The sequence below is a fragment of the Lepus europaeus genome, chromosome 6 (genome assembly GCF_033115175.1).
Source record: "Lepus europaeus isolate LE1 chromosome 6, mLepTim1.pri, whole genome shotgun sequence".
In the NCBI taxonomy this organism is placed as follows: domain Eukaryota; kingdom Metazoa; phylum Chordata; class Mammalia; order Lagomorpha; family Leporidae; genus Lepus; species Lepus europaeus.
This window is the reverse complement of record NC_084832.1, coordinates 106,016,943-107,107,867: the sequence shown is the minus strand read 5'-3', so window position 1 is coordinate 107,107,867 and position 1,090,925 is coordinate 106,016,943. Positions and strand designations below refer to the sequence as shown.

At 42.2% G+C, this 1,090,925-nt stretch overlaps 2 protein-coding genes, 1 non-coding gene and 5 pseudogenes across 3 annotated transcripts; 3 read left to right on the top strand and 5 right to left on the bottom strand.

Moving 5' to 3' along the window:
• Positions 1 to 18,083: 18,083 nt before the first annotated feature.
• LOC133762197 (SNRPN upstream reading frame protein-like) lies at positions 18,084 to 22,085 on the top strand (annotated as a pseudogene).
• A 112,431-nt stretch (positions 22,086 to 134,516) lies between these two features.
• LOC133762196 (peptidyl-prolyl cis-trans isomerase A-like) lies at positions 134,517 to 136,937 on the top strand. The gene is made up of 2 exons (XM_062195225.1): positions 134,517 to 134,574; positions 136,225 to 136,937. The coding sequence occupies exons 1-2, from the start codon at positions 134,517 to 134,519 to the stop codon at positions 136,734 to 136,736; spliced, it is 570 nt and encodes a 189-aa protein (XP_062051209.1). The 3' UTR covers positions 136,737 to 136,937.
• A 33,651-nt stretch (positions 136,938 to 170,588) lies between these two features.
• On the bottom strand, positions 170,589 to 170,658 carry LOC133762610 (U4 spliceosomal RNA; annotated as a pseudogene).
• A 31,260-nt stretch (positions 170,659 to 201,918) lies between these two features.
• LOC133762194 (large ribosomal subunit protein uL14-like) lies at positions 201,919 to 202,313 on the bottom strand (annotated as a pseudogene).
• Positions 202,314 to 250,410: 48,097 nt separating this feature from the next.
• On the bottom strand, positions 250,411 to 250,750 carry LOC133762193 (large ribosomal subunit protein eL42-like; annotated as a pseudogene).
• A 274-nt stretch (positions 250,751 to 251,024) lies between these two features.
• Positions 251,025 to 253,803, bottom strand: LOC133762192 (tubulin alpha-1C chain-like; annotated as a pseudogene).
• Positions 253,804 to 262,439: 8,636 nt separating this feature from the next.
• On the top strand, positions 262,440 to 925,652 carry GRIN2B (glutamate ionotropic receptor NMDA type subunit 2B). The gene is made up of 13 exons (XM_062195504.1): positions 262,440 to 262,453; positions 566,289 to 566,717; positions 704,402 to 705,000; positions 793,846 to 793,960; positions 863,379 to 863,581; positions 864,364 to 864,535; positions 864,729 to 864,882; positions 868,181 to 868,306; positions 871,445 to 871,674; positions 916,200 to 916,360; positions 918,063 to 918,250; positions 921,192 to 921,430; positions 923,796 to 925,652. Exons 2-13 carry the CDS (start codon positions 566,307 to 566,309, stop codon positions 925,650 to 925,652), a joined length of 4,455 nt encoding a protein of 1,484 aa, XP_062051488.1. The 5' UTR covers positions 262,440 to 262,453; positions 566,289 to 566,306.
• LOC133762661 (small nucleolar RNA SNORA9) lies at positions 827,106 to 827,238 on the bottom strand. The gene has a single exon (XR_009866329.1). It is a non-coding gene; the product is annotated as a small nucleolar RNA SNORA9 (small nucleolar RNA).
• Positions 925,653 to 1,090,925: the final 165,273 nt, after the last annotated feature.

Here is a 1,090,925-nt window from a genome sequence, read left to right as displayed (position 1 = left end):
TTCAAGTAATTTCTTTTTTTAAATGTCTCTTCTGTGTCACTCTTCTTTTCAAATAAATAAATGAATCTTAGGAAAGGGCAGGAAGGAAGAGAGGGAGAGATGGAGGGTCCTCTCTGAGGAGACAGTTTCCTTGCATAACTTGATGAAGACAGCAGCCACCTTGAAAGACGCCCACATGGAAAGCTGGGACTAGGGCTCTCACTCATATAGTCACAAGGAAATAAATTCTGCCAACCAATTAAATGAGCTTGGGAGCAGATTCTTCACCAAAGCAGCCCTCAGATGAAAATTCACTGAGATGCTACGGTTTGAACGTATTCCCCAAAGGTCATGCACTGGAAACCCAATCCGCAATGCCAAGGTGGGACCTTTAAGGTGTGATTAGGTTACTGCCCTGCCAGTCTCAAATGATCTGCTGTGAGAAAGCCACCAGCGAGTCCCATACTGGGAGCTGCGGTCCTGGTTGCCCTCAGTGAATGAACGAATGCCACCCTTGTTGTGTGCTTTTAGGCCTCTGTTCCCACCCCAACCCCCTTCAGCTTTACTGGGCGAGCTCCACCCAGAGGAGGCCACTGGGGTTTAGCGAAGCAGTTGGCCTGCTGGGTTGGCTCCGCCAAGAGGGAGCTAACAGGAACGCCAGTTTGGGGCCTGCCCCTTCCGGAAGGCCGGGAGCCACACATGGTCTTGGTCCCCTTATGTCCTCCTTGGGATTTCTACCTGGCAACCCTCGTGGAAGTGGAGCTCTGTACGGTGTAGTTTGGTGAAAGAAAACCCTGCGCCAGCCTTCTTAAGCTGAGTGTAGATCTTAACGTGTAGCGCGCAGTACTTAATGAAGACGGATCTCAGCAAGCCGCCTGTGGACATTCCAGAAAATGTCGACATCAGTCTATAGGGATGCACGGTGCCCCAGAGAAGACCTGCGCATGGACTTTGGTCACATCAAGGCAGAATCAGTCTCCCTGGAGGGAGAAAGAGGCTCTGGGAAACAGAAGGGAGGTGGCGAGCATTTGCGGTATTCGTTGTCATGGAAAGCACAGGTGGAGCCCTGAGCTTCGGTTAGAAGGTAAGGTCCGGGTGTGCTCTCTGCGTCGTGGATGTCATCATTCAGGTAAGCTGGACTCGTTTTGGAATCAAAGTTTTTGGGTGAAAAATACATCCGGAGGGTTCCGGGTAGGACGGGGGTTGCTTGTTCAGTGTCAAGTCCACGAAGATGAGTTAGGGGCCGTTGTTGTGGTGAGTTCAGCTGCCAGGTCAGCCTCACATATCTGAGTTGGGGTTCACGTCCCCCAGGTGCTCAACTTCTGATCCAGCTCCCTGCTGATACTCCTGGGAAAGCGGCAGGTGATGGTCCAAAGCTTGAGCACCTGCCATCCACGTGGGAGACCCGGATGCAGTTCCAGGTTTCTAAAGCTTCAATCTGGCCCAGCCTGAGCCAGTGGCGCCATTTGGGAAGTGAACCAGCAATGAAATCTCTCTCAGTGTCTTGCCGTCTCTCTGTCCTCTACCTTTAACATAAAGTAAATCTTTTTTTTTTTTTTTTTTTTTTGACAGGCAGAATGGACAGTGAGAGAGAGAGAGAGAAAGGTCTTCCTTTTTGCCGCTGGTTCACCCTCCAATGGCCGCCGCGGTAGGCGTGCTGTGGCCGGCGCACCGCGCTGATCCGAAGCCAGAAGCCAGGTGCTTCTCCTGGTCTCCCATGGGGTGCAGGGCCCAAGCACTTGGGCCATCCTCCACTGCACTCCCGGGCCACAGCAGAGAGCTGGCCTGGAAGAGGGGCAACCGGGACAGGATCGGTGCCCGGACCGGGACTAGAACCCAGTGTGCCGGCACTGCAAGGCGGAGGATTAGCCTAGTGAGCCGCGGCGCCGGCCATAAAGTAAATCTTAAAAAAAAAAATAAAGTGCTTGAAGGAAATGACATTGGACTTGTTTCAAATTCTTTTATTTGACAGAGCACATTGCTGTGACAAGGTGGGGTGTTCTAAAAATTTAGAACTTCAAGACAGTAAAAAAGTAAAGGTGTGTGGGTTGTGTTGACTGAACAATAAGGAAACATTTGGTAACTAGGACATCAGATGCTGGACACCTGGCGCCAGCCACTGAAGTCAGGCAGGAATAGGTGTTGATTGCTGATTGGCTAACTGCTTCCCGCTTGCTCACCATGCCGGCTCGATTAACTGCTGATTTCAGAATGTGGTTTTGCCTTTAAACCACCCCCTCCACCCCCCACCACTCCAGACTTGTTCTGTGAGAAAGGCAGTCGCCAGCTGGCTAATAAAGATTCCCAATTTGATCTCAAAGTCTGTTTTGTTTGTTTGTTTGTTTGTTTTGTTTTTGACAGGCAGAGTGGACGGTGAGAGAGAGAGAGAGGGAAAGATTTTCCTTTTCCGTTGGTTCACCCCTAAATGGCCGCTGCGGCCAGTGCACTGGACTGGAAGAGGAGCAACCAGTACAGAATCTGGCGCCCTGACTGGGACTAGAATCCAGGGTGCCGGCGCCATAGGCGGAGGATTAGCCTATTGAGCCATGGTGCCAGCCCTGCCTAAATCTTTACGTAATTTGAGACTCGTGTATGTCTCAAACCACTGATCTTCACAGCATTCTGCCTGCCTTTTGTTGTTAGGACATGAAACAAGGAATAGGAAGCAATCCCCTACGGAATGTTATAGGATGATTATATTAAGAGAGCAGGTGTTTAAGGTTACAGTTCCCATTACAATAAGGCTGACTCAGATTCTGGTAGAACTAAGGCATCCCTGTGTTCTTTTAAATGTATGTACGCGATTATTATATGTAGGAACCTCTAACGTGGAAAGCAGATCAGAGGCCCCTCACCCAAGTATAACTGCAATACAGTATCTATCTTTTTCAGTGAGTATTAAATACCTCTCTTTCCCCTATCATTGTCTTTCATTGAACAAATTAGAGGTATAATGGACTAAGCTGAGGCCTGCAGCACTGGTATCCCATATGGGCATCAGTTCGAGTCCCAGCTGTTCCACTTCAGATCCAGCTCCCTGATAATACACCTGAGAGAGAGTGGAAGATGGCCCAAGTGCTGGGGCCCCTGCTCCCACATGGGAGACCCAGATGAAGCTCCTTGCTCCAGTCTGGACCTGGCCATTGTGGCCATTTGGGGAGTGAACCAGCAGATGGAAGAGCTCTCTGGAACTCTTTCAAATAAAATAAATAAATTTTAAAAATAAAATATCACAGATCAGTTTTATGTTCCAGGGTCTTGTTTGTATAGTCAGACAACCCCAAGATGTTATTCATCAGCCTGCTGGATTGTTCTCTTCACAGAGAGGTAGATACCAACCCCAAATCTTCTGATATCCTTGTTAAGTTATGTTGTGGGGTGCACCGATTAAAACACAGCGAGACTGGCCGGTGCTGAGGCTCAATAGGCTAATCCTCCGCCTGTGGCACCAGCACCCCGGATACTAGTCCTGGTCGGGGCGCCGGATTCTATCCCGGTTGCCCCTCTTCCAGACCAGCTCTCTGCTGCGGCCCAAGAAGGCAGTGGAGGATGACCCAAGTGCTTAGGCCCTGCACCCACATGGGAGACCAGGAGGAAGCACCTAGCTCCTGGCTTCAGATCGATGCAGCACGCTGGCTGTAGTGGCCATTTGGGGGGTGAACCAACGGAAGGAAGACCTTTCTCTCTGTCTCTCTCTCTCTCACTATCTAACTCTGCCCGTCAAAAAAAAAAAAAAAAAAAAAACTAAAAAAAGATTTAGGTGGTAAAAAATTAAGTTTTCAGATCCTTTTTATTAGTACAGATTCAATAGATTTTTGCATAACAAAGACATGCTGGTAATGCTAAGGATATGTTTTCTTGCCTTTACATGATCTAGTTTGTGATTCTGTAGATACTCAGAAAAGTTACCACAGTATTATCAACATGTGTGCATGGCTGCTGGAAAAATTTTGAAATATTAAATAATTTATACTCCTCATATTTGTATACTCTACATGTAAATGTTGGTGTCACATATATGAAATATGAAATTCAGTGTTTGAATTGGCAGCTAATGAGTAGGTGTTGTGGCTCAGCATGTTAAGCTGCCACTTGAAACAGAGCTGTGACTACTCCACACTTCGACCCAGTTTCCTGCTATTGCACCTGGGAGGTAGCAGATAATGGCCTAAGAACTTGTGTTCCTGCCACCCATTTGGTAGACCTGGATGGAGTTCCTTGGCTCAGCCTAACCCTGACTGTTAGCAAAAGGAATATCTCTCTCTGCCTCTTCCTTTGTCTGTCACTCCACCTTTCAAATAAATAAATATTAAAAAAATTGACAACTAAATTATACTGGGATTCAGCATTGTCAATAATTTTATTTTAATGAAAATATTTCATAAAATTGTATTAAATTTTAAAAACATTATTTGGTTATATTTAAATAATTCTATAGAAAAGTTTAATATTTTTTTCCTGCTGACTTAGAGTATTTTGAATAACTTAGAATATAAACAAGTTTTAAAAGACATATGTGTCAGGTAATTAAAATTGTGATATTTTATGTTTAATTTATTGTCCCGATAAAGAGATATTTGGGATCAGTGTTGTGGCATAGTGAGTTAAGCTACTGCTTGCAATGCCAACATCACAGAATACTAGTTCAAGTCAAGTCTGTTCCACTTGCAGTTCCCTGCTAATGCACCTGGGAAGGCAATGAAAGATGGCCCAGTACTTGGGCACCTGTGACCCATATGGGAGACCTGGATGGAGTTCCAGGCTCCTGGTTTCATCCAGACCAGCCCTGATTATTGCAGCCATTTGAGGAGTCAACCAGGTCATGGAAGATCAATTTCTCTCTCTCTCTCTGCCTTTCAAGTAAATGAAATAAATCTTTTTTTAAGTATTGATGATGTTGATTTTATTTTTTTTAAAGATTTATTTATTTATTTGAAAGGCAGAGGGCACAGTTACAGAGAGGCAGAGGCAGAGAGAGAGACAGAGAGAACAAGCTCTTCCATCTACTAGTTCACTCTCCAGATGGCCAAAATGGCCAGAGCTGCGCCGATCCAAAGCCAGGAGGTAGGAGCTTATTCCAGGCCTCCCATGGGAGTCCAGGGGCTCAAGGACTTGGGCCATCTTCTACTGCTTTCCCAGGCCATAGCAGAGAGCTGGATCAGAAATAGAGCAGCTGGGTCTTGAACTGGCCCCATATGGGATGCTGGCACTGCAGATAGCAGCTTTACCTGCTATGCCACAGTGGTGGCCCCATAAAATCTTTCAAAAAAATTTTTTAAAGATATGTCCAAGTTTTCTACTTTCTGAAAACAATTACATTTTCTCCTAATCCTTTAGAACATTAATAATAGATACAAGTTGAATTCGAGAAAGAAAAATAAATTACATGAATGTGGACCTCAAAAGAAAAGTACTGATAAGAAAAAAGAAAATCTTCACAGAAATCCTTCTTAAATTTTTTTAAAAACTGGAAAAAAATAAAAATGACTAGATATCTGTCAAGCACGAACTACATATAAGAAGGATATTCTATAGTTTTTATTTACAGGAAATAAATCATTAATCAAAATGGGGAAATGAGAATTGGTAATCCCATCAAAACCGCAATAGAACAAGCAAGCTGAAATCCTGGAAACCTCATGTTCGTGTACACAGAGGGGATAAAACCATCTCTTGAGATGTCTGAATTGGAGTGCCTTGGATGGAGTTCCACGTCTACTTCTGATGCAGCTTCCTGGTCCAAATACTTGGATTCCTGCCACCTACATGGTAGACCCTGATGGAATTTCTGGCTCTTGCCTTTGGCCTGCTCCAGCCCTAGCTGTTGCATGCTTTTGGGATATAGACCAGCAGATAGAAGTTTCTCTCTCTTTCTGCCATTCTGTCATTCAAGTAAATAAATAAATCTTAGAATTATCATATGGTCCAGTAATTCCATTTCTAGCTGTAAACACAAAAGAACTGAAAGCAGAAACTCAAAGAGTAACTTGTACATCAGTGTTATTTATACTCCAGTACAGTGTTATTCACAATAGCCAAGAAGTGGAAACTAGTTGTCTTAGTCTGTTTTATGTTGCTATTGGTAAATACCACACAGCAGGTAATATATAAAGGAAACAATTCTCATAGTTCTGGAGTCAGGGAAGTCCAATATCAAGATGCAAACATCTGCCAGGGGCCTTCTTGCTACATCATCTCATGACTGAAAACAAGAGAATGAAAGCAAGAGCTTGAACTTGAAGCCTAAAGCTTTCATTATTAGCATTAATCTGTCCTTGAGGGTGGAGCCCTCATGATTTAAACATCTCTGTCCATGTTGTTGCGTTGAGGATTGTTTATGGCACTTGTGTTCTGTGGAGTACAAACAGTAGAACAACCCAAGTGTCCATCAGTATATGAGCAAGTAAATATAAAGTGGCTTATAAAAACAATGGAATATTATCCACCCATAAAAAAGACTAAATGCTGGGGCCGGCTCTGTGGCAGGTTAAGCCACTGCCTGCAGCGCCAGCATCCCATACGGGCACTGGCTCAAGTCCCTGCTGCTCCACTTCCAATCTAGTTCCATGCTAATGCCTGGAAAAGCAGTGGGAGATGAACCAAGTACTAGGGCCCATGTCACCCATGTGGGAGACCCAAAGGGAGCTCTTGGTTCCTGGCTTGGGCCTGGCCCAGCCCCAGCCATTGCAGCCATTTGGGGAGTGAACCAGCAGATAGAAGAACTCTCCATCTCTCCTCTCTATATATAACTGTGCCTTTCAAATAAATAATTTTTTTTAAAAAAAGAATATTCATTCATGCTACAACAGATGATTCTTTGAAAACATTATGCTACATGAAATAACCCAGACAAAAAAGGACAAATACTGTATGATTCCACTTACATACAGATGAGGCAAAGTCATGGAGGCAGAAAGTAGAAAAGAGTTTATCAGGAGCAAGAGGATGCAGGGAATGGAGAGTATTGTTTAATGAGTACAGAGTTTCTGTTTGAGAAGATGAAAATGTTCTAGAAATGGGTGGTGTACATGATGCACAGACTTTTTTTTAAGGTTTATTTATTTATTTGAAAGTCAGAGGTACACAGAGAGACAAAGAGAGGCAGAGAGAGAGAGAGAGAGAGAGATCTTCCATTCCACTGGTTCACTCTCCAAATGGCTGCAATGGCTAGAGCTGGCCAATATGAAGCAAGAATCCAGGAGCTTCTTCCAGGTCTCCCACATGGGTGCAGGAGCCCAAGGACTTGGCCACTTGGCCATCTTCTACTGCTTTCCCAGGCCATGGCAGAGAGCTGGATCGGAAGAGGAGCAGGTAGGACTTGAACTGGTGCCCATGTGGGATGCCAGCACTGCAGGCCAGGGCTTTAACCTGCTGTGCCACAGTGCTGGCCCTGCACAGACATTTTTTTAAATAATTTTATTTTTTCAGATTGATTTATTTATTTGAAAGTCTGAGTTACAGAAAGAAAGAGTTCTTCCATCATCTGGTTCCCTCCTCCAAAAGGTCACAATGGCCAGAGCTGGGCCAAGCTAAATCCAGGAGCCTGTAACTCCATTCAGGTCTCCCACATGTGTGGCAGGGGTCCAAGCACTTGGGTCATTTCCCACTGCTCTCCTAGGCATATTAGCATGGAGCTGGATCAGAAGTGGAGCAGCAGGTGTGGCCAGGGAGTGCAGTGGAGGATGGCCCAAGTGCTTGGGCCCTGCACCCCATGGGAGACCAGGAAAAGCACCTGGCTCCTGCCATCGGAACAGCGCGGTGCGCTGGCTGCAGCGTGCTACCGCGGCGGCCATTGGAGGGTGAACCAACGGCAAAAGGAAGACCTTTCTCTCTGTCTCTCTCTCACTGTCCACTCTGCCTGTCAAAAAAAAAAAAAAAAAAAAAGTATAAAAGAAGTGGAGCAGCAGGGACTCAAACCAGCACCCACATGGGACGCCGGCATCACAGGCAGTGGCTTAACCCACTTGCCCAATGACTTTGTGGATATACTTAATGTCATTGAGATTGTATACTTAAAAATACCTAAAATAGTAAATATATTATTATTATCCATTGGCCACAATAAAAAAAAAATGAACAAGAGCAAGAACTTATAAATGTTGTCACTAGAATAAAATGTATTTGGAATGTAAAGTTAACAAATTCAAGAAAGAAAAAGAGTAGAGCCAGTAGAGGGTAAAGCTGCTGCCACTTGCAATTCTGGCATCCCATACAGCGCCAGTTCATATCCCATGTGCTCTACTTCCAATCCAGCTCCCTGCTAATGGCCTGGGAAAAGCAGCAGAAGATCGACCAAGACAGGACCAAGCTCCTGGCTCCTTCATCCTGTCTCAGCCCTAGCCATTGTGGCCATCTGGGAAGTGAACCAGCAGATAAAAGATTCTCTCCATCTCTCTCTCCTCTCTCTGTAAGTTTGACCAAATATCCACAGCACTGAATAACTTCAGCAAAAGAACTATATCAAAATGGCATCAAAGCATCTGATATAATTTGCACATCACAGCTGTTATCCAAAGTGTTTTGCTAAAATCACTTTGGGAAAATAAAATTAATTTCAAAAATCAATCTCTTTAATTCCCCTCTGTAGTATTACAGTGTTTTCAGTCATATAAATATGAAGTTGACAATACTGCTTTGGTGTCCAATACCATAGTACATGAAAAAGGTTGTTGATGGCTTTGGAAAATCTGACATCAGTGAATCTTAGCATGTCATTGTACCTTTTTACTTCCGTTAGGAAGCTCTAGTCTATAAGACTCAAATTAATTTTTTTTTCCTAAGAAAAGGACTTGTATTTATTTGTGGGGAAAGAAAGGAACAAGCCAGAGAAAAACAACAAAAGTTTAAAGGTTTTCAGGATGCTAAACGTTATTATTAATCATTATATAGAACATACATGTGAGTTGTATATATGAAATATGTGCTCTCCAAATATATATATTATAGTATATAGTTTATCCTATGAGCTACTGAAATATATATTCAATAGTTTAGAATGGGAAAGGAACAAGAAAGTTAATACATATTAGGCCCATATTAGGAGCTTTTAAAAATTATAATAATACATGGTGAATATTATTGTCCTTAATTTAAAATAAGGAACAATGAGTTTCCAAAGTAAAGTAAGCATCTAGGCATGAGAATGGCAGTTTGAGTCTGCAAGGTTGAATTACAGATGCTATGCACAGAGCCAGCCATTCTATAATCCCTTCTATTGAAAGTTCGTATAGTTCACAATAATTATTCTTGTCTGTCCATGATCTTGTCTTTTCCTTCTGGCAAGAAAATCATGTCACTTGGGGTTCAGTCATGGGAGAAAAATCTCTAGTAAATGTTCCAGAATAAGGGACTTGTTATAGGAATTAGGTCTGATAAAACTGTGGGAGGAATTTGTGAAGTAGAAGTCCATGAGGACTCCAGTGGAGAATGAGTGCAGGGGCCTCCCATCTGTCAATACAGAAAGTAAATGCATTGGTCCAGACACTGCCTAGAGACTGCGAAGTGAAGCTTATGCCTCTCGTGCAGCTACCACCTCTGTTTTGGGGTGTGGATCCACAAGCAAAAGCTTTAGCAATGAACTTCACACTGGTGTTGGTCATCAGCGTAAACAGTCATGAAGAAGAACCGGTAGAGGGAGAACAAGTTGGGACCTGCTAGCCCCCTCTGCATCTGTGTCACTGTGTCTGACTACGAGATCTTCACAAGGGAATGCCCTGCTTCACTCCCCTTTCTCAGCAAGTGTACACCCAAACACGCCTCTCAGAGCTCTGCCATTGGCAGGATTTTCCCATCACTGTCCATAAAGGAAGGTCTAATTCCACGTTAACCATGATGTCACAGTACACTCCCCAGAAGTCCATCCCACATCAACACGGCACTCACACATACCATTTTAAAGCATATTTCACTTTGGAATACAATAGCAAAGTAGTGCTTCCACTTTGCATGATGCAACATTCCCTCCTACACCCAAAAGTGTCCTAACCCTTCCCAAAGAGAACCCAAAGTCACCATATCCACCTTTTTAAGATGTTTGCCTTCCAGCCAACTCACACTCCCTGTTTATTAGCATGTTGAAAACTAGTTAGTAGTTCATGTGAGACAGGGATAAAGAAAAGCAGTGTATATCAAACTGCAGCAGAAACACTCCTTACTGTGGTTCCTGTTTCTGTAATTGTTTTTAAGATGCTTTTATTTGAAAGAGAGAGAGAGAGAGAGAGAGAGAGAGAGAGAGAGAGAGGTCTTCCGTTTGCTGGTTCACTCCCCAAATGGCTGTAACAGCCAGGGCCAGGCCAGGTCAAAGCCAAGAGCCTGGAACTCCAGTGGGAGGCAAGGGCCCAAGAACCTCAGTCATCTTCCACTGTATCATATGATGCTGGTCTTGCAGTCAGCAGCAAATCCCACTGCACCACAATGCCGATCCCACTAAAATGGTCTACATGGTTGTAAATAGTATTTATGACTCCTTTCTTCTGCCCATTACACATTGCTATTATCTTCAACTGGTTGTGTTTACTTACATGATGGAATGGTCCAAACCCTTATTTCTAAAGGGTCTATGCCGTTAACAGTCCTGACTTTATTGGTTTTAGAATCCTCTTAATTTTTAATCACAGAATGAGGGAATACTACAGGGTGCCCGCAGAGCATCTCTTGTATTCCACAAATAATTGTCTTTGTCCTTTATGCAGCAACAACATAATTTTGCTTTAAGAGTATATTAAGGGCTGGCACTGTGGCATAGTGGGCAAAACTACCACCTGCAGTGCCAGCATCCCATATGGGCGCCAGTTTGAGACCCAGCTGCTTCATTTCTGATCCAGCTCTCTTCCATGGCCTGGGAGATCAGTAGAATATGGCCCAGGTGCTTGGACTCCTCTACCCCATTGGGAAACCCAGAAAAAGCCCCTGGCTCCTGGCCATTTGTGGCCATTTGGAGAGTGAAACAGCAGGTGGAAAATATCTCTCTCTCTCTCTCTGCCTCTGCCTCTCAAATAAATAGATAAATATTTTTAAAAAGAGTATATTAAAAGTATCATTTCTTCCATCTAGTAATTTGCTTTTCCTTTATGGTTCACAAAGCATGCAAAACCCAAAAACCAGGTTGACTTTCCAGCTAAACAGAATCTGTGCCTACCCTAGTTGGGGCATTCTTCCTTGGAGAATCACACTGGCAGAGCCCAAAGTTGTGGGATACAAAGGGAAAAAAATCAAGTGTAATTGAAAATAGGAGGCACTCCCATTTCCAGCTCTTGATCTTAGGACTCGTGACTCTCAGTATTTCCACTGAGTCAGATCATATTCTGCAGGCTACAGGATATTATCTGAGTCCCACAGTGTTGCTATCATCTGGCATATAACTGCATCTGCAAAAGACCATTCTTACCTTCGAGTTTTATCTGTGAGATACAGAAAGATGAAAAGTGTGTCACTCCTACCTCCACAAGAAGATAAGCTGAGGCTGCCACTGTGGCGCCGTGGGTTAAAGCCTCAGCCTGCAGCACCGGCATCCCATATGGGTGTTGGTTCGAGTCCCGGTTGCTTCACTTTGAATCCATCTCTCTGCTATGGCTTGAGAAAGCAGTAGAAGATGGCCCAAGTCCTTGGGCCCTGCACCTTTGTGGGAGACCCAGAAGCTCCTGGCTCCTGGCTTCAGATCAACCCAGCTATGGCCATTGCAGTTATTTGGGGAGAGAACCAGCGGAATGGAAGACCTCTCTCTCTCTCTCTGGCTCTACCTCTCTCTGTAACTCTGTCTTTCAAATAAATAAAATAAATCTTTAAAAAAAAATAAGCTAAAAACATTGATGAATTTTCTTGAACTTATCAGAGAACTAAGGTTACAGACAGATAAGTGATCTGAAAACTGGAGAGAAACAGAAGAATCAGATCGAAGAGTTTCTTTACCTTGGGCAGATACTTCTAGATAACCATATGAACTCTAAGAAGATTCAGTTAGAAATGTTTTACCAAATTGCTAAAGACCAGACATGGGCTAAAGAGAGGATGTGACATGCCTGAGGGACACGACCTGTAGGGGAATGCACACTCTTACAGGCTTTTCTGTTGGGAATACAACTAGGCCCTGACAAAGAAAACTGGAGAAAATCCCGTAAAATATTTTCTCGCAGTGCTGGTGAGGAAAAGGGAGCAGCAGGCACTGCTAACACCCATCTCTCTGGCCTGGTGTTGTGGCGTGGCAGTTAAGCCACTGCCTGCACTGCCAGCATCTCATGACGGTGACGGTTTGTCTCCCTGCTGCTTCACTTCTGATCCAGCTCCCCTGCTAATGCACCTGGGAAAGCAGCAGAAGATGGCCCAAGAGCTTGGGCCCCTGCACGGACGTGGGAGACCTGGAGGAAACTCTTGATCCTGGCTTTGGTCGCACCCATCTGCAGACCTTGAGGCCATTTGGGGAGTGAATCAGCAGATGAAAGATCTCTCTATATATCCTTGTTTACTCTGCTTTCAAATAAATAAGCAAAATTCTTTTAAAAAAAATAATCACTGTTATCTCCCCTGTGGATCAAAAGCCTTAATTTGCAGTGGAAAAAGCAGCAAAAACTTTAGGGAAAAAAAAATCTCTATCCCTGGAGGAGGAGCAGGAAGCATGCCAGGCCTAGTATTCTGCCTGCAGGAGATAAAGGAACTCAAGCACTTAAGCTCTCAATAACTCAAGACCCAAGTTCATAGTGCCTGGTTTAAAGCTATGACTTAATCTTGGCCGGCGCCGTGGCTTAACAGGCTAATCCTCTGCCTTGTGGTGCCGGCACACCGGGTTCTAGTCCCAGTTGGGGCGCTGGATTCTATCCCGGTTGCCCCTCTTCCAGGCCAGCTCTCTGCTATGGCCCAGGAAGGCAGTGGAGGATGGCCCAAGTGCTTGGGCCCTGCACCCGCATGGGAGACCAGGAGAAGCACCTGGTTCCTGGCTTCGGATCAGCGCGATGCAAATTGGAGGGTGAACCAACGGCAAAAAGGAAGACCTTTCTCTCTCTCTCACTATCCACTCTGCCTGTCCAAAAAAAAAAAAAAAAAAAAAAGCTATGACTTAATCTAAACTTACCATCTTCATGTTAAAAGGACTTGATTTTACATATAACAATGGAATATGGTTGAAAGAGTTATGACGCAGACTATTACACAGAGCAGTACAAAGGAAAATGCTCTATGATCTAAATTAAAACCAAAATAATGGAGGTGGGCGTGTGGTCCATCTGGTAAGCAGCCACTTGGAACACTCACAACCACAAAAGAGTGCCTGGTTCAAGCCCCATCTCCTCTGCTTCTGATCTAGCTTCCTACTAACACACACCTTGGAGAAAGTACATGATGATTCTAGTATATGGGAGACCTGAGTTGAGTTTCAGGCTACTGGCTTCAGCCTGGCCCAGCCTTGGCTGTTGTAGACATTTGGAGAGTGAACTAGTAGATGGGAGATACATCCTCTCTCTCTCCCCCAACGCTTTCAAATAAAGTGAAAACAAATACTTTTAAAAATACAATATGTGGCTGCTGCTGTGGTATAGTGGGCTAAGCTTTTGCCTGCAGTGCCGGCATCCCATATGGGCACCAGTTCAAGTCCCAGCAGGTCCACTTCTGATCCAGCTCTCTGCTATGGCCTGGGAAAGCAGTAGAAGATGACCCAAGTCCTTGGGCCTCTGCACCCATGAGGGAGACCAGGAAGAAGCTCCTGGCTCCGGATTGGCCCAGCTCCAGATGTTGCGGCCATGGGGAGTGAATTAGCAGATGGAAGACCTTTATCTCTGTCCCTCCCTCTCTCTGTAACTCTACCTCTCAAGTAAATAAATAAAATCTAAAAAAAAAAAAAAATATATATATATATATAGTAATGGAGATTTAAAAATGACTTCAATGAGCTCATCAGTAGACTCAACACAAGTAAAGAAAGAACCAATAAACTTGAAAATAGGCCAATAGAAATCACCCAAACTAAGATGCAAAGAGGGAAAAGAAAGGGAATTACAATCCAAGAAAGTGAATTGGAGGAACAAAAGAGTCACTAAGTAATGTGAAGAGTGATGCACATACAACTGCATAAGTGGGGTTGCCAAGGAATATTATCATCTCTTAGAGTATACAACCAAGTGTCTGTTGGGAGGCCTGGAGTCATTGTTGATGAAAAGATCTGACAATACGAAGACGAGCTGCAAGAGAAGAAAAGGAGAGCAAGAACAATCTAGAACTTGCCCACCACTTCTTTCTCTGTTACCACTTCTGATAGGATGATCTTCAGAGAGAAATGGCCAGTACTCTACTTCTGTCTTCCAGGGATGTCATAGAATCCTCTTTGGCTGACACTAGCATGGAACACTTTAGGAAAAGAAATTATGAAAAAATAATTCCAGATTAAACAAGGTTTAACCACAATCTAACCACAAGAACTTCAATATTCTTTTTGAGCACTATTCTTCCTCATTCTTAGCCTGAGTGATTCATATTCAACTGATATTGCTACCTTGATTTTAGGCCTTAACACGTGAACCATGTCTACCTAACTCTAGCCTGATTGCTTGGTTCCAGAATAGACATAGTATCTATCTCAGCTCTGAACCTTTGCCTGAATCTACTGGGAGCACAATTTTTTCTCCATTGGAATTAATAAATGGATAGAACATATGATTAATGTTGCTCTTGGCCATCTTTGGGAATATGACATCAAGAAAAGCAGAAAAATTAAAAATGTAGACACCTACTGTCAGTACTGGAGCAACTGGATTCAAGTTGGATTTTTCAGTCTGTGAGAAGAGTGCCTAAACTATAGATCATCAGCAAATGGTGAATGCTTAAATGAGTGAGACAATAAATTCCCTGTGTGTGTGTGTGTGTGTGTGAAGGTTTGAATTACATGCCTGATAGTTATTCAAAAAATGATTGATTTTCTCGTCCATTCATATTCCTGCTGAAAAGACTGCTCCACTGGGGTATGTGCTGTGGCACAGTGCATTAAGCTGCCTCTTGGGACACCTACATTCCATATGAAGTACCTGGTTTGAGTCCCAGCTACTCTGCACTTCTGATCCAGTTTCCTGACAGTGTACCTGGGAGGCAGCAAATCATGGTCCACATACTTTGGTACATCTCATCCATGTGGGAGACATAGATGTAGTTCCTGGCTCCTGGCTTCCACCTGGCCCAACCCTGGCTGTTGTGAGCTTTGAGGAGTTGTCTTTCAAATAGATACATTAGCATGAAGATGGATTGCAAACTGAACAGTCAGGACTCAATCCCAGGCACACTGAAATGGCATGCAAGTATCCCAAGAGGTGGCTTAACCTATTGCTTCACAACCCCCACTCCTGTTCTGGTTTCAAATCAAGAAATACCTAAGAAGTGAAATTATTCAATAGTGGATAATAAAGTCAGAAGGATGCCATAAAGTTACTAGGTATATGTTATGAAAGAGCAAGGTGAAATAGGTAAAAGATGTTTAGAATATGAAGGAAAAGATGTACAGGTTAGAATTAAAGAGTACACCAAGTAAAATTTGAAACAAGAAAAGAGTGAATGTTTGTAGATAAACAAAGACACAATGGAAGAGATCATGTGGCCCAGGCACAAGCACAAGAAAAACTTTAGAATAATACCAGTTCTGTAAGATATCCATCTGTTTCCAACTATTGATATCCTCAAACAAAATCACCCCCTATTTTTTTAAGAAATTAGGATACCTCTCTGTTCTTTGCAATCAAAGAGACTGTCATTTTGGGGATCAGCATTGTGGTATACTGGGTTAAGCTGCCGCCTGCAATGCCAGCATCCCATATGGGCACTGGTTCAAGTCCCAGTTTCTCCATGTTGGATCCAGCTCCCTGTTAATGCATCTGGGTAAGCAACAGAGGATGGCCCAAATTGAGCCTCTGTACCCACATGGGAGACATGGAAAAAGCTCCTGGCTTCTGGCTTGTGGCTGTCTCAGCCCCAGATATTGTGGCCATCTGGGGAGTGAAAAAACAGATGGAAGATCTCTCTGTCTCTCATTCCCTCTGTCTCTCTAACTCTGCTTTTCCAGTAATTTTTTAAAATGTTGTACAGGCTAAGGTTTATTAACAATCTATTGATTTAATTTTAGGAGAGATTATATGCCTAAAAGCAAAGTAGACATGGTTAATAGTTTTAAATAGTATCTAAAGTGGTATTTATTAGTTGAAATTCTTTTTTTTTTTTTTCTTTTGACAGGTAGAGTGGATAGTGACAGAGAGAGAGAGAGAGAGAGAAAGGTCTTCCTTTTTGCCGTTGGTTCACTCTCCAATGGCCACTGCAGCCAGCGCATCGCGCTGATCCGAAGCCAGGAACCAGGTGCTTCTCCTGGTCTCCCATGCGGGTGCAGGGCCCAAGGACTTGGGCCGTCCTCCACTGCCTTCCCAGGCCATAGCAGAGAGCTGGCCTGGAAGAGGGGCAACTGGGATAGAATCCGGTGCCCCAACCGGGACTAGAACCTGGTGTGCCAGCACCGCAAGGCGGAGGATTAGCCTGTTGAGCCATGGCGCTGGCCTGAAATTCATTTTTTTAAAAATGATTTATTTCTTTGAAAGTCAGAGTTACACAGAGAGAGAATGAGAGAGAGCAATAGAGAGTGAGAGAGAGCTCCTCCATCTGCTAGTTCACTCCCCAATTGGCCGCAGTGGCCAGAACTGAGCCAATCTGAAGCTAGGAGCCAAGAGTGTCCTAGGGTCTCCCCCGTGGGTGCAGGGGCCCAAGGACTTGGGCCATCTTCCACTGCTCTCCCAGGCCACAGCAGAGAGCTGGATCAGATGTAGAGCAGCCAGGACTCAAACCAGTGCCCATATGGGATGCCGGCACCACAGGTGGTGGCTTTACCCACTATGTTACAACACCGGCTCCTGAAATTCACTTAAAATATATGTATAGAATTAGTAAGAACAATGTGATTCCATGTATCTGGGTCTACACATTGTGATAGCGCAATGATGTTCAGATGATTTGGTTTGTGGTTTTAAAAGCTGTCATAGCTGACAAGGACACTTTACAAAGATGTGCTGATCCAGAGAAGCGCATATCATTGGCTCTATTTAGTAAGTCATAATACTTATTTTCGGTACCATCTGTCAAATTTGGCTAACATATTTCTGCCTCTTCCAGATATCAATCAGATGCTAATGCAAACTAATTAGAAATTATTACATTTTATGTTTCTAACAAATGTATTTAAGATGCATTGAAATACTTTCTTTAAAAGATTGTTAAAAAGGCTGAATAATTATATTTGTAAGTATTTTTAATGTACAGATTTACAAATCACATCCATTATTTTTAGCAACAAAATCATCCAAAACAGGAATAATAGCCATACTCTTTATTTTCAACATGTTCTCTCCATAGCACATTTCTTTCAAAACACTGCTACATTCTCATATATTTGGAAAACCTCACTTTCCTCTAAAGGACAGATTAAACATGTTTCTTTTACAAAAAGAACCAAGATCCTTCTGCCAACAGCCTTATATTATGGAAAAGGTCAACAAATTTATAACTCTTGTCTTTTTGTAAAAAAAAAAAAATGTGTAATTTATCTTAAAGGTAAATAGTCCTTTAAATATTTGTTCCAAATAATGGATATTACAAAAGACCTTCACTGTCACTCCCCACCTAATTTCCATGTTTTGAAAAAAATACAGACTGTATAAAATTAACTGCAATCAGAACATCCTGTAACATTCAATTCATTTCTGGCTTCAATTTCCTTTCTTCATGGAAGACATAATAAATGAAAAAGACTTCAGTTGGAGATACAAACTTGGTACTTTGTAGCATAGATAGTTTTGAACCGAAGATTACCCCTTGAGGATATAGGGCACAATAGAAGAAGTTTTAGGGTAGTTCTTGGGAAATAAAGCAATGTTTATGAGATGGTAGAGGAAGAAAGAGAGTAGTTAATTTTACCTTTTGTTAAACGTTTTAAGATAATTAATTTTCTCAACCACCCACTACTATCCACATTTTACATGTTGCCCAAGGCCATACAGCTATTTAATGGTAGAGCTAAAGTAAGAAAAACAGGCAATCTGGCTCCAGATTATTGTATTATTAAAATGAAACAAGTCCGTTAGAAAGTTGGTCGCACAATGAAATGGAGGACAGACTTGAGAAGACATCCAAGAATACACAGAGGAAAAGAGAAATGTGATGAAAATGGTGAGAGAGAAAATGACACAGAGAGTACAAAATAGAGTTCTGATCTTTGAATAATAGATGTTTCTGTTGAAAAAAAAATCAGGGCACAATTTTAAAAAGCAATAGACTGCTCTCTAGACTGCAAGTTTAAAAGTCTCACTGAATTTCAAATGGTAGTAATAAAAGAAAGAGGCCGATGTTTGAAAACATTTTGGCAGCATGTTTGAATTAAATAGGCAAGATAAAAAAAATACTAGTTTTAGCTGGGGAAGAGGTTAAGAGAGTGCATATGTGAAGTATGGGTATATATTGGGATGGGTGAGGAGTGGAGATACAACAAGCTATATTTGAAGAAACAAAAAACACACTAATACTGGCTTATCCTCTGGTTTATTAAATACCAAATACCTAATGGGAGTAATATTGGAAGGGTTTTGAAGGGAAAGAATGGGACATCAGACTTTTTGTTTTAATTGTCTTTTCACATAGAAAAAGAAGTAACAGAAATACATTTTTAGATACTCAAAGGCTCAGAAAATACGCAACCTATCTACCCTTTCCTGGAAACTATTATCCACTACTGATAGATCAACTAAGAGTCATCAAATTTAATACCTCAAAAATAAGAAAGTTTGCTTATTAGAGAAAAAAGAATCTTGTATAAAGGAACTCTTGGCAGGCACAACACACAAATCTCAATAAGAATTCTGAGGATAAAAAATTCAAGGGGCCAGAGCTGTGGGTAAAGCTGCCTCCTGCAGTGCTGACATCCTATTTGGGAGCCAGTGAGTCCTGGTTGCTCCATTACTAGTCCACCTCCCTGCTAATGTGCCTGGGAAAGCAGCAGAAGATGGCCCAGGTCCTTGGGCCCCTGCACTCACGTGGGAGACCCGGAAGAGGCTCCTGGCTCCTGGCTTCAGACTGGGGAGTGAACTAGCAGATGGGAGGTTCTCTCTCTCTCTCTCTCTCTCTCTCTCTCTTTGCTTCTCTGTAGCTCTACCTTTTGAATAAAAATAACAAAATTTAAAAAACTAAAAAAACCTCAAGAACCACAGCAAATTGTATCACACAAATTATCTCACAAGAATGCAGATGGAATTTGGACAAAATTCCAAATATGAATATAAGAATCCTTTATTATCTGGCAAAAAACATGCTTGTTAGGTAGCCTCATCATCAAATTACAGTCATATATCACTTAACTAGGATAGTTCCAAGAAATCCATTGTTAGATGACTTCATTGTTTTGCAAATTTCATAGAATACTTAACACAAACCAAGATAGCAGGTTACTGCACACCTAGGCACTATTATATATATATATATATATATATATATATATATATATAAAATGTATGTATATACATTTTATACCTATATAAGAACATATACATATTATATGTGTATATATGTTTAAATAAATACATTTACTTTACATTTTATAACTATTTTAGAGTGTGCCCTTTCTACTTAAAGGTTACAGTAGGAGTCATATATATATGTATATGTACTTCAAAAGTTCATGGAAAATATAATCAAAAGATAATTTGGTGCAAAAAAGCTTAAAATCTGTGTACATAAGAGGTCTGCAAAAAGTTCATGAAAATGCATATTATGAAAAACTAGAGGCTGGCACTGTGGCCTAGGTTAAGCTGCCACTTGCAGCCCTGGTATCCCTTACGAGTGCCAGTTAGAGTCTTAGCTGTTCTGCTTCCAATCCAGCTCCCTGCTAATGAGCCTGGGAATGTAGCAGGGGATGGCCCGGAGCCAGCGCTGTGGCATAATAATAAGTTAAGCCTCTGCCTGCAGTGCTGACATCCCATATGAGCACTGGTTCATGTCCTGGCTGCTCCTCTTTAAACCAGCTCTCTGCTATGGCCTGTGAAAGCAATGGAATATGGCCCAAATGCTTGGGCCCCTGCACCCATGTGGGAGACCTGGAAGAAGCTCCTGGCTCCTGGCTTTGGATAAGCTCAGTTCCAGCCATTGTGGCCATCTGGGAAGTAAACCAGCATATGGAAGACCTTTCTCTCTGTCTCTTCCTCCCCGTAACTCTACCTCTCAAATAAGTAAAATCTTTAAAAAAAAAAAAAAAATAGCCCAAGTGTTTCGGCCCCTGCCACCCACGTGGAAGACCTGGAAGAAGCTCCTGGCTCCTGGATTTGGCTTGGTCCAGCACCAGCTGCTGTGTCCATTTGGGGATTGAACCAGCAAGTGGAAGATTGTTTTTCTTTCTCTCCTTCTCTTGCTCTATATCTCTGCCTTTCAAATTAATTAATTAATTAATTAAAAAATATGTCTGGATTTCAAATTTGGGGGCAGTAAATACACTTATCTTCTTTAAAATAAAAATATTTTATTTTATTTATTTGAAAGGCAAACTGAAAGAAACATATCTTACATCCACTGGTTTACTTCCCAAATGGCCACAATGGCTAGAACTGGCTCAAGCCAAAGCCAGAAGCCAAGAGTTTCTTCTAGGTCTTCCACATGGGTGGCAGGGGCCCAAGTATTTGGGCCGTCTTCCACTGCTTCCCCAGAAGCAGTAGCAGGGAACTGGATCAGAAGTGGAACAGCTGGAATTCAAACCAGTGCTCAGATGGGATGCTGATATTGCAGGCAGTGGCTTATTCTGCTGTACTGCAATGCCAGCTCCTAAACTTATCTTTAAGTGGTTTTCCCACAAACCTTTTGAGGCACCCTTATACATAAAATAGTAGCTTCAGTAACATAGTTGTTTTATTACCTTTATCTAGTATTATGTATTTTATATATTGTATGTGCTATACTTTTATACTGGCCAGCTCCATGGACTTGTTTATAACAGGATCACAAACACATAATAAATAAATAAATAATGATGTTATGACAACTACTGTGTCACAAGTGATAGCAATTTATCAACTCTATTGTAGTCTTAGGGGACTACTCTAGTATATGCTGCCTATAATGGACAAAAACACTGTTAGTAGTATTTGACTGTATAAACTCAATTTCAGAATCTCAACTAAATATTGGAGCATTTGTAATCCTGGGAAAACTTCTGTAAGAAAATACAAAAATAAAGTTGTAGCTTTATTGAAGTGATGGCATTTTGATTGATTTTTGTCTTTTTAAATTTGTGATTATTTTCCAAATTATCTTCCATGAACAGGTTACTAATTTATTGCAAGAGTTATGCTTCCATGTAAGATGAAGTTAGTCTCATAGTGCCTCATTGCAAAGTCCTGTTGGAGAAATGTGTTACACACACCAGAAAACTTCAACTCTCATACTCAAGACAGCTGAAACCTGAGGAGAATTCAAGGTAAACCATGGACAAATCCATAACAACACAACAACCGATTGGATCACAACACATGATTGGATCAAAGCAATGTCTCTTATTCTAGCTGACTGACAGTGGGAAAGATATGTGCTCTCTGAGACAAAATAATATCTACTTCAGTTCTCACTTTCTTGGGTACAATGTTCAACAAACAATTAAAAAAAAAAAAAAAAAAAACCTTACAAGGCAGGAAAGTGACTTATAGTCAATAGAAAACATAGTCATTAGAAGCAGACCCACAGAGTGACCACATGTTCAAATGAGCAGATAAGAATGCTACAGTTACTATAGTAAATATGTTAAAGAAAAGAGTAGACTAGAACTGAAAAATTCGATGATTAAAGTTAAGAACTTGTGGCACAGTTCATGGGCTGCTGGAGACTCTTGATGCCTTGGCCAAGGAGTGGTCATTGACACGACGGAGTGAGCAAGGGATCACTTACACCTGAACAGACCACAGAACAGCACATGCCGGAAGTGGAAGTCCAAGTCAAAACTGGGAGGACGGCTTCATTGAGCAATCAAAAGTGTTAGTTGTATCTCAGCAGCAGCGGGTACCTGTGGTGGATTTCTAGAGGCAGAACTGAGACAGGCATTCTTAGCTGAGACACCAACAGGTGGTTAAAGCAGTATTGGACTATCAAGCAGACAATACAATAAAAACTATCCATAGATTTTCAAAAAAAAAAAAAAGAAATTAAGAACTTGTTATATAGGTTTAACAGCAGCACTGTGTAGGGGGAGGATCCGTGAACTTAAAGTAGAGTTCATCTAGAGTATCTACACTGAAGCACAGAGAAAAAGAAAGAGACAGAAGTATGCATATTAAGGGAAGCAGAGGGCAATTGAGAAAATTTTGGAAAATTTTTTGACATTTTCTTTTCAAATCTTTCTTTGACATTTTTTCTCATCTCCTGCTGAGTCACTATTTAGATGGATGTTGCACTCTTTCATTGTCCTCACATTATTTTCATGCTCTTCTTTTATATTTCCCCCTTCATTTTTCGTTTTGTGTTTCAGAAGGAATTTTCTATTTCCTGTTTGCCAATGATTTCCTCCATTTGTAATAGTTGTTAGAAACTTCCATTGAGTTGTTGAGGTCAGTTATTGTTTTCTAGACTTTAGAATCAGAATTTTTATTTGATCCCTTTATATAGATTGCAGTTTTCTGACAAAATTCTCTGTTCTTTCAACTATTTTGTCTATCTTTACCTTGATTTTCATCACTTGTTATTTTAAAGTCCTTGTGTGTATTTTCGATGTCTGGATCAGCTATGGACATTTTCTGTGCTCTAATTTGTCTTATTGATCTTATAGTCTAATCTCTCTGTACACCGGTGTGGTTTTTGAATAGCTGTCAAGTATCATATATAAAAGTTCTAAAACCTTTAGATGGTATCATTTCCTCCAGAGCCAATTTGCCCTTCCTTTTTCTTTGAAGACATATAGTTGCTTTTTAAATGGATGGGACGTCATTTTGGTAAGCTTCTCTGTCTACCTTTGGTTTTTCCCTTGCACCTAGGGTATATTTCTCCAGGGTTTCCAAATCAATGCCTTGTGTATTTACTTGGGCCCCTTCCTGGAGAGTCCTACATTCTGATCTTTATCACTTGGCATGTGACTGAACACTCTACCCTGAGTTTTGGAAGTCTTTGTTTGCTTCTTACCCCTGCGTAGCTTAAGAATGCTGTACTTTAAGAATTTGGCAAGTTCTTCCATTCTTCCGCAATGTAAGGACACAGTCTTTGTTCCCTCTTGCCTGCCACCCCATCTGCTTTGGGAAGACAAGGGATACAAGGTGCCCTCTTGAAGCAGAAAGCAGGCTTTTCAGAAGGAAGCTGTGTCAACCCCTTGGTCTCGGGCTTTAAACCTCTAGAACTATGAGGGAAAAAAGAACTTAGTGCATGCATTTAAGTGAAAATTATTTTCACGTCAAACCTCAGTTCTCCATTTTTTCCTCTTTTTTCTAGCATCTTAGCTCCTCAGTCTTCAGTTGTATTTCTGCCACAGAAAGCTTCCACAAAACTGTTAGTTTCTCTGTTCTTCAGCAGTTCTCTGGGCAAATCCTGGAGTATCAATCTCTTTCTCTATTTCCAGAAATAGAAAATTCCTCCAGAGAAAAAGTGTCATAAAGGATCATTGGTAAATTGATACTCTATTGAAAGTCCCTAGGATGTCAGACTTTAGCCTAAGAACAACAGAAAACTATTTAAGTGGGTGAATAGCATCAGAATTATACATTAATATTTTTTATTTTAAAACCCCTAAAGAAGTGATCAATTCAGATACTAATCATCAATGGCTGCTAAATCAATTTGCTCAGCAGTTCTCCAATTTTTTGTTCTCAGGAATACTTTAAACTTTCAAATATTATTGGGAAACAGGGTAGGCACTTGATGCAGTCATGAAGTTGCCACTCGGGACACCTATATCCCATATTGGAGCACCTGGGTTTGAGTCTTGGCTCTGCTTCCAATTCCAGCTTCTTGCTAATGTGCACCCTGGGAGACGGCAGGTGATGGCTCAAGTACTTGGGTACCTGCAACACACGTGGAGACCTGGCATTTGTGGAGTGAATCAGCAGATGGAAGATTCTCTCTCTCTCTCCCTCTCCCTCTCCCTCTCCCTCTCCCTCTCCCTCTCCCTCCCTCTCTCCCCCTCTCTCCCCCTCTCTCCCTCCTTCCCCACCCCTTCTCTTCTCTCTTCCTTTCAGATAACAGTGAATATAAATAAATAAAAGTTTAAAACATGGAGTGATTAACAAAGAAAAGGAGAAGGGAAAACAGGTGAACATAGTTAGATTTAGATATAAGTGGAGTAGAAAGACTGTATCACCAGAATCTTGGGTTTGCAGTGTTGTTATGTCCTAAATTTCTTTCTGCCACATCATTCCTCCCCTTTGATGGTGTGATTCTGAGTAACAGAATTGGAATTTGGGCAAGGGAGCTTACCCAAAATAGAAACTGTCTGGAACCAACACACTAATGTACTGTATCTGTAAGAGGCAAGAGCAAGCATGCCTGGCTCCAACTGTAGCTCCCTAGTTAGCCTGCTGAATGCTAGGGGTGTTACCTACATTGCTAGGGCAGAGCGCATGGGAGGTCAGAATGGGGCCCTGAGGAGTAACCCTAGTGAGTCACCGCATTGGTTTCCTGTTGCTGTATCAGGAATTAGCACAATCTTAGCAGCTTAACATGACTCCCATTTACAAGCTCATAGTTTTTTAATATTAGAAATCAGGCAGTGCATGGATAGGTTCTCTGCTGCTGGTACCGCAGGGTTGAAATCAAAGTTCTTGTCAGGCTCCGTGGAAAAATCCACTTCCAGGTTTGTTTTTCCTCTTGGCATAATTTGCTCCCCAGAAAGCTGCAGAACTCAGGTCCCATTTGCTTGCTGGCTGTCAGCCAGTGGCTGCCGTTGGCTTCTAGAGGCTGCTAACAATCCTTGCCATGTGGTCTCCTCCTGAGACAGCAATGTTACATCAGCTCTGTTTCATGCACTGGATCTCTCATTTTCTGTCTGATCTCTAGACTCAGACTTAAAAGTCCTTGTAGTTAGGTCAGGCTCACCTGGGTAATATCCTTCTCTTAAAGTCAGCTGATTTGGAACCTCAGATACACCTGCATTGGGGCCGGCAGTGTGGCATAGCAGGCCATCATTCCATATGAGCACAGGTTCGAGTCTCAGATGCTCTGCTTCTGATCCAGCTCCCTGCTGATGTGCCTGAGAAAGCAGCCCAAGTACTTGGGCCCCTGCATCAATATGGGAGACCCCAATGAAGCTCCTGGCTCCTGGTTTCAACCTGGCCTAACCCTGGCCATTGCAGGCATTTGGGAAGTGAACCAGCAGATGGAAGATTTCTCTCTCTCCCTCTCTCTGTCTCTCTGCCTTTCAAATAAATAAATACATATTAAAAAAAATGCATCTGCAAAATCCTTTCACAACAACCTAAATTAGGGCTGGCTTGCATAACTGGGTGGAGATGTCTGTAAACCAGGGGCTAGAAATTGGCAGGTTGGTTTTATAATTGTGCCTTTCTACTACAGCAGCAAATTAGATGGCTTAGCTGTCAGCCTCACAAATTGATCTTTCTGGTACTTTGTACAAATGATTATAATTCCTGTTGGTCCTTTCAGATGCTCCTTTTATCACATCTATATTCAATGTATCTCACAAGTTACTAGCTTGCAACCTATATTTAGCACATTTTATGAATTATTCCATTTTTTCACAAGCTACTTGCTGATGTATCATATACATTTAACACAGTCTATGAGTTTTACTTATATCTTATAAACTACTAGCTTATCTGGTACCTAAGCTTAAATTTCTTTTGAGTTTCAAATGCCTCATTTGTCTGTCTTACCCTCTAGGAAGAATTGAGTATCCTCAGGTAATAACAGCAAACACACAGTTTGCATTAGCAAGGAAAGGGAGACAGTAAAGATGGTTTAAACTGCTGCCTGTGATCCTGGCACCCTGTATGAGTGCCACTTCCAACCCAGCATTCTTGGAAATGTGCCTGGGAAAGCAGTAGAAGATGGCCCAAGTACTTGAGATTCTGCCACCCAAGTGGGAAACACTGATGGGGTCTGGTCTCCTGGCCTTCGCTTGGCTCAAGCCTGGCTGCTGGGCGAGAACCAACACATGGAAGATTCTCTTTCTTTCTATCTCTCTGTAACTCTCATCCCTATCTCTTTTTAATCCAAGCATGGTGTATGACTAAGTTCTCATCAGTAGAATGTAAATAGAAATGTTTTTTGTGAAAGTCCTTACCACTATTTTTTTTTTTTAAATTTTTGACAGGCAGAGTGGACAGTTACCACTATTTTTTTAAGAAGCTAGAATTGGAAGCAGAGCTGGGACCTGAACCCAGACACTTCAATAATGGGGTGAGGGTGTCCTGAGTGATATCTTAACTACTGCACCAAATGCCTGCTTCTCTGCTATGAACTGCTTGAATTTCCTTTTGAAAATATATGCTTATACATGCCAGGTGTAACTGCATAGTTTTGTAAATGTAAATTTTTATAGTTTAGAAATAGAAGATATACTTTTAGTTAAGATTTATTTTATTTATTGGAAAGGTGGAGTTACAGAGGCAGAGAAAGAGAGAGAGAGAGAGAGAGAGAGAGAGAGAGAGAGGTCTTCCATCTACTGGTTCATCCCCAAATGGCTGCAGTGGCTAGAGCTGGGCCAATCTGAAGCCAGGAATCTAAAGCTTCTTCCAGGTCTCCTTTCAAATAAATAAAATAAATCTTTAAAAATATTAGGGCTGGCGCCACGGCTCAATAGGCTAATCCTCTGCCTTGCGGCGCTGGCACACCGAGTTCTAGTCCTGGATTCTGTCCTGGTTGTCCCTCTTCCAGGCCAGTTCTCTGCTGTGGCCCGGGAGTGCAGTGGAGGATGGCCCAAGTGCTTGGGCCCTGCACCCCATGGGAGACCAGGATAAGCACCTGGCTCCTGCCTCCAGATTAGCGCAGTGCGCCGGCCGCAGCGCACGGGCCGCGGCGGCCATTGGAGGGTGAACCAAAGGTAAAGGAAGACCTTTCTCTCTGTCTCTCTCTCACTGTCCACTCTGCCTGTCAAAAAAAAAAAAAAAAGTTAGGTGTTCTGTTACAAAGGAATAAGGGGAAGAAAGGCATGGTGGAGGACAATTAGTGATTTCTATTATAACATAAAAATCAAATTAACAATGTTTGTAATTTTGAAGTGAAGACAGTGGCTAAAGCCTTCATGTCTAACTGGCCATGGGGAGCAGCTAGGGCTTAGGATTTAGCAGTTCCCTTTTTCTTCCCCTAAACCACGCCCCTTGCCCTGAGGCCTTTGTGATTCTACTTTTCCTTCCCCTCCCCTCCCTAACCTACCTACTCCACCGGTGGAGTGACTTAAACCTACAGTCCTGAGAGTGAGCAATCATTTGTGAGACTTCCTATACAGGAGTCTGGTTCTGCAGCACCACTAGATAACAGTGCAGAAGATGAGCCCAGGAGTTCTCTAGTATTCTTGTTATATTCTTCATTTCTCCTATATATTTCAGATCCATAACCCAGATAGTCATACCAACTTCTTGCCACTTGCTTTGATAGCATAAGGAGCCTAAAATAGAAAGGTGGCAGTTTCTACTTCAAGTTTATTTCCTCCATTACCGCATTCTGTCTTTCCTGTGGGGACTAAGACTTGAGATTTTAAAAGCCCACGGTTACAAGTTCAGAAGACAGAAATTCTGAAAGCTGTTGTTGGGTGTGATCGTGATCAGTGCCACTCACATGTACACCACTGGTTTTCTAGAAGCTTACTCCTTCCTATGGGACAGAAAATATCATTGCTGGGCAGCAGTATAGAACATGTCACATTCTGTAGGACAGACATTTGCAAAATGAGCCTCCCAGTTTGATACCTTGCTTGATTTTTCAGTGAAATTTTTCACAATGAGAGTGATTCTATCATTTGGGTTTAAAAACACTATGTATCTTCTCTTTGATTTGACCAGTGGAAACGATAATGCAAGCACTTAAGATTATGAATTACAGAAAAAGTATGTATTCAGCCAAGTTGGATTAAAATTCTGACCTATTCTTATCAACTGTAATTATGTTCCATAGTTAACTTTAAGACACTGATCTATTAGTTAATTAGTGATTCATTTTTGATTACCTGGATAGTTTCCAAATAATGGAACATTGATCATCAAATACAGGTTTTATCTACACTTTGGCTTCTTTTTTATTTTATTTTTTTATCTCTTATTTTTATGCTCTGAAGCAGCCACTCTAAGAAAATATGAAGATGATGTGTGTGTGGACATGAGGATCATCTTAGACATGTCCCACTGATCTCCTAAATACTTACATGGAGACAGGTATCAATATGCTACTTCCTGCTTCTCTCTGTGAAATTTCAGTTAATTTGATTAAAATTTATATGTAATATTTCAATAATAACAACAATGGGTAATTGAGTCTACTGCTTTTGGCAGTTTTTTTAAGATGTTTTTGCACTTTTTTTTTTTTTTGACAGGCAGAGTTAGACAGTGAGAGAGAGAGACAGAGAGAAAGGTCTTCCTTCCGTTGGTTCACCCCCCAAATGGCCGCTACGGCCGGCAGACTGCGCCAATCCGAAGCTGGGAGCCAGGTGCTTCCTGCTGGTCTCCCATGCGGGTGCAGGGCCTAAGCACTTGGGCCATCCTCCACTGCCCTCTCGGGCCACAGCAGAGAGCTGGACTGGAAGAGGAGCAACCGGGACAGAACCGGCACCCCAACTGGGACTAGAACCCTAGTGCCGGCGCCACAGGCAGAGGATTAGCCAAGTGAGCCATGGCACCAGTTCAAAGATTTATTTATTTATTTATTTTGAAAGACAGTTACAGAGAGAGAGAGGTCTTCCATCCACTGGTTCTCTCCCCAAAATGGCTGCAACCACTGAAACTGAGCCAATTCGAAACCAAGAGCCAGGAGCTTCTTCCGGGTCTCCCATGTGGGTGCAGGGGCCTTAGGACCTGGGCCATTTTCTGCTGCTTTCCCAGGGCACAGCAGAGAGCTGGATTGGAAGTGGAGCAGCTAGGACTTGAACCGGCGCACATATGGGATGCTGGTCCTGCAGGCCAGGGCTTTAACCCACTGTGCCACAGCGCTGGCCCCTTAAGATGTTTTAAAAAATTTATTTGAAAGGCAGAGTGACAGAAAGAGGGAGAGACAGAGAAAGAGATCTTCCCTCTGCTTGTTCACTCCCCAAATGGCCACAATGGTCAGGGCTGGGCCAGGCTAAAACCAGCATCCTGGAAGTTCATCCTGGTCTCCAACATGGGTAGCCGGGGCCCAAGTACTTGGTCCAACCTCCATTGCTTTCCCAGGCATATCAGTAGGCAGCTGGGTTGGAAGCAGAGCTGCCAGGACTTGAACCTGCACTCTGTTATGGGATGCTGGCCACCAAGGTAGTAACTTAACCCACTGTGCCACAGTGCTGGCCCTATCACAATTCTGATTTGATTGAATTTTAATTACGATGTGTATTGGTGTCTAGGGCTGCTATAACAAAGAGCTGTAAACTGGGGGTATTAAACACTAAGAATGTATTCTCTCATAGAGACTAGAATTCTGAAATAAAATCAGGTATAGGTCAGACCCTCCCTCCTTGCTTCTTCCAGTATCGGGTAAACCCAAGGGCCCCGGGGCTCAAATCTGCATAAGTGCAATTTCTGCCTCCATCTTCATGTGATGCTCTTCCCTTTTATCTTCACATTGTCTTCTTATAAAGACAGTATTCATACTGGATTAAGGGCCTACCCTACTCCAGTATGATCTCATCTTAGCTAATTACACCTTCAACTACTTTATTTTCTTTTTTAATTTTTTTTTTTTTTTTGACAGGCAGAGTGGACAGTGAGAGAGAGAGACAGAGAGAAAGGTCTTCCTTTGCCGTTGGTTCACCCTTTAATGGCCGTCCCGGCCCGCACGCTACTGCCGGTGCACTGCGCTGATCCGAAGGCAGGAGCCAGGTGCTTCTCCTGGTCTCCCATGGGGTGCAGGGCCCAAGCACTTGGGCCATCCTCCACTGCACTCCCGGGCCATAGCAGAGAGCTGGCCTGGAAGAGGGGCAACCGGGACAGAATCTGGCACCCCGACCGGGACTAGAACCCCGTGTGCCGGCGCCACTAGGCGGAGGATTAACCTGTTGAGCCACGGTGCAAGCCAATTACCTTATTTTCAAATAAGGTCACAATATGAGGTGTTGGAGTTAGGATTCAATTTGGTTTTCAGGGTCATAATCCAGCTTATAATACCAAGATTTAGTTAAATAACACCAATCTTCCAAAAATATTGATCAAGATTCAGTTATTATGTATTGACTGTGAATAATTGTATAAGGTAAATATTTTATTGACAGCTCTTTAATCCATAAATCACTATGTAAATAATACATGCATATCATGATCCATTATCAATTGTGTCATTTCTTTCAAATATTTCAGTGATTGGTCATTGTGCATCTATTTAGTTCATTCGCAGACAGCAAAGCACATAGCTTTGTTGCCTTCTTTGTCTCCCAGTGATGAATTTACATAACATTTTACAAAAATAGGTAATTGAGAGGCTGGCATTGTGACATAGCAGGTAATGCCACTGCCTGTGCAATGCCAGCATCCCACATGGTTCATGTCGGTTCATGTCCTGGCTGCTCTACTTCTGATCCAGCTCCCTGCTAATAGCCTGCGAAAAGCAAATAAAAGTGATCCTAGTGCTTGACCCCTGCTACCCATCAGGGAGACCCTGATGAAGCTCCTGGCTCCTGCCTATGGCCTGGCCCATCCTCAGCTGTTATGGCCTTTTGGAGAATGAATCAGCAGTTACAATATCTCTCTCTTCCCTCCCTCTGAATGGAATAAATAAGTAAATCTGTCGCATTGGGAGAGTGTTCTTGGTTCTTGACTTCTGTCAGTATAGAAATAAGGAAAGAACCGAGATGCAAAGCAAGAGTAAGTTTATGGAGTGAGCCAGGAGGAAAAACAAAAGGCTGTCTGACTCATTGGAGACCAGTAGTTCAGAGAGGGGCCCCAGAGCCTGGTGTCTATCTGGGAGAGTGAGGCATGAAGTCTGTTATAGATAGTTTAACTTCCTGTTTTATCTACATCACTAGGGTGTTACACAGTAGATGGCATGTGGGGTGATTTTTAATTGGGTCTAGGCTGTGAGCACAAGCACAGAAGGGATCTTGGGTTGGGCTTTTTGCAGTGTCTATGAGTACTGCAAGAGTATAGAAAGGGATTGGATTGGTTGTGCCATGGCGCGCGCATGAATGGGCTTGCCACATGAACTGAGGAAGAAGAAGGGGGAGGGGAAGTTGGAAGCTATTTTAGGCTATTATTTATTTATTTATTTTGGAAACCTCTACTGGAGGCTTTCTGTCCCTACCTATGGGTCCCCTAGCCCTACAAATCTTAAAAAAATAAAATAATCGACTGCAGGAATACTGACATTGCCACCATCCAAGAGTTTATAAATATGCAGCCAAAGGAACTTAGTAGATGAGAATTTATTAATGTAAATGGATAAAATTTTGATAAAAAGATGCCTCAGAGGAAGTGATATCATTAAAATCTTTCATATTATAATGAAGTCTCAGAGACACATCATAACATTGAAAGCAAAAGGGATAAAATGTTTGAAGCTTACCAAACTTTGAAAGCTGCATGGTAATTCACAAAGGCACAGCAAATATACTCCTCCATATTGTAAGTTATACAAGAAAAGATAGGTTCTATTCTAACTTCTCTTGATAATTTTTTAAAAATAAAGAAAAACACTAAAAACTCTCAATTTTTAAAAAAGATTTATTTATTTTAAAATTCAGAGTTACAGAGAGAGGGAGACACAGAGAGAGAGAGAGAGAGAGAGAGAGAGAGCGTTACCATCTGCTGATTCACTTCCAACATGGGCTGGTCAGGCCAAAGCCAGGGGCAAGGAGCTTCTCTCATGTGTCCCAGGTAGGTGGCAGAGGCCCAAACAGTTGGGCACATCTTCTGATGCTTTCCCCAGGCCATTAGCAGGGAGCTGGATTGGAAGTGGGGCACTCGGGACATGAACCAGTGCCCATTTGGAATACCGGCGTCCCAGGCGGTGGCTTTACCTGGCATGCCATAATGACAGCCCCTAATTCTCAATTTTTATAATGTTCTAAAATAAATTGGGCAGCTGTGAAGTGTGGTGGTTAAGACACTACTTGAGACACCTGTGTCCCATACTTGAGTGCCCTAGTTCAAGTCCTAGCTCCGCTTTTGATACCAGCTTCTTGCTAATGTGCATCCTGGCAACAGCTTGCCTCGAGAAGTTGGGTTCCTAAAATCCAAGTTGAAGGCTTAGATTGAGTACTGGATTCCTGGTTTCAGGTTGGCCCAGCCTCAGTTGTTGTGGAATTTGGGAAGTAAAGTAGCAGATGGGTGATCTCTCCCCTGCCCTTCTCTCTGCCTTTCAAACAAAATGAAAATCAATAGAAATATTAAGTATCCTATACTAAAAATACATCAGTTTTATCTTTTATTTCCCTATATACATATATTACTGATAGAAAATTTTTAACAACCTGAGAAAATTTTTGAAGGTCAAAAATTATAATTTTTCCCATTTTTTTTGAAGATTTATTTATGGGGCTGGCATTGTGGCATAGCAGGTTAAGCCATTGCCTGCAATGTCAACTTCCCATATGGGTGTCACTTCAAGTCCTGCCTGCTCCACATCTGATCAAGCTCCCAAGAACTTGACTATCTTAGCAGGGAGCTGGATCAAAAGTGGAGCAGCCAGTACTCAAATCGGCACCCATATGGGATGCCAGCACTGTAGGTGGAAGCTTACCCTCTATACCACAGCGCTGGCCCCATTGCACCATCATTTTCATGAGCTGAAACAAATTAAAAGATACTTTTATATGTATCATCCAGAGTCCATTCGGAGACAGAAAACTATTAGTTACTTGAATGAGTGGACTTAATATGAAAGGATATTGACTGGGTTTAAATTTCATAACTAGCCACGGAAAAGGTAATAAGAAAACTGAAATATCATGGAAGGAGCAACCGCAATAAGCAGTTAACACTCCTGGTTCTAAAGTAACAAAGGGAAGAGCTGGAATTATTGGAAATTGGTTAGAAATGTAAAAGAGAGGCTCTGAAGAGTTAAAATCCAGACTTCAGAAAAGGAAGCGCTGAGTGGGAACAGGGCAGTTGGTATGGGTCTCTGAGGTGCTGCAGACACATTGAGACTCACGATTAGAAACAATGCAAACGAGGCCGGCGCTGCGGCTCACTAGGCTAATCCTCCGCCTTGCAGCGCAGGCACACTGGGTTCTAGTCCCAGTCGGGGCACCGATTCTGTCCTGGTTGCCCCTCTTCCAGGCCAGCTCTCTGCTGTGGCCAGGGAGTGCAGTGGAGGATGGCCCAAGTCCTTGGGCCCTGCACCCCATGGGAGACCAGGATAAGTACCTGGCTCCTGCCATCGGATCAGCGCGGTGCGCTGGCCGCAGTGCGCCTACCGCGGCGGCCATTGGAGGGTGAACCAACGGCAAAAGAAAGACTTTTCTCTCTGTCTCTCTCTCTCCTGTCCACTCTGCCTGAAGAAAAAAGAAACACTGCAAACGAGATCGAGCTGCTGCTGCAAGAAGGAACTGCCTTGAGGCTCAAGAAGCATTGCTGGGGTGAGGCTCACAGGAACCTCATGCAGACAGGAAGCAGGCAGAAAAGGGATCCCTTCTTCCAGTCTCCTGACAAAGCAGAAATGTTACATCACAAAGCACAATGGAGCAAGAGGGTCTGGAGCTGAGAGATAATGACTTAGTAACTGGCACACTGTTCTGGGAGCAACAGTGGCAGAGAAGTATAAACTGGGTATGCAAGGGTGCATCTTTGATTCTCAAGAGAAAATGAGAATAGTTTTGTTCTAAGGTAATATCCCTGCTTAATCCAGAATGTAAGGATGAAGACTTAAGTGGTTACAGAAGATTGCAAGTGGTATGCAGAATAGGAACTTTCTATGCTCTGGGTATTTGTTTATTTAAGGGTAGAGAGAGGCTGATGTAGTGGTACAGTGTGTTAAGCTGCTGCCCATATCTGAGTCCCTGTTGCTCTGCTTCCAATCCTTACTAATGTGCCTGGGAAGGCAGTGAAAGATGGTTCAAGTGCTTGAGCCCCTGTTACCCATGAGGGAAAAGTTTTAAATACAGCCCATTTTTTTTCTGCATGGTTTTCCATTGCTTTCTGTGCTTTTGTTATTTATACAAAAAAAAATTGCCAAATCCAACATCTTGAAGCTTTCCTTTCATGTTTTCCTTTAACAGGTTTTTATAATTGGGGTCCTAAGATCTTTCTACATTTTGAGATGAATTTTATATATGATATAAACAAAAGGTCCAACTTCTTTCTTGTGGTTGAGAACAGCCAGTCTCCCCAACAACACTGGTTGAAAAGATTGTCTTTACCCCACTGAATGGTCTTGATATCCTGGTTGAAAATAATTTGATTATTTATTTAAGGGTTTTATTTCTGAGATTTCTACTTTATTCTACTTGTGTGTGTGTGTGTGTATATACATATACATATATATATTTGTTTTTTAAAATGCCAATAACACATTGTTTTGTTTATTGTAGCTTTGCAATAAAGTTTGATAGTATGAAAACTTCATTTTTTTTCTTCTTTTCCAAGATTATTTTGTCTATTCAGAGTCCACTGAGATTCCATGTGAATTTTAGATTGGATTGTTCTATCTTAACCAAAGAAATTTTAATTTAAAATTACTTTACTTGAAAGACAGAAAGAAAGAACTCCTATCTCTGGCTCATTCCAAAAAGCCTACAAATGGCCAGAACTAGGCTGAAGCAGAGTTGGAAGCTGGAAACTAAATCCAGGCATCCCATGTGGGTCCCAGGAACTCATTGACTTGAGCCATCACCACTACTTTCCAGGGTCCCAAGTAGCAGGCAGCTGGAATAAGGAGCCAGGGTCAAGCATTGAACCAAGACACTTTGGTATGGGCCATTGGCATGCAGACCAATAACAGCTCAACTGCTAGGCCAAATACCCACTCCTTTCCAAAATGTAATTTTCTAAACCTTCTTTATAAGCTATTCAGAAGAGACTTGGGTTCTCACCAAAAGCATGTTCTATGCTTTGTTTTTTATTTTTTTATTTTTTAGCTTCTCCCTGTGGAAGAGTTAATGTTTTTTTGTTTTGTTTTTTTGAAAGGCAGAGTTACAGAGAGGCAGAGAGAGATAGAGAGGTCTTCCATCCACTGGTTCACTCCCCAATTGGCCGCAACAGCCAGAGCTGTGCCTGTCTGAAGCCAGGAGCCAGGAGCTTTTTCCAGATCTCCCATGTGGGTGCAGGGGCCCAAGGACTTGGGCCATCTTTTATTGCTTTCCCAGGCCATAGCAGATAGCTGGATTGGAAGTAGAGCAGCCGGGACTTGAACCGGCACCCATATAGGATGCTGGCACTGCAGGCAGTAGCTTACCTGCTATGCCACAGTGCCAGCCCTAATGTTCTTTTCGATCATGTTATCTTCTGCTATATTTATTTTTAATTATTTTGTTATTGCAATTAATAACCAGTCAGGCTACAAACCATTTATATTCTGGGGCACATATGATCCTGTCCTGATCAAGTGGCCAGATATCCTCTAGTAGTTTTCAATTTTTTCCCCCAGGTCAGAGCCTAAATTCAAAAGAAAAAAATAATTCAAGATGTTTCCACTGTCTTAGGGGCAGAGAGTCCCCAGGCAATCATAAAAATTTTTACCTTTACCTTATTAAAAACAAAACTAAAGTTGAAGTTTGGTATGCTCTATATTTTGTAATTATTTCCACACTGTTTTAAGAGACAGTGTTGAGCTTAAGATAGAAAGAACTGTTAAATCAAAAAGAAGTGTAGGGGGCAGTGGTGTGGCACAACCAGGTAAGCCACCGCCTGTGACGCTGGTCACTTTCTTATCCAGCTCCCTGTTCATGCCCCTGGGAAAGCAGCAGAAGATGGCCGAAGTCCTTGGGTCCCTGCCACTCACCTGGGGATCTGGATGGACTTCTGGGCTCCTAGCTTTGGTCTGGTCCAGCCCTGGCCATTGCGGCCATTTGGGGCATGAACCAATCACTCTCTCCCTCTCTCTCTGTAACTCTGGCTTTCAAATAAATAAATAAATATTAAAAGACTCCAAAACATCCTTTATTCTTCACTCTAATATATTTGTTGATTCTAGTTACTAATTAACCAGAGACATTCAGTCTCAGCAACAACATGTTGTTTCATGCTCTCCTCTTGTGCTTCCCTAAGGGCTATGTCATAAGCTACAAGAAAAAATTAGGTCTTTAGGGGCTGGCATTGTGGCGTAGGGGGTAAAGAGGCCACCTGCAAGGCCAGCATTCCATATGGGCACCCGTTAGAGTCCTGGCTGCTCCACTTCCAATCCAGCTCTCTGCTAATGTGCAAGGGAAAGCAGTGGAAGATGGCCCAAGCATTTGGGCCCCTGCACTCACTTAGAAAACCCCGTAGAAACTCCTGGCTCCTGGCTTCAGTTTGGCCCACCCATGGCCATTGTGGCCACTTGGGGAGTGAACCAGCAGATGGAAGATCTCTCTCTTTCTCTCTCTCTCTGTTCACTCTGACTTTCAAATAAATAAAATAAAATCTAAAAAATTAAATAAATTAGTTCTTCAGGGTGGACATTTTGGGCAGTGGTTAAGGTGCCAATTAGGATAGCCACATCACATATCGGAGTGTTTGGGTTCAAGTCTTGACTCTGCTCCTCATTCCAGCTTCCTGCTAATGCAGACCCTGGGAGGCAACAGATGATGACTTGATACTTAGGTCCCACCAGACAAGTAGGGGACCCGGATGAAGTTCCAGACTCCTGATTTTTGGCCTGGCCCAGCCCTGGGTATTGAGGAGTGGGGATAGTGAACAAGCCAATGGGAGATTGATCTGTGTTTGTCTGTCTCTCACTGCTTTTCTGTCCCTCTGCCTCTCAAGTAAAATGAAAATACACTAATTAATTTAAAGCTTGGATCCTGAACAAGCCAATGAAGGAAGAAAGATGATGTCAGACTTTATGAACAGGACTGTTTCAGGTTCTCTACTGATGCAGCAATAAACGGGCTCAGTGGTATGGGCTTCTGAGCGACTGCTTACACCCTGCCTCCTGTACCAGGGGACTGAACTGTGGTTTCCAGATCATTTTTAGATCAGAAGCATCTGACTTCATGGAAATCTACCAACCCACGATCCTGTGGAATTGAATGAACTGATAAGGAAAATCTAGTACAGCCAATTTATCTGCTGAGGAGAACTGTGTTATCCTTGGTGTTCCACTTACTCATGGGTCTGTAAGGAAGTCCTCTGTTTTCCTTCAAGTTCTGTCTCTAACCCTGAATGTACAGGCTATGCTTTTGCAAACTGAAATGAAACACTCTGTAGACGATATCTTGTGCTCCCCAGCCCCTTGTCATTTCAAAAACAAATACTTCTGCCAAGTTTATTTTTCATGCCAATATAGTAATTTCTCTGTATTCAATAAGAATCTCTGCTACTTTTTATGAAGGTACAACTAAACAAATCAACTGTTTGATCAACAGCTATACTGGACTATCACAGAATGGATTACATTTTGTCTGGCACAACAAGCCTACAATGAGGGAACACTATGGTTTTTAATCTGTGGTGCCAACATACCTAATTGAATCCAATCAAAATATCTTGAGTTAGGGTTTTTGTTTTTGTTTTTTAAGATTTGTTTATTTATTTGAAAGGCAGAGTTACAGAGAGGCAGAGGCAAAGAGAGAGATAGAAGTCTTCCATCCACTGGTTCACTCCCCAGATGGCCAGAGCTGTGCCATTCCCAAGCCAGGTGCTTCTTCTGGGTCTCCCACATGGGTGCAGGGGCCCAAGGACTGGGGCCATCTTCCACTGCTTTCCCAGGCCATAGCAGAGAGCTGGATCAGAAGAGGAGCAGCTGGGACTCGAACTGGTGCTCATATGAGATGCTAGCACCACAGGCAGTGGCTTTACCCACTATGCCACAGTGCTGGCCCCATGAGTTCAGGTTTTAGAAATATGTGTAGCCAAGACTAATCTCTAGAAATTTTTTATATGATTATAAGAAGGATTGTTAAGAAAAATTATTCAAACTCAGGAATAAGACCAAAAAATACATGAATTTTTAATGTCTAACAAGACTCTTTAAGGATTATTTCATTTTCTAAGGAATGTTCTTTTCATGACTTAATATTTACTATTGATTAAGGTTTATATGTTGTAAAGTTTCATATTAAGTTGTAATTTTTTTCAGGGACAGATGTAAATAATTTTCCCCCATAGTAAAATAAACAAACAAAAAAAACCTCCAAAGTTTTAAATCAGACCTACAAAGTATTTCTTTGTGCCTTTCCAAATGGACTATATATACTTCCTATTCATATAATTATTTTAAAAATTATTTATTTATTTGAAACTCAGAGGCAGAGAGAGAGAAAGAGAGAGAAGTCTTCTATCTGCTCCCACATGGGTGCAGGGGTTCAGGCACTTGGGACATTCTTTGCTGCCCTTCCAGGCACATTAGCAGGAAGCTGGATGGGAAATGGAGCAGTCTGAACTTGAACTCATTCCCATATGGGATGCCTGCATTGTAAACTTACCCCTCTGTGCCACTGTGCTGCCCCCCCCTTTTTTATTTATTTATTTATTTGAAAGGCAGAGTTACAGAGAGAAACAGGGAGGGAGAGACACAGAGAGAGGGATCCTTCATCCACTGGTTCACTTCCCAAATGGTCACAACGGCTGCGGCTGGGCCAGGCTGAAGCCGGGAGCTTCATCCAAGTATCCCATGCGGGTGGCAGGGACCCAAGCACTTGGGGCAACCTCTGCTGCTTTCCCAGGCATGTTATCAGGAGGCTGGATGAACAGTGGTGCAGCCAGGACTTGAGCCAGCCCCCATTTGGAACGAACATCTCCATTCTTAAGGAAGCAAGTTACTCTGCGGTTTTCTAGTAACCTCAATCCAGCAGGTTGCAAAGCAATTTCCCTTCTCAGATTGCAGCCCCTGATTCTTATCCCAGAAACTCCTTTCTTTCATCTTCCCTGGCCTATGAATTCCCTCCATCATCTTCTGCCTCAGGGAAGCCAAACTCCTGTCTCCAGGTTCCTATTTGGAAACCAGTGTGGCTGAGATGTTCCTCCTCATTCCTGAGCCTTGCATCCACACTGCATTTCCTGGCTGCACAGCACTCTGCTGTCCCCAGCGCCTGGCTCCGTGGTGCCCAGGAGAACTCCTGGGCCTGATCGTGGACCTTTCTTTACCCAGTTACTGATAGAACTCCCCAGCTTAGCCTGAGAGGAGAAAGGAAGGAAGTCCTAAAGCTGGAGACAATGTTTAAAGTGAGTTCACATCGTCATTAATCATAAAATAGAGCAATAAAATAATTTATTAAAGATTTATTTATTTATTTGAAAGCCAGAGTTACAGAGAGCGAGGGAGTAGCAGAAAGAAAGAGATCTTCTGGTTCATTCCGCAAATGGCCATAACAGACAGGGCTAGGCCAGACTAAAGCCAGGAGCCAGGAGCTCTATCCAAGGCTCCCACACACGTTCAGGGGCCCGAGCAGTTGGGCCATCTTCTGCCACTTTCCCAGGTGCATTAGCTTGGAGCTGGATCAGAAGTGGAGCAACCAAGACTCAAACTGGTGTCCAAATGGGATGCCGGTGCTGCAGGCCATGGCTTAACCTGCTGAGCCACAGAACCAGCCCTTGTAATTCTTCTTGAAACTAACTCACCATGTAACTCATTACAGAGTTGAAAAATTAGTCATTGACTTGTGTTCATTCTATATTTGTATGAAAGCATGCGTTTAAAAATTCTAATCTTTTAAAAGTATATTTTGTCACTCTTTAATAGCTCCTCTGATTTCCCTATTCTAATTCAACCTACATGCTGCTGTCAGTCTAGTCTTCCTGAAATATCACTTATTTTCCTTACTCCCTTCCTTGCTGAAACTATCAACAAGATAAATTTCTAAACGACAGTATTCATAGTTCTTTGCTTTTGAGCTCCAAATGTCTTTAGCACTTTATACAAAAGCTCGTTTCAGCCTAACAAAAATATTATACTTATTTTATCTTTTTAACCAACGTATCATGTTACAACAGCTGCAACAACAATAAAAATAATCTAATTATGTTCCCCATCCATTTATCTTCTTGGAATTTCTATTCCCTCAAGCCATCTTGTTTTATCTCAGCTAGTAACACCCCCTCACCAAGGGAATTGGGTGCCTGAACTCTTCGAGCAATTAGCACTAAAAAAAGGCACATTATGACATAGTAAAGAATATATCTGGATTTTGTCCCTGGTTCCCCACATAGAGCTTCAAAACCCTTGGAACGTCCTGAGTAACAGTCGTATCTGGTATGCTATTGGGATAATTCATTGTAGGCCTCTAGACAGATGCGGGGGTTGAACTAATCATCAGAAAGACCAATCATGTGAGTTCAGACGTAGATGTTTAGGATTTGGAGCCAGGCCTTGACCTCCAAGGGGGTGAGAATGCCTAGAGATTGAGCCCAATCAAGTGGCCAGTGCTTTACTCAGTCATGCTTTGTAATGAACCTCCAGTAAATCTTCTGGACATCAAAGCTCAGTGGAGCTTCCTTGTTGGTGAACACATTCATGTGATAGGAAGCCGACTCCTCTGGATTCCCTGACAGGAGGGAACAACATGACTGATTAGATTAGATCCCTGGCCTAGCTGGGCTGATTAGATTTTTTCTTCTAGGAGTGTATATAGAAACATTGGAATGTTCATTTATTGGCTAGTGGTGCTAGAGCAAGCTATACCTGAAGTAGTAAGTATTACAACACAGTTTTATTGAATGACTCAATAAAATTATTGTAATTTTAGGCCAGTGATGACCATTCTCCCGTGTTCCTGGAAAAACAGAGAGAATCAATTTGCTGAAAAGGAGGAGAATGAAGCATGCTATAATCTTAATGTTTGTTTTCCCTCCCCCAAATGCATATATGGAAATTAATAGTCAATGCAATAATATTAAGAGGTGGGCATTTAGGGATGATGAGGTTGTGAGGGTAGAGTCTTCATGCTTGGAGTATTCATAAAAAAAGGATCAAGGGAGCTTGTTCACCCCTTCTACCATATAAAGACACAAATAGGGAACTTCAAAAAGTTAGTGGGAAAATGGGATTAAAATTATGAGTTTGGGGGCTGGCACTGTGGTACAATAGGTTAATCCTTTGCCTATGGTGCCAGCATCCCATATGGGCACTGATTCTAGTCCTGGCTGCTTCTGCTCCATTTCCGATCCAGCTCCCTGCTATTGCCTGGGAAAGTAGTAGAAGATGGCCCAAGCATTTGGGCCCCTGCACTCATGTGGGAGACCCAGGAAAAGCTCCTGGCTTTGGATTGGCCCAGCTCCAGCTGTTACGGCCATTTGGGGAGTGAACCAGTGGACGAAAGACCTTTCTCTCTGTCTCTCCCTCTCATTTTCTGTAACTCTACCTCTCAAATAAATAAATAAAACATCTTTAAAAATAATTATGAGTTTGGGGCCGGCTTTGTGGCACTGTGGATTAAGCTGCCAGTTGCAATGCTGGCATCCCATATAGGAACATCAATTCATGTCCCAGTTGCTCCTCTCTTGATCTAGCTCCTTGCTAATGTGCCTAGAAAAGCAGTGGAAGATGACCCAAGTGCTTGGTACCCTGCCATCCACATGGGAGACCCAAATGGAGTTCTAGGATTCTAGCGCCAGCCTGGCCCAGCCCTGGACATTGCAACTATTTTTGGGAATGAATCAGCAGTTGGAAGATATTTCCCTGTCTCTCTTCTTTCTGTCACTCATATAAATAAAACTTTAAAAAAAAGTATGAATTTATTTTAGCAAAAAAATTTTACCAATTTTTTTGCAATATGTGGAATGCATATTATGAAAAAACTATATACAACAGGGCTGGTGCTGTGGCACAGTAGGTTAATGCCCTGGCCTGAAGTGCCAGCATCCCATATGGGTGCCGGTTCAAGACCTGGATGCTCCATTTCCTGTCCAGCTCTCTGCTATGGCCAGGGAAAGCAGTAGAAGATGGCCCAAGTTTTTGGGCCCCTGCACCCACGTGGGAGACCCAGAAGAAACTCCTGGCTCCTGGCTTCAGATCGGCACAGCTCCGGCCGTTGTGGTCATCTGGGGTGAACCAGTGGATGGAAAACCTCTCTCTCTCTCTCTCTCTCTCTGCCTCTCTCTGTGTAACTCTGACTTTCAAATAAATAAATAAATCTTTAAAAAAAAACTATATACATGTATTTCAAAATTTGTTTTGCAACCAAATAAACTCATACTTTAAAAAAATTAAAATTGTTTCATTTGAGAGACTGATAGAGAAAGGGCTCCCATCCTCTGGTTGGTTCCCCAAATATTAGCAATGAAGAAGAGGGAGGTGGTGCTAAGCCATGAAGTGGAAACTCATTCCAAGGTCCCACATGGATGCATGGTGTCAGGGACCCAACTACTAGAGCCATCACCTGCTACTACCCAGGGTATGCATTAGCAGGAGACTGGAGTCAGAAGCTAGATCCAGGTATCAAACCCAGGCACTCGGATGTGGGATGTGAGCATCTGTGGAACAGAGAGCCCTCGTTAGTCACAGGACTTGCTGTCTCCTTGATCTGGGACTTCCCAGCCTCCAGGACTCTCAGCAGTAAATTTCTGTTGCTTATGAATGATCCAGTCTAAGATATTTTGTTGTAGTAGTTCCCAGAAAACTAAGACAAAGCAGCTGCAAAATTAGAAGCAGAGACAAAAGATCACAACATTTTAAAAAGATAATGAAATAACCATTTTGGGCTCTGAAACGTTTTCCTGTTCCAGGCCCTGTGAGGCCCTGGTGCACCCTTCTCTGGTTTGCCTTGAAATGGGTCTGTGTCTTCCTGTTAACATTTTCCCATTTGCTCCTTAGTTGAAGTCATCTTCTGTTGCTAGTGTTAAAGGATATTTTTTAGGGACAAAATCATGATTCTCATACAAGTAAAAAAAGAGCATGATTTTACTTGCTCTTTAGTTAAATGAGGAAATTGGTAAGATGTTACAACAGAGTCCAAAGAGAATCCAAGCAGCAGTAATATTTATTGACCAGAAATATTGAAGTGAATTTCCAAACATATGCAAAGCTGTCATTTGGAAGAGAGGGGGTGTTATCCACTCACTGGACAGTATTCATCTGTGTGGCTGTGGACAAGAACTATTTGCATGGTTCCATATTTTAGTCATTTTGAGTCACTGAAGTGTTTGAGAGTCAGAGAGGAAAGTGAATCTCCCCGGATGATCAGATAATCTCTTTTATTTTTTTTCTTTCTTTCTTTCTTTCTTTCTTTCTTTTTTTTTTTTTTTTTTTTTTTTTTTTTTTGACAGGCAGAGTGGATAGTGAGAGAGAGAGAGACAAAGGTCTTCCTTTTTGCCATTGGTTCACCCTCCAATGGCCGCTGCGGCTGGCGCATCTCACTGATCCGAAGCCAGGAGCCAGGTGCTTCTCCTGGTCTCCCATGCGGGTGCAGAGAGCTGGCCTGGAAGAGGGGCAACCGGGATAAAAATCCGGCACCCCAACCGGGACTAGAACCCGATGTGCCGGCGACGCAAGGCGGAGGATTAGCCTGTTAAGCCACGGCACCGGCCCAGATAATCTCAACATTAGAGCATTCCATTGAAGTATACCCAGTGAGTTCTTTGTTTCTTACAGTGTCTTAAATATAATGTCTTCATACTAGTAAGCAAATGATCCTTGTCTAAAACAGTGTTTCTCCTATAGGTCTGTGAGAGAAAATGGTCCTCTCCGTGAAAGATCTGCCTGCGTGCAGAGAGAAAAGAAGTCAATCCCTGCTTCTGGGGAAGATGAGTCGCCCCAGCAACTCACGGGCTGTAGATCCCTTGAATCCAGTCTCCCTAACCAGGTTTTAAGCCACTTGAGTACAGGAAACTTGCTGAATGCCTAGTGTACCTTCAGAAACGGTGTTGTCAGAAACGGGTCTTCCAGAAATACTTGCTAATCCACTGCTTGACTTTTGTAAATGGAAACAAGAAACGTGCCACTGTATTGGAAGATACAAGACAACCGTGTCAAAGCAACAGTCTGTAGCTGAAAATTAGTCAGAAATCAAAGATTCATGTGACCTGATAAATGAGTGCAGTAACATTATTAAACCTCATATTTCAGAAACAGTTAAAAGTTGCTATAAATTATATGACCGGTATAGTATGTGGAGAAAAGGGGGAAAAATGCTTTAAACAGGGGGAATTTGCATATAAAAAAACGCCAGTTAAAAATGGACTGATTTTACCCCCCCACCCCGGTTTGTTTTTTTGGTTTGTTTGTTTTTTTACTTTCAGTCCTCAGATCTCCAATCTCCAGGAAGCTACGCTAATATTAGAGGATAAAAGAGACCTTAGTGGAGGCTGCCAGGCACCCCCTAAACAGAGCTAATAATGAGTCCTTTCAGAGTTTCATAATGCCACACCTGGCCCAGGCGCTTGTCTGGGGCGGCCTGCATTCTTCCTGTCTTGCTGTGTTGCCTGTAGACTTCCCTCTCACCTCAGGAACTGCCCCTGTGCACACAACTCAGTACACACAACTCCGGTTTGAAAACACCATCTCTCCGAAGGAACCCAGAACATGTTACTCCAAAATATGTTCTTTGACAAAAAAAACACAATTGTTTTTGAGCTAGTGTTTATCCTAGCACTTAGAACCTGGAAAAAGACAGCTGGATCTCACATCTGAGTACTTGAATTTGATGCCTGGCTCTACCTCCTGTTTCCAGCTTCCTGTTAACTCAGACCCTGGGAGGCAGTGAGTGATGGCTCAGGTGGTTGGGTTCCTACCACCCACATGGAGACTTGTACTGAGTTCCTAGCTCCCAGCATTGGCCAAGCCAAAGCCCTGACTGTGGGTGCCATCTCCAAGGCACCCTGTCCATTTCTACAAACTTCTCTGTGTATTTCCCTTCTCACAGTTCCCCACCTTGTGAGGTAGGCAGGTAGACAACAAGAGGAGCTGAGAATTGCCAGCACCCAAGCCAAAGCTGGCAGCACACTCCCCCAATCCCACCTTCTCCCATTCAAGCTGCAGCTGCCCTGCTTTACTGGTTAAGAGTTGGTGCTGGCTTGAAATATCCCAGGGACTGCGGGCTCGGCACACTCGCTCCCCATCACACAGCTGAGCTTCCCTCCCCAGTGCTCCAGCAGCCGTCACACTTCTGAGATTTCCATGGGACTGGGAGGTGCTCAAGCCCCACCCCACCCCAAACTCCACCTGTCTGAAAACTCAGTTAAGTGACTCCCCAGACATCACCCCCATTCCAAAAGGAGGACCCTAAACTTTGTTCATTGCTGCTCTCCCTCATGCGATTGCCCACACTCCCATCTGAGTGCTTTCTTTTTGCCTTTAAATGAGCATTGCTGTCCTGCTGGCCCTCATCTGGGTCTCCTGTTTGAATGCTTTCACCTGTGGAGACAAGAACTTGGACCAAATCTAGCTGGGGCGCTCCCCCAGAACACTTGGAAGCCTAAAGCTGAGTTCCTGTATCTTGTCATTCCTCCCCACATTTACTGTTCTTTCTTGAAGATTCTATGTGAGTGGAGTTCTGAGCTACCACATGGAGTTACTTTTTCGTTGAAGTTTTTCCTAATGATGTGTATTGCATGAATTAATAAGCTGTTTGTTTTTCTCATATTAATCTGTCTTTCATTACAAGGGCCTATTCCAACTAAGAATCTACAAGGGTTGAGGAAAAACTTATCTCCCCTCCCCCCAACACCCACCACCACCATCCTTCATTTTCTTTCAGGCTCTAAAGAGTTTTGTTGTTAATCACCTCCAGGAACTAAATCAGCATGAAAACCCATGGCAGAAAAAAAAAAAAAAAAAAAAAAAAAAGGAAGCTGCCCTGTCTTCCAGTAGTTTCTGAGTTAGTACATGACGAGTGGAAAGTGATGTTATAGTCTTTCCCTCTGCTTTTGTTTATGCATGGTGGGGAAATGCACTTTTCCTCCTGTCCCTTGTCCCATCCTCTTACTCCAGATCTAGATGTAAATTAGTCCTGAAGACACAATGCTGGTAAAACGGTAACTATCCCTCTAGTACAAGTGGGAATTTGCAGTTTTTGGAACCTTTCCTTGCCCAGGTGGAAACTTTTGTGCATAATGGAGACCAATATAATCTCACTGAGGAGGTTCCCCGCTTACTCAATTGCAGCTGAAACTTGGAATTGCAAATTTCACTTTTTTTTTTTTTTTTTTTAAGTGAGCTGAGTTAGATTAATTGAACAGACTGCAAGGAAGCAGCAGGCGAGGAGGACAGGTAAGGGCTGACTATTGTTGCCAAATTTCACTTTTTAAAGATTTTTTTTAAAAAGATTTATTTGAAAAGCAGAGTGAGAGAGCAAGAGCAAGAGGAGAGAGATCTTCCATCCATGGTTAACTCCCCAAATGTCTGCAATAGGAAGACCCGGAACAGGCTGAAGCCCAGAGCGCTGAATTCCATTCTGGTCTCCCACAGGGATGGCAGGGCCCAAGCAGTTGAGAGATTTTCTGATGCCTTCCCAGACACATTAGCAGGAAACCGGATAGGTAGCAGCATAGCCAAGACTCAAACCCACACTCACATATGGAATGTTGGCATCTTGAGTGGTGGTTTAACCTGCTATGCCACAACACCAGCCCCACAAATTTCATTTTCAGAAGTCTGTAGATAAAGGCATGGCTCCCTGAAAGAAGCAGGATTTTAAGAAAATTTTTACTTTTTAAGAATTTGAGTTTCAGAAGGAATTTTTTTAATCTTTGAAATTAAAAGACGGAGCAGGCCTTTCGTCTAGCAATTAAGATACCAATGAGGGTACCCATGTCCTACTTGAATACCTGGGTTTGATACCTGGTTCCAGTTCCAACTTAGACCCAGGAGGCAGTACAATGGCTCTAGTAATTTGGTTCCTGCCACCCACATGGTACATCTGGACTGTGTTCTCAGCTCACAATTAAAACCCTGACTCCCATCATTGCAGTCTTTTGGGGAGTGAACCAGATGATGAGAGCTCTGTCTGTCCATGTATTTGGCTTTGTCTCTTTGCCTCTCAGATACATTATTTTAAAGTAAGAGAAGCTACAGAGTGCTGCTTGATTTTGGAACGCTGCCAAGTAATACAAGAATTTAGTTTAATGAACTTTTGTATAAGTTGAAACAAGGTTGGGTTCCAAGTACCTAATCAGAAAGAGTGGTTTCCTTTGGCGCAAAAGGGTCTCTTTGTGTTGGAGTCAGAAAGGGCCTTGCTCTTCTGTGACTATAGACGTTTTTCTGCTATTAAGCTAGAGACACTGCTTGATGCGCAAGCAATGTATAAGTACTGTTGTGTGTGATTCTATAGCAAAGCAATTTGGAAATTGAAGACTCGACTCAACCCGCAGGGGACTGTGGACCCGATCACGAAGTGAGTGAAGCTTGCATTCTTCCCTTCCAGTGCTTTAATCCCTTTCAGGGTCCCCTGCTCTCCAACCTCTTTTATGCTCCAAGTCCTCAGCTAACATCCAGGAGTGTTATTGCTTTCTAAATTATAATTTAAAAGTGCATTCTTAAGCACCAAAGACAAGAGAGTCGAGAAAGAACTGGTGTTGGAGTTCAGGCAACACAGCCACCTGTAGAAGAGCTACTTCTATCCGAATGCCTCTTATATTCTTATATGCTCTGGTTTCTACTTAGGAATGCTTAATTATTGCCACATGTCTTCTACAATTGCTACTAGCTCACTTACAGTACAGAAATATTGGTCATTTCTTTTTTTCCTGCCTTCTAAGCAAAAAATAAAAATGACAGGATCCATGATCAGTTATTTATACATTGACTGAAATTCATATTATTTTGCCACATCCAGACCCCACTGCGTTTATCTTTTTTTTTTTTTTGACAGGCAGAGTTAGACAGTGAGAGAGAGAGACAGAGAAAGGTCTTCCTTCCATTGGTTCACACCCCAAATGGCCACTATGGCTGGTGTGCTGCGCCAATCCGAAGCCAGGAGCCAGGTGCTTCCTCCTGGTCTCCCATGAGGGTGCAGGGCCCAAGCGCTTGGGCCATCCTCCACTGCCTTCCTGGGCCACAGCAGAGAGCTGGACTGGAAGAGGAGCAACCAGTACTGCATTTTTCTTGACTTTTTTTTTTTTTTTTTAAGATTTATTTATTTATTTGAAAGATAGAGACAGAGGTAGGGAGAGTGGGAGGGGGAAGGAGAGTTTGTGTTCCTTCTGCTGGGACACAAACTGCACCCATGTGGGATGCTAGCATTGCAGGCCACGGCCTAACCATTGTGCCACAGTGCCAGCCCCTATGTTGACCTTCTGATACACCTTCATCTACAGAGCTGGATATCTGCCTTGCTGACCTTGATTCAGAACTGATTACATAGAAGAATCCTACTACTCATTTGATTCATGTCAGATGAAAGCTAGACACACTAAACCCCCGGGGGGCCTCACAGTTGGATGCCATGGTCCTGAGATGGGCATTAGAGTACACACAGTAGGCTACTTCCAACCAGATTAGTGCTCACACAGCCGATAAACATAGGGATTGACTGCCAATGACATCATCTAGAGACTTTACTTTCCTAACGGAAGACAGATACAGTTTTCCATATTTTGACTTCAAAGAATATTCCCTTTCTTCTTCCCTGAACCCCATTCCTAAGAGCCTGCTCAGAATGCACAAATGAACCCCTGCAGGACAAGAACAGTTTTCCATTAAGCTTTCAATCTTGGTTTCTATTACTCTTTATGTTGTTACTTTATGAAACAAAAGGCTTTATCTCTTTTTCCAAGGAATTTTAGGGGTCAAGGAATACAACAATATGTGAAGAGTGCAGTAATGAACAGAATAACCTACCCATGCTGAAATATTACTTGTCTGAGCCCTGGGATTACACCACATAGAGAATCACTAAACCTTCCATTTTACTATTAGCAAAGAATTGGTCAAGTTTAGCATGCTGGACTTTGTATTATTAAAGCAACATCAATTTTTATTTTCTCCCCAAGTAGAACAATTGGAATATAAAATATGCTTCCACCATTGTTCCTTGGGGATGGATTGTTGAACCACAAGCAGATACCAAAAACAGGGATGTTCCATTCCGTATGTTAAATGACAAAGAATATTTACATATAACTTGCACATATTCTTCTGTATCCATTAAGCCATCACTAGATGGCTTATAATATATACTACAATGTAAATGCTATCTAAATAGTTGTTATATTACATTGTTGTAGGGAAAATAACAAGAAAAATGAGTACATGTGCAGAAATTTATTTAGAATAATTTTGATCTATGTTTGGTTGACTCTGGTGATGTAGAAACTGCAGATACGGAGACCCAACTGTGTATACAACACAGTGTTACAACAAATATACTAGTGATCTCTGCTTGGCTTTCACTGTCTAACATTCATGAGATATGCTAATGATATAAACTTAAGAATGTATATATAACATTAACTTCACTCATTAGAAGTTTACTCCAGTTTTCTGTATGTACAAGGGTACTTCAAAATGTTCATGGAAAAACAATGGAATTAAAAGATTATTTTAAAATCCATGCATAGCTTTTTTTATAATGTGCATTTTTCATTAACTTTTTTGAAGATGCTAGGGAAGGACTATTGAAAAGTTAGAAGGTGAAGTTTCATACTATCAGTTGAAAACAAAAAGGTATCCACTGGAGGTAGGAAAGGCTGCATGTAAGTGAAGGTAGGAGGTTTGTGGTATCTCTCTGTACTGTCCACTCAATCTTGCTGTGACCCTAAAACTATTCTGGAAAAAAACAAAACACCAAGGGACTGGCATTGTGATGCAGCGGGTTAACCTACCACTTAACAAGCTGGCATCCCATATTTGAGTGCTGATTCAAGTCCTGGTTACTCTGTTTCTGATTCAGCTTCTTGCTAATATGCCTAGGAAGGCAATGGAAGATGGCCCACATGCTTGGGCCACTGCTACTCATGTAGGGAACCTGGATGGAATTCTAGGCTCCTGTCTTTGGTCTGGCCCAGTCCCAGCTGTTGCAGCCATCTGGGGGAGTGAACCAGCAGAGAGAGAGAGAGAGAGAGAGAGAGAGAGAAAGAAAGAGGTCTTTTGCTCTCACTGTTGGCTATCAATCTTGTTCTGTCTCTGTCATTTTGCCTTTCACATGAATAGATAAATTTTTTAATTAAAAGATTAAGCAAGAATCAGCCTCCATCTGACCTGCAGTATGTTCGATAAATCTAGTTCTCTGCCCACTCAAAATTTTTAAATTTAAATTTTAAAAATTTTAAAGTCTTTTTTTTTTTTTTTTTTTTTTGACAGGCAGAATTAGAGAGAGAGAGACAGAGAGGAAGATCTTCCTTTTCCGTTGGTTCACCCCCTAAATGGCCGCTATGGCCGGTGTATTGCGGCCGGCACGCTGCGCCAATCCAAAGCCAGGAGCCAGGTGCTTCTCCTGGTCTCCCATGTGGGTGCAGGGCCCAAGCACTTGGGCCATCCTCCACTGCACTCCCTGGCCACAGCAGAGAGCTGGACTGGAAGAGGAGCAACCGGGACTAGAACCCAGGGTGTCAGCGCCGCAGGCAGAGGATTAGCTAAGTGAGCCCTGGCGCTAGCCTTAAAGTCTTTTTAAAAATTGGAGTGAAACAACAAGGAAATGAGTCATTTTGGTACAATTAATTAATGTTTATTGAGTTGCTACCGATACAGTAGATACTGTGCTATGAGCTTCACCTGCTAGAGCCAAGACTGCTATTTTCCATCAAATAACTGCTCTAGCCTTCACCTTAATGACACATGCTCATTAAAACCCTCAATTTTCTGTTGGGCATTTGGCTTTCTAATATAAAGAGCCTATTTTCTAGTTGCTTTTTCAGGTATGTGTGGTAAGTGACTAAATTTCTGGCATAGAAATAAGACAATACTAGAACCAGTGAATACTTTTTCTCAGCAATGTGCTTAAACAGAGCAAATCTTTTATTTGCTTATTCTTCCCAATAGCTTAGCAGTTGTTATGGTTTGTATTATAATCTGGGTATCTCTGAAAGGTCTATTTACTGGGGACTTGGTCCCCCAAAGTCCTATATTCATGGTTAGTGGATTAATATTAACGGTTAATGGATTAAGGTAGGGGTGTGATCTAATTATGGCATCTAGGAGAGCTGGGTTGAGTGGAGAGTCTTTTGGACATTGGGGCTTACTGTCAGAAGGTGGTTCTCCCAGGACAGTTGGTTCTATAAGAGTTCAGCTAAGCTAAGCTATTCTCTCTGCTCACCTCTTCCTCTCTCCCCCTTCCTCCTTCCCCCCTCCCCTCTCTCCCTCCTCTTTTCCCTCTCCCCCCTTCCCCTCTTCCCCCCTTTCTTTCTCCTGTCTCCCCCTCCACTCCCCTCTCCCTCCTCTTTGTCTCTCCCTCCCTTCTTTCCCCTCCCCCTCCCCTCTCACTTCCCCTCCCCCTTTCTCTTTCTCCCCATCTCTCCCTCTCCCTGCTTCCCCCTCTGCCCCCTCCCCCTCTCTCCTTATCTTTCTCCCCCCCTTTTTCCCCCCTCTGCCCCCTCCCCCCATCTTTCTCCCCACTCCTCCTTACTCCCCCCTCTTTCTCCTGTCTTCCCCCCTCCCCTCTCCCTCCTCTCCTCTGTATCTCCCTCCCTCCTTCCCCTCCCCCTCCCTCTCCCCTCTCACTTCCTCTCCCCCTTTTCCCCCTCCTTCTCCGCTCTCACTTCCTCTCCCCCTTCTCCCTCTTCCTCTCCCCCTCCCCCTCTGCCTTTCTCCTCCTCCCTCTCCCCTCCTTCCTCCTCCCCTCCCCCTTTCCTGCTCTCTCCTTCTCTCTGCATCTCTGCTTCCTAGCTTTCCATGCGATTCTCCTCTGTACATGTTCCACTGTCGATTGTCTTCATCAAGCACCAAACCACTGGGGCCATCTGACCTGGGACTGTGAACCTCCAAATTTGTAAGCCAAAATAAACATTCCCCCCCACAACCTCCTCTCAGGGATTTGTTGTAGCAACCAAAAGCTGAATTCACACAACTGGCTGAAAACAAATCTCTCTAGACAAGATCTTTGGATGTGAGCACAAAGACAGGGAATTGACTGAAATGAAAAATTCTGAATTATATTTCCTGAAAATATATGTATTATTTAACCACCAAAGCAAGTCCCAAGCCTGCACAAAACAGAAAAGGGGCTGGATAAACAGTGCCTCTCCCAAAAAATGCTTAACTTTTAGAAGCCAATGTCAGATATGGTCATAGAGGATGTTGCTCAAGGAGGATGTGAAATTGCAAAGGCAGAGGCCATGAGGAACTGTGTTTGTCTTCCATCATTGTCATAACACAATGCTACAGACTGAATAGTTTAAACAACAGAAATTAATTTTCTCATTGTTCTGGAGGCTGGAAGGCCAAGATGAAGGTGGCAGCAGACTTGCTGTCTCCTCGGCTTGTAGATGGCCACCTTCCTGCCCTGCCTTTACAAGGCCTTTCCTCTGTGTATGTCCTGGTATCACTTCCTCTTAGTATAAGGGCACCAGCCATATTGGTTTAAGGATCTACCCTTATGACCTCATTTAACCCTAGTCAGCTCTTTAAAGGCCCTGTCTCCAAAAATTGCCATATGCAGATTTAGGGCTTCAACACATGAATTTTGAGTGAGACACAATTCAGTCTATGACAAGGAAAAGGAAAGGGCCCATCACAGAAAGCAGAAATCGAGAGCTGCCTGGTGTGTTAACCAAGGAATCCTGTTCCCTAATGGGAAGTCTGTGCAACCACTGCCCAGGAGAGCTGGACAACTTCTATGGGCAGTGCTAATGAGGGCTGCATGCTTTTCTATTTTCTCCTTATCCAATTAAAGTGGTCTTTTCATCAAAAAATTTTAAATTTACTTATTTTTATTCAATTTGAAAGGTGGGAGAGGCAAGAGGGAGGAAGGGAGAGAGAGTGCTCCTCTATTCACTGGCTTACTCTCCAGATGCCTGCAATACCCAGAACTGGGCCAGGTTAAAGCCATGAGCCAAGAACTCAATTCAGGTCTCCCATATGAGTGGCAGGGACCCAAGTTTTTGAGTCATCACCTGTTGCCTCCCAAGGTCTGCGGTAACAGGAAGCTGGAATCAGAAGTGGGGCTGGCACTAGACCAGGCACTCTGATACGGGAAGTGAGCATCCCAAGCTGAATCGTAAGCACTGTGCCAAATGCCTGCCCCTGAAGTTTAAATAAGATTAGCCTGTTTCATTATTATATATTAGTGTGAATAATGGCTGTTAATTTAACTTATGAATTTCTCGATCATGAGCCACTACTTTCAGACAAGGTGGAGATGACTAAATATAACCCAGTATTTCTGGACTTTGAGCTTAAGCCAGTAACGGTAGGACATCTGGGAATTATCTCTCCTGGAGAGAGACGGTCTCTGTGTGACAAGAAGGGTCATGTGGATGAGGACTATGGCAGGGTCTGCTTCTTGTCCTCTAAAGTGTTCTTCTCCCTTTGTCAAGTTTTAGCTGGATACAAGACCATTTGAAATAAAGACCACATTTCCCAGAATCCTTTGTAGGAAACACTCTTAAAAAGTTTGCTGGCTTCTTGCCAGAAAGAAGCTGACTGGAAAGAGGATACAATTTTTGGAGCTTCATTTTCCCTCTTAGACTATAGAGTAAAACTGCCTGCTGTGAACGGTACAGCAGAAAGACCTAAAGAGCTAGGCCCCTGTTACTATGAAATGACTACCTCTAGGCTTCTATTATGAGAGACAGGAAGAAATAAATGATGCTTCTCAAGCCAGTATGATTTGGGCTTTTCTGGTTTGTTCTGTTGTCAGTGTGACTAATGGAGGTAGTATGTTTCCCAGAATCCTTCTTGTATGGCTCCAGGTTAGAGTTGACCAAAAAGAAGAGCTTCCTCATGGTTTGCAAGGCAGAAATGAAACTGTAGTCAGGTCTCTCTGAAAGTCTTCATCATGCCACAGGTGACAGGCAGAGGTCAAAGTGCCTAGTGGATCCAGCTTGTCCTCTCTCCTCTATTCTGTGCCAGGCTCTTCTTCCCAACTCCCAGCCCTGCTGATCAACGGTAGCTGCTGGCACACCACCAGAAACTTAGCAATAGGTAGGCAGAGGCCGGCGCCGCGGCTCACTTGGCTAATCCTCTGCCTGTGGCACTGGCACCCCAGGTTCTAGTCCCATTTGGGGCCCCAGATTCTGTCCCGGTTGCTCCTCTTCCAGTCCAGCTCTCTGTTGTGGCCTGAGAGTGCAGTGGAGGATGGCCCAAGTGCTTGGGCCCTGCACTCGCATGGGAGACCAGGAGGAAGCACCTGGCTCCTGATTTCAGATTGGTGGCTTCGGATTGGTGCAGTGTGCCGGCCGTAGCAGCCATTTGGGGGGTGAACCAATGGAAAACGAAGACCTTTCTCTTTCTCTCTGCCTGTCCAAAAAAAAAAAAAAAAAAAAGAGTAATAGGTAGGCAGAGCTGTCCTAATAGAGGCATAGCTTCCATAAAGTGCTGGCTGAGCACCTCATTGGCAGTCACCTTGGCTGATGGATGTGCTTGGCTGCTTAGATTGTCTTGCAAGCTTTAACTCGTTCACCCACGCCAAGTGAACAACTTCAGAAGAACTGCTTAGGGACTTCCAGATCTGAATTTCCTTAACTCCGCCCACAGCTGTGGAAGCTCTAATCTCTATTTTTGGAGCTCAGAAAATGATATGCCAAAGTATGGCATTTGCTATGCTGAGTACTTTAACTTACCAAAAGCAGGGGTGGGTGTTTGGCACTGTGCTTAGGATGCCTGCATCCTATATCAGAGTGCCTGGGTTTGAGCTCCAGCTCTGCTTCCAATTCCACCTTCCTGTTACTACACATCCTGAGAGTCAGCAGGAGAATGACTCAAGCCCTTGGGTCCTTGCCACCCATGTGGAAGACCCTGTTGAGTTCTGGGCTTTCAACTTCAGCCTGGCCCTGTCTTGGCTGTTGTAAGCATATGGGAAGTGAACCAGAGGATAGAAGATTTTTTTCCCTCTCCCCTCTCCCCTCTCCGTCCCTCCCTTTCTCCCTCGTTCCATCCCTCCCTCTGATTTCCAAATAAAATAAACAGAAAATTTGACCAAAGGAATCTCTTATCTTAAGTGTCTAAAAGGTTGGTGCTGTGGCATAGCAGGTAAAGCCACGGCTTGCAGTACTGGCATCCCATATGGGTGCTGGTTTGAGTCCCAGCTGCTCTACTTCAGATCCAGCTCTCTGCTATGGCCTAGGAAAGCAGTAGAAGATGGCCCAAGTTCTTGGACCCCTGCATTGGGTCTAAGATAGTCCAAGTTCTTGGACCTCTGCACTGATGTGAAAGACCTGGAGGAATATCTTAGCACCTGGCTTCAGATTAGCCCAGCTCTGCTGTTTGTGGCCATTTGGGGAGTGAACCAATGGATGGAAGACCTCTCTTTCTCTTTGCCTCTGCCTCTCTGTGACGATCCCTTTCAAATAAATAAATAAATCCTTAAAATAAAACTTATTTGAGAAGCAGAGTGACAGAGAGGGAGAGACAGAGAAGGGAGAAATCTTCCACCCTGGTTTACTTCCCAAATTCCTTCAACAACCAGGGCTGGGCCAGACCAAAGCCAGGAGCCAGGAACTCCATCTGAGTCTCCCATGTGGGTGGCAGGTACCTAAATTCTTGAGACACCATTTGCTGCCTCCCAAACACATTAGCAAGAAGCTGAAATTGGAAGTGGAATACCCAGGACTTGAACCAGCACTCCAGTATGGAATGCAAATGTCAACTTACCATGCCACAATGCCTGCCCCCAATACATTAGATTTTATGACATATGTAGGTCACTTTATTTTAAGAGTTAACATGCATTAGCCAAGTAAATCTAAGAACTTTGGGAAAGTGGTGCATTATTATTTCCATTTTAAAGATGTGGAAACTTTTCCTTAGGAAAGTAAGTAATGGCTTCTTGGCCTCTTGGCTAAGATCAAGTGAAAGTAAGTAACATTCCCAGTCATGCAGCAAGTAGGGAAGCCAGGATTGTAATTCAATCTGCAAGAGCCCCACATGTTGCCCTCTACAGCTGAATGCATACGCAGCTGTGGTTCAGGAATTCTACTCTGCTTTATGTTTTTCTTATGTTAGTGTTTCATGTTTAAAGTCAGTTGTGCTCCCTGAGCATACAACTGTAACATAAGAGCACCAAACAATAAAGGTTATTGTTGTGCCACCAGGGATTATAATAACCATGGAAAGCATCAAGCTGACAGTCCATTCATGCATTTCCATCCAGAACCCTAAAAACTGCAGGCAAGGACTAGGGTCTATTTTTTGGTTTTATATAATATTTAAGAGCTGAGAAAAGATTAATGCCACACCCTTGGCATATTGCCTACTGAAGACTAGACTTCAGGCTAAGTTGCCAACAATCAATTCAGAAGAACAAGAGAACAGGTCAGAGCCTGATATTGGGGTGTAAATGAAAATCAAGTCAGAACTTGAAACATTTTTGGAATTTACTAAACATACATCCATGGGGAAAGGAGAAGAAAGATGGGCAATATCTTGTTGTACGGTATTTTTGGATTCTCTTAGATCTCAATACTTTATAGGGAGCCAGAATCCACATTTCTTTCGCCGATGTGGAAGATACTCTCAGCCACACACTCATATCCTCAGGATACCGACACACTCGTATCCTCAGGTGTTAAGACATGCAGACAATGTCCTAGGTCTACCACATGGCTCTGCCTGAGGACTTTCTCTCAGCCAGATGCAGAGCAAAACCGAAGTACCACCTTTGCAGCGACAGTAAACTGATGTCTGTTAGAAATGAGAGGGCGAATATCCTACCTCCCTCTCCCCCTCAGACAGGACAGTGCCCCAGGATTCCCAGCATGATGGAGCCTCAGTTGTACTCCATGGGAACGTTGTAACTAATCACCCTTCTAATTGACGTTGTAATTGCTCTAGGCTGCCTTCATCTCCCTGTCTTACTGCCCCTATCAATGCTTCCTGGGGTCACCTCCCAAACTACTTTTTATTTAAAACTTTTGTTTAAAGTCTGCTTCTGAAAGAATCTAGCCTAAGATGGCTCAATTATGGGGAAAGCACTCCTGTCCCAAAACAATTGGCTGCAATTATCCATTTCATCAAGCTTGAAATTCTACCCATCGTGATGCCTTTGGGGGAGGGGAGCATTTGGAACATTGTTTGACACTTGGGAGACTCCCATCCCATAGTAGGGTGCCCAGTTCAAGTCCCAGTTCCACTCCTGAATCCAGCTTCCTGCTAATGTGCCATGACACTTCCCAGATTCAAAAAAAAAAAAAAAAAGACACAGACAAGAGCAGTACTAAAGCCCCACCCAAACCCCATGCCTCTGAATATTCAATTAGGCCCCGCCCTGGGACAACCCCAACTTTGGTGGGGTGGCACATCTTTCCTTGTGAGAAGAGATTGCCCACACTCAGGTCTGAGTGTGAACTTTTCCTCTCAGTAAATCACGTTTTCCTGTATGCCTTCACATCTCCTCTGTGAATTCTTTTCTCACATAGTGACCAGAACTTGGAACAGGCTCAGGCTGTTTAAAACTTTTGTTTAGAGTCTGCTTCTAGATTCTAAGAACAGGCTCAGTTCCCCAGAGTAGTATCAGGTATTAATGTGGGAAATTCAAATACCCTTTGCAGGATAATAAAGCAGTTTTCTTTCTTGGCATTTTTTTGTTCTTTCATTCGTTTGTTCTTTTTCATATCTTGGGAAAATTGATTGGTTACATTGCTTTACTCTCACTGGCATTTAACTTGGCCTCAGAATTGTTCAAAAGAATCATTAACCATCATAAAGCAAAATTTTACAACCTCGTTCTGGGCGGCCTTAATAGAATTGTCTATGTGAGAAGAGATGAGATCTCAAGTCCTCTTCTGCAATTTGGAGCCGAGAGATTGAGTATACAGACAATGGCCAGATAATATATAAAAATATAACTCTGAGCAGGAAGAGGATTAGAACAGGCTACCCCCAAAATATCCTATTTTAACAAATTGATTATTTTGAACCTAAGAGAGCTGAGAAACAGCAAATGCTCCTGTTCCTCCCCCCTTCTCCCTCAAAGCAGGGTATAATTTTTCATGAGAAAGATGTCCTCCCAATACTGGAGAGACAACATTCTTATCACTGGAAATACAGAACTGGTGCTGAAATGAGTCTGCACAAAGCTTACTGATATAACCTTTATCTTCCATTTGTTTCCCCCATATATTTCCTCAACACTTTCCCACAGTTTTCCACTCCTAGAAGTTCAAACCCCTTTCTTTTGTGTAGTCATTGGCCCACAATTTATTATCCTTGGTTAAAATGACATCTAAGTCCATGACTCTAACCACAAATTTGAGGTTTTCATTTCCTTTGAAGTCCTCCAGGCTGTGAAAAAAATATAAATATGAAATAAAATTATGTTCTTTTCTTGTGCTAATCATTTCAGATTAATTTATAGACTCCATGTCCATAATGTAAGAGGGTAGAGAATATTTCTTTTTATTTTTGTTTGACAGAGTTAGAGGAAGACAGAGAGAAAGGTCTTCCTTCTGTTGGTTCACCCCCAAATGGCCACTACGGCCGGCGAGCTACGCCGATCCGAAGTCAGGAGCCAGGTGCTTCTCCTGGTCTCCCATGCGGGTGCAGGGCCAAAGCACATGGGCCATCCTCCACTGCCTTCCCGGGCCACAGCAGAGAGCTGGACTGGAAGAGGAGCAACCGGGACTAGAACCCAGCACCCATATGGGATGCCGGTGCTGCAGGCGGAGAATTAACCAAGTGAGCCACGGTGTCGACCCCGAGAATATTTTTTTAAAAAATATTTATTTGAAAGGCAGAGTTACACAGAAGCAGAGACAGAGACAGAGAGAGAGAGATCATCCATCCGCTGGTTCACTCCCCAATTGGCTGCAACTGCCGGAGCTGCGCTGATCTGAAGCCAGGAGCCAGGAGCTTCTTCTGGGTCTCCCATGTGGGTACAGGGGCCCAAGGACTTGGGCCATCTTCTACTGCTTTCCCAGGGCATAGCAGAGAGCTGGATCAGAAGTGGAGAAGCCAGGACTTGAACTGGTGCCCATATGGGATGCCTGCACTGCAAGCTGCGGCTTTAACTGCTATGCCACAGCCCTGGCCCTGAGAACACTTATTTCCTCTCTTACATGCAGCAGCCTACCCAGGAAGCCAACCGCTTGTATACAATGCCAGTCCAGGGAGGCTGTTCAGCTGTGAGTCAGACTATGTAGAAGTCAGACTGTCCTCTCTAGTGGTAGTCCAGGAAGTCAAACAGTAACAGTTATTCCTGAGACAAAGCCCCCAAATGGCCAGGACTCAATTAGTAACTGATGCTTTTCTCAATTTTTGTCCCTGCTTCCAACTTAGAACCAAGCAAATACAGCCAAGTTTATAGCTCTAATCAATCACATAAGAGGCTTTGCTTCTAGTTTGTCTGCCTATGTATTCCCTATGCCAGTAATCTCTTACTGGGGCCATACTTGAAACCTTCCTTTTTTGTCTACTGTAAAATTTTCTGGCTTCTTTATCTGCCTTTGGATCTCTGCCAAAGACAAGTCTCACTGGCTGGCTTCCTCGCTGTAGCAAGTTCTGAGCGAATAACCTTTGCTTCTTCTCTTTTGGTTGATCTTAGTTTATTTCCACAGCTGTCCACACTCCTTAGCTTTCTCTTTGGGGCTAGCGTTTGGGATCACCCCTTACTCTCTCCATCCACATTGTCCTTACAAAGATGAAATACTATTTTAGAGTCAGAAACGTAAGGATCCTTTCATCCCTGACATACGATTGCACTTTCTTTTAATGAGACAGAAATGTTAGAGTGCCGAGAGAACTAGGCCAGAGGCTTCCATGTGTCCTTTCCCCATGATCGAATGCAATCACACAAACAACGTTTAGATTTCACCAGTACTGCTCCCGTCCCTTGTGCTTTGCCTGAAGTGGGAATTGTTGACTGTCTAAAGTTTCTCTTTCTTCATTTTAAAATTTTTCTTTATTTTCATTTTATCTGAAAGGCAGAGAGACAGAGAAACAGATCTTGCAGTCGCTGGTTCACTCCCCCAAATACTCAAAATAGCCAGAGTTGTACAGGTGAGATTAGGTAGGGGCAGGAGGAGGAGTGTGATCTCCAGCTCAGGAGCCTAATTCCATCTCCTTGATTAATAGCGTATCAGTTCACTCCCCTTACATAGTCGCAACAGCCAAAGCTGAGCCAGGCCAAAGTCAGGAGCCTAGAACTTAACCCAGCTCTCCCATGTGGATGGCAGGGGCCCAAGTACTTGAGCAATCATCTACTGCCTCCCAGAGTGTGCATTAGCAGGATGTAGAATCAGAAGCAGAGGAGTCAGGGCACTCTGGTATGGATGTGGATGTTCCAAGGGGTGATGTGATCACTGGACCACACACCTGCCGCTTCTACTCCTCTAACATAGGACTGCTACCTCGGTGAGTGGCTCCCTGCAGGTTGCCACAGAGTCTTTACAGGAAACTTTCTTAGGGAAAGTGAGGGCTAAGTGCCTTTTTGGGGTCTGTGTGCCCTAACTTCTTATACACTCTCAGTCTAGTTATTTGCTCTTCACCCTCATTTTGACTGTTCTGTGTGTTTTAGGGTGCTTAGAATCTGTAATCTAAATTGTTTTGGTCAGATTCAATCAATGGAGGGAAATAAAAAGGCGAGAAGGGAAACGTCATTCTCTTTTCCAGTTTTGAGCAGGTGAAACGGTCGCGGTTTCTGGTAGTTGAAACAAAGACTGAGCAGTGATGCACGTGACAGTAGGACAGGTGGCAGAGGAAACGGTGGTGGTGGTGGTGAGTCTGGAGCAGAGAAACTATAGTGATGCCAACAGCGCTCTGCACGTGGGCTCCTGGCACCCTGCTCAGGCAGCTGGGCTCCAGGAACAAAGCCTTGGCTGTACACATCCTTGGTCTCTGCTTAACGATTTTGCTTCTCCAACCTAGGAATAGTGGAAGTTGTCCTTCATTTAGTAACCTTTCCCCTTTCTCTCTAGACTTTCCACCAACCTTAAATAATTCCTTTATTTAAATCTCTTCTGACTGAAATACCTAGAGCAGTTTTTGTTTTCTTAATTACCTACTCTCATGGTGAAATCCAATTAAAGTTTTATCTATAGTGAAATCTCAAGACATCTTTATTTTGTTCTATTTGGGATAATAAAGGGACAAAATTCTGCTTCACTCTTTAGGAAGATATCTGCTTTAGAGAAAGTACCTCTGGCATGGATTTACATAGATTATCCATTCTCCCTTGGAGCAAGGCATGCAAATGTATTCCAAGGACAGGTTCTGTGATCCTGAGCTACTTACGAATAACAGGCCTGAAACCAACAGTGAGGCACAGCAGGTTAAGCCACTGGCTGCAAAGCCAACATCTCATCTGAGTACTGTTTGGAGTCTGGGCTGCTCCACTTCTGATCTAGTTCCCTGTTAGTGTACCTGGGAAAGCAGTAGAAGATGGCCCAAGTGCTTGGGCTCCTGCCACCCACATGGGAGACCCAGATGGAGTTGCAGGCTTCTGGCTTTATTGCATACATTTGGGGCATGAACCAGTAGATGGAAGATCTCTCTTTCCTTCTCTGTCTGTAACTCTGCCTTTCAAATAAATAAATAAGTAAATCTTTTAAAATAATAATAATAAAAAGAATAACAGTCCTGATATGCTAGCACTCTGCTTGGGATGCATATTCGATGGCCTGGAGTCAAATCCCACCTCCACTTTCCCATCCAACTTCCTGTCCCAGCACTGGTTGTTGCAAACATTTGGGAGTGACCCGGTGGGTGGAAGATCTGTTTCTTTGTTTCTCTCTCTCTCTCTTTTGCTCTGATTTTCAGATAAATTAATTTTTGAAATGAGAAATATTTTTTAAAATCATGACATGGTCAAAACCAAGCTCCTTGTGGAAATCTCTAACATCTCACATGATATAGGTTTTTCCCAATCAGCTGTCTGCACTGTGGTAAAAGGTTTGTGGAAATAAATTGGCAGCTCTCATCTTCAAGCACAAGTTTCCTTCTGTACCCAGCACGGCAATGCACTGGCAGGCAAGCACTGATTGTTTTTAAAACAAACACTTTTCCTTGGGAAAGAATGACTACCTCAAACCCATGAATCACTTTCCCATCTGTGCTTGCAGCCCTGACCATCCTGGTCTCTTCCCCAATACTTCCCAGACCTTCTTAAACATCAAGCAACTAAAAGGTTAATGACAGCACTCCAGTTGTGCAGCTAGTGTCCTTTCAGATTGGTTGGTGTCCTGCCAGTCACTAGTGGGGCGGTACTCTGGCACCTATTAGTTACTCCACATCCCTCTGCTGCACATCATGCCATCATCTGCCATACTGAAGAGCAGTGGAATAGTCGGTGATGCTGTGCTGGCCCTCCAGCATCAAAGCCCTGCGGTCTGCCTGGTCTTTTGGGCCCAGAGGCACCATCCCCTGTCTTTGATCCCACTGAGTGACTCTCACAGGACTGCTTGTGGGAACTACAGAGTCTGCAGAACACCAGCTCAGAGCAAAATGGGGAGAGAACTGTGCTTGGGCAGACACTCCCAAAACAGGAGTGAGGATGCAGGCAGACGTGGTTCTTGGGGACAGTTTGGAGCTGAATCTCACCTCCATTTAGTGTGATGAGCTCATTAAAATTCACGGGATGCTCATTGATCAAAGACATTAACATTGATTTTATTAGTAAAAATGAGAATTCATATCTACACAGCATTTTTCTCTGTTAGGTTCTGTTCCCGCTCTCTCTTTTTTAAAGATATATTTATTTTATTATTTGAAAGGCAGAGTTACAGAGACAGAGAGAGGTCTTCCATCTGCTGGTTCACTCCCCAAATGGCTGTAATGGCCACAACTGGGCCAATCTGAAGCCAGGAGCCAGGAGCTTTTTCTGGGTCTCCTACGTGGGTACAGGGGCCCAAGCACTTGGGCCATCTCTTCTGCTGCCTTTCTAGGTGCATTGGCAGGGAGCTAGATCAGAAGTAGAGCAGCTGGGACCCGAAATGGCATTCATATGGGATGCCGAGGTTTCAGCGGTGGCTTAACCCACTGCCACGATGCCTACCCATACAAAATATATTGATCATTACAAGTGTTGACTATCAGTCACAGCTGCAAATATCAACAAACCCCATCTCAAACAGGTTGAAATAGAAAAAAAATTCCTTTTTCTTGTGTAACTACTCTTCCAGGGTAGGTACTAGATACTGCAAGATCAGTGGCTCAGAAATGTCGCAATGTCATTTCCATATCTGTTTTACTCTCTCAGTGTGAGGGTTTACCCTTAGCTCTGATCCTCTCATTATTTCAATATGGCCACAGCACTGTGTGCTGTCATGTCTGTAGTGGTTTAAAATGTGTCCATAGTTCTTTAGTACTAGTCCTCTTTGCAAAAGTGTAGCCTAACCCCCCGCCTCTTAAATAAGGCTTAGACTCAGTAACTCACTTCCAATGAATAGAATGGATGGAAATGATAGTGCCTTGCTCCTGAAATTAGGACACACACACACACACAGGTATGTGGTTTCCTCCTCGTTCTTTGTCTTGTTCAGTCACTTTGGGGAGATTCAGCTACCATGTTATAAGGACACACAAGTACTTTATGGAATGGAAAATGTGATAAGCCACTGAGATCTCCAGCCAAGAGCCAGCTTCTGCCCACAGCCACGGGAGTAAGCTGTCCTGTGAGTAGCTCCTTCAGCTCCAGCCAAGCCTTCCTTCAGATGGCTGTATCCCTAGCAAGTGTACTGACTGGGACCCACAGGAAATCCTGAGCCAGAACTGAACTAAGCTGCTTCTGGACATTAGCTGGAGCTGGAGTCGGTGTCTTTGGAAGCAGAAGGCTGTGGAGAGGACAGTGGCTTCTGTTAGGAAGGAGTTTAGGTAGATGAATGGATATTGAAATATCCTATTAAAATAGCCTAGGTCGTGGTGTGTAACAAATATCCAACAACTCTCAATGGCTTAACACATCAAAGTTGTACTTTGGTTAGGAGATTCCAGCTGAAGGAAGTTTCAACTCAACACCTGCTCCTTTGATCTCTTGGGTGGGATAGCAAAGCGACAGATTGTTTACCGGGTGCTACAGCTTTTTCCTGGAAGTGATCCATACCATCTTCTCTCCAACCTTATTGGCCAAAGTGAATACCTCACTTCAGAGAGGTCAGGTAACACAGTATTCCATTGTGACCAGAGACTGGAGACAGAGAGATATTTGATGAGCATCAGCAGGAGTGTTATGGTTTGTCCTTCAAAGGTTTGTGTGCTGGAAGTTTGGTCCCCAGGGTGGTGGAGTTGAGGTGGTGGAACTGTAAAGAGGTGAGGCCCAGTGGAAGGTGATGAGATCATGGCAGCTTCATCCGCATGAATGGATTAATGCTGGTCTTGCTGAGTAGGTTGGGTCTCACAGATATGAGTTCATTGCCATGAGAATAGGTTATTATAGAGCGAGGTCATCCCACATGCAGCCAGTTCCCTTCTGTATCCAGCTGGTTTTGCTTATGGCCAGTTTCCTTTCCAATTTTCCTCCGTATTGTGACACAGCCAGAGGACTCTTGCTAGGATGTCAGTGTCGGGCTGTTTGGACTTTCTGCCCATCAGAATCGTGACCCAAGTAAGCTCCGTTAACAATTACCCAATGTGGTAGTCTATTTTTTTAAAAAAGATTTTATTTATTTATTTGAAAGGCAGAATTACAGAGAAACAGATAGAGAGAGAGAGAGAGAGAGAGAGAGAGGTCTTCCAACCACTGGTTCACTCCCCAGATGGCTGCAACAGCCGGAGCTGTGCCGATCCAAAGCCAGGAGCCAGGAACTTTCTTCTGGATCTCCCATACCAGTGCAGGGGCCCAAGGACTTGGGCTATCTTCTACTGCTTTCCCAGGCCATAGCAGAGAGCCGGATTGGAAGTGGAGCAGCCAGGACTTGAACTGGTGCCCATATGGGATGCTGGCACTGCAGGTGGTGGCTTCACCCACTATGCCACAATGCTGACCCTAGTTTATTATTATTTTTTTTTTGTTACTATAACAAATACCTGAGGTGGGCTACTTATTATTAGGAAAAGAGTCGCAGATTGGTGCCTCCTCACATGAGGCACCAAAATGTTGGGAAAAGAGTCGCAGAATAGAGAGGAGGAAGTGCACGCATTTACAGCCAGACCGAATTTATTCAGAGAAAATAAATCCGCAGAGGTGGATGACCAACTGCCTGCCTGTACAAGATGGAGCATGTGGCAGAAGGCCCTGACCCCCAGGGGGTGGGCCTTTTTAAGGAGGGCTAGGGCTGGGGGTGGGGGTTGGGAGCAGCGGGGAAGGGAATTCCAGGAACTGGGTGGGGGAAGCTTTGGAAACCTGGAAAAGAATGCAGGGTGGGGTATGAAGGAATTAGGGTATGAGACCCAATTGAGTTTCAAGGGCAAGGAATACATTTCAAAGTTTATCTCTTTTGGGCAATGAGGGAGAATGGCTGAGGCTTATGTCCTTGTTCCATCACTTATGAAGAGGTTAATTTTAGCTCATGATTTCAGCTCCAGGTCAAGTGCTGCATCTGATGACGGTCATCTTGCTGACAGAGTCCCAAGACGGCACACCCACCACATGTCAAGAGATAGGGACTGCTCTCTAGTCTCTCTTCTCATCTCCCCCTCTCTCTGCAGCCACCGGTATTTAACGACCCTCCACCCTGAACCCTAACACCATGGTTTAAGTTTCTGCCCGCTAAATACCTCACAATGACCATTAAATTTCTACACATGAAGCCCTGGGAAATAGTCGAATCATACCCAAAATCATGGCAGCCAGGCTCGGGTATTTTGTTATAGCACCACAAAATGGATTAGGACAAAGAGAAACACAGGGTTTACCAAAAATGTGCTTGCTAAGGGAACTGAAATTGGAGTGTAGAATGACAACAGACTATCCACATTCCACTGGCTAAAATTTCCCACACTTGTGAAAATCTCTCTCTTCCTGTCTATTCTTTTAAGAGTTGAAGTGGTGAAACAGATTGGCTGTTACAGTACGTGGCCCAGGAACAGCTCCTAGCTTGATTGCTGGTGCTAGATTTTAGCCTAGTATGTGTGAACAGACCTCAGCCGACTACTCCAAAACTTCATGGAAAACATTAGTATTGGTGCGGCATCAGGGATCTAATTGCAGCTATGACATTAGGTCCAATAATGTGCACTTTTGCTAATACTGCTACATTTATAAATATCACAGTGAAGGTTTAAAGCGTTTCAGATGTTAAACTCCTCTTGGCAACAGCTCACTGTTTCTCGGGATTCTTCATGCTTGTAGGCTGGTTATTATCTTAATACCATGCTTGGAAGCCTCCTGCGCAAGGAAACAGATCAGTTCTACCACTGGAGTAGTCCTTTCCTTCCAAGTCTGAAAAGCTCCTGATCCACTGGATTTCAGGCTCCTTGCTTTCCCTTACTGTCTGAGTTCTTTCATTTCTGCCTGACAGCTGGCCTGTTAATAAATCTGGAATGAAAAGTCAGGTTTTTTTGGCTCTGGTATTACTCTAGCTAACTCCATCTTATTTTTCAGCTCTTCTAAGCTCTTGGGCTGTATCACCCCACCCAACCTCACTGCTTTTCACATCCCTCCTCTCTCCTCTGCTAGCTCATTCTCCCGTTCCTATTTCTACCAAGCAGGTGCCAGGACTCTGCAATGGCTGGTTTCATGTATGTCTTCCTTCCGATTCTGTAAGCTCTCTGAAAGCATGTTTTATGCTCTATGTGATTTTTAAACTTCATAAGCCCGACTGTTGGAAATGTTCACTGAATGTGGAGTGAATATTGCATATTACAAGGATCGAACGTTAAGGAAGGGGATTATATGTCATTGTATTCTAGGAATTCCCAGCAGTCTAAGAGCCTTTAAAAATCGCTGTACAGATCCATTGCTTTGACTTTGTAAAGCAGAGTAAGGGAACAGGGACTAAATATAAATAATTGTGGGAAGAACAACATCTGTAGGTCTCAACTGAAAGCCAACCACGTGTCCAATGAATTCCTTACAAAGATTCTCAACTCTGTGCCCTGGGGGGAGGGGAAATGACATTTCCTGTCACCAGATGATCTTAGGAATGTGGTGAAAGTACTTGGAAGGCGCCTAGTCCTACATACTCGCCTCCATTTTCCTCCCTACTTCATCACTGCACAAAGGGACTCATGTCCAGGTGTAGAGCAGTTCATTGACTTATTTATTTGAAAGGCAGCAAGCTCCCATCTGCTGATTCATGCGGGGGGAGCTGGTCACAACGCAATCCGGGTCCTTGAGCCATCACCTGCTGCTTCCCAGGGTGCAGTAGCAGGAAGCTGGATATAGGCTGAGGGACCCAAGGAGCGGCTTAAGCACCGCACCAAATACCCACTCCCAATTCTATTTTGATCTTGCTGATTTTACAATTGGGCTCCACGGAGGCACCCAGAAGCGGAGAGCAAGGGCTTTTATTACCACGAGGTAGCTGAGCACCCACTCTTTCTGGTTCAACATGGCATAATTTCTAAGCGTGGGCATTTGTTGGAGGTCGTCTGTTGCTACGCAGGGTGCCTCTGCAGCAGCTCTGGGCCTTGCGAATGGAGGCCAACCACCCTGCCCCGCTTTTCATCTTGACAGCGACCCTGGCTCCACTCAGCCGGGGGCCAGCCTTCTAGGCAGAGGCTGCAGGACAGCTGGGGATCCTTTGCAAGCCTGGAGGCCTGCAGTGTCCGGAGGGGGAGGGGACTCACCGTCTTCCCTCGACCCACTTTGCTAGAGCTCAGACCGGGCAGGGGTGGAGGCCGGCAGGGGTGGGGCGGGCATGTCTTCCGCATTCCTCCTCCTCCTCCTCCTCCAGCCTGCGGCTGCGGCTGCGGCAGAGGGGGAGGGGCGAGGCCCGGGCGGACCAAGTCCTGCCTACACTGGCGGCTCCCCAGCCCGCAGCACGTGGACACGACCCCGCTTCCTGTGGTCTACATGGATTATCACAGGACGAGCAAAGGCAGGGCCGCCTTCACAAAGCGTCCCGTAAGGACGCCCTGGGTTTCAGATACAAGCGTCGTTTTACAGAGATCAAGTCCATTCATGCTCACTACTCTCTCATCTGTAAAATGGGGACAAAAGAAATAACAAATGCACTTGAAAACGGTATAAACATTTTTTAGAAAAGGGAAGCTTGCATGGTTTATCTCCTATGAACAGTGGAGAGGAACTAAGAAACCATGCTTTGCCGACTTGATTCCGAACACGCAGCAGACCCTCTACAACAAATGTCTCCCTTGGTCCCGGGCCTTCTCCACCGAAAAAGGATCCCCTTTGCGCTCTTCTCAGGCCGCGGGGAGCAGAGACAGCTCTCGAGTTCTCGCCGTGAGACACGGCTCTGCGAGGCAGGCGCGGTTGCCATGGCGACGGCTCCGCCCTGCCCCTACCGCCCTGCCAGCCTGGCCGCGGCCATGTCCCGCCCCCCCCCCCCCCGGCAGAGGCTCCGCCCCGCGCCGCGCGGAAACGGCCGGGAAACGCCCATGTCAAGTACCCGGATGGCCTCTGAGGCCCGGAGGCAGGAAAGAAAAAAAAAAAAAACCCTCGTCGGACAGACTCGGATGGACCCTGGGAAAACAACCGTTAGACTGCAAGCCTGTTGAAGGCAGGGCCCGCGTTCCCTTCACGGAACCGATTCCTCTGCTCTCGCTGTGGGCGACGGTTGGCAGGGTCCAGAAGACGGGGGTCTAACGTGGCGGCTCCGCGCCCGAACCCTTGTCTGTCCTGGCTCGGTACGGAGGCGTACCTCTGCCTTCCTCCTCTCTAGAATGGGGACAGCAGTGCCTCGGCGACTCCGAGAGCGAACCCTCGGTGCGGCGGCGGGCGGGGGGGAGCCCCGAGTCCTCGTGTGCCCCGACTACACACACACACACACACACCCCGGTAGCGGCCGGGTCCGATCCACAGGGAACAAGTGGGAAAACCACAGCGGTGCTCCCTACGTTGTGTGTGTGATAAAGCACCCAGCAAAACTCGCCAACCACGAGTCTCCCTAGACGATCGCACGTAAACAATGCACAGTAGAACGTGTCCCAGGTCTCCCTGGGCGAACCTGATGAAAAGAACAGGCCCACATAGCGGCCTTCGGAGGCCCTTCCCCCTCCCCGTTCCCGGGGGTGTTTCCCGCAGCTACAGACCCGCGGGTTAGGGCACACGGAGCCCCAGGGCTGTATGCCTGCTCGTCCACGCCCTACTGAGGCCCCCACCTCCTGCGGCGCCCCTGCAGGCTCCGGGAGGGGGAAGGCCCAGCGCACCCCTAGGCGGACCTGTCTGGACGCCCCCGGGAGTGCGTCTGGTGGGGGCAGAGAGGGAGGGACGGAGCTGGTCCGGGGAGGCCCTGAGCCACACGTGGCCGCAGGATGTGCGCAGCCTGGACGGCTGCAGACCGCCGGCTGCCAGGCCGTCCCTGGAGAAGCCGCCTCAGGGCGGGACTGGCCGGACGTACCGGGGGCGAGGGGGCAGCAGGACCGTCCCTTCCGCGTCCCCCAGCCCTGTGCGGATCTCGGTGGGAAGGCGTGCGCGGCCTGGCCTGGGTTTCTGGCCACACACACACACACACACACTGGAAAGGGGCCTGTGGACAGCAGGGAGGCCACGTCGTGTCGGCAAGGCCGGGGGCGGCTGAGGAGACACCGGCGTGCGGGCCGCGGGGAGGGCACTCCCACCACACCCAGGTGACGTGCGAGGCGGTGTGAACTGCAGGGTGTGAAGCGCCGGCCGCTCGCGCACGGCCGCTCCCCCACGCACGCCCGCGGCAGCCGCCCGGGACACACGGCCCTCCCCTCCCCCACCGCCACAGCCGCCGCACGGAAAGCTGACACCCCGAGGCCCCGTATCCCTCAGCCGCCGCGGAGAGGAGCGGCGCGACGGAAGACGCGGGCTGGATGCCGCCCGGGCGCCGCGCGCTGCGACCGCTGCTGCCGTCGCCGGCCGCGGGCCCGGCTCCAGGCCTGATATTCCATCCGACTTCGCTCCGGCAGGAGACAGCTTTAGGCTCCAGCGAGCGCAGGCCAGATCCAGGTCTCTCCATGAAGTCCATGTTGGGTTTTCTGTGTCACCCCGGTGAAGTCTCCGCCGAGGCTGTTGTTCTCAATCCAGCTCAGAAACTGGCTCAAACCGCCCTGAACTGGATTGGAAGGCTGTTGAGACAGCTTCTGCCTCTTTGTTAGGGCGGATCCGGCCTCCTGCCTTCCCTCCCGCCTGTTTTCCCAGAGTCACCACCAGCAGTTCCCCTCCCCCGACCTCTCCAGTTTGGCATTTTTTTTTTTTTTACCCTTTCCTGGGCCAAGACCCCATGAAATAGATTAAATTAAAGTGGGTTTAGATTGTAAACCTTCTGCTTTTTTTCCATGAGCTGTTTTGTTTTTCCTCAAAAGTCGTTGTCTAACCAATTGATGTGGTGCCCTTAAAATCTTGGCTGCCCTTCCAACCCAGAAGCAACGTTGATTTTCACTCTGGATGGACACAACTCTGAAATTTCCCTTCGAAGGCTGGGAGGTTGTGGTGCCGTTCGTTCGTAGTTCACTGCCGTTTTGTCAGTCTATTTGAGCTTACTAATGAATTTCTTTGTTGAAAATTGACAGACATGCTAGGTATAGAATCTTTAAACAGTCGCCCATAGTGACTTTGTGTGTTGCGACTGTGTAAATCCTACAGGAGGAACCAAAGACTTGAGATGTTTTTGGTTTTGGAACATGTCATTTTAACCCTGGTTCAGGCGCTGTGAGTTGTGTCGTGACGGAGGCTGGTCGGGGCAGGCCTGGGAGACAGAACTGGGAATGTGACCGATTCAGGAGAGTAGCAGAGGGCTGTGAGCGTGCAAGTCCTCCAGACAGAAAATTTAAACATTTCTGAGGTTTCGGCTCTTGCTAGAGGGGACAGTTGCTTCACTGTGACTGTACTACATGCTATTACATTGCACACTGGAAAGTAGTTAATTTTGTTCCGTGACTTTTACCTCCAAAAGAAAATGTAAGCATTTTCGACAAGAATTTCTCATTTTCTTTTGTGTGTTTTTGAATATTCAGAGAGCAGATAAGCAGCCATCATCTGGGTGTGGCTCCACGAGTGTGTGTGCGTGTGCTTGCCGACTCCCCGGTCTCCCCCTGCTGGCAGCAGGCGGCAAGGTGACAGGAAGTGGAGGGCCTCTGTGCCCTGAACTGGCTGCGCAGGTACTTGGACCATGCTGTTTTGTTAAGAATCGATCTCCATGCCTTGGTTCGTGTGCGTTTGTTTGTCTTACTCATATGCCTAGGACTGAAAAGAAATCACAGGTGTTTCACATCTGTGGTGCTACATGGGATTAATTGTAAATTAATGATTTAAAATGCATCCTTAAATCTCAACACATAAACAAAAACGTCATTTTTCCTAGGTTAAAAGCTAGAGTTAAATTGCTCATTTAAGTGTTTAGCTTCAGTAAAGCATAAAGCCCTGGAAAGAAGCCAATTACAACAGTAGATCTGGAAAAGCTATTTTTGTATGCAAGAGGGGAGGGGTTGGCTTTATCTAGTGAGTCAGGACTCTAAGATGGGAGTATAGGGTTGGGCCAAGGTAAACTTCAAAATGTATGTGAGAAAGAAGTGATTCCATCAATTGAGTTTGTTTTTATGAGATATAAGAATCAAAGTAAATATTGTGGGATGGCACATAGTATATGCGGTGCTCGAATAGGGACTTGCAAAATGTTGAATGTCAAAGGGAATTCAGGAAGGGTAGAGGTCAGTTAACTGAGATTGGCCTGCTGATTGTTTGATCAGCTCTTGCTTTAGGGTTTTCACCACTTCTGTTTCAAGTGTTGGGGGGGAGCTCCCCTCGTTTCACCCTCTGGCAGGTCAGGCTTCGTCCACCAAGCCCTGCCTTATGCCACCTCCTCAAAAAACCTTCCTGAATGCTGGTGTAAAGCAGATTCCTGCTACCGTGCTGTCTTACATGCCCCCCCCCCCCAATTACAGAACTACCATAATTTAAAGTTATATATATTTGTTTTCTTGTATATTCTGCCTCCTCCCACAAGCTTTCTAACCCTCCCACCCCCCAAGGCCATGTCTGTCTGATTAAAACTGTATAACCAGCTCTTGGCATAGTACCTGGCAAACGTTAGCGAGGAATAAATATTTGTTGAGCAGATGAGTTAAATTCAAATACCATTTCTCTGGCCGCAGTCCACTACCTTCTGGATTCTCCTTTTAAACCAGGGAGCTTTTTGAAGACTCAGCCTGTTTTGGTTTTTTTTTTTTTTTTTTTTTTTTTTTTGCTTGTGAACTTTTAGTGACTACTGATTTATTTCAGGGTTCCTTTTCCATCAAGTGAGGTACTGAGCGGAATGGAATCTTCACATTTCTTGAATTTTACCCTCTTAAAAAAATGATACACCAGTTCTGGAATTCTTGTAGTCAGTTTTTTCTCATCTTCAGTACTTGAGTGTGCCCTGAGATTCCCAGCCCTCTGGTTTTGATTTCTGAATAGAGATGTCCAAGTTGGGGTCTCCCTCCCACCCTTTATCCAAACTTCCGCTATCACAGGGAGCAAGAGCCTTACCAATTAATTCCTCCTTCCAAAATGTCCCTGCTTCCTGACCAGAGACAGACTCATCCCTGTAGAGATTTAAATGCCCCAGAATTTCACATAGGCAGTTTGCATCTTTGAGAATCTTCAGAGGAGATGTCAGTCAATCACCGGACTTCAGCCCAAAACAAGAGTAATCCCTTTTGGCGGGGAGAGAAGAGTAATCCCTTTGGGGCACTTCTTTACCTTGGCAAATGAGCTGCTCTTCCACTGCTCCAACTTCCGAGTTGTGGTTTATTCTGAATTCATGGCATGGTTTTGATTGACTGATGGCTGTATAGCTGGCAGAATTCCTTTGACTGCCTACAAAAATGCTGTAATTCTCACTTTTAAGTAGCAGAAGGTGATAGTTAAGAGACTGAATTTGGAGGTCGAGAAAGTTAGAAGATCTGAAACCTTATTTTTCTCATCTATTTTATTTTTCCATCTGTAAAAAGGGCATGGCTGCTATACAAAGTTGTAATATTCATTGTACTAGCTTAGAGTAATTACTTTGTGCCAGTTACTGATCTTTCTCTCTCTGTGTATTTGTGTATAAATGTGTATATCGTAGATGTAAACTCATTAAGTCCTCAAAGCCATGTTAGGGAAGTACCATTTTTCTCATTTTACTGCTGGAGACAGGAAGACAGAGAGGTTAGGTAACTTGCCCAAGGTCACACAGCTTGTAAATAGCAGCCAGGGGCCAGGAACTCCACCTGTGTCTTCCCCATGGCTGGCAGGGATCCAAATACTTGAGCCATCATCACTGCTTCCCAGGGTGCACATAAGCAGGAAGCTGGATCAGAAGTGAAGGCTGGACTGCATCTCAGGTACTCCCAGATGGGATGCAGGTTTCCCGTTAACCTGTGCACCCACCCCACTTTAAGTCATCTTAATACAAAACGACGTAAATTTACAACCAACCTGACCACCTGCCTTTTCAGGTGAGGAAATGGAAGTTCAAAGATCTCAACCATGGGTGCCACGTGGCTCCACCGGACTTTGTGCTGCTGACAAATCTTTGCGGGAGTAATGGTTCCCTGCATTAATGTGTTTCATCTATTTCCTTCCTCGAATATCTTAGCATTTTTGAAAAGAAGAGGAAAAGCTCCTTTTATGAATCTCATGTCTCTCCCCATCTGCTTTCTGCAATCAATAACACATTCTGCACTGGCAGAGACTTCCCTGAACGGAATGGGCGGCTTCACACCACAGTGCTCACAGGGAGTGCGGAAGAATTTGCCAAAGGAAAGAGATGGCAAGATTAGTCAGAACTCATTTTCTCTCTTTCTCTTCATCCCTTTCCTACTTGTTTCTGAGTTTAGCTCCTCTCTTCGTTTACCTGGATTAGGAACCAGGGGCTGCTGCTGAGGCCACCCTAATAAGAACTCAAGTCTGTACTAAGCTAGGTTGCTTAGAGCCACCTCTTTTTTCTCCCCTGCGATGAAAACAAAGAAAGCTTGGAATTCCTGTCTCCCCCATGAAATCATCACTGTACGTGCCTTTGTGTCATTTGATTAACCTGTGCTAGCCACGATTTTCTCACCTTCCTATGAAATATTATTTTACCAGTTGTCTTGAAGAATTTTAGCTTGGCCATGAAAAAGTTTTCTGGCAAAGCTCAAGAGATCATGTGTCTGGTTTTGCTCGGCTTGAAATTAAAACTCTGGGAAGTACCAATTTATGTCTATAGTTGCAAAAGTGCAACATGCCTTCAACAGACTTTGAACAGCTCTCCTCTAAAAGGCTTTGATATATAGTGTTGTAAACACAGAGAATATCAACTTCAAAGGAAACTTATGCTTTTATTACTGCAGAACAGGAAGCTGGGTTCTTTTCTTCTTTTTCTTCTTCTTCCCTTTAGCAGTTGTATTTGAATTGGACCTTGAAGAAGTGATTGTAGCAGTAAGGGAGCTTTCTGGCTGCATTGTTTGCTACATGATGAACAATAGTGAGAAGGAAATTTTGAAGATAAAGATAGGTCCAGATAGTGGAAGTGTCTGATTTTAGCAGTACTTTAAAAAACATTGTTGAGTTTCTGCCTTGTGAAATGTAACAGGTTTTTGTGTTTTTTTTTTTCTCCACACGTAACATAACAGTATCATCACATATAACCTGACAAATGGGGAAACTGAGGCATCAACAATTTGTGTGAGCCATCACACAGAAGGTACAGTTCCCACCTAGAAATTTGTAATCTACAAAGAAAAAGACCAAAAGTTGTGACTCAATATTCTAAGGCCTATAATAGTGCAAACTGTCTAAATAATAAGTATATGTCCAAATTTTAGTGTGTCACAATGAAAGGAATAATTAGCTCAGGGGACAGAATGGCAAAGGCAGTTGGAGAAGACATAACAGAAGTGTTGCTTGAGCTGGGCATAGGAGGAGAAATAGTTTATGCCAATGACAGGATGGAGAAGCACGTGGCAGCTTAAGAGAATGGAATAGGAGAGGCACAGGGAACTAAACAGAACAGAGCTGGGGAGCATAAGGTATGTTTGGAGTACGGAATAGAAAGGGGCGAGTCAGGGAAAGAGGCAGGAAGGGCCTTGGGAGCCATGCAGTAGCATTTGAACTCACCCCTCTATGTCTGGGATTTTAAACAGTGGACATTTTGTGGAATTCCAATGTGTTTATGTACGGAAGACACTGAAGCATCTTCGCAGTGTCCTAGGGGTTTAGTTAATATAGTATAAAACTTATGATAGGCAAAGTGGAGCCGTTGAAGGGCCTTAGGGGGAGTCCCTAGATGAGGAAATTTCAGTGTTAAAAACTTGGATGATGGGGATGGTGTTGTAGTGTTAGTTGATAAAGCCGCTTCCCATATGGGCACTGATTTGAGTCCCAGCTGCTCCACTTCCAGTGCAGCTGCCTGCTAATGACCTGGGAAAACAGCAGAAGATGACCAAGCTATTTGGGCCCCTGCACCCACATGGGAGACCCAGATGGAGCTCCTGGCTCTTGGCTTTGGTCTGGCCCAGCTCAGCCATTGTGACCATTTGGGGAGTGAACCAATGGATGGAAGATCAATCTCTCTCTCCTCCCCGCCCCCCCTTCTTCTCTCCCTCTCTCTTTCCCTCTCTTGTAACTCTGCATTTCAAATAAATAAATCTAAAAAAAAATTGGATGGGAAAGCTTTAGCCTGGTGATTCAGACTCCAGGTAAGATATTTACATCCCATGGCAGGGTAACTGGATTTGAGTTCTGCCTTCATCTCCCAATTCCAACTCTGCCAGTGCAGACCCTGGGAAGCAGTGGTGATGGGTCATATTATTGAGCTCCTGCCACCCATGTGGGAGACCTAGATTGAATTTCTGGTTCCTGGCTTCAACCTGACCTAGTGTGGGAAATGAACCAGAAGATGGAACATCTCCATTGATCTCTCTGCCTCTTAATCATGTAAGAACTTGGATGAGTTGGTCATCCAGCTTTAGGCAAGAATGTGAAATCTTGATTGAAAATGAGTCTAGTAGAAGTTTTGGAGATGGAGTCGGGAAGCAAAGGGAGGAAACACAAGGGACCTAATAGTTACTGGATGGTGCTGTACTGCAGAGGAGTGCTCCAGCCGGGCAGTGCTTATTTTACTCAAAGAGAAACTGGAACTTGGAGGGTTTAAATAATTTATCCAAGGTCATGAAGCAGTAAGTGGCAACACTGGGATTTGGATCCAGGGGTGTTTAATTCCAGTGCCACAAGCCCTATTCATCATATCCAGGGGGGAAGTCCCTGGAGTCAGGGAGTACCAGTGCTTAGACCTATGTAAAAATGATAGAGGAATGGCAATGTATAGGAAGAAGGGGGAAAAACCCCAGAATTTATTTGAATATCTATATTTGGGAAGGGGCAGAAGAAAAGGAGCCATATCCCATATGATGCAAGGAGAAAGAGATGGGGACAGGGAGAGAAGGGGAGGCATGGAGTAAGGGAGAGAGAAATCAGGAGAAGATAGTTTGACAAAAGAAAATGGGAAAGGTGATTCCAGGAAGGAGAAGATGGCCCTGAGTGTGAAATATAGTGAAAGCTGAGGATACTGAGGCTTGGCCAGACTGAACTCTCTTTCCCAGAGTTTCCTCCCCATTGTGTTCCATGTAAGGATGGGCCATGAGAGATTAACATGAAAAATGTTCAGGGCCAACATGAAACAGCAACTCCCCCTCCCCATTTCTTTTTAATACTCAGATGGGAGCAGGTGCTGTAGCAGCTGACACAGGTTGTTTCTGATTTGTAGGCTCATCTCATTGGTGTGGGGCAGCAGCCAGGCTTGCAACTGGGCCAGGTGTGTGTTTAGCATCTCCTGCAGGACACCCACATCACCCAGGCTGGTGGAAGTGGGAACTGACAAGGGTGCCAGTTTATGTTTGTTCTCCCTTGTTGTATATTCATCTACCCTTTCCACATGCTGGACCAGCAAGTGTCCAACACCAGCATCCAACGAAGACAATAGCCTTACAGGGACAGTTGACCTATATCTCAGACTGACATGAGACTATATTCCTGTAACAAATCCCATGTTGTCTGTGTACACATGTGTATGTAGATCTTTCTATATCACAGTGGTTCTACTTTGTTTGAACTCTGATACAATGAGAGAGATGAAAGAGGAAGTAGCGATGATAATACTCAGGGAAAGTCTGGTGGTCATACAGTAAATATGTATTGAGTCCCTGTTATGTGCCTGTGCTTGATTCAGAGAATACAATGAGAAATAAAACTGATATAGATATAGAAAGAGAGGTAATTTAAAAATAAACAACCAAATAGGTTGTATTGCTTAGCTTTTTGTTGTTATAGTGAAATACTTGAGAAAAATAGCTTAATAAAGAGCAAAGGTTTATTGAGCTCATAGTTTTGGAGGTTCAAGTCCAAGCTCAGGCAACTCCAGTGGTTTGGCCGCTGATGAGAGTGTCAAAGGTGGTGTGTGGGGTGCGGGCTGAGGAAAGATCACATGGCAAGCCAGGAAGTATAGAGAACAGCTAGGTCTCAGCTTTTGTAACCAACCAATTGCCTCCTGAAAGTGTGCCCCCAGTAACAAGGACCTCCCACTAGACCTATCACCTATACACCATAGTTAGAAAAAATTCCTATGCTCTTAGTAACATTAAACTTAAAACTTTGGGCTGTAAATGTCTGCATGAGTTGGAAGTCAAATCTTGTTCAAACCATATATTACAAGTAGTATGAATGCTCTGAAAACAGAATGGCAACAAACTAAGCCAACATAGAAGAGATGCATTGGTTAGGGAGATCAGGGAAGCCTTTCTTTCTCCCTTCCTTCTCTTTTCTCTCTCCTCTCCTCTCCTCTCCTCTCCCTTCCCCTCCCCTCCCCTCCCCTCCTCTGCCCTCCCCTCCCCTTCCTTCCTTCCTTCCTTCCTTCCTTCCTTCCTTCCTTCCTTCCTTTCTTTCAAATATTTAATTTATTTATTTGAAACTATTATTGAGCTACAGAGAGGCAGAGGCAAAGAGAGAGAAAGAGGTCTTCTGTCCACTGCTTCACTCCCCAGATGGCCTCAACAGCCGGAGCTGAACTGTTTGGAAACCAGGAGCCAGGAGTTTCTTCCAGGTCTCCCATGCAGTTGCAGAGGCTCAAGGACTTGGACCATCTTCTACTGCTTTCCCAGACTATAGCAGAGAGCTGGATCGGAAGTGGAGCAGCTGGGACTCAAAACCGCACCCATATGGGATGCCGTTATGCCACAGTGTCAGCCCCAAAGCCTTTTCTATAATGTGATGTTTAAACAGAAATCTGAATGGTGAGTAGGACTTAGGGAGATTGTTTTTGGAAAAGGAAGAGCATGTGCAGGCCTTAGGGTAGAAAAGAGCCCTGGTGTTCCAGGAACCGCAAGAAGCTTGTGTGGCTGCAGTCAGGTTAGAAAGGCAGAGTGATCCAAAACAAATATGTAGAAAAAAGCTTTGGGGTTAGTTAAGGGCCCTGGAACTTACCCCAGGAGTAATGGACAGCTATTTTTCATCATTATGATTCTCTGGTTGCAAGGAACAGAAATACCAATCATAGCAGCTTGAGAGAAATGGGTTTTTGTTAGTTCAGATAACCAAAAGTCAGTAAGTATGGAGATGGAGGTGGGCTAAAAGTACAGTCAAATGAAGGATCTTGTTTATATTTACTGCTCCACTTTTTTTTAATATATATATTTATTTATTTGAGTCAGAGTTACATAGAGAAGGAGAGGCAGAGAGAAAGAGAGAGAGGTCTTCTGTCCACTGGTTCACTCTCCAAATGACTGCAATGAACAGAACTAGACTGATCTGAAGCCAGGAGTCAGGAGCTTCTTCTGGGTCTCCCACACGGGTGCAGGGCCCAAGCACTTGGGCCATCTTCTACTGCTTTCCCAGGCCATAGCAGAGAGCTGGATTGGAAGAGGAGCAGCCGCGACATGAACCAGTGTCCATATGGGATGCCAGCACTGCAGACAGTGGCTTTGCCCGCTAGCCACAGTGCTGCCCCCCTTTTTAATAAAATACTTATTTATTTATTTGAAAGGCAGAGTTACAGAGAGAGAGAAAGAGGGACAGGGAGAGTGATCTTCTATCTGCTGGTTCACTCTCCAAATGACTACAATGGCCGGGGCTGGGCAAAACTGAAGCCAGGAACCAGTTCATTTGGGGCTCCCATTTGGGTGCAGGGGCCCAAGTACTTGAATCATCTTCTGCTGCTTTCCCAGGCTTATTAGCAGGGAACTGGATCGGAAGTGGAGCAGCTGGGACAAGAGCTGGTGTCCATATGGGATGCTGGTGTCACAGACAGGGGCTTAAATGAAGGATCTTAAAGTCAATAAAACTTTTTTAAAAACATTTTTATTTACTTATTTTTATTTGAAAGGTAGAGATGGAGAGAGATATCTTCCATCCAGTGGTTTACTCCCCAAATGGTCGCAACAGACAGGGCTAGGCCAGGCCCAAACCAAGAGCCAGAAACTACATCCAGGTCTTCCACATGAATGTCAGGGACCCAAGTATTTCCTGCTGCCTCCCAGGGTATACATTAACAGGAAGTTGGATAGGAAGTAGAGCCAGGACTTGAACCAGGCATTCTAATAAGCGATGCAGGTGTCCTGGGTGGTGTTTTAACGGCATATCCATCATCCCTCTCCCAAAAACTGTTTTGTTTTTTTATCTCCATTTTTCTCCACATGTCTACTTCGATTTCTTCTACTTTTTTTTTTTTTTACTTCAGTTTCTATAATTGGATGCTTAATGAGACTGGATCCATAAATCACATTTCATGGCTTCATGACCTAAAAGATAGGGCTTTTTCCCTCTTGCTCCATTTTGTAAATATTTAAAGAGAGTTTTATTGACTATTTTCATTTTTTTACTATTGGCTTGATCAATCACTGTGGCCATGGGGGTGGGGCTGGGTTGTACTTGTAGGCTAGAGACTGAATTCAGATTGCTTAAGCAAAAAAGAAAATGATTGAGTTTTGTTACTGAACAGTTATGGTAGTAGCCTTTGCCATGAGAATGGCTTGTCTCAGATCCATGGCTCCCTAGCACAGGTCCTAAGGGGAAATACAAGGAGCAGACTGATTATGACCTAAAGCTTAGAATAAAGTCTAGGCCAACCCAGCAGTGTCCTGGAGACCAGCAGCTGACCAGCAAACCTGCATAGGAGAGATAAATGTTTATTTTTGTGAGGTGCTGAGTTTTAGGGTTGTTTGTTGCACAGGATTTTTGCAACAAAAATATGAGTAATGTAGAAGTGGGTCTGTAGGTTTGAATAATTATGTAAGCTTCTCTTTCTTTCTGTCTCTGTCTCTATCTTCCTCTCTCTCATCTCTTGAAGCAATGTTGTCCCTTGGTTTGCTGGCCTATCTTTAACTGAATTTGAGCTTCCTCTATGTTACACATGGCCTAAAGTTCACATTATTTTGGTTTAAAAAGTAGAAAAGAAAGCTTCTCTCTTACAACATCTGTTTGTCAACCTGAGATGACTCTGATTAGTTCTGTTGAATCCACCCACTGACTAATCACTGTGACAGGAAAAAGAATACCGTTTCTTCTCCTCCTCCTCCTCCCCTCCCCCTCCTCCTCCTCCTCCTCCCCCTCCTCCTCCTCCCCCTCCCCTCCCCTCCCCCTCCTCCTCCTCCTCCTCCTCCTTCTTCTTCTTCTTTTAAAGATTTATTTATTTATTTATTTATTTATTTATTTGAAAGGACTCGAAACGGTGCCCATATGAAATGCCGGTAATGCAGGTGGCAGCTTTAACCGCCCTACCATTCAGTCTTTTTTTTTTTTTTTAAGATTTATTTATTTATTTGAAAGTCAGAGTTACATGGAGAGAGGAGATGCAAGAGAGAGAGAGAGGTCTTCCATCTGCTGGTTCATTCCTCAATTGGCCACAATGGCTGGAGCTGAGCCAATCCAAAGCCAGGAGCCAGGAGGTTTTTCCAGGTCTCTCACACAGGTGTAGGGGCCTAAGGACTTGGGCCATCTTCCACTGCTTTCCTAGACCATAGCAGAGAGCTCCCACCATTCATTCTTGTTGCATTCTGAGTCTAGTATTATTCTGTACCTGGGCCACTGTGATTCACAGTCTCTTAAGGAACTCATAGAATGAGAGCGTCTCCCAAAGAGAGGGCTATTACCGGAAGAAATAATATAGAAAAAGAGGCTGGATAGAAGTAATAGTATAAGAACTTTCTACATATTACATTTGGGTGCTCCGTATGAGCATGTATGTATACATGCACACACACACATAGACACCCTCCTCCTCATTTGTAAATTCAAAAATGTCCATACCTATCATAATATATCACAATTCAGCCTAAGCAGATATTATCTCTCTCCATATCCAGTTACTCCAAGACAGGATTTCTGGGTGATATGCATTCCTTTAGGCCAGTTCATCTGGTCTGACAACCTGTAGCTAAATGTAAATTGAATTCTCCACAAGATACCAAATATACAGCAAAGAAGGGAAAATAGAATACCAACAACGAAAGCTCCTTATTAGAAATAAGGAAACAAAGGGGCTGGCCGCCGGCGCCGTGGCTTAACAGGCTAATCCTCCGCCTTGTTGTGCCGGCACACCGGGTTCTAGTCCCGGTTAGGGCGCCGGATTCTATCCCAGTTGCCCCTCTTCCAGGCCAGCTCTCTGCTATGGCCCGGGAAGGCAGTGGAGGATGGCCCAAGTGCTTGGGCCCTTCACCCGCATGGGAGACCTGGAGAAGCACCTGGCTCCTGGCTTCGGATCAGCATGATGCGCCGGCCGCAGCGGCCATTGGAGGGTGAACCAACGGCAAAAAGGAAGACCTTTCTCTCTGTCTCTCTCTCTCTCACTATCCACTTTGCCTGTCAAAAAAAAAAGGGGGGGGGGGCTGGCCTTGTGGCATAGCAGGTAATACCTCTGCCTGTGATGCTGTTATCCCATATGGGCAATGGTTCATGTCCTGGCTGTTCCACTTCCAATCCAGCTCCCTGCTAATGGCTTGGGAAAAGCAATGAAGATGCCCCAAGTGCTTGGGCCCCTGCCAGCCACATGGGAGACCCAGATAAGCTCCTGACTTCTGGTTTTACCTTGGCCTGGCATGGAAGATCTCTCTCTTTGCGTCACTCCCTCTCTCTCTGTAACTCTTTCAAAATAAACAAATCTTGAGGAAAAAAATATGAAAACAGAAAAAAAAATCCAATATAATTGTTATACATTTATAGCAGATAGCATAAGCTGCTTGACAGTAGTAGTAATAACTTTATTCCCTGTTATTCTTGGTCTTCAGATCAGGTATAAAGGAGGAGTCCTCCTTAAGGATTGCACTATTCTGAAGCCAGCTCTGTTAGCACCATTGTAGGGATTTGAGAATCATTCATCTCAGGTGTTGAACAGTCATTACCTTTATTTACCAGATGTGAAACATACATGACTTTATAATTTCATTCTCTCTCTTTTTTTAAAGATTTATTTTATTTATTTGAAAGACAGAGTTACAGAGAGAGGTCGAACAGAGAGAGAGGTCTTCCATCTGCTGGTTCACTCCCCAGATGGCTGCAATGGCCGGAGCTGCACCCATCCAAAGCCAGGAGCCAGGAGCTTCTTCTGGGTCTCCCATGCAGGTGTAGGGGCCCAAGCACTTGGGCCATCTTCTGCTTTCCCAGGCCATAGCAGAGAGCTGGATCGGAAGAGGAGCAGCCAGGACTAGAACTGGTGCCCATATGGGATTGCTGGCGCTTCAGGCCAGGGCTTTAACCCGCTGCACCACAGTGCTGGCCCCTTTTATAATTTCCATTTATGTTCAGTATGCTGTTGATGTACTTGATTCATGTGAAATTCAGGGGCTAACTGCCAATACCAGAAATAATGATGAACTATAATATTGGAATCTAGATCTTTCTCTTACAATTTTCTTCACAGTGTTTTGCTGGCTGTCAGCTTAAACTGCTGCATCTTGACTTTGGGCATGGAGACCTTGAGTCTGAATGCTCATGTTTCCAGGCAGCCTTGGGTGACCACATGCTGCTAATGTTTGCAAAGTGTTCTCCTTTCTTGGGTTGGAGCTTTGCCTAAAGTACTGTATTTATCAGAAGTCCTTTAGTTGCGAGTATCAGAAATTGCTCTAACTGACTTAAAGAAAAAGAGAATATGCTGATTAATGTAACCAAAAAGTTTAGAAGCAGATGGGGTGGAGGTTGTGTAGCAGCAGATTAAGCCACAGCTTAGGATGCCTATATCCCCCATGAAATTGCCAGTTCAGGACAGTGTTGCAGCACAGTGTGTTGAGTCACTATCTGTGATGCTAGCATTCCATAAGATTGCTGGTTCAACTCCCAACTGCTCTACTTCCCATACAGCTTCCCGATAATGAACCTGGGAAAGCAACAGAAGATAGCCCAAGTGTTTGGGCCCTTGTCACCCATGTGGGTGGGAGGGAGACCAGGATGGAGTACCAGGCTCCTGGTTTTGGCCTGGTCCAGCCGCAGCTGATATGGCCATTTGGGGAGTGAACCAGCAGATGGAAGATCTCTGTCTATCCTTCTGTTATATAACTCTGCCTTTCAAATAAGTAAATAAATAAGTAAATCTTTGAAAAAAGAGTGCTGGTTCAAGGTCTTTCTCCTCTGCTTCTGATTCAACTTCCTGTTTATTCCTGTTTACTTCCTGTGAGGCAGTAGACAATGGCTCAAGTGATTGGACCCCTGCCACCCATGTGGAAGACTTAGATGGAATCCTGCATCCTGGCTTTGGCCTGGCCCAGCTGTGGCTGTTACCAGTATTTGGGGGAATGAATCAGTGGATGAGAGAGCTCTCTCTCTCTCTCTTTGCCTCTGACTTTCAAGTAGTTGAAAATTAGCAAAGACATGTTTTTTTTAAAAAAATTTAGGCACAGAATTTCCTCAAGCACAGCTAGATTTTTTTTTAGCTGAAATGATTTTTTTTTTTTTTTTAGGACTTAAATTCTCCTTCTGTTGACTTTATTCTAAAACTGGTGATTTCTAAGTACTGGCCCCTTGCAACTCTAGACTTCAATTCTAACAGCTAAGCACCATAGCAGAGGAGAATTTTACTCTCCAAACTATGGCAGCAAGATTCCAGCCCAAACACATGTTAAACTTGAACTAATGCATGGAGTATATGTTCACACAGGTCAAGTACATGCTGTAGAGCTGGGACTCAACATTGAGGCAGCCTCACTTGAAGTCTATGTACTAAGAGTACAGACAATGTGGCTTGGACAAGCAAAACAGCAAAAGTGAATCAGATTCTCACAACAGTCAACTCCTTGGGTACCTAACAACATTATTCATATCTGGGTTCCCCCATTTAACATAATGCAAGCAGTCACATAAATAAAAAAGCAAACCATCATCCTCAAGCAACAACAGTTCCCATTGCCATCTGGCATTTTTTTCTCAGCTCAAAGTTCATGATATCTGGTCCTCTTGTTTGGGCTTTTGGAACCTATAGCTAAAAGCATATTTATCTATTTTAAAATATTTATTTATTGGGGCGGCACCATGGCTCACTTGGTTAATCCTCTGCCTGCGGCACCGGCATCCCATATGGGTGCCGGGTTCTAGTCCCGGTTGTTCCTCTTCCAGTCCAGCTCGCTGCTGTGGCCCGGGAGGGCAGTGGAGGATGGCCCAGGTGTTTGGACCCCTGCACCCACATGGGAGACCAGGAGGAAGCACCTGGCTCCTGGCTTTGGATCGCTGCAGCGCCGGCTATAGCGGCCATTTGGGGGTGAACCAATGGAAGGAAGACCTTTCTCTTTGTCTCTCACTGTCTAACTCTGCCTGTCAAAAAAATATTTTAAAATATTTATTTATTTGAAAGGTAGAGTTACAGAGAGAGAGAGAGAGAAAGAGAGAGAGAGAGAGAGAGAGAGAGAGAGAGATCGACCTTCCATCAGCTGATTCACTCCCCAAATGGCTGCAGCAGCTAGGACTGGGCCAGGCTGAAGCCAGGAGCCAAGAGCTTCATACAGGTACAGGGATCCTAGGACTTGAGCCATCTTCCACTGCTTTCCTAGGTGCATTAGCAGGGAGATGAATCAGAAGTCAAGCAACCAGGACCTGAACCAGAGCCCATGTGAGTTGCTGGCACTGCAGGCTGTGGATTAACCTGCTGTGCCACAGCACTAGTTTCCAAAATGTATGTTTAACCATCCTGACACATCAATTGCATAATTATGAAAGGCAAAGACATTTACCACAATAAAAGCTACCACTTTGAAAAGAAAGGGAGACAGGTGGTATATAATGATGACTGGCTTGTGGCACACCCTATGTAGTGAAGAACAGGAACAGTAGAAGTCTTTGCCCTGTCATGGCTCCTTGGTCAATGGGTCTGTTTGTCAGAGACTCTACTATCTTCCCTTTGCCATTGTCATTGTTGTATTTGGCCATGTCTGAAGTTGTCGTTAGGGAGGAGTCTTAATTTTTTGGCATCAGCAGTCAGATAACTATTGGCAAGGTTTGGAAGACCTGAGTATTGATCGCCTTAGATGGTGAATAATCCTAGTCTTTGTGTGCTAGGACTCGGGTGCCTAAGGCAAAATAACTAAATTATAATGTAATACATTTTCTTACTCACATTCCCTGAGGTTGTGACCAAAACCAGAATAACTTTTTCTTCTCCCTCAGAAATAAACCTTTGCTACTTGGTTCACCCATAATCTTTTGGCTTATTGACCTCTACTGTCCCTATCTGAGGTGGAGAGACTGAGTGAATCAATCCCTTCTTTTATGGCAGCACGTCAGTGACTGGCTCTTTGTCATGAGAATAATTGTCTCCTTTGTCAGCCAGGGAGTGAATAACAGGAAGTGACTGGGAGTGATCTGTGGCTATCTGATTCCTGGCTTTCTTAGCTTTCCTGTTAACATGGGGTATAGAATTTGGACATTCTAATCCTGGATAGTCAAGACTATTTAAGCCATTTTGGGTTACTAACCATAGGCAAAACTATATTTTTTCTATTGTTTATGTTTTTAGATATGCTAGCTTCAAAATTTTCCTCTTATTGAATCTCATCAAAAAGTAAACATTCCATCATAAAATTAATTTTTCTGTCAAGTCTCTAAACACCCAGTGTTGCTTGTTGGATATATGGGGAATCCTGAGATAAAAAAAAAAGGCCTTAATTTAGCCAGGTACTGTTCTACTGCAAAATAAGAATTAATAACAGGAAGTAGGGAGAACTCTTCTTTTTTTTTTAGAAGATTTTTATTTAATGAATACAAATTTCATATGTACAGCTTTTAGGAATATAGTGGTTCTTGCCTCCCATTCCCAACCTCCCACCCCCACTCCCATCCCACCTCCTAATCCTCTCTCCCATTCTATTCTATTCTATTTTTTTTTTTAAGATTTATTTATTTGAAAGTCAGAAAAAGAAGAGGCAGAGAGAGAGAGAGAGAGAGGGAGACTGAGAGGTCTTCCATCCAATGGTTCACTCCCCAGTTGGCCACAATGACCAGAGCTGCGCCGATCCGAAGCCAGAAGCCAGGAGCTTCTTCCGGGTCTCCCACATGGGTGCAGGGGCCCAAGGACTTGGGCCATCTTATACTGTTTTCCCGGGCCATATCAGAGAGCTGGATGGGAAGTGGAGAAGCTGGGTCTTGAACTGGCGCCCATATGGGGTGCTGGCACTTCAGACCAGGGCGTTAACCCACTGTGCCACAGAGCCAGCCCCCCCATTCTATTCTTCATTAAGATTCATTTTAATTGATTTTGTATACAGAAGACCAACTCTATACTAATTAGAGATTTCAACTGTTTGCACCCACACAGACACACAAAATATAAAGTACAATTTGAAGACAAGTTTTACCATTAATTCTCATAGTACACCTCATTAAAGACAGAGGTCCAACATGGGGAGTAAGTGCACAGTGACTCCTGTTGTTGATTTAACAATTAACACTCTTATTTTTGATGTCAGTGAACACCTGAGGCTCTTGTCATGAGTTGCCAAGGCTATGAAAGCCTTTTGAGTACACAAACTCCATCAGTATTTAGACAAGGCCATATGCAAAGTAGAAGTTCTCTCCTCCCTTCAGAGAAAAGTATATCCTTCTTTGATGGCCCCCTCTTTCCACTGGGGTCTCACTCATAGAGATCCTTCATGCAGAACCATTTTTGCCACTATGTCTTGGCTTTCCATGCCTGAAATGCTTTCATGGGATTTTCAGCCAGATCTGAATGCCTTAGGGACTGATTCTGAGGTCAGAGTGCTATTTAGGGCTTTTGTCATTCTATGTGAACTGCTTCTTATGTTGGAACTTTCTCTTCCTTTTAATTGTATCTCTTATTATTACCAGACATTTGGTCTTATTTATGTGATTCCTTTGACATTTAATCCTATCTAAATGATCAATTCCACACTTAATATGATCACTTTATCATGTAATATAGGATTAGTACCATCCATCTTAATGGGATTTGGAGTCCCATGGCAAGTTTTTAGCTTCACCCTTAGGGCTAAGTCCGTGGGAATGTGTGCCAAAGTGTACAATTCCTCCCTCTCATTTCCACTCTTATTTTTAACTGGGATCTATTTTAAATTCATTTAATACACCTGTGATTAATTCTGTGTTAAGAGTTCAACCAGTATTTTCTACTATTTTTCTACTATTAAGTAGACAAAAAGAATAAATAAATAAAATGAAAAAATAAAGTGTTCCTCAACAGTAAAGACAAGGGCTGTTCAAATAATTGCTTCTCATAGTGTCAGTCACTTCTACAGGTTACTTTTTAGGTGCTCTGTTAGTTATCACAGATCAGGGAGAACATATGGTATTTGTCCCTTTGGGACTGGCTAATTTCACTAAGTATTATGTTTTCCAGATTCATCCATTTAACTTCAAATGACCAGATTTCATTTTTTTAACCACTGTGTAGTATTCCATAGAGTACATATCCCATAGTTTCTTTTTCCAGTCTTCAGTTGATGGGCATTTAGGTTGATTCCATGCAGAGCCGCTTTAACTCCAAATGGTGCTGTTATGGGTAAAATGGTGGCAGAGAAAATATTACTCCATTTCTTTGTCTCACATGGGAAAAATTTCCCAGTGGACAAGCAGAAAGGTTTAAAAGCAAGATTTATTAGAGTCAAAAAATTCCATCCAGAGTGGCATGGAGGAGGGATTCCAAGAGAGGAAAAAACTCAAAGGGCCCCCGTGGTAGCTTTGGGATCCTCAAGGACAGAAGTCCCACAATTCCGGGAATGGAAAGTCCCTACCTGCACTTGTGGGAATGAAAAGTCCTTGTCAAGGTACCCACAGGTGCCTAAAGATCAACCAATGAGGATCAGACCTGCCTCAACCTTTAACCCCCACACACTGTATCTATAAAAGGAGCCCTCCCAACCTCTGATGTGGGACTTACCCAGCCCCTGCTCTATTGGGACCGGTGAACCTTGCCTGGGAGTGGAATTCCAATAAAAGCTTGTAAATTAATTGATTTATCTGGCTGGGAAGATTTGTTGTGCCGGACACCTTGCACCTCGTGGTACTGGGGTTTTTAAGCACAATTTTGAAAAACAAAAAACAAAAAAAGCAAAAAACTTGATAAATTGGCATTCAGTTACAAGGTGGGGACAAAACCCATCGAAAGACCTGATTTGCAATCTTTTATCCTATCTGGCTTGCTTCTGATAAAACAAAAGAGCTATCACAAAGGAGGGATACCTAATTTGTTTTACAATAAACTGGGAGCTCAGAAGGGTGTAGTCACCACTCCCTTGCTATTCGCATAAGATTGGAAGCTCCCAAGGAGCAGAAAGGCAGGCACTTCTGACCTTGCTAAGGATAACTTTTGGGGGGAACATTTTCTACCCTCTATTACCAGACAGCTTAATAACTCATTTGATTTCTCAGTGTCCATATGGGATGCCAGCACCACAGACAGTAATTTTACCCATTATGCCACAGTGCTGGCTCCCAGTATGTTAGTTCTTACAACTGAGAATGGAGGGCATAGTGAAGTAGGCAGGCATACAGGTTAAAATCGATTAGGTTTGTGAGCTGGGAGACCACGCCTTTGCCATGCCCCTGTGTGACCTCACACCTTATCTGATACCTTCGCTATGCCCCCAGGTGACCTCATGCCCTACCTGGCCACACCTGAGTGCCCACTGGCCAATCAGGTTAATTAACCACTTCCCTTTGGAAGTGGGTTAAAAGCCTTGGACACAGTGTGTCCTGCCCTTCTCTATTCTTCCCTGGCTTCTTGCAAGGAGGGGGCTTGCTGTAGCCCTGCGCCTCCAGGGCACGTGGCATTCAGGCCACCTGCCCTAGGCTTCCTGGCCTAGATGCTCCTCACATGGCTGGTTCCTGGTGCTCGGTATGAACCCAGATTAACCTCTCTTTATAAAGCTCTCACTCTCCTATGATTTCTCTCACTGAATAAAAGCTTAAAATGTGCCATGCTGCCTTATTTATTTATGCTGGTATTTAGAATTCTCTATTAGGCAAGAACCCTCTCAGGCTTATTAATACTGGGGATTTATTAATAAGCATATGGTGATATCGTCTGGCACCCCAAATCCAGTAACATGTGGCAGCCCATATGGCACTTCTGGGAAACTTTAAGGGGCCACGTTTTCATATAGATTTTAGGGGGTCATTTCCAATATCTGTCTTAATCTGCTAGGGCTGCTTAATAAAAAAACACAGACAGGATGGTTAAACTATAGAAATTTGGGGGCCAACATTGTATTGTTACAGGTGAAATGGTGGCAGAGAAAATATTGTGAGTCAGATGGGTTAATAGGCAGTCAGGTTGGTCCCAGTGGAATTTGGGGTGTAGAGTGCTTGCTTCCCCCAAAAAAGGTTATCTTTAGCAAGAACAAAATGTCCACTCTCCTTCCTTAGGACTCTCCAGATTTACAGTAAGATTGCAAGGGAGTGGTGATTTCATCCTCCTGAGCTCACAGTTTATTGTGAAAACAAGTTACCTATCACATCCTATTGGAAGGTCTTTGGTTTCATCATGAGCAACCCAGATAGGATAAAGGACTGTAAACCATATCTTTTGTTGGGTTTGTCCCCAGCTTATTGGTTGACAGCTTCTTCCCCAAAATTGTACTTAAAAACCCCATTACTGCTTGTCTGCTTAGAAAGTCTTCTATGTGAGACAAAGAACCACGGTAATAATAATTTCTCTGCTGTTATTTTCCTGTAACAATATTACCTTAGTTCTTTGTCTTACATGGAAAAAAATTTCCATTGTGGAAAAGCAAGATTTATTTAACAGAGACCTCCTGCCAAAGTGGCCAGGAGGGGGCGCCAAGAGAGGCAAAACCTTTAGGGGTTGGTGATAGTGGGTGTTAGTAAAAATGGTTCTGTCTTATCTGTGGCGCCATTTATACCCTGGATGCCATCTTGGGCTCTGGCCCTGTTGCACAGTAGGCTTCAGACCTGAGCCCCATTGCCCAACCACAGTGTTAGCTCCACCCCCACCCTAATGGGATTCGATGCTCTTACTTCCCTGCCTGCCCCTTCACAAAGGTTTAACAGGATCTGTGCCCAAACATGTGATCTCTCTCTCTTATGCTCTCTTACTCTCTTATTCTCTTGCTCTCTCCTGCCGGCCCATAGGGCTTCTCCCACCTGACAATAAACCTTTCCTCTAGCTCTAGTGTTTGGTGTGTTTTGTGGCAGTTTTTTAAGCACAATTTTTTTGTGGGGAAACTGTCAATCCATTAAAAATCAAGGCAAGGGCAAAATCCATCAAAAGGGGCCAATGGGTAAAGCTGCTGCCTGCAGTGCTGGCATCCCATATGGGTGCAGGTTCGAGTCCCGGCTGCTCCATTTATGATCCAGCTCTCTGCTATGGCCTGGGAAAGCAATGGAAGATGGCCCGAGTCCTTGGGCCCTTGCACTTGCTTGCATGGGAAGACCTGGAGGAAGCTCCTGGTTCCTGGCTTCTGATTGGCGTAGCTCTGGCTGTTGCAGCCCATTGGGGAGTGAACCAGCAGATGGAAGAACTAACTCTCTCTCTCTCTCTCCCTCTCCCTCTCCCTCTCTCTGCCTCTCCTTCTCTCTGTGTGTAACTCTTTCAAATAAATAAATAAATCTTTAAAATAAAGACAAAGAAAACCCATTAAAAGACCTAATTTGTAATTTTATTTGCTCTGTCTGGCTTGTTTATGATAAAACAAAAGAGCCATGGGGAAGGGTGGTGGGATACATAGCTTTTTTCTATTCTCATGATAAAACTAGAAACTCAGAAGGGTGGGATGGGTACTTTTGTCTTGCTGAAGGCAACTTTTGGGGGAGAAAATGCAGTGGGATTCGGCACATTGATCTTGCTAAAGATAACTTTTTGGGGAAGTAAGCATTTTGTATCCTCTTAGAGAGACGCCTCTTTTCCTCATTTTCCACAGTGACCAACCTAACTGCCTATTGACATGTCATCTTCCTCTTTCTTCCCAGCTTCGTCAGTAGGAAGCTGGATTGAAAATGGAGCACACAGCCATGTCCACCCCTAGTATCCTGTGATGATCCCCTCCGTGTCCATCCCCACAATGCTGTCTTGGGTTAAGGAAGCCTAAAGACAGACTCTTGGGAAAAATGACTTTGTTCCTCCCTCTTTTGGCCAGAGATATTGGGACAGTGTGATTTCTCAGTGATTTCCTACAGTGGTGTTCTCTCCCTCAAGACTAGGAGGAAATAACCACCATCCCAGGAATTCTCAGTAAGTTTTTATTACTTAAGCTTAAAAAAAAAGAAAAAAAAGAAAAGAAAAGAAAATGGAGCAGCCAGGACTCAATATGGCATCCCTGAATCACAAGTAGTAGCTTAACTTGCTATGCCACAGTGGTGGGCCCAACACCATGGCCTTATAACCAGCTATATTGCAAAGGCAAATTTTTTTTAAAAGATTTATTTATTTATTTGAAAGTTAGAGTTACACAGAGCGAAGAGAGAGAGAGGGGTCTTCTATCTGCTGGTTCACTCCCCAGTTGGCCGCAATGGCTGGAGCTGTGCTGATCTGAAAGCAGGAGCCAGGAGCTTCTTCCAGGTCTCCCATGTGGGTGCAGGGGCCCAAGGACATGGGCTATCTTATACTGCTTTCCCAGGCCATAGCAGAGAGCTGGATTGGAAGTGGAGCAACTGGGACTAGAACTGGTGCCCATATGGGATGCTGGTGTTTCAGGCCAAAGCTTTAACCTGCTGTACCTCTTCTTCTTTTTAAAAACATGTTTATTTTATTTATTTGAAATCCAGAGTTACAGAGAGGGAAAGAAAAGGAGGGAGGGAGAGAGAGAGAGAGATAGCGAGAGAGCGCTTCCATCTGCTGGCTCACTCCTCAAATGGCTGCAACTGCCAGGACTGGACAAGGCTGGAGCCAGGAGCTTCATCCAGGTCTCCCATGTGGGTACAGGGGCCCAAGCACCTGAAGCATCTTCCAGTGCTTTCCCAAGCACATTAATAAGGAACTGAATTGAAAGTGGAGTAGTTGGGGCGTGAACTGATGCCCACATAGAATGCCAGCATTGCAGGTGGTAGATTAGCCCATTATGCCACAATGCCAGCCCCTTGTTTTTTTGCTTTTAAGAGCCAGTTATGGCCGGCGCTGTGGCTTAACAGGCTAATCCTCCGCCTTGCGGCGCCGGCACACCAGGTTCTAGTCCCGGTTAGGGTGCCAGACTCTATCCTGGTTGCCCCTCTTCCAGGCCAGCTCTCTTCTATGGCCTGGGAAGGCAGTGGAGGATGGCCCAAGTCCTTGGGCCCTGCACCCACACAGGAGACCAGGAGAAGCACCTGGCTCCTGGCTTCAGATCAGCGAGATGCGCTGGCCGCAGTGGCCATTGGAGGGTGAACCAATGGCAAAAAGGAAGACCTTTCTCTCTGTCTCTCTCTCTCACTATCCACTCTGCCTGTCAAAAAAAAAAAAAATTAAAAAAAAAAAAGAGCCAGTTATGCATACAGTTGTGCACGGATTACTGGTAAAGTGGCATCTTCTTACTAGAATATGTTTTACTAACACTCTCAAAAAGAAGAGTTTTCAAAGTATGCCCTAGACAATACATGCACAAACACACACACAGGCACACAAATATTTAAGATTTATTTATTTATTTGAAAGGCAAATTTACAGAGGAAGAGACAGAGAGAAAGAGATCTTCCATTCACTGGTTCACCCTCCAATAACGGGGGCTGAGCCAGGCTGAAGCCAGGAGCCAGGAACTCCATCTAGGTCTCCCACGTGGGTGGCAGATACTTAAGCACTTGCACTATCTTCCACATGCCTTCCCAGGTGCATTAGCAGGGATCTGGATTGGAAGCAGAACAGCTGGAACTTGAACCAGTGCTCTGATATGGGATTCCCGAATCACAAGCAGCAACAACCTGCTGGTCTCTTAGACAATGTTTTTTGGAACTGAGGAACTTAAAGAGAGAAGAAGGAAATGTATAGCAAATGGGCAGAATTCTAAGAAGATACTTTAATATAGTTAAACTTAATTTAAAAAAGTAAAGTCATTGTCAAAAGGCAATCTGGGTCTCTCATGTGGGTGACAGAGACCCCAATGTTTGAGCCATCACCTGCTGCCTCTTGGGATGCACATTAGCTGGAATTGGAAGCAGCGCTGACACTTGACCTCAGGCTCTCTGATATGGGATATGGGCTCTCAAATGGTGTCCTAGCTACTGTGCGCCCCTATTATCACTTACTAATACAGATGCAAAAATTATGCAAAATATTAATAAATAAAATCCAGTAGTTAGTAATTATTAACAATAAATAATACCCAAGTAGGATTTACTGTAGGAATTCAAGGATAGTTCAATATCAGGAAAGGTATCAATATAATTAATGACATTAAGAGGTTTTTAAAATCTTACCAATGGATTTTAAAGAAATAATTGATAAATTTCAGTGGCCATTCCTAATAAAACCCTGCAGGAAAGGCAAGAATTGATATATTTCACTCTATTAAAATAAAAAAATTCTCTTCATCAAAACTTAATATATACAAAAGTGAAAGTGTAATCTTCAATAGAAAAAAGCTCATAATATGAAAAATATTCATATTTTCATGTTCAGAAGATGTAAAGAATTGCCAATCACTATATAAAATACAACAAATATTAAAAATTGAATGTAAAGGTATATGGTCTCACTATTAATAAATTAAATGCAAATTGAGATAGTATCAGATATTGTTACACATTCATGAGATGAGTTACATATCTAAGGCATGATAATACCAAGTGTTGGCAAGGATGTAGTACTGGAATTCTTCTAGACTGCTGGTGGAAGTATAAATTGGTACAGTTACTTTGGAGAGTGATTTTGCTCCAACAGGTAATGCTAAAAATACTGTATGTGTCTGTGTAATTTCTCAGTTTCTTGGGACCAACTCCTTTCTAAAGGAAATAGTCACCTCCTCATTGGCATGGACATTGCTGCTCTTGCTTGTGACTTTGTCAAACTTCTTGAGCTACCTGGAGTCTGAGTCAAAAGCCTAGACTTCCACAGCCCTCAATTTGCTATATCAAATCCTGCTCACAATGCATGGTCTCTTCATGTCTAGGCTTGGATATAAACACCACACATGGAATATGGTATTTGATTTCCTAAGTTATCACCAAGAAGCCAGATGGTGCAACTCTGAAATGCAGGAGTAGGAAAGGTGGTCAGCTCCTTATGAGGTTAACCTTGACCTATGTACTGGGTGGGAGAGGAGAGACAGAGAGAGGGAGAGAGATGGGCAAATAAATATTCTCTTCCTTTTTTCTTCCGTAGAGGATGTTGTGGTGTACTTGGCTTTTCAGACATTCTGGTAAAAGGCTCTTGTGCTGTGTGAATATAGCTGCCAAGGGACCCACCATCTTTTTGTGGCTTGTTGTGATTCAAGGTGGTAATGGCTAGTATGTTATTGCTTTGTATCTTTTCATACCTTAGTTCCCCTTTTCCCTGATGTTTGCACCTTGGACTTGTACCTTTTAAATAAAATATCATCAATCTTCTAGAAGAATCAGGCTCCCATATCTACAATGTGGTACAACAGGTTAAGCTGCCCCTGTGACACTGGCATCCCAAATGAGAACTGCTTCGAGTCCCGACTGCTTCACTTCCAATCTAGCTCCATGCAAATGTACATGGGAGAGCAGTGGGAGATGACTCAAGTGCTTGGGACCCTGCCACCCATGTAGGAGACCCTGATGGAGCTCCTGGCTTCAGTCTGGGCCAGTCCTGGCCTTTGTGGCTATTTGGGCAGTAAACCAGTGGATGGAAGATCTCTCTCTGTAACTATGCCTTTCAAATAAATAAATACATCTTTTTAAAAAGGAAAACATTGCCCTTGAAAAAGAAAGTAATTTGTAAACAACTAGATATTATATGGTTATTTATAGAGAATGATAACACCCTGATGAAATTAAGAAACTGGCTTTGATATCGGAGATGACCCCCTAAAATTTATACAAAAATGTGGCCCCTTAATGTTCCCCAAAAGTGCCATCTGGGATGCCACATATGCTACTGCAATTTGGGGTGCCATATGATATCACCATATGCTTATTAATAAATCCCCAATATTAATAAGCCCAAGAGGGTTCTTGCCTAATATTTAGAGAAGAATTCTAAATACCGGTATAAATAAATGAGGCAGCATGGTACATTTTAGGCTTTTATTTAGTGAGCAAGATCTGTATGAGAGTGAGAACTTTATCTAAGAGAGAGAGGTAAATCTGGGTTCATACCGAGCACCAGGAACCAGCCACGTGGAGGAGCATCTAGGCCAGGAAGCCTAGGGTGGGTGGCCCAAAGGCCACGTGCCCTGGAAGCGCAGGGCTATAGCCAGCCCCCTCCTGGCAAGAGGCCAGGAAACAGAAGAGAAGGGTGGGACACACTGTGTCCCAGGTTTTAACCCACTTCCAAAGGGGAGTGGTTAATTAATCTGATTAGCCGTTGGGCACTCTGGTGTAGGTAGGGCGTGAGGTCACACAGGGGCGTGGTGAAGGCGTGGTCTTCCAACTCATAAACCTAATCAATTTTAGCCTGTATGCCTGCCTACTTCAGCTTCAGCCTGGCCTAGCACTGGCTGTTGCAGGCATTTGGGGAGTGAACCAGGAAATCAAAGAGTGCTCTCTCTTTCTTTTCCTTTCAAAAAAAGAAATAAAAATATTTTGAAAGTTTATGGAAATTGCATTATCGTTTAATTCCATTTTTCATGGTCTTTTGAAAGTACTCCTTTTTTTTTGTTTTTTTTTTTTTTTTTTAAGTTGTGTGGTAGAACACGGTACAGCAGTGGAGAAAAAGGTTGCACTGAAAGTCTTTATTTTCCTTTTTGGGATTCAAGGTCCTCTTCTCTTTCCTGCTTTGTGCCCCAGGAGGCAGAGGCTGACCTCAATGAACTGGGTCAGTGAGCTTCCTTGAGCTGTGGCTTCCAACTGTGTCCAGCTAGCAGGGAGCATTGGCTGAGCCGAGGGAGCGGGAGCACGCTGGGGTATCAACCTCATGTTTCTGTTTTGCTTAATATCTTCTTATTTACTTAGTTAATGTAAGAATGGAGAAAATTAGACAGATACCTATCAGGATGTTGACATGTGTTGTGGTGGGGGTGGATGTCAGGTAGGGGTGATATGGGTGAAAGGGAAGAAGAAAGAGGAGCCAAACCCGGAAGAAAACACTTAACTTCCCTTTATAAAAAAATCTAGGAAGGAAGCTGTGATGCCCACCCCTCTCCTCTTTGCCACCCAGGGGTTTGGTCTCCCTGTGCTTGAGGCTAAGGGGTAGGGCATTTTAACACTCATCTGTGGACAAAGGGCTAGTGGGTGGTTTCCAATTCAGAACTACAAGCACAGGTCAAACCTGGGCTGCCAGTCTAGCAGGGTAAGAGTGGGAGCCAAGGTATGGAGGCCGCTGAAGGGCTTGAGGTACCACAGGCACCACTGCAGCGCTGGGGCGAGGGGGAGGAGCACAGTGCTGCTGCGGAGGGAGGGAGGGAGGGAGGGATCCAGGAAATGAGGTGCAGATGCGCAGATAGATTTATCTTTGTCAGAGATCTTGAAATCATGAGAGCAGCTGTTTGCTTTCTCACAAGCTCTCATCAATCCTGGAGTTCAGTGTCCTCTTAACCAGCCTTACTTTTATTTTTATTTTTTTTTTTTCATTCTGAAGATATTTCCCTTGATAAAGAAAACAAGAAAAATGGTTAAAGCCCCATCTTCTTTGTTCTTTCTTAGCCCAGCCATTTTCAATTCATTCTCTTCCTGCAGCCATAGTGGTTTTGCTGCTATTCAAATTTGATCGTGCTCGGCTTTCTCGGATATTTAGGATAAAGTCTATTTTTTTAATCAATGAAGCTTTCCCAGTTCTGTCCCCTCTTTGTCTTTCTGACTTCCATCTTTTGCCTTTTTCCTCTCTCTCTAACCTTGCCATTCCAAGAGTTGTAATTTGCGGTAAGAACATTTTTTTCGCACTGGCACTATTTTGGGTCAGATCATTTATTTTGTTGTGGGAAGCTGTTTGTGCATTTTAAGATGTTTAGCTACATCCTTGACCTCTGCCCTCCAGCTGCCATCATCTTTCCTCCAGTTGTGACAACCAAAAATGTTTCCAGACATTGCAAAATCTCTCCTGGGGGCAAAATTTCCTCTGGGCTAACCACTGGGGTAGAGTTTGCTGTTTGATGTCTGTCTTCTCTTGCTACCTGCTCTTCTTTTTGTACAGCATGATCTTCCCTGTGGGGGTGTCCCAGAAATACCTACTGATCTCTCAGAGACTCAGGGACAGACATTTGGCACAGCAGTTAAGCTGCTGTGTGGGACATCTGTATCCCATATGAAAGTGTCTGGGTTCAAGTCCCAGCTCTGCTCTCAATTCCAGCTTCCTGCTAATGTGCACCCTGGGAGGCAGCAGGTGATGGCTCAAGTGCTTGGGTTTCTGATATCCACATGGGAAACCCAGATGCAGTTCCTTTCTGGTTTCAGCCTGGCCCAACTCTGGCTGCTGTGGATGTTTGGAGAGTGAAGTAGCAGATGAAAGACCTCTTTCTTTTGGTCTGTCTCTTTCTTTCTCTTTCAAATAAAATAATAATTAAAGTCTCCCTGGAGCTGGTGCCATGGCATAGGTGATTAACCTTCTGCCTACAGTGCCGGCATCCCATATGGGTGCTGGTTTGAGTCCCAGCTGATCCATTTCTGATCCAGCTCCCTGCTGATGGCCTGGAAAAACAGTGGAGGATGGCCCAAGTGCTTGGGCCGCTGTACCTATGCTCTTGGCTCCTGGTTTCAGATCAGCCTAGCTCCAGCTGTTGTGGCTATTTAGGGAGTGAACCAGTGGATGGAAGACCTCTTTCTTTTTCTCTCTCTCCCCCTCCTCTGTTTGTAATTTGGCTCTCAATTAAATGAATAGATCTTTAAAAGAATTCTCCCTTCCATCCTCTTTCCTTGGTGAAGCAGGGTTCTTGTCTTGCACAGAGATAAGAAATCCAAGTGGAGACATAGTAGGGTGTACAGTTAGGAACAGACATTATTTAACAGTGAAAGAGAAAGCATGCATTTATATATATGTGCGCCAGAGATTTTGCAAATGGAGATGGAGGAGAGAGAGAGACAGAAACCTAGGTAGCACCCTCAATTGTGGTATGCAGCCAGAGAGGGCTCTCCCTCTTTCTCAGCCTCTTTTATGAGCGTGCGAATGTTATGGGGGGTGACTTTGCATTCATGAAGCCTCCTGGGCATTTTATGATACCTTTATAAATCACATGAGAAGCTTCATTTTTATGTTTTCCTGGCATCTCTCTCTTCTAGGTCCCAGATGAAACAGGTGCATCTTGGGAAAGGGGACAGTTTGATTGACAAATAAAGGGATAATATTATATTATGGGGCTTGCATGGGGCTTCCAGCTCACTCAGAAATAAACTACTTGCTTAGTAACACCACGTCACTTGTGACTCTCAAAGTGGAGTTAGGCAAGCTGAGTGTCCTGCTTATAGAGCAACTTGCCTAATTAGAACAAACTCCAGAAGAGTTCTCATTCATTGGTTTGTCAGTCTCCACATCTAAAGACTGAGCTTTAGAGTTAGATTCTGCCTTTTTTTTTTTTTAAGATTTATTTATTTATTTGAAAGTAAGAGTTACAAAGAGAGAGAGAGTGAGGCAAGGAGAGAGAGAGAGGACTTCCATCTGCTGGTTCACTCCCCAGTTGGCTGCAACAGCCGGAACTGTGCTAATCAGAAGACAGGAGCTTTTTCCAGGTCTCCCACACAGGTGCAGAGGTCCAAGGAGTTGGGCCCTCTTCAGTTTTTTTCCCAGGCCGTAGCAGGAAGCTGGATCAGAAGTGGAGCAGCTGGGACTTGAACCAGCACCCATATGGGATGCTGGCACTGCAGGCAGCGGCTTTACCCACTACACCACAGCGCTAGCCCCCTGCCTTTTTTAAAGAAGATATTTTGTTCTCTGTGCTTAGCTAAGTACCTGGCCCAGAATATTGACAATATTTATGTGCATTTTTAAAACTTTCCAAATTTGAATGCTAGATATGATTTAAAGCAGTTTAGAAATGACATTAAAGGCAGATTAATCTTTTTCTCATACTGATATGCTTGTGATATCCAGGTTAATTAATCACCTCTGAAGCATGATTAATATGATTTGTGACTAGATACCTTTAGTTATTAAGCTTGCTTTTGATGACAGTTTCAGATTATGCCTTGCATATCTACAGCAGAACCTTTAAAAACTTTATCATCTGTGAGATTTTATAAAGACACTGTATACTACTATGTGTATTCATAGACACTTGTCTCTTGATTTCAGATTTTTTTTTTAATTGAAAAGTACCAGGATATACGGATACTTGAACAACCACCTTCATAGAGCCATATTATTATTATTTGATGATAATTTAATTATTTCTGCAATATATTTTGTTATTTAGGACCAATTATGCTTTAGAGTTATTTCATTTTCGGTTAGGAAATGTATTATCTATCCGTGATAATTGTGAAGGATATTTTGAACATTTAGCTTTTCCATGGTGCGATATCTTAGCAATGCTGCCATCTCCTGGATGCTATTAAGCACCGTGGCAATCGACAAAACTTACAGTTACTTCATAGTAGTTTCCAAAAATATGATACATAGCTATGGAAGAAAGCTCTCATTTTTTCCTTGTTTCTTTATTTTTTTTAAAAAGAAAGATTTATTTATTTATTTATTTGAAAAGCAGAGTGACAGAGAAGGAGAGTAAGAGATCTTCCATTTGATGGTTCATTCCCCAAAGTGTCCTGGGGCTAGACCTGGCTGAAGCTATGAACTAGGAACTCCATACATATCTCCCACATGGGTGGCAGAGGCCCAAGTACTAGGGCCATCATCCTTTGTCTTCCTAGGTGCATTGATTGGAAGCTGGATCAGAAGCAGAACAGCTGGGACTTGAATTGGTGCTATCGTGTGGGATGCTGGCCTGGCAAACAACCATTTAACCTGCTGTGCCACAGTTCTGGCCCCTTTTCTTTCAAGTTTTCTTTTTCTTTTTTTTTTGGTTACCTTGAAAAGGGCCTGGATTCATTTTTTTCCATTTCTTCCATGAAATATTGACTATCTATTATTGTAATCACCTGCTGCTGGAGACGGAATGGTATTGTAGTACCAAGAATGTGAAATGAGTATACTGGGGTTGGAGGTTTCGGGTTAAGTCACTACTTGGGATGCCCACATGCCATACTGGAGTGCCAAGGGATTGAGTCCTGCCTTCACTTTCAATTCAGCTTCTTGCTAATGTGTTTGGGAAGTAGTGGGTAATGGCTCAAGTACTTGGGTCTTTGCCCCCAGTTGGGAGACACAGATTGAATTCAAGTGTCCTGACTTTGGTCTGGTCCAGCCTAGGCTATTGTGAGTGTTTGGGGAGTGAACCAGCAGGTGGAAGTGCTCTCTTTCTCTCCCTCTCTGCCTTATAAATAAATAAAAGGAATAAAGAGTTAAAAAAAGAATATGCTATATATATTTTTTTTAAAAAAAGATTTATTTTATTTATTTGAAAGGCAGAATTACAGAGAGGCAGAGGCAGAGAGAGAGAGAGAGAAAGAGGTCTTCCATCCGCTGGTTCACTCCCCAATTGGGTGCAATGGCTGGAGCTGTTCTCATCTGGAGCCGGGAGCCAGGAGCTTCTCCTGGGTCTCTCATGTGAGTGCAGGGGCCCAAGGACCTGGATCATCTTCTACTGCTTTCCCAGGCCATAGCAGAGAGCTTGATCGGAAGTGGAGCAGCCGGGACTTGAACTGGTGCTCATATGGGATGCCAGCACTGCAGGCGGAGGCCTTACCTGCTACGCCACAGCACCGGCCCCAATGCTATGTATCTTAATTTTGTGCCTCTATACTTGTATTCACTCTTCTCTACTGTTTTGAGCCCTAGGAAGACAAGGCTAGCCTAGACAGAATGCATCAGTGAACTTCCCTGACTTTTATATTTAAGTTGTATCTGGGCAATGGGAATATTTACAGGAAGTCAAAGGAGAAAAGAATGTAGAGTATTTATTCCTGAGCTTCCTTCCTGTGAGGTCACAGTCTCTGTCCCTCAAATGAGGGTCATCTTTTCCAGGAAGGACACTTACTCCAACAGCTCGTTCTGTCTCAGGGTAATGGTGATCACTTTCTATGTCTTTCAGGGCCATGGATGGTAACGTGAAGTACCTGTCATGAAACCCTCAGCGCTTCACTGTCCGCTGGGGTTATCCTACAGTCTGACCATACCTTTGTAAATGGTCCCTTTATGTATTAAACACTCCTTAAAACATCTAGCTTGAGCATATTTCATGTTGGTTTTCTGACCAAAACAATAGGAATAATGATAGCAGCTAGCTCATAAGCTTGTTATAATGGTTGAGTAAGTTAAAACTTGACTGATGCTTAACTAATGGCTAAGAAAAGAGAAAAATAGAAGCAATTGGAAAGATTGTGAGAGTGATGGAGGACAACGATGATCCAAATAGAGGATAACTGTTACTGCTTTTGTGATTAGAAGTCTTCCCAAATGCAATACATATATTGAAATATATTGAAATATCTTTGTAAAAGGGGTTTGTTGATATAAAAGGGGGAAACTTTCCTGAGAAAGAGGAATCCATGAATCAGCACACTGAATACTTATACTACATAGGATAAATTGATACAAAATGGATCAATGATGAAACATGAGATAGAGAAATGATTCTTTAAATGAACAACTCTCCTCCAAAGTACCCAAAAGACAATAAAAGATGGACTTTATATTAATTTATAATTAATATTTAATTTATAGAAGACATCAAGGTCTATCTACAAGTTTCTTTTTTTAAAAAAGATTTATTTATGGCCAGCGCCGCGCATCAATAGGCTAATCCTCCACCTGTGGTGCTGGCACACCGGGTTCTAGTCCCGGTTGGGGCGCCGGATTCTGTTCCGGTTGCCCCTCTTCTAGGCCAGCTCTCTGCTGTGTCCTGGGAGTGCAGCAGAAGATGGCCCAAGTCCTTGGGCCCTGCACCCGCATGAGAGACCAGGAGGAAGCACCTGGCTCCTGGCTTCGGATCAGCGCTATGTGCCGGCCGCAGCATGCCGGCCACAGCATGCCAGCTGCGGCGGCCATTGGAGGGTGAACCAACGGCAAAAGGAAGACCATTCTCTTTGTCTCTCTCTCTCTCACTGTCCACTCTGCCTGTCAAAAAAAAAAAAAAAGATTTATTTATTTATTTGAAAGTCAGAATTACAAAAAGAGAGAAGGAGAGAGACAGAGAGACAGAGAGACAGAGAAGAGAGGTCTTCCATCTGCTGATTCATTCCCCAGATGGCTGCAATGGCCAGAGTTGCGCTGAGCTGAAACCAGGAGGCAGAAGCTTCTTTTAGGCCTCCCACACAGGTACAGGGGCCCAAGGACTTGGGCCATCTTCTACTGCTTTCCCAGGCCACAGCAGAGAGCAGATCAGAAGTGGAGCAGCCGGGACTTGAACCGGCACCCATATGAGATGCTGGCACTGCAGGCGGTGGCTTTACCCACTACGCCACAGTGCTGGCCCTAAACTACAAGTTTCTAAGGAGAACATTGGGATGCAATAATACAGTCAAATATTTCTTGATTTAAAATTCTTTGATTGTGGTTGGCATTGCGGCTCAGCCTGCAATGCTGGTATCCCATAGGGGCACCAGGTCGAGTCCTAGCTGCTCCACTTCTGATCCAGTTCACTACCAATGCTTTTGGGAAAGAAGTGGAAGATGGCTCAAGTGCTTGGGCCTCTGCCACCCACATGGGAAGCCTACATAGAGTTCCTAGCTCCTGCTTCCTGGCTTTAGCCTGGCCAAGCCCCAGGAATTGTCCATTTGGAGAGTATACCAGGGGATGGAAATCAATATCCCTTTTCTCTCTCTCTTTGTTTCTCCCTCTCTCTCTGTAATGCTGCCTTTCAAATAAATAAATCTTTAAAAAGGATAAAATTTATTGATTAAGATATGTCTAATTATTATATTACACAATAGTTGTTTCCAAGGAAGTCTTACCAATCTGGGACCAATCTATGGTCATCAGTGAATAGTTTATCTAAAGCTTACTTATTGAATGAATCATACATGTTTTAGAAAATCCTGGATGAAATGGAAAATGGTTGTAATTTATATACTGAACCATGTGTTTGAAGGCATGCAATGCCTTTTGTTAACCACTGGGCTTGTACCATTTCTCAGGGATAGCGCCCTTGGTTATGATAAAAAGACTCCAAAGACTTCATGATGTATTCCTCCCCCCTTGTTTCTTTCTGTTTCTCTCCACTATAAAATGTGTTAATATTGACACAAAAAATAGGAATGCACACGAAATTGTAAAAAGCTTGTGTTGGTTGATGCTGTGTTATAACAGGATATGTAAGACTAGGTAATTTATAGAGAACAGAAAGAAGTTTATTCTCTAATTGTTCTGGAGGTTGAGAAGTCTGAGACCAAGGCACCAGCATCTGGTGTGGGCATTATTACTGCATCTTCACAGGGCGGAAGCTACCCAAATGGCCACAATAGCTGGGCTGGGCCAGGCTGAAGCCAAGAGTTGGGAACTCCATCCAGGTCTCCCATGTGGGCAGTAGGGGCCCACATACTTGGGGTGTTTACTGCTGCTTTTCCAGTTACATTAGGAGGGGCTATATTGGAAGCAGAGCAGCCAGGACACTATCTGGCACTCATATGAGGTGCTAGCGTTTCAGGCAGTGGCTTAACCTGCTATGCCACAACACTGCTCCCTAATCAGTGTCTTGGTGTTTGGTCTTGGGCCAAACACCAGCTCCAAGAAGCCATTTTAGAAACTGCCTACCACAATAGACCTGATTCAATATTTCTGTCTTGGTATTTTAAGCTAAGAGTTTTTTAGTATCTTGATTTCCCTTAGCATGGTAAGCTCTATATTCAGATTTGTGCAAAGCTATCTGACAGGCTGGCATAATGTGACCCAGATGGTGCTCATATGGGATGCTGGCATCACAGGCAGCAGCTTAACCTGTTGTGCCACAATGTTGGCCCCTCAACATTCTTTATATAATATAATATGTAAAGAGAGAGGGAAGAAAAATTAATTAGCATTTAAGTAAATTATAAATATGTATGTGTTTATACATATATGTGCATATAGTTTGTATGTGTGTATATACACCTATACATTAAAGCAAGGAAGAAAACATGCTAGTCACTCTGTAATTCTCAATTTTATAGCTAGTCAGGAAGCCATAGTTAATACTTACATCTTCCTTTTTTTTTTTACTATTTATTACATGATTGCATGTTCCACTTATCCTAAGCAGCTGTCCATTGATTAGAATTCTTTTTTCTTTAATTTTTTAAAGATTTATTTATTTATTTGAAAGCCAGAGTTACACAGAGAGAGGAGAGGCAGAGAGAGAGAGAAAGAGAGAGAGAGAGAGGGGTCTTTCATCCAATGGTTCACTCACCAGGTAGCTGCAATGGCTGGATCTGGACTGATCTGAAGCCAGGAGCCTGGAGCTTCTTCCGGGTCTCCCACACGGGTGCAGGGGCCCAAGGGCTTGGGCCATCTTCTACTGCTTTCCCAGGCCATAGCAGAGAGCTGGATCGGAAGTCCAGCAGCCAGGTCTCAAACCAGCGCCCATATGGGATGCTGGCGCTTTAGGCACCGCACCGGCCCCAATTAGAATTCTTTACATGGTAAAACATTTTCATGCTTTAATGTCCTAAATCCTCAGTGGTCCTATTTTAGTTGCTAGAGTTTTCCATTCTTTTCTTTTTTTTTTTTTTTTATATTGAACATGGAAACACTAAAAGGTTTCCCAGTAAACCAAAAAGGAATGCTTTGAGTTAAAGACATAGTTCTCCCTGCCACTGCTGTGTAGCAGCCACCAACATTGATCAGGAACAACTCCCAGATAGTCCAGCAATTTCTTTGTATGTCTGTTAGTTAAGTGACATGAGGATTCCAGAGTGGTCAAGTGACAGTTGCAACTTCCAATTTAATGAAATTATTACTGTGATTCTTGGAAGCATCTGTGGAATCTAATTTCTTTCAATTATCAGAGAGCATATTTCCTTGGAAGGGGAAGCAAACATGTGTGAGTGTCTATTAAGTACAATGGAGAGAAAGCATTCTAACTTTATTATGTATTTGAAAGGCAGACAGGGGAAAAACAGAGAGAGAGAGAGAATCTTTCATTCAGTGATTCACTCCCTAAGTGGCCCTAATGGCCTGGTTGGGCCAAGTCAAAGCCAGGAGCCAAGAACTCCATTTGAGTTTCCCACATGGGTGGCAGGGGCCCAAACATTCAGGCCGTCTTCTGCTGCTCTCCTAGGCACATTCGCAGAGAGCTGGATCAGAAGCAGGGCAGCCGGGACTTGAACCAGTACTCATCTGGGATACTGGTGTTGCAGGTGGTGGCTTAACTGGCTGCACCACCTTGCCAATCCCACAATTCCTACTGTTGTTCCTTGATTTCTGGATCTATGTGTTCTGGATAGAAGCGGAACAACATTATTCAGTGCATGCACCACATCCTAAAGCACTGTGCTCCAGCTTCGCGGGATGGTCTGTCATTTGGCATCATAAATAAGTCTTTATTAAGTGACATCATCAGCTTAGATATTTCTGTGAGTTGTAGCATGTGGTAAGACAATTCCATGGACATGAGTGTATAGCTGCATTGTTTTCTCCACTGTGAAAAGGGTCTCTGAGAAATGCATAGGATGGTTTTATCTTGGTGAGTAAGGGACATTATAAGCCCATGATGGCTTATACTGGAAAGAAAGTACGACAGGCAAAGAGGGAAAATCTTTATCCAGAATAATAGTTTATTTCAGTGAAGACTATTTTCTTCTCCATCATAGACATAGTCTGTTGGGGCTGGCTCTGTGGCGTAGTGGGTTAAGCTGCTGTCTGCAGTGCCGGCATCCCATATGGGTGCTGGTTTGAGTCCTGGCTGCTCCACTTCTGATCCAACTCTCTGCTAATGACCCTTGGAAAGCAGCAGAAGATGGGTCAAGTGCTTGGGCCCCTTAATTCACGTAGGAGACCTGGATGAAGCTCCTGGCCCCAATGTTGGGGCTATTTGGGGAGAGAAACCAGCAGATGGAGGATCTCTGTCTCTGTCTCTGTCTCTGTCTCTCTCTCTGTGTAGCTCTGCCTTTCAAATAAATAAACCTTTAACAATAAAGTAGTCTATTGTTACTAATTAGTTAACTCATGTCTCTGGGGAATGAACCCACATGTCACATTGTATGGGTAAAATTAGTCTCTGCTTATTCACAAGTTGAGTACTTAGAAGTACTTAGAAGATAGCAGAGCAGTCTTTTTGGAAGGTGTATCCACATTGTTAGCTGGTAAATGAGCTCCACACTTGCCACAGCAGATGAGAGCTCAGAGAGCCAGCAACAGGGATCCTGGGAGAAGAGGCAGACAGAAATCCACGCATCACATCACCTTGTCCCCCTAGTCTCTGAGAGCCTTTCCTGATGTGTTGCCCTGTGGTGAAGAATTGCAGAGGACCCCCAAAATCTCACACTTTGGGTTCTTCCTGAAAGGTTCCTCTATGTACCTCTTTTTTTCTGTAGCTTCCTGTGAATAGTTTTAATCCATTTCCCTCCACTGATCATTGCCCTTGAGTTAATGTAGCCATCTTTCTGTCAAGCCAAGGTACATGACCAGATGTACAGCTTGAAGTTGGGCCCCCAGCAGTCCCAGTCTTTAGTGCAGCCAGGAGTTTCCAGTTTATGCCACCATTTAGTGTTAAACCGTCTATAAACGGAATCTCAGTTAAGTGGTCATAAATTTTCCATGAAGACATCTGTGTGTACTGAGAAGCATTGAAGCAGGAACAGGTGTCTTGGAAATCCACATCACCTCTTCAAGCAGCTTATACCCTCAGTACCTCCTTGTTTTAAAATACATTTTTAATTTTGAATTGATACATAATAATTATACATATTTATGAGGTACATTGTGATATCTCAATACATATTTACAATGTATAATAGATCAGAATAATCATTATATACATTGCCTCATTTATCATTTCTTTATGTTTGGAACATTGAAAATCACCTATACTAGCTATTTTGAGATTTACAATTGTTTTCAGTATCTTGTTGAGATGGATATGTGCCACTTCCACTTGATGATGAATTGGCTGCTCTGTCTGCTCAACACACAGTTTGTGATGGGCGTCCAGTTCTCATGGCTATCTGAGGACTGATGACAGACATGTCATCTTTGGAAAGACACAGTAGAGCTCCAGGGTATGCTTTTGTAAAGAAGCAATGTTGTGATGGGCATTTGGTGTGGCAGTTAAGATGCTCCAAATTGGAGGCCTGAGTTCAAGATCTGTCTCTGCTCCTGATTCCAACTTCCCGCTAATGTGCACCCTGGGAGGCAGCAGGAGGTGCTCAAGCAATTAGGTCCCTGTCACCCACGTGGGAGACCTGGACTGAATCACAGGTTCCTGGTCATCTGAGGCGTTAACTAGGAGATTGAGGGCCCTGTCTGTCCGTCAAATAAAACTTAAAAGAAAAATAATTCCTTTTTAAAAAATATTTGTTTAAAAGGTATATTATATATACACACACACACACACATATATATATATATATATACATATATACATATATACATATATACATATATATACATATACATTAGAGAGAAAGAGAGAGGGAGAGAGGGAGAGAGAAACTTCTGTCTGTTGGCTCACTCTTCAAATGGCTGTGACAGCCTGGGGCTGGGCCAGGCCAAAGCCAGGAATCAGGAACTCCATCCAGGTCTCCCATGTAGGTGGCAGGGACTCAAATACTTGGGCTGCCTTCCACTGCTTTCCCAGGTGCATTAGCAGGGAACTGGATGGGAACTGGCACTCTGATACGGGCTGCCAGCATTGTAGGCCATGGTTTAACCTGCTGTGTTACATGCCATCCCCTATAATTTCCTCTTTTTAAAAAAGGTTATTTGAGAGAGAGTGAGACAGCAACCTACCATCCACTGTTCACTCCCCAAATGCTTGCAAGAGCCGGGGCTAAGCTGGGTCCAAAGCCCAGAGCCAGAAACTTGGTCCAGGCTTCCCATGTGGGTGGCAAGGAACCAACTACTGGAGCCATCACCTGATGCCTCCCAGGATCTGCATTAGCAAAAGCTAGAACTGGGAACCAGAGCTGGGGATCAAACCCAGGGTCTCTGATATGGGACACCAACATCTTAACTAATGTGTTAACTGCTACGCCAAACACCTGCCCCCATATTTTCTATTCGTTACAATGAAAGCACATTCCTTTGTAGTCATACAAAAATCTCATTTGTTTTTGTGTGGATCACTGTTAAAGTTAGATTACTGAATTTACCTAGATGAGGTCTACAAACCTAATCCTGAGAATAGTTGGTACCAAAACAAACTTCAGCTGATCTAAACATTTGAATCAAAAGTCACTGTATTGATTTCACAATTTCAATTAGCTAATGGTTCTTATTTTATTCTTTAATTAAAAATGTATATTGCACACATCAGTTTTTTTTTAAGATTTATTTTATTTATTTGAAAGTGAGTTACACAGAGAGAGAAGGAGAGGCAGAGAGAGACACAGAGGTCTTCCATCTGCTGGTTCACTCCCCAGATGGCCGCAATGGCTGGAGCTGTGCTGATTCGAAGCCAGGAGCCAGGAGCTTCCTCTGGGTCTCCCACATGGGTTCAGGGGCCCAAGTACTTGGGCCATTTTCCACTGCTTTTCCTAGCTATAACAGAGAGCTGGATTGGAAGTGGAACAGCCGGGACTCAAACTGGCGCCCAAATGGAATGCCTTTACCCACTATGCTACAGTGCTGGCCCCAATAAATAAGTCTTTAAAATTTTTTAATTTCTGAGCTTGGATATCATAGTTGCTTCCAGGAGACCTGGTGATTTTATTGCTGGTCAGTACAGAGAACACACAGTCAAAGGCACTTAGACGGCCAATGTGTGCTTTCTTCAAGACTGCATGTGTTGGAATGTCTTACTAGGACGTTTTGCCTGGCATGCATGTTGGTAATGATAGCAATATGTCATTGGGAAGGCTAAGTTCAGGGCAAGACTTTGAACCTTCACAGGTGACAGGGCCTCAGACACAACTGATCTGACTTAGGAAAACCCTTCCACAACCCTCGATGTTTGAGGAAGTGTGTTGAAACAGGAAGGGAGCACCCGGCCAGGCGTAGGGGTCCTTCCTTTCAGTTAGACTCTACCAAGTAGCATGTGACTTTGAGTATTAGCCTTTTTATGTTCAATAAATCAGTTGAATTAAGCAGTCCCTAGAGGGGCTGTTGTTGTGGTGTAGTAGGTTAAGCCTCTTCATGTGATGTCAGCATCCCATTTGGTTGCTGGTTCAAGACCTGGCTATTCCACTTCCCATCCAGCTCCTTGCTAATGGCCCAAGTGGTTGGGTTCCTGCAATCACCTGAGAGTCTTGGCTTCAGCCTGGCCTAACATCAGCTGTTGCAGCCATTTGGGGAGTGAACCAGCAGATGGAAGATTTCTCCCTCTGTTTCTCTCTGTAATGCTGTAATTTATCTAAGACACACACACACACAGACACACAGACACACACCACTCTCTAGGGCCTTTGAGAATCTCTTTTCTCTACCTCCTCTTTTCTGAACTCCTACCAGGCTTAGCTCTCTCTAACATCAACCGCAGTGTGTTCTGGTTACTATTACACTGGTTGGCATCTGGCATGCCATCTCCCACGGCCCCTGCTGCATGGAATCATGTACTGTTTGAGGTCAGAACCATGTCTTATGTAACTTAGTGTCTCCAGTTTTCAAAGCCTGGCATGTGAAAATATAATCTATATAAATGATCAACTTGTGCTAACCACAGTATGTGGGGACTGGAGTCAGAGGCTTGATCTTCCTGAGTAGCAGGTACAGTTGGTGAAAGAGGAAGAAAGGGAACACTTTTCTATCGAATGCCTATGTTTAGCTATTCAGATTTTATTTGATGTGTGTAAGATAGGAGATAGGTATAATTACTGCAATTTCACAGCACAGAGAGTATGTAATTTGCCTCAGCAAGTGGCCAACTCTGCATATTAAAACCAGATTTCTCTTAACTTCACAACCCAGATTCCTTTCACTGTATTATGTCTGTAGTGGCAATTACTGGTGGCAAGCAGGCCATTATAGAGTAAGAGGACTGCTTAGATTTAGGAAAAGAGAACCCCGAAGTGTTTGAACTGAAAAGCCTTTTCTTTTTCTTTTTTGAGATCCTGTCTGTGAAAAGCTAACTTCAGCAGAGTCCCCATTTCTGATATTTATTCATACAGCTTCAGAACAGGCGGATGCAGAGGACAGAGGGCTGGTAGAATATATCTGGCATCGCTTACCATCGAGACTTTTCCCTCCATTTCCTATTGCTTTAGCAAAACTGTATTCTTTGTTGGCTTCACTGTCTTCTTTGTGATTTCCTCCCCGATTGCTACCTTTGTTCTTTCTGGTAGAATTTTGTACCATGCACCTGGCATTCTTGTAATTGCACTGTATCTTTCACATGTTTGTATCTTGTTCTGGTACCCTGTACCAAGTAGGTCTTCAATAAATGCTTGTTGAGTAAGTCTATCATCTTTCTCTTTGAAGTTTACCCTGTAATCTCCTTTGAAGTCCTTAGCCTAGCAGTGAAGATGCCCGTTATGATGCCTGTGTTCCATGTTGGAGTGCCAGGGTTTGATTCCTGGCTCCAGCTCCTGTGTCTAGCTTCCTGCTAATGCACATCCTAGGAGATGGTGATGATAGCTCAAGTAATTGGGTCCCTGCCTTCTACATGGGAGACTTGGATTGAGTTCCCAGTCCCGCTCCCAGCTGTTGCAAGCATCTGGAGAGTGAACCAGTGGATGGGAGTGCTCTCTCTTTCTGTCTCTTGAACAAATACATAAACAAATCATTAAAACAAACTGCTGTTTTGTTTATTTATTTATTTTTTTAAACTTTTATTTAATGAATATAAATTTCCAGTGTACAGCTTACGGATTACAATGGTTTTCCCCTCCCACCCGCAACCCTCCCCTCTCCTACTCCCTCTCCCCTTCCATTCACATCAAGATTTGTTTTCAATTCTCTTTATATACAGAAGATCAATTTAGTATATATTAAGTAAAGATTTCAACAGTTTGCACCCACATAGAAACACAAAGTGAAACATACTGTTTGAGTACTAGTTATAGCATTAAATCAAAATGTACAGCACATTAAGGACAGAGATCCCACATGAGGAGCAAGTGCACAGTGACTCCTGTTGTTGATCCAACAAATTGACACTCTAGTTTATGGCGCCAATAACCACCCTAGGCTCTTGGCGTGAGTTGCCAAAGCTATGGAAGCCTTCCAAGTTCGCCGACTCTGATCATATTTAGACAAGGTCATAAAAGACAGGGTGAGGATAGTAACCAATGATCCTAAGAGTGGCATTAACCAGGTCTGAACAATTATACAGCATTAAGTGGGGAAGAGGACCATCAGTACACACAGGTTGGGAGTAGAGCCATTGGTGGTAGAGTAGAGGTTATGATTACAAAGGAATGAGGCCCAAGTGCGCTAGACAGGGTCTAGAACAAAGGACAGAGTCATTATTAGAGGAGCTAAGAAAGGTGCTAAGCTACAATTAAGTTTTCTGATTTAGAGGCAAATAGAACCTGACAGAAGGGGCTTAATAATAATCTGTTGGGCTTTAGGCCTTGTAAGTTAAGAGGCCCAGACCTATCTATCTCTTCACATGGGGTACATCCTAAAGGAGGTGTGAACCTCCTAGGGGAAGGCACTCTGTTGACTTTCATTACTTGGCTGGCCTGGGAGGAGAGCTGGCCAGGTAAAGGCAGGTGGCATCTCTAACAAGAAATTTACAGTTCTGCCTGTAATGTCGCTGACCCTACTTGGCCGTCCCCTCAGCTGTGGTGGTCACTTTGGAAGTTGGGCTGAGTGAAGGGCTTTTCAGCTTAGAGCCAATAAGATCTGTGGCTCTGACCTGGGCATCCTTTGACTCCAGGGCAGGTCCATTTCCAGTGATCCAACTCTTGGCAGAGCTGCCAGGGCTCTTCACAAGCTGACTTCTGCTGAAGCCCAGGCTTACCACATTGAAAGCCACTGCAGTAGACTGGCCTATTGGGTCTCCTTGAGGGCAGATCACCGTACAGATCAGCCATTAATAGGCCTGCCACCCATTGCTTCTGATGCCTAGCTTTCTTTTCCTCCTGGTTTGTGTTAAAGCAGACCAGAGGATGCAAGTCAAGGGAGTGCCCAAGTCCCATCTCTAATCTTCGGTGGCCTGAACTACAAGTCTATAATCACAGGCATGTTCTGTAGTAGTTTTTCTAAGGTAGACAATGCCCATGAGGAAAATTATATTCTCACTTAAAAACTTTCTTTCCCTTTGGTCTGAAAGGGAGGTTTTTTCTACTTACTGTATACTTCGCTGATGGCGAAGTGAATCTAGCTATGAGATTATAATTTAAGCTCTTATTTTGGCTATGCTATTGCAGAAAAATGTTAGCCATCTCTTTTATAAGGTCTAAAGATTAAATTGTACATCCTACAGATTCCTTCATAACAGAATTAGTTTCCTACCTTGAAGAGAATAGAGAAATGAAAGAACAAGTTGGGCTTAGAATAGAGAAATGAGGGAGCAAGTCCTAGATCGCTTGCTGACAATAGCAATATTACATGAATACTTAGCAAACAGTTTCAACAATTAGATAACAACTTAAGAAAACATTTACCAGAAGGTCCAATGCCTTCTATAAATTTTAAGAATCATGTATTTGGAAACACCTCTTAAATATCTAACATGGTGTGGTTTGTTTAACCAGTAACCTTAAGCACACCATATAGAATGTTTTTAGTTTCTTTCTACCAACAAGTATAAAACATATGATACAGAGATTCAGGTCACACAAATTAAAATGTATCTTTGATTAATTTTAGCAGCTTAAATTTATGGACAATCTTATCTATAAGCCAATTAAAATAAAATTCTTAATAAAATTTTCCCATGTGGACATACAATATGTACACACATATAACATAACATAATAGCCCAATATAGCAATTTTAATAATAGCTTTTAAAATCTTTAACTCTTTGTAAATTGCCAATTGCTTTTCATTTTAGTAACCTCAGTTAACCCTACTTTCTCTCAGTTGGTACTGTTAATACATTATTGGCTTCATCTGTTTACAGAGCCATCCCAAAGTACTGAATACAATAGAAGTGGCTGGAAAAAGTCCATAGGAACCTATAGGAGGACAGCTAAACACAGAACCAACAACGCTTTAGTTTTATGAGCAGCAAATCATATATAACTGTGGATGACAAAAGACTTTAAGTTGCCATGTTTAAAATTATAAACTCATCAACCAACAAGAGGCACTTGCTTACTTAACAGTATTTTTGAAAGCACCTGTAGGATTTTACAAGTATTTAACCCTTTAGGCCTCTGGGGCTTTCTCATTAAGATAACTATCATGTCTAGTAACACAAGATCATTAGACTTTTTAATTCTCAAACATTTGTATTAATAGCATTTTCCAATATAGAAACTTAAAATTTAGTACCACGTCACTTCTTGACAGTACTTCTAATATAATCCAAATAGCCTGATTAGTTGGTGTCTCTATAAGATGAGAGACATAGGTCCTTCAATTTTTTCAGTTGGGCCCAAACTGGAAAAACCAAAGTCCAAGATTTACTGGAAATTTTAGAGTCCAGATTGTTTGAAACTTTGATTTTTTGAATGCCTGTCAAGAATGCCAAGAAGGCTCAAAATCCAAACTATCTGGTTGAAATAAGATTCCTTAAAATCATGACATAATATAGACCAAATTTGATCATTGTTACAAGGTGATTATTCAAATCTTTGAAAATAAGCACATATTTAAATAACTCATAGCTCTTAATAAAAATTCAGCTGTTTTTGAACAATTAGAATTTAACAGACATCAAGAGAACATAATAGATTACTCTAACACATTGCTTTAACAGAGAATCAGATTTTAATTCTATGTCAAAGAGAAATTGAGCTTCCTGTGATCTTTTGCTGTGAGGTTTCCTTCCTTTACCTTCTTTCATATTGATGACCATGTTTCTGTGTGTAACACATCTTTAAGCATCTTTTGCAAGGCAGGACGAGTGACAACAAATTCTTTCAATTTCTGTTTGCTATGAAAAGTCTTTATTTCACCTTCATTCACAAATGAGAGCTTTGCAGGATATAATATTCTGGGCTGGCAGTTTTTCTCTCTTAGTACCTGGGTTATGTCTCGCCATTCCCTTCTAGCTTGTAGGGTTTCTGATGAGAGGTCTGCTGTGAGTATAATTGGAGATCCTCTGAGAGTAATCTGATGTTTCTGTCTTGCACATTTTAGAATCTTTTCTTTATGTTTCACTGTGGTGAGTTTGATTATGACGTGTCATGGTGAGGATCTCTTTTGGTCATGTTTATTAGGGGTTCTATGAGTTTCCTGTACTAGGATGTCTCTGTCCTTCTCCAGACCCGGGAAGTTCTCTGCAAGCATCTCTCTAAAAAGGCCTTCTAATCCTTTCTCCCTCTCCATGCCTTCAGGAACTCCTAGAACCCGAATGTTGGGTTTTTTAATAGTATCCTGTAGATTCCCAAAAATTTTTTTTTAGATTTCTAATTTCCTCTTCTTTTCTTTGGTTTGATTCTATACTTTCCTGTTCTCTGTCTTCTACTTCCGATATTCTCTCTTCTGCTTCACCCATTCTGTTTTTAAGGCTCTCTAATGTGTTTGTCATTTGATCTATTGAATTCTTCATTTCATTATGATTTCTCGTCACTATCACAGTTTCTTGTTCCACTAGTTGTTTCATGTCATTTTGATTCCTCCTTAATATTTCATTTTCACAAGAGAGATTTTCTATCTTGTCCATTAAGGATTTCTGTATTCAAGAATCTGTTTTTGAGAACTTCTTAATGTTCTTATCAATTTTTTGAGATCCGCTTCTTGCATTTCTTCTATCTCATCATCTTCATAATCTTGAATTGGGGTGTCTTTTTCATTTGGGGGCGTCATAGTGTCTTCCTTGTTCTTGCTACCTCGGTTTTTGCGTTTGTTGTTTGGTATATTGGAGATATTCTTTGGTTTCTTCACTGTGGTGTTTTTTCTTGTTATACTATGACTGTAGATTAAGTGGACTTTCTGCTTTCGGTGGAGCCTTAGAGGCTTGAGATGAGTGTGGCCTGAGAGCTCTATTTGGTTCCTCAGGGTTGAGGGTGTGTCAAAGGTGACACTCCCAGGTTAGGCGTGGTAAAGCTCGCTCTCTCTCTCTCTCTCTCTTTCTTTCTTTCTTTCTTTCTTTTTTTTTGATTCTAAAGGGAATTAATTCCACACAGCTGAATGGAATTGGAGGTAGTTAGCAGGTGAATGATATACCCACAGGAGCCAGAGATTGGAAGCTCTTTCCCAAGAACCACACAGGGAATCTGTGCTGCCCTCAGTGTGGGCTCCAGTTCTCCTGCAGGCTCCCACTGGGTTGCCAAATTAGATCCTAATCTCCTGTTATTTCACGCCCCCAGAGTCAGGTTTTTCTGCTAGGCTCAGGGCCAGTGCAGACCTGAGGTCGCCCTGCTTATGACGTATGTCCAAAATGGCGCCTGCTCTTTGTCTTGCTCGCCTTTGAGAGGTGAGCGGAGAGAGAGAAACTCGTGTCCACATCAGTCACTTTTTTTTTTCTCTCTCTCTCTCTCTTCTAGTTAGCCTGGTGAACTTTTCCTCACGGATTTCCAAGCCTCATTCCCTCTAGTCTCCTCTTTCCGCTTTCCTGCTGGTGTCTCTGGCTATTGCGGTTCGCCTACCTCACGTTCCAGCACTGGTGTGTTGAGTCTGCCACTGGTGTCCCGAACTTGGGCTGCCATGCTCTCCACGCAGGTCCACTGTGAATCACTAGTTCCGGAAGAGTTTCCTCTGCTGTTTTTTCCCCTACTCTTCCTTGAACCTGCAGTTATCTCCACTTTTATTAAACTGTCTCTCCCCGGACTATCAGTGTGCTCCCTTCCTATTCTGCCATCTTGCCGCAGTCTTATGGATATTTTACTGTTTTGTTTATTTTAAAAAAAACTCCTTCACCTCCAAATAGGGATAGCATCAAGGAGATCTAAAATGATGTAGCATGATTTTGTGGGAACACAGGGAGAATGGTGATGTGCTGCCCAGGCCTATCCTTTGGTCAGTTGCTGTCCCAACTCCTGGGAGTGCTGCCAGTGGACAGCCTTCAGCTGGCAGAGCCTGCAGGGACCACCTCAGCTGTTTGTGTCCCCAAGGTCATACCCTTTCCAGGACAGTTCACATCCAGTGATCACAGTGCGATATAAAGGTCCAGCTTTTTTAGCCTGATGCAGGACAATTCTGGCCATTTTAGCTCCCATTTAAGAAATAGAGCTACGATTTTGTATTTCATTATTCTGTATTTGTATTTGCTTAATTTATTTTTGAAAGGATTTATTTATTGGAAAGGCAGTGTGACAGAGAGAAAGGGAGAGACAGAGAGGTCTTCCATCTTCTGATTCACTCCCCAAATGGCTATGACAGCTGGGGATGGGCCAGGCTGAAGCCAGGAGCCTGGAACTCCATCTGGATCTCCTGTGTGGTTGGCAGGGACCTAAGTATTTGGGCCATCTTCTACTTTTCCAGGTGCATTAGCAGGGAGCTGGATTAGAAGTGTAGCAGCTGGAACTTGAACCTGCCCTCTGACTTGGGATGCCAGCACTGCAGGTGGCAGCTCAACCTGCTGCGCCACAACACTGGCCCCATTGTGCATCCATTCTTGCATGCAACCGACATTTCTCTCCTTCCCCAACCAATAATTTCAAACTATTGCCCAAGTGATCTTTTAAAAATGGAACCCTGGTTAGTCACTTCTGTGCTTAACGTCCTAAGGCTGTCCATTGCTCTTAAGACCCAAACTCTTAACCCTGATCTCTAAGCACTTGAATGACCCGCCCATGCCACCTCTCATCTCCCCAAAGGCTGCTTCCTTCCATTCTCTCTAGTGCAGCCTCATTCATTTTCTTCTTCCAGCCCCAGCCTCTTTGTTCCTGCTGCCTAGGATGCTCTCCTTCTCCCTCTCCCCTTTCCTCTCACCCGTTAGCTTTCAGCCCAGGAAAGCCTTCCCTGAGCTGATATCCTCCCCTATCCATGACTATGTAAGGTTACTTTTCTTGGGGATGCTTATTGAAATTTATCACTAACCATCACTATGTTAATCATTTTCAGTCCTTCCCGCAAGATTAAGTTTGGACAGCAGAAACTTGTTTACTAAAGTTGTCATAGCTCAGCTCAGAGAGTGAACCAAAGAAGGCAGTCAGAAAATAGTGCATGATTTAATCTTCAAAAACCCAGCAGAGTGTGTGAATAATTTCATTATTATTATTATTATTTTTTGTAAATGAGGAAACAGAAACTCATTTAAGGCCAAAATCATGCAGCTAATAGGCCCTCACACTTTTAAAAAGGCATGCTTGTTTTCACGTATTTCAAAGACAACTTTCTTTTCTCTTTTGTATCAATTGTGCATTAAAATAATATTATTTGGGCTGGTGTTGTGGCACCACTTGTGACACCAGTATCCTATACTGCAGTGCCAGGTTGAGTCTCAGCTGCTCCACTGCTGATCCAACTCCCTGCTGTGCCTGGGAAAGCAGCAGGTGATGGCCCAAATACCTGGGCCCCTGTCACCTATGTGGGACACCAGGATAGAGTTCCAGGCTTCTGGCTTCAGGCTGTCTCATCTGTGGACATTACAGCCATTTGGGGTGTGAACCAGTTGATCTTTTTCTGTATACATCACTTTGTAATGTTCAAATAACTATAATAAATCTTTAAAAATTAATACTGTTCTTTATATAATGCTTCCTTTCTTCTCAATTGTTTGGAACTCAGAAGACTCTAATATGTTTTTTAAAACTCACTGTTTTCTGATTTATAAATGACAAACAATTGCCAATGGCCTGAAGTATAATTGACTGCATCCCTGGAAAGTAAACTGATTTTTTTTTTCTTTAAAAGTTTTGTTTATTTATGTGAAAGGCACAGTTACAGAGAGAGGGAAGCCTTCTATTTCACTGGTTCACCTCCCAAATGACCGCAATGTCCAGGGCTGTGCTAGGTTCAAGCCAGGAGCTCCATCCGGGACTTCCATGTGGGTGGCAGGGCCCAAACGCTTGGGCCATCTTCCGCTGCTTTCCCAGGCACACCAGCAGGGAGCTGGATAGGAAAAGGAGCAGCCAAGATTTGAACCAGCACACACCGGATGCGAGCATTGAAGGTAGGTGCTTAACTCACTGTGCCACAACACCAGCCCCTAACCTGACATTCAAATCAATTCTTCAAACATATGAACCACACCAAATGGGTTACATTAATGTTGTGATCTGTGGTGAAGGCTTTGGGCCATGTGACATAGTTTGTGCTCACAACATGTTTTATTATGCGAACTTTGGGCCAAGCTGAATCAGTTTGATCTGTGGAAGGACTGGTGTCTGAGTAAAATCAGTTATGTGAGCGGTCTATACCTATGTGGCCAATCCCTAACAGAAACACTGGACATCAAGGTTCAGGTGAACATCTCCAGTTGCAGGAAGTCACTCGTGTTGCAGAGGTTGTGGGGAGAATTCAGTTCTGTTGCAAGACTTCGCTGGGGGAGGGAGATCAGAAGCTTGTTCTGGTTCTCTCATGGACTCCACCATTGTGAGTTTTAGTTTTGCAAGTTTAATACATAATTTCTTTTATTAAACTAAATTTTATTTATTTGTGGAGAGAGAGAGAGCGAGCGAGCTTTCCTACCCAATAGTTTACCCCCAAATATTCACCAACAGGACAAATCCAGAAAGTGGGAACTCAATTTCGGTCTCCCCAGTGTGTAGCAAGGCTTGAACCCTCAGCTGCTACTTTCCAGGGTACACACCAGCAGGATGCTGGGATCGGGAGCAGAGGCAGGTCTTGTACCCAGGCACTCTGCTGTGGAATGTGGATACAAGTGGCATCTTAACTGCTAACCCAAACGCCTGCTCTTTCTTTAACCTCATTTTACTTGATCACTATGATAGAGTGAAAGGATCAGAAGCCGTAACAGAGCAAGAGGTGAGTGTGGATAGTGCCAGGAGATTATGAGAAGGGAGCATGCATCTGGCAGGATGCTTTCGGAAGTCTTGACTAATGAGATAATTATCTCACACAACAGTAATCCCAGGTGAGGGTTATCCTAGTGGTTTAATTAGCAAGGAGTCAGACTCTCCAATTTTTGTGCTCTGCTTTTCTAGGTATTATCTCTAAGCTGGTAGTAAGACAAAGAAAAAAATTTCCCAAGAATTCCCATAGCAGACTGCTCCCTATATCTAATTGGTCAGAATTTAGTCATTTGTTCATTTCCTAACTGATCAGTAGCTCAGGCTATGAATAGTCATGACTGCTAACATCATAATCTGCTGTGTAATGAATGCAGCAGTCAATCCCAATGCCTGTTTCAGGCTTTCAACTGGTAATTTTCCTTGGAGCCCCCAGGACCAGGCCACTTACATTCCTCTTCCTCTTGCTCACTGCTGCATAGAAACAAACCAAAGGAACATATCAGAAACTGATTATCTGAGGCTGAAGCACTTTTGAGATTTTTTTTTAAATTTTCATTTTAAAATTATTTTATTTGGGAGCTGGCTTTGTGGTGTAGCAAATAAAGCCACTGCCTGTGACACCAGCATCCCACAGGGCACCAGTTTGAGTCCTGGCTGCTCCGCTTTGGCTGGGAAAGCAGCAGTAGTTGGCCCAAGTGCTTGGGCCTGTACACCCACGTCGGAGACCCAGATGAAGCTCCTGGCTCCTGGCTCCTGGTTTCAGTCTGGCCCAGCCCTGGCTGCTGTGGCCATCTGGGGAGTGAGCCAGCAGATGGAAGACCTCTTTCTCTCTCTCTCTGTCTCTCTCTGTAACTCTTTCAAATAAATAAATAAAACTTTTAACAAATTATTTTATTGCTGTACTTTATGGTTAATGATGATGTAAACTCACTTTAAACATTGTCTCCAGCTTTAGGACTTCCTTTCTTTCTCCTCTCAGGCTAAGCAGGGGAGTTCTACGAATAACTGGGTGAAGAAAGTGTGGGGAGTCAGATGGATTAGTGGACAGTCAGGTGGTCCTGGTGGAGGTTTAGGGTGCAAAATGCTTGTTTTCCCTGGAGGTTGTCTTTAGCAGGGTCAAAATTGCCTGTCTATCCACTCCTTGGAAGCTTCCAGTCTTATCATGAGAGCAACAAGGGAGTGGTGATTCTTTTTGAGCTCCCAGTTTACTGTAGAGCAAATTAGATATCCCACCCTTCTGAAGGCTCTTTTTGTTTTATCATGAGCAAGCCAGACAGGATAGAAAAGTGCAGATCAGGTCCTTTGATGGGCTTTGTCCCTGCCTTGTAACTGAATATCAAGTTTTCTTACCCAAAATTGTGCTTAAAAACCCTAGTACCCTCAGCCCCTTCGGGTTTTGCCACTCTTCAAGCCCTCCTCCATGGAACTCTGGCTAGGGGTCTCTGACTCTAATAAATCTTGCTTTTAAATCTCTCTGCTTGTCTGCTTGGAAATTCTCCTTCTATGTGAGACAAAGAACCAAGGTAACATTTTCTCCACTGCCATTTAACCTGTAACAAAAGGTCCATGATAACATTTACTGAGCATTTAGAAGAGTGTCAGACCCAGGGGTTCTCCTGGGAACTGTGGAGCCAGGCACTGGGGACAACGGAGTGATATGCAGCTAGGAAATGCAGTGTGGATGCAAGGTTCAGGAAGGAACATCTGTCCAGGGCACTCCTGTCCCATTGCTCCCACTGGTTTCCAAATGGGAACCTGCTCTGGAGCCACAAAAGAAGCAGGCAGGGGTTTGGCTTCCCTGAGGCAGAAGATGATGGAGGGAATTCATAGGCCAGGGAAGATGAAAGAAAGGAGTTTCTGGGATAAGAATCAGGGGCTGCAGCCTGAGAAGGGAAATAGCTTTGCAACCTGCTGGATTGAGGTTACTGGGAAACCGCAAAGCAACTTGCCTCCTTAAGAATGGAGGCCATCGCCACGGCTCGCTGGGCTAGTCCTCTGCCTGCGGCGCCAGCACCCCGGGTTCTAGTCCCAGTTGTGCGCTGGATTCTGTCCCTGTTGCTCCTCTTCCAGTCCAGCTCTCTGCTGTGGCCTGGGGGGGCAGTGGAGGATGGCCCAAGTGCTTGGGCCCTACACCTGCAGACCTGGCTCCTGGCTTCAGATCAGTGCAGCGTGCTGGCCGTGGTGGCCATCTTGGGGGTGGACCAATGGAGGGAGGACCTTTTTCTCTGTCTAACTCTGCCTGTCAAAAAAAAAAAAAAAAAAAAAAAAAAAGAATGGAGATATGCATCCCAAATGGGGGCCAGCTTGAGTCCCGGCTGCTCCACTGTTCATCCAGCCTCCTGGTAATGGGAAAGCAGCAGAGGTTGCCCCAAGTGCTTGGGTCCCTGCCACCCACATAGGATACTTGGATGAAGCTCCTGGCTTCAGCCCAGCCTAGCCCCAGCCATTGTGACCATTTGGGGAGTGAACCAGTGGATGAAAGATTCACTCTCTATGTGTTTCTCCCTATCTCTCTGTAACTCTAACTTTCAAATAAATAAATAAATCTTAAAAAAAAAAAGATGGGGTGGGGGGGCAACACAATGGTGAAGTGGGTTAAGCAGCCCTCTGCAGTGCCTGCATTCCATATGGGCATGGGTTTGAATTCAGGCTGTTCTACTTCCCATCCAGCTCCCCGGGAATGTGACTGCGAGGGCATCAGAGGATGTCCCGAGTGCCTGGGCCCCTGGACCCATATGGGAAAGGCAAATGAAGCTCCTGGCTTCTGCCTGACCCAGCCCTGGTGGTTGCAGCCATTTGGGGAGTAAACTAACAGATGGAAGATATCTTTTTCTCTCTGTGTTTTTCCCTTTTTCTCTGTAATTCTAACTTTCAAATTATATATATATATATATAAACAAAAATTGAAGATGTGAGTCCTGATCCAGTTTAAAGCCGCTTACTCTGCCTGTTCTATTCATATCCTGACTCAGAGCCTTGATGTTTCCTCAAATCCACACCCATGCTCCCAGCACAGGGCAAGACCATCTCAGGTATTTGCAAATTCACACTTGCAATGCAGCTCCCCTTCCATTCACACACTGATAAATACATAGTTCACATTTTATTGCCACAATTGCTCAGAAAAGAGCAAAGCTCTTTAGTCTGCGTTGATTCAACAGTAGTCACAAAGATTAATCTTTAGCCAGTATTTAGAAAAATTGTAGGACTATCCGTGTGTGTGTGTGTGTGTATGTGTGTAAATTCAAGGATTAAGAGTTTTATCTAGGAAGGAAAAGACAATTTTTCTAAACCTAATAATATATGATCTCAGATGAGTAATTTTATTTCATTTTATTTATTTTTGGGAGAACTACTTCTTTTAAGAAAACTTTATTTCTATTTATTTGAAAGGCATAGAGGTAGACAGAGAGCAAGAGCAAGAGGGAGAGAGAGAGAAAGCTCTTCCATCCCCAAAATGTCTGCAACAGGGGCCGATATTATGGCACAGCAGGTAAAGCCGCCACCTATGACAACAGCATTCCAAATGGGTGCTGGTCCATCTGGGGAATGAGCCAATGGAAGATCTCTCTCTCTGTCTCTCCCTCTCTCTCTGTAACTCTGACTTTCAAATAAATAAATAAATCTTTTTAAAAAGTCTGCAATAGCCATAGCTGGGCCAGACTAAAGCCAGGAGTCTGAAACTCAGTCTGGTCTCTGGTACGGCTGGCAGGGACCCAACTACTGGAGCTGCTGCTTCCCAGGGTACACGTCAGCAGGAAGCATAAAGCAGAAACAGAGTTGGAACTTGAGTGCAGGGACTCTGATATGGGTTGTGGGTGTCCCAAAGGGCATCACTTTTTTTTTTTTTAAAGATTTATTTATTTATTTGAAAGGCAGAGTGACAGAGAGAGAGAAAGATCTTTCATGTAGTGGTTCACTACCCAAGTAGCCACAATGGCTGGGTCTGGGAGCCTGGAACTCCCGTCAGGGTTTCCCACCTGGGTAGCAGTCAGACAGGTTGGAGTCAGACAGGTTGTGGAAAATGAGGAAAGAGTCCCTTTAAGAGGGTGCCAATGCTTGCTTCCCCCAAAGGTAATCCTTAGCAAGATCAAAGTGCTGAATCCCACTGCATATTTCTCTCCAAAAGCTGCCTTTAGTAAGACAAAAGTGACTATCGAACTCCTTGGGAGCTTTCAATTTTATCATGAGAATAGTAAGGGAGCAGTGACTCCACTCTTCTGAGCTCCCAGTTTATTGTGAAAACAAGTGACCTATCCCACCCTTCTTTTGTTTTATCCTGAGCAAGCAAGACAGGGCAAATAAAGGTTATAAATCAGGTCTTTTGATGGGTTTTGTTCCCTCCTTGTAACTGATTGTCAGTTTTTTTTCCCCAAAAAAATTGTGCTTAAAAAACCCACTACCACCAGCCCCTTCAGGTTTTGCCTTTCTTGGAGTCCCCCTCAGGCTGCTTTGGCAGGAGATCTCTGACTTAAATCTTGCTTTTTCTCTCTGCCTTATCTGCAAATTCTTCTTCCACGTGGGACAAAGAACCAAGGTATTTTTCTCCACCACCAGTTCAGCAGGGGCCCAAGTGTGGGGTTATTTTTTTTGCTGCTTCCCCAGGTGCATTATCAGGGAACTGAGTCAGAAGTAGAGCAGCTGGGACTTGAACCAGCACTCATATAGGATGATGGCTTTGCAGGTGATGGTTCAATCTACTACACTATAGTGCTGGCCTCCCAAGCTGCATCTTTTGTATTTTTTTTTTAATTTTTAAAGATTTATTGATAAGTAATAATCACACAGAGAGGAAGAGACTGTGTTGGGGAGACACAGAGATCTTCCATCCACTGGTTCACTACCCAAATGACCACAATGGCCAGAGCTGGGCCGGCTGAAGCCAGGAATCAGGAACTTTATACAGGTCTCCCATGTGGGTGCGGGGCCCAAGTACTTGGGTCATCTTCTGTTGCTTTCCTAGGTGCATTAGCTCCCATGGAAATGGAGCAGCCAGGACTCGAACTGGCACCCATATGGATGCCAGTACCACAGAAGGTGGCTTTAACTGCTGCACCACAGTATCGGCCCCATGGCTACATCTTTGATAGCAGAGCTACCCAGTATTTGTTTTCCCCTCTTCCTAACAGATTCTTGATTCTTTTCCAATTCCAAGAGTGAGTACCCATGTGACTGTTAACTTCTTTAGTTTAAGTCAATCAATCTCTGACAATCCTCTGGCTACCACTGGTCCAGCAGTAAGCATGGACTTACCCAATCAGATTGGAGAGAGGGGCTTATATTTCATCTTGGAGAAGTTGTCTTTCTCTACTGCTAGACTTAAAAAGAAAGCTTATAATTCCAACTGCCATTGATAGTCATCTTTCAACTACAAGGGGACCAGTCTTAGGATGAACCTGGTGCTAAGAGTTCAGGGGAGAGACAGCACCTAAGACCTCTATCACATCATTGAGTGGTACCTGGAGCTTACAGGAAGAGGACCTTGTTGAATAAGGCAACATATTCTTGCAATGTGAAAAAGGCTGAATTGAGGTTTTCTGTGACTTGCCACCAGAATCATCTTTTAAAAAGATTTTAATGTATTTGAGAGGCAGAGTTACAGAGAGGCAGAGGCAGAGGCAGAGGCAGAGGCAGAGATAGAGATAGAGAGAGAGAGAGAGAGAGAGAGAGAGAACAAGAGCGAGAGAGATCTTCCATCCACTGGTTCACTCCCCAGATGGCCCCAACGACCAGAGCTGGGTTGATCCAAAGCCAGGAACCAGGAGCTTCTTCTGGGTCTGCATGTGGGTTCAGGGGCCCAAGCACTTGGGCCATCTTCTACTAGTGCTTTTCCAGGCCATAGCAGAGAGCTTGATCAGAAGTGGAGCAGCCGAATCTTGAATTGGCACTCATATGGGATGCTGACACAGCAGGTGGTAGCTTTACCCATTATGCCACAGTGCCGGTCCCCAGAATCATCCTGATGTGGGATATTCATGGTATTCTTTCCTTGCTCCTTTCTGCAAATCTACTTTGTGCTTTTTTTTTTTTCACTTGTTTTCTGTTTTTCAGGGAACAGAAGCCCATTTATGTCTGCTGCAGGGTTGATTTTACATAGGGTTTCTAGTAAACTCAAAACAAAAGACTGATTTGGGACCATATACACCACTTCCAAAATCCCAAAGGGAGAATATCAGACCAGTACAGTTGAGGGATGGATGGGAGATGTTCTGCAGCTGAACACCTATAAAAGATTATGGGAGCAGATTCTTAGGGAATGAAGAATAGGCATATTCTCTCATGGGACACATGGAGATGGACAGGAAGTAACTGGCATTTTGAATACAGACATTTTATTCATCATTATGCTCCTGGTTCCCAATATGTGTAAGGATGCTGGAGTAAAACTAAAACAGGACTAGAAGATGAGCAGTTGCAAATTGTAGAATAGACACTGACTCTGATTTTGTTTAAGAGGTACTGATTTTCCTTATTCTATGTGGTGGATACTGTAGTGTGAGGCCCACATGCCACTTCCCCTCCAAGGCTTGAAGAATTCCTCTAGCTGCTGGGAGTACTGGCAGATACAGCTCTCAGTTGGGTCTGTCTTCTAGAATTGTTCTTGGCCAAAGAAAGCTGCCTGGCCCAAGGTGGCGCCTCCTTCCATGATGCAGTTCACATCCAAAGATTGGTCAATGCAGGGCCATAAGAACCTCATCAGAGGATTTGGGGCAACTCTGGAAGATCATCCTAAGTCCAAAGCCCTCAATAGGATGGCCTGAAACCTTTGTTTTGGCCAAATCATAGTTAAACTTCTGTCTCTGAACAATCTTTTTTCTTTTTGTTTCCCATAGGAGTTGATACTAAGATCACTCCTCATTAAAGCTCCTACAAATTTCTCTGCCTCAGAAGATGGTTTGTAGGGAAACTAACCTGCAGCAGCTGGTATGAGGAACATCTGGGAATTCAGACTCTAAGACAGGATATTGGAAAAGGAACATTCAAGGGCCAGATACCAGTAGGAGTGCCATCAGTGATGACAGGCAGAACCTACACAGCACGTAGTCCATGCCATGCAGCAGTGATGTAATATTCAAAATTGTCACTAGTGGTGAGAATTTCTTTTTATTTTATTTTATTTATTTTTTATTTTTAATTTTTTTGACAGGCAGAGTGGATAGTGAGAGAGACAGAAAGGTCTTCGTTTTGCCGTTGGTTCACCCTCTGATGGCCGCTGCAGCCGGCGCACCACGCTGATCCGAAGCCAGGAGCCAGGTGCTTCTCCTGGTCTCCCATGGGGTGCAGGGCCCAAGCACTTGGGCCATCCTCCACTGTACTCCTGGGACACAGCAGAGAGCTGGCCTGGAAGAGGGGCAACTGGGACAGAATCCGGCGCCCTGACCAGGACTAGAACCCGGTGTGCCGGCGCCGCAAGGCGGAGGATTAGCCTGTTGAGCCACGGTGCCGGCTACTAGTGGTGAGAATTTCATCACTAGTGGTGACAGTTGGGTAGTACACCAATCAAAGGAAAGTACTTACAGTATGAATGTCTGAATACCAGTTTCAGTCGTTTGAGAATGAAAGAGGAAACAGTAAATGGAAGGACCATGGGAGCATGCATTTTACTAAGACATTACCCACATTACATATCAGGGTACCTTGGGTTGAGTCCCCCCTTTGCCTCTGATCCAGCTTCCTGCTTCTGGGTACCCTGGGAGGCAGCAAGTGAGGCTTAGTTAGTTGGATCCCTGCCACCCATGTGGAAGACCAGATTGAGTTGCCAGCTGCTGGTATCTGCTGGGAGTTGTAGGCATTTGGGGAGCATTTGTTGAGCAAACCAGTGGATGTAAGCTCTCTGTCAGTCTCTGTCTTTGTCATTACTTTTCAAATAAAAATATTTATAAGGACTATTAAATTGGGTGGCTATCACTAATGGGCATTGGTATTCTGTAGAAAGAAGACAAAAGGGTCAATACTTACCAGTTAATTAAAAGCCAAATGTGAAATTCAGAGTGCCTCCTTGGCAGTGTAAAAGATACTTTTATTTCCTGCAGGGTGATGAGGGTGAATCAGATGCGGAGATGTTAACTATGGCAAATTTTTTCTGCTCTGATTGATAGCCTTGATTGGTAACGCTGATTGAGATCCCCGACTGAAGTTTCAGGGAAGAGTTAGGGAGTAGATGGCAGAGGAAACTGCGCAAATTAGAGGGACCTAAGTGGAGGGACCCCAGCAGCTGAGAGCCTAGAGAGAATCCAGCTTGGAGCCCCATGGAGAATAGTGTACCTGCCAAACTAGAGAAAGAAAAAGGAGGGGCACATTTCTCTCTCCCTGATCACCCTGCAACAATGTCCTATAACAAGCCGATAGAGAGCAGGTGCCATTTTGGGCATGCATAACAGCTGTGCCAGCTTGTGTTGGCACAAAGCAAACAGCAGAGTGGAGAATCCTGAGTCTGGTGGGGAGAACTGACAGGGGACTGGGATCTTGTGACTGTGGGAGGCTTGTGTGCCAGGACTGTGAAAAAAGTGAGGCTGTGTGGGAGGGCTCACGGTGTGGCTGGGACTCTGGGCAGTCAATGTGGGAGACTCCACACACTCAGGGCTCCCTGGATACCTGGTGAGGGACATTGCTGGGGAATCTGAGCTTACACTGAGGATTGCACAGGTCCTTGGTGTGGTCCTTGGGGCAGAGCAGATGAATATTATACCCAATGGAGCTAGCACTTAGGCATTGATCTCCTTTGTGGAAAGGAGCTCAGCTGAGCAGAATAAACCTCCCTTCTGATAAAAAAGGAGATTTACTGTTGTGGGGTGCACAGTTTATAAACACAGCAAGACTTTTCAGGTCAAATTAGGAGTCTTTATTAGCCAGCTGGCAGAGCAAGTCTGAAGAAGACAGCCCCAAGTTGCAGTTATGGGTCATTTCTAAAGGCAGAAAGTACATTTTGGTGGCCTTGGCCATTATCAAGCAAGCAAGCAGGCAGAAGTACAGAAGCCAGAAATATGCCAGTTATAGCTGGATGAGTAGATTGGTATCTATAACTTGTTTCTTTCAAAGGAACAGTCCCTGCTCTGAAGCAACCAAGCAAGATAGCTTATAACCATCTGGGGAAGGCTATGTCCTGTGGAAAAATTTTAAACTTCAAGCCACCCTGTCACATTTACAACATCAAACCTGTGAGCGTGTCACCTTAGACATGCCCTTTACTCTGGAGAACTGAAAAAAGTTCCCTGGTCATAACTACCACATGCCTCTAGGAATTCATTGAAAGTAGACACTTCACTCATCTACAGAAGAAGAATACAAAGATGAAAGCTGCCAGTGAAAAAGAAGAAACCAAGGAGTATCTCCACAAATGCTGAATAACAAACACACCAATTCAAGAAACAAGAATAAGAAGACAACATTATGCCCTCAAAAGAACACAATGCTTCAACACTAGATTGTGAAGATGATGAAATTGAAGAAATGCCAGAAATGGAATTAAAAAAGTTGATCATTAGATTACATAGGAGCAATCAGAAGCAAATGCATGAAATAATGAAATTCATACATGACATGAAAGAAAATTTTGCCTGCAAAATTGAGATCTTAAAGAGAAAGAAAAATAAATTCTTGGAAATGAAGAATTCAATAGAACAAATAATCAGTGAAAAGCCTTAACAACAGAATCAGTGAAGCAGAAGAAAGAATATCTGACTTGGAAGACAAAGCAAAGGAAACTATACAGTCAGACAAAAAACAAGAAGAGGAAATTAGAAAACTAAAAAAACACTGTTAGGAATTTACAGGATACTATCAAATGACCCAATATGGGTTCTAGGAGTTCCTGAAGGCATGGAGAGAGAGAAAGGATTAGAAGGCCTTTTTAGTGAAATAATAACAGAAAACTTTCCCAATTTGGAAGAAGAAAAGGACATCCAAGTACAGGAAGCACATAGAAATCTTAATAGACATGACCAGAAAAGATCTTCACATGACACATTGCAATCAAACTCACCACAGTAAAAACATAAAGAAAAGATTCTAAAATGTGCATGAAGGAAATGCCAGGTTATTTTCAGAGGATCTCCAATTAGACTCACATTGGACTTCTCATCAGAAACCTTAAAGGCTAGGGGAGAATGGCAAGATTCATTCCAAGTCTTAAGAGAAAAAACTATCAACCCAGAATACCATAGTCTGCAAAACTCTAATTTGTGAATGAAAGTGAAATAAAGACCTTCCATAGCAAACAGAAATTGAAGGAATTTGTCACCATCCAGCCAGTCATGCAAAAGATGCTTAAGGGCCGGCGTCGTGGCTTAACAGGCTAATCCTCTGCCTTGCGGTGCCGGCACACAGGGTTCTAGTCCCGGTTGGGGCACCGGATTCTATCCCGGTTGCCCGTCTTCCAGGCCAGCTCTCTGCTATGGCCCGGGAAGGCAGTGGAGGATGGCCCAAGTGCTTGGGCCCTGCACCCCATGGGAGACCAGGAAAAGCACCTGGCTCCTGGCTTCGGATCAGCGAGATGCACTGGCTGTAGCAGCCATTGGAGGGTGAACCAACGGCAAAAAGGAAGACCTTTCTCTCTGTCTCTCTCTCTCACTATCCACTCTGCCTGTCAAAAAAAAAAAAAAAAGATGCTTAAGGATGTGCTGCACACAGAAACAAAGAAACATGGTCATCACAATGAAAGAAAGTGAAGGCAGAAAATCTCCCAGTAAAAGTACAAAAGAAATCCAAAGTAAAAAATAGGAATATTTTTGGAAAAATAGCAGGGCAAATTCATTACTTTTCAATAGTGACCTTCAATGTAAATGTCCTCAACTCTCCAGTTAAAAGACACAGACTGGCTAAATGGATTAACAAACAAAAACCCATCTATTTGCTGCCTATAAGAAACACATCTCACCAACAAAGATGCATGCAGACTGAAAGTGATGAATGGAAAAAGATATTCCAAACTAACAGAAACCATAAAAGAACTAGTGTAGCCATCCTAATATCAGGCAAAATAGACTTTAACACAAAAACTGTTAAAAGAGACAAAGAATGGCACTATGTAATGATTAAGGGATTAATTCAACAGGAAGATGTGACTATTATAAATTTATATGCACCTAATTACAGGGCACCTGGCTATTTAAAAGAAATGTTAATGGATCTAAAGGGAGACATAGTCTCCAATACAATAGTAATGGGAGACTTCAATACTCCACTTTCAGCAATGGACAGATCAGCCAGACAGAAAATCAGCAAGGAAACAATAGAGTTAATCGACACTATAGACCAAATGGACCTAACAGATATCTACAGAACTTTTCATCCTAAAGTTGCAGAATACACATTCTTCTCCCAGTGAATGGAACCTTCTCTAGGATAGACCACATGCTAGACCATAAAGCAAGTATCAGCAAATTCAAAAAAATTAAAATCATTCCATGTATCTTCTCTTACCTCCCATGGAATGAAGCTATAAATCAGCAACTGAGGAATCTCTAGAACATATGCAAGCATATGGAAATGTAACAACATTCTCCTGAATGAACAGTGGGTCATAAAAGAAATCAGAGAGAAATAAAAATTTTTTTCTCTGGAAATAAATGAAGGCAAAGTACAACATATCAAAACCTTTGGGATACAGTAAAAGCAGTGTTAAGAGGAAAGTTTATAGAAGTTGGTCCTACATCAAGAAATTGGAAAAGCACCAAATAAATGAGCATCTCAAGGATCTAAAAAAAAATCAGCAAACCAAACCTAAATCTTGCAGCAGAAAAGAAATAATTAAAATTAGAGAAGAAATCAATAAAATTGAATCAGAAATTACAAAAGGTCAGGAAAACAAAGACCTGTTTTTTTGAAAAAACAACAAAATTGACACACCATTGGCCCAACTAACCAAAAAAGCAGAGAAAAGACCCAAATCAATAAAATTAGAGATGAAAAAGGAAATGCAACAAAAGGCATCGCAGAAATAAAGTGAATCATCAGAAATTACTACAAAGAGCAGTATACCAATAAACTGGGAAACCTAGAAGAAATGGATAGATTCCTGGACACATACAACCTACCAAAATTGAGTCATGAAGACATAGAAAACCTAAACAGTCCCATAATCAAGACAGAAATTTAATCAGTAATAAAGACCATCCCAACAAAGAAAAGCACAGGACTGAATGGCTTCACTGCTGAATTCTACCAGACATTTAAAGACGAACTAACACCAATACTTCTCAAATTATTCAAAACAATTGAAAGGGAGGGAATAATCTTAAATTCTTACTATGAAGCCAGCATCACCTTAATTCCTAAGCCTGAGAAAGATACAGTAGAGAAAGAGAACTACAGACCAGTTTCCCTGATGAACACAGACACAAAAATCCTCAACAAAATTGTAGCCAATTGAATCCAAACAACACTTCAGAAAGATCACCCACCCAGACTAAGTTGGATAAATCCCTGTTATGCACGGATGGTTCAACATTTTCAAATCAATCAATGTGATACATCACATTAACAAACTGAAGAACAAAAACCATATGATTATCTCAATAGATGCAGAGAAAGCATTTGATAAAATACAGCACCCTTTGTACTATGCGAACTAATGGTAAAACTACTACTCAAACAGTACTTTATACTTTGTGTATCTGTGTGGGAGCAAACTGTTGAAATCTTTACTTATTATATACCAAGTTGGTCATCTGTATATAAAGATAATTGAGAAGGAATCTTGATGAAGAATGGGATGGGAGAGGGAGTGGGAGATGGGATGGTTGCAGGTGGGAGGGATGTTATGGGGGTAAAAGCCACTATAATCCAAAAGTTGTACTTTCAAAATTTATATTTATTAAATAAAAGTTTAAATAAAATAAAATACAACACCCTTTCATGATGAAAACTCTAAGTAATTTGAGACTAGAAGGGACATTCCTCAACACAATCAATGCAATTTATGACAAACCCACAGCCAGCATCATATTGAATGGAGAAAAATTGATAGCATTCCCACTGAGATCTGATTCCCACAGAGAATGATGCCCTGTGTCATTGTCTTGACTGTTGAAGAACAGTTTTTTCTTCATACTATTTATTGAACTCTTATCAGAGAGCTAACATGTGTATATAATGTTAATCCTATGTGTTATATGTGTATGTAATGTATATACATTTGTATATATGTGTACATGTTAATCATATGTGTATAAAGTCAATTGAAAATAGATCTCAATAAAAATAAGTGTAGGAATAAGAGAGGGAGGAGGAAGAGGGGTGGGAATATGGGCATAGCAGGAAGAATCACCATGTTCCTAAAATTATAATTATGAAGTATATGAAGTTTGCAACTATAAAGTTGTATAGTTCTACATATATTCCTATGGACTTACTTCTAAGGGTACAGCTTAAAATCTTGCCATGGGACCCCAGATTCCATTAAGCTGGGTGGTAAAAATGCCATCTTAAGGGTTAAAGGGATTATATTAAGTGTTAAAGTGAACATATGAATAGGATTAAGTGTTAAAGTGATCATATAAATAGGATCAAGTGTATGGTAATAAATGGATTTAAAAAGGAGAGAATGTGTCAACATGGGAAGAAGTCCATACAGCAGACTCATAGAATGATAATTGCTTTAAGTAGCACTCTGACCTCAGAATCATCCCTTAAGACATTCTGGTCTGGCTGAAAAGCCCATGAGAGAATTTCAGGCATGAAAAGCCAAAACACTATGGCAAAAAATGTTCTACATAAAGGATCTCTGTGAGTGAGACCCCAGTGGAAAGAAATGGCCATCAAAGAAGGATGTACTTTTCTTTGAAGGGAGGAAAGAACTTCCACTTTGCTTATGACCTTGTCTAATACTGATGGAGTTTGTGGATTCAGAAGGCTTCTATAGCCTAGGCAGCTCATGTCAAGAGTCTTGGGTGGTCACTGACATCATGCATGAGAGTGTTAATTGTTAAATTAACAGCAGGAGTCACTGTGTACTAGCCCCATGTAGGACCTCTGTCCTCAATGAGTTGTATTATGAGAGTTAACTGTAAAACTTGTTCTCAAACAGTTCTTTGTGTGTGTGTGCATGTAAATTGTTGAAATCTTTCCTTAGTCTTCTTGGTCTTCTGTGTATAAAGTTAATTGAAAATGAATCTTAATGGAGATTGGGGCTGGGAATGGAAGAGAGAGGAGGAGGATGGGTGGGAGTGTAGGTATGGTGGGAAAAATCACTATGTTCCTATAGTTGTCCTTACAAAATTTGTATTCCTAAATAAAAGGTTTATTTGGGGAAAGAAAACAGATTTCCATCTGGGAAGGCATGAAATCCTGACATAGGAGATGGAGAACTCTAGGTCAATGCACTTGAAAATCCTGAATCCCCAGATTCTTCTACAGAAGTAGTCCACTCCTTTCTGATAAAGACTAGTTCTTTCTTTTCAGGTAAGCAGACAATGCTCCCCCTAAATAAGAAATGACTGAGCCAGTTGTTGTCAGGTAGTCTCTGTCATTAGCCAGTGCTGATTGAATGGGTCCATGAACAGGGTAGTCATGGTGGCAAGGATAGAGCTAATGCCCATATGTGATGCCAGTATGGCAGTCAGCTGCTTAACCCCCTGTGCTATAGTGCCTTCCCCAGAGCCAATTCTGCACTGATCTTCAACCAGCACACATGGTTTGGCAAGCCTGGCCTAGGTGCCTAAAAACTCCCCTGGAGATTTCCTCACTGAGCTCATCCAAAGCTAAAGCTCCTTACACAGATCTTGGTGGTGACCTCGAGTCAGTCTGCAGTTGTGTATAAATAAGGATGCCAAAGAGTTATGTTGAGATTTTTCTTAGGTCTCCTATGCTTATCCATGCTCTCCATCTCTTACCACAACACATCATTTGCCCTTAAAGGCTTTAGTGAGTCTGGTAAGTACTTTCCAATATCTGAATTTGAGAAATTTTCACAGTAGAATGGGTCAGAGAACCAATGCAAAAAGGCAGTAGTGGCTCTATGAGTCTTTACTGCCCAGTAACTCAGTAAGGAAGTTGTGTTTACTAACTTGGCAGGTCTGCAGTTCTGCAGATCTTGGTCTCAAAGATAGAACACTTCATCAGAGGCTACTCTAATCTGCCTTAACCCTCTGGTTATGACTGCCACCAGTTACTTAAAATTTTTTATTAATATAAAGAGAACAGATTTCATGTATTTCATAGGTATTGTTCTAATATGATAATCATATCTCCCTCCCTCTCTTTCTCCTATCCTCTTTGCCCTTCTTTCTTTCCTTACTTTTTCCTTTAATTTTTTACTTTCAGTCTACTCTATAATCACAGGCTTAATTCACCACTAACCATAATATTCAACCAGTAAAAAGTAGGAAGACTACAGTTTCTCAGGAGTATAAACAAGGGCTAAAACAATCATATCACAAAATGTCTGCTTTATACCTATGCATCTTTTTGTATTCTATATTAAGTGCCACTTATCAGAGAAAACATGATATTTATCTTTCTGGGACTGGATTATTTCACTAAGCATACTGGTTTCCAATTTGCATCCATTTTTGTTGCAAGGTACAGGATTTCATTTTTTTTTAATGGTTGATCAGTATTTCATAGTTTTCATGTCTGAGTAGTATTCCATAGTGTATATATGCCACATTTTCTTTATCCAGTCATCAGTTGATAAACAGCTGGGTTGATTCCATATCTTAGCTATTGTAGGTTAAGCTGTAATGAACATGGAAATATAGATAACTCTTTCATTTTCTGATTTTATTTTATTTGGGTAAATTCCCAGGAGTGGGATGGCTGGATCATAAGGTAGATCTATTATCAGATTTCTGAGGAGTCCCCATACTGTCTTCCATAATGGTTGTACTAGTTTACGTTCCCACCAACAGTGTATTAGGGTACCTTATCCCCATATTCTCACCTGTATTTACAGTTTTTTAATTTTTGGATGATAGTCATTCTAATGGGTGAAATGAAACCTCACTGTGGTTTTATTCATATTTCCCTGATGGGTAGTGAGCCTGAGCATTAGTACATGTATCTGTTGGCCATTTCTACTTCATCCTTTAAAAAATGCCTTTTTGTCCCTTGCCCATTTCCTAATTGGATTGTTTGTTTTGTTGTTGTTGGGTTTCTTTATAGATCCTGGATACTAATCCTTTATAAGTTGCATAGTTTTCAAATGTTTTCCCCCTTCTGTCAGTTGCCTCTTTACTTGTTGAATGTTTCCTTTGCAATACAGAAGCTTCCCATCTTGATGAAATCCCATTTGACTATTTTTGCTTTCATTGACTGTGTTTTTGAAGTCTTTTCCAAGAAGTCTTTGCATATGTCAGTGTCTTTCAGATTTTCCCTAATATTTTCCTCTAGTAATTTGGCAGTATCTGGTCATAGATTTAGACTCTTGATCCATTCTGAATTAATTTTTGTACAAGGTGTAAAGTAGGGTCTTGTTTCATACTTCTGCATGCATATAAACAATTTTCCCAGAACCATTTGTTGAAGAGACTGTTCTTTCTCAAAGATTGATTTTAGCTTATTTGTCAAATTAGTTGGTTGTAGATGTGTGGATTAATTTTGGGGGTTTCCCCACCGTGTTCTTCGACATCGCCGTCTACGGCGAGCCTTTGGGCCACGTCTCCTTTGAGCTATTTGCAGACAAAGTTCCAAAGACAGCAGAAAACTTCCATGCTCTGAGCACTGGAGAGAAAGGATTCGGTTATAAGGGTTCCTGCTTTCACAGGATTATTCCAGGGTTTATGTGCCAGGGTGGCGACTTCACACGCCACAATGGCACCGGCGGCAAGTCCATCTATGGAGAGAAGTTCGAGGATGAAAACTTCCTGCTGAAGCACACAGGTCCTGGCATCTTGTCCATGGCAAACGCTGGGCCCAACACAAACGGCTCCCAGTTCTTCATCTGCACTGCCAAGACTGAATGGTTGGATGGCAAGCATGTGGTCTTTGGCAGAGTGAAAGAGGGCATGAGCATTGTGGAAGCCATGGAGCACTTTGGGTCTGAGAATGGCAAGACCAGCAAGAAGATCACCATTGTCAACTGTGGACAACTCTAATGCATCTGATGAGTTTTATCTCACCCACCTGACCATTCCTCTAGCTCAGGAGAGCGCCCTCCGCCCCATCTGCTCGTGACACCCTGAATTGTGCTCTCCCTGCAGGTCTTTGGTTCCGTGTTTTCCTTACTTCCCCTCCAAGTCTAGCGGAATTGCAGAGTTAAAAGTTATGATTATGAAATAAAAACATAAACAACGAAAAAAAAATTTGGGGGGTTTCTATTATGTTCCATTGGCCTAAATGTGTATTTTTTTTCCAGTACCAGGCTGTTTAGATTACAACTGCTCTGTAGTATGTCTTGAAATCTGGTATTGTAATGCCTCCAACTTTGTTTTCATTGTTTAAGATTGCTTTAGCTATGTTAAACATATGGTCTCTTATGTTTCCACAGAATTTTAGCATTGTTTTTTCTTTCTTTTTTTTTTAAAGGTTTATTTATTTATTTGAAAAGCAGAGTTACAGAGAGGGCTTCTATCCACTGATTCACTCCTCAAGTGGTGCTATGGATGGAGCTGGGCCTATCTTAAGCCAGGAACCTGGATCTTCTTCCAGGTCTCCCATATGAGTACAGGGGCCCAAGGATAAGGGCCATTTTCTGTTGCTTTCCCAGACACATTAGCAGGGAGCTGGATTGGAAGTGGAGCAGCTGGAACTTGAACTGGCTCCCATATGAGATGCTGGCACTATAAGCTGTGGCTTTATCTGCTACACCACAGTGCCAGCCCCAGCATTGTTTTTTTCTAGATCTGAGAAGAATGTCCTTGGTATTTCAATTGGGATCACATTGAATCTCTAAATTGCTTTGGGTAGTATTGGCATTTGGTGGTATTTATTCTTCTAATCCATGAAGATGGGAGATTCTTCCATTTTTTTTGGTGTGTCTTTTTCTATTTTTTTCTTTAATGTTTTGAAATTTTCATTGTAGAGATATCTGACATTCTTGGTTAAATTTATTTTAAGGTACTTAACTTTTTTCCATAGCTATTGTGATTGAAATTGATCTTAGAAGTTCGTTCTCAGCCAGGGCATTTTCTGTATATACAAAGGCTATAGATTATTTTATTTCATTTTATTTTATTTTATTTATTGACAGGCAGAGTTAGTGAGAGAGAGAGAAACAGAGAGAAAGGTCTTCCTTCTGTTGGTTCACCCCCCAAATGGCCGCCACGGCTGGTGCGCTGCGCCAGTCTGAAGCCAGGAGCCAGGTGCTTCCTCCTGGTCTCCCATGTGGGTACAGGGCCCAAGTACTTGGGCCATCCTCCACTGTATTCCTGGGCCACAGCAGAGAGCTGGACTGGAAGAGGAGCAACCGGGACAGAATCCGGCACCCCAACTGGGACTAGAACCCGGGGTGCTGGTGTCACAGGCAGAGGATTAGCCTAGTGAGCCACGGTGCTGGCCCTAGATTATTTTATTTTTCCTTCAAAGAAACCTTTAATTTAAATAATACAAACTTCATGTATTTCATAAGTACAACTTTAGGAATATAGTGATTCTTCCTATGATACCCATCCTCCCACCTACATTCCCACCCGTCCTCCTCCTCCCTCTCCCATTCCCAGTCTCATTCTGCATTAAGATCCATTTTCAACAAACTTTATACACAGAAGACCAACTCTATACTAAATGAAGAGTTCAACGATTTCCACGAAAAAAAAAAAAAAACTGTTTCTCAACAGTTGCGAAAAGGGTTGTTCAAAGTCATTATATCATGAAGTTAATTTCACTTTTTTTAAAAGAAACTTAATTAACTTTAAAGAAGCACCCAAGAATAATATATCTTTCACAAGCACTTAGCCGTAATTATAATATAACTCTTTGAGAACAGAGGTCCTACATGGGAAGTTAGTGCACAGTGAATCCTGTTGTTAATTTAACAATTAACACTCTTATGCATGATGTCAGTGACCACTCGAAATTCTTGACATGAGCTGCCTAGGCTATGGAAGCCTTCTGAATCCACAAACTCCATCAATATTTAGACAAGGCCATAAACAAAGTGGAAGTTCTCTCCTCCCTTCAGAGAAAAGTAGATCCTTTTTAGATGACCACTTCTTTCCAATGGGGTCTCACCCACCAAGGTCCTTCATGTAAGACATTTTTTGCCATAGTGTCTTGGCTTTCCATGCCTGAAATTCTCTCATGGACTTTTCAGGCAGATAAGAAAGGGCTGATTCTGAGTTTGGAGTGTTACTTAAAGCAATTGTCATTCTATGAGTCTACTGTGTGAACTGCTTTTCATGTTGGAGCTTTCACTCCTTTTAAATTCTGTCTATTATTATTATTGAACACTTAATCCTATTTATATGTTCACTTTAACACTTAAGATGGTATTTTTACCACCCAGCTTAATGGGATTTGGGGTTCCATGGCCAGTTTTTAAACTGTACCCTTAGAAGTACCCATAGGAATGTATGTAGAAGTATACAGCTTTACAGTTACAAGCTTCATATATTTCATAATTATGACTTTAGGAACATGGTTATTCTTCCCACTGTGTCCACACTCTCACTCATATTCCCTCCCTCTCTTATTCCCACTCTTATTTTTTACTGAGATCCATTTTCAATTGATTTCATGCACATATGTTTAACTTCAACTTGTTTATTTTTTCTATAATTTTAATTATTTCTTTTCTCCTGCTAATTTTGGGTTTGGTTTGCTTTGCTTTTGTTTTTCTAGGTTCTTGCGATTCATTGATAGCTCATTTATTTGATGCCTTTCTAATTTCTTGATGTTGGCACCAACTGCTATAAACTTTCTTCTAAACATTGCTTTTGCTGTATCCCATAAGTTTTGATATGTTGTACTGTTGCCTTCATTTGTTTCCAGAAATTTTTTTATTTCTCTGTTGATTTCTTCAGTGACCTACATTTCAATCAGGAGCATGTTGTTCAGTCTCCATGTGTTTGCATATGTTCTAGGGATTCCTGAGTTGTTGATTTACAGTTTCATTTCATTGTGGTCAGTGAAGATTTTTTTGAATTTGCTGATACTTGCTTTATGGTCTAGCATGTGGTCTATCCTAGAGAAGGTTCCATTCACTGGGAGAAGAGTGTGTATTCTGCAAGTGTTGGATGAAAAGTTCTGTAGATATCTGTTAGGTCCATTTGGTCTATAGTGTCGATTAACTCTGTTGTTTCCTTGCTGATGTTCTGTCTGGTTGATTTGTCCATTGCCGAAAGTGAGGTATTGAAGTCTCCCATTACTATTGTATTGGAGTCTATGTCTCCCTTTAGATCCATTAACATTTCTTTTAAATAGCCAGGTGCCCTGTAATTAGGTGCATATAAATTTATAATAGTCACATCTTCCTGTTGATTTGATTCACATAGTGCCATTCTTTGTCTCTTTTAACAGTTTTTGTGTTAAAGTCTATTTTGCCTGATATTAGGATGGCTACACCAGCTCTTCTTAGTTTCTGTTGGCATGTAATAACTTTTCCCATCCTTTCACTTTCAGTCTGCATGTATCTTTGTTGGTTAGATGTATTTCTTGTAGGCAGCAAATAGTTGGGTTTTGTTTGTTAATCCATTCTGCCTATCTATATCTTTTAACTTGAGAGTTGAGGCCATTTACATTCAAGGTGATTATTGATAAGTAACTATTTGACCCTGCTGTTTTCCCATAAATTTTCCTATTTTTTACTTTGTATTTCCTTTGTACTTTTACTTGGAGATTTTCTGCCTTCACCTTCTTTCATAGTGATGGCCATGTTTCTGTGTTTCTGTGTTTACCACATCTTTAAGCATCTTTTGTAAGGCAGGAAAACTGGTGACAAATTCTTTTAATTTCTGTTTGTTATGGAAGGTCTTTATTTCATATTCATTCATAAATGAGAACTTTTCAGGGTACAGTATTCTGGGTTGACAGTTTTTTTTAAGACTTTGAATATATCTTGCCATTCTCTTTTAGCTTATAGGGTTTCTGATAAGTCTGCTGTGACTCTAATTAGAGATCCTCTGAAAGTAATCTGGCATTTCTCTCATGAACATTTTAGAATCTTTTCTTTATGTTTTACTATGGAGAGTTTGACAATAATATGCCGTGGTGAAGATCTTTTCTGGGCATGTCTATTAGGAGTTTTATGTGCTTCCTTTTCTTTTTTTCTTTTTTCTTTCTTTCTTTCTTTTTTTTTTTTTTTGACAGGCAGAGTGGACAGTGAGAGAGACAGAGAGAAAGGTCTTCCTTTGCCGTTGGTTCACCCTCCAATGGCCACCACGGCTGGCACGCTGTGGCCAGTGCACCGTGCTGATCCAAAGGCAGGAGCCAGGTGCTTATTCTGGTCTCCCATGGGGTGCAGGGCCCAAGCACTTGGGCCATCCTCCACTGCACTCCCGGGACACAGCAGGGAGCTGGCCTGGAAGAGGGGCAACTGGGACGGAATCTGGTGCCCCGACCGGGACTAGAACCCAGTGTGCCGGCACCGCAGGCGGAGGATTAGCCTAATGAGCCGTGGTACCGGCCCTATGTGCTTCCTATCTTTGGAATGTTCTTTTCTTTCTCCAAATCAGGGAATTTTTCTGTAACTATTTCAATAAAAAGGTCTTCTTATCCATTCTCTCTTTCCATGACTTCAGGAAATCCTAAGACCTGTATGTTGGGTCATTTGATAGTACCCCATAGGTCTCCAACAGTGTTTGTTTTATTTATTTATTTATTTATTTATTTATTTATTTATTTGAGAGGCAGAATTACAGACAGTAAGAGGGAGGGACAGAGCAAAAGGTCTTCTGTCTGCTGGTTCACTCTTCAAATGGCCATAATGGCCGGAGCTGTGCTGATCTGAAGGCAGGAGCCTCTTCCAGGTCTCCCACGTGGGTGCAGGGGCCCAAGGATTTAGACCATCCTCCACTGCTTTTCCAGGCCATAGCAGAGAGCTGGATGGGAAGAGGAGCAGCCACGACTGGAACTGGCTCACATATGGGATACCAGCACTGCAGGCAGAGGCTTTACCTGCTATGCCACAGCACCTGTCTCGACAGTGTTTTTTAGTTTTGTAATTCTTCTTCTTTTGCTTGACTGTAAATTTTCCAGATATTTGTCTTCTACCTCAGATATTCTTTCTTCTGCTTCACTTAGTGTTTTGTTAAGGCTTTCTACCACAATTTTTATATGTTCTATTGAATTCTTCATTTCTAATATTTCAATTTGATTTCTCTTTAAGATTTCAATTTCATGGAAGAAATTTTCTTTCATGTCATTTATGGATTTTATTAGCTTGTGGATTTGCTTCTGATTACTTCTAAGTAATCCAAAGATCTTTTTGAATTCCATTTCTGGCATTTCTTCAATCTCTTCATCTTCACATTCTAGGTTTGAAGTGTTATATTCTTTTGGGGTGTCATGTTGTCTTCCTTTTTCTTGTTTCTTGAATTGCTGTGTTTATTATTAGGCATTTGTGGAGATATTTGTTGGTTTCTTTTTTGTTTTGTTTTTTTCCCTGATGGCTTTTATTTTTATACTGATCCTCTGCAGCTTAGTGAAGTGTCTGCTCTTTCAGTGAATACCCAGAGCCATGTGGTGGCTGTGGCCAGGGAGCTCTGTTCAGTGCTCCAGGGTAAAGGGAGTATCCAAGGTGACATCCACCATTGGGCATTGTAAATATCCTCTTTATTTATTTTTTTAATCAGAGGGGAGGTTTGCTCTGTTGGTGTATTCTCACGTTCACCTCCTCTCCTTGAAGGAGCCCAGTGTCTGGGTGCTATCCTCAGTGGGTACAATATTCATCTATGCTGCCATAAGAACCACACAAAGGATTGTTCATTCCTCTGTGTAAACATGGATCCTGCAGTAATGACTCTTATGAGGGAATCAGGGAGACTTGAGGTTGTGGAGCCACCTGTGGTGACTGCCCAAGGTCCCAGCCACACCCTGCACCCTACCGTGCAGCCACAGGGTTTTCACAGTCTCAACACACAAGCCTCCCACAGTCATGAGCACCCAGCCCCTGTCAGTTCTGCCAGCCAGACTCAAGCATCTCCATTTGGCTGGTTGTTTGGCACACAGACATGAGCTGGTGCAGCTGTTATGTATTTCCAAAATGGCATGTGCCCTCTTTCAGCTTGTTACTGGATGCTGGTGCAGGGTGGTCAAGGAGAGAGAAATGCGCCTCCTTTTTTTCTCCTCTAGGTTGTCAGGTACACTGTCCCCCACAGGGCTCTAAGCCAAGCCATGCCAGGCTCTTCCCAAAGTTTTATTGCCAGTGGCTTGGGCTGTTGTGGTGTAGTCTCACCTTACTCTCCAAAGCTGGTACTGAGGCTCTTGGCTGCTGAGGTCCTGACTTGTGCATCTTCATACCCTCCACGTAAGTCCACAGTGTCCCTTTAATTCGTATGGAGTTTCCTCTACCATTTTCTCCCGAACTCTTCCCTGAGACTTCCCTATTTCCCCTTTTTTCAAACTGTCTTCCCCTAGACTAAAGCAGTAAGCTGTGTCCCTATTCTACCATCTTGGATCTCTCTCCACTCCCTTGATTTTGTAATGTTATTGCTGCCAAGGGATCAACTTGGTCTTTTTTTTAAATTAATTAATTAATTTGAAAGAGTTACACACAGAGAGAAGGAGAAGCAGAGAGAGAAAGAGAGAGAGAGAGAGAGAGGTCTTCCATCTGCTGGTTCACTCCCTAGTTGTCTGCAACTGCTGGAGCTGTGCCCATCTGAGGTCAGGAGCCCAGAGCTGCTTCTAGGTCTCCCTCATGGGTTCAGGGGCCCAAGGACTTGGGCCATCTTCCACTGCTTTCCAAGGCCACAGCAGAAAGGTGGATTGGAAGTGGAGCAGCTGACACCCACGTGGGATGCCAGCACTGAAGGCAGTGGCTTTACCCGCTAGGCCATAGCACTGGCCCCTCAACTTGGTCTTGAACCTTCAAAAGACCTTGAGAGATTTCATCTAGGCAGTCTTGCATATCTTTAGAATGGGCCTAGGTGTAGGAGAGGGATGTAACAAGTTCTTCTACCCCTGTGCTCATCCCAGTTGCAGGTTTTTTTTTTTTTTAAAGATTTATTTATTTGTTTGAAAATCTGAGTTACACAGAGAGAGAAGGAGAGGCAGAGAGAGAGAGAGAGAGAGAGAGAGGTCTTCCATCCACTGGTTCACTCCCCAATTGGCTGCAATGGCCATAGCTGTGCTGGTCCGAAGCCAGGAGCCAAGAGCTTCTTCCAGGTCTCCCACATAGCTGCTGGGGCCCAAGGCCTTGGACCATCTTCTACTGATTTCTCAGACCATAGCAGATCGCTGGATCCGAAGCGGAGCAGCTGGGACTCGAACTGGCACCCATATGGGATGCTGGCACTGCAGGCAGCGGCTTTACCCATTGTGCTCAGTGCTGGCATACCCAGTTGCAGTTTTTAAGCTGTCTATGGGGGGTATTAGGATGCAGCTCAATTGTGAATATTTGTGGTTAGAAAAATCGGTAGAAATTTGTTATTGGGAACTAACTATGTTAACAGTGGGAAACAGAAAGATAAGTGTACAGGTTCAGGTTCAGTTAGTGGGAAGGCAGAAAAAAGAATTGGTCCCACAAAGGAAAAAGAGCCCCTATTTATGTATGCCTATTTATGTATGTTAGATGGATGGAAAACCAGTGTTGAAATATGTAAATACCTGGCTGGCGCCGCAGCTCACTAGGCTAATCCTCTGCCTGCGGCACCAGTACTTTGGGTTCTAGTCCCAGTTGGGGTGCCGGTTCTGTCTGGGTTGCTCCTCTTCCAGTCCAGCTCTCTGCTGTGGCCTGGGAAGACAATGGAGGATGGCCCAAGTGCTTGGGCCCTGCACCCACATGGGAGACGAGGAGGAAGCACCTGGCACAGCGCGCCAGCCATAGCGGCCATTTGGGGGGGTGAACCAACGAAAGGAAGAACCTTCTCTCTGTCTCTCTCTCACTGTCTAACTCTGCCTGTCAAAAAAAAAAAAAAAAAAAAAAAAAAAAAGAAATATGTAACTTCCTTGTGTTGCTCCTGAGTCATTCTAATCTTGAGGACAGAGTGTGGCACCTGAGAGAGGGTGCAGGGGGTTCTGAGAGTTAACTTAGATACCCCCTAGAGTAATGTTGCTCTAGGCTCCTTGTGATGAAAAAAGGGGCCCTGGCTAGGTGTGGTGTATTGATGGCAACTGGACCAGGAAATGGAATTTTTAGTTAAGGAGATTTGTGGTATTCAACATACAGTCCTTGAAAAGCCCAATGGCCTTGTCTGCTTCTTCTGTAGATTACTTTAAAAAAATTTTTTTTGCTACCTCTGAAAATGCTGCCCCTTTCCCATCTTAGTAGAGAGATACGATGTGGTGTTTACCCGGCAGGCTGTAGGGCAGGGCCTGTAGCGTGAGCAGAGGAGGACAGAGAGACATAGCTAGCAATCCTGTGTGAGATTTGCTTGTGTTATTTAAACTTGAAAAGCTGAGATTGAGCGTACGTTCTAAGAGATGTGCAGCAAGAAATCCTGCATGGGGACCGGACAGGAGGGAGGCAGGGCAGTGGTCAGAAGCAGCATGAAAATCATCTTTCAGTGTTAGGGCTCTGAGTTGCAGGAAAGCTGGTGGGGTGAGTCCAGGTTTGTGTCCTGGTCTCAGTCACAATTTACGAGAATGGACACAATGGTGAGAGTGGAAGGAAAGTTTGATTTAAGAAAAAGAGACTTGGAACAAACGAAGGGACTGGTAGAAAAAGAGACCAAGCCATAGGGCTCATAATTTCAGGGTATTTGTATGTCTTTACTGTGTGATCTCCAAGGTAGTGGTTATATGTTAGTTACTATGGAGGTTGGTGTCTTCACAGAGCCCTTTCTAACTTGTTTTTGTCATTATCTATAAGCATTTGTTCCAAGGGGCTTCTATCCTGTTCTATTTAGTGCGGACGTGCTGGGGAGGCACTGCAGTGTGTAGGTGCCAGCAAGGAGTTGTGGGGTGGCGTTAGTTGGGACTGCTTTTAGCCCCAGGCTCCCTCCTGAGTAGGCAGAACAACCTAAGCAAGGATACAGACACTCAGGAATCCATTTGGTAAAGTCGCCCTGGAGGAGAGAGTCCCACAGGAAAGTGGGAAGTTCTTGCTTTGCTTGGATGCGGGGGTGGCTGTTTTGAGAGTGGTCAGGACAAGATCATGGGGCTGCCCAGGGTCAGACGCAGGGGAGTCTCCCAGTTTTGTGAGCAGTCATCTCTTCTGGAACAGCGGACAGCAGTGAAGCAAAGAGTGGGTCTCAGGGCTTGTGATCTCCTCAGGGTCTGTTCCAGTTGTTAACTTCCCGGGTTGGGGTGAGTTTTAATCTGGAGAAATGAATCCTGGAGGGAAATCCTGACAGTTTAGCAGCGATGGTGTTAGAGTGATCCAACAAGGTCAACTCCAGCTGGATTAGAGTGGTTTTGGATGAGGGTTTAATGAAGAGAGGCCCTTTAGAGATATTTTATGGGGGTGTGGTTTCCCTCCCTCTGGGTGGGGACTTCCTGGGCGTGGAATTCCTGAAATTCCTCTAAGAACTTTACAATGGACTTAATAGCCCCCTGGTTGTAGGGCAGGGAAAGTCCCCCTAATTGCTGGTCCTAATTGTGGCCTGGGTGTAGGACAAGGGGATTCTCTTAGGCTGCCCCCAGGGAGAGGGCTGGGACCTGCCTAACAAGTAAGGACAAGACTTTTGATCATCTAACCACACAAATTCCCATTCTTCAGCCACTTGACACACATAGGCGAATATCTACCTAGCTAGTAATAGGAAGGTACAGAAATTTAAGGTCCTACCTGTAATGCCAGCAAGGACCCTGCTGTCTCCTCGATAGTGATGTCGGCTAAATGACGCCTTCTTCAGCTTGGGGCCGATAGGCTCCATGATTCGGGTCCAGGGGTCCCTTGACTCTCAGGGCAGACTCTGTAAGGAAAAAGGGGTGCAGATCAGAGAGGAGACAGGATACAAACTCACAGCCAAACCAAATTTATTCTAAGAAAGTAAATAAATTTGCAGAGGTGGGTGACCCACTGCCAGCGTGCAGACTGAACACATGGTAGAATAGACCCTGGCAGACTGGGCCTCCTTACATTTCAGGTGGGCTAGGGGTCCGCAGAGGGTCAGTAGGCAGAAATGAACTTCTCCATATGGGTTTTTCAAGTTTTTCATGGGCTTTCAAACCTGGAGAAGAATGTAGGGGGTGGGATGGGGGAACAATGTGGGGTGTGAGACAGAACTGGTATCTTGAAAGAAGGCAGGGGAACAAGAACCTAAAATGGCTTGAGGCTCATGTCCTTGTTCCATCAGTCTCAGTTCCCACAGCCGGGTTTTTGGCAGAGTGGGCGGAGCTTCCTTGAAAGCCAGCCTCTGTCATGGCAGGTGTTTTGTCAATGCCCTGGCGTTTCCCATCAAAAACAGAGGCTATTTTGGGAGAGGGGGAGAGAGACTATGGAGAAGAAGGAGACTGAGAAGTAGGTTTTGGAACATGAGGAAGATTTTCAGTTGGGTTTCAAGGTGGCACACAGAGGAGGAGAAGGTGGAGGAGCAGGATCAAAGTCAGGTTCAGACTTCAGGAGTTAGACATCTGCCTTTTCCCCTAAGGACTAGAATTGGAGAGGTAACAGAGTGAAGGGCAATTATGGAGAAAGAGCAGTATCTGGACCTAGGGAACCTCAGATCATTTTCCACCGTGACTGTTGAAATTGTCTAAGTCTCAGAAAGTTTGGGGGTCAAGGTCATGTGGAAGGGAGCCTGGATGAATTCTGGAGAGTCACAAATGAAAAGAGGAGGAAGAGAGATGAGCGGCCTTGAAATCTTTCTCCAGCTTAAAGTGGTGAGACAATCTCTCAACCCCAGGTGTCCCAGGGGTTAGAAAAGCTCAGGCCACAAGGGCTGGAGAGGGACCCTGACCTCCTGCCATTAGGTAGAAGTTAGAACTTAGCTTATGTGCATGAGAGGGGCCTAAGGAAAACAAAGCATCTGCAGAAGCTCATCCTGGGAGCAGCCCAGTGTTTTAAACTTCGGAGTCCTGCCCACACCCAGATAACTTTACAGGTGGTCTCAGACTTCCCCCAGGGAAAGTTCCCCAGGAGAATCCTCTCACCTCAGCACCAAAAGGGTTACCTGTCCTGGTAACATTGAGTGATAAAACCTGTACACCCTTCTTCCAAGGAAGGCACCCTAGGGGAAGCTTGGTGCCAGGTGGGCTCCCCAGTCTGATGGTGATGGAACAAAGACATAAGCCTCATTGCCCAAAAGAGATAAACTTTGGAATGTATTCCTTGCCCTTGAAACTCAATTGGGTCTCATACCCTATTGCCTTCATACCCCACCCTGCATTCTTTTCCAGGTTCCCAAGCCCCCCCCCCCCCCCCCCAGTTCCTGGAATTCCTCTCCCTGCTGCCCCCTACCGCCACCCCCAGCCCTAGCCCTCCTTAAAAAGGCCCGGCCCCTGGGGGTCGGGGCCTTCTGCCACATGCTCCATCTTGTACATGCAGGCACCCACCTCTGTGGATTTATTTTCTATGAATAAATTTGGTCTGGCTTTAAATTCGTGCACTGCCTCCTCTCTATTCTGCGCCTCTTTTCCTAACATTTTGGTGCCCTGTGTGAGGAGGCACCCATTTGCAACTCTTTTCCTAACAGATGGCACTGGGTAGTGAAATCTTGGGAGGAATTTCACCTAATGCACACTCAGCAAACCCTATGTCCTGGGGAAGGAGGAGGAAAGAAACGAGAAACAGCAGAAGAACTGGGCCCCTTTCCCTTATGAGCCCCAATCTGAATACAGACTGCACACTCAACTTTCTCCTGAGCTGCCCTTCTGGCCTGTCTGGTGTATTCTTTCCACTAAACCATGTAACCTGGCTTTCCCCAGTCTGAGTGACTGGGCGCTCTCTCTCAGATTCTGTCTAGTGAGGTGTCCATCCGTTCTGACAGATGCCTCATCCCATTAAACCTTGCTGCCTTGTTTACCACTGTTCTCTGTCTCACAGCTGAATTTCTTTTTTCTTTGTTTTTTTTTTTTAAAGATTTATTTATTTATTTGAAAGTCAGAGTTACACAGAGAGAGGAGAGACAGAGAGAGAGAGAGAGAGAGAGAACCATCTGATGGTTCACTCCGCAATTGGTTGCAATGGCCGAAGCTGCGCCGATCTGAAGCCAGGAGCCAGGAGCTTCTTCCTTCTTCCAGGTCTCCCACACGGGTGTAGGGGCCCAAGGGCTTGGGCCATCTTGTACTGCTTTCCCAGGCCATAGCAGAGAGCTGGATTGGAAATGGAGCAGCCAGGACTAGAACCGGTGCCCATATGGGATGCGGCGCTTCAGGCCAGGGCATTAACCTGCTGCACCACAGTGCCAGCCCTTTAAAGATTTATTTATTTGAAAGGCAGACTTACACAGAGAGAGAAGGAGGGAGGGAGAGAGAGAGAGAGAGAGGTCTTCTATCCATTGATTCAGTCCCCAAATGGCCATGACAGCCGGGGCTGGGTCAGACCAAAGCCAGGAGCTTCTTCAGGTCTCCCATACATGTAGCAAGGACCCAATCGTTTGGCCGTCTTCTGTTGCTTTCCCAGGCTCATTAGCAGGGAGCTGGATTGGAAGTCGTGCAGCTGGGACTTGAACCGGCACCCATATGGGATGCCAGTGCTATAGGCACAGCTTTACCTGCTACGCTACAACACTGGCTCCTGAATTCTTTCTTTTGCGAAGGATCTATCCCACCCATCTCCACTAACAATGCTAGGATTTTTGGACACAAGACAGAACATTAAATGTGCCAAGGCCCTCTGGATGAGACTCAAAGAACTCACCTGGCTTTCCAGGCTTGTGACTGGTGTGGTGTGTCAGAGGAGCAATGGACAGGTGGAGGGTCCCCATGGACTAGTCCCCTTGAATTTGCCTTCTTTTGGGTTTTGGCACCAAAATGTTAGGTTTTAGGATTTTGGGGTTTCAAGGAGGTAAGGAGACAGCCAGGTAAAGTAGAGAGGATTGTCTTAGGAGGGGACAGAATGGGAGATAAAGAGTGGTGGGTTCGGCCTGCCTAGACGGGGGCAGGGAGTTTGAAACCAGGCTTCATTCTGTTGGAACAGCAGGCAGCATCTCTTCTTAAGCTGTTTGTCAGGGGAGGTGCAGCCATGGACCCTGATAAGGTAGGAAGGGGACATGCAAAAAGGCTCCTTGGTGAAGTTGGCATTGCATTGTCTCAACAGTTTGGAATGTCCAAGGTGTGGGCCTTTCCCAAGCAAAAAAAAAAAAAAAAAAAAAAAAAAAAAAATTCCACTAACCCACTAACCGTTAGATGATTTGTGCCCAAGTTTGGGAGTTTAGGTCTCAGTGGCTCAGCAGGTTCCATCGGTTGTCATTTCATCCTGACAGAGGATGCAGGGTTGCAGAACTCTGGATGGGGCTGACTTTTCAGTCCATCAGGGTTGAGGTTGAGTTATAATTAAAATGGCAAACAGAGTGTAAAGTGGGATACTTTCTTGTGCACTGGAGTTTGCATGTACTCATTTGTTCATCAAAAAATTCCCGAGTACTTTGTGTCAGGCACTGAACTAGGACATGGAAATATAGTAAATGAACAGAATCTCTGTCCTGGTGCCTTCAGTCCCACACGTAAGATCTGTGACATTTGGGTGGAAATTTTGAAATGTCTGTGTGTATGTTAGCACAACATTCTGTTACCACATCTAAGGGGAATGGGTTGGGCTAGCGAATAAGACACTGACTGGGATGCCTGCATCCCCTATTAGAGTGTTAAGAGAGAAAGGAAATAAGAGTATGATAGAGGCAAGACAAGAGACAAATTCACACTCAGAGCAGGTTTGTTAAAAAAAGGAAAAAGTCAACCTAAAAGAGGCTAACTGCTGGCATGTACGTAAGCCCAGCCTTCCTGCAGGCTGAGACTTACAGAGCTTGGGGGCAGCTAAGGCCATGGGGGGAGAGGCGGACAGGGTGGAGCTGAGCCCCTTGCGTGGTTTTTCAAACTGTGCTTCCGCTCTCAGCTCTCAGCCAGATAGGCAGGGTGTGTGGTAGCTGAGCTGCGTAACAAGGGGAGGGTCTCAGTTCTTGTTTCCATCCCCATCTCTTGTGGGCATTTGAGGAGTGAACCAGAGGATGGGGACTTTGTCTATCTGCCCCGTCTCTCTGTCTCTCAAATAAAATAACTAACAACAATAACGAAATTTTAAAAGACATCCTGTTTATAAATCCCACATCTGTACTCAAATAATTTACTACTAACAAAGAGATGCGTGTTGTGTAATCAGATTGATTCTAGAACCAGGTACAAGGTATGGTGGAAGAGTATTTTCTCTAAGGCAGGCAGGCTAAACAGCTATCTATACAAGCCATCTTCAGCTAATCAGGACTTCAAAGAAAAAAAAGTAAGCATTTAAATGTAATAGAATTATACCTGGGTATATGCAAATAAGTATTTAAATGTAATAGAATTATACCTGGCATTAAGAATATTTAGCTCTTCCAGTAACTCTTATAGTTAGTTAGGGAGGGAGGGTAGTTAAGATTCAATTTCCATTTCTTGGAAAAGAGATCCAATAGAATTCTTCCAAATAAGAGCAAAAGTATTCTTTGTGACTCTGGCCTTCCCACTTTCCCCATCCAACCAGTTAAGCATGCACTGCACAGAAGATATCCCTCTAATTTGTATTTAAATTGTGCCAGAAATGCTAACAGAATTTTTGTTACATGTTTTCTCTTTAAAAAAATGGATAGACATTAATGTGAATTCCTGCCTGATTTTTTTCCATCTGAACAAAAATAGTAGCAATGTGAAAAAAGAAATAACAATTAATTATGTTATTAATGTGATAACAATCTCACATTTAGGAAGTAACTCTCATTCCTTTTTTAATAAATTTATTATTTATTTGAAAGGCAGAGAGACACAAAGAGATCTTCCACCCACTGGATCACTCCCCAAATGCCTGCAACAGCTTTGGTTGTCAATCCAAAGCCAGAAGCCTGAAAGTCCACCTGGGTCTCCCATGTGAGTGGCAGCAACCCCAGTACTTGAACCATCACCTGCTGCCTCCTAGGATGCACAACTGCAGGCAGAGGGAATCAGAAGCAGAGTGGGGACTTGAACCCAGGCACTCCACGATAGCATGTGGGTACCCCAAGTCTTGTCTTAGCTATTGTCCCAGAAACCAGCTCCTCATCCTCCCTTTTCCCAAGGTTCAGTGCCACTATAGACCATCAGAGAAAAATTAGGCAGCAAGCAAACAAAAAGTCACCAAAAATCTTTCCTTTTTCTCAGAGGATTTAGGGAAAGGACGCAGAGAGGGGGAAATATGTGACTAAATATGGTCAGCCTAAAATAGAGTTAACAAAGCTTACATCTGAAATTTCCTCCTCCGTCTGCTTCTTGATGAAGAATTCCAATAATCATCAGTATTTGGCAACAAGGATTGCAGATTACTTTATGTGAGGTTAATATTTAATTTTAATTTTCTTTAGGAATGACTTTGAAACAGAGTGTCTTTTATTTGTGTGTTCTTGAGGATGTTATACTGACTTGTCTTTATTGTAAACCATTTGGGTAGCGGAGAGCCATAATTTTTCTTATTTATTTTTGGTTCTTTGCTTGGTGAATTTGATTGTGTTGGATTTTGTATTTCCTTTGTTTGGTTAAAATAACAATGTTAATGAGCAGATTTTTCATTATGGGAACCCCTCTGAATTCAGTGGGAGGCATTCTTTGGGCTACTTCTCTTTATTGGAATATTCTAGAAGCCAGCTATGGTGAATATAAAATAAAGGGACTATGGGTCATGGAAATGTATCAAACTCCAGTGGCTTGAGGATAATAAAATTTAATTGATTTAATAATAAACTTCATAATCTAGTCACAGTGGTTGATTTCAGTCTCTTGTCAATATGGATTGGTCAATTAAATAATTCCAGGTTTTTCATCGTGAGATTTATTTGCATTTTTAAAGAGAGTCAAGTAAGCCTGGCTGCTGGGGTTAATAAAAATGTTTTCTTGCCCACTACTTTATTAGCTGAGTCTTACAGTGTTTTAGATAACTTTTGTCTTTCATTCTGTCTGCCCAGCTCGTGGGGCTCCAGCAGTTGTAATAATTCCTTCTGTCATTTTTTTCTTTTTTAATAAGAACTTTGACATTTATGAGGCCAGCATCATCAGCCATTTGGAATTTCCGAGTCATAAGCTCAGATCCTACAAGGCTCACTCTCTCTTGCTTTCTCTCTCTCATTTTCCCTTTAAAAAAGAATTATTGGCCGGCGCCGTGGCTTAACAGGCTAATCCTCCGCCTTGCAGTGCCAGCACACCGGGGTCTAGTCCCGGTTGGGGCGCTGGATTCTATCCTGGTTGTCCCTCTTCCAGGCCAGCTCTCTGCTATGGCCCAGGAAGGCAGTGGAGGATGACCCAAGTCCTTGGGCCCTGCACCCGCATGGGAGACCAGGAGAAGCACCTGGCTCCTGGCTTCGGATCAGCGAGATGCGCCGGCCGCAGCGGCCATTAGAGGGTGAACCAACTGCAAAAAGGAAGACCTTTCTCTCTGTCTCTCTCTCTCTCACTATCCACTCTGACTGTCAAAATAAATAAATAAATAAATAAAAATAAAAAATAAAAAAGAATTATTTTATTTATTTGAAAGGAGTGAGGGAGAGACAGAGAGATCTTTCATCCACTGGCTTATTCCCCAAATGGCCATAAGCAGCAGAAGATGGCCCAAGTGCTTGGGCCCCTGTGACCCATTGTGGGAGACCCAGATAAAGGTCCTGGCTCCCATCGTTGGCCTGCCCCACCGTGGCCATTGGGGCCATTTGGGGAGTGAACCAGTGGTTGGAAGATCTCCTTCTATCTAAGGCTTATTTATTTGAAAGGCAGAGTTACAGAGAGAGCTAGAGAGAAAGAGGCAAAAGAGAGATCTTCCATCCACTGGTTCACTCCTCAAATAGCCACAATGCCTGGGGCTAGACCAGTTGAAGCTAGAAGCCAGGAGTTCCATCCAGGTCTCCCATAGGGGTGGCAGGGAGCCATAGAGCTTTGGCTGTTTTCCACTGCTTTCCCGAGCACACTGGCTGGGAGCTGGATATGGAAGCTGAGTAGCTGAGATTCAAATCTGCGCCATGATAAAAGCAGCCAATGTTGCAGGCAGCAGCTTAGTTCATTGACCACAATGCCAGCCCCTAGGACATTTTCAATTTACAGGGAATTTGAGCAAAGGACACAGTTTCCATACATTTCCTGCCTTTACGTAGGTACAGCCTCCTCTACCACCAAATCCTGCCCCAGAGTGGTATGTTTGTGGATGTGTCTCCATTACCCCAAATCTGTAGTTTACAGAAGGGTTCAACCTTGGTGTTGTACATTCAGTAGGTTTTGACAGATACATAATGACAGGCACTCATGACTACAGTGCCACACTGAGTAGTGTCACTGCCCTAAACATCCTCTGTGCCCTGTCCATTTCTCCTTCTCTGCCCTCTAATCCTTAGCAATCACTGGTTCCATTTCTGTCTCTAGTTTTTCCATTTCCGGATGTCAATAATTGGATTATACAGTATGTAGTCTTTTCAGATCACTTTCTTTTGCTTGGCAATATGTATTTAAGGCTTTTTCCTGGCTTTTCCTGGCTTGATAGCTCGTTTCCTTTAGCACTGAATAATATTCCATTGTTGGGTGTACCACAGGCTACTGAAGGACATCTTGGTTGCTTCCAGGTTTTGGAAACTATGATTAAAGCTGATATACAGAGTTGTACTCCAGTGTTTGTGTGGATGTAAGTTTAAAACTCACTTGGGTAAATATCAAGGGGCACAATTGCTTGGTCATTTGCTGAGTGAAAGCTTAGTGTCTTAAGAATCAGGCAAATGGTCGTCCAAGGTGACTTTATCATTTTGCGGTTCTACCAGCAATGAATGAGTGTTTCCCATTTCTTTTGCAGCAAACTGTGGTACTTTTGCTTTTACCACCTCAGTAAAACTCCTTTTGCTAAGATCGTCAGTGGCTTCCTAGTTGCTCGCAATGTGTAAATCTTATGTTACTCGACCTGTGGCCTCATCACATCCACTGAACACCCCTTGACCTCCAGTGCTGGTCTTTCTTGGTTTCCCTCCTACTGTTTAAATGTCTCCTTCTTTTTCATCTCTGTTGTGGATTTCCTTTGTCTCAGTTTATTCCTTAATTATTTATATTTTATTTTTCATTTTGTTTAAAAGGCAGAGAAAGAGAGAGGGAGAGAGAGAAAGAGAGAGAGAAAGAAAGAGAGAGAGAGATCTTCTGATCTTCTATCCTCTGGTTCAGTCCTCAAATGCCTGCAACGTCCAGGGCTGGGCCAGCCTCAAGCCAGGAGTTTGGAACTCAATCTAGGTCTCCACATGAGTGGCATTGGCCCAAGTACATCCTCTGTTGCTTTCCCTGGCATTTTAACAGGGAGCTGGATAGGAAGTGGAGCAACTGGAACCTGACCTGGTACTCCTACGGGATGCTGGTGTTGCAGATGGTGGATTAACTCACTCTACCACAATGCTGGCCCCTCAACTGCATTTCTGATATACATTTCTGACTGCATATTGGTAATGTCCTGGGTGTCTCTTAGACTGCTGAAATTCTGTGTTTGAGTCTATTTCTGGGCACCAAAAGAAAGCAAATCTCAATTCTTCTTTCTTCAGTTCCAGTCCTGGCCGACGGCATGGCTGTCTGTCCTACTGCTTGCATTTGCAATCTGAAACCTTCTTAGGTGCCTCCTTGCTTGGTTTGACTTCCCAGACATGATTCCAATCATTTATATCATCCCAGCCACTGCCTCCAACCCACTCCACTTCCTGTGCTGCTTCTTTCCCTCGCTCCACGCCAGTGTTTGGGTGATCTTTGGTGAAGGACCCCTGCTCTAGCTTTCCTCTGCCATTCTCACAGCCTTGCGGAAAACACCTGCACCCTTGAGTGGGGTCTGCCAGCTCTGTCTCCACCTGACCCTGCTGATTCTTTTGATCTCCTTCAAGTTCTGGAGACTGCAGATGCTTTCTCAGCCTCCATGGAAGTGTTAGGTAGGAAGTCAGATATGAGCTTATGTGTGTGACAAAAGCCTAAAGAGAAGACGTCTATGTCCAGCATATGCATCTGCATCTCAAAGTCATCCCAATAACGTTTCAGGGGCAGCCCAGTGTTTGCATCCTGCCCTGCCCCCTTCTACCCGATAACCTGCCAGGTGGGGGTCCCTGCCCCTTCTGCCTGATAATCTTCCAGATGCAGCCCAGTATCTGCATTTCAAATACCCTGCTCTGGATCCTGATTCTCCAGGGGAGTCTTGCTCACCTTTCCTCTAACTCAGGGTGGCGCCAACCAGGCTTCCCCCTGTCTGATACCTTCAGGGGGAAAACTCAGATAGGAGTTTTTAGTATTTACATCCATAAAGTCTTTTGTTTGAGAAGGAGATGTGTGAAGACAAAGACCTATCTCCTTCAAAACCCCCAGCCTCAACCAGACAGTGTGCTCAGCCCTCTGCCTCTCTGCTGAGCTGCCTGCCTGGCCTGCCCAGGTGTAATCTCTCCACTCAACCATGTAACCTCGCTCTTCCCCCAGTCCGAGTGACTGGGCACTCTCTCTCAGGTTCTGTCTGGAGAGGTGCCCATCTGTTCTTATAGATGTCCTTTCCCTAATAAACCTTGCTATTTTACTTTCCACTACTCTCTGTCTCATGCCTGAATTCTTTCTTGCACGAAGACAAGAACCCTGCCATTCACCGGTAACAGAATGTCACGTCACTGCCTTGGCCTGAAATACCCTTCTCTTTGAACCATCTACTCTCACTCCCGCTGTAGCTGAGTTAAGTGCTCCCTTTCTCCCCCACTGTGACCCCCACCCACCCTCAGTATCTCAGCCACCACAGCTCGTCACAGCACTTCATGCTCAGCATCAGTGGACCTGTTATGAGCGTGATGTTTCCTCTCACACCAGCAGTGCTTTCTCTCACTCTCTCACATGATCCTCATGCCACCCCTTTTGTCTTTGAATTGGGTCAAAAAAAAAAAAAAAAAAAAACAGAGCTCAGATGTTAATGGTTTACTTGAGTGGCATTCCAGGGTAGCAAGAGAGGGGGAAGAGGGGAGGCAAAGCAGGGAGGCAAGGGGGCAAATGTGAGGTGGTGAATCAGCTAGCTGGTGACAGCTTCACAGACACTGCCAGTCCCGATGCATATGGGCCCTAATGGCTTCCATAGAGGCTCTCAGACTCAGAACAGGTGGAATGTTCGGGAAGGAATGAGAGGAAGCAGTTTGTCAGTGGCTGCTACTTTATTTTTTTTATTTGTATATTTTAGAGATACACACACACACAGAGGCAGAGAGAGAGAGAGAAAGAGAGAGAGTCTCCAAACAATGGTTCACTCCTCAAATGCCCACAACAGCTAGGGTTGAACCAGGCCAGGACAAAACCAGAAACCAGGAACTCAATTTGAATTTCCCATATAGGTGACAGGAACCCAATCATTTGAGCCATCACTGCTGCCTCCCAGGGAACACATTAATTAGGAAGTTGCAGTTGGGAGCAGAACCCAAGCATTCCTTATGGGGTGTGAGTGTTTTAACCCCGTGGCCAAATGCGGGCCCCAGTCAGTGGCCTATTTCCTGCTTCTCACTGGCCAACATGGATCCCATTATTTTTAAGTTTTCCTGACTTGCAGGGTGTAACCTGGCCCCACGGGCAGCTGTTGGGGCAACTCCCAACTGGGTGTGGTGAGGTGGAGTTTGGTGCTGGAGCTGCAGTGGCCCTCTCTGGTTCATACATGATGGGAGGTGTGTGGGAGCCTCGCCCGCAGCCCTGGTATGTGGGAGCCTCGCCCGCAGCCCCTGAGGGAGGTGGAAGAGAGAAAACACCACCAGGGAACAGTGTGTGGAGGGCACATCAAGTAAACTTGTTAGAGTGCAGAAACTGGGTCAAATTCATCGGTGGTGTTAGAAAAACCCTCTTTTCCCTCACCTGAGCTTGCTGGTGATGAAACTGAGATTAGAGGAGTTGTTCCAGGTCATGCAGCTGTTACGGCAGAGCTAGAAGGTATTCCAAGGCCTTCTCCCCTGTACATGTTCTGGTATTTTGCACTGAACAAAAGTATCAATTATTTTTCTTTTCTTTTTTTTTTTTTTTTTTTGACAGGCAGAGTGGACAGTGAGAGAGAGAGACAGAGAAAGGTCCTCCTTTTTTCCATTGGTTCACCCCCCAATGGCCACTGCGGCTGGCACCGTGCTGATCCAAAGCCAGGAGCCAGGTGCTTCTCCTGGTCTCCCATGCGGGTGCAGGGCCCAAGCACTTGGGCCATCCTCCACTGTACTCCCGGGCCACAGCAGAGAGCTGGACTGGAAGAGGAGCGACCAGGACAGAATCTGGCGCCCTGACTGTGACAAGAACGCAGGGTGCTGGTGCCGCAGGTGGAGGATTAGCCTACTGAGCCGCGGCGCTGGCCCAAAAGTATCATTTCTACCCTGTCTTTTGTCATTCTGCCTTTTAAATAAATAAGAAAGATCTTTCATCCACTGGTTCACCCCCCCGCCCCCCAAATGCCCACAACAACTAGGGCTGGGCCAGGAGCTAGAAACTTTATCCAGGTTTCCTTTCCTAAGGGGTGGCAGGGGCCCAAGCACTTGGGCCATCCTCCGCTGCTTTTCTAGGAGCATTAGCAGGAGCTGGATTGGAAGTGGAGCAGCCAGGACTCCAGCCAGTGGGCAGCAGCTTAACCTGTAGTGCCACAGTGTGAGTTCTCTACCCTTTGTCTTTTCTTCCTCAAACACTGGTGGTTTGATTTAGCCGTTCCAGCCAGTGTGTCTGAATGAACACGCGGAAGAATGCAGCAGCAGATCATTGTAAAAGGCAGACTTTCGAAGGTGAACAGCTTGCTTTATGCAGTATCCCTTTCCAATTTGTGCAAAGGCCTCTGGGGGACAGTTGGAAGTGGGAGTGTTTTCTCTAGATTAGGTTCTCCCTCCCCAGTACACCTGGGAGGCAACTATGGGTTCAGAAGTGATGATAAGCCCAGAGACACTAACTTCTGCTCTTGCTCGTGGCCTATTTGATTGGTAATTACCTAGCCTACAAGTTTGCAGACACACAAAAAAAGTCCTTTTAGTACAAAAAGGACTCTACTGCTTTATCTGGATTCACTCTTTGGACATGATTATCTTTTACAGGGAGAGGGGAGACACAGAGCGAAATTGGATTGGGACACGTCTCAGGTGAACCCTGTTCTAACTGAGGGCGAGAGCCTGCTAATCAGCAACAGCTGAACATGACCAAGGTCCACAGAGCCTGTTATCTCTGTGACTGCCTTATTTGGTTTTCCTCCATTCAGAAAGGATCTGCTGCTAGTGTTTCTGGGTAGATGGGAAGCAGACAACTGGGATGGCTGTGTCCTCTATAAAAAATTCCAAGTGGTAGGGCTGGTGTTGTGGTGTGGCCTGTGGTGCCGTCATCCCATATATCAGCGTTGGTTTGAGCCTTGGCTGCTCCACTTCCATCCGGCTTCATGCTAATACACCCACCTGGGAAGGCAGCAGATGATGGCTCAAGTGCTTCTGCCCCATCCATGTGGAGACCCAGGTGGAGTTCCTCATTCCTGGCTTCAACCTGGCTTAGCCCCAGCTGTTACAGCCACTTGGGGAATGAACCAGTGGATGAAGATCTCTGTCTCTCTCCCTCTCCTTCTCTGCTCTCTGCCTTTCAAATAAATAAATAAATCTTAAAAAAAAAAAATCCAAGGGGCAGCAGCTGTGAAGTGTGACAAGATCCTGAACCCTGGCATCTGTGGCAGACAGAGGTAAGTGAAAGCCTGATGCAGGATATCCTAAACCCTCTTCATTTCCCCCCATTGCTGCTTTCCCTGAAAGGAATGTTGCTAGGGGCTGATGTTGTGGCATCGTGGGTTAGGCAGCTGCTTGCAACACTGGCATCTCATGTTGGAGTACCAGTTTGTGTCCTGGCTGCTCTACTTCTGATCCAGCTCCCTGCTAATGTCCCTGGGAAGGCAGCAGAAAAAGGCCCAAGTATCTGTCACTTGTGTGAGAGACTAGGATGGAGTTCCTGGCCCCTGGTTTGGGCCTGGCCCAGATTTGACTGTTGTGGTCATTTGGGAGGTGAACCAGTGATAGCCTCTCTCTCTCTCTCTCTCTCTCTCTCTCTCTCTCTCTCTCTGTCACTCTGCCTTTCAACTAAATAGTTACATTTCTAAAAAGTGGCATGCTAAATATACAATACTATCATTTTGAAGCAGGTCTATTATAAGCTCAGGAGCATTGGCCCCTCACGGCATTCTGTGACAGAGTTTTCTCACTCACTCCCTCTTCCTTCAGGCCAGAAAGCCTATACGTTGCCAGGGAGAAAATAACAAAAGCCGTTCTTGGCTGCTGGCTCTGTTCATGTGGCCAAGACCGCTGTCAGGACTGAGTGTCTGCTGATAACATTAGTTCACCAGGAGGGCAGGGCTCCTCCTGCATGAAAACAATTCCACCGTCCCTGGGGGTTGTGGCTGCCCTCCTTGTCCCTTCCTCCTCTCACTTGAGTCTGTCCTGAGGTCCCCCCAGCATTTCATGAAGAAGCACTTTTGGATGATGTCACACAGAGATGAGCTTCCTTGCCCAAGTGTTGGCACCAGAAAGCTACCATCGAGGGGGCAGTGTTCTGTGGGATTCCCACGCATTTTAAAAACTGAGCCCAAAGCTCTGTTCATCTTTCAAAAACGTCTGGTTGATGTGTGTAGAAACTTCAAAAATAATTTGTCAGAAAATTTGTGTCTGGGCTGGCGCCGTGGCTCAATAGGCTAATCCTCTGCTTGTAGCACCGGCACACCAGGTTCTAGTCCTGGTAGGGGTGCCAGATTCTGTCCCGGTCGCTCCTCTTCCAGTCCAGCTCTCTGCTGTGGCCTGGGAGTGCAGTGGAGGATGGCCCAAGCTCTTGGCCCTGCACCCACATGGGAGACCAGGAAAAGCACCTGGCTCCTGGCTTCGGATCAGCGCGGTGCATCAGCCGCAGCATGCTGGCCGCAGTGGCCATTGGGGGGTGAACCAATGGAAAAGGAAGACCTTTCTCTCTGTCTCTCTTTCTATCTCTCACTGTCCACTCTGCCTGTCAAAAAAAAAAAAATTGTGTCTGTTGAATCCATAAAGATTCAACAGGGCTTTAGTTCCTTATCCTTATTATTTTTTTTAAGGTAATTTTTTATTTATTTGAAAGGCGGAGTTACACAGAGGAAGAGACCTTCCATCCGCTGGTCCACCCCCAAAATGGCAAAATGGCAGCAATGGCCTGGGCTATGCCAGGCTGAAGTCAGGAGCCAGGAGCATCTTCTGTGTCTCCCATGTGGGTGCAGGGGCCCTAGCACTTGGACCTTTGTTAAGAGCTCTGTAAGAAGAAGAATAAGAGGAAGAGGAAGAAAGTTTCCATTCACTGGTTTATTCCCCAAATGGCCACAACCCTAGCAGGGGCTGGGCCAGGCTGAAGCCAGGAGCCAGGAGCTTCTCCCACGTGGGTGCAGAGGCCCAAGTACTTGGGCCATCTTCTGCTGCTTTCCCAGGTGCATTAGCAGAGAGCTGGATTGGAAGTGGAGCAGCCAGGATTTGAACCGGTGCTCTTATGGGATGCTGGCACCACAGGCAGAGGCTTAACCTTCTATGCCACAAAGCAACTTCTTAACAGCTTTGCCAATGCCCACTCCAGAGCTGTCTTTATTGATGAGTGTCCTTCCCTAAGTAATTTCTGCCTCATATTTCTGTTTATTTTATTCATAATTTTATCATAGTCTCATGTTATTTATTGACTGTCCTACCCTTAGAAGTATAAGATCCGTGAGACCAGGAACTTTTCTTTTCATTCATCATTGTATCCCCCGCACCAAACACAGAGATGTTTCTCAGTGATTGCTGAGTGAGTGAAAAGGCACAAGAGTGCTCCTTGCGGGTACCCCATGGTGGATCGCTGTGGAGACATGTGTACAACTACAGCACTGCTGCTCCTGGCTGTTTGTATTTGCAAGACCCAGAGTCCTAAAGAGGTGATGATATTTTCCTGGTCAGGAACGGGGCAAGTTTCATGCAAGGGGGTGGCAGATGGTGGGTGATTCCCCAGGAGAATTAGGCAGCTAAGAGGCAAGGGGCAGAGTTGTTAAAGCAGAGAATTGCTTTCCTGATGAAGGGGGTGAGCCACTGAGTCACTCTTATGTGCTTGAAACACATAGAGACAGCTAAGAGGACCGACCGAATTTAAGGAGGGAAAGTGGGCGTGACTCAGAGGTCCTCCCTTGTTTGTGTCAGTTGCCTAATTTTAGGGTTATTTTTATGGGCCAGGAGATGTTTGGGCAAGTAATCAAGGGAAATGAATATTGCCCACGAGTGTGGTGCTGATGCCCAGGACAGTGGCTGGAGAGGATGACCCAGGAACTGGAATATTCCAGGGAACACTGACCCAGCCAGCTGCCACCCTCAGGGTGGTATGCCACTTTACAGTCATGGTTAGGATGCCACCTGATCCCTCCCTGGCATATTTTTTGAGGCAGAGTCCCAAACCAGGAAAGCAGCCACTCTGTAGGGCATACCCATTCCTTGCTGCAGCCAGAAATCTGGGAGCAGCCCTGGGCTCCCCGTCATCTTCCCTTCCACATTTGCCAATAGCCAATCACATTAATCCCATCTCCCAGCCAGGTCTTGGCTTGGTTTGATTTTTGCCTTCTCCTTTGTCTCAGGTCAAGTTTGTATCTTTTTTGCCTAAGTGATTGCAAAAGAATCCCGAGAGTTTATTCTAAATCAAATCTGATTGCCTCTATTGTACATGTCACATTTCAGCCAGCATGATCTCAATCAAGTCCCTCTCCAGATTAAATTCTACAGTGGATCCTCCATTGTTCCACTGTCCAAAAATTCCTGCCCTTCTCCTTAAGTCTCCTCTGATTTATTGTACTTTCTCCCCTCCTCTCAATACTTAGCTTTTTTCTGTTTCTAGAACATATAGTGCTATTTTTTTTTACATCAGTGCTTTTGCTTGGCAGTTTCATTTTGTCTGGAAGAGAAATAATTTATGCATTTGCACATTGGACATCTATTCAAGACCTTGCTAAGATCATTTTATTTCTATAAGCTTTATTTATAGTATTTCATATTATTTTCATATAAATGTTGTCTGCAAATCAGGAGGATTTTATGGGCTATAGGTGTTTTTTTTTTTTTTTTTTTGACAGGCAGAGTTGACAGAGACAGAGAGAAAGGTCTTCCTTTACCATTGGTTCACCCTCCAATGGCTGCTGCTGCTGGCACGCTGCAGCCTGCGCACCGCGCTGGTCTGAAGCCAAAAGCCAGGTGCTTCTCCTGGTCTCCCATGCGGGTGAAGGGCCCAAGCACTTGGGCCATCCTCCACTGCACTCCCAGGCCATAGCAGAGAGCTGGACTGGAAGAGGGGCAACTGAGACAGAATCCGGTGCCCTGACTGGGACTAGAACCCGGTGTGCCGGCGCCACAGGCAGAGGATTAGCCTATTGGGCTACGACGCCGGCCTGCGCTATAGGTGTTTGGCACAATGATTGCATCTCATAGATGACTGCATCCTATGTTGGAATACCTGGGTTCAAGTTCTGGCTCCATTTCCAATTCCAGCTTCCTGCTGCCACAAAACACCAAACACAAGAGTAAGGGAAAGGGTTTATTGGTGGAGAAACCCGACAGACTGGAGGGAAGGGGTGAAGAAGGTAAAGAGGGAGAAGGAGAGCATGAGAGAGAGATCAAGAGTCAGAGAGAGCGCCACGTGTTCAGGAATAGGTCCTCTTAAAACTTTGCCAGTGGGTGGGCAGGGAAGTAGGAGCAGTGATTCTCATTAGGATGGGGGTAGAGCTGACACTGGTGGTTGGGCCGTGGGGGTCACCTGGCTTCCAGCCATGGTGGTGGGGACTAGAGCCTAGGATGGTGTCTGGGGTGTAGATGGTACCATAGATAAGCCTGTACCATTTTACTAACACTGCTAATGTGTATTCTGAAGGCAGCAAGTTGAGGTCCCTGCCACCCATATAGGACATGCTGAGTTCCAGGCTTTTCCTTGCCCAGCCTTGGCTGTTGCAGACATTGAAAAGTAGATGGGAAATCTGTCTCTGTCTTGTTGCTTTCCAAATGAATAAAAATTAAAAGAGTAGAGACTTTTTTTTAAAAGGGTTTATTTATTTCAAAGGCAGAGTTAGAGAGAGGCAGAGAAAGAGAGGTCTTTTATCTGCTGGTCCACTCCCCAAATGGCCACAATGGCCACAGCTGGGCTGATCTGATGCCAGTTGCTTCTCCCAGGTTCCCCACATGGGTGCAGGGGTCCAAGGACTTGGGCCACCTTCCACTGCCTTCCCAAGCCATAGCAGAGAACTTGATAGGAAGTGGAGGAGCTAGGACTCGGACTGGCGCCCATATGGGATGCCAGCATTGCAGGCGGTGGCTTTACCCACCATTCTACAGTGCCAGCCCCAAGAGTAGAGATTCTTTTTTTTAAGATTTATTTATCCATTTTAAAATCAGAGTTACACAGAGGCAGAGAGGCAGAGAGAGAGAGAGAGATCCTCCATCCGGTGTTTCATTCCCCAGATGGCTGCAACAGCTGAAGCTGCGCCAATCCAAAGCCAAGAGCCAGGAGCCTCTCTGTTGAGACCTCAGCTGATGCCATCTCAAGTAGTACCATAACAAGCATGGTACTACAGAACAAACTGGCCTTAACAGTGTTGTTATTATGTTTATCAGTTGGGGCAGGTAAAGCAAAATGTTAACAAGCTCCAACAAATTGCCACCTGTATTAAACAGTCTGCCCTAGGGTCCAGAAAGTCTCTCCTCTCTTTCTCCTTATTGAGTTCCCCACCACTTGGTTAATGCCACTCTTAGGACCATTGGATGCTATTCTCACCCTGGCTTTTATACTACTGTGTCTGTTTACGTGTTTACAGGGGGTGATAATGGGAGGAACCAAAGCCTTCACCAACCAGTCAATCAAATGCTGCTACAGGGATATACTTGCCTCCCCACCCAGGAGATCACAGCTTGAGACTCTAGTAACCTCAGGTCAGCAGGAAGCAGCTATAGAAGATAGGCCATCTATGAGCTGTCTAGGCTATGGAAGCCCCTTGAGTTCACTGACTCTGAACTTGTTCAATCAAGGCCGTATAACAGTGGAGGTTCCTTCCTCCCTTCAGAGAAAGGCGCCTCTCTCCTTGATGGCCTGTTCCTTCTGCTGGGGTCTTGTTCACCAGGATCTTTCATTTAGATTGTTTTTTGCCACCGTGTCATGGCTTTCCATACCTGTGAGACTCTCATGGACCTTTTAGCCAGATCCGAATGTCCCAAGGGTTGATTCTGAGGCAGGAGTGCTGTTTTGGGCGTTTGCCATTCTATGAGTCTGCTGGGTGTCCTGCTTCCCCCACAGGATCATTCTCTCCCTTTTAATTCTATCCTTCATTATTTGCTTACACTGGTCTTATTTCTTCCATAGCCTAGACAGCTCATAGCAAGAGTCTCGGGTGATTGCTGATGTCACAAATAAGAGTGCCAATTGTTAAATCAACAACGGGAGTCAATGAGTACATGCTCCCCACGTAGGATCTCTGTCCTTAATGTGTTTTACTATGAAACTTAAAAACACTACTAGTCGAACAATACCCTATACCTTGTGTGGTTGTGTGAGTACAGCCTGTTGAAATCCTTGCTTAGTATATACTAAGTTGATCTTCAGTATATGAAGGTAATTGAAAATGAAACTCGATGAAGGGCGGGATGGGAGAGGGAGTGGGAGAGGGGAGGGCCATGGAGGGAGGGAGGTTGGGGGGGGAAGCCACAACAATACAAAAGTTGCACTTTGTAAATTCACATTTATTAAATAAAAAAATAATAACTATATAACAAACAAAAAAAAAAAAAGAAAAAAAAGAACTTAATACTTTACCCTTTTAGTATTTTTAATGTTCTACTTAAAACTATTGGTTGAACTCTGTAATTAATACACAATTATTCTTAGGTGTTTAATTAATGCTATAACTAGTACTCAAATAGTATTTTACACTTTGTGTTTCTGTGTGGGTGCAAACTGCTGAAATCTTTACTTAAAATATGCTAAATTGATCTTCTGTATATAAAGATGATTGAAAATTAAAAAAAAAAAAAAAAAAGAAGATAGGCCATCACCCTTCTACCCCTCCTGGTCTTTTGGAGTAGATGTAATCCTATACAGCACTTGCTTTATAAAAAGCAAAAGGGGGGAATGTTAATAAAATGGTGCCATCTTATCTGTGGCGAGATCTATGTCTCGGCTCTAGCTCCCAACACCATTGCTAGAAGCCAGGTGATCAAATGGCCCAATCACAGGCATCAGCTCCACGCCCTCCCCAATGGGATTTGTTGCTCCCTCTTCTGTACCCCTACAAAGGTATAACAGGACCTGCTTCCCACTCACATGCTCTCGATCTCTTTTCATCCCACCCCTTCTTTGCCCCTCCTCTCTGGCCTGTTGGATTTCCCCCATCAATAAGCCCTTTCACTTAAAAAAAAGTTTGACTTCTTCCTTTCCAAAGTTTTTGTGCTTTACTTCTTTTTCTTGCTTTACTCTAGTTAGAGTCTGAAGTACAGAATTAAATAAAAGTGGGGGGGAGTGGACATCTTTCCTGATGTCAAGGAAAGGACTCATCATTCACCTTTTAAGAAATATTTATTTTTGGCTGGCGCCGTGGCTTAACAGGCTAATCCTCCGCCTTGTGGCGCCGGCACACCGGGTTCTAGTCCTGGTTGGGACGCCGGATTCTATCCCAGTTGCCCCTCTTCCAGGCCAGCTCTCTGCTATGGCCCGGGAAGGCAGTGGAGGATGGCCCAAGTGCTTGGGCCCTGCACCCCATGGGAGACCAGGAGAAGCACCTGGCTCCTGGCTTCGGATCAGCGAGATGCGCCGGCCGCAGCGGCCATTGGAGGGTGAACCAACGGCAAAAAGGAAGACCTTTCTCTCTCTCTCTCTCTCTCTCTCTCTCTCTCTCACTATCCACTCTGCAAAAAAAAAAAAAAAATATATATATATATATATATTTATTTATTTGAAGATCAGAGTTACACAGAGAGAGGAGAGTCAGAGAGAGGTCATCCATCCACTGGTTCACTCCCCAGTTGGCTGCAACAGTTGGAGCTGAGCGGATCCAAAGCCAGGAGCCAGGAGCTTCTGATGGGTCTCCCATGTGGTGCAGGGGCCCAACGACTTGGGCCATCCTCCACCATTTTCCCAGGCCATAGCAGAGAGCTGGATCAGTAGTGGAGCAGCCGGGACTCCAACTGGTGACCATATGGGATGCTGCCACTACAGGTGGCAGCTTTATTCGCTACGCCACAGTACCGGCCCCTCATCATTCACTTTTATGCAGTATTAGCTATGTGCTTTTCAAAGATGCTCTTTATCAGGTTGAGAAAATTCTGTTTTGTTCAAAGTTGTTTTTTTTTTTTTTTTTTTTTTTTAAAATCATGAATGGGTCAAAAGCTTTTTGTGGGGAAGGCATTTGATGCAGCCATTCAGTTATTACTTGGGATACTTGCATCTCATATCAGAGTGCGTGGGTTCGAGTCCCAGCTCTGCTTCTGATTACAGCTTTCTGCTAATGCAGACCCTGGGAAGTAGCAGGTAATGGATCAAGTAGTTGGATCCCTGCTACCCACATGGGGGACCCAGGTTGAATTCCCAGATCTTGGCTTTGATCTGGCTCAGCTTTGGCTATTGCAGGCATTTGGAGAGTGAACCAGTGGATAAGATCGATCTCTCTCTCTCTCTCTGCCTTTTAAATAAAATAAGTACATTTTAAAAAGAAAGCTTTTTCTGCATCTAAAGTTAGTAATATGGTTTTGCTTTTTACATGGGTTGAACTTGAGTTGGATAACCTTGGAGGGGCCCAAGTTGTGGTGCAGTAGGGTAAGACACAGCTTGCAATGCCGGCCTCCTACATTGGTGTGCTGGTTCCAGTCCCATTGCTCTGCTTCTGATCCAGCTAACGTGCCTGGGAAAGTACTGAAGAATGCGCCACGTACGTGGGCCCCTGCTACCCACTAGAGAAGCATTTGGGGAATAAGCCAGTAAATGGAAGATTTTTCTTTCTCTCTGTCTCTCTGTAGCTCTGCTTGACAAATAAATAAACTTTTGGGAAAAAAAAGTAACCTTGGTTTCTTGGATGAACTGTGGTTTGTGATTCTTTTTATATATTGCCTTATTTGTTAATATATGATTAGTGATTTTTGCTTCTATGTTTATAAGGGATAGTAGCCTGTACTTTTCTTGTAATATTTGTCTTATTTTTCTATTTGGTTAATGATTGCCTGATAAAATCAGTAAGTAATTTTTCATCTTCTACTTTCTGTTTGAATTTATGTGGAATTGGTATTATTTCTTTTTTAAATGTTTCATAGCCTTCATCAGTGAAGCCATCTAGGCTCATACATTTTTCTGTTGGAAGGTTTCAGCTACAAACTTAATATCTTTTAATGGATATAAGAATACTTGGGTTGTGCACTTCCTGGATGAGCTTTGGCAGTTTTAGTTATTAAAGGCATTTGTCCATTTTATGTAAGTAATGAAGCTTATTGGCATAGAGTTATTCATGATGTTTCCTCATAATGTCTCTAGACTCTCTAGTGATGCCCCCCTTTCATTCCTGATATCTCTAAGTTGTGTCATTTATTTCCTCTCTTATGTCTGGCTAGAGGCCTATCAGTTTTATTAAACGTGAAAGAAACAGCTTTTGGTTTTATTGGTTTCTGTATTGTTTTCCTGCTTCTATTTCATTGATTTCTATACTTTTATTTATTATTTTTTTACTTCAGTTTGCTTTGGGTTTAATTTCCTTTTTTCTTAGTATCTTAGAGTAGACTTTCAGATCTATTTTTTTGAATATTATGTTTAATATTGTATGTCTTGCTTCCTAAGAACTGTTTTAACTGCATTCCACAATTTTGAAATGTTGTGTTTTCATTTTTATATACTTTAAAATATTTCTAATTTCTTTTGTGATTTATTTTTTGATTCTCAGATTGTTTAGAATTATGTTGCTTAATTTGCAAACATTGGAGATTTTCCAGATATCATTATTATTGAATTAATTTTGTTCAGCTGTGGTCAGAGAACACACTGTATGTGACTGAAATTCTGCTAAGTTGCCTGAAATTTGCTTTATTGACAAGTATATCATCCATTCTGGAGAACATGCTATGTGTGCTTGAAAGGAGTGAGTTTTCTGCTGTTGTTGGGTGTCATGTTCTACAGAGTTCAGTTGGGTCAAATTGGTGGATAATATTGTCTGGATCTTCAATATCTCTGTTTACCTGTGTGACCACTTAATAGAAGAGGAATGTTTAAATCTGGAATAGTTTTATAAGCTTTCCTGTTTCTCTTATAAATTATATTACTTTTTGCTTTATGTATCTTCAGGCTCTGTAATTAGGGTTATATACATTCAGAATTGTTCTGTTTTCTTAATGAATTGGCCTTGACATGTTCCTTTATTGCTGGTAATTCTTTTTGTTCTAAAATTTACTTAATCTTAATTCTTTTGGTTTGTGTTTGTATATTTTTTCTTTTCATTTTAATTCTCTGTAGTTTTAAAATATTATTTATTTGAAAGAGAGCGAGAGGCAGAGAGAGAGAGAGAGAAAGAGAAACATTTCTGTTTGATCGTTCTCTCCCCAAATAGCCACAACCCAAGCATCTACCATGGTTGGGCTGGCCCAGGCTGAGTCAGCAGGGTCTACCATGCAGGTCTCCCAGTCGTGTGGAGGGATCCAGTGACTTGAGTCACCACTGCTGCTTCCCACGGTCTGCACTAATAGGAAGCTGGGGAGGGAGGGGCGGTGTTGTGGCACAGTGAGTTAAGGTGCTGCTTAGGACAACTGCATTCCATACTAGAGCACCACTTTCATTACTGGCTACTCTGTGCTTCCAGTCCAACTTCCTGCAGTGTGCCTGGGAGACAGCAGGTGATGGCCCAAGTGCTTGCATTCCTACTACTCTTGTGGGAAACCCAGATGCAATTCTTGTGTCCCACCTTTGACCTGGTCCAGCCCTGGCTGCTGTGGGCATTTGGGAAGTGAACCAGTGGATGGGAGATCTTTCTGTCCCTCTCTCTGTGTCATTCTGCCTTTAAAATAAAGGCAGAGTAGACAGAGGGAGAGACAGAGAGAGTTGTCCATTTACTGGTTCACTCCCCAGATGGCCGCAATGGCAAGAGCTGGGCTGATCCAAAGCTAGGAGCCTGGAGCTTCTTCTGCGTCTCCCATGTGGTGTAGGGGCCCAAGCATGTGGGCCATCTTCTGCTTTCCCAGGCCAAAGCAGAGAGCCGGATCAGAAGAGGAGCAGCCAGGATATGAACCGGTGCCCACATGGGTTGCCAGCGCAACAGACAGAAGCTTAGCACACTACACCATAGCACCAGCCCCATAAATCTTAAAAAATTCAGTCTGAAGCTTTCTACTTTTTACTTGTTTAAATCATTTACATTTAATGTAATTATATGGTTAGGTTTATTTTATTTTATTTTTTTCACAGCCAAAGTGAATTTATTCAAGGGAATAAGTTCGCAGAAATGGCTAACTGCCAGCAAGCACGCAGAGTGAGCATGTGGCAGAGAGCAGGAATTTAGTTATGAGTTAGGTTTATGGAACACAAGCCAGCTAAGGGCCATTGGGGGGGTGGGGTGGGGAGCTGAGCTAGCTTCTCCTGGGCTTTTCAAACTCGATGGGCCTTCGTCTCTATCGGCTGGTTAGTTGGAAAAGAACACAGAGAGAACACAGGGTGTGAGATTCAGCTGGTTTGACAAAGACTGCAGAGGCTAGGGAGTCCCCTGGGGGACTGGATCTGCTTTCAGGCAAGCAGCTAACGTGGCTCTGAGGCTCCCTCAACCTTGATAGGATTGGAACATGGGGCACCGGTTTCAATTAGCAATAATCACGCCTTAGAAAAACCTCATTGACTACAATACTGCCACTGTGCAAAGCTGCACCAGTTTCTGGCTACTTCCTGCTGATGCGGGGTATGGATGTTGGGAGAGGAATCTATACTCTGGATTGGATTGATTGACAAAGAGTAGTCTTGTGATGTTCCTATGTGATGGATCAGGATATAGCAGTCACTCACTCCTGTAAGAACTTTTGAAATACATTAATTATACATGATAGGAATAGAAGTGCTATGATTATTGGGATAAAAGGAGATAATAGAGACATTGCCCTTGGCAGAAATGATGGCCAAAATGAGGCAGGGCTATTTTGGGAATAGATTTTGTTAGTGTATGTGGGTTTTTTTTAAGTTTCTTTCTTTCTTTCCTTTTTTTTTTTTTTTTTTTTTGTTTTAACAACTAATTTATTTGAGAGGCAGAGTTACAGATAGAGAGTGGGAGAGACAGAGATCTTCCATCCACTGATTTACTTCCCAAATGGCTGCAACGGCCGGAGCTGGGCCAATCCAAAGCCAGGAGCTGGGAGCTTCTTCTAGGTTGCCCACCTGGGTGCAGGGGCCGAAACACTTTGGCCATTCACCACTGCTTTCCCAGGCCATCAGCAGGGAGCTGCATTGGAAGTAGAGCAACTGCTGGGACTCTAACTGGCACCCATATGGGATACCGCACCGTAGGTGGAGGCTTAACCAACTACGACACAGTGCTGACCCTGTAAGTGCTTGTTTTTTATTTATTTATTTATTTTTTATGAGTGTGATTCCTTTCTTTACCCAACTGACTTATTGGTGTAAAAGCAGCACTCTTCACCCAAAAACTGGCAAAGTCCTCCTTTTTTGGCAATGAGGAGGTCTAGTCTCCAGTGGTTTTGAGGGCCCACTGCTGCCAAAGAATCCGATAGGATTAGGTTTAAATGCGTGATTTTGCTATTGTCTATTTGGCTTGACTATTCGTTTTCCCTTTTTTTCTTCTTTTCCTTTTTGTGGGTTGAGATTCTTTTTTCTAATGTTGTTTTATCTCCATTTGGTTTACAGTGTTTAATATTCTGTATTTCAGTGATTACTTTAGGATGTGCAATTTAAGAGAAAAAAATTACTTTTCACACTCTATTTTCAAATACTATTCCATTTCACATAGAGTATGCCTCTCACTCTGTTTTGTGTTCCTGTAACAGAATGCAAGCAGCTGGGTAATTTTATAACGAAAATAAATGTATTCCTCACATTTCTGTAAGCCAACATTTGGCAACGGCCTTTGTGTTGTCTCATCCCATGGCAGAAGATGAGAGGGTGAGAGGGCAAGAAAGAGCAAGAGGTGGAACTGGTAGCTGTAAGCCCTCTTAGAGTGGCATCAATCCATTCTTGAGGGTTGAGCCCTCATGACTTAAATACCTCTGCTATATCCCAGCCACTGTTATACTGGGGATTCGATTTTCAGCACATGCTTTTGGGGGACACATTCCAATCCTAGCGGTATGAAAATGTGACAGTGTTATATTTACTCCTTTCCTTTCCTTTGTGATTTTGCTAATGTATGTTTGAGAGTTACTCCTCTATATGCTCTCAATCTTACAATAATTATTATTACTATAGACAATTATCCTTTTTGAAACAACTTTGTTGAAATACTATCAACATCAAGCACAATACTCACATTTAAAGCATGTAATTTGCTAAATTTTGACATAAGTGTACACCTGTGAAAACATCACAGTCCAGATAATGAACATATCATCACCCCTAAAAGTTTTCTTATGCCCCTTTGTAATCCCGCCTTCCTTGGAGGTCTGCTCCTATTGAGAGAATCATGTGATTTTTCTTTTACAGCCTGCTAGTCTGGTGAATTATACCTCTAATCCTGTAGTCTTTTCTTTTGGGCAGTTTTCTCATGTGCATGTGCCTATCAGTTGTCAGCTGAATACGTGGGGGATCTTCTACACATCTCTGAAGCTCTTCTTTGCTTTTATTCTTTTCCCCAGGACTCTGCCCTGTGAGCTGTAGTCACCTTTGCATTCTTGGCCACCCAGTAACATTCCACCAGTTCAGGGACGTTACCAGTGTCTTAGCTTTTTGTTAGTTTAACCAAAAATACTTGTGAGGAGCTTCTTGGGAACAAAAAGTATATCTTAGCTTAGTTTGGGGAGTTACTGTCCAAATCAGGTGGCCCCATTAATCCGGCATCCAGTGGATGCTGGCAATGGCAGACTGGGTGTGGAGGCAGGATCACAAGGTGAGCCAGGAGGCAAAGAGATGGCTGGCACACTTGGCTTGTGGTTTTTGCAGAAAATGAAGGAGGGGGAAGCATTTTCCAGTTTACTTTGTGAGAGCACAGCAATTCTGCTACCAAAATTGGATATGACATTATAGGAGAGGAAAATAATAACGATGATAATAATACTAAATAATATAATTAATAATAGTAATAATAATTATTATTTTGAGAATAATCACACTTTCTTGAGGAGCTATCTTCTGACCTAAAGACCTCTCACTGGCCCCATTTCCTAGCTACCATACTGAGACCAAATCTCTATTCTAATCCATCAAACATTATCATTAATCCAAGCACTGTTAACATAAGACTTTGGTGTTTAAGTGTCCATAGGAGTTTGGGGAGCTAAGTCATGCTCAACCCATAACAACCAAGCTCTGTTTGGGTTTCCTCTCCTTATGCTGTTCCTGGGAAACTGAAGGCTCTTACTGTACAGATAGCAACATCCACACTAAGAGTTGGCAGAGTCTGGCAGAGCCTATGCAAGCATCAAAGAAAGGAAGGACAGCTGGCGCCGTGGCTCACTAGGCTAATCCTCTGCCTGTGGCACCTGCACCCCGGGTTCTAGTCCCGGTCGGGGTGCTTGATTCTGTCTCGGTTGCTGTTCTTCCAGTCCAGCTCTCTGCTGTGGCCCGGGAAGGCAGTGGAGGATGGCCCAAGTGCTTGGGCTCTGCACCCGCATTTGTAGACCAGGAGGAAGTGCCTGGCTCCTGGCTTCAGATTGGCGCAGCGCGCTGGCCATGGCGGCCATTTGGGGGGTGAACCAATGGAAGGAAGACCTTTCTGTCTGTCTGTCTCTCTCTCACTGTCTAACTCTGCCTGTTTAAAAAAAAAGAGAGAGAGAGAGGAAGGACAGTGGGTTATTTTATTTGTTTTTTGGATGGGGGAAGTTTCAAAGTCAGATGATAGGTATTTGGGAAAGGAAGGTGGAATCGTGTACAGACTTAAAGGGAGACAAATAATGAGAAGCTGGATTAAAGAGAGGAAGTGGGTATTTATTGAGCATAATAATGGCTGTACAGCAGTCCTTGAGCCAGCCCAGTAATGGGCCTGGTCCCTAAACTCACTCTAGGCAGTTGGTGAATTAGATGTGTCTCTCCAGTTGTGTTTTCTCTTTATGAAAGTGGCAGTGATAATAGAGGCCCCTCAAACACCACTATGCTATTTTGCCTGGGAGGGATTCAAGTGTTAAGGCTCCAGAGGGTCTGTTCACTTAGGACTGAAGCCCTTGGAGAGGACTCTAGGACTCTTTGAAATTGATTAGGATTCCGTAAGGCAAATCCTGGGCTGCTGTGCATGACTAACGTGACTCCTTTTTGCTACTGACTTCTTTAAAGAATCCTGCTTTTATACTAGAGTATTAGTAGTCTAATTTTCTCCTAGGAGGCAAGCACTTGAGACCAGATTGTATGGCAAGAGAAAAGAAGGCTAATCTGACAGGCAAAGCATGGTCTTTGGTAGTGGTGCAGATGGAATGTAGGCGGTGAGGCAGTTGGTCATGCCACGAAGGTCAGAGCAGTAACAAGTGGAGTGCTGGCAACAAGTGGGGCCCCAGAGAGCAATCTGAGAGGATTGCAGATCTAGATAGGCGGTCAGCAGCCTGCATCAAGGATTGCTGAGAACACAGAGGAAGTAAAGATGGATCACTCTCCTGGGCACCCTGTTATCTATCCCAGGTGCCCTGTCTATCATTGGCTCCTTACATTCAGAGTTTTGGAACACAGAATTATTGGCAGTTGGTGGACTCTAAATTATTCATGCATCCTTTGACTTAACAGCTTGTAGAATTCTATTCTTTATACGTTTCTTTTCTGCTTGCATTTGAACTAGGGTTCCCACTGATTAAGGTATAAACTAGGGAGAGTGAAGGGAATTTAGAGAGAGGACATAGAGAGTCCTTTCCCCTAGACATTAAAAAACTTAAATCATTATGTTCAGGAATAAATAATGAGACAAGGAATGGATCAGTCAACAGATGGATTTTTCTTGAGTCAGCATGTGTTTCTCGTGTCAGTGTCTGGTTGGGGTTGGGCATAATGCTCTATGTACTCACCATCCACACTAGTTACTAATCATCTTTCCACATTATTAATGTGCCCTTCCACATTAGTTACTAATCATCTCTTCCACATTAATTACTAATGCACTCATGCATCTGTCATCCACACTAAACCAAACTCTGTGGACTGCATAGAGTCTTGTTAATTCCTGTGTCCCTAACACCTCGCAGTGATCAATGATAAAAGTTTCTCCTTTCTTTACTAAAACATGTGCTATTCCAAAAGTCCTTTGATTTAGAAATTCCTTCATAACATACATCCTGTCTTTCCCAATATAAGTAGGAAGCAACTCAGAACAGCCCTAACAGGCATTTAGTAACTGTTGATGATGCTAATGATGACATCTAGTTTCCATGGCAACATGCACTTATCCTTACAGTGTGTCTTGGGCTTTGTGAAATCTGGAAAAAATATACACTTCTTCCTACATTGTGAAAAAATATATTCTTACATTGTGGAAAAATCTTTTGTATTCTAGTATTTCTATCCATCTTATCTTTCTAAATATGTTTATTCTAAGTAGTTGAATCAGTTATCTATAGACTGGATTATAGTGATGTCATGTTTGGGAATGGCATTGAGGGGGGAGGAAGGAGAGAATAAAGGAGGTGCATTGTTAAAAATATATGGATGGCAGACTCACATTTAGTACATTTTCTTTTCCCTAGTCTGTTCCTCATCAACTTAACTAAATCCAGTTTCATTTAGACCTTGAAGTCACTCCCACATCTGTATAGATCATACTGAAAACTGTGAAATGGGCATCCAAACTATTTATGTGTCCATCCAAGATAGGAATGCAGCTGGCGTGCACTGATGCAGCTGCACTGGTTGTTAAAATACTGAAATATGTGCCTACTGGTTGTTCACTTTCACTTCTGTCCCTCAGCCAAGCCAGTGTTTTCCTCTGGGACATTCTCAGTTAACAGCTTTTTATGTATCCTCCTAAAGACAGTCAAGAATTGTTAAAGCAAATCTAGAAATGTGTTTTTTTTCTTTCTCACAAACATATTATCTGTAGTTGGCTATTTCTACAGAACAGTGCACCTAGGAATCCTGATAGATCAAATCATCAAGATGTGCCTCATTTAATACTTAGAAGTTATTCCATTATAGGGGCGATCATGATTCGTTAGCTTTTTCTGGGCAGCCAACAAGAATGAAATATTAGCATATAGAATAAGCATATAGGATGTTTAGCCTAGTGGTTAGGAAACTGCTGCATCCCACACTGGGGAACCTGGGTTCCATTCCCAGCTCCTGACTCCAGCTACCTGCTAATGCAGATCCAGAGGGGCAATGGTGACAGCTCAAGTAACTGGGTCATTGCTGCTTCCATGAGAGACCAGGATTGTGTGCTGAGGTTCTGGCTTTGGCCTGGCCAAGCTGCTGTTGCAGGCATTTAGGGAGTGAAGCAGCATATGGAAGCTGTCTCTCTGCCTCTCAAAAAATTATTTTTTTTTTTAGAAATAAGCATTCGTTTCTCTCTCAAGCACATACAGGTGGACTGGGCTGGCTCTGCTTCAGAGTGCAGGCCTGTAGATCCCCTGAGGCAGTGTTGCTCCATACGGAGGCACAGTGGCTGCCAGGCTGTGTTATTCTCATGCTGACGGCAGGTGCATGGGTAAATGAGGTTAATCATTTAACTCACTTCAATCTTCTGCTTGATCACATTTACCCAGATCTCATTGGCCGAAGCAGTTTACATGGCCACACCTATCATCATCGAGAAATGAGGACGTCGTTTCAATCACCTTGAGGTCATGGCAAGGTCATGAGTGCATAATATTACAACAGGTCCTAAGACTGAGACCAATAGTTCAAGCTACCATAAATCCTCTTCTTTCCTTCCTTCCTTCCTTCCTTCTTTCCTTCTTTCCTTTTTTTTTTTTTTTTTTGACAGGCAGAGTGGACAGTGAGAGAGAGACAGAGAGAAAGGTCTTCCTTTTGCCATTGGTTCACCCTCCAATGGCCGCCGCGGCTGGTGCGCTGTGGCCGGCGCACCGCGCTGATCCGATGGCAGGAGCCAGGTGCTTATCCTGGTCTCCCATGGGGTGCAGGGCCCAAGGATTTGGGCCATCCTCCATCTGCACTCCCTGGCCACAGCAGAGAGCTGGCCTGGAAGAGGGGCAAACGGGACAGAATCCGGTGCCCCGACCGGGACTAGAACCCGGTGTGCCGGCGCTGCAAGGCGGAGGATTAGCCTGTTGAGCCACGGTGCCGGCCTCCTTTTTGTTTTTAAAGATTTGTTTATTCACTTGAAAGAGTTACACACACACACAAAGAGAGAGAGAGAGAGAGAGAGAGAGAGAGAGAGAGAGGTCTTCATCTGCTGGTTCACTCCCCAGTTGGCTGTAATGGCCAGAACTGTGCTGATCCAAAGCCAGGAGCCAGAAGCTTCTTCTAGGTCTCCCACATGGGTGCAGGGACCCAAGAACTTGGGCCATTTTCTACTGCTTTCTCAAGCCATAGCAGAGAGCTTGATCGGAAGTGGAGCAGCTGAGACTCAAACCGGCACCCATATGGGATGCTGGCACTGCAGGTGGCGCCTTTACCCACTACGTCACAGCACCAGCCCCAATCCTATTTATTTCACCAGCTCTGTTTTTCTTAAAAGATTTATTTTATTGGGGCCGGTGCTGTGCAGTAGCAGGTAAAGCCTCTGGCCTGCAGTGCTGGCATCCCATATGGATGCCGGCTGCTCCTCTTCCAATCCAGCTTTCTGCTATGGCCTGGGAAATCAGTAGAAGATGGCCCAACTCCTTGGGCCCCTAAACCAATGTGAGACACCTGGAAGAAGCTCCTGGCTCCTGGCTTCAGATTGGCACAGTTCTAGCTGTTATGGTCATCTGGGGAGTGAACGATCGGATGGAAGACCTCTCTCTTTCTCTCTCTCTACCTCTCCTCTCTCTGTGTAACTCTGCCTTTCAAATAAATAATAAATCTTAAAAATTTTTTATTTATTTGAAAGGCAGAGTAACAGGGAGAGAGAAAGAGAGGGAAAAGGGAAAAAGAGATCTTCCATCCGGTGGTTCATTCCCAAAATGGCTGTGATCACTGGGGCTGTGCCAGGCTGAAACCAGGAGCCAGGAATTCCATCAGGATCTCCCACAAGGGTGGGTTCTGCTGCCTTCCATGCACATTAGCAGGGAGCTTTTTTTTTTTTTTTTTGGTTTATTAAACTTTTATTTAATGAATATAAATTTCCAAAGTACAGCTTATGGGTTACAATGGCTTCCCCCTCCCAAAACTTCCCTCCCACCCACAACCCTCCCCTTTCCCGCTCCCTCTCCCCTTCCAATCACGTCATGATTCATTTTCAATTCTCTTTATATACAGAAGATCAGTTTAGTATATATTAAGTAACGATTTCAACAGTTTGCCCCCATATAGCAACACATAGTGAAAAAAAATACTGGTGGAGTACTAGTTATAGCATTAAATAAGAGTGTACAGTACATTAAAGACAGAGATCCTACATAATATTTTTTTAAAAAAATTAATTAATTTTCTATGCCATTTCCAATTTAACACCAGGTTTTTTTTTTCATTTCCAATTATCTTTATATACAGAAGATTGATTCAGTATATAATTAGTAAGATCACATCAGTTTGTACCCACGCAGAAACACAAAGTGTAAATATACTGTTTCAGTACTAGTTATAGCATCACTGCACATTAGACAACACATTAAGGACAGATCCCACATGGGATGTAAGCACACAGTGACTCCTGTTGCTGACTTAACAATTTGACACTCCTGTTCATGGCGTCAGTAATCTCCCTAGGCTCTAGTCATGAGTTGCCAGGGCTATGGAAGCCTTTAGAGTTCGCTGACTTTGATCTTATTCCGATAGGGTCATAGTCAAAGTGGAAGTTCTCTCCTCCCTTCAGAGAAAGGTACCTCCTTCTTTGATGGCCCCGTTCTTTCCACTGGGATCTCACTCACAGAGATCTTTCATTTAGGTCTTCTTCTTCTTCTTTTTTTTTTTTTTCTTTTCCATGGTATCTTGGCTTTCCATGCCTACAATACTCTCATGGGCTCTTCAGCCAGATCCGAATGCCTTAAGGGCTGATTCTGAGGCCAGAGTGTTTAGGACGTCTGCCATTCTATGAGTCTGCTGTGTATCCCACTTCCCATGTTGGATCTTTCTCTCCCTTTTTGATTCTATCAGTTAGTATTAGCAGACACTTGTCTTGTTTGTGTGATCCCTTTGATTCTTAGACCTATCAGAGCCATCGGTTGTGAACTGAAATTGATCACTTGGACTAGTGAGATGGCATTGGTACATGCCACCTTGATGGGATTGTATTGGAATCCCCTGGCACATTTCTAACTCCATCATTTGGGGCAAGACTGATTGTGCATGTCCCAAATTGTACATCTCCTCCCTCTCTTTTTCCACTCTTAAATTTAACAGGGATCACTTTTCAGTTAAAATTTTAACACCTAAGAATAATTGTATGTTAATTACAGAGTTCAACCACTAGTACTAGAACAACAATAGCAACAACAACAACAAATACTAACAAGGATAAAGTATTACATTGTACATCTAGAGTCAGGACAAGAGCTGATCAGGTCATTGTTTCTTATAGTGTCCATTTCACTTCAACAGGTTTCCCCTTTGGTTCTCAGTTGTCACCGATCAGGGAAAACAAATGAAATTTGTCTCTTTGGGACTGGCTTAATTCACTCAGCATGATGTTTTCCAGATTCCTCCATCTTGTTGCAAATGACTGGGTTTCATTGTTTCTTACTGCTGTATAGTATTCTATGGAGTACATGTCCCATAATTTCTTTATCCAGTCTACTGTTGATGGGCATTTGGGTTGGTTCCAGGTCTTAGCTACTGTGAACTGAGCTGCAATAAACATTAATGTGCAGATGGCTTTTTTATTAGCCAAATTAATTTCCTTTGGGTAAATTCCAAGGAGTGGGATGGCTGGGTTGTATGGTAGGGTTATGTTCAGGTTTCTGAGGAATCTCCAGACTGACTTCCATAGTGGCTTAACCAGTTTGCATTCCCACCAACAGTGGGTTAGTGGGGTTAGTGTCCCTTTTTCCCCACATCCTCTCCAGCATCTATTGTTGGTAGATTTCTGAATGTGAGCCATTCTCACCGGGGTGAGGTGAAACCTCATTGTGGTTTTGATTTGCATTTCTCTGATTGTTAGTGATCTTGAACATTTTTTCATGTTCCTGTTGGCCATTTGGATTTCCTCTTTCGAAAAATGTCTATTGAGGTCCTTGGCCCATCTCTTCAGTGGGTTGTTTGTTCTGTTGTTGTGGATTTTCTTGATTTCTTTGTAGATTCTGGTTATCAACCCTTTATCTGTAGTATAGTTTGCAAATATTTTTTCCCATTCTGTCGGTTGCCTCTTCACTTTCCTGACTGTTTCTTTTGAAGTACAGAAACTTCTCAATTTGATGCAATCCCAAATGTTAATTTTGGTTTTGACTGCCTGTGCTCCTGGGTTCTTTTCCAAGAAGTCTTTGCCTGTACCTATATCTTGCAGGGTTTCTCCAATGCTCTCTAATAATTTGATGGTTTCGGGTCGTAGATTTAAGTCTTTAATCCATGTTGAGTGAATTTTTGTGTATGGTGAAAGGTATGGGTCTTGCTTCAAGCTTCTGCACATGGAAATCCAATTTACCCAGCACCATTTATTGAATAGGCTGTCCTTATTCCAGGGATTAGTTTTGGATCTTTGATCAAATATAAGTTGGCTGTAGATGTTTGGATTGATTTCTGGTGTTTCCATTCTGTTCCATTGGTCTATCCTTCTGTTTCTGTACCATTACCATGCTGTTTTGATAACAACTGCCCTGTAGTATGTCCTGAAATCTGGTATTGTGATGCCTCCGGCTTTGTTTTTGTTGTACAAGATTGCTTTGGCTATTTGAGGTCTTCTGAATCTCCATATGAATTTCAGCATCATTTTTTCCAGATCTGAGAAGAAGGTCTTTGGTATCTTGATTGGTATTGCATTGAATGTATAAATTGCTTTTGGGAGAATAGACATTTTGATGATATTGATTCTTCCAATCCATGAGCATGGAAGATTTCTCCATTTTTTGGTATCCTCTTCTATTTCTTTCTTTAAGGTTTTGTAGTTTTCATCGTAGAGATCTTTAACGTCCTTGGTTAAGTTTATTCCAAGGTATTTGATTGTTTTTGTAGCTATTGTGAATGGGATTGATCTTAGAATTTCTTCCTCAGCCGTGGCATTGCCTGTGTATACAAAGGCTGTTGATTTTTGTGCATTGATTTTATATCCTGCTACTTTGCCAAACTCTTCAATGAGTTCCAGTAGTCTCTTAGTAGAGTTCTTTGGGTTCCCTAAATAAAGAATCATATCATCTGCAAAGAGGGATAGTTTGAGTTCTTCCTTCCCAATTTGTATCCCTTTAATTTCTTTTTCTTGCCTAATAGCTCTGGCTAAAACTTCCAGAACCATATTGAATAGCAGTGGTGAGAGTGGGCATCCCTGTCTGGTACCAGATCTCAGCGGAAATGCTTCTAACTTTTCCCCATTTAATAGGATGTTGGCCGTGGGTTTTTCATATATTGCTTTGATTGTATTGAGGAATGTTCCTTCCATACCCAGTTTGCTTAGAGTTTTCATCATGAAAGGGTGTTGTATTTTATCAAATGCTTTCTCTGCGTCTATTGAGAGAATCATATGGTTTTTCTTCTTCAGTCTGTTAATGTAGTGTATTACGTTGATTGTTTTGCGAACGTTCAACCATCCTTGCATACCAGGGATAAATCCCACTTGGTCTGGGTGGATGATCTTTCTGATGTGTTGTTGCATTCTATTGGCCAGAATTTAATTGAGTATTTTTGCATCTATGTTCATCAGGGATATTAGTCTGTAATTCTCTTTCAATGCTGCATCTTTTTCCGGCTTAGGAATTAAGGTGATGCTGGCTTCATAGAAAGAATTTGGAAGGATTCCCTCTTTTTCGATTGTTTTGAATAGTTTGAGAAGAATTGGAGTTAGTTCTTCTCTAAATGTCTGGTAGAACTCAGCAGTGAATCCATGTGGTCCTGGGCTTTTCTTTGTTGGGAGGGCCTTTATTACTGTTTCAATTTCTGTGTCAGTTATGGGTCTGTTTAGGTTTTCTATGTCTTCCTGGCTCAATTTAGGTAGGTTGTATGTGTCCAAGAATCTGTCCATTTCTGATAGATTTCCCTGTTTGCTGGCATACAAGTCCTTGTAGTAATTTCTGATGATTCTTTTTATTTCTGTGGTGTCTGTTGTTATGTTTCCATTTTCTTCTCTGATCCTAATGATTTGGGTCTTTTCTCTTCTTTTTTTAGTTAGTTGGGCCAATGGGGTGTCAATTTTGTTTATTTTTTCAAAAAAACAGCTCCTCGTTTGGCTGATTTTTTGTAATGTTTTTTTGGATTCAATCCTGTTGATTTCTTCTTTGATTTTAATTATTTCTCTTCTCCTACTGGGTTTGGGTTTGGTTTGCTGCAGATTTTCTAGATCCTTGAGATGACTTGAAAGCTCGTCTATTTGGTGCCTTTCCAATTTCTTGATGTAGGCACCTATTGATATAAACTTTCCTCTTAACACTGCTTTTGTTGTATCCCATAGGTTTTGGTATGATGTGCTGTTATCCTCATTTACTTCCAGAAAATTTTTGATTTCTCTTTTAATTTCTTCTATGACCCATTGTTCATTCAGGAGCATGTTGTTCAGTCTCCATGTGTTTGCACGTGTTCTAGGGATTCCCGAGTTGCTAATTTCCAATTTCCTTCCTTTGTGGTCTGAGAAGCTGCATGGTATGATTCTAATTCTTTTGAATTTGCTGAGACTTGCTTTATGGCCTAGTATGTGGTCAATCCTAGAGAAGGTTCCATGTACTGCTGAGAAGAATGTAAAGTCCTTAGATGTAGGATGAAATGTTCTGTAGATATCTGTTAGATCCATTTGGGCTATAGTGTCATTTAAATCTGCTGTGTCCTTGTTGATCTTCTGTCCTGATGATCTGTCTATCTCTGAGAGTGGAGTATGGAAGTCCCCCAGTACTATTGTATTGGGGTCTAAGTCTCCCTTTAAGTCCCTTAACAAGTCTTTTAAATAAGCTGGTGCCCTGTAATTAGGTGCATATACATTGATAATCGTTATATCTTCCTGTTGAATGGATCCCTTAATCATTAAATAGTGCCCCTCTTTGTTTCTCCTAACAGTTTTTGTGGTAAATTTTATGTTGTCCGATATTAAGATGGCTACGCCCGCTCTTTTTTCATTTCTGTTGGCATGGTATATCTTTTTCCAGCCTTTCACTTTCAGTCTGTATGCATCATTGTTGGAAAGATGAGTTTCTTGTAAGCAGCAAAAAGATGGGTTTTGTTCCTTAACCCAATCAGCCAATCGGTGTCTTTTAACTGGACAGTTCAAGCCATTAACATTCAATGTGACTATTGAGAAGGAGTAACTTTGCCCTGTCATTTGCCAAAGATTTTTTCTAATATATGGTTTGAGACTCCTGTGATCTTTTGCTGTGAGGTTTCCTTCCTTTATCTTCTTTCATATTGGTGACCATGTTTCTGTGTTTCTGTATGTAACACATCTTTAAGCATCTTTTGCAGGGCTAGACGAGTGGTGACAAATTCTTTCAATTTCTGTTTGCTGTGAAAGGTCTTTATTTCACCTTCATTCACAAATGAGAGCTTTGCCGGATATAATATTCTGGGCTGGCAGTTTTTCTCTCTTAGTACCTGGGCTATATCTCGCCATTCTCTCCTAGCTTGTAAGGTTTCTGATGAGAAGTCAGCTGTGAGTCTAATTGGAGATCCTCTGAGAGTAATCTGGCGTTTCTCTCTTGCACATTTTAGGATCTTTTCTTTATGTTTCACTGTGGTGAGTTTGATTATGACGTGTCATGGTGAGGATCTCTTTTGGTCATGTTTATTAGGGGTTCTATGAGCTTCCTGTACTAGGATGTCTCTGTCCTTCTCCAAACCTGGGAAATTTTCTGCTAGTATCTCACTAAAAAGGCCTTCTAATCCTTTCTCCCTTTCCATGCCTTCAGGAACTCCTAGAACCCGAATGTTGGGTTTTTTAATAGTATCCTGTAGATTCCTGACAGTATTTTTTAGATTTCTGATTTCTTCTTCTTTTCTTTGATTTGACTGTTTCCTTTCCTGTTCTCTGTCTTCTAATTCCAATATTCTCTCTTCTGCTTCACCCATTCTGTTTTTAAGTCTCTCTAATGTGTTTGTCATTTGATCTATTGAATTCTTCATTTCATTGTGGTTTTTTGTCGCTATCACAGTTTCATGTTCTACTAGTTGTTTCATTTCATTTTGATTCCTCCTTAATATTTCATTTTCACGAGAGAGATTTTCTATCTTGTCCATTAAGGATTTCTGTAGTTCAAGAATTTGTTTTTGAGAACTTCTTAATGTTCTTATCAATTTTTTGAGATCTGCTTCTTGCATTTCCTCTATCTCTTCATTTTCATAATCTTGCATTGGGGTGTCTTGTTCATTTGGAGGCATCATAGTGTCTTCCTTGCTCTTGTTACCTCGGCTTCTATGTTTGTTGTTTGGCATGTTGGAGATAATTTATTTTTTTATTTTTTTTTTTTTTGCTGTGGTGTTTTTTTCTCATTATACTATGCCTCTAAGTGGGCTGTCTGCTTTGATGGATCCTTAGGGGCTGTGATGGGTGTGGCCAGAGAGCTCTGCTTGATTCTTCAGGTTTAAGGCTGTGCAAAAAGCGACTCACCCAGATTGTTCATTCCCTTGCTCCTTGCTGGATCGCGCACTCTCTCTCTCTCTCTCTCTTTTTTTTTTTTTTTGACTCAGTTGGGAAGTAATTCGGCACAGCTGAGTGGAATTGAGGGCAGCTGAAATCTGGCCTCTGTGAGTATTCATTTGATCTACCCCTGGGACCACACAAAGAGTTTATGCAGCCCTCAATGTGTTCTCAAGTTTCACCAAAGTTCCAAAGTTACTGAGTTTGTGGTGGCTCTTTAGATATGTAAAATGGCGCCTGCTCTTTGTTTTGCTCAGTGAGTGAATAGAGAGGCCTCTGCTTTTCCCCCCAATGTCTCGGGTTTCTGATGCCTTTGTCTTACCTCCCATTCATTCCCGCGCTGGCGAGATTCTGTGGCTCGTCTCCTGCAGTTGGGTTTCCACGCGGTGGGCTCCCTGTAGGTCCTCTGTGTCACATCCACTAGATCCGGAAGCGTTTCCTCTGCAGTTTTTTTCTTGAGTCTTTTCCTGAGGCTACAGTAATTCCATTTTTATGAAACGTTATTTTCCCAAACTACGGCACACGTCCTCACTATCTGCCATCTTGGCTCCGCCAGGGAGCTGGTTTAGAAGCAGAGTAGCCTGAACTCAAATAGGCACTCTTGGGATATTGGTATCACAGTATCACAGGTATCACTGGTATCACAGGATACTGGTATCACAGATGTTACTCTCTGCAGCACAATCCTGGCCCCTCCAGCTCTCTTTTCATGGCCAATTAATTTGATTTTCCCTTTCTTTTTTATATGTACTTTAAATTAATTCCAGTTTTGAACACTTTTCTACCATGATAATGTGAACTTTATCTACCTGGTCCCAGGATTACGTGCAGATCAAATATCGAAGAAGTCCCTCTGAGTCTCACATATTGGTCCCTACTGGTTAGCATGGAGGCAGGACTCAGGGCACATGATTGTTTTAGGACCTGTGACACTACTGTTTGCACATCACAGGACTCTTTAGCAAGGCCTTGGCCCTGTGCTTCAAGTTCAATTTGCAGTGACTGCCACTGTTTTCACAAACACTTCGATATTATTTAGATTGGGTTAGCAGAATTGGAATATTTAGAGATATGTTATTTTTTCAGGAAAGTTATCATAATAGTATACTTGGGTTCCCTTTTTCATTTCTGCAACAGGGCATATTAGGTAATTTTACTGCCATAAAAACTATTCATTTTAGGATAAAAGGAAAAGGAGGCCAGGTTTTATAAGTGAGCTGAGTATACCCATAGCTCTGTGCTGGGTGAATCTCACTGTAAGAAGAATATTGCCATATAGCATATTCCACCAGTGTGTTTCCAAGACTGCATAGAAGAGAAATTGGGATGCAGAATACACGGAAATTAACAGCAGTGTTCGGCTATCCTGACAACCATGACTTCAATCTTTTTCAAGTCTATGGCTACCTGCTTAGAATTCAAGAAATTATTCTACTGTAACAGGCTAGGGTCATCTTTCATTTATTCATTCACTGATTCACTTCTTTACCAATACTGTACTGAGCATTTAAGCCCCAGCAATGGATAAAAAAAACCAACAGTAACAGGGTAGTATTTCTCTCTCAAGGTGCTCAGGGCAAAGTGAGTAAGGGAACAGACTAGTTCCATAGAGTATAAATGCAGGAAGTAGGAGCTTGTGTGGCATGTGTAGCTGGCACAAAGGGGAGGGATGCCCAGGCAGAGGGGCAGATTTTGCCAAGGAGAAACATTAGAAGGGATTTTGAGAATTAAGCAAGAACTCATTTGCAAGACAGTGGCAGAAGCTTGACCCAGGCTTGGAGATAGAATCATGACAACAGAGGCATGCAAGAGCATGACGCTTGGGAGGTGGTCGTGAGATTTGCCTGAGATACAAGGAGGAAGATGGGTGTGCAGTCAGTGTGGAAAGTTAGGCAAGGGTTCCATCACAGGATTTAGAGTGAGGGAATAACATGAATGATCCTTTTGGAAAGATCAGTGTAGAGGATAGATTGGATGAGCAGGAGCCAGGATAGGAAGAAAGAGGCTATGTCAATGTCCTTGTGGGAGTTAAGAGGTTCAAGGGGGCTATGGATGCTGGAGTAATGAAGCTAATGTATTTTGGAAAATTTCATCATGCTGCTCTCCACTAGTAGCTTCCATTATTCTCAGGGCACAGTATAATGCCATCAGCTGGGCAGAACAAGTCTTCCCTCTAAGGACCTACAGCCGCTCTTTTGTCTAGCTCCCACCTTCCCCATTTTGTATCTCATGCTCAAGTTCTCTTCAAGCCTTTAAACTCTGCTGGTTAACCTGGAGTAAATTATCCCTTCTACTTCTTCATACCTCTGATTCAGGTGCTGACCCATGTGCTCCTGGACTCCTTGAGTTTCTTTTTGTTTTTTAAAGATTGTAACTCTGCCTTTCAAATAAATAAATCAGACAGAGAGGGAAAGACAAAGAGAGACAGAGATGGTCCTTCTGCTGGTTCACTCTCCAAATGGCTGCAAGAGCCAAGTATAGGCCAGGCTGAGTCCAGGAGCCAGGAGCTTTATCCAGGTCTCCCATGTGTGTGGCAGGGGCCCATGTACTTGGACCATCTTATGCTGCTTTCCCAGGTGCATTGCCAGAGAGCTGGATTGGAAGTGAAGTGGCTGGACCTGAACCAGTGGTGTTACAGGTGGCTGCCATTGCTGGGCCACATGCTGGCCCTGCCTTGATTTTCTTTTACTCTTGAATTTAGGTTGCCATGCTGTAAAATGAATTCCTGAGCAGACAGTGGACACTTTGAGGGCAGGAGTCATGTCTTTTTTTTTCTTCAAGATTTATTTATTTATTTGAAAGGAAAAGGGAGGGAGGGAGGGAGGGAAGGAAGGAGGGAGGGAGAGAGAGAGAGAGAGAGAGAGAGAGAGAGAGAGAGAGAGATTATCCATGCATTGATTCACTATCCAGATGGCTGCAAAGGCCAGGACTAGGCCAAGCTGAAGCCAGGACCCAGGAGCTTCTTTCAAATCTCCCATGTGGGTCCAGAGGCCCAAGCACTTGGGCTGTCCTCTGCTGCTTTCCCAGGCCACTAGCAGGGAGCTGGTTGGGAAGTGGAGTGGCTGAGGCTTGAACCAGTACCTATACGGGATGCCAGCATCACAGGCAGTGGCTTAACCCACTGTGCCACAGTGCCGGCCTCAGGAGCTGTCATTTTTTAAATCTCTAAATCTATAGCCCCAGAATAACTTAGGGATAACCGAATCATCTCTTAATTAATGCTTCTGAGTGAATGAGTGAAGTAACCCAATAATGTCTGGGACTCAATAATGTCTTTATGCTCAAGTTCTACTTCTCCTGGAGTTGCTTTAGTATATTAGAGAAATGTGATCTTAAAACTTAGATCTGAAGACATGTAGCATTGCTAATAGGTCCAAATCTAAGAGGAAGCATCTGCCTCGGGTCTTGGCAGATTTCCTTGCCTCTCTCTAATCTGTTCTTTTATCCAACAGATGTCTGCACACTCCGACCACAAGATGATTAATAACCAGGGACGGGGCGGGGGGAGTATCTGTGTACTTTTAGCCAGTGTTTGAGATTTAAATCTTTCCATCGGCATGTGTGACAGCAACTGTTTCCTTCTCTTGAAGCCCGTACAGGTCTAACTATGAATAGAGGCTAGAATTTATGAAGGCTAGCTACAGGAGAAATGACAGGTGGGCTAGGATCCCGACACCAGCTGAGAAAGTGGGGAATCAGGAGTCGGATCAAGTGATAGAGCACATTGAGGAAGGGAAGTAGTTGGATTGGAGGAATCTGGAGACCATAAGACAGCTGCTCAAGATGCTGAGGTTGTCTACGCTTTATTGATTTCGGCAGCGGTTCTTGATGTCTGACCATGATCCTCTGGGAAACCAGAGTTACTGGAAAGCATTTTAAATCCCAATGAAAATTTGTATATTCTCTATCAACAGATAGTAAAAATATAATTACTGGCATATGAGGGTTTCTGCATTTAAAAATTGGGGCTGGATCTTGAACTGGTAATGCTTGTTCTGGGCTCACAGCTCTGATTTTGCATTTATGTCATACCTTATAATGCACAAAGATATTTTCATTCATTAATTTATTAAGTTAGCCGTAATTTTGTAGGGTAGGTCAGTAGGTATCCCCATTTTCCAGTTGGAGAAACTGAGACTTTGGCTGTGGTTTGCATATGGTCTTGTGAGTTGAATTGATTCGGCTGGAATGAGCTTGCAAAGAACTCCATGGGCTCTTAGTTTAGTTCTTTTTTCTCTATGCCACAGAGGTCACTGTGGAAAGAAAACATATCCAGAGCAAAAGATGGAGAAAGATGGCACCAGGTGTTAAATACACACTCTTGGAAACCAGAGAAAAGGAAGAATAAGGCTGAAAGCAAGGCTGGTTCTTCTGCTTAACTTGCAGGAATTTTAAAAGTCAGACCTGGTTATGAAACTGGAAGAAGATACATTACAGCCAACCATCAATAGTTGTGCTCTAACAAGTCATCATTAAAGATTTTTTAAAATTCAAGACAAACTCAAATTATGTTATTGAAGATATATTTTGAAGATGGGTACAGGAGATAATTGAAAAGGCTACATTTCTAAGGTCCTAGATCTAAGAATGTTCATCTGACAAGGGATTCATATCCAAAATATATAAGCAACTCAACTCTACAGTGAAAAAAAATCCAAATAATCCAATTAAAAAGATAATGAACCAATCTAAATGGACATTTCTCAAAAGAAGATATACAAATGGCCCAGAAATACATGAAGAATAAAAAGCTCAATGTCACTAATCATCAGGGAAATGTAAATCAAAACCACAGAAAGATACCATCCTATCTTCATCAGAACACCTACCACTTAAACAGACAAAACATAAATGCTGATAAGAGTACAAGGAAAAGGGAACCTCACATACTGTTGATGGGAATGTAAATTAGTACAGCCATTATGGAAAACAGTATGGCGATTCCTCAAACAGCTAGAAAATAGAACTAACATATGATCCAGCAATTCTACTACTAGGTATATATCTAAAGGAAAGAAAATCAATATGTCAAAGAGATATCTATATTTCCATGTTCATTGAAGCAATAATCACGATGTCAAGATAATGAATAAACCTAGGTATCTATCAATGTGTGAATGGTCAGAGAATATACAGTACATATATAAAGTGAAATATTATTTAGCCCTAAAAAGAATGGAATTCTGTCATTGATGGGAGTATGAAGGACATGTTAAGTAAAATAAGAACAGAAAGACAAAAACTGAATGTTCTCACATATATATATAGAAGCTAAAAAAGTTCATCGCACAATTGAGTTGACTAGAGGTCACCAGATTGTGAGAAGGCTTGGAGGGCACAGAGGGAGCAGTGGAGAGAGATGGTTCATGGGTAGAAGGGTGCAGCTGGAGAGGAGGGAATAGCTTCTTCTGACACTCTATGGTGCATTAGGGTTGCTGTGGTTGATATCAATCATTATATATTTCACAATAGATAGTAGAGAGGATTTGGAATGGCCCAAGGCAAAGAAAGGATAAATGTTTGAGGGGATGGACATGCCAGTTACTCTGATCTGATCCTTTCATGTTAGATACGTACCATGAAATATCACACTGCCACCCAAATCTGTGCAATTATTACATGTCAAATAAAAATAAAAATTATTTTAAAACATGAACTTTTCCAAGTTCCAAAGAAGAAAGCAGATGTGACATCTGTAATAAAAATTTTTTAATGCCTTTCTTAAGTCATTGGAATATTTATTCTGGATAGTAGCATTGTAAACAGTGCATAACTCCTTCAGAGAAATCTGGATCCACCAGACCCAAATTGTGTTAATGTAAGTTTTTAATAATTGTTTAGCATCTCATGTTTAGTTCAATCAGAAGAGCAGAGAATATCAACCCAGGGAAATGGATTTCTATGGGAGTCCTCCACATGGTTAATGGAGGCATTTATGCTTATTGATTATTTATTATGGACTAAATAGTCTGTTAAGCACTTTATTTTCAGAAAATGTCTGCCTTCACAATTAACCCAATTGTTACAAATAAGTGTTTTAAAGCATAAAACACTTGTCCAAATTCCCATGGGCACATCATGGTGGGAGTTAGAATGGGCCTATGTGGGGTGGTAGTTTGGGGCAGTGGTTAAAATCCCTCTTGAGGCTCCTACATCCCATATCAGAGTGTCTGGGTTTGAGTTCCTGCCCCAATTCTGATTTCAGCTTCCTGCTAATGCAGACTCTGAGAAGCAGTGGTGATGGTTCAAGTAGGTGAGACCCTAATACCCATATGGGAGATCTGTATTGAATTCTAGATCCCTGGTTTTGGCCTGTCCCAGCCACAGCTGTTGTGAGCATACAAACAGTGAACCAGCAGATCTCCCTCTGTCTCTTACTTTCAAACAAAGAACAAACAAAAGAATAGGGACTGGAACTCAAAGATGTCTAAATTTGAAGTCTATACTCTTTTTAAAAATCCACACTCTTGGGGCTGGCACTGTGGCACATCGGGTTAATGTCCTGGCCTGAAGTGCTGGCATCTCATATGGGCCCTGGTTCTAGTCCTGGCTGCTCCTCTTCCAATCCAGCTCTCTGCTATGGCCTGGGAAAGCAGTAGAAGATGGCCCAGGCTCTTGGGCCCCTGCACCCTTATGAAAGACCCAGAAGAAGCTCCTGGCTCCTGGCTTCAGATCGGCACAGCTCCGGCCATTGTAGCTAATTGGGGAGTGAACCAGTGTGTATGGAAGAACTTTCTGTCTCTGCCTCTCTCTGAACTCTACCTCTCAAATAAATAAATAAATCTTAATAAAAAGTCCATACTCTTAACATTAAGCTGGATAATCTCAAACTGGGCAGTATACTTTTTTCTCTGGAAGTCTCTTGAATTTGTATCTAGGTTTGGCTATGCACTGTACATAAATTATGTGATTTTTAGCTGTCCTTTAAATTCTAAATCACAGTTTGGGTGCATTCTCTCCATGCGTCACTAGGTGGAGCGAGTGTACTGAAAAGCCACCCAGCTCTCTGGATTTATTCTAGGAAGCCAGAGGAAGTCAGTAAAGGCTGGTTTTGATTGGAAAAGTGCTAAAAAGATCACTCCCTCTGACAGCTGGCTTCTTTTCTGGATAATATAGATGAAGAGGAAGATGAGAGGTCTCTGGAGGTGTAGAGAATTGCTGGAGCCAAGAGCTATGTGGGATGAATGCATAATCAACGAACTCTGTTCTTTCCCAGGGTGGTTTTAATGATCTCATGTGTGACTGGGCTGTGGGTTGCGGAAGCAGAGCACAGTATCCCCTGCTCTGTGTGGTCTGCTTTTTCTTGGAGACTCCAGCCTTTCCTGTTATATAATAAAGAGCATACCTAGCTGGTCCCATATCTAGCTTGGCAGATGGCTGGAATGCCGACAATGATGCTAAAGGTAATAATACTGTTATTATGTTAGCACACATGGGCTTGGCACTTCACAGATTCCCCAGAACAGGACAGGGTAAGGTGGGGTGAGGCTTTTCCTCTTGTCCAGGAAGGTATTGTACAAGGCAGGGTTTCCAGAGAAAGCACCAAAAGGATCCCTCTGATGCTAGATCTGTGTCTCTCTGCCTCTCTCCATCCCTACCCATCTCTACCTGTCGATACTTGGTTGGCTCATCTTTCTGTGGAGACTGGCAGAATTCCCTCTTCCTTGGGAGATCTCATCTTTTTTCTTCAGGCCATCAACTGATTAGACAAGGCCCACCAAGAGTATAGAGGGGAATTTGCTCTACTCAGAGTCTACTGATTTAAGTGTTCACCTCATTTAAAAATACTTTCATAGAAATATAGATGTGGTTGACAAAATATCTGGGTACTATGGTCTTGCTAAATTGACACGTAAAGTTAGTATTCACAGGTGTGCAACAAGTTCCCTGCTGGGCATGGGGGGTGGGCACAGAAGTGATGTTCTCCTTCCTGTCTTTGCTAGGATTCAGAGCTGTTCATCTCAGTGTTAGCAGAAGCAGTTGACTCACTGTCTCCCCTAAAGTCTTGATAATTAGGTAGTGCTATTTTGGATAATTATCAAAATGTTTTTTGTACAAGTATGTAATAATTGAGAATTTCATAAAATCTAGCATGTAACCATATAGTTCATGATTTGAATGTAAGAGGGTTTTGAGATTTTTTTTTCTGCAGAAGTATCTAGAAAAGTCTTGTAATAAATAAAGTGCCTTTTCAAGTAAAGTGTAGAAGCATCAAATGCTTTTTATTTTTTTAAAGATTTATTTATTTATTTGAAAGGAAGAGTTACAGAGAAGCAGAGAGAGAGAGAGAGAGAGAGACTGACTGACTTCCATTCACTGTCCACTCCCCAGATGGCTGCAATGGCCAGAGCTGAGCCAATCTGAAACCAGGAGCCAGGAACCTCTTCCAGGTCTCCCACGCAGGTGCAGGGGCCCAAGCAGTTGGGCCATCTTCTACTGCTTTCCTGGACCATAGTAGAGAGCTGGATCAGAAGTGGAGCAACTGGGTGTCGAACCCGCGCCCATTTGGGATGCTGGCACTGCAGGCAGCAGCTTTACCAGTTGCACCACAGCGTCGGGAAAACAAATGCTTATTATTTTTTTTTTGAAAGAGTCCCCAGAGATGATGTATTTGAGTTTCCCCATTTTATAGATAAATGAAGACCTAGGAGAATGAGTGCATGTTCAAGGTTAACAGATAGTAAACGAGAGAACCAGGGTCGAAACCACAGTCTCTTGTGTGCTGTCTCGTTGCTGTTCTCGTATTGCACTATGTCACCACTGTGGGAACTTGCAGTGATATCACACGGGCTGCGGGTGCCCAGGCAGATGTGCTGTGCAGCAGGCATCCAAGTGCTCCTAACAAATAGGAAGATCGGTCTCAAGTGGGGAAATAGTTAATAAAAAAAAAAAAAAACAAAAAAAACGAAAAGGTTGAAACCCAACCATTCCCTTAAAAATAGAGATGTAACTTGAAGAAATCTCTGATAGAGTGGCAAAGGTGGGAGGAAAGTCATCCAGGCCTAAGCTCCTGTGAGCCCTAGGCTGAGCTGTGTTGTACTGAGTGCAGTCTGATGGAGTTCCAGCTGGTGGCTTTGTGCCCTCTGCAATTTCAGATTGCTTAGGTCTATGCCACTACCCAGACTGTCTATATAAAATAATAAAGCAATTGCTGTCGTTAACTGTACACATACACCTGTGTGATGGGAACCTATCTAGTTTGTTCAGCCAGGGAATTTGGCACTCCATGCTGGCCACCAGAAACCCTATTTAGCTTGTCATATCCACTGGGATGGGGGTAATAAAGATGACTTTGGAACTAATATTTGGGCCTTTGGAGAAAATATGATGCCATTCAAATATCCTAAATTTTTAAAAAAATATTTGTATATTTATTTGAAAGAATGACAGAGATCTTCAGCTAGTTCGAGAGGGAGAGAGGGAGAGAGAGAGAGAGATCTTTCTTCAGCTGATTCACTCCCCAAATGGCCACAACTCCATCTGGGTGTCCCATGTGGGTGGCAGGGGCCCAAGTACTTGAGCCATCCTGTTCTTTCCCAGGTGCATTAGCAGGGCACTGATTTGAGGCCGAGTAGCTGGGATTCGAACCAGCACTCAAATGTGGGATGTGAGCAGTCCAAGCAGCAGCGTGAGTCCTTGCACAGTGCCCACCCCTCACATATCCTGCAGAAGAACTCCAAGGGAGCTTTCTCACTAATACATGTCACAAGTGAGAAACCTGAAGGAGACAGAGAAAAAGGGCACCCCTGAGAGATTTGCAATGGGAGTGGGAAAAGAGTCCACATTAAATCGAGCATCTTTGGTTGGAGGGAAGGGAAGGCAGCGTCAGGCTAATGAGGAGAACTGTGAGGTCAGTGTCAGAGTTGTGGGCTGGAGCAATAGAATCAATGGCCATAGTAATGGTGGGGCCATCCTACATCAGCAGGGCTGTTAAGTACAGCTGTGGATTAAATAAAAAATATAATTTATTTGAATGGCAGAGTTAGAGACAGAGACAGAGAGAGACCTTCCCCAAGTGGCCATGACAGACAAGTTGTACCAGGCTGAAGCCAGGATCCTGGAACCCCATCCAGGCTTCCCACACAGGTCCAGGGGCCCAAGCACTAGGGTCATCTTCCATTGCTTTTCCCAAGTACATTATCAGGGAGTAGGATCAGAAGTGGAGGAGCTGAAACTTGAACCAGTTCTCATATGGGATGCTAGCATTGCAGGTGGTGGCTTAACCTGTTGTGCTGCAATACCAGCGCCCAGTTGCAGATTTCTAAAAACTTATTTTCATCTACTTGAGAGAGAGAGAGAGAGAGAGAGAGAGAGAGAGAGAGATTGAGCTTGAGTGCTTCTATTTGTTCACTCCCCAAATGCCTGCAATAGCTGGTGCTAGGCTAGCTCGAAGACAGGAGTCTGGAACTCCACATGGATCTCCCACAAGGTTGGCACAAACATTTGAGCCATCATCTGCCTTCCAGGACACATGAACAGGAAGACAGATCAGAAGCAGAGTAGCCAGGACTCGAACCTGCTCTCTGATATTGGACCCACTACGCCACAGATCCTGCCCCAGTAGCGGATTTTTGTTCTTCAGTGAGATTCAATTCCATTCTGTTGGAAACATTTCTGAGTTCCTGGTATATGTCAAATGTAGAATGGAGTAGTTTCAATGCAATGCTGGGTACTGGAGGGATATTTAAGATATACATAATCAATTCAGAGAAATATTACATTTAGTGCATTGAGAGGAAGCATAAGAGACAATCCAGAAGTGGTGTTACTGATCTGTGTTTTGAAGAATGGATAGGAGTTTTCCAGGTGGACAATGAAAAAAGAACATTTGAAACAATAAGGGCATTTTTATAGATATTGTTAAATAACAAATCACCCAAAATGTTATGGCTTAAGACAATGGCAATAATTTCTTTGCTTATGAATGTGTTATTTGAGCAGAGCTAATCATAGATGGCTTACTTAAGCTGATGCAGCGCACTCAGGGCAGGGGAATCCACTTTGCTAATGACTTACAAGTTGGTCCTGGCTGTAGGCCGGGAGCTCAGCCAAGCTGGGGACTATGAGCATCTATGTGGGCTTCTTGGAGTTCTTCACAGTATGACAGCCTGGAAGCAGGTTCCAAGAGTGAGTGTTCTGAGCACTTTGAGGAGTCGCTATGTCACCTTTGATAATCCAGACCAAGGGATCACAGTGCTCACATCCACCATAGTTTTCAAGATAACCTAGATTAGATGTGGAGAACAGAGACTCCACATCCCAATGGGAAGACTGTAAAATCACAGTGTAGGCACACATTACTGCCATCACCTTTGGAACATGTGACCTACTATGGGCATGGAGGAGTGAAATATCCTTGTTCAACAGATTTTTAATAACACAGGTATTTTTTCTTCTTCCCCCAATCAGCAAGCAGTAAAGATTTTCTTATGTTTGCAGGGAATAAAGCCTCTCATAGTATGTCTGTTTAGAAAAATTTCTCAAAATCTTTGAATCTCAATGCTTTACTTCTAAACAAGTGTCATCATATTTCCTTTACATATTTCAGGATACTTTAGAGGGTCAAGTGAGACAATATCTATAAAAGTTATTTGAAATTTGTAAAGCATTGTTCATGTTCATTTATTCATCCATCCACCATTCATCTCCCTAACCACCATCAGTCTACTTCCATCCATCCGTTATTTCACGTATCAAACATTCATTAAACACACACAATATGTTCAGCCCCATACAGTGGGATGGCCCAATGTCAATAATTACTGGTTCTCTCATGAGTAGTTCTCAATAGATTCTGTAGTGAATAGGATTTCTACGCTCTCTGGAATTTTTAATTGCTATCTAAAACAATTGGTCACCAAAGTTAACTATCATATTTTAATGTTCAATTTTATGTTTGTTTAAGCTTCCTTATGAAATTTAAGATCTCTTTCTTGGATACATTCTAAGAGCAATTTTTCTTTCTACTATAGTGATACAAATAAGCTTAAGTAACCTGGTTTATTAAATGTATTAGGAATAAAAGCCTATCTATTCTCTTTGGCCAGAATTGTAGATTTGTATCCCAGCATTTTTCTCACTGTGTTAAATCTTGCAGTGGCTGTCTTCCAGCATATTCTTGGGTTCATATTATAGAACAGCATTACTCAATTTATAAGCAAATTGAAAATTAATTATTTACATTTTATTTAAACAACAGTGTTGCAGACCTGGAGTGTGAGGTATGGTGGCCAAGAGAGGAGATCCCAAGCATTCTGTTGTCATATTCATCAGCTATCATCTATGCCAAGACCAAACAAATCCCTCCATTGTACATGATAAAAATCCTAAGAAATTTTTAATCACAGTTCAATCTGTCTCAGATCTCCATGCAGATGGATCTGGTCTGGAGGGACTGCTAGGCACTTGTGGGCTGTAGTGGTTAAGAGCAGGACTTTGATCTAAGGTAGGCCAGCTCAGTGTCCCGCTCTACAAATACTGGCTGTGTGACTTTGGAACGAGGTACTTAACTTCCTTAAGTCCCAACTTCTCCATCTCTAAGCTGTATACAGTGATACCTACTTATAGGGCTGGCACTGAGAAAAATGAAATAAATAGTGCATGCCCTTGATTCAGTTTCTTGCGCCACATCCCCCTGAATATTGGTGTTTAGTGTCAGTGTTATTTTGACTTAATTGAGGTGAAGAGGAATTATGTAGGGTGACTGTTTTGGCCTAGTGATTAAGATGCCATTTGGGTCTCCTCCTTCCCATATTAGACTGCCCGGGTTTGAGTCCCTGCTCTTCTCCCAATCCTATTCTCCTGCTAACATGTACCCCAGGAGGCAGCAGGTGATGGCTCAGAGTTTAGATCTCTGCCATCCATGTGAGAGACCTGGATTGGGTTCCTGGCTTTCAGCTTCAGCCTGGTTCAGCCCCAGTCATTTCAGGCATTTGAGGAGTAAACCAACAGAGGGGAGCTCCCTGTCCACCTCTCATATACAATAACTAAAAAATTTTAAAAATGGATACTACATAGTTCTTTTTCCTATGCTTGAATTTACAGATTATTTGTATGTGCTTCATTTAAAATTAAGTTCATCTCTGTGTTATAGAGGCCAAAAACAACATTGACTTTAAAAATTAAAAAAAAAAATTTTTTCCTTTTCCATATGTAAATAATGGGGGTTGGCTCTCCAGGGCTGCTGTGACTCTTTTTTGTTTGTTTTTAAAAGTTTGTTCTTTTTTCCCCCCAAAGATTTATTAATTTATTTGAAAGGCAGAATTACAGAGAGACAGAGGCAGAGAGACTGAGAGACTTCTTCCATTGCTGAGTCACTCCCTAAATGGCTGCAAAGTCCAGAGCTGGGCCGATTTGAAGCAAGGAGCATGGAGCTCCTTCCAGGTCTTCAACATGGATGCAGGGGCCCAAGAACTTGGGTCATCTACTGCTTCCCCAGGCCATAGCAGAGAGCTGGATTGGAAGAGGAGCAGCTGGGATTTGAACTGGCACCCATACAGGATGCCAGTGCTGCAGGCAGAAACTTAACCTACTATACTACAGTGCCAGCCCTACCGAATCCTTATAGTTTACCCCTCTGTCATCTTGAGGCTCTGACCATTGTTCTCATGATCATAGCATAAGCTATAGTCCCAATCACTGTTTCCATCTGAAGAAGTAGAATGGATAAATGCTTGAAGAAAAAAGCAATGGGGGTGGGGGCAAGGATATCATTGTCTATGAAGGGAGGTCTCCAAAAGCTGACATGTGATATTTCCAGTATTCCTGTCTAGAATTTGCTCATGGGTTTGAATGTGTCCACAATGGAGAACAGGCAACGTGTTCTTCATTTTGAGCAGACATTAGCTCAGCTTAGGATTGCAGGTCTTGTTACTAAGAGAGAATTTGGAGCATAGGCACTGACACACCTCTCCTACAACATGCAATGTGTTTATTAAGCTGACTCAATTCACTGTGGTGTAGTGTGAATGAATTATTTGTCCAGTAACTTCCACCAACCTGTCTCTGCCATACCATCATTTCTTCTTGGAAACAACTTCCCTCTGCAGGCTTCAGTCTGGTGTCTTATATTTGGTCACTTTTGCTATTTAGATGAAAGTGGACCAACCTGTGAGCCCTGGCCCTCTTCATTTTAAAACATCATCTCAGTCTGTTCTTGAAGCTATAACAAATACCAAAGACTGGGTAATTTACAAAGAACACAAATTTGTTTTTCACAGCTCTGGGTCCGGCAGATTTGGTGTCTGATGAGGCTCTGTCTCTGCTTCCACCATGGTGCCTTGTCACTGTGACCTCTCGAGGGGATGAACTCTGTGTCCTTATGTGGCAGGAGTGGCATAAGGAGTGAACTTATTGCTTCGAGGCCCTAAAAAAATTCTTGTTATCTATCTGATTGAACTTCCTATGTTGTTACAAATATTTATTTGAAAAGCAGAAAGAGAGAGAGGTCTTCTATCTGGTGGTTCACTCCCCACTTTCCCACAACTATCTTGGTTGGGCCAGGCTGAGACCAGGAGCCCAGAACTCCATCCTGGCCTCTTATGTGGATGTCAAGGACTTAAGTACATGATCCATCATCTGTTGCCTCCCTAGGTGCACATTATTAGCTAAGATTGGAAGTGGAGCCAGGACTTGAACCCAGGCACTTTGAAAGGAATGTGGTTGTCCCAAGTGGAGTCTTAACTGCTGAGCCAAACACTAGCACCTTATTGTGTGCTTTTTTTTTTTTTTAGGATTTATTTATTTATTTGAAAGTCAGAGTTACACAGAGAGAGGACAGGCAGAGAGAGAGAGAGAGAGAGAGAGAGAGAGAGAGAGAGAGAGGTCTTCCATCTGTTGGTTCACTCCCCAGTTGGCCTCAATGGCTGGAACTGTGCTGATCAGAAGCCAGGAGCCAGGAGCTTCTTCTGGGTCTCTTGTGCAGGTGCAGGGGCTCAAGGACTTGGGCCATTTTCCATTGCTTTCCCAGGCCACAGCAGAGAGCTGGATTGGAAGTGGAGCAGCCAGGACTAGAACCGGTGCCCATATAGGATGCTGGCACTGCAGGCGGTGGCTTTACCTGCTACGCCACAGAGCTGGCCCCTATAATTGGTCTATATGGGATGCTGGCACTGGAGGTGGCAGCTTTACCCACTATGGCACAGTGCTGGCCCCTATTGTGGTTTTGATTTGCATTTCCCCAGTGACTGACAGAGTTGGGCACCTTTTCATGTGCATATTAGCCAAGAGAGAAATCTTCTTAAGGAAATGTCTATTCAAGTCTTTTACCCATTTTAATTGTTGCTTAGCTCCCTACCCTTTCCCTTTTTTGCAGCTCCCACAGAGAGAGGAGGGGGCTTCCCTTCAGCTTCTTGTGCCTCTGCTCCTTCTCCTGTGGCTGTCCGTTGGTGAATCAGTTCCGGCTCTCTTGCCCTGGGTGAGGGAGGTAGTGATATGAAGCTCACAGCAAGAAATAGACATTAAAAACTGTGTTCCCAGTAACCCCTGGAGGCTCAAAAAGATCTTGATCAGATCCTACACAAACCTGTTTCATTTGTGCATGGAATAATTTGGTGTACTAACAGAAAGGGACCTTGGCATTCACTGGGTCCCAAGCCATTGTTTCACAGGGAAGGCCTCTCAGGTCCCATGAGGTTAAGTAAACTTGCCCATTAATTTGCCAGCTGAAAACAGATTTCCTGACAATGCCTCATTTACATGCCTTCATTTTTTGTCATGTGGAAGAGGAAGAGTTTAGATACAGCCTGTTTCTGTTTCCCCTTCTCTATGGGAAAGTGGCAGATTCCAGGTAGGATATTTGTCTTCAGCTCTACCCTATGGACAGTCTCCTGGCTATTTTGTGAAGTGAATAAAGATGAGCATGACTCTTGTCTAGTGCTTCCCTTTGCAAAGCACTGTCATGTTCTTGCAACACCCTGACCAGCAGCAAGCAGGCGTCACTATTCCAAGATCATGGGTAAACTGATAGCAACTTCAGGCACCTGTCCCCCTGCTGATTACCATCAAAAAGCATTGGAAAAGACGTCAGAACATGGAGTCAGAGTGCCCAGGTCCAATCCGTGACTGTCCCTGAGTGGTTGTCACACAAAGCACTTAACTTTTCTGATTCTCAATTTTCTCATCTGTAAAATGGAGACAACGAGTATTATCAAGGTTTTATGGGAATGAAGAGAGAAAATGACAAAAAAACCCTTCGTGAATATAGAGAGTTAGACGAATGTTAGTGATTACCATCATCCAGCTGTCTTGGTAGGGGCCATTCTGTGTATTATACATAAGCCTTTGTTAGTCCTAGTGGCATTAGAAGCTTAGGCAGAGCATCACAGGGCTCCTGCCGGGTAAAAGAGAATGTGTGCTTTATCTGAGGTCTTACCTAACCCATGACCATTGATATTTAGAATTCAGCAGACACAACAAGCTAAGTCTGCTTGAAATAGCTGCCCCTCCCCCCCCCAAAGGCACAGCTGTACAGTGCCTTCACCTGCAGAAGAATGCAACATTGGCTCACTTCACCTGGCAGTTGAAGGGTCAGTCAGGAAAACTGGGGGGTTTTCCAGCACACCAATCCAGTCAGGATGCTATTATTAAGACCTTTTTACTCCCTGTGGCTCACAGGATGAAGTCCAAATGCCAGGGTTGCAAATCTTTCTCTAGCCAAGTGGACCATTAACATGTAAATGAATTTATTAATCAAACCCCTATCAAGTCCTGGACTGTCTCGCACACTGTGTCCAGCCAGCCCAGTCTGTGCTTTCATCTGAATCTCCCACCTTGCTTTCTAACACACCCTGGGTAACCCAGCGTTCTCACCCGGAGGGCCCCTGTGGCTCCTGGCTGCTTCTATCCACTTGCCTGTGTCTGCCTGCACTGCCTGCGGGGTGCGCCTTCCCCTCCTCTCTGCTTCACACTTCCACTTTTATTCTTTAAGACTCTGCTTAAAATCTGCTGTTTCTGGAAGCCCATCTCTGGCCTCTTCTTCCTCACAGTGGGGGCTGGAGTAGGGGATAAGGGTGGGGTGGGGATTAATCATACATTTTCTGTATTTAGGGGAGGGGTATTTTTTCTTGCCACTCTTTTGTTCCTTTTCATTTCTTTAGCTATTGGTCCACAGTGGTTTTTGTTTGTTTGGTATTTTTTTTTTTTTTTGTAGCAAATACTTCTTGATGGTTATTTATTTTCATTCATTCATTTATTTACTTTACAAATACACTGGAGAGGCAGGCAATGCTGCCTGCATTGGATGCATCCTGGGCCATAAGTCTGCACGCTCCTTTGCAACTGGTCCAGCGAGGGCAGAGTGCTTCATCTCACCTTTGTTATTTACTATGATCCCCGCATTATCTTCAAAATAGAGAAACGTACCATCTTCTCTCCAGTGTGACCGCTGCTGGATGTACCTTCTTTCTGAGCTCTGGCTTGCCTTTCTTGACTGGGCAGCACCCACACCAGCAGTGGGAAGTCTGTTTGGCCGTGTGCTGATCCCCTTCACAGAGATGATACAGATTTTTGTTGTCACCGTATCTACCAGAAGACCCAGGGAAATTCAGAATTCCACATCAGAGGACCCACCATGTCCTCGCTTCGACATCTTGAATGGTGGAAAGGGACAGAAAGAGTACACAGTGTTTTGAGGGATGGAGCAGAATTGTGTACTTCTCTGTATCCCTGCACCCCAGTGTCATGTGTGGAAACAGCAGGTGCTCAATATGTATTTGCTATGTTTCTTGAAGACTGTAAGGGCAAGATATGCTGATAAGGGAAAAAGGAATCCATACTGTCTGGTTTAAAACTCACCAGGTGTGAGGCGCAGCAGGTTAAGCTGCTGCCTGGGACACCTGCACCCATATAGGATTGAGTCCTGCTGCTGCTTCTGACCCAGCTTCCTGCTAATGCAATTGGGAGGCAGCAGATGATGATTCAAATACCTGGGTTCCTGCAACCCACGTGGGAGACCTAGATGGAGTTCTGGCTTCTGGCTTTGGCCTGGCTCAGCCCTGGCTGTTGTGGGCATTTAGGGGTGTGAATCACTGGATAGAAGACCTCTCTCCTTTTCTCTTTCAAGTAAAATGAAAATAAATAAAAATTTAAAAGGTGTGTGTGGGGGGGGCTTGCCAATACTCCCTACAGCCTGAAACTATGCCCTTCATTGTGTTGGATTTCTATCCTTTTCCCTTTGATTAAAAATATTTTAGCATCTGCCAGTTAGACAATAAAGCAAGGTCTTGCTTTAAAGTCTCACCCTTTGGGCCTGTATGTTGGCCACTCAGTGAAAAGCCAGAGGCAGAGTGGGCCGTGTGGATCCCACTGTGCTTACAATCCTAACAAGCCTCACGACTTCAGCCACTCTCTCCTTTCAGGTGCTGGGATGTCTGGAAGTCAGGGCAGATATTCTCAGGGATCCTTCTCAGTTTGGATGATTTCTCTTCGACATAGCTGATCCCAGGAAAGCTGAGTGCTGCAAACATGAGGCAAATCCATTCAGCTGGGGAGAAACGGGCAGGCGACAGCATGGAGAGTGGGTGCATGGAAGCCCTGGCACTCACTGCATTTAGGAATGAGGATGTCTGTTGCAGTTGACTCATTTCTCTGCATAACGAGTCAGTCCTCCTGGGTGGAAACCCAGCATCTTCTCAATGTTTCCCCTCCCCAGCGCTGCTCCCTGACCCTGCAGCTTTCTGAGTTCTTGCACACTGCTTCTCTGCACCTGCCCAGAATATCAACAAATTCCTGCCAGTGAGGTCTGAATGGGCAATTGCTGGTGAATTAGTCATGTGCCTGGGAGCAGAAGAGCCTATGAGAGCCAGGAGGATCCAAGGGCTCAGGATTGAAAAGGGGACCTGGACGGAAGGGAGAGGTGGGTGGCAGTGGGGAGGCTTGGTGACAAGACACGTTTAGGAGTTGTGCTATCTTTTTTTTTTTTTTCCTTTAGGAAGGAGTATGGTTCCTTTAGGAAGGAAAGTATGAAGTATGAGTGCACAGCAGCACATTGGTGAGGATGGTAGCGAAATGGCACATAGTTCAATATTTTAGAAAAGGTCTTGTGCTGACTTTTTATTTTCATTTTATTGGAAAGGCAGAGAGAGAGAGAGAGAGAACCCATCCATTGTTCTAATCACCAAACACCTGTAGCAGAGCTGAGCCCGGTTGAAGCTGAAGCCAGGAAGTCCGTTTAGGTCTCCCAAGTGGGTGGCAGGGACCCACGTACTTGAGCCATTACCTGCTGCCTCCCAGGGTGTGGGTTAGTCAGAAGCAGGAACTGGGAGCAGAGGAGCTGGGACTTGAACCAAGCACTCTGATATGAGATGTGGTGACTTAACTGCTGTGCCAAATGGCCACCCCCACACATCTTATGTTAAGTGATAACTAGAGACATTATTGGATGGACTAATATGAATATAGTTTTCCAGAAAATCATAAGGGGCCATGTCCAATGTCCAATCCAAACCAAGAAAGACATTGTAAGGAAAAGGGCTCAAAGAAACAAAACTGATTAAGAGAAAAGAACAAAAAATGAAAAAAAGATACAAAAATCCAGTACCAAGATGGCCATGGACCAACTGTTATCCAGGGAGCCCCAGTGCAGGACTCCCTCTGTGACCTCCCATCTCAGCTGTGTCTTTACATAATGAGCACAGGATAATGCTGGGTAGTCAGAAAAATATTGCTCAAAATTCAGCTAAAGATAAGTAACAGCAAAGATATATCCAGTCCCTCGGCAAACTACTGATGTTGCATAGCAACAACTGCCTGGTTTTATTTCTGTCACAGGATTGCCATAAGGAAGCTTTGAAATTAAGTTTTTTTTTATTTAAACAAACAAAATAACATACCTCACTGCACCCATTCGAGTCACCTGCCTCCTAAAATTAGAAGGGTAGCCTCCCAGAGGAAGAGCTAATTAAGGTAGTAGAAAGGTAGGCAAAATTTTATTGGGTCCCTGCTAAATCTGTTTCCTATGTTATCTCATTGAATCCTAAATAACTGTGGGAGACAGGTTTTATACCCATTTTGCAGATGGGGGAAAAATGGAGGCATTGGGTAATTTGACCCACAAGGGGTAGAGTTAGGATTTGAAATGTTCCTCTCATCTTTTTACTGGTCTTATCTGTAATCCAGTGCTTTTCCCATCGCTTTGCACTGTAGCGAAGCCTGTGGAGTTACAGCTGCCTGGGCTAATACCTCCAGCTCCCATGGAATGATCTGGGATTGTGTCTGTAACAAAATCGCTACACTTCCAGAAGAATGACTAGAGTGGCACGGAGCTGTATCTGACGCTATGGTTGGGTTGTTTCATGGCACACATCTACTTTGGAAAATCTGTTAATCCAGTTCAAGTAACTCAGAGAAAGACAAGGCCAAAACCTTTGAAAACTTAGTAGATCTTCAGGGCCTTTGGGCTTTTTTTTTAAAAAAAAAATCATTTGAAAGGCAGAGAGAGAGAGAGTGAGCTCTTCTACCTACTGGTTCACTGCATAAATGCTTGCAAAGTAGGGGTCGGGAATTGGGAACTCAATCCAGATCTCCCACATGGGTGTCAGGGACTCAGCTACTTGAGCCATCATCTGCCTCCCAGGGTGCACGGTAGCAGGGAGCTGGAATTGGGAGCACAACCCGGACTCAAACCCAGGCACTCTGAAGTGCGATGTGGATGTACTGATGACATCCACACTGCTGCACCAAACACTGCCCTGTTGTGACCTTTCTGAGGAGTGTCCCTACCATAATCTCTGGTATTGATATTTGCAGACAGGTCTTGGACTTATTCAAGAAATAAGTTTCCTAGGAATTGGGATATTTACTTGAATCCTTATTACTTTTTCTTAGCTATTGCTTCAGTGGCTGTGAGTAGAACCAAACACAAGTGGGCAAGGTTGCAGACATTTTTGGTGTCTCACTTGCTCATGATGTAGGGGGTGTGTCACAGGAAAGTCTCGCTTCCAATTGCTCCCCGCCATGTGGCTCTTACATAGAGGGAGAGTTCAAGAATATGAATATTCTTTGGGCATCTTTTTTTTTTTTTGACAGGCAGAGTTAGACAGTGAGAGAGAGAGACAAAGAGAAAGGTCTTCCTTCCGTTGGTTCACCCTCCAAATGGCCGCTATGGCCGGCGCACTGTGCCGATCTGAAGCCAGGAGCCAGGTGCTTCCTCCTGGTCTCCCATGCAGGTGCAGGGCCCAGGCACTTGGGCCATTCTCCACTGCCCTCTCGGGCCACAGCAGAGAGCTGGACTGGAAGAGGAGCAACCGGGACAGAATCTGGCACCCCAACTGGGACTAGAACCCAGGGTGCAGGTGCCACAGGCAGAGGATTAGCCTAGTGAGCCACGGTGCCGGCTGGGCATCTTTTATGTGCTGGACATTGAGCTGAGAACCAGGGATATAGAACTGTATTACTTTTGACCCCTAACCTCAAGAAATGCTTCAGTCTCATGGAGGTGATAAATATTATACAAAGAGTTAATATTGCCTGATAGACGAGTATAGGCTTAAAGTACAGCAGGGCACAATGAGAGGGGTCAATCTGTGCAGCTCACCTGAGGAAGGATTTTCACGGTGAGGATTCACTTGATCATGTTTAGTGCAGGCCTTGGGATCATTGGAGCATTCCAGGCAGGACAGCCTGGGATCTTGAAACAGAACAAGAAGTTCAGTAAACCCTAAATGTAGCTTGTTGAGAGGAAAGGGAGTAGATGAAGTTGGCAAGACACACAGGAGCCTGAGGGCAAGGGACAGGCGTTTATTCTATGGGCTGTGGAACCATGGGCACATTTATAAGCAGGGGAATGACTGGCTAAGATTTGCACTTTAAGGAGACATATCTCATGGAAATGAGGAAGGAGATACAGCTGGGCAAGATTAAATGCAGAAAAATCAGAATATCACTGAGGAAGACACATCTGAAGAGACTGCGTTGCCAGAGGTCTCTTAAAAATATTTTCATGAGTCTGGGGAAATGCTTTTGTTCTAAGCATGCTTCCTTTGCCCCTCCAGGTCAGTGGGCCCCACGGGGCTGACCTTCTGGAACTGTCCCAACCTGCCTCCCTCTCCCTGTTTCTCCTTGGCTTCAGCTAATTTGGGGAGGGAGTATCAGCAGGAGGCCAGAGGGTAGGGGCAGAGCGAGGACAGGAAATTTACAGTCCTGCCGGTTGGGCTGCAGACTGCCAGGGGTTCTACTTCAGGTCACAGTTCTCATTGAGAGGTCTTTTTCCTTTCTTTTTTTTTTTTATTAGTTAACTAGTTAATTCATTAAATTTTAATTTTTAAATTGACAATCAGAAGTTGTGTATATTTATCCTGTATAACATGTTATTTTGAACTCTTCGTACATTGCAGATGGTTAAATTGAGCTAATTAACATATGCTTTACCTCCCATACTTGCCTTTCTTGTGGAGAGAACAGGAGGTCCCTTTTCTAGAGCTACAGCTCTCCCCTTCCTTCCTCTGTCCTTTCATTCCTAGTGGTGGCAATGATTTCCTGCTGTTGCTGGAAGAGGTTGATTTTCTTACCTGCCCACACCTTTGTAAATAGTCCCTTCATTCAAAGGTCTTCAGGGACCACCTTGGCATGTACCTCCAGCCTACTCTGGGGACCCTGATGGACACCGTCTTGGAACACTGTCCTGAAATACACCTGCCAGTTCCAAGGAACATGCTCCACGTGGGGCACAGATAACAAGAGTTTGAGTCAAGACTGGCATGACAAATAGGAAGGGAATAGTTCAGATTGGAGAGATTCAGGCAGTAGAACTGACAGTGCAGTGGTGAATTGCTGTGTGGGGAGAAGGAGACCATGAGGAGGGGGTCTAGGAAGGCCCTTTGGCTTTGGGCATGGGTGGGTAGGTGCTGATGTCATCCACTCCATCACAGACTACAGAGGGAAGGATGAGCACTCTGGAGAGAGCAGACTTGAAGGCATAGAAAATCCCAGGTGCCTGGGGGCCCTAGGGGTGGAGAGGGTTCTTTCTCACCTGTTCCCTTGAAGAACATGCAAAGCTCAAAGAAATATCTCCATTACTGCTCAGAATTTGCCCTATTTACTTCTGGCAGCCCTTCTCTTACAGTCCTCTTTGGAAATAAACATATGTGTGAGTGGAGACATCTACGGTGCCTGCTGTCTTACTGTGACTTCATGAAAAGAGCCAGGGAGCTAAAAATCTTGATAACAAAAGACCCTATTGATCTTAAACTGCCTATGTTTGTCTGTACCTTGCCTTCTCCAGGCTTAAACAGGGTCCCTTTAAATCAGGCAAGAAAACACCATTGGCTGCCAGCAGGTCGGGCCCTTACAGCCCCTGCTAGTCTCTGGCCTCCAACTCTAGAGGGCACGCTGCCCATGCCTGTCACAAGGTGGCAGTCCTGCCCAACTGACCTGGCGTGAACCGATGGGTGTTGACATTAATCCTTGGGCCTCTGATACCTCAGCTCTCATCTCTGATGTAAGCTGAGTTCACAAACCACTACAGAGTTCAAATGCCTTAGCCTGAAGACTATGTCATACCCCAAATGAAACGGGAGGCAGCAGGGCTCCCGGGGCCTGTGGTATTTGGTATTTGGTATTCACAGGGTGTCCCCTGAAAAGAAAGCAACTTTTAGGGTACAAGAGGTGGGTTTCTAAGTCTAGATTCCATGCCTGAATGTAGAGCATGGTTTGCCCAGGAAAACAGTGGATTTCCTTTATTCCTTCATATTTTTTAGTGTCTATGGTTCTTTTAAAAATGTTTCTTTTTTTTAAAAAAATTTATTTATTTATTATTTGAACGACAGAGTTACAGAAAAGCAGAGAGCAATATATATAGACAGACAGACAGACAGACACAGGTGTTTTCTATCTGCTGGTTCACTCCCCAAATGGCTGCAATGGCCAGGGCTGGGTCTATCTGAAACCAGGAGCCAGGAGCTTCTTCTGAGTCTCCCATGCGAGTTCAGGGGCCCAAGGACTTGGGCCATCTTCTGCTTTCCCAGGCTACAGCAGAGAGCTGGATTGGAAGTAGAGTAGCCAGGACTTGAACTGGCTCCCATATGGAATGCCAGCACTACAGGCGGCGGCTTTACCCGCTACGCCACTGAGCCGGCCCCTTAAAAATGTTTCTTACATGAATTTTTCCTACTGTTCATTCAACAGGCAGATGTGTACTACTTTTATTGTATGTTTTCATTATAATTGTCTTTTATCCTAATTAGACTTCTAAATCCTGGCATTTTTGTGTTTTCTACAACCCGCAGATTATTCTATGCCTAAGTAGTTGTCAAAAAGGAAAGTCCTATTGAGTAAATGGATGAATGCATTGCTAAGTACAAATCACAGAGGTGCAGCTCACCTTGAATTGGAAGGCCTGGGGCAGGCACTCCAGTTTACCCTTTAAGGACAGCTGTGGTTTCTTTTAATCTTCGCTCAGCTAATTATCTCAAGGTCAGTGAAGCCTGAGAATAGGAAAGGGATTATTATAAAGAGTAGAACCATGCTCGATAGGTTAGCACAAAGGCTCAGCTACTTGCTTGTTGTAGAATCTTGAGCAAATTACTTAATCCATTTGGACTGTATTTCTTTATCTGTGGAATGAATCTATTCTGGGGAGTCAGCATGGTCCAGCGAAAAGAACATCAAACGTAAATCAAAACATGTTGGTTCTGGTCTTTGCTCTATTGTGGCATCATCCTAAACTCCTTGTGCCTCATTTCTAAAACTCTGCATGTATTAACTCTTAAGTAAGTCAGATAAAAGCCATGTATGTGGACTCTTACATGTGTGAGTGTGTATGTATCTGGGTATTTTGATTGGTTGGTTGTTGTTGTATTAGGTCCAAAATTCAGCAACTTCAAAGAACAAGTGTTTAAAATCTCCCAGAGTTTCTGAGAGTCAGAAGTCAGAATGCCCTAGCTGGGAGGTTTTGCCTGGGTCTCTCTCAAGGATGCAGTCATCTCAAGGTTCCGGTGGGGCTGGACCATTTCACCAATCGCTCCTGTGATTGTTGGTAGGCCTCCATTCCCCAGAGGCTGCAGGTTGAAGGCTTTTTTTTACCACAATGGTGCTCACAACATGGCAGCTCCCAGATGGGTTCTCCCAGAGCAAGAGAGTGAAGAGAGACAGGGCTAGCGATAATGGAGACATAGACACATGTGGGAGGGAAGGTACATAAGACTGGGGTAGCAGGCTTTTATAACCTAACAACCTTGTGAATGACCCGGCATGGTTTCCGCTGAGCACTGTTGATCACAGAGACCATCACTGGCATAGGATGGGAGCAAAGTACACTAGGATATGAACACCCGAAGCAGAAACCCTGGGGGCTCCAATAGCTGGATTCACAGTGTTCTCATGCGCTGTTCCTGCCCTCACTCCTTTGTCCATCTTCCCCACCAGTGCCAAGCATGTGCTCAATATTTGTTGAAGAGAAAGGAATAAGTTCCATATCCATGTTGTAGCCCTACCAGTTTTAAAAAAGATTTGTTTATTCAAAAGGCAGAGTTACAGAAGGGGAGAACGAGAGGAGAGAGAGAGAGAACAAGAATCTTCCAGCCCCTGGTTCACTCTCCAAATGGTCACACTGGCTGGGGCTGGGCAAGGCTGAAGCCAGGAACTTCACCTGGTTCTCCCACGTGGGTAGCAGGGGCTGAGCACTTGGGACATCTTCTGCTGGTTTCCCAGGCACACAAGTAGGGAGTTGGATAGGAAGTGGAGCAGCCAAGACTTGAGCCAGCACTCACATGGGATGCTGGCACTGCAGGCTTTGGCCTAACCTGCTGTGCCATAGCTCTACCATTTTTTAAATGAGATAGCAGGAAATTTTAAAAATCCTCTACTGTGCCTCATCTCTCTGTCTCTCTTAAAAATATATTTATTTGAAAGGTAGAATGTGAGAGAGATGAAGAGAAAGAGGGAGAGACAGAGATCTTCCATCTGCTGGATTACTTCCCAAATGGCCTCAATGGCCAGGGCTGGTACAGGCCAAAGCCAGGAGCTTCTTCTAGGTCTCCCATGTGGGTGCAGGGGCCCAAGGGCTTGGGCTGTCTTCCACTGCTTTCCCAAGTGCATTAGCAGGGAGCTGGCCTGGAAGTGGAGCAGCTGGGACACGAACTGGTGCCCATATGGGCTGCTGGATTACCTGCTACACCACTGCGCCAACCTCAGTGCCTTGTCTCTTTACAGGTGGGCAAACCGAAGTCCAGTGAGGTCTCCCAGTTTGTTAGCAGAGCAGCTCTGGCTTGAAGCTGGTCTCTTAACTCCCCAGTTTTTGTTGTTTTCTACTTCTCTCTGTCTTAACGTCAGTCTTTGTAACTTCAAATTATCCTTGACACAGAATGTAGTAGCTCTGTTAATAAAGCTCTGTTAATAAAAAAGATGACTGTTAATAAGTCATCTACCTCTGCAGTCTGCCTTCTGTGCCATTGCCTCAGTGCCACTGCTACTGAAATACTCAGCAGTGCTTCCATCTGATTTCCTTTACATGTTGTCATCTTCTCTTTCTGTTCACCTTCCGGTTCCCTGCCTCTAACCCTAACTGTAGTGAATGGCCAAGGTTTCATGGATATTGAGTTCCAACATTAACATGCATATCATCTTCCATGCTCTGTTTACTTTTTATTCCTGTGATACAGTAATAATTATGTGACTGAAATGGTTTCTAGTTTAAAAGGCAAAAGCAAAAAATCCTTTTGCAATAGGTCCTACTTAAATTTCAGACCTCATTTTGCTTTCCTTCTCCTTTTCTTCCCCTTATCTAGTGCTAGGCTCATTAAAAAGATTTGTATGAGATCTCGGCATTTCTGGAGTGAAGATGTCTCTTCCAGACTAACTGATATTTGAAGTGGTCTCCATTCCTTCCTCTCTGATGATGGCACTTTGCTCAGGATGCACTGAATTACTCTTCACACATCTGTTTCTCCTATTAGACTGGGCACCTTGAGGGTAGGCATTGTGTCTTACTCATTTTTGTACAACCTAGTATCTCATGGTATAGCTCCTGCAAGGATCTTCATACATATTTGTCAGATTGAATCAACCAATTTTTCATGTCATTTCAAATATTAGTTGAAAGCATCCTCTTCCCAATAGCAATAGTTCTTACATAACATCTTTGTGCATTTCTCACAGAGTTAGGGATTGTTATTATTTTTTCTCAGGCTATCCTATGCTATTTCTTGGCTATTCTGTAGCCCTCACATCTGATCTGAGTAGAGACGTTTGAGGTGGGCCTTGGAAACTCCGTCCTACAGATGTAGTCCCTTTCTCTGGGTAAGTCCAAATCCTTTCTCATGAAAACATCCTTGCTTACAAAAGACTTCTTTTGAAATCCAAATGTCTCAAGGAAAGGCTGAACTGTCTCTCACCTTAGTAGGTTCAGTAGAAAGAGCTGCAGGAAACTGCCAGTGCCTGTTAGGAAGAAGCCCTTGTCTGGAGTAGAGGTGGGTTGGGTGGGTGGAGGTGACAGAAGAGGCGGGGAGAAGAGCAAACACAACCTGCTCCTCACTAATCCTGTGCAGCGGCTGGTGCAAAGTGGAAAGCAAAGTCTTGCGTGACTTTCTAGCCTTCTTATACATTTCTTGAGCTCACACCCGAAGTTGGAATATTGTCACGAGGCTGCCTCTGGCTACCCAGCTTTGGTGACCAAAGCAACCTCAGGAGTTTGTTCTACTGCCTGCAGCTGTAGCCATACTAGAAAGGCTTGGAGTGACCCCTGTGCATAGAGAGGGTGCTGAGTCAGCAGTTCTTCACTGCAGAAATGGTCATTTCCCAACCATTCTAAAGTCAGCTGCTGGTTTTAAAATTTTGTTCATTTTCTTATTGGCCCCACAACACTACTCATATACTAGATTACAGATATTTACTTTCTTTAAAAATATATATTTGTTTTAATTTATTTAAAAGGCGGAAACATATATACACACAGAAAGAGAGAGAGAGGGAGAGAGAGAATGAATGAATATCTCTTTCATCTACTAGTTCATTCCCCAAATGCCTGCAACAGCTAGGGTTGACCAGGCTGAAGCCAGGAGCCCAGGACTCCATCTGGGTCTCCCACATGGTGGCAGGCATGCAAGTATTTGAATCATTACCTGCTGCCTTCCAGTGTGCGTGTTGGTGGGAAGCTGGGTAGGAAGCAGGACTTGAACCAGGCACTCCAAAATGGAATGTAGGTGTCTCTTAGCTGCTGTGCCAAACACCTACCCCTGATGTTTACTTTTTAAATTAAAGGTTAAAGTTGTTAAAATTATTTCTCAGAATTTCATTTTGCTGCACCTGCCTCCCCCTGTCCTCAGATGGAGTTAATGACTCAAGCGACTTCAGGAAACAGGGTTGGGTGTTGACTGCTCTCCTGTACCCAGATGGTGTGTTTGCTGCCTCTTACTCTGATGGCAGAGACTTCTCCCTCATGTAGGCCTCCCACAGAGCATGGGTGGATATGGGGTCCCAGGGAGAGGCTGCGTATCTTTGAAAATTGGGGTGTCTGGGACTTGGCCTTCATGATAGCTCATCTTGCTGGTCTTCAGGATGAGTCTTGCTCAAGGCGGAGTCCAGGCGAGAAGCACTGGGCAGGATGTGGTCCTCGAGGGGACCTTCCTGACCCATGTCAGTCGATCTGGACAGACCCGAAGCCTTCCCAAGATGACAAGTATGGCAATGCAAGGACAGGCCCAGGATTAACCTGTTATCCCTGATGTCCCTCCAGCAAACCCAGCAGCCAGCAGCACAACCCTTAGACACGCTGTCCCTTGTAACTTGCAACTTCTGTTCTTCCTGGGAGTTGCCGTGGGGTGGGCCCCAGATCCTTATCCGTGTGGCTTCTCAGACGTGGCTTTCCAGTTTCATTTAGATTTTTTGGAGCTGGTGCTGGCAGAGCTGCCTAATGCTTCTTAGCATTCAGTGTTATTACATTTATAATGTTATTCAATTTAAAAATAAATGTATTTTCTACTTTGCAACCCTTCTGTTCACTTTCATTCAGCTGTTTAATAATGTCAAATGCTTAGAACCCAGATTAGAAATTCTTACAATGGTCTCTGATTAAACCCCAATAAAAGCACAGTCAGGAAAATTTGTAATATAAGGCATGCTAACAAACTCTTGGAAGCTCAATTTATACTTTGTAAGTTTCAAACTAATTTGAGGATTATGCCTTAACCAGAAAGCTTTATGGGTACTTTGGCAAAAAAATTAATAATCATAAATGAAATAAGAAAAGAAACTTAGGTAATTTTTGTTCGTTCATTTATTACTTGGGTTTTGTCTACTTTCAAAACATGATTTGAGACTATGTTCTATAATTCTTGAAAACCACTGAAATAAAAACATAAGGCTGTGGACTAAGCCATGCAGGGCAATGAAAGACACTGGAAGGGCATTGGAGAAAGCTTGGGTTGGAGGAAATGTCTGTTGCTAATTCCGACTTAGCTCTAGGTTTGTCCGTAGCTGGGCTCAAAAGGGACATGCATTGGGGTCGGCAGATTTCATACCTAATGTGAGGGAGTGTACTGGATAAATGTCTCCCACGGGGATAAACTCCAAGAAACTTCATGTTGTGACTCTTTGGTGATGTTAGTGAAGATAGTAGATATATCTTCAACAAAATAACATATTATTTAAGAAATTTATTTGTTTTCATTTTTTATTTGGATGTCAGAGAGACAGAGAAAGAGATCTTCCCTTTGCTAGTTCACTCCCCAAAATGTCCACAATAACCAGGGCTGGGCCAGACTAAAGCCAGGAGCCTGGAACTCCATCTGAGTCTCCCATGTGAGTGGCTGGGACCCAGGTGCTTGGGCCATCCTCTGCTGCCTCCCAGGTGCACATTAACAGAAGGCTGCATTGGAAGCAGAATAAGTAGGACTCGAACCAGGCACTAATATGGGATGTAGGTGTCCCAGGGCTTAACCACTGATCTAAATGCTTGCCCCAAGGTATTCTTTATTTGGTATAATCTGCAAATTTTTTATATAAAATGAAGGCGTTGGGGCCGGCACTGTGGGATAGTGAGTAAAGCTACCACCTGCAGTGCCAACATCCCATATGGGTGCCAGTTCGAGTCCTGGCTGCTCCACTTCTGATCCAGCTTTCTCTTATGGCCTGGGAAAGCAGTGGAAGATGGTCCTTGGGTTCCTGAACCTGCATGGGAGACCAGGAAGAAGCACCTAGTTCCTGGCTTCGGATCGGTGCAGCTCCAGCCGTTCGGCCGTTTGGGGAGTGAACCAGCAGATGGAAGAGCTCTCTCGCTCTCACTCTCACTCTCACTCTTGCTCTGCCTCTTCTTTTCTCTGTGTAACTGTGACTTTCAAGTAAAATAAATAAGTCTTTAAAAAAATAAAATGAAGACATTTTATTAAGTCATAGTTTGTGAGGCAATTTCTGTAAGGAACTATATAATTTTCTAGGGTGATGACATGACATAACTTTGAAATTCTAAAAGAATTACAGCAGAGTAAAAAGTTAAAATTTCTAGCCTTTATTATTATTATTTTTAAAGATTTATTTTATTTATTTGAAAGGCAGAGTTAGAGAGGCAGAGACAGAGAGAGGGGTCTTCCATCTGCTGGCTTATTCCCCAGATGACCGCAATGGCCAGAGCTGTGCTGATCCGAAGCCAGGATCCAGGAGCTTCTTCTGGGTCTCCCATGTGGGTGCAAGGGTCCAGGGACTTGGGCCATCTTCCTCTGCTTTCCCAGGCCGTAGCAGAGAGCTGGATTGGAAGAGGAGCAGCCAGGTCTCGAACCAGCACCCATATGGAATGCCGGCGCTTCAGGCCAGGACTTTAACCCACTGTGCCACAGTGCTGGCCCTGTATAGTCTTTATTATTACAATGGCCAGACTTGGATTTTTGTTAGAGGCTTTTAAAAGATGATTCAGAATTGAGCATATTAGTGGGAATCTGAATCTTGTGTTGTTGGAAATAATATACACTTAAGCGATGTGGTGAGTTGATCTTTTACATTCTGTTTTAAAGATCTTGACTTACTATTCTAATGATGGGCCTTTCCAACTCTGAATAAATGAAAAAAAAATGCCTGCCAAAAGTTTTAATAAAGCTCCTTGCAGGCTGCACTCAGTAAGCATGGGGGCCCTTATGGCAGGCAGTTTTATGGGGCCCTGAACATTGCCTGAGTGTGCCAACAAGGATTGCAAGACTTATCCATTGCCTGGTGCAGTTTCCATAGAGGGTCACAGGAAACTGAGCAGGCTCAAAGGATCACAGTGTGACCATCCTGCAGCTGGTTGCTCCACAGGGGAAAGGGAACTAGCTTCTAATGTTCTTGCTACAATGTTTGCTGCTTGACAAAACAGTTCTAGACTTTAGGACGTCTGTACAGGTATTATCTGGTCCCATCATGTCACCCCAGTTGGACTTGCAGGTAGGAGTCACTGATGTACGTGTGCTGATGCGTTGAGTAATGAAGTCCTTTGTCTCTGACCCATATATGTTTTTTAAAGGTTTAATTTATTTATTTGAGAGACAGAGTTGCAGAGAGAGAGGGAGAGGGAGAAGAAGAGTGAGAGGGAGAGGGAGAAGAAGAGGGAGAGGGAGGGAGGAAGGGAGGGAGGGAGGGAGGGAGATAGAGGTCTTCCATCCTCTTTGGTTCACTCACCAAATGGCCACAATGGCTGGAGCTGAGCTGATCAAGAGCCAGGAGCCAGGAGCTTCTTCTGGGTCTCCCATATGGGTGCAGGGGCCCAAGGACTTGGGACATTTTCCTCTGCTTTCCCAGGCCATAGCAGAGAGCTGGATCGGAAATGGAGCAACCAGGACTCGAACTGGTGCCCATATGGGATGCCGGCACAGCAGATGTTGGCTTTACCCACTATGCCCCAGTGCCGGCCCTTCTGACCCATATATTATTTTTACTTCTGTGCTTAAAACTGTGGTAGGCTACTTTGTTAGGTCTCAAGTGGGATAAGATCTGTGATTCTTTCCAGTGTTTGACAGCCTTCCCCTGAGTTACCACATTCCAGCTTCCTGCTGCTTGGACTGGCCATTGGAGGTGATTCATCACCAGCACCAGCTCCCCAGCGCTCTGCTTCCAACTGGGAGGCATAGTCTCCCCTTCTTTTCTTTGGCTGAGACCTACAGCAGTCTATAATGCTCCTGTCAAAGGAATAATGGCAACAATAATTGCAACAATTAAATTATTCTCATCAGGAAGAAATTGAAGCTCAGAAAGTTGCAAAGCTTCTTAAAAGGTCACACAGCCTGTGAGAGTCAGAAACGTAATGAACACCTAGGCCTACTGACTCTTAGTCATTATTCTCTTTATCTTCACCAATGATGATTTTAGTAGTTTCCACTTCAACTTCTCATTTATGCATCTGTAATTATATACATACACTCATACATGTATGCATGTATATGCTTGTGTGTGTGTGTGTGTGTATGTACACATGGTTCACCTCCATTTGTTGGAGATTAGCAATCTCTGTGCTAGGAACAGTTACTGTTCCTCTGTCATTGTTCTTCCTCACCATTATCCTCACCCCAGGTGAACTGAGGCCCCTCCAGTTTGCTGTGGGTTGGTGGTACAATCAGTCAGTGGTGGAACGAAGGGAATTACAGAGGTGCTGGGGCCCACGGAGTCCTAGTGTTTACTCATGATGGCCAGTACAGTGTAAGACAGTCTTCACCCTAACTTTGACATATGCAAGACCGGTCCTCCTACTCTCAGTTTCTGTTACTTACCTTTGCCTGTTTTCTTTGGTCTGCTTGTCTTCACATCTGCACGCCTGCACTATGTTTAACCTGTTCTGTGGATGGCTGGGAGATGAGTCACTTTCTCTGTGCTACAGAAAGAAGTTACTGAGCTGTCCACATGGTGGATCTGGTGTTTGTGGTGGGAAGACCTGGTGTCTTGCTGCTCCACTTGACACTGTAGAGAAACACAACTCACTCTTACTGCCCTTCTGATTTTCCATGTTGAAATATTTCATAACCACAGCTCAATTAAGACTTCTGTCTCTAGGCCTGCAGGTGTCATAAGCAGATTCCTCAGACCCAGTTCTTTAAATTTTTTAGCATTAAAAATTATTTATTTTTATTTTATTTGGAAGGCATACACACATATATACACACAGAGAGAATGAGAGAAACAGAAAGATTTTCCATCTGCTCACTTACTTTTTTTTAATTTCAAAATTATTTATTTGAAAAGCAGAGTTACAGATAGAGAGACAGAGAGACAGAGAGAGAGAGAGAGATATCCTCCACCCACTGTTCACTCCCCAAATGGCCACAATGTCTAGGGCTGGGCCACGCCAAAGCCAGGAGCCAGGAGCTTCTTCCAGGTCTCCTACATGGTTGCATGGGCACAAGGAATTGGGCCATCTTATACTGCTTTCCCAAGCACATTAGCAGAGAACTGGATCAGAACTGGAACAACTGGGACTCGAACTGGTGCCTATATGGGATGCTGAAGCTGCAAATAGCGGCTTAACCTGCTGCACCACAGCACCGACCCCCCTGGTTCACTTCTAAAGTGCCTGTAACAGCTGGGTGTGACTGGGTCAGGCCAAAGCCAGAAGCCAGAAACTGATTCTGGGTCTCTCATGTGGGTGGCAGGGATCACCTGGTTCCTCCCAGAATACATCTTGGCAGGAAGTTAGATTGAAGTGGAGCCAAGACTTGAACAAAGTAGTCTGAAATGGGATGTGGGCATCCCGGCATTCCTTAACCACAGTGACACATGTCAATCCTCTCAACCTGTTTCAGTGCACTAATTTCTTATGCCTTCATTGAGGCTTATAAGACTAGCATTAATAATATTGATGATCATAATTAAAATCACTACCACATCTACTACCAGAACCTTGTAATGAGTACTGATTCTTTACCAGGCTCAGTATTAATGTATCATCTCACTTAATCCTCTCACCACTAAGATGGGTAGCTTTATTATTGACCCCTTTTACAGATGAGAAAATTAAGGCTTCGAGAGGTTCCATAGTTTCCCAAGACTGTTCAGCTGGCAGGTGACACAACCAGAATGCTATTTTAGATTCTCAGATGTCAAAGCCCTCTCTTTGTCCCCCAGTGTTCTAAAGTGGAGCTTCACAAAGTGTGATTCCAAGAACTGCAGCAACAGCATCACCTGAGAACTTATTGTTAATGTAGACTCTTGGGCCTTACCTCATATCTACTGAGTCAATCTGTTTAACTACATCTTCCCAATTGATTATAGTGTATGGTAGGATTTTAACCATCATAGTTCCAAAGCTTTCTCCTCTCCATAAGAATATCTAATGTCAACTCCATGAATATTGATAATAAAAAGTAATTCATTATATACTATTCAATTATAACTTGCATTGTTAAATATGCATTTGTTCAAGTGCAGATTGTGATGCATAGCACCATCTGTGAAATGTCCTTGGCAAAGAAAATCAAAAAAGCAAAGTCTGATTTGCATGAAACCTCTGCCTCCATTGCCAGTTTACAGGAAGTACAGGGGACAGAGGAGCAGGTTAAATGGCTCTAGAAGAATGCAATCAGAAAAACCCAAATGCAAAGAATTCTATGATATTGCAATGAAAAATGATATGGAGGAGAACCATTTTGGTTAAAGGAGACATCAACCTGAGATGGGCATTTGGCACTGTAGTTTATGTCACTCGTGATGTCTGCATCCCCAGTCAGAATGCTTGGGTTCCAGGGCTGGCTTTGCTGCTGATTCCAGCTCCCTGCCTAGCTGGGAGGTGGCAGGTGATGGATCAAGAATTAGGATCCCAGCTGACTAGGTGGGAGGCCCAGATTGAATTCCAGGCTCCTGGCTTCTGCCTGGCCCAGCCCTGGCTGTTGAGGGCATTTGGGGAATAAACCGGTGGATAGATCTCCCTCTGTCTATCTCTGTTTCTCTGCCTTTTAAATAAATTAAATAAATAAATAGAGACACCAAACAGATGCAGCGTTTGAACTTTGTTTGGATCCTGATTAAAATAAAATAAAATAAAAACATTGCAGGACAATACAATATTTAGGGGAATTTAAATGATCATTGGACATAATGTTAAATTTTGAAGCTATAATAATGGCATTGTGGTTTTATATATATATATATATATATATATATATTTTAAAGATTTGTTTATTTGAGAGACGGAGCTATAGAACAAGAAAGAGAAATAGAGACTGAGAGTCAATCTATCACCTCCTCATTATTCCCAACAGCCAGGGCTGGACCAGGCCAAAGCCAGGAGGCAGAAACTCCAAGTTTCCCACATGTGTGGTAGGGGCCTAAGCACTTGGGCCACCTTCCACTGCCTTCCCAGGCACATTAGCAGGGGAGCTGGATTGGAAGAGTAGGAGTCAAGACTTGAACCAGTGCTCAGACGTGAGATGCCAGCATCACAGGCAGCATCTTAACCCCGTGCCACAATGCCAGCCCCTGTGATTATGCCTTTGGAAAGTCTGATTTCTTTAGATAACCATACAGGAGTATTTACTGAAATAGAGTTCCTGGGATCCAGTTACTGGAAATAATGAACCTGTTGTTACGGTTGCCTCACCAACATGTTCTCCTTTCTCCTGGTATCTGCCCAGGTTTTCTTCTCAGTGTTTCTTCTGGTACACAGCCAGTGATGGGCTGTGTAGTTCATACTTGATTTATTGAAATCCTAAGCTCTGGCTACAATTTTTAGTTTGAGGTTGATCAATTAGCCAGGAAGGAAAGTTTTCTGGAGACTTCTGGGCAAGAGGTTTCCTTGTTCTTGTGAGAAAGCTCTAGGCAGCTATCCAAACTCACTTCTCTAGTTTGATGGGGTAGCCAGTCTCTAAGATGGTTTCTTGTATCCAGCACCTTGAGCAGTCTCTTCCTACCTGAATCAGGGCTGTACTTTGTGAAAAATAGAACACTGTGGCAGTAGTGGTGTGTGGTTTGAGGCTAAAAGGTGTCATGGGTTCTTTTCTGTTCTCTTGTATTTTTTTCTTGGGGAAAGCCATCCATCACATCCTGAAGACCCTTGAGGCCCTGGACAGAAGCCCAGGTGGACAGGAAGCATCAGCCTATGGGCTACATGAGTGAATCAGCTTGAAAGTTCTTCCAGCTCTAGAAAGGTCTTCAGTGTCTGCACCCTCAATTCACATCTGGTTGCAACCTCATGGGAGATGCACCTAACCAGAATCCCACAACCAAACCAGTCGAGTCCCACACCCATAAGAACTGCCAGAGGCAATGGTGATTATTGTTCTAGGATACTAGGTTTGGCATAATTTTTTGCACGGAAATAAATGATGACTAACATAGGTGAAACAATTGTTACCCAGAGAGATATGAATAGGCATCTTGCGGCCATGGGAGGGAGCCAATTTGGAAGGAAGCTGACATTTTGGAAGGCAAAGAGAAATGAGAGAAATCGATTTCTCATTGTCGTCAGTGAAATCCATGCCACTTCTGTACTTTCCAGTCACAAGCAATAAATCTCTTTAAGTGTTAAAGCCAGTTTAGTTTTCTGTTATTTTTGCTTGATTGGGGTAGGAAGCATGAGAGTGTGAGATAAACAAAATGGATAGTAAGTGAGGGGGAAGGTGGTCTTGGTTAGGTAGGCTGTTGTGTTAGTTTCCTAGAGCTGCTGTGACAAATAACCACAAACTGGGGGGCTTAATGTAGCAGAAGTTTGTACTCTCATAGTTCTGGAATCCAGAAGTCCGAAATCAAGATGTCACCAGGGTCCGTTCCTTGTGGGTACTCAGAGAGAGATTCGTTCCTACCCTCTTTCCTAGCGTCCCATGGTTACCAAAAATCCCTCAAGTTCCTTAGCTTAAACTTACATCACTTTGTCCTTTTCATGGCCTTAGGTGCCGTGTGTCTTCACATGGCTTTCTTATTAAGAACACCAGTCATTGGATGTAGGACTTGCCCTAATCCAGCATGACTTCATCTTAATTAATGACCCTTGCAAAGACTGTATTTAAAAATAAAGTCACATTCTGATGTTTTAGGTGGACATGAATTTTGGGAGGACACTATCCAACCCAGCACAGACGTGTGTTATAGGGTTCTTTCACTCCACAGATATGTAACGAGTGCCTACTGTGTGCCAGGTCTTGTGTTAGTAATTAAGGATGGCAGGTTGACTAGGACAGCAATGATTTCAGGTCTGAGACAAAGCTGACAGTCTTTATAGTCCAATATAGCAGACAGACATTAAACCAACTGTGGCAAATGTAATACAAATTATGAAGGAGGAAACACAGGAAGTGATGGTCACAGGAGAAGAGACCTAGGCCATCTGAGCTGGTCAAAAGTTCTTCCTAACAAAGGGACATCTATGTTAAAGCCAAGCAATGACTAGGTATTAAGATGATTACCAACCTGTGCTGTGCATGATCATTTGCATTTTTAGCAAGCACTTCAGTAATGCTTCTATATTCTGGGCTTTGCGGTCCCTGCTCTGGGACCTCAGCTAATGAAAAGTGTACCCCAAACTCCCCATCAACCACGCATGGGGAAGACTGCTCCCCTCTGCAGTCTCACTCAGCCCTGTGATCTGGGCCAGGGTAGGGAGGCCTCATGGGCCTGAGCCTCCTTACCCATGTGGTCACGTGGGCCCCCTTGCCACTGCTGTGCTCAATCAACTAAATACAACACATGGCTTCTATCTGCTTGAGCTTTTTCTCCTCCTACAGTGAGTGCTCTCCAACTTTTCCCTGCCTCCAACTCTGTTCTATTTTCTGCCACTTACCAAGCCTGTGGCTTTGCGTTTCAGCTGATAATTTATTTGCCATTGAATTGCAGAAGGCCACCTTCCTCTGGAAAACATCTAAAGTGCATGTTGCATTCATTCAATGTTTCATACTAGGAAAAGATGTTGAGATTTTAAACATTTCTCATCTTCCTAAACAGAGAAAGTATCTTTAAAAAAAAAAAAGTATGTTTCCTTTAGAATAAAAGATTAAGACTGTCCACAACAGTATTTCCCAAATATCACAGCTGAAAAAATATTGTAAAAAGTTCAGGGCTATTTCTCAGGAAAACTCTAGTAGATTCTTAACCATTTGGCTGCTTTGCAAGGTTGGTGAGACCAATATTTAAGTCATATGATCAGAGATTTTTAAAGTTTTAAACAGAGTTGGAGACGATCAAGATCCTGAAAGACCATCCTCCCCATTGTTTCACAGATGAGGAGAGTTCACAGCTGAAGGAGTTAAGCTAAGCCACTTAGTCACTTACCAGATAATGCAAACCTGTCATTGCTCAAAATTCTGTCTGTCTCTGATGCCTTGGATTCTCTCCCTTACTGTGCACGTGTGGCTACCCTGCTTATGCCTGCTCTGATCTCTCCAGGTCTCTCTTATTTGTTACCACTGAACCCACAAGAAACTCAGCCCTCACTCTGGAGTTAAGGTATCTGAGAAAACGATGGTCTCCTCCTATCAGGGCTAGGGAACCGGTCCCTATACCACAGCTCTGGCTTATGAGCCTTTTTCAAAAGGTTATGCATGTCTTAAACACACAGAAAAGAAAAAAAAATATTTTAAAGCCGTTTTCATTCGTTGTCTCCAGTCTAAAAATAGGGTGACAGAGGGATCGTGGGATAAGCAGCCGGAGCAGGGAAGAGTCGGTTGCCACAGTAACCAATGAGCCATTTCGCTGCATTTGCCTTGACTGTGATTTCTGGGAGGTTTTTTTTTCCCCTTTCCTTCTCTTGTGCATGGGGGTGGGGGTAGGTGGTGGGGGCATTTTTAGATTATGTAATGTGGAATCAGATTCTTTACTTCCGGAGCCAACCAGTCTTCATGAAATTACTATTCCCCTTTGCTTTCTCCTACCATCAATAGCCTGGTGGCCAAGAAAAAGATTATGGTCACACCCGTCTCTACCTACAGTGGTACTTTTCTTGAACGGTTCTTCAGTATTTAAAAAAAAAATTTGCTGAGACACACACACACACACACACAGGCAGGGGGTGGGGATCAGATTGCTTGAGTGCACTCTCATTCACTAGTTCACTCCCAAAATGCCCACAATGGTCCCAGCAGGGCCAGGCTGAAGTTGGGAGCCAAGAGCTCGATCTGGGTCTCCTACATGGGTGGCAGGGACCTACTCAAACTATCGCCTGCTGCCTCTTAGGGTGTGCATTAGTAGGAAGCTGAAGTTGGGAGTGGAGCTGAGACTTGAACTCTTATATTATGTATTCTGATAGGGCATGCGGGTGTCCCAAGTGACAGTTGCTACACCAAGCACTTGACTTAATGACTGGGCCAAATGCCTGCCCCTGGTGTCCCAGTTTTGATGATCTAGCTCTGTAGGACCATATCCTCCCTCTCTGATCAGTTTCCCAATGTCCCTGGCTCCAGTAACCCATCAAGAGACTACTGAGACTGTCTATATTCCAGAGAAGGTATAGGTTGAGTCAGAAAAGTCTCTTTGATGTGGGGCTACTCCTGCTGCCCTCACTTGAAGTTCCATTGTCTTCCAACCTGAGCCCTGAAACCTGCATGCAGACTCATATCCTAGGGTCAGGAGCTCTGGCTCTGGAGGCAAATGCACTTGTGTTTGAATTTGGAACCCACGGCCACGTTGGGCTAATAATTATTTAGTACTTCAGAGCCTGCAGTATGGTTATGGAAGAGAACACACACGAAGCTGCCAGGACAGTGTCTGGCACATATTAGGCCCTGAATAAATGTTAATCTCACCCAGTTCTCCAGATTTCCCTGTCTGTCACCTCCCTGCTGTTACAGGCCTTGGGTTGACCATGGCAGAATTCCTCCTTAGATAGTGTGGAAGGAGTTAACATATATTTTAGTGATCACCATTTCCTCTCTCTTTTGATCTCTTTATCTCTCCACGGTCTTCATTTTCCTCACTGGTTGCCTCCTGTCCTCACATGACATCTCTTTAGACTTTTCCAGACTGCTTTTTATCAAGGCACATCTCTTCTCTACCCCATTCATGAAGAGTCCAGAAGGTGCCTGGAGAGCTAATCAGGTTTAAATCAAAATGTGAAAATGTGTTCAATGGATCCAAATGGATCCAAATGATACATGCAGGCTCCAATCTTTTCTGCTTATTAGGGCGATGATGGATGAATGAGAAGCTGCATGGGAATATGTGAGCTAGACATCATTTTTCAGTGGCAGTGATGGAAATCCCACTTGAATTCAAGCAAAAAAGTTGGGAAGTAGCAGAGCTACCCAGAGGGATATCACAGATCCAGCAGTTAGCACCAGAAGTTTCTATTCCTGAACTCCGGTGGTCATCCTGCGGCTTTGCTATTACTTCAGACAGGTTTTCTTAAAATTGGTCACATGGCCTCAGATGTGCGTCTGTCCTGCTCCTGTGGTCTAAGAAGCAAAGCTCCCTCTTTTCCAACTCCAAAGTGGAAAAATCTGGTAGAAGGCATTGACTGACCCGGTTTGGGTCTTATGTTGACCTTGGGTCAATTTAGCTGGGAGAATGGGACCCTATCTTTGACCTCACTGGGCCTCCTTTCAGGGACGTGAGAGCCACCAGAATGACATGATTCAAAAGCTCCTCCAGAAGACGGAACGATAGTGGGAGGGAGAATAAATAGAGGTTCACCACAGAAGAGCACTTGCCCAGACATTCAGAAGAATGCTCAGGGAGACCAGAGGAGAGTACAAATTTGGCTGACTCAGGGAGGAGCCAGGCCACTTGCCCTCAGGGAACTCTGAATTTAGTGCAGGAGAAAGCACTATGAATATACAGTGAAGGCCAGTGTTGTGGCATAGCAGGTAAAGCTGCTGCCTGCAATACCAGCATTCAATAGGGGTGCTGGTTCGTATCACAGCTGCTCCACTTCTGATCTAGCTCTTTGCTAATTTCCTGGAAAAACAGTGGAAGATGGGCCAAGTGCTTAGACTCCTGTCACCCACCATGGCAGGCCCAAATGAAGCTCCTGGCTTTGCCCTGGCCCAGCCTTGGCCATTGCAACCACCTGGGGAGTGAACCAGCAGGTGGAAGATCTCTCTCTCTAACTCTGACTTTCAAATAAATAAAAAAAATCTTTAGAAAAATAATAATACACAAGGAAAGATGGACAGAATTACAGAGAACCAGGGTACAACCACAGAAGAACTGAGAGAGGACTAGAAATGAAAGCCTGCAGTTGTGTCCTGTACCTAAGGAGCTCACTGTTGATCATAGCCTCCTGTCTCAGGTTGGAAGCTGTGAAGCACAGTGCTCCATTCGCTGCCACTTGTGCGCTGAAAACTTGTGTTACCCCAGATTACTGGGGTAAATCATAATCCCCGAGGTGAACATAGTAGGAGGTGGGGCCTGTAAGGAATGATTAGGTCATGAGGGAGGAGCCCTCAGAAATGAGATTAGTGCTTATTATTTGAAAAGGGGGCCCCAGAGAGAACCCTCACTCCTCTGACATGTGGGGACACAATAAGAAGGTACCATCTTTGGGGCAGTAAATGGACCCTTAGTAGACACTGAATTTGCTGGTGCTTTGATCTTGAGCTTCTCAGAACTGTAAGAAATAAATTCCTGCTGTTTATATGCATCTGGTTTATAGAATTCAGTATAGCAGCCTGAATGGTCTAGGAACACCTAATACTACTAGGTGTTCTTAAGAAGAAAAGAAAAAGGAAAGAGGACAGGAAAAGAAAAAGGAAGAAGACTCTGGTGTGTTTTAGAAATGATGGGTTCAAGTTCATGAGGCTTAAAACTTTATTGTTTTCTTATTATGTTAATGCTTACTCCACAATTATTTGACCATTGGACAATTCTCTCACTTTTTTAAATAAGAAAACTTTTTAAAAAAGAAAGAGTTATATAGTGAGGGAAAGGGACACACACACACACACACACAGAGGGAGAGAGAGAAAGATCTTCATCTACTGGCTCACTCCCCAGATGGCTGCAATGGCCAGGGCTGAACTAGGCCAAAACCAGAAGCCAGGAGTTTCATCCAGGTATCCCATGTGGGTGGCAGAGGCCCACATACTTGGGCCATCTTCTTTCCTAGGCACATTAGTAGGGAGCTGGATCAGAAGCAGAGCAGCCAGGACATGAACTGGTGTCCATATGGGACGCTGATGTTGCCTGCTATGCCACAATGCTGGCCCCTGAACAAACTCTCTTAATCATAGATCACTTCCTAGTATCTTGACTTGGACCCATGTTCTGTAGATCATATTCTGGAAAGTACTAATAGGGCATACACATGAATCATGGTGACAATTGGGATGTTAGATTCAGAAGAATATTTAGAGATCAAATGTCTGGATGCCATGAGAGGAAGTGTCCTAAACACATGCCAGTTGGAGAGAGTGCCTCTCCACTCCTCCCACTCACAGTAGTGCCGATCAACTCAGATCCTTCCTGCCAATGGTGCAACAAGAGATGCTTGCTGACCCTACAGCTCAGTGGCTTGACACTGTGATGGTTTTATTGTGTTCACACAAATAAGCTGGTGAGCTTGCCGTCCTCCATCCCATGGAAGTGGGGTATAGGGATGGAAGAGGTACACAGTTTCTTAGCTGCCTTGACTGAGAAGTGACATGGCACTCCACTGAGCTCATTGGCCAGCACGAGTCATATGGGTCAAACTAACTGCCAGGAATACTGGAAATGAAGGGGAAGGAATGTGAGGAATGTTGGATGAACACAACTTTGGCCCCTACTTTTAGCTTCAGGCCCAGCTCTTTGCTAGGTCTCCTTTATATCTGTTACCGCAAGTTGGAATTTTTACTTTTTTAAAAACAAAAACAAAAAAGATTTTAAAAAATCAACCCAACCACTTCCTCCTAACTGTAAGGTGGGCTCCACAAGGCAGGAACCATGTCTGCTTCATTTACTGTTCCGTCCCCAGTGAGTGGGGGAAGGGACATATATTACATGTTCAGGAATATTTGTTTGACAGGGAGTGGGTGTTTGGTCTTGTGAGTAAGATGTCCGAATCCCATCCCAGAATGCCTGGATTCAGTTCTGGGCTCTGACTCCTGATTCCAGCTTCCTGCTAATGCAGACCCTGGGAGGAAGTCATGATGGCTCAAGTAATTGGGTTTCTGCTGCCTGCAAGGGAGACCTGGATTAAGTTCTAGCCTTGGGCCTCTTGTTGTAGGCATTTGGGTAGTGAAATAATGGATGGAAATTCTCTCTCTCTCTCCTTCTCAAATAAATAAATTAAACTAAAGCTAAAATTATATTTGTTTGCTGGGTGAATGAACAAATGAATAAGGCTCATCCCTTGCACCTATACTCTGGGGCTGATTAAGAGTGGCTTGCAGTTAGTAACATCCTGCATTTACACTGCACAGTGGTGGAACTAGGGAAGGGCAAGAGGAAGGAAGGCATCTCACCCAAATGCCAGCAAAGAGATGTTAATACTCAGGTGGCTATATCTCACTGTGCTGTTCGTCCAGTGCAACCTTACGCTCCCTCTACATGAACAGTTCTCTTTTGGGGGTGGGGTAGGGAGTCTAACCTAACAATAAGTCTAACCTATTATCAGTTATAGTAATGACCCTGTGGGAAAATGGATTGTGAGTTTTAAACCACAGACTTTAGCAGGATCTTTTTTTTTTTTTAAATTTTTGAGATACTTTTAATTTACTTTATAGTTGAAGGCTTAGTGCTCCTCTAAATCAAGATTTCAACAAATAAAAAGACCATAGTCCAGCAGGAATATAGGCAAGGGCTATAAGCAGTAATAAATGAAAAGATGTTCATTTCACTCGCATACAGTAAATTAGTCACAGATCATTAAAGCTATAGTAGTATATCATTCTTAACAATTTGTTGGACAAAGATTTAAAACAATGTTTGACAAAACACTACAAACTAGTTAATTTATAAGCAAGGACCTGTTACTATATAATATTATTCATTCATTAAGAACTCAAATATTTTCACCTATTAGGCATTGTTGAAGATTAGAAATACAGACATGCATAATTTAGGGGAGGGGAGAAGAGATGGCCCACCCCTCTTCTTGAAGGCTTAAAAATACGGAGCGCCGGATTCTGTCCCGGTTGCTCCTCTTCCAGGCCAGCTCTCTGCTGTGGCCCAGGAGTGCAGTAGAAGATGGCCCATGTCCCTGGGCCCTGCACCCGCATGGGAGACCAGGAGAAGCACCTGGCTCCTGGCTTTGGATTGGCGCAGCTCGCCGGCCGCAACGTGCCAGCTGTAGCTGCCACTTGGGGGGTGAACCAACGGAAAAAGGAAGACCTTTTTCTCTGTCTTTCTCTCTCTCACTATCTAACTCTGCCTGTCAAAAAAAATTACTTCTCACCCACAACTTTATGTAATTCAATGGTGGGAAGACCTATACATGAAGATAATGATACTTTACTGTTATTTTTTTAGAAAAGTTTTAAATTTATATTTTTATTTACTTGAATAGCAGAGAGAGGGATGGAGGTAAGGAAGGAGGGAAAAAGGTAGAGAGAGGAAGACAGAAGAGATCTCCAACCCTCTGGTTTATTCCCTAAATGTCCACAACAGTCAGAGCTGCACCAGGCTGAAGCTAGGAACGGGGCACTCAATCCAGGTCTCTCATGTGTTTGGCAGGATCCAACCACTTGGGCCATCACATGCTACTTCCCTGGGAAGACATTAGCAGGAAGGTGAAATAGAGAGCAGACCTGGGACTTGAACACAAGCACTTTGATGTGGGATATGAACATTTCAAGTGACATCTTAACATTAACCAACTTTCTGCCCCTGAAATTATTCTTAATGCTTTATGTCTTACTTTTATTCAGAACAAGATATACACAATGCAATGAAGAACCAGGTTGTTGTTGAAATAAAATTTGACTTTTTATTTAAAAATTTAAAAATAATTTCCCTCCTCTCCCTCTGCCTTCTGATATCTGTGTAATTTGGCTAGGTGTTCTGTATACTCCACAGCATGTAACTTGATGGCATATTTGCTGTCTTTGACCTTGTACTGCAGTTGACAGTTTACATGTCTGACTTCCCCCCACAGACTCTATATTCTTGTGCTCTAAGATAATAGCTCTCTGATCTTCATACACCTCCATCCCACACACTGTCTGCTTCGGGACTAAGCCATGGCAGGCTTTCGATCACCATTAACTAAAACATGAACACTATGGTTTCTTTTCCCAAGATACCTTTCCACACTCTGTGATTTCTGTTAATATTATTGTGAAGGAAGAAAAGTATGTCCTGTGTACACTCCGGCTGTCATCAAAGGAAGCAATTGTCACCAAAACAGAGGGTGTTCCTGCCTCTTTTCTTTGAGAATTTACTGATAATTCCACCTGTAATTAAGGTAAAAAGGGAATTACATAACATTTTAGGCAATAAAGAATTCCTTTTCAGTTTTGTAGGATAGAGTAAGAATCAAGGTGATAATTTTTAGTGAAAAGAGTAGATACTAGGCCTTATACCACTTTTGTTACTCAAGGAAGTATTAGGGAGTGGGAAAGTAGCGTGATTTTGTACACATTTTCATGGCATGTTTGTCATGCTGATATAATTTGACTAGGGGTGGACATTTTCTGATTGTTTCCACATTTGGTTGGGGACCTACTTTTTGTTCTTAAGGCCTCTGCGATAGGCTGAATGTTTGTGACTATTTCCTCCAAAACTCATATTATGAAGCCCTAACCGCCAATGCTACGACATCTGGAGGGGGAGCCTTGGGGAGGTAATTAGGTTTAGAGCAAACTGTGAGTGGAATCCTTGTGATGGGATTAGTGCCCCTAAGAACAGATACCAGAGAGCTGACCTCTCTCTGCCATGTGAAGCTATCACAAGATGGCAGCTGTCTGCAAACCAGGGGGGTCTCACCAGAACCTGACCATGTTTCCTCTTTGATCTTACTGCAGATAAGAGAAGAAACAAAGTCTGTTGTTTACCCAATCTATGGTATTTTTTATTTATAAATATTTAAATTAATTCATTTATTTCCTAAATTTACTTGGACATTTTTATGGGCTACAGGGTGATAATTTGTCGCAGACTGAGCTGGGTATTGTCTAACTGGTCACCAACTCAGAGTTTGTGTTTGTTACTCCCTTTCATTGTGAGAATCTATATTAATTGTGTACTGCCACAATGAAAAACTACCACAAAATTCAGTGCTTTGAAACAGCATCCATTCATTTAACCCATGAGTCTGCAGGTCAGAGACTGCTGGTCTGGGCAGTTCTGCTGATCCCGGGTGCTTTGATTCCCATGCTAGGTGGTCAGCTGGCTGTTGACTGAGCTAACAGGCGCACCAGACTCTCGTGCTCCTACAGGCCGGCTTGGTCATGTTATTGTGGCAGAGGCTCTTTTTCAAGTTTCTGCACACATCACCTCTGCTAACATCCCATTAGCTAATGTAAGTCACATAACTAAACCTTAACATATGCAAAGTCACCTGGCAGTGTGGCATCAACACAGTGGAGGGAAAGACCTGGGACCATCATGCAATGATTCTACTGAACTCCTCTCACTGTCATATCCTCATATTGAAGAAAGAAACAAGATGGTCAGGGTCTTGTGTGGATTGTATTGTGGAAGAATGGGGATCCTTCTCTGATCCTCTCAGTTCTGTGTGATGTGCTAGGAAGAACAGGGAGTTGAAACTGGAAAGTATGGGTTAAAATCCAGATTTCCCTATGTATTTGTGACTGGTCAACTCACTTTACCTCTGTAAATCCCTCTGTAAAGTGGGCTTAATAAAACTTATGGTGGTTGATATTATCTGTTGGCTTGACAGTACTTGAAGGTATCCATATTTTTTAAAGATTTATTTTATTTATTTAAAAGACACAGTTACAGAGAGAGGAGAGCCAGAGAGAGACAAAGGTCTTCCATCTGCTGGTTCACTCCTCAGATGACCACAATGGCTGGAACTGTGCTGATTCGAGGCCAGGAGCTAGGAGCTTCTTTCACGTTTTCCATGTGGGTACAGGAGCCCCAGGACTTGGGCCATCACGTGCCGAGGCCATAACAGAAAGCTAGATCAGAAGTGGGGCAGCTAGGACTTGAACAGATACCCAAATGGGATACCAATGCTGCAGGCCGGGGCTTTAACCTGCTGTGCCACAGAGCCAGTCCCAGGTATCCATATTTTTTTTTATTAATTTTTTTTGACAGGCAGAGTGGACAGTGAGAGAGAGAGACAGAGAGAAAGGTCTTCCTTTGCCGTTGGTTCACCCCCCAATGGCCGCTGCGGCCGGTGCGCTGTGGCCGGCGCACCGCGCTGATCTGAAGCCAAGAGCCAGGTGCTTCTCCTGGTCTCCCATGGGGTGCAGGGCCCAAGCACTTGGGCCATCTTCCACTGCACTCCCGGGCCACAGCAGAGAGCTGGCCTGGAAGAGGGGCAACCGGGACAGAATCCGGCGCCCCAACCGGGACTAGAACCCGGTGTGCCGGCGCCTCAGGCGGAGGATTAGCCTATTGAGCCGCGGTGCCGGCCCCAGGTATCCATATTAAACATTATTTGTGGTGTGCCTATGAGGATGATTCCAGATGAGATTAGAATTTGAATCAGAAGACTAAGTAAAGTAGATTTGCATCTCTAACATGGGGAAACACTGGCATCTTCCATTCTGTTCAGGGTCTGAATAGGAATAACAACAACAAAAAAAAAAGTGGAGGAAGGAGTAATTCATCCCTTTTGCTCTCCACTTACCTGATTGAGCTGGGACATTGATCTTCTGTCATTAGTCTGGAATGTGTACTATCAGCTTCCCTGGTTCTCAGGCCTTTAGACCCAGACTAGAATGACAGCTTCTCTGGGTTTCCAGCTTGCAGACAGAAAACGGAACTTCTCAGTCTTCATAATCATGTACACCAATTCCTCAGAGTAAACGTGTTCATGTACATCTCTCTGAATACACATGCACATATGTGCTTACATATGTGATATGTGTGTGTGTGTGCTCTCTTCTCTGGAGAATTCAATTGCAGATTCTAGAGGAGCTCCAAGGATGTGTTGGCTGAATTGGTTTTGGGGTTTCTGGAATTGGTCCTCTAGTCTGATCTGATTTAGAAATGCTAAACATTTTATCTCCAATATAAAGAGAGCACTGATATTCCTTGATGTGTGCTGTTCATAGAGATATACAGAGTATCTGCACTGGATACTCCTAATAAGCCACTTGCAAGGAGCTGGGTGACTCTGTGTATGCTACTTTCAAACACTTTTGGAAATCCAAGGAATATAATGATGTTGATGGGTTGCACCTAATGTTCATGGACAAAGTAGTGAAAGAAAAGGATGAACTCGGGGATTTGAATTCCCTCACTAATACATTACCTGTCCCATAGCATTTTGAGCATCCAATTTGATGACTCGAATATGAAGCATACATAGTATTGGAGATTGGAGCAGTATCAGCTCAAAAATTGTTTTCCTTGTGCCAAAAGTTGGCTGCTGTTTTATGTAAATAGTTTGTAGACCTTCTCTTTTGCTTTTTACTGATAAAAGGAAAATATTCCTCGTTTTGGTAAAACAAATGGCACGGCCATGTGTACCATGGAAGCATTTACTGTATTCCTGTCATGTGTAAGGGGTGGCTTGATGACAGAAAATAAATTCATAACATAGAACATTCAAAGTTATTATAACTATCCCAACCCCCAGCGAAACAAAATCTTTATGAATGAAATTGTTTCCAACTTAATAGAATTAAAATTATTTTCCTTATTTATATACTATCTCAACTGCTCCAGCTAAGTTGAAATGTGTTCATTATTATTTGTATTTTAAGGTCCCTATTAAGGGCATGGATATCAAAGTCTTTTCACTTCATAAACATGGCCTGACTACTCATTAGACAAATTTAAACTTCATTAATTGCCAAAATACATAAGAGACTGCATTAAGAACAAATGTGTTGCGTAATAAGTAAATACATTCGTCCCAATACTTTGCTTCCAGTCCGTTTAGGGAAACATAATCAGGGATAGCTTTTTGAAGATTTTATTTTTACATTAGTGCAAGTGTGGTAGGACCATTAAAAACATTAGTTACAGAGCCTAGAGATGAACATATTTTATCAGCCTCTTGTAGCAGGTTCTTTAATGTAGTCCTGTCTGTGTAATTTTGAAGCTAAAAGCAATGTCTAAATTTAAATTGGTACTTACTAGCATTGCAAACCCCTCTGTGAGTAGTCTCCACAGCTGCCATTCCTGTTCTGTCACTGATGTACCCATGGGGTCTATTAATTGTGTGTGTGTGGGTGTGTGTGTGTTTGTGTTAGGAGGGACTTGGGGAGGGTTGTATATTACTATTGTCCATTGTATTTATTTTGCGATGAAGTAGGAATTTAATGTCATAGAGAAAGCATTTTTTAAATCAAATGTTTCATGTTAAAAAAAACTTGAGAAATAAGAAAAGAGTTCCTTCCGATTTCTTAATCTCGTTCAAAGATTTTTTTTTGCCTCCTAATCCCCTTCAATTTCTTAGAGATGTTCAACTGAAATTTTGGTTGCATTGTTGTCTGATTTCATATTTATTTAAAATGAAAAATTTTTTCATTATGAGTTTTTTCATACTAATTTTGATTGAAAAAATGTCTCATTAAAATATTGCTTATCTTGATTATGAAGTTTTCAGGTATTTCTTTAAATTTTGTACCTGATGCAGATGTTTTACTTACTAATACTAGTTTTCATCTTTGACAGTTTTACAAATTAGAACAATACGTGTTGAATTCTGTACTCACTGTCGTTAGAGGTTTTCAGAAAGACTTGGGATTCAGAAAATTGTATTGAGAAAGGCAATTGTAATAGCTAGCTATTGTTCCATTAAAAAATACTCTAAAACTGATTAGCTTGTAAATTTTTTACTTTGGTGCAGGCATTTTGTCTAGCAGTTAAGATGCCAGTTAGATGCTCATGTCCCACATCAGAGTACCTGGGTTCTATACCCAGCTCAAGCACCTGGCTCCAGCTCCCTGATGATGTATATCCTTGGTGGCAGTAGTGATGACTCAAGTTACTGGGCTACTATCACCCATATGGGAGATCTGGTTTGAGTTCTAGCTCCTGACTTTAGCCCTCTGATCATTTTGGGTATTTAGGGAATGAACATGTAGATGCTAGCTCTTTTTGTGTGTTTCTCTGTCTTTCAAATAAATAAATAAATAAATAAATAAATAAAATAACAAAACAGTTTTATTTAGCTTGTTATTATTTAGTTGGCAGATTAGGCTATGTTCAGCTGGGTGGTTATCCTATTCTTGGTAGGGCTCCTGTATTTGTGGTTAACTGTGTGTCAGGTAGGCAGGTCTGTTGACCTTGGCTAGCAGGGTTGGGACTAGGGTGAATAAAGTCAGTAATTAGATTTTATCTTACAGGAGGTAGAACTCAGAAATACTTTGTATGGGCAATAAAAACAGTGTTATGACTAGATCTACACTAATAAATCAGCTCACTCTGAGTGTAAGGATGACATGAGGTGGTGGGAAGAGCTAAACAGCTACTCTGCTAGTCCATGTTCACATCTTGACATCTTGACAGTTTGAACTGAGCCAGTGGAAGCTGAAAAGCGAAGGAAGGGAACAAGACTCTATTATGTGCAAGTCTGTTTGTAGAGTGTCTATGAGTTTATAACATGTGGCCATTATGCATAATGCTTCTAATTAACCTTTAAGTTCATGGATTTTGGTGCATATATGCATTCCTTTTGTCTGTACAGCTGAGAATGGAGCTGCTAGGTCAAAGCACATACTATGCTGAATTTCATAGGTAATGCCAAACTTTTCTATAGCAGCTGTACCCATTCACAGTGACCTTTGCAGCATGTGAGCTCTGGTTGCTCCATATCCATGCTAACATTTTGGAATTAATAGACTTTTAAATTTTTGCCATTCTGGTGTAGGAGTAGAAGTACCTTGTGGATTCTGTTTACATTTTCCTGATGACTAAAGGTTTGAACATATTTTAAATAATTATTGACTGTTTATATATCTATTTCTATGAAGCACATCTCCAAGTCTCCTCAAATGGCAGTCTTTTTCTTCTTAAATCTGTGGGAATTTCTTATAAGATCTTTGACACTTATATATGAAGTACTTTTTTCCACACTGTGGCTCTGTTTTTCACCCTTAGTGGTTCATTTGATAAAACGAAATCCTTAATTTTTATGTCACACAACATAATAAATATCTTCTCTTTTAACATGATTTTTATTTATAAGGGCATTTGAGATTTGCCCTATTAACAGACTTTAAATATATAATACAGTGTTGTTATCTATAGACACAATGTTGTATATCAATCTCAAGAATTTATTCATGTTGTTGAAAATTTTATCCATATTGAACAATCACTCCCTACTTTTTATTCTCCCTCCCCAGCCCCAAGTGGCCATCATTCTTTTCTTTGCTTCTTTGAGTTTGAATATTTTACATATTTCATTTAAGTGGAATCATGCAATATTTGACTTTCTGTGATTGGCTTATTTTACTCAACATGATATCATCATGGCTCATTCATGTTACATGTAATCAGGCTTTGCATATTTTTAAAGGCTGAATACTGTTCCTTTGTACATGTGTACACACACATACATACATATATCTCATATTTTCTTTATCCATTGATCTGCTGATAGATGTCTGGGTGGTCACTACATCTTGGTTATTATGAATAGCACCACAATGAACATGGGAGTGGCAATATCTCTTCAAGATCCTGATTTCAATTCTTTTAGATAAATGTGCAGAAGTGGGATTGCTGAACCATATGGTGATTTTATTTTTACTGTTTTTGAGGAGCGTCCTTTACATTTTCCATGGTGTCTGCATGGTTTTTCATCCCCACCAACAGTGTGCAAAGTTCCAATTTTTCTGTATCCTCACCAATACTTTGTTGTATTTTATGGATTTTTTTTTGACAGGCAGAGTTAGACAGTGAGAGAGAGAGAGAGACAGAGAGAAAGGTTTTCCTTTGCGGTTGGTTCACCCCCCAAAGTGGCCGTTACGGATGTCACGTTGCGGCTGGTGCGGCGTGCTGATCCAAAGCCAGGAGCCAGGTGCTTCCTCCTGGTCTCCCATGTGGTGCAGGGCCCAAGCACTTGGGCCATCCTCCACTGCCTTCCTGGGTCACAGCAGAGAGCTGGACTGGAATAGGAGCAACTGGGACAGAATCCGGCGCCCCAACCAGGACTAGAACCCAGGGTGCTGGCGCCACAGGCGGAGGATTAGCCTAGTGAGCTGCGGCGCCGGCCTGTATTTTGTGGATTTTTAAAAATACTAGCTATCCTACAGTTTGAAATGATATCTTATTGCGGTTTTGATTTGTCTTTTCCTGATAATTAGTGATGTTGAGCATCCTTTCCTATCCCTACCTGTTGTTTATTTATAGGTATTCTTTGGAGAAATGTCTGTTCAAGTCTTTAGCCCATTTTTAAATTGAATTACAGGTAGAGCATCCCTAATCTGAAAATTTGAAATCCAAAATGCTTAGAAATTCCAAAGTTTCTTTTTTAAAAAATTAATTTATTTATTTGAAAGTCTGAGTAACAGAAATAGAGGAATAGACACACAGAGAGAGAGAGAATCTTCCAACCATTGGTTCACTCCTCAGATGACTGTAACTGCCTGGGCTGGACCAAATTGAAGCCAGGAGCCAGGAACTTCATTCAGGTCTCCCACATGGGTGGCAGGGACCCAAGTATTTGGATAATCTTCCACTGCTTTTCCCAGGCCACGAGCAGGGAGCTGGATTGCTAGTGGAGGAGCTGGGAGACGAACTGGAGAGTACATGGAATGCTGGCATTTCAGACAGTGACTTTACCCGTTACACACAATGCTGGTCCCAGAAACTCAAAACTTTCTGATTACTGATGTGACACTAAAAAATTTTGATTGCAGAGCATTTCAAATTTCAGATTTTTGGATTAAGGATGCTTAACTGGTAAAATCCATACAAATATTCCAAACCTTGAAAAAACTGAAGTTTTTTTTTAAGGATTTTATTTATTTATTTGTGAGGTAGAGTTACAGACAGAAAGGTCTTTCATCAGTTGGTTCACTCTCCAAATGCCTGCAACGTTGGGAGCTGGGCTAATTTGAAGCCAGGAGCAAGGAGCTTCTTTCAGGTCTCCCATGTGGGTGCAGGGGTCCAAGGACTTGGGCCATCCTCCACTGCTTTCCCATGCTGTAGCAGAGAGCTGGATTGACATGGAGCAGCCAGGACTCAAACGGGTGCCCATATGGATATGAGCACTGCAGGTTGCAACTTTACCTGCTATGCCACAGTGTCATCCTTTCATTTGTCTTAAGATGTTTCCTAACTTTTCTTTTTATTCTTTCTTCAATCTATTTGTTTTTCCAAATTTTCAAGTTTCCTTTTGTTTTCAATTTCTAGTGTCATCCCATTGTGGTAAAAAAAAGGATATTCAGTGTGATTGCAATCTTCTTAAATGTGTTGGCTTATTTGGTGACCTAATATACATGTACTTTGGAGAATCTTCCATGTGCACTTGGGAAGAATATATACTCTGATGTTGTTGGTTTATAGAATACATCTGTTAGATCCATCAGGTTGATTAAATTACTGATTTCACTCTGTTGATTTCCAACGTGGTTGACTTATCCATTACTGAATGCCCGTGAGCTTTTAGACATATCCTTGTAATTATTTAACCTTCTTTGTTGATTGACACTTTTATCATTATGTAATATCTTTAGATGTCTCTTATGATAGTTTTTGACCTATAAAGCCTTTTTTTGTGCAAGTAACAAAGGTTGTCTTTTTTACATCCTTTTATTTTCAGCAGATATGTATCTTTAGAGTGAGTTTTCTTTAGACAGTATATAATTGGATGCTAAAAAATCCATTGAACTACTCTGTCTTTTGATTGGGGAGTTTAATTCAGTTACACTTAATTATTGATAGGGAAGGACTTACTCTTACCATTTTATTAACTGTTTTCTGTTTGTCTTTTAGTCCTTTGGTCCTTCCTTATCCCCCTTATGGTCTCCGTTTGTGTTTAATTGGTTTCCTTTATTTCCTCTCTCTCTCTTTCCCTCTCTCTCTCTCTCTCTCCCTCTCACCTTCCCTCCATCCCTCCCTCTTTTCCTCCTTCTCTCTTTTCTTTCTGATATTGATATGTGTTCATTCCTTTCTTTTGTATACATTCTATAGTGATTTTCTTTGTGGTTATTATGGGGTTTTCATTAAATCCCATTTAGTTATAATGGTCTGTTTTAAGCTGATAATGACTTAACTTCATTTTCATACAAAATCCTACACTTTTGCCACTTCCCATGACATTTACATTATTTATGTCACGATTTAAATAATTTATTTTGTAATCCATTAATGTATTTTCAGTAACAGTTATTTTTGGTGCTTTTGCTGTTTAACTTTTACACCAGGATTAAAAATGATTTACTCACCAGCATGACAGTAATATTCTATTTGTTTTTATGTTTACTTCTACCAGTGAGTTTCACATTGTGTTGCTGTTTAACATCCTTTTATTTCAACTTGAAGAAATCCCTAACATTTCTTTTAAGATGAGTTCAGTGGTGATGAAGTCTGTCAGGTTTTTGTGTTTTGAATCCAAGTCTGAAGGCAGGAGAAGACCAATGTCCCAAGTCAATGACAATAAATCAGAGAGAGAAATTATTTCTCAAGATAATTTTTTGCTTTGAAATTTAGAAACAGATTTTATTTGAGATCTAAAATAAAATCCCTAAAAATATGAACTTCTCCAGAAAACTGTGGCTATGCAAGAATGCATATCGTATTAGAACATGCTTTAGACTCAAATACAAAACCATGAAACAAATCACTATCCTTCAACAATTTGTTTTAAAGGTTTTTTTTTTTTTTTTAATTTTAAAGAGCTACCAAGAGAGGTAGAGACAGGGAAAGAGAAGTCTTTCATCTACTGGTTCACTCCCCAAATGGCCACAACAGCCAGAGCTGAGCTGATCTGAAGCCAGGAGCCAGGAGGTTCTTCCAGGTCTCCCATGCGTATGCAGGGGCCCAAGGACTTGGGGGTCATCTACTGATGCTTTTCAGGCACATTAGCAGGGAGCTGGATTGGAAGTAGAGCAGCTGGGACTTGAACTGGCACCCATATGGGATGCTGACACTGCAGGCCAGGACTTTAACCTATCCTTCAACAATTTGAGTAAAGATTGAATGTCTAAGGAACAACACAGATGGACGTGTAGAGGATGGGTGGTTTTTACTTCAAGCACCATAAAGTAAAAAAAAAAAAAAAAAATCACAGATGTCTGGATTTTTGGGCATATATATTGAGATGAACTTTTGGCATAGGAATCAGATGATTTTTTTTGATCATTATGCATTACCACATATTGAAAAATTGTGTAGTGTCAAAGGGATAGAACAACCTGTATTCAAGCAATGTTGTTAACCTAGGCAATAAAATGTTCTACTGATTTTTTTCTTCTTCATCTAATCACTGTATACAATGGTAGCAACTTTGAAATGACAGATCTTGCACTCCTTTTATTTTCTGTTTAATACAGAACAGAAAACAAATGGAAGCATAAGTCCTATTATACATGAACAATTTAAAATTGTTAAACATCAATTATATAAGAAAAAGACTGACAAGAAGTGTTCTGCAGATACCAGACTTTAGCAGTGAGTGGTCAGTAGACTTCTTGGGTTTTGCAATGATATTTCGCAGCAGCCACTTTGTAATAACTGGAAGTAAATAGAGATGCAGAATTCTTCACTGGAACATGGTATGATTCAGTGAAGCACTATTTATAACTATATACCAAATGATATGATGCCCACACCATTTTTATACTCTTTCTGTGTTAATTACCACAAATGAAGAGAAAACTTAATATTTGTCTTTTTGAGTCTGACTTGTTTGACTTGGCATAATAATCTCCGGTTACATCCATTATGTTGCAAATATCAGGATTTCATTCTTTTTATGGGTGAATACTATCCCATCGTGTGTGTGTGTGTGTGTGTGTGTATACTACAATTCTTTAGGGTTCGGTTTATTCTTGTTTTTCTAGGTCCTTTATTTGCATTGCTAGAACATTTATTTAATACCTTTCAAATTTTTGAGGTAGGTGCTTACTGCTATAAACTTTCCTTTTTTTTCTCCCTAAGGATTTATTTATTTATTTGAAAGGCAATTAGAGAGAGAGAAAGAGAGATTCGCCAACTGCTGTTTCACTCCCTCCATCCCCCAACCCTCAACTGACTGCAGCAGCTAGGGCTTGGCCAGGCTGAAGCCAAGAGCCAGGAGCTTCATCCAGGTCCGGCAGAGAGCTGGATTGGAAGTGGAATAGCCAGGACTTGAACTGGTGCCCATATATGAAGGCGGCAGTGCAGGCAGTGACCCTACCCACCATACCACAGCACTGGCTCCACTTGTAGGATTTTTTAAAACATCCTTTTAGGCCTCTGGGCCTTTTTCATTAAGATAATTATCACGTCTGATAACAACACAACAAGATCATTTGACTTTTGTAACTTTTGGACATTGGTATCAGTAGCATTTTACATTATCACAACTTAAAATTTAGCACCACTTCACACCTTGACAGCACCCTTAATATAATCCAAATATAATCCAAATAGCCTTATTATTTGGTGTGTCTACAAGGTGAGAGACATATATCCTTTGATATTTCCACAGGCTCAACTGGAAATATCAAAATCCAAAGAATTGGGAACTTTGATTTTTTGAATGCCTGTCAAGGATACCAAGAAGGCTTAAAATACCTGGGTTGAAATAGGATCCTTTAACATCAGTGCCTAGTATAGAACATATTTGATCATTTTTACAAACTGATTACTCAAATGCTTTAGGATGAGTAAGTATTTAAACAAACCATGATTCTTAATGAAAAAAAAAAACTCAACTGTTTTTAAAAATTGGAACTTAACAGAGACATTAAGAGAACACAATAGATCATTTCAAGAGAACAAAATCTGTCTCTTTGGTAATCCCAAGAATTGCAAATAAAAATATAATTAGTTAGCACATGGAATCATCCCATAAACTTGGCAACAATTTACACAAAGTCAGAACTAGGGAAGAGAAAATATCTTACTGGAGCTGGCTAGAAAACTGACAACGTCACAGTTAAACAAAAACTATTAAACAGAGATGCTGCAGTTTTTAAATTTTTAAGACAATTTCAAAATATCTACCAACATATATGCATTGCAAAAGCCTCATTGCTTTAACAGATGATCAAATTCTAGTTCTATGTCAAAGAAAAATGGACTAATAGAAGACAACATTTTCTAAATAAGATAACACATCAAACTTCAACCTTAGTTACTTTCAAGCAGTGTTGAATTATTTTCATATAGACAATTTATGAAAACATGTTAACAAACCCAAATAGTTTTTTCACAGAATATAAGGTGCTAAGAGTCCCAAAGTTTACATTTAGGCACTTTATCTCATTTGCTTTACCCAATTTACATTTAGCAATTACAGCTAAATGACTGATGATACTGATATTAAATCATACCTCTATCTGAGTTAGGGTCAAAATTGCATTTATATGGATTTTTCCTCCTTTTTACAAAATTCTAGCTATAAATCAGTGACATTAAGCCAGAGATTGCAAAATCCACCTTACGGGGGCCATAACAAGCACTGATTACCCATTTCTATCAGGAACCTGTTAAACCAAGTTACAAAACAAGTTTGGCAAGTTACTAAACAATATTTTTAAAGGTAGTAACCTTCCTAGATTCAAAAGAGAGAAGTTCCTTTAAAGTCAATGTCGTTACAGCTGAACCAAATTCTCAAGCATGAGATTGTTATTTACCAAAGACATCTTTTTAGATTTCAAGTGAATTTGAGTCTAGTTTACCCCATAAAATCTTAGGCCAGTGATGCCTAGTCAACAGTCAGCCTCTGAAAAGGGTCAGCAGTGGTGACGTGGGTCTCATGGGTGACTGAGCTGCGGCTGATGTTCCAGGGACAAGAAGTCCACTGGAGATTGTTCACCATTATGTTAGGTTTAATGGAAAAGGGCATCCATCGGAGTGATGGGCACCCCTCTCGATCTTCTTAAGGAGAATCTGATAGGAGGCAGCTGTAGGAGCCCACAAAGAGGCAGGGTAGAGAGGAAAACTGGAGGCCCTGCAAAGAGACAATACCTTATGCCCTGAAACCAACACCCATTACTGCAAGTGTCTAATCAAGGGGCTGTCAGTCAAAGCAGCCTCAGAGATGAAGGGTAAGGTCGGGAGGTATCGCAAATTTCAATAGCATCTGAGATTATTTGGCCTAGATTCTTCCCTAGAAAACTCCAGGCAAAATTACAACAATGGGGGCAATGGTCACCTGATAAAAACTTATTCAACGGCATTAAAAGCCCAGCAATAGTCAAACACGATAACAGAGGAAACCTGGTGGCCCACTAAATAGGCTGAAGGACACTATGACACTCTGGAAAAGAATTTTAATGCATATTGGAGCACATGCAGGCAAATGGAGGCAAGAAACCAGTTAGGAGAGTTCTGAGATGGGGAGTCAGGGTAGAGGAGCTGGCACTTTTTACAACTCACTTAGACTAACTTCTCCATCCTCCAGCTTGTAACCAGGCCAGATGGTGGTGCAGAAGATGAGGCATTTTTCTTTAAGCTCAGGAGTCACAGAAATAAGGTAGATGGTTTGCCTCCTGGCTGGAATGAGAGCATAAAAATGGAAGCATACTTCAGGTCTTATCTCTCTTGCTACCTGTGGTGCCCAGATGTTCCACAGGGAAGGCAGGAAGGTGAGGGCGGGATTAGCATGTATCACTCACTCTTGCTAAGCCTTCCATGCCTGTAGCCTAGGGTATATATTTGTCAGAATAGCACATTCAGGAGTTATCAGTTCCCTTGCTGGTGGTGTGCTGGACTGGGCCTCTGCCTGGTCAAATACATACTGCCACTTTGTTCTCCTACATGAAGAAAAATAGCTGTTGTATGCCTCTTAACCTTGAGTCTTGTCTAATAGGCCTGATTTTGACAATGAGACTGCAAGGCAAGAGCCTTAGCAGAGATGTTTTTCAGCTAGAGTTTGGTGAAACAGTGCCAGTCCTGGTTACTACTTAGGTTGGTGACCAGGCAGGTGAAGTCAAAAAGAAGCAGAGTGGGGGAATAAAATTCTCCCCAGTAAGACTCCTCTGAGGTAGGTACACATAGGAAAGATCTGACAGTGAGGACCCAAAAGAGCAGACTTGAGAAAGAAGGTGGGGGATACCACAGACGTGCTAAGGCTTGTCTACCTGGGGACTGCATCTAATGGGAGTCTAGATCACATGCTACCTGTCTGCAAATGGGATACTTAAACTTTAACCCAGAGCTAACAAACGAAATATCTAGGAAATACCCACTAATGGGACCAGGAAATCGAGCTTATAGGAATTGAGACCTGGCAATGTATGGAGAGCATTTAGAGGGGCAGAAACAGAAATTGGGAAAACTCATTGAGGCATGAAGCCCAGGGCCCAGTGCCTTGCTCCAGGCTGCTTACTGATATATAAATCTCAGAGGAAGGAAGCACAGAATGAAGTTTTTGGCTGACACCCTACTGGGCTGAAAACCCAGTTCTGCATGTCAGGCCGATCCCTGCAAAAGGAAGCTGAGTTGGACCAGGCACCATTCCCAGAGCTGAGACGAGAAGCATGAAGACTGGAGCCTCTGGCTTTACAGCTTGTGAGGGCTCCAAAAGGGCAGGAGACTTGCTCCCTGCAGGAAAGTGCATTTCTAGCCCAACACCATTCTGGCAGTTGGGGTCTGGTGCCTGGGCAAGAGACCTTCCAGAGCACTGGAGTGTAGCCCCAGTTCAGAATCCATCAGTTGTCTCAAGCCTTCTTCCGGCCCCACATGAAGGGCTGATCCACACTGGAGAAAAAAGGCATTAGGACAGAGTCTCAGCTCTATGGGTTTGCTCTGTTCTTAATCATCAAGCCTTACCCCCGAGTCTTAAGACCAGCAGCTGCACTAATCACTTTTAACTGGCTGACAGGGACCCCAGTATTTTAAAAAAAGAGCATTGCTATGGATGAGAGTAAGACTCTCCAGAAAAAAAGTGAAAGTGGTCCACATGCTCACAAGTCTGGTGGGATGATACGACGCTGACTGGAGTCGAACTCTAGAGCAATCCATGTCACGTTGGAGTTGCTAGCCAAGTCATGGCACCTAAATATTATGGGGAAACAGAGGCAGAGAACATATTACTATCTCAGTTCTTTGTCTCACAGGCAAGAATTTCTAAGCAGACAAGCATAGAGATTCAAAAGCAAGATTTTTTAGAGTCAAAGACCTCCAGTCAGAGTGGCGTGGAAGGGGGCTTCCAAGGGAGGAAAAAAAACACAGGTGCATATACATCTTATATAGTCACATTTTCTTGTTGAATTGATCCCTCAATCACTACATGATGACCTTCTTTGTCTATTTTAACAGTTTTTGTCTGATATAAGTATAGCTACTCCTACTTATTTTTGATTTGCATTTTATGAAATATCTTTTTCCATTTCTTTATCTTTATTCTTTGTGTATCTTTATTGATGAATTATGCTTCTTGTAGGCAGCATGTAGATGGTTTTTTTTTTTTCCCATTCAGCCAGTCTGTATTTTTATTTGGGGAATTTAGTTCATTTACTTTCAAAGTTATTAATGATAAGCAATGGTTTGGTCCTGTCATTTTCCCATAAATATTCCTATTGTTTGCTTTGAATTTACTTTGTCCTTTTACTGGAGGTTTTTTTGCCTTCATATTCTTTTATGATGCTGATTATCTTTCTTTGTTTCTGTGTGTACATCCCTAGGTACATCATTCATAAGGCTGGCCTGTTGGTCACAGATTCCTTTAATATTTACTTGTCTTGGAAGGAATATCTTTATTTCACCTTCATTTATGAATGAGAGTTTTTCTGGGTGAAGTATTCTGGGATGACAGTTGTTTTCTTTTAGGATTTGAACTATTTCTCTCCCGGCCTGTAGAGTTTCAGTTGAGAATTCTGCTGTCAATCTGAAGAGGGTTCCTTTAAGGTCATGTGGCATGTATCTCTTGCAAATTTTAGGATATTTTCTCTTTATGTTTTTTTAAAGATTTATTTATTTGAAAGGCAGAGTTGCAGAGTTGCAGAGAGGCAGAGGCAGAGAGAGAGAGAGAGAGAGAGAGAGAGAGAGAGAGAAAGAGAGGTCTTCCATCTGTTGGTTCACTGTCCCAATTGGCCACGACAGCTGGAGCTGGGTCAATCTGAAGCCAGGAGCCAGGAGCTTTTTCCAGGCCTCCCATGTGGATGCAGGGGCCCAAGGACTTGGGTTAACTTCCACTGCTTTCCCAGGCCATAGCAGAGAGCTGGATTGATGATAGTGTGTCATGGTGTGGGTCTTTTCTGATCATGTCTATTAGGAGTTCTGTTTTTCCTGTGTTTGGAGATCCATATCTTTCTCTAAATTGGAGAAATTTTCTACTGTTATTTCTTTGAATAGGTTTTCTAAGTCATTCTTTCTTCTCTTATACCTGCAGGAACTCCTAAGGCTCAGATACTTGGTTGTTTGATGGTATCCCATAGATCCTGAATACTTTTTTCAATGTTTCTAAATTTTTATTCATTTTTCTCTGTCTGAGATGCTTCAGAAGACCTCTCTTCTAGATCAGATATTCTATCTTCTGCCTCACTAAGTCTATTGTTAAAGCTTTCCACTCTATTTTTTGACTTACTGAATGCTTCATTGCTAATGTTTCTTTTAAATATCTGTTTGCAGAATTTCTCATCAATGTCATGTACTGACTTCCTTTTTCCATTTAACTGTGTTTTTGAGTAACCTTATAATCATTCTTTTGAATTTGTTTTCAGGCATCCCATCAATCTCTCCTTCATGGCCCAATCTTAATATATTTTTGTGTTCTTTTGGAGGAGACATACTGCCTTCCTTGTTCCTTTTTTTTTTTTTTTTTTTTTGGTATCTTCTACATTGATTTTTGCACATCTGGGGGGATATCTTGTTAGTTTCTTGTCTGGAGGATTCTTTTTTTAAGGGAAAAAGTTTATTGTCAGGTGAGGCAAACCCAACAGGAGGATTTTTTTTTTTTTTTACTAAAGGATTTATTCTTGGAAATGTGCCTCTGGCTTATACTTGCATTTCAGGGGTGTGTGCTGGGAGGTGCTAGGGAGCTCTGGCCACTGTGGGTGGGGCAAGAGTCCAGAGTTTGGTGTGGTAGAGTGCCTCTGGCTACAGTCAGTGGGGGAGAGGATGTTGGAACTGCCTCCTGTGTTCATGGTCCCAGCACATCTCTGTGCCAGGATGAACCAGCTGATTCACAGACTATAGTGAACTCATGGTGCCAGCACATCCCCCGTCCAGGCACTCACCCCATACAGAGCACTGACCCACTCTGCAGTGTGTTCCTGGACTCCTGCATGAGATCCTTTCCCAGGATGCAGGGAGCTCTGAGTCTCTGCAGGAACTCAGCCCCAATCCCCAACCCTCTCAGCTCCTTGTCTTATGCCGAGAACTTCCACAGTTGCAGGATGCAAGAGTCTGCTGTCCACCCTGCAAGCTGCCCTGTCCCTAGGGGCTGCTAGTAGTGGCAGAACTTCCCAGAAACCTTTTATTTAAGACATACAAACTTCATGCTTTTCTAAATACAACGTTAGGAACATAGCAATTCTTCCCACCCTACCCATGTTCCCACCTGCGCTCGCACACTTCTTAGTCCCTTCTCCTATTCCCATTTTTTTTTTACTAAGATCTATTTTCAATTAACTTTATGCACATAAGTTTAACTCCATACTAAGTAAAGAGTTCAACAAATAGTATGGAAAAAAAAAACTGTTCCTCAACAGTTGAGACAAGGACCGTTCAAAGTCATTGCATCTGTGCGTTGTCTGAATACAAAAGCTGTTGATTTTTGTGTGTTTTGATTTTATCCTGCCACTTCACCAAACTCTTTTATGAGTTGCAATAGTCTCTTAGTGGAGTCTTTTGGAACCCCTATATATAGAGTTATGTCATGTAAAAAGAGATAGTTTGACTTCCTCCACAGAGACCAGTGCCCATGTGCTAGCCCCAGTGAGTGGAATATTCATCCGTGTTGCCATAAGAGCCATGCAGAGGAATCCTGCAGTCCTCAGTGTGAACAGGGCTCCCACAGTAATGACTCTCACCAGGGAATCAGGGAGCCTGGAGCCTGTGGAGCTGCTCACCATGACTGCTCAGAGACCCAGCCACACCCTGTGCTCTCCCACACAGCCACAGTGTTTTTACTCTGTCCCAGCACACAAATCTCCCACAGTCATGAGTGCCTAGCCCCTTGTCAATTTTCCCAGCCAGACTCAGGAGTCTCCTCTTAGCTGGGACACAATCTGGTGCAGCTGTTACACATGTCCAAAATGGTGCCCATGTTCTGTCAGCTACTTACAGGGTACAGAGGCCAGGTGGTCGTGCAGAGAGAAATGTGCCCCCCTTTTTGTTTCCTTCTAGGTTGTCAAGCACACTGTCTGCCACAGAGCTCCAAGCAGACTGACACCAGGCTCTTCCCACAGCTTTATCATCAGTGGCTTCGATTGCTGCAGTCTAGTCTCACCTCAGTCTCCAAAGCTGATGCTGAGGTTCTCGGCTGCTGGGGTCCTGAGTTGTGCATGTTCACACCTTCCATATAGTTCCACAGTATCCCTCTGTTTGGCATGGAGTTTCTTTCACCATTTTCTTCCTAACTCTTCCCTGAGGTTGCAGTTTCGCCACTTTTTTTTTTTTTTAAACCATCTTCCCCTAGACTAGAGCAGTAAGCTCCCTCCCTGTTCCAGCATCTTCAAATCTGATCTCTTTTTCTTCTAACTCTGCCTCAGGGGCTCTTTTTCCCCCATATTTCCCCCTCTGAGAGGATCATCCAACTGCTATTGGGTATAGGGTCAATGCCCACTCTCACTGCTTCCTGCTGGAGAAGGATGAAGTAGGGAAATTGGCTGGTCCCCTTGGGGAGGTCAGTCAAATGGACCTTGGTAGAGTTACTGGGAAGGGAATCTGAAGTTCTATCTGAAGGACCATCTGAAGTTCTATCTGAAGGACCATCTGTATCTTAAGTGCACCTATCCTATCAGAGATACATTATACCACAAATGAAGGGAGCAAGAATAGTCCAGGCAGAACTCTTTACAGTGTTGATTAAGCAGCCCAACCATGTTTTTTTCAAGTCTTGCTAAGCATGGCACAGGTTCCACCCACCTCAAGGAATGTAGGGTGAGCACTAGTCAGGTGAGGACTAAGAAAGAGTTGTGAGCCTCAGAAGAAAGAGGAGTCTGAGTATTTCAGCTATATGAGCCTGACTGGGGCGAGGGTGGTGGGCTAGGTGTCAGGGAAACAGGGTTACTTATCTTGAGTTGAGGTCTGTTTGAAGAAGTATTTGAGGCCCCTCTACTGGTTCATATGTGTAGTGAGATTGTATGATTGAGGACTTGAAGATATCCTCAGGGTCTGGGGTCACAATCCAGGATTTTATTCTTGAGAGATGGATCCACACATCTAAGACTGCAGCCTTAACATGGCAATGAAAGTAGAAATACAGAGAATCTGGTTCCTGGGTTTTGGCACCAATATGTTGCATCCTGGGGAGCTGCTTCCCACCGTCCCTGCTTCAGATCTTATTTTCATCCAGCAACATTCTCACAGAAGCATCCAGAATAATGTTTAACCAATTATCAAGAAATTCTGTAGTCAACATGAAACCAACCATCACATGTAATATATGTATCTAAATATATATATATTCTTATTGATCCTCTGTTTAGTAACTTTGCTATACTCAATAATTTAGTAGTTTATAAGTTATTTGAGCTTATTTTATATATAATCGGAAAATATTAATTTTAATTTTCTTTTCCTATTTTATTTGCTTATTTTGCCTCATTACATTTTCTAAGATCCAAGTACAATGTTTATTAGACATGATGAGAGAAGGCATAATTTTCTTGTTTCTAATCTCAGTGGGAAACATTTGGCATTTCACCATTAAGTAAGATGTTTGCTATAACTTTTCTTGATACACTTTATCACAAGGAAATTCCCTATTCCCAGGAGCTAAGAGTATGTTTGTTATTAATGTTGCTATGTTAGATACATTGCTTTGTTTGCTCTATTGATTATGTAACTTTCCTTTCCTTATTTTATTGCTTTTTTTCTTAAACTCTTTACTTTTAGATATGATAGAAGAATCTTACAGGTGCACATGAGAAAGACAGACATAATCACAGCTTAGTGAAGACAATCTAATCTTGGGGTAGGCATTTTGGCATAGCTAGTAAAGCTACCACCTGTGACATGCATCCCATATGGGCAAATGGTTTGAGTCCTGACCGCTCCACTTTTTTTTTTTTTTAAGATTTTATTTATTTTATTTGAGAGTTAGAATTACAGACAGTGAGAGGGAGAGACAGAAAGGTCTTCCTTCCATTGGTTCACTTCCCAAATGGCTGCAACGGTCAGAGCTGCGCGGATCCGGAGCCAGGAGTCAGGAGCTTCTTCCTGGTCTCCCACGTGGGTGCAAGGGCCCAAGCACTTGGGCCATCCTCCACTGCCTTCCTGGGCCACAGCAGAGAGCTGGACTGGAAGTGGAGCAGCTCTGACTAGAACCAGCGCCCATATGGGATGCCGGCGCCACAGGCAGAGGATTAGCCTACTGCACCACAGCGCCAGCCCCTCCACTTCCTTTTTAAATTTTTATTTGAGCTTAAAAATTTCCCCACAAGAGGAATTTTATTGATGGCTCTAGTTTATCCCCTCCCTGAAGACCAAATGAGGTGAACAGTAACCTTTAGATTTTATTGTCTTTATAACAAAACAGAAGATGAAGATTAGAAGTGGATCACTTGCCCCTTTCTCTTCTTATCTCCTCCCAGTTAGAATCTTTTACATCTCTTAGTAGCCAACATTCTCTTGGATCTTCAGTTTGGCTCCACACACTCAAGCCTCAGCACAATCTTTGTAGTTTTAGCCTTTTTCCAGAAAAACCGGCTTAGTCTGTCCGCCTTAGCCACGCTGCTTCCTAACATAACACCACTTTCTCTGGGCCTAGAGAGAATCTTTGCCTTTCTTGTACTGTGTCACTTTATGGGGCTGGCGCTTGCCACACCTCTTACAGAAGGTCTTGCAGGCTTTAGGAACATTCACAAGTTTGCAGAGCACTATTGGCATGGAAAGTGGCTATTTCACTTCTGATCAAGTTCCTTGCTAATGGCTTGGGAGGAGCAGCAGAAGATGGCCGGAGTGTTTGGGCCCTTGCCACCCACGTGGGTGACCTGGAAGAAGCTCCTGGCCTTGGTCTGTCCTAGGCCTGGTTGTTGTAGTCATCTGGGTTGTTAACTAGCAGATGGAAGAACCTATCTCTCTCTCTCTCTGTAATTCTGACTTTCAAAAAATAAATAAATCTTTAAAAAAAACAAACAATCTAACCAGAAAATTCTCACGCCTAATGCCTATCTGCTGATGTTGGAGCTGTGGTTCTGCAATTATGACATTCTGCAAGGCTGAGAGGAATGACTAATAACTATTTCCTTTTTCACCTTCTCTTTCCTCTTCATAATCCTTCTCTAGGATAACCATGTCCTCATGGGCTTTGTTTTTTTTCTGTTTGTGAATTTTATTATGGAGGAGGAAAAATGTTATCACGTAAATCACAGTAGAAAGCCCATACAAATTATGCAATACTTTTTAATTGCCATCAATCAATTAATATTCTATTCTTTTCCCAGTGTTTTACTCAGCCCTAATTACTTAGAAATTTATATAATTTTTATTCTCCTTCCCTGGAGTTCTTTTATTTACTTATTTTAAAGGGAGAGGAAGAGGGAGAGGGAGTGAGTTAAAGAACCCAAATGCTGATTCACCTCCTAAATACCCAAAACTGGAAACTTAATCCAATCAAAGTCTCCTACGTAGGAGCCAAAGACCCAACCACTTAAGTCATTGTCTGTTGCCTTCCAGGATATGTGCATTAACAATGAATTAGAATTGAAAGTATAGCAAGGACTTGAACCCAGACATTTCAATATGGGATGAGGATGTTACAACCCATATTCTAATCACTTGGTTAAATGCCTCATGGGCTTTAGAAAACTTTCCCTCCTCCATCCCCTTGTCCATTCACATACCAATGAGCAAAGGCATGGTTGGTAACATCATATCAAACCTATGGTCCAATGATCCCAGGCTTCAGCAATGGCTGTGGTGTTGCTCAACACATATTTCTCTCACTTAGTACCACAGTGGGAAACTGGTAATTAATGCCATCCTTGAAGCCAGTGGAGGCACCACTCCACAATCTGGATGCTGTGCTTGGACTTGATTATGGCATTGGCATCATTAACATCTTTGGGAACCACATCACCATGGTACAACTGTGAGAAAGCCATGTATTTACCATGGCAAAGGTTGTATTTCATCATCTAGTTGGCTGGCTCAAAGCAAGCCTTGGTCTCCTCTGCTATAGAAAGCTGTTCATGATAGACTGTCTCAACCGAGATGATGGAGGCTTACATTGCCAGAATGTAAGGGAAGTAGATGCAAGGATAGGTAGGGCACAAAGTTCGTATGGACTTGTATCCAACATTCAGGGTTCCATAAGATTGGAGAAAAGCAGTGTTGGAGGACATGACATGGTTAATAAGGTGATTCAGGTTATTGTACCTTATTACTAGTTATCAAGATTACTATGACAGATGTCATAGATGGCCCCATTGCCTGCTGGGAAGGCATAAGAAGAGTGCTCCAATTTTAGGCATGGAAAGCCAAGACAGTGGCAAGAATGGTTCTGCATGAAGGATCTCTGTGAGTGAGACCCCAATGGAAAGAAGAGGCCATCAAAGAAGGATGTGCTTTTCTCTAAAGGGAGGAGAGAACTTCCACTTTGCCCATGGCCCTGTCTAAAAACTGATGGAGTTTGTGAACTCAAAAGGCTTCCATAATCTTGGCAGCTCATGTCAAGAGCCTTGTGTGATCACTGATGTTATAAATAAGAGTGTCATTTGTTAAATCAACAACAGGAATCACTGTGCACTTGATCCCCATGCTGGACCTCTGTCCTTAATGAATTGTACTATGAGAACTAATGGTAAAACTTGTCTTCAAACAGTATTTTTACACTTTGTGTATCTGTGTGGGTGCAAACAATTGAAATCTCTCCTTAGTGAAGAGTTGGTCTTCTGTACATAAAGTCAATTAAAAACAGATCTTAATGGATAATGAAATGGGAGAAGGAGTGGGAGGTGGGATGGCAGTGTGGGTGGGAGTGCGGGAATAGGGGGAAGAAACACTATATCTCTAAACGCTATACATATGAAAATTTGTACTCATTAAATAAAAACCTTAAAAAAAGAGTGCTCCGGGGAATGTGGATGGTGAGGATGCAGTTGTAGGATTCAACCACAGCTGTGGAAACCTAGAGGGCTGGATAAATGGAGAGCTCCAGCTTAGACTTCTTGCCATAAACAATACAAAGATGGTTTTTTTTATTTTTTTTATTTTTATTTATTTTTTATTTTTTTGACAGGCAGAGTGGACAGTGAGAGAGAGACAGAGAGAAAGGTCTTCCTTTTTGCCGTTGGTTCACCCTCCAATGGCCGCCGCGGTAGCGCGGCTGCGGCCGGCGCACCGCGCTGTTCCGATGGCAGGAGCCAGGTGCTTCTCCTGGTCTCCCATGGGGTGCAGAGCCCAAACACTTGGGCCATCCTCCACTGCACTCCCTGGCCACAGCAGAGAGCTGGCCTGGAAGAGGGGCAACCGGGACAGGATCGGTGCCCCGACCGGGACTAGAACCTGGTGTGCCGGCGCCGCAAGGCGGAGGATTAGCCTAGTGAGCCGTTTATCTTCAGGGAGCTGAACCCAGAGCCAGTCCCCCTACCAAAGCGGTGGAAAACCAAGAAGCCCTGAAGGTCTTTGCAATGGTCAGCCAGTTTATGAATTCAGTCCAAGATGAGGTCAATAACTTTTTTGCCAAAATGGTGTAGTGCTGACAGACATAGTTACTGGTAGCATCTTCCAGAGCTTCTCAGAGTGGAAGAGCTGATGGTAGCTGCTAGTGCTAACTTATTCATTCAATGATTGTGAGTTCCAAGTCTACAAACAACAGTCTCACTGAAGATGGTATTGAAGGAGTCATCTCCTCCCCTAATGTTCTTGTCACTTGGCATCTGGCCACTGGACTGGATGCTATGTTTCAAGCAGTAGAGCTCCCAGCAGACATTGCCCATCTGGACACCAGCCTGACATAGATGGAGTTGTACTCACACGAGGTGACGGCAGGCTAGGAGTCAGAGGTGATAGGAGCGGACAATGTGCCCTCTCTGTTAATCAGTTTTAAAATATTGCTTTAGCAATATTAAACATTGTTTTGCTTTCCTGGAAAAATCCTGCTTGATAATATGTTTTGTGTATTGCTTGATTTGTTATTTTCTGACTTGTGCATTTATGTTTATGAATAATATTGACATAATTTTTCTTTCCTACAATGTCTTTATTAAATTTTGGTATCAAAGCTATGTGAGCCTAAAATAAATCAAGATGTATTTCTTTCTTTATTTTCTGGAAAAAAAAGAGTGCAAATTTGAAGCACTTTTCCTTTATATTTTAATTTAAATTCATCTGCAAAAGTATCTTCTCTGTATAATGGTTTTAAGTTATAGAAATACAATATTTAGAGTAGTATATAACTATTCAATTTTTCCCATGTATAACTTTGGGTAAGATCTTTTTCTTTTAGGTGTTGGCTAATTTCATCAAATATTCAACTTTATTAAACTAATTTTTTGGGCAACATCTTATGGTATTATATTTTTAATATTTATAATCTATCTTATAGTGTTCCTAATTTGATTATTAGTATTATTTATATGTCACTTCTATTTTCTATTAATCAAGCTTTTATTTTTAATAACAGCTTCATTGAGATAAGATTAACATAGCATAAAATACACATACTATACAGTTGTAAAATGTATAATTTGGTTGGTATTTTTTGTATACTCTGAGTTGTGAAACCATTACCATTTTCTAATTTCAGAACATTTTTATAAACCTAAAGAAACTCTGTGCACATTAGGAATGAGGGACACTCCATTTCCCTTGACCCCCAGCCCTAAGCAACCGCTAATCTACTACTTTTGTCCCTGTGGATTTGCTTATTTGGACATTCCACATCGATGGAAGTATGCAATGTGTGGCCTCTTATGACTAGATTATTTCAGTTTACATGTTTTTAAGGTATCAGTATCGCATGTATCAATAATTCATTACTTTTTATTACCAAACAATACTCCATTGTATGAATGTTATACATTTTGCTTTTTCATTCATCTGTTGGTTTGTATTTTTTTTTTGACTGTTATACTGCTTTGAACGTTCATACACATGTATCTGTATTTATATTTGATTTCAGTTTACTTGTGTATATGGCTAGGGATGGAATTTCTGGGTATAACACTAGGTTTAACTTTGTGAAGAATTGTCATTCCATTCTCCAAAGAGGAAGGCTCATTATTTGAGGGTCCTAGCTTCTTCATAAACTTACTTACTTTTTAGGCTCCTTAATACATGCCAAGTGGTGTCCCATTATGTTTTTCATTTGACCATACTAATACTTAGTGATGATAGGCATATTTTCTTTTGCTTATTGGTCATTTTACTATCTGAAAAATATTCTGTTACTATTTTTAACTGGATGATTTTTTATATTTGAGTTACAGTTTTCCTTACATATTATGAATACAAGTCCCTTATCAGATGTATAATTGGAAAATATTCTCTCCCATTCTATTTGTTTTTTAATTTTTTGATGGTGGCCTTTGAAACACAAACATTTTAAATTGTGATTGAAATCTCATCTGTGTCTATTTTCTTTTGTCACTTGTGATTTTAGGATTATATCTGAGAAACTATTGCCTAGTTCAAAGTCATGAAGATTTATTCTTAAGCTTGTTCTGCAGTTTTAATGGTTAATGTTTAGGTCTATGATTGATTTTATGTTCTTTGTGTATGATGTGAGGGAGGGGTTCATTCAACTTCATTCTTCTGCATGTGGATATAATTTGTCCTGATAGCATTGGTTGAAAATAACATTCATTCTTTATTGAGTTTTCCTGGCATCCTTGTATATCAACCCATCACAAATATAAGGGTTTACTTTTGGACTCTCAATACTATTCCACTGATCTATATGTCTCTCTTTGTGCTGTTACCATACCAACCTAGTTACACTTGCTTTGTAGTAAGTTTGAAATTGAGAAAGTTTGAAATTGAGAAGTATGTGTTCTGTACTATATCCTTGTTTTTAAAGATTTTTTTTGTTTATTCTGGGTAATTTCATTTGAAGATGAGTTTTAGGATCAATATATTAATTTGTACAAAAGAAGGCATCTGATTTTGATTTAGGGATTGCACTGAAACTATGAACCACTTTATATAATACTGCCATCTTATTAATACTGTCTCCCCACAGCAGACTCATAGAATGGCAGATGTCCTAAATAGCACTCTGGCCTCAGAATCAGCCCTTAAGGCATTTGGATCTGGCTGAAGAGCCTATGAGAGTATTTTAGGCATGGAAAGCCAAGACACTCTGGGAAAAAAAAAAAAAAGAAGACGACCTAAATGAAAGATCTCAGTGAGTGTGATCCCAGTGGAAAGAACGGGGCCATCAAAGAAGGAGGTACCTTTCTCTGAAGGGAGGAGAGAACTTCCACTTTGACTATGACCCTGTTGGAATAAGATCGAAGTTGGCAAACCCTAAAGGCTTCCATAGCCTTGGCAACTCATGACTAGAGCCTAGGGAGATTACTGATGCCATAAACAAGAGTGTTAAATTGTTAAATCAACATCAAGAGTCACTGTGTACTTACATCCCATGTGGGATCTGTCCTTAATGGGTTGTCCAATGTGAAGTAATGCTATAACTAGTACTGAAACAGTATTTTTACACTTTGTGTGTCTGTGTGGGTGCAAACTGATGAAATCTTTACTTAGTATATACTGAATTGATCTTCTGTATATAAAGATAATTGGAAATGAAAAAAAAAACTTGGTGTTAAATTGGAAATTACATAGAAAATTAATCAATTTAAAAAAAATCATGTAGGATCTCTGTCATTAATGTGCTGTACACTGTTATTTAATTCTATAACTAGTACTCCAACAGTATTTTTTTCACTTTGTGTTGCTATGTGAGGGCAAACTGTTGAAATATTTATGTATACTAAACTGATTTTCTGTATATAAAGAGAATTGAAAATGAATCTTGATGTGAATGGAAGGGGAGAGCGAGTGGGAAAGGGGAGGGTTGCGGGTGGGAGGGAAGTTATGGGGGGGAAGCCATTGTAACTCATAAGCTGTACTTTGGAAATTTATATTCATTAAATAAAAGATTAAAAAAAAATAATACTGTCTCCCAACCCATGGTCATGGGGTATCTTTCCATTTTTTTGGTCTTTAATTTTTTTTCAATATTTCAAAGTTTTAATGTACAAATTTTATATTTTTTGTTCAGTTTATTTATAAGTACTTAATTCTTTTTGGTATTACTATAAATTTATTTTTCCTTAATTTAATTTACAGAAAGTTTATAGCTATTTACAGAAGTACAATTGATTGTCATATATTGATCTGGTACCCTGCAACCTTTCTGATCTTGCAAAACTTTTAACCAAATTTATTAGCCATTTCTAAAAAAGTATTCTAGCCTTGTTGATTCATTATTGTGCATTTTAAATTTATTTCATTAATTTCTTTTATGGTGTTAACTATTTCTTTCCTTCTAGTTTTATTCATGTTTAAATTTCAGTTGTTTTTCTATTTCTTGAAATAAATTCTTGATTTTCAGCATTTTTTCTTTCTTATATACATTTAAGGCCCAGAATAAACCTTAAAGCGTGATTTTGACTGAATCTTGAAAGTTTCAATTTGTAATATTTTCATCGCTTTTTATTTCAAATATTGCTATTATGAGCTTTTAAACTGATGGTTTATTTATAATGTATGTCTTAATTTCCAAAATATGTTAATTTTCAGTTATCTTTCTTTTATTAATTTGTAGCTTCTATATACCATGATCTTAGACATATTTTACATGATCTCAATCTTTTGAAATTTGTTGGGATTTCTTTTGTGACCCAGATTCCATTCATTTTTTTTGCAAATGTATTACTAACAGTTGAAAGGAATGTGTTTCCTGTAGGTGCTGCATGTAGTGTTCTGTTTATGTCCAGTAAGTCAAACTTGTTAGTCTTATTGTTCAGATCTTACACTGTTATGATTTCTCTCCCTCTCTGCTCAATCTATCAGTTAATGAGAGAGACTGTTGTCTCTCACTGTTGTTGTGCATGTGTTTGTTGCTCCTTAAAATTCGATTACTGTTAATTTTATATGGATTTTATCAGATATATACACCCTTAACATTTTTACCTCCCTTGGGAATTAGATCTTTTGTCACTGTGAAAGTTTTTTCGGTACCTTTTAGAATGTTGTCTACTTTGCCTGATACTATATAGTTGTACCAGTTTTCTTTTGGCTTCAATGTGTGTGGTTTATTTATTTTGCAACCCTTTATTTTAAAACTTTTAATCTTGGCTCAGTTATTTGTTAATACATGATAAACAATTCCAAAACTCAGCAACTTCAAACAACTATGTATTATTAACTCTCATTGTTCTGTGGGTTGATTTGATTTAGCAGGTGCATATGGTGATTGATGCTGGATTCATTTGAAGGCTTGACTTGACTGGATGCCCAAATATCTTTTCTTTTCACTTGTTTGGCCCCTCAGCCAGAATGGCTGACATGGCAGAGGGATGCTAACTTGTGCTTTTTGCTCTACAGGGCCATTCCATACAGGTAGTTCGGGCTTGCTCACAGTATGGCAGGCTCAGAAAAGTTAATTTGCATTATGGCTGTTTCCTCTCAGAATGCATGTTCTAGGAGACTAAGGAAGAAGCTATAGGCATCTTAGGATTTAACTATGAAAGTCACACTGTGGGGCCAGTGTTGTTATGCAGTGTTAAGTTGCAGTATCCGAGTGCTTGTTTAAGTTTTGGCTGCTCTACTTCTGATCCAGCTCCCTGCTAATGTGCCTGGGAAAACAGCAATATATGGCCCAAGTACTTGGGCCCCTGCCATCCCTGTGGGAGATCTAGATGGAGTTCCCGGCTACTGACTTTGGCCTGGCCCAGCCCCATTCATTGCAGCCATCTGGGGAGTGAACCAGCAGATGGAAGATCTTTTTCTTTCTCCCTATCACTCTGTCACTCAAAGACATAAAATACATAAGTAAATATTAAAAACAGAAAGTCTTATTGTGTCACTCTGCTATATTCTAGTTGTCCAAAGTGAGCTAGAGGATGGCTCATATTCAAGCGAAAAGGGGCTATACAGAAGTTCCTGAGTCATGATTCATCAGAGGGATATTTTTGAAAATGGGTCATTGCTAGTTGCTTTCTGGCCTGCAATGGTTCCAGTCCCTCCTGCATGTAAAACTCCCCAAATACCATTCCATTGAGACATCAGACTCAGGCTGAAAGCCCTGAGGAATCTAAATTATAATTCAGGTACAGATAAAGTTCCTTGGGTATATTTCCACCTATATTTCTGAAAGCACGGTAGTTTTATAGTATTTGGATTTATTGGATACTGACTCTCTTTTTTGAATGCTCATTTTCTCAGAAATTAAGATGGTTGATACAGAGTTTCCTTTTACCTACCCTGAGAGTCACACTTCTATTTTATTTGTTCCATGCAAATCTCAAATCCAACCCATATTTAAAAGGGAGAAGGGACTACAAAAGGGCATGGATACTGGGAAGTGGAGTCATTGGGGGATATTTTTGGTTACCACTTATCACGTTGGTGTAAGTACTATACAGTTTTAAGTACAGCCTGAAAATTTATTTTTGAAAAAATTGAAGCATTGTGATCATTTGTACTTTAGACAATTATGAACATATACTGGGTTTTATTACTGCAGATTTCTAATTTTTTTTCTGTTTAAACTTTCTTGTTTCCTTTTACTTTCTACCATATTTTGTATTGAATAGTCTTTATTATTCTGCTTCTTTTCCTCTATTACTTTGGTTGAATTTTAGTATTTCTAAGGGGTTATTAGTGACTCCATTGCATTTGAGTTCTTAATGGATAATTTTTCTGGCTATAGAAATCTTGGTTGCTGTTTACTTCTTACAACACTTTGGAGATTTAAGTCCATTGCCTTTTGGTATGTATGATCTCTGTTGGGACGTTAGATGTCAGTCAAGTTGTTGCTCCTTTCATTGTAGTCCTACTTGTTTCTTCAAAGATTTTTCTTTGTGGGGCTTGCATTGTGATGCCTGTTTTAAGCCATATCTTGCAATATTGGCAACCCACATTGGAGCACTTGTTTGAGTCTTAGCAATTCCACATCCAATTCAGCTTCCTTCCAGTGTTTCTGGGAAGGCAGCAGGATATAGTCCTATTACTTGGGCCTCTGTCACATATGTAGGAGTCCCAGTTGGAGTTCCTGGCTCCTGGCTTTGGCCTGGTCCAGACCTGGCTATTATGTGCATTTGGGGAGTGAACCAACAGACTGAAGATCTCTGTCTCTCTCTTTCTTCCTCCCTTGGTGTCAGAGTTACACAGAGAGAAGAGAGGCAGAGAGAGGCCTTCCATCTGATGGTTCACTCCCCAACTGGCCACAATGGCCGGAGCTGCGCCGATCCAAAGCCAGGAGCCAGGACCTCTTCTGTGACTCTCACGTGGGTGCAGGGGCCCAAGGACTTGGGCCATCCTCTACTGCTTTCCCAGGCCATAGCAGAGAGCTGGATTGGAAGTGGTCTCAAACCGGTGCCCATAAGGGATGCTGGTGCTTCAGGCCAGGGTATTAACCCGCTGTGCCACAGCGCTGGCCCCAAATAAATCTTTTTTTAAGAAAACTTTTATTTAATAAATACAAATTTCATGGGGACAGCTTTAGGAATATAGCAATTCTTCCCTTCATACCCTTTCTCCCAGCCCCACTTCTGTCCTACCTCGTACTCCCCCTCCCATCCCATTCTTCATTAAGATTCATTTTTAATTATCTTTATATAAAGAAGACCAACTTTATAGAAAGTAAGATTTCAACAGTTGGCACCCACAAAGACACACAAAGTATAAAGTACTGTTTGAAGACAAGTCTTACCATTAATTCTCAAAGTACAACTCATTAAGGACAGAGGTCCTACATGAGGAGCAAGTGCACAGTGACTCCTGTTGTTGATTTAACAATTGACACTCTTATTTATGATGTCAGTGATCAGGCTCTTGACATGAGCTGCCAAGGCTATGGAAGCCTTTTGAGTCCACAAACTCCATCAGTATTTAGATAGGGCCATAAGCAAAGTGGAAGTTCTCTCCTTCCTTCAGAGAAAAATACCTCCTTCTTTGATGGCCCCTTCTTTCCAACTGGATATCACACACAAATCCTTCATGTAGGTCATTTTTTTCCAAAGTGTCTTGGCTCTCCATGCCTGAAATGCTCTCATGGGCTTTTCAGCCAGATCTGAATGTGTTAAGGGCTGATTCTGAGGTCAGAGTGCTGTTTAGGGCGTTTGTCATTCTATGAGTCTGTTGTGTGGCCTGCTTCCCATGTTGGATCATTCTCCCCTTTTTATTTCTATCTAGTTATTACCAGGGAATTGGTCTTATATATGTGAACTTTTTGATACATATTCCTATCTACATGATCAGTTACACACTTAAAATGATCACTTTAACATGGAAGATGGCATTAGTAGCACCCACTTAATGGGATTTGGAGTCCCATGACAAGCTTTTAGCTTTACCCTAAGGGAAAAGTCCAGAGGAATGTGTGTCGAACTGTACATCTCCTCTATCTCTTATTCCCACTCTTATTTTTTACTTGGATATATTTTCAATCAGATTTAAACACCTATGAATGATTATACGTTAAGTAAAGTGTTCAACCAATGGTATTAAGTAGAAAAAGAAAATAGTAAAACAAAGTAATAAACCGTTTTTTGATAGTCAAGATAAGGGTTTATCAAGTCATTACTTCTCATAGTGTCAGTTTCACTTCTACAGGTTTTCTTTTAGGTGCTCTGTTAGTTGTCATATAACATATGATATTTGTCCCTTTGGGACTGGCTTATTTCACTAAGTATGATGTTTTCCAGATTCTTCTATTTTGTTGCAAATGACCAGATTTCTTTGTGTTTTTTTAACCACTGTATAGTATTCCATAGAGTACGTATCCCATAATTTCTTTATCCAGTCTTCCATTGAAGGGAATTTAGGTTGATTCGATGTCTTAGCTATTGTAAATTGAGCTGCAATAAACATGGAGGTGCAGATAGCTGTTTTATTTGCTGATTTCATTTCCCTTGGGTAAATTCCGAGGAGTGGGATGGCTGGGTCATATGGTAGGACTGTATTCAGATTTGTGAGTTATCTCCAAACTGTCTTCCATGGTGACTGTAACAGTTTGTGTTCCCACCAACAGTGGATTAGGGTACCTTTTCCCCCATTTTCTCTAGCACTTATTGTTTGTTGAGTTCTGTATGAAAGTCATTCTTTTTTTTTTTTTTTGACAGGCAGAGTGGACAGAGAGAGACAGAGAGAAAGGTCTTCCTTTTTCCCATTGGTTCACCCTCCAATGGCCTCTGTGGCTGGGACGCCGAGGCCGGTGCACTGCACTGATCTGAAGCCAGGAGCCAGGTGCTTCTCCTGGTCTCCCATGCGGGTGCAGGGCTCAAGTCCTTGGGCCATCCTCCACTGCACTGCCGGGCCACAGCAGAGAGCTGGACTGGAAGAGGAGCAACCGGGACAGAATCCGGCGCCCCAACTGGGACTAGAACCCGGTGTGAAAGTCATTCTAAATGGGATGAGGTAAAAACTCATTGTGGTTTTGGTTTGCATTTCCCTGATGGCTAGATATCCTAGACATTTTTTCTTGTGTCTGTTGGCCATTTGGATTTCCTCTTTTGGAAAATGTCTGTTTAAGTCCTTGGCCTGTCTCTTAACTGGGTTGTTTGGTTTGTTGTCATGGAGTTTCTTGATCTCTTTGTAGATTCTGGTTATTAATCCTTTACCAGTTGTATAGTTTGGAAATAATTTCTCCCATTCTGTAGGTTGCCTCTTACTTTTCTGACCATTTCTTTTGCAGTATAGAAACTTCTCAATTTGATGTAATCCCAGTTGTTAATTTTGGCTCTGGCTGCCTGGAGTCCTTTCCAAGAAGTCTGTGCTTGTGCCAATATCTTGCAGGGTTTCTCCAATGTTCTCCTTAATTTGATGCTGTTGGGTCATAGATTTAGATCTTTAATCCATGTTAAGTGGACTTTTGAGTAAGGTGTAAGGTAGGGGTCTTGCTTCATACTTCTGCATGTGGAAATCCAGTTTTCCCAGCACCATTTGTTGAATAGACTGTCCTTGCTCCAGAGATTGGTTTTAGCTCCTTGATTGAATGTAAGTTAGTTGTAGATATTTGGATTCATTTCTGGAGTTTCTATTCTGTTCCATTTGTCTATCCATCTGTTTTTGTACAAGTTCCAAGCTGTTTTGTTTATAACTGCGCTGTAGTGTGTCTTGGAATCTGGTATTGTGATTCCTCTGGCTTTGTTTTTGTTGTATAAGATAGCTTTAGATATTACTTGAGGTCTCTTGTGCCTCCATATGAATTTCAGCATCATTTTTTCTAGATCTTATAAGAAAGTCTTTGGTAATTTGATTGGTATTGCGTTGAATCTGTAAATTGCTTTTGGAAGAATGCACATTTTGATGATATTGATTCTTCCAATACATGAACATGGAAGATTTTTCCATTTTTTGTATCTTCTTCTATTATATTTCTTTCTTTAATGTTTTGTAATTTTCATCATAGAGATCTTTGACAACCTTGGTTAAATTTATTCCAAAGTATTTTATTTTTTTGTAGCTATTGTGAATGTGATTGATCTTAGAGTTCTTTCTCAGCCATGGCGTTGTCTGTGTATAAAAGGCTGTTGATTTTTGTGTATTGATTTTATATCCTGATGCTTTACCAAACTCTTCTATGAATTCCAATAGTCTTTTAGTGGAATTCTTTGGATCCCCTATGTATAGAATTATGTCATCTGCAAAGAGGGATAGTTTGACCTCATCCTTCCCAACTTGTATCCCTTTGATTTCTTTTTCTTGCCTAATGGCTCTGGGTAAAACTTCCAGGACCTTTTTTAATAGCAATGGTGAGAGTGGGCATCCCTGTCTGGTATAGGATCAATGGGAATGCTTCCATCTTTTCCCCATTCAGTATGATGCTGGCCATGGGTTTGTCATAAATTGCCTTGATTGTGTTGAGGGATATTCCTTCTTTACCCAATTTGCTTAGAGTTTTCTTCATGAAAGGGTGGTATATTTTATCAAGTGCTTTCTCTGCATCTATTGAGATAATCATATGGTTTTTGTTCAGCAGTTTGTTAATGTGATGTATCACATTGATTGATTTGTGAATGTTGAACCATCCCTGCATACCAGGGATCAATCCCATTTAGTCTGGGGGGATGATCTTTCTGATGTGTTGTTGGATTTAATTAGCTAGAATTTTGTTGAGGATTTTTGCATTTATGATCAGCAGGGAAATTGGTCTGTAATTTTCTTTCTCTGTTGCATCTTTTTCAGGTTTAGGAATTAAGGTGATGCTGGCTTCTTAGAATTTAGGAGGATTCTCTCTCTTTCAGTTATTTTGAATAACTTGAGAAGAATTGTAGTTTGTTCTTTAATCATTTTGTATAATTCAGCAGTGAATCCATCCAGTCCTGGGCTTTTCTTTGTTGGGAGGGCCTTTATTGAATTTCTATCTTGGTTATGGGTTTGCTTAGGTTTTCCATGTCCTCATGGCTCAATTTAGGTAGGTTGTATGTGTCCATGAATCTATCCATTCTTCTAGGTTTCCCAGCTTGTTGGCATACAGTTCTTTTGTAGTAATTTCTCCTGATTCATTTTAATTCTTGGTATCTGTTGTTATACTTCCTTTTTCATCTCTAATTTTATTGATTTGGGTCTTCTCTCTTCCTTTTTTGGCTAGTTGGGTCAATGGTGTGTCAATTTTGTTTATTTTTTCAAAAAACCAGCTCTTCATTTTGCTGATTTATAAATAAATCTTTAAAACTTCTCTAGAAAAAATTTTTTTTGGTTTTTGTTTTCATCTATTTTATTGTTCTGTGGAGTGAGTTTCTTTATACTTATTCTGCTTGATATTCATAAGCCTTCTAATTTGTGGTTCATGTTTTTATCTGTTTTAGAAAATTGTCACTGATGTTTCTTCATAAATAGCTTTTGCCTCATTGAATATGTAAAAGAAATATGTCTTTATGACCAACTTATATTTCTTGGACACAATCTTCCTCTAGGACCACAAGTAGAGAGATGTATTAGTATACATCTCTATTTTGTTATTATGAAGACTTTTCCTTATTAGCATTTAGACAATGTTGTTATTTTTTTAGTGATTATATAGTATTCAGTTGCACAAGTGTTACTATAATTTTCTTTAGCATATCTTTGTTGATGAAAGTTTATAAACAGTATTATACCTCTATTTCTTTGAATATATTTGAATATATTTCTTCAACTTTCCTTTTTTATTTCTTGGTAAGACATGTCCACCATTATTTTTTACAGATTTATTTATTTGAAGGGCAGAGTTACAGATTGAGAGAGAGAGATCTTCAATCTATTGGTTCACTTTCCAAATGGTTGTAATGGCTGGGGCTGGGCCGTGCCAAAACCAGGAGCCAAGAGGCCCTCTTCTGCTACCTTCCCAGGCACATTAACATGATGTTTGATTGAGAATGTTACAGCCAGGACTCAAACAGGAGCTCCTATGAGATGACAGTGTTGCAGGTAGCAGCTTAACCCACTATGCCACAGCACTAGCCCCACACATCCACCTTTTATGACCAAGCTTAAATACAAAGCCCAGGAAACTTCCTTCAGAAAGATTTACTCTCTCCATGTTGCTTTTGCATGCTCTTCATTCACTAGTTATTACAACTGATTGTGGTATTTTATTTGCATGTCTATCTTTTTCTTCACAGTTTGGACATCTTATGATCAAGGGTCACACCTGAGTTATTTTTGTCTGCCAATTGCCTAGTGGGGTTTTTGGAACCAGTAAACACTCAATAAAGGCTGAATAAATAAAGAAGCTCTCCCTTAGAGATCTTCTCTGTGCTTTTCCAGCCTTCATAATCTATGAATCAATTATATCAATTACTTTAAGTGTTCCATTACTGATTGCTGAAACAGCTCACAGGACTCAAATCATTTATACTTATGGAATAGTTTTATTACAAGTGAAAGATGGAGGACTGAAGTATCAAGAAAGGGATGTATATTAAAAGTGAAGATTTCAAATCTGGCTTTCTTTGACTTTTCATTGCTGGGTTGAACAGGACACACTTTTTCTCAGGGTCTGAAACCACCACCACTGTGTTTGGAAAGCAACTCATTGCCAAGAAGCTCAGAGTCTGCTCTTGTAGAGATCTTACAATGAGCCGGTCATGTAGGCACATGACAGTTACATGATCAGACTTACCTGTCTAATCTATCTGGCTTCACCAAAATTTAGTACAGTTGGCTTGTATATCCACAGATAACCACAGATTGAAAATTTAAAAAAAAATTGTGTCTATGCTGGCTACATTCAGACCTTTTTACTTCAGTGGCCTTATTCCCTAAAAGATACTGTTCAAGGATTATTTATATATCCATTTACATTGGATTAGGCAATATTTGTATTCTATAGGTGACTAATATGTATAGGAGGATATATATAGGTTGTATGCAAATACTACATCATTTTATATAAGGGACTTGAGCACTCTTAGATTTTGGTATTGATGGAAGGTCTTGCAACCAATCCCCTATGGATACCAAGAGATGACAGTACAAATTATAAATCCAGTTATTCTTACTATAAGCCACTGTCAGGCTGGTACATCCTGCTCCCAAACAACTCATAGACCCATGTTAGAGCATCATTTGTGTTTAGTCAAATGACACAGTCAGAACAAAGTTCAGCACTACGTACTAAGAAGATTTGGAGATAAACATCCCGGGGCAGCCAAGATTATTAAAAAACAAAACAATGAGAAGAATATGACAGGACAGTTTCTCCAGTTTTCAAGCACCTAAGACTGTTTTCAGAACTCAACATGTGAAATATCAGTCTTTGCCTGGGCTAAACATAAGTTTCCTTGCAAGGGGATTAGCCAAACTTGGAAATACATTTTTGGGAAATAGCTACTTACTCTTGAAGTGACAGCTAGCCACAGACCATCCTCAAACTAAGTGGTTGTTAAGTGGCTCAGAAGACATAAAGTCAGAACTAAGAGGAGGCTAACACTTAATTTGACCAAACTTCAGTTTTTATTTAGCTATGAGCTCTTTGTAAGCATTACCCTCCATAATACCGTATTTCAGGCCTCATCTAATTGTAGAATCTCAGGAGTGCAGGGAATCTTAATTTATCTCAGGCTTAGCTTCCTTTTAATTGTGATATTGGTATTCATTTTAATACAAGTGCTAAAAGGTAATCATATCTCTTTCCACTGAAAAAAGTCCTGAAAATTTCCTCAAAGAACTCTTATTTCAGTATGCTTTTATACTCAGTTATATGCCAAAAAGCTCCTCCCTCTGCCCCATTTCATTGTACATGGTGCCTGGCATAAAGTGGTGGTTACATAAATGTTTGCTAAATGAATTAAGGAATATGCAAGTAATTGTCATGCCAGATAAAACTCAGATGTTTCCCACTGCTGAATTTCCACCTTTTCCCTCCAAACTGTTAAATATTGCTGGAGGATGACATCCAGCTGAGCTGAGATGGCCCTTTCCAAATTCATGCTATTAAATCCAGCTGAGTCCTCATTGCTGTTGAATGGTCTTTTTAGTCATGTCTTGTTGCCTTCTAGAACATTCACTGTAATAGTTTATTTCAAGCACTGTAACTCATCAAACCCTCTTTTCATTTTGACCTTCCTTCCTCTCAGCAGCAAGCCCTTTGAGAAAATTGTCCCCAGCAACATCACCAACTTTTACCTTGTTGGGTGGTTGTATATGGTTACATGGTTATATATGTGTCTTATCTTGACATCTGATTGTGAATTTCTTAAAGCTAGAATTTATCTTTTACTTGCCTCTTCCTCAATGTGCATCCTAAGCCATTAAATACAGGACAGTGATTTCCAATAATTTGAGATAATTGATTCTGGTTATCACTAAATAACAAAGCACTCCAAAGTTAGTAGTGTAAAACCCCAGCTATTGAGCCGGCGCCGCGGCTCACTAGGCTAATCCTCCGCCTTGCGGCGCCGGCACCCTGGGTTCTAGTCTCGGTTGGGGCACTGGATTCTGTCCCGGTTGCCCTTCTTCCAGGCCAGCTCTCTGCTGTGGCCAGGGAGTGCAGTGGAGGATGGCCCAAGTGCTTGGGCCCTGCACCCCATGGGAGACCAGGAGAAGCACTTGGCTCCTGCCATCGGATCAGTGCGGTGCGCCGGCCGCAGCGCGCCAGCTGCGGCGGCCATTGGAGAGTGAACCAATGGCAAAGGAAGACTTTTCTCTCTCTCTCTCTCTCTCTCTCTCTCTCACTATCCACGCTGCCTGTTTAAAAAAAAAAAAACCCAGCTATTGTGCTGTCTCTGAGTCAGGAATTCAGGAAAGACACAGTAGGTACAATTTACCTGTGCTCCATGACATTTGGAGACCTTAGCTGGGAAGACTGGGAGGCTGGAATCACTTGAAGACTTCTAATAGCAATATATATTGAGAGACTAACATGGCTGACATATGGAACAGGAAGAACCAAGATAAGTATTGCTGACTGGATCACCTCTGTGGGGCTCCTCTTTGTCATAGCCTGATAGATTTAATCTTTAGACATCTTGGATAATGGTGCAAGGTTTTGAGTGTGAGCATTCCTGGGAGCAAGGTAGAAGCTGCATTTCCTTTTTTGTGGTAGCTTTTTTTCCCCCCAGAAACCTTTTATTTAAAGAATACAAACTTCATGCTATTCAACATAGGAATATAATGATTCTTCCTACTGTACCCACCCTCTCGCCCACACTCCTACCCCTCTTCTTCCTCCCTCTCCTATTTCCATTCTTATTTTTTACAAAGATGTTTTCAATGAACTTTATACACATATGATTAACTCTATACTTAGTAAAGAGTTAAATTGTATGGAAAAAAAAACAACTATTTCTCAGCAGTCAAGATGAGGGCTGTTCAAAGTCATTGTGTCTTGAAGTGTTTTTCACTTCTATAGATAACTAATAGAGCACTTAAAATGTTATCACAAATCAGGGAGAACATAGGGTATTTGTCCTTTTGGGACTGGCTTATTACACCAAGTATGATGTTTTGCAGTCTCATCCACTTTGTTGCAAACAATGGGATTTCATTTTTTATTGCTGTGTAGTATTCCATGGTATACACATCTCATAATTCTTTATTCAGTCTTTATTTGATGGACATTTAGGTTCCATGTCTTAGGTATTGTGAATTGAGCTGCAATAAACTTAGGCGTACAGATGAATATTTTTTAAAGAAAACTTTTATTTGATAAATATAAATTTCGAAAGTACAACTTTTGGACTATACTTCTTCCCGCCCGTAACCACCCTCCTTCCCGCAAACAATCCATCTTCTACTCCCTCTCCCATCCCATTCTTCATTAAGATTGATTTTTAATTAGTTTATATCAGAAGATCAACTCTATACTGAATAAAGATTTCAACAGTTTGCACCCACGTGGACATACAAAGTATAAAGTACTGTTTGAAGATTGGTTTTACCATTAATTCTCATACTACAACACATTAAGGACAGAGGTCCTACATGGGGAGTAAGTGCACAGTGACTCCTATTGTTGATTTAACAAGTGACACTCTTATTTATGAAGTCAGTGATCACCCGAGGCTCTTGTCATGAGCTGCCAAGGCTATGGAAGCCTCTTTTTTTTCCTTCTTTTTCTTTTTGACAGGCAGAGTGGATAGTGAGAGAGAGAGAGAGAGAGAGAGAGAGAGAGAGAAAGGTCTTCCTTTTTGCCGTTGGTTCACCCTCTAATGGCCGCTGCAGCCGGCGCATCTCGCTGATCTGAAGCCAGGAGCCAGGTGCTTCCTCCAGGTCTCCCATGCGGGTGCAGGGCCCAAGCACTTGGGCCATCCTCCACTGCCTTCCTGGGCCAGAGCAGAGAGCTGGCCTGGAAGAGGGGCAACCGGGATAGAGTCCGGCACCCCAACTGGGACTAGAACCCGGTGTGTCGGCACCGCAAGGCGGAGGGTTAGCCTGTTAAGCCACGGCGCCGGCCGGAAGCCTCTTGAATTCACAAACTCTGACCTTATTTAGACAAGGCCATAATCAAAGTGGAAGTTCTCTCCTCCCTTCCGAGAAAGGTACCTCCTTCTTTGATGGCCCCTTCTTTCCACTGGGGTCTCACTCACAGAGATCTTTCATCTAGGTCATTTTTTGCTACAGTGTCTTTGCTTTCCATGCCTGAGATACTCTCATGGGCTTTTTAGCAAGATCCGAATGCCTTAAGGGCTGATTCTGAGGCCAGAGTCCTGTTTAAATCCTTTGCCCATTTCTTAACTGGGTGGTTGTTGTTGTTGATTTTCCTAATCTCTTTATACATTCTGGTTATTAATCCTTTATCAGTTGCATAGTTTGCAAATAATTTCTCCCATTTTGTTGGTTGTCTTTACACTTTGCTGAGTGTTTCTTTTACAGTACAGAAGCTTCTCAATTTGATGTAATCCAATTTGTCAATCTTAACTTTGATTACCTGTGCCTCTGGGAGCTTTTCCAAGAACTCTTTGCCTATGCCAATGTCTTGCAAGGTTTCCCAAAGTTGTCTAATAATTTGATGGTTTTGGGTCATAAATTTAGGTCTTTAATCCATCTTGAGTGGATTTTTGTGTAAGGTGTAAGGTAAGCTCTTGCTTCATACTTCTACATGTGGAGATCCAATTTTCTCAGCACCATTTGTTGAAGAGACTGGATTGATTTTAGCTCTGTTGACAAAGATACATTGGTTTTAGATGTGTGGATTGATTTCTTGCATTTCTATTCTGTTCCATTTTTCTGTTTGTTTTTGTGCCAGTACCAGGTTGTTTTGATTATAACTGCCCTGTAGTATGCCTTGAAATCTGGTATTGTGATACCTCCAGGTTTGTTTTTATTGTATAAGATTGCTTTTGCTATTTGGTATTTCCTGTGTTTTCATATGAATTTCAGCATCATTTTTTCTATATCTGAGAAGAATGTCCTTGGTATAGATTGGTATTGCATTAAATTTGTAAATTTCTTTTGGTAGTATGGATATTTTAATGATATTGATTCTTTCAATCCATGAACATGGAAGAATTTTCCATTTTTTTGTGTCTTCCTTTATTTATTTCCTCAGTGTTTTGTAATTCTCATCGTAGAGATCTTTGATATCCTGTTTTAATTTATTCCAAGTTTTTTGATTTCTCTTGTAGATATTGTGAATCTTAGAAGTTCTTTCTCCATCATGACATTTCTGTATACACAAAGGCTATTGATTTTTGTGTGTTGATTTCACCAATTGCTATAAACTTTCCTGTTAACACTGCTTTTGCTGCATCCCATAAGTTTCAATATGTTGTATTGTCAGTTTCATTTGTTTCCAGAAATTTTTTGATTTCTCTTTTGATTTCTTCAGTGACTCACTATTCATTCAGGAGCATGTTGTTCAGTCTGCATGTGTTCACATATGTTTTAGAGATTCTTAAGTTGTTGATTTCCAGGTTAATTCCATTGTGGTCAGAGAAGATGCATGGTATGATTTCGATTTTTTGGAATTTGCTGAGACTTGCTTTATGGCCTAGTATGTGGTCAATCCTAGAGAAAGTTCCATGCACTGCTGAGAAGAATGTGTATTCTGCAACTGTAGGATGAAAAGTTCTGTAGATATCTGTTAGGTCCATTTGGGCTATAGTATTAATTACCTCTGTTGTTTCTTTGCTGATTATCTGTCTCATTGATCTATCCATTGCTGAAAGTGGAGAACTGAAGTTCCTAATTACTGTTACATTGGAGTCTATGTCTTCCTATAGATCTATTAATATCTGTTTTAAATAGTCAGGTGACCTGTAATTAGGTATATATACATTTATAATAGTCACATCTTCCTGTTAAATTGATCCCTTAGTGATAACAGTGCCCTTCTTTGTCTCTTTTCATAGTTTTTGTGTTAAAGTCTATTTTGTCTGATATTAGCATGGCCATACCAGCTCTTTTTTGTTTTCTGTTAACATTGAATGTATTTTTGCATCCTTTCACTTTCAGTCATGTGTGTCTTTTTTGGTGAGATGTGTTTCTTGTAGGCCGTAAATAAATGGGTTTTATTTTTCAATCTATTTAGCCAATTTGTATCTTTTAATAGGAAAGTTGAGGCCATTTACATTCAAGGTGACTGTTGATAAGTAAGTTCTTGGGCCTGCCATTTTTCTATGAATATCCCTACTGTTTATTTTGGATCCTTTGTATTTTTACTGGGAGATTTTCTGCCTTCACTTTCTTTCATAGTGATGACCCTGTTTCTGTGTTTCTGTGTGTAGCATCCTAAGCATCTTTTGGAAGGCTGGACAAGTGGTGACAAATTCTTTCAATTTCTGTTTCTTATGGAAGGTGTTTATTTCACTTTCATTCATAAATGAGAGCATTGCAGGGTACAGTATTCTGGATGGAGTTTCTTTCTCTTAAGATTTGGACTATGTCTCACCATTCTCTCCTAGCCTGTAGGGTTTCTGATGAGAAGTCATCTGTGAGTCTAACTGGAGATCCTCTGAAAGTAATCTGACATTTCTCTTGTGCACATTTTAGAATCTTCTCTTTATGTTTTACTATGGAGAGTTTGACTACAATGGTGATTGTGAAGATTTTTCTGGTCAGGTTTATTAGGAGTTTTATGTGCTTCCTATACTTGGGATGTCCCTTTCTTTCTTCAAATTAGGTAAGTTTTCTGTAATTATTTCATTGAAAAGGCCTTCTAATTCATTCTCTTTTTCCACACCCTCAGGAATTTCTAAGACCTGTGTGTGGGGTCATTTCATAGTTCATAGTATCCCATAAATTTCCAACACTGTTTTTTAGTTTCCAGTTTCTTTTTTTCTTTCTTTTTTTTTTTTGTGGAATAACTGTAAAATTTTGAGGTTTCCAGAGATTTATCTTATATCTCAGATATTCTTTTTCTGCCTCACTGATTCTGTTCTTAAGGCTTTCCACCTTATTTTTTATTTGATCTATTGTATTCTTCAATTCCAATATTGCATTTTGATTTCTCTTTAGAGTCTCAATTTCATGGGAAAAAATTTTCATTCATGTCATGTATGAATTTCTTTAGTTCATGAATTTGCTTCTGATTACATCTATGTAATTCTACAATCAATTTTTTGTATTCTGTTTCTGGCATTTCTTCAATCTTTTCATGTTCACATTCTAGTTTTGATGTGTTGTGTTCTTTTGGGGGCATCATGTTGTCTTCCTTATTCTTGTTTCTTGATTTGCTGCGTTTATTATTAGGCTTTTGTGGTACTACTTGTTGGCTTTTTACCCCCCCACCCCCGTGATGATTTTATCTTTGAACTATACCTCTGTAGCTTAGTGGAGTGTCTGCTCTTTCGTGAATATCCAGAGAAATGTGCTCGACTGTGGTCCGGGAGCTTTGTTTAATGCTTCATGGTGAGGGGAGTGTCTAATGTGACACCCAAGTTAGACGTAGTAAATCTCTCCTTTTTTTTTTTTTTAATAGAGGGAAGGTTTTTTCAGTTCCATTGACAGTCTCATGCTTACCTCCTCTCCTCAAAGGAGACCCCTGCCTGGATTCTAGCATCAGTGGGTACAATTTCATCAGTGATGCCACAAGAACCACACAGAGCATCTGTATGAACATAGATCATACAGCAATGAACCTCACCATGAATCAGGGAGCCCTGAGCACGTGGAGCTGCCTACAATGACTGCACAAAGTCCCAACCACATTGCACACTCCCATGCTGCTACAGTGTCTTCATAGTCCAAGCACACAAAGCCTTCCATAGTCACTAGCTCCCAGCCCCCTGTCGATTCTCCCAGTCAGACTCAGGTGTCTCCTCTCTGCTGGTTGCTGGGCATGTGGACATGATCTGGCACTGCTGTTACATATGTCCAAAATGATGCTCACCCTCTCTCAGCTAGTTATAGGATGCCAGTGCTGGAGGTTAGGGAGATAGAATTATGCCCCCCTTTCCCTCTGTGTTGGTGGGTACACTGTCCCCCACAGGGCTCCACTCTGGATACCCACCAAGCTCTTGCCACAGGTTTATGACTAGTGGCGTGGGCTGCTGCATTCTGGTCTTGCCTCACTCCAAAGCTGACACTAAGGCTCTTGGCTGCTGGGGTCCTGAGTTTTGGGCATCCACACCCTCCATATAGGTCCACAGTGTCCCTCTAATTTGTGTGGAGTTTCCTCTGCCATTTTCTCCCTCTTTCCTGAGACTGTGCTCTCTCCACTTTTTAAAACTACTTTCCTCTAGACTAGAGCAGTAAGCTCCCTCCCTATTCCACCATCTTGACTTTCTCATGCGGTAGCTTCTAGCTTTCATAGCTGCTACACTGTGTTGGTTGAAATTGTCACAGATCTCGCCTGAATAAACCATAGATCCTGCCATTCAAGGAGAAGAGTCAAAAGTCAGATTGCAGAAGATATGGGGTGACCGATATTTTTCTGGCCACCTGAGGAAACTACCATCTACTTTATCATCCTCTCCTATTTCTCTTTGTTACTTCTAAAATCTTTTAGTCCATGAGGACAGTCTCAAAAGCAGAGATAATGCTTCTGTCTCTACCCTCACCCTCTTATTTGCCCTTCTTTCATTCACACTCCTCTTTGGCATTTTTCTTCTCTCCTTTCCATGTGCCTATATTTCCTTAAGTCTGAAATATGCTCATATTCCATTATTACAAACAGTACTCTTAAATTCTTTCATTAGGACTATGTTCCCTTTGAACTAATCTCTCGGAGGAAGGCATTTGACATAGTGTGTTTAGGACACTGCTTGACTTACCTGCACCTCATATCAGTGTGCCTGGGTTTGAATCTCAGCTCTGCTCTCAATTTCAGCTCTGTGCCGATGCCCACCTTGGGAGGCTCAAGTAGTTGCATCCCTGCCACCTAAGTGGGAGACACTGGTTGAGTTTCTAGCTCCCAGATCTACCTATCTTCAGCCCTTGCCAGTTCATTTTGGGTATTTAGGGATTAAACCAGTACACAAGAAATCTGTTTCTCTGCCCTTCCAATAAAAAAAAATTACAAGATTACTTACTTGTATTTTTTTTCTTGTTCTAAACACATCTCTGGGTCTTATTTACACATCAATCACTTGTTCTTTAACCTCCTGCATTCCAGCCTCTTTCCCTTCTACTTCCCCTGAAATACTTATGAAGCCCCTTAACATCCATAATTGTCAAACTCCATAGAGTCTTCTCAAAGTCCTCATGCCCTGCAACATCTCCGCATCATTTTGTATACAAATGCCATAGAACTAATTGATCTACTATAATTGATTTTATTAATGTATAATTCATCTTTTTAATATATAATTGATCTTATATATATCGCAAAATTTATCTTACAAATTTGGGCTTTTCTGAACAGGTTTTACTTTTTTCCTGCCACTGCTCTTGCACCCAAGATTTCCTCTTCACCAAAAATTAAGTTCTATCACCTCCACCTTTGAAATCTTCCCCATCCTTTAGGGCATGACTTAAAATGCCTTTCTCTACAAAGCCTTTGCCAGCAGCCCAGTCTCCCATTCCTGACTTTTGTTTAGAATCCATTGCCTGTGGTTTACTGAAAACAACATTGGGCGTATATTGGAATCCTCTTGATTCTGTGTCATTATTAATGTATGATCTTGGATAGGACCTTGTATCTAGGCCTGTTTCTCTCATCATACAAATTTTAAATTATGTCACAAATTTTTTTACAAGTGTGTAGTTACAAATAAAGCTTAAAAGTTTACAAGTAAAATTTTTCACTCCTTTCCACGTCCACTTCTGTTAAGAGGTTTTTTTTTTTTTTTTTGATACTTCAGAAAGCTACACTCAAATAAAACATATGTATGAACACATAGGCATTCATATATGTACATTGTACTTATTTATACAAACATTTCCCTGTAATAAAAAATTTATTCTGGGGCCGGCGCCATGGCGCACTAGGTTAATCCTCGCCTTTGGTACCAGCATCCCATGTGGGTGCCGGTTCTAGTCCCGGCTGTTCCTCTTTCAGTCCAGCTCTCAGCTATGGCCTGAGAAAGCAGTAGAGGATGGCCCAGGTGCTTGGGCCCCTGCACCAATGTGGGAGACCATGAAGAAGCTCCCAGCTCCTAGCTTTGGATCAGTGCAGCTCCATCTGTCATGGCCATTTGGGGAGTGAACCAACGGAAAGAAGACCTTTCTCTCTGTCTCTCTCTCTCTCACACTGTCTGTAATTCTACCTGTCAAATAAATAAAAAAATTATTCTATATAACTTGTCTTTTTGAGAGGAAGGGAGATGGAGAGAGAGACACAGAGAGATGGAGGAACTCCCATCTATTGGTTCACTCCTCAAATGCCTGTACTAGCCAGGGCTGGGACCAAAGTCATGAAATGGAAACTCAATCCAAGATGGACTCCTATGTAGGTGGCAGGAATCTAATTACTTCCTTCTGGGAGCTGAATTAAAGAAGCTGGAATCAGAAGCAGAGCCCAGCAATCCAATGTGAGGTGCTGGTGTCTTAAGAGGTAGGCCTGGGGCCAGCACTATGGCATAGCAGATTAAGCCTCTGCCTGTGGCACCGATATCCCATATACGTGGCTGGTTTGAGTCCTGGCTGCTCCACTTCTGATTGAGATTCCTGCTAATGGCCTGGGAAAGCAGTGGAAGATGGCTCAAGTGCTTGGGCCCTTATACCTACAAGGGAGACAGGAAGAAACTCCTGATTTCTGGCTTTGGAATGGCCTAGCTCTGGCCGTTGCTACCATTTAGGGAGTGAACCAGTGGATGGAAGACCTCTATCCCTATCTCTCCTGCTCTCTCTCTGTAACTCTGCCTCTTAAATAAATAAATAAAGAGCTAGACCTAATGTCCATCCCCACTTTTATAACTTTTCATTATAAACAATATGTATTAGAAACATTTTTTCTCAATTATTTTAAAAATTCAAAACAATACACTTTTTTGGCATACAGTACTGTTTAAGTACATATATAGATTGGTGTATATATGCAAATATATACATAAATATTTTATATGTGTTCACGACTCCAAAAATTCTCTCGTGTTACCCCTTTTACTTCTAACATCTGGATCTTTTTAGAATGTCAAATAAATGGAATTACACAATAAAACAGAGATTGGATTCTTTTACTCCTCATAAGTCTATGTCTACATAGAAAATTGTAAGGAGTCTACTAGAAGCTTCTTAGAATTAATTCATGAATTTAGCAGAGCAACAGGATACAACGTCAACATAGCAGAATCAATCATGTTTTTATACACTATCAATAGTTACATACCAAATTGAATACTTGGGTATAAACTCCCCCATCCTTGCCAGCTCCTTCATATTTGGGTTGTTTGTTTCTTATTAATGTCTTTTCCCTTGCAAATGGATGAGATTTTTTTTTCTCCACTCTTCTTTTGTTAAGTAATTTGCTTTGCAGCATTGATGTTTTGTTTGTGATAAGACTCTGTATCTCATTGGGATCCTGTGGAGAATGTTGTTTTGTGCTTGCATGTTTGGTAGGCATGTTAATTATCTGCTACGGCATAACAAATTAAGCCAGACCCAGCGACTTATCCCAGCAAGTATTATCTCACCCTTTCTGAGGGTCAGGAATTGAAGGGTAACGCCTTACCTGTATGGTTCTGGCTGGGATTCTTTCTTGATGCTGTCGTCAAAGTGCTAGCATGGGCTGCAGTCATCTGAGGCTTGCCTGGATCTTGAGGATTCACTCCTTAGCTTGCTTACATGGATGTGGGCAGGAAACTTCAGTTCCTTGCCATGTGGACCTTTCTGTAACATTGCTCCTGACGTGAATCCAGTGAGTAGGGATGAGGAGCAGTTGAACTCAAGACTGGAGCCACCATCTTCATAATCTCAAAAAGAGACAAGTGGTCAGCTCTGCCATATTATAATGGTAATGCAAACCAACTTTGGTACAGCATGGGAGGAAAGGATGTACACATTGGAACACTGGTCTTTGGCCATTGTCTTACCTAGTTATGTATAGGCGGAAAGGTCCTACTCATTTTCTGTGGACTTTGTCTCCGATTCAGCTCCATTTTCTTTTTAAATTTTTATTAATATAAAAGAACAGATTTCATATATTTCATAGGTACAGTTCTAAGAAGATAATTATATTTCCCTCCCTCCCCTGTCTCCTTCCCTCAGTCTCCTTCCTTCCTTTCTTTCTTTTCTTTAATTTTTGCAAATAATCACAGGCTTAATTCAGCACTAACAGTAATATGCAACAAATAAAAAGTATGAAGACCACAGCTGCACAGGTGTAGAAACAAGGGCTAAAAACAACAATCATATCACAAGTTGTCTGTTAATATAGGCTATGAAATACTACTCAGCTACGAAAAAGAATGAAATCCTGTCTTTTGCAACAAAATGGTTACAACTGGAAACCATTATTTTTAGTGAAATACACCAGTCCCAAAAAGCAAATATCATATTTTCTCTGAAATATGACAGTTAATATAGAACACAGAGTTGGGCTCATTTGCAGCAAGAGCACAACCTGACACGCGGGCTGATTAGGGGATGCCTTTGTTAGCGCCCATGTGCCATGGGCAGCTCCTGGCTGAGGGTCTATGGCTTGCTTGGTGTTTTAAGAAATAGAAAAAGAGAAAGGAAAAGCAAGAAAGAAGGAATGAAGGAAAGAAAGGAAGGAGGAAACAAGAAGGAAGAAGAAAGGAAGCAAAGAAGGAAAAAGAAGGGAGCAAGAAAGCACAACAGCCTCCTGGCCCTACCCATTCTCTCCCGAGCAGAGTCCCCCACCCATTCTCTCTCCTGTGCTGAGTCGCATTTCTCCCACCTCAGACGGGATACAGAAGGTGTGGCTTGGAGCTCTTGCTCTCTCTTGCTCTCTGTGCTGTATGCTAGTTCTAGAGTTTGTGTTGCTTTTCGGTTCAGGATTAGAGGAATGAAAAAAACAAAACAAAACAACAAAGAAACACAACTAAGGAGATTCACCACTACATTGTTCACAATTCGAGTTCTCCTTCCTCCATCTTTCTGCTACCATTTACTTCTCAATCTGAAGATAAGTTCTTGCATTTTATCAATGTTTGTATTGCATTCAGTATAGAATTGCCAGATAAAACACAAACACCTTGTATAACTTTTAGCATAAGTTTATCATAGATATTATATGGGACATAATACACTGAAACATTATTCATTGCTTGAAACTCACATTGGATTGGGCATTCTGTACTTGCATTTGATAAAACTTGTAATCCTAATCCAGGGTGAGACAGGGTGGACGGAGCTTACTTTGCCTTCCCCAGAACAGGAACCTCACCCCATTATTTGCATGGCTGCCTACCATTCCCTTTCACAGAGGAACAAAACAGATTTAGCCTCTTCACTATTGATGGATATAAGCACTTTCCAATTTTCTCTTTTAAGTAATGCTACAGCGACTCTCATTTATATTTATCTCTGCATACTTTTAGCCTCGGTTTCTTTATCTCCACCATATAGGGAAACACAACTCCCTAACTCAAAGGATTGTTGTGAGAATCATGCGATAGGATGCATGTGGCCATGCATGGTAAGCTGTTAAAGCTGTGGAAAGGATTTCTCAGCACTGGCCATAGGTTGCAACAGAGTTGCAAGCACACATCTTTAACTTTCTTAACAGAAGAAAAAGTATTCCATGAGTGGAGAGATTTCATTTTATTGTTTTGTGCTTAATTTTATCAAGGTCTATCACAGTGCTTTAAGATGACTTCAAATAAATGGTAGCAAAATAAGAGAATTAAATTTGTTCTCTTTATTTGCCCTCTTCTTCTAACACTTTCCTCTGATACAGCTCATTAATTTATCTTTTTTTTTAATTTATTTGACAGATAGAGTTAGTGCGGGAGAGAGACAGAGAGAAAGGTCTTCCTTCCGTTGGTTCACCCCCCAAATGGCCGCTACGGCCAATGCGCTGCACCGATCTGAAGCCCAGAGCCAGGGGCTTCCTCCTGGTCTCCCAAGCAGGTACAGGGGCCCAAGCACTTGGGTCGTCCTCCACTGCCTTCCCAGGCCACAACAGAGAGCTGGACTGGAAGAGGAGCAACTGGGACTAGAACCCGGCGCCCATATACGATGCAGGTGGAGGATTAACCAAGTGAGCCATGGCACTGGCCCTGTTAATTTATCTTGATTCCTTATCTCAAATCACTGATTTTTTTTAAAAGACTCATTTCCTTAAGTCATCGATTTTCAAGTTTTTACATGTATTTTTACCAAGTTTCCATGTGATTTAATCAGGCCCAGGAATCTCTGATCAAATACACTATCCTAGGCCTTGGCCATCCTTCTACTGAATCAGACAGGGGGTCATCTGATTTTGCCTCAGTCTAGGCAGGATGCATATGGTTGCAAATCATAGAAAAATCCTTAAATTAGCTATAAATGCAAGTGCAAATTGGTTATAAAAGTGGGTTAACATGGCTGAAAAAGCCAACTTGGTTTAGTGGCTCAAATGATGTCACCGAAGCGGCCATGGTCACCTAGATCTCATTTCTAGATTGTAGAATGGCTGCAGCATTCTAGGTTTTACATCTTCAAGGCACCTATTTTAGGGAAGGGAAGTCTCACTATGTAGTTCCTAAAGAAGAGAGAAGAATTTCTCCTTCCAGAGTTCCAGCAAATCTCTCTTTGCCTCAGCCCTTAATCGTCATCGCCATTGAAATGGAGTGTTTTTATTGACTTTGTTTTATTAATTTATTAATTGTTTTATTAAGTCCATGAAGCCACTCATTCGTGTGGATAAAGGAAGCAGAAGGGGTGTTGAAGAGTCAAGTAACGCCAAACCTGCTCTACAAAAACCTTGTGTGATTCAGTCTCGTTTCAAATATCCACTGAAACACCTACATTTTTCCTTCTTCTCTACTACTGTATTTCTCTATGTCAATACCGAATCCATTGAAGCAGGCCTATTTAATGGTAGATTCTGCTTAATGAAAATGTTTTTCTTAGGTTAACTAATTTCCTTTCAGATACATGTGAAATGTAATTAGTCATTTTTTAAAAGAGGCGAATCTCTTTCACTATCTCCTTTGAAAATCTCTTATCTTTATACACATTGTAATGAATACAAAGTAAAAATACCAACTTCCTCATCCAAAGGCAGTTTTAACATATGGTTGCAGATAGGTTCTCACTTTTAAATTGAATTCAATTATAATGACTTGCCTGGGCAATCAGTATCCTACCCGAATGGGAAGAGAATAACACTTCTCATTGAAACACATAATCCGTTGGGCATCTGAAAGCAGCCACCTTGAGTGGGGACAAACAAAAAGTCACAAGCAAAAGAGACATCAACTTTGGAGAAAATGAAGCAAATGTGTTTTCTGACTCCTTGGATCTCTTGCCAATATCTTTGAAAATAATTAGAAATAAACAAACAGGCAAACAAGCAGACCATGATTTGCATACCAGAGATAGGGTAGCCTATTGCACCATCCAAGTCCCTGGCTCTGTCAAAGGCAGAGGGAGCCACTGATGGGACACTTGATGCAAACTAAAGCATTGGAGTTTTAAGGCTAACTTCTGACTTTCCCATTCGTCCAACTTTTGTTGTTCCTTAGCTCCATTGCATCACCCAAGATGACAGTGCATCTCCCTCTGTTTATAAATAGAAAACATCATTTTATCTGACAAAGAGCAGGCCAGTATGGGTGAGTCTTCTTAGAGTGTGTTCACAGAACCACGCTGGACAGTAGCCCTTGTTTCCAATGGAATGCAGGCTAAATGGCTTCCAGGTTATTGTTCTTTGGTTACTGAGCAACCATGAAGTCTTTGCCAGTCCCCTCCTCCCAAATTAATTTCCTTGCATAATATCAAGTGATTCAACCATCTGGTCCTTCTGCTCCTCTCTGTAGTCCATTTACTTACCTCTCATCTGCTGTCAGGTATACCCTATGCCCGCCTCCCAGGTTTGGTCTCATTCCCCAACCTCTCATTCATGCCTCTTTATCTCATTGCCTCTATACTGCTACAGCTTTCTCCTCTTATTTCTTTAATTCTGATGTTTGCAGTCATATATGAACATTGGGAAGAGGAACAAATGCTCTGATAAAAATCAATAATTCCACTGAAAACAGCTAGTTCCTCTGAGTTAGGATTGGAATGGGGTGTTGAGAGTGGTACTTGTTGTGAAAGAAGCCAGTGGAAGGGAAGAGTTCAATTAGAAAAATCTTCCATCTTCCCTGACACTCTCCTGAATTACTCTCTCATTTCTTTTTCTCTCTTGTTTACCAAAAACGTAGCTAAGAGATTTATGATGAAGCATGTGGTAAAGCTCCCTCTCAAGTGGGATATTTTCAATGATATTTGTCTTTTGGTTTCTACTTCTAATGTGAGGGTTTTGAGGAGAATATTAAAATGAAAATGTAAATTAATTCAAACATCTACTTTGTTTGAGTTATTTATAGCATTTTGTTGTTTACCAGATAATTAATTAGGTCTACTTCTTAATCTGTAGTCCCTGGTCACCCCTTCTGTTACGGTCTGTTCCCTGTATCTGTCAAAATTATACAGATTAAATTAATCAGGGTCCCGGTAGAAAATATATGACACCCTCAAGTTTGGAAAGCTGGACAGGAGTTTGATAGACAGACTATTTAGCAAGGTATAGGAAGGTAAAGGGGAGGTACAATGGATAGGATAGCCAGGGCTACCTCCTCACTCATCAGTCCCAGGGCTGAAGAGGCAGGAGGAAGGAGCAGTTATGAGAACTTTCAGGGAAAAAGTCATGTGGAAAGGACATCCTTTATACACATTGTGACCTTCAGTTGAGAAATACAGCTTGCTCCTTACTCTTCTTTTCTCTCTGATTTCTCACTGGCTCTCCCCAATGGCCAAAGCCAAAGAGAAGCAGGAGGAAAAGGAAACCAACTGGAGTAACCCATGCAAGCCAGCCTTTCCAGGACAGAGGCTAGGTTGGAGAAGGGGAAAGAGTGTGTTGAAGGGATTGACAGAAAAGAAATTATTCAGGTACACCCTGTGAGAGGAAGGTGAACTGGAAATATAGAGAAATGGTACAGAAAGCTCACATGAATTTATCAAGATAACACTTCATGAGTTAAAAGATGACAGGAGTGACCATTTGACACAAGTGGTTGACATTGTGTTTGGGATATCCATGACCCGTATTAGAGTGCTTGGGTTAGAGTCTCAGCTCCACTTCCAATTCTAGCTTTCTGCAAATGTGCACCCTGGGAAGCAGCTGGTGCTCAAGTGCTTGGGTTCCTGATACTTACATGGGAGACTTTAATTGAGTTCCTGACTCCTGGCATTAGCCTGGTCTAGCCTTGGTTGTTGTATGCATTTGGGGAGTGAACCAGAGGTTAGGTCTGTCTGTGTCTATCTCTCTACCTTTCGAATAAATAAATAAGCAAATAAGCAAATAAATAACTTTTTTGAAAATATAATCTGAGATAACAATGAAAAGTTTCTTGGTTGTGGTCTTTGATTGTAATTCTATACCTGTGAAATTTTTGGAAGTATTTCTATACCAGTGGATGCCAAAATTTTTTTTATTTTTTATTTTTTATTTTTTTTGACAGGCAGAGTGGACAGTGAGAGAGAGAGACAGAGAGAAAGGTCTTCCTTTTGCCATTGGTTCACCCTCCAATGGCCGCCGTGGTAGCGCGCTGCGGCCGGCGCACCGCGCTGTTCTGATGGCAGGAGCCAGGTGCTTATCCTGGTCTCCCATGGGGTGCAGAGCCCAAGCACTTGGGCTATCCTCCATTGCACTCCCTGGCCACAGCAGAGAGCTGGCCTGGAAGAGGGGCAACCGGGACAGGATCAGTGCCCCGGATGCGAAAATTTTTAAAACATGTTCTAATATTTGGGTCCATCTAGTAATACCACATTATGGGGGCAGGGAGAAACTTAAAGCATACACATAGTTACATGTTTTATGTATCAGCACTGAATAATTTCAATAAGTGAATGTAAGTACTTTAATTTTATAGAGAGATGCTGCAGAAAACATGTCATTTTTAGGCCTTCTATCCTCCTTCTTTGGGAAATAGTCCCTTGGGTATTCACTGGGGGTACTTCCTTTCTCAACTTTTGTGGCTTTATGGGTGGTGTGGGTATGTGTTTAACTTGGCTGAAACATGTACTCAGTCACTTTTGTCCGGAGGTATGATTGAAGATGAGCACTTGAAACAAGTTAGGCCAATCAGTGTGGAGCCTGATGGAACAAGGACATAAGGCTCAGCCATTCTCCCTCATTGCCCAAAAGAGATAAACTCTGGAATGTATTCCTTGCCCTTGAAACTCAATTGGGTCTCACACCCTATTGCCTTCATATCCCACCCTGCATTCTTTTCCAGGTAGCCAAGGCCTCGCCCAGTTCCTGGAATTCCCCTCTGCCTGCTGTCCCCTACCCCCACCCCCAGTCCTAGCCCTGGGGGTCGGAGCCTTCTGCCACATGCTCCATCATGTACATGCAGGCAGTTGGTCACCCACCTCTATGGATTTATTTTCTCTGAATAAATTCGGTCTAGCTGTAAATACGTACACTGCCTCCTCTCTATTCTGCGACTCTTCCTAACATTTTGGTGCCCCGTGTGAGGAGGCACCAATCTGCAACTCTTTTCCTAACAGAGCCCAGCACATTCATCCTTTAAACTCACCCAGAATTCCAGAAACTGTTGGTGGACCTGTCCTGTGAGGCCCATGTACTGCCAGGATGGTGGGGAGACGGTGTTCTTCCACAAGAAATACTGGAGACAAATTTTGGTGAATATGTCCATTTACTAACAATCAAGCACACCTTTTAAAGGGCAGAGAGGGGGGTGTAGCTAATTCAGGGTAACACTGATTCTATGGGATAAAGCTGATATTGGTGCCGCTATGTTCTCCAATCAGCTTGAAGGTCACGTAGCCTAAGAGGTCCTAAGGGGCCTGGGCCACACCCAAGAGCTGTTCACCTGATTGGTAAGACTCTTGGGTGGGGGAGGTGTGCCTGGGGCTTCTGCTGCCTGCCAGCAGTCAGGCCATCCCAAGAGGCATGGTGTGCCACCCCCTCCTAACCTCCTGCATGGGCTGGGCAGGCAATCCCCCAGCCAGGCACAGGATCACCCACAAGTGTTAGGGGTTTTGGGCAGCCCTTCCTGCTACCATGTGGACACTGGCAATGAAAACACCAGGAAGGAGGTGGAGCCCAAGTGCAGTGATCTGGATGTGCTTTGTCCCCCAGAGGTCCACATGTCGGAGGCTTGGTCCTCAGCGTGAAGGTATTAGAATCTTTAAGAGGTGGGGCACAGTGAAAGGTCATGAGGTCATTGGGAGCATTGCCCTGGGAAAGGACTGGTGCTGGTCTTGTGGAGTCATGCTCTTGAACCTCCAGAACTGTGAGCTATATAAACTTCTTTTCTGTGTACCCTCCCCAGCCTCAGGTGTTTTGTTGTATCAATGGAAGGCAGACCAAAGCACCAGGTATGCAAAATGGGCAGGCTCTGGTGATGGAGTTTGAGTCCTTGAATAAGTCTGTGGGAGGAGCTAGCACTAGGCCTCATGGACAAACTAACATGTTTCTTTTTCACTCAAACTAGTTTGGGTTGGGTTTTCTGATACTTGGAACTGAAAATTTCTTCAATGGATACAAGTCAAATTTTCTTGGCTTGACTATAAACCATTGTCCCATTAATTTACATTATGAAGTTATGATTTTTTTCCTCTTCAAAAAAAGTATGTCCACAGACTGTTGGAAATGAGATGAATAACCACACATCACAGCACTCTGTAGTCAGTCTGCAAGCACAGTGTTTTGCAAAACCTCTTAGACATTCCTTCCTTTCCCCGGGGCAATTCCTGTTCTTAGTCCTGTTCTTAGAGTTGGATTGGGCTGTTGACTTTCTTTAGTCTGGGTATTTATGATGATTAACAATGAGGCTCTGTCCATTGTCACGTACAGGTGTACCTGGAGCATTAATACTCATCCTGTAATGTAGAGTGCATTTGTTTTTCATTTCGTTGACTATGTAAGCTCATATAAACTTTGGTAGAGTTTATATGAACGAAGGTTGTTGGTGTTCATATACGGACTTAGTGAACCTGAGTCTGGCTTTGTTGTAACTTAAAGGCAGGGGAAGGAAGGAGTGATGGTGTTTTGCAGAGCCAGGAAATGAGGCTCAGAGCTCTTCTGCCTCCTTGGATGATGGTTGGAGCACTCACTTCAGAGTTCCATGGGGGATAGGGATGAGTATAGGTGCTATGAGCCTCTGGTCTGGACTCAGCATGGGAGAGGAAGCCCACACTGGGGAGCATGCTCCAGGTGGGTTGGGAAGGCTGAACCTACCTTTCTTTCTGGCTCACTGGGACTTCTGTGCTCCCCTCAGCCATCCTGGGCCCTGCTCCCAATGATAGATGTGTAGGTCACTGCAGGAAGTAGGATATGATTACTTTTTCTTTCATGGAGAATAATGTACAGATTTAGCTGTAGATTCAGAGACTAAGTTCCAGCTCTGTCTTTGCAAGTTGCATGGCTTCTGTAAGATGGAAATGGTAGTGTCTACCTCTCAAGGGTTTGATAATTAAATGAGACAGTTCTCACTAGAGCAGTTAACACATTACCCAGAACATTATAAGTCTTCAGTAAATGTTAACTTGAAAGGGAGGCTAGGGCACACCATAGATTTTTTTTTTTTTAAATCTATGAGCCTCGCAGCAGCCACTCAGATGCCTCCAGGTTTGCTTGTCATGCAGTTGAAAAATGACTGTAGATCACATTGCATTTCAAATAATCCAAGAACTGTGTAGCAAGCTCCGGATCTGAAATTAACTTTGCTTTTATATTGTTCATGCTAGTTGCTCTTCAAGTACAATTATAATCAGAAAACTAGCACTAAAAATAGTACCAATTCTCATTTTTCTCTTGGTGTTATCTGCTGCCACAGTGTTTCCCAGGCATGTTTATTTACTCGATTCACAACAGCAAATCTTTTCTCTTATTAGCTTGACAGCAATAAGTTGGATTTCACAAAAACACTCAGTTTAGGTAAAATCTTTATTAGTGAAGCACAGAAGGCTGTCTCTGTTTGCCTGCAGAGGCTAAGAGAGTGGAGGTCCTGGCAAGAGTTGTGTGCACAATTTGTAAATTTTCCTTTGAGAAGAAGAGAGAGAGAGTGTGCGCTTCCATCCACTGCTTCACTCTTCCAAAGCCCACAACAGCTGGAGCCAAATCAAGAGCCAGGAACTCAATCCAAGTCTCCCATGTGAGTGACAGGGATACTGCCAGAGGCTGCAATATCAAGGCTGGAATTGGGAGTAGAGTGGGACTTGAATCTAGGCACCTCAATGTGGGACATAGGAATTAACCACTAGGTCATACACCGGCTCCATTTTGTGGAAAAAATGGAGGAGGCCCAAAGTAGAATCTTCACTTTGAGAATTTCTCAACTTTTCTTCCTCTGTGGAGAGTGCCAGTTTAGTTTTCAGATTTTCCCTGTTCAGTCTTCACTGCTCATATGTGCTTTGTGTGTGAGTGTGAATTTAGTGCTAGGTGGGGAGGCCGGACTGACAGCTCCCTGCATGGTTCACCCCCATGCCAATGTCTCCCCCTCACACTTCAGCAGTGAGCTGTGGGAGTAACTTAAGAGCTCAGTTTATAATTTTTGTGCTGATTATATGCCAAGAAGTTGACCAGTCCGGTAGAACAGAACATTGTAACACTGGAAGCATTTTACCCTGGGGTATTTACCCCCGAAAGGTCTCAATTTGTCCATCACAAACCTAAAGGGTTAGCACAGGTAATTTGGGGTCTTAACAGGGTGATTAGATGAGAACCCATTGCTAATAGTTCTGGAATGGTTTAATTCTTTCCCTCTCTGTTTCTAGAACCACCTTCTGTCCATCAAAAAGTAGAGAAGGTAGTTCATCTAGTCAGCAGGAAAAGCAGCAGGCAGTGTGGGGACACAGTTCTGTGATCTGTGAGCTCCCAGCGTTGGCTGTATAGCTGGGGGATTCGCAGCCCAAGCCACCAGGGAAGGAGCAGCTGACAGCTCCAGGACAGGGAGTGTGTGGGCACAGAGTGGGAGGCAGAAGAAGGTAGGAAGGAAGGGAAGTGAACTAGTTGCAACAGGAATGGAGGCAAAGCAGAAAAGCTGACCAAGCAGCGATGTTAGATGTCAGTTCCTTCCATCTGGGGAGAGAGCCGTGGACTGTGACTGGAGAGGAAACACGAGGGACTGTGAGCTTCTGGCCCTGGTCTGATCAACACTCGCTTTGAGATCTCCAGCAGGGCTTGGGGCTGCCTCGACTGCGTATGGAAAGAGGAGGATGTGTATCGCTGCCTGAGGCATCTCTTGGGTCTATGGGGGCTGAAGTAATGTGAGAATTTATGGAAGCACTTTGGAAACTTGAATGACTAGTACCTTGTGTACCATATTATCAGTGCTTTCCCAGTGATGGTGTATCCAGCATGCTTCAAGCGCTTCTGCTTGTTTCCTTCCTCAGAAAATAAATGGAGGCCAGTGCCGTGGCTTAACAGGCTAATCCTCCACCTTGTGGCGCTGGCACACCAGGTTCTAGTCTTGGTCGGGGCGCCGGATTCTATCCTGGTTGCCCCCTCTTCCAGGCCAGCTCTTTGCTATGGCCCGGGAAGGCAGTGGAGGATGGCCCAAGTGCTTGGGCCCTGCACCCGCATGGGAGACCAGGAGAAGCACCTGGCTCCTGGCTTCGGATCAGCACGATGCGCCAGCCGCAGTGGCCATTGGAGGGTGAACCAACAGCAAAAAGGAAGACCTTTCTCTCTGCCTCTCTCTCACTATCCACTCTGCCTGTCAAAATAAATAAATAAATAAATAAATAAATAAATAAATAAATAAATAAATGGAGTGCTTACCCTAAACCATTTTGGCTTCTGTCCAGGATCTTTCATTGTCAAACCATTGGTACTTCATTCTTAGAGAAGAAGCAAAGGCTTGGACCCTGCTGACCACCAATTTCCAAAGCTAAGGATGGTGTTACGGTTTGTATATGGTTTGAGTGTGTTCCCCACACCTTCATGTGCTAGAAGCCTGGTAATGATATTCCAAGATGGAGGAGCCATAAGAGGTGAGGCCAAGTGGAGGACGGTTAGGTCCCAGGAGCGTTGCACTTGGAAGGGATTGATGCTAGTCTCTTGGACTGGATGAGGACTCACAATAATGAGTTATTCAAATAAATTTCTGCAGTCTCATTCTCTCTTGCTTTTTGTCTCTCCATGTGATATCTTGTGCATGTGCTTCCCCCACTGAGATATCATCTGCTAGGAGGCCCTCAACAGAGCCATATGGATTTCAGTGTCATGCTCTTGAACCTCCAGCCAGGACTGTCAGCCAAATACACCTCTTTTCTTTGTAGAGAACCCATCCTCAGGTGTTTTGCTATAGCAATGCAAAACAGCAAAAAATAGCAATGAAATTTCATGTCATCTTGCCTCAGGCCAGACTTTTACACTAACAGATGAGCAATTGGAGATTCCTGTCCAGTTGGCAAGCACTGTCTGGCCAGTCTCCACATGTGATGTGTAGAGTGGCTGTCCTTTGCCAAGTGTGTGGCAGGGTATCATGTAAGGCCAGCTCCCAATGCTGTGGAACTCTGTGGTCTCTTGAGAACTCCAGGTGGTTCAGATTGGAGCATTACTTAAAACCATCTCTTGCAGTTAGAGGCAAGAGTAGAAGTCTTCAGCATCTATAAACACCCTGTCCTGACCACACTGTTGCTGCAAAATGTTTGGGATACCGACTATTGTTTTATATCTTGGAATATGCTAGGACTCTGGGGGTGAAATTTCACATAATCTTATTCAGATTGGTGACCAGAACAGATTTTCACAACCTTTATTGGTCTGATTACTTGAGCAAGATTTGAAGAACGCCTGTAACTTCTTGGGAGTTTCTGCCCTCTGTGGCCTGCTAGTTGTCAACTTTTTCCCCCAGTCATGACAAAGAAGGTTATGGACATAATAATCACCACGATAGTTAGTGATAGAGTTTGTACATTGTGTTAAACTCTCCACTTACATAAATTGGTTTATTGACTGCCTATTATGTGAGTAGTACCAAAAAATCAGTCAATATTTTTAAAATATCTATAAAGACTCCTGAAGAGACGCTCTTAAGAGATGTTCATTGTTGTGTCTAAGACATAGATATTCCTATAAAAAATATGGTACAGCTTACCTCAGAGGAGGTTTACTGGGGAGAATTTTATTCCTCCACTCTGCTTCTTTGTGATTTCACCTGCCTGGTTACCAACCTAGGTAGTAACCAGAACTAGCACTGTTTCACCAAACTCCAGCTCGAATCACCTTTATTTGCTAAGACTCTTGCCATGAGGTCTCATTGTCAAATCAGGCCTGTTAGACAAGACTCAAGGTTAAGAGGCATAGAACAGCTATTTTTCTTCATGTAGGAGAACAAAGTGGCAGTATGTATTTGACCAGGCAGAGGCCCAGTCTAGCACACCAACAGTAAGGGAATTGATCACTCCTGCATGTGCTATTCTGATAAATGTACATGCTAGCCTACAGGCATTGAAGGCTGAGTGAGAGTGATATATTCTAATCCTACCCTCACTTACCTTCCTCCTTTCCCTATGGGCTTCAGTGCAGGTCTGGACACTACAGGCAGTGAGAGAGTTTTGAGAGTTGACTCAAACTCAGGAGAGATAAGACCTGAAATACACTTCTGTTTTTATCCTCTCATTCCAGCAAGGAGGTGAACCATCTACTTTGAGACTTCTTTGACTCCTGAGCTTAAAGAAAAATGCCTCATCATTTTTCTGCACCACCATCTGGCCTGGTTACAAATTAGAGGATGGAGAAGTTAGCCTAAGTGAGTTGTGAAAAGTGCCAGCCCCTGTACTCTGACTCCTCGTCCCAGAACTCTGCCTCCTAACTGGTTTCTTGCCTCTTTTTCTTTGCATGTGCTCCAACATGCATTAAATTCTTTTCCAGAGTGTCATAGGGTCCTTGGGTCTACTTAGTGAACTGCCAAGATTCCTTTGCTACCGTGTTTGACTATTGTTGAGCCTTTTAATCCTAGTGGAGGAGGATTTTTATCAGGTGACCATTGCTCCACTGCTGTAATTTTGCCCAGGGAGTTTCTAGGCAAGAATCTAGGCCCAATAACCTCAGCTTTGCAGAGCCCCCAGTTTTTTCCCTTCTACCCTGCCTCTTCATGAGCTCTTACAGGAGCCTCCTTGTAGGTCATGGCCCTTTTTCTGCTTCCTATCAGATTCTCCTTGGGAATCTCTGGAGGGGAGCCCATCTGCTCTGATGGATGTCCTCTCCCATTAAACCTAACATAATGGTGAACAATCTCCAGTGCACTGCCTGTCCCTAGCATATCAGCCCCTAGCCCACAGTCACCCTTGGGACCTGTCTGGCAGCTGCCTGAACCTTTTGTTTCAGAGGCTGTCCCAAGTAGCTGACTGTTGACTAGGTATCCCTGGCCTAGACTCAAATTCAGTTAGCATCTAAAAAGATGTCTTTGGTAAATAACAATCTCATGCATGAGAATTTGGCTCAACTGTAACTGGACATTAGGTTTATAGACATTTCTCTCTTTTGAATCTAAGAACATCACTACCTTTATAAAACACTGCTTTGTAACTTGCCAAGCTTGTTTTGCAACTTCATTTATCAGGTTTCTGATGAAATAGCCATGGCTAATCAGTGCTTGTTATGCCCCCCTAAGGTGGATTTTGTAATCTCTGGTTTAATGTCACTGAATTATAGCTAGAGATTTATAAAAAGGAGTAGAATTCCATATAAATGTAATTTTGACCTTAATTTAGATAGAGGTATGGTAAAATATCAGTATCTTCAGTCATCTATGTGTAATTGCTAAATGTAAATTGGGTAAAGGCAAATGAGATAAATGTGTCTACATGTAAACTTTGGTACTCTCAGCACTTTATTTTATATGGAAAAACTATTTGGATTTACTAATATGTTTTCATAAGTTGCCATATGAAAATAGTTTAACGTTGCTTGAAAGAAGCTAAGGTTGAAAATTTAGAAAATGTTGTCTTCATGCTCACCCAGACTTACTCCTGATGGTAGAGTTAGAAACGTGCCAGGGGATTCTAATTCAATCCTATCAAGGTGGCATGTACCAATGCAATCTCACTAGTCAAAGTGATCAGTTTCAGTTCATAATTGATCATAATGATAGGATTAAGAGTCAAAGGGATCACATAAACAAGACTAGTGTCTGCTAATACTAACTGATAGAATTAAAAAGGAGAGACCAATCCAACATGGGAAGCGAGATACACAGCAGACTCATAGAATGGCAGATGACAGCACTCTGGCCTCCGAATCAGCCCTTAAGGCATTTGGATCTGGCTAAAAAGCCCTTGAGAGTAATTCAGGCATGGAAAGCCAAGACAGTGTGGCAAAAAAAAACAAAAAACAAACAAACAAACAAACAAAAAACCACCTAAATGATAGATCTCTGTGCATGAGATCCCAGCGGAAAGAATAGGCCATCAAAGAAGGAGGTACCTTTCTCTTAAGGGAGGAGAGAACTTCCACTTTGACTATGGCCTTGTCTAAATAAGATCAGAGTTGGTGAATTCAAGAGGCTTCCATGGCCTTGGCAGCTCATGACAAGAGCCTCGGGTAATTACTGACATCATAAATAAGAGTGTCAATTGTTAAATCAACAACAGGAGTCACTGTACACCTACTCCCCATGTAGGATGCCTGTCCTTAATGTGTTGTATTATGTGAATTAACAGTATAATCAGTACTCAAACAGTACTTTATACTTTGTGTTTCTGCGTGAGTGCAAACTGTTGAAATCTTTACTTAGTATATACTAAGTTGATCTTCTGTATATAAAGATAATTGAAAATGAATCTTGATGAAAAATGGGATGGGAGAGAGACTGGGGATGGGATGGTTGTGGGTGGGAGGGAGGTTATGGGGAGAAAAAGCCACTGTAATCCAAAGGTTGTACTTTGGAAATTTATATTTATTAAATAAAAGTTAAAAAAATTTAAAAAAGGAATTGTCTTCATTTGGAGATATTTTACATAGAATTAGAATCTAATATTCAGTTAAAGCAATGAGGTTTTTTTTTGCAATACATATGTTAATATTTTGAAATAGTCTTAAAAATTTGTTTAAAAGCTGCAGCATCTCCTTTTAATAGTTTTTGTTTAATTGATGATGTTGTCAGTTTTCTAGTCAGCTCCAGTAAGCTGTTTTCTCTTCTGTAGTTCTGACTCTGTTGAAATTGTTCCAAGTTATGGATGATTCCATGTGCTAACTCTTATATTTAAGTATTTATTTGTGATTCTTGAGATGATCAAAGAGACAGAGATTTTGTGTTCTGTTGAAGCAATCTATTGTGTTATCTTAATGTCTCTGTTAAGTTCTGATTGTTTAAAAACAGCTGAGTTTTAAAAGAGTTCTGGTTTTTAAAAAAATACATACTCATTCTTTTTTTTAAATTAAACTTTTATTTAATGAATATAAATTTCCAAAGTACAGCTTATGGGTTACAATGGATTCCCCCTCCCACCTGCAACCCTCCCCTTTCCTGCTCCCTCTCCCCTTCCAATCACATCATGATTCATTTTCAATTCTCTTTATATACAGATCAGTTCAGTATATATTAGGTAACGATTTCAACAGATTGCCGCCATATAGCAACACATAGTGAAAAAAAAAATACTGTTGGAGTACTAGTTATAGCATTAAATAAGAGTGTACAGCACATTAAAGACAGAGATACTACATAACATTTTTTTTAAAAAAATTAATTAATTTTCTATGCCATTTCCAATTTAACACCAGGTTTTCTTTTTTTTTTCATTTCCAATTATCTTTATATACAGAAGATCGATTCAGTGTATAATTAGTAAAGATCACATCAGTTTGTACCCACGCAGAAACACAAAGTGTAAATATACTGTTTCAGTACTAGTTACAGCATCACTGCACATTAGACAACACATTAAGGACAGATCCCACATGGGATGTAAGTACACAGTGACTCCTGTTGCTGACTTAACAATTTGACACTCCTGTTCATGGCGTCAGTAATCTCCCTAGGCTCTAGTCATGAGTTGCCAGGGCTATGGAAGCCTTTAGAGTTCGCTGACTTTGATCTTATTCCAATAGGGTCATAGTCAAAGTGGAAGTTCTCTCCTCCCTTCAGAGAAAGGTACTTCCTTCTTTGATGGCCCCGTTCTTTCCACTGGGATCTCACTCACAGAGATCTTTCATTTAGGTCTTCTTCTTTTTTTCTTTTCCATGGTGTCTTGGCTTTCCATGCCTACAATACTCTCATGGGCTCTTCAGCCAGATCCAAATGCCTTAAGGGCTGATTCGGAGGCCAGAGTGCTATTTAGGATGTCTGCCATTCTATGAGTCTGCTGTGTATCCCATTTCCCATGTTGGATCTTTCTCTCCCTTTTTAATTCTATCAGTTAGTATTAGCAGACACTTGTCTTGTTTGTGTGATCCCTTTGATTCTTAGACCTATCAGAGCCATCAAATGTGAACTGAAATTAATCACTTGGACTAGTGAGATGGCATTGGTACATGCCACCTTGATGGGATTGTATTGGAATCCCCTGGTACATTTCTAACTCCATCATTTGGGGCAAGTCAGATTGTGCATGTCCCAAATTGTACATCTCCTCCCTCTCTTATTCCCACTCTTAAATTTAACAGGGATCACTTTTCAGTTAAAATTTAAATACCTAAGAATAATTGTGTGTTAATTACAGAGTTCAACCACTAGTACTAGAACAACAACAACAACAACAAATACTAAAAAGGATAAAGTATTACATTGTACATCTAGAGCCAGGACAAGAGCTGATCAGGTCATTGTTTCTTATAGTGTCCATTTCACTTCCACAGGTTTCCCCTTTGGTGCTCAGTTGTCACCGATCAGGGAAAACAAATGATATTTGTCTCTTTGGGACTGGCTTAATTCACTCAGAATGATGTTTTCCAGATTCCTCCATCTTGTTGCAAATGACTGGGTTTCATTGTTTCTTACTGCTGTATAGTATTCTATGGAGTACATGTCCCATAATTTCTTTATCCAGTCTACTGTTGATGGGCATTTGGGTTGGTTCCAGGTCTTAGCTATTGTGAATTGAGCTGCAATAAACATTAATGTGCAGATGGCTTTTTTATTAGCCAAATTAATTTCCTTTGGGTAAATTCCAAGGAGTGGGATGGCTGGGTTGTATGGTAGGGTTATGTTCAGGTTTCTGAGGAATCTCCAGACAGACTTCCAAAGTGGCTTAACCAGTTTGCATTCCCACCAACAGTGGGTTAGTGTCCCTTTTTCCCCACATCCTCTCCAGCATCTGTTGTTGGTAGATTTCTGAATGTGAGCCATTCTCACTGGGGTGAGGTGAAACCTCATTGTGGTTTTGATTTGCATTTCTCTGATGGCTAGTGATCTTGAACATTTTTTCATGTTCCTGTTGGCCATTTGGATTTCCTCTTTCGAAAAATGTCTATTGAGGTCCTTGGCCCATCTCTTAAGTGGGTTGTTTGTTCTGTTGTTGTGGATTTTCTTGATTTCTTTGTAGATTCTGGTTATCAACCCTTTATCTGTAGTATAGTTTGCAAATATTTTTTCCCATTCTGTCGGTTGCCTCTTCACTTTCCTGACTGTTTTTTTTGAAGTACAGAAACTTCTCAATTTGATGCAATCCCAAATGTTAATTTTGGTTTTGACTGCCTGTGCTCCTGGGGTCTTTTCCAAGAAATCTTTGCCTGTACCTATATCTTGCAGGGTTTCTCCAATGCTCTCTAATAATTTGATGGTTTTGGTTCATAGATTTAAGTCTTTAATCCATGTTGAGTGAATTTTTGTGTAAGGTGAAAGGTAGGGGTCTTGCTTCAGGCTTCTGCACGTGGAAATCCAATTTTCCCAGCACCATTTATTGAATAGGCTGTCCTTATTCCAGGGATTAGTTTTGAATCTTTGATCAAATATAAGTTGGCTGTAGATGTTTGGATTGATTTCTGGTGTTTCTATTCTGTTCCATTGGTCTATCCTTCTGTTTCTGTACCAGTACCATGCTGTTTTGATAACAACTGCCCTGTAGTATGTCCTGAAATCTGGTATTGTGATGCCTCCGGCTTTGTTTTTGTTGTACAAGATTGCTTTGGCTATTTGAGGTCTTCTGTGTCTCTATATGAATTTCAGCATCATTTTTTCCAGATCTGAGAAGAAGGTCTTTGGTATCTTGATTGGTATTGCATTGAATGTATAAATTGCTTTTGGGAGAATAGACATTTTGATGATATTGATTCTTCCAATCCATGAGCATGGAAGATTTCTCCATTTTTTGGTATCCTCTTCTATTTCTTTCTTTAAGGTTTTGTAGTTTTCATCGTAGAGTTCTTTAACATCTTTGGTTAAGTTTATTCCAAGGAAAAATACATACTCATTCTAAAGCTTATGGGTGTGATTGCTTTGTAACAATATTCAAATCTGGTCTATATTATGTCATGATGTTAAGGGTCCTATTTCAACCAGATATTTTAAGCATTCTTGGCATCTTTGGCAGACATTCAAAAAATCAGTTCCAAAGTCTTTGGACTTTCATATTTCCAGTTAGGCCCCCTGAAATATTGAAGGATATATTGCTCATCTTGTAGAGATACCAACTAATAAAGGTATTTGGAATATATTAAAGGTATTATTAAGATGTGAAATGGTGCAAAATTTTAAATTATGATAATGTCAAATGCTTCTGATATAAATGTCCAAAAATTACAAAAAGTCCAGTGATCTTGTTGTGTTGTTATCGAGCATGGTGGTTATCTTAATTATAAGAAAGGCCAGAGGCCTAAAAGGGATAAATGTTTTTATAAAATCTTACAGGTGCTTTCAAAATGTTATGGGGATTAAGTAAGTGCCTCTTCTTGTTGGTTAATGAGTTTATAATTTTAAACTTGGCTATTTAAAGTCTTTTGTTATCCACAGTTTAGAATTAAAGAATACTTGCTAAGTTTTAATTTGATATTAAGTTATTGATAATAAACAATCAGGGAAGGCTGACTTATTCCCTCATTTCTCTATTCTCTTCAAGATGGGAAAAGGCATTGGACCTTTTGGTAAACTGAAGGACTCTCCAGGATGTACAGCAGTTTGATCTTTAGAACTCATAAAAGGAATGGCTAATGTTTTTCTGTAATAATAGCATAGCCAAAATGAGAGCTTAAATTATGACTTCACAGCTGGATTTACCTTGCCATGGGCACAGTAAATAGCCAAAACCTATCTTTACAAACCAAATGAGGGGAGAGAAAGTTTTATTAATAACTTCAAAACTTATAGACAGGTTGCATAATGTGGTCTGCATGTTTCATGTTAAAGTGAGGACATAGCTTTCTTCATGGGCACTGTCTACCTCACAGAACAAGCACTATCAGAACACTCCTGTGACTGTAGATTCCTAGATCAGGTAACCAAAGATTAGGAATGGGATTGAGCACCCCCTTGACTTGCATCCTCTTAAAGGCTGCCTCTACTTTACCAGAGGCTGTGGTCCACTTTACCAGAAACCAGGAGGAGAGAGGAGCAAGCTAGGCAGTGGTAGCAATGTAAGATAGGTGGCAGGCCAATTGGCTGCTTTACACAGCAATCTTCCATTAAGGAGACCCAACAGGAAAGTCTACCACAAAGAGTTGGGTCACTGGAAATAGAATTGCTCTGGAGTGGAAGGACTTCCAGGTCAGAGCCGCAAACCTTGTTGGCTCTAAGCTGAAAAGTCCCTTCACTCAGCCCAGCTTCCAAAGTAACCACTACTGTTGAGGGGACAGCCAAGTAGGGTCAGTAGCCTTGCAGGAAGAACTGTGAGTTTCCTTTTAGAGCTGCCACTTACCTTCTATTCAGGCCAGCTCTCATCCCAGGCCAGCTAGGTAATGGAAGTCAACAGGATGCCCTCCCTAAGGAGGTTCACACCTCCCTTAAGATGTCTCTTCCAGTACCCCATGTGAAGAGAAGTCTGGCCCTCATATATACTCTGGCCAGGGCTTAGCCCACCTGATTGTTATCAGGTCTCTCCTGTCAGCTTCTATTTGCCTCTCATTGGGAAAACTTGCGCATGGTTTAGATGACCCCTTTCTTAGGTCCTCTAATAATGACTCTGTCCTTTGTTTTAGAATAGGAGAGTTTAAACTGCTTGTTAGATTCATTTTCTCCAGACTTGAAACAGTGAAATTCTAGATGGCCATGCACATGGAACTTTGGATGGAAGCAGTTTCTGCAACCTGGCACTGCTGTTCTCCTTGAGAAGCCACCTCCTGCTGGAACCCTGTCTTGACTCCGGTTCCCCTTTTCAGCATGAAGCAGCCAGAGTGGTGATTGCCCAGTTCCCCTAACAGAAGTTAGGGTCTATTCTTCTGGGAGGTGGAAATGTGAGGAGATGGACAGGTTAGTGGACAGTCAGAGTGGTCCTGGTCAAGGTTTAGTGTGCAAAATACTTGCTTTCCCCAGAGGTTGTCTTTAGCAAGATCAAAAGTGCCTGCCAGCCCATGGCTTGGAAGCTTCCAATCTTATCATGAGAATAGCAAGGGTGTGGCGATTCCTTCTGATAGCTCTTTCTGTTTTATCATGAGCAAGCCAGACAGGATAAAAGATTGCAAATCATGTCTTTGATGAGTTTTGTCTCCATCTTGCAACTGAATGTCATTTTTTTCTCTTTTCCCCTTCCTCAAAATTTTGTTTAAAAATCCTAGTACCATCAGTCCCTTCAGGTTTATTTTTTCCTCTCTTGGAAGCCCCCCTCCATGCCACTCTGCCTGGATGTCTCTGACTCTAGTAAATCTTGCTTTTAAATATAAAAAATTATGGTGGAAGATATCTCTCAGGACCAAATGTATGGAAGAGAAAATAAACACTACAGGAGCCCAGAAGAGGAGGAAGCTCATCTACCCAGTAGTGATCTTTGAAGAGTTCACAGAAGAGAAGGGACTTTAGTTGGGCTTTGAATGAGTATGAGTAGGATTTGGAAGGCATGGAGAGAGTGAAGGATATATGCTTGGGGTACCCACAGGAGCAAAGATTGTACACAGTCTTAACCCTTGCACAGAGTTAAGGCTGATTTGAATACAGTGCCAGTTCAGAGCAATGGTTCAGATCATGGCCTTTGATGTCAGCCTGCTACCTACTATCTGTGTGACTTTGGAAAAATTATTGATTGTCTATTAACTAGATTTTCCCACTTATAAAAATGAAGATTATAGTTCTTGTTTTGAAGAGTTATCATGAGAGTAAATGAGATAGTGAATAGAAAAGGCTCAGCACTGTGCCTGGCACAAAATAATCCCTCAACAAATGATAGCAATTATAAGTAATCTTGAAAATATTAGTTAAATTGTAGAATTTGTCTTTTTTGTCTTGGGAAAATGGGGAGCTATTGAAGTTTTTGAGGTGATGGAGTGATAAGACCAAAGCAGTGTTTTTGGAAAAATTCTTTTGGTGTAAAAATTTATGGAAAAATAAAAGGCTAGATGTAGGAACTCCTATTAGAAAACAGCTCTGATCATTTCACTGTGAAGTAATGAGCTTGACCATAGTGGAGGCAAAGAAGAGATGGAAAGAAAAGACATTTCTATCAATTTTCACAATTGAACATAGAAATAAAAGTACAAAAGTTTCCAAGCTTGTGGTTCAGGCTTCTTGAAGACAGAAACTATATTTTATTTCTCTTTCTTTCCATTGCTTAGCACATTGCTTGGTATATTGCAGCCACCAGGAAATATTTTCAAATGAATGAGTGGGTAAGGAGTGAGTGAGTGAGTGAATGAATGAATGAAAGAAAAATGACCCATAAGTTATGAGCATAGGGTGTAGGAAGCAAGGCAAATTCAATCCTTTCTTAGAATATTTTTGGTATATCTGTACTCTTTAGCCAACACCTTTAAGCATGGAAATGTACATACTATATGCATAGATTTCTAATACCATAATTACTCCTTTTAAAAGAAATGGTTCTAACTTTAATAAGTGTGACTAAAGGGATAGCTTTAGACTAGGGATTTTTGTTTGTATTTAAAAATATTTATTTACTTGAGAGGGACAGGTAGAAGGAGAGGGAAGGGAGAGAGGGAAGGATAAGGAAGCAGAGAAGGCGAGAGAGGGAGGGGGAGGGAGTAAGCGCCAATCTGCTGCTTCATGCCAAAATGCCTGCAATCGCCAGGGCTGGGCCAGGGCCAACATTGGGAGTTGGGAATTCAATCCAGGTCTCCTTGGTGGGTGTAGGAGTCCAATTATTTTAGCCAACTCTGCTACCTCTGAGCAGGAAGCTGGGGTCAGGAACTGGAGCTGCGAATTGAGCCCAGGTACTCCAATAGGAGACACAGGTGTCTTAACTGCTTGGTTGAGCACCTACTCCGATTGTGTGTGTGTGCGAGTGTGTGTGTGTATGTGTATTTTTCAAAGACTTTGTTTATTTTAAATGAAGAGTGATTGAGAGAAGGAGCAGTGGAGGGAAATCCACTGGTTCATACCCCAAAATGACTGCAATGGCACAGGCTGCATTAGGTCAAAGCCGGAAGCATGGAACTTTATCCATGACAGGGGCCCGAACACTTGTGCTATCTTCTATTACCTTCCCAGGTGCATTGGCAGGGACATGGACTTTGTTGTTCCAGTATGAGATTCTTGACCTGCAGAGCCACAGTGTCAACTTTTGTGTGTGTGTGTGTGTGTTTAACTTGAAAAGGGATGTTACATTTGGAATGTGTTCTACTTAGAATTACTCAACTGAAAAACTTTGTTTTTATTCAACTTTAAGAAATTGCTTTTAAAGTTTGAGATTTATAGCATGAGATTAAGAGATTTTCCCCCACTTTTACATTTTTGCAATTTCTCTCATTTCCTTGTTTTTTACATTTTACAGGAAATTAGAGTAAATCAATTGTTTCCTTAGACCAATGACTTTTGTGGAAAACTCAATGTTTTGATTTCTGAAAATGGAGGAAACAGTTCAAATATGATCTGAATCAGGGATGTTGCTCTTATCCAAAGGTGAGTATTTGCTATCAATCTGAGTTCACAGCTTGAAATTGTTTACTTAAAAGCACCAAATCCCTTCAGATTTAAATTTGCTCAAAGGCCTTGTTGATATTTTTTAATGACCCAATAAGAAGCCCAGGCACATCAACATCTGGTAATAAGATACTTAATTTTATCCTTGATTCATCCTTCACAGAAATTACCATGGCCCTGTAAAGTTTAGAAGCTCTCACTTGCAGGCCTTTTACCAAGATCATTTTATCTTTTAGTAACAAAAGCAATCTAGACTTGTCCGAAATGAAATAGGTGGAGTTGAGCCATGTGACCGTGTGAACTCTTGCTGAAAACAAGGTGCCCTCAGGAGCTCTTCTGCAGAATGCACCTTCCTATGTGCAAATAAAACAGAAAATGACTGGAACCCTCAGTCTTTTTTCTGAGTCCTGAATTGTGGCAATTATGTAAGATTTCAGCTCTTTATGTCAAGTTAGGATGTTATCATTATTTGTAGAGGAATATAGATTTAAAGTTATTTAAGGGCGAGGGCATGAGAGGTTAATGCAGAAAGGGAAGAAAAGAGGTGACAGGGTGCTGGAGGGAGGAGGGACACTCCCATGTCCTGCTGATTTACTCCTCAAATGCCTGAGCTAAAGCCATCAGGAATGGAATCCAGGTCTCCCACATGGGTGGCAGGAATCCAGTTACTTGAGCCATTGCTGCTGCCTCCCATGTTCCACATTAGCAGGAGGCTGCTATCAGAACCTGGACCTGAGTATTATATCCAGGTACCATGATGTGGGACATGGGTATTTTAACCAGCATTCTACATGCTAGGCTAAATGGTTGCCTCTAGGAGTAAAGATTTTTGATGTCACAGGAAACAAGATTACCCATGGCCACTCCTGCCTGATAGGCAGTAGGGTTGAAAAATCTAGTACATGGTGCTACAGACCACTAAGTACCCAATCTTCTGAGAAATACACTACAGGTATCTCATCTATGCTTCCTGTTCTTCCTACTGCCCTAACTAGAGTAGTCCTGAAAGCACAATATTGATATCCATGTTATGAGAGTGTGGAGTCGTAGGACCAGGAGGAGACTTCATCAGTTAAATCATCATGAATGGAAACTTACATTTGATCTGGACAGTCATTAAAACTGATACAGAAGCAAAGTTGAGAAATTATAAAATGAGGCTATCTTTCTGGACAGTTGCTTCCTTCTGGCCTTTGCACCGCAGAAGGGCACACTGTCTCCTTAAGGATCTTTCTGGGTCACCTTTGGGCTTCTTTCAAGCCACAGGTATGGCTGGGATTTGCCTGAATTTAGTTTTTTTTTTTTTTTTTTAAAGCATCCAGTAACAGCAAACAGCTCAAGGTAACTTAAATGGGAAAGGAAATCTATTGGAAGAATATTAGAATATTTCACAGAGTCTAAGGAAGAGCCAAACACCCACTGTTCAGGAAGGGTAGGAAGCAGTGCACCTCCCAGTAGGGCTGGCTCTCCCTCCAGAGCACTGCCTTAAACAGACTCAGTTCTTGAGCATTTCAATCTCTGGGTCTCCCTTCAATATTTCACATTCACCACAGAAATGCTCTAACTGCCTGACTGGTACAAGATGTTGAGCAAGTCTGTGAGAAGTTAAAAGGTAAGTTTATGCTCCTGTATTCCTATTGTTCTGCAATAAGCCTGGGGAACTGAGATAGCATTCCTCAAAGGTGGATGATGACTCATCATTCTCTGAGACATGAAATATGGCTTCAGATCTTTTGGGAACCTCCACTACTTCCACAGAGTGTTGGGCCACGAACTCCCTCACACATTAGTGTATTAATTAAGGAGTGTTGCAAAACAACCAACCCTACAACTTAGTGGCTTGAAGAAACTCTGGTTATTTCAATCTGTGGATCAGCAATTTGGAATGACTTTAGTCAGGTAGTCCTGCTGGTGTCATCAGGAGTCAGTGAATGCTCCAACATGGGAAGCAGTCCATACAACAGACCCCTAGAATGACAGTTACCTTAAGTAGCACTCTGACCTCAGAATCAACACTTAATGCATTCTGATTTGGCTGAAAAGCCTAGGGGAGCATCTCAGGCATGAAAAGCCAAGACACTGTGGCAAAAAATGTTCTACATGAAGGATCTCTGTGGGCAAGTCCCCAGTGGAAAGAAGCAGCCACTAAAACCACTAAAGAAGGATGTACTTTCCTCTGAAGGGAGGAGAGAGCTTCCACTTTGCCTATGGCCTTGTCAAAATACTGAAGTAATTTGTGGATCCAAGACTTCCATAGCCTAGGCAGCTCTTGTTAAGAGCCTCGGGTGATCACTGACATCATACATAAGAATGTTAATTGTTAAATTAACAACAGGAGTCACTGTGTACTAACTTCCCATGCAGGATCTCTGTCCTCAAAAAATTGTATTATGAGAGTTAATAGTAAAACTTGTTCTCAAAGAATTACTTTATTTTAGTGTATTAAGTGGAAGATATTCTTATTTCACACAAATTATGTCTAAGTGCTCACAAAAGATGTATCATTCTTGGGTTCCTCTTTAAAGATAACTAAGTTTCCAGAAAAAAAAAAAATGAGAATTGAGATACAATGACTTTGAATAGCTTTTGTCTGGACTGTTGAGGAACAGCTTTTGTTCTCGTTTTTTTTTTTTTTTTTTAATTTTTTTGTTGTTTTTAGGTTTTAGGTTTTTTCTTTTGTTTGATTTTTGTTTTGTCAGTTGTTTTTTTTTTTCTTCCCTTTATCTCTTTCTCTTTCTTTTTCCCCCTCGTATGAAGTGCTGAACTCTTTACCTATAATAGAGTTAATTTTCTATGTATAAAAAATGAAAATAGATCTTGGTAAAAAACAAGGCTGGGAACAGGAGAGGGAAGAGGAAGTGGTATAGGAATGTGGGTGGGAGAGTGGGTATGGTGGGAAGAATTATTATGTTCCTAAAGTTGTTTTATGAAATTCATGTAAATAAATCAATTTTAAAAATAAAAATAAAAAAGTCATTCTGGTGACTCACTCACATATCCCATGGACTGAGTGGGGCTGCATAGTCCAAGGTGGCTGCACTTTTTGTTTTCCTGGCACTTCATGTTGGCTACTGGCTGGATCCCTTTCCAAAGGCATGCCTCTCTCACCAGGAGAGCCCAAGCTTCCTTATAAGGCATCAGTGTGTTCCAAGATGCGTCTCCAGTCCCAGACTTGCAAGTTCCACCAAGTTCCATCTGTTGCTTTCCACTGTTCAAAGCAAGTCACAGAGGCAGCCCAGGCTCAAGGGTGGGCAAAGTAGACTACATCTCCCTATAGGGTGTATTGGCAAAGTCTGAAGCGTATGGGGATATGAGGGATTATTGCAGCCATCTTTGCAAACAATCCTCTACCATGCTTGAGACATCCCTGTATTAAAAAGCAATGGTTAGGCTGCAGTGGCCATTGGAAGGTGAACCAACGGTAAAAGGAAAATCTTTCTCTCCGTCTCTCTCTCACTGTCCACTCTGCCTGTCCAAAAAAAAAAAAAAAAAAAAAATCAATGGTTAAAAAAATGTAAGCATTTATATCAAATATCCAGTCATGGTTAAAGTCAAATGGCATGGCATTATAAAGTCCTTGTGAGAAGTTAGTAGCCAAAAAATGGCCTTTAAAATGTCTATAATTCCCAGGATAATTGTGAATGAGGCAGCTCAGAAAGCACACTGAGTTGAGATACAGGGGAATGGATTAGACATACAGCCTTGTTTCCAACTTTCCCTGTAAATTTTACAAAGCACTTAACCTCCCAGTGTTAGATTCCCTGTGGATCAAATAAGGAAATGCCTGAGTCATGTGACTTTCATGAGATGGAGTTGTACAAACTGTAAAAATGCCCTACAAAAGAATTCAGATCATGAAACCTTGTTTTCCCCTGTCCTCTAGTTACATGGTTTAAAACAAGGACTCATCTCAGTTTTATGTAGCAACAAAAGATATCTTTTTATACAAAATTTTCTTTTATCTAAAAGCTGTTTGATGATATGCCTGCAAATGTGGCCCAATCTATGGTTTTTCTAAGCATACAAAAATGTGTGAAATTAAAATACCCAGGAGGAGAGTAATTGCATGTATGCTTTTGGAGAAAAAGGGAAAGCATGTGGAAAAGAAAATTAGCTTAAAAGCAGAAGAGATTGTGTCTTTTAGACTGTGTCAGAATAATTAGGTGAGAGTCCTCTGTGTGGACAGATTTGGGAGAAAATGACTTGAAATGGTAGAGCATGCACCAAGCTACGGATGCAAGTTGAACACTTTGAGAAAATAAAACTTCTTTAACATGCAACAGTTAACTTCATTAGGGAATGGGTGGTGGCAAATGTAAAGCCTGTAGATTTTAGTGTTTCCAGAGAAAAAGTTGAATGGGCAGAATGTGTGAGGGTTTATGACTGCCTCGTGAGCTCATCTCAGTAAATGAATGACAGTGTGAACGTCTTCTCCAGAATCTCATATCCTCTGCTGGTTCCTGGGAGCAGACATCTGTGACACACTTTGCACCTCTCCTGGGCCACCTGGGTCCTTGCCTGCCAGTGTCCTGCATCAAGCACATATTAGACATTCATTTTTTCTTTCTTTTTTAAAGAAAGAATTATTTATATACTTATTTCCTAAATTCCCATGTCTGAGAATGGGCCAGGCAAAGGCAGGAGCTTGGAACTCAGTCTAGCTCTCTCACATGTGTGGGACCCAACTACTTGAGCACCCACCACTGCCTCCCAGGGTGTGCATTACCTGGAAGCTGGAGTCAGGAGCCAGAGCCAGGAGCTGAACCCAGGCGCTCCAATATAGGAAGCACGAATCTTAACTGCTAGACCAGGTGCTTGCCCCGTGTATTGCTTTCCCAGTGTCTATAAATATCCAGAAGTAGGAGTAGAGTCTCAACCCCTCAGGACTATCCTAACAAGTGGGCACAGGAATTGGTGGAAACAGAAATGCCTCAGCCTCTCTGTGCTGTAATGCAGAAGGCTGCAGACTGTGGCCTTAACAGGCAAATGCGGCCCACTTGTTTTTGTCAATAAAGGGCTTGGGCCATCTTCCGTTGCTTTTCCAGGCACTTTTGTAGAGAGCTGGATCAGAAACAGAACAGCTGGGATACAGACCAGCGCCAACATGGGATTTGGGGGTCTCAGGTGGCGGCTGAACCAGCTGTGCCACAACACCGGCCCCAACATCTGCTCTTTATAGACAATGTTTGCCAACTTCTGTTCTCATGGGACAATCTGAGGCATGTCTGCATGGATCCTCAGAAAGAATCCTCAACAACACTGACACCCAGCTGTCCACAACAGTAAGCGGCACTTCTGTGCCCACTTTGTTGCTCCCATGCCTCCCCCTCACCAACTCTTCACTTCTGTTTCCTAGGACTACTTTCCAAACAAACCTCCTGCACCTGAGACCTTTTCTGCTTTGCAGGAGATAAAACCAAGACGGAGCTCAATCCCCTTGGTAGTTCCTTTCCACATTACACTTATGAGATCCGGCTCCATGATTTACTTTGTGACTCAGCTCACACACCACGTGTAAAACGGAAACAAATACATATGACCTCTTGTGGAAACAAATGTTTTATGAAATAATATTTGCCTTTGCTTGTATTCTCCATTCCTTTTTACCCTCTTGTAAGAGGGTTCTTCAAAAAGATTCATGAAAAGGTGGTGTTAGAAACAGGTTATTTTGATGCAAAATAATTTTATTTCATAATACGTGGAAGATGTGTGTTATGAAAAAATGACACGTGAATTTCAAAATTTCTTTGCATCAAAGTAAATTCATACTTGTAATTCCATTTTTATACAGAATTTTGAAATAGCTTTATATTTAAGAGGATAGTCTGATTATGACCCAGGAAACTGATTTCAAAACAACCCCAGAGGACTGTTTCCTAGTTTTTGAATGCACAGGCCTATGAGGTAAAGGTTTGGACTCCACTCCATAATACCTTGATCAGATTTCCTGGCTAAAAAAATGCAGATTACATCTCTGAAAGATGTGAGCAGACACTTTTTTTTAAATAAAAATTTTATATTATTTGAAAGGCAGAATGGCAGAGGGAGAAGGAGAGACATTTGTTAGTTTACTCCACAAAATGCTTGAAAGGCCAGGGCTGGGCCAAGCCAGAGCCGGGAGCCTGGAACTCCATCTGGGGCTCCCACATGGATCTACAGACCCAAGTACCTGGACCATCTTCTGCTGATTTCCCAGGAGCATTAACTAGAAGCTAGATTGGAAGCAGAACAACTTGGCTTGAACAGTGCTCCTATGGGATGCTGGTGTGGCAGGTGGCAGCTTAACCCACTGCACCACAATACTGGCCCCATAAACTTTTATTTGTAAACACAGAAATTCATGGACTCCACCCTGAGAAGAACACAGTGTGTGAAAGGAGGGATAAAGCAGTGAAGAAATGGAAAACTGCTTTTAGGACGAAGGAGGGAGACAGGAAGAGAGAGAAATCCAGCGAGAAGGTGGAATTGCAGAGGATTCCAGAGCGTCTTAACGTCCAGGCCACACATCCATTCGTACTTCTTCCCTCTTATTTTGGTTCTATTTATTTGCTTCATTGAGAGACCGTGAGAAATTCCACTCTGATGGTTTACCTGTGTGTGAAAGCAAGAGACAGAACAGTCTGAATGAGCATGGGTATGCAGTCGGAGTCCTTCATGTACAGGTATACAGTCGGAGTCCTTCATGTGCTTTATGATTGATAGACCCCAGCAGTTCTCATTTCTGCTGCCTCAGGTGCTCAGGTGCTCTCCTCCTGCCTCACCGTGTACCTTCTTCCTCCCTCTACCTCTCTGCTCACTCCTTCCTCGTCTCTTTGGCTGGATCCCTTGTGGTGTTTGATCTGCATCGTTGATGTTCTCCAGGGCTCACTTCTTAACTTTGGTTTTTAAATTTTTTTCAGGCTACATACCTTCCTGAATCCGTTTTGCCTGCTTTCATGATTTAAGAATCATTTGCATGTTCCCATTCTTCAAAATAGATACCTTCGGCCTCAATCTCCCATCTTCAGATTTATGTAGCCAGCTGCCTGCTTAATATCTAGGCCAGAGAGTTAGCACACTCTGCACTGAAATCTTCTGTGTCACCTGCCAGTTCTTCACCCTCTCTCTGTTCTGGACTCTTCTTTCTACCATTAGTGCACTCACCTTCACAGGAGCCTGAGAGCCTCCTACACTCCTTGTACGTTACCCTCCTTCCAGATGGTTGTGTATCCTAACTTTATTTTTTATCATTCCTCTCTATTTTCAATACCAATGTGCTGATTCTGAGCTCTATTATCTCTCCTTTGTATTACTGAAATGGTCCATTGACCTCTGTGTCCTCTCTGTATTCAATTTTTTTCTTCACAAAGCTACCCAGGGTCAGCTGCTAAAATTCCCCAGTCAGGGTCTGGATCAAGGAAACAGAAACCATGTGAAGTATTGTAAGCTGTCATGAGTTTAATGCGATAACCTGTGCTTACACAACTTTGGAAAGGCTGTAGGAATGTAGGTCAGAAAAGGCTGCTAGTGGTTCTGAAGTTTGCCATTAGCTCCACAATATGATAGTAGCTTTCTGGGGACAAGGGAGTGGCTATTGTTGCCCATTGCACCAACTGAGTGTGTCACACACAGCAGAATGAGAAAACCTAGTGTCAGTTGACACACATCCGCCTGCAACTGTTGGAGGGATGACGGTGGCTTTTGATTTCCTTCACCTTGTGAAACTGGCAGGAGTCCAGGCTGATGCACTTGACAGGATCCATGAGCTATTATGTCCCCATAACTTACATGTGCTGTTTCCTGGGTTTGGAAGTCCTCTTACTCCCTACCCATGGCCTTCTTGACAAACTTCTGTTGATTTTTAAGACCTCAATGAAAGACTCCCTCTTCTGTGAAGTTTCCTTGATTAACCCCAGTAGACCTGATCTGGCACTAACCACTTTATTTAGTAGGTCTATAATTTATTTATTGGGTCAGTGCTGCACATAGTGGGTGAAACTACTGCCTCCAGAACTGGCATCCTGTATGGGCACTGGTTCGAGTCCTGGCTGCTCCTCTTCCAGTCCAGCACCCTGCTAATGGCCTGGGAAAACAGTGGAAGATGGCCTAAGTGCTTGGTGATCCAGATGAGGCTCTTGGCTCCTACCTTTGGCTTGGCCCAGCCCTGGCCATTGTGGCCATTTTGGGAGTGAGCCAGTGGATGGAAGATCTCTCTCTTTCTGCCTCTCACTTTCCCTCTCCTTCTCCCTCTCTGTAACTCTGTCTTTGAAATAAATCTTTTTTAAAGATTTATTTATGTGCCTGCCTCCTCTGCTATGCTGTGAGGACTTGACTTTACCTCGATCTCCCTAATGCCCTGCCTAGTGTTTGACATATAACAGGTGCCCAATTCATATGGATTGAGCAGGAGAGACACAAGCTTCCATAAGGCACTGTACTGTGAGGTCATGGCATTGGTGACATTGCTTATAAGAGATGTGAGGAATCAGACCCTTTGTGCTTGCGATACATTTGCTAAATTCTACCTTATGAAAATCAGTGTTCTGTAGGTAGATTCCAGATGTCTTCCTATCCACAGTCTGTGTTCCTTGTCATATATAAAGATTATTCAGCAGCTGCCTGTTTTTTCTATATCCCAAGTGACATGAATTTGGAAGTTGTATTGGACCCTGGCTGGACACTATTCAGCTTAAGAAAATACTCACCTGGAATGCTTGCTTGCTTTTTAGATTGAGATTTTTGAAGAAGGCAATGGTAATGGAGTTGGGGATGGGCAAAGGGAAAGCTGGCCATCTTTTTGAGCAGAGAATGAGGAGGAGTGAATCGGTTTCCTAGGAGATAAGGCTCTTCTTTATTTAAAGTTTCCCCACAGAAAGGTTTCGGCACTGGCGTTTTCGTCTTAGTCATAGGGAGTGCACCATCAAAGATGCAGCTCCAAGTTGTCTTCTATCAGCAGTGAGCCTAACGGTCTCATCTTCGGTCCTGACTTTCTCTGCTAGAGTCTAGCACAGGTAAATAACAATGCTAGTTGGAATAGACACTGCATTATTTAATCACCTGGGCACTAGCACAGGAGCCTTTAAGCCTGTATTCGCTGATTGAACATAAGCTCATCTCCCTGTGCTGCCATCCCCAGAACGTTTGCCCTGACACTGCCCCTGGGGGCACTTCCTCATCCCGGCTTTCTTAGATTCCTTGAAAGGAGGGACACACACATTCATCTCCCAGTTCAAGGATTTTAGCATCAGTAGCATCTCCCTTCCAGCGATGTCTTGGCTACAGGAGAGTAAGTAGCCTCTTGTTAGAAACAGATTGTGGGGGCTGGCGCTGTGGCATAGAGGGTTAAATCACTGTCTACAACATGCTGGTTCGAGTCTCAGCTGCTCAATTTCTGATCCAACTCCTTCCTAATGGCCTGGGAAGGCAGCAGAAGTGGCCCCTGCACCCACATGCAGACCCAGATGAAGCTCCTGGCTCATGGCTTCAACCTGGCCCAGGCTCAGCCATTGTGGCCATTTGGGGAGTGAAACAGCAGATGGAGGATCTCTCTGTTTCTCTCTCTTCCTCTCTCTCAGTAACTCTGCCTTTCGAATAAAATAAGTAACTCTTTAAAAAGGGAGAGATGAATTGTGACTGCATCTCCCTGTGTGCATGTGAGGTCAGGTGAAGCCGAATCTCTCTGTACACAGATTTTAGATGTATTGGTCACTTGGCAGTGATTGAAACAGTCAAAGGTGAACCCATGAAGCTAGAGGTTACCTCAGCCCCTTTGTCAGCATTTTCCTCACTTGAGTGATGTCATGCTTCCTCAAGGTCAAAGAAAGTCTGTTGCACCAGCACTAAAGTATTACACCACGGGAAACAGACTTCTGAGTGTCCAGCTGCAATCTCTGTTCTGTGAAGACTGGTACCCTCCTTGCCCTGCCAGATGCCACTGCCACCCCCATCACTCACATTCGTTCTATGAGTACCTGAACTGATAGCCACTGATTCAAGGAAGGATGATTCTAACTCAAGCTGGGCCTGGTAATCGTTCCCTCCCTGAAAGTTTAAGTTGTGACTAAGAAATTCTACTTTATGTCTATACTTACTTCGTGAATGGAGAGGATTTCAAATGAAGAACTGTGCAGGGGCAGGTGTTCGGTGTAGTAGTTAAGCCACTACTTTGGATGCCCTTATTCCATAAAGGAATGGTTGGTTTTGAGTCTCAGCTTTGCTTCCAATTCCTGCTTCCTGATAATGGGCACCCTGGGAGGAAACCCAGTTCAAGATATTGGGTCCCTGCCACTCATACAGGAGATCTGGATTGAATCCCAGGCTCCTGGCTTCAGCCTGGTGTAGCCATGGCTGTTGTAGGCATTTGAGGGTTGAATCAATGGATGGGAGATCTCAGGCTGTTTGTCTCTCTGGCTTTCAAATAATGAGAAGACAAACAAACTTGTTCAGTAGCCACTCAGTGGGATAAGCAAAAGGGAGAGAGAGAGAGAGAGAGAGAGAGAGAGAGAGAATTTGCAGACAGCTGAAGAAGCATACTATGTCCCTGCTTCTCATGGTTCTTTTTTATCTGAAGCCAGGTTAAGTTCATTTTGTCATTTAACACCAAAGGAAGTTTGAGGAAGCCGTGAACAAAGGAAAGGTGGTGATTAAGTATTTTGTAACTTCTGTGTCAAGGCATTGAGGTAGAAAGGCAACTGAGGAGAATTCCACTAAAGGATGATCTGACTCTCAGGTTGGGGATTCAAAGCAGCAGCAGGAACTGTGATGGTGCGACACACACACACACACACACATTCATGTAATCACACAGAGACAAGCACACACACATACCCATATTTAGATACATACAGGGTCACAGATACACATATAGACACAGACACACAAATACATAGACATACAGAGAGACATACATGAAGACACATATATACACACAAACACAATCACAGACACACATGTAGACATACGGAAACACACAGACACACACAGTAGAGGAAGCACTTCATGCAGCTTATACACATCCCTTGGAGAGTGAGGTTTGTGTGTTACTGGTGTTTCATTTCAGAGCCATGCTGAAAACCATGAAGACAGAGAGCTCTTGCATGGAACAGGATCGTGGTTAGCATAAGCTCTGCCAAATTCTCTGCAGCTCCCCTTATTCGGGGTGGGGTGGGGGCTTGGAATAATAAATCAGAACTTAACAGTGTCTACCTTAGAGAAAACAAAACTTGAGCCAGATAATTTCTGATAACTCCTCTTGTATGGGGCATTTGGTAAGAGACTGCATCATTTAGTTATCTTCCAAGTCCTGACCTCCTTGCCCGGAAACACATGAGTCTGTGTGCAGGGCCTGCCCAGGGTAGACCTGAGGTACGTACAGCACAGCACTTGCCATGGCAAGTCTCCTGCAAGTAGGGCAGGAGTTCTACCACTTTCCCAGGCAAGGGGGAACCATGGGCTCTGTCTTCCCAGGATTTCCAGCCTCTCTGCTGCTTCCTATCCTCAGTGTTTAACTTCAGGCACTCATTGCCTCTGCTCTCCTTCTAGTCTCCCGATAGATCAAAGACTGCAGTGAGGTTATTTTTGTTCTTCAGCGTGAGTGCTGTCTCAGAGCTGGAGCCACCAGAAACACACAAGCAAGAACTGTTCAGCACAGTCCATGTGCAGAGGCTGTTGCTTCTGTCAGGTGTGGTCGCAGGACCTGGAGCCCATTCAGCAAGACTGTGCCTCCTCCCATGCCCCAGCTACACCTCTTCTGTTGCTTTGTTCTGTCTCCCCTGTCCCAAGCTGACCTCTGTCCATAGCCCACAGTCCGTCTTCAATGCATCCTCCGACTACTCCAAATGGCTGCCCTTGCCTGGCCACTGACTTCTTCCCTGCCTTCCTGCTTTCTCCCTTCCCTTCCTCTGGCTTGGAGATGTGACGATCAGGTAGGGCTGTGCACCCAGGGTTAGCCATGGAGTCTCTGCCTCTGGCTCCTCCTGGGAAAAGCCTTCCAAAGGGGAGCAGTGACAGTTGCTCTGCTCAGCGACGATCTGCAGGATGGGACAGAGTGTGGCAGAGCTCAGCACTATGGCCAGGGGCTCCAAACACTCAGCCTGGGTTGTGTTGGGTGGGGTAAGAATGCTCAGCTAGAACAGCACGAAGCAATGGATTTGCAGCCAGGATTCAATCCTTCAGTGCTGCTGGGGCTGGGCAGTGCCTGAACATTTACGAAGAATCCAGGCAAGCTGGGAATATTAGTATAATTTGTTAATACCAGAGAACAAACAGTATAAAAGTTATGCTAATTTTAGTGATTTATGAGAGTGACTTACCCTTTATAACTAATTACTGCGTGCACCATAGCTATTATACACATCATTAATAGGTGTCAGATTAGTTTCATCCTAAGTCTTATTTGATCACAATGCTACATGCCAGAGCTGCCTGATTGGTCTTCCTGTCTGGCAGTTTTGCTCACAACTTTCCATAATGAGGAGAAGGACTACAGGAGACTCAATGAGGACAGGGAACTCAATCTGCTCTTAATAGGATCATGTGCACACTAAAGCACTGCTGTTTGTTTAACACTGATTTTGTATTTGAAAAGGATGTGGAGACAATTCCTCTACGTTTTCCTGATTTCATCGACAGGCTCAGGCTTGACCTCTGTTCCATTCCTATGGAGCTGCTCTGTCCGTTATCCACCTATGGCTGTTTAAATTTCATTGATTTCACTAAATAAATGCATTCTTCACATCTCAAGGGCTCAATAGCTACATGGGCTAGAGGTTACCTACTAAATAGTGTGCGTATAGAACCTTTACAGCATTGCAGAAAGTTACATGGGGCAGTGCTGCCAGATTCTAGCTAACAGAAAGTTGGCCTAATGTGGTCTAGATCAGCTGGCTCTGTACAGGACCAGAGACCAGGGATCTTCAGGGTCCAGCTGTACTGGCAGTGACAAGAGGAGTAGAGACACTGCATAGCATGTCAGGGAGATGAGGCGGGAGGAGCCAACACAGGCAACATGGGTCTCATCGTTGCTCATGGAGTGGGTTGCTGCTCTTCCCTACTGCCTTGTTCAGTGGGGTACAGAGCGGTCATGTCCACGTCAGCTCACATGATCAGTCTTATAAGGTAGCACAGGTCTTGTTCAAAAACAATTTGCAGAGAGTGAATGAATGAGATGGACAGCTACACAGCAGAGCTTTGCAACGTTGATAGCGTTCTAACAAAGAGCTTTAGAGTTTACATCCTACCTTAACAGATTCTCTCAGCTGATCCTCTTGGCTATGCAAAGTGGGTAAGAAACCCATTACCCTTCTCTTGCTATGAGAAAGTCAAAGCTCAGTGTTTCAGATGCTTTCTTGGAGTCACTGAGCTGGCAAGTTGCACTGTTGTGACTCAAATTCAGGGCTTGGGACTCCAAATGTCATGTTCCACAGCATGGCTCGGCCTCTTAGGTGCCTTTCCAATGGGAGGATTTCCAGCATAGACTGCTGATGTGCGAAGACTCCAGGGTGCCTTTGGCACTGAAGGCTTCCCAGGGACCAGGCGATTCAGTTGTGACACGTGTTTCCAGTTGTCGGCATGATGCATGGTTTGTATTCTTCACATTTGCCGGAGCTTATGCTTTCAGGCTTTCACCAGTAGGCTGCCTGCTGCTCTGAGGCAGTGGCTTTCCCACTGTGTCCCACCAATCCCAGAGGCACCACGGAGGAGTGGCAGAAGCGGCCATGGGGGTGGGGCACAGTGGGGAAGCCACGCATTTGAGCTCTGGGCTGCTCCGGGCTGATAGCCTTTCAACTATTTTTATATATTGATATTCCTCAAAAAGTTTCCCTTGAAAAAGGGTTCTTTCGCTATTACAAAAAGAAGCACTGTTCTAAAGGATTTTGTAGCAGCTTGCTTTTGCTGACAAGAAAGTGGGCCAGGCTGAACTCTGCCCAGGCGCTTTAGAGGGGCAGCATTCGTCTGCAGGCCAACTCCTTTTTTCCGCAGTCAGAAACAAGCCCTGCAAGCTCGGGGTATCCTAAAGCTTCTGCAGGCAGCCCTCAGCCGGAACAGAAGGCCCCTGTGTGGGCTTGGGAGGGCCCGCGGTTGTGCGGCCATGCTGCCCGATTGTCTCACTCTGCCACACTGCTATCGCGTTCCCTTCATTCTGGCTCTGTTTTCACTCCCTGAGTCCCCAGCATCTGCCACTTCTACCTCTCCGATTGCACACCTGTTCCTAGGTGTTGTTGGCTTTCGCCAGAAGGAGCTGCCAGGTTGCTTCAACACAGCGCCCGTGGCTTCTGGCTTCGTTTGGCCTGCAGGGTTCTGCTGTGGCTCACCTACTGGCAAGGCGAGGGATTTGTGAGAAGGTCAGAGAATTCCTTGAGATCGGCTTTGGCGTTCTTGCTCTGTCTTTTGAATGTCAGCACTCTCAATTTGGTTGAATAAAGCCTTTAGTTTTATATTCTAGTTCTGCCTCGGCCTAAAGTTTATGGTGTAATTAATCTTGAAGCTCTTAATTTTTCATTGATAGGTTTGAATAAGCGTGACGCTGTTGTCAGCACAAAGAGGAGGGAAGGAAGTGTGTCATGTGGGAACTGGAAAATAAGGTTAACTTGTGACAGCAGGACCCAAAAATCCTCCCACCTAATGGGTGAGATCAACCAGCCTGAGATTTTTTTAAGATTTGTTTTTTTATTTGAAAGTGAAACTTACAGAGAGAAGAGGGAGAGACACAGAGAGATCTTCCATTTGCTGGTGCTCTCCCCAGATGGCTGCCACAGCCATGGGTGGGTCAGGCTAAAGCCAGGAGGCAGGAGCTTCTTCCATGGGTGACAGGGGCCAAAACACAGGGGCCATGCTCCGCTGCTTTTCCCAGGCCATTAGCAGAGAGCTGGATCAGAAGTGAGCACATGGGACCTGAACTGGCGCCCATTTGGGATGCTGGTGTTGCAGGTGGAAGCTTTACCCACTGTACCACAATAGCAGCCCCAATCATCCTTAAAATTTACACACTTTAAGAAATAATGGGGAAAACCCAGTACCCATAGTATATTCAAATGGCCAACATTCACCCACTCTTGATGGACATTTGCCTTGCTTCTATCTTTTGGCCACTGTGGATAATATTGTGAACATGGGTATATAAAAACCTCTTCGAGAGAGATCCTGCTTTCCATTATTTTGGATATGTCTCAAAATTGCAGGATCATATAATAATTATGTTTAATTTTTTGAGGAAACACCATATTGTTTTCCATAACAGCTGTACTAGTTTTTATTCCCACCAACAGTGCACAAGGATTTGGATTTTCCATACTTATTATCTTCTTCTTTTTTAGATAAAAATTAGTTGTCATCCTAATGGATGTGACATAACATTTCATTGTGGCTTTGATTTTTATTCCCCTAATGTGATTTAGTGATGCCAGTCATCTTTCAGATGCTTGTTAGCCATTTGTATATTTCCTTCAGAGAAATGTCCATTCAAGTCCTTTATCAATTTTTTAAATCAGGTTTTTGTTGTTGCTTAGTTGTAGGATTTCTTTCTGTATTGTAGACTTTAATCCTTTATCAATATGATTTGCAAATATTTTCTCCCATTCTGTATGTTGCCTTTTTGACTGTATTGATTATGTCCCTTGATGCATAGACGCTTTAAATTTTGATCTAGCCCATTTTGTCCATTTATACTTTTGTTGTTGTAGCATGATGTTTGAAGGTATAACCCTAACCATTCCAGGAAACAAACGAACAAGCTGAATTATATTCTGTGGTAATAACAAGATTTGAACATTGACTTGGCTGGTGGGCTGCTGCCTTGTTTGAGTGTATCTGGTTTCTTAGAATTATTATAGGAGGGGAAACAGAAAACAGAGAAGATCCTTATGTTCCTAGCATTGAGAGATTAGGATATAGACAGTGACTGTAGGGAAAGGGCCATGTTGATCACAGGGAAAATGCATTGTCATGTGGGATAGTATCTTTTTGTTGTTGTTCATAATTGAGATGCTATTTCTGTTGAGGATCAATAAACAGATATTTAAATTCATCCACAATTCTTAACTTACATCCCAAAAATATAAAAAGCCATGAATTGTTAGTATTTTTAAAAGTTATTCCAGTGACTTTCCAGCTTCAAATTTGGAAGCAACTCTTCCTTAAGACAGTATCAAGTACACGTATCTTCGAAGGTTGCTGCTACGTAAATCCCACCCATTCACAATTTAGTATCATATATGTGACATACTCAACTTCTCAATCTTTCATAGCACATTAACAAAATTATTAGGAGAATTGGAAGACCACAACCAAAGTTTTTACAGAGGGCATATGGTTCTGGCAGAACAACAGGGAGTGGTTTTCTGTAGGAAGCAATTCTACTAAACAACTTGGGAGAAGTCATTGAAAATATTCAAGACAGGGGGCCGGTGCCGTGGCTCACTTGGTTAATCCTCCGCCTGTGGTGCCGGCATCCCATATGGACACTGCGTTCTAGTCCTGGTTGCTCCTCTTCCAGTCCAGCTCTCTGCTGTGGCCCAGGAAGGCAGTGGAGGATGGCCCAAGTACTTGGGCCCCTGCACCCACATGGGAGACCAGGAGGAAGCACCTGGCTCCCGGCTTTGGATTGGCACAGCTCCGGCCGGAACGGCCACTTGGGGGGTGAACCAATGGAAGGAAGACCTTTCTCTCTGTCTCTCTCACTGTCTAATTCTGTCAAATAAATTTAAAAAAAATTCATATTCAAGACAGATTACATGCAGATTTGTGACTCCAAATTGTCATTTAGTATGTGTTGTATTGTAGGATATAAAAACCACCCTCACCTATGGAATGTTAAGTTAACACCCAAGATAGTCAAAGCCTCCATAGTTCAATGTCCTACTATTTTCTGGTTGTATGAAAAGATAAATAACCAGCAAAAGGTTTAACCTCTTAAAAAACAATCATTTACACTTAAAAAAAATTGGATGAGGTGGGCTTAGCTCCTTCTTAAAATGTTTTTAGAGCTAGTAAAAAAACTTGCATTTACAAAATAGTTGATAAAAATATTCCTCTGGAATTGTACAAGAAGGGACATGGTATATGATATTAATCAGATTTGGCTTTTTTCTCTACTGCTTCATCAGAGGCTGGACTTTCCTCATTTTAAGTTTCTCTGTTTTCCTGCTTCCCTGCCTGCCCTCAGGCAAAGTTTTAAAAGGGCCTGTTCCTGAACATGTGCTCTCTTGGCTCTGCTCCCTGCTCTCTTGGCCTCTCTTGGCTTCTCTCCTCCTCTCGTCTCTCTTCTCCCTCCTCTCTGTCTCTCTCTCTCTTACAGCCTCCTTCTCTTTTTCCTTCGCCGCCCCTTCACTCCGGTCTGTTGGGTGTTCCCCAATAAACCCTTTCCCTTAAAAAAAAAAAGTTTCTCTGTTTTCTACAGGCAATATTTTTTTAAAGATGTATTTATTTATTAGAAAGTCAGAGTTACACACAGAGAGAAGGAGAGGCAGAGAGAGAAAGAGAAGTCTTCCATCCACTGGTTCTCTCCTCGGTTGACCTCAATGGCCTGAGCTGCGCTGATCCAAAGTCAGGAGTCAGGAGCTTCTTCTGGTTCTCCCATGTGGGTGCAGGGGCCCAAGGACTTGGGCCATCTTCTACTGCTTTCCTAGGGCACAGCAGAGAGCTGGACCAGAAGTGGAACAGCTGGGTCTTTTTTTTTTTTTTTTTTTTTTTGACAGGCAGAGTGGATAGTGACAGAGAGAGAGACAGAGAGAAAGGTCTTCCTTTTTGCCGTTGGTTCACCCTCCAATGGCCTCTGTGGCCGGCGCATCTCGCTGATCCAAAGCCAGGAGCCAGGTGCTTCTCCTGGTCTCCCAAGCGGGTGCAGGGCCCAAGGACCTGGGCCATCCCGGGCCATAGCAGAGTGCTGGCCTGGAAGAGGGGCAACCGGGATAGAATCCGGTGCCCCAGCCGGGACTAGAACCCAGTGTGTTGGCGCTGCAAGGTGGAGGATTAGCCTGTTAAGCCACGGCGCCGGCCAACAGCTGGGTTTTAAACTGGTGCCTAGATGGGATGCTGGTGTTGCAGGCAGTGGCTTTACCCGCTGCGCCACAGTGCCAGCCCCTCTGCAGGCAGTCTAGTTTCTTGGTTAGCCACTTTCATTGGTCTGTTTTCCCTTTGCTCCTCTCTGCTTTGTTTGCATTTTTTTTTGTCTGATTACTTATCTTTCCTGCCTACCTTCTTGGGCATCCTTTCCCCTTTTGTAGGAGCAGGTTTAGCCAACAACCTTGCCTAACCTCTACTTGGGCTGTTCTTTCTTCTTTCTCCTTCTTTTTGGGCAGCTTGGGAATGGCACGTGTGGGTGATGCCAAGAGCCTTCATGAAGCTGGCCTACTGGCTGCTGCTTCTTCTGCCACCATTGCTGGGACCCTCAGGATGATATCTTAAGATTCTCTAGAGAAACTGAACCAAAAGACTATAAATAGATGCAGATGAGGAAATTAATCATAAGAGCTGGCTTACATGATAATGGAAGCAGAGAATCTCCATGATCTGCCAGATATGCTGTCTGCAAGCTGAACAGCCAAAGGTTGGTGGTATAATTCAGTCCAAGTCTAAGGCCTGAGAACCAGGGAGTCAGTGGGTAACTCCCAGTTTGAACAGAAGGCCCGAGAACTGGCAAGATTATAGATAGAAGTCATAGAGTCCAGTGGCCCAAGAACCAGGAGCTCCAATATCTGAGGCCTGGAGAAGACAGATGTCCTAGCTCCAGAAGGAAGAAAGAGGATCTGACCCTTTCCCACTTTGCTGTTGTGTTCAGCCTTTAATGATTGGGTGCATGCCCACCCACCTTGGGGAGGGGGTTCTTTTTGTTCAGATGATGAATTCAAATGCTAATGTCCTTCAGAAAAGCCCTGACAAACACACTCAGAAATACAGGTATCCCAAAGTGTGCTCAAGAGGATGCGCAGAATTAACCATTACAACTTTATTTAGCTCTCCTAGAACCTAGGTGAATGGACTTGTATTTGAGTTTTGACTATAACAATAGAGGAAACTTCACAATTTACCTTGAACAGAGGGAACTGTTGTGATAAAATATGGAGAACTAAGGAAGGCAGGAAAACAAAAATGTATAGCTATTCCAGGAGTGGGTCTAGTGGAGAACTGGTTGGTGGTTTAACTCAGGACACCAGAATGGCTCTCACTGGATGCGCCTCTTGCTCTGGTCCCCTACCAGGCTCATGACTCAGCACTTTTGCCTTCGCTTCTCTCTCTCTACCTGCACTTACTCTACATTGCATAACTAATCTCTAATTTTTTTTCCTGGATCATTGCTGCTTCTAAAAGATCACTTCTAATGTCTTAAGGCTTTCTCTCTCTTTCTTCCTCTCCCTCCCTCCCTCTGTTTCATATCCAAAATCTCAAAGGGAAACACTCTTGCTGAACTTTAATTTGCTATCCAGTATAGGAACACTTGCTAGATTCCTGTAGGGTGGCTAGGTTTATGGGACCACACAGAATAAAGGATGAAAATATATTGATGGGGAGCATTTCTTAAGGCAAGAACTGGAAAATTTCTCTGCAGGGTGGTTTCTTAGTCTGTTTTCCATTGCTATAACAAAATGCCTGAGGCTAGGTAATGTACAAAGAAAAGAGGTTTATCTTGCTTACAGTTTGGCAGACTGAAAGTCCAAGATCACATAGCCTTATCAGTTTGAGCCCAGTAAGAGCCTCATGGTGGATGTTATCACAGTGGAAGTACATATGAGGGGGATTGCATGGTGAGGCAGGGAGCCAGAGAGAGATCCAGGGTTAGGCTTGCTTTTGTGTAACAACTCAGTGTCTTGAGAACTAACCAAGGTCCCATGAGAACCATCTTCATCCTAAAGAGAGCAGCACCCCCAATGTCCTAATCACCTCCTGTGAGGCCACACTCCTTACAGGTTCAAGCATCTCCACACTGTCACACTCAGGTGAACACATGAACCCTTGGGGGGGCAAGCCACAGCCCAACCTTGTAGTAAAATTGACAGGCACCTAATAGAATCTGACCAGTATAATGGAGGATTCTCCACAAGTATCCTGCTGCCCTTGTTCTGATTTACACTGACCAAGTATCTATAAGCTTATTATTTCAATATATTGTGTGATGTGATACTAAGAAGATTTCTTAGCTTGTACACATAGATACTTTAATCACTGGAAAGAAATCTTTCCAATTTAAACTAATACTTTGGCATTTTGTTTATATCAAGTCTGCTATGAATTTGTTTAGTACAGGTCAATTCTCCTGAGTTCATTCTACTTCACAGCTCCCAAAGCACAGACTTCTTAATTAGTTGTCATCTTCAGTTCTTATCTTTCCACTTTTTACTGATGACATTGATCTCTTTCTGAGACCATGATTTATTTAATGTTTATTGGCAGTTCTAAGATTGTTTTAGAGAGTTATCTGTTTATTTGAAAGTCAGAGTTACACAGAGGAAGACACACACACACACACACACAAGTCTTCCATGCACTGGTGTACTCCCCAAATGGTTGCAATGGCCAGGGCTGGGCCAGGCCAAAGCCAGGAGTCAGGAGCCTCCTCTTGGTCTCCCATGTACAGGTGCAGGGGCCCAAGCACCACATCATCCTCAGCTGCCCTCCCAGGCACACCAGCAGGGAGCTGGGTTGGAAGTGGAGCCTGCAGGATACAAGCTGATGTCCATATGGGATGCTGGCATGGCAGGCAGCGGCCTTACCAGCTATACCACAATGCTGGCCCCTAACATTTTTAGATTAAAATTTCTATAGCCCTGAAAAAAGTGAGACTCATATGAATCATCAAACAGATTTTGAAGGATGGAGAGAGACTGTGTCTCAGAATATGTTAGGGTTGTTCCTAGAAGATCATATGTTGGACATGGGTGGCAAAAGAGCAAGAGGATAGTGGTCAGATATCTCTGAATTCTGAAGATTACATTCATCTCCTGTTGTTGCTGTAACAAATTACTACAGAGTTGGTGGCTTAAGACAAAGCAGCTTTATTGCATTGTGGTTCTGAAGATTGGAGGTCTGTAATAGGTGTCCTGGGTCTAAATTCAAAGTATCAGCAGAGCAGGATTCCTTCCAGAGGTGCTAGGGGAGAATCTCCTCTGTTGACTTTGGTAGCTTGCTGGTGGCCACTCAGTTTCTCAGGATCATGGTTCCCTTGCAGCCAGCACTTGGACCCTTCTGACTTCTGTTCACATTGGCATGTCCCTTTGACTCTTCTGCCTTACCCTTTCACTTCCCAGATGCTGGTGATTCCTTTAACCAGATACGGCAGGAGAATCTTTCCATCTCAAGATCTGTAACTTAATTATATCTGCCAGATCCTGTCCCCTTTGCGACATAAGGTAACAGATCCACAGACTCTAGGGATTGGGAGGTGGACACTATAGTAGGGACACTATTTACATTATTTTCCAGTTATATACCTTTAATACTCATTTAGGTGTTAGACTATGGAAGGATTCTAAACTTTGGAAGTAATGAGAGTAAAATACTCCAGAGTTACATTTTAAAATCAACACATAACTTATAACAAAATTAGACAAAATCATCTACAGGGGATAAAATTCTCATGGGTAAGAAAGCCTATGCTGTGCTCTTTTTAATAACTTAATCACTCATAAAATTAAGTGAAATGAAAGAAAAAGGAGAATGACTTTTATTATTATTATCTTACTGGTAGTGTTCACCCAATCACCAGAAGGGAACAGGAGACTCAGGTGCTTGACTTTGATGATTCCCGTTTTCGTGGTAAGTATGTCTCTGAAGTGAATGATGCAGGACTTAATCCTTGCATTTCACGTATGATTGGTCCACTTAGAAGTCCATTCTTATGGTAAGATTATGTCTCAGGCTAAAGGGCTTGGTCAGTGTATCTGAAAATATGCATTATAGTTTTTATATTTATATATATCTATAATATTTTTATTATATATAGGTCTACATTATGGAATAATATTGTTTTATGAGATATTTGTTATTTTGTAAAGATAGGATTAAATATATTCTGGAAAAGTTGCCCATCTGAGCCCTTGGAAGTTCATAATTCACATCTGCAGGTCAAAGAAAAATATCTTTGGTAAGCCGTTTAACTCAATTCAAGCTAGTGTTCCTCAAATTCATTTGATTAGTGAATCTGTTGTTGCAGAAAGATGTATTAAAACATCTCACAGAGCATAAACTATCTTGAGAAACAATGCATTAAAAGTTGATTTATCTACATCCTGTTGTTTTGAGTCTGTGCTCACAAAGCCACCTTTTGATTTCCATGTGGTTGGACCACAAGTAAAAGGAATGCTTTGATCAAACCAGTGTGATATTTCTTGTACATATGGTATTATATTTCTCACCATAAATCAGTACAGCAATCTTTTGATCTTTCCTTTTGTCTTAGGTTCCTCTTAGTGTGAGTCAATCTCTTTGTCACCTACCTTCCATTTACTTTCAAATGCCTGTCTACTCACCACTATCTACAAAAGGAAATGTGTCATTCAGTTTTTTTAAAGATTTTATTTATTTATTTGAGTGGTAGAGTTACAGACAGAAGGAGAGACAGAGAGAAAGGTCTTCCGTCTGCTGGTTCACTCCCCAGATATCCGCAATGGTAGGAGCTGTGCTGATCTGAAGCCAGGAGCCAGGAGCTTCTTCCTGGTCTCCCATGCAGGTGCAGGGGCCCAAGCACCTAGGCCATCCTCCACTGCTTTCCCAGGCCACAGCAGAGAGCTGGATTGGAAGAGGAATAGTCGGGACTAGAACCAGTGCCCATATGGGATGCTGGTGCCACAGGCAGAGGATTAACCTACTATGCCATGGTGCCGGCCCCTCAGTTTTTCATTACTCCAGTGACATACCTGAGAGAAGCTAACTTTACAAAAACAAAAGGTTTATTTAACGCAATTTTGGAGGTTCGAGTCCAGGAATGGGTGACCACATCAGTTGGATGTTTGGTAAGGAAGTGGAGCACTTGTGGAAGAAGTATCATGTTGTGAGCCAGGAAGAACGAGTGGCTAGGATGTGACTCCAGTGACTTAAGGACCTCTGCATTGTCCTCACCTCTATTCACTATATTTGGATTACATTTCTACATTCTTTTTTTTTTTTTTTTTTTTTTGACAGGCAGAGTTAGACAGTGAGAGAGAGAGAGAGAAAGGTCTTCCTTCCGTTGGTTCACTCCCCTAATGGCTGCTATGGCCGGCACACTACATCAATCCGAAGCCAGGAGCCAGGTGCTTCTCCTGGTCTCCCATGTGGGTGCAGGGCCCAAGCACTTGGGCCATCCTCCACTGCCCTCCTAGGCCACAGCAGAGAGCTGGACTGGAAGAGGAGCAACCGGGACAGAATCTGGTGCCTCAACTGGGACTAGAACCCGGGGGGCTGGTGCCACAGGCAGAGGATTAGCCAAGTGAGCCACGGTGCCGGCCCCCATTTCTACATTCTTTTAAAAATTATTTATTTAGAAGGGAGGGAAGGAGGGAGGGAGGGAGAAAGAAAGAAAGAAAGAGAGAGAGACAGGGAGAACTCTTTCATCTGCTGACACCCCCCCCCCCCCCCCCCCGCCAATTACTGCAACAGCTGGGACTAGACCAGGCCCAGGGCTAGGAGCTGGGAATGCAATACTGGTCTTCCATATGGGTAGTAAGGACCTGATTAATTGAACCATAATTGCTGCTTCCAAGAGTCTGCAATGGCAGGAAGCTAGAGTGAGGAGCTGGAGCTGAGAATGAAACCAGTTACTCCAAAGTGGGTATGAGCGTTTCAATTGTTAGGCTAAATGCCCTCATAATACCATTAACTTGTGACTTTCTGGTTTAAAGTTTTACATAAATTTGGCAGTTATATCCTTTTCAAAGCACACTGGAAGGATGATCAGAACTTTGTGTACTATCAAGTGATGGGTAGAAAATGATGAGTTCTGGATGCTGAAAACTAATTTTAGTAATATGACATCATGGGACTTGGAAGATGGCTAAATCTGGAATTTAGACATCAAAACCAATGCTTAAAATTTCTTTTCCCCAAGGAATCATGTCAACATTTTTTTCTATCAACTAACTGATAGAAAATAGCATCAGTCTATGTGCCATACATTCGTACCTCATAAAACTGATCACAAAACAGTCCTGCAAAGTCCCGGGAGAGGACAGAGTTGAGGAGAGGCACACACAGATCAGGATCAGCATGCAGGTTTTTTTCTTTTAAGTCAACCTGTTTTTGTGAGGCCATTGTGGCCCACCAGGTTAAGCCACTGCTTGGGACACCTGAATTTCCTATCTGAGTGCCTGGGACTGAGTCCTGCCTCACTGAGTCCTGATCCAGCTTCCTGCTAATGTGCACCCTGGGAGGCAGCAGGTTATGGTGCTTGAGGGCCTGACACCCATGTGGGAGGCCCAGATGGAATCTTGGTTCCTGGCTTCAGCCTGGATGTTGGGAGCATTTGGGGTGTAGACCAGCAGATGGAAGGATCCCTGTCTCTCTCTGCCTTTCAAGTAAAACAAAATTAATCTGTTAAGAGCACATTAAAGTTTGAGTAGTTTGGTTTTCCTTTTACTGTACTCAGTTGAAGCTAGACTCTAACATATACTATGCTTTGTACTAAACTCTTCAACATTTCAGAAGAAAAAGAAACCTTAGATGAGAATAATCAAGTGTGAACTATGGGAAACATGGAGAAAGATAAAAAGATATTTAAATTTTACGAAAGAATAAAATTGTTATAGAAATATATATGAAATCTCCAAAACTCATTAAGATTTTGGACTGTACATTTAAACAGCTAATTGATGAGAAAGCTTTGTAATAGCCTTGTAGGTCTCATCCTTGCCCTTCTTCACCTTTGTCTTTTGTTATTCAAGCAGCCTCCCTCTCCAAAATGCTGCCCCTCCAGATTCTACCTTCACCTGCCTTGTCTTCCAGTGCCTCTTAATTGCTGATGCTTGGGTTGCAACTCCAATTTGTTCTCCTCTTGCTTCTTAGGATGTGACATTTAAGAATTTTTCTTCCCACCAGTCCACACTGGCCTAAACCTATACTTCCTTTTCATTTAATGCTTTGCTAAACTTTGTCCTAGCTCTTATCCAATGAGTAAAAAATGAGATTCCCTCCTCTGGAAGATGGGAAGACTGAGCAGGAAATCATATAGGGCACACCTCTCAACAAGACCAGGACTTGAAAAGAAAATTGTAATGACACAAGATCTGGATTAGATCTAAGAGGAAGCCAACTTCTCTAATAAATTTTTTCTTGACACACTGTGTTTTTCGTTTCTAAAAATTTTAATGTTCCTTTAAATTTTTGCATTTATTTCTATTTGAGAAAGGATGAAATAAAATAAGAAAGTATATTGTGACTTTAATCTCTTGGTCCCAAATTATAACATAATTATTTAATATGAAGATCAGGTTTTGGGCACAGGTATGCAGTCAAGTAGTTTCGTGCTGCTTCAGACACCAACATCCCACATCAGTGCCTGGTTTGAAGTCCTAGTTCCATGTCTGACTTCGCTTCCTGCTGGTGTGTACCCTGGAAGGTGGCGCATGATGGCTTCAAGTACTTGGGTCCCTGCCACACATGTAGGAGACCCAGATTGAATTTCAAGCTCCTGGCTTTGGCCTGGCCCAGCCCTGGCTGTTGAGGGCATTTGAATCAGCAGATGGAAGATGTCTGTCTTACAAATACAATGAAAATAATTTTCTTTTGAAAATCAAAATTTTTTACAAAATCATAGAATTGGGCTGACGCCATGGCGCAGTAGGTTAATCCTTTGCCTGCAGTGCCAGCATCCCATATGGGGACCAGTTCTAGTCCTGGCAGCTCCTCTTCTAATCCAGCTTTCTGCTAGGGCCTGGGAAAGCAGTAGAGGATGGCCCAGGTGCTTGGACCCCTGCACCCGTGAGGGAGACTGGGAGGAAGCTCCTGGATCCTGGCTTTGGCTTGGTGCAGCTCTATGTTCACTCCTCCATTGCGGCCATTTGGGGAGTGAACCAATGGAAGGAAGACCTTTCTCTCTGTCTCTTCCTCTCACTGTCTGTAACTCTACCACTTGAATAAATAAATAAATAAATAAAATCTTTACAAAATCATAGAATCAAATGATCCTGAATCAATAGTCATTTGGTGTGAAAAAAAAAAAAAGCTGTACTTTAAACTTTTGGTAGATTTATTTAGTAAGGTTTTTCTGTGATATGGATATAGATTGAAAGTTACATTTTTTCTCAATTCAGTTATTTTAGAGTTACAGCTTTAAAGATTGAACTTCTCTTATAAATCTCAAAAGCGACTTTATAAATGTTATTAAGTGCCAATTCACCTTTCTCCTCTCCAATTATGAGAGAACCACAGTATCAAAGGCTACATTTAATTTCTGAGTGCTCAAGAACTTTTTACAGAGAAAATTTATTTGTAAACCTAAAATTCTAAGAATTATAAGTCTTTCTTTCCCCTCACCAGAAATTAGTACTAACCATTTTTTGCCTTGGTTTTCAGAAGTATATATTAAATTCTTTCATCCTTGCCTATAGAGCTTTTGAGGAAATTCAGGGAACATTTGTGGCTTGATATTTAATGGTTCTGAATATTGGATTGGAGTATTGTGGTTGAATAGTCCATTAATCTCAGTTCTTCAGTAAAACTTCATTTATTGACAGCTATGCTATCCAATATGGTAGTCATTAGCCAAATGTGCCTACTGAGCACTTGCAATGTGTCCAGTATAAATTGAGATATGCTGAACTATAAGCCACGTACCAGATTTTATAGACTTATTATAAGTAAAATAATTTAGGAAAATCTTTCAAAATTTTTAGGTTGGTCACAAGTCAAAATAATAATATTTTAGACTACCTAGGGTTAATATTTATTATTATAACTAATTTATCTCAAAAACACTTTAAAATCAAAAAGAAAACCTCTGAATTTAGCTATTATAAAATTTAAGATTACATATGCCATTTCCACTTGCAGCTTGTATGTATATTTTTACTGGACAGTGGTGATTTGGACACGTTATGTTCTGAAGTATTTCATATGTATATATTTTACAGACTGACTGAAACATTAAAATGTTCACTATGCAAATTGGTGTTGGGAAATTCTCCTTTAATGTACTACCTCTATATATTCTTAAGTAAAGAATGAAACTCAGTATAGTGTTTTCTTAATAAGGCAGTGTCATTATTATGCGATATTTACATATTGTGTTTGTTTTAATCTATGAGTTACTGAGTCTGTCTTTTTAAGATTTATTTATTTATTTATTTGAAAGACACAGAGAGACACATGGAGAGAGAGAGAGAGACAGAGACAGAGAGAGACAGAGAGAGATATTTTCCATTCACTGGTACACTCCCCAGTGGTTGTAACAGCCGTGGCTGGGTCAGGCTGAAGTTGGGAGCCTAAAATTCCATCTGGGTCTCTAACATGGATAGCAGGGGACTGAGCACTTGGACTATCTGCTGCTGCTCTCCCAGGCACATTAACAGGGAGCTGGACTGGAAGTGGAACAGCCAAGACTTGAACAAGTGCTCACAGAGGATGCTGGTGTCACAGGCAGTGGCTTAACTTACTGTGCCATGATGCCATCCCTTGTTAGTGAGTCTTATAGGACTGTTGCTCTCACATAAAATGTCCCCGGTTTGATGTATGAGCATAGTTACCAGTTTGACTGTGTTTCCCCCAATGTTTGTAATTGTTTCTTGGGCATATTTCTGTCCTTTCCAATTCAACTTGGATGTCCCTTATAAATTATGAAAACCTGATTATTGTCTAGAGAACACAAACAAGTAGCTTATAAAGTCTGTAAGCTTTTACAAAATTATAGATCTTAGGGTCTATAGCAGGCTCTACTTTCCGTGTAGATAAGGCCCATGGGCTTTATTCTAGCTGGTTTTCTTGTAGGGCAGGGATCTATTTGGGTTCTGGATTAGTAGTTAAGACTGAGATATCTGGCTACCAAAAATCAGTTGCCTGCAGTGTGTGGCATATTGAAATGACATTAGAATGTATGTATATAGCTGTTGAGCAAATCATGTAAAAATATCAAGGACTGATAGGCTATGGCTAGAATTATTCTTTTGGCTACTGCTTTTGGAGATGATACTGTGGGTCCAAACCACAATTGCTATGTTCACTCTGGCTAAGTAGGCAAATGTCTAATGAACTATGCAATATGAAATCTAATGTTGGGTTAGCTGGTATAGCATAATGTTGTTTAGCTATTCTCCTGAAGGCTTTCTTCACATCCCTCATATGTGTAGCTAGTGTTGTCTTGTACACTGCTGCTTTTTCTCAGCAGTACAAAGCTCTGTTGCATCACTGGATGCTGTGCATCGATATGTTCTTACAGTATTTATCTCGCTCTCCTTGCTTGTGGTTTTTCTAACATCAGCTTTTTTATACAATAGGTCCTTGAGTGCCCTGCTGTTTTCCATTCTCTGTGGACACACATTCCAGCGGTGCATCGATATGAGGACAGTCTCAGTGCCAACACTGACAATTATTCCTTATGATGCTGGTGGCAGACCCAATTTTTAAGTTAACATGCCTAGGTTTGTGAGGTAATGTTGCTTTCTGATACCCATGCATCTAATTGAACTCATATAACATTAGATTCAAATGGCTATTTATTGGTATGTTCTGTCATTTGGTGGAAAAATTCTAGAATGCCTGTGCTTTCCTGTAATTTTGTAAGTATTCAGTTTTAGAATTGAACTGATGGAAGTACTCAAGAAGCTCAGTATATATAAAAGATATAGGGCTTGCAACAAAACATTTAGAGTGTATTCATGCCTATGGACTTTTAGTTTGAAATTCTAGAGTAACAGAATAATGCTGAGTTAGATCTAAACTTGGTCTATTCACTTCACAAAGATACAATTGAGATTTTTTTATGTACTGCTCTACTTCTTTTCAATAGCTCTCAGAAGCAAATGATTCTTTTAGGTATATACAATCCATTGCTCTTTCTTGACAAAGAATTTATGATAAGTCCATATGAATTGTTTGGTTGTCTCTCAATGGCATTTGAAAGTATTTGTAACCTATATGTTACCCTTCACCCTGGTTCTACTTGAAAGACTGCTGATGTGGAACAATTTTGATAGGACATTATCTATTATTTTATATGACTTAATAAGTCAACAATGATGCATTAAATAATGCAAACAGTCTCAGTTGCTTATATATATATGTGTGTGTGTGTATATGTATATATATGTATATGTATGTATATATATATATATATATATATATGTAATGCCTAGAGGGTTTTCCTTGGGGGTTAGCTGAATCTGCCTTAAGTAACCCAAGTTTGGCTCTGGGCTGAATATTGGGTATAGATCTGTTTCATGCTTCTTTATTTTAGTATCAGTGACTAATCTAAGGTATGTTCTTCTGATTATGGATCACAGGATTGCAAGAGCCAAGGCAAGTAATGAGGTTACACTTAAAGCCTATGCTAAATTTACATCTTCTGTTAGATCATTGGATAAAATAAGTCACATGGCCATGAACAGTATCAATGGCAAAAAGAATTATACACACTCTAGAAAGAGGTATCCTAAAGCAATATAACAAAAGCATTTGTAGTTATAATTTGAAGAAGTCTGTGAATATATATATAGACAAAATATATTTAAATATAAAAATAAATACATATATATTTACAGGAATGATATATATCTTGCTAAAGGACATATATTCTTTTTTCCCCCAGAAACTTTTTATTTAAAGGATATAAGCTTCATACATTTCATAATTACAATTTTAGGAACATGATGATTCTTCCCATCCTCCCACACACTCTCCCATACCCCTCTACTTCCTCCCTCTCCTATTACCACTGTTATTTTTTTTTTTACTAAGAACTATTTTCAATTAACTTTCTACACATGTGATTAACTCCATGGTAGGTAAAGAGTTCAACAAATAGTATTAAAAAAAAAACAAAACCCTGTTCCTCAAGTGGAGACAAGGGCTGTTCAAAGTCATTGATTCTCAAAGTATCAATTTCACTTCTACAGATTGCCTTTTAGGTGCTCTATTAGTTATCACAAGCCAGGGAGAACATATAATATTTGTCCCTTTGGGACTGACTTATTTCATTAAGTATAATGTTTGCTAGTTTCATCCATTTGGTTGCAAATGACCAGATTTTTCTTTGAAAGATTTATTTTATTTATTTGGAAGAGTTACAGAGAGAGGTAGAGACAGAGAGAGAGAGGTCTTCTATCCGCTGGTTCTTTCCCCAGATGGTCACAATGGCCAGAGCTATGCCAATCCAAAGCCAGGAGCCAGGAGCTTCTTCTGGGTCTCCCACGTGGGTTCAAGGACCCAAGCACTTGGGCCATCCTCTACTGCTTTCCCAGGCCATAGCAGAAAGCTGGATTGGAAGTGGAGCAGCTGGGACTAGAACTGGAGCCCATATGGGATGCCAGCGCTTCAGGCCAGGGCTTTAACCCACTGTGCCACAGCACCAGCCTCTTTTATTTGTTTTTTTTTTCCCACTACTGTGTAATATTCCAAGATGTACATATCCCATAATTACTTTATCCAGTCTCGAGTTGACAGGCATTCAGGTTGACTCCATATCTTAGTTATTGTGAATTGAGCTGCAATGTATATGGGGGTACAGATAACTCTTTCATATCCTAATTTCATTTCCCTTGGGTAAATTCCCAGGAATGAGATGGCTGGGTCATATGGTAGGTTCATTTTTAGATTTCTGAGTTATCTCCATATTGTCTGTTATAGGGGCTGTTAAATTTATATTCCCACCAAGTGGATTAGAGTACCTTTTTTCCCACATCCCCCCCAACATTTGTTGATTGTTGATTTCTGTATCAGCCATTCTAACAGGGGTGAGGTGAAACCTCATTGTGGTTTTGATTTGCATTTCTCTGACAGCTAGTGATCCTGAACATTTTTTCATGTGTCTGTTGGCCATTGATTTCTTCTTTTGAAAAAATGCCTGCTTAAGTCCTTCACCCATTTAAAAAATTATTTATTTATTTTCATGACTTTCATAAATACAACTTTTGGAACATAGTAATTCTTCCCACTGTACCTGCCCTCCAACCCATACTCCTACCCCTATTCCTCTTTCCTCTCCTGTTCCCAGTCTGGTTTTTACTAAGATCTATTTTCATTTAATTTTATACAAAGATTAACTATATTCTAGGTAAAGAGTTCAACACTTTGTATGAGGAAGAAAAAAGAAAGAAAGAAAAAATAAAAAACATAAAAAAAACTGTTCCTCAACAGTCCAGACCAGGGCAGTTCATAGTCATTGCATCTTTAAGGTACCTTCATATATTTTTTAGAAACCTAATTATCTTTAAAGAAGTTCCCAAGAATGATACATCTTTTGGCCAGTGCCACAGCTCACTTGGCTAATCCCCCACCTGCGGCGCTGGTACCCCAGGTTCTAGTACCAGTTGGGGTGCCGGATTCTGTCCCAGTTGCTCCTCTTCCAGTCCAGCTCTCTGCTGTGGCCCAGGAAGGCAGTGGAGGATGGCCCAAGTGCTTAGGCCCTGCACCCACATGGGAGACCAGGAGGAAGTACCTGGCTCCTGGCTTCGGATTGATGCAGCGCACCGGCCGTAGCGGCCATTTGGGGGGGTGAACCAATGGAAGGAAGACCTTTCTCTCTCTCTCTCTCTAATTCTGCCTGTCCAAAAAAAAAAAATAAGAGAATGATACATCTTTTGTGAGCACTTAGACATAACTACAACTTATGAGATATAAGAATATCTTCTACTTAATACTCTAAAATGAAGTTTATCTTTGAGAACACATTTTACTATCTATTCTCATAATACAACTCTTTGAAGACAGAGGTCCTGCATGGGATGTTAGCACACCAACTCCTGTTGTTAATTTAACAATTAACACTTATGTATGATGTCAGTGATTACCTGAGACTTTTGATAAGAGCTGTCTAGGCTATGGAAACCTTTTGGATACACAATCTCCCTCATATTTCAACAAGGCAATAGGCAAAGTGGAAACTCTCTCCTCCCTTCAGAGAATAGTACATCCTTCTTTGATGATCACTTCTTTCCAGTGTGGTCTCACCCACAGAGATCCTTCATGTAGGACATTTTTTTTGCCACAGTGTCTTGGCTTTCCATGCCTGAAATGCTCTCAGGGGCTTTTCAGCCTGACCAGAGTGCTTTAAGGGCTGATTCTGAGGTCAGAATGCAACTTAATGTGATTGTCATTCTATGAGTCTGGTGTATAGTTTGCAAATATTTTCTCCCATTCAGTCAGTTGCTTCTTCATTTTGCAGATTATTTCTTTTTCAGTGTAGAAGCTTTTGAATTTGATGTAATACCATTTGTTGAGCATTCACTCCTTTTTAATTCTATCTATTATTATTACCAAATGCTTAGTCCTATTTATATGATCACTATAACACTTGATCTTATCTATATGATCACTTTATCACTTAATCCTATCCATGTGATCTCTAAAACACTTAAAACGCTACTTTTACCACCCAGCTTAAGGAGATTTGGGGTCCCATGGCAACTTTTTAAGCTGTACTCTTAGAAATAATTCCATAGGAATATATGCAGAGCTATACTGCTTTATATTTACAAACTTCATACATTTCACAATTATAAATTTAGGAGCATGGTGATTCTTCCCTGCATGCATGCTTTCTCACCCCACTCACACCCTCCTCCTCCCTCTCCCCTCTCTTATTCTCACTCTTATTTTTAACTAAGATCTATTTTCAATTAATTTTATACACATGATTAACTTTATGTTAAGTAAAGAGTTTAATGTTTAGTATGAAAGAAAAAAGATGACTAAATTAGATAAAATCAAAGAAAGGAAAAGAATAAAAAAAAAACAAAGCTGTTCCTCAACAGCCAAGGCAATAGCTGTTCAAAATCATCGCCTTGCAAAGTACCAATTTCACTTCTACAGGTTGCCTTTTAGATGCTCTATTGGTTATCAAAGGTCAGGGAAAATATTTTGTCTTTTTGGTAATGGCTTATTTCATTATGTATGATGTTTTCCAGATTCATCCATTTTGTTGCAAATGACCGGATTTCTTTTTTCTTTTTTCTTTTACTGCTGTGTAGTATTCCATGGTGTACATATCCCATAGTTTCTTTATCCAGTCTTCAATTGATGGACATTTTGTTGATTCCATGTCTTTGCTATTGTGAATTGAGCCGTGATAAACATGGAAGTACAGATAACTCTTTCATATGCTTATTTCATTTCCCTTGGGAAAATTCCCAGGAGTAGAATGGCTGCTTATTATGGTAACTCTATATTCAGCTTTCTGAGGTATCTCTATACAGTCTTCCATAGTGACTGTACCAGTTTATATTCCCTCCATCAACAGTGGATTAGGGTACCTTTTCCTCCATATCCTTGCCAGCATTTGTTTGTTGATTTCTGTATGTAACCATTCTAATGCGAGTGAGGTGAAACCTCATTGTGGTTTTGATTTGCATTTCCCTGATGTATAGTGATCCTTAGCATTTTTTCTTGTGTCTGTTGTTCGATTGGCTAGTATTTTGTTGAGAATTTTTGTGTCTATGTTCATCAGGGAAATTTGTCTGTAGTTCTCTTTCTCTGTTGTGTCTTTTTCAAGTTTAAGAATTAAAATGATGCTGGCTTCATAGAAAGAATTTTGATGGATTCTCTTGTTTTTAATTATTTTAATAGCTTAAGAAGTATTGAAGTTATTTCTTCCTTGAATGTCAGGTAGAATTCAGCAATGAAGCCATCCAGTCAAGGGCTTTTCTTTGTTGGGAGAGTCTTTATTACTGATTTAATTTCCATTTTGGTTATGGGTCAGTTTAGGTTTTCTGTGTCTTCATGGTTCAATTTAGGTAGGTTGTATCTATCCATTTCTTCTAGGTTCCCTGATTCATTGGCATACAGCTCTTTGTAATAATTTCTGATGATCCTTTTTATTTCCATGGTGTATGTTGTTACATTGCCTTTTACATCTCTAATTTTATTAATTTGGGTCTTCTCTTTTTGGTTAGATGGGTCAAAGATATCAGTTGTGTTTATTTATTTTTTAAACAGCTCTTGATATTGCTGATCATTTTTTTTGTTTCAATTTTGTTCATTTCTTCTCTAATTTTAATTTTTCTTTCTCCTACTGGTTTTAGGTTTGGTTTGCTGTTGTTTTTCTAGGTCCTTGAGATACACTAATAGCTCATTTATTTGGTGACTTTCTAATTTCTTGATATAAGAACCAATTGCTATAAACTTTGTTCTTAACACTGCTTTGCTGTATCCCATAAATTTTGATATATTGTATTGTTATCTTCAATTGTTTCTAGAAAATTTTTATTTCTCTTCTGATTTCTTCTATGACTCACTGATAATTCAGGAGCATGTTGTTCTATCTCCATGTGTTTGCACATATTCTAGAGATTCCTGAGTTGTTGTTTTCCAGGTCCATTCCATTGTGGTCAGAAAAGATTCATGGTATGATTTTGATTTTTTTTTTTTAATTTGCTGAGACTTGCTTTTTGGCCTAGCATGTGGTCTATCCTAGAGAAAGTTTCAGGTACTGCTGAGAAGAATGTGTATTCCGCAACTGTAGGATGGAAAGTTTTGTAGTTATCTGTTAGGTCCATTTGGTCTATAGTGTCAATTAACTCTGTTGTTTCCTTGCTGATTTTCTGTCAGCTTGATTTTTCTTTGCTGCAAGTGGGGTATTGAAGTGACCCATTACTACTGTATTGGAGTCTATATCTCCCTTAAGATCCATTAACATTTTTTAAAATAGCCTGGTGCCATATAATAAGGTGCATATATGTTTATAATAATCACATCTTCCTGCTGAATTGATCCCTTAATCATTAGATAGTGCCCTTCTTTGTTTCTTTTAACAGTTTTAGTGTAAAATTCTATTTTACCTGATATTAGGATGGCTACACTAGCTATTTTTTTTTTTGTTTATGTTAGCATGGAATGACTTTTTTATGCTTTCACTTTCAGTCTGCATGCATCTTTGTTGGTGAGATGTGTTTTTTTGCTGGCAGCAAATAGATGGGTTTTATTTTTTAATCCATTCAACCAGTATGTATCTTTTAACTGGAGAGTTGAGGGCATTTACATTCAAGGTGACTATTGATAAGTAACGACTTTACCCTGCCATTTTTCCAAAAATATTCCTATTGTTTACTTTGGATTTCCTTTGTACTTTTACTGGGAGACTTTCTGCCTTCACCTTCTTTTATATTGATGATCCTGTTTCTCTGTTTCTGTATGTAGCACATCTCTAAGTATCTTTTGTAAGGCTGGATGAGTGGTGGCAAATTCTTTCAATATATGTTTGTTTTGAAAGGTCTGTAAGCTTTGCAGGGTATAGTATTCTGAGTTGACAGTTTTTTTCTCTTAAGACTTGGAATATATCTCAGCATTCTCTCCCAGCCTGTAGAGTTTCTGATGAGAAGTTTTCTGTTAGTCTAATTGGAGATCCTGTAAAAGTAATCTGGTGTTTCCCTCATGCACATTTCAAATCTTTTCTTTATATTTTACTGTTGAGAGTTTGACTACAATGTATTGTGGTGAAGATCTTTTCTGGTCATGTCTGGTAGGAATTCTATGTGCTTCCTATACTTGGAAGTCCCTTTCTTTCTGCAAATTAAGGAAGTTTTCTGTTATTATTTCAGTAAAATGGCCTTCTAATTCATTCTCTGTTTCCACACCTTCAGTAACTCTGAAGATCTATATGTTGGGTTGTTTGAGACTATGTCATAGATCGCCTACAGTGTTTTTAGTTTTCTCTGTTTTTTTTTTTAAAGATTTATTTATTTTTTTGAAAGTCAGAGTTACACAGAGAAGGAAAGGCTGAGAGAGAGGGGGGGGGGTCTTTCATTCACTGGTTCAATTCCCAATTGGCTGCAGTGGCTGGAGCTGCATCAATCTGAAGCCAGGAGCCAGGAATGTTTTTCAGGTCTTTCATGTGGGTGCAGGGGCCCAAGGACTTGGTCCATCTTCCACTGCTTTCCCAGGCCACAGTAGAGAGCTGGATCAGAAGTGGAGCAGCCAGGTTTCAAACCTGCACCCATATGGAATGACAGCACTGCAGGTGTCTGCTTTACCTGCTACTCCACAGCACCAGCTCCAGTGTTTTTAGTCTTCTTCTTCTTCTTCTTCTTCTTCTTCTTCTTCTTCTTCTTCTTCTTCTTCTTCTTCTTCTTCTTCTTCTTCTTCTTCTTCTTCTTCTCCTCCTCCTCCTCCTCCTCCTCCTCCTCCTCCTCCTCCTCCTCCTCCTCCTCCTCCTCCTCCTCCTCCTCCTCCTTCTCCTCCTTCTCCTCCTCCTCCTCCTCCTTCTCCTCCTCCTCCTCCTCCTTCTCCTCCTTCTCCTCCTCCTCCTCCTCCTTCTCCTCCTCCTCCTCCTCCTTCTCCTCCTCCTTCTCCTCCTCCTTCTCCTCCTTCTCCTCCTCCTTCTCCTCCTTCTCCTCCTCCTTCTCCTCCTTCTCCTCCTCCTTCTCCTCCTTCTCCTCCTCCTTCTCCTCCTTCTCCTCCTCCTTCTCCTCCTTCTCCTCCTCCTTCTCCTCCTTCTCCTCCTCCTTCTCCTCCTTCTCCTCCTTCTCCTCCTCCTTCTCCTCCTTCTCCTCCTCCTTCTCCTCCTTCTCCTCCTCCTTCTCCTCCTTCTCCTCCTCCTTCTCCTCCTTCTCCTCCTCCTTCTCCTCCTTCTCCTCCTTCTCCTCCTTCTCCTCCTTCTCCTCCTTCTCCTCCTCCTCCTTCTCCTTCTCCTTCTCCTTCTCCTTCTCCTTCTCCTTCTCCTCCTTCTCCTCCTTCTCCTTCTCCTTCTCCTTCTCCTCCTTCTCCTCCTTCTCCTTCTCCTTCTCCTCCTCCTCCTCCTCCTCCTCCTCCTCCTCCTTCCTCTTCCTCTTCCTCTTCCTCTTCCTCCTCCTCCTCCTCTTCCTTCTTCTTCACTGTAAAAATTTCAGTTTTTTGTCTTCTAACTTGGAATTCTTTCTTCTGCTTCAAGGAGTCTGTTGTTAAGGCTTTCCACTGCATTTTTAATTTGTTCTATTGAATTCTTCATTTCCAAGATTTCATTTTGATTTCTCTTTAAGATCTCAATTGCAAGGGAGAAATTTTCTTTCATGTCATATACAAATTTCGTTAGTTCATGGATTTCCTTCTGTTTACTTCTAATTTATCCTACAATCAATTTTTTAAAATTCCATTTGTGTCATTTCTTCAATCTCTTAACTTCACATTCTAGTATTGAAGTGTTCTGTTCTTTTGTGGGCATCATTTTGTCTTCCTTATTCTTGTTTTTTGAATTATGGTGTTTATTACCCATCATTTGTAGAGATATTTGTTGATTTCTTTCTTGTTTTGCTTTTTTCCCTCCTGTTTTGGCTTTTATCTTTGGACTGTACCTCTGTGGCTTAGTGGAGTTTCCACTTCTTCAGTGAATATCTAGAGGCATGTGGTGGGTGTGGCCAGGGAGCTCTGTTCAGTGCTCCAGCTTGAAGGGAGTTTACAAAGTGACACCCATGTTGGAGTGGTAAATTTCCCATTTATTTTTTTGTCAGGGTGTAGTTTTGTTCTGCTCTGTTGGCCTTGCTTCGCATTCACCTCCTCTCCTCAAAGGAGACCAATGCCAGGGTGCAAGCCTCAGTGGGTACAATATTCATTTGTGCTGCCATAAGAACTACACAAAGGATCTGTACAGCCATCAGTGTAAGCACAGATACTGTAGCAGTGACCATCACCAGGGAATGAGGGAGCTTTGAGCATGTAGAGCCTCCAACAGTGACTGCCCAAAGTCCCATCCACACCCTGAGCTTTGCCACATAGTTTCAGTGTTTTCATAGTTTCAGTACACAAGCCTCCCACAATCATGGGCACCAAGCCCCCTGTCAGTTCTCCCAGCCAGACTCAGGCATCTGTGCTTGGCTCATTGCTGGGCATGCAGACACGAGCTGCTGCAGCTGTTATTTATGTCCAAAATGGTGCCCACCTTCTCTAGGCTTGTTACAGGATGCTAGTGCAGGATGACGGGGGAAGAGAAATGTGTCCCCTTTTTTTCTTCTCTAGTTTGGCAGGTACACTCTTCCCCACAGGTCTCTAAGCTGGATTCCCACCAAGATCTTCCTGCAGCTTTATTGCCAGTGGCTTGGGTTGCTTCAGTCTCATCTCACTCTCCAGAGCTGATGATGAATTTCTTGGCTACTGGGGTCCTGGGTTGTGTACTTCAACACTCTCCAGATAGGTCCACATTGTCCCTCTAATTTGTGTGAAATTTCTTCCACATTTTCTCCCTAAATCTTCCCTGAGATTGCGTTCTCTTTACTTTTTTGAACTATTTTCTCCTAGACTAGAGTAGTAAGCTCCCTCCCTATTCTGACATCTTCCCAACAGTCTCTCAATGGAGTCTTTTGGATCCTCATTTATACAGAATCATGTCATCTACAAATAGGAATAGTTTGACTTCCTCCTTCCAAATTTGTATCCCTTTAATTTCTTTTTCTAAACTGATGGCTCTGGCTAAAACATCCACGACTATATTGAATAGCAATGGTGAGAATGGACATCCTTATATAATTGTGAATCTCAGTGGTAATTCTTCCAAATTTTCCCTAATGAATAGGACACTAACAATGGATTTGTCACAAATTGCCTTGATTGTGTTGAGGATAATCCTTCTATACACAATTTGCTTTGAGTGTTCATCAAGAAAGTGTGTTATATTTTATCAAATGCTTTCTCTGTATTTATTGAGATAATCATATGGTTTTTTATGTTATAGCATAGATGTAGTTATGTACTTTTTCTTTTTTAAAGAAAGCTTTTATTTAATAAATACAAATTTCATATGTGCAGTTTTATGAATATAGCAGTTCTTCCCCCCATACCCACCCTCCCACCATCACTCCCTACCCACCTCCTACTCCCTCTCCCATCCCACTCTTCATTAAGATTCATTTTTAATTCTCTTTATATACAGAAGACCAACTGTGTGCTAAGCAAAAATTTCAACAGTTTGCACCCACACAGACACACAAAGTATAAGGTACTGTTTGAAGACAAGTTTTACCATTAATTCTCATAGTACAGCACATTAAGGACAGAGGTCCTACATGGGTAATAAGTGCATAGTGACTCCTGTTGTTGATTTAACAATTGACACTCTTATTTTTGATGTCAGTGATCACCTGAGGATCTTGTCATTAGCTGCCATGCAAGCCTTTTGAATCCACAAACTCTGCTTGTATTTAGAAAGGGCCATAAGCAAAGTAGAAGCTCTCTCCTCCCTTCAGAGAAAAGTACCACCTTCTTTGATTGCCCCTTCTTTCCACTGAAATCTCACTCACAGAAATCCTTCATGCAGATAATCTTTTGCCACAGTGCTTGGCATTCTATGCCTGAAATTCTCTCATGGACTTTTTAGCCAGATCCAAATGCTTAAGGGCTGATTCTGAGGCCAGAGTGTTGCTTAGGGCATTTGTCATTCTATGAGTCTGCTGTGTGGCCTGCTTTCCATGTTAGATCATTCTCTTTTTTTTATTTCTATCTAGTTATTACCAGAGAATTGGTCTTATTTATGTGATCCCTTTGACACTTATTCCTATCTACATGATCAGTTACACACTTAAAATTATCACTTTAACTAGTAAGATGGCATTAGTACCACCCAGCCTAATGGGATTTGGAGTCCTGTGGCAAACTTGTAGCTTTACCCTTAGGGGTAAGTTCGTGGAAACATGTGCCGAACTGAAAAAGCTCCTCCCTCTCTTTTCCCACTATTATTTTTTACTGGGATCTGTTTTCAATTGGATTTAAACACCTATGAATAATTCCATGTTATGAAAAGAGTTCAGCCAATAGTATTAAGTAGAAAAAGAAAATAGTAAAAAAATTAAATAATAAACTCTTCCTCAAAAGTCAAGACAAGGGCTGATGAAGTCATTGCTTCTCATAGTGTCAATTTCACTTCTATAGGTTTCTTTTTACGTGCTCTGTTAGTTGTCACAAATCAGGAAGAACATATGATATTTGTCCATTTGGAACTGGCTTATTTCACTCAGTAGGATGTTTTCCAGATTTAGCCATTTTGTTGCAAGTGACCAGATTTCATTTTTTAAAACACTGTGTAGTATTCCATAGAGTACATATCCCATAATTTCTTTAACCAGTCTTCTGTTGGCATGCATTTAGGTTGATTCCATGTATTATCAATTGTGAATTGAGCTGCAATAAACATGGAGGTGCAGATAGCTCTTTTATTTGACGGTTTCATTTCCCTTGGGTATATTCCAAAAAATGGTTGTATGGTAGGACTATATTCAGATTTGAGTTATCTCCAAACTGTCTTCCATGGTTGCTTTCCCAGTTTGCATTCCCACCATCAGTAAATTAGGGTAACTTTTTCCTCACATCCTCACTAGCATTTGTTGTTTGCTGATTTCCATATGAAAGTCATTCTAACTGAGGTGAGGTGAAACTTCATTGTGGTTTTGATTTGCATTTCCCTGATGGTTAGTGATCCTGAACATTTTTTCATGTGTCTGTTGGCCATTTGGATTTCCTCTTTTGGAAAATATCTGTTTAAGTCCCTGGCCTATCTCTTAACTGGGTTGTTTGTTTTGTTGTTGTGGAGTTACTTGATCTTTTTGTAGATTCTGGTTATTAATCCTTTATCATTTATATAGTTCGCAAATAATTTCTCCCATTCTGTCAGTTGCCTCTTCACTTTCTTGAATGTTTCTTTTGCAGAACAGAAACTTCTCAATTTGATGTAATCCCAGTTAATTTTGGCTTTGGCTGCCTGTGCCTCTGGGGTCCTTTCTAAGAAGTCTTTGCCTGTGCTAAATCTTGAAAGATTTCTCCAATATTCTCTAATAATTTTATGGTGTCAGGTCATAGATTTAGATCTTTAATCCATGTTGAATGGATTTTTGTGTAAGGTGTAAGATAGGGGTCTTGCTTCATACTTCTGCATGTGGAAATCCAGTTTTCCTAACATCAGGTTTTGAATAAACTATCCTTGCTCCAGGGATTGGATTTAACTCCTTGATCAAATATAAGTTGGTTGTAAATGTTTGGATTGATTTCTGGTGTTTCTATTCTGTTACATTTGTCTATCCATCTGCTTTTGTACCAATTCCAGGCTGTTTTTATTATAACTGCCCTGTAGTAGGTCTTGAAATATGGTATTATGATGCCTCCAGGTTTTTTTTTGTTGTTGTTGTTGTTGTTGTATGATTGCTTTATAACTTTTTCTAGATCTGAGAAGAATGTCTTTGGTATTTTGAGTGAAATCGCATTGAATCTGTAAATTGCTTTGGAAGAATGAGTATTTTGATGATATTGATTCTTCCAATCCATGAACATGGAACATTTTTCCATTTTTTCTGTCTTTTTCTATTTCTTTTTTTAAAAAATTTATTTGACAGGTAGAGTTATAGACAGTGAGAGAGAGAGAGACAGGGAGAAAGGTCTTCCTTCCATTGGTTCACTCCCCAAATGGCCACTATGGCCAGTACTGCACCAATCTGAAGCCAGGACCCAGGTGCTTCTTCCTGGTCTTCCATGCAGGTGAAGGGGCCCAAGCACCTGGGTCATCCTCCACTGCCCTCCCAGGCCACAGTAGAGAGCTGGACTGGAAGAGGAGCAACCAGGACTAGAACCCAGTGCCCATATGGGATGCTGGCACTGCAGGAGGAGGATTAAACAAGTGAACCACGGCACTGGCCCCTCTTCTTCTGTTTCTTTCTTAATGTTTTGTAATTCTCATCATAGAGATCTTTGACAACCTTGGTTAAATTTATTCCAAGGTATTTGATTTTTTTGGTAGCTATTGTGAATGGGATTGATTATAGAAATTCTTTCTCAGCCATGGCATTTTCTGTCTGTACAAAGGCTGTTGATTTTTGGGTATTCATTTTTATATCCTGATGCTTTACCATACTCTTCTGTGAGTTCCAATAGTCTCTTAGTGGAATTTTTGGATCTCTCTATATAGAATCATGTCATCTGCAAATTGGGATAATTTGATTTCATCCTTTCCAATTTGTATCACTTTAGTTTCTTTTTCTTGCCTAATGGCTCTGGGTAAAACTTCCATTTTTTATATTGAATAACAATGGTGAAAGAGAGCATCCATGTCTGGTACTGGATCTCAGTGGGAATGCTTCCAAATTTGCCCCATTCAATATGATGCTGGCCATGTGTTTGTTATAAATTGCCTTGATTTTGTTGAGGAATTTTCCTTTTATATCCAATTTTCTTAGAGTTTTCATCATGAAAAGGTGTTGTATTTTGACAAAGTCTTTCTCAGCATCTATTGAAATAATCATATGGTTTTTGTTCAGCAGTTTGTTAATGTGATGTATCACATTGATTGATTTGTGCATGTTGAACCATCCCTGCATACCAGGGATAAATCCCACTTGGTCTGGGTAGATGATCTTTCTGATGTGTTGTTGGATTTGACGGGCTAGAATTTTGTTAAGAATTTTTGTGTCTATGTTCATCAAGGAGATCGGTCTGTAATCCTCTTTTTCTATTGTATTTTTTTAAGGTTTAGGAATTAAGGTGATTCTGGCTTCATAGAAAATATTTGTGAGGATTCCCTCTTTTGATTTTTCTGAATAGTTTGAGAAGAATTGGAGTTAGTTCTTCTTTAAACATCTGGTCAAATGCAGCAGTGAATCCATCCAGTCCTTGGCTTTTCTTTGTGGGAGGGTCTTTATTACTGACTCATTTTCCATCTTGGATATGGGTCTATTTAGGTTGTCCATGTCTTCAAGTCTCAGTAGGTAGGTTGTATGTTTCCAGGAATTTATCCATTGCTTCTAGGTTTCTGAGTTGGCACACACTCTTTGTAGTAATTTCTTATGATTCTTTTTATTTCTGTGGTGTCTGCTGTTACATTCCCCTTTTCATCTCTAATTTTATTGATTTGGGTCTTCTCGCTCCCTTTTTTGGTCAGTTGGGCTGATGGTGTGTCAGTTTTGTTTATTTTTTTCAAAAAACCAGCTCTTCGTTTTGCTGATGCTTGGTATATTTTTTGGATTCAATTTTGTTGATTTTTTTCTCTAATTTTAATTATTTCTTTTCTGCCACTAGTTTTGGGCTTGGATTGCTGTTATTTTTCTAGATCCTTAAGATACATTGATGGCTCATTTATTTGCTGCTTTTCTAATTTGTTGATGTAGGCACCTTGCTATAATGTTTCCTCTGAATACTGCTTTTGCTGTATCCCATAAGTTTTGACATGTTGTGTTGTCATCTTTATTTGTTTCCAGAAATTTTTTTATTTCTATTTTGATTTCTTCTATGACCTAGTGTTCATTCAGGAGCATGTTGTTCAGTCTCCATGTGTTTGCATATGCTCTAGAGATTCCTGAGTTGCTGATTTCTGGCTACTTTCCATTTGGTTTGAGAAGATGAATGGTATGATTTTGATTTTTTTTTAATTTGCTGAGACTTGCTTTATGGCTTAGTATGTGGTCAATCCTAGAGAAAGTTTCTTGCACTGGTGAGAAGAATGTGTATTCTGCAACTATAGAATGAAACATTCTGTAGATATCTGTTAAGGCCCATTTGGTCTATAGTGTCGATTAAATCTGGTGTTTCCCTTTTGATTTTCTCTCTGGTTTATCTGTCCATTGCTGAAAGTAGTGTTGAAGTCTGCCAATACTGTTGTATTAGAGTCTAAGTCTCCCTTTAAATCACTTAACATTTCTTTAAATAGCCAGGCGCCCTGTAATTAGGTGCCTATACATTTATATTAGTTAGATCTTCCTATTGAAATGATCCCTTAATCATTATATAGTGCCCTTCTTTGTCTCTTTTAACAGTTTTTGTGTTAAAGTCTATTTTGTCTGATAGTAAGACCGCTGTAACAGTTCTTTCTTTTGATTTCTGTTGGCATGGAATATCTCTTTCTACCTTTTCATTTTCAGTCTGTGTGTGTCTTTGTTGATGAGATATATTTCTTGCTGGCAGCAAATACATGGGTTTTATTTTTTAATATGTTTGGACATTCCAAGTCTTTTAGCTGGGGAGTTGAGACTATTTACATTCAAGGTGACTTGATAGGTAACAACTTGACCCAGACATTTTTCCATAAATATTCCTATTTTTACTTTGAATGTCCTTTGATCTTTTACTGAGAGATTTTCTTCCTTTACTTTCTTTCATATTGATGACCATGTTTCTGTGTTTCTGTGTGCAACACATCCTTAAGCATCTTTTGTAGGGCTGTACTGAGTTTGATTACAATGTGTCATGGTGAGGATCTTTTCTGGTCATGTCTACTAGGAGTTCTGTGTGCTTCCTGCATTTGATGTGCCTTTCTTTCTCCAAACTAGGGAAATTTTCTTTTATTATTTCACTAAAAAGGTCTTCTAATCCTTTCTCACTCTCCATGCCTTCAGAAACTCCCAGAACCTGTAAATATTTTTTAATGTATCCTATAGATTCCCAACAGTGCTTTTTAGTTTTTTAATTTCCTCTTCTTGTCTTTAGTTTGACTATATACTTTCTTGTGCTTTGTCTTCTAAGTCAAATATTCTTTCTTCTACTTCACTGATTCTGTTGTTATGGCTCTCCACTGCATTTTTTTATTTGTTCTATTGAATTCTTCATTTAATTTTGGTTTCTATTTAAGATCACAATTTCATGGGAGACATTTTCTTTCATGTCCTGTACAGATTTCAGTAGTTCATGCATTTGTTTTTGATTACACCTATGTAATCTTATGATCAATTTATTGAATTCCATTTATCACATTTCTTACATCTCATCATCTTCAAAATCTAGCATTGAAGTGTCATGTTCTTTTGCAGTCATATCATGTTGTCTTCCTTTTTCTTGTGTCTTTGATTTGTGCATTTGTTGTTTGGCATTTGTGGAGATACTCATTGGTTTCTTCTTCTTCTTCTTCTTCTTCTTCTTCTTCTTCTTCTTCTTCTTCTTCTTCCTCCTCCTCCTCCTCCTCCTCCTCCTCCTCCTCCTCCTCCTTCTCCTTCTCCTTCTCCTTCTCCCCACTCTATTGACTTGTTACAGGATGCTATTGTAAAGTGATGCGGGAGAGAGAAAAGTGTCCATCTCATCCTTTTTTTCTCTCCTCTAGTTTTGCTGGTACTCTTTCCCTCATGGGGCTCCAAGCCAGGTTCTCCCTAGGCTCTTCCTACAGCTTTTTCACCAGTGGCTTGGGCTGTTGCAGTCTGGTCTAGCTTCACTTTCCAGCACTGGTCCGTAGGCACTAAGCTGCTGGAGTTCTGAGCCACGGGCACCCACAACCTCTACATAAGTCCAGTCAGTCCCTCTAATTTTGGTAGTTTCCTCTGCCGTTTCCTCCCTAACTTTTCCTGGAGACTACACTCTCTCCACTTTTTAAAAACTATGTTCTCTTGGGCTAGAGCAGTAAACTCCCTCCCTACTCTGCCATCTTCGAACCTGTGACTTAGATGTCATCATATAATTTTTGTTCTTTGGTTTTTTTAAAGTCATGTGTCACACTGATTGATTTGTGAATGTTGAACCATTCCTGCATACCAGGGATAAATCCCACTTGGTGTGATTGAAGCATCTTTCTGGTGTGTTATTTGATTTTTTTGGCTAGTTTTGTTGAGAATTTTTGCATCTATGTTCATCATAGAAATTGGTCTGTAGTTCTTTTTCTCTGTTTTATCTTTTTCAGGTTTACAAGTTAATGTGATACTAGCTTCATAGAAAGAATTTTGGAGGATTTTCTCCCTTTCAATTGTTTTGAATAGCTTGAGAAGACTTGACATTAGTTCTTTAAATGTCTGGTAGAATTTAGCAGAGAAGCCATCCAGAAGGACATATATTCAATAAAAGTGTCATAACCAAACATTTTAGGCACATGGAAGTTGACTAAATATAATTAATTAAGAAGTGCTTTTTTTTTTCAAGAAAAGAGTTTTTGGTAGAATTAGAGGAATATAACTTTTTTTAAAAAAAAAAGATTTGTTTATTTGAAAGTCAGAGTAACACAGAGAGAGAAGGAGAGGCAGAGAGAGAGAGAGAGAGAGAGAGAGAGAGAGAGAGAGAGGGAGGGAGAGAGAGGTCTTCCATCTGCTGATTCACTCCCCAGTTGGCTGCAATGGCTGGAGCTGCACCAATCTGAAACAAGGAGCCAGGAGCTTCATCTGGGTCTTCCCATGAGGTTTCAGGGTCCCAAGGACCTGGGCCATCTTCAACTGCAGGTCCCAGGCCATAGCAGAGAGCTGAATTGGAACTGGCACCCATATGGGATGCTGGCACTGCAGATAGCAGCTTTACCTGCTACACCACAGTGCTGGCCCCAGAATATGTAACTATCTTGTTTTGAGTCACTTCCATGCCTCCCCTCACTTAGGATAGTTAGTGACAATTGTAGTTTCATCAGGATGGTGCTGACCATGAACACCAGAATATGTTCTCTTCCTGAGTAGGCAGACTTACCTGGGGCATAAATCAATTTCTCTGTCATCTAAAAGTGGCAGAATAGTAGGAAACAAATGGAAAACCTACAGCTTTGCTAGCCCAAGGTTCTGGTTGTATTTGGAGGAAGTGGTGGCTCATTTAGTGGGGAGATCTTGTAAGTGAGAGGATCCTAGACTTTCCACACATTCCTGGTTGAATGGGAAACTGTGAATCATGCATAGGCATAGAGGAGACCAAAGTGAATCTTGTGGAGAATAACATTCAAGACATATTTGAAAACTAGCTAAACTTATACTGTGTTTCTCAATCTACACACAAATTGATTGGCAGAGGGTTGAGTGATACCAGTAAACTTCTGTCTAAACATTAGCTTATCAGCAGGCTCTAAATGATACATGGGTATTTCCTAATAAGTCAAGTTGGAAAATAATTTAAACATAGAATTTGAAAATCTGTGTAGAAATATCACCACCTGTACCTTATCTGGGAGGTTGATATTTTTGTTTATGTAATTTAAGTTGCAAAAAAAACTTGTTGAAAAATATCAATAAGTAAAGGAATTTCCAAATGGCTACAAAATATTACCTGAAATGTTCATATTTCAACTAAATTAATAAGACTTTCAAAGAAACAATGAAATGAAATACATATTTATAAAAACAAACAGCAAATGGAAACAGAATTCAAATGGACTAATATTTTGAATTTATCAAAGTAAGGCATCAAAGCAGAAAAGATATCAAAGTGTTTGCTATAAATATGTTTGAAGAATTAGAAGAAGCCACATTCAAAGACATAAAGGAAAATATAATGACAATGACTGTACAAGTAGAAAATCTAAACAGAGAATAGAAATTATAAAATATGAGGCAAATAAAAATTCTAGATTTGGAAATTAGAATAAGTGAAGTAAAAAATTCAGTAGGTGAGTTCAACAGAAAATTGAAGTCAGGAGAAATGTCAGTGCACTTGAAATTTTCTTATCTAAAGAGCAAATAAAAATAGGATTGAAGATAAATGATGAAAATCAAAGACTTACAGAATAATGTTGAACCTATGAACATACTTGTAGTTTCAAGGAGGAGTGACAAGAAAGAAAGGAGCAAAAAGATTTTTTTGAAAAAAACTAACAGCCAAATTAGAATTAGCTTTCCAAATTTGATGAAAAAAACCCTTAATCTGTGTCTGAGAAGCTCAGTGAACATCATGTATGATAAACATGAAAATATTTACATCTGTAGCAATGAAAATATTAACTTCTAAAAGCCACACAAAGATCAAAACCCTTGAAGCTGTTAGAGAGAAATGAATCATCATGTGTAGAGAAGAACAAAATTATTAAAAACTGACTTCTCATGAAAGTGTGCATCTAGAAGGCAGGATAAGAAATATTCAAAGTGTTTGTAGAAAAAAAAACACAGTGCTTATAATATAAGAATATTCAATCCAGAAAAACCGTCTTTCAAAAAGGAATTCTAGGATGGAACCTGGTCCTCCAACACTGACAAAACAGCCAATGTAAGAACTAACAAAGATTTTTGATGTGAGAGTTTGTGTTTTAAGAAAAATGAAGTATCTAAGAAGTTACGAAGTATTTTGCATTATACTATTGTGTTTGAGTTCTGACTCAGGTAAAAAAATAACTGGTATTGCATGATAATCAAATCATGGTATGTCTTTAAAAAAAAAAAAAAGAAGTGGAATGAAGTCCTTCCTGGAAAAACAAAAGCAGAGCTTCCCTATAAGAAATTGAAAGGCTGTCCTTCAGGCTGAGAGGAAATAAATACAGATGGCAATTCACTTCCTTAGAAAGGAATGAGAGGCAATGAATCCTTTAAATATGTGGGCAAATATAAAATACTATCCATTGTTTTCTCTATTCTTCTTTTAATATCTTTAACAACAGGGGCTGTAGGAAGCAATCTTTATAATACTATGTATAGGGGAATTTTTTTTGCATGATACATATGATAATAATAGCACTAAAGTGAGCAGAGAAAGTAGTAATATGTTGAAGCAAGATTTCTATATTGTTATCATTATTTATTATCCTGAAGCAGAATATATGTTAAAGATACATATACTCATTAGAAAGACTTGAAAATAATTGTAAATATATAGCTAAAAGCATTAATAGAAGAAAGAGAAAGATCCAGCTATACCCTATTTATGAGAAATACACTATATAATCAAAGACACAAAAAATTTGAAAATAAAGAATGGAAAAAGAAAATAACAATTAAAGACATTGAGTGGCTTTATTAATATATAAAAATAAACTTTAAGAAAATAAATATTACTAGAGACAAAGAAGATGTTATAATAATGAAATTTTAAGTACCTGAGAAAAAATAGCAATTATAAATATAAAAACAACAAACACCAGAGTCCCAATACATATAGTAAAGACTGGCAGAACTAAAGAATAAATAGATGATACAGAAGTTGAAAATTTCAATATTCTCTGCAAAATTAATCTCAAAGTATGTTTTCTGAATTAAAAACCCAATCAGCAATCACAATAGAAATAATATAGATTTTCCCAAGTATTTGGGAAACAGACTTTTGGAAAAGTATGAATCAGTGAGTCAATGAGCACAAGGTAAATTGGAAAATACGCTTAACTGAATGGAGATTAAAACCTAACATTAAATTTGTGGGATGTAACCAAAGAAACACTTAGAGGGAGCTTATAACTATAAATGCTTACATTAGAAAGGAAAGAAATCTACAACATCTTGTAAAAATCAATGGTCTAAGTTTTCAGTTCAAGGAGCTAGATAAAGAACAGCAAATCAAACCTCAAATAAGTTGCAGGAAGGAAATAGTAAAGAACAGAGGAGAAATCAACAAATTAGAAATAAGAATAACTATATAGAAAATACTCAAAATCCAAAACTTTGCTCATTTAAAAGTCAACAAGATTTATAAACATTTAGCTACACTGACAAATCAAACAAAATTAAAATGTGATAACTCAAATCTTTGTACTAGCAATAAACCTTTTGCAAATAAATTGAAGGAAGTAATCCCACTCACAAAAGAATCAAAGAATCAGAAAAGATAGAGTCGGAATTTAGCCTAGTGGTTACAAAGCCCATGTCCCATATGCGTGACTTGGCTCAAACCTGGCTCTGGCTCCTGACTCCAGCATCTCATGAAAGCATACCCTTGGAGGCAGGTGTGATGGCAAACGTAGTAGGGCTCCTGCCCATCATGTGGGTGACCTGTATTGAATTCTCAGCTCCTGACTCTGGCCCCAACACAGTCTTTGCAGCTGTGGCATTTGGAGAATGAATCAGTGGATTAAAGCTGTTTCTTTCCAGTAAACCTTAAAAAATGATGTCTTTGTAAAAAATATAAAAGCTTTTTAGGAATAGATACAAATATAACAAAAGAAGTATGGGACTTATGCATTCAAGCATTAAAAAGCATCACTGAGAGAAATTACAGAAGATGTAAATTAATGGAAACACATACTTGGACTGCAAGACTCAGTGTTGTAAAGACGCTAATTCTTCCCCCACATGATCTATACATGTAGCAAAATCTATTTCAAAAATCCAACAGGTTTTTTTTTTGTAGAATTTAACAAACTCTTTCTAATGTTTATTTGAAAATGTAAAGAACTAAAAAAAATTGAAAGATAAAAATTTAGTAAAATATTTACACTAGAATGCATTATGTTTTCTGTAAGGCTGAAATCATTGGACAGTATGGTACTGGTACAAGGATAAATATAATTGCTTCTTGGCCTTTTGGCTAAGATCAAGTTAAGGATAAATATAAAGATAGGAGGAGACAGAGAGAGGAAGAGGGTGGGATGAAGGGAGGGAGGGGGGAGATATGGAGAGAAAGAGAAACAGAGAGACTGAGACTGAGACTCTTCCATTAGCTGGTTTATTCCTCAAATGCCCACAATAGGCAGGGGATTTGGCTAAGTCAAAAGTAGAGGATTTCGCCAAGTCAAAAGTAGGAGCCATGAATTCAATCTGTTCCTCTCATGTACATGAATACACATACTGGATCTATCAACTGCTGCCTCCCAGGATGCACATTAGCAGGAAGCTAGAATCAGAGCAGATCTGGGGGGCTGGCGCTGTGGTGCAGCAGGCTAAAGCCCTGGCCTACAGTTCGGCATCCCTTATGGGGGCTGGTTGGAGTCTCAGCTGCTCCACTTCTAATCCATCTCTCTGCTATGGCCTGGGAAGGCAGTGGAAGATTACCCAAGTCTTTGGACCCCTTCACCCACATGGGAGACCTGGAAGAAGCTCCTGACTCCTGGCTTTGGATTAGTTCAGCTCTGGCCATCGTGGTCATTTGGGAAGAGAACCAGCAGATGGAAAACCTCTGTCTCTCTTTGGCTCTCCCTCTCTCTATAACTCTGTCTTTCAAATAAATAATAAATAAATCTTAAAAAAGAGCAGATCTGGGGCTTAAACACATGCACTCTTATGTGGGATGCAGGTATCCAAAGTGGCATCTTAAATGCTGTGCCAAGTGCCTGCTTGGTGAATTGATTTTCAAAAAATGTACAAACAGAATTCAATTGGTGAAAGAAAAAACGTTTTCCACAAATTTTATTGAAACAATTGGATATCCATATGTAAATATTAATCAGACCCATTCTTTAAACTGTATACACAAAACAATTAATTCATAACAGGTCAGATACCTAAGTGTAAGATCATAAACTGCAAAATTTCTGTAAGAAAGCATAAGATAAAATTTTTGTTATTTTTCATGACCAAAAGAGATCCTCACCATGACATGTTGTAATCAAACTCACCACAGTGAAAGATAAATAAAAGATTCTAAATTGTGCACAAGAGAAACGTCAGATTACTCTCAGAGGACCTCCAATTAGACTCACAGCAGACTTCTTGTCAGAAACCCTACAGGCTAGGAGGGAATGTCGAGATATAGCCCAGGTACTAAGAGAAAAAAACTGCCAGCCCAGAATATTATATCCTGCAAAGATCTCATTTGTGAATGAAGGTGAAATAAAGACCTTTCATAGCAAACAGAAGTTGAAAGAATTTGTCACCACTCATCCAGCCCTGCAAAAGATGCTTAAAGATGTGTTACACACAGAAACATAGAAACATGGCTATCAATATGAAAGAAGGTAAAGGAAGAAAACCTCCCATAAAATATCACAGGAAGTTCAAAGCATATATTAGATATAGCTTTGGGAAAATGGCAGGGCAAAGTTACTACTTATCAGTAGTCACATTGAATGTTAATGGCCTCAACTCTCCAGTTAAAAGAAACAGACTGACTGAATGGATTAAGGAACAAAACCCATCTATTTGCTGCTTATAAGAAACACATCTTTCCAACAAAGATGCATGCAGACTGAAAGTAAAAGGTTGGAAAAAGATGTTCCATGCCAACAGAAACCAAAAAAGAGCTGGTGTAACCATCTTAATATCAGAAAAAATAAACTTTAACACAAAAATTGTTAAGAGAGACAAAGAGGGGCACTATATAATGATTAAGGGATCAATTCAATAGGAAGATGTAACTATTATAAATGTATATGCACCTAATTACATAGCACCAGTTTATTTAAAAGATATGTTAAGGGACTTAAAGGGAGACTTAGACTCCAATACAATAGTATTGGGGGACTTCAATACTCCACTTTCAGAAATAGACAGATCAATCAGACAAAAGATCAACAAGGAAAGAGCAGACTTAATTGACACTTTAGCCCAAATGGATCTAACAGATATCTACAGAACTTTTAATCCTACACTTAAAGAATTTACATTCTTCTCAACAGTACATGGAACCTACTCTAGGATTGACCACATACTAAGCCATAAAGCAAGTCTCAGCAAATTCAAAAGAATTAGAATTATACCATGCAGCTTCTCAGACCACAGTGGAATGAAGTTGGAAATGAGCAACTCAGGAGTCCCTAGAGCATATGCAAACACATGGAGACTGAACAACATGCTCCTGAATGAACACTAGGTCATAGAAGAAATCAAAAGAGAAATCAAAAACTTTCTGGAAGTAAATGAGGATAACAGCACAACATATCAAAACCTATGGGATACAACAAAAGCAGTGTTAAGAGTAAAGTTTATATCAATAGGTGCCTACATCAAGAAATTGGAAAGGCACCAAATAAATGAGCTTTCAATCCATCTCAAGGATCTAGAAAAACTGCAGCAAACCAGACCCAAAACTTATAGGAGAAGAGAAATAATCAAAATAAGAGAAGAAATCAACATAATTGAACACAAAAAAATTTCAAAAGATCAGCCAAACAAGAAGCTGGTTTTTTGAAAAAATAAAAAATATTGACACCACATTGGCCCAACTAACTAAAAAAAAAGGTAAAAGACCCAAATCAATAAAATCAGAGATGAAAAAGGAAATGTAACAACAGACGCCGCAGAAATAAAAAGAATCATCAGAAATTACTACAAAGAGTTGTATGCCAGCAAACAGGGAAATCTATCAGAAATGGATAGATTCCTGGACACATGCAACCTACCTAAATTGAACCATGAAGACATAGAAAACCTAAACAGACCCATAACTGACACAGAAATTTAATCAGTAATAAAGTCCCTCCCAACAAAGAAAAGCCCAGGACCAGATGGATTCACTGCTGAATTCTACCAGACATTTGAAGAAGAACTAATTCCAATTCTTCTCAAACTACTCAGAACAATCCAAAAATATGGAATCCTCCCAAATTCTTTCTATGAAGCCAGCATTACCTTAATCCCTAAGCCAGAAAAGATGCAGCATTGAAATAAAATTTCAGACCGATATCCCAGATGAACCTAGACGCAAAAATCCTCAATAAAATTCTGGCTAATAGAATGCAACAACACATCAGAAAGATCACCCAGACCAAGTGGGATTCATCCCCGGTATGCAGGGATGGTTCAACATTCACAAAACAATCAACGTAATACACTACATTAACAGACTGCAGAAGAAAAACCATATGATTCTCTCAATAGACGCAGAGAAAGCATTTGATAAAATACAACACCCTTTCATGATGAAAACTCTAAGCAAATTGAATATAGAAGGAACATTCCTCAATACAATCAAAGCAATTTATGAAAAACCCATGGCCAGCATCCTATTGAATGGGCAAAAGTTGGAAGCATTTCTGCTGAGATCTGGTACCAGACAGGGATGCCCACTCTCATGACTGCTATTCAATATAGTTCTGGAAGTTTTAGCCAGAGCCATCAGGCAAGAAAAAGAAATTAAAGGGATACAAATTGGGAAGGAAGAAGTCAAACTATTCGTCTTTGCAGATGATATGATTCTTTATTTAGGGGATCCAAAGAACTTTACTAAGAGACTATTGGAACTCATAGAAGAGATTGGCAAAGTAGCAGGATATAAAATCAATGCTGATCAGTGACAACTGAGCACCAAAAAGGAAACCTGTTGAAGTGAAATGGACACTATGAGAAACAGTGACTTGATCAACCCTTGTCCTGATTTTCGAGGAACAACTTAATACTTTATCCCTTTTAGTATTTTTGGTTCTACTTAATACTGTTGGTTGAACTCTTTAATTAACACACAATTATTCTTAGGTGTATAAATTTAACTGAAAATTGATCCCTGTTAAATATAAGAGTGGGAATAAGAGAGGGAGGAGATGTACAAGTTGGGACATGCTCAGTCGGACTTGCCCCAAACAGTAGAGTTAGAAATGTGCCAGGGGATTCCAATTCAATCCTATCAAGGTGGCATGTACCAATGCCATCTCACTAGTCAAAGTGATCAGTTTCAGTTCACAATTGATCATAATATAGGATTAAGAGTCAAAGGGATCACATAAACAAGACTAGTGTCTGCTAATACTAACTGATAGAAATAAAAAGGAGAGAACATGGGAAGCAGGATACACAGCAACTCATAGAATGGCAGATGTCCTAAACAGCACTCTGGCCTCAGAATCAGTCCTTAAGGCATTTGGATCTGGCTGAAGAGCCCTTGAGAGTGTTTTAGGCATGGAAACACAAGACACTCTGGCAAAAAAAGACCTAAATGAAAGATCTTTGTGAGTGAGATCCCAGTGGACAGAATGGGCCATCAAAGAAGGAGGTACCTTTCTCTGAAGGGAGGAGAGAGCTTCCACTTTGTCTATGACCTTGTCTAAATAAGATCAGAGTTGGCGAACTCAAAAGGTTTCCATAGCCTTGGCAGCTCATTACAAGTGCCTAAGGTGATTATTGATGCCATAAACAAGAGCGTCAATTGTTAAGTCAATAACAGGAGTCACTGTGCACTTACTCCCCATGTAGGATCTCTGTCCTTAATGTGTTGTTCAATGTGAATTAATGCTATAACTAGTACTCAAATAGTATTTTACATTTTGTGTGTCTGTGTGGGTGCAAACTGTTGAAATCTTTACTTAGTATATTCTAAGTTGATCTTCTGTATATAAAGATAATTGAAAATGAATCTTGATGTGAATGGAATGGGAGAGGGAGCGGGAGATGGGAGGGTTGCAGGTGGGAGGGAAGTTATGGGGGAAAAAGCCACTGTAATCCATAATCTGTACTTTGGAAATTTATATTTATTAGATAAAAGTTAAAAAATTTTGTTAGTTTTCTTAAATGTGACAAAAACAAAGGACAAACTGATAAATTGGACTTCATCAAAATGAAAATAAGTTATGTTTTAAAAATCACTAATAAAATGAAACCAAAGGACATGGAGTAGGAGAGAATACTTTTTTAACTTTTAACAAATTTTTACTATACAAAGGTTGTCACATAATTGGATATTTCTATACTTTGTACCCAAAGGAGAAAATATTTCTAAATCATGTATCTGATAAAAGGGATATTCAAAATGTATAAATAGCCCTTCCAACCCAATAATAAAACAACAAAAACAAAAGCTTTGAAAGTGGGAATAAGATTTAAACAGGCATTTCATCAAAGAAGACATGAAAATGACTAATAAAGACATCAAAAGATGACAACTTTTGGGAAAGGTAAATTATAACCACAATGACATGCCATTAGAGACCCAATAGGATAGATATTATCTAAAAGTCTGACAACATCATGTTATATCCACTTTGAAAAAACATTATGGTAGTTTCTTGACAAGTTATGTATGTAAATACCACAAAATACAGCATTTCCATTTCTTAGTATTTATTCAACAGGAATAAATGCATACAAGTGCTTGCACATAACAGTGAATGTAGCATTATTTCTAATAGCTAAAATATAGAACATCTCCAATTGTTAATCAACTGGAATATGTATAGGCAAAATGTGGTACATCGAAACAACAGAATACTATTTAGCAATAATAAGGAATGGAGCATGCTAGAGGCAACTACGTGAATGAATCTGAAAACCATAGTTAGTGGTTATGAAACAAATCAGAACCAAAAGACCATATATGCCATTTGATTTCATTTATGTAAAATGTCTAAAAAAGATAAAATGATAGATATTGCTTTGGGCTGGCAGTGGGAGAGGGGATTGATTACATGTAACACAAGGGAGCTGTTTTGGTATAAAGGAATGCATTGTGGTGATCATTCCATTATTGTATAAACTTACCGAAATTTAAAAAATTGTTTATTTTTTGATTTAAATTTTATTGAATATAATTTGTGATTATAATTCTGAGAACATGATATTCCCTTCCTCCTCCCTCCTATCTCCTTTTCTTTCTTTTTGATTTTTTAGTTTTTGAGATGACACCTTACAAATTTACATCACAGTAAAGAGGCTTAATATTTCACCAAGTAAGAAATTTAACAAGTGAAAGCAACAAGATGCTACTTTAGTTGAAATATAGTCAATAGCTATAAACAATATTTAAATGGAAAAATGACCATTTCACCCTGTAGTAGTATAACATTCTTAACTATTGGTTCGATAAAGTTATAAAACAAAATTTTACAAAACTCCATTTGCAGCTATACTGGGGCACACAGACATTTATTTCTTTTTTGTTTGTTTTAAAAATTTTAACTCCCACATATAAGGGAGTACATGCACTAGTCTTCATTCTGAGTCTGGCTTATTTTATTCCAATGAATGTACTTCAGTTGTGTCCATTTTGCTTCAAATGGTAGAATTTCATTCTTTTTTATTGCTGAATAATATTCCAGTGTGTGTGTGTGTGTGTGTATACATATCACACTTTCTTTATCCATTAATCTGATGATGGACACCTCGGTTGAGTCCAAATTTTGGCTATTGTGAACAGTATAAACATGAACAGCTATAAACATGGTGCAAGTATCTCTTTGATACATTGTGGTCAAGTCTTTTGGGCATATACCCAGTAGTAGGATTGCTGGATCATATGGCAAGTTTATTTCTAGTTTTGAAAGAAATCACACTGTTTTCCACAGTGGATGTAGTAATTTACCTTCCTACAAACAGTGTACAATTGTTCCTGTTTCTTCACATCCTTGTCAGCATTTGTTACTTTCTGTGTTTTGGATTGTAGCCATTCTGACATGGGTGAAGTGATATCTCACTGTGGTTTGGATTTGCATTTCCTTGATGACTAGTGATGTTGAGTATTTTTTCATGTATTTGTTGGTCATTTGTTTTTCCTCTTTTGAGAGATGTCTATTGAAGTCCTTTGCCCATGTCTTAACTAGATTTGTATTTTTGTTGTTGAGTTTTTTTTTTTAAATTGCTGATATATTCAGGATGTTAATCCTTTGTCAGATGGGTGTTTTGCAAAATTTTACCATTCTGTTGGATGTCTCTTTACTCTAATGATCATTTTCTTTGCTGTGCAAAATCTTCCGAGTTTGATATTGTCCCATTTGTTTAGTTTTGCTTTTGTTGCCTGTGCTTTGGGGGTTTTGTCCAAGAAGTCATACCCTACAGCAATGTCTTGGGGTGTTTGACCTACATTTTCTTACAGCAACTTTATAGTCTCAGGTCTTAAATTTAGGTCTTTGATCCTTCTTGAGTTGATTTTTGCATATGGTAAGAGTATAGATCTAATTTAATTCTTCTACCTGCATGTCTATATCCAGTTTTGCTAGCACCATTTCTTGAAATGTGTATCTTACTCTACTGTATGTTCCGAGCACTTTTGTCAAAAATCAGTTGGCTGTGTGTATGTGGATTAATTTCTGGGCTCTTTATTCTGTTCCATTGATCTATCTATGGGTTTTTATGCCAGTACCAAGATGTTTTTAAAAAACAGATATATTTTATTTATTTGACAGAGTCACAGAGAGAGGCAGAGACAGAAAGGTCTTCCACCTGCTGGTTCACTCCCCACATCCTCACCAGCATTTGTTGTATGTGGATTTCTGTATGAAAGCCATTCTAATGGGGTGAAGTGAAACCTCATTTTGGTTTTGATTTGTATTTCCCTGATAGCTAGTGACCCTGAGCATTTTTTTCATGTATCTGTGGCCCTTTAGATTTTCTCTTTTGACAAAAGCTCAGTGATTTAGAGTGTTAATCCATTTTGAGTGGATTTTTGTCTAAGGGGTCTTATTTCAAAATTCTGCTTGTGGAGATCCAGTTTTTCCAGCACCATTTGTTGAAGAGACTGTCCTTGTTGCAGGGATTGATTTCTGACATTTCTATTCTGTTGCATTGTTCTATCCATCTGTTTTTATACCTGTACTAGTCTGTTTTGATGATAGCTTCCCTGTAGTATGTCTAAAAATCTAGTATTGTGGTGCCTTCTGTTTTGTATTTGTTGTATAAGAGTGGTTTAGCTATTCGGGGTCTCCTGTATTTCTTCTATATGAATTTCAGCATCATTTTTTTCTATATCTGAGAAGAATGTCCTTGGTATTTTGATTGGTATTGCATTGTATCTGTAAATTGCTTTTAGAATAATGGACATTTTGATGATATTGATTCTTCCAGTCCATGAACATGGAAGATTTTTCCTTTTTTTTTTTCTTTTGGTATCTTCATTATTTTTCTCTAATGTTTTGTAATTCTTATCATAGAGATCTTTGACATCTTTGGTTAAATTTATTCCAAAGTATTTGATTTTTTTGTAGCTATTGTGAATGGATTGATCTTAGAAGTTCTTTCTCAGCTGTGGCATTGTCTGTGTATACAAAGGCTGTTAATTTTTGTGTATTCATTTTATATCCTGCTATGTTACCAAACTCTTCTGTGAGTTCCAATAATCTCTTAGTGGAGTCTTTTGGATCTCCTATATAGAGAATGATGTAATCAGCAAATAGGGCTAGTTTGTCTTCCTCCTTCCCAATTTGTACCCCTTTGATTTCTTTTTCTTGCCTAATTACTCTGGCTAAAACTTCTAAACTATATTGAATAGCAATGGTGAGAGTGGCATCCTTGTCTGGTTCTTGATCTCAGTGGGAATGATTTCAACTTCACCCCATTGACTAGGACATTGGCAATGAGTCTGTCATAAATTGCTTTGTTTGTATTGAGGAATGTTCCTTTTATTCCCAATTCACTTAGGGTTATCTTCATGAAAGGGTGTTGTATTTTATCAAATGATTCTTTTGCATTTATTGAGATAATCATATAGTTTTTATTCTTCAATCAATGTGATGTATCACACTAATTGATTTGCAAATTTTGTACCATCCCTGCATACCTGGGATAAATCCCACTTGGTTCAGGTGAATGTATTATGTTGTTGGATTCAGTTGGCTAGTATTTTGTATTTTGTTGAATATTTTTGCATCTGTGTTCATAAGGGAAATTGGTCCGTATTTCTATTTCTGTATTGCATCTTTTTCAGGTTTAGGAATTAAGGTGATGCTATCTTCACAGGAAGAATTTGGGATGATTCCTTCCCTTTCAATGGTTTTGAATAGCTTGAGATTTGTAATAATTTCTTCTTTAAATGTCTAGTAGAATTTAGCAGTGAAGCCATCTGGTCTTGAGCTTTTCTTTGTTGAGAGAGTCTAAGACTGATTCAATTTTAACTTGGTTATTGGACTGTGTAGGCTTTCTAAGTTTTCATGGCTCAGTTTAAATTGTATGTATCTAGGAATCTATCCATTTCTTTTAGGTTTCTTGATTTGTTTTCAAACAGCTCTTTGTACTAATTTCTGATGATTCATTTTATTTCTGTGGTATCTGTTGGTACATTTTCTTTTTCATCTCTAATTTTATTGGTTTGGGTCTTCTCTCTCTTTTTTTATTTGGTTAGTTGGGCCAATGGCATGTCAATTCTTTATTTTTTTAAACAATGCACTGTCCATTTCACTGAGTTCTTGTAATACTTTTTTGTTTCATTTTGTTTATTATTTCTTTTCTCTTACTAGTTTTGAGTTTGGTTTGCTGCTGTTTCTCTAGGTCCCTGAAATGCATTGATAGTTCACTTATTTGGTTCCTTTCCAATTTCCTGATGTAGGCACCAATTGCTATAAACTTTGCTCTTAACATGGTTTTGTGATATCCCATATGTTTTATATGTTCTATTGTCATCTTTATTCATTTCCAGAAATTTTTTTATTTCTTCTATGACCCACTGTTCATTCAGGAGCATTGTGTTCATTCTTCACATGTTTGCATATGTTCTAGAGATTCTTGAGTTGTTGGTTTTCAGGTTTATTCAGTTGTGGTCAGAGAAGATTCATGGTATGATTTTGATATTTTCTGAATTTTCTGAAACTTACTTTATGGCCTAGCATATGGTCTATCCTAGTGAAATTTCCATGCATTGGTAAGAAGAATGTATTCTACATCTGTAGGATGAAAAGTTCTGTAGATACCAGTTAGGTCTATTTGGTCTATATTGTCGGTTAATTATGTTGTTTCCTTGCTGATTTTTGTCTGGTTGATCTGTCCATTGCTGAAAATGAAGTATTGAAGTCCCCCATTACTACTGTATTGGAGTCTATGTCTCCCTTTAGATCTATTATAATTTCTTTTAAATAGTCACATGCCCTATTATTAGGTACATATGCATTTATAATAATCATATCATCCTGTTGAGTTGATCCCTTAATCATTAGATAATATTCTTCTTTGTCTCTTTCAGCAGTTTTTGTGATAAAGTCTATTTTATCTGATATTTGGATGGCTATACCAGCTCTTTTTTGGTTTTGATTACCATGGAATATCTTTTTTCAGCCTTTCACTTTGAGTCTGTGTGTATCTTTGTTGTGTATGTGTTTCTAGTAGGCAGCAAATAGATGGGTATTGTTTTTTAATCCATTCAGTCAGTCTGTGTCTTTTAACAGGAGAGTTGAGGCCATTTACATTCAAGGTGACTATTGATAGTAACAACTTGGCCCAGCCATTTTTCCATAAATATTCCTGTTTTTTACTTTGGATTTCCTTTGTACTTTTATTGGGAGATTTTCTGCCTCACCTTCTTTCATAATGATAACCCTGTTTCTGTATTTCTATGTTTCTGTGTGTAGCACATCCTTAAATGTCTTTTGTAAGGCTGGATGAGTGGTGGCAAATTCTTTCAATTTCTCTATGTTATGGAAGGTCTGTATTTAACCATCACTTATAAATGAGAGCTTTGCAGGGTACATACAGTATTCCGAGTTGACAGGTTTTTTTTTTCTCTTAAGAGTTGAAATATATCTCACCATTCTCTCCTTGCCTGTAGAGGTTCTTATTAGAATTCATCTGTGAGTCTCATTGGAAATCCTCTGAAAGGAATCTGGCATTTCTCTCATGCACATTTTCAAATCTTTTCTTTATGTTTTACTGTTGAGAGTTTGACTACAATTTATTGTGGTGAAGTTCTTTTCTGGTCATGTCTGATAGGAGTTCTATGTGCTTCCTGTACTTGGACATCCCTTTCTTTCTGCAAATAAGGGAAATTTTCTGTAATTTTTTTCACTAAAAAGGGTTTCTTATCCATTTTCTCTTTCCATGCCTTCAGGAATTCCTAAGTCCTGTGTATTTTGTTATTTGATAGTATCCCATAAATCTCCAAACCTTTTGTTTAGCTTCCCAGTTTTCTTCTTCTCCTTCTCCTCCTTCTTCTTCCTCTTCTTTCTCTTCCTCTTCCTCTCGTTCCTCCTCCTCTTCTTCCTCTTCTATCTCTTCTTCTTCTTCTTTATATTCTTCCTCATCCTCTGCTTCTTCCTCTTCCTCCTCCTCCTCCTCTTCCTTCTGCTCCTCCCCTCCCCCTCTCCCTCACTTCTCCTCTCCTCCCACCTCCTCTCTCTCCCCCTCTTCTTCCCTCCTCCTCCCTCTCCCCTTCTCCTTCCCTCCTCCTCTTCCTCCTCCTCCTCCTTCTTTTTCTTCTTCCTCTTTTGTCTGACTATGAAATTTCCAGAGATTTTTCTTTTAACTCAGATATTCTTTCTTCAACCTCTCTGAATCTGTTGTTAAGGTTTTCCCCGTGTTTTTTATTTGTTCTATTGAATTCTCCATTTCCAAGATTGTATTTTGATTTCTTTAAAATCTCTATTTCATGGGAAAATTTTCATTTATGTCATCTACAGATTTCTTTAGTTTATGGATTTGCTTCTGATTGCTTCTAAGTAATCATAAAATCAATTTTTTGAATTCTGATTCTGGCATTTCTTCAATCTCTTCATTTTTACATTTAATATTGAAGTGTTGTTGTATTCTTTTAGGGAGCATGATGGTTTGTGAATTGCTGCATTTATTTTTAGGCACTTGTGGAGATTTTTGTTTTTTTCCCCTGTGATGGCTTTTATCTTTGGAATTTTATGCCTTTGGACAATGCCTTTGTCTACCCAGTAGATTCTAGTGGAACCAAGAAATTTAGAATGAATTGTTCCAGTCATGGTTTTATAGGGTTAAGTGGGTTCATTACCCAGATCTCCTAGGTTGAGAGTGGAATTTTTATGATCTGCTTCTGGTGTTACCCCCTAGAAGCTCATGTGAATCCCCCTTGCTCATGTAGAGTGCATGAGTGTAGCTCTGGGACTAATGTCCCAGAATTCCCACAATTGTAGGATGTAGAGGACCTGTCCTTTGCCCCACATACTGCCCTGACCCTGTCTATGTTGCTGTTAGGGGAATAGAGGTGCACAGCGATATTTACTAGTGCTGAATATGGTGCTCTGTAGTAGTGGTGGGAAGGAAGCAAAGTGGCATGCCAGATACAAGCTGGCAATTCTTCAGACCCCAGTCAGCTCTCTAGGATAAGGTAAAAGTTTGTGGGTGACTGTGGAATTCCATGTCAGCTAAAATTGTGAATAGTGGGAGCATGCAATTATTTCTTCCTACTTTGAGGTAGTAAGATGGTGGCTCATAATTGACAGCTGGCAGTGTCACATGACTGACTGCCTCAGTGTTTCTGTCTTTTCTCCTCTTGTCCCCTGGGGTCTTCATTTTTTTTCCCCACCTCTTTGCCAAAGATTTCCATCAGTCAGAGCTAGAGTCCTGGAAATGTAGTCCTTCCTTTGTTCTTTTCATATCCCAGAGCAGCTTAAGTTAGTGCGATTATACTCTACTCAGCCATCTTGGATATCCCACCAAAAATCTTTGAAATATGCTGTTATGATAGTTGAATTTTATGGCATGTGAATTATACTTCAAACCTATAAAAAGTCACATGAAAAAGAATATGTAACATACATAATAAGAAGGAAGTGAAAAAACTAAAATAGTAATTCAGTATGCCATAGTAACCAAATATATATATTGGAATAAATGTCATATGTTGGTGAATCTCTTGTGGCATTAAGATTGAATCAGTAGCTTCTATAGTCCATATTGATATTGTCACAACTATACTCTACTTTTCACCATTTTTTTATTAAACTTTTATTTAATGAATATAAATTTTCAAAGTATAGCTTATGGGTTACAATGGCTTCCCACCTCCCATAACTTCCCTCCCGCCCGCAACCCTCCCCTTTCCCGCTCCCTTTCCCTTTCCATTCATGTAAAGATTCATTTTCAATTCTCTTTGTATACAGAAGATCAGTTTAGTATATACTAGGTAAAGATTTCAACATTTTGCCCATATAGCAACATAAAGTGAAAAAACTACCATTGGATTACTAATTATAGCATTAAATAGCAATGTACAGCACATTAAAGACAGAGATCCTACATAATTTTTTTTCAAATTAATTAATTTTCTATGCCATTTCCATTTTAACACCAGGTTTTCTTTTTTTTTTCATTTCCAATTATCTTTATATACAGAAGATCGATTCAGTATGTAATTAGTAAAGATCACATCAGTTTGTACCCAAGCAGAAACACAAAGTGTAAATATACTGTTTCAGTACTAGTTATAGCATCACTGCACATTAGACAACACATTAAGGACAGATCCCACATGGGGTGTAAGTACACAGTGACTCCTGTTGCTGATTTAACAATTTGACACTCCTGTTCATGGCGTCAGTAATCTCCCTAGGCTCTAGTCATGAGTTGCCAGGGCTATGGAAGCCTTTAGAGTTCGCTGATTTTGATCTTATTCCGATAGGGTCATAGTCAAAGTGGAAGTTCTCTCCTCCCTTCGGAGAAGGGTACCTCCTTCTTTGATGGCCCCGTTCTTTCCACTGGGATTTCACTCCCAGAGATCATTCATTTAGGTCTTTTTTTTTTTCCATGATATCTTGGCTTTCCATGCCTGCTATACTCTCATGGGCTCTTGAGCCAGATCCGAATGCCTTGAGGGCTGATTCTGAGGCCAGAGTGTTGTTTAGGACAGCTGCCATTCTATGAGTCTGCTGTGTATCCCGCTTCCCATGTTGGATCTTTCTCTCCCTTTTTGATTCTATCAGTTAGTATTAGCAGATACTTGTCTTGTTTGTGTAATCTCTTTGACTCTTAGACCTATCAGAGCTATCAATTGTGAGCTGAAATTGATCACTTGGACTAGTGCGATGGCATTGGTACATGCCATCTTGATGGGATTGTGTTGGAATCCCCTGGCACATTTCTAACTCCACCATTTGCGGCCAGTCCGATTGAGCATGTTCCAAATTGTTCATCTCCTCCCTCTCTTTTTCCATTCTTAGATTTAACAGGGATCACTTTTCAGTTAAAATTTAAACACCTAAGAATAATTGTGTGTTAATTACTGAGTTCAACCAATAGTACTAGAACAACAACAACAACAACAAATACTAAAAAGGATAAAGTATTACATTGTACATCTAAAGTCAGGACAGGAGCTGATCAGTTCATTGTTGCTTATAGTGTCCATTTCACTTAACAGGTTTCCCCTTTGGCGCTCAGTTGTCACCGATCAGGGAAAACAAATGATATTTTTCTCTTTGGGACTGGCTTAATTCACTCAGCATGATGTTTTCCAGATTGCTCCATCTTGTTGCAAATGACTGGGTTTCGTTGTTTCTTACTGCTGTATAGTATTCTATGGAGTACATGTCCCATAATTTCTTTATCCAGTCTACTGTTGATGGGCATTTGGGTTGGTTCCAGGTCTTAGCTATTGTGAATTGAGCTGCAATAAACATTAATGTGCAGATGGCTTTTTTATTAGCCAAATTAATTTCCTTTGGGTAAATTCCAAGGAGTGGGATGGCTGGGTTGTATGGTAGGGTTATGTTCAGGTTTCTGAGGAATCTCCAGACTGACTTCCATAGTGGCTTAACCAGTTTGCATTCCCACCAACAGTGGGTTAGTGTCCCTTTTTCCCCACATCCTCTCCAGCATCTGTTGTTGGTAGATTTCTGAATGTGAGCCATTCTCACCGGGGTGAGATGGAACCTCATTGTGGTTTTAATTTGCATTTCTCTGATTGCTAGTGATCTTGAACATTTTTTCATGTGTCTGTTGGCCATTTGGATTTCCTCTTTCGAAAAATGTCTATTGAGGTCCTTGGCCCATCTCTTAAGTGGGTTGTTTGTTTTGTTGTTGTGGGTTTTCTTGATTTCTTTGTAGATTCTGGTTATCAACCCTTTATCTGTAGTATAGTTTGCGAATATTTTTTCCCATTCTGTTGGTTGCCTCTTCACTTTCCTGACTGTTTCTTTTGAAGTACAGAAACTTCTCAGTTTGATGCAATCCCAAATGTTAATTTTGGTTTTGACTGCCTGTGCTGTTGGAGTATTTTCCAGGAAGTCTTTGCCTGTGCCTATATCTTGCAGGGTTTCTCCAATGCTCTCTAATAATTTGATGGTTTCAGTTCGTAGATTTAAGTCTTTAATCCATGTTGAGTGAATTTTTGTGTAAGGTGATAGGTATGGGTCTTGCTTCAAGCTTCTGCATGTGGAAATCCAATTTTCCCAGCACCATTTATTGAATAGACTGTCCTTATTCCAGGGATTAGATTTGGATCTTTGGTCAAATATAAGTTGGCTGTAGATGTTTGGATTGATTTCTGGTGTTTCTATTCTGTTCCATTGGTCTATCCATCTGTTTCTGTACCAGTACCATGCTGTTTTGATAACAACTGCCCTGTAGTATGTCCTAAAATCAGGTATTGTGATGCCTGCGGCTTTGTTTTTGTTGTACAGGATTGCTTTGGCTATTCGAGGTCTTCTGTGTCTCCATATGAATTTCAGCATCATTTTTTCTAGATCTGAGAAGAAGGTCTTCGGGATCTTGATGGGTATTGCATTGAATGTATAAATTGCTTTTGGGAGAATAGACATTTTGATGATATTGATTCTTCCAAGCCATGAGCATGGAAGATTTCTCCATTTTTTGGTATCCTCTTCTATTTCTTTCTGTAAGGTTTTGTAGTTTTCATCGTAGAGATCTTTAACGTCCTTGGTTAAGTTTATTCCAAGGTATTTGATTGTTTTTGTAGCTATTGTGAATGGGATTGATTTTAGAAGTTCTTCCTCAGCCGTGGCATTGCCTGTGTATACAAAGGCTGTTGATTTTTGTGGATTGATTTTATATCCTGCTACTTTGCCAAACTCTTCGATGAGTTCCAGCAGTCTCTTAGTAGAGTTCTTTGGGTCCCCTAAATAAAGAATCATATCATCTGCAAAGAGGGATAGTTTGAGTTCTTCCTTCCCAATTTGTATCCCTTTAATTTCTTTTTCTTGCCTAATAGCTCTGGCCAAAACTTCCAGAACTATATTGAATAGCAGTGGTGAGAGAGGGCATCCCTGTCTGGTACCAGATTTCAGTGGAAATGCTTCCAACTTTTCCCCATTCAATAGGATGTTGGCCGTGGGTTTTTCATATATTGCTTTGATTGTATTAAGGAATGTTCCTTCCATACCCAGTTTGCTTAGAGTTTTCATCATGAAAGGGTGTTGTATTTTATCAAATGCTTTCTCTGCGTCTATTGAGAGAATCATATGGTTTTTCTTCTGCAGTCTGTTAATGTAGTGTATTACGTTGATTGTTTTGCGAATGTTGAACCATCCCTGCATACCGGGGATGAATCCCACTTGGTCTGGGTGGATGATCTTTCTGATGTGTTGTTGCATTCTATTGGCCAGAATTTTATTGAGGATTTTTGCATCTATGTTCATCAGGGATATTGGTCTGTAATTCTCTTTCAATGTTGCATCTCTTTCTGGCTTAGGAATTAAGGTGATGGTGGCTTCATAGAAAGAATTTGGGAGAATTCCCTCTTTTTCGATTGCTCTGAATAGTTTGAGAAGAATTGGAGTTAGTTCTTCTCTAAATGTCTGGTAGAACTCAGCAGTGAATCCATCTGGCCCTGGGCTTTTCTTTGTTGGGAGGGCCTTTATTACTGTTTCAATTTCTGTGTCAGTTATGGGTCTGTTTAGGTTTTCTATGTCTTCCTGGCTCAATTTAGGTAGGTTGTATGTGTCCAAGAATCTGTCCATTTCTGATAGATTTCCCTGTTTGCTGGCATACAAGTCCTTGTAGTAATTTCTGATGATTCTTTTTATTTCTGCGGCGTCTGTTGTTACATTTCCCACTTCATCTCTGATCCTATTGATTTGGGTCTTTTCTCTTCTTTTTTTAGTTAGTTGGGCCAATGGGGTGTCAATTTTGTTTATTTTTTCAAAAAAACAGCTCCTCGTTTGGCTGATTTTTTGTAATGTTTTTTTGGATTCAATCCTGTTGATTTCTTCTCTGATTTTAATTATTTCTCTTCTCCTACTGGGTTTGCGTTTGGTTTGCTGCAGATTTTCTAATCCTTGAGATGACTTGAAAGCTCATCTATTTGGTGCCTTTCCAATTTCTTGATGTAGGCACCTATTGATATAAACTTTCCTCTTAACACTGCTTTTGTTGTATCCCATAGGTTTTGATATGTTGTGCTGTTATCCTCATTTACTTCCAGAAAATTTTTGATTTCTCTTTTAATTTCTTCTATGACACATTGTTCATTCAGGAGCATGTTGTTCAATCTCCATGTGTTTGCATGTGCTCTAGGGATTCCTGAGTTGCCAATTTCCAATTTCATTCCTTTGTGGTCTGAGAAGCTGCATGGTATGATTCTAATTCTTTTGAATTTGCTGAGACTTGCTTTATGGCCTAGTATGTGGTCAATCCTAGAGAAGGTTCCATGTACTGCTGAGAAGAATGTAAAGTCCTTAGATGTAGGATGAAATGTTCTGTAGATATCTGTTAGATCCATTTGGGCTATAGTGTCATTTAAATATACTGTCTCCTTGTTGATCTTCTATTCTGTTGATCTGTCTATCTCTGAGAGTGGAGTATTGAAGTCCCCCAGTACTATTGTATTGGGGTCTAAGTCTCCCTTTAAGTCCCTTAACAAGTCTTTTAAATAAGCTGGTGCCCTGTAATTAGGTGCATATACATTGATAATCATTATATCTTCCTGTTGAATGGATCCCTTAATCATTAAATAGTGCCCCTCTTTGTCTCTCCTAACAGTTTTTGTGGTAAAGTTTATGTTGTCCGATATTAAGATGGCTACGCCCGCTCTCTTTTCATTTCTGTTGGCATGGTATATCTTTTTCCAGCCTTTCACTCTCAGCCTGTATGGATCATTGTTGGATAGATGGGTTTCTTGTAAGCAGCAAAAGGATGGGTTTTGTTCCTTAACCCAATCAGCCAATCGGTGTCTTTTAACTGGACAGTTCAAACCATTAACATTCAATGTGACTATTGAGAAGGAGTAACTTTGCCCTGCCATTAGCCAAAGATACTTTCTAATATATGGTTTGAGATTCCTGTGATCTTTTGGTGTGAGGTTTCCTACCTTTACCTTCTTTCATATTGGTGACCGTGTTTCTGTGTTTCTGTATGTAACACATCTTTAAGCATCTTTTGCAGGGCTGGACGAGTGGCGACAAATTCTTTCAATTTCTGTTTGCTATGAAAGGTCTTTATTTCACCTTCATTCATAAATGAGAGCTTTGCAGGATATAATATTCTGGGCTGGCAGTTTTTCTCTCTTAGCACCTGGGCTATGTCTCGCCATTCTCTCCTAGCTTGTAGGGTTTCTGAAGAGAAGTCAGCTGTGAGTCTAATTGGAGATCCTCTGAGAGTAATCTGGCGTTTCTCTCTTGCACATTTTAGGATCTTTTCTTTGTGTTTCATTGTGGTGAGTTTGATTACGATGTGTTGTGGTGAGGATCTCTTTTGGTCATGTTTATTAGGGGTTCTATAAGCTTCCTGTATTAGGATGTCTCTGTCTTTCTCCAAACCTGGGAAATTTTCTGCTAGTGTCTCACTAAGAAGGCCTTCTAATCCTTTCTCTCTCTCCAAGCCTTCAGGTACTCCTAGAACCCGAATGTTGGGTTTTTTAAGAGTATCCTGTAGATTCCTGACAGTATTTTTTAGATTTCTGATTTCTTCTTCTTTTCTTTGATTTGATTGTTTCCTTTCCTGTTCTCTGTCTTCTAAGTCTGATATTCTCTCTTCTGCTTCGCCCATTCTGTTTTTAAGGCTCTCTAATGTGTTTGTCATTTGATCTATTGAATTCTTCATTTCATTATGATTTCTCGTCACTATCAGTTTCTTGTTCCACTAGTTGTTTCATTTCATTTTGATTCCTCCTTAATATTTCATTTTCACGAGAGAGATTTTCTATCTTGTCCATTAAAGATTTCTGTAGTTCAAGAATTTGCTTTTGAGAACTTCTTAATGTTCTTATCAATTTTTTGAGATCTGCTTCTTGCATTTCTTCAATCTCCTCATCTTCATAATCTTGAATTGGGGTGTCTTTTTCATTTGGGGGTGTCATAGTGTCTTCCTTGTTCTTGTTACCTCGGTTTTTGCGTTTGTTGTTTGGCATGTTGGAGATATTTGGTTTCTTCACTGTGGTGTTTTTTCTTGTTACACTATGGCTCTATATTAAGTGGACTGTCTGCTTTCAGTGGAGCCTTAGAGACTTGAGATGAGTGTGGACTGAGAGCTGTGTTTGGTTCCTCAGGGTTGAGGGTGTGTCAAAGATGACACTCCCAGGTTAGGTGTGGTAAATCTCTCTCTCTTTTTTTGATTCAAAAGGGAAGTAATTCCGCACAGCTGAACGTAATTGGAGGTAGTTAGCAGGCAAATGATATACCCACAGGAGCCAGAGATTGGAAGCTCTTTCCCACGGACCACACAGGTAATCTCTGCTGCCCTCAGTGTGGGCTCCATTCTCCTGCAGTCTCCCACTGGGTTGCCAAGTTAGATGCTAATCTCCTGTTATTTCACCCCTCCCCCCAGAGTCAGGTTTTTCTGCTAGGCTCAGGGCTGGTGCAGACCTGAGGTCGCCCTGCTTATGACGTATGTCCAAAATGGCGCCTGCTCTGTCTTGCTCGCCTTTGAGAGGTGAGCGGAGAGAGAGAAACTTGTGTCCGTATCGGTCACTTTTTAAATTTTTTTCCTATCTCTCTTCTAGTTAGCCTGGTGAACTTTTCCCCACGGAGTTTCAAGCCTCGTTCCCTCTAGCCTCCTCTTTCCGCTTGCCCGCTGGTGTCTCGGGCTATTGTGGTTCGGCTCACCTCGCGTTCCAGCGCTGGTGTGTTGAGTCTGCCGCTGGTGTCCCGAACTTGGGCTCCCACGCTCTCCACGCAGGTCCACTGTGAATCACTAGTTCCGGAAGAGTTTCCTCTGCTGTTTCATCCCCTACTCTTCCTTGACCCTGCAGTATCTCCACTTATATTAACCTGTCTCTCTCCCGGACTAATAGTGTGCTCCCTGCCTATTCCGCCATCTTGCCGCTCCTCTACTTTTCACCATTCATATCTTTGTGATTCACCTGTATCCCTAGCAGTTAGCATAGGGCATATAATAGGTGCTTAATAAATATTTTTGGATGACATGAAGGTAGGGTATCTTAAAATTCTATGTTTGATATATATTAAGTGGCAAAAACCATATTCACATTGCTTATATCCAGTGTTGAATTATAATTTTATAATCTCTTAAATGTTATATTCAGTTTTGATATAGGAAGATTCTTTCTAGGAGAAATGAATTTATAGTTAAATTATCCTAGCTCTGAACCAATAACTGTGCAAATATTTAGACCCTTATCAATCCCACCAGCAGTCTCTCATCTTCTTTCAAGTTCCAGAAGTCCAGGGGATACTATACATAGCTCAAGTGCAATTTGACCCCAATGCCTCAGTGCTCTTCAGGGAAGACTAGTTTCCCTGTCTATGGCTATTTTTGTTTTTCAAAGTATGGCAGATGGTATGTCTTCTCAACTGCCCCTGTGCTGCACTGAAAGCAAGTTGCACACATCTGTTTCATCCAACAACTGAGCCTGGAGAGAGATAGCAAAGAGGTCCTGTGTGAGTTTGTGCTGTTCCATCACTGGGTGTTGGATGTACTCTGTTGTGAACTGGTGGCAACACCAAGCTCAGCATGATGAAGCATTGAGACAGCCTATGTGATACTGGAGAAATGGCTTCCTACCTTTAGGCTCACATTATTAGATGTGCCCCAGGCCAGTGCTGCTTGGGAGCCAAAAAGATGATTTGGTGAATTTTTTTAGTTTTTACTCATAGCTTTCTTTCTTCTTAGAATCCAAACCTGCATGCAGAGAACAATGTTGGGAACAGATTTTTCTTAGTTCTACCATGCTGTTCTCTATCTTCCAAAGTTGGTCTGGTCACGTTTGTCCCCATTCTTTCCATTTTGTACTTCTGACTTCTCTGAAAACAGATTTTTATCAGGCTACACTGTCAATTTGACAAACATTCCTAAGTGTGTTTGAAACAGCAACAGCTGATAGAGCATTGATCAATATTGATCTTTACTACATTGGGAACTTGGTGTTAAGAAGGCTGTAGATTGGTACCTTGGACAATGGACTTAAAAAAAAACTCTTGAACACTTTCTTTTTACCTTGTTAGGATTATCTTATTTAAATATTAGACATTTGAAATATAAAATTATTTTATGCCATATTACTTATAATTTTGTTGGTAGAAGAGTTTCATCACATTTTTGTATTGTGTCTCCTTAAGCCATAAGTTGAATAGGACACAAATTGGTAATGCTACAGTGAGAGGTATATTTTGTACCATCACTGTGATTTTAGCCTGACCTTCTTCTGTATTTGACCTATGGCATTTCTAGATACATTGCTGTGTGCTAATTACTCCCCCAAATCCATTATCCTTTTTTTCCTTAACAACCAAATCTTCACAATGGTCCCAGCTGAAAACTTCATTTCCCAGACTTCCTTGCAGATTTTGTGGCCAATGGGATATAAGTGAAAGTATGAGCCAGACTGTAGGTAGTTCCTTAAATGTGAAGGGGTGAGCATTCTTTCTTCTCTCCTTCTTGGGGATGTGATCCTGGAATTAATGAGAGGGCTGAGAAGAAAGATTCAATGCACCTGAATCTCTAAAGAGGCGGGGCCTCTGATCTTTCCAAGTGGGCTTTCTTTTTAGGTTGAAGGGAGAAATAAAGTTCTGTTGTTTAAACTATTCTTTGTTTTTATTTCCGAAATATACAGTCAAGTGTTTTTCCTAAATGCACCTGCCAAGCTTAAGAGAAAGATGAAATGTTCCTGATAACAGAAGAATAAAACATATGATTATTATCTATTGATTTCAGGAATGGTTCTCATTATGACTGACATTAAAAAGAGCAGCTGTTACAGTATCCAGTTTATCTGAGGCATTTCAAATATTAGTTAAAAATAAATGTTTATGTTTATGAGTCACAGAATCATAAGTGGTGCTGAAATCAAGCTGGCTAAATACCAAACCTCTGAGATTGAAGTCAGGACAATTTTGCCTCCCATGCTGTGTCTCCTTGGAGCTTTGCTAAATACTATGCTAAATAAACCCCATTATGATCCACAAAGTGGATCCCATATTGCCATATGTCAAGTATAATAATTGCCTCAATTCTTCTTCCTATAAAGAAGGGTTATTTATTTATTAAAAAGTGATTCTGTAAAATAAGAAATTCAAACAGTGTATCAGGATAAGAAGGTATCCTTAAAACTACTAAAAAGTCCACCTGTTCAATTATAAAAGGTCTTAAATAAAACAGTTTGTGTGTGTGTGTGTGTGTGTCCCTAACAGAGTACCTCTTTGCCTATTTATTTATATATTATTATTATTGTAAGTATTATTCCAACTAGATTATTCCCAGAAGTGAGGAGCTATGTATTAAGTTTGTAACTCAAGCCATTGGTGTGTAATAATTGGGGCTGGTGTTGTGGTCCAGTGGGTTAAGTTGCTGCCTGTGAGGCTGCAATCACACATAGGGCACAGGTTTGAGTGCTGGCTGCCCCAATTCTGATCCAGCTCTCTGCTGATGCACTTGGGAGAGCAGTGGAAGATGGCCCAAGTTCTTGGGTCTTGCCACCCATCTGGAAGACCTAGATGGAGTTCCAGGTTTATGGTTTTGACCTGGCCCAGCCCCAGCCATTGCAGCCATTTGGGAACTGAACCAGTGGATGGAAGATCTCTCGCTCTCGCTCTCACTCTTGCTCTTGCTCTTGCTCTCTCCCCTTTCTGTAACTCTGCATTTCAAATAAATAAATAAATATTAAAAATTATAATCATAATAAGTAAAAAATAAGCTAAAATACAATTAGAATTAATGTCCTCATAGTGATATAATAGGACATTTTGGAATTCAGATATTGCAAAGCTTGGAGTACTGCATCCATTTATTTGAATTTGTTTGCTCTGGCATCTGGAACTTGGTTCAGTCTTCCCAACAGGTCTCTTTTGCATACACATATTTACGTAGGAATGGAGGAGTCTCTTAGGTAGTCAGTATCTTAAAAGTATCCAGAGTTTTAGCTTGTAGCTTGACAACTCCACGTCCCTGCTGAGGGTCAAACATATAAAACCAGGTCTGTTCTCTGGGATGACTCCAACTAACACCATTTGCAGGAAAAAAAATGGGACACTTGAGAATGAATTTTCCAAATACATAGGTAAGTCTGTGACAGAATCAGATTCAGCATCTAGATATAAATTATTAGAGGTTGGGGGGAAGGTTGAGCATTTGGCTTAGCATTAAGACACTGCTTAGGACATGTGCATCCCATATCAGAGTGCTCTGTTCTGCTGCCAATTTCAGCTGCCTGCTAATTCATGACCTGGGAGGCACCAGATGATAGTCATGTAGTTGGGTTCCTGCCACCCTTGTGAGAAATGTGGATTGACTTTCCTGATCCCAGGCATTTAGAGCATGAATTAGTGGATGGGAGATCTCTCTCTCTCTCTCTCTCTCTCTCTCTCTCTCTCTCTCTCTCCCTCTCTATCTCCCTCTCTCTCTCTCTCTCTCTCTCTCTTTCCGCCTCTCAAATAAAAAATAATTAGAGAGGAGTGATTGTTGAGGGAAAGAGTGTGGTCTAGCAGAAAAACATATTCTTGCCTAGGGAATTAGTTTCTAAGGACTGCCATGATAAATCACCAAAACAATATAAATATGCTCCCTCATGGCTCTGGAATCCAACAGTTGGGAGTTAAGGGGTTGCAGGACTGTGGTCCTTCCTCTCTTGATTACTCTTGCTTTTGGTGGTTCCTGGAATTCCGTGGCTTTTGGTAGCACAATTTCAATCTCTGCCTTTATCTTCACATGGTCTTTTTTCTTGCATCTATTCCCTTCTCTTAGAATATGTGGTTAGGTTTAGGGACCACCCCAGTCTACGGTGATTTTTTTAAAAGATTTATTTATTTATTTGAAAGTCAGAGTTACACACAGAGAGAAAGAGAGACAGCGAGAGCGAGAACGAGAGAGAGAGAGGTCTTCCATCTGTTGGTTCACTTGCCAATTGGCCGCAACTGCCGGAGCTGCGTCAATCCGAAGCCAGGAGCCAAGAGCTTCTTCCGGGTCTCCCACACACAGGTGCAGGGGCTCAAGGATTTGGCCCTTCCTCTACTGCTTTCCCAGGCCATAGCAGAGAGCTGGATTGGAAGTGGAGCAGATGGGACTTGAATTGGTGCACACGTGGGATGCCGGCACTTCAGGTGGTGACTTTACCTGCTATGCCACAGCGCTGGCCCACCCAGGGTGATTTTTATTTCAAGATCTTTAAGTATAACTACAAAAAATTTCCAAATAAGATCACATTTATAGGTTCTGGGTAGATGCACCTTTTTTTGAGGCCACTATTTAAACCATTACCTTCTACCTTGTTCCCTCCATAATCTGATTCATGTTTGTCTCACAAGTAAAGTGCATTTACCCCATTCTAACCTTCCCCAAAGACTCAACCCATTAAACATCAACGCTCAGTCCAAAATGTCTTCATCTAAATAGGTTATGGGTTAGACTATGGTGTGATTTATTCTGAGGCAAAACTCCTTTGCATATATGGACTTGTGAGCTAGGAAGCAAGTGCTTGCTTCAAAAATCAATGATGGGATAGGCATAGTATAGACATCTCCGTAACAAAAGGGGAAAACCTGAACAAATTAAGAGATCACTAGTATCAAGAAAGTCTGAAGTCTGTCAAGGCTGGGACTGATATTGTGGTATAGCTGGTAAAGCCTGTACCTGAGATACTGGCATTCCATATGGGTGTCAGTTTGTATCCTGACTGCTACATTTCCAGTCCAGCTCCCTGCTAATGGCCCAAGTATTTGGGTGCTTGCTATCCACATAAAAGATCCAGAAGAAGCTCCTGGCTTTAGCCTGACCCAGCCTTGGTCATTGCAACCATTCAGGGAGTGAACCAGCCAATGGAAGATCAATCTCTTTCTCTGTCTCTCTCTCTGTCTCTCTTTGTTTTGCCCCCTCTTTCTGCAATTCTGAATTTCAAATAAATAACTAAATCTTTAAAAAATCTGTCAAGACCAATTGCACAGAATTCCGGGCCTGAGACAAAGCTTATGTGTTTCTGGTTTTTCACTATATGACCATGGCTCAGTCAACATCTGTGTTTTCAGGAAGGTTCGCTGTGCTCCATATCCTTGGTGATGACTACATTGTCTTTAGCCTTTGGGTCAATAGCAGTTTTTCCTTCTGTGTCTTTCTTCATTTTAAAATTTTTTTCCTTATTTATGTATTAAATTGTATTTAAGTTATACAAGTATAATGTATTTTATACATACAGATTTAGAAACATAGTCACATTCCTCCCCACTCTCCCCTGCTGCCCATGCTCCAACAATTCTACCTCCTCCCTCTCCCAGTGCCACTCATAAGTTTTACAAAGATATAGTTTCAGTTTACTTAACGATCATAAGGTTAGCTCCACAAAAAGTAAAATAGTCCAAGAAATAATATAAAAAACGCTGTTCTTCAATGGAAGACACAATCCATGATTCTCAAAATGTCTATTTCAGTCCAATACATTACATTTCAGGTACTCTATTAGTTAACTTGGATCAGGGAAAACATATGGTATCTGTCTTATTGGGACTGGCTTATTTTACTAAGTATAATGGTTTCCAGTTGCATCCATATTCTTGCAAAAAATGGATTTCATTTTTTTTTTACAGCTGAGTAGTACTCTATGGTGTGTGTGTGTGTGTGTGTATATATATATATATATTTATATATATGCCATAATTTCTTATCCAGTCCATAGTTGATAGACATCTGGGTTGATTCCATATTTTTTATTAATATTTATTTATTTATTTAAAAGGCAGAATTTCAGAGAAACAGAGGCAGAGAGAGAGAGAGAGAGAGAGAGAGTCTTCCATCCACTGGTTCACTGTCCTGATGGCCATAATGACTTGTGCTGTGCCAATCCAAAGCCAAGGAGCCTCTTCTGGATTTCCCACATGGGTGCACGGGCACAAGGACTTGGGCCATCCTCTACTGCTTTCCCAGACCATAGCAGAGAGCTGGATCAGAAGTGGAGCAGCTGGGACTCAAACTGGCACTCATATGGGATGTCAGCACTGCAGGCGGCAGCTCCACCTGCTACAGAGCCAGCCCCTAGTCCATATCTTATCTATTGTGAATTGTGCTGCAAGCATGAGGTTACAGATAACTCTTTCATATACTGATTTTCTTTTGGTTTGGGTAAATTCCCAAGAGTGGGATGGCTGGATCTTACGATAGGTCTATATTCATATTTCTAAGGGATCCCATACTGTCTTCCAAAGTGGCTGCACCATTTTATATTCCCAACAGTGGACCAGGGTACCTTTTGTGCATATCCTCACTAGCATTTGTCATTTATTGATTTATGTATGAGATCCATTCTAACTGGAGTGAGGTGAAACCTCACCATGGCTTTGGTTTGCATTTCCCTGATGGCTAGTGATCCTGAGCCTTTCTAAAGTGTCTGTTGGCTATTTAAATTTCCTCTCTTGAAAAATGCCTGTTCAAATCCTTTTCCCATTTCTTAATTGGATTGTTTGTTTTGTTGTTAAATTCTTGAGATTTTTTTTTTTTTTTTTTTTTTTTTTTTAGATTCTGGATGTTAACTCTTCATCAGTTTTGTAGTTTTCAAATATTTTCTCCCATTCTGTCAGTTGCCTCTTCACTTTGCTGAATGTTTCTTTTGCAATCCAGAAGCTTGTTAGCTTGATGTAATCCCATTTGTCAATTTTGGCTTTGATAGCCTGTGCTTCTTGGGTCTTTTTCAAGAAGTCTTTGCCTATGCCAATATCTTGCAGAGTTTCCCCAATGTTCTCTAGTAATTTGATGGTATCGGGTCATAGATTTTGTCCTTAATCCATTTTGAGTGGATTTTTGTGTAAAGTGTAGGGTAGAGGTCTAGTTTCATACCTCTGCATTGGAAATCCAGTTTCTTCAGCACCATTTCTTAAAGAGACTGTCCTTGCTCCAGAGGTTGATTTTAGCTCTTTTGTCAAATATAAGTTGGTTGTAGATGCATGGGTTTATTTCTGGAGATCCTATGCTGTTCCATTGGTCTACAAGACTGTTTTTGTGCCACTATCAGGCTCTTTTAATTATAACTGCCTAGTAGTATATCTTGAAATCAGATATTGTGATGGCTCAGGCTTGTTTTCATTGTATAATATTGAATCTATTAAGGGTCTCCTGTGTTTCCATATGAATGTTAGCATTATTTCCTAGATCTGAGAAGAATGTTGTTGGTATTTTGATTGGGATTGCATTGAATCTGTAAATTCATTTTGGTAGTATAGACATTTTGATGATGTTAATTCTTCCAATCCATGAACATGGAAGATTTTTTCCATGTTTTGAGTCTTCTATTTGTTTCTTTAGTGTTTTATCATTTTCATCATAGAGATATTTGACATCCTTGGTTAAATTTATTCCATGGTAATTAAATCTTTTTGGAGCTATTGTGAATAGGATTGATCATAAAAGTGTTCTCTCAGCTATGACATTTTCTGTGTATAAAAAGGCTGTTGTTTTTTTTCCATTTTGATTTTATATCCTGCTATTTAACCAAACTCTTTCATGAGCTCCAGTAATCACTCAGTAGAGTCTTTTGGATCATCTTTTATATATAGACTCATGTCATCTACAAATAGGGATAGTTTAGTTTCCTACTTTCCAATTTGTATCCCTTTGATTATTTTTTCTTGCCTAATGGCTCTGGCTAAAAGTTCCAGGACTATATTGAATAGCAATGGTGAAAGTAGGCATCCTTATATGGTTCTGGAACTCTGGGAATGCTTCCAACTTTTCCCATTAAATAGAGCACTTGCCATGGATTTGTCATAAATTGCCTTGATTGTATTGAGGAATGTTACTTCTATACTGAATCTGCTTAAAGTTTTCACCATGAAAGGGTATTCTATTTATCAAATGCTTTCTCTGCATCTTTTGAGATAACCATATGGTTTTTGTTCCTCAGTTTGTAAATGTGATTTATCTTATTTATTGATTTGGGAATGTTGAACCATCCCTGAATATGAGGGCTAAATCCCACTTGGTCCAGGTGAATGATCTTTCTGATGTGTTGTTGGATTCAATTAGCTAATATTTTTTGAGGATTTTATATCTATGTTCCTCAGAGATATTGATCTATAGTTCTCTTTCTCTGTTATATCTTTTTCAGATTTAGGAATTAAGGTGGTTCAGGCTTCATAGAGTTTTGGAGGCTACCCTCCTTTTCAATCGTATTGAATAGCTTTCGAAGAATTGTAGTTATTTATTCTTTAAATGTCTGGTGGAATTCAGCAGAGAAGCCATCAGGTCCTTGGGTTTTCTTTGTTGGGAGAGTCTTTATGACTGATTCAATTTCTTTCTTGGTTATTGGTCTGTTTAGGTTCTTTATGACTTCATGACTTAATTTTGCTAGATTCTGTGGGTCTAGGTGTGTATCCATTTCTTCTAGGCTTCCTGTTTTGTTGGCATACAGCTTTTTGTAGTAATTTCCGATGATTATTTTTATTTCTATGGTGTTATTATCTTTTCTTTTTCATCTCTTTTTTTGATTTGAGTATTCTTCCTCTTTTTTTTTTGTTTAATGGTGCCTATGGTGTGTCAATTTTGTTTATTTTTTTTTCAAAAAACCAGTTCCTTATTTCACTGATTTTTAAAATATATTTTCTGTTTCAATTTTGTTTATTTCTTCTCTAATTTTAATTATTTCTTTTCTCCTACTAGTTTTGAGTTTGGTTTTCTGCTGTCCTTGAGATGCATTGGTAGTTCATTTATTTGGTGCCTTTCCAATTTCTTGATGTAGGCACCTATTGCTATAAACTACCATTTTAACATTGCTTTTACTGCATCTCATAAATTTTGATATGATGTACTATCAACTTCATTGTTTTCATAAATTTTTTTATTTCTTCTATGACACACTGTTCATTCAGGAACATATTGTCCAGTCTCCATGTATTTGCTTGTGAACTAGAGATTCTTGAGTTGATGATTTCCTGGTTCATTCCATTGTGGTCAGAGAAGATGCTTTTTTTTTTTTTAATTTGCTTACTTGCTTTATGGCCTAGTATATGGTCTATCCTAGAGAAACTTTCTTGTGTCAATGTGAAGAATGTGTATTCTGCATCTGCACGATTGTAAGTTCTGTAGATATCAGGTCCAGTTGGTCCATAGTGTTGATTAACTCTATTGTTTCTTCATTGATTTTCTGTCTAGCTGATCTGTCTGTTGATGAAAGTGGGCTGTCGTAGTCCCATTACTATTGCATTGGTATATATGTCTCCCTTTAGATTCATTAACATTTATTTTGAATTTCCAGGCACCCTGTAATTGGGTGCATATAAATTAATTATAGTCACATATTCCTGTTGATTTGATCCCTTATTCTTTACATAAGGCCCTTCTTTAGCTCTTTTAACAGTTGTTAATTTAAATTCTATTTTGCTTGATATTAGATTGATAACACCTGTCTCCTGTTGCTTTCTGTTAGCATGGAATATCTTTTTCCATCTTTTCAATTTCAGTCTGCATGTTTCCTTGTTGGTGAAATGTGTTTCTTATAGGCAGGAAATATGTGAGTTTTCTTTTTAATCCATTCAGCCAATTGGTATCTTTTAACTGGCGAGTTGAGGCCATTTATATTCAAGGTTACTATTGATAAGTAACAATGTGGACCAGCCATTTTTCCATAAATATTCTTATTGTTTACTTTAGATTTCCTTTGTACTTTTGCTGGGAGATTTTCTGCCTTCACCTTCTTTCATAGTGATGGCCCTGTTTCTGTGTTTGTCTGCGTATCACATACTTAAGTGTCTTTTGTAAGGCTGGACAAGTAGTGACAAATTCTTTCAATTTTTCTAAAATGAGAGCTTTGCAGGGTACAGTATTCTGAGTTGACAGTTTTTCTCTTTTTTTTTTTTTTTTTGACAGGCAGAGTGGACAGTGAGAGAGAGACAGAGAGAAAGGTCTTCCTTTTGCCGTTGGTTCACCCTCCAATGGCTGCCGTGGTAGGCGCGCTGTGGCCGGCGCACCACGCTGATCCGATGGCAGGAGCCAGGTGCTTCTCCTGGTCTCCCATGGGGTGCAGGGCCCAAGGACTTGGGCCATCCTCCACTGCACTCCCTGGCCACAGCAGAGAGCTGGCCTGGAAGAGGGGCAACCGGGACAGGATCGGTGCCCCAACCAGGACTAGAACCCGGTGTGCCGGTGCCACAAGGCGGAGGATTAGCCTAGTGAGCCGCGGCGCTGGCCAGTTTTTGTCTTAAGATTTGGAATATACCTCACCATTCTCTCCTAGCCTGTAGGGTTTCTGATGAGAAGTCATCTGTGAGTCTAATTGGAGATACTCTAAAAGTAATCTGGCATTTCTGTCGTGCACATTTTAGAATCCTTTCTTTATGTTTTACTGTGGAGAGTTTGACTACAATGTGCCATGGTGAAGCGACTTTCTAGTCATGTCTTTTAGGAGTTCTGTGTGCTTCCTGTACATGGACATCCCTTTTTTTCTGCAAAGAAGAGAAATTTTCTGTAATTATTTCACTAAAAAGGCCTTCTTTTTTTTTTAACTTTTATTTAATGAATATAAATTTCCAGTGTACAGCTTATGGATTACAGTGGCTTCCCCCTCCCATAACTTCCCTCCCACCCACAACCCTCCCCTCTCCCGCTCCCTCTCCCCTTCCATTCACATCAATATTCATTTTCAATTCTCTTTATATACAGAAGATCAATTTAGTATAAAGGTTTCAACAGTTTGCACTCACATAGACACACAAAGTGAAACATACTGTTTGAGTACTAGTTATAGCATCAAATCAAAATGTACAGCACATTAAGGACAGAGATCCCACATGAGGAGCAAGTGCACAGTGGCTCCTGTTGTTGACCCAACAAATTGACACTCTAGTTTATGGCGCCAGTAACCACCCTAGGCTGTCGTCATGAGTTGCCAAGGCTATGGAAGCCTTCCAAGTTCTCCGACTCTGATCATATTTAGACAAGGTCATAAAAGACAGGGTGAGGATAGTAACCAATGATCCTAAGAGTGACATTAACCAGGTTTGAACAATTATACAGCATTAAGTGGGGAAGAGGACCATCAGTACACACAGGTTGGGAGTAGAGCCATTGGTGGTAGAGTAGAGGTTATGATTACAAAGGAATGAGGCCCAAGTACGCTAGACAGGGTCTAGAACAAAGGACAGAGTCATTATTAGAGGAGCTAAGAAAGGTGCTGTCTAAGCTACAATTAAGTTTTCTGATTGAGAGGCAAATAGAACCTGATAGAAGGGGCTTGATAATAATCTGTTGGGCTTTAGGCCTTGTAAGTTAAGAGGCCCAGACCTATCTATCTCTTCACATGGGGTATATCCTAAGGGAGGTATGAACCTCCTAGGGGAAGGCACTCTGTTGACTTTCATTACTTGGCTGGCCTGGGAGGAGAGCTGGCCAGGTAAAGGCAGGGGGCATCTCTAACAGGAAATTTACAGTTCTGCCTGCAATGTTGCTGACCCTACTTGACCACACCCTCAGCTGCAGTGGTCACTTTGGAAGTTGGGCTGAGTGAAGGGCTTTTCAGCTTAGAGCCAATAAGATCTGTGGCTCTGACCTGGGCATCCTTTGACTCCAGGGCAGGTCCATTTCCAGTGATCCAACTCTTGGCAGAGCTGCCAGGGCCCTTCACAAGCTGACTTCTGCTGAAGCCCAGGCTTACCACATTGAAAGCCACTGCAGTGGACTGGCCTGTTGGGTCTCCTTGAGGGCAGATCACTGCACAGATCAGCCATTAATAGGCCTGCCACCCATTGCTTCTGATGCCGAGCTTTCTTTTCCTCCTGGTTTGTGTTCAAGCAGACCAGAGGATGCAAGTCAAGGGAGTGCCCGTTTCCCATCTCTAATCTTCGGTGGCCTGAACTACAAGTCTATAGTCACAGGCATGTTCTGTAGTAGTTTTTCTAAGGTAGACAATGCCCATGAGGAAAATTATATTCTCACTTTAAAACTTTCTTTCTCTTTGGTCTGAAAGGGAGGTTTTTTCTACTTACTGTATACTTTGCTGATGGCGAAGTGAATCTAGCTATGAGATTATTATTTAAGTTCTTATTTTGGCTATGCTATTACAGAAAAATGTTAGCCATCTCTTTTATAAGGTCTAAAGATTAAATTGTGCGTCCTACAGATTCCTTCATAATAGAATTAGTTTCCTACCTTGAAGAGAATAGAGAAATGATTTAATCCATTCCCTCTTTCCATACCTTCAGGAACTCCTAAGGTTTGTATGTTGGATTGTTTGATAGTATCTCATAAATCTCCCACTGTGTTTTTATATTTTCTATTTTCTTCATTTTTAAATTTTTGGTTTGACTAAAAGATTTTCAGAGATTTGTCTTTAAGTCAAATGTTCTTCTGCCTCACCAAACCTGCTGATAAAAGGCTTTCCACTTCATTTTTTATTTGATCTATTGATTTCTTCATTTTCATTACTTTGTTTTTATTTCTCTTCAAAAACTCAATCTCATGGGAAAATTTTCATTCATGTCATATGTGGTTTTCTTTAGTTCATGGAGTTACTTCTGATTGCTTTTGAATAATCCTATGGTTAATTTTTTGACTTCCATTTCTGGCATTTCCCCAATCTCTTCATGTTCACATTCTGATATTGAAATGTTTTTGTGTTCCTTTGGGTGGGTCATCATGTCTTCCTTATTCTTGCTACTTGAATTTCTGCATTTGATTTTAGGCATTTGTGGAGCTGATTTTTTTTTTTTAACTCATGGCTTTTTATTTTTGAGCTATTCCTCTGTGGCTTAGGAGACTGTCTACACTTTCAGTAAATAGCAGGAAGTGCGTGCGTGGTAGGTGTGGCCAAGGGGCTCTGGTCAGTGTTCCAGGTTGGGGTGACTATCCAGGGTAACACTCAAGTTGGGCATGGTAGATCTCAATGCCTGGGTGTTAGCCATACTGTCCTACTTGGTTGCCCAACCACCTCACAGCCAGGCTCAAAGTCAGTAGGGACTGGAGATTGTTCTCTGTACTAGAATCTCTTCTGGGAAGTGGAGCAACCAGTACATGTCCTGGCCTCTCTATGGGATACATGTGTCTCAGGCAGAGGCTTGGCCTACAGCATCACAGCTCTGGCTCCTATAAATACAATTCTAAGAACATAATGATATTCTGTTTCTCTCCCCCATCTCCCTCCCTGTCTCTCCCTCTCATCTTCTTTTCTTCATTCTTTCTCTCTTTTTCTTTTTTGTAGTTTTTGAGGTATTTTAAAATTACATTACAGTAAAAGGCTTAATATTTCACCAAATAAATTTAGCAAGTAAAAAGCAAAAAAGATGCTAGTTTAGTGGGGGTATAGACAACAACTACAAACAATAACTTGATGGAAAAATGACCAGTTCTCTCATATATAGTAAATTTTAAAGTAATCACAGATAATTGAAGCTACTATAGTAGTATAACATTCTTAACCATTGGTTTGATGAAGTAGATATAATATTCTTAAGCATCTGTGAGTGTCTAGTGTATGTTAATGGGATCCACACTCTCAAACAGGGAGTTTTCAACTGATTCTTCCAGGAACACCTAATCTGTATTCTGCTAAGATGACTGATTTGATCCATGAATTACACACTTAATTTCCTTATCAAATTGTTGTCCAGTTTCACCCTTGGTTTTCTGTCCAGAATAGGCTTTTTCAACAGTGAATTGTTTACTTTTAGCATCCTTTGCAATATGGGTAGGCTGAGAACTTCCAACATCATCTACCACAGGTTCATTTTTACTCATCTTTTATTAATTTGTGCTTTTTCTTTTGTGTTTTATTTTTGCAATAAGGAAAAAATAGCACCTTGAACACTTTGCTTGGAAATGTCCTCAGCTAAATGTAAGAATACTTCAGAAAGTTCAAGTAAAATGGAATTAAGAGAAGTTTATTTTGGTGCCAAAACTTTTGAAATCCACACAGTTTTTTCCTGTATATACATTTCAATGACTATTTTGAAGACTCTTTGTGTGCCTTGATTTAGTTTTTTTTTTTTGCATCAAAATGAATTTGATTTTCATTTTCCACAAACATTTTGAAGTGCCCTCATATTCTAGTTTATCTCTTACAAGTTCTGCTTTTCAAGAGTAGAACATAATTTAACCGATTTCTTTTACATTTAACAGGAATCACCTTTCCTCAAGTTTCAAATCATATGGTGTTCACTTCGTTCTGCAACCTCACCAGAAACATCCTTAGAATCCATATTTTCAACAAACATTCCAACTAGACAGTCTAGGATTTTCTATCAAGCACTTCAAAATTCCCTCATTCTCTATCAGTAACCAAATTCCAAAGCCAATCCTGCAGTTTTAGGTGTTTATTACAGCAGCACTGCTCTTTCCACTTGCAAACCCTATATTAGTCATGATTCTATGCAAGAAACAGAACCTGTGGAAGATATAGAACTCTCTCTCTCTTTCTCTCTCTGTCTCTCTCTCTGTCTCTCTCTTTCTCTGTCTCTTTCTCTTTCTCTCTCCATTCATCCACCTATCCATCCATCATTTCATCCATCCATTTATCCATCTCAAGAAATGTCATAAATAACTGTGGGGCTAGAACCCCCCCCCCCAAATTATACGGAATGTCAGTTGTTTGCAAACTCTCTAGCAGGAGCTGAAGCTACTCCTCAAAGGCAAATTTATTTTCTTCTTCCTCAGAAAAATCTACGTTTTCTTCTTTTTTAAAACACAGCTTTATTGACATACAATTCACTTGCTATACAATTTACCCACTTCAAGTCTACAGTTCAATAGTTTTTGGTATATTTGAAGGTATATGCAGCTATCACCATAGTCAAGTTTATAGTATTTATTTTTTTCCCCAGAAACATTTTATTTAAGGAATACAAACTTCATAAATTTCATAAATACAACTTTAGGAATATACTGAGTCTTCCCATTGTCCCCACCCTCATACCCAACATTCCCATCATACTTCCTACTTGCTACCCTATTCACATTCTTATTTTTTACTTGGATTTTCAATTAACTTTATACATGTTCAATTAACTCTGTACTAAGTAAAGAGATCAACAACTTGTATGAAAAAGAAAACTGTTCCTCAACAGTCATGACAAGGGCTATTAAAAGTCATTGCATCTCAAGGTGTTAATTTTACTTCTATAGATACCTTATAGATGCTCTATTTGTTATCACATATCAGAGGGTACATCTGGTATTTGTCCTTTTGGCACTAGCTAATCTCACTAAGTATGATGCTTTCCAGTTTCATCCATTTTGTTACAAACAATAGGATTCATTTTTACCACTTTATAGTATTCCATGGTGTACATATCCCATAGTTTTGTTATCCAGTCTTCAGTTGATGGGCATTTGGGTTGATTCCCTATCTTAGCTATTGTGAATTGAACTGCAATAAAAATGAAGGTATAGATAGCTCTTTCATATGCTATGTCCATTTCCCTTGGGTCATATATTAAGGCTATGTATAGATTTCTAAGGTGTCTCCATACTGCCTTACACAGTGGCTATACCAGTTTACATTCCCACGAACAGTGGATTAGGGTACCTTTTTCCCCATATCCTCACCAGCATTTGTTGTTTGTGGATTTCTGACTGAAAACATTCTACTGGGTTGAGGTGAAACCTCATTGTGGTTTTGATTTGTGTTCCCCTGACAGCTAAGGATCCTGAGCATTTTTTAATGTCTGTGACTCATTTGAATTTCCTCTCTTAAAAAATACCTGTTTCAGTCCTTTGCCCATTTCTTAATTGGATTGTTTGTTTTAATGTTGTTGAGTTTTTGATCACTTTATATATTCTGGATATTAATGCTCTATCAGTTGTATAGTTTGCAAAAAATTTCTCCCATTCTGTTGATTGCCTCTTCACTATGCTGAGTGTTTCTTTTGCAAGGCAGAAGCTTCTCAGCTTGATGATATCCCATTTGTCAATTTTGGCCTTGATTGCTTGTCTGTGTTTCTGGGGTGTTTTCTGAGAACTCTTTGTCAATGCCAGTGTCATGTAGGGTTTCCCCAATGTTCTATAATACTTTGATGGTATTGGTTCATAGATTTAGGTCTTTGATCCATTTTGAGTGTTTTTTTAGTATAAGGTGTAAAGTAGGGGGCTAGTTTTACACTTCCGCATGCGGAGATACAGTTTTCCCACAACTGTTTATTGAAGAGCTTGTCCTTGTCCCAGGGATTGATTTTAGTTCCTTTGTCAAAGATAAGTTGATTGTAAATGTATGGGTTGATTCTGGTGTTTCTATGCTGTTCATTGGTCTATCCATCTGTTTTTGTGCCAGTACCAGGCTCTTTTGAGTATCACTTCCCAGTACTATATCTTGAAATCTGGTATTGTGATATCTATGACTTTGTTTTAGTTGTATAAGATTGCTTTGGGTATTTGGAGTCTCCTGTGTTTCTATTCTTGGTATTTTGATTGGTATCCCATTGAATCTATAAATTTCTTTCAGTAGTATGGACATTTTGATGATATTGATTCTTCCAATCCATGACCATGGAATATTTTTCAATTGTTTTGTGTCTTCTTCTATTTCTTTCTTTAATCTTTTATAATTCTCATCATAGATATAATTGATATCCTTGGTTAAATATACTGTAAGGTATTTAAGTTTTTTGTAGCTATTATGAATGGAATTTATCTTAGAAGTTCTTTCTCAGCCTTGGCATTGTCTCTGTATACCAAGGCTATTGATTTTTATGTGTTGATTTGATATCCTGCCACTTTACCAAACTCTTCTAGGAGTTCCAATAGTCAGTCAGTCACTCTCTCTTTAAAGAGTTATTTATTTATTTGAAAGGCAGAGTTACAGAGACTCAGAGGTAGGGGAAGAGGAGGTCTTCTATCTGCTGGTTCACTCCCCAGAAGTCCACAATGGCTGGAACTGGACCAATCTGAATTCAGGAGCCAAGAGCTTATTCTGGGTCTCCCACCCAGATGCAGGGGTGCAAGGACTTGGGCCATGTACTACTGCTTTCCCAGGCCATGGCAGAGCTAGATCAGAAGTGGAGCATCTGGGATTGATCCAGCAACCATATGGGATGCTGGCACTGCAGACAGTGGCTTTACTTGCTACACCACAGTGCTTGGATGCCCCATAGTCTCTTAGTGGAGTCTTTTGGATCACCTAAATTTAGAATCATGTCATCTACAAATAGGGATAGTTTAACTTCCTCCTTCCTAATTTGTATCCCTTTGATATTTTTTTTCCTGACTAATGGCCCTGACTAAAACTCCCAGATTATACTGAATAGCAATGGTGAGAGTGGGCATCCTTGTCTGATTCCAAATCTCAGTGGGAATGCTTCCAAATTTCCCCATTGAATAGGACCCTGGCAATGGGTTTGTCAAAAATTGCTTGCATTGTGTTGAGGAGTGTTTCTTCTATACCTAATTTGCTTAATATTTTCATTATGAAAGGGTGTTGTATTTTATCAAATGCTCTCTCTGCTATTGAGATAATCATATGGTTTTTGTTTTTCAGTTTATTAATGTGATGTAGCACATTGATTGATTTACAACGTTGAACCATCCCTACATACAGGGGATATATCCCACTTGGTCTGGTTGAATGATCTTTCTGGTATATTGTTGGATTAGATTCGCTAGTATTTTGCTGAGGATTTTTGCATCAATATTCATCAGGGAAATTGGTTTGTAGTTCTCTTTCTCTGTTGTATCTTTTTCAGGTTTAGGAATTAAGGTGATGATGGCTTCATAGAAGGAGTTTGGGAGGATTCCCTCCCTTCCAATTGTTTTGAATAACTTGAGAAGAATTAGAGTTAGTTCTTTAAATGTCTGGTAGAATTCAGCAGTGAAGCAATCAGTCCTGGGCTTTCAGCAGTGAAGCAATTGGTCCTGGGCTTTTCTTTGTTGGGAGGGTCTTTATTACTGATTCTATTTCTGTCTTGGTTATTGGTCTGTTTAGGTTTTCTATGTCTTCATGGCTCAATTTAGTAGGAGTATGTATCTAGGAATCTATCCATTTCTTCAAGGTTTCCCAATTTGTTGGTGTGCAGCTCTTTGTAGTAATTTCTGATGATTTGTTTTATTTCCATGGTGCTTGTTGTTACATTTCCTTTTTCATCTCTAATTTTATTAATTTGGGTCTTCTCTATCCATTTTTTTGATTAGAAGGGCCAAAGGTGTTTATTTTTCAATAAACCAGCTCTTCATTTTGCTGCTGTTTTGTATTTTTGTATCAATTTTGTTTATTTATTCCCTAATTTTAATTATTTCTTTTATCATACTAGTTTTGGGTTTTGTTTGCTGTTTTTTTCTAGGTCCTTGAGATGCATTGATGGCTCATTTATTTGGTGCTTTTCCAGTTGCTTAATGTAGGTGCCAATATCTATAAACTACCCTCTTAACATTGCTTTTGTTGTATCCCCTAAGTTTTGATATGTTTTATTGTCATTATAAATTGTTTCCAGATATTTTTTGATTTCTCTTTTGATATCTTCAATGACTCACTTTTAATCAGCAGTATGTTGTTCATTCTCCATGTGTTTACATATGTTCTAGAGATTCTTCAGTTTCATTCCATTGTGGTCAGAAAAGTGACAAAATTTCATTTTTTTTTTTTTGCTCATACTTGCTATATGGCTTAACCTGTGCTCTATCCTAGAGAAAGTTCCCATGCACTGGTGAGAAGAATGTGTATTCTATATCTGTAGGATGAAAAGTTCTGTTGGTATCCATTAGATATATTTGGTCTATATTGTCAATTAACTTTGTTGTTTCCTTGCTGATTTTATCTGGTTTATCTGTCCATTACTGAAAGTAGAGTATCAAAGTCCCCTATTACTATGGTATTGGAGTCTATGTCTCCCTTTAGATCCATTAAAATTTTTTAAATAGCCAGATTTCCTTAATTAGGTGTATATACATTTATTATAGTAACATCTTCCTGTTGAATTGATCCCTTAATCTTTACATTAGTGCCCTTCTTCATCTCTTTTAACAGTTTTTATGTTAAAGTCTGTTTTGTCTGATATTAGTATGATTATAAAAGCTTTTTTTTCTGTTAGCATGAAATATCTTTTTCCACCCTTTCACTTTCAGTCTGCATGCATCTTCGTTGGTAAGATGTGTTTCTTGTAGGCAGCAAATAGATGGGTTTTGTTTTATATTCCATGAAGCTGGTCTGTATCTTTTATCTGGAGAATTGAGGCTGTTTACATTCCAGCTGACTATTGATAAGTAACGACTTGGTCCTGCCATTTTTCTATGAATATTCCTACAGTTTACATTGGATTTCCTTTGCACTTTTACTGGGAGATTTTCTGCCTTTACCTTCTTTCATACTGATGACACTATTTCTGTTTCTGTGTGTAGCACATCCTTAAGCAACTTTTGTAAGGCTGGGCAAGTGGTGACAAATTCTTTCAATTTCTGTTTGTTATGAAAGGTCTGTATTTCACCTTCACTCATAAATGAGAGTTTTGCAGGGTACAGTATTCTGGCTTGACAGTTTTTTTCTCTTAAGACATGGAATATATCTCACCATTCTCTCCTAGACTGTAGGGTTTCTGATGGGAAATCATCTGTGAGTTTAATTGAAGATTTTTTGAAAGTAATCTGGCATTTCTCTCGTGCACATTTTAAAATCTTTTCTTTATGTTTTACTGTAGAGAGTTTTACTACAATGTGTCATGGTGAAGCTCTTTTCTGGTCATGTCTTTTAGGAGTTCTGTGTGCTCCCTGTACTTGGACATCCCTTTCTTTCTACAAATTAGGGAACTTTTCTGTAATTATTTCACTGAAAAGGCTTTCTAATTCATTCTCTATTTCCACACCTTTAGGAACTCTTTAGACTCATATTTTGGTTGTTTGATAGTATCCCATAAATCTCTGATAGTGTTTTTTTTTTTTTTTTTAGTTTTCTAATTTCTTCATCTTCTTCTTCTTTTTTGGTCTGACTGTAAAATTTCCTGTGATTTGTCTTTAAGTCAGATAGATATTCTTTCTTCAGCTTCACTGAGTCTGTTCTTAAGGCCCTCCACCATATTTTTTGTTTGTTCTTTTAAATTCTTCATTTCCAATATTTCACTTTGATTTTTCTTTAATATCTCAATTTCATGTTTAAAATTTTCATTCACACCATGTATGGATTTCTTTAGTTCATGAATTTGCTTCTGATTACTTCTAAGTAATCCTATGATCAGTTTTTGAATTTTGTTTCTGGTACTTGTCAGTTTCTTCATCTTCACATTCTGGTATTAAAATGTTCTTTTGGGGCCATGATGTTGTCTTTTTTATTCTTGTTTCTTAAATTGCTACATTTATTATTAGGCATTTGTGGAGATAGTTGTTATTTTTCTTTTTCTTTTTCTTTTTTTTTTTTTTCTGTGATGGATTTTATCTTTGAACTATGCCTCTATGGCTTAGTGGTGTGTCTGTTCTTTCAATGAATACCCTGAGGAATGTGCTGGGTGTGGCCAGGGAACTTTGTTCAGTGCTCCAGTATGAGAGGAGTGTCCAGGGTGACACCCAAGTTGGGCATGGTAAATCTTTTTTTTTTTTTTTAACAGAGGGGAGGTTTGTTCTACTCTGTTGCCATATTCTCATGCTCACTTCCTCTCCTCCAAAGAGACCCATGCCTGGGCGCTATCCCCAGTGGGTACAATTTTTATCTGCACTGTCACAAGAACCACATAAAGGATCTTCTCAGTCCTCAGGGTGAACATGGATCCCGCAGCAGTGACTCTCACCAGGAATCAGGGAGCCTCAAGCAAATGGAGCCGCCCTCAGTGATTGCCGAAAGTCCCAGCCACAGCCTGCTCCTACCATGCAGCTATAGCTTTTGCGTGGTGTTTTCATAGTTCTGGAATACAAGGCTCCCATAGTTATGAGCACCCAGCCCTCTGTCAAGTCTCCCAGTCAGACTCAGACATCTCTGCTGGTTGTTGGGTCTGTGGACACGAGCCTGCACAGCTGTTATACATGTCTAAAATGGCACCCACCCTCTCTCAGCTAGTTACAGGGCTCCAGTGCCCAGCGTTTGGGGAGAGAGTAACATGCCCCGCCTTTTCCCTCTAGATTGGCAGGTACACTGTCCTCCACAGGGCTACAAGCCAGACTCATGCCAGGCTCTTCCCACAGCTTTATTGCCAGTGGATTGAGCTGCTGTAGGTTTTTCACCTCACTCTCCAAAGCCAGTGCTGGGGCTCTCAGCTACTGGGGTGCTGAGCTGTGCATGTCCACACCCTCCTCATGGGTCCACAGTGTTCTTCTAATTTGTGTGGAGTTTCCTCTGCCATTTTCTTCCTAACTCTTTCTTGAGATTGGATTCTCTCCACTTTTTTTAAACTATCTTGCCCTAGACTAGAGCATAAAGCTCACTCCCTATCGAGTTTACAATACTTTCATCATCAAAAGAAAGCCCATGTTCTTTAGCTATCACTCCCCATCCTTCCCACTATCATTGCTTGTTTTTCTCTTTCTAACCCTAAAAAATCATTTCTTTTCTTTACGTATTTAAAGGTTTCCTTATTTTGGTAATCATATATTAACAAATGATACTCTCAAATACCTGGTCTTTTGATTTACAACACAGAGTCATCATAGATTCCACTCTGGATTAACTTTTTGTTCAGTTATTATTAAGTCCTATTGATTATTTCTTCTCAGTTTCTATTTACCTACCTACCTTATTTTCTAGTACTTTCCTTACTGTTTTAAGTCAGATTCCAAATGGTCTTTTTTGCCATTGGTCATGTTTACTCTCCAGTGAGTCCCCCACATCCTTGCCAGATGACCTTTTTAAATGCTAATCTGATGACCCAACTGATTTGATTAAAACCCACTATTATCCACCCATTGTCTAAAGGAGAAGTTCCAAACCTCAGAGTGTGATCAGTAAGATCTCCACAGGCTGAACAAGTTCTCAGTGGCTCTGTGTATTTTTCAGCATCACTACCTCACTCATAAACTGCATTAGTACTCCAATCATGCCCAGAGACTTCATTTCCCTAAGCATTAAACATTGTTCCATGCCCTTATATTTTAACTCTGGCTCTCCCATCTTTTTGAATGCTCTTCTGTCTCCCCTGGGATTTTTCCACCTCTATCCACATAGGAGGACACCTAATTATATTAAGATGAAAGATCTACAGAGAATGAGGGAAGGAAGAGCCTTGGAAAAAATCTAGGAAAACTTAACGTATAAAAAGAGTTAAAATAATGTAAAGATAAGGTGGTGAAAGGTTTTTGGAAATGATATGGATACTAACAAAATATTCAGATTAAAAACTTAAAAATAAAATATTCCTTTGATACACTATGCAGTTGTCAAACTTTATTTGCTTTTAGCTTTAAATTTAATTTAGGATACTTTCTTACAAAGATATGAGTAATTGTGTACTTTATAGTAACTTGCTTTATTTTTTATGAAATTTAATACTTTGGTAATAGGTATGACAGAATTAGTATATGAGTATACATAGCATATAAAGTCAAGAGAAATTTTCTTCCAAAAAGTAAAACATACTTTAATTCTATAGCCAAAGTTATCCATGATCTCCATGTCTATGACAGCAATTTGTGTTTTTTTTACAGAACCTGCAATGAATATCTGTTATTATAAATGACAATAGTGTTTCTGTGTAGTTTCATAAGTTCACTTCTGAATTTTGGCATGCTTATTTCATTTTTTTAGAAATCTTTTATTTAATAAATACAAATTTCGTAGGTACAGCTTTAGGGATATAGCGTTTCTTTCCCCATACCCGCCCTCCCACCCCCATTCCCATCCCACCTCCTACTCCCTCTCCCATCCCAGTCTTCATTAAGCTTCATTTTTAATTATCTTTATATACAAAGACCAACTCTATACTAAGTAAAGCTTTCAACAGTTTGCACCCACACAGAAACACATATATGGTATAAAATATAAAGTATATAGTATAAAGTACTGCTTGAAGACAAGTTTTACCATTAATTCTCATAGCACAACTCATTAAGGACAGAGGTCCAACATGGGGAGTAAGTGCACAGTGACTCCTATTGCTGATTTAACAATTAATTCTCTTGTTTATGATGTTAGTGATCACCCGAGGCTCCTGTCATGAGCTGCCAAGGCTATGGAAGTCTTCTGAGTCCACAAACTCTGTCAGTATTTAGACAGGGCTATTAGCAAAGTGAACATTCTCTCCTAACTTCAGAGAAAAGTACTTCCTTCTTTGATGGCCCCCTCTTTCCACAGGGATCTCACAGAGATCCTTCATGTAAATCATTTTTTGCCACAGTGTCTTTCCATGCCTGAAATTCTTTCATGTTCTTTTCATCCATATCTGAATGATTTAAGGGCTGATTCCGAGGTCAGAGTGCTATTTAGGGCATTTGTCATTCGATGAGTCTGCTATGTGGCCTGCTTCCCATGTTGGATCCTTCTCTCCTTTTTAATTATATCTATTATTATAGCAGACACTTGGTCTTATTTATGTGATCCCTTAGACACTTATTCCTATCTATATGAACAGTGACACACTTAAAATGATCACTTTAACATGTAGTGTGGCATTAGTACCACCCATCATAATGGGATTTGGAGTCCTATGGCAAGTTTTTTAGCTTTACCCTTAGGGGTAAGTCTGGGGGAACGTGTGACAAACTGTACATCTGCTCCCTCTCTTATTCCAACTCTTTTTTTTTTTTAACTGGGGTCAATTTTCAATTGGATTTAAACACCTATGAATAATTCTGTGTTAAGTAAAGAGTTCAACCAATGGTATTAAGTAGAAAAATAAAATAGTAAAAAAATAAAATAATAAACAGCTCCTTGACAGGACAAGGGCTGATCAAGTCATTGCTTCTCATAGTGTCAATTTCACTTCTACAGATTTCCTTTTAGGTACTCAGTTAGTTGTCACAGATCAGGGAGAACATATTGTATTTGTCCCTGTGGACTGGCTTCTTTCTTTCTTTCTTTTTTTTTTTTTTTTTTTTTGACAGGCAGAGTGGACAGTGAGAGAGAGAGAGATAGAGAGAAAGGTCTTCCTTTTTGACATTGGTTCACCCTCCAATGGCCGCCACGGTAGGTGCGCTGCGGCCGGTGCATCGCGCTGATCCGATGGCAGGAGCCAGGTGCTTCTCCTGGTCTCCCATGGGGTGCAGGGCCCAAGCACTTGGGCCATCCTCCACTGGCCACAGCAGAGAGCTGGCCTGGAAGAGGGGCAACCGGGACAGGATCAGTGCCCCGATCGGGACTAGAACCCGGTGTGCCGGCACCGCAATGCGGAGGATTAGCCTAGTGAGCCGCGGCGCTGGCCGGACTGGCTTATTTCACTAAGTATGATGTTTTCCAGATTCATCCATTTTGTTGCAGTTGTTTCAGTAAATCTCTAGAGGCTTGTAGTGGGTGTGGCCAGAGAGCTCTGTTCAGTTCTCCAGGGTTAAGGGCATGCCAAAGGTGACACACCCAGGTTTGGAATAGTAAATCTCTCTCTCTCTTTTTTAATCAGAAGGGAAGTTTATTCTGCTCAGCTGAAATCCTTTCGTCAATGAGACCAGGGCCTGAGCACTACCCTAGTGGGTATGATATTTGTCTGTGCTGCCCCAAGGACCACACAAAGGATCTGCGCAGTCCTCATTGTAAATTCAGATTAGCCAGCAATGTCTCTGACGAGGTAACCAGGAAACTCGGAGCTTATGGAGTCTCCCACTGTGACTATTCAATGTCCAAGCCACTTCCTGTGTCCTCCCACACACCCTCAGTTTTTTTTTACAGTCCCGGTACAGAAGCCTCACACAATCGCATGCTCCTAGACCCCTGTTACTTCTCCCCACCAGAGTCAGGAGTCTACACTCCACTGATTGCTGGGCATGGACATGAGCTGGCACAGCTGTTACGTTTGTCCAAAATGGTGCCCGCTCCATTGGCTTGTTACAGGACACTGTTGAAAAGTGATCAGAGAGAGAGAAATGTTTCTGTCCCATCCTTTTTTTCTTTTTCTTATTTAGTTTGGCTGGTACCCTTTCTCCCACAGGGTTGCAAGTCGGGTTCCCTCTAGGCTCTTCCTGCAGCTTTTTCGCCAGTGGCTTGGGCTGCTGCGGTCTGGTCTACCCTCACTTTCCAGCACTGGTGCGTAGGCTCTCTGCTGCTGGAGTCCTGAGCCATGGGCACACACGCCTTCCACATAGGTCCACTGTGTCCCTCTAATTTTGGTAGAGTTTCCTCTGCCATTTTTTTCTCTGAATCTTCCCTGAGACTACACTCTCTCCACTTTCTTTAAATTATGTTCTCCTGGGCTAGAGCAATAAGCTTCCTCCCTACTCTGCCATCTTGGAACCCTCCCAGCATGGTTATTTTTACCAGAACCTCAAACTACATTGGTAAATATCAAGATGCAAAAGGGCAAGAAAATAGCCTGCATAAGGGCTTTATGAAGACTCCACATGCATTAATGCATGTATAGGTGCATGTCCAATGTGTCTAGTCATGTCATTGTCTATGTATACACAACACATTTTCTTGATTCAGTTTTAAGTCTGTTTTCTTTTACCCTGTCCTGAGTTGAATGGAGTTAAGCTGATCATCTTCCTTAGACTGAACATTTATACCCTTGAATACTGTAACTAAACCATCTTTTATCGTATTCACTGTGAAAGAATTATATGGTTCTTTTGATTTGTCTCCATTTTATTTTGCAAATGTAAAATCATTCCATTATAGGGAATACTGTCAAATTCATGGCAGGCTTCACAGATACCAAAATGGGGTTCTCCATTTCAGGAAAGAGCACAGAAAGGTAGTATAACAGAGTAGGAGGATTATTTTCCCCCAGGGTTCTAGGAAATGCTTATATTTATCCAAATATTGAAAAGATTGTGGGAATAATAACCCCATTTTCCATGTCAGATGTCTTTTGAGAAATTTTAAAACACTTGAAGTTTTTTTAACAGTACAGTGGGATCTGGTTGCTTGGTGGTTCAGAAAACTGCAAACTTAAAAATTATTAAAGTACTGGCACTTTTCCTGATTTGGAAAGTGGCCTCTGGCTTCAGCAGTGTATGGAATGTGGCATTCACTGATAAGCAAGCCAGAGTGAAGGACCTATTATCCTGGAAGATTGCATTCCAGTTGCTACTCAAGTACATTTATATTATACAAATGTACTTGTATGATTTTATATCTTTGACCGGTTTTAATATTAGGACTTTACCCAAAAGTGTAGTTGTTTCTCATAGCATCTATATTGGGTGCTAGTGTCACAGGTCACAGCTTCACCTGCTATACCACCATGCCAGTCTTAAGGGCATTCGTTCTAAATGACAAGATCCCAATAAATCTGTTTTGATATGAACAGATTTCAACTTCAGTTCTGTGCAATTACTGAATACCAGCTAATGGGAGGAAGGATTGGATCTTTTGTTGTGATTTGTCAGAAATTGGTCCATGATTTCTATGTTTGGATTTTTCTCTGTGGCTATGCAACAAGGACAAAATGACTTACAAGGGAAAAAAGTGTACCACCTCATTGACTCCATGTCCTGGACCCAGATCCCCACTAAGGAGGTAGAGAATCCATTGTCATCCCTTACTTGTACCCATCAAAAAAACATGTGTGCCTGGACCTGGACAGAGGAGAATAAGAGGAAGAGAAGGACAGTGGTATGTTTTCACACTTGTGGGTCATCCCACCTTCTGGTGACATGACAGCTGTCCACAGTAAGTGACTTGTCTTTTTCCCATACCTATACCTTGAAGGTTATGCTAAAGGGCTGTGATGTGATGTTATCACAGAAGAGGTGATGTGAGGACGCTGTTCATAAGTGCTTGGAAGTGCATCTGTGCATTCACTTTCCCCCCAAAAGGAATACCTGACGATGTTAGCATGAACATTAGACAAGGGAGATTTAGGGAGATTTAGATTTAGGGTGCTTTCCGCGAAGCACCAAATATTCTAAGCTCAAACTCCGTATGGTAAAACTAGTCCTCACCTTCACATCCTATTTGAATAAGCTTTTTCTTCCTTCAAAAAGGTCATTAAAGCATCTTCAGTGCCATGAAGCTATTGAGGCTTTCTTCTTGCCCTTATAAAATGAGATTAGAAAGGAAACAAGCTCTCTGACGTTTTTGTGTTGCCCACTCTGAACAAGTCACTCGCTGCTCTGGCTGCTGAGGTTCTTCTTACTTAAGGGTTCAGGAATGGCTTCCACATGAGGAGCAGGGAAAGAGCCCACGTCACCCTCCTGTTGCTTAAATTATAACATTTAAAAGCCATGCTACTGAGCATGAGTGGTGCTTCTTCTGTTACAAGGAAAAAAACCCAATTACTCTTTTTGAGATATGTTTATACAAAAGAATTTTATTTATGTCAAACTGTAACAAAAAGGTTTTTGCTTTTTGTAAACATAATATTAACAGCAATCAATTATTTCAAGCAACTGGCCTTATTTACCCTATTCCATGTCTCCTTTGTCTTCCCCAAACCTAATGTGACCCGACTGCTATTAGCAAGATGTGGAGAAACAAATTGGATAGAGAAGAAAAACAAATCCAGCTGCCTTACGGCTTTCAAGACTACACATCATTAAAAATCTTTATTTCTTCTGCCAAAGGGTTATTCGATATTAGGAAGCTCTGTTGTAGAAGAGGAAACATTGAGTTTTATGTGTTTTAACTTAGAAGTTCTTTGAAAAAAATGTTATTAATTCTACTTCTCTAAGGAATAGAAAGGAAGCAGTCCAGGACCATGTCTTCCAGACAGGATGCTTGCCTCAGAGGGACAGGCTGAAGCACACAAAGTCACAAGACCACTGGTCTGACTGAAAGCAATTCTTTTTTCAATCTAGAACTGACTGTAGCTCTGAGGACAGCCAAACTGCTTGTGGCCTCAGTGAGGAATGCCTCCAGTGTAGTGGGTAAGGAAGATCTGTTCACTGGGCAGAAATTCAAAGATCCCAGTTCTGCATTGGAACTGATCATCTGCAAATTGTCTTTGCACTTTTTCCCACAAGTACAGTCAAGATCTATTGTTGCCAGTGAGCTAATTAATTCTCTGGATTAATATTTCTGATAGACTTGTCTATAAGGCATAATTTGCTTTCAAAGTTTGGGGTACAGCTAAGGTATTTGAGTTTCATTTCTCCCTACAAAGCTTTTTTCCAGAATTATCAGTGCTAAAATTATTAAGCATGTATAGGGCATACAGTGAGGATAGAAGACTATATAAAAGTGACAGAGACTAATGTCCAGGACCAAGGAGTAGATAGTTCCAGTGCTTTCAGTGCACATTTACATCCTTTTAATGAAAATATGGCCTTCAGTCTCAAAGACAGCTCTGGCTGGATACAATTTTAATTATAACTTTATAAAAATGGAGCCCAAGTCATCATTTTGAGAGTAAGAATTCAGAAAATATTTCAGAATTTTTTTCTTTGTTGTTGCAAATTCTTAGAAAGTTTTAGGAAACAGGGCTCCCAATAAGCAGAAGGGAAGATGTTCCCTCTGTGGAAGAATGAAGAACACCCCTTCTTCAACAGGCAAATGGCCCCAGGCACAGCAGGGACGACAGAATCCAGAGGGAGAGGCAGCAGCGAAAACCTCACCACCTGGGCAAATTTTCTTCCTGCATTTCCATTTATTTTAGCTCCTCTGCCACTAGACTTGTTAAAGTGAGCTCAAGGAAAGAAAGACAAGAAGAGAGAAAACCCTACAAAATCTAGGATAACACTACAATATGTGTCTTTCTACGGCATACATTCAGAGAGGAGTTATCTTAAAGATGCTTTTGAATATCCCTAATGATAAGCACAAGAAGTGTTACCATTTTCTGTTCCCTGATTGGGATGATTCTTTGTATATTTTTGTAAAGATTTATTTATTTATTCGAAAGGCAGAGTTAGATAGAGAGAGAGGGAGAGAGAGAGAGGAAGAGAAAGAAAGAGAGAATATCTTCCATCTGCTGGTTCACTCCCCAAAGGGCCTCAGATGGCCAGGGCTAGGCCAGGCTGAAACCAGGAGCCAGTAGTTTCTTCCAGGTCTACCATTTGTGTGGAAGGGACCCAAGCACTTGGACCATATTCTGCTTCTTTCCCAGGTGCATTAGCAGGGAGCTGGATCAGAAATGAAGAAGCTGGGACACAAATTAGTGCCAATATGGGTGATGGCATTGCAGGTGGCAGCTTCATTAGCTAGGCCACAATGCTGGCCTTATAAGTTTTTTTTTTTTTAAGATTTCTTTATTTATTTGAAAGAGAGAGAGAGAGGAGAGAGAGATATGTTCCATCCTCTGGTTCACTCCCCAAATGGCCTCAATGGCCAGGGCTGAGCCAAACTAAAGCCAGGACCCAGGAACTCCATCCTGGTCTCCCACATGAGTAGCAAGAGCCCATCTACTTGGGCCATCTTCCACTGCTTTACCAGGTGCATTAGCAGGAAGCTGTATTGGATGTGGAGCACCCAGGACTCATATGGGTATATATGATGCCAGTGATCACCCAAGGCTCTTAGCATGAGAAGCCTTTTGAATCCACAAACTCCTTAAGGATTTAGACAAGTCATAAGCAAAGTGGAAGCTCTCTTCTCCATTCAGAGAAAAGTACATCCTTCTTTGATGACCACTTCTTTCTATTGGGGTCTCACCCACAGAGATCCCTCATGTAGGACTCTGTTTGACCCAGTGTCTTAGCTTTCCATGCCTGAAATATTCTTGTGGGCTTTCAGCCAGACTAGAATGCCTTGAGGGCTGATTTTGAGGTCAGAGTGCTACTTTAAGCAATCATCTTTCTATGAGTCTACTGTGTGGGCTGCTTCCCATGTTTGAGTGTTCATGCCTTTTTAATTCTATATATTATTATTACAAAACACATAATCCTATTTGTATGATCGCTTTAACACTTTATCCTATTTATATGATCACTTTAACGCTTAATCCTATCCCTATAATCACTTTAACACTTAAAATGCTCCCCCCCCCACCTCCCTTATGGGGATTTGGCATCCCATGGCAAAACTCAACAATATTTTAATAGAACATTTTTACATATGTTACTAGCAATACATTTTGTGAGACCATTATCCAAGCACAAAGTCAACAAAACACTCATTTCACCAATTGTTTTAGATTTTTTTTCTCATTCCTTCATAGCTTAAACTGTGATCTAAAAACACATTGATTTTGTTTTGTCATTGCAGTTAGTGTACTTTTTGTGTTAAGTGATTCTGATATAATCCATATGTCACAGTGAAACAAATTTAATGTATTAATTAGCATCTACTTTCCACTTAATGACTACAGCATTAAAAGTATTAAAGCCTAATGTCTTGATAAATACTCATCTACTGGAGTTAATAAAAATCATTATAGTTTACATGGCATTTATGGATTGCTCTCCAAAAGATACAGACATTGGATTAGAGAATATAACCATCTGTTCATAAAATGAAAGCACAGAGAAAATTGGGAATGCGGTCCTAAATGGCATTCCTATTTCAACTTAACCCTATAATATCTATGTTATTAACTATGGAACATTCTGTGTAAAGATGTGAGTGATATGGTATAATTCACTAGTGTAGAGTCAAAAATCCAAGCTTATAACTGCCTGTTGGTAGGATTTTGCAAACAGCAGATATCCTACATAAGTTGGCCCGTGCTAAGCACTTTAGTATTAGTCTTTTAAGGAATGAGAAGGAGTTAAGCTTTTAAACTTGGAAGCTGCCACGATTAGCGAATGTTCGTAAAAGATCTCTCTAGTGTCTTGTGTTATCCAGGAGTGGGTTGAGGCTGGAGGTTGGAAAAACAATTAAGAACAATTAACTATTACCATTGTTAATCTTCAAACTATGTCAGGAGCTCCTGCACCAAAAAAGACTTTTAGAAATCTTTGTTGTATAGTTGGGGGTTTGAAACCATAAGAGTAGATAGGGTCAATTTGGTAATTAATTCCATTGAGATGTTAAGATTGTTTCAGTGAAATTTCTCATAATGGCAACGAAACTTCAGAAAGCACTGGGAATTTCTCAAGAGGAGAGGCTAGTTTTCCTCCAACTTTGAAATGGCAGATGACCATTGGTGTCAGAGGAGAGGCAGTTAAGATCCCCGCAAAAGGAACATAGCACTTTTCTCAACAGTGCAATCACTGCAGATTTTTCTCTCTCTCTCTTTCTAATCAGATCATGGCCACTGTGCTTCTGGAATGGCTTCTGAAAAGTATTTCCCACTAATATATTGGAATAGTAACATGATTTTAGGCTGCCAAGTGATACTTCTATGAAAAGCTGCCTTTGAAATACCTGTGTGTCATATTTGCCAACTTTATAGAACTGTAAAGTCTATCTGTGCATCAGATTCAACATTACTTGATATCCATAACAATAGTCTGCCTGGGAAATCCATGAGGTCAATGTACCAAAGCCACATTACAACGAAAGACATAAGAGATGGAAATTTTAGCACTGGATAGGCCGGCGCTGCGGCTCACTAGGCTAATCCTCCGCCTTGTGGCGCCGGCACACCGGGTTCTAGTCCCGGTTGGGGCACCGGATTCTGTCCTGGTTGCCCCTCTTCCAGGCCAGCTCTCTGCTGTGGCCAGGGAGTGCAGTGGAGGATGGCCCAAGTCCTTGGGCCCTGCACCCCATGGGAGACCAGAAGAAGCACCTGGCTCCTGCCATCGGATCAGCGTAGTGCGCCGGCCACAGCGCCAGCCGCGGCGGCCATTGGAGGGTGAACCAACGGCAAAAGGAAGACCTTTCTCTCTGTCTCTCTCTCTCACTGTCCACTCTGCCTGTCAAAAAAATTAAAAAAGAAAAAAAAAGAAAGAAAGAAAAAAAAAGAAATTTTAGCACTGGATAGAGACAAGGTCAGGCCCATGTAAACGAAGTCTAAGTTTCTAGTCTGGTTGTAGGAATTTCTTTATTTCTGTGATAAACATTTAAATATTTTAATAGAAAAATCTCAAAAGAAGGATACTATATTAGGGGAAATATGCCAAATAAAGGTGATAGTATTTGAATATACAAATGTAAAGTGAATGATTGTAGATACATAAAGTTTTTTCTTCTCTACAGAACAATTGGCCAAAGATGAATGAAACATTTGTATACAAGAAAGAAGAGTAAGTCAATGTGCTTGATGATAGCTATAGAAAAACACGTTAAAATCCATAAGAGGGGAGAACATTTGGTATAGTGGTTAAGATGCCATTTGGGACACTGTATCCCATATCAAAATGCCTGCATTCTAGTCCTGGCTCCATTCCTGCTTCCAGCTTCCTGCTAAGGCACACTCTTGGAGGTAGCAGATGATGACTACAGTAGTTGGGCCCCTGCCACAAACCAGGGGGCCTCAACTGTGTTCCTGGCTCCTGAGTTTGGCTTGGCCCAATCCAAACTGTTGGGGAGTGAACCAGCAGATGGGAAATCTGTTGGTCTGTCTATCTCTCTGCCTTTCAAGTAAAATAAATAAACAAAAATTTTAAAATGCATAGAAAATATCACGACTTCCCTGTATATACATAAATATAAAGAGCAATAAAAGTCAGGTTTGCAGGGCAGAGAAAAAGAGGTACAAGCAAGATTTTGCAAATTCACCAAATTGTCTTGGAAAAAAACTGGACATAAAGGCAAGACGTGATCATACTTGGTGATCAATACTTCTACTTTGGGGAATACATCCAAAATAAATACTTATAAGGGAAAAATGTATTTTTTTCTCTCAGATATTTATAGCAAGTGATTTATTGGAAGCAAAACTCAACTCAATGAATGGATTAGCAAATTGCAGCCCTTGTCTTGATAAACATGTAGCCCAGGCAGATACCTAGAAAGTTACATAAAAAGTATATTTAAAAGAAAAAAGAACAAAGTAACATGATCACACATGTTAGAACTATATTTAGTTGAGATATGTATACATATGCCTAGAAAGTTGGGAACAAATGACATAATTAGCAAATATTTCAGAATTAAAGCAAAGGTTAAAGTGTAATCTAGATGAAAAAATCATCAAAACTATGAATATAGAAGAAAATGATTTTAATGTTCTCACCAAATAAAATAGAATGACCAATCATTTTGTGTAGTCAGAGGGCAAGACAAAACAGGCAAGTGGATGTTCTGCTTAATGAAACTCTAAGAGACTTGGTAGCAAGGGTAAATGTACACACTTTGCAACCCCCAGAAAATCTATATCATGACAGCCTGTTTCTTTTTGAAGGTCTTAATTAAGCCAACCCATTGTTCCTTCTGTAAACATGTTAGTTTATTGTTCTTCCCCCATTTCCCCATAGATGTTGACATTAAGTTTTTAGTTCTAATCAAATATGATTTAAAACTACAGGAAAACCTAATTAATTTTGACCTCCCTCAATGGAAATGTGTGATAATTTATGCAAGAGGAGTCTCAGTTATCTTCATAGTGGCATCATACTGATTAGTTTTTCTAAATCAGGCAAATTTTGTCTTGGCAAGATTACTCAGAGACAGTAGATAGATACCAAACTTCACTTTGTCCTATCTCCACTTGAACTGTCACTGCAAGAGATCCATCTTTTTAAGGTAAGATTACAATTAATAATACAAAAATATCCCCAGGGAAGCCCTCTCTCTCTCAGAGGCTGTGATTTAGGTAGTACCAAGAAGTTGTGTTTGGTTTGATCCACACACCGTTACATTGTGGTGCTGACCCTGCCCTCCTGATTTGAAAACTTTTGATAGAGTATTTATTTTTACATTTACTGTAGCCTCCTCCATTCCAACACCTGGCTGCTTTATATATTTGAGTTTATCACCTCCTTAAGTGTTAAGATACTCTCATACAACCACTTTAAGCCATTCCATTTTTTTTTTTCCTTCACTGATTTCTGGAATAGTATTTCCTATCAGAAATGCTCAATGTCGCATATTTTCTGCTTCTTTCATTCTGTTTATTAACATTTCACAGCACAGCCTGATTCTTAAACTCCTTGAGGGTAGGGATAGGTCTAAGTAATTTTGTGTCTTTCACAGTACCTAGTAGGAGGCCTTTCATTTAGGGGCTCCCTGACTGTTAAATGATTGGCTATTATACAACTGAGGATAAATAAAGAGTTTAACATCAGATAGAATGATATTATCCATGTTGTGCTTTAAAGTTCACAAAACAAAACATATGGTTTATGCTGTTTTATCTTTTCAATCCTCTCTGGACAGGCGTGGGAGTAGAAACAGGGAACAGAATATGAACGCCCTGACTCCTGAGAAAAGAGGTGGAAGTTATGAGAAATAAGTATACTTATGCTTATCCCAATATATTTCAAATTAGTTCTTTGACCTTGACCTTGAGTTTCAAACCCAAATGTCTAACTACCAGGTAGATTATGAAAGGTAGAACAATTGGAGAAATTGATATTACTGCAGCTCAAAGATATTTATGGCTTAATTCATTCCAGAAAGGACTGCCCTGCCTTCTCTCCATGAAGTTAGGCTTGGCCATGCGACTAACTCTGATTGATAAGTTGTGGGCTAGAGTGAGATGTGTCACTTTCAGGCTGAAAAATTTCATTACCAGCTCGAAACATCATCCACTGCTTCCTTCCTGCTACTGTCTTGGTAACCCATGTTGCTGTAAATAGGACATAAAATGCAACAGAGAATGTTTTGTCAACACATGAACAACTGTGTCTTGAAGAGTTGCTTGAATCGGCAGTTTTGAGATATTGAGAAGTAATCTGTTGTCATGTTAAGTCACTGTGGTTTTGAGTGCAATATAGCTATTATGGTTGGTATACAGTCTGAGTGTCTCTCAAGGCTTCATGTGTTAAATTTAAGCCCCACTGGGAGGTATGGGGTGGGGGCTTAATCCAATTGTGGCTTAAAGGTAGAGCCTTTGAAATCTTTAGGATTATGTTAGACCATTAGGATGGGGCACAGGATTGAATTCTTGGTGACTTTATAAGCAGAGGGAAAGAGATATATACCACAGACACATATGTTCCTCTCTCTTGCCATGTGGTACTCTGTGCTGCCTCAACTCCACAGCAAGAATTCCAAAACCAGATGAGGTCCCTAGATCTTGCATCTCTAGAACCACGAGCCCAAATAAACCTCTTTCCTTAATAAAAGACCTGCTTCACATATTTCATTATAACAGTGAAAATGTACACTAACATAGTAATGGTTAATAGAGCTACTGATACCAGGGCTGGACATGTTGGAAGAACCTTTATTGACAGATTCAACACTGTAGTTGTCAAGAGTGTGGTCCTAAAGTTAGATTTCCTGTGTTCATATCTAAGCACTCTTGCTACTTGGGCAAGTTCCTTAACTTTTCTGTTCTCCAATGTCCTTATCAGTGTGGTGAAATAATAAAGCATACCTTATAGTGTTCTGTGCATAGGTGAATTTTTTCATGCAAAACACTAACAGTCTGTGTCTTAGAAAGGTGCTCAGTGAGGGTTAGTTATTTTTACTGTTATTACCACTCAGAAAGATTCCCAAGATGATAACTAAGGCTAGTGTATTTGGTTTTTTAACATCAAACCTGCTTTTTATGTGTCTCCTATCTTAGTGGCATTTGCAACACTTGAGTTACAATAAAAAAATGTGAAATCTTCTCATCATGCTTTGTCACCATGGATATTTAGACAGGTGCTGTATCTTCGCAGTTTTACTTTGGCAACATGAATAAATAAGCACAACTATTCATAATATCTCTAAATATATTTCCTCTTTTCTCATTGCCTGTGCATAATTCATTACCCCTTTCTTATAACAGGAGCCTCCTAATTTGTCTACTGCTCCCATGTTTGGGAGGCAGAAGGATGAAAGTAGAAAGAACACATAGTTTTGTCATGAAAACTGACATTGAACTCTGATTCTATCTATTGCCAGCTGTGAGATTTCAGGAAATTTATTGACTTTCTCCATTTTTTTTTCTTTCATCTGTGTACATGGATACTTTATAGAATTGTTGAGAGACTATATGATGTGATTAAGGTAAAGCACTTAGCACATAGTGAAGAATCGATCTTTTTTTTTTAAAGATTTATTTATTTTAAAGGCAGAATTATAGAGATGCAGAGGCAAAAGAGAGAGAGAGAAAAAAAGAGAGCGAGGTCTTCTATCTGCTGGTTCACTCCCTGGATGGCTGCAATGGTTAGAGCTGTGCCAATCTGAAGGCAGGAGCCAGTAGTTTCTTCTGGGTCTTTCACGTGGGTAAAGGGGCCCAAAGACTTGGGCCATCATCTATTGCTTTCCCAGGCCATAGCAGAGAGCTTGATCGGAAGTGGAGCAGCCGGGACTTGAACTGGTGCCCATATGGGATGCCAGCACTGCAGGAGATGGCTTTACCTGCTACACCACAGTGCCAGCCCCAGAATCAATCACCATTGAGTTCTGTTTTCTCCAACTAATTTGGCCCAAATTCTTGCAAATGTTGTTTATCAAAAGATAAGACCAAATTCCTCTCCTCTGGAATCCTAGATTCCTTAGCATAGGATTCAACTGCCTTCCCAAACTGCCCTCAAACTACTTCCTCATGTGTCACATCTTGCTGTTACTTGAAGGTACCTCTGAATTCCTGCCCATATTGTTCATGCAGCATCTTCTCTCCCTATCAGAAAGTCCATTTCCAATTTCAGAAATAGAACCATCAACTGAAATGTAAGATTTCCTTCCTTCCTCTCTGTATCATTTAGATAGTGCTATGAATTTGTGAAACAAGAAACCACACTATACATCAATGTGTTACAACACATGTTGTTGTTCGGACATACATGTATATGATGACTGAAGGTTGCTGGAACTAGGCTGGCCTCAGTTTGGGTGACTCAGCTTTGTTCTACATGGCTCTTCTTTCCCCCTAGGACAAACAGGTCAGTCTAGACAGCTTTACATGACAATGGCAGGTCTGGCAGCTCAAGCAGAAATACATAGGTTTCTTGATGTGGCACTGGCAGTCCATCAAATTTTCCTCATTCTTTTGGGTAAAGCAAAGTCAAGGTGTAGGGAAAGATGGCCCTCCATAATGCAAGAGCACTGCAGAGTTTTGTGGCAAAGGGTGTGTTTATAGGAGATGTGAAGAAATGGACCAAAAAGGTAATTCTACACTAGAGTCGCAACATGGCCAATTCTACATTCTAGTTGGAACTACACTTACTGCTGCAGTCTTGGAATAATACTTCTGTCTCTTGAATAGGTATTAAATAGCTCTGCATTGTATTGTTTGTTTACATACATATTGATTTCTTTCCTTTAAACTGTGCTATGGTCTGAATGGTTGTGGCCCCTCAAGATTTGTGTATTGAAATCCAAAGCTCTAAGGTGGTAGTATTAGTAGGTGGGTCTTTTGGAAGGTGATTAAGTCACAGGAGCAGACCATTCAAGAGTGGGATTAGAACCCTTAAAAAGAGTCCTGAGACACACATGTCCCTTTTGACATATGACACAGCAAGAAATCATTATTTATGGACCAGAAAATCAGCCCTTAGCAGTCACTGAATCTGCCAGCTTCTTGGCCTTGGACGTCTCAGTCTCCCAAACTATAAGAAATACATTCTCGGCGGCACTGTGGCTCAACAGGCTAATCCTCTGCCTAGTGGAGCCGGCACACCGGGTTCTAGTCCTAGTCGGGATGCTGGATTCTGTCCCGGTTGCCCCTCTTCCAGGCCAGCTCTCTGCTATGGCCTGGGAGTGCAGTGGAGGATGGCCCAAGTGCTTGGGCCCTGCACCCCATGGGAGACTAGGAGAAGCACCTGGCTCCTGCCTTTGGATCAGCGCGGTGCACCGGCCGTAGCATGCCGGCTGTGGCGGCCATTGGAGGGTGAACCAACGGCAAAGGAAAACCTTTCTCTCTGTCCACTCTGCCTGTCAAAAAAAAAAAAAAAATACATTCTCATAGTTTATATACTGCCTGCCTTATGGTATTCTGTTAAAGCAGCCCAAGTGAATTAAGATGAGCTACACACTTGTGGAAGGCAGGGATGTGTTTGCCTTATTTTTATTTTTCCAACAATACTTAACACTCTGCTTCATACAGAGTGTTCAGTTAATGTTTTTAGAATTAGTATTTTTAAATTTGGAGTAAACCAGCTAACTAACTTGGAGATGGGTTTTAGCATTTTGTAAAAAGAAATTTGTGAAATGTTTTTATTCAGAGGAGAAATACACAAATTGTTCCTAGAGAGAGGCTAAAGGATTTTTGTCTGAAGGTTCACTAAATTATCTATAAATCAGTAGTGATCATAGAAATTCAATCAATAGGAAAAAAAAATTTGGCAAAGAAGGAACTTTGGGAGGAATTCTAAAAGGTATTAGTAACCATGGATAAAAAGGAAGGGATATTTGTATTTGTAAAATATGAGAAAATTTACCACTTGAAATTCAAAAAAAGACATAATAATTTTATAGGATAAGAATAAGTGACTTATGTAGTTGTGTTTTGTCAAAGGTCATCATTGGGAAAGCATCTGCTATTCAGTAATGATTAATTATTACATTGGATGCAATAACCTGGTGATTTTCTAATTGTATCATTCCATCAGCATTTATAAATGGAAATATTAGTAAAGAAGGGCAAGTTACCTGCCACACACACCTTTTATCCACCACCCTTTAAGACCCCTAAGGACTCCAATGGATTCCATTTTTATTCAACATATTATAAATAATAACTAGTTATTTTTAATGTTAGAATTGTCCTACGTTTGACAAGCAAGAGAGCTTTTAAGCTGGATCCGATATGCTTGCAACATTTATCCAGTACGTGAGAGCATTTCCTTGCTTTCAAGCCAACCAAGGTATTTTGGGCTCCATTTTCACCTCCTTGACCCAGCTTGAAGTCAGCTAGCCATTTCTCCAAAGATTTCTGGTTCCTCTTAGCGGAAATGGTATTTAGAAACTGGAATCTGGGTGCCAGGAGTGCTCATTGTTACTGGAATGTTATTGCTTTTAAAAAGTCTTTTTGGTGGGCAGATTACATACAGAGAGATAATTACTTATCTATCTGTCTAATTTCCTGGCTTTGTTCAAAATTACTGAATTAATATCGCTATCAACAGCAGACATATTATCTGAAGTTTAGATTCCTTTTCAATACTCTTTGCCCTTAAGTTAGTAGAATATAGGAACATTGGAGCATGATCACAGATTATTATTCAAAATATTAGTTATTAATTATGAAAAGGAAAATGTAATTTTATGATTGAGGGATATAGTAATCGCCTCCAAGTCCATGGTCAAATTTGACATCACCAACAATGATATGCCTTCTGAAATTATGCACTGGAGAATTTCACAATATCACTTTGGCAAAAATGCTTACCACCTTACCACCTTTACTCCTATCTATGAGTAAAAAAGTCAGACAAGTCCAGACTGTGAAATATTTTGTCAAATAACTGGCCCACACTTTTCAAAATTGTCATTGTCATGAATGATCAAATGAGAGGAAGGGACTATTCTCGATTAAAAGAAACTAAGATAATCAAATATAAAATAGAATAAAGGATATAGAGGCCAATTATAAAATGAACTTATTGTTTAACTCCTTTTTCTATCTTTTTGGAGTGCTTCCATATGTATTTTGGATATACAGGGACAGGAAATGTACATGCACATGCTGTGTTAGAGTTGTTTCTCTTTCCCTTTTTTTTTTTTTTTTTTAATTGAAGACAAACTCTTCCTTAGTGAGATGTCAATACATAATGAGGCTTGCGCAGTGGCTCACTTGGCTAATCCTCTGCATGTGGCGCCAGCACCCCAGGTTCTAGTCTCAGTCGGGGCGCCGGATTCTGTCCCGCTTGCTCCTCTTCCAGTCCAGCTCTCTGCTGTAGCCCGGGAAGGCAGTGGAGGATGGCCCAAGTCCTTGGGTCCTGCACCCCTGTGGGAGACCAGGAGAAGCACCTGGCTCCTGGCCGTAGTGGCCATTTGGGGCGTGAACCAATGGAAGGAAGACCTTTCTCTCTGTCTCTCCCACTGTCTAACTCTGCCTGTCAAAAAAAAAAAAAAAGAAAAAAAGAAAGAAAGAAAAATACATAATGAACGAACTAAAAATTAAGAGAATAGCAATACAAGTGTGTCATTTTTGAGTTGCGAGGGTAAATGCCAGAAAGTTTGGATGAAAAGAGATGAGAAGAGTGGCCTTTGGGGAGTGAGAAGTGGTGTTGGTGAGATCAGGGCTCTGCAGCTGAGCTGCTTGAGTATTTCAAACTCCTGTTTACACAATGCTCATAAACCCTAAATATCAATTTCAAAATAACATTAACCCCAATCTGCAAACACAATTAGAAACGAGTGCCTCCTCTGAAGAGCTAGAGTAGGGTAACCTGCAGTGGGACTGTGAAGGAACCAGCGTGTCCAGGGAGAGTTCACTTAAAGCTCACCTGTGGGGAGGCTGTTGGGAAGCTCAGGCAGGGGCGTCAGCATGCACCTATCACAGAGGCATAACGAGTCCTTTTCTTTCATTATTTCAAAATTAATCATTTAGTATTTAAAAATTATTTATTTGTTTGTTTACTTGAAAGGCAGAGACAGGGAGAGACAGAGAAATAGAGATATCTTCTGTCTGCTGGTTCACTCCATAACAGGCACAGCTGGGACTGGTCCAGCCTGAAGCCAGGAGCCCAGAACTGAGTCTGAGTCTCCTATGTGGGAGGCAGGGACCCAACCACTCGAGTCATCACTGCTGCCTCCCGAGATGCACATTAGCAGAAAGCTGGAACCGCCAGCCAAGCTGTATTTCAAACTCAAGCACTCCAATGTGGGATCCAAGTGTCTTAAGACTGGTGTTCTACTCTATCAAATGCCTGCCAAATGTAATTTTTAAAATATTTACGGACCTTATTCTTTAGGTCCTCATAAAGCTCTTTCATCCATTTATTCATTTGGACACTGCCTACTCATTGGGACTATGGAAGTGAACAAAACAGACCAGGCCCCTGCATTTTTGGTGCTTAAATCACCCTTCTCACTGGGTCTGTGGCCTGTGCATTTGAGACTTGTGAAGGGAAAGACCTCCCAACCCACAGATGGGCACCTCAGGAATCTCACACAGCTCTAGGGTTGCATGTGTGTGTGTGCATGTGTGTTTTTGTGTGCATGCACTAATGAAGTCCAACCTAATTCACATATCATGGGACTACTGTCTCTACCTATGAATGACACACACCTAGTCTCCCATGTTTTTTCAACAACTGGTCAACTTCTCCCTGTGGGATGTTCTTTTTCTTTTCCTTTTTTTTTTTTTTTAAGATTTATTTATTTTACTTGAAAGTCACAGTTACACAGAAAGAGAAGCAGAGAGAGAGAGAGAGAGAGAGGGAGAGAGAAAGGTCTTCCATCTGCTGGTTTACTCCCCAGATGGCCGCAATGGCAGGAGCCAGGAGCTTCCTCCAGATCTCTCACAATGGTGTAGGGGCCCAAGGACTTGGGCCATCTTCTACTGCTTTCCCAGGCCACAGCAGAGAGCTGGATTGGAAGTGGAGGAGCCCATATGGGATGCCGGCACCGCAGGCGGTGGCTTTACCTGCTACGCCACAGCACCATCCCCTGTTCTTTTCCTTTAACACAGATCCTCAAGTTGCACTGTCTTATTCCTTGAGCTGGGTTCCACGTCACATCTCCCAGCTTCAGAGGGGAAGGGTGCAGGGTGATGGGAGTGGAGAGACCTTATACCTTTCCCAGATGTGAGCAGTATCACCTCATCACAGCAACTCTGGAGAATGAAAGGTCTCACTGAAGGGGATGTGAAAAAGAGGTGGATGCCAGTGACTATGCTGGAAAGGCTCACGTGGAAGGAGACAGAAAAAGAATGTTGAGGGCGAGGATCCATGGCTCATGAGGAGTCTTAGAAAATTCAGAGAAGGGGATGAAGTGACTGAGAGAAGGGAACTAGTGGAAGAAGAGATACACATTTTTAACAAAAGATTTATTTATTTTTATTTGAAAGGCAGAGTTACGGGGATAGGGGAGAGAAAGAGAGAGACAGAGATGGAGAAATAGAGGGAGATAGATTGAGAAAGTGAGGGAGGGAGGGAGGGAGGGAGGAAGGGGGAGAGAGAGAGAGAGAGAGAGAGAGAGAGAGAGAGAGATCTTATATCACTGGTTTACTCCCCAAATGGCTACAATGGCTGGGACTATTGATTCCCTCCTGGTCTCCTATGTGAGTGGCAGGGGCCCAAGTACTTGGTCCATATTCTGCTGCTTTCCCAGGTGCATTAGCAGAGAGCTGGATTATAAGTGGAATAACTGGGACTCTCATATAGGATGTCTGAGTTGCAGACAAGAGCTTAAGCCTCTGTGCCACAACACCAGCCTGGAGTTAGAAAATTTATCTCCATTTTGTATTAGCATTTGCATTATTATCTGACTGCCTCTGGTAATAAGATCTTCCAAAATGCCTTCACATAGAAATAGAGTTTCTCATCCATATTGTCTGTAGTGAAAGAAATTAGGGGTCTATTTCTCAAGAAACTTGAATAACCTGATGGCAAAACACGAAAGAATGTGTCTTCTTTATATGATAATGGTGAGACTAGAGACAGATTTTTCCTGAAGCATTTTGATGAGAAAAACAAAAAGGTAGAGGATTTATTCAGAGATAAAATTAAGATGGTAAAGATTTTGCTGTTAGGCAGCCAGCTAGGTCAAGCAGATACAGTGTTGTGGTCTCTGCTGTGTGAGAGGGGGAAAAATACAGCAAGACAGTGCCAGCTCTGACTGTGCTTAACAGGGGGTTATCTCCCTTCAGGGTGCATCCTGCAAGAGCTGAGTGATGCTGCAAGTAACACCATGCCGACTCTTCCCTTTCCAGCATAGAGAATTCTTAGTATTCCATCTCCTATCTCCTCCTTTCTAGATTCAGTCACTCCTGTCTGCAAAACCATCTTCCTTATTCCTCCCTTCCTTCTGTCTCCTTGTCTAATTCAAAAATAAAAGGACAGTTTTAGGAAAGCATTAGTGAAATGTTTCCCTGAGTACAACGTGTCAATGTCTAGAAGTGTATTGTTATAACATACACAACAGGCTCAATAAAATCCTCTGGATAATGAATACTTTTTTCCTTTTTGGAGGAGAGGCAGGTCCTGAGACAAGGGGATGAAGGTTGTTTAACCTTCCCTTTGAAAATGCACTGCCCAAGTTGAATAATTAATATCATTATGATAAGAACAAAATAGAGATTCTTTTCGAAGAGTAATGATGGCAGAGGCAGGATCTTAGTATGCTGTGAGAGTTATTAAAATTGAATGCTCTGCCTATGTTTCCTGTACACTCCAGGAATTGCAAGCAAAAAAGATGGATTGGATTTAGCAGAAGGCATTAATATGCATGTTGTCAACTGAGCCTTTAATGAATTATTTTTTTTCAAAGATAAAAATCATTCGAATATTTTCTCCAGAAACCAAAAGCTCATTTGACATTAGGTAACAAGCCGAGGCAGACTGACTTTGAAGCTAATGTGGTCTCAGATTCACAGCCCCTCACTTGGGGCCCCTTCAAAGGCCATGGGAAAGGCCCTAATAATGTGTCTAAATGTTTTAGTAAAATTTGCAAAAGTAGCGTATTTTAATTACTATGGTTTAGATTGCTGTCTTTTCCCACTTCAATTTCCAGGTCAGATTTGTTCTCACGCTGGGTGTCAGGGGAGTGGTGGTGAACATTTTTGAGATAAAGCTGGATTCAAGAAGAAGTTCAATGGAAACACCTTAATCTGGGTTTAGTGAGATATATTCACAAGGTCTACCATCCATCCCTTGTAGAGTTATCAACAGCTGTCACAGGATATGCACTCCAGGAGTCATCTTTTTATTCTGGTTGGAGAAAGAGCTGATGGTCACTTACTTCAAGTTGTTGACTGCTTCGGTATTTTGTAATATTCCCCTCACGGCCACCTCAAATTTATTTCAAAAGTGGGATATTTTCTTCTTGATTTGAGAGGAAAAGAGAGAGGTAGAGAGAGAGAGCAAAAGTGCACATCTGCTAGTTCAATCCCAAAAGCCCACAATGGCTGGGTCTGGGCCTACCAGAAGCTGGGAGCCAGGAACTCCTGTCTCCCAGGGTTGCATTAGTAGGAAGCTGGAGTCCTGGGCTAGAGTCAGATGTGGGACCCAGGCACTCTGATATGTGATGTGGATGTACTAACCTTTGTCTTAACTGAGAGGCTAAATGCCTTCTACAAAAGAGCATTTTAAACACACATGATGAGTTAGAATTTTCTTTAAAGAAGCTAGGAGCAATGTTTCCCACTAGAAAACTGCCCAAGGCTTGTAACATGAGTACATCAACATTAAGATTCTAAAATTTTTCATAGTCTGGGAAGAAGAGAAACCCAGAGAGAGACCTAAAAAAAGTTTATTCAAAGAGTTCAGGAAGCTTGATTGTACTACGTTAATTGCAATGTGGAAAGACATTTTGGACTTTGACAAAAAAAAAAAAAAAAAGTGAGAAATTACAGACTGTTGCTTAGGACATATTCAAAGAGTTCCTTCTTTTATTATCTACATTTATTTATTAAAGAGCCAAGAAGAAACGCAGAAGAAAATTAATGCAACAGGAAACAAGAGATAAAGATGAGCACTGACAACAATAGAGATTAATTTGACATCAAGGAGCAAATTACAACTTTTTTGTTTCCAATCATAGCAAAACTGTAATTCTTTAAGGAGAAAAGGGAAATTTTGAATGGAAGCAGTGAATGGGCTTCTGGATTGTCTGGTAACCCAATTAATGAAGACGATTGATTCATATGAACACACTGTGAACCGTTTTAAATTTTATAGCTTGTTTGAGACAAAGTACTGGCATTGATGAAGATAATAAAAAACTTTACATTGACCAATTAATTAGTGTCATCTATTAAAGTGATATATAGTATTTATTAGCCTAAGAAAACTAGAAATCTTTGTAATTTATAGTTTATATATCAAAGATGTTTGACAAAGTTTTTTCAAAATTCAACAACAATCCTAAAAAATGTGCATTGCACTACTGCCAATAATAAGAAAATTTTCTAAGTTATCTTTAATTTAAACTGCCATATTGGAGAACAGATTAGATTCTTATCCCATGCTTGGATATTTTGTTCTATTACCTCCATAGAAAATAATATTTTAATCATAATGTGAAGAGATGCTCAAAGAGTATGTAGTGAAAAAGCATACATAAGCAAGCATTACAGAATGGTTAGGACATTAATGAAATTGTTATTAGTTATATTTTTATTTTTGTGGCATTTGTAAGTATTTAAAATTTTTAAATTGTTTCGATTTATTTTCTTAGGTAAATACTCACATTTACAACTGTTTTAAACTTTTTTTTCTGCAAGGTCGGTGTTGTGGTGTAGGATAAAACTGTCACCTACAGCATATCTGCCATTCTTTATGGGCACTGGTTCTAGTCCTGGGTGCTCCACTTCCAATCCAGTTCTCTGCGATGGCCTGGGAAAGCTCTGGAAGATGGCCCAAGTGCTTGGGCTCCTGCACCCATGTGGGAGACCTGGATAAATCTCCTGGTTCCTGGCTTTGGTCCAGCTCAGCCCTAGTCAATGCAGCCATTCAGGGAGGGAACCAGCAGATGTAAGATTTCTCTGTCTTTCCCTTTCTCTCTGTAACCTTTCCTTTCAAATAAATAAAATAAATCTTTAAAACAAGCATTTTTTTCTCCTTAAGAGGGAACCCAAATAATATAAGCTTCATGCCCCACCCTTTGGTGCTAGAGTTTGATCTGAAAGATGTTACTGGATGCTGTTTTTGGCCAAGCAAACATGGGCTTTGTATGTGCTGTTTAGGCCATGGACAAGTGTTTGTATCTCCTGGGATCCTCTCTGAATCAAGTGCAAAATTCAGTACTCAACAGTGTCATTAGCAGCCTCGGGCAGAGCTTTTCCTCAATAAATAATGCTGTGAAATCTAATCTCACATCTTGGTTTCTTAGAATACTGCCCTCTGTTCTGCCTGACTAGGAGTTCGGAAATGTACATTTGCAACATTGACAAATGGCATTTCCAATTTCCTGATTCTCTGTGGTCCTCTGAATAGTTTCATGGAAAGTCCTGTGGTCCATGGAGGCAAAGGTTGTTGGTGAGAAGTGCAAGTGAGTGATGGGGAGTTTGCTGTGAGTGACAAGGAGCGATTTTGACGCGGTAATGAGCACCATGGAGAAGGGATACCACTTTCTACTTCATTCCACATGGTCCCTAGAGTTAGCCTTTCCAAGATTATTAACAAATGCTCGGAAAATTGTTTTCAAATAGTCGTAAAAACTTAATATTTATCAATCCCTATTATACTGGTAGAATTGAACTGGGTATTGGGAATATCTGGGAAATTGAGATGATGGTCTATCCCTCTAAGGAGATAAATAGTTGGGCAATACACCTAAAAATACAATTTTAAGTTTAACATGGTGTCATTGTCTTTTCATTAGAGGTTGATAATGGTTATTTTTGTATGATTGGCAGTTTTGTATGATTGAACATCAAGAGTTTCATTTAGCTTGACATAGATGGCCATGGTATTTCTCCCCTTGCATGATAGTGGGCCAAGCATTGCTTTGGGGCATTTGGTATTTCTGGCATGTGGCAATACAGGCAAGAGTATCATCCATTGTCATAACAGATCACACAACCTCTCCCATACATTTTAAAATGCAGGGAGTGTGTTTGTGGAAGGTGGTAAGGACCAATCCCTCATTGTAAAAATCCTTGAACATGTTACAGAAATCAGTCGAAGTTGGCTGACTGAAAAATGTCCCCGGAGCACCTGAGACTGGTGCTGGAAACTGAAGGAAGGGTGGGAGGGTTCAAATGGACTTGCTGGGTTGGGCTAAGGAGGAGGCAATACGAGAACAGAAAAGAATGGCATTATTTTGGTGCAGGGGATTAGAGATAGGAAGGAGGAGGTGGGCTCTGAACTAAAAAGAACAAATCAAAAGTTACAAAGCAGAAGGTCAAGTCATGAAGGCCCTTGAGTGAGCTGGGACCATAATCTGCAGATACTGGCCATTCCTGGAAGGCCCAGGGAAGAGGGTTTCAGGGAAGCTCTCCCAGGCATCTGCTTCCTGCATCCTCTGCAGTGCTCCTGGAAACCGGCACCTGGAGGGTCTCCTGGGTTCACAGTTTCCCACCAAGAGGACACAGGAGGTTGTGCAGCGTGTGGAAGGGCTGCAAGACCAGCCCTACGCTGGTTTCACAAAAAAAGCAATGCCATTACGGAGAGCTAGCGATCTGCAGGTCAACACACTGTGTATTTGTGTTTGCAGGAAATGCTTAGGTGTTTGCATGCATCTTAAACATCTTGGATTCAAAGACTAAGTCTGACACAAAACAGGAAACAAGAAAGGATTAGTTCAGATTCGGATGTAGTAGGAGTAGTGTCTGGCCTATAGGACATTAGAACACAGATGATGTCTTGTACACAGACCGCAGCTCTGAGCTTCCAGGTGTCCCCAACTTCCCACAGCGGGAGGGCCTCATGTGTGTGTGTGTGTGTGTGTGTGTGTGGCGCTGCATCTTGGGAGTGGAGGAGAAAAGCCCATAATTCAACCCAGGTGAAAATGCTCTGCCTCTGTAACATTCTGGATCTTTGAAAAGATCAGTGAGCAAAAGCATTATGCATATACAACAACAAAAAACCCTATGGGAGGTGGTGAGAAGCGCGATTAAAATACGAAACAGTTTAGGGGGGAAGAAGTGAATGCATGTTTTAAAACAAGAGGGTGGATTTGCCAGTGCTTTGAAATCGAGTTTCCTGGAGGGATTATTCACCTGTCTCACCATCGTCTCTTCTTGAGGTCTTTCAGTGATAGGATTCACTTTAGTAAAAGAATCAGAACTCCTGTAAGCTGTGCTAGCAGTCAGCTGGGCACAGGGTAGTCTGCCCCGTGCACGACGGAGGCCTTAATTACGCTTGCTTCTTCTCCCATCGTTCCCGCATCAGCATTCTGTGCTCAAAATAGACCTTAAGCTCCTTGAAGGCAAGAGCCGGGTGTTGCACTGAGCCCAGCACAGGACAGCAGCGTGGCGAGCAAAGGCTGCCGGAGGGGCACTACAGCCGGGGGTTTTCAAAGTCAAACCACCGCTCCCCTCCGCGGAGGAGCCTCAGCCGCCCACCCGGGCCACTGTCCCACCCTCCCGCCCCTCGCCGCCCGCCGCCCGCCGCCCGCCCTCGCGGCTGTTCCCCGCTGCGGCCAGGAGGAGGCGCCACGCACTCGGGCTAAGCCTTTTCCCCCCTCGCTACCCCACTTCCCCCAGCACATGACGTGGGAAGCTGCCTCCGCCGGCGTCTTGGCCGTAGGAGTGAGGGGGTGAAGGGGTTTGGGGGTGGGGTGGGGTGGGGGGTGTGGAGGAGGAGGAGGACACGCGCGCGCACACCCTGGGCGCAGAGACACCGGCCCCGGCCTTGCGGGGCTCTGCTCCCTCCACGTCCCTGAGTGGGAGGTAGGTGTGTGCGAGCGCGACGGGGAGCCCCGAATGCAGACTCGGAGACCTGCGATCCCCGCCCTCCCCCGGCCCGGGCGGCGAATTTGCCTTCCTCTCCCCTCCTCTTCCTCCCCTGCTGCCGCGCGCTCCACTCGCACCGCCTGCCTCCCCTCCCCCGGCTCTGAGCATCACCAACTGGAATCTGGGCTCCTGCCTCTCCACCCCCCCCCCTCTTTTTTTGAGAGAGGAAGGCTCCCCCCACCCCCACCCTCTTTCAAACACCGCTTCCTCTGGCTTCTTCACCTCTAGGAAATCTCGGGGCTTCGCTCGATCGAAAGTGCTCGCAGGGCGATTCGCGATCACCCCAATCCAGAAGTGCTGGCGTCCGAATGCTTTCTCTTGTGCTTTGCAAAGAAGAGTCCTGAACTTCCAAACCCCCGAGACGGATCATTAATCCTGCTTTGCAGGGCAGAAAAACCCTGAATCCCCCGCCACCGGCCGCCCCTCTCCGGAGACTGCCACCGCGGAGGCGCGCGGAGCCGGTGCGTAAATACCCGCTTCGGAGTCTCTTGTCTCAATTTGGGGGCTTGAGGGTGGTAGGCAGAGAAAGGGTCGAGGCACTGCACCCGTTGCCCCACCTGGTGTTAGGTACAGCTCTTAAATCCCGTAGAAGCCGGCGCCTGCTAATTTGGACGCGGCTTTTTTTTTTTAAAGGGCTTTTGTTGGGGGGAGGGGAGTGTAAGGGGATAGGGTGGTCTCTGGTCTTTCTGGGAGGCCTAATCCCCTTTCCCGGCAGAGAGGCTGGGCAGCGGTGCCGCCGCCGAAGCCTCCCGCCGCGACCCTCCGTCCAGTGGACACGTTGCAGGTGCAGCCCCGTGCGCTGCACATCAGCGCGGCGGCGGCGTGAGTGTGCGCGGGCGTGAGTGTGAGTGCGCGCGGGGGCGCGTGCGCGCCGGGGGCGTGTGTGCGCGCGTGTCAGTGTGCCCCTTCCAAGAAATGCCCAGTGTGCTGCCCGTGCACAATCAGAGCCCATTGAGCACCAGCCCGGGGTGGGAGGAGGCGCTGCTGCTGGAGGCGATGGGGAGAGCGAGCCAGACATGTCAGCAGCACTGCAGATGGGGCTGGGGGCCGCACTCGCTGGCGAGTTAAGTGGGGATTGGGTTTGTGCGTGTGTGCGAGCGTGCGGCTCTGTATGGGGCCTCGTCCTCCCTCCCTCCCTCCTCGTCCCCACTTCCCTCCTTCCCTGCCTGCCTCCCTCGCTCTTCCATTCAGGTTGGCTTTCCCACCTCGCGTCCATGCCTGTCCCAGGAATGGTATAGCCAGACCTTTTCTGAATTATTTATAGACCGGTGCCAGCCGTTTGCAATTCCTCTCGTGTGCGCTCTGTGGGAAATGCGGGGTTTCCTCCCCCCTTTCCTTAGACCGAATTGATACCTTTTTCGGAATGCATCCTTCTCACCCTCGAATCCAGCCCTGACCGCCAGCCTCTTTTTCCGCCTTAGGAAGGGGACGCTCTGGGAATGACCATGCTCCACGGAGGGACGGAGCCGGCCCCCAGCTTCTCCGCCCGGAGCTGCCTCCACTAACGCTCTAAAAACAAAACAAAACAAAAACCAAAAAAAAAAAAAAAAATCCCGTAATTGCCAGAAGAATCATTAAAAATCTATTCCAGCCACTACCCTCACATACCAACGGAACCGTTACTCTGCTGCATTGTGAGCTGCACTCCATGCCCTGAATTTAATCTTTTTTTCCCCCTCTGAATTTGCCTCTCTTCAAGACACAAGATTTAAACAAAATTTACGCTGAACTGGATTTTAAATGATCTTCCGTCCATTTATCCTCCGCCTCCCCTATGTGGATATGCAAGCGAGAAGAGGAGACTGCACATTCCCAACATCATTCCCAACATGCTCACTCCCTTAATCTCTCCGTCTACAGCGTTGGCTTCTACAAACCGAGGTAGGACAGATTCTGTTCTATCTTTTCCTCACCTGGGCTGGGAATGCCTTGTTTTGTCTGTCTTTGTCCAGTCCCTCCAGTGGCTTTTTTTTTTTTTTTTGGCAAGAAAAGGTAACAAGATCTTAAAATAATGCTGTGCAGGGCAAAAGGCTTATCACAAAGATGAGAATCTCCTGTGTTATTTCTTTTCTTTCTCTTCATCAAACAGGTTTTGGGTTTTCGGGGGGCAGCGGGGGCCGGTGTATGTAGGCACGAACATATGTTGGGTGGCATAAGCGGTATATATGTCTATGTATGCAGACACAGCTAGCTGGGAGACCTGTGTGATTTTTGAGTTGAATAGCGTTTTATTCACCCAGAACTAAAGCTCTGATTTTTATGGGCATCTAGCTATCTCCCCCTTCCCCCAGACTGGCTTTTTCCCGTTGCCACCTTCATGCTTCTCTTTCTATCTGCTGTCTCTACCTTTCTAGGCATCCTTTCTATACCCTTTAAAAAAATAACAGTAAGAGCTGAGATTATAATGGTTGCTGCCTTGGAATCCACTTACTGTCTACAGGGTTGATACTGGGCCCAGAGATCCCAGGAGGCCTATTGCAGGGGGCCAGGTGTAGGTGAGGAATTGGGTTGGTCTAAGAACACCTGGAATTGGAGGATGCTGCAGGGTAATAGGACTTTAGTCTTCAGCTGAGAAAGAAGGAAGTCTGTCAATATTCTGCTTTTAATTTTTATATATACATATATATATTCGTGTGCTATTATTTCTGAGCTGTAAATTTCTCCTTCTGTCTACACATCTATTTATACCCACACATCCTCCAAGCAAACTGTTACTTCCACACTCTTGCAAAATGGCTATCTTGCAGAGTTCTAAAATGCTGTGCATGTGGAACGGGTGCAGAATTCGACACGTGAGTCTTTGTGTTAAACAAAGAGATGTACTGTTTGCATGTGTTGGTTTTGTACCCTCAGAAAATAGAATGAATGCTTTAATTTTCGCCCTCTCCTACAATTGTGCAAGATGTGAAATGTGGTTAGGCAGTATTTTAAGGTACTTGAAAAGAGAAATAGCAGGAGAAATGCAAAAGACTTAGCTAATGACTCTTGAGCTAGTCACTCGTGCAATCCTAGACAACTCCTGAGAAAACCAGATCTTCCACAGGCTGGCAGGCCATAATGGGGAGTGGGCTGCTCATCTTCTTGGTCCCCTTACCATTAATCCCCACACTTTGAAGGCATCCAAGTGCAAGGAGTAGGTTGGGACAGAGATCTTCAAAAAATATATTGCAGAATCAGTAGCATTAATATTCTTTCTGAACGTGTTCCCCTCCACATCTTTTCCCCCTAGCTTGTTAAAATACAAAATCCTTTGAAAGAATCTGAAATGCTGAAGAAGTAGCAGAAGGTCCTTTTCACTCGACATGGCAGTAGTTGCTCATTTTGCGTTGTCCAGAAAGGTTGGACATCCTCCACATTTACTGCCCCCCACCCCCTGGGTTCCACTCTTTTGAGCTTTCATTGCTGAAACATGATCTGTGACCATGATGTAAGCAGAGTGGGAGAGTGCAATCCACTTTGAACCCTGTTTTCATGACCTCTTTTCTGTTATGTGCTCACCTGTGCTGGTTCTCCATCTGCTTCTATGCCTTCATGTGGGAGGGTGGACTCTTTATTTCAAAATAGAACAGAAGTATGGGTGAGGAGGCAGCTCCATGTGCCATGATTTTCCCCATACAGATGGACAAGGGGAATGGGTATAGATAGGCTGTGTGATCCCTCTTGCATCCTTGGTGCCTACGACACTGGGTAGGTCCTTGGAATGTCTGTTGGCAATGAGGTTGACAAGGAGGCCTTTTGACAAGGAGGTGTCTCACTCACCCCGTTCATCTTGAATGCCAGTGAGATTAAGCCAGGTTCCAGGCTGTCATTAGTTGACCCTAGGATGAAGCAAGGAAGGAATAGCTAAATGAAGAAGGTGTTGAAGAAGAGAAGGACAACGGGGTGAGAAAGTCATCCAGAAAAACAGGAGAGGTAATCCAACTGGAATGGGTTGTTAGGATTCCAGGAGGAATGGCCGCAGGTGGTGGGTAGCTTTTCCATATCCACAGCCATTTAGAGACTCTGGTGGCAGGTGTTCCCTGTCGCCAGGAGCAATTTCTGGGAGGCTGTGGCTCAGTGGTCTACAGCCATTGTTCTCTCCCCTGCTACCCTTGCCTGTACAAAGAGCTGACTGGGTTCTATTTTGTCTTCTCTCCTTCTGTCACCTCCCTTACAGTGTGGGTTACATGAGGAAAGAATTGTGACTGTTGGTGGGAGGGAGAGCACATCATTTCATTTCAATTGATGAGCCTCTATGATGTACATTTAAAAAAAAATAGGAAAATAAGAACTTCCCAGGAAAACAGGGGTAAGGGCGTTAGATTGGTGGTTTCTAGGGAAGGAAGCAGGATGTGGTAGTGATGTTCTCCCATGTGTTTCATCTGTGGTCAAGTGTGACGGGTCTGTGCACACAGGGCAGCATGGCACTTAGAGAGGGAGGCCAGCATGCAATAGAGAGGGGTAGGATGTGCTACAGCATTGTCTAATTGTCCCTCTCCCATTGGTTTCATCTCTAGGAAGCCTATCTGTCTATAGAGTCTTGCTTTGCTACTGTTGTATGTGATTTTTATTAGAGGTGGATGCAGGCTGAGAATAAGTAAGGATGCAAAATGCCAGGAGACGAGAGGGAGGAGAAGAATCCTCTAGTCACTACTTTTTGCACACCAAGTGCCTTTTTTCTTTTTCTTTTTTTAAAATCTGATTGAGAAGAGCGACTTCTTCTGGAGGAAGGATGAACAGCAGGAACCTTGATGTTGTGTTCCTGCTTTGCTTCCAGAAAGATGGCTTCAGAACCTTGACCGTCTTTCTTGACCTTCAGGCACAGGCCCAGTGCTGTGTAGGGAAGGGTGGAGGGCACTGGGGAGGTGGACACATGCACTGAAATTGGTTGGTAGAACAAGATGTGCTTGACAGGGAGAAAGAAGACTGAACAGTTCCAGCGTTGGCCACATCATTATCCATTCTTCCTGTTACTCTGTGAATGAGATAAACCCAGAGTTTTTGATCTTCGTGTTCAAGATTTTAAAAATGAAGGTGACGTGTCTGTTACTATTAACAGGTTCAGGCAAAAAATCAGTTAATGTCTCTGGACATTAGGCAGGAGAAAGAACACATTGTATATGAAGAGACCATAGCCAAAAATTAGCATTTAGAAACCAGGTATGAGAAAAGAAGCTAGGGCTGAAGTCACCATTCTAAAGGTTGGAAAACTATTGTTCCCAGCGATGCCTTTTCTCTTTCATAATGAAGACCAGGCTGACCAAACCGCTTATCTCATGTCTCCTGTTGCAGTCAGGAGTAGATGAGCTGGAAAAGTTAAGCTCCTCCTTTTCCTCCGTGCCAGTCTACACCCTCCTGAAGAATTCTAGAAATTTCTTCCTTCCAGTAAACTACATTTTCAGTCTGTGCTATTGTGCCTAAGGTTGGGAACTAGTGTGCTCTCTGCAAATAAACATAGATCAAAAGAGCTACTGGTCTAATGAATTGTTCACATTTATTAAAGCGCATCTTCTCTTTGCAACCACAGCAGAAGTCTCTAGGGAGAGTAGATTAGTGGTTGAATTGATATTATCTTCTGAAGGAGGCCGAAGAGAGATTAGAACACAGTCAGGAAGAGGGAGTAGACATAACTCAGAGGAGGTGGGTTTCTGTGGCTGTTAATTGTATGTCTGTGATTGTTACACAAAATCCATTGTATGAAGGAATGTTGGGAGTTTATGAATCCACAGAGGTATGTGCCAGAGTTTTGGTGTTCTCTATATTCCCCAACCGCTTTATTTTTATCTTCTCACATTCTAGCACATTCAGCTGTGGATGGCAGAGAAGGGACCTGGTGCATTTGTTGTCCCCTTGTTGGAACCCTCTCCAACTGCCCCAAGCAGTGTGATTGCTTTATGTTCTGTATTTTGCCAGCACTTGTTCACGCATCTTAGTTCATGCACTTTATCCTAGTTTTGCTTATATGCTCTGTTTCTCTAAGAAGTTTGTGAGCCGCTCAAGGGCAGGAAGAGATGTTTTATTCATCTTGGAATCATTTGTGGTAAGCACAGTGATGAGCAGATAATAGATGCTCAGAAAAGAGTAAATGAATGGATGAAAAGAGGAAGTCATGCTGTTTGCTGTCTGGTGAAGTTACACTGTTAGATGAGATCAAGAAAACTAAGACTCTGTGACACTTTGGGAAACATCTACTCTGATGTTCTCAACAAAGAAACAGAGATCCAGAGACAATAGGAGATTTGCATAGGGTAGTTGTAGCTCCTTAATGCTGAGGCTTTGTGTATCACACCATTGATAAAAGAGAGATGTGGAGGTTGTCTGGGGATGTTCAAGGTCTACATCACTGCTTCTCAAACTTTATTGCGAATAAGAATCACCCGGGGACCTCGTTAAAATGCACATCCTGACGCAGCATGTCTGGGGTGGAGCCCAACACTCTGCATTTCTAACAAGCTCCCAGGAGAGGCCAAAATCACTAAGCTATACCATCTCTGTACCCAATTATATACCCTGTTTAACGTTGGAAGTTTTGCAGTTATTGTACTTTTGGGACTTTCTAGCACTTCTTTATTCTTAAAACAAAAATCAGAAAGGATCCTGCATATTTAAGTTCACCCATCTCCCCTTATTTATTTATTTTTTTTAAATTTCCCTTTCTTCTTCTGTTCTTCCTCATGTACATCTTCTGCCTCTTCTCTTTGCAGCCTCTGTGCTCTCTCATTGTGACCCTGCCCACCAGCTGACTCTTACTTTTTTATGTTCTCTTGATTCTTAGTTTTATCTCTCTGATAATGTCTCTTCATCTCTTCTCTTTCATGCCACCTTCTTCTTTTAACTTCATTTATATTCATATCTTTTCCCCTGTTCAGCTATTCAGTAACTATTGGTGAGGATGAATATTTGTGAGACATTGGGTTATGAAAATGAATTGGTTCTGGTCTGTACCTTTCAGTAGCTCATGATCTAGGGAAGGCAGACAAATGTGAGCAGATAAACATATCCTTAGGTTAGATCTATAAATGGTAAGCAGGGGAGGAGGGAGGGAGACACAGAGAGAGAGAGACTCTCCATGCAAGACTTCCTGGAGGGCTGGCATTGAAATTCTATCTTGAAGAATAAAGAGGAGTTTTTCAGGAGATGGAGAGAAAAGCCATTGTAGGAGGAGGACCAGGAGCATATGGAGAGTGTAAAGAGGGAAGCCTGTGTTCTTTCTTAAGTCCCTTAATTTCAGGTGATGACCAATATAGGATTGTGCTGGTTGGGTAGGAATTTCAGATTCCAGACAATGAAGCCAGAGGACAAAGCCAGGATCTCATTAAAAGGAGAGAGAGGAGACTCATTTCTGCTTGGGTGATCCTATAGTTAATGAATCCTAGCCCTGTTTTTTAGACTGGCTTCTGGAATGAGCAAATGATACAGTTTTCATCTTAGACCACTGGGTTGCAACTAACTTTGTTGATGGCCATTACCAAGAAGAGGACAGCTGTTAGTTGGTTTGTGTCCAAAGGGAGAGCTGGATCCTGGCCCAGGCCACGTTACTTGGAATGAAGGCCCAGCCTAGCTTCATGTGTTTCTAGAGCTGGGAGGTAGAAAGATGCCATGCTGTTGGGGCACCAGCTGCTTCCTGTAATGGTGAGTGGGAGAGATGGAGAAAGAGGGGCTCAGTTATTCTCAAGGAATTCACAGAATGCTCTCTGGTCACTTGGTATTATAGAAGTTTTCACTCATGGGATTGCCCAGGTGTAGAGATGAGGAGAGACGCCCTCTGCCACCACTTGATTAAATGGTAGCCTTGGTGCCCAAGGGAAGATGGATTGGAAGTAGATGTCTTCCTGTGTTTCGTTTACATTCATTTCTGCTCCCAATCCTTCTACCCCTTTTCTCTGCTTTCAGTACTTTTTATGTACACTGTGGTTTGTATTCATTTCATTAGCAAAAGGTACCTAAGCTCTTCTGAAGACATTTTTTTAAATATCCATTGCATATGAAGAGAGTATCCTGAGTCGGAGATATGTGAGTGAGTAGCGGCCCACCACTGGCTGACTTAAGGGTCATACATTCCAAGGTGACTTGTGGGGAGGGCTGGTGGGGATTGGTGACAATGCTGAGCCTCTGTGGCTAGGGGAGAAGGCAGGCCAGGCTAGACCCGTGGGAATGGCAGATTGGAAAGGAGAGAAAAGCTACAGGATTTGCCCTTCCTTGGAGTCCAGCATTGTAGGGAGGGGGAGCAGAGAGATTTCTAGATTAGGACAATTTAATTAATTAACTCTCTGGTCCACTCAGCTCATGAAAGGCAAATGATGTTGTGTGCCAGCCGTCCTCCATGTCTGTGCTCTTTGCCTCCCGCAGACTGTGAATTTCTTTCTTTGGAAAGAAATGTCAAGTTTAAAGTTCTCATTAATCTTTATATAGACCCTTTAGGGCTTCAACTGGCTAGGATTTCTTAGGAAATCAGATCTTGTTTCTTTTTGAGAAGGGGACTTGATAAAACAATGGCTGGATAAAAGTACCACATTGTCAGGGGAGGGAGAGGGGAGAGAGTCTTAGAAGGAACCCAAAGCTTTGGTGACGGCTTTAGTCTTTTCTCCCAAGGCTAATTATTCTCTGCAATATGGGCAGACATTCAGAAGCAATCTGCCCACCTTCTAGGAGCACACACTGGTCACGAAATACTACAGTAACTTGTGTCTTAACATTAGAGAGCAGTGCATTCTGTGTGTATCCAAATACACACCACACACATTACACTTGTGTGTGTGTGTGTGTGTACCTTTGTGCAGTGACTTACCTACCAAATACAATGGCCAAAATATTCTTCAGTGCATTGAATGTGTTTGTGCAATTCAGGGATAATGCATGTGGCATGTGTGTGACGTGGGACCAGAGCTCTAATGCTGACAGACACCTTGGAGGTTACCAGCCCTCCCCCACAGCCATCATTTCAGCACTGCAAATATTGTCCTAAGGTTAGCCACAGGGTGGCAAGCTACATACATGTGGCAGAACCATGTCCTCTGAATCTTGTCTCAGTACTTTCCCTCTACTGCCCCGCCCCTCAAGTGTCCTGGGAGTTCAAGTCTCTTATGTCACCCATTAGTGGACACTCTTTCACCCAGCAACTTCAGAGGCTGGGTACTCTCTTTGTAAGCATGGAATCTTTGAAGACATTCAGTTTTTCCAGGGTCTCCTGTAGCCACCTACATGATAATAGAGGAGGTGGTGGCCTCGGGAGTTAGAAGTTACATTTGGCTCTGATGTGCTGCTTTACTTTAGGACCTTGTACAAACTGTTGACTCTGGATCTCGATTCTCTCATTTCTTTAGCAGTGACAGGGGTCTCAAGCAGTGATCCTTAACTCCAGCTTGGTGATGGAAGCATCTGCAGAGTTTAAAGAAAAACAAGTATAAGAAGCTAATCAAGAACAACAACAACAAACTTTTAGGGGCTCTCCCACAAACAATTAAATTATCTCGGGGAAGGATCAAGGCACTATCCACAGGAGAGTCTAATGTGCTATCATATTTGAGAATTGTTGGACCAGATGGTGGACAGAGTTCTTGTTAATCCTAAATATTAAGTGATCTTAGCCTTTTTTAAAGGATTATTGTATTTGAAAACGAGGGGGAGAGAAAGAGAGATCTTCCATCTCTGGGTCACTCCTCAAAGGACTGCAACAGCTAGGGCTGGGCCAGGCCCAAGCCTGGAACCTGGAACTCTATCTGGGTCCCTCACCTGGGTTCAAGGGCCCAAGGACTTGGGAAATCCCCTGTTGCTTTCCTAGGTACATCAGCAGGGAGCCAGATCATAAGTGGAGCAGCCGAGATTTGAACCAGTACTTGCATGGGATACCTGTGTTGCAGGTGATTGCTTAACCCACTGCATCCCAACGTCAGCCCTGATCCTGGCATTTTAACTTAAAGAGTGACATCCATCACTGTTCAACAGCAAATGAATAGCAGAGGGTCCCTGGGACATGAGGGGATTTAATTTACACAGTGCACCCAAAGTGTGGAACTGGTGGCCAAGTTGAGAGCAGATCTGCATTTATACTGTTCTGAATTCTTCCAGCACTGACCCAGGCATGGTGTTGAACAGTAAGAAACGTAGGGAGAATGCTTTTTCTAACATCTTGAAGCAGGTATGGCTGTGAAGTAGGCGGATGGCCCTGGTTCTGCAAATGTCATCTCTTCTATTTAGTCTTTGTTGAGGGTGCTCCACATCTTGTTTTAGAGAGAAGGCCTCCTTTCACTCCTTTTGATGCTGTAAATGGAGGAAAACTATTAATAACTGGGGCTGGGTAAGCAGACCCTGACTGACTGGTGAGGGGTGTGAATGGTGCAATTATCTTGGTGCTGGTTGGAATTCACTGGTCCTGTTACCCTCCCTCTCAGTGCCTGAAGAAGAATGTTCCAGGCATGAAGAGGAGGAAGAGGGTGGGAGGCACTCAGATGTTGTTCTTCGTTGACTGTAACTTTAATCACTGATTATTAAGCTGGCTAGGTTGATGGTTTTCTCACACCCTTCCTTTTTGGCATCATCCTTTCCCTGTTTTAAAATAAATGTGAACCTAAGTGTTCAGAGGCAAGGGAAGAAAAACCTCTCAAATTTATGGATCTTTGTTTTTAAGAAAGGCAAACCATTAACGAGCAAAAATGCTGGTTCTCTTTCGGACATCTATTGATAGCCACTGGAAACCAGAGAAGGGTGATGAGTGTGATCTGATGTCTCAGTGGTGTTTGGTGGGCTACGCAGTGGGCAGGAGGCACTATATATTTAAGGGAAAAGTACAGAGTGTACTCATCCGTCTGAATTTTCACATGTTTGTTGATTGGTCCTACATGGTCCAAATATCCAGATCACAGAAATGCTGGAATTTTAACCTGGGTTTGTTACCATGCAGATCCACTTTACTCATGAGTTCTGTGGGGCGAGTTGATGTCTTCAGAGTTTGGGACTCTCCTTATCACCTTGTACTGAGATTCTAGGATTGTTTCTGAACTTGAGGGGGAATGGAGAAGTTTCCAGCCTTAATCTGCTTTTGCTAACATCTGAATCCTAGTATTGCCTTCTGCTCACCTAGGAACAGGACTGCAGAAGAAGTTTTCTCCTGGCCAAATTTGGATGATCTTTCTTGGACAGGAGAATGCTGATGCTTTGGATTTTTGAAAAAAGAAACATGAGGGTATTTCCTGGAAAAATGGCATTAAAAGATAAGCTTATTTTAGTGCAAAGTTTAGCATATGTTTTTGAAATGCATAGTTTTTCATCATATGCATTTCCTATGACCTTATTGAAGAGCCCTCATACTAGATGGGTTTTCTTAGAGCCTATATGTAGAAGAGAGATTACTTTGGCTTCACTGTTCAACTTGTCTCTTTTTCATGAGGACAGGATCCTTGCTTTTTGTCACTTTATGTCATCAGTGCTTAGCAGAGTACTCTCTTCACATGGTCAGCACTCAGAACTGCTAGTTGTTGATCAAGATGATGATAGAAACGAATGTGCATTGAAGGTAAAGTGGACATGTTTACACTTTTGTAGCCATATCTTTGCCATCTAAGTACTTCTTAAGGGTTTGGGTGAGATTTACTAGAGTTGAATGGATGAAGCATCTTCAGTGCCAGCTTTAGGCTGATAGAATAAAAATATACCCATTCCTTAGTGTCTCACTTCTTTGAGCTTTATTTCACATTGTGGGCAAATGGATGTTTCTTCAAAAAGCTGTCTGTCTTGTAAATATGCTGCTGTTCTTCAAATTCTGTGTAGATCCTGTTCATTCCTCAAGGTTCAGCTTGAAGGCAGTCTCCACCATGAAGCCTTGCTTGATCTCTCCAGCTAGAAATGAGATCCCCAAGTTATTTAATTCTTTACTCCTTTTCTCTTTCATCTGTTTGTAAGATGTTTTTGTGTTACCTTTTGGGACAAATTCTTTGAGGGCTATTTGATCCATTCCCCAGTCACCTTCTCTGTGCTGGACTTTCTGGAATAAATGGGATCATGGTTATCACCTTCTCAACCTCTCCTTTTCATCTGTGCCTCTTTAGGAAGGTGCTTTGATGTCAACATGAAATTCCAGGTTGGCTCTAAGACTCGTGAATGATCTTTCAGTAACCATAACAGGGGATCTAGTTTATTGATGAATCTGCATTTATGCAACTGAAACAGAGATTTGGAAAAGGGATGAGAAGGTTCTGAATTAGGTAGCTAGAATTTGTACATTGTTTTAAAGATAAAAGATGACATGAAAATGCCAAGAATTATTGCTGTCAGTCCAAATATTATGGGTGCCTATAAGGACTTGCCTTGCATTGCCTTGCTTGAGACAACTTTTGGTTGAAGTTGGGCTATGAGTTTACAATAGGCATTTGTGGTGTGCCCATTGTATTCTAGGTATTCTAGGTTATGTTAACGTACTTTATCTCATTTAATCCTCTCTGCAAGACTGACATTATTATTTCTGTTTCTCAGATGAACAGAGTGAGGATTAGTGAGCTTGAGAAATCACAACTGTAAGCAGCCAGCCAGGATTCCAACTTTAGTCTTCTGATTCTAGCCCCTGGCTCTTTAAATTATATAGAGCTTCTTCCATGTAAAAGAGATAAAGGTTTATGTAGTATATAGAGGAACTCATAAACAGCATGGGCCTTGAAACTTCGGCTAATGCGCCTGTCTTCTAGATCCCTTCTCTTTAGGCTTTGCTCTCAGCAAAAGGCAAAGCTATTTTAAAACTGAAAAATGAATCCCTACAAAACAACCGATTTCTGCAGCTTGGTGCAATTCAGTGAGGGTGAAAGGTGAGGAATGCAAGGCACTTGCAATCATCTCCTTGATGTCAGGTGTGGCTAAAGCGCAGGCACTATCCTAGCCCCCTCCGACATTCTGTAAATACACTCCACCTCTGAACTTACCGACTCCAGTTCCAAGGCTAAGCAGAGCAGTCCACTTTTCCCTGTTCATTTACTCTTGGGAGTTTTGAGAATCAACCATTTTCTTGTATCTGTGTCTTTCCCAAACCCATTTGTAAACACCCTCTTTGAGTGGAGACTGACAGAGCAAGAGAATGGCGATCAGGAATACTGCCTGTTGTTAGATTGGATTATTAACTGGAAACATTATGTTTGTTAAAAGGGACATTCCCAAAAGGATTTGAGGGAATTAGCTTTGTTTGAAATATCTGTATCAACTATTCACTTGGAGAGTAGTCTTATATAAAATAAACTTACAATGCAAAAGTTAAATTTCCAATTTCTATTCAAAAAGAAGATATCTGTTAGTGCCACATAAAGTTCTGGTGCCTTAGCTTTATCAAATGCATATTAAAATTTTTTCATATTTGAGTAGATAGCACATCTGCCAGACTACTCCCAAAATGTGCTCAGTGGGCAGGCTGGGAGTCAGAAATTCAGTCCAGGTTTCCCATGTGGGTGGCAGGGTCTGTATTATCAGGAAGCTGGAATCAGAATTCAGGCATTCCAATGTGGATATCATAACCCCTCGGCTGTCTGCCTGCCCCACACATGCATATTTTAAAACAGCGTTTCCGTAACATGAAGCAAAGTAGCATGGAGAAAGAAGCACTGGTCTAGGGGCCAGGCTAGGCAACCAGAGTTCATCTCTGCCCTACCCTGGTTGGTTCTGCGTGGTTCTGGCAACTTTCCCAACCTTTCAGACTTGCTTCCTCATCAGTAAAGTGAGGTCTTTAGGGGAGACAATTATTATCAGGTGAGGAAATGTAAAACTCTCCAGTAGGCACCGGTTCATGTCCCGGCTGCTCCACATCTGATCCAGCTTCCTGCTAATGGCCTGGGAAAAGCAGTGGAAGATGGACCAAGTGCCTGGGCTCCTGCCACCCTTAGGGGAGACCCGGATCCAGCTCTTGGCTCTGGCCTGGACAAGTGGTCGTTGTTGTGGCCACGTGGGGAATGTACCTGAGGATGGAAGATCTCTCTCTCCGCCCCCCTCTCTTTTTTTTTTTTTTTTTTAAATTTATTTGACAGATAGAGTTAGACAGTGAGGGAGAGAGACACAGAGAGAAAGGTCTTCATTCCGTTGGTTCACCCCTCAAATGGCCGCTGCGGCCAGAGCTATGCCGATCCGAAGCCAGGTGCTTCTCCTGGTCCCCCACATGGGTGCAGGCGCCCAAGCACTTGGGCCATCCTCCACTGCCCCCCGGGACCACAGCAGAGAGCTGGACTGGAAGAGGAGCAACCGGGACTAGACCCCAGTGCCCATATGGGATGCTGGTGCCACAGGCGGAGGATTTAGCCAAGTGAGCCACGGCGCCGGCCCCCTGACTTTCTAATAAATAAATATATCTTGAAAAAAAGAACTCTCTCCAACTGTAAATTTAACATATGCACGTGCAGGATGAGTGTGATTATTAACGGTGCCCTCCTCCTCCAAATAATAGGTTTCCAATGCACCATGAGGCCGTCAGTGTAGTGCATGCATCCCGGTGGATGAGGGAACAGAACACATTAAACGGGGAAGACAGGCAGCAGTGAACCACATCTGAACGCAGAGCGGCTTTGTGACCTGTGTGTGTTCATCTTTGGTCTATGTCTCTGTCTCAGCTTTTCTTTCACAGCATTTATCTAGAAAACCAGATAAAGACTTGTCAGAAAGGAGAGCAAGACTAATCTGTCTCGCCTTATGTATGAAACTGTTTTTTTTTTTCCAGGCTTATCTTTTATCTTCACACGACCCAAGAAGAGTAGAGATGGAAAAGGTGACACAGCTGAGGACAAGGATAATGGTCCAGCTGTTTCTCATGCTTCTTGCTGTGTCTGGAGTCCCCCTTCCCCCATCCCCATCTTTCCTCATGTGATTCATACCTGATCTGCTTTCATGATTCAGCTCAGGGACCCTCTGCTCCAGGTCTTCCTGGTCCTTGTGTAGGCTCGAATGACGGACTTCTTCCTGCTTCCATAGCCCCCATCATGCTGTGAAAGGACTGTTAGCCCTTTTTGCATTGCTGTAACAAAATGCCTGAAGTAGGCCAACTTGATAAAACAAATAAGTGTGCTTACCTCCTATTTGCAAACTCAGCATCTAAACAGCATGGCCTAGTCTCCGGCAAGGGCCATGTAGTGGATGGTGGAGATTTTGCAGGAGGAAAGAAGCCAGAGAAACCGGGCTTCCACAGTCCTTCCAGAGGGCAACACCCCCAACTGACCTAACAACCATCAAACCTGAATTCTTAAATCGTCACCATCTCCCCAGCCCACACTGAGGACCAAGCTTTGCACACATCGACTTTTGGAGGACACTCTTTTCTTAAAAATATTTATTTATTTATTCGAAAGGCAGAGTTACAGAGAGGCAGAGGCAGAGAGAGAGAGAGGTATTCCATCCACTGGTTCACTCCCCAGATGGCCACAAAGGCCAGAGCTAAGCTGAACCAGAGCCAGGAGCTTTTTCTGGGTCTTCCATGTAAGTGCAGGGGCCCAAGCACTCAGGCCGTCTTCCACTGCCATAGCAAAGAGCTGGGTCAGAAGTGAAACAGCTGGGATTTGAACTGGCACCTACTTGAGATGCCGATGTTGCAGGCTATGGCTTACTCACTACACCACAGTGCTGGCCCCAGAAGACACTCTTATACCATATCCACACCATGACGGTCTCCATCCTGCCCACCCCATAATGTCAATTTATAAGTGCAGAAACAGTATCCATGCTTGTGTCTCTATCCACATTGACCAGAGGGCTGGCACCTTACAGATATTCAGTAAATGCTGCTGATATGCTGTGAGAATTGATAGGCCTGTGCTCAGTGCTTTACATGCTTGACTAACTCAACCCTTCCAAACACTCTAGGAGGTGTATACAATTCACACCTGCGTTTTCTGGGTGATAATACCAAGACATAAAGAAGTTAAAAACCTGCTTAATTTAAGTGGCAGAGCCAGAATTTTAGCTCAACAGTCTGGCTTGGGCTCACACTCTTACAATCTTTGTTCTGTGGCTTTGTCGTAAATGTTTATGGTTGATTTGAAGGTCAGAGACTTAGAAGAATTTCAGAGGTGGCTAGAAGTGGATTTGTTTGGATATTTGTGGACTTCAGTGTTTGGCGTACTCATTAGCTATAGGACTCACCCAAGACAGTTTTCCAGAAATGCATGGGAGGTAATTAATGCAATTGTTGAGCTATGTGGAGGGGGAAGTGAGTTGTGAAGCTACTTGTACTTCTCAACTTTGGGTTTCTTAAGTTTTCCTAGCTGCTCTCTGTTCCATTCTTTCTTATGATGGTATCATGTTGGCAGATATGAAAAATAACAGGTGAGAACAAAAACTCGGAAATCAGACTGCTTGAGTTTATGCTGTGACCCTTGTTAGGTTTTTGGGCAAATGTCCTCACTTCTCTGTGCTCTCAGATTCCTTATCTTTAAAAATAATGTTAAATTCTGGCTTTTTAGAGTTCTAATGAGAATTAAGTGAGTTATTTCACTTTGAACAGTACTTATACTTGTCATAGGATAATCATTCCATAAGTATTAATTGCTATGACTATCTCTGACCCTTACCCCATAGCTCCTTTTTTAAAAAACATTTTATTTATTTATTTATTTTAGAGGTAGATTTACAGACAAAGAGAGAGACAGAAAGAAAGGTCTTCCATCCAATGGTTCACTCCCCAAACAGCCACAATGGCTGGAGCTGGGCCGATCCAAAACCAGGAGCTAGGAGCTTCTTCTGGGTCTCCCATGAAGGTGCAGGGTCCAAAGCAGTTGAGCCATCCTCTACTGCTTTCTTTCCCAGGCTATCAGCAGGGATACTGTATTGGAAGAGAAGCAGCCGGGACTAGAACCGGTGCTCATATGGAATGCTGGCATTGCGGGTGGAAGCTTAGCCCACTACGCCACATCACCACCTGCACCCAGTAGCTACTTTAATCACAATCATTTTGATGCTCAGGTATCCCATGTATGGATCCTGTAGTCATTTATGAATTATAGATTCCAGATCAATACTGGCATTGCCTTTTTAAATATCTCATCAAATCATCTCCAACAAGGAAGAGAAGAAAATATGGCCAAGAGGTGACATGTTCCTGGAATATTTAAACGGCATGAATTCTCAGTACAAAAAGTGCACAAGACACCCACAAATAGGAACCAATTAATTGAGGGTGTAAAGGTTGAAGTGAGCCTGGGGCAAAGTCACCATAAACTTACTAAACATGAATAAAACGAAAAGCAGTAAGGAAAATGGAAAACAAAGAAAATTTGAAGAAGAAAAAAAGATTTTCATTGAAAAAATGTAACAGAAGCAAAGGCAACCAAATTGTATGCAATAATAATTGCTTACCTTTCTGGAGTGCTTTACAGTTTATCAAGGGTTTTCTGATATATTTTCTTCCCCATACATTGTTTTCCCTAGGAATCCAACAGCAAGAATTCTGGTCATGAACTATTACCCCTAGCTTAAAGGTGAGGAAATTGAGGTATCAAGAGCTCTAATGATTGTTGAGACTTATAGGCAAGATGCAGTGAGTGTTTGGTGTGGTTAAGTGGTTAAGATGCTGCGTGGGATGCCCACATTCCATATCAGGGTGCATGGGGTAGAGTCCCAGCCCTGCTGTTAATTCCAGCTTCCTGCTGATACCCATCCTGGGCGAGAGCAGGTGATGTCTAAAGTATTTGGGTCCCTGGTACCCAGGTGGGAGACTTAGATTGAGATCCTGGCTTCTGGCTTTTGGCTGAACTAGACTTGGCTCTTGTGGGCATTTGGGGAGTAAATCAGTGGAAGGAGGATCTCTCTCTCTCACACACACACACTCTCTTCCCTCTCCCTCTCCCTCTCCCTCTTCCTCTCCCTCTCTCCCCCACACCCCACCTTTCAAATAAAATTAAAATAAATGAATAAAAATTAAGAAGAAAGAGGAGGAGAAGAGAAAGAGAGAGAGAGAGAAAGAAAGAAAGAAAAGAAAAGAAAAGAAAGGAAAGGAAAGGAAAGGAAAGGAAAGGAAAGGAAAGGAAGAAAGGAAGGAAGGAAGGAAGGAAGGAAGAAAAAGAAAAGGAAGAATCCAAGCCCAGTTTTCCTGAACTCCAGGTCCAGGGCTGTCACTACTCTGTCTTTGCCTTGAGATGGTTCAGTAGATCAGCTGCTTTCTTTGATGAACAAGCTTGGAGGAAGCCTTCCTGATAAACAAAAAGCTTACTCTAAGAAGAAAAGCAATTTGAGTGGGCAGGTGGGCATATTCAGGAATAATAAAGGTTGAAAACCCTGAAAAGGCAAGGTCAACATGTCATGCAACAGACACAAGCATTTATTCTAGGAGCAAGTGGATGATTAGACATATTAATATGTTATCACTCTTTATTTTTTCTTTATTTTCCAAAATTTCCACAATAAAGTACATTCTTTTTAGACTCAGAAAAGGTGTTTGCAAATAAAAATAAAAACTTCAATTACAGTAGGAATTAAAGCAGTAAATTCATCTGCATAAGAGGAAGAGGTATATCTTTAATTTCTTAGAAATATTATGAGATCTGATTACTAATATATAACAACACACACATGTTTGTGTGTGTATGTGTGTGTGTTGTGTATGTAGATTGGATTTTAGCATGAGTTGAGGAACACAAAACCAATTTAAAGTTGGAGAGGATTTCAAAACATTGATTGAGGAGAACATAACAATGTCAGGTCTTAATAATGGATTCTAAAATGTCTTTAATAAAAGAAATGATCACAGTAGGGCCAAAAGCTACTATTGAATAAAATGATAGAGGGCTGGAAAGATATCTGAGGGCCATTTTATAACCTTTTTTTTTTTTTTTAAAAAAAAAAAAAGAGACGATGGTTGGAAATTACAAGCTCGTAAGCATGAATGTAAGGTTGGAAAAATGTCAACCTAACAGTCAGTTCGGAACACCTTGAAGGGAGCAGGGCATAGTAACCACCCGAATAGCTCTTTAAGGAACAAGTCCCATTAGACCTGGGGTTCTGTGAGGACAGGACAGGCAGGCTACAGGATACTCATCTTTGGAACCATGGAAAAGTCAGGCCCGTGTTAGATCTGCTTTCCCTGAAGTCTTACCTTGTGAAGGGGCACATGTTGGGGTTGAATAGGGGGTGCTCCAAGTGGGGTGCCCTCCACGAGTTCTCACCTGGGGGACTTGGACCCAGACTTGTTGATGTTCTCGTCGAGGGTAGGCGTAGTGAAGTGTGCGTGCTTCTCATGTCTGAATGGTGCAAGCCCGAGCTCCTGGTGAGGGGGAGGTGCTCTGCCAGGGTCAGTCTTGCACTGTGGTGTCTGGGGATTGCCCAGGTCATGCTGCTGTCCCCAGGCACCACTACTCTATTAGCCTTACCCTGCCCCCCTACTTCTCCGCATACATGCATTTGGTCAATGACTCCCACTGTATATGCTCTTCCCACATAATCCACTTTTATGCAAACTCCTGAAATTCCACACAAGGTATTAGGGAACTTAGCATCTCCAAAGCCCTTCCATGGGCACCAGGTTGAGAATCCTGGTTCTAGACTCTGTGTCCAGGCACATCCTGGCAGATACTCCTCTAGTTATGGGTCTGTAGGAGCAGGGGGACCTTGGCCAATAGTTTCCCCTGAAATCTTGACTATTTTGTTCTTCCAGGATTAACCAGTCTCAAGGATTCATTTACAGAATGTTCCTAAAGGTTTGCAGCCACGTTCAGAGCTCCTTTGTCATAGAATCAGGCTTAATGCCTGTTCTCCAAGAGCCAACAGGCCAGGAGCTGAGACTTGGACAGAAATGTGTGAAGAAGGCAGAATTGCAAAGGTTTTTAAAATGGTATAAACCAAATGATGTTTGAACATTGTCATCTGGCCCAGGTTGGGGCCACTCAGCCACTCACGCATGGGGGATGCAAGCACTTCAGGAGGGATCCATGTAGCTTAGATAATGCTGGAATAAAGGAAAACAGGTTGAGCATCCCTAATTCAAAAATCAGAAATCCGAAGTGCTCCAGAAACCGAAACTTTTTGGGCACGGACATCATACCACACATGAAGGATTCCATACTGTGAAACTTTGTTTCATGTACAGAATTATTAAAAATGTTCTATAAAATTACCTTCTACCTGTATGTACAAGGTATATATGAAACAGAAATGAACCCTGTATTTAGGTTTCTTACTGTGTCTTTACAAATATTCTAATATCTGAAAAAATCTGGAATCCTCTGGTCCTAAGCATTTGGAAAAGGAACTGGTAGCAGTTTTTATTATTGTCTCTGCTATGCCAGCCATCTTCCCATCCACCCTAACAGATGTCATGACTTGTTGGAGACCCTGAACACAATTTTTAGCAACAGATGGAGTAATACTCCACTGGACCCCAGAGTGAGGATTTCTAAAAAAATCCCCTTCCCTACCCAACCAAGATGGAATTCAGTGGAGATAACCTTTCTGCATTGCTCCTCACCCTTTCTCAGTGGAAGATTGTCTTTATCTTCTCCTTTAAAATTATTTATTTATTTGAAAGTCAGAACAAATGAGAGAGAAGAGACAGATAATCCATCTGCTATTCACTCTCCAAATGCCCACCATGACTGGGGTTGGGCCAGATAGTAGCTAGGATCTAGGAACTCAATCCACATCTCCCATGTAGGCAGCAGAGATGCTTCCAATTTAGCCATCACCTTCTGCCTCCCAGGGTATGCATTAGCAGGAAGCTGGACTTGGAAGCAGAGCTGGGACTTGAACCCAGGCACTTCAGTGTGGGATGTGGGTATCCTAGGTGGGGTCTTAACCTCTGTGCCAAATGCTGTCCCATCTCTTATTTTCAGCTGGGTGCAATTAGTGTATTTTTGGGTAGCTTGGCCCCAGTATCCTCAGGATTTCCAGACTGGTACTGCATTGGCTTTTATATCAAGGCAAGCCTTGATTTTTAATAAAGTCTGTAAGAAAAGACTGAAGTCCCATTATCACTCCCCAGAGATCCAGGTCTTTGACGTCAAAGGGACTTGAGTTCAGAATCCTGGATTTCATGCTTGCCACCGAGTGACCTTGGGTAGGCACTTTATTTTTTGGCTTTGACTTTTCCTGTCTGTCAAATGCAGGTTATGTGAAGGTTAGATGAGGTAAAGTAGGGAAAGTGCCTTAAACTTAGTTCCTCAGTCTTGTCCATGGCCTTTGAGTGATGCTGGCAGTTTCTCTACAGAGTAGGGAAGAGAAGTCATGGTTCTTACTGGTCTTCTCTGTCTGCTCATCTTTGTCCTGCCTGCCTCCCTCTCCTGCTCCTCTATGAGCCTGCAGTCCCTTCTTGTGGGAAGAGGGCAAGAAATACACAGGCGGGGTGTGTCTGCTTTTGTTTAGGAGGGGGTAGTTGGAGTGAAATCAACATAATTCCCGTGCCCAGGGTGACCTCAGGACATTGGAAGTGTTTCAGAATAATTCAGAATAAGTTCTGAAATCAGGTTTGTCTAGGGGGAGAAGCAGAGAGACCTCGGGACTGGGAACCATGTTATTAGAGGACAGAGAAATGGAAGAGAGTACCATCATCCAGGATATTGGCTTCAAGTTTGGCTTTTCCTTCACTTTGTGTGTTAAGGAAGGAAATAATCCAGGATTGGGAAAAAAAGGAAGAGGAAGGGTGAGAGAAGAGGGTAGAAAGAAGAGGTGGAGAGTGAGCAGGCTGTGTAGCGAGCTCGTCTCCTTAGAACAGGAGACTCGTGCAGACCAAGTGCCTGTCTCCGTGCATTGCTGTTTTGGCACAGCTCTGGGGCAGAGTCAGAAGGTGACAGCTGCTCTGCCACCCTGGGAAGTTCAGTCTGGGCTCCGGGGAGTTTCTGCGACCTCTTCCTGGAGGTCAGCCAGCCTCCTGCCTGCCAGCTCCTCCCCGGCTTCCTTGGGTGTTGCTGGGATGATCCAGTCCTCGGCCGCATACCTATTTGCTCTGTGTACACCTCTTTGTCTTGCTCTTGCCTGTAAATGGTGGCAAACGGACATTTTGGGAAGGACTTAAGCATTCTGAGTTCACAGAATGTCAAGCATTCAAATGGCAAAGAGAAATTAATGTTGAATTTTTCCTGGTTTTAGGTTATTTCTAGCACAGAGCCTGCTGGAAGCATAGGTGATTCAGGGTTAATTTTACACAAAACGAATGCAGTTGGCTATGCTGTGAGTTTAATAGTCTTCTGTTTTCCGAAGAGAAGCACTGGTGTGTATTGAAGGTGTCGGATCCCAGTCTGCCTCTGGCTTGGAGAAGCCTCCCTTAGCCACTGCCGGGTTCCTTGGTGCAGTTGGGCTGCAGCCCGGATGCAGCCGGAGGACTAATCTGCTACCAACAAAAGCCGTGCTCTGTGCCGCTTGCTCTGGGTGTGGAAGAGCCAGCTGCTTGCACGTGTGTGCACGTGGGCATGCATGCGTGTGCATGTGTGTGCATGAGGGAGAGAGAAAGATGAATGAGAGGTTTTTTTTAACCCACTGGCTATGGGAAACTTTGTGGAATGTTCCTAAGGGCATGATTCCAATGTCCGATCCGTGCACCAGCATCTTGGACATGCTGTCCACACAGGTGTCATCACAGCCAGGTGTGAGAATTGCTCTGCCAGACCCTCTCGGCGGCCTCTCTGATGCCTGCCCCTTTGTCTTGCATGTGCGTGAGCTTGTGAGCGAGTTGCTTTACCTCCATTGGTGCTGCCTGTGACACCCAGAACAGGGAGGAAGACAGCCTGGGCTTCCTGACGCTCCTGGCCGTTCCTGCTGCTGTTCCGCTGGTCCCACGTTTCTGGAGGGCGCGGTGGATTGATTAAATAAATGCTCTTAAGTCTGTAATTTTATGCACACAGCTCCTCATGCTGTGGAAATAACTGCTCTTAGATTTTTCATTGTAAGTGGATTGCCCTGATTGCCCAGAGGGAAAGAACTTAGTCTAATTTTAATAGAGCAAGTGTTTGTTTAGTTATTCGGTTACAGTGGTCAACACTTCGACTCTTGATTTCATTTTCTGCTTTACATTTCCAAATATACACTCAAGAAACTTTGAAATGTGTTGCCATCACAGGTTCTTGTACGTTTCCATTGCATATCAACCCCTTAAGGGCAGAGGTGTCCCCTCTGCTTCATTTGCATGATGCGTCTCTGTCAAGATCTCTAGCAGCATCCATTCCCTGAACTCTGCTCCCCACATCTCTCCCACCTCCTCCCCCATGATCCTGATTCTCCCTGCCTCGATGCCAAGGCCTTGCTTCCTCCACACCATTTAGAACTTGGACTTCGCAATGTGGAGTCCTCTAGCACGTCCCTCCCCCGCTACTGTAATTCAGTTTCTCCACCACTGACCCACCAACTTGCAGACCTATCTGCATTTCTGTCCTGTCACTCATGCTTGTAAGTTTCAGAAGGGAGGTCACCTGGCTTGCCTGAGAGTCCTTCCTTCCTGAGCTCCTCATCCCTGGATGATGGGGGTGCTTAGCCTTTGCTTGTGAGTCTCCAAGTCCCACCCTTGCCTGGCTCTTAAAGCATCACTCCTCTGAGCATTGTCTTCCCTGTTCCTGCTCGCAGCCCGATGCTCTCCTTACAGTGGGCTGAGAGCGTCAACACTCTGTGGTGTAAACATCCATAATGAGTCTTTGAAGGTAAAAGCTCCTTCCTATCGTTTTTGCTGGCTGGGATATTCAGAAGGAACTTTGTTCCCTCCTTCATTACCAAGACAGCCTTGTTTTGGCCCAATCCATATCTTCTTTAGGGGTCTTGCTGTCACACTCAATGCTTCCCTGACACCCTGAAATCTTGTCTCTCCACTACTTTTTCCTGGCCACTTTCGACATGGTCACCCAGAGGCTTTTATCGATCCCAAACGCAATTCCTTCTTTTCCTCTAGCCCAGCACTTCTTTCTGAGGCTCTGATTTCTTAGCCAGCCTTCCTCTGCATTCTCTCAGGGCCTCCAGCTGATGCTTCAGGAACCTCACACCCCCAATCCTCTCCCTCCGGCCCCAAAGGGTGGATTCCATAGAACCTGTCTTCCAAGTGCTTTCACATGCGAGTCCCCTTTTCTAGAAAAAAATGCAGGAGGACCTTTTTGGTAAAAAGCATGGGCCTTGTAGCCAAATTGCCCAAAGCTGCCAGTTCCTAGTGGTGGGGAAGTTTGCAAAAATTACATAACCTCTGAGGCGTGGTTTCTTTACTTAGGATTAATGGGAAATAATAATAGTACGACTGCTTCAAAATGTTGTTTTGAGAATTAAATAAATGAAGACCTATGAAGTACCGAGAACAGCGCCTGGCACGTTGCAAATGTGCAGCAAATGAACGCTAGTGTTATTACGGCCACCCCAGCGGCTTGCTGCCTGGGCCCATTGTGCCGCTCAGGACATTTGGCGATTCCTGGAGAAATGTTTGATTGTCATGACCAGGGGAGGCGGGACTACTGCCATCTCCTGGGTAGGGGGCTGGGGGTTCTGCTAAACATCCCACCATGCACAGGACAGCCTTGGCAAACAAAGACCCATGCAGCCCCAGATCTGTGGCATTTAGGCCGAGAACCCCTGCTGTATGTCTTGGCCCCTGACACCGCAGTGTTTTCTCGGCGTGTAAGCGAGTGCCTCTTTCCATGTCTTCCCATCCCGCTGCCCCACTGAAGGCTCATTTTCCCACATGGTTTCAGTTACAAACTGATGTGGATGATTGTGAATCTACATTCCCAGCATCCTGATTACGTCTCTAGTGGTTTATAGAAAAATCTCCCCTGGCATTTGCTTCCGATATTGCAAAATGATGAAGGCAAATAAAAGATCCAGCGTTCCTCTCCCTGTTCTGTCCCAATGGACTCCCTTTCCCAAACACTTCCGTTGCCAGCGGCGCAGGGATTGGAAGCCCCCACTTCAGGCTGCACTGGTACTCGCCAGTTTTCCAGTCTGACCCTCATTTCCATTTCTATGGCTTCTCCTAAGTGCAGGACTCTTGCCTGCTTCCCACACAGCTGCAAGAACTGTCTTCGTTAAACACTGTTTTCCTCTGCTCAAGAATCCACAGTGGCTCTCTATTACTGCCTATTAGCAAAGAAATTCCACAAGAAGCCCTTCACTGCTGGAAGTGCCTCTCCCTCGGGCCCCACCCCTGTGGCCTCCTGCCTTTGTGTCACTCTCTGGGTGGTTGTTCATCTCAGCTCCTCTGGTCTCTGTGTCTACACCTGGGCAGTTAAAATTGCCCTTCCAAGAAAGCCACCTTTTCTCCTTTTTTGCCAAACTGTGTCCATTTCCTCTTTCAAAAATCTGGCCCAGTTTTGATCTCCCCTAGGAAATCACCCTAAATACCCCCCTAGAGTCTCCCTGTCCAATCACTCAGTTTCTTGTTTTGGCCTCAAATATGTATTAGACTCGGCCGTCATTAACTTGCACTGCTGATGTATCAAGAATCCCTTAGTATTTTTAAAGCAACTCCAAATATGTGTATGTCATTCCCCTTCTTCCCCATTTTTTGCTAGTAGTTTTTTAAGTAAGTGAATTCCCATAGCTCAGATAAAGTGCTGTGAATACAGCAGGACTGCAATAAATGAAGTCTGTCACTCACTGTCTTTACTCTCTAAGCCAAGGAGCAACTCCAAGGGCATAGTTGATGGGTGAGTCTCTTTGAGCTTGTGTTGGGTGACTCTCCTTGAGCTTGTGTTGGTGGTGAGTGGGCGAAAGTGTAGGATGGGGAGGAGGAGGTAAGTCTGGGTTTGCCAAACACAGGCAACAAATGATTCTGCAAGGGAGGTGGCAGCAGCAAAGCCCTGATGTGAGAGCCACACACGGGCCCTGTCCAGGGTGCTTGCTGATGGAGAACTTTCACTGGGGTCAAGATGAATGTTCAGGGCTGCGTTTTCACCTCCAGGGGTCTAGCGTGTTGCAGCAACCAAGGTCATTGAAAATGTATCCCAATATCTTGTCTCATTTCCTTTATGAGGAAGGTGACACTATTCTGGCCAGGAGTGGATAGGGGACTTGCCCCTGGCCTCAGGACTTGTACTCAGCTCTTGTGAGGTCAAGGCCCCAGCTTTTGCCTCACTTAGCTCTGATAAGTCAGGCCTTAGGGATCACCTGTCTGGTTTGTGGCCCTTGTGTGTATGCAGATAGATGTGTATGGTACACTCTGCAGATGCCCTGGCTGCCTTTCTTCCTATGGCTTCATCACTTCAGAAGTACTGTTAATTGTAATTATGGGACTGGCCCACCATGAGAGACCCCAGTGGACAGCTCACTGCTGCTAGGTCCAGTGGAAGCAGCAGGGAGTGACAGATCCCCAAGGGGACAGGCTGATGGTATGGTATGGTGTGTCCTTCCCCTTGCTTGTTCACATATTCTCAACTCAAATTTTAATTGAATTCATATTTTATATCTATAAGAAGAGAAATACTGATCATTCACCTGTGGGACATCAGGCATTGAAGCTCTCACCCTAGAGAAACTGAGTCTGCTTACTCATGGGAATCTAATGGTCCAAGAAGAAAGATCTCTGCTTGGAAACTCAGAGAGTTTCACTACAGGATTACAGGGTGGATTCTGAACAGATTGTGGAACAAGATGACCTTGAAATTAGCTAGTTAAAGGATGTGGATGCTACTCATCCATGTAAAATGCACCCTCTTGTTCTTCCTTGCTGTGGATGTTTGCAGGAAAATAGATTTGGTTCTGCAGCTCAGGGGCTTACTTGGGAGCCCTTAGGAGATGCCCTAGGTCAGCTCCTGATGGGCAGACAGATGTGACACTACCTGGGGCATCCAGAGTCCATACGGGATGAACAGTGGGAAGCAGTGACTTGGAGAACAAGGAACTTGTTTCCACACTGGGGCTTTCAAACAGAATGAGGGTAGGAGCACTCAGAGCAGCTGTGATGCAGGGAAAGAATTATCACCTTGATAGAGAGTTTTGCAAAATTTTCTCTTAGGCATAGGGATTTGAAGCCCATAGACTGCCACAAGTTGTCTTTTATATCAGAGATCTAATCACATCTGCCTGCTCAGAAACCTTTCATGGCTCATGGTTGCGTGCACAACGAAGTCCTTGCTTTCCTACTGACCTCCTGCCTGCTGTACTGCCTTCTCCTGCCCTCTGCTCTTGCTCGCCTGTCACTCAGCGTGTGTCCCTGATGGACTTCCCTGGCTTTGCTCAAGCACTCTCTCTGGTCGGGTATATCCTGGCCTTCCCCACATCAGTGTTGTCAGTGTCCTCGCCATTCTTCAAGTCCCCATGGGAATCTGCCTCCTCCAAGGCTTCCTACCTACTTCCAGCAGGGGACAGGCACATTTCTCCTTCCCGCATTCTCATGTATGAGGGCACTTCAACAAGTTCATGGAAAAATGGAACTAAAAGATGAGCTATTTTGTTGCAAAAACTTTTTGAAATCCATGCATAGTTTTTTCATAACATGGAATTTCTATGAACTTTTTGAAGACTTCATGTCACTCTGCATTCTCACTGTTACCTGTCACCATTACATCTTATTTATTTATTCAGTTAGTTAGTTATTTGAAAGGCAGAGAGAGAGAGGCTGACAGATCTCTCACCCTCCTCTAGTTCACTCTCTAAATGCCTGCAACAGCTTGGCCTGGGCCAGGCTGAAACTGGGAGACAGGAACTCAATCCACAGGTCCTGGGTCTTCCACATGGGGAACAGGAGCCCAGCTACCTGAGCCATCACTGCTGTCTCCCAAGGTGTGCATTAGCAGGAAGGTGGAACTGGGAGCAGAGCCAGGACTTGAACCCAGGTACTCCAGTATGGAATATGGGCATCCTGGGCAGTGTCTTAACAGTTGTGCCATGTGCCTAACCCACCAGCATGCCCTATTTCTAAGTTATTCATGTATGTGTTCACTCCTGGAGGGTGAGGCTGCACCTTCACATTCTGCACAGAATCTGGAACGCTGCACTGTGTACTGCCTTTCAAAAGCAATTGTCTTCTTTGTTTCTTAACTGAAACTGTGGACTTCCTACCCATATCTCTTCATTTGCCTTTTAAATATGTTTCGTCATTTCAGAGTATTGTGTGCTACCAGGGTACTTCAAAAAAGTTCATGGGAAGTGTGTATTTTGATATGCATAATAGGCATGGGGTGTCTGCCTATACTGCACCAACAGTAGGTGCTTAATGATTCTCAAGGTTGCACATTCTGTCCTTACCATCACATTAGTAACTAGCCTTTATTTTTATGCATCAAAATGAACTTATCTTTTAATTCCATTTCCCATGAACCTTTTGAAGAACCCTTATATATAAAGGTCTGGATGTGGAATTAAATGAATAAATCTGTTCCATGCACATGTTGAATTTTGCTCGGCTCATCTCTATATCGTTTGGATGCATCACTATTTGTAGTGAAGTGGGATGAGCACATTTTGCTGCAGTGAGAACTGGTTCAACTGGTTTCTTGCTCTTTCAACTCATCAAAGTACCATTTTGGGATGTGATTGCTTCACAGGGTCTCCTGTACTCAGATAATGCCAGGGTAATTGAGGCACGATCCAAAGCCTGCTGCAGGTGTGTGGTGAAGCTGCAGTCCTTTCTGCTAACCTTTCAGCATCTTTAACTTCACTTTCAGGCATTGGGTTTGATTCGGCACTTTTCCAAGTTGTTTTTCTGAATTGTACTTAGGTTTATTCACAGTTCAAATTCTTTGCAAGAAGTAGCTCAAAAATTTTTACTACTACCAAAGACTTCTCGGTCTAAACATGTAACCCATTTGTCTCAAATAATATTCAATTAAATAGACTTTTGGGCTTAAAAACATTGGGTCAACTTTCCTTTTAGTTTGCTGTAGTGAGTACTTTGTTTTCTCCAAATATCTTCAAGATATTCTCTTCAATCCAAAATCATTTATGTTAAATATTCCTATCCTGTAATAAGAGCGTGACAAAGGGATGAGTACGTTGGGCAAAGGATCATTTATGTGCACTTGACCCCCACCACTTCAGCTGTGTCATGAAGGCATTTCTCCAAAGTGGAAGTTCTCTCCAGTGAGGGTGAAATTGTCAGGCTTGGTTATACAATTTTTCTTCACTTTTTCAATAAATTATGCTCCTTCCATGACATAAAAAACCTGTTTCTCCCTTCAAAGAGGAAGAACTTTCTTTAATTGGTGTGAATGTCCCCAATGGTTCCCCTGCACCTGGCTAGGGCTCCGTCTGCAAATGGCCAGGCTCAGCCTGAGAAGGTCCAGGTCTGTACCCTGTCATGCTTTCAGCTAAAGCTGAGAAGGTAGGCCTGCTCTGAATGTGGTAAATGGAGATCTCACACTAACCTGCTGTGCCAGCCTCATTCTCCCTGCCTCAACCTCAGGCAGAACATCGGGGGCCAGTCGTGGCCATGAACCTGGCACCACTGCTGTCTGGGCCAGCCAGCACCCTTTGTTGAATCATGTAACAGATGATGTTTGGTTGTTTGGGCAGAATATTTTTTAATGCTGAGATGAGACATTCAGAATCAAGGTCAGTGTGGGTTAGGCCTGGACCTAGTGGTCCTAGTAGAATGTTGGTGCCAAAAAGGACAGCTTTCTGTGTGGTTGAGGACACTAAAGCCGATGGGCTAAGCAAATATCAAAATACTGAGCTAGTGCCTGGTCCAGAGCCAGAGCTCAGGAAATCTGACTCCTAATCCAGGGCTTTTAAAGCTATACCAGTGCGGGCCAGCGCCGTGGCTCACTTGGCTAATCCTCCGCCTGCGGCGCCAGCGTCCCATGTGGGCGCTGGGTTCTAGTCCTGGTTGCTCCTCTTCCAGTCCAGCTCTCTGCTGTGGGCCAGGAAGGCAGTGGAGGATAGCCTAAGTGCTTGGACGCCTGCACCCGCATGGGAGACCAGGAAGAAACACCTGGCTCCTGGCTTTGGATGGTGCAGCGCCAGCCAAAGCGTCCATTTGGGGAGTGAACCAATGGAAGGAAGACCTCTCTCTCTATCTCTATCTGTCAAAAAAACAAAAAACAAACAAACAAAAGCTACACCAGTGCTCTACAGGCTTTTTAAATCATATGTTTTGATGAGTAACATGTTTGGGATACTTACCATCAAGTCAGGAAATCATGGCCCATACCAGGTAGTTCAATGTGGAGAATTTAAGATTGGAAAATCATATACAAAGGGGTCAGATGAGCTAAAATGCTGCACAGAACCTGGCCAACCCCATAAGCAACCCTGGGTCAGCAAAACAGGCAGGAATTCAGTGCAAAGCTTTGAGTTTCAGGGAATGATGTGGAAGTTGTTCCCTGGGAGCTGGACCAAGTGGTGGCTTCCAAGTAGAGACGAGGGGCCACAGAGGAGATCCAGCCCCTGGAAGGCACTGAACAAAGCACAGACAAAGGTTGGAGATACACTTTAGCTTCACCTCTCCGCAGCAACTTTTCTTAGTCTCTTGGCAGTATTTCTGCTGTCCAAGCCCAGCCAGAATCAATTTGGCAAGGGACTGGGAAATACAGTTGCAAGGTTTATGTAGAGCAGGGAAGCGAAAGGTGGGGGACAGATCTCAGAGCAAATAGGAAAATTTTTTTCTGAAAGTGACTGCAATTGCCCATTGCACATTCTTTCTTGCATTGTGACCTGGGCACTCCCACCATGGGTTAATTCCTCCCCTTGAATCTGGGCATTCTGATACCCAGGTGGCCAGCTGAGTACGGAGAAAGTGACACTAGGTGACTTTTAAAAAATATTTGTTTTTGTCTAATTTTGAAAGGTATATATATACACATATATACACATGTATATATACACATATCTATACCTATCTATACAATATATACAAATATATACGTACACTTTATACACACACATATATAAATATGTGTGTGTGAGAGAGAGATCTTCCATCTGTTGTTTCACTCTCCAAATACCTGCAACAGCCACGGCCAGGTCAGTCATCTGGAACTTAATCTGGGTTTCCCACATGGGTGACAGGGACCTAAGTACCGGCGCCATCACCTGCTACCTCCCAGGGTCCTCATTAGCAGGACCCTGGGACCAGAAGTGAAGCCTGGACTCAAACCAGGCACTCCAGTATAGGACGCAGGTACCCCAAGTGTCGTCTTCACCCCTGAGTCAAATGTCCAGCTGGGTGACTTCTGTGCCTAGGTCAGGAAACGCCACCTAGTACCCTTGGTTCATGTGTCCTCTGTCGGTCCAAACTGCTATGATTTGAGAAGCTACATGCTCTGATCAATGGTTTCAGCTGCACTCAGGTACCAGCTATGTAAATTAGGATGATTCCAGCCCTTGGAGACACTGCCCAGGTGTGAGTCATTCTAATTGAGGTTCCAAAAGTCATGGAATTTAAGCAATCCCAGCTGCACCTCATCCAAATTCCTAACCCTCAGAATCTGTGAGCAGAGGTTGTAATTTCATGAGGTTTTGGGTGATGTGTTATGTTGCCATGCAGAACTTGAACACCCATGACCAGGGTGTTTATTTGGTACACAATTATATGTGTATGTTGTCTAATATGTTATGTCCATAATAAAGCATACACAAGCCAGAAATTAATAGTGGGTGAGATAAAATGTAAAGATAAATTCTGAAACTTTCTACCCACGGGCAGCTGTTAGAGTGTTGGAGACCACACTCTATTATTATATACATTAAATACATGACCAGATGAGGATGGACTGTTACATTCCCAGTATTTTAAGTAGTTAACAGCTACTTCAACAATCTATGAAGAAGAAAAATTGGCGAAGGGGTAGCAATAAAGAAGGGAGGGGCCTGCTGGGCAGAGCTCAGGGGAGGAGTACAAGAGTGAGAGGCAAGGTGAAAGTTTTCCTGAAGCAGTATTAGACTGTGATGTGATTTTCATTTTATTTCTGAGATGACATTCATGAGGGCCATCACTGTCTCCCAACTTCTGGATTCTTGTTGATTCTGTATCAAGACAAGTGGGTGAGGATGTTGTGCTACAGTGTCATCAACACAACGGAGACTGCTACTGAGAGCCCATTCTAGAATTGAGTACCTTGGAGATCTGAATATGTTTAGGAAGATAACAGGTTGTGTCTTTTTCTGGTATCTCTCACTTTCTCTAGGGAAACTGCAGTGTCTTCCGTGTAGGCACCTGACATGCACCCATAGAGATGCCTAAGGCTCTCACATATACTTCTATATCACTGTACACATACAGACTGCATCCTGTACTCTCTCAAAAATCACAGTCACTAAAAAATCCCAAAACCAGAATTCAACCACTGTCTTTGGTATTTTTCTTTCCTTCTACTATAAGTATACAGATCTGTTGACATTAAGTATACTTCCAGAGAATACCTATACAGATGAATATATCCAATCTATTGAGAGGAATGGATAAGAATGGGTTTCTTTCTTGACTTATTCCCAATAAAAGTCTGTGTGTCACCTTCTTTCTTAAACATTTTATTTCAAAACAGTTTTAAATTTAAAAAATAAAAAGCGTGAGGTAGCAAAGCAAAGAATTCCTATATATCCCTTATCCCACTTCCCATTTGTCACACGTAGTGAACCACACCCACTTCCCCTATATTTTAATCCAAACTCCTTCTATCCCTCCCAGCCAGTGGTAACTGTAGCATTTTCTTACTTTAGATTCCCTTGTTGAAGCATGCAGGTTACCCAGCTGTATGGTGGGTGGTGGACTTTTTAGGGCTGTGGTCTTACAGATGAATAATACAGATAAATAAATCTTCTGCCCTGGAGAAGTTGCCAGTCTAGAGACAGAGAAGGGGAGATTAACTGGTGATCCCATTCTGTGTGCTATGCGGTGTGATGGGACTAGGCCGGGTGTGCTTGGAGCCTGTGATATAGACACTTATTTCTGGGAAGTCTTCCTGGAGTTTTGACAAATGGGGGCAATTACAAGGCTCTACCAACCATGAATTGCATGTGCTTGGCTTTTGGATGTAGTGCACTTTCTACCAACAGACAGGATTATTTGACTTGACTATGCTGTTAACAAGACAAGCTAATTTGCCTAAGGGCACCTCTTCCCCTCTTACACTTAGGCTAAATGTTTTTTTTTTTTTTTTTTCCACACTGGATTTTCTGATTCAGGCTGCAGGGTTCCTGTCTTGCCTGGAATGACTTACCCCCAACTTGTCTATCAGGCAGAGACTAGAAATCACTGTGTGTGTTTGTGTGTTTGTGTGTATGTATTTTTTTTTTTTTTTGCAGTATTTCTTGTTCAGTTCTGGCTTTAGTCTGCATACAAGAGGTACCATGTACTCTGTTGAGGGTTGCCTGATTTAGCAAATTAAAATGCTCAGTTAAATTTGAATTTCAAAGAAACAATAATTGTTTAGTATAAGTATGTTCCAAATGCTCTAATTTTTGCATGCTTCTACTAAAAAGAAAGCTTGTTTTTTGTCTCTGAAGTTCAAACCCAGCTGAGCATCCTGAATTTTATCTGGGAAGCCTTATCAGTGCTCTCCATTGGCCTTGCTCTTTTTGGAATGATCACAAGGGAGTGGGAAGCCTTTGAAACTTTTATCTCTCAAAGCACCACTTCTGGAATGGAGATTTTTGTCCTTCAGTTTTCTCTTTTGGGATCTAGCCTAACTTTCTTCTATTTTGCATGTGGCTAGGCCAATCAAAGTAGTTGGGCTGAACTGCTTTTAAAAATTTTTAACAATTTTATCTGAGAGGCAGAGAGACAGAGACAGACGACAGAAACAGCGACAGAGAGCTCTGATCCTCTGGTTCATTTCTCAAGTGCCCACAATACCCAGGGCTGAGCTGGGACAGAAGCCAGGAGCCAGGAACTCCATCCCAGCTCTCACATGAGTGGCAGTAGCCCAACCACCTGATCTCACCACTGCCTCCCACTGGTCCACATTAACAGGAAGCCTGAGGCAGTAGCTAGAGCTAGGAATTGAGCCCAAGTACTCTGATGTTTGTTCTGAGAACCTTAATGTCCATAATTCTGAAATGTGTAGTGGTGATACTAAAAATCTGAAGCTGTGGTTGAATTGCTTCTACCAAAGTGCTATTATACCTGGAACTTATTTTTCTCCATAAACTTGAAGGGGAAAACTCTTTGTATGAGGAATGGTGCCTGATGCATGAGTCAGAGGCATGAGTGTGGACTCAGGGAACAAAGGGCCTTTACTGTCAGGCAGGGATCTGAGACATCTCAGCACTCCTCTCCATTTATTTCCTCTATCGATTGTGATCTGGTAAACTAGATCCCTGGGCAAGTAAATTCTAGAGGGACAAGGAGCCAAATATAAGCAGCAGCAATCACGACAGTTTATCTGGCACATCCCACATGCCAGTGCTGGCCTGAATGCTTTTGCATGCATGCATTCTCATTTAATCCTCATAATTATTTAAAGAGATAAGTAGTCTTATCACCATCATTTTACAAAGGAGGGAACAGGCTTAACTAGGTTAAAGAACTTGCCCAAGGTTACACAGCCCACACGTGGCAGGCCTAGGATCTGAACCCCCAGTGAGTCCAACTAAACAGCTTGCACTTCCAAACAATGCTAGACTTCTTGTAGTGGATCTGAGCTGGGAGCTTAGTAAACACCATCAGTTGACTTACCTGCTCTGTTTCAATGATTTCTAACCAGGGGAGTTTACAACCTCTTTAATAACTTCTACTGTATGACACTCCATTTTGACAGGATTCTCTTTCTGTATATGAATAGAATGTTTTCCTGTGTGACAGAAAACCATAGCAAATTGATCAGCACATTCCATTGGAAGTGGTAACCTTCTCTTTTATTCTCCAGTCATCTCTAAATCTTTCCTCTTAGGTTCCATAATCAACATCATGATCAAAGATAATTCCAGTGCCTGTTTCCTAATATTTCGTACTCTCTGTTGCTCTCTTTTGAAATGCTCCTCATTTAATATAATATTATTGGAGAATCACAGTGCCTTACATATAGTAAGTTCATAATACATATGAATGAGGTTGGTTGGGAACTTGCAGGCTCCTGTACTGCAAATACAGCCTAGCAAGGTGCCTGTCTGAAGATAGATGTTGTTTTGCTGAGTCCTTTCAGGCTGTGTCCATCTCTTGTTAACCTCATTGCCCATCAAGACACACTCTACTGAATGCAACTTCTTGGTATTGTGGCTTGTTATCGTACCCCATAATACCAGAACACGTAGTAAATAAAATGTTTTGTTAACAATTCTGTGTGTCCTATGTGCACTATGGGATGTCTGACACCCTAGCAGAGAGACCAAAGGCAGTGTAGATGTCACGTAGATCCTAAGACTCTATAACCTCATGACAGCCCAAGCACCCAGGCCATAGGCTTTGAGCCTGAGTTTTCTTGTTCAAGGTCTTCAGGATGCTTTGCTTTCCCTCTGTTCACGTGAAGGGTCTTGGAGACCTGTAGTGGCCTTAGGGGGGGAAAAAACAGGCAGGAAAAGGGAGAAGAGTTTTTGGCATTGATCTCAGAGGCTTGGGGTTGAAGCGATTGAGATCTCTTTGCTGTTTCCCCATAGCAGCTGAGGGCTTCTGAGATGTCCCTGGTAGCCTTCACCTCGTTGATGTTTGCTTACTGTCAAGGCTGAAGTGCAGAGAAACATCTCTCCCTTCCCCTGGTTTCTCCCCAGGAGCTCTGGGTTCTTTAGTCAGTGGATTCAGCCCTCATTTCTAGCACAGAGGATTCTCATGGTTGAAACAAAGAGCTACCACAAAGCATAGCAATGAGACAGCTACTCTGCCATCACCTGCTGCAGGGACTAAGGCTCCCCCACCCCCCCATAAAGATTTACTTGATTCAAGCAAACATCTTTCCTAGACACTTAGTTCTTTCCAAGAAAGAGTTGGCTGCAGTAGTCTGGTTGAATTTGTAGTCTTTGGGTTTCTGGAGTGGTTGTCTATCAATTGACAGGGACCCAAATGCCAGTGACTCTAAATGGCCCATCTGTCCACAGAATTCCCAGCAGTCACCACTGATTTCTTTACATAGAGGATGACTGAGCACTGTGACTGTTGAATCTTCATTCAAAAGCAAATCAAGACATAGCATCCTCAGGGCACTGATGGGATTATAAACCTGAGTTCAGGAGAATTTCAGAAATTCTGTAACTTGAGGGAGGGATGGCTGCTCCTTGCACAGGTCTCTCTGCTTCAGAAATGTGGCGTTGCTGGGAACAGCCTTTGTTATGTCACTGGTGTTGGCTCTGCCACCACCAACTGTGTTAACATCCTTGGCATCAGAACAGACCGGATGACTCTGGCAAAAATGAATTTGAGAGGAGATTGTGTGAGTGTGTGTGTGTGTGTGTGTCTGCAGGACTGTGCTTTGTGTATAAAGAAAAATAGGGTTCTTTGCTATTTCAGTGCTGTATCAACAAGGCACACATTTTAGCATCTTTGTTCTCCCCCATAGAGCTACAAAGCCTTGTCATGCTTTCATCTAAGTGCTGTTTTGAATTTGGTGTTGGAACCTTTGGGGCAGGGTTGGATTGATCCTTCAGAAAGGAAAACATTTACCCCAAGGATCCCCCCGACAGGGACTTTCTTTAGGCTCTTTCTATGAGGCCATGCGTCTATATTTGTCCCAGAACTTTCTATCTTGTTTCCACTCAACAATTTGGGGTTTTCCATTCCATTTGCCCATGTGCTGGTTTTAGAGATCACCTTCTCCTCGGCCTGATAGTGCTTTCCTTCTTGAAACAAGCGCTAATCAGTTCATCAAAATAATTGACTTGGCCATCTGCAGTGGTGATTTCATCCTTGACTCATGACCGATGGAAGAGATGCGGTGACCCCTTGGAGGGACAGAGCAAGTCAGGGAGTGGGTTGTGGATTCTCATCTGGAAATGACCCCGTGTCCTAGAACCTTTGCCATCAGGCATTTTTCTCACAGAGATACTCAGAGTCATGTTGGGCCTCTGAACTGGTCCTTTGGCTTTGAGATTCTTTTTCTTTGCACCTCTGGTCAAGTTAGCACATATCTTCTCCAGGGACTTTCCATGGTGACGGGTCAGGGCATTTCTTTTATTTATTTATTTATTTTATTTATTTATTTTTTTGACAGGCAGAGTGGACAGTGAGAGAGAGACAGAGAGAAAGGTCTTCCTTTTTGCCATTGGTTCACCCTCCAATGGCCGCCGCGGTAGCGCGCTGCGGCCGGCGCACCGCGCTGTTCCGATGGCAGGAGCCAGGTGCTTCTCCTGGTCTCCCATGGGGTGCAGGACCCAAACACTTGGGCCATCCTCCACTGCACTCCCTGGCCACAGCAGAGAGCTGGCCTGGAAGAGGGGCAACCAGGACAGGATCGGTGCCCCGACCGGGACTAGAACCCGGTGTGCCGGCGCCGCTAGGCGGAGGATTAGCCTAGTGAGCCGCGGCACCGGCCTGGTCAGGGCATTTCTAATTCAGTGAACTAACACTAGTGTTTTTAAAAGCCGTGGCTAGTATGGCTTCCTGACCAGCTTGCTCCTTTCTGAGAACAAACAGCGGCGAGTGAAACCCCCAGCACCTGCCACTGTGTCTTCCTCTCAAAGTCCAAAAGCACTTTTTCTTTTTTTTTTTTAATTAAACTTTTATTTAATGAATATAAATTTCCAAAGTACAGCTTATGGGTTACAATGGCTTCCCCCTCCCAAAACTTTCCTCCCACCCACAACCCTCCCCTTTCCCGCTCCCTCTCCCCTTCCTATCACATCATGATTCATTTTCAATTCTCTTTATATACAGAAGATCAGTTTAGTATATATTAGGTAACGATTTCAACAGTTTGCCCCCACATAGCAACACAAAGTGAAAAAATACTGTTGGAGTACTAGTTATAGCATTAAATAAGAGTGTACAGCACATTAAAGACAGAGATCCTACATAATATTTTTTTTTAAAAATTAATTAATTTTCTATGCCATTTCCAATTTAACACCAGGTTTTTTTTTTTTTCATTTCCAATTATCTTTATATACAGAAGATCGATTCAGTATATAATTAGTAAAGATCTCATCAGTTTGTACCCACGCAGAAACACAAAGTGTAAAAATACTGTTTCAGTACTAGTTATAGCATCACTGCACATTAGACAACACATTAAGGACAGATCCCACATGGAATGTAAGTACACAGTGACTTCTGTTGCTGACTTAACAATTTGACACTCCTGTTCATGGCGTCAGTAATCTCCCTAGGCTCTAGTCATGAGTTGCCAGGGCTATGGAAGCCTTTAGAGTTTGCTGACTTTGATCTTATTCCGATAGGGTCACAGTCAAAGTGGAAGTTCTCTCCTCCCTTCGGAGAAAGGTACCTCCTTCTTTGATGGCCCCGTTCTTTCCACTGGGATCTCACTCGCAGAGATCTTTCATTTAGGTCTTCTTCTTTTTTCCTTTTCCATGGTGTCTTGGCTTTCCATGCCTACAATACTCTCATGGGCTCTTCAGCCAGATCCAAATGCCTTAAGGGCTGATTCTGAGGCCAGAGTGTTGTTTAGGACATCTGCCATTCTATGAGTCTCAAAAGCACTTTTTCTACAATTAACTGAAACATAGTTGGCTTTAAAAATTATTTATTTGAAAGAGAGAGGAAGAGAGAGACAGAGACAGATACTGAAAGATCTCTCACCTGCTGGTTCACTCCCCAAGTGTCCACAACTGCAGGGGCTGGGCCAGGGTGAAGTGAGGGTCTCCCACTGGGTGGCAAGGATGCCTTCCAAGGTATGCATTAGTAGGAAGCTAGACTAGGAAGTGGGAATTGAACCCAGGCACTGTGGTATGGGATACAGGTATCTCAAGCAGCATCTTCACTGATATGCCAAACACCTACTCCCATCATTGGCTTTTTTTAAAAAAATTTTTAATTTATTTATTTGAGAGGTAGGATTACAAATAGTGAGAGGGAGAGACAGAGAGAAAGGTCTTCCTTCCATTGGTTCACTGCCCAGTTGGCCGCAATAGCTAGAGCTGTGCCGGTCCGAAGCCAGAAGCCAAGAGCTTCTTCCAGGCCTCCCACGTGGGAGGAGGGGTCCAAAGACTTGGGCCATCTTCTATTGCTTTCCCAGGCCAGAGCAGACAGCTGGCTTGGAAGGGGAGCAGCCAGGACTAGAACTGGCACCCATATGGGATTCTGGTGCCTCAGGGGGAGGTTTAACCTACCGTACCATGGTGCTGGCCCCCAATCATTGTTTTTTTTTTTCAACTTTTATTTAATAAATATAAATTTCCAAAGTACAACTTTTGAATTATAGTAGCTTTTCCCTCCATAACCTCCCTCCCCCCACAACCATCCCATCTTCCCACTCCCTCTCCCATCCCATTCTTCATCATGATTCATTTTCAATTATCTTTATATACAGAAGATCAACTTAGTATATACTAAGTAAATATTTCAACAGACTGCCCCCACACAGACACACAAAGTATAGAGATATACAGTTCAGCACATGCTCACTCAGACTTACCCCTAATGGTAGAGCTAGAAACGTGCCAGGGGATTCCAATTCAATCCCATCAAGGTGGCATGTACCAATGCCATCTCACTAGTCCAAGTGATCAGTTTTGGTTCATAATTGATCAAAAAGATAGGATTAAATGTCAAAGGGATTGCATAAATAAGGCCAGTGTCTCCAAATAATAATTGATAGAATTAAAAAGGAGAGAATGATCCTACATGGGAAGCAGGATACATGTCATTGGTTTTTGATTGAATGAATGCTGCACTTACAGAGTCTAGGCAGAACTCTAGCAAATTTTCCCATAGTTTTCTTGTAATGTGGTCCTGAGGAGGGGGAAATAACAATTTCAGTTTTAAAAGTGCTGTTTCTTCTGTTCTGGGGCAGACTGGTGAGCATGGAGGCTGATGGAACGCACAAGGCTAACACTATGGAAGTAATTTACAGAATTCTTGCTTCATCCTCAGCTTCACTCTGTCAAAGAGGGTTGCTCTGGTGATGGTCTGGTGTGATCAGTGCAGGATTTGGGTTCCAACTTGCCCCTTATGCAGTGGCCACTTTTAAATACCAGAACTTCAAGCTGAAAAGGAGAGGATAGAGTGGATTATATATATAATATATAATATAAGCCAAGACACTCTGACAAAAAAAAAAAAAAAAAAAGAGGACCTAAATGAAAGACCTCTGTGAGTGAGATCCCAGTGGACAGAATGGGCCATCAAAGAAGGAGGTACCTTTCTCTGAAGGGAGGAGAAAACTTCCACTTTGACTATGACATTGTATAAATAAGATCGAAGTCCGCGAACTCAAAAGGCTTCCATAGCCTTGGCAACTCATGACTAGAGCCTAGGGAGATTACTGACGCCATAAACAAGAGTGTCAAATTGTTGTCAACAGCAGGAGTCACTGTGCACTTACTCCTCATGTAGGATCTCTGTCCTTAATGTGTTGTCCAATGTAAATTAATGCTATAACTAGTACTGAAACAGTATTTTACACTTTATGTTCTGTGTGGGTGCAAACTGATGAAATCTTTACTTAATATATACTAAATTGATCTTCTGTGTATAAAGAGAATTGAAAATGAATCTTGATGTGAATGGAATGGGAGAGGGAGCGGGAGATGGGAGGGTTACGGGTGGGAGGGAAGTTATGGGGGGGAAAAAGCCATTGTAATCCATAAACTGTACTTTGGAAATTTATATTTACTAAATAAAAGTTTTAAAATATATATATATATACACACATGTATATGTACACACATATATGTACACACATATGTACACATATATATTAAAATTATTATTTATTTATTTGAGAGGCAGAGATAGAAACAGAGACAGGGATCTCCCAATGACTGGTTCACTTTCCAAACGTCCACAATGGCTGGGGCTGGTCCAGGCCAAAGCTGGGAGTCTAGAACTCCTTCCAGGTCTCTCCTACATGGGTGGCAGGAACTCAAGTGCTTGAGCCATCACCTGCATCCCAAGGTCTGCATTAGCAGGGAGCCAGAATCAGGAGTAGAGCCTGGACTGTGACCGGGTTTTTCTGATATGGGCTGTGGTCATCTTAGCTGACATTTTGACCATGGTGTCCATCCCCTGCCCCTGGGATGGATTCTTGAGATATAGGATGAATGCCTAAGGGTGATGTTTCAGTCTTGGGTGCCAGGTTGTGGAGGGGCTTGCTGTTGGACGGGATGGCAGCCATGTGCTTGGGGTTGTGGTTGTCTTCTATCCTTTCATGGACCACAGTCCTCCAGGGAGATGACACCCGACTTCTTGAGCTGGTTTAGAAGTGCCTTGGCAAAGGCTGGCTCACAGGTTTTGCTGCTGGCTGGGCCAAGCTGTTGTCTCTCCCCTGTTGGGAGATAATGAGGAGAAGAAAGCAACTTGTGGCCTAGATAGCTATAATCCCAGGACAGTTCCTAGGGATAGCCTCATACTTTTCATAACTAAGCTTATGTCGACAGTGAGAGATGTGTGCCATGGCTTCATCATTTAGTAGCTATCCCAAGCAGACCACCATTCTGCAGTGTCATAGAAAGATCTTAAACATACAGGCCTTCAAGAAGGAGAACAGGAAGCCCTGAGTCCATGAAGACTTTCTGAGGAATGGGGGGTCATGAATAATTTTGAAGGGTTTCATTTCTAGATTTTAAATTTCCCGGTGTATTCTTTCCAAACATCAATCTGCCAAAGGAAGTTCTACCTCCTCTTGCATGGTTGCCTTCTTCTCATTTTACAAAAGAAAAGCATATTGCTCATGCAGCCAGAGTTTTACTCTAAGTATTGCACTAGGGTGAAAACACTTTTCAGAGGCCGCACAAAAAGACACTTGGAAATACTGGTTCTGGGGCCAGAGTTGTGGTACAGAGGGTAAAGCCACTGCCTGTGGTGCTGGCATCCCATATGGGCACCAGTTCAACAGCTGCTCCACCTCTGATCTAACTCCCTGCTGATGCACCTGGGAAAGCAATGCAAGATGATCCAAGTACCTGGACCCCTGCCACCCATGTGGGAGACCCAGATGGAGTTCCTGGCTCTTGGCTTCTGCTTGGCCCAGCCCCAAATGTTATGTCCATTTGGGGAGTAAACCAGTGGATGGAGGATCTCTCTCTCTCTCTCTCTCTGCCTTTCAAATAAAATAAACAAATCTCTTTTTAAGAAATAAAAGAAGTGTTGGTGTCAAGAGAAGCACCCTTAGGCTAGTGCCGTGGATCAATAGGCTAATCCTCCGCCTGCAGCTCCGGCACCCCGGGTTCTAGTCCCGGTTAGGGCGCCGGATTCTGTCCCGGTTGCTCCTCTTTCAGTCCAGCTCTCTGCTATGGCCCGGGAGTGCAGTGGAGGATGGCCCAAGTCCTTGGGCCCTGCACCCGCATGGGAGACTAGGAGAAGCACCTGGCTCCTGGCTTCGGATCAGCGCGGTGCGCCGGCCACAGTGTGCCGGCCATAGTGGCCATTGGGGGGTGAACCGTCGGAAAAGAAGACCTTTCTCTCTATCTCCCTCTCTCTCTCACTGTTCACTCTGCCTGCCCCAAAAAAGAAGAAGAGAAGCACCCTTTAATCAAGACATGACCCACTATGTCTGTACCCATTTCATTAAGAAATATTTCCCATAGTATTTCTTATATATTTTTAACTGTGGTGAAATACACATGGCAAAAGTTTTACTTTTGTTTTACAAATTTACTATTTATGTCAAATATTTCTCTGTCAAAATTCGTAATATATTTATGTTTTCACCAAGTGTTCACAAACAATAATTGTAATACTATCTGATCCAGGAAAAAAACAGTGAAATACTTTGAGTCATATGATTTATGGGAAATACAAATTATCATAAACTTAAATTTGTAAACTTATTTTGGTTCTAAAAAAAGTGGGATAGAGAGTGATCAGTAAAACACTTTTAATCATCATATTACAATAAAATTTTGCAGGTGAAATGGGAGGGAAATACAGTATCAGGAACAAGAATGAATGATATTAAGTTTATGGCTTAGAAAGTGCTTATTATACTTTAAAAGTGGTGATACATTATATTACATAATGGTTGTTCATATCAAGTTACTGTGGTATTTATAATCCATTGAGTAATTTAAAAGGGTGATGAAACAATTTTTAGAAAACATTTATTTATCTACTTATTTGAAAGACAGAGTAAGAGAGTGAGAGAGAGCGAGAGAGAGAAAGCGCTTCCACTGGCTGGTTCACTGCCCAGATGGCTGCAATAGCTAGGTCTAGGCCAGGCAGAAGATAGGAGAGAGTAACTCTCTCTGGGTCTCCCACATGGGTGGCAGAACCCCAACTACTTGTTCCATCATTTGCTGCCTTCCCAGGTGCGTTGGCAGGAAGCTGGATCAAAAATGGAATTGCTTGGAGTTGGCCAGTGCTACAGTATGGAATGCAGGCTTCCCAATGCAGCGTAACCCATTTTGCCACAATGTTGGCTCCTGTGATGAGATAATTTTATTTTAAAATTCTAATATCCTTTACAACCATTTATATTATGATGAGAAAAAAATTAGATGTCAGTTTAAAAATGGGCACAGTGGCCCATATTTTTTCTAGCCATTATTTTATTTATTCTTTAGTTGTACATATTTATTGGGCACTATGTGACATTTCAATAAATGTATTCAATGTATGCTGATCCAGTCAGTGTAATTAATGTTTATAGCTCATTTTTAAAAAAATACTTATTTACTTGAGAGGCAGAGTTAAAGAGAGAGAGAGGGAGAGACAAAGAGAAAGGTCTTCCATCCACTGGTTCACTCACCCAAATGGCTGCAATGGCTGGAGTTGGGCGGATCCAAAGCAAGGAGCCAGGAGCTTCTTCTGTGTCTCCCATACAGGTGCAGGGGCCCAAGTGCCTGGGCCATCTTCTACTGCTTTCCCAGGCCATCAGCAGAGAGCTGGATCAGAAGTGGTGCAGCCAGGACTTGAAATGGTGCCCATATGGAATGCCGGCACACAGGCAGATGCTTAACCTACTATGCCACAGCGCTGACCCTCTCTGTCATTATTTTATGAGTGAAGCCTTTGAACTCATCTTTTCTATTTGCTCAGGAGATATATAATAGGTTATTGTGCACTTCAGTCACCCCACTGTGTTGTGACACACTGGGACCTTATTTCTTCTAACTTCAATTTGGTACCATTATGCAACCTTGCTCTATCCCCCAGAGCCAACCTCTAGTAATCTGTTCTACGTTCAGACTGTTTTGTTTTTTTTTTAAAGCCCAAGATTTTCAGAATCCTTTTAGGGCCTACATTGTGGCAAATGGGTTAAGCTGGTGCCTGTAATGCCAGATTCCATATGGGTGCTGGGTCAAGTCCCACCTGCTCCACCTATGATCCTGCTAATGTGCCTGGGAAAGCAGTGGAAGATGGCCCAATTCCTTAAGCTCCTGCACCCATGTGGGAGACCCTGATGGAGTTCCTGGCTCCTGGCTTCAGCCTGGCCCAGCCCTGGCCATTGTGGCCATTTGTAGAGTGAACCAACACATGGGAGACTTCTCTCTGTGAAACCCTCTCTCCCTGTGTATCTGCCTTTCAAATAAAATCTTAAAAACAAGGAAAGAATCCTTTTAGTAGATAACTGCGAAAAACATCTGATGACACTAGTCACCTTATGCACACAGGATTTACGTACTCATATTTATACTAACTTCAAACCCTGACTTTCCTTGTTCGCTCTTTTGACCCAGCAGTCTTTTTACTGAGCATCTCCATGGTGTGGTCTGCAGTGAGTGTCCCTCAGAGCTACTGGCCCCCATTCCCCAGTCAGCCTTGTTTCCCCATCTACCTGCTCACATAGCTGCGTTGCTCCAACCTGGGCTCCAACTTGGGCTCCAACCAGTGGTCTGCTGTCCTAGGATGCCCTGTTTTATGTCTGCGCTGTTATTCCTTGGAACTAAATGCAGTGATAGATGCTTTGCTTCCAAGTGGGAATATATCACACTGTGCTTCCGAAGTCAAAGTCAGGTGAAGAACTAGTTGTTTGTGTTTGCTGATGCCTCATGGACTTCAGCTAGGGTTGGGCTGACCTGTTTTTTGCCACTGTCCATATATTGTTCATATATTGCATTTATATATATATATATATATTTAAAGATTTTATTCATTTATTTGAGAAGTAAAGTTATAGACAGAGAGTGAGAGAGACAAATAAAAAGGTCTTCCACCCCCTTTTTCACTTCCCAAATAACTGCAGTGGCTGGAGTTGGGACAATCTAAAGCCAGGAGCCAGGAGCTTCTTCTGGGTCTCCCATGTGGGCTTTGGGACCCAAACACTTAGGCCATCTTCCACTGCTTCCCCAGGCCATAAGCTGGGAGCTGGATCAGAAGAGGAGGAGCCAGGACTTGAACTGGTGCCCGTATGGGATGCTGGTACCTCAGGTAGGGGCTTAGCCTGCTATGACACAGCACCAGCCCCAAAATATATATATATTTAAAAGGCCTCATATATCTACAAAAAGGATTCTTTTATATATATGGAAAAGCTAAAATTTTTTATTTATTTGATAAAGAGAGAGATAGTAAGCTCCCATTCATTGATTTACTCCTCAATAGCCAGAGCTAGGCCAGGCCCACTGCAGGAGCTGGGAACTGAATCCAGGTCTCCCACATGCAAGGCAGGGACTCCACTACTTGACCCATCATTTGCTGCCTACCATGGTGTGCACTAGGAGGAAGCTGACGTTGGGAGTGGAGCCAGGACTTGAACCAACGCATGCCAGTCTACCCCGATGTCCCATGCTTGATTGACTGCTGTGTCCAATGCTTGCCCTGCTACTGTTGCTCCTGAGGCTGAGGGATCTCCCCTTCTTGGACTATCATACATCCACGTCACCCACATGGAGGCACTGGTGCTGTCTCTTGCTCTTTGTGAAAAGGCTTATTGTGGCGAGAGAAAAGCAGAGAGGTGTATAGAAGATCTGCTTTCCTCATGTCCACAGGGGCTCATCCCTGTCCCACAAAGTAAAACAAAGGTGCTGGTTATGGGTAGGTGTCTGGTGTTGATCATTAGTTCCTAAAGCAGCTTTCTCCAGGATCACACAGGCAGAGCCAGGCTTGAACAGTAACACCCAGGAATGTTACAGCAGCCTGCAGGAGGAAGTGCAGGTTAGTTAAAACATCGTAACACCTCATAAAAATGCTCACTGCCCTGCCACTTCTGACTCTTTTTAATGTCCTCAAAATGACACATTCAATGGCTTGAGCAGCTGGAACAAGATGAGTAGCAGGCGTGTCCCTGCATCTTGCTTTGTAGGCTGCTTTTGCCCACCTGGATTTTTGTCTGACCCTGGACGTCAGCCCTTGTTTATTATTATTTATTGTTATTATTGGTGTAAACTTAGAAATTTTCATTCAATCACTCCATTCTTCAAAACCACATGATTCTAGAAAAGCGGTTTATTTTTTCGCTTTAGCCATCTGAGAGATGATTTATTATAAACAACTCATGGTGTTCAGGAACCATACAAATGAACTTACCCGAGTCCAGAGCTTGTGAAAAATTAAAGCTGTGAGCGTGTAGGAAAGCAGATGAGAGCTGGTGGGCCATAGCTCTCCCTCTCAGTTGGGAACTTAATTTCCTTTGTGTTCTAGATGACCTGTCATGGTTGGAGACCTACAGTGAATTAATGAAAAGTGCTTGAGTCGTTGGGTAAAAACCTTAATATTTATCTCTTAAAAATATAAGAAGTGCTTCTTGGACTGGAGTCAGGTCTAGGTACTGATCACTGCCTCTGACTCACTTTGTGACCTTGGGCAGGTTGTTTCCCTTTTCTGATACTCTGATTTACAAATCATAGGAGAAATAGGAAACCTACCTGGCAGTGTTGGGAGGACCAGAGGAAGTGGATGTGATGTGCAAAATAGGGGCTGCATACTTGCAGCTATTATTACTGCTTCCCTCAAAGGCATGCTAGTGTTTCCCCAAGTAGGGAACCATGCAAGAGACTGGCTCCAGAAACAAGAGGTGGATGGTGGACCCAGATATGAGAAAGCTCTTGAGCGAATGTGCACACCTCTGCTTCTCCTGTGAAGCTATATTGGGTCTGGAGCAAGGATTCCACCTCTAGCAACACATTATAATCATTTGGTTATTTAAGTTGTGAAATGTTGGGTTGTGTGACTGAGGCAGTGGCTATGAGATAGTCTCTTCTTGTCCACAGTATGCGATTAGGGAATGATTTTAGGAGATCATTAACTCCTATTCAGTGTTTGAGATTTAGGGAATGATAAGACTTACTAGAACAGAGACAATTAGATAAAGTTGGCAATGAACAGGCCCACGTGCATGAACTTGAGGTCATTCTTTCTAGATTTGTTTTACAAATGACAATGCAAGTAGATACATCTGGATATATTGGTAAAAGAATTTGTATTCATTCATTTTTTCGTTAATTCATCAGATATTTATTGGCTGACGTGTGCCAGGGACACAGCAGTGAGGTCAGGTCCTTGCCTTCATGAAGCTTTCACTGTAGGAGAGAGACGATAATGAAATGTGGGAATATAAGGGTATGAGAAGATGATGAGCACTGTGACTAGCACTGAAGACAAGTGAGGAGGTAGACAGTGATGGGAGATTCCATTTTATATAGATAGGTAAGGAACGGCCTTTCAACATTTTGAAAAAAATTATTTTCACGTATTTGAAAGACAGCGAAAGAGATAGAGACAAAGATCACACACACACACACACACAGATCTTCCATCTGCTGGTTAATTTCCAAATGCTCCCAGTTAGCAAGAGCTGGGCCAGGCTGAAGCCAGGAGCCAGGAACTCAATCCATGTCTCCTAAGGACTTGAACCATCACTTGCTATCTTCCAGGGTGTGCATTAGTGGGAAGTTGGAGTTGGAAGCAGACCTGGGACTCAAACACAGTCAGTCTGATATGGGATGCAGGTGTCCCAAGGGGTGACTTAACTACTGTACCACATGCCCACTGCTGAGATAAGATGACAGTGAGTGCAGGTGTAAGTGAAGGGAGGCGGTGGTTCATGTGAGTATCTGGGCCGGGAGCATCTCCGGCAGAGCGAACAACAAATGAGAAGGCTGTGAAGCAGGAGTGTGTCTCTTTAAATAGAAGCAAGGAGACCACCCTTAGCAGGTTCTGAATGGAGCGGGAGCCTGGGAGAGCAGGTCATGGGGCAGTCAGGGGTCAGGTCATGTCAGGCTTTGTAGGCAGCCAGGCAAGAACTTGGGATTTTATTTTAGATTCCACAGGGGGACCAGTGGAGAATTTCAAGTAGGGGTATGACACAATCTGACTTAATGATCCTTTCTGTAAACAGATTATCATCCCCAAAGTGCTGCCTTTTAAACTGTCCATTGAAGTGAATAGCCATCTTGACCAGTTGTTTCCATTTCAGACATGAAGACAGTAGCACAGCACAACGGTTAGTAGCACAGCCTTAAGACCCAGACAGGTTTACTTGGAATTCTGATTCTACTTCTTTAGGTTTTGTAATTTGGATGAGGCGTTTAACTTGCACACACCTCTTTTCTCATTCTAGAAATGATGGAATAATAACATCTACCTACTGGGATTAAAAAAAGGTTTTTTTTTTTTCACTTTAGAGGCAAAAAGACAGAAACACACACACCACACACACACACACAAACACACAAACACACAGTGTTCCAGTCTTCCTCTTCATTCCCTAAATGCCTGCAGCAACCAGAGCTGGGCCAGGGCCAGAGGTAGGAGCTGGAAATGCAATATAGGTCTCCATATGGGCAGTAGGGACTCAATGGTTTAAGCTGTTGCTGCTGCCTCCCATGGTCTGTGGTTATCAGGAAGCTGGAATCAGGAATGGAACCCAGGCACTCTGATGTGGGCATAGGTGTCTTAACTACCAGGCTAAATGTCTGCTCCCTCCAGGGCTGTTGGGAGGATCAAGTGGGATAATATTCATTGACTGCTGGTGTATTGGCCACATCCACTGAGGAGTGTTCAATGGATGGCAGCCCCCGCTCTTATCGAGAGAGGAAGTGGCTGCACTAGGATGAGAAGTCAGATCCTCCTCATCCCTGGGGTGTCCTTTGCTCCACCTGCCATCAGGAAGATGATTTTTCTCATGAGCCATGATGGGCAGGGTCCCCGCAGGGGCCTTAGGGTCATGGCCATGATCAGAGTGCGAGCGAAGCAAGGTGACTCCCACAGTGACTCTCGGGACTCTGACTTAGCCTCACGGGGAGACATGGTAATGAGCTTGTGCTCCATCCCCAAGTATAATGCTGTGTGCACAGCAGGCTCTGCATAAATATTTGTTGAGGTTGAAAATCCTTTCAAGAGATTATCATCTCTGTTGAAAATACTGCGTTATAAATTCCCATTAATTTGGATTCCTCTAATTTCTATACATTTGCAATCCCTCTTTGTACTTTGTATGTAACAGAGTTGGAAAGGAGTGACTTACTTAAGGACTTTATAAAAGATAGGTTATTACCTAATTTAGGCCTATTAGGCCATTGTTAATTACTTTGCCTCATTTTATCTTACTTACTCATATGCATCTTCATTTAAAATGTTATTTGTATAGCAATTAAAGTTCATAAAATAATCATTTCCAAAAGATTTGAATTTTTATTAATTTTGACAAGATAGTATAGCCTTTAAAAATTAGAAATGAATTGCACTTAATCACAGTGTTCAGTTACACAAGTGAGTTTCCAAAACCGGTAAGTGCCTGAGGAGCGGCACTGTATGTGCTGTGCTGAAGACTGGATAAAGACTTTTTCTTAGACCCAGAAGAATAATTCCAGGCCATTAAACAGTGAAAGGCCTTGCTCCCTTAGAAGGGGGTTAGTAGGATATTCCCACATGTCCTTCTGAGCCCTCTACTGAGGAATACCCCAAGCTGGTCCAGCCCCTTACCCAAAAACAGGTACACCCTGCAAATGAAGTTACGGTCTCAGAAACCTTTGGCCCCAGTGGCAGACCTAGAACTGTGCTCGTCAGGGAGAGAGGTTTGCACGTGGAAGGTGGCAAAGGCAGAGCTTTCTGCCAGAAGTTTGTAAAAAATGGATTAAAAATCCCCTGCAAGGCACCCACACATTTGAACCAATTATGACTCACACCTCTGTACTGGCTTTGACCTTTTGCCCAGGAGAGGGCAGTAAGATGCCAACATTTAAGCTCTCCCAACTGTCCTTACCAGCGGCTGCGCTGCGGGAGCCCGCATAGCATCAGTCAGAGTTGGACCTCATTTTCCTTCTCACCTGATCCACGTTGAGTCTTCCGTTATGTTGCTTTCGATCTTTGACTGCCATGGTCTGCACACACCTACGAGTTTACGGAGAAGTGACACTTCTCACCCGTTCTTAGGACTCTCACAGACCAGAAATCTGCAGTGATGCGTCTCTGTGTTGGAGGCCGTGAAAGCCGCCTGCTGTGGTCAGCAGTCCCAGTGGGTCCAGTTCCAGGGCACCCTGTGCTGATCTGTTTCAGCCAGGACTCGGCTAGCCTGTCTCTAACTTTTCTAAACTGGCAAACGTATCTCTCCCTAGAGTCCATATCCTCCATCCTACTATAGAGCATTCTACCTTAGGCGTCAAAGCAAAAGGTCCTACCTGATCCTGTGCCTTACACAGGGTTTGAAATGACAGCTGCATTATGTTTTTTTCTTGTCCCTTTGTTCATCTTCACAGCAGGAAGACCTGGCAGCCTGCCCCAGCCTTGTCATGCATATGACTGGGGTTGTCAGCTTTTCTTTTGGAGAACTTTGTGGCCACTAGGTTTGTAAAGAGTTATGTATTCAGCTGTAGGCATTTTTAGGTTTTGACCAGGCTCAATGTAGGCATAAAATGTAGCCTGAAAGTACTAAAAATAAGAGGAGGCATTGACATGTAAAATGATCCTCAATGTCTAGTTTTGATCATTCCTGGTAACTGACTTAGCCTTATCCAAGAATCACAAGGAGTGTGAATCCTCTTCCTACCCACCCAGTTTTTACCTGCTAACTTGTGTGTGTGTAGGCTTTCTCTGGGGTCAGTGCTATCCACAGAGGGGCACCAGCATAAACACAAAGGTTAATGAGTGGAATGAGTGGAAACCTGAGAAGCAGAAGTGAGAAGGAGAAAGGTGGGTGGGGAGGAGGCTGATGATGTGGGGGTGCCTCAGAGAGAAAGAGTAGATGTGTATGAGCCGGGAGGACCCTCTAAGGTGCGTGGAGAGTCACTTGGTCCCAGGCATCATGCTGGCTGCTGCGTGCAGTATGGACATCAGTGAGATGGTTGCACGGGTGAGGGAAAGACATGGGGAGAAAGAAAGAATGAATGGAGAAATGGAATACTTGCTCCTCCCAGAATGACTGATGTAGCAAAGCAGGTCTAGGGTTTTTGTGCCATGCAAATTTCACCTCTGCCCTCTTCTCCCCCCTAGCCAGGCCAGACCCCTTATTTCACATTGTTGTGTGTTTAATGATTTCTAGCCATAGACCTTTCCAGGCTTCTCCTGGGAGCTTGCTTCACACTCTGCTGAATTGAAATGTTTCTTGATACTCAGCCTACATGTCCCTTTGGTCAATTTCACCCCATTATCTTCTCGTTATACCCCTTGTATCACTCTCATAAATCAATCTCTTCTCCCGCTTCATCATTTTGTTAGTTTGGAGTCAGTCTCTCTCTCTCTCTCTCTCTGTGTGTGTGGGTGTGTGTGTGTGTGGAGTTGGAGGGTGAATTGGAAGGTAAAGAAGAAAACCATAGAGTGAGGGTAAGTGCCCTCTGGCTGTACTGCATGCAGTTCTGTAAAGGTGAGGCAGATCCGATATTCTGCTCTTTCATAAATCATAAAGCAGCGTGAGCAAACCTCATCTCAGTGATCTGAGTGACGGTGTCACTCTCCAGCAATGCCCTGGATGCAAGTGGCATCGGGGAGCTGAAAGGAAGCAGAGAAGACTGGGAGGCAGGCCCTCTGTGAATTATTTAGGTCTTGGTTTCACTTGCAAATGCCCCAGGGGAATGGCAAAATTTAGGAATAAGCTTGCAATGCAGATTCCACTGGACCCTGAACCTGTGGGTTCCTAAGTTTCCCGCCTGCCTCCATCCTTGCTTCTCAGCTTCTGCCTTCAGGCTGTACCTAAGCCCGAGGCACATTTACTCTTTCTCCTTTTGTGTTCTTCACACCCCATGTGGGGTGGGAATGTTTCTTCTATAAAGAACACATTTTCTTTTTGACCTTCTCTGGATACACAGCAGGATTTTAGAAACTAGATTTTTAGGTGGCTAAGTTCCCCTGAAGATCAATGAAGTTATAACAACAACAACAACAATATTGATGATGGTAAAGCAAATATCCTGAGATGACAGACAAAGAGTTTGTGAAAAGTGGAATTAAAAGACAAGTTTATTTTGGTGCAAAAAACTTGCAGTCTATGCATATGAATATTGAGACTAGATGGGGGAGGACTGCTAAATTCTTACGTGGTGGGCTCTTGTTTCGCTGTAAGCTTCTACTTCTCTCTTTCCTGAGTGGGCATGGGTTGATCAAGATTTTTGGCAAAAAGAAAAGAGAAATGTTTAATTGCCTTTATTTAAAAAAATAAGTACACTTTATTTAAATAACGTAAAGTAACATCCTCACAATGAACAGATAAATGATAGGATATATGATATGATAAATGATATGCAACCATGATGTTGCCACTGTCACCAAGAAGAACACTTTCATCTCTTCAGAAAGTTCTCTGGTGCCCCTTTGCAGTCAGTTTGTCTCCCTACCTCCTTGGTCAAGGCAACCACCAGTCTGATATGGAGATTATGTATTTTTATAGATTAGTTTCATAGATTGTTATTGTCCTAGAATTTTATGTAAATAGTGTTATAAGTGATGTAAATCTTTGGGGCATAGCTCTTCTTAGTAACAATTCTGTGAGACTTGTCCATGTTGTTGTGAGACATGTCCAGTAGTTCATTTCTTTTTGTTCAGTATCATATTGATGAGTGGACCATAATTGCTTATCAGTTCAATTGTTTATGGATATATGGATTGTTCCCCGTTTTTGGCTATCGTGAATAAATCTGCTAAGAACATTCATTCCCTAGCATATTTTTTTAAAAAAAACATTTATTTATTTACTTATTTGAAAGAATTAGAGAGAGGGAGGGGCAGAGAGAGACTTCCTTTTGCTGCTTCACTCCGCAGATGGCCACAGTGACCAGGGCTGAGCCATGCCAAAGCCAGGAGCCAGGAGCTTCATCTGGGTCTCTCATGTGAGTGGCAGGGGCCCAAGCACTTGGGTCATCTGCTGCTGCTTTTCCCAGGCCATTAGCAGGGAGCTGGATAGGAAGCAGAGCAGCCAGGACACAAACCAGCACCCATATGGGATGCCAGTGTTACAGGTGACAGCTTTACTCACTACACCATGATGCCATTGCCCATGCTCAAGTATTTTCATGGACTTATGTCTAGGAGTAGAATTTATGGGTCATATGGTTCATGGTACAGCTTTATCCATCCTTTTCCTTTCAACCTGTCCATTTTATACTTAAAATTATTTCTTTATTACCAGTGTGTAGTCTGGATCTTCCTTCTTATTGTTTGTCCACATGACGGATGGCTGCCCTTTAACTGGAGGGTTGGAAGATTTACATTTGATGTAGTTATTGGTGTCGGTGTGCTTGTGTCTACTGTGTTGCTGTTTGGATTTCATTTGTCTCTTCTACTTTTCTTCATTTCTCTGTTGCTTCTTTCTTGCCTTCTTTTAGTATTTTCTCATATTTTTTGCCTTTTCTATTTTATTTTCTCTGTTGGCTGCTTATTCATACCTCTGCTTGTTGTGTTTTTTTTAGTGATTGCTCTAGGGCAGACAGTATGCATACTTAGTTATTGTAGTCTATTTACAGCCAATGTTTTATCTTCTTATATTTCATGTATTTCACTGCAAGTCTGCTATTTCTCATTTTTCATTCCCTTCCTGTCACTTTCTAGTTTCACTTCCTATTTCCTGATTCTTACTTCCCATTAGCAGCATAATTTCATTTAATTTCCACTTTGTCATTTATGTGACTGTTATCTTTTGCTTCTGTGGAAGCTGTAAGCTTTCTCTTGTACTAAAATAATTTTTTCTTTAATAAACTGTAATTTCATAAATTATGAGAATGACACTATAGCACTATAGTCCTTTATATTTACTCACCTGTTTTCCATTTTTAGCATTCATTTATTCTTGTAGATATGAGATTTCTTCTCATATTATTTCTCTCCCATCTGAAGGCCATCCTTTCAGTGAGTTTATTTATCTTAAATGTCCTTATTTTGCTCTTATTCTTGAAGGATTTTTTTTCTGGTGATATAACTATAAATTAATGATCTTCCCCTCTTCCTTTTAGCATTTTAAGGATACTGTATTCTGGTCAACCATCATTTTAAATCTTTGTTTCCCTGTACCTATTCTATCTTTTCCCTCTTCTTTCTTTTCTTTTCCCCTGGCTTTGTTTAAGATCCTCTCCTTGGCTAGGTCTAACTAGTGATTCTCTTTATATTAATCCTTTTGGGGGTTTGCTGAGTGTCTTGGATCTGTACATCTGTTTTTTTATGTATTTGGGGGGCGGGGTTTGGCTGTAATGTCCTCATTTTTTTTTTTTTTTCTTGCACTTCAGTCTCATTGTTTTTGTATTTTGGACTCCAATTATATGCATGTTAGATCATTGGATAATGTGCCAAGTATTTGTATGCAGTTCTTTCATTTTTCTCCAGTCTTCTCCCCCTTCTCCACCTTATTTATGTGCTGTGTTTGAATGTTAGCTGTTTTTAGTGCAGTCAGGAAATTGTCTCTAGGCAGAGAGCCAGGGTGAAAAAAGAAGAATAGATCAATGATATTATTAATCTGTCTTCAAGTTCACCAACTGTATGCCATCTACAATTTGCTGTTGAATCCATACAGTGATTTTTTTTTTTAAATTCAGTTGTTCCACTTTTTAGTTCTAGAACATTTTTGCATCTTTTTGGTTAATTTCTATTTTTCTTCTGGGATTTCTCATTAGTTCACTCATTAAAACCATTTTTTCACTTAAATTATTTGAACAATTACTTTAAAAATGTATTTATAATATCTCTGTAAAGTTTTTATAGGCTCATTTTACAATCTGGATCTCATTTCCTCTTTACTATGCATATGTAAGTGATTTTTAAAAATTGAACGCTGGCCATTTTATATATGTTTCAGAGACCTTGGATTCTGATTCTAGTGTTTTTCTTGGAAAATTATTGATTCTTGATTTATCTCACAGTTTAAACACTAGCTAATTACTTTGAATTTGTGCAGACTTTGTTTTATGTTTTATTATTGTAAATCTATGGAAAGCTCATGACATTTCCCATGCACCTCTAACTAGAGGTGCTCTTTCTCTCTGTGGCTCTTGTTAGGGTTTGGATTTGCTCTTCATTAGAGTGAGACTAGAGTAGGCTTTGTTCTAAGGTGTGGTTCTGATTCCTAATGGATGGCATTTCTGGAAACTCGGATAAACATTAATTAGATTTAAATATTTTTTACACTCTAACAGGGCTGGAGCTCCAATACCAATATTTTCCTAACAGGGTTCACCCTTAAGAATCCGTGTTCCATTTTAAACTCAGTAGTAGGTCTTGGTGTTTCACCCTGAGCATGTGTAATCCAATCTTCAACTATGGATTCATAGGGAACCTCATCTTTGACATGTCTCTCTGATCCTCCACCCTGCAGATCCCAGCCTATTTAGCTTCCAGGAACTCTGACCTCTGCATCTTCAGCATAGTGTGACCACTCTGTTGTGCTCAGATTTCTGCTTTCTGTGCTCTAGGCAGGAAATTGTCTCTAGGCAAAGAGCCAGGGTGACCAGAGGACTATCTCATGAGTTTTTGTTTTCTTGAGAATCCAAATCTTACGTTGCTTGTTGTTTTCTGTCCTGAAAGAGCTGCCACATGTATTTGTCCAGTTTTATAGGTGATTCCAGTAGGAGAACTATTCTGAAACTAGGTATTCTATCATAGCGAAAAGCAGAAACCCTCAACCACCTTTATCTTCAATACTTGGTAGCACTTACTGAATATTTACCTTATGCAGGATACTCTTCTATTTATTTGTATGTATTATTTTAATTCTCAGATAAGGTAATGAAATAAGTACTATCATTACTATGATTGTGTAAGTGATGACGATGAAACTGATGTGTAGGCCATTAAGTAACTCATGGCAGGACTAGCAAATAGCTGCAAATATCAGAGTCTGAATTAAAACCCAGGCAATCTGGCTTGAGAGGTCATGCATTAAAACTGTGTGTTCCCTGACTTGACCGTAGCCAGTGCTCTGGGACTGTCATGTGGTATCATTGTTCATTGTTACCATGGAGAAAATGCTTTTCTCTTCTAAGAAGGAGCTGAAATGCTTTATAAAAGAATGATTATTGCTATGGGAACCCCAAAAGAAGTTGTGGCCATGCTGTATTCTGAAGCTGGTGTGAAGTCAGATGGTTTAGTGAGTCCTGTTTCAGCCTAACAATGATTAAGTAAGTGTGGCCTGTGATTAAAATTTGATGGGGCTGGCGTTGTAGCTGGTAAAGATATTGCCTGCGGTGCTGGCATCCCATATGAACACCGGTTTGTGTCCTGACTGCTCCACTTCTGATCCAGCTCCTTGCTTATGTGCCTGGGAAGGCATCAGAGGATTGCCCAAGTCCTTGGGCCTCTGCACCCATGTAGGAGACCCGGAGGAGGCTCCAGGCTTCTGGCTTCAGCCTGGCAGCCATGGCCATTGTGGCCACTTGGGGAATAAGTCAGTGGATGGAAGATCTTTCTCTCTGTCTACTCTCTCTGTAACTCTGCCTTTCCAATGAATAAAATTAATCTTAAAGAAAAGAGATTTGAATGATAGAGCTTACGGTTTCTTACCTGCAGCACCTGATGATCTTTTGAATAGGTGAAGGAGAGTCAAGGTCATTCAGGTATGGCTCTTCAAAACCCCAGACTTCTTTAGGGTTTCATGATTTTCTCACCTGTACACCATATTGTCCTTCTATGATCTCTGCCTTAAAGTACCAAGAGTTCCTGGGTATCCATTATTAGATACCTTGGTTTCTTTTTTTTTAATTTTTTAAAAATTTGTTTCAGAGGTGGAGTTACAGAGAGAGGGAGAGACAGAGAGAGAGACCTTTCATTTGCTGGTTAACTCCCCAGATGGCCTGAACGGCTGGAGCTGAGCCAATCTGAAGCCAGGAGTCAGGAGCCTGGAGCCTCTTCCAGGTCTCCCAGGTGGGTGCAGGGGCCCAAGCGCTGGGGCCATCCTCTGCTGCTTTCCCAATCCATAAGCAGAGAGCTGGATCAGAAGAGGAGCAACCAGTACAAGAAACAGCAGCCATATGGGATGGGATAAGCCACAGTGCTGGCCCTTGTTTTTTTTGTTTTTTTTTTTTTTTAACAGGAACAAGCATGTCATCCACTCAGATGAGGCAAAGGCAGGAGAAATAAGATATCAAGGCATTGCTTGTGGTGCTTTTCTTTTTCTTTTCTTTCTTTCCTTCTTTCTTTCTTTCCTTCTCTCTCTTTCGCACTTAGGAGAGTGCCACTGTTTCTGGCTGCTGCTCACAGCTGTGCGCAGTTGATCAGGGGATGGGGATGGGGATGGGGATGTATGAGCACTCAAGGCTTTGGTCACCCCAGAATTGAGAGCTATGCTTTCTGTAGAGTGCTGATGGGCATTCCTCCTGTGTGTGCAGCGGCAAGTGGAAGCCAGGATTAAAAACTCAGCCGTGTCTTGGAGTCCTGGCTGCTCACCGGTGACCTGGAAGTTGTGAGTTGTAGCTCCGTCTCATGTTACATCATTTGTAAGCTTGAAGAGGAGGGATGGTGTTAATCTGGGGGCTGGGGGTGGGGTAGAGATGTGCTAATGAAGAAGCACTGTGGGCCAGCAGGCAGACACCTGGGTTCTGATCCTAAACATCACCCAGAAGCCCTGCAGCCTTGGGTAAATCATATGACCCTGCTGAGCCTTGATTTTATGAATTCTAGAGTGTGTGTTTGGGGGAGAGGGGTCATAATGCCTGTCATATCCAACTTTAAGCAGAATTGTGAGAAAATGAAATAATGTAGATGAAAACTGTATTTCCTAATCCAAGGATTTTCTGACAGGAGAGTCAACAGCATGTAATCGATTGTGTAATTTCTGATTTGGGAAAAAGAATTAATAGAAACATTTGGCTGCAGAAATTGAGACACTCTCTAAGGGAGAGTGGGGAGAGTGTTGAGGTCTGAGCTTTGTCTGCCCCTCCCACAGCTCCTGATGACGTTTGATTCTCATTGTAACCTGGTCAGAGGAGAGGCCAGGTGGGGCCTTGAAGAGCTGATTAGGGCTCTGCCCTCGTGCACGGGTTCATAGGTAGAAGGGTTAATGGGTGATCTGCTATAAAAGCCAGGGTAACTGGCTTGCGAGTGTGCTCTGTCTTCATGGCGTGATGTCCTGTGCTGCCTTGGAATTCTACCAGGAAGAAGGCCATCACCAGATGTGAGTCTTCAACCTTAGATGGGACGGTAGGCCAAAATAAACTTTTCTCTATAATGTCCCTAGCTTGTAGTATTGTGTGCTTAGCCATGGAAAACAGACTAAGACAGATCGACATGGGTTGTCAAGCATTGTTAGGATTTGAGTCTGTGGGAGCAACTGAACAATAGGTTGCCGAGATGAGATAGGGAATTGAAAGACATTTTGTGAAGTCCTTCTGATACTCAGCACTATGCCAAATGCTGTGGAGAACAAAGCAGAAACAGAAGGCAGAGTTCATGGCCTCTTCGGGTGTCTGATCTCCTCAGGAGGTTAGACTGGATGCTGGTAACAAGATTCAGAAGAGTCTACAGTTGGAGAAGGTTGGTGAGTAGGAGTATTGAAGGGTAAGAGCAAAGTTTGCCGAGGAAGCAAATATACACTCTTACTTTTCCCAGCCTGTTCACCTTCAGGCAGGGTGAACCTCATTCTGTCAGCTTAGATTAGTCCCTTCCAAAGCAAGCCTTTACCAAAGCAAGTAGCTCTATTGCCTGCAGCCTGTAGGACCTGGTACAAGTTAGGCTTGCTCCATATTTGGAGTCTGGGAGAGTCAGGCCATATTCCTTCAGTTCTTACATCCCAGATCTATCTCGGGTAGAACTGCCCCCCCCCCATTATTTTCTTGATTTACTTTCCAATTCCTCTGCAGCATCACGAGCTCATCTTTGAGCCTTAGCTGCTTTGGCTAGTGCCTGATACCCTTTCTGCAAAAGTACCAGCACACCTGTGCTGTTCCAGGGTGGGTATTGGTTGCATTTGGGAAGGTGGTTTCAGTAGAGGGTGAAATTAGGATAGAAATGTATGATCTTCAGGTGGGGCTGGCTCAAATAAATATCTAGGAGAATGGAGAGTCAAGAGTAATTAGAAACAAAAACCCACTGTTGTTAAATTAATCCACTGGTCTTGGAGTTCAAGTAGTGACCAATAAAGGAGGTCTCCTCGCATGGATTAGATTGAAGTTGTTGCCTCAGGCAAGGAAGCCATCTTTCAGGTCTCCTTAGTGTTCCAGACAGGGTCCTGGCAAGATGGCAATGCCATTCTCAAACAGTTATTTAGAGCCGAGTTTGATAATTTGCAGGAGTATGGGAAGAAGTAGAGACTCAACATGAGCTGATGACTAATGGGTCAGAGAGAAGAAATAACTGAAAGCTGATGTCAGCCCTGGTTGAAGGGGCAGGTGAGGGAAATACGTTTCATAAGCCTAGCAAGAGTTACAGCTATTGGAGAGGGGCTGCTACACACACACACACACCTTTTGAATGCAATTGCACTTACTTTCCATTCTGGAGAACCCACAATCAAAGATTAATAGTTTTAAATGCAGTTTTTCACCTCATGCATTTGGGAATAAAGTAGCACAGAAATTAGGTTTCATAGTCTATGGGCTGCCTGTTCCTACTTCTTAGTTTTTACTGAGGAAATCTAGATCTCCCAACCTTTTAGTCATTGACTCGGCATTCTCTGGATCCTTCCAGGTCTGGAAATATCCCTGGACTAGTCTTGCCCTTCCTGGGAGGAGCTGAGGATAGGCATCCTGGAGCTGCTTCTGTGCCTTCCTTCCCTCAGGACTTCTCTGTTTGAACTCATTGTTGGAATGCATAATATCTCTAAAATAGGGACCTTTGTTAAAACCAAATAAAACCTTTGTGGGGCTTCATGGCTGGAGTTTCCACGTTCTCTGGAAATCTTGGTCTGAGAATCCAGGCTTCTCTGGACTAATTCTGCAAGGGATGGAGAATGCCCCCAATCTTCAGCCCAAGCCCTTTTCTTATCCCCTGTCCCTGGGTGTCTTCAAGCTTCCTCACTCCTGCTGCTTCCAAACATGCTCAAATCTTCTACAAACCTGCCTGAGCTGTCATCTTTATTTTTTTTTCACCAACTGATTTCTACTTTGGCTACACATTCTCATATTTCCTTAGTACCCACATATCTGTTAATCACTAACAATCCAGCCACTCCTGTCTGTTTACTTTTACACTTTTATTTATTTAACTTGAAGAGGGACAAAGATCTCCCAAGTGCTGTTTCACTCCTGAAATGCCCTAAACATTCAGGACTGGGCCAGCCTGAAACCAGGAGCCAGGAACTCCACCTGTATTTTCTGTATAGGTGGCATGGACCTAACTGTTTGAGCCATCACCTACTGCTTCCCAGGATGCACATTAGCAGGAAACTGGATTGGAAGTGGAGCCAGGCCTTGAACCTGGGTCAGAGGTGAGATGTGGGTGTCCCTAGTGGCATCTTAACTGCCTCATCTTAATATATTGAAACTGAACTCCCACTGGTGTCCCCCTCTTCTCGGAGTGTCAGTGACCCCGTCTTGGTCCTTGCTCTCTTCCAGCTGTCTATATCACACAGAAGTGTCAGCCCAAATACCCACCTTCCTTCTGATAAAGGAGCCCTTTCACAGATGGCCATGTGACTACTTCCATGGATGGCAGGATCTTTACTTGATGATGTAGTAGTAATTATTTGAACATTATTCCTTATTTAGAGCCCAAATATGCCTACTTCCAATGCTCTGTTCATAGTTCTAATTCTGCACTCACCCTCTACATTGAATAATTCCATCCCATTCTGTTCACTTTAACAAACACTGTCATATGTAACATGTTATGTGCTAGAACAAGCATAATCACTGATTGTAAAGAGAACTTTTTAGACTGTAAAGAGGAAAACAAGGAAGCTTAAAGTCTGGGTGAGGTAGTGGAAACTTACTAGATGAGTGAATTTGACCCTTGACTTTGTGAGTAGTTATTTAAACTTGTGATTCCTCTATTATATGGCAACACTTCCTTAAACAGACCTTTATTACTGCCTGCTTAGTGGTGGGCATTGGGGATATAGTGTTAAAGAAAGCAAACAACATAACTTCTAGTAGAGGACATAGATATTAATCATGTGAAAATATGTACCTTTAGATAATGTTTGATTCTAAAATAAAGGGATTCAGGGCTTTTTTTGAAATAATATAGTCATGGAAGTCTACTTGGAGGTGGTAGCATTTGGGTAGATACTTGAAAGGTAGAAAGGGTGGGCCATGAGGGAACCAGCAAATGCCCTAACACAGGAACAGCTTTGGTGTGGCTGAGTAATAGCAGTAAGGTCAACGTGATAAAAAGAAAAAACTGGAGAGCCAGATAGGGACCAACTTGTGTGGGACTTTCCAGGCTCTCGTAAGAGACCTGGATTTTTACTGTGATGCAAAGAACATTGGAGGGCAGGCTCTGATTTATATTTTAAAGTCACTGGAGTGTGAATAGACAGCAAGGAACAGGAGACACGTAGGTGGCTCCTTCGTGGTCTGGACGAGAAATGGTGGGGATTAAGGTAGCGGTTGTGATGGCACCGGGCGGTTTGGATTCTATGGAGCTGACTTCACTTGCACGTGATTGCATATGGAGTGGGTGAACGAAAGAGGATTCTTGGATGACTATGCAGTGGGTAAATTGTAGCTCTGTGAACTGACACAGGGAAGACTTGGAGGGTAAATTTGGTGCAGCAAACCATGAAGATTTTTTTTTGTCTGAATTAGTTTGGGGTATTTCTGATTTAGAAATCTACTTGAACTTTGAGGAGGTTGGGACTGGAGATAGGAACTTGGTAGCCATCAGCATAGAGATGATGTCCAACGTCATGGGTTTGGGGTGGGTGTTTGGCCTTGTGGTTAAGATGGTGCTTGGGAGACCAGCATGCAACATGAGAGTGCCTGGATTCAATACCTGGCGCCAGCCCCTGACTTCAGCTTCCTACTAATGTATGCCCTGAGGAACAGCAGGTGCTGGCTTAAGTAATTGATTTCATGTCAGCCATATAGGAGACCTGAATTGAGTTCCTTGCTCCTGACTTCTGCCTGATCCAGCTCTGGCTGTTGTGAGCATTTGGGGAGTGAATCGGCAGATAAGATTATCTATCTCTGTCTATGCCCTCCCCCCCCCAAAAAAAGTCCCAGCTCTACTGCTTCTTTACTGTGTGACTTTGGAGAAGTCAATCAACCTCCCTGATCCTCTTTGCTTATCTATAATCTGAGATAAAGATTGTTGAAAATAAAGCCATTGACTTGGATGTGACATTTTAAGGAGTGACCCTAGACAGCTGGGAGAAAAGTCAGTGAGGGGCCAGAGTTGTGGTGCAGCAGGTTAAGCCACTGCCTGTGACACTCACATCCCATTACAGCCATCTGGGGAGTGAACCAGTGAATGGAAGATCTCTATCTCTGTCTCTCCCTTCTCTGTAACTCTACCTTTCAAATAAATCTTTAAAAAAAGTAGTGAGCTTTGGAGCAATCTGCTTTTAGAAGTTGTGAAAAGAAGGAGAGGCAGAAAGGAGACAAAACAGACTGACCACTGAGTGAAGAGGAAACTGGGATACGGCAGTGTTACTGAAGCTGACAAACTGTTTCACAAATGGGAGGGTAGTCAGTGCTGCTGAATGTAGATAATAGGCAAGATGGCCAACTGATCACTGAGTCTGGTGATAGAGGGGTCATTGACCTTGAAGCAAGTAGTTTCAATAAATTGTTAAAGAGGGAGTGCAGTGTAAGTGTATATTTTTCTGCAAGTTTTGGGAGATGGATTTCATAGTTCTCATCTTTTGTATACACTATACATACCTATTCTTTATAACATGATATAATTTATGAATTTTTCATTTGTTTTCATTTTTTTCCTGTTCAAATCATTATATGACCTCAAGTGTTTCCAGGTTATGCCTAAAACTGAGCTGGACTTACTATTCCACATGTTATCTTTCCATGTAGAATATATCAAGAAAATGATTTTCTTCTTTATAAATATTCTATTTTTGTAGCCTAACATGGATAACATTTTCTTTTTTTGACAACCACAGTGAGCTTTCGATTGATATTAAGTTGTCATCTCTAAATATTTAACACACTTGCAATTTCAGAGTTGCTGCTCCATTCACTTATTATGTATATGAATTATTTGGGGGGGACTTGTTGGTTGTCACTTAGTGTTTCATCTTTTTTATTTGGCTTTCTAAGGTCCATTTTGGGCCCAAATTCTATCACTCAGGAATTGATGTCATTCTTTTATAACCAGGTCCCTGTGCCTTCATCCAAGTCATTAATAAACATGTTAGCTGCTTCACATGTTTTGTGCAAGTGGGTAAGTATAAATTACAAGTTACTGATGAATAAAATATAAATGTAGAGCAGCCAAAAGGCTGTTTTTAAACAGAATTCTACAGTGGTAAGGTCTCACAAAGTCAGAAGATCCGATTCTTACTGAAGATCGAGGGCAGGTGAATGCTACTATTGTGTGGATGTGTCCGGAACAGTTCCCCAAAGGCTCTTTCCAAGCTCCATTGGTCTATTCCTCTCAACTACCTGTGCGCTTTCTTGACTGCACCATTATTATGCCCAGCATTCTGTCATAGAGTCAAAGATCTCAGGAAACTTGGCCAAATGCCCTGTTGAAATAAAAATTCTATATACTTGCAACCTCTCTGTACATTGCCAACTTGTAATCCTATCAGCAAAGCTTATAATGAGATCTATTTTTTAAAATGAGGTTAATAATAACTTGTAACAGTTATTCATTTAACATGCTGTGGGGGTTCAGAGTGCCTAATGTATTTTTTCTCACTTAACCATCACTTAGTGTTATCTAGAATGCCTTCCTTTGCACATGGAGAAACTGATCACTAAAGAAGTAGTTCACCCTAGGTTTCATAACTGCTTATAAAAGGCACAATTCGGGTTCAAACCAGTGACATGGGAGTTTGGAAGTAGGACCCGGCAGATCACCAAGAGCGGCTCTTGCTCACACGTGATAGGGAGGAAGCTGAAGCTTGGTGCTCCATTGGATGCTCAGGGCTTTATTCAGTCCTAGCATAGAAACATCAGGTATGTGGCAGCAGACTTTGTGTTTCCAGATATCCATCACTAATGGGAATATTTCTCTGTAGCATAACATGGGGCTTGATTTTTTTTTTTCAAAGTCAGAATTCGAGTTGTACTGTGACCATGTTGTTAAGGTGTTATTATTACTGGCAGTTTGGCAGGGCTAGGACAGAAATGGACCAGTGGTGAACATATGCTGATTCCTGGTGACCACATCTCTTTTTTTTTTTTAACTTTTATTTAATGAATATAAACTTCCAAAGTACAGCTTATGGATTACAATGGTTCCCCCCTCCCATAACTTCCCTCCCACCCGCAACCCTCCCCTTTCCCACTCACTCTCCCCTTCCATTCACATCAAGATTCATTTTCAATTCTCTTTATATACAGAAAATCAGTTTAGTATATATTAAAGATTTCAACAGTTTGCCCCCACATAGCAACACAAAGTGAAAAAATACTGTTAGAGTACTAGTTATAGCATTAAATAACAGTGTACAGCACATTAAAGACAGAGATCTTACATGATATTTTAAAAAAAATTTCTATGCAATTTCCAATTTAACACCAGGTTTTTATTTTTCATTTTCAATTATCTTTATATACAGAAGATCAATTCAGTATATATTAAGTAAAGATTTCATCAGTTTGCACCCACACAGAAACACAAAGTGTAAAAATACTGTTTCAGTACTAGTTATAGCATCACTTCACATTAGACAACATATTAAGGACAGATCCCACGTGAGATGTAAGTACACAGTGACTCCTGTTGTTGACTTAACAATTTGACACTCTTGTTTATGGCGTCAGTAATCTCCCTAGGCTCTAGTCATGAGTTGCCAAGGCTATGGAAGCCTTTAGGGTTCGCCGACTTTGATCTTATTCTGATAGGGTCATAGTCAAAGTGGAAGTTCTCTCCTCCCTCCAGAGAAAGGTACCTCCTACCTTGATGGCCCTGTTCTTTCCACTGGGATCTCACTCACAGAGATCTTACTTTTAGGTCTTCTTTTCTTCTTCTTTTTTTTTTTCCCATGGTGTCTTGGCTTTCCATGCCTACAATACTCTCATGGGCTCTTGAGCCAGATCCGAATGCCTTAAGGGCTGATTCTGAGGCCAGAGTGCTATTTAGGACATCTGCCATTCTATGAGTCTGCGGTGTCTCCTGCTTCCCATGTTGGATCGTTCTCTCCCTTTTTGATTCTATCAGTTAGTATTAGCAGACACTAGTCTTGTTTGTGGGATCCCTTTGACTCTTAGACCTATTAGAGTCATCAATTGTGAACTGAAATTGATCACTTGGACTAGTGAGATGGCATTGGTACATGCCACCTTGATGGGATTGTATTGGAATTCCCTGGTGACCACATCTTTCTGTTGTTAAAGCAACCACAAGATTGGCTTTGGGAGGCTTTTTGCAAATCTGTACAAGTTAGAACTGGTCATATTTGTGGGCTTAACTATTGTTTGTCTTTGGGGACTGGCATATATTGCCATTTTTAATTTTGGGCGCCTTTTATTCTACATGATTTCTTAAGGATCATGACAGTGACTCTGGGACAGATCTTGAGGTTATAGCAAGTAATTTGGAAAGCAAGACTTTTGCAATACACAGAATTGGGTTCAAGACCTAGCTTGGTATTGAGAACTTGGACAGGCTTCTTAAACTTTTACTTATACACGAAAGGGGGGATAATGATAATGTATGCTATGTGGGGTACTTCAAAGTTTGTGGAAAGTGGGATTAAAAGAATGTTCTTGGTATAAAACTAAATTTGTGCATATGAGGGATATTCAAAATGTTCATGAAAAAAGCATATTATGGAAAAACTATGGATTTTGATTTTTTTTGCCCCGAAATAAACTTGTCTTAAAATTCTGGTTTTCTGTGAAGTTTTTAAAGTACTATTGTGTTATGTGTATCGTGTGGAGACTAAATTAATGTATATTATATTTAGCACAATACCTTGCACAGCCTAGAAAGTAAACATTAACCATTTTTTTGAGTTATTGTCATTTATCTGGGATGGTACTTGATGTGTTCACCTAAGTGATTGAGGAAGCATGTTTATCTTACCCTTCTCAGTTTGGTGGAAGAGATGAAAAGCAAGAAAAAAGTCAAATACCTCAGTCTTTGTCATCTTATAACTTCCCATCATTACAGAAAGCTGTTTCTATCTCTTCCTGGATCATTTTCATTGGAACATAGCTTTAAGGAGTCTTTTACTTTTTTTTTTTTGTAAGCTTTAGCCATTTTTCTTAGAGTTTATCCTTATTTTTTTTTTTAAGGATTTATTTATTTGTAAGATTTACACAGAAGGAGAGGCAGAGAGAGGTCGGGAGGTCGGGAGGTCGGGAGGTCGGGAGGTCTTCCATTCACTGGTTCTCTTCCCCAATTGACCGCAATGGCCAGAGCTGTACTGATCTGAAGTCAGAAGCCAGGATCTTCTTCCGGCTCTCCCATGTGGGTGCAGGGGTCCAAGTGTTTGGGCCATCTTTGACTGCTTTTCCAGGCCATAGCGGAGAGTTGGATTGGAAGTGGAGCAGCTGGGACTCAAACCGATGCCCATATGGGATGCTGGCACTGCAGGCGATGACTTTACCCTTTATGCCACAATGCCGGCCCCTCATTTTTTAATAACTGTCATTTTTTCATATATTATGAGTACACCCTTCTCTTTATTTTGTTATATAATCTGATTTCCTCATGGAATTTCTGGGTGTTCATATTGTCTCTATTAAATATCTTCTGTATTAGGATTACTAACTGTTATACAGCCAGCATGAAATAATTTAAATCAACACATCACATCACCTTTTTAGAAATGCCCGTAGGCTCAAATTTATTATTTCCAGCTTTTAATTCTTTTTCAGAAGTTGACCACAGCATCCCCTTCCTTAGCTAGTATTAACTCCTGCTCCTGAAGGATGTGGTCATTGTCTCAATGCAATGTATCCTGTAATCTCTAGGGCAGGGATTGGTGAACCCCTGAAGGCCCATCTGGGCTGCTATTTGTTTTTGTAAATAAAGTTTCATTGGAACACAGCCACATCCATTTATTTATATATCATCTGTGGCTGCTTTTGCATGATGGCACAGGTGCATAGCTGTGACAGAAGCAGAGTCCATATCCCACAAAGTATAAAATATTTATTGTCTGACACTCTGCAGAAAAAAATTACCAGCCCATTACTGGGTCTTCCTTAAGGTGCAAAATTAAACCTCAGATAACTGAACTCCTCAAAGATTTCTTAACCTTTTGGGAAACAATTCTGTCAGAAAAAATCAGATGCCCTGTTTTAAAAGGATTAATCTTGTGTGTCTAGATAATTGAAATCTTGTATCACTAACATATCTTGCCTTTCTGCCAGTTCTATGATTTCTTCGAGGAGCTATTTGCGCTATTTGCAATATCCCCTGTCAGGCTAGGATGCTTGGAGGTCTCTACTTGGACTATGATACTATTTTTTTTTTTTTTGCTTTCACCCAAATTCTCTCAGCTGTATATCCTTGCTCATGAATTTCCTTACACATTTATTCCTCCTCAAATACCTTCTATACAAGCTTCTATTTTTTTATTTTTTAAAAAAGATTTATCTATTTATCTGAAAGACAAATTGACAGAAGTTCTTCCACCTCTGGTTCACCTCCAAATATGGGCCAGGGGGTGGTCCAGGTTGAATCCAGGAGCCAGGGGCTCCATTTTGATATCCTAATTGGATGGCAGGAACTGAAGTACTTAGGCCATTGTCTGCTGCCTCCCTGTTGCTTTAGCAGGAAGCTGGCCTGGAAGTGGAGGTGCCAGAACTTGAACTGGCATCTGATATGGGATTGAGCATCCCAAGTGTTGACCCAACTCTCCAGGAGGGTAGCTGCTTATGCCTCCAGGGAGCAAAGAACTGCACATGGTTTAGATGTGGGTGGTGGCTCAAGGATATAACAGGTGAAGTCCATAGTCTGGGGATTAGGCAAGATGCAGGACAGAGAGGAACCTAGAAGTGACATACACAAGCTAGGATTGGATATTGCTTTTTGTAGTTGAGTGTATGTTGCTGAAGCAAGAGCATCTCCAAGATGTTGAACACCAACAATTCCCTGGTATGGTCATTCTACTCATGTCCATGGCCTTCTCATTTGCTGCCTTCTGAATTTGTCCCCTTCTCTTTCCTGCTCCCTGGTGTGAGTGTGCCCCTGGTGGATTTATTTCCTCTCTAAGCCACAATTGTGTGCAAACATGACTTGGCTTTTCCCTCTTTTGCTTATTCTTGCCTCTTTCATTTGCCTATTCCTGTCACCAGTCACCAAAATGTATCCTTTTTGTGTACCCTAGTTTTCTTTATCCATGAACTCTTCAAATTGAAAGGAAGAAAATATTTTAGTCTGGAAAGAATTATGTAAAAAGGACAGTTAATGGATGAATGTAAAAGCCAGCCATTCTGTATCTTAACAGGAGGTCATTCAGAGGACTTATTGCAAGAACCATTAAAATCATCAACAGGTCATTAGTGCTGACTTTGAACTAGCTCATCAAAATCTCACTATTAATAGCTTTAATAGCTTTAGAAATGGTTTCAGCAGGCTTGAGTTTAATAGTGAGGAATGAAAATTGGAACAGATGCCTGTTGATCTGGGTGGGTTTTAAAGACCCTAGGGAAGTTCAGGGTGTTTTGGGGGGAGTTTCCCCCAAAGTGCGAGGCTAATGCTATAGAGGGTGGTGTATTGAGTTTGCTCATAAAGCATTTCCTGGTGCCACTGGCAGTGCAGAAATAAACTGAAAGAAAGACTGGCCTGACCTGCTTAGCCATATGTACACTCCCCAAAATGGTGGAAAATCAGAAAAAGAAGTCATGCTTTGAAGATTCTGTCAGAAAACATCTCAAAAACGACAGCTGTCCTACTTTCTTTCCCAGTCCTTTCATGACATAACTGCTCTCATTTTGTTAGCACTTCTTCCAACACTGTATTCCTAAATTACTCCTTAATTTCTTACTGTTCTGTTAAGCTTTGTATAATAGAATTTTGCCGAAAATGGAGTCTTCTTGGGTCAAGTTCTACAGGAGGCCTTGGATGTAGTCAGTAGCCGGAGGTTGGGAGGTGCCCATGGTGTTCTCAAGGAGGAACCAGGGCAAGGAGTTGGTACCCTAGTCAAAAGTGGGCAGTTGTTACAGCCATTTAAGAAAAATGTCCTGGGTGGACATTTGGAACAGCAGTGGTTAAGCCACTGCTTGGGATCCCCTTATCCCATTTTTGAGTGCTAGTTTGCATCATGGTGCCTCTGATTCTGATCAGCTTCCTGCTAATGCTTTTCCTGGAAGATGGAAGTGATATCTCAAGTACTTGCATCCCTGTCACCCACTTGGGAGACCTGGATTGAGCTTTGGGTTCCTGCCTGCCTTCTGGCCCATACCTTGATGTTGCAGGCATTTTGAAAGTGAACCAGTGGAGGGAAGATCTCTCTCTGCGTTGCTCTCTTCCTTTCAAATAAAATGAACACAAGTAAAATTTTTAAAAATCAGTTAAATGTCTTAGTGTAGGGAAGGCTTTTTTTTTTTTCCAAGTGTACATTATAGGATTCTACCTCTCATCTGTTATTAGGCACAGGTTTCTTTTGTCCTATGAAATATTAGGAAGGGATTAGCATTTCTTTTTGTCTTCATTTTCTGTTCTGATTATGGTCCTAAGGAATGGTTTAGCCATGTCTCTGGGTATGAAGGGGAGAAGAAAGGAAAATGCCATCTTTGCACCCTACACCCTGATTGCATAACTGTGGAAATGAAACAAAATGTAGATTAACATTTAGAGAAGGCACAGAAAAGTTTACATAGAAATGGAAGGGTTCAATAGAACATCACCTGCTTTGGGGAGAATCTGAAAAGTTGTCATGGTATGGGAGATACAACTGTAGATACAGATATCGCTATGGAGATGGAGATAAATGGCCCTGTTTGCCCCTTCACACCTCTTTCCTCTTCCTCTTATTCCACTTTGACCACTGGGAGACCAAACACTAAAGCCTTCATCAGTAGGAGACCTGACAGAGTGGCCAACAGGATAAGATTGGGTGAGCATTCCTTTAGTTCCTGCCATCCCTGCTGAGTTGTGGGTTGAGAATGGCTGCCTTCTCTCCCAAGGGCCACAGCTCCCTTAGGGTAGCCCCACTCACAAGGCAAGTTGTCATGGAGACTGTGTGGAGTGACAGAACTTCAGTTGGACTGAAGATTGGCTGGCCCTACCCTTACTCTTGGCTTTGTCTTTTGGGTTGCAAATATGACCCTTAGGAATGGGGTGCTTCTTAGCTTCCAGCAAAGCGGGGTGGGGGGGAGGCTCTCATGTGCCTTCTACTTGGGAAAGCAGGGCTGTTGGAAGAGAAGCTAGCATGTCTTCAGCATTCATCCCTTTCCGTAGATTGATTTTTATTACATTTTCCTAAACGCCAGTGAATGTGTTCTCTCTTTCAGAAAGTATGTGCCTAATAATTCAGACAATGTACCATAGAGGTCACTTGTGAGGGTTTTACCCTGCTAATGTCTGGTGTGTTGTACTTTATGCAATATAGAATTTTAATGACATTAAAAGTGCCTCATCTCATTGCAATCTCCTGTCTGGTTCTCTGCCTTCACTTTAATTCTAAGGTGATTTTTTCCATTGTGTGAATATTAGAATACATTTCTTTCCCTCAGAAAAGTGTCAATGTGAATTCTTTTCAAGTCAAATCTAAACTCTGTGATTTTTAAATAGCTTGCTTTACCTATGGTGGTGTTCTTACACTAATGTCTAAAAAGTATTTTGAGGATTGCTGATGGGTCAGATAAACAGAGTGTTTACTCCAGACTGAATAGAAGGGCTTCTTTTTTTTTTTTTTCAGTCCACAGAAAAGCATATGAGCTAATTTTAAGGAAAAAGAGAAGTATATTAGACTTAAAGAGAAAGAAAAGGAAAAAAGCAGGGTGCTTTCAAGGATGTAAGCAGGAATTAATAGAATGTTTTTCTAGAGATACTCTACTGGAATAAAATGGTGGCTGATGGTTCTGTGTCTTTGTATGGAAAAATATTTGTGGAATTTGGCTTAACATCCAAATGCCATGGAGAGAGCCTCATCTTGCCTGGCGTGGGGACCTTGCCCTTGTTTTGCTTGGGAGGATGCCGTCCCCTGACAGTCCCACAGAGACTTGATCCACTTGGGGAAAGACTGTTTTCCAAACTACCACTTGGGTGCTGCTACCACCGGCAGGAGATCAGTGCCTGGCAGGCAAAACTAGCAGATGTCCACTTCGGCATCTCTCTTTAGTCTTCTGTTTATCTCTCTTCCAGATCATTAACTAAGATGTTAAATAAAACTGGACTTAGCACGGGTGCCACAGGCTCCCCACCAGGCATTCTTATGTCTGTGTACATTATCATTGATAATTGTTCATTTGCCTTTAGTCAGACTTGAGCCTCTGTGATGAGCTTCACACTCCTGCCAGTTTGAATATCATGTAAGGAGTAAAATTTCATGAGCTGCTGTATCAGTTTCTGTTGTAGAGTCAAAATGTATTATGTTGTTGACTATGTGCTCCTCTCTACTAATCTTGTAATCCTAACCCAAATAACCATTCAGTTTGGAAGAATGCCACATGGCCACTTCATCAGATTTTCCTGGCCAGCTTCTGTTGTGTGCGGACCTGAGCTAGGACAACCAGGGCACCCTGCTATCTGCCATTTCTGGCTAATGAACTGGAGACGCAATTTCCATTTCAAATGACCTGCTGAAGCACTTTAGTGCTCTCTGAACCATTGAGGAAAGATTGAATTAGACTCAGTATAGCTGTATAACCTAAGCATATTTTAGGTTCTTCTAATCAAGTGAACACTGGTAATGATAATGGCTAATATTTGTAGGGGAGCTTCCTACATACTGGACACCTTGCTAAATGTTTCACCTGTACTGTCTTTTTCTAGTCTTCATCCCAGTCCTAATAGTATAATTATGATTCTCATTTTCCTTATGCAGAAGACTTATAGGCAAAATAACTTGGCCAAATATATGCATTTTAAATACTTAAACATTTATTTTATATGCTTTATGTATAAATAAGTAACCTGTATATTATATACTTTAATCACACTGTTGCTGCTTGTGCTTGGTAAATACTTGCCCAACCCATCCATCTAGCAACTGATTGGTTGATTCAGTGAGTAAGGTACATATCAAACCTTCTGTGGGCCAGGCACTGGAGGAAGCACCCCCCAGTGCAGAGCATATAAATGATCATACCTAGAGATCTTCCCTGCTAATGAGGAATCTGGCCTCATAGGTAAGATGTGAATGGAAACCCTCACTTCATTGATGCTGATTATGCTATTCATAGACAGTGTACAGACTTTCAACTTGCCTGACAGTGCTGTAATGTCTGAAATCCCCTTGGGAACAGGAAGACAGGAGAAACTCAGACATACATATGTACAGAGACAGACACACAGTATGTCTTTAACTCTTCCAAGATATTTGTAATGGCAGAGGAGAGTGGAAACAAGTCCTTCAGGTTCTGAGAGTATAATGTAAAGTGATTTCTGCAAGACTTACTTTATCTTAAGTTTCGTGTTATCCCCAAACAATTTTTTAAAATATTTATTTTATTTATTTGAAAAAACTGTTAGAGAGGTAGAGACAGAGGCGGGGTTGGCGGGGGGGCTCCTCACGTGCTGGTTCACTCCCCAGATAGCTGCAATGGCTGGATCTGCCCCAGAGCCAGGAGCCAGGAGCTTCTTCTGGGTCTCCCATGTGGGTGCAGGGACCCAAGGACTTGGGACATCCTCCACCACTTTACCAGGCCATAGCAGAGAGCTGGATCGGAAGAGGAGCAACCGGGACTAGAACCGGCGCCTATATGGCATGCTAGCACTTCAGGCCAGGGCTTTAACCTAACCCACTGCGCCACAGTGCCAGTCCCATCAAAACCTTATTTTAAAATAAACCTTTCTCCATAATATTTCAATGATTATTTTAATACAAATTATTTTAAAAATTTGAGAGACTGGAAGCAGTTGCTATGGCACAGCAGGTTAAAGCCCTTGCCTGCAGCACCAGCATCCCATGTGGGTGCTGGTTCAAGTCCCGGCTGCTCCACTTCCAACCCAGCTCCCTGCTAATGTGCCTGGGAAAGCAGCAGAGTGCTTGGGCCCCTGCACCTATGTGGGAGAACCGGGAGACGCTCCTGGTTTCAGATTGAGGGCTTGGCTCCAGCTGTTGCGGCCATCTGAGGAGTGAACCAGTGGTTGGAAGGCCTCTCTCTCTGTCTTTACCTCTCTCTGTAACTCTTTCCAATAAATAAATTGAATCTTTTAAAAAAATTTAAAAAATAAAAATGAGAGACTAGCAAAAACACAAAAGAGCTCCCATCCACTAGTTGAATGGCCCAAATATCCACAATAGTTGGGGCTTGGCTGGAGTCAGAGTCTGGAGCCATGAACTCGATCCTTGTTTCTTAGGTGGGTGGCAAGAACCCGAAATTTGAGTCATCACTGCTGCTCCCTAGGATGGGAAGCAGAAGTCAGGAGCCAGAGACAGGTATAGAGCCCTGGCATTCTGATGTGGATCGTCAGCATCTTAACCACTAGCTTAACAACCCTCTCCTAAATTAAATTTTAGAAGTAGATACTATTGAAGGAAGTGGCCCAAGAATACGCATCCTATATATTTAGGTTTTATATGTGCCTGGTACTCTCAGGAGTTGATTCATGTGCTCCAATTTGAGATGCATAGGCCAGACTGATGGATAAGTTAAGTGCAACAGAGCCACCGGTAGATTTTGAATGAAAGTGATTTAATACAGGGCATTTGAGATGTTGAAAACCTTTGGTAGACAGAAAAGCTGTTTTCAGGAAAAATTCTGTTGACTGCAGTGATAAAAGGGGGTGTTTCTCAGGAGATGCACCTGCAAGTGCCGCTATCCAGGTATTTGTCCCCAGAGGGAGAGGGAGAGGTCACATGGAGCACAGTGACTTCTTGTTCCCTTTGCTTTGTGGATCTCACCCTAGTTCTGTTCACTGGTGGAGTCTGCTTAGCATCTTACCAGCAGGGACTTCCTGGAAAAAGAAGTTTCTAGCCTTCCTGAACTTGGCATGCAAGAGAGATCTGAGAATACTGTTGAAGATTAGCTACCCTACACCAATACACAAGGACATTGTGGCCCAGGACACAGCCTGATCATCCCATTCCCTTTTTCCCTACTTCAAACCTATCCTCCAAAGCTGGAATTGGGAACATCTGTCCCATGGCCATTAAGGCCCACGAAATCACTTGGCATGACCCTGCCAAGGCAAGCACAAGCATGACTCAAAGTTCAGTACGGCTGCGTAGCTGGCTAATTTTTAAGTTGATGATTTCGTATGGACCACAAATGATGTTACAAATATCCAAAGAGCCTTTGCAAGTAAAAAGGTTCCCCACCCCTGCTTAAAGTGTCACCTTGAGAAGCTGGGGTAGACAGGAATGTTTCTGAGAGGACTGGAACAGAATAGGGGAGTTTTGTTCTACTCCTTTTTACTTCGTCTTCCGACTCTGTACCTTCCTGATTCTCTCGGCCCCTTCTCTTGGTGACAAGAAGGGCTGTCAGTCCAGGACTGTGACTGAATTCTCCAGGGCCTCTTCTGAGATAAGCTCTTTAGTGGAGACTCAGAAGAAAATCTGAATTGATTGAAAGGATTTGTGGTGTATTTCTCTGTGGGAATGTGATCTTCCTGTGGTAAAGGAAGTTAAGAGCTCCGGCCAGTTCATCAGCACCATCGCTGGCCTCATTTTCAAGATCATTCTGATAGGAGTCTAAGAAGACGGCCGCTGCTGCTGCTGCTGCTGCTGTTTCTTCCTTCTGAGCTCCTATCACCCTCGGAACAGTGGGCCAGGGACCTTTCCAGGAAGGCCTTCCCTCATCAGCTCCCAGTTTGCAAGCAAGATCTTGGCCACCAGCTTTGTTGGGTTCATTTTAAAAATACTTATTTGAGAGGGCAAGAGGAAGAGAGAAAGCAAGCCAGCCAAAGGCAGAGAGACAGAGAAACAGAGTGAGCTCCCATGGTTCCCTCTCTAAATGCCTGCATCAGCGGAAGCTGGGAACTCAGTCTTGGTCTTCCATGTGGGTGGTAGGGTCTGCGCCACTTGAACCATCCATCACCTGTTGCCTCCCAGGGAGCATATTAGCAGGAAGCTGGAATCAGAGATGGAAACAGCCCTCAAACCCAGGCACTCTCATATGGGATAAGGGTGTCCTAACAGGTGGCTTCACTACCAGACCAAACACTGCCCTACTGGGTTCATTTTGGTGCCTCTCTACCTTCTTCTGCCACTTTTCACTGGAAGCAAAGTAATTTGTTTAATTTACAGGGCTGTATCAGACATTTTTTGTTGTTGTTATTTTTAGAGTTGTCTTTAGGCATCTAATCAGACCGTAGATCCTCTACCTAGAATCTTCCATGTCAGACAGGGCCCATTTTAAGTGTATGTGAGGGAATGTTAGTTTAGAAAAGTTTTAATTTTAGCCAAGTTGTAAGAGACACAAACAATCTAATTTACATGGGTGTTTCATTGGAATAATTGAAATGAAACCTATAAAGAATAGTTTAATCCTGAACTTGGTTGTTCACTTTCTGCATGGATCAGTTATTAGGACTCTCTGGAATGGTAAACTAGATTCAGGAGGTCACTAAGTGGTTTGAAAATGGACTCTGACTCAGAGGACTGGAGGGAAAGAAGGCCAAATCTAAAGGTTTGGCTATAAACAGGTTCATATTTTGAAATTGAGCACGTAGGTTTGGAGCTTCGGGTCTATTTTAAGAATTTCCCAGAATGGAGATTCAGAAACCAATGTATCCTCTAACTAGCTAGAGTTAGTTAGAAGTCTTTTTTTTTTTCTGAATAAGATGAGTATTATACAAGTGAAATAATTAAAAATAGGTTAGTTGAACTGTTAGAAGTGGGTGGAAACTGTTTGAGTGGGTAGAAAGATTGAGAAGGGTCCTGGAGACAGAAAGTTGACTTTCAAGTTAATCCTTCTGAATAGATTATGTGAGGGAGGGACCAAGAAGTCCTCTCCCAGCTTTGATAGTCAATCATTTTGGAACAATAAGTCCTGTATAAAAAGGAGATTCCCAGTATCATCATGGGGGTTTATGAATCAATTATCCCAAGAATGTTAGAAGAGGAAGCAAATAACCATCCTTATAGTTCATGTTCTTTTCCCTTACCCAGTGTCTCATCAGAGTGTGAAATTCATAGAAAATGAAAGACAAGTGGGGTTGGTCAGTGCTGTTTAAGACTAATACTTAGGCAAATGATCTGCCATCAAGAGTTCTAATTTCACTTAACGTATCCAGGTTTCAGAGCACCACACTCCCATTAATGAATACGTGCATGGTAGTTGGTAATCAAATTCAGTTGAATAGGATTTACTATTTTCTGTATGTATTCACTTACGTTATTACAGCACAGAAATCTTGTGAAGTGTTACTGTTTCCCTTTTAAAAATTAGAAAACTGAGGTGCAGAGGAATCTTGGGTTTTTCAATGCACACAAGTAGAAAAGGGCAGATCTGGTGTTGAAAGCTAAATCTGATGGCAAGTCCAACAGTTTTTTTTTCTTCCTGTGCTGCCCTACTTGGTCCCAGTTTCTAGGGACCTGAATTCTATCATTGATATTGCCAGCTGACCACTGTGATGTCTTTATTTGGGAAAATCCACCCAGCATGTCTAAGAAGCCTGGTGAGGTGACCTAATTTATCAGGGTAGGGGAAAAAAAAAAAAGAAACACTACCCCCCCAAAAAAAATGTTTTTCTAGCATATAAGATAATAAAGCAGGAATGAATACTTTGTATAATCTGAAATTGCCACTTAAAATGAAACATTCTCACAAAAATTAAACAAATGTTTTACATTCAAAAATCGTAGGCTGCTTTTGGATATATGCTTACCACTAATGTTATGGACTTGCCTTGGAATATGTTAGCTTCCTTCTGTGTTTTGGAGTGAGTTTGCATTCTTTATTTTTTTACAGGCAGCTAGACAGTGAGAGAGACAGAGAGAAAGGTCTTCCTTTTTCCATTGGTTCACCCTCCAATGGTGCTGCGGCCAGTGTGCTGCAGCCAGCGTGCTGTGGCCAGCGCACCGCGCTGATCCGAAGTCAGGAGCCAGGTACTTATCCTGGTCTCCCATGGGGTGCAGGGCCCAAGCACTTGGGACATCCTCCATTGCACTCCCGGGCCATAGCAGAGAGCTGGCCTGGAAGGGGGGCAACCGGGACAGAATCCGGCGCCCCGACCGGACTAGAACCTGGTGTGCCAGCGCCGCTAGGTGGAGGATTAGCCTATTGAGCCACAGTGCCGGCCCAGAGTTTGCATTCTTAAAACTTGGTTTCCTAGGCATGGGTTAAGAATCTAATAGAATTCTAGAAAAACTTCCAGCTAGTCTGCCTTTACCTTGGTCATAGTCTCCATTTGCTTCTTCTGCATCACTACATTGTACTGTAGTTTAGAGCCACTTTTAGACTCTGGACATTCTTAGTAAATGAACTGTCATTTAGTGCCTTTTGTATTTGGAAAGTACTACAACACTTCACAAGACAGCCAGCCACCTGAATGGGCTCCTGCTCCAATACCTTTGGATCATCACCAAATAGATAGCAGGTTATCTGCAGCAACAGTGTGGATGGTCTTTTCCAGGAAAAAGCAAACGTGGCTCACATATATGGTGGGTGTCTTGGATCTTTGAAAAAGATGTAGCGTCCCCAGTAGCAGGATTGTGGGGTTTTGTCAGTGAGACCTAATCTGGAGCCTTCTCACTATGGTACTATGGTACTGACCCAGGGGAATCACACTATGTTTGGACTGGTTGCATAAGTTTGAAAGAGGCCAAGGGAACCAGGACAGACGGGAAGCCCCAAGAGTCTCCAAGGTGAAAATGGGACCAGTGTTTGGGTTTGCTCCCTGGTGTGGAATGCTTCCTTCTATATCTGTGCTTCTGCCCTCTTCCCATGTTCTCCTCCTGAAGCATAGTTTTCTCTTCCCCATCCTTGCCTGGACTATTTCTATTCCGTCTCGGCAAGGCCTGTCTTTTCCCCATGGCAGGTGTTGTCTGTGTTCCTCTATATCTGGTATAGACCTTGTGCTTTATGTGTGGTGACTCTTTGTTACGGATCTGTCTCTAACTAAACTTTGAGCCCTATTGTCATCTGTGCCATCCTATTTGATAGATTGCTCAAATGAGCAGATGAGTCTTCCGTGCTGTCACCAACTTTGTCTTAGTTGCGCCAAGGATTTCTATCATGTTTTGCTCTTGTCTAGGGCAACTAGGCTGAGAAGAATCCCCACAACACATTGCCTATCCTGGAATAAAGGTCAGGGAACTATGGGAGGCCCAGGCCTTCTGAAGAGCAGGATGAGTCTTCTTTTTGTTAGTGCCAATATCGACTTGGCAAAGGTGATAATTTGTTTATGATTTCAGACCTAACAAACTTCCTGACTTAAAATGAAAGCTAACTTAATATTCTTTATTGCTTCTTGGAATCTGATCTTGGCAAGATTAATGTAAAAAATATTGTGAAGTAAGGTAATTCTGGTGGAATTCTTGATTGAGTGAAATTGAAATGCCAAGTGGGTCCCCAGCCTCTTACCCCTCATTTCCAGTCAGTGCACTGGCTGGTAGTTACTGAGCTGGCCTGAGCTCTCTTTGCTTTTGTTGAGGACACTTCAGAATAATTTCATTGCAGGGTGACTTCTTGCAGACTATTAAAGAGGTAGTCTCAGTTTATGTGTACTCCCCAAATACTGTCAACTGAATGTGTGTGTGTGTGTGTGTGTGTGAATGTTGACTTTTATCTGTATTTAAAAAAAAGATCTTTCAGTTGCCTGGTGATTAAAGAGGCATCAGAAATATAAGGATATTTCTAAAAGTTTGTGGGAAACAACAATTTTTGAAATCCATGCATACCTTTTTCATAATGGGCATTTTTCCATGAACTGTTTGAAGATCTCTTGTAGTCCTTGAGTGATTTAGTTTCTCTGTTCCAGTAAGCCATCCTTGGTAGGAGTAATAAAGTCCAAATAGAAATGCCAGCTGAGTGGTTGTAAGGTTCAGATGTCTTGTGTGGAAGAGTGGCTGCAGTTAGCGCTTGGGCAATAGCTGGAGATGGCTCTACTGCTGGGCTGTCCTGTATAGTAGCTACTGGTTATGTGTGACTATTCATTTTTTAAAAATATTTATTTATTTGAAAGAGATACACAGAGAGAGGCGAGGCAAGGAGAGGTAGAGAGAGGGAGGGAGGTCCTTCATCCAATGGTTTACTCCCCAGATGGCCGCAATGACCGGAGCTGTGCCGATCCGAAGCCGGGAGCCAGGAGCTTCTTCCAGGTCTCCCACTTGGGTGCAGGTGCCCAAGGACCTGGGCCATCTTTGACTGCTTTCCTAGGCCATAGCGGAGAGCTGGATCAGAAGTGGAGCTGCTGGATCTCAAACTGGCACCCATATGGGATGCCAGCGCTTCAGACCAGGGCGTTAACCTACTGCACCACAGCGCCGCCCTGAGTGACTATTCGCTTTTAAAGCAATTAAAATGCAATGAAGAAAAATTTGGTCTTAGAGGTGCTGAGCCGCATTTCACTGGCTCACATGACTGCTGTATTGGACATAGAGGGTATACATTTCCATCACTGAAGAAACTTTTTTGGGCAGTGTTGTTTCAAGGTGATGCAAACCCATAGTGTTGCATCTTCTGCAAGATGCTTGACTTTCCCAGAATGGCCAGGAGCAGTCCCTGGAGGTATAGCTTAAAATATAGAAGAAGGTCAGCAAATAGATTGGGTCTGCCTGTGGCCAGGGATTGGGTGATGCCCATGGGTACAGTGAGAAGGTATGAAATAGATACTGGAGCAGGAGGAAATAGTGTGACTCAGCCTCAAATTGGAATCTAAGTACTGTGCAACTAACATGTGCCATGAACTATGTTGGCTGCCTGTGCCTCTGTTACCTTATTTCCCCTTCTAAGATAGCATCCTGGTTTTTATAGATAAGAGAGCTAAGGCTCAGAGGCATGGCACAGAATGTCATAAGTAGAATGAGGGCAGGGTTCAAGTTGGAACCTTGTGTTCCTAACTCCTACGTTTGGTGGTTTTGTGACTTTGGGGGAGGACAAAGGGGGCAGGTGAGCAAGAGACCAATCCTTAAAAGGGGAAGAATTGACTTGAAAAAATTGACGTGGTTGCTCTGTTCACTAGTCCTGTAGAGCCTGGCGTTTTCATGAGTTGATGCCGAATGGGATTTTTCTTTTATGGGAAACCTAATGAATGGAAAGAATCTGCTGAATCTAGAAGCAAAGATGAAAATATAAAAATAATTATTATCATGGAGCAGATGCTGTTCCATGTGCCAGGCACTGTTCTAAGCATTTGGTATAACTTATGTAGTCTTCTGAACTACCCTATTTTACAGGTTAGGAAGTTGAGGTTTAGAAAGACAAAGTGTTATCTAAGATCATGAGGAATTGGCTCTTGAGAAACAGCTATCTCCATTTGTGGCCATCTCAAATGGCCCTGGAGCAAGGAAGGGAATGTAAACCCTTGAGGTCCCTGGATGTCATGCAGCAGGGAATAATGGAGAGTTGGTCTGTCTTCACAATCTAGTCTTTCATAGTCACACCACCCAGCAACAGCATCTCTGTGAGGCCTGGACAGAACCCACCTGCAGGCAGGAAATTGCAGACAATGAGAGTGTAACTTCCCCTTTCAGAGGTTGAATCAGGGCCTGAAGGAGTGAAATGACTCCCCAGTGCCTCCAAAGCAGCAGTGCCAGCAGCTCAGGGCCTTTCAGCACACCTTCCCTTGCTGCCAGCACCACAGTTTTAACCCCTTCTTGGGTTAGCTTGCTCTCCAAGGGGACAGTGCTCACACATTTCTGGAGGTCCTCCAGTGTGAGTTGGGGAATTAAAATCTCAGGCATTTCACTTCAGCCATTCCATGTGTATTTTCAGTTATGGGTGAGTAGAATAGACACCGAAGGGCATGGGCATCAGGGTGTTAAATGAAAGAATCTGGTATTTAAAATCCTATTTTGATGCTGATATGTTCCTGTGCTTTCAGGAGTGTTTTGTTTCAGAAAAGGAAGTGTGGTACCTATGACTTTAACAGATAGAGGCGGGACCCAGATTGTGTGCACTCTGAAATCTGTGCTCTCCCCTGCCATGGTGGTCACTCTTCTTCTTTTTTTTTTTTTTTTTTAAAGATTTATTTACTTGAAAGGCAGTGTTATGGAGGAAGAAAGAAAGGGGGAGAGGGGAAGAGAGAGTGTGCGAGCGAGTGCGAGCTCTTCTATCCTCTGTTTCACTCTCCAAATGGGACTAGCCCTGGAGCCTGCAACTCCATCTGGGTCTTCCAGTGGTGGTAGTAGTCCAAGCACTTAGGCCATCATTTACTATCTCCCAGGTGTATTAGCAGGGAACTGGATCCAGCGTGGAGTGGCTGGGACTCAAACTGATACGTGGATGGGATGCCAGTGTTGCAATCGGAAACTTAGTCTACTGCACTACATTGCTGGCTCTGGTGGTCACTGTTGGCATGGGTGGAAGGCTGAGGGCTTTTTTGGAGATCTCACTCACTTCTTACTCACAAAGTACAGTGGGAAAGGAGGTGTGTGATATAGTCTTAAACCCATTGAGGTACAGGGCTCTAGCTGTAGCCAGTGGGGCCAGGAGCCTAACTCCTCATCTAAGCAGAGCCTAGGAGGCATGGCCTCAGGGCTTTGTAATGCAGTTTTGACTTCCTTGCCTCCGGTTTCCCCACATTGAGGAGGCACAAAAAGCCAACAGTTATATTGCAGTTTACACAGTGCACATGCGTGAACTCTTGTCAATGAATGTGTGAAGGATCTTAAATTCACCCGCATGTACAGATGAGGAAACAGACTGTTTAGAGCCAGTTCATACAGAAAAAAGTAGTCTGAACCCAGCAGTCCGAGTCTGAAGACCATGCGTGCTCCTTCCACACCACAGTCACTCTGACTCTCAGGGAGAGTAGTTGCAATTCGGTTCTATCCGGCCCATGCTGTCTCCCTGTGCACAGGTGCAGAGCTCTAGGTGAGGCCTCAGATGGACCTGTAGCTCTCATGGGGCTACTGTGCTCTCTGAAACCTCAGTGGTGATGTCCTGCTGGTTGTATTTAATGTGCAGCTTCCATACCAGTGTTAGTGCCTTCCAATATTGTTCACACATCACCTCTCCTTTAAATGCCAAACATTTGGAAAGTAATTTGCTTTCCCCTCTCCCTCCGTGTATCCCTCATCTCTCTCTTTTCTTTAACCTCTGCTCTCTCCCCTGTTTTGCTTATTGCTTTCTCTTGTTTCTCTGTGAGTGACAAGAGCCCCTAGCTGGTTGTTATTCACTGCATTCAGTTGTTAAACTGTGCCTGGAGTGTATGCCAGCCTGGGATGGACACACTGTGGCATCCCTTCCATCCTAATGAGCTCCCTGTGCTGCTGCGGCAGGTGCCTTTCAGTGTAGCAGCCCGTGCTGAGTAAGGGGCTGGAGGAAGAGGTGGGCAGGGGCTTCCATGGACTTGGTTAATTCCTGCTCATTAGCTGCTGGCTCCCTTGCAAGGGTCAGACACTGCTTTCATCTCTGCCTTCTAGAGCTGCACTGTGTCGCAGAGCTTTGCTGAGCTGATGGCATGGGCAGTCAAGCCAGTCATTTTCCAGCTAAAAGCTTTCTTCGTACAAGAAATAGTGCAAGGAGATGGAAAATCACAGAAGGAAAAGGATGGAAGAGCCCAAACCGAACAGTTGCTTGAATGCCTTCCCGTGAGTGTCTGTAGCTCATCCACCCTCTGCAAGAGATGGACTATGGCTGTGGACACCCAGCTTCTCTCGGGGAGTCATTTGTGCTGTCCTGTTTGAGGCTATGTGTGAGCTGGCGTGGGGGAAGAGCCTGAGGTCTCAATGAGGACTCATGGCAAAGGGAGGAAGGAAAAATCATCTTCGCTCACAACTGTGGAAGATGAGGGACCTTCTGAAAGGCAGCAGATAGGATTATGATTTATTCATGGGTTGCACAGGTGGCTAAAGAGAGCGGTGTAAAGAATAACAAATGCTGACATGAACTCCACTAAGACTGGGAGTGGATTCCTGTCTTTCTGTCCCTAGACCAGAGCAGACGTCGGAAGCTCATTTGTTTTCCTCTTTCCTTGGCGGGGGCCCCCTTGGAGTTGATTTCTTGATGATCCCCTCTGCCCCAAACTTCTAAGAAGGAGTTAACGTTCAGGTTCTGACATCTTATCCTTCCTTGTGTTCTCCTCAGGCTGAACCACCCCTGTGATCATTCATTCATTTGTTCCTTTATTCAAAAATGTCACCTTATTCTCCTTTAGGCTCATTATCCCTTATTTTTTCCCCTGTACATTCTCTACTAAATGTCAGAGATACAAAGATGAATGGAGTACCGTTGTTTTCCAAGAAGTCGTGGTCTAGTGGAGGAGACAGACAAGACTCAACTCTGTGCTAAGTGTCCCAGTAGAGGGATCTGTAGGGTCTTAAGTTTGAGTACAGAAAAGGATCTAGAGAAAGGGCAGTCTAGGGAAATGCAGGAAGGCTTAGGAAACGCCTGTTAAGAGAAGGTGATACTTAAACTGGAGTTTAATGCCAAGATAAGAAGGGAAGGGTATCCCAGGAAACCTTAAGCATGCAAGCTAAGGCAAGGAGATGCAAACAGAGATGACAAATTTGCAAACCTTCAAGTGAAGGGCAATCCATCTGGTGTGAATGGGTTCCTGAGGGATGCCGAAAGATGAAAGCAAAAATCTGTGAAAGATGCAAACTGCGAAGATCACTTAATGTCATATGAAGGGATTAATTTGAATGATTCCTGAGAGCTATGAGAATCCACTGAAGAATCTTTAAGCAAAAGGGGACACAGTGACATGCAGATTTTGTAAAAGAAAAATTCCTTAGGAAACAGTGTACAGGTGGTGGCTCAGAGTGGGTGGGAACTGGTGGCAGGGTGTTTGCCATAATCCTGGTCAGAAAAGACAGGTCTGGGCCAGAGCAATTGGAGATAAGGGAGGGGGAGGACTCCAGCAAAGGAATTCACTGTGGACAGGAGGAGCTGCACCTGTTTGGAGCCAGCGAGAAGGCTTCTTATTGCTGCCGCAGTCATCATCATACTCATGTGTTTTCCCCATTTCATCAAACAAACCCAGCTCAATTTTCATCCCTGCGCATAACACCAAGACATTATAAAGACATTGATTCTTATAAATAGTCTCTGGAAGAAATTTGGGAGAGTTTATGTGTGTGTCCTATCAGTTTTAGAAGACTTTAAGCTCTTTAAGGGAGGGCACACAGCATATTTATCCATCTATAATGTGCAGCATTCAACACACCAGGGATACTTAATAAGTGTTTAATAGTAATAAGATCTGAGCCCCAGGAGCATTATTATATTTGTCGGTAATGGAGTAACCAGTTTTGGAAATAGTTGGCTAAGTTAACATTTTACAACAAAATCTCCATTATTTTAACTTTAGAACACAATGGAACCTGTTCCTGAAATTACATAAATGGCTTCTGCACTCAGTTCACGTAGGTGAATATTTTCCTTGGATTAATGGGATATTATTTTTAAAGATAGTGGAAATGTTACTTCTTCGGTAATCTCTACTTAATCAATAGGTCTTCTGACATGAGCTTTGCACATTGATGGCTGATATTTCCTCATTCAGATCCCGTCTCTTCTGAGTTTGTATAAATCGGAATACGCACCACGAGTTTCCTCTTGTTTCCAGGGTTCCTTTCCTCTCCTGTTTGCTTCCTGGTTCTGCTCCTCTGCGTTGCTCCTCTGTGTTGTGCCCACACCTTCAGGCCCTTTCTTTTCTTCATTCTTCTCTTACCAATCTCTGTCCCAGTTTAATACAAGTAAAGCATCAGCCGCCTGGCTGCTGGGTGCAATACGTTTTCACAGTGCATTAGCGCTGGGCACCAGACCGTGCTGTGTCCATGTCTGTTAGGAGACAACGAGTTGATATCTTTTCCTGAAACTTTGATAAGCTTAGCGCAAAAGTCTACTAGATTTAAGAACCAAGCTCCTGATTTCCTTTCCCCTCTACTAGGGCTTTATATCCCTAGGACACATGGTGCGTACCCGGTGCCACTCACTGATGACTTTTGTAATATTACCAAGCACTTCAGTGTGAACAATCGACTTTTGAAGGACCCTGAAACCTTATATCATGGTTTTGGAAGCTGTTCTCATGACAGTGTATAAGCCAGTGGCCATTTATATGGAGGATAATGTGTACACAGGATCCCAGGGCTCCCTCTTGTCATTTCTCCTACTTACTAGCCATTCTGGATTCCACAGAACTGGTCCTTCTCTCCTCCAACTGTGCCACATTGTGCTTTGTACTGCTCTTGTCAGACCACTTTGGAATACACTTTCTTTAATTCTAATCAATCCCTGGATATGCACGGGTGCATTTTATGAGAAATCTTAAGAGAAGATGCTTTAAAACAAATGATAGGAAAAAAAAAAACCTGCTGAAGGAAATGGTATTACTTAACTTTTACAGGGTAGGATATGACAGTTGTCTTCAGGTATTTGAAATATCAACATAGGGAAGGACATTAAAAGGATTCCATGTTTCCCTAAGTAGCATGTCTGAGGTAAAGGGAGGCAAAGTTCAATTCTTTACAAAGAAGGACTTTAGCATATGATAGTAAAGAATGTTTGCTTTGGGATTAAGCTTCTTGAGTCTAACTCCACCACTCCCCACGTTCCTTAGCCATGTCAACGTGGTTACATTTTTCTTAACCCTTCTAATCTTTAGTGTCTCTACCTGTAAGATAGAGACACAATTAGTATGTGCCCTATGGATTGTTAAAGTTTTCTGATGGCATAAAACCAATGACATGCAGGCTGGTGCCACGGCTCAATAAGCTAATCCTCCGCCTTGTGGCGCCTGCACACCGGGTTCTAGTCCCAGTCGGGGCACCGGATTCTGTCCCGGTTGCCCCTCTTCCAGGCCAGCTCTCTGCTGTGGCCCAGGAAGGCAGTGGAGGATGGCCCAAGTGCTTGGGCCCTGCACCCCATGGGAGACCAGGAGAAGCACCTAGCTTCTGGCTTTGCATTGGTGCCGTGTGCCGGCCGCAGCGGCCATTGGAGGGTGAACCAGCGGCAAAGGAAGACCTTTCTCTCTGTCTCTCTCTCTCACTGTCCACTCTGCCTGTCAAAAACAAAACAAAACAAAACAAAAACAATGACACGCTCTTAGCATGAAGAACACAATGATAATGCTGGCTGTTAACAGCCTTAACTGTCTCAAGGTGGCATCCATTAACAGCCACTTTTAAGGATTCTTATTACAATGGGTCCAGCAAAAAAAAAAAAAAAAAAAAAAAAAAAAAGTTTTCAAACATGTAGCTCTTTGCAATCTTTCTTTACGGTTTTCTTAATTTTTCGGTGGGAGAAAGATTAGTGGGGCACTGGGAAGACTTAACTTCCAGAGCAATTTAAGTAGCATACATCATCCTGTGATGTTTAGGAAAAGGAAAGTATACAGTGTAGGGCATCAGGAGTTCAAAATAACTGGAGCATGGGGTAGAATGAGTGAAAATGTCATTCTGACTTGGCAAAAAACGGAGTTAGGATTTCTCTCAAATATACTTTTAGGGTTTTAAAATATGATACACATTTCCAACTGAGGCATCCTTGGGCAGTAATAAGTAAAATGCCATTTGTGTACACTTTTTAAGGAATGAATGCATATCCTGAATTTGGAGAAACAATGAACTAATTAGAGCATTAGTTTTGAGACCTTGTTTACATATTTAAGAAAAATTGAAGTATAACAGTAAAAGTGCACAAATATCAAGTGTATAGTTGGAATTTTTACATATATCTGTACATATGCCCATGTAACTATGACACAGATAAAGATAGAAAAGGGTTCCTTCATGTCCGTTTTCAGGTAATGCCATCCCCTAATTGGGTATAACCACTGTTTAGATTTCTATCAACCTTAGGTAAGTTCTGCCTGTTCTTGGACTTAACATGAAGGATGTCAACTAGTAGTAGTCCTCTATCTGGAAGCTCTTACTTCACATGTTGTTACTATGTTTCTTTTTTTAAATTTATTTTGACAGGTAGAGTTATAGACAGACAGAGAGAAAGGTCTTCCTTCCATTGGTTTACCCTCCATGATCCGAAGCCAGGAGCCAGGTGCTTCCTCCTTGTCTCCCATGTGGGTGCAGGAGCCCAAGCACTTGGGCCATCCTCCACTGCCTTACTGGGACACAGCAGAGAGTTGGACTGGAAGAAGAGCAACCGGGACTAGAACCCAGGGCCCATATGGGATGCCAGCACCGCAGGTGGAGGATTAACCAAGTGAGCCACTGCGCTGGCCCCTCTTTTTTTTTTTAAAGATCAATTTATTTTATTTGAAAGAGTTACAGAAAGGAAGAGAGAAAGAGAAAGGTCTTCCATCTGCTAGTTAACTTCCCAAGTGGTCTCAACAACCAGAGCAGGGAGCCAGGAGCTTCCTCCAAGTCCCCCATGCAGGTGCAGGGGCCCAAAGACTTGGGCCATCTTCCACTGCTTTCCCACGCTATAGCAGAGAGCTGAATCAGAAGTGGAGCAGCTGGGACTCGAACTGGAGCCCATATGGAATGCTGGCACTGCAGGCAGCAGCTTGACCTGCTGAGCCACTGCACCAGGGCGGTGATTGTTTTGCATTGTTGCATATATCTAGTTTATGCACGATGTATCTTATTTCTAAATAACTTACCATTGAGAATAAATGGTTTAATTACAGATAAATTCGTGGAAGAAATGTGAGGCTAGGAGGAATCTTCTGTCCATATTCTTTGATTTACGAATTAAGTATCTGAGGCCAAAAGATACTAAGTATCCTGCCTGGTTAACTGATGGCCAAGTAATGTTATGGTGCATTGTATCTTCACAGAGATAGATTGCAAACATTATTCTCAGTAAGAGTCATGTGCATGGTGTCTGAATTGTACATGGAAAGTGTGAGTTATTTAAAGTTATAAATTACCATGATACAAATTAATCCTATTCACTATTGGCCTGGCTTCTTGCACTGCATACAGACTTTGACAATGACATTTTTGGAGCAGCGTATTCTTTATTCTGATTGTCTAGTCAGCGAAAACATTGACATCAGGTCTACTCATCCAAGTTGTGAAGCACTGTATACATCAAAATGGAGTTAGTTGATTTTGCCAGATGAAATCTTGAACACTCCTATGTACATTCTTTCACATTCAATGCATATGTGTACATACAAGCATAGATATCCTATCTATAACAGATCATGTGAAAACCATACATTTCCTAGGATATAACCATTCATTGCTATTTCATCAAGCGGGTAATAGTCCTTAGCCTTGTTCCTGAAACTCAAGAATTTTTTCTTAGAATTGACTGAATGCAGCAAAATTGTAATATGGAGGAGGAGATGGAAGAGTGGCACAGGAATTGTCCTTCAATGTTCAGAACACTTTAAGCTTTGGTGCTGGAGGGCAGGTGAAACCTTGGCTGCCTGTCGATTTGTGGATTGGTTTGTGGTTAGGTGACTAGATACAGGAAGGCATGTATTAAGCAATGGAAGTGTTTAAAAAGACCATTTTATTTCTAGAATTATGGCAATGTGACTATTCAGTTATTTGCTGCTAAAACCAAAGAAAATGCTGTGTTAAAAGTTTGTTGTCTTGGCACCAGTGTTGTGGGGCAGCTGCCATTTGTAATGCTGGCATCCCACATTGGAGTGCCATCCAAGTCCTAGCTGTTCTGCTTTTGATCCAGTTTCCTGCCAATGTGCTTGGGAAGGCAGTGGATGATGGCGCAGGTGCCTAGGCCCCTGCCACTCATGTGGTAGACCTAGATGGGTTTCCTGGCTTCTGCTTGAGTCTGGCCCAGCCCAGGCTATTGTGGCCATTTGGCCAGTAAATCAGTGGATAGAAGATGTCTTTCCCTCTCTCTCTCCCTCTCTCTGATGCGCTGCCTTGAAACAAATACACAAATGAAGAAATTCTTCTTAGAATGATGTTGTCTTAAAAGCATCAACTTGTGGCCGGCGCCGTGGCTCAATAGGCTAATCCTCCGCCTAGCGGCGCCTGCACACCGGGTTCTAGTCCCGGTCGGGGCGCCGGATTCTGTCCCAGTTGCCCCTCTTCCAGGCCAGCTCTCTGCTGTGGCCAGGGAGTGCAGTGGAGGATGGCCCAAGTGCTTGGGCCCTGCACCCCATGGGAGACCAGGAGAAGCACCTGGCTCCTGCCATCGGATCAGTGCGGTGTGCTGGCTGCAGCGCGCCAGCCGCGGCAGCCATTGGAGGGTGAACCAGCGGCAAAGGAAGACCTTTCTCTCTGTCTCTCTCTCTCACTGTCCACTCTGCCTGTCAAAAAAAAAAAAAAATCAACTTGCAGTGAGAAAATGTACAATCACGTGCCTGAAATCTAGGAGAGATAGAAGCAATGTGAACTCCATTTACTGAATGACATTTGCTGATGCTAGAAATTGAGCTACAGTTCTGGTCTGATTGAAAATGGCAGAAACAAAACTTGGAACTCAGTGCAAGTGGGGAACCTAAGGAAACCCTCTCATACTGAGCTTGAACTAGAATTAACCCGTGATCGCATCCCTAGGCAATTCTGTAGAGAGTTGTCTTGAGACTGAGTAGAAGGGGACAGAGGATATGGAAGCAAAAGAGAACCTGTCCCTGAAGTTATAACCATGGCTGGCTCTTGGCTCGCTGAAGTACTTAGACTATGTATTTACATATATGCTTGGTGCAGAAGCTTCCAGCAGGGGATTTAGTGTGAATAGGTTCTAGGTTGGCAGTACTCATTAGTACATGGACAGAAGCAGATGAAAAACTTCAGGAACTATCCTCCCATTCTTCTGTTTTCAAGGGTGGCAGGCAGTACAGTCAAAGAAAACTAGCACACAACAGAACCAGAAGGAACAGTAGAATACAGAAACAAATTGGTGAATTCTCCAGACTTTGGCATTGAGCATATATTATGAAATAACTGTATTACTGTATTTAAAGAAATAAAAGAGAAACTTAAAAATATCTCCAGGATCATATAAAGATATTCTCAAAAATTCACAGAACTAACTAGAATGTTTAGGAAAAATCTGGAAGTAAAAATTCATGCAATTGACTCAGGAACTGATTTGAATACAGTTGAAGAGAGAACTAGTGGATTGGAAGATAGAGTTGAAGAGTTATTTAGAAGGTGACAGAGGGAAACATTTACCACTGTCTTCCATGTACATAACTGGAGTTCTAATAATGGTGAGGAAAAATACAGAAAAAAAAAATATTAGAAGACAATACCCAGGATTTTCTGTGGTCATATCATTATGATAAAAAATTAATTTATCAGAAATATGTGACAATTTTGAATTGATACATACTCAAAAACATGGCTTCAACATGTATATGTATATTTTAAGTGCACAGATCTATAAGAAAAGTCAAATCCACTGAATTCAGAGGCCTAATGAATACTAAGTAATAAAAATACATATATTTAAAATATATGTCAAAATGGCTTCCACCTTAAAGTGTCATCATAATATTGCAGCAGGAAATCAACTAAGTAATTATCTTAAAAGAAGTTATAGAAAGATAAAGATTATCATGAAGTAATGACAGGTAAACTAACTCTTGACTTCTTTATAGCACCAGAAAATAGAAAATATCTTATGTGCTCAAAGAAAATTACAGGTACGGAATTCTAAAATACTAGTGAAATTGTCTTTTTTTATTACAAAAAAAAGATTATTTATTTGAGAGGTTAGTGTTACAGAGAGAAAGATCTTCCATCCTCTGGTCTACTTCCCAGCTGGCTGCAATGGCAAGAGCTGAGCAGATCCCAAGCCAGGAGCCAGGAGCTTCCTCCAGGACTCCTATGTGGGTTCAGGGGGGCCATCTTCCACTGCTTTTGCAGACCATAGCAGAGAGCTGGAACGGAAGTGAAACAGTTGCTGGGACATGAACCAGTGCCCATGTGGGCTGCTGATGCCACAGGCAGAGGCTTAACCTAGTACACTTAGCACTGGCCCCTGGAATTCTTCTTTTAAGAACCAACTAAAAGTTTTAAAAATTAAAGAAATTAAAAACCAGAATGTTTGTTACCCAGCAAGTATTCGTTAAAGGATCGCCTAAGTGTTATATAGTAGAACCAAGAGCCCAAGTTGAAATAACAGAATCAAGAGCAAATAAAGAAGTGAATAATTGAGTAAATCTAACTGGATGTTAACCATTTACAATAACAATAAAAATGGCATGTAATCAAATGAAAAGTAGGAAAATGCATTTTAATATATTAAAATCCATGTATAAAATAGGAAGCTTAATGGATTGCAAGTATCCTAAGACACTTGTGTGTTCTGATAGGCAAAGTGATTAATTTTATACTTTAATAAATTAGACATGTCTTAATTTCTAGGATAATAACTAAACTGAAACCAAGTGTGTAATTTACAGTAAAAAGATGGGAAATAAAACTGAAAACAATGTTCAATCATCCCAAAGAAGTCAGAGAAAACAAGAGGTGGAACAAATAAAATGACAAACTAAAAATCATAAATCTATGCTCCATAGTTACAGTAACTAAAAATGATCCAACTGGAAAATCGTGATTGGATTAAAAAATCTAGTGACATGCTGTTTGTAATGGATATATCTAAAATATAAAGATTCTGAAAGAGTGAATATAAAAAGTTGGAAAGATAAATTCCATGTACACATTAACCAAAACAGTCTTGATGCTGTTACATTAATATCAGATAAAACAGACTTCAGGTAGAAACGTCATGTCAGTTGACTAGCATTTTAGCTTGCTGGGAACTTAGTTCATATGAAGCTAGGAGAAAACTTCAGAAGCTAGGAGAAAACTTCAGAACACATATCAAAATTAATAGTTGCATAATGGGAAACAAAATATTTACAATTATAATAGGAAATTTAAATGCTGTCTTAGTCACTGATAATCAAACAGGCCATACAGAGAAGATTTGACTAATGTTATTAGCAAACCTGACACAACATGTATACAAAGCACCACAGTAAAAAGCTGCTGAGTTCATTGTTTTCAAGTATGAAACATTTCAGAAACCGACTATTTACCAGATATAGCTAAAAAGACAAAGAGCTTGTTCTTTCCCATCACAGCACGATTAAACTAGAAATAAAACACAGGTGAATAACTATGCAATCTCATTTTGGGCTCATAGCGCATGTGTTAAGAAATTGCAATGGAAGTTTAGAAACAATTTTGAAGTGAACCGCAATTAAAATTCTACATATTGTTTTATGTAGGATGAAGATAAAATAATCCTTAAAAGGAACTTTGATCTTTGTAGATTATATATAAATTTTTAAAAATATTTATCTAAAAGGCAAAATTATGGGGGGGGGGGAGACAGAGCTCTTACATCTGCTGGTTCACTCCCCAAATAGCTGCAACAACTGGAGCTGGGCCAATCCGAGGCCAGGGGCCAGGATCTTCTTCCTGGTCTCCCATTGTCAATGGCAGGGGCCCAAGTACTTTGGCCATCTTATACTACTTTCCCAGGCGCATTAGCAGGGAGTGGAATCTGAAGTGGAGCTGCTGGGACTTGAATCCATATGGGATACCAGCACTGTAAGTGGTGACTTTACCTATTATGCCATAATGTCAGCCCCTATAGATGATATTTTAAAAATTTATTATATCTTAAAAAAGAAAAGCCTCAAATTAACAAGTCAGATGTTTATCTTGTGAAGTTATAAGGGAAATAAAATAATCTGAAAGACTATAGCAGGAAGGAAATAATCAAGACAAGATTAGAAATTAGAAATTGATGATACGTATAAGGTATTCACAAAGTAAAGTTTTTTTGGTTGCTCAAAATAAATCCATATGTTTACAAACCTCTTCTAAGGCTAGTCAACAAAAAATAATATAAGGCGCAAATAGCCTAAGGAATACAAAAGGGATGTATTATAAATGCTACACAAAAGATACGAAATTACATCTTAGGCCAATGAATTTAGACAGTGAGTCAAAGTAGAAAAGTATCAGAAAATTTAACTTATTAATACAGATTCAGAGATATTATGATCATTAAAGCATCTCATTGGTTATAAAAGAAATCTTCCATAAAAAGTGTCATGCTTATATGGAATTATTGACAAGGTTTATCTATAGATTTAATAGATGGATTTATTGACAAGGTTTCTATCATTTATCAAGCATAAATTATTTCACAAATTAGAAAGGTATTTCTTTTCTTTTCTTTTTTTTTTTTTTTTTGACAGGCAGAGTGGACAGTGAGAGAGAGACAGAGAGAAAGGTCTTCCTTTTTGCCGTTGGTTCACCCTCCAATGGCCGCCACGGTAGGTGCGCTGCGGCCGGTGCACCGCGCTGATCCGAAGCCAGGAGCCAGGTGCTTCTCCTGGTCTCCCATGGGGTGCAGGGCCCAAGCACTTGGGCCATCCTCCACTGCACTTCCTGGCCACAGCAGAGAGCTGGCCTGGAAGAGGGGCAACCGGGATAGGATGGGTGCCCTGACCGTGACTAGAACCTGGTGTGCCGCCGCCACAAGGCGGAGGATTAGCCTAGTGAGCCCGGCGCCGGCCAGAAAGGTATTTCAATAGATGCACTGGAAACATTTGAAAAACCTCACCTTCCATTTATGATCATTATGAACTCGTAATAATCTTGTAAAATATTCCTTACCCTGAGTACCTACAAAAAACCCTCTGATGCAGATAATTGTGAAATACAGAAAGCATGGACTTTAAGAACAAGGCAAAGATGCACCATGTTTCTACTTTGATTCAGTGTCATGTTGATAGCTAACTCAGTAGGCAAGAATGTGAACACCACAGAAATAAGTTACACATTAGAAAGGAACAAATGAATCTATCATGGTTTTCTGGTGATATGGCCATGTATACAGAAATAAACAAATCACAATGAATCATTAATAATGTCATAAAAATATGACCGCAGAATACACTTAACAAATGCATCTACAAAGACCACACTGAATAATATCAAGCATAATAAATATAAGTAGAGGAAAAAATACCAAATTTACATATTGGAAGCCTCCACAATTTTAGTCTTTTAGTCTATTACCTCCAAATAAGGTAGGAATAAGTTTGATCCAAATCAAACTGCAGATTTTTTTTTGAGAATTTGACAAATAGATTCTAAAATGTACTTGAAAGTCCAAACAGCTAAGCATAGTCTTAATATTCTAGAAGCATAAGACCAACTTAAGAGAACCTACTCTGCCAGATATCAAGGCTTATTTTAAAATTTAATAGTGGTAATATTTTTACAAGGGTATACAAATATGTCAATGGTATGAGATAAAATGTTTCATGAACAGAGTCTCACTTGTATAGTTACTTGATAAGTGATAGAAATATATGGTGGAATCACTATGGGGAAAAGATACATTTTAAAAAATTAGTGCTGAGAAAATTTGGAATTTATCCAAAAAATGAGCGTCCTTATCTCACAGTATACACAAAAATCAATTACATGTGGCTTAGAATTATAAATGTGGAAAGTAAAATACTGAAACTGGAATCTCTCATAAAATTAGAATAGGAAAAATTTTTTTATATTAGGAAAAATACTTCCAACAGGAAACCACAAATTGGATACATTCAACACTGTGAAGATAATGAAAAATAAAAAGATCAGTGTAGGAAAATGTTTTTATAAGATACAATTAATATAAGTGATATATTTGGTGTTGTGCCATCTATTATGGTAGCCAGTAGTCACTGTAGTTAGTTATTAAAGATTTAAGTATTTATTTTAAAGGCAGAATTATGAAGGGGAGGGTTCAGTTTTCCGTCTGCTTGTTCACTCCACAAATGGTCAGGCCCAACCCTGGCTGAAGCCAGGAGCTAGGAGCTTCATCTGGGTCTCTCACCTAGGTGTGGGGTCTCAAGGACTTGGGCCATTTTCCAGTGTTCCCAGGCACGTTAAGCAGGTTGCCGAATGGGAAGTGAAGCAGCTGGGACTTGCATTGGCACCCATATGGGCTGCTAACATCATAGGCGATTGCTTAACCTTCTACGCCATTTTTAAATATTTATTTTCATCTACTTGAAAGAGTCAGACACACACGCATGTACATATCTTTAACTTGCCAAAGCCAGGAACCTGGAACTCCATCCAGGTTTCCCTAATGGGTAGCAGGGACACAAGCATTTGAGTCTTCATCTACTGCTCCCAGCAAGCATTAGTATAAAGCTGGATCAGAGTAGTGGGGATTTGAACAGGCAGTTGACATGGGATGCCAGTGTCAGAAGTGATGGTTTAACCCACTGTGCCACAATGTCTACCCTCACTTATTTAAATTTAAGTAAATTTAATTTAGAAAGTATTATTGACCCTCACTAGCCACATTCAGGTGCTCAATCATCATATGTGTCTACTGCCTGCCATATTACACAACACTGATAGTTTATAAAGAATATATGTCCAGAATATATTAGGATAGTGCCCCTAAGTTATATCCATTTACATTCTTGCAAAATGCATAATTTATAAGGAAATGAATATTATAAGAATAAAAAGGACAACTCTTTTTTTCATTTTTCCCCCAAAGAAACCTTTTATTTAAAGAATACAGACTTCATGTATTTCATAAGTACAACTTTAGGAATAAAGTGATTCTTCTCACCATACCCCCCCTCCACCCACTGTTCCACCTCTCTTCCTCCTCCTTTTCCCATTCCCAATCCCAGTCTCTACAATTCTCTCTTAAAATGAGCAAATATAGTCCCTTTTCAGAAGAGGATATGTAAAAGACCAATAAACATATGAAAAGATAGTCAATACTATTAAGAAGCAGAGCCATACAAAATAAAACCACTGTAAGTTGCTACCTATACTCAAATGATTGGCTAAAAATTCTTTTAAGCCTGACAACATTGAATGTTGGTGAGACTGTAGAATATGAAGAATTCTTCTACACTGCCTCTAGAAGTATACTTGGCCCACTTTGGAGAAGCAGTTGGCTATATAGAATTTGAATTTTGAGGAGCCTCATGCATTATTGTATCAGGATTCTTGGACAAAAATTGACATGTCAGAAATTTTCAAACTGGAATCAACCCAAAGGTCTTATCTGTATTCTAACAGAGAGTATGAAGTTGAAGTGTAATCACAGAATGTAACAGCATATACAATTAAGGTCAGTGAACCACAGCTGCATTGAGCATGATGAAATCTTAGAAATCTGATAGAGAGTAAAAGAAGAGGTGAGATAATAGATATGGTAGGATTCTATTCGTGTAATTTCATAAAATAAATACTTTTACATGCAGCTTAGAAATGTGTCATTGGGTGAAAATTATAAAATGGAAGAAAGGGATTATCATAATACACACTAGGCTGATAGTTTACTCCGTTTGTTGAGAAGTTAAAACAAGGGAAGGGCACACAGACACATTTTGGGAACAGTTATAATGAACGATTTTAAAAAATTTTGGTGCTGATTGCAGGAGCACTTGGTTTAGAATTATTTGAAAGAATGTACATAAGGGTTTTGTGAACTTCTGCATGTGTTTTCCATAAAAAGTAGAAGAAACTCTAAGAGGCTTCTACTGAATGTATCTGAGAAGAAGTTACAGAGGGAAGATATTTGACAGTGATCTTGAAGTATGAATAGATTCAACAAACAGGGACAGGGAAAGGTCATCCTGGGTGGGAGTGTCATAAGAAAAATGTGGAAGTGGCAAGCTCTGATGATTTGGGTCCTATGACTAGCATATGAATATCCTGTAGGGGCACTGGTGGGAAAGGAGTTACCTGTGTAAGGGATTTGTCTGTGATGTCTTGAAAGACATTAAGACTGTTATAAAATTCTTCAACCAAAATAAAAACTCTTCTATAAATTGTTTTCCACAAAGACAGTTTCTTGAAAGCAGATATGGTTGTAGTCATGTTTCCATAATTTTTAGCATTAGAATAAGAAAAGTTTTCAACATCTTAACATGTTATTCTTTCTTTACACTACCTAAAGGAAAGTAGATAGTTGGTGATTTCCCCTTTTGACTTATTTAATTACAGATGAATCATTTGGTTTAACTCATCATTTAGATGTAGGAAATAATCAAATCTAACATTTATAGATTCCTTAATATGAGTCTGGCACTTTTAACCACTATGCTATTTGCCTTGCAAAGATGTTTGGGACAAAAAGAGACACCCCCTCCAGAAATTCCTGCCTCTTTCCATTTTCATTTGGATTGAACAAGACTTGAATAAAACACCATCCTGATTGCCCTACGACCACTTTTTGACCTGGCACTGACTCACTTACTTTTGCCAGATCATAGTGTCTTGTCTTATTTCTACTGAACATTTTCCAGTCTCTCTCTCTTTTTCTCTCTCTCTTTGAAAAGTTTTTTTTTCTTCTAATTTGAAGACTTTTATTTTTATTTTGAACAGAGAAGGGAGTCTGCACAAGTTAGTCGCATGTGTCAATTTAATTTTGAAACATTTCATAATGTTCTTGGGGTGAATCAGATAGGGTTGTGTTCTAAATTTGTTTCTATTTTATAAAAATTTGACCTGAAGCAAGTTATTGGCATCTGTGAATTTTAAGTTTTCTCATCTGGAATAATGGAGGAAGTAATTCTAAGAAGCTAAAGACAGTATCTGGCAAAACATAATTTTTGGTAAGTGATAGGTGTAACAGTCATAATAGCAAAGGTATTAGTGGTCATTATGATTAGTTTCCATAGAGTCTGTGTCAGAAAATGTAACAGGCAGACAAGGAGGGATGATACCTTACCTATTATGTTCTCTCTACCTCCAGCAAACAGCATGATTTGGTCACATTTTTGGCTGTAGAATGGCAACCAGAAGTGCTCCCCGTCTGTGGCTCAAAGCATGAGCCTTAGGATAAGCCAAGCTTAGCCTCAAATCCTTACTCTACCATTTAATAGTGGCATGGTGTTTATTTATTTATTTGACAGAGTTATAGAGTGAGAGACAGAGATAAAGGTTCACTCCCCAAATGGCTGCCATGGCCAGCGCTACGCCTATCCGAAGCCAGGAGCCAGGTGCCTCCTTCTGGTCTCCCATATGGGTGCAGGGCCCAAGCACCTGGGCCATCCTCCACTGCCCTCCAGGGCCACAGTAGAGAGCTGGACTTTAAGAGGAGCAACCGGAACTAGAACCTGGTGCCCATATGGAATGCTGGCGCCGCAGGTGGAGGATTAACCAAGTGAGCCATGCACCAGCTATGGCATGGGCTTTGACAAGTGATTTAACCTATTACTAAAAAGTTTTAGAGGCAGACATTTAGCCTAGCAGTTAAGACACCCACATCCCAGATCAGAGTACCTGGATTTGATTCCTGGCTCTACCTTCCTGATAATGCAGTGGTGATGGTTCAAGTAATTGTGTTCCTACAATCTACATGGGCCACCTAGGTTGAGTTCCTGGCTCCTGACTTCAGCTGTGGCCCTGCCCCAGCTCTTGTAGGCACTTGGGAAGTGAACCAGTGGACGAGAGCCCTCTCTCTCTCTTTCTATCTCTCAAATAAATAAATAAATGCTTTGAATACTAAATGTAGCTATGAGCATAAATGTCACATCCTGTTGATGGATACATAATTAGTATTCAATGAATGCTATTATTTTCCCTAGGTCTATTAAGTACCCCGGTACATCCCACTTGCAGAATGTGGATTTGGTTAGTTCAGAAAGGAGAGTAACATGTTGAAACTCCTGTACATCCATTGTCAGTTTCTTTTCCATCCCTTTTCCTCCTCCTCATTACACACATGCCCTTGAATAGAGCAGTGCTGGTTTCAGGTAACCCTGTCTTGAGGGCAACAGTGGAAGGTGGGTTGGTAGACAATAGGACGAAGTTAGGAGACACCAGGCCTAAGACATAATTCTCCAGAAGACCCAAGTAGTTGACTCACACTCAAAAACATATTTTCATGATATGTCTATCCTCTATTGATCATCTATCTCTATTATCTGCTTCTGCTTTATTGGCACAATTTAAAACGGCATTTAAAGAATTTAAAGACACAGATAGTGTTATTACTGCAAAGGACCTTTAAAATTATCTACTACAACATTTGTATTTTCAGGAGGGAAGACTCAAGGGCCAGAGTGAGAAGTGTCTTGCCTGAGATCTCATAGCTCTGTACTTGCAAAGCCTCACAGTCTCTGCACTCAGTAGGAGAGCCCACAATTTCTGCAGTTTGAAAGCGGAATTAGAATGCAAACAGCTTCAGAAGACTTTCCTGGAAAATGATAGTAAAAGAGGTTAATATTTTAATCTGAAATCTTGTCAAATATTGACGACTTGGGAGTCTCTTCGCTGATCATCATCTGTGCTCCTTTTTTTTTTTTTTCTAAAAAAATTCTTTTAAAAGGGAGCAAAGGAAAGCGATTTTCCATCTGCTGGTTCACTCTTCCAAATGCCCACAACAGTTGGGGCAGGTCTAGGCTGAAACCAAGAGCCAGGAACTCAATATGGGTCTCCCATGTGGATGGCAGGGATCTAGGGTGTTCATTAGCAAGGAGCTAGAATTAGAAGTAGAACCAGGACTTGAACCATGCATCCAGATACATCACGTGGGCGTCTCAAGTGGTGTCCTAACCATCATGGCAAATACTCACCTTATCTGTTCTCTTTGTTACACAACAGTGCCTCACTCCTCTGTGCTTCCTTATTGCTAGCTTTGGGTTTTTCAAGTCCAGTAGGGTAGAGCCTAGGGGGTCTTTGGCTTAGTCTTCTAATGGATGAGGGGAAGGGTGGGAGTGATGGGGCAGGGCTCTGAGTGAGGCTGTAGCCAGAATGGGGTTGTAGTTTCCTTGTAGGAGAGAGGCTGAAGTGAGACGCTCTGAGGAAATGCTCATTCACTCAGTCCATAAGAAACTTAGCTCTAACACCTCAGGCTTTTCCATGCTTGTGTCCATTTTGAAGAGGTGAGGCGAGGAAGGAAAGCAAGTATGACAATTAAACAGGGCGAGGGAAGGAGAAATTTGAATATTTGCATTACTTCAAGTAAGTAACATCCTCCTCATCATAATGTTTTCCATAATAAATATCTGTTATGTTCCAGGCATTTTTCTGGGTTACTTTGCATACATATACTATCTCATTTAATTCTTGCAAGCGTTCTGCAAGGTGGGTGTAATTATTTCTACTTTACAGATGAGAAAAATATGGCTCAGAACGTTTAGAAGGTTACTCAAAGTCACTATTAGTGTATGCAAAAGTCATGCTAGCCTTGTCTGTAGTCCTTGATGGGTGGTGAAATAGATATACAGGTATGTCATAGGTGAATATAAATATGAGTGTATTTACTATGTCATTCCAATACTATACACACACACACACACATAGTTAGCTTGCTTACAAAGTGGTAATCTTTGTTTACAGACCTAGTGTTCTTCACACATTTTGTGTTCTGGACTATTCTTTTTTAAGACCTTGTCTAGAAAGCGATGAGATCACTATGTGAATATAATAAAAAAATGGATTGGGATTTTTTTCTAAGCATACTTATGGAAATCATTGCAATGTGGTTATACATTGTATTCATTTTAGATACATGTTTCAAATTTTATGAACACTCCCATGGCCTTTATGATCGCTCTGTTTAATCATTCATATTTTCATAACTTCAGTTTCTGCAAGGCAATTGCAACACAGCCTTAAACTGAGTAGCCTTACCTAAAAGGGGACAGCAGGAGGCTGAAATGCCATTAACCTGTTTTTGTGCCCCATTTAAGTGTTGATCTTTCTTCCTTCTTTATCTCTTGCTATTAAGTAACTGGAATAAATATTTGAAATATATATACATAAATACAATGTATAACTTCAGGCCAGTGGTGATACTGCAGACTGTTGAGGTCTATCCCCCATTGCTTTACTTTTTCTTTGGCCATCCTGTCCCCTTCTTGATTCTTTTCCAAACATCTGCTGTGATCTTTAATTTCAGTCCTCCATGGACTTGTCATAGCCAAGTTCTTCCTGCACCTTAGCTGTGTCAGCTCTGCACTCCTGTCCCAATCTTCCTCACTATTACTCATTTCGCCCGGCACTATCTGCTGTTCTCAGCACTGTTCATTGCCAAAGGAGCCTTCTCATTGCCAGAGTTTCTGTTAAAGTTCACCTCACCTCTGAAATCACACCATGATCCTTTGTTTGCATGCTTTGTTTTCTGTTTTGTTACCAACATTGAGTTTCTATCTATAGAAAATATTTGCATATTGGATTTTCCTGAACAGTATAGTTATAATATTTGTATAGTACTGTATTGTAACATATAATACATGCACACTCGTTTGATAAAAGTTCACTGGCTATAAAGGGAGCTTAGGGGTTCTGCTGAAGTGGTCTAAGTCATGACATTGTCAACTCTGCTGTGTACAATAGTTCCCTATTTCATGGGCAAAAGAACTCTTAGGCCAATAGGCACCTCCTTCCAAATTTAGAGGAAATGCTTAGCATGAGAAGATCTAATGATCTACGTTAAAAAAAAATCTTCTTACTAGGCTAATCCTCTGCCTGCGGCGGCACCCTGGTTGGGGCGCTGGATTCTGTCCTGGTTGCTCCTCTTCCAGTCCAGCTCTCTGCTATGGCCCGGGAGTGCAGTGGAGGATGGCCCAGGTCCTTGGTCCCTGCACCCGCATGGGAGACCGGGAGGAAATACCTGACTCCTGGCTTCGGATCGGTGCGCGCCGGCCGTAGCGGCCACTTAGGGGGTGAACCTATGGAAAAAGGAAGATCTCTCTCTCTCATTCTCTCACTCTCACTCTCTCACTCTCACTCTCACTCTCTAACTCTGCCTGTCCAAAAAAAAAAAAAAAAATCTTCTTATGAAGCCCTTAGGTAATAAGCTTAATAAGCCACCCTGAAAAACTTCACATATGCCATTCACAATGAGCAAGAATTACAAAGCAGAGCCTGGCCAGGCTCATGTGAATGAATAGTAAAATATTTATTATCTGGAGAATGCGGTTGACAATTTTCACCTGCTTCTCTGTCAGTTCTCAAGAACTTGGTGAATATTTTGGCCTTTCAAATTGTGGCAAGAGGCCGGCGCCGCGGCTCACTAGGCTAATCCTCCGCCTTGCGGCGCTGGCACACCGGGTTCTAGTCCCGGTCGGGGCACCGGATTCTGTCCCGGTTGCCCCTCTTCCAGGCCAGCTCTCTGCTGTGGCCAGGGAGTGCAGTGGAGGATGGCCCAAGTGCTTGGGCCCTGCACCCCATGGGAGACCAGGAGAAGCACCTGGCTCCTGCCATCGGATCAGCGCGGTGTGCCGGCCGCAGCGGCCATTGGAGGGTGAACCAACGGCAAAAAGGAAGGCCTTTCTCTCTGTCTCTCTCTCTCACTGTCCACTCTGCCTGTCAAAAAAAAAAAAAAAAAATGTGGCAAGAACAGTTTTGATCTTAGAATATTTATAAAACAGAAACTGCTGTGGTCCCTCTGTCTGCTGGTAGAAATACCGGTGACCACTTGGGTCTATTACACACATGTGGAAAGGCTCGTCTTCCAACATCTGTTCGCATTCCTCTGAGGAAAAGACACAGAATGGTTAAAGTGAGAGCAGTCCTTTCTCTGGGTAGGGGTAGATTTTACTGCAACTTTATTTCAACTTTCCAATTTCTTTTTTTTTTAATTTTTAAGATTTTATTTATTTATTTGAGAGGTAGAGCTAACAGAGACAGAGAAAGGTAATTCATCTGCTGGTTCACTCCCCAAGTAGTCACTACAGCTGAAGCTGCACTGATCCAAAGCCAGAAGCCAGGAACTTTTTCCAAGTCTGCCACATGGGGGCAGGAGCCCAAGCACTTGGGCCATCTTCCACTCCTTTCCCAGGCCATAAGCATAGAACTGGATTGGAAGGGGAGGAGCTGGGTTACCAGCCAGTGCCCACATGGGTTGCTGGTGTGCAGGCAGAGGCTTAGTTTACTTTGCCACAGCGCCGCCCCCCAACTTTCAAATTTCTTGCAGTCATAGTATAGCACTGGGATATAAACACCACAATATAGATTAGTGGGAAACCTGTAAATTAGGTCTGCTATTGGCTGGCCAAGCGAGCAAATATTTTAGCTTCATCATTTCTTTGCAGGTTCAGTTTCTTCATCTGGTGAGAAAGGGTTTTGAACTAAATTAATTCAGAAAACTTTGAGTTGCTCTAATAATCTTCAGTGGGTGTCTAAACCATCCATTCACAAAGCACATGTGCCTTTATATGCAGACAAAAGGGATTGCAGCACTTTAAATGAACTTGTTAACTCAAAATTAGATCATGATTCTAACTTTACAGAAATGATTCTTTCCAAAATGATTCATGATGTGATTCCTTTAAGGAGAAGGAAATATGTGACCCTAGACAGATTTAAGCACTTAACTTAATTTTATCCAGCTAATGGGGTAAATATTTCATATGCTTGTAATTACTAAATCACAACTCAGACTTAAAAAATTTAGTGGCATTACCTAAATTGGGACAGAAAGAGGCTGATGCTCCATTAATCTGTTTCTCTGCTTCATTTAAGTTTTATTCTGCTTCCCTTCTCTGTTTCTACTAAATAGCCAGTCTAAGTCCTTGAGCTATGTATATATAATTTGTAATATTAATATTTTTCTGGTTATGAAAATAATACATGCTTATGGTTGAATATTTGGAAAAAATGAAAAAATTGGCAGAAATGAAAAGAAACCACTCAAATTCCAAAAAAGATGATCGCTCTCAACATTTCAGTGTTTCCTTCTTGCATTTTCCCATGCATTTTTAAATAGATAGAATATATTTTTGTGCTTTTTTGATTTAATATTACAATATAAATATAAGGATTTTTTCAAAGTTATTAAAACCTCTTGGTAAACATAATTCTTTAGGCTATTTAGCATTCTGTCATGAAGCTATAGCATAATTTACTTAACCACCTTCTTACTGTCGGGCATTTAATTACTTTCAATTTTTCACTATTATAAATTACACTGCAGTGAATATCTTGGTGTATAAAGCTTTATTGTCTGCATTTCATATTATTTCCTTAGGATAAATTGAATTAAAGGGTCAAAGGTATAAACATTTTTAAGATTCTTGATCTATAATGCCAAATGGCTTTTCTAAATAGTTTATACAAATTAACATTCTCTATAGCAATGTGTGAGTGTGCAGTGTTCTTTGATGTCCTTGGCTACTTCTTTCTAAAAACAAAACAAAAAACCTTTGTGATTTTGTAGGTAAAAATTATGCCACACTGCTGTTAATTTTTATTTCTGTAATTACAAGTTACATTGAACATGTTAATTGTAGTTCTGTTAATTTTCTGCTCACATCCACAGCACATTTTCAGCTGTTTTCATATTGATGAAAAGAATTCTGTGTCATCAGTTTATAAATCAGATAAATGCAAACTTCCATCTTCTTTTAAAAATGCCATCTTTAGTTGTGCTTTTTGTTCTTGGCTGATTTTTTTCCCTTAAAGATTATTAGTTCCTCAAAATCATAGCTTTGAATAGTAAGCTCTCATGATGTACTTCTGAGGAGAACTGTAGATTAAATTTATAGAATTAAATTTTATGTGTATTTTCAGGCAAATAGCTATTAAATAAAGTGAGATGTGTCTTTTCACAGATTTCCAAGTATTGATATAATAGGGTCTGTAATCTTGTCAAATTTTTGCTGATGTGCTTTAATTAATCATGACTAAACAATTTAATGAATGGTTAGCCACTATTCCATTTCCCCCTTTCTTTTTCCATATGGATTATTTGATACAAAATCACATTTTTTCATGCTTTATTTATTTCATTTGACATAAGAATTTAAGTTTTCTAATGTCATTAAAAACTTTTCAAGAAAACTTTTTTCTGTAATAGCATAGCCAAAATAAGAGCTTAAATTATAATCTCATAGCTAGATTTACTTCGCCATCATCAAAGTAAACGGTAAGTAGAAAAAAACCTCCCTTTCAGACCAAAGGGAAAGAAAGTTTTTAAGTGAGAATATAATTTTCCTCATGGGCATTGTCTACCTTAGAAAAACTACTACAGAACATGCCTGTGACTATAGACTTGTAGTTCAGGCCACCGAAGATTAGAGATGGGACTTGGGCACTCCCTTGACTTGCATCCTCTGGTCTGCTTTAACAAAAACCAAGAGGAAAAGAAAGCTAGGCATCAGAAGCAACGGGTGGCAAGCCTATTAATGGCAGATCTGTACAGTGATCTGCCCTCAAGGAGACCCAACAGGTCAGTCCACTGCAGTGGCTTTCAATGTGGTAAGCCTGGGCTTCAGCAGAAGTCAGCTTGTGAAGAGCCCTGGCAGCTCTGCAGGAGTTGGATCATTGGAAATGGACCTGCCCTGGAGTCGAAGGATGCCCAGGTCAGAGCCACAGATTGTATTGGCTCTAAGCTGAAAAGCCCTTCACTCAGCCCAACTTCCAAAGTGACCACTGCAGCTGAGGGGATGGTCAAGTAGGGTCAGCAACATTGCAGGCAGAACTGTAAATTTCTTGTTAGAGATGCCACCTACCTTTACCTGGCCAGCTCTCCTCCCAGACCAGCCAAGTAATGAAAGTCAACAGAGTGCCTTCCCCTAGGAGGTTCACACCTCCCTTAGGATATACCCCATGTGAAGAGATAGATAGGTCGGGGCCTCTTAACTTACAAAGCCTAAAGCCCACCAGATTATTATCAAGCCCCTTCTATCAGGTTCTATTTGCCTCTCAATCAGAAAACTTAATTGTAGCTTAGACAGCACCTTTCTTAGCTCCTCTAATAATGACTCTGTCCTTTGTTCTAGACCCTGTCTAGCTCACTTGGGCCTCATTCCTTTGTAATCATAACCTCTACTCTACCACCAATGGCTCTACTCCCAACCTGTGTGTACTGATGGTCCTCTTCCCCACTTAATGCTGTATAATTGTTCAAACCTGGTTAATGCCACTCTTAGGATCATTGGTTACTATCCTCACTCTGTCTTTTATGATCTTGTCTAAATATGATCAGAGTCGGCGAACTTGGAAGGCTTCCATAGCCTTGGTAACTCATGATGAGAGAGCCTAGGGTGGTTATTGGCGCCATAAACTAGAGTGTCAATTTGTTGGGTCAACAACAGGAGCCACTGTGCACTTGCTCCTCATGTGGGATCTCTGTCCTTAATGTGCTGTACATTGTGATTTAATGCTATAACTAGTACTCAAACAGTATGTTTCACTTTGTGTTTCTATGTGGGTGCAAACTGTTGAAATCTTTACTTAATGTATACTAAATTGATCTTCTGTATATAAAGAGAATTGAAAATGAATCTTGATGTGAATGGAAGGGGAGAGGGAGCGGGAGAGGGGAGGGTTGTGGGTGGGAGGGAAGTTATGGGAAGGGGAAGCCATTGTAATCCATAAGCTGTACATTGGAAATTTATATTCGTTAAATAAAAGTAAAAAAAAAAACTTTTCAAGAAATAGCATTTAAAATTTTTAAATTTTGTGTAAGTTATGCAAGTTTCATGCATTTCCTATATACAGATTTAGGAATATAGTGATACTTCCCCCCTACTCTCTCTCATGCCTGCGCTCCAACCCTTTGTCTTCCTCCCTCTCACATTCTCTTAATTTTTACAAAGATCTATTTTCTGTTTAATGATTGTATAGTTAACCTACACTAAGTAAAAGTGTTCAACAAGTAGTATGAAGGAAAAAAACCCTGTCCCTCAACGGAATAGAAAAGGGCAATAAGCAATCATCAAATCTCAAAATGTCCTTTTCACTCTAATACTTCACATTTTAAGTACTCTTAGTTCCCTTGGATCAAGGAGACAGATGCTACAAGAAGTATCATTTCGAATGGTTCCTGCTGCCTTCTTCCCGCCATCATCTGTCCTCTGCATCACTCTTCTCCAGCGCAGGGATAACAGGAACACACTTTCTCCAGCAGTTGTCCGTGTGATTGGAAACCAATGTGTGTGCAAGCCTCAGGAATATTTATTGTTAAATAAATATTTATTGTTAAATAAATAATTGTGAAATAGTGTGTTTGCCATTTTGAAATATGGCAGTTTAGGTATAATTCAAAAGCTGTTCGAAACAATTTAATCAAATTTATTTGTACAAAAGCACTTAGGTATAGGCCAAGTGCTAGTAGTCATTGATCAATGTTGATCAAGTCAATTTGAATATTGAACAAAGCAGAGAAACAACTGAATGATTTTCAAGCGATGGGGGATGTGTTTGGTGAGGTCATAACTCCATCCTGACTCCAAGTTCTCATCCCTGAAGTGTGTTGCTCTGAGCTTTGAATCTCCTCTCCCATGAAAGAAGTTATTTCTGGGGAGCTGAGTGACAGAGCAAGCTTTAGGATGTGTTCTCTAAGATGTTAGCAATGTAGTGTCTTATGGCGGGCTATTTGGATCATCACCATTCCTGCACAGTCCTGCTAAGTGTGGGCTATTGTTGGCCCTTGGAAGCTTGGACTCTCCCTGTATTCTCATGTTAACACACAGTTTTTGAAAGTGCTTTGTGTTTACAGGGAGAATCGAGGTGGCATTCTCTGCCTGGCCTCTGCCAGTTCCGCAGAGTGAAGAGGAATAGAAATTGTTAAAGATCAGAGACAAGGCAAGGCTTCACTTCGTTCTGGCCTGAGTATGGTTTTGTTACATAATGCCCAGTAATCTTGAGTCCTCACTGGTCCCTGAATCACTTAGCATATCTCACGGATTCCATTCTCAAAACAGGGAAGATACATCTAGGCTGTGCGATATTTCATTATCAGATTTTAAATAGTTTTAAAAAATAATGTTCTCCATAAAGGCTCACTAGGACTGGAGAACCATGAGGGCATTATATTGAATTTGACATATGAGTATAAGCATTAAACACAAATTAGAACTGGGCCAGTGGGAGATGAAACTTCGGATTTCTTTCTTCCTCTCTGTCATTACAGCCCTGAATAAAAACCTTCCCTGAGAGTTAATATAGCGATTTCACCTTTGTTCACTGGGATAGTTGTGTTTAGCCTCTGAAGTTCCAATTCAATTCATTTTAGCACTCATTTATGCAAGAGTCACTAGGATGGCTTTTTTGAGTTTGAATCTAGCCTCTATCATAGACTAACTGTAAGATCATGGGCCAGGATGGCTGTCGTTGGGATCAAATGATGTGCCCCAGGTTGAGTGCTGAGTGTGGTGCCTGCTGTAAAGTAAGTGCTAAGTGAATGTTCGCCACTTTTGTTATATTTTATGATTCTAAAGGGCAAGGCTTCTCTAAGGTTTATGACAGCTTAGAAGAGTGCCTTGGACATAGTAGGGAAATAATTGGCTAGTTTCTTCAGTAGCCTGTCTTGGATAAGAGCACCTCTTTGGCTTCTTGTAGCTCTGGTGATGGTGATGGTGGTGGTACTGGTGGCAGGGACTACAGATAGAATTTACTATTCTATGGCTGAATAAAGGATTCAAATTTGCAGTCTGACAGCTTTTGCCAGCACCATTGTAAATTTCACTTTATCAAGCTTTGTAAACTGCACTTTTTTTTTTTTTCATTAGAAAGGTTGTGTGGCTGATCTATACAGTAGATGAGAACATTTAAATTTAGAATTACTAAGGAGACTGTCAGATTCCATGAAGTTAAGAATAAAATTCCAAATTGGCAGTGAAGCCATGTGAACTTCATTGCATTTGTAGCACACCTATTGGAAGGCACTAAATAATGTGTTAGAATGACCATTATAGGTTTAAATGTGATTCAGTGAATCAGTGGAGCCTGTAATTTTCTCAGGGCTTTGAAGCTTAGTGAAGTTACAAGATGGTCGAGACCTTGAAGGGAGGAGGAGGAGAGCACTGGTGCAGGGTGTAAGGCAAATGCTCTTCCTTCTTGAATAGGAATCACTGTCCTGTTCAAAGAAAAATGCCCCCCTCTTGGCAGAAAACACAGATTTGCATATTATTCATGAGCATTTGCATATTGAGTTCAAGAGGCTCTATCTTCAAGTATGTAAAATAAATAGTGTAATCCTCTGCAATTGTGTTCCAGTCCAGTATCCAGGGCACTGCACAAATGAAATACATAACACATTTAAAAATCACATTCCAGAAGATGAAAGATGGCAATCGCCTGAAGGTGGCTGTGCGTCAGGAATACTGACAGAGCAGAGATTGTCTGGTGTGGCTAGGGTTTAAGATCAGAAAAGCCACTGCCTCAAGTGTCCTGACCTGCAGTGGTTGGCTACCTTAGTGACTGTGGACCCAGAGGTGTTTGCAGCTTCAGAACCCACGCTGTCATCTGCAGGGTGCTCCAATGGCACTGTCTTCTCTTTAGTCCTAACTGGGCTGGGCAGAGGTCACACTGGTCACTAGCTGCAGACCAGGCACTCACCGTCCATTCCATTTCATGAGCTCTTCCATGTTTGATCTTAGGGGCCTAAATGCCTGAATTGGTTCAGGGGCCAGCAATGAGATAAAGTGTGGTGTGAGGGGGGCGTAATGCTCTCCTTCTCTTCAATAATCATATACATAGGAAAAAGTAGTGTTTGCTATATAAAATGCTACCACACACCACCCACTGCCTTCTTCCTTCAGCCAAACTGCTGCCCATGAACCTGTCCTAAGTAGACATCTAGGGCTGCCGCTGGGTTTGTGGGGGGTGGTAGTACTGACCGTTCGGTCAGCATCAGTCAGCGGGATTTTGAGACGCAGTTTAGATTTGGCAATTTACAAATCCCCAAGATGGCTTTCAGAAACTACAGTCTTTAGTAGGAGATTCAGGGTCCAGGAGTTCCTGATGTGATTTACTTTTTTTTTTTTTTTTTTTTGACAGGCAGAGTGGATAGTGAGAGAGAGAGACAGAGAGAAAGGTCTTCCTTTTTGCCGCTGGTTCACCCTCCAATGGCCGCTGCGGCCGGCGTATCTCGCTGATCCGAAGCCAGGAGCCAGGTGCTTCTCCTGGTCTCCCATGTGGGTGCAGGGCCCAAGCATTTGGGCCATCCTCCACTGTCTTCCCGGGCCATAGCAGAGAGCTGGCCTGGAAGAGGGGCAACCGGGATAGAATCCGGCTCCCCAACTGGGACTAGAACCTGGTGTGCCGGTGCCGCAAGGCGGAGGATTAGCCTGTTAAGCCACGGCGCCGGCCTGATTTACTTTCTAAAAGTGATAGGTAAGTGGGCAAGCTTCATGGGAAGGAAAAACTAGAAGAGTTGTAGAGAACAGGCATATGAGGGGAGAGAAAAGTACTTGAAGGGATACTGATGGACTGGGAATAAGGAGTGGCAAAGCATCCAGGAAAGATGGATACCCATTTTTCATCAGTGTTGAAACAGTGTTCTTGATGTTTTAAGCTCATCCTCCATGCAGATTGTCTTTTGGGTGCTGTGGGATCTTAGCAGTAGGAAAATAGGGCTTGTAGGTGGCAGGTGACATCAGGGAACTTAAGGCTGATGCAGCAGTAGGGACATTCTGAAAAGGAAGTGAATAGAGTATGCACCAAATCAAGGGGTTCAAAGAGAGACAAGGAACTCAGATCTGGACCCATCCCTTACTGGGAGTCTAGAAAGCTCTGTGTTCTCTTAGAAGGAAGATACTGGCATGAACCAAGAAGAGGATCAAGGCAAAACTCCAGCTATACAGTAAGGGATCTGGGAGCAACCACAAAAGCCAGGTAAGCTAGACATACAATCAGGATCAACCCAGCAGGTGCTGCAGGAACCTCTAGGCACAGGGAGGACAGATAAGGTGAGAGGACCTGAGGGTCCTAGCCATTGCCTCAATCAAGCTTTGCTTATAAGCTTAAAAGTGATCAGGTTTTCTGATCAGCAGGTGCACTTTGTTCCTCTGGTTGTTTCTCTGCATCATTACTGCTGGGTAATTTCTTTTCTTTTTTTTAACTTCCAGGGCTCAGATCTACTTGTGGGAAATGCTCCTATTTTTATCACTTGAGTGAAAGCCAGGGGTATGCCTGTCTTCCCAGTGTAAAAATCAGTCATTAGTGTCTTTCCCTAAGAGTTGGGAGGCTAACACAACCATTCAGGAAAAAAAAATGGTTAGACATAGTCTTGGGGAACAGAAGTACTGTACAGCTATTTACATTTCTGATTTCATATGTCAACCTCTCTCTTCATTTTTATTTAAGTAAGTCACTTACCCTCTTGGCCTTGGTTTGTCCATTTACAAAATGGATATTTAATGCATACATATCTTGTAGAGGTTTTGTGAAAATTAATTAGGTAAATGTTTTAAAGTAGTTGGAAGATGAAGCAGTACATGTTATTAAGTTGTGTAATTATACTGCATTTACCTGAAATTCCCTTACTATTCTCAAATATAAAAGCATATTTATACCATATCCCAAGCTTAAGAGATAGATGGAAAGTTGCTTTCAGTGCCTGAATTTGCTATGTACCTTACCTTTTGGGTTAAACTAAGCCATCTCTTTGACTTTTTTTTTTAACATTTGCTCTTTTTTTTTTTTTTTTTTTGGACAGGCAGAGTTAGACAGTGAAAGAGAGAGAGAGAAAGGTCTTCCTTTTCCAATTGGTTTACCCCCCAAATGGCCACCACAGCCTGCGCACTGTGCCGATCCAAAGCCAGGAGCCAGGTGCTTCCTCCTGGTCTCCCATGTGGGTGCAGGGCCCAAGCACTTGGGCCATCCTCCACTGCCTTCCTGGGCCACAGCAGAGAGCTGGGCTGAAAGAGGAGCAACCAGGACAGAATCTGGCGCCCTAACCGGGACTAGAACCCGGCGTGCCGGGGCTGCAGGCGGAGGATTAGCCAAGTGAGCCGCAGCACCGGCCACATTCGCTCTATTTCACTTATTCCCTCTTCCTCTCTAATTTGTCTGCCTTCTTTCTCCAACACTAATTCAACTGTTGACTCAACTGACTTGAAATTGGGACAAGGTGACAACAGACTTGTAGAAGTGGGTGAAGGTGGACTTGGCTTTGTGTCAGTCCTGGGGCTAAGTTTGTGACCACTAAGACAAAGCCATTATCACCATACATTTGAGGACATGATAGCTTGCTTTACGTTTCTGAGACAGAAGGTATTGTAGGTACTCTTCAACTCTTAATGGAGTTATGCCCTGATAAATCTATACTGAGTTGACAATATATTAAGTCAAAAGTGCCTGTAATACACCTAGCCTACCAAACACAAACATCATAGCTTAGCAACACAGCCACTCCAATACCTTCGTGTCCCCTGGTGATCACAGGCTAACTGGGAGCTATAGCTCTTGGAGGGCTGGACGGCATATCCCCTGTTCAGGAAGAGATCAGAATTGAAAATTTGATATACAGTTTCTATTGAATGCATGTCACTTTGCACCATCATGAAGGTGAAATATCATTAAGTTCAACTATTGTAACTCAAGGACCATTCATACATAACTGTAATACCTGGCCACAAAGCAAGCTTCAGAAGTAAATGCTCAAGAGGTGCTGGTCCATAGAAGCATTTAATGGCCTTCTTTTCTTTGCAAGATTATTCCAAAGAAATACAATACATACCATCTGCAACTTCCCAGCCTTCATTACTCATGTTCCGTAATTACTACTTATCTTAGATGGGCAGATAAGTATAACTGAGACTGAAATAAATACTCAAATTATTCTGGGAGGAGGTCACTTTGACTAAAGAGTTGATTCATTCTTTTAAAAGTTTCAATTTTTTAACATTTCTTTTTCTGCTTCCATTCATAGTATCATTCACTGATCTTTTTGCAAGAATTCTAGTGAGTTCACACCTAATCCACCCCTGCTCAATATTTTTTTTTTTTTTTGGTTTGTGTGTGTGTGGGGGGCAAGATTGAGAGAAATTTTCTTTTTCCTATGAAGCTTTTCCTGTACTTAATTTATGAAGGCATTAAAAACTTCAGTGATGGTTGATTTTATGCAGATTCACTAAGCTGCATGTACACATAAAGTGTATGTATTTGTCTTTGCGGATCTTAGCTATCCATAAAGTTTTTAAAGATCTTGCTATTCAAAGTTTTATAGCTTTTTTTCTTTGTTTTTTTTTTTTTCTTTTGTATTACTGAAAGTTTTTTCTAAAGCATTTCAGCTTATTTTTATAATTATTTTCTGGCTTGGAATTTAATCGATTTTCATGCACTAGCATTTAAAAGGATGTATACCATAGTGATTGAGAGCATAGATGCTGGAAATGACTACCTGGGCTTGTATCCCAGCTCTTCTTTTCAGTAGTTGTGTGATCTTGGGTTAGTTACTTAACTTTTATGTGCCTCGGTTTGTTCCTATGTTAAATGGGGCTGATAATGGCATTGCCTTATAGGGTTGTAGGAAGATTAAGTGAATTAGTATGAGTGTTTCAAGCACTTGGAGCATGCATATCCTAGAATTAGTGCTGTGTAGGTGTTTATGAATGAACCTCTATTGTGGTTCTCTGGTATTCTGAATCATTTGGTTAAGAAACACTGAAGCCCATGGAGCTTGTGTGAGTTAGGGTGTTTAATTACAGGGTGAAGAGTATGGTCCTCCAGAGGAACCTGGACAGGGAGGTGGGCGAGTACAGGATGGCCTGCAGCACCGTGGCAGCTGCTCCCCTTGTTTCCATCCCTACTGGCTTTGGAAATTTGATGCCTTGTCTCAGCCTCTCTGTGCCATCTTCAGTTTGTGTTTGCCACCTGTCTTTTCCACTTGTTCATCAGCATACCTTACTCAGTATCAGCCCACATGAACTCCAGATGAAAGGAATAGCATGCCAATCTGTTCAAACTTGCTGGTTCATTGTCCACACATAAGTTAGTGAACTCATCTGTGTTCATATTTCAGCTTTTCTACTTGTGGAGCTTGGTCAAAGACCTAGCTGTAGTCCACAGCTAGAGGAACTGGGGTGATATGGAGTAGTGGGAGCAGTGCCTACATCTAGGGTACTCCTTCTGAACAGCTTCCACTTCTATGGACTGCATGAACTGTGGCTTTTCACATTTTTATTAATACATACAGAATGAAATGCAGCTAATATCAAACACATACATATCCATCAGTAAGTATAAAACTTTCAACAGCCTTTACCCTTACAAAATTATTGAACTGATCTGTTCCATTCCATTGAAACAGTGCAGGTTGTGACCACAGTTTGAAAGACGGTGTTCCAAGTCTTGTGTGTTCTTTTTTCTTTAATTTTTATTTAGTAAATACAAATTTCCAAAGTACAGCTATGGATTAAAGTGGCTTTTCCCCCCCATAACTTCCCTCCCACCCGCAACCCTCCCATCTCCCACTCCCTCTCCCATTCCATTCACATCAAGATTCATCTTCAATTCTCTTTATATACATAAGGTCGATTTAGTATATATTAAGTAAAGATTTCAACAGTTTGCACCCACACCGAAACACAGTATAAAATACTGTGTGAGTACTAGTTTTAGCATTTATTCACATAGTATAACACATTAAGGACAGAGATCCTACATGGGGAGTAAGTGCACAGTGACTCCTGTTGTTGACTTAACAAATTGACACTCTTGTTTATGGAGTCAGTAATCACAAACTCTAAGGAAAAGAATCCACTACCTGTGCTAATTTAAGTGCATCTCTCCCTTCTTAAGTCTGTGCTGTGAACAACCAAGCTTTTAGAGAGGGAATTTCAAAATCAGTGTGCAAAAAAGACTATTTCCTATGAAGGAAATGGACCAAAAACAAACAAACAAAAAAAAACACCTCGTATACATATACATTTTGATGCTAAAAATTCATATTAGAAATAACAGAAAACTTCTATAATCTGGTACAGGGCATCAGTGAAAACCCTACAGATAATATCTTGCTTAATACTCCAAGACTGAATGCTTTACCCCTGAGATTCAGAACAAGAATGTTCGCTGTCACCACCTCTATAACATTTATATTGGAGGCCCTGGTGAGTGTGGTAAGACCAGAAAAAAGAAGTGACAGTAAAATAGAAAACTTAGATTCATAGAAAACATGAATTCCTTGTATAAAGTAGCAAACAATGTACAGAGGGGGGAAACAAAAAAACAATTTACTAAAATGTAAGATCACATGACATAAGATCAAAATATAGAAATTAATTACATTTTTAATATAAAAATTATTTGATATTCCTAGAGAATAAATTTTTATAAAAATCTGACTCAGTATATAGATGTGTATTGTCAAATTTCATGACAACATAAACTCCATCAAAATCCCTAGAGGTATTTTTTTTCTGTTTTGATAGAAATTGATGACTGATTCTAAAACTGATAATGAAAAGCAAAAAGAATCCAAACAATTTTGGATGAAATAATGAAGTTGTAGAACATATCATGCTTGATGCTAAGTTTGAGCATAAAGCAACAGTAATTAAGACAGTATGATCATGCTATAGAAATAGATCAATGGGACTGACAAGAGGCTACAAGTGGGACCACACAGTGGTCCACTTGATTTTTCTTTTAAAATTTATTTATTTGAAAGGCTTAGGGACACACACACACACACACACACACAGAGAAGGAGCACTTCTACCCATTAGCTCCCTAACCTACTACACCATAGTGCCGGCTCCTGGTCACTTGATTTTTGACAGAGGTAACAGTGTAGTGGAGTGAGGAGAGACTTTTCAATACGTGGTACTGGACTAACTGTACCTCCATATGCAAAACATATACAAGAGAACGTCAGTGTTTTTATCTTGTATCCTGTTAAAAAATTAGCTAATTAACTAAAAAGGTTCCATAGAACTATTTAAGTATAAAACTCTGAAACTGAAAATCTTTTCAAACAAAACAGGAGAAAATATTTTCTTCTTGGTTTATGTGAATATTTCCTGGATATACAAATAGCATGGTTGGTAAAAGAATAATTTGAAAAACTAGAATTAATAAAAAATAAAAACTTTTGTTAGTTAAAAGTTGTACTTTGGAAATTTATATTTATTAAATAAAAGTTGCAAAAATTAAATTTTTAAATAGAAAAAAAAGTTCACCATCAACAAAATGACAAGATAGGCCACACAGCAGGAGAAAATATTTGCAAAATATATATCTTATACATGTATATAGTGTGGGTGGTATACATTCTAATACAGTATTCCATTTATAGCACATTCTGAAAAAGGCAAAATTGTAGGGACTCTAGAAAATAAGGCCAGAGCAGAGGGTAAAGGACTGATTATGAACAAGCCCTGAAACTTCTGGGGTAGGAATCTTGATTATGGTTGTGGTTATGCATTCTATATGTTTATCAAGAATGTATACAACTGTAAACCTGAAAGAGTGAATTTTGATGTGTGCAAATTATTCTTCAGTAAGGTGGGCTTAAAAATTTTTGTATTAGCTAAAATTTACATATTGATGTATGCATAAATGAATAATTTGTCAATTCTATGTAGTAATAATAAACTTCTACCTTCATATAGTGTCTTCCAGCTTATTAACTACTTCTACATCTATTTTCTCCTGTAATTTGTCACAACCCTGAAACATAGGCATTACTACTCCCATTTTACAGCTGAGCCACTTTTCTGAGGTTCAGCGAGGCAAAGGTCACAAAGCAAATCTTTCTTAAATCCAGGGTATTCTTGCTTTTCTTTTCTTTTTTAAAAATCTATTTATTTGAAAGGCAGAGTGACAGGGAGGGAGTGAGGAAGATACCTTCTATCTGCATCTGCTGTTCACTCCCAAATGGCCTCAGTTGCTAGGGTTGGATCAGTTCAAACCCAGGAACCTAGAACTCCATCTAGGTCTCCCACAAGGGTGGCAGAGGGCCAAGTGCCTGGGCCATCCTCTGCTGCTTTTGAAGGCATATTAGCAGGGAGGTGGAACAGAAGACAAGTAGCCAGCAGTTGAACCAACACATTAATATGGGATGCCAGTGTTGTGTTGTGTGTGGTTACTTAACCCAACTGTGCCACACTCCTGCCTCAAACCAGAATTTTCCATTGATCTCTCAATGCCTTCTTAAAAAATAGATTGTATTTGCAGTTTTGAAAGTTTTTTGGATTTTTAGGAAGGCTGACGTGGATGCTGTGCTCTCTCCTTGATTAACTGGGATTTCCTTGTGTTGCTGCTTCACGCTTGTTCTCTGGTCCTGACCATTCCAAGGAACCTCCTGGTGCACCACTCAGCCTCTGGCAGAGCCCCACCATTTCCTGCAAAGTGCAGATCTCCTGGGAAAACTCTGAGAAACCCAGACTCATATACCCTGAAGAGCATGCTGGGACACATGTATGTTGGCACATGTGGCACATAGTATGGTTTGTGCCATATTTAACTAACCGCTATGCTATTTCTTCATCTCTGTCTTGGAGCTTTGTGTAAGAAAGAGTTTCTTGACTCTAGGATGCAGAGACAGAGGCAGTTTGGAGATTTGTGTGATGAACCAGTGCATAGGTTGGTAGCCATGGGTGATGAATTAGAGGCAGTGGTGAAGGCTTAGGCTTAGGTGAAGGTGGGGCTCAGACTGAATCAGTTATGTTTCTGTCAAGCCCTATCACTGCATCTCTGTACAGATTCCTAAGGGAACATGAGGAGGGAAGATGTCAGCTCTTAAAGAAAAATGTAGCATGGCAAGCAAGAGAAGAAAATGATTCTGATGGGGCTATTTTGAGATGAAATGAGAGAAGAAGCCAGAGGTAAAAGGGTTGAAGGAAAACATCAGGGCATTGCAACACATGATGGAAGAATTGGGTGCTAAAGTAGAGTAAGTAGCAGGATTTGACTTAGACCTGAATTTAAATTAGACAAAGGAAAATGACAAGGGCACAAGAAGAGCTTGTGAAAATGTTGCAGGCATGTTAACCTTGACGTGAGGCCAGGCAACTAGGCAGATGGAAAACAGTGTAAAATGAGGCCTTTCTTTATAGGATAAGGATGAGTAAGATCTGAATCATTACCTCACTTATGGGAGGGAAGTGGTGGGAGTCATGGTTAAATCCTGAGTAGAAGGGTTGGCATTTAGCCTAGTGGCTAAGACATTACTTGTGATGCCTGTATCCAACACTGAGTACATAGGTTCAAATTCCACTCTGGATTCCAGTTTCCTGCTGGGATCCAGCAGAAGTTGATACAGTAGTTAGGTCCTTGCCATCCATGTGGGAGATCTGGATTGAGTTTCCAGGTCCCAGCTTCAGTTCTCGCTGTTGTGGACCTTTGGGGAGTGGACCAGTGGATGAAAGCTCTCCATCTCTGTCCTGCCTCTCAAATGAATAAGTAAATATATATCTTTAAAAAATCCTGGATAGAAGTGAAACTGCCCTGGAGAAACAAGAAGAAGATGGAGAAATAGTGACCCAGAGGTGCCCAAAGAGAAGTCAGGTATAAGCTGACCAGGAAATGCAGCGAGGTGAAGCCTTAAGAAAGGTGGTAGAGTGCAGGAGAAATGGGTGAAAAATCTTACAAGCACAGCCAGAGGAAATTAGAACAGCAGAAAAAGAGAGGCGACTGGAGTTCTTCATGAACATATTGTTAGTGACTTATGTCAAGGTGGTTTTGGTAAAAGGAACGGATGGAAGTGTGAAGACACTCCAGACAAACTCTCAAAGAGGGAATTTTAAGAAATAGATATTTTAGATACAAGATGAGAAATAGACCAGAGAGGATAGAGTAGGAGAAGCAAAATGAATGAAAATGAGATTCCTTCCCTCTTTTTTTACCTGCATGGATACACACAACCCAATACCACTTCATCCACCCAAGGGAGGCAGGAGAGAATTTGAAAAGTGAAAACAGGCTGCCCAGCATGAGGGATGTCAGAGAGGTGTGGGGCGGCCTTTGCCTGAATGAGTGAGAACACTTCAGGGAAGGAAGGAGCTAAAGTAGATTTAGGGTAGGAGTGAGAGAAGAGTCCCTGAAGACAAGGGCAGCTTCAGACTATGTCCCAGGGTCACTGACTTTAGGTTCATGTTACCATGGGGGAAATATGTTGAGAAGAAAGATCTTTCTGTGAATGTTATTTCAATCAAAATCACTTGGGTACATGCTGTTTCCTAGCTTTGGAATTACTATGTCATGATAAAATTGGGGTCTTCTCAACACTGGTGGCTTATTTGCTGTTACTGGGAGGCAGGGAAAGAATTTCCACACTGTCAGAAGCCAGCCTCGTTGATTTTCCAAACAGCTCTCAGGGTAGCTACAACTTCATTTGCCTTGGGAGTTAAGAATCAACTGGATGTAATGATGAGAGATCTGTTCCTTCTGCTACTGCTCACTCATTATTTCTATCTCCTCTTTGGCTTTGGGTGTGAGCACCTTAGTTGAGCCCCAGATTCCTCAGTGTAGCTTTTCAGTATTATCTCATGCCTACTCTGCTGATGAACTCTTGTTCCAGCCAGGCCTTGTGTACATTGCCTGATGCGCTTATGCACCCCTGCTTGGTTACCTTACCTTAGACAAACTCAGAGCTTTGCAGCCCAGCTCAAAGGCTGCCTCTTGATAAAGTTCATACTCAAGCCCACCCAGAGTGACCTCCTGCTGCCCTTGTCTTTCTAGGGTCTGCTCCCTAGCACCTCTCAAGCATTCTGATGTCTACCCTGGGAAGTGTGTGTGTGTTGTCTCCTAGGTAGACATGTTGGTTCCTTGTAGGCAGAGCTGAGTCTTGATTCCCTGACACACTTCACAGGGATTTGCATGGGGTTCATGCATTAAGGTTTGTTGGTTCATTGGACTTTTGAAGACAAAGGGGGCTAGGAGTGATATGTCATTCTATTTTCAAAATACAGCTGGGAAGATTGCAATGACTCTTATGATACTCCCTGTAACTTACGGTGGTGATTTCTACCTGTGGACTTAGATATGGCTGTAAGAAAAAGGAACACAGAACAAAGATGAGATAGGATACAATCTTGCAGCCAGACCCAATTTATTCAAAGAAAATAAATCCACAGAGGCCAACCAACTGTCATTGTGAACATAAACTGAACATGTAGCAGAGGACCAAGACCCCAGGGGCTGGGCTTTTTATATCTTAGGTGGGCTATGAGTGATGGTGGAGGGTAGGGGCAGTAGGTAGAGGTGAATTCCTCCATACAGATCTTTCAGGTTTGGCCCGCTTGCTTCCATACCTGTGGGAGAATACAGGATGTGAAACAGAACTGGTGTCTTGCAAGAAGGCAGGGGTAACAAGAACCTAAAATGACTGAGGCTCATATCCTTGTTCCATCAATAGTGAGTCAATGAGGAGTTTTATGTAGCCTCACTGAGGCATGGATGAGGAGAAAGGCTATTCCAGCTGGTCCTGGTGCCTCAGCTCATGCCATTTTTATTGTAATGGTGGGCATGGTAATTCAGACTTGATGTACATGTTATTCTAACATTGTCAAAATGCTTGATTGAGAGAAAACTGTTTGTTTTTTAAAAACAAGAGGCCAATGTTTTGGCATAATGGGTGAAGCTGCCATATGTGATGCTAGCATTTCATATGGCTGCTGGTTTGAATTCAGGCTGCTCCACTTCCTATCCTGCGCCCTGCTAATGCCTGAGAAAGCAGCAGAAGATGGCCCAAGTACTTGAAGCTTCTGCCTCCTGGTTTCTGCTTGGGCTAGCCCCAGCTGTTGCTGCCATTTGTGGAGAGAACTAAGGGATAGAAGATCTATCTCTCCTCTCTGTAACCTTGCCTTTCAAAAAATAAATCTTAAACGACTTAAAATGTGAGTGGTAACCAAATTGCAACAAGAGTACTTGAAAAAATTCATGAGAAATAGGATTAAAACATAAGTTATATTTCTTGCAAAAAAATTTGAAACCCGTGCCTGAGAAATTTTCAAAAAGTCAGTGGAAATGCATTTTATCAAAGAGGCAGCTCAATTCACAATAGCTAAGACATGGAATCAACCTAAATGTCCATCAACAGTAGACTGGATAAAGAAATTATGGGTCATGTACTCTATAGAATACTATACAGCAGTAAAAAAACAATGAAATCCAGTCACTTAAAACAAAATGGAGGAATCTGGGAAACATGCTGAGTGAAATAAGCCAGTACAAAAGGGACAAATATCAGATGTTCTCCCTGATCGGTGACAACTAACTGAGCACCAAAAAGGAAACCTGTTGAAGTGAAATGGACACTATGAGAAACAGTGACTTGATCAGCCCTTGTACTGACTGTTGATGAATAACTTAATACCTTATCCCTTTTAGTATTTTTTTTGTCCTACTTAATACTATGGGTTGAACTCCGTAATTAACACACAATTATTCTTAGGTGTTTAAATTTAACTGAGAGGTGATCTCTGTTAAATATAAGAGTGGGCATAAGAGAGAGAGAGGAGAGGTACAATTTGGGACATGCTCAATCAGACTTGCCCCAAACGGTAGAGTTAGAAATGTGCCAGGGGATTCCAATTCAATCCCATCAAGGTGGCATGTACCAATGCCATCTCACTAGTCCAAGTGATCATCTTAAGTTCAAAATTGATCATAACAATAGGATTAAGAGTCAAAGGGACCACATAAACAAGACTAATGTCTGCTAATACTAACTGATAGAATTAAGAAGGAGAGAACGATCCAACATGGGAAGTGGGATACACAGCAGACTCATAGAATGGCAGATGTCCTAAACAGCACTCTGGCCTCAGAATCAGCCCTTAAGGCATTCAGATCTGGCTAAAGAGCCCATGAGAGTATTTCAGGCATGGAAAGCCAAGACACTGTGGGGAAAAATAAATGACCTAAATGAAAGATCTCTGCGAGTGAGATCCTAGTGGAAAGAATGGGCCATCAAAGAAGGAGGTACCTTTCTCTGAAGGTAAGAGAACTTCCACTTTTTTTCAGAGTTGGCGAACTCAGAAGGCTTCCATAGCCTTGGCAACTCATGACAAGAGCCTAGGGTGATTACTGACACCATAAACAAGAGTGTCAATTGTTAAGTCAACAACAGGAATCACTGTGCACTTACTCCCCATGTAGGATCTCTGTCCTTAATGTGTTGTCCAATGTGAATTAATGCTATAACTAGTACTCACACAGTATTTTTCACTTTGTGTTTCTGTGTGGGTGCAAAGTGTTGAAATTTTTACTTAATATACACTAAATTGATCTGTATATAAAGAGAATTGAAAATGAATCTTGATGCGAATGGAATGGGAGAGGGAGTGGAAGATGGGAGGGATGCGGGTGGGAGGGAAGTTATGCGGGTGGGAGGGAAGCCACTGTAATCCATAATCTGTACTTTGGAAATTTATATTTATTAAATAAAAGTTAAAAAAGGATCATGCATGGACTTCAAAAATATTACCACCAAAATGAACTTTTTCTAATTCCATATGATTCACAGCTTTTCACTTTCTTAATTTTATTTTCCATATATTTGAAAAAAAAAAACCTCAAAGCTAACTGTCATTTTTCCCTGAAGTGTCACTTTCATATTTTTTTGCTATACTTCTTTGTTGAAATCTTGGTTTGTAATTTGTATAGTCTTTGAAAATTGAGTGTTCTAAAACTCAATATTTTAATGAAGTAGATTCTAATGGAATCAGAGGACTAAAATCAAGTCAGGGCTCCATAAACTAGTGTGTTTCCTGTGCAGTGCAAAGAGCCATTGAATGGCCAGATTCCCCTTGGTGGAAACACTCTGCCTTTCTCCGAACTTTATTTTGTAGTCATTTTAATAATTGCTTGGTGTATTTTTCTGACTTCCAATGCTTTTACATTTCTTATTCTCAAAATGCTGGCTCCCAAGGGCTGTTCCCTTGAAATATTCTACAGATGTTTATCCATTCCTTGCAGAGAGCCAGGCACCTGGTGAGCATCGCTGCTTATTGTGCTGCCAAGCAGGACCTGAGGATAAGCAGTGAGCATTATCAGGAGAGGCCAGATCCTCTGCAGTGACTGGGGTGCTGCTGGAATACAGGTCTTACTTTGGCCATTTTGAACTGGAGAGAGGCTCGTCGGCAGGTTACAGAACTCAGGAAGAATCTGTATTGTTTATGGTTGGAGCAGAAAACAGATGGCCAATTCAATTTGTTTAATGTGAAGAGAGTTCAGTACAAAGACTGTCTGCCACAGTGTGCACGGAAACCTCAAGGAGTCGTAGTGTCCTAGAGTGAGTAGCGACTTGAGATGCTGTGATCTCAAGGGGGACTGTGTGCAGAGGGCCACTGAATGAAGTCATGACCTTCAGCCAAGTGACAGAGTCGGTCCCCAGAGGACCAAAGAGGGAGGCAAGGAGATTCTATGGCCTACTCTTATTCTCTGGTTTCCACTACTCTCCTGTTGTCTTCTCTGTTGGCCAAGCACAACTACAAGCCAGAGGACTGCAAACTAGTCTGCAAGATACAGTCCCAGAGAGTAGACCTTGGGTGGTGAGTGAAAGATGTAGAAAACAGGAATTTATTTATTTATCATTTTTTTAGAAAAAAATAAAAAAACCACTCTAAACTGCCAGTTCACTCCCCCAAAACCCACAATGGCAGAGGCTGAAGTCAGGAGTACATAACTTAATCTGGGCCTCCTGCGCGATTGGCAGAGATCCAATTATTTGAGCCATCACCTACTGTCTCCCATGGTGTTCATTAGCAAGAAATTAGAATTGGAAGGTGGAGCCAGGTATTTAACCCAGCCATCCGGATATAGAACTCAGACATCTCAACTATTGTCTTAACCACTAGGCCAAATGCCTACCCTAGGAATTCACAGAATTTTAAACCTGAAAGATTTTGATAACAAGTCCATTCTCTTATTTCACAGATAAAGACATAGAGCCATCAGCTTGTTCATGGCAGAATCATAATAGGGCCTAAAATTTCTGAATCTTCAGATCTCTGTGCTTTTTATACCATTCTGCTTATATGTTAATTTTGAGAAAGAGTAAGACAGTTAAGTTTAATTGTGATTAAAGCTGTGAGTAGATTTTCAATTTGACATGTTATATTAGAGGGACCTAAGTGAGTTCAGAACTCAGTTACCATTGCTCTGTTGATGGGGATACTAAAGATGGTATTTTATGTTAGGGAAAGTGGGATTGTGCTAAGAATTGGCCTGATCATCAGCCAGCTTGGATAGTGCAGAGTGTTTTTCCCCCCTCTATTGATTCTGAGCTGGCGATGGGGCTGGCTTGTGCTCTCGCTTCGCATACTCTCTCTTTAACGATTTATTTTATTTATTTGAAAGGCAGAGTTACGGAGATGTGGGAGAACACACACACACACACACACACACAGAGAGAGAGATAGAGAGAGCTTCCATTTGTTGGTTCACCCCCAAATGGCTACAATGGCCAGGTCTGGGCCAGGCCAAAGACAGGAGCCAGGAGCTTCCTCCAGGTCTCCCACATGGGTTCAGGGGCTCAAGGACTTCAGTAATCCTCTACTGCCTTTCAAGGCACACTAGCAGGGAACTGAGTCAGAAGTGGAGCAGCTAGGACTCCTATAGGATGACAAAGTTGCAGATGGTAGCTTTACCCACTGTGCCACAATGCCAACCCCACAGGGCTTTCTTTGAGGTTGGGTTTCAGGCTTGTTGTAAACCTAGGTTCCAAGCTGAAGGCTGATTCATGTTTGAAGCATACATGATTCGCCACTCAAACCATTTTAGAAGTCAGAGATCCTCGGAAAGACCCAAAAATGTATACCTTGAGTAGGCATTGATTTACATGTGCAGATAAATACCCGGAAACATAATTGCCAGCTGACACAATGACCTGGGGATGATCTGCCCATAAATTCAAGGAGTTGGGAATGGAATTGTTGCTTTTGGTGTTTTCCCTTGTTTTCATCTTTGGGAAATGAAGGACCTACAACAGTGTCTCTGTTGATCAGTGGAAACTCATTATTTGTATTGTTCAATTAATGCCACTAGCAAGTGCTTATTGAGCACCAGCCATATGTCAGACACTTTGCGGAGTACTGGAGGAAGATAAGGCAGACAATCATAATCCCCACCTCACTTCATTAGGGTTTTCCAGAAAAGCCATTTGCAAGCAAAAGTAGCAAGAATTGGGCTCTGCCTTTCTCGTACTTCTGTATGCCTTGCCCATACTATTGGTGAGTGAAGATACGGATTCCAAGTATAATAGATGATTTTGTGTTACAGATGAAGTTGTCATATTACTTTCTGTAAAATTTGGTGGCTGGTGTGGGGAAGGGAGGGAGTTAGTGCTGGCTGGCCCTGAGGTTTAAAATCTATTTTAAATATTGTTTTTATTATATGTCAGATTGTTACTTACAGACTTTTTGAAATAGCCTGTTTCTAAGGTCAGTGGAAATTGTGCTAAGCTAGAGTAGAAAGTGGGAGGGAAAAAGCTATTTCACTCCTTTCTAAGTAATTTAAGTCAAAAGAAGCTCCATTTATGCTACTGAACAAAATATATTCACATCCAATGAATAAATATCAGTTACCTGCTATTTTCTAGATGATTTCAAGTAAATTGTTTAATATTTGCAACCATTCTGTGAGGTGACTATAATAGTCCCCATTTTATAAGGACGAAAATGAGGTCCAGGTGAGTTAGATTACTCTTTTTTTTTCCAAGATAAGTAAGAGTCAAAGTCAAGTTTCAATTCTAGCTTTTTCGGCTTTAGGTCCTTGCTTTGTTCATTGTATTGTAAGGCCCTTCTAAATAAGATATGATCATTTTTGGAATCTCATCTATTGTTTTCATTACCATTTCCTACTCCCGTGTTAGCACTTAGCTTGTTACTCTACTGATCTCCCATCTGGGACTGGGAAGCTTCATGTGGTACACTGGGAATGCTCTATTAGAACTCTTGTCATGTGATACTGTGATCTCCTGTTTGTCTGTCTTGGCTGGTAGACTAAAGGCTTCATGTAGATTAGATCCCATTCATCATTGGATGCCATCTTCTAGCACATTCTGTGGCACATGGAAAATGATCAATCAACATTTGTCAGATGAGTCAGTCTTCACAGTAATTCTGAGAAGGCAAGCAGTATCTCACGTTTTACAGATGAGGATCAGAGAGGTAAAGAAACTCATCCAAGATTACATAACAAGTTAAGAGTAAATTTTAAATACATGTTCATTATCTTTAAAGCTTTGTTCTTTCCACTATAACACAGCATGGTTATTATTGCTGCTTGGGACTGGGGTTTTTGTAGCAAAGGCTTTGTTGAGGGATGCAGTGGCTTGAAATGTGTTTAGATCACTAGATTATTTTGGTAGTGGTAGGGACCTTGGAAGTGGTTTTTTTAGCACCTACTTGGAAATCTACTTCAGCACAGGCTGTTTATCTATTGCTCAGAACAACAGTTTTCTGATAGATACCTGTAGGTTTGCGGGTCTGTCCCATGACGCTGCTCTCCAGTGCCCTCCTAGTACCTTCTCTTGACCTCCTTCTCCATTGCTTTTTGATGCCCTGCTTCTGTGCTTGACTTTTCTCATCCCACCTACTTCATTGCCCATCTCCCTCTTAATAGTCAGTGACCAGAGACAAGCCAATAATTTTTATTAGCACTTGAAAATGCTATTTTGCTGTTAAACCAATACACACAATTGCCCTAATTTGCTGCCACACAGTAATGATCAGAATTGGGTTTCAAAAGGTGTGGTATTCAGCAGGGCTGCCCACACTGTCCTTGGAGGCATATAAATTAATTATAATTAAAAACCGCTTGAAGATGTTAGAAGAGAAACTTTGAGCAATTTTGATGTCTTCTCTTACAAAATGTTGCAAAAAAAAAAAAAAGTTCGTAGTTGCTGCTGGCAAGAGTCCAGATAATCATCTACATTGGTATTACAAATTTCTATTAAGATGCACACATGTAAAATTATTTATAATCCTCTATTAGTTATCTGTACAACCCTTGTGTCAATAACTTTGACAAGAGAAGTGATACTTTGGTTTTGTGCAAACAGAAGGAAAAGAACAGTAGAGCCAGAAAACCTGGGTTTGCCACTGGAAAAGTGTTGGAAAACAAGGAAGGAGCTTGGGTGGTAGGTGGTTGGTCTAGTTGGACCAAGTAAGAACTAGAAGTTTCTTATCCAGTATAAGTCCTCAGAAGGACTTGGCAGAAATATCTCTCCTTTGATGGCCCAAGTGCTTGGGCCCCTGCTACCCATGTGGGAGAAGTGGATGGAGCTCCCAGCTCTTGGCTTTGGCCTGGCCCCTATCTTGGCTGTTGTACCCATTCTGGGAGTGAACCAGCGGATGGAAGATCTCTCTCTCCTTCCCTCCCTCCCTCCCTCCCTCCTTCCTACTTTTCAAATAAAAATAATTCTTAAATATCTCTGATAGGGAAGGAACTGCTGCCTTTAACTGTGGGAGCTGTGAGGACACCTTCTAGATAGCGAAGGGAGCCATTATTCTTAGAAGAGCAGCCACATCTATGTTATATAGGAGGACTTGGTGGTTCAGTTGCTGGGTCAAGGGTTTCGGTCACTTTTGCCTGTGTCTTTCCTCTTTCTTCCATATGTCCTATTCTATGACCAAATATTTTCCCAGAAGTGCTTTAAGTAACACTTTGTTTTGATTATCTATTTACATCATTTGTTATGGCTGTGATATGTGGAAATGTGGTTGGGTGGCTCTCCACAGGAGTGTATTAGGTAAGCTAATACAACAACAAGACTAAGGAACACTCTCCATAGCTATGTCGGTTACTAAATTAAAAATGTGTGTAGGCATTTAACCTGGTGTTTAAGACGCTGATTGAGATGCCTGAATCTCACCATGGAGTGTCTGGGTTTAATGCCCAGTTCTGGCTCCTGACTTCAGGCTCTTGCTAACGAAGATTCTAGGAGTTAGCAGTACTGGCCTAATTGATTGGGTTCTTGCCTGGATTGTGTTCTGGATGCCTAGCTTTATTACTGAGGCAGGAGGCATTGCTAGCATTTAGGGAATGGACCAGTGGATGGGCCTCTTTTCTCTCTCTCTCTCTCTCTCTCTCTCTCTCTCTCTCTCTCTCTCTCATTAAAAATAAAAATAATTTGGCATGTTTGTAGCATGTCCAGGTAGATGTTTCCTTCTTAACTGGTTTCGAAGGGCATGGTCTTGAACCAGTGTTAGAATCCCTACCTTATCAGGATTTCTTATTTTGTTCCTTTTGAAAGAAAAACAGGAGAAATGGCTCAAAAGCTCTAAAAGACTAAAAGAGTAATGGCTGAGAGGAAGAGAATGACAGACACCAGAAGTATTAATTTCTGAGTCAACTGAAATCAAAGGTTGGGGCTTTCATGTGCTATTTCTATAGATTCAAATGTTGGGTAATTTAGAAGATCACAAGTGCAATTAAAGGATTGGAATTATATTAATTACATTTGCAAATGCCCTGAGTATTTGCCACTGCATTTCATTTTATGGAGACATATGTGGGTCTTGTTGGACATGTGCGGTACTCACATTTACTGTTTGAGGTGGCTGCTAGACACATTCATTGCCAAAATCTAGCCCAAGATCACCTCATTGCTTCAACATTCATCCTGCTCTCACAAATTTTAATTTAGAAAGTACAACTTAAAGGCGGCACCAAGGCTCAATAGGCTAATCCACCACCTTGTGGCGCCGGCACCCCGGGTTCTAGTCCTGGTCGGGGCGCCGGATTCTGTCCCGGTTGCCCCTCTTCCAGGCCAGCTCTCTGCTGAGGCCCGGGAGTGCAGTGGAGGATGGCCAAGTGCTTGGGCCCTGCACCCCATGGGAGACCAGGAGAAGCACCTGCCTCCTGCCTTTGGATCAGTGCGGTGTGCCAGCCGCAGTGCGCCAGCCGCGGCGGCCATTGGAGGGTGAACCAACGGCAAAGGAAGAACTTTCTCTCTGTCTCTCTCTCTCTCACTGTCCACTCTGCCTGTAAAAAAATAAATAAATAAAATAAAAAAAAGTACAACTTAAAACCCCAAATTGACTTGGAACCTAAAGTTTTAAAAAGTATGTTAATTAAAAATTATTTTGGATCTGTTCTGCAGAGCTGAGTTAATCATTCTTCTTGGTTGATGGCACACGTCCATTATTGGTTCAGTTAAGGACATTATGCTTTGTATACCATTATTCTTCATATATTTTAGATTAACTTCATTTCTTTAAAAATTCTTATTTTTATGGGGGTTTCTTTGATATTATATATCAGTTCAGGAGAAAATAGAACTTATAGTTATATCACATCCGTGAATGTGGCTTGTAGTTATGTTGTTAAAGTCTTCTTTCACTTCCCTTTTTTTTTTCTGTAGAGGTCTTTAGTCCCTGCTTGTTAATTTCTAAGTAGTTCAGAATTGTTTTTGCTATTATGAATGTTATATTCTCAGTTGATTAGAAGAAAGGTACTGATGTTTTTTAAAGAGGATCATTTAATAGCCCTGTGCTCATTAATTTGAATACTTTTAAAATTGTTTTTGGTTTTCTATATAGATAGCTGTATTGAGTTCATATAATGCTATTTCTTCTTTCTTTCCTTCCTACCCTTAAGAGTTTTGTTTTCTTAACTTATTTATTAGAATTTACAGTAGCACTGAAAGCATTAAACTTGCCTTTTTCTCAATGTCAAAGCAAATGGGCACTACAAGTTGTCAGTATGTAACTCTACTAGTTCAAGACTGATGTTCTTCTTCACCTCTATATTTAAAGAGATATTTGTTTTGTTTAAGCAATTTTTAAATTTATATTTTTAACTTTTATTTAATAAATATAAATTTCCAAAGTACAGCTTTTGTATTACAGTGGCTTTTTCCCCCCATAGTTTCCCTCTCACCTGCAACCATCCCATCTCCTGCTCCCTCTCCCATCCCACTCACATCAAGATTCATTTTCAATTCTCTTTATATACAGAAGATCAATTTAGTGTATATTAAGTAAAAATTTCAACAGTTTGCACCCACACAGAAACATAAAGTGTAAAGTACTGTGTGAGTACTAGTTATACTGTTAAGTCACATAGTACAACACATTAAGGACAGAGATCCTACATGGGGAGTAAGTGCACAGTGACTCCTGTTATTGACTTAACAATTTGACACTCTTGTTTATGGCGTCAGTAATCACCCTAGGCTCTTGTCGTGAGTTGCCAAGGCTATGGAAGCCTTTTGAGTTTGCCAACGCTGATCTTATTTAGACAAGATCATAGTCAAAGTGGAAGTTCTCTCCTCCCTTCAGAGAAAGGTACCTCCTTCTTTGATGGCCCATTATTTCTACTGGGATCTCACTCACAGAGATCTTTCATTTAGGTCATTCCCCACCCCCACCCCCACCCCCCCAGTGTCTTGGCTTTTCATGCCTGAAATACTCTCATGGGCTCCCTCCAATGGCCACCGCAGCCACTGCGCTGTGGCTGGCGCACCACGCTGATCCAAAGCCAGGAGCCAGGTGCTTCTCCTGGTCTCCCATGCGGGTGCAGGGCCCAAGGACTTGGGCCATCCTTCACTGCACTCCCGGGCCACAGCAGAGAGCTGGGCAGGAAGAGGAGCGACCGGGACAGAATCTGGCGCCCTGACCAGGACTAGAACCTGGGGTGCTGGTGCCGCAGGCAGAGGATTAGCCTATTGAGCCGTGGCGCCGGCCTGTGGAGTTTCTTGATCTCTTTGTAGATTCTGGTTATTAATCCTTTGTCAGTTTAATAATTTGCAAATATTTTTCCCATTCTCTAGGTTGCCTCTTCACTTCCCTGTTTGTTTTGCAGTGCAGAAACTTCTCATTTTGATGTAATTCCAATTGTTAATTTTTTCGCTTTGACTGCCTGTGCCTCTGGAGTCTTTTCCAAGAAGTCTTTGCCTGTGCCTATATGTTGCAGGGTTTCTCTGATGTTCTCTAATAATTTATTGTGTCAGGTCATAGATCTTTATCTATGTTTAGATCTTTAATCCATGTTGAGTGGATTTTTGTGTAAGGTGTAAGGTAGGGATCTTGCTTCATACTTCTGCATGTAGAAATCCAGTTTTCTCAGCACCAGTTGTTGAATAGACTGTCTTTGCTCCAGGGATTGGTTTTAGCTCCTTGATCAAATATAAGTTGGTTGTAGATGTTTGGATTGATTTCTGGTGTTTCCATTCTGTTCCATTGGTATATCCATTTGCAGAAACCTTTTATTTAAGGAATACAAATTATATACTTCTCATATATACAAATTGAGGAATATGATTATTCTTCCCACAATCTACCTGACTTCCCACTGATACTCCCACCCTTCTTCCTCTTCATTCTCCTATTTCCATTCTTCTTTTCACTAAGATCTATTTTCAATTAACTTTATACACAGAAGACTAAATCTATACTAAGCAAAGAATTCAGCAAATAGTATTAAAAAAACCTGTTCCTCAACAGTTGAGACAAGGGCTGTTCAAAGTCATTGCATTTCAAAGTGCTAATTTCACTTCTATAGATCACCTTTTAGGTGTTCTGTTAGGTATCATAGATCAGGAAGAACATAATGTATTTGTCTTTTTGGGCCTGTCTTATTTTACCAAGAATGTTTTCCAGTTTCATCCATTTTGTTGCAAAAGATAGGATTTCAATTTTTTAACTGCTGTATAGTATTCTATGGTGTACTTACCCCATGATTTCTTTATTCAGTCTTAAGTTGATGGGCCTTTGGGTCATTTTATAACTTAGATATTTTGAATTGAGCTGTAATAAACATGGAGGTATAGATGATTCTTTCATATGCTGATTTCATTTTCCTTGGGTAAGTTCCTAGGAGTGGGATGGCTGGGTCATATGGTAGGTAGGTCTATGGTTCAAATTTTTGAGGTATCTCCATACTGTCTTCCACAGTGGCTGTACTAGTTTACATTCCCAGCAACAGTGGATTAGGATTCCTTTTTCCTCACATCCTTGCCAGCGTTTGTTGTTTGTTGATTTCTGTATGAAGCCATTCTAATGGGGGTGAGGTAAAACCTCATTGTGGTTTTTATTCACATTTCCCTGATGGCTAATGATCTTGAGAACTTTTTCATGTGTCTGTTGGCCATTTGGATTGCCTCTTTTTTTTTTTTATTAAACTTTTATTTAATGAATATAAATTTCCAAAGTACAGCTTATGGGTTACAATGGCTTCCCCCTTCCAAAATTTCCCTCCCACCTACAACCCTCCCCTTTCCTGCTCCCTCTCCCCTTCCAATCACATCATGATTCATTTTCAATTCTCTTTATATACAGAAGATCAGTTTAGTATATATTAGGTAACGATTTCAACAGTTTGCCCCCATATAGTAACACAAAGTGAAAAAAAATACTGTTGGTGTACTAGTTATAGCATTAAATAAGAGTGTACAGTACATTAAAGACAGAGATCTTTCATAATATATATTTTTTTAAATTAATTTTCTATGCCATTTCCAATTTAACACCAGGTTTTTCCTTTTTTCATTTCCAATTATCTTTATATACAGAAGATCGATTCCGTATATAATTAGTAAAGATCTCATCAGTTTGTACCCACGCAGAAACACAAAGTGTAAAAATACTGTTTCAGTACTAGTTATAGCATCACTGCACATTAGACAACACATTAAGGACAGATCCCACATGGGATGTAAGCACACAGTGACTCCTGTTGCTGACTTAACAATTTGACACTCCTGTTCATGGCGTCAGTAATCTCCCTAGGCTCTAGTCATGAGTTGCCAGGGCTATGGAAGCCTTTAGAGTTCGCTGACTTTGATCTTATTCCGATAGGGTCATAGTCAAAGTGGAAGTTCTCTCCTCCCTTCAGAGAAAGGTACCTCCTTCTTTGGCCCCGTTCTTTCCACTGGGATCTCACTCACAGAGATCTTTCATTTAGGTCTTCTTCTTTTTTCCTTTTCCATGGTTTCTTGGCTTTCCATGCCTACAATACTCTCATGGGCTCTTCAGCCAGATCCAAATGCCTTAAGGGCTGATTCTGAGGCCAGAGTGCTATTTAGGACATCTGCCATTCTATGAGTCTGCTGTGTATCCCACTTCCCATGTTGGATCTTTCTCTCCCTTTTTGGTTCTATCAGTTAGTATTAGCAGACACTTGTCTTGTTTGTGTGATCCCTTTGACTCTTAGACCTATCAGAGCCATTGGTTGTGAACTGAAATTGATCACTTGGACTAGTGAGATGGCATTGGTACATGCCACCTTGATGGGATTGTATTGGAATCCCCTGGCACATTTTTAACTCCACCATTTGAGGCAAGTCTGATTGTGCATGTCCCAAATTGTACATCTCCTCCCTCTCTTTTTCCACTCTTAAATTTAACAGGGATCACCTTTCAGTTAAAATTTAAACACCTAAGAGTAATTGTGTATTAATTACAGAGTTCAACCACTAGTACTAGAACAACAACAACAAAAACAACAACAAATACTAAAAAGGATAAAGTATTACATTGTACATCTAGAGTCAGGACAAGAGCTGATCAGTTCATTGTTTCTTATAGTGTCCATTTCACTTCAACAGGTTTTCCCTTTGGTGCTCAGTTGTCGCCGATCAGGGAAAACAAATGATATTTGTCTCTTTGGGACTGGCTTAATTCACTCAGCATGATGTTTTCCAGATTCCTCCATCTTGTGAAAAATGCATGTTTAAGTCCTTTGCCCATTTCTTAACTTGGTTGTTTGTTTTGTTGTTGAATTTCTGGATCTCTTTATAAATTCTGGTTATTAATCCTTTATCAGTTGCATAGTTTGCAAATAATTTCTTCCATTCAATTTGTTGCCTCTTCACTGTGCTGAACATTTCTTTTGCAGTACAGACGCTTCTCAATTTGATGCAATCCCCTTTGTCATTTTTTGTTTGATTGCCTGTGCCTCTGGGGTCCTTTCCAAGAACTCTTTGCCTATGCCAATGTCTTGCAGGATTTCTTCAATGTTCTCTAATAATTTGATGGTATTGGGTCCTAGATTTAGGTCTTTAATCCATTTTTAGTGAGTTTTTGTATAACTTGTAAGGTAGGGATCTTGCTTCATGCATCTGCATGTGGGGATCCAGTTTCCCAGCACCATTTGTTGACGAGACTGTCCTTGCTCCAGGAATTGATTCTCCTTGTTAAAGTTAAGTTGGTAGTAGATGCCTCAGTTGATTTCTGGCATTTCTATTCTGTTCCATTGGTCTATCCATCTGTTTTTGTGCCAGTACCAGGCTGTTTTGATTATAGGTGCCCTGTAGTATGTCTTGAAATATGGTATTGTGTTGCCTCTGGCTCTGTTTTTGTTATATAAGACTGCCTTAGCTATTGAGGTCTCCTGTGTTTCCATATGAATTTCAGCACCATTATTCTTCTATATCTTAGAATGTCCTTGATATTTTGATTGGTGTCATTTTGAATCTGTAAATTGCTTTTTGTTGTATGGACACTGATGGTATTGATTCTTCCAATCCATAAACATGGAACATTTTTCCATTGTTTTGTGTGTCTTCTTCTATTTCTTTCTTTAATGTTTTATAATTATCATGGAGAACTTTGACATCATTGCTTAAATTTATTCCAAGGTATTTGATATTTTTGTAGTTATTGTGAATGGGATTGATCTTAAGAGTTTATCTCAGCCATGACATTGTCTGTGTGTATAAAGGCTATTGATTTATATGTCTTGATTTTACATCCTGCCACTTTACCAAACTCTTTCATGAGTTCCAATAGTCTCTTGGTGGAATCTTTTGGATCACTTATGTATATAGTCATGTCATCTGAAAATAGGGATAGTTTGTCTTCCTCTTTTCCAACTTGTATCCCTTTGATTTCTTTTTCTTGCCTAATGGCTCTGGCTTAAACTTCCAAGACTATGTTGAATAGCAATGGTGAGAGTGGGCATCCTTTTCTGGTTCTGGATCTCAATGGGAATGCTTTTAACTCTTCCCCATTCAACAGGACACTGGCCATGGTTTTGTCATAAGTTGCCTTAATTTTGTTGAGAAATGTTCCTTCTGTACCCAATTTGCTTAGAGTTTTCATCATGAAAGGGTGTTGTATTTTTTGAAATGCTTTCTCTACATCAATTGAGATAATCATGTTTTTGTTTTCAGTTTGTTACTATGATGTATCACATTGATTTGTGAATGTGAAACCATCCCTGCATACCTGGGATAAATCCCACTTGATTCAGATAAATTATCTTTCTGATGTGTTGTTGGATTCAATTGGCTAGTATTTTGCTGAGGATTTTTGCATCTATCTCCATCAGGGAAATTTGTATCTAATTCTCTTTGTTGTATCTTTTTCAGGTTTAGGATTTAAGGTGATGCTGGTTTCATAGAAGGAGTTTGGGAGGATTCCCTCTCTTACAGTTGTTTTGAATAGCTTGAGAATTGGAGTGAGTTCTTTAAATGGTAGAATTCAGTGAAGCCATCTAGTCTTGTGGTTTTCTTTGAGAGGGTCTTAATTATTGAATCAATTTCCATCTTGGTTATTGGTCTGTTTTACATTTTCTGTGTCTTCATGGCTCAATTTAGGTAAGTTATAAGTGTCCAGGAATCTCCCATTTTGTTGGCAAACACCTCTTTGTACTAATTTCTGATGATTTTTTTTTATTTCTGTGGTGTTGGTTGTTATATTTCCTCTTTCATCTCTAATTCTATTGATTTGGGTCTTCTCCCTCTTTTTTTTTTTTTTTTTTTTTTTTTTTTTTTTTTTTTTTTGGTTATTTGGGCTAATTCTGTGTCAGTTTTGTTTTTGTTTTCAACAAACCAGCTCTTCGTTTTACTGATCTTTTTTTTTTATTCAATTCTGATGATATCTTCTCTAATTTTAAGTATTTCTTAACTCCTACTAGTTTTGGGTTTGGCTTGCTATTATGTTCCTAGGTCCTTGAGATGAATTAATAGCTCATTTATTTGGTGCCTTTCCAATTTCTTGATGTAAGCACCATTTACTATAAACTTTCCTCTTAACATTGCTTTTGTTGTATCCCATCAGTTTTGATATGTTGTATTGTCATCTTCATTTGTTTCCAGAATTTTTTCATTTCTTCAGTAACCAACTGTCCATTGAGGAGCATATTGTTCAGTCTCCATGTGTTTGCATATGTTCTAGAGACTCCTGAGTTGTTGATTTCCAGCTTTATTCCATTGTGGTTGGAGAAGATGCATGATATTATTTCAATTTTTTTTTTTAATTTGCTGAGGCTTGTTTTACGACCTAGCATGTGGTCTATCCTAGAGATAGTTCTATGCACTGGTAAGAAAAATATGTATCATGAATCATGTGTAGGATGAAAAGTTCTGTAGATATCTGTCAGGTCCATTTGGTCCATAGTGTTGACTAGCTCTGTTTCCTTGGAGATTTTCTGTCTGGGTGATTCGTCTATTGCTACAAGTGGAATATTGAAGTTCCCATTAATATTGTATTGGAGTGTGTGTCTCCCTTTAGATCCATTAACATTTCTTCTAAATACCCAGGTGCCCTGTAATTAGGTGATATATTTATTTATAATAGTCACGTCTTCCTGTTGAATTGATCCCTTAATCATTACACAGTGCACTTCTTCATTTTTAACAGTTTTTATGTTAAAGTCTATTTTGTCTGATATTAGGATGGCTACACCAGCTCTTTCTTGGTTTCTGTTAGCATGGAATACCTTTCTCCATCCTTTCATTTTCAGTTTGTTTGTGTCTTTATTGGTTAGATGTGTTTCTTTTAGGCAGCTAATAGATGGGTTTTCTTTTTTAATTCCTTCAACCAGCCTGTATCTTTTAACTGGAGAGCTGAGGCCATTTGCATTCAAGGTGACTATTGATAAGTAATGACTTGGCCCTGCCATCTTTCTATAAATAATCCTCTTGCTTACTTTCGATTTCCTTTGTACTTTTACTGGGAGATTTTCTTCCTTCCCCTTCTTTCATAGTGATGACCATGTTTCTGTGTTTCTGCGTGTTGTACATCCTTAAGGATCTTTTGTAAGGCTGGACGAGTAGTAACAAATTATTTAATTTCTGTTTGTTATGAAAGGTCTTGATTTCACCTTCATTCATAAATAAGAGCTTTGCAGGGCACAGCATTCTGGGTTGACAGCATTTTTCTCAAGATTTGGACTATATCTTGCCATTCTCTCCTAGTCTGTAGCATTTCTGATGAGAAGTCAGCTGTGAGTCTAATTGGAGATCCTATGACAGTAATCTGTCATTTCTCTCATGCTTATTTTAGAATCTTTTCCTTATGTCTTACTGTGGAGAGTTTGACTAGAGTATGTTGTGATGAAGATCCTTTTGTGGTCATGTCTTTTAGGAGTTCAATGTGCTTCATGTACTTGGACATATCTTTCTACAAATTAGGAAGTTTTCTGAAATTATTTCACTAAAAAGGCCTGCTAATCCTTTCTCTTTCCATACCATCAGGAATTACTAAGATCCATGTGTTGGGCCACTTGATAGGATCCCATAAATATCCAACAATGTTTTTCAGTTTTCATATGTCTTCTTTTTTTTTTTTTTTGGCCTGATTATAAAATTTCCAGAGATTTTTCTTCTAACTCGGATATTCTTTCTTCTGCCTCAGTGAGTCTGTTCTTAAGGCTTTCCACCATATTTTTATTTGTTCTATTGAATTATTCAATTCTAATATTTTGTTTTGATTTCTTTTTAAGATCTGAGTTTCATGGGAAAAATTTTCATGTTGTGTACAGATTACTTTAGTTCATGAATTTGCTTCTGATTACTTCTAAGTAATCCTACAATCAATTTTTTGAATTCTGTCAGTCTTTTCACATTCTAGTATTTAAGTGTTCTTCTGAGGTGTCACATCGTCTTTATTCTTGTTTCTTGAATTACTGCATTTATTATTAGGCATTTGTGGTGATACTTGTTGGCATTTTTTTTCTCCTGTGATGGCTTTTATCTTGGAAGTAAGTCTCTGTAGCTTAGTGGAGTGTCAGCTCTTTCAGTGAATACCCAGAGGTGTGTGCTGGGGGTGGTCAGAGAGCTCTGTTCAGTGCTCCAGGATGATGGGAATATCACTCAGTGAGACCAAAATTGGGCATGGTCAATCTCTTTTTTTAATCAGAGGAGATGTTTGTTTAGCTCTGTTGGCATAGTCTCATGCTCACCTTCTCTCCTCAAAGGTGACCAATGCCTGGGTGCTAGCCCCAGTGGAGGGTACTCTTTTTATCTGCACTGCTACAATAGCCATACAAAGGATCTATTTAGTGCTCAGTGTGAACATAGATTCTGCAGCTATGACCCTCGCCAGGGAATCAGGGAGGTCCGAACATATGGAGTCTCCCAGAGTGACTGCCCAAAGTCCCAGCCATACCCTGTTCTCTACCATGCAGCCATAGTGTTTTCACAGTCTCAGCACACAGGGCTCCCACAGTCAGGAGCACCCAGCCCACTTCAATTCTCCCAGCTAGACTTAGGTGTCTCCTCTGAGCTGGTTGCTAGGTGGGACAAGAGTTGGCGCAGTTGACGCATATATCCAATATGGCGCCCGCCCTCTCTCGACTAGTTATTAACACCAGTTGCAGGGTGGTTGGGGAGAGAGAAATGTGCCCCCCATTTTTTCCCTCAAGGTTGGCAAGTACACTGTTCCCCATAGGGCTCCAAGCCAGACTCCCACCAAGCTCTTCCTGCAGCTTTATCGCCAGTGACATGGGTTGCTGCAGTCTGGTCTTAACCTCATTCCAAAGCTGATGCTGAGGCTCTTGGCTACTGGAGTCCTGAGTTGTGCACTTCCACACCCTCCACATAGGTCCACAGTGTCCCTCTAATTTATGTGGAGTTTCCTCTGCTGTTTCCTCCCTAACTCTTCCCTGAGACTACACTCTATCCACTTTAAAAAAAAAAAAAAAAAACTATCTTCCCCTCTTGTTTGCTTCTTATTTCCTTCTTAGAGTTGACTCTGTTTAGTGTTCAATTAAGTGAGTTCAAATTTAATTATAGCTTATCATATTTACTTGTCTTATAAATGTATTGAAGTAATTTCCTCTCTAAAAGTGTTTTAATTCTCTAGAAATTTGGACATTTAGTATTTTCATTGCTATTTTAGTCAAAGGATTTGTTAGTTACCCTTCTGAGTTCCTCTTTAACTTTGGAGTTATCTAATTACAAGTTAAAAAAAAGTTTCTGGATATGTGGTATTATTTAGCTTTCTGTTTCTTTAAAGATTTATTTGAAAGGTAGTATGTCACACACACACACACACACACACACATCTTCCCCCTACTGTTTTATTCCACATATGGTTACAACAGCCAGGTATGGGCCAGGCTGAAGCCAAAAGCCAGAAATACCAATCCTAGTTTCCTATGTGGGTGGTAAAATATTTAGGCCATCCTCAGCCATATTCCTGCATCAGTTAGCAGGGAGTCAATCAGAAACAGAGCAAGCAGCTGGAATTCAAACTGATGCTGTGATATGGGACATGGTCGTCACAAGCGCTGGCTTAACCTGCTGTGCCACAATACTGGCACCCCTTTTGCCTCTTGTGTTTTTCTAGAGAGATGGAAAGAAAGAGCTACCATCCATTTGATTGGTTACTCCCCTAATGCCTTGCAACCAGAGCTAGGGGCTGGGAATGCAATCTGAGTCTCTCATGTGGGTGACAGCAATCCAATTACTTGAACTATTACCACTACCTCCCAGAGCATTGAAAAGAAGCTGGAATCAGGATCTAGAGCTGGGAATCTAACCTAGAGCTCTGATAGGGGTTGCAGGTACTTTAATGGGTGTCTTAAATACTAGACTAAATACCTGCCTATAGTTACCTTTTATTTTTAATTTTCACAGGAAAGAAAAATAACAGTTGTTTCATATTGATTCTTATTGTGCATTATAGATTTAATATTTTTTATCTAATAAAAAGACATGTATTTTATATTTTATAGTATTTCTAGGAAACTAAGGTGTAGTTCATGCTTTGTTATTTTGATCTTTTATGTCTCTGTATTAAGATTTTTTGTCTATTGGTTTTGTCTGTTTCTCCCCATATAAATTTTAGTTGTTGCTTGATGTATGTCAAGACTATGTCTTTAGATTCATACATGTTCATGACTGTTATATCTTCTCGGTACCAGTATGTAACATCTCTCATTTTCCTTTGATATTTTTGCCTTTGAATATTGTTTTGTCCTGGCTATTAAAATTTTCATAGATATTCCCACATTGACTGTATTACCTTCACATTGGACTTATGCTGTGTGTCTCCTTGTTTCTTCACTTTCTAAGGTGACCCATTGTAGGCCTGTGCATCCTAACTTTTTGTTTTTACTGGTATCTTCAGAAACTGGACCTGATGTATTATTCCATCATTTTTAATCCAGTTTTACTCTACCGCCTATCATATTCCAGTCATGATCTTCCTAATTGAATCACTCTGAACAGTGTCCTGACTGCATTAAAGAGCGGTGCTTGGGAACTTTGCCTGAATTGTCGGTTCAGTCACATTTCATCAAGCCTGTTGGGGTTGCCCCAAGACTTGATTTTCTCTGAGAACTGGCTTAGTCTGGCTCCTTACCTGATGGGTTTTCTTAGAGTTTTCTGTGAGCCACCTGCAAACTGTTCCTTGCCATAGTTGCCCTGTGCTGGTTACAGGCATGAAGATGGCAGTTGTCCTTTGCTTACTGTCACTCTGGGGATCACTCAGCCCATGCTTAAGAAAGCCACGTAGGTGATTAACTCCTTAATCCTGTTGCTTGGTTGCTGGTCCTACTTGTGCACATTGGTGCCTGAATTCACCGCATGATTTAGATAAGCTGAGCTCTGCGGATTCTCATTGCTGGCCCTGGCCTGAATGATTCTTCATTCTGCTATGTGACTGGTAAGCTGTCAGTGGAGTTTGCTGCTACCCTGAGGCCATTATGTGACATATTTTTCAGGAAGTTCTATCACTCAGGAAACTAATATGTCTTACCCCTGTGCAGTTCCTCTTAATATTCCTGTAAGCCTCTGTCTGCAGTTCTCTGCACCCCACTTCCTACATGCTCACTTTGTGCCGTCATAAATAGCTAGGCTCCTTGAACAGCTTCTATGGAAACTTAAAGGTAACATCCCTTGCATCTGTAGAGTATTTTATACTCTTCAAAGCACTTCCCTGGACATATCATCATTTGATCTTTACAAAGTCCTTCCAGATATGTAGGTTAGGTATATTATCCTAATTTCACTGAAGACAAAAAGAAAACAGTGGTTAGGTGAGTTTTACATCCTCAGAAACTTTAATATGAACTGAGTTAAAACCCACATGGGCTTTGGTTGGTGATTCATTCATTCACTCATCTGTTAATTCATCCACTGAGAAGCCTCAGAATGGTAAAAGTAAGGGCTTTGGGGTCAGGTATATTTGGATTGAAACTTGGTACCATCCCTTGTTAGCTGTGTGATCTTGGTCATGTGGTTAACCTTTCAGAATGTTATTTCTAATACAGGGAAAATTATGATTTATAATGTTTATATGAGGATTTAATAATGGATGAAGATTACCTGGCAATAATAGTGTATTGCACGCAATAAGTTAAACTATTATTAGCCAAAATTGGTAAAATATTGGCAACTTTTGAAAGATTTATTTTGTGTATTTGAAAGGCAAAGTCACAGAGAAGTATATGTCGGGGAGAGCAAGTGAGCGAGCATGTGAGCGCATGCTAGCAATTGTCCATATGCTGGTTTACTCCCCAAATGGTTGCAATGGCTGGCCATGCCAAAACCAGGAGCCTGGAATTCCATTTGGGTGTCCATGTGGGTGGTAGGGGCCCAAATACATGGGCTGTCTTCTGCTGTCTTCCCAGGCATGTTAGCAGAGAGCTGGATCAGAAATGGAGCAATTGAGATTCCAACCAGTGCTCATACTGGATGCCCATGTTGCAGGTGGAGATTAACCTGCTGCACCATAATACCAGCCACAAAGATTGGCAGTTTTATATGGTTCAAGCTAATGGTAGAAATTTAGTATTGGTTATCATTTATTGAGTCCCTTTATTACATAAAAGGTTCTTCTAGACCTCAAAAGTATAAATTAGAATGAGACAAGATATTTCTTGTGTCTGTGTCTTCCACTGCACCGTGGTCCTGAGGGTATACCAGCCTATGTGTACTGCATCCTCAGCCCCAACAATGACGTTTGCTAGGAAGCAAGTGCTCAGTAAATACGAAATGGAAAAGGCCCCACTCACAAGGAGGTTATCCACTTGATATGATTGGCAGACATAATCTTGCAGTGGTAATGAAGTAAGTGTATGTATTCACATGGGCTATGACGAGTGCTCAGTGAAGCAGCGCTCATTCTGAGGTTGGGGGAAGCACAGTGGGGAGGAGGGAGCAACACTTCAGAGCACACATCAGCACTAGTTGTGGTTCGGCCAAGGAAGGGAGCAAAACCACTTTGCTTATCTTGGACTTCATGTTTTCCCTCAAAGAACCTCTGTCTAATGTTTGCCATTGAATGTGTATTGAAAGCAGTCTCTTGTGTCACAGTCCCTCTGTTGCAAGTATCTCCCATAACGTATTGCTTTGTAAAGTGCTTTGCTCTATGCAGACCATAAAATAGATGTTCAGTAAAACCGGAGTCTATTCTTTGAGTGTCACAACTAGCATTGCATAGCAAAGTGTAATATATTGTGTGAGAAGAAATAGAAGAGCACAAGAGATATTTTAAAGAGAGCAAATAAAACATCAAAGTGGGGAGTGTAGAGTGCATTAAAGTTAATAAACTGTCATGGGCAGACTGGACCACTTTTAAATGTGAAGGAATCTAATTTAGTGATTTGTAAGAGTGGGATTAGAATCCCGCTGGAATGAAGTTAGCTGCTAGTTTTACCAGATTTTAAAATTTTTAGTTCTCCTTGAGAACCAGCCCTTAGAATTGAACAGGATATGAGAGGAGGAGGGAGGGAGGGGGGGAGGGAGAGTGAGTGTGTGTGTGTGTGTGTGTACGTACAGATGCTTCAAAAAATTCATAGAAAATGTAGTTAAAAGATAAGTTTAGCAGCAAGCATTTAGTCTAGTGGGCAAAATACATTGGGATGCTTGAGTCACATACCTGAGTTCTTAAGTTCAATTTTCAGTTCTGGCTCCGGACTCCAACTTTGAGCTAATAAAGTCTAGGAGGCAGTGGTGACTGCTCAAGTGAACTGGGTTCCTGCCACCCACATGGGAGACTAAATGAGTTCCTGGCTCCTAGCTTCAGCTTTGGCCCCAGTCTAGTCCCGTGCTTTGCAGGTATTTGGGGAGTGAACAATTGGACAGTAGCTCTTTTCTCTGTTTTTATCTCTGGCTCTATCTGCTAAAATAACTGAGGAATTTTTAAAAATAAGTTAATTTTGGTGTTAAAAAGTTTTGAAATCTATGTATACGAGAGTTCTTCAAAAAGTTCATAAAAATGAATATTAAATAATGGAGAGGGAGGACCGTGGGAGGGAGGGAGGTGGGGGGGGAGCCACAATAATACAAAAGTTGTATTTTTGTAAATTCATGTGTATTAAATTAAAAATGAATATTTAAAATTTTGCATAGATTTTAATTTTTTGCACTAAGATAATCTTTTAATTCATGTTTCCCGAGTTTCTTTTGGAAGTTTGTATGTATTTTTTTAAACTTTTATTTAATGAATATATATTTCCAATGTACAGCTTATGGATTACAATGGCTTCCCCCTCCCATAACTTCCCTCCCACCTGCAACCTTCCCCTCTTCCACTCCCTCTCCCCTTCCATTCACATCAAGATTCATTTTCAATTCTCTTTATATACAGAAGATCAGTTTAGTATACATTAAGTAAAGATTTCAACAGTTTGCACCCACATAGAAACACAAAGTGAAACATACTGTTTAAATACTAGTTATAGCATTAAATCAAAATGTACAGCACATTAAGAACAGAGATCCCACATGAGGAGCAAGTGCACAGTGACTCCTGTTGTTGACCCAACAATTGACACTCTAGTTTATGGCACCAGTAACCACCCTAGGCTGTCGTCATGAGTTGCCAAGGCTATGGAAGCCTTCCAAGTTTGCCGACTCTGATCATATTAGACAAGGTCATAAAAGACAGGGTGAGGATAGTAACCAATGATCCTAAGAGTGGCATTAACCAGGTTTGAACAATTATACAGCATTAAGTGGGGAAGAGGACCATCAGTATGTATGTTTTGTCCACAACTGTTTTTTAAAAATTTATTGATCGTTTTGTAGGAGAGGCAGACACACACACACACACAGAGAATGAGTTTGTATGTGTGTATATTTTGTCCACAACTGTTTTTTAAAAATTTATTATCGTTTTGTAGGAGAGGCAGACACACACACACACACACAGAATGAGAGAGAGAGAGAGAGAGAGAGAGAGATACTGCAGTTCACTGGTTACTCTCCAAATGCCAGCAAGAGCTGGGAACTCAATCCAGGGACCCAAGTACTTAAGCCATCCTCTGCTGCCTTCCAGGGGGGTGCATTAATGGGAGCTGGAATCAGGAGTGCAGTTTGGAGTTGAAGCCAGGCACTCAGTATGGGAGGTAGGCATCCCAGCTGGCAGCTTCATGACTAGGCCACGTACGGGCCCCAGTCCTCAGCTGCGGCTGTCTGTCTTCCTCCAGAGATGCGTTACTACCCAACTCGCCATTTAGTGATACATTTCTTTAAACTCTGAGAAGAAGTTAGGTCCCAGTTCGTTGCCTATCAACCTGGTTTTCAGGGCTTAGGTAATTATAGCCACTGAGATAGGAAAAATGTCAGATGTAAGCTTTTGCCCAGCCATGAACCACTGACAATGCAGTTGCTACAGATCTCCTTGTTTGTTGGCAATGTTGAAGGGTGACTGTTACAGCAAGGGTTCCAAAATGCTGCCAAGAACTACAATTCTGTGCTTCTTCATCCACAAAATATCCACAGTATCTTCGACCCAAATCATGAATGCCTTTTGCAGTCGATCTGGTCAGCCTGAATAAGTCTTTATCTTTACTTATTCAAGACTTGCACCATTTTTTTTTTCTTAATTTGTTGGCTAAACTATTAGTGTTTGTGGGACCCTAATATCTCTCCTTTCTTCAGACAAGGAAGCTATGTTAAGTAGAAGTTTGATTGCATGCTGTCTCTGTAGAAGAATGAGAATCCTTGCTCTAGTTCTGGGTGCCATTTGTAGCATATTCCCTTGGGTTATAACAATGCCATGTTAATGTATTGGTATGTTGGTGTTAAAATGACAGTGACTTTGGGTCATTACATAACTGGTTTGAGATTCATTTTCTCCTTTTGAGTAATGAGAATAAAATGTCTAATTTATAGGGCTTCCATGTACACCAATGAGGTCACATATGAGGAATGGCCAAATATCTTACACAGCATGTAACAGCTGTGCAATAAATGATCATTTAAAATAAATCAAAGCAACATTATTAGAACTAGTTCTGTTAAAGCCAGAAAAGTGCTTGGAGAATGATGAGAGGCATAAAAAGAAATGATCAAGGCTTATATTCTGTAGAGTGCTGTGTCTTTGGTCTGGTGCAGGGTGTAAGATTTAGAAGCATATGTGGAAATGAAAAGGCAGCAGTTCTTTAGGTGAAAGGTGGTGAATTGTATGCAAATATGGACGTAGGTACTGCAGAGAAGTCATTGCTACATGATGCCATTGGGAGAAGAAATTAAAAACATTTCAAAGGTGGCTCCAACATTACTGCAGCTATTACCAGGATTTGTCAAAGTTAAAATAATTTGAAGTCTAAGCAAATCAAAATAGTACTATTTCTTGCAGTACAGCAATTGAAAATGTGAAAGGCAGTGTGGTATAAGGCATCTCGGTTCAGGTTTTTTCCACTTCATTGGTTCGTGGTCTCGGGCAGATCATTGACCTTCTTTGAACTTTGACTTGAGCATCTATAAAATGAAGATAATATTTTTTATTTGTTTTTACAGTAGCCACTGAGTAATGATGATGATCAATGGCAAGGACTAATTAAAAATATCACCTGGATACTGGTTGTTCTTGGGATTTAATATTAAGAGCAAAGATATTAAAATGGTTGTTGAAGAATTTTCAGGCTGTGCTTGAGGCAAGCATGAGCTAAGGGTAGCAAGAATGAGGGGCTTCCCTATCTGTGGCTCCCCACATCCAGCGTTTCCAACCCATAGTTGGTGGCTGACCTCTGATGAGCCCAATTTTGCCACTCAACTTTGCCTGACCTCTACCAAGCGCAGTTCAAAGATGGGATGTAAGCAAAGAGCCAGGGTCACACAGCAACAGCAAGACCAACCTCCTGGTCATCCTTATGAGCTTGCACTCGGCCTGATGACTCAGGAACGCTTGCATCCTCTGTCCCTCAGTTGTCCCTGTTTGCTGCTGATGGCTATAGCAACTGCATCTTTGTATTTCTCAAAGATTTCTGAGGCTTTGAAAGCTGCTTTTTTCTCTGATTCTTCTGAGCAAACACCAGAGATAAGAGAAGAGGCTGGTTGATAGAAGTTGGGGTGGATGATTAGTGAAAGGAACTCAGGTCCTTGACTTATACTATCTTGCCTCTTCACACACAGAATCTGTAGTGTGGGTCATATCTTAACCATGCTCTCTCCCTCTCTCTGTTTCCAGGGAGTCGAGAAGTTGAAGATGAAGCCCAGAGCAGAGTGCTGTTCTCTCAAGTTCTGGTTGGTGTTGGCTGTCCTGGTCGTGTCAGGCAGCAGAGCTCGCTCTCAGAAGAGCCCCCCCAGCATCGGCATTGCCGTCATCCTCGTGGGCACTTCAGACGAAGTGGCCATCAAGGATGCCCACGAGAAAGATGACTTCCACCATCTCTCCGTGGTGCCTCGTGTGGAGCTGGTAGCCATGAACGAGACTGACCCAAAGAGCATCATCACCCGCATCTGTGATCTCATGTCTGACCGGAAGATCCAGGGGGTGGTGTTTGCTGATGACACAGACCAGGAAGCCATCGCCCAGATCCTGGATTTCATTTCAGCACAGACTCTCACCCCCATCCTGGGCATTCACGGGGGCTCCTCTATGATAATGGCAGACAAGGTAAAAAGGGCTGCGATGTGAAGATCCTGGGGGTGGCTTGGGGGTCTCTGTTGGGGACTGAATGCTGTGTTTGTTGGAAGGTGAAATTTAAGCAGAATGCATTGAGTGGGTAGACCAGGTGTTATTTGGAGATGAAAGTAAGGGAAAGACGTTGGTGGATGAATTCCCATGGTTCTTAACAGGTTTGTGTATCCATTGGTTTGTGAATGAACCCTCTGAAATGACTGAGAGATTTTTCTTCCCATAGGTTTATGAATAGCTTCTTCAAAATGTTAAAACATGACATACTGTATTATTCCTTGGTAATATTTGTTCTCTATCCTCCTCCCATTCTGGTTTCAAGAATATAAAAATGAAAAATCCTTAGAGGCAGGTAATTTCTCTCCATGAAGATACAAATGTCACAGGGAAGTCATTCTTGCTAAGGTATCTGTGTTCATCACACACACTGGTCTGCTTCTGCTCATTCGAATGAATTTTAGTCCTCAGAACCACGAGCAGCCATGTGTTCCCCATGCTAATAATGGAAGCCAGTGGTTCATAACCTTGGATGCACATTGGAGTAGCCTGGAGAGCTCTCAGTCCTACTGATGCCTGGGTTCAGTAGGTGCCTGTACCCCACCTCAGCTCCAAAGAATCTGATTATTGACCCAGGCTTTAGAATTTTTATAGGTTTGCTGGGTACAGAGGGTATTTGACCAGAGACCTCAGGTTGCACAGTCTGCATCTCATGTTGGAGTGCCTGTGTTAGAGTCCTAGCTCCAATCCCAATTCCAGCTTCCTGCTAATGCACACCTTGGGAAGCAGCAGGTGATGGTTCCTGTAGTTGGGCCCCTGCCTCCCACATGAGAGACTCACAATGAGTTTGTAGTTGCTGGCTTCTGTGTGGCCCTGACCTGGCTATTATGGGCATCTGGGGAGGAAACCATCAGATGAAATCTCTCTCTCTCAATCTCAATCCATCCCCCCGCCAATTTTTAAATGGTGGGGTGAGCATTTGGTGCACTAGTTAAATCACACTTGCAGTGCCTGTATCCTCCCGTATCTGAGCCCCTGATTCAAGCTGTTGCTCCTCTGCTTCAGAACCAGTTTCCTAATAACAGGCACCCTGGACAGGGCAGCTTATGATGACTTAAGTGTGTTCCTGCCACCCATGTTGGAGACTCTGGAGATTCTCACTATATTCCTGGGCTCCTGGCTTTGGCCTGGCCTGGCCATAGCTGTTGCAGGCATTTAGCAAGTCAACTAGCAGATGGAAGATCTCTCTCTCTCAAGTACAATGTGAAAAAAATGATAAAGATAGTAAATTAATTGTGGGGTGGGGGAAGCTCACCAGGTGATTATAGTATGTGATTAAGTCTGAGAACCACTGCTTTAAAGTTCAAATAAATTGCAGCCTCTCCTGTACTAATGTTAGATTAATAGTCTTAGGGTAATTATCATCTGACATTGGTGCTTATTTCTAACTGCTCAAAAAGTGTTTGGTTTGGGGTTATACTTTGCTTTTACATTTTTCAGTTTTTTCCTTGCTTTATTAATTAGAGTTCATTGGTTAGGTAAAGCTCTCCTCACACACATATTGTCCTTTGTAGTGATTTATTTGTATCTTAGCATGATTCATTTCCCTGTCAGTGCAACATGTATCATTTTGCTTTGGATTGCTGCAGTTGTCTCCACTGCCTTGATTTTTGTGCTTAAAAGACATGCGATATGGTTAATGATGTTTGTAAACACCTCAAACCCAAGCACACACACAGCAAACATGCTGGTTGGCCAACTGACCCAACCATCACAGTATAGAGACTTGGCAGAGGCTGGAAATAACCATGTATGACCACTACTGCCGTCTGTCGGTGGCAGGCAGAAACACCTCATTTCTGTTGTAGAGCTTCCTTTTATTCAGTCTGGGAAAGGTCAAGTTGAAGGTCCAGAGTGGAGAAACTTAAGTAGCATGAAAAGAAGTTCACAGGGGCACAGGTTCAGATGTCAGAAAACAAGTGCTGGCACAACTAGCCTATAATAAGAGAAGTGGGAGAACAATGGAAAATGTAGACTGTGACAAAACCCATTGAGTTTTTGATTCAGGTAGATTTTTTTAAAAAAAATCAATGTCCTTAGCAAATTATATTTTCTTTTAGCAGTGGAATTTTGAGGTCACAATATTGCATTGAAAAACACTGATATGGACAAGTTTTCCAGTTCTTTTGTCCTAAATAAGAGCTGAGCATACTTCTTTTGAGAGCACACAGTTGAAAATGATTTATTTTTCTTTTGCTTATGTGGGCTATGGTGTGTCCTGATATATGCCCCCAGGAGTCCATACTGAATGGATGTTTGTATCTCTCATCTCTTACAAATCTGCAACAACAATTGAAAAGTATAAAGTAAGCTATAGACTATGTGGCGAATTGGGCTGTTTTTGTTCATGGCATATCCTGGGTGTTTTGAGAGTGTTGACCACAGGATAGGCACTTAGTACTTTGCACTTACTGTGTTTATTACTGTTAACTATCCAGTGAGCTGAGCTTGTTTAATCTCCACCCTAGAGATGGGATGGTGAAGCTCAGAGAGGTTAAAGAACAAATTGAAGTAGCAGGGACGTTGATATTGGTTGCTGGCTCCCAGGACCCTGTGCTCTACTGCTGCTCTAGAAAATAACACAGCTGGTGAGGGTCCCGCATATCCCCTTTGCTTTCCTCCCCTCTGTTACACAGCATTGTGGGGGATGCTGTCTGACTGAATGGAACCACCACATAATCCTCAATAAGTAACAGTGGAATCTAACAATAGGAAAGCATTGGCAAAGAAATGAAATGGATGGTGTATAGAGCCCATTGACTACTGTGTTTTAGGGCTAGTGAGGAGAATTGAAGCCAGTAAGGCAGACTCTTGCAGGTCACTGTCATGAGATTCCCTCTGGTTGCTGCCTTTTTTTTCCCCATTGCTACCACATCCAAATATTTCAGATTATCTATTCTTTTCTCCATTTTTTAAAAAGGAGGTGGGCAATGATTTTCAGGCAGTTTGCTAAAATAGCTCAAAGAGTATCTATCACTGCTTTTTGACCTGAAGAGTTTCTAAGAGGTAGGCTAGAAGAGAAAAGAAGAAGAAAGAGGGAAGTCCTACCAACTGGAAAATGGGAAGCTGCACCCCAAGAGGTCAGGTAGCAGAGTGGGTGGCTGCAGAGTGCCTGGAGCAGGAACACGTGGACTTAGGGGCCATGGCGCCAACTCCCGGCAGCCATGCAGGGGAATATTCATGGCTTAAAGGATTTGCAGAAAGGCAAATAGAACCCTCAGCTCTGAGACATAAGTCTTTGAAGCAAGTCTCAAAAATAAAACACCTCAAAATCTAAGGTTAAGTTTTTTTTAAACAGTAAATGTTTATTTTTAAGTACAATGACCATATTTTACAAATATAGAATGGGGACGTACTGTTTGACAATGATGAATAGACTATGGGGTAATGGGACAAAACATCTGAAAGTAGACCTGATGCAGAAAATCTAAGATATGTAACTTGGCTGCATTTAAGGCTTACATCAAACGTCAGAAGAATGAGAAATAAGCCTTCTGCTGTGCTTCCCTCTTCTAGGAGTAGGTAACTGGCACTCGCTTTTAACATCTTTGTTGCTCTTGTTATTAGTTACCTTTGAATAAAACTCCTTTGTTAAGTGTCCTTGTGGGAGATGTATTATAGGGATATATTTCCAGTATTCAAAAAGGGACTTATTTTTTTCCTTTGAGAGACAGAGAAAGATAAATCCTCCCATTCACTGGTTCACTCCCCAAATGTCTAGAAGAGCCAGGAACTCAATCCAGGTGTCCTGTGTGAATGATGGAACTCTGTCACATGAGTCGTCACCTCATCTATGCCTCCTATGTCTGCGTTAGCAGGAACCTGGATTGAGGAGCCAGAGCCATAAACTGAACCCAGGCACCCTGATGCACAGCATGGGTGTTTTAATTGCTAGGCTAAATGCTCACTCCCTCAAGGAATTTTTATGTAGGGAACACAGCATTGTTGCAAGGACTTTTGCCAAAGTAGAAGGTTCCAATACTTCGGAATTTGGTTCTGATAGCACCTACTCACTTTTCTGCTTATGCTAATTGATGGAAAAATATTCATTAGTGCTCTGCATTCCTAGTGAGGTAGTGTGCCTTCTACTCTAGTGCAAAGAAGCAAGGGAGCCAATGGAGTAAAGCTGCTAAAAGCTCAGAATTTAGCTCCACTCTGGTTTCAGTCTGTCGCTTCCTAGATGTCAGAATCTGGACTTAGTTGTCACCCTTTACTCTGAACCTTGGTTTTTATGCCTGTACAGTGGTGATGACAAACTGTCATAGGGCTGTGGATATTAAATGAGGTAGGACATAGCAAGTGCCTCACTTGGTGCCAAGCATCACATTGAGCAGGTTGAACAGAAAGTTGTGTAGACTAGAGAAAGTGAGAAGGTTTCATGATACATGGAAATAATGGGCATGGAATGTGGCACAATTATCCAGACAGTTGTGGAGACCAAGGAAGAAGAGAGCTCAGGTGAAAATATGGGGGAGGGCTCTGAGTCCATGGTTGGTCCTGAGCAATTAGGGAAGCGGAAGTGGTATGAAAGCCTGCCATGGCCAAAAAGGACACATTCAGTTAAAGAAAAGCTCTCATCAGGAAACACCTGCTAGGCACTCGTAACAGGAGACTGTTTGGAATAGGAACAGAGAATGTTTAAAAATGTATGAGGTATTTTTTGGCAGTTCTCCACCTGAGTATAAAGAACCTATTTGTTCTCCCTTGTTATAATTGCTTTTGTTTTCCCCAAGATCATGGATTTAGGTTGTCTGTCTAAATCCAAATAATGAACTAAAGCTAGATGGATTTCCATGATTTTTCTCTAGGAGGTTTCTCTACTGAATGGCTGAAATATTTCATGGGTTTTCAAATTTTGGTTCAGAGAAGTTAAGTCACTAATCCAGTATATCACAATTAGCAATGGGACTGGAATTCAAATCCCAGAAATGTCAACTTTGAAGCCCATATTTCTGTTCTACACTTCTGCCTCAGAAAACATTGAACTAAGAATTAGAAATCCTGGGGTCGGTGCTGTGGTATAGAGGGTAAAGCCACCATCTGCAGTGCTGGCATCTCATATGGGCACCGGTTTGGTTCCTGGCTACTCCACTTCTGGGCAAGCTCTCTGCTATGGCCTGGGAAAGCAGTAGAAGATGGCCCAAGTCCTTGGGCACCTGCACCTGCATGGGATATCCTGAAGAGGCTCCTGGCTTCATGTAGGCCCAGCTCCGGATCTTGGGGCCATTTGGGGAATAAACAAATGGATGGAAGATCGATCTCCCTCTCTCCCTCCCTTCCTCCCTTTCTCCCTCCCTTCCTCCCTCCCTTCCTCCCTCCCTCCCCCCTTTCCCTCTCTCCTTCCCTCCCTCCTCCCTTCTCTTCCCCTCTCTCCCTCCCTCTCTCCTCCCTTCCTCCCTCTCCCCTTCCCTCCCTCCCCCCTCCCTCTCACCCCCCTTCCTCCCTCCCTCTCTCCCTCCCTCTCTCCTACTCCCTCCCTCTCTTCCTCTCTCCCTCCCTCTCACCCCCTTCCTCCCTCCCTCCCTCCCTGTCTTCTCCCTCCCCCTCCCTCCCTCCCTTCCTCTCCCCACTCCCTCTCATCCCCCTTCCTCCCTCCCTCCCTCTCTCTCTCCCTCCCTCCCTTCCTCTCCCCCTCCCTCCCTCTCCCCCTCTTCCTCCCTCCCTCCGTTTCTCCTCCCTATCTCCCCCCTCTCTTCCTCTCCCCCTCCCTCCCTCTCCCCTCTTCCTCCCTCCCTCCCTCCCTCTCTCCCCCTTCCTCCCTCTCTCCCCCTTCCTCCCTCTCTCCCCCTTCCTCCCTCTCCCCCTCTTCCTCCCTCCCTCCCCTTCTTCCCTCTCTCTCCCCCTCCCTCCCTCTCCCCCTCTTCCTCCCTCCCTCCCTCCCTCCTCCCTGTCTCCCTCCCTCTCTCCCCCTCCCTCCCTCTCTGCCCCTTCCTCCCTCTCTGCCCCTTCCTCCCTCTCCCCCCTCCCTCCTCTCTATCTCCCTCCCTCCTCTCTCTCCCTCCCTCCCTCCCTCTCTCTCTGCCCCTCTCTCTCCCTCCATCCCTCTTTCTCCCTCTCTCTCCCCAATTCCACCTTTTAAATAAACACATCTTTGAAAGAATTATAAATCCTGAATTTAAGTCTCTATTTCAACAAGCTTTGAAGATCTGGATCCCTTTGAAGATCTGGATCCCTTAAATTGGGGCCAGTGCTGTGGCACAGCAAGTTAAGCCACTGCTTGTGATACTGGCATCCCACAACATAGTGCTAGTTCAAGTCCAGGCTGCTCTGATTCCATCCAACTTGTTGCTTACGTGCCTGGGAAGACAGCAGAAAATTACCCAAGTATTTGGGCCCCTACAACCCACCTGGGAGATTCAGAAGAAGTTTCTGGCTCCTGGCTTCAGCCTTACCCAGACCTGGCTCTTATAGCCATTTGGGGGCAGGATAATACATGAAAGTTCTCTGTCACTCTGCCTTTCAATAAATGTGAAATAAATCACTTTCACTATAGGAACCCAGTGTACAATTTATAGGATCATTTGTTTTCTGCCCTACCCAATTAAGCATTTTGAAGATAAAGTAGAATGTGTGGAACATTGTGGAACAACACTGTTAGCAGATACTTCAGGTGAATGCTGTAAATAAGGCATTGAGATGCGTATGACAGACTCACTGACAACTGGTTTATTACAAAGAATTACTTAATTTATTTGAGAGAGAGCAGATAACTTTTGTTTGCTGGTTCATTCCCTGAAAAGCCTGCAACAGCTGTGGCTGGAGCTGCTAAGTCTGGATCTGGGTCTCCCTCCTGGGTGGCAGGAATCCAAGTAATTGAGCCATCACTGCTGCCTCCCAGGCTGTGCATCAGCAGGAAGCTGGAACTGGAAGTGGAACCAGGATTTAAACCCAAATGCTTTGTTATAAGATGTGGGTATCCTAAGTGGTAACTTAGCCACTGTACGAAATGCCCAGCCCTGACAATTGTGCTCTTCCTGGCATGAGGACAGATGAAAATGGCTTGGGAGGGAAAAGAGAATGGTGGAAGTGACAGTAGGATCCATCCAGGAGGTTGTCAGCTGCGATCTCTAATGCTACCAGAATGGGAGGAGAGGATATGCTGAGTACAGGCCAGGATCTTGGGGCTGGCATTGTGGCCTAGTGGATAAAGCTGCTGCCTGCAATGCTTGTGTCTCATGTGGGTGCCAGCTTGTGTCCTGGCTGCTCCATTTCAGATCCAGAGTCCCTGCTGGTGCACTGGGAAAAGAAGCAGAAGATGACTCAAGTTTTTGGGCCCCTGCTATCTATGTGGGAGACCCAAGTGAAGCTCCTGGCTTTGGCCGGGCTCAGTGCTAGCCATTGTGGCCATCTGGGGAATGAACCAGTGGATAGAAGAACTTTTTCTATGTACCTGACTTTCAAAATGAATAAATAAATTTTAAAAAATGGTTAAGGTCTAGACATAGGTGTGTTGATCTGTGTGAAGAACAGTGGTTAGAACTTGTTTCACTAATTCTTCATTAAAGGAAGTTGACATGGTGTCTCTTGCTATGATTCTTTCTTACGTTAATTACTCAGCTGGGAGTTTCTGCTTTGGATAACACTTCTTTTTTTCTGTGTAGGGAGCCACAGCTGGAAATCTAATAGGGGCTAGGAAGATGGTCCCTAATTCCCTTTAAAATATGATTTATTTTTATTTGAAAGGCAGAGTGACAGATTTTTCATCCACTGGTTCATTTCCCAAATGGCAGCAACAGACAGGGCTGAGCCAGGCTGGAGCCAAGTACCAGGAACTCCATCTGGGTCTCCCACATGAGGGGTGGTTGATCCATCCTCTGCTACTTTCCCAGGTGCATTAGCAGGGAACTGGATAGGAAGTGGGGCAGCCTGGACTTGAGTCAGCGCTCACGTGGATTGTTGGCGTTACAGGGGGCAGCTTAACTTGCTGCAGCACAATGCCCATCCACCTCTATTCGTTTTTGATGATGTCTTCTCCTCCTCTTCCCTCAAACACTGCCCTCCCCCTCCTCTTCCTCTCCCTTCCCTGCAGTATCCATGCATTTGGGGAGAGTAGCTGAGCCAGCCAGTGGTGCATGACCCCGTGCATAAACCATTGCCTTTCATTTCTCCATATCCGGCATCATCTTGAAACTACAGTGGCTCTGTGTCCCCTGCCTTACTCTGTGTTTCGTTCCTACTTTCTGGTGCCCACCCTAGGATCTTCTTTAAAAGAGATGGGCCTCTTGAAACCCAGGTACATTTTTAATGCTTATAAAATTTGAAAGCCCAGAAATTTCTTCAGTATTCACAGAAATAAAAGGTGCTTGGAAATATAAGATGACACATGAACCATCACTTCTCACACAACCTCTAGGAAAGTGAGACTGTGTCTATAAGAAGGCGGTGGCATAACATGTGGATAGTGCAGGCTTTGGAGCCAGTAGGCCTGAACTCTGCCCATTCGTATCCATATAGCCTTAGTTGTCAATCTGTGTAAACCTCTATCTCTATCTGTAAAATGGGGACGAAAGTGACATCCAGTTATTGGCATTGGGCCTGGTGGTTAAGATGCTGCTGAGGACACCCACACTCCACATCGGAGTGCCTGGCCAGGCTCGGGTCCTAGCTCTGGCTTCTGATTCCAACTTCCTGCTAATACACATCCTGGGAAGCCACAGATGATGGCTCAAGTACTTAAGTCCCTCCCTCCATCCGAAAGACCTGGATTATCTTCCCAGCTCCTGGCTGTGGCCTGATGCAGCCCTGGCTGTTGTAGCATTTGCAAAGATTTCCCTCTCTTTCTCTCTGCCTTTCTAATACATAAAAGATAAAACACCTAGTTCACGGTAGGTAGTGGCCTTATGAAGCAATATACTCAGTATGTGCTGTCTTTTATTTTCATATATCACACCTTTCCTAAACTATTTGAGGAAGATGGGATCCCAATTTCCCCCATTAACTGCAAGAGGAAGCACTCAGCAAGGTAATATCCTGTACTTTGGACCCGGTGAGTGAGCAGGAGCTCAGTGAGTTCTGCCTTGGTGGCGATGCAATTGCTGACTGTGGCATCATCATGGCTTACCAGGAATGTCAAAGCAAACATGTACATGGATTTCAATAAACTGATACACATAGGATCTAAGCGATGAAGATAAGAATGTTTAAAAAAGCATTAACAGAATAAAATAGGATTTGAATTCAGTGTCATTTGTGGATTTGGAAATATTGATATATAAGAAAAGTGAATTATTGAATGGGGAAGTATTAAATATATTAGCTAGGAAGTAACAATATAGATACAGGAGGAGAGTTTTAATTTACTAAATGTCACTGGCTAATTTCTAAGTGATTACACTGGTAGTGCTGGGAAACTCTCTAGCTTGTGATTTTTACATCAGAAGGACATTTCTATTCCCTGTTCTGAGGTTTCTGTTTCTCTTTTTGCCTTATTCTGTATTTTATTCAAAATTATGTTCTGAGGGGTCCATCACGCAGGAGAGTAATATTAAAGACCATTTGTATTCAACTTTTCTGGGCTCAAAAGCGTTTATTGCTCAAATTCTTTTTCAGAAGGGCAAAGAAGGCCTGGTTATCATAAGTAAAGTTAGAATGAGAAAGTTGAACATTGATGATGTACTCTGTCAAGCCCTGAGCTAGTTGCTTTAGATATGTTATCTCACTTAATGTTTTCATTGAACTTAGAGGCATATAGTTTGTCTGCATTTTACATGTGTGGAAACGATAAGCAAAAAGATAAACTGTGTTGTCCAAGACCTTTAGGTAGCAGTTTGCTGAGAGTAGCTTAAAGAAATCCGTGTTTCTGGATGCCTCAAGACAAGAAATCTTCCGACAAAGCATGCTAGGCTGGTCCAGAGACTTGAGGATGTCAGGGTTAACATTGGGGGTTCTCTTGGTACTTTTGTCATGGTTGGGAAGTGACTGAGCTGGCTCTAGGTATCATGTTCACACTTACAAAAGCAAAAAAAGGGGTGGGTAGATATTAGATCAGGAAAGATCTCCTTTGTATCCTTGATCTCATGAATCTAAACAATGTCCAATGGCTGACCCGGTGGAGGTTGCAGGTCCATGTCATGAATATGGCAAGGAAACAAAAGGCGGGTATAGCTTTGGGTTAGTCAACAGAGACAAAGTCAGTGACAACCTTGGAATCCAACCAATGTCCGTGTGATTCAAAAGCCCAACCATCTCTCATTTCTGCTTGACCAAACCCTGCTCGCTTGCTCGCTCTTTTTTTTTTTTGGAAAGGCAGAGAGAAAAAGATCTTCTATCTGCTGGTTCACTCCCCCAAATGCCTACAATATCCAGGGCTAGGCCTAGCTGAAGCTAGGAGCCAGGACCTCCATATGGGTCTTCCACATGGGTAGCAGGGACACAAATAATTGAGTCATCATCTGTAGGAAGTTGGATTGGAAGCAGGGGAGGGACTCAACTGTGGGCACTCCAACATGGGATGCTGGCATACCAGTTGGCGGCTTCACCAGCAACACAACACCACCTACCCCAAACCCAGATTTTGTGTCTTTCTTTCAGTCTTTTCCAGAACTTGGACTTTGGTTCAGCAGTTTTTTCTTTTTTCCCTTAATTATCAACTTACCCATAATTATCAACTTTTTCTTTACCACCATCTTCCCTCTTAGGGATTCCTAGGAGATGTTCAGAAATGTATGAGGATGTTTTTTGGATGGTATAAAAATAGTATAATGACTGGTGTGTATGTGTGTATACTCCCAGCATTGAGAACCTGGAGACCAGGCATATTAAGTGTCCTGCAGTATATGTTTTAGAATCCCACAGTCAAGAATATTCTTGTCCAGGGTGGGCATTTGGTGCAACAGTTACAATGCAACATCAGACACCCACATCTGCTTTTGGAGTACCTGGGTTGGAGTCCCAGATTTATTTATTTGAAAGTCAGAGTTACACAGAGAGGAAAGAGAGGGAGAGGAAGAGGTCTACCACCCTCTGGTTCACTCCCCAATTAGCTGCAATGGCCGAGCTGCGCTGATCCAGAGCCAGGAGCTTCTTCTGGTTCTCCCACATGAGTACAGGGGCCCAGGGACTTGGGCCATCTTCTACTGCTTTCTCAGGCCATAGCAGAGAGCTGGATCAGAAGTGGAGCAGCTGGGTCTCCAGCTTGCACCCATATGGGATGCTGGTGCTTTGGGCCAGGGCATTAACCTGCTGTGCCACAGCGCTGGCCCCCCACCTGTGCTTCTGATTCCAGCTTCATGCTGATGTGCGTACTGTGAGGCAGCAGGTGATTGTTTAAGTAATTGAGTCTCTACCACTTACTCAGGAGATCTGGACTAGGTTTCTGACTCCTGGGCGTTTGGGGAGTGAACCAGTGGATGGGGATTCTGTCTGCTATTTGTCTTTTTCTGCCTCTCAATAAAATGAAATTTAAAAATAAGACTTACTCCCAAATGTCAATTGTGCCTCAATTGAAAAAAATCTCTGTGGTCCATCAGCATGCACAAATCACTGTCCTGTTAACAAACAAGCAAACATAAAGGAGTTCCTTGATCCTTGCTCTTCCTTTCTTTCTCCTCCTTTTCACAACTCAGCTCCTTAAAGGCACTTTTTCATCTCTCCCTTTCTCCAAGATGCAAAACTCAGTGGACTTTCAAGTATTTCTATCTTCAGTGCTGAGCACTGTTGAACCTTTTAGTATGCTGGTCATAAAATCGAGTTGACGAGAGCACTGAGAATGAGTGGACTTTAGAGCATAGGTGGGTCATCTCCATCAAAATGTCTAGTGAGCAGTTGGATTTGGGCCAGAAAATAAGGTGGAGGATTTGGCTTGGACACACAGATATGAGCCTTGGTAGCAGGGACAGGGAAGTGGAGATTGTGAGCATGGGTGAGATGGCTTGGAGTGAGCAGTGGAAGAGGAGGGAGTGACTCAGGGGCAGGCCTAGGAGTGTGCCACCACGGAGGAGTGATGAGAGGTGCAGCTGATAAAGAAGGTAGGGTTCAGTTATTAGAGATCACGAAGAACAGGGTGGGGCCAACATTGTGGTGTAGTGGATTAAGCTGCCATCTGCTATGCCAGCATCCCATAACAGAGTACTTGTTCAAGTGCTGGATGCTCTATTTCCCATCCAACTCCCTGCTAATGTGCCTGAGAAAGTAGCTAAAGGTGGTCCAAGTGTTGCACCTCTGCCACCCATGTGGGAAACCCAGATGAAGTTCCAGGCTTCTGGCTTTGGCCTGCCCTAGCCTAGCCATTGCAGCCATTTGGGGTGTGAACCAGTGGATGGAGGATCCCTTTCTATGTTTCCCTCCCTCTCTTTCTGGCACTCTGCTTTTCAAATAAAAAACGTAGATATTAGAAGAACAGGGAGATAGACACTGTAGAAACCAAGAGAGTTCTAGGAAGGGAGGAATTACCATGTTTGGTCCATTCCCTTCTCTCAAACTATAATGAGCCTTGCTCAGTCTACCTTCTCACATCTCTGATTGGTTCATCACTCCCACTGTCTGTATCCTGACCTGGCAAGAGGCTGGCACCCATTGTCTCTTGTCTGTGCTTCCGTGTGGACACTTTCCCTGTGGCTCTTCAAAGGCTCTGATTGCTACATTTTCACTGAAGACTCTGCATTGGCTCCCCATTGTGTGGCTTTGTGACTTCCTCTGTGATCTGGGCCCAGGTCACCTCCACAGTTTCTCTTCACTGCCTCCCCCCCTCCCCCAAAGAGGGATGTCAAGCCACACTCAGCTCTTCCCAGCTCCCGGATGGTCCTGGATGTTTGACATCTCTGGGCCTTTGTGCCACCTTCGCTCCTGAGAATGTCATTTTCCTTGTCCTCACGTAAACACCTGCTCCCTTTCAACTAGCAAGCACGCTGCTGCCGCTGTGAACCCTTCTCTTCATGGAATTTACCTTTTGTTTTTGTGCTTTTCACTGGTGCTATATTTGTGCATTTATGATTACTTGTCTTATTTTACATGTTGTTCTCCCCTACTGTCTAATGGGCTCATTGTAGGCCAGGCCCAGACCTTAATAGATGTTGTGTTCCCAGCACACACCATGGTGTGGGGTGCATGACCGCTCACTTTCATTAAATAATCCACACTCATGAAACTGTGTGTGCCCCCCCTTCCCCCCAGTGTATGCAATGCAGTGGATTGAAGCATCTTCCTTCGGAAGATGTGGCTGTGTCCTAACCCCTAGATCATGTAAAAGTGACCTGATTTGGAAAGAGGAGTCTTTGCAGATATAATTAAGGATCTCATCATGAGATCATCTTGAATTATTCAGGTGGGCCCTAAATTCGATGACAGTTGTCCTTATAAGAGACTCAAGATGAGAGGATACAGACACATAGAAGGTCACAGAAAGAGAGGCAGAAGCTGGAGTTACTGAGCCCTCAGCCAAGAAAGCCACTGGAAGCTGGAAGAGGCAAGGCAGGAAGTGCATTTAGGGCCTTCAGAGCTAGGTTACCCTGACAACACTCTGAGTGTAGGCTTGTGGCTTCTGGAACTGAGAACGTGATTCTGTTATTTTAAAGATTTATTTTATTTATTTGATAGGAAGAGATGTGGTAAGAAAAGGAGAAACAGATTTTCCATTCATGGGCTTACTCACAAATGATCCAACAGCTGAGGCTAGGTCAGGCCAAAGCCAAGAGCCTGAAACATCATCTGGGTCTCCCTTATGGGTAGCAGGGTCCCAGGGACTTTGACCATCTTCCACTGCTTTAGCAGGGAGCCGGATCGGAAGCAGAGCAGCTGGGAGCAAAGTGGCAAACTGGCACTCACATGGATTCCAGCAGTGCAGGCAGTGGGTTAACATGGTACACTACAATGCCAGACCCACTTCTGTTGCTTTAAGCCTCTAAGTGTTTGGTCATTCATTGCAATCATCCTAGGAAACTAATAAATACCCTAGTTAAGGCAGGGGGAGACTCCAAAATATCACTGCCTGGGTTGTTCCCTGACTTACTCACTATTAACTGTGTGACCTTTGGCAAATTGCTTAACTTCTCTGAACCTTCATTGTCTATAAAACAGGGATGAAAACAGACCTTGTTTCTTAAGATTATTAAGTGAGGTTATTAAAAGTGCTTTGGAAAAGCCTAGCAAAGAGTAGAGATTGGTAAGTGTGTGGGTATGAGAGGAACTGGGTAAATTTCTCTTGAGGTCAGTAGAGGCACAAACCATCAACACTAGGATCTGAGCTCACCTAGATCCAAGGTAACTGGGTGTGCACTGACCACTGAGCCATGCCAGGCCTGGAGCATTGCTGGAGGGGTGAGGTCTTGGCGTACCTTGCTCCCCTTGGTGTACCACCACTGAGGCTCTGGTGGAACCATGGGGCAGCGAAGTTTGTCTTTCAGCTCTAGTGCTTTATGTTGTGCATTCATCCCTGTAGTCACATATTTTTGTTTGTTTATGTGCATACACGTGAGCATCTGTATGTCTATGCTGGCTTTCTTTTTCCTTTTTAATCAGGGGCTGGCACTGTGGCGTAGTGGGTAAAGCTGCCAGCATCCCATATTGGCATGTAGGTTCAAGACCCAGAAGCTCCATTTCCAATCCAGCACTCTGCTATGGCCTGGGAAAGCAGAGGAAGATGGCCCAAGTGCTTGGGCCCCTGCACCCATTAGGGAGACCTGGAAGAAGCCACTGGCTCCTGGCTTCAGATAAGCACAACTCTGGCTGTTGTAGCCAACTGGGGAGTGAACCAGTGGATGGAAGACCTTTCTCTCTGTGTAACTCTGATTTTCAATAAATAAATCTTTTTTTTTAAAAAAAGGTTTATTCATTTATTTGAAGGGCAGAGTGTCAGAGACAGGGAGAGGAAAGATATCTTCATCTACTGGTTCATTTCCCAAATGGCTGCAACAGCCAGGGCTGGGCCAGGCTGAAGCCAAGATCCAGAACCTCCACTTAAACATGAATAGCAGGGGCACACATGCTTGGGTCATCTACTGCTTTCTCAGATGCATTAGCAGGGAGCTGGATCAGAAGCAGAGGTCTCCAGGACTCAAACCAGTGCTCTGATATGGGATGGCAATGTTGTAGGTGGTGACTTAATTTGCTGGACCAGAGCGGTGGCCCCATGTGTGTTTGCCAGTGCTGTTGCTAATACACTTGCTAGAACCCAGCTGGCATCTCACCTTTCTGACCCACTCTCCTTGTGCCTTCAGATGTTTCTTCTTCACTGTGCTCAAATCAAGATGCCTAATTCCATTCTCTCGATTCCCTTTCACTTCATCCTTTGTGTAGTCCTGATGCCAACTATAATTACTCCTAGTACTTTTTTATTAGCTCTCTCTCCTGCTAGACTGTGAGCCTCCAGGGAAAGGACCATGTCTTGTTCATCTTTGTATTCCCTATAAGCCTAACTTATAGCTTGGCACATAGCAAGCCATTATTACACATTTCATAAATGTATGGATGAATTAATTATTTAGGGGCAGCAGATGTCAGTTGCAATTAAGAGAAAAGTATTTTAAACCCAAATGGAAATGGATGACAGGATTAATCTCTCTGACTGCTGGCAAAACCCATTCCTTATCTCTCTAGGCTATTGTGTCTGTTACTCTCCCCTTACCTCTGGCCAAATACCAGCAGTCAACTTGGCGCTCACATCTAGAGTTGCCACATTCATGTCCACTTCATTTCTAGCAGGCAAGAGGGCTGCCTCTGGTCGGGGGTGCCATCTGAGGGATCACAACAAGTTTGTTTTGTCCTAAAAGCATTTGGGCGACAGAGACCATCTTGACCTTATTGGCACTCTTTCAAAAGAGGAAGCGGAGAAAAAAGGACCCTTTGTAAAAGTTTTGGAAGATAAACATGCTCAGTTCATCTGACATGCTAATCAACAAGGTATCACCCCACTACATTTAATCAATGCAATTAGTCTCTAAAGGTCAGAGCAAGAGGTTTTGAAATTTCCTTTAGCGAACGGCTTCCTTTCTCATTTATTTATGCATTCATTCAAGAAATATCATTTTGAAGTATCTGCTGGGTATCAGGAGCTGTTCAAGGTCCCAGAGATATAGTCAATAAGAGAAGTGTCCTCGTGAAGTGCTGGCTGACGGTAAACAGAAAATAGTGGTAAGTGCTTTAATGAAAACAGCAAGAAAGAGTGATGTGTACTTTAGTTAGGGTTGTGCACGAATGCCTCAGAGGAGGTTACTCTCTAGGTTTGTATGATAAGAAAATCAGGACACGCGAGGATCTTAAGGGTGGTGTTTTGTCAGAGACAACAGCAGGTGTGAAGGGCCTTGAGGTGGGAACATGTTTTATTGTTTCTGTTGTTTTTGATGAGCAGCAAGAAAGTCAGTGATGGTGGAGATGGGAGAAGTGCTCTGGGGCCAGACTGTATAGGATCTTGAAAGAATCTTGGCATGGGGTTGGATCTTTTTCACTCCATTCTAGTTGTATGAGAAGACTGTAACTTGACTACCATCTTTTCAGAGGATGGAGCATAGATAGACCTTGGAGTCTGACCTAGTCCATGTTGTGTGTCCTTAATCCTTGGGGCTGGATAAGTCCTAAAGAAGAGAGGTTCATTTAGCTTGTAATTCTGGAAGCATAGAAGTTGAGGATCATGCTTCTTCTGGTAAGGATATCATGCCATGTCACAATGTGTCAGAGAAACAGAAGAGGAAGCAAATGAGTACAAAAGTGGAAGGGAGAGAGAACAGAGAGAGAGTCTGATGTGCTTTATTACAACCCGTGCTTGCAGTAAGCAATCTTGTCCTGCAAAATAAGAGTCATTCTTGGGAGACCTAACCCAGTCTCTTGAGAAAGATATTAATCCATTCACTGGTGGTTCTCCAGTGACCTAGTTGCCCCCCACTTTGTACTACCTCTGAAAGGTTCTGCCACCTCTCAGTGCCATTGCCTTAGGGACCAAGCATGAGCCTTGGGGAAACATGCAAACTGTAGCAGAACCATTTTGAGTTTTAGCTTCACCTTTCAGAAGTCTGTGACCTCTTGCCTTGTATGGATTCTTGTGATCTGATCGATTTTTTTTCTGGTGTCTGTGATGGTTTTATACTCATTAACCTTAAAGAGCTATCATGAGGATTCAATGAAATAGCTTTGAAGTAATTTGTTACTCTGCCAAGTACACATCTGATTTTGAACAAATGGAGACTATTATCATTTCTACTAGGACTGAAATATATGTTGCTCTTACGTAAGGCATCCTTCTCTTTTGATATCTATTGATTATATAGTTTTTGTTTTGTTTTTAAATAAAATTTCTTTACAAAATAATTAGTAAAGCAATGTAGGAAGTTGGAAGCATTATGATTGTCTTTCCTGTAACTCGATAGCTGCCTTGTCTTCTGAGTTTTTGGTCTTCCCATATATTTAGTGTCCCTTGGCCATTGCCTATATTTTTGTCTACATAGCTGCAGATGGCTGTCACTTCCCCTCATCCTGCATGGGCATGATGTACTGAGATGGGTCTCACAAGGATTGGAGCAGCAAGGGGGAGACTTCCATTGAGTGTGTGGGCGCTAAGAGTGGGAGATAGTGCAGTGGCACAGAAGGCCAGGGGAGCTGGCCTTGAACTGAGGATTACTGGCACACTTGCAAGTTCTTCTGGCCCACCACCATGTGTCTTGGATTTATTCTGTTGTCTTGGCAACGTGTCCAGAGTTGTAGGGAGTAGCAGCCCTTAACCTTTCAGTATCACGTTGCTAGGACAACAGACTTCATGGAAGCCAGGCTCTACTGTAGTTCTGCCTGCTGCTGCCATCCCCTGCCTCCTACTCCTGCTGCCCACTGTTTCCATTTGCATCCTTCTGCTTCTCTTGCCTTCACAAATGCACTGTCTGCTTACTCCTTCCAATGCCCTCCAATCCCTATGCTTTTGATTCTTATAAATACTCCTGTGTTCTTATTGTTTATATACAAGCAAGTATAGGTAGAAATGGAGTTTAAAAAAAAAAAACAAAGAGGGAAAGGAGCTTGATAGAGTTTAGATCAATATCTCATAGTGGTTCTTAAACTGACTGGACCTTGGAATCAACAGCAGAGTTACTGTATATTATTATTTTAATATAGATTCTTTAGTAAAAGGTGAAAGATTTATATGATCTGAAGAGAAACCAGAGTGTAATATAGGTTCTTTAGCCCATACCCAAGGATTCTGCTTAATGGGTTTGGGGCAAAGCCTCATTATTGCTGCTTTTATTAAATTCGTCCAGGACTAGGTTTGGGACCCACCAGTGATAGAACATACCAGGTTGTGTTTAGGTTATGAGGTTTGATGATAGATCAGGATCTGTCTGCTGAGCTTTCTCTGTATGGGCTTTAGTGCAATGTCCTTGTGTGGCTACTTAATCAACATTTAGGAAGAGGAAGAAGAGTTGCAGAAAGATGGGAAGAAACTAAAGGAGATGTGGAGGAAAGGGAAGGAAAACAAGTGAAGAATTAATGTAAAAACTCTAAGAGGCAATGAACTGGAGATGATGAAAATCAGTCATCAGATGTCAGGTTCAGTGACTCTCTTGTCTGATTTCAGGTGTAGACTGGCTGTGAAGGGGTGTAGAATTAACATGCTCTTTCGGATATGTCTTGAATCCTGGATTTTCCCTGGTTTAATAGGACACTAGGGCGGACTATATTTGGAGTTTCACAGAAGTCAACTTCATTCTATTCCCCTTTCCAAAAAGCAAAGGCCTTCTACTGTTGGGTGCTGCTCTTTGTACATGATGGTGATTTGCCAGTCTGTAGCCAGTTTAACACTGAAAAGAGATTGAGGATTTAGGCAGAATAATTATTTTCCTTTTAAATATGAAGAAACAGAATCAGAAAGCACAGTGGCCCATTTTCTCACACTAGTGGTGTCAGCGTGGAAATTGAAGTTCTTGTCTGAATAACCATGAAGCCCACAAATTTCACCAGTGTGCATCACTTTCTCTTGAACACTTTATTCAGTTCCATTGGGACATCTAAAATATATCCTGTGAAGAGAATATCCTAACTCTCTGAAGTCTCCAGGAGACAACTGGAGTTAGGGAAAATTTTATTCTTTCCTTTCTTAGTCAGTCTTGATTGGGACCTAAGTATTCAGAATACGAGAACAGTGGAAGGACAGAAGAGAAGAGAGAAGAAAGGAGAAAGGAGCTGGTTTAGGAAGGAGAAAAGAGAGAAGCAGCAGAAGGGAGCAATTTGTTGGGTAGGCAACGCTGTCAGGTCTATTCCTAGTCTGATGTGGCTGGGACTACAACTGCCTGGGAGCTCCAGTTCCCTCCAAATGTGGGAATCTCAAGAGTCATCTGAGATTCTGGAGCTCAGAACACTTCCAAGTAGATCTCCATGGATTTCACTGCAGGATCAGATCAAACTCTGCACTGACATTTCTGGGATTTGGGAATATATATATATATATATATATATATATATATATATATATATAAATTTTTTTTTTTTTAGCTGGGTGTGTGTCTGGAGAAAATGAAATCAAATGTATGGTGCCAGCGCCGTGGCTCACTTGGTTAATCCTCCGCCTGCGGCGCCAACATCCCAGATGGGCACCGGGTTCTAGTCCCGGTTGCTCCTCTTCCAGTCCAGCTCTCTGCTGTGGCCCAGGAAGGCAGTGGAGGATGGCCCAAGTGCTTGGGCCCTGCACCTGCATGGGAGACCAGGAGGAAGCATCTGGCTCCTGGCTTCGGAGCAGCGCAGCGCCAGCCATGGCAGCCATTTGGGGAGTGAACCAATGAAAGAAAGACCTTTCTCTCTGTCTCATGGTCTATAACTCTACCTGTCAAATAAATTTAAAAAAATCAAATGTACATCAGTCAAGGCTCCAAAAGTGTGTCTCAGGAGATGGAAAGTTGCCACAGAAGCAATAGTATCTTTGCTGCACTTTCTTGGGGAGCTATAGGTCTCAGAGTAACCTTTTTCTTCCTATTATTTTGTTTAAAAAAAAAAACTTACTTTTTCTCATCTACTTGAAAGGCTGTGTGTGTGTGTGTGTATGAGAGAGAGAGAGAGAGAGAGAGAGAGAGAGAGAGTGAGAGAGTTTCCATTTGCTGCCTCACTCACCCAATGCCTGTAACACAAGGGCTAGAGCAGCCTGAATCCAGGAGCCTAAAACTACGCTAGGTCTCCCACGTGGGTGGCAGGGGAGCAAGCACTTAAATCATCTGTTACTACCAGGGTAAGCATAAGCAGGACGATAGATTGGAAGCAGAGGTGCTGGCACTGAAACTAGTGCTCTGGTATGGCATGTGGGCATTCTATGGTGAGCATTAACCTGCTGCATCTCAACATCTGTTCCTTTTCCCACTTAAGTGATACTATTTTTTATTAATTTGAGAGTCAAACAGATCCCATCTGCTAGTTCATTCCTCAAGTGTCCATAACAGTCCCAGTCTGGGACAGGGGCTGAAACGGGGATCCGGGAACTCACTCTAGATTTTCTACGTGGCTGGCAGGGACCCGAATGCCTGAGCTGTCACCTGTTGCTCCAAAGGTGTGCATTGTCAGGCAGTTAGGATTGGAAGCAGAGCAAGGACCAAATCCACGCATTCTGACATAGGATTCAGTGACTTAAGCAGCACATGGGCTGCTAAACAAGATGCTTGCCCCTCTTCCTACTTCTTGAATAGTCTGGAAACTCAGCTGTAACTGCTGTTACCTTGGACTAAGATCCTCACGAGTTACTACAGGTGGTGTCCAAAGTTGGCTTCGACTGGCCCCTTCCTCAGCACCTTCCTGCTGTCTTCATCAGCTACTCTCCCTGTCCTTAGCTCGATGATCACAGGCCTGTTTATGTGCAAGCCTGGGCTCCAGGTGTGTGAATAACATCTGTGTCGGGGTGGCTGGACAGAAATCTAGGTATGCTCGGGCAATGCACGTGGGAGGTAGTTACCATCCAGTAGGGGAGTTCTTTACAAAGGAAGAAAGCCCCTCTGTCTCCTCACCTCTTGACTGAGGCTATGCAGAGCACACAAGCAGACTTGATACATATTTGCTGGTGATGATAGATCCTTTGAAATCAGATGGGAACAGGCCATATGCTCTTGGAAAAGGGCCTACATTGCAAGGTGGGATGGATGAGTGAGATGTGTTTTTGCAAGTTCTTTTCAGCTTTAACATCTGTGATCCTGTGAATAATTCTCTTCCCCTTGGCCCTGTCTGGCTGCTTGCCTGGAGTCTCTGCCAGGGCCCTCCTCCCTACCCCCACACCATTCTGAATGGAGATCATTAAGGGTTTCCCAAGTGGATGGATGGCTCTGGAAGCCAGACGGGGACTAAAGGCAGGAAAAAAGATCTGAATCCTGGTTAAAGGGATTTGGACAGGGAGTGTGATTGCAACAATCCCCAGAACCAGGCACTCTGGAGGTTATAGAAGTGTTTCTCAGGCTGAACGGGCACAGGCAGGGCAGCAGGATATAAGTCAACTGCTCTGCAAGGTTGAGGAGGGGAGGGCCAGTGGCCAGAGTCACAGTTCTTATCTCACTCACCTGCTCACTGGGTCATTTCCCAGATATGTTCAGTCCATCCGGGTCACAGAAGCTAAGAGACAGGAACACTTCTCTTGTGAACACCAAGGTCTCTGATCTCCCTTGCTTTCTGAGACTAGCCTGTGGCTAATTTTACTAAGGGAAGTAATGTGGTTCTTCCATTTGGCCCTGCAGTTTCTGTGCCCAAGGGGAAGTATCATCAGTCAACGAATGGGAGGAATTCATCACTCGATGGGTCACTATTTGGGGTCATTTCCGTTCTTCCCAAAGGGAGACAAGTTCATTGATTGTTATGAAAACTTACTTGAAAAGGGTAGGAAAGGGCACAGTTGTCTTTCCTCCTGGTGCTCTGGCAGAAGGGTGTGTACCCTGCCTGTGGCATATTCTACCACTGGGCTCCCAGTGATCCGAGAGAGAGGCTACCTAGTTGGTGTGGGGCCCTCTGGTGCTTCTTAGAGTTGCAAGTATCTGGAGCTGGCTCCCTGTCTGCTGGGAGAAATCAGGAAGGCTTGAACAGGGCTCTTTTTTGTGTTTCTTGAACTTCCAAGTAGCAGCCAGGGCTCCTTCGTCATCCAGATCTCAAGGGTGACCCCTGGGAAGAGCTAAGCATTTGAAAAAACATTTTTAAAATCTTGTTTAAAATTGCATTTCTCTGCCTTCCTCTCTTCCCTTTTGACAACTCCCACCTCATTTGGTCATCCAGTGTCCCACTCCAACTCCCTGCATTGCCTACGGATTGGGCTTTTCCAAGGAGGACTATATAATTCAGTCCTGGGTCTGTACTCCATGGAGCCACCCAAGATTTCCTCCCTACAAGTCCATGTTTTTATTTCAAACTGAAAATACAATCTGTACACCAAGTCTTTGCCACGGACTAGGTAGGTGGACAAGAATGACTGATGAGCTATCCTTTTCCATCTTGACTCAGGGGAAGAAATTTGTAATGGTGGCATTCAGAGACTGTTGGCCCAAAAGGGAAATAGATATTTCAAACAGAAGGTGCTTTCTGGACTACCAAAAATCATGCCATTCACAGAGAGCCTCATAAATCCTAGCATGGAGCCAGGCTCCACAGGGAGACCTTGCAGCAAACAAACTCTAAAGTGCACAACTTGAGAAGGGTGCCAGTTGTCCTCGGCTGAACAGGGGAGAGTCAAGACCTGCTCTGGAATCCTGGACAGCAGTGGGTCTACTGAGGCAGCAGGGCTTTGCAACTTCTCCTTGGAGGTAAAGGAGAACTAAGCAAGTAGAAGCGGGAAGCCGAGGTTATCAATGAACTCGGTTTTCCACACAATGGAGAGGGCTCGCACCCTACTTTTTGTGTTAGGAGCACCCAGGCGGCTTTTACTTCTACCATAGACTAAACTCTTTGCCTATCTGCTTTGAGGGCTCCTTTGGTCTTCTCTGAAATTCTTTGCCTTCTGCTCTTCCCTGTCCTCCTTTTCCTCTGTGCTCTGCTTCCAGCTCCCCCACCATCTCGTTTCTGGTTCATGTTTCTCTGTCCTTCTCTCACCTTGTCCCCTCTCTGTCTCCTGTGACCCACTCTTCCACATGACTTATACTTTATATGGTGCACACAGCCATCTTCATGCTTCATCCTGTCACAGTCCAGGTCCCTCAATGGCCTACCTATAGACCTGGCATAGTTAAAAGTTCCCAGGTGGTCTGCACTTGACTTCTGGAGCTGTCAACATTAGTTTTATCATCTGTGGCAAGTTGGTTCAGTTGGTTAGAACTTGGCTTTTAATGAGGCCAACCAAGGACTTGTGTCCTGTCTCTGTAGGACCCTGTTACCTCTGCCATGGGATGGAGTGAGCTAAGCTCCAGTAGTCACTTTTCTGATTCCAAGTGTGGATCACAGTGGGAGTCTGGGTCAGGAATTGTGGCTGGATTAATTGATCAGTGAGGGATGGCAGTCATATACATATATAAATTTATGTATATTTTAAATTTATTTTTTCTTTGAGAGGCAGAGAGACAGAGAGTGAACTCCTATCTGCTAGTTTACTTTCCAAATGCCCACACTGACGTGGGTTTGGCTGGGGCTGACGCTAGGAGCTGGAAACTCCATTCGTATCTCCAACAGGAGTGGGAGTGTACCGGTTACCTGACCCATCACCGTTGACTCCAAGGACCTGCATTAGCTGGACGCTGGAATTGGGAGCCAGAGACAGGGATCAGACCCAGACATACTGATAGGGGATGGAAGCATCTTGATGAGAGTTTTAACTAGCAGGCTAAATACACATACATACATCTTTAAAATTAAACTTTATCTGAGATCATTACAGATTCACACTTGATCATTTTAAAGGTGTGACAAGAGTCTGAGCTCAATCTAATAGAATTCAGGGTTGAACAGACCTGGATTCAGATTCTGCCTGTCTTTATTCTGTGAACTTAGCCCTTATAACTCTCTCGTGCCTCAGTTTCCTTGGCTGTGCTGTAAGGAGAACAACAACAGCATCTCAAGTTTGGCCTCTTCCAGCCTCTCTTGTCCATGGGTTGATTTTGTTGCACTGTTTCATGTCATTGGGGTACTTTATTTTTGAGCAGTACTCTAGGAATTGCCTTTTCTCTTCCAGTTTTATGCTTCCTCTTCTGCCTTCCGGACTTAGCCTGTTCGTCATCTATTTCTTGCTCTCCCCATCAGCTGTCATTGAATTTTTGCTTCCTTCAGAAATACATTTCCTGATCCACTTCCCTGTCATTCACCGTTTCTGGGCCCTTAGTGGCTTCTGGGGGAATGTTCAGCTCTTAATTATTTAGAAGCATGGGAGGATAATTACAGAAATGCTTTAATTACTTTTTTCACACAAATGCTCAAAGCTTCAGCTGGTCTAGGTGATGGGGGAGTTGGAGCATATCTGCAGGAACACTTAGGGGAAAGGGCTGGATTGGGTGGGTTTGAGGTAGAGATAGAGCAATAAGCTAACTCTGCTACAGAAGTTAGAATCTCACTTGTCAAAGGACTGGGAAAAAGAATAGGTATATAAGGTCAGGTTATATATAATGGGAGGTATATGTCACCAATATTTGAGTTGGAGGGAGAGAGTAGGGCTAATTATTCTTATTTTTAAACTTTTATTTAATAAATATAAATTTCCAAAGTACAACTTTTGGATTATAGCGGCTTTTTCCCCTCATAATCTCCCTCCCACCCACAACCATCCCATCTCCCACTCCCTCTCCCATCTCCCACTCCCTCTCCCATCTCATTCATATCAAGATTAATTTCCGGCCGGCACCATGGCTCACTAGGCTAATCCTCTGCCTGCAGTGCCAGCACCCCAGGTTCTAGTCCCGGTCGGGGCGCCGGATTCTGTCCTGGTTGCTCCTCTTCTGGTCCATCTCTCTGCTTTGGCCCAGGAGTGCAGTGAAGGATGGCCCAAGTCCTTGGGCCCTGCACCCACATGGGAGACCAGAAGAAGCACCTGGTTCCTGGCTTCAGATCGGTGCAATGTGCCCCTGCCGCAGCGTGCCACCGGAGCGGCCATTGAGGGGTGAACCAATGGAAAAGGAAGACCTTTCTCACTGTCCACTCTGCCTGTCAAAAAAAAAGAGATTCATTTTCAATTATCTTTTTTTTTCTTTTTTTTTTAACTTTTATTTAATGAATATAAATTTCCAGTGTACAGCTTATGGATTACAATGGCTTCCCCCCCCATAACTTCCCTCCCACCCGCAACCCTCCCCTCTCCCGCTCCCTCTCCCCTTCCATTTGCATCAAGATTCATTTTCAATTCTCTTTATATACAGAAGATCAATTTAGTATAAAGATTTCAACAGTTTGCACCCACATAGAAACACAAAGTGAAACATACTGTTTGAGTACTAGTTATAGCATTAAATCACAATGTACAGCACATTAGGGACAGAGATCCCACATGAGGAGCAAGTGCACAGTGGCTCCTGTTGTTGACCCAACAAATTGACACTCTAGTTTATGGCGCCAGTAACCACCCTAGGCTCTCGTCATGAGTTGCCAAGGCTATGGAAGCCTTCCAAGTTCGCCGACTCTGATCATATTTAGACAAGGTCATAAAAGACAGAGTGAGGATAGTAACCAATGATCCTAAGAGTGGCATTTACCAGGTTTGAACAATTATACAGCATTAAGTGGGGAAGAGGACCATCAGTACACACATGTTGGGAGTAGAGCCATTGGTGGTAGAGTAGAGGTTATGATTACAAAGGAATGAGGCCCAAGTGCACTAGACAGGGCCTAGAACAAAGGACAGAGTCATTATTAGAGGAGCTAAGAAAGGTGCTGTCTAAGCTACAATTAAGTTTTCTGATTGAGAGGCAAATAGAACCTGATAGAAGGGGCTTGATAATAATCTGTTGGGCTTTAGGCCTTGTAAGTTAAGAGGCCCAGACCTATCTATCTCTTCACATGGGGTATATCCTAAGGGAGGTGTGAACCTCCTAGGGGAAGGCACTCTGTTGACTTTCATTACTTGGCTGGCCTGGGAGGAGAGCTGGCCAGGTAAAGGCAGGGGGCATCTCTAACAAGAAATTTACAGTTCTGCCTGCAATGTTGCTGACCCTACTTGACCATCCCCTCAGCTGCAGTGGTCCCTTTGGAAGTTGGGCTGAGTGAAGGGCTTTTCAGCTTAGAGCCAATAAGATCTGTGGCTCTGACCTGGGCATCCTTCGACTCCCGGGCAGGTCCATTTCCAGTGATCCAACTCTTGGCAGAGCTGCCAGGGCTCTTCACAAGCTGACTTCTGCTGAAGCCCAGGCTTACCACTTTGAAAGCCACTGCAGTGGACTGGCCTGTTGGGTCTCCTTGAGGGCAGATCACTGTACAGATCAGCCATTAATAGGCCTGCCACCCATTGCTTCTGATGCCGAGCTTTCTTTTCCTCCTGGTTTGTGTTAAAGCAGACCAGAGGATGCAAGTCAAGGGAGTGCCCGTGTCCCATCTCTAATCTTCGGTGGCCTGAACTACAAGTCTATAGTCACAGGCATGTTCTGTAGTAGTTTTTCTAAGGTAGACAATGCCCATGAGGAAAATTATATTCTCACTTTAAAACTTTCTTTCCCTTTGGTCTGAAAGGGAGGTTTTTTCTACTTACTGTATACTTCGCTGATGGCGAAGTGAATCTAGCTATGAGATTATTATTTGAGTTCTTATTTTGGCTATGCTATTGCAGAAAAATGTTAGCCATCTCTTTTATAAGGTCTAAAGATTAAATTGTGCATCCTACAGATTCCTTCATAATAGAATTAGTTTCCTACCTTGAAGAGAATAGAGAAATGAAAGAACAAGTTGGGCTTAGAATAGAGAAATGAGGGAGCAAGTCCTAGATCGCTTGCTGACAATAGCAATATCACATGAATACTTAGCAAACTGTTTCAACCATTAGATAACAACTTAAGAAAACATTTACCAGAAGGTCCAATGCCTTCTATAAATTTTAAGAATCATGTATTTGAAAACACCTCTTAAATATCTAACATGGTGTAGTTTGTTTAGCCAGTAAACTTAAGCACAACCATCTAAAATGTTTTTAGTTTCTTTCTACCAACAAGTCTAAAACATATGATACACAGATTCAGGTCCCACAAATTAAAATGTATCTTTGATTGATTTTAGCAGCTTAAATTTATGGACAATCTTATCTATAAGCCATTTAAAATAAAACTCTTAATAAAATTTCCCCATGTGGACATACAATATGTACACACATATAACATAGCATAGTAGACCAATATAGCAATTTTAATAATAGCTTTTAAAATCTTTAACTCTTTTTGTAGATTGCCAATTGATTTGAATTGCTTTTTCTTCTTAGTAACCTCAGTTAACCATACTTTCTCTCAGTTGGTACTGTTAATACATTATTGGCTTCATCTGTTTACAGAGCCATCCCAAAGTACTGAATACAATAAAAGTGGCTGGAAAAAGTCCATAGGAACCTATAGGAGGACAGCTAAACACAGAACCAACAACGCTTTAGTTTTATGAGCAGCACATCATATATAACTGTGGATGACAAAAGACTTTAAGTCTCCATGTTTAAAATTATAAACTCATCAACCAACAAGAGGCACTTACTTACTTCACAGTATTTTTGAAAGCACCTGTAGGATTTTACAAGTATTTAACCCTTTAAGCCTCTGGGGCTTTCTCATTAAGATAACTATCATGTCTAGTAACACAAGATCATTAGACTTTTTAATTCTCAAACATTTGTATTAATAGCATTTTCCATTATAGAAACTTAAAGTCTGGTACCACATCACATCTTGACAGTACTTCTAATATACTCCAAATAGACTGATTAGTTGGTGTCTCTATAAGATGAGAGACATAGGTCCTTCGATTTTTTCAGTTGGGCCCAAACTGGAAAAACCAAAGTCCAGGATTTACTGGAAATTTTAGAGACCAGATTGTTTGAAACTTTGATTTTTTGAATGCCTGTCAAGAATGCCAAGAAGGCTCAAAATCCAAAATATCTGGTTGAAATAAGATTTCTTAAAATCATGACATAACATAGACCAATTATCTTTATATAAAGAAGATCAATTTAGTATATACTAAGTAAAGATTTCAACAGTTTGCACCCACACAGAAACACAAAGTATAAAGTACTGATAATTCAGGACATGTGGACAATGCAGTGGGTAGAATATTGCTACTCATTTTTTTTCTGGACTTTTTTCTTCTTTAGCCTACTTCATAGGGTTGAATGGAAATACTCAACTCATGGCGGGAGGTATTACAGTGGAGTATAAACTGAATGACCAAGTCAGGAGGCCTGGTTCTCAGCCTTGCTTTGTAACCAGCTGTGGCTATTTGAGCTTGGGCAAGTCCCTCCCTCTGTCTGGGCTTCATTTTGTTTGTCTGAAAATGAAGGAGTTGGAACTTACAATTCATTTGTGAAGCTTCTGATACAGTGTCTAAGAGAGGAGGATGTTGATAGAAGAAAAGTGAGCAAATGAATAGAGGGGAAGCCACCAAAAATGTGAGCAAATTCAAGGTCAACAAGAAAAATGAGGAATGGTGGCTAAAGATGAAGTGCGGTCAGATTACGAGGTTTCTTTGAACAGCATCTGTGTTGACTTTAAGTTTGGGAATGCTGAGGATTGCAAAGAGAAGACTGTTGCTCCCTAAGTGCATTGGAATAAGGAAAGGAAACTCTGGGGAGGGGACACCTTGTTTTCACTCCCACCCTATCTACACTTCCCCACGCAGAGTGTGTATGAACGTGTTGTCTTGTGGCCCTGTGCTGTAGTCCATTTATCCTGGAACTGATCTGAGGGCATGGAATCTAGTGCCCTTCTTTCATAACGGAGGACACTGAGGCCAAGAAAGATGAAGTGACTTGCTTGAGGCCACACCTCCGTTCTCTCTGGGAGGCAGCCTACTTTTCTGGATTACCAGGTCAGTCTCTGGTAAAACTTTAACCGACATCAAATACTACTCAGCTGGATAGTATCACATAATGAACTGTCTTCTCTCTTCTTTCCTGACTAGAGGTGAATACAAGGGCAAATTGAAATTAGGATGAGGGATAGACGTCTGATATTGTAATGTGGCTTGAAATAACAGACTAAAAGTATGTTAACAAATGTCAGATATTGATAAAAGTAAACATCATTTGAGTTTTTGGACCATTATAATATAAAACCTATATATTGAGCATTGCATGAATGAATTTTGATAAATGTAAGCAAGATCATGGAAGGAAAATTTAGGTAATAAATACTCTGTGGTTGAGACTCTTCAATAATCAAAGAAAAGTACAGAAACTGCTGTGTCCCAGCCACTCACAGGTCATACATAGAGAGCTTTTCCCTTTGCTCCAAAAATGGAACCCCAGGGTTCCTTGTTTTACTCAAGGACTTAAGGAAACTTGTACAGGAGAGCATTGATTCTGCAAGAGTTGGCAGGCTTGTGGAAGGAAAGCAGAAGAGAATCAGGAGAGAGATGTGAACGAAGCTCAATGTTATATGTGGTTGGAAGTAAGAGATAAAGATCAACAATCAGAAATCTTAAATCTTTTAATGATTCACAGTTTTCAAAATGAATTTCTATACTTCGTCTTCATTCAGTGCTCATGAAAATGGTGTAGGATGAGAACCTGAGTCTCAGATAGACTATGCTCACCATCCCCATCATCCCCATCATCCCCATAAGATAATTTAACTGATACATCAAAGATGGTGAAATTGTAAGTGGCAGGGGTAGAACTGGCATCTAGGTCTCTTGGCCTTTATTTAGTGCCTGGAAGAGGAGAGAACCACTTGAGCCACAATGAAGAATATTGCCAAATGGTGGGTGAAGTCAGTCCAGGGGAGCCAGGTGGAGTCCAGAGGGTTTGGCCACAGGAATTCTCTGTAGATCTTGGCTGATGAGCTTTTGCTTGGATGGGAGGAGAGGATTCAGAAGTTACTTACAGAGAAATACTAATACATGCTGAAGAACCCAGACATACTCCCTGGGATTGGGAATTCATGGATAAAGATGCATAGAGATGAATTTTAAAAAGGGGGTTAAGCCTCTCTGTAGTGCACAAAAGGGATCACTCTTCAAGCAAAGGAGGGCAAACTCAAGTCTACAACACAGCTCCTTATCTACTCCCTCTTGAGGGGGAAAAAGAATCACTAGGAAAGCTTTTCCCAGGGTGTACTGAAACTTGTTCTGAACAAAGCCCTACCTGGGCTGGGACACTTCCCCTTCATTAGCACTTCATTAAGCTTTGTCAGATGTAAGCCTCCTAGCCAGATCCTGGCAAGGGACTCTTACTGAGGTGATAATGAGGAGAAAATGTACTAGGTTTTTGGCCTACTCCAGAGTTGTTGAATGTAGGCTAAAATATATTTTGATAACATTGGCTGTAAAATGGGTATTGAACATCACTTTACACTGGGTGATGTAAATAGACTACATATGCACAAACAGAAAGAGACATGCATGCCAGTATGCCATGACGCAGTCCAGAGAGATTCGGTGATTTATTGCAAACAAATCATAAAAAACTGCATCATTTTAGACTTAACAAATGATAAGATTGTGATAGATTTACAACTTGCTCCTCTGATTTTTTTTTTTTAAATACCTCTTTCAAAAACAGACATAAGGATCTGTGTGACTCTTGGCATGTGAATGCCTCTCACCCTAATCGATGCCTCCTGGCTATAATATTTATCAGCTACCAGCTGCTCTTAGGAATAGATGATCCTTGGGCTGGTGCTGTGGCTCATTTGGTTGATCCTTCTCCTGCGGCACCAGCATCCCATATGGGTGCCGGGTTCTAGTCCCGGTTGCTCCTCTTCCAGTCCAGCTCTCTGCTGTGGCCCTGGAGGGCAGTGGAGGATGGCCCGAGTGCTTGGGCCTCTGCACCCACATGAGAGACCAGGAAGAAGCACCTGTCTCCTGGCTTTGGATCGGTGCAGCGCCAGTTGTAGCAGCCATCTGGGGGGTGAACCAATGGAAGGAAGGCCTCTCTCTCTGTCTCTCTCATGGTCTATAACCCTACCTGTCAAATAAAAAAAAAAAGGAATAGATGGTCCTCACTTTCTAGTAGCTTCCCTAGTGTCCCCCAAAGTCCTGAGACACTGATGTAGTATCCTGTGAAAAACTGAAGGTATGGATATGTTCAGGCAAAAAAAAAAAAAAAACTAATCATCACTTTGAAGAAGCTTTTAATTTGATCATACACACACACAAAAAAGGGAAAAATATAAGATTGGATCCAATGCAAATGTCCCCTGAAGCACTTGATGTGGACTCAGTAGTTTGAAATCATACTCTTAGTAATCAGCAAGCTGGTATCAATGAATATTTTGGGAGAGGGAGAGGGAAAGGAGTTCCTGTGAATGAGGATTCTGGAGAACAGATCAAGGAGCAAAATGTTGTTTTCAACTTGTTTCTCCTGGGCTCAGCGTTGATATTGTAGTTTTTAAAATAGTGTTTGGGAAACAATAAAATGTATATATATATGTGTGTGTGTGTGTATAAATACAGATTTTCTACAAAAACCCTAATAAGCAACTAATCAGAAGAGGAACTGGAAAAGGAAGCTATGTGTAGAATGTTATGTGTGTTACCTCATTATAATTCTCTACACTACTGTTGCTGATGAAAACCCCCCTCAAATCCATCTTCCTGACTTTTACCTGCTTTTCATGATGAACTACAAGTTTGTCGTCTTCTCAAGTCTGTGTTCAGAAAAAAAGGCAACATCTTGATAATTTCATCAAATTATGATTAGCTCCTTGGAAAGTGGCCTGTGATTAATTCATTCAGTAAATATCATTGAGTGTCCATTATATATTAGATGTGGCACAAATCACCAAGGGTACAGTGGAGTTGGAGAAATAGATGGGTAGAAATAGGACTTTAATGAATAGTAGCATGCAGAATGCTTCACTAAAGGAGAAACTGGCATGGAGATTAAGACAGAATTTGAGAAACCAAGATCTGGGAGACCATCATAAAATGCTTGCAATTCTAAACTTCCAAAGCCAGGCATGGTAACTTCGAATGCTTTTAAAGGCCTGTCTCACAGGGCTAAGAAAAATAATGCATAGTACACCTGCTGATGGTATCAACACTTAGTAGGTGGTCACTCACCAGCCTTGATTGAATGTGAATGGAAAGCAATGAAATTAAAAGTCTCAATTACAATACAATAAAAACTCCATGTAACTTAATCCAGCAGAGAGCTGGACTGGAAGAGGAGCAGCCGGGACATGAACTGGTGCCCATATGGGATGCTGGAGCCGCAGGAGAAGGCTTAGCCTAATAGACTACCACACTGCTTCAGCATGATGAGTCTTTATTTTCCCAATTAGAAATTAGTTTGAAACACTATACTAGATCTTCTTTGTAATAAAAAGGGTGTGGAAACATGGGAAAACTGAAATCAAAGCAAAACTATAAAATGTATGATCTTGGAATAAAAGACAGTTCCTTAAATTGAATACACTTATCTGTGTCAACAACTCGCTACATTGTTCCTCTTTTTCTCTCATCCCTCTGTGGGCCAATGATAACTTTATCATGGATTTTCACTGATCCATGGACCAGTGTTTGGGAGGCACTCCTGTAGATATTATTGCTGGGGGCAGCGTTTCCAAGGAAATTGCTTCTAAGAGCTGTGGGTGCAGATGCATCCCCTGAACTGCTGTTTGGAGCCTGACAGGTTGGAGGGAGGATTCTGCTCATCCCCTGCTTCTCTGGCAGAAATTGCAACACAGCAAAGAGCATTGCATGGGGGTTCATGTGGCGGATCATCACGGGCTGAGGAGGCGCAGGGAGTGGAGGGAAGTGACGGATGAACTGACTCTATGGTGACTTCAGCACGCTTTTTATCTCTGTCTCATATAACACACTCATCAGTAATCTTGGGAGAAGGGAAATTTGGACACAACTTTCTGTTTTAAAGATTTATTTATTTGAAAGGCAGAGTTGCAGAGGCAGAGAGAGGTCTTCCATCCTTTGGTTCACTCCCCAAATGGTTGCAACAGCCAGAGCTGAGCCAATCTGAAGTCAGGAGCTTCTTCCGAGCCTCCCTAGCAGGTGCAGGGGTCCAGGGGCTTGGGCCGTCTTCTGCTGCTTTCTCAGGCCATGGCAGAGAGCTAGATTGAAGTAGAACAGCCAGGACTTGAACTGTCACCCATATGGGATGGTGGCACTGTAGGTGGTGGCTTTACCCACTATGCCACAGTGCTGGTCCCTGGACACAACTTTCTGATTGGAAGGTTATATCAGATCTTCAGGGTACAGGAGAGGGGACTTGTTTGAGGTAAGAAATGTGGCATTAGTTTGGGCTTTGCCATGGCAAACTGTGATCTTGGGCAAATCCCTTCATACACTGGATCTCAATTTCCTCATCCATAAGATGAGAATTGCATGCCCTGGGGCCCATTGAGTTGTCTTTGGTCTTTAACAAACCAATAGTAACTTTACCTTTACCCATAATTAGGTTGTAAACAGCAAAGAAAAATTATATTTATGTTTACACACACACACTAGGGCTCAAAGTTAATATTAGAATAGCTTATTGATGTGCAGTTATGTCATACTGCTCTAATATCTATTTATAAAAAGATGAAAACTATAATTACTTAATAGACTCATGGACATGGGACATTCTCCATTTCCATAGTAGGAAGTGACTTTTGCTTACTCCTTTTTGCTTCTGGGCTCTGGAGAATCAAGCTGAAGCAATTCTTCATACATTCACTTTTTAGAAATGTGTGAAAAATGATAGGACAAGCAACTCAAGACATTAAGAGAAAAAAACCCTAGAATATGTAGCATATGAAAAATAAAAATCAGGCAGTATTATTTTAAAAATAAGTCAAGGAGCAGATGTTTAACCTGCAGTTAGATGCCTGCATTCCACATTGGAGTACCTGGTCTTGTCAAGTCCCAGCTCTCGGTCCTCATCCTAACTTCCTGCCAAAGCAGACCGTGGGAGTCCATGGTGATGCCTCAGCAGTTGGATCCCTGCCACCCATGTGGGAGGCCTGACTTGTGTTCCTATCTCCTGGCTGGTGAGCCTTTCAGGGAGTGAACCAGTATATGGGGGCTTTCTTTCTACCTCTTTCTCTTTGTCTGCCTAACAAATTCATAAATAAATAAAATCTATAAAGAAACTTCCAATGATTTTTAGACATAAAAAGGTACAAAATGATCTAACTTGAACTAAACATGTACTTTGCTGGTTGTATTATCTTTTGTTAAACTTATTTTCTAATTTAATTGCATTATTCATTCCAATGTAACATTATGACATTGTTTTCATGTTTCTCTAACCTTATGTGGCACCATTATCCCCATTTTCTGTGGATGATAGGGAATGCTGACCAGATTGCCTGTCAAGTGAGAGGTACAGCCAGGATTTCGACCAAATATCTTTGGCTCCAAATCACAAAATCCCGCCTCACTGGTATGTTCATCACTGCCATTTCCCAATGCAAGATAGGCATCCAAAGCACTCTCCTCAGCCCTGGAATTTCTCCTTTCCATCAGGATGACCTTGAACTCCTTTCCAGCTCTGTTTCTAGAATGCTTGGGTTCTTACTCAGTGAACAGGTTCCAGAGGGCGTGAAGCTGGCCCAGTGAGGAGGGATGCAGGAGAGCAGGCTGCTGTGCACTGGGCAGGGTACGTGATGTCCTGCAGGAGGGCGAGTGAGGAATGCCTCACCATTTGTGGTACAAGTGGTTTGGTTCTTGCTTGGGGGATACACTCATTCTTCCTCTGGGCTGGGAGAAACATTACATTTTATTCTAAATGATTCAAGTATAAAAATATCCCATGGTTTCTATATAATATAAATACGTATGCATTGCAGACTTTCTATTATGGAGATTTGTTTTTTATGTTCATTGAATGAGCTATACTGGCCATTCAATAAAGAAAGAGCTTTGCCCTGGTTATTAGTCACTGAAGAAGGTGCATTTTTCAACAGCCAATTGATGCTGTTGGGGGCTTTTAATATGCTCCTTACGCTTGGTTCTTTGGGCTTTTCTGGTGCCTGTCCTTGCTGAGGACTGTGGATGATGGTGCCATCAATCTGAGGCATGGAGTCACAAGATGTTTGTCTGACACCTGGGTCTTTGGTTTGGCTCTGCTTCTTGCCAGCTTCATGACCTTGGGCTGATCACTGGACCTCTCTGAGCCAAATTTTCTTTGTCTATAAAATGATAATAGATGATGTAATGATGGAAATGAGGTGGAGGACAGCCCTCTGCTGAGCATATGTCCGTGTTAGGTTGGTGGTGTTACTCTGATTAGAGGGAACTGGAAGAAAAAACTCAGGGGTTTTCATCATGACAGTTGCATATATGGTTGCATTTCACCCAGTGGAACCACTTTTATACTTCTGTCACTGGAAAGAGGCCAAACATTTGCTCTGTGTCCATCAGTCATGTTCAAGTTACTTCTGGGCTCCATCATCCTCCCTTGGCTCTTTCTCAGCCCTTCTCCAACCTATTTCCCTTGTGCTCTGGATGCCACCTGTGTTATGCCATGTAACTCATTTTCAGCGCTAGCAAATTGGCAAACCAGGCTGCTGTAGGGACCCCTGGGCTCTTTGTTGTTTCTGCGGAAGCTTTGTATATGCGCATGCTTGGCAGAGCCAGAGATGACTTACCCTCAGAATGTGATCAGCGAAGGTCAGAACACAACAGTCCTTGATGGCACCTTCTTTGCCATGTGTCGGCAGAGCAAATACCTTTGGGGTTGGCAGGAGAGTGGTCTGGGCATTGGGGGCCTTGCTCAGTGACTGCTCTTTGATGAACTCAGACGAGTGCTTCAGAGTGGGCCAGATTGTCAGGGAAGGTGAGGGTGTGAATGCTGGAATGCCTGGAATAGCCTTCACGGGATGAAGAGATGGATTTTATGCAACCTTGCATCAGCAGGGTGCCAAGAGAGAGCTGGAAGTTCCCAGTGTGCAATTGCCCTGAAATACGCTCAGCTCTGGAGCAGAACCTCTGGATTCCCTGAGCCCACCTCCTCACCTCTTCTCCACTGCGCATTGTCCAGGCCAAGCAGAAAGGTCTCCCGTGTCACACTTGTTCGGCACTGGCTACCAGAAAAATGAGTGTTTTGACCCTGTTAGTTCTCGAGGGGGTGATGGAACAGCCTAGATAAACTTGAGGGTTGTAGGAGACACAGAAGAGGAGGTGGAAGCCCAAAGGTTAGCACTGAAATCACAAGAGGCCGTTTAGGTAATGTAGTGAGACAATGCATGGATAATTCAATTATTTTTAAAATGCAGGTTAATTCAACTGAGGAATAGAGAAGCAGGATGGTAAGAAAGGAAATCAGAATTTGGCAAGAAAAATGGTGGCAAATCTCTGAGTTCTGAGAGAATGGGTTGCTTCAAACTGGAATGTTTCTCCAGGATCAGGTGGATTTACAGCAGGTTCCTCCCTCCCCCCGAAGGGAGTGAGGCATCCAAGGGCATGTCAGGGGCTTAAAGGGTAGAAAGTGGGCCACACAGATGTTCTGTGCTGTGACTGGCTCCTCTGGGCTTTGTCTTAAGTAGAAGTTTAGGTAGCGAGGTTACTAAGTGCTTCTTGCTTTTCCCTTTCCTTTCTCCTGTTTGCTCTTTATCTCTTAATCTTTGCTGTTATCATACCTGAGATGTAACCTTTTGCTCACTTAATTTTGGTAAAAATGAATGATTTTACTTTTCCTCTTGTGACTCCCTCCCAAGTGCTCTACTGTAAAAAAAAGATTTATTTGAAAGGCAGAGTTATAGATACACATGCACACTTGTGTACACACACACACACACACACGGAGGGAGGAAGGGAGGGAGGGAGAGATTGACATTCATTGGTTCACTCCCCAAATGGCCACAACAACTGGGACAGGCCAAAGCCCGGAGTTTAGAACCCAAGTCTCTCAAATGGTTGGCAGTGAACCAAGTACTTGGGCCATCTTCTGCTTTCTCAGGCACGTTAGCGGGGAGCTGGATGGGCAGTGAAGGAGCCAGGGCTCAAACCAGTGCTCATATGGGATGCTGACATCACAGGTGGCAGCTTAACCCGTTACACCACAATGCTGGGCCCCCTCCCCAAGTTTTTAAATCCCTTGCTGATTTACAGAGATTCAGTTAGAGAAAAAGAATTACAATGAAGGAATATATGGAATGATATTTTCTATTAAACAAATATTTGCTCACATTTATTAGAGAGGCAGTGAGCCCAAGGCAGTGCAAAAGAGGCCGGGGGTGGGACCTTTAGTCTGCTCATGGCTTTCCCTCAGCCAGGCTCCTTGCTGCACCATGGAAATGTCTGATACACATAGACCTTGTGTTTGCTGTGCAGAGCAACTTCAAGACAACCCAGGAAGCCCAATCTTTCACCGAGGCTGCCAGTGCCAAGCCCCTCTCTGTGGAATCCTGAGCCACTATGGAGGAGAGGGCAGGGTGTGGTCCAGAGGAGTGAATTTGGGGATGGGCATCTGGCCTGGGGTAAGAGGCTCACTGGAATGCCTAGGTGCCATACCCAGCTCCGGCTCCTGATTCCGGCTTCCTGCTGATACAGACCCTAGGAGGCAGCAGCAATGACTCTAGTAGTTGGATTCCCGCCACCCCAAATACTTAGGAGACCTGAATTGAGTTTCCAGGCTCCTGACTTTAACATGGCCTATTCCTAGCAGCTGTAGGCATTTAGGAGATGAACCAGCAGATGGGAGCTCTGTCTGCCTCTCTGAATTTGAATGTCACAGTCAGGATTTGCTGGTCCCTGCCTATTTGAATTAGAACAGTGATGCCAACCTTGTGGAGTCACCAGAGAAGGAGCCACCTTACCTCACTTGGACACTCGGGGCAAAGCTCATCTGGGAGGGGAGCCTGCCCCAATATGAGCCTGCAAATGGGCCAGGCTGGGTGTTAGTGCACAGGTACCCCCTTCAGTCCCCACAGCAGCTGGGTGAGGTGGGCATTACTGTAGAAGTTCAGGACTGGGGTGAATTGTGGTGTGAGCCAGGCCAGAGACATGGTGGAGGACATGCCCCAGAAAGAGATCCAGTCCAGATTGGAGGGCATAGGGCCAGGAGAGGAGTTCCTGGGTTCCTGGAGGAGGGGTGTGGTTTTGTTTAGCTTGGAATCTGGTGGTGCCTCCTTTTGGGCCTTGAGGGTTGGCGATGAGGGAAGACAAGATGGGTCCATCTGGGCTGTGGATATTTATGGAATGGACATTTCCCAATCCTGCACAGCAGAGCCAGTGGAAATTTAATCTCCATATGCAAAGAATAAGTCTATAGAGAAAATGATTAGATGTAAGCTGATGACCACACAGAAAGTGAATTCTCCATCATCCAACATCTTGCAGGAACTCACTGGGTTGCTTGGAAACCCCCGACCCACACCATTCCTCGACTGGGCACTTGAATGGGCTCTGACGCATGCAGCCCTACACTTCTCAGATACTGGCTTGCTGCTGGAGATGTTCAGCTCACTGGGCCCCCTTGAGAGATCTGTAGCCCCAGCAGAGGATAAAGAAGGGGAAGGCAGGGTGGGCAAGGAGGCCAGAAGGGACAATGAGGGAAAGGGACTTGCTGACAGAGAAGGATATGCAACAATGTGGCCGGCAGTGTGGTTGAGTAGTTGCAAGGTGAAATAAATGCTGAACATTAAGTACATCATTTGGGTAATTAATGTTCCAGATGGGAGAACAGTTTTATATTCTTATTCATATTTTCCAAAGGTTCAGATGCACTCAGTAAACTGTTTCCTGAATTGCTGTCATCACTGGCTCGCTCCCAAAGGACCACACATGGCATAACTTCATTTAGGCACACTTTCCAGGTGGCTTTCTCGTGTCTTTAAGAAATGAAATGTCTTTTCCCTTCCGCCAGAATTCCCAGCTAGTGTGTCTTGAATTGGTTACAGTTGTGGCCAAATTATTGCTCTGCTAGGCCCTCAGTGCTGCCTAGTCCCCTTCCTCTTTTTTTGGGAGACCACAAGCCCTCAGGGGGCCCTGGAAAGAGACATGGTGGGGCTGTGTTGTTGGCCCGCAGTTCTGAGGATTGTCCTGGGCAAAAAGGTGGAGGTTCTGGTTAGCCTCTCTATGCCGGTGGGAGAATCTTTATTCAGATACAGGTTAACTATATGCAAGTACGACCTCCAGCTGCCCAGATCAGAGAGGAAAGATCCGTTTCAGAACTCACAGCTTCACTGTTTGAATTTCCCCTTGAAGAGTGGGCAGACCTTGGGCATCACTTCCCTGTGTCCCTGGGCAGGCTTCAGGCCTCTTCTTTCTCTATCCAACCCCCAACCCTCCTTCCTTTCTTCTTCTTCATAGTTGAACTATTTAACACGATGTTTAAAGGCATGCCTGGCTGCCTTGTGGAGATTCAGGGTTGCCATGGCAATGTGGCCTGTTTCTCCAAATTAGGACATATTCCTGCTGCCTTTTCTTTCTTTCTTTTTTTTTTTTTTTTTTTTTTACGTGGTATGTTTCCTCTCTCACCAAACTCCTTTGCTTCCTTCAATCTTTCCCTGCCTTTCTCCCCCAGAATGCTAATTTAAGTACCTTTCCCCAGAACTGGATAGGCCTGGAGGCTGAGCAGAGACTTCCCTGATGAGCTGCCCACCATCAGCCTACACCTGCCTCATGGGTCTGTGTGTCTCTGCCGTCCCAGTGGCCTTCAGAGAGTCCTCTCTGCCAGGTGCATGCCCGATGCCTGTTCTGTCTCGGCTGGGCTAACAGCAAATGAATTTCTGTTTGATATCACACTCTTCTGTGAATGGAAAAAGGAATGGAAGTGATATTCACAGTTGGATTTGAGATGTTATTTCTCAGAAAATGCTTCCCAGGCCTATGATCCTTTTCGGGGATGCTCACCTGATGAGTGATATTTAGGATAAGAAGGGTGTGTGTACCTTGTGTTTTCCTGTGTGACAAATTTTAGTATCCCAAGGAAGTATGAACTTCGAGAGAGCTCTATAAAATGAGGGTAATGACAGAAATCGGGCAATGCTGGGAAGGCAGGAAAGGACGAAGGGGCTGGGAGATGGATGTGTTCCCTTCATCAGGATTCTTTCTGCTCCATGGATTGTAGATCACCCTTTGAGGCATTTGAATTACAGCCTGTGATAAAAATGAGGAGGAGAATTAGACAGATTTAACTCTCATTTCTTTCATTTTCTTTCCTGGTGCTTTGTCCCCTGTGGCATGTGGAAGGCCAATCAGAAAAGTTTCCCTTAGCCCATGCTCAGAGCACAAGTGCACAAACTCATCTACATTTTTGGATCACCTGAAGAGTTATAAAATGTACCAAAGCCTAGGTCCCTCCTACAGAGAAACAGATGTAACTGTTTTGGGGTGCAGCTTGGGCACAAGAACATTTTCTGACAAAGCTTGCCAGTTGATTCCAGTGTACAACAGAAGCTGAGATTTTTCTGGCTTGGTTGGGGATTGGTTTTGGAAGATAGTGACCATGGCCTTCACACATGTAGTTGTAAAGCAGCCATTTCTGAAATCCTTGGACCAAAGGCTCATAATTCTTAGGTTTAGTTAGTTCAAACCTTCCTCTCTCCTCTGCTTATCATAGAAAATTCAAGGTCACTGCCTAGACCTCACAAAACATCCCCACTTTTTCTTCCGTGGAAGTAGTGAGGGAGAACACAACCAAATTAGCTAGGTAAATGATGCGGGAGCAGACCATGGCCACCAGCAGGTGGGCTGTGACAAGCTGTAAACATGGGCAGTATCAGGGGTTGCTAATGTGAGGGCAAAGATGGGAAATAACACACTAACATGGTCACATGTGAGTCAGAAGATGATGCCATTAGTCGTGAGCTGGGAAGAAATGTGAGTTGGTCTTTTGATGTGCTATCTGGGGTTTGACCTAAAGCTGCTGATGGATCTTCCTGTGGATGGTTTCTTCAAGTTCTGGAAGTTAAATGAGCTGTGTTTTCACTTTGCTCCTTTTTCTTGCAGCTGTCTGTAGGCATTGGGCTTCGGTATAGCAAGAAATAGTGAGCCTTCAAATGGTAGACTTTTGATCACATGCAGAAAACATCACTAGAATGACTATCAGTTGTGATTTTTCTCCACCCCCCTCCGGTATTTCCACTAAGAGGGGAATCCTGGCGTGGTAGGAAGGGTCTGCTTTCTCATGAAAGGTTGGGTGATGTGGAAGTCTGTTATCCCATGAGGACCTCAACTCCTCCTATGTAAAACGAGGTGGGTGGGAATGGAAGTGAGGTAGAGGCAGTCAAGGCCTTTTCCACTATACAGGTGTTAGTTCTATCAGTCTCGTGTTGGCACCTGCTGTTTGTGAAAAGTTCCCTACCAGGTGGCAGCATGCTGGCAGCCCCATCTTAGACCAGTGTGGGAGATAACTCAGATGAGAGGAGTTCCAGATTTGGAGTGTGTTGGTCTCAGGGGTCATTCAGGAAAATCAATCCAAACCCACCTGCATTTGTAATAGAACACTTGCTCAGCTAGCTTCCAAAAGAACCATATTTGGGAATTTTTGAGAAGCTAGAGAGCAAAATTAGCCTAGTAGTTAAGACACCTGTGTCCCACATTGGAGCACCTGGCTTCAATACCCTGTTCCAGCTCCTAACTCATGGTAGCATGAACTCTGGGAGTCCATGGTGAAGACTTCAGTGATTGAATTCCTGCCACCCATGTGGGAGACCCAGATTGAGTTCCAAGTCCCTGGCTTCTGCTCCAGCCCATCCTTAGCTATTGTGGGCACTTGGAGAGTTAATTTTCAGCCGATGACAGCTATGTATGTGCACATATGTGTATACGTGTCTTCAGCTTTCACTCTGTCTCTGCCTCTGGAAAACGAGAGAGGAGAAAGGTGAGGTTTGGAGGAGATGAAGAAGGCTCCTAGGCCCATGTGGACTGTTCTAAAGGAAGTTGTAGGATGTTTATCTTTTTGAGAAGACCAGGCCTAGACAATGCACCTAGCAGTGTCTCCAATTGTCTGAATGGACTGTTGACATTAGATATCTTAGCAATCAAATATCTTCCAAGCTCATGTTGAGGGTATACAATGGGTTAATACTCGTCTACATCTTTTGCCTACTTTCAGTTTAAGGGATACTGTTTAATGCCATTGCACATATCAAGCACTATGCAAAGCACTGTACTGAGGAAGCTTGCAACACAGTAAAAGTAATACAGCCTTCACAGTGATCATCTGTGTGTCATCCAGTGTGTAAAGCTATCCTCATGTTGGCCCCTTAACTCCCCCATACTATTTGTTCATGGTAGATTTTATCCATCACAGTGACAATTTCTTAAATTTATTTATTTATCTATTTGCAATGCAGAGTTACAGAGAAAGAGTGAGAGAGATCTTCCATTTGCTAGTTCACTCCTCAAATGACCACAGTGGCTGGGACTGGGTCAGGCCAAAGCCAGGAACCTAGAACTCCATCTAGGACTCCCATATGCAACCATCTGGGGAGTGAACCAGCTGATGGAAGATCTCTATCTGTCTCTCTCTCTGTAACTCTTTCAAGTAAATAATTATTATTTTTAAAAGTAATAGCGCAGTGGCTCAATAGGCTAATCCTCCGCCTTGCAGTGCCAGCACACCGGGTTCTAGTCCCGGTCGGGGCACCAGAGTCTGTCCCGGTTGCCCCTCTTCCAGGCCAGCTCTCTGCTATGGCCCAGGAAGGCAGTGGAGGATGGCCCAAGTCCTTGGGCCCTGCTCTCGCATGGGAGACCAGGAGAAGCACCTGGCTCCTGGCTTTGGATCAACGCGATGCCCCGGCTGCAGCAGCCATTGGAGGGTGAACCAACGGCAAAAAGGAAGACTTTTCTCTCTCTCTCTCTCTCTCTCACTGTCCACTCTGCCTGTCAAATAAATAAATAAATAAAAGTAATAAAGGAGACTAAAAATATTTAAGCAGGGCCTGGTATAAGACAGAGACCAGGACCCTGTAACATTTATTAGCTGGCAGGGATTAGAGGGACTTGTCACCAGGTTCCCCCACATGAGCCTCTTTGGCTCTTTTCTCCTGTTCTTGCTGATTTCTAGTGTGTGCCTTTTCTCCTACTACATTTCAATCCATTTCAGTCCATGCCATTAGCTTAAAATTTATTTTCGTTTTATTTGAAACCAGAGAGAGAGAGATCTTCTGTCCACTGGTTTACTCCCCTAATGTCTACAATAGCCAAGGCTGGACCAGGATGAAGCCAGGAGCCCAGAACTCCCATCTGCGTCTCCTATGTGGGTGGCAGGAACCCAGCCATTACCTGCTGCTTCCCAAGATACACATTATAGGAGTCTGGATTGAAAGTTGAGGAGCCAGACATGAAAGCAGTTACTCTGATATGGGGTCTGAGTCCCCTCTAAGTGGTGACTTAACCACTGTACCAAACACCTGCCCTCATCTCATTTATTGAGTATTGCTATGCATTACAGTTTTCTGTCTCTCTATATAGCGTTCAGTTTTGTTCATGTGCTCCATGACTGTTGGCTAGATATTCAGGGTGTTGGCTGCTAATCCGTAAGAGTGGATCATCAGCATCTAGTCAACAGTGAAAATTCGCCCAGATCTGTCATTGTCACCTGGAGCAACTTAGAATTTTCTTGCACGGCTTTACTATAGAATCAGGAAATACTTACCTGCATTATTTCACAATGTACCAGTGATAGGTAGATGGAGATGGCTAGGCTGCTGTACACATTGAGCCTTTCCTGCTGGGCCTCGTTTTCTCTTCTCTTGCAGAAAGATGAGTTTCTAAGAAGGGATCTGCAGGTGGGACTGTTGCCTGAGACTGAAGCCTCCTTTGATAGAGTTTAGGGCTTTTATTTGCCCTGTGTGCCTGCTGCTGTCCTATGCCTTAGCTTCTTAGTTGGGCATAGGGGAAATAAAGCATGAAGGAACTTCTAAAAGTTCTTGAAAAAAATGGAATAAAAAAGATGATGTATGTTTTCCATGAACTTTAAGAAAACTCATTGTATATAATATTTCTTATTATATTTGTATATCAATATTTGTATATATTTTGTCATTCTTCCTCTGATAACATGTTTTAATATAAGCTAATGTTTGTGAAAGATGACTTAAGGCTTGTTTGCTACATAGATGATTAGGGCATTTGCTTTTCTTTTGACTGTATTCTCTGTAGCTTGTCTACTGTCCTCATTTTCATTAAGAAATAGTTTATCTCTTTAGGGGTTTGTACAGGATCATAAAACTGGAAGTCATATTATGAAAGACTTATTCCTCCAAGAAGCAAAAGCTGACCTTGTTTGTTTCAGTGTTTGCCATACTTATAGTTATCCTACTTGAAAAAGTCTGTGTGCTAATGATCTGTAGTCCTAGTCACAAAAATAGTGTTACTTTGTCATAGCACAAGGTATAGTAAGTTTATTGACTTGCTTCTGCTTTTGTTTAGACCTCTCTGGGGTTTTAATTCCTTACCTTAAATACCTCCCTGATTTTGTCAGATATCTTATAGGTGGGAGTCTGAAAGAACTCAGATTGTTGACAGATCTCATTTTTTCTGATGACACTGTGACAGACTTACCATCTCTGTTTGAGATAGTGGGTCTTGGGTGCTTTGCAGAGTGAATTAGACCTGCCACACTGACTCATAACCCCCTCACCCATCAGCTTACCAAGCTGCTTCATCAATTCTTCACATTTTCACAAAATATTGGGAAGAGGGGAGGAGGATTCTTTGTTTGAGGAAGCTCCTTTCTTCAAGCCATGGAGCTCTCACAGATACTCCGTAGTGTGAACGGAGAACAGCGACATGGGACAGAGACAATATCATGGGTCATGGAGCAAGTCTCAAAGACTGACGCTGATTGAAATCTTACAAAATACATTTTATGATGACATCATACAAAACACATTTTATGACGACACCAGAATTCAACAGAACTGTATCTGCAGAGTTCCCAAATTGTGCAAATTAAACAATGAGCTTGTAAGTAATAGAAGGGCAAAGAAGAAATCACTGGGGCCATTAGGAAATACTTTGGACTGAATTAAAGTGAAATAAACTTACACCAAAATTCGAGCAATAGAGTTGATGCAGTGCTTAGAGGGATGTTTATAAAATTAAAAGGTTATTTTAGAAAAGTCTACAGTCAATGATCTAAGCTTCATCTTTAAAGATGGAGAAAAGAGCAATTTAAACCGAGAAAAGAGAAAAAAATAATAAAGTGACAGAAAATCAATAAAATAGAATATGGACAAATGAGGAAGTAAGTCAATGAAATCCAAAGCTAGATTTTTGAAAAGATTGATAAAATTGTTAAAACTGTAGCAAAAATGACTAAAACTTAAAGGTAAAACTTAAAACCAGTATCAGACATAAAAGAAGGATTCTGCTATAGATTTTACAGCAATTAGAAGGCTAATAAAATAATATGACCATCTTTATTCCAATAAAATTGACAGTTTGTAGAAGTGGACAACTTCCTTCAAAGACACAAGCCTACTAAAGCTCATTCAAGAAGAAAAGATAACCTGAGTCACTCTACATTTATCTAACAAACTGAATTTCTAGGTAAAATTCTTCTTACAAAGATAATTCCAGGCCCAGATGGTTTCACTGGTGAATTCTACCAAATGTATGAAGAAAGATTCCACATACACTCTTTGAGGAGAAGGCAACATTTCCTAACTCATAATTAGTGATCACTGGGTATGATCCCTGGGTACCAAGATATTATAAGACAAGGTATGATAAGATATTACAATAAAACTACATGCTACCTATCATTTATTTTGGACATAGAAGCAAAAAGTTTCAACGAAATATTAGTAAATCAAAATCCATAAAGATATAAAAGTGTCCAAAAGATGTTTATCCCAGTAGTATCATATTGGTTTAACATTTGAAAATTACTGTGATTCCCCATATTGTTAGGAAGAAGAGACAAAAGCCATGTGATCCTCTCAATAGGTACAGGAAAAAGCTTTGAAAAAAATTGAACACTCATTCGTAATAAAAACTCAAGCAATGAACAGGAGAAGGAAACTTCTTGAATCTGATAAAGGTCTTTATGAAAAACCTATGGCTGCTGTCATGCTTTTTCCTAGTTCTAGAAATAACAAGGATGTCTGCCTTTGCTTCCTCCGCTCTACACTGAGGTGGTAGCACATGGTAAAGCGTAACAAAGAAAATGTACCAATGGACAAAGAAGAAATAAAATTATTATCTTGCACATATGATAATTTTATATAGAAAATTTTAAGGACAAAATGATTTTCCTTCACATATGATAAAATTTTTATATAGAAAACTATAAGGAATTTACATAGAATCTCACATGAATTTAGGAAGGTCACAAAGTGCAAAATTAATCACAAAATCATTATAGTTTTATATTTTAAAATTTAAATATTTTCACTTTCATCTCTAGATTCATCTCAATCCTTATGGGCTTTCATTTTTTTTCTGATAAAAATTGCTCTCATTATAAAAAGTTTGTGAAAATACAAAGGACCTAGAATTTAAAAAGAACAAAGTTGGAGGAATACTGCTTTATTTAAGCTTACTAAAAAGCTAAATAATGATGACAGTTTGATATTGGCACAAGCTAGACCTATAGATCAATAGAACAGAATAGAGATTATAAGTGGACCTATATTTACATGTTCAATTGATTTTTAAATAAAGACACCAGTGTAATTAAATAAAGGCTTTTTCATTAAGCACATTGAATATCCTGGAAAGAGAAATTAACCTCAACACTTAGAAATATCTTTAAGAAATTGAAACTATATTTCAATTACTAGATTATATACTTTGAGTGTCATTGATATAAGAAAGATTGGAACTCCAATAATCAAATCAATAATCTAAGAGAAGGCATTGTCCCAATACCAAAAGATTTCAAATATATGCATACTTATTTATTCTATCTTAAATATATAAGATATAAATATTCTTTGCTGTAATGAGAATTTTTTTCCTGATCTTGTCAGATAAAAGAACTTCTACTATTGTGTCTTTAGGTTTTTGTTGTAATTTTACAATGTCTGTATGTTGTTTGTTTTAAGACTTAACGGAGGCATTGTAAAAATGCTTTGCACATGGGATATTCTCAGTGAATAGAAGTTTTTAGTATTATCCTATACTTTTGTTCCTTAGCTGTTAATTTCATTAACCTTCTTTGACTCCACTATATTGTAATTACTTTTCTTCATGAGCATACTTCATCTTACCCAATAGATAAGTGCATGGACTGAGCCTGTACTTAACAACCTCACAACTAAACTCCAGTGCCTGATACAAGGGGACTTCAACAAAATTCATGGAAAAACAGAATTAAAGAACAAGTCCATGCATATTTGTTTTTCATAACAATCTCAATGAACTTTTGAAGACCATTCATATGTTTAGATCTTTCACTATTTAACTGAGTGAGAGTGTTAAAAAATCTTAAGACTTTAAACCCAACTCTTTAGGAAGTGCTTACAATTCAGAAAAGTAGTGGGGAGAGACAGAGCAAATGAAATTGTTTAGAAATGCATTCCTTGATTTCTATTTGATTTGTTACCACATATATGCTAGAGTTAGGACATATTTCATGGCTGAGATTGGGAATATTTATGGCCAGTTCCTTGCTGCTTCCTTGTTTCCCATGTTTATGCTGTGTAATAAATGTGTGTTGCTAATGTGTAGAAGTCTTGAAAACTTCAAGAAAGTTATTTCCTTCCTTAGAAGTTTGTTAGAAAAATCTGGCCTTGGATAGGATGGTAGGCTTGAAATTCTTGTGAGTTCACTAGATTATAACTACTTGTGGATGTTGTCTTATTCAGTCATAGAGCTCCAAGGGACATTTCATAGTGCTTGGTGCTAAATTTTTCCTAAATGACCAATGGTTCAAGGTTACTATTCAAGGATTCAAGGCCAGGATTGATCCCAGGCAAGTGGTAAAATGGGCTAAGTGTTTTATGTTCCTTCCTAACTCTTTTTGAAGTAGCACTGTTGTGCCTATCTGCCTTTTGCTATCTGCCTAATCTCTTGCTCAGCTGGCCATTAAATAATTCCCAATAGCAGTTAACTGATCATTAGGTCAGTGCTTGCTAGGAAGCATTTTTCAGATACTTGTATTTTTTTTAAACTTTTATTTAATGAATATAAATTTCCAAAGTACAGCTTATGGATTACAATGGCTTCCCCCCTCCCATAACTTCCCTCCCACTCCTCTCCCCTTCCATTCACATCAAGATTCATTTTCAATTCTCTTTATATACAGAAGATCAGTTTAGTATATATTAGGTAAAGATTTCAACAGTTTGCCCTCACATAGCAACACAAAGTGAAAAATACTGTTTGAGTACTAGTTATAGCATTAAAACACAATGTACAGCACATTAAAGACAGATCCTACATGATATTTTTAAAAAATTAATTTTCTATGCCATTTCCATTTTAACACCAGGTTTTTTTTTTTCATTTCCAATTATCTTTATATACAGAAGATCGATTCTGTATATACTTAGTAAAGATTTCATCAGTTTGCATCCACACAGAAACACAAAGTGTAAAAATACTGTTTCAGTACTAGTTATAGCATCACTTCACATTGGACAACACATTAAGGACAGATCCCACATGAGATGTAAGTACACAGTGACTCCTGTTGCTGACTTAACAATTTGACACTCTTGTTTATGGCGTCAGTAGGCCTAGTCTCCCTAGGCTCTAGTCATGAGTTGCCAAGGCTATGGAAGCCTTTAGAGTTCGCTGACTTTGATCTTATTCCGATAGGGTCATAGTCAAAGTGGAAGTTCTCTCCTCCCTTTGGAGAAAGGTACCTCCATCTTTGATGGCCCCATTCTTTCCACTGGGATCTCACTCACAGAGATCTTTCATTTAGGTCTTCTTCTTTTTTTTTCCCATGGTGTCTTGACTTTTCATGTCTACAATACTCTCATGGGCTCTTGAGCAGCTCCGAATGCCTTAAGGGCTGATTCTGAGGCCAGAGTGCTATTTAGGACATCTGCCATTCTATGAGTCTGCTGTGCAGATACTTGTATTTTAACCACATACATTTCAAGGCAGAGGGATGCATTTCACAATTTTTGGGGCCAGGAATGATCTCTCTAAGTATATGATGTGTGTAAAGTGTGTGTTGTGTGCTAAATGTGTACAAGGGAGTAACAGATCGCTCCACTCTGGGATCCACTTTTGTTGCCTGGTTTCAGAGCACAAGAGAATGACTTTGAGGAGTCAAAGGAGCTCCATAGAAGAAAGGATAATTGAGCTGGGCCCAGCAACAGTGATATTTGGGAGGAGATTTAGGGTGAAAGACCAAGTTGAGGAGGCAGCACAGTAAAAAAGCATTGAAAAGGAAGGTATTGCCGGCGCTGTGGCGTAGTGGGTAAAAATACCATCTGCAGTGCTGACATCCCATATGGGTGCCAGTTCAAGCCCCAGCTGCTCCACTTCTGATCCAACTCTCTGCTATGGCCTGGGAGAGCAGTAGAAGATGGTTCAGGTCATCGGGCTCCTGCACCCACGTGGGAGGCCTGGAGGAGGCTCCTGGTTCCTGGCTTCGGATCAGTGCAGCTCCGGCCATTGCAGCCAATTGGGGAATGAACCAGCAGATGGAAGATCTCTCTGTCTCTCTCTGCCTCTCATTTTCTATCTGTGCAACTCTGACTTTCAAATAAATAAATCTTTAAAATAAAAAATGTATTACAGAAAAATAGAACAACTGTATAGAGTACAGACATGAAAGATCAGGGTGTATTTTAGGAAAATGGAGTGGTTCTGGGTGACTGAAGCCAGTGGATGATGATAGGATGGGATATTAGAAAATAAAGAAGGAAGCAAGTTGGAGAAGATCGTGAAGGTACTTGAATTTGATCCATTGGAGTAGTACCTTTATCCTGTGGTCAATGGAATTTAAAAGGGGCATTGGAAAACTCTCCCAGGGAGCAATGTGGAGGGTTAGTTTTTATAGACGGGGAGAATAGTAATCATGCTTTGAGAGAATCTAGCTAAGAGATAGGGAAGCCACAAGAGTGACGATAAAGGGAAAAGATTACTTTTTGGTGGTTAAAAGACAGCACTGAGAGTACTTAGTGACCAAATTCTTCCTTATCCCAATTTATTTATTCCTTGATTTAACCAGAATTTGTCTGCCTTTCCACTTCCATGTGGGCTAGGCATCATGCTAACTACTAGAAAAATAAAGTTGGCATGGCTTCTTCAAACAAGCTCACCCTTTAGTAAGGAGGATTCACATTTAGCAATTAAAATGCAATGCAATTAATATTATGACAGGGGTATGCACTGTGTACTGTCAGAATACAGAGAGAAAAAATGTTTCTAAAATGCTCCAAGAAAGTAAACCCAGTGTTTTCTTCACTGTTATATCCCTAGCACTTAATTGAATTGGGGAGCTTACTAGCTGCTTGATAAATATCTTTTGAATAAATATATGGGCTTGGGTGGGAGGGTAAGTGGGCAAGAGAATGGCAGTTTCTTTTCTATTTATTGTAGGCCAGAAAAGGGACCTTTCTCTTGGTTTTGAAAATAGTAAGGTCAGAATATCTATGGCTGTGTCCCTGTCTGGTAGCTAGGATGGCACTAGGTGTTTGGCTGTAGATCTGGTCTGTCTTCTTTCAGGAGCCCCTGTGGACGGGTTGGAGGTTATAAGCGTCTGAGAGCTGGTTAGCCAGAGTGGGGTCAGCAGAGTTCTTGTTTCCCTTAAGGAATGTCTTGGAATTTTGTGAAGTCTTTTGGAAGGTCCCAGCATATTTCATCAAAGGTAGGGAGAACTAAAGGCTTTGTTCAAACTTGGGCAAGAGATGTAAGAAGTGTAGCATCCACCCAGGATCAGGAACCAAATGGGAGAGTCCTGGAGGAAAGTGAAACCTGAGTATAGGTGTGGGGGTTGGTGTTCTTATTCACCAGAAGAGCCTCTGTTTCATTGTCGACCCTGGAAGTTCCTGATGGGAGATGGACCAAATCCACAATATCGAGATTGTAACTCTGAGGTCCAACAAGTTCTGAAAACTAGTGCACCTTTTTTAAATTTTTTTTTCAGGTAGAGTTATAGCCAGTGAGAGAGAAAGACAGAGAAAAAGGTCTTCCTTCTGTTGGTTCACCCCCCAAATGGCCGCTACGGCCGGAGCTACACCGATCCGAAGCCAGGAGCCAGGTTCTTCCTCCTGGTCTCCCATGCAGGTGCAGGGGCCCACGCACTTGGGCCATCCTCCACTGCCCTCCCGGGCCACAGCAGAGAGCTGGACTGGAAGAGGAGCAACAGGGACCAGAACCTGGCACCCATATGGGATGCCAGCACCGCAGGCGGAGGATTAACCAAGTGAGCCACGGCGCCGGCCCCACTAATGCACCTTTTGTGGTTTCTTTAGTGTTAAAACCTGACATGATATGAATTCATTTGGCAACAAAATTTGTTGTAAATTGCTATGAAACTATTTATAGACTTAATTTAATCTTAAAGGTGCTCATATGTTTATGTTTTGTGGGAGCAACATTTTTGTGCTTGATTACAGGGTCTTGTCACAGATACTTCTAGGATGCTGTTAAGTGATGTTTGATAAAGGAACTCTATTACTTTTTAAAGAAACATTTATTCATTTGAGAGGCAGAGCTACGGTCAGAGAGACAGAGAGGAAGGTCCTCCATCTGCTGGTTCACTCCCCAAATGGCTGCAACAGCCAGAGCTGGGCCAGGCTGAAGCCATGAGCTTCCTCTGGGCCTCCCACATGAGTGCAGGGGCTCAAGCACTTCAGCCCTCTTCTGCTGCTTTCCCAGGCCATTAACAGGGAGCAGGGAGCTGGATCAGAAATAGAGCAGCCGAGACTTGAACCGATGCCCACATGGGATGCCAGCACCGCAGGCGGAGGCTTAACCTGCTACACCACAGCGCCGTCTCCTCTATTACTTTTTTAAATCTGAGAACTTTTGAGTGATGATATCCTCCCTGCTCCTAGGGTCTTTTTTTTCTCTCTCTCTCTCTTTTGACAGGCAGAGTTAGACAGTGAGAGAGAGAAAGGTCTTCTTTCTGTTGGTTCACACCCCCCAAGTGGCCGCTACAGTCGGTTCGTTTCAGCCAGCACACTGCACTGATCCGAAGCCAGGAGCCAGGTGCTTCCTCCTGGTCTCCCATGCGGGTGCAGGGCCCAAGGACCTGGGCCATCCTCCACTGCCCTCCCGGGCCACAGCAGAGAGCTGGACTGGAAGAGGAGCAACTGGGACAGAATCCGGCACCCCAACCGGGACTAGAACCTGGGGTGTGCTGGCACCGCAGGCAGAGGATTAGCCTAGTGAGCCATGGCGCTGGCCACTCCTAGGTTCTTAAAGAAAGGATTGTATATTTATTTTTCCTTTCAGGGATTAGTAAAGGCTTTTGGACAAGGTGACTGTGGATTGGTTTTTGAATACACATAGGATTTTGTTTTGCTTCTTAGCTAGAGTGAGTATTGTCTCTTGTATTAGTTGGCTAGGGCTGCCGAAGTAAAATGCCACAGGCTGGTGGCTTAAGCACAGCAGTATATTCTCTGAGCGTTTGGGAGGCTGGATGTCCAAGTTTGGCACAGGTTTGATTTCTCCTGAAGTCCCTCTCCTCAGCAGGCAGAGGCCTCCCTTCACTGTGTCCTCAACAGGGTCCTCACTCTGTGTCTGCACATCCCTCGCATCTCTGTGTCTGGATCCCCTCTTATAATGACCTCCGTGAGATTGGGTGAGGGCCCGCCATGATGGCCTTATTTCAAGTTTATCAGAACAGTGACAGCCTCTTCAAATACAGCCACATGATGATCTGGAGCATCAACATAGGCATTTTTAAAAAAATATTTATTTGAAAGTCAAAGTTACACAGAGAGAGAAGGAGAGGCACAGAGAGAGAGGCCTTCTATCTGCTGGTTCACTCTGAAGCCAGGAGACAGTAGCTTCTTCGGGGTCTCCCAGGTGGATACAGGGGCCCAAGGGCTTGGGGCATTTTCTGCTTTCCCAGGCCACAGCAGAGATCTGGATCAGAAGTGGAGCAGCCGAGACTAGAAACGGTGCCCATATGGGATGCTGGCGCTGCAGGTGGCGGCTGTACCCACTAAGCCACAGCGCCGGCCCCAACATAGGCATTTTGGAGGAACACAATTCAGACATAAAACTCCCATGGGGTGTTTGGAAATGTGTTAATGTATTCTTAGGAGTTGCAGTGACTGTGGAGTGTTACTCTCACTCAATGGGCAGTGCCAGGATTGCTAAACATCTTGTAGTATAGGAGAGAGCCCTGCATGACAAAGAGTCGCCTGCCACAGAGGCCAACAGTTCCACTGATGGAAGCTCCAAGGGGAAGGTTTGGCCCAGACCCTGGGATAGTATCTATAATGATGGCTCTGTGATTGATAGAGTGTGCCCTACTTATACTACTTTCTACTCTCCCTTCTTCACTCCCTTTTCAGTTGGTTCCCTCAATCAGCGTGGTTAAGCCCCATGAAGCTGGTATAATGAACAAATGGATTTAACTGTAGAGGGCTCGGATGGGAGTTTTGATTCCCCAGTTTCTGGGAATAATGAGGAATGTGTGCATCCTGTTTTTCCCTAACTCATCTGTGACTCTTAGACTGAAATAACAACTCCCCTGTTAAAAAATGACTCTTGCCTTGCCTCTGGGCTTGCACTGATAGGAAATACAATTGCATGCAGAGCTTCACACAAGTTCTCCAACAACCAGGGCATGAATTAGTAGCCAGAAATATGCCTCCAGCATGTGAAGGCTCCCGCATTTTCCCTACTGGCCTTTGGTTTCAGCTTGCTCCCTTTTCTGTCCTAGGGGTCCCTTGTTCCTTTCTGCCCTTTGGTAAAAACGAAGGTAACGGGATCATTCAGTCTCCCTTTCTGGCTGAGAGCATTGTCATGCTCTGCAAATATGATCACACTCATTAGAGTAACCATAGGTTGTTAATTAAACTATAAACCAATGTATCATACCAATGTTAGGAATAAAAAACAAATGAGCCTATTTCATAGGCATTCACTGGCCAGACAGCATTCCATTTATGATTTCTTGAGTCATGCTGAATTATTCAGTCTTCGTTTTACAATTTCAACATCTAGGAGAAACAAAAAACTGAAACAATTGCCACTACAATACATAAATAAAAATGAATAATTCAGAACTCCTGTCTTATTTTATTCTCCCTTGTCTAACTGACTGATCCCAGCTTTGCTTTCTGTTTCACAGTACTCAGCGAGGTAGGCAGAGAATTTTCAGGTTTAGCTATAAAGACGTAGAGCCTTTGAGCAGTTTGCCCCAGAAGAGCCATTCCTGAGCTGCTAGAAACCCACAGCATGATTTAATCCTCTTTAACATATGTATGTATGCGTATGTATACATATGTATATGCATACATGCATACATACATGTAGTTATGAATACATCAGCTTTCCTGACTATTCATCATTCATCAAGAGATTAAAAGTAATCAAAACCTTTTGCTGATCAGTGAGATTCTCCTATATTATGTTCTCCTGTAAAAAATTTTCCTAGCAACTGTAGCTTTGAGTTCTTAGGTTTTATGCATTTGTACATCACACATGTGCTAACGTCAGTGTTCCAAGTTCATTTTACCAGGTAGAGAAAACTGAAAACAGGAGTGGGATTCCAAGAGTGGCAGCTGCAATCCCCTAGCTGGTGTGTGGGCTCGGCTGCTGGGCCAGGAGCCTTTCTGATATGCTCTGTCAAGTTCCCAAGCATCTGCTGGCTAACAGGAATCCTGACCTTTGGTTTTGCTCCTGGTCAGCGGGCACTGCTCCAGCTCAGAGCACACTCTGCAGAGCTGGATTCCCGACCAGTGCACCACTGGTTGCCACTCACCTCCTCAGAGACCAGAGAAAAAGCACGAGGGATACAAAGCTAGCCAAAGGGCCCATGCTCCCTTCGGCAGGATTTTTCTACCTGATTCTAGAAGGCCATTTCCAAACTTTTATTCTAATTTGAAAATCATAACCGAATGGTAGAAATGGAAAAAGAAAATCCTACCCAACCCTCCACTGGCCACCAAATGTAATGATTAGGGAAAGAGCTCATGTGTACTCTAATAATTAATTGACTCTTAAGGATTTATTTGCTGGCATTCCAGGCAGGCAAAAGTAAATAACTGTGCCCAGTGAATAAGATTAGTGAGCCCATCTCATTAATATATTACTTGGCAAGATTTTTAATTTTGCAATTTGAAGTGTAGGGATTGTGATCTTGATAGATTTTTGTTTTTCACTTGTTTACCCCTGTCCCCTCCCCTGAAAGAGGAGGACATATCTGGATCATTTTTTTCTTTTCTGTCATGGGCATTAATGTATATTAAGATAACCCGATTAATACCTGGCAAGCCCCCACCTCTGCACATAGCCTTTAGTCGTTGGTGGGGGAGTTGGGGCACTGTGCTGTGGAGGTGGGTGTTGGAGAGAAAAGGGAGAGATGCTTCAGTTTCGGAGGCCTGGAGGCACAGAGTCACAGAGAGCTGTTTCCATGGCAGTGCTATGGAAACCAGGTTCTGCCTCTCACTCCTTCCCAGAGTGGAATTTCCATGCTTCATGTAGCATGGGCTCCAAAACAGCCTGCTGGCATCTTATCCAAGCTGACGTTCTCTTTGCAACCTCATTGTAACCCATTGTTCTGGCCGCTTTTAAGTGGGGGGGGGGGGGGGATGGAAAGTAGGAACTCAATCCAAAACACAGGTATGAACTCTGAACCCTAAACCTGCTGTGCTTTTACTAGTAAGTAGGATAGAGAGAAAAAGTTAGTTTTACTGTAGATCGGTTGTCATTTCTGTAAGCATCTACTTCCTGCGTTGCACTATATAGCATTGTTAAGTCTCATGATATTGTAGGAGTCAGTTCCTTGTATTTATTTTTTCCCTTAATTTGTAGAACTAGGGGTGCAGGATTTGTCTCTTTAGGACCCTTCCAAAAGAAGAGGAACCTTCCATTTCTTGTTCCTAGACACATATGGTGGTCTAATCCTTCATATGATTTGTACACATGTGCTGTTTTTCACAAATGTCACCAAATGAAGGACCATGAATCACTATAAATCCTTCTTGAGTTTGCAAATGCCTCTCCAGTATATGCATTGTTGGCAGTGGGTTTGTGGCATCATTTTATACATGGAGAATAGCAGGTGTGTGTGTGTGTGTGTGTATGCACATGTGCTTGCTAATTGGATCTCCTAATATAGGATGTTGATTTACATTTGCAATTATCACCTACTTGTGTTCTTTTAATGGAAAGATCATTGTGTAAGGAATGACGTCAAATAAAGCCCATGAATACAAGTACCAGAAGAAAAAAATGCTAAATTCTACAGGCACATTTTTAGAATGAGAGAAAGAAAATACACAAGTATTTTGATCTTACCTTTTCAAATCAAGAATAAGCATAGTGGGTTTTTATATATGATACTAGTTAAAGTTGTTTAAATTAAGATCTTATTTTGGTTAGATTAAAATCTGGCAACCTTTTATTTTTTAATTTACATTTCCAGTTCTCATGTTATATAGAAACATTTCCAATGATCCCTTATTAGAATGTGAATATGTTTTTTACAGTCTCTTCAACCTCTTCCCCATATATAAATTTGAAAAAGGTCATAGAAAATAGAATTAAAATATGAGTTTATTTTGTTGCAAAAAATTTTTGAAATCCACACATAGTTTTCTCATAGTGCAGGTTTCCAATGAACTTTTTGAAGACCCCTTGTATATGTGAACACTCAATAAATTTGTAAGAGGGGCTGATGTTGTGATATCCTATGTTGGAGCACTGGTTCCTGTCCTGGCTGTTCTACTTCCTATCTAATGTGCTTGGGAAAGCAGTAGAAGATGGCCCAAGTGCTTGGGTCCCTGACATCTACATGGGACACCCCAATGGAGTTTCTGGCTCCTGGTTTTGGCCTGGATCAGCCCAGGCCCGAGCAGCTATTTGGAAAGTGAACCCATGGATGAAAGATATTATCTCTCTCTTTACCTTTGAAATAAATACTTTTTTAAAAAAATTAAAAGTTTGTGGAAAATGAGATTAAAAGACTAGTGTACTTTGGCACAAACATTTTTGAGATTCATGCTTGTTTTTTGTACAACATATACTTTCCATGAACCTTTTGAAGAACTTTCTATATCCCCAAATCTCTCTTCTCTAATGACTGTTTCCCTCCTCAATAAACAAACCATTATTATCCTTTTAATTATTTATTTGAAAGGCACACAGAGATAGCTCACATACATGCACGCATACACACACACACACACACATATACACAGATTGCCTCATCCACTAGTTCATTCCTCAAATGCTCCCTGGAACAGTTGGGATTGGGCCAGGACACAGTTAGAAGTCAACACTCAATCCTGGTGTCTCATGTGGCTAGTAAAGACTCAACTTCTTGAGCTATTGCCTGATGCCTCCCAGGATGCATTATTATCAAAAAGCTGGAATTGGGTGCCAAGTTAAAGCTGAAATCCAAGCACTGGGGTATGGGATGCAGGCATCTCAAGCATCTTGGAGGCTACACCAGATTTCTGCCCCTTTAGTTATTTTTCATCATTTTGTGTCCAAGGAATTTGTGTATCCATGGATTCTCGGTCATTGTGGTTCTGTTGTGGTATCACAAATTGCTTTATGGTTTTTCTGTTATTTGTTCTGAAGGGTGCCTTTGCTCAGTTCAGTACCGAGAGACATTCTTGCTTAGTTTTTTATTCTAGAGGCTTTTGCCTTGTGGTTGAATCTCAGTATCAATATGTAGAGTTGATCTGTGGGAAGGTACCTTGAGAATTGCTTCAACATTTGTTGCCCATCTGTCCTTGTCACTCATTTATTTAACTAGTATTTAGTTATCCTTTCATTCATTCAACTACAGATGGTTCCTGTGTGCATAAACTGTGTGGTGTATAGGTCATATCTGAGAAGGCTGAGATACATTATGTAAAGTTGGACCCTATGGAACTGCTGTTATTGCACTGTTTTGACATATAAAGGGCCATATTATAGGTTTTAACCTAAGACAAAGGTTCAGTATAAAAAAGTCTGGAAAGGCTGGTGCCACAGCTCACTAGGCTAATCCTCCGCCTGCAGTGCCAGCACTCCAAGTTCTAGTCCCGGTTGGGGCACTGGATTCTGTCCCGGTTGCTCCTCTTCCAGTCCAGCTCTCTGCTGTGGCCCGGAAAGGCAGTGCAGGATGGCCCAAGTACTTGGGCCCTGCACCTACATGGGAGACCAGGAGGAAGCACCTGGCTCCTGGCTTCAGATTAGCACAGTGTGCCAGCCGTGGTGGCCATCTGGGGTGTGAACCAACGGAAAAAGGAAGACCTTTCTCTCTGTCTCTCTGTCTCTCATTGTCTAACTCTGCCTGTCAAAAAAATAAATAAAAAAAGTCTGGAAAAACAAGGTTGACTTTTTTTTTGACAGGAAGAGTTAATGAGAGAGAGAAATACAGATAGACAAAGAGAAAGGTTTTCCTTCCATTGGTTCACCCCTCAAATGGCTGCTATGGCTGGCATGCAGCGCCGATCCAAAGCCAGGAGCCAGGTGCTTCTCCTGGTCTCCCATGTGGGTGCAGAGCTGGACTGGAAGAGGAGCAACCAGGACTAGAACCTGGAGTGTCGACACTGCAGGTGGAGGATTAGCCTAGTGAGCTGTGGCACCAGCCATGAGGTTGACATTTAAAGATAGATTTAAAAAATCAAAGAGATTAAAGGTGTAAAGGAAGAGGTGGAAATAACATTCACAATCAGGAAGAACTAGAAAATAAGGACCCAGACCCTCTCAGTGTTCTGAAGTTGCTGCAGAGGGCAATTCAATAGCCACTAGCCACATGTGGTCATTTCAGTTTCAGTTAGTTACAGTTAAATAAGACAAAATTACTCACGCTATCATTTTGATGTCTTGTATGTGTTTATACTACAACAACCTTGCACAAGCATCTAATTGTTTCATCTAATTGGTCTCCTTCACCCTAGCCCTCCCTCACTCTGCCCACAAAATGCAGTTTGCATCAAATGCTAAACCAAGCTGGAAATTCTTTCTGGGTGCTAGTATACATTTGCACCTGTTTTAAATCAGTCATTTTAAAACCGTCAATAAAATCCTAAACAAAAACTTTTTCTGTCATGAGTTCAACTGCTCAGTAGCCACATGTGTATTGATTTCTCAGTGGAAAGCACAGATGTGCATAGAATATTTGTGTTGTCACTGGAGGTCCTACCGGATGGTGCTATCATGTCTAGAAGAATTTGTTCATGGAAGAGAAAAAATCCATTAAGGGAACTTGGACTTCCTTAAGAAAATCTGTAATGATGGAGAAAAGGTCTGGGGGCTTGGGGATTCTGGTTATTCGCTGAAGTTCATTAGGTCTCTAATTGCTGAGCCTTGTGGCTGTTCTGTAACTGTTAGTGACCCAGTAAAATGTCACAAGCTCCAGGACATGTAAAATGAGCATCACTGTAGAAAAACCCCTAATCTGTGGTGACGCTGGCCTCCTCAGCCATCCTCAGTGGCCAACGTAGCATTTGGAATCTAGCCTGGTCCTCTGTGGTCCCTCTAGCTGAGTGTTAGTGGACACTGAGGGATTCATGATGAAAAAAGCCATCATTTGCCTGCCTTCACATCTTTTGATAGAGTTTTTCATATTGGGCATTAAGTTCCTAAATACAAACCCTTCCCTGGAAACTCAAACATTTGATCCTAACTCTAAACTTCTGCTGTTTCTTCCCTGATGATTTTTTGTCTATGGTGACTTTCCTGTTCAAAAGGAAATATTTTGGGGGGATCCTGGAGGTGACCCATTTGTTGTGTTCACCTCTGAGTCATTGCTCATGTTGATGTGAAGAGTTGGTGTTGGTGTGTGAGAACACACATGCACCGAAATGCATGTACTGTTAGTCTCCTTAGTTTTAAATTCTCCCCAAGGTGAAGCTACTTCGCTTACTTAAAGCAAGGACAAGAAAAATTAAACATCTCGAGAAATGTAGATTTGTTACCAATTTTGTAAGGTTGGGCACACCTTTATTGAGATGTGTATATGCGCTTGAAAAAAGGAATGCATTCTAAATTGTTCACTCCTTTCACTCTACATTTTATTGAATGAATTAACACTTTGGTCTTAGGCAGACTTGGGTCTAAGTTCTGTGTAAATACCTTTTGGCAAGGGCCTTCCTCTTTTTGACCTTCTGCCTTCCATGCTGTAGAACTCATAGAGTGGTCGTTGGCATGAAATGAGAATATTTGCAAAGCATGAGCACCTAGCAAGTGCTCACTGATGCCAGCTATTAGCATTATTGTTATTTTGCTGCTTGCACTGCTGCTGCTGCTGCTATTGTTGCTAGAAAATATTTTATCTTCATCTTATTTCCAATTCCTGGTACCCAGAATCATGGGAGCATAGTCATGTTTGGCACTGAAAGCATTCTCATGCTCTCTTTGCCATTGAGTTCTCATTTTTGCCCCATTCTTATTCCACTCTAATACTATAATACTGTTATTCAGTGTTCAAATGAATGACTCCAATTAGCTTTATTGCTTAGTCTTTACTTTTCTTGTTTCCATTTTTAGATAACATTTCCCCCAAATTCCCACTTACTTACCTCATTGTTGTAATTAGGATACCAGTTTGCCATACTTTGTGAAATGCCTCTTCTGATACCAACACTTGTCACTTTAGAGCAAGTTCCTCATATTTCCATTCCTAATACAAATTGTTCTGTAGTTTTAAACATCATGTCTCTCTATAGATACTCAGATCAGCTATCCGGTCTTACTATTCATTTTCTTCATTCCCTTCCTCACTCTCATTGCTTTCAGACATTATGATCTAATCTCTTGTAGCTGCCTCAGATTTAATAGAGGAAAATAACCCCTGAATTCTTTATTCATTTCATTTCCACTTTTTATTTTCTGGACTCTGTACTATTCTTCCTTTATTGAATGCAAAGGACTGTAGCAGAGAATTTTGCTCACAGAAAATGTTCAGAGTTGAAATAGATTTAGTAGAAGACGAGAAGCAGAAAAATGAAAAAAAAGTATGTAGTGATGAAAATAGAGGTTAGAAAGAATAGGTAATGGGAAATGCTAGTATGATAGGCAAATAAAATTCAGTCTGAATACTTGATCCCAGAAGTTATTTTAGTCAACATTTTGGCTAAAAAACTTTTCCCCATGTAGAAGAAAAACATCCTAACGTTTTCTTACAATTTCGTCTGTTGGGCATACACCTAGAAGTGGTGCTACACAGTGTCTTGTACACAGTTTTGGGCTTGGTAAATATTTGTTGAATTGATTTTTATAGAGATTGGATTGATTAACTGAAAAATGTAGCTGGGCCTTTGAACTATGCTGTGTCATAAGAGGCAGCAGAATATATGTATACTAAAAAAAACTTCTCAAAGTAGTAGCCTGGGTCATGGAGTCCTTGGGGAAGGTAAAAAAAAATCTGCAGACTTCTTCTTGAGAATATCCATTTATCAAATTATTGTGGGGTTTCGGGGAATTCATATATCCCTTGAAGCCCATTCATAAATCCTCGGTTTAACATCCATACTCCACTGTTATTTCTCTTGATACCTTTATCATTCTTTACCTCCATTGAAGATGACTTCTTAGGACAGGTGTTGTGGTTTAGTGGATTAAGTTACTTCTTGGGACAATCATGTTCCAAATCAGAGTGCCTGGAAGTGAGTCCTACCTCTACATCTGACCCAGCTTCCTCTAATGTACCTGGGAGGCAGCAAGTAACAGCCCAAGCAATTGAGTCCCTAGAGCCTATGTGGGAGACCCAGATTGAGTTTATGGCTCCTGGCTTCAGCCTGACCCAGTCCCAGCTATTGCATGTATTTGGAGAGTGAACCAATAGATGAGAGATCTCTCTCAATATACACACTCTGTACGTGGATGTGTGTCTTTTTTTAAAATATTTTATTCATTTGAGAGGTAGAGTTACAGAAAGTGAGAGAGAGAGAGACAGAGAAAGGTCTTCCTTCCATTGGTTCACTCCCCAAATGGCCACAACGGCAGGAACTGCACTGATCCGAAGCCAGGAGCCAGGTGCTTCTTCCCAGTACCCCATGCCTGTGCAGGAGCCCAAGCATTTAGGCTATCTTCTACCGCTTTCCCAGGCCATAGCAGAGAGCTGGATTGGAAGAAGAGCAGCTGGGACTAGAACTGGCACCCATATGGGATGCTGGTGCTGCAGGTGGAAGATTAACCTACTGTGCCACAGTGCCAGCCCCATGTGTCTCTGTCACTTTGAATTTCAAATGAATAACCTTAAAAGATGACCTCTGTGGCCGGCGCGCGGCTCACTAGGCTAATCCTCCGCCTTGCGGCGCCGGCACACCGGGTTCTAGTCCCGGTCAGGGCACCGGATTCTGTCCCTGTTGCCCCTCTTCCAGGCCAGCTCTCTGCTGTGGCCAGGGAGTGCAGTGGAGGATGGCCCAAGTGCTTGGGCCCTGCACCTCATGGGAGACCAGGAGAAGCACCTAGCTCCTGCCATCGGATCAGCGCGGTGCGCCGGCCGCAGCACGCCAGCCGCGGCGGCCATGGAGGGTGAACCAACGGCAAAAGGAAGACCTTTCTCTCTGTCTCTCTCTCACTGTCCACTCTGCCTGTCAAAAAAAATGACCTCTGTGCTCAATTCCAAACCAGAAACCTTAGTGTTATTCTCTCTGCTCTTCTATCAGCATAGTGTGTTAATCACCTGGTCCTGTATATTCATATATTAAGTACAAAGTGTTCTGCTCTGTGAAAGAAAATGCCTGTTGTACCACTGAGCTAAGTAATACCACCCAGAAGGTCAATTGTGCATACATAGGGAGTACTCGGATTGATGGTGCTGGGGCAATAGTCACCATATTTTGTGCAAGACAATACCATGTGCAAATAGAGCCTGTTCCTTGCAGAAAAGGAATGGGAAACACAGAGGGTTTGGTTTCTCACTGTCAACTCCACTTTGGCATCTTTCTTATTATCCCCTTCCTGAACATTTATCCATGTCCAATATCCATCTGATTGAAGTTAAGCCTCTGTTTTGGGCCAGTTACCATAGGTGGCAATGGCTAATGACCAGAAAAATGAATTTTGCTGCTGAATCCAATAAATTATTCCTTTTCAATATGACACATAACTAATGTTCCATTGCTCACTGCTCCCTTCATCCAATTCACAGACTTTCAGACCAGGTGGTGGACTGTTATTTGTGGGGGCTCTATCAGAGGTGCTGGGAAGAAGGAAAAGATAGATTTTCTGCAACTCTTTTCTTGGACAATATGAGCAGACAGGCCAAGATTTAGATAAATTAATGGAAGCAAAGGGTATTTTTCTTTCTCTGATTCATCTGACAGTTAAGAGGAATCAACATTTTTGAGTGCCTTCTGTGTGTCAGACACTGTATAGGTGTTGGGAGTTCAAGAACAATGGGGATACCACATCTGCCTTGTGATTGTTTACAGTGGGTATCAACACACCCATTGTTCATTCCGCGGTAGTGGGGATTACTTTACTTCTCAGGGCCTGCGTTAGGGGATTCAGCAGCTGGAAGAGTACATGGGCTCCTCTCACCAATAATAAAACCCTGTATGATGATCAGGTTATAATTTGACTACAGTTGTTCAACATATATTTACCAACTGTCTATTACAGGCTAGCTCTTAGGGCTCCTGAGTGGACAAGATAGAATCTTCCTTCTGTGAGACTTACCCTCTAGTGTGGGAGACTTTAGAAAACAATAAACAAAAATGTGTCATGAGGCAGAGTGAAGTACTGGGAAGCAGGGAAGCAGGGTCAGAGACTGAAGAATGACAGTGGTTGGGAGAAAGGGCACCTACAGGAGGGGAGGGAAGGTTCTTCAGAAGAGGCACGTGCGTGGGCACAGGCCTGAAGGGTGGGAAGAGCCTTCTGGGTTCACAAAAGAACAAGCACAGAAGCCCAGAAGCAAAGATGCACTTGGCAAAGAGGAAGTCAGGGGGCTTTTTGTTCACGAAAGTGTACTGAGTGTTGGACGACAGTTAGGGGTGGGGCCTGGGGTACAAAGGCAGAACGAGAGACCAGTGTAGGCAGGGTTATTAATTCCCTCAATGTTCATTTAGAACTTTAGGTCCCAGCTCATTCTGCTTGTGAAATCCCCTGCTAGTGGGCTTAGCTTATTTCTCTCTTCCTTTCTCTATAAAGCAACACTTCACAGTAGCCATTGCTAGGCTAACAGTTCACTTTACACATTTTTTCCCTCTCTTTGGCAAGTGGTTCCTTACCTTACAATAGGATTTTGAGTAATAATTCCCAGATTTTCTAGCATTTCCTATAGAAGTAGCATTCAGGCATACATCGTTATCTCTCTCTAGCCTCATGAAAGCCCTGCAGTGGGAATATTTAGTGTTTTCATGTTACAAATGAGGAAGCAAAGCTCTGAGAGAAGTGCCTCAGGTATGGCCGTGCGCATCTGTTGTAGGGATCTGGGCCTGATCATGGGCCTGCTGGCCTCTGACCCTCATGGTCTTCCTACTGCATTGTGTTGCCTTTTAAAGAGTTCAAGGGCATGGGGACATTCAGGGGAAGTTAGGAAATTGGTTTTCCTGAGGATGGTATTTTTCAGGTTCTCAGTGAGGGGGCTGCTCTACCACCAGGAGGCATTTGGCAATATCAGTGGCATTTTTGGTTGTTTCAGCTCAGAGTGCAGGTGTTTCTGGCATCTCTAGGCTGGAGGCCAAGGACGCTGCTAAACATCCTATGATGCACAGGACAGCCCCACATGGAAGAATTATCTTGCCTCACATGTGCCCAAGCTGAGAGATTCTTTCCAGAGCCATTTTTCTGTGTTCCTGTTGCATATCCATAACGTGAATTAGATGCACCTTGTACTTTTGTGTGCTATAGACCGTGCTTGGTTATGTGTCTGCTCTTCTTCTGCGGAGAAAGTATGGTCTCATAAAAGCTACTCTATTGTCAATCTGCTTTTGTTTTGATCAGTGACTGGTTGTCTTCTGGACTTTTTAATTCTTCCAATTTTTATTTATATGAGATGGGAGGGGAAGAGAGAGAGAGAGATGAACTAGGGTACCATCTGCTCCTTCGCTCCCCAAATGCCTGCAATGGCTGGGACCAAAGTTAGAAGGTTAATCCAGAGCTCCTATGTTGGTGGCAGGAATCCAATCACTTGAGCTGTCACTGTTATTCCTACAGTGTGCATTAGCAGGCAGCTAGAGTCAGGAATTGGAGATGGGGATCAAACCTGTGTACCGTAGTATAGGATGCAGGCATCTTCACTGGTAGGCCACCTTATCAGTGGGTTACCGATCTGTAGGCCTGAGGAGCCCCAACTCACTCTGGGGCCATTCTGGTGAGGTACAGAGACTTCATACTGGATTGCTCCACTGTCCCATGCTATGTTTTTTCTGGAGTGGTTTAGCTCAGTTTAGTAGCACAGGAAAGGTCCTTCCTACGAAGTTGTGTGCATTTGGAACAGGTCATGCTTTACTCCCTTCCTGCTACCAAGCCTAAGGTGGCCTCAGAAACACTTGGAGTAGTAGTTGGGATTCCAGCATCTCGTGTCAGAGTACCTGGGTTCAAGCCTAGCTCTGTTCCTGATTGCAGCTTCCTGCTAGTGTGCGTTCTTCGAGGCAGCAGATGGTGCTGAAGTAGTTGGTTCCCTGCCAGTCTTGTGGGAGACTTGATTCAATTCCCAGGTCTTAGTTTTGACCTGTTCTAGCTCTAGTCCATTGCAGGTATGTGGGGAGTAAACCAGCAAATAGGAACTCTGTCTCTCTGCCTTCTATATAAAGTAAGTAAATAACTTGGAGGAGGGGAATCTCTGAAATTTAGAACATGAACTAGGAAGCAAATTGTCCGCTACCAGCCAGCACTCCTTCAAACTATAAAAACACTGATGTGCACTGGAAGAAAACACACATGAAATCTTCATACGATCTTAATGACTTTCTCGGTTGTCACCCTAGCATCATTTACAGCTGCCATAGTGTATGGTCCTATGAAGGCAGCAGGCTGTCCACATATTTGCATTGATCTGTGCAGTGTATAATGTCACTTGCAGTCAGCATCTGTCTCTAGGTCAAGGGGCTCATTGCATTGCTTACACTAACAGATTAGCGTTATCTTTCTGCACTGACACTTGTCAGAAGAGCAGTGCAGAGTGGGTAGGTGGGTGGAGGTCCTGATTCCATGACTGCCTTGGTCCAGGAAGGTGGGGACTCTGGCAGGCTGAGGGTCCTTGACACGGTGTCCTTTTTATTCCGAAGCCTCTTGTACCTTTGCTCTCCCCTGACTTGCCTGACTACAAGAATGCTGGCTGCTTAATAAACGTCTGCTTGTAATATTCTGAAACAAGGAGGCTAATCAAAGGCCCTGTTGTGCAGAGCAGGGACACGGAATGACAAGATTAATTTCCGTAATCAAGCAGCTTAATTTGGACACTGTTTCCCCCTCTCTGTTGCTGATTGAAATTGAGGCAAATTTCGCTGTGGTGAGATTCCATCCTCGCCCTGGAAAGCTTACTGGTACTAGAGGAGGAGAAGCAAGGTGACCGTGGTCAGAGAAAGGAGGGGAGGCGAAGGGGCATCATGTGATGTGAAGTGTGAACAAGTGAATGGAGGAAGCACGTCAGTGGGATTGTTCTGGGGGCCTCTGCGAGGAAGTGGTGTGCCCCATCTTGACATGTTTCCATCAGGGGACTGAGACATGACAGCCATCACACTCGTACAGCCGTGCCATGTTTGGGCAGAGGATACCATTGAAATCTCCTGATCCAATGACCTTTTTGTCAAAAAACAGTCCCAGAAATGTTAAGGAACTTGCACCTTGTTCATTAATACCAAGCAAAATTTCAAGATAGGAAGTCAAGAAGGTTAAGCAGTCTTGTGGGATTTACGGGAAAATAAATGATACCATGATGATGAGCCTTGTATTTGTATAAAGTATTACAGTTTACAAGGTGCATTCAGTATGTTCAAGTGCAGACCATATTGCTCAAGTTAGAATTTGAACTGAATATTTTTAACACTTATCTCACCCCACATACAAAAATCAAATCAAATGGATTAAAGATTTAAATACGAGACCAGAAGCTATAGCTATTAGAAGAAAGGAATAGCGGAAGAGCTTCGTAATGTCTGGGCAAAAATAAAAAAAATTAATGTGATCCCAAAAGCACAAGTAACAAAAGCAAAAAAAAAAATTAGTCACATAGGATTGCCTCAAACTATAAAGCATGTGCACAGCAAAGGAAACAACAGACTGAGGAGCCAACTCACAGAATGTGAGAACCTTATTTGCTAATCATACATTTGATAAGGGATTAATTTCTAAGGAACTTAACTCAATAGCAAGAAAGCAAATAACCAGATTTTTAAAATGGGCAAGAGGCCTGAAAATACATTTTCTCAAAAGAATATAAACAAATGACCAACAGACACATGAAAAAAAAATACTCGGCATCCCTAATCTCCAAGGAAATGTAAAGCAAAACCACAATGAGATAGCACTCCACATCTGTTAGAATGACTGTTTCCAAAGAAGCAAGAGGTATTAAGTGTTGGTGAGGATGTGGAAGAGAGGAAATCCTTGTACTGTTGGCAGGAACATAAATTAGTATAGCCATTATGGACAGTAGTATGGAGATTCCTCAAAAACTAAAAACTAAAAGAAAAAGAATTACCATATGATCCAGCAATCTAACCACTACATATCCAGGGAAAAGGAAATGAGTATGTTGAAGAGATAGCTGTACAGCCATGTTCATTTCAGCCTTATTCACAATAGCCAAGTTAATGTAAGCATCCTAAGTGTATCAGTGGATGAATGGGTAAGGAGAATGTAATATATACATATACAGTGGATGAATGGGTGAGGAGAATGTAATATATACATATACAGTGGAGTACTATTCAGCCTTTAAAAGGAAGGAAATCCTGTCATTTGCAAAAAAATGAATGAACCTGGAGAGCATTATGCCATGTGAAATAATCCAGGCACAGAAAGACACACGCTGTGTCATTTCACTTATGTGTGCGATCCGAAACTCTTGAACTCATAGAAGGAGAGAATAGTATGGTGGTTACCAGGGGCTGGGGTTAGGGGTATTGCAGAACTGTTGGTCAGAGGATACAGAATTTCAGTTAGACTGTGAGAATAAGCTCAGGAGATGAGTACAACATGGTGACTGAGATAATAACAATGTATTATACAATTGAAAATAGCTAAGAGAGTAAGTGGGTTTTAAATGTTCACATATACAAAACCCCTAAGAATGTGAGGTAATGTATTTGTTAATTAGCTTGAGTTAGAATTCTGCGTTGTATACATATAGCACAGCACCATGTTGCACACCATAAGTGTGTATATTTTTGTCAAGTAAAAATTTTTAAAAATTTTAAAAACCTTTAGGTTTTTAATAATATAAATGATCATAGCCTGCATTCTTTAGAAAAATAAACACCTCATCATGGGGATTCCAACACCTCCCCTTCTCTGGTGCTGCTGTTAGCAGTGGAAAACATTGCTTTTAAGGAAAAAAAAAAAAAACTGCTCTTGTAGTTTGGGATAACTACAGTATTTGAGCTTTGACCTTTGGGTTTTTCCACCTCCAGCCTTGTCGAGGTGCTAGGATTATCGTTCACCTTACCCTGTACAAACCCTGGTTTCTGATGGAAAAGGTGGTGAGATGGGTTGATCTGCCAGCAAGTAGCTATGTGGCTGTAGGTTTATTCTAGACTCTGTTTTGGACCTTTGGTGAGTCATTGAATCTTTCTGAGCTTCAGTGTCTCAACTGTAAAATAGAGATGACAATACTGATTTGCCTCCCTGAAGAGTCATTCATCAGTGATTTTGCAAAAAAATAAATACTAACAGATAAAATAAATTGATTCCTAAATAAAATATACATAGGGGAAACTAAATCAAGGTCAGGCCAGGTTAAAATTAATAGTAAAGCAGCAAGTCTGTGTGTGTGTCTGTGGGTGCATTGCATTCATAGAGGGTCAGCTCAGTGCCCAGGAAGTCCATGGACTCAGGATCAGCCCAGTGAGGAACACTACTGTGCACAGTAAACCCACCGTCCAAGCTGGGACCTTAGAGAAACTTGATTGAGTCCATTTTTCATTGAAAAATATTTGTTAAATAATGAGCAAGGCTTTATTGCTACAAAACAGTCTTCTAGACTTCATGGATTTCAGAATTTATTGGTGGAGCCAAGACATAAACTAGTGTATATAATATAAATATCTATGGGAAACACTGCAGGAGCTATAAAACTAAGTGTTATGGATAAATTCAGGGGAAGTTTTAATTAGTAGAACCAACGAAAGCACGCTGAGGACATGGTGTTTGAATTCTGTGGATTTCCAGGGGGCAAGAACAAGGGCAAAGAGGAGGGCAAGGTAAGTGGAGGACCTGGCCTGACCCACTACAAAAAGTGTCATAATTTTCCAGAATGAAGGTGTCCAGCTTTTGGATTTGTGTTGAATAGATGTAGAAGCAAGGACTACAAAATAGGTGAGATTGTTGAGAACCCTAAAGATTATGAAAGGAAAAATTACAGGAATAACAACTTAAAATACTAGCAAGGCATGGGTCTTCCTGGCTTGTGGAACAGAGCCAAGCATGAAAAACCAACTTAATGAAATGTCAGTGTAGGGTGGGAGAAAAAGCAACAAACAGGCCATGGATGATGCATGCAGCATCGAAAAGATTTGCTAACAAAAAGAGAAGGGATCAGAGAGAAGATGTGGAAGTTTGACAGGTTCATCCTTGACCACACAGCAATGCGTCCATCAGCCACAGGACATAATTGGGCAGGTTTGGAGAGAGCTGGCAATGGGTAAATAATGAGTGGAGCACTTAACAAGGTGACAACTCACACTGAGCACAGCGTGATTCCCTGGACTGTACCTTAAATAGAAGCGCAGGGACATCCAGCGGCTGCTTGGGAGGAACATGCCTGCAGGTTCCCAGGCCGAAGGGCGAAGGCCTTCGTGGGCTGCCTTTCTACAGCAGCTTGGGCTCGGCAGTGGGCATCCCCGTGTGGGTCACTGTTTCCGCTGGAGTTCGTCTTTGCTTCGCCTTCCCGGGTCCTGACCCTTTCCTCTCTCTCTGCAGGGCAGATGGTGTTTGCTGTGTGCTCAGCTATAAAGTGAAAGAAGGTTTTGAAAGTATTTTTATGCCTATTCACAATCTCCTAGATTTTCTTATACAACAGTACTTTAGAAAGTTTATGGAAAACGGCATTTAAACATATATTTATTTTGATGGAAAAAATATAGAAATTCATGTTTAGTTGCTTCATAATATACATTTTCCATGAAATCTTTGAAGACCTCTTGTATGCACGGATTCAAGGTTTTGGTTTTTTTTTTCCCAGAAAAATAAGCTTGTTTTTAAATTCCATAATTCCAGTAACATTTGAAATTACTTTTAGAGTGTCTGTGTTTTTTTTTTTAATTTTTAAAAAGATTTATTTATGGCCGGCGCCGCGGCTCAATAGGCTAATCCTCCACCTGTGGCGCCGACACACCGGGTTCTAGTCCCGGTTGGGGCGCCAGATTCTTTTTTTTTTTTAACTTTTATTTAATGAATATAAATTTCCAGTGTACAGCTTATGGATTACAATGGCTTCCCCCTCCCATAACTTCCCTCCCACCCGCAACCCTCCCCTCTCCCGCTCCCTCTCCCCTTCCATTTGCATCAAGATTCATTTTCAATTCTCTTTATATACAGAAGATCAATTTAGTATAAAGATTTCAACAGTTTGCACCCACATAGAAACAGAAACACAAAGTGAAACATACTGTTTGAGTACTAGTTATAGCATTAAATCACAATGTATAGTACATTAAGGACAGAGATCCCACATGAGGAGCAAGTGCACAGTGGCTCCTGTTGTTGACCCAACAAATTGACACTCTAGTTTATGGCGCCAGTAACCACCCTAGGCTCTCGTCATGAGTTGCCAAGGCTATGGAAGCCTTCCAAGTTTGCTGACTCTGATCATATTTAGACAAGGTCATAAAAGACAGAGTGAGGATAGTAACTAATGATCCTAAGAGTGGTATTTACCAGGTTTGAACAATTATACAGCATTAAGTGGGGAAGAGGACCATCAGTACACACAGGTTGGGAGTAGAGCCATTGGTGGTAGAGTAGTGTGGGGAAATTAGTTACACGATGGTGCCCAAAGGAAGTAAGGTGGGCGGAATCCAAAGTTGTTTACCACTAAAACTAATTGGCTGCGCAACATCAGGGGAGGTAACAAAACTAGAAACAAGTGTATAGACATATGGCTAGTCCTATAGAAATCCCCCTGTAAAATGACCGTTTAAGGGATTGGTTGGTCCTTAGCCCTGCCCCAATGACTCTGCAGTTTTGTGCTATAAAAGGTTCTGTTTTGCACGAAGTAAATGAGTCCTTGCTAGACTTGGCTCCCCGCTGTGTCTGATTGTCTCCGGGATCCGGAGGCTGGGGAACGGGCGAGCGGCGCACTTACCTTTCCTCGGACCCAGTCCATCCTTGTACGGGTGGACTAAGACCCAGCAGAGTAGAGGTTATGATTACAAAGGAATGAGCCCCAAGTACACTAGACAGGGTCTAGAACAAAGGACAGAGTCATTATTAGAGGAGCTAAGAAAGGTGCTGTCTAAGCTACAATTAAGTTTTCTGATTGAGAGGCAAATAGAACCTGATAGAAGGGGCTTGATAATAATCTGGTGGGCTTTAGGCCTTGTAAGTTAAGAGGCCCAGACCTATATATCTCTTCACATGGGGTATATCCTAAGGGAGGTGTGAACCTCCTAGGGGAAGGCACTCTGTTGACTTTCATTACTTGGTGGCCTGGGAGGAGAGCTGGCCAGGTAAAGGCAGGTGGCATCTCTAACAAGAAATTTACAGTTCTGCCTGCAATGTTGCTGACCCTACTTGACCATCCCCTCAGCTGCAGTGGTCACTTTGGAAGTTGGGCTGAGTGAAGGGCTTTTCAGCTTAGAGCCAATAAGATCTGTGGCTCTGACCTGGGCATCCTTCGACTCCAGGGCAGGTCCATTTCCAGTGATCCAGCTCTTGGCAGAGCTGCCAGGGCTCTTCACAAGCTGACTTCTGCTGAAGCCCAGGCTTACCACATTGAAAGCCACTGCAGTGGACTGGCCTGTTGGGTCTCCTTGAGGGCAGATCACTGTACAGATCAGCCATTAATAGGCCTGCCACCCATTGCTTCTGATGCCTAGCTTTCTTTTCCTCCTGGTTTGTGTTAAGCAGACCAGAGGATGCAAGTCAAGGGAGTGCCCAAGTCCCATCTCTAACCTTCGGTGGCCTGAACTACAAGTCTATAGTCACAGGCATGTTCTGTAGTAGTTTTTCTAAGGTAGACAATGGGGCGCCAGATTCTATCCCGGTTGCCCCTCTTCCAGGCCAGCTCTCTGCTATGGCCCAGGAAGGCAGTGGAGGATGGCCCAAGTGCTTGGGCCCTGCACCCGCATGGGAGACCAGGAGAAGCACCTGGCTCCGGATCAGCAAGATGGGCCGTCCGCAGCGGCCATTGGAGGGTGAACCAACGGCAAAGGAAGACCTTTCTCTCTGTTTCTCTCTCTCACTATCCACTCTGCCTGTCAAAAAAAAAAAAAAAAAGGATTTGTTTATTTACTTGAAAGTCAGAGTTAGAGGGAGAGGGAGAGGGATGGAGGTAGGTCTTCCATCCACTGGTTCACTCCCCAGTTGGCTGCAATGGCCCAAGATGTGCTGATCTGAAGCCAGGAGCTAGGAGCTTCTTCCAGGTCTCCTACATGGGTACAGGAGCCCAAGGACTTGGGCCATCTTTGACTGCTTTCCCAGGCCATAACAGAAAGCTGGATCGGAAGTGGAGAAGCCAGGACTCAAATTGGTGCCCATATGGGATGTTGGTGTAGCTTTACCCACTACACCACAGCACTGGCCCCCTACATTGGTTTAAAAATATTTTGGTTTGGCATACCTGGAAAATGTTTCTAAAACACCATAGTAAAATAGATTTAAAAAATCTAATTCTAGGGGCAGATGTTTGGTGCAGCAGTTAAGATGCTACCTGGGACTCCCACATTTCATATCATATGCCTGGGTCCAAGTCTCAGCTCTGTACCCAATTCTAGTTTCCTACCAATGCAAACCATGAGAAGCAGCAGGTTATGGCTCAAGTATATAGGTACATGCCATCTCAGATTGGTTTCCAGGCTCCTGGCTTCAGCCTGACACAGCCCTGGTTCTTGTGGCATTTGGGGAGTGAACCCATGGATAGGCGCTCATATTTTCTTTCTCTCTTCCTCTGCCTTTCAAATAATGTAAATAAGGAAATAAATGCATAAATCAGTAAATTTTCAAAATATAGCTCTAGGGAATAAGTATTGTGGACTAACGGGAAGGGGAGGAGAACTGGGGTTTTGAAACATGGATTGGAATCTCTGCTCTGTTTATTAGTTGTCAGGGTGATGCAAATCACTTAATCTCAGTAATCCTTAGCAGGACTATGAATAGTAGTGATGCTGTATGCAAGGAGCCCAGCCCAGTACCTGGCCCACGACGGGCATTTTGTTTTCTTTTAAAATTAAGTATAACCTTAATCATGTTCCTTGTTACCAGGGAAGCAGCATCCATCTATATCTATCTATCCATCTATCTATTTATTTATCTGAAAAGCTAGAAGGAAAAAACCCAGACATAATCTCACCAGATAGTAGTTAGCACTCAAAACATCTTTCAATGTCTAATATCAAATAAAAATGAGGTCATACTGCACATATTGTTGGTATCCATGCTTTTCTGTTTATCACTATACATTGCTTATCCTTTCCCATAAAAGTCTTTCTACATCATTTCTAATGGCTGCATAAAATTCTGCGATTTAACTAATTCCTATTGGTTTTTTTTTATTATTTTAAAAACTGGAGAATTTTACAAATAATACAATAATGGATATTCTTGAAGACCTATCTTTTTATCTGTTTTCAATGATTTCTTTAGCACAAATCTGTAAAAGTAGACTTGGTTGGTCAAATTGTCTCAACATTTTATGGCCTTGAATATACATGATCAACTTAGATTTCCAGAAATTTTGAGCTAGACTGACTGTTCATCATTCATATGTGGGAGATCCTCTTCTCTCCCTCTTGGTGATAAAATCTGTGTGAAGAAAATCTTTGCATACTTAAGGCAAAATGTTATTGCTTAAACTTCTATTCAGTTGACTTATTAGTGACGTTGGCTTTTTAAAATACATTCAGTAGCTATTTGACTTTTTTTTTTACAGGCAGAGCTAGAGAGAGACAGAGAGAAAGGTCTTCCTTTTCTGTTGGTTCACCCCCGAAATGGCCACTATGGCTGGTGCTGCTGCGGCCGGCGTGCTGCGCCAATCCGAAGCCAGGAACCAGGTGCTTCCTCCTGGTCTCCCATGAGGGTGCAGGGCCCAAGCACTTGGACCATCCTCCACTGCCTTCCCGGGCCACAGCAGAGAGCTGGACTGGAAGAGGAGCAACCGGGACTAGAACCCGGGGTGCCGGCGACTCAGGCGGCAGATTAGCCAAGTGAGCCGCGGCTATGGCCGCTATTTGATTTTTTATTTTGCTTTTCTGAATTGTCTTTATTCTGGTAGGTGCTTTCAAATGGACATTTTTTCCTCCTTGTCTATTTGCCTGTTGCTCTTTAGTCAAGAATCACTCTTTGCTGTGCTGTATTTTGTTTCTTTGGCTAAGCTTCAAACTCCTTAGGGTAAGATCTTTTTTTTTTTTTAATTGTATCTTGATCACCCAGCACAAAGTAAGGACTAAGTGTGAATGTGTGGGTACCAACTGGAAGGATGGGTGAACAAAAGTGAGCATTCCCTATCTGCTCACCTGGACTTAGTGAGGTCTGTGGAATGTAGGTGATGGGTCTTATCTAAGCCACGTGTACAGTGCTCAGAGGAGTTCCCAGGGACCACAGTAAAAGATGAGTGACTTGTAAGATAGCGCTTCTGAAGGGAGCCAGAAATCCTGGTAATGTTTTGAGTGGTCAGCCACAGTTTAGATAGAGACTGAATGAGGGACAGCCCAGCACAGGATTACATTTCTTTTGTCAAGATTTTTTTCATTGGACATCTTGGAATTGTTCTGTCTAGTTTCTTCAGTGATCACTGCCCCCAGAATGCATTCTTTGGTGTGGAATGGGTCCTTGTTGTATTTATTAGTGGGAAGATTATTTTTATTTGGCCAAGACTGCTCTCACAGTGGGTGTTGAGCCACTTCTGTGGGACTGGGTCTCTGTCTCCATAGTCTCAGGAGGTTGAACCCAGTGCTTTAGGACATCTCTGAAGCACTCCCTTGGCTTCTTGGTCTTTCTCTTTGGAAGTCTTATTTTCTGAGCTTCCCATATGTATAAGGAAAGTTATGGGAATATAAAGAAGGAAGAACATTAACATTAGGTATAAACAATTTATAGATTTTTTAAAGATTTATTTTACTAGAAAGAGTTACACAGAGGAGAGAGGAGAGAGAGAGGTCGTCTATCCACTGGTTCACTCCCCAATTGGCCACAACAGCCAGAGCTGTTCCGATCCAAAGCCAGGAGCTTCTTTTGGGTCTCCCACATGGGTGCGGAGGCCCAAGGACTTGGGCCATCTTTGACTGCTTTCCCAGGCCATAGCAGAGAGCTGAATTGGAAGTGTAGCAGCCGGGATTCGAACCGGTGCCCATATGGGATGCTGGCACTGCAGATGGCGGCTTTACTCGCTACACCATAGCACCAGCCCCCAATTTATAGATTTTAAGAAAGTTATTTGAGAAGCAGAGAGATAAAGAGCTCTTACCCACTGGTCACTTCCCAGATGCCCACAATGGCCAGGTCTGGATAGGAGTCAATGCCAGAAGTTTGGAACTCACTCCAGGGTTCCCACATGGGTGACAGGCACCCAGTCATGTGAGCCATCACCACTGCCTCCCATGGTCTGTATTAGCAGGCAGCTGGATCAAAGATCAAATCAAGGTACTTAGCTATGGAACATGGGCATGTTAATAGCTAGGCTAATCACCTGTTGCCATTTAAAGATTTTTGATATAGGGATCACAAATTGTGATCTGAACACGTGGCAGATTGACTTAGATAGTCAATATAGTTTGGTAATATTTGCGTAATATATTCCATATAATGTACTCAACAAGTATCTGCCATTCTTTTGACATACAACCTAAGTTTAAATTCATGTTTACAATTCAAAAATTATATGTTGAGAGGTGGGTGTTGTGGCACAGCAGGTTAAGCTGGTGCTTGGTACATCCACAGTCAATATCAGAATGCCTGGGATTGAGTCCCACCTCTACTTCCAATCCAGGAGCCTGCTCAGGCACCTGGGAGGTAGCAGATGATAGTCTAAGTACTTGTGTTGCTGCCACCAGATGGAGTTCCTGGCTCCTGCTTTTGGCCTGATCCAGCTGCGACTGTAGTGAGCATTTGGAGAGTGAACCAGCAAATGGAATCAATCTCTCTCTCTCTCTCTCTCTCTCTCTCTTTCTCTCTCTCTCTCTTTCTCTCTCTTTCTCTCTCTTTCTCTCTCTTTCTCTCTCTTTCTCTCTCTCTCTCTCCTCTCTTTGTTTATTTATCACCATGCCTTTTTAAGTAAGTAAAAAAAAAACAAGTATATATTGATATAGCAGGTTTTGGTTTATTACAAGTTGTACATATTGCTTGCCTTTGGTTCCTTTGACAGAGACAGTTTTATAAATCTGTCACTTACTAGTCATTCAAGCAGGAAAAAAAAGAAAGCCCCTTGGCAGATTTATTCTAACTCCTCTAAACGGTTAACATTTACTTATCTCCAAGATTATTTTCTTTGAAGTAAATAACATAATAGACCTTGCATCTTACATCACCAACGTAATTTATTTACATATTTATATCAGAATAAGGCATGACATTTAAAATGTCTATGCAATAGAAGGTGAGTTTTTGACATTTGTTCAGTTTATTGGATCATCCAAGTCTTATGACTTATGTTCATGGTAAATGTTTTAATCTGTGATAACCAGCTTGGTCATCTACAAATGTAACACTAATTGGATCATGAATCATTATTCTTTTTTCATTTTAGTAATATGCTTCACAGAGACACAATGCTCATTTCATCTTGAATTTCTGTTTTTGTGAATTCAGAAATGTTAATACTCTAGGGAAGCCCCAAGGGGTGGTTATAGAAAATTATAGTTTAGATAATCAGTGGAAATTTAAATAAGCAAATGGTCAATAACTAAACACGAGTAAACATGTATATGAAGAAAAATCAGAAGAGGTAGTAATGACTTTAAAGCAACTTTAGCAAAGGGTGATAAAAATGATTGGGAGTTTGGATAATATGAGCTAAACTAAGGTTAACAAAACTAGAAGGGCAGATGGGGCTGGGAGATGAAAGTGCATACGATGGTGCTGTGCAGCTGGGTGACCATTGTAATACACTGCAGGAGCCGTCCGACTGCCCTGGGAGAAAGCTGGGAGGCTGCAGACCTCGGCAGGACCACAGGAACTGCTGTGGGGACTCCAGGTCCAGAATAAGCCAACCATCAGTCAGCCATCGGATTCCGAGGTTACAATAGGAAGTGTTCCTCGGGGGAACAGGACTTGAGTCTCCCTCTGGCGGAATTATTGGATGCTGAATTGAGGAGCACAATGGCATGGGTTGGTTGAGTTTAAGGGAGCTGCTTTATATTCTATGTTGATCCTTTATCATCGCTGCACGGATGGCTTGTATTGGTCACTAGAGTCCCCTGGGAGACAGTCCCGCGGAGCTGTGACATCTTCTAGGCAGCAGCAAGGTCTAGGATCTGATTGATTTTCACATCAGGATCTTAAGTTCCCTCCCTACCCATGCTTAGCACAGTGCCCGAATGCACACACTCCCCTCACTCTCACCCCAGGTGGCCTCTTTAACTCTCCTGCACCCCCTACCATCTTTTGACAGTCAGTTTTTCACAGAAACAATCCCAAGGCTCCTGACCACCACCCCCTTCCCTCTCCTCCCTTCACTCCCTCCTTCCTGCTGATTTGTTATTATGTACTGCAGCTGCCCAGAGGATTTTTAAATAGACCCATAATGGCACAGCAGCCTCTCTTGGAAGTTTAAATATACCCTTCTTGTTAATCTTGTGGCTGCAACAGGAACAGCACCTGGAGAACAAGATGGTGGGCAAGAGAACTTTGGGGTGTGGTCCTGAGCTCTCCGTTTAGCAATCTTTCAGGTGTCCTCAATCTGAGAGCATTTGGACTCAGCCTGAGTGGATTTGGTGCTGGATCCACAACCACTGAAAGTGTGAGCACGGTGTAACGCCAGAGCAAAGGAGACCAGGAACCCTGTCATCCTCAGAGATGAATGTTTTCAGTCATAGATAGTCTTAGGTCCTAGGTGGGGGCCTGGAGTAGGAAGAGCTAATTGGTACCAATTACATAGATGACTGGTAGCTTTGGGATCCGGATGGAGGAAAGCCTATACTTCTGGGAATGGAAAGTTCCTACCTGTACTTCTGGGGAAGAAAAGTCCTTGTCAGGGTCCCTGCGGGTGCCTAAAGGTCAACTAATGAGGATCAGACCCACCTCAACCTTTAACCCCCATGCCCTGAATCTATAAAAGGAGCCCTCCCAATCTCTGACGCACAACTTCCCCGGCCCCCGCTCTGTTGGGACTGGGGAACCTCGTCCGGGAGCAGAATCCCAATAAAAGCCTGTGAATTAATTGATTCATCTGCCTGGGAAGATTTGTTATGCACCGGACACCTTGCAGATGGTGCCGAAACCCGGGAGCTGAGGGTTTGTGCCTCCCCTTTCTGGGTTCGAGGCCCCCTTGCTCCTTAAACCTGTCTGGTGCCCCAGGCTGACTACAGACCACACTTGACCAACTGTAAGTAACTCCTCCCTTGCTCTCCCTCCCTCCTCTGGGTTGGCCCAGTCTCTGTGATCTCCAGCTAGCTCTCCATCCGGACAGAGACCTCCAAATCGTACGCACGTGGGCTCTGTTCTCTGCTGTTTAGCCTCCCAGCGGCTGTGGCCGCTGGCTTGGCCCCGCAGAGGACTGACCTCTAATCCGTCTACTGAAGTCCAGGACAGGGGTCGCCTTGACCGAATTTCAGTAGATCCGGGCTACTGGGGAGACCATGGGATCTGGCCAATCCTGAGGGTGGGACTCAAAATGTCCTCTGGCCTGCCTCCTAAAGAACTTGAAGCAACTGGGACTGGCCCAGGACCTACAGTGTAAACGCCTAATCTTCTACTCCACACAGGCATGGCCTAATTACCTTGAGAATTTCTGCTGCCGGGAGAAAAATGGTCAGAGGTCCCATATGTCCAGGCTTTCTGAGACCTCCGCTCCCGTCCTACCCTCTTCTCCTCTAATTTCCTCTCTGCCTGCTCCACAGCCCAGGTGTTGCTGGCCAAGATTGGGCCCCCACCTTCTAAGGATGCCTCTTCTGCCAAACTCTCCACCCTCCACCTTTTGGGACCCTCCTGAGTTCCTGGGGACCCCACAGCTAGCCAGAAACCTCCCACCCCCATATGCGCATTCTTCCGCCCCAACTGCCATGTCCTGCCTCTTCCCGCCACCATTGCTGGAAGCCAGGTAGCCACGTCGCCCAACCACCATTGTCAAGCTCCCCCCCATCCTAATGGGATTCGCTGCTCCTGCTTCCCTGGCTGCCTCCAGCAAAGTTTTAAAAGGACCTGTTCCTGACACGTGGCTCTCTAGCCTCCTCCTCTGGTCTCCTTTCTCTTCTCTCCTGCTCGCTCGCTCGCTCTCTTCTCTCCTCACTAGCTCCTCTCCTCTCTTGTCTCTCTTTTACACTCTCCTTCTCCCTCTTTTTTCCCTTCTTTACCCCACCCCTCCAGTCTGCTGGGTTTTAGGTCAAGTGCCTAAGCCCCATGTGGCCAACTGAGTATGACATCATGGGCCTAAGGTGTTCTTAGGAAAAAGGCAACTGTAACTGTAAAGACACTGAGTTTGAAGGAATTTCTCTTTGAATCTAGGAAGATAACTACCTTTGAAAATATCACTTTGTAACTTGCTGAACTTATTTTGCAATTTATTTTAACAGGTTTCCGGGTAATCAGTATTCAATGAAACAGCAATGGGTAATTAGTACCTATTTTAGATGAATGCAATTTTAATTTTAATTAAATTCAGGTAGAGATATATAATATCAGCATCTTAAGTCATTTAGGTGTAACTGCTAATTTAATGTAAGCTTTTGTATACTCAGCATGTTATATTCTATAAAAATTTTGGGGTTAGTTTATAAACTATATGAAAAGAGTTCAACATTGCTTGGAGTAACTCAGACTGAAATTTGATGTGTTGCCTTAATCTGAGATTTTTTTTTTATTTTTATTTTTTGGCAGGCAGAGTGAGAGAGAGAGACAGAGAGAAAGGTCTTCCTTTTGCCGTTGGTGCACCCTCCGATGGCCGCTGCGGTTGGCGCGCTGCGGCCGGCGCACCGCGCTGATCCGATGGCAGGAGCCAGGGCCTTATCCTGGTCTCCCATGGGGTGCAGGGCCCAAGCACTTGGGCCATCCTCCACTGCACTCCTTGGCCACAGCAGAGAGCTGGCCTGGAAGAGGGGCAACCGGGACAGAATCCGGTGCCCCGACTGGGACTAGAACCTGGTATGCTGGCGCCGAAAGGCGGAGGATTAGCCTAGTGAGCCGCGGCGCTGGCTTTAATCTGAGATTTTTAACAGATTATTTCAAAACATAAATCAAGGAAATTGGCAGATGGAAAACATCACAAGTATAGAAATGTGCATTTGGTAAGGAAGGTTAAAAGGAAAGAATTATTTTGAATAAAGGACAGGTTTGTAAGATTGACTTCATCCTAATGGCTAGTTTACTCTAGACTGGAATGGAAATGATGGAATGTTTCAAGTAAGTTGAAGAGAGTGTGTGGAAGTCACAGAAGGTTATGAAAGAAATCTTGGATCTTAATGAGAAAGCCACAGAGGCCTAAAGAGTTAAATGTTCTGTAAAATCCTACAGGTGCTTTCAAAAATGCTATGTGAAGTAAGCATGTGCCTCTTGTTGAGTTTATAACAAGTCTATAAATGTGGCAACTTAAAGTCTTTTGTCATCCACAGTTTTATACATCAGATTTGCTGCTCATAAAACTAAAGCATTGTTGGTTCTGTGCTTAGCTGTCCTCCTATAGGTTCTGATGGACTTTCTCCAGCCACATCTATTGTATTTAGTACTTTGGGATGGCGCTGTAAACAGATGAAGCCAATAATGTATTATAGGTACCAACTGAAAGTATGGTTAGCTGAGGTTACTAAGAGCAGAAAGTAATTCCAATCAATTGGTAAATTAAAAAGAGTTTAAAAAGCTAGTATTGAAACTGCTATATTTGTTGTCTAATGATTTAAAGTGCTTTCTAAGTTTTCATTTGATATTGCTATTGTCAGTAAGTGATCTGGGACGGGCACCCCCATTTCTCTATTCTAAGTCCAACTTGTTCTCTCATTTCTCTATTCACTTTGAGGTAAGAAACTAATTTTATTCTGAAGGACTCTCCAAGGTTCACAATTTGATTTTTAGATTAGAGATGGGACTTGAGCACCCGCTTGACTTGCATCCTCTGGTCTGCTTTAACAAAAACCAGGAGGAAGAGAAAGCTAGGCAACAGAAATGTAAAAATAGGTGTCAGACCTATTAATGGCTGTTCTGTACAGTGATCTGCCCTCAAGAAGACCCAACAGGCCAGTCCACTACAGTGGTTTTCAAAGTGGTAAGCCTGGGCTTCAGCAGAAGTCAGCTTGTGAAGAGCCCTGGCAGCTCTGCCAGCCAAGAGTTGGTTCACTGGAAATGGACCTGCCCTGGAGTCGAAGGACTTCAGGTCAGAGCCACAGATCTTATTGGCTCTAAGCTGGAAAGCCCTTTACTCAGCCCAACTTCCAAAGTGACCACTGCAGTTGAGGGTATGGTCAAGTAGGGTCAGCAACATTGCAGGCAGAACTGTAAATTTCTTGTTAGAGATGCCACCTGCCTTTACCTGGCCAGCTCTCCTCCTAGACCAGCTGGGTAATGGAAGTCAACAGGGTGCCTTCCCCAAGAAAGTTCACACCTCCCTTAGGATGTACCCCATGTGAAGAGATAAATAGGTCTGGGCCTCTTAACTTACAAGGCCTAAAGCTCAACAGATTATTATCAAGCCCCTTCTGTCAGGTTCTATTTGCCTCTCAATCAGCAAACTTAGTTGTGGCTTAGACAGCACCTTTCTTGAGTCCTCTAATAATGACTCTGTCCTTTGTTCTAGACCCTGTCTAGCTCACTTGGGTCTCATTCCTTTGTAATCATAGCCTCTACTTTAACACCAATGGCTCTACTCCCAACCTGTGTGTACTGATGGCCCTCTCCTCCACTTAATATTGTATGATTATTCAAAATTTCTCTACAGACAAACCTCTCTACCTGCAGAAGTTGAGTGGGCTTTCTCCCAGTCTTGGCTGGGATCAGATTTAAACCACGTCCATCAAACAATCCTCACAAGGGTCCAGAGACCCCCTCATTTCCTCTCCTCTATGAAATCCTTTCATTACCTGGTTAATGCCACTCTTAGGATCATTGGTAGCTATTCTCACCCTGACTTGTATACTATAGTGTCTAAGTGTTTACAGCAGGTGATAATGGAATGAACCAAGGCCTTCAGCAACCAGGCAGTCAACCAGATGCTTCTCCATCCATACATGCCTGTCCCTGCGGAGCCCCAAGATACCCCCAGCGGGCCCCTGTAGACGACGTCCCCAGTCAGCAGGAAGTAGCCAGAGAGATTCATCGTCGCCCCCTTTCCTATCGTCAAAAGGTCAGGATGGTAGCATTGGGATCCACATGGAGGGAAGGCCTATACTTCCAGGAATGGAAATTTCCTACCTGTACTTCCGGGAAAGAAAAGTCCTTGTCAAGGTCCCTGCGGGTGCCTAAAGGTCAACCAGTGAGGATCAGACCCACCTCAACCTTTAACCCCCATGCCCTGAATCTATAAAAGGAGCCCCCCAATCTCTGACATGTGACTTCCCCGGCCCCCGCTCTGTTGCTCTGTTGGGACCGGGGAACCTCGCCCGGGAGCAGAATCCCAATAAAAGCCTGTGAACTAATTGATTCATCTGCATGGGAAGATGTGTTACGAACCACTGGAAGTGTGAGCACGGTGTAGCGCCAGAGCAAAGGAGACCAGGAACGCTGTCACCCTCAGAGATGAATGTTTTCAGTCATAGATAGCCTTAGGTCCTAGGTGGGGGCCCGGAGTAGGAAGAGCTAATTGGTACCAATTACATAGATGGCTATAACTTTTTATTTCTTCACTTTCATTGATTTGAAAGACAGGAAGATAGACATAGGGGCAGAGAGAGACAGAGATCTTTCATCCACCAGTTCACTCTGCAAATGCCCACAATAGCTAGGGCTGAAGCCATTAGCCTGAAAAACTCAACCTGGGTCTCCCACATGGGTGATGGGAACCCACATACTTGAGCTGTCACCTGCTGCCTTCTAGGGTGTGCATTAGCAGAAAGCTAGAATTGGAAGCAGGGTGAGGACTTGAACCCAGGCACTCTGATATGGGTTATAGGTGTCTCAAGCCATTTTTTTAAAACTTTTATTTAATGAATATAAATTTCCAAAGTACAGCTTATGGATTACTATGGCATCCCCCCCCAACTTCCCTCCCACCCGCAACCCTCCCCTTTCCTGCTCCCTCTCCCCTTCCATTCACATCAAGACTCATTTTTAATTCTCTTTATATACAGAAGATCAGTTTAGTATATATTAAAGATTTCAACAGTTTGCATCCACATAGTAACACAAAGTGAAAAATACTGTGTGAGTACTAGTTATAGCATTAAATCACAATGTACAGCACATTAAGGACAGAGATCCTACATAATATTTTTTTAAAAAATTAATTAATTTTCTATGCCATGTCCAATTTAACACCAAGTTGTTTTTTTTTTTTTCATTTCAAATTATCTTTATATACGGAAGATCGATTCAGTATATACTAAGTAAGGATTTTCTCAGTTTGCACCCACACAGAAACACAAAGTGTAACTGTTTCAGTACTAGTTATAGCATTACTTCACATTGGACAACACATTAAGGACAGATCCCACATGAGACGAAAGTACACAGTGACTCCTGTTGTTGATTTAACAATTTGACACTCTTGTTTATGGCGTCAGTAATCTCCCTAGGCTCTAGTCATGAGTTGCCAAGGCTATGGAAGCCTTTAGGGTTTGCCGACTTTGATCTTATTCCGACAGGGTCATAGTCAAAGTGGGAGTTCTCTCCTCCCTTCAGAGAAAGGTACCTCCTTCTTTGATGGCCCCGTTCTTTCCTCTGGGATCTCACTCGCAGAGACATGTTTTAACATCTGTGCAAAACACCAGCCCCTATGGCCACAACAGAGGCTTTCAAGGTGCAGTATAATGGCCTCACAAACAGCTTCCCAAGGATGTGATGAACAAAGCAATGAAGTTGTCCATGAAAGGAAGAAAGACGACAGGTTCTAGCCCCAGCTCCCAATCTGGGCGAAGTTTTCTTGGATTTAACAACTGTCAAGCCCTGATATTACTAATTCAGTCTTCCAATGAATATTTATTGAGCTCCAGGTAATTTTGAGAAAGATTTTGAGATCGATGGAAAAAAGACATCACAGGGAATGGAGGGACCTTGTTAAATTCAAGGAGGTCTTTAACACCGGAATGGCAAACCATGAGAACAGAGGTTTTCAGGAGGATGTACCCATTGTCATCTGGCTTAGTGTTTTTTCCCCTGTAGAAATGTTCCTTGATGTACTGCTTATCTAAGGATAGGAATGAAAGACAACAAGCATTTTATCAAAAATCACTTGAACTCTGGAGGTGGTAAAGCGCTTTGCCAAACTCTCAGTTTTGATGGAAAGGATACAGGTTATATCATTCCTTCTCTTACAATGGAGAGGAGGCTGAACAGATAGCAGGCATGTGAGACACTGTGTATGAGCCTCATTGTCCTCAGTTTACAAAAGAAAACTCCACCACAAGCTGATTAGGTGGTTTTGTTACAGTTAATCAGCTGGTGAGTTGTGGGACCGAAACATGTAAATCCAAATAGGACTGTATATTATGCGACATCACAAAATTGATGGTTTTTATTTTTCCTTAGCGATTGAATGACACCATTTGCTATTTTCCACAACTTTACAGCCATCAATTCACTTTTAAATAAATGCACAAAAGTTATCTAAACATTTTAATAAAGAGCTTATCGAGGAAGGGAAAGGATGAAGGAACAGCGTTAATGGGTTGAGTATACTTGATCTTGAAATACAGCCTGGAGTTTTGTGATTCAAAATCTGATCTCTGGGTGGGCATCTGGGACAGCAGTTAACATGTCGCTTGGGATGTCTGCATCCTACATCAGAATGCCTGGTTTGCGTCTCAGCCTCACTTCTGATTCTGGCTTCCTGCTAATGTGTACCCTGGAAAGCGGTGGTAATGGCTCAAGTACATGGGTCCATGCCACCCATATGAGAAACAAGAATTGAGTTCTTGCCTCCCAGCTTTGGCCTGGCACAGGCTGGCTGTTGCAGGCATACAGAGAGTAGTAAATCATAGGAGATCTCTGTTGCCTGTATCTTTCTTTCAAATTAATAATATACATATAGCATTATGTATTATAAATATTCATATACATTACACTGTGAATATGATAACTATTGCCTTACTATGTTATTGGGATATATATGTGTATATATATAATTGTGAGAACTGGCAGCAGGACCTTGTTAGAAAGGCAGAATGTTAGGTTCCAGATCAGACCTTTTGAATCACAGCTGTGACTTAGAACTAGCGGTGGGTGTGACTGACTAGGTTGGGAGGCTCCTAGTGACCAGAAGCAGCCTGTGTAATGATGGAATCAACTATTGTCGGGATATCCCTGCAATAAAATAGCGGGAAGTCGGAGAGGATAGAAAGTGTCATAGGAGGGTGTCAATCTGGCTAGCGTTTTTATGTGGGAGAAATATTGAGCCTTTCTTATCATTATGTGATAATGTTTCCAAAGATCATGCAAAACCTGCTAATGGAGTTTTATACTCATTAAATCCGGACATCTCTCCTGTGTTGTGAATTATGAAACCCGTATTATAGTCTGCTTATTTAATAGCTTTTACTCCTGTAAGGAATTGGAGACAAACTGGTTGTTACTGTACCCAAAATCTATAGCTTTCTACACGTTTACATAAAACCAGACCTATAGGAAATGGATAAACAAGTTCTACCAAAATTCTGGGAACCACTAGGATGTCTCCAAACTGTTACCCTGTGAGGAAAACAATAACCATTGCCTTTCCAGATGGGAATTGCTGTCGCTATGTTTCACTGTCATTTTAGCATAGGTACAAGGGGTGGTATCTGCTGTAGTCTGAATGTTTGTGTCTCTCCCAAAAAACGAGTGTTGGAATCCTAGCTCCCAGGGTGAGGGCTATAGGAAGTGGGGTGTCTGGGGTGTGTCTAGGTGACAGGGGCAGAGCCTTCTTGAGACCGTGGTGAAACAGGCCTGAGAGAGATCCCTTGCTCCTTCCACCATGTGTGGCAGGTGCCGACTGGGAATTGGGAGATGGTTCCTCCTTGGGACCTGCATCTGCCAGCACCTTGATCTTGGACTTCTCAGCCTCCAGCACTGTGAGGAATGAATTTCTTTTGTTTATAAACCACCCAGTCCATGGTGTTTTGTTAAAGCAGCCTGAGTGGATGGAAACAATGTTTTTAATCATCTGTTTATCATTGTGTGAGACAAATAAAAAAAAGCTGAATTCTTTTTTTAAAGATTTATTTATTTATTTATTTATTTATTTGAAAGGCAGAGTTACAGAGAGGCAGAGAGAGAGAAGAAAGAGGTCTTCCATCTGCTGGTTCACTCCCCCAAATGGCTGCAATAACTGGAGCTGTGCCGATCCAAAGGCAGGAGTCAGGAGCTTCCTTTGGGTCTCCCATGTAGGTGCAGTAGCCCAAGGACTTGGGCCATCTTCTACTGCTTTCCCAGGCCATAGCAGAGAGCTGGAGCAGAAGTGGAGCAGCCAGAACTTGAACCGGCACCCGTATGGAATGCTGGCACTGCAGGTGGTTTACCTGCTATGCCACAGCACCAGTCCATGGATTCTTTTTTGCTTAATTTATTTTCATTTTACTTGAAAGGTAAAGACAGTAAGATATATTCCATCAGCTGATTCACTGTCCAAATGCCTGCAGTAGTCAGGGCTAAGCAGGAGTCCCATGGGATTGGCAGGTTTCTGAATACTTGGGTAATCATCTGCTACCTCCTATGGTGTGCATTAGCAGGAGCTGGAATTTGAAGCAGAACCTGGATTTGAACCCGGGCACTCTGATCATTGCATGTGGGCATGCCAAGCTACACCTTAACTCCTGTGCCCATCACCTGCCCCAAAGCTGGATGCTTTATCCTGCTTTGAGGAACTCACCATCTCAATACAAGGTCACTTTAAAAAGTTCATGACAAATGCATTATTTTGAAAAAGATGCATAAGCTTAGATTTTTTTCACCAAGATAAACATATCTTTAAATTCTGTTTTTTCCACCAACTTTTTTTTATTTTAAAGATTGATCTGAAAATCAGAACTAGAGAGAGAGAGAGAGTTGGAGAAACACAGGGAGATCTTCCACCCACTGGATCCCTCCTCAAATAGCTCCAACAACCAAGGCTGCGCCAGGCCAAAGGCAGGGGCTTCTTCGGAGTCTCTCACATGAGTGGCAGGGGCCCAAACACTTGGGGCATCTTCCACTTCTTTTCCTAGGCCATTAGCAGGGAGCTGGATTGGAAGTGCTACAGGCCCGGTACTGTGGCACAGCGGATTAATGCCCTGGCCTGAAGCACTGGCATCTCATATGGCTGCTGGTTCAAGACCCAGCTGCTCCACTTCCAATCCAGCTCTCTGCTATGGCCTGGGAAAGCAGTAGAAGATGGCCAAAGCTCTTGGGACCCTGCACCTGCATGGGAGACCTGAAAGAAGCTCCTGGCTCCTGGCTTCAGATGGGTACAGCTCCAGCAGTTGCAGCCAATTGGGGAGTGAACCAGCAGATGGAAGACCTCTCTCTCTCTCTTTCTCTCCCTGCTCCTGTCCCTGTCCCTGCTCCTGTCCCTGTCCCTGTCCTGTAGCTAACTTTCAAATAAATAAATACATAAATTTTTTTTAACTTTTATTTAATGAATATAAATTTCCAAAGTACAGCTTATGGATTACAATGGCTTCCCCCCCTCATAACTTCCCTCCCACCCACAACCCTCCCTCTCCCGCTCCCTCTCCCCTTCCATTCACATCAAGATTCATTTTCAATTCTCTTTATATACAGAAGATCAGTTTAGCATATATTAAGTAAAGATTTCAACCCACATAGAAACACAAAGTGAAAAATACTGTTTGAGTACTAGTTATAGCATTAAATCACAATGTACAGCACATTAAGGACAGCGATCCTACATGAGGAGTAAGTGCACAGTGGCTCCTGTTGTTGACTTAACAAATTGACACTCTTGTTTATGGCATAGTAATCCCCCTAGGCTCTTATCACGAGTTGCCAAGGCTATGGAAGCCTTTTGAGTTCACCAAATCTGATCATATTTGGACAAGGTCGTAGCCAAAGTGGAAGTTCTCTCCTCCCTTCAGAGAAAGGTACCTCCTTTTTTGATGACCTGTTCTTTCCACTGGGATCTCACTCATGGAGATCTTTCACTTAGGTCATTCTTTTTTTTTTTTTTTTTTTTTTTCCCCAGAGTGTCTTGGCTTTCCATGCCTGAAATGCTCTCATGGGCTTTTCAGCCGGATCCACATGCCTTAAGGGCTGATTCTGAGGCCAGAGTGCTGTTTAGGACACCTGCCATTCTATGAGTCTGCTGTGTAGGGAGAGAACGATAAATAAATCTTAAAAAAAAAAAAAAAGTGGAGTAGCTAGGACACAAACTGGTGCCCATGTGAGCTTTACCCTCTACACACAATGTTGGCCCCTCCACAGTTTTTTTTTTCAAGGTTTATTTATTCAAAAGGCAGAGTTAGAGAGGGATAGAATAATTCCATCTCATGGTTCACTCCCTGAATGGCCCCAACAGCCAGAGCTTTGCTGGTTCAAAGCCAGGAGCTTCTTCTGGGTCTCTGATGTGGGTGCAGGAGCCCAAGTGCTTGGGCCATTCTCCCAATACTTTCCCAGGTGCATTAGCAGGGAGCTGGATCAGAAGTGGAGTAGCCAGGACAAGAACCGGCACCCATATGGGATACCGGCATTGCAAGCAGCAGCTTTACCGAGTACACCACACGTGGACCCTCCACACATTTTGAAATGCCTTCATTTATAGAAGTGGAAGATTCATGGGGCTGGTGTTGTGGCACAGTGGATTAAGCTACTGTGCTTCTGATCCAGCTTCCTACTGATGTGCCTAGGAGGGAGCAGATCATGGTCTAAGTACTTAGGCCCCTACTACCCAAGTGGGAGACCCAGACAAAGCTTTGGCTCCTGATTTTGGCTGCAGACATTTGGGAAATGAACCAGTAGATGGAAGACACCCCTCTCTTTTCCTGTTGCTCTGCCTTTAAATAAGATGAAAAAATTAACATAAGAAACTTAAACACATTCTAAACATATTAGAGTGAAACTTAAGACTTCGAAAGATAACAGATTTTAAAACCTTCCAGGAAGAAACACAGAGAAAAAAATCATCCACAGAAGAGCCATATCAGACTGGTACTGCCTGTCCCTACGCTGGTACAGCATGTGGACAAGGAAACCTTGTCCAGAAACACTGAGGGGGAGAAGTCATACAATTAGACTTAAGTCATACACTTAAGCTGCCTGCTGTGATGCAGACATCTCAGCTGCTCTGCTTCCAATTGGCTCCCTACTAATGCACCTGGAAAAGTGGTGAAGGTTGGTCCAAGTACTTGGACCCCTGCCATCCACGTGGAAAACCGGAATAGGGTTCCTGGCTCATGGTTTTGGCTTAGTCAAATCCTGGCTATTGCAGCCATTTTGAGAGTGAAACAACAGATAGAAAATCCCTCCCTCAATTGATCTCTTCTGTCACTTTGCCTTTCAAATAAATATAACTTTAACAAAAGAAGTGGAGGAATCATATTACTTGTCATAGTAAAATCTTTGTGATGAGAATGCACAAGGCAGGTATGACCAGCAGTTAGGAAAATTGGAGCCTTGTACCAGTTTTGCAACTACATTTGTGCCCCTGGAAAATAATTTCTTTGTGTCTCAATTCCTCATCTGATAAATTGCAAAATTTGGACTAGATGGACTTTCCAGTCTTTCAATTAATGGTCCCAGACCTTTAGCGAGATGGCAGACCAAGTGATGACTGGATGGCTGGGCTGCCGGGTGAAAGAGGCATGCCACAGAAAGCCTATTTATCTCACAAAGGGTTATAAAGGAGTTGATCTTCTTTTTCCTTTACAAGGTGTCTTAATATTTGCGTTACTAATTGCCTGGTTTCAAGGCTAGTAGACATTTTAGTTTCACATGGTCCTGAGAGCTTTTCTGAATTGGGCAAGGTCTTGTCCAGTGACTTCTAAGCATACATTTGACCATAGCGCTTCTCTTTCTGGTCATCTTCTCTTCCCTTACAAGGTGAGTGAAGGAGAAAAACAGTCGTGGAGTCCGGCTGATGACCCAGATTGATCAACACAGAATGGATTAGAGGCCTAGAGTTTGAGAGTCTGGCCCTTGGCTTTATAGAGTTTGTAGGTCTGGTCCTCAGTAGTTGGCTGGATTTTCAAGAGAGGGCATAAGTAGGGTCTTCAAAAAGATCGTAGAAAATGTGCATGTGTAGACATTTTTTGTACCAAAATAAACTGATCTTTCAATTCCATTTCTATGAACTTTTTAAAGTCCCTATGTGTGTGTGTTTTTTTTAATAAATTTCTGTGTTTCTTTGTTGCTGTCAGACATATGAGATATTCCACTAACAGCTAACACTTCTGGAACTCTTACTACCTGCCTTGCACTATAATGTACTTTGGATACATTATCTCATTGAATTTGTACAACATTATGGTTGTATTTTATTATTAGACCCATTTTACAAGTGCAAAAATAGTTTCAGAGAATTTATATTAAGTGGAGTAGTGGAAGGGGCAAGTGCAAGGCAAGGACAGATCCAGCTCTTTCAAATGTAAAAACATTTTATGTACAGGTATATATATTTTCCACTGCACCAATCTGACTTCCTTTTCTAGATCTAACCTATGTTTAATGGTCATACTGTCCTCTTGGACCTAACTTGCCCTGTGCGCCGTTTGGCTATCTTTTTAAAAAAGATTTATTTCATTTATTTGAAAGGCAGAGTTACAGAGAGAAGGAGAGAGAGCTTCCATCTGCTGGTTTACTCCCGAAGTGGCAAAATGACCAGGGATGGGCCAGGCCACAACCAGGAGCCAATAGCTTCTTCCAGGTTTCCCATATGGGTGACTTGAGCCATCTTGTGCTGCTGGATCAAAAGTGGAGGAGCTGGGATTCAAATCTGCACCCATATGGGATGCCAGCATTGCAGGCAGCAGCTTAACCAGTTATGCCACAATGCTATCTTGATAGGATCAATTTTCCTCTTATTACATCACTACCTCATTTAGCATGGTGTCCACTAATTTCTTTCCTTTGATTAATATAGGTGGAAACACCTTTTTACTAAACACTTTTGTTCCTTTTAGCCATTTTTCAGTTGCTTCTGATCATGTCATGATTATGTGCTGCAGTCATTCTACATTCTAGAGAATGAGCAGAACTGGTCTCTGATTGCTCCTTCATGTCCAGAAGCACAGGAGTTGTCCAAGGAATCCTAGGGCTCAGGTGTCCTACCCAGCCATCCCAGAAGCTGGCTTGATGCATGGGGCAGCTCTCTTCCTGGCCAGGCTAGTTAGCTATGGAGAAGTGGTGCTGAATTTCAGCACATACCTGCAGTGCAGTCTGGCTTCAGTGCCCAGGAAGACGAGGTAGTGTGGTGTCCATCTGGACCCAGAGATCACCTCCTGGGAGGATAAAGCCTGAATTAGATTGTCATGGCTGAACAGAAAGGGCATTGTGTATTCCGAGGCTTGGCAAGTCGAGAAGCACTTGCCAGCATTTTGCTAAGTTTTATCCTCCCACTTCAAGGCTAACATTATTTATTTTTAGACTCATTTCTTCTGATTACTCAATTGTCTTGAACAACTTCGTGAGAAAAATGGTATCTCTGTCAGACAACTGTAGATGGATTTCTTGCTGGAAATGTACTGATGTCAAAATATTTTCATTTCTTTTAGATGCCACTGAATCTTCGTGACCCCTTGGGGTTTTTTGGTAGGAAGGTAGCAGAGTGTCACAATGAAGGAATTAACTGAGGGCTGATAGTGTATTCTGGCAATAGCTCATCTAGGTGAGCATTTAATTTAGGAGGGAGATGCTTTTGCACATACGCTGAAATGGATCTGACACTGTGGAGATGGCCACTGGCCTGTTGCCATGGAAATGGAGGTGGTCTTTATTCAGGAACTTAGAAGTGTGTCAACTCTTCTATCCTTTGCCTTAACTTTTATCCACTTCTGTTAAAGAATTGAGGACATAGATTTTGAAAGAATTAAAAACCTTTCTTCCTCCCATTTCTAACTTGTCCAAATCCTGGTTGGAAGCCGTAACTTGGCTCAGCTTCTGAGCAAAATCGCTAAGTCTGCAGAGTCCCTCTCGGAGTATAGTGTTTAGATACGGGGCCAAGCCAGAGAAACAGCTGGAAGAGTCAAGGCCAAGAAGGGCTCATCCAACCTGTGGTTGTCGGTGAGGAGAGTCCTGAAGGGAGGTTACAGGAACTCCTTGGGAACTGGCAAAGAGAGGGTTCAAATGTGGAAGTACAGGCCAAAAAAGAATGTGAGGAAAGCAGCACTGCATTTGGCTCCAACATTAGTGTTCAAGTTCATTCTGTTCAGAAACCAGAGGGAGGGTGCTAAACAGTTTTGGTTGTAGGATAAGCACATCCTGCAACTTTCTTGAGGACTAAGGATTTGTGAGTTGTGTAATTTTATCCAGCATATTCTGGTCCAGCATGGGATTAGCCTGGATTCCAGGCATCACAGATGCACTTAGGTATATTACGTGTGGCACCAGTATCCCCCAGCCTCCCGTTTTGTGAATGCATGATACTAGGAACAGTCCAAATCTCTTTGATTCTTGCTTCCTCCTACTCATTTAAGACCACGGTCCCTCACAAAGTCATCCTTGCCTGATGCGCTTTGGGGAGTCCTGGGGAAGGTATGTTACAGGTTCACAAGCAGTTCTGATGCAACTGCTGCTGAGAATGGTTTTCATTCCTGTGGGTATCCTGGTTGTCCCTTGGTCCCACTGCCATTTGCTGCTGTTTTCATTGTACTAGGCACTACCTTCTCTGTTAGGTGCGGGTGTCAAGGACTCTGCCTCAAATTGGGTCTTCTTTCAGACCCTGCTCCCTTCCCCCACTGAAGTCAAAGTCTCCCTCAGGATATATGGCTGCCTACTAATCACCTTCCTTGAATGTACTGGTGCCATCACAGTGCCAACTGTGGTGAGGTCTGTGCAAGAAAGATTCCTATCACCAGATAGGTTATGCATGGTCACTAAAGTTAGATGCTCATGGTATAACATCTTGAGAGTTTTTTTTTTTAAGATTTATTTATTTATTTGAAAGACAGTTACAAAGAAAGAAAGATCTATTTTCCCTATATCTGCTGGTTCACTCCCTAAATGGTCACAATGACCAGGGCTGGGCCCAGCCAAAGCCAGGGGCCAGAAATTACATCTAGGTCTCCCACATGCATGGCAGGATCCTATGTACCTGCACCATTCTCCAATGTCTTCCCAGGGTCATAGGCAAGACAGCTGAATCAGAAGCGGAACTAGGGCTGTGATATGGGATGCTGGTGTTGTCAACAGTGGCTTAACACACTGTGCCACAATGCTACTCCCCTTGGAAAGGTTTTAATTAAAAAGTTCCTTTATTTTTTACTTACAGTCTTTCCTTTCTTGTTCCCTGAGGATCCACCTGCCAGACTGGAGAGAGGTTTAAGTAATCGCCATCATAGTGTCTGCTAAATCACTCCTCCAATCCCAGGACTTGAGCTTTGTGAATAGATTGAGCTTCTTTGATTCCTTTTGCCTTAAGATAACTTCTCCTTCAAGAAGTTCCTCCATTTCTAATGAGAGTTGACTTTTACTGAGACCACCCCCCACCTCAGATATTCAAGACATGACCAAGTGTGTGGGTTCCAGGGCTGACTCTGGCTAGGTAATGACCTCCATGGGTCTGTGTGGGTTCAAGGACATTGGCCCTTTAAGAAGTGAGAGACCTCAGGCAGCTGAAGGCCCACTAAAAGAGCACCAGATGTGGAATCTGAATTCGTGGTTTAATCCTGACTCTGACACCTGCTGGCCTTGGGCAAGTCCCTCAGGACTCCGAGCCTAAGTTTTCTCTACATGTGAGCTAAAAATTCCTACTTCATCAGGCTGTTGAAGAAATGAAGGAGCTAAGAGAGGGTGGTTTGCTTATAAAATGGTAAGAAAATGTGAGGCAGCCCATCAAGAAATGGAGTGCAAAGTGTTGTCCATGGTGTAATCTTATGTCCTGTCTGCAGGGCAGGGCACTAGCCTTGTCACTGCCTCTGGAACACCAGCGCTGGCCTGGCTCTGCCTCTCACTTTTGGCCCTACTCTCTGGGTCCTTAATTCAACCTCGGTCTTGCGCGTGCCACAGTGCCCACCTAACATCCTGCTTTCAGCCCTGGCCTGTGTCCTAATTTCACTCGGAACGTCTTCAAGAACAAGGGCAGCCATCTCCTTTAGGTCCATAGTTCCTACTATGGATGAGGGTACTTCAAGAACTTTGTGGTTACATAGAATTAAAAGATAGTCTTATCTTGGTGCAAATTTTTTGGCAGTCCATGCGTTATACTTTTTAATAATATGGATTTTCCTTGAACTTTTGGAAGACTCGTTGTATGTTATAAAATCACTGCCCAGCACCAATGGGCATTGTCCCTGACCCTCCAAAAACAATGGAAAAGAAAGGATTCTCCATAGAGGATTCATGAGAGATGACTGCTATAAAATGTAATTACTCCAACAGCTATGGAAAATCTAAGAAGAGACCTCTGCATGCCTCTTGTGCTGTTTTTAAATTGAAAATATCTATTTAAATCTCTCAAAAGGGGAAACAAAAATTTCATCTGGATTAAGTGGACTTTAGGAACAGTGTCTTAAAAAATTAAAGACTTTCAGTTTGCTGTTATTAAATGTGTATATATTCCAGAAAAAGCAGAGATTGTGAGCTCAGACAGAGATGAATTCAATTGGAAAGACCCCAGGATGAGTCCGACAATGAGGCCTGAGGGACCAGCACTGCAGGAGATGAGAGGGTACAAGAGGGTCAAAAGTCAAAAGTCGCTGAATAGGGGGGGCTGCTGCTCAGGGCTGGGTCCCTGCAGGGATGTGACAGAGACTGCAGGCCTTCCAGGCTGGAGATGAGAGGCTTTCCATGAAGGGACTGTAATGAACAGGCAGGAGAAGGCCAGGAGAGTTGAAGACGGTTCAGGCCTGGACAGGACAGCACGTTGCAACCTCCAGTTTCCTAAAACTTGAGAACTGGATCGAATGCTTCAAGGAAAGACCTGTCCCAGATGCTACGTCAAGAACTGAGGCTCTGTAGGGAGAGTGATGACAGTGTGACCATGCATTAGACTCATGCTGAGCAAAAAGAAGCTCTGTGGTCATGTGTTCTGGGGCCTTTCTGCATTTTAGTCAAGAGCAGTTGTGCACCTAAATGCATCAGAAACTCCATGAACTGAAGAGGGGAAGAGGATGCTGGGGAAACAAGATTGCTTTTCAGGGGCAGGTACTGTGGTGTAGTGGGTAAGGCTGCCGCCTGCAGTGCTGGCATCCCATATGGGCGCTGGTTCGAGTCCCAGCTGCTCCTCTTCCATCCAGTTCCCTGCTATGGCCTGGGAAAGCAGTGGAAGATGGCCCAAGTCCTTGGGTCCCTGCACGCATGTGTAAGACCCAGAAGAAGCTACTGGTTCCTGGCTTTGGATCGGCACAGCTCCGGCCATTGCAGTCATCTAGGGAGTGAACCAGCAGATGGATGACCTATCTCTCTCTCTCTCTCTCTCTCTCTCTCTCTCTCTCTCTCTCTCTCTCTGTCTCCCTGTCTCCCTGTCTCCCTCTCCCCCCCCCCACCTCTCTGTAACTCTGCCTTTCAAATAAATAAATCTTTGGATGATGATCCTAGCAAAGTCATTCCTGTTGATACCATTGGTATCAATTGGGGAATGCTGAAGGACATCCTATTTAATCAGATTCTTTTTTTTTTTTTTTTTTAGAAAACTACAAACTAACATTTCCTGAACACCTACTTAGACTTATTGCTTTGCCAAATTTTAATGCATAATCCTAAGCCATTTAATCCTCCCGACAGTCTTCATACAAGAGCAGAGTTTTTATCCATTTATAATGGAAGAAACCAAAGCTAACTGGTTAGGCAACTACCCCAAATATTAAGAGCCACTAAAAGAACAACAGCAAAAAAACAAACAAAAACCTGATCTTTGACTGTCATTCAGTAAGATATTTGCCACCAAATAGTCTACATTTTAGGGTCTGTTGGGGCTTTGATGAAGACTAGCTTGGGGGATGGAAGGAAGCCAAGGATCCTCAGGCATCCTTAGCACCCTTACCCCTCATCTAGCTGCTTTACTTGAGCCTTCTTTAAAACTTTGGCTGTAGTGAGGTTGGCACTTGCACTTGTCTTAGGGTCACATCCTTCTGCAGTTATAGCACTTTTGTTCTGGATTGGTAATGGGAGACCATGACTGCACTGTTGTCAGTGATTTTTCATGTCATTCTGATACCATGACATGGGTCCTATTAGAGGCCATTGTTGAATGTAAGAGTTTATAACTTTTGACACCCAAGGTTATGGATAAAACACTATTTGACTGTTTTAAAAACATTCTGTCTTGCTTAATGAGGTTTTTTAATGTGTTTAGGAAGGAAAAATTGGGACTTTTAAAGAAGCCTTGGCAAGACGCTCCAGAGGTTTAGCTGGGGATGACTTGGAAAGTGCAGATAAGCCATTAATCAACGGTCAGCAAATTAAAGGAGTTCGACATTTGCAGGTTTATTGCTCTGTTGCTAGTTTTGTCTTTTGCTTGCTTGGAGGCTGTGAGTATGCAGGCCCTGATGTTCAGGGTCAGAGGGAGCCTTCCTTGGAGGAAAGGGAAATGGGTCTTTGGCAGTGGAGATAGCTCCAGCAGCGTCCTCAAAGTTCAAAGGGAGATGCTCCGGCTGAACTATTAATGCCTTCCCTAGGAAAAACAACCTTTCTGTCTGGGAGCTGGGGTTAACTCTCAAGGGTTAATGCAGAGGAAGCCTCGGTACAGGGAAATTAAAGGTTCCTCAAAGAAGAGAATCCAAAGTTTGTGTAAGATACCCATGAAATAATGTTCCTAGTGGGTCGCTCCCAGGGGGATTTCTGTGGCTAAGTAACTGGAAATCATTTCATTTTCCTTTTCCTTGGAGATCTCATGTTTAAAAACAAAGGTGTTGGGGTATATGACCTTTAGGACTTCCTTAAAAGCAAAACTTCTGTAGTTCCAGCAAATGCTTGGTGAATGTTGAGTATATTGGAGAAATTCTTTATGCCTACGTTTTAATTAACAAATTTTTTTCATTGTATTTGAAAGGCAGAAACACAGAGAAAGAGACAGAAAAAGATCTTCCATCTGCTGGTTTACTCCCCAAATGCCTGTAACAGCCAGGGATGGACTAGGCTGAAGCCAGGAGTCAGGAACTCAATCCTGGTCTTCCACATGGAGGGCAGGGACCCAAAGTACGTCACTGCTTCCTCCCAGGGTGCACATTCGCAGGAAGCTGCAGTCTGGAGTAGAGCCAGGACTTGGAACTGGGCACTCCGATACGGAACACTGGCATACAAAGCCGTGTGTTCATCCCTGTGCCAAATGCCTACCCATACGCCTAGGTTTTAATTTCATTTTTCCAAACAGTATATAAAGGTTATAATCCATGGAAATGAGAGGACATGTTATTATTTTAATGGTTACATTTGCTAAAAAGTTAGTTCATTCTCTGAACACTATCATGCCCTCTCTATTATTCCAGGAATCCATTTCTTTCCCCTAAATTCAACATTTTTTTCTTAGGAACAAAGTGGAAAGCTTCATCACACACCATCTTCTTTCCTCTGATATCTGCCTTACTTTGGGAGAAATATTACAGATCCCACCCTCCCCATCTGATCCTCCTTCCAGCTGCCATAGCAACTACTCTGATGGAGCCTCACACTTCCCCCTCTCCTCCTCTCTTGGTTCTGAGATGTCAGAACCCTGGAACCAAAAGGATTTAACATTCAAAGGGGGGGTTCCACTGGACCCAGGGAGGCCTGTGGCTGCCCAGAGGATTCCTAGTATATTTGCACTAAGTTGGTATTTGCGTGCTCGCATGAAGTTGCAATCGTCATTTATTAAATTAGATAAATGGGACTTCCAAGTGGTTAACTTAAGAGTTAATTTTTGAAATGTGATTTATTTGTTGACTGAGTACTCACCAGCCTAATCCATGAGATAAAGAAGTTGAGGTCTGGGCCGGCACCGTGGCTCACTTGGTTAATCCTCCACCTGTGGCGCCAGCATCCCATATGGGCACCGGGTTCTAGTCCCAGTTGCTCTTCTTCCAGTCCAGCTCTCGGCTGTGTCCCGGGAAGGTAGTGGAGGATGGCCCAAGTGCTTGGGCCCTGCACCCACATGGGAGACCAGGAGAAGCACCTGGCTCCTGGCTTCGGATCGGCACAGTGCCGGCCGTGGCAGCCATTTAGGGGATGAACCAATGGAAGGAAGACCTTTCTCTCTGTCTCTCTTCTCTCTCACTGTCTAACTCTATTTGTCAAATAAATTTTTTAAAAAGTTGAGATCTTTATTCTTAGAAATGTGGGATTTCTGAAAGATTGCTCCTATATGGGTGGGGAAGTATGTATATATTCCCCTACTCATCATAATTATAAGGAAAAGGGACACAGAACAGAGGGGAGACAGGATATGAATGCATAGCCAGAATGAATTTGTTCACAAAAAATAAATTTGCAGAGGTGGGTGGCCAGCTGCCAGTGTGCACACAGACTGAATACGTGGCAGAGGGCACAGTCCCCTAGGGGCTGGGCCTTGTATATCGTAGGGTGGGCTAAGGATCTGGAGTGGGAGTGGGGAGCAGTAGTCAGAGGTCAGTTTCTTCATACAGGATTTTCAGGTTTTTGTAGGCTTACAAACCTTGAAAAGAATACAGAAGTTGGAGTGGGGAAAGTATAAGGTGTGAGACTAAACAGGTCTCCTGAAAGAATGCAGGGGTAATGGAATTCATTGGGGAATTTGATTTACTTTCAGGCAAGAACTAAACTGGCTGACACTTATGTCCTTGTTCCATCAATAATGATCAGGACTAACACTGACGACACTAGACAGGTCAAGAAGAGAAAAGCATAACATGTTTATTTCATTAATGTTCTGTGTGACATAGGAACCTTCAGAATGAAGGCCCAAAGATCCAGGGACAACTGTTTTCATGCTTAGATTTGATGAAGAATAGAAATGAGATTGGACAAAAAGATCTGAATTAATGTAGAGCAAGGTCCATGGGTTCAGATTCTTCTTGGCTTCTCTGTTTATCATTCCTTCCTTCCGGGGTGGGGGATGAGAACCCTGTGATTTACTATCAAACAAGTTGAGGTGAGAGAATTTATGGCAGCTTTTATGTAGAAAGGTGGGGGGAAAGTTGGAGTAATATCTCTGGGTTTTTTGGCTAGCTTTAGGGGAATAGGGTTCTAATTTCTAGGACCCACCTTAGGGAAGAATTCTTGGTTTCTGTGGCCTGACTTGTGGGAGAGAGAGGATTAGGAGAAAAGTCAAGGCAGAAGGTCAGGAACAAATCTGGCTTCTGAGGTCTTTCCAAGATCCTTCAGTTCAAAGTACTCTGAGAGTTGAAGTGTCAGACTTTGGGATATTATTTTCCGAGCTCCAACACTCCTACTAGCATAAATTGGATCTTAAAACTTGATGGTGATTTATTATTACATGTGTTGGAGTTATGCGTCTCAGTTGTGGGCCTAAATGAGGCTAATAGGATATATGACATCATTGGATAATTTGGAAATGTTATGAACACTCACATTTCTTGCATTTTTTCCTATGAGATTTTTTTTAGCTGAATTGGTGATTATATGTGGTTCCTTTCTCTGGCACTGCCTGTCCTTTGGCAGAGGTGCCAACAAGCTATGACACTGCATAGTGGGAGGGGGCTGAGAGGGAAGCAGTTGCTTGGTTAGGTTGGGATTTGAGGAAAGAATGTCTGAAGCAGTGCAGGTGTTTCTGGCAGGGAGATGCCTCGAGTTTGAATCCCTCTTTTTCCACTTAAGAGCATTGGCAGCAGCAAAGACTTGTCTTCCTGTCCGTTGTTTTCCTCTCTCCTGGATTATATAAAATAGAATCCACACTTTCTGGTCATGATATGTGTGATGTGCAGTGAATGGCCGAAGAGCTCAGGAATTCAACTGAAGTTCTCCAGTTATGCAGGGACTCCTGATAAACTGGAGAAAGTTTTTGCAAAAAGTATTTAGCAGTACTTGTCTTGGCCTGGGTTAGGCCTGACTCTGAGGTTCATCCAGTTACCCATTTCTATCGGTCTTAAGGGGGAAAAATGTAGAAAAACCCCTCTTTCCATGAAGCAGAGTTTGGGGAGGTAGGGGATGAACTGAAAGCCACAGGTGAGAGCTGTCTATCAAAGTTTCCTGGCAGGAAGTGAATCCCTCTGCACATTTTCCTTTCTCCTTAGAAAGCTGCATTTGTTGTCTGTGTTTTGTGGAGAGTCTCAAACTGGGAGGACTAAGCACTCTTGAATAGACCCTTTCTCCTGCTCCCTCCGCAGCCCCTGCTGCTCTCTGTGGCTGCCCCCACCCACTGCGCAGCCTGCATTGGCAAAGAAAGGGAATGGACAACAGCACAGCAGCAAAACAAGCCGAGTCGGTTTCCCTTTGAGTTAGTAAAAGAGCTGTTTCCAGGCTGACAAGGTTCACCTGGGTGTGCATTCCACCAGGGTGGTTTTTCTTTGCAGTTTTTTTCCCCAGTCCTGAAAGTTGTGAGAAAATCTGGTCCATTCCTGGTTCACCTAGCCTGTGTTTGTCCCACAGACCAATTACAGGTCTGCTTTTTCTATTGTGAGTATGCCTGTCTGCCAGCACTAGGGACTAGGAGTCACAGAGACAGGGAAAGATGGTAGAGATGATAGAGGTAGAGATGATAGAGACGATAGAGATAAGAGGAGAGAGGAAGAGATCTTCTATCCATTGGTTCCTAAATGACTGCAGTGGCCAGGGCTGGGCCAGGCTGAAGCCAGAAACCTGGAACACCATCTGGGTCTCCCGCGTAAGTGGCAGGGGCCATCTTCCACTGCCTTCCCAGGTGCATTAGCAGGGAGCCGAACCAGACCTGGAGCAGCCAGGATTCAAACTGGCACTGGGAGGCCAGCACCACAGGCAGTGGCTTCACCCCAAGAGTGCAGCTCCTGAAAGGCAAGTGTGGCACTCTGAGAGGCAGTTAAGTAAGAGAGGATGAGACTGGCATGATGATATCTTACAAATATGTAAAATTTAGTTCAAGTTTATATCAACAGGGTCGCTGGGTGGACTTTTTCTAACATTTGAATCGAATTAAGCTCCAAGTTATTTTAATTTTGTTTTAGATTTAATTTCTCTCCCTAGTCCTGGAACCTTGCTGAATAGCTCAGGGTGCTTATAGCAGTGAGAGAAAATGGAATTCACTTGCTTAGTTCAGTTTAGGCATTGTTACCAGAAAAATATGGGTAAATGCAAAACTCTCAAGCTCCGCTGGAGAGATCAGTTAGTAACTACGTTTTCCTGGGCAGCAGAAAATGAGCACGGTATTGGAGAACTCAAAATATTGTGATTCATGATCCAGTCCTGCTGGTGATTCTGTAACCCTGGACAAGTCATTTAACTACTTGGGGCTTTTACTTTATTTTTTTACATAAATATGGGGAGTTCAGATGAAATCCTTTGCTGCATGGTACATTGCACCCTGGAGTTCTACAATTGAATTTTAACTCTGCCTTAGTGGGTAAAGAATACTTCAAAAATTTCATGGAAAATTGCATGTTTATTGTGGCAGAAAATAATTTGAAATTCATGGATGGTATTTTTGGAATTCACAATTTCCATGACTTTTTTGAAGATCTCTTATATGCTTGGATTTCAAATATTTTTATATTAAAACTTATTTTGTAATTCCATTTCCACAAACATTTTGAAATACTCTCATATTTGACAATAGATTGGTTAACCTTTTTAGTCTCATTTTGCTTGTCTATAGCATGTGGAAAATAGTAATCATAACTGTGTCATAGGATTGTTGTGACAATTAAAAGATAATGCATAGAGAGTGTATAATATGCTAGCTCATAGTATTTGCTTAATCAGTATTGTCGGTCTTGTTAGTTTTATATATTTTATATGACATGTTGTGGAAGTTTAGCATAGTTCCTTCGAGTGGGTGACTTTGAATAAGATTTTGGTTGCTGTAAAATTACAAGTACAACTTGAACAAAAACATGGTAAGTAGAAGACATGCTTGAGTGGTAGAAGCAGGCTGGTGTGGTTGGGGCATAAGGCCTATAGGAATTGTGGTGTGGGGCCAGACTGGACATCAGGATGTTTGGGCAAAATAATGAGATGATTGGCTTCATGAGCAGTTTGCACTTTTTTCTATGCCTGATATGAGAGGCTTAAACTTTTTGAGGAGGGACTGACATATTTACACATATGTTTTATGGTGATAACTCTTATGTACTGTACAGTTGTGGTTAAAATAACAGATGCCATGGAATCAGCTAGGGACTGGTTTCAGTGGTAAATCTGAGAAATAAATGAGGACTTTATTGAGTGGGGGCAAGGACTTAAAGTAGTGAGAAGTGGAGGGAATAGAGAAAGGGCACATGTAGACATATTATTGAATTAATGATAAGGATTCTTTTTGCCTTTTAAGTTAAATTATTAAAAACCAAAAAAGATCACAAAAAATTAAGTCAGTAACAAAGAACATGAAAGCAATATTGAACAGGGTATGTCAATTTGCTATTATTGGATAATCCAGATACAACTTAGTGGCCTAATGCAGCAGCTATTTATTTTGTGTAGGGATAAGAGTCACCTGGACAGTTCTGATCACTTTTGAACTCACTTCTGCTTCTGTGGTCAGCTTTGGATTGAGTACACATGTTTGGTCATCATGATTTGGTTTTCTCATGTTTGAATGCCAGATGGTTATAGGCAGGTCCATGATAAGCTTAGTTGGAGCATCTGGGTTCTTTAACACATGATCTCTCATCCTCAAACAGGATAGCCTGGGCTTATTCTCATATCATGGCAGGTTTCCAAGAAAGAAGGCAGAAATGTGCAAAGCTTCTTGAGGCCTAAACTTGGAATTGACACAGTGACACTTTTGCCACATCACAATGGCCAAAATGAGTCATTAGGCCAGCTCAGTCCAAGGCTGAGACTATTTTTCTTAATGGGAAGAACTGCAAAGTCACATTGCAAAGAAGTGAATATTTATGGGGTGACCATTGATGGGGACATTAGTCCATTCAGTCCTTCTCATTGGAAGAATTCAAATTGAGCTATTGTGTTCATTTAAAAAATGTTTGTTAAGTGCTTACTATATTTTAGTCACTACTCCAAGCTTCTCCTATTTTTAGGAAGCTTCCTATTTAGAAAAGAGGCATCTATATAGCTAGCTGTGACACAAAGGGAGGTGTTCTGTGTTAGGTATACATTTATTTCTGCCTTCCCTGTACCTATAAAGGTGTAAAACCCTGAAAACATTGACTCCTCCAGCTCAGGCTCTCCTACTTCCTGAGCTAATCCACAGGATATCTGTCCAGCAGGTAGATCGTAATGTTTGGAATGGGCTTCTTGGTTTCTTTGAATAATTTCATTTCACTCCTTTCCTCTGATCATTTTGTGTAATTACAGTGAAACATATTCTTGTCCCATGGGAGAGCCTAGAGCCTGTCACTAATTTCCCTGTGTATTCACAGACTTCAGACAGCTCCCTTTGTCCATGTGCCCCAGATTCTTGTGCCTAGGTGGTGGTATCCTTATTATAGGTGTGTTTTAGCCTTTGAAACATTTCTCTGTTAACACCCACCTAACTGCCTATTGCTTGGAACAAAGGGCTGAGTTTCATCCTACTGTCTGTTCTTTTCTGAAGATCCATTCCTGTCAGTAATCCTCTTGTCCCATATTTTGGAGATCAGTAGAATGCCTGTAACTCATTAAATAGGGAATCCTGTTGCCTGTACGCACAGAGCAGATGCTGTGCATGCGATCACGCTCTTACTCTCTGTCTCTGGTATAGGAGACCTGTCTTTTCAGTATCCTGCCCCTTGATAACTGAGATGTGGAAGTGACCTGACTTTTCAGTAAAGGCATTGAATAAAGTGATACTTTTGCTGACTTTTGGTAGCTAGCACATTATGAAAGCGTTTAGTCTTTATATCATTTAAATTTGGTAATGAGTATACAAATTATAGTCTTTTATACTAATAGAGTTTTTATACAAATTGCTCATTCAGTCTTGGAAAATGTTTTTCTTTTTGGAATGACAGTAGGCTTGAATCAAATCTTTGGCATTCTCTACATGTGGGAGCGCTCCAGGCACTTTGATAGTGTCTGCTGTTCACCTGAAGACTGCCCAAATCCATTTTCTCCATCTCCATAGCCCAGATGGCAGACTGTTGCTGTATCTTACCTTCAGATTCCCTGGGCCACTGCTGAGCTGCGGTGTTGACCTTCAGCAGAGAAGTAAGGTGAGGTGAAGAGTATGGTGGGGATGTGGGTGATCCAGCTCTAGAAAAAGAACCTTCCAACGTTTGCTTCACCAAAGTGAAAGGCAGCTCAGGACTGATGTGCAAAGCAATAGGATCAAGTGGTGAGAGTTCTTTTCTCCAAATCTGCAAGAAATGAGCCTCATTATGTTATTGTCAGAAAAGGAACCATGTTGAGTCATCAGTCTTAAAACCAGAAGAGCTGGGAGATATTCTAGAATTCTTTATTTTACTGTAGTCTCAACTCAAAGACAAAAATCTTATCTTAAAATCTGACAAATCTATCCCTTGAGAGGAGCAGAGGAATAATATCATTCTTGGTCTCAGTGGCAAAGATTGGCTGCATGCAGAAGAGGAAGTTTTAGGCCGGCGCTGTGGCTTAACAGGCTAATCCTCCGCCTTGTGGCGCCGGCACACCGGGTTCTAGTCCCAGTCAGGGCGCCGGATTCTATCCTGGTTGCCCCTCTTCCAGTCCAGCTCTCTGCTATGGCCCAAGTGCTTGGGCCCTGCACCTGCATGGGAGACCAGGAGAAGCACCTGGCTCCTGGCTTTGGATCAGCGCGATGCGCCGGCCGCAGTGGCCATTGGAGGGTGAACCAACGGCAAAAAGGAAGACCTTTCTCTGTCTCTCTCTCTCTCTCACTATCCACTCTGCCTGTCAAAAAAAAAAAAAAAAAAAAAAAAAAGGAAGTTTTGTCTACAAGCTTCTTGGAAATGTTGGGAGTTGCTGGTCTCTGGCTGTTACCAGGAGTGCTTGCACATTTGCGAGTGTGTGTCTTTGTGTGTTCTTCCCTGCTTTATTCTATGTGACCCACATAGGCAGGAGGACTTTAAACTCTTCATTTTTCTCTGTAGCCTGTTTCCTTCACTGGACAGCTCTGCTAACTGACCTAGGCTTTCTATTTATGGAAACAGCGAAGCCTTTTTCATCAACTTGGTTGGATTTTGATTCTGTTTTATGTTCAACCTCACTAGTGTGAAGTACAGCACATAACTTTGTTGACATAATTGATCTCCAGACACACAAGAGCTGAAGTGTGTCTTGAGTAATAACATATACCCTGTGATGGAGCTGTATATATATATATATATATATATATATATATAAAATTACCTTGCATTTTTGTTACACTGACAGACCTGATGTAGTTTGTTTGTATTTTACTACATAAATACCAGTGTTAACAGAATTTAGAAGAACCTTGAAGGTCATTGAGTTCAACTTCTTATCCAATGTAGAAATATCTGGCAAGTGTCCTTATGACTCTTAGGACATTTTATGTGGCAAAGAACTCACTTGGATGATCAAGGGAATTCTGTTAACTGTGCGAGATCTTCTATACACTGAAGCAGATTTTGTGATGCTCTATCATTTGGGCTGGGGGTCATTTGCTTCTCTCTGGAGTCCAACTCTTGCAGCGTGTGAGTGCCTCCAGGTCTCTCTCTCTTTTTAAATCTTTTAACTCTTAGGCAGTCACTGAGTTTTCTCTTCACCCCTGGCAGCCTAAATTTCTTTAGCTGTTTCTCAAATGAATTGATTTTCAGATATTTCATGGTACAAACTTGATCAAGGTATGAATGATCAATTTATCAGTGTGTTCTGTTACCTGTTGAACACAGTAGACTGATCATAATGCTTATTTGTTACATCACTTTTCTGTGAAAGCAGCTTGAGACCACATTAACACTTTTGGTAGCCTGACTTCTCAATATTACAATTCTCTAACCTCCAAAGTAAACCAGCTCCTCCCTTTGTGGTTGGTTTTGCATTTAGTCCAATTCAATATTATTTCCCTGGGTTTGTCTCATCTTTCTAGTCTACTCACATATCTTTGAAGTTTGACTCTATTCTTACCAGGTTATCAACTGCATATTTCTAAAATTAGTCAAAATATTCTTCCCTGAGCTGTCAATTAAGGTGCTGCATAAAATGGGGCTTCGGCAAGGATCCTTTGGTTACCTACCAAGGATCTCCCCCTACAATATTTTGCTGTATTTTCCAGAAGAACTGCACAAGGGTCTTTGTTGAGTGTCCAGCTTAAATTTTTTATCAGAAAATATTCTTTCCTAAGAAAAATCATATATAGGTTCACACTACGTATATAATATTGCCTCCATGATATTTTTCCTTATTTTATGCAAGTTTCTTCCATCATACCTCTTACCTATGCAAATATCTCATGTTTTGTGGTAAAACCTGCCCTTCCAATGTCTTCTTTGGGCCCTGAAAAGGATCCACTTATCTCTATGAATAATATCATATTACTTAGCCCTGCAAACATGTTTGTTCTTAGATTATCTCTGACTCTTGACTTTTGGCTTTCTCCTCTACAAATGCTCCTGCCATCTAGTATTATAAGCTCTGTTCTTTGTTAACAATTTGGTCCTTCATAGAACTGGGTTCTTTTTAAAAATCTATTTGCTGAGACATAGAAATACATATAGACCCACACACACACAGGGAGGGAGGGAGGGAGAGAGAGAGAGAGAGAGAATGAATATGAATGCTACCATCCAGTGGTTCACATGCAAATGACTGCAATGACTAGAACTGGGCTGGGCCAAAGCTGGGAATTCAGGTCTTTCTCCTGGATGGCAGAGACCCTGAACCATCAACTGCTGCCTCCCAGGGTCTTCATTGGTGGGAGGCTGGAGTCAGGAGCCAGAGGCATGTATTGAACCCAGGTATTCTGACAATGGATGCAAGCATCTTAGCCAATGGCTTAACTCCTAGGCCCAATGCCCACCCCAGACCTGGATTCTGTACCTTCCTTTCCTGCTATTCTCCAGCCACTCCTTAATTGCCAACTCTTCATTCATTAATGTTCCTAATACTCCTGGCACCTACAAGGTTGTTTTTAAAGGAATTTTGGAAAATAGTGCATCTGCTCTCCCTTGTTGTTGAAATGAAGCCATGGCTGGGGATGGATATGGCACCTGCTTGAAGGCCGCATAAATAGCATTCTGTAATGTTTGGGAGGGTAAATCGGGGTGAATGATTTTTCTCTGGCTGCAACTTCATGAAATACTGGCTAGAACTCAGAGAAGTTGCTTACAGAAATGAGGATACTGGACTTAAAACAAGTAGCTCTCTGGTAAATAAGAATTCAGACTATAGATGAATAAAAACTGTACTTTCCACTGTCCATGTACTTGGGTTTTACTTGGCTAATTTCAGTTTTGTGTTACCTTTGAACTATCTAGGCCAGGATTGGCAGCATCTAATTAGCTAAAGATACAGCACTGTTCTAGGTCATTATTTTTCCAACTGAGAAAACCCAGTGGCTGAGAAATGAATTCCTACAGAGAGAATTATCTTAATACAGTGACATCAGTTCTTTTGGATGTTAAATAAAAAGTTAGAAAAGTAGAGAGTAGGGGCTGTCATTATGGCACAGTGGGTTAAGCTGTTTCTTACAAGGCTGGCACCCCATATCCAAGTGCCTGTTCAAGTCCCAGCTACTCTGCTTTGGATCAAGCTTCCAGCTACTGTATCTAGGAAGACAGAATAAAATTGCTGAAGTGCTTGGGCCCCTGCCACCCATATGGGAGACCCGGATGGAGTTCCTGGCTCTAGGCTTTGGCCTGGTCCAGACCTGGATGTTGTAGCCATTTGGGGAGTGAAGCAGTGGCTGGAAGATCTCACCTTTCCTCTCCCTGCTGCCTTTTCATATGCCTTTCAAATAAATACATAAATCTTTTTTAAAAAATGAATTGGTTTCAAGGAAACCAAAAATTCTCAGAGCACTGGTCTTGTACTGAAAAATAAAACCAAGAGTGAATGATCAAGTAAAGGGCAGAAGTTCTTAAAATAACAGATTGCAGGTGATTTAACAACAGGGCCGATTAGTGAGAGATGGAGCAGTATTTCCAGCCAAATAAAATAGGATCAAGTAAACTCATTCCTGATGAGCCACTGAACTAAAGTACATATGGGCAACACCTGTGTGCTTGTGCAGTTGCTAAAATATAGAACTATAGTCAGCCCTCTACATCCTTGAGTTCTGCATCCACAGACTCAATCAGCTGTGGATTAAAAATAATTTTTAGGTGGCTGTTGTGGTCTAGCAGTTAAGTCCCTGGTTGGGACTCCTACATCTCATATTGGAGTGTTAGGGTTTGAGTTTCAGCTCCACTCTTGATTGCGTTCTGCTAATGTGGACTCTGAGAGGCAGCAAGAACTGGCTCAGGTAATTGCGTCCCTGCCACCTACTAGGGAGACCTACATTGAGTTCCTGCCTCCAAGTTTTGACCTGACCTATCTCTGGCTGTTTTGGGCATTTGGAAAGTAAACCACCAGGTGTCTCTCTCCAGCTCTTCCCCTCTCTCTCTCTCTCTCTCTCTCTCTCTCTCTCTCTGTGTGTGTGTGTGTGTGTCGTCCACATTTTAAAGATACATTTTAAAAATGTCTGAAAATGTGCAGACTTAAATTCTTTTTATCTGAGAGGCAGAGATAGAGACAATGATGGGGCTCCCATCCATTGGTTTACTCCCTAAATGTCTGCAACAGCAGAGACTGGGCCAGGCCAAAGCTGGGAGCTAGGAACTCAATGCAGGTCTCACACACAGGTGGCAGGGACCCAGCTACTTGAGCCATCTCTTCTTAAGGTGTGCGTTAAGAAGCTGGAATCAGAAGAATCAGAAACAGAGTGAGGACTCAAACTCAGGGACTTCAATCCAGGATGCAGCTGTCCGAAGGGATGTCTTAACCACTGTACCAAATACCCACCCCTTTGTACAGATATCTTTTTTCTATTTTCATTATTCCCCAAACAATACAGCATAATAGCTATTTATATAAGCATTTATGTGGTATTAGATTTAGGTAATCTAGACCTTAAAGTATGCAGGAGGATCCTGTAATTATATGCAAACACTATTCCCTTTTATGTAAGGAACTAGAGCCTTTGCAGATTTTGATACCCATGGGTGATCTAGAACCCATGCCCCACGTATAACAAGGGAAGACTGTGCTTCTACCACGCCAGTAGGTAAACAGCAGCTGTGCCGAGGCCTGTGAGAGTCCCTGGGCCTTCTGTGGACTTCTCGATGGGTCGGAACCCAAAGGGCTAATCCTGCCAGAACAGGGGCCATAAGGCTCTATCCGTTCCTAGGTCTGGCTTCAGTTCTGGCTGGCTTTTGAAGGTGCCATGCCAGTCACCAAGTATGATATTCTTAGAATTGTAGTAATGAAAAGTTTGCATCTAAGGTTCTAGTGTCCTACCCACTCTCCTCTTAAAGATAATCACACCTAATCTAGAGTAGTCAAAATCTTGGAAATGGAAAATGTAATGGTGGTTCCCAGGGCCTGAGGTGAGGGAACATGAGGAATTATGGTTGAGCAGATATAGAGTTGTGCTTTAGTCCTGTGGATAGACAGCAAAGCACACCATTGTGGATATATTTAATGCCACTGCACATTTCAAAATGGTAAAATATATATATTTATTATATATATTATATTATATATAATAAATATATATATTTTACCAGAATTTCAGAAAATAATGATCATGTCTAGAAGAAAACATGACATGTCACCACCTATTCCAGGTTATAAGAAAGACCTAACTATAGGGGCAGTTGTTGTGGCACAGTAAGGTACTACTTGGGGCACCCACATCCCGTATCAGGGTGCCAGTCCAAGTCCTGGTTCTTCTGCTTCTAATCCAGCTTCCTGTTAATGCATCCAGCAGGGCAGCAAGTGATGGCTGAAGTGCTTCCCCCTGCCATCCATCTGTGAGACCTCGATGGAGTTTCTGGCTAATGGTTTTAGCCTGGCCTAACCCTGGCTGCTGTGGACATTTGGGAGTTGAACCAGTGAATGGAAGATCTCTGTCTGTCTCTGTCACTCTCTTTCAGGTAGATGAAAAAGTAAAAGATAAAATTGAAGATTTAAAAGATAAAATTGAAAATGACCCATGCTATGGGAAACAATAGCCTACAGCATCTCTAATTTTATATAATTTGTGCCATCATGTAATTTGATTGAAGGAAACTGTAGTTTCTATAAGTGAGATTAAAACAAGCTTCAAAGGAAGCATCTTGGAAAAATCCACTTGGAGTCGAAGAAGAGGTTGGGGAGCTTCAGTGTGGGGAAAAGCTGTTGTGTTTGACATACAAAGCATCAGATAAATAAAATAAAATGATAAAGGGCCAGTGCTTGCCATAGTGGGTAAAGCCACTGCCTCCAGCTCTAGCATCCTATATAGGCACTCCGGTTGCTGCACTTCCGATCTGGGTCCCTACTAATGTGCCTGGGAAAAACAATGGAAGATGACCCAGGTCCTTGGGCCCCTGCACACACATGGGAGACCCAGAAGAAGCTCCTGGCTCCTGGCCCAGTTCCAACTGTTGTGGCTGAATCTGGAGGGTGAATCAGTGGATGGAGGATCTCTCTGTCTACCTCTCTCTGTCTCTCTGTAACTCTGCCTTTCAAATAAATCTTTTTAAAAAAGATTAAAAGATACATTCACTCTCAGAGGGAAGGAGGCTGACAGGGGAGAGGGAGAGAGCAGAGTGAGGGTGAGCCACAGAGGCAGGGCAAGTCCTCTCTGCAACAACTTTGCCTTCCTTGAATCTACCCAAGACTGTAACACAAGACTAAACACAAATTGGATGAAAGAGACACACTTCCCTTTGACATCAGTTTCCTATTGGTCTGGGGATAACAGTAGCAAACAATCAGGGCAGATGTTGGAACTAGGAGACAGATTGGGCAGAAGTAAGCCACAGGTGTTACTTCACGTCCAGGGAAGATTTTTGACTCAGCCAGCCTCAGAGTTGGTGATTGGACCACATTCAGTAAGACAGGCCAAGAAGGAAGGGCATGGTCTGACTTGAGAGCTACAAGCAGATACTCAGCACCTTCAATATCTGGGGCATCTTCTTACTATCAGTGATTTTCAGGGAAGGGGACATAGGAGAGAAAATAATGACTCCTGAGACTGTGAAGTGAAGTTGCCTGTGTTCTCCAGGTGCCAGCAGTAGGCAAGCACCCAGGGATGTGGCTCCTTCTTTTGGCTGGCAGTCTTTAACCCTGGCCATTGGTGGTCTTGCAGCCACTGCCGTGGGCCTGTCTACTCCTGGGTACTTGCTCTGCAGAGCACTGGGGGTGTTGTGGGAAGTGCTTCAGTGCAGCGCTGGTCCTGCCTTCCTTTCACTCTTCTTTTACTGGCTTGCCTTTCCCCAGCTCAGCACACCTTTCCTGCAGATCCCCAGCTCAGGTGAGGTGGCCTGAAATTGACCTGGAACACAAGGGGGCCAGCAGAGGCTGGAAAAGATCCAGTGGCCAGGACGCATGTGAGAGTTTGGCCGGGTGGCTACTGTTGAGGAAATAGGAAGCTGGTGAGCAGAGGAAGCTGTTAGCTACATTTCACAGCTCTTCTCGGGTCTATTTTTAACTTCACTTTCTCTGTGTGGCCTTCCTGTGTACAGAACCCAAGGGTGCCTTCCAAAGGAGACTTGGGCCCCAGCATCTTACTCAGATTCTTTTTTGCCTCTGGGTCAGGACCAAGACAGGGCCACTAGGTTAATGGAATTGGGCTCTGGATTATCTTGGCTTTGAGAGCCTTACACCTCTGGGAGGCCCATTAGCGCACCCTTGCTCTCCTCTGCTGTGTTATTACCGCCCTCTCGCCCACGTCCTGGTGCGCTTTGCAGCTACATGCGGAGCAGTCAAAGCCACATTTGTTTAAGTACAGAGGTGGGGGTGGGAAGAATAAAAGCTGTGAAAATGTTAGTTTAAAGGAATTTCCGGGCTCACACCTGGCTTCTTCCCTTCCCTCACTGGGCTCTGATAGTTACGTTTCTCTTTTTTCTTTATTTTGTTCCCTGTATTCATCCTTCTTAGAGGTTGCTGTTTACTTTTTGTCTGGTATCTAATTCATAGTAGTTCCTGCTCCCCAAACCCACAGACTTTCCTTTGTGTCAATCTGGTTTATTTTTGTCATTTTCTCCTGAATATTATATGAAATGACCCAGCATGTGTACATTGTACTGTAAGATCGTATTGATTTGTTAATTTCCAAAGACTTAATGTTGCCTGGTTTGTGAAGTCCAAACTGCCTCCAGGATCCCTAGTTTCCCCATTTTTAAAATGGAAATAGCATTTTGTGTGGGGAAAAAAATGTAGTTAATAAACATTAAAAAATTTTAGCCTCACACTGACCAAAGATAGGGAAATTGAACAATGACAGATCATTTTCTACCTATAAAATTTGCAGGAATTTTGAAGGCCGTATTAGCTCTGAGGCTTGGTGAGATCAGCAGTTTTAGATACTGCTTATGCAAGTGTGGAACAAAGCCACCTTTTTGGAAACAATGTGTAAAAATGTATTAGTGGGGGCTGGTGTTGTGGGTTAAGTGGCTGCTTGCAATGCCAGCATCCCATAGAGGAATGCCAGTTAGAGTCCTATCTGCTCCACTTCTGATTCAGCTCCCTGCTAATGGCCTGGGAAAAGTAGCAGAAGATGGCCCAAATGTCTGAGCCTTTGCCACCTGTGTGGGAGACCTGAATCAAGTTCCTGGCTTCAGCCTGGCTCAGCCCCAGCAATCGCAGCCTTTTGGGGAGTAAACCAGTGGATGGAAGATCTGTCTGTCTCTCCCTCCCCCTCTCTCTGTCATTCTACATTTAAAATACATAAATAGATCTTTTTTTTAAATGTATTAATGACTTTTATAATTTTTTCAAAGATTTATTTTATTATTTATTTGAAAGACAGAGTTACAGAGACAGAGAGGTCTTCCATTTGCTGGGTCACTTCCCAGATGGCCACAATGGCCAGTGCTGAGCTGATCCGAAGCCAGGAGCTTCCTCCTGGTCTCCCACATGGGTGCAGGGGTCCAAGCAGTTGGGCCATCTTCTACTGCTTTCCCAGGCCATAGCAGAGAGCTGGATTGGAAGAGGAGCAGCCGGAGCTAGAACCAGTGCTCATATGGGATGCTGGGGCTTCAGGCCAGGGCTTTAACCTGCTGCGCCACAGCACCAGCCCCCCCCCCTTTTTTTTTAGATTTATTTTTATTTATTTGAAAGAGTTACAGAGAAAAGGAGAGAGAGAGAGAGAGAGAGAGGTCTTCTATCTCCTGGTTCACTCCCCACATTGCCGCAATGGCTGGAGCTGCGCCGATCCGAAGCCAGGAGTCAGGAGCTTCTTCCGGGTCTCCCATGTGGGTACAGGGGCCCCAGGACTTGGGCCATCTTCTGCTATCCCAGGCCATAGCAGAGAACTGGATCAGGAATGGAGCAGCCGGGACTAGAACTGGTGCCCACATGGGATGTGGGTGCTTCAGTGGAGGGCTTTAACCTGCTATACCACAGTGCAGGCCCCTACTTTTGTAATGTTAAAATTCTTGGTGGATTCCTCTTTAATTCTACTTCAAAGAACCTGTGTTCATGACATCAGCTATATAGACAGAGAAATACCGACAAATGAAAGCCTCACAGTACTGGTTCCTGAGAACTTAGAACCCAGCGTTGTGCTACGAAAGGACTTCAAAAAGTTCATGGAGGCCAGCGCCGCGGCTCACTAGGCTAATCCTCCGCCTTGCGGCGCCGGCACACCAGGTTCTAGTCCCGGTCAGGGCACCGATCCTGTCCCGGTTGCCCCTCTTCCAGGCCAGCTCTCTGCTGTGGCCAGGGAGTGCAGTGGAGGATGGCCCAAGTGCTTGGGCCCTGCACCCCATGGGAGACCAGGAGAAGCACCTGGCTCCTGCCATCGGAACAGCGTGGTGCGCCGGCTGCAGCGCGCTACCGCGGCGGCCATTGGAGGGTGAACCAACGGCAAAAGGAAGACCTTTCTCTCTGTCTCTCTCTCTCACTGTCCACTCTGCCTGTCAAAAAAAAAAAAAAAAAAAAAGTTCATGGAAAATGAGGTTAAAATGTGAACTTATTCTGTGTGATTTTTTAAAAATCCATGCTTGTGAAAATTCCTCAGTTCATGAAGCAGATATATTTTTTTAAAAAAGACTATGTTTTGTGTCAAAATAAGCATTCTTAAAAAATATTCACCATGAACGTTTTAAGGTACCCTCAAAAGTGCTTCACAGGTGCCGGCTCACTTGTCCTGTGCAGTAGATGTGTCACTAACCTGTTATACAGATGAGGCAACCATTGCCAGAGAGGGTAAGTCATGTGCCAAAGAGGCTGTAGAGCAGACTCTAGTTCCCATATGGATATAGATAATCTTCCCATAAAACTTCTTCTCTCTCTTTTTTTTTTTTTTTTGATTTATTTATTTATTTGAAAGGCAGAGTGAGAGATCTTCATTCTGCTGGTTCACCCTCCAAATGGCTATAATGAATGGGGCTGGGCCAGGAGCCCAAAACTCCATCTGAGTCTCCCACATGAGTGGCAGGGGCCCAAGCACTTCAGCCATATTCTGCTGCTTTCCCGGATACATTAGCAGGGAGCTAGATCAGAAGCAGAGCAGCTGGGACTCAAACCTGCACTCTGATATGGGATGCTGGCTTTGCAGGCATTGACTCAAACTGCTGAGCCCCAAGGCCAACCCCTCGAGCTTCTGCTGTTAACCCTGTGCTCTACTGCGGTGCCGTACTTGCCTATTTTATTGTTTTCCTGCTTACCTTTTTTTCTTCTACTTGACCATGAGTGCTTAGTGGGAAGCTTCTATCTCTATCCTCAGCCTCCAACCCAGGGTCTGGCATTTATTAGACATTTGGTAATTATCAGCCTCAGGGGCAGCCTAACTGAAGCTTTATTGTCCCTGGGACCAATCCCTCATTGATGAAATTGCTCCCACTGCTGGAATTGACCTTTCACTCTGTTAATACCTGGTAATAAGCAGTGGCAGCACAGTTACCAGCACCATCGTCACCTTGCCTCTTCTCCATGAAAATGTTCCTAATTCCTGATCATGTGGGATCCTTGTCCAAGTCCCGTAACATCTGTATGTGATCATTCCATTTCAGTTTGCATTCTTGTCACTTCCACCTTCCGGGTGTCCAGACTGTTTTGATTAAGGATGATTTCCCATGGCTTTCTGCATCCTCATTTATGTCTAGGACAGGGCATTTCATACAGGAGGTGCTCAGGGAAAGACTGAATGTATGCACTCTGTCTTCAGAAGTCAATACGTAAGGGCTGAACTGTTCCTAAAACATGTCCCCTGCCACAGCTCTTGATAAAATGACTTTCTCAAAGCACTGAACACAGTATGAAGCCATTTGAAACTTTGATTTTTGTGTTCCTTATTTTTTAATATGAGAGGCACAGAGATAGGAGGGGTTGAGGTGGGGTGATAGAAGGAGAGAGAAAGAGTGAGTGTGCTCCTATCCACTGGTTCATTCCCCAAATACCTGAAGCAACCTTGGTTGGGCCAGGCTAAAGCTGGAATCTGTGAATTCCATCTGGGTCTCCCATGTGGGTGGCAGGAACCCATCTTCAGGAACTGTTATCTGCTACTTCCCAGGATACACATTAGCAAGAAGCTAGAATTGAGAGAGGAGCCGAGACTTGAACCCAGGAAAATCCATATGGGATGTAGGTGTTCTGTGTGCCATCTTAACCTCTAGGCTAAATGCCCACCCTCGGTTTGTGTGTTTGACTTTGCAATATCAGCAAACTGGTGGGTGTTAATATCTTCTGCTGGGCCCCTGTACTCCAATTAAAGCTTGCAAGATCAGATTAAATACCTACTCTAGACTCACCCATTCCACTGTTCCCATCTGTATGACTCCTAGTTTGCATCCAGGGACAACTTGGAGCCATGGTTACTGAGTATTGGGCAAAAAACCACAATTGCCCATTTGAAGGTTCACCTTTTACTACATATACTTCTATTTTTTCACTTTTTGATAAAAAACTGGTAGCAAGTTATCTAAATTGGATCTGAAGGGATTCTATCTTTTCCTTCTTTGTGACTGGTTTTGTACCCATTTGTGTCAGTCATCAGCTTGGGATATAAAACAAGAGCCATGTCTTTTATTCTGTAATTTACAACTAAAACTCCCTCCAAATAGTATTAGAAGGCCTTTTTCTGCTGTGACTGACCTTCCACTCTGAGCCTCTGGCCCCTATGGTGAGTGGGATGCACTCTCGGGTTCCCTTTACCCTCTCGCATGGAGACCTTTGCCATTTTTCCTTTCCTGTCTTCACCTGTCATGTCAGTCTGTAGAAGAATAAATTTACTAATGTATAGAACATTTGGGTGTGAATCTCGCTTCTTCCAACAGAATGCCTGAATCTTCCTTGTCTGACTCACAAGGAATACTTCTGTTGTAGCCCAGAGTCTTCTCTTACTCCTCCCCCAGAAAAAAGGATTTTTGATTGCCTTTGAGCACTTTTGGGGAGATGCAGCTTTCTGTTTCAAGGGGATTCTCTGTGCCCCTCATAGAAGCAGCCAAACCATGTTGAATCCCTTGACATCATGACCCGCCTTGTGTTTATTTAACAGATGTGTAATCTGTATGTAAAATCTGTCTGTGATGGCTCCTTTTGGCCTCTTTTGCACATGTACACGCAATACTGTGCAGGTGTATGCATGAGTACAGTAGCTATTTCAGGCAGTGTAAGAATATAGTTCAGGAAAAATCAAGGAAAATGTAGGCCTCTAACTAGAGAAACTTTTGTTCCTTTAATAGAGTCTCACAGTTTCTATGTGGCTGGATGGGAAGACTAACCAAGTATGTATGTATGAGTCACTGGGTGGACACATGGAAACACTGTTCATTTCTATTGGGTTTTAAAGATTTATTTGAAAGTCAGAACTGGGCGGAGGATCAGTCTTCCATCCACTGGTTCACTCCCCAAATGGCTACAATGGTCAGGTTGGGCCAGGCCAAAACCAGGAGCCACAGCCCACAGCTTCTTCTGAGTCTCCCCTGTGGGTGCAGGGACCAAAGGACTTGGGACATCTTCTGCTTTCCCAGGTGCATTAACAAGGAGCTGGTTTGGAAGTGGAGCAGCCAGAACTTGAACTCCAGCCCACATGGGAGGCTGGTGTTGCAGGTGGCAGCTTTACCTGCTATGCCACAATGCTGGTCTCAACACAAGTCACTTCTGCAGTTCTAACTTTCCCTTCCAACCCATCACACCATTGAATTGGGTCTGTTCAATAATTCCTAGCAAGCTAGAATTTGACTATGAAATTTACTCATGACCACAGTGATACCCCCGGGGCCTCCCAGGGAATGGACCCTAGAGTACTTATTTCATCATTGAGGGTGTGGATAAGAAAGGAAGTTGAAACTTTGCTAAGTGAGAATACATTTGTGATAGAGCATGGAGTAGCTAAATGATGGGGAATAGCACTGGAAAGTGATTTTTTTTTCTGTAAATCTGTAAGAGTATTTAGAAATTAGTCTCTCTACAAAAGAAAAAATCTCTTCTAAGGTTGCTACATGGCATGTGATAGGGTGTCTTAAGTGATTCAGATGTTGAGAAGGTCAATTTTTATTTTTTATCTCTTACATTTAGTTCAGGTATTTCCACTGTGTGGCATGATTTCAGTACTGCTTCTTTGTCAATAGGAATTATTTTGCATCACTTTATGTGTACTTAGAGAATTTTAGATCGTAAAATTTTCATTAGCTGATATTAGATGGATACTTCAATACATGCATTCTGGATAATGAGTCATCAGAGAGAATCATAGAATTGAGTGGTGTTAAAGGCCTATGCTGGGGGAATGGTTGATGGATTAGGGTGAGAAGTGGATCATTTGAATCCTTTCTACTCAGCAAGCCAACTGTGAATGAGCAAAAAGTGTATGGTGTTCTTCAGATAGGATGGAAAACTTAGATTGGGGCAAGCCTAGAGAAAATCTGTGAGCTTCACATTGGAAGAAAAGCATGGTTTTCCTTCAGGTAGTGAAGAGCAATTGTGATTGGTAAAAATAAAGTATGCTGATGGTAATGAGGTATCCAGATGTCACCTGCCAGACCTACCCAATGGAAGCTAGTTCATCTGAGACCAGATGGAATCTGGGAGCAAAAGCTGAAGATGATGACTTTAATCATAGTAGCCTAGTATTGAATAGTTTTTTTAAAAACATCTATTTATTTACTTGAAATGCAGAGTTTTATACAGAGAGAGAGAGAGAGAGAGAGAGAGAGATCTTCCATCCACTGGTTTACTCCCCAAATGGCCACTATGGCCATGGCTGGACCAGGCTGAAGCCAGGAGCCTAGAATTTCATCCACATCTCACACATGGCCAGGACCCAAGCACTTGGACCATCCTCTGCTGCTTTCCCAGCTGTATTAGGAGTGAGCTGGACCAGCAGTGGACTTGGGACTTGAACTAGTACCTATGTGGGATACTGGCATTGTAGTTAGTGGATCCGTCTGCTGTGCATTGGCCCCTCTTCACACATTTGGACAGTAAGAAGCAGGGAAGAGACACTTGGGCTGTAAATCATAGCAGTCATCCAGTTGGCTAAATGACTTAAAGTCATGGGAAGAGTCAGGGGACTCACATCAAATCTGAGAAGGTAGAGTGTTCTGTCATTCTGAGGATGACTTTGGAGCCCATGTGTTGCGGGTTACAGTGAAGATCCAGTCACACCTGGAGATTGTTTGATCAAATATGGCTGATCATTAGATGACAAGGACAATAAAAATGATGATGAACTTAGCAACTTAACCAGTCTGTAAACCTTTGTGAGGTAAAACTCTTCCTTGCTTATGTTCTTGGCAATTGCATGTTGTCAATAGATTCATGCTTACTGAACCAGAGAACTGACTGTGTGCCAGGAACTGTACTAAGCATTTTAGTCTCTCTTAATCCTCTTTACAACTCTATAAATTAAGAATTAGCACTTTTATTTTCTAGATGAAGATGAGGCTTGGATAAGTTAAATGACGTGTCTAAGATCACATGGCTAAGAAATATGTGGATTTGAATCCTTGATTCGGATTCCAAATCTAGTGCGTTTTTTTCATAGCAGTCATATGCTTCTTCATTTTTTGTATTTGCTGCTTTGTTATCCTGGCTTCCTCATAAATCTTTCCTTTAAAACCACACAGGTTTATAAAGAGAGAAATCTAAATTTTAGATTTTTTACTTAGGAGTGAAAGTGATGCTGTGGTGGCTACAGCAAAGAAGACTTCAAAATCAAAAAGGTTCAGGCCCCTGGGGATGAGACATGAGGAGGAAAAGTTTTCAGGGTTCTCCGGAGGCCAAGTGCCCCTTGTTCTTGTCAGACTGAGCCTGTCATAGAATATCTTTAGACCATTATTCTCAGGAATAGATAGCATAGATCTTCCTCTGTGTGGGAAGAGTTTGTGGCTTGCTTGTATTGAGATGCTAATCCCAAGAGCTCAGTTAATGTTTGACTTTTAAATTTCAATGCCAGCAAGTAACTCTGTGGCCTCCTCTTACATGCCAGACTTGAATAAAATCTATTAAATGGTTCAGAAAGGAGTCTTTGTTCCCTTTTAAAAATATATATTCATTTACTTTAGAGGCAGATAAATACAGGAATAGATGAAAGAAGTGGGGAGAGAGAGAAACAAATGAACTCCCATCACTGGTTAATTCTCCAACCCAAATGTCTGCAATGGCAAGGGCTAGTCCCAAGCCAAAGCAAGGATCTGGAACACAGTGAGGCCTTCCATGTGGGTGATGGGGACTTGATTACTTGAGCCATCACCACTACCTTCTAGCATCTGCATTAGCAAGAAGCTGGAGTCAGGAGCCTAAAAACAGGTATGGGACCCAGGAACTCTGATGTGGAATGTAAGCATCTTAACTTCTAGTCTAAAGGATACCCTGAAGCTAGTCTTCTTGACAACGGCTCGACTACCATTTTGTAGAGGGTAAACTTAGTATTTTATCTTGTTATATTCTGATACTCCCCAAATGAGCCAAATTTGGTCAACATCAATGAAAATTACTCTTTTGAAGATATCATGGACAGATAGGTCAATGTAAATTGCCTGATGATTCAGAAGAAGCAGAACTCTAACTTTGATGGTCAGAGCCAGTTCTCCCATCCTGAATTATTAAGAATGTGGGAATGGTGTGATTTCAACAGTGCACAGAATAGCTTTATGTACAACAAGGAACAGGTGGAGTCTGGGGTGAGTTTGGCTCTGTTGAGAGCATATCGATAAGGTGCTTGAGAAATAGGACAACATGTGAGGAATTTCATTTCCTATAGCGTTAACATTTTAGAAACCAGGGACCATATTCAGATGAGCAGAAATTCAAGTAAAACAGCAGGTCAGACAAGCAACTCATTTTCTGAACTGTTGAGCATTTACCCGAGGTTGCATGAACACCTTTCCCAAATACCTAACGGAGATTGGGTGAGTCTCGATGGCTTCAGACGATGTGGAAGCAGCTGTCTCTTCGTGAAGTGTCACGTGAGTCAGCTCATTTCGTTGTTGTGGTACCATTTAAAGTGCCTGATACCATCCGCCTATATTTTTGGTTTGAAAGCACCCTCTGATTAACTCTTGAAATGCCAGTCAAAGGGATGCAGTGTTGTTAGTATCTGTCAGCTTGCTAGATCAAATAGCCTTTATCTCTACATAAACTGTAAATTTCAAGTATGTAATTTGACATTATCTCCAAGTAAATTGTACCTACTTGCTGTGCCCAGTTCTATGTTAGGTGTGAGTTATATGGTGAATAAACACCAGTGACTGAAGAGATAAAAGAACAGACGGAGGAATGCAGCCAGTGTGTACTCTTGCACCTTCAGGGATGTGCCTGGGAGCTCGGGGGTATGTGCTCAGAGCTCTGAGTAAGAATGCAGACAGCTCGCCATCCATCTTTAGAACCGTGTGACAAAAAGCCACACTTGAGTGAATACTGCAACCAGCCAGTGGATGAAAACAGAATGGGGAATAGGAAAAGGGCCTTGGGCAGAGTTGGGAGGGTTCTGATGTGAACGACCTTGTGTTACCAAGAGGACTCCAGCCAGCCAGCCTTTCTGCTCCAGCAGTCTCAGGTGCAGGGGCCACGCCTGACTTAGACAGCAGCACTGCTCTGTTGAATTAGGAGCAAGGTTAAACTCATCTAGGCAGATGTTTGCCCCAGGAAAATGGGAGCTGTAAAATAAATTCTGAAAATGAGGCTGTAAAGCTAGTAAATAGTAACTAGTGATAGACTTTGTAGTTTTAAACCTTTTTAATTAGCAAAAGCTAAGACCAACTGAGTTATTGCACAACAACAACAAAGAAAACTGAAGCAAAATACCAGGCAATTTATTAAGAAGATGTGTGTAGAGAAGGTTAGAAGTGTGTAAAGACAGGCCACTCCAGGGCTGACAAACTACTGGATCTCTCTTGAGGACATCATGGTGTATATATATATATATATATTATTTTTTTTGACAGGCAGCAGAGTGGACAGAGAGAGACAGAGAGAAAGGTCTTCCTTTTGCCGTTGGTTCACCCTCCAATGCCCGCCGCGGTAGCGCGCTGCGGCCGGCGCACCGCGCTGATCCGATGGCAGGAGCCAGGTGCTTCTCCTGGTCTCCCATGCAGGTGCAGGGCCCAAGCACTTGGGCCATCCTCCACTGCACTCCCTGGCCACAGCAGAGAGCTGGCCTGGAAGAGGGGCAACCGGGACAGGATCGGTGCCCCGACCGGGACTAGAACCTGGTGTGCCAGCGCTGCAAGGCAGAGGATTAGCCTAGTGAGCCACGGCGCCAGCCTTCTAACAGTTTCTATGCTGAACAAAGAATAGCTGAGGCTGGAAAAAAGGAAGTTAATCCAAAAGGAATCTTGGGTGTCATGGATGTGATTTGCTTAAAATATTGAAGGAGGAGGCTTGACTGGTTCTGGCTCTAGAAGTCATTCACTGAGCAAAATGGAAATCTTCTTCCAGTGCATATTTAATAAATTAGACCATTTAAGTCTTCAGATGAAGAGTTTTACAGTGAACAAGCGGGGGAATTTTTGCCTTGATGTGAAGGAATGGAGAGGGGGACTTGTGAGTTGTCCTACTTCAAAATGGAGAAGTAGAGAGAATTGAGGAGTGATGGACTTTACTTTCATCCCCCAACAATTCCAATGTTGAGAACTTATTTTAACTAAGTTCTTGTTCTGATGGAATCCCTTCATGGGAGGCCTTTTGGAGATTATTGTCTAGATTTTTTTATCATCTTTGTGCCATTATGGAGCTTGGAAATATGAATAAAAGGAGACTTTTCATTATCATCCCCAATATCTTTACTCGTTGGGTACAGCGTAACTTGCAAAGTGAGCACTGGTTTCAGTTAACTCTGTTGGTAATTTCTTATCTGTGCAATCAACCTAAGCATCCACATACAGACAATTACATTTTACCTGGCCCTACTTACACCTGGAAGCATCAGTGGCTCAGATTGTGTCCTGCTTTTGGAAAAAGGTGTGAAACTATTAATACATAGGGATTCCGGGGCTGACACCGTAGCTCACTTGGCTAATCCTCCACCTGAGGCGCTGGCATCCCATATGGGCACCGAGTTGTAATCCCAGCTGTTCCTCTTCCAGTCCAACTCTCTGCTGTGGCCCGGGAAGGCAGTGGAAGATGGCCCAAGTCATGGGTGCCTACACCCGCGAGGGAGACCAGGAGGAAGCACCTGGCTCCTGGCTTTGGATTGGCACAGCGCACCGGCCATAGCGGCCATTTGGGGGGTGAACCAACAGAAGGAAGACCTTTCTCTCTCTCTTTCACTGTCTAACTCTATCTGTCAAATAAAAAAAAAATTTGCTTTAAAAAAAAAAACACGGGGATTCCATCACTGCTTCATTTAATTTCATGGGGTCAAGAATATAAACTGCTCTGAAAATATATTCTTCACTTTTCAGTGAGAAAAAAACTTTCTCTAATAGACATCAAGTATTTTGAGAACTGATCACATTTAAGCAGTCATCTATATATTTTTAAATGCATGGTGTGCAGGAATTAAGCAATTGAACTGGAGAAGGCAAATTTGGCATTAGGCTACTTCTGTAAGTTGCCTGGATTTAAATTTACAGGCATAGATCATTTATATGCAAAGAGCACTAAAATTAGTGATTGATCTCTTTACCAGTGCGTATAATTGGAAACTATTGGAGGGCCAGAGGGAAAAGGCTAGTGTAAAGAAATCAAATATATTGAAGGAAAAAGAAGATACTAGGAGTTATCATTCCCTTAGCTTTTCTGAAGGAATACTGAAAAGAAATCTTAACAAAATCAATTTGCAATCATTTGAAGAGAAGGTTTTTTAACTGTGTAGCCTGACTTCATAAAGGACAAGTCCTGTCATACTAATCTAATCTTCTGAGATGAAAATGAAAGGCTGGGTAGATCAAGGAAAAAGATTTATATATAATTCATTTAGACTGTAGATAGGATTTGGATATGAGACTCCATGGTGTGTCCATCAGCCCCTACCTTGCTGCCTGATGCTCATTTTCCTCCTGAGGACAAATCTAATGCTCAATTCAAGGCCAGTGTCGCTTATGCTTTAGCCTCAGTCCGGCATCTGAATTGAAATGCACCAGAGAGTTTAATTTGCTCAGTGTGCAAAGGTGGTAGCAGAACTGGCAAGGAAGAGGGATCAGTACAAAGAAGCTACATACTGCTCTCTCTTCCTGTCACTCCTGTCACAGTAATATTCTAAACTTTGTATTATCATTTAAATTAGGAAGGTCATCAGTTTTGTATGTTTTGATTCTTCAAGTAGCTTGCTGTGGAATGGTGACTTATACTTCAATTCAACTTCCCACATTATCCGATAAGCACTTAATAAATATTGGAGAACTTCAAAAATTTGTGAAAAAATGGAATTAAAAAAAGATGTTTATTTTGATCTACAAGAATTTTGAAATCCATGTGTATGAAATCTTTAAAAAGGTCATGGAAAATTTGTACTATGAATGTGCATGGATTTCAACTTTAATTTGCCACAAAATAAATTACCTTTTCATCCCATTTTCTATGATCTTTCTGAAATACTTTTGAGTGTGATTGATGAGCAAACAATAATTTTATAAAGAACCAGTTGTATGCATGTCCAACAGAAGAATACCACAGGGTAATAATCTTTTCCAAGGCCATTACTAGGTAGTGATGCCAGTGGAAGGAGGCATCAGAGGGAAGCTTAAGGAACTCCTGAAAATAATCTGTGTTAGGGCGGGGGTTAAGCCTTTCCTAGACAACTGGGAGCATCCTGTGCTTTAAACAACAGTGTGCACGTGGTTCAGATGGGAGCCACAGAGACAAAGGAAGGGAGCTTGAGAATGTATGGTGGGTTGCATGCAGCTCTGAGACAGATCTACGCAGCCTCTCTCTTGGACGATGACCTTGGGCAAGTCCTCTAGCACTCAGTCTTTCTATTGGTAAATCACAGGGAGTAAAAGGGCTTACTGCATAGGGATATGGGGACTAATTTACATAACAAGTAGCACCAAGCATACTGTGAGCAACTCAGTATTACTATAGTAAGTAAACAGTAAGAAATGAGAAACGAAGGGTGTTTGGGCCCAGAAAGAAGAGGCTGAGAGTGGGTTTAACAGCAATCTTTACATCCAAGGTAAAGACAAATCATTACCATCTTGACATCAGTTTGGTAACATTTTTATGGGCTGCTTATGTGACTTTTACCAAGCACAGCAGGGAATTGGGGTGGTCAGATGAAGGTCATGGTCACTGCACCAGCTTGCTTACGTAACTGAAGGACTTGGACAATAATCTTGTTTCCCTGCACATTCTCCTGGACTGTTTTAACTGTGGTCCTACTCTGAGCTGGACTGAGTCTTCTCGGGCTGAGCTGGTTCACATCTGTTCTTTGATGTCTTGGGCTGGCATTTAACAGTTTCAGCTGTGTTTCAGGCATGCTCAGCACCTTTTGGCAGGACCGAATTAACATCCAAATGTCATTGCTGAGCCACAAGGATGCCCCCATTTTGTTTTGTTAGCACGGTTCAGAATTCACAACCAGCTAATGTGAGCCTGATCGCTTCAGGTGAGTTGCTTTATTGCCAGTTCTGAAGATAATGAGCCTGCATGTAAGACTCATACTTGTCTGGGATGATTCATCCATAGGCAGAGGCCCTGCGGTGGGGGTTCCAGATTAACAGCTAATAAATGCTGGCGTCTGATTCCAGCAAAGCCTCTGCACTCCAGAGTCTGACGAGGATGGGGAACGACGAAGCCCCGAGTTTCTTTCTGTTTGAAATGACAATTGGCATTTCCTTTGGATGATCTCTTTCTCTGCTTGCTTGCTTCCTTCCGTCAAAGGGAAACTATTTGGGTGAAATGCTACCAACCGTGGAAAGGTCAGAGACCACTGGATGTCCTTTAAAAACAAACAAGTTTCAAAGTAAGAGTGAGTAAATGGGCCATTATTTTACTTTTTCTCGCTGGAAAAGACCTTGATGATTTTAGTTTCTTTTCTTGGATGGTTTCTGCTGCTTCTCTTGGCCCAGCCAGTCTCCTCAAGTCAAGCTGAGACGCTGGCAACATTTCAGCTACCCAACGCCCTCAAATGTAACAGAGGAAACGCTGACCAGGCCCAGGGTTTAGGACTCTGTGAACTTAGGACTGCAGAAAATGGAAGGCCAAGAACAGTGAATTCTCAGCGTGGACTATAGTACTAGTTACAGCAGTGACAAGATGAGTTCCAGTGATTTGGACAGGGTCAGTACCAGTAGATCAGAGGAGCCAGGCTGGGCCAGAGAGAGTGATCGTTGACTGTTGAGAGCTAGACCTGCAGTGTTCTGCATCTGCTATGCCAAATATTCCTACAGGACAGGGAAATGGATAGACGGTGTCATGGGACTATGGGCAAAACTGTGGGTGAGAAAAATATTTCAATGTGGTTTTTCCTGTATCAGGTTAGGAGCTGGGCAACCATTCTAGTAGATTGCTTTGTACTCCCAGTTCTAGATATGCCTTTTCCCTCTGGAGATGGAAAGAAAATGAAGGGTAAGTAATTAGGAGCTCTGAACTCTTCAAGATCCACCTTTAATGTGAATAGCCAGCAGTTATAAATGATGCATAGTAAAAGTAAGAGGTAATTCTGGTTAAGAAGAGCAGTTTTCAGTGGAAAGCAGGTAAAGAAAATACAAAACTTAGATGCAGTCAATCAAATACTGGACACTTGTTATTACTCCATGGCAAGACAGGGTAGGCTGACATCTGAACAACAAATCTAGGGAGGGTCAGAAAGCTGGGAAAGTTGGACTTAACCATGACTTTGGGTTGGAATGGAAGCCAGCAAGTTCTGAGTATTCTATTTAAGACCAAATAACCCTCTTGCTGTAGTTCATACTAATGCAAGTGTTTGATACCACAGTGGACAGGCCACACACATGTCTTGGTGCTGGTAATGCAGTAACCATTCTGCTGTGCAGGATGGGAAAGGGTGAGATGGTGTTTGACCTCAGCTGGCAGGCAGAAGGGCTCAGCATCAATAGGCAAGGCATTTTGTCAGAGCCTGTAGAGAATAACTGGGCTCCTCATCTGATAGAGCCTGGAGTAGAAATGGGGCCATGAGGTAGTCCTTTGGATTGGGCACTTGAGAGGCACATGGTGAAGAGCCTTCCTCTGATGGCTGTGTCTGTATCCAGACAGGCTCACAGCTGATACTTCAAATACTGGACTTAAGAGCAGCCTAGTCAGCTTGAAGAGATGGTGTTGGTGAGGATGGCATACAGTCCAGTCCTGGTTTAATGATTAAAAAGCAGTGCTAATAATGGAGTGAAGCTGAGACAGGCAGGTGCTGACAAGTTGTTGAAGATTATTTATGATAATGTGCATATATGAAATTTTTCTTTTTCTTGAACACTTCAGTGTGCATTGCTGCTTTTACATGGATGACCAGATTGCTTTGGGAGATGTGAATAAATTCAAAGCCAGTTTGATTGTGAACATCCTTGTGTTACTATATGTGAGGAAGTAGCAATCAGTTTCCCAGTCTAGAGACCTGGGAGAAGTTCTCACTGGATATTTGGTGAACAAAACATTCTCAGAAAACTTCTCTCTAGAGTTTGCTGTTGGTGACAATGGCTTGTTAATCTGCACCCAGTGCATGTGACTGATCTAGATTCTAAATAAAGGCAGGCTGAGCCTTTTTCAGGGACAGAAGGACGAAGAGCTCTTTGTTTTCCAGGGATCCCGTGAAGAGACAACTGTGTAACAAAATCCTGGACCTAGAACCATTTGGAGCAGCAGATGAGGATTAGCGCTCATAGCATATAATCAAATGTGTGTGTGTCTTTTTTTTTTAAGATTTATCTATTTGAATGACAGGGTTACGAATGGCAGGGAGGAAGGAGGAGTGGAGACAGATCTTCCAACTGCTAGTTTGCTCCCCAAATGGCTACAGCAGCCATCTGAGTATCCCATGTGGGTCTGGAAGCCCAAGTACTTGGGCCATTCTCTACTGCTTTCCCAAGTGCAATACAGGGAGCTGGATTGGAAATAGAATGGCAGCACCCATCTGGGATGCCAGCACTGCATGCCGCAGCTTTGCCCACTGTGCCACAGTAGAGGCCCCTACAATGCGTTCTCTATCCTTCCACTCTTGAGGTCATCTTTCCTCCTATTCACCTTGGTATAGGAATATGGTATTCTGATTAAATGGCTATGAAGATATGGGAATGTGAATTTATTTAAGACAAATGTCAGGGCCGGCGCCGTGGCTCAACAGGCTAATTCTCTGCCTTGTGGCACCGGCACACCGGATTCTAGTCCCTGTCGGGGTGCCGGATTCTGTCCTGGTTGCCCCTCTTCCAGGCCAGCTCTCTGCCATGGCCCAGGAGTGCAGTGGAGGATGGCCCAAGTGCTTGGGCCCTGCACCCCATGGTAGACCAGGAGAAGCACCTGGCTCCTGCCTTCAGATCAGCGTGGTGCGCCAGCTGCAGTACGACGGCCATTGGAGGGTGAACCAACGGCAAAAGGAAGACCTTTCTCTCTCTCTCTCTCTCTCTCTCTCTCTCTCTCTCTCTCACCGTCCACTCTGCCTGTCCAAAAAAAAAAAAAAAAAAGTCAGCATCCTTACCCTGAACAATTCTGCTGTTATTATAACAAGTATCTTCATTGGCTTGTACTTAATCCTGCTATTTAATAATATTTACAATTCTTCCATAGACTCGACTCTGTTGGCTTAAGTTGGATGCAAAGATTTTGATGGCATAGGTGTTTTGGGATTTAGTATTTCATAACTAATAATATGTGATCTGTTTTTTCTTGGTTATTAGATTTCATTTTAATGATGCCTTTCCTTTTATTCTATAAATGCTCCTATCTATGTTGGTACTGAAAACTCTTGATTTACAAATTTGTCTAAATTTAGTCTGATATTGACAATCGTACCTAATTGATTCAGTTAGTTTACTATTTTTTTCTCTATGCATTACATTTTCTTCTATTTTTTCTATTCCTTTACCTTCACTCCTTGAATTTACTTAAAAGTGTATTTATTCAGTCATAGGACTTGACTTTTGCTGAACTTGTCAGCTTGCACTTTTCTAGAAAAGAACCTCTTAATAAAAATACAAGTCAATCCATCTGAGAGTTGTTTTGATTTGCATAATGGAGGAGGCCATAGCAAGGAATCCTAATTTAAAATGAAATGAAATAGCCTTGTTAAGTTTTTGGCAGCCCTGATGCCTTTACAGAGAAACACCAGCACATTCCAGATGGTCTGTTAGTGTTTTCCAGATCCTTTGCCCCTCTATTTTAATTCTGGGATCCATTCGAGTATCCGGGGAGAAGGACCCCACCTTTTTAAATCCTTCCTCTCTCATTCTCATTGCCATTCTTGATACTTGTAAGCTTGCTTCTTGCTTTAGGATTGCCTCTGGGACCTAGACTGTGAGGAACCTTGCAGACATTCTCAACGTGAATGCCTTGAGTTTGTTTCTCAGCTTACATTTAGACTTACATTTAGAGACTGAAGTACATTCAAAGGGGAGACTCAATCAGAGAGGAAAATGGAGCAAAATTCAAGGAGGAAGCAAAATTATCTTCTGAAAGAACAAATAAGGAGAAGAATCCTGGCTTCTGTGAGGGTTGTTTAGTGATCCAGAGCAAATCTTCAATGAGCCCCATGTGCTTGAGTCTCTCTTCATGGGTTTCTGAACACCCAGAGTCGTCTTTGTGTGCTAGGGTTGAAAGAGAAGAATGAGGAGCCAGTGCTATGGTATAGCAGGTAAAGCTGCTCCCTGTAATGCTGACGTCCCCTACAGGTACCTGTGTGTGTCCTGGCTGCTCCACTTCTGGCCCAGCTCCCTGCTAATGACCTGGGGAAAGCAGCAAAAGATGGTCCAAATGCTTGGGTCCCTGCTTCCCATGTGAGAAACCCGGAAGAAGATCCTGGCCATGTGGCCATCTGGGGAATGAACCAGAAGATGGAAGATCGATCAGTCTCTCTCTCTCTCTCTCTCTCTCTCTCTCTCTCAAATACATAACTAAATCCTTAAGACATAGAACAATGAGTCTGGTATTTAATAGGCAGGAAAGATCATGATTCTCTGTCAATCCACTTCCATCATGTGTTTCAGTCACAATCTTTCTGATCAACGTCGAGGCTGAAGAAATTCTCCCTGTTTTGCAAGGCATTGCATGCAAAGCTGTGACACTAGTCAAACCCATTCCAGGTAGCTAACTGCAGCCTTAGTCACCTGAGAAAATGATGTTGCAAATCAGGATTTCTGGTCGTCAGAGGAAGTGATCTTTGGAGTTTGGATGGGTACACAAAAATATGTCCCTTTATTTTGGGAGAAGAATGAGATTTTGTCTTCCATAGTCTACTGAAGGAATGCAAAAGGAATACAATGGCCTTCTCTCAGGGCACCTGCAAAAACCCTGGCTCCTCATCTTTTCTACAGTTGCTTTCCAAATCTGGAGTTTGTGGAGAGCATCCTCAGTGAAAGCCTCACGATTCTAGCTGTCTATCAGATACAGGTTCTTCTGAGGAACTGAATTTAGAAAAACAAAAGGAGGATTTCCTTTATTTACATAATGGATAAAGACTGTGGTGAGGGGAATCAGATTTATTTAATCTGGAATTACACCAATGTCTTAGCAGGATCACAATCCCTGTGATGTTATAAAATGCTAAGATTTGAATCAGTGGAAGACTTGAAGATACCAGAAAGGTAGAATTGCAATTGGATGGCCAACAAAAATAAGCTAGATTTGGAAAATTATCTGTTTGCAGCATCAATTACCCCATTTTAAATTTTTTTAAATTTATTTGTTGGATGGGCAGAGAGAGACAGATGAAGAGGTTGGGGGACAGGGGGAGAAAGGCAGAGAGAGAGTGTGTGCATCTGTGGTTCACTCCAAAAATGCCCATAACAGTTGGGGATGGGCTGGGGCCAGAGCAGGAGTTGAGAACTCAGTCCAGATCTCTCATGCAGGTATCAGGAATTCATTTACTTGAGCCAGCACCACTGCCTCCCAGGGTCTGCACTGATGGGAAAACGGAGCTCTGAGCTGGAACTGAGAATTGAACTCAGGCATTCTGGTGTGGGACATAGGCATCTGAACTGCTAAGCTAAATTCCTACTCATTAAGTTTTTTTATTTTTATATATATATTTTTTTATTTGACAGGTAGAGTTATAGACAGTGAGAAAGAGAGAAAGGTTTTCCTTCCGTTGGTTCACTCCCCAAATGGCCACCATGGCTGGCACCGCGCCATTCCGAAGCCAGGAGCCAGGTGCTTCTTCTTGGTCTCCCATGTGGGTACAGGGGCCCAAGCACTTGGACCATCCTCCACTGCTCTCCCGGGCCACAGCAGAGAGCTGGACTGGAAGAGGAGCAACTAGGACTAGAACCTGGTGCCCACATGGGATACCGGCACCACAGGCAGAGGATTAACCAAGTGAGCCACAGCGCTGGCCCCACTCATTAAGTTTTAAAAGGGCATCCTACTACTTTGTTGAGCATAGGCTAGAGGGGATTGGAGTAGAGGCAGGGAAACCATTGGGAGGCTCTTTGTAGTGACTGGGGAAAGGAGGTCAAGTGCTGTTAGCAGGGAAGGATGACTGAAACTTGATGTTGGAATTGGCAATATCAAGGTCACCACTGGATTGGACCAGAGAAATTTCATGGAGAGGTGGGTTCAGCATCTGATTAGAATTGCTTTAAGAGAGAATGGGAGAAGAAGGTTTGGAGGTAATGAATATAGGGGATGCTTTTAGGGAGTTTGCTGCAAAAGAAATAAAGAGGTACCAATAGCATTTTCTGCTACCCTGATTGCTAGAAGGGTATCAGGGATTGTCTGACAATAACAAAATTTTGAGGGGCAGAGAGAGAGAGAGAATGCTCCTCCATCTGTTGTTCCTTTCCATAAATGCCCACAATAGTGACCCAAGCTCTCGAGCTATCACTGCTGCTTGCCAGGATGCACATTAGCCCAGGCAGTCCAATCTGGGATGCAGTTATCTCAAGGGCATCTTAACTGCTAGGTCACCACCCCCAGCCCCATTGTAAAAAAGTACAGTTTATGTGTAACAGCTCAGGCGTACCTTGTTTCCGAGAGGTGGATAAACACCATCAGCCTAGAGATTCAGAACTGAATGAGACCATCAAGGTCATTTCAGCCAATTTTCCAACCAATAAAAGAAATATCTTTGTAATATTAATGCAACAAGCATTAAAACCACTTTTCATATGCCCCCTAGGGATTTGGAAATGAATAAAGCATAGTTCTTGCTCTTGAGAAACACACATTTTTTAATGGCAAGAGGCAATCGTGTATGTTTTACTATGTGACAAAAATTATGATAGAGACATGCACACAATGTAGGAAAAGTCCGGGGGAAATAGAATTAGCTTGACCACGGGAAGTGAGAAAAGGTGTCGTACAGCAAAGAGCCGACATTTGAACTAGTTCCTAATGGTGTGCATGAAGTTTTCCAGAGTTATTGAGGAGAAATCCTTTGTCAGCTAATAATCCAGCTCCATTTGAATGATGATAATGACAGAGTTCACTACCTTCTGAGGCCCATTCAATTTATTAAAAAAAAAAAAAAAAGCTCTCTAATTGTTGCAGGTGTATTTCTTTTATTGAGTCAAACAATGCCTTTTAATGTTTCTACTCACCGGTTCCAGCTTTTCTCTGGAGGTGTCAGGCAGGTTTATCTTTCTGCCATCAAAATCATTTCAGATTTTGAAGATAGATAGATATTATGTTCTTTAGGGAGAGTATCCTGGAGATTAACACTGTGAAAGGGAAGGGGAGATTGGGGAGGGACAATCAGAAGGAGAAGTCCAAGTGGAATGCACTTTTAATCGAAGCTCCAACCAGTTTTCTGGGGATTTCTGAAGACAGACCAACACTTTGGAGTTGCCTACAGTTAGGGCAAGAAGACTAAATTATTATACTTCCTTGACAAAGAAAAGTTGGTTAATGTTAAACATGAAGGGGACATGACCTTAGACGAGTGGCATTCTTTAGCTGATGTAGTCCCTAAAGTAGGAGAGCTGAAAACCTACTGGCAGAGGCACTGTTGACAAATGGAGCAACTAGTCCTCTCTTTCTAAGGTGAGTTAGTAAGAGATGTGAATGATATGGAAGTAAATCATGTTGTAATATTAATTATTACTCAGGCAGATTATGAGATGAAAAAGTGCTTCTTCATGTGTCTTTTTTTGAAAAAGAAAATGTTGATTTATTTAGAAAGCACTACAGAGAGAAGGAGAGACAGAGATCTTCCATCTCCTAGTTTACTCCCAGATGGCTCCAGCAGCCAGTGCTGGGCCAGGATGAAGCCAGAAGCTTGATTTAGGTCTCCCACATGGGTGGCATGGGCCTACACACTTGGACTATCTTCTGTTGCTTTTCCCAGGCCATTGGCAGGGAGTGAGATCAGGAGTGGGGCAGCTGGGACTGAACTGTTGCCTGTATGGGATGCTGGCATTGCAGGCAGTGGCTTTACATCACAATGTTGGCCCTGTGTTGTCTTCTTGGCAAATACAACACCAACACTAAAGTGATGGAGGTCCAACAGAAGGGTTGTAGACTAGTGGAGTCTAATCTGCCTTCCCTGTGCTAATTGCTCATCTCTCTGGGAAGGTGGCCTATGATACAGGAATGCTTTAAAGATGCTCTCATGGCGTAGCTGAAGAAGACATTCCTGCCACCAATTTGAGAATCTTCACAGGAGGAAGCGTTTGCTCTAAGGACCCATACATGTCAACATTTTGCAATGACATTAGGAGATAAAAGTCTGAGAAGGTGTAGCACAGGGAGCTGCAAACTGAATTACATCTCCGACCTTCATCCTAGATCACTTGAGATCACAATGCATGCTGGGTGCCTGCAAAGATGGATGCATGGCCACCAGTCCTTTCCACTCCATGCACACGTGAAGATTGCTCTTTGATTTGTGGCTCTAGCCATAATTTGCAAAGCCTGTCACTGTTTGCAACTTATAGTTAGCCCAGAGCTTTGTTGAAAAAGAGCTGTTCCATTCCCAATTGCTGTACACCAGATTGATGTGTCAACTAAATTAATAACACTGGACTACTCATTATACCAGGAAACATTTGCCCAAGCTATAAGTCTGTCTTTTGATTTCTGTTTGGCTTTGTTCACTTCCCTTTGGTGCCAGATAAAATGGTCATATAAGGCATCCTGATTTAAATGAAGGCTTGGTGAGATAAAATGTTTTAGATGAGTAAGGATGGGAGCAGAACAATCTAAAAGGGATGAAGTTGTGTAGGACAACAGAAGAAGAGGATAAGCTCAGGATGTGATGGGGAAATGATGGCACTGGGTTGGTTTTTCTTTTCTTACTCTTCACCATACATTGGTCTTCTGACATGGTCACTGGCAGTGCGTGTTTATTTATTTGAAAGTCAGAGTTACACAGAGATAAGAGAGGGAGAGAGGGAGAGAAGAAGTTGGGGGAGGGAGGTCTTCCATCTGATGGTTCACTCCTCAGTTGGTTGCAACAGCCAAAGTTGTGCCAATCCGAAGCCAGGAGCTTCTTCTGGGTCTCCTACTTGGACGCAGGGGCCCAAGGACTTGGACCATCTTCTACTGCTTTCCCAGAACATAGCAGAGAGCTGGATTGAAAGTGAAACAGCCGGGACTCGAACAGGCGCCCACCTGGGATGCTGGCGCTTCAGGCTAGGGCATTAACCCGCTGCACCACAGCGCCAGCTGATAGTATGTTTACAAGCTCATTTATACTTGTGAGAGAGTATCAGGGGACAACTAATTGAGGGGAGGGTCAGGTTGGTATTTCATGATTGATTTTCTTTTAAATTCAGTCTCATTTGTGTGAGCTCATTCACTGTGAGCTTCCACAGTTTCCTCTCAAGGTTGTCTCTTGCCATGCATTTGAGATACCCTGTCTATGACACGTGTGTGTACTCAAGAACTTCCTTATGATAAGATCTCTTCATTTATCACAGACCAGCTAGGCCTGCTTCATATGCAACTGGGATCCCTTTCATCCCAAGCCTGTACGTCTTAAGGTATATTTGAAAGCTTTTGTCACTTTGCTAAAACCAGTGGGCTGGTGGAAATTCGTGTGATAGTAATATCTCTCATCTGAGAATCCCAAAAACTCCCTTTAGCTAGAGGTTTGACAAGAAAAAACAAATGGGTATTTCTTTAAAGTGACAGCTATTCTAGGTGAACTCTGTCCTGGCCTCCCTTCCCTGCTGTAATGGTTTCCAGTAGGCCTGACCAGTCTTGAAATAACTAAACTTTATTGTCCTGGATTCCCACTTGTCTTAATGCTTTTGGGCTACTATAACAAAATACCACAAACAGGGTTGTTTATCAGCAACTGACATTTTTTTTTTTCTGTTTTGGATGCTAGAAATCTAAGATCAAAGTGCCAGCAGATGCTATGTGTAGCGAAGCCCCACTCCCTAGTTCCAAGATGACATCTCCCTGTGTCCTCACAAGGTGGAAGGGGCAGAGCAATTCTCAGGAACCTCTTTTGTAATGGCCCTGCCTTGTGACCCAGTCACCTCCCTAAAAGCTCCATCTCCAATACCATCACTCTGAGGGTTGGGATTCCAACATCTCAATTTGCAGGGAGATATAGTCATTCAGATCTTAACACCACTGCATCTTAGAACCCAAGGACAAGACCAGCTGTGCAGTACTCATACCACAGGGAAGTTCAGGAACTGACCAGGGTATAGAGTGAGCACAGGTGTTGTAATTATTCAATTCTGAATTAATTTCCTTTCCCCTTCATACCCATTCTTGGTGCCCAATTTTTCCTACTTTTCTGAATTTCAGGGTCCTAAAAGTCCCCTTTGCAACTCTATCTTTAATCCCAGAGGAGGAACCCAGGATGAGCAATGCCATTTGGCCCTTAGCTGGAGGACTCACCCCCATGCAACCAAGCATTTCGTGCTTCATTCTCGACACCCTGTGGAAAATGGAGACGCTCAAGCCATAATTCGCTAATATAGCACTGGAAGAGCCAAGGCGTTGGCAGCGCTCACTGCCGAATCAGGGTCTTTGGATACCAACTGGATATTTCCCAACCTGTATTTTTTTTTTTCCAATAGAAGGTGCCCAAGAAATACTCAGCAATTTCTCAATTGTACAACAATATGTTCCCGAACTAAGCAATCACTATATAATTTTGTATAAAGGCTCAGTTTCTTGGTCTCCTGTAACTGTACTTTGGAGCTCTAGTTGGGGAATACAAAAGAATTGCGCCTTGGCAATAGACATAATTTTGTGAGCTGGGGTTGTTAAAAAAAAAAATGGAGATGAACTATAGGTAGAAGGTAGATGCTTGGACTAAGAAAAGAAATACCAAGTGGAAGTTAGGAAAATGGACTGAGAGAGAAACAAGGCCAGGAGGGTATCTATTCTGTGATTTCAGATTCTTTGAGCCGTTAGGTAGGGAAGCATACAGGGTTTAGCATCAGGATAGCACATGAAATACAGTTTTTAACGTGAATTCTCTTTCAAAAGGCAGGAGAGCAGAAGACACTCAGAGTTGACAGAAAGGTGTGTGTTAAACACTCAGGTCATACCAAACCCTGTGGTGTTATAAATGTAAGGGAAAGAACAAACCTCTATATGTTGCTCTAAATTAAAGTTTAATCACATATGGATTTAGATAACAGTAATTTTAACTTGTAGTTTTGATGGGCAGTTTGAATCTTACTCTAACTTGCATATCTTATGAGAGCAGAACTGAGAGGACACTAAATGTGCTGTTAAATTAACAGGTATATGCTTATAGAAGACTTGTACTACTTGTACATGCTTCTCCCAGTGAACCATACTTGAGTATCGTCCTCCTTTTGAGCCAGTGAGCTACCTCCACAGATAGGTTTAAGTGTAGGCTGCTGGCATTTTGGATTATTCATTCTGTGGCTGAGTGAAACACATCCAGAATCAAGATATTCAAAAGCCTTGAAAAATGGAAAGTGCGTGTATATGTGTGTGTGTGTGTCTGCATGAATGTGTATGAATTTGTATAACTCATTTGACAGCAAAACCTGACCTGAACTGATATGAGCCCCCTTAGAGTCTTTTATTCCACTTTATGTGACTCTTCACGTGTTTTTCTTTAAAGATATTAACGTACTTGATTTTGGGGAGCTGCCCTGAGCTCTGGCAGTAGCCACAGAATTTCAGACAAGAATATAGACCTATGTTTATTTCCTTGAAAGTCTAGAGATAGTTGACAAAAAAGAAAGTATTATAAAATATTACAATTCAAATAGTTAAGGCATTTCATGAAAAAAAATTACAGGCATTATATTAAAAATATCAAATGGTGGCAGATGGTTGTATTTGATTAGCTGGAAGATCTCTATCGCTATCTTCAACTTGATTTTTTTTCTCTTTTTGTGCCTTTGCTATTCTAGGATGAATCCTCCATGTTCTTCCAGTTTGGCCCGTCCATTGAACAGCAGGCTTCTGTGATGCTCAACATCATGGAAGAATATGACTGGTACATCTTTTCTATCGTCACCACCTATTTCCCTGGCTACCAGGACTTTGTAAACAAGATCCGCAGCACCATCGAGAACAGCTTCGTGGGCTGGGAGTTGGAGGAAGTCCTCCTACTGGATATGTCCCTGGATGATGGAGATTCTAAGATCCAGAATCAACTCAAGAAACTCCAAAGTCCCATCATTCTTCTTTATTGTACCAAGGAAGAAGCCACCTACATTTTTGAAGTGGCGAACTCAGTAGGGCTGACGGGCTATGGCTACACATGGATTGTGCCTAGTCTGGTGGCAGGAGATACAGATACTGTGCCCTCAGAGTTCCCCACTGGGCTCATTTCTGTATCATATGACGAGTGGGACTATGGTCTGCCTGCCAGAGTGAGAGATGGGATTGCCATCATCACCACTGCTGCTTCTGACATGTTGTCTGAACACAGCTTCATCCCCGAGCCCAAAAGCAGTTGTTATAACACCCACGAGAAGAGAATCTACCAGTCCAATATGCTAAACAGGTGAGTTTGGTGCGAGGGCCTGGTGATGGTAGAGTTTGGAGGAGAACTTCAAAGACTGTACTTCAGAAGTTATGGGAAGAGCAGTTCAGGAGGGCAGCAGGTGGGAGCTTAGCCCCTGTGGTGGCAGTTGATCATGATGATGAGAGTGTTTCAGATCTAAACTTTGCTAAACTGCATCTGTATCCTCTGTGATACAAAACAGCTCCCACTTACTAAGCGCTTATTGTGTGCTGAGTGCTACCCTAGGCGTTTTGCATATTTGACCTCATTTAATCCTCCAAACAATTGGGCAAGTTTTAAAAATTGTCCTTGGTTTACAATACCAGAGAAAAGGCTTGTAGGTATAAATTGTCCAAAGTCATGCTGCAATGAGTGGGTTGGTCTGGTTGATCTTCTCTGATCCCTGATTACTTGAACCATTGGGAAAGATGCAATAGTAGACTTAGAAATAAGGAAGTTACAAGTCTACTTAGCTTTGGCACGTTGCTGTCCCATGAGGGAATGGAGAGTAATATCCACGGATCTGTGGGCACATGTCGAGAGCTCTTCCCTTAAAGGAATAGGTTTGGTTTTCTCTTTAGCTTCTCTGCTCCCTGCCTCTTAGAGTGAAACTTCTGCTGTAGCAGCAGATTTTTTGGTTGCTCTTAGTCGTCTGGTTTTTTAGCAAGACCAAAGTATGGGCAGAAGTTTGTTCTCTGCCCCTCAGCTGTGGTACCCCAGCCATGACTGTAGTGCCTACTCCTAAGGGTAATAAATGACTGTGTAGGGTAGGATATTCTGTGCTATGTATTTGTGATTTGTGTTGATAAAAAAAAAAAACTCCAATAGATGTACCTTGTTATAATTTGATCAAAATAGAGGAACACCAAGAAGAAAATAAAAATGGCCTTAAACCCAATTAACCAGAGATAACCATTGTTGAAATAATTAGTGAATATCCTTCTATATACCTCCTCATGCATATGTACCTATATGGGGATAATTCCATAATATTACATGAGAGGAAGTATAATTAACTATGCCTGCTTTTCAAACACCTAGCTTTCTTTCACTCAATACTGCGTTTTGGGCATATATTTTAAGTTTATTTTAAATTATATCAGATATACAAAAAGGCATTCAGAAAAGCTTAAGGCACACTCAACTACCCATTCATTGAGCTTAAGGAATAAAATATTATAAAGTGTTCTGGGAATAAAATGCTTTCAAGAACAGGTGTTTAGGCTAACAGTCAAGGTACCCACATTCCGCATTAGAACACCTGGGTTTGATTGCTGGGTCTAGCTCCTCACTGCAGCTTCCTGCCCATGTCAACCTTGGGAGGCAGTGGTGATGGCTCAAGTAGTTGGGTCCCTGCCACTCGTGTGGGACATCTGGACTGAGTTCCTTCTGAGCTCCCAACTTCAGCCCAGCCCTGGCTGTTGTGGGAATTTGAGGAGTGAACCAATGGATGAGAGATATCTGTCTTTCTGTCCTCTCTCTGCCTCTCAAACATAAGTAAGTATCCATTTAGTGCAGGCTGGATGGGTACCTGCTTACATTTGTTTAACTTCTTGAATGGAGTTGGACACTGGTCTCTAGGATAAGCTCCTGATTCAGGATTAAAATTGAAAGCAGTTTTGAAGTAACTGTACCTGCTATCCAGTGCTACTATTTGCCCACCTTTTGCTTTCTGCTCCTTTCGCCACATCTAGATGCTGTCTTGTATTTGTACTTAGTTTCCATTCAGCCTCCTTGGTAGTCACCTTTCAGAGTTCCAGCACACTCCTCCTCCCCCCTCCTCTTTGAAATGTAGAGTAACATGGAGAGAGAGAGGTCTTCAACCCACTGGCCCGGCCTGAAGCCAAGAGCCAGAGGCCTCATCTGGGTCTTCCACCTGGATGCAGGGGTCCAAGAACTTGAACCATCTTCTACTGCTTTCACAGGGAGCTGGATCGGAAGTGAATCAGCCAAAACTCAAACAGGTGCCCATATGGGATGCCAGCATTGCAGGCGGCATCTTAACCTGCTATGCCACAGCACCAGCCCCACTCCCCTTTCTTGACACATCCTTTCAATACAGATGCTTCTCTGGGCTCTGCCAAGGTCTTGTCTTTTCTCATCCATTGTCAAAGTACACAATGGGTATGTGTACATTCTACAAAGTGACATCTGTAACCAGAACCTCATTCCTGAACTCTTGGTCTTTCCCTTTAAATGTGGACCAGATGTGTTCCCCTGGATGCCCTAGGGCCTTAGAACTCATCATACCCAAAGCTGAACTCCTTATCTCATCTCCCACTACCCTCCCACCCTCTCCTAGCCAAATTTGTACCGCCTGTAAAGAATGCATCCTGTTACCAAGTTGCCTAAAATAACAATTTCCAAGATGTTCTTGATTGCATATGCCTGAGACGTCATAGCCAACCATGCCATTTTCTGTGGACTTCTGTCCTCCAGTGCCTCTGGGATGCTTTTGCTCATTTGCATCTCCCCAGCCCTATCCCAATCCACCTTTTTTACTTGCGTTGCTGCGGGGGCTCTTAAATTATCACGGTTCTGTTTCTTTTCAATCTATACTGCAGCCAGAGTGATCTAAAATGAAAATGTGATTGCAAAACTCTTATGCTTAATACCGTTCAGTAGCTTTTTATTGCTTCTATAATAAAGTCCAGTCTCGTTAATATGGTTTATAAAGTCTCTCACAGCATGGGCTCTGCTGGTCTTTTTGCAATGGGTTTGTGCCATTTTCTACCTTGAACACTACCTTCCTGCAACACTAGACTTATTTTAGTTCTTCAAAGATTTGCTGTATCCCCAGTCACTCTCAGCTCTTTGCTCCCTCTGCCTTGGACATACTCCCCAGTGCATCCCTTCCCATCAAATGCACCTGTGTTCATGCTCCTGCATACGCCTCATTGCATTTGTTTCTCAGGCTTCAATCTTGGGCATCACTGCGGCTGGAATGTATGTCCCAAGCCTTGGACTTCCATCACCTTGTTATAGGCCGTCACTGCATCTTGTACTTTTCCAATAAAGCCACTCTTCAGGAGCCAGGAATTACATGCTCTGTGAACCTTCCCTGCAGGTTCTGTGAGTGCAGAGACCTTCCTGTTGCAGATGTGAGTTTTCTTCTTCTGCTCCTTTATAAGACAACACAGATTCACTTGGAAAATTTACTCTTGATTGCATTCTGTAGATTATGGTTTTCTCCTGCAGAGTGTAGTGTTAAATTCAAATATGAGAGGCCAGCATTGTGGCACAAGGGGTTAAGTCAGTGCTTGTGATGCTGACATCCCTTATTGGAGAGCTGGTTGGAGTCCTGGCTGCTCTGCTTCTGCTACATCTTCCTGCCAGTGCACCTGGGAAAATAGTGGAAGGTGACCCAAGTGCTTGGGTCCCTGCCACCCACATGGGAGACCTGGATGGAGTTCTAGGCTCCTTGCTTTGGTCTGGTTCAGCCCTGGCCATTGTGGCCACTTGTGGAGTGAACCAGTAGATGTAATATCTCTTTTCCTTTCCCTCCCTCTCTCTCTGTCCCTCTTCCTTTCAAATAAATCTTTACAAAAGCGTCAAATCCAATTCATATTATTTCCCCAAATATTTGGTAATTAAAACCAAAGCTAACCATGAAAGAATATTGAGACTACAATATCTGCTAAACAACACAAATAAATCAATTGAATTATTGTTACCTTGGAGTCCATAAATATGGCCCAGAAATGCTTGCTTTTATCTTAAGCCTTCCTTTGGGTAAATAGCAATCAGCAGATATTATCATCTCCTGCTTACTTGGCTTATTTTATGGTACAATGTAAATGTTGTCCCTGAAACCTGGTCTCTGGCCACCTGTCTCCAACCACAATTGGTTTGAACTGTTGTTAGCATCTCTGTGAGGCCCCAGAGTTCTTCAAATGGCCCTGCAGGAGGCTGCTGTCTTCCATCCTCTGTTCCTTAGAGGTTATTGTCCAGATGGCCATGGATGCCCACCTACATTGTCTCAAGGACAGTCGTCCTCAAAGCAACCAGGATTGTACCATACAGGTTGTAGGTCAATTCCTCAGGACCCAGGATGGAGGGCAGAGAGAGAGAGATGGTGATGAAGAGGGGAGCAGGTGCAGATAGAAGCAGAGAGACAGAGATCCTTTGCTGGATTTCCATGTTCTGTCTGAGAAGTGTTGCCAGACTGCTGCCTGCTTCTCTACCAAGAAGTTTCCTCTCTGAGCTTTCTCTCCCACCCCAGTTCCCTGACCTTTCCTGGGGACCGAATCACCTGCCTGCTGCACATCTTCTCTGGGATATCTCCACTGTCCATATAATCACATCACTCACTTCTGTGTGATGTCTTCTCCCTCCTCTATTCCCAAAGTATTTTACAGTCCTTGATAAACATCCTTAGTCCTCTTGGGAATATTAAGGTGCTTTTCTACAAGGTTCCATAAAGTATTGGAGTCAACTAAGGAGCATTGTCAAGAGTTATCCCGCAGGAGTCTGAGGTGTTATCTGTCACCAGGTACTGCCCTCTGCAAACCATCCACAGGATTCCATGAGGCACAGTCAGCTCCAGCTGCTTTGACCTATCCTAGGCTGCAATCAGACTCTCCCCCCACTTCTAGCTCTGGTCTCACTAGGGTCACTCTTTTAAATAACAAACCAAGCAGCCACACCATTTAGCCACAGCAGGAAATCTTTGGAAATAAAATTGCTGCAAATGGCTGGCTGTTCTATGGAGATGTCTTTTCTTTGCCTGCTGCTCCTCTTTCAGCAAAGGCAGCTAGAAGAGGACTTTCTATTTCTAGGAGTGATCTGGCCCCAGTAGGATGCTGGGGTTTCCAGGGAGGAGAGTGGCTTCTCCTCTGACCCTCGGAACAGGTGTTCACAGACCACTCTGCAGTTCTCCTTCCATGTGGGGACAGGTCACAAACCTGGATTTTGGGAACAGGGATAAGAGATTCTAGGATATCCTTGAATCTCAAAGAGAGACACACATTATGAGTGATTCTTTTGTTATCAAAGGAATGATACTTTTGATGACCTATGTGCGTTTTCAGAGACAGTCCTTAAAATGCAGTATTTATATTCACCTATGATGTTGATGTTATTTATCAAATGTTAAATTCCTTACTGGTAACTTCTTTTTTTTTTTTTTTTTGAGATTCATTCATTTATTTGAAAGGCAGAGTTACAAAGAGAGGGAGAGATAAGGAGAGAGAGAAAGAGAGAGATCAATCTTTCATCCACTAGTTCACTTCTCAAATGGCTGCAACAGACAAGGCTCTGCCAGGCCAAAGCCAGGAGCCAGGAGTTTCATCCAGGTCTCCCATGTGGGTGCAGGAGCCCAAGCACTTAGGCCCTCTTCTGCTGCTTTCCCAAGCAAATTAGCAGGAATGCTGGGCCAGAAGTGGAGTAGCTGGGACTTGAACTAGTGCCCGTATGGGATGCCTGAGCTGCAGACTGTGGCCTAACTCACTGTACCACAGTGCTGGCCCCGTTAGTAACTTCTTAACTCCTTGAAGTTTGGCCAGCTGTAAACCTGGTGATCATATCTAGGTAGCCTCTGGGTTGGCTGGAGAAGGCATGCTCACAGAGTTTCAAGGAAAATATAAAACTCAGTTAAATTTGAATTTCAGATAAACAGTGAATATGTTTAAAAAGTCTAAGTCCAAGAGCTGGCACTGTGGCATAGTGGATCAAAACCCTGGACTCCAGTGCTGGCATACCATAAGAGTGCTGGATCAAGTCCCAGCTGCTCCACTTCCAATCCAGCTCCCTGCTAATGGGCCTGGGAAAGCAGTGGAGGATGGCTCAAGTACTTGGGCCCCTGCACTGATGTGGGAGACCTGGCAGAAGCTCCTGGCTTCGGCCTGGCCCAGCCCATTCATTGAGGCCATCTGGGGAATGAACCAGTGGATGTAATACCTCTCCTTCTCTCTCTCTCTCTCTCTCTCTCTCTCTCTCTACCTCTCTCTCTCTCTCTCTACCTCTTTATAAAACTCTGCATTTCAAATAAATAATAAATCTTTAAAAAAAAGTAAGTTCATCCCAAACATCAGAGGATATACATATGCCAAAAGAATATTTGTTGTTTATCTATGATTTAAATTTAATGGACTGCTGTATTTTCATCACTAAATCAGATAACTCAACTTTGTGTTCTAATAAGAATTAATTTTCTGTCATTCATGCTTTATTAGTAAGTGTAGTACAGTGCCTTATACCAAAGTGCATGACATGCTGAGAGAGTTTTATTCCAACTAGAACTTTTATTTGCTTGATAGAGCTAGCAAATTTCTTAGGCTATATATTATCCAAGAATCCTCTTTGTTTCTTAGAAAAATCTGAAAATGGTTGTGTTCCAGAGGATCTGAAAATGTTTAGAAAGTGATTAGATTGGTGTCTGGTGTTGTAGCATAGTGGGTAAAGCCACCACCTGAGATGCTGACAGCCCATACAGGTGCCAGTTAATGTCTGGTTGCTCCACTTCCTATCCAGCTCCCTGTTGATGTGACTGGGAAAAGCAGTAGAAGATGACCCAAGTGCTTGTGCCCCTGCCACCCACATGGGAGACCCAGATGAAGTTCCTAGTCTTGGCCTGGCCCAGTACTGGCCATTGTAGCCATCTGGAGAATAAACCAGTGGATGGAAAATCTCTCTCTCTCTCTTTCTCTCTCTCTGACTTTCAAAGGAATAAACAAATGTTTTTTGGGGAAAAAAAAAGGAAGCGTTTGGATCAATTGTCTAAACTTAAATCTTTGGTCCCAGGAGTTAGGGAGGATTTGTCAGCTATTAGGGGCATACACATCTACTTCTCGTTTGTCACTTCCTCAGGGAGCAGTTAATGGGTATTTCCCTTTTCCAAGTGCACACTGGTACTTCCCTGGTTTGTTTCTGTCACTCAGCTGATGATACACCTGCCACGTACCTATAGGCTCTCTTTGTGTCCTGAGAACCGTAATGCTTTTACTCTTCATTGAGATACGTAGAAAGAACAGATTTCTATTTTGTGATCCATGGATCTTAATACAGTAAACTTCTTATAAATTTTGCTTGGTTTTTCTTCCCTGCTGTTCTCTGTTTCCCTGCTCAGTGTGTATTCTGCACCCACTTCCCCTAGTTCTTCCATCCCAGTGAAAGTTGCCATCGTACAAAGCTGGGGTCCTCTTTCTGGCTTAGCTTTTGAGGGATGGGGAATAGAGGCATTGAGTAACTGATGTGAAGAAAGGTGCTTCATTAAGTGCCATTTAAGAGAGAGCTGTGGGCCGGCGCCGTGGCTCACTAGGCTAATCCTCCGCCTTGCAGCACTGGCACACTGGGTTCTAGTCCTGGTCGGGGTGCTGGATTCTGTCCCGGTTGCCCCTCTTCCAGGCCAGCTCTCTGCTGTGGCCCAGGAGTGCAGTGGAGGATGGCCCAAGTGCTTGGGCCCTGCACATGCATGGGAGACCAGGAGAAGCACCTGGCTCCTGCCTTTGGATCAGTGCAGTGCGCCGGCCGCAGCGGCCATTGGAGGGTGAACCAACGGCAAAAAGGAAGACCTTTCTCTCTGTCTCTCTCTCTCACTGTCCACTCTACCTGTCAAAAAACTAAAAATAAGAAAATTAAAAAAAAGCTGTGATGAACACGATCGTCCTACAACCTTGAGCAGAGTCTCCATCCTTGGAACCACTGTTAGCTGGATTGTTCCCATGGGATGTTCACGTGGCTCTCTTGGCCTGCAAGTACTGAGAGGTTAAGAAATAAATGAGAAATTGAGTCAATTAGTTTTTTTAGACACTACAGGCAAGAGCTGCTCCACCATTATACCCATCTCTCAGTTGTTATTAAATGTTCATTGAGTGCCAAGCATAGGCAGATTTATGATAAGGTGAGTATGTGTTATGAGTTCATTGAAATTAATCTGATTTACATGTGACCCAGACAAAAGGTTACATGCATGCATAGTTATAAGTGGAATAACTGGCACAGTGGCCCTTCACCTTATTAAAGAAATGCTCTAGAATCTAAGGAAAGCTACATTTTCATATGAAATATTTAATAAAGTGAGACACACCTGTACATTGAAGGAGAAAATTTGTGTTCCACGGTGTAAGAGAACATATAATTTGGAGAAATAACTGAAGAATCTAATAACCATCTTAAAATATATATTCAATGTTTATTATAATTTAGGTATGAAAAGCACGCCTTCTCTCTTGATGGCAGAATGACTGAAGGTGAGGATTATTCAAACTCCTCTATTTTCTTAGTCTTTCACATTCTTCATTACAGATTCACAGCAAGTGGCCTTTCTTGATTCCTTTAAACTCCAACCTATGAAAGGCACTCACATGTGTTTAACACTGAGACCTCAACATGATTTTTTTCCTTAATTGTTATTCTATGGCTGACTTCTAAGAATTAAAATTTACCCAGGACATAAGTGGTGTTTTCTTTTGTCTTCCTTCCTCTTCCTCCATTCTGAGTCTCCACCTTCTCATGCTACATTTTTGACAAAATGATTTATGATTTGGAGTAGAGGGTAAGGACTAAAGAGGGAGAAGAGTGAGTGGGGAGAGCTTTGCATGTCATTGAGCAGGAAGGGACCAGAGAATACCCAGCTGGTACATGGTCTGTGGGAAGTTCTGGGGTGGTTGGAAGCAGACAGGCAATAGCTCTCAGCAGAGGAGACAGTGAAATCTAGTTCTATAGCATAAATTTTGTCTGAAGAGGCATGTGTGTTGATGACAATGGTAAGGGTTAAGAAGGGGATCAAAAGTGTCTTCACATCAGCCCCAGTTGTCAGGCAGAATGCACGAAGTTATTAATGCCAGCAGAAATTGCCTTTTGAGTCCTTACTGCCTTCCTGGACTTGTGCAGTTATCTAACTTAACCCATGCAAAAACCTGGAAGCAAATATCCTTAGGAGACTTTCCTTGATCCCTGTGTTTCAAAGGGCAACTTGAACTTCCCACTTCCCAAGTACTCCCTGTCCCCTCTCCTGCTTGATTTTGCTCTTTGGTACTTATTTAACATCCTGTGTATATTTTATTTTTAAATACTGTGTTGTCTGTCCCTCCGGTTGAATTTAAGCTCCCTGAGAGCAAGATTTTGATTTTTCAACCTTTGTAATTTTGTAACCATTTTATTTCCAGCCCAGGGCCTGATAAAGTAGGATCTGCGTGAATATTTATCAGATAAAACATGAATGAAAGGAGAGGAATTGTTATTCCCATTTTGTATGTTTTTACGAAACTGGAGCCTCAGGAGTGTCCGGCTCAGGCTTCAAGTTGCCATGGTCTGGTCAGAATCCGCCTCCAGTGCTCCGATTTCAGTCTCTCACTGAGCAGCACGTTAATGAAGCTTTAAAGAAAACTCAGCTCCCTTAGTATCAGAGCATTAGTGCTTAGCTACCCAACCCTCACAATATCTGTCTTCTTAGCAAACAGATGGTAGAATGGTGACTGGAGTTTTACCAATATGGAAATGCAGTTTCAGGTGGGTCACTTACCTGTTGGAGGCCAGGCAGGCCCAGAACTCAGGTGTCCTGATAAGAGACACTTGACACTGCACACACTGCCTCTGACCTGCTGGTCCTGTCTTCAGGAGGGCCAGCAGTCAGCCAGGGCTTTGCTGCTACCCTTTACCCTGGCCTGGTGGTGTCCTCCTAAGTCTTGGTCCCTAGGTTTATACCCAAACAAGGGAGCAAATTCACAGTTAATGGGAATTGATGCTGGTATTATTTAAGAATTGAGTGGGAGTCACTTCTCCATCTGTTCTCTCTTCCCACTAGAGGATAAAGGCTGGCTGGGTGGGGGTGAGGGTGGGGGCGATTTGCCAGAGAGCTAGCATGCTGTCATTTATGGTTAGAGATACATGGGTGGGAAGCCGGAGTGAGGGCTGGACCACAGCTGGCCAAGGTCAGGCTTAACAGATAGGAGTTTCTTGAGAGCAGAGATGAGTGTGTGGCTCCTAGATCTCACCCGTTTGAAACAGATCCTGGTGTGAGTCTTTGTTTTTTCTGTGATGTTGCTACCAGGGTTGCATAGGTGGTCATGTCCTGGAGAAAATTGTCCAGGACTGGATGTGGCTGCTAAGGATTTAGAAGAAGCAGGGCATTCGGGGTGACTGCTAGGATATTGGATGCAGTGCAACAGAAAGAATGGGGAGAAGCCGAGGAAGGGTAGAGCAGGAGCTAGGGGAGAAGGCCCTCCCCAAGGCTTTCAGGGTCTAATAGGTGGCGCCTCTTCTTCCGGGAGGGCCTGGCGGAGTTAGCTCACCCAGCCTGGCACCAGTCCCCAAGCCGGGCCGGCTGGTCACACATGAAGGGACTGCTGCTGACAGATTAGAGCTCCCTGCTGCTGAAATCTGTTCCCTCTTGTCCAGCTTCCAGCAGCAGCAGCCGGCCAGGGGCTGCCGACAGCCTTTCTCGCTGCTCAGACCTTTTGTTCCTTCCTTCATTCCTGCTCTGCAGCCCACCCCCTGTCATCCTTCATTCTTGTCCATCTCTCAGGAGTTTTCTGTTCATTGATCTTTTTCTGCCCCTCTCTTCCTTTTAGTCAGCTTTCATTTAAAGATTTGAAAGTCTTTGGCCTGTTACACTCATAACTGACCCTAGGTAGAATTCTTGCCTGTGCACTCCCATGCTTGTTTGTGCATGTATTATCTAACCAGACAGCATCTATTTATACATGTGTATTTACATATGTCAAATGAAGTAGGGCATGATTAAGAGAACTGGATAAGACCTTTTCACCTGCCACACTCCCCTAATTCTTCCTACCTGTTAAGTCTGTAGAAGTGATGGTGTGAGAAGGATGAGTATAGGATAGAAACTGGGAAGAATCCTATACAGTGGCTTGCCTGGAGTTAGTGCTGATGAACAAGTTATTTCTTCCAGTCTGATTCCAATTTTTAAGTCTTGATGGTTGAAAGGATGGTTGCTAAGTAACTCTCACACATTGATTGGGCAAAGGAGGCAGACTTAGCAGTCGTGTCATTCTATGTATTTTTTTGTGAAGCCCTAGATGTCTTCTTTTTCTAAAGGAAAGCTTCTCTTTGACCAAAAAAAAAAAAAAAAAAAAAAAAAAATCCATGGAAGCCACACTGTGACAATATCATATTCAGCCTATGCAGTCCTTTTCCTAATTTCTTAGAAGAGATTATAAATGAAGCCCAGATGAGAATATGGGCCAGCACATATTTAATGTTGGGCATAGAAAATCTGGTGGTCAGAAACTTCAAGTTGCTCATTATTGTGGCTAATCATGATGACAACAAAAGTGAACATTTCCATACAGATCATCTTTGTGGCTTTCACATCACTAAATTGTTACAATAAACCTTTTATTCATTGCTTGGACTGACTGGACATCAATAGAGAAGACTCAAATACTTTTCCTTTTCCCAGTGATAGTTCCAGACCATCCCACTGACAAATATTTTTAACCTTGCTTAAACAAAAATCTGACAGGAACTTCTGTTTTGGCAAAAACAGCATGATAGAAGGATATTATAATTCATTATTATGTGTATTTGTATAATGTGTCATATTTCTCTCATTATTGTCTCTAGACAAAAGTGTGGTATGTGTGTTATGTACTATGACATAAAATAGTGAATCTTCCACAGTCACCCAGAGTTGTCATCCTCACTCACATGTTCACACATAGACTTGACTCTTTACCTGAGAGAGAGGAGATCACATTTTCAGGAGCCTTGTGTATCTGTAACACAAGCGACAATTGTGAAGAAAGTAAAACAGGGCTCTGAGCTAAAATATCTGACATGAAATTCTTGCCCTAAAATGAATATGGTTCCGCTCATAGCTCATTGACTAATTTTACTTCCAAGGCACTTGTGGAGTAGTTGAGTTAGCTATGGTAGAGAGTTCCAGTTACCCAGTGTAAACAAATCACATAAGCATGTGGTATGGTCCCAGCATGATTGTCAGGGACCCAGAGACCTGCTAGCTTTTTACTCCTTTATCCTTGAGTGTGGCCATCATCTGGTGGCCCAAGGTGGCCATGGAAATTCCAGTGTCAAGGAGATGATTGAAGTTATGACAAGGGGCAAGTCATTTCCCTTTGAAGGTGATTTCCAGGAAGTCCCACTCTTTACTCATACTGATTGTTGGTCAGAAATCAGTAACGGACATGATCAGCTACATGGAAAACTGGGGAGGTCTAGTTTAGTTTTCAACTTGGGCAATAATACACCAAGCTAGAAACCAGTGTTCTGTTAACTAGAGAGGCTCAAAGCTGTATCTTTAGTCTCTGACATGTTTGCTTATCTGATTTTCCAGATAAAAGCTTAGAAATAGCAAACACAGTAACAGGAAACAGGTAGGCAAGGTGACAGCATTAATCAATATCAAAAGGAATAGAAAGGGGCAGAAGATTATAGGAAAAAAAAAAAAAGCAGAGACCCCTGAAAAAGCATAGTTACCTAAGACCCTGTGGGAAATACTGTCATATCCTCAGAAAGCATATACCCCACCCCTGCCCTTAAAATTCCCATAAAAGGAAATAGCATAGTCATTGTTAAGTCATCAATAAGACTTTAAATTACATTGATTATCCTTAGTTTAAGAAATAGAACTCTATAATACATTTCTGAAATTTTCCACTAAAATGCTTCATATAATAATAATTTTAAAAGCTTAGTACTTAAAAATACTCAGCTTCAGCAATCTAGAAAATTTACTTTAAAAGAGGATTATTGAGAGAATGCTCCACATGCCAAGTGCCTTATATAGAGTAGCTTAATTTTAAATGTGTGGCACAGGGGTGCTATTACCTCCATTTTTCAGGTAAAGAAACTGAGATCCAGAAAGATTACATCACTTGGCTGTTTTCCTTACAGATAAGGTTGTGCCAAGAGCACTTTGGCCCGGTTGTCCATTGTTCAGGGCTCTTGCTGAGAAGGCTGAGCCCATCAGGTATGACTCTGATGGATATGAACACATCATTAACCCTGAGAACGTAGTGGCTTTATAACCGGGTGTGTGTGTGTGTGTGTGTGCGTTTCTTTCTGGCATTCTGCTAAATTCTTGTCCTGCCAACTAGATCGAGGATCGAGATAATTCAGAATCCACCCAGAAGCACCGTCCCATATATACATTAAGAATGGCTATACTTGGGGCTGGAGCTTTGGCATGGTGGATTAAAGCTGCTGCCTGCCGTGCTGGCATCCCATGTGGACACTGGTTTGAGTCATGGGTACTGTACTTCCCTCCATGTGGGAGACCAGGAAGAAGCTCTTGGCTTCAACCTGGCCCAATCCTGGCTGTTTTGGCTTTTGGGGAGTGAATCAGTGGGTGGAAGATCTCTGTCTGTCCCTCCCCTGTGTAACTCTTGCCTTTCAAATAAATAAATCTTAAAAAAAGAAAAGGAATAAAGATGAATTAACAACAACAAAAGGAATGGTGATACTGAACCTGTTTATTTTCTGGGCTATCCTGAAGTGTGTACCCCTTCCCATTTACTAGCCCTGTCTCAGATTTTGCTGATCTCTTCCTTTTCCCATTAGAAAGAATGATGATGATGATTTTTAATTTATTTGAAAGACTATATTAATGCATTTCCATCTGCTAGTTCACTTCTCAGATGCCCATGATAGACTGTGTGCCAGGTCAAGCTGAAGCCAGTAGCCTGGAACTCAGTCTCGATATCTCACATGGCTATCAGGAACCCAAGCACAGGAGCCATCACCTGTTACTTGCCAGGGTGTACATCATCAGGACTTCAAATCCAGGCACTTTGATATGGGTTGGGGGTGTCCCAGTGATGTCCCAGCCATTGAGCCAAATACCTGCCCCTGGATGATTATTTTTTCTAAACCTATTTCTGGATATTCCGAAGTCTGTCAACCCACATGTGGAAAAACACCAAGTTGCAGTCTTTGCATGTCTGAAAGTCCTTGGAACTGAAGTGGGTGTGGATTTTCTGTTCTGGAATCTACTGAGGCTCAGAGGGGCTACAGGCACACAGCAGAAACTGTCAGGGACTTGCAGTAAAGCGAAACAAGACCTTGGCCTCTGTCAGGATTTACAGGTGTCCTCCAGAGCCGCTGTTCATTTTTGACAGGTCAGATAAGTTTGGGTCTGTTTCAGGCTTATATTCAGCCAGAGACTGGAGCAAAGTTTATATATCAACACACACATACATACATATGTGTGTGTATATATATATATATGTGTGTGTATATATATGCACACATACACATTATTGAGAGTGAACCAGGTGTGATGTAGGGACTGCTTTTCTGCACCTCACAAAGTTACAATCACTCTTAGTTCACTTGGTGTCACCTTCAGTAGGGTTTTGGGCTCCTTGTTAATGTACTACACCCCATGTGAGGTATTGGAGAGACCAACACCACACAGCATCCAAGTGATTGTTCACATGGGGAGTGAGGTGTCTGCAGATGGGATCTTTTCACTTGCTGGTTTGAATTTTTTTCTTGGGACAACATGAACTGCCCCAAGCAGCTAGCAGAATGATATTAAGGAACAAAAATCAGATTTTTTTTTGGCTAAAATAATCAAGTGTTTCCGTTATTCCTCACATAAGCCCCTAAAGGATCCTTTCTGATGCAGATAAAGACAGCACAGTTGAGGAGAAGAGAAAGATTCTAACAGAGCTGATTCTAGTTTACTTCTTTAATGTCATTGTCACAGATCATTAGCCACCTGCAGACTCAGAACTTCAGGAGAGAATATTCTTTTGAAATACATCAGGATCCCCTCCCCCACACACATACACACGCACTTTGTGTGCCTACTCATCAACAAGTTTAAAAATAGGAACCCTGGTGTTGCCATGACACCCAGTGCTACTCAGCAGCCTGCCTTTTCCCTCTGCTGTGATTTCACTTCACAACGCGATTTAGTGAGACTGGCTCGGAGCGGCCTCTAGCGGCTGCTTCCATTGGGAAGAGCTCCCTTGGCCAAAAGTTCCGCTCAGTTCTTACGTTCACCCACTTTAGCCACGTTGAGCACTGTGTGTTCTGAGGTATTCTCCACATGGTCAGCTTCTGTAGGATCTGTTTTCTGATCAGCCATGAGTCACAATCGAGTGGTACCTACTGTGTGCTCAGAACTGGGGACAGCAGCCACTTGGCTGGCATCCCATAGCCATTGGGAGCAGAACTGGGTGGGAGCGTGAAGCAAAGTGCAAGAGGTAGGCACATGAAGCGACCCGAATCAGACAGGTCAGTTGTGCTACTCCGATGTTAACATTTTTCTTTTTCAGATTAAAGAGGCTCCTAAAATGTTATTACCTGATAGTGATTCAACAGCCTGGAGGAAGTGTTGGCTGCTGGCTTCCTCCCATGCTGTTTTCACGAAGCTTTTGGTTCTTTTTTTAATTAAAATTTTTTAACAAACCCATAAAAGTCGTACATGATTATAGGATACTGTGTGATTCCAATACAGGTCTATATTGTATAATGTCTAATCAGTGTGTGTGTGTGTATGTGTGTGTGTATGTGTGTGTGTATATATATATATATATATATGCTCAAACATTGAACATATATGTATGGTAAAAACACTCAAAGTCCTACCTTTAATTTTTTATAAAAACGTATACAGTAAATTTACATTATCTTTAGTCACCTGACTGTGCAAAAGAATCCCAGAGGTTCCCATGCCTATCTAACTGTAACTTAGTACCCATTAATCACCCTTTTCCTCTCCTCTCTTCCCCTTTTCCCTCCCATCTGGCAATCAGCATTATACTTTTTAAATTTATATAAAGGGAGCACATTTCATGCATTTCATATATACAGTTTTAAGAGCATAATGACACTTCCCACCCTCCTTCTCTCCCTCCCACCCTCCTCTGTCTTTTCTTATTTTTAATTTTCACCATTACACTTTTAACTTCTATGAGATCACCATTTTTTGAGACCCTACACATGAGTGAAATCATGCAATATTTGTCTGTGCTTGGGTTATTTTTCCTAACATAATCAAGTCCAGTTCCATCTTTTGTCTTTTTTTAATGGTGGAGTAGTATCATATTGTGTGTATGTGCCACGTGTTCTTTGTCCATTCAAGTTACTTTGGTGTTTCTCAGTCCTAACTGCATGTTACAGTTTCCTGGGAAGCTTTGATAATCTATATGGACACCAAGGCAGCACCCAGCACAAATTTGGATTTGGTTGGATTGGGAAGGTTGAAGAGACTGGGAACTGACACCCAGTAAAGGTTACCAGGCTGATTGTAAAGGGCAGCCAGGGGCTGTGAACTGTTGTTCTCAATTCTGCAGTCATTTTTGTGCCCCCAGTGGCCAGGATAGCATAAAAGGCCATGATAACATTCAGGTAAATTTGAACTTGGTGATCCTGAAAGAATTCCTTCCTTTGATTCCTTCCTAATGACTGATCGAAAAATTGTGATTCCCAGTTAGTGTGATGAACTTCAAGTTCTGGAAAGGACACAGGGTATGAACGTTCCATCAGCGTTAATCCTGTTGCAGGTGGATGCAGTGTCCTCAAGTGGTTTTTGTTCCTTTTGCTGATGCCCTATGTGTCTATTTTATGCAGAGACGTGTTTGCATCAGTGAAGCTGACAACATCAGCATCAAAACAAATTTGACTTTCAACGGCATTTCTATTCCCCTGTACATAGACTAAATCCCAAAGAAACAAAACTTTAAAGCTTCAAATTTGATGTGTCTGCTGGCCTTGATGAGAAATTGATGCTTTGCTGAATTTTGGAGCACACAAGTGGTTTTAAAATGAAAGTTATTAGCACTGGAAAATGATGTTCTTTGTATTACTACACTGTTATTATATTTAATGGAATTGCTCCCTAAAGTGCTGCAGAATAAAAGGAGAAACAGTGTTTAGAGTGAGAGAAACACAAAGGGAGAGCCAAAATAACCAAAGAAATGGTGACTGTCTACCTTCCCACTCTCCACCTGAAGCTGGGCAAATCTTGGTTTAGGAAAACCAGAGAGGTTTCATACCATGTGGCATTTTTGTGGTTCTGACTGGGCCCAAATTTGCCAGTGTCTGTGTGGGAAAGACCAAGGCACAATTTGGAAATTATTATGTAATAATACAATGACTTTTATGCAAAATCTTGTATAATTTATAATATACTATATATATTACAATATATATTATATATAATATGCATCTTGTATTTTTCAGATGAGGGTGATACCATCAGTATGATTAAAGTCTTAGGAAGCTTTATGTGTGTCCAAAGCAATAAGATGAGAAACAAATGCTACCTTATTGTTAAGGATCTCTGATTTGTGGCAGAGCACATGGCATGGCAGACCCTCCAGGCACACTTTCCAAGTAGGTGATTAGTAGTGGCAGTTATCGTTGGCTTTAACTCTTGTCTTCTGCTCTGCCAGCCATATCTCCCACATTAGCCACTAAGGTGGACTGGATGGACAGATTGTACTTCTGCATCATGTCTAAGGCAATCAGACCTAGGCTTTGTGGGACAAGCAGGAGACAATAAATACAGAATTCTTTTTTCTTCCTCTAACTCCAGACTCCACATCTAGGCTGTTCTATGAGCTTTATGGTGTCTCTTCACAAATAACAAAACATCCAGGAAGAACTAATCACTATTAAGAAGCATTAATTAATTGCTAGACCAGGTATGTCCCTCTTTTGGGCTTGACCAGACATTTCTTCTAAACCAAATTCTACTGTTTAGCTTGGATCCTCAAGGTTTGGTTGAAAATATCTTTTGCAGGCAGTCAAATCCTTATTTTACATAAGCCCAATGACTGCTGTAATCTGATAACAGGATTTTGAGTTTAGCTGTAAGTTTTTAAGTGTACAGAGATTTTTCTGGATTTCATATCAGGGGAGCACAGGGCAATATTGATTCCTCTGCTTGAGGTTAAGGGTGGGTGAAAGGAGATGTAGCTACTATATTGCATCCCCAAACAGTTATCAAACTGGGAATTGAAGTAGACAAGAACCTGTGGTCACTTGTAATGTCCCCTATATGTTAAGAGGTTTCTTTTCCTTTTCCAGTATTATTTTCACCTGGCCTGAACTGATGTCAGTCTTCTTTGAGCCCAGCTCTTTGGTGTTGTCTTGAGAACCAGATAGGGAAGAGGAAAACCCAGAACACCTTACCTTGCTGGCCTGTATACACCTGCATGTTGCATCAAAGGGGTGACCTAGAAATGCCATATGCTATTCTGGAGAAGCGAAGGTTACATCTGAGGGTTGAGTGGTCACCTGTGCTTTCTTTTTACCCTTTCCTATGGGAGATGATGTTCATGTGTCTCAATGTCAGGAAAACTGAGAAATGTATTTTCCTACTGCAAAGGTAAAATTAAGTGGAATAAAGAAGCAAATATAGCATATGAGTCAGCCTTTGAAATCTTTTGGGTCCCGTGGAAAGGACACACATGCTAAGACTTTCAGTCTGTCAGCCCTAGCAATGCCATGTGCTTCAGACTGAGGTTATTTCTTTTCCAAAAATTTTTTTTCTATGTCTTCTATTCCTTCCGATCCCTGGGAAAGGATCCTGCTTCTCCACACTTGGTTGTACCAGCTGTCAAATCAGTTATTCTGGTTATTAGTTAACAGCAGGGAAAGATGTCTATTAAAAAGATATTGACAGGAGACATAAAGGAACAGGACATATCTTAGGAGAAAGAGGCGTTTCAGCAATAAATAAGATCAGATTCTGATCCTGTAATGCCTACGTGCTGAGTCTCTGATAACAGAGCCTCAAGTCTTGCCTGCAATGGCCTATTGTAAGGTGATAGATTGTGCAGGAAGAGGAGCAGCTGCTGCTTTAGCTTAGCAGCACTTTGCCATGAGGAAATGAAAACCCTGTGTTGGTGAATTTAACTCAGCAGTAAGGAGGTTGTCTCCCTGAAGGGGGATATGCTCGAAATTCTCAAATATGTTCTCCTTTCCTTCACAAAGGAGTAAGAATCGGAGCTTGTTCAGACATCAATTCCAAAAGTATGGCAAAGGCCTCAACAAGCATCCTCCAGGAAGCCAGCATCTGATGTTTGCCTTGGATGACGAAAAGTCCATCCCCTTGATGGCTGTACATTTTTAGATGGAGAGATTCTCATTGAAGACCTCAAAGTGGCTAAATAGTCTTCCTCAAATCAAGTTAGGAATGAAGAAGAAATTGTAGCCCATGTCTTATTAACTAAGATTCCAGCACACTGCAGGTAATGAAGAATTGGATATCTATAGCAGAAAACTAATTTTCCCACAGATCTCTGGTGACACCCTTTTATCCATTGGATAAGGTCCCCAGTCCTTAGCAAGCCAGGAAAGGCCCTTGAATATCTGGTTCCAACTTTCTCATGGTAAGGTTTATTTAATTTCATTGCCTCACTCTTTCAACTCCACTACTATGATCAAACTCCATCAAATGGTGTAACTGGCCATTCTCTAAATTTGACTACTCCACGTATCTCCATAGGATATTCTCACTAATGTTCCTCTCTTTCAATTCCCTGGGAAAGACATCCATGACCTTGAAGATCTAACTCAAGTGTCACCCCTTCTATGAAACCTTCTCTGACAATTCCAGGCAGAATTAGTCATTCTTCTTTTTATTCTCCCATAGCCCTTTGTTCTTATCTCTGTTGTAGCACTTAAATGTGCCAAGAGTTCAAATTAAAAATATATCTGGGATTGTCTAAAGCTTGGAAAGCCTCATTCATTTTTGTAGCAGCCCTAGGACTCATTGCACAGTAGACAGGCTTTTTTTCTTGCATGAAAATGTGAATGAATCCATAAAGAAATGAAAGATAGAATTTGTTCATGTGGAGTGAAATACTGATTATTCTTCTTAAAGATTAAATGGGCTATCCTTCATGTTTGGAGATGATCTTTCAGATTTATTGGTAGAAATATATTTTTGGCATTCAACTAGTTTTCTGTGTGTAAAGTGTTCACATGGTCTTACGCCTCTTAATCAGTATCACACACTTGGAAGTGATTCCTCACTGCCCTCATTCCATTTACAAATGCAGCCAATCAGACTACCAGAGTTTCTGCACAGTACCCCTAAGTTAAGTTCCTCTTTCCTCTCCACTTGCATGGTATCTATCTTAATTTTCTTGTGCCTAGATTTCTATAATAGGACACTATAGGTCTCTTATCTTTGATATTACAAAATTCATCTTGTCCATTATTGGTTTTATATATTTTTAAGGATTTATTATTTATTTGAAAGTCAGAGTTACACAGAGGAGAGGCAGAGAGAGAGTTCTTCCATTTGCTGGTCCACTCCCCAATTGGCTGCAATGGCCGGAGCTGTGCCAATCCAAAGCCAGGAGCCAGGAGCTCCTTCTGGGTCTTGCACGTGGGTGCAGGGGCCCAAGGACTTGGACCATCTTCTACTGCTTTCCCAGGCCACAGCAGAGAGCTGGATGGGAAGTGGAACAGCCAGGTCTCAAACCAGCATCCATATGGGATTCTGGCGCTTCAGGCCTGGCCGTTAACCCACTGTGCCACAGTACTGGCACTGGTTTTATATTTTTAAAATAGCATTTGGATCATTTTACTTTTGTGATGAAGAACCTATGACGACTTGATATAGCAAGTTGAAACTTAGCATGTCAATCATCCTTCCTAGATGTCATCGACTAGATCTCACATTGCCTTCCATAAGTGCTCTTGTATAGGCACATTGTCCCCTGTTGTCCAGGCAAAGAGATAATAGGGGGAGGGATACTTTAATGGGAGGTCTAGCTTTATTACTAATTTACTGTGTTACTTTGTGCAGGCAAGCCATTGTACCTTTTCAGACTTTGTTTTTTCTCATGGGTAAAATAATGCCTCAGGAGAGATGCTTGCTTAGAAGGGAAGAGTTTGGCATAGATGAGCCTCTGATCCTTTTTATTCTAAAGTTCTTTGATTCTTTGATTAGATGAGGGATTGGACTTCTGTGTTTCCTTCCAATCCTATGATCAGTGAAGAGACATGAATAGGTTTGAATCCAAAACCTTGGCCTCGTCCATACCACACTATTATACAGCAGCTGACTATGTACCAGAGGGCAATGGCGGTGAAGGGTCTCTGGAAGCATGCCCCTTGCATGGACAACACCAGGAACAATCTTTTTTTGGCTTGGTTTTCGTTTTTCATTCAGCCTAGCTTTAGATTCACTTGATAAAGTAAAATAAATAGGCCAGATTTGATTTCCTTTGATTGAAAAGATTTATTTTATATTCTTTCTCTTCAGCAAACACTAACCTGCAGTTACTCACAGTCTGGTTACACAATTCTGGCTGCCTGAACTCCTGGATTCTGCTTCCTTCTCAGGCCTAGTTTTTGGCCTTTTAAAAATATTCCTATGGTTTTCTTAAAAAAATTCTCTGGTCTATTTTAGTTTTATTTGAAAGGCAGAAAGAGAGACAAAGACAGACAGATGGAGAGAGATCTCCTATCTGCTGGTTCACATCGCAAATACTGTACCAGCCAGGGCAAGATCAGGCTGAAACCAGGAGCCTGTAACTCCATACAGAGCTCCCATGTGGGTGGCACAAATGCAGGTACTTGAACCATTATCTGCTGCCTCCCAGGGTATATGTGAGCAGCAAGCTGGATCAGATGTGGAGTAGCTGGGATTTGAACTAGGTCATTCTGATTTGGGATGCAGGCATCCCAAACAGTGACTTAACCATTGCACCCAATGCCCTCCTCCTTTTGTCTTTTAAAAAACATCATTTGAAGTTGGACAGGGTAGGTCAGGACATGGATCTCAAACCACTTTCATGCCAGCTTCTTTTTTCTTAGAGGTTTTCACTAATGGGTTTATTCAACAAGTTAAAGGTTGAATTTTTAAAAACACTTTTATTAATATAAAGAGAACAGATTTCATGTGTTTCATAGGTACAATTCTTTTTTCTTTTTTTTTTAATTTAAAAAAATTTTTTTGACAGGCAGAGTGAACAGTGAGAGAGACAGAGTGAAAGGTCTTCCTTTGCCATTGGTTCACCCTCCAATGGCCGCCGTGGCCAGCGCATTGCGCTGATCCAAAGCCAGGAGCCAGGTGCTTCTCCTGGTCTCCCATGGGGTGCAGGGCCCAAGCACTTGGGGGCCATCCTCCACTGCACTCCCGGGCCACAGCAGAGAGCTGGCCTGGAAGAGGGGCAACCGGGACAGAATCCGGTGCCCCGACCGGGACTAGAACCCGGTGTGCCGGTGCCGCAGGTGGAGGATTAGCCTATTGAGCCGCGGCGCTGGCCTCATAGGTACAATTCTAAGAAGATCACCATACTTCCCTCTCTCCCTCCCTTCCTCAATTCCCCTTCCTTCCTTCCAAGGTTGAATTTTCATGATATACTACCATCCGCCTTATGCTTCACTTCTTCTCAGGGAATGGCAGGCCTATCCTTACTGTAGCATGTGAAATTTGCAAGTCATCTTTGTCGTCTTTCCTTTACTCTCTGCACATAATCATTTTTTCTAATCTTACTGGTTGTATAGCAAAATATGTCTCAAATTGATTGACTTGTTTCTTTTCCTATAGTCTCGATTAAATATTGTGTGTGTGTGCACACGTATGTGTGCGTGTTTCTCTGACTAGACTGTTAACTCCATGTTGGCATGGATGTGTCTGTTTCAATCAGTGTTGTATTTTAATAGCACTTTAATTGGCTCAGAGCAGGCACTCATTATGTATTTGTTGAATGAGTGAATTGACTTAAGGTAATTGTAAAATTAAGCTTCAAATTATCTATGGACTTGATGTCCTCTGGGCTTTTGGATTATCCATTTAAGACTTTGTTTCAGGCTCTGTTCTTAGATTATTTATATTTTGAACAAATAGTGCAACACCTGCTCCATGCACAGAGCTGTACTCAGTGTGAAGTAACACAAAACAGGAAAGTTCATGATCTGATTCACTTCGGAAGTTGATGTTAGTTCAAGAGGCAAAGTTTATATACCCACAAGATTGAATAAAAGTGAAAGGTAAAATATAATTGTCTCATGATTAGTACAATTCATATGCTGTTGTAGAGTGGAATTTGTTTATGCAGGCTAAAGTGATAGCCTTAATATCTTGGAGGAATTGGAGGCAGTGGCCCTTGACCTAGCTTCAAGAAATGTACAATGTAGAGGTTTGGGGGAAGGTAACATTTCTCTAAGTAAGAATAATAGCATAAACAAAGATTTTTACTTGATACTTAATATTCATTTGAGGGTTATATTAGGATCAACTTCATCTGAATGAAATCACAGATAAGTCATAGGAAATAAGAATAAAGGTTATGGTGGGACAGAGCTGTTCTCTCCAAAGGAACATACTGTAGTTGCATAGGAACTATATTGAGAGTTGGCATGTAATTGTGTGACTTTAATCAAACCACTTGCTCTCTCTAGGTGTCAGTTTTCTCATAAAAAGCAAACAAAAAAGCAAACAAAACAGTGTTGTAAAAAGTAAAATTATATTATTATCAGTAAAAAGTAGAATTATATTAACTTTTTAAAAAGTTATTTATTTTGTGCTGTACTAGATAAAGTCACCACCTGCTCGCTGGCATCCTAGATGGGCACCAGTTTGAGTTCTGGCTGCTCCACTTCTGATCCAGCTCCCTGCTAATGTGCCTTGGAAAGCAAAGGGGGATGGGCTAAGTACTTGGACCCCTGCACCCATTTGGGAGACCCGGAAGAAGCTACTAGCTTTGGACTGGCCCAGCTTTGGCCATTGTGGCCAGTGGATGGGAGATTCATTCATTCATTCATTCTCTCTCTCTCTCTCTCTCTCTCTCTCTCTCTCTGTCTAACTGCCTTTCAAATAAACCTTTTTAGAAAAAAAAAAAATAATTTATTTGAAAGCCAGTGAAACAGAGACAGGCCAAGAGAGATTTCCCTTAGCTGATTCACTCCCCAGATGCCTGCCATAGCCAAGACTGGGCCATGCTCAAGCCAGGAGACAGGAACTCAATCTGGGTCTCCCACATACTTTTGCCAACACCTGCTGCCTCCCAGACTGTATATTGACAGGAAGCTAGGCTTGGCAATGGAGTCAGGACTCAAACCCAGGTACTCTAATGTGGGATGAGGATATCACAAGTGGCATCTCAACCATTATTTTTAACACCCCTACATTCACTTTAGTTATAATATGTTATGATTCTATAGAGTAAATGAACTATAAGCCGTGAATGCATTTTTTTGCTGTATAATCATTACTCTATGAAACAGCCTGTTTAATTCTTTAATCTCCTGCTAAAACTGAAGGGGTATCACTATCAATCAGTAGATCATTGAGAACACTGAAGGCTAGATTAATGTGATTGAACTTTATTGTGAGAGATAATCATACGAATGACTTGATGAAATAGTTGTGATTAAATGGTTGTTTGGAGATAAATCTTGAACTACTATATGAGAAAATGAAACAAGAGTCAATCAACATGGAAAGATAAGCCAGACCTTTTCTACATACTTCAAAATGTGAGATGACAAGAAGCAGAATTTAGCTGGACACAGAGAATGCAACAGAACCTTGGAAGACTGAGATTTTAAGATTATAGAGATGGGGATGGATCAATGAAGATTGAGAAGCTGATGTGGGGACCCATTTTTCACAGAAGTTCATCAAATTCTGAGCTGAGGGCTGGACATGTTAGTGAGGGTGTCTTGCAGTGCTTACAGCTACATTGTATATAACATGGAATTGCAGATTTGAAATTCATCAGCAGAGCTGATAGAACTGTCAGTAGCCTAGCTGTAGGAGGATGAGCTCTCGCAGAAGAAGAAGAACATTGTTCAGACTGAGCCTTGAACATCTACAGTTGGAAGGGAGGGGTGATACTGTCACACAGGCCTGGAGGAGACTTGGAGTCAGCTGTAGAGGGGTGCATGATATTGACGCAAAACAAAAAACAAACCCTAAAAGTATTTTAAGAAAGGAAAGAGGTCAGTAGTATCAAATGTGGCAGCCAGCACAGGCATTTGGGGGTCATATATATATCTTTTATTTCCTGCATTTTACACATGTAACTATCATTAACCAAGAATTTATTATTTCAGTTTTAAAAAGTTACATTATGTGGCAGGCGCCGTGGCTTAACAGGCTAATCCTCCACCTTGCGGCGCTGGCACACCAGGTTCTAGTCCCGGTTGGGGCGCCAGATTCTATCCCTGTTACCCCTCTTCCAGGCCAGCTCTCTGCTATGGCCCGGGAAGGCAGTGGAGGATGGCCCAAGTCCTTGGGCCCTGCACCCGCATGGGAGACCAGGAGAAGCTCCTGGCTTCGGATCAGCGAGATGCGCCGGCCGCAGTGGCCATTGGAGGGTGAACCAACGGCAAAAAGGAAGACCTTTCTCTCTGTCTCTCTCTCTCACTATCCACTCCGCCTGTCAAAAAAAAATTACATTATGTATTTATCTGAAAGGCAGAGAGAAGCAGACAGATTTTATTCTTTTTTGCTTTCATTTTTAAAATTTATTTTTTAAAGTTTATTAATATAAAGAGAACAGATTTCATATATTTCATAAGTACAGGTCTAAGAAGATAACCATACTTCCCTCCCTCTCTCTCCCTCTATCAATTCCCCATCCTTCCTTCCTTTTTTTCTTTAATTTTTTCAAAGATATACTTTCAATCCACTCTGTAGTCACAGTCTTAATTCCCCACTGACCGTAATATTCAACAAGTAAAATCTTCCATACACTGGCTCATTCCCCAAATGCCCACAACACCCAGGAGTCTGGAATCCAATCCATCCATCCCACAAGGGTGGCGGGGACCTAAATACCTGAGCCCTCAGCTTCTGCCTCCTAAGATGTGCATTAGCAAGAAACTGGAATGTGGAGATCGGAACTCAAACCCAGGCACTCTGATAGGGGAGCAGGTATCCCAAGATGTGACTTGACTGTTGTATCACACGCCCATCCCAATTATTTCATTTTTGGATTATTGAGGTCACTTGCCTCATTGTTCTTTTTTAAACAGCACAGGGAACAAGTTAAAAGCAAGAAAGGGCATCATACCACTTTACCCCTATTTCCAGGTGTAGTACAAAGTTTGTGGGAAGGGAACTTAATGCTGCTGACTAAAGTGAGATTTGAAGCCCTTTGTACATGATTAGAAGCCACAGGGAATCTGTCAATATCCTGGATCCTGTTTTTGTTAGCTGAATGTATATAGCCTGTTGCTTAACCTCTCTGGGCTCTCTTCTTAATCTGTTAAAACAGAAATGACACGAAAGGCTTCTGGAAGTCTTGATGCTGGTAAAATGAGAATGTGTGCAAAGTGCTTAGCAAGGAGCATGATAATGCAAGTGTTCAGCATACATAGTCATTATTTTTGCTATGATCTCGTTCAGCTTACTTTACTCAACTGCCCCTGCACATATGGACATTAATAACTGAGAACTGAGTGGAAAATGATGTTGAGAAAGAATAACCATTAAAGACCATATTTTCTCTCTCGTGTTTTCCAAGAGGGACAGAGTTCTTCCACTATAGTTTCACAAGACATGAATATACATGAAATTTGGGCAGTTGCTTGTGTTCCTGAAATCCTAGCAAGGGGATTAGACATTTGTAAGGAACACCAAAGAACAGACCTGGGAAAAGCTCCATGATGGGAAGAATGAAATTCTCTTCGTCTCTCAGCTTGAAGTGTTTTACTGATGTTGGAATGGGAAATCATCCTGGAAGAAAAAAAAAAAGGTGTATATTTCTCAAAGCAAAGATGCATGTGCTGACAATTTAGGTTTTTGCCCAGAGATGCTGGCATTTTGTTTCTGGGGGTGGTTCTTATGTTTCCAACAGTGTTCCCACTGCATACCATGTTCTCTCCTCCTCGCCCTTCTCCTCCCACCCCCCTCCCCATATGTCTTCCTCTTTGTCTCGCCCACCCTACTCCTGGTTTCTTTCTGTCTCTCTCTTCCCTTGTAGGTTATTTCCCTTCAGCATGAAATCTGTCACAGAACAGAGGGTTGCTTTTTCCAAACCCATTTTCCCATCGCTTCACCTATTTCTTTGCTGGAAGTTCTTGAATGAACAGGAGGCCTGAGAAGCAGTCTTTTCTGCATCTTTGGTTGTAATTCTCCTGTGTTTCTTTTCATTTGGTACCGTCTTCCCATCTTACCACTCTATTCTCATGATCACTCTTCCTCCAACAGTATCTCTGTCTAATAATTATCTGAACTTGGAAATCTTCATCATACCAACGCTGACACAGACAGAATTACACAAAAATGGGAGGGACAGGAGGAAGAAAGGACTCTAGGAGTGAGTTTGGACATGGCTAAGGCTGACCTGAACAGCTGGGTACAGTTGTGGGAGTGGCAGTGAATGATCTTGGACAAAGCTCTATGATAGATAGTGTGATACACAGTCTGAATTAGCTGCTCTTCCCCAGAAAGGGAAGAACTGGTAGGTTATTGTTAGCCTGTCCATGAACAAGAATAGCATTGTGTGACGTGAGAGGGCACTTTTGTATGGAGAGCATTGTACTGTTGGATGGTGAGAGAGGTGGGATTTTTTTTTTTTGAGTGAGTGACTACAGAAAAGAAAATAGTGGATATCACTTTGTGCAAAGAGAAGTCCAAAGAGGGATAGAAAGGGTAGAAAAAGTGAGATTCTCAAACAGATAGGTTACTTGGACATAGAGCTGTGCAAGCTTGCAGGTGACTGTTGGTGATGCTGGCAATAGCAAATTGTATTCTGCCTGTCTATTCGTCCAGTGTTTATTGAGCATTAGCTTTGTGCATGGCCATTGACTGCCAGGTGCTTAGACCCACCAAGTTTACACCTGCTTCCTGTCATGAAAGAATTCTGAATATTGAAGCACACTGGAGACTCTACCAACTGGCATCTCCTTTCTCTGGGACTTTTCTCCAAACTTCTTCTTTTCCAGGTTTTATTATAATTTTTTGAAGCCCAAAACTATAGCTCTACGAATAATTCCTTAGGGTTAAAGTGCCTACAAGACAAAAGGCTAGCTTGGGATTCCTACAATTTTGACTTAGCCTTTATTTTTTAATATATATCATGAAAATATTCTGGTGTATTGGGCTTGTGGACACTCTTTCAGTGATGAAAAATCTTCAGGCTTTAGTACCCCTTTCTTTTCCTTCAGAGAATTGCATTGATTCCCACACTCCAATAGTCTTACCCAACACAATCCCAACACAGAAACCTGCTACTCAGAGCATCGTTCCTACGTGACATTATGAGTCATGAGCTGGTGAATGAAAGCAAAATAATTTCAATTCAGAGAGGGCAAAAAGTCATTTATCCATTCTTTATTCAACCACCATTTTCTGACAGCCAACTCTTACTGGTTTTGTAAATACAAAGGGAAGAGACAAGGGTTCTTGTCCTTGAGGGTTTCAAAATCTCCAGTGAGAGAGGAGGCTGAGAAAACAGCTGGCATACTAAATGTGATCAGTGTTATATGAACCCAAAGTACTTCCACAAGAGCTGATATGCAGGAGTCGGTACAGGCATGCCAACCAGGCACAGGAGACGGGAGGCATAATGAGGTTCCTGAAACCCCTAAATTCTCCATTACTAGCGGGTTTACATTTTACCCCACAAGACCATTAGAGTGGTTAATAAAAACATGGTCTCTATTTCCCAGACTTTTTACTCATGGCCTCCCCAGTTCCAGCAGAGAAATTCAGCACTAGGTAGATCCTTGTGTCTTAAGAAACAATGACCTTTCGAATCTATAGCCTTGCTACTATTTAACACACCCAGCAGAAATCATGACCAATATGTGTTTTTAACAGAACTAATCAACATTATTACAATAACAGGATTTATAGACTTCTTAGTTTTCAGAGCACCCACAGATATGACAAATAGACTCGTCAGAGAGTTCAGGGAACCCTCTGTCAACTCACAGCTAATCAGGGAGGAAAAAGAACCTAAAACACCCAGTTTTGAAGACTCAAGTGAACAGATGAAAATTTCGATGGTTCCAGTGTTTTTTCTGTACAACGTTAATGCAGTGATGCTCCATGGGGAAACTGTAACTCTATACATCAGTAGAAGAACACATAGGGACTGCCACTGAGACATGAGGGATGCTATCTGGTACCAAGGCATGTTGTATAGCACCTGGAAATCCCAGGACCTGCACATCACCCCACACTCTACCTCAGCCTTGCACAAGTCACTTAGCTTCTTTGTGTCTTACTCTCCTTATCTGTAATGATAAGGAGAATCTCTAATGAAGAGAATGCCTAAATGCTCCCTAAGATTAGGAGCCCAAATGTTGAAACCAGATGGCCTGTATTGAAATCTTGACTGCCACCCTCTAGTTGTGTCAGCTTATGCAAGTTGATTTTTTTAAGACTTGATTTCCTTATCTGAGTAAAATGGGAACAATAACTGTACCTACCCTATAGGATTGCTATGAGTATGAAATAAGATAAATTAATAGTTTTTGATTAAACACAGTGTGACTTAGAGTAAATGCTATATAATTGTTTCTGAAACTTAAAAAAAATAGCCCCTTCAGCTCTAGGGCATTATGAGCCTTTGAAGCTTTGTTATTACTGGAAGTGGAGAAAAATGTAACATTTACAAAGGATCTGGTTTAAAAGAAGAATGCTGAAATGGCAAAGAGTTGTGACAACTTCAGCAGGAAAAGTGAGAGGGGCTGTAGCATAATAAGGAATTGGCTATTTCATGGGTTTGGGTGGAAATTCATGGACTAAAATCTTGGTAGGGAAGCCAAGGGAGCTGAGGTAATGCTTTGGGCCTCCCAGAAACAAAGCAGAGTGATGGAAGAGATGCAGGAAACTCAGGTCTGGTAAAATTACCTGGGAAATCATTATCAAGTCATTTTGTATTCAAGCAGCTGACCCCCTCCTCTGCATATTCTAGCTGCCTACCCTGGTTTCTGGGCTCCCTCATCCAGGCCAGATCAGAATTTAGGGTCCAGTTCTGCTGTGGTGAGCCCTCTCCCCTTTTAGAAATTGCTCCATATAGGCCTGTGCTTGTCTAGGTACTGTTGCTTGTTAAGCAGAGGGAAAATGAAACTACTCTGGTTGTCAGCCTTCCCGTTCAGTAACATGTTCCCATTAATTGGTGTATCCAAATAAGTCCAAGCTCAAAGGAGACAGATGCCTAAGGAGTCTGTGGATCCAATCTGCTTTGTTTGCTTCCTTCTTGATCAAGTCATGTGTATTGTTCATGCTGTGGTACAACTTGTAACTCTTAGCTGCCAGGTTAGCTTGAGAATCAGTTATTTAAAATAGGGACTAATATCCTTGACTTTCCCATCTGTATGACTGGGAGAATACCTTGCAAATGTATTGTGATGATTAAGTAAAATAAAATGTGTGAACTCCCACTGCCTTATTCCCCCTCTTCCCTCTCACCTGCCCACCCTCTTTTACCCCTCACCTCCCACTGTATTGCTTCCCATTCTTCCTTTCTCTGTATATTCAAAGTGGCACAATCTGGCGACTAATTCCTGATGGCTCTTTGATTTCCCCACAAGTGGAACTGCTCCCTCCAGGGGACAGTGTCATCCTGAGGCTAGAGAGTAACAGTGGAGGAAAGCAGTGTTCTGGGGGAAAGAAGAGCAGTTATGCCCAAGGAAGAGTGAGTTCCAGAGCTGCAGGGCTTTGCTAGGCATGGAGTGAAAGGGTTGCAACTCCTCTGTTGCCTGATTGTTCTGCTTCAGTGACTGGTGTCCATTTCACTGCCATCTGAATTTACTGATGTGGGTGACGGGCAAAGAGGAGGAAATTCTTAATCTCTTAAGGACCCACTGTGTCATAGATACTTTAGTATACAAGGTGTAGGGTAGAAGCTTTGGGAGCCAGTGATAAGGCCTAGAACAGCCTGAGGATTCTTAAGCTTGTCTCAACCCTTATGCAAACAGTTCCTATTGGAAACAGGCATAGAGAGCAGAAGTTAGGGACTAGGAAACAGCCGGAGAAGGAAGGGAAGCCAATGGTAGGAGCTATATTGAGGTGATAACCACTGTGAGTGACAGGTGCTTGATTCCAACAGAACCATTTAGGAGACCCTCATGAAATGCCTCTCATAACAGTAAGATAATTCACAATCCCCCAAAATATGTTCATTCTAGCATTCTTACTTTCTAAGCTTCTGACTCATTTTGCAGTAGTTTATCAAAGTCATCCCATCATTTATGACTTCATTCACTATTCTGTCAACCCAGGAGCACAACAGGGGCCTCCAGGAGCCTTTGTAAGGAGCTTGAACCTCAATTCACAGGGAAATTTCCCATGCCAGTAAACTCATGATCCCACCCTAACCCCACCCCCATCTAACTCCCTCAAAATCTACTCCTACACGGACTTCCTGGTTGCTGCACATCTATAATTAGGCTTTTTTTTTTTTTTTTTGGCAGTTCCTTCAGGATATAAGCTATTTCTTCCCAGCTACTCATCCCACTCTAGGGTCTGTATTTTCCAGCTGTAGTTGTGCTGTGACCAGACACAAGTTATTGGCCTGGAAGGACTGAAGGTTGAAGAGGGTACATACTCAGGAGGACAGGGGTCATACTAACAGGCACTTACCTTGGATAGTTCTTTCCAGTCTCTCAGGAAGAACAGGTGTATTCATTCCAGCAAGAAGAGGAGGACCTTCTTTTGTCTTCGAAGAAGTTTCAGGAAAATCTTACCTCACTGTCTACTTGAATGTCCTCATTCTTTTCCTGTTAGGATTTTCACATGGGAGGTGTACTGAGGTTACACATTTACAAGGGTGCCTCAAAACTTTTGTAGGAAATAGACTTAATAGATAAAAAAAAATTTAGTTGTAGAAAATTTGAAAGCCATGTGTAGTTTTTTTTTTTATTAAAAAGTTTGTGGAAGATACATACCATGAAAAAATTAAGCATAGATTACAATTTTTGTGTGTGTGCCAAAATGCACTAATTTTGTCCATCTATTTTCCACAAATATTTTGAAAAACCTATGTAGTCTCTTGGTAGCATTGTCAACTTTACAACCGATTCTTGGGTCTAGTTTTCAGCAGTCTTCCTGAATTGACAGTTGGTTAAATTGGCCTTTCCACTTTTCTTCAAGCCTTGTATATTGACAAAGCCAAACCAACTGCCCATATGTTCACAAATGAAAGCCATCCCCCCAAACCCAATATATCACTTGCTGCTCAGCCTCACTCCAGCCAATGTCAGGTGAGAATCTCCATTTATTCCGAGCAGTGGAGTCTTCATTAACCCCCACATTCCCATCTTACAGGCCCAATTTTGAGATCTACTATAGATATCAAATACTTGCCTTAACCTCCCTTGAAGGGAGAGAGTGAAACAAAGTCTTATATGTAAGGCTTTCTTGTGTGTTTGAAGTTATTCCCTGGAGTAGGAGTTAGAGACCAGAAAAGTGATACAGGGAGGGAAAGAAAGTTGGGACAAAGATGCATTATTGGGATGAGCATTGATGAGGGCTAGTATCCCTTCATCCTGCCAGAGTACTTAAGGAGTCTTTTTTTCTTTTTTCTTTTTTTTAATTTCTTTTTTTTTTTTTTTGACAGGCAGAGTGGACAGTGAGAGAGATAGAGAGAAAGGTCTTCCTCTTCCATTGGTTCACCTTCCAATGGCCACCGTGGCTGGCACACTGCGGCTGGCGCATCGCGCTGATCCCGAAGCCAGGAGCCAGGTGCTTCTCCTGGTCTCCCATGCGGGTGCAGGGCCCAAGCACTTAGGCCATCCTCCACTGCACTCCCGGGCCATAGCAGAGAGCTGGCCTGGAAGAGGAGCGACCAGGACAGAATCCGGCGCCCCAACCGGGACTAGAACCTGGTGTGCCGGTGCCGCAGGTGGAGGATTAGCCTATTGAGCCGCGGCGCCGGCTAGCAGTCTTAAGAAATATGTGTTAGAACTCTGTACTGACAGATACAAGAGGGAAGCATTATTCATCAGTTTCGGTTTACTCTCTTTCCCTTCTGGCTGCCTATGTGAAGGTGCCCATTCCTTTACCAGCATCCCATGTCTTGGTGGCACAGAAGCCCCATGGTAAGAAGCTGCAGTTGGAGAGCAGGTCCATGAGTTGTGTGAGGTTGTACATGAAGTTGGCTGAAGCACGAGCGGAAAAGTTTATAACTTGAATAGCAAGTGTGTCAAGAGGATTTGAAAGGGGTACAGCGTGGTGTCTGGGCCAGCCCTGGTGAAGCAAAGTGCCTGGAAGCAACTGAAAAGCTCCACTTTCTCCTCCAAGCTCAAGAAACACAATGCTGATGACAAATGCAAGGATCTCAAATTGTCACTGGGTTCAGCTCAGCGTTCCTGGTACATTTTCGACTATGCTAACTTTCTCCCACTTCAAAATTACTTCACACTCTCTCTTGTCACTTCAAACCTATTACATTTCTCTAAGTCACACTCTCTGCTGGTATATTTGCCTCATGTTTCATTCAGAAAATGGAGTTCCTCTGCCAGGAACCTGCTTATTTTCATACAACCAAATCCACCTGCCTACCCACCTCAGTGCCCATTCTTCTTATCTCTGTTTCTATTACAGCCCAACACCATACAAAGAGAAAATTCTTTGAGAAAATAAGATTGTAGATCCAGCTCTTCTGGATGCTTGTATTTTGAGTTCCAACCTTTATCTGTTTGAAGGATTTTGCTACTTTCTCCCTCTCTACCATATCATTTCTACCAGCCACAAATAAGTTCTAGGACCTCCTCTACTAACTAAAAAACATGAACAAAAATCCTTGACCATGCATCTGCCTTTGCTTACCTCCTTATATTTGTTCCCTTTGATTACAAAAATTCTGGAAAGAATGGTCTATAATTGCTTTCTCTACTTCCTCACCTTTTGTGCTCTTCCCTAATGCATTTATTTGGACTTCCATTCATACCACATTAATGGAATAGCTCTTGTGGTTCTTTTTTTCTTTCTTTTTTTTTTTTTTGGACAGGCAGAGTGGATAGTGAGAGAGAGAGACAGAGAGAAAGGTCTTCCTTTAGCCGTTGGTTCACCTTCCAATGGCCACCGTGGCCGGCGTGCTGTGGCCAGCACACCGCGCTGATCCGAAGGCAGGAGCCAGGTGCTTATCCTGGTCTCCTATGGGGTGCAGGGCCCAAGCACTGGGCCATCCTCCACTGCACTCCTGGGCCACAGCAGAGAGCTGGCCTCAAAGAGGGGCAACCGGGACAGAATCCGGCACCCCGACCGGGACTAGAACCCAGTGTGCCGGCGCCGCAAGGTGAAGGATTAGCCTGTTGAGCCACGGCGCCGGCCTCTTGTGGTTCTTGTTGAAGTCACCAGCGATTGCTGTGCCAAATCCAGTAGTCAGTGCACTGTGTTTTTGTATTCTCTGTAGCAGCTGGTGCAGTTGACAGTTTCTTCTTTGAAATATTTTATTTCCTTGTTTTTAGAAAAGATTTATTTGAATGCCACAGTTATAGAGAAAGAGGGAAAGACAAAGACTTCTCCCATCTGCTGGTTCAATCCCTGGTAGGCCTCAACAATTAAGCTTGGCCAGGTGAAAGCTGGGAGCCTGGAATTCTATCAGGGTCTCCCACATGGGTGGCAGAGGCCCAATACTCGGGCAATCGACTGCTACTTTCCCAGGAACATTAGCAGAGAGCTGGATCAAAAGTGGAGCATTCAGCACTTGAACCAGCACTCAGAAGGATGCCAGTGTTGTAGGCGGTGGCTTAACCTACTGCACCACATGCCTTCCCTTCTTTGAAATACTTCTAATTCCTGGTTTTCATGAAATCACACTCTAGTAATTTCATTCCCACAAACTTTCAATTGCTTTCAATCTTTGCTAGCTCCATTTTTCTCTCATCACCTCTAAATGTTGGCTGCCCAAAAGGGCTCTGTCTTGGGCTCCTTATTTTTTTTTTTATTTGTTGATACATGTTTCCTTAGTCACTTTGTCTAATCCATGGATTTATTATCCTTTACATGCAGTGACTTTCAAATATATGTCTGCACTTAAACCATTCCAGAGAACTCTGGACTGTCTAGTTTTCTATTGGACATTTCCACACTGTTTTTGGTAGGCACCTAAAACTTTACATGACTGAAATAAAAATTTGTCTTCCAGGGCAGATGTTTGGCATAGTAGTTAAGACACCAGTTGTGACACCTGCATTTCATATCAGAGTTCCTGGGTTTGAGTCCTGTCCTGGCTGTGGTTCCCATCCCAGTTTCCTGCTAGTGTGCACCCTGGGAGGCAGTAGATGATGGTTCAAGTGGCTGGGTTCCTGCTGCCCATGTGGAAGATTCATATTGAATTCCTAGCTCCTGGCTTTGGCCTGACCCAGCCCCAGCTGTTACAGGCCTTTGAGGAGTGAACTAGGGATGGAAGATCTCTATTTGTCTCTATTTCTCTCTCTGCCTTTCAAATAAATAAATAATTTATAAAGATATTTCTTTCCCCTTACAAATCAACCCCATTTTAGTCTTCCTTGTCTCAATAAATGCTAAACCAAAGCATCTCTACAAAATTCAACTCAAATTTTTCTTAAATTACCTTTTTTCTCTATCCAAGACATAAACAAATGCTATTGAGCCTGTTGTTGCATCATATCATCTCCTCCCTTCTCCACCAACCGCCTCAGTCCAGGGACCATACATATTCTTCCTGGATCTCTGTAAGAGTCTCCCAGCTGACCTCTCCATGCAGCAACCTGAATGATTCTTTTAGAATGGAAATCAGATGATATCACTTAAATACTCCAGTTACCTCCTATCACACATAAAACCCAAGACCTTCCCTATGTTTCTTTATCAATTTCTCTCGTCTTGGTGTGCCTTCTTCCAGTTCCATTAGCTTCCTTCCTTTTCCTCAAATATGTCAAGTATCTTCTTGCCTCAGGGTTCTTGAAAATTCTGCCCTTGATATGATTTCCATGTTGCCAGTTCACTCTTTCCATTTAGATTTCAGCTCAACTATTACTTGCTTGGAGTGAACTTTCCTGCCTACCCAATACCAAGGAGCTGCCAGATCACTACCTTTTGTATGGCTCTACTTACTTCTCTGAATATCTGCAACCATTAGTTAATATTTTTATCATCTTCAATTTATATTTCGGTCTATTACCTATCTATTCCTTTTGACTTAAGAGTCATGAGTCCAAGTCTGTGTCTAACTTCATGTCAGTTTAAGAAGTACTTACTCCATTATAGAGGAGATAGCATAGGTTAAAGGAACAGGAAGGGCTGGTGCTATAGTGTAGTGGGTAAAGTTGCTACCTGCAGCATTGGCATCCCATATGGGTGCTGGTTCTAGTCCCAGCTGCTCAATTTTGGATCCAGCTCCCTGCTAATGTGCCTGGGAAAGCAGTGGAAGATGACCCAAGTGATTGGGCCCTTGTATCCAAATGGAATACCCAGAAGAAGCTCCTGGCTCCTTCCTTCAGCCTGGGCCAGTCCCAGCAGTTGTCGTCATTTGGAGAGTGAACCAGCAGATGAAAGATCTCTCTCTCTCTCTCTGCGTCTCTGTGTGCACTTGCATGCCCTCTCTCCCAGTCTCTCACTCTTGCTCTGTCTTTCAAATAAATAAATAAATATTATTTTTAAAAAAGGAACAAGGAGGTGAAAACTGTGCACTTACTCTGCAAGAACAGCTTCCAGACAATTCCTTTAGTATTGCTCCTTTGTGCAAGATTTCTGCCTTCTGCTTCCACCCTAGGCACTTTATATGTGGAAATTCTGAAAGCCTCCTCTCCTTTACTAAACTTCAGAGGTTGGAGGGTCTTTGAATAGCAGTGATAGAAGAGCCAGAAGATTGGGGCTTATCCTGTGTTTTTCTAGCTCTTCAAAATTTGCTGGTTAGAAGGAAGTCAATCAGGGACTTTAGTTCACAATTCTTCAACAGACTACACTTTGCTTCCTGGCAACAGTGTGCACCTTAGCTTACTGCAATACTGGTGAACATTAACAAGAACATGAGTCTACCTGTAAATTAAATGCTAAGTTACAGATCTTCAAGATGACTTTTGACCCTAGCCAACTTGACATCTGCAGGATGTTCATGCAATTCTCTTTTCAACACAGTAAGTCCTGCTCACTGGTACAGACACTCTGACAAGTGCTTTAAAGGTATGCCATTTTTTAAAAGTGAGAATGTAAGAAAAGAAAGACTGCTTTGTTGACTGTACCAGAACTGAGGGGCCAGACATCTGTGGCAGATGCCAGGACACAGGTGCCTGGAAAGTGATACAAGCCAGGAGATTATCCACACAAGATAATTTTTGAATGAGATAAAAATGGGCCAACTGGAATTTACCTATGTCTTCATTAGCCCGGAGGAATGAGACCCAAGTTCATCTTTTTCTCTTTATCTCTACTTCCCCTGTATTTACTTTCTTAATTTATTTAGATATTTCTACTTTCAATTTATTTGTTTGAAAGACAGGGGTGGGAGAAGTGGTGAGGAGGAAAGAGGGACAACAAAATAGATAAGATAGGTAGATCTCTCCTCATCCATTCACTCCCCAAATGTCCACAACAGCCAGGGCTGGACTAGACTGAATCTAGGAGCCCAGGACTCAGTTTGTTTCTGTCATCACCTGCTGCCTCCCAGGGTAAGCATTAGCAGAAAGTCAGAATAAAAGAACTGGGCCTCAATCTCAGGTGCTTGGATATGAGAGGCAGGTGACTGGAATGATGGCTTAATTACTGCACCAAACACCTCCTTCTTCTTCCATACAATAAGCAAACCATTCCATCTCTAAGGCTGGCTCTTTCCCAGCTTCACACAGGTTGGGTTAATTGTCCCCTCTTTCCATTTCAAGGTGCACAAGATCATTGAACTTGAAGCCTTCCATAATCATGCTGTAGTGTTGTGAATAAATAATTTTGGTACTTGCAAGCAAAGACTCCAGACTCTGAATGGACAGAAGTACTAATTAATGACAGCAATTGCCCTAGAAAATTGCCTTCCATTTCTATGAAATAACAAAAGAATTGCCTCCTCTCCTTATGGCCCTAAGACAGGCACACTTTTAAAAGGACAAGCAAATGTAAGAATGGATTCTGAAAGAGATATAATGTAAAGATGCTAAAAGTAGTTATGCAAATTGATTTCTATGGTTCTGGCTTATCATAAACTGTAGATATAGAAAACAGACGTTCAGACCATGAACAGAAACATTGGCATGGCTTTGCTGGAATCCCTGCATGTTGTTCTCTAACGATCTCGATCTCCTATTCAGGTGCTATAGCTGTGTAGGTTCATTTGGTGATTTGGAGGTCAACTACTGTGACCACTGTTTTGGTTGTTAGGGTGGGGTGCTTTTATCTGGAGTTCTTCACCAAAACTATTGTTTGTTAAAACTTATTAAAGAATTTAGACAATTTTTTTTTCTGAAAATTGGTACCATGTTTATGCTTTGGAATTTATAATGAAAGATATTGGAGACCTATATGATTATCTGAATGAAGACTTCTACATTGGAGTATTCATTTGATTGGGAAAAAGCGAACAATCATGAAGACCAAATGCATTGTGTATAGCTTCATATAGGAGATTGATCCAGGAAACAAGTGGATCTGAGTGCCAAAGAGAAAGTAAGAGTGGTGAGGTATACCAAGAGTGTTCAAGAATGAAGCCTGGTTTGCTGGCTATTGGGTTGTGAGGTTAGCTCCTGGTTCTTGGGAATAGAAGACAGTGTGAGTGGTAATGGATGAAAGTGAGTGTGTGAGTGGTCCCAGTGTATGAAGGGAAAAATTCATTTGGAAGCAGGTGTGTGGATGGGTGGAAGGGGGCCTCTGACCCAAACTGTCTGGTTGAGACTTAGCATGTCTTTGAGCACAATAGGTGGGTCAGAGCTCTTATGTATCTTACTTAAAATTTTCTTTTTTATCTGAGAGGCAGAGGCAGAGACAGACAGAGCTCCCATCTGTGGTTCACTCCCCAAATGCCTGAAACAGCCAGAAAGTCAATCTGTATCTCCCACATGGTTGGTCAGAACCCAACTCCTCGAGCCATCACTGCTGCCTCCCAGGGTGCACATTAGTAGGAAACTGGAGTAAGGAGCCAGAGCTGGGCATCAAATCCAGGCACTTCAATATGGGACCTGGGCATCTTAGGTAGAATCCTTACCACTAAGCTAAATGCCTACCCTTTTGTGAATTTTAGAGAGAGACTGTGGTCATCAGGCATTTTCAGTCATTATGCACCTGACTGAGTAGGAGCAAGGCACTCACTGAAGCACATTTTCTCCTTTGTGTGAAGTGACTATACCCCCTTTTAAACTAATACACCAAAGCCACGTAATCAGTGATATAGCATGGTGCATTAACTTGGTCATCACCACTAAGCTTAGCCTCATGTAACAGAATTTGCCTACCGGGGGTGTCATGTGATTTGTTTCAGAAGCTGCTATGCAATACGGCAGGAGTGTTTCTCCTGTTTACATTTTTAGCATCTCCAGTCTTTCAGGAGTTTCCTGGAGAAACTCCCTAACACCATAATATGCTGTGAGTTAAAGCAAGTTAATTGTACTTGTGTATATGACAGCAAGGACTTCCTGTTTCTCTCTCACACCTGCCCCATTCATTGGTACACTGTTTGGGTTCACGTTTTTGCCCTTTTTATTTCTTTTCTTTTTTTTTTTTTTTTTTGGACAGGCAGAGTGGACAGTGAGAGAGAGACAGAGAGAAAGGTCTTCCTTTTGCCATTGGTTCGCCCTCCAATGGCCGCCGCGGTAGCGCGCTACAGCCGGCGCACCGCGCTGATCCGATGGCAGGATCCAGGTGCTTCTTCTGGTCTCCCATGGGGTGCAGGGCCCAAGCACTTGGGTCATCCTCCACTGCACTCCCTGGCCACAGCAGAGAGCTGGCCTGGAAGCGGGGCAACCGGGACAGGATCGGTGCCCCGACCGGGACTAGAACCCGGTGTGCCGGCGCCGCAAGGCGGAGGATTAGCCTGTTGAGCCACGGCGCCGGCCATGCCCTTTTTATTTCTTGGTACTTTCTCCTCAGCATTTTATGACTCCTTAAATACTCTTGGTTGAATTTCTTTTAAATTTTTAAAATTTTCAGTTTATTTGAAAGAGGCAAAGAGAAATGAATAGAAATCTTCTATTTGATGGTTCACTTTCTGAATGCCTAAAACAACTGGTGCTGTTCGGGGCCAAAGTCAAGAGTCCGCAACTCATGACAGGGACCTAAGTACTTGAGCCATCACCTGCTGCCTCTCAGGGTGCACACTAGCAGGAAGATGGATTGGAAGTAGAACTGGGACTCAAAGCCAGGTATTATGATATGGGATGCAGGTACCTATTTTAAGGTTTACTTATTTATTTTAGAAGGCAGAGTTACTGGGAGGGAGGGAGAGACAAAGAATTATAGAGATCTTCTATCTGCTGGAAGTTCATTCCCTAATTGACTGCAACAGCCAGAGATGAGCAAGGTTGAAGCCAGGAGTCAAGAACGTTACCTGGATCTCCCACATAGGTAGCAGGGACACAACTACTTGAGCTGTCATCCACTGCTTTCCTAGTCACATTAGCAGGGAGCTGAATAGGAAATGGAGCATCTTGGACTTGAACCAGCACTATGATGTGGGATGCCAGTGCTGGAAGCAGAGGCTTAGCCCTCTGCTGGCTCCCTCTGTGGCATCTTAGCTACTGCACTGGACACCTGCCCTTGGTAAGTTTTTTTTTTTATTTTTTATTTATTTTATTTTTGTTTTGTTTTTGACAGGCAGAGTGGACAGTGAGAGAGAGACAGAGAGAAAGGTCTTCCTTTTTGCCGTTGGTTCACCCTCCAATGGTCGCCGCAGTAGGCGCGCTGCGGCCGGCGCACCGTGCTGATCCGATGGCAGGAGCCAGGTGCTTATCCTGGTCTCCCATGGGGTGCAGGGCCCAAGCACTTGGGCCATCCTCCACTGCACTCCCTGGCCACAGCAGAGAGCTGGCCTGGAAGAGGGGCAACTGGGACAGAATCCGGTGCCCCGACCGGGACTAGAACCTGGTGTACCGGCGCCGCAAGGCGGAGGATTAGCCTAGTGAGCCACGGCGCCGGCCCCTTGTTAAGTTTCTTTAGTGAGCAAACTTGGGAAGCTTTGTCTCCTGGCCTTCGAAAAGAGAACTGCATCTCTCCCCCTTGTCTTCTGGAGAATTATAAAGAAGGTGAGCAGCCGAAGTCCTAGGGATTAGACAGAAGTGTGTGTGTGTGTGTGTGCACATGTGCACGCATGCCTGTGTGCATATGTGCTTGTGTATTTGTGTGTGTGGTGTATATGTACCAGAATAGGAGGCTAGGCTCACATCAAACATAATGGTTGTCCTTGAAGACAAAGACTTTCCTTCCATAAAGAGAAGCAGGGAATCATGATTATAGATTCAAGGGGTGAAGGAGCTCATGGAGGAGAGACAGCAGGAAAGAAGATGCAGAGAAAATGGGAGAACACACTCGGAGAAGTAACCTTGCTGGGGTGGGCTTTTGCTGTAACAGTTAAGTCACTGAGGTCACCTGCAATGCATATCAGAGTGTCTGGTTTGAGTCCCGGTTCATCTGCTTTTGATTCAGTTTTCTGCTAATGTCATCCTGAGAGGCAGCAGGTGGGGCTCAAGTGCTTGGGTTCCTGCCATCCTCATGGGAGTCCTGGACTCCTGTATCAACCTGGCCCAGCCCTAGCTGTTGTGGGCATTTGGGGAATGAGCCAGCAGATGAGAGATCTTTCTCCATCTTTCTCTCTACCTTTCAATTAAAGTAAACTTAGTTAATTTAAAAAAGAAATATGCTTTCTGGTCAAGAGCTACACTTCAGTGTCTGAACTCAGATACCTGTGTCCCCTCTGGGATTCGTAGTCCTTTTTCTTCTTTGGAGGGAAGCTGTCAGTGCAACTAGCTCAAGAAACAAAAAAATTGCAGCCAGAATCAGTCCATTGTCCACCTTGGATCACCTCTCCTCTCTAGCCATGCTCTTACCTACACCTCCATTATTTTTGTATTTTCACTAGTGATTTCTGACAGTGAAGCCTATGGTAGGGTGCTCTCTGGGAGTGTGAGAGGGGTAGGCAATCCATATAGATCCAGGCACATTTGTTGATGTTTTCAAAAAAGTAGATAGTTCTTGTGGGTCCTCCCATTTCTACTTTATTATCATCTACCAAATATTAACTGAATGGCCATTGGGTACAGATTCTGGGCCAGGAGTCTCATGTCCCAGCTACGTAGGTAGGCACCTTGACAAAGATACTCATACTTGGCTTGTGTTGCTGAATTGTTGGACACTTCTTGTGTCATTCTACTGAGGAGAAAACCAAGGCTAACAGTTAGTCCAAGAGTTGATGATGGGGATAGTATTCTAGCTAGGCTTCCTAGGTTTAATTTTAGGTTTTCTGTACTGCCGTGCTTTTATTTCAAGTTAAAAAAAAATTGTATTACCAGGAATTGTTATGCTCTGCCTCTTTTCTGAGCTTCAGTGTGTTTGAGATTCCCAAGTCTACCAGGTTTCATAACCATTTACTAGCTACTTAACTTGCTTAAAATTGTCCACACCTCAGCTTTAACAATTGTGTAAAAAATTAATTTGTGAAGTTAAAGGTTTCTGTAATGATTAACAAATATGCATGTACACATGGATGCATGTGTGCACATATACATAATATCAATGTAATAAAAATTATTACATAGTAAATGCTGGCCCCTTTCCCTTATTCCCTGTTCTGATGAGCACCCATTCTTCTTACTTTCTGTAACTGTACAAAATTTAGTGATCTTCTGTAGCCCTTTTTGTTATAATCAAAGAAGTGACCCCTTTCATATTTGACCACATCAGGTTAGGCACAGTATGTAGATGGGGTGAATGGGAGTACCACCCTCAGTCACAAAGACTAAACATACCACATTTGGACATAGGAATGGAATGAAGGGGACACTTCTAAGTCCTCTCTAATGTTTCCCTGAAGAACATCTTAAGATATTTGTTTTTCAGAGAGCAGGTTAATTCTTCATTTGGAAAGGTGAGAAAGAAGAATTCCTTCCACTGAGAGCATTTCTTTGCTTCTACCTCTCTTTTCACCTCCTTCCCGTATCTCTGTCTTTCATCCTTCTTTAAAAATTCAGCACCCATCTCATGGAGGATGATTCTTGGTACTGCATTCTCTTAAAAAGTGCCTCATATTTTGCTTGCCAGGGTCTACTGTGACAGTGATGTGTTGGCCCATTCAGCCATTGTCCTTTTCAAAGAGTGAGATATTAAAAGTCAGAAAACCTTGTAGAAGGTGCCACTGTGAGATAGCTGTGCACCCTGAGAGCTTGGTGCTTTTTCATTTTAGGTGCTTAGATTAGTCCTGGCTCATAGCACAGCCATTTATTTCAATATATTACTGAAGTTCTTTGTCCTCTGTGAAGTCTGTTCTGACTTGACCCCTTCACTCTGCTCTCCTGTCTATAAACTTGCACATTATTTCCTATTGCACCTCTCCAATTCCTTTCCTGAATTTAATCACTGGACATTTATTAGGAGTCTGTTTTATGCAGAGCTCTGTACTATTTACTGTGGATACAGAGTAGACTAGATCTATTCTTATCCCAGGAATAACCTGGGGATTCTTTAGGTCACCAACTGTCCACTGAGACTTTAGTTATAGGTTTTAAAAAATAGTGCTACAGGGGCCGGCGCTGTGGCATAGTGAGTAAAGCTGCCGCCTGCAGTGCCGGCATCCCATATGGGCGCTGGTTTGAGTCCCGGCTGCTCCACTTCCAATCCAGCTCTCTGCTGTGGCCTGGGAAAGCAGTGGAAGATGACCCAAGTCCTTGGGCCCCTGTACCCACGTGGGAAACCTGGAGGAGGTTCCTGGCTTCTTGCTTTGGATCCGGATCAGAGCAGCTCCGGCTGTTGTGGCCATCTGGAGAGTGAACCAGCGGATGGAAGACTTCTCTCTCACTCTCTCTCTGCCTCTCCTTCTCTCTCTGTGTAACTCTTTCAAATAAATAAATAAATAAATAAATCTTTAAGAAAAACAGTGCTACAGAAAGGATATTTTGTAGCCCAGTGATTTTGTACTCAGATCATTAAGAACAGGGCAACTATTCGTCAGCAGATATTATGGGACAAGTACACAAACCAACTGGAGGTAACACACCTTCAGCACTACATTGCATATGGATAAAATTCTTCAGCTTAAAATTCTGTGTATATTGACGTGAAACATTATAATGGCTCTAAAGAAGACTTGCTCTATGACATCATGAGCTGTTTGCTTTGTGTTGTCCTTAAGGGGATCATATTTTGCATCTACTTCTGGAGTGCTGTCATCTTTAATAGCTCATTTGAAAGATCAGAATTCAGGTTTCCTGGGATCCTTCTTTCAGAGCATAAGCCTTAGATTTCCTAAGATGTAATTTTCATCTGCACAGTCACTATTCTCAAAATTGGAGAAATGTAATCCAAGGGGCCATTCATTCTACTTCCTCACTCATTCATGTATTTATTCGTTCATTTGCATAATCATTTATTCAGTGTTTATTGAATGCTAGTTGTCTTGAGCGTTAAAAGTGAAGAGGTTTTAATGTTCTTATGCAAGAATATTCCTGAACAGTCTTATATTATTAAGAACTTTCACGGTTGTTATTAATTTCCACCAGAAAGAATAATGTTTCTAAGTCTATTGGTGTAATACTTTTGACTTGAATATTGCTAGCCAGACTCCTGGAATTCCCTTTCTGCCACATCTGAGTTTTTCTAGGAGATGTGAACATAACATGGAAGCTAACAACTGGGAGGCTTCAGAAAAGTGAATGAATGAATACATCATAGTTACTCTCAGAATGTTTCACTATTCAGGTCGCTTAAAAAACTTATTTGAATCTTGTTTGCATCCTTGTCATCTTCATTACTGTCATCACAGCTACAAGCACCAACATCGTCCTTCAGTATCTAACACCCAGGTGGGTGTGTGGCACATCAGTGAAGATACCACTTGGGATGCTGATCCTATGTTGAGTGCCTCTGTTTGAGTCCTAGCTCCACTTCCAATTCCAGCTTCTTGCTTATGTGCATACTGGGAGTCAGTAGGTGATAGCTCAAGTTATTGGGACTCTACCACCTGTGTGGGAGATATGGATTGAGTTCCTGTCATCTGGCTTCAGTCTGACCCAGCCCCAGCTGTTGTGGGCATCTGGGACAGTAAACCAGATGTGGATGATCTTTGCTGTCTGTCTTCCCAATAAAATAAAAATAAATAACAATTTTTAAAAAGAAAGATATACTAAAATAGGCCCTAGTATCACATGAGCCATGCAATAATTTACTTTAATGACTAGACCCCTATTTTCAGGAATTTGGTACCAAATTTGATCTTTACAATGTGATGATAGTGCATAGAAACAGAGATTTGGATTCTGAAATCTCTTGGGAAACTCTCTACTTTGGTTCTCTAAAGAATGGGTTTCATTGTGTCGTAAAGTAGATTCTTGGAACCTTTGGTCTCCTCAGTCTGTCTATTCTTTCTTGGGGTAGGAGGAAGGCTGGATAACCTCCTAGAGTTCCCCTTAGGGAAACTTGTGATTGGGAGGCAGCATCACCATTATTCCTCAGAGTTCAGAACCCACACAACACGCAGGACTCAGCAGGACTCTATGGAATGGGGGAATTTTACAAAGGAGCTATGACCTCCTTTTCAAAGGACCTGCAGTCTGGTTCAGCTTTAAATCATAAGCATAGAAATGTAATATTTCTTAGAATCCCCAAATCCCTAGAGAAACTATTTTTCCCCAGATTCTGTAAAGAAAGAATTATTTTTTGTTTAAAAATCTCCTCCGTATCAAGCTTCTGTCATCGACTATTCCCCCACCCCTACCCCCTGTATCAGAGGAAGCATCTCACTGAATAGATCTGCTGGCCTCCTGTTTGCTAGGACTTATTAAAAGAGCTGACTGCAAACAGATTTTCACTGCCTCAGTGTGGACTTACATCAGGTAGCACCCAATAAGACTTGACAAGCTGACATCTCCAATCCATCAGCAGTGATGGGTCGGGAGGGAGGACGAACCAGAGAGCATCTTATTCCCGCCCACTTCCAAAGAGGCAGTCTTTGGTTGAGCAATAGAAGGTCCATTTTTAGAAAGCTGTTTAATTTCTGAGTTGGAGTTCTAGACATTTTAACTTTTAGAATTTAGGGCTGGAAACAATACCCAACTTGCCCATGCTAAATGACACACGCTTTAGGTCACAAACAGGCCATAGTATGAGTCCTTAGGAGGACGGAAAAAAAATCCGTAGGGGACTCACATGACAGAGCATCTAATATAACCTGCACTGCTATCCAGACAGGCCGCCTAACAGCATTGTGATTGGTAGTAAGGAAATCTGCAAACCCAGATTTCCAAATATATATGCTTTGCCCCAACTTCTGCCATATCTTTCTCCTACTTTTCTATCTTAAGTGTTCATGACATTGATTGATAGAAAATAAAAGCAAAACCTCCAAGCAGCTTCTGAGTTGTTCACATACAGAATTTTTCTTTACATATGGAATGGAAGTATTGATGCATGGGACTTTTTGTTTTATTAAGGACACTTTAGAAACCCTGGTGGATCCTTCCTAAGGAAGAAATATTTCAGGAATGCTCTTTCATTGGAAGAATATGGATACCGATTTCTGTTTACTTTTCAGGATAATTAGAATCTTTGATTCTTTTGGAAAGAAGTTGGTAACTCTGTAGAAGGATATCACATAGTGCCTGTCTTGTGTAAGATGAGAACTTCTTGGGTATGTGCGATTTTAGCCACTAAGGTCAATGTTCTTTGAAGATCACTTGCCAAAATTATTAGGACTAAGAGGAATTTAGATTTAGTTGGAATGAAATCCCCATTGTCTGTTAATTATGTTTGCTAGGAGCATACAAGTAGCGCATCAAATGCATTGGGAGTGGGAGTAAAAAAAGGTCATGTTATTAACTTATTCTTCATTGAAAATCATTCTAAGAAGTATAACACTTCTCAAATCTATTATAACTGTTTCACATCTTGTTAATCTGTGTTATACTCTTTAAAATTATTTATATTCTGTGTATGTTTCCATTGTTTGGAGTCTTGCACTAGATGGTAAGCACATTGAAAGAGAGGACTATGTGACATCTATCTTTAATTTCTGATATCACTTAAAACCCACCTTATACCCAGTTATGTTCAGTAATATTTATTGAAGTAAATTAAACTGAAGAAACATCTACACTGTAACATGATCTAAATATAATTAAAAGCCAAGGGAAGCTAAATGCAAGAATTGATGAAAGATTTGAAGGTTACTGGAACCTTGGGAAATATTGACCATATTAGCTTTGGCTTAAAATTTTGAAGTTAGAAAAATGTATACCCTGTTATCACATGGCATGTATTTCAAAAGCTTCTTGGAATGACTGACTTTCTATGATGGTCAAAGATTCTAAAAGAGACTCTAAAGATGAATTCCTAGTGAAAACAAAGTACACTAAGGACTTCAGCATACAGGGAACTTCAAAAAGTGAATGGAAAATGGAATTTAAAGATAAGCTTATTTTGGTGCAAAAGTTTTGAACCCCATACGTATGAGGGGTCTTCAAAAAGCTCATTGAGATGTGTATTATGTTCCTTCAGAAATTTGAAAATAAATCTACCGTATGACCCAGCCATTCCACTCCTAGGAATTTACTCCAAGGAAATGAAATCAGCATATGGAAGAATTATCTGTACTCCCATGTTTATAGCACATCAACTAATTTACAGCATGTATACAAGATGGGATTCTACTAGGCCATAAAAAGAATGAAATCCTATCTTTTACAATAAATGGATGCAATTGGAGGCTATTATGCTTAGTGAAACAAACCAGTCCCCAAAAGGTAAATATCAACTAATACCCAGAGTACAAAAAAATTCATGTATATGAGTGAAATTGACATTTTAAGATTTGGTTATTGTTTATAGTCTTTGAATATACACTTGATGATCAGTGGTTTTTCTACTTACTACCTGTTGAATTACTTATTTAGTGAAGGGTTAAGCTTGTGGTTATAATATAAATGGAAAGTATGTCACTGTAAAAATTAAAAGGAAGGAGGAAGGAGAGTGGAGTTGAAGGGAGGGAGGGTAGAGTGGGGAGTATCATTATGTTCTTAAAACTACGCATGAAATATATGAAATTTGTTCCCTTTATGTAAATAAAAAGAGAAAAAGGAAAATATGTTCATGTATTTCATTTTTTGGCTCCAAAATAAATTTATATTTTAATTCCATTTTCTCATGAACTATTTGAAGCACCCTAATATTTGAGGTGCCTGTTTAGTGAATTTTATTAAATGTCTTTATGGGTCTAACCCACCCCTCTACCAAGACATGGAACATTACCATCACCAATTATTCCATGCCTCTTCCCCATCAATTCCTACCCTCCCATGTATACAAAGGAAATGACTTTTATGATTTTTTAGCCATAGATTAATTTTGTCTGTTTCAGAGTTTCATATAAATGCAGTCATAAAATGTGTATTATTTTGTATCTGGCCTCCTTTGCTTTTGTTTTGAGACTCATCCATGTTGTTGTATTTATCAATAGCATGCTCATTTTTTTAAGCTTAGTAATACACCATAATATAAGTATACCAGAATTTGTTATTTTCTGTTGATGGACATTTGAGTTGTTTCCAACTTTAGGCTATTTTGAATAAAAATGGTCTAAACGTTTTTGTTCATAACCTTTTATGGACATATTTACCAAGGAGTAGAATTGTTGGTCAATTGTATAGGTTTAGTTTATATTTCGGGGCCAGCACTGTGGTACAGTAGGCTAAGCCTCTGCCTGCGGTGCTGTCATTCCATATGGGCACCAATTTGAGTCCTGACTGCTCCACTTCCAGCTCTCTGCTATGGCCTGGGAAAGCAGTAGGAGATGGCCCAAGTCCTTGGGCCCCTGTACCTGTGTGGGAGACCTGGAGGAAGCTCCTGGCTCCTGGTTTTGGATCAGCGCAGCTCCGGCTACTGCGGCCAATTGGGGAGTCAACAAGTGGTTGGAAGACCTTTCTCTATCTCTCTGTGTAACTCGGGACTTTCAAATAAATAAATAAATCTTTAAAAATTATATTTCAAGAAGTTCATGAAAAATGAAATTAAAAGATTATTCTAGGGACCGATGCGGTGGTGCAACGAGTTAAAGCCCTGGCCTGAAGCGCTGGAATCCCATACGGGCGCTGGTTCTAGTCCCAGCTGTTCCTCTTCTGATCCAGCTCTCTGCTATGGCCTGGGAAAGCAGTGGAAGATGGCCCAAGTCCTTTGGCCCCTGCACCCACATGAGAGACCTGGAAGAAGCTCCTGGCTCCTGGCTTTGAAACCAGGCACAGCTCCAGCTGTTGCAGCCATCTGGGGAGTGAACCATCGGGTGGAAGACCTCTCTCTTTGTCTCTACCTCTTTCTGTAACTCTGTCTTTCAAATAAATAAAATATATATTTAAAAAAATTATTCTGGCACACAAAGGCTTTTGAAATCCTTGCATACAAGGAATCTTCACAAAGTTCACAGAAACTGCATGTTATGAAAAAACCATGCATGGATTTCAGAACAAAGTTTTGCAGCAAAATAAACATTTTTTATTTCATTTTTTTTCATGAACTTTTTGTAAGTTCCCTTGTATAGCCAAACCATTTTACATTCCCACTAGAAATGAATGAATGTTTTGTCAACAGAGGGGCTATGACACAGGAAGTTGGAGGGCTAAAGGAACATGAAGGAAATATATCTGCAGAAACACTATTTTTTATCTATGGATGTGGTTATCAGAATTCGGAAGCTCAGAGGTGGTGCCCCATGAATCTGGTAGAGTACATTGGACTTAAGGAGGAAATATTGCTGAAATGTACTTGCTTCCTGTTTCTAAATTTTTATTAATTTTCATTTTATTTGAAGGGATAGGGAGACTGACCCTTCACCCATTGGTTCACTCCCCAAATACCCACAACAACCAAGGCTGAGTCAGGTGCAATTCAGGAGCCTGAAATTTAATCTGGATCTCTTACATGGGTGGCAGGGATCTAAGCACTCAAGCCATCATCAGCTGCCTCCCAGTATGTACATTGGTAGAAGCTGTATCAGAAGTAGAGTGGCTGGTACTCAGACACAGGCCTTCCAATGTGGGATTCAGGCGTCCCATATAATGACTTAGCCATTGCACAAAATGGACAACCCTCATCTCACTACCTTTAAGTTCACTGGCTCTTTCCTCTCCATCAACATTCTAGTCACTGAGCCCATCTAACTGACTTCTTTTTTTATCCTATTATATTTTTCAGTTCCAAAATTTCCATTCAGTTCTCCTGTATGTCTTCTGTGTCTTTGCTGATACTTTCTATTTTAACTTGGTTTCAAGCATGATCATGATTGCTTGTTTGAGTATTTTTGTAATAGCTACTTTGAAATCTTCATCAGAAAATTTCAACATCTGTGTGATCACATTGTTGGTGTCTCTTGATTGTCTTCTCCCATACAAGTACAAATTTTCAAGATTCTTTATAGGCTGAGTAATTTTGGATTATACTCAGGATATTTTGAATAATGCTATGAGGTTCTGAACCTTGCTTAAAGCAACTTGTTTGGTAATACTTCGGATTCTGGTGTTCTTCTCAATCTGTCTGTTGATTTTTCAGAGACCGAGAGTTGCTGTGCCTTGCATTTTGTTAAGGTTTTATAGTTGCATTCAGAGGCAGACAAAAGTTGCCTTGTCTTGACTCCATTTTATCTGGGAACAGACCAGTAAGTTTGGAGTTTGAAACTACACGTTTGTAACATAAAAAAAGCTACTTGTCCACTATGTGCCTAGGTTTATCATTTGTTATCTGGTTACCTTTGTTAAAATTTTAGCTTCAGATAGTTGGGCAAGATACTTTGTTCTGTGTATGCCATAGAACTCAGACGCTGTTCTGGCACTAAATAAATATCAGAAGCATTCAATAAGTGCCTTTGAGTGAATGAAAAGAAGCTAATAAACAAGGAAGAATCTTGTGTACCCTGAGCAGTACTGTAAGATAATTAGAATGACCAGTATCCGTGACCTTACTTAACCTTGATTAACCTCTCTGTGTGTGGTTAGTTTTCTTTCTCTGATATAATCATAAATGATATTTATTTTATAGAAATAAAATATGTAAAATATTTTGTGCAAAAGTGCTCAAAAACCACAAACTTAGTGGTTTCTTTTCATTGCTGTACAAATGCAGAGATAGCAAAGATAAAATATAAAGCAAGAAGAATAATAAAAGGATAAAGCAGAAATAGTCCACTTCTGGGACAGGTGTTTAGCACTGAAGTTGAGGTACTTCTTGGGATACCTGCATCCCACACAGAGTTCCTGGGTTCAAGTACTGGATCTGTTCCCATTTTCTTGGTTCCTGCTGATGCACACCCTGGGAGGCAGCAGGTGTGGCTCCCACACACGTGGGAGACCCAGGTTGAGTTTCTAGCTCCTAGCTTCAGCATGGCCCTGCCCTAGCAGTTGCAGGCATTTGTGAGTGAACCAGCAGTTGGGAAAACTTTTTATTTCTGTCTCTCTTTTAAATAAAAAATGAATATATATGTAAATTTTTAAAAAGGACATACATACTTTCAGTTCCTCTTCTCTATTAAGACAATGGCCTTCAAGTGGAAAGGAAGAAGATCATAGGCACTGAAGTTAGGTGGACTTTGTAGCTGATTTTACTTCATCTCTTTTTAAAAATATTATCCATTTGAAAGGCAGAGTAACAGAGGGAGGGAGAGAGAAACAGGGGAAAGAAGGAGACAGAGATTGATCTTTCACCTGTTGATTTACTCCGCAAAGGCCTGCAACACCCAGGGCTGGACCAAGCCAAAGCCAAGGGCATGGAACTCCATCCTGGTCTCCCATGTGGTGGCCAGGACTCAAGTACTTGGATCATCATCTGCTGCCTTCCCACGCACTCTAACAGGAAGCTGACTAGGAAGCAGAGCATAACCAGAACTTGAACTGGCACTCCAGTATGGGGTGCAAATGCTCCAAGAGGTAGCTTAACCCTCTGTGCCACAATGGCCATCTGCATTTCATCTCTTTGAGATTAGACTTAGTTTTCTCTGTTTAATGAGAAAAATAATTCCAACTCCCACAGGGCTATTTTAAATGTGGCAGAATAGAAATTATGGGGGTGGGAGGGAGGAGTGGATTTAGATGCTTCTCTTTCCCTAGCCAATGACAGTCTTATCATTGCCAGCTCCATTGCAAAACCAAGTTGAATGTGCAGTGTTAAATTGGCAGCGTTATTTGTTTGGCTGCTGTCAACCTTTTGGTTCTGGATAGCTGGGCTAGGTTTGACACAACTCTGTGTGTGCTGAATCATAGCCTACTCTGCCTGCCTGTGACTTCTGCGATCCCTGCACACTGAACACCACATCCATTAGGCGTCTGGCCTTGCTTGGAGCTTCAGCCTGGGTCCACACCAGCGTAACACTCTACTGAGCTCTGTGGAAGACCTCAAAGCCTTCCTTCTCCCACTATTGCCTGATAACCTTACTGAATGTTTCATCTGTTACACAAGGCATACTTTTTCAACCAAAAAAGCTTTATCTTTTTTATTCCTTCTTTTCAGGCATTGAATAGAAACGTCACAGCATTGTTTCCAAAAATGTAAATGAGGCCGTTTTTCCCTCAGTGCTGCTGTCCAGCATGTAACCATGATTTATACGTCATTACATTCTCTGTCCTTTCCATGTTCTGTACCAAACATGATCTCAGTGAACATTTCATACTTTATGCCTTCTGTACACTCATGCAAGAGATCTAAGTATTCAGAAATTGTGCCTTGGGGCAGGCATTTATACCAGTGGTTAGTAAATGCAAGGTTAGGATGATGACATCCAATATTAGTGTACCTGGGCTCAGTTCCTGGCTTTTGCTCCTGACTCCAGCTACCTGCCAGTGCAGACTTTGATTGGCAGCAGATGATGACTCAAGTAATTGGGTTCCTGCTATCCATGTGGAAGACCTGAATTGCATTCCTGTCTTTCAGTTTTGGCCCTGACCCAGTCCTGGACTTTGAAGGCATTTGGAGAGTAAACCAGAAGATGGGACTCAGTCTCTATCTGCTTTTCAGATGAATAATAAAATAAATTTAAAAGAAAATGATGCCTTAATTTCTGGGATTTAATTGTTCGTTAATATTAACACTATTTAATTTTTATTTAGACTCCATTAGCATTGTGAAGTCCATGGGAAAATAATGTTAATTTCTTAGAGATTACATAAACAGCATATAGAAAATTGTCCCCTTTGAGTATCTTCATTTCTATTTGTAACTCTTTGGTATGTGGCTGTTGAATTCAGGGAGAAGATGTAGAGAATAAATAGGCAAATGGGATTAGAAGTTCTTCTCCTGAGTCACAGGCTGTTTTTTGCAATGTGTCTTGTAGAGAGTGTGAGCACTTGCTTTGCATATTGTTCCTAATGAAATTTCCCAAGATGCTGCCTGATGCTAGGGAAGATCTGTTCACTCTGCAGTGAAACCCTCTGGTTGAAAAAAGACTACAAGGCCTTTGTGAATAGGGTAAGGGGTAGCAGCATTGATATCTGGTAGGTTCCTTCTTCAAGACTAAAAGCAAAATGAGGCTTGCATTGACATTTTGGGAAGATAATTAAGGCTAAGGATTCAGACCAAAATTATAATAACATTTTCATTTTTATTATAAAAATGCACTTTAAAAATTCATTGCTTCTTACCTGAGTGTCCACAGATTAGGAGAAAGAACTTTTAAACAGAAGCTTCTGTGTTGGTTCTCAAGGGCAGCAAGGAGTGAGGGGTGAGGAGATTGATTTCCACTCCACAACCAAGGTCAGGTGAAGAGGTTTTATAAGTGGTAATGAACATGGTGGTAGTTCCTGAAAGGAGAATTGAATCTGTCCTGGAACCCTGCATCAAAGGGAGAGAAGAGGCCCATGGATAGTTAAATCTAAGATGTTTTGGGATAAGAGCTGGCACAAATGTCGGCTGTTGTCATGGACTTCACCAGTTTTCAATCCCCATAGCTGTGTGGAGCAGACACAAGCAGGAGTCAAAGATCCTTGGCATCCTAGCTTGAAGGATTTTGTAAGTCCTCCTGGAGAAGGTGGCTTCTGAGATGGGTTCTCACTGTGGTTAGGGCTCTGATGGTCATACATGGGCAGGTTGGCATTTCCATGCTCAGGTCAGGGGATGAAATGAGTGATACTTACTTGGGCGATTCTTCTAACAATCTACCATGGGGCTTGAGACCAGTGGGTGGCATGATGGTGACTGGAAAATATCATTAAATAGTGAGTCTACTTTACCTTTTCGTTTTCTCTGCTTATTGAGTTCTGCTTAAGTTGCTAAAAGAAACTTTATTCCATTTCTAAGCTTTTAATGTCTCCCACTGAGCAAGTGTGAGTTTCTGTATTTCTCTTTTGATCTTAGCAGAGCTAGGATACGATCATATTGGTGGATGGCACTTCTGATGTCTATTCAGCACTTAATTCTACCACTAATCCCTGCTTTTCTTCAGCCTTATTGATCCTCAGCCTTTTGCCAGTTCCAATTTATTCCTGTGATCAATGAGATACCAGTAAACACTGTGAAAGTGTTATCAAGTCAAACATTTGGAAGGAGCCTCTGGAGGTCATTGTGCCGATATGGTAGATGATTGCCAAAGCCCACTAAGACTGAGGTATTCTGGACCGGTACTGGGTTAAAGCCCAGCCTTAAGTGCTGGAATCTCATGTGGGTGCCAGTTCAAGTCCTGACTGCTCCACCTCACTGCTATGGCCTGGGAAAGCATTGGAAGATGGCTCAAATCCTTGGGCCCCTGCACCTACATGGGAGACCTGGAGGAAGTTCCTGGCTCCTAGCTTCAGATCAGCTCAGCTCTGGCTGTTGCAGTCATCTGGGGAGTGAACCAGCAGATGGAAGACCCCCCCTCCCCTCTCTCTGGCTCTATCTCTCTCTGTAACTCTGCCTTTCAAATAAATAAAATATTTTTTTTTCTTTAAAAACAGTGAGGTGTTTATAGCCTCCTTGATGGGGTGAATGACAGCCTCCTTTTAGTCATTCCTTCTAGTATTTAATCAGCTGGGAGATTTGCCTTGTCGAATTGCAATTATTCCGGATTAATTCATTTGCCCTTGTGTTGTCCACTGCAGGCATGGATAGTAAATGATCCCGACTTCACTAATAACAACCTTTGGTGAACTTGAAGACAAAAATCTGATCACCTTTCTGCCCCTCCTATCTAAAAAACCCTGATTTCTTGCAAGTACTCAACAGATGGCTTATTTATGTGTCTTTAGACATTTTTATTAAAGTATTTGGAACTCTTGACTCTCTCCATCACTTTAAAGTGGTTATTATAGTAAACAGAAATTTAGACTAAGTGCAGAATCACTTCTTTGGAGTTCTTATTGATGGTTTTCAATGTGAAGAAGCTTGTGGATCATTTTTTGAAAAAGATGTATTTACTTATTTGAAAGGTAAGGTTAAGAGAGAGAGAGGGAGGAACACAGACAGACACACACACACACACCGGGAGAGAGAGAGAGAGAGAGAGAAAGAAAGAAAGAAAGAATCTTCCATTTGCTGGTTCTCTCCCCAAATGGCTGCAATGGCCAGGGCTGGGCCAGGCCAAAGTGAAGAGCTTCTTGTAGGTCTCTCACTGTTAAGGCAGGAGCCCAAGCACTTGGGCCATTTTCCTCTGCTTGCTCAAGCACATTAGCAGGGAATTGGATCAGAAAAAGAGAAGGTGGGACACAAAATGGCACCCATATGGGATGCTGGCATCTCAGGTAGTAGCTTAATCCACTACACCATAATGCCAGCACCTTGTGGGCCATTTTTGATGAAAATAAAAGTACCTGGTGTTAGAACCATGTTATTAAGTGAGGCCACTGGTGATACAATTCATTTTTTATTCATTACTGTTTTAACAGGCTTAACCTCCCTATGATATACCTACATATCATGGGAAACCCAGTGAACATAGTTCTGAGTTTTTCTGCCATGAAACTCCTTTAAAAAAAACTTATTTCTTTGAAAGTTAGAGATTCCATTCACTGATTCACTACCAAATGCCTGAAAGAGCAATAGCTGGGTCTGGCCAGAGGCAGGAGCCCAGGAATTCAGTCTAATCTTCCACATGGGTGGCAAAGAGCCAAGTATTTGAGTCATCATCTGCTGCCTCTGAGGGTGTGTTAGCAGGAAGCTGGAATTTGGAGCAAAGCCTCTGCTCAAACCCAGGCACTCTGATATGGGACACACATGTTCCATGCAGCAACTTACTCGCTGTGCCAAACATAGCTGCCCCTGAAAATATGTTTAAATTATAAACCTAGAGAAGATAACACACTATCTTAAAGTTGTCTACTCCTTTCTTGTCTGTTCGAATTGAGATTATTTCCTCCAATGTATTTTAGAGTACCTTTTACAAAGAATCTGAAATAATGGATGTGATGATTACTACAAGTAACTAAGAGTATACAGCATTCATTTCCTCATGCAATGGCTTTGCGGTTTGTGGAGAATTTAAGGAGGTAATAGGCAATGGAGATAAGCTAGGGCAAGAGAGCAGAGGAATACATTAAATACTTCCTGAGTAGTAGGTGTATGCTAGGTGCTATGGATTTAGAAAGAGGAGTACAGGTACAGTATGCTCAGTGTGTTACTATCAGGAGAAAAGAAAAAGAATGGATAAGCTCATCAAGTCAAAGTATGCGTGTATGACGACATCATAAGCCACCTGCGAACTGGAAAAGGAGTAATCTAATGAGGTATTATCTGTAGGGTTATTTCACCAAAGCCAGTCATGTAGCATTGGTTTTTCAGGAAGAAGCGAACTGGCTCTTCAGAATTTGAGGCAAAGTAAGAGATGAGGAATGGAAGTATCATTGACATGCATTTTATTTATCAAGAAAGAGATTGTTGTAATAATTGTTAAATTTGAGCTTTCACAATATCCAGGAAAAGCAGTTAGAAGTTCATTTATGCAAGGGGACCTCAAAAAGTTCATGGAAAAATGAAACTGAAAGATAAGTTTAAGAGTAAGGTGTTTGGCCTAGTGCTTAAATGCTGGTTAGGATGGCTACATCCCATATCAGAGGGTCTGGATTTGAGTCCTGGCTCCACTTACTATTCTAGCTTCTTGCTAATGCACACCTTGGGAGGCAGAAAGTAATAGCTCAGCTGTTGTATTTCTACCACTAATGTGGGAAACCTGGATTAAATTCCTGGCTCTGGCTTGGACCTGGCTCAGTCCAGACTATCACGGGCATTTGGCAAGTGAACGAGTGGATAGGAGCTGTGTCTGCCTTTCTCTCTGCCTCTCAAATAAATAAGCAAAAATAAAACTAAGACAAGTTTATTTTTGCTGCAAAAGCATTTTGAAATCTATGCATTTTTTCATAGTACACATTTTCATAGAACTTTTGGAACTTTTATTTAGTAAATATAATTTTCCAAAGTACAGTTTATGGATTACAGTGGATTTTTTCCCCCATAACTTCCCTCCCACCCACACCCCTCCCATCTCCGCTCCCTCTCCCATTCCATTCACATCAAGATTCATTTTCAATTCTCTTTATATACAGAAGATTGATTTAGTATATATTAAGTAAAGATTTCATCAGTTTGCACCCACACAGAACATAAAGTGTAAAATACTGTGAGTACTAGTTATAGCATTAATTCACATTGGACAACACATTAAGGACAGAGATCCCACATAAGGAGTAAGTACACCGTGACTTCTGTTGTTGACTTAACAATTTGACACTCTTGTTTATGGCATCAGAAATCTCCCTAGGTTCTAGTCATGAGTTTCCAAAGCTATGGAAGCCTCTTGAGTTCGCTGACTTCTATCTTATTAGACGAGGTCATAGTCAAAGAGGAAGTTCTCTCCTCCCTTCAGAGAAAGGTACCTCCTTCTTTGATGGCCTGTGGAAGAACCTCTGTATACATTCATTTAACCCTGATCACACAATGAGACCCATCTGTTTTATCTCCATTTAACGGAGACAGAGCTACAGAAACAGAAGAAATCTCATGGAATTACATGGAGTGGTGGATCTGAGTGGCAGGGAAGGAGTTTACCTGGAAGTGGTGCCAACAGGACTGAGGGAGATGGGGGGCGGGCACTAGATTGGGTGGGTATGTGAGCGCCTGTCAGTGGTGGGGATGGCACTCAGAGACGGTGTGATCCAAGAAGAACAGGAATGCTATTTCAGTGTGTTTCTGAAACAGGATGACCGGCAAGGAAGAAGAATCTGTAGGCTGTGTTGGATTTGGTTGGAGTCATTGAGAGACACTGGGTAGACTGCATGTGCAGGATGAATGGTGAGAGCAGCATGCGTCACAGGGGTCCACGTCCTCTTTTGCTCAGCCTGTCCCTTCTCCTCCATTCTTTTTCCTATCTAGAATTGTGTTCCCCTCTAAGATCCCTCAGAGACCACCTGTCCAGGCCTCATCTCTAGCTCCGTATGGCTAGAGTATGGCTCCTTATCTGACCCACATTCTTCTCATGTCTTATACCCTTGGAGCACCAACATCACTGTCAACTTTCCAGTCTCCATCAGACTTTTCCTGACTGATGGTGGCCATACCTCCTTCTCTTCTCACAACTGGAATGCCACCTGCATGGCCTCAAATGCCTGCAGTGACTGACACTGGGTCAGGGTCAAAGCCAGGAGAATGCTCTGATTGTGTGGTTCTCTTATGAATTTCTCTGTGGATCTAGGCTCATGTAAATTTACCAAGGAAAAAAATGAATACTTTGAGATTCTGTCTTCAAGGGAGAGATCCTTGCAAATTAAGAAGATTATAGACATCTTACAACACTGTTACTCTGGGTGTGTTTGTCATAGCTGAGGAGGGTTCAGGCTAAGATCTTATGGGAAAAATTTGCTGAGGATGATAATGGAAGAACTGTATTATGCATGTGAAAGATCCATGAATTATAAAATGCTCATTATACAAATCTTAATGTGATTATTTGTTGGCAAACTGCTGACATTCTGTTATTATTGAGATTATTCACATTAAAAACAAAATGGCTTCTTAGAGTTTGTGGGGGCTGGTATCGAGAAATATAGCAAAGACTCACCTTACCTAGTGGACAAGTTGCATATGAACTTTTCATTAGGCCTCCGAGATTGTTCTCACAGCCTCTCTGAACCTCTGCTTTGCTTTGTATTTGTCTTTCATCCAAAGAATGCCAAAAGGAGGCAGTGTTCAGGGGGATGGGTAGCATTCTCACCCAGATCTTTGAGTACTGTGATTGAAAGAAGCCACAGGAACTGGTTATAGCAGTTGCACATGCATTGCAGCTCAGCGATCTTGGGCCTCTTGTGATGGGCTGGCATTCACCACCAAACAGAACCTTCCCTTGAGATCTGGCCCAGGTAATACAGTTGTGGTTAACTCAGAGCAGGCAAGGTTGTTGTAACTGGAGACAGGACGTTAGACATCTAGTAGAGCAGCAACCCTGTGATAGCACTGAGTTAATGTATCTCACACATAATAGTTTCATTATCAGTATTAGTTAAATGAATTTTAAAAAAATAACAGAGGGTTGTGTATTTGCCATAGAGGTTAACACACCACTTGGGATGCCCTCACCCCATTTAATAGTGCCTAGGTTCACGTCTCAGCTCTATTCCCAATTTATGCTTCCTGCAAATGTGTTTCCTGGAAGGCAGCAGTGATGGGTCAAGTAGTTGGGCCATCTGCAGGGAAGACCCAGGTTGAGTTCCTGACTGATAGTTTCAGCCTGACCCATCCCTGACCATTGCAGGCTTTTGGTGAGTCAAATTCTCTCTCTCTCGGCCTTTCAAATAGCTAAAGCAAATAATGAAATTTTTTTTAAAAAAGGAACATTTAAAAGTTACAGAGGTAGGCCAGTGGGCTTTATAAGCTCAGTTTAAAGGGAAATTATTACTTTGATATACCTAGAAAAAAAAAGTGAATTTCAATTTCATTAGTTCCCTTAAAATTTATTGGAATCAAGAAAATGAACTAACCTAACCAAAACTCATAAGAAATTGAAGTGGAAAGCAGTTAGTAAATACTTTGTTGTCAGTTGTTCTATAGCTAATAACTCCAAACTTACTAGTTTAAAATAACTTTTTTTGTTTTGTTTTGCTAAAAGTTTTGTGGTTTGGGAGAACGTCATAGCATTATAAGGGCAGCTTATTTGAGCTCCAAGTGGCATCAGTAGGAATATTTGACCAAAGCAGAAGGGTTCACTTCCAAGATGGCTTTCACATAAAAGGGTACTTCAAAAAATTCTTGAAAAATAGAATTAAAAGATTAGTTAATTTTGCTGCAAAAAAACTTTGAAATCTGTTCATATGAAAGGTCTTTGAAAAGTTCATGGAAAAAGTAGATTGTAAAACAAACAAACAAAAAACTTTTGCTGAGTTTCAAAGTGTTTTTAGATTAAAATAAGATTATCTTTTAATTCTATTTTCCATGATCTTTTTGAAGGATCCTCATGTATCTGGAAACTTTTTGCTGTCAGCAGGGAGTCGCCCAGACTTGATTCTCATTCATGTGGACCTCTGCACTTGACTTCACTATCTGGAATAGTGTCACTTGCTGTGTTCTCTTGGTCAGAGCAGTCACAGCTCATCCCAGATTAAAAGGTGGCCGGGGATAGAGGTGGAGGATAGTAGATAACCTCATGACAGAGGAAGAGGTAGACAATTTGCAGTTATTTTTAATAAAGTCTGAATATGCCCATGAAAACATCTGTTAAAAATATTTAGCAATCAACTAGATGTTCACCTTAAATTCTCAGTCTTGTAGGAAAATTGTAGTTTGCTAAATATCATGGGCCAAGAGGAAGGGTGGAGTGTTTGGCCTCCTTAAAATTTCCATCCATCAGGCCAGCATTGTAGCACAGGAGCTTAAGCCACTGCTTGTGATGTAGCATCCCATATTGGAGTGCTGATTGGAATCCCAGCTGTGCTGCTTTTGATCCAGCAGAAGATGAGCTAAGTGCCTGGGCCCCAGCCCAAGGGATGGCATTCCAGGCTCCTGGCTTCAGCCTGTTTCAGCCATGCCATTGTGGGAGATGGAAGATTCTTTGTCTCTCTCTCTGTCCATCTTTGCATCTCTTGCTGTCATTCTGCCTTTAAAACAAATAAAATTAATCTTTAAAAAAATTTCATCTACTCCTCTTCCAAATCCTGATGAAGAAAAACTACATTTGAAATGAAAGCAAGATGCTTACTATGCAGAAGGCATTGGATAGTCACAGTGTGTATCTCCTGCCCTGCCCTCCCCATTCACAGCACGTTGCTGCCTGCTGCTTCTCTTCTGTCCAACGTCCCTGCTCAATCACAGTGAATTCCCTGGTAAGTTTAGAAACAACGGAGTGAATTACGTGGTCTCAGAAGCTAGTGTCACAGAAGCTATGTGTGCATCCCAACTATGGTGTTAGCTGTCAAATGTGTTGATTTGAACAAAAGATGATTGTTTTTGCTCCTTCCTGGTGCATTTCTCTTCTTTACAGTGTCATCAAATACCCATTGCCTATTAGTGCCAGGCAGTGTAGCGTGTGCTACTTTGTCTGTAATGTAATATTGCACTTTGGATACTTAGGAGATGAAATGTCGAAGAGACACATTTGCCCAGTTTGTGTAGTAAGTGTTGCCACAGGTGGGGCATGAGTTCAGTCTTCCTAATTCTACTATGTTGTGGTTTTTTGTTTTTTTTTTTAATGTCATTTGTTTGAAAGATAGAGGAACAGAAATAGAGACATCTTCCATCCATTGGTTAACTTTCCCAATGCCCACATCAGCAAGGGCTGGGCCAGGCTGAAACCAGGAGCCAGCTAATCAGTCATGGAAAGTACATGTTACGAAAAATTGATGCATGGATTTCAAATTTTTTACACCAAAATATCGTTTTGTGCAGTTTTTCCATCAACATTTTTTTTTAATGTGAGAGGCAGAAAGACAAAAAGAGTGCTGTTCACTGGTTTACTCACCAAATAGCCAGCTGGGACTGGATCAGATGAAAACTGGGAGCCAGGAATGCAAGTAGATTTTCTGTGTGGGTGACAGGGATCCAGTATCTACTTGAGCCATCACCTGCTGCCTCCCAGGGCACACATTAGCAGGAAGCTGGAGGGAGGAGTTGGAGTCAGGGATCAAAGCTAGGAACTGATACAGGACATGGGTGTTCTGTCACATTAACCAGTAGGCCAAATGCCTACTCCCCATGAACTTTTGGAATACCCTGAGAGTAATGGAGTCGGGGGGAGCAAAGAGATGGAGAGAGAAAGAGAAGTGATAGGAAAATCAGAACAAAAACATTCATTTCTATCCACACCTTAATACAGATATTTTATATGATCTTATGTATATTTATCTTTATACAATTGTCATAATATATGCCCAATTTTTCTATACTTATTTTAGATAATATTTTGATGAATGGAAATTTTCACAAGTTTCTACTGGCAACAAATCTGAAACAAAATTGAAGTTCAAGTTAAAGCAGAAGACATTTACTTGAGGTCTCTTAAGTAATTGCAATGCTGGGAGACACAGGGTCTAACAGCAATTGGATTGGGTTCTGAGAGAGGAATGAGAAGGGTAGCATTTTAGAAGGCAAAAAGTGTGATTGTGCCAGTTGTCTTGCATGCATTATTACTGGGGGAGGCAAATGATGAGTGTTTCTATGTTCAGAAGTCTGCCGTTTGTTGCTGTGTGGCATCTGCTGATGCAGTGATAAGATTTTAATCCAGACCAAAAGTATTCAGTTGAGGGCATGCTTGAGCTCTATTTCCTCAGTGGCTCCCTGGCTGATATTGAGGGCTCTCAGCCCAAGTGCCACCATTGTGTGATCTGACTGCCCACTACATATTATAATAATTTTCATTTGTTATAGAATCCTCTTTTTTTTTTTTGTTCTAGTACTAGTGGTTGAACTCTGTAATTAACACACAATTATTCTTAGGTGTTTAAATTTTAACTAAAAAGTGATCCCTGTTAAATATAAGAGTGGGAAAAAGAGAGGGAGGAGATGTACAATTTGGGGCATGCTCAATCGGACTTGCCCCAAATGGTGGAGTTAGAAACGTGCCAGGGGATTCCAATACAATCCCATCAAGGTGGCATGTACCAATGCCATCTCACTAGTCCAAGTAATCATCTTCAGTTCACAACAGATCACACTGATAGGTCTAAGAGTCAAAGGGATCACACAAACAAGACTAGTGTCTGCTAATACTAACTGATAGAACCAAAAAGGGAGAGAATGATCCAACATGGGAAGTGGGAGACACAGCAGACTCATAGAATGGCAGATGTCCTAAACAACACTCTGGCCTCAGAATCAGCCCTTAAGGCATTCGGATCTGGCTGAAGAGCCCATGAGAGTATTGTAGGCATGGAAAGCCAAGACACTCTGGAAAAAAAAAAAAAAAAAGAAGACCTAAATGAAAGATCTCTGCGAGTGAGATCCCAGTGGAAAGAACGGGGCCATCAAAGAAGGAGGTACCTTTCTCTGAAGGGAGGAGAGAACTTCCACTTTGACTATGACCCTGTTGGAATAAGATAGAAGTTGGCAAACCCTAAAGGCTTCCAGAGCCTCGGCAACTCATGACTAGAGCCTAGGGAGATTACTGACGCCATAAACAAGAGTGTCAAATTGTTAAATCAACAACAGGAGTCACTGTGTGCTTACGTCTCATGTGGGATCTGTTCTTAATGTGTTATCCAATGTGAAGTAATGCTATAACTAGTAGTGAAACAGTATTTTCACACCTTGTGTTTCTGTGTTGGTGCAAACTGATGAAATGTTTACTTAGTATATACTGAATCGATCTTCTGTATATAAAGATAATTGAAAATGAAAAAAAAAACTTGGTGTTAAATTGGAAATTGCATAGAAAATCAATTCTTAAAAAAAATCATGGAGGATCTCTGTCCTTAATGTGCTGTACATTGTGATTTAATGCTATAACTAGTACTCCATCAGTATTTTCCACTTTGTGTTGCTATGTGAGGGCAAACTGTTGAAATCTTTACTTAATATATACTAAACTGATCTTCTGTATATAAAGAGAATTGAAAATGAATCTTGATGTGAATGGAAGGGGAGAGGGAGCGGGAAAGGGGAGGGTTGCTGGTGGGAGGGAAATTATGGGGGGGGGGGAAGCCATTGTAATCCATAAGCTGTACTTTGGAAATTTATATTCATTAAATAAAAGTTTTTTAAAAAAAAAGCAAAAAAAAATCCTCTATGCAGGCCATTAAAGTAGACATTAGACATTCTGTTATTGCTAAAATACATTTTTTCCATGTATGAAAGTTGCATTGTAGAAACACTTGGAAATTTATCTAAGAATACACTTTTTTATTTTATTTTTATTTTTGACAGGCAGAGTGGACAGTGAGAGAGAGAGAGACAGAGAGAAAGGTCTTCCTTTGCCATTGGTTCACCCTCCAATGGCCACCGCGGCTGTTGCGCTGTAGCCGGCACACCGCGCTGATCCGACGGCAGGAGCCAGGTGCTTCTCCTGGTCTCCCATGGGGTGCAGGGCCCAAGCACTTGGGCCATCCTCCACTGCACTCCTGGGCCACAGCAGAGAGCTGGCCTGGAAGAGGGGTAACCAGGACAGAATCCGGCACCCCGATCAGGACTAGAACCCGGTGTGCTGGCGCCACTAGGCGGAGGATTAGGCTGTTGAGCCACAGCGCCAGCCATAAGAATATACTTTTTAAAATCATACATGGAGAGATAATATTGCTCTATTTGAAACTATTTTGTCCCAGGCTTTAATGATGTTCTAAATATATTCTACTTATAAATTTATTTAAGCATACATGTGAATTTATTGTGTGCAAAATTGAAGTTATGCCTTCAAAATGACTTCAGCTAATAGTTGCATGTCTCCACAGAAGGAAAATTTTGAGGAATTCCCTGCTGTATTATTTTTCTATAGCGATTCCCTGTTGGAGGGGTTTCATTGTTTCAACAGGGCAGGGATTGGTTGGGATTTGGAGGCCCTCTTAAGTGTAAAATTACTCCTCCCACATTGTGTCGCCTACCTACAGAACAGCATGCACACACATCCCCCAGCGGCGTGTGTTATGTGTTCATTGCTTCATCAACCACAGAGCAAGGCCAGTGTGATATGGGGAGGTGACCTCCAGCTGAATGCTAAAGCTGGAAGAAACAATGCAACTCCGTGTAGGAGTGGTTACATCTGAAGGATGTCTGAGCTTTTCGCCTAGGATACCATCTAACCAATGGAGAAGAGTGTGAGGGTCTGTCTATCATCCTACACGTGTGCTGTGAAAGCAGGTATCTGTTATTTGGTGCATATGGCCAAGTCACATGTTGAATCAGCTATGGAACTTCATTTCCAAGAGAAATAAATACTACACATCACAACAAAATGCAATTTTTAGGATCATCATTTTCTTCTTTAACAGTAAAACAGTACAGTTGGTAGAGGTTAACTGTCTGGCCCATGTACTGAAATATTTTTAAAATGTGAAATTCTTTAAGTGCACAGGAAAGTATAGAAAATGCTAACTCAGATACCATGTTTCCACTGCACAGAGTCTATGGATGTTAACATGGGCCATATTTACTCCCTTACTGTTTAAAGGACTACTTCTTTGGTGGACATATCTCCCCAAAGTGTGATCTCAGGAAAAGCTTTTAGGGTGAGAAGCCTGTAGGATGGAGGCCTCCTCTTAGTGACTATAGTATTCATTGAAGAGAGAATAAGAGATTAGTGTAGAATAGGGAAATGGAATCAGATATTGCCCTAAGCTCTAAGGGTGAATGGAGGAAAGGGGTAGGAGTGTAGGCTCAGCTAGATGTTATTTGCACCATCTGTGAGTGTGCCACAAGCCCCGGTAGCCTCAATACTCTCTTCTGTTTTTCTTTTTTCTCCTCACAGTTAGAGGCAAACTGCTTCCTGAATCAGATGGATTTTAAGGTTATGGTTGCACATTGAAAAAGTGAACATCGGGACTTTTCCCATTCTTGAGTTGCGAGAGTAATTCATGGCAACTTAGAATTTACATCTTGGGGAAAACTTGCTTGATAATTTGTCTTCATTGCATTTGGGTTAAACAGCCTTATCAACCAGGGTCTGGTTTTCCAAGAGCCTATCATTCAGGCACTGATTATCCATTTCATGAAGTTTCTAGGTCTTTTGCTTTGCACCCTTTCTCCCCCTGCTGGGTTTTGGTCATTTTGCTGCTTGTTAGGATTTCCACCAGCAGGTGGGGAGGAGCAAGAGAACAGCTAAAGCATTATTAAGTTTTGCTTCATGATAGGGCTCTAGGAAGAACGCAGTGGGGGAGACTTCAAACCCTTTGCATACAATGAGGTTTAGAGTTATCTGCTGATTTTGGTTGCTTTTGCCCTCCCTGTCTTCCATTAGTACTGGTAATAAAGAGTTGACTTGCAGAAGAATAGGATGGAAGGGTACTGCAAAATATAGCCAAATCGCCACGAGCCATGACTTCAACATGGCCCTGTAATATCTTGCTGTAATGAGATGGAGCCTGAGTTCATAGGAGTTCATTGAAGTATCAAATTGCTGTGCAATCTTTCTGCTCATTCAGCATAGGTCTAGCATACTTCAGAATACAAGTTTTCAAGTAGGGGTGAGACTGTGTGGAAGGGACAGATTCTCTAATCACCTGGACAACTTTGTCAAATAATATGCACTGATGGTATCTTTGTAGGAGAGTGTGGACTTGGGACAAACTACTGTGCTGGTCAGCTCACATCCCACTGTGCAAAATGCTGGTGATTTTGAGAAGGCTTGAGCAGGAACAACGAAATAGTTAAGGGGACTCTAAAAAGGTGAAGGAATCAGATTTCTCAAAACTGAGGGTAAGAGGGCTCCCAGGGTAGTGGAAAAACTTCTGTTGCATATTTATATCAAAGGTTCCTAATGGGAAGTGTTCTTCAAATCCCTGCTGGCATGATCTCCTAACATGCACAGTGATTCTGCCGTATCCCTGCTTGGTCTTTATTAATGCTCCAAGCTCCTTTGCCTTCTGTACTCCCAACTCTTCATTCTTCCTCTTCCAATTTTAATAAGAACCAGTCAGTTCATCAGAGGCCTTGAAGCCCTAAGGAGGTTGTAGTTATAATATAGAAGGCGAGAAATGCAAGGTATCATACAGAGCTATATGTCTTACTGTAATGGGAGCAATTGATTCATTTTAAATTCACTACATTTCATGTTTCACAATCATCCTCCAACATCCAATCACTGTTTCTATCACTGTTGTTCAAATCTGTACTGTTTCTCTTATCAAGAGGATGAGCCCCTCAACTTTATGCCAAGAATTATTTTCCCTTAACAATAACAAAGTTAATTAGAAAAATTAATTGGATTGCTTATCTTCCCTGTTTGAAAACTTATTCCTTGTTTTTAGGGATATAGCATCATGTTCAAGACCTTAACAGTTGACCTTGTCCCTCTTTGCAGCTGAAACCCTGTCCCTGTTTCTCCCTGCCCCAGATCTCTCATTTTCTCCAGCTGATCCTGAAGCTGCAGCTGCATCTTGCCCAGGAATGCATGTCTGTACAGGGAGCACTTGCTGGACTGTCCATCCCTTTCTTTGCTAGGTGAACTACTCATTCTTTAAGATGCAGCTAAAATAGCTCTCCGTCGTGTGACCCTATGGTCCTTCCCCACACTGTGACACCCCACCCCCTCCACGGTGCTCCCAGCTCCTTATAAAACTGCTATAGTACTTAAACCACTGTATGTGTAGGATTTTTCCTCTTTTGAACTGTGCCCCATTGAGTCACTTTTGCTGTGCTGTATTCCTGAGAGGTAGCACAGTGACAGGTCAGTATTTGGAAGGGCACGTGACTGAAAATTTGATGTAGATTTTGTGCCATGGTTTTCTGTATGACTGCTGGGCTGTACCTCCCAAATACAGATTATTTTATTTTCTTGATAAAGGTTTGTTTCCTATCTGTTTCCTCTCCTTGGTGAACTGAGCAGGACAGTATTGAAACCAGAGGAAATCCCTCTGCAGCCTTCTCTAAAACAGCAAACTCCTTTTCCCTTATCATTGACACCTGTTTAAATCCTCCTCATTCTTTGAGTCAGTCATTTTGAAGCAGGAAACACATGTAGCCTCAACTCTTGTGAAAGGCAAGGCAAGGAGAGACCAAGAAAAAAATCGTAATCTTCTACTCTACTCACAGAAAGACTTCATGTTCCCCAACCCTGGAAAAAGGGAAATGAGAAGAAAATATTCATTTTTTTTCCCAATAGTAATGCCATGTATTGTTAATACACTTTTATTTTAACACCAAAACAGGTAAGAGTAGACATGTGGTCAGCAATATCAAATTTTGTAGATACCTTTCTGTTTACATGCCAGACTGTGGGGACGATCTTTGGTGGTACAAAGTATAGTTTGAGGATCAAACTTCAGTTTTAGCTCGGGTCTGTCATTTACTAGCTGAATGACTTTGACAAATCAATCATGTTTCCAAGCTGGTTTCCTCACCCATAACATGGGATTACATCAGGTCACGAAGACAACATACCTGTAACAGTGTAAGTGCTTGGGGACATGAGGTGGCTTTCCTTACTTGTCTCTGTATTTGGAGTGACAGAGACATCCTACTGCTCATGAGTTGCCTCACCTTTTTCTAGGCATTGCTTAGTTTGGGAGAAAGTTCTTCAGATGTTCCATTGCATAACCCCAAATCATGGTGTTATCAGAAGGTAAGAGAGCTCAGGTTTGAGATAAGTGACATCAAGGGTTCTTTTGACTTTTCTCTGACTTTTTAGGACAAGGTTAGGATGCAAGGAAGCATGAGGGGGCTTTAAAAATTCATGAACCATATTATTATCTTTTAATTTCCTTTTCTGTGACCATTTAGGAGCCCCCTGAAACCTCTGTGGCTTCTTAGGAGAACAAACACTGTGTTAGTTTTTCATTCAAAATGTGGTTCTTTATTTTACCCGAAGACCTAACTGTTCTCATTAATGACTAGGTCATCTGATGCAAACTATGTTCTCTTTTTTCCCTACTTCACCTCTGTCTGCCCTCTCCCCCAATGTTTAGAGGAGAGCAGCTCTGTGAGCAGAGTAGTGGGTGATGAGAGCTTGTGGCAGACTCATTTTTAGTGCTGGATCTTTTTATGACTTGATGAGTGCTCGAGGAAGATCTCTCTGGCATGTTTGATTCTGCCATTCCTGGAGGTGAGGTAATGTTCACTTCTCCACTATTTGGCAAGACAGAGAGTAGGGGAGCCACCAAGGAAAGGAAGGAGGTACATAGACTTCCTTTGATGATGTCCTTACCTGTCTACACAACAGAACTACCCAAGGGACTTCGGAATTCATGTTCAAAAGTTAGATTTTTGTGCAGTGTGGCTCCGGAATATGTATTTTTAACAAACCCTCCAGATGAATGTCAGGAAAAGCAAACTAATGGCTTAAAGATATCATTTACATCATTCATAATTTTGTTTTTTCTTGGCTTCAATCGAGGGCTCCAGAAGCTCCATTCTTACCACCCTGAGACCTTCCTGAATGAGATCTGGATTTGACAGAAGCAACACTTTAGATGAATTCTCACTTAAATTGGAGCTTTGGGTGTGGTTAGAAAAAAAAAAATGGGAAGAAGAGTTAAATTCCCAAAGATAATTCATCTCCTCTAGGTGGTTTTTGTCCATTGCTGAGAGCTTATCTTCCCTCTCCACCAACACCTACTTACGTGGATCTTGACTTATTTTGGCAGTTCCCTGTATATGCAGTGTGGTTGCCATGGAGATGGTATCCTGCTTGCTGCCTGCTGTTTCATCTTCCCTCCATCTCTTCATTTCTCTCCAGTGTGCACTTGTTCTCTCACATTTCTATCTCTTATACACACACCGCACCCTTTTTGTAATTGACAACATCAAACGCAGCATTCCTTCAAGCTGTTTTACCACCTTTCCCCCAATCTTATCGAAGGCGTTTTTAACTTCATATCATCAAAGCAACCTGGCAGAGACTAGAAAAGAGGGAAGGAAATTGACTTAAATGCTAAATTCCTCCAGGTTATGCTAGGATTACCAAGAATTTGGGGGAATTCAGGCAAGTTTTAATCAAATTAGCTTCCCTCTGCTTTCACAGGGATTTTTCTTAAGGTGTGTATTACCTTTCTGATTTCCACCTGGGCTACTTCTTCATGTCCTGGTATTATCTACAAAGAAGAAAGCCTTCAACTCTGAATTTCCCACCCATGAAATACTCACTTTGGGCATTGTTTGCATAGATCTATATGCATCTCTTTAGATAGAACCTTGGTTACCAAGAGTTGGGCCAATGTGAAAAAGATATTTATGTGAATATCAACTATTCAGTCATCCTCACCATGCGGTGGGCTGCATAGGGGATGTGGAATGGGAAGGGGTAGTTATGTGCATCTAACTATGTGAAATTGAAAAAAAAAATCACTTCCCCCACAGAAGATATTTTTATTTTCCTCAAATATTGAAAAATAATAGAAAAACAAATGAACTTCCCATTTTTAAAATTTTTTTCTTTAAAGACCTTTCTTCCCAAACCAACCAAGTAGATTTACGTTAGAAAAGAACATTGAACTATTTCAGATTTCTAAAACTAAAAAAAAAAAAAAATTAAAAATACTGCTAGCAACTCCAGTATCAAGTAATTTTATTTCTTTTTCTTTCTTGTAGAACAAAATATTTCAGAAACAAATAGAAATCACTTTTATATGCTGATCATTGATTATGTTCACTTTAGTGTCAGTTCTCTCTAGGGGCCCAAGACCACAGGCAGAGGCTGGGGATTTGGCTGGGTTACAAGATTCCCATGGGCAGAACTATTTTTAAGGAAATTAATGACAGAAGCATTAGAAGGAGAACGTTTTAAAAGGGCTTGTGATGGGGCCAGCGCTGTGGCACAGCAGATGAAGCCACTGCCCTCAGTGCCGGCATCCCAAATGGGCGCCAGTTCTAGTTCCGGCTGCTCCACTTCCAATCTAATGCTTTGCTATGGCCTGGGAAAGCAGTGGAGGATGGTCCAAGTCCTTGGGCCCCTGTGCCCTTGTGGGAGACCTAGAAGAAGCTCTTGGCTTTGGATCGGCACAGCTCTGGCCATTGCGACCATCTGGGGAGTGAACCAGCAGATGGAAGATCTCTCTCTCTGCCCCTGCCTCTCTGTAATTCTTCCTTTGAAATAAATAAATATATAAATAAATAATAAATATTATTTAAAAAATAAAAAGGGCCTATGGCAGAATGACATCTCTTTATCACGTTGTTTTTAGAAAAGAAAGCTTGTAGATATATGTTCATTATAATTTGCCTTTCTGTAAATCAATCATTGGAGGAGTCATTTTCATCCACAGGGAATTGATACTCAGTGCTACTACTAGTGGGTTTTTTTTGTTTGTTTTGTGTGTGTGTGTGTGTGTGTGTGGTAGGCATATAAGGTGTGAGTGCAGGGCTGGGAACTAGAAAAGCTCCAAGGGGAAGTTTTCCAGAATAGTCTTCTGGAAATTTAAAACAAAACAATAGATATTTATTGAATATTTACCAGAGGCAAGGAACTATTTTGGATTCTGCAATGAATAATAGAAGGATGAGATTTGATTCTTACCTTTGAACAGTGTTTTGTCTATCATGGATGACACAACATAGACACTTAAAAAGTTAAGCAACAAAAAGGAACAAAACAGGTCAGGTGAACAATGAATGAAATGTAGAAGTGTGCCCTGGAGGCTAGAGAAGACAGGAGGGGAGAAGGGCTTGGATGGACACAGAAGTGTGGAGAGAGGTTGAGAGCCATGTGAGTCTGTGAGCATGAACAGGATTTGGATTATACTCAACTGAGAGAAAATTTCCAGGCAGGATAATGGGAGTCATGCTCAGGAAACACTGAAGAAGCCATTTGACTTGCACAAGGCTTCAGGTAGCTGGGGCCAGCATGGAGAGGGCCTGGACTGAAGGCAGACTTTGACGCTGGCTATTGGGGATTTGTGAGCACATAGTGGCATTCCATGAGCAAATATTATACAAAAATGAAGTGGGAGTGGTCTTGGGGGGTGGGGAGAATGATGAATACAGAGGGCTTAGGAAGGGGCTGTTGCTGATATGTTGAGAAGACAAAGGCCTGGAGTAGGATGAAATGTGTCAGAGGAGAAGGGAGGGAACAAATGCAAGAATTGTACAAAGACAGCAAAGTTTTTGGAGGTTAACGGAGAATGGGAAATTAAGAAAAGGATGATGTCAGAGATATGGGGGAGGTTTCCAGACTAAAGGAATGAGGCTAGTTGTTATTTTCTGAGGGCCTACTATGTGCCAGCATCTTTTCAAAGCTTAGAATTAATATTCAGTGTGAAGAAGGACATGGGATGTTAGGTATTCTGAGAGTGAAGATAAAGCATATCAATTTCAGGCACTGCTAAGTCACCTATTGGGACACTTGCATCTCATATTGGAATGCCTGACTTGAGAACCAGCTACTTTACTTCTGACCTATCTTCCTGCTTGTGTGCACCTTGAGCAGCAAGTGATAGCTCAAGTACTTAGATCCCTCACACCCACGTGGGCAACCCAGATGGGTTCCAAGCTCTCGGTGTGATGTGCATTTGGAGGAGTGAATCAGTGGATGGAAGAATTCTAACTGTCTGCCTCTCTGTCTCTCTGCCTTTCAAATAAAACAAAAATACATAAATTTTGAAATGTAAAAGGAGTTTATAATGGGGGAGGGAATGCAAGCAGAAATGACCAGTGAGGGATAGAAATGGGAGGTGGCTGGAGGTCAGAACTGGAGGTGTTGTCTTGGGACTTGTGCAGTTAGAACAATTGGTGCCCTGAGAAAGGCCAGGACCTGCATGAGGAGGGACATGCACAGAGATCCTGTGCTGAATTTCCTTAAAGAAAGCTGAAAAATAAAAGCAGCTGGCAGAGGAGGTAAAGAAGGGGCAAACATAGAATAAGAAGGGCCAAGGTAACAGAGCAGGGTGGGACTGAGAGAGAACCCATTTTCAAAGGAAAGAGACTTTCTACACTGTCAGTCTGTGCTGACATCAAGCAGTGTAAATATGAAGAATTATCTATGAATTTGATTATCTAGATCATAAGTGTGGTTCTCTCTTCCTTATTGAAGATAACTGAGAATTGATTATAGCTCCAAAAATACTTTCATATTGTATTTTTGATTCCAGAAGGAATTTGGATATTTTGTGCCAAACCAAGATCAACTTTTTCCAATCTTAACTAAGCCAAATAAATATTCTAGCTTTTGTTGTCTGCTTCTAACAAGAACTCAAAGAGTATAGTCCTGGGCTTCATACTGACTTCCTTCCAGTGTGTGACCTGGGAGTTAATTCCTCCATAAGTCCACTCATACTGCTTCATAGTTTGCTTCCTGTTTTCTTATAAGGCAAATTAATTCCATTTCTTCACTTTTTTGGATGCTAGTGCTTGTGAAATAGGACAGATTGACAGCCCCTAGAGAATAAAGTCCTCTTATTATTCTGTGAACATATCTCCTGACCACCAATGTGCTGCCAATGTTTCTTAGGGCTGGAGAGAGCCTGTGTGGTTAGTACTCTTCCCAGTGGATCTCCTTTATGCTACTGCATGAGGGATAATAAAAAGCAATCAGTGGGGGATTGAGAGTAGAATGGTGATTACCAGAGGCTGGAGAGAGTCGGGGGAAGGGAGAAAGAGATGGAGAAAGGCTGATAAACAGAGGATCTTCAAATAGATAATGGAAAATGTGTATTACAAAGACTATTCATGGGTTCCAAAGTGTTTTTCACCAAAATAAACTTGTCTCTTCATTCCATTTTACTGCAAACTTTTTGAAGTACACTAGTAAGTTATAGTTAAATGGGGGAAAGAAATTCTGGGTATTCTATTGTACATTAGGGTAACAATAGATAATATACTATATATTTTATATTTTAAAAAGACATGAAGAAAATATTTTAAATGGTTTCACCATATGAAATAAATGTTTGAATGTGTATATACATATATACATATTTACCTTGATCTGACCATTATACAATGTATGCATGTATCAAAACAGTACACAGTTTCCCACTAATATGTATAATTTTTATGAAGTTGTTAATAAAAAAAACTAATGACTGCTACTATTTCTAAGAACTCAGATTTTGGAGGTGGTATTTGGCCTGGCAGTTAAAGCCACCAGTTAAATAGCCCATGTTGAACCTAGGTTGCCTAGGTTCAATTCCTAGCTCCAGCTCCTGACTCCAGCTTCCTGCCAGTGCAGACCCAGTGATGGCCCAAGGAGTAGGATCCCTTCAACTGATATGGATATGGAAAACCTGAATTGAGTTTCTGTCCCAACTGTGGCTATGGCAGGCATTTGGGGGATGACCCATAGGATAGGAACTCTCCCTTCTCTTTTTTTCTCTCTCTCAAATAAATAAATAATGTTTTTTTATAAAAAAAAAACCACAGGTTCTAGAGAATCATACAGTATTACATAAATATATGCAATTTTAAAGCATTAGATTAAAATAAATATGAAATAAAAAAGCAACAGAAAGATTGCTGGTTGACAATATAATGATTAAGAGTCCAGTCTGTGGGCACATTCAAATCTGGGTTTGCATTTTAGTTTTACTACATTAGAAGTTTATGACTTCACTGTTTTCTTACATTTTTTTTTTTGTGACAGTATAGAAGGAACAGGGGCTTAAAATCACTCAGAACTAGATGTGTTCATATCCCATACCAACAATCTGAGCCTTCTTTATTATACTGCCTAGTATTCTATAGCATGGCTGTGATAATTTAAAATAATACAAAGCATGCAGAACAGAGCTTGATATGTACTCAGTAAATGCATTGTTGGATTTTTTTTTTTTTTGAAGTAGTCTGAGCAGAAATATAACTTCCAAGCAATTTTACTTATGGTAGAAAACTAGCAGACTTATTCACCTTAGGAGACAGAAGTCTGAAATCGTATGTTGACAAGGGGAAAAACATATTTTGTATCTAACACTGAACTACAGTTGACTTTTTTCCCTTATTTGATTAGTTCTGGAAATGCAGCTCTTAAGGGCAGTCAGCTTATTCTTGCTTTCATTTGTGTGGCAAAAGATGGAATTATAGCAGGAAAAGAGAAGTCACCACTATACTGGAATTTTAAAGTTGTTAAACGAGTGGTCCTAGTGACTGGCTGGGACTTGATTGCATTCAATTTGACCAGGTATCAGAACATTTAGGAGGAGCAATCCAATGAGAAGTACTGGGCTGGCCACTATGATGGAAATTCCAGAGGCCTTGGCATGGAGGTGATTGTCAACACCTTGTCTGTAACTGAATCTTTCTTTTTTAAGAGTGATTTATTTGAAAGGGAGGGAAGGAGGGAGGGAGAGAGAGAGAATTTTTTCCACTGGCTGATTGCCAAAATGGTCACAATAGCCAGGGCTGGTCCTGGCTGAAGTTAGGAGCCCAGAACTCTGTCTAGATCTCTCATGTGGATGGCAGATCCCAAGTAGTTGGACTGTCTTCCACTACTTTTGCAGGCACATAATCAGGGAGCTGGATCAGAAGTGGAGCAGCCAGAACTCGAACTGGTGCTCATGTGGGATGCGCCATCCCAGGTGATGACTTAACCCACTGTGCCCTGCAAATAAATTTTGAAGGGAGAGACCACAGACTCATGATTGAGTCTTGGGTTGGCCTCATTTAGGAAGCATAGAATTAAAATGGACAGAAAAGGAGAAAAGGCTGGCTGGAGACATAGATGATCCTATTTTAAATAATAAATAAGCAAAGGCAAAGAGAATTACTGAAAAATTGGGATAGTCCACTGTTGGGAACTCTATAATGTCAAGGAGAATGATAGAGTAGAACCTACTGATTTGATTTTTTGTTGACCTTGCTTTGAATATTGATTGCTTGTTAGAACTGCTTCAGTAGAATGATAGAGGCAAAAAGCCAAGGTCGCAAAGGTTTAGGAATGCGGTCTGATAAGGAAACAGTGGCATGAGGTATCAATTACTGTTTTCAAGTTTGTAATAAGACAGGGTAGAACATGGATCTCATTTTCAGAGGGGTTGTAAGATCCTTTTGTGACCTGCCCTGGTCAACAAAGAGTTAATGGTATAAATACACTAGTAATTTCAGAAGCATTAAAGAGCATGTTTCCATGGAAACATCAACCTACAGAAAGAGAAGGAGCTAGGATCCCCTGACAAAGAAGGAACAGCAGAGTTCTAGCCCCCACACAGTACAGCACAGAGAGATGATTGCATGTTTCTTTCAGCTTCTCTGTGAAGATGCAGTTGGGGGTCAATGATGCTATTTTCTTGAGGATAAGGAAAGAGGAAATGGGGTTTGGTTTACATGACTCTTACTCTTACCTTGGTTGAAACTCTCACTCAAAGATCAAGTTCATTCTAGAATATTAGAAAATATCAGTGGGTGTCTTTAGCTAACTAACTACTCAAATAAATAAATTAAAAGGTTTGAATTTCCCCTGATCTCCCTATTCTAACTTGGTCTAGAAACAGTGCTATAGTGTACTGTGACTTAGAAGAACATTTATGGAAACAAGACAAACAAGATGTGGGTTTGGCTGATAACATTTGACCAATGCTTTTATATTGTGGTTTCCATCTTGGTATATTCTCTTCCATGTGAATACATTGTTTTCTGTCATGATAACCCTTTAACTACCAACCATTGTAAATTTCCTAAACTCTAAAAACCAAGCCTACTTTTAGGGGTGGTCCTCTTACTGACCTATATTGAATAGCCTAGAAAGCTCTTAGACTGTACTACAAGAACCACGTTAATAAAATCCCTGTTGCTAACTAGCCTCTATGACAGTTTACTTTTTCCAACCCCCTCCTATATTACTTGTTGCATATCTTTTGTAACCAAGTCTTTGCTTAGACTCTAGACTCAAGATATGGTATTATTTTCTATTATATTGGAAAAGGTTTTACCCATGTGGTGACTGTGGCTCATGAATGAGTTTTCTCGAGTCAGAAATGTATTCTTGAATGATTCAACAGTGTCTATCCCTCTATCTTGCATTCACAGGATGAAACAAGTATGGGGCAACCACTTCCCCTAAAACCATTAGCTTCACATGGGCATCTTGAGTAACTGTTGGAAACTTTACCAGACCCCTTGGAATATCCTGGCTTCTTTTTTAACCCTCTTCCCCTCCCCATTCAAGTAAATTGCTTCTAGAAATTTCCACTTCCAGAACTCTGCCAACCATTACTGAAAGCCTGAATTGTAACCCCCTTTCTCAAGGTGGCAGTTCCTCTCTGCAGGTTATAATTCAGAAAGGAGTCGCTGATTTTTCATACTTTCAGCTGCCTCTTCCTCCCATGGGTTAATACCTCCTGCAATGACTGGATTCAGCATAGCTTTTCTTTTCTTTTTTTTTTTATTTTTTTGACAGGCAGAGTGGACAGTGAGAGAGAGAGATAGAGAGAAAGGTCTTCCTTTTGCCGTTGGTTCACCCTCCAATCGCCGCCGCGGCAGGCATGCTGCTGCCAGCGCACTGCGCTGATCCGATGGCAGGAGCCAGGGTGGCAGTTCCTTATAACCTCGACTCCCTGTCCCTGTAACTGAAGCTGTTACAGATTCATCACCTATTCATCCATCTCTTTTGCTTTGCTTTCAACAGAGTTGCTAGAGAGACTTGTGAAACTAAGCACTGGGTATTCACTGTGGGGTAAGGACTGTATATAGAGGTATTTCCAATATGTTGATTTTTGTTGACCACCTAAAATTGAAGAGAAAGTAGGGAGAGGCTCCGTAAGAGGGAAAACAAATGAAGGGAAGTCTAAAGGAATATAGAATCTTTCTTATTCTGTGTGTGATATGATACCCATATCACCATGGATCCTGGATCAAGAGCTTCTTAGGTAAATATAGCTAGGGTTTCTTTGAATATGTCTGAACTTTCACAGGGAGGAAGAGGCATCTGCTCAAAATTTAATCTCTTAGAGAACCTTGGTCAGTCATTATTTGGCTAGTTGAGCATAACCTATGAATAGTTTTCATGAGATAAAATGGGTGTTAGAAAGGCAGGCATTCACCTTACATGATCAGCAGGCAGAAGGAAGCAATAACAATGTGTGCAGTAACTGGCTTGCCTTTGGCCTGTCTTGCCATTTTCTCTGGAAAGGTCTCATTGCTTAGTTTTCATTCACTAGGACACATACCAACATATTGAACACTTTATTTGTTGAAGAGGAAAAATTATTCAGTTTTTTTAAAAAAATTATTTATTTGAAAGACAGGGTTACAGAGAGAGGGAGAGACAAAGAGAGAGAGGTCTCCTATTTGCTGGTTCATTCCCCAAATATCCACAACATCTAGGACTGAGCTAAGCTGAAGCCAGAAGCCTGAAACTCTATCTGCATCTCCCACATGGGTGGCAGGGATCCAAGTACTTGGACCATTATCCACTGCTTTTCCAAATATATTAGCACGAGGCTGGATCGGAAATGGAGCATCTGGGACTTATAACAAGGAGCTGGAGTGGCAGAGGAGCGGCCCAGACTTGAACTGACACTCTGGTTGGATGCTGGCATTGCGGACATTGGCTTTACCCACTGTACCACAACACTGGCCCCTCAATGTTTAAAAAAATATTATTATTTATTTGAAAGTCAGAGATGGGGGATAGGGGGAGGGAGGGAGAGAGAGATTGAGAGATCTTCTGTTCACTGTAAGCTGGAATAGGGAGTGGACTGAGGACTGGATATGGGATGTGAGCTTCCCAAGCAATGGTCTTAACTGCTATGCCCAACACCTACGCCTGCTTTAATATTTCTTAAAAGAAAGTGATTTAGTTTGTGTATATCATGGCAATAAAGAGATAAAAGGGAAAAAATATCCTATGACAATAACACCATCCAGAAGAGCTACTTGATTCCTTCCCACTGGGAAGTTCTGGTCTGGATATCCCAGGGCATCTTCGCAGGGCACATTTCTAGCCAAGGTGATGAGAGGCTGTGAGCACAAGGAAAAGGGGAATTGCTTCTCCATGGCTGAGTTCTCTGCACAGAACTAAGTGAGACACAGCATTCTGCACACTTGCTTAATTGGCATCAAAAGGCAGAACCACTAATTCCCTAGGGAAATGAAGTACATTCTCACACAAGCAGGAATGTATTTTTCCTAGGGGGAGTTTAAAGAAAATTCACCGTGTTCAAACTAGGGCTCTGAGATGTCAGGGTGTGGGTCGCTTTGAGAAGTGATTTTTTTTCTAGGCTGAAATTAGGGAGATTTGAGTTCATCTCTCACCTTCTTTGCAAAGTGAACTTCTTGAGGTAGCAAGATGGATTCCTCACCACTAAACACCTCACAGGGGTAACTAGTCATAGTAGGAAAAAGCAAATTTTCCCAACCCTTAATATTTTGGGATAATATAGGAAAGTGAGGAATTTGCCAGGCCAATGGTTTTAGAGAAAAGCAGAGATCAATGAATTGGGAGACTCAGCCTCAGAATTCAATAGGCAGGAGATGGCAGCATCTTCCAAGACATGATGTGAAAGTCTCTACACATGATGACATTCTCTGATATCCAGTCATTATAAAAAGAAGCCATAATAATCACAGTAACTGCAGCTAACTCACAATGCCCATTCTGTAGCAGGTGCACTTCCAAGTCCTTTATGAATATGGCAACACTTAATCCTCCCTGTAATCCCATGATAGGTAGGGTTTTTATTTACATTTTAGTGGTAAAGAACTTGGGGCTAGGAGGGGTTAAATAACTTGCAAGGTCACACAGCTGCAGAACTGGTGGGTCCAGGATTGCACAGAGCTCAGGTGACCATTCTGTCCTTGCTTTTTTTTGTTTTTAACTTTTATTTAATGAATATAAATTTCCAGTGTACAGCTTATGGATTACAATGGCTTCCCCCTCCCATAACTTCCCTCCCACCCGCAACCCTCCCCTCTCCCGCTCCCTCTCCCCTTCCATTTGCATCAAGATTCATTTTCAATTCTCTTTATATACAGAAGATCAATTTAGTATAAAGGTTTCAACAGTTTGCACCCACATAGACACACAAAGTGAAACATACTGTTTGAGTACTAGTTATAGCATTAAATCAAAATGTACAGCACATTAAGGACAGAGATCCCACATGAGGAGCAAGTGCACAGTGGCTCCTGTTGTTGACCCAACAAATTGACACTCTAGTTTATGGTGCCAGTAACCACCCTAGGCTGTCGTCATGAGTTGCCAAGGCTATGGAAGCCTTCCAAGTTTGCCGACTCTGGTGGAAAGGAGGTAGAGGTGTACATTTTGTATGAGGGAGCTTCAAGCAAGTTTAGGAAAAATTGAATTACACAATGATGCAAATTTTCCATGACCTTTTTATAACCCCTTTATAATGCTGTATTCTCTTAAATTTCTCTGTTTCTCCCTTTTGTTTCTTACATCTCACCACTAAGCATTTGGAATCATTGCTCAGGCTTTAAAATTTCTTTAAATGTAGGATATCATACTAACGAGAACAAGATCAATATGATTTTTTTATTTAAATTTTTATTTACTTATTTAATTTATTTGAAAGGCAAAGAGAGACTCAAAAAGTAAAATAATAAAAGAGAGATCTCCCATCAGCTGATTCACTGTGCAAATGCCCTCAATGTCCAGGGCTGAGCTGGGGTGAAACTGTTGGCTGGGAACTCCATCTAGGTCTCTCTCCCACTTGGGTGGTAGGGACCCAACTGCTTGAGCCATCACTACTGCCTCCCAGGGTGTGCAATTGCAGGAACTTGGAATTGGGAATGGTGACTGGACTTGAACCCAGTCACTCGGAGATGGGATGTGGGCATCCCAAGCAGTGACTCAGGTGTCAAATGCCTGCCCAAGGCCCCTCCTGAGTTTAATCCTAGATAGACCCACACCTAAATCCAGAGAATTGCTGCCTGGCTGTGGCCTGCCATGTTCACCCAACTTGGTGAATTGATACAGGTAGCTAAAGAAGAGGCCATCAAAGCTGGTAGCAGATCCAGCCGGAATTCTTATTGATTTGATGATTGGTCAGAAATAACATCTTTCCAGAAGAAAGTGACTATTCTTTGCTTTCTTACATCCAAGCAGAGATTGTTGGGTGACTCCCAATAATCCTCCTCTATTTTCTTTCATTTCAGATGAAATGAATTCATGGCATTGAGTTATGAAACAGAATCCGAGTAATAGCTCTCAGAGAGTTTTCATTGTCAGGCCTCAGGGACTGAAGATTTTTTCTTTGTAATAAGTGGGGAATTGACACATTGCCATTCACTTTGCCGATGAATACAGTGCAGCCCACACTACCAAGGGGCCAAAGCCTGCCCTTCATCACCACTAGGGAGTAGGAAGTATATTAAATTTATAGGGGGCTGGCACTGTGACGTAGTAGCTTAGCCTCTTTCTGCAGTGCTGCCATCCCATGTGGGCACCAGTTCGAGTCCTGGCTGTTCTACTTCTGATCTAGCTCCCTGGTGATGTTTCTGGGAAAGCATCAGAAGCTAGACTAAGCACTTGAGTCCCTGCACCTGTGAAGGAGACCCAGAAGAAGCTCCTGGATCCTGGCTTCAGCTTGGCCCAACCCCAGCTATTGTGACCATTTGGGGAATGAACTAAATGAATCAGTGCATAGAAGAGTTTCTCTCTCTCTCTCTCTCTCTCACTCCCTTTCTCCACTCTCCCCTCTCTCTTCATCCTTTCTCCAATCTCCCCTCAACCAGTCTGTAACTATGCCTCTCAAATAAATAAATAAATCTTTAAAAAGTAAATTTATATTACTCAGTTTTTAAGATGTCTATTTTCATTATTTATTTATTTGAAGCATACACATACATACACACACACACACACACACGGAGAGAGCTGTCATCTAGTATACTTCTCAAATGCTTGTAACAGCCAGGGCTGCCAAAGCCAGGAGCTCAGGATTCAATGCAGGTCTTCCATGTAGGTGGGAGGACCCACATAACGAACTATCACTGCTTCCTCTCAGGGTTCACATTAGCAGGAAGCTGAAGTCAGGAATGGAGCTGCAACTGAAACCCAGCACTCTGATATGAAACACAGGCATCCCAAGTGGTATCTTAATCACCAGAAAAATGTTTAGCCCTCAAGAAAGTTTAATATCTCATTAGGTTAACATCACTAATTTAGAACTTAAATAATTAGGATATGGGCTAGCCCAAGCTTGAACTTTTTATGGTTTGCAAAGAATGATTTTGAAAATAAATTAATCATATAAACACATTTTACAGAAAATGTTTAATTCACTGAAAGACTGGCTATTTTTAACCTGTTTCAAGTAATTATGAATTAATATTAGTCTATTCATTAAATTAGTTTCCCTGAGGTCCTTGTTATCATTTTGCCTAAATAAAAGGACAGCTTCAGAAAGTAACTATTTCTAGCTATTTTGTGCAATAACATGGTTTAGTATTTTCAAATATATATTATATCTTAAAGGAAACTTTTATTTTTAAAAATTACTAGAGCGATAGACATACAGAGAGAACGCCCATCTGCTGGTTCTCTACCAAAATACCCCTAACAGCCAGAGCTGGGGCAGGTTGAAGCCTGGAACCAGGAAATCAGTCCAGGTCTCCCACAGGGGTGCAGAGACCAGTCTACTGGAGCCATCGCCTGCAACCTCACAGGGTGTGCATTGACAGGAAGCTGGAACTAGAAGTGGAGCTGGGACTCAAGCCTGGGTGCTCTGATAGTGATGCAGGTGTCTTAACTGCTAGGCTAAACACTAACCCCCTCAAAGAAAACCTTTCTAACTTGTTGAAAACCCTTTCTCTTATGAAGAGATCATTATTGACAAGATTAAATTCACATAGCTTGACAGGGTTTTCACACAACAAAGAAACTGGTGTATCCAGGGTTTAAGCTGAGGTCATCACAGTGCCATGTCCTTGTTCTTAAACAGCACACTACACAGTCTGCTGCAGATGATGGGAGTGGGAGTTGGAGTGGTGGTGTGTATATGTGAGTGTGAGTGTGTGTGTATGTGATAGAGAGAAAGTATATCTGCTGATATACTCCCCAAGTGGACACAATAACTGGCGCTGGTCCAGGTAGAAGCCAGGAGCTTGGAACCTCATCTGGATCCCCCACATAGGAGGCAGGTACTCATTTTCAACTGCTGTCCCAGGCTAATTAGCAGGAAGCTGGATTAGAGCAGCCTAAATTTGAACTGGCAGTCACTTAGGATGCTGGTGTCAAAGGCAGTGGCACATCCAACTTTGCCTTGACACTGACCCCAGTTCTCTCTATTTCCTTTCTATCAGTGTTCTGGGGCATTGTCTGGACTTTCTCAATCATATGAGAGTAAGACGTCTTACTAATGAGAACAAGCTCCCGGGTCTGATCCCAGAGGCAGCAACTGCTTACTGGCCATGGCCTACCATGGTGAGCAGACTACACTGGGCTCATAGTTTTGTATTTATTTTGATAAGCTAGGGAAAAGAATTTTCAATTTAATCTATCTGAACCATGAGACTGAACATTTTATTTTTGGATATTCTTGATTATTTCCACCAATATGGGTCTCTAATTAGGTAAATTTTAAAAGTTTTCAAGTTCAATATTCTATTTTAGTCCTATAAGAAATTGTTCCTGTTCTTTTCAGAGAAAAGGTATATTATTAAAGGATACATTGGTCATCTAAAAGATTTGTGACTTAGCCATTCAGACGATAGAGTTAAAACATAATAGCCATAGTATTAACCAGATAAAATGAGAGATGACAGGTATGAAAATCTGCTTTACTAGGAAAATTTCTTTTGCTATCTATATGTATACCTATAACATCATATTGTATACCTAAAATCTGTATGATAAAATATTTATTGAAAAGAATAAATGTAGAGGTAGAGAATCTGTCAAAGGGGCTACCTTGTGATTCTCCCATCAGTCAAATAAGATGGCACCAATCAGTCTATTCTACAGATAGGGGAGCTTGAGGCTGTGGAAGGTAAGTGATATCCCAACAACACAATGTTGCAGAGTTATAGATTTTTCAGAGCCAGAAAATTGTAAACAGAGGGTAAAGAATTCAAGCCCCTTGCCCACGACTGTGTTCCTTTGTTATTTAACTTTTAATATCTGGATAATGGACATGAAAACTAGAGGAAATTGCCATCTTCTTGAGGCATGATGGTGAGGGAAAAGGCACAGGACTGGGGATGAGGACATCTGAAACTTGTTCCCAGCTCTGTCATCTGGTGTTGGTAAAACCACGAACCCTTGTGGATTTATCCGAAAGTGGAAGGATTGGGTGAGATGGGATGCCATTTCACTCTCTTAACCATATAAACGTGTTAAAAATCTGGTGCTTTGTAAAAATATGGAGAACAAAGTAAGGATTGTGGTGCCAAGGTTCTTGGTTGCCTGGACAAATTCTGGGAGAACTCCAGGTGCCTCCCACACAGGGCATGTGCCTAAGTCATTGCCTAAGCTATCTGTGCAGTGGAGCAGATGAGCTTTAAGCAGCATCACCAATGTCAAAGAGGCAAAAGGACTTATGATCCTCAGCTTGATCCCATTAAACTCACTTGAGTGTGACTTTGGCCATCTAAAGCAAATATGTTGGCTCTGAGCCCATCAGGATTCTGAGACTCCTTCTCAAAAAGGAGGCAAGCAGGAAACATGATACAATGTTTTATTCAGTCCATATTAGGGGTCTGTGTGTATGGTTCAGGGCATGATATATGACATGAAAGTAATAAAATATACATTTGAACCTGACTTCAGCTGGTGACATCATAAAGACATGGACCTGAGAATCCAAAGGTTTCACCTCCAGTCCTAAACAGGAACAGTCATTTTGCATCTTGAGAACTGTTTTCTCCTCTGTAAAATGAGTGTTCTCAGTGGGTGATTTTGAAATGTCTTTGTAGTTCTAGCAGTGAGATTCTGTGTTGTATTAGAATTTTATGAGACAAGCCTTTGGGTTTCTTAGGGGTCAAACTACATCCTAGAGACAGATCAAGCAAATTTTGATATCCCAAACTTTGATAGAACTTCCAGGAAATTAAAATCTTATGAACAGAACTTCTGAACTTGGCTGATATGTGAACCTGGGATTGCTGAATTTGTCCCTGAGGATGCAATGGCTAGAGAAAAATAGAATAACTATAGCATCTCTTAATTCAACTAAAGTTGAATCCTCTACCCAGGATTGACACATAGAAGTTTAGAGGTTTTAATTAATATTCAAAATTGATGACATATAATCAGAGTAACTAACTGAAATCCCTTCAGATCTTATGAAAAGTTAAATTGATTTATGTGAGCATTTGACCAATTTAATCCTGCATATGTGGAATCCAATCTCCATTCGCAGGGACACTCCACTAATAATTGGGTCTTATTGAAATTTGGGTACCACACTTTTATCATTAAGGTTCAAAACTAAGCTTTTAGGGTAATCAAATCATGCTAATTTATTCTTTTTTTTCTGAATGTTCCCTATTATCAACCTGAAGTTTGCATTATATATATTTTTTCTATCTACTGTTTCATTTGTTCATCACAACAATCATGTCTTATAAGATAGAGGCAAAATGATGTCTCCATTTTAAAGATAAAAATGGAGATTCGGGTTCCAGGGTCACATGTCTAAAAGTGGCCACACTCTCAATTAATTTTCTGCATTTCCCATCACCAGTGAATGGACTGGTTCTGCCTCTCAAAGGGTATCCTTGCTGAAGGGTAGTGTGTAGGTGCCAGCTAAATGGTATCCCATCATAGGAATTCCTCAGAAAGAGAGAAAGTGAATGATTAGTGATTAAGCTCATGAATGATTGGATGACACTTTGGAGAATACTATTTTGTATGTGGCCATACAGTTTTGTTAATATTTTGATACACATAAAATACTTGAGAGGTGATCAGGTAGATAAAATGAACTTGCAGAGCTGGAAGAGAATGAAAACCAGAAAGAAAACAGCACCCCAGGAAAATCAGAAGACTCTAGAGCAAGAATAACCAGAGCAAATTAGCTACAGGCCAGTTACATTGCCCCTGAGTGTGGTGTATTTCCTGAAAGTTCAAATTTCTCAATTTATATATCCAGTTCAATGCTGTCCCTTTCAAAGAAGTCATCTTGAGAGGTTATATACTTGTTCCATTCATGCTGCTTGTTAATTGAATTATTTCTCGGACTTCTCTTTTATAATTGCCTTCTGAAAATGGAAACTTTCTTTTCAGTATTCTTAATGGTGTTTTAGATAAAGTCAGAATTATTCAGAGTCATGTCTAATGAAAAGACGAGTGCTTAAGCCAGGTAATTTATTTCCTTCCCTTTCTTCTTTCCTCCTTTGCTCTCCAACCTCGTCCCCTCCCTTCCTTCCTTTTTTCCTCCCTTCAAAAAAGAGATGGGGCCAAATTATTTTGTGTTACTCATAATCCTTCTCTGAAGATTTCCAGAAATTATTCAAATTTATGCAATATAGTTATAGTTTAGAACATTTTTTCTAAGTGAATGCTGTTGGTTGCTTAAATCAATTTTGTTAGTTTAAAATATTCTGTCTTGTTTTTAATTATAGCACCTAAAATGAATTCTCTCAGGCTTTTGGTTGGGGGACTGGTGGTGTTGCCAGCTACAGGAGACCTGCATATTATCTTCAAACTAGTGTTGGGCTTCGACAAGTAGCTCCGAGCTAAGAGATAAGGAATAGGGATGATGCTGGATGGGGCATTGAGTTGGATTATGTGTGCTACACTTTACTGATTGGAGACATCCAGAGAGAGGAGACAAGATTGTAGAGGAGGGAACATGAAGCCATGGTGCACGTTGACTATGTGATATAGATGGGAATGTTGAACTTGATGTTGCATATAAGAATTAAGGTGGGATGGTAGAAAGGACTTGAATCTGAAGGTATTGCTGAAAATTATTACTTCTGCTTCCAGTTATCTGTAACATTTGGCGAATAATTTAACCTCTCTGCACTGTTTGCAAACCCACTGTGTTGAAATTATAGAACTGAATGAGGTTAAGTCTTCCTTAAAAATTAAAACTGATTTTACAAGGGATAAATGATATCCTGAAAAACTTCTGTGTAGAAGATGGGATAGAACATCCGAAGAGAAAAGAGCTGTCAGATGGTTGCAGAGGAGTAGATTTCAGCTTCATGAAAGACCTATTCAATTGTGAGATGGCTATTTTGAGAAAGGAGGAGTGGTAGCAAGTTCCCAACTGATGGAAGTACTCAAGAACATTGATGGCAGGCATAAAGTGTAAGAAGTGGTGGGTACTGATTTCTTAAGGTCTCTTTCAGTTTTAAGATTCTTAGAATCTTGGCCGGCGCCGTGGCTTAACAGGCTAATCCTCCGCCTTGCAGCGCCGGCACACCAGGTTCTAGTCCCGGTTGGGGCGCCGGATTCTATCCCGGTTGCCCCTCTTCCAGGCCAGCTCTCTGCTATGGCCCGGGAAGGCAGTGGAGGATGGCCCAAGTGCTATGGCCCTGCACCCGCATGGGAGACCAGGAGAAGCACCTGGCTCCTGGCTTCGGGTCAGCAAGATGCGCCGGCCACAGCGGCCATTGGAGGGTGAACCAACGGCAAAAAAGGAAGACCTTTCTCTCTCTCTCTCTCTCTCTCACTATCCACTCTGCCTGTCAAAAAAAAAAAAAAAAAAGATTCTTAGAATCCATCTCTTTTGAGGTCTTCTGTATTCTTGGTTGCATTTATGAAGCTGGATAAGATCAAGGAATGACAGGGCTAAAAATCCAAGGCAGTTCTAGAAGTCGTAAGTGGCCCATGAGGGTTTGGTTTATGCTGTCTAAACATGTTTATGATTGCCAGGAGGATGTGCATACTAGCAACTTTGTTGTTTAACCTAATGTTACCTGGAAGAATCAAAGAAGGTCTCCTAGTTTCATTGAATCAGAGGACTTAAAAGAAGGACGTTTCAGCTGCCTCCTCTGTCTGTCTCATCACAGTTATAAGATGCTTCTGTTTTCTCTGCAGCCTGGGCTGCAGGCTCCGAAGTAGCACATTTTCTGTGAGCAGAGAGCTGATCATTATAGATTTCTCGCCCCTTATGGTAAAGGGACATTATTTGCCATTAGCACAGTTGTACTAATCCAGTTGTCATGAGCGCTGTGTGATACACAATGCAGAAACTGCTCATCAGATCACAGCAGACAGCAGGGGCGTGGGGTAGGCCTTGGTGCAGCTGTCGAGGAGGAAGATCATTTCATTGGTCTGGCTCTAGTAACCTCCAGAGTTTCCACTAATTTATGCAGATGTTCCCAAGGAACTCTCTGAAGTCCCTATCCCTCATTTTCCTACCCTTAAGATTTTCTGTTCACTTACACAGGGCAATATCCCTGGTTTCCAGATGTATCCCATGATACTAGATAACGGCCTACTGGATTCATCTAACAACTCTTAGAAGTTGGGCTGAGGAAGACATTAACTAATGATAAATTTTTTTAGTATCTCTAGGATGTAGTGAGACCCTATGCTCCCACATGACACCTCTCTTAGCAGGAAATTATCTTGGTGCACATACCCACTTTCTTGTCTCTACCACTTCCGCACTTTAGCTCCTTTCCTGAATAATAATAATCATTAACATTTAATGAAGGTTTACTATACACAATGCCCCTTGTAAAGTACCTAATCTAAGTTATTTCATTTAAACTTTCCCACCCTCACAAGGTGGATTCCTTTAATTATCCACTTTTTGCAGATAAAACAAAACAAAGAACCAAAGGCTCAAAAGGCTAAGTAATTTGCTCAAAGCCATAGCTATAGATGCAACTCAAATTACTTATTTAAAATTGTTATCTTTCATATTACTTTTTATATGAAAACTTGATTGACTGCATTGCCTAATCAAATGGAACTACAGGAATACCAAGGTTTATAATGATATCTGTATATCTAGCTATTGGTTTGTCTCCACCCAGCTTTATTTCTACCTATCATGTTCGTATACTTTCTTCATTCTTTTAACCTTCCATTTATTTTATCTTCACAGGTATCTGATCAATGTCACTTTTGAGGGGAGAAATCTGTCCTTCAGTGAAGATGGCTACCAGATGCATCCAAAACTGGTGATAATCCTTCTGAACAAGGAGAGGAAGTGGGAGAGGGTAGGACATGGCTTTTTTTATTCTTGTGCAAAGCAGAGGGGTAGGCCTGGCAGGTTTTGCAACACATTAAAGGAAAATAGCCCTTTGGTTTTGGTCCCTAGACCTGGGAAGCGAGAAATCATGCTTTAAAGATAGAGAAGAGCTAGCGAGTTCTCAAACTTGCATCTTCATTTTTTTTGCTATTTTGGTTAATCAACGGGTTGTTTTCTTTATGTATTTTAGTTTGATATCGGTAATTGCATTGCTGTTTGAGTCATGACCTTCTTTTAATGGAAGAGTATATATGTGTAATGTAATGTAATCTGGTGAAGAAACTGAGTCAGTGGTACAATTCTGAAGTTGTGTCCTACACAGGACCTCGGGAGGCCTATATAAAGACTAATTTATAAGCAGACAAAATTAGATCTTTGGTTCAGAAATGTTGCTATGCAAGACTATGCTCAGAATCTCTCCCACTGCCATCCGGTCACAGGGTTAGAAATTCAACCATTAGAAATTAAATTCTGTGTATGTTGGGCTTCACAGGTTCAACTCACTCTATTTAGGACCTTGAACAAATCTCTTAGCTATACTTTCATACTTAAAAAGGTACCCTGTACATAGTGAGCCCTTGGAATGTATTTCCTTTCCTTACTATTCCAGTTTCTCAGTTAAAACCAGTCATCACTGTTTTTTCTCCAAGTGTCCTCTGCAAGGCACTTGTCACTTGAGACACCTTGCTGAAAAATGGTTCTGTAGGGTTTCAGAGATGCTGCCTGCTGTGACTCATTCTAGAAGAATCTCAGAACCCATCAGCATTTGAAAGTTCAGAGGTGTCTTAGTCAAGAAACACCTTTAATTTTATTTAATATGGCATTTCCCAAAATGATTTTGCTGCAAGACTCCTTAGTTCATGCTGTTCACATTCTGTGAAAACATATTGGAACACTGATTGAAAACAAGTCCCACAAAATCCTTGGATCAGTTGTCTGAGGACAGCCATCATGCTGTCAGCATGCTTCTGACCACAATGGACACAAAGCTGTGTATTTATAGAGGAAGTAGCCATGAAAAGAGGTGGAGACAAATGTGTGAAATTCAGAGCCTTGTCCTGGAGAGGCGTGGACAGCCAGCTGTGTAAATGCACATAGGCAAAACAGGAGGTATGTGGCTTAGGCAGTGAACACGGGGCCAGCTTCTTCCGAGCTCAACACCTCAGGCTCTCATCTAATCGCTTTTATCAGGACACAACTCCAAGGCTGAAACTGTCTGATGTTCTTGATTAAAGTCACCTTCCCGTCATGGAGTATACTTTGTTTAGAAATGCTCTCCATCCCAATCAGGCTGCCTTTCACTGCCGCCATAGAGTCTTCATTCCAGAAGTGTTTGGGCCCCTCATGCATAACAGGCACTTCTGGATATCTCCAGAGGAGTGGTTATTAACAACTGAGACTTCATACGTGGATCCAAAGATCATCCAGCTGGGGTAGCTTTTATGCAGAAGACTCGAGATTCCTATCCCAAGTAGGTGCATCTCGCAACTGTTTTTGCTTAAACAGACACACTTCCAGTCTGCTGACTTCTCTTCCTGAGGCTGGAATCTGAGGCTTGTGACCCCCATGCCTTTCCATAATGAGACCCTTCCTCCTGAGATTTGGAATGCTTTCCTCTTCATTTCTACCTTTACTTGCTGGCTTTTGGATTTATTATTTACTTTGTATATGAGGCAGGAACCATGTGATAAGTTTTAAACAGGAATTCTTGTCTCAGTCTCCTGCTTTATCCATCTGGTCAGTTCTACCTAAAGCTGCTAGAATGAGCTTCCTAGTGCACAACTCTAGCATTCTTTCTCTGCCCAAACCCATTCAAGGCTTCTATGACTCATGGTTTGAGTCCGTATTTTGTCTGTTTTTGCATTCAAGGCTCAGATCTGTCTTCCTAGGCCCGTCTTCTCTTCCTTGTCACTTCTGTTTCCGCATCAAGCTGTACTGGGTTTCGTTCTATTCTGAGAATGTGCCTTTGTGTCTCTGACTCCTATACAAATGTTATGAAGTTTCTTTCCCCTGGAATGGATTGTCCAGTTATCCAAATCATAACCATCCTTTGAGCCAAATTAAAATGTTTCTGCCTCTTTCCCCAGTCTTTGAGCTATAATCCCTCACTCTCTTCTCCCCTGCAGCTTTGGTCCATACTTCCATGAAGCACCCATCATGTTGTGAGGTTGTTAGAGTTATATGTTGTAAGCCTCAAAGGGCAGAGACCATATCATTCTATCACTGTGTCTTCTCAGCAGCCTGGAAAGGTGTATTGCATATAGCCATTCAGTAAATGTCTGTGGAATGAATGAGAGCCACTATAGAATGAAATCATGAGTTCAAAATCTATCAGTAAAAATCCAAATTTATGCTTATTGCACTTGACACAATAGCTAGACTTTTTTGGAGGAGGAATAAAGTCTATGTAGATTGAATTTTTTTTTTTTTTGACAGGCAGAGTGGATAGTGAGAGAGAGAGAGACAGAGAGAAAGGTCTTCCTTTTTGCCGTTGGTTCACTCTCCAATGGCTGCTGCGGCCTGCACATCGCGCTGATCCGAAGCCAGGAGCCAGGTGCTTCTCCTGGTCTCCCATGCGGGTGCAGGGCCCAAGCACTTGGGCCATCCTCCACTGCCTTCCCGGGCCATAGCAGAGAGCTGGCCTGGAAGAGGGGCAACCGGGATAGAATCCGGTGCCCCAACTGGGACTAGAACCTGGTGTGCCAGCGCCGCAAGGCGGAGGATTAGCCTGTTAAGCCACGGCGCTGGCCTAGAATTTTTTAAAAGATTTATTTGAAAGGCAAAGCTAAAGACACACACAGAGAGAGAGAGAGAGAGAGAGAGAGAGAGAGAGAATGAGAATATCTTCTGTTGCCTAGTTCACTCTCTAAATGGTTGCAGCTGCCAGACCTGGGCTGATCCAAAGCCAGGAGCCAGGAGTTTCTTCCAGGTCTCCCATGTGGGTTCAGGGGCCCAAGGATTTGGGCCATCTTCTACTGCTTTCCCAGGAGCATTAGCAGGGAGCTGGATGGAAGTGGAGCAGCTGGGACACGAATAGATTGAATTTTTATAGATCATACATTAAATGTACTAAAGAAACTTGCTATTTAAAGACAGTGTGTAGTTAATCTTTTCATCAAGCATTTGGAGAAGAGTTGAGTAGAAGTAAATGAGTAGAAGTTTTTCGTGTTAACTTGGTTAAATCAGGGAACATTGCTGAGGGTAAATATTAGTGATGGTTGAGTTCACAGTGCCACATGGCTCCAGTGCCATACCTGGCTTCTGCTCACACGTGAACCCTAACAAGGGCTTCCAAGTTTAGGAGCTATGTGGTGAGGTGAGGGAGGGGGCATACAGAAGAAAACTGAGTTTGTTTTGAAGGGTTATATCTCCTAGGGCAGATTTGTCTTCTTGTCACTTAGGTAAGTATCATCTCACCAGAAGACTTCCCTGATGACCCATGCTGAACTGGCTGTCCACTCACTCCATTAGGGTTAGGCTTAGGCTTAGGCTTATTTTACTATTCTAAAAAATTTATTTTATATACTGAGGGAGGGAGAGAGAGGGAGAGAGAGAGTTATCCCCTGTTAACTGGTTCATTCAAATGCCTACAGCTCAAGTTAGGAGATGAGAACTCAATAGGGTCTCTCATATGGGTGGCAGGGACTGAAGTACACAGTCCATCACCTGCTGCCTCCCAGTGTATATGCATTAGCAGGAAGCTGGAGTTGAGAGTAGAGCTTAGACTCAAACCCAAGCACTTTGATATGGGATGTGGGCATTCCAAGCAGTGCCCCACCACTGCACCAAGTGTTTGCCCCATAATGCTTTATTTTAATTTTCTTCAGTAAACTTATTATCTAGTGCTTGGTTCATTTGGTTTCTTGTTTGTTTATTGCCTGTCTCTTCACATGGGGTGGATGTTTCATAAAAAGAAGGGCCTTGTGCTTCTCTGTAATTCTATTCCTTAAGAAGAGTTTCTTGCTCACAGAGACCAATCAAAAAATTCTTTTTTAAAAAATCTATTTGTTTATTATTTCAAAGACAGAGTTACCAGGAGAGGGAGAGACAGAGAGAGAAAGAGATCTTCCATCTGCTTGTTCACTCTCCAAATGGCCTCAATAGCCAGGGCTAGACCAGGCAGAAGCCAGGAGCCTGGAATTACATCCAGGTTTCCCACGTGGCTGCAGAGGCCCAAGCACTTGAGCCAACTTCCACTGCTTTCCCAGGTGCATTAGCAGGGAGCTGGGTTGGACTTGGAATAGCTGGGACACAAACTGGTTGCCATATGGGACACTGGCATTATAGGTGGCAGCTTAATCCACTGTACCACAGTGCCAGCCCTATATGATTTTTATATAAATGAAGAACCCATATGCTAAGAAGAGTTGGGATATTGACAATATATTTCAGTTTTGTTTGAAAAATCTCCCATTTAGACCAAGTGGTTTACTGAAGAGAGTATGAAAACAGACATCTTTCAAAAAAAAAAAAAAGAAAGAAAGAAAACAGACATCTTTCCACCTTTGGAATGAGCATTCCAGTGCCAGCAAAGGACTTGAGTGGGTAGTGACAGATATGTTCAGGGCAGCCCAGTACAGTGGGTGCTGTGTGAATGGCTGGGACAAGGCACCATGGGCCAAGGATGATTGTATTGTAGGTGTGAACCATGTGAGAGTATTTCAGAATATTCCCTTGGGTTCTTAAGAGTAGTCCCCAAACTTCTGTCTTCTGAGTTTGGTTCCTTTGGAAAGGCTTGAAGTCAATGTTATATAGTCTATGGTTTCAGAAATCAGAAAGAATTGAGTTCAGTTCCCCATGTTGCCAATTATCAGTTGGGTAAATTTGACATGCTACTGATGTTATTTGAGTCTGTTTCCATTCTGTAAGGTAGGGTTTTGAATAAGGCTCTTGTAAAGATTAAATGAGATTATATAGTAAAATATCAGTTAGTAGTGACTGCAAATGGCTCAGTGTTCAACAAATGTCAACACATTTTAGTCTAATTTTCTAAGGCAATATTTGCACAAGGTAAGAAGTCAAAAGGAACCAAAGAAAATCCAGCAAAAACAAAGTCCTCTTCTCCTGTCTTATTCCTTAGATGCAGCCTCTGTTGGCCCCTCTCCAGAGCAATCCTTGTTCCCAATTATTGGAGTCTTACCCAGAGAAGTCACTGTTGCCAATTTCTTGTACATTTTTTTCTGAAAATCCTCCAAGCATATACAAATTTTATATATTTACCCAGCCTCTTTTTGCTAATCAAATAGTATCTGCTCTTATATACCTTAAATTGGAGCCTATGTAAATAACCCCCAGGAGACAAGAATCACAGAGATCTGTGGATCACAATTATGTTCAAAGAAAGCCAAGAACATCTTTCTCATGTGCAGGATCATTAAGGATATTTCAAAAGGAATACACAGACACAATGAGGCATAGCACCTGCTTGCAGACAGCGCAGGGTGTATTGCAAAGAGTAGGGAATGATGAAAAAATAATTGTGTGCAGAGTAAGACTCTGTAAGTGTGGGACAGCTGCATAAACTTGCATTAAAAATAGTCTGGCGCCGAGAAGCAGTTCCAGCAAGCTCTCAGGCTGCTGTCTTTAGCAGAGCCTCTCATGATTTGCTTCATTGCTACTGCTCTCTGCTTCCATTTAATCGTTCCTAAAATGGGGATAATAAAAATGAAATGCAGTGGGTGTGTGTTCTGAGTAATGACTTCAAGAAATGATGATGGTGCATTTTCAGGCTCTAAGATGTAAACAGACCTTACAGGGATGGTCTGGGTCAGAATTAAAGGAGAATAAGTGGGATTTAAATCACAGCTGTCTTTTCTCCAAAGAGACGAGAGGGGCATTTCGTAAACCCACTCCCTCTTCTCTTCTTCCACCTACCAGAAGAAGCCCTTCTTAATGTGAATGACAGTATTTTCAGTTTGTGTGGGTTATTTTTTGGGCTTCTTGGTCCTGCCGTTGTCTGTAGCTTGTGATGGTGGCATGACGCAGCTTGTGAAACCACTATTGACCAGTGAAGAAAGTGCTAGAAGTCAAAGTGTTTGGCCCCTACTGCTGGCCCCATAGGAGTGCTTATGAAGGAGTGTGTGGATCAGGGGGAAGGACAAAGGGTGATCAGACTGAGGAAAGTAAGACCCCAAAAGCTGTGGCAGCAACACCAACTCAGTGGAAGAGAGGTGTTTTGCCAGTGTCTGGAGCCTTTGATAAATAAGACAGGGCAAGGGATACTGCAAGTTTCTAGTGACTTTGTATCCAGGAGGCAGCACTAACTCCTTGTTTGGGCATCCTGCTCTACTTGTATCTAAGGACTGTAGTGATTGTATTCTGCAACAATCAATTCAGTGATAATACAAGAAAAGTCAGTTGCTGCCATGGTAGATATTACTTTGAAAGCTTTTTTTCCTACCATTAAACTATTTTTAAAGATTTATTCATTTATTTGAAAGGCAGAAAGAGAGAAAGCGCAATAGAGAGATTGTCTATCTGCTGGTACACTTTTGGTACACTTTCCAAATGCCTGCAATAACCAAGACTGGACCAAGCAAAAGCCAGGAGCCCAGAACTCTCTTTGAGTCTCCCATGTTGGTGACAGGGATCCAAGTACTTAGACCATCATCTGCTGCCTTCCCAGATGCATTAGCAGGAAGCTGGATCCAAAGTAGAGGAGCTGGGACTGGAAGCAGGCGCTCGGTGTGGGATGTGTGCGTCCTGTGTGGCAGTTGAGTCCTCTGAGCCAGAACATTCACCCCTACTTGAAAGCTTGGTACTGTCAAAATCAAATAGCCATTCCATCCTTTGTGCATAAATATGCGTGCGCTTGCGCACGCACACACACACACACACACACACACGAGCTCGGGAAAACACTGACAGACTGCTCATGGATGCAGGAATCAATTTTGTTTGCATCTCTGCTGCACAGTGCAAGACATTACTGACTAGCCATAATATTTGGTGGCTGCTGAGGTCACCTGCACCAACTGTGCTGCACCTGCCAGCCCAGATGAGAGGCAAGGGAGCATCCATTCTCACCCCAGACTCCACAGAGGGCATTGAAGGATTGAAACAGATACTCCCCATGTAAGCAGCATTTGCTGTGGCTCTCCTGATCCCCGTGTTTGACAACATGCTGTTTTCACTGACGTTGAACTGAGTGCTAATATGCATCAGTGGATTAAGGGATTAGAAAACAGGATCTATGGAGAAAGGCTTTGAGAATTAGGGCCCTTAAGAGGAAGAAGAAAAGGGCAACGAGGTGATGACTTACTCTGTTTAAATGTGTGAAGAATTTTTGTACCATGTATGGAGATCAGCTTTTCACTTTTTCCTCTGAGACAGAACGAGAGGAAGTGGGTTTAAGATCAAGCAGAGGGGATTTATATTAGCTATAGGAAGAATTTCTTAATGGAGAGACGTGTTGAATGGTAGAGTTGTTAACAACACTGAGGAATGACTTTCAAAGTCCTAAAAATTGGATCTGTCCTTGTTTCTTTGTAGTGCATGTTCCTGCCAAACTGCAGTGTATGAACTCTGTGGCTTCAAGAGTTTTCCTTCTCCCCTCCTTTCTCCATCTCCCCTCCCTACTCCCTTTCCCTATTCCCTCTTTCCTTCTCAAGCAAGATTACTGTGCACCTGCCATGAGCCAAGTACAGCCCCCACCAAATTATTAGTTTTCCTAGTAGCTGAAATGAAAAAAATAAGTAAAATACCATTGCAAGAAGAAAGGTGCTTATGGTGCCCCTTAAGAGTTTTGTAGCCCACAGTGATTTTCAGCCTCATTATTTGGTAAGTCTGAGGTTTCATGCTGCTTGGTAAGCAAAGATTCTGCTAATGTATCTTTAACTTATACCCATGGCTCCTACACACAGCCACTGACTTATGTATTTTAGGGTGTTTTTCCAAGTTGAGATTATTGCAGATTCTCACATCCAAATGTTCTCTTGTTCTTGTTTCCTGAGCACTGAGATACCTGTCCCATCCTTTTGCCAATGCCCTTTTCTGGGAGTCCAGAAAGAGACTATTAGGGTCATCCCTTAGGGGAGGAGGAAGCATGCTGCTGGCCCCTAAGGTCTCAACATTGATATTAAGTTCAGTCCACAAGGTCAGGCTTCTACTATCATCTGCACTTGTGAAATAGAGAAGCAGGATGTATTGGGGGAATAGACTTCAGAAATATCATTTCAGAAAAGCTGGTTGTCTTCAGGTACTTGTCACCAGCCACTGAATGAAAAGGATAAAAGAACAAGATAACCTTGGTTGACTTTACTTCTGAATCCTGTACATGCTGATGGGGAGAAAAAGCAGAACTGAACTCAAGGATTGAAATATTGGCTTAACCTTGGCTTAAGGAAACACAGTAAAAAGGAAAATGTCCCCAAAGCCAAAAGATGTCTTTCATCCATCTTGCTTCAACTTTATTGAGATTTTTTTATTTCATGACAGTTATCTATAGTTGGCCCCTGAATCCTCTGAACTGTTTTTCTATTTGCTAGGTTATAACATTTTTCCAGTAGTGGTACTCAAGAAGAAAGAAGGGTATAGATGACTTCTCTGACTATACCCCAAGTTAAAATAATTTAAAATTTTCTTATTATAAGCATACTTAATGTTTATTAAAGACATGGCAGGAGTATAAAATAACATTTACCCATGTCCACAAGTATACATAATTATTCTATTTCTTGCTGGTGTTTTTTGCTGTCACATTATGTAGGTGTGTATGTATTGTAACACAATAAAATGTGATAGAATTGGTATATATGAGAGGATTTAAATTGCTCATGGAAAAGGGATATTAAGAAAAGCTATACATGGATTTCAAATTTTTTTTATCAATTTGCACCAAAACAAACTTATCTTTTAATTTCACTTTTCCATAAACATTCTGAAGTCCTTTTATATATAATATATGCATGGTTTGCAATCTACTTTTTTCCCTTATGAGGATCTTGTGGGCATGTTTCTATTTTATTAAGATTATTCAAAATCATGAACTTTGATCCTCTAATTCCATGTTACAGTTGTATCACCTTTTTTAAAGCTTGTCTCTTATGATTTGAGATTCATATGTCCATTAGGAATTCTGGTTCTCATATGAAAATAAGTTCAGTTATTGATGGTCCAACTTTGATTCCATAAGATTGCTTTGTAAGGTGACAAATTCTGGCAATTTTGTTGTTTTCTGGTTCCCTAAATGTTAAAAACTGAGACCATTTACTTTGGGAGTTGTTTGGTTTATATGGATTCAGTGACAACAAGTGGGGACATGTCAGCATGCGGGACCCTCATTTGCTACGGCCTACTGGGAGTCTCATTTTATTCTTCCAACTGTGTGTGCTGCCTTCTAACTCTGATACATATGAGATACTTAAGAAAGTTTGTGTGGGAAATGGAAGTAAATGATAAGTTTATTTTGGTGCAAAAAAAATTGAAATCTGTGCATATGAGAGCTCTATGAAAAGTTCATGCAAACTGTGTATCGTGAGAAATCTATGCATAGATTTCAAAATTATATTCTTCTTGTGTTTGCTTTTACATCACATAGCGAATGGGGCTAGCCATATGTTCTGTGTCTATCTGCATTTTTCATTATCCCAGTTTCATTTTTCTTAGAGCTGGGGGCTTGTAATATTCCTGCCCAAGTTCCCAAGGAATCAGTAGGGCCATTCCTTGCTGTAGCACCCTTGCTGGGGCTATTTCTAATCCCTGGTTCACAGGTGCCCTGGAAGGGGGAGAGCAATACCCTGCTCTCACTGGTGGGGCAACGCGTGGATGACTCACATCCTCCCAGCATGATGAGCCTCAAGACAGATGGGTATTATACCAATGTACTTTTTTTCCATACCTTTATGTATTTTCTACCAAACAAGCTACTTGGTGCATGTATTAATAGCATATTGACTTTAGCTGAGATCTGAAGTGTGACATTAAAGCATAATATCTGATTGTCCTTCATACACAAGCATGCCTCTATTGATCTAGCACCAGGAAAGCTTATGCTTTGACTTCTCCCTACAGTGAAGATGGATTTGTTCTAGTCATGTAAAGTCTGTGTATCTCTCTCTCTGTCTCCCTCCATGGTACCTATTGATGAGAACTGGCCAGCAACAGGGTAAAAGTCATCTATGTATCCAGAGAAAGAAGCTCTGCCTTTAGCATTACTAATTCTGCTAAGTACTGCAGTACAAAGATTTAAGGGGAACTGTTGGCTAACAAAGAACGTAAATTGTCTTTTAAATGAAAGCTATTAATAAAAAACATGGAGAAAAAAATTTCCCACAGCAGCCATGGAACTCAGATGATTCAAGATAGCCTCATGATTTTCTCTATTAGAATTATTTCTACTCATGATTTTGTGAACATTTTCTGATAAAGAGGAAGGTCTTAAGATGGCTTCTTGGAAGTTCTTCTACTATCCTTTGCCCCTTCCTCCAGCACCACCATACACAGGTGTTCTTTTCTACTCAGGAAGGTAGCCTACTGCTAGCTTTAAGGGTGTTCCAGGTCGTAGCTCTGTTAGCTAAATGCTCTGAAGGTTTAACTGTGAAGCAAATCTGTGCCAAGGAGTGATGAGGGGGAAAGGAAAGTAAAGGAAGAAGAATGACTAAAGCCAGCAGTCATTGCAGAGACTGATAGATCTTAAGGGGAAAAAACTATGCCCACTGCTGCATTTTGCAGGGGTATACACATCCCTGTTTGCACCAAACTTTGGATTTGCTTTTGCATTTTTTTGGTCTAAGGATATAGCGTACAGTGTCTTCTGAGGTTATGGTCTTTGGCTATTCCTAACACAATAGACAAAAGTACTTCAAAAAGTTTATGGAAATGTAATGAAAAGAAAAAATTCCAATCCATGCATAGTTGTTCATAATATGTATTCTTAATGAACATTTTGAAGACCTCATTCTATTTATGGATTTCAAAATATGTTTGCACCCAAATAGATTTATCTTTTCATTGCATTTTCTTTGCACCTTTTGAAGTCCCTGCATATACTATGTTTATCATCATTCATTCCATTGAGGAGGGAGTTTTCTGACAGTGGAACACAATATTCCCCCTTTGGTAGGATTTCTAGTGGATATTTAAGCCACCTTATCCTTCTCTTTATAGAAAAGTGAAAGAACAATTCTATTTTTCCTATGAGCACAAACACATGCTAGAATAATATAGTCTGGGATTAAGGGATGGTAGGAAGATTTGGCCACCAACCCATCTGAGTTTTATCTAACACTTTATGAGACATGCTATTTATAGAGAACTTAACATTTAACAGTACGATCCTATTTGGCTTCCTACTAAGACTTTGAGAAATACTTGTATATGTAAATCAGCAAAGGCTCAGAGGGGCCACATGATTTTCCCAAAGTCATACATCTAAGGAGCGGCAGAGCTGGATGTAGACATTTATGTCCAGCTCTGTTGATGTCCAATATACTTTTTACCTCAACACACAGAATATAAAAGGATAACTAAGCCAATAAGATCAAGGCATAGAAGTATCAGCAGGGGTAACTTTGTAGAACAGCAGCCAGTTTGCACCATGGAAACATGCAGACCCTATTGCTTCAGCGTTTGAAAACCCACATGTTAAGAAGTGGTTTATTGCTATTGTGGGAGTAAGAGGTGTTAATTAACCCAGACTGTGACTGGCTTTTTCATTGTAACATTTTCCTGAGATTAAGAAAAATGGAATGAAGAAAGGATGTAAGGAGAGAATGATAGAGGGAAGAAAAGAGGGAGAGGGTAGATAAGAGTGAAAAATCCATTATTTATTTATTTAGAAGGGCAGAGACTCAGAGATGGACAAAGATAAATCCCCCATCCACTGGTTCACTCCCCAAATATCCATGCAGCCAGGACTGGGCCAGGCCAAACCAGGAGCCAGGAACTCTATCTAGGTCTCCCAAGTGAGTGACAGGGACCCAACTAGTTGAGCCATCACTTGCTGCTTTCCAGAGTGCACATTAGCAGGAAGCCAGAATTAGTAATGGAGCTGGGGCGCCAATATAGGATGCAGGTGTCCCAAGTGGCAGCTTAGCTGTTACACTAAATACCCACCTCCAGAAGCTGTCTTTCCCTATGTCCCTGTAGCTCTTGGTTAACTCTTATTAAACACACACATACACAAGTATATACACACCCTACACGTCCTCTCCATTCTGATGAAAATAGGGACCTGTTTTCTCCTACAGTGTAGAGGGAACCTGTGTCTTAACTCTATTTAGCTAAAGCTATAAGCTTTGAATGGCCAAGCCATGGTTACCTCCAGAAACAGCTGTCAGGGTCCTCACTGCACAGGAGGATTTTCTAGGAATCCTTCATCCTCTCCACTGGCAGTTCTAAAGGTCAGCCACTATGGCAGTGACACTGAGGCCATGCAGCCCCATTGACCAGATTTCTGCTGGCGATACACAGAAAAATGTTGCAACTCGAAGCGGAAGTTAAAATCGCTGACCTACAAAACAGACTTTAAATCTTAGTAGGACAGTGACATGAAAATTTAACTTTGCTTTATATAAAACACAATCAACCAAATATTTTATGAACACAACTAGCTAAGGGAGAGTTGTTTTGAGATCGCCTATAAAACTAGATTAATTAAATGAGGTTTGCTGAATTTTATATACAAATAAAAAGAAAAGTAGTAGCAAGTTTAATGCATAAGAGCATCAATCTGTGTTTCATCCTTGCTCCCTCAGTGTTTCCCAAGTATGCCTGTGGGGTTCACATTTCATTTAAGAGGGATACGAATATTTTTGTATTTAAAACATCACGTATTTGTTCTTACAATTGTCTTCTGTTTTTGGCAAGTGACACTTATTTATGCTTACATTAATGATATGACATTTTTAATAGATATGTTATTGCAAATTGAAAATGGATGGTATCTAGAAGTAGCAAAGTTGTTCCAGTGTTACCTGATTAATTGCCATTTGGGACATATTCACAGGGCAAAGTGTGCTCCACCTCCCCTGCCAATCCTCATATTGTAGCATTCAAGGCTGACCACCTCACCTTCTGCTCCCCTGTTACCTCTCTTCATTTAGCCTATACGCCAGCATAATTTTAGCAATGCACCATTCTTTGACACCTCTTTGCACATTTATGCCTTGTCTTATGCTGTTCTCTTAATCTTTTAATTTTAAAAATTTTTTATTTTTTTATTTTTATTTTTTTTGACAGGCAGAGTGGACAATGAGAGAGACAGAGAGAAAGGTCTTCCTTTGCCGTTGGTTCACCCCCCAGTGGCAGCCGCGGCTGGCGCACTGCGGCCGGAGCACTGTGCTGATCCAAAGCCAGGAGCCAGGTGCTTATCCTGGTCTCCCATGCAGGTGCAGGGCCCAAGCACTTGGGCCATCCTCCACTGCACTCCCGGGCCACAGCAGAGAGCTGGCCTGGAAGAGGGGCAACCGGGACAGAATCCGGCGCCCCGACCGGGACTAGAACCCGGTGTGCCAGCGCCGCAGGTGGAGGATTCGCCTATTGAGCCGCGGTGCCAGCCCACTGTTCCCTTAATCTTTGATCTGAACTTTTCCTTGGAAGCAAAGTTTAAAAGCCAAGAGGCACCATATCTTGTTCTATGCCTGGAACAATGATTAAACCAAAGAAGTGTAATATGATGTTGCACCCACTTTTCACTGCTTCAGTTTCTTCATCTATGAAGTAAGGATACTAACAGCACCTACCTCAAGTTGTTGCTGTAAAGTCAACTAAGTTTTAATCTATGTAAAATGCTTACCACAGTGTCTGATAGGCAGCAAGTGTTAGGCACATGTTCACTATTATTTTACTTGAAAAGATTTCAAACCAATGATAATATAATTGGAATTATATTCCAGAAAACAAGAATATAGAGAAAATGATCACATGTACCCACAAAAATGCATGTAGAACTAGGTTAGATTTTTGTCTTAGCCATTGCAAAGAAAGAACTAAGAACACAGCACATGGAATCCTTGATGTACTTGGTGATTGGCTGGCCATGGGGAAGCTTCCTTCATTCATTCTAAAATGACTTTTTGTACTGGGATTTTAAAACATTGAGTCTCTGTTTATAATAAAGTAATAGCAAAGTTCACAACATAGTACAGAAGTCCATGCTGGGCGCATCACTCAGATAATCAGGGAATTAGAACTGCCTTAGCTCAAGTTTCACACATTGTGGGTTCTCGGTGATCATTAAATAACAACCCAACACATTAAGCAATAATAATGGTTTATGAAAGCTTGCAGTGTGTCTTTGCTCTGTTTGATCTGCCTGGGTTTCATTTCACTATAATAAACTACTGCTCTGTGGTTGATAATAAAGACCTGCCAGTCTTTCCTTTATGACTTCCTGGTTCTGTGGCAGCCACATTGGCCTGCAGCCATTAAAGGAATTCCTTCCATAAGGGAAAGTGGTTTACTGTCAAAAGACTCAGCCACAGACAAGATTAAATATAAAGTATACTGCAGTGACACGTTGTAGGAGGAGTGGTGAATGATAGCAATGACTGACATCCTGATGTTGTCTACAGTAATGATTCTCAAAGTTCAGCCCCTCCCTCCACCTCCAGTACCAGCATCATCTGGGAACATAGTAGAATTGCAGATTCTCAGACTCTATTCCAGGAGATCTGGGGATGATACTCGGACATCTGAGCTTCAACCTGTAGAACACAGGACAATTTATCACAGATACTTCCTTTTCTCAAGAAGAGGAGTCTTTAATGGAGATTTAAGATGGCCACTATGTCATTATTCTCTGTTCTCGTTTTCCAGCCATTAACTTTAAAATAAAATGAAACCATTGTCCCTCCTTGAAGTGGAGGACAGAGCCAGATGTCAAGCAAGAAATGGTTAATTCCAGGCCCACTGGCTCCCGGAGATTCTAAATCACCTGCCGTCCTCCTGTGACTGCTGAAGAACTTCTGTCACTTCAGGCTGAGAGCCTGGGTTTATTCACTCAGCAGAGATTTCTCTATCCCCTGCTGAGTGTCAGCCACTCTTTTGGGTGTTGGGGAAACAATACTGAACAAGACCAGCAAGTTCCCTGTCTTGGCAAGGAAGGGCAAATAGCAAACATCTATCCAAATAAAAGAGGCCAGCATGTGGTACAGTAGGTTAAGCCTCTGACTACAATGCCGGCATCCCATTTGAGCATTGGTCCCAGTCCTGGCTACTCTGCTTCCAGTCAAGCTCCCTGCTAATATGCCTGAAAAAGCAGTGGAAGATGGCCCCAGGACTTGGGCCCTGCCAGCTAGTCGGGAGACCTGGATGGAGTCCTTATGGCTGTTGCAGTCATTTGGAGAGTGAACCAGTGAATGAAAGATCTCTTTTCTCTTACCCTCGCCCTTGCTTTCTGTCTCTCCCTCTCCCTTTCCCTTTCTCTGTAACTCTGCCTTTGAAATAAACAAATAAATCTTTAAAAATAGGATCACTTCAGGTAAAGCCAAAGGCTATGAGGTGGTAAAACAGGGTGTAGTGGCCCTCAAAGGGGCTTTTAGAAATGGATTTATTATTTTAAACAAATTGCCAGATACATTTCTACAGACTATGTCCAAGGGCTGTTGTAAGAAATTTAACTGGCAACATATCTGAAGTAAAACTTTTCAAATTATGCCCAAAAGTCCTCTGCTTAAATTTTCTATAGATTCAGTTTTGAGGCTACAGACCCACTTTTAAGCCACAGGGGAAATGTGGTACTATTTGATCTTTCTTCTTCTTTCATTGCTGTTACGTTTTCAAGAATGGGATATGAATTTTTACAATCTGACACATCAGGCTATGAACATTTCAATATTTGTGCTTGATATTTTTTTCCAAAAAATCAAGAAGCATTAACCCTCATTGTTTAATAAAAATTGTACTTAGTAAATTATCTACCCTCACCTCTACTTTGGTCTTTCACAGCTATGGTGGCAATTATTTCACATTTTTAATTGTCCCCATTTGACACTGTAGCATCAGAGTGTGACACTGCACGAGGACCTGGTGGACATGTGTAGAAAGCATTATGATCTGCCACTCTACAGACTGCTTTTGAGGAATAGGCAAATTCTAAGTGGCCTAAAAGAGGTCTATTTAATGAGTAAGTTAGTTTTTAGCATTTAAAATTCAGATTCCCAGAGAATTCCAGATTTCTGCATTTCCTTAAACATCAGGAGATTTGAAAACCTGGGCTCACGTGCTTCTGAGAGCAAGGCAGTAGCTTCCTTTGGATGGTTACATGCTCTCCAGCACAACAAGCCCTCCCAGACTCCACCTCTTATTAATAATCTACCTGTCCCAGGAGAAAATGGAATGTGCAACTTTTAGAACAGGCATGAATACATGAAATAGTTGTGTCCTACTTAAAATATATAGCTTAGAAATGGGTGCATTCAGGATTCAGGAACTGCAGTTCACCTTGGAGCCTCGAGGAGGTAGCTGAGAATTCTGAGCAAGACTGAAAATGCCTGAGAACACAGAGTAATCATAGTTACATATTGTGCTGATTCTCTACTTACATCTTAGAGCTGCAGAGGGTGAAAGGCATTGCTTGTCTGAAGGACTTTGTATTTATCAGATGAGATCCAAAAAATACCAGTTTTCAATGCCTGTCAAGTATTAGGTATATGAAGTCTAAGTATCTAAGTGAAGTAACAATCCACGAGGAATACCTGGAAAGTCCTCCTAAGTGTGAGCTTTCAAGAGGAATTTGATCCAAAGGCACCTACCCAGCAAAGAAAGGAAAGGCTCAGCAGATGGACAGCTCAGCATGAAGATGGGGAGAGCGAGGAAGGCGTGGGTAAATGTGAATTCAAAGATTGAAAGGGGATAAACTGAATTAGCAATCAATGTAGAGACAAAACATGTCATGTCTTAAATGAGAAAACTGATAGCAAGTAAAGAGACAGTGACAGTCTGAGTATAGAAAGAGAGCAAGATGATTTTCAGACAGGCTAACTCTTATTAAATGAAACCAAGATAGAAAAGAGAGGAAAGAGAGGGAGAGACAGACAGAAAGGGGGGGGGGGGGGTAGAGAAAGAGGGAGGGAGAGAGAGGGAGGGAGAGAGAGAGATACCTGGTAGAGGAGCCACATTCAACTGGGATGTTGAACATTTATGACAGAAGGAAGGAAAGCTACCATTGACAGTAATTGCACACATGTCTTTACATTTGGACATGTGCTAAATAATGTGTGCTTAGTCTTTTTCTACCATGAGAAAATAGTATTTTAGATTCCTCCACACCCTACCCCAGAAGTTACAAATGTTCAATCTCAGAGAGGAATTTCCATGTATTGAAAGATGCTCAATGTCCATTTATCATGTTTTTGTGTTCTGCAAAGCTCCCATAACCTCTTATGTTTTGACCCCCATTGGCATTTCTGTTCTCCATGTGTAAACAGAATCACAAATACCACAGAAGGAGACTTTGCTTTTGCTACCTGTGTCTAGAATTATCACTTCTTTCATCAATCAGTTAGCTTCAGTTCAGTTCAACAGACACATAATGAAGGGCTTCTCTACGGAGAGCCCTGGGCTAGGTTCTAAAAGGAAAATGAAAGTAAGACTTGCTGATCTCAGGGCACAAAACCTCTTTTTAAATTTCTAAGGCTGGCACCATGGCTTAACAGGCTAATCCTCTGCCTTGCGGCGCCGGCACACCGGGTTCTAGTCCCGGTTGGGGTGCCGGATTCTATCCCAGTTGCCCCTCTTCCAGGCCAGCTCTCTGCTATGGCCCGGGAGGGCAGAGGAGGATGGCCCAGGTCCTTGGGCCCTGCACCCCATGGGAGACCAGGAGAAGCACCTGGCTCCTGGCTTCGGATCAGCGAGATGCGCCGGCCGCAGCGGCCATTGGAGAGTGAACCAACGGCAAAAAGGAAGACCTTTCTCTCTGTCTCTCTCTCTCTCTCACTATCCACTCTGCCTGTAAAAATTAAAAAATAAATAAATAAATTTAAATTTCTTTTTTTTTCCACTTTATTTGAAATGCAAGGAGAGGTAAGGAAGGTAGAAGAGGAGGAGAGAGTGAGAATGGGGAGGGGGAGGGAGAGAGATTGTCCATCTTCTGGTTCACTCTCCAAATGCCTGCAACAACTGGGCTGGGCCAGGCCAAAGCCAGGAGCCCAGAACTCAATGAATATCTCCTACGTGGGAGGCAGGGCCCAAATATTTGAACCATCACCTGCTGCTTCCCAGAGTGTACATCAGTAGAAAGCTAGAAGCAGAACTGGAGCTGGGACTCAAGATTGCTACTCCAATATGAGATGTGGGTGTTGTAAGCAATGTCTTAACCACTGTGCCAAATGTTCCCCCTGAGTGTCAGCTGAAGTTAGCAACCCAATTATTAGGAATATAGCAGGGTGGAAGTGAGGTGAGCATATAAAAAGACTGGTTTCTATCTTGGGGCTTTTGGTCCTCCTGCTTTGATTTGAAGGAATCTACCCCTGCTGGTGGGAGCAACCTTTCTCAAATACAAGGAGTTAGTATCCCTGGTGGACACCAATGAAGCCCTGACGCCTGCCACTGTCGCAAGAGTGAACTCAGGAGGAGATGATCCCCCACTATGCCTTGGGATGAGTTCACAGCCCATATGAAGCCTTGACTATGGTCTTGTGTATATCACACCAAGCCAGAGGACCCAGCTACAGTGCATCTGGATTCTGACTCACAGAACCTATGAGATATTAAATATGTGCTGTTTTATGCCACTAAAATTCTATAGTAACTTTTTGTACAGCATAGGTAACTAGTAAATGATGGGACAAAAAACACTCATAAAAACAAATAACCTATCTTGTTAAGGGACTGGAAGGATTTGAGGAGAACTTGATTTTACAGTTGGGCCTTGGAGTGGGTAATAGTGGAATTGAGGAGTCTCTTTCAGGTGGAGGGAATAGCAGGTGAAGTGTACTTAGTTTATTCACATAATGGTGGATTTTTCAGTTTGGATGATAAGGTATAGCTAAGGGGATAGAGAGATGCCTTGAAAGACACTTTGGTCTTTGGAAGACACTAGACACTTTGGAAGCAAATGTGGCATGAACTAACCTGCCAGCCAATCAGAAACTATGGCATGTTTGTGAAAGGAGGAATGACATGAGGATGATGCTTCTTTAGGAAGTTCATCTTGTAGCTGCAATGGGCTGAGGAACTGAGCTACCTCCAGGGCCTCTGCATTACCACTATGGTGGATTAGGGTAACTCTTCCCCACATCCTTGCCAACACTTATTGTTTGTTGATTTTTTTCTTTCTTTCTTTTTTTTTTTTTTTACAGGCAGAGTGGACAGTGAGAGAGAGAGAGACAGAGAGAAAGGTCTTCCTTTTGCCGTCGGTTCACCCTCCAATGGCCGCTGTGGCTGGCACGCTGCGGCCGACACACCGCGCTGATCCAAAGGCAGGAGCCAGGTGCTTATCCTGGTCTCCCATGCGGGTGCAGGGCCCAAGGACTTGGGCCATCCTCCACTGCACTCCCTGGCCACAGCAGAGAGCTGGCCTGGAAGAGGGGCAACCGGGAAAGAATCTGGCACCCTGACCGGGACTAGAACCTGGTGTGCCGGTGCCGCAAGGCAGAGGGTTAGCCTATTGAGCCGCGGCACCGGCCTGTTTGTTGATTTCTATACGAGAGCCATTCTAACTGAGGTTAGGTGAAATCTAATTGTGGTTTTGATTTGCATGTCCTTGATGGCTAGTGATCCTTAACACTTTTGCATGTATCTGTTGGCCATTTGAATTTCCTCTTTTGAAAAATGCCTGTTCAAGTCCTTTGTTCATTTCTTAACTGAGTCGTTTGTCCTGTTGTTGTTGAGTTTTATTATGTATTCTGGATATTAATCATTTATTGGTTGCATAGTTTGCACATATTTTCTCCCATTCTGTTGGTTGCCTCTTCACTTTGCTGAGTGTTTCTTTTGTAGTACAGAAGCTTCTCAGCTTGATGTGATCCCATTTGTCAATTTTTTGGCTTTGATTGCCTGTGTTTCTGGGGTCTTTTCCAAGAGCTCTTTCCTTATTCCAATGTCTTGCAAAGTTTCCCCCATATTTTCCTCTAGTAATTAGATGGTGTCAGGTCATAGATTTAGATCCTTGATCCATTTTGAGTTGACATTTGTATAAGGTGTAAGGTAGGGGTCTTGTTTTATACTTCTGCCTATGGAGATCCAGTTTTCCTAGCACCATTTGTTGAAGAGACCCTCCTTTCTCAAGGGAGTGATTTTAGCTCCTTTGTCAAAGATTAGTTGGTTGTAGATGCATGGAATAATTTCTGGAGTTTCTGTTCTGTTCCATTGGTCTACACATTTGCTTTTTTGCAAGTAGCAAGCTGCTTTGATTATAACTGCCCTGTAGTGTGCCTCAAAATCTGGTGTTGTGTTGTCTCCAGCTTTATTTTTGCTGTATAAGATTGATTTATTTATTTGGGGGTCTCTTGAGTTTCCATATAAATTTTAGCAATTTTTCCAGAGCTGAGAACAAGGTTTTTGGTATTTTGGTTGGGATGACCTTGAATTTGTAAATTGCTGTTGATAGTATAGACATTTTGATTATATTCTTCCAATCCACAAATATGGAAAATACTTCCTTTTTTTGTAACTACTTCTATTTCTTTAAATGTTTTGTAATTTTCATCATAGAGATCTTTCACCTCTTTGGTTACATTTATTCCAAGGTATTTAATTTTTTTCTGTAGCTATTATGAATGGGATTGATCATGGAAGTTCTTTCTCAGTCATGGTATTGTCTGTATACAAAGGCTATTGATTTTTGTGTATTGATTTTACATCCTGACATTTTACCAAACTCTTTTACAAGTTCCAGTAGTCTCTTAGTGTAGTCTTCTGGTTCCCCTATATATAGAACCATGTCATCTGCAAATAGGGATAATTTGATTTTTCCTTTCCAATTTATATCCCTTTGATTTCTTTTTCTTGCCTAATGGATCTGGTTAAAACTTCCAGGACTATACTGAATAGCAGTGGTGGGAGTGGGATCCTTTTCTGGTTCCGAATCTTAGTAGGAATGCTTCCAACTTTTCCCCATTCAATAAGATACTGGCTGTGGATTTGTCATAAATTGCTTTGATTATGTTAAGGAATGTTCCTTCTACATCCAATTTGCCTAACATTTTCATCATGAAAAGAGGTTGTATTTTATCAAATCCTTTCTCTGCATCTATTGAGCTAATCATATGGTTTTGTTCCTCAGTTTGTTAATGTGATGCATTACATTTATTTGTGAATGTTGAACCGACCCTGCATATGAGGGATAAATCCCACTTGTTCTGGGTGAATGATCTTTCTGATATCTTGTTGGATTCTATTAGCTAGTATTTTGTTGAGGATTTTTACATCTATGACCATTAGGATTATTGGTCTATAGTTCTTTTTCTCTGTATGTTTTTCTGGTTCAGGAATTAAGGTAATGCTGGCTTCATAGAAGGAATTTGGGGCTGGCGCCATGGCTCACTAGGCTAATCCTCCACCTGCAATGCTTGCACCCCAGTTTCTAGTCCCAGTCGGGGCACTGGATTGTGTCCTGGTTGCTCCTCTTCCAGTCCAGCTCTCTGCTGTGGCACCGGGAAGGCAGTGAAGGATGGCCCAAGTGCTTGGGCCCTGCACCCGCATGGGAGACCAGGAAGAAGCACCTGGCTCTGGGCTTCAGATTGGCATGGCGTGCTGGCCATGGCAGCCATTAGGGGGAGTGAACCAATGGAAAAGGAAGACATTTCTCTCTCTCTCTCTCTCTCTCTCTCACTCTGCCTGTCAAAAAAAAAAAAAAGAAGAAGAATTGTTTTGAATAGCTTGAGAAGAATTGGAGTTAGTGCTTCTTTAAAGTCTGGTAGAATTCAGCAATGAAGCCATCAGGTCCTGAGCTTTTCTTTGTTGGGAGGGTCTTTATTACTGATTCAATTTATGTCTTGGTTATTGGTTTGTTGATGTTTTCTATGCCTTCATGACTCAATTTTGGTAGATTGTTATGTGTTCAGCAATCTATACATTTCTCCTATATTTTCTGATTTGTTGGCATATGGTTATTTGTAATAATTCCTGATGATTCTCTTTATTTCAGTGGTATCTGTTGCTACATTTCATTTTTATCTCTGATTTTATTAATTTGGGTTTCTCCCTCTTTTTTTTTTTTCTTTTGGTTAGTTGGGCCAATGGTATATCAATTTTGTTTATTTTTTGACAAAAGAGATCTTCATTTCACTGATCATTTGTGTTGTTTTTTAGGTTTCAATTTTGCTTACTTCTCTAATTTTGTTTATTTCTTTTTTCCTATTTTTGCATCTAAGTGAAGAATAGCTTTGGACTCTATTGTTTTAAATATGTCCCATACAGCTATGAAAATCTCTTTCTAGAAACTGAAGAATCCTCTTCCATTTTGCATAATAAGCCTCTCTTTTATGTAATAATATTTGTTATTTGTAGCAAATATTGAAAGTATAATAAGCATTGCTTAAGGAAAGATTAGCCAAATAGAGAAAAGCATGAAGAAGAAAATAAGATTATCACCCAGAGACAATATCTTTTTATGTTTTGATTTTGTGTATGCAGTTATATGAAGGTGCTTCAAAAATTCAAAGAAAATATGTCTTGTGGAAAAGCAATGCTTAGATTTCATTCTTTGCACCAAAATAAACTTAGCTTTAAATCAATTTTTGCACAAACTTTTTTAAGTACTCTCATATTATAATTTGGGATATTATACATCCTGTTTCTTTGAATATGTGTTGTGAATGGTGAGTCATATATATGCCACTATAATATGAAACGTATAAAATATAAAGTACTAACACGTATCATTAAATACTTACCTATTCAATCATGTACTTATCAATTATCTATTTATGTTCATGTATGTATCATGTGATTTAAATTACTGCTGGTCAGCCCTCCCCCTACACGCTCAGACAAAGGATAAAATCTTGATTATGGCTAATTGCTCTGAATGGCAGGTAATTCTGGCATTCGTTGGCTTTTTTTGTTTGTTTGTTTTTTGGGCCAATTGTGTATCAATGAGGTTTATCAGTTTTGTTGCCTTTCACTCTGCTTTCTGCAGTTTCCAGTGTGCTGCTGGAGAAGACTATACAAACAGGTGTCTGGGAGAATGCTGCACACCTGCCTGTTTGAACTCTCCCCATATCTCCAATGTGAACTCTGCTCCTTCACCAAGCAAGCGTGGTCCTCCTGGGACCGATGTTGTGTTGCAAATCTGCCTCTTGGTGCTCTCTCCTAAATGTCTTTTTAAACATGCTCAATAATAGATGAGCACCTGGGCCCTTCAGGAAGGAGCGCTCAAATAGTTTTGAGAACAAGAAAAAGCTCTTTGGCCCTTGTGAGCTGATTCTTGGAACGCCCCCAATTCCCTAGAACACCATTTAGTACCCATTCAGTCCAGGACAGTGAGTGTTCTGGTGGATTTTGTTGCTCTATTTCCTCTTCACGTTACTTTTTCAGTCCTAGACTCAACTTCTACTAAACCTTTGCAGCCAGTTGGCTGGCATAGAATCCCTTCTCTGCTCTCCTTCTCAACTCCGGGCTATCCTCAGTGCTATGTGACTCAACCAGACTGAATACCCTTCATTTGGTGTGACTGACCCATTGTCTAAGTCCTAGTGTCCCACAGATAAGTGAGTGTGTTTCCACTGTCTTGTCACAGTTGAGCACTGTGTTCCATCATCTGAGGGACCTTCAGCAAGTCACATGTCTATAAGACAGGGGAATTGGTATAAATCTCACAAGTTCGTTCTAGCTCATATGCCCTGTGTTTTTAAGTACTGGTTTGGATTTTGCACAATGTTCTGACTGTAACATATTTCTAGTGACATCTACTTACTCATTAATTTGTTATAAGACTTGCTTATTTTTAGAACTTCATTTCTTACAGCGGGCAGCTCAGTCATTTGGCTCCATGGGCTTTGTTAACAGCTACCTTCTGGGAAGAATGCTCAGATGGGGGTTGAATTTTTCCACTGTTCTGCTTCTGCCTCTTTAGAGATTCTTAACACTAACAACCAAGAGCAGCCTTCTTTGGAAACTGGCTACTGGGCAACCAGAGAAAAGCCTTTGTCTTTGCCTTGTGCATTTGGGCCATTTGTGTGTCCCTTATGAGGGACACCTTGGTGATTGGAGATTAGCAGGGCTGTTTGGGTCACATTTCCATGCTTACAACATCTCCAGAGTTCCCTACCCCACTGCAGACAGCTCCCCTCCCCCATCTCTCTCTTTCTCCTCTTTTTTTTTTTTTTCATTCTGTGTTTCTGGACATTGTTTTGCAAGTGTCCCCTTATCTCTTTCTCTGCAATCTTTTCTTCAAAATTATAAATCATTGTTAGGGCATAGTAGTACTTTTTTTTCCCACCTTTTCACATTTTAAAATCATTATTATGTTTGGGAACAAAAGAGTGTTCACTCTCTGGTTTATCATTCATTCAGCACATTTTAATTAGTTCCTATAACATGCTAGGTTCTGTCTGTGAGCAAGGAATATGAGAAAAGTGAGTGGAGAACATGGTCACGTCAGTAGAGAAGGCAAGAGACCAGGGGGCACATGGAGAAGGAAGGCACAAGAGAGAAGCTGGAAGAAGTGGATAGGGGTGGGATTTCTAAAAGGATAAGGAACTGTGCAAAGCAGAAGGCAGAACTGAAAAAGCAATCAGGAGATTTAGGGAGTTAACACTCTAGCTTATGCCAATTCTTCTCAGGAAGTCTCTAAAGCAATTGGAGCCCTGATTGACAGATTAAATTAAGTGTTAGTAATAGCTAACACTATAATAGGTCCATGATAGCCCATGATATGCCAGTACTTATAGATCAGCCACTGTTCTAAGAAATTGCTCATATTTATTCATATTAGTCCCTACAGTATCTTTACAGAGTCAGTATTTAATTTTTATTTGTTTATTTTCATTCTATTTGAAAGGCAAAGAAAGAAAGAGAGATCTTCATGAGCTGGTTTATCCCCCCAAATGCCTGCAATAGCCAGGGCTGGGCCAGACTAAATCCAGGAGCCTGGAACTCCACCTATGTGGGTGGCAGAGACCCAGGTATTTGAGCCATCGTCTGCTGCCACCCGGTGTGTGCATTACCAGGAAGCCAGTTTGAAAGTGGAATAGACCAGGCACTCTGATATAGGATGCTGGCATTCAAAGTGGTGACTTTAAGCTGATGTGCCAAATATTCAACTCTGGAGTCAGCATTTAAGATGAAAAAAACAAAAAACAAAAAAACAGAGGGCCCATAGAGGTTTAGTGGCTTTCCAAAGAACACAGCTAGTAGGTGGGGGAGCCAGAGACTCTACTGATCTCCACATACCAACGCTGGCAACACACAGAAGGGTCTGGGCCCATTCATGCTCTGTGGGTGGTACAGTGTGGATCAACGCACCACAGCCGCTTCCAAGTGTCCTAGTGCCTGTTTTCCTTCCCCACCAGTTCTTGCTAATCTAAAATTCAAGTCTTGTGCTCCGTGTTTACTGAATGTAGCCGAATTTTTGCTTTAGCCTCAGGCTGGGCTTGGGTATCATTGTGACTGGTTAGGCTATGTGGCTCTATCCTGGGTTGAAGCAGGTTAGGACAAGCCTGAGAAAACACCGGGCATTCTTCCCGCACATTTGCTTGCGCTTAGAAAGATTTATGACAATCCTGTGGCTTTTGTATGCCCTTGGATATCTTGTGCCTGGTGATTGAATGTTGATTCCCTCAAAATGACATACAATTTCCACCTACTAAGTCTCTGGGTTTCTCAGAAATATAGCCCAGCTAAAAACAAAAGCAAAAGCAACTGACTCGACGGAAGAAATTACTAGTGTATTTTAATCATAAGACGATGGCTGTGAAAGATGGGTACTTTCCATTGTACTCCGTCAGTTGCAGTATTGTAACTGGTTGTCCTGGGTTTCTGGCCTCTCTGACACTTGTAAGCTTCTTTCTCTTGAGCTTTTGAACCCTTCAGAGAAGTAGCTAGAACCCACAGTAGGACATCATCCTCACCTTGAGAACTGTTCTAAAACCTGAGACAGGGTTTTGTTGAACTGGAGGCAAATATACTTTCTTTATTAAAAAACAAACAAACAAACTTATTTTGTTTGCTTGAAATCCAGAGAGAGAGAGATCAATTTTCCATCTGTAGGTTCACTCCCCAAAAGCTAGGATTGCAAGGACTAAAGCCAGGAGCTGAGGACTCGATCTATGTCTCCCATGTGGGTGGCAGGGATATAACTACTTGAGCTATCACCTACTGGGATTGAAAACGGAGCTGGGACTCAAACCCACGCACTTTGATATGGGATGTGGGCTCCCAAATGGTATCTTCACTGCTGCAGCAAATGCCCACCCCAAATCAAACTTCCATTGTTCGTTGCCCTTGAATCAGGTAAAGAGCGTTGTGTGTTTCAGTTGTCTGGATAGTACCAATACCCAGAAGAGCAAAACAGACCATCAGGACAGCCAGAACTGGACTCCAGAGCTTTTTAGCACTTTCAGCTACAAAAGAGAACTGAGTCAGCACTTGTTGTATACAGGGACTTGGTGAAAATAAACTGTCAGAAACAGATCTGGTTGACTCATTGGCATCAAGCAGTCTGGAAGAGCCAGTGGTAGAACACCCTGTACATCTCCACACTGGTGTGGCCCTGGGAGGCTGAACGCTTAAGCGGAGACCAACACTGTAAAAGACGTGCTCCGACAAGACTGTCACTTTGGTCTTTCACATACAAGCTAGCCAGTGGGGTTCATTAACCATCCTTAGAGGTCTCTCATTTTCCAGCTCCCTGCTTTTTTCTCAACATTCACATATTTTCAATTATTTTCCTAGAGCTTCTTTGCGAAGAAACCAAGAAAGCTTTCTATTTCTTTGCCTCCTCCTTTTCCTTTCTACCTGGCCCTGCGGTGAGCTTCTCATCACACCTCTTATCATGATAATTCCAGAAATAACATCTTTCTTTTCTGCCCTGCCTTTTATCTGAGGACCCCACTGAGCTGCTGTGGCAGGGAGGGCTCCCCAGCAGCAACCCCCACCCAGCACAGCAGCCCTCTGCTTTTGGGTCATTGAGGTAAAGTTCTGGAAACACAGATATAACCGTTTTACTTTTTGAGAGTTAGGGGCGTAGTGCAGAAAGGAGGTAGCTGAGTCGCATAACCCTTTTTGACAAAAATCAGGTATTTTGTCCTGTTTCTGGCTCAACAGTAACCATAAACCTATACTGCAGGAAGAGAAGAGATGAATAAGTAATGGCTATGGACAAAACTTGCTTATTGAAAATGGATGGTGATATGCTTAATTGAAGTGGTTAATAGAGGCCATACTGTTGGGGTGGGCATTTGACATGGTGGTTAAGACTCCACCTAGGATGCCCACATCCCATATTGACATGTCTGGGTTCAAGTCTCAGCACGACTCCCCATTCCAGCGCCCTGCAAATGCACATCCTAAAATGCAGCAGATGATGGATGGAGCAAGTAGTTGGTCTCTGCTCATGGGAAACCTGGGTTGAATTCCAGACTCCTGAGCTCAAGGTGGCCCAGCCCTGGCTGTTGTAAGCATTTGGGGAATGGATCAGTAGATGGAGGATCTATGTCTCTCTGTCTGCTTTTCCAGTAAATAACATTAATATTTGAAAATCTAATTAAAAATAAAAAAGCCACATGTTTTGTGAGTTCCTATTGTTTAGATTTGAAGAACAGAAGGGAAGCTGTCTGTTAACAATGTAATATGCACTTCTGTTATAATTGCCTTTCCTAATGCCACCTGGAGTTCCCAGCTCTCTGTCCAGTGAGGACTTGTTAACCTACTGACGTCTCTGTCTATTTTTCGCTGGTGACTCCTCTCTCCTTGCAACACCTTAGATCGGTTGAAGTCTTTCCCTCCACCTTCTCACCATTCATTCTCAGGCTTACTCCACCTGCCTTTATTTATCAGTGTCCTCCAGGGTTCCATCCTTGACCTTCTCATCTTCTCACCGTCCCATGTGCATAGACTTTGTAAATGATGTGTGCCTAAAAGCGATGATGTTCACATCTCTATGCCCAGATCTTTCCCCTGAGCCCTGAACTTACAGCCCCACCTCCTTCTTTTAAGCCTTAATTTTTATGTTCCAATGACATGAATTGCTGCGATCACCTCCTCTGTTCTAGTCTATCCTTCACAGTGTCAAGTGGCTCCACCTAAAGTGCAAAATTATTCACACCAGTTTCCTGACTACAGCTCCACTGTAGCGCTCCAGTGGCACCCAGATGAAGCCTCTAAGCCCCACAGAGAAGCTTCTGTTTTCATTTCCTGGCTTTTTACTCAAGCTTACCTCTTCATTCTCATTTGCTATTGTTGCTCAACTTCAATGCAAAATTCTACCTATAAGAAATTTGTTAAGGTTCTCTGAATCTACCATACTCTCTCCACCTTGCACTTACATGTGGTTTTCCTATTTTAAACAAAGATTTATGTATTTATTTGAAAGGCAGAATGACAGAAAGAGGAGAGGGAGGGAGGAAGAAGGGGGGGGAGGGAGAGAGGGGAGAAACCAATCTTCCATCGCTGGTAAACTCCTCAAATGTCCCCAAAACCTGGGGCTGGGTCAGGCCAAATCCAGGATCCAGGAACACCCACATAGGTGGCAGGAACCCATGTACTTAGGCCATCATCTGCTGCCTGCCAGGTGCATTAGCAGGAAGCTAGATTGGAAATGAGAAGTAAACTGGGACACAAATATGCACTCTGATACTGGGTGCAGGTGTCTCAATCACTGGCTTAAACAGATGTGCCACAACGCTTGCCCTAGTTTTCCTGTCGTCAAGAGAAGTCACTTTCCTCCTGCTTGGCTAACTCTTAATGACTCATCAGGGCTCAGTTCAAATGCTACCTCCTCTGGTGAGCTCTTCCTGACCTCTCTGCAAGCCCCATTAGAAACTGATTATGTGTGTTCTTAAACTGATGACAGACACATCAGCCATGCACTTAGCTCACTGCACAGTTGCCCTCCATATCTGTGGGGTCTGCAGCCGCATATTCAATCAACTGAGGATGGAAAATGTTCAGGAAATAATTGCGTACTCGCTGAACACCTATCTTTCATGATCTTCTCAGCAATACAGGACAGCAGCTATTTACCTGACATATTGAATCAGGAATTATAAGTAATCTAGAGATGATTTAAAGAATATGAGAAGGCATATGTAGGTAGCTTCTATGCAAATACTAAGCTGTTTTTGTATAATAGACTCGAGTGTTGGTGGATTTTGGTATCTGAAGGGGTCCTGGGACCAATTTTCCATTGATAGTGAGGTTGACTGTATTTTACTTGCTCATTTTAACATGTATCTGTTCTCCAAATTGTGAGTTCTTGAAGAGCACAAACTAAGTCTCTCAGTTCTATATCTCTAGTGCCTAGTGCAGCCTGGCACCTAACAAATACTTAGTAAGCATCAAATGAATGAATAAATGAATTCTAGTGGCCAGTGCTTTGTCCTAGTAGATTAAGCCCCTGCCTGTGGAGCCTACATCCCATATTGGTGCCAGTTCAAGTCCTGACTGCTCCACTTCTGGTCTAGTTCCCTGCTGGTGGCCTGGGAAAGCAATGGTGGATGGGCCAGGTGCTTGGCCCCTGCACTTATGTGGGAGATTGGGAAGAGGCTCCTGTCTTCAGATCAGCCCAGGCCTGGCTGTTGTGACCATTTGGGGAGTGAACCAGTGGATGAAGACCTTGCTCTCTGTCTCTCCCTCTCTCTGTAACTCTACCTCTTATGTAAACAAATCTTTAAAAGAGTAAGAAATTCTGAATTGCCTAATATAATCTTTACAACAACTCACTGAGAAATCATTACCCCAGTTTTAGAGATGAGGAAATTGAAATCTAGAGAAGTGAACTAACTTGCTGAGGATCACATAAAGATCATGTCATTGGGCAATGTAGGTATTCCAAACCTCATGGAGGTTTTGCATTTTCCACAGCCACTATGTAGTAGAATTCTGAAGTAACTGGGTTGTAGACTGTTTCTAGCTTGGTTATGCAAAGGATAGAAAAGAGTTTATATTAAAGAACTGAGGTTAGCAACAGATTTTGAAACCCAATGAAAGGGGTTGCCTTCATGTTGGCTTCTGTTTTAGTTCCAGAATTTCTACTAATGCCTGTAAAGTCAGCACCAGCCAACCAGTCAACTGACATTCATTGGACCATTCTGTGCTTGGCTCTCTGGAGAACATGGTGTTAGCATTACCAGTGTTGATGAGGCTGACACTGGGGTAGCTTTTTTCCTCCTCTCCTCTTATTTCTGTCTCCCCTCTCCAAAGCAGTTAAACTGTTTCTGAGGTTCTTGTCCCCACTGGGCTGGGTGAGGAAAGAAAGGCCCATGTGTTTACTCATAATGGATGACTAATTGTTTTGATCACATGTCCAGTTTTAATGGAGCGTAGAGCCACTCTTAAAGTCTGGTTCCTTTTGCATATTTCCAGGTTTACATCACTCTCTCTCCTTGCATAGTCAACTCTCATTCCTTTTCTTTTCTACCACATGCCAGTCTTGCCTGGGGTACTGCCTCCACCTTGAGTTAGCTTAGGTCTGTGCTTTTGAGACAGATGGTTCTTTTTTCTAAAAGATTTATTTATTTGAAAGGCAGAGTAACAGAGAGGCAGAGGCAGAGAGAGAAAGAGAGAAAAAGAGAGAGAAATCTTCCATCCACTGGTCCATTCCCTAAATGGTGGTGACAGTCAGAGCTGAGCCAATCTGAAGCCAGGAGCCAGGAGCTTCCTCTAGGTCTCCCACGTGGGTGCAGGGCCCAAGGATTTGGACCATCCTCTACTGCTTTCCCAGGCCATAGCAGAGAGCTGGATTAGAAGTGGAACAGCTGGGTTTCAAACCGGCACCCATATAGGATGCCGGCAGGGCAGGTGATGGCTTTACCTGTTACGCCATAGCATTGGCCCTGAGACAGATAGTTCTTAATATTGCATCTTCTTTCCTCAGGCATTAGCAGGTATGCTTCCAGCTTCACTCTCCTCTCATTCATGGAAAGATCCCATCCACATATCTGTAGGGTAAATGAGCGGAGAGTGACTGTCCATATTAAGACCTTTAGGTTAAACGACATTCTCTAACTCCACTTTTATCAAAGAATTCTGCATTAATTCATTCACTCAATTTTTGTTCACCTTACTATGTTGCAGACACCTATCTAGTACTCTATGCTAAGAATCAACCACAAACACAGAAATCTCTACCCTTGTGGAGTATGAATTTTAGCTGGGAAAAAGAAGATGCTATAAATAAGTAAATTATACAGAGTGTTAGCTAGAGTAAGTGCTAAAGACATACAATAAAGTAAGGAGGGAGATACAAAACATTGTGCAAGGTGTTGAAATTTTAGATAAGGGAACTGAGGAAAACCTCATTGAAAAAGTGGATTGGGAGTTACTGAACTAAATGCAGTGTCAATTTCCCCATATTTTCCAACTGATGCTAATGGAATCTAACTCTTTGTTCAGAACTCCACAGTATAGGAGGGGTGCCTGGTAGATGGGACTCTCTTTCTTTTAAGGCTTCATAGGAGAGGTAAATCAACACACATGTAAAGGGAATTTTCTAACATCTCAATGACAGTGTGTACATTAAGATCTATTGAATTTTATTTGAATAAGAGAGAGTCCCTCCTAGGAGGTTAGGCAAAACTTCTTATGATCTGACAGGTGTCCTAGGAAGAACAGCATTCACATTGACAGAGATGGAGGCAGGCAAGATAATGCTGTGGAAGAAGGAAGGGAGCATGTGGCTGGCATGATGAGAAGACACACAGAGCAGCTTAACAGGAGTGGAGCTTCCACATGGTGGAGTGGAAGGAGTGAGAGCCCAGGGTTAGTGGAGGATTAGTGGGAGATGGAAAATAGAAAAGTAGCTAGACTCTGGAGGGCCTGAACTGGGCCACAGCAATTTCTTTCTATTTCTGCTTTGTTCCTGAGTATAGCTCTTGTAGTAACAATCAAGAGAAAGGACCTGAAGAGTTCAGAGTATCTATCACAGAGCATGGCATTTAGTGGGTGCTCAGTATACACCACTACAAGTCTTTAGTACCATTAATGGCTGATTATCTAGAAAGGCCATAGTGGTGTGTATAATTTTTGAACTGTTAATCATGTAATTCATGTCCACATAGAAATGTTAAACTGTTAGAGCAAAAAGCGTACTTAGAATAGACACAAGAGTATTTCAGAAAGTTCATAGAAATAAGCTTATCTTGGTGCCTGCTGAATTTTTTAAAGATTCATTTATTTTATTTGAAGGGCAGAGTTACACTGAGGCAGAGAGATAGATAGGTAGAGAGAGAGAGAGAGAGACAGACAGAGAGATCGATCAATTGATCTTTGATCCACTGGTTCACTCCTCAAATGGCTGCAACGGCCGGAGCTGAGCTGATCCGGAGCCAGGAGATTCTTCAGGGTCTCCCATGTTGGAGCAGGGGCCCCAAGACTTGGGCCATATTCTGCTGCTTTCCCAGGCCATAAAAGAGAGCTGGATCAGAAGTGAAGCAGCCGGGATTCTAACTCACACTGATATGAGATGCTGGTACTGAAGCCAGTACCTTTACCCACTACACCACAGCACCAGCCCCACCAAAATTTTTGAAATCCATGTATATAAGCAGTCTTCAAAAAGTTCATGAAAATGCATATTATGAAAGAACAATGCTGGCTGGCACCGCGGCTCACTTGGCTAATCCTCCGCCTTTGGCGCAGGCACCCTGGGGTTCTAGTCCCAGTTGGGGCGCCGGATTCTATCCCTGTTGCCCCTCTTCCAGTCCAGCTCTCTGCTGTGGCCCGGGAGTGCAGTGGAGGATGGCCCAAGTGTTTGGGCCCTGCACCCCATGGGAGACCAGGAGGAAGCACCTGGCTCCTGGCTTCAGATCAGCTCGCGCTGGCCATAGTGGCCATTTGGGGGGTGAGCCAATGGAAAGGAGGACCTTTCTCTGTGTGTGTGTGTGTCTCTCTCTCTCTCACTGTCTGCTTGTCAACAACAACAAAAAAAAAAACACCAAAAAACAAACAAACAAAAAAACTATGCATGGATTTCAAGTATTTTGTACCACAGTAAACTTACAGTTTCATTTCTCTGTGAACTATTTTTTTTTTTCCTTTTTCTCTTTCTTTTTTTTCTCTTTTTTCCCCCCAATTATCTGAATGTTCTATAACCTTACATGGGATGGAGCAGGGCAAGTCCTCAAACCTTTTCAAAACTGTTTTGGCAAGCATTGTAGGAATGCACAGGGTCACAGCAGACCCAGGCATGCTGGAGGCTTGCTGTCTCTGTGAACTAATTAAAATATTCTATTATAACCAATCCCTTGTTTTACAAATAAAAAAAGAGAGGGCATGATATTTGAATGATTAGTACAAGTGTATACTGCTTAGTTGATTGGGAAAATGGGATTCTTCTTTGTTGTTATTTTCCCAATTGGCTATTTTAGGGACCTTTTTCCCCTCAAACAAGACAGTCTGGTAAATACTTTTATGCTCCCTTGGTACAAGTACATATTTCTCAGACTGGTATTTCATGGGTCCCTAGCCTCCTATGATCTGTGAAGACTGTCTCCTGTCAAGTTAACCTGAGAGATGCTATCTACTTGTCATCTAAATTTTTACAGCAAAGATTATTTAATTCTGCTGTGGTATCCTTCCAAACATATTTTATCAAGATATTTTTTTCTCCACTACACACCTCTAATCCCATGGACTTGCCCATGGAAACCAGGACCAATCAGGTCAGGCCTCAACACCAGGTGGCCTCTTGCTAACAGAGCATTGATGGTGAATGAAGAAGGGAGATAAATCAGAAATTCCAGAGGAAAACCTAAAATAAGGATAACAATGCAGTTAAGGAAAAGCTAAGTCCTCCTCCTCCTCCCATTTTCTGTCTTCTCCATGTGCATTCCTGCCCTCATTCTTTCCTTCAAAAAATACTGCACATCCACTCTATGCACACCTTCATGCTACAGGCTTCACATGCACTATTTTGCTTAACTAATCATCCCCTTGCAAGGTCAGTAATGTTATCTCCTCCAAACAAGGACACTGACCTTAGAGATAATGAGTAACTTGCCCAAGACTGCACAATTAAATTGTTGAAAGAGTCCAGGTTCAAGCCAGTCTGCAGTCAGAGCCAGTGTTTTTGTCTAGAGTGCAGTGTTCTTCAGATTATTTCTTCTTATGCCTCTTTTGCTTCCCTCCCTTGTGATGTCAACCACACACCCAATATTTGTTAAAACCAATATCCTCAGCCTGGTGCCGTGGCTCAATAGTCTAATCCTCCGCCTGTGGTGCCGGCACACCAGGTTCTAGTCCCGGTTGGGGCACCAGATTCTGTCCCAGTTGCTCCTCTTCCGGTCCAGCTCTCTGCTGTGGCCCAGGAGTGCAGTGGAGGATGGCCCAAGTGCTTGGGCCCTGCAGCAGCAGCCATTTGTCCACTCTGCCTGTCAAAAATAAATAAAATAAAACCAATATCCTCATAAGTTAAAGAAGACACTGAACTCTCAATGAGATGTAACAATAAAGATCCTCTAGCTCCTGTGTATCTTTGGCATTTAATTAAGCATAGAATTCGTTTTCTTTAACTAGATCACAAGGAAGGGATTGGCTGTCCATATTCTGAAGTCCTCATGCTGCACTGCCTGTGGGGCTCCTTTTCTTAAGAGGTGAAGATAATGAAATCCAGAAGTGTTCATCAGCCTCATCTGCCTTCCAGCTGGACTCTGCTGGTGTCATCCAAGTTTGTAACAATAAAGTCTTTGATCAAAGGAGAAACTGGGAGGGGATCTGAAATTCCAGGAATTCTTATAGCACATGGCAGCTTGTCCCTTAGGCCTTTCTCACCTGTTGCCTGGTCTTTGGAGTGACTTGGTGTCACCTAATTGCCTGTATCACCACTGGGGCTGACTGTGATCTTCACCATTTCTGGCTCCAAAGAGGCAAATTCAAAATGTCTGGGATATTGTTTAGTTACTGAGGCATGTGCTTCTCTGTCCTGCTGGATTGTAGATCCTGGGAGGGCAAAGGCTGTGTCTGATTCCTGTTTCTCTCGTGGCCCTCAGCCCTGAGCCTGGTGAAGAACTGGCTCTCAACCATTGGATGAACTCTTGCTGGAACTGTGCTTTGAACATTGTGATGGACTAGATAGAGCTGGGGCTTAGATCATTCCCAATATGCTCCCGTGTAATTTGGCTTGTCAGAATTTTGATACACCTAGTTTATTACTGTTCCAGTAATTTAACTGAAGCACATATAAAATACAGTCCAATTCGGCCCAACTGCTGACAAACCCAGCCAAGCCTAACCAATGAAATTTCAGCCTTTACTATCCACATCAAACAAACAGGCCCTTAGTTACATTTCTGAACCAATACTCCTCGACTCCTCAGAATCAGCCCACTGCCAGCATTCTTTCAATCAACTCAAACTGATGATACTGAAGTGAAGCTGTGGGATTCTTTGTGACCAGGCATTAACCCAAAGCGTGGAAACTTATTCATGGGCCCCTGCCATTGGGATATTCCTGGTGAGAGGCTCGTTAGTGTGACCCTCAGAGCTATTTCCTGTGAGGAACTACTCTCTTTTATAGGACATTCATTTAATTCCCCCTGTGAGTTGCTATGGATCTCTCTTCTGTGTGAGGCAGCCCCCTTCGTTCTTCTCGGCCCCTTCTGCCTTCCCTCTACTTGGTCAGGGGTGAGAAGTGAGCAGCCTCCCTTCACAAGAGAGCCAGGGAGAAGGGCAAAGGAAGAGGACAGTTACTTCCCCATCTTTCAGGTCTAACTTCGAGATCACAGGCACAACTGGTTCATAACTGCAGAGGTCATTTCCTGACCCACATGTGGCCACAGTCAGTCAGTAATGGCAGTTAATGAGAAGGGAAGTGTGGGAAGGCAACTTGGTGTGTTGGAGAGCATTTGACCTTAAGCCTTTAGGAAGACCCAGGTTTAAATAGGAGTACAGTCCCTTGCTGGTTGTACAACCTTGAATAAAATGTCTTAAGTTCCCACACTTAAGATCTCCAAAGCTTACATCTCTCCTCTGTAAGATAAAGATAACAATCATACTGTTTTCCATGACTGCATAGCCAATTCCTACAAACAGCACACACACACTGTTTCTGGGGGTCAGAAGTCCAGACATGTCTATAGGTGATCTTCTACCTGGGGTAAAAGCCTACAAAGCTGCCGAGTGGTGGCCCTGCAGGCCTCTCGTCTGCATATGTGGTACAAAACCATCTACTTCCACCCCTGTGCTGCTGCTCTGCAGGATGTGATTAAGGTTCCCACTTCAGGCTGGCTGGAGGCACCTCAGCTTGTAGAAGCTCCCTGCCATGTAGCCCCTTCCACAGGCCGTTGACACCAGGGCTTTCTGCTTCTTCAAGGCCAGCTGGGGAATCTCTCTCCAGTCCATTAAGAAGTCTTATATAACACAACCATAGAGAGTGACAGCACATCACCTTTGCCACTAGAACTTAGCCTAATCGAGGCAGTGATATCCTGTTGCCTTTGTCATGTCCTGTTGGTTAGAAGCATGGCAAGGGAGGGAAGGACACAAGGTAGTGTAATTCACTAGGGTCACCTTAGGACGCATCCACTTGCAGTAGCAATGAAGATCCAATGAGCTAATCCATAGAGAACATGGGAAATGAGCGATCACTTCCTCTCTTCCAGGTGAGGGACACACCGAGGCGGATGTTCTGAGAAACTTAAGGAAGAGAAGTCAAATGGGTGATAAAGAAAGAGACTGGCAAAGAGGGGGCAGATACTTCTGTCCAGAGCCTATCATTAGAAACATGAGGTGCATGTCTTTGAATCTGCTTTTTGTCGTTGCACGGAGAGGCACTTCGCATCATTAAACTCCGGTGACTCCCTACTGCAGCATGCACTGGGCTTCTGTGCCATGCAGCAACTTCTGCAGACTATTCCATTTTTAACCAGTGACCACTATCTGAGGAGTAAAAAAAAAAAATCTTTCAGTGTCTTGAGGTGAATGGCTAGAACAATACACATTTCTGAGGTAAAACAATGCTGAGCCTCTTCCCATCATTCCTTTCGAATCCATCTCTTGCACTTTTCCTCAGATTTCACAACTAGGTGATTAGATTTCCCTACTCCCCCTTCCTACTGTTTCAACATTTATTTATATAGAAATTGTCTTGCAGGAAAATTCAAGAAAATCAAAGCCATCAGTGACTTTCAGGTGCCAAGTGTTCAGGGAGCTCCTACCTGGAGGCCTAATTCAGTTCCAAGGAAGTGAAAAATTAAGTTGTAGGGGAGAAAAAAATAAGGATTTGTAAGTACCGGAAGTAGCAATTGAGTCTGTGAAGAAATTAGTATCAAAAATTTCACTTTTTAAAAATCACTATTTTCCAGAGGTAGAGACAAATATGAGGGATTTCAAAAGGTTTCTGTAGGGGTGGACTTTTGACCTAGTGGTTAAGACATTGGTGAGGGTACCCATGTCCCATACAAGAGTGCCAGGGTTTGAATCCTGACTTTGGTTGCTGGCTCTGGTCCATTTTAATTCACATCTGGGGAGATAGCAGTGATGATTGCTGAAATGATTGGGTCCCTGCCACCCACCTGGGAGATCCAGCTTCAACCTAGCCCAATCCCAGCCTCTGCAGACATTCAGGGAGTAAACTAGTGAGGAAGAGTTTTCTATCTGTCTCTCAAATAGCAAAGTTATTTAAATATTTATAAAAATTGAATTAGATTATTTTAATGCAGAAATTTTGAAATTTATGCAGTTTTTTCATAATAGATATTTTCCATGAACTTTTTGAATTACCCTTGTACCATTTAGAAAACATTCTTTATAGTTTCCCTAAAGAAAATTATTTATGTATCTCCAGTGTAAGAAAATTTAAGATAACAAATCTAGAGGGATTGAGTTCATAGTCATTCATTGGTGAGAAAGAGATACTCTTAAGTGAGGCACTTAAATTGATTGCTGCTAGAATTGATAGTTTTTTTTTTTTCCTGTAGCATATTCTGAGTTTGAACAGTAAATCAGATGCCAAAGGAATCATACCATATGGAAAGAGAAACCCAAGTTCAAGCCCCCACTCTGCTACATGCAAACTCCATGACTTTGAGCAGTTACCAAACCAGATTAGGCTTCAGTTTCCTAATTTCTAAGTGAGAATTCTGAAATGAAACATTGGTAGTCAGGGATAATAAGGAAACAACAGCCATCTAAACATCTTATAAGTAACCAGGATTCATAATCTAAGAAGGTGTGGGGAAGGAATACATCCATGTAAGCAAATAAACATGCATTTTGGAGCAGATAAATTCTAGACAATATGCAAAGCTAGTGTAACCTTTACTTCTTAAATGTGTTCACAGTTATTAAAGTAAGTGTCATGGTAAAGCTTATAATCAAAGAATACATGTAGTAATTTGTCACTAAAAATAATTAGGCCACCAATTAAGACAGAATTCAGCCCCTTGTATCTGGAAGGCACATTCATGGTCATTTGACCCAAACCATTCTTGTGCTGATGAGGATAAGGTCTAAGCTGGGAAAGGCTAGGTAAATCGCCCAAGGTCAAACATTGAAGGGCAGAGGTGGAACCAAAATCAGGGGCTTTGTCCTCCTGCCAAGCACTCCCTTAACAGAGCACAGACATGAGTGAGTTCCAGCATAGAACAGTGGAGTAGGTACTGCCTTTTGTATTTCAACTAATGAGATTTGGTAAAGAAAGATAGGCTCTGAACAACAATTGTGATGATTTCATTTCACTTGTATGAAAATGCAGCTTTGAATTCCCAAAGTGTCATAAATTCTACCTGAGTAACCCCAGATTCTAAAGAGAAAGGCTTACATTTTTTTTTACAGGCAGTTAGACAGTGAGAGAGAGAGAGACAGAGAAAGGTCTTCCTTCGTTGGTTCATCCCCCAAATGGCTGCCATGGCCGGTGCACCATGCCGATCTGAAGCCGGGAGCCAGGTGCTTCCTCCTGGTCTCCCATGCAGGTGCAGGGCCCAAGCACTTGGGCCATCCTCCACTGCCTTCCCAGGCCACAGCAGAGAGCTGGACTGCAAGAGGAACAACCAGGACAGAATCCAGTGCCTCAATTGGTGTGCCGGCGCCGCAGGCAGAGGATTAGCCTAGTGAGCTGCAGCGCTGGTCATGGCTTACATTTTCTAAACTAAACTTCATTAAAGCACCTGCCCAGGCATTTCTCTTAACAAGAAAGTTCATAACAGTGGTGCTGCACAGGGCTCCATCCTGGACCCACCTCTAGTTAAGATCGTCACCAATGGCTTGGGTACCACAACAGCATGCTCGTTAATTCCATAGACGAGACTGAATTTCAAGTGGAGGCTAAAGCCTTGGGGGATGTGATTAGAATTGGAAATGACCTCAACAAATTGGACAAGTAATCAGAAACTAACAGAATGAAGTTCAGTAAAGACAAGGGCAAAGGGAAGTCAACAACTCAGAGAAAATAAAGACAAGAAAAATTGGAGACATGAAAATGGCAGGTCAGGCTAGGAGTTAACAAAAGATATGTGGATTACAGTGAGCCGCAAGTTAACAAGGTGTTGTTATGTAGCAGGGGTCAGCATTTGCACAGTGCAAGTTGATGTCTATATCGTGGGTCCTCTGTTTTCTGAAAAGGAGAACTATGATACTGAAGTTTTTATGGGACATTTATTCCCTAAATTGTTCTCCTGTCAATAAAATTGTGTCCACTGAAAAGCAACTTAGTTAGTGTAAGAGCTAGTGGTTAGTATTACTCACAAATTAAAAAAAAAAAAAGTTCAAATCAACAAAAACTTCACTGTTTTCTGACTACCTGAGTTGGGAAAGAGTGTGACCTTATCTACTCAACCTACTCACTAGGTAGACTCTCTGTCAGTCAAACATTTGGTTCCTTAAAGAAACACAGAAACATAGCTATTTCTTGACCCTAAACTTCTCATTCTTAATAGATGGTTCAGAGTGGTCCAGAAGTATTTGATTTTGTTATTATTCAAGTGCTTTAAAGTCAACATGCCTTGAGATGCTTGAACATTCTGTCAATACTCAAAATTCTGTAATGATTATTTGTGCTGAAACATGGACTTAGAATAGAGAACTGAGGGCCATGGAGATAATCCAGCCAAAATGAAAGGATGGGGGAAGGGGGGTGTCTTCAAACAATGGAATGAAGATATGTGTTTATTTTTGGTGGAAAAATTTTTGAAATCCATGCCAGTTTTTTGTATAATATGCATTCCCATGAACTTTATTAAAAACTCTCATATAACATAGAGAGGAGGAATGAGTCAGATGCTGAGTCAGGGAGTGACAAAGAGAATATCATACTAATGTGTAGGAGAAAGTAGGATTAATGACAGCAGGACAAAAAGGACAGACAGAAGATTTGTCTATCATTTCTGAATATTAATGTCTTACTTCTAATCAGTTCTAACAGTCCTTACACAGCCTACTTCATTTAGTATTCACATGTACATGCAAATGTAGTTGATATCTTCATTTTACAGGTGATCAAACTAAAAGGGGACAGGAAGGTTACTTGTCCAAGGGCACAATATGTGGAAAAACCTGTGTTTGAACCAAGTTGATGTGACTTCAACACCTGAGTTTTTTCACTTGAACTAATTTGCCTCTAACACTATAAGAGAGGAAGAGAAGATAAAGTATAAAAGGTAGAGAAAATGAAGGGGGAAAAAATGGGGCACTTAAGAAATGAAAAGGAGGGAGAAAGAAAAAGATGAAAAGAGATGATGACTACAGAAAGGTGAAAAGCAAAGAAGGTGCAATGATAGGAAGACACAGGTAAGAAATAGAGGAGATCAAAGCTGCAGTAAAGGGAAGGAAAGGAAGTGTGAATCCCCAGCAGAGCGCACGGTGTGCTCTGATCAGAGCCTCCCTAGCATTGAGCAGGACCTCCGCTTTCCATGACACACTGTACTTTTCCAATCTTTCTTGAGTACTGGTCCTGTTGAGAACTACAGAATTTACAGGAGTGAAAAAGAATCTTGTAAATGTCTTTTGGAAGCAAGAGGATGATTAAAAGGTCAGTGAACAGAACACATGTGACAACCTCAAAGGTAATGGGACATTGAACATTGAGAAGTGACCTCTTAATGGTTTTCAGGTATGAAAAAGCTATTAACACAGTGACTGCTGGAAACAGCAGGATTTATTGGGTATTAGAGCCAACCTCTCCACTGTCTACGAACGCTGTGGCTGCTTTTACTGCTGCTTCTACCACTGCAGAATCTTTTTATTTTTATGATCTGTCCAAGGTGCTGCCTGGTACTAGTGGCTGCATCGGACTGGTTGCCACAGTCAATGAATCAAGAAGATTACTCCTGGAACTCTTCTGGGATCCTTAGTAGGATGGCCATGATCCTAACGAGACTAACTTCTCCACAAAGAATATTGCTTTTGGGAGACAATAGCAGTTTGAATTTTAACATTACTGCTTATGAATACTAGCTCAGTGACCTTGGGAAGGTTACTCCAAATTTTGAACACCAGCTCCCTCCCCAGTAAAATAGAGGAAAAAAAAATAACTTATCTCTCTGGTAAGTAGCCTTCCTCGGGGCTTGAGAGATAGGAGGCATTTCATAAACATTATCATTCATTTCTTTCTTCCTTCCCATGGGGCACAACAAAGGCTCATAAAGGGCCTGATTTTCATCATGGGTCGTCATACAGAGGGGAGCCAGGAGTAGGGTAATTGTGGTAAGAAGTGGGGGTAATAACCAGAAGATGCAGGCCCATTACATCTCTGTAGATTGGAACACAGTAGGGCTTGCCATACTGAGGTAATCAGGAATACACTGTTTTCTGGAAAATAGAAACTATCAGATGCTTCCTCCTCCCCCATTTGCCGAGTAGTTCTTGAGTGCTAAAGGCTGATGTATGCATCTAATATCTACATTTTTAAGACAGGACCATTTTGAAATTTAAGTTAAAAATGGAGAGGCACTGGATTTCCATTTCACTGGAAGTGTTCACCTTGCAAGTAAAGAGATCGTTTTTTGAGTTTTTGACCAACGTTCAGATTGAACACTCTACAGCCCAGCTCTAACTTTGGAGAGCATTGCTCACCCCAGTGTTAGGTTCTGTAGTCAAGGATAGTAGTCAATGGTTGCCTCTACCAGTAACTCCCCACCACCTGCCAGCATGTATGTGTCCATTCATATTCATTCAGTAGGTACTTCTGCATATGGACATATCTTGGCATTTGTTTACATCTTGAAAGAAAAAAGAAATTACTGAGCTTAAAGTTCCTTGAGTCATTTCCAGGTACTGTGGGATACCTTGGGCTAGTCTCTCACAATACTTTCTGTTGAGTTACCTTATGAACCATTAGTGTAAAAAACAGGGTTAGGGAAGGTCACCTCTTGTGCACTTAAAGCCTTTGGAGACCAGCTCTTGCCCAGACTTTGTGTCTCTGTTTTCTCTTCCTTCCTCTTTGGTACAGGTCGAGAAGTGCATAACTGCCACCATCTGGGTGACAGATGACAGCAGGTCTTTCTGAGGAGTAGAAACCTTGCTTTCCACTTCAGGAGGAAACCATACTTGTGTCTTTGAAACCCCTCTTGCCACTCAGACATGGACTCATATTACAAGTCACTAATGCTATTTTGGCTGAACTCTTAGCTCTGTTTAACTTAGTGAAATGATTTGCTGATGACCCACACAAAGTAGAAGATAAACAATTTAGTGGCTGAAATAGAGTTGGTGAAGTATTTGAATAGGCTTCTTAACACATGCAGCTTCTCTGTAAGTATGAAGGGTCTAATGTCCCTACCGGGCAAGAAAGCTAGGGAATAGTTTCCTCAGGGTCCTATTTCTCTAAAGTTACCAAAGATAATAATTTGTTAGCTTTAGGAAGTCCCTGTGGTGTGATGATGGTCTTCATGGTGAGAAAACGCTGAGTCAGCTAATGAACCATGTCTAGCTGCCAATGCAAACTGTTTGGGAATCGTGACATTTCCATGTGCTGGTAGATGTCAAATCTTTACTGGGTACAGAATACCACACTTAAGAAGGCTAAGTCCCATTTTTCTTCAAGAAATGTACATATGTGCTTAGCTAATTTTCAGTAGTAGCCATGAATGTTATGACTAAAGTTATACAAATGGGGACCAGTGAATATAATTATGAACAAAGGTCCATTATTCTTATTTCAGCTTACACCTGAGTGTCCCAAATCTGGATTACTTTCTCTTCTTGCACACTACTATAACCCTACCTCTAAGTTTCTTTCTTCTAGTTTTAAAATGTAACAGTTTTTTAAAATTTTGTTGTATGCTTGATATGTAACACTATATATGTACATTTATATACTGTCTTTTCTTACAAATAAGGATTTTAATATCACAAAGTAAGGCATTCATGACAGTGATCTTTTTTTTTTTTTTGACAGGCAGAGTGGACAGTCAGAGAGAGAGACAGAGAGAAAGGTCTTCCTTTGCCTTTGGTTCACCCTCCAATGGCCACTGCGGCCGGTGCACGGCCGGCGCACTGCGCTGATTCAAAAGCAGGAGCCAGGTGCTTCTCCTGGTCTCCCATGGGGTGCAGGGCCCAAGCACTTGGGCCATCCTCCACTGCACTCCCAGGCCACAGCAGAGAGCTGGCCTGGAAGAGGGGCAACCGGGACAGAATCCGGCGCCCTGACCGGGACTAGAACCCAGTGTGCTGGCGCTGCAAGGCGGAGGATTAGCCAATCGAGCCGCGGCGCCAGCCGACAGTGATCTTAATGTGGCTAATGAATAGTATATTGTCATGAGCATGGTATGAGTTTTTGAAGCAATATATAAAACTATATGCCAAATTATATGAAATCCATACAATTTTTATACTCTCTATATTAACTTCCACAAATTAGAGATAACACATGATGATTATCTTGCTGAATCTGGCTTATTTCACATAGCACAATGATCTCCAGTTCCAATAATTTCATTGCAAAAGTCAGGATTTCATTCTTTTCTATTGCTGAACAATCTTTTTAGCTTTCATAACCTATGTAATTTCTTGTGCATTGCCTGAATTTCTTGATTGCTCTACTAATAAAATCTTTTCTAGGTCCATGTCTCCCAAATGTATATCTCTAGTCTGGCACTCTCTCCTGAAACCCTAGGTCTTGGGCTTACTTGCTGCTTATTGATGTTTTTTTCTGGAATATATGAAAGGAATCTGAAACTTACCTTGCCCCAAATAAAGCTGATGATTTTTCCCTGAAAGTCTGTTTCCACCCTCATATTTCTTATTTTAGTCAGTATTTATTGAGAGCTCCCTATACTCCAGATACTGTGCCAAATGCTTTAGAGGTATTAATTTACTTAGTCTTCAGAACAACTTCTGAAGTATTATTGGTAGCTCCACTTCACAGGACGAAACTGTGATACCAGCATACTTCAGAAAGTTCATGGAAAATTGAATTAAAATATAAGTTTATTTTGGTGCAAACATTGTTTTAAATGCATGCATAAATTTTTATTATATATGGTTTCCATTAAATTTTTGAAGACCCCTGTAAAGAGGCATTCAAAGATAACTTGCTTGAGATAACATAGTTCCTAAATAACACACAACACATTCATGCATTGATATTAGGCCATCTAGTTCAAGGTCTACGTTGGCCTCAGCTAATGCTTGTTCTGTATAGGATCTTTCTCAATGACATCACCATTCATTTGCTTGGGCCCAAAACTGCAGTGCTGTTTTTGATTCCTCTCTTTGTCACCATCCAATATCAAATTCATTAACAGATGGGTCATCTCTACCTTCCACACAAACCCTGAAGCTGGCCAGTTCCCACTCTGTTGCCATCATGATCATGAATATGTCCTTCACCACCTCACTTGTCTTCTGCATTCACTCTTGCTCCCCATAGTCAATTCTCTAGGTAACAGCCAAAGTGGTTCTTTAGACATAAAAATTTGTACCAGTTATTTGCTCAAAACTCTGTAATGACTTTCCATCAAACACGGAATGTCCAAAGATATACTATGACCTCTACAGTCCGATGGCTCCTCCTTCCCTCACCAGGCTGATTTCCTGCCACTCTTCCACTGGGTCCCCTGGTTCCAGTCGTACTAACCAAGCTTACTGATCCTGAAACACTCCAAGCAAGGTCTCACTGCTCTTGTAGTGTCTTCTGCCTGAAACCGTTTTCTTTCAGATAGTCACGTGACTCTCACTTTATTCCAGACTGATCAAATGTCACCTCTGTCGAGAGGACATCCCTGGCCACCCTGTGTAAATCTCATCAAATGCCAACCTCTTTCCCATCTTTATGCTAATAGCAGCTTTCTCTCACTTTCTCTCACTACTCACTCATGTGGCACATAATGACTTTTGCAGTCAATGGTAATCATAGATACTAGGATGGTGCTGTAAGATTATGTCACCTCATGGTGTTGTAACTGTTAGTTTGAAGAAGTACTCCCCATGATGTTTCCACAGTGATGAAATCATCCGAGTCTGCCTTTGTCAGAACATATACCTATCATTGAGAGATACATGACTATATATTAGCTTATTCTCGTTCTCTCTCACTAGGATGTAAACTGGAGGGCAACGGTTAGTTTATCATCACTATCCCCAGCACCTGGAAAAGTATCTGCCTCCTGACAGTTATAGTTGTAGTCATTTTCTGGTTGCTATAGCTGAATACTACTGACTGGGTAATTTATAATGAAACGAAGTTTACTTTATCCCAGTTTTGAAGCCTGGAATTCTAAGTTTGAGGTTTTTCTTGCTGGTCCTGAGGCAGCACAAGGCATTAGAAAGCAAGAGAGACCGAGCATCCTAGCTCAGCTCTCACCTCCTTGTCTTATAAAGCCAAGGTCCAATTGGATCACCCCCTATGACCTCATTTAACCTTAATTGTCTCCCAAAGTTGCGATATCCAAATGTCACAGGTGAATTAATCTCCACCCCCTTAAAACCTCTCAATCCCCACTGACAACATGAGTATTTGTGGGGCCATTATAGTTGTATAATAACATGTGTTGAATGAATGAGAGAACCAGAACTTGTATTCTAATTGCAGCTATCAGTTCACCCTGAGCTTATGTCTGCACTGTGGATGCCAGAGGTGTAAATTCTCAGCATAATGTGCAAGAATTCCATCATTCACTCATTTCCCCACTGCTGCTAACTGTATAAATGAAGCAGAATGTCTTGCTCAAAGTGAGCAAATGCCTGGATTCAGGGCACCCAGTTATTGGGCTCAGGTTCACCGACAAGTATACTTCAACTGGTTCATGGAAAATGGGCTTAAAACATAAGTGTGTTTAAGTGCAAAAATTTTTTTTGAAATTCATGCATAGTCTTCAAAATATTCACAGAAAAGCATGTTATGAAAACTATATGTGGATTCCCAAAAAAAATTTGCACCAAAATCAACTTATCTTCTAACTTCATTTTTCTATGAACATTTTGAAGTCCCCTCATATTTGCTGCTCCCTCTGTGCTCACATCCTACCTTATGATTACTGCTTACGAGGATGTCTGATGTTTCTAGCAGCAACTGCCAACACTGGTGTCTGTTGATGCCAATTAGAAAATTACCTCTGCAGAAGAGCTGTGGGGGGTTGTAGGTCCAGATGTGTGCTGCCTTTCCATCTTACTCTGCTCCTCCCAGAACCCTGAACTAATAAAATGGTGTCTGGGAAATGAATAGTAGGGTAGTGAGGTGAAGAAAATGGGAAAAATACAATTGACTCTATTAACAACTGCCTCTCCTTTTATCCTCTCATCTTAGTGTAAAGAGATTCGCCCCCCCCCCATTCCTCCACATTTTACATTTTAAAGTCTCCTCTCAGTATTAGCATCCTGTTAAATCAAATAACAAACAGGTGTCCTGTGTTACTGGACCCTCTGTTAGCCCAAGCACCTGTGTGAAATCCATCATTTCTCAACACGTGCCAGCTTCCAAGTGGTTTCCATGCATTGGTATTAAACAGCGAGTGAGTGGATGAAAGGAAGGACAGAGATCAAAGCAGCATCAATTGAAGACTATTGCCCCTCTCTTGCTGTGTTTTTCCATGGCCTTCCAATAACACTCATCACTGGAGTGGATTATCCCAACAATTGTTCCTGCAGCTCAGGAAAAATCAAGGAAGCAGCCATATGCTCAGATAATGGACTCTTCAGCATTTGCAAAAGTAAGGCATTGACCATGAGAAACAATGAAACAAGAAAAACACATTGAAAGAGAACTCTTTAGTTCATACACTTTCCCCAACCATGCCCAGAATGTCAGAAACTGTCAGCCATTGTCAAAATTTGTTTACTCTTCTTTTTGAGTACCACAGCTGGACTCTATTTCCCAGCCTCTCTAAAAGTTAGGAGTGGCCATGGGAGCAGCAATGAGAGGTGTCGCTTCAAGGCTTGGCCCATAAAATACAAACCCTTGCAAGCTCAATTGTTTTTTTTTTGTCTCTGGCTAGCTGGAGTGCAGACACCTCCTAGGGACCTTGGAAGCCTCATATTGCAGATGGCAGAGTCTCCATTGGCTCCGGTCCCCAGATAAGTGCATGGAGGAGGCTACCCTGCCAAGCTCAATATGGTTCCATGAAGAAGAAATGAAATTCTGTTGTGCTGGAATTACACATTTCACGGACTGTTTGTTGACCAGTTAGCCTACCATAGCCAAGGAACTGATGGCATAACCTGTTTTTCAATATGTGTATTTCGTTCTCCATTTGGTTACAGGCTTCTTAAAAGCAGAATCTTTGCTCCCCTAAAAGGTACAGACAGAGATTGAAGATCCAGTTGGTAAATAGTTGTTGCTCAGAGTTTATTTTCACCTTTTATTCTGGGGTGAGTTAAAACATGGCCAAAGCACACAGGTTTTTCACTTGGCTTTTGAAATCATCTTGGGTATGAAGGAGTTCTTAATGTGTAGCAGCTCAGAACTGACATGGTCGGTGGAGTGTGACACACATTTTTTATTATCCATAAATGGATTATCTGCTGTGACCCAACTCTTCTATCATTTAGGCACATTCCTCCTGTCAGCAGCTGTGTCGTAGGCGCTGAGAAGGGCCCCGAGCCAAGGGAGATTCAGGAGGGGGTGGGTTTGGGGGTGGTGCCGTGTTCCTGACTGGTGTGAGTTATGAATATATTCTGGAAGTCAAATAAAATGGTGATCATCCTTTTTACTAATACACGCATCTTTTTAATGATCTGTTATAATACCTAATCAAGAGTTGGCATAGGAATATTTAAGACAAGGTACAGTGCTAGATAAGCCCTATCTTAGGAACAAATGAAAACTTCAAAACAGGACTTTGTCAGTTTGGCATCAGATCTCTCGAGTGGGCAAAAGGCATCACATTGGCACCAGCTGGCTACAGGTCCAGCAGGTGAGGTGTGGCAAAGCTTAAAACCCTCATGCAGAAGGGAGTGTTCCAGTCTGCTGTTCTTGATTACTCCAAAGGAGCCCCTGCCATCCTTCACCATCAGACGCAGGGCTAGTGTCTCTGTGAACACTTCACAGCATTGTCTCCCACTTTGCTCTCTGTCACCAAAGAGTAAGTACACTAACTGGTAGTTTTCAAACATTGACAAGTGTGAGGTTAAAACCCAGTGTCTGGATCCCACCCTGCCACGGTCACTGATTTTTGTAGGATTGGAGTAGAGCCTTGAAATCTGCACTTCTAAGATTTATTTATTTAATAAGTAGAGTTGGTGGGGGAATAGGTCAATCTTCCACCTGCTAGCTCACTCCCCAAGTGGCTACAATGACCAGGGCTGGACCAGGATGAAGCTACCCTGAATTGAACTCTATCCTGGTTCCCACAATGGGTAGCAGGGGCCCAAGTACATGGGCCATCTTCTGCTGCTTTCCCGGTTGCATTAACTGGAGCTGAATGGGAAATGGAGCAGCCAGGATTCCTGCTGGTGCCCTTTTGGGATGCTGGCATACATACATCAGCTTAACCCCCTGTGCAACAACCCTGGCCCCAAGAATTTGCATTTCTAATGAGTTCCCAAGTGATGCTGACACTACTGATTGGAGGCTATGCTTTGAACACCACTGGTCCAACCTTTCGGCTTTACTCCTTGTTGATGAAGTAACCTGCAGACATGCACAGGGAGCATGCCTTTGAAGGTGGAGGAACCCAGCAATGAGTGCTCCTTTCTCATCCAGGTAGATATAAGCTGTGAACAAAAAGCACAGTGGCTCAAGCCAACTCACTGAATTGTCAGCTCACACTTGGACACGCAGCATCCCTCTCCTTTGCTTCTCCAAATGCACAGGTTGAACTTCCCTTTTCTGAAATGCTTGGGACCAGAATTGTTTCAGAATGGGGAGGTTTTCTGTTTTTTTTTTTTTTTTTTTTTTTTTTTTTTTTTTTAATTTTGGAATAGTTGCATAGACTTTACCAGCTGAGCATCATTATTCAAAATGATTTGAATTTTGAATGGATTGGGGTTTTCAGTTTTCAGATTTGGGTTGCTCAACCTTCATTCCCTCCTTCCTCACCGCTAAACGACAGAGGTTGCCATAAACGAGTGGTTCTTTATTCTGGTACCCGTTAGTGTGACTGGGGAGACTTTCCGCAATGCTTTGTTGAGACTGTCTCATGCTTAGTGATTCCAAGATAATTGGCCTGGGGTAGGGCCCTGGAATCAGCATTTAAAAGTATTCATTTATTTATTGAGAAATATGAAGAACTCTCATCTGCTAGTTCACTCCCCAAATGCCCACATATCTGGGGGCTGGGCCAGGCTGGAGCTAGGAGCCAGAAACTCCATCCAAGTCTCCCACATTGGCAGCAGAGACCCAGTTACATCACTGCTGCTTCCCAGGGTATACATGGGCAGGAAGCTGGAATCAGTAGAGGCAGGACTTGACGCCAGGCACTCTGATATGGGATATGAGTGTCTTAAGGGGCATCTTAACCACTAGGCCAGATGCCTGTCCTGGAACAGCATTTTAATAGCATTGCAGGTGATCCTAAAATACTGCCTTACTGAAAAACACTGTAGAATGTTCTCCAGAACATTTCCAGACCCAAAAGTCTACACTCATGCCCTCACTCCCCATGCAATCCTATCCTGTCTGTGTCCCTCTGCCCAGCCCCCATCTTTCCCGCGTCACTTGGCTCTGGGTTTGGGCCTCTCTTTCTTCTCTGTACACTTTGATTTCTGTTGAACCATGTGGTGAAAAGTCACTTCACACTTCATTAACTTCTGCTTAATTAGGCAGAGGAGTCCCAGACACCTGCAGAATACGTGGAAATTCACCAGGAAAAAATATAAACAAGTGCACTTCTAAGACCTGCATGAAATGTTAACTGTGGAAGTAGAGGAGGGACCGATTCCTGGAAAGTGACTTCTACACATCAAGTCATTAAGATCTGGGAGGGCACACATGTCATTTCACAGTGGCTCCATGTTGTTTATTCTCCTGGGTTTCCTCAACCCCATGTTGTCATTGTTGTTATAGATTCACATTACTTTTACAAGTGCCCCAGGTAAGAGGATTTCTGTCTGTCTCCTAAGGAATCCTGTAACTTTTAAGCAGAATTAAACAGAAAATTGAGGCAGTGGTCTGAACAGGTTAGCATTCCCAAATGCACTTTCATTGCAATCCTAAACATGGCTAAGTGAGTCTGTGTTGTGGTATAGGGATTTATGTCACTGCCAGCGAAATATACTCACATTCCGTAAGAGAGCACTTGTTCAAGTCCGAGTTACTCTGCTTTCCATACGGCTCCCTGCTGATGAGCCTGGGAAAGGAATGGGTGCCCCTGCTGCCACATGGAGAATTGGATGGAGTTCTTATCTCCTGGCTTTGGGCTGGCCCAATGCTGGCCATTGCAGGCATTTGAGGAGTGAACCAGCAGAAAGAATGTTGCTGTCTGTCTTTTTCTATCTTTCCCTCTCTGTCTCTGTAACTGTGTCTTTCAAATAAATAAGCAAATTTTAAAACCATTGTTGGAGCAAAATGGCAGCTTTAGCCTCACAAAGTGTTATTTTAGTTTTCCATTTTGTTTACCTTAGTTGGTATTGATTTGTCGTTTCCAGGTGTTAGTGGGTATAACCTCTTACACTTTAATTTTACTCTGGTTCTTTATAACTTGAACTAGAAGCACAGGAACTTCCCCTACCTTCTTTTCTGAGCATCAGTTGGTGGTTTAGTTAGTGAAGCTTTTATAGTTCAGGTGACATCTTCAAGGAGATGCTTTTATTTTTGTTTTTGTATTTCAAACATGTGGTTTCAGTTAAGCTGAGGGACAGTTTAGTGGCATTGAGGCAGTTTGGTAATTTTTCTCTACCATGTGTTCTGGCCATGAACCCAAAGCCTGGGGATGGGTGCCTCTCTGCTAATTAATTCTCTGTGTCAGGCATCTGGAAGCCCGCCTCTTCTGCCTGATCTGAGTTGACTAATTAATTAAGCTGTGTTTGTAAACAGGCCTTTGCTCCCCAGCACTTTTCTTCATCATCTGTTTCCTTTGCCACAAGCTGGTGACCCCATTTAATAGTATACTACCTGGCCAATAATTCTGTCCTGCAGGCTGTTTCCCTTTGGTTGCCACCCAGCACTGTGCCAGAAGTCCAGGCTTTGGAATGAAACAGATAATGATTTGAATCTAGTTGAGCCCTTTGTTAATTATGTGACCACTGGCAAATGACCTTGCCTCTCCTCTGCAGTACCTACCACTCAGCCCAGCATCTGGCACATCTTGGTATCCTCTAAATACTGGGAGTTCCTTGCTGAATGGCAGCAGTCATACTACCTTACCTTAGTGCATGAAGTAGATAGTTTCAAGCCACTTCCACATACCTCATCATGCCTCTAGCAAGCCCTTATGGGGGAATTGTGGCCAATAGCATTGACCTATTTTACAGAGAGGCAAAGTACTCATGGCTAGTCAGAGAAATGGGTAGGCCAAGTCCTCCTGACTGTGCTAGAGCTCTTGCTTTGAGCCCAGAAATCGTCCTAACACTTAGCAGATAATGTTAAACTAAATTATAAAAACCGGGTTGTGTGGGAGAGTTACATGAGAGATATCCTGAGACCACCTAATCCGATAAGATTATGAGATCTTAGTGATAGTCAAGGTCTTGAGCTGCCTATTAGAGAAATGGTATCTGATACACTGAAACTTGCTGATGGCCTAACTGCTGGATTTCCCATCAGTAGTATCTTCCCTCACCATCCCACCAGCTTTAGTTGGCTTATGGATAAATTGTTAATAATCTTTATGAATCAAAGTTATTAATTTCAGTTATATTAATATTACTTTTGGACAGTTGATTGTATATTTGATTCTTGTATCAGCCGTGTAGGATTAGTAAAAACAGAATATACACTCATACAAACATACACATGTCCATGTATACACATGTACATATGTATATACATAAAAGACATACATAGTAAGAGATCTTCAAAAGTTCATGGATATACATAGTAGAAAAAGCTATGCCTAGATTTTGAAATTCTTTTGCACCAAAATAAACTTATCTTCCAATTCCATTTTTCCACAAACTTTTTTAAGTGCCTTCCTATATATCTCCATTTTTACTGATTAAAAAACAAAAACCCTGATTGCCAAAGGTTCAGTGCTTGTGACATCTACACAGCTTGTTCATGGTAGGGCCCAGCCTATCCTTTCAACCCTGTGTTTAGCACTGTTTCAACAGTACTACAATTAGGAAGGACTGACGTCAGCATTGTACTGATTTGTATTAGAGCTCTGAGGAGCTTTGTGCTATTTTGTCTCTTCATTCATATCTGTTTGCCTTTTTTCCATATTATCTTCTTCCTGGCTTTGCCTGAAATATGCAGCATTCTCCTAAGGTGGATATTTTAGTTGAATTCTACTGTATAATGACCACTGCAGGGCTCAGTGGTTTGAGACAGCACAATTTTGCTACTTGGCCTTCTTGGAATCAGCAGTTTTAATTGGGATCTGCTGAGTGGTTCTTGGGTTGGTCTACCATGGGGTCACTCATCTGGCTTCAGTCATCTGGTGGCTCAATTGAGTCTGGGTGATCAAAACAGTCTCACTCCTGAGTCTTGCTGTTTTTTCTGACTATGTGCTGGGCCTCATCCTGGATACTTGTTCAACCTCATGGAGGCTGGCCCAGGTTTTTTCAGAGTTATCAGCAATATTCCAAGAGGACAGCCCCATTGCACTGTTACTCATTACATCTCTGCATGTATCACATTATTTGATACCCTTTTGGCCAGGGCAGTCATAAAATCAAACCCAGAATCTATAAAGAGTTTTCACAAGGGTGTAACTGCTAGAACACTTGATCCATCAGCTACCACTAATATAATAATCAACCAGAAGTGTGTATGGAAGTGATGTACAATTTTGGAAATTAACTTTGGCATTGCGTTTGTTTTGCTTACTGTGATCCCTGACATGAAGTAAACGCTTAGTTAATATTAGCTAGTATTACTGGTAGAATTACCATCATTTATCATTAGCTGGCAGGAATAGTGTTGATTTTTGAAACCCTGCACACTCATTTGTTCAACTAACATTTATTTCATGCCCAGTATGGTAATATTCCCTATTCTAGGAATTGGGGGGTATTATAGAATAATATTGAGTCATTGCTGTAAAATATTTTACTACAGAAAACAAGACATAAGCAACTGAAAATAATTTATCATGGCAAGTTCAGTGATTGAGATATGCACAAGGTATTTTGGAAGTGCCAAGGAAGGATGCTTGGCTCCTCCACCCAGCCTTGGGGTGTGATGAGGACAAGCATGTTGGTGTAGCTACTACTTGAGCTGAATCCTAAGCATTGAGTGGGCGTCATCAAGAACAATACTGACTTAAAATAGAGAATTCCTTATGATCATTAAGTAAACTGAAAGTACATCTTTGTTAAAATTAAGAGTAGGAATGGGAGAAGAAGGAGGAAGAAAGGTTGGAGCATGGACAGGAAGAAATGAAGGGTAGGCAGTATCACTATGTTCCTAAATATGTATATATGAAATATATGAAACTTGTATAATTTAAATATAATTTTTTAAAAAAATAGAGAATTCCAGTAAAGATAATCAGGTAAGAAAAAGTACAGTGTGATGTTATCAAATAAAATTCAAAGTCTAGGAATTATCAAGAAATAAGCTACAAAGAAACAGAGAGGATAGGGAGAGGAATAAGGAGGAGGAAGAGAGGGGAAGGTTGGGATGGTGGGGAGAAGAAAAATGGAAGGGAAAGAGAAAGGGGAAGTTAAGGAGCAAACATGTGTTTTTACAAGGAAGTTAGGTATTATCCCGTAGGTGAGTGAGGAGGTGCTGACAGCCTTGGAGAAGGATAAGGTTGGAGTCAGGAGTGCATTTTAGAAAGAACACTCTGGGAGCAGAGTGGAGGAAAGTGGGACTGGAGGTGATGTGGACATCCAGCAAGCGGTAGAGTATCTGAGCATGGAAGCCAGGACCAGATTCTTCCTTGTCTTGTCCACCTTCCAAAGCTGGAGGAGGCACTTCAGTGAAAGCTGGGATGACCTTGGACAACCTAGTTTGAACTACGACAGTGTAGAATATTGGAGGTTTTCTCCATATTTAACCAGTATGCTGGTCCACGACACCAATCTTTATTGGCTGCTGAGGAGTGATAGACTCCAGGCAGGAGTGCATTTTCTTGTTAAGGATTTGGCTCTGCCTTGCTGGCCTTCCTGAGCTGGGAGGAAAAGGCTCTGTGAATTTGACAAGGTAGCTTACAGCACTGAGTACCTTCTTGAACACGCAGCTCTCAAATTATTCTCATTCTCATTCATATTCCTCTCTCTCTCTCTCTCTCTCTCTCTCTCTCTCTCTCTCTCTTAATCATTTTATTGAAATACAGGATACATATCAGAAAGGCACATACATGTACAGGTAAATGAGTTTTTTTCCTCTGAGCACGCTCATAACCAGTACTCAAATTAAGAACAAAAAATTATTAGTACCCCAAGAGCCTTCACTATCCCCCACATTTCTTCTTTTTTTTTCTAATGTGAAGAAAGAAGAGTATATTGTCATTTACATGGTGTGAGTCTGGAAAGCAATGAAATCAGCATACAAAAGAGATACCTGCACTCCCATGTTTATAGCAGCCCAACCACAGTAGCTAATACATGGAATCAACCAAGAACTCTTTTTCTTATCTCTGTGGTCTAGTCTTTGACACTGATCATGTATTTCTAATACTTTGGTCTGCTCTTATATGACCTCAGTAATTTTTATGAGTCTGTTCAATGTTTACACCTTATTTCTTTTCATATATATTCATAACCTTATGTCTTGAATTTCCTGGATGATCACACTTAGAACTGTGCTATTTCATTGTCCTAGAAAGCACATTCATAATTATCAGTGTTTCTATTCAGATTTGTGATCTGGAAAACATCATCATTATACTGGTGCAATATGTCCCCTCTCCACAATGCTTCCTATTACTTTCTTTCTGACACTTGCGCGTGAGCACCCTGCAGTGACAACAATAGTTCTCCACAGTCTCAGCTGATGAGGTCTGCTCCAGTCCAGCTACTTTCTAGAGCTCTTAAAAATGGGTATGAAGACCTGATTTTGTTGGTTTGATTGGTTTTTTAAACATGCAACAATCTGTATCACTTTTCTTTAGTGTCCTGAGATATACTTGAGAGAGATGCTAATCCAGTGTGTCTAAGACTGATTCCTTGCCTATTTGCAAGTAATCTTTGCCTTAAACATACTGAAAATACTTGAATTTCAGGGAAGAATCATGCAGGATGGTATGATGAGACTGGGCAAGGGCAATGAGGCAGAAGAAGTGAGAGATCAGTCCAGCAAGCATTATTTGGAGAGTAGTACAGTCATCTCCAGTGTCCAGGGGTCTTCCATGATAAACTTCTGGATGTTGGCACCATCCCCTTGGTGCTTTCTTCTTCCTGCTCCTCTGGGTCTCTAGAATGAAGAATACTGTGCCAGGTCCCTGGCATAGTGTTGGTAAAGAGAATAGGCTATGTGGGCTATTTGAGGATAGTGACTTCTATTGGGCATTATTACTACATACCTGATGCTGTTTTCTACATTCTATGTGTCTTATCATATTTGAGGCAGAATAGAGGAGTTGCAAAAAGTGAAGTCTTTAGTATGAGTCTGAGTTTAAATCCTGCTTCTGCTACTTTCTTGACTTGAGGAGACCTAAGTGGGGTCTTAGAGGATCCTTCTGGTTATGATCCCTTAATCTTGGGAAAGGATTTAGGGGGAGGGTTGCATGGAGAGTAGAAAGGGAGATGGAAGGTATGCAGAGGATCAGACCTGGCAGTTTGGTATGTGGGCCAGTAGGAGATTCCAGATGACCTACTGAGTAGGATTGGCTGTGACTACAGACAACCTGACTGTGCAAGCAGCCCACACAAGGCCTGGGGGATGGGGAGAGAATGAAGCCAAAAGCCACAAGTCACTATGGAAACAACAAAAATTGCAGCTGGTTGGCCCTGTGTAAAGCCAAGGATTTGAGAGCTTGAGAGGAGACCTCCTGTTCTTACTTTGTTTTTTTTTTTTTGTTTTTTTGTTTGTTTTTTTAAAGATTTTATTTATTTGAAAGTCAAAGTTACACAGAGAGAGAAGGAGAGGCAGAGAGAGAGAGAGAGGTCTTCCATCTGCTGGTTCACTCCTCAGATGGCCGCAATGGCTAGAGCTGTGCCGATCTGAAGCCAGGAGCCAGGAGCATCTTCCGTTTCTCCCAGGCTGTAGCGGAGAGCTGGATTGGAAGTGGAGCAGCTGGGTCTCGACCAGTGCCCCTATGGGATGCCGGCACTTCAGGCCAGGGCGTTAACCTGCTGCACCACAGCACCGGCCCCTCTTCTTACTTTGATTCCATGTAGGGAGGCCATTACTGAGGAGGGCTTTGGAACCTGCCTGTTACTGGTGACCCAACCTACTTCTTCATTCCAGAGATGTTCACACAAAACTAATGGTCATAAATCTCATTACTACCACCACAACTGCTGGCACTTACACAGTGCTCACCTTGTCCCAGGCATTTTGCAAAGCACTTCATGTACATTATTTCATTTAATTTTCACTAAAACCCCACAAAGATATAGTGATTAAAGGCCCTTTATAATGAGACAGTGCATTATGAAGATTTATTTGATTATAAAGAATAAACACAAGTTGAACTAGCTGGAGTAAAAGACAAGACAAATTTATTATAAATTTGGTTGTCTCTACAGAACTCATAATGGAAACATGGTTGAGACTTTAGAATAGCTACAACTCAGGAGTCTCATATTCTTATACATCCTTTAAAGTGTTTAAATCTATTTTATTTATTTGAAAGGCAAGGAGGGAGGGAGGGAGAGAAAGAGAGAGAGAGAGAGAGAAAGAAAAGGAGAGAGAGAGAGAAAGAAAGAAATATCTTATATACAAATACCTATAATAGCTAGGATTGGGCCATGCCAAAGCTAGGAGCTGAAAACTCAATCTAGGTCTCCCATGTGGCTGGCAGGGACCCAAGCACTTGAGCTATCACTGCTGCCTCTGATGATACAGGATAATAGAAGCTTGAAATCAAGAATGGAGCTAGAGCTCAAACTTAGGCATTCTGATGTAGCTGCCAGCATCCCAGGCAGTGTCTTAACTACTGTGGCACTCACCCCTATGCTATCATGTAGCTTTCTCACTTGTAGTAACTTGTAGTTCCTTCTCTATAGTTTCATTTTTGTATCTTCCTATAGGCCAGTTTCTCCATAGGCTACCAAACATGGCATCTGGATCTCACTTATTATAGTTCATGTTACTGGAATGACACTGATTTAGCATTATTCCTGGTCCTATAGCTAAAACTCTGTCCCAGCCATTCAAGTGCCCCTACGCTTGACCACTGAAGGAGATGTAATAGCGTGGTGGCTTCCATGGGACCATGATGTTGGAGTTGAGCAAAGAGACAAAATATCAGGCATCTACAACATATATTTAAAAGGTTAGGTAATTTGTCCAGACTCACACACAACGATGCCAAGCAAGCACTCAAGGTAGCTTTCTGAATGCACAGCATATACTCTTTACTAATGAGACAAATTAGGTAAACAAAGTAACAAATTAGAAGAAAATAAGTGGAATCAGTGAGTGAACGACTCTATCCATTACTATCACACATACATATGTGAGAATTGTGACAGCCTTTTCTACCTAGTGCCTAAACTCAGGTCAGAGTTAGAGTGGTCTGCATTATAGACTATGGCTCTACCCTTACGACTGTCATTTGAGGATCAAGGTAGTGAATACTGACAAGGTAACCTAATGACAAGCTGTATCAGTTGCTGAAGACTATGATAGAGTCTCCAAAAGTAAATTATAACAGCACTCCTAGGGGCCACCCACAATCCATCAGCCGGCTGCCTGCTGAGCTGTGTATTCTGGGGCAAGCTCTGGCCTTGGCCATGGAATACATCTGCCCAGAACCAAATGGTGTGGAGGAAGTTGATTCTGAGCATGTGGAACTAGGTTTGGTGCCTTTTCAAATTTGGGAGGGCCCTGCCTGGCTCCTGTGTATCCCAGCAGATGGTAGGGACTCCATTTTGGTGTTCCAGAAGTGGGACCTTCTTTGGAAGAAGCCACACATAATAGGAGAAGCAGTAATTGAGCTCCCAGGGTGGGAGGTTAGCCTAGCAGTTAAGACACCTATGTCCTCCCTCAGAATACATGGGGTCGTTTTGGTGAAGATTTTCAGTTAAGGTAGATAGACTTATATATTCATTTATTTATTTGTAATGGAAAATGACAGAGAATCATCCATTAGCTGATTTTCTCCCCCAGATGGCTGCAAAAGCCAGGGTTGGGCCAGGATGAAGCTAGGAGTCAGGGACTCCATCTAGACTTCCTATGTGAGTGGCAGGGACCCAAGTACTTGGGCCATCACTTGCTATTTTCCCAGGTACATTAGCAAGGAGCTGAATTGGAAGTAGAGCAGCTGGGACTTGAACAGGAGCTCTGATAAGGGACTCAGCATCGCAAGTGGGGCCCTAACCCACTATGGCACAATGCCAGCCCCTGAGTGCCTGGGTTTGATATCTGCCTCTGGCTTCTGATGCTAGACCATGGAAGGCAGTAGTGCTTATTCAGTCGGTTTCAGCTACTTATGCGGGAGACCTGGATTGAGATCCTGGTTCTGAGTCAGCCGTAGCCCAGCCCCAGCTGGCATGAGGAATGAATCTGCAAGTGGCAGTTTTCATTCATTCATTCATTCTCCCTCTGTCTCTCTATCTCAAGTAAATAGATAAGTAATATAATTTAAATTGAGCTTTTGAACCCCAAAATGGACTTGGAGGATTGGCCTTTCAAAACTGGGGCTTGGATGTTTTTGAGCCCCCAGGGCCACACAGGCATCCAAATACTTCAGGAAGGTAGTTGTACCTCTCAGACTCTGTGAGCCTGTCTGGCAAACCTGTTGCATCTACTCTGAATTAAAGGAATCCATGCCCTTTGTAAAACAGCTGTCTTGTCCCAAAGTGAGGTTCTTAGAGCAGAGCACCTAGCTCAGATGAACTCTTTGGATGCAAAGCCTTGGGTAAATCCAAATGGGTAGCAGCATTTTCATCCCTGTGACTCCAGTTTCATTTACTTGATCAAATCAAAAGAAGTGAAAGAAGCCCAAAAAATTTCATGGCCTTTACCCTGATTTTGACACAAATGAGATAAAATTTGGGAAATCAGAGTTTATTCTCTCTCAGCGAGAGAGAGAGAGAGAGAGAGAGAGAGAGAGAAAGGTCTTCCTTTGCTGTTGGTTCACCCTCCAATGGCCGCCGCGGCCGGCATGCTGCGGCCGGCGCACCGCACTGATCTGATGGCAGGAGCCAGGTGCTTCTCCTGGTCTCCCATGGGATGCAGGGCCCAAGCACTTGGGCCATCCTTCACTGCACTCCCTGGCCACAGCAGAGAGCTGGACTGGAAGAGGGGCAACCAGGACAGAATCCGGTATCCAGACCGGGACTAGAACCCGGTGTGCTGGTGCCGCTAGGCGGAGGATTAGCCTATTGAGCCGCGGCGCCAGCTTCTCTCTTGCCATTTGCAAGCTACTTGCAAAATAAGCATCTGTTAAGCACATGAAGATGTTGGAACATTGTTTGTAATAAGTAGTAGCAGTAATAATAATAAAGAGAAGGACAATGAAAAGAAAAATAACAAATACAGACTGACTTAAAACTAATATGAACAAGATACAGAGAGGTTAAATAATTCACCAAACACCCCCACAGCTCATCAGAACCTGCCTCCTGCTGCCACTTGCTGCTATTCTGCCTGCCTGGCTCCACCATGGACTTCAGTTGCCACTTGCCATGGATCCTTTAGACACAGTCATCAGGGTTTCTGGGAAGTTGAGTGGAGGGCAAGAGGCTATGGTTCTGAAGCAGACACTTCCACTCTATCAGGTACCAGTAAGTTTGTGAGGAATAAAGAGGGTGGGAACGTGGCAACATGTTGTCTTGGCAACATGGCAAAGTGATAGAAATAGGGGCTTTATGAGTCAAACAGATCAGCAATAAAATCCTGATCCCTCAGTGAGTCTTGGGTTTTTAGTGTGATATTGTGGGTAGCTAACACTGTCTTTTGGGTGTTGGTAGCAATGAAATGATAGAACTTTAGGAGAACTGCCTGGCACACTGGGCCTGTCCCATAGTAGCTACAGTTACTCTAATGTTGTCTTCTCTCTGTTTGTTTTAACTGAAATGCTCATAATGACTTTCTGGTGCCAAAGAGAATCAGCAACTTCCTTTCCTAGCACCTGATTCTATCCACCTCCCGACTTCCCCATGCTTCTCTCTTCAGAGCAGGAGATATGAAGGGAGGGTCAGCAGGGGATAAAGCAACAGTGGGTACTCACAGCTCCCCAGGAGCTCTAGGCTCCTGGGATAGGTAGTGTTCAGCTAGGGATAGAATCTGAGGCCTGGATGGCCACATATGTCACAGTGTCACCAAGAGAGGCACACCGTGTGAAGCAAGAATAGCCCATTGGATCTTCTCTCATTGTGTGGTCAGAACCACCAGCCCCCAACTTAGTAAGTAATGAAGCAGTAATAGGCTAAAGGCAATCATGTATTAAATTTAAATACTAAAATTCTTTCCAGATACATTTTTCAAACCCTAGACTTCTGAACCTAGACATCACCAAATATGCAAATGAGGAGGAGCATCAAGCTGTGCCAGTGGCCTTGTTAGATCCTCACTGCGGCAAATTGTGTCGTGCTTACAGTAACTCACATGGAGCTGAATCTGTCTGGGGCAACCTTAAAATCAGGAAAGCTGAGAACAGAGCAAGGCGATATGTGTGGGACAGACTTTTCTTCCTGCAGAACCTGAGTGCTAAATCTAGAGGAGGTGATACCAGTCAATCATTTATGGAGAACACACCTGTGCAGGCCATCACAAGGGACAAAAAGAGGTGCAATACTATAATCCCTGCCCCCATTCAGAGACATGGATTTGCCTATGAAAATATAGTTAACATTTTACTATGAGAGCTAAAGAGAGTGATCGACCCACAAAATACTACAGAAGATCAAATAACAGATTTTTCCTCAGGACTAGGGCGATCAGGGACAAGATCATGGCAGCGGTGAGGCCTGGCAAGGATTCGGGGTCCTCCAGGTGGGGAAGGGGCTGAGCAGAGGGAGGACTGAGTACAACAAGAAGAAAAGCTGCATCTCTGTAACAGGCAGTGTATAAAAGCTACCTGCAAATGTATACTAGAAAGACCAAAGAACACTTTGAAGAATGGGGTAGATTTCTTCAAGTTTTTTTTTTTTCTTCAAGATATATTGCACAATGTGATAATTATTGCTAATCAACAAGTCTTGCACATTTTAATATTGCTAAGATAGGAAATTCCAAGTGTTTTCATCACACACAGAAAAATATGAAATCCTCCATTTAAAAAGACATTGTGCTCCGATAGAAAAAAAAAGTACAAAACTGTGCATAGAAAAATGATCCAAAACAGAAGGCAAATCTCATAGTGGAAACAATATTTCCTATGTATCTGACAGATAAAGGGTTACTATCTACTATACCAGGAGCTCTTCACTGCAAACAGATAAGAAAGACAAATAACTCAATAGACAATGGGTGAGGGATGTCACCAGAGGGCGAAGGAGGAGAATCTAAATGGCTAACAGATGTAGAGAGGTGCTCCAGTGCTCACTGGGAGTCCAAGAGATGGAAATTAGAGCCAGAAGATAGCACTTTTCATTCCTGAGATTGAGGAACGTTTAATAGAGTTAAAAACCTCATGCTGGCCAGAGTGTGAGCAAGGAACACTTCATACTCTGTGGCTAGGAATTTCAGTTGTTGCAGACTTGAATTCGGCAATATCAGGAACATTTAAAAACACACATATTGTCTTATTTTGCTTTGTTACTGGCAGTTGATGCTTTAGAAATACCGTTATGTGCATTATATATTTTGGTGTATTTTTTGTGAAATAGCCAAAAATATGGATCCAAAGACATATGATAGAATAAATTAAGCCATGTTCATCAATATGGGCTAATAAGCAGCTTAAAAGTACATTGACCAAGTGTTGAGTTGAAAGAAAACTATAATGAAGTAGGAAAAGCAGGTGATGGAGAGATATGTGTATTATGACCAGAATGGAACACACACACACCACACATAAACACACAATCCCTTCTTTGTCTGAATGTGTATTTGCATGATACAGAGAATGGATGATCATACACCCTAGTGTTCACTTGCTCACAAGGAATGGGGAGAGAGGTGGATATAGGAAAGCCAAGATTGAGCAAAATGGCATTCTATCATTACTCAAACATTTAAAACCCCTGGAGTTTAGATGTGTCACTCTAGGGGTGGAGAAATGGGAGTCTCCTCCTGTCCTCACATTTCTGCTGTTAGGAGTCTCAGGCCTGCCCTAGGCAGCACCTATAGTGGGCTGTGGAGAGTCCCCGGAGTTGACCCTAATTTGGAATGAAACAGGATGCAGAATTAATAAAGAGTCTGACCATTCCTTCAGTTTGCTTGAGGAGGTAACACGTAGCTTTGATTTTTCTCATTTTAAAAGTCAGATGAAGGCTTAAAATAAGCAGCAAGTGTTTCTTGTTAGATCCAGATGTCATCTCAAGCAAGAAATAAAAATGCTTTGATTTTTGAAAAATAACCTTTGACATCTAAAGAGGCTCTAATAAGTGCTTTTGTTCCGGGATCTTAAAAAAATGACTTTCTGTCCAGATGAGAGAGGCAGCCCGGGGAGACTGATGTCCTTTGCTTATCAGTGCAAGGACTGCATCAACACGAATGCCCTGCCAGGTCCCCTCTCCCTGCTCCATGACGACATGTTCACCCTGGCACACACGTCCACTGTTTGCAGTGAAGGGACAAACTTGGGTTTTCAGAGAGGAACATGGTCCCTGTGGTCTTTTTTTCTGCGTGGTCCTGTGAAGATGCTGATCAGTGCCAATTTCACTGGTGTTAATGGAGGAAAACTGTTAGCAGGAGGAAGGCTTTACAGCATAAAATCAATCATCAGACTAGTTCCCTAGAATGCTTGTAAGGGAAGACTTCTGGGCCAGGTCCACTCTTACCGGGCCATAGGCTTGTGGGCTAACTTCCTTCCAAGGAGAAATTCCCAGCTATGCAGGTGCTCAGCTTGAACCAAGATTGGAAACCCTAAAAAAGGACTCCATGTTTATCTAAGAAAAGCTAACCAAAGATTTTTACTTTCCATTTTGAGAAAGATGATTTCAGTCCTCAAGAGGCCCTGTTAAATGTTAGGATGGCAGGTAACTGAATTTTTTATAGACAGATGTGTTGGTTAAATGTGCTCGTGGTAATGATGTTTGTTTAGTGTTTGTCTCAAAGGAATTCTGAATGTTCTGCAAACATTGTCTTCATTACCTGTTATGGGTATTTTTTTTCTGATCATATTTTAATCTTGACTGTATATTCTTTATTCATTTTTCTCCAAAAAAAATCTCCTGCTAACCTCATTTCCTACTGCTCTCTGCATTTCCAGGATTATAGACTTGAGCCTTTGCAGCCATCCTACGCCAGCATTCAGGCGGATATCTCTCAGTGCCTACAGCTTCTTTTTCTCTCTTTATAATTCTTTATTCCTCTCTCAAAGTTTTCCATTTTTTAATATTCCCACCATACAAAGGCATTTCAAAAAATGGGAAAAATGGAATTCAAAGATAAGTTTATTTTGGTGCAAAAAGTGTTGAAATCCATACATAGATTTTTTTTCATACTACGTGCTTTCCATGACCTTTTCAAAGGCTCTTCATATACATGAATTTCAAAAAAATTTTTATAGCAAAAATTTATCTTTAAATTACATTTTTATAGACTTTTAAAAATGCTGTCTCTGCTTTATGAAAAGAGCTGATTGAAATGTATCTTGTTAGGCTACATAGATATATACTTCTTTAAATTTAGTTTTGGTTGTTTAGTCTTTCATGAACTGCCTTGCTCCACTGAGGATTTGAGTTAAGTATCTAAACATGTTCTTTTACATGAATCTTGGCATTGTGAATCTGGTATATGTAGTAGATGCTTTTTTTTATGACAGTTTCTACTTTCAGTCATTGTTAACTTTTCTTCTCATTATAATTATCCTTGAAGGAATGAGGGAAAAAAAGAAAAAAATGATGACTTTAAGACAAGCTGATCTTTTGTATAAATAAATCAAATAGCTATCACCCTTCCGTAAATAGCCACTAAAAACACCCCTTTCATTGTGCTCGGCTCTGTAGGAAGTATGATGGAGAGCCCCTGTCTGGAAGAGATCACAAGGCCTTGAAATTATGTAAAAGGCACCATCTAAATCCACTCTGCTGCTTTTACAGATGTGGAAACCGATGCTCAGAGAGTCATAGAAATGGTCTATGGTCAGAAATACTTAGAAACAATGTTTAGAATTTCATTTAGAAGATGTTACCTGCAATGTTTTTAAAAAGCATCAAAGAAGGTAGTAAATTGTGTGAAACAATGAATGATTTAGTTACTCTGGGCAGTGGTGAGCTGATAAATGTTTAACAACTGGGGGAAGTGGTGGGTAGAGGAAGCTTTGGTTTGTTGTATGTGTCAATGTTATGGTGCCCACAACGCAACACTTCCAGTCTACCAACATGATACTGTCAGACAAGGCACTGGGGAGAGATGAGCATAACCCAATTGGCTCTTGAGAATGAGAAGCTGAGATTTTCTGGCTGGAGTGAGCAGGTGTTTTTAGGAGGAAGAGAACTGAATAAACTGTTTCTGCCTGCATCTCTTACCTTGCAGCTGTGAAGGACCATCGATGGTCTTTCCACGGAGCCCTTTGCTCTTGCTACTGGCTCAGTGACTACAGAGCTCTTCCTCTTCCATTTCAAGGCCCAGCTGAAATGGAAGGATTTCTGTGAGGCTTTTCCTCGACCCTTTCAGAAATAATCCATTCTGCTTTAAGGGAATACCTTTTATTAGGGTAATTACCCAAACCTAATTCTACATTGTCGTCAGTAGATACTATAGCATCTTTTTTCTTTAGACTGTAGACAGGAACCAGGTCTTACCCCTCCATTGTCAGAGTAGTGTAGTGGTACGAGGGGTTTGGGCTCAAGCTTTAGAGTCAGACTGCTCAGCTTCAAATTCTAACTCTGTAGTCCCTTATCCTGAGTTCTTGGGCAAGTCATCAAACCCTTCTCTAGTCATCTGTGAGCTGAGGCATTGAATGTACATTGCTGGGTCACAGCCTGGCTGTGATAACTAATAAGTTTACTGAACATGCTTAGTGCCTAGCCCATCTAGGTCCTCAGTAAATGTTACCTGGTATTGTTATCTCCAGCACATAGTCCAAGGCCTGTACACAATGGGTACGCAGTTGTTGTTGGTTGAATTGAATTGACATGAAGCAACAATGGCTTGGTAGGAAGATGGGAAACGGTGTGCTGCAGGGACTTGCATGAGCAAATTACTGTAGGGGAAATGAGAGTGATATTTATTTAATAAGAAGCAGTAGATCATAGAATTATAGGATCAGAGTCTAGTTTCCCAGCTGTGGTATGGTGAACACAGAGCAGAGTGGGATCATTCGCGTCCTCCATTCACCCCATGTGCTAGACACTGCAAGTCTATAAATACTCCATTTGTTATTGCAGTCGCTCTTATAGACTGCTGTTGATTGAAATATTTCCTTTTCAATACTGTGCAGTTGCTTTTAAAAAAAAATCTAGATGCTAGACTTTAAGTATAAATACTGTTAAATTTAATTCCATTAGGGTCAGTCCATCATTCCAATTAATTCACATCTCTTCCAAACTTGTCTCTGCAGTGCAGTATGTCATCTGTCCTGTCTAGCTTTGTGTTATCTGCAATTTTGTAATCATGCCTTCTATTTTGTTTTCTAAAACACTACCCAGGCCACTTCGAAGAACAGTCCCATCACGTATCACTGGAAACCTCCTTTCGTGTTGACATCGATTCATTAAACATTCTTTTTTTCCTGTTGGGATACAAATTTTGAACTCCTTTCAAATCTAGCAAAGCATGCAATAATCCATATTTTCTCTTGTTCATAAGAGTGTCATGAGAAACGTTGCCCAAATGTTAAGTCTGCAGCATTTTCTCCTCAGGATATGGTGAATCTATTAGAAAAGAAAATGCAGTTAGTTTGTTGCAATCTGTTCTTGGTTAACCTATGTCAGTTCCTAATACCAACAATGTCCTTTTTCTGTGTTGAACAAAGAATTCATAATTCAAAGTAATGAAGTCTAATGTATCAAAGTAAGCCAAGCTCAAAGTACAGAGCTTTGCCTTCTAGGTGAGAAGTTTGGGCACAATCTTGATGGCAGTGAAGCATTGTTGAAATTTCTGACTAGGGTTGGTATGGTGAAAGTGAGTTTTAAGAAAGTCATTTGGCTGCAGTGCCTAAAGTGAACTCCAGAGACATCTTATCTGAAGTTTGAAGTTTGCTGCATAATCATCCCAGAACAGGCTGCTGGGCTACACTGAGTTAGGCCACTAGCAATGAAGACAGAGACAATGGACATGTTTTAACAGAATAAAAAAATCAAAAGGAAATATTGAGAGAAGATGATATGAGTCAAAAATAAATAAATAAAAACAGATACTTTAGGGCTTCCCAAACTTTTCACATTATTGAACATATAGAAAATAATATCAGCTTGACCACTGAAGTAAATATGATTACTTTGAGATGGAGATGACCCAATGTCATGAGCACCCAAGGCTCATTCAGTTCTCCCTCAACTACCACCTGTCCCCAATCACTGGCATAGCACATATTAATAGCTGAAAAATCATTTGGGAATTTCTACTTGAGAAGTTAGTCATCTTAGCTCTATGAGCAAAAACAGACTTATAATGAAATAGAAGCAACAGTACCAGGAAGACTATAAAGAGAGTCCTTGACAGTTCTCTTGTGGTTCTGGGCAGTGGGAAGAACCATAGCTATCAGCAGCTCAGGGAAAGTGGATGCCACTGAGACTCTATAGTATGCTGTGTTGCTATGATGATCAGCAGGCTAGGTATAGTAAATGCACTTTCAACTTACTGTGCTTTCAATGTATGATGGGTTTATGGGATGTAACCCCAGATGTTAAGGAGCATCTGAACACATTTTTAAAAAGCAAGTATTTGTTTCAGTGCACAATTTGAGACATAGAATCAAATTATCATTTACATACTTGGAAAAAGGTGGACCAGCATCAGGGTTAATGCCAAGGAAAGACTACATGAGTGCCAAGCAAGACAGCCTAGTACACCAAACCACTGCCCACATTATAATGATGCAATAAAACAAGGGCAGTGACTGGGGGAGCTTAATTTGGGCATGAAAGCAGTCAGCACCACGGGGATAGCTTGAGGGAAGAAGTTGGTAGGAACCTAAAAGGAGACAAAAGCAAAACAATGGGCAGAGGGATTTGGGCTTTTATATGAATATGGAAATCCAAGCCTATTTGCTTCAAAATTTAAGTACTGCCAACTTGTTGCTTCTTAGTGATTTCTGTATTTAATAAATTAAGTAGTTTTGTAGTTCTGAACCTCACCTGTTCTACTAATTTTCATTGTAGCAGGAAAGAATTAATAGGTTGCAAAAATGTAGAAGCTTGCAATCCATAATTCCTGTTGATAATTAAAGATACTCAGTTACAGAAATTTTTAAAATGTTTTCCCATTATTTGTTTAACTCAATGGCAGAGTAGGAACAAACAAACCAGTAAAATGGTGTAGATTACATTATAAAACTAGGAATGAACAGCTCTTCTGAAAGCTAATGGAGTCCACACATTTCTCCTGATGATTGGCAGCAGGCTACCATGTGTATGATTCAGGAGGCGCCCTTCTTTCATGTTGGAGTCCCTGTGAGTGGTGTTTTCTGGTGTTGGGGCACATGCTTGTGTGGCTGTAGGTGGCGGCTCCCAGAGAGATCTAGCTGACTAATTCATCCCAGGGCTTCTACCCAGCAGAGCAGGTGCATATCTGCATTGACCCGTGCATTCATCACCAGCCTAACCACGTTCCCTTCCCCAGACAAGCTGCGTCAGTATTCTCTCATCCCTACTTACCATTTTGTTCCTATTTGGATCCAACTAGTTCTCACAGTTCCCCACGGGACTTCTCCACAAGCCAAAACACATCCTCCTGGCTCATTTGCTCCAGTCATTCTGTTGACCTTTCCACAGCTATTTGCTGCTCTCACTATCATGCTCCTTGTTACAGCTAAGTAGAAAAACCCAGCAGCCACAATGGAACTCTGGCATCCTCACAGCCCTGGGTACAGGCTTTGGTTTTAGCACTTGCCACACAGGGCTGTAAATGTTTACATTTCTGATCCCCTTTTTCATGAAGGGTAGATGGATGCATCTTTGAGACTTGGGGCTTAGCAGGGAGCCTAGCATGCAGTGTGTCTTCACTTACTGCTTGGAAAAAGAGTGTGTGAATGAACATCACCCCGTTTTTTAAGATTTATTTATTTACTTGAAAGACAGAGTTATCTAGAGAGAAGTAGAGAGAAAAAAAAAAAAAACCTTCCATTCTCTGGTTCATTCCTCAAATTGCTACAACACACAGGGCTGAGCCAGACCAAAACCTAGAACTCCATCCAATCTCCTATGTGGTTGGCAAGGGCCCAAATACTTGGGACATGTTCCACTGCTTTCCCAGGTGCATTAACAGGGAGCTGAATTGGAAGTGGAGCAGCTAGCACTCCCAACTGGTACTAATATGGGAGTAGGTGGCAGCTTAACCCTCTGTGCACAGTGCTGGCCCAGCTGTTTCTTGGATTTGAACACAGTAGGCTCATTCTGAGCATAAGGTTTAAAAAGTCTCCTGTTGTCTTCATGGCCTGAATCTGCTAGTCTTCATTTAACAGCCTCCTGGGAAGTTTCACCAATGATAGGCGAGATCACGATGTTGTGTCCCATGGTTTCTGAGTCTTTCCTTCATCCTTGTGCAGGTGGGGAAGTGGAAAGACAAATCCCTGCAAATGAAGTACTACGTGTGGCCCCGCATGTGTCCTGAGACTGAAGAACAGGAGGATGACCACCTGAGCATTGTGACCCTGGAGGAGGCACCGTTCGTCATTGTGGAGAGTGTGGACCCTCTAAGTGGAACCTGCATGAGGAACACAGTCCCCTGCCAGAAGCGCATCATCTCTGAGTATGACACTCTCCCTGATGGCTCTGGAGGCAGGGGTGGGGCAGATGGGATACAGCTGTGAGCCTCGGACCATGGATGAGGCATGGAATGAGTTGGGCACCATGTCCAATTCTCCGTTCCTCTCAAGCTATGTATTCACTGGCAGCTCTGTGGTCTGGTGTCTGGGTCTGTCTAGATCCCAGCCTGGCAGAATGGATGCTGGCCAGGATAACATCGCTTTGGCCTTGCCTGGCCTCAACCACCAGGGTCTCAAGTTTATGGAGATTTAAATTTACTGTTGATGTTGAAATATGTTTTCTTGGACCAGCATGCTCTAAAATTTTGAGATTTAATGCCATCTTTTTTTTAATAGATAAAAATATTCTCTGCTGAGACAAGTCAGGGTAATGGCTCTGTTTGGTGAGGATGGGAAATACCTGGAAGGCAGAACAGGCAGCCACTCAGGGGGCTTTTCTGTCCTTGGGTTCAAACACTGGTTCAAAGGGAAAGTTCAGTGTGTGAAAATTCATCAAACGGAACCCTAGGATGTATACCCTTCCCTGATGTATATTGTGCTTCAAAGGCATGTTTAAATTTTTCATAAAACGTGGCTCAGTGTGATGAGATAATGAAAATATGCAGTTCTGGAATGATTTATTTCTTCATTCAGGTCTCTTATAAATTATGCTGAGCTGTGAAGGGGTGGCTCCTGCTTTGGGGTTGGAGATTTAATGACAAAGAATAATATTCTACCGCTTGTACAAAGCCTTGTTTTTGTTTTGTTTGTTTCTTTAACCGGCTAGGAATAAAACAGATGAGGAGCCAGGCTACATTAAAAAATGCTGCAAGGGGTTCTGCATTGATATCCTTAAGAAAATTTCTAAATCTGTGAAGTTCACTTATGACCTTTACCTAGTGACCAATGGCAAGCATGGGAAGAAAATCAATGGAACCTGGAATGGTATGATTGGAGAGGTGAGCATCAGCAGTTAAGAGCTGTTTCCATTATTTATTTATTTTGTTTCACTTGGATATTGTGTAAATACTCATTCAGTGAATCGCAGAAAATATAACATTGTAAATAGAATGTGGTGTGCCTCCTTGTGAGGTCATGTGGCCCCTTGCCTTCCCGAATGTTCTAACTGGAGCATTGCAACTTTCTCTTCAGGTGGTCATGAAGAGAGCCTACATGGCAGTAGGATCACTCACCATCAATGAAGAACGCTCAGAGGTGGTCGATTTCTCTGTGCCCTTCATAGAGACTGGCATCAGTGTCATGGTGTCGCGCAGCAATGGGACTGTGTCCCCTTCTGCCTTCTTAGGTAAATGAGGTGTCTCCTGGGGGGAAGGGAATGGAAAGGACACACCAGGGCTCTTCATCCGGGAGGTGGTTTGCTGGGAGTTTTACTCACTTGGGGACTTCATTCTTGGGACTTCAAAATCAATGATCTGCAGACTAAAGAGCACGGGAAAATCAGAAACCATGATGCCCTTTTGTAAGACAACAGTGGTGGACTGGTAACCAGTGGCCTTGCCTTTGTCTGATTCTGATCAGTAAAGTCATCATTTGTCCTTGAGAAAGTTTGTTCCAGCAAGGAACTAAGTTTCCTTATCCACAGTAGGTATTTCATCTAGTTCATCTCGGAGGCTGCTTCCTACTATAATAATTTCCAAATCTGGATATCATTGAAATACCTATTTATTTTTAATTATCTTTAAGAAGTGAGCCCAGTGCTACCAAAGACAGATTTCTATTTTCACATGAAGCTTTTGAGGCTTTGCCAGATAGCAGATCTGATTTTTCCTCCCACCTCACCACATCCTTCCCCATACCCTCTCTGCTTCCCCACCCTCCAGCATCTCTTAAATGTCAAAAGCCCTAGATGTGATATAAGACCAAGTGAATAAGGCCAAGATTTCAATTAGAAGAGGTCTTTTGTGAACTCATACCCCATATTTTTGCAGGGCCTGTAGAGCAAAAGGTTAGAAAATAAAATGAGAACAGAATACTGGGCCAGGAGACCAAAAGCTTGGTTTGATCATCAACAAGCTTTAAGCCCTTGGACCAGTCATAACCTATCTAAGGAACAGCAGTGTGTATTAAGTGGGCAAAATAGAATAGACAGTAACTAACATTTATTTAAACTGTTACCCATAGAGAATAATTCAATTAATGTCCTGCAAAGTAGAGTTATAGGTTCAGTAGAATTTCTCCATGAAGTCTTCAAATTTTGGAGTTAATCTACTTACTCAAAATGAAGCAAATTCTGGCTGTGCCAGTTTTATGTGAAATACTATTAGATTGCATACATGCTATGTATTAATCCTCATAGTTGTTGTATGTATTTTTTTCCTCTACAAAGGTAATTGGAACATTAAGAGATACAAATGTAATACTTCGAACTCTGTCAGTATAGCACAGATGTCTGAACTGAAGAGCCAGTGGCATATAGGTAGAGTGCTAGATGATTTAGAAATGCCAAGTAGAGCGTGTTTCTTAGTGTGTTTGGATGAGCAGCTAAATAGTTACAGGGATGAGAGACGCCAACCTCTACTGAAAACCTACCATGTGGTGAGCCAGGCCTTACTGTACAACCTTAGGTTGCACTAGTAATACTAATCTTACACCCATTTTATAGCTTAGCAAACTGAATCTTAGACAGTTAAGCCATTTTCCAACAGTCTTTCAGCTAATAACTGGCAGATCCAGAATTAGAGTCTGGCTAAAGCCTGTGTTTAATACAGGTGAGGTCATTTCAGAGTTCAACCCCTGATCTAGGAACCAGTGCAGTGGGCAGAGACAAAGGTGCAACATTAAACAATGGGACAAGGAAGACTTTGTACCTCTGAGGATCTGAGTTTGTAACCAGGCCCTGCCACTTTCTGAGTATATACTTGGAAAGGACCTTGGCATTTCAATCTTAGTTTACTCCTTTGTAAAACAGAAAACGCAGTCCCATTGTAGGAGAACTGTTAAAGGGATCATACCTCTATGTGGTATGTGGTGACAGTACTTTCTAAACTGCAGACCAATACAGATGTTTACTGAACTTTTTGAACAGAAAGTTGCCCTGGAATTAGGTGGGGAAAGGAGATCATAGAAGGGATGTTTTTATTCAGTTATCTCTCAGTCTTAAACAAAGTGAAATCAGGGTAGGATAGCAAGGAGAGTCTTGCTATCATGCACGACCATGCAGAAGCTTTGAATTGTACCTTCTACCCTCACAGTCTCTGGCTGCCATTGAAAGGCTTTGTGTTTCATAATAAGTATATTAATCTCAGGAGCTTTATTAAGGGCCCTTTTAGATTGATTAAAAGATCAGGCTTTTATAATTTCTTTGGAAGCTCAATAGTAAAGTCAGTCTTGGAGTCCAAAAGATATTTCCTAATTTTCAGTCAATTTTTCCCCTTTTTCAGCTTCATCTTTATTAATGACTTGGAAGATGGAGCAAACAGCATGTTAATTCACTTAGTTATGAGTTTACAATGTGATGTGACAGCTAAAAAGGCCAGAACTATTTTGAGACACAATTGAGGGAGCATTGCATCATGGGACAGAATAGCCATTGTCACTTTTTATAGCCCTTCAGAGGGATGGCTTCTGGAATATAGTGTTCAATTTCTGGACATGGCCAAGCCAGAGAGATTTAGCTCAACTGGAAGGGGTTCAGCAAAAATGAATAAAGATATTAAATAAAGCATGTGGAAGACATTCTCGCCATCTTGCCTGGTCTTGCCCCATAAACCCTGTCACTTGGTAATAGGGCACAGATTAGAGTTGTTCTGTGAATTAAAGCTTATTCACATTGCTGTGTCTCCTGTTATATTCCCATTGTTGCAGATACTGATATTCAATGTGTATTGATTGTTTTTTTAACTTGACTCATACTTGTACTCTCTTACCCTAATTATGTCTAATAAAATATACCATATTGAAATGGATTGAAAAAGGAAATCTAGACCAGGAAGTTTAAGAAGTGATGCATGGGGACAAGGGACTTGGTTATTCATTGTACAAAACAATTTAACTCTGGCGGGGTAGCCAAGTCTATAGAGAATGCATTTGGCTGAAAGGCTTAGAAGCCCCAGGAAAGGCCTTTCCAGGCCTCCACCATGTGCTGTGGTCGTAGAGATGAGAACATAAACCAAGTCAATGCAGTATGATTCACTGGCTCTGTGTCTAAGTCTTCCAAATGCACTGTTTACTCAAAGACTCATCTGTTGCTTCAAGAGTGACAGAAACTATAGTCTCTATAGCCTCAGAAGATTCATGGGCATGAGTCTGTCCTCCTCATGAGGGGGGTGGGGAGAGAACAAGAGGGGAAGGGGGAGAAGGAGAGGAGAGGAGGAAGGAAAGAGAGGGAGGGAGGGAGAGAAAGAGAGAGTTAAGAGAAAGAAAGAACCCTTGAAGCACACCCATCCAAGAAACAGCGTTGCCCAGGCAACATATTTCTTGCTTCTTCTTCATCCAGGACCTGGCTCACTCTGAAGGCATGCAATGAACTTTAGTTTATTCTCCCCCAAAACTCACATTTGCCTGATCAAGTGACTAGATGAATTAATGAGAGTCTGTTTGTTCTCTGCTTTAACCCTGGGCATTGTTTTCTTTTCCCTCCCCAGAGCCATTCAGTGCGGATGTGTGGGTCATGATGTTTGTGATGCTGCTAATCGTCTCAGCTGTGGCTGTCTTTGTCTTTGAGTACTTCAGCCCTGTGGGTTATAACAGGTGCCTCGCTGATGGCAGAGGTAAGGCCAGCTAAAACTGCTTTATGTCTGCACTTTCTCTGCTGGTAATTCCAAACCCATGTACCCTTCATGTGTTACCTGCATCCTCCCTAACTTATCTATTTCTGAAAAAACAATCCTTAGATTTCTAGATCACCAGCTTGTTGGTTTAGTCGAAATACCCCAACTAAGATGTTTGAATCTGTATGTGCCCTGCTCTGTGTCCATGGCTGGCCCCAAGCCTACTTGTACCTCTAAGAAAATGAGAGGAAGGATGGGTAGGAGCTGCAGGCAGCAAGAACACACTCAGGAAACTATTTTGATAACCTTAGGCTCTGGGAAGTGTGTTAGAACAGATGTGGCTAACAAGGCAGATGGTACACATACATAGGGAAGAAGGGAAAATAGGTTATCCAGGGTCTTTGCAGGTGGTTGGCGCTAGTAGAGTTCCCCACTGTCAAAGGGTCACTGCTGAGGTACATGATTTCTAAAACCTACATCCCTAGCTCAACCCCTTGCCAGGGAGTCTAGGAGCTAAGTGTGAAATACAGTGGAAGAGGAAAACAGTTCTAGCCCATAGCTATGAGTGGGAAGTTGTCCAATGTCTTGGGTAGGAAGGTTCAGAGATTTGAGGGCTCCATGGTTCGGGCATTTATAACACTTTTAAAATGCCCACTGCATTTTGGGAGAACCGATGGGATCCCTGTGAAGAGCTCCTCCAAAACTTCCTTAGAATCCTAGGATTAAGAAATATTTTACCAGGGCCAGCATTGTGGTGTAGCTGCTTGAGCTGTCATTTGCCACACCAGCATCCCATATCAGAGTGTCATTTCAAGTCTCAGCTACTCTGCTTCTGATCTAACTCTCTGCTAATGCATCTGAGAAGGCAGCAGATAATGGCCCAAGTGCTTGGGTCCCTGACACCCATGTGGGTGACCTGGCTTGAGTTATGGGATCCTGGCTTTGGCCTGGCTTATCCCTGGCTGTTGGGGCCATTTGAGGATTGAATTAGCTGATATATAATCTCTCTGTGTGTCTCTCAATTTCTGATATTCTGCCTTTCAAACAAGTAAACAATCTTTTAAAATTAGTTTTTTTAAATAAATATTTTACCTTCTCTGATTATTTCTACTTCTAGAATGTGAGCTCTTTCCTTCAAAGAGAAAAGATTCTTAACCCTGGCCATGCAGAAGAACTACCTGTGGGACATTTGAAAGACTAAGGTTCTTGAACCTAATGCTCTGATCCACCAAGTCTAGGATGGTGATTGGCCCACTGTGTGCTTTAAAATAATGGTTCTGCAACCTGGTAGCACATTAGCACGAGCAGCCCCACTCCACACTAATTTAATAAGAATAGCTTGGAGTAGGTTACCAGGCAGTGATATTTTGTAAAAGCTGCCCTCGTTTTTTAGTTGAATTTATAGTCTAGACATGAATTAGCACTTCATTGACATGGTGCATTTTCATTTGGTTTGTATATTCTGAGGTAGGATTCTGGCTGTCTCCACAGTATGGTGTTGTCAGAGAGTTTTCTTCCTATAACAGATCATCCTGAAGCTGTGGCATATATCTCAGCCTTAGAGGTATCAGTAAGGAGTATACCCTTGGGAAACACATAAGCATACACATAGCCTGGCAGTGTCAAGAGCTAAAGTTTGTGCTTCCTCCTCACTCTTAAAAAGCCAGGTGCAAACCCAATTTCACAAAACTCAAAGGTTTTAAATTTTTTTTAAAAATACTCATTTATTAATTTGAAAGTTAGAATTAGGGAAAGACAGAGAGAGCTTCCATCTGCTGGTTCACTTCCCAGATAGCCCCAACAGTTGCAGCCAAGCCAATCCAAATCCAGGAGATTTTTCAGGCTCTTACATGAGGGTGCAGGGGCACAAGTACTTGGGCCATCCTCTGCTGCTTTCCCAGGTGCATTAGCAGAGAGTTGGATCAAATGTGGAGCAGCTGGCCCTCAAGCCGTCTGCCCAAATTGGATGCTTGTGCCACAGGCGGCATTTTCATCCGCTACACCACAAGTGCTGGCCCCAGAGCAAGTTTTCAATTCCTCACTTTACCAAAGGATGCTTGTCTTGACAAAGGAATTCACAGGGTGCCACTTTAAACACCAAGTCTCCTTAGAGCATTTTACAACTTACAAACCTTTGATTTATAAGCAACTTTTTAGTTACACATCTGTTGCATGAAACAAGGTCCACATGCACAGATGTGTGTGCACAGTTAGATATTGAACTCAACATGTGTAGTCCCTGACAATCTACTTGGCTGAGCAGATGCTGTCAGGATCACAGATCACATCCTAAGACCTGTGCTGAGATGTTATCAAATTGTGCAAGCAGATGTTCCTTTCTGCAGTGGAGGGGCTGCATCTTGGAGATTCAGACAACAGACACGGTTCTACCATCACCACAGAGATAGCAGAGGGTACAGTACATTACAGTGATGGGCAGAAAGGTGGGTGGAGAGAAGCCAAAGTCGAAGACAGGGGCATGCCTTGTCCTTTCTCCCCGGGCTTTAATTCTCTCACACAGAAGCTACTACTAGAAGAACCAATTGGGAAGTATGGGCATTGGAAGGAGGTCAAGGCTGTCTTTGAAACACTGAGGGCTAAGTGCTAGAAGCCAATGAAAAGTCAGGAGAAGCACATTCAGAGCCCTTCTACCTCAGTGTGACTAGGCTTAGAGGAGATTTAGGACAATGGCAACAAAAGTCTGCACATAATTCTTGCTGACACTTTTGGAAGCTGAAATGCTTTCTTGGTATTTACAAATATAAAACAGGAAAACTAAATTAATAGCCCAAGAATGACCAAAAAAGGTCTTTGCTATTCAGTTTTTATGTGATCTTGAGGTTCTTGTAAATAGGGGCAGACAGATCCCTCCTCCCAGGCGCCAACTGAGTCATGACCAGTAATTGAAGAAAGATAAACACACACACTCACACACACCAAGACTTTTAAGTATCCCTCTTTTGCTTTCATAAGAGAAGAGGAAACACAAGCTATCAAATCAGAAAACTGTCTATAAAAGAATACAGGCTTAGAGTTTGCTGCTTTGGACAGGAGCTCACCAGCTCCACATACTTGTAGGTTGTAATAGAACCAGTGATTCTGTTTTAACTGTTTACCTGTTTCTTTTTGTCATACCAGAGCCAGGAGGCCCATCTTTCACCATTGGCAAAGCTATTTGGTTACTCTGGGGTCTGGTGTTCAACAACTCCGTACCTGTGCAGAACCCAAAGGGGACCACCTCCAAGATCATGGTGTCCGTGTGGGCCTTCTTTGCTGTCATCTTCCTGGCTAGCTACACTGCCAACTTAGCTGCCTTCATGATCCAAGAGGAATATGTGGATCAGGTTTCTGGCCTGAGTGACAAAAAGGTAAGAGACCTATGTGAAATTTGTCATCTTTCACTCCATCTTGTTCTCAAAATTCTCATGTCTGTTCATTTTGTCTTGAGAATTGACAGGTCTGTTTTCTTAAATTGGGGCATGGAAGCGGAAATCAGTTTCCCTACTGAAATAATAGGACTACATGTTTACCTCCTGATTTGTGAAAGGTTGTCAAAAGTACGCCCCAGGTTGCAAATAAGGGGCTTGGTGTGTTAGAGACTTTCTGAATATCTGGTAGCCCTTGGTGCTTTTGGTTGGGTAGCTCTGTCAGCACTTGGTAGCCCACTAGGTGGTTATTAGAGGGCTGCCCCTGTGTACCCACATGGAGAAGACTGGAGCATTAAGGCCTCATTTTCTTCCCAGTGGTGTTTGACTGTGGGCTCTCCTTTTGTTTTTCTACACACGCATGTATTCTTAAGACTGAGCAGGAGGGTTGTTCACATTGTGTCTTAAAGAGAAGTAACTGCTGTTTAACTCAATGAGGGCCCTCTGTGCTGCTGATAAATGGGTTGCTTGCAAACCAACTGTAGTCCTCCCCATGGGCCTGTGAACTCAAGAGCAGGAACATATTCTCTGGTCTCCATCATTTCTGCACATGGATGCACAAAGCCTTCTAGGTCTGTCTGAGGCATTACAGTGAGGACAATCTTAGACTAGTGATAGGAGCCTTCTTCATGAAGTGTCCAGTAGAGCTAAGGGCCAAAATAATTGTGGAGACTTTCACTCACAACCAATTCTCTAATTCCTTAAGATTTAGAAAATGTGATTCCACACCCCAACTTATACCTCCAGATTTAAGCCAGGAGATAATGAGATATGGACAAAGTGCCTTAAGATCAAATAATGTCTTATCACATGGATTAGGTTTCCTCAGTATAAAACCCTAGACATGTAAGCAAATGGTTTGAGAGGAGTGAACAGAAGATATATTCTCTTTGGGTGCTAAGGTTCTGATTTTTCTATCTATCCATCTCTACTCATTGAGAACATTCAAAACCATGTTGGGAAAATAAACAATATCTTTAGGAAATGAGAAATGTATATCTATATATTATGTGTATATGTATATATGTGTGTGTGTGTGTGAGACATTCACTGTATTTGTTTCTTTGTATTATCTTTTCTTCTGATTTATCTTCCTTTATAATTTTATTCCTTATTTTTAAACTATTCTTTCATATTTCCTTCTCCTTTGTTTTAAGATTTTAATTATCTAACTCATGATGTGTTATATATTCATATATTCACTCATTTAAATTTCTCTCTCTCTCTCACACACACACATGCATGTACACATTGTTCCTTCATCAACATCTTTCAACATTTTGATTCTCACTAGAGTTTGAGTTAGACACCTGCCATCACCCCGTGTTACAACCACCACCACAGTCACTGCTATCACCTTTTGTGAATATTTCTGTGACCCATGTAGTCGTATTGATAAGAAAAACAACTTAGGGATAAGAGCTTGGATGTGGTGTAGATAAGGTAGACCTTGCCTTCCTGGAGACATGGATATTGCATGCCCCCATGTGTAGATTCTCAGAGGTGTACCAGATCATGTCCTCTTACCGAAGATGGCAGAGGTATAGTGGATTGTGAAGCCACCTGGAGTATGCACTGATGTAGCAGAGTGTAGAGACCATGTCCTCATGTATGAATGTAGCAGAATGTTGTGGGACCATGTCACCATATGCTAATATGGCAGCTGGCTGATAGCCTACAGCCCTTCTTAGAGCTCCAGACTGTTTGAAGGGGAACCACTATATATATTACAATGTTTTCTTCAAATGTCTATGAAAATTTCTTGAAACACTGGATCTTCTCATACCATTGTGAGCAACCCATCAACAACTAAAAGCATGTCTTCATTTGAACTAAGCACAGTTAGAATGAAGGGAAGTTGTTTTGCCTTGTGTGGTTTTGAAAGAACCTAATCATCCCATGCTGTTTGATGCAGAAAGGATATGAACTTGACCTCTCCACCACATTGGCTATATTCTGAAATGCTGGATCGCATCAGTCTGTCAAAGACTTTTCAGCATGTCCCAGCTCTCTAGTCTTTTTTTAAGCTTTTATTTAATGATTGCAAATTTCATAGGTACAAGTGGTTCTTCCCTCTATACTGGCCCTCCCACCCCAACTCCCATCCGACCTCCTCTCCCATCCCATTATTCATTAAGATTCATTTTTAATTAACTTTTATGCAGAAGACCAACTCTATACTAAGTAAAGATTTCAACAGTTTGTACTCCCCTACACACACAATGTATTAAGTACTGTTTGAGAACAACTTTTCAGTTAATCCTCATAGTACAACTCATTAAGGACAGAGGTCCTAAATGGGGAGGAAGTACAGTGAATTCTGTTGTTAATGTAACAATTAACACTCTTATTTATGACGTCACTGATCATCTGAGGCTCTTGCCATGAGCTGCCAAGGCTATGGAAGCCTTTTGAGACCACAAATTCCATAAGTATTTAGACAGGGCCATATGTAAAGTGGAAGTACTCTCCTCCCTTCAGAGAAAAGTACATCCTTTGCTGGCCTCTTCTTTCCACTGGGTTTTCACTCACAGAGATCCTTCATGTAGGACATTCTTTGCCACGTTGTTTTGGCTTTCAAAGCCTGAAACGCTCTCATGGGCTTTTCAGCCAGATCCAAATGCCTTAAGAGCTGATTCTGAGGTCAGAGTGTTACTTAAAGGGATTGTCATTCTATGGGTCTGCTGTGTGGACTGCTTCCCATGTTGGACATTCTCTCCTTTTTAATTCTATCTATTTTTAGTACCAGGCACTTGATGCTATTTATATGACCACTTTAACACTTAATCCTATCTATATGTTCACTTTAACACTTAATATGATCACTTTAACAAATGGCATTTTTACAACCAATTTTGATGGTATTTAGGGTCCCATGACAAGTTTTTAAACTGTACCCTTAGAAGTAAGTCCATAGAAATGTATGCATAACTATACAGCTTTACAGTTACAAGCTTCCTCTTTCCTCTCTTATTCCCCATCCTATTTTTTACTGAGATCTATTTTCAATTGACTTAATACATGTATGATTAACTCTGTTAAGTAAAGAGTTCAACAAATAGTATGAAGAAAAAAAAGAAAAAAAAAAAACTGTTCCTTGTCAAAACAAGGGTTGCTCCAGTCATTGCTTCTCAAAGTATAAATTTCACTTCTATGGATTTTGTTTTAAATGCTGTATTTGTTCTTACATATCTGGGAGAACATATGCTATTTGTCCCTTTGGGATTGGCTTATTTCACTAAGTATGATGTTTTCTAGATTGATCCATTTTGTTGCAAATTACCAGATTTCATTTTATTTTTTATTGCTATGCAGTATGCCATAGTGTACATATCCCACAATTTCTTTATCCTGTCTTCAATTGATGGGAATTTTGGTTGATTCCATGGCTTAGCTATTGTGAATTGAGCAGCAATAAACATGGAGGTGCAGATTGCTCTTTCATTTCCCTTGGGTAAATTCCAAGGAGTGGGATGGCTGGGTCACATGGTAGATCTATATTCAGATTTTTGAGGTATCTCCATACTGTCTTCCATAATGGCTTTACCAGTTTACATTCCCACCAATGGTGTAATAGGGTTCCTTTTTCTTCACATCCTCGCCAGCATTTGTTGTTTCTTGATTTCTGTATGAAAGCCATTCTAACTGGGGTGAGGTGAAACCTCATTGTGGCTTTGATTTGCATTTCCCTGACATCTAGTGATCCTGAACATTTTTTCATATGTCTTTTGGCCCTTTGGATTTCTTCTTTTGAAAAATGTCTGTTTAAGTCCTTGGCCCATCTCTCAACTTGGTTGTTTGTTTTGTTGTTGTGGAGTTTCTTGATCTCTTTGTAGATTCTGGTTATTAATCCCTTATCTGTTGCATAGTTCACAAATAATTTCTCCCATTCTGTCAACTGCCTCTCCACTTTCCTGTTTATTTTGCTTTACAGAAACTTCTCAATTTAAAGTAATCCCATTTGTCAATTTTGGCTTTGACTGCCTGTGCCTCTAGGGTCTTTTCCAAGAACTCTTTGCCTGTTCCAATGTCTTGCATGGTTTCCCCAAAGTTCTCTAATAATTTGATGGTGTTGGCTCATAGATTTAGATCTTTAATGCATGTTGAATGGGTTTTTGTGTAAGGGGTAAGGTAGGGGTCTTGCTTCCTACTTCTGCATATGGAAATCCAGTTTTCCCAGCACCATTTGTTGAAGAGACTGTCCTTGCTCCAGGGATTGGTTTTATCTCCTTGATCAAATATAAGTTGGTTGTAGATGTTAGGATTTATTCCTGATAATTCTATTCTGTTCCATTGGTCTATCCATCTATTTTTGTACCAGTACCAGGCTGTTTTGATTATAACTGCCTTGTAGTATGCCTTGAAATCTGGTATTGTGGTACCTCAGGCTTTGTTTTGTTGTATAAGATTGGTTAGTTATTCGATGTTGCCTGAGCCTCCGTATGAATTTCAGCATTATTTCTAGGTCTGAAAAGAATGTATTTGGTATTTTGATTGATATCACATTGAATCTGTAAATTGCTTTCAGAAGAATGGACATTTTGATGATATTGATTCTTCCAATCCATGAACATGGAATATTTTTTCCATTTTTTCTATCTTCTTCTATTTCTTTCTGTAATGTAAGAAATCTCATATAATTTTCATCATAGAGATCTTTGACATCCTTGGTTAAATTTATTCCAAGATGTTTGAATTTTTTTGTAGCTATTGTGAGTGGGATTGGTCTTAGAAGTTCTTTCTCAGCTGTGGCATTTCTGTGTATACAAAGGCTGTTGATTTTTGTGTATTGACTTTATATCCTGCTACTTTACCAAACTCTTCTTTTATTTATTTATTTATTTATTTATTTTATTTTTGACAGGCAGAGTGGACAGTGAGAGAGAGAGAGAGAGAAAGGTCTTCCTTTTGCCGTTGGTTCACCCTCCAATGGCCGCCGCGGTAGCGCGCTGCAGCCTGCGCACCGCGCTGATCCGATGGCAGGAGCCAGGTGCTTCTCCTGGTCTCCCATGCAGGTGCAGGGCCCAAGGACTTGGGCCATCCTCCACTGCACTCCCTGGCCACAGCAGAGAGCTGGCCTGGAAGAGGGGCAATCGGGACAGGATCGGTGCCCCGACCGGGACTAGAACCCGGTGTGCCGGCACCGCAAGGCGGAGGAGTAGCCTAGTGAGCCGCGGCGCCGGCCACCAAACTCTTCTATGAGTTCCAATGGTCTCTTAGTGGAGTGTTTTGGATCCCCTATATATAGAATCATATCATCTGCAAATAGGGATAGTTTGACTTCCTCCTTCCCAATTTGTATCCCTTTGACTTCTTTTTCTTGCCTAGTGCCTCTGGCTAAAACTTCCAGGAATACTTTGAATATTAATGGTGACAGTGGGCATCCTTGTCAAGTACTAAATCTCAGTGGGAATGCTTCCAATGTTTCCCCATTCAGTGTGATGCTGGCTGTTTGTCATAAATTGCTTGGATTGTGTTGAGGAATGTTCCTTCTATACCCAATTTGCTTAGAGTTTTCATCATGAAAGGGTGTTGTATTTTGTCAAATGCTTTCTCTGCATCTATTTAGATAATCATATGGTTTTTGTTCTTCAATTTGTTAATGCGATGTATAACATTGATTGATTTGTGCATGTGAACCATCCCTGCATACCAGGGGTAAATCCCACTTGGTTTGGGTGGATGATTTTTCTGATGTTTTGTTGAATTCGATTGGCTAGAATTTTGTTGAGGATTTTTGCATCTATGTTAATCGGGAAAATTGCTATGTAATTCTCTTTCTCTGTTGCATCTCTTCCAGGTTTAGAAATTAAGGTGATGCTGGCTTCATAGAAAGAATTTTGGAGGATTCCCTCCCTTTTAATTGTTTTGAATAACTTGAGGAGAATTGGAGTTACTTATTCTTTAAAAGTCTGGTAGAATTCAGCAGTGAAGCCATCTGGTCCTGGGCTTTTCTTTGTTAGGAGGTCTTTATTACTGATTCAATTTCTGTCTTGGTTATGGGTCTGTTTATGTTTTTCTATGTCTTTATGGCTCAGTTTAGTTAGATTGTTATGTGTCCAGCAATCTATCCACTTCTTCTAGATTTCCCAGTTTGTTGGCATACAACTCTTTGTAGTAGTTTCTGATGATTCTTTTTGTTTCTGTGGTATCTGTTGTTACATTTCCTTTTTCATCTCTAATTTTATTGAATTAGGTCTTCTCTCTCTGTTTTTGTTTAGTTGGGTCAATGGTATATCAATTTTGTTTATTTTTTCAAAAAGCAGCTCTTTTGCTGATCTTCTGTATTGTTTTTGGTTTCAATTTTGTTGATTTTTTCTCTAATTTTAATTATTTCTTCTACTAGTTTTGAGTTTGATTTCCTGTTGTTTTTCTAGATCCTTGAGGTGCATAGACACTTCATTTTTTGGTGCCTTTCTAGTTTCTTGATGTAGGAATCAATGGCTATAAACTTTCCTCTTAACACTGCTTTTGCTATACTCCACAAATTTTGGTATGTTGTATTGTCATCTTCATTTGTTTCCAGAAATTCTTTGATTTCTCCTATGACCCACAGTTCATTCAGAAACATGTCGTTCATTCTCCATGTGTTTGCATATGATGTAGAGATTCTTGGGTTGTTGATTTACAGCTTCATTACATTGTGGTCAGACAAGCTGCATGGTATGATTTAATATTTTTGAATTTGTTGAGACTCACTTTATGGCCTAGCATGTGATCAATCTTAGAGAAAGTTCGACGCACTTGAGAGAAAAATGTGTACTTTGTGGCTGTAGAGTGGAAAATTCTGTAGATATCTGCTAGGTCTATCTGGCTATGGTGTTGATAAACTCTATTGTTTCCTGGTTGATTTTCTGTCTGGTTGATATGTCTGTTGCTTAAAGTGAGGTATTGAAGTCCCCCATTACTATTGTATTTGAGTCTATATCTCACTTTAAATCTCTTAACAATTCTTTGAAATAGCCAGGTGCCCTGTAATTGGTGCCTATACATTTATAATAGTCACATCTTCGTATTGAATTGATAATTTAATCATTATAAAGTGTCCTTCTTTGTCTCTTTTAATAGTTTTTGTGTTAAATTCTATTTTGTTTGATATTAGGATAGCCACAGCAGGTCTTTTTTGATTTCTGTTAGCATGGATTACCTTTTTCCATCCTTTCACTTTCAGTCTGTGTGCATCCTTGTTTGTAAGATGTGCTTCTCTTAGGCAGCAAATAGATGGGTATTCTTTTTAAATCCATTCAGCCAATCTGTGTTTTTTAACTGGGGAGTTGAGACCATTTGCATTCAGTGTGACTATCGTTAAGTACCAACTTTGCCCTGCCATCTTTCCATAAAGAGTCCTGTTAATGTATTTTGGATTTCATTTGTACTTTTGCTGGGTCATTTTCTGCATTCATCTTCTTTTGTAGTGATGTTCCTGTTTCTCTGTGTAGCACATCCTTGTGCATCATTTGTAGGGCTGGCTGAGGAGTTAAAAATTCTTTTAATTTTGGCTTGTTGTGGAAGATCCTTACTTCTCCTTCATTCATAAATGAGACTTTTGCTTGGTATAGCATTTTGGGCTCACAGTATTTATTCTCTTAGGACTTGAAGTATGTCTTGCCACTGTATCCTTGCTGTAAGGTTTGCAATGAGAAGTCCAGAGTGAGTCTAATTGGATTTCCTCTGAATTTGATTTGTTGTTTCTCTGGTGCACATTTTAAGATTTGTTCTTTATGTTTAACTGAACAGTTTTGCTACAATGTGTCATGGTGAAGTTCTTTTCTGGTGTGTCCATTGGGAGTTCTGTACTTGTATTCGGATGGCTCTTTCTGTCTCCAGATTGGGGAAGCTCTTTGTTATTTCATTAAGAAGGCCTTCTAATCCTTTCTCTCTTTCCATACCTTCCAGAATTCCTAGGATTCATAAGTTGGGCCATTTGATAGAATTTTGTAAATCTCCAATCGTGATTTTTAATCTTCTAATTTCTTCTTCTTGTATTTAGTCTGACTGTATTATTTCCAGAAATTTGTCTTCAAGTTCTGATACTCTTTCTTCTGTCTCATCTATCCTATAGTTAAGGCTTTTAACTGCACTTTTTATTTGATCTATTGAATTCTTCATTTCTAGTATTTCATACTGGCTTCTCTTTAATATCTCAATTTCTTGGGAGCGCTTTTTATTTAGATCATGAATTTTTTTCTAATTGCTTCTAAGTAATCTGACAATTAATTTTCTGAATTCCTTTTCTGGCATATCCTCGATCTCTTCTTCAGCTTCCATTATTGGAGAGTTATAGTGTTCCTTTGTGGGGCTCATAGTGTCTTCCTTATTCTGATTCAGGGATTTTCCTTTGATTTTTAGCATTTCTGGTTGCTTTTGTCTTAAATTTGTGTCTTTGTGCTTGTGGTGAGATTTCCCTCTGCTATGAGCTGCTTCAAGTCTGTGCATTGCAAGTGGAAGCATGCAGCCCTGCTTCCTGGAGCCCTGATCACTTCTAGCTCATGATGAAGGTGGATACCAGAGCTCTGGTGCACTAAACCATGCCTACTGGAACTGGGCTCACTTCTCACTAGTATGTGAAACAAACTCAAGTTTTCAATGTTTAGGACTACTCCTTATTTTAAGCTTGCATGTGGGGAGGAAATTACTCTGAAATGTTGTGATCCTCGTTCCTGAAGTGGTCCCCACAATTGATGGGCATGTGCTTTGATGCAAATGCCACAGCCCCCTGCTTACATTCATAAATGAAAACAATCACTGTGGCTTCTTCCCACCAGCTGCAGGTCCAGTTGAGGGGAGAGGGGAGACATAGATGTTCAGGGACATGCCCCACCTCTCTGTTTGTTCCCCTATACTTTCTCTTTCTTCCTGCTTGTAGCTTCAAATGCAGTTCGCCAGGCTCCCCTACCCACCATCCATAGCTCTGTGGACTCATAATTTCTCACCTGGTTCACTGAGAGGAGTGGTGCCAGTCTCCTCATTCGGCATCTCTTCAGTGACTCTTCTGTGCCTCTCCCATTTCCCTTTCTTTTATTGCTCCCTCAGTGTGGACCTTCCTAGGTTCTGTTGGACTCAGGCTTCTCTGCACAAATTTCTCACAACTCTGTCTCTGGCTTGTATCCCCATCTGTTTATTATCTATTTTGCCCCGCACAACTCAGAATGTCCTGTTGCTATACTGCCACACTCCAGTCTTGTTGGCCAATACTTAGGTGCTTGCCTCCTAACCCCAGGCATCCTTAAGTCCTCCTTCAACGATGCCTCTGTCTGAACACCTGCCTGGGGTGTTCTTCTCATTTATTCACTCACCAAACTCCAGAAACCTCAAGACTCAGATTAGAGTCACCTCATTTGTGGAGCTTCCCTTGGCTCCTCTGGGCAGTTAACCATACTCCTCTGTTGTGTCAATTACTTACCTCTTTATTGAAACACTTGTCTTCTACATTGTATTGTAGTAGACTGTACCTGACTACATACCATTTATCTCACCGTAACTGCTATAGTCAGGGACCATGTGATCATCATCATTAAGACAAAAAGAAAGTCTGTGGGGAGAGAAAGAAGGACACATTTCCTTAATAGCATCTTGCATAAACAGTAGACTCAGCATTACAAGTGAGAAAATTAACAAGATAGCAAGAAACTTTGAGCGGCTGCTTAATTCAAAAATAGTTAAAATGGTTATCTGATACATTTCAAGAACTTCTCAAATGACAAAATAGTAAAGTGTATGTATCTGCCCAGAAAGTGTCAACATAATTTATATAATTATAGAACACATTTAAGTAACTAATGATGTATTAGAGCATATGAAGTTCAGGAAAAGTTAAGCAAATCAGAAGAAGCATTTTTTTCTGAAAGTATATTTAAAGTGTCAAAATTATTATTAATTTTACTTCAAAACACCAAAATATAACAGTCTTGAGATGAAGGAGGTAATACATGAGGGGAATCATAGTCTGTGAGGTTGCATGCTGAGAATGGAAGTAGGGTTATTTTGAAAATTATTTTTCAATGTAATTAAATTTTTATCAAGGAAAGTGACATTTAAATTGGAGAAGGGTTGCCATATTCATTTTGACTATCACAGATAACATGACTTCCATGTAACACAAATAATAAGTAACTTGGAGCGATGATAGAAAGATATTTGTAATCATTAGATTTGTAGCTCCTTAAAAATTATCTCCAGTTTTTTGACAGAAAAAATTCTTGTCAGATTTCATTTATGTTAAGGTACAAAACCAGAATATTCACAGTTAAATTTCCATGAAAATCAATTTTTGTGCCCCTTTCTACTGGATGACTTCCATCTTTTAGTAGCATGATAAAGTCAGAATTCTTTGCACTACCTGCAGTAACTAGGTATTCGAGTACAAGTCCTAACATTCAGCAGCCCTACTATGCTTTCCAGTAGTGCCCCTAGTGGGAGGAGGGTATAAGGCAGTTGGTGACATCTGTCTTCTTTTTTCGTTTGTTTTTCCAAAGAAACCATTTATTTAATGAGTACAAATGTCCTAAATACGACTTTAGGAATATAGTGATTCTTCCCATAATACCTGACCTCCCACCTCCACTCCCATCCCATCTTCAATTAAAAAAAAAGAAAGAAACAAACCTGTTTCTCGACAGTCAAGACAAGGACTTTCAACAGAGAGCCCACAATGGTCATTCTTACATTTCATGCCTATCTAAATTGATTTCTCTATGTACAGTCTGCTAACCAAAGGAGATTGTCCTGAGGAAAGAGGGGGGCATATTTCCTGGGTACTACTAGAGGCATTGTGTATGATATATACATAGTATTTGTATGACCTTCATATGGGCACTGTTATCCCCATTCTATATACAAGGACACTAGGACTCTGAGTTTAGTCATTTTCCTTAAGTCATACATTGTCAAGTAACAGAGCCAAGTTACGAGTTCGTGTGTGTCTGAGTCTTAAAATCATTCTACTGGGAGATGTCTCCCTAATTCCTAATCCCTGATAAAGTTATGACAGAGCTAAACATTGGTATTAGCACCCCTGCCCCTGCTTTTTCACTTAATTCCATACCTTCTCATTACTGACCGTTTTAATTCCATGTAACCCAGTATTTCTCAGGGTATATCACACTATCACTGCTATTACTACTAATAGTAAAGATTATCATTGTTAATATTATCATTATTTTAGCTCCAACAATAGTATCTCAACTAACATTTTGTCTGGTCTTAGAAGCCAGGCAGGATACCAAATGCATTGCAAAACATTACATAGATCATCTTTTGTAATGGTGCTGTTAATATCTTTATATGTAGATGAGGCAGCTGAAGTTCTGAGAGGTTAAGTAATTCACCCTTGTGATGTTCTTGACTGGCTGTGGACCCTAAACAATGTGCTGCTTTTTCTAGTTAATCACCTTTCTTCCTACCTTGTTGCAGTTGATTTCTCAACAATGTTGCAGTGGATTCGTTTATGAGAGGAGGAACGTGGTTGGGGCAAGAGGCGCGGAGTCACCGCAGCCCGCAGACTCGTTTATTTCAGTTAGTACCACAGCTTATATAGCCAAGACCAGCCAATCTGGTCAAGGGGCGGTCTATGCCCCAACCAATCACAGCCTGTTGCCAGGCAGTTTCCAAAGCCATCCAATCACAGCCTGTTGCCAGGCAGGCTCCGGTTGCCAGGTGGGTTTCAAAGCCATTCCTGAGTAACTGGCGCTTGCTTGCCAGTGGCCATCTTGGCATGGCCTTCTCATTCCACCACACTACCTTACCTTCTACGTTATCAAGGCTTCCCAAGTTAGATCTTTTTCCTGTACTAAAAGTTGCAATCTAGAGCTATAATAATTAGATAGTATTCCAACATCTGCACTTTATTTAATAAGTCTTTTAGAGGCATCACTTGAAACAGAATAATGGTGATTTCCAGTCCTTAGGCAGGCTAATGGCTTTCAAATTGACTTCAGCCTGGGCATGGGATGACCCTGACCTGTAAACCACTGTTGGATGGTGGAGAGTGGTGTCACCAAGAGAGAAGGGTCACTTTTGGGGGTCAGTGGGGTTGGGGGTCACATAGAAGGAAACCTGTAGGGAGGAGGGAGCTGCTGGGGTCATGAGAGTGTGTGAAAGGCTCGCATCTGGTCATCAGACTTTGGAGGATATCTTATTATATTTCACACATTCCTACCACCACTGGGACACACACCTGAATGACACTGTGCAGTTCTTTTCCTTGAGAAACTAGACACAGAGGTAGGGAAATTTTATTCTGCTGGGGGTCATTTGGATATTTATAACACTGTTTATGGGCCATACATAACTATCAACTTAAAAATGAGCCTGCTATAGATTTATTGAATTTCAATGCTGCCTGTAGTTTCCTTGGCAGGGCCAGAGTAAATGATTTCACAGGACTAATATGGCCTGTAGGCCCAGGCATTGCCCACCCCTGTTAGAGGAACCTTGTATTGATGTTGAATGGTCTAAAAAGTGTTCATGTATGGAATGAGGGCATTTGCCTTTGCCTGCAATGTGGGAAGCACCCTCAGGATGGCCAGGTAACACCTAAGTAAGGATCCGATGGCCTTTCTAGACAGTGATTCTGGGTCCCTGAGAGGTCCCACAGGGTCACTTCCTGTCTTTTTTGGGGGGTTTAGGCAACTGCTGTGTTTGTCCCCTCCAGAACTCATGTTGAACCTTCATCATCCCTGTAACAGGACTAACAGAATCTTAGAGAGGTGGAACCTTTACAAAGTTTATTCCTCACAGCTCTAAGGTGCCCTCTTAAAGGGATGAATGCCATGATCACAGAAGAGGGCTGGTTGTCTTAGAAGTGACTTTACTTTAAAGGAAGTCTAACTTCCTAACTCTTCATCACTTCCATCCTCTTCCTCTTTCTGTCTCAGCATGTGGGGCTTCTGCCATGTTGTGTTGCAACATGGCCTCGAGAGATGCTGATGCAGTGTTCTTAGACTTCCCAGCTTCCATAACTGTGAGAAATAAATTTCTCTTTTTAATAAATTGCCCAGACTGTGGTATTCTGTTAAAGCAACATAGAATAGACCAACACAGCAGGGTATGACTTTATAAACAACATGCAAACAAGTAAGTAAATATACATTCTAGAAGCAAATCAGTCTGGTGATAGCCATATTTATAAATGTCTACTCCCTTGAAGTGTTTGGATGATATTTAGGCAGGGGTGAAGAAATGGGGCCATGCTTTCTACAGGACAAATGTATTTTCCTTGCCCTATTAACTTTAGGCTGAAAGCCAGCAGGAGACAGCTAACCTGAAGCCCGATCTGTCACACCCTGGTCTTGGCCCAGACCATCTTGGTCAGAATATGGAATGCTGCGCTAAAAAAAGCATCATAGAGTAAGCAGCAGGCATGACTAACTACCCAGGGAGCTCGTCTGGGTTGGACATCCAAGTAGCTGAGCAAAATGCAAGGATGTGATTTATGCCTGGCAGCCCTATGGGGTTGTCAAGCGGCTAGTACTGTTAGAACAACTGGTCAAGAGCAAGTCTAAAGGAAATGGCGAAGAGTAAAACTACTGAAATTGTGGGGATGTGAGGGTTGCAGAACACACAGGTGGGGGAAACAATACTTGCCCTTTTCGTCTTAATTGGCAGAGCCAATCTGACTCTTTCCATGGACTTCTGCCCAAGAACAGAGGCTTTTACTCTCCTGCCAAGGTGACCTGGGCCCACATGGACTGAGGCCTGTTGGTCATGGTCAGCTACCACCACTTCTCTGCTTTTATTTAAGAATGGATCTTCTTGTGCTGCCTCCACCAAGCAGGGATCTTTGAACACCTGATTCCTGAGCCTGTCTTGGCAGAGACAGAAAGTCCCTAATCAGCTGTATATGCAGTGGGGCTCAGCAGTGGGAACTCTCCAAGTTCCAGGCTATAAATGAGCCAATGTTGACCACTGGGCTCCTACTTCCTTCCCTCTTTCTGCTTTCCCCTTTACAACCTTCTTCCCCAGAAATAGCCCCTGTTTCCTGACATTCCCTGACTTTTCACACAAGATTCCTTTTTTGCCATCCTGTTGGGGTGATGTGAAAGTTGGTCCCTAAAAGGTATCTCTATATTCTAAAACTTCCAGAACCTGTGAATGTTGACCTTCTTTGGAAAAAGGGTCTTTGTAAATGTAATCAAGTTAAAGATCTCAAGATGACATCACCCTGGGTTATCTGGGTAGACATGAAATTCAATGACAAGGGTCCCTAGAAGAAAAAGGCACAGAGATTTTTGACACAGAAGAGGTCATATGGAAATGGAGCAGAAACTGGAGGGACAGAGCCACAGGATCATATGGCGCCACCAGAAAACATGCAAGGAATGGATTCTTACGTGGAGCCTTGGAGGGAGCACAGCCTGGCCAGTACCTTGATTTGGGGACTTCCGGTCCTCTGTGTAAGAATGGGTTTGTGGCCGGTGCTGTGGCTCATTTGGCTAATCCTACACCTGCGGTGCCGGCACCCTGGGTTCTAGTCCCGGTTGGGGCACCGGCTACTAGTCCCGGTTGCTCCTCTTCCAGTCCAGCTCTCTGCTGTGGCCTGGAAGGGAAGTGGAGGATGGCCCAAGTGCTTGGGTCCCTGCACCTTTATGGGAGACTGGGAGGAAGTACCCAGCTCCTGGCTTTAGATCGGTGCAGCGCTGGCCATAGCGGCCATTAGGGGAGTGAACCAATGGAAGGAAGGCCTTTTTCTCTGTCTCTGTCTCTCTCAATGTCTAACTCTGCCTGGGCAAAAAAAAATGGGTTTGTGTCTGTGCTAGTTTGTTAGGGCACCCACAGGGCCTTGTTGACTTTGACAGCTGCACTTTGAGCTTCGTATCTCCCCTCTCTTTCTTGTCTCAGTCTCTTTTGTCAGCCACCCAGCCCAACCTTCCAAACTATTTCTTACAGTAGGACCAGGTCCAGTTTCTCTTCTCCTTTGCTCAGAAAATGGATCCATTTCACGCTGATTTACAGAGAAACTTGTTTGACAGACATGAGAGTCTTTCTGTGCTGGTTAATTTCAAGGAGTCAGTAGTAACAAAGCCAAGTGTCATTGTGTGTTCTCTTTCACTCTGCCCTTGAGCACAGTTAACATGAGTCTCTCACAGTATGTCACATGCTACTCATATGCACACTTTCCACAATCTTCTACTAGGCTTCTTAGTAGTGACACCATTGTCAAAGGGGATTTGGGGAAATCTCTAATATGGGTCATTTTCCCAATTCCCATGTGTCAGAAATGTTATTAGTACCTCCCTCTCTTATTCTGTGTTGTTCAAGTCACAAAACTTGGACTTTACTTGATTATCAGGCATAGCTAACTCTTTTATTATCAAACACAAACAGGTTTGCTCTCTATTTTAATAAAAAAAAGTCATTTATTTGAAAAGCAGAGAGAGCAAGAGACAGAGAGAGGTAGATGTAGAAAGACCTTCTATTCACTGGTTTATTCCTTAAATGCCTGCAACAGCTGAGGCTGGGCCAGGATGAAGCCCAGATCCTGGAACTCCATCTGCATTTCCAGTGTAGGTGGTAGGTATCCAAGTAATTGAGTTATCTGTTGCCTTTGAGGATGTGTATTAGCAGGAAGCTAGATTGGAATTGAAGAAGCTGAGATGCAAACCAGGCACTCAGATAGGAGATGTGGTTTACTTAACAGCTGAACCAAACACCTGCCCTTTTCTCTCTTTTTAAAATTCAATATCTTCATTTTATTTGAAAGGCAGAGAGACAGAGGTGCCTTCTCCTTGATATTGTTGTATCTTCCTTGTTACACAAGACTGCACACTCATGTATATATTTGTTTGTGTATAATTTCTATTTGTCCATCCATTGTTAACATTAACAAGATAACTGAGAAATTAGGAACTTGGCACCCACGGAGCTGTGTAAGGAACTCAAGTTTCCCAGGTTACCTAGAATGTAAGTTTTGACATCAGAAAGGTTGTCTTTCTTGCTGGGAAAAGAAGGCAGCTTCACCTCATGCTGCTCTTATTAGTGGGACCATCTTTTTATGAGATGAGAGGAAACAAAATGAAATGAAGGATGTTTGGCATTGTGCTGCAGTTAAGCCCACACCTGAGATGCTGGCATCCCATGTGTGTACCAGTTCAACTCCCTGTTGCTCTACTTACAGTCCAGCTCCCTGTTAATATGCCTGGAAAGGCAGTGGAAAATGGACCCTTGCCATCCACTTGCAAGTTCCAGATGGAGTTCCTGGCTCCTGGCTTCAACCTGGTTCAGCCTTGCCCATTGTAGCCATTTGCTGAGTGAACCAGCAGATGGAAAACTCAACTTCTCTTCTTCCTCCATCTCCATTCCTCTCTCCTCCCTCTTCTCCCACTCCTCCCCTCCCCTCTCTCCTCTCCCCTTTTTTCCTCTCTCCTCTCCACCCTCCTCTCTCCCCTCCCTTCCTCTCTGTTCCTCTTCCCCCCTCCCCTCTCTTCCTCACTTCTCCCCTCCCCTCCCCTCCCCTCCATTCCCCTCCTCTCTCCTCACTTCTCTCCACCCCTTCATTCCCCTCTTCTCTCCTCTCTCCTCCTCTCCCCTCCCTCCTCTCTGCTCCCTCTTCTCCACTCTCCTCCTAACCTCTCCCCTCCCTTCCTCTCCCCTCCTCCCTCCTCCTCCCTCCTCTACCCTCCCTTCCCTCTCCTCCTTCCCTCTCCTGTCCTCTCCTCTCCTGTCCTCTACCCTCCTGTTCTCTTTTCTTCTCCCACTGTCAATCTACCTTTCAAATAAATAATCTTTAAAAAGCTGAAATGAAGGAAGGAAAAGGAGGGAGAGAGAGATATGGAAACAAAAGGGAAATTTATGGATAGAGATTATAAAGGAAGAAAGAGATGATAAGAAAAGTATCAGGACTAATTTTGGGCTAGATCCTCTCTATAGAACTCTTTTTAGAAAGGGAGCCCTACACAGCATATTCGAGGACCAGATGCTTCCTGGGGCTACAAAGCTCCAAATGCATCTATTCAAACTAGGATGAGTATGAACTCACAATTGCCAATATCTTATTTGAACTGAACTTGTTTCAAAATGAAGACCAACAATAGGTCATAAAATTTAAGTTAACAAAAAAATCAAAGCACGTCACATGGCATGCTGACCTTTTAGCTTTGGGCATTCTGGAAGTCCGTGAAGCTGGTGAGTACTTCTTCGAACCTTTAGGATGACTGACTCTATCTGTGGCTTCTGTGGGGATTCTCTGCATCACAGCATCTCTCCTAGGCTGGGATGAGCAAGTGACTCTGGGGCCTTCCACTGAACATCAAATCTACTTATGGCCAAGTCCCTGGTTCTCAGATAAAGGAGCTATTCCTTTTAGCTAACTGTTGAAGGCAGTGTCTTCATTTCAAAGGTTATTTACATCAAAGGAAAATATGAGTTCCTCAACATCTTTTTTCTTTGATTAAAACTAAAAATTACGTACACATATTTTAGTACATGAGGGGCTGATCTATATGTTCACTACATCTTGGTTTGTGAGTTGAGGATATATTAAAATTAGTGTTTCACTTCTGAGCAACGAAATTTGAGTCCTTTGAGAGGAATAAATGTGGCATGAAAATTTATATGTGGCCAAAGGCATCAAGACTAGAATAAATCGGGTTTTAGAGTCATAAGGGTTGTATGCACAGTAGAAATTGTAGCCTGGGCTGGCTCTGGGCTTTAGCAGGTGTTTCAGCCTTGCTGCTCTCCCAGTGGCCCCAGCTGTAATGGTGGCAAGCGTGGGAAAGGATCTCGGTAGACTGGATGCAGCCTGCTATCTCCTTGGACCCTTTCTGAATGGCTGGGCCTGTGATGGGGCCAGTGGGTGGCAGAGGCTGCAGAAGCCTAACCATTTGGTTTGCAGTTCATGCCAAGATTTCCTTTCCAGCTCAAGTCACAAAGAACCACGGAAAGACTTCGCATACCATATACAAGTATGAGAGTCTCAGATATTCCCTCCAGTCTTGCTATGGGGGTGGGAGGTTGATTCAGAGCATCAGTGGCATTGGCTCTGCCATCATGATTCCAAGAGCCTCAGGGTGGAGAGAAGGCAAGCAGAAAAGCAAGCTCCATCACAGTGGAGGCAGCTTGGATTTTCAGAAGAATCAGGAGCCAGGAGATCAAGGTCTCAGGTCCTCACTTTGAAAATTAATGATTAGACTGGACCCATAGTTCTTCCTGCCATGGGGAATGTAGTAGAGAGCAGCTGCCAGGTAAAGGATGGCATAAAGCCTGGTGTTGATGTCAGAAGCACTCAGGGAACCCTTTCAAACTAAGTGGGTCTCTGTCCAGCTGGATGGAAATAAAAGTACAGGTGCCAAATGCTTCCAACCTGGGCAGTACCCACCAGGGAGGTAGCCAGAAAACCAAACAGAAAAAAGGGAAAACTACTATTGAGGGAGTTATTGGAGGCTATGGCATTGACCCCTTTTCTCTACTTGCTTCCCAGTGAAGCTCCTTTTAGTATGTTGTTTTGAGAGCTGCATAATCATCCTTTAAGTTCAAGCATAGGAGGGGCTGGCATTTAACTGCTGCCCAAGAAGGCTGAAGATGAGAAATTTTGGCCAGAGCCAGCCACCTGGAGGTAGGCTGTTCTGTCACCAGTGGCAGGGCAGATCTGATTCTCAACAGCAGATTAGATGGTGTGGGAAGGAGGGTTTTCGCCTGGGGTGGTATGAGGTAGGACTCTAGGTCCCTTGCCTGAAATGCTTCCTGCCCCAGGGTGAGGCAGTGGCAACAGAAAGATTAGGGAGGGTGTGGTGCAATGGAGGCTGAAGGGAGGCATGTAAGTGATCACCTGTACTGAGGGAGTGCACAGCAGTGCCTCACTGAGAGCATCTCTGAGCAACCATGAACTTGCCTGGCCATTAGAGTAAGTGCCTAGAAGGGTGTCAATGCCCAGGTCATGATGGGACAGCCAAGAAATAGTTTTCTTCCTCTGTTGCCTCCTCCTCTCTGCACCACTGCCTATCTTTCTCACCTCCCACAGAGAGGACAGGAGAACAACTAGAATGTGGAACCACCAGACCTTGGCACAGTGATAGCCACTGGGGCTATCAGTGGGGCCAAACTACTAATTTTTTCTTTCACCTTATTATTGAACTCTGCAGTATGCATTTACCATGTACCAGACCCAGTGTTAAACTCAACTTGTCTGTTACTGTTTTTCATCTTCATGCCCATCTTGGATGTCAATATTATCAACACATAGTGCAGATGAGGAGGGCCATGTAAGAGTCAAGCATGCCACTAGGAAGTGAGGGTGTCTGTGTATGATCCAGGGAGCACTGACTCTGAAGCCTGTCCCAGTCACACTGCATTGCCGTTGCGCCTGTGTCATCCTTGTGTGGATCAGGGAAGGAGGGACAAAGTTCTAGAGGCATTGCTGTGAGGCAGCAGAGTGCAGTAATACTCCTATCATGAGGACCCTGTCTGGCCTAGTGCCTCAGTTGCTTAAGGGAGTGGTGATGGGCCTGGGCCAGATACCACTCTCTCTCTAGCTGGCCATGCACAGGCCACACTGGTCTAGAAGTAATTCCAGCAAGGGCTCTGTTGTCAGCCCTTGTGTCCACACAGCCCTTTGCCCATTTCCTCCTGGATGAATGAATCAGAGACATGAAGGTTGTTGGGGGTCGTGGTTTTGCTCTTCTAGGCAGCAACCAGTGTGTTTAGCTAGAAAGGAGAAGGTCACAATCTCAGGAACCTTCCCTTTGAGGAAGAGTAAGGATTGGGGAGGAAGGCAATGTGCTCACCCTATCCCTCCATTCTTATCTTAGGGGTGGGAAATAAGGCAGGAGCCATATTTTCTGTTTCTGAAGTGCCTGTGACAAGGAGACCATGAGCAACTTACGCTTATAAACCACCTTGATATTAAATTTCCTAAATGCTTAATTCCATCAGCCTTGTTCACACATCTCCCAGCTTATCGCCACCACTACAGTGTGTTCTGAGTAAAGCCTAAGCCAGTTAAGTTTCTTGCAAGAACTGATTACCTACAGACTCTGAGACAGCTGGGACTCAGCCTTTTTTGGATCGGGTACAAAAGAGATGTTGAGCTGGGTGTTATGCTGGTACTGAAGAGAGAAGGCTGTGATTTGTAATCATGTCTCCTAGTGGCCTCAAATACAAATTGAACAAGATGGCCAACAGCATTGTGTTAGAGGGTGCTGCAGCCTAAGACTTCTGGGGAATGAGCCTTTTCTTCCTTGCAGAAAAAGAAGTGCACTTGAACACATAGGGTTAGCCACTCCATGCCTTTACATGTCACACCCACCCATCGCTGCAAACACACACGCATACCCCACAGAGGGTGCAGATGTAGCTTTGACTTGGAGCACTGAGCAATTTTCTGTTTTTTCTTTTATCCTTATAAAAGCATGTTGGATTAATTGCAGCCAATTATGTCCACATTTCTTTCTCTCTGCCAATCAGGGCTGCCTTAACAGGCAAGGGGCACTTCTCACCTGCTTTGTTAAGCAAATTGATATTCAAACACAGAAGAACAATGCAACCTTCAGCACCGCCCAGATTCTAGCATGCAATTAAGAGGCCCCTTTCACTGCTGGAGGGGCTGCCTTCGCCTCTGAGGCTGCTACCTGCAGGCTGGAAAGCTTCAAGTGGAGTTGGAGGCCAAGTCAAAGTCAACAGCACTGCTGTTGACTCCCAGAGCACTGCTACCCTGGTGCAGTTGAGGCTCTGACGCAGAAGGCCGCTGCTGGATCTGACAAAATTTAGGATATCATGGAGTCCAAAAAGGGTGCACACAATAGCTCAATTTCTGAGATTCCCATGTGGCCTGACAATCATAAATACATTTTGCAAGTATGGTGGGGCAATCTGAAAGTATGAGACCAGGTGTGGCCATCAGTGCCTGGATCCTGAGAATACCTGCAGTCAAGGGCAACCATGGTCTACCCTCAAAGGTTTGCAAAAAAGATCACCATACCCCATGAAGGAAGAAACCAATGAGCACTGAGATCTCACTCACATCATGAGGTTAACTTGTAAAGAGGCTGTACCGTTCATTCATTAATTCCTTCAGGACTTGCTCTGTGCAGAGAGTCACTTTATTTCCCAGTAATCACAATGTGAGCATTTATTTCTTTCTTGCCTTGAGTGTTACCTTGCCCCAGACCTTCAGTCTCTCCTCTTGAATTGGGATTACAATCTCACCCCTCAACCCCAAGTCATCTTTAGAGAAATTATGTAGTTGTCACCCTGCTCCTCTGTGCTGGGGGCAATGGCAGCTGGCAGGAAGTGCCTCTCTGTCAGGCAGCTGTGGTCTCAACCCCATGGATTGGAGCCAGGAGGAGTTTGGGATTGGGAAGGTGGGAAGTTTTCCTTTGAAACAGAGTCCTCGTCATGTTGACTTCACCTTTGGGCTGAGATTTCATGAAATCACAAACTCACCCAGGCACCATATTCCCAGTGGAGTCCCGCCCTCCAGGTTACGGATGAGACAGACAAGCGGCCTCCACTTCCACCTCTCCTCTTGGTAGAGCCAGCACTTCCCTGTGGGATCCAGCACAAACACGGAAAGGAGAGTATGCTGGCAGATCTACAGGATCTAAGGTTCATGAAGTAGAAATCTCTGAAAGAAAGTCGTTCCCTGCCAGCTGTGCCCCTTGGCCTATGTGACTGGACCTCTTGGAGAATGCTCCTCTGCTTTCATACTTCCAGGTTAAACATAGCTATAAAAACAAAAACAACATATTTCAACTCTGCATCTTAAAATGCATCTGGAAAGAGATGAGGGCACATCAAAAAGTCCATGGAAAATGGATTTAAAAGGTGAATTTATGTTGGTGCCAAAAATATGAAAATCTGTGCACTGTTTTTTCATAATACACAATGTCTGTGAACTTTGTGAAGACACCTTATGTGCATGGATTTCAAAATTGCACCAAAATGATCTTTTAATTCCATTGTCTATGAACTTTTTGAAGTACCCTTATATTTATCTTGAGGAAGTTGATGATTCTTTAGTCACACATCTGTAAGATCTTTTGTTTGCAAACTGTCTGCATTTTAACTCATCGATATGATTCTTTCAAATGGAAGCACTGTGGGCCTGAATCATGTAGGATAATAGGGACTGTCAGGTGTGAGTGAGCCAGAGGGACATTCAGAAAAGTACCAGAATCCAGGAACTGGGCTATGGGTATAGAAAATCCAAGGGCTAGCCCTGAACTTAAGCAAAGGCAATTTATTTTCCTTTCTTCCAGAAAGGGTAGGGAACATCTGGCCCACAGGCCATAAAAGTTTTAGTTGCAAAATCATTTGATCTGGTCCCTCCAAGGCAACAGCATGTGGGACTCAAAATTCAATAAATGCATAGCAGGCTAATTTTTAAGTTAGTAATTTTGTGTGGCCTGTACATGATATCAATATCCAAATGGCCCTTGGCAAATAGGAAAGTTCCCCTCTCCTGCCTAGGACGTCATTACCTTTCCCCTGTCTCTTGCCTACCAGCATCTCTTCATCTCCCCGTCCCTGTCCCCCTACCACAGCTCAAACCCACCTCTGAAACTCTCAATAGAATCACTGATCAGATACCCCTGTCCTTTACCAAATTGCAGTTACAGCTCCTGAGACAGAGCCTGGTGTGTCATAGAAGTTTGTTCGATGAGTGTTCTCAGAAAACAAGCTGGTAATATTAACATTACAATTCTGTTCTCCCATGGATTAAATTGCCTTTAATGTGCTAGCCATATCCAGTGTCGTTTCTCTTGAGAAGTGTGCACTTGTGTTTCTGAACAGCTGATTTATAAATGCACTACTGAGAGCCGCAAGTTTGTAGGTTGGAGCCTGCCTATTGAGAATTGCATTAAATCCAAAAATGAAGTAACCTTCGTATCGTGTTCTTTTCCAATAGTAGCAACCATGACCCTCATCCATGGAACTTGCTCCATGAAGCTACATCAGTGGTTACAATCACAGACAGCCTTCCCGTCATTGGTGGCCACTGGGTGGCATTTTTCTGGCTGGATGCTTGACACACTGTTCACGTTGACTTCTCCCACAAAACCTTTCAGGCAGGCACTGTCTCTACTGTACGGAAAAGAAAACTGAGTCATAAAAATGTGATAAGGCTATATGTCTAAACTCTTCTGGTGCCTCAGGTTCCCAGTTTACAAAATGGGAATAAAAGTGTTACCTGATTATAATAATATATATAATGAATAATATAATTATTGTAAAGTCCTTAAAACAGTGCCTCATGACACCTACATCTGATCTAGGGTTTGCCCCTAAATCCATTTCACAAGGCCCCTGCTATTTCTATTAAATTACTAACAGGTGCTGTAAAAGCCACCAACTGCTAAGAATCTACCCTGCAGCTTACCACTTGGTCCTGCTTCTACCCTCCTGCCTCCAGCACTTAGCCATTTCAATGCAATTCTGGGGTAAGGGTAGAGGAAGCTGAGGGAGGACAGGTGATATGTCAGACTAGAAAAGGTGTGGATGGGAGAATGAAGGAGTTCCTCTGCGATTCTTACACTGAGAGCTGCTCTGGATCCAAAGATGCCTGGGTGAAGGGCATCTGCCATGGGCAAGAGGTGCCTGGTCTTACTCTGCAGCCAACTTTGTGGGTCTTTTGAGAAGATCCTAGCAACCCTGTAGGCATATGCTAAGAGCTCAGAGAACAGTTCTGGATCTGGATCTATTGTCTTTCCTGTAATAGAAAATATACTTCAAATGTGAGCTTCCAATGTGAATCCATTTGACTACTGGACCTGGCTCTCTCCCAAGCTGACTTTCTCATGGGAGTGGATAATCACAAAAATGATGTGTCTTAAAGCCCTCACTGCTTGCATGGTCTGTGTTACCAGGCAATGTTCTACCTCTCAGACTCTCAGAAAGGGATTCTTCCACCTGCAGCTCTCTTGGAGACTTAGAGAACAGGCTTTGCTACACTATGAACATTCCTAAGTTCTTCTCCTCCCATTCTTTATGTGACTTAGGTCTCTACACTGGCCAATTCACACTTCACATGGGCTACCTATGACTATGCTTTATCCTGCAGGTCTATATGATGCAGCCATTAAAAAAAAAACAACAACAACAACAACAAAAAAAAAAACTACATTCTATAAAAGAGGCATGGGAATCAGTTCCATTGCTTTTCAATCTCCCCACTTATTCTTCATTTATTCATTCATCAAATAAATCTTTTTTTTTTTTTTTGACAGGCATAGTGGATAGTGAGAGAGAGAGAGACAGAGAGAAAGGTCTTCCTTTTTGCTGTTGGTTCACCCTCCAATGGCCGCCGCGGCTGGCGCACCGCGCTGATCCGAAGCCAGGAGCCAGGTGCTTCTCCTGGTCTCCCATGCGGGTGTAGGGCCCAAGCACTTGGGCCATCCTCCACTGCCTTCCCGGGCCATAGCAGAGAGCTGGCCTGGAAGAGGGGCAACCGGGACAGAATCCGGTGCTCCGACCAGGACTAGAACCCAGAGTGCCGGCGCCACAAGGTGGAGGATTAGCCTGTTGAGCCTTGGCGCCAGCCGATCATCAAATAAATCTTAAACATGTACTATATATCCTTTATTAGAACAGGGTATAGGAAAACTTTAGCAGCTCTTCATAAACATGTTGTCTGTGATTTTCTGTCAATACTGACTCAAGAGTCCATTGGCATCATCTGTCTCAGGAGTCTTTAGCTGCCGTGCTGCCCATGGCTAAGGCTAGAGGCCCTGGAATAAGAACAACCAAAAGCTGGGCTTTGTCATTTCAGACAGTCTCCCCAGAGACCAGTCCCATGCTTCTAAGACCCAGTTCAATCTGGATTCAACTTCCTACCAAAAAAATCATACTCCCATCCTCAATTCTTTGCATTAGCTGAGGCCAACTAAAGTTGGATCCTCTACCTGGCTTTTTAAGTTATTAGAATCTTGGCACTTAGCATAATACTTGGAAATTAGTGCAACAAATATTTATTGGATGTTTGATAGTTACCCCATGTAGGCCTGCCAGATTTAGCAAATAAAATTGAGGATAATAAGTTTGAATTTCAGATAAATAGTGAAATAGATTTTACTATCGTCATGTATGTCCCAAAATATTATGGAAACCCTAGCTGTCAGGTGCTAGAGACATGCTGAAAAAGTCTCCAGCCAATGGAAATGTCTCAGCAATGGAGCCAGACCCTTAAACAGTTCCTAAAACACAGGATGGCAAGTGCAACCACAGAGGAAATTCTGTGGGTGCTCCTTGGAAGGCTAAGAAAGCCCCATCTTCTCACTTGGCACCATCAGGCTTGTTTCCCTCACCTTTTACTGTTTTCTGACTTGTGTCAAATTTCAGTTGTGGGTTACAGAAGAGGGCATAGAGCCCTCCCGTTGCTGTGTAACAGCCCAACCACATCCTTCCCACATGCCACATTGCTCTTTAGCTTCTCATTGTAGACAACTGAATGCATATTGTGGTCCACTATTTTATGATCCTTTTTAACTATGCTTTTTTTTTTCCAAAGATTTATTTTGTTTGAGAGGGAGAGAGAGAGAGAAAGAGATCTCTTCCATCTGCTAGTTCACTCCCCAATGGCCATGACTGCCAGGGTTGGGCCGGATCAAAGCCAGAAACTAGGCATTTTATCTCAGTTTCCCACATGGTTTCAGGGGTCCAAGTACTAGGGCCATCTTCCACTGCTTTCCCAGGTGCATTAGCAGGGAACTGGATCAGAAATGGAACAGTAGGACTCACATGGGCACCCATATAGGATGCTGACATTCCCACCACACTGACCCACAATGCCAGCCCCTTAACCATGCTTTTGACAAAACCAGAGCCTGTTCCTTCTTGCTGTAGTGCAGTGTGGTTTTAAATCCTCTGAGAGTGAAAGTATGCTGCTTAACTGAACTCTCTTGCAAAATCCTCTTTCACCGTGTCACATTTACTTTTTATTTTTAAGGTTTGTTTGTTTATTTCAAAGGCAGGCAGGGCTAGACAGAGTGAGATTTTCCATTCACTGGTTCACTCCCCAAATGGCTGCAATGCCAGAGCTGGGCCAATATGAAACCAGTAGCCAGGTACTTCTGGGTGTCCAGAAGGGTTCAGGGGCCCAAGTGGTTGGGCCATCGTCTGCTGCTTTCCCAGGCACATTCTCAGGCAGCTGGATCAGAACCGGAGCAGTCAGCAGTTGAACCCATATGGGATGCCAGGGCTGCAGGTAGTGGCTTTACCCACTGCGCCACAGCACTGAGCCCACACTGTTTTGATGCTTAATTCTAATTCCCAAGTAGCCAATATTTACAAATTTGCACAAGTTTTTGATCCCATCTTACAAGTGAGTCAGCAGAATATGCCCCTTCCCTGTGTGGTTAATAAGTTACTTTGCACCCCCAACTCTACTGCTTATTTCTGCCCCTCCATCAAGCATCCCACCTGCTTAACATTAGGAGCTTATATTTGATAAAGAGAAACATCTTGCTTTGCAGCTTACTTTGGTGTGAGACTTTTTCCCATTCCATTATTGGCTCCTAATTTTGGAATTTTTGTGAATAGGTTTAAAGTAGGCCAGCTTCTCTATAATGCATTGACAGAGAGAACACGATACACACACTTGGAACCACTGAAAGGATCCAGTGGCCTGGTCCATAACCATGGAGCTCAATAAGGGATTTTGAAGAACAAGTTAGATAGGTGAGAAAACATTCCTGTTGGTGAATATATTTCCCTCTAATTAACATTTTTAAAATATGAATGTAAAATGGACTCATCTACATTATTTCTGAAAATATGTGTTACAATGCAAAGGCAAGTTATCCTGCCAGCAATCCTATCCCTTCAACCTATTGATCTGCTTACTTTAGAAAAAGTCTTTCAGGACTGGGCTGGAACAAGCCTTGAGTTATAGGTAGAAAATTAAATTGCAATATATTTATCTGGCGAAAACTTGAAACTGCTTTGAAAATTTGTTTCAGACCAGGCTACGGGGGCCATATTCAAATAGGAGAGAGCTTTCAGATGATTCACTGTTAGAGAAAAGAGTTACCAAGGAAGGAGTGGATGGCTAAGGCCACCAGATGAGCTTCTAATAAAAAAAAAAAATCCGACAAATTTTCTAAAATAAGTATATTTCCTTTCCTTCCAGTTTTTATATTAATAGAATTCACATGTTAAATGGCATGCTATACTAATATTTAACATATTTATAATGTTTGTTTGCCTCTCCATACCAGACTGTAACCTCAACTAGGGTAAAAATTTTGTCTGTTTTGTTCTGCAGTAACTATAATAGAGTCTGGCACATATAAGTCCTCAAATATTTATCAGAGAATGAATGAATTAATCATTAAGTCAATGAATGAATGAGAAGACAGTTATATAATTCATATAGCATACGTAGTATAAGCCAATACTTTTCATTCTTTATTAGCCATTTGAATTTGAGAAACAGAGAAAGATAGTGTTTCATAACTCATGGTTGAGGGAAAAAGAGGATAATGTAGATAAGAAATATGGGACATTCACGTCCAATAGAATCTTCTCACCCTGTAGGTTTCTACTCCTCTCAAACCATTGAAACCAGGCAGATATTTAAGAAAATTGAATAAATGCAGCCTCCAATTGTGCTATGAGTGCCACCTGTCAGATCTGAAATTACAGAGTTCATTCAGAACTTCCTTGGCAGGTACTTGATTTCTGCAATGTCTTCAATTATTCCTCACCTCATAGATGAGACAGGGACACGGGGCCCCTCCATGTCTTGCATGTGTCAAGCCTTTGGAATTCTCTCTGATCTTGGCTCCTTAGTACTGAGGCCCTGTATTTTCTTACACAAGGGACTATAACATGGAAAATTGAATTAAAAGTTGATTTTGGTGCAGAAATTCTGAACCCCATGTATTTTTTGTTCCTAATGTGCATTTTCCATGGACTTTTTGAAGGCCCCTCTTACATCATTCATTTAACCAAAGGTAGCTGAGAGAACCATAATGCGTCACACTCTTACTAAACGACAAAAAACTTACAAATAGGATTATTAAAAGTCACAATAGTTTCTAGAATTTTCCTAGAATATACATATTAAATAGAATTTCTAAAACCATCCATGGTTCTCTGTGTCTAACTCCTGGATAACATCCACATTCATTATTCATGACATAGAACAGGTACTCACCATATACGTTTGAGTGGCTAGTAACTGTAAATGGGGACAAGTTAATATAGCTTAGAATGATTTTCAACAAAAATGTTGAAAGTAAGGGTTTTGTCCTCAGCCTTAGTCAACTGGAAAAATTAAAGACTATTCTTCAGGGTAGGCTTTAGCTCAGTGGTCCCTTTGTCTACTCATCTACTGAAATACCATTCTGCTACCAACATAGTTATTGATATTTTTACTTCAGCAGCAGTCACTGCATAATAATGATATTGGCATTACAATTGGAGGTCCATTAAGGGTGATTTAGACTCACTGGGTTTCCTTTGGTCCTGAAGGCAGGAGGTGTCAATGTGTCTGCCTTATCTCCTCATTGACTCCCCAGGGCAGTTCCTGGTGCAGAGTAGGCTCCAAGACACACACAGTGACAGAGTAAACAAGGGAGGTGGGGCTAGGAGCAGGGAGCAGCTTTTGTCTTAGATGGGTAACAAACTGCCCAGGCCTCTGTTCCCTCCTCTGTACCATGAGGAAGTGGCTCCATTAACATTCTCAAACTCTATTTCATAGTCCATGAGTGTTCTGGGAGAGATAATAGATAGTCTTTTTTTTTTTTTTTTTTTAATTTGAAAATGAGGGAGAGTGAGAGGGAGGCTGTTCTCCCACCTGCTGGTTTGCTCCCCAAATGCTCCTAGGAGATGTACTAATAGAAAGCTGGAATCAGAAGCAGAGCCAGGGCTTGAGTCCAGGTGCTCTGATACGGGAGGCAAGTGTCTCAAGAAGTGTCTTCCTACCCAGGCCAAATGCCTGCCCCAAGTTAGTATTCTTTAAAAGTAAATGATCACTGAGTGGATGAATGCAGCAGCAGTGAGGATGCTGTTTGGGATGCCTGCATCCTATATCCAAGTGCTTGGGTTCAAGTTGGCTCCATTTCCCATTGCAGCCTCCTGACAGTACTTGCTCCGGGAGGCACAGGTGAAGGCTCGGGCACTTCAGTCTCTGGATTGAGTTCTTGGGTCCTGGCTTTGGCCTGGCAAGCCCCAGCTGTTGCAGGTATTTGGAGAGTGTTCCAGTGGATGGAAAGTCTCTGTCTTTCAAACAAGAATTAGAAAATTTGTGGCTAAGTTTGGGGAAATTCTGTGCCAAGGTTAATTAAGTTTTGTTTTGACCAAAGATGAGTCAGAGGCCTCTCCTCGGACCGTGTGTTGTGAGCCCCAGAAGCAGAGGCAGAATGCATAGCAGGAACAGTAGGTACCTCCCAGCGCTGACCTTCCATCAACTGGAATATCCCTCACATTGGGCTTACTTTATTGACCAAAGCAAGATGTTCTGCTGTGTGTAAATGGGTCGCCGTGTGCCAGCATGTGTACATGCTGGCAATTCCATCTCTCAGATCAGCACTGATTGATCTGATCAATAGCCAGGACAGCAGAAGTGTGCCTGTGCCCCTGACTGGCCTCTCCTTGGGTCCTCAATCACCCTAGGTCCTGCTTAGTACAGACCTTTGGCCCTACCGTCACCCCAGCTTCATGACCCTGAAGATGCCGACACTGTGTTAAGAGCCTCAGGTTATCTTGCAAATAAAAAGAGCACCCCAAATGCATGGAAGCATCCAGCACACGCGAATCCTCAGAGTAACCTTTAATATTCTTCTCAACATAGGATGAGTCCCTGGAGCTCCCAGTGGAGCTTCAGAATCCCGGTTTCCATGGTGAATTCATCTGTATCCTTTACATGAAGTCTTCTTTAAAGGCCACTTCTCCATGCTAGCGCCCACAGCTTTTATGAGCTGTCTGGAACAATTCCCTGTGTTCTTCCAGGTCAGTTCGTGAGCTACAGTGGAGTGGAAGGCATCACACCTCTTTGTAACAAGCTTGCCTAGAAATAAGAGGGAGGAGCACGAGCAAGGCCACATGTTACACACAGGACTCAGATGCCTCTGGGCTCATGCCTTTTTTTTACTTTGTCTCCATGTTTTCAGGATAGTTCCCAATGCTGCCACATTTCTGATGGCAAAGAAATATTCATATGCACTGTCAAAATCCTAAATCTGACAAGCTTTTGTGGGATACCATATCTGACATGATTTTTAAGGAAAAATGGAAAAGGTACCAGGAAAGATGTCCTCAGCTGACAGGAGGACAAATTAACTCTTTATTCACTGGGGATGTCAGACTGTCATGAAATCTGAAAAGCACAAATGCACGCATTAATCTACAAGCAGGGCACTTGGAATGGGCTTTTAATATAATAAATACATCCACATTCAGGCTATACGACACATTTCTTTGCTCATCTTAAGTGCTTGCAATGGGTCAGGTACTATTCTAAGTACTAGAGATAGAGTAGTGACAAAAATCTTGTCCATTATATCACAGTCTTTTAAAAAATATTTTTAAACTAAAGCTTAACATTTCATTTTTTTTTATTTGAAAGGCACATAGGCAGGCTCTGTGGCTCCCTAGGCTAATCCTCCACCTGCGGTGCTGGTACCCAGGGTTCTAGTCCCGGTCAGGGCACCGGATTCTGTCCTGGTTGCTCCTCTTCCAGCCCAGCTCTCTGCTGTGGCCCAGGAAGGCAGTGGAGGATGGCCCAAGTGCTTGAGCCCTGCACCCGCATGGGAGACCAGGAGAAGCACCTGGCTCCTGGCTTCAGATCGATGCAGCACGCCAGCCTTAGCAGCCATTTGGAGGGTGAACCAACAGAAGGAAGACCTTTCTCTCTCTCTCTCTCTCTCTCTCTCTCTCATAGTCTAACTCTGCCTGTCAAAAAAAAAAAAAAAAAAAAAAAAAAAAGGCACACAATAGCCAGGCCAAAGCCAGGAGCCTGGAACTCAATCCAGATCTCACAAGAGTGGCAGGGACTCAAGTACTTGAGCCATCACGTGTTTCCTCCTAGGGTCTGCATTGGTAGGAAGCTAAAACTGGGAGCAGCAGAGCCAGGACTCAAACCCAGGCTTTCAGATATGGGACAGAGGACTCCAAAGTAACAGCTTCATTGCTGTATGAAGCATCCTCACCCATTACATTACATCCTACACAAGAAGCAAACAGCATGTAAATTAAGAAGGCAATTATGTGCAATATTAGAAGGTGTTAACTGCTATAGAAAAAAAAAAAAAGCCAAGCAGAGAAGTGTAGAATAGTGAGGGTTGGAGGGAAGTTGCAATTTTACAGTAGGTAATCAAGGAAGACTTCAGTGAAATCCAATCAGGTCTGACCCGCAGTTACCAGGGAGCAGTTCATGTGGTCATTTTGGCCTGTCTGTGCAGAGGGGAGAGCATACTGGACAGGGCTGTCTTGGTGTGTTCTAGGAACTTCAAGGAAGCAGGCCTGGCTACAGGGAATGGGTCAGGAGTTTGGGGGGATGAGGTGGGTTCTGCAACCGCTTCTCGGTTCCATCAAGATTTCCACTTTGATTTCCTTTTCAGTGATTGGCCCTGTTGTTTCCTTCCCCACCCCTGAAGAGAGTCCAGGTTCTGAGTTTCCTGCAAGCTCTGTTCTCTTCAAGCTACACTGTTCTAGCTGAGCAGTAATCTCCCCACCCAGTGCCATGGGGTCCCTGTTGTGTCCTGCTCACCTGGCCATTCAGTGTGCTCTGCCACTTGACTTCTGTTTTCAGGGAGTCTCTTGGTGTCCCTTGTCTGCACGTTGCCTCCAGCTTCAGTACAGGTGCTGTTTGCCATTGCCATCCTGCCGGCCATCATTGTCCTTCCCAGTGCTGTAATTGTAGCCAGGCTAAGGTCTTTCTGACCTATGTTGCATCCTCAACTTTCTCCCCTTGTGATGAGCTCTACCCTCTCTATACTTCCTTAGTCCCTACTCTTCTCACCTCCATTTGGATTCTTTATTTTACTTATTTGAAAGGCACACACACACACCTTCCATCTGCTGCCTCACTCCTGAAATACCCTCAACGGCTGGGGCTGGGTCAGTCTGAAAGAAGAAACCTGGTACCCAACCTAGGTCTCCCACGTGGATGGGAGGGTCCCAAGTTCTTGAGCTATCACCAGAATGCTCCATTGTAGAAAGCTGGATGGGAAGCAGACGATGCAGGATTCAGGTCAGGCACTCAGATAACCCAAGCAACATCCTAACTGCTATGTCAAATGCATGCCTCTGGATCCTACATCTTTTCTGAGCTTCTGGCTATGTGCTGTACTTTGTGGTTAAATATGAGAAGCCATGAGGCTGGTGCTGTGGCTCACTTGGTTAATCCTCCGCCTGCAGCACTGGCACCCATATGGGCTCCGGGTTCTAGTCCTAGTTGCTCCTCATCCAGTCCAGCTCTCTGCTGTGGCCCGGGAAAGCAGTGGAGGATGACCCAAGTGCTTGGGCCCGTGCACCCGCATGGGAGACCAGGAAGAAACACCTGGCTCCTGGCTTCGGATTGGCGCAGCACGCTGGCCATAGCGGCCATTTGGGGGGTGAACCTACAGAAGGAAGACCTCCCTCTCTCTCTCTCACTAACTCTGCCTAATAAAAAAAAAAAAGATTAAAAAATCATGTTTAAATATGAGAAGCCAGGGTTTGAATACTTGCTCTACCTACCTCTTGCACAGAGCTAGGTAATCCTACCTCTGTGTCTTTTTTCAAATTACTTATCTGTGCAGCAGTTTCTCTGTCCATTGAGTGGACAGAATGTCGTCTTTGAGTTGATGAGATTAGTAAGTGACTTTATGTAAACTGTGAAGCACAAAGTACTATAGAAAACCAGCTTTTGCTGGTGTTATGTTAGTAGGGTGATTATTATTTTCAACTAAACTGTAATGAAGGGATCATAGTATCTGTGGCCTCATGTCATTTCAGAGCTCAGTGACTTACCCTTGGTTTATGCCCATTAAATGTGCATTGATGATGACAATTTACAGCCAGACAAAAGACTTTGCCAAATAGCTAACACTTTAGGAGACAGGTGATGGTATGGTAAAATTAGCAATTGATATTTTTAAAAAGATTTTATTTACTTTATTTGAGAGTTAGAGTCACAGACAGTGAGAGGGATAGACAGAAAGGTCTTCCTTTCATTGGTTCACTCCCCAAATGGCCACAACGGCCAGAGCTGTGCTGATCCAAAGCCAGGAGCCAGGCACATCTTACTGGTCTCTCATGTGGATTCAGGGGCCCAAGGACTTGGGCCATCTTCTACTGCTTTCCCAGGCCATAGCAGAGAGCTGGACTGGAAGTGGAGCAGCCAGGACTAGAACCTGCACCCATATGGGATGCTGGCACCACAATTAAATTAAACTACTATGCTATAGCGCCAGCCCCACAACTGATATGTTTAATACAGGAATCAGCCCCCTTGCCTGGCTCTCTGAGCTCAGGAACCTACCCTTAGCTGTATAACATGAGACCAAGGCCACTATCTGATTTGATAGTTCAGGAAAGGTTTATTACAGCCCATATATACAAATTTTGTAAAATACAAAAGTAATGACTACTGTGTTAAGACCATGTTTACATAGAATACTGACCACTGTGTTCACAAATACAAGGGACCCATATTTTATTTTCTGCAAGCTCTTGTGGTGATGGAAAAGGGTGATGACAAGAGAAGAGGGAGGTCCGTGTCCCTCCATTGCCCCCTCGCCTTTAGGGTCTACTGTGGAATTTCAGCTCCACATTGAGCTCAGAGAGGCAGTGATACCTCCTTCACAGTGCTAAAGACATGTTCTGGAATGATGGCATGGCCAGGGAAAGGGTAAACTTGTCAACCTTTTCACATCCAAGGGAAGTTTCCTTCATGTGTAAACTCATGTTTCTGGCACTGTCATAATTCTAGTACTTATATTAATAATAAGGGAAAAGAAGGCCAGCTCTCTGCTATGGCCCGAGAGTACAGTGGAGGATGGCTCAAGTGCTTGGGCCCTGCACCCGTATGGGAGACCAGGAGAAGCACCTGGCTCCTGGCTTCAGATCAGTGTGGTGCGCTGGCCGCAGCGCAGCAGCCATTGGAGGGTGAACCAACGGCAAAGGAAGACCTTTCTCTCTGTCTCTCTTTCTCTCTCACTGTCCACTCTGCCTGTCAAAAAAAAAAAATAATAATAATAATAAGGGAAAAGAGTACAGAACTAAGTGAGTGATGCTTCTGATATGTTCACTCACTTTCTGGCACTAGCAGTGTGACATCAGGCTTCTTGGTCCCAGAAAGAGAACTGAGTTAATGTTGGCACTTTTATTATATACGTGTATCTTCTAACTACATTCTGTAATGCTATTGCTATCATAACTCAGTCATCTCCTTTGAAAGAAATTGAACAATATTCTCTCCGATGAATAGTCTGTAATGAAATGTAGAAATCATCATTGCAGGTTGTAACTTTCATGAAGGTGAAGACTGACTTTCTAATCCATCATGATATCTACAGCCAGGGTGATCCAGGGGTAAGGCACTGGGGGGCTTTTCTGGCCCCCATGTCTTGAATTGGAGGAGTTATGATGGTAGGTAAACCCTGTTTCTCCTCTTGGAACATTGTTAAAACTGAGTTTAAAGCTCAGGTATATTTTTTTTATTAATAAGTCACAGGATTAATCAGTGGTAGAGCTTAGATTTGAACTTAGATCCTTGAAGTCATAACCTTTGCCCTTTCAATATAAGTACAGATTACCTCATTTTCGTCCATAAGCAGTTATGGGCTGTGGAATGGTGAACTATGTAATGCCTTCATAAACCTCCTAGTGTTAGCATCTGATCTTCCTGCTTTGGGCCCAGCAAGGAACCATGGTAGGAGAGAAGGAAGACCACTTCCTACCCTCTTTAAACACTGCTCAGAGTCTGAAGTCACCATACACTCATTTCATCCCAGCTGGATTGTAGGTAACACAATGGAAAGATTTAGTAGCAGCCAGTAGTTTGGTGCAACACTCCCCAGGCTAATGAAGATAATAATAATTGTATTTACTTTAATTCCTAAGAAAACTGGGTTGGTCACAAAAGAGATGTAAAAAGACACTGTGGCAAGGGGCACATGACCTGTCACTCCCACTCCTAAGTATAGCTTAGAGAAATAAAAATGTGTGTTCTACAGAAACCTGAACTTGAATGTTTACAGCTGTTCCATTCATAATTACCAAAAAGTAACACACATGTCTTGCAATGGATAAATGGGTGAATAACCTGGCATATTACACTATAGACTGCTGCTCAGCAAGGAAGAATGACCGACAGATATGTGTAATGGCATGAATGACTATCAAAGGCCTTATAATAATAAAAAGGAAATAAATAATGAGTGAAAAAAGCCAGTCTCAAAAGCTTCTGTTCTATATAAGTACATTTACAGACATTCTGGAAAAGGCAAAACCTTGGGAATAAAGGACATCTTGGTGATGGCTAGAGATTAAAGGCAATGAGAGGATGTGACGATGCAAATAGCACCAGGGAATCTGAGGGTGGAGGGCAGTACAGTTTTCTCTCTTGATTGTGGCGGTGGCTATGAGATTCTGTATAGAGTTAAAATTTGTAGAATTTTGCATCAAATTCTAACAATAATAAAGATGATATAAAAGCTCTATTAAGATACCAAATCATGACAATCAGAACAGGAGAACGCTGGGGACAGAAGGGTGATCCATCAGAATTTGGAAGTGCAGGCCGAAGGTCCCCCATGTGTCCTCAGCTTTCCACCATTTCTCTTGGGCGCTTGAGTGGCATTTGCTCATGGTTTCTCTTTGCGATTCAAATGTAAAATCAGAAGTAATGGAATGAATATTCATGCATAGGATTGTCAAGCTTTGAAAACAAAAGCCTGCAGATTCTATGTCTCATGCAGATGATCCGTGCCAACAGGATGTCCAGTGTCCATCACTGCAAGGTCACAGCCCTGGTCTGTCCTAAGCTGCATCTGCCGACTGGACTCAGATTGGCTGTGAGGAGCCAGTCTTCAGGGGAGCCAACTCCTGAGAAGGCCATGCCTTACCCTCTGTTTCAGTAGGGTTCTTTCATTTGTGTGCTGTCCTTCTCTAGGGCTGATTCCAATTAACCTCCTGAGGACCTGGTGGCAGTAGAGCAGGAGATGGCCTTTTCTGTGATTAGAACCACAGCCTAGACACCATCAGTACAGGGGAGATTTGGGGCTTGGTTTTTCAGAACTTGCTCTTCTCCAGACATCATGGCCTCAAAAACGTCTCTATAATATGCATCTTTACTCTTACCCTAGAGACTAACCTGCTTGGAGGAGGAATCTTAAGGCAGGGGGTTTCCCTGTTATGAACTGATGTTACCTCTCTACCCCTTCCTCCAAATCCAATGCATCCTCCTTGTTAACTTCAACTTAGCCTTCTTCAAGAAGCCTTCCTGCAGGCAGGCATGTTTGATGCAATGGTTAAGACACCACTTGGGATGTCCACATTCCATATGAGAGTCCTGGGGTTGGAGTCCCAACTCCACTTCCAAGACCAGCTGTCTGCTAATGTGCATCCTGGGAGCAACAAGTGATGGCCAAAGTGCTTGGGTCTCTATTGCCCATGTGGGAGACACGGATTGACTTCTTGGCTCCTGGCCCATTCCCAGTTGTTGTGGGCAATTGCAGAGTGAATAAGCCAATGAAAGTGCTCGCCCTCTCTCATTGATTGCCACATTCTGCTTTGGAATTTTTAATTCACCAATACTACATGTTTTCTTCAATAATAATTTGTTTTTCACAAATTTGGCTTCTGGTGGTAGCTTTTTAAAAAAATATTTATTTACTTGAAAGGCAGAGTTACACAGAGAAAGATTATTCATCTGCTGGTTCACCCCCTAAATGGCCACAACAGCCAGTGCTGGGCAAGGCCAAAGCCAGAAGCCAGCATTTGGTCTTCCACGTGGGTACAGGGGCCCATGCACTTGAACCATCTTATGCTGATTTCCCAGCTACATGAACAAAGAGCTGGATCAGAAGTGGAGCAGCTGGGACAGGAACCAGTGCCTATGTGGGATGTCAGCATTGCAGGTAGTGCCTTAACCTGCTATGCAACAGCGCTGGCACCTCTGCTTTGGAATTTCTGTGGCAACTGTAAAACGCCCCTTGGGCTTGTTTGTTGACTAACTGTGCACACGGCCTCTTCTCAGTGTTGGAAAGTAGGGACGGTCTCTCATTCTCTTATATTCCTACTTATCCCTTTCTGGTGCCCAGACCCTTAGCGGAGATTGGCTCCTCCTCTGTGCCCATCCCTCCATCTTATTCCTTCCAATATGCCCTACCTGCTGGCACCTGAAGCCACCTTATAATACAAAATCCTAGTCTTCTCATTCTGACAGATTCCTCAATTGCTTCCGTTGACAATGACTATGGCAATGATGTTAATAAGAATAGAGTAGTGTCCTTATGTGCTGGGGTCTGTGTTCATGCTTTGTCCAGATTAACTGAATGAACCCTCAAACATTATGACGCAAGTACTGTGATTAGCCCATTGAACAAATGTGGAAACTGGGACAAAGGGGAATTCAGTGAGTTGCCCAAGATCATAAAGCTATTAAGTGGCAGAACTAGGATTTGAACTCAAGCAGTTTGGCTGCAGAGACTCCTGGCCAGAGGATAAGCTCTACACTCCTCTTCACAAAATTCAGTTCTCTTTGTGTTCTAGGGTTTGCCTTTCTCTTCAACCAGGTCAAGCTCCAGTCCCTATATCTCTGTCTTCTAGGCTCTGGCCATGGTAAAATGTTGGTAGTCCCTACTCATGCCTGGGCTTTCTCAACATCCTGTGTCTTTGAACATACTGCTATCTCTATCTACAACCCCTCTTGTTCCTCTTCCTTTACATCATGGCCCAGTGCTGCAGTACCTGTGATGCCACCTGAGACAGCATTCTTGGCCCTATGTCTACAGTGCCAGGTGGGCACAGTTGCTCCGTAGCACCCACGACATTGGTCATGCCCCCTGGAATCACCAAGCTTGCCCATGCCAGGGCCTTTGCATATGCTGTTTCCTGGGCCTGATACACTTTTCCCCTGATGTCTGAGGACCTGGTTCCTTCTTACCATTCAGGTCCCTGTTCAGATACCATCTTCACTAAGAGGCCTTTTCAAGATGGCCAGTCTAAGCTTGTTCCTCTGCCAGTCCTTTATTCAGTTACACTGTTTCAGTTTCTTCATAGCACTTCATTTTTCACTATTTGAAATAATCTGTGTTCCAGTTACCTACTACCATACAGCAGACTATCCCAATCCTTAGTGGCTTGAAGCAAGAACCATTTCATTATATTTCAATATTTAGTCTGTCAAGTATATGGATAGGGCTTGGCTGGCAGATTCTTCTATTTCATGTGCATCAACTGAGGTCGCTTGATATTTAGTTGATGGTTGCAGTGGCTGGAAGGCAGGACTCAGCTGGGACTGTAGATAGGAGCACCTGTAGGTGGTATTGTCAGCATTGTGTCTTCAGTGTTGTTGGACTTCTTACTTGATGGACCAAACTCTTGGAACAAGAATTCAAGAGACCAAAGTGGATACTGCAAAATTTCTTATGCCCTATCCTCAAAAGTTCCAGGATGTTACTTCTGCCACATTCTACTGGTAAAGTGAGTGGCATGTGCCTCTCCAGAATCAAGGGGAGGGGCCATGGACCTCACCTCTTTATGCGAGGAGTAGCAGAGGATTTGTAGTGGACTTTATCACATTTTTCAAAATAAGCAGACTTATTATCTGCCTCCCTTCTTGATGGTGTAAAGTCCTTGAAGGCAAGATCATATTCTTCTGTACTGCTGCATCCCAGAATTCAGAATCTTCTTTGTACAATAGGGATCAATAAATGCTTGCTGAATGTATACAAATATGAAAGAAAAATGAGCAAGCAAATGGGTGAAAACTGAACAAATGCTTACATTTATGAGTATGTGGAATGTTAACTCCTTGAAAACTGATTCTGATTTTTTCATCTTTGCACCCTTACTTCCTACTTCACAGTCCTTTTTTCTAGTAGATACTTAGTTAATATTTGCCAATTGAATTGATGTCTTTTAATTCTTATAGTTAAGGCAGATAATGTGAGTGAGTCATTTCCAGCATGTACATAGACATTGAGTAAGAGTGGCTGTAAGTGATGAATTAATCATGCATTATACATCAGAAAATCAATTTATAGATTTATTTAATCATACTAAAACAAAATGGGCCAGATCCCTGCTTCCCTGGCTTGTTTCTCCCTCCTTTCCTCTTGGCAGCAGGTCGCATCAAGAGGCTTTCTAGTGGGAAGGTGCAGCCAAAGCAGCCCCAGGGCCCTGGAGTCTGTTTCTGTCTTGGGGCAGGAGGGGGTGGTAGTCAGGTGCTGCCTTTGCTCTCGGCCATTGGGCACCTGTCTCCTTGCATGACTGCCAAGTCTAATTTACTTGGAGGTCCTTAAGACAGAGGCTAAGCCACTCAGAGGGCTGTATTCTGATTCCCTGGTGCCATCCAGGAGGATCAAGTGAGATGACAGTTCTCTTAGCATTCTGACATTGTTTTGCCCTTGTGTAAGTGCATGCTTACAGTAATTGTTGGAAATCATGTGTTGAATCCAGGAGAAAGGGTGGGAGGAAGGATCCCCTCAACAAATGGCCCCACTTACAGTGGATGGCTTCACTCCCCGGTAAGGAGGAGCAGGAATATTCTACTGGCACTTGAGCTAGCAACCATTTTTGCTTAGTACCTCAGGGCCAAGTCTCCTAGTACACCATGTGGCCTTGAACAACTTGATTGGCCTCTTCAGAGCTTCAGTTTCTTCAATCATGAAATTGGGCTAATCCCAAAGATTCCCTCCCTTTTTTTTTTTTTTTTTCACTACCAAAATCTGTGTTTGATAATCCCAATCTGGGGGGCTCCTAGAAAAAGATTTCATGTTCAAGAAAAATTTATGATGGCCAAAGGTGATGAATAAGAAGTACTGTATAGAATTCCCAACTTTAAAGCCAGACTGAGTTTTTAATTCAGTTGCTTGTTTCCATGGTATATTCAGTTTTTATTTTTTTTATTTATTTTTTTTTTTTGCAAAAAAATTGTTTTCAGGGTCCTCTTTTTTCTATGGATTTTAAGACGTTCTGGTTCTTGATAGTTTCTAAATTTTACTCCTTCGCAGAAAACCCCAGAGAGCATTGATTGCCACACAGGTTAAATAAATGCCACAGTGTGCATTACAGCTGGGTGTATTACAAAGGCATTTATTGGAAGCACTAAGGTATTTGGAAGATTACTTTTTCCTTCTTCTCCATGGGCTTCCCTAAACATACAGTTCTCCATGGATATGAATTTTAGTGGAGTTCAAGGACCAGTTACAGTTTTTAAAAACCTGTGTTTTATTAAAGAGAATACAAGCTCACTTCTGCTTTGGCTAATTCTGGGGCAATGATCTCTCCCTGTTGACTCCCAGACTGGCCTACTTTAAGGAACAAATCAGAAAATAAGGATTTTCAGTGTGAAAGAACATTGCCTTACATAGGACAGTTTTGGATATTGGAACTGCATGCCCACAGTATCAGTAACAATGCTGAGAATCAACCCTTGTCAAATACTGTGGTGTTTCCCTACCTATTCTCTTGCTCATTAAAATAATACTCCCCCCAAGCACAGGGCATTATTAAGTTTGAGTACCTTGTCCTCACACATTGGCCAGGGACCTGGAGTTCAAATCCAATTGTCTGCCTCTAAAACCAATACTTTTCATGGGACTAGGCCTTCTACACATTACTGACTGGTGGGTGGTGTTGATTATTTTCATGTGGAAGACACTTTAAGTCAGTCTTCCCCTATTATCATCTAATTCTTTTATTTTTTATAGATTTAATTCAAATATTTTCTTCTACTTGGTAACTTGTCTTTTCATAGCCTTACCTGCATCTTTCAAAGAGAAAGTTTTAATTTGGATGAAATCCAATTTATTTGGTGCATCATGATTTTGGGATTACATCTAAGAAATCTTTGTCTTTAAGTTTTCCCTAGAGGTTTTATTATAATTGTAGGATTTACATCCAGGCATATGACCTACTTTTAATTAATTACTCTATATCTTGTGAGGTGTAGAATCAATTTCTTTTTTTCACATAATGAAAGAATAAAGCTCTGTTTTGCTAATTGTTCCAATACTGTTTGAAGATTTTTCTTTCCACTGAATCACCATATGAGTGGGTCTGTTAAATGGACACTCTGTTCTGTTCCAGTGATATCCTTTTCTATTTATGCTAATACCACACACTCATAATTATTGTAGTATTATTATAAATCAAAGTCACACAGTATAAATCCTTCAATTTTATTTTTCAAAATTATCTTGGCTGTTGTAGATCTTTTATTATTTCTTTGGGTTTTATCTTGTAGGGATACAATTATAAAACAGCATGTAGAAATGTAAAGATAACTGTAAAATTACCTGGAACAGAATAGGGACTTTCTGTAGTGTTACTTCATCAGGAAGTGAGACTTCTGGGCTTTGGGTTCCATTTGGTAATCAAACTATTGCATATGCCTAGCATGGACTACCAGTTTTCAAAAATATTCAAGTATAACTCTACACCTTTTTGATGTTTCAGAAAATACTTTGAGCCCTAGAGTACCTTAGTTATCATGAGTGTCAACTGCCATTGTCTACAAAGTGAAAAATTCCTGGTTAAATTACTTTGCCTAGCAAAATGAGGATTGCTGGGACTTGATTTGGCTGTATTGCTGCACCCATAGTATGTAGTTTTGATTTGGAAGATACTTTCTTCAAACATCTGAAGTGTTTTATTTGATAATGATATTCATACATTCTGGTGCCTGTCTGCTTTAGGTTGCTGTCTGCTGGGGAAAAGGAGAAGTAATTCCTCCTCAGGCCAATTGAGACTTGGCAGTGTTAGCTATCTCTGCCACTAGGTGATCTCGAACAAATTACTTGCCATGCTTGTGCCTCAGTTCATGATTTGCTAAACAAATGGTTTGGATGAGTGACCCCTTCATGGCTCATCCGCTTTAAAGATAATCAGGCAAAACTCTTTTTAAGTGTTTTTATTTATTTATATGAAATACATGAAATCTGTTAACTATATATAATCATTTATTTATTTGAAAGGCAGACAGAACGGTCTTCCATTTGCTGGTTCACCCAAATGGGTGCAGGGGTCAAAGGACTTGGGCCATCTTCCACTGCTTTCTCAGGCCACAGCAGAGAGCTGGATGGGAAGTAGAGCAGTCAAGACTCGAACCCGCACCCATATGAGATTCCAATACTGCAGGTGGCAGCTTTACCCACTATGCCACAGCACTGTCCCCCATATATTCAGTTTTAAAGAACATAATGATTCTTCCCTCCTTTTAATTTTTGCAATGACATATTTTCAATTCACTTTATAATCACAAGCTTACTCCTCCACTAAATAAAAAGTTCAAGTTGTTCTGTTCCTCAGAAGTATAGACAAGGGCTATAAACAATAATCAAATATCAAGATGTCAATCTCACCCTATCCATTACTTTTTTGTGCCATATATATTAGTTACCACAAATCAGAGGAAACATATGATAATTGTCTTTTGGGGGCTGGCTTTGTCTCACCACAGCTCCAAACTGTCATCAGGGAGTAGTCTTTTGACACATCACATGACTCTTTAAGCTGTGACTGACCCTGAGTGACTAAGATGGCATGTGTGGTTCCTGCTGGTGCAACATTTTGTGGTCCCTGAAACCCCCATACTGTAGGAAAAGAATGACTTTGAAACCCAGGCAATTCTAGTTCCCCAGATATAGTATGTCAGGTTTTCTATCTCAATATAGTATTGAAATCCAGAGAACTTTAAACATTTCTTTCCTATGCCATGTCTCACTAGAGCTACTCTGGTCATGTTTCTATATGATCATTGTTATCGCATATAATGAGAAACTTAGCCTGAGGTTGACTAGGAAATTCAGAACACAGACATGAATTTAAAATTGTATAATAGAACACTTACTGAGCAGTTATTGTATGCCAGTGCTGTGTCAAGAACTTCTCATATATTCTATCATTTAATCTTCATAACAAGATGAAAACAAGGCACTCTTGGCTCCTTTTTAGAAGAAAATGATGCACACAGCGTATGTTACTTGCCCAAGGTCACACAGTATTAATGGCAGAGCTGCTCGTCAGTCCATGTCTCTGAATTTGGAGCTTCATCTCTTCAATGACTACATCAGAAACTGGCTTTCATAACTTAGGCAGTGCATTTAGAGAGTAATTGAATTTGTAGTGTGAATTAAAGTGATCTAAACGAAGAATACCAAGTACTGATGGGTTACTTTTGAGTAGACTCAATAGAAAGAATTCACAGAAGGTATCTTCAAGAAATTGGTATGAGTTTTATTTTGAAATGAAGGACATGAATTGGCCCATACAGAAAGATGAGTTTGTGCTGAGAAGATGGACTATTTGAGACCATGAAGATACAAAAGAACAATTAGGAGTTCAAGAAGCAACACAAAGGCTTATTCATTGCAGGGTAATAACCAGAAATAAAGCTGGTGTCCTAAGGATGAAATTCAAGGGATTTCACTTTTTTATGGTAGGAACTGTAGATAACTCTCAGTTCTTAAGCAAGGAAAGGAATATAATTAAAATTGTATTTGATTTTAGAGTTTATCCTGCAACTCATGTAGGTTAAATGTGAGCTTGAAATGCTCAAGGAAGGTCAACAGAAAATTTGTTAGCAAAACATTTGATAATAAATTATCAAGAATGCAACTCACCTCACTAAGGTACTGTGGTTGTAGCAGTGCAATAACAGGGATAGACATGTGGCTTCATGATCAAGATGTCACTTGAAACACTTACATCCCATTTCAGAGTATCTGGGTTCAAGTCATAGCTCTGCCTTCTGATTCCAGTTTCCTGCTAATGTGTACTGAGAAGCAACAGGTGATGGATGGTTCAAGTACTTGAGTCCTCTCAGCTTTGAGTTCCCAGCTTTGACCTGTCCCAGCCCCAGCTGTTTTGGTCATTTGGAGAGTGAACCAGTGAATGGGAGACCTTTATCTTTCTTTCCCTGTCTCTCTGCCTTTCAAACAAATAATTTAAAATAGCAAAAAGATAGTGCAATGCCAATGTATTTTGGCCCCTAAATTAAGAGTCTAGGATGCATATTTAAAATGCTTTTGAGAAATAAAAGTGACTAGGTCACCACAGTTAGACCAATGGCACAGTCCATTTTGGCTCATCATCACTGGTATATCATATACTTAAAAGGAACATATGAGGTATGTAGATTAGATTTAGGAGTATACAAATAGCAATCTCTGAACAGTAGGTCTTTGAGTAGGAGTTCACCCTCAGAAAATGTCATTCTCTGTGAGGGCTAGTGAATTGTATATATGTATGTGTGTGCATGTGTGTATATAACTATATAGATGAACTATGGTTGGGTCTCTTCTATTATAAATCCACTAATGCTAATTTAATGTATATTCACATTTTCAGAAGCATGGCTTTCCTTCTTTCTCTCTCTGCAGTTCCAGAGACCTAATGACTTCTCACCCCCTTTCCGCTTTGGGACAGTGCCCAATGGCAGCACAGAGAGGAATATTCGCAATAACTATGCAGAAATGCATGCCTACATGGGAAAGTTCAACCAGAGGGGTGTGGATGATGCCTTGCTCTCCCTGAAAACGGGGTAAGAACTGCTTCTGAGCTCAGAGTTTTTGATATTTATTAAGTGTATATTGAATCTGATGTGCCAAGGTACCATGCTTGGTGCCATACAATGTGTAGTCAAAGAAGACAACATTCACTCTCTACAGACCACAGTTGGACAGAACTCAAATCAATGGATAAAGATTCTTGTACTAGTATTTACTTCTATATAATTTTTTGCAAGATTTTCACCTTGGATTAACGTAACCATGAAACAAGAATGAAAGAGATGTAAAGAACCCAGGATAAGGCTCATGTGGTACACATCAGATAAAGACAGGTTATCTAAGAAGTGAAAATGATGCTTCCCATGTCTTGATGGAAAAGAAAGGAGATAAAAGAATGAAAGCATAAATGTTCTTAGATAACAAAATGTAGGAGTGTATTGGCTGATCTCCACGCCTAGGTTCTGTTTGCATTCTTAGTGATCCAGCTGTGTGCTCTAGGGAGGAAAGGAGTTCATGAACTAGGAAGGTGTGGGCCTGCATAGTCCCAGCCAAACTGTTCTTTTTGCCTCCAGGAGACAGAACTGCAGAAAACAGTAGTAGACAATTGAGCATTATAGATGTTGGGATCTGGGGGTCAAGGGGTCATGGAGCCGATTTCTTGTGTTTGATGATTGGTGGCATTTGGACTTCCTCGGCATGCCCCTATAGAAGAGCCCGATGGATACATAGGATCTCAAAGTATTTTCAGCAACTATCTTATCACCAAAAATAAGGTCAAAAACAGAGTTTAGAAGATGAGATTTGAGTTTGGAGTAGGGCTACTTTAGGTAGTTTGACTAAAGTTATCAGTCATTTGAGAATTTTGGTTTGACGATGTGCCATCTTTCTGTAACACACCTTTTATAAAATGCTCTGTATAATATCATGCCAGAAAGGGCTGGTTTCTTTTCAAAAAGGGACAAAGCTACATCGATTGCAAAAGTGAAGAAGATGGTACATGCTTTTCCTCATTACAAACCTCTCTATGACCTGAATGGTTTAATCTGAATTGCTTCCTGCACTGTGGCTGTATTTAAATACTGGTTTTAAGTATTAACCTTATTGCTTTTACCCTGAGTCGTAGTCTCCTTCCTATGTAGTCCTTCGTTGCCAAACACAATACATAAAATGAGGTTCTTAGATGTGTAGAAATTTGAGACCCGAGTTCTAGATATCACTCACATTGGCTCTTACACAAGCCTGTGCTGCCACCACCCCAACTACTCACCTCTACCCTGTGCAGCACAAGCAAATATTGGAGCCGTTCTGACCGTAAAAATAGCAGTGCACATCTATTGGAACACACACACCTACACTTATCCCCACTCTGAACTGTAATGGACTGAGAAATGAAAAATGTTATATAAATCTTGTCCATGCTATTTGTTATCATTGCAGTGCTTACTTTTCATTATTTCTGTTATTATTTTTATTGATTCCCTTTTACTCCTTCTCCTTTTCAGACACAGCTTATTAGTTGGCTTCAAGCCCAACTTACAGTCCCAGTGGGAGGGAAAGAACTCCTCCTTTCAACCTGAAATCACATAAAGAACAGCCTGGGGTGTGGGCTTTGGATTCTGGCAGAGTTCCAACTTTAGCCTTACTCTGAACAAATTCTCCACGTAGTTTGCTGGAATCCTATTGATTCACATTCATGGTCCCATAGATGGTTTTGTTTGCTTCTGTTTTGCATAGGAAACTGGATGCCTTCATCTATGATGCAGCAGTGCTGAACTACATGGCAGGCAGAGATGAAGGCTGCAAGCTGGTGACAATCGGAAGTGGGAAGGTCTTTGCTTCCACAGGGTATGGCATTGCCATACAGAAAGATTCTGGGTGGAAGCGCCAAGTGGACCTTGCTATCCTGCAGCTCTTTGGAGACGGTGAGTTAAGGAAAGGGAAAGTGCTCCTTTGGCCTCTGCTGATGGCCAGTCCAGAACATTAATCTTTCTTCCATTTCCATTTGGCTAATTCAAGTGTTGCAAAGAAACACTTCACAGTCTGAGATGTTAAGGTACTATAGTAGTCAGCGTCTCATTGCTATAGGGAAATACCTGAGGCAAGCTAAGTTAATTGTATTAAAGAGGTTTCTTTTGGCTTATGGTTCTGAAGGTACACAGTCCAAGATTGGATGGACTGCATTAGCTCACCTGTAGTGATGGCCTTCATGCTGGCAGCATCCCAGGGTATCTCAGGACATCACAATAGCAAGAGGCAGGGAGCATGTGTATCTATCCATCTGTTTCAGTCTGTGACTCCTCTCTTCCTCCTTTGAAAACACCATGTTTCAATCACGGAGGCATCATTCTAATTTAGACCCAGTCTAATGTTAATTACATTGCTAAGGCTCCATCACTAAAGACCATTGGATTAAGTTTCCATCCTCTTTGTATCACTAACTTATGACTTAGGGGTCAGGAACTAAATCATTTTCAAATCCTTAAGAAATGTATTTTAGTTTCTTAGGGCTACTACAACAAAGTATCACAAACTGAGTGAATTGAGTAACAAAAGTTTATCATCTCACAATTCTGGAGGCTGGAAGCCTGAAATCCAGTGTTACTAGGGTGGTCCTTCTGGGGCCATGAGAGAGAATCTGGTTGTTGTTTTTTTTTTCCATTTCTCCCCCACCCACTTCTGGTGTTTGGCATTGCTTAGCTTGTGGAAGCATCACCCTGATTTCTGCCTTCCTGTTTGCATGGCATTTTGCCTATGTGTGTGTGTGTGTTTACCTCTTTATAAGGATTTCAAAAAGTTTATTTTGTTGCAAAAAGTTTGAAATGGATGCATAGTTTTTGTTCATGATAGATTTTTCTATGAACTTTTTGAAGGACTTTCATATGTATCTGTATCTAAGTTTCTCTTTTTCTTAATATTACCAATTACATTGCCTGGGGAGCTCACCTTACTCCAGTATGTCCTTAGCTTAACTCATTACATACATGGTAATCTATTCAAATACAGCCAAATCTGGAAGTACTGGGGGTTAGGGTTTTACCATATGAATTGTGGGGTGACACAACTGTAATAGGGTGAAAGATGGGGGAGAAGATGAAGTTAGTTGGACAGGAGGTATGTTTTAGGATTGAAGAGTATGGTTAACCTTGGGGAATCAAGATGGGGAGGCTGGTATTACATATTCCAAACAGTCATCTCATATGTGGCCAAAACAAAGTAGAAGCAGCTTTAGCAGGTCTCTGCTCTGTCTGTACCCAAAGAGCAGGGAAATTTCCTTGTAGGCATCTATTCATCCCCTGCTGTATGCCATCTTGCTTTTTGAACTGGAGGAAGGAGGAAGCAGAGCTAGAGTCCTCAGAGACAGAAACCATAAGGGACTCCCCAGGTTCATTCTGGCAGCAGGTTGAACTGCAATTTGCTTTGAGAAAACCTCTCCTATTTCATTATCTTTCCGTCTTCTGCATCCCTCTCCACTTTATAGTCCAAAGTATCCACTCTGCCCGATGGCCTCACTGAGACTAATTCAGTTATAGATGAGCTGTTTGATTCGGCTTGGCTCCATAGCCCATCAACCCAGTGGTCTCTAAATTATATCTGCATAATATTTGCTGTTAGGGGTGAGATTAGAGACAGGAGACCACAAATAGGTTTTTTTTTTTTTTTTTTGACTGCAGGATGAAGTTGACCGATCCACTAGTTAGGAAAAATCATAGTTTGATCAAAGAAATGAGTAAAAAGTGGTTTAACACTGGTCAAGGGAGGTTATCTCAGAAATATTAAGTTATTTTGATATAACAGTGTCTGTAATTTAAGTGTATACTACTTATAGGCAGTAATGGAACCTGTTTCTATGAGGAACTGGAGCATTAATTGGATTATAAAAACAAACTTCAAATTTTCAAATACACTAGACTACGACTTCTGGCAATTTTCTTCCAGAGATTTTTCTAATATTTTTTGTCCAGGATTAGATGCATTCTATAGCACACAGCCTCTTTCATTTTCCTTTTGGCTAAGGTTTCTACCTTTCTGATATTTAATATCCAGTCAAGTGCATAGGGTCTCTTTGAAACCCATCATGCATTGACCTAACCAGGATGTAGTTATACAAAATTCAAAGGAGGCCCATCTGAATCTGCTGCCTTCTTTTACCCAAACTTACTCCTCTCTGCCATGTGTATTTTCTCTACACTGAGAGATCAGTATATCTGAGAGCCCTGGGTAACAATCAACCTCTCTGCCTATCTGTTTTTCCTCTCTGTCCAATCTGCTTTGCACAATTTTAAAATTCACCTGTTTAAAACTCTCCCATGTCTATTTAGCGCTTTTTTTGGACCATTATCATTCTGTTTGAACTGTTGTTCTTCATGCCTTTCCCTAGATCACATTGTGTTTCCCCACTTCTCTTGCATTGATCATGTGTACCCTGCTACCTGGAGTTTGTGTATGATACAGGTTGAAATTCACTCATCCATCATTCCCCACCTTCAAATCCTAACCCCCATGAAAATCTACTAGCCAGTCTATCCACAAAATGGCTATACAGGTAACAAAAGATTCAGATTAACTGAGAGTCAATACCTTGCCATATTGATCATATATATAACAATTTATACTGGATAGAGCAGAGGGCAGAAGCAATGTCTCATATCTTTGTATGACTCACATTAAGTTTTTATTGACTATTTGTTGAATATACTGATGGATTTAAGTAGTATTAATATAACCACTGTTAACTTTATTCATTTTCTTTGTGTCTCCTTGTTGTGCTTGTTTCCCCTCTATCTCCCCTAACACTCTCCTCTTTTCCTTTTCTGTATTGTCTTTTCTGTCTTTATCTGTTTTGTTTCTCTGTCCTGTCTCCAGGGGAGATGGAGGAACTGGAAGCTCTCTGGCTCACTGGCATTTGCCACAATGAAAAGAATGAAGTCATGAGCAGCCAGCTGGACATTGACAACATGGCGGGTGTTTTCTACATGTTGGGGGCAGCCATGGCTCTCAGCCTTATCACCTTCATCTGCGAACACCTTTTCTATTGGCAGTTCCGGCATTGCTTTATGGGTGTCTGCTCTGGCAAGCCTGGCATGGTCTTCTCCATCAGCAGAGTAAGTGCTTTGATTTAGATGCCTGCAGGTTGCTAAGGACAGCTTAACCTAGCCCTGTGCAAAGCAGAAAGACCCAAGAGAGCACTAACTCCAGCTGTATGTGGCTAAAGCAGGAAACCACATCATGTACATTTTCCCCTGGAGGTTTTGTGATAAAGTATCACCTTCCTTTAAGCCACTTGAAATATTTCTTTGACGATACCAATAGTTTTGTGTGGGGTTTGGACACTTGATTCTCAATAAGAACTAACAGATCTATCAAAATGGAAAACTTGGATTTTTACCAAATGCCTTTCATCACCATTAGTTGATTATTTATAGACTGCATTAATCATTCAATCCTTTAAAAGAATCACAATTCTATTGAGTGAAATGTAACATATTTCTTTTACTCCAATAGACAAAGTTAGATTAGTAGTAGTTTTGGTGTTCCACTCTAAATTTTAAACACATGTCAGGGGCAGTTAAAAAGTTTAATATAACCTTCATAAATCAGTCCTGAGTCATAAGAACTTTGTATTCCAGAAACTTCCTCAATTGGAGCAAGAATATAACTCCTAGGTCATTCTCTATTTAGACTGCTTTTTTCATTTCTAGTCCAAAGTGAGGCATTAGGAACATAGTTTTATATGTGAACAGAAAGTCACAGGGAGTTTTTTTTTTTAAATAGGCAACTTTTGATTTTGCTCATAAAGTTTTAAGAGTCATTTGTGGGTAAATGACCTTGAATGTCCTTTTAGAGTTGAAGTCCATGTTAAAGATTTGACCAACTTGGACTTAAGTGGTGTTACAAAAGAAAATGAGTTTCTCATTAGGTTGTTTCAATCCTTTGATCACTTTCCTGTAATGTTTTACTCAGAGAACAATTTCTCCATTTTCTCTCCGGATGTGAGTTAATTCAGGTCATTCAGTAACATCAGAATAGGAAAATGGAACTTGTGGCAGTTTTAGTCCCTGAACCATGTTGTTCTACTGTGGTACATTTGCCCCTGATTGCAGACAGCATGATGACAGAATCAGCTGGAGCTGATGAACTATAATAGAAATCTCATTCCTAGCCCTTTGACATAATCCACGCCTCTATAGAATAAAAACACCTGGTATTTTCTCCTAGCCACAGTCAAAAATGGTTAAAAAGGAAACTGGGAAAAAAGTAACCTTACTTGCAAATCTTATTTCTAGCTGATGCCTTCTGAGACAGCAGGCTCATTTATCTAAACGTTTCTTCTTTCCCATGTGCTTCCATTCTCCTCCTAACCCCACCTGTCCCCTAACCCCTACCATCCTCATCCATAGGGACAACTTCTCTTTGCAAATTAATCACCCTGATTGTAAAGACACAATTCAACGTCTTCAAATTCCTTGACTTACCAGGGAGAAAAGTCTCAAATATATCCACCTTTCAAAGCAAGAAGTGAGCAGTAGGTTGGCTTGACTTTAGAAGTGAATGCAGAGGGCCCTCCAGGAACCCAATCCATCCCCTCTCCTGGATTCTTTAAGCCCTATTTGAGGAGCTGTGCACAGGGAGTTCTTGATCAATACTAATTTGTTAAGACATTAATTATGTATGATAGTGTCATGTGAGAGGGAAAGTGTAAGATAGAAAACAAGAGCTAAAGAGAATAAATGAGGGAATTCAACAATGGACTTATTCCTATTTAGCACTTGGGATTTGTCCTAATTCTATCCTAGGGTGTAGGACACAACAGGAGAGAAATCCTTCCTTGCCTACAGAGCTTTCTCACCCTCTCTCTGAATTTAGTTCATGTTTGGCTCAAGAAGAGATTTGATCCAAAGCTGTCATTTGGTGACCACAATTCTACAAGCTGCTCAAAATGTGTCAGAGCTGAAAATAAATGGCAATTGTAAGCTACTGAGCTCCCCTGTGTGTTCCTGCCAGCCAAGAGTGGCCACAGCCAGGGCAGAACAGCATCCACATCTATAGACTATTGCTCTTCATTTCCAGGAGGCTGATAACAGTTTTTGCTATGGTTTGTTACCTTGGCCTAATTTTTAAGACGCAGAAGTTAGCGAATAGAAAGTAAAATCAAGGTATGTTCATGGGGAAGTTGAGGCAAAAATGCCATATCTTGTCACTCCAGTCTGTCTGCTGGAGTCTCTAGGTATGGCCTTGCCGCTGTCTCTGAGGGCCACATCACTGCCATCAGCTCACGATATAAAACTTGCTATATTCAAGGAGCTGCGTCAGGCAAAGCTTCTGGACACATCATTCTCTGAATGTATTTGCCGATCTCTGCTTCATTCTTCTCCTGACCTGTCCTTGCCCAGTTAGGCATTCAAGGGTGGGGGAGGGCTCTTGATGCTCACGTGGAGACCTGACCTGTTCCAACTTATCTTGCTCCAGGGAATCTACAGCTGCATCCATGGGGTGGCCATCGAGGAACGCCAGTCTGTGATGAATTCCCCCACCGCTACCATGAACAACACACACTCCAACATCCTGCGCCTGCTCCGCACAGCCAAGAACATGGCGAACCTGTCTGGTGTGAACGGCTCCCCACAGAGCGCCCTGGACTTCATCCGCCGTGAGTCATCCGTCTATGACATCTCTGAGCACCGGCGCAGCTTCACACACTCTGACTGCAAGTCCTACAACAACCCGCCCTGCGAGGAGAACCTCTTTAGCGACTACATCAGTGAGGTGGAGAGAACGTTTGGCAACCTGCAGCTGAAAGACAGCAACGTGTACCAAGATCACTACCACCACCATCACCGACCACACAGCATCGGCAGTGCCAGCTCCATCGACGGGCTCTACGACTGTGACAACCCGCCCTTCACCACCCAGCCGAGGTCCATCAGCAAGAAGCCCCTGGACATCGGCCTGCCCTCCTCCAAACACAGCCAGCTCAGCGACCTCTACGGCAAGTTCTCCTTCAAGAGCGACCGCTACAGCGGCCACGACGATTTGATCCGCTCTGACGTCTCGGACATCTCCACCCACACGGTCACCTATGGAAACATTGAGGGCAACGCGGCCAAGAGGCGTAAGCAGCAATATAAGGATAGCCTGAAGAAGCGACCAGCCTCGGCTAAGTCCCGGCGGGAGTTCGATGAGATCGAGCTGGCCTACCGCCGCCGACCACCCCGCTCCCCTGACCACAAGCGCTACTTCAGGGACAAGGAAGGGCTACGAGACTTCTACCTGGACCAGTTCCGAACAAAGGAGAACTCGCCTCACTGGGAGCATGTGGACCTGACCGATGTCTACAAGGAGCGGAGCGATGACTTCAAACGTGACTCTGTCAGCGGAGGAGGGCCCTGTACGAACAGGGCGCACCTCAAGCACGGGACCGGGGAGAAACACGGTGGGGTCGGCGGGGTGCCAGCCCCCTGGGAGAAGAACCTGACCAATGTAGACTGGGAGGACCGGTCCGGTGGCAACTTCTGCCGCAGCTGCCCCTCGAAGCTGCACAACTACTCCACGACCGTGGCAGGTCAGAACTCGGGCAGGCAGGCGTGCATCCGGTGTGAGGCTTGCAAGAAAGCAGGCAACCTGTACGACATCAGCGAGGACAACTCCCTGCAGGAGCTGGACCAGCCGGCTGCCCCTGTGGCGGTGCCATCCAATGCCTCCGCCACCAAGTACCCTCAGAGCCCGACTAATTCCAAGGCCCAGAAGAAGAACCGGAACAAACTGCGCCGGCAGCACTCCTACGACACCTTCGTGGACCTGCAGAAGGAGGAAGCCGCCCTGGCCCCGCGCAGCGTGAGCCTGAAAGACAAGGGCCGATTCCTGGATGGGAGCCCCTACGCCCACATGTTCGAGATGCCAGCTGCCGAGAGCACCTTTGCCAACAACAAGTCCTCAGTGCCCGCCGCCGGACACCACCACCACAACAACCCCGGAGGCGGCTACATGCTCAGCAAGTCTCTCTACCCTGACCGGGTCACGCAAAACCCTTTCATCCCCACTTTTGGGGACGACCAGTGTTTGCTCCATGGCAGCAAATCCTACTTCTTCAGGCAGCCCACGGTGGCGGGGGCGCCGAAAGCCAGGCCAGACTTCCGGGCCCTTGTTACCAACAAGCCGGTGGTCTCGGCCCTCCATGGGGCTGTGCCAGGCCGTTTCCAGAAGGACATCTGTATAGGGAACCAGTCCAACCCCTGTGTGCCTAACAACAAAAACCCCAGGGCTTTCAATGGCTCCAGCAATGGGCACGTTTATGAGAAACTTTCTAGTATTGAGTCTGATGTCTGAGTGGGGGAAGAGAGAGGTGAAGGTGGGTATGGGAGGGGGAGGGGTGTGGGTCGATTGGGGCGCACCTCACGGAGGGAGGTGGGGGTCAACTTGGTTCCCATTTGCTCCTTTATTGTTGTTTTAATTCACTCATGGGATCCTGGAGTTCTGGTTCCTACTGAGGGCAACCCTGGTGACCAGCACCATCTCTCTTCCCATTCGCAGTTCTCCCCCACCTTCCCCACCTGTCAGCCGTTCCTGTTCCCAGGAGAGGATGAAGTAGGAGGGTAAGCAGGAGAGAGGAAGGACTGCGCCGGAGCTTCCTCCTAGCATAGAAGAACTCTTTGCCATCATCCACTTTGAGTGAAGCTAGGAGAAAGGAGAGGAGGCATTTGAACTCTGGAGTAGCCTTTCCCAAATGAATCTTTGCACTTAGGTGAGGAAGCAAACGCATCGAATGAAGGCCATTTAGCAAACTGCTAGGGAGTGAACAGAGGCTTTTGCTAAATTCTGGTTGCATAGATCATATCTGCCTAGAGATCACGTGCCAAGGGGGAAGGTGGGACATGTGCGTTTGTATATAAGCCAAAACAACATTTTCTTCCACTCCATGAGACTGATTAGTGGTAAGTTAAAGTCAAAGGCCCTTGGTGGAGGAGTAGATTCCTGAACAAATTGAAGAGCATGCTATCATAGTGCTCTCAGTGTGTTGGAAGCAAAACAGGTGTGTGCCTGTGTCCATGGACATCTGCACGTGGTTGCAATCAGGTGCCTCTACGTGCAGAGAAGGCAGCCTGACGCATTACGCTGTTTCTTTCTATATCCCTCAGCAACATGCTTGGTTTGGCTTATGTGCAAGCAGAGATGGTCATAAGATCCCTGAATATTGTCTCTCTCTCCCCCCTTCGCCTTTCTTGAATGAGGAGAAGGTAGGTTCTTGACAAAGACAGCTCTGTGGTCTAGACAAAAAAGGTAGTGAGACAATCCTATGGCAATTCCTCAGTGATTGCCAACAATTTCAGCCAGTCTGGACCAAGAACTTTCTGGAAAGCTAAAGGGAGCTAGGTGCAGCCATGATTCTTGAGAGCAAAAGATTCCATAAGGCTCTTTTGGGCTTTTAGACCCTCAACTGGCCAAGGCATGGGGCGGAGCTTAAAGGCTTGGAAGAAGAGGGGAGTCGTCCATGGTAGGGTAAGTGAGAGAGGGGGATGTTTTCAATGCTTTGATCCCTTCTTACTTAACCTGGAGCTAGAAGAGCAGTCTTGTTCCCCCAGAACTGATTGGAACCCTAATGGAACAGACAGCTGAGAGAGAAAGCCCACCTCCATGCAGACAGCTCAGGATGCAGGGGGATGAGGGTCATGAGTGGGGGAGGCTAGGAGGGGAACAACTTTCCCATTGGACCCAGCTTCCTGGGAGTGTGACTTGAGCCCCGTGTGAACACTGTTGGTAGAAGCCCTTCCCCCTCCTACAATACCTCCTTTCCATTCCAGATTGTACCATTCAAGAATAAAAAGAAAAAAATGTGTAAAACTCCAGGGATTGAGGGTACTGGCAGACACGATGCCCCCTTTGCTGAAAGTTGGAAAATCAAGAAGGGAAATGATTATCTGTCACTGCCGGTCCTGAAACTTGGGGTAAGGGTGTTCTAGGGGTCTGGCCATCCTACCCTTATTCGGGGTGGCATCCAAAGAGCCCTGAGTCACTGTGGAAGCTGGACTGCAGGATCGCCACGTTGCACACAGGACACACAACCTAGAAAGGTGCTCATCCTCCTCTGATGGAAGCTGCCATGTCTCCTCCAGTCACACCCCACAGGGCTGGTCTTTGCCTTCCTGTTTGCCCTGCCTCCTGGTCCTTCCTCATCCCCACCCTTTTCCTGGATTTGTACCTCAGTCTCTTTCATTTCCAAGCCACCTGAAGGCCTTGTAAAGTTTTGTTTTCTTTCTAAAACGAACGTGGGGGCAAGGGGCTGAACCTCTCAGATTTGGCGGGAGGAACACGGAGTGCTTTACTTAGGTTCAAGGAGAGAAAAAGACTTGAGAGGACAGAAGGTGTGGGGCCACCCCAGGAGGAAGGAGGCGAATGGCCGATCAGCACTGCTTCTCCCAGGCTCTGTCCAGGGCCAGGGGCTCATTCCCTCCTCCCTCTTCCCTCACCCCTCTCAAGCAAAACAACCAAACCAACTAACCTAGCGAACAGCAGTCTAGAACCATGGGGGCTCTGTCAGGCTCCACAGTGACAGAAATGAAGATGGTGTTTATTTCATATGTAAATATTTTGTTTTCTAATTAATTTTGTATAGATAAAGTGTTCTCTTGTCAGTATTCAGGGTGTTGGGCTGGAGGGAGTGGGGTGTGAAGGGGAAGACAAGTGTTTTGTTACTGGGTTTTCATTTTCCACTGGGGGAAGTGTTTTATATGGTGTTTGCTTCAGGGTGTCTAGAAGATGTGAATGAGAAGAGAAGCCACGGTGGTGGAAGAGCCCCTCCCAAGCCGATCTTCTTGTCAGCCTGTATGGGAAGTGCTCCTGTGCTTCGGCCTGGACTTCGCGCAGGCTCTGATGTGGCTCTTAAGCAAACCTCAGGTCTAACTCAGAGCTGCAAGGTAGACCATGGCTTTCCAGCATTCCATAAAAAAGGAGCTGGTGACGCCATCATTTTCCTGTCAGTAGCCACAGTAGTCAAGATTTTTAAAGGGCTGAAACAGAATCGAGGTCAAATTAGCCTCCCTTTCTTGGTGTGGCTGAGAGATTTCAGGACACTCACTCCTGAGAACTCACCTGGCAGTCTCTGATGTTTGACAACCATCTGGGTCGTTCTGACCTTCTTCCTCATCCCTGCCCCTTGCCCCAGCCTACCCCCTCACTGCCCTTAGAAATCAGTACTGCAAGCACACCCAGAAGTGTCCTGTAACTGGGCTTTCTGAAGCATGTGACGTTATCATGAGAAGTAGCACTGGGTATGGGTCTCACTAATTTGCATACTGTTCTAGAAAAGATGACCAGAGTCCACGTGCTCAAAATTCAGTGGCTAGATGGCTCTGTTAGAAAGGTCGCTGAAGCTCACTTTAGAGGTAGGAAGGTGGGGTATATGAGGGATGGTGCCAATGGAGGCTTTCTATTTGCCTTGTCCTCATTACTGCCATCAGGAAGGTGCTATTTGCCTTGTGCCAGGTGTTCGAAACCTGACCTTGGGTTAACCAGACAAATAGAATTTCTTTCACCGAACCGTTGGTTTTGTAAAGGGTTGCAGCCTTTCTCTTTACCACAGGATGAAATTTGCAAATCCATTTCCCTATCATATTATGTTATTTGTTCCCCTATCCCCCCATTATCAGAAACTGTCAGATGGGTCATTTTTCTAAACCTCTTATTTGGCCCCAATTTGTCACTTTTCTTGAACTAGATGCTTGAATTGAGGCCAAGTAGGATATTCACAGGCTGTTCAAGACAGCCAAAAGAAAGGATGGGCTGAGCACTGTCAAATTCTAGATGCTACTTAATTATAGAATAACAAGCCAGGAAAATGCGTGAGGAAGAATTCAGCAGTAAGCCCTGTCTGTATCACAGATGGGTGTGGATCAAAGCCCAACCTATCCAAAACTGTGAGAATCTGCAGATATCCTCAGGAGCATCCAAGATTCCAATTTTCTTCAGAATCCATGCTTCCTCTCCCATACCCTCTATCATCCCCTTGTGTTGTAGAAGTGGGGCGCCCAGTGTGGTCCTACATGACTCCTTTTGGTGGCAATGCTGAAGTGTCAGCATTTCCACTGACCTCAATAATCTGACCCTTGAATTTGCCTGAATCAAGATTGTGCACACCCTTCAGAGTGATGCATGTACAGTGGACCTTGTTATTTCAAAATTTATCACTGTGTACCCTCAGCCAGAACTTGGGAAACCTTACTGTGTGCTCCCCTGTACTGGCCACAGCCATGTAGTGATTGGGGGAAAATCCCAAATGATCCCATTAAATGTTGGTGGTGTCAGTAGTGCCAAAACGCATGTGTAATGTGATAAAATAGGAGTCGTCTATACAGTTAGGTGAATATCACCCGCCCAGTCTTCCATGGTCATCCAGAGTTGCCCAAGGGAGAACTGTCTGCAGAGTGCTGGTCACCTGCACATCTCATTTAAGAACTGGGGTTTGTTTTTGCTTTTTAGTTGGTTCACGTTTCAGGGACAGAATAACTAGATTGTTTTGACTGCCTTTGGAAAAGCAATTCCAGGATTCACTTTATTTCCATCACCCTCTCCCTAAGCAGAACAAAGCAACAAAAAAACTCTTGTCAGTGCTTGACACCCTGTGCATGTCTGTCTTGATGTGTTAGGAATGATTCAGATGTACACATAAATGATGTCACTGCAGTGCTCTTGATTGACCATATTGTATGTGCTGTCTGAGCCCAAAGCCATATAGGAGATGTGCTCAGGAGGCTGATAAACAGTTGGATAGAGGCATTGCTTTCTTCACTGGGGTGTCAGAGACTCTTCTCCCTGTCTAAGTAACTCTTTCTGGAGGAGAAGCAGGTAGTGGTTGACAGTTACACTGCAGTGGGCCTGGCCTTACAAACGACCTATGGTCCCTGGTGTTATTTTTGAGGTCCTGAAGACTTTTTTCCAACGACTGGCTTCCTGCACAGATTGATTGCTTTAGCACCAAGATGCTCACCTGTCATTTAAGTAAAAGTAGTCCCAGGAAGGATGATGTATTAAGCCATATTAAGAATTTTTACATTTAAACACCTAATTTACATTAGGACTCTCATGCCTTCTTTTGGGAATAGTTATGATACAAGAGAAGAGAAACAGAGCAGGGAACACCAAGTAACAGCAGGGAGCAAGGATACAGGTTCTAGAAGGCAAAGCCATTTAAACTGTAAGTTCATCTTCCACCTGCTTTTACTTAAGGCTTGACACTGAAATAGGTGAAAACAATTCCTAGCTGGGTATCCAAAGTGTGTAGCTTAAGAATTGCTAAATTCAGTATCTTGTAGGGCAGGTTAAGGGCTGCGACTCTACCTATAGCAAACGGAAGACTGAGGCTTCTCCTCCATTGCAGGTTACTGAGTAGACGGCTAGAAACACCAAATTGAAGTAATGGCTTAATAAAACTTGCTTTAATTATCTGTTTTCTAACCCAGTTCAATTAATATTCCATTCAGCTGAGCCCTATACTCTATTTTCTCACCTCCATTCAAGATGTCCAGTTGTCCCAACACATATTAACTGCTTAGGAGCCGGTTGACCACCAGGTGCTACTTAATTTGTGGAACAATTTTTTTGGCTTACTCAATGCTGAGGATTACACTAAAATGCAGATTTGTCAATCTGAAAAATTCTATCCTGTTTGATCTAGGATTTTTATTCTAGTTTGAGAGTTCTAGTGTTATATAAAAATCACAGGATATCTGTATACATCCCATCCTCATCCCATTCTAATCACATTGACTCAGTCACACAGAGGCCCTTAAGTTTTGACACTTAGAATACACAACCTATCTATTCCCATGACAAAGACCCTCACCAGAAACCTCAAGTGAAAGCCAGTGCTATTTATATGCTTGGAAAGATTGGTGAAGTAATGTTGAAGCAAGGAGGAAGAATTTTGTTCAAAGAGTGATGGGTTAGGATAGCAATATTTGGAATAAGAGAATTTAGAAATCCTCCATGTTTCTCTGATATGTCCATCTCTGTCCACCACGGGATTCATCACAGTGAGTTTCTGGCACTGTTCCATGCTTTAAAATATAATTACTAGTGTAATTAGGAGGGTGAGGACCCCTGGTGAGAACTAAAGGTAGAAAGCAGAGTGGATGGATAGAATTCCTCACAGCCTAGGGACTCTGATGTGAAGAATCTGTGTTTTGGCAAAGGGAAAAGAAATGAAATGCAATGCAAGGATTCAGGGTGCAATTAAGATGCACAACACTAAGTCTATTATATCACCATTATTTTAAAGATTTAGTTTCTACTCCTTAAGCCTGAATTCTGCTTATGTGTAATTATTTTACTATTGTAATTTAGTGGGTGGAGCAGATTCCAGTACCATGAAGGAGATAAAATGTTAGTTTGTGCTCAGTAAACATAGGTTTACTGAACTATGTCCCTGCGCTAATGCTGCAAAGGCTATAAAAGATTTTGAAATAAACTAGATTCTACTTACATAGAATATATGAATGAATAAGTATAAAATATTTAAATATGTATATTGTATATGCATAAATAGGTGTGCCTGGATGTGTATTACGATTCATGCAGGTTGAATATTTTCTGGTTTCAGGGTGTGAGTCAATGATACACCTTATGATATTTTTAAAAATGCTGCAGAAATTCAGCTTTCTGCATCATGGCCACTCCTGGACTTGTTTTTTTCCCCCCATTATTGTACCTCCCAAGGCTACAACTCTGGCATTCCATCTATGACCACAACCTTGCATATATTTTTTTAAATTGTCTGCATTCTTTCAAGCCCTCTCTGGTATTCTGTGTAATTCTATCCAGCTTCCTCCTTTGGTCACTGGAAAACTTACTATGTTCACCCACAGAAGCAGTGCTCTCTTCTTCCTCTTGCATTTCACCACACTTACCTTGCTTATGAAACATTGTAGCCCATCACCCATCCCCATGGCAGGAAAAGAAGTTCTTAAATCTATGCCAAAGAGCACATATGCAATCCAGTGAATCTCAACTGAACCTTACCCGGCTTGGATTTCTCCCATGTTGACTCCATGTCACATTCTCTAAGCATTTCTTAAATTTGTTGCTTTTCTTTCATCATCCTCTCTTTTACTTCATCTCTTTCCCATTGTGTCCTCAAGAAAAAATATGATCACATTTTGATGGAAGCCCTCCTCTACCTTATCTTCTGCCCTTCACTCTGATCTCTCCATCTTCCCACCCAACTCATTGGTACTCTGATGCCCCTCTGACCTCTTCTGAGATGTGCTCCAGCCAGTAGTCCCTGTCCCTGCTGCATCTTCAATCCCTTCCACACATGTGTAACCATCTCTAAAGATAAGCCTTTCCTCATTCCAGTGAGACTCTTGGATTCCTGATCTGTCTCTTGATCTTTTTGCTTCCAAACTTCTCAGAGACATAGCTTTCTTTCTTCCTCTTCCAGCAGTCAAGGTTTTATAACTGGACTGCATTCTGCATGCTATGGAAACTACTCTCTGGTAACATCCAATCAATTAACTTCTTGTTACAAGACCAATAAAGTCCCCCTATCCCCAAATCTTCATCCAACATTAACCTAAATTAACCTAAATTTAAAATGGGCATTTTATCCTGTTTTTATTCTTAGCTCTCTCATCCTTTGATCCCTCACTTGTTCCTCTTTTTCCTTCTACTCCCCAGCAGGGACTTCCCATGTTTTGAGCTTAGCACTTCTTTTCTCCATGCTTCCACAGCAATCTTTCTGTCTTCTCCAAGTTCAATTACTATTTGAATGAAGGTGAATTCCCAATCTTCACTCCTAAGCCATCCTTTTCAGCTTCATACATATATTTCAGTCACTTCCCAGGCAACCAACTTCATATTGACTCAACTGTCTAAGACCATCCTTGAAACCAGAATTACCAAGTTCCCCATTTTTGATCATGATCCCTCCATTCCTTCTGTCACCAAAGCATTTCAGATACTTCTGACTCCTCCACTTCCTCATCTTAAGCATCTAATCAGTTCATTCTCACACCCAGTGTTTTCAGTATTCCTTTTGCATTCATGCCTTTTCCTTTAGACTGGATTATTCAAAGTCCTTTAGCATTGTTCCAAGATTTTAGATTTGAAACAACTCTTAGCAATACTCATTTCCTAAATACAAATTAGATGTCATTCTTCAACTCAAACACAACTTTTGAAGGGCTTCATTTGTCACAGACTGTCAGCAAGAATAGTTTATTTGCCTATACAAGTATGCTGTAACTCAGCTGTGCTGAATCCAATGCATGTCCCTTAAACTTTCCTATACCAACTGATTTTCCAGTTGTCACTCTTATTAGTATTTCCTTTGCCCAAAATACTCTCCTTTTCATCTCCCATCTCCTTCCTTGCATAACATCCATCCTGTCTAAGTCTTCAAAGACCAAAAATCGGATAGTGGTCATCTTGTCTACCTTTCTTTATCCCTCATCTAGAGAAAATATTCAGACATTTTGAAAATGGACATAGTAATTTATCTCCCTTAGTGACTATTATCAAAGACCATCTTATTTCATAGTTATGTGGTTACATATCTCATCTCACCTGGCTATATCACAAACTCCCTGTGGTCAGAGTGATGGGTTTATTCATCTCCTTATCTCCTATTTCACTTAAAGATCCTTGTAAAGAAAGGCTCTAGTAAATATTGGATATTATAATTGAGGAGAGGTCATTTTATTTTGCCTACAGGATACTTGAATCTGCACAAAAACCTAAGGATGAGTACCCAACACATAATTCTATTTTTGCACACATCACCACAGTAATACACTGTGTGCATACATTTCCATATTAATTACTGCTTTCAAGTGGGAATTTGAAGCTGTTCCATGACTGTTCCCTGGAGCACTACATATGTTCAAAGTAAGTGACAGAGGCCATGAAGGATATTGATCAAATGTTTGATATCAGGAGTTTTCAGATGCATTGAGTGGAGTTTGTATCCAGACACTCCACTTCCAGACTGAGTCTCTTAACAGCCTGACCTATGCTGGAATTGATCAGACTCTGATCTAACACATACAATACACAGTTTTGTTTTGAGTACTAGAGTGACCTTGTCATGGTTCAGGCTTACTAATCCTGCACCTTTGTGGACCCTGAATGGCAGTCCTGCAGGACAGTGCATACCATATGCCTTTCCACATTGGTGTCTACACAAAGCCTGAATAGAGCGAACAGTGTATGCTGTTCATGACCTTGTTATGATGATATTACAAGTCAAGGGCTCTGCAGATACTCATACTTTCTGAGGTTTGGTTATGGGGTTACTTCTCCTGAATAGGAAATGAAAGTGGAGATAACTAAGCACTTTACCTCTGATCTGTTTATTTCAAACCAAAGTAAGTTAGGATTTGAATGAGCTAGAGCAGAGGATATTGTAGTCCCCAAATGATGGCTTTCTCTGTAAATATGAAGGGAAGCATTACCTCACAGAGACAACATCACTCTGGCCTCTTGTCCTGTTTATGCTCTTATTTTTGTTCACCCACCCCTTCCCCCTTAGCTCAGCTCAGCAATTTGTCCTTTTCCTTCTGGTCAGCGTCAACTTTCTTTGTTCCTGTGTAGAAACTCTCAGAGCCGTGACTGTTCTTTCACTCAAGTTGCTCTGGTCACTGATAAATGTCCCTTCCCTTCTCCTGGCCAGCCTCGTCTGTAAATCTCAGTTTGTCATTGGCCATGAATTATTTGCCTTTGGGAGGTGTTTCCTGCCACTGTGGGCTAATATAAAGCATACTATAGAGAACTCAACTCAAATAAGTTATAAGAAGTGACAAGTCTTTTGCAAATGAAGTCTATTCTTCATTGAGATGGTAGGGAGTGGTGGTGGAGGAATTATTGGAAAGATGTGGCAAATCGTATGGCAACTTGTGAGATGCTTAGTGAAAATGAAAATGTAAGTCAAGAGAGGGATAATTTTTCTTCTCAACAGTCTGCATAGTCCCACTCCTGGGAATGGGGATAATTAACATTTTAGAGCAAAATCCATCTCATTGTGAGATTTTTATTTTAACCAATGAACCAAAGGGTCTGGTGGGAGAATACTAATGCAGCCACCCTCACAAAAAGGACATTGACAAATCTACTGGATCAACAAATGGACCAAATTTCAGGTAGTTTTCTCATGAGGTATGCATGTCAAGTTTTTGCATATGCATACTAGCAAAAGGTGATAGAGGATATATGGAAAGGATACAGGCATATAAAAACGCTCCCTTCATGTCACAAAGCCAGGAGTCTGCACCTTAGTCTTAAGGTCCCCCTTGATTATTCGCTTTGATAATAGCTTTAGAAAGAGCTAGTGACCTCCCAAATGTCCACCCCTTTAGTCACTCCCAGGGAAAGCTCATCTGAAATTTGGAGCCTATTTCCTGAGTGTCATCTGACCAAGGATAGAATGACACCACTCTCCACGTTCACTTTAACTTGAAAGGCAGCAGGAAGGGAAAGAATGAAGAAAAATAAAAAGGCATTTTATAAGGGCCACCTTCAAACCTAGTTGTGGACTAGGGGTTGTTTGATCCAATACCAAAAACACTAGTGAAGGTAAAAGCTGCCCAGGCAGTATCCACAAAGCAAGAGCCACATCACAGCTGCTTTCAGCTGTAACTGTGCCCACCAGAGATGAGTGAGCAACCTGGGTCCTACCATGTCTATGAGATCCTGAATGCCCACAAAAAGTCCAGCAATGAATCCACCCAGACCCTTTGGACCACAGCTCACAAAGAGCCTTTGACCATCACCCTGGGCAGAGAGGGAGTGACTCATCACAACAGCTCTATCCCAGAATCTGAGCCTACGGGCCCTGACTTCATCTGTCCTCCTTGCAGAAAGGAACTCACACTGAGATGTGACAGAAGTAAAGCTTCAGGGTATATGGCCATAGGAGTGTTGAGGGCTGAGCTGCCTGCTTCTCTTAAATAAGGATTTATTATCTATTTTCTAAAAATGCCTGCCTGAATCCTCAGTCCTGTTCACAACAGCCTATATAGTTAACTATCATTGTCATTGTCACATTTGAACTATAATTGATCATTTTCTTTTGAAATCAAGGGCTATTTTAATGTTCCCTCTGGCTGGGATGTAAGAACACCTGCAAACCAGACACTAGACCACGAAGTTGCCTCGGGCTGCATCGTGCTCTCAGTAACTTATAAATTGCTTCCATATATTCACCTGCATGTCACCAACTAACTAATTTAATCTCTTCACCATGTGCCACCACATGCTTGTGCGCTTCTTCAACACAACACTTCATCTCAATTTCAGTCATTTTCTGGTACTTGGAAGTGCAATTAGAACTGAATGGGCGGGCACACTGGTTTGTCTTTTGCATCACCAGGCTTGTAGATCACTGACACCACACCTGAAGGTTTGACAGAAATGCCCAGGCTTCATATGAAGCAAGTATTTTCTTTGTGAAGGAGTAACCTAGTTATCCTACTGAGCACCCTCTTTTATCCCGTGGAACCCACATTGTCTTCTGCTGTCCCATTAATGGATCAGTGCTAAGAGAATGGAGAAGCAGGAGCCAGAATCCCTGGGAACAGACAGTCCTTTGGCTGAGAGACATCTATACCATGTGTGTACAGATCTCTTTAAAGAGAGATGAGCAAGGGTGATGAGGCCTATTCTCAATGGAGGAAGGAATAGGGATGAGTGCTTTGGGAGATTCATTCATTTTCCTGTCTACCTCTCCCAGGGTCAGGATCAGGGAAGACGTCAAGACTTCACATGGGCAGGAAGTACTTTTAGATAAGCATACAGGTAGAACTCTTTTTGAGAAATGCATGAGCTGGTAAAAATATCCTGTCTTAGAGGTGAATATGCTTTGAAGTTAAGCATGGCGTGAACAGGTCTTTTTTCTTTCATCACGTTTCATTATTTCATTTTCTTTCTTTTGTTTTAGTTTCTGGAACTTGGAGCAGTCTATATCCTGAATTAGCTACAAGCCATTACTCTCAAGCACACATGCATATTAGGATTAGAAGTTGAAAAATCATAGAGCTTTAACAAGTAGATTGTGTTTAATGTTTGCAAACCAGAGCCCAGTCCAGTACAATCAATGCCACTGTATTTTAAGGACTAAGAGGATTATGCTGTATGTTCAAGCATCATGTATTGCAGACAAGAGAACTTGGTCACAAGATTGCTCCTGAGACTTGCTTACTTTCAGAACATTTACTCTGGCTATTTATTTGTAGAAGGCATAAGAATGACCACACAGAAAGTCAAAGTCATTTGGTGAAGATGCTTAACTTAATTCCTATGTGAAAGGCCCTGAGCTACACCAGTTTCCACCCTGACTCTGTTTCCCCTCTGTGGAGAAAGATGTAATCATCCAGATCAACAGCAGCCCACCCAGGCCTCCACCATTCTTAGCCTGTGGTATACTCAGAATAACTCCCAGAAGAGTTGGTATGTGGATGCAGGATAGGTTGCCCAAACCATTTCTCCAAATGGGCTACTTTGGCATGGAAACATGATCAATGATGAAAAAGTTGAAATATGGTGAAATGGAATGTTTAGCCAAAACTAAGGTTATATAGCAAATTCTTTGCATAACCCAGACTTGTCCAGCTAAGTGAGCAATATTGCTTGAATTGTCCATCACACTCAAAATTTTAAGCATCTAGTAATGGAGGAAAATCATGAAACCAGGCAGCTGATTTAGCCAAATATTTTCCATGAGATTTTTTCATAGTCTCTCTCTCTCTCTCTCTCTCTCACACACACACACACACACACTCTTAAGTGCACAGAGACCAGTCAAAAGGGCCACAACAAGGCAGGAATTTGAAAACCAGAAATAGGTTAAAAAAGTTTCCGTAAGTAATGAAGAAAGGTTGAAAGTAAAATAAAAAATGCTTTTCAATTTTGTGGGGTAAGACATTGTGAATATTTTTTATTAAAAATTTTTATGTAGCATGTAAAACAAATAAAAAGCTCAAGAAAATACTGGGAGAGAGGATTTTTTTTCTAGAGTGTTGCATGGGAATGGGAGTCTTCAGAAATGTCTGCAGCAGAGTCATGATACTCTCAAAGTTTTGGTCAAGTCAGAGTGAGGAAGACCACATCAACATCAAGGGAACACCTCTATGAAATTTAACAAAGTTCAAACATAGCAAGCCTAATTCTACTACTAAGGCATTAATTAGCCCTAGCACAATAACTGGAAGGATAAGGCAGTTTACTTACACAATGAATTAAAAAAAAAATTGTCCATCCTTATAACAATTATTGCCTAAATCCTGAAGGAAAAGGAGCATGGGTGTTCCAAAGTCTAACAAATGTCTCCTGAGAATATTTGTGCAGTCTTGATTTTGCCCTGCAATTGCAATTGTGGATTCTTTAAGCACCCGTGGGCCAGGGAATCCTCTATCTCCCTTCTCCTGCAACCCACCTGTTCATGTTTGAGTATTGTCAGGCTCAGCACTATCAGGCTTTCCAAAGAGGATGGTGTTGGTAGTTTCCACCACTAGACAGATTATGCCTTATATACAGAGAATTCTGTGTAAACCAAGAACACTGGAAGACCTCTAACATCCTCAAAGAATGAATTTTTTTTCACTTAATCAGTCTGCCCTATATTTAAAAGGAAGATGGGAGAGAAAGTAGGATGACAGAGTTCTCATATAGGTAAGCTGAGTGTTCTTTGCCATCACCTTCACAGTGAAGTTATCCCTAGAGCCTAGTTCAGAAGCCAGGTTTCAGGGAAGGCTATGTGCAGAGGGAAGAGATAATTTTCCTACAGTGCATGGGGAAGCAGAGTGGAGGCAGGCACCAGGGTCCCACTTAAGCTCAAAGTTCAGAATCAAAGTAATCAGAAATATCCTTTCTTTCTTTTCTGCCTCCCAATAGGTGCCATGAAATCTTAGCATAAGCTAAGAGAGCAGGATAGGGGCTATTCTGACTTCATTTTTCACATGAAGGTCATTACATATAGCAAATTATGATGCTACATAATAAGCGATGAAACCAACAAGTGATGAATTTGGAGTATCTTATTCCCCTGGTGCTACAGCTGCTGTTCTTTAGGGTAAGGGATGGAGGGGGAATGGAATAACAAGATTCATGGGGACTCTAAAACATGAACAGAGAATTACTTAATTTAAACCAGAGAGGTCTTAAACTTAGTAAACATGAAAGTGGAAATGAAAAAGGTGACCCTCAAGCAAAGCTTCTAGTGGTACAGCTCAGGGAAGCATTACAAAGTCTCACAGAGGAAATACAAATTGCACCAGACTGAAGGCACGGAACCGTAGTATACAAAATCAGGATAACACACTAGTGTAAGTCAATTTCAGTGGGCCTAGGTGATGAGGTACCCTACGGAAAGCCAGAGGAAGATCAAGACAATTTCAGAACCCTCTCCTCAGCAGCAGCAGCCACAGGAACTTGAGCTCTTTCACACTGAACTTGAGGGCAGAATATACCTCCTGTTGACATTGTAGATGTACTTTCTTCCAAAGCCATTGGTCATTGGCACCTGGGTAGCTCACACATGTCCTTGGCCTCATCTGCCTAACTATGTATGGGTAAGGCCTGTTAGATAGGAATCAGACATTTGGTGGCAGTCAGAAGACAGGCGAAGAATTCTTAACTCCTGAATTTCAACACTGTGCCATGGAGGAGGAAAAAATCCTGGGAAAATCTTTCTGCACAAGAACATCCAACCAATCAGGGTGGTGCAGTGTTCGAGATTTACAGCATCTCCTCTTCAGTGAAACAAGCCATAGCAACGTTACTCTCTGCCATATATTCTACTCGTGCTTGGAGGGGTGAAAGCTGCTTTTGCCTAGAGAGAAATTAGACCAAGAACATAACTGATCTGAGCCAGTTTTGGCTGTCTTCTGCTTTTCTTGGTTTTGTGCTTGTTTCTACCACATGGTGGGGAAATTTACTGGTAACCACCGATCAAACATCCTATGGCAAACTATGACCTGGAAAGTCATAAAGGAAAAGCATAACTAACCTATCTCATTTGATCCTGACAGTTGTTGGGGTTCTTACTCTCTCCTCCTGAGCCATCGCTTCTTTGAGAATCTTTATTCCTTTCCTGGGCAGCCATGTTTCCAAAGAATTTCCACAGTAGATGAAGAGATAGGTCTAATAGGAAGCAGACCAAAATACCTTCGTTTTTAGCCATTGCAAAAGGCGTTTCAGTTAAGGATCCTCTTCCAGATTCCTCACATGAGATTCTTTCTGCCCTCTTTGGCAGCGTCCTGATTAAACTTCATTGTCTTGATTTCCCTCTTAACCATCCTTTCTTAAGAAAGATGTTTTTGCTTAAATTCTTGGATTGCTGAAAGAAATTCATGATGGTCATGTATTGTGGCTTTCTCATGTTTTTCAATTTGAAAAATTAGAGGCAATAAAGAGAATGAGAAGCAAGCAGACAAGGACTTGATCCTAGACACTTCAAATGCAAGATCAAGTGCTGGCAAAGAATCCACCATGGTGTTAGTGGAGAAGCATGCGTTCTTAAACAGGAGGTAACTGCTGTAAGAGTACGCATAGGACAGAGTCCTTGGTTGGGATACTTGTGTGTGCAGAGGCACGTTGTGATTTTTCCCTTTTTCCCCTCTCATCACAAACCCTCTGTGAAGGAAGGTCCTTGGTTTTGGTTTGAATACGTTATTGATGTATGCCAACCTCAGCTCTCCTGAGCCCAAAGTTCATGGAAGGCAAATGTTTCTAAAAACCTCATCCAGTGAGTTATTGCATATTAATTATTATCCCCTAACACTGTGTATTTACTGGAATAATAGTAGGCATAGTAGGTATAAGCAAATTCCATGAGAAGAAGAAAAAGCCTTTGTTTTGAAAATGCTCTCCATGGAGCTGAACAAGATCCAGAAGGAAAGCAGAGCGAATCCATATTGAGTGGTTGGGGGAGGAAGAGACCTGACACTCACATCCAGATGTTCTGCTTATTCCCTAGGAGACTGTTTGCCATTCCCTATGGGCTCTGGCAGGAGAAGCAGCTGTGCTGCCATTGATTGCTCAGAAATGGTGACAGACTGACTTCAGAGAGAGTCATGGGCTTTCTTCCAGGAAAGCACTGATGAGCAGTGTGCTGCAGCGCTTCAAAAACTCTACAAACCTTTAGAGCAGCTTCTCTCAAGTGATTTCCATTCTCCAGCTGAAATGTTCTGACAAAAGCCGCCTCATGCTCACTGTCATTACCTTTACTTCAATTGAGAAGCCAATGGCACTGAAAACAGGTTTTACCATGGGAATAGATTTAGGTGAAACTTTTCAATTTAGGAATGAATTTGATCACAAAATTAGGTCACCTCTGGGAGAAATAATCTAGTATCTTACCATCCTTAGTGAAAACACCAGATTTATAATCTGGTTACTGTTTATTTGGGCTGGGATATTGGTAGATTAGATTACAAATACAGATTGTAGAGATTGATTTGATCCTGATTCATACACACGTGTTAACGTGGAATTTATTGACTCAGACATGATCTTTGAAGCTATAAGATATCACAGAAGGGTGGTATATCATGTTCTTAGTAATCAAGGGAGGCTACAATGTTAAATAATCCGCCCAAACATTCTGAACCTGTAATTTAGGATTGAGGTTTAGGCATCAAAGCAGGAGAGACAGTGACCCATCGTTTTATGAGACTAGGGGTCATTTCCTCTTTTATTAAAATAATAAACTCAAGGTCAATTCTCACATCAGAAAGAAACATTGAAAGTGAGCTCTGTGTTTGCCATTTAGAAATTTGCTTACAATTTACAACAAATATACATGTTTGGGGTTTTCTTTACTTTTTTTTTTTTGCCAGAACACTTATTTCAGGTAGATTTGACCTACAGTTTCACAGCATGTACTGGATAGAGTAGTTATGCATGCATTGACATTATCTGAGTGGACACCCCATGCCTGACCATTCTCAATCCTGGGACACAAGAGTGATCAGCGTGAGGTCCATATCCTCTTGAAGTTTACATGTATATGAGAGGAAGGAGACAAAGAACAATTACATCTCATGTCAGGTACCTCAAAGCATTTTGAAAACAGATTAAAGGGGATAGAGAAAGTAGGATCAGCATGAGGTTGCCACTATTTATAGGGTGAAGGGCAAAAGTTTCTATGAAAAGCTGACATTTGAATAAGGCTTACAGGAAATGAGGGGATGATACTTGGGGCTTCCTATGCCAAGAGCTTTTCTTCAGGCTAAAAGCAATTCCAAAGGCTCTGGGATGAAACCACTTGCTTGGCATACTTCAGGAAGAGCCAGAAGGTCATTGAGGAAGGAGACTGTGAGAAGATCAGAGGTGGCAGTGGCCCAAGTCACATCTGTGTAGGCCATTGTACAGGTTTGGGTTTTGACCAAGAGCAAAATGAGAAGTTACTAGAAGGTTCTGAGCAGACAGTGATGTGATCAGACATTGATTTACAGAGAAACATTGTGACTGCTGTGTTGAGACTATCCTGTGAGAAAGTAGAAGTGAAAGAAGCAGTGAGACCATTGCAATAACTCAGTTAAAAGATGGTAGTGGCATGGACTGTAGTGTTGGTGGAGGAAGTGATAAGAAGTGGTTGGATTCTGGAAACATTTTTAAGATCAGATCTGACATGGTTTGCTGATGCATTAGGTCTTGAGTAAGTAAAAGAAAAGAATCAAATATGACTTGAACTTGAGGCCCGAGATATTGGAAGTTTGGAGTTGCTGTTAATGACAGGAATACTACTGGTAAAGCAGTTAAGGAAGAAAGCGTAGTATGTTGAAGGTGTCTATGATACCTCCCAGAGATATTCCAGTTAGGCATTTGGAGATTTGAACATGGATTTCAGGGAAGAAGTACAGCATTCAGGTGGGTATTTGAAACTGTAAGACTAAATCTAAAGAGTGAGTACAGATAAAAAAGAGTTCTCTGGACTGATTCCAGGAGAAATGTTCAAAGTCACAAGGAATAAGGAGAGACTAGGTTGGGGAGGAATGGCCAGGAATAAATCAAGTGCTTTATTAAGAATAAGATTGTATGAAAACATGAAGGTCATTCCATTGTTGACACAGAAGTACTTGTAGGGACAAAGGTGTTGGGGATGGATTCAAGAAATATTGGGAGAAGATGAATTGGAGACCACATGAATAGGCAACTCTTTTAGCAGTTCTGTTGTGAAGAGGGTGTAGAAATAGCAAAAATAGCTGGCCATGTGGGTTCCAGGAGGGATGTTATTTTAAGTGGGAGAGCTAACAGTCTACTTTCTGCTGATCAGAATGATCCAGGAAAGAGGGAAAGTTGATTCTTAAGAAGAATAGACAACAGCTGTCACCTCTTTAATGAAGTGGGAGTGGACAGGAACTAGTGCACAGATGGAGGGATTGTATTAAATTTCCCAATGTGGTTGTTGACACAAAGGAGGGAAACTGTATTTGGGCACAAATGCAAGGGGATTGGAAAGTGTGATGGTGGGAGTATGTCTTTTCTGAATGTTAATACATGGGGAGTTCATCAGATAAGACTGAGAATGGAATGAGTATTGGAGGTTTTGGAAGAGAAGAAGGCATTTGTTAGTTTATAGCCATCCAGCAGGAAAAGGAATGAGTCAACAAAAATTTAAAAGATCTACTAGGTGGCACAAAGGACTTACTTGAGGTTTTCATGGTCATGAGTTTAAAGAGAATGAAGAAATTTTCTTCAGTCACATTTATCTGTTGACATAGAGTGAACAGTTGGATTTAAGTAGGGTTGGCATTTAATCAGGCGAATGCAATGAAAGCAGCAAATGATGTGGAATTAAGTGCAAATGCAATGTAGTGATAATAATGGTTGGCCAAGAAATCTAAGCTGGGAGAGGAGCAAAGTGAGGATTTGGGGAGAATGAGAATTAGCCAAGGATAGTAGGGGCAGGGAGTTGTCATACAGGCTGAGGTCACCAAATTACAGAATCAGGGTCCCAGATGGAGTAATCTAAGAAATTAGGATCTGGATCAGAGAGCTAGCTGCTTGAAGTTGAAATTAGGGAGGGGTTGTATTAATTGACAATGAAATGTGGGGTCTTGTGTGGAAATGTTTGATAAATTGGAGAAAAATATTATGGAAGGAGCAGCGGTCAAAGAACTGAGGGGACAGGATCTAGGAATGGTTATATAAATCCTGAAGTCAACAAAATATTGACTTCCATATGACAGAAATGTATATTTTCACATAATGGGGGATAGAGATGCAAGTATATTTTAATCATTACATTAAGAAAAGGGAATAGCTAGTATAGTTTGATTTGCCTCAACACTGCATTTCATTGCTGTATGCTTTTTTGTTGACAGGCAGAGTTAGACAGTGAGAGAGAGAGACAAACAGAAAAGTCTTCCTTTTTCCGTTGGTTCACCCCCAAATGGCTGCTACAGCCAGCGTGCTGTGCTGATCCAAAACCAGAAGCCAGGTGCTTCCTCCTGGTCTCCCATGTGGGTGCAGGGCCCAAGCACTTGGGCCATCCTCCACTACCTTCTAGGACCACAGCAGAGAGCTCAACTGGAAGAGGAGCAACCGGGACAGAATCCGGCGCCCCAACCAGGACTAAAACCCAGGGTGCCAGCACCGCAGGTGGAGGATTAGTCTAGTGATCCATGGCGCCAGCCTGCTGTATGCTTTTCTAAGGAAGGGTGATGGAGGGTGGGGTGGACAAGTCACTGAGGAACTAAGAAGGCACCTATTCCACCACCAGGCCTTGTGGCACAAGGAGTGCATGAGAGGAAATGTCTTCCACTGGAATGGGCAGCAGGACACTCAAGGAAAAGCCACGTCTGTGAAAGCAAGAAAGTGAAGGAAATGGCCAGGGCTGTGGCTGGTGCTGAACTGTAGACTCACATGAAGGATTTGGGTAGTTAGTAGTGGATGGGCAATGGGTCAAGATGGGAGACGTTCATGGTCAGCTGGGAATGGAAGTCTGAATAGTAAGAGAGATTGTAGGTGTCTTAGATTTCACAGTGATTTTCCTAAGCAAGGTTCATGGGTATTTTGGACTGGCCCAGAAGGTCTTTGTCAAACTAAGGTGGTCAGGCCACAAGCTCTGGGTTTAGCTCCTGATGTCTCCTCCTTCAACCCTGATGTTTGTTTAACTTCCATTAAAAACTCCACTGCCATCTGTGATAGGTCAGAGCATATTTTTATAGACATTAGCAAGTGGGATCCTGGTCTGAGGCTAGATTTTGACTATTTACCCAAGAAAGAACACACTTTCACAGTAAATCTTGTCCTTTCCATTTTAAAGATTCCCAACTAAGTCAGTGCCCTTACGGGAAATCATAATTCATTGTTCTTCCCTGAAAAATAAAATAAGGAGTAAAGTTCAAAGTAAAAAAAATTGGAAGGCAGCTTCACTTTTTACCCAGTTCTGCTAAATCAAAGTTGTCTCGTTGTTTTTATTTGGTATTTTCTTTTGTGGCAGAGAGGAACAGTGAAAGGAACATACAGCAATGATGTCAGTCTTTCAAAGCCTTGGGAAAGGGTTTTAGAAGCTCAGGAGAGGGCTAGCAGGAAGGACTGCGTCAGGCTGCATGACAAGTGGGAAAGGGAAGACTTCGGGGCAAAGCCTACAAATATAATAACTTTGTCCAAGGGAGGCAGTTGAAGATTTAGTGAAAGCAAACAGCCTGCCCACAGGAACACTCCACATACTTCTGGCACAGATGATGTGCCGATTCTCTTTCATTTCCTATACCCTTTACGAGTCCTAATGCGAAATGAAACAGAAGGGGTCCAGCCACTTCTGGTGGACTCATGCTCCAAATCCCCCAGAATCGTAATGGGGCACGAATGTGGTCACAACCACTGCTGCTGCTAGCTCAGCTGCCCAGTCCTCCAGTGAAGGTAAACCCTTGAGCTTGGCCATATTCCACCTGGCATTTCCCCCACAAGGTGAAATCATGTTCATCCTGGTGCCTCAGACGCCATGTCTTAGATTCTTGTGTTGGAAGGGTATTTCGACCAATTCAAAGGGTTATTCTATGCTACATACAGGGCAAATGGAACTCTACTTAAGAAGGCAGAGGGCAGCAAAGAAAGCCAGGGATGATTTTATTGTTTACTGTTTCCTTTATGACCTCCAACAACCCAGCTTTTCCAAGGTGAGCAGAAAACAACATGGCTTCCATTTACTCTGCCTCAGATTTTCCTTCCTTCAGGATGCCCCCCCCCCCACCCCTGGTTGATTGAGTATGCTTGAGAATTTGCAGGAAGCTGGTGGAGGGGACAAATTAATGGGAGAGAAGGGATCTTCCTCACAGGAGCTTCGTCACTCAATGACCATCCCAGTGTTAATGCTTCAGAATAGCTCTGATGCGTGTGCAAACATTGTAAGGGAGCTAGATGGCAGGCTACAGTGGAGATTACAGAAGGGACAGGTTGGGCAGTGAGCTCTTGTCCTAGGACAAAACTTTCTTTCTACTGGACAGCAGCCAGTGCTCCAGCAGTATCATAATTACACTTAGCCACAATGATTGGGGTGTGTGTGAGTGTGTGAGTGTGTGAGTGTGTGAGTATGAGAGAGAGAGAGAGAGAGAGAGAGAGAGAGAGAGAGAGAGAGAGAGAGAAGGGGGGGAGCACACTAAGTTTGTATCCATTGTTGCATTGGTTGCAAATATAGAGCTGTGGCCCTCCTGAGGTAACATGGCAGAAGGGGAAAGGTCACAGCTTTCCCATGGGTGTCCTCCCCAGGGGAAGCACAGATGTCTCGGTGGGACCCAGATCCCACCTCTCCCTGGGGCTGGCTCTCCTTCCTCTTGACTCTCAGATCCCCAGCCCATCCACCTCCAAGTTTTTTCTGTTTTGTTTTTGTTTTCTGTAAATATATATTTCATATTTTGGACATGCAGGGATCAATTGAGATTCTGGAGTTGGGGGGAGGGGGTGGATGACTGGGTCTTTTTATTTTTTCCTTTCTCTTGGATTTTGGTGTTTGAACTTGAAAAAAAAATAATTACAAGTATATATATAAGCAAATGACTTACCTTTAACAAAAGAAATAAGTTGATTTCATTCTTTTGATTTATCTTGTTCTCATTGGGGTTGGGTGGGGGTGGGGGGCCTTTTGGGTGGAGGGCTTTTTTGTGAGCTGTATAGATTTCCAGTTTGGACTTGTTCAAATGATGCAGGAACAAAAATCAAAATGAATTAAAAAAAAGACAACATAAAAACAGGAAAACTTTGTGATGTATAAAAGCTGTAAATAGTCAAAGATTCTTTCTCTTTTCTAATGGCAAATTATTTCTGTCACTTTATATTCAAAAAATAAAGAAACCTACCGCAAATTATCAGGGTAAAAAAAAATCCAGAATCAGAGTTCTTTTTTTCCCCTCCTTGGTCTTTGTGCTTTGTCATGTTTCAGAGAAAATTGTTAAAGCTGATTAGCCAATTTTACAAATACCTAAGAGAAATTATGAAGGAAGGAAGGAAGGAAAGAAAGAAGGAAGGAAGGTAGGTTTGTTTGAGCTCATGGTTTGAGGTTCATAGTCAAGATCAGGTGACTTCGGTCTCAGGTCTGATGAGAGGAAAGGATGGTGGAACAAAGAATCTGTTTCTCCTATCTGATGCTATAGTCCCGTGGTTATAACCTGGCAGGAGTTTAAGTAATTTTGATTCTAACACACTTTTGTTTCCCATAAAATTCCTTCTTTACCAAATAATAACTGTCAATTACATTTTGTTTTCTTTTCAGTACAGAAAATTTTAAACACAAAGGTAGACAAGAATGGTAAAATGAACCCATGAATCCATCACACAGCTTCAATAATTGTCAAATTATGCCAGTCTCATTTCAACCTTACTCCTACTCACTACCCCCTCCTACGTTATCTTGAAGCAAATTCTATAACTGTATTATTTCATGTGTAAATATTTCAGTATGTATCTCTAAAAACTCAGGGCCCCATTTTTGTGTAACCATAATACCATTAATAACATCAAAATTCAGCAACAATTCTTTAATGGCAGATATCTAACTAGTATTCAAATTTCTAATTATCTGAAATCTAATCATATTTAAAAGGATTTTTTTTAATCCTAAGTCAAACGAGCTCCACAAACTTGGTTACTATTTCTCAAATTTATTTTGAGTCTACAAGTTCATCTCTAAAAGTCTTTTTTTTTCCTGGAAATTTATAATTTATTTATTATGCAACAGGAGCATTTTATCCCTACAGGGGATTTGACTAATAGTATCCCCATGTTAATGACTAATATGTACCTTTGTCCTCTGTCTTTCCTATAAATTTCTAGCTGTTTTGCTCTTTAATGCATGTCTGTTGTTTGGATGTATTTGGAAAGCAAACTGGCTCTGCTTTTGACCAATATGAAATGCATTAGCAAGAATTAGCTAGTAATACACCAGGTGCCTTTCAGGTGACATGGGTCTAGTTACAAAGGACAGTATGCTTTTCCCACAGTCAAGACAACAAGCAAAGATTGTTTCTAGCTCTCCAAACTGTCCTTTGACTACCACAGTTTACTGGAATGTATTTCTCCCTTCCCAACCTAGCTCTATCCCTGTCTTTCTAGGTGGATCTTGGATGATTTCTCTTTCTATTCACTGGTTCTGAATTATTCAGGTTAGATGAGAATACGTCCTCCCTAGTGTTTTTGGTGATCAAAGACAATAGCATGGATATATTTAGCTTCTCAAACGGCACTCATAAAGCACACTACAACACCACCTCATTAAGAACCATGTGCCCCTCTATCTTCCCAGTCCTATCAAGAACCATACAGAGAGAAGGTAACAGTAGCCATGTGACAGTCATGGCAAAGCTGCACTGCTCACCCCTGCTCCAGAGCATCTTCCAGGGCAACATGTCCTGTCTTTGGAGATGTGGTTTCTCATTCTCTGGGAATTCTTTTTTTTTTTTTTTTTTTAATTCTCAAACATTTGTATTAATAGCATTTTCCATTATAGAAACTTAAAGTTTGGTACTACGTCACATCTTGACAGTAGTTCTAACATAATCCAAATAGCCTGATTAGTTGGTGTCTCTATAAGATGAGAGACATAGGTCCTTTGATTTTTTCAGTTGGGCCCAAACTGGAAAAACCAAAGTCCAAGATTTACTGGAAATTTTAGAGTCCAGATTGTTTGAAACTTTGATTTTTTGAATGCCTGTCAAGAATGCCAAGAAGGCTCAAAATCCAAAATATCTGGTTGAAATAAGATTCCTTAAAATCATGACATAACATAGACCAAATTTGATCATTGTTACAAGGGATTATTCAAATCTTTGAAAATAAGCACATATATAAATAACCCATAGCTCTTAATAAAAATTCAGCTGTTTTTGAACAATTAGAATTTAACAGACATCAAGAGAACATAATAGATTACTTTAACACATTGCTTTAACAGAGCATCAGAGTTTAATTCTATGTCAAAGAGAAATTGAGCTTCCTGTGATCTTTTGCTGTGAGGTTTCCTTCCTTTACCTTCTTTCATATTGGTGACCATGTTTCTGTGTTTCTGTGTGTAGCACATCTTTAAGCATCTTTTGCGGGGCAGGATGAGTGGCAACAAATTCTTTCAGTTTCTGTTTGCTATGAAAAGTCTTAATTTCACCTTCATTCACAAATGAGAGCTTTGCAGGATATAATATTCTGGGCTGGCAGTTTTTCTCTCTTAGTACCTGGGTTATGTCTCGCCATTCCCTTCTAGCTTGTAGGGCTAAACACAGAACCAACAATGCTTTAGATTTATGAGCAGCAAATCATAAATAACTGTGGATGACAGGAGACTTTGGGTCGCCATGTTTAGAATTATAAACTCATCAACCAACGGGAGGCACTTGCTTGCTTCACAGTATTTTTGAAAGCACCTGTAGGATTTTGCAAGTATTTAACCCTTAAACCGAGGTAACAAGAACAAGGAAGACACTATGACGCCCCCAAATGAAAAAGACACCCCAATTCAAGATTATGAAGATGATGAGATAGAAGAAATGCAAGACTTAGCGGATCTCAAAAAATTGATAAGAACATTAAGAAGTTCTCAAAAACAAATTCTTGAACTACAGAAATCCTTAATGGACAAGATAGAAAATCTCTCTCGTGAAAATGAAATATTAAGGAGGAATCAAAATGAAATGAAACAACTAGAACAAGAAACTGTGATAGTGACGAGAAATCATAATGAAATGAAGAATTCAATAGATCAAATGACAAACACATTAGAGAGCCTTAAAAACAGAATGGGCGAAGCAGAAGAGAGAATATCAGACTTAGAAGACAGAGAACAGGAAAGGAAACAGGCAAACCAAAGAAAAGAAGAAGAAATTAGAAATCTAAAAAATATTGTCGGGAATCTACAGGATACTATTAAAAAACCCAACATTTGGGTTCTAGGAGTTCCTGAAGGCATGGAGAGGGAGAAAGGATTAGAAGGCATTTTCAGTGAGATACTAGCAGAAAATTTCCCAGGTTTGGAGAAGGACAGAAGCATCTTAGTACAGGAAGCTTATAGAACCCCAAATAAACATGACCAAAAGAGATCCTCACCACGACACGTTGTAATCAAACTCACCACAGTGAAACATAAAGAAAAGATCCTAGCATGTGCAAGAGAGAAACGTCAGATTACTCTCAGAGGATCTCCAATTAGACTCACAGCAGACTTCTCATCAGAAACCCTACAAGCTAGAAGGGAATGGCGAGACATAACCCAGGTACTAAGAGAGAAAAACTACCATTCTCTGGGAATTCTACCTCTATCTTCCTCTGCACTGAACCAGAAAAAGTCTTTCTCACTGCCCACTTCAGAAAGCTCTAAATAAGTGCAGAGCTTTTCCCAGATATAAAGATTCTTTTCACTTTTGGAGATATTAGGAGACTTCAAAAGGCTCATGGAAGATAGAATTGAGAGATTTATTTTGTTGTAAAACAATTTGAATTTCATATATAATTTTAATACACATGTTCCATGAACTCTTTGAAAATTCCTCATACTTCTTTAAATCCCATATTGTCATAGGGCCATAGAATTGCTTTTATAAGAATCGAAAAGTTATATAGCAGTTTTATTTAAAAAAAGGTTAAGGAGAAACAGAAATTTCATTCAAATCACAGAATCATGCTTCTGATTTTAAATAAGGAAAACTTGAGAGTTGATATCTGTGTTTTAATGGAAAGGTTATAAAGCTTTGATCACAATGACAGCACCTTCAATAAAACAAAATCTGAGATGACAGTGTGTCTGCCTACCTCACCCCCAGCTGGGACTTCTTAATCAATGCGGAGTACCTATGTTCTGCACACCACTGTACCCTGAATTGCACTCTAAGTGACCATCAGCAAGACCAACCAAATGAAAGGCTGAGGGAACATGCAATCAAGTTCCGATTTGCCAATTTTTCCTGAAAGATGGACCTCCCAGATGTGTCCCAGGATTGGCAGCCTTTCCCTGCATGTGTCCCTCAAACAATAGTTCCCACCCTGATAATTTGGTTTGAATTTTTCCATACCCCTATTTTCCTACAAACCCAAAATAATCCTCTCCTAAAAATGAAATTTACTCCCTGGAAGCAACTTCTTGTAGACCTCTAAGATAACCAAAAGAAAACACTACAAGAAAGGTGGTTCTGATAGTGTCTAGGGAACTGCAAAAACACATGCCAAAGCTGTAGTTTGTGGTCTTCAAGTAATCATTGAGCTTCAGTTTTTTTCCCTCTACTCAGATGTCAACCTGCCTACCTGCAAAAGTTACTTCAAACAATGGCTCTAAAATCTGGTTGCACGCTGGAGTCATCTGGGTACTTTTAAAACGTTGATGTCTGGGCCTCATCTGTTAAAATTCTAATTCAATTGTTTTGGGGTACACGCTGGGTATAGGGAGATTTTTAAGATGCAATCAGTGGCCGGCGCCGCGGTTCAATAGGCTAATCCTCCACCTTGTGGCACCGGCACACCGGGTTCTAGTCCCGGTCGGGGCACCGATCCTGTCCTGGTTGCCCCTCTTCCAGGCCAGCTCTCTGCTGTGGCCAGGGAGTGCAGTGGAGGATGGCTCAAGTGCTTGGGCCCTGCACCCTATGGGAGACCAGGATAAGCACCTGGCTCCTGGCTTTGGATCAGCGCAGTGCGCCAGCCACAGTGCACCGGCTGCTGCGGCCATTGGATGGTGAACCAATGGAAAAGGAAGACTTTTCTCTCTGTCTCTCTCTCACTGTCCACTCTGCCTGTCAAAAATAAAAAATAAAATAAAATAAAAAGATGCAATCAGTATGAGAGTGACTAGCCCTATATCAGTGAGCATGGAGAAAGGGGTCTTCTAACTCACCTCTGTGCTGCAACTGTTGTCTCTGCAATCCTTATCTTCAGTGAGGACTACCACTCACTTCAATGATGGTCTCTCTCTAGAACCCCTGTTCCTCTTCTATTTGTAGTTGCATAATGAACAATTTACCATTATGCCCCGTTCTGAATTGTACCTATTACCACAACACATGGCTATGAAAAGTTGGGTCTATCTAAAGGAAATTCTATGCATAAATTTCAAATTCCAAATGGACATTAAATATGAGTATTCCCATGATAATGAAAGGGCAATGTGAAGAAGAATGTGTCAGAGTTGGTTCATGGATATTCTATAATTTTTGAACTTATTGTCCAATTGAAAACCTGCAATCCTCTAAGGATACATTTCTTTTTTAAGTCCTCCATAGCTTGAGTGTTGATTTTTCTTTGCCCCCTCAGTTAGGAAAAACCTATGCACAGGGATGTTCTTTGCCTAAGAATTAGTTCCCTTCTCTTAGGCAGGCAAGTCTTTGGGTTCTACAATTTTACCAAGTACATGCCCCATAATCTGAATGATAGAAGCTTGTCTGGTATCACAGAGGGCTTCGTTAGGACAAAGGTGAGCATCAGCCCTCATAGCCAATCTTCCTGAAGATGCCCCACTAGCATAGAAAACGGTGTATTTTTCCTGGTTGTCCAGTAGGCTCCTTGTTACAATTTATAGGATGGTATCCAGAGTCTAAAGCAAGGGTCAAAATGGGTGTCCTGAGGTTGATTGCAGCCTGGGACTGGCTTTCCTTGACCATCACAGTCTTTTTTATATTTAGATTTTATTTTCTCCAGATAGTCTCTGCTCTCTTGTGTAGTTCCTACCCTTTCTCCTGACCTGTCTCACTCTGGGAGGTATCCGGGTCTGTATAACTTCCCCCATCCCTCCCATCTGCCCTCAACACACAGAAACATGTCCATCCTCCTCACTGCTGGGGCACATTCTACACAATTGGTGTTTCTATACAGAAGCAGTATTTCTTCTTTTGGAACAAAGCTGTGATTTTTTTCCCCCTTGCTCTTGGTCTATGTACACAATGACCCTCTGCATAGCTTTTTATACCACTTAATTCCACACACCATGAATGCTTTTAATCTCAGGGTTTTTTTTTTAAATTAAGTTAATGTTTTTATATATACTTCTGTAATCCCAGTGCACACAACTGAACGATTTATCCTATCCAAGAAACCTCCCAGAAATAAGATATCTTTTCCTTCAAGTTACACCTAAAAAACCCATCATTTAATGTGCACTTATACTATTCCAGGTCCTTTCATTCATATCTCTCACAATCCTTTTGTTACTGGTGATGGCTGGAAGTTGAAGCCTAGCACTTCTACTGGTGAGGCAGGAATGGTGATTTGTCCTCATTCTTTAAGATAAGAATTCAGAGAGATCATTGGTAAGCAAGCTAGTGAAAGTGTGATGAAAACACACCTCATGGGCCAGGACGGAGGCTTGGCAAAGAACTGTTTACAGTGTCACATTGGGTAGGCACTCTGAGAAAGTCACACAGAAATTATCTTTGCAAGTGAAAATAAGCACCTCTGCTTCCGCAAATATCATCTGTTGCATATTTAATAATTACCAGCCCTGTACTAAATAGTTCACATCTACTACTCATTTGCTTTTAATAATAATGCTGAGATATAGCATGTTTCCCTCCCATCCTCCATTTCACAGGGAAGGAAATCAGAGTGCCGTGAGGCCACTCGTTTGGTCTGAAGTCTCACAGGGAACAGATTTCTCTTACCCTTCAATCTTTTTACCACCCCATCATATTATTTTCATGGCAATCCTACTTTTTGCCACTCTCTGGCTGCACATTCGAGTTACTTGAGAAGATTTTCAAAATGCAAATGTTGAATACTCAGTGTTTGGTAAAACCTCACTGGGTGATGGTATTGTGTATTCAAGACTGAGAACCAGTGGGATCATTTAATGCCAGAAAATAGAATGAGGACCAGGACATGGGAAGGAGGCTGATGCAAATTTCGCCATCCCAGTTAATGCAGAGAGGGCTCATGGTCAGAATATATAAAGCTCAGAAACATGTTACCCACATATTCTTTTTCAGTGCAATTTTTAGCTCGCTACTTCCAAATGGGAACAGATGTTGGATTGGAAACAAGGTCTCTTTGCATTGCTTTCCTGTACTGGAGCTGCTCCCTGTGAGCAACCTTTCATCTTTCCAGCCACTCCACATTAGACTCTGCCAATAGAGGATGCTGGACAGAGGCTGGTAGAGGTGGAAGCGTTGTTCTGTTGCCTTGTCCAGTCTAGTCTTGTCCAGACAGCAGACCAGCCTCTTGTGCAATGGACCCTGAAGCCTTCCCCAAGCTGGTGGGTAGTTCGCACATCCCAGGATGGCATCAGCACACTTCCTGATGCTGGGGCCTTGCCTGCCTGCCGTCCTGAACTCCAGCTTTTAGACACTTTGCTCTCACTGACAAGTCACTTCTGTGTTCCCTTTCCCATATCCCAGGGCTGAGAGTCCTCTGTGGTTAATCATCAGAACTCAGAGTTCTTTCACCCTTACAGTAAACAATTACCCTCAACAATACTTCAAGTTAAATTTCCCCTGTCAGAATGATTGACATGATCTGTTTCCTCACTTCCCTGTACACAGGGTTCCCTTAAAAACTTTTTATTTTTCAGTTTGGGATGCTCTTTATAACCCTACCAATAGATCACAGACTGGGGATGGAGGCAAAGCTGTGCACGGGCTCCTCTTTCTGCAAACAACCAATAATAATTCAGTTGTGTTTCTGGAAAACAGACCTTATGATTGTATGAATAAAGTGATCCATCCCATTTAAGGATTTGGTTCAGAGCAAGACTCCAGGAGCTACAAGTGGATTTATTTTGTGACAGCTCAGGAATTTGCTTCCTTTCCATTGCTATATCACAATGTCAGGGTAATTCAGTTGAGTTAATTTGTAAGCTGTGTAAAATGAGACACCATCTCCTGACAACTTTAGATAGATGATTATGTTCACATGTCAGCTACATAATATGTATTTTCTGTTAATATAATTTTTAAAAGTAGATGCTTATCTGTTTATACATTTTGTGCTTATTCTGATGATCATGATGGCAGTAGGAGAGAGTTAAGGAAGTCTTATATTGTCTTTTTTCTTAGGGTAAATTTAATCAAAAACTTTGATAAAGCTGGCCTGCTCCAAGTTAATAATGATCAAAAAGGTTGGGTGTGAGCTGGGAAACGAGTACACAAGGTCTATGTGAAGATCCTAGGGCCAGAGCTTCCATGTATTCTCACTCATTCATTACCTGCTGTGTGTCAGGCATTATTCTTGGAGTTCAAAGATAAAGCAGTAAAATAGATAGAATATTCTGCCCTCAATGAACATTCATGCTCAAGTGTCCTTGGGCACAGTCCATTTGGCCAACAAACCTGGGGATTGCATGCCATGTGAGAGGCCACTTGTTCCCATTACAGTTGCTCTGCCTCCCCCGCCATACACACTTAAGGATGTCAAGATCCAATCATGTGTCCCAGGAAGTGCTACGGGTCCAGGTAGCACCAGTGCAACTGGAAATGCCTTTGATTCTGGAATGGACGCATCAGTTCTTCAGAGAAGGGGGTTTTCTTCCAGAGAGACGCATTCTGAAAACTGCTTCTACACCAGATGATGATAGTCACACATGAATTGCCCTGAGAAGTAGACCCACGCTTGCATAAGAATATAAAGAATTCTGGAATTGAGGGGAAGAAGAGATAGACAACAAGAGGTAGATGATTTAGGAAAAGTAGTATCTTCCATACACTTGTCTTTTGAATCTCACAGTGTCCCTGCTAGACTGGCAGGCAGTTAGAGTTATTTATGATCTTGTTATTGATGAGAAAAGTCAAACAGTGACTTCTCCAAGGTCATGCAGAGAGAAATGGATCCCAAATTTTCCAAGCCCAGCATCCCTTCCTTTGCACCATGTTATGTCCCTGATGATTGGCAGCAATAACTGCAGGAGTTTATGCAAAGAAAAATCTCACATAAGGTGATGAGGGTGATGTGGCAGATGTGAAGGCAAAATAGAACAAAATAAAGCAACACGCGCACGCCCATCCTGTGACTTTGATTTAGCAGACACTATTATAGAACCTTCACATAAAGAAAACAGTTTGGCAGATCCTTTATAAACATTTGCCCAAAAGAAATGAATTGCACAAACCCACGAAACGTGCTCTGACTCTCCTTATCCCACCGTCACACGTCACAGGTTCGTCATGCTATCTGATTGCACAGAGATACCTGAGGAAATCCCTAAGGGCAAGCTGTCCTTCAGCCACATTCCTGCCTGTCTACAATCTGTCTTCCCCCAGAGCCGAGGCTGCACTGGGCTCCTGCTTGCACTGTGCTCTTCTCCCCAGACACTCTGCTAAGTCAGCAAATGCAGATGTTTTCCCAGGGACAGGAACTGTATGAGATTCTTGGCTGGGGCCCTGCCTCGCCATACCTTCCTGGTATTGCAGGCTCTAAATGAGCTCTCCCCCATCCTATAGGATCTGTGTGTGATCCCTTCTCTCCCACATCATTATACAACTCACTACCATTCCTATTAAGCAAGAAGAAAAAATGGATATGGGAGCCTCCAGGCTGCTGCACAGCCTCAAAGGAATTCATTATCACCCTCCCCACACCCAGTCTTGGCCCTTGGGATGCACTCATCCCATACTGATAACCAAGCTCTGAGATCCTAATTATTAGCAAAGGAAAGCTCCCAGGTTCACCCAACACCATTGCTCTTGCATCGTACAGCCAGTCCCTTCTGTAGGTTCTGAGCCATGCTGGCTTTAACCTACCAGGGCAAATATCAGTCAGCAGGATTCCAAGCAAAGACTGCAAAAGCAATTGAGGGGAAAGGAGAGAACAAGCAATAGCTCATTTGGAGAGAGAACCCTTTTTAAGAGAGTTTGGACCCTCACTGAATGCTTCTCTATATGATTTAGTGGTGATTCACAGAAGGGAGGGTAGAATAAAACCTGACAGAGACACAAACATACACCCTTCTCTGCAGTTAAGTAAGGCAACAACAGAAACACAGAAAGTCAAATCTCGCTGCCCTTTTCCACATGAAAGTGAGTGTCCAACATGGGTCAGGTCTCCATTTTTAATTCCAACTTTTGTCTGCTGTCTTAGTTTTCATCTTTCCTGTGCTTAAGGCATAGCATCATCACAGTGGCATGATAAGCCCAGGGAAGGAAGAAGACAGGAATTTTGCAAAGTGGCGGGATCAGGGAGACACCATGACCTCCAGGGCAGCTTTCCGTGTTAGTGCAGGCTGTCACCTCCACCTGCCTTCAAGGGCACAATCCAGGTGTCTTCCTCCAACTTCCTGTCCCACAGTATTGGCTCATGAGAGCAGAAGGAGCCACACCATGGGACCAAAGGCCATGGGAAACATTGCCCACACTTCAGGAAACACCGCAGGTGCCTCTCACACGAGCCTCTTCTCCTGTGAATCCTGGATTCATGTTCTCCTTCAATCTATATTAACTTCTCCAGCCTCTGCCAGTTAGAGTACCCTGGGTCCCACTCTTTTCAGGACAAGTTTTAGAAAACATTTCCAATCTTTTGCCATCCTCATAGCAAAGACCAAAAAGCGTTTTGGCCTTGCATCATATGAGAAAGCAATAGGCACTGTATGCTTCCATATCACAGCAGCAACTGCATTCATGTGAGGCCTGTTCTTTTCCCAATTAACTAAAGTCAATAGGTCCTATGCAGTCTCAAAGCATAGTTTTTGCAATTCAGATGCCACAGGTGTAGTTTCCTGTTTGGATGGTAAAGAAAGGAAAAATAATAACCTTGGCTTACTTGGGCCCCTGCAATGTCCCAGTGCCCTGGAGTGTCACAGTCTGAGCCTCTCAGACCCATTTAGTCCCCTTTCCATTTTGCAAGTGCAGCTCCTGCCCTGGTGGAGCATGGCAGGGGCGAACCATCAGTACAGGAACAGAGCAGAGCCACTGAGGGCCAATAACAAGAAGGAGGGGTAAACAAAGGAAAGAGGAAAACAGTAGGGAAAGAACCTCCACAGGGAGAGTATAATTCCATTAACTGGAACCTGGCTTGATCCTGAGATGGCTGCACCCCCACCTTACCCAGTCAATAGCACGGTGGGACCTTAACACTCCCAACATAATGAACACTTAGGGTGGTCAGGCCAACCCTGTTTGCACCGCAGTCCATCCTCAGCCAGAAGTTCAGTGCACAATAAAATTTGTTGTTAGGTTTTAATGTCGTGGAATGGGTTGGTGAAAATCAGCATTGCCCAATACTAATAGACATTAGGAATGGGGGCACCAATGAGTTCAGGAACTTTCCCAAAACAAGTCAGAATTCAGCGGCACAAATAAGATCTTTTGACTTCTAGCTTGGTGTTCTTTTGCCCAGCATGTTACAGAGCAGCTTGTTTTTGTGTAGCTGTTGTCTCAAATGTTCCACAAGATCACAGAAAGGATGGACAAAATGGAAGCAGTTGCTTACTTTAACAAATTGGTCATGGGGCTTTCCTACTTGAAATGAGAATGAATCTACTATCCCTGTTGCTTCTGCAAATTCTCCGTCCTTCTATATTGAGTTAATAAGCATTTTTTCACTATAACACCTGGGGGGAGCTCCCTAGGCAGGAAGTATCCTTATTTCAGCTCCTATTCAGAGGTATACAATCTCCAGCTGGGTAGTCTTAGTCTGATGAGAGTGGAGGCTGGCAACGGTGAAGAATATGTGGAGGAAGGATCATGTGGTAAGCCAGGAAGTAGAGAGCATGCTCACCATCTCCCCTCTGAATGGTTATGATGCTAGCAGGATTCCTTCCTAGGGCTCCACCCAAGCAACCTGATCCAATCCAATCACTTTCCATGGCTTTAGTTCCGACATCATAACTGGGTTAAGTTCCATCCCTAACACATTAACATAAAAGTCTGGGGATCAAGTCCTTAACACATGGGCCTTTGGGTTACACGCATACTATTATCCAAATCACAAAATATGCCATTTCCACTCCCTCACACAGTCGGGGTACAACACCTGGATCAGCTTTGACCCTGTCCTTGTTTCCCACCCCAAAATGAATTAGTTGCCAAGCACCGTCAGGTCTAGATGCATTCCGTCAGGTCAAGTCCTCCTATCTCTCCTGGCAATGGTGGCCAAAAGGTACCTCTCTCCTCAGAGCTCTTCATGCTCATCCAACCTTCAAATCTGGTAGGATGACCTGCTTGTAACACAATACCACCCTGGCCATTTGACACCCTGAGCCATCCTTTGCTCCCCACTGCTGATGACCGAGGGTAAATACTTCTGCTGACATAGTGGTCTTGCTTCACTTTCGGGGCTCCTTGTCTCACATAGCCTGAGATAAGGCCCACTTGGTTTATTTACTATTATTTAGTCATAGCCCATACTTCCCCAGTTCCACACAGACATTCCCATTACCTTTCAGATTCTTTAAATGTCACCTCCTCCCTAAAGCCTTTTGCAATCACTCCTGCAGTGTGGGCTGTTCTTCCTACAATGGTCACTTCTCTCTCAGGCCATTTGTTTGCTCCCTGCTCTTAGGAGCACAACTAGATAGGTGGGTCCTGAATGAGAGTTGCATCCCTAAAGCATCTCTGCACTCAAGGGCAGGGAGAGAGGCTTAGTGCAGAGTGCAAGATGCAATCATATTGGATCAATTGAAATTGGGCAAAAAAAATGCAACTTTCCCTTTCTTATATCTTTATTTTCTCTATCTCCTCCTTTTTTTCCTCCCAACAAATAACTGAACATGTAATACATGTCAAGTCAATTTTTGTGACTGAAGATCCAGCAGTGATCTCACCTGACAGAAATCCCTTCCCTAGTGGAGCTTAACATCTGGTATGAGAAGGCAAATGACAAACATGTAAGACATTTAGTGTGCAAAGTGGTAATTAAAGCTATGAAGAAAAAGAAAACAAGAGAGTGAGTGGCGAGAGAGACCTCCCCAAGAGGCTCCACATGAGCAGAGAATGTGAGCCACCCAGGCATCCTGAGGAAGAACATCCCATGCTGAAGGAACACTAGTGCAAAGGCCCAGTGGATGGGGCAATCTTGGGCATACTGGAGACTGACTGGTGAGACCAACAGAAAAGAGGATATCTTTAACATTCTAGTTTTCCTTTCTGCCTTTGCTGACTTCTAGAGATGTTTTCCATCACAGCAGACATCAGTATTATCTGTAACAATGGCTTCAAGTGGTTTAACTCAAACCTTGGGGGCCGGTGCTACGGCGCAGTGCGTTAAAGCCCTGGCCTGAAGCATCGGCATTCCATATGGGCACCAGTTCTAGTCCTGGCTGCTCCACTTCCAATCCAGCTCTCTACTATGGCCTGGGAAAGCAGTAGAAGATGGCCCAAGTCCTTGGGCCCTTGCACTCATGTGTGAGACCCGGAAGAAGCTCCTGGCTTCGGATTGGCGCAGTTCCAGCTGCTGAGGTCATATAGGGAGTGAACCAGTAGATGGAAGACCTCTCACTCTGTCTCTACCTCTCTCTGTAACTGCCTTTCAAATAAGTAATAAATCTTTTAAAAAATTCAAAAAATAAACTCAAACCTGGAATGGAGAAACCAAAGGGAATGGCAGAAATTCCTACAGCCCAAAGAAGGGCAGTGAACCTACTCACAAGTGTAAGAGGGCATGGTATGACAGCATTAGGGGAAAGAGGGATGGCCACACCAGAAACAATCAGTTGTGGGCACAGCACTGCTGGGATACTATGTTGACATGTGGCAGAGGCAAACTTGGGTTCTCTCGTGACATCTTGAGGGAAGATCTCACTGGTGCTGTCTTGCCCTTGTTTCTCCTGGCCTTTGACTTTTCTGAATGTATCCTCACTCTAAACTTTTTCCATGCTAATATGTTTGGTGCAAAACCACATACCACAGTCTAAAAATTACAGTTACTCAAAGCTGAAAATTATAATTAGAGCCCCATGTTACTGGGCCAATCTATCTAGGGTCCCTAAATTAGCACTCACAGAAACACTGGCCAGAATGCAAACAGACTTGCCTGAAGTTGAAGGAATACCTTGTCCTTTGGCTTGAAGGATTCTTATCTGGCTTTGACAAAGAAATACATCTCAGTTTTCCAGCTCATTCTAAGACTAATTTCTCACCATACTAGCAGATCAGTTCTGATGGAAAAGTAGACCGAGATTTTCATGTTTGCCTTCATAATAGCAATAGTCAAAATAACAGTACAGATGCAACTCTGCATACTTATATAACCCTCACCTTGCTTTTGAGGGTTGAGGAAAAGAAAGTAGCTATTGTTATTTCCACTTTATAAATGAGAAATTACTAAGTAAATGACCATACTCATAATATTCTGTGAGTCTTTATAATTTTGAAGAGTTAGATGATTGTATCCATAGGGGCTAGTTGAGATTACAATGTTTTTATTGAGCACTTACTCTATGACAGGCAGTTAGAGCAGTTACTTTACATTTTCAGGTTTGATCATGCAGTGACACAAAGAAGCAACTTTTGAAGACATTAAAAATTTAATAAAAATGTAATTAAAAGGTAAATTTATTTAGCTACAAAAACGTGTGCCTGAGCAGTCTTCAAAAAGTTCACAGAAATGAATCTTATGAACAAACTATGCATGGACTTCAAAATTTTACACCAAAGTAAGCTTATCTTTTAATTCCATTTTCATGAACTTCTTGATGTACCCTCATATTATTCCTATGTTCACAATGGAATAAAGGAAGGCCCAGAGATTAAGGAACTTTTCCAAAGCCACACTGCTAGTTTGTGTCAGAAGTAGAATTCTGTTATGTCTTAGCACCAAACACCCACTGCTCCTGAATCTGGACAAGGAAGAGGCTTCACAAGGAAGCATTGAAATCTCAGGTTGATTTTAGAAACAGTATTGAAACCTTTTGGCACATAGTCATCTTGTTGATTGAACTACTTCTTGTGCAGTGTGCCCACAGTATACTGAGGGGCTCATCTACTGTGTGGACAGCATGGATCCAGAAACAAAGTATAAGAAGATAGTGGATTGGGGATGGCAAGATGGCAGGTAAGCAAGAAGCGCCAGTGATTGTGTCCCCGGAGTCACAAATTGGAACAGCTATTCACACCACAAACCTCCTTTACAAGAGCTAAGTAGGCTGGTAAGGTAGTGACAGAACAGCACGGAAACTCCATCAACCAGCAGAAAGATAGGACAGACACGCTACTGCAGACATCAGTGCTAGAACCTACAGCTCCTAACTCCTGACTGGAGATGTCATCTTGACAAGAGAAACAAGAACAAAACAGGTACAAAAGCACAGTGACCCCACCAGCAAAACACAACAGCCCTGGCTGCAGAATTCCACAGTCCTCGCTGGCATCAAGTCCAGCCTAGAAAGACATCCTGCATTCTAGCACAGCACTGTGCCCTGTGGGTGCAGCTGGGTCCAGAAGATCCGCAGCAGACCTGGACCCCAGGCCCACACTGTACTCTGCACTGTGCAGAGGACAGTGGAGGCAGGGCTGCTGGGATGGTCAACCCCTAAGACTCTGGAAATAAGGAAGAGTCTCCCACAGGACTAGGGACACACTGTTTCCCACCGCCTCCCCTCCCCCTATTTGAAAAACTGTAGATTGTGACTGGGTTCCCCTGTACCTGCCCAGTCAGATTACAAAGACTCAAAGCTCCCTGCACACTGGGGACAGATCTCACCATGGGATTGGAAAGCACAATACAGAATAAGTGGGTGCTCTGGACAGTGCACATGTCTGGCTGAGCAAAGAGACTGAACACACTAGACAGCTCCAACATTTCCTCCAACCAATGACAGTAGCCATAGGTGCTCTGCCACACTCATCTTGAGTTTCACTGTGGACTCTTGTTTTACCCATAAACTGTGGCCAGGGCTTTCTGGCCCCACCCAGCATACATCCATGGAACTCAGGTATAAGCTTTAGGCATTACAGCAAGCCTAGCAGCACCTCACTCACTGGGCTGCTTTTGCGGAGCCTAACAGTGTATAACATTATGGCTTGTCGGGATCTCTGGCCCACGGGGTACATGCGAGGTCCATGTTCAGTGTGAGGCTCAGGCTCTGGACACCAGCTCTCCCATGAAAGCTGCTGGAGTTTGGGTTCTACTCCTCACTTGAGTCTTAGGCCTGAGGTAGCTGCATACAACAAAAAAGTAGACAGCCCACAGCAGTCCAAGACAGCTTGCCCTGCTATCACAGAGCCAACGTCACTCACATATACAGCCACACCATCAGGCAGCATCTCTGCTGCATTCTGTCTCCTCCACTCAGTATCAATGCAACTCTTGGAACTGGGCAGTGGCTGGGAGTTTCTAAGTCCACCCAGCTCCTAAAGCCAGCACTGACCTCACATCTCCAGTACCTGAGTTGGATACTGTCTAGGAATCTATGTGCAAAGCACACCCACAATACAAGCAAGGCCTGCTCTCAACACCTGAAAAGCTCATCACATCAGTCCTTCCCTCAAGAGATAGCTGAAAAACAGCATGACAGGAATCTGTTACCACGTTCAGCCACAGGGATATGTTGGATCCCTACTACAGCTAACATCAACTATAGCAAATAAAGACAAAGTGAGACTACCATAAAATCTAACTGGAATTAAAGCATTCTACCAAACCAACAACTAAAGACATATTTCCAGGAATAAAGCCTTTGATTACAAAACACACCCTCAAGAAGTGATAGAATCAAGAGGTCCCTCAGATGCACAAAAATCAATGTAGCAACACAAGAAAATGAACATAAAGGCAATATGATTCCCCAAAAGGGACACAATAATACATTAATGTTGTTCTGTAAAGAAAGGGAAATTGACGAAGTATCTGAAAAAGAATTCAAAAGAATGACTGTAAGGTACTCAAACATAGAAACAAAGGAAACTAGTATAATTAGGACAGGACATGCGTGAGAAATTCAGCTAAGAAACAGAGATACTTAAAAAGGACCAAAGTGAAATATTAGAAATAAAGTACTAAATAAGTCAAAAAACACAGTTGAAAGCCTTAACAGCAGAGTAAAAGAAGCAGAACAAAGAATATCTTATCAAGAAGACAGGACTTTCAAAAGATCTCAGAACAAAAACAAAAACAAAAAAAAAAAAAATAAAAAGTAGAAAGAATGAAAACCATGTTTGAAAACCACGGGATACCACCAAATGACCAGGAATCTTAGGAATACTTAAAGGATTGGAAAATAAGGAATGGCTCAGAAAAGCTATTTAGTGAAATAACAGCAGAAAATTTGCCAAGTTTGGAGAAAGATATAGATATCCAAATGCAGGAAACACCTGTACCTGAAATAAAAATGATCAGAAATAATCCTCACCATGATGCAATATAATCCAGCATTCTAAGGTAAAACATGAACAGGATATTCCAAAATTTGCTTATGAGAAATGCCAGATAACTTTAAAGAACTCTCATCAGATTGACATCAAACTTCTTGATAGAAACCCTAAAGGCCAGAAAAAAATGGAAAGCTATAGTTCAAATTATTTTTTTTGTTTGTTTAAAGCTTTAGCTATTAGAAAACTAGAATAGATAGAGAAAGAGAGAGACAGACATAATAAAACAGTGATATCTTCCATCTGCCGGTTCACTCCCTAACTGGATGCAACAGCCAGGTTTGGGTTAGGCTGAAGCCAGGTCTCCCAGATTAGCACGAACCTAAGCTCTGGGGACATCTTCCACTTTTTTCCTAGGTGCATTAGTAGGTAACTGTATCAGAAGCGAAACAGCTGGGATAGGAACCAGCATCCCTATGGGACGCCAGTGTTGAAAGCAGTGGCTTATCCTGCTGCACCACAATGCCAGACCACAACAGTACAAGTTCTTAAAGAAAAAAAAAAACAAAACCAGAATACTTTATCCAGTGAAGCTCTCATTCTTAAAAGGCAAAATAAAGGCCTTCTAAGACAAAAATTCCAAGACTTTATCACCACCTTGCCAGCCTTACAAATGGTACATAAATATGAACTACATACATAAACAGAAAGGCAACCACCAGCATCAATGAATGTATTTTGACACAGCAGGTTAAGCCTATGCCTGCCTGCCTGCAGTGCCAGCATCCCATATGGGCTCTGGTTCATGTCCGGCTGCTCCTCTTCCGATCCAGCTCTCTACTTATGGCCTGGGAAAGCACTGTAAGGTGGCCCAAGTGCTTAAGCCGCTGCACCCATGTAGGAGATGCAGGAGAGGCTCCTGGCTCTGGATTGGCCCAGCTCTGTCCATTGTGGCCATTTGAGGAGTGAACCAGTGGTTGGAAGACCTTTCTGTCTCTCCCTCTGTCTGTAATGCTGCCTCTCAAAAAAAATTTTTTTTTAAAGACATAGACTAGCAGAATGGTTTAAAGAAAAAAAAAAAAAAGACCCAAGTATATGTTGCCAACAAGAAACACACTTCAGGAGATTTAAGATGGCTAAATATTAAGAAACTACACTGACCTCAGCTGCAGAAACATAGAAAAACAAAGGAAGGGCCATGTTCCCAGGGGAAGATTCAGAGAAATTGTCAGTGGAGAAGCGACACAACAGAGATTCCGTGGGACAGTGAGGAAAGAATACACCAGCCACCCTTGCATCTCGGCAGCCAACCCTCAAGCCCTTAAAATAAAAAAAAAAAAAAATCCAATCAAGAATATTGTAACAAGTGAAGCTATCCTATAGAAGTGAGGGAGAAATCAGATATTTTCCATATAAGCAAAACGAGAGAATTCACCACCAACAGCCCACCCTTACAAGAAATTCTGAAGGGAGCTGTACATGAGGAGTACATATGAAAACACAAGACACTGTAAGAACAGATACAACCAGCAACCAATCAACAAAATGACAGGCATCAGTTCTTATCTACGAATACTAAGCCTGAAAGTAAATAAATTCCTCAGCTAGAATATTTAGGATGCCTGAATGGATTAAAAAAGACAGAAAAGTTCTATATACTGCCTGTAAGAAATCCCCTCACAAATATACACGTAGACTGAACGTGAAAGGCTAGAAAAAGATATACCAGGCAAAAGGAAACCAAAAATGAGCAGAAATACTTACAACAGGTAAAATAGATTTTAAATCAAAAACAATAAGAAAAAGTACATTATTTATAGATAAAAGTATTGATCTAGCAAGAACACATATCATAAATATATATACCCAAAACAAAACCACCAAGATATATACAGCAAACACTATCAGATATCAAGGGAGAGACTCCAACACAATAATAGTGGGGGGCTTGAAAACATCATAGCCAGCCGATCATCCACAGAAAATCAACAAAGATACATCAGAATTAAATCATGCTACTGAGCAAATGGACCTAACAGACATTTACAGAACGTTTTATTCAACTGCCAGAGAATACACATTCTTCACATCAATACATGGAACATTTGGCCACAAATCAAGTCTCAGTAAATTTAGAAAGACTGAAATCATAACATGTATCTTATTAAACCATAAAGGAATAAAACTAGAAATCAACAACAAAATGACATTTACAAATACATGGAAACTAAACATGCTACTGAATGACCAATGGATAATTAAAGGAAATAAATTCTCTTGAAATAAATGAAAGCATAACATATCAAAACCTGTGGAATATAGCAAAAGCAGTGTTAAGAGGGAAGTTTACAGTATTAAGAACTTACATCAAAGAAGAAATGTCTCAAATAATCTAAATTTGCATCTCAAAGAACAAATCAAGCCCAAAATTAGCAGGAAGCAAGAAATAAGGATCAGAGCAGAAATAAATGACATTGACACTAAAAATACAAAAGATAAGTTGTTTGAGAAAATAAATAGAACAATCTTTAGCCAGACTAACAGAAAACAGAAAAAGTAGCTCAAAAAATTAGAGATGAAAAAGAAGACATTACAACTGATACCACTAAAATACAAAGAATCATAAGAAACTACTTTTAAAAACCATATACTAACGTACTGGGAAACCTCAAAGAAATAGATAATTCCTGGATACATAAAACCTACCAGAATTCAATTAAGAAGATAGGGAAATTTAGAGATCCAGAACAAGCAACAAGACTGAAACAGTAATTAAGAGTCTCCCCATCAGGTCCCAGGATCTGATGACTTTACTACTGAATTCTACATAATGTTTAAAGGGAAACCAATGCAAATACTTTTCAAACTATTCCACAAAGTTGAACAAGATGGAAGTCTGCCAGCCTTTGTTAATGAGGCCATCATCACCCTGATACCAAAAGCCAAAGAGGTAGCATGAAAACTACAGATTTATGTCCTTGATGAACACAGCTACAAAAATTTTCAATAAAATTCTAGCAAAATGAACCCAGCACCACATCAAAAAGAGGATATATATCACAATCAAGTGGCATTTATCCTAGAGATGGAAGGGTGGCTCAACATTGACAAATCAACAAATGTGATAAATCACATCAACAGAATGAAGAGAAAATCTAAATGGTCATCTCAGTAGTTGGGGAGAAAGCATTTGATGACTGATTATCCCTTCATGATTTAAAAAAATCCACAAATTTGGTAGAAGGAGCTTACCTCAAAATTATAAAGGCTATGTATTAAAACCAACAGCCAATGCTGTAAGGGTGAATGCTGAATGCCTTTAACCTCAGAACTGGAACAGAAAATGTTGTCCACTGTCACCATTCTTATTCAATATAGTATTGAAAGTATTATCAAGAGAAATTATAGAGAAGAAATGAATGGCATCAAAATTGGAAAGGATGGGGTCATGGCTCTGATGTAGCAGGTAAAGCCTGCAATGTCAGCATCCCATACAGGTGCCAGTTCATTTCCCAGCTGCTCCACTTCCAATACAGCTAATGGCCTGGGAAAAGCAGAAAATGGCACAAGTGTTTGTGCCCTGCCACCCACATGGTAGACCTGGTTGAAGTTCCTGGTTTCAGCCTGGCCCAGCCCTAGGCATTGAAGTCATCTGGGGAGTGAACCAGTACATGGAAGATCAAGCTCTTCCCTCCATGTAACTCTTTCAAATAAACAAACAACTCTAAAAATATGAAATTGGAAAGGAAAAAGTAAAAATCTTGTTTGCAGACTACATGATTTGTATATGGAAAAATCTCACCATTCCACCAAAAAGCTGTTAGAACTGAAACAACCAGTTCAATAAAACTGCAGATCAAAAAAAAGTACAAAAAGCACCAACTTTTTATATGCTAATGATGAAGTCACCAGAAAAGAAAACAAGAAAGAAATCCCATTCACAATAGCCACAAGTAATCAAGTATTTAAGAATGAAAATTTTAAACACTGATGAAAGGAATCACCAAGGATACAAAAAATGGAAAGATAGTTTTTTCAATCCATGAGAAAGAACTATGTTTTTTTTTTTTTAAAATAAGGTCTATAATACTTAAAGCAATCTACAGATTCAACACAACCCCTATCAAAATGCCAATCACATTCTTTACAGAATTAGAAAAAAAGGTCCTAAAATTTATATGAAATTACAACACTCAGAATAGTCAAGCCAACCCTCACCAAAAAAAAAAAAAAAAAAAAAATCCAAGCTGGAGGCATCACAATGCCTGCCTTCAAATAATACTACAAAACTATAGTAATTAAAACAGTATCATGGTATTGGCATAAAAACTGACACATAGGTCAATGGAACAAACCAAGAAATTAATCCATGTACATATAGCGAACTAATTTTTGACAAAAGTGGCCAGACCATACATTGGAGAAAGGATTTTATTCACAAAAAGTGCTGGTCAAATTGGTTGCATAGGGATTTCAAGATGGCAGATTAGGGAACAACATACTGCACTAGGCTAGGGATAAACAGTAATTTTAAAAAGTGTGGGAAGTGCACCATCAGGAGAATTAGAGAGAAAACTGTTCTGGAAATTCTACAAGACAAAGAGTAATTGTGTGGACCTATCTGGAGGATATGGACATGCAGCACGAATGAACAGGAACACAAGCACAACAGCTGCAGCCAAGAGCCAGAGCTGATGGCAGCTTGGAGACAGAAGGGAGACCAGACTGCAGCAATCCATAGCCAGAGGGAAAGCTTGGTGTGAGTCCAGACTAGAGCCCTGTGGTTGCCTGCAGACCCAGTGTAAGTAAAGGGGGCATGTTTATCTCACCCCAACTTCCCTACAACAGCACCCACTGCCCAACTTGGAAAGGGCAGGTACCATTTTGTGTTTGGGAAGGAGCTGCAGAAGACTTTATGTACACACACAACAACTGAGATAAGACGCCAGCTTTTCAGCAATACTGGCAGCAGTGGCAGGGAGGAGAGTGACATTCAGCAAGTGACCCAGAAATCCTAATGGAGGAAAAAATCCACAGATCCCACAGACTTTGAGCCTGGCTGGAAGGTGGCTGGGCAAGCATACAGGATGGTGAGCCACCTGTAGCCTCCAGGATCAAAACACGTAGGCAGAGCTGTCTCAGGGAACAACTGCCTCTCTGTTAACTGGACAGGCTGGCAGGGCAGAAACCTCTGCACCCAGTGACTGAGGGAGCCTTGTGCACTGAGACCATGGGGACTCTGGTTACATGAGAAGGCACAGAGTGTAACTGGATCTCTGGGCAATCACTGGGTGCAGCCTCCACACACTCAGATCTCCTTGGTTGCCTAAAGCAGGTCAATGCGTCAGGAACTATGCTCAAGTGAGGACTGCACAGATCATTTGTGCAGTTCTCACAGTGGCACAGAACACACTGGAGGCAAACACCTATGTAGAGATCTACCATAACCAACTTGAGTGTTACCCTGGACTCTCACCCTGGAACACTGGCCAGGGCCATCACACACTTCTTGGTATTCACAGAAAGTGCAGACATACCACTAAACTACAGAGGCATGGCTCAAAGATAAAAGCCATCAGAGGAAAAAAAAATCAACTCCACAAATGCCTAAAAACAAATGCAGAAATTCAATAAACAAGAATAAGGAAGACCTCCTTATGACCTCCTCCAAGGAGCACAGCAACATTTCAATATTAGAATGTCAAGATGAAGAGATTGAGGAAATGCCAGAAATTGAATGCAAAAAAAATGATTACTCAAAAGCAATCAGAAGCAAATCCATGAATTAAAGAAAACTATAGATGAATAAAAATTTTTCCCATGAAATTGAGATTTTAAAGAGAAATCAAAAAGAAATACTATAAATGAAGCACTCAATACGTCAAATTAGCAATTCCTGAAGATGTGGAAAGAGAATGGACTAGAATGCCTGTTTAGTTAAAGAATTAGAGAAAACTTCCAATTTAGAGAAGGAAAGGTACTTCCAAATAGAGAAACACAGAACTCCTAACAGACATGACCAGAAAAGATCTTCACCATGACACACTCTAGTCAAACTCTCCACATTAAAACAATGAAATCCGGTCATTTGCAACAAAATGGAGAAATCTGGAAAACATCATGCTCAGTGAAATAAGCCAGTCCCAAAGGGACAAATATCATATGTTCTCCCTGATCGGTGACAACTAACCGAGCACCAAAAAGGAAACCTGTTGAAGTGAAATGGATACTATGAGAAACAGTGACTTGATCAGCCCTTGTCCTGACTGTTGATGTACAATGTAATACTTTATCCATTTTAGTATTTTTTTTGTTCTAGTTAATACTATTGGTTGAACTCTGTAACTAACAATTATTCTTAGATGTTTAAATTTAACTGAAAAGTGATCTCTGTTAAATATAAGAGTGGGAATAAGAGAGGGAGGAGATGTACAAGTTGGGACATGCTCAGTATGACTTGCCCCAAATGGTAGAATTAGAAACATGCCAGGGGATTCCAATTCAATCCCATCCAAGTGGCATGTACCAATGCCATCTCACTAGCCAAAATGATCAGTTTCAGTTCACAATTGATCATAATGATAGGATTAAGAGTAAAAGGGATCACATAAACAAGACTAGTATCTGCTAATACTGATATAATTAAAAAGGAGTGAACAATCCAACATGGGAAGGGGGATACACAGCAGACTCATAGAATGGCAGATGTCCTTAACCGCACTCTGGCCTCAGAATCCGCCCTTAAGGCATTCAAATCTGACTGAAGAGCCCATGAGAGTATTTTAGGCATGGAAAGCCAAGACACTCTGGCAAGAAAAAAAAAAAAAAAAAAAAAAAAAAAACCTAAATGAAAGATCTCTGTGAGTGAGATCCCAGTGGAAAGAACGGGCCAAAGAAGGAGAAGGCAACCACAGGGCTCTAGTAGAATTCTTTGTTCTCTGAAGAGAGAACTTTGACTATGACCTTGTCTAAATAAGATCAGAGTTGGCAAACTGAAAAGGCTTCCATAGCCTTGGCAGCTCATGACAGGAGCCTCAGGTGATTACTGAGGCCATGAATGAGATTGTCAATTGTTAAATCAACAACAGGAGTCACTGTGCACTTACTCCCCCTGTAGGATCTCTGTCCTTAATGTGTTGTATAATGTGAATTAATGCTATAACTAGTACTCAAACAGTACTTCACACTTTGTGTTTTGGTGTGGGTGCAAACTGTTGAAATCTTTACTTAATATACACTAAATTGATCTTCTGTATATAAAGATAATTGAAAATGAATCTTGATGTGAATGGAATGGGAGAGGGAGTGGGAAAGATGAGGGTTGTGTGTGAGAGGGAAGTTATGGGGCGGGGGAGCCACTGTAATCCAAAAGCTGTACTTTGGAAATTTGTATCTACTAAATAAAAGTTAAAAAAATAAAAAAGTAAAAGAAAAGATTCTAAAATGTGCATGAGAGAAATGCCAATTACTTTCAGAGGATTTCCAATTAGATTCACAGATGACATCTCACCAGAAATCTACAGGTTAGAAGGGAATGGAGAGATAAAGTCCAAGGCTTAAAAGGAAAAAAAAAAAACAAAAACCTGTCAACCCAGAATACTATACCCTGCAAAGATCTCATTTATGAATGAGGGTGAAATAAAGACTTTCTGTAACAAACAGAAATTGAAAGAATTTGTCACCACTTGCCCAGCCTTACAAAAGATGCTTAAGGATGTGCTACACAAAGAAACACAGAAAGATTGCCATCATTTCAAAAGAACATGAAGACGGAAAATCCCAATGAAAGCACAAGAGATATTTAAAGAAAAAATAGGAATTTTTATGGGAAAATGGCAGGGCAAAATCACTACTTATAAATAGTCACCTTGAATGTAAATGGCCTCAACTCTCAAGTTAAAAGATACAGCCTGGCTGAATGGATTAAAAAACAAGACCTGTCTATTTGCTGCCTATAAGAAACACATCTCACCAACAAAGATATAGGCAGAATGAATTTCAAAGGATGGAAAGAGATATTCTATGCTAACAGAAACCAAAAAAGGGCAGTGTTGCCATCCTATCATCAGACAAAACAGACTTTAACATAAAAATTGTAAAAAAAAAAAAAAGAGAGATGAAGAAGGGCACTATGTAATGATTAAGGGATGAATTCAAAAGGAAGATGTGATCATAATGAATGTATACAGACTCCAATACAATAAGTAACAGAGGACTTCAACACCCCACTTTCATCTATGAACAGATCAACTACCCAGAAAATCAACAAAGAAACACAGCTAATTGACACCACAGACCAAATGGACCTAGTGGATATTTACAAAAATTTTCACCCTGCAGTTGCAGAATACACATTCTTCTCAGTGCATGGAAATATCTCTAGGATAGATCATATGCTAGGCCATAAAGCAAGTCTCAGCAAATTAAAAAAAAATTTTAATCGTACCATGCATCTTCAACAATGAATGAAGCTACAAATCAACAACTTAACAATTTCTAGATCATATGCAAACACATGGAGACTTAACATGCTTCTGAATGAACAGTGAGTCATTGAAGAAATCGAAAGAAAATCAAAAAATTTCTGGAAATGAAGATGATGGTACAACATATCAAACACAGAAGAAATAGATATATTTCTGGACACATACAACCTATCTAAATTCAACCATGAGGACAGAGAAAACAAACAGACCAATAACTAAGATAGAAATTGAATCAATAATAAAGACCTTCCCAACAAAGAAAAGCCCAAGACTGGACAACTAGATGGATGAATTCTACCAGACATTTAAAAAAGAATTAACTCCAATTCTCCTCAAGTTATTCAAAACAATTGAAAGGGAAGGAATCCTCCCAAATTCTTTCTATAAGCCAGCATCACCTTAACTCCTAAACCCAGAAAAGATGCAACAGATAAAGAATTACAGACCAATTTCCCTGATAACATAGACGCAAAAATCCTCAACAAAATTCTAGCCAATCGAATCCAACAACACATCAGAAAGATCATCCACCCAGACTGAGTGAGATTTATTCCTGGTTTGCAGGGATGGCTTTACATTTGCAAATCAATGTGATACATCACATTAACAAACTGGAGAACAAAAATGATGATTATCTCAATAGATGCAGAGAAAGCATTTGATAAAATACAACACCCTTTCATTATGAAAACTCTAAGCAAACTGGGTATAAAAGGAACATTCCTCAACAAAATCAAGGCAATTTATGACAAACCCATGGCCAGCATCATATATGAATGGGGAAAAGTTGGAAGCAATCCCACTGAGATCCAGTACCAGACAGAGATTTCCACTCTCACCATTGCTATTCAGTATAGTCCTGGAAGTTTTAGCCAGAGCCATTAGGTAAGAAAAATAAATCAAAGGGATACAAATTGGGAAGGAGGAAGACAAACAATTCCTATTTGCAGATGACATGATTCTATATATAGGGTGCTGGGGTAGGTGTCACTGTATTCTTGGATCTGTGGTATGAAATATATGAAGCTGGCCGGCGCCGCGGCTCACTAGGCTAATCCTCCGCCTTGCGGCGCCGGCACACCGGGTTCTAGTCCCGGTTGGGGCACCGATCCTGTCCCGGTTGCCCCTCTTCCAGGCCAGCTCTCTGCTGTGGCCAGGGAGTGCAGTGGAGAATGGCCCAAGTCCTTGGGCCCTGCACCCCATGGGAGACCAGGAGAAGCACCTGGCTCCTGCCATCGGATCAGCGCGGTGCGCCGGCCGCAGCGCGCTACCGCGGCGGCCATTGGAGGGTGAACCAACGGCAAAAGGAAGACCTTTCTCTCTCTCTCTCACTATCCACTCTGCCTGTCAAAAAAAAAATATATATATATATATATGAAGCTTATCTAACTTAAATAAAATGTAAAATCAATATGAAGTTAAAAATATTGGATGTATGTAGAAGAATGAAATTAGATGCCTACCTCTCGTCATATACAAAAATCAACTGGAAATGGGTAGAAGACAAAATTGAAAACATTAGACTATGAAAGTTACTGGAAGAAAATGTAGTGGAAAAACTTCGGACATTGATGTAGGTGATGACTTCTTGGCTAAGACCCCCAAAGCACAAGCAACAAAATCAAAACTAGGCAAATGATATTAAATCAAACTCAAAAGCTTCTGCACAGCAAAGGAAAAAATACAATGAAGAGACATCTGACAGAATGAGGAACATATTTGCAAGCTACTTATCTAACAAAGGATTAATATCCAGATTATATCAGCAATTCAAAAGAAAACAACCAATCCAGTAAAGAAATGGGCAAAGAACCTCAATAGACAGTTCAAAAGAAGAAATATAAATCACCAACAAATATAAAAAATGCTCAACATCACTAGCCATCAGAGAAACCTAAAATCAAAAAATCAATCAGATAACATCTCACCCCCGTCAGAATGGTTATCATCCAAAAGACAGAGGAGAAAATGCTAGTGATGTTGCAGAGAAAGTGGAATACTTATACACTGTTGGTAGGGATATAAGTTACTGCAGGCACTGTCGAGAAAAGTATGGAGCTTCCTTAAAAGCTAGTAACAGACTTGCCATATAATCTAACAATCCCACTACTGGGTATATATTAAAAAGACAAATGCATTGTGTAAAAGAAATACCTGCACCACCACATTTATAGCAGCACTGTTCACAGTTCCCAAACTATGGAATCAGTGAATATATCAGTCTTCAGATGGATAAAGAAAATGTGGTATATATATACGTACAATGGAATATTATTTATTTATATCCAAATGGTTACAACTGGAAGACTTCATATTGGGTGAAATAAGCCAGACACAGGAAGACAAATACTACATGTTCTCCCTTTTATGTGGGAGCTAATTTTTTTTTTAAAAATCAACAAATAAGAAGTACCCATGTCTATCAGTTTTGCTAAAAATAGTGTTTTGTCAAACTTTGCTTTAAATTTGTCAATTGTTAAGAATGATGTGCTACTATAATTTAAATGATCTGTAAACATATTAAAATTTACTGTATGAGGGAAAGACATTTTTCTGTTTGATTATTATGTATAGCCCTTGCCTATATTCTTGAAGAACTATGGTCTTTTTACTTTTTATTTTTTGAACTATTTAGTGGTACATTAAACCTTTGACTATAATATAAACTTAAAATGTATCATCTCAGATTTAAAACCAAAAAAATCCTTCACAAATAAAGACACACACAAACTGAAAGTAAAAGTATGGAGTGAAAGTATTTCCATGCAAATGGAAATCAAAATTAAGTAGGAGTACTTATAATCGCATCAGACAAAATAGACTTTTAAGACAAAAGCTGTTAAAAGCCATAAAGAAGGTCATTGTGTAGTGATTAATGGATCAATAAGAAAAATTTGACTATTATAAATGTATATGCACTGGATGCTAGGGCACCCAGTTTTATACAACAAATGTTGATAGATCTAAAGAGAGACCTAAACTGCAATGCAATAATATTGGAAGATTTCAACACCCCACTCTCAATGGATAGATCAACCAGACCAAAAGAAAAAAAAAAAGCACCAATAAACACAGCTAATCTACACTATAGGCCAAATGGACCTAATATACATCTACAGAACATTCCATGCTACAGCAGAAGAAATACACTCTTTTCATCAGTGCATGGAACATTTTCTAAGATAGACTATATACTAGACCATAAAACAAGTTTCAACATATTAAAAAAAAACACCAAAATCATATCATGTATATTTTCTGACCACATGGAATGGAACTAGAAATTAACAGAAACTCTAAAAAATAAGCAAACACATGAAGGTTGAACAATATGCTCCTGAATGAACAGTGGGTCACAGAGGAAACCAAAAAGGAAGCCAAAATCTTCTTGAAGTTAGTGAAAACGAGAACACAATTCAAACTTAAGGGACACAGCTAAAGCAGGGTTAAGAACAAAGTTTGCAGCAATAAGTACCTACATCAAAAATTGGAAAAGGTTTCAAATAAATAATCTAATCATGCATCTCAAGGACCTAAAAAAGCAGGAACAAACCAAACCCCAAATCAGTTCCAGTAAAGAAATAATAAAAATTAGAAAAGAAATAAAGAAATAGAAATTAAAGAAGATATTCAACAGATCAGTGAAAGGTCAGTATTGCGGCACAGTGGGTTAAGAAGCCCTTAAGATGCCAACATCCCATGTGAGCACTGGTTCGAGTACCAGCTATTCCATTTCCACCCTAACTTCCTGCTAGTGTACCTGGGAAAGTAGAAGATGACCCAAGTATTTGGGCCCCTGCCACCCATATTCAAGATCCTAATGGAGCTCCTGGTGCCTGGCTTTGGCCTGGCCCAAACCCAGTCATTGTAGTCATTTGGAGAGTGAATCAGATCAAAGATTTCTTTGTTTATGTCTCTCCCCCTCTCTGTTGCTCTGACTTCAAACAAATAAATACATCTTTTAAAAAAGATCAGTGAAATGAAAATCTGGCTATTTGAAAAATATGCAAAATTGATAAACCATTGGCCCAACAAAAAAAGCTCAAATAAAATTAGAGATAAAAAATGAGATGTTACAAATACCACAGAAATACAAAGAATCATTAGGAATTATTATGAAAAACTATCAACAAGTTAGAAAATCTAGAAGAAATGGATAGATTTTTGGACACACACAATTTACCAAAACTGAGGCACAAAGACATAGAAAACCTGAGTAGACAAATAACCAAGACTGAGAGTGAATCAGTAATGAACAACCTGTCAATAAAGAGAATCATAGGACCAGATGGCTTCATTGCTGAATTCTATCAAACTTTTAAAGAAGACCTACTCTCTTAAATTATTCAAAACAATTTAAAGAGAAAAAATCCTCCCAAACTTATTGTATCAGGCTGGATTTACATTAATTCTAAAACCAGACAAAGAAACAACCAAAAAAGAGAACTATAGACCAATATCCCTGATGTAGATAGATGAAAAAATCCTCAATAAAATCCTACAAATTGAAGCCAACACTACATCAAAAGGATTATTCACTCAGACCAAGTGAGATTTATCTCAGGGATGTAGGGATGGTTCAGCATACGCAAATCAATAAGCATGATATGTAACAATGAAAGAATAAAAGCCATCTGATAATCTAAATAGCATTTTTTTAAACTTTTATTTAATGAATATAAATTTCCAAAGTACAGCTTATGGAATACAATGGCTTCCCCCCACCCCATAACTTCCCTCCCACCCACAACCCTCCCCTTTCCCGCTCCCTCTCCCCTTCCATTTACATCGAGATTCATTTTCAATTCTCTTTATATACAGAAGATCAATTTAGTATATATTAAGTAAAGATTTCAACAGTTTGCCCTCACATAGCAACACCAAGTGAAAAATACTGTTGGAGTACTAGTTATAGCATTAAATCACAATGTACAGCACATTAAGGACAGAGATCCTACATGATATTTTTAAGAATTGATTAATTTTCTATGCAATTTCCAATTTAACACCAGGTTGTTTTTTTTTTCATTTCCAATTATCTTTATATACAGAAGATCGATTCCATATATATTAAGATTTCATCAGTTTGCACCCACATAGATACACAAGGTGTAAAAATACAACATCCTTTCATAATAAAACCTTTAAAAATTGGATATAGAAGAACACACTTCAACACAAAAAGGTAATATATGATCGACCCACAGTCGACAACATACGGAATGGGTAAAAACTGGAAGTACTTCCACTAAGATCTAACCAGAAAAAGATGTCCACTCTCATAACTGGTATTCAATATAGTTCTGGAGGTTTTACCTAGAGTCATTTGGCAAGAAAAATAAGTCAAAAGGACATAAATTAGAAAGGAGGGAGTCAAACTATCCCTGTATGCAGATTACATTATTCCTTAAATAGAGGAATTGAAACACTCCACTAAGAGACTATTAGAACTCATAAGAGAATTCAGCAAAGTCGCAGAATACAAAATCAACAGCATCCTTATATAGAAACCATATTCTGGGCAAGAAATAATCTATAACTCCCATTTCCAATAGCCACAAAACAATTAAATACCTTGGGATAAATTTAACCAAGGATGTGAAAAATCTCTATAATGAACATTATAAAACATTAACGAAGGGAATGGAAGAAAACACATAAAAATAAAAATCTTCCATGTTCACTGACTGGAATTAATGTCATCAAACTGTCCATACTGCCCAAAGCAGTTTACAGATTCTGTGCAACTCCAATCAAAATTCCATGGACATTCTTCACAGAACTAGAAGACACAATTCTACAATTAATATGGAAACAAGAAAGACTCCAAATAGCCAAAAAAATTAATGCAATAAAAACAAAGTTGGAAACATCACAATGCCAGATTTCAAAACATCCTACAGGGAAATTATAATTAAAGCAGCCTGGTACTGGCATGAAAATAGACATGTAGACCAATAAAACAGAGTAGAAATTAACCTACACATCTAGAACCAACTTTGACAAATGAGCTGAAATCTTCCACTAGTGAAAGAACAGTATCGTCAACAAATGCTGTTGGGAAAATCAGATTTCCACATGCTGAAGTTTGAATAAAGACCTCCGCCTTCACCCTATACCAAAAAAAAAAGTCAAAATGCATCAAGGTTCTAAACTTCAGACCTGAAACCATCAAACTATTAGAGGAAAACATAGGAGCAAGATTGCAAGGCATTGGCCTAGGCTAAGATTTCTTGGGTAGAACCCCCAAGACACAGGCAATGAAAGCAAAAACAAATGGAATTATATCAACCTAAGATGCTTCCGCACAGCAGAGGAAGTATTGAACAAAGTGAAATGACAACCAAGAGAATGGGAGAAAATATTTGCAAACTTTGGATCCAATAAAGGATTAAAATCCAGTTAATGGCTGACGCCGCGGTTCAATAGGCTTATCCTCCGCCTTGTGGCGCCGGCACACAGGGTTCTAGACCCAGTCGCCCCTCTTCCAGGCCAGCTCTCTGCTGCGGCCTGGGAGTGCAGTGGAGGATGGCCCAAGTGTTTGGGCCGTGCACCCCATGGGAGACCAGGATAAGCACCTGGCTCCTGCCTTCAGATCAGTGTGGTGTGCCGGCCGCAGCACACCGGCCGTGGTGGCCATTGGAGGGTGAACCAACAGCAAAGGAAGACCTTTCTCTGTGTCTCTCTCTCACTATCCACTCTGCCTGTCCAAAAAAAAAAAAAAAATCCAGCTAATATATAATGCATATTATATACATGTTTTATATATTATATATATGTTAAATATATATAAATAGGCAACAACAAAACAATCCAATTAAAAAAGGGGCAAAAGACATGAATTGACAATTTTCAAAGGAAGAAATATAAATGGCCAAAAAACACATAGAAACATGCTCAGGATCACTAGCCATAAGGGAAGTCCAAGTAAAAACCGCTATCAGGTATGACTACACTCCAGTTAGAATGTCTGTTATCAATTTAAGAAATGCTGGCATGGTCATGGAGCAAAGGGTACCCTAACACGCTGCTGGTGGGAACGCAAACTGGTGCAACCGTTATGGGAAAGAGTTTGGAGATTCCTCAGAAAACTGATAATAGATTTATCCTACTGCACAGCTATCCCCCTGAGATCATACCCAGAGCAAGGGAGATCAGCATATGAAATAAGTACTTGTACTACCATGTTTATAACATCTCCATTCACAATACCAAAAATACGTAATCAACGTGGGTGTCCATCAACTGGCAATTGGATAACGAAAACATAGTACATATACAAACAAAATATTACTTAGCCATAAAAAGAAAGCTATCCTGATATTCCCCCCAAAATAGAGGGAGATGGAGATCATTATGCTAAGTGAAATAAACCAGACCCAGAAAGACAAATACCACATGCTTTCTCTTATTTGTGGAAATTAACATAAGAATTGTTGGTATAAAAATTATGTGACTTTGGGAGGCAAGAATTCTACCACTGAACCACCAATATACCTTGTGACTTTGGGGCAAGTGCTGTAGTGCAGCAGGTTAACAGCCTGGCATGAAGCACCGGCATCCCATATGGGTGCCGGTTCTAGACCTGGCTGCTCCACTTCCAATACAGCTCTCTGCTATGGCCTGGGAAAGCATTGCAAGATGGCCCAAGCCCTTGGGCCCCTGCACCCGCATGGGAGGCCCAGAAGAAACTCCTAGCTCCTGGCTTTGGATCGGCACAGCTTTGGCTGTTGCGCCAATTGGGGAGTGAATCATCGGATGTAAGACCTTGCTCTCTCCGTCTCTCCTCTGTGTAATTCTGACTTTCAAATAAATCTTTTAAAAAATTATGTGACAGTCATAACATTTGGTATATCATAAAAATTTCACCGAATCATGCCATGGACAGATAATATACCCCTTTCCCAACATAATGATCATTCTCGTGAATTCCTTACTTTGCAATATTAATGGTTTCAAGAAAAAATAGCATGTAAGTATATAATATCTATATGTAGAGTGAATGTGGCAAAATGTTAAAATTGTTACATACTCAAGTATGGAGGAAGGTGGGAGATCATGAGCAAAGTCACATTATTTCACCTAACTGTGCCTCTGGGTGAAGCGGTAGGTCTGGCAAGCAGCTGTCCACCCAAGAACAACCCGAGTGTCCTCTGTTCCCCACCAGCTCCTTGGTCTGGACACCAGTTCTCCTCAGCAGGACTCATTTTCCTCACCTCTCTCAGCCTAAGAAATTCCCTCACTTAATCCTGGATCCAACTTTAACTACAATCTTATCTTTAAAAATTATCCTCATAGGCATGTCTCTGTAAAAAGTGGCCCACATATCACTTAATATAGCTCACCATTTGCAAGCTACATTGCACTAGCCAAATGCTTTGTGTTATGTTTCTGACGGCTACAGGATGACTATGTAACACTATATAACATTAGAGGGACTAGTAAACCAAGATTGACTTAGATTACATAATCACAGCCAAGGAATAAAAGAAGTGGCAGAATCAGGATTCAATTCCAGGTCATCTGAGAATGTAAGTTTTGTAAAGGAACTGGTTTTTACTTTGTCCACTGATATATCTCTAGGCCTTAGACAAATGTGCAAAGAGTGGTGTTCAATCAATATTAGTTTAATAAATACATCTGTCACCAGTGTTTCTGCTTAACTGTGATGCTATCTGCTGCCCTCATCTCTGCCCCATTCCCATCTCGCCCTCTGCCACAGTTCCCTCTGTGTGATTTCCATTTCTCTCTGCTGCATTCCCTTCTCCCTCTTCAGTGTTCCCAATCCCTCTCTGTTGCATTATCCATTGCTGTAATGCCAGGCTGCCCATTCTCACAGTCTCACTTCTTCTCCATCCCCCTTTGCTTTACTCTACCCGTGAAACTGCTCTGAGCAAACTAGAAACACTTTCCCGTCTTTACGTTAGTTGATACTATAGAAAATTCTTCATTGAATCCTTTCTTTTTTGTATATCCATAATGACAAACATTCCCAATTCTCTTCTCACCTCTCTGGCTAATACGTCTAGGATTTTTTTTTTTTTTTGACAGGTAGAGATATAGATAGTGAGAGAGACAGAGAGAAAGGTCTTCCTTCCGTTGGTTCACCCTCCAAATGGCCGCTACAGCTGGCGCTGCACCGATCTGAAGCCAGGAGCTTCTTTCTGGTCTCCCATGCAGGTGCAGGGGCCCAAGGACTTCAGCCATCCTCCACTGCCATCCCCGGGCCACAGCAAAGAGCTGGACTGGAAGAGGAGCAACCAGGACTAGAACCAGGCACCCATATGGGATGCCGGTGCCGCAGGTTGAGGATTAACCAAGTGAGCCATGGTGCCAGCCCCTAGGATTTTTTTTAACATATTCCTCTTCACCTCTTTTAAAACCTGGTAGTCTCTAATTTATCCCTTTTGCTTTTAATGCATACACACACTATTTTTCTATCACCTAACATATCAACCACCAGCTAGCACCTATAACTTCCAAATCAGTGCCTGTAACCAGACTCATGTCTGAGCTCTAGAATATTCCTGCCTGCCTGTGGTATGTCACACCCACAGGTGTCATCGTGTCCTCAAAGCAGTCTCTAAAACAGAGCTCATTATTTTGTACTTCCAACTCCTGCAGCCCTTGTCTTGTCAAATTGCACTGCCATCTGCCTTACTCCCCTGAGCAGACACCAAATTCCATTGTCCACATGCATACTCCAATCTTCTGCCTGCCTCTCAAACCCGCCCCTCAGCTCCTCTCCATTTCCGGCATTGCTCACCTTGTTTCACTACCCTCCTACCTTACTGAAACATGATGTGTTTGTCATTCACCTGCCAAGCATGTTTTAATAACTCCCTGTCACCTACAAATATTATAAAAACCCTTTTGCAGATTACAAAATTTCTCATAACTAACCCCTGGCCACTTTGCCTGGCTCATGTCCCATTCATCTCCCACAAGAGCCCTAAGTTGCACCATAGTTGCATTATTCTGGACACACCATGATCATTCCTTTGTACATGTTTTATTCTACTTGGACTATGCTCTTCCCCTACCCCCAACCAGCTTCCTTCCAGCTCTTCTCTCCATACTAGGTCCTTATCACTCATCAAGACTCCCTCCAAATACTGTCCCTTGTTGATATCTTTCCCTTCAGCACAATGAATGGCTTTTTGTCCTGCCAAGGTTCCTGGGACACTTTTCTCCTTTAGACGCTGTGACACTCAATTTTAAACCGAAACCAGGGTCCATCAGGAAAAATATTCTTGGTGATTAACCTTCAGGTTGAATTAATCTTTTTCCAAATAAATGGGTGGGTAAGTTAGTAACTAAATGAAGACTTGAATGAGAAAAAAAGCAAACTCAGGTTCTACCTACCAACACATGGCTCAGTGAGTGTGATATAAATGAGAAGCGATCCTCTGATAGGAGAGTGGTTTGCCTCAGAGACAGTTGACTTCTCTGAACTTAATTATATTTCTTTTTCAATTAGAATTGTCTTAACTACTCCTCCAGCAATTCTGTAGCTGGGTGACTTGTAACTCAGAAGGGAATATGTCATTTAACTTATGCTCAACACTGTGTAATTAAACTACAGCTTCAGCGCATGTTATTTCCCATGTATACTAGTTAGCACGCTTCTTGTCATAAGGAAATGAAACTTGAACCAATCTTTTGAGAGAATTGGAGGATTGTGAGTCATTCATCTATTCCAGCTACAGGAGGCAGTAAAACACACTGGTTAGAGCAGTCTTTTGCAGTCTGAGTTTCCATCTGTACATCAATTTTGAAATCAATTTAGGGAGTTTCAGCTAGAATTTTTGGTGAAGTAAAATATAAAATCAAACAAAATGTCAAAGCATACTCAATACAGTAAAGGTATTAGTTTGTCATTTTCATTTCAGATGTTTTTGTGTATTTGCTATGGGTTGTGGTATATATTTGTCACTGTGTGTAAAGGTCAAAATACTAGAACACACTTTCTAGTATTAATAACATTTATTGAATTGGACTGGACTATGAACCTCAAAGAAGAGGGAACAGGTTTGTTGGGGTACAGCTTCATAAACAAATTTGAGTCCAATGTGAGAAATACAAAACAATGCTCCCTACTGTATTGTGCCATTAATTCAGTTCAATAGGTATTTGTTGAACATACACTGCACAATCCCTGTACTTCAAAGACAGATATATATTTTCTTACTTCTACTAGCAAGAAGGCACTAGTCTATGCCTGAACCAGAATAACCAGTTGTAGAGTTACGGACTCTACCCTTGAACTCTTTAAAACCTAGTAGAGTTGCTAAGGCACAAGAACAAATGTCTCCTTAGAAGGCCATATATAAATGCTAGGTGAAGGGTGTAAATAGTGTCACCAGCCATAAGAGAAAATTGTCTCTGCCTAAGATGCCAGAGTATAAGAAGGGTGGAGAACACAGCCCTGCCTAAGTGAGAGAAGATGAGAGTATCTTGGACAAAAAGACACACTCGAAGGCACAGAGATGGAAGACAGGGATGCTTGCTAAAGGAGTCTGTCACAAGGACTCCAAGAGGTAAGAATGGAAACCCTGAACTGGGCTGTATGCCTTTGACTTTGTTGTCAATGTGACATTGACAGAATTCCGTCTTCTGGCATCTGATCTCCTATCTTTTCAGCTCAATTTCTCTTCTACTATTGCACAGTGTTTTAGCCTGCAGCAGCCTGGAGCAGCCTTCTAGTTCATGGAACCTGCCACACCCTATTCCTCCCACTTATCTGCACAGCCCTGCCTACGCCTGAGCAGAACCATACTTTTCCCCTCACAAACACCATTACCTCAGTAGCACTCTCCTCTCTCCAGGGAACTTGCCAGGCAAAGCTTGAGTCTGGTTAAACCAAACTGTCTTCCTACTTTGTGCCTCCTCTGTAACTGGAGAACTCTGAAGCAAAGTACATAGTATGCTGAACACAAATTTTAAATGGCCTTCAACATTGATGATGGGCAAATTTATTATTTCTGTGATATCTTTCTCAATGTCCAACATGACCTTGCTACACATGGTCCTTAGAGCAAGTTCAAACCATTATTCTGTAGATTATTAGCATTGTGAATTTAACCTCAAAGTGCCTCAGCTTCATCTTATGTAAACTATGGAACCTCCACATATGGTTGCTATTGGAATTACATGACTTGATAGATGCACAAGATTTTTAATACCTGGAACCTAGTAGGCTCTATAAAGGCATTTGTTATGATTATGGTTCTTCAATTTCCTTCACCCTCTCCTCTTTCCCCTTTCACTATTAATGACCTTACTTTTCTTTGGAAATAAAAATAATGGGGATCTGATTAGGGAAGATGGAAGAGAAAGAAGCAACCAGGAATCTGTTTAACAACTAAATAAAACTGCACCAGCAGAATCTCTGATGTAACTGTTTTGGAAGTCTTGGGTCCTTTGAAGGCTTGCAATTTCCAGAAGGTCTAGGTAGCAGTTGTGGTTAACCTCAGTCAATTCCATCTCTCTGCACAGCAGCAGCTATCCATTTACCACCTCTAGCCCTGCAACGGAGGGCTGGGCACATGTTCCTGGAGCAGTCTGAGCACAGCCTGCAGAAGCAAGGATAGGCAAAAATGACCCTGCCCTTCAAATATCCGGGCTCTGTTCTATCATTGATTACTGCTCCTAAACACTAAAGTACAGAGACAAACGGCCATTTCTGTTGCTAAGGCACAAGAACAAATGTCTCCTCAGAAGGCACAATGTCCTCTCATTGCTACAAGTGCTTCCCCCTAACATGACTTACAGGAGATTTAAAGTGCAGGCTCCCTTCCCACCCTCAACCCCCTTTAATGTTTCTCTTTTTCTCCTTTTGTGAGTCAGATATTACATACTAGAGAATTCAAAAACAACTGGAAATACAGGGGAAACTGAAAAGTAACCACATACGCTCAAGGAAAGACAGAAGCTCAGAAAGACCTGAGATGACCTTATGTTTACACCCAAGTGGTTGGCGTGGTGGTGCAGCAGGTTAAGCTGCCCCTTGCAAGGCATCCCAAATTAGAGTGCTGGTTAGAATCTCAGCTTCTCTACTTCTGATCCATGCCAGTGTGCCTGGAAAGGTAGCAGATGGCCCAAGTGCTTGACCCTTGTGCCCATATGGGAGACCAGGATGAGTTCCAATCTCCTGGCTTTGTCTGGTCCAACCCTGACTGTACAGGCCATTTGAGGAATGAACCATCAGACAGATCTCTTCCTCTTCCCTCCTTCCCTCCCTCTGTCATGTGCCTTTCAAATAAATATTTAAAGCCAAATTCATGCCTGAAGCCAATTTTGGCAAAAGGACTCAATAAAAGCAATAAAAAAAAAAAAAAAAAAGCAAACCCGGGACCAGTCGCATGGCATAGAAGATTAAGCCTCTACCTGCAGTGCCAGAATCCTATATGGGTGCCGGTTAGAGTCCTGGCTGTTCTACTTCTAATCCAGCTCTCTGATAAAGCCCCTGGGACAATAATGGAAGATGGCCTACCCAGGTGCTTGGGTTCGCCTGCGTCTACATGCGAGACCTGGAAGAAGCTCATGGCTCTGGCCTGGCCCAGTCCCAATTGTTGTCCCTCTCCCTCTTCTCCGCCCCTCCCCCCCATTCTCTCCATATATCTCTGCCTTTCAAATAAATCAAACAAAAAACCAGCATACCCTGAGGAAGGGCAGTATGATCTAGGTTTATCACATTACTTAGATTCAAATGTGCAATTTAACAGTAACCAAAAAATCACAAAACAAAGAAACAGCAAAGTATGAACCAATATGGAAAAAAAAAATCAATAGGAATGAATGAAATCTGACAAAAGATTTACTGAGAAAATAACTTAAAATAACTGCTTTAATGGTGCTCAGAGACATAAAAGACATAGGGAAAGTCAAGAAAATGAAAAAAAAATGATGTATGAACAAAATGAAAGTAGTAATAGAGACAACCTGAAATCAAACACAAACCTCTGAAAATGAAGACTGTTACTGACATGAAAATTCACTTCAGGAATTTGCAGACAGACTTGACCAGGCAGAAAGAAGAATCAGTGAACATGAAGGCAGGATCATGAGAATTATGGAGTCTGGAGAACAAAAAAGAAAGATTCAAGAAAAGTGAACAGAGGCAGAAAGACCTCTGGTTCTGCATTAGGGGGAGCAGCAAACACACCGTGGGAGATCCAGAAAGAATAGAGGAAAAGGGGCAAAGAACATTCAAACAACTCATGACATGAAACTCACCACAATTGGTAAAAGACATGGGCACAGACATCTAACAGGCTTAATGAATTCCAAGTGAGACCGATAAACAGAGATCTATACTGAAATTCAGTATAGTCGAACTGTCCAAAGCCAAAATCCAAGCGAAAATATTGAAAGAAGCAACAAAGAAGCAACTTGGCACATGAGGGGGCTTTAAAAACTTCATGGACAACTTGAATTCCTTTCATTTCCCTAGAAACTTCTTGAAGCCTCCTGGTACAACAGATCTTTAATATCGGCAGATGTTCAAAGTATTTAAAGGAAATAACTGTCACCCCTAATCCTACAACTGGACAAACTTTCCTTCAAAAAAAATCAAGGGGAGAAATTGACATTCCCAAAGAAGTTGAGCGAGTTTGTGACTGCTAGACCTTTCCCTGCAGGAAATGCTTAAGGAAGTTCTACAATCTGAAATGAAATTAGACGGTAACTTCAATCCATACAAAGAAACAAAGATCAATAAAGACAAATGATATGTGAGCAATTATAAAAGCTATTATTATTCTAACAATAGTTTATAACCCTACTTTTTGCTTTCTACATGATTTTAGAGACTAATAGTTTTTAAAAACCACCAATCCAAAAGCAAGTATTGTAACACCAATATAGAAACCCTTCAGTCATTCTGACTTAGAAGGACCCTGGAGTATTTCTGGAAAAAAAGTATTTTTATGTTAAAACAATTCTAAAAGTCCTAAAATGGCCATCAGACATAGAAAGCTTTGTGTGATTCATATTTTAAAAGAAAAATTCTCAAAGACACAGGCAGGTCTGAGGTAGCTTTCCCTGCCCCTTCAGCTTCACAACAGGCAGTTAAGAAGATCCTGGGGGAACGGCTCAAGCCTGTGGAAGCCCAGTAGGCTGAGGGCGGCTGTAGTGGTTTGAGCATGATTGTCAACTCCCAGCGCGTGTTTACTGCAGCAGACAGTGGCAAGAACGTGAAAGACTCTGTGTGCACCCTGCCCTTCAGGCAATGTTACCAGAAGGCATCAGAGGAAACACCCAACCCCACGGTATGACTCCAGGGTGCTCAGTCAAGGCACCGCCAACACCTGTCATGGCACACGCAGGCTGCATAGCTCCTTCGCAAAGCCAACAGAAGGAATCCTGGACATCACTGGGCCTGCTGCTGATAAAGGCACAAGGAGGAAGATTTTCAGTACTGAAAATGAATTCTGTAGGGGGAAAGTCACTAATTATCTCAGCCGTTTTAGCAGTTCTTTCAACCAGAGAGAAGATTTTAATGGATATTTCTAGTTTTTTTTTTTTTCTTTACACCAAGTTAAACAAGGCCTAGTGTTCCTAGAAGAGCCTCCTTTCACTGGCTCAGGTGACCTTGGTACACTTGTTGTGCTGACCTCTGACTTGCTTTTTCAGTCAGCCAAGGGGGAGAGGCTAGGAGGGCTTGGTCTCTTGGCAGAGAAAGCCAGGTTCAACAGAACCATCACACCCATCTGAAGACAACAGTTCATCCCCAGTTAGGTTAATTTCCTGCCCTAAGAATACATGAGGTTTGGAGTGCAGTGTTTTTGGGGTCCATACACCATCTTTGCCTCTCCCTAAATAGGAAGACATTCATCTCTGTAGAATATCATTGTCAGGGCACAGCTCAGGCTTGATAAACCAGAAGCTGCTACAGGATCTCCATGCTCTGATGGACCATGCAGGACAGTCGGCAGCCCAGGGCTCCCTGAATAATCGGCTTGATCCTCCCAGTGTAGACCACATCACAATAGTTAGGTTGGTGCCAAGAATCTTAAGGCCACAGTCAGCAGGCTCCTTCCCTGTGTGTTCCCAACCTCCTCACACAGCCGGAAGCAGAGGTCCTTGCTGTGGGACACAAAGAGAAGTGTGGGTTTGAAGTGACCAAGAATCGTGTCCAGAGCACACCTGGTAACAAGAATGCTGCCTCCCAGGGGACCAGAAGGGCCAGATGCTATGCGGTGACATCCTCAGATCCTGCACGCAGGACACTACAGGAATGAGCTTTTGCTCTTTCTAAAAATAGATCTAGTAGCCAAGTGAAGCATACTTTGTCCAATGTAAAGATCTATTTTCTGATTTTTTTCTGTTTATCCGTTTGTTCCACTCTGTTTCCCGATTGTCTTGTCAAATGCGAAATGTTCCTTCCCCTACTCACTGAAGTTTGGGATTCTGGCTTCTGTGGATTTATTGTCTGTGTCAGACATGCCTCCAGACAGGGCTCTGGGTCATCAGCCTCCAGATTCTGCCCCGCCCCCTGGCCCTCCAACTCCTCCTCAGGCTCTTCGGGAAAACAAATCACCTTGTGTGTGTTGTAGCTCATTTGTTTCTACAGAGAATCAACAGATCATATTCAGGGTCTTGAATAAATTGCTCTATTTTGATATTAGAAACAAAAATGAATCAGATTTAAAATAAGATCTAAAACAGTTAAACTCTTTAAACAAAAGAAAAAGTAGACAAATTGAGCTCTAAGAAAATTTTAGGATGTGGGTATCAAGACGTCAAAAAGGAAAGGATACCCATGTGTGAGATCAGGGGACATGTCAGAAATCACCATCTTCTTCATTTGCTGTGAAACTAAAACTGCTCTTGAAAGTATTAAGTTTTTAAAAAAATCAAAGTTTAAAGCAAAAGATCCTATCAATAGAGTAAAAAAGTCAGCTACAGAAAAATATTTGTAAATCATTTATTTCATTAAATATTAATATCCAGCATTCACAGAGAACTCCAAAAATTTTTTAAAAATCAAATTAAAAGTGAGTAAAATGGACCAGTATTGTAACACAGAAGGTTAAGCTGCCATCTGCATCACCAATACCCCCTATGGGGGTGCCATTTCGTGTCCTGGATGCTCCTCCACTTTTTTTTTTTTTTTTGGACAGGCAGAGTGGACAGTGAGAGAGAGACAGAGAGAAAGGTCTTCCTTTGCCATTGGTTCACTCTCCCATGGCCATCGCGGCCAGCGCACCATGATCGGCGCACCATGCTGATCCGAAGGTAGGAGCCAGGTGCTTATCCTGGTCTCCCATGGGATGCAGGGCCCAAGGACTTGGGCCATCCTCCACTGCACTCCCGGGCCACAGCAGAGAGCTGGCCTGGAAGAGGGGCAACCGAGACAGAATCTGGCACCCCTACCAGGACTAGAACCTGGTGTGCTGGCACCACAAGGCGGAGGATTAGCCTATTGAGCCATGGCGCCGGCTGCTCCTCCACTTCTGATCCAGCTCCCTGCTAATGTTTTGGGAAAGCAGTGGAAGGTGGCCCAAGTGCTTGGGCCCCTGCACCCACATGGGAGACCTGTAAGAAGCTCCTGGATCCTGTCTTCAGCCAGGCCAACCCTGGCCATTGCAGCCATTTGGGGATTGAACCAGTTGATAGATCTATCAATTTTTCCCTTTAACCCCGTCTTTCAAATAAATATTTTTTATTTTATTTATTTTTATTTATTTTTTTGACAGGCAGAGTGGACAGTGAGAGAGAGACAGAGAGAAAGGTCTTCCTTTGCCGTTGGTTCACCCTCCAATAGCCGCCGCGGTAGGCGCACTGCGGCCGGCGCACCGCACTGATCCGAAGCCAGGAGCCAGGTGCTTCTCCTGGTCTCCCATGGGGTGCAGGGCCCAAGGACTTGGGCCATCCTCCACTGCACTCCCTGGCCACAGCAGAGAGCTGGCCTGGAAGAGGGGCAACCGGGACAGGATCAGTGCCCCGACCGGGACTAGAACCCGGTGTGCCGGCGCCGCAAGGCGGAGGATTAGCCTAGTGAGCCACGGCGCTGGCCAATATATATTTTTTTTTTAAAGTGAGCAGAGGGGGTTGGCACTGTGGTGCAGTGGATTAAAGCCCTGGCCTGAAGTGCTGGCATCCCATATGGGTGCCGGTTCTAGTACAGCTGCTCCACTTCCCATCCAGCTCTCTGCTATGGCCTGGAAAAGCAGAAGATGGCCCAAGATGATCCCTGCACCCACGTGGGAGACCTTGAAGAAGCTCCCAGCTTCCAACTTCACTTCAGCTCAGCTCCGGCCATTGCAGCCATCTAGGGAGTGAACCAGCAGATGGAAGCCTCTCTCTGTGCCTCTCTACCTCTTTCAAATAAATAAAAATAAGTGTTTAAAAAATGAGCAAAGAATTTAATAGTTATTTCTCCAATGGCATCAAAATGTCCAATAATCATAAGATGTTCAATATCACTAATCATCAGGAAAAATTAAAGTTTATCAGGAAGTTACTTTGTGCCTGTTAGGAAGCCTATGGTTTTAAAAAAAAAAAAAGTAAAAAATACAGCCTCTGTTCCTTAAAAACTCCAACATTCCACTTCTGGGTATATACCCATAAGAACTGAAAACAGGCTTCTGAGGCATTATTTGTGCACCCATGTTAACAGCTTTCTTTGTAGTAGCTGAAAAGAAGCAAAGCAAGTGTCTTTCATCAAAAGAGTGGAAAGCAAAGTATTGGAAACACATGCAATTTCTATTATTCAATCTTAAATCGAAGGGAATTCTGCAGTATGCTATAACATAGATAACCTAGAGGACATTATGCTGAATGAAGTAAGTCACAGTAAGATACACACTGTGCGACTCCACAGTACTTCCCTGAGGTACTTAGGGTAGTTGGAATCAGACTAGGAAGTAGCTCTACCAGGGACTGGGCACTTGAAGGAATGGGAAGCTGTGTAATGGTTAAAGCTTGAGTTTTCCACAATGGACAGAGTTGTGCAGATGGATGGTGGTTATGGCTGCACTTCATAAAATGCATTTAAGACCACCTAAAATTAATATGGATTTTACATAATGTTTTACCACATTTTGAAAAACAAGATAAAGCAGTCAGAGTTACTCCTTCTCCCTTCCACCAAGTCTATCATCCTTCCAGGGTTGGCACCCATGACCTTCACTGTCCCTCGCTGCTCTTATCCAGACCCAGTCTTGTGCCTGGATCCATATTCTCTTACCTTCAAGGACTTCAATCCTGCAATCCCCACTCCCTTCCCCAGCATCAGTCACTTTCCTTTCTACTAAATTCTCTGTTCAGTACACAAGCAGGCTCTAGTATTGCTTACTTTAAAATATAACTTTCTGGCCGGCGCTGTGGCTTAACAGGCTAATCCTCAGCCTTGCGGCGCCAGCACACCGGGTTCTAGTCCCAGTCAGGGCGCCAGATTCTATCCCGGTTGCCCCTCTTCCAGGCCAGCTCTCTGCTATGGCCCGGGAAGGCAGTGGAGGATGGCCCAGGTCCTTGGGCCCTGCACCCCATGGGAGACCAGGAGAAGCACCTGGCTCCTGGCTTCGGATCAGCGCGGTGCGCCGGCCGCAGCGGCCATTGGAGGGTGAACCAACGGCAAAAAGGAAGACCTTTCTCTCTGTCTCTCTCTCTCTCACTATCCACTCTGCCTGTCAAAAAAATAAATAAAATAAAATATAACTTTCTCTTAACCATCATGGATCAATTATCCTATTTCTCTTCTCACTTGTACAGTAAAATGTCTAGAATTTCCTAAGTTCACTTTCTCCTGTACTTCCACTCGTTCAACCCACCTCTGTTGGGTTAATCCTTCCACTCAGTTGAGACTGCATTGGCCCAATAATTTCTATGTTGCTGAATCCAGTCATCTGTTCTCAGATTACTTCCTTACCATTGTTTGGCATTGTTTTCAGAGTGTCACCTAAATGTTTATATGTTGGAAGCTTGGCCCCCAAGTGTGGTAATGTTAAGCAGTGGGACCTTTAAAAGGAGGAGCCTAATGGAAGTCAACTGAGTCACAAGGGGGTCCTATTAAGGTCGTTCTCACGGGACCTTGATTTCGTTCTCACAAAAGCAAGCTGTTCCACAAGAGCCTCTCCCTGGGATTTGGCTTTCTGTCTTACTATAAGATTTCTTGCTCTCATGTGTGCTTCTGCCACGATGCCATCTGTCATTCAGTGATGTATCTGGTGTCCTTGACACTGTGATGTTTGGACTTTCAAACTCCCAAAGTATGGGCTCAATTAGCCTCTTTTAAGCAACCAGACTTCGGTATTTCACTTGGGATAGGGAGAAGACTGAAGATCATCAGAATAATAGCTAATATTTGGAAGTTAATATTTGATGTCAGGCACTACCCAAAGTGCACTAATTTAATTATCTTCGCTTCAGTCGCAGTGAGAAGTATAATTTCTTATTTCCATTTCACAAATGAAATACCGAGGCAGAGAGAGAAGGTTAAGTAATTGCCTGAGGTCAGCACGGTGAGGGTGGGATTTGAACCCAAAAAAATCTGACTTCAAAGTCCCGTCTTAATAGCAGCAGCAGGACTTGCACAGGGCTTACTGAACACAAGGCACTGTTCTAAGTATTTCACAATCTTGTGAGGTGCAAGCATTCATATATTATCTCCAGTGTACAGAGGACGACACCAGGAGTGACTCAACCAAGTTCACGGAACACTCTACCAAGAATGGGTCATGGAGAAACCCTATGCTCTAAGAGCTTCTTTTTAAAGCTGCATCTTCTGTTTTCCCATAGATAATTAAGGTACATTCAGGGCTGCACCCATTCATGCATGCACATGAAAATTCCTGACAACTTCTTGGTGCTACAAAATTTTTCTGAAAAAATTAAAAATCCTGGAAATCTGATTATGAACGGAATGCAAACTCACATTTGACTAGTACATGTGTAGAGCTGAGGGGAACATAGTCCCCTTGTCCACCCATAGTGACATCCCCTATAAGGAAATCCTGCATGTGACCCCTGCTTATGTTTTACTGCCAAGGATTCTAAGCCCCTAACCAGGCCCCTTCTGTGGTTTCTCAATCCATCCCCATGCAGGGTGCAGAGCTGTTGGATGGCTTTAGAGCAAACTCTGCATCTGCTCATAAGAGCTCTTTAAACCCTCTTTCCTGCCTCCTCCATTAATGTGTACCATCTTGAAATTTCTACCATAAAACTGCTCAGATGTATGTAGAGAGCTTAATTTAAAATGTCCATCCTGCATCCACCATCAGCCTACTTCATACCCATCTGTTAAATGTGCCCACTGTTGAATTTTCAGCTGATGCTAATGTGCTATTCTTCCCAGGTGTCACAATGTTTCCATTATGACTGTTGCTTTGGAGGAAAAATAGGCATTAATGACGGGAATTTCAGCTGATATGCCCAAGTTAAAAGGTTCGTATTCAACTGTACAGGCGAGAGGGAGCCATTGCAGGTTTTGAGCCGAAGAGTGACATGGGACCTACTTTAGAAAAATCAAGCTGGCAGCGAAATGCAGAATGAGTTGGAACAGAGAAAGGGACAGTTGGTTGGAACATGGTGCTGTGAAGCCAAGGGCCGGGAGATGTTGGCACAGAACATGTGGATTCATCAGCACGAACCATTCTCACTGCTAAAAAGCCGGTCAAAGAGCACATCTAACTGATGATGGATTTGTATTAGGAGGACAGCCCTTAAAATATGTGTCTACCCTGAGCTGATTTTATCTTCAGATACCAAATTAAGAAAAAGCCTCCATACATCTGTCATTACTGAGTTAGTGGCTGCCTGGATGCATTAAATCTTCTATTTTCAGACTCAAATGTGCTGGGCAAGTAACTCCACTTCAGGAGAACGAGGATGCTATTTCATCTCTGTGTTCCATGAGTTGGATCCAGGCAGAGCTTTCCACAGGAGAACCTGGCTTTTACACCTCCCCAATGTTTTGACTCTTCCCTCACTTTGATCACTTTATTCCTCACCAATCCCAACCCGAACCCCGCAAAGAGCTGGGGAACTGTGCTTCGTCTCCCTACCCATCTTCATCCATCGTGCCTGGAGGACTGCTTGTGTCAATTTAAGTCTTTATTAGGGTGACAATGAGTAACTGGGAGGGGTTCTGATCCCCTTGGCTAAGTCCTTCCATGATCTACAGGTTCCACCATCTCAGCTGCCTGAACGTCTCATCAATCATGCCCAGTGCACAAGACAGACCTCAGGCTCAGACACATGTGATATGGTCCTATGTTTCCACGTTTTCTTCCCCAAACATGGCTGGGGAGACCTCGGTCAAGTCCTACCACATTATAGCTACTGTGCATTGATTTAGAAAGCAGGGTACATTGTAATCGGTGTTTGGGTAACTACTTTTTTTTTTAATGATTCAGAAAACATGAAGATGACTCATTATTCACATGCAATCTCCTCCTAGAAGCAGTCAATCAGCTTTCAGAACTTTCCCTATGCTATCTGCCAACCTCAAGCTGGAGTCTGACAGTGACCTCTCCCTTGGCCCCCAATTTGTCCTTCCCTCATCATTTTGTTTTCTTTGTGGCATTTCTCTCCCTTTAACTTCCTGCTTTCTCCTCATCCCCCCATAAAAAACAAAACATTCTGCTCCTTTTAAGAGTATCTCCTACCTCAGCAAATGGCAACATCATTTATTCAGAACCCTAGGCAAAACCCAGGACGTTATTCCAACCCCACAGTTCTCAACCTGTCAGCTCACCGACTGCCTGGCTACAAACTTGCTGTTTATGACTCAGTAACTGGTTCAAAAGCTCTCATGTGGTCCTCAAATTTGCATTTCTAACAAGTTCCCAGGTGATGCTGATCCTGCTTGTCCTGCCACCATGCTTTGAGAACACCGTTTTAGAAATTCCTCCCATGCAACAAATAATGAATCAGGTCCTATTGATTTATGTCTCCAAATTAGCTTTTTTCTGCCTGATGGCACTGTCCTAGTTCAGGCCTGTGCTGTTCTTTCTGAAACTGTCCTGATCACCTTCAAGCTGCATCTCTCTGCCTCCAGTCTTCCCCTTCAATATCCACTGCTAATGCAATTATCTAAGACACAGGCGAGACCCCATTTCTTCACGATTTGAGCCCTTTAGTGGCTCCTACAACCCCAACATCACAAGACTTGGTTTCTTCAGCATGGCAGGCAGTGTCCCATTGGCCTAGCCTCATCTTCCTCTCCACACTCACTTCACGACACTCCCTACAGTAACAGTATTAGAAATCCCTAACACACTGTAGTTCCCTGTTTTCTTAGGTGATGTCACTTTCTAGACCATGCTTCTCTGTACCCCTTGGCCAAGAGCTGGGTTCCTACTACCCAGGAGCCCTTCTGTAAACCATGCCCTACAAGGGCAGGATTGAGAACAGCAGTTAAGATGCCATTTAGGGTGCTTGTATCCCTTACCAGAGTTCCTAGGTTTGAGTCCTGGGGCCACTCCGGATTCCAGCTTTCTGTTAACGCAGATGCTGGGCAGCAGCAGGTGATGGCCCCAGGACTAGGAAATCTAGATTGGATCCCAGGTGATGGCCCACATACTGGGATATCTGATTGGCTCCCAGGCACTTGGGGATTGAGTGAGCCAGTGGCTCTCTCCTTTCCTCCCTTGCTCTCAAGTCAAATAAAAATTAAAATGTCCTAGCTGACCTCAGTGACACCTGCTGAGATTTTGTTTGTATGTCCTCTTGTGGCAGGAAGTCTATGGAATTTTATCTCCTGCACCAGCTCAGTGAGTGCCTGAACTGAATTTCCTCCTCAAAATTCACTCTCTCCTTCTAGTGGGTCTGCTTTCCTCTTACTTCCATCTTGATCTTTACAGAAGACCAAGATATCAGAAAGGGCAGTAATGGACAATTCAATCCACGAGTGGCTTCTCTCAGTCCCTCTGTGAAGCCTGGTTCTATTTTCTCATGTATCCTTAATAAAACAGCCACTCTGCTTGTACAAAAATCAGCCTTTCTCTTCAAAGAGCTTGCGGAATTTTATTGCTCTGGCTCTGATGTCTTAAGGAGAATCCAGTGTGGTGAGGAGAGGCCAGGAGGAAATTAAGGAAGGCGGCACATTTAAAGGCCAAAACCCGAATCAAGTATGTTTCTTTTGCCGTGTTCATGAATCACTATGGCTGCAGGAGTCTTCAGCTCTGCAGAATTCTCTAGTTCTAGCATTTGGTTTCTAAACTTGAATAAAGCCAGGATAGGATGCTGTGGTTCATGAACTTCTGACCTGACAGAGACTGGATAGAGAAAAGAGAAATCAGGTGCAATCAATAATGACAAGTAGTCTCTTTGCTCCTCCTCCACTAGATTTATTTGTTTGAAAGACAGACACAGAGGGAAAAAAAAAAAAAAAGAGCTTCCATCTGCTGGGTCATTCCCCAAATACCTACAACAGCCAAGCCTAAGCCAGGCCAAAGTCAGGAACTCCACGTGGATGGCAGGAATATAAGCATGTGGGCCGTCATCTGCTATCCCCCAGCCCCATTAGCAGGAAGCTGGCTAAGAAGTGCAGAATAGCCAGGATGCAAACCACACAGATATGGAATGTAGGTGTCCAAAGTAGTAGCTTAACCCCTTGCACAGTACCCTCCACTCCACTACGATCTTCGTGTTAGCTTTCTGAGTCAGAGATTACATGCTTGGAGGAAGGAGCCATAACATCATAGCCATTGATCCATTAATGGACAAAACTTAGATGCTAAAAAAGAAAATGGGAGAAGTTGATAGGTTTTATTGGAGGCTAATTTGATACCTAGGAATAATTTTTTAAATGAGATGAATAAATTTAAGAAATCAACCAGCTGATATTTTATTGAATCATTTTGTGTACTTAATATACATGTGTATTCTCCTATAGGCATATGCAAATGTGTAAGTCTCACACATTAAAAACTAAAGGATGAAAAGCCCTTTAGGTATATGAAGCTTTATTGTTTTCATTATTATTGCGAACTTGGAACACTTTTTGCCATTATTTTCTTGGAGAAATTTGCTGAGTTTGGCAATTTTCCACTGACATTATGAATTTCTCTATGCCGGGTAGCAGGGACTCTGGGTGGGGGCGGGGATAAGTAATGCAGACAACTGGCTGGAAAACCACCTTATTTATTATCAGGGGTTCTTTGGCCTGAGTGCTGACTCTTTTGGCCATTAATTGCCTGAACCTCTTGTCCCATACCTCCCATTTCTGAGAAAATAGTCCATTTTCTGCATGTGGTTGTCAGAAGAGTAACACATGAAAATACCAAGGATTCTTGCTAGCACTGACTGCATTGGATATGAGAAGTTCTGGATTGTTTGTGTGAACGGGTTCTAAGCAAAGACTGTGGCTGCCTCATTTAAGATCTTGGTGCAAACTCAAGGTGTGACATGGCAAAGCTGAATCTCACCCACAGGAGGAAGAGTAGGAGAGTTCTCAGCTGCTGTTCTCTTTATAATGGCCCTTGATTATTTTCTAATACCACCCTAGAGTCCTGCTACTTTTTGTGCTCACTTCACTCTCCAATTCTGTTTGTAAACACGAAAGAAAAAATATCCAATCAAGTATCTGATACCATCTGGTTTATGAGCTGTTGATGCAAACAACTGAGGCCTCTAGACATGGAAAACAAAGGGCTTTAACCAGCCGCACTCCACCCCCTTGGGTCTCTAAACCATGGGGCATGGGTAATTTTACTAATGAAGATGTCACAGATAAATATCTGCTCTGACTTGCTTGAAACGTGACCATTTCAAACTCAGCTGAGACACATTAAAATTGAATGAATTTATAAACGAGCTTTATCTTAATTCAAAGTTTTGTGTTACCTTCATAGGTTTTCATTTTTTGTTTGGAAGTTCATAGTATTGGGTCAAAAGACACAAATCAAGGTTTTCTACATATCAGAGCAGATCACACACCAAATCTCGAGCACAGGTAAGGCTGCTGTTGGGCAGACCTTCTTGCCTGGATCAGAGGCACACAAGTTAGCATTTTGCTCACGAAAGGGAATGTCAGAATACAAGGAGAACTCTGGAGTAACAGAGCCCTCAGGAAGTCTGAGGCTGCATAGAGCACAGAGCATTTGTGGAAGAATGTGTGACTTTTCGCAGTTTTATTACTCCCTATATTCTTTCCTTTCTGAGTCCACCAACAGCATATAGTTCAACAATGATCATGATAGCTGTAATTCACAGAGAACTTATTTACACTTTGCTATTCATTTTATATACATGAACCTCATGAATGTCATGGAATTCTGTGCAGTAGTACTTTAGCCTCATTCACAGGTGATATAACAAGCACAGGGAAGTTAACTTGCCCAAGATCACATAACCAATAAGTGGAAGACACAAGACTCAAATCCATATCATCTGACAAAAGAGGAATGAACCAGTGGGGCTGTTCAAGCGCCCAGACTCTGGGACCATAAATAATCTGTCTTCCACTCCATGCTCAAAAAATGTGGGAAAAAGTCTATTAGGGAGTGGTAGCCAACCTCTGATGTGACCTCCACAATCCTCACCTCCTGGTATTCACTTTTATCTTTTCCAATTTGTGCCAGGGTTAGCCTGCACGACCAACAGCAAGTAGCAGAAGTAATGGGAAGGCCCTTTCAAGAAAATTACAAAAGTCTGCAGCTTCTGACTGGTTGGTCTCTTCTATGTGCTCTCTCCAATCACGGCTCTGGAGGAAGCAGGCTACTTTGTCACAGGAATATTCTGGAAGCCTATGGAGTCACCACCAGGACAGGAGACAGAACCTGCAGCCAATCATTACTGAGGCCAACAACCATGTGTGCGAGCTTGGAAGCCTGTTTTCTAACAGCAAAGCCTCATGAACCAATGCACCTGACTGACAACTTGATTAGGCAGAACCATGCATCCAGAGTCCTGATCCTCCAACACTGTGTGTGATAGTATTTACTGTCTTCAGCTGACGAGTTCCGAGATCATCTGTTACGTAGGCATAGATAACTAAGGCATGAGATATGAAGGAGACACTCATAATTAAAATTTAAGTGCCAAGGGCAGTTGGCAGACTCAGGAAAACCTGGGGAGCCTTACAACCTTAGTAAGAAAGCCAGCACTTGATTGTAAAAGTGTTGTCTTGCTCTCCAGAAGTTTCTATCTGGGCAAGTCTGCAATCAAGAAAGGAGGAGGGCTGGAGAGCTCTGTGTCCATCAGGACTGATGAGAAAGGGTAACACCACATGCTCACGTGGAAATGAGAGGTACATCTCCAAGACAAACCAGCAATGGAGCCGTATGGATGCTTCTCGGTGCCCTCTCATTTGCAGAATGCTTGGTAGAAATGCTCAAAGCTCTGCAAGCCTCGGGGGTGAGCTGAGCTGTGCTTAGGGAAGCCTGTCTGAGATGTGTGGAGAAATCAACACTCAACGACCATCCGTCTGGGAACCACAGTGACAGCCCAAGCTGCAGACCATCGAGGAGCCATCGAAGGGTTTCTAAACCACAGCCAGAGAAGTCACCTTCTCAACGAGGTCCATTGCACAGGGAAAGTTTAGTCAGTGTCCACCTGGCAGAGTCCTGGTCCCAGAGCTATCAGTTTTCTAGGGCTGCCACAGTGAAGACCCACAGGCAGGGTGACTTCAAGAGAAATTCCCCTCAAAGTTCTAGAGGCTACAAGTGCAAAATCACACCCTTTCCAAAGACTCTAAGGGAAAACCCAGCTCGTCTGTGGCTGACTGCCACACTACTCCAGTTTCTGCCTGTGCCTTCCCCTCATCTTCCCCCTGTGTCACTGTGGCCAACTTGCCTTCCTCTAAAGCCAGCATGTGGCATTGAGGGTTCACCTTGCTTTAATTTGAGAAGATCCTATTTCCAAATAAGGTCACACTCATGGGTTTCAGGTGGGCAAGAATGTTGGGGTGACACACTCAACCTGGCATGCCAGGAGTGACTCAGTTCCCAAGTAGTCTCCTCCCTGCTGTCTGTTGCTGGCAACTTCTAGGATAGTCCTTTCCCAGCTCTCTCCAAACTCAGTTTCCATTTCTCTGACTCTGCTTACCTGTTTTCCTAAACGCCTTCTGCCCATCTTCTCACACAATCAGGTGCAGTCATCTGAACTCATCTGAAATTGAGCAGGCCATGAATTTTTGAGGTTCCATTCCTATGGTCTGATTAACTTCCTAGCTTATCAATTTTTCTAACTGTATTATGACCAGCTGTGTCTGCTACAAATAAGCCCTATGTTGGGTTCTTACAGTCCCTTGAGATTTAATGCCATGTACTCCAATGGAGAAACTCACTGTGCCATCCTTTAGGATTTATCTTTGCTCCCTTCAACAGATTCCTATTTTTAATCTAGCACCTGTTTGGTTTTGTGAAAGGCAGAGAGACAGGGAGATCTCTCCCATCCACTAATTTACTCCCCAAATGCTCTCAGTAGCTAAGATTGTGCCAGGCTAAAGCCAGGAACCAAGAACTCAATCTGGTTCTTCCACTTGATAGCAGGGACCCAAGTACTCAAGTGTCCACACTCAAGTGTGCATCAGCAGGAAGCTAGCACTGGGAGCAGAGCTAGGACTCAAAACACAAGCCCTCTAATGTGCTGCGTGGGTATCTCAAGTGGCATCTTAAAACCTTCACATCTCTCTTCCTCTTTGGCCAGATCCTGAGAGGCACACATGAGATTCCTTATGAAATAAGAACCCCATCATCTCACCCCCTCCCACGTAGCAAAGTGAAGCTGCTGGGTCCCACATGCCTGGCTGCCCAAGACAGGCCACGCCCTCCATAGTGTTCATAGAGCACACTGTTTTCAGCCAGGAAACATCTCCCCATTTTCCAAACCCTGGCTTATCAGGGGCCAGCATTGTGGTACAGATTAAGCCACTGCCTGTGACCCTGGCATCCCATGAGTGCTGGTTCGAGTCCCAGGTGCTCTGCTTCTAATCCAGCTCCCTGCAAATGCACCTGAGAAAGCTCAAGTACTTGGGTGCCTGCCACCCACAGGGTAGGTGCAGGTGGTGCTCCAGGCACCAGGTTTCAGCCTAGCCCAGCCCCAGCTGTTGAGACTATTTAGGGAGTAAGCTAGTAAATGGAAGATCTGTCAACTCTGCCTTTCAAATAAATAAATCTTAAAAAAAAAAAAAGTCCAGGTTTATCCTCCTTCCTTCCTGATCAGCAGCCCCCTTCCAGCAAGGGGTTCTAGGTCCCAGCAGAGACTCCAGAAGTGGTAGGGGCTTGGAGAAAGCTCCTTACAGCCCGGCCCCTGCATGGGAGCCCCCTGGAGGGCTGCCTGGCCCAGCCTGGATCCCGCAGGCTCTCTGCAAATAGTTAGCCTGCAGCCTTCTCTCTGTGTGTTTCCCTCGGGAGAGGCAGTTGAGGATGGGGAACCATGATGTGGGGGAGAAGAGCAGCGCTGTGAATCCCAGCACTGAATTCCAGCCCAGCAGCTCCAGGAAGCAGGAAAAGTACGACCTGTCCCTCTGGGAAGCCACACACCACTAGAACTCTGACTTTGTGATTGGTCTCTGGCAATTCTAGGTAAATTCAAGGTAGGAGAAGAGCACACAGTCAAACCTTTGGTTTCTCTTCTCTCTCTGGGGAAGCGGCTCCTCTACCCGGTTCAGGTCTCCGCAGTCAACACCCAGTCCCAGAAGGGGTGGAGCCGCACACTGAAGGCCTCGCTTATATCCTGTTCCTGCAGTGCTTAATCCCACAGTCTTCACAATCAGCCCCAGCTGGAAATGCCTGGCTGTTGTTTAGTGAGGCAAGGAGAGGATTTTGTTCACCTGTTGTGAAAGGAAGGGGAACGTCTAAGAGGAAAAAGAGAATGATGATTATAGGGTTGTTTTGCCTGAGCCGGAAGTGACAGTCAGCAAGAGGTGACCAAGAAGCAGAAGTTCATCCTCGATCCGGTGTCACTGACAACACAAGCTGTAGTGGAAATGATGGTAGGACACACAGTGGCGGCTCACCCTGGCCCAGAGGGACAGCTTCAGGCAGGCTTTCAAGGGGAGACAAAGTTCTAGCCAGTACATGTGACTGGTGGCAGACTCAAAACCTTTTTTTAGACAACAGGGATCAGGAAGCAGGGGCAGAGGCAGAGGATACGGTTCATGGTGCATCACAAAGACTCACTGAGTCCTGCCTAGTGCAGCCAAGGGGCTGGAGTACTGCTGGGAGGAAGCTGGCTACCTGAGCTCCCTGGGGGTGGTAGGCTCGAGGCATTTGGACTGTCACTCATTCTTCACAGCCTTGCTGCCCTCTTGTTCTTACCCCGGATGCTGGGTATGTAGCAAAGCACACCTTTTCCTGGTTTGCTATTTGCCTCCCCCAGCTGCACTGAAAACTCCATCAGCAGGGTTTTGGGTCTGTTTGGTGCCTATAGCAGGCACACAGTGGCTATTCAGTAACTCAGTTTGGAATACATGGTTAAGTAAGTGAAGGAGAGACACTACAAGGGTGAGACACTAGACATTTTCTTTTTGAGAGAAGCATAATAGGATTGCACATCCTTTTGGTGTTTTACAAACTCATGAGATTCTGGTGACAAAGGTGAGAAGCCATTTACAAAAAGCTATAAAGAAAACATCTACATTATAACTTCATTCCCAGTACCCAAAATATGTAACTAAACTCAGCCCTTACTATGATTGGAATAGGATGTGACTCCTAAATGCATATGGATGTGAAATCTCACAGTCATCAGTTAATGGTACTATGAGGGTAGACACTGAATCCAGTTAGGCTCACCAACGAGGCGTGCTAGTGAGGGATCTTTACATCAGGGAGCGTTCTTGTGAGAGGGTCTGGTCCAGCTCTTCTCTCTCTGCTTCCTGAATTGCCACCTGATCATTCTGCCTCAAGTCCTCCACCACTGCCATCCTCCAGCCTCCCTAGATGGCTGAACTAAGGGGGCCTACCCAGTCTTGAACTGTGAATCTTTAAAACAGGAGCCAAAATAAAATCTGTTTCCCTCTTAAGCAGCCTGTGTTAGGCCATTTGTTATAGTAACAAAAAGCAGATGCATACAAGCTTTGCTCTGAAACTTGGAGAGTTGCTTCAAGCAACACCTCTGGAAACAGGAAGAGCTTGATGTCTATCACTGTCTCTGCTTCAGAAGACTCATAACCGAGACGCTTGCTCTCCTGATTAAACAGGACAGATAAGCCTGACCAGCATCACTGGAATCCAAAGACTTGTAATGCATTGATTCTGAGAAACAAAATGCCCCCCCTCCCCCCGATCTTATGATATCAGAAACCAGGCTACAACTTCCCAACAAGGTTTCTTATAACCTCAGGAAACTGGCAGCCCGTGAGACATGGTTATCATTCCCTGTTTTGTGCAGAGTTCCTGTTGGCTATTTGTATAATTGCCACTTCAATTGATTATTTGCTACTATTTGTGCCACTCTATTGAGTCTAAATGTTCTTTAAAATATTTACAAAGCGTACATTGTGATTTGGCTTTCAAAGGAAGGTACAAAACAGAACAATGGAGAAAAAGTGGATAACATAGAGTAGATGTCTGATATTGAAGGAAGGCCTTACTTCTTTATTTCCTTGCAGGGCAACAGCCAAGGACTTTACAAGACATGAGGAAGGAAGATGCCAAATAGTGGATGAAGCTTTATTATGCCAGTTCATTGAAACATGCACAAAAATCAACACACACCAAGCAAGAAAGCACCATCTTCAAGATTTGCAGAAGGAAGCCAACAGTTTAGGAGAAAATCCCAGAAGAGAAGTGTTTTTAAAAATTCTGCATCCCGGCTGGCACCGCGGCTCAATAGGCCTGCGGCACCAGCACACCAGGTTCTAGTCCCGGTTGGGGCACCGGATTCTGTTCCGGTTGCTCCTCTTCCAGTCCAGCTCTCTGCTGTGGCCCGGGAGGGCAGTGGAGGATGGCCCAGGTGCTTGGGCCCTTCACCCGCATGGGAGACCAGGAGAAGCACCTGGCTCCTGGCTTCAGATCAGCGCAGTGCGCCGGCCGCAGCAGCCATTGGGGAGTGAACCAACGGAAAAGAAAGACCTTTCTGTCTCTCTCTCTCACTGTCCACTCTGCCTGTCAAAAAAAAAAAAAAAAAAAAATTCTGCATCCCAATGCTCCTGATAGCGTAGAAGTTGACATTGTGTACAAAAACACAGATGTTGATAATTCTGAGTTGAAAACAACTAAAAAATGTCAAATTCTTTAGATGTACCAGTTTTAGGATTTATTTAATTAAACTATTTTACTTACATTTTCAGTGAAAAGTATACACATGAGTAATATATTTGTTGATATGAATTAATATATTTAGTTTTGGTAAGTTTAAAAGGTAGGACATTTAGTCTAGTGATTTAGACACTGGTTTAGATGCCTATATTGCATATCTGAGTACCTAGGTTCAATTCCAGGCTCCGCTCCTAACTCTGCATCGTGCTAATGTGCACTCTAGAAGGCACCAAAGATGGCTCAAGTAATTGGGTTCTTGACGCTCACAAGACTCTCATTGGCCCAGCTGTGGCCAGTGGGGTCATTTGGGGAATAAGCTAGTGGACAGGAGCTCTCTTTCTCTCTTCCTCTCTCTCTCAAATCTAAAAAAAAAAAAGTTTTAAATAAAAGAGCTCCTTTTGAAGGTCTTAAACACAATTCAATGAAATAATGCATTGGATCATGATTTATTTGGTCATTTTTTTCCATGTACATAAAAATTATGTTCTTAAATTTATGATATTCTAAATGTGATGCAGTATAGTATGCCATACTTTGTTCTCTCGTCACTCTTATTTTGTATCACTTCTTCAATAAAATGTTTAATAAAATTTTTATTAAAAAATACTCATAGTCACTGTTCATATATGTAAGCTTCACAAACATAATTCATTACCTGGAGATATTATAACAGAACAGTGGTGACCAGTTTCAATACTAATTTTGGACATTTCTAGGATTGTGAAACTGACTCATATGTGGAGTGCATGATGAAATCCTAGGATTTTAACTCTTGAGTGAATAAGTATACTATTTGAATGGCAAAAGGGAAAACATTCTAGCCATGAGAGAGTATTGCCAAACATTTCAAACACCAAAGGAATACCTCCAATATAAATGTCTGCAGCATATCAGCACTGATTACCTAGCTGTCTAACAGAACCTATACATTTCTCCCTCAGAAAACTAACATGGATTGGGAGGCTATTTTAATGTCAGCTGGGGTGATTCTGTTTGGTTCCTTGCTTTGTACTTTACCTAGCACTGTGCCTGGCACTTAATAGGAAGTCAGCAAATATTCTTGAATGAATAAATGAAAATCACCCTTTCTTAGAACAGAGGGGATTATGCACCAACCACTGGTTCTTAGAGACACAGCATGCAATAGGGAAAAGAGCATGGATTTTGGAAAATGGATTTGTTTTCTGGCTACTTCTTATTTTTGTTATTTATTTGAAAATTAGGGAGTCTTTCTCTCTCGCTCACTCTGTCTCTCTTTGTGCCTCTCTCTCTCTCTCTCTCTCTCTCTCTCTCTCTCACACACACACACACACACACACACAGGAGGCAGGAGGGAAACAGAGCTCTCCTATCCATTCTCCTATCCTATCCAGTAGTTCACTCCTCAGAGGTCCACAGTGACCAGGGCTGTGTCAGCATTGAACTATGAGTCAGGAATTTCCCACATAGCTGGAAGGAACTTAACTACTTGAGCTGTCATTGCTGCCACTCAGGGTCTGCAGAAAGGTGGTATCCATTACAGGGGACTTGTCTCATGAAGTCAAAGAAGGCCAGAATGAGTCCATCTTCATTCAGATGCACACATACATTTTAAGTTTTTCAACACTAGTTGTTTGAAAACCAATGATGAAAAAACCAGGTCCAGGTGACCATCTCAAAGAAACCATCTACAGAGAGATCTTTACAAGGCAGTGAAATAAATACCAAGAGATACATACAAAATAACAAGGCATCATTATTACACTATGTGCTATATACTATGTAAATTAACAGGAATTTGTTTATTTCTATACTTTTGTGAAGTTCTTAAAACTTTCAACTAATAGTTAAACACATACAGGCTAGGTGGGCTTAGCCTATGGTCTTCTCAGTTTTGGGGCATAGGGATCATTTGGACCAGACAGTAAAGATAACCAACCCAGGAGCCGGTGCCATGGTTCACTTGGTTAATCCTCTGCCTGTGGCGCCGGCATCCCATATGGGCGCTGGGTTCTAGTCCCGGTTGGGGCGCCGGATTCTGTCCCGGTTGCTCCTCTTCCAGTCCAGCTCTCTGCTCTGATCCGGGAGGGCAGTGGAGGATGGCCCAAGTACTTGTGCTCCTGCACCCACATGGGAGACCAGGAGGAAGCACCTGGCTCCTGGCCTCAGATTGGTGTAGCGCCAGCTGGTAGTGGCCATTTGGGGGGGGGGGGGTGAACCAACAGAAGGAAGACCTTTCTCTCTCTCTCTCTCTCTAACTCTGTCAAATAATAAAAAAAAAGATAACCAACCCAAGGAGATGCTGACTAGCACAGTGTTTCTCTGCCTCTCCATACCATCTCAGGAAAGGACTTCTACTTTAATCCACAACCTCTGCTCTTCTTGATTCTTGGGTTGCTGAGCCCTTCCGGTTCAATCAATAACCACAATGATTTCATTCCAACATCAACACACTTACAAATGTCTCCCTCCTAGGGCATCCCCTTTGCCACCTGGACCTTTGGTCTCCACCCTGGACTTGAATGACCAAAGGATTTACCTCCATGACCCACTCAACTGTTCTCTCTCACTGCTTCTAATTATTCTAAGCTGCATGGCCCTTAAGTCCAATGCTATCTCTCCTTGAGGAAGTATTAATGAAATTATGCTGAATAACAAAACAAATCTTCTTATATATATGGCCACCTCAAACTGGCAGGGGCTCTACTCTCCATGTCCTCAATAGCAGTTCCAATGACACAGACAGGCTCCATGTGCTGGAATGACAAAAATCTATACCATAGGAGACAAAGAGCAGGAGACACGGTTCACTTCCACTTGACTGGCTGTGACAGGGTTCAGGCCCATGTCTCCCTTCAATGATAGAAGGAGTACAGAGAAGCATGAGATCCGTGAATAGTGTTAATGCCTCCAACCCTTGGAGGAGGGAAATATGACAGGACACTGACACCACCCTCCAGGATGAAAGTTACGAGGGCCTGGATTCAAATGGTGACCAAGAGCATGAAAATGAAGGAAAGGGTTTGTGAAACAGTAAAGGCTCGATAAGCTGCAGATGTTTAGAACCAAAAAGGATGTGTATTGTACCTGATGTGGGCTGCAGGGTTACAGACTGATGAGGACAGGAACGTGTGAAAGCTGCACTTGGAATCATATACTTTCAACACCAATTATTTTTACTAATGGAGACACGTAGCAGTTACTCCATAGATTTAAAATTAAGATTATACTTGAATTAATAAGTAGCATCTGATAAGTCAAGGACAGGAAAACCATATTTTCTACGCAGCAATATAAGTAATTGGTAGGGTCCAACTTGAGAAAGACAGAAAGTTCATTTATATCTTTTCTTTGGCTTGTATTTTGTGCTGGAGAGTCTATCATTCCTACCAATAATGCTTAATATCACCTCAAGATAAATAACTTCTCTGTTTAGGTCTTTTAATACCTTTTCTAAATTGAGTCTGAAATATTGGGTTTTTTAATACTTTTTCTAAATTGAGTCTGAAATTTGAATGGTGTTCAAAATTCTCTGACTTAAGGTCAATAACAATAATAAAAAGATATTGTAACCTACTCTGCTGAGGGGCCATCAAGGCAACCATATTTTCCAATAACTTCTAAAACTTCCTAATGAACAGTCAAGTATATAAAATATTATGCATTTTATTCCTTTTACTTTTGTTTTCCTGGAATATCTGAACTGAAACTGAAACTGAACTGAAATTTCTAAGCTATACCTCTTAGTCCATTCAGTTTGCTATAATACAAACACTATAGACTGGGTAGCTTATAAACAAGAAACATTTAGTACTCAATGATCTGAGGACTAGGAGATCCAAGATAAGGACACTGGCAGACTGAGCATGTGGGGAGGGCCTGTCACTCATGAATAGTGCCTTCTCATTGTGTCCCCACAAGGTGGAAGAGTATGGCTGTCTCTTTGCTGTCTTTTTGTTATAAGGGCATCAATTCCAATCATGAGGGATCTGACTTTAGGATCCACTCATTGCCCAAAGACTCAATTCTTTTTTTTTAAAATTTATTTATTTGAAAGGCCAAGAAACAAAGAGAGAGACAGATTTTTCCGTTTGTTGGTTCACTCCTCAAATGCTTGCAATAGTCAGGGCTGGGAAAGGCTGAAGCCAAGAGCTGGAACTCCATCCATTTCTCCCACATGGGTAGCTGGGATCCAAGCTCTGGAACCTTCACCTGCTGCCTTCCAGGAAGCTGGAATAGAAAGCAGAGCTGGGACTTGAACTAAGGTGCTCCAATATGGAATGTGGACATCCCATGTGGTATCTTAACTGCTTTCACTGAACATCCAAACCATACCCCATCTCTGAGTACACATTGGGTGTTAGATCTCAACATATGAATCTGGGGTATAATGGGATGGGCAGACACAGACATTCATACCATGGTGCTACACAAAAGTGGATGAGATCAACGATGCTGTTTTCTGAAAACTTCATTGATTGCCTCTTTGATTACCTTATGTAGAACACTCATCTGATACACAGGACTCCATGTTCCTGTGTTGTTCTCCTGTGTTGTTCCAGAATGTTCCTGTCTGGGAGTTATACCAGGGAAGAAATGGAACCAAAGGGTTAAACTATGAGCTTAGACAAATGGAGGCCACCATTCCTGTCACCCACCTTTCCAGACTTAGCAAGTAAGACTTTTGCCTCACTATGTAGGTAGATTGTCTAGATCCCCCACCCTTTTGATGTCATGGGGAGGCCTTATGGAAAGTTGCTTAGCTGTACAGTCAGGTTGTGTGTGGGCTGTGGGCTTTGTCCTTTTCTATGTCTTCACCTGAACACAGCTGCCAATAAGGCTCAGAGGCAAAAACTAACTTTAATTACCTTTTCTCTCGGCTGCTTTTTCCCTAGAGACAGACTCTGCTTAGGCGTTTTTTGAGCCAAGTCCAGTAGATCCAGAAAATATGGCGAATGAGAAAGCCCAGTTTTCTGGCAGGAAAAAGGAAACCAGCTTTCATGCTCAATAAGGGGCCCATCTCAAATGACATCCAAGAGCACTGTGCCACAGCTGAGAAAATCCCAAGCTTGTTGGGACCCATACCCTGCTTTCTAGAGCATCCAGAATGACAGAAATTCTGTCAGAATGGCCCCAGCCTGCTTACTCAGGGATGACCCAAGCAGAGTGATCTTTTAACTCAGACTGTAAGGTGGGCAGGGCCTCAAGGAAGCAGCAGGTATGGAACAGGACTCCTTAAAGAAGAAAAAGATTAATTTATACATCATCAATTTATAAATGCACCTGCTGTCAACAAGACAAAGCAGATAGAACCATACCTGCTCCCAGTTACTTCCTACCTCCCTTGCTATTTTGTCACTTCAGAACTATCTCCTAGCTTGCCCTTAGTAGCCATTTGAACCTTATTGTTGCCAACATAGAAACATTGGGTACCAGTGATGAGCAGCCCAGGTGATATGTCCAGGGCCTGTGCCACTCTACAAAAAATCTTGGGTGCACATTTACAGGCTTTCTAGTGGTGAACATAAAGGAAATGGCCTGCTGAGTCAGGGCCAAGTCACTTCACCTCTCTGTGGCAATAATTGCCTAGAAGTACAATCACTCAGTTGCTAATGATTTTCAATAGAATTATTTTGGCCCCATGGAGATATCAACTGAATATTTGGGCATTGGTCTGGCACTCCATGAACCAGTTTGATGTTGGAAAGTTTGAGAAGTTAAATCTGTTCTCCTGTATTAAGGATGTTGGGTGTGGATGATCTGTAGGGGCTCACAGAAGCACCAAAAGTCTATTTATTTTAATAGTATCTTCTTATGTTAATCCTATTCGGAAAACTTATTCTTTAAAATTCAAGTTATTGAATTCAAACCTATAATTTACTTTCATCTTCTTATCAAAAATTTTAATCCAATTGTTTTCCCACTAGCTAAGAGATTAGCAGTCTGTTTTGGGGTGGGTGTTGCCCAGTAGGACACACTTAGATGGATTGCCCTAAGATCTCCAAAGTAGCAAGTCGGCATAGGTACTGTTGTTGGGTTGTCTAGGCAAGAAAAATGGGTTATCAAAGACAGGCTTCACCTACACATCGGATTATAAACCACCTATTTGGTTGCTTATTATTTGTAACTCCTTTAGGTGTTGCTTTATTTACCAGGAAGAAGGAGTTACTGCTTCGTGAAAGTGCTGCTAGAGACCTTGCATTGTAAGAATTTTTCCTGCAAGCTTTATGAAGGACATTTTGTCGTATGTGGTACCCCTGTGCTGGCTGCTATAGCATATTGCAATGAAGGTTCACAGATTTGCAAAGAACTATGACAAAGTGACTATGTTTCTGTCTGAAGCAACTCAGATGTCCCAAGTCTTTTTCTAGATTGTTTTGACTTTTGCCATCACATGGTCATCAAAGCACTTTCCTGGTCCTGATCATATGAATGGCCAGATATGCTAACCTATGTGTATTATGCTTTTGAGTCTCAGAATGTCGCATAGCATTGGGTGGAAGAAAATACTTCTGAGACTCTTGTTTATTGGGATGGGCTTCCCTGTTACCAAAGTACCAAAGTTAGGTAGTATTAAGGTGAGACTCATGACTTTTTTCCCACATTCCACATAAGGAAATGCAAACCAAGAAGGTCATGAAACTTTCCTGAGATCATGCACCTAGAAAATTGCCAAGCCAGAATTTGAGCTTGGGCAGACTAACTCCTAAATACACATGTTCTTAAATACTCTGTAACCCTACCTTCCTCAGTTTGACCTTGCTCATCCAAGCCCATTGGTCCAGGCCATCAAAAGTTCTGAAATGTTTGCATCAGCACTCTGGAGAACTAGAATTATTTTCTATTCCCTTTTCCTCGATCCTATACCATAGCACCTTCATTCATCACTCTTTCTGATCTACTGGGATTAGTTTATCTTGTTTCCAAAATGTCAAATTCTCTATTCACCAGTATAACCAGAAACATACTTTGTCCTCCACATCTATACAAATGGGCACAAGTTAAGCAGTGTTTTTTAAAGAATAACTTGAAAGATGTCATAAGACAAACTGAGCTCCAATCCTGCAATATTAACACTTGTCTCTATCCACATTGATAAGGATCCCAAGCTGATAAAAAATGGAAAATAACCATTAAACCATGTTCAAAAGCTACAATGGGCATTGCCACAAGCAACGGTCTTGTAATTTATATTACTACAATTTAAAAGACTTGTGGTATTTGACAGAGTTGTACAAATAAGTAACTTCATAATGATCGTTGTTCAAAACTGACAGTCCATAATATATGAGGTAACTGTTGAACAGAATATTGAATTTCAATAATAAGATTTAGTGTTCATACTGAGCAACTGAGTTAAAATACTTTGATAATTTCTTTCATAAATGGTGATTGCCACATTGATACTATAAAATACATTTGCATCAAATTGAATTATTTTTCCAAGATTTATTTATTTATTTGAAAGGCAGAGTTACAGGGAGGGGGGAAGATATAGAGGAAATCTTCCATCCATTGGCTCACTCCCCAGATGGGCCAATCTGAAGTCAGGAGCTTAAGTCTCCCAAGTGTGTGACAGGGGCCCAAGGACTTGGGCCATCCTCCGCTGCTTTCCCAAGCACATTAGCAGGGAGCTGGATTGGAAGTGGAACAGCCAGGACATGAACCAATTCTTATATGGGAATGCTGGCATAGAAGATAGCAGCTTTACCTGCTAAGCCACAGTACTGGCCTCAGATTGTGTGAATTATTTTCTAATTTCTAACAAACCCATATGCATTTCTGGGGATATAAAATAGAATAGAATAGAAAAATAGAATATATATATATATATATATACACACACAAACATAAGTATGAAACTCATGTCACTTGGGAAGCATATGTTTAGCCTAGTGGCTAACATGTTGGCATCCCACCTTGGAGTTCCTGGTTCAGTACCTGGTTCCAGTTCCTAACTCTAGTGCCTTGCTAATGCAGACCCTGAGAGGAAGTAATGATGGCTCCTGTAGTTGGCTTCCTGCTGGTCACATGGGAGACCTGCATTGTTTTCCCAGCTCTTGGCTCAGTCCTGGCCATTTGCAAAGTCAACCAGCAGACAGCACGCTCACGCTCACTTTCTCTCTCTCTCTCTCTCTCTCTCAAATAAAAACTAAATTTCAAAAAAAAAACTCATGTCATTTGATTTTCTCAACAGGCTCCAAGCACCCAGTACTTGCCACAGAGTAAGTGTGAAAGACTAAAATCAAAACTCCAGAGTCAGGTGGATGGTTCTGTTTGGGCTCATCCTCTTAACCTTTGACAGTGGCATGTTCTTTAAACTCTCTGGGCCTCAATTTCCTCATAGGTAAAATAGAGCCTACCTCACAAGGCTTTTTCTGATAGTTAAATGAGGTTAAAGAACTTAAAGTGCTTAGCACAATACCTGGCACTTACTACCTCATACTACAGAAGTGTGAGATGTTATTATTTTAGAATCACAAAGAGGAACTATTTTCCTTTTGACCACACTCACACTTGATTAATTTTCTAGCACATTCCATGCAGCACACCACAGAATATGAGTAATACTGAAAGGGTACATCTAATATTTCCTCTGTAGCCTCACAAGCAAATCCCCCACCCCCAGCTTCCTATTTTGAAAAGTTCCAAACCAAAATGGTAATTGAGAGAAGATTCAATTGTCTTTCAGTTAAGTTCACCAATGAGCACATTGTCACAGGTTTGCTCTATGAGTCCCCATCCTCCCTCTTGCCCCAAATATTCATCAGGTATCCTCCAGAAACATGAAAATTGTCAAGAAAGTCAACATTAATATAACAATGCTTTTCCAATTGGTAGCTCATATTCAAATTTCTCACTTCTCTTAATAATATCTTAGGTAGATTTGTTTTTCTTCATTCAATATAGAATATCATTAAAGTTTATGAATTATGTTTGGTTGATGTATCTCTAGAATCTCTTTCAATCAAAAATATCCCCCTGCATTTTAAAAACGTATTTTAAAAAATGTATTATATCATTGACATTTTTAGAGAGTTCAGGCCAGGTATCTTATAGATTGTCTCATACCTTATTTTCTCATGATAAGGTTTTGGTTAAACATCTTTGTCATCACAAAAGTGATGCTGTGAGCCTCTTGGTACATCCGATCAGGAGACACGGAATGTCCGTTTGTTGCTTTATTACTCATGCTGAGTGTGTTCACTTGGTTAAGGAGGTGAGCTCAATATTTCTCCATTGACATATGTCACATTTTCCTTGTAATTGATATATAAATTGGGTGATTCTCTGAGATTGTGTGAGTAATCTTGTTCCTGCAACATTTGCTCAATGATTTTAGCATCTATGGTTGACACTTGCCTAAATTATCTGGGTGATTCTAAAATGGTTACATTCTATCATTCGTCTATGCTGGCATTCTTCTGTAAGAAAAGTCCATCATCCTTTTTGTAGTAATGTTTTGTACCCAGGGACGACTTGGGTTTGTTTTAAGAAGGCATTTCTTCCCATGTTGGATCTTTCTCTCCCTTTTTGATTCTATCAGTTAGTATTAGCAGACACTTGTCTTGTTTGTGTGATCCCTTTGATTCTTAGACCTATCAGAGCCATCGATTGTGAACTGAAATTGATCACTTGGACTAGTGAGATGGCATTGGTACATGCCACCTTGATGGGATTGTATTGGAATCCCCTGGCACATTTCTAACTCCACCATTTGGGGCAAGTCTGATTGAGCATGTCCCAAATTGTACATCTCCTCCCTCTCTTTTTCCACTCTTAAATTTAACAGGGATCACTTTTCAGTTAAAATTTAAACACCTAAGAATAATTGTGTGTTAATTACAGAGTTCAACCACTAGTACTAGAACAACAACAACAACAACAACAACAACAACAAATACTAAAAAGGATAAAGTATTACATTGTACATCTAGAGTCAGGACAAGAGCTGATCAGGTCATTGTTTCTTATAGTGTCCATTTCACTTCAACAGGTTTCCCCTTTGGTGCTCAGTTGTCGCCGATCAGGGAAAACAAATGATATTTGTCTCTTTGGGACTGGCTGAATTCACTCAGCAAGATGTTTGCAGACTCATAAAATGGCAGACGTCCTAAACAACACTCTGGCCTCAGAATCAGCCCTTAAGGCATTTGGATCTGGCTGAAGAGCCCATGAGAGTATTGTAGGCATGGAAAGCCAAGATACCATGGAAAAGAAAAAAAAAAAAAAAGAAGAAGAAGACCTAAATGAAAGATCTCTGCGAGTGAGATCCCAGTGGAAAGAATGGGGCCATCAAAGAAGGAGGTACCTTTCTCTGAAGGGAGGAGAGAACTTCCACTTTGACTATGACCCTATCGGAATAAGATCAAAGTCAGCAAACTCTAAAGGCTTCCATAGCCCTGGCAACTCATGACTAGAGCCTAGGGAGATTACTGACGCCATGAACAGGAGTGTCAAATTGTTAAGTCAGCAACAGAACTCACTGTGTACTTACATCCCATGTGGGATCTGTCCTTAATGTGTTGTCTAATGTGCAGTGATGCTATAACTAGTACTGAAACAGTATTTTTACACTTTGTGTTTCTGTGTGGGTACAAACTGATGAGATCTTTACTAATTATATACTGAATCGATCTTCTGTATATAAAGATAATTGGAAATGAAAAAAAAAAACCAACCTGGTGTTAAATTGGAAATGGCATAGAAAATTAATTAATTTTTTAAAAAAATATCATGTAGGATCTCTGTCTTTAATGTGCTGTACACTCTTATTTAATGCTATAACTAGTACTCCAACAGTATTTTTTTTTCACTTTGTGTTGCTATATGGGGGCAAACTGTTGAAATCGTTACCTAATATATACTAAACTGATCTTCTATATATAAAGAGAATTGAAAATGAATCATGATGTGATTGGAAGGGGAGAGGGAGCGGGAAAGGGGAGGGTTGTGGGTGGGAGGGAAGTTTTGGGAGGGGGAAGCCGTTGTAACCCATAAGCTGTACTTTGGAAATTTATATTCATTAAATAAAAGTTTAATAAAAAAAAAAAAAGAAGGCATTTCTGAGGTCATTACATGTTGGAGAATTGGGCTTCACACTGAGGGCCCTCTAGTGGTTGCTTGGGTGGCATTTTTTGCTTATGGGAGCATACCTGGGGGAATGCGGAACAAGGCCAAGGGCAGAATTTTGCTAGATAAACAAACATAATAATTTGACCCATTACTGGTAGGTTTAAACTCAGTGCTAGTAAATCTCTTGAGCCATGGATAGCTATGTATACACTACTGTATATGTGTAGTGTATGCATTCTCTCAATGTTTTAAAAATGCTTGTGGAACCTGAGAATTCTTCCAGGAATTCTGCATCTTTTCTATTCCAATCAACCCTGTTTAAAGTCTTTGGAGTAAGAGAAGTAGGGGAAGGTGCCTTCCTGCCTTTGCAATCTATCCAGGGCTTTGCTGAGAGCTACTCTCGGAGTTCAAGTGTATTCACATGCTCTGCTCTCAATCTTGCCAGCTTAGCTGAACGTCTTTCTTTCAGTCACCTCCCAGATATTTGCTCTGGGCACCTTCTTTGGGGTTCTTAATGTTCACTTGATTTTCTTGCAGTAGGCAACTGGCATCTGGCCCATGCTTAGTCAGTCTTAGCGGTTGCCTAGGGGTAAATGTTCTGTCTGGTCCAAGACCGACGTTTTCCCTTCTATCCCCCAGGCTGGCAGCAGATCTCTTCTGTCTTCCAGGACCCTCGACACTACTGATCAACAGGATTCTCAAGTAGCAGTTTTCTCAGCACATTTACCTGAACATGTTTACCTTTGGAGATCATTTGTCTATGCATATATTCAGATTTTAAATTGTTAGCTCTCAAGTATACAATGTATTTGAAAATGATGTGCAACATTGGACTCCAAGATACCTACGACTTCTATCACCTTCTCTTAGCACTTGTGTGGCCTTCTGTTTACAGAGACAATGCATTTGGTTAAATTTAAAATGAGGTGCTTTACAGTCTCTTTTATCTTTAGGCCAGTTGTTTCTTTTCCCTGAAATTTCCCCCAAATGGACTGTTAGAAACTCAGAGTAAGTGCCAGGCCAGCTCCTGTGGAGCACTCGGAGGTTCACCCTAAGATTCAAGGCTCCTTGTGTGCTGTGTATCAGGCTCCTTTTAGAAATCTGGGGAAGGCCCACCTGCCAACATGAGCCCTTTCTAATTGCACCTGTCAGTGGACAGACAGCCCCATCCTTCTACTCCTCACTGCACCAGTCATTGAGTCAGCCTGGAATTCTATGTCTCAGAAAAGAGGCAGGTTACCCTAGGGAGCCTCAAGCACTTGATCTGACCCAGCTATCTCCCAAGGCTTGACAATTAACATTCTCAAGTGGTATTAATAGACATGGTCTCATTGTGATCTGTGAATTACAGCCTGTGGAGACTTCCCCTGTGAGTCTGGGTGTGTTGTCAGGAACATAGTGTGATTTGGTAAAGTACAAATTAAACAAGGTACCGGTCCCATGATGTATGCATGGTTTCCCCAAAGCAAGGTCTCTTCTAGACTTGTGATAAATTACAGAGGAGTTCCAGTGTGTAGATTGTGCCCACACAGCCAGAGAAGGCCTGCACAACCACTGTTTAAGGTCTGAGCAATCTCACTGGAAGGAGCTATGGATCTGGCTACTGCAAAAAAGAGAGCAGCAAACTTACCCTGAGGGGCTGTGCACACAGCAGCACACAAGTGAGAATTAGCACAAGGTGTGGGAAAGAGCAGAGGGCATGATAGGGTCCTGCTTCCGGGCTTGGATGTCTGCACAATTCAGAAGGAACAGCTTGCATTTCCCAGGGGATTTGCTGCAGGGAGGAACAAGCAAGTGGAGAAGGCTAGACCTTGGTTAGGAACTGTATGTAGATGAGCCTCATGGCCACTGGGGAGTGGCGTGGGAGGATGGGCTCCCGGTGGCACGGTCACAGGATGCTGCCTGACACAGAGCAGGAGCTCAAGCTTTGTGGAAGGAATGAGGATGAACAGAAATCATCTTAGAACTCAGGTGAAAGAATGTGCCAAGGCCTAAGGAGTGATCAGCTTGGAGGCAGAGGTGCTCCCTGGAGACAGATGCAGGTTATACCAAAGCCACCTCACAAGGCCTCTTCCCTTTCTGTGTCTTCCACATCTGTGGGAGTCCTGGGAAGTATCGTGCGTTGAGACACTGAACTCCCACTGTTTTGTTATGGGAAAAGGCCAGAGAATTTTTTTAATAAGAGAATGATTAAGTTAATTGAAGTGTGAGAACTCAACCCATATCATAAATAAAACAGAATGAGGCACACACATGTCAGTTGTTAAATGTGACTCTCATACATGCACGCCATATTTTGCCTCTTCTCTTGTAGCTCTACTCACTCTTTTTTCCCATTTCCAAGACCAGTGAGGCTCCAGCACAGCTGTGAAACCTTAGTAAGGGAAGGCATGCAAAGGCCCAGGGTTTGTGGTGTATTCTTCTCAAAACTAGTCCTGTTTCATAATAAGCCCCACATCTCTCCTGAATTCAATTATTCTTCCTTCTATTGCTCAGTGACAAATTTCCAGAATTACACATATAACATTTGTCATGACAAATACACTGATGAGAACCCCTTTTGGCTGATGACAGTAAAGAGCAAGTGCACTATAATTATGGCACAAAGTGAGATGATGGAGATTTCAGAATATTGGCTAGAATTCATGCCCATGACTCCTCAACCATTTTGACGTACTCTTTCATGTTTTGTGTGGAACCCAGAGACCAAGCCTGTTGAACAGCATGGTGGAGGGAGGAATCCCAGGGTGCCCCTCTGCTGATGACTTTGTCAGGTGCAGGTACAGAGGACCGGAGATGAAAGCCACTTTGGCTCTTGTCCCACTAATTTGCTTGCTGGAAACCCAGCTCTATGTACTCACCTATTGGGTTATACACTCCAAGAAGATGAGGATATACCATCTGTCCTCCTCATATGTGTAAATCACTATGATGCTGACATACAGCCTCCCCATAAACATTTGCTGAGTACTGTTGAATGCAATGAATGAAGAAATGATAAATCTGGAAGGCTACAGTAATGGGCTGCCCTGAGCACATGGGAAAAATAACACTGGACACTACCTCCTCCCTCTCCTGGCTCTAGAACTCACAGGACCTACTCTGTGCCTGAGAAGCTTGGGCCACCTCCCAGCTGGTAATCGATAAACCACCTTGACAGGTTAGCTTACAACAGGGCCCAAGGTCTCAGCCTTCTAAGGAAATCGTGAAAGTTCAAAGGAATGGATATACTTACAGCTCTGGGATTTCTAGCACTGTGAATTCCAACATGGGAATGATCCTATAATCACACTTGCAAGTAGTTGCCATTTGGTTTTCTTATATGCTCACTGGAACTTGTAACTAATTTTGCTTATATGCAGTTTCCTTATGGTTTTCTACTTCCTAATATGGGGATTACATTGTATGGGGATTCTTCTCTATAGTATTTTATGCTTTTTTCTGTTTTAGGTAACTTGTTACTAAAGTACAACATACTTACGGAATAGGTACAAATAAGAAGTCTTTAGCTCAATACATTTTGACAGAGACCCCACCTCAATAAACAGCTGGAAGGTAGGCATTTAGCCGAGCAGTTAAGATGCCTGCATCCAAAAGGGCCAGTGCTGTGGTGTACCTGGTAAAGCCACTGCCTATGATGTCAGCATTCCATTTTGGCTCCAGTTCGATTCCTTGCTGCTCCATTTCTAATCCAGCTCCCTGCTAATGAACCTGAGAAAGCAGTGAAAAATGGTCCAAGTCCTTGGACCCCTGCACCCATGTGGGAGACCCACAGGAAACTCCTTGGCTTCTGACTCAGCTCCAGCAGTTGTGGCATTTGGGAAGTGAGGCGGCAGACAGAAGATCTCTCTTTGTCTCTCCTCTCTCCTTCTCTCTCTTTCTCTCTCTCTCTCTGCCTTTCAAATAAATTAATTATCTTTTTGAATAAAAGATGGAGATGCCTGTATCCCATATTGGAGTGCCTAGGTTCAAGTCCCAGCTCCTGACTCCAGCTACCTGCAGATTCAAACCTGGGAGGTAGCGGTGATAGCTCAAGGGATTGAATTCCTGCCATCCACATGGGAGACCTGGATATAGGGCTGCTGGTTCCCAGTTTGGCCCCAGCCCAACTGCTGTTGTCATAGATATTTGAAAAGCGAACCAGCAGATGGGGATCGATCAATCAATCTCTCTCTCTCCTTTTCATTAAACAAATAATTAAATAAAAATACCTAGATCAATAAATAAAACAACCAGCACCATAGAAGCCTCATTGTAATCCCCCCTAATTACAACTCTTGCCTGAGAGTAAACCTGTCCTGAATTCTAACAGCATAGATTAAGTTTGTCTACTTTGTATTTAATACAAATGTAACTACATAGTGTACATGCTTTTGTGCCTGACTTCTTTTGCCCAGCATTAAGTTTGGGATTTGTCCATTTGTTATTAACAATGGATATTAGTCCATCATACGAACAGAACAATATTCATTTATCCATCCTGCTGACGATGGACACTTGGATTGGTTTTAGCTTGGGGAAAGTGCAAGTAGTGATGCCACAAACATCCCTGTGCATGTTTCTTGGTGCCCATATAGTTGCATTTTTGTCACGTATATTTCCAGGAGTGTATTCCTAGGTTATGAAGTATATTATGCTTCACTTCAGTACATATTATTAAACAGCTTTAAAAGTGACTGCACCAATTTATACTACTCTGAGCTGAAATGTTTGAGAATCCAGTGACTTCACATAATGGCAGGAGAGTTTTTATTTTAGCCATTTTGGTATTGCAGAGCAGAATCTCTCTGTGGTTTGGGTTGTGTGAGGCCAACTTCCTTGTCAATGTCCTTGTCTGGACATTGTGAAATACTTATTCAAGCTTTTTACTCATTTTTATCTGTAAAAGGTCATCTATATTTTTAAATGATTATTATTTACTTGTGGGAGTCTTTTATGTATCTTAGATATATAAAGATATAAAAAATATATTGTAAGCATGTTCTCCCACTCGGTAGTTCATTTTATTTCTCAATGGAATTTTTGATAAATGGGATTTTTATTAATTCCAGTTTATCATTTCCCCCATATGGTTAAGCTTTTCATTTCTCATCTAATAGATTGTTCCCGATGCCAAGCTCATCTAGGTATTTTCTGATGTGTTCTAAATACCTTGTAGTTTTGCATTTCATATTTAGATCTGCAATCTATCTGGAACTGATTTTTGTATGTGTTGTAAGATAAGGTAAAATCCATTTTTTACTATTTAGATATCTAATTAACTCAGCACAATTTACTAAAAAGGTTATCTTCTCTTCACTACACTGCCTTGTCACTTTTAAAATAAATCAAGTGACCATGTATGGGAGGTGTATTTCTGGACTCCATTCTGTTCTGTTGGTCTACTTGTTTAGCATGGTGTCTTAATCACTGTTACTTTACAACAAGCTTTCATAGTAGAATAATGGCTCCAGATTTGCTCTTCTTCAAGAAGGTTTTGCTTTTTCTCATCCTTCTTCATGATCATATAAATTTTAGAACTGACTTGCCAGTTTACAAACATACACACAACCATACTGGAGTTTCGATTCTGATTATGTTGAATCTGCATCAATTGAGGGAAAACTTAAATCTTTATGATATTCAATACATGAACAGGGTATGAAAGGGTATTTCAAAGTTTTCATGGAAAATGGAAAAGGAAAGTATTTGGGCACAAAAATAATGAAATCCTTGCATACAAAGGGTCTTCAAAAGGCTCATTGGAAAATGTGTATTATGAAAAAAATTACACATGAATTTCTAAAAACTTTTGTACCAAAATCAAACTATCTTTTAATTCCATTTTTCTGTGATCTCTTTGTTTATATATACCTTCATTTGTTTAGGTCTTTTATTTTACCTCCATAATATTATATAATTTGTAGTCCAGTGAAACCTCGCATTTAAGATTTATTTGTGGGCATTTTATGGTTTTGATGCTTTTTAAGTTGTGGCTATTAAAAAGATTTTGGTAAAAAAAAATTCTTACAAATATATAACATACCAATAATTTAATCTAGATTGTGAGTCCTGCATTCTTTCTCATTTTACTTGTTAATTCAAGTAGATCATCTGTGTAGTTTTGGGATTTTCTACATAGACTGCTATACTATATGAAGACACTGATAGTTTTATTTGTTTGTTTTCTATTTACACTTTATTTTCTTATTGCTTTGGCTGGGACCTGCAATGCAATGCTGACCATAGGTAGAAATAATACTTTGTGTAGTTCCCAGTGTTAGGGAAATATGACAGAGTTTTTAAAGTCCTGAATTAAAGTCTTCGCCTTTTCCTTAGTCAAGAAATCTTGGCTTTTTTATGCCTTGAAACTGGGCACTGATTGAGAAGAGTAGAAATAAAGAGGGGATGAACTGTCATACCTGTGCTTGCCCAACTGCAGTGCAGCTGCTATAGCTTTTGTGTCTGTGTCCCCAGCACTGTGCAGCGTGGGAGCAGGGCTGGAATCACATCCTTGGGAAATAAAGATGAGCTGGTCTACATAACTCCCTACAGTCCCTAACAACTCAGAGATAAGCTGGCTGATTTAACAGATCTTAGACCTAGAGAGCATCTCATTCAGTCTTCTACCCACGGTGTGCATCCTGGGAATATCTTGAAGAACATGGAGTTGGAGGATGGCTGTGGTCACCTCCAAACCCAAGGGCTTCTCCAGGAGCATCCCACGAGCCCTTCTAAGAACACTGTTATTCCTTTCTGCAGTTCGTGATCCTGCAGAGCAGCCTGACTCCCACCCCTTTCCAAGGTGGGGATGGTTCTCACCTCTGATTGATACCTTTATACTTGTGCAGATTAAATTCGGACATGCTCCTTACAGAGCCTGGAGTGAGCCAAACGTGAGCTGCTCTCTAGAGCATTCAGCAGTCCCTTGGCAAACTGAGTCCTGCCCCCAGTGTTTAAGGAGGCTGGTGGGACCCTCCTCTAGGCACAGATGGTGGTAAAGACCTAATCTACTACAGGAAAAACTCCAAGTACTAGCTGAGCAGCTTATCCAGTGTTCTCATTCCTTGTCACTACATTTTTCATGACATCATTAATTTATTTGAAAGTCGACAGAGAGAGAATCTTGACCATTCTGCCTGCCAGTTCACTCCCCAAATGTCTATAACACCTAAGGTTGGGCCAAATCAAAGCCAGGTCTCCCACATGAATAGAAGGAACACAAGTACCTGAGCCACTGTCTGCTGCTTTCCAGGTGCATTAATAGAAGGCTAGAGTAAATGGTGGAGTCAGAAATGTGCAGGGGATTCCAACACAATTCCATCAAGATGGCATGTACCAATGCCATCGCACTAGTCCAAGTAATCAATTTCAGCTCACAATTGATAGCTCCGATAGGTCTAAGAGTCAAAGAGATCACACAAACAAGACAAGTATCTGCTAATACTAACTGATAGAATCAAAAAGGGAGAGAAAGATCCAACATGGGAAGTGGGATACACAGCAGACTCATAGGATGGCAGATGTCCTAGACAGCACTCCGGCCTCAGAATCAGCCCTCAAGGCATTCAGATCTGGCTGAAGAGCCCATGAGAGTATAGCAGGCATGGAAAGCCAAGATATCATGGAAAAAAAAAAAAAAGACCTAAATGAATGATCTCTGTGAGTGAGATCCCAGTGGAAAGAACGGGGCCTTCAAAGAAGGAGGTACCCTTCTCCGAAGGGAGGAGAGAACCTCCACTTTGACTATGACCCTATCGGAACAATATCAAAGTCAGCGAACTCTAAAGGCTTCCATAGCCCTGGCAACTCATGACTAGAGCCCAGGGAGATTACTGACGCCATGAACAGGAGTGTCAAATTGTTAAGTCAGCAACAGGAGTCACTGTGTACTTACACCCCATGCGGGATCTGTCCCTAATGTGTCGTCTAAAGCCAAGTGATGCTAGGACTGGTACTGAAACAGTATTTTTATACTTTGCGTTTCTGTGTGGGCGCAGACTGATGAGGTCTTTGCTAATTATATACTGAAGTGATCTTCTGTATATAAAGAGAATTGGAAATGAAAAAAAAAAAACAAAACAACCTGGTGTTAAAATGGAAATGGCATAGAAAATTAATTATTTTGAAAAAAAAAATTATGTAGGATCTCTGTCTTTAATGTGCTGTACATTGCTATTTAATGCTATAATTAGTAATCCAACGGTAGTTTTTTCACTTGATGTTGCTATATGGGCAAAATGTTGAAATCTTTACCTAGTATATACTAAACTGATCTTCTGTATACAAAGAGAATTGAAAATGAATCTTTACATGAATGGAAGGGGAGAGGGAGCGGGAGGGGGGAGGGTTGCGGGCGGGAGGGAAGTTATGGGAGGGGGGAAGCCATTGTAACCCATAAGCTATACTTTGGAAATTTATATTCATTAAATAAAAGTTTAATAAAAAAAAAAATAGAAGGCTAGATCTGAGGTGGAGTAGCCAGGGCTGGTGTTATGCGGTAGCAGGTAAAGCTGCTGCTCGCAGTCCCAGCATCCCATATGGGTGCCAGTTTGAGTCCCAGCTGCTCCACTTTCAATCCAGCTCCCTACTAATGTGCATGGGGAAGCAATGACAGATGGCTCAAGTTCCTGAGCCCCTGCACCCATGTGTGAAACCTGGATGAAGCTTTTGGCCTGGCCCAGCTTTGACCTTTGCAACCATTTGGGGAGTGAACCAGTGGATGGAAGATCAATCTCTCTCTCTCTTTCTCTCTCTGCCTCTGCATCTTCTTCTCTGTAACTCTTTCAAATAAATAAATAAATATTAAAAAAAAATAGAGGGGGCCGGCATCGTGGCTCACTTGGTTAGTCCTCTGCCTGCGGTGCTGGCAACCCGTATGGGCACCAGTTCTAGTCCCAGCTGCTCCTTTTTCAGTCCAGCTCTCTGATGTGGCCCTGGAGGGCAGTGGAGGATGGCCCAAGTGCTTGGGCCCCTGCACCTGCATGGGGGACCAGGAGGAAGTACCTGGCTCCTGGCTTTGGATCAGTGCAATGCCAACCATGGCAGTCATTTGGGGAGTGAACCAACGGAAGGAAGACCTTTCTCTCTGTCTCTCTCTCTCACTGTCTGTAGCTCTGTCAAATAAATAAATAAAATCTTTAAAAATAAATAGAGTAGCCAGAACTTCAACTGGCAATCTAATATGACAATGCATCCCAGATGGCATCTTAATCTGCTCTGCCACAAATTCTGGACCCTAATTTCTTTTTTTTTTAAATTAATTTATTCATTTTATTTGAAAGGCAGAGAGAACAACAGAGAAAGATTTCTATCTGTTGATTCATTCCCCAAATTCACACAATAGCTGGAGCTGGGCCAGGCCTAGGCCAAGAGTGCAAAATGCCATCTGAGTCTCCCACAAGTATGGCAGAAATCCAAGCATTTGAGCCACCACCTGCTGTTTCCCAGGGTATACATTAGCAGGAAGCTGGATGAGAAGTAGAGGAGCCGGAACTTGAACCAGGCACTCTGATATGGGATGATATGTGGATGTCCCAAGCCATACTATCTTAACCATTGTGCCAAACAGCTACCACCCTCTGCTTTTTGAATCATCGGAAGGATTCCAACCATGCTGTATGTTACCTTAAGGTTTTACAAGTCCTTTTCTATTGTCCTGGTCAGACCTGGTGATGTATATATAGGGTAAGATACTCCCACTCTGCTTTCCCCACCTTCATGTCCTGTGTCTCTGGTTGTCACTGTGCTGCCTCCCCAGGGGGCTGGTCCCCCTTCAGAGCCTTATCTAACACCTTTGCACACTTGGACTCATAGTCTGGATGGCAGGAAAGCCAAGTCCTGCAGAGGGGTCTGCCATGGCTTCTGTCACAGGTGGGTTTTGTGTGGCACAGGCTCCTTCATTTTCTCTTGGAGCTCACTGTTGGAGATGGAGAACAGAAGCCCTGAGTGTGCACTCCCCGTGGCAGGAAGCACAAGGCATACACTGCTGGCAGAATTCGTATATCCCCTATCAGTGAGATTTACCTCGCCAAGAAAAAAGAGATTTAGTGGGAATGGCAGCTTCTCCCACTGTCTCTTTTCTCCCTGACTTCTCTCAGGCCTTGCAGAGAACAAGCAGCTACTCAAAGGGAACAAGGGCAGTGTCGTGGGGGGGTTGCATGAGAGGAGCTGGGGCCTGGGAGCTTCAGGGGGTTGGAGGAGCCACCTTGCACACTGCTGCTGGCCAGGCTCCTCCCCCTGCCTTCATATGCATTCCTCACAGCACCACCAGGACTGGGACATGAGCTGCGCATAATTAATTTTTATTGAAAGAGTCTTTTTTTTTTTTTTTTTTTTTGGTCTGCAGACATTGTGTTCTGCTTCTGCCATGACGATAAAGTCTCCAGTACAATTTTGGATTTAATTATAGCCCCATTTCGAGGGAATAAAAAAAAATCCCTATATCAGAGGCACAGATAATTGGTGATGCCAGGTGGGGCAGAGACATGGGTTCCGGGGCTCAGAGCGTTGCTTCCGGCTGGTTCAGATCTCATGATCCATTCAGCTGGGCTTTCGTTGTGATCTGGACTCCCTCCTCTCTGTTATCCTCTGCAAAATGAATCCTAACCCCATGTCCCAAAAGATAGCTGCAGGAGCAAGTGACTTCTAAGTCATGTACACAGACCAGTGCCTATGCTAGCAAACCCCAGGATCCTGATGACTTTAAGCCAGGCCAGTTTGCACTCTGACATTATCAGTAGATTCCTGTGTTTCAGACTTGCACTGTGGGATTGCAGTGGCCTTTGCTTCTGATGGTGCAGCTGATGCAGCTGGGGAAGAGAGGCCAGGAGAGGGAACCTCAGGAGAGGCATGTGGGTTGTAGGGCTGGCTTTAGGCAGCTGGACCAAGAACATGGTGTCTCCTGGCTATGGACAGAGGAAAAAGGCAGGGAAGACAGATGGGCAGGAAAAGGGTGCTCTTCCCCCTGGCAGCACTGAACACGCAGGACAAGGTTCACAGCCCTCTGCTGTGACAGAGTGAGCAGCCAGCTTTCAAAGGCTGAATGCAGAAGCAAAGAAATTATTAAATTGGCTAAAGGTAGGCACTTGCCTTATGTGGATATAATGTAGTGGAAAGCCCCTATTTAGAGATTCGTTATGATTTCTGATTGACGAAGTTTAAAATTTATTTTATTGTTTGCAGTGGACTTCCGTTAAGTTAGGTAGGAACTCAAGACACTAGACTGCCACAATCTAATGGACTTCCAACTGATTATTTAAGCAATGTTTAAAGGAAAGCCCCTGAGCAGGCTAAGCCTGGACAGCATGCCAGACAAAAGCAGTGGGGACAGATTGCCCCATTTTTGGAAACTACAGTATTCACATATACAAACCCAGAACTCAGCTGAAAGAGGAGAAAAGGGTGGCTTTGTGTGGTAGTGCCTAGTGAAAAATATTAGACACTTTTAACTATTTCATGTGTGTCTTGTCTTCTCGATGAGTTTGTAAGCTGTTCCAAAATTGGGCTTTACCTATTATGTAAAGACTCCTTGGTTATAATGTTATGTTGATATGGCAAAGAAATCTTGAGTTCAGAAAGCTCATCACAGGAACAATAGTTTCAATGGCCAAGGGCTAGAGAAATTCAGTCTTTATAAAAATATTAAAAAAAAAACATTTTAGGTGCAGGAATGTAAAAGGCAAGGCCCTTTTTACAGCTGTAAGTGGATAGCTATAAAATGCAAACCTCACTCAGCAAACCTAGCCTCTGATTAGATGGAGTTTTTGAGGGAGAAATGATCTCCTCTTTCCTTTCACCAAACCTGTCATTAACACAGTCTTCTAATCCATTCTCATCATTGAGATCATTGGTGTTCCCTCCTAGCATCTGCAGGACCAGCCTTAAGGCAGGTGCGGCGGGGGGGTGGGGGGGGGGTGGGGGGGGTTACTTCATAAAGTTCATGGAAAATGGAAGTAAAAGATGATTGTATTTTGGTATCAAAAAGTATTTTTCAGCCGTACATATGAAGTGCCTACAAATTGAATATTATGTAAAACCTATGCATGAATTTCAAAATATTTTTGCACCAAAATCAACTTGTCTCTTGATTTCATATTTCCACAAGCTGTATGAAGTGTCCTCATATTAGTCCATATGGTACAATTTCCAGGACTCAGGAAACAGATCTCATCCCCCTTTTAAATAATCCTTCTCCATCTTTGTCCCCACCTTAAAAAGCCAATTTCTTCTGGACAATCTGCCTTTTTCCTAACTTGAAGATAGTGCTTTCTAAACCAAAGCACCCAGAGTCATAACACATTGGTACAGACTTAGACTGAAGAATAGGTAAGTGAACATTTGCTTACACGAGGAAGGGAAAAATGGAATCACAACCAGGTGGCCCAGTCTGCACCAGTAGAGACAGTGCCGCTCACATTGCTGAATTCATCCCTCAAACTCAGCTCTTTGAGGCAGCCATTTGGGCACAAGAGTTAAGTCACGGCCGGCGCCGCGGCTCACTAGGCTAATCCTCCGCCTTGCGGCGCCGGCACACCGGGTTCTAGTCCCGGTCGGGGCACCGATCCTGTCCCGGTTGCCCCTCTTCCAGGCCAGCTCTCTGCTGTGGCCAGGGAGTGCAGTGGAGGATGGCTCAAGCCCTTGGGCCCTGCACCCCATGGGAGACCAGGAGAAGCACCTGGCTCCTGCCATCGGATCAGCGCGGTGCGCCGGCCGCAGCGCCATTCATTGGAGGGTGAACCAACGGCAAAAGGAAGACCTTTGTCTCTCTCTCACTGTCCACTCTGCCTGTCCAAAAAAAAAAAAAAAAAAAAAGAGTTAAGTCACGTTTGGGATGCCTGCATCCCATATTCAGTGCCTGGGTTCCAGTGCCTGATCTGCTTCCAATTCTAGCCTCCTGTTAACGTACACCCTAGGAGGCAGCAAGCAATGACTCAATTACTTGGGTTCCTGCCACCCACATGAGAGATCTGGATTGAGCCCCAGGCTCCTCACATGGCCTGGCCCAGCCCTGGCTATTCTGGCTATTAGGGGAGTGAAACAGCAGGTGGCATGTCTCTCTCCCTCTGCTTCTCTCTCTTTTTCTCTTTCTGTCTCTCCCTTTCAAATAAACATGAAAACCTGAGCTTCTAAAATTTATCTATCACAGGTATTACCCTTTTGTTGTGGGGTTTAACGGATTGAAGGGTCCCTTCCTGTGCTCCTTGTGTGTTCCCAGCAAATACTTCTACCACCATCTGCCGCATCACACTGCACTGATTTCCTGTGGTTTGTCTCCCAGTGCATTGTGAACTGTGCCAAGGAAAGCATCCAACATCCTTCTAGGTTTCCTCGTTCTGAGTACAGTGTCTGGTACACAGTGGGCCCTGAGTATATTCTTCTTTTGACTTGAATGTAACAGCGATGTAATGGAAAGACTATGGTCTTGGAAATTAGGAGTGTACCAAACCTCAGCATTTGCTGGTGTTTTGTCCTTGAACAAATGGGTTGACTCTGAGGTCATCAGTAAAGCTGAGTATTGCACTGCAAACCTCCAGGGGCTGAAAAGCTTGCATGAGATGATGCAGATGCTTGGGTCAACACAGGCATTCAGTTGTTGGGAATGTGAAGGGAAACCTGCTGTAAAAGCCTAGTGCATCCGCAGTGCTGAAAGTGTGTGTTTGTGAGCACACGCAGTTGCCTACACATCCCTGGAGGATGCTTCTCCCCGTACACTGGAAAGAGACTGAAGGGTCAGGAGAGCTGACTGTTGGTGAAAGGAGAATCAAATATGAAGCCAGTTAGAGGGAAGTTCCAGCTCTGCCTCATACAAAGCACTTTCTTTTTCTCTTTCCTCAGTAACATCTTTGGCTGGATGTCATTATACTCATGTCAAGAAATCATTTCAGGGGGCAGGTGTTATGGCATAGTAGGTTAAGCCGCCGCCAACGTAGCTGGCATCCCATGGGGATGCCGGTTCATGTCCCCACTGTTCCACTTCCAATCCAGCTCCCTGCTGATGAGCCTAGAAGAGAAGTGGAGGATGGCCCAGGTACTTGGGACCCCTGTACTGATGTGGGAGCCCTGGGGGAGGCTCCTTTCTCCTGACTCCTGGCCTCAGCCTGGTCTAGCCCTGGCTATTGCAGCCATCTGGGGAGTGAACCAGCAGTTGCAAGATCTCTCTCTGTTTCTCCTTCCCTCCATAACCCTGCTTTTCAAATAAATAAATCTTTCTTAAAAAAGGAAATCCTTGCAGCCTAAAACTTAGACCTCAAACTTCATTTTTAAAAATGATGTATGTTTGATTGAAGAGGCCACAGACAGAATGGGAGAAAATATTTGCAAAATATGCAACTGATAGAGGATTAATATCCAGCACCTATATAGAGTGAAAGAAACTCAACAATAGCAAAACAAACAATTCAGTTAAGAAATGGGCAAAGGACATAAACAGGAATTTATAAAGGATGAGATTCGAATGGCCAACAGACACAAGAAAAAAAGGCTCAGGATCACTAGCCAGGCAAGTACTAATAAAAATCACAGTGTTACATCACCTGACCTTGGTTAAAGCAGGTATCACCCAAAAATCAAAATAATAATAATAATAATAATAATAATAATAATAATAATAATAAATGCTGGTAAGGATTTGTGGAAAGAGGTATCCTAATACAATGCTTTTGGGAATGTAAACTAGTGTAACGATTAGGGAAGACAGTATAGATTCCTCTGAAATCTGGAAATAGATCTCTCATATGACCTAACCATCCCACACCTGGAAATTTACCAAAATAAAATAAGCCTATGAAAGAGTTACTTGTACCCCCATATTTACTGTAGCTCAATTCACAATAGCCAACATATGGAATCAACCCAGATGTCTATCAACTAGATGACTAGATAAAGAAAATGTGATATATATACACTATGGCCTACTACTCAGCCATGAATAAGGATGAAATCTTGTCTTTTGCAACAAGATGGATGCAACTGGATAGCATTATGCTTAGTGAAATAAGCCAGTCTCAAAAAGACAAATAACATGTTTTCTCTAACATCTAGCAGTTAATATAGAATACAAAAAATATATATAGGGAAGATACTGACATCTTTTTGATTGTTGTTTTTAGCCCTTGTTTATTCTGCTGTGGAACTTATTGAATATGATGGTTAGTTGTATTAAGTCTTTGATTATAAAGTGGACTGAAATTAAGCTTTTTAATCGTTAAAGAAAAAAATAAAGGAAGGAAGGAGAGGATTGAGGGAGGAAAAGTGGGAGGAAGGGAAATATAGTTTTCTTCTAAAAATTGTACCTATGAAATTAGTTCTCTTTATATTGATAAAAAATTCTTAAAAATGAAAATATATGTAATTGATTTCATCTGAGAGAAAAAGAGAGAGAAATCTCCTACCCATTTGTTCACTCCCTAAATGCTCACAACAACTAGGGATTGGCCAGGAACCAGGAACTTAATCTGGGTTTCCCATGTGGGTGACAGAGACCCAACTTCTTGAGCAGTCACCTGCTGCCTGCCAGGGTCTATTTTAGCAGGAAACTAGAATCAGGAGAAGAGCTGGACCTCAAATCTGATTTGGAAAAAGGGCATTCTGATGTGGAATGTGGGAACCCTACACAGTGCCTTAACCACTGATAGGCCAGATGCCCATCCCTCTAACTAGATTTGGATGTAGTATCTTTGCCTCCTCCCAGGATGTATAGGGTAAGGTGAGATAAGGGATACCACCCTGGTATGTGGCATGTTTCATCAGCAATTCCAGAGTGAAGAGGGGCATAGTCTCTACTGGGTACACCCCTACTCCATTTTGTCTTTGAAGACTAGATCCTCTGGGCTGGGGCTCACTCACCACACAGATCAGCTGATGGGTTCAGCTGACGGAGGTCCCTAGTAGTGCTACTTCCCATGATGCTCTCTGCTACAGCCTTCAGTCAAAGGAGCCACCTAGCTAAAATCCAGGCCACATCCTCCTGCAGCCTCCTTTCCAAAGCTTCCCAAGTCAGGTGGACTTGGAAAACTGTCAGACTCACTGCTCAAGGCAGCTCTTGCTGCCAGCAGCAGAAAGCAGGCCTTCCTTTTATGGGGTTCTTCCTTGACAACAGCTCTTAGATCCTTGCTTAGAAACGGAAGCACCCCCTTCCTATTTTTCAAGTTCTCCCAACAGTAGCTCCCACGCAGACCCTACCAACTCCCAGCCTGCCAACAGCTGTGCCCTGCTGAGGCTGTGCCAGGGACTCTTGGCTGGATCTGATGGGGTATTTGAGCACCCTCTCACTCACACACACACATACACACACACACAGAATGACCCTAACTCTGTAAATGGAGGGAAATACAATTTGGGACACCAAGAAATGTGCTGGAGCCAACACAATGAACAGTGGCTTAGTGGCATCAGAGTCACACAAAACTAGGGAATCCCGATGCCTACTCCACCTTGTACCTGCTCAGTGAATTAGGCAGATTACTTAACTTCTCAGAGCCACAGTTTCCCTAGATGAAAAGCAGGGACCATCTGGATCTTTTAAGGTTGTTTTGAGAAGTAGAGATAATGTTTGTAAAATGCCTTCCATAGAGTTATATGGTATTGAAGTTATTATAGAGTTGTATAGCTTCCATAAAGTTATAAAGTAAACAACTTTAAGGTTATGAACTCTCCTGCCCATGTCAGAATTTGAGGTCCCCCTCCCAGCTCCCATCCTGTTTTTAAAGTTTCCTGTATTACATTCTTCAAAATCTTGAGTTCAGAACTGTGCCACAAATATTATGGGAGATAAAATATGTATACTAATAATAACCCTATTCTTGGATTATTTACAAAGGATATCCTAGAATGGAAAGTTTTGCCTAAAGGCTAGATTAATTTTTTTTCTCTGTTTCAGAGGCACAGTGGCAGAGGAAAGATGGAAGTGACAGAAGTACACACAAAGACACACACACACACTTATTTCTGTCTTTGTGTGTGTATGTGTGTGTAAAGAGAAAGAGTGAAAGAAAAAGAGAGATAAAGCTTTCATCCACAGATTAAATCCCCCACCCCAAAAATATCCATGATGGTCAGAGCTGAGCCCAGTTGGAGCCAGGAGCCAAGAACACAATCTAAGTCTCCCACAGGGGTGGCAAGAAACCAACTATATGAGCCATCACCAGCTGCTTCCCAGGATGTGCAGTAATCAGGACTGGAGCTGAACATCAAACCTAGGTACTTTGATGTGGGACACAGGCATCCTAATCAGTATATTAACTGCTAGGCCAAATGCCTGCCCTTAAAGGCCAAATTTTAATAGCAGATTTATTTTATACCTCCCTTAACAGATCTTCTTGAGCTCAGTTCTAGGGGTTGTAGTCCTTTATGGGGAAAGAAAAGATAATGTGTTAGTCAGCTTAACCTTAAGCCAGATATTCTTAACATGTAATGCTTTTGTGTGTGTGTATGCATCTGAACGTGTATATGAGAATGAAATGGAGGTTAAAATCAGGGAAAAGAACAGTGTGCTGGCGTGGAGATCTAAGGGGCCAATTACTAAACACAAGCTCTTGGGCAAGGCATTTGACTTCTCTGATATGGCAATCATAATCCACTCTCAAATGGCAGAAGAGTCATTGAATCAAATAAAACGATAGTCATAAATATTTCATGAAAGAAAATGTCAAATCTCCAGCAAAAGGTGCTAGAGAAGCTAAACCTAGGCCAGGCTTGATGTGGATGGAGGTTGGGAGACTGGTACGTGAGCTGGGGAAAGGCACCCCTCCTGATGTACGGTGGGAGTCGGCAATGGACACCCCCAAGGCCTGTTGTGGAAAGAGAAAGGCAACCAGGGCTCTTTCCTGTCAAGCTCAGAGGCATAGCCTGTCCTCTAACACTCACTGCCTCCCTCTCACTGTGTCTCGCCAGGTCCTCCCACCTTGTCTTTCTTCCTTGTCACTGGTGTCTGTCTCTATTAGGCTATCTATGGATTGTCCTGACCGGCTCCTCATCTTCTGGCATATGGAAGTCTCAGAAGAGGGGATGACCACTCTTCTGAAGTTCATAGTCAAAGCTCTTATCCTTAGAGTCTTAGCTTTTCTAACCCACTAGAACTCCATTACAATAAGAATTATATAGGATCAATAATATTCCTGCCCTTTGCTAAGCACTTAACATCCTCATCTTTCATTCACAGCACACAGTAGCCCCAGGAGAGAAGTTCAATTATTCTAATTTTATTGGTGAGGAAGATGAGGCATTCAGACTGAATGCCTTACCTAAGTCACACAGTTACAAACTGGAAGACTCAAGTCTGTGACCAAAACCTGTGCTCCTAATTATTCTTTTTATTTTTTAAAGACTTGTTTATTTGTTTGAAAGTCAGAGTTACACAGAGAGAGGAGAAAGAGAGAGAGAGAGAGAGTGTGTGTGTGTGTGTCAGTCTTCCATCCACTAGCTCACTCCCCAACTTGCCGCAATGGCCAGAGCTGCGCCAATCTGAAGCCAGGAGTTTCTTCTGGGTCTCCCATGTAGGTGCAGGGGCCCAAGGACTTGTGCCATGTTCTACTGCTTTCCCAGGCCATAGCAGAGAGCTGGATTGGAAGTAGAGCAGCCGGGACTTAAACCAGTGCCTATATGGGATGCCAGCACTGCAGGCGGTGGCTTTACCTGCTATGCCACAGTGCCAGCCCCTGTTCTATCCTTCTATGAACTTGGAACCAAGCACAGAATTCCCTTTACCTGAATGTCATCTTGAGATCATCAGGGAATTCAGACAATGCTCCGGAAAAGGAGAGCTGAATCACCTTAGTTTCACATGTGAGTGAGAGAAGCAGAATTGATGAACTGAAAATGAGAACAAGGGCTTGGCTGCCACTTGAGTAAAAGGAGTTCTAGTCTGAACTAGCAGACATTCTGTCACCCGCTCGCTGGGTGGCCTTGGGCGGGACCACCCTTGGGCTTCTGTCTCATCCTCTGAAATACAAGATGTGGCCCCATCTCTCTTCCCATTCAGCTGGAGAACGATGTGATTAGGGGAATCTCATCATTCTCAGGAAAGCCATGGAGGACACTTCTGTTGGAGAAAATCGTCAACAATCTCCAAAGAGCCAACATGTGTCATGAACTAAAGGAGTCCAGTGGATAGAGAGGATGAGAAAAGGGAAGGAAGAAATCTAGAAGCTCTTTTATTTATTTTTTAGTGTTTTTATCCTTTAACTTTTCCTTCTGGCAGCCAAATAACACATCTTGTCTCTGAGAGGCTTTCATGGTGTATAATTTAAGGCCTATAAATAGATGACTGTTATTAACAAACACACACACTCACATACACACACATTTTTCTCTTTATTCAGACATCAGCAGAAATATTGCAGATGAAGGAGATAAGCTGTTTAACATGGGAGGCATCTCCTCCACCACTGATGGCTGTTTCTCTCTTCCTCCTCCTCTTGCTCCCAACTCATCCCATTTTTCTAGCCTTTATTTCTATCCCTGTTCCTTTCTGCTACCCATCCCACCTCCATATTATTGCTCTGTTCTGACCTTTTAAAATAAAATTTATTCATTTATTTGAAAGGCAGAGAGCGAGAGGGAGAGACAGAGAGATCTTCCATCTACTGGTTCACTACCCAAACATCTGCAACAGCCAGGGCTGGCACAGGCTGAAACCAGGAGCCTGGAATTCCATCTGGGTCTCCCACGTGGGTGTCAGGGGCCCAAGAACCTGATCATCTTGCATTACTCTCCCAGGAACATTAGCAGGGGGTTGGATTTGAAATGGAGGGGACATAATCTGGTGCTCCAATATGGGATGCTGGCATTAACCTACAGCACCACAATGCTGGCCCCTGCTCTGACCTTTCTGTAACACTTTCCCCTTTGATCTTTATGCTATAGCCTTTCCCTCATTCATGATCAGTCCTCCTCCTCTTCTCTAAAATGCAACAGGTAACACAGGCACAGATACAACCACATTGGCAGAGAGAACTAAAAGATGAGAATAAAAGAGGTTCACATCAAAAAGAAGTTATACTAACAAAGACTGATAACAAAATGTGTGTGTCAAACACTATTTATTATGGAAAAATTTGGAAGAGCATTAGGAGGCAGGTATTTGGCTTAACAATTAAGATCCTACTTAAAATGCTTGCATCCCACATTGTAGTACCAAGTAGTACCTACTTCTTGCTCCTGACTCACTTCCTGTTAATGCAGACCTTGGGAGGTAGCATTGATAGTTCAAATAATCATCTCCCTCCAGCTATACAGCAGACCTAGATTAGCTCTTGGGTTTGACCTCTGCCCAGTCATGGCCATCATTGGCATTAAGGGAGTGAACCAGGAGGTGGGAATTCATTTTCAGTGTCTCAAATAAAAAATTTTTGAAAATAAAATTAAAAGTATATAGATCTGATGGGATACTATGATAGATTCATTGATGATTAAAATGTATACTTATGTAGCATAATATAGATTGCACAGAGCTCTTCAGTACATGATTTCCATTGAACCTCAATCCAATAGAGAGCAGAGGGGGCGTGGAGGTTGAGTGGGTTCATCTTGCATAAGATGTGAGTGGATAGCATTCAGGAGACATCTAGGCATATGTCTTGTCACCATGGTAGTATTCATTACAAGGCTTTATAATAGTCTTTTCATATCCTTATTTTTCACTCTTCCATAATTTCTCTGATTGCATCTCTGGTGCTAAGAAAATACTTGACATACAGAAGGAGGTTATGAACATTTCTTCAATGAATGAATAAATACAAGGCTGAATGGAGGCACACATGTATGAGTGCATGTTTCCCAAGATGCCAATATCAAACTCAGTGATAAACAAGGTGAAGTTTGATTTGGGACACCGTGTATCTCTTTATGCCTTTATGCTTGCTTTTAGGACACCCATCGCATAGCAGATCAATATCCCCACCCTCTGTGCAATTGTCAAGATCCCAGTCTTTTAATGAACCTTTTCCTTTCCTTCCAGATAATCTCAGCTTATTTATATCCCTTCTGTAATTCCAGCTGACTTTGGTCTTGACTAGTAATCAGGAACTGTCATGCCTTCTTCCTATCACATACTTTAGTTCTCTTAAGGAGGCATGTCTTACTTAATTCTCTCGTCTCTTAATTAAAAGAGAACTAATACTTATTTAAGGTCTACATATTTCAGACATTATCATAAAAGTATGATAGCTATACCTTTATCTTCTTTAAGATTTATTTATTTGAAAGTCAGAGTGACAAACAGAGACAAAGAGTGACAGAGACAGAGAGCTCTTTCATCCATTGTTTCATTTCCCAAACACCTGCAGCAGTTGAGGCTAGGCCAGCCCAAGCCAGAAGCCAGGAATTCCATCCAGGAATGGATGGCAGGAACACAAGTACTTGGGCTATTTCTTCTGCCTCCTAAATGCATGAGCACGAAGCTCAACTGGAAGTGCAGAGTAGCTGAGACTTAAATCACACACTCTGATGTGGTCATTCCAAGTGTTGGCTTTACCCGCTGTGACACAATACCCACCCATTCATCTTTATTTCCGAAGCTCCAAGAACTTAGATTATTTTATCATAACACATAACAGGAGGCTGACACATATTTCTTTAACGTAGGAAGGAAGATGGTACAACTAATAGAGAATAGAACTATAATTCAAGGCCATGTCTTCCTGATTCCAATGCCCAACATTTCTCCAACAGATTATCCTCTTCCCGTTCTAACTTCAGTAGAAACAGCCCTTCCAAGTCTGCAAAACACTAAGGACTTAGGAATCATCAACGAATTGAAAAATAAACCCCCAGTATCTAGGCGTATCTAATCATCATAGTAATTCTTTGAAATTATTTTAATCTTTTTTTCCAGAGAGGTTAAGGGAGAGCACGCAGAGTGCTTCTCACTGCTGTGGTTTTATTTACACACAAGAGGTCTTGTTATTAGTGCCATTTTTCAGGCTAAGGCATAGAGCAATCTCCTGTGTGACTCACATAAGGGAGTGAGGAATGGTTCCAGGGTAAGAAATTGACTCTCCCGGCCAGATACATACTCCCTCATCCTTTTACTAGTCTAACAGATAAAGTGCTGGTCTTCACTTTAGATTTCTTCTATATTATTTTTTAAAAAACATGTTAATTTTCATGTCTCCCAAAAGAGATCCAGGAATCAAAATGAAGGCTGTCCACACTCGTTCCTTTCAGGGGCTGAGTTACCAGCTGGCACACTCAATTAAATGATGCTCCTGTATGTGTCCCATTACCTTCTAGAAGTTCCTGCGCATGTCCCGTTGTGTTCCAGAAGGATCCTTGGAGTTCTACAAAGTTCTAACGAGCCTTCTGAGCAAAGATTGCAACACTCTATCTCTTGTTTGGGTGTAAGCCATGTCTTTGTTCCCACGTCCCAGCCATTCTCGTCTGTTCTCTGTCACACTCAAGTCAATTCTGATGGTCCTTCAAAGCCCTGCAGTACCTCGCCTCTTCGAGAAAATCATCTGTGATCACAACTCCCTCCTTCGTGGCTGTCTTCTTTGAATCCCAGATTCCCCCATGGTCAAGGCTTCTTAATAGCGTCTCATGGTCTATATATTAATCTTTAGACAGGGCCCTGTCTTTGTCCATTTTCTGTTGCTACAACAGAATACCACAGATGGCTTATCTTGGCTCACAGCTCAGGGGACTGAAAAGTTCAAGAGCATGATTCCAACATCTGCTCACCTTATGGTGAGGGCCCTGTGTTTGCTTTATAATGGGGGAGGGGCAGAGAGAAGGGGAGAGAATGGAAGGGGTCACATGGCAAAAGATGAAGCAAGTTGATAACAACTTACTCTCAGTGTCAATAACTAACCCACTCCTGTGGGAATGAACCTGTTCCCCTGAGAAAGCCATTAGTCCATTCATGAGAGCTCTGCTCCTATGCCACAAGCACTGCCTACTGGGTGCAGCCTTCCACCACTGCTGCATTGATGAAATCGGGTTCTAACACATGAGTCCTCAGACCACACCTAAGCACTAGAAACAGACAACATGAGTAGTAAATATATTTTAATTCCTCCCAAGTGGGAAATACACAAATGCTGTCTGTGCATTAACTCTATCAGTAAAGAACCTGAACTTCTATTAATCTAAATTAACCAGAAGGTACTCTCCAATACTCCAACTTAGCAGACAATGTAAACTTTTGATTTTCTGTCCACAGGGCCCATGTCTCTTTGAAAGCATGCATTAGCGACACAAGGCCAGGCCTAATGAATATCTTGACCCAACACGAGGAATAAGTGTGACGCTGGTGTGTGTGTGTGTCTACCCCTCCCCACACACACCACACAGCTTCTACAGCCATGAGGGAGTGGGACCTGGAGGCTGACTCGAGCTGTAACTATATTCGGTGTCCTGGGCAGCACTGAATCATATCCCTGCGAATTTAGGCCTGTGCTGAACAAAGCAGGAAGCAAACCACCTCCTCCTTCCGAACGGCCTCCCTGACGCCTGACATCAAGGCCTCAGCGCATCTCCAGAGTTCTCCCTTAGCCTGGAAAACAAGATGCCTCTTAGAAAAGGCTTGCAGCAGAGGGGCTTATGAACCCAGGGAGCAAGAGCCAGGGTAAGTGGGTGCTTGGGAACTGGGGCTTTAACATCACTTGCCTGAGACTAGGCCATGTTTTGTGAACTGGATTCCCCCCTTTCCTTCTTGCTCAATTTCACTGGACATCAGCGGCCGACAGCATCACACAGTTACAAGCCTAAGCTGTCCTCTTGGGTGTTTGAATTTTAATGTAGGAAATTATGTATTAGCTAAAAATAACATTTTAATCAAATGTCCTCTAGAACCAATCCACAGTGGGGCTGTAACATTATAAAAGAAAAGACAGGAAAGTCAGATCCAGAATCAGTTAGAGTCTCTTGATTTCTGGTTCTCAAAGCTACAGGGAACCTCTACCCCTGCATCTTATAACTGGAAGTCACTGTTTAGGACAATAAGAGATGTCCTCAGAAACCATCATTTTCATACCTAGCCTTCAGGTTTTGTCTGTCAAATTATCACCAAGACCCAACACCGACCAGCTAATTTACAGATAATTCCTATTTCTTCTCTAAAAGAAATGTGTTTTACTTTTTGTTTGCTTTCTCTGCCTATATGTGTACATTTTAGTATACAACTGCTGGGTCTAGAAAAGTGAATAACTGTGCCTCTATTTATACTTCTGGTTTGTTTCATAGCTAGTATCAATTTCTTTTGACATGTTTATTTATTTATTTGAAAGGCAGAGAGACAGAGATCTCCTATCTGCTGGACTGCTCCCAAAATATCCACAATAACCAAGATTGGGCAAAGACAGAGCAAAGAGCTCATTCCAGGTCTCCCACATGGAGAGTAGGAACCCAACTTCTTAGGCCATTATCTGCTGCCTCCCAGGGTGAACATTAGCAGGAATCTAAAATTGGAAGCAGAGCTGGTACTAGAAGCCAGGTGCTCCAATATCGACTGTGAATGTCCCAAACAATATCCTAAATACTGTGCCAAATGCCTACCCCCATAGCTCATTTTTGAAAGCACTCTAGAAATGCTAAGAGGCTCTGAAGTATTTAAGTAAACAGATTATTAAATTGAGAACATAAATGCCAAACAACAAAGAAACAATGTACCAACTTGCTATTTGGCAGAGTATGGAGCTACCTGGCAGCAGACAAAAAAATAAAAAATAAATAAAGCCTAATAAACTCTCTGACAATACAGCTAGCAAACAGATCCTACTGAAGGGCCAACTTACAAAAACAAACAACTTCCAGCTTTGAGACAGGCTGTTCCATTGAAAACATCTTTCTATGATTGTCATTCCACCCCATCCTTGTTGAGACATACAGAGTTTATCATCCACATTTTAGAGATGAGAAACTTGAAGCTCAGAGAAGTTTAATAGCTTGCTTAAATTTATACAGGTAAGCAGTAACCAAAACCACACACAAACCAAATCTTTTTACTTCGAATTCAGGACTTTTTTCAGGATACTCGCTACAAACAGAAGGTATTAAACATTTCTCCAATCACCCTCTGTTTCCAGGTAAGCCTTGTTGAGCATCTCTTGTGGGCTTTTTCCCCCTGGCTGCCTCAGCCTGGACCACACTTATGGGATTATTATTACTGTTTCTATCTTGGTAACAACTCTGTAGGGTAGGCACTTATAAAACTTCCAAGCTAAGGATTTCAAAGCAGTTCTACCAAAGAGAAAATCCAGTCCCTGAGGGGTTGAACCACTTTACTCTAGTCCACATAGTGCTAACAGCACAAGCAGAATAGGAAGTCTCATCTCCCTCTGTCATGCCCTAATAAACCCCAGACTAAGGGTCAGCAACCCATGACAAAGCTGTGCCGCAGCTGCTGTGAGTGACATGGCGTCAATCACAGGCAAAATCCCATGTCAGGGCTCCATTCTTCCTCAATCCAAATGAGAAACAGGAAGGTGGGAATGGGCATTTAGCTCAGCAGTTAAGATGCCCACATCCCATACCAGAGTACATGGGTTCAATTCCTGGTGCTGGCTCCTGCCTCCAGTTTCCCTTCAATGCAGACTCTGAGAGGTACCAGTGATGGCTCAGGTGATTGGGTTCCTGTCTCTCACACCAGCTACTTGGATTGAATTCTCAGCTTTTGGCTCTAGCCCTGACCAAGTGTTAGATGCTGGAGACATCTGGAGAGAGCCTGTGTGTGTGTGCCTCTCAAATTTTTAAAAACAAAATAGAAACAGAAAAACACCATATAGATGTAGAACATTGTCATTTATGTTTTATTAGCCCAACAGAAATACCTTGTATCTTACTTCCCTACATCCCGCTTTCTATAGTAGGCATTCATTAAGAATGTGTTGATATTAATATTGGTTTGAACACCTTAAAGATATTCTCCCAGGAATACCTGCAGGCTTTTGACATTTTATTTAATTAACCCACCAGTGCAACATGTTAGGGAGGCATGAGGTTCACACATTAACCAAAGTACCAGTCTCACACAGGGACTCAAGAGCACTGCAACAGGCAGAGCTGTTGGTTGTCTCTGGAGCACACCTGCTATTTCTCACTTATCCTCATGCTGTTCTCTTCTCCGGGCTATTCACTGCTCCACCTTGGCCTGGCAACTGTCCTTGGAAACAGAGCTCAGGTGTCATTTATTTCTTGCAAGAACAAGTCTCCATCCTTGGAGGAGCTGGTACCCTGCTGTAATTGATGAATTCCTCCTTCCTTTCTATAGGCAGTAAACTCCTGAAGTCCCAAATCTTACCAGATTCGGAATCCACAGAACCTAACATAGTGCTGGCACATTGCTGGGGTTCGTTTTGTCTGCTGAATGACTGTATGTTGCCAAGAGCTGCTGCAAGAAAGCCAGAATGACGAATAGGAAATCTTGCTCAATTTCTTCTCTCCAAAAGTCTTCCATAGCTTCTGAATGTCCTGGCATCCCCTGCACACCCCTGGGGTTTTCCCCATTTATTTCTACTCAGCAGTTTTGCCCGACTATGCAGCAATTCTGTGAATCAAGGATCTGCCATGGCTATCAGCAAATGGAGACTGCCATCCAGCGATGATCATTTAAGCTCCCCTCCCCCTCCATCTTACTTTTAAAAAGTTATGATGTGGGGCCGGTGCTGTGGTGCAGCGGGTTAAAGCCCTCGCCTGAAGTGCTGGCATCCCATATGGGCGCCAGTTCGAGACCCAGCTGCTCCACTTCCCATCCAGCTCTCTTCTATGGCCTGGGAAAGCAGTAGAAGATGGCCCAAGTCCTTAGGCCCCTGCACCCACGTGGGAGACCTGGGAAGAAGCTCCTGGCTCCTGGCTCCTGTAGCTCCGGCCATTGTGGCCAGTTGGGGAGTGAACCATCGGATAGAAGACCTCTCTCTCTCTGCCTTTCCTTCTCTCTCTGTAACTCTGACTTTCAAATAAATAAATAAATCTTTGAAAAAAAAGTTATGATGTTTGCACATCGTTGTACAAAAACTACAAAGATACAATTTGCTGTTTAACAAACAAGTAAAATATAGGGAACACTTACACACTCACCAGTTGGGACAAAGAAAAGAGCTTCACCCCAGTAGATCTCTGTGCTCACTCCTGATTACTACTTGGCCCTTTCCTCCTTGGGGTCTTCACCATATTTTTTTTTTTTGACAGGCAGAGTGGACAGTGAGAGAGAGAGAGAGAGAGAAAGGTCTTCCTTTTGCCATTGGTTCACCCTCCAGTGGCCGCCGCGGTTGGCGCGCTGCAGCCGGCGCACCGCGCTAATCTGATGGCAGGAGCCAGGTGCTTATCCTGGTCTCCCATGGGGTGCAGGGCCCAAGCACTTGGGCCATCCTCCACTGCACTCCCTGGCCACAGCAGAGAGCTGGCCTGGAAGAGGGGCAACCGGGACAGAATCCGACACCCTGACCGGGACTAGAACCCAGTGTGCCGGTGCCACAAGGCGGAGGATTAGCCTAGTGAGCCGCGGCGCCGGCCTTCACCATATTTTTTAAGATTGACTGATTTGAAAGGCAGAGTGATGGCGAGAGGGAGAGGGAAAGAAAGCTTCCATTTATTGGTTCACTTGCCAAATGCCCACAATAGCCAGAGATGGGCCAGGCTGAAGTCAGGAGCCTGGAACTCCATCCAGGTCTCCCACCTGGGTGGCAAGATCCCAGGTATGTAGGCCATCTTTGACTGCCTTCCCAGGCACATTAGTAGGAAGTGCTCTCAGAGGTGGAGGAGCCAGGACTTGAACTGACATTCTAATATGGGATATGGGCATCACAAGAGACAGTTTAACTCACTGCACCACAATGCCCATCCCAATGTTGACTTTTATGATCACCACTGCCTATTCTTCATGATTTTACTGCTCATGTATGCAACTCAAAGTTTTGGTGCCCATTTTTGCAGTTTATATAAATGAAATCATTGCCTGTATTCTTTTTAATTTTTTTAAGATTTACTTACTAACTTGAAAGCCGGGAGATGGGGGGAGATAGAGAAAGAACGCACAAAGAAACAAGAGATCCATCTTCCATCCACTGGTTCACTCCCAAAATGCCCACACAGCTAGGGCTGGGCCAGGCAAAAGCCAAGATCCAGAAACTCCACTGGGGTCTGCCCTGTGGGTGGCAGAGGCCTAAATAGTTGGGCCATCATCCAGTGCTTTCCCAGGTACATAAACAGGAAGCTGAATTGAAAGAGCAGATGGGACTTAAACTGGCACTCTGATATGTGATGTGGGAGTCAACCTGCTGTGCCATAACACTGGCCCCATGTGTTCTTTTAGGTCTCATTTCTTTCACTGGGCATTTTGTCTGTGACTTGCATGTAGTTAGAGTTGGAGCACTAGTATTTCTCTACAAGACTCCATTGTGTGAATATACTACAAAGAAATCTGCTTCGTCTACTGTTGATGGGTATCTACACTATACCACATTTGGGGTCATTACAAACAGTGCTGCCATGAACATTTGTGTAAATGTTGCTTGGGGCATGTACACACAAAGGTTGTTAGGGTATGCACCCAGGTGTCACGTTTCAGGTTATTTCTATTCATAGATAATATACTAAGTAATTCCAAACTAATGCCCTAGCGTTTGCACTAACTCACACTCTCACCAGCAGTGGGAAAGAATTCCCAGTACTCTACCATCTCTTCATCATCAGACTTTCCTAAACCTTGCCCATGAAGACTGTAAATAATCTCATTTGATATGCAAATTATTAATATTATATTTAGTTGCACTTATATTTCCTCTTGTGAAACATTTACCCATTTTTTCCTATCAAGTTTTATATCTTACTGATATGGGTTAATTCTTAAAATACTTCGGATACTAGTCTGTGGTTTATTATATATGCTACCAATATTTTCTCAACCCCCAAGTTTGTATTTTACCTTTTTACTAATGTCATATTGTTGGTTTCCTTCTATATGTGTACATATTCTTTAATTCACTGAAATATTAGGTAACAATACAAATTCAGTTTTTCCATGTGGATATCTAATTGTCATAACAATTTATTCAGAACTCTGATTTTTCTCAGGGATCTTGATACCTGACAGAGGCAGTGAGTTATTCTTTGAGAATGTCTTAGCTATTCTTTACCCTTCTCATATTAATACAAATTTTAAAATCAACTGGCAAGCTAAGGAAAAATATGAATTCATTGGTTTTTGTCTGGGTTTGCATGGCACTTAAATGATTTATTTACAAAACCAACTATTCTGATTCAGAAAACTGGTACAAATGTCATTTATTTAGCTTTCTTTTTAAATGACTCTCAATAACACTTTCAATTTTCTTAGAGTTCTCAAAGATATTTTCTTAGCCTTATTCCCAAGGATATCATCTTGTTTTTGTGCTACTATACACGGTTGCTCTTTTATTTCATTTTCAATTTGTCACTCGATTATATGAATTAAATTTATTGCTTAAGTGTTGAATGTGAATACTGCAACCATGTCAAACTCTGGTATTAATTATAATAATTTCTCTATGGATTCCTTTTGGATTTTCCACACATAATTATATCATCTATGAATAGTGACAGCTTTTTCCCCTACTTTTCAATTCTTACACCTTTTATTTCTCTTTACAATTTCAGGGAGCTGCCAAGGAACTCTGAGACAAAGCTGGGTAGTAGCAGCAATAGTGGGAATTCTTGTCTTGTTTCAAATTCCAGAAGAAGAGTTTTCAAAGTTGCAACACTAAATGTCATGTATGAAATAAGATTGAGGTAGACACCTTTTTGTCGCAATAAGGAAAATTCACTCAGTTCCTATTTTGGTTAGAATCAGTGTTATGTATCAGTTTGGTTATGAATCAGTGTTAACTTATCAGATACATCCCCTGTACCTTTTTGATAATCACACCATTTCTCCCAATTTTTTTCCATTAATATGATGAATTACATGAATGGCTTTTCCAAAGTAACACTAATCCAGCATTCCTAAGAAAAATCAATATTAGTCATGATATATTCTTATATATTGCTGATTTCAGTTTATTAATTATAGTTAATGCTTTGTATTTACATTCATGAATTAGATTGGGGCCTAGTTTTCCTTTCTCATTTTGCCTTTGTTGTGTGTTAGATTCAAGATTATGAGGCTGGTGCCATGGGTCAATAGGCTAATCCTCCGCCTGCGGCACTGGAACCCTGGGTTCTAGTCCAGGTCAGGGCGCCGGATTCTGTCCCGGTTGCTCCTCTTCCAGTCCAGCTCTCTGCTGTGGCCCGGGAGGGCAGTGGAGGACGGCCCAAGTGCTTGGGCACTGCAGTCGCATGGGAGACCAGGAGAAGCACCTGGCTCCTACCTTTGGATCAGCACTGTGCGCCGGCCGCAGCGCGCCGGCCACAGCGGCCATTGGTGGGTGAACCAACGGAAAATGGAAGACCTTTCTCTCTGTCTCTCTCTCTCCCTCTCTCTCACTGTCCACTCTGCCTGTCAAAAAAAAAAAAAAAAAAAAAGATTACGAATAGCAGGGCCAGTATTGTGGCATAGCAGGCTGCCACCTGTGACACCAGCATCCCATATGGGCATTTCTGTTTTCCTTCTATTAATAAAGTTGTTATGTACTGTGTTTATATTATTTTAATATTTCTCAAAGAATGAATACATACTTCTAAAATGTTCAACCATTGCAATATATTTATGTTCATTACAAATAGTATCAAGCCCTTAATAACACTAAATTCCACTTTATCTCACCAACTTATTTTATTCTTTCTCATTGGATTATCTCACTGGATTATCATTTTAATTATTTTCTTTTTTTTTTCCATTGGATAAAACACTGTCCTCATTGGTTCAACAGTCAAGTACACTTACAATGGCATACTTATTTATAATTTTGCCCTTCCTTCTTTCCTAAGAGTACATGTGTGCCATAAAGAATGGAAATCTAGAACTGAGATGGCAAGACAAGGTGGAGATTGAGAATGTCAGTGGCTTAGCATGAAGGAGACAAATTCAAGGGCACACCTGAGAGCTGGTGGTTAAGACAGAGCAGTCTCCAAAAGTGATATAAGAAGACAGAAGTCAGGGAAATCTGCAAGCCAGATCTTAAGCAAGCAATTTTATCTGATCAAGCAAGGGAATAAAATGACCTACCAGGTTGTCTTGACCAAATTATGAGACAGGACAACTAGAAGACTTATAGACTGAGGCAAGACTTACAGACTCTCAGAATCACCAGGAAGCATTTTGTGTACTATTTGCTGAGTATGACACAAGCCCACAGACATGGAAAGGTTAGAGTGGTGGCTGATGAGAAATAGGGGTCAAGTTTAAAGCAGACCAGATTGCAACTGTTGACATTTTTCCATTCTAAGTATTGATCCATTCAAAGTATCTCCAGAGCACAGTTCAGTGTCCAGCATTCATTAGGCCTTCAGTCAACAGGTATCTGTTGACTTCTTTACTGGCTATTATTGAACAAATGGGACTATGCCAGCCTGTAGAATGTTCCCTAAGCTCAAGACACTTATATCTAGGGTTTAAGATCAACAAATAGCTAAAATATAAAGCATGATGATATAGATACTAAGTTAAGATGTATGGGTGGTGCCATTAGCTCTACCTGGGATGATTGAGGATGGTTTCATGGAAGAGGTAGCAGGCTTGTTGGTAGAATAACCTAGGGGCATCTTCATGACCATGATAGCCATAGGGGACATCACTAATATTCTGAATCTATACTTCCTGTTAGCCCTGGAGGTCAGGATTGCTCTGTGGTAAACAGTGTTCTGGTGAAGGTCTGGCAAACCGGGGGTGACTTTTCCTTCAACCCACCTCCCACCTCTCCCCTTACCAGCAAGCTGGGAGTATCATTCTCTCTGCTTGTCACAGTTTCTCTGTCCAAGATGTCCTACAGCTAGCCATCATGTGATATGTGTCACACTCTGCCCTGTATTCCAGATGTGCAAGTCCTGCAATGTTCTCTGTTTCTGAGGATGAGACCTAGGTCAGCTTCACTCTTGTGTGCGTTTTCTGCACAGTACCCCAGCCCCAACCAGCAAAAGACTTCAAGAATAATCAGCTAATATATATTGAATAAATGCTGGAATAAATGCTACATAAATGGAGGAGATAAAGAGTAAGAGAACACACAAGCAGATTTTCCAAGTGTTACCAAAATGGGGGTAGGAGATGAAACAGAAGAGCATTCAAATGTTTGAGAATCAAGCTAGCCATGTAAGGAAATGTCAAAATTCTCAGTGTCTGGGAAATAGAGAAGAATGATGTAAAGAGACTAGGAAAGGGACAAAGGTAGATTTTTGAGGCTCCCCAAAGTGCTAATGATAATCATCACTGGGACTCAATTTTAGGTTGAGCACCAGCCACGATCAATGCCACTGTCCAGACTCTGACAAGGCACTTTTTACTGCAACAAAGAAAGATAGCAAAGGGTATGCTCTGCAGCTTCTGCATTTTATGTGTGTGAACCCTCCAGATATGCTCTGACATTCAAACATTCATAATAAAATGGAAGCACCAGGTAAGACTCCAGAGAAGCAAATCACAGAGCCTGCCTAGCATTCCCTCAACTGCATCTTCCTGCCTTTCCATGGCATCTCATGATCTCAGACTGAGCCCCTGCTTTGACTTCCAGATACACTTGAACACAGCAGCACAGGCAGGCATAGTCAAGATCATTAGTGGGGTTCCTGTACTGTCACTAAGGCGATAACCTCCATTTGGGCCACTTCCCAAGCCTACTGCCTTCTCTGTGGTAGCTCCTTCCCATCACTTGTCATTTTTGAATCTGTTTAGAACCTAAGTCATCCTGCCTAACAGCCCCACATACTTTATGTGTTGTCATGCACAAAAGATACAATAATCTTGAGAGGGAAAACATATCACATTTGTATCATCACAGTATCTAATACAGTGCTATTCATGAAGTAAGAGTCCAACAGTAACTCAGTTGACATAGTCGAATGTTCGGTGCCAGCTATGCTCACAAAAGATGTTCTGTGGGAAACAGCTTGATGTTGAGGTTTAATGCATGACTTAGCTTCCGCAGGCTGCCATAACACAGTGGGTAGCTCAGAACAACAGAAATGAATTATCTACCAGCCCTGGAGCCTATCAGTCTGCAATCAAGGTGTCAGTAGGGTTGGTCCCTTCTGAGGGATGTGAGAGAGAATTTGCCCCACCAATGCCAGAAACATTTCTTAGCTTGTTGACAGTGTCCTCCTCGTGCTTTACATTGTCTTTTGCACAATTTGGATCTTTGTCTAAATTTCCCACTTCTTAAAAAAAAACATGAGTTAAATTGTATTAAGGCCTATACCAATGACTTCATTTTAATGTGATCAATTACAAAAACTCAACTTCCAACTCAGGTTGCATCCACAGATACTCTGGGTTAGGGCTGTAACAACTCTGAGAGCACATGAATCAAACCATAACAATAAGGATGATGACAATTTCAGATTCAGAGGAAGGGCACTTGATGTTTTAGAAAACAAGCATGGGGATGGAACAGGGAATGGTGTTTGGATGCCTGAAAGAGTGATTGGTTTCATTTGGTTGTGTCATTAAAGCAATGTAATGAATATAAATGTATCTGAATAGTACTTCTATGACATGAAATTTGTTTATTTATAAATTCCCAGTGCGGACGCTGACTCAGTTTCTCTCTCTGGCTCTAGATTTGCTGGGTTTGTGATCTAAGAGGTTGTAGTGGGCATAACAATGATGCCTTGGTACATTCACTGGACCCTCTAGTTGTACAGATGGGGAACACTGCTGGTGTGATAGTGTGCCCTTGGTGACAGTTAGTGGGGCCTTTGATCAGGAAGAGAGAAGTCAGCACAGATGGGCTCCCAGAAAAGGAGATTGACACCTTGGCCATCAACTCCTGCTAGAACATTATGTAAACCATGCTCATTTCCCATTCTGCAAGCACTGTGTTCTGTCCTGGATTGACAGCTCCCAGGAGACTGGAATCTGCAGTCTGCCCAAGGCTAAGAGTAGAGTTTGTCACAATGTCATCTTCACTCAAACACCACCCTAATCCTTCAGCATGCCCTAGCTGTAACCCAGGTGCCTCTCGGTGAAGTACCGCAAGGCCACTTGCAAGCAGATGCTCCACCAATGATATGGGTACGCTGGGGGTTGTAGCAATGGCTAGTATGATGGTGGAGATGCTGGTGATGCTGGCAGAGCTATGGTGAGGATGGTTATAGTCCTAATAATAGCCATGACAGGAAATGTCATGTCTTCATCCAAGAACTTACTGTAAGTCACACCTGCTGGAAGCTGGAAAACGTGGAATCAGTCTGTGGAACTTTTTACTTCCCTCCCAATGCCTGGCCCAGGACTTTGCCTACAGAGGATAATAATACCTGGGAACTGGTTACAAATGATTATTCAATGTGATTATTTCTTATTAAATTCACAGACTCATGCTTCAGAATTGAATTCCCACTTGCAACTTATTAATTCTGACCCTATAGAATTTACAGAAATAAATTGTGATACTATCTGGACAAATCAAGCCTTCAGTTTTAATGGGTGATGTTAGAACTATTATTATCTTAATTTGGAATTCATTAACACTCAACCTAAATTCTCTACAGGCCTTTATCACTAGATAAAGGCTTTGAACCATTTTTCCCACTTTAAACACCAGAACTGAAAAGGTACCAATACTTATCTACACTCCATACCCATGATACCCATCTGTTTCTGCCTCATACACAATGCTAACTGCAGGTTTGCAGTGAAAATGTCAAGTTTATAAATGATCAGCATGCCAAGAAGTGACTCAGCAATAAAAAAAAGCACTGAAATTGTTGTTACTGATTCATTAGATCAGACCTCATTAGCTGTGACAAATATTGCTAAGCCCTTTGTCCTGGGGAAGGAGAGAGGGAGGGTTTGGCTCAGGTATCACCTTCACCTTCATTTCACCTGCCAATTGAACTTCTTCTCAGAGAAGCAAGATGAAGAGGTGCAGAGAGAGGTCAGCACCTCATTGGCAGAGATGCTCTATTAGCCTGAATGGGATTGCCTTTCAGATTATTTCATCAAATTCTCTTTTCTTCCCTTCTGATTGGCAGCCCCTTGATAGCCTCTCCCCATTCCTTCTTTGAAGTTTTAAACCAATGCATCTCATTTCTGCCCAAATAAAGAGGGGGACCACACTCAGGTTGGAAATTCCTGAGATAAAAAGGCGCTTTGTGTCTTTCAAGGAAGTGGTAAGTAACTAGTTGGGAGTACCAATAGTGCCCATTCTTCTTGTTAAGTCAGAATTTACTCATCCAGAAAGAAAATTCTCAGGGCTGACATTGTGGCATAGGCAGTAAAGCTGCTGCCTGAAATGCCAGAATCCCATATGGACTGGGTTGGAGTTCCAGCTGCTCCACTTCCAATCCAGCTCCTTGTTAATGGCTTGGAAAAAGCAGTGGAAGATGGCCCAAGTACGAGGGCTCCTGCACCCATGCGGGAGAATCGGAAGAAGCTTCTGGCTCTTGGCTTTAGTTTAGCCATTGAGGCCATTTGGGGAATGAACCAACGGATGGCAGATAATTCTCTCTTTCTTCCTCTCTCTTTGTAAATCTTTCAAATATTAAAATAAATTTTTTAAAAAAATAATTGGAAGTTTCCTCCCCCTCATTTCCTCTTCCTGTTCCTTTACCAGTCTCTCTCTCTTTCTCTCTCTCTCCCCCCCCCCAGCATTTATTAAGCAGTTTTTGAGGGCAACGTAACATTTAGAAAAGAAGACAGGTGCACAGAGACTTTGTGTCCCAGGCAGAGTGACCTGCACTCTCAGGAATGTACAAATAGTTTGCTGTGAGGACCCAAACAAGTCCAGCTGGGAGGATTAGCGAAGTCAGCTGCAGCTCATTTCATTCAGGGCTTTGTTTCCCCTCTGCTTTGTCAGTAGTTGATTGTCTCCATTTTGGTTAGATCTGATTCAGCTCTTAGCATTGTGGAACTATCTAGACCAGCTATGCATCTATGCGTCATAATAACAGCTCATATTAATTTAGAGCAGCTTTTCCACACAGCCCTCAACATACATAATTTCATTGTATCCTCCCACTGTCCCTATGAACTAGCTCTGGCAGAAAGCACGGATGGCCAATGCTGAGCTCAATGCTGGTGCTCAGTAGGAACTCACGTGTTTCTGTTGAATGGGGCTTGCTGGCCAGCTGGATAAAAGAAATTACCTATTTAGGTTTAAGTAGCTTTCCCAAAATGTCATGTCTTTAATAGCAGACTGGGAACAGAATCCAGCCTTCCCATGTTTCTATCCCCTGGGAGTGCACCCTGTCTTTCTGGCCCACAGAGTCTGGAATCAGACATTCACCTGCTGAGATTGGCACTCTTCCCTGAAATTCCCAACCTGACTGGAGTTGGCGTATTTTTTATAGAGTCCTAAGGTGATTTTCAGTTGCTGTACCATTTGTATATGTCAGTAGAATAGTGAAAGGGTTTGATTATCAGTACCATCAATAGCACTATCAAAATTCATTTGGAAAAGTTGTGAGATTCATCAGACATTTGCCGTGATTACAGTCATCTTTCTGCACTTCCATTCTTTTACCAGATGGACATCTCATTACTAATGGCCCTCAAGCTGCAAGCAGAAGTGACTTATGCATTTTTATAATAGTTACATATATACTTACTGTTCATACAAAAGATGCTACAGCCACAAGGCTGAAGGCATAGATAGAAATTCTAACTCCCATAGCACTAATATTAGGTTCATTTCTACAAATCACTTCCTGGGGCTTGTCATAGCATACAGTGATGATTTTTATCTTCTTTCATCAGTTACTAGTCTATCACAAATATTTGCCATGTTGCTCCATAGACTTTATAATTACCATTTTAATAAGTGTGTAATAGTCTGTCATGGTGATGCACCATTATTTGCTGACTGTTGTACCTCCTTGTTGGGCATTGAGTTATTTCCAGTTATTTACTATTATAGACAACAGTAGAGTGAAGATATTTTAATTGCAGACCCCAGAGTTTCTCTCTGATGTTTATGATTCATACTGATGCCGAGATTGGCAAATTGGTTTGAAAAATTCAATCGTGTTCTTTGTATAGTCACGGCATGTTTAAGCATGTGTTGCGCACATTAGAATGTTACAAGACACAGTTCTTTCCTTCAAGAAATGTGCAGTTTTGCTGGAGATGTGAGGACTGTACAGGAGACTACTGGAACCTGTGTAAGTATGGCAAGTGTGATATCCTTATACTGATAAACCCCAGGGACTCTGAGCTTGTTGAAAAACATGTGATTCAAAGGGGATGTTTGGAAGGTAAAGGAGGAAGTGCAGTGACCACTTTGTTACTGCTCCTGCCTCTTCTGGGGACCAGGGAGCCTGCCATCACCATCTCTCTAGGGAAGGCTACCCTTACGAATTACCACACTGACTGATTGCCAAATCCAAAGAAATTAGTGATGGGGAACCAATGAGCCCCAAACTGTCAGAAGGAGGGATGAGAACAGGGAGTCAGGAGGCAGGCAACTCACAGAACTGGGTCTTAGACCTAGGGACTGCATTGTGTCACTCAGGGTGGGGGCAGGGACTACCCAGGTGCAGCTGAAGGTGTTTTCTGTACCAAATGTGTTTGTTCCTGCCTCACTCTTCCAGGCAGCAGAGAAACTGTCAGGATGCACATTCATCCCATCTGAACTATGATGTCATTTCATTTGGATCCATTTAACAAACATATGTTAGATATCTACAGGATCCTATGTTCTGGAAGCACTGTTAGGCTTTGAGACTGCACGTCTGCATAAAATATGTCTATATGAAAGGAGTCAGGCTTCCCACTGATTATCTTCCTTATCTGTAAGACAGAGCAGGGTAAGAATGAATGGTTAAACCACAAGATGGTGTAGTGCATTTTGAGTGGAGTATTCAAGGAAGGAAGCTGAATAGATGCAGCATTTGAGTAGGGCTTTGAAGCCAGACTGAGGATGGGAGAGGCAGTAGGAAGCAAGGCCATGGGGCATGAAGGAGCAGTATGTTTGAGTGATCATGAACAGTTGGTTATGGGGCAAACAGAAGCTGTGCTCAGAGATGCAGGAGATGCTAAACTCGAAAAATAGGTGAGACCAGATCAGGGTGGACCCACTGATGCCAAAGAGGAATACTGAAGGAGCAGACAAAATCCTGGCCCCACTCCAATCCTTGGAAGCCCTAGACTTAACTTTGACCCACTGGAGATTCTTGTTACCCACAGGTTTGTTCCCAAACCCTGGTTCCACCACTGGGATCCTGGCAGGTCCTGGAGCACCTGAAGCCTCTGCTTTGGGCCACCTTGCCAGCTGCCTTTGTCCTTGCATGGGAGACTGGAGCAGGTAGCCAGGATTTGCTGACACCCAACTCCAGACTTTGAACAAGCCTTACTTTTGCCAACCCAATACCAAAGCAGAGTCCCAGGTGGTTGAGCCCACCATGCCTCTAGGAGAAGGCATAAAAAACCCTACATAATCTAGATTGCCAAGGAACAGAGACAGCACTGTGGCTCTGACACAGCACAGCCTCAGGAATGCAATGTCGTCGTGAAGCTCCCTAAGGGACCTTTTGTGTTGACTTCTTCAATTCATGTGGCATTGGACATCATACCTGGGACAAGAAGAGTGTGAGCAGTGAAAAGGCCAGTGTTTTTGATAGTTAGAAGCCAATAATAATAAAGGACCATTTTCCAGTTCTAAATTCTGGACCTCAGGGAAGGCTCATTTTCATGGTATGTCCCTGAGAGATTTGCTCACTTGACTAGATTTAGTCGAGGAGGCAACATTTGCACAAGATTGCAATGAACAGTGTTTTTGATGCAGAAGTGAAACACATACAGACCCTTCTCTCAAGAACATGATGTTTCTGATAGAAAATGAGATCTAGCTTTAAGAGAATGTGGGTGAAGTGCTGTAACCTTTGAAAGGAGGAATTGATTTCTTCCAACTTAGAAAGATAAAGAGGGAGGGCAGAAGGAAGCTTCAGAAAGAACATGATATTTGAATTGAGAAAGGGAGGCATTGAAGCATGAATGGAATTTGGGGCAGGTGTCCATGGGGGTGGGGAGAAGGCCATCCAAGCATTGAGGACAGAAAAGCTAAAAGCCCAGAGGTGGGAAAGGGTGGTCTCTGGAAGCTGTTTGGGATCAGCAGTGTGGCCTTTCATTTCAACATCCTCACTGCCTGGCTCAGTGGTTCAATAAATATCTAGTGAATCATGAATGAGTGAGTGAATAAAGAAGTAGTTTGATTTAGTTGAAGCCTAGGGAACATGAAAGAGGTAATGAGAAATAATGTTGCAAAGGCCACACCTTGAGTGAATGCGGACTTCATTCTGCCGGGGAGAGAAGAGTCATTGAAAGGTTTTCAGCAGGGTTAGGACACAGTGCAAGCAGTGCTTCAGGCAGATTAACCTGCTATGTAAGACTGATGGGAGTGAGGCAGAGAGACCATTTGGGAGGTTATTGCTGTGGTCCAAGCAAGAGTGCTAAGCATCTGAATTAGGACAGCAGCGATGAGAACAGAGGGGGACAGATGTGAGAGATAAAAGAAAGGCAGAATTGACAAGAGCGGAGGGGAAAGGGAGAAGTGAAGATAATAGGGAGATTTTGAGCCTGGGGTGGCAGGAAGGACAGTGAAGCCATTAACAAAAATAGGCAACCAGGAGGTGGCCCTGGCTCGGTTGAGAGGGAGGATGCTGCTTTCTGTTTTGCACATACTGAGCTGTGGAGACCCTTTCCTTTCTACCTGGAACATGAATCAACTCTGTGTCAGGAAAACACACGAGAGTGGTGCATGGCCTCCCCAGGCCACTCTGCAGTGTTGTCCCATTTTTACGGACTAGGTCAAGGCCCAAGCCACGTCCTGAATGTTGATTCTCCAGTCACGCACTAACTGCTTGACACAGAGAATATTTTTGGAAAAATATATTCTGTTTTAATAGAGATTTGAGATAAAAACCTGCCACTATTCTTCCTTCTCCTCATTATTAATGAATTAGAAGATAATCCAACCTAATTTTGAAAAAAGCACATAAAAGGCTCAAAAGCATCCTTCAGATCTCCTTCCCCAGCCCATCACGTTCACTTTAAAAGAGCTGGAATTTCCAGTTTTTCAATATTGCCCAAGAGCAGGATTTAACTGTAGTTTTAGCACTTGATTTTGACAACCACAAAAAAAGTGTTGAATAGGCACTCTGTGAATTGATACCATACCAAAGACTGCAAAATAGTGATGAAAGGAACGCTCTCCTCCCACAGGAAGGCCACAAGCTAGCAGAGGGGCTCACTAAATAAAGTGACAAACAGATACAGTACAACATGTACCGTATCAGGAATAGAAGCAGGCAAGAAATGGTGCCCATTTGAGAGTTGCTTGTTCTATCTGTTGAGAAGGAACCTGGGAAGACTTCTTGGAGGAGGTGACACTTGACAATGGAGTTGAAGGGTTATTTTGTAAGAATGATGAGAGGTCACTCTAAACAAAGCTATAAGGTAGAGGAAAAAAGAAAAACAATTGTAAAGTTTGAGGAGAATGGAAAACAGTGGCAGCAGAGAGAACTGGGGGCCATATCGTGATGGGCCATCTAAGTGTCAAATGCTGAGAGATGAGCACTTTGATTTTGATGAGGTGGTTAAATTGCAGTCCGGAAGGGTCGCTCTGGCAGCCCTGTGGAGAGTGTCTTTGAGGGATGTGAGACGGGGCAAGGATAGCAGCAGTTTTGTCAAATCCAAGTGACAGACGGTAAAGGTCAGAAGAGATGGAGAGGAAAGAAAAATAAACATTAACAGTGGTTTTACGAGATAAAATCCATTGGAATTGTTGAGACTTAAAGGGGAAAGGAGGCTAGGAGAAATCTTAGATTCCTGGATAATTCCAACCATAGGGGAAGAAAGCACAAAACAAGAGGCGTTTGGGGGAAGAGAAGATTTTGCACTCCGATTCAGGTGTGTTAGATTAAATGGATTTGGAGCCAGCCTGGCACGGCTACTCAGTAGGCACCCAGCCATGTGTGTGCCCAACACATGGGGGCATGCACAGAGCTGAACAGAGAGCATGGGACTCACAGCAGGGAATTCGCGTGGCTACTCAGAAGAAGCATGAAGAAGTGGAATAGGCTCAAGGAGAACAATGGGGCTTCCTCTTGTAAGAAGACGGAATAGGCCAGGTGATGCTCAGCACAGCCACAGGACGGCCATCCCAATGGCTGCTCCAGTGAGCCAATCTGACCTTGGGCTTTGAATATCCCATACTGTGGGCCTGGATAAGACCTCTTCTTATACAGTTAGCTTGCCTCAGGCATTGCACTACAGTAACAAAAAGCTTCCTCATACAAGTACAGACAGAACCTGGGACTAAACACCCTAACGAGGTAGGAAGAGGACATGGAAAATGATTGAGAAAAATGCTTGGTATGTTCAGTGGAGAACCAGGAAGCTGTGAGTCCAAGAACCAAAGAGGAGAACACATCAATCAGAAGAGTGAGGGGCAAACCCCAATAATACCAAGAATACCAAGAATACTGTGCATTGTTATCAGAGACCAAATGGCAACTGGATAAGGAAAGAAGGCTATGAAGAAGAAAGAAATTACTTGTTGAACTCTTTATATAGTGGAGTATTAAGCCTTTGACTATAGTGGAAATTTAAAATATAATATCTCAAAATATATTATCTCATATATTTTAAATGAAAAACAATATAAAAAGAAGAAAGAAACTCTGAGTCTAGAATAAATTGGCTTAGAGTTAGGACAAGAAGAGAAGGAAAAACAGATACAGGGACAGGGGCAGAGTCCTACCGTAGAGATAACCACAGAGTGGCTAGTGTTTTCTCAGCCCTGCTAAATACATCAGTATTCCCTAAAGTAATAGGCACTCCCCTACCCTTACTTCCCTCCACACCTGCAGCCATCTCTCCAAAAAGCACAGACACATGCATTTTTAATTAATTAATTCCTACTACATACCAGATAAGTGCTAAGGTTCTAGACACTGGAGAATATATAATAAAAAAAGATATAGCCTTTATTCTTGAGCAAGAGAAGTATAAGCAAATATGCAATGCGATAAATGTCTTAAAGGATACGTTCAACTCAGTGTCCTCAGTGGAAAATGAATAAACAAATCCAGGCATATTATATAATCAATGCAGCTCAGCAACACAACAATATGGGCGATACTCAAAGACATTATTCTAAATGGAAGAACGAAAGAGTTTATCTGTTATTCCACTGATAGGAAGTGCGAAAACAGAACTGATCTTTGGTGAAAAAAACAGCAGAAAATAATTGGTTTCATCCAGGAAGTGGTGCAGGGCAGTGTTGACTGGAAATGTGTGTGGGAGAATTTTCCAGAGTGATGAGCAGATATCTTGATAGGGTTTTGGATTTCCAATATATATGCATTTGACAGCAGTCAGTGAATTATATGCTCAAGATCTGTGCATTTGTACTATAGGTATATTTTTCTTGAAAAGAATTATTTTTTAAAAGGCTGACCTTTGTTAATTTTAGGTTTAGTTTAGCAATGGTGTGAATTAAGATTTCTGAACACTTCCAACACTGGCATTCCCCATTGGAGTGCCAGTTCAAATCACAGCTGCTCCACTTCCAATCCAGCTTCCTGCTAATGTACTCAGAAGGCAACAGAAAAGGCACAAGTGTTTTGGCCTGCCACCCATGTGGGAGACCAGAAAGCAGTTCCTGGCTCCTGGGCTTATCCTGGACCAGAGCTCACTGTTTCAGCCATTTAGGAAATGAACCAGCATATGGAAGAACTCTCTGTCTCTTTCTGTCACTCTGCCTTTCAAATAAATAAATATTTTAAAAGATATGAAAAGATTCACATGTCCTATTTCAGAGGATTTGTCAGAAAAACATAGTACATTGGCTCAGAGGCAAAGAGCCAAAGATAAGCCCTCCTAATATGGAGGTTTAACGTTAACAGCATTTCCTGGGCCCTACTGTTTGTTCTGAGATCAGAGAGCCCAGGAATTGCCCTCATGAGTGCATGAGCATTCGAATGACCAGGGGCAACCCTGTTTCCAACTTGTCCTTCTCCCTCTAGCAAATGCACATGCCAGGGTCCCTCTAATTTCCAAAGGCCTTCCACCTCATCTCATTTCTTCTAGGAAGCCTTCCCTGATCTCCCTCTGTCTGCCCCTGGCCCATCTGGGCTTCCAGCAACCCTACCCAAGAGAATATTACTGGGTTAGAAAATAAAACAGGAAATAGCACACACCTCCAAACTGGGGGACTTTCTACAGTATACTGTACACTGAAAAAATGTCAAGGTCTAGAAAGCCAAAGAAAAGCAGAGAAATCATTTTAAATTCAAGAAACTAAAGGGTTCTGACAACTAAATGCAATGTGTAATCCTGAGTTAAACTTTGAACTACAAAAAAAAAAAATGTTATAAAGAACATCATTGGGACAGTTGATACAATTTGATTGTGTAATTAAACACTAGTGTAGTACCTATGTTAAATGTCCCAATCTTGTGGCCATGTTAGACAATGTTCCGTTCTTAGGAAACACACAGGAAACTGTTCATTTGTAAAGGGACATGGTGCTTCAATTGACCCTCATAGGGCTTAGGAAAAAAACCTCACACATGCAGGGAAAGAGATGAGGGGAAGTGAAGAGAATATTAAAGGGAAGTATTATAATTCATTTGGGTTCAGGATATATTAGAATGGTGTAATTATTGTACTTTTTCTATAAGGTTTAAACAAAATTTTTTTCAAAGTTTGTATATAAATAAAAGCCTAGGAAGTAAAGGGCAGTGATAAATTCTAGAGAGATGTCAGGGGGAAAGGAACAGAGTACGGAAAGTGATTGAAATGCTAGTGTGGCTTCCAGGTTTCCAAGGGAACACTGGATGCATGGTGACATTATAAACAGAATACAGCCCACCACGGGGGGAGGAGAACGTGTGGGCCCTGTTGAGTTGGGTGCTAACAAGGCATCCAGTTGTACCAGGCAGCAGTCAGGTGTATGGGCTGGTGTGGGGGCTCTTTCACGGGACAACTCTCTGCCTGCTAAGTAGCTCCTAAAACTGGGAAGAAGAGGGAAGTCCCAGGTCATGTTCTCATTTTATTCCACTTACTATAGTCTGACTTGATATTCTAGGTCACAATGCTGAGACTCTAGCAGTCCTGGACCTGTGGCTCCAGCAATCACGTTGGGAAATCAGGAGGAGTTGGAAGACAAAGGACTTGATGGGTGAAGGGAGAAGGAGTGGGCAGTGGATCCTACCTCAGCCGCAGGATGGGACACTGCCCCAGCAAGGGCCCATAGCACTCTCCAAACACACGTGCTTCTGGCAACCTTGTCCTCTTCTCCATATCATCCTACCACTCCCTCACTGCAACCCAAGAGAAAGAACTTAACCCAGAAGCCCCAAGCTCTTCAGACAGACCGAGAGCTTCTGACCACAAATAGAACTTTTTTTTTTTTTTTTTTTTTTGATCCCTGGAACCTCACAACACCTCATAGAGCTCCACCATCTGGGCTGATGAAGGCATTCACTTTCACAATCTCCACCCAGTTCATTCCTTGTGGCCCATTCTGCTTTCCAGTTAGCCTCAGCAGTGTGGCACAAACACAGTCTCCTCTGCGACATGGAGTGAGCTTAGGCTGCATGGCAGGCAGGTTATTTTTCAGTAATTTCTTTTGCTAGTTAGGGGTCCTGCCCAGAACTCTTCAACACTACTCAACTCTGATCCATTGGAGCAGTGTTGTTATTTTTTTAAAAATATTTATTTATTTATTTGAAAATAAGAGTTACAGAGAGAAAGAGAGAAAGAGAGAGAGAGAGAAAGGGGCAGAGAGAGAGGTCTTCAATCTGCTGGCTCACTCCCCAGTTGGCCACAACGGCCGGAGCTGTGCCGATCCAAAGCCAGGAGCCAGAAGCTCCCTCCGGGTTTTCCCATGTGGGTGCAGGGACCCAAAGGTTTGGGCCATCTTCCATTAGTAGTGGTGTTTTTTTTTTTTAAATCAAGTATTATGAAATACTTCAAATGCACAAAAATTATGCAAAAAATATTGTAAGTTGTTGTATCAGTTTTCTATGGCTGTGTGAAAAAGTACAACAAACTTAACAGTTTAAAACAATATCATTTACTAGCTCACAATTCTGCAGGTCAGTTCAGATCCAGTGTGGCTGGGTTCTCTGTCCAGCATCTCAAAACACTCAAATACAGGGAGTGGCCACACTCACACAGGATGCATGTCACTTGGGGCTTCAGATCCTTTTCCAGGCAAATACAACAGAATTGTTAACAGAATTCAGTTCCTTGTCATCGTAGCACCGAGTCTGCTTTCCTTGCTGGACTTCAACTTGGACTGCCCTTAGTACCTTGAGGCCACTCAGCGTCTGGCCGCATGGCCTTCTTCATCCTCAAGCCCAAAGCACAGGATCTCCCTCGTGGCAAATCCCTTCCAGGTTGCAGATCTTCCTTACCAGGAAGAGCCTAATTCTTTTGAAAAGAATGCTGCAGATTTTGTTAGGCCCATCTGGGATCATTTTTCAGGTCTATCTTAAAAGGAACTGATTTGGTACATTAATTACATCTGCAAAAACCCCTTAGCAGCAGGCAATGCTCCATCAGTATTTAATTAAGTAACTGGGACGGGGTATGTGTATACCAGGCAGAGATAATCTTAAGGACTCCTGGCCGGCGCCGTGGCTCAATAGGCTAATCCTCCGCCTTGCGGCGCCAGCACACCAGGTTCTAGTCCTGGTCGGGGCGCTGGATTTTGTCCTGGTTGCCCCCCTTCCAGGCCAGCTCTCTGCTGTGGCCCGAGAGTGCAGTGGAGGATGGCCCAAGTGCTTGGGCCCTGCACCCCATGGGAGACCAGGAGAAGCACCTGGCTCCTGCCTTGGGATCAGCGTGGTGCGGTGGCCATCGGAGGGTGACCCAAAGGCAAAAGAAGACCTTTCTGTCTCTCTATCACTGTCTACTCTGCCTGTCAATAAATAACAAAAATCTTAAGGACTCCCTTAAATTTCTGCCTACTCTCCCACACATCCACCAATCTGCTTGGAAAAGGAAATACTGTAATTCACTCACGACTCCAGGTACCCCTCTCTAGATCATCATCCTAAACATGTCATTTATCATTTCTTACATAGGCACAGGGGTCATAGAAAATGCACATTATGAAGAAACTCTGCGTGGATTGCAGAAGTATTTTGCAACAAAATAAGCTTGTCAATTTTATTTTCCCATGAACTTTTGGAAGCACCCTCATATGCAACCTTCCCCAATGTGCAAGGGTTGTTTCACATTTTTTTAAAGATTTATTGTATTTATTTGAAAGGCATAGATACAGTCAGAGAGGGAGAAATGGACAGAGAGGTCTTCCACCCACTGGTTTACTCCCAAATGGCTGCAACAGCTGGGACTGGTCCAGACTGAAGCCAGGAGCTTTCTCTGGGTCTCCCACATGGGTGCAGGGACCCAAGCACTTGGGCCATCCTCTGCTGCTTTCCCAGGTGCATTAATAAAGAGCTGGTTTGAAAGTGGAGAAGCCGGGGCTTGACTTGGCACCCATATGGGATACCAGTGTCACAGGCAGTGGCTTTACCCACTATGCCACAGTGCCGGCCCCATGTTTCACATGTTTTCAACCCAGCATCTTGTACACCCAGGTAGTTGTCTCCAAATCTCTGATTCACCACTGGTCCTCAGCAGTATGTTCATGTACAGCTTTAGTTCATTGATTTTCACTGATGGATTGTATTTCTTTGTATGACTATGGGACAACTTATTCCTTCTTCTATGAATAGATATGCAGACTGTTTTCAACTTCTTGTGGTTCCATTTATACCAATATGAACATTTCTTTATTCTGTGTTTCTCATGCATATGTAAGCATATACCCGATGAAGGCAGGGAGGTAACGAACAAAGAGCTGAGGATTTCCGCACCTGTGCTGCATCCTGTCCCTGCACTGCCCAAATCCTACCCACTTCCAGGCAGCAGAAAACCACAGCTACCAGGATTTAATGCTTAGAACCAGCACCAGCTAAAAATATCCAATATGGCTGCTGGTTGCATCTTCATGATGATCTTCAGTTCATTTTGTCATTATAATAAAATTACCACGGCTGACACTCAACTCCCTTCATGCACCTGATGCCATGACACTTCTTTGATTTCCCCAAAAGGGCAAGGAAATGGGCAGCACTCATGCCCCTCCCCAAACTCCAGCCTCTCTGCATAGTCCATTAATCCCTATCTCAACACACTAACCCATATGCCTTCTATCAAACAGGATGGCCCAGAACCCTTTTAAGTGTAGCACACTCTCTCCTGAGCTTGCTCATGCTCTTCCCGAGTGTTTATTTTCACTTTTCAAGTAAACAAGTCTTGCTCTTCTGTTGATCTTCACTTACATTTTCTCCTTGAATTCCTTCTCACATAGGAGACAAGAGCCTGGACTCAGCCAGGAGCCACCCCACAACATACCTACAAAGAGTTTCAGGGCATGTATGTTTACAATTTTATTGGATATCAAAAAATTGTTCTTCAAAACTGCTGTGACAATTCGCATTATGATTCCAGCTGCTATTTGTTGGTAATATAAATGAACAACTTATTGTCTGTTTATTATACACCTCTGTATATTATTCTATTTATCACAAACTTATGAATGAGGTATGATTATCTCTATTTTACGATGAGAGAACTGACAGAGAAGTACATCTTTGAGAGTCACAAAATTAGTGAAGAGCCAGGATTCAAATCCATCAACCTGAATCCATAGAAAAATTATTTTTAAAATATTTATTTATCTGAAAGGCAGAGGTAGAGAGAGATGGAGAAAAAGATCTTCTATCCACTGGTTCACTTCCCAAACAGCTGCAACAGCCAGGGCTGGGCAAGGCTGAAACCAGGAGCCTAGAACTCCATCTAGGTCTCCCATGTGGTTGGCAGGGGCACAAGTACTTGGGCATTTTTATGTGCCCTCTCAGGCACATTAGCAGGGAGCTGGATCTGAAGAGGAGCAGCGGGCACTCAAACCAGTGCCCAGATGGGATGCTGGTGTCGCAGGTGGCAGCTTAATCTGCTGTGCCACATTGCCAGCCCCAAGAAAAGGTTCTGAATCCCTACACAACCCTGATTCCCATGTCCACCTTCAAAAGAGAGGCAGGGTACAAGACAGGAGAGGAAGACAGAGGGATAAAAATAAGACACAGACATGTGTCCCTCCCGCCTACCACTGCTTTTCCCATCCAGACATTCTTGGGACTCCACCTACTGGAAGATGAGACATAAAATATTATCATGTATATCATGTAGGAAGAAAGGTTCAAATATGAGATCATTCTCTGTAAATGAAACTGTTGACCGGAGTCATACCCTACAAGAATGCATGCTGTACTTTTCCAAAGTCAAGTGGATCATGATTCAAATCCACACTCCACCAGCAGCCAGGTGATATTTTTAGCAAGTCTGTGACCTTTTCCAATTCTCAGTTTTTTCATCAATGAAATGGGGTAATGACAATACCTACTGAAAAATCTGAGAGTCAGTTGGGATACATGAAAAACTGTTGCACTGGACTTGGCACATAATAGACACTATTTACATGTTGGCAAAATGAATATTTAGGCTTGGGAGATTTCAGAGGCTTAAAAGATCTACTTAGTCTTCGAAACCTGGAGAAGTTAGGTACTGGGGAGAGGCGAGAGGGCAGCATTGTGGCTTAACAGGTTAAGCCTCAACCTGTGATGCCGGCATCTCATATGGGCACCAGTGAGTGACCCAGCTGCTCCACTTTCGAGCCAACTCCCTGCTAATGCAACTGGGGAAGCAGCAGAATATGGCCCAAGTGGTTCAGCCCCTGAACCCACGTGGGAGGTCCAGGTGAAGCTCCTGGTTTGGGCCTAGCCCAGACCCAGCTTTTGGGGCCATTTGGTGGATGAAGCAGTAGATAGAAGATATCTGTCTCTCCTCCTTTCTCTGCAACTTTGCCTTTGAAATAAATAAAAATAAATCTCCAAAAAATTACCCACTAGCAATCAGCTCTTTATTTAAAACAAGGAGGTGCGTGTATGACCCACTGACAGTAGGACTGGCAGCAGCACCATCACCAGATCCCAGGACCTTGTCATAGTGCTCCATGTAGCATTAACACAATTAAGGGAAGTTGCATTGTGCATGTGGCCACAGGAACTCTAGCACTTGCTGTTAGCATGAATCTATGGTCCCCAACAATCCAGTCCTAAGACACCAGATCCTCAAACACACAGGAGAAAAGCCCTGATGTGGTTGTGCCTGACTTACAGAAGAGGGATTGCAAAGCAGCAAGGAGCCTGGAGACAAAGACATTGACATTGACTTTAGCCACTGTCAGAGATACAATGACAATGCAAGCGAGTTCAGCTAAGCAGGCCTCTCAAAGATGTGACTCAGAACTGCACACATGCAAGTTGAGCTATTTGCTCTGTCAACGACCTCTCCATACGGGTAGGGTGAAGGTGGAGGCTGGACTATGCTAACTCCCATGCAGCCAATTCTGTGCTTGATGCTGCAGAGTCTCAGAAAATAAAGACCTGATCCTGGCTCCTGGGGACCTTGGCCCAAGAGTCTCTAGCACAGCACTCCATGGCTGTGTGCTCCCCACATCAGCGCCCTGGCCCATTTATTCCAAGGATTTCTTCCCTCTTGGTAGGGTCTAATCTCAAAAATTAATCTCTCTGAACCAGTAAGATAAATGGCCCATTATCTTGTCCTGGCTAAAATGTGCCCCCTCGTTATACAAGGCTGCTAGCATTGAGTACTTTGGATAGCAAGGTGAAGTCGGTGTGATGATCTCTTGGCACAACTCCAAACCTGCAATTGAGCCCTGGCAACGTTCAGGCTACAGAATAAGCTGGAGGCTCAGTTTCATACCTCTTATTTCTAAAGGAAGAAGTAACCACAAAGGCACAAAGGAGTCAGATCTGAGAAGGCCCAGAAGTGGGCTACACCCTCAGCCTAACTCACGGGCAGGCCTTAGTCGAAGTGGACCTCTGGTGCAGAAAGCTGGGGCTGGGAGGCAGAACTAGGAAGGAGGCTCCAGATGCCCTCTTCCCTGATGCTGGTGGGGAGTGATACGTACAAGAACACAGTGAAGCCAAAGCCTGGAACCCAGAGCCCCCAAGTCATGGGGATAACGGAAGGGGCAGGCATTTGTTAGTAGCATGGTGCTCTGGAGCCCACTAGCCAAGGTGTAAGCAGCCAGAGCCATTAAAGCCAGGAAGCAGAAAACAGATGGAAGAGGAGGAGAAAGGGGAGAAGGAAATAGGGGAGGGGGGTGGGGCAGAAGAGGAGGAATAGAGGGAGAAGAAGGGAAATGAGAAGGGGAAAGGGAGAGGGGGGTCCTGCTTCTTTCGTTCAAACCCCAGTTTCCAAATCCTGTAGGGAGGAAATCCTTCCTACACACACAACCTTCTCCAGATGACAGTAGAGAAATAGGGCTTGTTATTTCCGGGCTCCAGGAACTAGAACTTCTCCCGCTGTTCCTGCACGGGAAGAAAAGAGGTGGCAGAGCCGGAGGATGCTGCCCTCTACCCCAGCTTCAGGGAAAGAGTCCCAGATGCGGCGCTCCCACCGTGAGGAGGCCCCTGCTCCCGAGAGAGGCAGATGGCCCCGGGTGTGAACGATTTCTCTGTGGCTGTGCCTGTGTCTGGCTGAGGGTGAGTCACTTCCCAGAGCATTTCAGCTCCCCATCTGCAGAACTCAGCGACAGTCCTAAGCCTGGCTGTGGGGAGAGAAGAGTCTGAATAGAGTGGATGCGATTCAGAATTCAGCTGGCTTCCTCAAGGAAGAAGGCACCACTTCTCTTTGGGCGACGGGTGTCTGCTTCCCTGTCGGGTGTCAGACTTTGCCTCAGTTCCCCCAAAGCCTAATCTCTCTCCAGGACTGAGCTGCATGAAAGGCTCAGACTGCAAGAGTTGCTGAGTGTGGAACTGGGTCCCCTCTAAACAGCCTTCTGCGACAGGATTGGAATAAATCCCTCAGCAAAACTAAAGCGGAGCACGCTCTCACCCTTGGGGTCTCTAACAATGGGGTCGAAACTATCAAACTATCAGTGATGTTTATTGAATTTTTGTCTGATTATAAAAGTGATATGTGCATGTTAAAAAATTAAATGTTCAAAACCCATAAAGAGGGTGATAAAAATGACCCATAAACAACTGTTCAGATTCTGGTATATTTCCTTCCAATCTCTATATGTAAATAAGATAACAGGATCACATTATGTGGATACAATTTCACATCTTTGTCTTTATACTTTACACTCTACCATGGGCATTTTCCAAGGTCATTAAATGTTCTTCAGAAACATGATTTGTAACAGTTTCATAAAATTCCCTCCTATGAGCATAATATAATTTATTTAACCTTCATCCATGTGAGGACAATTATGCAGGCTGTTTCCTAGTTTTCTCTTCTAAATCATAGTGTATCTAAGTTTCTGCGTTAATTTATGATTATTTTATTAGAGCAGTTCCTGGAAGTGAAAGTTGGCAACCTGTCAATGGTAAATAACAGAAAACTAAACTCAAACTATGATGACTACTAGTTGCATCTAGTAGGAGAGTGTACGTTTCTTCCTCCACATTCCAAGCAATAGTCTTAAGAGTCTCTCTGATTGCAATATAATTCTGTACCTATTCACAAAACAAAGATTGGACTATGGACTCTAACGTTCTATTGGGATTAAGCCACTCAGAGACATCCAGGAAGTTGGGGAGGGAGTCAACTTCCCCTGAAGCAGGTGTTATCCTGAAAAAGGTTGGATATCCAGATAAAAATAGGAGCAGGTCTTGGGCACAGTGGTTAAAACATCACTTAGAATACCCCCGTCCCATATTCAAGTGCCTGGCTTAAAGTCCTGGCTCCAGTTCCAGCTTCCTGCTAAGTGCACCCTAGGAGGCAGCAGGTGATGGACAAGTAGCTGGGACCCACATGGGACACTCAGATTGAGTAACAATTTCCTGGCTTCAGCCTGGCCCATCTGCATCTATTATAGGCCTTTCAAATAAAGTTTTTTTTTTAAGAGATTACATTTCTGTATTTGAAAGGCAGATATACAAAGAGAGAGATGGAGATGGGGGAGGAAGAGAGAGATCTTTCATTCACTAGTTGAGTTCCTAAATGGCTGCAATGGCCAGGGCTGGGCCAGGCCAAAGCCAGGAGTCAGGAGCTTCCTCTGGGTCTCCCACATGGGTTGTGAGGACTTAAAGGCTTGGGCCATTTTCCACTGCTTTCCCAGGTGCATTAACAAGGAACTGGATCAAAATTGGAGCAGACAGGACTCAAACTAGCACCCATATGGGATGTCGGTGCCACAGGCAGTGGTTTAACCTTCTATGCCACAACATTGCCCCCCAAATAAATAAAATTTTAAAAAGAAAAATCTGAACAGTGTTAGTAAGGTGACAGGCAGAAATGAGGACTGAATACACACCAACAGATAAGGGATTTTAAGGGGTTTGACATGAATATTAAAATTACTTACCACAAAGGCTGCACTAATATAAAATTAGTACATGTTATATCTTTCTGACTGTGCCCTCACTGGCACTGACTGCTCCATTTAATTTTTGTTTAATTGGGGCCGGCACTGTGGTGTAGTATGCTAAGCGTCTCCCTACTTTGCCAGCACCCCATATGGGCACTGGTTTGTGTCCCACTGCTCCTCTTTCGATACAGCTCTTTGGGTTGTTGTTTTTTTGTTTTGTTTTGTTTTGTTTTCGTTTGTTTGTTTTTTGACAGGCAGAGTTAGACAATGAGAGAGAGAGACAAAGAAAAAGGTCTTCCTTCCATTGATTCACTCCCAAAATGGTTGTCACAGCTGGCGCGCTGCGCCGATCCGAAGACAGAAGCCAGGTGCTTCCTCCTGATCTCCCATGTGGGTACAGGGCCCAAGCACTTGGGCCATCCTCCACTGCCTTCCTGGGCCACAGCAGAGAGCTGGATTGGAAGAGGAGCAACCGGGACAGAAACGGCACCCCAACTGGGACTAGAACCCAGAGTACCAGAGCCACAGGTGGAGGATTAGCCTAGTGAGCCATGGCGCCGGCCACTCTCTGCTTATGGTTTAGGAAAGCAGTGGAAGATGGCCCAAGTCCTTGGGCCCCTGCACCCATGTGGGAGAAGCTCTTGGCTCCTGGCTTCAGATCGGCCCAGCCCTGGCCAATGTGGCCATTTGGGGAGTGAACAAACGTATGTAAGGTGTTTCTCTCAGTCTTTCCCTCTCCCTGTCTGTAATTCTGCCTCCCAAATAAACAAAATCTTAATTACAAATTTTAATTAGTGAATTCCAGTTTGCTGGGCCCTGATAACTATTGTATGCAATTTAAATTTTCATTGCCTTGATTACCATGATGTGCTTGTATCCACTTAGGATTTTTGAAACATTGAAAACTAAATGTTGATGATAAATATCCTAAGGAATCCAAAGGCTTTTGCCAATTGATCCTATCCCCTGACCATGGAGAAACAAAGATTACAGTATTTTTCGTCCCTGCCCTACCAGTGAAGTCTAGGACGTCAATAGCCTCTAACTAAATATTCTTCTAGTGAGTGTTTACTCCTGATGTCCTCCATGCTCTAGAAAGACAGCTCTTCCCTAGTTGCAAGCCCGATTCCTAGCTTGCCCTGAGGGTCCCATTGGGATTAGAGCTCTGATATTTTGCTCCTAGAGGGAAGAGTGGCTCACTGAACCATAGCCCTCATTAATGGTCATAGTCCTTTTCTTTTCTTGAGCAGAGAAGGATAGTTTTGCTCCCAAGGTGCTAAACTACTGAGTTCTGAGGATCCCCATTGCATTCTCTGCTTAAGGATAGAATCTGATCATCAAGGTTATCTTAACATCTCTGTCTGGACCAGTGCTAACAATGTAATTTGACTCCAGCCATGTCACTCTCTTCAGAACTGGTTCTCATGACCCTTGTTTGTTTTTATTCACCATCACCTCCTCCAGCCCACCCCTGACATCTTACTCTGCCACGGCTCACCAAGTAGTAGCAATGATATGGACATCTCCTTTACCATAAACCACAGTTCACCCCCTTTTGGATCTATCCATTGCTCAGCTTCCTCCTTCATATGGGTTATCATCAGGAAACAGGAAAATGAATGTATCCTTAAATGAGAGAACTGGGTTCAAGATCACTCTTTACCTTCCAGACAAGGCACTAGTAAGAGTCAACAGGAAAGGAAGCCACATCAAATAGGCTGTGGTATCAACAATGATAATATAAACCATGCTGAACTCAGATCTGGACTGCCTAGGCTTTCAAAAAAAAAAAAAGGCGTGGGGGGGAGTTCATGACTACTTTTCTAGAAAAGTATCCCAGGATGCTGGTTCAATGTGCTGGAAGACATGGACTGGTTCCTTAATATACAGAATGTTGTAGCCGGCAGTGACTTTAGTAAGCCTCTTCATTCAGTCCACTCTTCAGCAATAACTACTAACCTTGGGCTCCTATAACATGAATCATTATATGGCCTCTACCCTCAAGAGCAGACAAACAAATGCATGAAAAAGAGTGATATTGGTGTTATGACAATACTTATTCCTGTGGATCCCAAGCAAGGAAGAACTCAAACAAACTCCACAGAAGAGAAGGGCTTGGGCTGACTCTTGAAAGGTGCAGAGAGGTTTTCCAGGTGCACAAAATGGAGTGGGACCTGCTAAGTATGAGGAAAAGCCAAAAAGAAGCTAAAAAGCTTGAAACATCCTATGTCCCCCGAAGGACTATAAGTAATTCAGTACTGTTAGGTCATAAGTAAAGAGGAGCATGAGATGAAGTACAGAAATTGATTCAATAGACAGTAGGGTTTGACATTTATAATGTGCTAGAAAGAAAATATACACTTATTTCAGATTTTGTATGGAGAATGAATGCAGAAGCACCATACTGAAGGCAAATGGATTAGGATCATAATCCAGTACAATAGAGAATAGAGAAGGCAAGTGAGAGGTGGCAAAAATTAGAATGTACAAGAATGACTTGTTTTCCAGTCAGACATGGAGATGGGGGGACAAATAGCAGTGATTAAAGACCACTAACTCATCCATTCGTACACTCATTCAATCATTTATATGTCATTCGATAAATAAATGACCATTCGATAAATTTTTGAACACTTGCTAATCACTAGTTAGGTTCAAATGGTCTATGTCAGTCATGAGCCCTGTCTTTATGGAATTTACAGATAACTAAACACCGACAATGATTAAAAGTACCAATTATAACAAGGAAGTACAGAGAGATGGAAGGCAATTTATTGTGTATAGGGGAGAGTTTTTAGATTGATGATTACATTGATACATGAAGAATGAGTTGAAGTTAGCCAGGTTAAGACAAGAGAGGAGAACAAAGTATTCTGCATAGAGAAAAATAAATCCTGAAGACCTAGAGGAGAAGAGTATCATGTATCTGGAAATTGAAAGAAGAGAAACATGGCTGGGATATGAAAATGGGGAGATGGACAGGATATGAAGCCAAACTAGGCTGGATTGGTAACCAACAGTGTAGGATTAAGGCAAAAAAAAAAAAAAAAAGAATCTGAAAGTTTATTGGCTTGAGCTTCTTTTTCAGAGAATGTTCCAAAAAGGTTGATCTTGCAATGCTGAAATTAGAGGGGACCAGAGCACCCAACCAAGAAAAGATGCCAGAAACAAATGTATCAGATTTTTGAATAAACAATGCAAAAGGCACATATTACAAGTAGGGAGGACTCTCCCACTGCTCCTTTTCTACATCCTGGACACTCCGCTAACCCATACTATGACAACCCTAGCAAACTACTCCTTGGGGAGGCATCTTCTTCAGGGAACTCTACCTTCCTGCAGTCTCCTTTACTTGTCACAGGTAAATAGAGCTTTCGAGCAGCTACTGCTTGAGGTCAGTAATTTGCCCATATCCAAAAAGAATGCATTCTTTGTGTCCACCTAAAGGATCCAGAAAATAAATGCTAGATAAGCCATGTTTCAGTTTAGTCTGATGAGAAAGGTCTGAAGAGTCATGTCATGAAGTTTAGGACATCCTGTAATGTCTCTTAACTTTGCAGTATGGCACAATTGGATATGTATCATGGAGAATGGTTTGAAGAGGAATGAGACTCAAAGCAAGAAGTTCCAGTAGAAGGTCAATACAACCCTCCATGAAATCAGAACCAAATGAAAGGGATCCTGCTATATAGTGTCTAGTAAGGAGAAAATGTGAAACCACACTAAATTTCTAAAACACCATTGGAAATGGAGCAAGTCAGAGACAGTTGCACATTCCAGATGTCCTGCCAAGCAGAAACATATATGACTGGAAAAAAATGCTTTGATAAACCACCATAGATGTACAGGATACATCCCTGCCTTGACCATGCCTCAACCCCATAAAGGGGCATAGTAGACACAGAGCAAATGACTTCTAAATCATTCCGTCTGTTGATGGACACTTAGGTTGAGCCTATAACTTGGCTATTGTGATCAGTGCTGCCATGAACACTGGAATGAAGACATCTTTTCAACATATTGACTTCAAGTCTGTTCAAAACACACCTAGAAGTAGAATTGTTGGGCCATATGGTACTTCTATTTTTAGTTTTTTGAGGAAACTCTATACTGCTTTCCATAATGGCTGTGTTGATTTACATTCCTACAAGAGTGTGCGAGAGTTTTTACTGCATCCTTACCAACATGTTACTTTTTGTCTTTTTGATGATAATCTAAAGAGAAAAACAAACCAAAAAAAAAAACAGATAAAAAATCAAAGAGACTCTCTCTACATAATGATATTTATTTGAAAATACCAGAGCATTGCAATGGGAATAGCAGAGCATTGCAATGGCAATATGCAGGTCATAGTAAATAATGGGTGTATTCAAGGAGGGTGGGGCCATGGAGGGTGTTTAAAGGCCAAAAGATGGGGAATTACATCAGATATTTCGAAACAGTAATCGTTCACCATGATGATGAATAGTCAGAGTGGAGTTAGCCCAGAAAGTTGCTAGGCAGATGTCCCTGGTATTGTTGTTCTTGTATAAGGTTGTGGTGGCCTCTGTGTAATGCTGTAGTTTCTGGTCAACTTTTGTGATAGCTTCTATCAGGACATTAGGAATAAGAACCTCTCAGACCTATTTTTGTTAGGATTAACACAGGTGACTCTCTTTTTATTCTGACAACTTTCACATTGACAATAGCCTTTCTAGCAGGTGTGAGATGACATCTCATTGTAATTTAATTTGCGTTTCTCTGATGATTAGTGGTATTGAGTCTATATGCCCATCAATGGGTGAATGGATAAAGAAAATGTTTAATATACGCACGTGCACACACACACACAATGGAACACTGGTCACCTTTTTTTTTTTTTTTTTTTTTTGGTCATTTGTAATAACCTGGAAGGAATTGGAGAACTTCATGCCATGTGAAATAAGCACAGAAAATACTGCATATTCTTGCTAATATGGGAAGCTAAAATAACTGGACTCAAAACAGTAGAGAACACAAGATGATTACCAGAGGAGGAGTGGGGATAGGGGAGGGGGCAGAGAAGAATTGAGAGTGATAGTCAGAAGGTCCAAAGCTTCACTTAGGAGGAGTCTATTTTTACAGCATGGAGAATATGAGCAGGACACAAGCAGGACTCACTCAACCAAGCCCCTCCTGACCTGACACTTACCCATCTCCTGACCTGACCATGCATTCAGGTCCAGCTCCAAACCAATCAGGAGCAAGGAGTGCCCTGACTCCTACAGAAAAAGGCCCCCTACAGCCCCATTAGGGACTTACCCAACCTGCAAGCATGCCTGGAACAGCCCAGTACCCACCTATATGTGACCTTCCTAGGGTGGTGGTAGTGAGCAGCACTGCCATTTTCAGAGTGTCCTGTACAAAAACCAACTGTATGTGTGCAGAACACCAAGCTGGGTATAAACATAAGTGTTGTGTGCCAAGGAGGAAGAACCAGAGACCAAGAGGGCTTGGCTATGCCTCCTTGACCAAGTAAAACTCCCTGTTGATCTCCTGTCAGGCAGCCAGTCAGTGGAACCTCTTCCTGCTCTGTGTTGTCTCCCTGTGTTCAAGCATACACCACCAGTGAACCTTATCTGGGACGCATGTTGGCCTCTTGTCAATTTCCACTGAGAGGCAGTGAAACAACTTGGGACCAGTATCAAATGTAAACAATAATGTTTTAACATATTGCATAATTCAACATTGCAAAGAGTAAATCCAAATAGTCTCACCATAAAAAAATAAGTCTTTGAGGTGGTAGACATGTTAATCAGCTTAATTTAATTATTTCGCATTGTACTCATATAATAACACTCTGTATTGCATAATTATATGCAGTTAGAATTTGTAAGAATTTAAAAAGTAACAATTGGCCTAAAGAAATGATTTCATAGGGGTTGGCATTATGACACAGCTGGTTAAGCTGGTGCTTGCGAGACTGTCATCACACATTGCAGTGCCAGGTTGAGTCCCAGCTACTCTGCTTCTGATCCAGCTTCCTGCTAATGTACTAGGGGAGCAGCAGATGATGGCCCAAGTAGTCAGGCCCCTGGAACCATGTGAGAAACCTAGATGAACTGCCTGGCTCCTGGCTAAGGCCTGGTCCAGCCCTAGTTGTTATGTCTATTTGTAGAGAGAACCAGCAGATGGAAGATCCTCTCTCTCTCATCTCTCTCATAAATATTTTTATAATAAATAAATAATTTCAATAAGAAGTATGCAACTATGAAGCCAGAGCTGAAATATTTAAGACAACACAGCAGGGGCCAGCCAATTCTTTTCTAAAAAAGGCCAAACTCTAAATAATTTACTTTGCAGATAAGTTAGTGGTTGTTACCAAGTAGTCAGCTCTGCCATTGTTGTGAAAAAACAGCTGCGAGCAATTCGCAAGTGAATGAGCATGACTGTGTTCCAATAAAACTTTATTTACAAAAAAGGTGGCTAGCATACTGTCCTTTTGCCAAACTCTGTAATAGATCATGTGAGTGTTCCTTCAAAAGGTATTCTTTTTCTGTAATTTCTTTCTACATAAATGGTGAATATGCACTGAAACAAGGTAGTTTGGAAGTTATGCCAAAAATCTGGCCTGCCTGGAGAACCACACATCTTGAGTTTCTGTGGAATGACAGGTGGCAGTCATCCATACTGTGGCCATGGAGGAAGGAGGAGGAGGATAGCATGGTATATTTAGATGCAGGCGTTATTAGATTTGCTGGTTTGTTGGAAGTGGTATTAGGTAGAATATGGAGCTACACTTCCTGCAATTCTGGTTTTGTTGGTAGACTGAGGACAAAGAGAGGAGGGTAGCCAGTCTTGGGAGTAAGAATGAGTAGAGCATGGTTGGATGTTTTCTGTTTGAAATGTCTGCATGAGAGACAGGTAGAGTTATCTCCCCAGAAAGAAGTGGAATTGTTAAACCAGTAAGGGTATCAGTGAAAGAGCTCAGGAATTAAGAGTAACAGAGGGCCAGGAATAAGCCCTGAGAAACACAGGGTTTCAAGGACAGGTAACGGAAGAGGAACCAAGATGAGAGTAATTATTTGAGCCATCCCTGCTGCTTCCTAAGGTCTGCAATAGCAGGAAGCTAAATCAGGAGCCAGAGGCAGGAACTGAACCCAGATACCCCAGTGTGGGATAAGGGTGTCCCACCCAGTGGCTGAACCACTAGCCCAAGCACCCACCCCCCGTTTATTCCATAGAAAGAAAACACACTTCATAATCCTGGTTCCAATATTTTAATTCCTCTTTCCCCACCACAGCCAACTAATGAGCAGGAGTAAACATCCCGGACTCAACAGCCAGCCTGCAGTTGGGATGGGAGGGAAGGTTAGTCATTAAGAAGAAAATTGATTTCCTGACAAGACTCCCCGGAGTCCTGGGAGATATGATTAACACGAGGCAGACTTGCAAATCTGTGAGTTCCCTTTCCTATGCTAAGAGCCCTCAGCACAGCACCTCTGCTTTTCAGGTCTGGGGCCAAGACACCAGGATGGACCCAGGCTGATATCTTTGCAGCCCTACCTTCACCATCCCTTACTGTTTCCTCTTCCAGAGTGGCCACCATTTCCAAAATCACCAGTGTTTACTGTCCCCAGGCCGACCAACACATTTAGTGTACCAAAGAATCAGAAAAATCATGAACTGTTCAACCTGGCAGGACGCATTTCTCCCTGCCTCGGTCTCCAGGAGGGAGAGGCTGGGCATCCTGGAGCCATGCACCCAGAAGTGCAGGTGACAGCACATACATGCTTGGGACTGTGCAGAGATGTAAAGGGGCAACTCACTGAGACATAAAGAGGATGAAGAACAAGGCCTGATGAAGGCCACTGGGAATTAGACTGTGATAGAGATTCTCTTGGGGATGGGGTTTCCTGGTGCTAATCTAAATGCAAAAGCAAAGCATGAATGGAGGGCTTCTTTGAGCTGCCTATGAAGCAGCTCTTTCATTGAGAAAGTCCCGTCACTGGAATCACTCAGGTTTCAGCAATTCATAATCCCGAAGTTTCATTGTTAAACGCTGGATGCAATCACAGAACATTACCAGCTAGAACATTCAGAACTACCGCTGGCTCCTAGTCTATAAACTGGGGAAGCTTCAGGCTTGTCTCTTACCTGCATTGCCATGGTAACCAGCATGCAGCCTGAGAGCAATCCTGGAAGAGTTTCCAAGCGCCTGGTGGGCAGGGGATGTTTGGGTCTGAATGGAACCAGGTTACTGAGCAAGCTGATCTTGGTGGGGTGTAAGCACAAAATAATTGTAGCTTTACAGCCACTGCTTCCAGCTGTGCTCTGTAAAACCTCCCTTTCCTCACACGTGGCTCATCCCTCACTAAGATCCTGGGCAGAGTCCATACTTTCCCCTCATGTTTGGCTCTGAAAGTGCAGCTCACATTCAAGTTTCCAACTTTAATGGTCCTAAGTCACATCTCTCTCCCTCCCTCCTGCACACCCTTGAGCTGTGTCTTAGCTTTCTGGGCTACTGTAGCAAAGAATGACAAACTGGACGGTTTAGAAGAACAGAAAGGTGTTGTCTCGGAGTTCTAGAGGCCAGAAGATCAGGTGTGGGCAGGGCTATGGTTCCCATGACAGCACCAGAGATGGGAAGAATCCTTCCCTGCCCTTTAGCTCCTGGGAGCCTCCCACATTCTTGGCTTATGGTAGCATCACTCCAGTCTTCAGGGAGCAGTCTCCTCATGTCTCTTCACACATCTGTGTCACACTGGTGATGATATCAGTTTTTAAAATTTTTTATTTTGATTTTTATATGAAAGACAGAAAAACATACAGAGAGACCGCTGGAGAGAGATTTTCACTCCATCTTTGCTAGTTCATTCCCCAAATGCCCACAGCATATAGGAACTGGGCCAGGCTAAAACCAGGAGCCCAGAGCTCAACCCAGGTCTCCCAGTTGGGTGACAGGGACCCAAGGACTTGAGTCATCATCTGCTGCCTCTCAGGGTGCCCAGGAGCAGGAAGCTGGATTGGAAGCGGGATAGCTAGGGTTCGAACAACACACTCTGATATGGGATGTGGGATCCTAAGCAGCAATTTAACCACTGCACCACACACTCACCCCAATGATACCATTTTAACTTCAATGCCTCTGCAAGATCCTCTTTCCAAATAAAGTCATGTTCTGCAGCACTGGGAGTCGGGACTTCAACATAGTTGGCAGGGGACAGGCACAATTTAACCCCTACCAAACTGAGACCTATGATAGGGTCCTAACTCTGCAAATCCCGAGCCCTCCAGCAAAGTTAGGGTGGAGAGAAAGGACAGAGAGGGAGCCATGGCTGGCAATAGCCTCTGTCTGCTGATTGTGGCTGCTTCACTAGTGACAGAGTGGCTCTCAGTGCCCTCCATGCCACACACTTCCAGCTGCGGCCTGTCTCCCCTGGGACACATGTGTGTGTCCTTCAGTGCCTGAGAGGTCCAGGGCAGGATGATCTTTTGCTACAGAAGATTCACCTGGAACTTGACCTCCTGCATCCCTCGGCCTTCCAAATCTTAGACCTGGGAACTGCCCCTACCTCCCCTGCCTCCTGCGGCAGGGTCTTGACCCTCAGCTGGCTTTGTGCCCCTGGTGCCTGATTCTAAAGCCACAAGAAGCATTTCACTCATTGTCCTGCATACATACAACATGTGTATATATGCATTGTGTATAAGGGACTTGAAAAATTTGAGGAAAATGAATTAAAGATAAATTTATTTTGGTGCAAAAAATGTTTTGAAATCCATGAATAGTTTTTTCATAATTCACATTTCCACAAACTTTTTGAAGACCCTCATACATGTACACAGAACACAAACACACCCATCTCATAACTAAGATAACACTGAAACAAACCAACGGCATGTCAATTCATGTCTTGAACAACACAGAAAATTTAAAAACTTAATATCGAATCAACCATCAGCATTGTCTACAGGACAAATTGTCCCTGCCTTACTGCTTTATTTTATTTTTTGTAAGGCAGATGATTGGTTTTGAACATCATTTCATGAACTAAGTATTTCTCAAAGTGATAGTTGAAGAAATAATGGTCCCAATTTTCTGATTATGGTGGACATTCGCAAAAGGAACAGTTATGTAGTGACAGCCACTACTTGTTGATTACTTCCAATATGCCAAGTCTGTCTATGCTAAATGGTTTTATATGAAAGATCTAATCTCTGCCCAAACCCTGGAAGAGTGGAACTGTTACTAACCCTATTTTACAGGAAAATGCTTACAGCAGTTATGGACCACATCCAAGATCATGCCACTGATAATCTCTGGACCTGGCAGTTGAACAAGGCAGCTTGACTGCAAGTTCACCACTGCATGCTGCTGCCCCTGCGGACGCTCCTGCAGCATTTCTCACAATTCACCCTTCTCGCGCCCATGCAACTGCACCCAAGTCTACTTCACACCAGGTCTTAGCATCGTTTGTCCTCGCCTTGTTAGCCTCTGCATCTCGCTGCTCTGGTCTCTAAGGGATTCTGTGAATTTGCATCCACCTGTACTGAAGTGAGTTCTGCTAATGAATGCCGAGCTCAAAGCGGAATTCATCAATATTGTGCATTTAAATAAGGGTGCAGGGGACGGGGACTAAAAACAGGCAAACAGATAGATGAGGGGGAAATGTCCCCTCAATAGAAACCAAAGAGATAGGAAGAAGATGAGCAAGAATGATCATACTAATTATTTGTACCTCTCAGGGGGTCTGTTTGAAATACTCTGGCTGAAAGAAGATTCATGTAACACAGCAAAATTCATGTGCAATCTTAATTAGCTCTGGCAGTATTTTTGTTGTGTTCAAAGCATTTTTGAATATGAAATGGGGCGAGACAAAGGAATGGAAATGAGAGAGCAGGAAACTGACAGAAGGGAAGAAGGAGAAAGTCCAGATAGAGACCAAGTGGGAGGAGGGCGAGAAATTGTGTGAAAGTTCTTCTGGCATGTTCTCAGCAGAGCATCGCCTGTCAAGTGAAGACAACCATTGTCAACAGCTCTGGGAACACTTCTAGTAAATGTCTGACCACAACACAAGGTTATTTATAAAGGGGTGAAAACAAACAGTAGAGAGAGTTTGCAAAGTGAAATTTATTGTGCTCAAGTTCAAGGTTTCTATTCATGGTGTCTTTGGATAAACAATTGCTGTGGTCTGGATATTAGTATGGATATTGAATGTTCTCCAAAGTTCCATGTGTTAAAGGTTTTGGCCACCAAAGTCTTATGTTAATGGTACTGAGGGGCTGGAAACAAAATCCAATCACGGTTTCTGAAGGCTAAGCCTTTGGGAAGTGGTTGGTTTAGGCGAAGTCATTAGAATGGAGCACTTATGATTAAATCATGGTGCTCCCTCTTGTCATGTGATGTTCTGTCTCTTCTCAGCACTCTGCCAGCAAAAACACCATCACCAGATGCCAAACCCCTAGGGCCCAAACTATTTTTGGACTGTGAATGTCCAGAGCCAAGAGCCAAAATAAACGTCCTCCCTCCCTAAGTAGCGTGTCTCAGGTATCTTTCTGTAGTAATATAACATTGAATAGTACAGCTATGGTGACGAGTCCCCCTGGAAGGCAGAGAGAGGAAGCACATTTTCTTTACAAATGGAAATGAGTGCTAACATATTCACATGACACACACACCCTGTCCTCTCTTTTATACTAGCAGAAACTTAACTCCTGACCTTCACAGGATAATGCTCAGGCAGGCACAGTAATCAGTTGCCAGAGGGAGTGCAGGAGACAGAGGAGACTGACCCTAAGAGTGGTCAATGGCTGGTTACCATCAAAGCTCCCAGAAATAAAAGATTCGCTCAAGTATGCGGTGTAAGATTCAGTTGAGAATGTGTTGCAGCAAGAAGAATTTGATAGAGAGGCCTGATGGCTGTGTCATTGAAGGAAAGGAAAAGGGCTGAAATCTCAGACACAGATTGCTTTCATTTCTCAAGCACTTTAGATCCACAAGTCACAATTTTTGGCAATCTTAGTCCAGCATCTATCAGTCTTGATTGCCAAGAAGGGCTTCTTCTATCTGATCTAAGCTACCCTTATCAGAGCACAGGTCCATGTCCTAACACAATGGCCATTCACAGACATGAAAGGTATCTCAAAAGCCACTCCCTTCGATTTTTTCGTTATTTTTCAGAATCTTAATCATATTATGACTAGATACTGGAAAATTCTCCCTGCTCCACTGGGACTGCACAGCACTCTTAAAGGACCCTACTTGTTTATTTCTGTAGAAAATTATTGGATGTTTGCCAGCATATCTGATATTCTGAGGGATAGAAAAGTGGAGTGCAGTACATGCTGCCTCCCCTTCAAAGGCTTGCAAGGAAGTCCTCTGGTTGATCTCTCAGGTAAGTTACCTTTCTTTCTCACACAAGGAACTTTACCTAAATGCAAGTCAGCAAATATAAAATTATTATTTGAATATATTTGATGTTCTTTTATTAGTATTTAATAAGTTAAATTATATATGAACTCCTATACTTGATTACTGCTAGTAACAACACTTTTGAAAAATACTACAATTGAAAACATTTTATTTGCCCCAATTGTCCATGAAGCTTAAGGAATTTTCCACGTTATCCATGACACAGTTATCCAGTCTTTGGTCAAAAGGCCCCAGGACTAGAAAATTCTCTGCCTGCATAAACACTTCAATGGCCTTTTCTTAATCACTTTCCCAGCTTTGGCCCCTGTAAAGCTGCCGGATGCATGCATGTGCATTTGCGGGCTTGCACACGCGCACACACACACAGAGACAGTTTAAAGCTTCCTTCCTTGGGATGGCATCCACTGCGCGGACTCCACTGGGGCTGGACTTTCCCATCTTAGTTGATATCCCAGTTTGCCAACTGCAAATGTGATTGCAGCCCATCTGCCTCTGCCTCCTTTCTTGATAGTTCCTCCTTTGGGGCCATCCACTGCCCTTGAACTTCTGAGATCTGCACCCCTCCTTCCTTGTCTTTGAGTTTTAATCCTAGGTCTTCTTTGCTCTTTGAGCACTTCTGTGTTAAAGTCCCTCTGCTACCTTGAATTCTATGCACCTAAGCTGAAATTCTACTTCCTTTTCCATGTGAGTGAAATATAAAGTCTCCTCTTCTAATAGTTAAACTTCTATGACACTGTCTATTATTCCTGGAAGAAAATGTACACTCTAAAATCCTGTATTAAATATTATTGTTCCACATTGGACTGTAAGAAACTTGAAGTCAGGGATCATGTCTTACAGACCTTTGTATCGTCAGCATCAAAGCCCTCATGCGGCCAATAGCAGGTGCTTGGTAAATGAGTACACATGTGTGTAGGTAGATGGGTGTTACTGAATCCTCCCAAAATCCATGCCAGAAAGATTCAAGACCCATATCTGACCCATGTCTCTCTTTGACCCCATATTTACCCAGCCACAAAGATGTGTGAACTTTTCCTTTGCAGTTCTCTATCTACTTCCCACTGTAAATGCCTACCACTTCCCTTATTAGCTCCTCCTGGCCTACGCTTGCCCTGCTGCAGTGGCTTCTACAGTCTCTCCTTATTCTATTCTATTTTATTTTATTTTTGATAGGCAGAGTGGACAGTGAGAAAGAGAGAGAGAGACAGAGAGAAAGGTCTTTCTTTACCGTTGGTTCATCCTCCAATGGCCACTGCGGCTGGCGCGCTGCGGCCAAGCACTGCGCTGATCCGAAGGCAGGAGCCAGGTGCTTCTCCTGGTCTCCCATGCGGGTGCAGGGCCCAGGCACTTGAGCCATCCTCCACTGTACTCCTGGGCCACAGCAGAGCTGGACTGGAAGAGGAGCAACCAGGACTAGAACCCGGTGCCCCGACCGGGACTAGAACCTGCTGCGTCGGCGCCTCAGGTGGAGGATTAGCCTAGTGAGCCACGGCACTGGCCTCTCCTTTAATGCCCAGCAAATGCTGAGGCATTGTGCTTCCTATGCCAGTCCCGTAGAGGTTCTTCATTGCATGAAAGGTGGATGAGAAACTCACTAGTCGATATTTGTCATCACATCTTGCTCCCCAGCTTTCTAGCAATTCAGTTTCCTAATTTTTTTTATCTGCTCCAAATGCTATCCTCATTTTCCTGTTTTCCTGCCCTGCCTGTACATTTTTATGTATGCCATTCACTCTTCCTCCTTGATAATGTCTTCCCTCATCTTCTTAGCCAATCTCATCCGCTTTTCTAACTCAATTTTAAACCCTTTGTCTCCTGAGAAACCTTCCACGCTCACCTTCTTTGAACTCCTAATGCCTCTGTTGTCTCCATCATTCACTGGCTAATTACTCATATAATGCCTTATGGTATCTCCTGCACTGCTATTATTGTAAGCTGCTATTTATCTCGCACAATGTTATTTGACTTTTCACTAACTTATGTCATGTCTATACAACTAAGATGATAAACTTACCAAGGGTAGAGACCATGTCTTATACTTTTTCATATTCCCCATTGTATGTACTATGGTATCTTAAACACAGTAGGCACTCAATAAATATATTGATTTATTCTCACCCTATCCTTCAAAGCCCAGTTAAATTTTACCTCATTTATAAACCTTTCCATTAAGACCTCAGTGTACATTTATTTTCTTCTCCAAGTTCAAGCATACTTAACTGTCTGTCTTCCTCAAAGCAGGCACTCTAGGTATATTCCTATGTGTGGCATCTTGTGTGTAAAATGTGTTCAACCTACTAACTAGCTTCTTTCTTCAGACTATTTGGCTTTGAACTCCTCTATATTCTTCTCAGTTAGGGATTGCATAAGTACTCAATAAATACATATTCATTAAAATAGTCTCAAATTCCAGGTAGGTATCATCAAATAGGATAGAAATTAAAGAAGATGTGAATGGAAGTATTATCACAGTTGGATATATTTAATTTATAAGTAGGGCCCTGAAATATGACATTTAATTTCCACACCTCGCTTTCTACCTACCTGGATCTGCTCGACAAGTTAGAAACAGACTTAAGCAAAAATATAAAACTATAGATTGTATTGTAAAGGCACCTTACTCAGCCCATCCTTACCTTGTAGGCACTTGGATTTTCCAGTAATTGCTCCTTTAGTCAACGTGTATTAATTTATATTTTTTAAGATTTAAAGTCATGGGGCCAGCGCTGTGGTGCAGCAGGCTAAAAGTCCCGGCCTGCAGCGCCAGCATCCCATATGGATGCCGGTTCAATTCCTGGCTGCTCCATTTCTGATACAACTCCCTGCTAATGCACGTGGGAAAGCAACAGAAGATGGCCCAAGTCCTTGGACCCCTGCACCCACATAGAGGACCCAGAAGAAGCTCCTGGCTTCTGACTTCACACCAATTTAGCTAAGCTCCTACCATTGTGGCCATTTGAGAAGTGAGCCAGTGGATGGAAGACCCCTCTCTCTCAATCTTTCTCTCTGTGTCTCTGTTTCTGTCTCTACCTTTCTCTGTAACTCTTCCAAATAAATAAAATAAATCTTTTTTTTTTAAAGATTTAAAGTCAGAGGGAAAGAAGAGAGTGGGAGGGAGGGAGGGAGGGAGACAGTGAGAGAGAGAGAGAATCTTCCATCTGCTGGTTTGCTCACCAGATGGCTACAATGGCAGGGACTGGGCCAGGCCTAAGCCAAGAGCCAGGAGCTTCATTCAGGTCTCCTATGTTGGTGGCAGGACCCCAAACACTTGGGCCACCTTCCGCTGCTTTTCCCAGGGCACAAGAAGAGACCTGGATTGGAAATGGAGCAGCTGGGAATCAAACCAGCATTCATATGGAATTCTGGCATTGCTGGCAGTGGTTTAACCAGCTATGCCACAATATGGGCTCCTAGTCACCAAGTATTCAAATAGTGGCTCTGATGACTAGCAAGGTATAATGCCTAATTATCTTATAGTTTACGTTTTATTTGCTATGAGAGTCTTCAAAAAGTTCAAGGAAAATGTATATGATGAAAAAACTATGCATGGATTTAAAATATTTTTGGCATCAAAATACACTTATCTATTAATTCCATTTTCCATGAACTTTTTAAAAGACTCTTCATAACATTTTCGTAGATTCATTCCCTAAACACTGTACTAGCTCTAGCTGTACAAAGGTGAATGAAGTAGAAATGGCCCTTGCCCTTCAAAAGGGAATAATTAAACAAGTGATCACAAGCCAATAGTGATAGATATTACAAAGGAAAATAACCATAACTGTTTTGATATGGGTAGTGTCTTAGTCTATTCAAGTTGTTACACCCCAAATCTTGGTAAGTTACACACAGCAGAAATGCATTTCTTACCGTTCTGGAAGCTGAGAAGCTTAAGCTCAAGGTGCCAACAAATGCAGTGTCTGATGAAAGCCTGATCATTTTGGCTCATAAGTGGGCATTGCTAGCTGTGTCCTCACATGGTGGGAGGGGCAAGCAGGCTTCTTTGGCCCTTCTATGAGGGAGCTAATCCTATGCATGAGGGCTCTGCTCTCAAACCTGATCCCCTGCCAAAGCCCCACCCCTTCGTACCATCACACAGGCGATTAGGTTTCAACACACAAAGTTTGAGGAGACACAAGCCATCAGATCATAGTAGACAATAAGTGAGGGGTTTATAAGAAAGTGCACACCTGTAAGCTGAGCCCTGAAGCATGAATAAAAGCCACGGGAAGAACTGGTTAACTAGCATGGTAGGGAACTTCAAATGCAAAGGCCCTGAGGTAGACTTGAGGAACTGAAGGCAGGGCAGCATGACTAAAACATAGTGAATGAAACAGCTTTTATAAAGAGCTCCTACACTGAAATATAGAAGATGGCAACCTTGCTATGACTTATTTATTTATTTGAAAAGTAGAAAGAGAGTGGGGTGGGAAAAGGAAAGAGAGAGAGAGAAATATCTTCCATCTGCTGATTCCCTCTCCTAAATGGCCGTATCAGCCAGTGCTGAACCAGACTGAAACCAGGAATCAAGGACTCCATCCGAGTTTCTTACTTGGGTGGCAAGGACTCAAATACTTGAGCCATTGTTAGCTACTTCCCCAGTGTGTCAGAAGTGAACTGGATCAGATCAGGTGGAGGAGCCAGGGCTCGAACCAGAGCTCTGATATGGGATGAGGGCATCTCAAGCAGTTTAACCCACTGCACCACACCTGTCTATATGTTACACCCTTTTATGCTTACTAAGAGCCAGACCCCAAACTCTTCCCAGCAGTGCATTAGCGGTGTTGATGCTAAGACAGGGCACTATGGAATTTGTCTAACAGTGCAGGCAGCTGGGAGCCAAAGAGAGACACTGCACTGTGACAGAATGGGATTCACTGCTCAGTCCTAATGCTAAATAGTTCTGTGATGTTGGACAAATCATTCCACAATTATGGGCCCATTTTCTTGTCTGAAATAAGTGATCCATTCACCCAGTTCAACAACTATATACCAAGCACCTGCTATGTGCTAGGGGATACATAGAAATACAAAGGACAAGATCCTTGCTCTGTGGAACACTCATTCTAGTGGGAAAAGGCAAGCTGCATTCTCTCTCTCTCTCTCTCTCTCTCTCTCACACACACACACACACACACACACACACTGGTATAGTCAGAGAAAATCTCATGAAGAAGATCGCATTGGAACAAAGACTTGAAAGAGGATAGGATGTGGGCCAGGTCGAGATCCAAGGAAAGAGCATTCCAAGCAGAGGGAAAAAAAGCAAAGGCCCTGAGGCAGCAGGGTGACCATTCAAGAGCCTGCAAGGAAGCTGGTGTGGCTGCAGCTGAGTGAGGAAGAGAACAAGAGGCACCTGTGACTGGTCTTCAACTTATCACTCCCTGTGAAATTCAGGTTTGCCATGCTCAACAGCAAAGGAGATTGTAGGGCCGCGGCTCAATAGGCTAATCCTCCACCTGCGGCGCCGGCATCCCGGGTTCTAGTCCCGGTCGGGGTGCTGGATTCTGTCCCAGCTGCTCCTCTTCCAGTCCAGCTCTCTGCTGTGGCCCAGGAGTACAGTGGAGGATGGCCCAGGTCCTTGGGCCCTGCACCCACATGGGAGACCAGGAGAAGCACCTGGCTCCTGGCTTCAGATCAGCGTAGTGTGCTGGCTGCAGCGCACCGGCCGAAGCGGCCATTGTGGTGTGAACCAACAGAAAAAGGAAGACCTTTCTCTCTGTCTCTCTCTCTCTCACTGTCCACTCTGCTTGTCAATAAAATAAAGGAGATTGTTCACAGATGGATGAAACTGACATGCTAAGGCAACAGTCGTGGCCATGAGAGAGTCACAGGCTCCCTTGATCTAGGGACCAATCAGTCTAGTCTACAAGCGACTGGTATAGGTCAAACAGAAGAGGATAAGAAGATGGAGGACATGGGCCATCAGAAAGGTGGGCTCTGGAGCAGGATGTGGGGGACTGGCAGGAGTGAGCAGGATGCAGTATAAGGTGGAAAGAGGAAGCAGATATACAAAGGCTGGGAAAGTGAGGTGCAGCCAGGGTGGGGAGCATAAATAAAACCCAGTAGATATTGAGAATAATGGACTTCAATGTGATTTCAACAAAATAAATTCAGAGAATTCATGATTTTTTTAAAAATTAGAAATGAAGGGAAGTAAAGGAGTTTCCAGCAAAGACAGACTTTCCAGGAAGGAATATCAACAGGGAGATGGAGCCAAGATCCCACTGGGTACCTTTCAACACCTCCCAAGTGCCCGACGATCTGCTCTGGGGTGAACAGATGTTATTTCACTGCCCTGTGAAGCAGCAGGTGAGAAGTGTGTCAACGCTTCTCCTCTCTGTCACCTGCTCTGTATGTGCTAGGTGTGTCTCTTGGACACAAATGCTCTTCCTCCAGCTACTGGGCTGACTGGAGGCCCTGGGATGTGACCTCGCTAGCAGGCAGCCTCTTCAGTCTAGCCTGTGTGTTGTACAAACTTGATCACATTTTCCATGTGACGTGAACAAGGAGGTTCTGCAAAATGGGAGGGAGGGAGGGAGGGAGGGAGGGAAGGAGGGAAGGAAGGAAGGAAGGAAGGAAGGAAGGAAGGAAGCTGTTAATATGAAGTGATAGCCAATTGCTGAACTACTTGTGCTGTCCATGGTAAGGGGCAGGAGGAGGACAAGTTTCCTTGTTTTCTGAGCACCTAATGGCTGCAGGTTTCTAAGTTTGGAGGAGCTGAGCCAAAGCAATGAAGATGTAGACAGTGATTTAGACACACGCAGGGTTTAGAAAATCCAAGAAATCTCAGCCAGTGAGTGTGGACACTGTGAAGTAGAGAAAGGAACATGGAAAGACTTGGGGGAGAAGATCTGTCCACAGGGCTTAGAAGACTCCACGATTGAGATCTGTAACTTAAAACTCTCCTTCATTTCTACACAAAATGTTCAGTAAGAAGCCTGGCTCTTTTTCTCAGGGCATAAGTGGTGGATTCACTAGAAAGATAGAGGCACTGAATCCTATTGTCCAGGTGAGAAAATGTCAGGTGGTCCAGACAGGTGGAGCAAGCACATCTGTCTCCATGCAGTTGGAGAAGCTGAGACTTGAACCCTGCACGCTACGTTCTCAGAGTCACATGGGAGCAAGTTGCTGAGATCTTTCAGTTTCCAAGGCCTGGGACCTTTCCAAATCCAGTGTGCTGTCCCCTTGGATCATATAGGGAAGTCGGCATCTTGGCTGTGGCTCAAAAAAGTCTACTCTAAAATGTTTTGTGTTTTTTGCCACAAATATGACCACTGGGTTAAATGCAACATTTGCACATGCCTTTTTCCAGTTTGAACATTTTTAAAAAGAGTTAAGAACAGAAAGGAAGTAAAACAAAAACCTTTTTGAGACTATAATTGGAGCTATGTACTGAACACCAAAGAAACCACAATGAATGAGAGAAACAGGATGCTCCATTTTACCGTAAATCACAGCAGGGTGAACAAAGGCAGCCTTCAATCACCTTTCAGTTAATTAGCAACGAAAGCAGAAGTGGTCTCCCAGGAGAGCCTGTTCAGAGTAAGGAATGTCTCTTACAAGTGGGTAAGGACAACTACAGCAAGTAGGAAAACATGTGTTTCCAGTGGTAGCATACTAGTGATATAAACAAGTCATTATGATTTTTGTTCATTTTAAAGTTGGCTTCCCTAAAATAATGCCTAAAGGCTAGGCAGTGAGAGAATGAATCACAACCTGGAGACTGAATGCTGAGTGCTTTGGGGGTGTTTCCGTCCTCAACCTTCTGCCAGGACAGGGCTCGTGCATCATTTGAGGAGCAAATAGCTCATCTGGGGAAGTAGTTTCAGCAGCTGCTGGCTGAATTGTTTTCTATTCCTAAATTATTTACCTAGGGGTACAAGAGAGTGTTGGAACTGGTGTGAAGAACCCATATCTACAGCAGTGTGTTTAACTCTTTTCTGGACTTAAATTCCTCTGAGGACCTAAACCCTACTAAAGACCTTCTTGATCATACACCAACACAAAGAGGCATATACACCAAATTTGCATGTTTGCCCTTCAGAAAGTTCATGGAAAATGGAATTCAAAGATAAACTTAGAGATGGATGTTTGGCCTGGAAGTTAAGATGTCTAAGAATCCCACACTGGAATACTTAGTTTCAATTCCCAGCTCTAGCTCCCAATTCCAGTTTCCTGCTAGTCCAGACCCTCGGAGGCAGCAGTGATGGCTCAAATACTTGAGTTCTTTTTAGCCACAGTGGAGACCTGACCTGAGTTTGTTACTCCTGGCTTCCGCCTGGCTCAGTCCTGGCTACTGGGAGCATTTGGAGAATGGACCAGCCGATGGACCACTCTCTGTGTATGTCTTTTTCTCTTTTGCTCTCTCACACTCTCTCTCACTTGCTCTCTCTCGCTCTCTCATAAAAAAATAAAAATAAAAATAAGCTTATTTTCATACAAAATCTTTTTAAAATCCACACAGAATGGGGATCTTCATAAAGAAACTACGCAGCCGGCGCCGCGACTCAATAGGCTAATCCTCCGCCTGCGGCGCTGGCACACTGGGTTCTAGTCCCGATCGGGGCGCCGGATTCTGTCCCGGTCATTCCTCTTCCAGGCCAGCTCTCTGCTGTGGCCCGGGAGTGCAGTGGAGGATGGCCCAAGTCCTTGGGTCCTGCACCCGCATGGGAGACCAGGAGAAGCACCTGGCTCCTGGCTTCGGATTGGCGTGGTGCGCTGGCCGCAGCGGCCATTGGGGGGTGAACCAACGGCAAAAGGAAGACCTTCCTCTCTGTCTCTCTCTCACTGTCCACTCTGTCAAAAAATAAAAAACTAAAAATAAATTAAAAAATAACTATGCACGAATTTCAAAAATTTTTGCACTAAAGTAAATTTCTCTCTTCATTCCATTTCCCATGAACTTTCTAAAGAACACTGGTATGTTGTCAGGAAGTCGGGGTGGGGACAGCAGAGCATAGAACTCTTGAGGCCTTTCCTGCAAGGTTTCTCAAGGTTCCTGGGACACTTGCAGTAGAGAGATCCAGGAAGCTGAGAAAAAGCACGGGGTGTTCCCCATCCCCATTCTAGACCTACACAAGCATCTGTAAGTGTTAGATGACAGTATCTGCCTTTTATCCCCTCCATGTGATTCTCACACACACTAAAGTTTGAGATCCTTGCCCTGGCATGCCTGGGCAAAGGCATTATTTATTTATTTGAGAGGCAGAGTTATAGACAGTGAGAGGAAGAGACAGAGAGAATGGTCTTCCATCCGTTGGTTCACTCCCCAAATGGCCACAACAGCCAGAGCTGCACCAATCCAAAGCCAGGAGCCAGGAGCTTCTTTTGGGTCTCCCACATGGGTGCAGGGGCCCAAGGAGTTGGACCATCTTCTACTGCTCTCCCAGGCCATAGCAGAGAGCTGGATTGGAAGAGCACCAGCCAGGA

Bases quoted from the DNA above. Each gene is read 5' to 3' on its own strand.
- GRIN2B (XM_062195504.1), top strand. From the start codon at position 566,307: ATGAAGCCCAGAGCAGAGTGCTGTTCTCTCAAGTTCTGGTTGGTGTTG. The intron at 863,582-864,363 runs GTATGACACTCT...TTAACCGGCTAG, and splicing joins CAGAAGCGCATCATCTCTGA to GAATAAAACAGATGAGGAGC. The intron at 871,675-916,199 runs GTAAGAGACCTA...CTCTCTCTGCAG, and splicing joins CTGGCCTGAGTGACAAAAAG to TTCCAGAGACCTAATGACTT.
- LOC133762196 (XM_062195225.1), top strand. From the start codon at position 134,517: ATGCTCTCCATCTCTTACCACAACACATCATTTGCCCTTAAAGGCTTT. The intron at 134,575-136,224 runs GTAAGTACTTTC...AGTTGGTTGTAG, and splicing joins TAAAGGCTTTAGTGAGTCTG to ATGTGTGGATTAATTTTGGG.